Below are 1,084,407 nucleotides of genomic sequence, written 5' to 3'. Positions count from 1 at the left end.
TAGCGATTGGGAATAAAACTGCTGTAAACCTTCATGTGTCGGTTTCTGTGTGGACCTAAATCTTCAGCTCATCTGAGTAAACACCATGGAGCACAGTTGCTGGAATGTATGGTAAGACTATGTTCAGTGTCTGTGAAACCCCCAAACTGTGCCCCAGAGTGGCCACCCCACGCGCGTCCCCACCGGCCACGAGCGAGAGAGTTCCTGCTGCTCCTGTCCTCGCCAGCAATGGTGGTGGCAGGGTTCCAGTTTTGCCGATGTCCTAGCTGTGCAGCTGTTTGCATTCCCAGTTCTCTAGTGACCCGATGTTGGCATCTTTCCTATGCTTATCTATTTTTAATTGGTTTTATTGAAACCTTGCTAAAACGTGTTGCACTTTTGCTCTGACTTTGTAAAATAGAAAATTTGAACTTAACCTTTTCTTGGCGATCCAGAGTTACCCTCATGGCTCGCTACCCCTCAGCAGCTAGTGACGGGGGAGCAGGGCTTTCTGCCTGTCCCTGAATGGTCTTTGAGTTTTGGTGTTGCTTTTATAGCATTTTTACTCTAATGTTATCAGGCTATCAGCTTTTCTTCCTCTTCCAATTTCCTGCCTCCAGCGTTCAGTGAACCTAGTGGGACAGTTGTGAGGCTTGTGAGAATTATGACTAAATTAGGAGTCAGCCGTTTGGGGATGAGAAGGGGGAGGGTGGTTTATTGTTGGAGTTCTAGTGCGTTGTGTCATTTCTCTAGGTTATCTGTGGCCTTTGTAGCTTTGTCTTTGGTTCCCAGAGTGTTCCAGGTAGACCAAGTCCGAAGTAGATATTTATGCATAATATGTTGTCATGTGGTGTATGATGTTTGTAGCTGGAAGGCACCTGGCAACAATGTAGTTCCGTGGCCCCACCCTTTTCGCTGTGACCATTAATGAAGATTTGGTCTCTCAAAGGTACGAAGGAAAAGAATTGAGGACAGAAGTAGGGAACCTCTGTGGCTGGAGCCTTCCTTGTCCCCGCAGCCCTTCTTGCTTCGGCTCGTGCGCGGGGCTATGCTGCCTAGTGCAGGGACATGGTGACCGGCTCACAGGACAGAGCCCAGGGAAGGCAGGCACTGCAAGCCGTGGGGAAGACGCAAGCATTGCCTGGCCAGCGCCAGGCAGGCAGGCAGGTGGACCCCAGTCTCACTTGGCTGGCACCATCAGCTCAGCCTCAGACGTCGGAGGCTGTGCCAGCGTGGTCTCCTCCCTCCCCACTGCCACCGTCAGCTGCACCCGGCCCACAGGGACGCAGGGGTTCCCCGGAGATTCCTGCGCCTTCTTCACGGCATCGCTCCGCCGACACCAGCACAGGCGGGAAAGGGCGTGAGGGGAGAGGAACGTGTGCTCAGCGCCTGCTTCCTGTCGCCTTCCTGATCAGGAGTTTCATAGCCACCTCTTCCCTAATTTTCCGTTTTCCAAGATCCCCTCAGGACCTTTCAAGACACATGTTCAAGGTCACATTTAGACTTGGGAAGCAGGACTTACATCTATTTCTGATCTAGAACGATGCTGCAGATATGGCGTAAAGAAAACAAGCCAGACAGCAAAGTGTTTATTAAGGACTGTTAAGCCTCTAAGACAGGCTATTTACCCAGGTTAATGATGGTTCAGAACAAGAAATATAACATAAATTGACGACATAGGATTGGAACTAACATTCATAAAGTTCACTGTGTGCTAGAGACGACTTCTATTGTTTTATAGAATCCATGTGTTAGCTCTAAAGTGTATTTACTATTGCTCTCTCTGCAGAAGAGGAAACTGAGGCTTGTAGAATGACTTTGGCTCCTAGGAGGTAGAAGAAGGAACGGAACCTAGGTCAGTTCAGTTCCGGAGCCTGTCCCTCTGCCGCATGCCCAGATTACTTTCAATAATGGCAAGTGCAAGCAAGTGCAAGCATGCTCAATTCTTGAAATAAATACTATTCACCGATTTTTCAGAGGTTACTAATCACTTTTTTCCTTTCCCTGTCCTGTAATGCTTTTTACCAGGAGACTATCAGGCAGCATACTGTTATGGAGCCAGTTATAGTATTTGTTTAGATGATAGAGAAAAACTAGTGTCTCTTGTGGATTAAAAGGAAGTTGGGAATATTGCTGCCCTTCGCTGAATCCAAGCATAAGCACACAGCTGCTTGTTTTCAGGGCCGTCTTTATGAAATGAAGGAGTCGTCCTGAGCGTTTCCATGAATTATATTTAGACCACCTACTTAGGTGACATAGAGCTCTGTCAGTTATTTTTATTAAGATTTCCGACAGTGCTCTGCCCACTGGATGACAGGTCCAGAGCCATTAGCTGTATGTGTTGTCACCATCAGTCACCAGGAGAGCAGACCAGTGTACTGGGGCTTGGGTGCCATGTCCACATGTGGAAGCCAACCCCAGAACTGAGTTTATTCTCAGTGTTCGAAATGCTTTCAATTAGCACATTTTAAATAACTTCTTTAAACAAATAACTGATCATGGTATGCCTACCATACTCGTAACATAAATCCTAAACTATAGTGTTAGTAACTATTAAGTAATTAGAGATGGATGGATCAAGCTTCGTTTGGGATTTGCAAAATACCTCAAACTATTTTTCAAACATTTTGAAGTGTATTTTGTAACATTTTTCAAACATACTTTGCCAGGCATATTTTCTCTGATTTTTAAACTCTTGTGTCTATTAAGGAAATTTTAATCCATATGTTTCTGATTCATTTGCACTTATCACAAAGTTATTTTTAAAGAACAGTTTGGTTCCCAAGAAGCCTTAGGAACCCGTCTCATGAATTCTGCCAACCTTTAAAAGCCTGTTCCTCATCAAAACTTTTTTCCCCAGAGATAAGTATGAATGAAATGTTTTAGTTCTGTTTACAGTGCGGAGCCCATACTTTAAAATCTAAGCTAGCTCTGAGTTTCATATAAGTTATTCTGCATTTACTGTAAGAACTAGCTTTATTTGTTTCTCTTCAATACAAAGAACTTACAATAACAGTGTGCTCTATTGAAAACACAGTGCACCAACGTTCTGTCTTCCTAAATTCACAGCACAGGTGACAAATGTGGGTTGATCAAACATACCAAATTAAATTAACTTTATTGGGGATCTGTCACGTATATTGAATATGTTTACATATTTGTACATATTCAAATATACATGTATACACTCATAAAAATCTTTAGATTCTCATAGGTTATCTTTTTTGTTTTTACCTCGCATATGAATTCTAACAAGACACTACTGTATTCTGGATTAAATTAATAATTTATTGCGAAATGACTATAATTGTTCTCATCTCTCTTCAGAAATGTTTTTCACCTGCAATTTAGTTCAGTAAGTTCCTGTTGCCTAGCAGTAGGTCTTTGAGAAGAGCTTTTTGTATAGATTTAATTGAACAGGTTGGTTGTATGAAATCTTCTTTGAAAAAGTAAGGTCATTGCAGTGAAGGTAAAAGGAAATATGCTGATAACTAATTGGATAGAATGTCACACGCTGCAGAGACTGTGGAAAAGATTTGCAGAAACGTAGCAACAAAAGAATGGAGTGTGCTCAAGACAGCTCAAAACTGCACTGAGAAATACATTAAAAGAACGTGAATATTTATCTTGGGTTCTCATTAGGGAATTGTATGAAATACATATTTGCTAATCACAAAAAAATAACCTCTTCAGTTCCTATTCTTAATGGAAACTATCATTTTTTTCTCTGAATTTTTGAGTGTGGGATTATTAAACAATGACATCTTTTCTGTGCTTTTCAAAGTATACTAATTTCTTATATATATTTTGTTAGTGCTATAAATGAACTCAGTATTTTAGAAGGAGCTTTTATGATAGATAAATTCCTTTTAAGAATTAACACCTAAATTTTTCATTATTCAAACCAAAATGAAAAACCTCTAACATAAAGGGAGACTTTTAGCCTTTCACTTTGTATCTTTACTTTACAAAAGAAATTCGCTTACAGAATTACTAAGGTTGTTTATAGAAAGCAGTTTTATAGAACACACCTGCTCTTACGTCTGTCCCCCAAAAGCCCTTGGCCCAAATGTCCGTCGTGGCTCTCGACCTCATGTCACTTCATTCTCAGGGCAGGAGTGGCCAGTCTCGTCACTGCAGGCTGGGACAGATGGCGCATTGCAAACTTCTGTGGTGACGCTTGTCCATCAGTGAGATGTTCATTGTTACTGTATTGATGGTTCACAGAATATTTATAATTTACAGTAGGATTTGTATGTGATTAAAAAATATTCACAAAATTAGAAAACTTAAAGACTGGCAATATGAAAACACTGAAAAATAATTTTATTGGTACTAAATGCCCTCTCGAAAAATTACGAATAATATTTTATTGAGATTAAATGTTTCGTTATTTTTTTTAAACCTTAAGCGAACTAGGTACAGTGATTTAGTTTATTTCAGGGTTTAGTTTTAATGACTGTTGTCGGTGAAAAAGATACTTCATAAAGGTGTGTAGATCCACGTGGAAGAAATAAATCATTGGTCACAATTATAATTAATTTTCTAATCATTCCCACTAATTCTGCAGATGTTTTCCTTTAACTTTGGCTGTTAAGTTTGCATCTTCCCTGATGTCAGTCAGCTCTTGCAAATTAATTGGAAGGTACATTTTATATGAATAGTTTCAAAACCCACTGAACCTCTTCATTTGGAAGATTTTCAACATACAGAAAAATAGTTGCAAGTTTAAGGTACACATATTCACCGTTTTTGGCTACGAAATGAGGGAACAGTGGAAAAGAAACACAGGTCAGGGCTGAGGGGCTGCCCTCCACCGGCCTCCCTCGGCCTCCCCTGCCTGAGCATCCAGTCCCCCCGATGTTTGCCTGGTCCTCAAATGACGTAGGACTAGTTTCATTCTCCTTGTGATTTATCATTTCTCCTCAGTCTGAAAGTGGTTCCTGACTTCTGGACATGGTAAGAATATGTCATGTCAGTTTTTTCCTTGTTACCAGAGATCCCTGTACCAGGGTCCACGACAGTTTCTCCAGCATGGTTCAGAACGTCCCCTGGGAAGGTACCTAGTCGTGTCTTTCTGCTCGTTTAGACAGCTGTGGGCGTCCTGGGTGTCCATGGTCATGGAGGAGGGGTGAGCCCTTCAGTGAGATGTGAGCAGCGTTGCTGCAGAGAGGACCAAGACTGCGACAGAGATGCCCGATTACTAACAGGAACGTGTTCAGGTGTGACAGGCAGACTGGAAGGAAGACTCGAGGAAGGGGAATGTTCGGTGACTGCCTGGAGAGGATGGACATGAGCCACCCATGTGGGCGGGGTGTGCTCTGCCCAAAGCGTCGTCCCTGCTCTTTGGCTTGAGATCTATTAGCTGCTTAAATCAGGAGTCTGTGTGATGGGTCATGAGAGGTGCTATGGTGCTGTAAGAACTCTGGCTGTGCTGTCAGAAACCTGGATTCTAGCCCCAGCTCCACCCCTTCCAAACTGGGGGGCTTTGGGCAAGTTACTTAGCCTCTCTGTGCCTGTTATGTCTCCTTAAAATGGAGATGACAAGAACCATACTTTCCTTATAGAACTGTTGGGAAGAGAAACTGAGCTACTGAATTAAAAGCGCTTAGCACTTTCTGGCTCAGTAATAAACCCTCAGTAAGTGGTGGCTGCAGCGGTGCTCGAGCTGGCACCTAACAGGCTTTCCCGGAGCCAGCGTAGATGCTAAGGACTTGCCAGCCTTTGAACCGTGGAGCTTGGAGTTGGCAGTGGTAAGGGTACCTGTTACACCCTGGAAATGAGCACACGCGACAAGTCAAGGCTGCCTCTTTGGCGCAGGCTCCCGCAGAGCCACTTACCAGCTCATCGCTGGTAATTTGTGTGGGGTTTTTTCTTTCTTTCGGCACATAAAGCAACTCCAATGCTTAGCCTGTCTCCTTTCAGTCCTTCTGAAACGAGCCGATGCAGTGATGGGCCATTCCCCAACCGTTGCCGGGCACCCTGAACTGGGTTGGATCTGCAGTGAGCCATTTGTGACTCGGGTGGGGGCTGTTGGGGGCCTGCCAGTCGGGGGCCACTGCCTTCTGTAGCTAAGACTTCACTCCAATGCTTTCATTGCAGTGGAACAGATCTTAGGACACCGGAAGCAGACGAGCGTCCACTCACTCCCTTTGGTTCCCTGACAGCTGCAGCGTCAGCCCTGTCTAGGGCAGTGCCCACACTGCCTTCAGCCTTTTGCCAGGGGTGAGGTTCTCAATCCCCCGGAAGGTTCTGAACCCCAGAGCTGGCGTGGCTTTCTGAGTGTTGTGCTGAGTGTTTGTGGGAGCTAAGCGGCGCTTTTGCAGCAAAGCTGGGAGAGGCAGGAGGAGGAGGGGCATCTGTTCTCACGTCTTTTAGCCTCTTCCCTGAACCCAAAAGTGAACGTTGGTAGCAGCACCCTGTCAGAACTCTCTTGCCTCATTTAGCACACGGAGGATCATAATTCTCCCTATTACAATAGGAACAAAAAAGCAAGCATAATTTCTCAAAAAGAGGCGCTTCAAGTAGGGATTTAGGAGCTACACGCTGTCTGTCCTCACTGCAGCTCTGTGCACGTCCTCAGGGAGCGCCCCCAGAGCTTTGTGTACCTTCCTTAAGAATCACAGACCAGGGGTCATTGGTTAAAAAACCCGTTTGCTTTTTACAGGAAAGAAGAGGCATTGCATGCTGTTGGAGGGTCTCGGGTTCCACTGAGAGGAGGTCTCCAGGGTTTTGTGTGTGATGTGGGGCTTGTGCAGAGGGTCTGGAGGGGCCTAGCCAGGGCCTGTCCCGGTGGGTCTTACACCAGTGTGTTACTTATCTACGAAGGTCAACTGTTGAGACCTTTATAAAGTCAGTTGAGCTTGTGGAGCACTCAGCAGGTTCTGGGCCTACCCCTGCCACATGGACCTCGTCCTGGTGGGGAGACCCAGAAACGGTGGTAGCAGGGGGTGTGTGACTGAGAAGTGGAGGAGGGAAGGACAAAGAGGCTTCACAGAGGAGGTGGTGTCAGCCCAGCTCTGAAGCACAGACAGGAGGCTAGCAGGTGACAGTGTGTGTGGGGGGGTACTAATCCATGGGGGTGGCATCCCCGCCTCCCTGGCAGCTCGCGTCAGGGGTACGGTTGCCTTTTATTGGAGTGAGTCCTGACACAGCTGTTTCTTCACCGGATGGTGAGCCCTGGGAGGGCAGAGAGCACTGTCGTCACAGGCTCCCTCGTGGGGCTCGGTGAGTGGTAGGTGCTCACATTGCTGGTGGGCAGGGAGACGGTGGTGGTGGTACCGGAGGGTCTCCTTCCTGCCCTTCATTGTGGCCCTGCAGGCAAAACCGTCATGGAGAACACCGGCGTGAGGAAACGTGCTCGCTGCGGTGATGGCCGAGCTCATATTTGAAATCAGCGCCTAAGCAGGAAGCCCAGAGCAAAGCTGGACGTGTAGTCTGCAGACACGGCCGGTGAACACAGCACTGCATTTCCCTCCACTCTTCCGTGCTTCAGGGCCCCTCACTGTGGTGACTGGTCCCTGAGCTGCAGACCAGCTGCTTCGCCTCCTTTCTGGAGGGATGTGGCTCCCGGCCGCAGCAGCCCGCACCCCTCCATGGTGCCGCTCCCACGTGCTGCAGCTGGAGGCACAGCTCTGCCGTCAGTGTCTTCTCAGTGTAGTTTCCCTGCATTTTCCAGGGCCACGTGCAGTCTGTTAGCCCATCTTGGAGTTGTCTGTAGGATAGCATTTCTTCCATGGTACGAACCAAGCGTACTTCATAAATCAAAGGCACGTCTCAGTTTTCAGGATTGTATATTAAATTCACACATTTCCGATTGAAATTCACACGATTTCTTTTACATTACTCACACTTAATAGTAATTTCTTTTGGCTATTGCCCTCAGGCTATATAAGAATGAAAAAAATAGATCTGAGCTCTTTATTTTGACTGTGTTCACAGATTGTAAATCTCATTAGGTCTCTGACTTTTTTTCCACTTAAAGTAACATACACATACATCACTGAACAAAGACTGGTAAGTAGGAGCAGGACTGCTTTATAACCACGTTCATCTTACCTAAATTATCCTGTCAATTCACTTGGAAAAGTCATCTGTTTTTCTACCCTAATTTGCTGCATCAAGTTGATGTGTGCCACCTAACAGATGATATCCACCTGTGAAACGGTGAGGAAAATTGTGTCCAGATTAGTAATGCTTTATAGGGTGGATCCATTTTAGAGCTGAAAGGGACCTTACAGGTCCCTGAACCCAGTGTTTCTCATCCTGAGCTGGAGAATCCGTTTGTTCTGTGAGAAATGCTGTTCTCATTTAGATGAACAGACACACACACACACACTATATATATATGTATATGTATATGTATATGTATATATACATATACATATATAGACACACATAAGCAAAGTCTGGCCCATGAGATGACCCCTCTGAACCAAGAACTATGAGGTCTGACAAATTCACGAACTCCTAGAAAAAGTGCCACATACCTCATTGCTGAATATCACTATGGTCACCTTCGAAGTACTCCCCTTGGGAAAGCTATGCACTGATGCCAGTGTCTAGCACACCCTTCAAAGCTATTTTGGAACTCTTTTTCTGGAGTGGCCATCAGAGCTGTCATTGTATTATTCTTGATGTCCTGAATGTCATCCAAATGTCTTCCTTGCAATATTTCCTTTCTCTTCAAGTAAAGAAAGAAATCATTGGGGGCCAGATCAGGTGAGTAGGGAGGGTGTTCCAATATAGTTGTTTACTGGCTAAAAACTCCCTCACAGACAGTGCTGTGTGAGCTGGTGCATTGTCGTGATGCAAGAGCCATGAATTGTTGGTGAACAGTTCAGGTCATTTTCGTCTAACTTTTTCACTCAGGCTTTTCAGCACTTCCAAATAGTAAACTTGGTTAACTGTTTATCCAGTTGGTACAAATTCATAATGAATAATCCCTCTGATATCAAAAAAGGTTGGCAACATCATTTTGACTCTTGATTTGGACTGACAGAATGTTTTTGGTTGTGGAGTATTGGCTGATTTCCATAGTGCACTTTGACGCTTTGTTTCAGGGTCTTATTGGTACACCCATGTTTCATCACCAGTGAGAACACAGCCCAAAACATCATCTTGCCTCTCCAAAAGGTCTTGGCAAACTTCAGCTCTCCCTTGCTTTTGTTCATCAGTGAGCTCCTTTGGGACCATTTTTGTACATACCTTTCTCATGCCAAGATTTTCAGTTAAGATTTTCCTGTTTCCTCTTCGATGTTTACTTGGTCTGCTATGCTTCTCACGGTCAGCCAACGATTTTGATGCACAGTTCGATGACTTTTTGCAATGTTTTCATCAGTTCTGCTCGTTACTGGCCGCTCTGACCTCTCTTCATCAGTGACGCATTCTCTCCTCTCAGAAAAACGTTGAATCCATTTGTACACTGCCATTTTCTTCATGGCATTATCCCCATAAAGTTGGACTAACATGTTCCTGATTTCACTGATTCCACTCTTTCTAAGTTTAACAAGAAATTTAATGTTTGTTCATTGCTCTCATTCAAGCTCAGACATTCTCGCGATGGCACATGAAAACGTGACAACAGTCATGAACGCCACTCAGCAGAACACTGCCCTGTGTTGACACAAGCACATCTCTGAGACACTGATATACCAAGGTTATGAAACCTTACTGAGCTGTTTGTACAGGGCTGCCAATGTAAGTGCACAGCGGCAAGTTCACGAACAATTGACAGACCTTGTACTGTGATATTTCCGAGGTCACATGACTTGGCTCCAGCCATAGGATCACAGTTTTCCACAGACCTAGAGGACTCAGCCGTCGGAGCGGCCTGGGGCCTCTGGATGTTAAGTCCAGGGTCACCCTTCACCACATTGGACTCCAATTAGATATAAGGTGTATTGAGGGCATGACCATAATGACGATCTCATGCCAGCTCCGAATTCCTCTGGGAGGCAGCTGGTGCCACATATTTGAATAGGTGTATATTTCTGGTGTCCACGGTGCTATCTGAATTACAAGGCTGCTGCCACCAGAATCTTTCACACGTTAGCTAAGCCGTCCTTGTTGTTCTTTGAGTATTTTTCACTTACGCACAGTGGAGGGTGCTGGATTGGTCAGCTTCCTGTAGGTAAGATCGAGGTAATGAAATAACCCCACATTTCAGTGGTTTGCAATAGCAGTGGTACATTTCTTGTTCACGTGTCATCTGTAATCAGCTTTGGTTGTGATTCTGCTCCCTTCATAGGGATCTCATTTTGAGTAACCCATTTTCCTGGCATAAGGAAAAGAGCAAGAGGGCTCAGAAGCATTCAAAGGCTCTTAAAACTTCTCTTCAGATGTCGCACATGTCATTTCTGTTGCGTCCATTGGCCAAAACAAGTCATATGTCATTAGAACCGGGAAATACCGTTCTCTCTGCAGAATGTTCCATGGCAGTGGATGGAGATGTGCAATCCTCTTCTGGGATGGGGGCTGAATAACGGGGAGAGTGACACACTCTACCACAGGTGGCACCCACCCTTGTAACTGCACCTCACAACCGTGCATCACTGCCTGACTGGGTGTTCAGTTGGCTTTCTACTTTTAATTTTCATTTTTGCTACCTTGGAAGTTTTAGAATTGGAAATCCAGTAGGCTTTAGGGCTGGATGGAGATTTAGGGATATAATGCTCTTACTTTTCTAGGAGAGCAACTGAGGCCAAGTGAGGTGACTTTCCCAGGATCACACAGCAGGATTCCACTAGAGTCTATTCATAGTATCCACTTGTGAAATTGTTGGAGCAGAATTGCTGTGTTGCTAATCATAAAAGGAAACACTGTCGTCATTTGTGAAATCAGACCCTTTCAGGGAGACAAGGTAAAGCAGAACCTGCGTGGTCCATCTTGGAAGGGGAACCTGCTCATTCCTGTCTGTGTCTTCTCAGCCATATTTGTATTGCAGGCAATTGTGACCACATTGCATCAGGCACCTGAGCTGGTTAGTACGGAGTAAGTTGCAGTCCCTGCCAAGGCAAACGGCGTCTGTTCTAGGCAGTCTGCACCCTGTGCTGATTTGATGGAAAATAGCCCGTATGTTGTCTGCAGTGTGTTCCCTTTCAAGCCTTTGTGTGGGGGACAGCAGGCGCTGGACTCTTCATACTGGAAACACTCAACTGGGTGAGGCCCCCAGCGGGTATCGTGCGCCTCTGATGTCCTCACAATGCTCAGCTGATAAAAAATAACAAAAGCCAGCACATTGTGGGAAACGTGGGCAACCTTTATTCAGCCGCTGACTTCACCAGCACCCCACTTCTGGTCTTCAGAGATTTCAAAATCTGAGGTCAGTGACCAATGAAAAAGTGATAAAACACATGGAAGTTACTGGAAGAGCTCCCACTTAGAGGACTATGGTGGGAGACAACAGAAAGAGGCAAAATAGGAGCCGCCTCTGCTTTTGGGAGGTGATGGTTATGGGGGAGACACAGTGCTTATTGCATGAGAGAGGCTTGCAAATAGGACTCATAAGGGAAGCGGTGGGATGATGGCTCACCTGCCTGGGGAAGCCCCTGATGGGCAGTGTGGTCCCTTTTCTCTGAGGGGAGCTTGCAGGCAAGCACCTGTGGATGAACAACTGCACAGCAAAGGTTAACAATCATCCTTCACATCCTAAAATCGCTTACATCTGTGACCACAATAATTGAGATATTTGCATTTGTCAGTGTCAGACTAGCGCTGGAGAGAGGAGCGCGACCCCTTTCCCCCGCCCCATACACGCTCCCAGTTCCCCACATTACCCTGTGGCAGTGAGGGCGGGGGAGGAGGAAAGGAAAGGAGTTCATTGAAAACGCTTTGGCATCTGGAACTGGAGGCACGATTAGTCCCACGACACTTTGAAAAGACCTCTTTCTATTGTTTTTCACTTCCTCTCACCTCCTAAAACATCTTCCTGAAAATCGAGTTCCCTTAGGTTTTCTAAAGCATCATGTTTTAACATCCCACTAAGCCTGCTTCATATTGTGTCAAATTGATCTCCTCATCCGCTGTCTCGGGCGGAGCGCCTTTCCCCTAAATGATAGGTGTTAGGAAAGCAATCTGATTAAATTTTATTACACAGACATTGAAGCCCTTCGCAGATTCTACTTCTTCAGCTTGCTTTCCTCTCTCTGTGGCTATAATGTCTCATTACCCCTGGGTACAAAATTTATATACACAAAGATTCTAGGTAATCAACTAGGGTGATTATCAGAACAACTTAGGGAGGTTTAAAGACATGAGCCTGAACCCCTCTCCTGAGAGCCGTTATTTGGTGGGTTTTGTAGTGACCTAGGTAGCTGAATTCTCCATTAACTTCCTAGATAATCCAAATCAAATCATCTAGTTCTTTGCCTCCTGAGAAAGACTGCTTATCAGGAAGTACTTGCCGTGCTACTGTAGTAATACTCCTAGAGTCAGCTTTAGTTAATTTTTGATTTTTAGAATTCTTTAGTTTCTTTTCTCTTAGAGGAGCTGAACAAATATTCTTAGACGCTATTCTCCTGCCCAAATTCCTAGCTCATAAATTCAGCCATGGGCAGGGATAAGAAACCCCGTAATCCTTGGACATTTTTGGCTTAAAGAAGGGCAAATCCCCCTACCCAACCTGATTTTATTAGAGGGCCTGATTCCCGCCCCCATATCCCTTCTTCCTTTTTCTAGGCTGTCTCTTTACCTGGTTCTCAACCCCAAGGATGTTTTACTGTGTAAGAAAGTTATTTCAATTGTTGTGAACATGTTAGCATTCCTATTTAATTACCATGCAGCATAATCATGGCCATGCGTTTCATTAAAATGTGTTAGATTTGCTTTGTTGTAAGTTTTATTTAATGCTAAAACTGACCTCTCTTTATGCGTTACTCTGATACCATGCCCGTCTACTCAAGAATTAATAAAAGAAAATGTGACAGTTGTAACATTTCATTTGTGTTTGACTGACAACTTGACACCATTGCAACAAGATCCAAATGTGAACAGTAGGCTGGAGTTGCTGGCATGGCGCCAGGTAAGCTGGCGTTCCCCTGTTACCTTTTGAATTTCAAGGCTATTGCAATCTGCCCTACTTTCTACCAAGATAGAGGTGTGTGTGTGTGTGTGTGTGTGTGTGTGTGTGTGTGTGTGTGCCTTGGGGATGGAAGAAGCATCTTAGCCAAGGCATTGGGCAACGTCTGCCATAATGCGGTGATGGACAGGATGGAGAAATGGAACCTGAATGATGAGGACTTGGGTCCTTGGCTGGTCGAATGGCTGCATGGGAGGGTATTAATATGGTACTTGTGGATCTGGGCTGGAGTGGGAAGGCTTCAGTACCATGCTGGGGGTCTTGTGCTTACCCTGTTTCCCAAGTGTTTCACTAGAAGGTGAAGATGAAGACAACAGGCTGTATTTAAGATTATTGAAACTACATTTCCGAAGAGCTCAGCGGGTGAAGGAAGAGCTGAAACAAGCAAAATGAAATGTAAAGAAATGAGGGAGGGAGGGACAGTTGTAGAGTCCTGTGCTTATCAACTGCCTGGTGCACAGGTGAGGGAGACCTGACAGGCCTGTGCTAATGTGTCACCTGAAGGATTCCAGCATCTCGGTCATGAGGGTCCCAGAGGACCTCCAGGCAGATCAGTGGATCTGGAATGTCTGGAGGGCTTTAGTCATCTAAAGTGAGCAAGAAAACCCTTGGAACTGCCATGTTCACCGAAGAGCTCACCGTCCTCAGCACTCGGACGTGTCTGGAGTTGAGCACTCATCACGGTGCAGTCCACGTGGTTATCTGTGCCGCTGCCTTGGCGCCTGAATTGTTAACTCCAGGGTAAGGAGCGTGTTTCAGCCCTTTCCGAGTTCACAGGACCAAGTGCCTGATACCCACACCACTCGGGGAGCCCAGGGACACCCCAAAGCAGGGACTTCCGTTGGCTTGGTTTGTTCTGTGTGTCCACAGGACATAGAGCAGTGCTTGGCATGCGGTAGGTCTGAATACACATGTGATGAAAGAATGAATAGCACATACTGATGCTCCACATGCCTTAGCCACCAATTGTCACTGGTTGTGGCACAGCCTGTTAGTAAGTCACCACGTGGCTCTGCTGCAGCCTCGGGAGCTTCACATCCTTTTGCTTCTCAGTTCAATCCATTCCCATCTCTGATTACGTGTGGATTTATTCAGAAAAGCCCAGATGAGACAAAAATCTTTGACGATCCTTTGAAAAGACAAACCGCCGAAGTAATGAACCATCACTCTTTGGCAGGAAGGTAAGTGCACATAGGCTGAAGTCAGACGGATATGGGTTCAGGTTCCAACTTGGACACCTATTCATGCGACGTAGAACTTTGGGAAAATACTCTCTTTTCTTGAAGCCTTGGTCTTCTCACCTGTTCAGTGTAGATAAAACACTCCAGAGGGTGGATACAGTGTGTGTTACACAAAATGCCATCTGAATAAATGTCACTATTGTGATTGTTAGCTCACCAAGGCCTTGGCTCAGATGAGAGCCATGAGTAGAGAGGGAGAAAACCCTCCAGGAAGAACCAAGGAAAAAGAAATTAGAAATTGCTAACGGCTTGCCTTCAAGGCTTCCTTCTTTTGTGTGTTAAAGCAGCTGCTCCTACTAGACAACCCCTCAGAGGGGGAAATAGAGGCCCTCCATTGCTGAGGGAGCCCTGGTCTCCATGGTAACAGCACATTAGATTCTGGGGTGGGCACACCTGGTATTCTCAGGTTGCTCCACCATATGGCATCGTATGCATTTCATCAAGGACGAAACCTACCTTGACCTCCCCTACTGCACAGGCACGCACCCCCCCCACACCCTGTCTGTCTAATCCGTGGCCGCTGAAACGACACAGGCCCCTGCAAACGCGATTGGAAACAGTTCCCAAGCCATTCAATCCAACAAAGGGCCAGAACAGTTATTCTCGCTTCAAAGAGGTGCCCAGAGGAGAGGTACATGACACATGCATTTGCAACTCGTCTTTCCTCTGAGACTGATGCAGAATCGGGGTTCCCCACCCCCGCTTGCTAATAAAGCAGCCCATCCGTAACCCTGCCAGAATCACGTCCTTGCCCATGACTTATCTCAGACACCATTTGTAAAAGTGGCCTCTCAAACTCTCCCTACACATAAATGCCCATTAAATGCTCTGCTTTGAACTAGTTTAAAAGGAAAAAGAAAGATTTCCTGGTAGGATTAAAAAAAAAAGTGCAGACAGCCTATAGTTGCCATGTGACACAACCAAAGAATTATGGCTGCTTAGAGATTTCCTGCTCTGCTTCAGAAACAGATGTTTAAAAACGTCATGTTAAAAGAGATGTCAGAAATTGGGGATAAAAGTCACTGTTCCTTGCAGCATATCAAAGTCTTCCTTTTCAATGGGCATCTTATTGATTTGGTTTCTTCACACCACATTTCCCGAAAAGCCCATTTAAATTAACCACGCACGCTGCTCCAGCCTGCTTGGGTGCAACCATAGTGACTCGTGTACGTTACGCTTCATAAAGGGCCTTTGAAGACAACGTCTTAAAAAGCCACAGTTAAGAAACATTAGAATTTAAGTTCTACAAATGTTGGGCTTACGGTGCTCATAGTGGCTTTTAAAAAAATTTTTTTAAGTACCTTGGCTTGCCTACTGAGTAATGAGTAATAATGAGCAAATGTGTCTGTCCAGCATGAGAGTGAGCGGTGCCCCATGACGTCTGTAGTTTGTGTAGTGAAGCTGGCTCCGTGTGCACGGCTCCTGCGCCATTACTTGGTTTTAATCTGTGGGAAAGGCATTATGTTGAAAGCAATAAATACTTGCCCTTCCATGTCACAACAACCTTTTGGCAAGCTTGCTGCACTTCTCTCAGCAGCTTTTTCACCCCAGTTAGTCATGAGGGAGCTTTGAGACTGCCTATAACCCCAAAAGGAAATATGGGGTCTCTTGAAACGTATCTGACCTCCACTAAACATGCCAGATATGGTCAGACATCCAGCTCTAGCCAAGATGAGGTAGACCCATTCCTCCCAGCTCTTCCCTCTTACAGCTGAAAGACTGTGGAGAGAACACAATGAACAAGGCTGAGAAGATTCTGAAGACAGAGAGAAGGCAGACGTCCCAGGGTCGTCAGGGCTGGAGGAACAAATCAGTGGTGGGTCCCCTGGTCTCTTTATTGCCTCCAACCTGGAATTGCCAGCAGGCACAGACCCAAAAATATCTTCAAGAAAAGCCTGTTCTCTACAGCCAAAACATTGAGAAAGGGGTGATCTAACAACAGAAATCTTTTTGGCAGTACTCACCCTACTCCAGCCAAACACCAGTGGAAAAACCACACCCCCTACCCCCAGAGTTTCAGCAAGGCCAAATGGGGCTGATCCTCTACGCTGGACCTTCTGCTTTGCAGAAGCAGAAGTAGCACTCCAATTCCCCTGCTCAGTAAGGCTCAGCAGAGATCTAATCTCCCATCTCCAACATGGTGGAGGCAGATGGGACTCTACCCCACTGGATGCTGTCTGTGGGCCAAGTCGGTGGTTGACCTTCCATCCTCTGCTCAGTGGATGCAGGCATTGCCAATTTCCCTGCCAGGGTCATGCCAGTGGAGCTCAAGCTAGTTGAGTCTCACACTTACCTGGGGTCAAAGAGGCAGAATGGGGTGGGAAGCAGGGCTAACTAGGACTGACTGCTCTCCTCCCTTCCTGGTGTCAGCAGGGCCCAGCAAGGACCTCAGCTTCTGCCCCAACCCTGCAGCAACAAAGCGATGTGAGTCAGCCCTCCACTGCCCCACCAGCAGGAACTGAGCTCACACTCAGCCTTGGAGGCAATGGGGCAGTGGCAGTTGGTGCCCTACTTTTGCTGGGAAGGTATCAGTGGGGTTGAGCCATAAATCTATAGATTCAAGAGGCTGAAATAAACTCAATTGAAATAAACACAAATGGTGTGAAACCCATGCCAAGACATGCTATAATTAAACTTTTAAAAGCTAAAGACAAAATACATATATAAATATATGTATTTTACACACACACACAAGTTCAGACAATTAAGTTCTCGAACTCATCCTAGAAAAAGTGCTACACACCTCATTGCTGAATATCACTGCTGTCACCATTGAAGTACTCCCCTTGGGAAGCTATGCACTGACACCAGTGCCTAGTCCATCCTTCAAAGCAATTTTGGAACTCTTTTTCTGGAACAGCCATCAGAACTGTTATCGTATTACCCTTGATGTCCTGAATGTCATAAAAATGTCTTCCTTTGAATATTTCCTTTATCTTTGGGTAAATAAAGAAGTCATTGGGGGCCAGATCAGGTGAGTAGGGAGGGTGTTCCAACACAGTTATTTGTTTACTGGCTAAAAACTGTCTCACAGACAGTGCCGTGTGAGCTGGTGCATTGTCGTGGTGCAAGAGCCATGAATTGTTGGCGAAAAGTTCAGGTCGTCTAACTTTTTCACGCACCCTTTACAGCACTTCCAAATAGTAAACTTGGTTAACTGTTTGTCCAGTTGGTACAACTTCATAATGAATAATCCCTCTGATATCAAAAAAAGTTTAGCAACATTGTTGCAATGAGTTTGCAAACTTAATTGTCCCACTGTGCGTGTGTGTGTGTCTGTGTACACACACATACAGAGGGTGCCAAAAAATGTATACACATTTTAAGAAAGAAAAAAACTGTTAAAAGTGTAATACTCATTATATACCGATAACAAAAGATGAATACAAGTCACATTTGACTTCCGTAATTACAAGAGGTGCTCAAAGTGGTTACCATCAGCGTCCAGACACTGCTGATGATTATGGTGAACTACTGCTTGAGCAACATTGACCAAGGTGTCCACTTGCATGGATTTTTTTTGGCATATATATATATATGGCAGTCAGAGAGAAACAATGCATTATAGGGGAACACCAATTCAAGTGTCCCACTTATAGGGGCACACCAATTCAAATGACAGCAGATTTCCCATCTGAACCCATGGAGGCCAGAGGGAAGTGGCACATTTTTCAAGTATTGAAAGACCAGAACTGTCAACCACAAATTCTATATCCAGCAAAAATATCTTTCAAGAATAAAGAGGAAATAAAGACATTCTCAGACAAAGAAAAACTAAGAGATTTTGTTGCTAGTAAACCTATCCTTTTAGAATGACTTAAAGAAAGTTCTCTATACATAAAAGAAATAACAGAAGACTTGGAACTTCAAAAAGGAAAAGAAAAACAGAATGGGTGAAAATAGGGGTAAATAAACTATCCTACTTCTCATGATCTTCTTAAAACATATTTGATGGTTAAAGGAAAAATTATAATACTGTCTGATGTAGTGTTTAATATATGTGGAGAAAATACTGAAAAAAGTTATATTTTTAAAATGGTGAAGGTAAGGGAACAAAATGGAAGTAAAGTTTCTACACTTCACTCAAAGTGGTAAACTCATACCAGTAGATTGTGGTAAGTTATGTATGCACACTGTAATTTCTTAGCAACCACTAAGAAAGCCATGCAAGTGGCTTGGAAACATTATAAATATATCAAGATGGAATCCTAAAAAAACGCTCAAGTAATGCAGAGGAAGTTAAGAAATGAGAAATGGTGGAACTGAGACTGGAGGAAACAAACAGAAAACAAATATAAAATGGCAGACTGAAGCCTTAAGAATCAACAATGACCTTAACTAGAAATTGTCTACATATACAAATTAAAAGACAGAAATTGACTGAGTGGATTAAAAAAATGATCCAACATATGTTGTTTACGAGAAACTCACTTCAAATACAACATAGGTAGGTTGAAAGTAAATGGATGATAAAAGATTCACCATGCAAACATTAATAATAACAATAAAAAACAGAAGTGGCTGTAACATCTGCTAAAGTAGATTTCAGAGCAAAGGAAATTGCTAGAGACAAAGAGGGACATTACAGAATGACACATGGAAGACATACAGCAGCAAGGTCAAGGACAAACCAGTGCCCAGGTTTTGATAGCACACATCTCTCCCTTGACTGTGACAGTCTTCAAGTCAAGAATCACACCTATTGGTCTTGCTCTACAACCTCCCCACCCCCAACCTCACACACACACTACCTACCTGCCTCAGGAAATGCATAAGACATGTCTTTAACTAAACGTGGACATCCATTGGACTTGTAATCTGCTCATAAGAACACTCTCTCTAGGAAGGGCCTCAGAGGAACTGACACAACTGTGGCAATCCTGGGCACAGAGTAAACTGTACCAAGTGACATTTTCTCTGAAGCAGAGCAAGTACTGACTGACTCACTCCAGACTTGGGGTGTGTGGGGACTCACTTTCCCAAAGTGCTCTCGGGGTTTGACTAGAGTCTCCCCTTGGGCAGCTGGGCCCTGAATGTGAGCAACATGCCCGTCAGCTGCTCCAGGTCCTCTTTATGGCCCCTCCCAAGAAATCTGGGGGTTCTTATGCAAATAACTTCGCAGCTCTCCAGAGACATATGCAAATTAGGCCCCAGAGTGACCCACACAAGCAACCATATCCATAAATAAGCCCAACTGTAAGACACACTGGGGGCAACCTGCATACCATTGGATTAAGTAATGCATGGAAATGGCAGCGAGAGGTCCTACCTCATGATTGGAATGTAAATCTGAGAGAGGCCAGTTAGGAATAAATCGAAACCTTTCTTGGTTGTATCATTCTGATACTTGGTGGCTGGAAAGGAAATTACTTACTCGGAAAATCTCCACAGCAACATTACGAGATCACTGATACGTTGCTAATGATTTCTGTGCTCTCGTTTTATAGCTTAGTATTTACTGAGTGTCCAAAATTGATAGGACATGACGTGGCGGCAGGTTTGCTCTAAGCCATCAGCACACAGTGAGTAAGGCCAGAACAAGTGAGACTGTGGCTGCTGATGGGAGACTGTCATGTGCGGCCTCTCAGGGAGAAGCACGGACTCGTGGCCTCCCTCCCACCCGAGGGGAGCTCAGATTCCAGCCCAAGTGTCTCCCTACATCAGGAGGGAACTCCTGAGGAGTCCAGCCTGCTTCATCTTTCTGCGGTGCCATCTTCACTGCTGGTGGCCCGACCTCAAACATCTGTGGTCACTGCACATTGATGCCCCCTAACCCCAGCTCCTCACGGCTGCCGGGCCCTGTGGCCCTCAGCTGGCTGCATCAGCCATGGCCCAGGAGGCTCACTGGGGCCGCCCCACTGCCTGTCCACCTTGACCTCTCGGCCCCTCCTTGACTTCTGCACGGGTCTGTATCCTCAGCTTTGACATTCCTCTGGGCTTTTGTTTGCCTTATGGATCTCTTTAGTTTTGACCCTTGACATTCCCTTGGACCCGTCCATGCTGGGTCCCTGGCTGCTGTCCACCATGGCCACCTAGGCACTAGCCTCTTTGACTAGAGCCCCCACAGGGTGCTCCAGCATCTCTTCCCTCTTCTTACTCATCCTCGCCCATGAATAGTCCCTCCCAAAATCCAGCTTAGCCTTTCTATAAACCCACAATGACAGGGGTGACCTTCCTTTACGTCCTGCGCTTCTCACTGTGTGGCTTTTTTGCTGAGGTGGGATAGCTTAGTGGGTAAGGTGTGTGTTCTGGAGCCCAGCTGCAGCCGGGCAGCAAACCCCAGCTTTCCGTCTCTCTCTCTCTGTGGGACCCACAGCAGATCGGTGACTCTTCTCAGCCTCAGGTTCCTTATCTAGAAAATGGACATCGTGTGAGTCCTTACCCGGCTGTCGGGAAGATTAAATGAATGAATTCGTGTAAAGCATTTAGAACACGGCCTAGACTTTAGTAAGTGCTATGCATTTACGATTTTGCAAAGTTAATCTTTAAAAGCTAAGCCAGCATTTAAAAACTGGCTTCTGTAATTTTAGAAGTGCCGCTATTGTGTCATGCTTAGCGTGCCTGGCCACCCAGCCTGAACAGGAAGGCTAAAATCAAAACCAGGCCGAAGGAGGGGGAGGGAATTCCAGACGCTTTTCTGACTGCAGTTTTTGAAAAGAGTTCTCTTCCCTAAAAACATTGAACTTAATATTAACTCCTGCAGTAAATGATTCTTGAAGAACTTTTCATGGAAGAAATGCCTACTAAAAGTTGGTACTGTTTTCTCTAATTCTTAATCTCCTTTGTCAGCGGACTGAGGACTCACCAGGAAAGCCGCTCTGAACTGGGGACCCCACGCTGAGGACTGGCCCCTTGTCGCAGCTCTGGGCGCCTATCTCTCAGGGTTGAGCCATCCGCACTCTTTCCTAACCACAAGTGGCTTCCACACCCTGCCAAGGATGTTTGCATTCCTTGCAAGGAAGGCCTGAATTTATCTTGCAGTATTCTTGTGCCCCAAGTTAGTTTCCTTTCTTTAGGAGAAGAGGGAAGAAAGGAGGGCTTCCAAGCCGCTTGTTGCCCTGAGAGCAAACAAACGCCTGAGCCCCAGCACTGAAAGCCACAGCCATTGGCCACATGGCAGCAGCCCCAGCTGGCAGGCACGTGGGCCTTTGAGGGGCCACACTCAGCAGGACCAAGCAGCCCACCTTCAGAACGCTGTTCGCTGCATGCACGCCGCCTGTCAGTACCAGCTCTGGGGCTTGCTGCCTGTGGTGATGAGAGGACCTGGCTCTTTGTCCTGGCTCATTGTCCTGGCCCCTCAGCAGGGATCTTTGCAGACTGATCCCTCAAATCACACTATGGAGTGGTAGATGCTATGAGAGGAGGTCATGGAAGATCCAGGACCTGGGAGGGGTGGGGATGGGGATCAAAAGAGGCAGACGACGCCTGGCCTGCGTTGTAAAAGAAGAGTGGGCATTGAGCAGTAGATCGCGGGTTGCGAGGGAGTGGGATGGAGAATTCCAGGTAGAGGAACCACCTCCAGCACAGAAGAAGAAGCACAGGGACCGTGTGCAGTGAGAGGGGAGATGGCACAGGGTACCCAGGGCTCCTGAGCTCACTGTGGATGGAGCCCCGACTGCTTGATTCACGGCTTGGCATTGGCCAGCAGTGCTAGGCCGGCGGCCTCTGCGTCGAGAAGCCTGGAGGACGCTTAGCGGGAAACTGCAGTCTAGAGACAGGTATTGGAGGGAGATATAACAAGGGTCTGTGATTAAATCATGCTGACCTGCCTCTAGAATAAGCAACACCAAACTAATTTTACCCTCCGTCAAGCCAGGAATCCCAAAGAACCATCCTAGATAGATGTAGTACTAATGGGCAATGCTCCATTATGATGAATTAGCTAGTTAGACAGTCATAGTCAGTTAATTAATCAAGCATTTATTGAATGGTATCTATATGACAGGCATTGCATATCCCACGGGGGATGCAAGGAAGAGTGACACGTGGTCCCTGCCCTCCAGGATCTCACGGTTGGCGAGGTGGATTCATGAACAAATCCCACCGGTATCCAGCATTGTGTGTCTGTCATCACAGTTAGAGCCACACAGAAAGGAAGACACTGACTGGACTAGCAAGGGGCTGGAGTCGCGAAGGATACGTTTAATCGGTGGACAGGGTGGGAAAGAACCTTCTAGGCAGTTGCAACAGCATCTCCAAAGTCATGGAGTTGTGAAAACCCCTGGCATGAGTGGGCAGCGTCTGGCAGGGCCTCACTAATTCACAGCACGTCCTCCCATTCCCCACGTCCCGCGCCCACGCACACAAGCCCGTCGGGCACTTCCCTCCTCAGTGGTTGGCCTTTTGGGTAGGTATCTCACATACCTTGTCACCAGAAAGCTCATGTGTCTGGGCTACATTGTATTAGCTCCAAAATGCCAAGGAGCTACAAATCCATTGTTCTCTTGACTTTTAAATATGGTCCATGTAAGAAGCAATCGTCTCAAGTCACTATTCTATAAAGACCTATTGATGATTGGGTCAGGCCTTATATGTCGATGGGCTTCCTTTTATAAATTAATGGAAGCCATGCAGTTTGTGTGCTTCTCTTTTTGCTTTAGTTCTTAGCTAAATATTGTGCTCAGTCATAAAAGCGTGTGTTGGTCTAGGGTTTTGGACCATAATCTCCCCCAGTTTTCATTGCTTTGTAGTTGGTTTTGTTTTTCAACCTTTTAAAAGGGATTTTTATGTATTTGTTGACTATTCATTTTCACTGCCTATGTATTTTATTTTGGTAGTAGGTGGCATATCATATCAACAGTTCTCTAGAAATAATTTCACACAGTGGCTTCCATTATAAACTCTTATCTAAAGTATTCTTTCCTTTTTAAAACTCATTTTCATTTATTTATTTTAAAGTAAAAAAGTTAGAGCAGTTTTAGTTTCACGACACAATTGAGAGGAAGGTACAGAGACGTCTCGTAGACGCCCTGGCCCCACCCACGCAGAGCCTCCCCCATTATCATCATCACTCAATAAAATGGTACATTTTTACCAAAGATGAACCTACATTGACACGTGATTATCACCCAAAATCCGTAGTTTACCTTAGCGTTTACTCTTGGTGTTGTACATTGTATGGGTTCAGAAAAATGTACGATGACATGTATCCATCATTATAATATCACCCAGTATTTTCACTGCCTTAAAAATCCTCTATGTTTTGCATATTTATCTCTCCCCTCCTCCCCCTACCCCTGGCAACCACTGATCTTTTATTTTCTCCATAGTTTTGCCTTTTCTAGAATGTCATATAGTTGGAATCATACAGTTTGTGACCATCTCAGATAGGCTTCTTCCACTTAGTCATACGCGTGTAATGTTCCTCCATATCTTTTCATGGCTTGACAGCTCATTCCTTTCTTAGTGCTGAATAATACTCTACTGTCTGCATGGACCACAGCTTATTTATCCACTCACCTACTGGTTACTTCCAAGTTTTGATAATTATGAATAAAGCTGCTATAAACATCCATGTGCAGGGTTTTTTTGTGTGTGGAAATGAGTTTTGAACTACTTTCAGTAAATATCAAGAAGCATGACTGCTAGATTGTATGGTAAGAATATGTTTAGTTTCATAAGAAATCACCAAACTGTTTTCCTAAGTGGCTGTTCCATTTGAATTCTGGTGGATTTTTTCTCTCAACACTTTAAATATTTCACCCCATTCTCTTCTTGCTTGCATGGTTTTTGGGGAGAACTTGGATATAATTCTTACCTTTGTTTCTCTATAGGTAACGTGTTTTCTTCCTCTGGCTTTTCTCAGGAGTTTTTCTTTATGTTTGATTTTCTGTAACTTGAAAATTATATGCCGACATATAGTTCTTTGGGCATTTATCCTGCTGGGTGTTCTCTGAGCTTCCTGGATCTGTGGTTTGGTGTCTGACAGTAATTTGGGGGAAATTCTCAGTTGTTATTATTTCAAGTATTTCTTCTGTTTCTTTCTCTCTTCTTCTCCTTCTGGTTTCTTCTGGTGTAATAGGAAAATCTGTAGCTGTTGCAAAGTCCTTGTATAATCTGTTCTATTTTTTTTTTTTTTTTTTTTGGCCTTTGCCCTCCTTGATTTTCAGTTTTAGAGGTTTTTATTGATATGTCCTCTAGCTCTGAGATTCTTTCCTCAGCTGTGTCCATCAAAGGCAGTCTTCATTTCTATTGCAGTGTTTTTGGTCTCTGGCATTTCTTTTTTGGTTCTTTCTTGGGATTTCCATCTCTCTGTTCACATTGCCCTTCTGTTTTTGCCTGTTGTCTGTCCATCAGAGCCCTGAGCGTATTAGTCATGGTTGTTTTCAATGCTTGCTCTGATAATTCCGACATCCCTACTATGTCTGGTCGTGATGCTTGCTATGTCTTTTCAAATTGTGTTTTCTGCCTTTCAGTATGCCTGGGAAATTTTTCTTCATAGCTGAACATGGTGAGCCGGGTAAAAGGAACTGCTGCAAAAGGCCCTTAGTAACAGAAACGTGGTGGTGAGGAGTGGGGCAGGGGAAGCTGTCCACGGTCCTGTGACCAGGTCTCAGTCTTTAATGAGCTTGTGCCTCTGGGCTGTGAGTGTCACAAAGTTTCCTCAGGCTTTTTCTCCCCTTGTAGGTGGAACAGGATGGCTAGCGTGGGCTGGAGCTGGGTCTTTCTGTTCCCAGGTAGGCTCTGAAAAACCCTAGCAAGTTAGGCTCTGGTAACTGCCCGCCCCCTTTCCCCCTCCCTCCCGTTTCCCCCTCCCGCCACATTAAGAACTGTGTGCTCTGGGGAATTTCCAAGCGGTCCCTTTCATCTTCCCTGCAGGAAGCCCAAGGGAGTTTTTCTCCATTACTTGTTGTGAGAACCTGGTCACGTTTCTGGAGGTAAATCTCACAACATTGTGGGGACCCCATGGTTTTTTAACTCTCAGACTCGTCTGCACTGAGCCCCCAGCAATTTGTCCATCACAGTTCAGGTTCCTGCAGAAGTTTCCTCTCTGGGCCTCTGCTCAGCCCCCCACGACTGGACTCCCAGTGTTCACCTGTCTGTCTCTCCATCTTGGGGGCAGCAGCTTACGCTGTGTCCTCCCCTCTCTAAGGATCCAAGAAGAATTGTTGATTTTTTGCAGTTTGTTCAGCTTTTTACTTCTTAGGACAGAGTGGCCCCTTCAAGCTCCTTGTATTCAGATCAGGAAAACAGCAGTCCTATCCATTCCTTTCAAAACAGTTTCAATACATTTTAAAAGATATTGAAATAGCTATTAATGTAAGTTTTATTACACATGCACACATGCACACACACGTGTATAAAAAAATCACAGTCTCAAAAAATTTAAAAAGATGGGATACTGTGGGCAGCGTTTTAAAGAAAAACTACTTTAGCTCTGGGGTATTTCTTTTAAAAAGACCATTGACATTCATTTTCCTCAAGTTCCTTGTCTTCATACCCTGATTATAAATAAGAACAAAAGTCATAGCAGGTAGTACTGTGCACCGGGTAATTGCTGTGTTCCAGGTGCTGTGCTAGGTGCTTCACCAATGTGATTGCCATTCCTCATCAACAGCTCCGCACAGAAGGAATTATTTAACCTGCTTCCCAGATTAAGAAACTGAGGCTCAGAAAGGTTGGGCAGTGTGCCTAAGGTCACACAATTCGCCTTTTAATAACCACGTAATAATAATGTTTTAAATCCCTGTGGTTAAACCTATCTGTCAGAGCCCTGCCAGCCCAGGGTGATTAGTGAGACGCCCTTTTGCTCAGTAGGCAGTAACCTAACAGACACCGGTAGGTGTGTGGGCTGTGTGCGCGTGCAATGTAACTCTGCACCACGTTGTTATTATCTCATGGTTCATAGTCCAATTCCAAATTATGTCTTCCTAAGCTGTTTTATCAACACCCCTAATAAGGTTTCTTCGGGCCTCAGTATTGCCATTTCCAACAATAGGGGGCCTGGTTTTTCAGTGGCATTAATGAGTTACTAGCAGATTTATAAATACGTGGGTTTCGTATTAGGCTAAAAGTTGTTTGGTTTTAATTTTTTGGTAACCCTGTGTTTAACCATCTTAAAATTAAATTGTCTTTTTCAACCCAAATAACTTTTTTCCTTCATAGATCCAAGAGCTTTCAAGCTTTGAAGATAAAAGGATGGGCTGTTTCACAGCTCAGAACTTTCCATGACATGTTGCTGAGATAGGAAGTGAGTTTGCAATCCTTGACGTGTCCTGAGGAGTTCATTCTAAAGAGAGGAGTCTGATTCAAAAGCAGCACCCCTCACTTTCCTGAATTGTGACGGAGACTCAGCTGCTCCTGAGTCCTGCATTAGAAGGGAGCGCGTTGGGAACCACTGGACGTGACATCTTAGGGGGAACGCGGGACACACGTATTTGCCAGCAACAACACTAAAAGATGAAAAGCCTCATGTAGAAAAACTTGATTAAAACACAAATTCAATATATGAATGTTTTATCTTCCCAAAGAAAACTGAAAAGTCCTAATCCACACATTTGTCATGCTCCACAGAGCCTTAAGAGAGGTTAACATAGAACATTAAACATCATCTATTAAAGAATTACATTTCACAATAGTGAGTAAAAGGAAAAAACATTAGCAAACAAAGGACGCTATTCTTCCCCCCCAGTTAATTTCCATGCGCAAATGACACTGTTAGTTACAAGAGGAGAAAAAAGACCAAGTTAAAAGCTCTTAAAATTTAGGATATAATAGAATTGTTTTTTTCTTGTGAAATACTGTTTTTTAAGTCTGTTTGTTCCAAAGTCAGGTCAGAATGCCACCTCACGGTTATGAAACCCAATGGATTCTAGTGCTGCACTATTTCTTAGTAAAGCAGGGACATTTCCAACCTATACGACTACAGGGATATGTCTGTACAGCATATTTGGGGTCTTAAAAGTTATTGAATACTAGAAAAATTTGCCAACTCACAGTTGAGCCATTTTGCAAATGGCCACCTGGGCCTCACCTACCAGTGTGGCATTAAACACGTCCATTACAAGCCACCTGTAGCCTGTTGGTGAAAGAGGACGGGGGTGATACACAAGCCACGCTGCCTCCAAATGGAAAACTATGGAAATGACGCTTGAATGTGCCTGGGCTCTGATGACATCCCCCCAGTGACTTGTCAGGGGCCACGGGACTTTGCAGTTCCATAAGCACTTATGAAGCTCCCAGTGTGGCTGGGAGACTGTGTTATACATCTGTAGGCTGTGTGACAAGCATGAGACGTATGTAGCCCATAATACCTGAGAACCATCATTACTATAATTAATAGAATTCTTATCCGTTACTGAAAGAGCGTGTATGTAGCTAATGAATACGTCAAACAGTTCACAAATATTTTAAATGCACACACAGGTGGTCCCCAGGCAGATATGCCTAATGGTGAAGAGAGAGGCTGGAGAATCAGAGTCCCTGGGGCCAGGTCCCTGCCACCTCCGGCCTGTGTGACTCCAGCAAGTTACTTAACCTCACTGACACTTTGTTTTAAAAATCTGTAAAATAGATTCATACCTTAGTCGGTGGGTGTGAGGGCTCCACGAGTTGGCACAATGCTTAGCATGGAACACAGCCGCGGCGTGGAGGTGGGGAGATGGAACAGAGCACGTGAGACCTCACAGAGTTTGCTGTTCTTACCAAGACTTAGCTGTTGACATTGAATACAAACCTCTCAGATCACTGCAAGCCTTGGGTGAATTTCCAGAGTTCTAGAAAAGTTGAATTTTGACCATTGACTGCCAGTTTTCTTGTTACCTTTTTGGAGAAGAGAATTTTTGGAAGTTCTTATTACCCATCAGATTTGTTTTGGAAGATCGCTCTGGCCCGAGTGTGTAGAAGATACTGGGGTTTGGGGAAGACTGGAGTCAGAGAGATGCTTGGGTGTTTTGTGGTCAACACTTACCAGATGGCAGGAGCTGCCCAGAGGCCGTGGCAGGGGGAATAACACAGCTAATTCCTAGGGAATGATTACAGTCTGTCATTTCTGTCTCAGTACTTTACACACTCTTTTGTAAATACTTATTTTAAAGATGCTAAAACCACAGTTAGAGTAGTTTTATCTATCCTACATTTAATGCCTCGCCCAAGGTCACAGAGCTAAAATAACGTTAGAACAGGTTTTTGAATCTCTGTTGTCTGACTTTAAAATCCATGCTCATAGTGACTACCTTATATTCCTAGAAGCAGGCTCAGTGATTACAGTAAAAACAAACAAACAACAAAAAAAACCCTTCAATTAACAAATATTTATTGATGGCCAGTTATGTGCCAGGTACTGTTTTAGAAGCTAGGGATAGAGCAGTGAACAAGATAGGAAAAAAAAAAAAAAAATCCTATTCTCATAGAGCTTATGTTATAGTTGGCAGAGACAGAAAATAAACAAAATATAGAAGCAAACTAAATCTTATGCTGGGTAGTGACAAGTGTTAAAACAAAGCCGACTAAGGAGAGGACCTTGCTAGAAAAATACTATCCGAGTAGGGGTCTGAAGCTGAGGAAAGACTCATGTGCATATCTAGGTGAACAGCATTCTAGACAGAAGAAATAGCAAGTACAAAGGCCCTGAGGCAGGGTTGTGTCTGGCTTGTATGAGGAACAGCAAAGCGGCCAGAGTGGTGAGTGGAGCTGAAAGAGTGAGGAAGAAGAGTACACGGAGATAAGGTCGGAGAGGTAATGGAGACCCAGATTTTGCGGTCTTATAACCACTGTGAGGAGTGACATGATGAAAAGGATTACTCTGGTTTATGTGTTGAGAACAGGGAGATGAGGCCAGACTCTGGACGGCCAGGTAGGAAGCTTTGTAGTCATCTAGGAGAGAGAAGTGTGGCTGGGACCAAGGTGGTAGCAGGGCAGGTGAGAAGCGAGCAGCATCCGTATATCGTATCTAGGTAGGGCTTACAGGATTAGCTGATGGCCTGGAGGTGAGGAGTGAGGAAAGAAAGTCATCAAGGTGACTCCAAGGTTTGGGGTTTCGGCAACTGGAAGGATAGGTTTCCCTTGCTGAGAAGGGAAAGAGTGGGAGGAAGAGGTTTGGGGCCATGTCTGGGAGTGTTTAGTTGAGTTACCTAATCAACACCCTTGAGCCTGGGTGAGCAAAGTAGTGTAGACCAGAGGACCGAGAAATGACCATTAATTGCCTAATGGCAGAAGGTGGAGGGAGATAGAAATCATAGCCACAGATACTCAGAAAGCATAGTATCTCCCCAACTTCATCTCCCACCATGTCTGTTTCTACAGAGGTGTCCCTCCATCAGTAATATTCACATTGATGACCTTGAACTCTAAATAGAAATAAGTGAGTAAAGCAACAGGCATGGAAAGGTTCTAGTGCTCGGTACACATGTGTGTGCCCTCTCATTGAGGTTCAGTATATGCTGAAAGAGAAGGGAGGTCTGACCTTCATTTTGAAAATGTTTCTACAAAACAACGTTAAACTCGATATCCGTGAATGTTTGAAATGTAAAGAGGCAAGCATCGGGTTTTGGTAAACTGAATTCAAGTGGACTAGCTCTTGCCCAGGGTTGTTGCCCTAAAGAGACTTCACTTCAGTCAAGGTGGAAAGAAGCAGGAAGCAGGGGAAGGGACCAGGGCAGAAGTCACTCTAGTCCCCCTCATCCAAGGTCAATGGCCACCCATTACTCAGAGCTCTCCCCAGGCAGAAAATGGACGTAATTTGCAAGAGAGTTCAAATTCCCCATTTGTATTAATCTTCCCTTCCTAGGGCGTTTGCCAGTCTGCCCAGGAAAACACACTCATGTCAACATTCCCGACGTAAATGAGAGCTCTTTGTTCATCTTGCTCTTCCCAGGGACTGCCCTGCTGCTCTTCCATACGGGAACCATCTTCCATTTGGTTACCACATACGGTTGGCTCAACCCAACAAATCTTTTCTCTGTAGCGTCTTGTTGCTGCAATCTGTGGTTACAGTTGTCAAAGACTTAACAAACGGATGCGTTTTTGTGTCCCCCAGGAAGGAAATGAAGATTATCACTTGGCGTTGTGTTCCGCCATCATGTTTTTGTTGCTGGTGTACTAATGGAGCAGAAAATTACGGTTGCTCTTTTCTTGCCCAACTGCCCACGCCACTTCCAGTCCTTGGGAAGAAAATCAATTGTTTCTGCAAATTTTATTCAGACATTTGTTGGGTTATTATTTGCTGGAATCGTCCCCATTCTTTTCTCTAACCCATAGTTCTGTGATGAAAAAAAAGAAACACAACCCACTGTTCCCATGTCGATGAAAGATCTGCTCCTATTGTACTGTTTCATTACATCTCTGCACCTCATTTTGTCACAGGATATTAGTGAAATGGATACTATGTTCACACTTCTATGCCGTGCAACTTAAAATTCCTATTGAAGGTTATTTCTCTACCACTTTAGCTGTGTACCAAGGCAATGTTTACACCATGCAGGTGAGGAAGCTGTTTTAATCCCATTTCATCGACGAGGAAACAGAGGCCAAAACACTTGAATATCTTGCCTAAGGCCACACACAACCCAGCCAGTGAGCGTTCTTCACAGCAGTGTCTGCCAGGCCTCATGCAGTCCATATCACCGGCCAGGCAGGGGGCATTTTCTAAGTTGATGCATTTTGCACAGGAATCCCAGTTTGAATCAAAATAGCTCATGCTTCATTTTTGCTGAACATTTTAATACAGGGTGTGTGTCAACTACTAAAAAATACTGTGCAGATGCATGTGACCAACTGCATGAAGAGAAAGAGGGTTTTGTGCGGTGGCTAGACTTACATCTTCTTTTAAGTGACTTATTTTCAAGCTTGTTACCTTGTTTAGAGCAGACATGTACCACTGGAAAGTTTTTTATTTTGTAACAACTAACCAATTCTAAAATTTGGACTAGAGTAGCCTGGCAAATGAACTCCAGCCAAGAGGACTCAGGTGATAGAAAGACGTTCATGCTGGAAACTAATAATTTCAATTACATCTTAGTTGTTTTGCTTTTGGTTTTTGTCCAGGCTGCTCATGGATACTTTTTCCAGGAGACGGAAAGTTGGTCAAAAATGTTTTGAAGCCATTGGGCAGACATGCAGTATAACACATGCTTATTAAGGTGATAGAATGGGTAATTAGGGACGGATTTTGACACTGTTCTTGACTGAGTCGCCGACTTAGTGAAATGCGACATGTCACTGATCCAGTGGTGGCCTCAGTCCTGGGAGGGGCTAGAACAAAAGGGGGGTGGTGGCAAGCAGAAGACTGGGCAGGGGGCAGCTTGGGACCATGAGGGACAGGCAGTTCCTGAAACAATCTTTGCAGAGGACTCCATCATGGGGCAGGTGAGAGAGTGAGGCTAAGAGTTGGAGACTCCAGAGGACTATACAAGGAGGGAAGGATGAGAGGCAGATGGGAGTTCCATTCTCCTTCCAACAAGGGTCGGTGTGAGGGCTGCTGTGTTAGCTCGGGCTGCCATAACCAAGTTCCACAAACTGAGGCTTCATCAACAACAATTAATTGCCTCATAGTTCTGGAAGCTACAAGTCCAAGATGAAGACGTCAGCAGGGTTGGTTACCTCTGAGGCTTCTCTCCTGGATTTGCATGGTCTTCCGTGGTCTTCCCATTGTCTGTTTGTGTCCAATTTTCTCTTCTCATAAACGCACTGGTCATACTGAATTAGGGCCCACCCTAGTGACCTCATTATACCTTAATCACTACGGTACAGACCCTACCTCTCAATACAGTCTCATTCTGAGGTCCTGGGGGTTAGGACACGTGAATGCTGCAGGACACAATTCAGCCCATAACAATGGCTTTACAGCAATGTCCCGCTTAATTTTATCATGTGCTCTACCAGAAAAAAACATTTTGAGCATGAACACCCAAATAAATATATTGCATTATTTATAAATCATATTCAGAACTAATATATTTTGCACAATATAAAGCATACCCACATATAGAAATTTTAAAAGCTAAACAAGACACATAGAAATTCTGGTTTTTGTCACATTGCTCAGTGAATCATTTTGGTACCTCCTGGGATGTAGGCGCCCTGCTTTCAGGGGACCCTTACCTCTGAAGTTACCATGTCTGTCACTCTGATTCTTATTTTTTCCAGGCTTCCTCTGGGAACCCACCTGTACTCCAGATTGACACATCCCTTCCTTAGATATGAATATCTGCTCTCAGGGTACAGTCAAATCTCCTTGCCTTGGAGCCATTGTCTCTTTAAGGAGACTTTGTCAATTGATGGTTTACCTCCCATTCTAAGTCCTTGAGGGCACGTGTCAGTCTCCCATCAGGCTCACCTCCTGCAACTTTCCATTTGTTACCTAACAATTTTCTCTTTGATACATTTTTCATTCTTCTTATACAAAATTTCTGTTTCCTCACCCAGGCTGTAAATGCCAAGAGGGTGGGTTAGTCTAAGCTCTGTTTTCCCAGTGCCAACCCTGGTGCTTCGGAATAGCAGGGGCTTCATAGATTGTTGATATTATGACTTTCCACATGAACAGCTCACTAATTCTTCAGAGGTTAACATTTTAAGTCTTGCAATTATGCATAAAGGTAGCTCTGATTCTAAAACAATTTAAAAATGAATAGCCTCCCTAGTTGCCCTGGTTCAGTTCCGGGGAGTAAAAGTCATCAGTGTCATCACATGTCATCTGCCGTGGTTTGTGTCCCCAGTGGTGGCACACACAGTGTGTGGCACAGGTGACCCCCAGCCTCCCCTTCAGGTCAGAGCTGCTGCAGGTGGATTGACCCTTAAGTGTTGCCTGAATTGTCATTGAAAGAAGAGCAAAGGCAAGATGGGGAGGCCTGGGAGCAGTCCCCACAGTGGAGAGGTCACAAGACTATGAGAAAGAGGAAACCTCCACAGTGCTGCCGTGGAGGAAAGGAAAAGCCTGGTTACCGAGCAGCTGTTATGTACCGGGCACTGCTCTAAATAGCACTTTGCTGTATGAGCTCATTTAATCCTCACAGCACCACCAAGTAGAAAATATCTGTGTTTTACAGATGTTGTTACTTAGAGAATTTCTCAGTAACTTTCTCAGTATGACAGAGCTGGGAGGTGAGTGGGGAGAAGCTGGATTTGAACCCAGGGCTGTCTGACTGGGGGAGATGAGGGTGTCAGCCAGCATCCCAACAAGATGTGGTCCCACGCAATGGCTCTTTTCCTAGCCTCTTTCCTTGACTCTCCCACCTCTGTCAGTGTCTTTGTCCCATTCCCCTGGGGGAGCTCTTTTCTAATTAGGTGGGCTGGCAGCACGAAGGTGGTAATTAGTGATCTCGGGCCACCATCCCTCTCTGGTGATCTAGGTGCATTCTGACAGGTCTCTTGGGGACAAACCCAAATGTGGAATTGCTATCTGAGGGCAGGCCAGCCTATGGGGCTTTCTCAGATCACATCAGGCAAGGTCTTGTGTCTCACATCTAGGCATGTTGGGTTTTGCCTGGGTTTAGTCCCGACGGCAGTGGGAGACTAATTATGGGATATTAGCCTCTCAGGAGCCCTCACCTTGGGCTATGGTGTAAAGACCACCAAGGCACAGAGAACAGACTCTCTCTGTGGCTTAATTAGAACGCAGGAGGAGTGAGTTCCGTTTGAAGAGCATCCCCCTGTGCTGGGTCTCCCTGGCTGTGTGATTAGGGATGTGGGGTTGGGGCGCTCCTGACTATGACCTCAGTGAACTCTGCTTAGGTTTATTCTAGAGCAAAGTTACCTACGGGACTTTGGTGTTTTAAGAGGCTCTCAACACACCTCATCCTAATTGTACTGTACACCTTGGCATTGAAGGGGCCCTTAGGCATTTGGATATTCTGTGTGAAACCTGCCTTCCGGTCCTTCTGAGTCAAGAGAAAAGAGCCTCTCCACCTTCAAGCTCCATTCAGCCTTAAACCTGGGCCAATTCTGTGCCAGGTGAGTGGCTCTGAGTGTGTGCAGATCCCTTTGTGGGTTCAGTGACGGGACAAGTGGAGGGTGCGATTCTAACCCTGAAAAATAACAGGCGTCCTACACGCTGAGAACGCGATGCTTAAAACCATTATTTCATTTACTCTTCCCATCCTCGAGAAAGGCATTAGTACCCCATTTTGCAGACCAGGATGCTAAAGATCAGAGAGGTTGAGTTACACAGTTGTTGGCAAAAGAGCCAAGCTCTGAACCCAGGCTTGGCTCACAGCCTTCGAACTCGGGAGAATGCGTGCTTTTGTCTGCTGACCATGGAGCTGAGGGCCACTCATTCCAGCTGTTGCATGGCCATTGCTCATGAATCCTAGGTTGACAAACAATTTCTTAGCTATGCAGAGGACTTTGTGGTCTTTTACACGTATCTCTGTATCAGGAGCCATCGGTTTGTTCTTTCCTCAGTTGATGACGCATTCCTCCATCAGCCCTGAGTCAGTAACCCAGTCAGGTGTGTTTTAGGGTCTGACAGATGTGGACAATTCACCTTACTCTACCAGATGGTACTTGGGTTCATTTTACTCCAATGAGACGGAAATTACAAGACCACGAAAAGCAGACCAGGTATGGGTTTCAGGTTTCATTTTTTCCTAATGAATGCAATGCCAAGTGCTACCCAGCTCATACATATTGGCTCTAGCCTTTTGCCAAGAGTGGGATTCTGCAATGATCCACGCAGTCTGGACCCCAGAGCTGGCACAGGCCCCGTAGAAATGAGGGCAGTCACAGAGGATTTGCTGGCACCTCTCAGCCCTGTCCTTGCAAGGACATTCGGTGCCTCTTCCAACAAAAGGGTGTGCGTGAGCTGCCGTGACCTTCCCGCAGGGCAGGAAACGCAGGTCCCTGGTAACGTCTCATCATAACTTGATTATCTTGCTCAAGCAAGGGATGAACTTCTCTCTATTTCACTGACAGAGACCTTGTCAAAAGAGCAAACATAAATGATTCCTAAGATGGGGTAGGGGTGGTTCAGCAGGAAACTTGCAGATTGTGTTAGTTTGCTCGGACTTCCATAACAAAATACCACAGACTGGGAGGCTTAAACAATAGGCATTTATTTTCTCACAGTTCTAGAGGCTGGATGTCCAAGATCAAGGTGTCATCAGGTTTGGTTTCTCCTGAGGCCTCTCTCCTGGGCTTGTAGATGGCTGCCTTCTTCTTGCAAGGACACCAGTCATATTGGATTAGGACCCACCCTAGTGATTTCATTACTTTAATTACCTTTATAAAGACCATACCTCCAAATAAAGTCACACTCTGAGGAACTGAGGTTAGGGCTTCGATATGATTTTATGTTGTGGGGTGGGGGGAGACACATCCAGTCCATAACACTGATGTTATACATTCTCCTGTCCTGGAAAGGACGGATGATCTGGATTTGATGTCACTGGCTTCCCAAGACATGGAAGAATCATTATGTGGTGGTGCCAGGGCGACTCGGACCACACTGGGGACTCCCCGAAGGGTCTCCCACACAAGGTGAGAAGACCTTCAACCTTCTGGTTTTTCTGTTGCATGGAGGAGAAAAACTGGGACCAGTGAGGGGGCATGACTTGCTCATGTCACACAGCACATCACGAGAGTGAGGACAAGGACAGTTCCCAGGTCCTCCGGGCAGAGCACCGTGGGGCCTCCTGCGAGCTCTGCCACCATAGGTCTCCCAGCAGGAATGTGACAACAGCTGTATTCACTTTGTGTTCCTCTGGGGCAATTTGTGAGAAAAACCCATAAAGCTCTTTAAGAAGCACAGAATATTGTTCTCTAAAACAAACATTTCCTAAAGCAAAGAATTTTGGGGGAACCTGGATGTCAGAATGACAGTGTGGGGGGGTGGAGAGGGCTTCAGCTGGAGTCAGGGCAGCTGCGCTGTGTCCTGGCTTTACCAGGCGTCGCTTGTATGGCCCTAGGAAAGTCACTTTATCTCCCGGGGACTCGGTGTATCTATAAGATGAAGCCATTGAATTCGATGAATGGCTTTCAGACTTGTTTGATGGTGGGGTGATTTCTCAGATGCCATGTGGTGGAACCCTTTTTCAGAAACCTGGTGGATAAAATGGGTCAAATGGGAGCTGTACTCTTTGAAGGTGAGGTGAATACAGGGGCAGAAATCCACTCACCGTAAACACCTTCCCAAACCCCAGCTCCCCCAGGGCCCCTGGGTTACAATCTGAGAATCTCCCCAGGCCTCTAACACATCACCACATTTCTCACCAGGAGATGGCTCTCTAACCTTGTTTCTAAACTGTATTATTTGGAGGAAAAGTGATCATTAATCAAACTAGTTTGTGGACTCGCTGAGGAGAAACACCTTCGGAGCTCGGTGGCTGAGGAAAACTCCAGACAGCGTGCTTTCTTTGGCCTTGCCCCTCTGGTTAATGACAACGAGCCCCCTGAACCCATGACCAGACACCCTCCTTCCATTCCACCTTTCTGCCTCTTTAGGAATTTGATCCTAGAACAAAATGGAAAACATAGATTCCCACTTCCCCAGCCATCCCAGTGAGACCGTCTTTCCATTAATGAAGCATAGAGAAACAGAACAAGTAAGGAAAAAATACCTAAATGAGTATTAAAGTCAAATATAGACCTTTACTTTCAATATGGTAGACTGGCTAGAATCAGATCAACCCCCACCTTGAGAACAATTAGAGAAACTGGACACAATATTTTTTAAAGCTCTGTGGAAGGTATCAGAGAGCGAGCAACACAGCCAGGACTTGAGAAGCCAAAATTGAGGGGAGAAGGGGCTTACAGAGAGGACAGCCTTCAGTTCCTCTACCACTGAAACATCTGCTAATTTCTAAGTGCCCGCTGAGAGGCTGAGAACCTGAGCGGAACTTTCAGCGTCCCACAGGGCTGGGAAAGCAAACATTTGAGGTCAGGCCTGCCAAGGAGGAGGGGGCTTAGTAAACATGCCAGGCTTTTTGGGTTGAGGCTATGGAGAGGTTACTCCCAGGTGAAAGGGTGAATCAGAAATGGGCCAGCCTCAACAAGACTGCAGCCAGCTTTGAATCAGCTCATCCCGGCTGGATTAAGGTCCTCTGCCCCTGGCCCTAGTGCTGGTCAAAAGCAAAGATTAGTCCTGCCTGACATCACGTCACTTAGGACCTCAGATTTTCTTTATCATGTTTACATTTTTATTAAAATATAGCTAACATACAATATATTAGTATCATGGGTAAACCATAGTTATCCGACATTTATATTCATAAAGAAGTGATCACCATGATAAGTCCAGCAACCACCTGACACCGTACCACACTAGCACAATATTATTGACTATATTCCCCATGCTGTACATTACATCCCCATGACTTATTTGTTTTATACCTGCAAATTTGAACCTCTTATTCCCCTTCACCTTTTCCCCCTTTTTAATTTTTCCATTACAGTTGACATTCAGTGTTATTTTATATTAACTTCAGGTGTACATCACAGTGATTAGATATTTATATAATTTAAGAATTGATCCCCCTGACTAGTCTAGTACCCACCCGGCACTATACATAGTTATTACCATATTATTGACTACATTCCTTATGTTTTACTTTACAGTTACAGTTTTGTAACTACCAGTTTGTACTTCTTAATCCCTTCACCTTTTTGACCATGCCCCCCGCCCCCTTCTGTCTGTCACCCCAACAAATCTAGTACCCATCTGCACCATACATGGTTATTACAGTATTATTGACCATATTCCTTATGTTATACCCTACATCCTCATGACTACTTTGTAGCAACCAATTTGTACTTAATCTCTTCCTCCTTTTCACCACCTCCTGAACCCCTCTCCATCTGGCAACCATCAAAATGTTTTCTGGATTTGTGAGGTTGTTTCTGTTTTTTGTTGTTGTTGTTGTTCTTTAGATTCCACATATAAGTGAAATCACATTGCATCTGTCTTTCTTTGTCTGACGTACTCCGCTCAGGACAATACCCTCCAGGTCCATCCATGCCACTGCAGATGGTGAGAACCTATTCCCTACCTTGGCCGAGCAATTTTCCAGTGTGTGTGTGTGTGTGTGTGTGTGTGTAGCACCTTCTCTTTATCCATTCTTCCATCAACAGACGCCCACGTAGCCTCCACATCTTGGTCGTTGTGAACAACACGGCAATGAACATATGGAAGCACACGTCCCCTTGAAGTAATATTTTGGATTTCATCAGATAAATACCCTGAAGTGGGATTACTGGGTCCTTGTCTCTTGTTATAGCCTTGGTTTTGAAGTCTATTTGGTCTGGTATAAGTATTGCTACTCCAGCTTTGCGTGTGTGTGTGTGTGTGTGTGTGTGTGTGTGTGTGTGTGTGTGTGATTTCATTTCCATTGTCATTAAATATCTTTTTCCATCCATTTAGTTTCCATCTATGTGTGTCTTTCAGTCCAAAGTGATTCTCTTTTAGGCAGCATGTGTAGTGGTTTTGTTTTCTTATCCATTCAGCCCTCCTATGTCTTTTGATTGGAGCATTTAATCCATTTACATTGAAAGTAATTGTTGATAGATATGTAGCTATTGTCATTTTATTAGTCATAATTTTGATCTTTTTTTTCCATCTTAAAGAAGTCCCTGTAACCTTCCTCGTAATATGGTTTGGTGGTGATGAACTCCTTTAGCTTTTTATCTTGGAAGTCCTTTATCTGTCTTTACTCTACTAGTGGGATTTGCCCCAGTGGGCTCTGGTGCTTCTTGAGACTATCCTTTGTGTGTCCCACTTGTGGGGCTAATTGGGCAGTATTCTGCTATGGTCTGAGGCCAACCTCCAAGTATGTTGGTTCTGGGGTCTCTTGTGAGGGTCTCTGGTGCAGGCCCAGGTCACCCACTGCCTGTGACCGGCCGAGGACTATGTGGTAGGAGCTACAAAGTGATCCGCTCTTGTTTGCTGCCTTTGCTAAACCTGTAGGTATGTGGAAGAAGCCATGCTATGGACAGAGGACATCTGCCACCAGCACTGGGTCTGGGGTAGCTGCGCAAAAAACTGGGACACCCCAAGGCCTGCTGCCACCTGCTGGCTCCCTTAAGTTTCAGACACTGCTAAAACCTCATGTGGTGTGCAAGTTGGGTGAGGCAGTTCTCAGGGAGTCACTAGAGGGGGAAGAGTTGTGGTCACCAGGTTAATATAGGTTCCGGTTTGGTGCCAGTGCTGAGCCTGGAGGTACTCAGCAAAAATCTCAGAGCACACTGAGGCCAATCCCTGTCTGCCTGGGGCCCTCGGACTCTGATATTTTTCTAAGAAAGAGTGCAATGCAGGTGGGGCTGCTTGCAGAGAAAGTGCCTCCAGAGTTAGGCCAGTTGGGTGGGATGGGATCCCAGAGGAGCTCACCAGATCAATCGGATTCAGATTTGGACGTGTGGGGGAGGGCTCAGCACAGGAAAGATGGTGCCCAGCTGCATGGGAGGAGTCCTCCTCACAAGGAAAATGGCGAATGTCCTCCAGCCCTCACTTTGCAGCCACACACCTGTGTCTGCCCTCCCCATATGTCTCTGATACCCCCTGAGTCACTGTCCCTCCACTGGAGCCCAGGGTGAGTACCTGCTACTGAGTCTGCGCACCAGCCCTTTAAGAGGATGGCTGGGTTTCCCACAGCCTATGTCCCATCTGGCTGGTTGGAATCCCCACTATTTTTCACAGCCATATGTTGTGGGGGCTCCTCTTCCTGGCACCTGTACTCCAGGCTGCAGAGCTTGTGGGGGGCTGGGGTCCCTTGCTCCTCTGAGGGGAACCTCCATGGCCCAGATATTCTTCCTGGTTCTCAACCACCACACCGAGGTTTGGGGCCAGCACTTTTCCTGTCTCTGCCACTCCTACCAGTCTCAACATGGCTTCTTCTTTATATCCTTAGTTAGAAAACTTTGTTCAGCTGGACTTCAGATGGTTCTCCAGGCTGATTGTTCTATAATTTAGTTGTAATTTTAAATGTGTTCATGGAAGGAAGCAGACACAGTGTTTATCTACTCTGCTATCTTGGATCTCTCCCCTATCTTTATAATTTTATATTCAGAATATCTAGCACTCATAGGAGACAGACAGATAGGTGTAAAGCCCAGATTATGAAGTGGCCAGGCTGCTATTCCAGTGTTTTCTGTAGCTGTGTGTGCTTTTTGGTTGCCTTTTTCAGACGGCAGCCATTTAGAAATACTAACGGTAGCTGAGCACGGTATGAACTGTCCATATGCTGTCTCATTTACTTCAAACAACAACCCGAGGGTGGCGATACTTTTTTCTCCACTTTACAGATGAGACAATGGGCTGGGGAGTTTGACCTGAGTCTGTCTGACTGCATAGCCTGGTCTGTGAACCACAAAGTGGTCCTGCTCTTCCAACGTGTTCATATTTGTGAATGTTTGCAGGGTGACTGGCTCGAGGCAGACACAATCCATGGTTTAGCATCAGTGCCCAGCTTAAAACTTGCCAACGCAAACACTCATTTGTCAGGCTCTGTACGTAGGCCCATACCTCCTGTTGCAGCAGCGTAGGGCACACCGTGTGTGCAGGGAAACTCATCACACCATCTGGTTGGGACTCTAGAGCGTCAGTTCTCAGACAACCATTAGAGCCTCGTGTCGGCTGCCTGAGTAGGGAATGAATTCCATGGCCTCTTGGGAGGACTGTGTGGAAAGTGAAGGTGGTGCCACCATGACCTTAGGAATGACTCCTGAGAGCCAGTGGAGTCCTGCCCTATCTCCGCCTCTTGCTGTGTGTCTGCTTTTCAGTCCTCTGGGGTGTCTGGGCATAAACCTAGAACCCAAGAGAGCAGCTAGAGCGAGGTCATTTAAAAAAAAGGTTTTTCTTGTTTTTGTTTTTGTTTTTTTTAAGGTTTCTACTTTTTTTTTTTTTTAATTGTCAAAAGACTGTCTTCTAATCTAACCCTCCTATTTGAAAGTCTCATGCCCGGAGAGGGTAACTGACATGTCCAAGATCATGCAGGTAATGGAAGAGCCACAGACATGGTTCCCCCTATGGCTAGGCTGGCACATCTGCCCTATACCACACCAGGTCCCACCCATAAAGGTAGTATTGTAAACTAGACAGTGTGTGTTGACAATGACCCAGGGGACAGAATGGATTGTCCTTCATACAGGCAGAAATGGAGGACAATAAGGCCCCCTGGGAGGTATGGACCAGCTAATTACAACTCCATTTGAGCAGTGGGCTGGGATGAAAGTCTAGAAAGTTCCCTTCCTCAGAATTAGTTGGTCCCCAAGCAAGATGCCTATAAGCTCTGGTCCAGAATGTCCCCGGCCTTTTGTGGGGAGAAGGTGGTGAGGTCCAGGACAAGCCACCATATCTCCAGGCAGGGTGGCCTGCGTTATTCTCAGCCTCCACGTCTGCTCTTCCCACACCTGAGCCCCTCCCCACTGGGCAGGTGGCCACCATCACAATCTCTTCCAGTTCTCCCTTCATCCTGGAGAGCCCTCCTGAACTTGCCAGTGACTCTCAGCAAAATATCCCAAATTTAACTTTGGAATTAATGAAGTCAACCTGGGTAAAAAAAATTAACTGTCTTAGGGAGAAGAGACAGAATTTCCATGTGTCACCTTTTCACTCTGTTTGCCACGTGCTCGTGTATCCAGTTCATAGGGGACACCTGTGGTCATCTCAACAAGAAACAGCCTCAGCCTCTTATGAATTCCAGCAGTACTTTTGTCCCCCTCCTCTTTTTTCCTTTAGTGACATTTACTGTAAATTGCCTGGTACTTTACTTATTTAGGTTTAACTGTTTCCTTTACCAGATGTTGCCCTTCTGGGGCCGGACTGTGTCTTCTCTTCGTTTCCATCATAGGGCACCAGCCTGAGACCTGGGCATTCCCCAGCTCACTCCAGTCTTGCTAGCTCCCCACTTGCAACCAATCACCAGCTCATCAGTGTTGCTTGAGTCGGCTCCCTTTTCTCCATCCCCGGCCACTACTATTTCAGGCGGCCATCCTCACGGCCAGCATGCTTCCCATCTCTAGACCGACCCCCTGCTCTGTGGTAGGGATGGGTCACCATGTTCTCATCGGGGCCAGATACCGAACTCCCGCTAGCTCTGCATCCACGCTCATCCATGTTCTGTCCACCCCACAGACTGCACACTCCAGGCAGCGTCGTACTGCCGGCCTCAGTGTAGTCAAGGAAACAGACCAGGATGTATCCTCAGGATCTTAGAGACTCTCTGGTTGACTGACGACAGCCAGAGAAACAAACACACCCCTGTGCCATCTTCTTGACTACGTGCTCAGGGTGTCCTCCATGAGGGGGTGATGTCTAAGCAGAGAGGGGCCAAGGGCAGGATCCAGCCAGATGGTGATGGGAGGAAGCTCTGGACAGAGGCCCTGAGGTCAGCACGCGCTTGGCCTATTTTAGGAAGGCATGGACGAGTGGGGCACATGGACAATGGGAGCACAGTGGGAGCTGAGATTTTACAGGAGCTGGGTGGATCTGGAACCATCCAGGGTGGGGCTGAGTGTATGGACTCAGGGTCAGATTGCCTAGGTCCAAATCCAGGCTCTGCCCCTCGCTTGTCTGAGTTTTGGAGCAAGAACGGTAGCCTCTGGTGACCTCAGTCTGCTCATCTGTAAAATGGGGCTGGTGGGATAACTAACAGGTGCCTCACCTTGTACGGTTGCCATGGGAACTGTAGGACATACGTGCAGCATTCAGAACAGGGCTTGCTGAGTCGTGAGCACGGTCCTGCCAGCTGAGGGCTCTAAGGTGGACAAGCAGCGTGACCATTTTGTGATTTCAAGGCTCACTCAGTTGTCTTGTGGACAATGCAGGGCCACGAGGCCAAGGGTGAATGCTGGGAGACCAGTGGGCAGCTGGCGTAGACACCAGCTGGGGACGATGGTGACCGGCCCAGGGTAGAAGTGGGTGGGGGGGTGGGGTTCAGGGAAGGGGGCAGACTGAAGAGATGTTTTGGGGGAAGCACTGTGGGGACTTGCTGATGATGTGGTGTGGGTTGGGGGTACGGTGATGGGGTCTGACCCTCAGGCTTGTGGCCTGGGAGTGGAGGAGCAGTTTCTATAACTTGTGCAGGTCACACAAGGTGTTGGTGGCAAGGCTGAGACTTAGCTCCAGGCCGTCTTGACAGCAGAGGCACAAGCCAGTTTCCTGGGCTCACGCGGCTGCTGGTCAGAGGGACCTGGGGAGAGCAACAGATGTGCCATCTGCCTTGTGCAGGAGAACCTCCATGTCCAGTGCCAAGGACTCTGGAGGTCACGGGGCTGCCCACACAGCGGAGACACGAGCCTCATCTCCCTGCTCCTGCTACAGAGAAATCCGCCGCCCAAAATAGCCCAGGAGGCTGTCTGAAAAGCCCTTCACAGTTCTTGTGTATAAGCAACCTGCCTTCTCCAAAGCTCTGGGGAGGAAGGATGGAAGGGGGCCGCTCCCCTACCTCTTTGCACAAAGGTCACCCCAGGGGTCAAGCACAATCCAACCATCAACCCACTGGGAGCAAGGGCAGGAGCTGGCAGGGTAGTGACAGCCCCCGCAGCTCGGCGGGCACAGCCACGCATCTCCCAGCCTCCCTGGGAGCCCAGAAGCTTTGGCCTGGGAAGTCCACACCCCGGGTTCCAGTTGTAAACTGGGCGTGACCTTCCAAGTCCACTGCGATTGTATATTCCTGCGGTCTCTGCAAAGTGAAGACAGACTGGCCAGCGTCCGGCGTCCCAGTTCCCTTTCATCTCACGTGTGGCCCCTCTGTCCCCACACGCAGCTGTGAAGTGTATCCTCTCTCCAGGTTGTCATGACAATTTTCACTGAGAAGCTCTTTCTGGAGAGGGAGCAGGAAAAGAAACGCAGAAAATGCTTCTTGAAGTTGGGCCTAGTGAATCTCAGGATTTCAATGGCATGAATGCATTTACAATGGTCTCTCATGAAAAATGGGGATTTCTGTCTTCTCCCTGCTAGCTGCTGGAACTCTGCTATTATACAGCAGCAAAGCATTAGGCCCTGAATCCAGTAGATATTGCTAATTACAGTAAAAATGATAGTAATAATTAGATGTGAGCCCCAAAGCCGGGGTCCCCTCTGGCAGAACCCATTAAAGAAAATGGTGGAATTATTCAGGGTATACAGGCGACAGCTCAGTTTTGGGGGGTGGTCAGTGTTCTCCTGACCATGAGTTCATTGCCTGCCCCGTTGTCACTGGCCAACTGGCCTTACAGTGTCTTTCTCCTCTTCCCAGATCTCAGCCAACTGTCCAGAATGTCTCACTAATCCTTGCGAACAACTCTGTGTAAAATCAGGAGTAAAATTTACCACCCCATTTCACAGATTACTCATGGAGTCCCCTCAACAGCTGCTAGGGAACTCGGAGGAAGTGACCCTTGGGTGAACCTCAGTGTATCCCACAGAACAACAGGACCTGGGCCCTGTTTGAAGCAGCCACGGTGAAAATTACAAACTGAGTAAGGCTTACAGTTTTTCCTATTTTTCTCTCATTGCTAAACAAATACACATTCATGGTGGTAAAAATGAAAAGCACAGAAAAGCCCAGAGGGAAAGTCAAATTCATCCGCAAACCTAACACCTGGATGTAACCCTGCTACTGAGGAAGAACGGGTTTGATTTATAACCACGTCATCCTTGCCACCCAGGCCAGGCAGTGGCGCTGGATGTGGTCAGGGCAGGGTGGGTCCGGGCGGCCCGAGGGCCAGCCTGGGTACAGCTGTGTCTTGGGGGCCCTGCCTGTCCCCTGCGGCTCCCTGCACGGTCACGTCCACCCAAGCCGGCTCAGCCGTCCGCTCCGTCTTGGGCTGTGTGCACAGGGTTTGGCTCATTCAGACGCTGGACGAAGTCGAGACTGTCCTTTCCTTGACAGACAACATTCAATCTTCCAACCCATTTATCTGACGTTGTTGAGGCATCGTGAGGAGAGAGATATGAAGGAGCGAGCTGTGGTCTCTATTCTTAAGGAACTCACCAACTAGCCTGCAAACAGATGCTTAAATCACCTACTGAGCCGGTGTCTTCACCTTCACAGATGAGCAGGCAGAGGAAGAAACATAACTGGCTGAGAAGGCCCGGATGGGGCAAGTCCCGACTCCGAGACTGAATGTCCTGTGCTATCTGTGGGAGCCAGCCCCCCAGACGCCCCCAGGGGTCCTCGCCACCTGGAATTCACGTCTCGCGTGGTCTCTGCCTACACTGTGTCAGGGCTGGCCTGTGAGACCAGCAAAGCCTGGCAGAGCGTGTGATATGTGACTTCTAAGGCACAGAGGCTTCCACTTTGGTGTCCTGGATGACTCGCTCCAGGGACAGCCACCAGTGTGCCTTCTGGACACTTAGGCCCCCTGTGCAGAGGCCCACGCTGAGAGGACCTGAAGCCTCTCACTAGCAGCCAGCACCACCTCCGCAGCCACGTGAGGGAGCCGCCTTGAACAGGGAGCCCCCAGTGCCAGCGGGCCTGCTGACGGGACTGTGGCCCTGGCCGACATGTGACTGCAGCCTCATGGCACAGCCAGAGCCGGAACCCACCGCCAGCCGCTCCTGCATTCTCACCACGGAAGCTGTGAGGGACGCAAGTAATTCCATTGCTGTTCCTCAGCTACTAAATTTAGGGTGACTTGCTCTGTAGAAGTCGATCATAAATACACCGCCTCTTGCTGCTCTTCGGGAAGACATCCTGCGTACTCCCGTTCGTGCAGCTCTCCCTGTGCCATGCGCTAGGCTGAGAGCCTGAAGCTCACGGTGCTCACAGCAGTGAGGCAGCGGCGCTCACCAGGTGTCACGTGGATCGCCACCTAACAGATGAGGGCCTGGAGCAGGGAAGGAGTCTGCCCATGGTCACACAGATGCTGGGTGGCCATGCCAGGATTTGAACCCTGTGTCATCTGACCCCAAAGCCCAAGCTCTTAACCTCACATGATATTGTATTTCTTTGTAAATGCTCAATCCGGGAAACACTTACTCACATCCTGCTACATGCCAAGCACACTGCCAGGCCCTGGAGGACGCACCCTGCCCGGGGATAATAGGGGGCTCTGGCAGCATGCGTGTGGCCCTTGGCCTGTCCAGGGCCGGCCCCAGGGCACGCCGCGAGCCCAGGGCCCTTCCTCATTGCAGACTGGAGAGCTCACCTGCTGCCTTTCCCCTCAGGCCTTCCCCGCATGCAGCAGAGAGAGCAGAGCTTCATCTGTCCCCAAGGCCATCCCCAGGCCCTGTTCCTGAGGAAGGTTTTCTGGCTAAGTCCCTGCAGCCAAGAGTGAGCGATTACAGAGGTCACAGACGCTCGTGGTTTTAGAGTCCTGATCCCTCGTGCAACAATAGTTACTGAGCATCTGCCATGCACCAGGTGCTGGTGTAGACACTGGGGACACAGCATTGAGAAGATGTGAGATCCCAGCCCTGAAGTCGCTTGACCATAAACGATACAGTAAATGAAATAGTACGTTACGGGGCGATGACTGCTATGAACAAAGAAAACAGAATGAAAGGGGCTGGGAATGCTGGGGGCTGGGGGTGAAGGCCGTGGTATTCGTGGGTTGATCAGTGTGGGCCTCAGGCTGAAGAAGGGGAAGAAGTCGGCAGGGTGACCAACTGTCCTGGTTTGCCTGGGATGGAGGGGCTACAGGAGCTTCAGTGCTAAAACCCGAATGTTCTGGGCAAACTGGGAAGAGGTGGCTTTCCTAAGAGTTGGCCCAGCGGACGGGGCATGATGGCTCCAGGAAGCGGGAGTGATTTTGCCCCATTAGGGGACATCTGGCGATCTCTGGAGACATCTTTGGTTGCCAACCTGGGGTGGGCAATGCTAGTGTCATCTAGCAGGGAGGCTGGGGGTGCTGCCGAGCATTCCACAAGGCACAGAGCAGTCCCCACCACAGAGAACTAATCAGAGCTAAACAGGCTGACATACCTTGAGCCAGCTTCTCGGTCTTTAGCTCCAGATTCACTTCTGCAATTTCATTTGCCTCCCGCTTCCTCTGTATTCCTGGGGGAGGAATGTTCCTCTGATTACACCTACAGGTGAAGGCCTGTCCCCTCTTCCTCCAGAGTTGGCCCCCTCCATCACTGCCTCAGCACAAGGGTGTGAAATGCCAAACAGAGAGGCCAGCGGGACTGCCTTGACTGGGTGCTGTCCCCATCTTTCTGCACCTCTGCCCAGCCATTGTCAGGTCACCTTCCCAAAGAGGCTCTTGTAGGTCATACAACATCAGGCCACCAGCAGTCCCTCCAGCCTAGTGGTGGGGGGTGGTGGGTTTGCCATAGCCACAGGCATGAGCTGGCTTCCCCTTGGCCACAGGCCTGCCTCATCTGCAGTATGGTAGCACTTCAGCAGACTTCTGAGATGGCCTGTGGGCTCCGGCCAAGGTGACCGGGCTGTGAAAGAGAGAGTAGACTGTGTTGGCTCTTGTGCTCCATTGGGAATTTGAGAAACCAAGCAATCTTCGGAGTTCCTTGGGACATAATTGGGGCCGAAGCTTCCCGGCACCAGGCATTTGAACGTGACCCTCCCCCAGCGTCAACTCCCACATTCATGGTTTCTCTACAGCTTTGGACACACATTTATTCTACCTCTGACCAAACCCGTGCTGCTGACAGATATGGGGGGCAGGCACTTCCACGTCCTCGGGGAGGGGGCAGACCAAGTAGTTGGCCTCATGTCCACTTTGTGAAGCGGGAGCTGGGTTTCATAGGATATCAGTTCCACTGGAATATTCTCAGGTCAACAAGGATTAGGAAATATTCAGGTTGCAGATTTCGGACTCCCTGGGGTCTTAATATAAGTTCTGTGAGAACCGAGCTCTTTCTCAACTTGTCAGTGAAACTCAAGCTCCCAGGATGTGCCCGGCCCACCGCAGAGGTTTGATAAACACTTGTTGAACTGAGTGTCATGAACAGGTTCCCTCCCAGGCCTCTGGAGGACACCCCCACAGCGACTCCTTGTACACAGGAGACGCAGGGACGCTGGCCCCTGGCCTGACCTTGGAGGCCGACTGCATTCCGGATCCAGGTCTGGCTGATTCCTGACTGAGCTTCCAGAGGTCCCTCGTTCTTGGTCATTTCTGTGTCACCAGGCCTGAGCACAGGCCTGGCACACGATAGATGCTCAGGAGATACTGGTTGATTGACTGAAGGAATGAATGGTGACTGATGTGGGCTCCGGTCAAGCTCTCCTTTGCTCTGTGCCCATAGTCAAGGGCCAACCAGGATGGGCAGGGCCATAGTCCCTCACTCAGGTCTGGCGGTTAAGGACTGTTGGGTTTTACATATTTATTCTGGGAATAATCCTGAGACCGCTCCTGGCTTCCCACTCCTTTGCTTCTTCCCATTGCCTGGCTGGAAATTGCCACTGGAGACAAATGCTGGATGGCACAGCTGACAGGCTGGGCCTGTGTGAGCATGGCACTGGCACCTCTGAGTGCCAGGTTTTTGCTTCCTGTGCATTTGGGGCCAAGCATTTGGAAAGGATCCACCACTTAGTAGAGCAGGCTGCAGGACTGACAAGCAACCTCCCTGAGCCACGAGGGCCTTCCTGCCCAGAACGTATGGTGCGTGTCCAACAGCTCTCAAGGCCCGAAGCCATGCCAATTTGTAGTAATTAAGCGGTAAGACCCAAGTGAATGGGTCTGCAGTCGCCGCGTGACAGCCAGATGCCTGGGGTGGGAACGAAGGCCCAGCACACAGCCCTTGGCCTTGTGCTGAAAGCCAGCTTGTCGAAATCGTCAATGACAAATCGATGGAAAAATAATGATGGCGACTTGATGCTAACATGGCAGCTCACTCCAAGGGCTTACACACATTGTCTCTTCCTTCCTGACAACGTCCCGGGAAGGCAGGGGCGTGGCCTGGCCTCTGCTTTTTGTTATCCAGACAGACTGCCTGCCTCACGGAGTCTGGGCCTCAGCCAGGTATGTCGCACAGGTGGACAGAGACGCCCCTGATGCCTGTTCAAGGCCTCGTCTATCGCTTGCTCCTGTTCTCCGGGAAGGCCAGGCCCTGGGCGAGCAGCATCTGTTTCAAGACTCATAACAGCATTATGAAGTAGGCTGCTGGCATCTCCACTTGACAGATGAGTAAACTGAGGCTCAGAGCTGTTATTTACCAAAGTCACACAGCTGATGGAACCCAGAGTGTCTGCTCAACCCCCAAGCTCACGCTGTCAACAGTCATGATCTACTGCCTCTTTTAAACAAACAGAAGTGGGTGTTATAACTTGCTTTGTATTCATTTTCCAGAGCTGCTGTAACAAAGTGCCACAAGCTGGGTGGCTTAAAACAACACAAATTTATTCTCTCACAGTGCTGGTGACAAGAAGACCACAATTTAGGTGTCTGCAGGGCCATGCTCCCTGGAAGGGCCTGGGGGAGGAACGGTCTGTGCCTTGGCTCGCAGCTTCTCGGGTTACGGGCAGTTCTCAGCGTTCTGGCCTGGTAACCACAGATGTCCAACCCTCCACCTTCACATGACATTTTCCTGAGTGTGTCTGTCCTCTCAAGGCCATTTTCTTATAAAGACACAAGTCATATCCGATTACTCCCGTGACCGTATCTTAATTTAACTAATTACATTTGTAAGGATCTGATTTCTAAATCCAGTCACATTCAGAAGCACCATGGGTTAGGACTTGAACACACCTAATTTGGGGGGACAGATTCACTCTATAACAGGTGTTATAATTCTCTTTAACCTACATTGAACATAGAACACTGGATTTATGGCTGGGTGGAGGTACATGACCCTAATGAAAAGGCAGGCCACCAGCCACAAATGGCAGTTTCTGAAAAGAGCCGTGTGGGCTTCACAAACACGAGTGGCAGCCCTGCGCCTGTGGCCCTCGAGGGCCATCGTGCCGAGCCAGGACCTCCAGGGGCGCCTTGGACCTCCCAGTTCTATAAAATCTCCTCGAGTTAAATTTGATGTGTTGGCCATGAGCTCTCTCACCAACAGCTCCCCACCCCTCAAAAAACCCCAACGAGGACCAGGATACTTTAAAAAAAAGAGGGGGAGCATTATCAGCCTATCTGTTTGAAGAGAAGAAAGGGATGACGCGTAGAAGTTTGTCAGGAGAAGAAGAAGGCAGACACAGGACGATTTCTTGTTGGTGACACCACTTCATCCTATTAAGGAGTCATGAACGTTCCTGCTTCACAATTAATCACCAGAACCTTCTCCGTGGAGCTGGAAGGAGCGGGAGGTGCCCAGGTGAAGACGTGCTGGGGGCAGCTGCTGAGAAAGGTCCGGTCTGGCAGAGTTCCTGACTGAGCCCACACGATGGACACCTGGGGGGATTAAAATCTCCCAGGCCAGGAAGTCCGAACGCATCCATAATACAGCCGGGGCTGAACTCCGAGCTGGAGTCCCACCCGCTGCCACCGTTATGCAAAGGCAGGAGGAGCTGTCACTTCATCTCTGCAGAGACTTCGGGTACCTTCTGCTCACTGGGGTCAGCCATGACGGCACTCACTGGCTTGCTCCATTTCTCAGTCCTGTTTCCTCTGCTGTTGGGCTGAAACAGAGAATTGCGAGAAAGTCATTTTGACGAGTTCCTTTTGGGTGGCTATTCTAATACAGAAAGACCCCTAACAAAATGTGAAAACAGGTTTTTACCAGCAAGAAAACAGCACAGCCGGCCTTCCTGACCGTCAGCTCCTTCCTGAGCCGTAAGCACCCCAAGTCCCAGAGGTGGGGCCATTTGTGTGGCGTATGACCGGGAAGCCCAAGGCGCGGGTGCACAAGATCTGTTTCACTGGTTTCTTGGTCATAAAAATACTCGCAAACTTGCTGGTTTCTGTCCATAGTCAAATGTCCTTGGGTCAAAATAAGAGTAAAGCAAGTGTGTTGGAATGTCCCTGGTCACCAAATGACTGTGTCGAACGGTCAGGAACCCTCCTGAGAGAGTCTGTGCCCACGAGAGAAACCACACTTTGTGCTGGTCAGGGAATGTTTCGAGACTTGGGTTCGTTCAAGGACCCAGAGTCAGCTGAAAGCAGCCGGCTGGTTGGCACGAGTCTTTGTAGACGAGACGAGACATAGCTGCCCAGGAAGCTTACAAATACTCTGGTCAGTCTTAGCCCGCACTACGGATATGGCCAGGCTGCTGTTGGCCAGAGGTCTCCCTGTCACACCCACCAACTATTATGACAAATAGTTTGTAGCTTTCCTCTACTCTCCTGAAATTAAACTCACAGAATTAAAAAACAACCATGTATTACTGTAAAGAAAAACTAAAGGGCAAGTAACTTATAACAAAATGCTACACTTAGAAAAATGTACGTGCTCAGTCATGTGTGTCCCACACAACCTAACAAGGGACTCAGAAGCTTGCACATATACATAAAATCACTATGAATGTAACAACAAATGGAAGCTGACTTTCCCGATAGCAAATCAGATGCTATTAGTGGAACTGCTGCAGTTGACATGCATCTCGAAATTGTGACCAACCCTTTGTGGAATTCTGAAAAAAACTTGATAGTTTCATTGCTGAAAACTTCAGTATATATTTAAATAGTTCCAAAAATGCTGTCTTTTGGTAAATTAGGTAAAATGCAGTTCGTTTCGAAGCTTAGAAAATTATAAACGTCCACGTCCCCAGGGCCTTGAGAAAACTCTTCTGTGTGGGACTGTCCCTCACATTTCAGTACCAGGATGTCTGACATCACTGGTCTCTGCATGCCAGTAACCCCCCACCCCCATTACTGTCACCACTGAAAATGCCTCCCAAATGGTAGCCCGCTCCCCACTGGAAGTCCACTCACCTGGATATCAAGTCTTTGGTGGCCTCAGCCCCACGAAGTTCCTGGTGCTTAGGCTTCTGTTTCTCCTTTTCTTCTTCCTCTTCTTCCTTTCTCGGAGGGTCCAGAAGCTCTCTGGCTCCCTTAGAGGTGGTCAGTGCTTGCCTGAGGTTGGTCCCCTCACCTCTCTGCCGTGGTTTCACCACTGAGGCTGCCACTTGCCTTCACTGCCATGACTGCTGGTTTCTATTTGGTGACAGACGGTGGCAAGTCTGCCTTGGAAGATGGGGACCAGCTCCTTGAGGCTGGGTTAGTGATTCATTACTGGCACTACCAGATGTCACCACCGCTAATTTTCTGAACACCTTCTCCTTTCAACTCTAATTAGTGTTACTCCTGGTATTTTGTGTTGAGTAGTCTCAGAGTTTTCTTCTTCCTATTTCTCTGAGATGGATTAAAGAGTGAGCATGGGATTTTAAAGTGTATATGAATGATTTAGAAAGTGTGTATAAATTGCAGATTCCTAGGCCTCACCCCCCAGGGATTCAAATCCAATGAGCCTAGTATTAGGGTCAGAAACCTGCATTTTTGACAAGCAGCTCAAGGTCTTCCGAGGCAGGTGGACTGCAGGCTGCACTTGGAGAAACACTGCCTGGTTGGGGCAGGAGGTGGAAGTGGCAAGTGTTTTCATCGAAATAGGTCTGTGAAGGGACCACTGTGATCACTGGGTATCCACTTAGGGTCTTAATCCTTTTCTGGGGCATTGATACACGTGTATATGAGGAGTGGAGGTCTGTGGCCGAGACCTCTATCCATTCTCCTCTCCCTTTACAACTTACCCCAATCTTTTGCTGGGCACAGTCCACTTGGAACAAAGAGTTCATTTCCCAGCCCTCCTTCCAGCCAGGTATGGCCATGTGACCAAATTCCAGCCCATGGAATGTAAGCAGAAGTGGTGGTTGCAACTTCCAGAAAGTGCCCTTAGTAAGAGGGGCTGTGCCCTTTCTGCCTTTTTCTTTCCTGCTTGCTGACATGGGGGTGCAGATACCCAAGAGAGCTTGGGAGCTGATCACACATCGTCGAGCTGCGAGATAGAAGTAGCCTGGGTCCCTCAGGGTCCCTGTCACTGCCTGGGACTCACCCACTCCTGCTTCTATGGGGATGTAAGAGAGACACAAACATCTGTTTGGTATAAGCCACTGTTATTTGGTGGTTTTTCAGTTGCTCGTGGTTGAGCCTCATGCTCACTAATACAAGGTCTCAATTTAAGTTTAAGCACCATTGCAGCTGGGGGTAGCCGTATCGGGACACCTGCCCTGCCTGGAGGGCGGAGGCCCCTGCACGACTTCCCAGTGAGGGACAGTGTACCCTGGCCGTGCTCCTGCTCTGTCCACACGTGTACAAAGCACTGGGGAGTAGGGAGTAGGGTGTAGGCAAAGCACCGGGTGGTAACCTCAGGATAGCAGCCTCAGGATAGCAGCCGCTGCATCAGAAATCACAGAAGCTAACCTCCACGCGCCCAGAGAACTCGTGGTGAACACGGGTCACGGCCTTGGGGACCCCAGAAGTAACAGAGTGCAGTGGTTCCAGCTCCTGCAAAGTATCTGGGGACCAGAGCAAGGGAGCCCCCACACCCCAAGGACCTGCCTGGGGAGAGCGGGCTCTGTGAGAAGGCTTGCAAGGGACCTTCTGCAGGGTCAGCGGTGCACCCTGCACCGATGATATATTTAAAAACAGCAACTAGTTTCCAGGCCACTCTCTGCTCTGAAGAACGCGTCCTTATCAAGGACTCTGCTTACTCTGAACATGCTTTTCCTGTCCCCTCTGCATCTGTCCATACATGGTGGGTGGTAGAGCCACGCTTCTCTGTGGGGGGTGGGGAGGGGGGAGAGGGCTTAATGACTCATGGAGACACGTGCCTCGCAGTTTCCTTTGTTTATTTCCTTGTGAGGAACAAGGCACCCACAAGGAAAAAGACCTGTGTTTTATGAATGGAGGGCCTATAAAATCATAACTTCTGATGTTCTTATCTGGGGACTTCTAGGCTTCATGCAGCTGAATTCAAGGGCAAGGTTTCCACCAAAGCTGCAGAAAAAGGTTGCTGCACAGGGAGGGACTGCAAGCAGGCTGGCTGGGGAGCACTTTTGTGGCTCTGCGCCAAGGGCAGTGGGGCTGGATGCAGCCTCCTGGAAAAAGGGTCGGGGGTCCTCTGAACATTTCAAGAAACCACTGACAGCACCTCGTGGCTCTTTGGCTGAGCATTTTCAAGATGAACCTGCATTTGGGTTGATGGATTTGCCTGCAAACACTCAGCCAGCATTTCAGACCGCAGAAATCTATTTTCATAGCAAGAAAACAAGACTCTGTTCTCACATAGCTGGCACTCCCCTCTTAATCCTCCCCTTCCACCCCAAAGAGGTCACCCAGCCCCTCGCCCTATCCCTTGAAAGGCCATCCACGGGCTTTCCGAGCATGTGGCAGCAGCCTCTAGTGGAGATCGCTCTTTCCTTCCTCAGGAACTGTCTTTTTTGGGTTAAAATGTCCAGGACATTGCTTTCAGGTTGCCTGGGAGACCAAATGGCTTCACAACCCTGATGAGACTGAGAGGGCACAAAACGATGATGAAAAGAAACACCCTCCCTCGAGATGCTCTGAGCCTGGCAGAAGATTTCACATGCCGGCAAACGTGCCATCATCCATGCTAGCCCGCCAGAGGCCAGAAATAAAGGTGGGAAAGAAATCAGGCCAGGCCAGAAGTCAGAATGAGGGCAAATCAGGACGCTAAATAAAAAGAAAAAATGTGATGTACTACTTGCAGCCTTTCTCGCAAAGCCAAGTGTCTCCCAAACTGTGTGATGTTCACGTGTGTGGTGTGCACAGCCTACAGTCCCCTCAGTTCCACATGCAGACATGTGCATTCACGCACACACATGCACACACACCTTTATTTATCTACACACCTGATTTTACATAGAGAAAAGGGAAAAGATTATCTCTGTTCCAGCAACCGTAAATACTCACTCTCCCTTTCCTGACCACGTGAAGCCATCACATATTTACAAAGTCAAGCACAGTGATTAGGCCCTGGGGAGACAGTGAGTCAGGTGTCGTCCCTGCTTCCAGTGAGCCAGCGGGGGGAGTAGACATACAAGTGAATTCTTCGAATATAGTGACGCGTAGAATATACTAGAATTACACCCAAGGTGCTATGGAAGCACTGAAAACGGAGTGCCCAGTTGGTGTTGAGGAAGTCAGGGCTGGCACTGTGTGCTGAGTCTGGAAGGATGGTCAGGCCAACATAGGGACACGTGTGTGCGTTCTGGTTCCCCAAACCAGGAGCTCCCCACACTCCATCCTTTGGGTTTTTTCATGGAGACTTTACTGCATGGGTGTGATTGATTAAATCACTGACCATTGGTGATTGATTCAACCCCCAGCCCCCTCTCCCCTCCCTGGAAATCAAGGGGTGGGACTGGAAGTTCCAACGCTCTAATGCTCTAATCACAGGGTTGGTTCTTCTGGTGACCAGCCCTCATCCTTAGGCGACCCAGGGATTTCCCAAAGTCACCTCATTAACATAACAGAAGACACCTTTACAGCTCTGCTCTCCTCTATCAGGAAATTCCAAGGGCTTAAGAACTCTGCCAGGAACAGGACAAAGACCAAAGGATATTTCCTCTGGTGAATCACAGTATCACATTGGGGTTCTGAGAACAGTCCATTAGGACAGAAGGAGGAAGTTACCAGAAACTGAAGTTAAGTATACAGGGACCCTGGGCTCCACAGAACAGTGCCAGGGCCAGGTTTGTATTCTCAGACCATTGTGTGGGTAGCATGGGAGCTGTTTGGCGGACGCGAGACTGAAGGCGTGGAGGACGCCATGGCAAACGGTTTCAGTGATCCCTGTGGAAGCAGGTGAGGGTCTGTCCTGAGCAGTGGGCCAGGTGAGAAGAGATGCATGTGATAGGCGCTGGGAACCCCAGGCTGTGGGAGGCTGGGGGCTTAGGAAATGGGTGAGGCGGAGCAGGTAGGATACCGAGGATGACTTCTGGGTCTCAGAAGGCCCCTGGAGAGCGTCCCCATTAACCTGGAGAAGATACAGAGGAGAGCAGATCTGGGGGGTTGTTGGGTTTAAGGTGGCTGGAGGGTGTGTAGGTGGAGGTGTCCCTCAGAGACCCGGATATCGGGATACCGATTGGGACCAAAGACACAGATTTGGGGGTAGCTGCACATAGGGGTCTGTGTAAAGATGAAATTGTCCAAGGAGAGGGCGTAGAACGAGGTGCAGGCACCCCCAGGTCTGATCCCCGGGAAATGTCAAAATCTGGGGAGTACCTTGAGTAAGAGCAGTGAACAAAGGAGACCAAGAAGGTGCAGCCACGAAGACGTAGGGAAAGGGAGTGACATGAAACTTATGAGCCAGTTTCAGGAGAGAAAGGATTTGGCCAAAACAGTTGATTTGAGTGATGGGCAGAGACCACCTAACACTGTGGTGGGTGGAGGAGGAGCTCTGAGGAGAGGAACGAGAAGGGGAGGGTGTGGACTCCTATTTGAATCATGTGACCGTCTACAGCTCGAGTGTCATCAGATCAGACGGTTGACGAACGTCAGGTCTGCACCAGCTCTGCCGAGGCCCAGTGCACTCATCTGCCGCCTCATGCTGTCCCTTCACCTGCCCTGCATTCTTTAGCCCTGAGAGCTCTCCTTCCACTTCTACCGTATGGAAATGGCACTCGACCATGAGAACACTGGGAAAGGTTTCCTCCGAAGTAGGGAGATGTGACACTTGACCTTTCCTGTCTGGAAATTATTGCCTCTTCCTCTCTGACTTCCCAGATGGCTCCCTAGAGCTCCAAGCTGCAAGCTGCAAGCTGCAAGCTCCAAGCAACAAGCCAGCCTGAGTTTGAGCCCAGTGCTGGGTACAAAGTCGGGGAGAGTCAAGGCCAACACAGCCCCAAATCTCACCCCACCCCAAGGCTCCCCCCACTTCCATCACATACACTCACTTATTTAGAAAAAATTGTAAACCTACAGAAAAGGTGTAAGAATACAAAGGGTGCCAAAAAAATGCATACACATTTTAAGAAAGGAAAAAAAACTATTAAAATTGTAATACTCAATACATACCGATAACAAAAGATGAATACAGGTCACATTTGACTTCTGCAATTACAAGAGATGCTCAAAGTGGTTACCATCAGCATCCAGACACTTCTGGTTATGGAGAACTACTGCTTGAGCAACACTGACCAAAGTGTCCCCTTGTACACATTTCTTTGGCACCCACGTATATATAATGAATATAGCACTCACCTGGATTCACCAATTAACATTTTTCCATATTCTCTCTCTTCTCAGAAAACCTCCCCATCTCCGTGACCCCACGCCCGCCCCGGGAGGCTCATAGTGAGACCTGACCTGTTACTGGCAATGCTAACTTTGATAACAAGTAGTGGCAGCCGGACATTTCCGTGGAAAAGGCATTGTTTACACGTTGTAGCTCATGAGAAACCTGGGGAGTGCGATTTAAGATCCTGTGAGTATTCTGTTCCCCAACAACCTTCAGCGAAGGTCGTAGCATCCGCTGATGAACCTTGCCTGAGTCAATGATTACATCTGCGCTGCAAAATGCAACCCCTTCCCTTGGCTTTGGGTGTCACTATGGACGTGCAGATGTTTTTATTCAGTGTGTTACAATCCATTACCATCACTGTTGTTTAGGTGGCCTTCTCGTCCCACATTTGGTCAGTGGGAGTTCCTGTGCACCTTTGCCAAGCTGGGGTCAAGCTGGCTCCTGTGCACCTTTGCCACATCCCAATCGGTTGGGCACTTCTGTGTTTCTGGAACAGCAAAATGCTCTAGGCTTACCTGGTACCTTCTTGCCTCTGGCCTGGAACTGGCTCTCTCTCTAAAGAGCTTCTGGTAGGGACTGGCATTTAGAAAACAGAACATGGGTGCGAGTGTGCTCCCGAGGTGCCATTGCTTCTAGACCTTTCAGTAACTTTTTAAAACGACTATGGTGGTAATAGCGAGAGCTGATTGCCAGACTTCATGCTAAGAGACCAGTGTCCATCATTTCATTTACTCCTGACAGCAATCCTGTGAGGTAGGTAGTCTTGCTATTGGCAGTCTACATTTAGTAAGGATACATTTAGTCAACCAAGTTTAATGTATTAAGTCACTTACTGGAATCAGAACCCAGGTCCTTGGCTCCAGAATTTACTCTCTTAACTACAAATGATATTCTGAGGGCCTGAGATCAGCTTGGCACTGTCTTATCATTCATTATCACTGATCTCACAATAACACTGCAAAGGCAAGTGTTCCCATTATATAGATGGGGACACTCAAGGCTCAGAGAGGGTATGTGATCTGATTTGGGCCATCAGTTAGTACAAGACAGAGTAGATTATGGCTTCTGGTGGGAGCCCCTACATCCCCTCCCCACCCATAGTGTTCACCTCAGCTCCCACTTGGTCTCTGTGGGGAACCTATGGGGAAAGGTGTGGCTGGGGTGGAGTCCACGGCCCTTCTCATGCCCTCACTGGCTCCCACTTCCTGCCTTCCCCCCTGGTCCCACCTCCTGGAACCACGGGCTGCTCTGAGATGTGGAAGGAGCAAGGAGCACCTGGCCCGGGGTTTGAAGACAGTGTGGCCATCTTGCCTTGTCCGGATCAGAAACCTGCACGTGTGGAAACGGATTTCTCTGTGTGCTGGTGGCTTCCGCTGAGAAGGACAGACTGGAAACAGGTTCTGAGGCAAAGGCCTTGTTCTACCCAGGCCCCCACGCTCCCCTCTCTGGGGCTGCTCCAGAGGCCCTGGGGTGCCTGATCTGAGCAGGACCCCTGCCTGCTGTGGCTGATGGCAGTGGGAGCACAGTGTACTGGGTCAATGAGCTTGGGTTTGAGTCCCATCTCTGTGCCTTATTACCATGTTTCCCCGAAAATCAGACCTAGCCGGACAATCAGCTCTAATGCATCTTTTGGAGCAAAAATTAATAGAAGACCCAGTCTTATTTTACTATAAGACTAGGTCTTTAATATAATGTAATGTAATATGATGATATGATATGATATGATATGATATGATATGATATAAAATATCGGGTCTTATATTCATTTTTGCTCCAAAAGATGCATTAGAGCTGATTGTCCGGCTAGGTCTTATTTTCAGGGAAACACGATATGTGTGAGATGTTGGGTTAGTTACTCACTAAAATCCCAAGCCTCGGTGACTTCATCTGAAAAATGGGGACAGTAGTATTTGCCCGCCGCCCAGGGTGGTTGGGAAGATAAGATGAGAGAAAACATATGAAGTGCTTGGCGCAGGGCCTGATTCGCTGTAAATGCTCAGATTAATGCCATCTGGCTTTATTACTACTTCACTGAGGGAGAGGCCTGACAGGAGCAAAGGAAAGACCATCAGAGCATGCCGCCTTTGCTGGCTAACGTCTCCCTAATTAGGTCGGTTCTTCTATAACTGAGCCAATGGCTTTTTAAAAAATTAATTGCTTTTTAATTAAGCTTCAAGGGAGAAAGCAGTTTGGAGTTGCCCGGTGCCCTTGTGTAACGCGTTGCTGTCACAGGGAGAGAGAGCTGAGCAGAGAGGGCTGAGGGTGGAAAGGGTGGCAGGGGTGCGTGGAGAGGGGAGGCAGAGGGGTTACTCCTTGGGCTCCAGGGCACTGGGGGGACAGCCAGTCGTCCCTAGCCGTCTCTGCTGAGTAGTTTCTCCAGCTGCCTACCTGACATCACCGTTTGGAGGTCCACAGGCCTCGCAAACTTAAATAAACAGAACTCTTGGATTTTCCTCTCAACGGCTGCCACCCCCCCCCCCCCCCACCCCACCTCGTCTTCCCTGTCTCAGGAAACGGTCATCTCCTTATCTGCTTGTTTAGGCCACAAAACCTGCAGGCATCCTTAAGCCCCTCGGCCCTCAAACCCCACAACCAGAATCAATCAGCACTTCCTGGCTGGCTCTCTCTCCAACATCCTTCCTAAATGTGTCACTTCTGGTGTGTGTTTAGGAGCCCATAAGTGACCATCTGTCTTTCCCTCCAGGGTCAGGCGTCAGGCTGAGGGGCCAGACGGTCAGTAGGGTTGTACGCTGGGCTGGAAGGTGGGCTTGGACCAACTTCTCTCCTGAGTTACCACTTGCCCAGAACCGGGTCTTGGCCTCTCTGCAGCCCATGCTCTAGACAGCAGCCAGAGTAGCCTCCTGAAAACATGAACTGGATCACCTTGCTCCCCAGTTTCAAGGCTGTTCCCGCTGGGGTGTCTTTGCTGGTCCCTTGGCCGGAAAGGACCTGTCCCCAGATAGTAAACATCTGATTTTTCCTGAGTGATATTGTGAATAATAAATTCAGATTTAGCTCCAAATCACTTCTGCCAAAAGGCTATGCTACACCACCCAAACCAAGGTGGGCTCACCCTCCCCTGTGTTGTCTGTCATCTCACCCCATTTTCACAGCATTTCTCACCTACCGGATTTATCCTGTTCATTTATTTACAACTTATTATCTGCCCCTCTCTTCCTAGAACATAAGTTTATTGGAGTCAGGGCTTGGTCTTGTTCAAGGCTGTTCCTGGCATATAGTAGGTGCTCAATTAAATATTTATTTGTGGGGTGTGCACAGCTGAAAGGGCAAATGCCACCTGAGGTCTTTCTTCTTCCAGGGGACTAAACGATGTCTCAGGAGCAGCTTTAAGGCTTGGTAACTTTCCAGATTAGGAAATCCTTTCTGCGTGGCCATGCTCACCGTCGTTTTTACCGCATCATGGTTTTCCAGCTGAAGCACCCAAGCACAGTGATGGAGACTAAGGCAGGGGTTTGGGAGACAGTTAAATCTGGGTTTAAATCCAGTTTCTGCAACAATCTAGCCTTGAAAATCTTGGGAAGTTACTTAATCTCTTGGAGCCTCTGTTTCCTTGGATGTAAAATGGGGAATCTCACAGAGTTGTGATGATTCAATGAAATGACATAAGTAAAGCACTTAGCACAGTAAACAGCACCTAGAAACACTATGGAATTTTTCTTATTATTATAAGATCTGGAGTGGGGGCAGTGACTGGCTTCCCAGGTGATCAACTGGAGTAGCTATGATCACTACTTTAAAATATCCTCCCAGGTAGACCTTTGCCCATGTCCCTCTCCGCTGACACTAAGGAAGGTGAGGCCCCAGAGGAGCCCAGGCTGACAAAGGGACCCTAGTGACCAAAAGTGGCCACTGGGACAAGCATCCGTGGCCAGCAGGACCACTGTCCTTCAGGAGGCTGTGTGATCCCTGCATGTCACCACGCTGCCCACACCTGGTGGCTTGTTACCGGCTTGGATAAAGCGGGTCTGTTTTGGTCATTAGCTGCACTTTTTCAAGATAAAGAGAAGACACAATTGAGTTTGCTGCTCTTTACAGAAGCTATTTTTAGATTTCTAGCTTCATAACAAGCTTGGTATTTCCTATTGTCTCCCACTCTTCCTTAAGGAAAAAAAAAAAAAGGACAAACCAACCTAAAACATTGAAAAGCTAACCCACCAGAGATGGGGCAGTGAGTATGGTGTGACGAGCTCAGGATCTGGGTCCTAGAAAGGCCTGGATCCAATCGCACCATTTATCATGGGGTGATCCAAGGAGGCTAGCTAACCTTTTTGTTGACAATAGTTGTGATTGTCCCTGGACAAGTTCGGGACAGGCTGGGCCAGCCCTCCCCGGTGGACAGTGGGTGTCTGCTTCTGGCCTATGCTTGTTGGTCCTGTGCTACATCACCAGAGTAAAGAAGAAAGCCAGCCACTCAGGGACAGGCTGTCAAAGGACAGAGAGCAGCGGGAGCTCTATAGTCACGTGGGGGCAGACGGTCCCAATTCAATGGCCTGTGAGTTCTGACTTTCCACTCAGAGGGAAGGTGAGGGCCAGTTACTCCCCCTGGACATTAACGCCAGCCTGGAGTCACTGGCCATGCGCCCTCACCAGGATCTCTGCAAAGAGTGACAAAATGAAAAGGAGGGAGACTCAGTTTAGGCCCCCAGCGGAGGCGGGAGCACGGATGACAAGGACATGGGGAGCCGGGGGGCTGTGCAGTGCGCGCGCGCACACACACGTAGGCCTAACGGCCAGGCGGCCCGCACCAGGCTGTGGTCCGGACAGGGACAGCCACGCGCGGCACGCCAACCTGCTTCAGGAGGCCAAGGAAGAAAGGAATCATGGCCAACAGCCTCCCACAGGGGAGGAAGCTGCGGGGCAGGAGAGAACCCTACCCCTGGCTCTGTTAGACACAGGTGCTGGTGGCACCAAGGACACTGGGGACATGGCTGGTCAGGGAAAAGCAGACGTTTGTGTGTGTGGGGAGGGGCTACGAGGAGCGGAGCCCTGGGCTCCCGCCTCAGGCACGGCTCACCCAAGCAGGGGACGGGTGCTGTGCTGTCAGGATGCCCGCACCCCCCACCCCTGACTCCCCCGGTGTTTAACGGCCTCTGGGCTCCCCTTACTCGGAACACAGACCTCTGCCCTCCCCAGGCTGAGCTCCCTCAGAGCTGGGGTGGGCCCCATTCATCTTGCTGTCCTCACCCCCTGTCCCACATCCAAACCTCAGTGAGCTCCCAGCAGGAGCTGAATCAAGAACGCATGCGGGTGTGCTGGGGACCTTGGCAAGGGGTTTGTTTCTTCACCAGCTCTTTCTTGCCCTTTCAACAGAGGCAAAGGCTAAGAGGAGATTTATTTATGGTTGGTTGTGGGAAGATCTCTGCTTAGGCACGCTTCCTTGAAATGTGCATTTTCTGGGAAAATCGCTGCTCCTGGGGCAGAGTTTCGGCCTTAAACAAGGAGGAGCCGCCCTCTGCTGGTCATACTCGGTAATACCACACACGGAATGAGCTAACCAGGGGCCCTCCCAAAGGTAGCAGCTGGCCTGACAGATTGTGTACAATTTAGGTTTTAAAAGCTGCGATTTTCCTTTCCCCTTTTCTTTTCTACTCATTTTATTTCTTAATGCCTTACCTACCCTGATGCTGCGAATTCCAACTATTGACGCTGTGAATGCCAGTTGAAAGCTAACCAGGTGTGTTGGATATAATTTCATCTCTAAAGACAAAGAAAAGGTTAACAGTTACAGGAAATAGAAAATAATCATTAAACTCTCAAAACACAAACTCACCACCAGGTTGTGAATTTTTAGAACTGATCATTTATTTCCATGTAACAGAGAAACAGTTATGTTTTAGAGGGGTGTGGTCCTTCTGTAACTCACAGGCGAGTGTATGAACAACTGATATTTGACAGGAAGGCATGTGCATTCCCGTGCGTGGGTCTGTTTGGTTAGATTGTAGTCTTTGGATGATAAGGCTGCTCTTCCAGTTCGGGTCCACAGGCTGGCAGCCCCAGGGCCTCAAGGCCTTGGAGAACCTTGACTCATTTCTCATGCCCAGTTACAGAATTCAGAACAAGTTCTTATTCTTAAACAAAATGCTTATAAATACAATTTCTAGTTTCATCTTCCTACATCTCAGTAGATTTGCTTGGGCACCCACTTTAGAGACCACATATTTTCAGGGTCTGGGAAGGGTCAAGTTATCCAGACTCTCAGACACCCTTATCTTATCAACCTATCATCGTCACCATCACCACCATCCTACATCCTCGTGGAAGCTGTATTTCCATCAGTTCCGGAGGTGTGCATGTCTTAATGACACGGATGGGCTGCCATCCATTCATTTACTCAGTCATTAATTCTTCACACATTTATAGGGAATGAGCTATTGAAGAAACACCGAGTCAGGCTCTGGAGTAAAGGGAGAGGACAGAGTATTGAGACGGCCTCTCTGAGTGCCTGGTCCCCACGGCTTCCTCAGAGCTTATCTTGAGGCCCAGCTGCTATTGTGTACATAAAGGTCTTAGGTGGAGGCTAGCAGCCCTTGGGGAGGACTTGGTAGTCTCATCGCCCCACCTGCAGGTCATATCCACTCTCTACGAATTCTGAAACCAATTACACTACCTACTGCACCCATGACACTTATGTTGTCTCCCCAAGGACTGGCTGGGTGTGACCACACTAGCCAATAACATTCAAGAATCAGGGATCACATCAGTGAGGATTAAAATTTTGATATCAATATATCACAGCTGGTAGTGATTCTTTGGAAGAACTGTATTTATTTGCAGGTTTTATTTAATCAAAAGTTTAAAAGTTGTAAGCAATTAAAAATGGCAGAATTATGTGTTAGAAGTCTAAGAGATGTAGAAATGGTAAGCGAACAATGGGAGATCAGACAGGCCATGAGAGCAGAATGATAACTTCACGAAGACAGACCAAGAGGATGGAGAAAAAGGGAGAATGACTGCCAGTGAAACCAGTGACAACTGTAGGATTGATCAAACTGCAGAAATGATGGGATCACCTAAGTATGGTCTTAGAGGCGCCAAGACAAGAAATGAGGACCGAGCAAAGTGAGATAGTGGGGTGAACCTGACAGCTGCTGAGTAGATACACTGGTGCTTTGCTAATAATCACAACGTTCTGCCACGCCATACGCCACCCCAGACACAGCCGCTTAGTGTTGTTATCGTCGTTACCATGACAAACGCTACCTTGAGAAGTGTCGGTCTAATAGGGAAGACACACATACTGGTACGTGTGTAATAAGAATCCAGTCCAATCATTAACATAATACATGTTTGAATAACTGACTATGGGATGCGTAAGAGGAAATAGCACTTGGGGATCAGGGAAGGTTCTGGAAAAGACCTGTGTCTTAAAGAATGAGAAGGAGTTCATGGGGCCCAGAGGGGAGAGGTGCGTTCTGGGAAGAGGGAGCAGTGTGAGCTGAGGCTCGGATCATGGAAGAACTTGGCAGGTCCTGGAAAGTGAAGGGTTTATTGTGAAAGGAGAGAAGGGAGAGGGTGTGAGTCAGATCAAAAATTAAGCTAGTAGAGTGGGTTGTAAATGGCCATGTGTGCTAAGGCATTCAGACTCCGACCCGCTGGCAGTAAAGAGTAATGCTGAAGGTTGTAAGCAGAGCAGTAACAGGGCTGTCGGGAGTGCTGGCTGGCTTCCAAATACAGAGTCTTGCCCCCGGGACAAGCGGGGCCGAGCAGCTGCCCTGGGAAGACTGGCCTTACCCAGGGCACCAGTCTCCAGGCACCCATGTTCAGGAAGTGGCTTAAACATATGTCATGCGGGGCGGCCTGTGGGGTCTCAGCTCCCGCTCCCCACAAGAACGCAGGACACAGTGAGGCCAAAAAGGAACACCCATGGAACTGTAGATAGGGGAGTCACACCACTATATTCTCACTGGTGGCCGGGTTGGAGACACAGGAAGCAGGAGCCACACGATCTGCAACCTGTTGTCCACTTTTCTGCCAACCAACCAACCTCACTTGCTAGCTGCAATCTGCTGTGCTAACTGCAATCGCTCTTGCTAGCTTAGCCACCATCTTCTTGCTAGCCCTCATTTGCTGCTAGTGTAGCCACAGCAGTTATATTAGTGGCCAACGGCTCACTGGTTACAGCTGACGGCCAACTAGCCACAGCTGATGGCCATCCAATCACAGTTGATGGCCATTTACTACCTGACCCAGCACCTTTCCATGTGAGGCCGAGAGCTTGGAAACTGCACTCCTGGCTCTGTCCCCACAACATACAATGGGATTTCTGCTTGGGGCAGCCCTGCCATAATTCCTAGCACCTCAGTGGGTAGCTTGGAGGAGGCCTCCAGAAACATTTGTACAGGAGGCCCTTAAAGCACCTAGGGGCTCCAGATGTGACCCCAGTCCTCAATCAGATGTCTTGTTCCTTCTGACCAATGGCTGGCTGGCCGCTTCGTCTCTGGGGAGGGTTAAGTGTTGACAGAGGGAGTGAGTCCGGCCTGGTCTGCCATTTGCCCTGGCGTTCTTTTCCATAACTGAGCGCCAACCTGCTGCTGCTACCACTCAGACTGGGAAAGGGAGTCGGCCAGATGCTAAAGACCGGGGCGCTTCCAGGCCATGTTGTGGGGGGAGGGAGAGGCACCCCGAGGTCTGTTCAGGAAGGAGCCAGACTGGCTGTGGCTCACAGACTCCATTTGGAGAATGTGGGTTTGAATTCTAACAGCCATTGACTCACGATATGCCATTTAGCCATGGTTCCACCTCCCTGTGCCTCAGTTTCCTCTCAGGAAAATCAAATGACAATATCTCCCTTATTAGGTCCTAGTGACGATTAATTGCAATTGAATGAGCTAACACACATAAGATGCTTAGCATGGAGACGGGCACCCAGGAATTCATAAGTGGTAGGTATTGCTGACTTTAAAGTACGGCTGCTTAATGGTGACCTTCCTCCTCCCCACAGTCCCATGTGGCTTGGCTTCCCCACGTGCGTGACCGCTGGCCGTGACCCCAGTGTAAGCTCTGGCTGCCCCGAAACGATGAGCACGGCTTCGGCACCTCATAGGGTCCTGATCTGGCCTTGAAAGCATAAACTGGGAAGACCCTGACGAGGCATCCTTGGGCTTAAGTAGCACAGGTGGTCCTGGGAGTACACTCAGCCTTCTGCGCCTGTGATTTACGGGCTGGCTGACCTCTGAGCTGTGGCCATGAAGGAAGAGCCCTTCAGGGAGGTCTCTCGGGGGTGGGCATGGGGCAGGCAGGCAGGAGCTCTGAGCTTGTGGAAGCAGCAGGTGGGGAGCACAGGGACGATTGTGTCTTACGTTGTACCCTCTGCCCAGGTTTAGGAAGCCATTATCTGCAACAGACACTAGGAATAAGCCCAGGTGAGGGTATCGTTCCCTCACATCATTATCCGTGCGGAAATGTACAGTGTCTGCAGGGCTTGGAGTTAAACTGGTGTGCTTTTCGTCGCCTTTTCTACACGTAGCATTTAGTCCAGAGGTAGGATAGGACTCACCAAAACACCAGATTCTAAATTTCCTAGGTTCCAGTAGTAGGCAAGTAAGAAACACCGATACCAGTGGGAGCCACACAAGATCAAAGTCTGATCAATAGAAAGACTTTTTGTTTTTATACTAAGAGCTCCTTAAAGATGGACAGGCCTTTTGAGGGCTAGTGAGCTCCCGACTGCATAGATTCAAGCACAGAGCGTGGTCCGATTGTACAGCGGCACGGATTTGGGGGTGTGGGATTGGACTAATTTGGTGTTGAAAGTCCTCTGACCTGAGACGGATGATTGAAGACATCTAGAGGTTGGGTTCCTCTAACCCGCTGTGTGCCTTTGGCTGAGTCCTCACATCTCACTGTGGTAGGAAGGCATTGGACTGGATGACCTCCAACTCAGTGAGCAGCTCCTTCCCGCTCACAGGCCTCACCATTACGTGTAAGAGTCTGGGGAGTGGGAGGGGCAGAAGAATCACAGAGAATCCTATTTCTTCCTATGAGATTTTTCAGTACAAAATTGAAACACTTTGGATACATGAACTTTTAGAATAATCAATAAAATATTTCAGCAAACTTGTTTATGTGTTTTCCCTAGTCTTGAGTCTACCAACATTCCTTTTAAAACATCCAATTAGAATTTTTTCACGCACCGTGTCCCCACAGCCCCTGAACGCCGGGCTCACTATGTGCAACCCCCACAGACTGCGGAGCAGCCGCCTCTCTGCGGCTCTCAGAGTTGTTTTGCTCATCCTGCCCATGGCCTCATTTTGCTCTCACCCTTGCCAGACCTATCAGAATGACTCACATCCAGCCAGCACCTCTTATCCATCCATCCCACAGGCCTTTTCCAAGCTGTGTTTGCACAGGGAACCCTACACCCTCCTTATGCAAGACCTGGGGTGAGAGAAGAAATTGGCAACAGAGAACTGTTGGAAGTTCAACTCACACACGCGCGCACACACACATGCACCCAACCCAGAGCTTAGGGCAGAATAAGTTTGCAAGGCAATTGTCCACCAGCATTAATTGATGGAAGGCAGAAAAGCCTTCTTTCTCTTGAGGACCCTGCACATGCACTGCTGAAAAGTGGACAGGAAGTGAGAAATGACTGTTGATGGAGGGTGTTTCACGCCAGGCACTGCTGGCACCACACAGAAGTGACAGGCGGGTTTCCTGCTTAGGGACACAAGGGACAGGGGGCATGTAGACTGACTTCCTAGAGTGGGGCCCTGGGCATGTTGCCTCCGTTTTCTCACCTACCAGCTAGAGGTAACGATACAGTCATTCCAACCTTATAGGGTTATTGTAAGAAGTAAATAAGATAATTGACATAAACAACAGCACAGTGGCTGGCTTCTACGAAGCACTCAATGAGTGTTAGCTATTATTTTTATGTTATTTAGTCTTCACAGAATCCCCATGAAATGGGCAACTCCAGCCCTACTTTATAAATAAAGAAACTGAAGATGGGAGGAGAGTGCTGCCTTGCCCAGGACGCTCAGCGGGCCTGGACGCCAGGTCTGCTGGCTTCAGCGTCCCATCTCTGCCCGCAGCCTCTGGAAGGCCCGCAACGCTCCAGAATAACCCAGTGTTGATAGGCCAACTCGGCCTCCAGTGCTTCTCATGTCTCTTCGGGGCTTTGTAGTGTCCTGAAGAGAAGAGCAAACGCAGCACATAATGGCCTCAGCCACCTCCCTCCCAAACCCTGATTTGGTTGGCCTGGGTGTAAAATGCACTCACATCGCGAAACGAAAGAAGGCTTTAGAGATCCTTTCAAGGAACCCCCCAGAGTTTCAGGAGAAGAAAATCAGGGCCCAGAGAAGGGCTCTGCTGTGGCTTCCTCTCCCTCCCGGTCCAGGCTGAAGGAGGTGACTCTTAGGACACAGGGACGCAGTGTCCTCCCTGCCGGCAGAGACCAGCAGCCGGAGGCCGAGCCCCCTCTGCACTCACACTCACATTCGGGGGGTGCTCACGTCCACACGCCAGAGCTGATGGTGGGAGGTGCCGTGCTGCCTGATAACGGGACCCACCCAGCAGGAGGCTGTGCAGGGGATCGTGAGGAGGTGGATCAGGTGACCGAGGCCAGGGTGACGTGTGTGATGTGGACGGAAAAGGGTGCATTCGGAAAATGTTTGGGCAGGAGCGTCAATATGTTGGGTTTGGAAAGAGGTGTTGGAGGAAGAGAAGAATCAAGAATAACCCTGGGTCTGCAGAATTGCTCCACGTACCGAGACGAGGAGGGCTGTGGAAGGACAGACTGGGGACACCAAAGGTCTGTTTGGCCGAGTCCAGGGAAGGACGCTCATGGAGCGCCCACATGGGGACGGCAAGGAGGCAGCTGGATCGGGGGCTGGGGTCCCAGGCCGGGCCGGGTTGGCTGTTAGGAACGTACCTGCCCATGTAGGTTTGGTGCTGACCCTGACGTGTGCAGGCACAGCTGGGGAGTTTGTCAGCATCTGTCCCACGGAGGTGGGAGGTACCATGGATTTAAAATAGAAAAAGTAGGAGGAAAAGTAAGAATATGTGGAATGTTTTTAGAGCTACTTATAGTTGTGAGGTCTCGTGGCACACAAATCAGTTAAAGCCTTGAGGCAGAGGGGCAGCGGGCTGGCATCGTGAGAGATCACACCCCGGGAGGGCCACGAGGGGTGGCGGTGGGGACAGGAGGTGGGCCACTTACAGGGAGGCGGGTCACATAAGGGTAATGGGAAGGAAGTGTCACTGTTGGGGAAAGAAGGTACAGATAAGGAGAGGGAGAAAGAATATATGCAAATAAATGAAATAATAAATTGGTGAGGAATATGGTATTTATATAGTTTAAAAGTACCTCCCTATGAAATAGTTACTAATAACAAAGGGGAAGTGAGTCATTTTACAAAGAAGACTTGCTGGTTATTCTAATCAAGCGACGAATGTGACCATCATCAATAATGGGACCAATTAAAATGTTCTGCCACCTATCAGGTGTCACATTTGTGACGGTCCTTCTGGAGATGTGTAACTTGCTTGTAGTCATGAGGAAACAGCAGACAAACCCAACTTGTATGACATTCTACAAAATAACTGGCCTGTCATCTTCGCAAGTCTTGAAAGTCAAGGACAGACTGAAGGAGACCAGGAGACAGAAGAGCTAAATGCAATTCATGGCTCAGAACTGGATCCTTTTTCTAGAAAGGAACAATTGGTGACACATGAGTGGAGTCTGAAGTACTAATGCATCCACAGCAACGTCCGGATTTTGATGGTTGGATTGTGGTTGTGCGGGCGAATGTCCTTGTTCATAGGACACACACATTAAAACAGTCAGCGGGCGTGCATCATGTCCACCATGGTTACTTACTCAAACGGTTCAGGGACAAAAAATGTTCTTTGAATTGTGCTTATAGTTCATGACTGTTCTCCAAAGTTTAAGGATATTTTGTTCAGATTTCGTAAATCATTGAGCTGAAAGACCATTCGGTCTCAATCACCTCAGTTGTACAGAAGAGGAACCTCAGGCACAGAGCCCAGTTGCTACTTAGTGACGGAGCCAGGCCTGTGTCCTGTGGCCCCAGAGGATGGGGGTACCCAAGGCAAGAGTCAGGACAATGGGCTATAGGGAGAGGGAGGAGGGAGAAAGCTGGGATCCTGACAGCATGCTTGCTGAAAGGCGGTCTGTCAAATTGACACAGAAGCCCAAGAGCCCTTTCATGAAAGTCTGCTAACTGATTTTACTTTCATTCTGTAAATTAACATTTGATTTTTAAACATCAAGACAAAGTATAAGCATTTAAAAAATTCAAGCAATACAGAAAATGTAAAGAAGAAAGTTTTAAAAAGTCACCCCAGGTCTCCCACCCATAGAGAACAACCACTGTTGACTTTGGGCATATGTCCTTTCAGATACTTCTCTCTGCATGTTCAGTCCACACAGTTTTACATAAATGTCACAATTCCATATGTTGGTGGACACAGACCTTATACAGGGTTGATACTCAGCCGGTTTGTCTGGATGGGTAGTTACAGCTTCTGCCCTCCCAGTCGTTAAACATTTCAGACATCACCCTGGATCTACATGATCATTTTTAATGTTTATCAGTGTCACATTTAATGGCTACAGATAACTGTGTTATATGAACACACCGTAGTTTATTTACCTAACCCCATATTGACAGGTATTTAGGTTGTTCCCCATTGCTTGGCATGAGTAACTCAGAGGTATTTTTATACATTTGTATGCCTATCTTTCTATGCTTGCACCGTTACTGAGTGCTCTTAAAAAAAAAAAAAATTTTTTTTTTTTGGCTCCAACACTAACACAAAGACAATACAGGGGCCCATTTAGTTAATTCTAAGCAACGTAGGGCTCTAAAAACGGTTAACTCATCTTAAATTATTTAAACTAGAAGAGACCTCAAAGGCTAGTCCAACTTCCTTGTATCAGTCTGTATTATTTTATAATGATAAAACTAAGATATAACGTCATAACACTACCATTCATTGAGTTTCTCTTCTGTGCTTGGCTGTGTAACAAGCATTTAGTTCATTGAATCCTGCCCCAGGAATTAATTGCTTTTATCTCAATTTCATAACTAAGGATGGCCAAGCACAGGGAAGTTAAGTGGCCTGCCCAAGCTCACAGAGCTAGTAAGTGATAGATTCCAGGACTCAGGCCCAAGCCGTCTGTCACATGGATCCCTCAAGGAATCTCAGGTACAGTGGCTGCCACCAGCCCTCGCAAGTCTTCTGAGGTCACGGGTATAAACCCTGGGGAACAGCACTTGCAACAACCAGGGTGGGTGGGTAAATCTGCTGGTAAGAATCCTGGCAGGGTACAATGGGGGTGGTTACAGGTAAGGACTACATCTCCCACGCTACTTAAGATTTAGAAATATCCCAAGGAAGGGCTGTGATTGGACTGGCTCAGGACCCACCCCGAATCCACCTAGAGAAAAGTAGAAATACACAGTTGGACAATTAAGTTCGCAAAATCATACTAGAAAAAGCGGTACATACCTCATTGCTGAATATCACTATGGTCACCTTCGAAGTACTCCCCTTGGGAAGCTATGCACTGATGCCAGCACCTAGTCCACCCTTCAAAGCAGTTTTGGAACTCTTTTTCTGGAATGGCCATCAAAGTGGTCATCACATTACCTTTGGTGTCTTGAATTTCATCAAAATGTCTTCCTTTCAATATTTCCTTTATCTTCGGGTAAAGGAAGAAGTCATTGGGGGCCAGATCAGGTGAGTAGAGAGGGTGTTCCAATACAGTTATTTGTTTACTGGCTAAAAACTCCCTCACAGACAGTGTCTTGTGAGCTGGTGCATTGTCGTGATGCAAGAGCCATGAATTATTAGCGAAAAGTTCAGGTTGTTTTCGTCTAACTTTTTCCCACCACCTTTTCAGCACTTCCAAATTGTAAACTTAGTTAACTGTTTGTCCAGTTGGTACAACTTCATAATGAATAATCCCTCTGATATAAAAAAAAAAAAGGTTACCTACATCGTTCTGACTCTTGATTTGGACTGACAGAACTTTTTTGGTCGTGGAGAATTAGCTGACTTCCATTGTGCATTTGATGTTTTGTATCAGGGCTGTATTGCTTCATCACCAGTGAGAACACTGCCAAAAACACCATCTTGCCTCTCCAAAAGGTCTTGGCAAACTTCAACTCTCCTTTGCTTTTGTTCATCAGTGAGCTCCTTTGGGACCATTTTTGCACACATCTTTGTCTGCCAAGATTTTCAGTTAAGATTTTCCTAACCATTTCTCTATCAATCTTTACTTGGTCAGTTATGCTTCTCACAGTAAGCTGATGATTTTGACGCACAATTCAATGAATTTTTGTGATGTTTTGTCTGTTCTGCTCGTTATTGGCCGCCCTGACCTCTCTTCATCGGTGACACATTCTCTCCCCTCAGAAAATCATTTAATCCATTTGAACACTATTGTTTTTCTCATGGCATTATCCCCATGAACTTGGACTAATATGTCCCTGATTTCACTTCCACTCTTGCCAAGTTTAACAAGAAATTTAATGTTTGTTCGTTGTTCTAATTCAAGCTCACACAGTCTCGTGACGTCACACAGAAACATGCAACAACAATAATGAACGCCACTCAGTAGGACACCACCACATGTCGACACAAACACAGCTGTGAGACACTGATATACCAAGGTTATGAAACCTTACCCAGCTGTTTGTACAGGGCTGCCAATGTAAACACACGGGGGCAAGTTCGCGAATTTAATTGTCAGGCCTCGTATAGATTCCGAGGCCCTAATGTAGCAGGACCGCTTGGTGATGAGGCCTGGAAATCTGTCTTTTTGCAAAAGGTCCTCAGGTGGTTCTGACAATCATCAAGTTTTGATCTATTACTTTATTCATGGATACATATCAAGACAACCTGGGAACATTTTAAAAAACAAATATCACATCTAGAGATTCTTATTCAAGTTTCAATGGTGGAGATGTCTGGTTACAGACTTGGTCCTTGAACTTGGTTCTCTGCCTGGGATCCCCAGCTCACACTGCCCCCACCCCCAATATTGACCATGTAATTTTGTAGACGCCCATGGATATTCTTCTGGGAAGAGAGGCCCAAACTTGCAGAAGATTCTCAGAGTACCAGCTTGAAAACGTAAGAATCACAGCTCTATACAGAATTAAATTGATTCACCGAGCGTGACTGGCTTGAGTTGCTTAACTAGCTCCAACGACATATCCAGTACTTCTTATTCTACCTGCCTTTCTTCGCTCTTCCAGAGGGACCAAGCCAATGCTTTGCTGAAAAATACAATGCTATGTTTAATGACATTCCTTGATCTACTAGTTTGGTAGCTTTAGACATTTAAAAAAATTTTGCGTGTCATGACTTCAACTTTATAACCCATAATAGGCTTCTTGTGGCACCACTCTCTTTATTAATGCTCGTAAATCATCTGTTCGATGTTTAGGTCTGGAATTGCATTACTAATTGATGTAATGCTTAAGAGTTCTTTTTAGTTTGCTCTCAGAAGCAGAGGGTTGAGTTAATCACACTCCTTGTATACTTCATTGTTGGTTTCTGCAGAGCCCCACCTCATTCATTCATTCATGCATTCATTCATTCATTCATGGATGTATGCATGCATGCATGCACTTTTTTGGCTTCCATTCCCCACTTCCTTTCCCCTTCCCCCAAGCATCTGTTCTAATGTGATTGATGTGTGTTGTTATTAGCACATGCCCTGTCTAACATGGTGTTTCACAGGCATGTAGTCCCATAGCCTTCATTGTCTCCCACTGTCTTGACACACACTGCATTGTTAAAACTCTATTCAAGTGGCCATGTGTTTATTTAGTCCAGTTGTTCCGACTGTGGCAGAGCATTTCAGAGAATGCTTCCTCCACTTGTACCCGTCCACACCCCCAGAGATGGACGCCTACTGTCACAAACAGAATGGCAGCGAGCATCTTCATGGGTGGCCCCTGAGGACATGTAGGCGAATTTGTCTGGATTCATGCCTTCAGTGGCACTGCTGGGTCACAGAGTATATGACGGATATTGAATTTGACCAAGTACTGCTCTCCAGAATGGCTGCACCAGTCCACAAATCTCCAGGAATTCCAATATTCACACATCCTGGCCACCATTTGGCATTATCCAGCTTCCTAAATGATATCCCATTGTTATTTTATTTTGTAGTGTGCTAATTACCGGTGAGCTTGAACATCTGTTCATATACCTGTTACCCAGGAGGGTCTCCCCTTCCATGAATTGCCTCTTCTTGTCTTCTGTTCATTGAGGAGAGGGGGCATCCAAACTTTTGGTTGATTTGCAGGGTTCTTGCATGTTCTAGACACTGGTCCCTAGTCAGAGTTGACATTGCAAGTATCTTCTCCCAACCACCATCTGCCTGATAACCTCGTCATTCTCTGAATAGAGTCCTGTAATTTTGGCGCATTCCAATCTGTAAGCTTTGGTCTTCCGCCTTGCACTTTTGAGGTTTTGTTTGAAAAGTGCTTTCCCACTGCTGGGCCACCAACATCCTCTCTGGAGACTTTGCAACCACATCCAAATCGAACGTGACAGCAACAAAACGTTGGCATTTTGCACCATGGCAACCTCATCGTCACTGGTGGACCTGCAGCCTTTGCTGCAGGCCTGGCCTTGGCATCTGGACCACTTACCCAACCCGATCCAAACCCTTCTCTGTCAATTGCCACACAAACCTGACTGGTGTTCACTGCAATGCTTCAGCATAGGATACTCACTGTTCTTTCCACCCCTCGGCCATCACACAGCGCCCTTTCCTCCTTTCTTAACTTGACCTGGCCATCTTTCCAAGCCCATGTCCTCAAAAATAAAACCCAAAACTTTGATGAATCTGGCCTTTTCCAATCCCTTCCTGTCTACACCACTCCCCGTATCAAAGGTACTTCATTATGAGACCAGTTCCCTAATTATTTCATGTGGACACTGCTCCCGCCCTGGGGACAGGTGTCCACCTTATATTTATTTGGCCTGTGGCCATGGCGTCCATGTCTCAGTAAGCACCTAATATACTCTCTCCAAATTTGAGCTGCTGCAAAGACTGATTACTTAAGCCTCCAAAACCTTTTTAAAAATGCATTCCTTCCTCTCCATCTCCCAGGCCACATCCGTGCCTCCGTTTAATCATTTCACGCTCAGACTTTTACAACCTTTTTGTATCTTCTTACTTCCTGGTGGCCTGGGCCCCAGTGAGCGCAGAGAGCTGCTGTAAAATCACACAGGCGCAGAATCTCTGGGCTCAAAGGGACCTTACACAGCATCTAACCCACCCTGCCTCTGCAGCATGGACCCCCTTCACAATGTCCCCATTGTTGACAAATGGCTGTCCAGTCTCTGCTTGGATACCTTCAGCCACACTGGGGTCACTACCTCATAAGGATGCCCAATTACTCTTTGCCCAGAAAGTTCTTCCTTAATTAATCACAGACCCTAGTTAATTTGCATTGGTACTATTGGTTGCTTGGTCTTGACAATAAGTGAAACCAAAATTTGTCACTTAGACGCTTACAACTATTGGTCTTAACTTTTCCTCTTGGACCATTCAGAGCAACTCTTAATGTCTCTTTTGGTAAATGTGTCCCCTGAAAGTGTGGTGCCCAGAACCAAACACAGTACTGCCAAGTGAAGAATAGAACTGTCTAGTCTTTTCTCTCCTTCCTGTGTCTTCATTTCCTGGGGCTGCTGTCACAAATTACCATATATGTGGTGCCTTAAAACAATGGAAACATATTCTCTCGCAGTCCTGGAAGCCAGGATTCCAAAATCAGTATCACTGGGCCAAAATCAAGGTGTGGGCAGAGCAGTGCTCCCTCCAGAGGCTCTATAATATGATCTGTTCCTTGTCTCTCCCACCTTGTGGTGGCTGCTGGCATTCGGCTGGTGGCTCCATCGCTCCATCTTCAAGGCCAGTGTCTTCAAATCGCTGTCTTCTCTTTTGTGTAGTTAAATCTCTCTTTGCCTCCCTATTAGAAGAATGCATGCAATTGCACTTAAAGCCCACCTGGATAGCTGAGGATAACCTCCCCATCTCAAGATCCTTAACTTATTCACACCTGCACAGATCCCCCCTCCCCTGTATAAGGTAACATCCCCAGGTTACAGGAGTACGAATGTGGATATTTTGTGTGTGTGTGTGGGGGGGGCATTTTCGCAGTCTACCACAGCCCTCCTTAAGAGACAACACTTTCTTTAAGAGCGCTTCGCATTTCATTAGCTCTTCTGGTGCTCACATCATCAGTGACTTGTACCCTAAATCTATTGTGTTTACAGACCCTCCTTAGTTTGGTCCGTTGGCTCCTTGGTCCTGACTACAACACATTGTCCCAAATAAGTGGTACGCTATTAGCTTTAATCCATTGTTCCAACTCTTTTGCTATCTTCTCAGATTTATCAATGATGCATCTGGGATTTCTGCCAACTCAATTCAGTCTTCAAATTTTAAACTTGGTGAGCACTTGTTTCGAGATGTTTGCGGGTTAGGGGCTGGCTGAAAAGAGAGCCCTGTGCACATCACCAGAAACCTCTCTCCAGGGTCCTCCATTTCCCTCAGGTTTCACCCTGTCCATCTGTTCTCATAGCCTCGCTGCCTGTCTTGCACTGGGGAGAAGCTGGGAATGACGACTTCACAGTTTTCAAGCTTTATTTACCATATCCCAAACTCAATGTTAACACCATGACTTTTGTATATACTCTCACTTTCAAACTGAAGTTAAACTCTTGATACCACAAGGGAGAGATGATGGAGAGCTTAAGAATTACCCGAGGGCTTGTGAAACCTCAGACTGTGGGGCCCCCAGGCCCATAGATCTAAGGAGAGACCTGATAATTTGCATTTCTAGTAAGTTCCCAGGTGATGCTGGTCCGGGAACCTCACTTGGAGAACCACTGATGTAAATTACGTTACATCTGAACAGGTGACGCAAAGTAGAGTTCCATTATGTCACTATAGAAACAAAGATGTCAGGCCTTGCACCGCATGAGCTAAGAATGTTCGGCCATGACAAGAGTTGAATATTTGTTACATAATAATGGAGAGATGCTGGCTCTCTTTGGAGTTACATGGCCTCAATTAGAGAAGAAAAGTTATTCTTTCACCTATGTATCCATGGCAAGTTGCGTTCTTTTCTTAATTCTTTGTCTTCTAATTATTCCATGTCCTTTCAAATTAAAAAGCATTTGTAAAAGCTCAGTGACTTGAGCTAAAGGCTTAGCACAACGGGTAAAGCAGAACGTACACCACTTTTCATCCAGATTGTGTAGATTTACGATCACTCCCCTCCCCCACTTGGGAGAGTTTCTGCTCCCCAGTACCCGGGGCACTTCTGTCTCTTCTAACTGATTGCTGACCTCATGACTGTCATTTGATGGAGGTAGGCACAAGGGCAGGCTGAGTGGGCTGGCTGCCTCCAGGCAGGAAGTGCAGCGCTTGCTCTGACAGTGATGGAAAGAAAGCCTGGCCCATGCACACTGGCGGTCTCGGGAATGGCAGAAGCTGGTCTCAGTGGGATCAAGTGCTGATGGAGAGACCTTCTGGAGGCAGGTGCTCCTGGGGCCGCCCAGGAGACCCTCCATCCCTCTTAGCTTTCTGCCCCTTCTGGTTTCCTGAGGCTTGAGGACTCCAGGCCCTGAGGGACACGTCCTAACCTTGTTGATTTGGTCCAAAAAGGATAAGTCTGTCAATTTAATTTGCAAAGTAAAATTAAATTTATATTTCCCCCTTTACCTGCTCCCTCCTCCTCTTTCTTCTACTGCCAGCAGTGCCATTCAGAACCCACGGCATGTCCACTGCTGCTCTGGAATGCGCCATCTCAGCGTGCACAAGTGACATGGCCAAGTACAGAAGAGGGGTCCTGCACAGGGGCTGTCTGACTTAGAAGGGGAATCCCTAGCCTTCTCCCCCATTTGTCCGTTCTATTTAAAACACAAGGCTGGATTAGGATCGCCATGTAGAGCTGTAAGCTTTTATCGATGTTTGTATAAAGACATTTATTTACCGTTTCTGTTTCTATCAAACGAACTGAAAACTTCTCAAGTTTATGGCGCTTTAACTCTCTTATTCATTGACCCTACATCATACCTTTGTTTTTCAGACAAAAGCCTCTGTGAAAGTCTGTGTGACATAGTCAATGAGTTTATGGAAACCAGGGCATCTGTAACGCATTCGTTCCTTGCCCAAGTCCCCATGATTCCCGCCGAGAAAGCCGCCGCCCCTGTTTGCCAGGCCCAAGCGTGCACGCGGAAAACGGCCGATTCCGTCACTGTTTGGCTCAGAGCATTCAGCTGCGTGGCGTTCTCTGAACTTTCCTGGCCTTCCCGGTTTTTGTTTTTACTGCATTTCCGTTCCTTCACTCCTTAGTCTGTGTGACTCTAGCCACCGATACCTCTGAGGCTTCCCATGGGAAATCCCAACCACCCCCAGACCACTGAAGCTGACAATCGTCACACGGCCTGGGCAGCTTTCGGGAACTGCTGTCCGCCAGGGGGAGCCGTGGTTGCTGTCTAGGGGACGCGCGGGGCAGGGGGCGGGGTTCAGAGGCGCCAGCACCTGGATTTGACAGCCGCGCGGAGCCAGGCCGTGTGCATTGAACGCGCTGCCAGGGGACTCGGGCTTGCAAGGACAAACTGGGCTGTCCCTGGCCTCGGCTTTGCAGCCAGAGACCCGGAGACTGCGGCAGAGCAAGGTGACAGGCGACAGGACTCATGCCTGCGCGGCTCCGGACGGATGGCGCGTTCCCGGGCAGTGCACGCTGGGTGACGCGCCCTGTGGACAGGTCACAGAGTCACCAGTAGCCAGTGCAGAGCCCGGGGCGGAGGGAACAGCCGGGCCTGAGGATTAATTGCGTTTGGAAGTGGCTGACTCCACGCTGCGGTCCCTGGAGGCTGGCCCGCGCCCACGTGCCCTTTGCATGTCCACCTGCTGCAGCCCCGTGCTTCCATGCCCTTCAGAATCATTTCTAAATTTCTAGCCAAAGGCCCCTCTCCTCAACAGGAGACCTACCTCTCATTGGGCTTCTTGAAATCAAGTTCTTGGAAGCAATTTCCTTTTATCCAGGACGTGCACTGAGGACTGTGGCCCAGGGAGGACAGGGATATTTCAATGTCTCCATCTGGGTAGGTAACCAGCTCCTCTCCCCTCTAACCTGGAAGTCTGGAGATTAAAATTCTCACGTCACCGCTCTGGGGCGGCTGGTGGAGCGCTGAGCAGTTCCGGCCCAGAGGCTGCGCTGAGCCTCATGCTAAAGGAGCACATTTAATTTTCCTGGCAACCCGACCACCCCCATTTTACAGTGGACAACATCAGGGCTCACAGGGGCGCAGTAACTTGCCAAGCGTTATGCACCTAGTTGCTTCCAAGGCACATCTGTCAGGTCACCACCCTCACTGAAGGAGGGTTTTGGTTTCCCTACACCTCCACCCAAGAACTCTGTACCAGGAAAGGTTTAACTCTTTTTCTTTTTCAGGTGTACAGCATAGTGGTTAGACATTTATATAATTTAAGATGTGATCCCCCTGACTAGTTTAGTACCAAACTGGCACTATGCATAGTTTTTACTGTATCATTCCCTATGCTTTATATCCTCTATTTTGTAAATACCAATGTGTACTTCTTAATCCCCTCACCTTTTCCACCCTGCCCTCCAATCCTCTCCCATCTATCACCCCAACGAATCTAGTACCCATCTGTACCATATGTAGTTATTATTACATTATTGACTGTATTCCTTATGCTGTACCCTACATCCCCATGACTACTGCGTAACAACCAATTTGTACTTCTTAATTCCAATCCCTTTTTCAACCCAACCCCACCCACTCCAATCAAAATGTTTTCTGTATCTATAAGTTTGTTTCTGTTGTGTTTGCTTATTTTGTTCTTTAGATTCCATATATAAGCGAAATCACATTGCATCTGTCTTTCGCTGTCTGACATACTCCACTCAGCACAACACCCTACAGGTCCACTCATGCTACTGCAGATGGTGAGAACCCATTCCCTTCCCATGGCTGAGCAATATTCCATTGTACAATACGTACCGCCTCCTCTTTATCCATTCATCCATCAACGGACACCCAGGCTGCCTCCACATCGTGGCCATTGTAAACAATGCTGCAATGAACATATGGATGCCCACCTCCCCTTGAAGGAGAGTTTTGGGTTTCTTTAGATAAATACCCAGAACTAGGATTACTGTGTCCTTCTTTGTGTCTTGTGCCTTTTTCTGAAGTCAGTTTTGTATGGTGTACGACAGACAATTAAGTTTGCGAACTCATCCTGGAAAAAGTGCTACATGCCTCATTGCTGAATATCACTACAGTCACCCTTGGGAAGCTATGCACCAATGGGAGGGCCTGGTCCACCCTTCAAAGCAATTTTGGAACTCTTTTTCTGGAATGGCCATCAGAGCTGTCATCCTATTACCCTTGATGTCCTGAATGTCATCAAAATGTCTTTCAATATTTCAATATTTCCTTTATCTTTGGGTAAAGAAAGAAGTCATTGGGGGGGGCAGATCAGGTGAGTATGGATGTTGTTCCAATACAGTTATTTGTTTACTGGCTAACAACTCCCTCACAGACAGTGCCGTGTGAGCTGGTGCATTGTTGTGATGCAAGAGCCATGAATTGTTGGTGAAAAGTTCAGGTCATCTAACTTTTTCACGCAGCCTTTTCAGCACTTCCAAATAGTAAACTGGGTTAACTGTTTGTCCAATTGGTGCCAATTCATAATGAATAATCCCTCTGATATAAAAAAAAGTAACATCACTGCAACAAGTTTGGGAACTTAATTGTCATACCTTGTAAGTATTGCTACCCCAGCTTTTTCTTTTTTTTTTTTCTTTTTTTTTTTTGTTGTTGTTGTTGTTGTTCCCATTTTCATGAAATAATTTTTCCATCCCTTTACTTACAGTCTGTGTGTATCTTTCAATCTGAAGTGAGTCTCCTTTAGGCAGCATATGAACGGTTTTTGTTTTTTTCTTATCATTTCAGTCCTCCTCTATTTTCTGACTGGAGCTTTTAATCTATTTACATTAAAAGTAATTGTTGATAGATATGTAGCTATTACCATTCTATTATTCACAATTTTTATTTCTTATTTTTGTCCATCTTAAAGAAGTCCCTCTAACATTCCTTGTAACACTGGTTTGGTGGTGATGAACTCCTTTAGCTTTTTCTTGTCTGGGAAGTTCTTTATCTGTCCTTTAATTTTAAATGATAACCTTGCTGGGTAGAGTAATCTTGGTTGTAGGTCCTTGCTTTTCATCACATTGAATATTTTGTGCCATTCCCTTCTGGCCTGCACAGTTTCTGTTGAAGAAAAATCAGCTGACAGTCAATGGGAGCTCCATTATAAGTTACTAGCTGCCTTTTTTTTTTTTTTTTTAAGATTTTATTGGGGAAGGGGAACAGGACTTTATTGGGGAACAGTGTGGACTTCCAGGCCTTTTTTCCAAGTCAAGTTGTTGTCCCCTCAATCTCAGTTGTGGAAGGTGCTGTTCAGCTTCAAGTTGTTGTCTTTTCAGGAGTTGAACTGGCAACCTTGCGGTTGAGAGCCCACTGGCCCATGTGGGAATCAAACCGGCAGCCTTCGGAGTTAGGAGCACGGAGCTCTAACCGCCTGAGCCACCGGGCCGGCCCCCTAGCTGACTTTTTAACCACCCTGCTTTTAGTGTCCTTGATTTGTCTTTTACCTTTAGAATTTTAATTATGACGTGTCTTGGTATGGACCTCTTTGGGTCCATCTTGTTTGGGATATTCTGTACTTCCTGGCCTTGTATGTCTATTTCTTTCACCAGATTAGGAAAGTTTTCAGTCATTATTACTTCAAATAGGTTCTCCATCCCTTGCTTTCTCGCTTCTCCTCTGGTACCCCTATGATGCAAATGTTATCACACTTGATGTTGTCCCAGAGGTGTTTTAAAATATCCTCATGTTTTTGGATTCTTTTTTCTTTTTGCTGTTATGATTGGATGTGTTCTGCTACCTTGTCTTCCAAATCACTGAATCAATCCCCTGCTTCATCTTGTCTGCTGGTGATTCCTTCTGGTGCATTCCTTATTTCAGTTCTTGTATCCTTCACTTCTGACTGGTTCTTTTTTTATAGTTTCCATGTCCTTTTTTATGCTTCCTGTCTCTTTGTTGAAGTTCTCACTCAGTTTCTTGAGTATCCTTATAACCAGTGTTTTGAACTCTGTCTCTGGTAGGTTGCTTGCCTCCATTTTGTTTAGTTCTTTTTCTTGAGTTTTCACCTTTTTTTCATCTGGGACGTATTTTTTGTTTCCTCATTTTTGGCTGCCTCTCTGTGTTTTTTCCTATGTGTGAAGTAGATCTGCTATGTCTCCCAGTCTTGGCTGGGTGATCTTAGGTAGTAGGTGTCCTATAGGGCCCTGGCACAGTCTCCCTGGTCACCTGTTCTGGGTGCTCCAAGAGTGTCCCTTGTGTGAGTTGTTTGTGCACTCCTGTTACAGTTGAGTCTTGATTGCTATTGACATGTCACTGGGTGGGACTGACTTTCAGGCTGACTGGCTATGAGGTTTGGCCATGTCCATAGCTTACGGGCTGCTCTGCTGGGGGCTTACCCTATGGAGTGGGATTTGCTCCAGTGGGCTCCGATGCCTGTTAGGACCACCCTTTGTGTGTGCAGCTTGTGGGGCTAATTGGGTACTGCTCTGCTGTCGTCTGAAACCAACCTCTGAATATTTTGGTTCTGGGGCCTCTTGGGAGGGGCTCTGATGTAAGCTCAGGTCACCCACTGCCTGTGACCAGTCGGGGTCTACATGGTAGGAGCTACAAAGCTATCCACAGTTGTTTGCTCCCCGTACTAAACCTGGAGGAGTGTGGGAGAAGCTACGCTGTGAACAGAGGACATCTGCCACCAGCAGTGGGTCTGGGGTAGCCCTGCAAGAAACCAGGACACCCCAAGGCCTGCTGCCACCTGCCAGCTCCCTTAAATTTCAGGCACTGATAAAACCGTGTGTGGTATGCAAGTTGGGTAAGGCAGAGTCTCAGGGAGTCACTAGAATGGGAAAAATTGTGGTCACCAGGTTAATGTAGGCTTTGGTTTGGTGCCAGTGCTGAGCCTGGAGCTACTCAGCAAAAGTCTCAGAGCACACTGAGGCTAATCATCCACCTGCCTGGGGCCCTCGGACTCTGATAGTTTTCCAAGAAAGAGTACAATGTGGATGGGGCTGGCTGCTTGCAGAGAAAGTGTCCAACGTTGGGCCAGTTGGGTGAGATGGAATCCCAGAGGAGCTCACCAGACCAGTCAGATTCAGATTTGGACATGTGAGGGAGGGCTCAGCACAGGAAAGATGGCACCTGGCTGCATGGGAGGAGTCCTCCTCACAGGGAAATGGTGAATGTCCTACAGCCTTCACCTCAGAGACATACACCTCAGTCTGCACCCCGTATGCCTCCGAGGCCCCCCCGAGTCACTGTCCCTCCTTCGGAACCCAAAGTGAGTACCTGTGAGTGAGTCTGGGCACAAGCCCTTTAAGAGGATGCCTGGGTTTCCTGCCGCCTTCCCTCCCACCCAGATGGTTGGAATCCCCACTGTTTTTCACAGCCAGATTTTGTGTGGCTCCTCTTCTGGGCACCAGCACTCCAGGCTGGGGAGGTTGTGTGGGGCTGGGGTCCCTTGTCCCTCTGGGGGAGCCTCTGTGGCCTAGATATTCTTCCTGGTTCTCAACCACCACATGGAGGTTTGGGGCCAGCCCTTTTAGTGTCTCCACCCCTCCTACCAGTCTCAACATATCTTCTTCTTTATATCTTTAGCTATAAAACTTTTGTTCAGCCAGACTTCAGATGGTTGTCCGTGTTGATCATTCTATAATTTAGTTGTAATTTTAATGTGATCATGGAGGGAAGCAGGCACAGTGTTTATAGACTCTGCCATCTTGGATCTCCCTCCAAAAGGTTCAACTCTTAATAGTGCCACTACCAAAGGAGTGAACAGTGGTCAAAGGGGGTTCCTAAAGCTGTTGGGCAGCACTCCAGGAGTCAGGATTCACCGTGTATAAAATGAAGGGATACTGATGTTGCATCATCACCATCAGCGTGACTAAGGTTTTCTCCAGTGTCCTAACATTTGCCCAGTTTGTGGGAAACAATAAAAAAGTTTAGGTGCTTTATTAGTTTGTTAGGGCTGCCATAACAAAATACAATGCACTGGGGAGCTTGCACAAGAGAAATTTATTATCTCACTGTTCTGGAGGCTCAAAGTCCAAGCTCAAGGTGTCGGCAGGGCTTGCTTCTCCTGAGGACCCTGCCCTTGGGTTGCAGATGGCCGCCTTCTCGCTGTGTCCTCACATGGTCTTCCCTCTGTGCTTGTGCACTCTTTGTCTAGATTTCTTCTTCTTATAAAGACACCAGTCAGATTGGGGTAGGGCCCACTTTAAAGATCTCATTTTAACATAATCACCTCATGTCCAAATACAGTTGTATTCTGAGATACTGGGCGTTAAGACTTATTTGAATTTTTTTTTTTGGAGGGGGCACAGTTAAGCCCGTAACAATGGCTCAAATATGGTGCCCACCTGGAAATATGTGCACTGCTCTTCCACACGCAAATCAGGCATTATTTTCGTGTGTGCACATAGACATCTTTCCTAAAAACAGACAGCCATGAGAAAATTGCCCGAACATTGTGTTCTCTGCTTATTCATTGTTTTTAAAAATCATGAGATCTGATTTGGCTCAAGCAAAATCATGTGTGAAATCCAATAAGTGGGAAGTCTTTATTGCTCAACCACTTTTGAAAAAATATCTATCATAGAGGCCAACTTTTATCAAGTCTCATGATTTTCTATGAAACCAGCTCTTTTGCGAGAAAAGGCTTATTTAACTCTTTTGCTGCGTTGATTTCAAATTTTTCTTCAAAATGTGTCAGAAATCCACAAAAAACACAAAGTTGATATTTTGTCTATTTTATGCATTTAATAATAACAATTTGAGCTGCTTTGTATGTAAATTACACTATTTTTATGTATAAAAATTGTAGATGTATTCATTCAGATATATCTGATAATCGCCGCAAAAGGGTTAAAGTGGGGAGGAGAGCGTAGTACCACATGGAGGCCGCTAGATGGCGCATTCAGTCATTCCTGACTTCGGCTTCCTTCAATCAAAATGAAACTGCTCTGACTCTAGGAGAAAAGCCAGTTTTCTGTGTGTGTGTGTGTTTGGAGGGGTGGGGGGTCATGAGCCGTCTGTAATCCAGGGGTCCTGAGTGAAACTGAAATGGTGATTATTATTAGGAGCTCCTTCAGTAGCTATTGTCTTTGGGAGTTTCCAGATCTCTTTTCTGCCCTGGTTCCCACACTGCTCCCACTCCCAGGTGCAGCTTCTCCCTCCCCATCCCTGCTGAAAATACTGGCCTGTCTGTATGCAGAGGGCCTAATCCATTGAGTCTTACAGTACAATGTCACAAACCAAGGTAGCATCCTTAGAGAAGGACATGAAAGGTCTCCAGGCCACGTCCTGCGGAGCTGTAAGTGTGATTCCCACAGACTCGCGTTCATTTGTTCTCCTAAGTTATTGGGGGTGGGTGGGTGGGGGACCTGCCATGACAGCCATGTCTCCTCTGGTCTTGGGGGATGGTAAGAGCAGGACAGTAGGTGGTTTGTGCGTCACTTGGAAATGTCCTCCTGGACAACCCTAAGTCAGCGGGATCTAAAGCCCTGTTGGGGCTCACGGTTCCACACCAAGTGCTCCCAGTTCTTATGTTCACGGGGAAACAGCTGGACGCTGTAGACATCTCCAATCCTGGCTCCACTTGTTACCATCTGCGCTGGATGGGCTCCACCAACCCCCCAACTCCCCATTCACTCCTGGCCCTTCTCCACCCTGCGCAGCACCCCAGATGCTGGCCAGCCCCTGTCCCCGAGCTCTCTTGCCCTCTTGCTCCCAGCTAGGCTTGGCCATGGCTAGAGGAGGGAAAAGTCACAGTTTCTGTTCCTCCGCTCCTTTCCTGCTGGTAGTGGGGGGATCCTCGGGCATTCCCGGTTGTATGAGGGGTAGACTAGGCTCAAACAGTCCACCTCATCAGAAAGCAGGCCGGAAGGTTCTGGACCCAAAGCCCAGAGTCAGCACACAGGCCAGATGGAAGGGTGGACAGATGGCAGGACGAAGGCTGTCACTCCTCTTTGCCATGTGGAAACACTGGAGATAATAGCCTTTTTGTGGGTTTGTGACAGGAGAGTGGGACTGCTCTGCATATGAAACGTGTGTTAATATATTATCTCAATCAGCTGGGATAAGGTCCAAAAAGACCCATGTCAGGCAGAATTCGGCACTGCTGTGTCTAGAATCCGAGAATACCACTAGTGCCGTGAGGATCCAACCCCCTGCCTTTGTGCAGAGACTTCTGAATTCCTCACGTACCCCTTCTTCATTAGCCTAATTTTCCATCCTTCTACTTATTTGTCTCCTCTTCACAGGTCCTGTTTAATGTTCCCATGCTGTTCCTAAATTTAGATTCTTAACATTGGACAAATTATTTCTTGTAAATTCTTTTATTCTTAAATTCTTTTGACATAAATGCATCCTGATTATGTTGGGATTTGTCTTTGTTTTGTTTTAAAATAGCATTTCATTACCAAAGCATGTTCGACCTGAGATCTGATCCGACCCCCAGGCCTTTTTACGTGCGACCAATAATTCGTGAATTGTGTCTCTAGCTTTCTGCAGGTTAACTGAAGGGCCACCTCTCTTTGCCTTTTTCGAATGTTATCTTGTTTTTGATAAGTCATTTCTCTGGTCTCAGAAAATCTTTGCCATCTCAGCCACTGTGCCAAGAGGTTAATGCCTAGCTTGTGCCTTTTCCTTAGCTCCCTTGCAATAGGACAGTCCCCACTTCCATTATTTCAATTGTGGGTTAAAATACAAAGTGGCTCATGCATCAGATCTGATCCCTCTGTAAGGACCCCCTAGATCAGGACTGACCCCTGTGATGCTGACCTCTCCTTTTTGCCTGTGGGACCACTGGGGCTCCCCAATGACTCATTTCCCATCCAGGCTAAACCCTGGGGTCTGGGATTTAACAGAGTTCCATTTCCTGTCCTGTGCCAAAGGGAGTCTGCTTCCGCTGGGGTTTCTTACCTGATGACACCTGAGGGAGGAAGGCCAGGTATTTCCCAATCTCATAGAGTCTGAGGCCCAGGTGACTCAGCGAGGTCAGAGCCTGCAGCGGTGGCAGCAGCCCAGCAGATGCAATTGGCAGGTGGGAGCTGGGAGGGAGGTGTGGTGGTTAATGACTGCCTGCCTCCTCCCCACCCCACCGGCTTCGGCTTCGGCTCTGCCCCTGCCATGCCTGTGATTTCATCATGCGCACCTCTGTAAACAATTCATTTAGCAACCAAATTATACGCTGGGTAATTATAGCTTCCAGCCTAATGCCAGGAGTCCCCAGCACAACAATCTGCTGGAGGCGATAGCACCGCCGGGAGCAGGGCACCACCAGCTTTTGCTAGAGCCCCTGATGAGCTGTCCCACAGGACGCAACGCAATGTGTGTGTGTGGGGGGGTTACTTTGACTTATGTTAATTGTCTGTGTCAGGTCTGCGGGTCTTGTATTGACAGTCCTGCAATGGTGTTTGGACTCTTCATTAGCTCAGTATGGGAAGCTGGGCCAGAGCAGTTTATCTTTGAGGAAAAAACAATCCAGGTAAGATCAGATCCTGTGGCATGAAGGAGGTAGTCCCTCTTCATAGCCCCTTTCACCTCCCTGATCTCTGTGGAGCTTTCCTTCTGTGATTCCAGCTCTTAAAATGGATCCAGGAAATCCTGGCAGAGGCTATGAGCTGTACAGGTAGGTGGGGTAACAATTGGGCACAAGGTCTGCGATTGGCCAGCTCATGCATTTAAAAAACTAGTTCAAGGGTTTATTCTGAGCCCTCTGCCTGGGTTTTCCTAGGGCACGATGGGAAGGGAGGGGCTAGGGAAGGAGGGGTGTATTTCTCAGTTCTATGAAAATGGTATTTGCTGGTGATGCTTATATTGATGACCTTGACATTCACTTAGATCTGATGATTCTTTACACTTCTGGAGACAGAAAGATTTCATCACAGGGAGCCCCACTGTGGTCTAACGTCTTATATTCCAAGACAACACGGGTCTAAGCAAGTGGGTAAGTCTATGGCTGGAGTTCCTCCTGCAGACGGGTTCTTCCCCACTGCATAGGCTCCTGGTCTGACACATTCATGAAAACCAACAGTGAAGGTGGGATAAATACGTGGTAGGTACAAGTGCCCCAGGTGTCCATCCCTGCCCGTCACAGAAGGCTCTTCACTCCAGGTGCCTCTGCTGCCCGGCCCCTGGCATGGCTCTGTCTTGGTCAGAGTGCCTCTTTGCTTGCTCATCCTATGGCTGGGGAGGAGTTCTTCAGGACTGTTTGAGGAGAGAGATGCTGGAGTACGAGGGAACCAGAAGGAAAAGGGAAGGAGATTTTAAGAAGTATTGCCATGGGCCAAGTGTCTCTATTACTCCGTTTCAGAAATGCTTATAAAAACTTCAAGTATTTTGATGTTGCTCGGGTTGTTGGAAGGAGTTGCCTGAGTCCAGCCCTGGTCTGAGACTAGACCACGTGGATCCTGGCTTCAAAAGGATCGTGGACATAACAGTGGAGGAGGCTCATACTAATTCACGATGACAGCCGTAACTTTCCTGGTCTCTCTGGAGAGTCTGGGAATAAGTAAAGGTCTTCTGGCTTCATCCCGCTTGGATCCTGGGCAGGTCCAGGGGTCCGGGCTCTGATCTGAATCCAGAAGGCTCAGAAGGAACTGAGCGGGAACATTCACTTCTTTCTGGAGCTCTCAACACATGTTCATGAAGCTCTCCAAGAGCTGTGTCTCTGAGGCCAAGTTGACTGTGCATTTCGGGGACTTTGCCTGTTGTTTCTAAGTCTGTTTCTGGAACTCTTTGTCAGAACTGTGATCCCAATTTAACATTTGATGGAGAGGTTCCTTAAATGCAATGAATAATTTGCTTAGCTACCTTATTAGTGTACATTTGCATATTTATTTCAAAATTAAAATATGAGTTAGAATAAAATGCCGATTGCGTGAGTCGCCATGATTAAAACAGTACTCAATAATTTTACTAACTGGTTTTAAACTCTCACGTGATGTGTTATTTGTTTTGCATCCTCATTCTTCCTCATGTGGTGGGAACATGCCAGGTGCTGTGTGGAGTTGAAGTTTGAAGGCATTTCAGGACCTCAGGAAGACTAGACTCAAATGGAGGGAAAAGAGTCAGTCAGATGGAGACGTGCTGACATTACACCTAACCTAGCAGGGCACAGTGACAGCCCTGTGGTGGTATTTCTCAGACTCTAGGTCTTCCGTCGGGTGGTGAGTTTTATTATTAAGCTTTATAATCATGTAGTATTATTGGATTTATAATTACATAGACATATTGGATTATTTGGAACGTACTGAATATTGCTCACTTTTATTACAGGAGCCTGAATGCAGGTGGGCATAGCATAAGTCAGGGGAAGACACCCTGTGATCTGAACTCAATCTCTGTTCTTCGCGAGTGAAAACGTGGGAGCACTCTTGGTCTTCCTTCACAACAAGGAGCCCCACTATCTTGAGAATCACTGTCTTCTGAATAGTCGAATTATGGAACAATTTTGTTTTTCCTTTATAGTTTTCTGTAAAAAAAATGTCAAAAGTTACAGATTCTCAAGCCATCCACCAATATACAGAGTTTAAGGGTGAAAGTGATGGGTGTGGTGCTAGGATCAGCTTGTCATATGATTCTGCTGATGAGTCAGGTTTGAGAATCACCAAAGAAGCTTCTGGAAGGGATACGCTCTCTTCTCTAGCTCGGGGAGGGTGTGGATGTGAGGTCTGGACAGCTGCAGCCCTTTTGTTTTCATGGAATGAGATCCCGAGTGACCATGTGCAAAGGACAGAGCTCTGTATGAATGGCAGGTCAGGGACAGTGAGGCAGGGGACCCTGATGACATCAGTAGGCCACTGCATTAGCCTCTCCTGAAGAAACACAGCCTTGTCTCAGCGTCTCATTTATGAAGCCAGTAAATCTTCTGTGTGGTTTAAGACAGTTTGAGATGGGTCCTCTGTCACATACGATGTTGAGAGTCCTAACTGATAGACCTCAATTAACTGAGACAAACCGAGTATGTCTTTATCTTTCACATCCTGAAATTGCCTAATTTATAAAGTATTTAATGATGTTTCTGAGACAATCCTTTATCTGGCACCCTGGGCACCTCTGATTGCCTGCTATATTTCTACCTCTGGAAATAAACTGTCAGACCAAGAAGTATGTCCTTGAAATGCATCCTCGGTGGTAGTGAATGAATTATGTGCTTCGTTATGTAACTTTTGAATAAATTTGGATTCAACAGATTAAGGAAATAACCAGGAAATATGTCTTGTGACTTAACTGATATCTGGGTTGGTTCATTTCATCGTTCATTTGAAAAGTCTGTGTTGAGGCCTCAGTACAAACCAGGGACCTCGGTGGGCGCTGGGTGGTTATCACATGAGGATGAGCAAAGCAGACATGGTCTCTGCCCTGATGGAAGTTAAAGACTAATTGGAGAGGCAGACATGAAGCCAATAACCAGTGATCACACAGATAAACAAGAAATGTTTAGAGAATTCTATGAAAGGTAAATACTGAATACTACTGGAGACCAAGGCAGGGGTTTCTCACCTACATGAAGAGGTTAGAAAAGACCCTTCTAAGCAGATGACTTTAAGCTGAGAACTGATAAATGAATTACCGTTAATCAGGCCAAGAATGGAGAGCAAATTGCAGGCAGCAAGGACAGCATGTGCAAAGGCCCTGAGGCATGAAAGATCTCGACTCATCTGAAAGAAGGCAGTCAGTGAAGTGAGTGCGTGTACTGCCAAGAGAAGGGCTGGAGAGACATGTGGGGAGCTGTGCAGTCCATGGAAAAGATTCTATACTTTATCCTGAGTGAAATGGACATCACTGAAGGTGGCTTGAAGCAGGAGTGACATGATCTGAGCTATGCTTTTAAAGAGACCTCTTTGGCTGTGGTGTACAGAATGCACCAGGGGGGCCAAAGGTAGAGGCAGTGAAGCTAGTTAGGGGTGTTGTAGGAATCCAGGGAGGAGTTTTGGGGGCTGTGGATTCAGATGGTGGCTATAGCAGGAAGAGAGTGGAAGGACTTGAGCCATATTTTTAGGTAGAATCGATAAGGCTTGGGGTTGGACTGGTTATGTATATATTGGGGGGACGGAGGGGGAAGGATCTATCAAGTCAAATCAGTCAAGGGGCTTGCAAGGGGCCCTTGGATATAAGAGCTCATTTTGGGTTTTATTTGCGTGAACATATATTGCCAGGATAGGTAGAAATTTTGTCTTCCTATCTCAGCTGATTTATCATACCAGATTTTTGCTCAAGATAGACTTTTCTAAACTTGTCTAGAAGTCACATAAATGTGGGAAAACAAGTCTTACTCCTCTTCTAGAAAAGCAGAGAGAGAAGGAGGGGAAGAAGCTAGCATACCACTAGGGAAATCAGAGTGAAGAAATTGGGCATAGAAGGTGAGATTCTCTCCAATCAGTTCCTCCTTGCCAACCGTCACTTTCTTAGTTTGGACCTCCATCGCGTCTCACTTGGACCTTTGCAGCAGCCGCTCGCTCGTCCAGTGCCTCCAGCCCTGGGACGCCTGAAGAATATGTGGCCAAGAGAGAAAAATCAAGACCCACAGCCTCCCGGCCCTGAGGACATCCCAGAATCAACGTTCTTTTACTTTTACTTTCCTTAAGATTTTCATTCCCTTGGCATATGGGTTCTAGAGGCATCTAGGACTTACTTTTTTAATTTGTTAATTTATTTTCCAACAAACCGTAGTAACAAGCATGTAAAAGAAATTTTGGGGGAAAAGCAGGAAAACATATTCATGACTCCATTACCCAAGTGTGACAATAGTCTTTCTTGGTTTTTTGGTTTTTTGGCTTTTTGATTTTGCACATAACCTTCAAGTCCTCGGTATGTTCATTCAGTTCAATGAGCTCTCATTGAGCATGTACTATGTGCCAGGCATACACAAGTGAACAAAACAGACAAATCAGCGAGCATGCGTATTTCAAATAGTTAAATATAATGGATGTGCCATTCTAAATTAATCTTTATGAATTTTAAATGGGATTTACGTCTTTCTTAATTACCAGTTAATGCCTGAGTGTTATCCAACACATTAAGAATATAGTTAATTAAAGCATTTACCAGTTGGGTCCTTAGGCTCTTTGCAAATAGAGACTAGAATGATTTTTGCCGCTGTGTCCCCAGACCTTTAGCACAGTGCCCTACAAGTAAAAGGTACTCAGTAAATACTAGCAGAATAAATAATGGCTCTTTTTTTCTAGGTTAGGAATAACAATTACACTTCCACAATCCTCTTTGTACCTAGAGGTTTCACCTTCTCAATCTTTCCCACCAAACTTTTCCTAACAGTAGTAGAAAGGGACTATTTGGGGATCTGAGGGATATATATGGTGACTATAATATATAAATTTTTAAAAATATAATTGAAATGACTTGGCTCCAGAAAAAAATTTGTAACCTGTAGTTGTGAGTATTTTGAGTTTCCTTATGTATACTCTTAGGAAGAATAACGCCCGGGTTTGATCTGCACAGAAGGTTTAAGACACGTTCCTGAGAATGAGCTCTGTGGGTCAAGGAGCTTCCCCCTGCTGGCTGGTGTACGAACCATATTGCTTTCCTAATATTTTTTAGCTTTTTCTTACCGCAAGAAACATCACTGTGTCAGCAGACCTGTTTTACCCCAACCTTGCTAGTTTGAGGTATTGTTAGAAGTTGAATGGTGCCCCTCACCCCGAATATATTGAAATTCTAACCCCCAGGAGCTGTGAATGTGACTTTATTTGGAAAGAGAGTTTTTGTCAATGGTCAAGTTGAGGTCCTGCTGGAGTCCTGTGGCCCTTAATCCAATATGGCAGGTGTCCTTATGAAAGGGTACGTTTGGATACAGAAATGGGTATGCACACAGGGAGGGCATCGTGTGAAGATGAAAGCACAGATCAGGGTGAAGCATCTGTATGGCAGAGCAAAGATTTCAGCAACTCACCAGGAGCTGGGAGAGGGGACTGGAGCAGATTGTCCCTCACAGGCCTCAGAGGGAACCAGCCCTGCCCATGCCTCGATCTTGGACTTCCAGCCTCCAGAACCGTGAGACAATCGTTTTCTCTTGTTCAAGGTACTTTGTTATGGCAGCCCAAACAAACCAACATTAATTGTTTTACATAAACATTTTTTTTCACAACCCAGTGGGTATGAAACACCCCCTCAAGCCTGCTTTCATTTTTTATTTTATGATGTGAGAGAATGAACACTTTCCAGATTTGTTTGCTTGTTGTATGCTACTCTGTGCATTTCCGGGGTGGCGGGGGGTCTGTCTCACATGTGACCTGGGTCAGTATGTGCTCATTAGATGAAGAATTAAAGAATCAATTAATGGCCTGATGAAACACGATTCACTGAAACATCTGTCTGATGAAGTTTGATCAAGGAAAGTATATGTTTTGATTCCTGCATTTCCTGTCAGCCCCTATGATGGCTCTGAATTTGCTGAAACATGAGCTTTGAGACAATCCCTTAGAGTAATGATTTTGCTCACACCGTCTAGACAGATGTGTTCAGGAATGCTCACTGACTGTGCGTCTCCTTTGCTCCAGTAGACGGCCGTCTCTCTAACCCCAGGCCCAGAGGGCTTGCCCGTAGTCGGGGCTCCCTACAAGCTTGAGAAATGAGCTCGAGATAAGGAACCACACCAGCAACCTACTTCTAAGAACAGGCAATGGGCTGAAGGGGAACCATCTACTTCTAATGCATGTGGGATCGGTCTGAAAACTGATCCTGCATTAGCTGGGGTCACTAACCCTGCCAGCCGCCACAGTAGACAAATCCCCGTCTCAGGTTTGTTACCTCACTCACAGTCTGATGTGGTTCAGGTGGCCCTTCTCCATCCTGCAGAAGATGAGCGAGATGGAGGCCCTCAGGTCAGGACAAGAGAGAAGGAGTCATACCAGTTCTTAACTTCTCAGCCTGGAAATGAGAGGCTCTGCTCCCGTCTCACTGACCAGCACGGGTTACGTGGCGTCACTGGCAGGTGGGGGGAGAGAGGCCCACGACATAGAACAGAACAAGTGAGCGCTGCCTCTGCCACAGCTCTCCTGGACAGCAAATGGCCAGATGAGCACATCGGCATGTGTGCAAGGATGTTCACGATGATAATGAAAATTTATTTCCAAGTAGCCTGGAAACCATTCAGAGTTTTCACAGTTGAGATTTGAAAGCCGTCAGTCACTGCCTTTGAAGCAACTCTCTTGTTCCTCCTTTGGAGGGCTGATATGGAGATAAATGAACTGAAACCCACTGGCCAGCTGAAAACCAGAATTGAGCCTAAATGAAGAAAAACAACAAAAATATTCATGAGCATTTCCAGGCATTTGGACAGTACACGGCCGCTTTGGGAGGGTTGGCGCGTACATGAATCGAGTGTTAGGAACTTCGAAAGCTCTGATTTCTGGGCTTCTGGCAACTTTATTCATCCCAATATAGGCTAGGAGGAGAACATGCAAAAACATCTGTCTGGTTGCAAAGTAGCTTTCTAGAAGGAAGGAGTGAAAAGAGAAAGTTCTGTGTCATGTCAGAGGGGCTTGGTTTCCAGAACAGAAGAGCAGAAGGATGGTTTACTATTGAGATGCTAGAAATCTCCTTGAGAAATGTGGTCCAGGACAGCTGACAGGGCAGAGCCTGAGATTTCCCAAGGAGGTGGGTCCCTGGGATGCTGAGCGCTTTCACTGGGGTGACAGCTCCCTGTCATGGGGGAGGGCGTGGGAGGGAGGGGTTTCCTGCTCTGAATGTCGAACTGCTATTCCGCATCCACTCAGCACTCAGGCTGGGGACCCCGGACACATTTTCAATTCCAAACGCCTTTCAAAACCCTTTTTTCCTCTCTTTGAAATAAATAGCAGCTATTGATCAGCCAAAACTTGGTCTTTCATGCAAGGCCCTCTGTGACTTCTAATTACGGCTCTGACCAGGACGTCTTTTTAAAACTCACTTAACCAGGAGGCAGTTGGTCTGGGCAACAGCGCAGCAGTCGGGCTCTGAGCCGGACTTATCTACGATTAGCTTTGCCAGCACTCTGTGACCCTGGAGTTTAAGACGTGATACTGTTGGCCTGTTCACAATCCTCTCACAAGCCCGAGACTCCTACAGATGGAAGTGATACTGATGAGAACATCTGTGTATGTCTGTCCGGGGGCTGGCCCTGGACCACATGCTTTCTGCATGTTATTTCTGAAACTTACAAAGTCAAGATTGCTCTCATGCCCATTTTCTAGGCTAGAAAAATTGGAACTTTGGGAGGTTAAATATATAAGTAGCCCAAAGTTAGATAATTAGCAAGTGGTGAAGTCAGATTTCAAATTTACAGGATGCTAGCAGTTATCTAACTCGGGCTCCACGTCTACTACAAGGAGGGGCTGCAGGGATGCTGGGAGACCCTCCCAAAGTGACCCAGTTTGTTACTGACCGGGGAGCACTGAGGCTGGGGCTCGTGACTCTCAGTCTGGCTGTCTGCCCTGCCTCATTACCTAAAGCACATTTGTCCAAGACTCCCTCAGCTCTTGACAAGAGCCGCTACGTGTCCCCTGTGCAAGGTCATGTGTCCCTGGGGACAAGTGGACATTTTGTCCTTTTGTCCAGCAGCCTGGGGAGCGGCGTGCCCTCATGCAGGGAGGCAGTCTCCATCCACCCGGACTTGGGCTTGGCTGTGTTGTGTGGGGCACGCAACCCTGGGCCCTGATGGCCTCGGCTTCCAGGTGAGTTGGGTTTAACAAAAAGAGAGCAGAAAAATGAAAACATGAGGAGAGACCAATGTTTATGAGATCGCCTTCCAGTCAAGTCAGTAATCCTTGACTTGGGTCAAGTATGGTGACCCTCCCGCACTGGGCCCTTTACAAATCTTCGCATGGTCATAACAGTGACACGCTAGGCTAACCGGCCACAGATGTGGATGAGCAGGCCGCCCACAGCTTGGTGTTTTCTCTCGGCGGTCAGCCATCGGAGCCCATATGGTCAGTGGCAGTGACCTTCACGCGGTCCTCAGACAGTAAGGGAGGGATTCTGAGCGCTGGGCACGGAGACACACGGTAGGGGGTCAAGGCTGACCAGACTGCTTCAGGGACCCACGAGTTGGCATAAATTCATCATTTCATCTTTATAAGAATCCTGTGAGGTGGGCACAGTGTTTAACACAATTCCTGACTTACAGTGGCTTAGACAATATAGATATTTATATTCATTACCTAACTTCATAAGAAGCTTGGAAGTAGATGAGAACTGTTTCAGGGGCTCAACTACTGGGTTCCCCCAAAAATAAGACCTAGCCAGACCGTCAGCTCTAATACATCTTTTGGAGCAAAAATTAATATGAGACCTGGTCTTATATTAGGTTAGATAAGACCTGGTCTTATAGTAAAATAAGTAAATTTTATAATTAAAAATTAATTTTATAATTAAAAATAAAAATAAGTATTTTATAGTAAAATAAGACTGGGTCTTCTATTAATTTTTGCCCCAAAAGATGCATTAGAGCTGATGGTCTGGCTAGATCTTATTTTCGGGGAAACATGGTAGGTATTGGTGTAACTGAGATTATTCTGGTTGCTTGTGGTGACAAGATGACTGCAGAGTCTGGTCCTCACATGACAGCATCCATCTCTCTCTTATCGGTGGGAAGGTTGACTTCCCCTTACCGCTCATTGACCAAATTCGGTCACATGATACTTTGAACCAATAACTGGAAAAGGCAAGGGGATTTCCATGAGGGCTCAGACCACGCGTGATCCATCGTCACCCCCCACCCAATCGAAACCAGGGTTCTATCAGCAAGGGACGGGGCACGTCTGCTCAACAGTCAGCCCATGGGAACTGCCATACAGTCATGCTTTTGAAATGTGCACAGTTCAGTGGAGACAACAAGGGGGGAAGGGTGGGAGAAAGCATCATGTGAAAAATTATAATCCCACAGAGATATGTAAACACAGCAGCTTTGCATGGGGGTATAGTAAGGAGTAACTAATCTGCAGTGCTATTTGAGGTGGTCTTGGAAGATGAAGGGAGGTCAGGTGGACATAGAGGGTGTGTGTGTGTATGTGTGTGTGTGTGTGTGTGTGTGTGTGTAGGGAAACTAAAGGGAGAGGTGGTGTAAGCTAAAGGACCTGCTGTGCAAAGGCTTGGCCGTGAGTCATGTAGCAGCATTCATGGAGTGGACAGGCACAAAATGAAGCTGCACCAGTAGAGGCCCTACAAAGGCTCTTCCGTTTCAGGAAAACGGAGTGAGAAGAGGGAAGAGACAGGAAGTCACATTAACTCGGGTACCCAGTGCCCACTGGGCGTTGCTGAAGACACCCGTATGTCTCACTTAACCCTCCAAATAATGGAGGAGGTGGGAATTAGGATCCCCATTTTGCAGATAAGAAGACTGAGGCTCTGAGAAGCAACTATGTGTCTGAGACCACCTGGTGGAGCTGGTATCAATACCCCGGCTGCCTGATTCCAGGGCCTGTGGCTTTGGGCTCTTCTGGAGTTCCCGCGATTCATGGAGTTGCCTCAGGACTGAAGTGGGTGTTTGGAAGTGGTTGTTGGGGTGGGGCTGACAGGTGGAGGGGGTCTTGTAGGCTCCCACCTTGGGCTGCCAGGGATAGCCGTGCCACCATGCTTCGAGCAGATGAGCTCCACTTTCATAGGTTAGGATTTGGCATAAAATTACCTTTGATATGCAAAGGGTCCCACTGCTCAAAAATAACATTTGAAAATCCGCTTTACTGTTTGCTGCCTCTTCAAATAGGTAAACCATCATATTTCAGAACTGGAAGGGACCATGGAGACCATCAAATTCATCCTCCACACTGCCATCAAAATGTCATTTGAGAGGCTTAGGGTGAAGAGCTGGGGACTGGCCCAGAGCTGAGGCTCATCACGGAACATGGCCGCGACCTTGGTCTCTGACCCCAGTCTGGCACCTTCTCCAGGAAGGGCCCTGAGCTCCAGGAGACATGGTGTGTTCGTTTCCTAGGGCTGCCTTAAAAAATTACCACTACAGCTAACCGTAAAATGAGAGAAATTGATTCTCTCCCAGTTCTGGAGACCAGAAGTCTGAAATCAGGGTGTCATCAGCAGAGGTGGCTCCTTCTGCAGGCAGTGGGGGAGTGTGTCGCTTGCTTCTCTCCTACCTTCATTTCTTGGCTTGCAGATGCATTGTCCCGTCCCTGCCTCTGCCCTCTCATGGGCTTCCCCTCTGGGCCTTCTCCCTTGTGTCTCTCCTTTCTCCAATTCCCCTTTCCATTCTCCTGTAAGGACACCACATGATGTCTTCTCCAGGTTCTTAGCTTAAGTACATCTGCAAAGACCCTGTCTACGAATAAGGTCACATCTGCCGTCCTGGGGAGAAGGACTTGGACATATCTCTTTGGGGGGTCATAATTCCACCACTGCTGTTGGTCATCCAGTCTGCAGAAAGCCAGGCCAGAAGGGAGGAGCCATTTATGGGAGGAGCCCATGTGCTCCCTCCACCCTCTGCGTCGTCAGTGCCTAAAACAATCATTTGTCTCCATGACGAGGAACTCACTTTCGTGAGCCAAGTTCCTTCTGACCTTCTTGTCAGCTGGGGATTAGTAAGAGGGCTGCAGAGGAGGAAAGAGCGTGGAGTGATCTGGGCCTGCGATGCGAGGGGCACTGGGAGCTGGGGTCCCAAGAGGTGCTGGGGTGCACACCTGCCAGAGAACAGGGCACGTTAACTACATGTGGGGCCCTTGCCTCCCATGTCCCCCAGCACCTCCCGATAGCACACCTGAGCAAGTTATCAGAGACTGGTCCTTCCCCGGGACATGTACCTGACGTGAAAGAACCAGGAAGTGTAATAAAGAGAAATGAAACGTTCATTTGAGCCCCAGATTGCTTCTGGACACACAATCAAATAGCTAGGGGGTTGGAAGGGCTGTGCTTCCAGGCAGACTGTGGGGGAAGCCTAAGTACCGATGTGGGCTGCTGATCGGAGCACAGCCGGTGTCCTGGGCCGCTGACACCGTCCCATAGGAAGCCCAGGCGCTCTTTGCTTCACTTGGAACCCACTGGCCAGCGACAGGTAGGATGTCCTCTTACTTACCTGTCCTTACCTACCTGCCATCCTCATCTCTCCAGCAGCTTTGTCACCTCTCAGGAATTCCTGCTGCCTCCTCTCTAATTCAGGAAACCGGGGTGTATGGAGTCCCAGGCGGCGTCCCAGGACATGGGGAGCAGGGGCGAGCAGGCTTCCCAACAGCTTTTAGGTAACAGTTCCTTTTATCAGCGTATTGAAGTATGATCTACATAAAATAAAATAAAAATCAGTGTTATGTGTATAGATGATGGTTTTTGACCAACATAAACAGTTGTACACAATCACAATCTGAAACATTTCTGTCACCACCAGGCCACCAACAGCCTTCCCATAACCCTCGCTCCTGGAGATGACAGATCGGATAGTTTTCCCCTGTAGTTTTGACATTTCCAGGATTCTGTATACACAGAATCATACAGTGTTCAGCCTTTTGTGTCTGGCTTCTTCCATCTCACATACACCTTCTGAGGCTCATCCATGCTGTTGTCTTTTTTTTTTCATCAGTGGCGCCTTCCTTTCTAAAAAAAAAAAGTATGTTAAAATACACAAATTTACCTTTCCAACCATTTTTAAGTATGCAGCTCTGTGGCATTAAGTACATTGACATTGCTGTGCAACACTCACCTATCTCCAGAACTTTTGTATCAGCTGAAGGTAAGTGGCCTTTCTCAGCCCAGGTCCCTGTGAGATACATGGATTCAAAGACCCCCTCCCCCACACCTGGGCCTTCTGTGAGCCAGGATCAATTTCTGTTGCTTGCAACCAAGAATCCAGACTTATACACCGTGAGTAAAAATTATCTGCCTATAAAGAATTGATTTGATGAGTAAGTTGCATTCTTAGTCCAGAGTGTAGTGACCGCTGTAGCTGGTCATGGTTTGCACAGTACTTGTGAAGCAGGAATATTTTCCTGTGAGTCCCCAAATGAAGTAAATGATGTTGGATCTGCCGACAGTTTCTGAGTGCGCGCCAGGATCGTGTCTCGTGAAGCTGAAGAATGGACACACGGACCAGGGAGAGGCAAAAAGTTGTAAAGGAGGGTAGTTTATTAGAGGCAGGAGAAGAGGTTGCAGCTCCCGAGCAGGAGGGGGTCCCGAATGGGGGCGCCCAGTGACTGAGGCAAAAGCTCTTACTTTTATACCTTCCCCTGCCTGCTTAGGGAAGGGGGCTGGAGCCTTCTAATGGAATTCATCTGTCAGGTTTGTCCTGTTTGCTCATCCTGAAGGGATTAAGAAGTAACCCATTCCTATCTATCAGATCTGCTCCTGTGTCCGGCCAGAAGGGATTTGAGGTTATCTATCAACCTTAAGGTTTATTCTCATGTCTCTGTCCGGAGTGAAGGCGACATTCCAGGACCTGGAGTTTCAGGATATGGCTGCTTTTTGTTTATTCCACCAGGGACACCCCTGTCTACCTAACGACATGCTAACTAACCTGTCTCACTTGTGGGTGTTGTCACCACAGCATCATGGGCTGGTGGCTGCTACCTGTCGCCTGGAATGCATGTGACTTTGAAAAGCCTGTTTACAAGGTCAACAGCTCATGTACCAAACACCTTAGACTGGTTTCCTGGAGAGGGGGAGGTAAGCAAAGGTCAGGGGTGAAGGGGAGAAGTAAACTGAACAGTAATAATAACCAAATAGGAAATACCAAGCGTCTACTCTAGGCCCCAGCCAGACCCTGTGTGTCCTGTGCCTTCCTCCTCTCATCCTCCCACAGGCTTCTGGCGATGGGTGTCCTTTTCCTCCCGGTTAACAGAGTGAGCATGCTCCCAAGGCCACATGGCCACTAGGGGGTAGAACCAGGATTTAAACCTGCCCACTCTCACTGTGGCTGCTCACGTCAGTAAGAACTGAGGAGTCTGACCAACTCAATTTTCTCTGTCCTTAAAATATAATCAGGACATCTAAAAACAACTAAGAGACTAAGATAAAAGCTAGTAATACCTGGCAGGGCACTTGGAATAATTTGCCGGAGGCACTTAATTTTCCCTCTGATATCATCAGGAATCTTTTTTTCATAGGTTATTTCAGGGGAAGACTCACTGTAGGAGATACCTCGGAACAGCCTGATGCTTCCGCCCGCAACCTGGCCTGTAGGCAGGGCCCTGCCCGGTAGCCGGCAGCTCCCAGGTTGGCAGAACAGCGGCTCTGCATGCTCCTATAAGTTCTGGTGGCTGAGTTAACCCAATATGTGCACAGGAAGTGAGCCCCAGCATTTGCATGGCTCATCACCTCCCAGGAAAAGGCTGAGGAGGGGTGGGAGTGGGGTGATTCTGGGGGGAGCTTCAGGTACATTGTTGGATAGAAGAATAGAATCATTGTCAAGTTGTACAGACCCCGAGGAGCCCACTGTCTCTGGGGCTGAAGGCGTGGCTCTGGTTGGCGGGCTTGTCACAGAGGTAGCAGAGGGAAAGCACCACAAGAGGGAGAAGCTCATGGGACTCATTCTATAAGCACCCATGGCGTTTCCCGGGACCTAGGCCCTGGCATTGGTCTGTCCCCTGACTCTGCATTGGCCACTAGGGCATTTCCTCCAGGGCGACCTGGCACAGACTTGTCAGCGCTCTCCACCTGTGACGGGGGCACCCACTGTTCTGCAAAGGGGTGGCCTGCTGAAGGGAGGTTCCAAGAGTTTTAGGCTCAAAGATGTGCGGGCCGAAGAGCCGGCTGTTGTCTCTGGCGAGTGCTCAAGCTCCGCGTGACCGTGTTGGAGTGGGGGGCAGCTGGCGAGGGGACCTTCTCCACCGTGTCACCCCCTGTCCATCACCTCCCTGCTTTTCCTTCTACAGCTGCCACGCTATGCAAATGGAGGCTGAGCCTGTTCAACTCTCCCAGGCACAGAGCTCTGGGTTGGAAGAATCCAGACCCCTCTGTCTAGCACTGTGCTGCTGCTAACGCCACCTGGTCTGCCTCTGGGACCTGGCGCGGGGGACGCAGAGCGTCAGGGTGTCATATTTGCTGAGAGCTGTGAGGAAAGGCACCCGGGCTTCACCACTTCCAGTGTCCCCTCTGCTTGAGGCTCTCCGTGCCTCCGTTCCCTTCCAATATAACGATGGTCACCACTTCATAAGGGTCAGGAGCATTCCATGAGTGAAGGAGATGGAAGCCCTTGGTGCGTGGCATATGGTAACCGCTAGGTTAGGGGCGAGATGTCCTGATTACAGCGGCCTTTGTGTGCAGCGCGAGCACGAGAGTAAATTAATGAAATAATAACATAAATATGAGTAGCCTGCGGGGTGTCCTCGGCCTCCTCTGTCCCGCTGTGGCCTGATTGCCATCCCCTCATTCTTCAAGCCCCCATTCAAGTGTTGTCTCCCAGGTCGGCTCGGGGCGCCTTCTCCATCGTCATAATACCCCTTACTTAGTTTTAATGTGCCATGCGCCACTTTGCATTGTGACTGCTTCCTCATCATCCTAAGTAAGCTCCCAGGCGGTGGGGACTGGGCCTTCTCTTGTTATATCCCTACATCTAACACCAGCCACGTGCACAGGGTAGCTGAAGGAATAAGGATTTTTCCAGCTCCATCATTATTTTTGTTCCTAGAAGGAATTCCATGAACCTGAGTTAAGAGTGGCTGGGGGCTAGAGGGGCGTCTGAACCCACAGGCTTCCTGCTCAAGGTCACAGCCCTGTGAGCAGAGAAGGCCTGTTGACTGACTCCTAAACTGCAGCAGGGGCTTGAGGTCATTCCCTCGCCCAGCACCTGTTACTGGATCTGGTTATTTAGAGCAAGAAAGAAAAGCTGGTCCTCAGTGGAGCTTTATGAGATAGGTGTATTTCAGATGTAATTGGGGTTGGCGTGGGGGCAGCTGGCCTCATAAATGAAAATGTCCATTCGGTCTCATTCTGCTCTGTCAGCTCCGGGGCCCCACAGCACAGAAAAGACCCTCCAGCCTGACTCTGAGCGACTCCCGTGTTAAAAACTCACTTAATGCAAATGGTTGCATTAATGCACAAACTAAGTCATCGACACTATAAATAACGTAAGCTGAATCCAGCTGACATGTTAATACTGCACTGTCCCCAGCTGAATTAGGCAGCCACATGTGCATTATCTTCATCCGTCAAAGACAGGGCCCACAGGAGCCATGCACAGCCCCTGGCAAGGTGGCACCCTTCACCACCAGACCCACGAGAGGAACTTTAAAAAGTGGGTGTTGCAGGCAGACAATTGCTTCCCAAAGATGTCCACATCCTAATCCCTAGAACCTATGACTACATTACCTCACAGGGCAAAAGGGACTTGGCAGAGCTGATGAAGTTAAAGACCTTGAGGTGGGGACATTGTCCTAGACTATCTGGGTGGGCCCGATGTCATCACAAGAGTCCTTATAAGAGAAAGAGCGAGGCAACAGAATAAGAGTCAGAGAAGGAGCTGTGATGACAGAAGCAAGTTGGAGAGAGGACAAAGATTTGAAAATGCTACACTGCTGGCTTTGAAGATGGAGGAAGGGGTCACAAATCAAGGAATGCAGGTGGCTTCTAGAAACTGGAAAAAGCAAGAAAATGTACCTTCTCCTAGAGCCTCCAAAAGGAACACAAGCCTGCCTACTTCTCAATTTCAGTCCAGTGAAACTAACTTCTAATTTTGGACTTCCAGAACTGTAAAATAAAAAATTTGTGTTGTCTTAAGCCAGTAAGTTAATGGTAATTTGTTACAGCAACAATAGGAAACTAATACAGTAGGCAATTGCCCTAAAATGCTTCTACTTAGAACACTTCCTTCATCATGCACACCTTTCCTGCTTCCTTTGCTACTAGAGCAAGGTCAGGAGTGAGAGGGAAGGTTTAGGAGGGGGCGAAGGTAACCTCAATATCTGCCAAGCTCCCACCCATCTGTGGTGAAGTTGTGCTGCTTGGCAAAACTTTCAACAGCAATGTGGGTGGGTGGGTGGGTGGGGGATGCAGTAGATAGCTGGTGGGAGGGGGTGAAGTCCTTATTTCTTAAACCTTTTACATTTAAAATTGCTTCTGCATGACCAGTGTCTCCCATCCCCCACACAGCCCCTCTTTGGGCTGTTCTCCCTGGTGAGACCCTAGCTTTTCACCCCTTACACCTGAGTCACCAGTTTTTTCTAATGTGGAAGATAGTAATACCTGTAAGTCACACTGGGGTAGAGCCTTAGGCTGCCAGTGCTGGAGGAGGCTCAGTGATTGGCTGCCCACCACCTCCAGCAACACCAAGAAGTACTTCTCAAAATGTAATGTTCCAAACAAATCTGAGGTCTGATTCAAATGCAGATTTGATTCAGTGGGCCTGGGGTGGTGCTGAGATTCTGCATTTCTTACAGGCTTCAGGGGATGCCCACAGATCCACGGTGAGAACCACTGTATTCAAGTAAGCCCATACCTCAAGTCTGGTGGCCAATATACCCAACCAGAAGTTCTAGAATGGACCTAGGGACATACTTACTCCTGTGTTTAGATTCTGAAGTCTACTCATTTCCTTCAATGATGAATTTTTGGTATGTATTACAATAATAAAATAAATATATGTTTGTTTTTGTGTCAGAGTGTCTTTTGTATGCTAATGAGGTGATGGTGGCTGAGGGTTCCTAGATATATGTTTAACATGGGGACTGGTATCTAGAAAGACCTAGGTGTGAGTAGAGGGTTGGAACTTTCAGCCCCACCCTTTGACCTCCAAGGTGGGGAGAGGGTCTGGAAGCCCAGTCCAATCACCAATGGCCAATGATTTGATCAATTAGGCCTGTGTAATGAAACCTCCATAAAACCTCTAAACTAGGAGGGTGGCTCACCCAAACTCCATGGGGACAGAAGTTCCTGTGCTCAGGACCCTGCTGGACCTCACCTTATGTACCTTTTCACCGGGCCATTCATTTTTATCCTTTGTATTATAACAGTAATAGTCAGTAAAGCACTTCCCTGAGTTTTGTGAGTTGTTCTAGCAAATTATTGAGCCTGAGGAGGAAGTCATGGGAACTCTAGATTTGTGGCCAGTTGGTCAGAAGCACAGGTGGCCCCTGGCATCTGAAGTGGGGACAGTCTTATGGGACTAGTCCTGAACTGGTGGGGTCTGAGCTAACCCCAGGTACTTAGTGTCAAAATTGAATTGAATTGTTAGAAACCCAGCTGGTGTCCGAGAACTGGAGAATTTGTTAATGTTGGAAAAACACCATACATTTGGTATTAGAAGTGCTGGTAGTCAGACATCCCATGGAGGTTTCATATAAATAGCATGTGTATTTTTATTTAATAGAATTTTTATGAAATGAAGCAACAGGTACTAGCTGCAACTCCACAGGCAACTTAGTGACCTTGACAAAGAATTCCATGTGTCTGGGCCTCCATTTCCTCATCAAGAAAACGAGGGCATTGAATGAGGATCATAAAACTTTATACTTTACAGCCCACTTTCAATAGCTCAGGTCACGGCTGAAGTTTAAAACCACCGAATCCAGGCTTTTTCGTCATTTATTGGTGATATCCCTGATTTACTGAAGTCAGGAATGCAACCCTCAACTATAAAATGGTACAACAGGATCATAAAATCTCCTTTCCTCCCAAGTTTATTTATTGTAAAAACAAGATTATAAAATAGTGAGGCAATTTAAGAGATTAACATTTTTATTCCACACTAAGCCAACAGCTGTGTTCATTTTGCCGTGTCCCCTTCACGCACATGGAAGATGTTAGAACACACATACATTTGTATTCATTCTGCTTCCTCATCTGGCATTTGATCATAAAAGCACCGCCAACAACATATAAATAAATTAGTTTCACTTAAAGTCACTACCAGTGCATTTCACTTTGGCTAATGTGATAGGTGTAATTGGTACAGGATTGATGTTTTCAGTTGTCATTTTATATTATCAGAGATGTTGAGCATTTTTTCCCATTTTGGTTTACTCTATGCACTTTCTGACTTTCCGTATGTGTGAATTGTCTGTTTATGTTTAATTGAGAAAATGACTGAGAAGTGCCTCACCTTTTCACGTGGTGAGAGGGTGGGACGATTGAACGAGACACTTTGGGGCCAGGGTCCAGCAGTGTCTGGCACACAGAAGGGGGCTCACTTGGTGTTCTCCGCCCATCTGTCAAGGGCTGGTGGTGTTCTAAATTGAACTAACAATCACTTTAACCGTGAGCGATCTAAGAATACATCGGCAGACTAAGCAAAGTCTTCACTTGAATTTGGTAGCTCAGTTTTCCTCATTTTCAGAATGGGGGTAATAACAGAGCGGATACTCACTGAGTTGTGAGGATGAAATGAGATGATCCAGGCAAAACAACACTTAGTTTTGTGCCCAGCACACAAGAAACATGAATGTTCGCTTTATTGCATTATGCTCTGTCACATTTATATCCAAAGAGATTATTATTTTTAATTTTAATAATCCTTGCCAGATTGCTTTCCAAAAATTTAAAGTGGGTAGCATTTAAATTTAGAAGAATATTCTGAACTTTGAATTGAAAGGCTCATTTGCATTTTAAAAGCAACCACATTCTACTAAGCCTGCTCCCAAAGCTCTCATTTAAGAAACAGGGAGAAAACATTGATGAAGTAAAGGCATTTGCATAGAGCCAAGCTGAAATAACTATGGTCAGGAAGAAAACATCTTTTAAACATTTCTATTTGTTGATGGCAAATACTGCTTTTTCTCTCTCTCTCTCTCTCTCTCTCTCGTACGTTTATATCAACAGAATCTCTTGAGGGAAATTAATTCAACATTGCAAAAGGATTTACCAGGAAACTTGGATCAACCATGAACAATTTCAAATTGAAGGTATCTATCTATCTATAGACAGATAGTTTTCCATTGATCCCTGAAAATAGGGGACGCTGAGAGGAGCCTTCTCATTCCTTATGACACAGGAAACCAATAATGATACCTTGTGTATAGAAAGTGCTTTATGACCTGCCAAGCATTTTCTCATACGTTTATAGTTTGAGTCTCACAGTGATCCAAGAGGAATGTGTAGCAGGTTTCACAGCCCTTAGATTAGAGGCAAGGATGCTGACCACAGAGAAGGTCTATTTTCTTCCTTAGTACTTCCTTAGTACAGAGAAGGTCTGACTTGTCCGAGACCCCACCGCTGGTAGCAGAGCTGGGTCTGTCTGTAGGCCCATCGGTTTTTGGCCCAGGCTTCTACTCCTCACCATGTTACAAATACATGCATGAAAACTCACTGGTCTTGGTCAGATCTACTGACACGTGGAAAGAACATTTCCGAACCTCTAAACGTAAGTCCCAATCCGTTTTCAAAAGACCAGCATTGGCGGTAGAGAATAGAACGTGCTGACCGCCCTGGAGGATGGTAGGACAACTGGTGTGCTCGTGCCAGCTGGCCCGCTTCCCCCTGGGGCTCTCACTAGGACTCATCTGGCCGTGTCACAATGCATGCTCCTCAGTCTCCGGACGTCTTTTAAATAAGCACAGGGCGATTTGGTTAAAGATGCTGATATGGCAACAGTACCCAGATCCATGCCGGCGGAGGGCTTGCTGCAGGCGAGGACTCCCACGGTCTCTGACTTGATGTCCTCCTTGTGGAGCCATCAGAAAGGGCTGAGGAAGCCACGTTGCTGATGCTGCGAAGGACAGCTCATGCCCCACTCCCTCCGTCCCCAGTACGCGAGGACGGCAAACACTCCTTTGGCCACGTGACCTACAGTAACCCAGTGAAACTAGCACCGAAGCTACAGATGACGTGATAAGATCACTGGCAAATGCTGACTCTTTCAAACACAGTGAGACAACACAGCCTTCTTAGCGATCCATGGTAAATGCTGGTAATGGCGTGTTCAGAGCTGCGGTGTGGCATGGGCAGCTTCATTCCTGCCTGCATAGTTGTCCTCACCCAGAAAGACACCACCGGTCCCTTTCGGTGGTGCTGCTGCCTCTATCCTACCTTATCCACCAGGGTATCTGCTCCGACGGCTGGACCGTGGGGTCAAGTGGGTGGGAGACGGGGTTCCTCCATCAACAGTCACGTGGTCTTGGGCAAGGCAGCTTGCAGAACGGAGATTACAGTGCTTATTCTTATACAATCAGGAGGCGAAAGGTGATGATATGTGGGAAAGGGGATTGACAATCGGAAACAACGTTTTTCTTTCTCGACACATTTTATTTGTTTTCTTCAAAATATGCAAGTACAACATGTTAATTGTAATAAGTGAAACAGTTCAAAGATATATGAAGACAAGCTCACCTCTACTAACTTCCAATTCTACTCTCCTGAGACATTCAAAGTCTATGCACACACATGCTTTTATGCTGCTCATGCAAGCATATGCAGGCAAGTACACCCAAATACTGGGCTTTGGGTTTATTCCTTTTTATTGAAATGGAATCGCACCAAACTTACAGTTCTGTGACTTGCTTTTTCATTTGATAATGTACCATTTACGACTCAAAATTTTAAAGTTATAAAAAACTTTTTCCTTAAAAAATCTTTCCTTGGGCTTTGAAATTGTCTTACAATTCTATTAAAAAATGAGTAAATTTAACAATTACTTTCAGAAGCCTTTTTATAACTTAGTTAAATTCCCTTAAACATTTATAAATAATTATATTTTCTTCCTTAGTACTCCAAGTAGACTAACAAAACCTACCCCCAATTAAGTAATTTTTATAAATATAAATGAAACCTATAAATATGGGGACTCTTAAATTCTCTTAGGTGTTCCAATATTGCTTAGCAGCTTTATTCTTCTACACTTTTCCACTTAAAATCTTAAATTTAAATCAATCACATATCAAATTGGAATCACAGGGCTGCTTTGTTAACTGCTCTAATATACCAGCTTCTTGTAAACATGACTAATATTATAAATATCAAGTATACGGAGACTATTCCTAAATTTATAAAAAAGAGAGGTGGGTTTGAGTTCCTTCATTGTCTCAGAGTGAGCGTCACTTACCTGCTAAGGACGTTCTTGTTTCTAGCAAGTTGTAGTTTCCACCTTAGGGGACTGAGGTTAAACACCGGTCAGAAGTTTTTGGCCAGGAGACAGAGTATGATTTGTCCCCAAGACTCTCGTGGGACACTGTGAGCTGTAACAGGGACTCCCAGCCTACAAGGACTGGGCCACTTAATTCTTCCTGTTGGTTTCCCTCCCTGGGTGTGGACACTTCCCTTCCCTGATTTTACATTTCTTTGGTTCTCTGAAGACATTTTAATATGTTCCTGTTTGGCTCTAAAGATACTTTAAGACTATTAGCCTCTCTAAGTCATGCCTGTAGAACTCTTTTGTAACTTCTTAGTTTTACTGCCTGATTTGGCAAAAGAATGCTGCATTCCTTTCGTATTTTTCCCATCTCGCAAGTCCATGACTCCTACAGTTATTTCAGAAGCATCCAGCTAGATTCTCAGTATTTCTCCTACTTTTGACTTTAGGGTCACAGCACTTACATCATACCAATGACAAGGAAAAAGCCTTGTTACTCTAGAATCATTCTTTCTGTTTTTCAAAAATTACTTAATATTTGAATAGATAATATATGTACATGTCGGAACATTCAAAATCACAAAAGAGCAAACAACGAAAGTTTCCTTCCCTCTTGGGTCTCCAGCCTCTCCGGGCTCCTTCCCAGAGACAAATACTTGTCTGTCATTTGTGTATTTTCTCCTAGAGGTAGTCCGGGCATTTAAAGGAATACACACAAACACACACACAACACTATGTCATATGTGTGTACACATCTGGTATACGTGTATATGTAGAATACACATGACAGATATTGTAGTAGACACATGGGCATACTATACATATTGCTCTGTGCTTTGTGTCTGGTATAGCTTAGTGATCCAACCATTGCAATATATACAGAGCTGCCTTCTTAATGACTGTTAGTTGCTGTTCCTTCTTTCAAACCAACCCAACCCCAAGTTCCCTGGGGGCTGCAGTTCATAGCTTTCCTTGTACATTGGAATGGCTACGTGCCTGGTTGCAGCCAGTAAGATGTAAGCAACAGTTTATTGGGTGGAGGTTCTGGGAAACTTGTTGCTTTCCAGATGAAAAAAAGGACAGGTTTCTGTCTTTCCTCCTTCTCTTTCTTCCTTCCAGGAATGAAGCTTTAGTGGCTGAGCACACAGCAGCCATCTTGTGAGCACAAGGAAGAAAGCTTGTGCTCAGATGACCAAGCAGAAGAGGAGAAGGTGGCTGGGTAGAGCCGTCCTATATCTGCTCTGGGCCACCTACCTCTGGGCTTATCAATACCTGGGAAAAAAAACTTTTTGTTGTTGTTATAGAGTAACCAGATTTCTGCTGCATTCAGTAGAGTATATACCGTGTTTCCCAGAAAATAAGACCTAGCTGGACAATCAGCTCTACTGCATCTTTTTGAGCAAAAATTAATATAAGACCCAGTCTTATAGTAAAATAAGATTGGGTCTAATATAATTAATATAATATAATATAATATAATATAATATAATATAATATAATACATAAGACGCATTAGAGCTGATTGTCTGGCTAGGTCTTATTTTCGGGGAAACACAGTTCTACATGATGCACTATTATTTCATTGTCTGGTTGTATTAATATTTATTTAACTAGCCTTGTATAGATGAAAAAAGCTATGATTAAAAAAACAACTTACACTACATTGTTTTTCTTGTGTGACAGTGTATCTATAGGATAAATTCCTAGACTAGAACCACTGGATCAAAGGATACATACCTTTTAAATTTGGGCAAGTATTGCTGAATTTCTCTCTATAGAGTTGTACCAATTATTGGAGAATTCTTAATGTGCTTGGGAAAAGCCATCTACATTAAAGCTTCAGAACATAGATGATCAAAAGCTTAACTCTATTTTAGAATTTCTCTTGGTGAAGTAATTTCCTTTTCTTTTGGAAGGAGAGAGGCGTTCATAGGCCCTATAACCATGCATGTGACACTGTGACACTGTAAGATTCACTTGCTAATTGAGAGGGATTCCTCAAAGAAATGCTGATGATCAGGAGCTAAAAAATCCTTTCCCAGAATTGATCTTTGGGCCTCATGTCAGATACAAATCATAACCCCTTTTAGCAAAGGCCCTCATCTCCCCTTTTCTGACACGAGGAGAACTCTGCTGACGCAATTAAACAAACATATTCTGAGCATCTACTGCGTATCAGACACCAAGCTTAATGCTAGAAAGAGATGGCTAGTGTGGTGAGTTTAATCGTGTCTCCCAAAAGATATGTCCAAGCCCTAATCCCTGATACCTGTGAATGGGATCTTATATGGGAATAGAGTCTTTGCAGATGTCACCAAGTTCAGATAAGGTCACACTGAATTACAGGGGGACTTAAGCCCAGTGACTTATCTTTATAAGAGAAAGGAGGAGATTTGAACACAGAGACACGGGGAAGTAGGCCACATGAAGACGGAGGCCAAGATGGTACCACAGAAGGAGGAAAAAGGCTTCAATAGGCCCTATAACCAGGCCCAAGATACCAAGATCAAGGATTGCCAAGGATTGCCAGAAGACACCAGAACCTAGGAAGAGGCAAGGAAGGATTCTTCCCTATAGCCTTCAGAGAGAGCATGGCCCTGCTGACACCTTGCTTTCAGACTTCTAGCTTCCAGAACTTGAGAAAATACATTTTTGCTGTTTATAGAACAAACTTCTTATTGCCACCAAGTTTGTGGTACTGTGTTACGGCAACATTGGGAAACTAATGCAGATACCAGAGTTGAAGCCCTTCTGGCAAGTGGAAGGGCCACTCCTTCCTTCATGGTCTTAGCGATGCTCTTAGCACATAAGTCTGTTATCGACCAAGTCACATTACATGGATCATTTTCGGTTGTTTTCATGTCCATCTCCCCTCTAGATTGGGTCTCTTTAAGGAGTACTTCTGTCACATTTATTTCTGTATCTCCAGAGAAGGGGAAAGTGGAGAACATGTGGCGGGTGTTCACTAAATATGGACAGATGCAGTCTAATGATCAATCAATCATTTGTCTATCCACCTGCTCTCTATCTTTAGAGGAGGAGGAGCCTGGTAAGAACCTCAGGGTTGCACAGGTATCATCACACAGTGTGCCCTCACTGAGGACCCATGGCTCCTCACTTTCTCCTTTCTGCCGATTTTCCCTGTCACTTAAGACAAACTAGTCACCTTTACCTCCTTCTTTGATCTGTCTTTTGCAGCTAATTGGACATCGGTTTCTGCCAGTCTTCTTTAACTTGTCTCTATAACCTTTTCTTGCTCTAAACACCCTCCCCATCACCTCTTCCTCCCTTCCCATTCTCCTCGGTGACCACAATTTCCAGCTCTATGCGGAAAATTTCTAGATCCTTATCATGGACCCAGGTGACCAGAGTTCCAGACTCAGCTCTCCAACCCCCTACTTACATCTCTACTTGTTTATCTTGGAAGTGCTGGACAAAACCAGTCCAAACTGATCTGGTAATTTTCTCCACCAAACCAACTCTTCCCCTAGTGATTCCTACCTCAGTTATGGACTCCGCGATCTACCCATTTGCTGATACCCGGGAGCCCAGGGATCGTCCATTGTTTCTCTTTCTCCCTTGCCTCCCACATCTTGCTCATTACCAAGCTTCATCCAGTCAACCTCTCCAATATCTCTAGAACCCATGGACTTTGCTCCACTGCCACAGAGTTGAAGCTCCTGTGCACACTCACTTGGGTTCCGTTAGTAGCCTCCTAACTGGTCTTGTCTCTGGTCTTGCCCCTCTGCCATCCCTTCTCCAGGTTATACCAAGAGTGATTTAGGAAAAAACCCTCCATCTGATCACGTAACTACCCTGTTTGACACTGTAGTCACCCTACATATCAAGGCAGAACTTTCTGGGGTTTACAAAGCCTTTCGTAATCTAGCACCTGCTGCCAGCTTCTTCGATGTTCTCTGCTCCACCTAAAATTTCCTTTAAACTTGCTTACTTTCTCTCAGCTCCTGAACTTGGTACACACTGTTCCTTCCTCTCTCCCTTCTTGATCTGATGGACCCAGCTCAGTCTCCCACTCTCAGTTTATAACTCCCACGTCCTTGGAGAGACTTTTCCCAATCATCTACACAGTTCATCTTCTCCTGTTGTCCAACTCCACCGCACCCTCCCCTCCCCTCCTCACGTGCACCACACTGGTAATTATTTGTTTTAATGTCTATATACCTTCCTGGCCTGCAGACTTTCATAGAGGATAGGGACCTCTGTGTGTTCTGAGGCTGGCACAGTCCTCCACGTGAAATAGATGCTCATAAACATTTACCTAACAAATGCAGAATGAATGAGGACGCACATCTCCAGGTACACAGTAGGTGCTCAATAAGAACTGGGTGAATTAATGAATGAAATAAAATTTTGTACATTTCAGGTATAATCACCTTACCTTAAGCCTTTATCAACCCAAAACTGGATTTTTGTAGTGTCCCCCTTACTGGCCTCTCTGGTTCAGCCAACACTGCACAACACGTCCAGATTCACTGACGTAAAGCATCACTTACAGCAGGTAACTCCAAGAAGAACATTCATTCACAGCTCCCTGATAAAACCAGAGCAAAGCCCAACCTCCACGGCTGTGCCAAGCCCCACAGTATGTCTACCATGGGTTCCTTAGGTGTTTGTTGCTAGAGGTAAGGTAGGTGCTAATGGGCTTCTGTGCGCAGGTCTAACCAGCGTTGTTTGTTTGGAGAAGTGCCTCCCGCATCCCAAACACCCTATTTGCAGATGAATGTTTGGAAATGTGGCCTGTTATTAGGGTGAGGTTCGAACTGCATCGGTTACGCCTAAAGATCACCAGTGGGGAAGTTCCAAGCAGTCAGCAGAGACAGGCACATGGGCTTTCCTGAGTGGGTGGTGGTGCTTGGGAGGGCTTAAGAGAGGAAGGCCATGTGTTGGGCCTGTTTTTGGAGGGCTAACTGTCATGAAGCTTTCAAACCTTAAGTGAGAGGATGACTTGTTTTCTGATCCTTTCTTAAAAATTACAGTCTCCATCGTTCTTGGGCTAGGAAATATTAGTACCTCGACCTGGCCCTTCGTGATTTGTAAGATGCTGCCTCAGCTCATGAGGGGGGAGGAGGCCTGGCTTGGGGCTTCCCTTTGGCCCTGGGGGTAACTGTTGGTCTGGAGGTGGTCCCTGGCCTGGTGTGAAAGCATCTGGCAGCCCCCAGCACAAAGCGGGTCTGGGGACTTCTTCTTCCAGCACCCGCCCTGCTGGAAGTGAGCAAACAGTAAAGCTGGAGCTTTTATCTTTGGCGTTCAAGTCTTGCTTTTTCTCTGACTCTAGGCCCCACCACCCATGGCGTCTGTGGCCCTTTCCCACCAAAGGAGGAAGTCCTCTGGCCCAGGCCTCCACGTCACAGAGCCAGGGGAGTGCTGTGAATGAACGACAGCTCAGAGTCAGTCGAGCCTGCGCTGATTTCCACTTCAGCTCTACCACTTCATTCACTGAGAACTTTGGGCAACACATTGAACTCTGTAGCCTCAGGTTCCTCATCTGAACAATGCAGATAACATTCCTTTTCATGGCTGTTCTGAGGGTGAAATGCAAGGATCCAGGAAAGCTTCAGTCTGGGATGTAGTAAGTGCCCATTCAGCATCAGCTGTTGGGACTGAGCTGATCTGGGTTTGAAGTTCTAGCTGGGTTGCTGAGTCTGTCGTGGGAGCATAACACAATTGCTGGACCTGCTGGCAAGACGTGGGTGGCTGGAAGGCAGGTGAGACGGGACAGCTTCTGTCTTAGGTTGGCCAACACTGGCCACTCTTACTGAAGACCTGTTCCCAGGAGTTGCTGGGACCCGAGGGACAGACACATGACTGACCTTTCCAGGGGTGCCCTGGGACCTGGAGCCCTGCCCCACCCCCAACCCCTGTCTTAGGACAGCTTTTCCTGACTCATTATTTGTCGAAGTCCACCTTCTCCATCCCTCAGCCCTGCTCTTCTTTCCCTATATCCTCAAATATCAGATATTTGGAACTCAGAATTCATTTTTCTGTGCCTATGCCCTGTGCTACCTACACCCCTAGCTAGCTGTCCCCAACCTAAGTGCTACTGTGACCATGCTAGTAACCCCACTCCAAGCAACACACACACACAGGCTTTGGGCCAGAGTTTCCATTGGGACCTGGCCTCAGGTGCCTGGAATCAATGGGAGAGGTTCTGGAAGCCTCACCCTAGAGCAAGAGCTGGGCACTCAGAGTCTGGAATGGCAGGCACCAGAACAAAGGAGAGGAATGCTGGACGCTTTTTGGGGATGACCTCACTAATTCTGTTCTGTGGGGAACACCCAAGGTTGCTTGTAAAAGATTGCCACCCACAGCACCTTAAAAGCATCACCTGGCAGCAGATGCCCGACTGGGCTTCCTCCCGTCTCCTAAGTTGGACCCGCGTCGGAAGCCACGCTCAGGTTTATTGTTACCGCTAATGGCACACATTGTTTCCATTTATCAAGCACTGACTATGTGCTAAGCATATGTACTAAATGCAGTCTCTTCTTTAATCCTCACGACAAACAAACAAGGTAGCTAGGTATTACCTCCATTTTACAGGTGAGGAAGGGGAGGCTTACAGAGCTTAAGTAGCTTATGGTTAATTATGGTCACTGAGGCAGTTAGCCAAGCTATGCCTGGTATCTGTCCCCAGCTGCGCCTTGTCCTGGCCCCCTTCTCTAGGCCCCTGGTCAGCCCAAATTGCCCTCTTCCCTCTTCATCATCCTTAGGATTCCTGATTGTGACATCACCATTCCCTCTTTCCCAGCCCAGGCCTGAAGGATGCAATCTTCTCACAAAGTCCGTTCTCCGAGTCCAGCAGGCAGGGCCATGGACAGAGTGGGGGACATGGGACCCAGGTGTATAGTGTTCATTATACCTTCATCTTCTGCTTAATTACGAGGGTGCATATTATAGGAGAGAAGGTGAGGACCACCATGTCTGATGAAAAATACATAAGAAAATTATGAACATCACTAGCAGGTCAATCCAGTGTACCCAGCACATTTGTAAATTGGATGTCTGCACAGTTATCATGGCGTGCAATGAAAAGTTTGTCCTTGAGTAAAACAGCATGTTAGTTTTGTTAGGTTAATTTTTATTTATGCACAACCTTAACCTCTACCTTATCGACATTCATGCTTCCTGGACAGATAGTAATTAACTGTGTTTATTAACCATATTTACAGTTAAAACCAGCTAGATAATGTTGGTGTGCACGGACGTATCTGTTTTGCTTCGGGACTTTCCAGGGAGAGTTCACGGCCCTTTCTGGAAAGTGAGTCAGAGGGAGGCGGCTCCCTCTACCTTCTCTATAACCAGAAGGCCTGTGTGGAAACAAAAGTGGATTAGGAAGGGCTGTCCACCAGGCAAGATGTGGGGGGAGGTACTTTCTGTGCTTCTGGTCCTCGCTTCTTCTATGAGGGGATGAAACCCTTTGGGAGTCTGTACTATGACTGACGTTGACTAATTACATTTGTTAGTGTAGATTTCTCCTTAAGAAACAATAAAAGCAATCCAGTTCAGGATTTGCTCTTGGATGAGGAGCCAGCCTGCAGAGATGGCCACTGTTTGGCACAGATGGAAGCCACGCAGTCACCAATTTATTCCTGAAGAGCCGGGTCACCTCCTGATTAGGGAACGCTGAATGGGGTACCACCTCCTGCAGGGGGAGAGTCCTCCTTAGCAATGTCCTGGGCAATATGCACCCCTGAAAAGAGAGGGAGAGGGAAAGGACCTCATCTGGAGGCACAGCACCAACGGGACCCAAGGTGGCTCACTCCCAATTCTTGTCTGCAGTCAGGCCTCAGGCATGTTTTCTGAGGGGCTTGCACACCTAGCAGTAGGTCTGCTTCACTGAGCCCACACTTTCGATGCTGATAATTAGTGATGCACTGATCCTTTAACCCCCTTGATCCTGGGGAGGGGCCTTTGCAAAAGAAGCGAGTACAGATGTGTGTGAGAGAAATTAGGACAAGTGCACACCATCCTTGACTATCTGTTTATGATTTTCCAGCTCTGGTCAAATTTCTCAACTAAGTGGGAGGCAGATGGCTTCCTGAAAATAAAAATAGATTTTATCCCCTGAAGTTTCGTGGCCTGGTTGAGGGGAAGTAGCTGAATCTAATGTTAGAAAAATCCTCTGTGAAGATGCACATGTGGCTTTTATGCTGCAGGGAGATGGACAGCCAGAAATCTGTGACAGTGAGGGATGGGAAAGCACAAATGCTCCAGAGACGGGACTCCTAGGGAGGGCTCTACCGCCATTTCTGCAGGGCACCCCCAGAGGAAGAACAAGATTTTGAGGAAGAAGAGAACACTGGAGCCAGACCCCGTAGGGGCTGAACCTTGCTCTAGCAGGGGAGTGACTGCCAGACATTTGCTTTATGCCTCTAAGCTCCACTTCCTCATCTGTGAAATGCGCTGCTGTGAAGACTGGATGAAGTAACGTGTACTAGTGATCTATTGCTGCGTAACGAATTACCCCGAAACTGCATAGCTTAAAACAGCAACATGCATCACCTCACTGTTTCTGTGGACCAGGAGTCCTGCAGTTCCGCTGTGTGCTCTAACTCAGGGCCTCAGAAGATGATATCCAGGGGTCCCCTGGGCTGAGAGGGGAAGCTTGCTTCATCAGAGCGACCCTGGGAGAAGAGCTGGAGAGAGAAAGAAGGAAGCCCAGTTTTTTATAAGCTAATCTTGGAAGTGACATCCCATCACTTCTGCTGTATTCTGTTTGTTAGAAGTGAGACACTGGATCCAGCCCACCCACAAAGGGAGGGGATTGTGTGGGGTGTGGGTGCGAGGAGGCAGAGATCTTTGGGAGCCATTTCAGAAGCGGCTACATGATGCATACATGAAGTGCTTATCATTGCTTCATATTGTTGGTGCTCCATTAATGCATCAGCCTCTTCCTGTTATTCACATGGACAGCTAGAGCTTTAGTGCTGCCATCTCCACTCTTGTACTCTGTCGTCCTTGGGAACTTTCCGCAAGCAGTCCAGAGCTACACAGACTTTTCAATATTCCCCCAGATGAACCTCCACCCTGAAAACATGGGCCTCTGTGGGGTGTGAGCCTCGGACTCGGGCCAGGGCTGTGCCCAGAGGCTCGCAGGTTCTTATTCTGTAGCCCTTGCTGGAGCTCAGAGAGGCCCGAGACAGATGTCCTCCAAGCACTTGTTGAGCTCCTGCTACTGTGCTGGGCGGTGACAGGAGACAAAACAGACTGGAGGCCCCACTTTCACTTTAGTGAGGACAGATAGACCATAAGCACAACAATTAAGGGCAATGCAGTATGTTAAATGGAAAAAATGCTGGTGTTATAAGTTCACCAAAACCTCCAGTCAGTTTCCTAAGCTGTAACCCAAGCAGTTAACACCTCTGGAGCACCTACTTCTGAATGCGTACTTTGTCGTCTCCTGACCTCTAATCAAGGACTAGGGCTCACCGTCACCCTGGGTGCACTAACACGTAGTTTTCGTGCCACACCATATGCATTATCTTTAAGGTGAGCAATGGCAAATAAATAAGGCAAATATCAATCAATATTTGGAAAGGCAGATATTTGGAAAGGCAGATAAAATTTACAGTGAATTTTTACCTTTACAGTAAAAAAAAAACCACAAAGGCAATTTCCTGAAACGAACTGCTCTGCACCAGATGCCTTTCAACACATTTACACATGCTTCTGACATTCTCCCAACTGTGGATTGTAACTAAAGATTCTCCTGGATATCATTTTATTGACGATGTCACATGGAGCCAGTGGGATACAAGTATACATCTTTCCTATATAAACATCAGCTGAAGAAAATATTGCTTTGAGAGACGTGCATATTCTTTGAAGTGTGGGTATGAAAAACCAGAGGATCCTATGTTAGAGTATCAACTTGGAGGGGTTGTCCTGAGGGAGAGGTGGGGAGAGATGCTATGGAGAAAAAGAAGCCAGGAAGGGGGTATTAAGTTGCAGCTTGAAATCCTGGGCCAGCTAAGAAGGTGACACATGAATAAAGTCCTGCAGGAGAAGGAGGACATGAGGGAGGAGAGTGCCCAGGCAAACGGAACAGCTAACGCAAAGCTCCTGAGGCAGAACAGGTGTTCTAGAATGTTCTAGGGATAGCAAGGAGGCCATCATGGTTCTCTGAGCACAGCAAGTGGTGTAGGAGCCGAGGTCCCAGAAATAAGGAATGGGGGAAAGGGCCCCACCCAATTTTTACTCTGAAATAGAAGCCACCACAGGCTTTGCATTGTTATCAACCTAAGTGTAATTGGCAATTGTCCAGGGGAGGGACTGGGTTGCTGTCTCTGTATCCCCAACCATTTAACTGTGGCCACCACATCTGCCCACTGAGGCAACATCTGTCTGCGGCAGGAAGGAGAGGGCAAGTCAGGGCCAGAACAGGGCCTCTGAGGCCAGGAAGTCAGCAGGGTTGGAAGTGGCCCTGCCAGGCCTGAGAGACCCGCTGGAGGTGCTGAATGTCAGGGACAGGATGGGAGGGATGCCCTCAGGAAGGGACACGTGTCAGTGTCTGTTGTCCTAGGGAGGAGCCAGTGGCAGTCAATGTGCAGAGGTTTTAGAGGTGCTAAGTGGGCACCGCTTTCTTCATTTTCCCCACTATGGCCCACTTGGGACCCCCCATGTTACTGAAACCATCACCCTTTATCCTTTTGAATGTGGCACCCACATGCCAATGTGAGGTTGGGGAGTAAGTTAAGTGACAATAGGGTACCTGTCATGACCCAGGGGCCATGTGCAGTGTTTCACATACACAGGCTCATTTACCTCAAACCAGCAACCCCCTGGGTCATTATTTTTATCCCTATTTTACAGGCAAGGAAATGGAGGCTCAAGGGGTAAATAACTTACCAGGGTCACAAAACGAATATGTTTTGAGTAGGATTCAACCCTGGACCTTCTGATGCCAGAGTGAACGTTCTTTACATTATCCTGGATATGTGGCCAGCATCCACCATAAACATCATGCCTGTTTTGTGAGCTTAGACAAGGTCAAGATCAGGGCAGTAAGGGGGGGTCAGGTGTTTTCTACCTGACAGGCAGGTCCATGTGGACTCCCTGGGGGCAGAGAATGGGCTTGTTTGTCAGACAGGGTCTTAGGAGTTTACAGTGGGTGGGGGCTGGAGGTGGGGGTGGGAATAGAATGTTTCCTGTCTTCTTGGGAGACCAGGCCCATGCCACCATTTTGACTTCCCCATTGGTTGGTCCACACCCCTTGCAAATATTCGTTGTATTTTGCTTGGCAATCATTTACATTAATGATGCAGAGTCTCTAAATGACTCCAGCCACCAACATTGAGACATTGCAGTGCAAGATCTATTGCTTGAGCATTAGTGCTGAAGAGAAGCCATTTTTACAGGAAATGGCTCCACTAGCCATGTAAGGGAAATTGGGAAAGAAGAGGGGGTTGGACGTTCTTTCTTTTTCCCCTTGGAAGATAAAAACCACAGCTGATTTTTGTCTTAATGCTGAAGTATGGGAAAACCTTTCGTTTTTATTAGCCCATGGGGCTGGAGGTATGAAACTTTATGCTAACTAGGAGGCACCCACTAAGCACATTTTATTAGCTCTACTATCCAGCAGTGCTTTCAATTTCTAAGACAGTTTCTTTAAAAAGCCTCTGGGGACATGCACAGCGATCTCAGTTAATCCCACAATAATAAAAACCAGCAGCTAAAGTGCTGCTATAACAATAATGACCAACACACAGGCTCTAAGATGAATTGTAGGGAGGATTTCCTGACAAGGAGTGTTCAGGAGTCACCTCAAACCCCTTCCTTCCTCAGCAAGTAGTGGGAGCCTCGTCTTTCTTGTCCAGCTTTGCTGAGCTCACCTGCAGGCAGAGAGATAGATGAGCTGGCCTCTCGGCATCCCTTCCCAGCCTGTGACTCTGAGAACACCCCTGCTGACCTAACCCAGTGGAAATTACCTTTTCCCTTCTGGACGGACAAAGTTCATTTAACAACATTCCCTGGGCAGCTACCATGTGCAAAGCCCGGGGATATTTTTGGGGAGGGCAAGGATAAAACATGGCCCATTGACCCCTTCCTCAAAGAACTGACACCCAGTGGGAGACAGAGGGATATGCATGGGAACCTAAGACCAAATACACTAGGTAATATGTCAGAATTGCAGCCAAGTGTGGAAGAGTTTGGAAGAAGAAATAATTTATGACAGCTCAGGGATGGATAAAAACTTCCAGAAGTGGTGGCAGCTGGAATCACTCTTTAAAGCCAAAAGGGGATTTTGGTAACTGGAGGAGAGGAAAGGGCCCAAGGCTAAGGACACAGCATGAATAGAGACACAGCGGTGTGACCTTGTGGGTTTGCTTAGGCTCTTCCTGGAAGCACAGCAGAGCAAGGAGAGATGTGGAAGGAAGACGGGGCTGGAAGAGGGAGGAAGAGCCAGAACACAGACCACTCAAGAGTTTGGTCTTCACGCTACGCGTGCTGATGAGGTTTTGAAAGGCAGGAATGAGCTAGACTTTAGGAAAGTAACTCCAATTAAAAAGAAATCGCCAGTGAAATCTCCAGTCAAAAAGAAAAGCACTGTCTAGGTGCATGCTGCATTTTGTCCACAAGGTCAAAGGAATCTTGCCTTGTCCAGCCAAGTCAGGAAGAGAGTTCCAACATGGGAAACTCCTGGCTTAGATCCCAAATGCCATCACATCCTGTGGGTCCTTTGATAGTCTGGGAAGCAGGGCACTCCATGAAATTTCCCAAGGAGGTGCCATTCATACATGGGCATGTGATAGATAGCACTGAAAACAGAAGGCTGCTTCCAGGCCCGGAGCTTGTGAGTCTCCTTTGTGTGGTCTGGCTTCGCCTCTGGTTTCCAGCTTTGTATCCATCGACTTCACGAGGCCTTGGGCGTTCTGAGGAGGCCAGGGTCAGCTGCAGCTGCCGTGGCAGGTGCTGTAGGGAGGGTATCTGTGCAATGTGTCTCCATCAGTTCCTGGAACTGCAATGGTTTTCGTCTCATTGGTTTTTATACAGATTGAGTCCTATTTGCAAGGCCACTGGAACTCATTTTGTCTTGCTCTCTCTCTTTTTTTTTAATACGCTGTACTCTACTTCCTTGGTCCGTTATGCACAAACCACGCTCTCCCTTCCTTAGTTGAGTGCGTCACCCTTGCACTAGCCTTGGGGTGGTTGGCCTTGAAGAGAGGAAATTCCATCTCCCTTCTAGCAGTCAGGGTGCAAGGGCGTGGATGGGCCTAGGCACAAAGACAACAGGGTCCTCTCTGTCCCTCCCCACCAGTTCACCTCTTCATGGATTCGTTCCGAAAATACTTACCGCTCCTCTGCTGTGCAGGCGCTCCCTCAGATGCTCAGAGAGAGTGAAGGAGAATCAGGCACGTTCCTTGCCCTTGAAGGAGTTCAATTTCAGCACCTTTGAGGTGTGTGGCTAGTGCGTATCAGAGTGAGGGGAGGATGAGAGCTGCTGGTGGGGAGGGGGAGGGCAGCTGAGGGAAGGGGCACGATCCGCCATGTGAAATGAGGGTGGGGAAGGAGGTCAGTTCCAGGCAAACAGAAGAGCAGACAGTGTCTGCAGGTGATAAGAGGTGGGTGTGTCTGAGGGCCTGAAGGAAATTCAGGTGGGCGAGCAGGGCCGGGCAGGGAGTGTCATGGAGAGGAGGCAGGTCTGTGGCCGTGGGGACTTTGCTGTTGATGTTGGCACTTGTACACATTTACTTGGTGAGTTCCTTACCTGGTCAAGCTTTGGTTTCCCTTCTCTGTAGTGAGAAGAGGGTAATAGACCTGGGCAGACAAGTTTGATGGAACAATGACATATATGTAGACTGTGTGGTAAACAACAAATTATTAATAGTAACAGACAATCAATCTAGTGTACGGAGGTTAATAACTCCAAATGACATAAGACACATCTCTTACTATATACCACAGAAAACGTGCAAACCCAGCAAGCACAGATGTAAATGTTGGCTGGACTGAACTGAAGGGGAAATGGTTGATGTCAGTGGCCCCAGACAGCAGGAGACAGTAGCGGGAGGGGAGGCATTCCTGCAGGAGTCATGGAGCTCAGCTACGTGGGGACCACAGGATAGTCTGATCTTACAAGTCGTAATAGAGCAAACCAGCAATGTTCTGACCTCACAAGGAGTCTGTAATTCAAATGCGATAAAGTTTCTATATGAACTCATTCAAACCCAATTTATTTCGCTTTGGTACATTTTTAACTCATTATGTCGACCCAAAGAGAACCCTTGTGAGCAGTATAGAGGTAAACCATTAATAATTTATTTGTATTTCTCTTCATTTGTTTAAATTGTATGGAAATTATATATACTCTAAAGAAAAGTATTGAAAACTGGCTGAAAGTAATTTAACATATTTAAAACAAAACATAATTTTCAATGCTCTAGAGGTAGAAACGTCATTAAGAAAATCAAGCATTAAACATAAATACCTGCTATTTCAACCCTTGTTGTTGAAAAGGCCTCTAAGTTGTTTCTGTATTCTTCAGTGAGTGAAGAACTTTGCGTCTCTTTTTCTTTCTTTGACCACCGAACGTCTTGTCTTGTCTCGGGCAGCATAAACCCAATGAACACGACGACAGAGTTATGGACAATCAGACTGACAGGGGCAAGAGCGATAATCTTATAATCCTCTCTTTTGCCAAAGGGAAACAGAATTCTAGAGACGCCAAGCCACTTGCCTTGGATCCAGCTAGAGCCAGAGCCCAGGTTTCTCTAGTCTCGTCCTGGCTGTTTTCCCTTATCCATGTTCCCTGCCTCTGAGGCTGGACGTATACCTGTCCCAGGACACAGCCCTGGAAGGTGAGTTTTTACATAAATTTGTATCTGTGTGTGCGCTCGTGTGCGTGTGTATGTGCATGTGTGTGCGTGTGTGTGCGTGTGTGTGTTCCTCTTGGATCCTAGAACGGAGCTTTTCAAAATGCAGTGACTTGAACATTCTTCTTAGTTATGTTCCTATTGTTTACAGTTTTAGTATAAATACTTTTTTACTGTAAACTCTTAATGTGAAATGTATGGATAATCTTGCTTCTCAGTTTTAAAAGGGTTGAGATGATGGAAACCAAACAAATGAAGCAAGGCCCCAATCCCATAGACAGCCTCGTGTTGTTTTGAAAGTGTTGGGGAGATGAATGAACTCCCCACTCCCCCTCCCCCAGCCCGGGCACCCCCTACACTTCCCATCTTTATGAATTTAACTACCCTAGGAACCTCACATAAGTGTCATCACACACTGGCATATGATTGGCTTATTTCACTTCCTATGACATCCTCGAGGGTGATCCAGGTGGCACGTGTCAGAATGTCCTTCCTTCTGAAGATTGATTAGTACTCCATTTATCGTGCATGTGTACACATGTTGTCTGTCTATTGATCTGTTGATGGCCACTTGGGTTGCTTCAACCGTTGGGCTGTTATGAATTCAACCCTATGGTTTTAATTGCTTTGTGGAAACTGAAGGCTCGATATGGGGGGGCGGGGGTGAACATGAGTGCTACTTGGGAGCTCTCTGGCCCTCACAGATGGCACTGACAAAGGAGAGCTACATCTAGCTTCAGAAAACAAGGCACTTATTCTGCACCTTTTCAAAGACCTATTTTGCTTCAACATGACACACGATAGTCATAAGCGGGACACTGCCCATTGCCCAAGGGCATTATGTACAGCCTCACATAAGGACAAACATAAACATCACAAAGATTAAGTCTGTGAACTCTCAGAAACTCACCATCTTTGTGATCATAGCATGACTTCAGGGTAGTGTCAGAGCAGGGGTCTTTGCACACTGAGGGACTCTGGACACAAATTTCAGCCTTACTCTTAACTGCACTGCCAGCCCAGGTCCCCCAGTTATCACAAGCCATTGCACACCTGAGAAGAGAGGTTTTCATCCTTTCATTTCCCGGAAGGCAAGACTTCCTAACCACCACCTCCATCACCGATTTGGTGGTGCAGTGTTTTCCTTCCTGCTCCCAGTCATTTACTCGACAGTTGTTCGTCGACTGCCCCTGGATGTTGGAGGTGCGCATTCAGCACTCCTGGAGACTTGTCTTCACCAAAGTGCTGTCGTGTCAGACACAAGCATCCTTGGGTCTTCGCCTACAAAACATGGTGAACCTGCGTCAACTTCAGCCTTTTGTAGGTGTTGGGCTGCAACATGGGAACCCAGGGCAAAGATCCTACAAAATCTAGTCGTAAGGATCCTTGCACGCCCTTCCGGAAGGGTCACGTGGAGAACTGAGCAACAGGCAGCACAGCCAGCTTTTCCTCCACTGTTGGGATGGGTCGCTGTGTCCTTCAGCCATGTTCTAACTACGTGCTCACTTTTGAAGATATTATACTAAACAAAAGCAGTGTAGGAAGACATTGTTCAGTGGGTAGTGCCCAGCTAGTCTCTATTCCCAGTAAAACCATACCAAGTAAGAGATCAGTTTTCAAAAACTGAAGGGGATGTCATGAACAGTTGCTTACTGGCTGTGGAACCAGACTGCCCGAGTGTGAACACAACTTCTGACACTTCCTAGCTGGGTGACCTGAGGCAAGTTACTTAACCTCTCCGAGCCTTGGAGAATCATAGTCTGAAAAGATGGATGACAAAAGTACCCAAATCGTGGTGGCTGAGGATTAAATGCATTGAAACTCGCACAGCATTTAGAGTAGTATCTGGCCAATCGATCGATCGATTGATAAATAGGTTAAGAGCTAGACAGACACCGTAACAAAGGAAGATCTTTAAAATGATGTGTATTATTTAGGAACATAATGAAATTGTCTTCCTTGACTATATCTATAATAGGAGTTCCCAACTGCCCAGCTCAATATAGATGAGATTCTTCTTGAGGAGATAACATTATAAGACCCACAGAGGCCGCAAGGAGAGGATTCCTTAAAGGGTAAGTGAGTGGGTAATAAAGGCGGCCACGTGACACCACTATTGTGAATCCAGGTGCCCCCCAGACTCTGCTGGGACTGATGATGGCCTCTAACCAGGAAAGAGCTTTTAAAACATCAAGACGAAACAGATCATTTGAGAAACTCTAGCCCACTGTGATCAACATTCATTATCTTTGTTATCCATGGAGTTGTCTTAACATATAACACACCACCCCCCAGTGACATAAACACAAGAGTCTGGTGAAGTGGATGGCACAGCCCGGGAGGGTGGGGGAGATGTTGCCCTTGGGGCTGAGGAAATGTGGCACTGGAGGAATTAGACCCAATTTATCCCAGAAGCTCACGTTCCTTAATACAGAGCTGAAGCCTGGCACCGTCCTCCTGGCATGATTACTAGGCAGTGCCCCTTCCACTACCTGCCCTGGAACCCTCTAATGACAGAATAGGTTCAGTAATTGCTTTGACATGTGCAATTCTTTTCTAGGCAGTGACACAAAAAGAATTGCCCAGAGGGAGTCCTTGCTTGAAAAGTATTTCTGCTCCTAGACAGGAAATATGGAGCACATGCACGAAGTTTCACCTCATGAATGCGGTCCGTTTGCTCTTCAAATCTGCTGTCTCTGAGCATGCTCGTCCAAGCAGCTATCACAGAGGCCAGAGAAATGTTAATGGGCCTTTCAGATTCGACAACATCCTCCCTTCTACCCCTCACAGCCAGTGGGTGTCTCTTCCGCCCCGTTCCTTCTTGTTTCAGCCACAAAAGGAAACAACCCCCCACCCTACCCTCACCCCCCTTTGCTAGTCAGTCATCTTTCACTTCATGGTCCGTGTTTTGGAGGGATGGGGCGTGGCCTCTATTTGCCAAGAAGCTTGAGGAAGTGTCTAACAACTGTAATTTCTCAATCTTGAACAAGGAGGAGTTTCGGCTGCAAACGATAGATGTCTCACTGCCCTTGGCTTGGCTGTGTGACACGCCACAGCCATCTGAGTCAAGGAGTCCACTTTCCTTGCTGTTGAAGGCCCTTCTCATCACAGCTGGGGATGGGGGGCTCATGTACCGTGTCACAGGCTTGTTCCCCATCGTGGTTACCAGACCATTCATTCATGCAATTCATTCGTCCTTCATTCACTTGTGTTACTTTAACAAACTGATGATCTACTTATGGGCCAGACACTCTGCTAAGCTTTGGGGTCAATGATGAATCAGACAGAGCCCTGCCCCCGAGGTGCTCATAGCTCATGGCTTTATTACTGAGGTGGAGGGGTGGGTGGGGAGAAGGGTGGCATATTCAAAAGTTTCATCTGAGGGAAGGTTAATGAGTGGACTATTTGCTGAGGGTGTGCAGGGTTAAGAGAACCAGTGAGGGAGGTTCAGCCCCCTTCCCCCCACCACCCAGTAGTAATGGGAGAAGCCATCACTACCCCGGACCGGAGGGGTAAGGGGAGGAAATAGTGTCTCAGAGCCAGTGAGGACTAGAGTTTGAAAGAGGATTGTGTAGAGAGGGCACACCCACAAGAGCTGTACTCGGTCAGAATCGTGTCTAGCGTAAGAGAATGGTGGTGGTGGTGGTGGGGTCAGAGTGAAAATGCCTTGACCTCTCTCTCTTCCCACCTTTATCTCCCATGGCTGAACCCAACTGGTAGCCAGAGGACCAGAGAGCCCCATGATGCAGACCTTAGAGTAGCGTCTGGGGCACAGACGGCCAGGGAAGGTGGGTGTGGGGGTGAGGACTGACTGTGCGCACACTGAAGTCCTAGCCGTGTGTACCGCAGAGCACAGAGGAGAGGCTCGGGGATCCATCACTGCCAGAAGCCATCCTCATACTGAAGCTGGCGCTGCAGTCAGGACCCTTCGTGACTGTCTGCAGATGTGACCTGGCTGAGTCCAGGAACCAAAATGAATCAGCAGTGTTGCGGTCACTCCGGGCTCAGGGAGAGTCTGAACAAAGATGGGAGGAGCTGCCTTGGAACTGCCTCATAATCACACACAGACTATGACATGGTCTTTGTACTTGAGCGATTTATAATCTCACTTGGGAGAGCAAAACTGTGCAGAAAAATATGAAACAATTACACCAAAGGCAGCAGAAACAGAAAGCTGTCTGGGTGGAAGCCCAGCAGCAAGCAACTTCACAGTGGCAAATGCAGCTCCTTCCTCTGCCTGGCAGCTAGGTGAGGCAGCCACCAGCCGGCAGGGACTGCTGTATTCTGTGCTGCTGCTGCTGCTGGTGACCACTGCTTTGGATGTGCATGCACACACTCACGTGCACACAGATGTGTACATGCACAGTGCACATGCACACATATACATGCACACAGAGGTTCCTGCATGCACACATGTACACACACGCGCACAGAGATGCACACAAGCACAGTGCACATGCACACACACACATGTGCACAGAGGTGCATACATGCACACATGTACACACACAGAGAGATGCGTACATGCACAGTACACATGCACACACATACATGTGCACAGAGGTGCATGCATGCACACATGTACACACACATGCACACAGATACGTACACACAGCGCACATGCACACACATACATGCACACAGAGGTTCATGCATGCACACATGTACACACGTGCACACAGATGCATACATGCACAGTACACATGCACACATACATGTGCACAGAGGTTCATGCATGCACACATGTACACACACGTGCACACAAAGATGTGTGCATACACACGTGCACATGCACACACGTGCACACGGAGATGCATACATGCACAATGCACATGCACACACATACATTGCACAGAGGTGCATGCATGCACACATGTACACACACGTGCACACCAAGATGTGTGCATACACAGACGTGCACAAAAAAAAGACAACACATGATCTGTTTCCATGCTGTCTGACTACTTGTGACAGTTTCTTTGCTCTAATGGACCCATGAAAACAAGAGGGAGAGATGGAGAGAGGGAAGACAGACTGTCATTGTTATTGGTGCTGGGCGTCCTCTTTCAGTAGCCATGTTTCTTCTGGGTTCTGGGTTAACTTAAAAAAAAGAAACAAAGGCCTGTCTGCCTTTCTGGATTCTCAGCGGTTTTATTGGTAATACCACGGGAATTCGGGGACTAGGGCATGAGCGATTCCAGCCTAGCTTGATGGGCGTCCTGATGAAGGCTTGTACAAGAGAAAAGCAGCTCTAAGGAATGATTTCCTCCCAGTTTCCACCTCTCCCACACCAGTAGGACTGTTTTCCAGTGATGGAGGGTGCAGAGGCCCACCACTGTTTTTTTTCTGGAACATGTTTGACTCTGGATGTCCCTTCCATCTCCTCCTCCTGACATTCAGTTCAGCGTCTCAGTACCTGGGCCTCTCCCCCATTCCAGAATTCATGCCATGAGGCAGGTGTTAAAATCACATGTATACTACATGTCAGGTATGGTGGCTAAATATGCTAAGACAAAGGGATGATTGCGTGGATCTTTCTGACTGGTAGAGAAATGTGGGAGCCTTGGAGACTAACGGGAAGAAACACTCACTAGAGCAGCGTCAATGTGAAGCCCAGAACACATCTCCGTTCTTATTTCAGCCATCTTCAAAAGACAGCTGGAGAGTTCTACCATCGGCAGAAAAGTCACCGTAGGGTGGCTGCTCTGCGGCAGTCAGTCTATCGAAATGATGATCCCGGTATTTTAAAAGATGATTTTATTTGTGAAAATGCCTAAGGCTCCACCACATTTCCAAAAACAGCGCATTTCCTTGGGTCTATGTAAAAACTAGAAGACCAGTATGCAGGACAAGTTCAGCAGAATTCATAAAAAATGGTGGGTGGCTGTCAGTCATATGCTTTCTTCCCATCTGCAAAAATGGATCTGCAAGGCCTGGCCAGTGAATTTTGTGCACAGGCCTATTATCAGCTGACATCTCAAATCTGGAGACCCGACCACATCATCTGTGATGCCTCTGCTTTCCATCACCCCGCCCACTCTTGCTTACTTCCTAATCTTGTTTATGTATGTCTTTATCTGAATTCCCTCTGAGCCTCACAAAGGGTGTAGACTAGCGAGAAACACCTAGAGAGTCTCATGATGCATGTTTGATAGCAGACGGCGAAGGAGATACGGATGGTAGCGGCCACCTATGGCCCGGCCGCTTTGTCTTCTACTCCAGGGCCGCCCTTCAGAATGACAAATGGTCAGCTCCTGCTGCTGATGGTAGACATACCTTCCTGAGAATCTTCCAGCACTCTGTCTTCTCCCCGTCAGTGCTACGTTATGTCCCCAGGGTCCTTGACTCAATGCTTTCGTATTTAAACTGGCATTTGGTATAACCAGAGGCTCCCTCTGAAGGCCACCCCTCTAGTTGACCCACCTTAGTTACTATACTAATAAAAAAAAAAATTTCATGGTCCAAAGCCCTTGGGAATTATCCGAGTCACACCTGCCTATGCTGTCACCAAACCCTGCAGTGCATTATGTAATATGTGACAGTGAAGGAACCGGGCCCCACTAGCCACCCTCAACATCTCATTTGCACACCAACCAGACTTGTGTGTGAAGATGGCCACATCCCTTCAGGCCTGGACAATTTATATGTCCTTTCTGGGCATCTGACATTCAGCAGAAGACCATGGCCACCTCTCCTTTTGAAAGATCCAGTTCTCAAAAACTGTCCCCACTCACCCAGAGAAAGCAGGACTGATGGAGGAGCAGGGGACCCAACGCCAACACGTAACATGAAAAGAATTGTAAACTACGTATTTCTGTTTTGGATGACATGTCAAGAAAACCTTCTTCAGTTCTAGAAATTCCTTTAAAGTAAATAAAACCCAGTGGGTTGCCTTCTTTTGTGAATTCTTGTTCTTTTTCCCTATTTTACTTTCACCATAAGAATCTATAACCAGGCTAAAGAACAGGCCTTCCTACAGAATATAAAAGCAATAGAACTCCTGGTGATATTAATAGTACTTCACATTAAAGGAGCATTTTTCACCTTTAAAGCCCTTTATAAATATTAACTAATTAATCCCCTTAGCAACCAAGTACTTACTTCGTTTGCTGCTAGGCATAAAGTCAGTAATGGACTGAATTACAGATCTCCCTGGGGAGTGATTTGACATCTTTTTCAAATACACAACGATGGTTGACGTGTGTGTGTGGTTTGTTTTTGTTTTTTATTTTGTCCAATTATGAAGTCAAATTTTAAAAATCACTGTTAAAGAATGGAGGAAAAAAGACTAGCTACAGCCAGTGTACGGCAGTGTCAGCCCCCCTGTGCTGAAGGCGGAGAATGTTTTTAGCGCTGTATCTTATCTATGGCTTTCTGGGTATCAACCATGCCCCAGATGCTATCATCTCTGATGCCTCAAATAGAAAATTCCAGAAACAAACCTCCTTGATTCTCTTTCCATATATTTAAAAAAAAAAAGGACACCACTCCCAATATTGCGATGGGCTCCTACTGCCTCAGGTGTATTCTCTTCTTTCCTTTCTGAGACCAGCAAAGGCAATGGGTGTAACATCACCTCCCTCCTCTTCCCACGGCCCCCCACACTTCCTCTTGGTTTTGTGGTAGTCCCACTGGTCAGCACATATTCCGGTGCATGGTAGTTGCTCAGTAAATACTGATTGAACACGTGAATCTTGGAGACCTTGAGGAGTTCAGTATTGTACAAAGCACAGATATGCCAGCCAGTCACTTGTTCCCAAGGCACCCCAGTGTTCTCTACAACTGGAAAGATGATTAACTAGGCTTCATGCATTCTAGGGGCCCATCCTATTTTAACCCAAACACTGGGATTGGCAGCCTGTGAGCAGAAGCTGGCTCCATCAGACGCTACAAGGCGTGGGGGGGAGGGGTGGGCCACGAACATGCTTACCCAGTTCAAGGGCAGATCAGTGGGCCCGCCCTTCCATGCTTCCAGATTTGTCCCTTATGCTGCACGTTGCTCTTCTCGGAGGCCCCCTTCGTTTTTTCTCCTTCCATGATTCTCTTTGATTTTTATTTCAAGCGGGCTTAGCTTTAGAGCCATTGGCTGGGCAGTGAGTTACCCTGTGTGTTTTGTCGGACCCCAAACTGCCCTGGAAGTCGCTGGGTGCAGAACAGACCTGGAAAAATACCAAGGGTTCCAGTCAGGCCAGGCTCCTGAGCTATACGGCTGTCACTTGAATGGCCACTTTGACCTTCCTCAAACTACTTATTAGGAATAACTCAAATATGAGCCACCCTCCCACCCTGGGGTTCCTTCCACTGAGATAGTTCTTGGGGGATCCTCAGACATACGAGAGTTTCAAGATTCTGTCTAATTCAGCTCTGTCTGAGAACTGACCCAGCTGCCAGCCTCGGGGGCTGCTATGATTCGCTTCCCCACTTAGGGCCAAGTTCTTTTCCATCGTCTCAGAGGCTGCGCTGTGGTACTTCCTCAGTCTTCCCAAATAGCACAGAAGTCACTTGGTGCAACCACTGCAGACACCCCCATTTACTAACCCATTAAGAGATATTCCTTATTTGGAGCTTTTTACAGACAGGGGAAGAGTTGCTAACTTGTACTGAGCACTCAATTCCAGATTCTGTGCGCTCATCGAAGTGCCACCGCTACCCTGCAAGGCAGCAAGCAGCAAAGCCACCTCAAATCCAGCTTGTCCAACCCAGAACCAAAGTCCGCGTCCCTCGGGAGCGTGAGCCAGAAACCCTGGTGTCAGCGTCCACACTTCCTGTTCCCTCACCCCACATCCAAGTGCCATTGCCTTGATCTCTTAAGTGTGTCTTGGTTCCATCTACTTGTCTTCCCTAGCGGTGGTCATACCTTTCCCCACTAGAATATAAGCTTCACAAGAACAGAAACCTCGTCTGACTCGTTTGTTGCACCATCAATAAGCCTAGAACCGTGTCTGGAACACAGTATAGTCCTAACTCAGTGAATGACTGAATGAATGAGCAATTGCCGTGGCTTCGATGCAAGCGACTGTCACCTCCTGCTCACATCCCTGCAGCAGCCTCTTGCCTGGTCTCCAACACCCACTCTTGACCCCTCCAACTACACCTGCATTCTGTAGCCACCTCAATTCTTTCAAAATGTACATAACTCACTCTTCTGCCTAGTGGCCTCCTGGGGTTCACCATGTGACCATATTTCTTACTGGTCTTCGAAGTCAAGTGTGGTCTGTCCCTGCCCACCTCTCAGAGCCTCTGTTTGGGACATTCTCCTCCACCAAGCCCACCCTCCTTCCCTTCACCTGAATGGCTCCCACATATCCTTCCAATCTTATGCTAAACACAGCTTCTTTCTGCACCTTTCCCATAGTAGGTGGGATCTACTATGCAAGCCTTGGTACCCCTTACCTTTTATGTGACCTGTTCAAGTTTGCAATTATATAATGATTTCCTCCTTTTTAAACTAACTGACTGCCCCACAGACCCGGAGTCCCATGTCTGTGAGCACTCAGCTCTGTCTAGCATCGGCCCACAGCTCCACCCTCCACCCTGCCCTGCCTCTGCCTCCTGCCCTGGGGGGCTGATCCCAGAGACCTGTGGCCCTCGGCCCATCAGCCCTCCGGCCCATGGGAGGCACCAACAGGAGCAGGGAGTGTGGGAGGAGGGGACCAGGCGTGTGTTCCCTCCCCCGCGCAGCTGTGGTTGGCAGTGGGTGGCAGCCTCCAACACAGCTTAGGTTGGATTCCCACTGTGGCCAGTCCCGGAACTGGGTGCCCCATGTCCTGTACTTACTGACATTCTGGGAAAGAGTTGGATTAAACTGTCCTCAGTTACCCTGGAACTGTGCCGTCCTCTCCTGCCAAGACCTGGGATCCCCGAGCAGTGACTCTGCTCTTGCCCCTTGCCCGTCCTCTCGCTGGGTTAGACACCCTGGCTCTGCGGCGGACGTGTGCTGCCACAGTGTCTGTCCATCCAGACGGCCCCTTCCAGTCCCTCCTGGCATCACAGTCACTCCGCCTGGAAACGGGCAAAGCTGACTCTTCATCCTGCCATTTCCGGCCTCATTGGTTTTACCCTGAACTTGGATGCCCGGGCACTGGGGTGCACATGCTCCCGTGTGACTCCTGTGGGTCTCCACACATTGCACAGACACAGTGTGTGACACCATGTGCCCCGTGCAGGGCAGGGCAGGGCTGTAATAGCCCCTGGCTCGGGCAGCCGCCGTGTTCTTCCAGGTTCACAGCCTCTACGGCTGGATCCACTTTCTCACCTTCAAACCTCCCGTTGGCCACACCTGGCGTTTGAAGTCCCTGTTTGTAGGAAAACTCTCCTTTTAAAAAGCTGTTGCTTGTAGCTACTACCCACTCCCGCTTCCCTGCTGCATGTAAGTTACCATGTCAGCTGCATGCTGAACCCAGATATCTTCCAACCCCTGAGAACAGCTGGACTGGAAGCCACGTTCCTTCGGAAAGCTCTACGCTCTTTAGAGTAGTGGAGCCCGAGGGAGAGGTAAGGGCAGAAGCTGTCACGCCATGAAAGCGGCTGGCTCCCGACGGACGTGGTGAATGTCATGACTGTTGGGGTAGGATGGACCTGGTTCTAATGGCAGCTGTGCCGTATGTGGGACTCGAGCTGGGAAGTGCAGCGTTAGCACTCGGCCTTGGACTTGCTCCTGGATTCTCCCTCAGCCTTGGGGTTCTCATCTGTGAAAGGTGCCAAGTAAGTATGTACCACACAAATGACTGTGCTGTATGACAACATTTCAACTAACAACGGACTTCATAAACAACGGGGGTCCCATTAGATTTTAATGGAGCTGGAAAATTCCTATTATCTAGTGACGTCATAGCCATCCCAACCTGTCAGTAGTGATGCTGGTGTAAAGAAACCTGCTGCACTGCCAGTCCTATAAAAGTACAGCACATACAGTGACAGTGGTGGCTCCACCACCCAGGTTTGTGTAAGGCACCCTCTGATGTTCCCACAGTGACCAACCTGCCTCATGCAGCATTTCTCAGAACGTATCCCGTCAGTAAGCAGTGTAGGACTGTACACAGGACGCCTGTAAGACCTTAACTTGGCACTTAGCAAATACTCACAATGGCCAGTTCCCTTTCATGATCATAAAAGTTTTCAGGGCATCTATTCCAGGTTCTTCGTCTAGGAATGCAGGCAGGCCATGTTTCCAGGTGGATATCCAGCTCCACTGGGAGAGGGGTCACCCCACCCAGGTGCAACGAGCTCACACTCACACAAGTCAAATGTGCTCATCACCAAACAGCAAAACCCAGTGTGGCTTTGTTGCCAAGGACAGCAGCGACTGCCCTGCTGTTATTCAGAACGCTGCTATGTTATCTCTTTCATCACGGAGACAGGAGAACGTGTTCTGATGAGGAGTGGGTATGAAAGGGCTCATGGCATCAGGACATCCCGAATACCCAATCTGAACGCTCACACTGCAGGAGGAAGTGCATTTAGACCAGCGTGGTAGCCCACTGGCCACATCCCAGCCCCCTGTTAGCTGGTCTGGGAATACCCCAGTGCACGGTGATTACAGAAGTTTGGAGGGGGCTCGTGGAGCCTGACCTCTCAAGGGGCCAGGTGGCTGGGCCTTTACCTCCCTGTCTTAGGCCGCATAGGTGTGTCCTGACGCCTGCCCTGTTCCTCCCCCACCCTTGGGCAGGCACGGAGGGAGTGAGACGGCCACTCCTGAGGCTGAGTCAGGGGACTCCCCCAGCTCAGAGAAACAGCTGGTTCCAGACGCAGAGCTGGGCAGGGAAGAGCACATTGCCTGGGTAGTTCTGACAAACACATAGTCCTAGGAATTCCGGAATAAAGAAAAAGAGTTGCCTCAAAGGGACGAGCACACAGACTGGGAGTTTTCTCTGCGGCCAGATCCGAATGTCAGGCAGACAGGGTCCTCCTGGGACAACCTGAAAGGGAGGCAGCACTCTGCTCTCAGGAAGGGCGGACCGTGGGGGGCAACTAGCCTCTGGGGGAAAGTCAGGCAGAGGGCATGCAGACGGAACCCATGATCCAAACCCCAGAGGCATTTGGAGGCCAAAATAGGGAGTGAGACAGCTAGAACATGGGCAACGTGGCCTCTCTGTAGCACCACAGGTTCTAGAGAGGGCAGAGGTGGCAGGAAGAGGCCACCCTGCCCCGGCCCCAGACTCTGGCTTATGCAGTGTATACTTCCCGGAGAAGGCAAAGGAAGCAGGGATTGAGGACACCACACAGGCTGGAGTGGAGAAGGGGAGCAGCTCCCGTCTCGGGTTCACTTCTGCTGTCTAGACCCATGGCAAAGATGGATGTCAGAGGGCAGAAGGCCCGGCTGATGACTGTTTGGGAGAAGGGACAGAGAAGGCTGAGGCAGGTAAAGACGCCACATACCGGCCTTCCACAGCGTTTGGTGGCCCTCCCAGGGGTTTGCAGAACAGGAGTTGGCATGGAGACCATTCTAGCTGCACTGTGGTAACAAGGAATAATTTCACGTCAACAGCACTCCCAGGAATGGGGAGGCCGTGCTGTGGTAAAGAGGAGGTTCGGCCAATGGGAAGACGGGGAACACGAGCCACCCTGTTTTGGGATGCACCCCGTCTGCTTTGGGGAGGCCTTCCCTGCTAGCCATCACACTTAAAAAACAAGAATCATTTGTAGAAATCAGTAGTGTCTGGTCAGAAATGATCCAAAAGAGGCTCCTACTTAAACAATTAACATCAGGAATAGATTCTCAAAGGGAAACCGCAGTAAGAGCACTGGTGAACTTGAGATCGGACTCTATCAGCTTCATGTTCTGTCTTTGGCTGGAAACACATGACAAATAAGGTGTATGGGCTCGGCATATTCCTAGGAGGTATTGCTTTAAATCATATTATTTTATAGTAATATACAGACTTTCTGGATGTTTATTATGTGTTTGGAAAGTTATTCCAACTTAAAAGAAGAAAAAAACCTGAACCTTATTTCATTTAAAATAAAAACATTGAAGAGTGGATTAACCCTTTAAAACCCAGACATTTGAAGAGGAAGTTGAGATTTTTCTGGAAAAGCGATTTGTGTGGTAGGATTTCAGCCCTAAGAGGCAGAGCCTCTGTGCAGGATCCGACTTGGGCTGGCTCCTGGGAGGAGAGTATTTCCTGCCCGGTGCTTGATCTTGTAACTTTGTTTTCTCTTTCCTAAAGTAAACACCCCCTTTTAAAATGCCAGCCTTTGGGCAGCTCTTCCCTGAGTGGTGTTTTATCTTCTGGGCTATTAGTTGCCGGTTTATTTAGCACACCTACTTGGCCTGAGGCTGACGGATCTATTTAACATCCTTCTTGAAGGTAGACCAGCCTCTGTACAAAGATGCTATCAGATACCTGCTCCAAGGACCATTGCCTGGGTTCCTGCTTCCTTTTAGCAACATCTGATAACAATGGGTTTTCCTTAAGCCATAGCTGTGCTACTTTGTTTTTCATGCATTTTCGGTGCCTTTCTTTTGTCTCTGTTTCTTAAATGCTTTGTGGATTGGGGGGTAGGAAGTCTCAGGAGGTCATCCAGGCCCTTTCCACCTGGCCCACAGCCTCTGAGGGGCAAGGCTATTTCAAGGGCATCAGGGATGGTGCCAGGAGGAAAGCAGGAACGGGGAGGGTGACCTTCAGCAGAGGGCTGTGGCTCTGCTTTCCCCACAGCCTCAGGCTCCTGTGACTTTGGGAGGACCTCCCAGGGTGCAGGAAGCAGGTGTCGGGAGCACCCAGCACAGAGCCACGACTCCCTATTGGTTGTGTAGGAGGTACCAGCCAGGCACCGTTCACCACCACTGTGGTGAGCAGGGGCTCAGAGTGGGGTTGGAGTTGGGCAGTGAGGCCGGAGCGGCCCCCCACGTTGTGCCCCAAATGCAGGTGCCATGGAGGACAGCAAGTCTTCACCCAGAGTTCAAAGGCTCAAGCGAAGTCATTCCAGTACTGGTTTGTTCTTGGTCTCTGGTGCTGGAATGAATCACTGTTCCCTCTTTGCCTTCCACTTTTAAAATGAATGTATGAGTAATACTCTTACTATTTTCCATTTTAAGAGAAATTCAGAAAGTTAAGACATACGGCAGACTGTCGTTTGAATTTTTTCTTAAAAAACCCATATACATATATATGTATTCTCTCTCTCTGTCTTTCTCTCTCCCTCTCTCTCACACACGCGTGCGCACACGTGCACACACTACAGATAAGTACTTCCACAATTAACCTCTAACCTAGTTACCTGAGTGGACAAGGAAAACGCCATATTGATGTTTTTTAATAAGATCCTTAAGTGCTTGCTATTTGGAGGAAAAGAAAGACGAGTAAAAACAGTGAGTGGAAGTTTTAGCCTTTCCTCAACTGCCGAATGACCTACTAATACTTAATTAGCTGCCTCACAAATTGTAAGGGACCTTGAAAATATGAAATATGAAAGAGTAGAACAGAATATTTTTATGGTGAAATAAATCAGGTTAAGGCTGTGTGTGTGTGTGTGAGAGAGAGAGAGAGAGAGAGAGAGAGAGAGAGAGAGAGAGAGAGAGAGAGAGAGAGAGCCCCTTCCAATCTGAGAGCTATGACACTAATAGTTAATGGCCTAAACTACCACTGATAATCACGTTGGCTGTCAAGCCCCATCAGTCATCATTTTGTGCTAGTTTTGCTCATGTTTTTCAGGAGACGTGACAGTACCAAGCCCATGGCATTCCTTTCAGTGTCATTTGGTGGGGATGAGGGGGGTGGGAACGTGGGGGTGCAGCACCCTTGGTATATAACTCTGAGCCCTGCCTTTTCTCAGGGCTGCCAGCTTGAGGAGCATGTGGGATGTGATCCTTTTGTTCCTTTGGAAGAAAAAAAATGTGCTCTGGGTAAAAATAGTATTTTAAAGTCTTTTAAAAATTAGAATGCCACATCAGAGCTGATGACAATGGAGGCTGTTTCCCCTGGGTAGCACCTGGAGAACGGCTGAGTTTGGAAGGCTGGTGGTCCCCTTGCACCTCCCCCTGCCCACCCACCCACCCAGGCATCTCCCCCTGCCTGGGTTTCCCTCAGCAGCAGCGTCTGGGGAGTGAGCCCAAGACACCCACTTTCTTCTCCTGTCACTTCGGGCTCTCAGAGAAGTTCACTGGAGGCTGGGAGACAGGGCCCCGGCTGACTGCTGGGCCATTGCCTCATGTCTGCTCCTGCTCCACAAAATGTCCCTCACTGCCTCCTCTGCTGTTTTTAGAGTCTGCTTCTGGCATCTGCCCACCCCCACCGCTTCTTTTTTCTGTCCTATTTATTCCCTCTGATTTTCACTTAAGAATTCCAAACCTTTTCATTAAGTTGCCTCGTTCCTAGTTCACAGGTTTTGTGGGTTGTATTTTCAGCAGCATCGTTTTCCTCTCTGGAGGATGGCAGTTGTAAAAGAATTTCTGCTCCATCTGGAAAAGCAGGCTTGTCCAGGAAATAACCACATGTCGCCATGATGCCCAGGCGGGGTACTCAGAGTGCAAAGGAGCTGGGTCCCTCCTTCCTTCGACCCCCATAGCACTTCTTTTCTCTTATGACACTGCAGTTTGAGGCAGGAACTGGCTCTTACATGAGCTAAATACACAACCAATCAAATAAAAGATGGTGGTGGGTAGGGACTTCCCCTCTGCACATTCTTGGGTCCTGGTTCATCTCCACAGCACTTGGCCCAGTTCTTGCACAGCCCAGGTGTTCAACCAAAGGTAACCAACCTCAGCGCTCTCCTAATCCAACCTTTCTTAGCTTTGTAGGTGAGGAAAATGAGACTCGGAGATGTGAGTTACGTGCCCAATACCTCAGAGTTAAGAGAGTCTAAGAGATGGTGCTAGAACCCAGGTATCTGGGTTCTTTGCTCACAGATCTTGCACCAGGCCACAATGCCTCCTCCCCAGTGTGCCGCAGCAAAAGCCACTGGGTCGTTTAACACAATGTGGGGGTACTTTTTGTAAGAATTGCCTAAAACACATTAATTGGCCTACTTTACGAAGAAAAAATATATATGTACATCTACGTATATATGCATGTACATATATGTATGCACTTGTTTTTAACAACTTTAAACTTACTGTGACAGCATTTGGGTCTGGATTAGCTTAGAGACCACGTGCTCCAGCCCCCTCGAGATACTAAGAAAGAGACCGAGTGACTGGGCAGGCCCAGTTCTCAACTTCACTGGCTCCTAAAAATTCAAAACAAGCTCACTTTTTTGTTGCATACACCAGGACATCTTAGATGAGACCAATATTCCTCCTCTCCTTTGACAATAGCCCCCCTTTTGATGCATCTGGAGCCTTCAGTCTCATAGCTGCTCATCACATACCCACCAGGTGCCAGGCACGGGTGTGCTGCTGTAAGGTCATGCCCCCAGGGGACACTGGTCTGCAGGCTTGTCTGCTCAAGGCTGGGCATGGCACTCCCCTGCCTCTGACACTGTGTGCGACCCTCAGGCCTGCCGTGGCCCGGTCCTGGTCTTCACTTCTGAGCGACAGTCAACCTGCTAAAGTGTGTAAGTAACCGCTGGCTAGAATCAGGTGACACTCATTTCAGTTCCTGGGTTTAGATGTCATACTGATGGCTTGTTACAGGGGTGGGCACTGGGGGAGCTCACCTTGGATCAATGCAGACCCCTGGCCTTTAATCAGGCCATTGAAGCATATTGGTATGGAGGGTCTTTGGGGAGCTGATTGCACGATGGTGCAGCACCATGGTTTCCGACTTGGAGGGTGTAGGGTAGAGGTGCTTTGAAAGGGAGGCAGAGAAGGGGTGCTGAGTGTGCACAGCAAGTGCTTGGTTTCTACTTAGATGTACATGTCGTGGGTTGGTTCTGGGGTACCTGATGGAAGTTACTGAGAAAGGGGTGGCTGACGCCCTTTGAAGCCACCTTTGGAAGCCCAGAGTGGCAGAAGCTGTCTCCCTCCCTCCACTCTGTCTCTGAATCACGTGGGGGGAAAATGAGTGTTTGAACTCCTCGCACGTAAAACAAATGACAAGGGGTTGCTGGATGGCTCACTTGGTTAGAGTGTGAGCTCTGAACAACAGGGTTGCTGGTTCGATTCCCACATGGACCAGTGAGCTGCACCCTCCACAACTATATGGAAGACAATGAGCTGCCGCTGAACTTCCAGAGGGGCGGATGCATGGCTCATTTGGTTAGAGCGGGAGCTCTCAACAACAAGGTTGCCGGTTCAATTCCCACATGGGATGGTGGGCTGTGCCCCCTGCAACTACAGATTGAAAGAAACAGTGACTGGACTTGGAGCTGAGCTGCGCTCTCCCCTACTATATAGAAGGACAACAACTTGGAGCTGATGGGCCCTGGAGAAACACATTGTCCCCCAATATTCCCTAATGAAATTTAAAAACAAACAAATAAACAAACAAAAAAGAAATGCCAAAATCCTGGGGAGTTTCTGAGTCTCATCTGAAAGAGCCAGAGTCACTTAGGGAACTGACTGAGAGCACCCCTGGGGGGTACAGCGTGTTGGTGGCAGCAGCACTGGCGGGCGGGTGGCCAGGACAGAGCGGCAGAAACAGGAGCACCATGGAGGAGAGGCCATGAGGGACGAGGCGCCGACAAAGCTCAACAGCTAAAAATCTGTGCAGTTTTCCCCTAAGCTCGTTATGGTCCCCAAAAAGGTGGGACCTGGAGAACAGGAGGTCATGCATGTATGATTGTCTTCGATGCCGTACTCCTGCACACAACCAGCCATGGCCATCAGGCCTCTTCGGCCAGTGTCCTCTGACATCGCCCAAGTTTTCTGCCATCCTAGAGCTTTATTGTGTGTGCTCCTGTCATGGATACTGCAGAGTGTGGGATGCTTTTCAAAGGCCACATAGCATGATGGCCTTTGATGGCATCAGGAGATGCTCATGGTAACATCAATTGTCCTGCTCCAAGGAGGAAAGTGACAGTCATTCCTCATGTTTTATGGCGTTCTAGAGGGCACCTGCTGTGTCCACCCCACTCTCATTCCCTCCCTACTGCCCCCTTGGGAAGCAGGTCTGGGATAGCGGAGTGAGCACAGGCTGATGGTGTCAGAGCCCTTTGGCCTTAAATCCCAGCTCTGGTGGTTCCTCTGTGTTACGCTGGGTCAGGAACTAATGAGTCAAATTTCCTCCTTTGGAAATGGGGATTATAACACTTACCTTACCAGGACGAGGGAGGCTTTGGGGGCACATATGAAGCTTTGGGACAAATTAGAACACAGTGCCTTTTCCTCAAGATCCTTTATTTCTGTTTGTCAGAAAATGATGGTAAACTGTGGTGAACATGATGTGAACAATATCCCTGAGTTGTTTGGGTCCCTTGTTGGGTCCCAGGGAGGCCTCTGGCCTAGGATGGCAGTAAGGTACTTTGTGAAGTGCCTGGCACACGTGGGCTCTCAGCTGTCACCAGGCAGAGCAGCATTTGTCCCTAGTCTGTCTGTTTCAGGAGGGAAACTGAGATGATGGCTAGGACTGAATCCCCAGTCTGCTGACTTCTCCTCCAGCTCCCCTTCTTTTGTGCTTAAATCCACCTTCAGAAAATATCCTCATCTTTTAATAGAACACCCAGTGATGCATTTTGCCAGAAACGAAAATGTAGATATACTTTAGCTTTCACTGGAATTGGTCAGCTTTCCCTAAGGTGCAATGCTGCATTTTTGGAGGGCAAATAGTATGATTCCAAAGCACAGAGTTCTCAGGAAGATGGTGAATGAGCCCAAATGGGGCTCCCAAACAGCCAGATTCTTCCCCCTCCGTCAGTGACCTTGATGGAATGATTCAGCCGCTGGTGATTCAGCTCCCGCACATGTAGAATGGAGTGATACTCATCTTCCTTGTAGAATATTATCACATGGAATTTATGAGCTTTTCAAAGAACGTGAAGTGACAGCCAGAGGTACACAGAACAGCAGGTTAGAACAGCTATTGTTATCAAAGAATCATCGTAGTTCATGTAAAAGCATTTTGAAGGTCTCTTTCAAAGAATCCTATCTAGTGGAAATAATTAGATTTGCCCAGGGAGGAACTATAAAGGACACAGAATGCTTCATTCATTCGGCCATTCAGTGATTTTTAATTGAGATTCTTCTATACGCCTGGCAAGACGATTGCAGTGATGAACAAGAAACACGTAGACCTTTCCTCTGGGAGCTTACAGACTAGTGGGCGTGTGGCATGGGCCCCAGAAAAAGCAGAGGGAGACGTCCCAACATTACTGGGGGGTAACAGAGAAGCAAGACTCATATGCTTGAGTACCATTTTCCCTTTTTTTCTTAATATCATTTCTAACCATATTATTGTTAGTAATAGTATTGGTGTTATTATTTTGAAGTTATTATGTGTATATCAAATTATTCTGTATTTTAACCATATGCATAATGAGATTATAGTATGGACACAAAATTAATGAAATTAATTTATTAGAATAAAGTTAATGACTAAGAACTAAGATTTTCAATGTAAAAGAAATAAGTGTTATACATTTATGAGGTATTTTCTCTTAAAAAATTTTTCTAGCCGTGTCCACTGAAAAGGTCTAGAAACAGTAATCAACCTGGTAGCAATGAGTACCCGTAACACCCAGATAGTGGCTTCTAAATATCATTTCCCACTAAAAAGAACCGGAGGCCCTTGGAGAAATGGCAGGGCTGGGGCAAGACGAACTGGGAACATCCCTACTGTACCAACAAACGAGAAGCCAGCAAACTATTGGGGATTCTTCCGAAGAGCTCAGGAGTTATCTAGAAGGCACACTCTCTGGCCAAAGGTGAGACAATCTGAACAGATACATTGAATTTGAATTTGACAGATACTAAGGAACCACTTAATATTCTAAAAACTAGTAAATCCAAGAAAGAGCCAAGCACGTATCCTGCATTCCCTGTATAAACCACACCTCAGAATAACCAAATACTTGACAAGGGGAAGTCTTTACTGACGCCGTACACAGCTATTACAATACCATTGACTGTATTCCCATGCTGTACTTTACATCCTGTGAGACACACACACACACACACACACACACACACGAGGTCTGACAATTAAGTTCACGAATTTGTTACAGTGATGTTGCTAACCTTTTTTGATACCAGAGGGATTATTCATTATTAATTTGTACCAACTGGACAGTTAACCAATTTTGCTATTTGGAAGTGCTGAAAAGGCTGCAAGAAAAAGTTAGACAACCTGAACTTTTCTGCAACAATTCATGGCTCTTGCATCACGACAATGCACCAGCTCACACAGCATTGTCTGTGAGGGAGTTTTTAGCCAGTAAACAAAACTGTATTGGAACCCCCTCCCTACTTATTTGATCTGGCCCCCAATGACTTCTTTCTTTACCCAAAGATAAAGGAAATATTGAAAGGGAGACTTTTTTTTTTTTTTTAAGATTTTACTGGGGAAGGGGAACAGGACTTTATTGGGGAACCAGTGTGTACTTCAAGATTTTTTCCAAGTCAAGTTGTTGTCCTTTCAATCTTAGTTGTGAACGGCACGGCTCCAGGTCCAGTTGCTGCTGTTAGTTGCAGGTGGTGCAGCCCAACATCCCTTGCGGGAGTCGAGGAATTGAACTGGCAACTTTGTGGTTGAGAGGACGCGCTCCAACCAACTGAGCCATCTGGGAGCTCAGCGGCAGCTCATCTGAAGGTGCCGTGTTCAATCTTAGTTGCAGGAGGCGGAGCCCACCATCCCTTGCGGGAGTTGAGGAGTCAAACTGGCAACCTTGTGGTTGAGAGCCCACTGGCCCATGTGGGAATCGTACCGGCAGCCTTCGGCGTTAGGAACACTGAGTTCCAACCGCCTGAGCCACCAGGCCGGCCCCAAAAGGGAGACATTTTGATGACATTCAGGACATCAAGGGTAATAGGACAACAGCTCTGATGGCCATTCCAGAAAGAGTTTCAAAATTGGTTTGAAGGGTGGACTAGGCTCTGGCATCAGTGCATAGCTTCCCAAAGGAGAACTTTGAAGGTGACCATAGTGATATGCAGCAATGAGGAATGCAGAATTTTTTCTAGGATGAGTTTACAAACTTAATTGACCTCATATGTTCATTAGGGATATCAGCCTTTAGTTTTCTTTTTCTGTAATGTTTTTGTCTGGTTTTGGAATCAGAGTAATGGTGGCCTTGTAAAATGACCTTGGGATCCTTTCCACCTTTTCATTTTTTTTTAGAATAGTTTGAGGACAATAGGTGTTAATTCTTTTTTGAATGTTTAGTAAAATTTACCTGTGAAATCATCTGGTTTAGGACATTTGTTTTTTGGGAGCTTGATGATTACTGATTTGATTTCATTGGTAATAATCAGTCTGTTCAGATTTTCTGTTTCTTCTTGATTCAGCCTTGAAAGATGTATGCTTCTAGGAATTTATCCATTTCTTCCAGATTGTCCAGTTTGTTGGCATATAGTTCCTCATAGTATTTTCTTCAATTTTTTTGTGTTTCTCTGGTGTCTGTTGTCACTTCTCTTCTTTCATTTCTGATTTTTATTTATTTGGGTTCTCTCTTTTTTTTTTTCTTAATGAGTCTGTCAATTTTGTTTATCTTTACAAAAAAACCAGCTCTTTGTTTCATTGATCTTTCATATATTCTTTTCAGTCTCTATTTTATTTCTGCTCCGCTCTTTATTATTTCGTTTTTTTGTACTCACTTTTGGCTTTGTTTGCTATTCTTCTTCCAGTTCTTTCAGGTGTAAAGCTAGACTGTTTATTTGAGATATTTCTCGTTTCTATAGGTAGGCCTGCATTGCTATGAATTTCCCTCTTAGGATTGCTTTCATTGTGTCCCACAAATTTTGAGTCATTGTGTTTTCATTTTCATTTGTCACAAAGTATCTTTTGATTTCTTCCTTGATCTCATTGTTGACCCATCCATTATTTGGTAGCGTGTTGTTTAGCCTCCATGTGTTTGTGTGTTTTTCAGTTTTTCTCTTGTAAGTGATTTCTAGTTTCATGGTAGTCAGAGAAGATGCTTGATGTGATTTCAATCTTCTTTAATTTATTGAGACTTGTTTTGTGGCCTAACATGTGGTCAAACTTGGAAAGTGTTCTATGTGTACTTGAAAAGCATGTATTTTCTGATGTTTTGGGGTGAAATGCTCTAAAAATATCAATTACATTCATCTGGTCTAGTGTGTTATTTAAGGCTGCTGTTTCCATGTTGACTTTCTGTTTCGAAGATCTGTCCATTCAAGTCAGTGGGGGCATTAGTGTTCCCTACTATGATTGTGTTACTGTTGATTTCTGCCTTTATGTCAGTCAATATTTATTTTATATACTTAGGTGCTCCTATGTGGGGTGCATAGATGTTTACTAGGGTCATGTCCTCCTGTTGGATTGATCCTTTTATTATTATGTAATGTCCTTTTTTGTCTCTTATTATAGTCTTCTTTTTAAAGTTTACTTTGTCCAATATAAGTATTGCTACCCCAGATTTTTTTCTCATTACCATTTGTGCAAAATATCTTTTTCCATCCTTTTACTTTCAGCCTATGTGTGTCTTTTGATCTAAGATGGTTCTCTTGTAAACAGCATATGCATGGGTCTTATTTTCTTATTGATTCAGCTATCCTATGTCTTTTGATTGAAATATTTAATCCATTTACATTTAAAGTGATTATTGCTATGTAGATAGTTATTGCCATTTTATCATTCATATTTTTTATCTTCATTTGTTTGTTTTTCTCCTTTCTTCTACTTAAAGAAGTCCTTTTAACATTTCTTGTAATACTGGCTTTGTGGTAATGAACTCCTTTACGTTTTTCTTGTCTGGTAAGCTCTTCATCTCTCCTTCAATTTTAAGTGATAGCTTTGCTGGGTAGAGTAGACTTGCTTGTAGGCCCTTGTGTTTCATTACTTTGAATATTTCCTGACACTCCGTTCTGGCCTGCAAAGTTTCTTTTGCAAAATCAACTTACAGTCTTATGGGAGCTCCCTTGTAGGTAATTACTTGTCTTTCTCTTGCTGCTTTTAGGATTCTCTCTTTGTCTTTAACCTTTGCCATTTTAATTATGGTTTCTTGGTGTGGGCCTGTTTTGGTTCATCTTGTTGGGGATGCTCTGTGCTTTCCGGGCTTCTATGTCTATTTCCTTCACCAGCTTAGGGAAATTTTCAGTCATTATTACTTCAAATAGGTTCTCAATCCCTTGCTTTCTCTCTTCTCCTTCTGGTATTCTTATGATGCGAATGTTGTTATGCTTGATGTTGTCCCACAGATCCCTTAAACTATCTTTGTTTTTTGTGTTTTTTTTTTTCTTTTTGCTGTTTTCTATTACCTTGTCTTCCAAATTGTGGATTCAATCCTCTGCTTTATCTAATCTGCTATGGATTCCTTCTAGTGCATTCTTCATTTCAGTTATTGCATTCTTTATTTCTGACTCTTTCCTTTTTTATGGTTTCTTTGTCCTTCCTTCTTTATGCTTACTACCTCTTTATTGAAATTCTTACTAAGTTCCTTAAGCATTCTTATAGCCATTGTTTTGAACTCTGTATCTGTGAGGTGGTTGCCTCCATTTCATTTAGTTCTATTTCTGCAGTTTCTCCTGTTCTTCTATTTGGGACATGCTTCCTGATTTCCTCATTCCAGCTGCCTTTATGTGTGTGCTTCCATGTATTAGGTAGATCTCCTATGTTTCTCAGTCTCTGCCAGGCGGCCTTATGCAGTATGTGTTTTATGTGGTCCAATGGTACATCTCCCTGACCTTTAGTGCATGTGCTCCAGGAGTGTCCTTTGAGTGTATTGCGTATGTTCTCCTATTTGAGTCGAGCTTTCATTGCTTTGGGTACATCAGTCGTCCGTGGGTGGCACTGACTCCCAGGCTCACTGTGAGGACTGGCTATGCCCACAGAGTGTGAGCTTCTGTGTGGGGGCTGACTCTGCAAAAGGGAATCACCAGCCAGCTCTTGTGCCTGTTGAGACCACCCCTTGGGTGTGCCACTTGTTGGGCTAACTAGGTAGTGCTCTGGTGTGGTCTGAAGCTGGCTTCTGGGTGTGTTGTTTCTCATGTCTCTTGGGAGGGGCTCCCATGAAGGTCAATTTCAGTCTTGCCTGTGACCAGCCCATGGCTACCTTGTAGGAGCTACAAAGCTATATGTGGTTGGCTGCTGCCTGCTGGAACTGGAGGCATGGGGGCAATGGCCTCGCTGTGAACCGAGGCTGACTGCCACCAGTATTGGGTCTAGGGCAGCTTAGCAAAAGGCCCAGGGCCCCCTGGGCCTATTGCCACCTACTGGCTGCCTGTAAGGCTCAGCCATTAAAAAAGCCTCCTTAGGTGCACGGGCTGGGCTGGTTGACACAGTGTTGAGAGTCCCTGTGATGATGTACCCGGGGAGGTGGGGGGTTCCAGGGAGTCACGAGGCATAGCTGGTGGCTTTTACAAGGTTAACACAGATTCAGTTCTTGTGCAGTGCCTGCCCTATAACCACTTCACAAAATGCCCTAAGAATACCGCAACCAGCCACCACTTCCCTCAGGCTTGCAGATCCCTGAGAGTTGCCCAAGAGAGGTTGTGGCTTACTGCCCACCACCAAAAGTCCCCAGTTGCCACAGACTGCCCGCTGCTGCAAAAAGCTTCTGCAGCTTGTGGGGCAGTGCCGGCCACCCAGGTGCCTAAAGTGCCCTCAACAATGTAGCTCTAGGTGGCTGGGGAGGGTTCCAGGGAGCTATGGGGCGTGGGTGGTGTTTTTTACAGAGTTAATGCAGTTTTGGTTCTTGCACCGGGGCTGTGCCCATGACCATTTTGCAAAAGCACCCTGAGAATACTGATGCCAGCAGCCACTCTCCTCAGGCTGCAGGTCCCTGAAAGCTGCCCAGGAGAGGCTGCGGAGCAGGTTGCGGCTCACTGCCCACCACCAAAGGGCCGTCTCGGGTCATCTCAGGCCGTCTGCTGCTATAAAAGGCTTCCCCAGCTTGTGGGGTGGGGTCAGCTGCTCAGTAGCCGATGCAATACTAGCTGCGCAGTGTGGGGACCCAGGGTGTCACCAAGGTGGTATGCACACGTGGATTTTACCACACCCGCGCCGTCTCAGATTTGACCCTTTGGGGGAGGGCTGAACAGAGAAAAGATGACGGCCTTCCTGGAGGCTCTACGTGAGGCAGGCTCTGCACTGGGGCAATGGCCCTCGCTCTGAAGTCAAACAACTCAGTCTTTCCCAGTATGTCTCTGGTTCCTTTCAAATTTCTACCCCTCCACTGGAGACCAGGTTAGTGTTTGCAAGCGAGTCTGTGTACAAGCCCTTTAAGAGTGCATCTGGGCTTCCAGCTATCTTCTGTCTTACTGGGCTGGATGGACAGAGTCCTTGCTGATTTTCACTGCCAGATATTGTGGGAACTCCTTTTCTTGGCACAGGACCCCTGGGCTGGGGAGCCCGGTGTGGTGTTGGGATGCTTCCTTCTTCCGGGGGGACCTCTGCCACCGTGTGTCCCTCCTGATGTTCAACCAGTATCTGTGGGTTTGGGGTCAGTCCATTCAGCTTGTTTTGCATCTCTGTCCCTCCTACCAGTCTGAATGTGGCCTCTTCTTTAAATCCTTAGTTATTGGGGTTCTGTTCAGCTGGTCTTCAGATGATTCTTAAGGTTGATTGTTCTATAATTATTTGTAATTTTGGTGTGTTTTTGGAATGCAGTAGGCATAGTGTTTACCTAATCTGCCATTTTGGAAAAGAGGATGAGGGAAAGTTTTTCCCTCTCTCTTTAAGAACTCTCATCACGAACTGCAGAAGAAATGTGTATTAGTTTCCTAGGACTGCTGTAACAAAGTACCAGGATCTGAGTACCTTACACAACAGAAATTTATTGTCTCACAGTCTGGAATCTGGAAGTATAAGACCAAGGTGTCAGTAGGACTGTATTCCCTCTGAAAGCAACAGGGAAGGGTCTGCTCCAGGCATCTCTCCCAGCTTCTGGTAGTTCCTTGGCTTGTAGCAACATAATTCCAATCTTTACATGGTGTTCTCCCTGTGTGTGTGTGTCTGTCTCTGTATCCAAATTTCTCCTTTCTTTTAGGACACCCGTCACATTGGGTAAGGGGTTCACCCTACTCCAGTATGACATCATCTTCACTAATTTCATCTGCAGCAAGCCCATTTCCAAACAAGGTCCCATTCTGAGACACTGGGGGTTAGGGTTTCAGCATGTGATTTTTTTTTATGGGGGAGGATTATTCAACCCATAACAGAATGATAGGATGAGAATAATATTATTTTGTAATTCCTAATGAAATAATGGACCTAGGCAGTGGTCATCAGTAACCGCTAATCTCATTAAGCAAAAAGCTGATGAGGAACCTTATAGAGAATGGAAGAAGCTGACAACACCAAACCAGGGGACTAATCTCAATATCCCACGTCGCAGGACGACCAGGCGTCATGGTACCTCCAAATGTGGGGGCAATAGGAGGACACAGCGCTGTCTGTAAGGTGTTCTTGCCTCTCCCTCCCTCCAAAAAAAATAAAATCAGACCTGAATCTGAACAATCCTTTAGATATAAGATGTGAACTAACAGTTTAGAGGATGTACAAGTGAGAAAACAATGTGTTAAATGGCACCTTGGATGTACAATCAGCAAAATTCAGAATGTGAGAACTTCTATAGAAAAAAAGACCTGATTTCTTAACAAATGTTACGGAAAAAAAGGAGGGGGAACCTATAGATCAAAAGAGACTTTAAAAAGCACATCAACCACATTCTGTGTGTGCACTTCGTTTGGTTTTGGTCTGAACAAGCCAGCTGTGAAAAATAATACATAATAGACAATCAGGAAAATTTGAACACTGACTGGATATTTGATGATGTTAGGAAATTCCTAATTTTTCAGTCTGATAATTGTGTTGAACGAACTTAAAAAGAGTCTGAAGGCTTTGACTAGAAATAAAAAAAGATTTATTTACTGGTCTTAGGGTTTGCAAACCGGAAACACAATGAGGAAATGCCCAGAGTGTTCAAAAGAAGAAAGAAAAGCTGAGAGTTCTTACAGTAAGAAGTATATTCTTGAGAAGAATAGTCTGGTATTCTTAGCCTCTGGCTTGGTGCCAGATGACAATCCTCCTTGATGGCCGGTGATCTGAACACTGTATGTCAGGCATCTGGGTATGTGAACATTCTTTCCTTAGTCCTTCAGGGGGCAATCAGAGGGTTATGTGGAGATTGGATGTATTGATGCAGGACTGAGAAGTTAAAAAGTTTAGGTTTCCAGGCTAGTTAGAACAAGAATAGAACCATTTCCTCATACCTCTACCTCCCTGATTTTAGTAATTTAGCAGCTTGACTACAGCAATTCTATTTTATTTCTTCACTCAATTCCTCAAGAGTTTTGTTGTGATTTTTTAAAAGCCATTACTTTTAGGGACACTATTCAGGACTTTATAGATAAAATGTTAGAGGGTCTATCGTGCAGGAGACCCTGCTCGCTGTGCCATTTGTCGTGCAGGGCGTCATGCGGGGTCTCTGCTCCCGCTCCCCACAAGAGAACACAGGATATGGTGAGGCCAAAAGGAACACCCACAGAGCCATAGGTAGGGGAGTCATACCACTATGGTCTCGCTGGAGGCTGGGTTGGAGACACAGGAAGCAGGAGCCACACAGTTCGCAACCCTCACTGCACCGCTTGCAGGCTCAGCCAGCATCTTCTTGCTAGCCCTCATTTTTTTTCTCTGCTAGCGTAGCCACAGCAGTTATATTAGTGGCCAATAGCTCACTGGTTACAGCTGACGGCCAACTAGCCACAGCTGATGGCCATGCAATCAGTTGATGGCCATTTACTACCTCAGCCAGCACCTGTCTATGTGAGGCCGAGAGCCTGGAAACTGCTTTCTGGGGCTCTATCCTCACACTCCACCCCTACAGGCTCTCGACTCACAATCTACGTGACAAGTGTCTTCCGCGAGGGGCCCTGTGCGAGGAGCCTGGAGGTGAATGCAATATCCTGGACACAGCTAGGCTCTCTGGGCACAGCCAGGGTTTCTCAGGGCACCACCAGTACTTCTGGGCACAGCCAGACTTCCTGGGCTTCTTAGGGTACCACTAGTTTCGCCGGGCACTGCCACTCTTTCTGGGAACATCCCGACTTCCTGGGCACAGCCAGGGCTCTCAGGGCACTGCCACTCTCTCTGGGCACAGCCAAACTTCCTGGACTCAGCCAGGGCTCTCAGGGCACTGCCACTCTCTGTGGGCACAGCCACACTTCCTGGACATAGCCAGGTCTCTCAGGGCACTGCCACTCTCTCTGGGCCTCTCAGGGTACTGTGCTGGAACAACAGCGACTCACAGTCAAGGTGCTTACATATTCTCAACGGTGGCCAGTCAAGACACAAAAGCAAATAAATATGCCCTAGTTCCACTACATGGTGGTATGTTCCCAAACAGTCAAGCCGTCCATTAAATTAGGGATGGAAGGCAATTCCCCATAGTCCATAGTCATTTCGCCATGGCTCTTCTGGGGGTGAGGGATGACCTTGACCTCACCCTCATCTCCCACAGAGGACTCAGCAATCCTTTCCTCCGGGGACAAGTCCCGCATCCGGGCTGCCTCAGCAAGGACTTCCGAGCCCAAAGGGACCTTTGCTTTCTCCGGCCTATGCTGTTTGGGGAACCGTCCACATCTTCCCACCCCTCCACGGGGCTCCATCTCTCCAGCAGCTGCATGGCTTTTCCTGTGCTGGTGGGAGAACCGTCCACGTCTTCCTACCCCTCCACAGGGGTCCAGCTCTCCGGGAGCTGCCACTCCTGGTCTTTCAGAGACTGAGTGTTCATACACACAAACTGCTCCACCATCCTTTGGAGAGCTTTGGCCGGCACCATATCCTGCCGACTACGCCATGTGTCGTGCAGGGGATCCTGTTCGCTGCGCCATTTGTCGTGCAGGCCGGCCTGCGGGGTCTCAGCTCCTGCTCCCCACATAAGAACGCAGGACATGGTGAAGCCAAAAGGAACACCCACGGAGCCATAGGTAGGGGAGTCATACCACTATATTCTCGCTGGCGGCTGGGTTGGAGACACAGGAAGCAGGAGCCACACTATCTGCAACCTGCTATCTACCACTCTCTGCCAACCGACCCCACTTGCTAACTGCAACCCGCGCTTGCTAGCTCAGCCACCATCTTCTTGCTAGGCCCCATTTTCTGCTAGCATAGCCACGGCAGTTATATTAGTGGCCAATGTCTCACTGGTTACAGCTGACGGCCAACTAGCCACAGCTGATGGCCATCCAATCACAGTTGATGGCCATTTACTACCTGAGCCAGCACCTGTCCATGTGAGGCCGAGAGCCTGGAAACTGCTTTCTGGGGCTCTGTCCTCACGGGGTCTTGGATTTGTTTCCCAAAAATCTGGGAGAGGGGTGATAAATTAAGTAGGATTATAGATGAAATGCCATTGGCCATGTTTTGAAGCTGCGGTGATGACAACATGGGGTTTCATGTTCTCTGTACTTTCATATGTTTGAAATTTTTCATAATAAAGTGTTAAAAAATTGATGAGGTGGTGATTCTCCTATAAAAGTCTTTATCTCTGTTCTGGATACCATCTCATCTTATCTTCTCAAGGACTTAGCTCTCCATTTATTGCCTCTCTGAGCGTTGCAACTGTCTCTCTCCCCACTGAGTTGTCCCCACAGCTCATAAACGTGCTCTACTATACCCCATCCAAAAACAAAGCAACACAGAACAAAACAGGAAAGAAAATCAGGAAAAGCAACTTCAACTTCAGTCTCTCCCTTGGCCCTTCTCATCTCACCACCCACCCAGTTTTTCTGTTCCCCTGCACAGCCCAAACTTCCCTTCGTGTCACACACGTTATAATTCCTCACCACCCATTCACTCCTCAGCCCACTGCAATCTGGCCGCTGCTGGGAAGCGCCGCTAAGGTCACCAGCAACCTCCACAGTATCAACTCCAGTTGTTACTTTTGTGAGTCTCGGCTGCATTGAGCCTGGGTCCATGTCTCTCTCCTCCTGCCCACTCTGGCCCTGTCCACCGTCGAGTGTCCCTCTCCGTTAACACACAACACTCTCCATGCCTTTCAGTTCCTCAAGTTCCCCCGACACCCTGGCTTTTATACCTTCACATGCTTCCGTCTTTCTTCTTGGCTCTTTGCATGATTGGCTCCTATCACTCTTCCCATCTTAAAAATGGCCTTCACGGTCTCTGTGTGATTGGGGCCCTCCACCAATCTTTGTCCTGGCACTTGCTTCATTCCCTTTATAGCACATTGAAAATTGTGATCCGATTTTCACTTGTTTATTTCCCGCTGGACTATAAATTCCGCAAAGAAAGACAGCTCACCGCTGTAATCTCAGGAGGAAGTACAGTTCCCGGCACTCAGAGGCACCTAAATAATATTTGTTGAATGAAAACATGAAATGATACATTAATCAAATGATTACCCAATTTAGTATTACAATTTGTTAAAAAGCGCTGTGGGGAAAAGCACGTTAGGAGTGCTGAGCTAGTTTGAGAGGGTGGCAAAAACTTCCACGCGGAAATCACATTTCAGCTGAGATCTGAAGCGTGGAAAGCAGTTATGCAGGACAAGTGGAGCAAACGTGGTGAGAAAACGGGCAGCGGACTCTGATGCAAAGCCTCGAGGACTTCCGAAACCAAAAATTGCCTGAGGATCAGAGGTTCCAGTTTTCTCTATTAGGGTGGGTCTGTGTGTGTCACTTAGGAGTAAGTGACATTAGTGCAGGGAGAACTTCCCCAAGGTTCTCCAGGCTGCATTTCACCACTTGTGTACCAGCCGCCGAGGAAGCTCAGCAAGGTTTCACTTTCCTTGCTCCTTCAAAGCAGGAAGTGTGTCTGATGCATCAGTGAGCAGCCAGGACTGCGCTGGGCCCCTGAGCTGGGGACAGGGAGCTTAACCAGAACCTCACACCTTTCTCTGTGATACAAGCCTTGTTTACACAAACAAAACCCCAGACACTGTATAATTCGGTTTGCCCAACAGACTTCCTTTGCTCAGACGTCTAGATTTGGCCTAAGGGATGATCAGAGTTCAAACATAGCTTCCTTAAAGAAAGTTTTTGGGGGGCAGGAATCTGATGACCACTCAGCCAGCAACAACAAAAAGAGGTTGAGATTACAGGTGCTTCAAACCGTCCCCAAAGGAACAGGAGGTAAAGGGCTTCTGAAACTAGTTTGAAAACACCCCCACACACACAGTAAAAAGCTTTTCAAATATACTGTAACCTGTCCTTTGACCCAGTACTCTGTTCCTAGGAAGCTGCCTTAAGGAAATCATCAGAGGCAGACAAAAGCGAGTTAGGACAAATGCTTTAATGCTATTTACAAAGTAAAAAATTGGAAAAACCTAACTGTCCAAAAACAGAGGGAAGGCTAAATAAATTACAGCATGCCTGAACTAGTATATAGCCATCACAATTATGCTTCCGAATGCATTTTAATCACTTGGAAAATGCTCACAAGTGAAAAAAATAAAATGAACAAGTAACTGCTTATATAGTCTGAACTCAAAGAATTGAGTTTTCATGCATTATATTCATAGATGCAAAGGAAAAAGACTGGATAGAAATCATAATTGTAGTTAAATCTGGCTGGTGAATATTGTGTTATTTTCATTTGATTTTTATACTTCTCTGTATTTAATTTTTTAACAAACACTTATTATATAGTCATAAATAAACCATAAAAATCCTTTTGATTTATACATTTTTCTTTTTTATTGTGGATATATATATATGACATAAAATTTACCATTTTAACCATTTACCATTTTTAAGTGTAGTTCTGTGGCATTAAGTACTTTCAATCGTGTGCAACCACCACCACCATCAATCTCCAGAAGTTTCATCTTTCTAAACTGAAACTCTGTCCCCATTGAACTTGAACTCCCCATTCTCCCTCCCCCACCTTTTGGTAACCATCACTGTCCTCTGGCTCTATGAACTTGTCTTCTGGGTGCCTCATGTAAATGGAATCACACAGTATTCATCCTTTTGTGTCTGGCTTATTATTTAGCGTGTCTTCAAGGGTAATCCATGTTGACTTATGTTTTGAGCATCTGGTGTGGTTCCTACCTTCTGTTAAGCTGCAGAGCTAATCTGCATACAGACAGCTCCACCCAGGTCTTTTGCATGAGACCTGGTGAACTCAAATCTTTTGTTTGAAATGTGAAGATTCCTCTCAAATGGTCTCACGGCTTGATGTTAACAGACAATATTGGGTGTTAAATGTCCAGTCCACTGAGCCTCCAGCCGTCTCAAGTAGCTGAGGACGCCACCTTCTTGTATTAAATCTTAAGGCGCCGTGAGGAGAAGCTAGGACTCATGTTGATTGAAGAAAAGCCTGGAAGGAGCTTTTTAAACATCTACCCAAATCTTTTCATTTCACAGAGCTAAGGGGATTGAAATTAATGGCTGCCCTGCACGAGGGCGGCAACACAGTGTCGTGACCTAGGCCAAAGCTGTCCCTAAAGTCCCTTTTTTCTTCCGTGACCCTTGACCACTTCCTCCCCTTTCTCTCTCCTCTGCAGAAGAAAGGGCAGAAGGAGGGGAATATGAAGATAAAAGGGGAAGGAAAGAGAATAGTGCAGACAGATCTTGCCGATAAGAGTTTGCAACGGCCCAGAAGGAAAGAAGAAACAGGCTACAAAGTTACTGGTTTGCAACTTACGAATGCAGAGCAAAGCCCTTTCCTACTCCCGTAGATGTGCCAAGAAACACCTATGTTTTCTATGTCTCGTTTTGGAGGATAGGTCAACTCTCAATAGGTTGCAGGTAGAACTATCTCGGTTATGACAAATCTTGACTTACTTCAAACTATATTTAATGTGGAAAAAAAGACCTAGAGTTCTAGAATCTTCTGTACATAATAATTTTCCAAATTAGCCATAATTGTCTTCAGATTCCTGGTGTGGAACCTGTTCTCTGCTTCTGAGGGTGGCTGTGTGTGACTCCTTTCACTCTCTACTTGAGCAGCCTTACAACGACGTCTGGCTGTCTGCTTAGCCTGGCTGAGGAGGAGACACCCCCGACTTCCTCCACCCACATGGTCTTGCAGCCAAAGGCCCGAAATGCAGGGAGTGGTCCAATTAAAAAACTGGGCACGCAAGGAAAGGCTGGCATTAAAGGACAACCTTGTTCTCTGTAAAAAGAAAAAAAAAAGAGAAGACAAAATAAGTCAGAGGGTGTAAATATTTTATTTCAAGTTCTCTTGTGCTAATTAAGGAATATGGACAGTTGTTCTTAAGAGGTTTTAGCAACTACTCATTTCGAGTGGAATCTTCTTAATGGACTGGTGTAAACATGAAAGAATGCCTTAAAGAGAAGACTCATTCCCCAGGCGCAGCCCCCAGCCATGCTCCCTTCAGGCGTCTGCTGGCTTCCAAGGCGTGGTGGGTGAGGCGAGATGTGCTCAGAGGAGGTGCCGCTCTCAGAGGGCATCTGTGAGAGAGCAGACACAGGCATCCTCGGTCACCAAGTGTACCCTTCAAGAGTGTCAATTTAATTCTGAAACTTTCAAGTGTCCTATTCATTTCTGAAAACATGTGTGCCAGCTTGGCGTCTAGCTCAGGGGACATAAAATAAAGCAGGAAGGAGGGGGAGGAAAATGTCTAGAGCCCAAATTTTCTTATTATGTCTGTTTTCTCTCCTTCTCGCTCTGCCTAACCCCCACTCTCCCCACCTTCCTCTCATTACCATTAACACCACCGACCTGGACACGGTTTCCACACGATGCTACCTTGGCAGTCTCTTCAGGTTCAGCATTGGCCTGCCACTTAGGCATTCAGGATGCATGGGCCACCCATCGCTGTCCATCCTGGCTTGGCTGGGACCACCTGGCTCGGCCGACGACTTTGAAAGATGCGATCTGGAACAGCAGACAATCTCTCTGTTGAGAACAACTGCCCTTGGCCTGAATTCGTCAGACAGGATTTATTGGGGGAGGACGAGGAAAGGGAGGTGGAGGAAGACAAGTCCATGGAGTATATTAAATAAACACACGCTAAGGTATGGCTCAGACCCCAGGCCTGTTTTAAATACAGCTTGATGGAAACTTTTGCTTCAAGGCTGATTACAGAGGTTCACAGTCAACAGTGTGCTGGGCACTGTCCTGGGGGTTTTCACAGACCCGGCTCGCTTAATCCTCCCAAGAAAGCCTGGCAAAGGCCATCCTACTGAGAAAGCTGAGGCCCAGAGAGGTCACCGCGGCCAAGGCTCCACGACCAGTGGTCATCCATACTCCACAGGGAAAGAAAAGCTACCCGCTTTTTAAAATGACGTTATCATTAGCCTCAGTGATATAGATGTTAACCTTAGGGGAAACTGGGTAAGAACTTTCTGTGCTGTCTTTGTAACTGCTCTGTTAAATCTAAAACTATTCCAAAATACAAAAAAGTGTATTGTAAAGAACTAGCCACAACTGGAAGTAGAAATAGCTCCAAAAGGGATGTGATGCAGAAAACTCGGGTCATGCTGCCCTTTGCCCCTCCCTAAATTGGTCTGCGCAGTGTCTGCACAGAGCAAGCATCTGTTACGTGTTACGCGGGGCTGCAGACCTGCACAGGAAGGAGAAATACCAGGGCTGTGCCGGGATGGAAGGCGAGCCTGATTTCGACTGGAGAAGCTGGGAAAATACCACGTACAAATTTTAACTTATTGATGTGAGTGAGCTAGTAAATTATGAATACTGAGTTGTTATGTGTTGAAACTACTTTGGGTTATTGCTGGTATGTTTGTTTTTTTTGGTTTTATCACGTCTTTATAGTAAAAAAAGTTAATAAAAAATTGCAACTTGGGCAGCCGGTTTGCTCAGTGGTTGGCATGTGGTGCTTATTAACACCAAGGTTGCCGGTTCGATTCCCACATGGGCCAGTGAGCTGCGCCCTCCACAACTAGATTGAAGACAGTGACTTGACATGGAGCTGATGGGTCCTGGAAAAACACACTGTTACCCCAAATTTTTAAGTTCCCAACTTAAAAAAAAAAAAAAAATTAAAATTGCAATTAGTGGCCTTCCTCAGTCTTGTAAAATGAGAGAGATTTGCTTGGGGGCAGTGTGAATTGGGGGTAAGGAAAAGCTGTTTTGGGATTCGAGAGATCTGGGTTCAAACCTCAGTTAAACGGCTTTCTGTGAATGAGTCGCTCGCAACCTCTAAACTTCAGATTTCTTACATGTAAAATGGGGACAATCACACCCCCCAACAGGACTGTGGCGTTGAAACATACAAATGTATGTGCTTGCTGATACAATGTAAGTGCTTAGGAAGTAAATATGTGAATGAATGACTGAATATGGATTAAGACTTAAATATTTGTTCCCAATTTAACAAAAACAAAACTCTAGCATCCATAAAGGGAAAATCTATTGGTTTGGAAAAGATTTAAAAAAAAAAAAACAACATGGATAATTATGGCACTATCTCTGTTCCACTCAGGCAGTGTTTTCAGTTGACATTGGTGTGGGAGGGGGACGAGGGGGGCACCCAGGCACCAGGTCTGGGTGCCAAGAATAAACAGACCGGGAAGTAGTCAGTCAGTCTGTTCCAGTCCTTGGGGACAGAGCTGATGTGACACAGGCGTGTAGAACTGGAACGTCGGGCTGTGGAAAGTCCCAGCGAGGCAGGTAGAGGTATTTCCACTCATAGGCTAGGACCATGGCTGTGACTTGTCATGAGGCTCTGAAAATCTTCACCCTCTGTCTTTGAAGGGGCATGGAGATGCCAGGAGGGTTGTACAAAGACAGAACGCCATGGCCTGGGCAGTGCCCAGTTACACGAGAGGGGCAGGCAGCACAGAGGGGGCGTCAGGCCCCTCTTCCACACATGGGTATGGCAGTCTGGACAAGCACCAACGCTCCTTGACATGTGGTTGGGCCAACCCACTCTTTTTATTAGCTCTCCGTACACCCGGCTGTGGCCTTTACTGTCCCATAGAATGAGCCTGTCACCCAGGAAGGCAAAGGCAGACACCTAGCTTGAACTTATTAGCTAAAATCAGGGTCCCCAATGGCTGTGAGCTGGTTGAGGGTCTGCCTGTCACTCACTTCCGTTTCTTTTGGACAAGCCCATGCCTGAGCCAGCTTCCTCTTATATACAATGTGTCTATGTGAGGGGCAGCAGGTGGGCTGGGGATGGACAAGGTCAGTGGTTCCCAAATTGGCTATTCCAGTGGACCCAGAAATGTGAATTTTTAGACCATTCTCCTGGGTGATTCTGATAATCAGCTAGGGTTAGAAATCGCCAACCCCCCTGATGTCCTAGATCCCTTTGGTTTGGAACATTCTAGATGACGGAAGTCCAGATCCTTCCCTAAACAATGGCCATCAGCCCCATCTATGTTGGAAGCTTAGAAATCATGTCTTAACAACAGGGGCAGTTCTACAACCAAAGGAGCTTTCTTCCTTTCCCATGCCTGTTCCATCTCCCCAAACCCCTTGGCATCGGAGGGAACCAATACACCTTGGCCATGTCTGTTCAAGGTATGGTCCTCAGAACAGCAGCATGGATGCGAGGTAGAACCCCAGACTCCAGAACCCCACCCCAGGCCTCCTGAAACAGCCTCCCTTTACTGGGGCCCCCAGGTGACTCCAAGGCACGTTGAAGTCTGAGACAGCCCCGGTCCAGCTCACTGGTTCTCAATTCGGTTGTACTTTAGAATCATCTGGAGAGTTAAAAGAAAAACATTCCTGGTGTGTGAGTCCCAATGCCCGGGATAATTTTAAGTTCCGCAGGGGATTGTAATGTGCAGGAAAGCAAGAACTGGATGAGTGTTTCAAAACAAAAAGCCGACTGAGCTCTGCTTCAGGGGGCCGGGCTGTGGCGGGGCTTCTGTATGTCATCACTGGCTTGGGTTTTCCCCTTCATTGAACGGGTGGAAGTGCTTGAGGGTGTGGGTGCAAACAGAGATTGCTCTGAACACCCTCCAGTCAAAACAGGCGAGCCGGCCCTGTGGAGGCCTTGGGACCTGTCTCCACGGAATTCAGGTTTCCTCTGCAGCCTGAGAGGGGCGCGCCCAGATCCCGGGGACACACAACAACAAGTCCCCACCACATAGATGCTGCTCTCTTGCTCTAACAGAAAACGGTTTCTTATGCTCTAGTTTAAACACATTCTTTTTCTGTCAGAAGCTAAGTACTCCTATGTTCCATGTGCCTACTGAGAGGTAACAACAGTCCATTTGGAGAAATTAACGAAAGGCTCTACGTAAAACTTCAGTTCTGTGAATTTCTACGGACCTTGCGTCCCAGTGCAGCCCAGCTCTCCCTGAGCCCTTCCCCACACCCAGAGTCAGTCTTACTGGTGCCCCGCGGGGCAATGAGAGGGCACCCACCCTTCCACGTGGGCCTAGCGGGCTGGGGTGGTGGGTGAATGGCTGTGACTTGACTTTGGACAGAACCCTCTGCTCCCCAGTTTTCTCACCTGTGTTCTATCCAACCTCACCCTTCTGAGCTCACAAAGAAGCACGCCTGGGAGGGAAGCTCCGTGAGACAAAGGTGCAAGGCAGCCCCTCACGACCCCACAGGGGCTTCTCCTAAGTCTGTTGGACTGTGTGGCCTGGCTGCACAGCTGTCTCTGAGCTCTGGGCCAGCCGGGGGGCCTCCTCAGTGCCATGGGGACACCTCTCCTGGCTTGGACCCCTCAGGCAGCTCTAGGGTAGCAGGGATGCCCAGCTGCATCCTCTTCCCAGGGACCCCAAGGAAAAGGCGAGGCTCAGAGAAGCTTCAATAATAAAATAGCTCCAGGAAGGAGGCAGCGTCCGTCCTGTGCTTCAGGGTGGGTGAAGCCTCTCTCCACGCCACTCACTGGGGGCCTCACTGGAGGCTCTCAGAACAAATATTTGAAGCACCAAATAAGAAGCACCGACTGACTTAACCCTCCTGGAGCGCCTTAAGGGCCCAATATCTCCTCTGGGTCTAGTTCCCTGACTGTCTCTTTGAAGGAACCATGCTTCACTCTGAGGCCACAAAAGAGTCCACAGAGGATCAGCTGTGTCCCATGGGTCAGAGACGAGGCATGTGAAGGACAAAGGGCCACAGCTGTGACAGGGTAGTAAGGGGGGCGGCCTGACCTGAGGTTGGCTTTCAGTGTGAGTCGTGGGGAAACAAGGCTGGGCTCACTGTCAGGTCACAGTGTCCTGGGGCTACCCTCCCTGACACCTCAGCATGGCCCTGAGGAAGGTTCTCTGCTTCTGACTGCAGTGGAGCCTCAGCAAATGAGGGGCGAGGCCTCGGCACCTCTAAGAATGCTCTCACAGTTTATGACATTGTGACTTTAGGGAATTTACAGCCCAGGAAAAGGAGAAAGGCAAAAAGAAAAAAAAAAAGAAAAAGAAAAGAAAAATGCTGGTGAGAGTGTAAGATGTTATTTCCGAATAAGAAATAGTATTTTTGGGTGACTCTAAGGGAGTAATTTTGTGAAGTTTCAGACAGAAGCACCAAAAATGACTGTATCCAAATAGAGCCCAAGAAGGGTTGGCATGGCCAGATCGAGAGGAGGTTTGTCCTGGAATCTGTCACTGAAAACCTGAATAGCAGCTAAGGGGTGGGCCAGCTGGAGCACAGACTGTGGTTATCAGAGCGTCTGCCGGCTGCTGCCTCCCCTGACCAGAAGCACAAAGGAAACACGTCTGGCTCCAAACCCAAGGACACAAGATGGGGTGGGGGTGGGGGGAAGGTGAGGGAGAAGGAGAAACAGAGAAGGAGAGACAGAGATGGAGAGAGAGAGAGAGAGAGAGAGAGAGAGAGAGAGAGAAAGGATTCTGAAAATAATTCTACATTTTATTCATTTTTGTGGAGTGCCCACCGTGTGCTAGAGACTCTGCTAGATCCTGGGACAATGGCCATTCTCATTCTGACAGCTAAGGATCAACTTTGACTTGAATGGTAATGGCCCCCTCTTACGCACATGTACTGAGGGCCTGCAAGCATACTCTACGGGCATGCGTTACTCCGTGTTATCCCTCCAACAAGGCTGTGAACTAAGCTGCACTGGGCAGTGGATGAGAGGATCTCGGCGCTTAGACTCTGAAGCCCGACCACCACTGTTCAAATCCTGTCTTGGCCACTTATCAGCTGTGTGACCTTGAATGTAACCTCTCTGGTTCAGTTTCTTCATCTATGAAATAGGAATAACACTAGTGTCTACCTTACAAGAGTGCTGTGAAGATTAAATTGGCTAACGTATTAAGCACCTAAGAAAGTGATTGGCATACAGTAAGAGCCACATAAATGTTGGCTATTATTGTCATCATTCCCATTTCACCTAGAGAGGTGAACCCCTGGGGAGGGGCCGTGGGCTGTGAGTCAGGGCTCTCTAAAGCATCACGGCCATACTCGGCAGGCTGATTCCGAAGAGTTTGTTATTTGGGGTTATCGCTGGTGTTACCTCTTCTAGAATTGTGTGCTTTATCTACCACCGTAGGCCACCAGCAGGTGACTTGTCTGCACGGGGTTCCATGCCGTGGGCTGTGGACAGACACACCGCTCACTGAGACAGAAATGAGTGGTGGGAGCTGGCGCTGTGTCCAGGCTTGCTGGACCTCCAGAATCCAGTGGTCGGTGCCAGCTTTCCAGAAATGTCTTTATGCTCTCCTGGGAACAATGTTTCTCTGTTGCCTCCAGGTCTCCAAAATGCTATTTTGGAAATGATTTTAAAACTACTGAGACGTGTGTCCACCCCCCCACCCCCACCCCGAGATTTTGACTTAACTGGCCTGGGGCACGGCCTGGGCGTCAACATTTATTTCAAGTTGTCCAAATGACCCAAATGTGCAGCCACGTTTGAGGACCCCTGACCTGAGCTGTCTCTGATGGCAGACATGACAGTGTCCCCAGTATTCAGTCTCTCTTTCCTGACCTCCAGCAAGGCTGGCTGGCTCGGGGATCCCAGCCAAAGACTGCATTTCCCAGCCTCCCTTGCAGCAAGATGTGACTGTGTGTTTTATTTCTGTGAGTGATAGTGCATTGTGCTTTTTTTGGGTCTTGGACACCCACCTCTCCCCTTGAGTCCCTTCCCACAGGCTGGAGAGTGGACACGGAGTAAAGGCTGCAGCTTCTTCAGCCAAATACACAAGAACCTCTCTTCAGGCGATGGCGCAATATTGTAGATAAGCCTGCATCCCAGGACCACCCAGGGGAGAGGTCACCACCCCTGGCCCTGGGTTGCCCACCTCCCTTCGGACTGTAAAATGAGAGACCAATGAAATGCCATCTCTTGGCTGTCTGTGATTTTAGGTCTCTTTGTTGAAGCAGCTAAGCCGATATCCTGGGAAAGGCCGAGTTCACTGCAAAAAAATACAGACAGATGCCCAGGGCCCACCTCAGATCGAGCAAGATCGACATGACTGAGGACAGGCCAAGGGCATCTCTAGTTTCTGTGGGATTTTTTCGTTTGCTTGCTTTTAAATTCTTTATTCATTGCTAATGACAGAATGAAATTAAGTAATTCTGACCAAATTAATGTGATGGAGACTCAAAGAACCAATTAGCCACGTGTATAAAAAATGAAATATCAACAGGCTAATCAATCACTAAGAGGGATAAAGAGGAAATGCCAGCTTTGTCTGCTCACTGCCTGCCCTTTTCTGGCCTTCCTCTAGTTATTTATTGAGCATATACTATGTGGTCCTCTATTTTTTTTAAGACTATTTTTCAGGGCAGTTTTACGTTCACAGCAATATTGAGAGAAAGGCGCCAAGATTTCCCATATACTCCCCTGCCCCCACACATGCCCAGCTTTGCCCATTATCAACGCCTTTCACCAAAGTGGCACATTTGTGACAATTGATGAACCTACACTGACATGTCATTATCACCCCAAGTCCATAGTTCACATTACAGTTCACTCTTGGTGGTGTATATTCCCTGGGTTTGGTCAAATGCAGTGACATGTACACGTCACTGTGGCATCACACAGAGTATTCTCACTGCCCTAAACACTCTCTGTGCCCCTCCTATTCATCCCTGCCTGCCACTCCTGCCCCCACAAGCCCTGGCAACCACGGGTCTTTTTTACTGTCTCCACATTTTGCCTGTTCCAGGACGTCATACAGTGGGAACCATAGAGTATGGAGCTTTTCAGACTGGCTTCTTTCGCTTAAGCAATCCCCATATAAGTTACCTTCATGTCTTTTTGTGGCTTCATAGCTCATGTCCTTTCATTGCTAAATAATATCCCATTGTCTGGATGTACCAGAGTTTATTGATCCATTCACCTACTGAAGGACATTCTAGCTGCTTCCCAGATTTGGTAGTTATGAATAAATTATAAATAAGCTGCTATAAACATCCACGTGCAGGTTTCTGTGTGGACATGGCTTTTCAACTCATGTGGGCACATACGGAGTGGGATTGCAGGATCAGAGATTTGCGATGCTTAGAACTCCATGGGTGAATGTAATGCCCACCCTGCTGAGTCTCTGGGAGGGAAACAGCCAAGACCGTTTGTTCCACTGGTCAGATACCCCGGGAGCTCCTCCGGGTGGAGACACACCACGTACCAAGACCCAGGCCAAGGCCACCTCATACCCCTCTCTTTGCCCACCAGGGGAGCTCAGCGTGCATTTGCCAATCAATTCCAGTGATCCAAGATGTGAAGGCCACAAACAGTCAGAGAGGGGCCAGTGAGAAGTCACCATGTCCTTCCTTCCAGCAGCAGGACAGAGCTGGCAAAGCAAGTTGCCCTCAAAAGGAGGCTTACAAGATGTATATTTACAAAGATCCTTCTCTTAGTGTAAAAGGTTGCCATGGAGACCTGTGACTGGGACAGCAATTTATGGCTTAAGAGCAGGTCGCTGTCTTTCTATTAAGCCAGGTAGTTTGCTGGGTCTGTGCTGCTGCAGCTGCTGGTTCTGGGTGGCACTTGCAGGTCCCTGGGGTCGAGGGATAACTGGGGACAGTTCCCTCAACTGGAAACTCTTCCAAGACTGAAGAAGCTACCTTCTCTTTCAAAATGGATAATTAGGCAAAGCAAGCAGCATCTGTCTCCCGGAGATCAAATCCTCTTTCAAAGCCTTCACATATGTGAGTCATGCCATCCCCAATCTGGTTCGGGCTGGCAGGGCTTGACCTTCAGAGCGCCCAAACTCTGGTAACTTCCCCTGAGCCCCAGAGTCCAGACAAGCTGGGGAGCTCTTGGGCCTTTACCCAGCACTCATGTCTGTTCATAAACACAGCCCAATTCACGAGACATTGGCACTGCTGCTGCCTTGCTGGAGGCCTCCACGATACTAATAAACACATGTCCTTGGATGGAGCCCTGCTCTAAACCACGAAGGCCTACACCAAGCTCTGCCTGAACTGCATCTTCTGAAACTCAGATGCCTAAGACCAAAACAATAGAAAAAAAACCCAACAGGGCAGAGGTGACATCGAGGAAAAAAATATTGCCTTGTCCCCATGAGAGTGTTTCCTAAACTCTGATGGCCGGAGTATCTGCTTTCAGGGCTGATGGCGGAGTCCTTGAATGCATCCTGACTGGTGACATGGAAGTGACCCTCGCCTTGTGGTGTGTTATTTCACCGGCTGTAATCCAAGTTTCTCGAGGATAAGGACAGGGTCTATGATTTCACTCTCAAGGACTATTTCATATTAGAAACCGATTGGCTGATACTCAGTGACATATGGCTTGGATGCTGGGTCAACTTCCCTTCTGAGATTGCGATCAGTGTCTCTGCCTTTGAGGGCTTGGACTGTCTCTGTCCCTGGAGCGTTCCCTCTGCTCGGAGTGGACTGCTCTCAAGACACAGTGTGAGACAGCAAAACTTACCCAGAGACTGGACCCTCAGCCATATTGATGCCTATTTCTTAGCATGTTGCACAAAAGCTCTTCTCGCAATCCCCCAAAACAGAAATTAAAGTCGATTAAGGGGTTGAGAAATTGCACGAAACACTGAACTTATCCAAAGAGAATTGATGAAGGGACAAGTGGCTGGAAAGACTACTTAACTCTCCCTCCTCCCCATGGCTTCCTTCATTGATATTCTAATCAAGTCTGAGCATTTTGTTATGACAAAGCCCCAAACTGTTGCTGAGGAGGAGGCTAAAGCTCTCTGAGGCTCCTTCAGAGGCGCATCCCCTTGCGGATGGGAACCGTGGACTAACCTTCTCCGCTAATGAAGACAAGAAAGAAGAGGGTGCCCAAGGCGAGTGTGAACAGAGGTCACTTCCTTCCTTCCCTAACTCAGGAGAGAATGAGGCACGTTCTAAGAGAAGAGGACGGGCTAACGGGAGAAAACAGCTGGTGATTCCCAGGACCATGGCCCTTACACAGGGCTCCTTGGAGGCTCCTTTGCGTGGTGGCCCATGGCGTCAGCTCAGGCCCAAGCCTGCTCACTGTGTGCAGAGGCTTGGCCATCACTGCACCTAATTACCTGTTTCCCAACAGGTTACTCTGTCTCAGCAGAAGTTTCTAAGAGTATCCCTGAATTTGCCAATGATTCATTGTCATTTTCATCTCCCAAAATGGTAGCCATTCTTTTTGACGCTAGGTAATACCGCACCAGGAAATTCCTTAGCACTGTATGCCCACAACCCACCCAGACCCCACTGGAGGTATCCCGCTCATGGGTCTGGTGGACTAATCACAACCTGGATCTTGTCTTGTGGAGCATATTGGGGAAGGTGGTGCGTGGTCAGCATAGCGTTGAGAAACCACAGGGACTCTGGGAACTGACAGGCACGCAATCAGACCTAGGCTCCAGCACTTGCTAGTTGTGTGCCTTCTCTAAATCTGTTTTCTATCCGTGAAGTGGGAATACCAATAGTTCCATCTCATAGGGGCCTTATGAAGATTAAATAAGATACTACATAGATAGTGATGAACACAGTTACAGCTTTAGGACAATCCTATTATTGTTAATAATAATAATAATAATAATAATAATAATAAGGTTTCTCAGGGGCACAGAATTTGATTCATCAAAATTTGTGATTCATGATGTACCATGTTTCCCCCAAAATAAGACCTAACCGGAAAATAAGCCCTAGCATGATTTTTCAGGAGACATTCCCTGAACATAAGCCCTAATGCGTCTTTTGGAGCAAAAATTAGTGTAAGACCCGGTCTTATATTCTGGGAAACATGGTATCATCATTGTCCTTCCCTCTCCCCATCCCTTCACTCCCCCACCTTACCCACCATATGTATCCGTTCCCTTGTTTTATTTTCTATGGTCTCTATTTTATCACATGTATATTCCCCTAAAAAATGATTGCTTAGTGTGACTTTGTTTTTGGATTTCATAAAAAGAATATCATACTCTATGCAATTTCTGGAACTTACTTGATTTGCTCAATATTATTAACCAATATCACACCAATATCACCAACATTCACCCATGTTGATATATGGAACTGTGATTCATTCACTTTTCATTTTTGTATAATATTCTGTTATGTAAATATAGCACAATATACCGGGGGTGCCAAAAAAATGTATACAAGTGGACACCTTGGTCAATGTTGCTCAATAATCAGAAGTGTCTGGACGCTAATGGTAACCACTCTGAGCACCTCTTGTAATTGCAGAAGTCAAATGTGACTTGTATTCATCTGTTGTTATTGGTATATATTGAGTATTACAATTTTAATAGTTTTTCCCTTTATTAAAATGTGTGTGCATTTTCCTTTTTGGCACCCTCTGTATATATTCAGTCTCCTACTTGTCAGCATTTGGATTTTTGTGGGTTTTTTTTTGTAAACGGCTTTATTGAGATATAATTTACAAACCAAATAAGTCACCCATTTAGAATGTACAATTGAATGTTTTTTAGTTCATGCAGAGTTGTGTAACCATTAGGACAGTCAATTTTAGAACATTTACATCACAAGAAGAAACCTTATATCCATAAGCAGCTACTCACTAGTGTCTCCAATCCCCCCCAGCCCCTGGCAACCACTAATCTACTTTCTGCCTCAATAGATTTGCCTATTCTGAACATGTCCTATAAATGGCGTCATATATTATCATATGTGGCCTTTTGTGACTGGTTCTTTCATTTAGCACAATGTTTTCAAGTTTCATCCATATTGGAGCGTGTATTGGTACTTCAATTTATTGCCAAACAAACAATATTCTATATTTTATTTATCTATTCCTGAGCTTAAGAGCATTTGGGTTGCTTGCTTAAGGCTTTTGCTCTTACTAACAGCGTTATTATGAATGTTATACCACATTATCTCCTGAGCACACATGCAGGTGTTTCTCTAGGATATATTGTTGGGGTGGCGCTGTTGAAATACAGGGAAGACAAATGGTCAACAGTACAAGTTAAAGCCAAATTGCTTCCTAAATGTTCTAACAGTTTACACTCCCACCAGCAAAATAAAACATGTCATGACCCACCCTTGCGAATATTTGACATGGTCACAATTTCTAGTTTTTTAAAACCTCATTTATTTTATTTCACTTTTTTTTTTTTTTTTTTTTAGCAGTCAAACCACTGCTCTGCGTTTGACTCATTGCCTGATAATGAGATTCTAATGGAGATTCAGGCAGAAACAGATTCTCTTTCCGTCGTTAGCAGTTCTCCTCTGCGATAGTTCTAGCTTTTATTTCCTGAGCCAGAATTCCAATGTGACTCTTGATAAGACTGTTCTTCCTTCCCGAATTGGCTCATGCTTGTCTCCTGGCTGGTCCTGAGTCCCTCTCTGCCTCTCCCCATATGGAAAGCAGAGAGGTTGTCTTGCATCTGTGATCCTGGTAATAAACATCTCACACATACACACACGGACACACAAATACTTTCATACCCTGGGCCTCTGGCCGCATCCAGACAGAAGGATGACGACGCAGGAAGCTGAGTCCATCACTCTAACCCACAGAGGAAAACCCTGCTCTTCATTGGCAAACGCTTATCCTGAGAGTGCTGGGGAAGAGCTCAGGTTTCCTTTCCTGCCATTATCCATTCCTCTCCTCTGTCCGAGCCGTCAAATTCAAGTTACAGTGAATGTAGCTATAATTCCCGTGCACTGAATTCTCTCCAGAATCTCATTTCATTTACTCACTGTCCTTTCCATTAATTAAATTTCAATAGCATTTTTCCTCCAGAGGGACATTATAAATAATGTCCACAATAAACACTTCATAAAGAGCCTAACCTTGGAAATCAATGGAAGCAGAAGAGAGAGAGCCAGGAATAAAATGGCGGGGGAGGGCAGGTTCTCAGGGTGCTTGTAGAGAAGGAGGTACTCACCGCCCAGGGGAGAGGGCATGGAGGCACCTTCTCCATCGGGCTGTTCCTGGGTTATATCCCTTTATAATAATCCAGTCATCTAGTAAGTAAAATGTTTTCCTGAGTTCTGTGAACTGTTCTAGCAAATTTATCAAACTGAGGGGGTGGTCACGGGAACTTCCGGTTTATAGCCAGTCAGTGAGAAGCCCAGGTGACAACCTGGTCTTGAGATTGGTGTCTGTACTGGGGGAAGGGAGCCAGTCTTGTGGGACTGAGCCCTTCACCTGTGGTACCTCCAGGTAGATAGTGTCAGAATTGAGTTAAACTGGTGTGTATGCAGCTGGTGTCACAAAATTGTTTGGAGTGGGAAAACCCCACATTGGGTGACCAGAGTGAAGTATTCAGTGGGTAATGAGTAAAGGAAATCGTTTTCCTTTACAAGGGCATAGGAGAGAGCATATTTCTCTGAGGCCATATTTCATGTTTTTAAAGATTTTCCATATGTGTAGAGATGCTTACATTATTTTTTGTTTTAGTGTTCAATTTCTTTATTATTTAGGAAACTGAACGTTATTTATAGGGGAAAAGCAGCAAAAGATAATGTTGGCATAGGAACGTATTTAACAGTTCTGCTGACCTATAATAAACTGCACATATTTAAAGTGTACAATTGGGTAAGTTTTGATATATGGACACAGGTGTGAAAACACCACCATAATTGAGATAATGCACATATCTGTGACCGGATAAAGTTTCCCGGCCCCTTGGTAATTCTACCTCTCATCCGCCCCCCACCACCCACCACTCCCCGGGCAGCCACTGACCTGCTTTCTGTGACCATAGATTAGTTTTCATCTTCAAGTATTTTATGTAAAAGAAATAATATAGTATGAACTCTACTCTACTTTGCTCTAGCTTCTTTCACTACACATAATTATTTCAGTGTTTCATAGGTCGACAGTTTATTCCTTTTCATTGGTGAGTAGTATTCCATCGTATGGATGCAGCACCATGTTTTTATTCATTCATGTCCTGATGGTGGCTTGGGTTGTTTCCATTTGGGTTATTGCTAATAAAGCTGACATAAATATTCATATTCCAGAATGTGTGTGGGCATATGATTTCACTTTTCCTGGGCAAATAGAGTGTTCCACATGATTTTAGCTGTTTCAGGTGGTGAGGCAAATCTGGTACCCATTACTTCATTTGGGCCAGAAGCTTATTTGAGCATTTTTTGGAGTGCACGTTTTTAAGGCAAGTAAATTGAAATGTGGGTACCTGGGCTCTTATACCGAACACTTAAAAACATTTACACTTGTATTTCATCTTTTTTCTTTACCTCCACAATGAATTGAAACCCCCTCCATCCTATGCAAGGATATTCAGTTATTGCCCTTGCAAAGGAATAGGGTTGTTCCCCCTGGAATAGCAGCTTTCAGCCTCAGGGATTTTATAGTCTAGGCGTGGGAGTTGAGGTATGTCAGGCTAGAAGCTTCAGGAAGAGTCCCCCCACCCAGCAACTCCAAGGTCAGCAGCATGAGAACATTGTTGGACGTGGAGCGTCAGTCCTCACTGAAGCCAGCTGGTAGCCTGACTTCCACCCTCATAAAACTTTTATTTTGTGAGACTATTCTGGATATACAGGTACGTAACTCAAGCTAAAGAAAATGTCTGGCATTTACTAATGGGCTTGGCAACTGACTAGGGCAATTCCAAGATGCCTGGATTCCAGGAAGTTCTGTCAATTCTGGGGTTACTTTGGGCCCTTGTCACTTACCACCATCCCCTTCAGTGAATTCCTAGTCAGTTTGGGAAGGACACGAGTGGCTTCATCCTACCAACCAGGGACTTGGTCTCATAGACCAGATGTGTAATGCAGGGTTCATCACCTGCCCTGCCTGCTCAGGAACAGCCTTCCCTCCTTTTCATGGCGCTCACTAACCACCAGCCCCCACCATCACTCTTCACTGTTGGCCAGACACTGTACAATGCATGACCTTCCTTCAGCCTCACTATGTCCTATGGAACACAGCTAGTATTCCCATTGTATAGGAAACGAAGCTCAAAAAGCTTGCCCATTCTCTAGTAAATGGGAATAAAAGAGGCAAGATTCAAAACCCCATCTGAAGTAATAATGGCTGAGAATTTTCCAAAATAAATGGTAGGCACCAAAGCAAAGATCCAGGAAACTCAAAGAATAGTAGGCAGGACAGATACCAAAACACGACATCTAAGCATATCGTATTCAAACTGCAGAAAACCAAAGACAGAAACATTTTGGGAAAAAAAAACAAAAAACAGAGGGAGCAAAGTTTTCCCTATAGAGGATCAAGGACAGAATTATATTAGATTACTCATCAGAATCCATGCAAGCAAGAAGGGAATGGAATGAAATATATATCTGATATTAATATAATCATTCCTGCTTTCTTTTGATTGTTTGCACAATATATCTTTTTCTATCCTTTCACTTTTAACCTGCGTATATTATATTTGAAGTAAATTTGTTATTGATAGCATATGGTTCAGTCATGTTTTTTAATCTCCTCTGTCAATTTCTGTCTTTTAATTGATATATTTAGATCATTTACATTTAATATCATCATTGATATGTTAGGGCTTAAATCTGCCATTTGTATAATCTCTTCTTGTATTATCTAGGGGAATATTTTTACTAACTCTTTTGTAAATGTAGATATTTTGTGTAGTTCTAAGAAGAAATAAATTCCATATTGTATCATTCAGAGTTCTAGGAGGATTTCTTATGGCTAAGAAATTTATTTAAAGGAACTGTTTCATGTGATTGTGGGGCTGGCAAGTCTAAAATCTGCAGGGCTGGCCAGCAGGCTGGAGACTCAGGCAGGAGTTAATGCCACTGTCTTGACGCAGAACTTCTTCTTCTCCAGGAAACCTCAGTTTTTGCTCTTAAGGCCTTCAACTGATTGGAGAAGACACCGCCCAGAGAGAGTATCAAGGTACTCACCCACCCTAAAGACAACTAACTAGCTAGCAACCATATCTACAAACCACAGGCATGCCTCATTTCATTGTGCTTCATTTTATTGAAGTTCACAGAAACTGCATTTTTTACAAATTGAAGGTAAAAGATTATGACGCACTAAAGGGTCAGCTCAGGGTCAGCATTGTTAGCAATACATTGTATTTGTTTAAGTTTTTTATTAAAAAATACAGCTAACATACAACATCATATCAGTTTCAGGGGTACACAATAGTTATTCAACACCTATATACCTAAAGCAGTAATTACTATAAGTCCAGCAACCATCTGACACCGTACCACGCTATCACACTGTTATTGACTATATTCTCTGTGCGTACATTACATTCCCGTGACTTGTTTGTTTTATACCTGAAAGTTTGAACCTTTTATCACCCTTCACATTCTCTATGCTGCATGTCTACAGCACAGTGGTTAGACATCTATATAATTTAAGAAATGATCCCCTGACTAGTCTAGTGCCCACCTGGCACTATACATAGATTTAACCATATTATTGACTATGTTCCCTATGCTTTACTTTACATGCCTGTGACTATTTTGTAACTACCAGTCTGTACTTCTTAATGCCTTCCCCATTTTCACCCTGGCCCCCAACTCCCCTCCCATTTATCACCCCGATAAATCTAGTACCCATCTGACACCACACATAGTTATTACAATATTATTGACTATATTCCTTATGCTATGCCCTCCATCCCCATGACTACTTTATCACAACCAATTTGTACCTGTTAATCCCTTCCAATTTTTTACCCACCCGCAACCCCCCTTCCATTCACAACCATCAAAATGTTCTCAGTATTTACGAGTGTGCCTCTGTTCTTTAGCAATACACTATTTTTAAATTAAGGTACGTGTATTGTTTTTTAGACAAAATGCTATTGTATGCTTACTAGATTACAGTATAGTAAACATGGCTTTTACATGCACTGGGGAAACAATTTGTGTGACTGGCTTTATTGTGATATTCGCTTTATGGTGGTGGTCTGGACCTAAACCCGCAGTGTCCCAGGTCTGCCCATAACTTCGCAGCAGCACCTAGCCTAGTGTTTGATTAAATAGTTGGGTACTAGAGCTGTGGGGACAGAGCCAGGAGTGCAGTTTCCAGGCTCTTGGCCTCACGTGGAAGGGTGCTCACTCGGGTAGTAAATGTCCATCAACTGTGATTGGATGGCCATCAGCTGTGGCTAGTTGGCCGTCAGCTGTAACCAGTGAGCCATTGGACACTAATATAACTGCCGTGGCTATGCTAGCAGCAAATGCGGGCTAGCAAGAAGATGGTGGCTGAGCTGGCAAGAAGATGATGGCTGAGCTAGCAAGCGCGGATTGCAGTTAGCACGGCGGAGTGCAGCTAACAAGGGGAGTCGGTCGGTTGGCAGGCAGAAAAGCGGACAGCAGGTTGCACGTCGTGTGAATCCAGCCTCCAGTGAGACTATAGTGATATGACTCCCCTACCTATGGCTCCGTGGGTGTTCCTTTTTAGCCTAGCCACATCCTGCATCCTTATGTAGGGAGCAGGAGCAGAGACCACGCAGACTGCCCTGCATGACGCATGGCACAGCGAGCAGGGTATGGTGCCAGCCAATGCTCTCCGTAGGGCGGTGGAGCAGTTTGTGCGTATGAACACTCAGTCTCAGGAAGACCAGGAGGAGCAGCTGCTGGAGAGCTGGACCCCCGTGGAGCGGGAAGATAGGGACGGTTCCCCAACTAGCGCAGGCCAGAGAAAGTGAAGGTCTTTGCGGCCCTGTGGGCTGGGAAGTGCTTGCTGAGGCAGCCCGGATGCAGGACTTGTCCCAGGAGGAAACGCTTGCTGAGTCCTCTGTGGGAGATGAGGGTGAGGTCAAGGTCGTCCCTCACCCCCAGGACAGCCCTGGAGAATGACTATGGACTATGGGAAATTGACTTTTATCCCTAATTTAATGGACTGCTTGACTGTTTGCTTGGGAATGTACCACCATGTAATGTAACTGGCGGATACTAGCTTTTGTGTCTTGACCGGCTGCCATCGAGATTATGTAAGCACCTTGACTGTGAGCCGCTGTTGTTCCAGCACAGTACCCTGAGAGGCCCAGAGAGAGTGGCAGTGCCCTGAGAGGACTGGCTGAGTCCAGGAAGTCTGGCTGTGCCCAGAGAGAGTGGCAGTGCCCTGAGAGACCTGGCTGAGTCCAGGAAGTCTGGCTGTGCCTAGAGAGAGTGGCAGTGCCTGAGAAACCCTGGCTGTGTCTGGGAAGACTGGTGGTACCCTAAGAAGCCCAGGAAGTCTGGCTGTGCCCAGTAGTGCTGGTGGTGCCCTGAGAAACCCTGGCTGTGCCCAGAGAGCCTGGTTGTGTCCAAGATACTGCATTCACCTCCAGGCTCCTCGCATAGGCCCCCTCGCAGAAGACGCTTTTTGCGTAGATTGTGAGGCAAGACCCTGTAGGGGTGGAGTGTGGGGACAGAGCCAGGAGTGAAGTTTCCAGGCTCTCGGCCTCATGTGGAAAGGTGCTGGCTCAGGTAGTAAATGGCCATCAACTGTGATTGGATGGCCATCAACTGTGGCTAGTTGGCCGTCAGCTATAACCAGTGAGCCATTGGCCACTAATATAAGTGCTGTGGCTGCGCTAGCAGAAAATGGGGAGCCAGCAAGAAGATGGTGGCTGAGTTAGCAAGAGTGGATTATAGTTAGCACGGCGGAGTGCAGCTAGCGAGGGGAGTCGGTTAGTTGACAGAAAAGCGGACGGCAGGTCGCACGTTGTGTGAATCCAGCCTCCAGTGAGACCATAGTGGTGTGACTCCCCTACCTATGGCTCCGTGGGTCTTCCGTTTTGGCCTCACCACATCCTGCGTCCTTATGTGGGGAGCGGGACCACGCAGGCTGCCCTGCACGACACCATCACATATTTCATCCCATTTTTGTTCTCTAGCTAAGTGTGAGACGGAGCCTTTGAAGAGGTGAAATCATGTTCTGGGCGGTTGTTTTTATGTTCAGCTGAAGCGTAGCTGGCTATTAGGCGTCAGCAGTCTCAGGAGTCAGCCTAACGTTCCACAAACTGCTGGGGTGGGGCAGGTTTTAAACCTTAAAATGTGAAGCAGAACCGAATGGTAATTGGGAATACCAACCTTGCATTTGGTGTGTCTCACACATTTTAAATTACTATCTTCTATATCCAAGCTATTTTTTCAGTGCAATTGCTTTTTAAAGAAAACCCCTCCTTGATCTTGGCTCTCCCGGTCAGAATCGGGTGCTATCTGTGGTATCTCTTTTAGAGGTCGCATAACTTTTTTTTCCTAATACCTTTATCAGTTTGCTGTGACAAATTGGAGACATGTAAGTATGTGATGTGCATGAGATTAAATTGTGAATTAGTGGGTCTTTAGAGCAAACAATTTGCCAACATTTGAAAATACTGGTGCTTAATAGCTTCTTTTAGAGGAAACATTTCTGCTAAATTTCACCTGGTAAGTAACTGGGATAATTGTTTGGAAAAATATCACAATTATGTGGCCTTTTGGATTTTAGTACCTGCCTTATGAATTATGCGTGTATTGTTCACAGTGTCTTTATACTGACAATCAAATGAACAAAGCAAAAAAAAAACACACACAAAAACTGGTGAAAACTCAATCATGAAAGAAAAAAAAAATACCCCCTCAAAGTTAATCATTTCATTAGGGGTGAGTAAGACCTTCCTGTTTGAAGCAATTAGAGGATTCAAGAGAAAGAAGTGACTAAGTACAAAATACATGCTATGAAAGTGAGAGAAGATACAGGATGCTTTTGAAATGAGAGGCACACACCCTGTGGCCAGAGACCTTGCAATCACAAAGGGACTCTGAGGACAGGGAACTTGAGTAGGGATTTGTAAAAAGAGTGGGAAGGCTGTGTGTGGGCGGGGACTGGAAAGAAGGCATCCCAGCGGGGGTTATGGTCTGGGTGGCAGAGTGCTGATGGCCGGGGCGGGGCTGTGGAAAGAAGGTGTGGTGGACAGAAGACACACAGCCGCTGCTGGAGGCAGGGCTGACCCACTAAGGAGGACAGGGCTCCAGGAGGCCTGTTCCCACCCCAATCAGTTCCTCCACCCACATTTCACCAGGCCTCAGTGCTGCCAGTAAAGATGAGCTACCTGGACCCGTTGGAGATTTTTCATTCTTCCCAAGATGCCAATAAAGCTGCAAATAGGCCTTGTAGGAGGGACACTGTGCTAATGCCTCACCTGGGACACGCTCCGAGAAGAAGCCTCAAGGCGTTCTTAGGTGCAGCTGGAGCGAGGAGGAGAGGAAGTGGAAAATTGCAGTTTCCCCAGAGGGAGCCAGCCCTGCTTCACTGCTCTGAGGAGGGGTTGGTGCTGAGAGCCACGTGAGACTTTCACATGGAGAGACAGCAAGGAGGAGAGTTGGGTGAAAAAGCATAGTCTGACACCCAAGTGGAGGAGCAAAGACTGGAGGTGAGCTCCATTCAGTGCACAGGCCTCTACTTGGGGACACAGGCCTTGAGGTACGGAAGGGCTTCAGTAAACACTTGTTGAATGAATGAGTGAATGAATGAATGAACCAATTCAGGGCAGGTGGACTAGAAAGCAGGCCACTTGCCCCGTTTCACTCTACTACAGTGGCATGTAATTTTTTCAGGTCCAACCCCTTCTGCGGACCTGATCAAGTTTATGGGTTTCCCTCCCCAGAGCAACACCCATTTGCAAATAGAATCAATTTCACAGGATCCAGAGCCCCCTTCCGCCCTAGGGGACAGTCCATGAAACCGTCTCGATCATCTTCAGGTACCTAAAGGAATGCAATGAGGAAGAGACTTTACTATGTGGTTCCCCTTGGGAAACACTGGGACACGGAGGTGCTTCGGGCCCTCTCTGCGTGTGCCAGATGCCAGCTGCGCTGCGGCACTCAGGGAAAGCAAAGCAGCGTCTCTGCAGACGGACATGCTGGGCGTCCTGTCAGTCATCCTCAGGCTTCCTTCTCTTCCCAAGGGCATGTAAGATTCCTGGGGTTTTAAGGGTGTTTGTCCTGCCACATCTCTTGGATGTCACCCAAGCCACCCATGCAGCTCGTCCTACGTCGCCTGCCTGGCACTGTGGCTCCAGCTGGACACAATTACCTGCCCAGCTTCCAGCCAGGCCAGGCAGGTCCTGCAAAGGCTGTCTGCCTGTCTGGCAGCTCTATCCACCCTGAGCCAGGCTCAGCCCTACAGATGCTCCCCTGCACCCATGGGCCCTTTGTGCCCAGATCTTTGCAGCCATCCCCACATGAGATGAGCCACCTCAGAGCACATACCTTTGAGGGGATCAGTCCCCTGAGGAACTTGCAGCCCACCGTCCCCTTTCCCCATCTCTGAGAATCCAACTATTTCTTTCTAGGTTAGAAATTCCTTTTTCAACTTTATCCCATTCCTTTCTTTTCTGGAAAAAATTCAGCTCACTTCTTACAGTAGTCTGGGTTCCCCAGAAAAACAGAACCAAATGTCATTTATTGTAAGGAATAGGCTCACGCGATGATGGAAACGGACAAGTCCAGGATCTGTAGTCAGCAAGCTGAAGACTCGGGAGAGCTGATGTCCAAGTCTGAAGGCAGGAGAAGACCGATGTCCCAGCTGGAGGACACAGAGAATTCTCCCCGACTCAGCCTATGCAGGCCTTCAACTGATTGGATGAGGCCCACCCACACTGGAGAGGCCCATCTGCTTTACTCAGCCCACTGAGTCAAATACTCATCTCATCCAGAAACACCTCACAGACACACATAGAAAAATGTTTAACCAGATATCTGGGTGCCCCACGGCCCAGTCAAGCTGAAACATAAGATCAACCATTGCGCACCTCTTTGAAAGCTGTGGGGGTGAATTACTAGAATTCACCTCACGTATAAAAGTCTAAACCAGTCCTAACAAAGCTCAGGGTAATTTCTCAATAGGTCGTTGTGTCACATTAGACTGTGAATAAATCACCTGCTGTGCATGAAAAGCCTGGGTCACAGGAGGGGACCTTCAGGGGGGCATGGAGAAGTGAGATGGAAGATAAAAAGGGCAGGGCAAGTGTCAAATACAGCTCTCAACAGCGTTGCCCCAGACCCACGTTTTCTCCATGTGCGTGGCCGGTTTGCTCTGTCCTGGTCTGGTCTGAGCGGGAGAACCTGATCTGAGCCATCAACCTCTTCTCTGCTCTTTTCCAGGGAACCAAGATCCTGGGCGGAGTTTTAGTGGCCCCACTGGCTCCCACGCTTGGCTGCACGTTGAGCTTACCTGGAGAGTTAAAACACAGACTGATTCCAAAAGTCTGTGTCAATGTGAAATTTATTGAAGTTGATACCTACACTGTGGTTATAGGAGAATCTCCCTATTCTTAGGAAGTATTGAGGTCTTTAGGGGCAAAAGGCCTTCACGTCACTAATCTTCAAATGTTTCAGAAATTTAAACATATGTCACTGTGCGTGTGTGTGTGTGTGTGTGTGTGTGTGTGTGTGTGTGTGTGTGGAAAAGGAGAGAGACAGAATGACAAAGGAAATACGTTAAAATGGTCACAATTTAGTATAAAGGACAGGTGAGTATTCTTTGCATTAGTCTCATTCTTGCAACTTTTCAAGAAGTTTGACATTATTTCCAAGTAAAATTGACATTGTTTTAAAATCCTAATTCCCCAGTTCCAGCCCACAGAGGTTCTGGTTTCATTGGTCAGAGGTTTTTCAAAGTCCCGAGCTGACACCAAAGTGCCCCGAGGCTTGGGCAGAGAGGTGCCCACGCCTCCTCTCCCGGCTCTTAGGCTCAGCGGTGCTGCGAGCCATTTTGAGCAGATCCCATCAGGGTCTCAGCTCAGGCTGGCTGGGAATGGGACCCATTTAGAGGTAAGCATCCTCTTTAGAGATCTTTGCTGCATTAGGGGTGTGCAGTGTGGCTGCCAAATATTTGTCTCCCTAGTTCCTGCGTACATTGTGTGAGATGGCTGCTGCTTTCTAACTGCTCAGCTGTTTGGGTTGTTTTCATCAGAGGTGGCCTGTTTGCTAGAAAGCCCAACCAGAGGTCACTGGGTTTAGTGATCATTTAACACTGTGAAATGGGCAGGGTCCGAAGGGACCTGCCTTTCTCCTCCTGGACAGCAGTTAGAGAATGAGCTGGGGGAGAGGGGATGAGCTCAGGTGGTGACTTGAGAAGTAGCCCCAGGGGACCCATGTTCCAACTGTGTGCTTTAGCTGAGAGCTGATTTGTCCTTCTTCCCACTTTCAATTATCAGAAATATAGCCTAGTCTAGTCTATTCATCACTTCCTTTCACGTCCCTTGAGACCAGTGACATGCATCTGGGAGGTTAGAAGGGCAGTCTGGGGCTGCATAATAGAGCCTTCCTCTGGGCGCCATCAGAAGCTCTTAGAGACGGCTCACCTAGAGCTCATTAACACCTCTTAAAATCAAGGTGGCTGTGTGGCTTACCCACACTCTGTGTGAGGGCCACTTAGGAGCGCCAGGTCTTGGGCGGCCCTGTGTCTTCCTCAGCCTCTCAGGGCCCTGTTTGCATGATTCACCCAGTGGTGGAAGGTCAGGCTCCTAGTGGGTGGGGGCGGCCCTGTTTCTGTTTCATCTTTGTATATGCCTCCCCTCCACAGAGTAGGCACCCAGTAATTAATTATATTGGGACCAAAGCAAACTTGGGAGCAAGCAATGACAGTGCACCACCAGATACCAGGAGAGAGCAGAGGCTGGGGGGACTCCAGAGTAGAGCACTGAGTCAGACCTGGGCGGCAGAGCAGCAGTAGGAAAGGACCCGTCTGGAGAGTGCAAGGCAGGTGTTATGTCCCCACCAATCCAGAAGCCACCAGTAGTGCTCCCGACCCACCTCCAGTAAAGCAGGGTGTTGGGGACACTGCAGGGAATGCAAAGATGAATTGAACATTAAAGCCCTCACACAGGATGGGGGGAAATAAGAACCAAGAACTATGGAGCAGTTAGCTGGGAAGGACAGGGAAGGGCCTGGGCAAGCTGAGATGAGGTTGAGGGTGGTGCTGGGTCTTAGATGGCATCTCAGAGCAGCTGGCCTTTGGGTTGGGCTGCAGCAGGGGAGTGTGATTTTACCTGTTGTAGGAAAAACGCTCTAGACTTGACAAAGGAGACCAGGACCAGATCTCCTGGACCAGCTGGCAGAACTGGTCCAAGCTTTCGAGGGCATCTGCTTCTTTACCTTCAAATGGCTTTCAAGGGTGAGAGAGTTTTAACAGATTTCAGGCTCTCACGGCCACCAAAGCACCTTCTTAGTCTTCCTCATGGTCCACTCAAATGCAGGTGCTCTGGGCTTGGGGAGGGGGCGGGGGCCGGCCCAGGTACCTAACACATTGCAAGGATACAGGCCAGGGGAAGGCGTGGACTTAGGAGGCAGCTTAGCAGACCAGCTCATTGGAGAGTGTCCCGGACCTGGCTGTCCTGGGCAAGGCAGCTGCTGGGTCCGGTGGGCTCTGGACAACCCGAGGATGAAGAAAACCTCCCCAAAGCCTAGAAGCTGGCGTTATCCCAAAGAAAAACTATGGAGGCATCACTTTCCTTCTCCTCTTTGTTTTGGCCTTCTCTTTGCATTAAAGATATATTTGCAAGCCCTCCTAACTCAAAACACACCAGCCCCTTCCTTCCTATTTTGGGTCCACGGCTCCTACTTTTTGCTATTTGTATTTATCAGCGGGTTGCAATCTGACCTGGTTTCTGGTACCCACTCCATCACTGTAGCGACCTGTCTGTTTTGTGGGGATGAAGCCATGAGCCCTGGGAGCAGGAAGCTGTGAGCTTGGCCCTCTGAGGGAGCAAGGAGTTCAGCACCAGCCCCAACAGAAGGTGGGGGGTGGGGCGGGTCTGGGGGCTGCACTGGGGAGGATGAGGCAGAGGTTTGCAGGCTGGGTACACACTTCCTGTCTCAGGTCCAGGTGTTAAGAACAGAGGTGGGACCATCCCTTCGACTGGCTGGGCACTGGGCACAGTGGGATTCCTGGGACCATGATGATGATGGGGGAGGGCACCGAGGGAGCCGTGCCCATCTTAAGACTGTCTTTCAAGGTGGGAGAAGCGGCCCTTATTCTATGTCCGTGCGTTTTGACCTGGATTACTGCTACTTTGGGCTACAGTCCCCAACAATTTTGTGCCTGTTGGCGGGTCTGTGAGCGCCTTCACAGCACTTCTTGTCTGAACCCCACAGTGCCCAGGAAGGCATCGAGCCTGTAGCCAGCACTCAATAAAATAAGAAGTAAGTACTTGCTGAATTGCATGGCCTTGAATATGGTGCAGCTCCAGCAATTTTTAGAGTTTTCAGGAGTGTCAGAGCAAGAGCACAGGTGCTCAGGCTGTCCGAGGCTCGCTAAGAGGGAGACGGAGGGGAGAAAGCCAGAAAACTTTTCTCTTGCTCTCTGGGATGAGTACTGAATAGCTGCAGCATCATTTTTTTCTTGTTTTACTTAAGGACAACATATAAAAAAGATCCCTGTCTTGTATGATTCCTCCAAGTAACCTGTGACCGTTCTTCCTCCCCTCTGGGGGGTTCCGGTTCCATGGCAGACACTCTTCTAGTTTCTTCTCAATCTTGGAAGCAGTGCAGGGAGGCCTTGACCTGTCTGTGGGGTGGGAGTGGAAGGAGCTACCCTGTCCCACGCTTCCTCAGGAACTCCGTCTCTCCTTACACATCTTCTATCTGACTGGACGTCCATTTAGTGCAAGGTCAATCTACTCTACGGTGGCCTGCAATCTCCAAAATGGACTGGGATATTTAAAGCACAGATGCCCCAAAGGAACGGAAAGGGTTGATGGAACAGTCTTAATAATGTTTCCTTCTCCCAGTTATTTCCCCAGGGTGGTGAACCCTGCACATGATTTGATCTTGTTTCTCCTGCTATTGATTACTTTGCTTAGCAGCGTCTTGCTTAAAGAGAATCCCAACTCAACAGGGACTAGGTTCATTGTCATCTGATTTCCCCCTCCTGGGCTGAACTGTCCCTTTGGGGCAAGTCTCATGGGGCAATAGAGCTGCTCTCATCAAACTTTCACTGCTCCATCGTTCTCCCCTGATGTGTTGGAGTAGTTGGTGATGGAGGAACTTATTTTTCAAATATAGAAACCCCACCAGGGAAGCAGCAGGAAGAAGCAGTGAAATTCCCACCCACAGGCAGTTTGCATCTGACTTCTCCAACATAAGCACACGCCGTGTTACGAATAATAAATCCATAGCCTTGTAGCTCTCTTTCTCCCAGGAGTGCAGAGTGGTTTGCAGCAGCATCACACCACCCTTTACGATGTAGACGCAAGACAGGTCTGGGGCTCTGCAGCCTCCAACCCCCCACATAAAGAGAGGGCTGCAAATTACATCACTCCTCAGCCCTCCTGGGTCAGCAGCACTTGGGCTGGACCTTGCCCGGCTCATTCCTCATGCTGCCTTTATCATATACACATATATAATGTAGGTGGGAACAATTAGGCAATATTAAAATATCTTGCTTTACCAATTAAGAAAGAGGAAACCAAATGTCCCCAGGAATGTATCTCAGATGGACTATGTCACAGACAGTAAGTGCATCTCCGCCATCTGCTCCTGTATTTATTTAGGTCCCCTTTACACTTGGGCTACCCAAGCATCAATGTCTGCTATGTGCTGGGCAGGACCCAGCTGGTGACCTTCCCTTCATCACTGGCCTCGGACATCAGGGGACACTTGCTGCAGAGCACCAAGGAAATTCCAGTTTTCCATCAAGTTCCAGCTAGAGCTTAGTGATTGAAAATTTTCAGTTCCTCTTTTCTTCATTTCTCACTTCCTCCTTTCCTTTCTTTTCCACAGTGCCCTTTCGTCCAACCTTTCCTTATTTTAATTGGTCTTTGAGCTCTGTTGGATCTGCCCTCCTTCACACTTTCTAGTCTCAACTCTTTCCTTTCCATTTCTCTAATTGCCTTTTTTGCCATTCTTGTCCAAGGATATAAGACAGAAGAACTGAATGCTTTTGTAATAAGATGACCCAAATTACAGTCAGATGTTTGGTTGTGTGTTTGCAGTGACCCTTTCAAATCTCTCCTTATTTGCTGACCTGGTCAAAACCGCTGATGAGTGAGTAGGTGGTGGCAGGTACAGCTAGAGCGGTCCCTGAACATGTGGTCCTCAGAACAATTTCCCTTTATAACAGTGGCTTTCACAGTTTAGTGCGAATGGTGTTTGGTTATACTCATTTTATGGGGTTTTAAAATTTTTTATTAAATTTATTGGGGTGACATTGGTTAGTAAAATTATATAGGTTATTCACGGTGATCATTTTACATTTTTGACTTTAAAAAGTGGTTAAATCTTGGATCAGATTCTCAGGATTACTCAGCCTTCCTGGACATGGTGTTTGTTTGCTACCTGGACATATTTTGGGATCAAAGAACTATCAGATCATGGAAGTTCTTAAATCTAGTTCTTTTAAAAGCTGCTTCCATTCACTCTATCAGTAGATCTCAATTGGTCATTTAAGAAAGAAACTTTTCTTCTGTTTAGCTGATACTAGGCGCTCACCCCCAGTGCCGTTACCCCCCCAACCACAGACACAGAAGGAGACCTTCAGGAAGCAGGGATCTCTGTCTGTAGCCCAGCCCTCGTGTGGTGCCTCCCACAATAAACATTTGTTGAGTGAATTAGTAAGCACGTCAACGGATTCTGCAATGGAAGGTGCTAGAGGACCACATGCTGGAAGCAAACGCTTCAGAGCATAACTGTCCACCGAAAGCAGAAGGATTTGCTGGGCCAATAGGAGGAGACCAGAGAAAGTAAAAATCATTGTGGTTTTGCCCAGATACTTCAACCTATCTACCATCCAAAACACACATTTCTGTTTGGTGTACTAAACATTTATTGCAACTTTTACTCTGTGCCAGACACTCCTAGGATAGGAACAAATAGGCCATTGTCTCTACCTTCAAAGAATTCTTGGCATCACAAAGAAACAATGTTTTGAACTACAATGTTATTCCCCCATGTGTTAAATTTTGTACTGAACTGAACCAATGTTTTACTTTTTAAAAAATCTGATGAACCAGTCAATTTGAATTACCATTCTCTGTGTGTCTGTATTTCCTAATCTCTGCACTGGAATAGCTCAAGGGTGGCCGGCCGTTCTCACAGACAGCACTGGAGGAAGCTCTCTGTTTGGATGGAGTCCGTTTTTCCTTCTTGTCTTTGATTGTTTGCTCTTTGCCCTTTGCATATGTCAGCATCCTTTCTCCCTTGTTGCACCTAAATCTTTGATGGGAGCCGTCACCCGTAACCTAGCAACTCTTCTCATTCACATTTGTCACAGAAGAAGCACACATCTCATGAAGACCTTGCCAGTCATATTCCCTGACCCCATTGTTACTTTAGGGAATGGTCTAAAACTATTAGGGAATCGTCTACAACTTCTCTAGAACTCTCCCTGAGAAATACGCTGGACCTTTAATGTGTCTAGACTGGCTCATCTGTTTAAAAGCACTTTGATCAATTAACTCATATTTTTGTTCCATTTTTCATCCTCGCTACCTAATGGTTCTTAGCATTTCACGTCTGGCCCAGCACAGAAACCTGGAATCTTAGAGATGAATGTGAAAAAAAAATTCCGGGGTGTCCTAAATTAATTTACAGCCGACTAGAGAATGGGGGAGAAAGACAGAGAGGTTAGTTAGTTAAGAGCTGTAGCAGAAACAAAAGTCTGCTTACATTCCTGGATGGGTGCTGGAACTTTGAATTAACCTCCACGGGCCGTTTACAGTTATCTAGAGAGAATAGCCAACCACCCAGGTTGCTTACTCATCAACCTTCCGGACTGCTGCCCACAGCCAATCCAAAGGAGCAAACCCTTTTCCCTTAAGGACTCTGCACCTATCCCAGAACTGGCCCCGCCTCACCTCCCACCCCCTTCATCCATAGCCAGTGTCAATTCTTTCAGAACAATGTACATCTTTCTTCCCCACACTGTTTGCATAAAAGAGCCCCATCAATCCCAGGACGGGGGACATGTTGCTCTCTCCATCCAGCCCTGCGGCTGGTGGCCCTAGGACCAGTCCTTTCTGGCTAGCATGTGGCTCCATAAACCCTTTCTTTCAGCAGTGAAGTTTTTGTTTAACAAATATGACCTTAAACAACTACATCCTGCCTGGTGCTGGAACTCTGTCCTCAAAGTCCCAACAGCTGGCCATACAGTCTGTGTCTCGGTGGACCACAAAGTGCTCTCTGTCTCTGGACAGTGCCCTTCCCAACACTGAGCCCTTTGGTTTGTGAGGAAGCTTTTCTTAGCAAGTGGATTTCTCATTTGGAGCTACAAATCACCTCTTTGCCACTTCCTTCCTTCCTTCCTCCCTTCTGCACTTCCCCCCACACTTCCTCACTGTCACTCCTATTCTTTTACTAAAATAAAACTCATCCATGCCTTCTGCCTCAAAACTCAGATATTTGAAGACAGTTATTGTTTCTTAGTTTTGTTCCCTCCAAGGTAAACACTCAGAGCCTCCCACCCTCTTCAGTCTGGCTGTTTCTAGAACCTTAGCCTCTACACTCTTCTACTGAGGATATGTGATTCTCTTACGACATCTTAAATTGCAATGGCTTGGATTGGACAGATCTTTCAATTGTCATCTGACCGACATATATTGTTATGATTACTTATAATCTGGAAACTGTATTTCTATTTCATGGCGCCTACAATTGCATCAGCTTTTTAAAGCAACCACATCACTCTATTGTACCACACGAAGCTTTTGGCCAAAGAAAAACTCCAAGTATTTTGAAAAGAGGAACTACAATTAACCCAGGTCTTCCCTGTAATGGTATTGTGCAGTCAATTTCTGAACCTAAGTGTGTTGACACAACACCAGCTGTATTGACGTAAGAGGGTTATTTTCTTCAAATGCCTCCCAAGCTCCTTGGGAATTGTTCCTCTAACCCCAACCCCTTCCCCTCTCACCTGCCAACTGGAATGTGAGGTCTCCAGCCTCAGTGGTCCCAGCTGGGCTGAGACTACATCTCTGCTTCTGTGTAAATTCTACTGGGTGCCAAGCCAGTTCCTGTTTGTTGGATGGCCAAACCAGTGGGTTACAGGAGATTATACCTTCCCAGAACAATTCAAGATTGCCATTTGATGCAGAAACTCACGTTTTGTGTTGTATTTCTTTAGATGACCGTGAATTACCCCCATACTTTCCAGAGAACTTGGGAGAAATTTTTTCTCTTTGAAAAAAGGGCTGGCTGCCAATGCTTACCATTATACTTTGGTTTCTAGAACTACTCTCTAAGTACCAGGCTAGGAATATTATCATTCCAACATGTTGGCATAAAAAAAGATGGAGAGAAAAGCCCACTAGGCATAATGATAGCCTGTGGCACCAGCAATTTGTATCGTACAGTGAGAGCCATTGTATGAGTGCTTTGTCTTGCTTGAGACCAATCAGGCCTTGGGAAAATACTACCAAGTTATCTAAACCACCAAAGATTTGCTCCAAGAGGGGAGGATGGGCAGATTTTGTTGTCCACGCATACATCCATAATTGTCAAAGCACTTCTTTTTTGGAGGTCATGTGATGTCTAACACCACCACCCCGAGGCAGCACCCCTAAAGTGAGCTGATATGACTGAAATTTTAGTGAGTCCTAGAGTCTGCTCCAGCCACTGGCGACTCTGAACTCAAAACCTTTGCACGGAAAGGCTGGTAATTACTGGGTGGAGTCATGTTTGTGCTCATCTGTTCCCTTGCCCAGGTTAGAACTGGGCTGCCCAAATTATTTCCCTCAGATGCCGAAAACTACCGTGGTGGCCTGCATAGTGAGGCCACTTGTCCAGAAATCGGCAAGGGTTGTTCCTTCTACAGAAAGGAAAAGGCAACAGGGCCTTCTCTAATAAACAGAGAAGAAACTTTCAGAGAGCAAGGACATAGATGCGGTTAGCTCTCAGAAGAAACGCAAATGGCAAACAGGAAGTGAGTTTCCATTTTACTCCTTTGGGCTGCCCTGGCCGTTGCAAACCCTGGGCTGGAAATTCTCAACATCTTGGCCACTTGGGATGGCCAAAGAGAGCTTAAGTTCCTCTCCTATGAAATGGTCTCAAACCTTAGAGTCAAGAAGACAATTGTAACATCGAGAGACATTGAATCACTAACTTGGAGTCAGGTTTATACTGGGGAAGCCACAATACCCTTATTAAAAAGAAAGCACTGAGTTTGACAAAAATGTCATCCTGCCACCTGCCCTTTGGTGTCGCTTAAACACTGTGGACATGACCAGGCTGTGCAGGTTAAGTTGCTCAGAAGTGAAGCTACGTGAGAGGTTTGAACCCCTGTGTGCTTTGAAACAGCGGAACAGCCCTCTGAACACTGCACTTTGACTTCATGTATCCTCTGCTTAGACACTGCTCACAGTGGTGGAAAGTACACACTTGGAGTCAATTAGATGTGGGTTCAAATCCCAGGCATGCAAACACTTACTAGCTATGAAATCATGAGCAACACGCTTAAGCCTCTGGCCTTGGTCTTTCCTACTGTAAAATGGTGAGAATATCTCCCAAGTCTGTTGCTAGGAATAAACCAATTAAAGTGCTTATCACAGAGCCTGGCACACAGAAAACTAATAAAATGCTTTTTAAATGTTATTATTTTCAGAGTAGGAGCCGAGATAAAATACATTTTGATGACCTGAAGCTGTTTCCAAAGACCTTGGTGTATGCAGTGAGACACTCCTCTGTGTGGACCCTGGGCTGCACCACTGCACCCTGGACATCGTGCAATGTACAAAGGACATCACAGCTTTCCTCCGGTTTTTCCGTATCCACAGCATGCCGTTCCTTAGGAAATTGAAGGTGTAAAGACACGCCCCTCTTTGGGCCTCTGATGAAACGCCCAGCATGGTCATTCAAAACTTTAAATGAGCCCGAGACATCGTGTTTGCATTATTGCTTTCGAAATCCTCCAGCCCTGAAACGTGTCTGGAGCCGTGGCAGGGAGGACCTGACTGTGTGTTGGCTTCTCTCCCTGATCTCTCCACTTTCTGGAGAGACACTGAGCTGCCTGGTGCAATGACGAGCTGTGGGGCAGCGGTGAGTGAGAGGACGAGGAAAGACCTACATAGGCCACACGCCACATGTCCATCTCTGGGAGGAAGCAGAGCGTGAGGCTGTGAGAACCAACAAGGCTGGCACTCACACTCTTGGAGGGTCTTGTGTCCGTTTGGGACCTAAAGAAGTCTGGAAGCACAGAGCGCATTGCAGAATTTTTTTTTTTCTATTTGCTGAGTAAATTATTAAGAGGAACCAAAAGGAGAATTATGCATGAGACTGGATTGTTGGGGGAGGGGAGTGAGGGATGGACCCATGCAGGGTGGAAGGGAGAAAGAGAAGCTAGGAGAGAGAGAGAGAGAGAGAGAGAGAGAGAGAGAGAGAGAGAGAGAGAGAGAGAGAGATCCCAGAAACCCAGATCTGGTCCCTTTAGGACATAAGGCCAAAGTGGTCACAGTTGTGATGAGAGAGAAGGGGAAGGAATCTACTATCTTACTTTCTGTAGTAGTTAAAGCCTTTCTTTCTAAACATAGGATACACTGAAACGGGTTCATTCTGAGTTGCAAACACCCCTGTTTTCTGTGGTCATAAACCACTAGTCATGAGGATTTCAGGGCTGGGGTGGGTGCAGACATGCTGCCATTTGTTATCTCGGGGATGTCAGTGTGGTGGAGAACTCAGCTGTCCTCGTTCCAAAGGAACATTTGGGGGTCTCCAAAGTCATGGGTCCTCGGAGAACACCAGGCACCCTTCCTTGGGATCTGGTCAGCCAGGTAGGGACACAGATCTTTGTGCGACTAAGGCGATAACTTCAGTACTCTGGGTAACAACCAACGAGAGCACACTAATAATTTAACCCAGCAACTGAAAGTAACACTCATAATTTACTCCTAGCTCCAGCCCTCACTTAACTCTCTGAACAGTCACAAGAGCCTGCCAGAATGTCTGTACTCTGTGGGCTCAGTGTGTACCCCTTCCTACCTGTGGGGCTGCTCTCTGGACTCCCTCCTGACAGAGAAGGATGAGGAAGAATGGAAAGGCTTTCCCTCAACAGCTGTCCCTGGTCCTCTGTAGCTGCTGGATGGGTCATGGCAGAGAATGTGTGGAAGTGTAAAGGGAGGTGACTCTCCTTTCCCGCCCCCGACTCTAGACTCAAGGATGTCAGCTCTTCCCCCACAGTGGAGGTGGCAGGATGTAGTAGAAGCCGCAGGCTCAGGAGGGAGAAGTGGCTGGCCTGTCCTCTCCACCTGGGAGCTGACCACGATTTTGGCCGGGAGAGAGGCTCACACAGGTGCCCTGAGTGTGTGCGTTTGGCTTCCTGCCCCTACAGTTCAATGTGGAGAAGTTTACTTACAGGTCGGATCAGGAAGTCTCCAGAGAGAAAACCTGACCATAGAGAGAGAAGGAGGAATCCCCCCACCTTCCTGTTCCCCATTTGAAATCAAACGTTGCAAGGACTGGGGCGCAGGTAGGATGACCAAGGTGGTCACCCAGCGCATAAGAAGCAGAGCCAAGCCAAGTGCAGGAACAGAGACCCCTGAGTGCTTCTGAGGAGTCCTCCTGTCCCCTTGGTCCTGTTCTGGGCCCCTGATGCAGGGAGCCCAGGTGTTCTCACTAGTGTCATTGTTCCTCTCGCTGGAGTGACTTGTCCAGAACACATCACTGAGCCTCCACCACTTACAAATGAGATGGATCACTTATTACGTAGACAAACTCGTGACTGGTCTCTGAAGCAGGCTGACCCGCACTGGCCCCCCGGGTGGGGCTACGAGCTCAGCTCCAAGCACATGGTCCGTCACACACGGTGGGTACCACCAACATGCGCTCACCAGACCCTGGGCCATTCCTCATGCCCAGGAGATGCTGGTTACAAAGCTCTCTTTCAAACGAGTTCACTGCCTCTCTGTGTGGAGCATGGCTGTAACCCAGGCAAAAGGTCTCTGCGTTTGTCAGTCACTCACCACGTGCCTCCAGAGAAAGGCCAAGCTCTACTGAGTACAAAGTGAAGATCATGACCCTAGACGTGATGGCCTTCAGGGACTGGCCAAGAGGCAGCCGTGGAAAAACACCGACCCCAACACAACGGGAGAGGCACACAGGGGCCTCCTCCCCTGAGGACTGGCCTACAGGGGACAGCGGGGAGCCACCAGGCTTTGTCCAGGTCAGTTGTCATCCCTGCCCGCGGGCAAACGCCTCATGGAGCGGATGTGCTGGTGTTTAAAGATATGGGCAGTTTTCTTGTGATGAGATATCACCTCACACCTGTCAGAATGGCTATTATCAAAAAGACAGAGATAACAAGTGCTGGCGAGGATGTGGAGAAAAGGGAAGCCTTGTGCACCGTTGGTGGGAATGTCAAATGGTGCGGTCACCATGGAAACAGTGTGGAGCTTCCTCCAAAAAATTAACAATAGAACTACCTTATTACCCAGTAATTCCAATCCTGGGTATTTATCTGAAGGAAACAAAATCACTGTCCCGAGGAGATATCAGTACCCCATGTTCACTGCAGGGTTATTTACGATATGGAAACAACCTAAGTGTTTGTCTGTGGATGAATGGATAAAGAGTATATGGTGTACATATACACAATGGAATATGATTCAGTCATGAGAAAGAAGAAAATCCTGCCATTTGTGGCAACGTGGATGGGAGGGCATCGTGTTAAGTGAAATAAATCAGACAGAGAAAGACAAATACTGCATGATCTCACTTATTTTCGAATGTAAGAAAACTGAACTCAGAAACAGAGCAGATTGGTGGTTGCCAGAGGCTGGGGTTGGGTGAGGGATGAGGGAAATGGGTGAAGGCTGGGTTAGAACCACAGTTCTCTTGACCACCCAGGAGCAGACTCTGCAACGTCACTGCACGGCCTGCCTGCACCCAGTTCTCCCTGTCGTGGGAAGCTGGCCCCACAGCTTCACTCCCTCAAGGGGCTCTGCAAGGCCCAGCTCTGTTTCCCTCTCATCTGCTTCTATTCTGAGTTCCTCATCATTCTTTCTTTCTAGATTTTACTTCATTTTCTCGGCTCATAATAGTAACACATCGTCATCACAGAAAATTTGGAAAATAAAATACAAAGAAACAAACAAAAACACTCACTGTGTCCAAATGGCTTGTGTTCTCCACCACTTCCACTCTCCTCCTCCCCCACCCTCCCAGCTCAGTCCTTAGCAGAAGGTTCTCCACTAGCACATCCAGATCTCCCTGTCTTCAGGGATAAATATTAGCATACTGATTAGCATATTACAACCCAGTTACTTGTTAATCACCAGCCACCCCAACCAGGTTGGGGCTATTCCTAACTTGCATAGTGCTGGTAAAGGGTCTGAGGGGCAGCGGGAAGCTGTGAGTCCTAACATACCTTACAGCGAACACACCAAAGCCTTGACGAGGAGAGGAATGCAGTTTGGACACAAGAAGACACACGTGAACATTTAACAGAGAAGGACAGAAAAGCATCCCTTTGCGTGCTATGGGTGAGCTCTCTTCTGCCCAGAGAGAGAAGCATGAACCATGTGGGTTCTCACACTCCCTTCCAGCCTCGTGTGATGCAATATGGTTCCGCTGAAATAGTGCCCTTTCCTGAAAAGCTTCAGTGGCAGAGGGGCCAGTTGCTGGCACTGTCTTCCCCATTTGTCTCTGTGAAATTCACCCAGACAGCCTGCCTAGGTCAAGTGGAGATATTAACAACTTTCAAAACTCCGTCCCCACCTTCCCAAGGAGCTGTGTAGCTCCCAAGACAGTCCGTTCTAAATAAAACTCCCGGACAGATGGCTGCAGGTGGGCTAACACGTGAGTGGTCAGTGTGACAGGATAATTGAATGGCTGGTACCCCGGAACAGGCATGTTGTTTAATTACCATAAGATCCCAAGACTTCATTATTGTAAACCCACTACATGAAAAGTGCTATACTAGGTGCATCCTACTTACATGAACACTTTTTTGGATCAGCAGGAAAATTAGACCAAGAAAATTCCTACTGAGGAATTAGAATCTAGGTGTAAACAGGAGGATTTCCTCAGAGAAGGCAAAACAGACTTCCCAGTGTTACCCAGGTATTGGATAGCTGCAGGTTTTCACCCCCTGCTCAACTTGAAGCAAGGTTATGCGCGGAATTATACTCTGAAAGAGAAAACTGACTCACAAAGTATTCCTGAGCACTGCGTTATGAGTGAACACTGTGTTATGAAGAGGAATTTGCAGAACACAACACATGCATTTCACTCCAAAAATTCTTTATTAGACGTCTCTCTTCTTTCTTTGTTCTTGTCATTAAGTATTTTCTTCTTAAGTTGTTCATTGATTTAACCACCTTTAACTGGGTTCAAACTCTGGTCCAGCACCGGGCTGAGCCTGATGCTGTGGGGGAGCCAGAAACATGGGTGGGCATGACCCAGAGGCAATTCAAAGTCGCTGGCAAGGCTAGTGAGGAGAGGACGTGCGCCAGGTGCACAGCAGAGGCGGCACCTGGCGTGGGTTTGCAGCGGGATGCCAGGAGTGACAGAGACGGGACTTTGCATGCACTACGAAGGAACTGTGCCTTGGTCTGTAGGAAATGGAAAGCCATCGGAGGATTTATTTATTGTTCTTATTTCATCTACATTTTTTTGGCCTGGCCTCCATATACCCAGAAAACATACACTCAGCATCCTCCTGCCCCAAACCTGTCATCTGATGGAAAACAATGACATTTCAGCACGTGACCTCTTCTCGTTGGGTTAAAGGGTCCTGACTCTTTAACCTTTTCTCTTGGGACCTCTTTTCCATCAGATACTCTGTCTTTTCATCAGTGTCACTCTTCTGGATTGTCTCAAGTGTGTCCCTGTCTTTTGGAAGTGCAACAATCGAGATGGTATATGGCTTTGTAAGAATCTAACAAGGAAGCATAACAAAATGACTTTTGTCCTTTCCTCACATACAAGTTTCTTTTTCTAGAATCATGGTGGGGTCTTTTCCCCATGATCACACGATACAGTTGGCGTGTTTTCCAGCTTGGGATCACAGGTGGACCCAGGCCTCTTACGGCTCCAGTCCTTACTGCTCGTCTCCAGCCACCCTCCCCTCCATCGGCTGTTGGTCACAGTGGGCCTTTGCATTTACCCCTAATCATTTCTAACCATGACCTGTTTTGTTTTAATCACCTTAGTTTTGATCTTACTTTAAATCATAAGCCCTGGATCCCTTACCTCTTACCCCCCAAGCATCTGGTTCTAGAAGATCAGAACCGGGCATCTTCTGATCGTGATTTGAACAACACATTGACTCAGTCTTTGAAATAACCTAAAGACAAGCTCTGGGGATCCTTTATGAACATGAATCGCCAGTGTCACACCTAATTTCTGATTAGGACGTTGTTCCCTCTTTTCAGACTCCTGTCACTTTCCATTTCTTAAGGAGCAGCCTGCCTTTTGGGTCTCTCCTGTAAGGATTGGTGGAGTTATTTTGAATCTTTCAAGGATTGTGACCAGCAGACCTCTTAACTCAGGATTTTCCACAATGCCCATGATGACGAGTGCTAAATTACTTTTTTTTCAAGACTTTCTTCTTTTTATCAACTCAGAAAAATCAATTTCCTTCCTGGTGTAAGTTTAGTTGATCTCATTTATCCTGTGGGGAAGCTGTAATGGTGTTAATTAAATTAAGGGTTTCACACTGATTTGGGGTGGGAAGGTGCTGCCCAGAGATTTCTCAGAGACTGGTGAGGAAGCTCAGGAGAGACGGGGGAGTGAACAGTGAGTGAAAACAGAAATATGGAACTTTTCTGAATGTGTAAGCAGCCATCAGGTTAAGAAAATTGGTTTATATATGAATTTTAACTCTGAATTGAGAATTTCCTGCTGCGTAATGTTTAGTTGCTAAGAAACTCAGAAAATGATGTTGCTTTTTTTAAAAAAAAAATCCTAACTAGAGAAAGGTGGAGAAGGAAATAGCATACAGAATTCTTTCTGTCATTAAAAAAATATATGGCTTAGTAAGGAGGAAGAGAGTTACAGGAAAAGCTAAAAGACTTGTCCCCAGGAAAATTTCATTCACTAGAGAGCACATTTAAATAGCAGATTAAACTTTTCAAAGAGCTTCTCCATCTGTGTCTCTCCTGAGAACGCAGGCAGCCACCCCCGTCCTACACTGGAGGGATGGGGACAGAGAAGGCTGAAGGAGCGTGTCTCAGGGCCCAGAGTGAGGAAGAAGCAGAACTGGAAATGACTCTGCCCACCTTGTTGCCAGCGCCACCTTCACTCCGCACCATGACCCTACCTGCCCCCACCCGCCCCCATCCATCCCTTTAAAGGGCCTGGCACACAGTGAGCACTCAGAAACGCTGGCTATTAGGATGCAGAAAAGCAGAATACTAGGCAGGGTTGACAAATGAGCATGGCAACTCAGCACACAGGCTTCTGTACTCTGAGAGCTCTCTGGTTTAGCACTGCCCGGAGGACCTGGGGCGCAGATGGACCGGGCGGGGAGGGGTGAGGTCTGGGCCTGGCTGGCAGTGTCTCCACCAGGAGCCTGCAGGCAGCAGGTGGAAGGGGAACCTAAAAGGAAGTGGGGGTCACTAACGAAAGGCGGAGGGGAGGCCAGGGTCTGTCGGCCCACCTGGCACCCTTTACTATGAGCCCCCTGCTCACCTGGCCCACTTTACTATGCTTTTGTCCACTGGCCCCAACACCTGGCTCCTGTGCCTATTATTGTTCATATTTAGGGGGATTTGGGAGGGTGGAAAGGTCTGGGCACAGCCAGGAGGAGACTGGGAGGTATTCCCTGGCTGAGTTGGGCTGGGTGATTAAAGAGAACATGCTGGAACCAAACCGGCAGAGAGAAAGTCACAGGGACAGCGGGTGTCGTCTGGCTTGAGAGCCAACTGTTTGGATGATGCAGCTCTCACTTAAGGAGGTGAAGTATCGAACCCCTGGGCCCCACAGATCTGCCATGCATCTGGTCAGCTGCAGGGAAGGCCCCATGGAACCCCCAAACAATGCCACACGCACTTCGGTATGCTGGCAAGGAAGCAATCGATATTTGTTCTCTGCCTAAGGAAAACAGAGCCAAAACAGAGCATCCCAGGGCTGAGCTCGTATATGTCTCCAGATGTGTCACTCCATCTGTCTGTGTCCTTCCAGATGTGAAGGGGAGGGAGCGTGTTGCTGAGGAGCCTAGCAGGTCTGTCTCAGTACAGGAGGCTCTTACAGAGAAGATGCGGTCTGGACCTAGGCTATTTCATTATTGCTGTCAATTTTCAGGATGTCTCTTGGGCTGGTGACATGTGGTTAGGTAATAAAGAGGTGCTCGGGAAAGGCTTCAGGGTATGATTAGAGAAAAAGAAAGACAAGGAAACACACTGTGGGACGGGGCGGTTAGGAGGGGGAGGATTGGGCAACTCTGATTTTCAGCCTAAGAAGGAAAAGGGGAAAGGAGAACAAATATAGACACTATAACTCATCTAAAGTGAACCAGATTGGATTCTAAAAATCAGCACTTGACTCAGTAAAAACTGTATGATTCAAACAGCGCTCAACACAGAGGTAAAACTATGTGACGCATGAGGCAAAACACAGTTCAACTGGGAAGTGCGCCTGTGCTTACGGGGCTGACAGGTGAACAGTGGTAATGAAGGTGGGGAAGGCTCTCAGTGCACTCAGGAAGCTAGAGGGTTAAGATACTCCCCAAAAGCAAAAAGGTGAGGAGAGATGGAATGAGGTCGCTGCATGTTGGTAATTATTGAAACTGGGTGATGAGTTTGTGGTGGGGGGTGGCGTGGGGGTCATTATCCTAGTCTTTCTAGTTTCTCGTATGTTTGGAAATGTCTTTGATAAAAGTGTTAAATGGTGGGAGGCAGAGGAAAATGAAGAAAAGCTGCATATGTATTTTATTGGAGCAATTTTGACCTTAGCTAGCGCAGTTCCCTGAGCATGTTAAGGAATGGCTAACTCTATTGGTTAGACACCAATAGTTAATTAGAAGTGGGACAGAGGGCAGCAAAAATGTTAAGAGAAGAGAATCACAATGAGCAGGGGCGATTCTGGCATAAACAGGTGGGGGCCTTGCACATCCATGAGCAGCAGCGAATGAAACCATAGAAGAATGCCAGACTCATTTGTTCTTTCAGCAAATATTTACTGAGCACTTCTGTGTTTCCACCCAATTCTGGGCCCCCTTAACACAGCATGTGCCAAACAGTGTCTTTGCCCTCATGGCACTGACAGTCTGGGGAGGAAGCCGGTGAGGAGGGAGCAACAGGACTCCATAAACCTTCCATTGAGCCTTTGTGTTGTTTGGGGATCCCACCTCCCGAATTCAGCCCCCACTGCTGTTTTTGGTCACTCCTCGATCCTTCTATCCGAGAGGCTATGAGTGGACCTGGCCCTTAGGACAACAGAAGTGGACGGGGAAGTTGAGTACCAACCACCAACGCCATCTTGCTTCTGCCTAGAACTGAGGTCTTCCTCTCCCTTCCTTTTTAGAGGTTCATTGAAGCCGACCCTCTCAACCCGGCCTAAACATACTGGCCAAAGCAGTCTGTTTCATGGCCCAGAACAACTTCTGACATTACAAGCACAGTACTGGAGGAAGCTGAGCCAGAATGCAAGCTATACGGCAGTCCCCCATTATCCACAGGGGAGACCTTCCAAAACCCCACCGCGGATAGAACCCCAAACCTCGTATATAATATGTTTTCCTACACATACAGGTACACACCTTTTCACTTAAAGGAAGTACTGGATGGCTACTCTTTGGCATATCCGAATTGCCAGCATCACTACTCATGCACTTTGGGGCCATTATGAAGTAAAATAAGAGTCACTTCAACACAAGCCTGTGATACCGTGACAGTTGATCATACCCAGATGGCTACTAAGTGACTAACGGGCGGGGAGCGTGTACAGCGTGGAGCCGCTGAACAAAGGGAGGGATGGTTCACGCCCCGGGCAGGACAGAGCTGACAGCACAAGGTTTCATCATGCTACTTAGCCTGGCAAGAAATTAAAAACTGATGAATTGTTTATTTCTGGAATTTTCCATTTAATATTTTTGGACTGTTGTTGACAGTGGGTAACCGTGGAAAGTGAAACTCAGATGGGGGCGGGGGGAAGAGTGTACTGTGTTTAACACCAATCAGAACTGCATGCTTTGTGGTGGGAACATTTCACCGGGCCAGGAAGCTGCTGTAGGCAGTTTGCAAGCCCTCCGTTCCACTCCTTGACCTTAACTCGCAAGTGCTCTCTGCCTGGGTGGGGAGGCTGCCTCTCACCTGCCAGGGTGCCCCAGCCTCTCTCTGAGCCCCCTGCTCACCTGGCCCACTTTACTATGCTTTTGTCACGCCTCCCTGGGGCTTCTCTCTTCAGGGAGGCTGTGAAAATGGTACCCGCTCCCCGAACAGGCACTTCCGAGAAAGCACGTGCTCTGGGTCTGCTCCTGCTGTGCAAGCTCCAGCAGAGATGCTCAGGTTCGAGCTTGGTAGCCCATTGTCAAAAACCTGCAGCAGGACTCATTTGTACGCACAGAAATGAGAGATCCCGGTATGGAAAGACTGGTTTTATTTTTAACACTTCAGAGCTGACACCTCCAAACACCTATATAATCAGCTGCCGGCCAGAAGAGGGAACAAGCAGAGCTGCAGGCTGTGGGGGACACCCGCTCACAGTAAGTTGGAGAACGGGATGCTTCGGCAAACTGGTTCGGGGACGAACAAAGCACAGAATGGAGAGAACGCTCGCTTCTCATGCTCGCTCCTGGACATAATGAAGAACCAGTACAGCATGATGAGTGTGTTAGAACCCACAACTTGTCCTGGGGTTTTCTGAAAAACCTCGAGGGACCCCTGAGTGGCACCTCTGCAGGCTGGGGCAACCCCAGGGTCCTGTCTGCCACTCACGCTTTGCCATGCCACTGAGCTCAGCAGATGCAGTGCTCTCCACAATGGGTGATCTCCTTGCTCCATTCCTGGCTGGGGTTGTTCTGCTTATGGCCATGTGGGCTTCGTGGCTATGCTCCAGCCTGGCTGGTTCATGCCTCACACCATGACCTAGTCACCTGGGGCTGCCCTATCAGACCCCCCATGAAGGACCACTCTCTCCGTTTCTCTCCCCACATCCTGTTCTCAGGCCAGCAGCTGCATATCAGCTCTTTGCTGCCGCATAGTCTCCAGCCACTGGGCCATTTGTTCCTCCCAGGCAAATGCTAAAGAGACATTCTGCTCTCTAGCAGAATGGTGCAGTCCTATATTTAGCCACATTGTGTGAGATGTGACAATAATACTTTGTACTCAGGGTACACCCTTTATCAGAGGAACTCCATGCATTTTGCAAACATCCCCAGCACACCCCAGGCCTCCAGCTGAAAAGACTGAAGCTCAGGGAGGTGGCCAATGTCTCCTAGTGAGCAAGGAGCCAGCAAAGGACCATGGGCTGCTCCCCGGGTTTGTATCACACCTACTGCTTTTTGAGCTTTCAGAGCCTGCAGCTCTGGAAACTGGTCCTCTCCCCCAGGTGTAGAAACATTCTTCTGCTCACACAGCCATCCCCATGCCTAGACACACTTGTGACTTGGCTCGAAAACCCACACATTCGTCTCAATAGAAACGCAGAAATGGTATCTGCACTGTGGCCAGCATTTGCATTGCCATGGTACCCCAATGCTCAGGAGAGATGTGCCAGCCAAATCCACACCTTGGCTGACTCAGGATGTAGGGGGGTACCCCTGAGCAAGTGCTGCAGAACTTTGCATAAAGGGGTTAGTCCGGTTCCATCTCTTTATAACACTGAGTGGTTCATCAGATGCTCCAGCCCAGGGAAGCGGCTGGACACCGGTGAGAGAGAAAAGGCTGGGTGGGGGCCAGGGGGTCTGCGGCTGAGGTGCTCAGGGATTACTTGGGTGCCAGCAGGACCTATCTCCTCAGAAAGAGCAAACCACATCATGTGTTAGAATCTCAAAACCAATGGTTTGTGTGTTGTTGTTTTTTTGTCATTCTATTGGCAACACTCCATTGCAGAAGACGCAGTGGCGTGGCAACAGTTCTCACAGCTGAGGGAAAACAGAAATGGCAGAAAGCAATGCTGACCAGAGTGGGCTTTGGGTGTGGAGTGTTCCACTTGGGGGTAGGATAGCTCGGTGGCTAAGGACACTTTGTGTTCCCCAAAGAGGACCACACCAAAATACCATTGACTCTTCAACAAGGGTTTGAACTGCCTGGGTCCACTTATATGCAGATATTTTTCCCATAAATGCAGTCATTCTTTCATATCCCAGATTTGGTATCCATGGATTCAACCAACTGTGGATGGAAAACAGTATTTTTGCATTCTCAACCATGGTTTCCCAGCTGGGGATCAAAAATACTATTTTCCATCTACAGTTGGTTAAAGCTGCAGATATGAAGGGCCGACTGTAGAGTCAAAAGTTATACGTGGATTTTCAACTGCACTAGGTTGGGCACCCCAACCCTCGTGTTGTTCACAGGTTAACTGTGTACCCCATTCCAGATAATTGACACTGCTTCATGGAGAGATGGGATCTATCTTCCCTCCCCTCAAACTCAAGCAGACACTTGCAGCTTCATCAACCACTAGAACATGGTGAAAGTGATGGGTGTGACTTCCAAAGCTAAGGGCATACAAGGCAGTACAGCCTCCATCTAGATGTCATGCATTGTTCCCTCTGGGGAAACCAGGCTCCACGCCCAGGGGACACTCAGCAGTCCTGCAGAGAAGCCCATGTGAAGAGGAGCTAAGCGCCCCTCACCGTCCTTCCTGCCTGTAGCCACCACCAGCTTCCCCGATATGTGACTGGACCATCTTAGGAGCAGACAGCTTAGCTCTATCAAGTCTTCAGATGACTGCAGCCCCAGTCAACTTATGACGGCAACCATGTGAGAGACCGCAACGGAGAATGTCCCAAATTCCTGATCAATGGAAGCAGAGATTATTATTGCCTTTTAAGCCACTATGTTTGGGGGTAATTTTTCATGAAGCATTAGATAACTAAAACACCATGGAAAGATTCTAAACACAGGGGTGTTGTGAGATCTGTGTGGGAAGAATCAATCAGGCCACCATTTAGAGAAAGGATTGATATGGAGCAAGATTAGGGGCAGGATGGCCAGTGATGGAAAATGGCCATAATGACAATAATTATACCTACATAGAGACATTGTAAGTATCCTATGACCTAGTAGATGTCAAGTGCCTAAAAGTGCCTGACTCAGAGAAGCAGCTCAATAAGTCATGATTATTACTGTTCTCACAAGGCAAGCTAGTCAAAGGTGCTATGAGAAGGCAGGGGTAAGGGGATATAGGCAGAGGAGAATAATTTTTTAAGGTGGAGTCATATGCTTCTCTTCCATTTATACCCTCCTTGCTTTGGATGCTATATCATTAGAAGTAAGTTTGGCTGAAAGAACAGAAAACCCAAAATAATAGTGGCTTAAATAAGACAAATGGTTATATCTCTCTGTTGTCAAAAGTCTAGTGTTCAGCAGTTCAGAGATGGTTTGGTGACTGTGATGACAGAAAACCAGGCTCCTTATGATTTTGCTTTGCCACATGCAGTTTCCAGTCTCAAGGTCATCTCATGGTCCAGAATGGCTACTGGAGTACCATCCATTACGTCTGAATTCCAGCACTCAGAAAAGGAAAGGACAAAGAAAAACATGCCCTCTCCATTTAAGGACACTTACTAGAAGTTGCGCATACCAGTTCCACTCACATCCTGTTTATCAGAACTAAGTCACATGGGCAGACCTATCCGCAAGGGAGTCTTAAGAAACGCACGTAGTCTTTATGCTGTGCAGCCATGTGCACAGCTAAAAACTCGGGACTCTGTTACTAAAGAGAGGAAAATGGATATTGGGAAAACAATAAGCACTGAATCAGAGATGCCAAATCCTCTGTATCTATCATATTCAAGGACTGAAAATGCCATGTTTCCAGCAGAAATCTAGGTAGAGGTTTGAATCAAACACCACTCATCAGATTCTCTCCTTCTCACATCTCTAAGATCTTTGGCCACATTTTTTATTCCAACCACTACTATAAAACTGTTCCTATTTGCAGATGACATGATACTATATATAGAAAACCCTAAAGACTTCACCAAAATACTATTAGAACTAATACATGAATTCACTAAAGTTGCAGGATACAAAATTAATATACAGAAATTGGTTGTGTTGTATATCACTAATAATGAAGGATCATAAGGAGAAATTAAGAAAAATTCCATTTACAATTGCATCAAAGTGTAAAATACCTAGAAATAAATTTAATCAAGTTGGTGAAAGACTTGTACACTGAAAACTGTAAGATATTGAAGAAAGAAATTGAAGAGGACAGAAGTGAATGGAAGGATATACTGTCCTCATGGATTGGAAGGATTAATATTATTAAAATGTCCATATTGGGGTGGCCGGATGGCTCAGTTGGTTAGAGCGTGAGCTCTGAACAACAGGGTTGCCGGTTCGATTCCCACATGGGCCAGTGAGCTGCGCCCTCCACAACTAGACTGAGGACAATGAGCTGCCACTGAGCTTCCAGAGGGGCAGCCAGATGGCTCAGTTGGTTAGAGCGCAAGCTCTCAACAAGAAGGTTGCCAGTTCAATTCCCACATGGGATGATGAACTGTGACCCCTGCAACTAAGATTGAAAACAGCAACTGGACTTGAAGCTGAGCCGTGCCCTCCGCAACTAGATTGAAGGACAACAAGTTGGAGGTGACAGGCCCTGGAGAAACACACCGTTCCCCAATATTCCCCAATAAAAATTTTTTTTAAAATGTCCATACTACACAACACAATCTACAAATTCAATTCAATTTCTATCAAAATACCAATGGCATTTTTCCCAGAACTAGAACAAATAATTGTAAAATGTATATGGAACCACAAAGACCTGAATAGCAAAGCAATCTTGAGAAATAAGAACAAAGCTGGAGGTATCACGCTCCCTGATTTCAAACTATACTATAAACCCATAGTAATCAAAATAGCATGGTACTGGATAAAAACAGACAATAGATCAATGGAAGAGAATAGAGAGCCCAGAAATAAACCCTCGCTTATACGATCATTTAGTCTATGACAAAGGAGGCAAGAACATGCAGTGGAGAAACGACAGTCTCTTCAGTAAGTGGTGTCAGAAAACTGGACAGATGCATGCAAAAAAAATGAAACCTGGTCACTTTCTTACACTATATGCAAGAATAAATTCAAAATGGATTACAGACTTAAATGTAAGACCTGAAACCACAAAGCTCCTAGAAGAAAACATAGGCAGTAAACTTTTGACATTGGTCTTAGCAATATCGTTTTGGATATATCTCCTTGGGCAACAGCAGCAAAAGCAAAAATAAACAAATGGACTATATCAAGCCAAAAAGTTTCTGCATAGCAAAGGAAACTATCAACAAAACTAAAAGATAACCTACTGAATGGGAAAAGATATTTGCAGATGATATATCCAATACATGGTTAATATTCAAAACACATAAGTAATTCATGCCACTCAACATCAAAAACATCCAATTAAAAATGCACAGAGGGCTGGCCCGGTGGCTCAGGCGGTTAGAGCTCCATGCTCCTAACTCCGAAGGCTGCTGGTTCAATTCCCACATGGGCCAGTGGGCTCTTAACCACAAGGTTGCCAGTTCGATTCCTCGACTCCTGCAAGGGATGGTGGGCAGCACCCCCTGCAACTTGCAACGGCATCTGGACCTGGAGCTGAGCTCCGCTCTCCACAACTAAGACTGAAAGGACAACAACTTGAAGCTGAACAGCACCCTCCAAAACTAGGATTGAAAGGACAACAACTTGACTTGGAAAAAAGTCCTGGAAGTACCCACTGTTCCCCAATAAAGTCCTGTTCCCCTTCCCCAATAAAATCTTTAAAAAAAAAAATGCGCAGAGGAACTGCATACTCATTAGACATTTCTCCAAAGAGGACACACAGGGCCAACACACATATGTAAAGATGCTCAACATCATTCATGACCAGAGAAATGCAAATTAAAACCACAATGAGATATCACCTCACACCTATCAGAATGGCCATCATCAGTAAATCAATAAACAAGTGTTGGTGAGGATGTGAAGAAAAGGGAAGCCTCGTGCACTGTTGGTGAGAATGTAAAATGGTGTGGCCACCATGGAAAACAGTGTGAGCTTCCTCAAAAAGTTAAAAATGAAACTACCTTATGACACAGTAATTTTACTTCTGCATATTTATCCGAAAAAAATCCAAAACACTTATTTGAAAATATATATGCACCTCTATGTTCATTGCAGCATTATTTACAGTATCCAAGATGAGGAAGGAACCTAAGTATCCATGGATAGATGATTGAATAAAAAAGAGGTGGTACATATAGACAATGGAATGTTACTTGGCCATAAAAAAGAATAAAATCTTGTTCGACAACATAGATGGACCTAGAGGGTATTACGCTGAGTGAAATAAGTCAGAAAGAGAAAGACAAATCCATATGATTTCACTTATATGGGGACTCTAAAAAAAAGAAAACAAATGAACAAGCAAAACAAAACAAACCCAGACTCACAGAAATGAGATCACACTGATGGTTGCCAGAGGGGCGGAGATTGGGGGGATGGGTGTAAACGTGATGAGGAATAAGAGGTACAGACTTCCAGTTACAAAATAAATAAGTCACAGCGATGGAATGTATAGCACAGGGAATATTGTCAATAATATTGTAATAACTTTACATGGTGACAGATGGGTACCAGACTTAGTGCGGTGACCACATCTTAAGTCATATAAATGTCAAACCAATATGTTGTACATCTAAAACTAATATAATATTGTACACCAACTGTAATTTAATACAAAAAATAATAAACTTCAATTAACCATCAAAATGAAATAAAACTGAGGGAAAAAATGGCCGTGCAAGATCAAATAACCAGTTCATCTGGACAAGGAGGGGCCGGCTCAGCCGAGCACCCACTCGTTGGCTTTCCATCTTCCCTGCCCTCTGCCCTGTCCCCTCACTTTCCTTGGGTCGGCACTGCTGATGGAGTAGTAGACACATGCTTTTGCCTCAGGCTCTGCTTTCCAGGGGAGCCAGGCTAAGACAGGCCAGCATGCATGCCAGTGGGTATCTCCCCTCCATCCACACTCTCTGTGTTTCTCCTCCATTTCCTCGTGGCCATCAGAGCCAGAGTACATCTGTCTTAGGAATATGTAAGAAACTATTCCAGAAGGGAAATCAGTTTTCTGGCAAGTGAATCCCAGCTTTGTCTCATGCCTCCCAATCTTTTCATCCCAGACAAATTCAGCGTCCCGTACTTAACAAGGTTTCTGGTTCTATCAGATACATTAAAAACTGGTCATCTCTAATCAGCTTTTTTGTGAAGAAAATTCATTTGCAGAGTTCCTTTTTAATAGACTGAATTGACTAGATGAAGAAATAAAGGGATAAAATCCAGCCGGCTCTCCCATAAAGGTCATCTGATTTCTCTGCCTGCTCCATCCATACCTTCGGGGTCTGTCCTTTGCTGAGCTCATTTGGGATGCTGGTTGGGTCTGGGCTTCCTCGCCTGTGAAATGGGGGTTACGGTACGGCTTAGCACTTTCCATTGTGATCTAATTCTCAGTACAACTCCCATCCCCAGGAAGGTAAGCAATATTCTTATTTCTTGAAGGAGAAAAATTCAAGTTTAGAAATATCAGGCACTGGTTCCTTCCCTAAGTTTTCATTTACCCACCTACTTGTGATTTTAAAACATTTGGGGGACATCTGGTAAAAGAAAATGAGTTTAATAACCAAATGGTGTTACTTTACAGGGATTACATTAAATGGGACCTTTTGTTTTCTGAAGGGTAGCCGAACCCTATGGGACGGGAGGGACCACGTTTCTCTAATCTCTATTTGCCCATGAAGGGGACCCCACTGTTTGGAACCACCAGAGTGATACGGCAAGTCCACATCAGTTCTGAGTTGGAAGCTCAAAATCCAATTCAGCAATGACCATGTTTCTGGGACTTGCAAAACCCCGTGAGTGGTCTGATCTTGTAATCACCCCTTTTCTCTTTTCTATTAGGTTGGTACAAAAGTCATTGAGGTGTTTGCATTTCTTTTTAACCTTGTAACCCACAATGACTTTTGCACCAACCTAATACAAAGGCCCCACGACATCTTACCACAAAAAAAAAGGTTTAAAGGATTTAATGTTGTTTTAAGAATTTTTAAAACAAGTTCTTTTTTTTATTATTATTATTAGTTTCAGGTGCACAAGAGAAAGCAAAACTTAGACGTTTATCATTTATATCCCTCACACTGTGTGAATCCCCCTCCCCCCATCCACTATCCCTCTGTACATTCCCTAAATTAATTTTCAAACCCCCATGACCATCTTGTGGTTACCGACTATTTTTCAAAATCTCTCACCTTCCCCTTATCCCCACCCCCCGCCCCTCTAGCAACCCTCTGTTTTTCCTCCATGTTTCCAAAACTGTCTCTGATTAGTTCATTCACTTAGTTCTTTAAACCCATTGACAAAACTCACTGAAACAATCCTAAGGCTTGTAAAATATAGATTGGGGATCTGAGAACTCTTTTTTAAAAGTACCATCTTTCATACTGTACCCCTGAAATGAATATAAAATAATACTGAAAGTGTAAATAAATAAAGTATATAGAAAGTACCATTTTTCTCTAAATCTTTCATTACCTATCTGATTTATACAACTCTAATTTCACAATAAACTAAATTTTTTCTCTCAAAATTTGTTTTAAGTCTGAATAACCGAGTCTAATTCTATGTGTAGTTCTGTAGCTTGTGGATTCATCCTGCTATTCTTTTAAATTAGCCAACAGAGCTTTAATTTAACAAGCTACTCTCTGTGGCAATATTCACGGTTACATCTTTCGACTTAAGCTGCACTAAAACCTCGGGAAACATTGAAACCTTTGGAAAAAAACATTCACTTTAGTGCTTCCTTCTTCCAGATCTATGGGTCCCTGGTTACCTCTTGAATTATCCCCACCCTCCAAAGCTCCTATCTACTGATTATGCATCATTGGAAGCCAGCACAGTTATTCCAAGTAGTTATGAACCACTCCTAAGTCATGATGTTCTGAACGCTCCCAATATTATGATGACTTCCAGGTTCCAATCACGCCTGGTCAGTCCCGGCATATTCAGAACATGCATTACAAACAAAAAGTTCCCTCCCAGCTGCCAGCTGAGGGCGTGCCTGACAGGACTGGTGTCAGGTTCACTTCAGGCACCGGACGTTGAGCAAGAACAGGATAAAGCCACGTCATCAAGGTTAATGGGTGAAGCTCAGCTCCGACTTTTAAATGTATTATTAGAAAAACTGTATTTTCTTTTCTTGTCTCTTGATTCCCCCTTTGCTGGTGTTTTCCTGAACCTGAAAAGTGTATTTGCTCTCTACAGGGCCCACCCTCAAAACATAGTCTTGCAACTCAGCCAAATTTTCTGCTGAACAATCACCAGGGGTCATGGCAACCACAGGTGTGTGTGTGTGTGCGTGTGTGTGTGTGCGTGTGTGTGTGTCCTCTAGTTTCCTCCTCCAGAATATCAGCCAACACAGTGCACACTTCCTAAAACACAACCCACATCCCTGCCCCAGTACAAGGAACTGGAGGATAAACAAACCCTCATATCAAGGTCTCTCACCAGTCAGAGCCCAAAGAAAGGAATCATGTCTAGATTGAAACCTGCCCTCCCAGGCCTTCGTTCTCTGCGAGTGAGGGAAGGTCACCTTCACCTTTACTGATCATCGTGTTTCAGCCTTCAGGGTGTGACTCATCTGTATTGTCCCAGTTCTCCTGCTTTATAGGGAGAAAATGCTCTGTGTTTAATTAATGCCAGAGATTTGGGAATTCCAGAGAAAGGGGGTCCTAACTGTTACCAGAGAGTGAGTCCTTCTCGGCATTATGTCCAGGTTCTTGGCGTCCCGAGCAAAGAATTGAACCAGACACAGAAATAAAATGGTGGAAGAATAGTTTATTAGAAGAGATAGTACACTTCAAAGAAATAGAAGAGGACCCAAGCACTAGAGAATAGCTCAAGGGCCTGTGGGGGCAGAGCCCCAGAAAGTAGTTTCCAGGCTCTCGGCCTCACATAGAAAGGAGTTGGCTCAGGTAGTAAATGGCCATCAACTGTGATTGGATGGCCATCAGCTGTGGCTAGTTGGCCGTCAGCTGTAACCAGTGAGCCATTGGCCACTAATAGAACTGCTATGGCTACGCTAGAAAACAAAATGGGGGCTAGCAAGAAGATGGTGGCTGGCTTAGCAAGAACGGATTGCAGAGAGGCGGATGCCGCCAGCGAGAATATAGTGGTATGACTCCCATATCAATGGCTCCGTGGGTGTTCCTTTTTGGCCTCACCATATCCTGCGTTCTTATGTGGGGAGTGGGACCAGAGACCCTGCAGGCCGCCTCGCACGACAAGCCCAAGGTGACATTATTAGAAAACGTACACTCCAAAGAGTTTGGAGCGGGCCGAGCAAAAGAAGAGGCTCAAAAGGCCCTGGCTGGTGAGGACTTGGAGTTTTTATCCTTTTTTCTCTAGAATGGGCTATTCCTTTGCAGGTGTGGGACCACTTGATTGATACCTGTGATTGACAATTGGCTATTACCTCATCTTTTTAGACTGCACAGGTGTGAGTGGCCGGTTTGATCTAGTAGGGTACCTTGTACCATTTGTTCCTCACAGGGGTAGATAATTACAATGAAAAGGGGAAGTTTTGGACAAAGAGGGGAGGTCTTTTGGGCAGTTGAATACTATGGGTTATGCAGGTGTGGCGACAGAGCCAGAAGAGCAGTTTCCAGGCTCTCGGCCTCACGTGGAAAGGTGCTAGCTCCGTTATCAGATGGCCATCAGCTGTGGCTGGTTGGCAGTCAGCATCAGCTGTTACCAGTTAGCCATTAGCTACTAATATAACTGCAGTGGCTACGCCAGCAAGCTTGGATTGCGGCTAGCAAGTGCAGTTAGCAAGCAGATTGTGGATTGCGGGTCGTGTTGATCTTACTTCCTGTGTCTCGCCCGTCCACAAGCGAGACTGGGGTCCAGGAAGACCCCTCGTTGGGGTAGTGGTAGATGTTGGCTTTTGTGTCTCGACCAGCCGCCATCGAGAATATAGTGGTATGATTCCCCTATCTATGGCTCCGTTGGTGTTCCTTTTTGGACTCACCATGTCCTGTGTTCTTATGTGGGGAGCGGGAGCTGAGACCCTACATTATACATGGTGCAGTGAGCAGAGTATGGTGCCAGCCAGAGCTCTCCGAAGGGTGGTGGAACAGTTTGTGTGTATGAACATTCAGTCTCAGGAAGCCCGTGAGGAGCGGTGCTGGGAGAAGGAAACACGATCTGCCTGGGAGAAACGTGACCCCTTGGTGAACTGGTGGTCCTTTTGAGGCTCCAATTGGCACACTACCCTATTGGCCATAGCAGGCATCTCCTGCTTTTTGGTGGTCTGCTGCTGCCATAGGCTCCTAGAGTTGTGGACATCTGACACCAGAGCCACCACCCACTCAGATGCCTGGCACTGCGACCAGGATTCCGGGTAGGTAAGAATGATGTCTGACTCTGGGCAGGAGGACATGTGGCCCCACACGGCATATGATGCCCAGCGGCCACTGTTCTCAGGAGTTGGACCTCCGTGGAGTGGTGGGAAGACGTGGACGGTTCTTCAACCAGCATAGGCCAGAGAAAGTGAAGGTCGTTGTGGCCGTGTGGGCTGGTGTCGTGCGGGGAGGCCTGCAGGGTCTCTGGTCCCGCTCCCCACATAACGCAGGATATGGTGAGGCCAAAAAGGAACACCCACGGAGCCATAGGTAGGGGAGTCATACCACTACGGTCTCACTGGAGGCTGGGTTCACTGGACGTGCGACCTGCTGTCCGTTTTGTCTGCAACCCACCGACGACTCTCTTTCACTCTCCTCCACTCTCCTCGGCTCTCCTTCGTAGCCGCAGCAGTTATATTAGCAGCTAATTGGCTAACTGGCTACAGCTGACGGCCAATCAGCCACAGCTGACGGCCATCTACTACCCGAGCCAGCACCCCTCCACGTGAGGCCGAGAGCCTGTAAACTACTTTCTGGGGCTCTGCCCCCACACTCCACCCCTACAGGTTCTCGCCTCACAATCTATGCGACAAGCGTCTTCCGCGAGGGTCCCTGTGTCATATTAGCCTACTGACACCTATGGACGAAAAGAAACGGTAGTCTTAGGAACCAACAATGGCAAATCCCTTCCATCTGGGAGGATACATGCCAGCTTCTTGTCCTGGGAAAGGAGGGTCGCTGCCACTGGCACCTTTCCCGGTTTGTGGTACCAAACCTTTATGGCAGTGCTTGGGGTCCCTTGCATAGTTTCAACATGTAACAGAACAGGGGACCCCATAATAGGCCATAGTGAGAGCACATAGTTCCCTCGCAAAATCATCCTGGTATCGGGACCTCTGTATACTACCGTCACTTGTGGTGGCCACTCGGCCACCACCCCTGGCGTCACTTGCAAATCATGAGTCAAACCGGCCCCCCATGGGGCTATCAGACCCAACCACCGACAGTGGGGGCTTTTGACCTGCCAGGGCCAAGTCCATTGCTGCCATTCCCCTGCTTTCAAGCATGTGGGTGCTGGCAGCAAAATGTTCCCATTTCTGCTGTAGCCTGGCTTTAACAGAGTCTCACTGGTGGTAACTTGTAATTGAATGGGAGCGGCCGTTCGATGTAGCAGAGCTTCTACTGGCGCGGGCCCTCCCTTCCGTGGTCTCTCATTCAGGACTCTCAGGACGTCCCATAGACGCGAGGCCCAGTCAAGCATTGTGGGAGGGTGTTTTGACACCCGGAGACCTTGCTTCAAAAGACCATTATAACGTTCAATCATGCCAGCTGCTTGTGGATTGTACGGGGTGTGAAACAACCATTGCACGTCCATCCTGGCAGCCCAGCACTGCACTTCTTGCCCCGTAAAATGGGTACCCCTGTCACTTTCAATGACTTGGGGGCGCCCATAGAGGGCGCACAGCCGTGTAAGGGCGACCACTGTATGCCGCTGATCCGCGGCGGACAGGGCCAAGCAAACATCAACCCCGTAGCAGTGTCCACTGCTGTAAATGCATATATCGCATTGCGGGCCTTAGGCAGGGGTCCAATGTAATCCACTTGCCAGCAGTGAGGGGCACCCTCCCTCGCGTAATCTGCTGTGTCTCCCAGGGGAGCCTCCGCCTTTGGGGGCTGTCCTGGGCACAGACGGCACAGTCATAGCAGGCATCTGCTATCTCCTGCCATTTCAAAGGCAGGCCCCAGCGTCTGCTCACCTGCCACATGGTTCGGCTTCCAGCGTGCTGCAATTTCCTATGCAGCCAGTGGGCCACATCAGTGGCAGGAGCCCACTCTAACCATCGTACCCGTGCTAGGGCGTCTGCTTCATCATTACCTGGGGACACTAAGGGGGAGTGACCTGTGACATGCATTAAGGTCACCTCCTTTTTCTGCCCTAGGTCCCAGAGGTCCTGCCACATGGCTTGACCCCACAGTGGACGGTGTCCCACCAACCAGTTTTAGTGTTTCCATGTAGGGAGCCACAACGTTAGGCCCCGGAACACCACCCAGCTGTCAGTGCAAATAACTAGGGGCCCAGGCTCATGGCTGATCACCATCCACACAGCCCGTAATTCAGCCCACTGGCTACTCTGGCCCGTCCCAGTATCAAACCAAATGGTGTCTGTTTTGGGCTGCACACCAATAGCCGTCCAAACAGCTGCAGCCCCTCGGCTAGAACCATCGGTAAACCAGGCATCCTCAGGTACTGGGGACTGTCCTTCTTTGTAGGGCGAGGGCTCCAAGTCCTCCCCTCTAGGCAGAGCACTTGGCTCAGCCTGGGCTACAAGCTCCACAGGCCCCAGGACCTGTTGTAGCTCTGTGCTCAAAGGGCTTGAACTAAGGGTGCTACGTTGCTCCAAGTAGGCACCCCACTTGGCGAGGGTGGTGGTCTGTGCCACCCCCGTTTTGGGTCCCTGGGTCCATGTACGGACCCACCCCTGGACAGGATAGGTTGTTCGAACCAATACGCGTGCCGTTCCTGTGATGGCTTCTGTGGCCACTAGGGCTGCATACACAGCAGCCAGCTGTTTCTCTATTAGAGAGTAGCGGACCTCCGCTCCTTTCCATAATTGGGACCAAAATCCCACTGGCAACCGGAGACGCTCCTGCCGTTGCCAGAGGCCCCATCCATACCCCTCTTGGGTTACATGAACATCAAGTTCAAATGGGCGGCCTGGGTCCACTACTTGCAGAGCCTGTGCCTGCTGCACTGCCCGTTTCGTGGCAACGAAGGCTGGCTCTATAGCCTCTGTCCAATCCCATGAGGCCCCCTTTTTTATCATATTGTACAAGGGCCTTGCCATTTGTGCTAAATGGGGTACAAACGCCCGCCAATATCCTAGCAGACCCAAATACGTCTGCAGTTGGGAGACCTTGGTCGGCCGGGAAAGGCTTGTATTTTGTCAATGATTGCCTCAGGTATAACCTTTGTCTTACCCGACCACACAACACCCAAAAACTTGACGGATAAGCCAGGGCCTTGGACCTTTTCCTCATTCACCGCCCAGCCGCGTGACTTCAGGTGGCGGAGAAGAGAGGGAGCTGCTTGCTCTAAATCAGAAAGAGAATCTGAGGTTAACAGAATGTCATCAACATAATGAAACAAGGCCACAGAGGATGGGTGATCCCACTGTGCCAAATCCTGGGCCACAAGCCCGTGGCAGATAGTGGGGCTGTGCAAGTATCCTTGCGGAAGGACTTGAAAAGTCCACTGACGCCCATCCCACGTAAAAGCAAACTGCTCTTGACACTCGGGTGCAATGTCAATGGAGAAAAAAGCATTGGCCAAGTCCACTACATAGTGATATGTCCCTAGGCGGACAGTCAGACGATCCATTAAATCATGAATTGAAGGCACTGCAGCGTGCAAGGGTGGCATCACCTTATTTAACTCCCTATAGTCCACAGTCATTCGCCAGGTCCCATCTGGCTTCTTGACAGGCCATACTGGGGAGTTAAAGGGACTGTGCGTTGGCCTCACAATATGTGCCTTCTCCAATTCCAATATTGTACGACCAATCTCCTCCTGTCCTCCTGGCAGGCGATACTGTCGCACTGTAACCACGCGCCAGGGCTGTGGCAACGCTTGAGGAGGGTGGTGAGCATGCCCGCGTGTCACCGCTTTCACCACCCGGATCCGGAGACGGAACTCTCCTACCGACGTCTGTAAGCTGAGGCCATGTAGCACGTCCACCCCTAGAATATATTCCGGAACGGGGGAGACATAAACCTTGTAGGTACGAGGAGGGAGCCTTCCTATACCCAGTGGTAAGGAAACGGCTTTCACAGTCACAGTTTTTCCCCCGTAGCCATCAATGCAGACTGCTGGTCCTGGGAACAGTTCTGGGTTCCCATAAACGAGACTGCAGTCAGCACCAGTGTCAACTAGAGCCAAAACCCTCTGTACATTCGAAGGGGACCAATGTATGGACAGTTCCACGTGGGGCCTCCAGTCCCTGCTCGTCCCCTCTGACCGGGTACCTTGGCCCCACCCCTAATCAAGCTGAAAGGAGTCGGCCTCAAGCGGCTGCATGAAGTCCTGGAGGGACACGGGTCGCGCTTTGCCAGACTCCTCCTTTATGTTTCTCCGGAATTGTTGTTCCGGACGCAACTGTTTCCAAAGTTCCAGCAGGAGTGCATTGGGTTGTTGGTCTATTTTCTTTCTATCGACCCCTGCTGCCACGAGATCACGCCACATCTGTGCTTGTGTTACTCTCTGAGGCCCGCGACCTCGCCTGTTTACCTTTGGTTTGGGCTTCCAGGTCTCAACTGTGCGGACCTCCTGTCTTAACTTCCTTCGCCTCTGGCTTTCAACATCCCCTAGGGTGGCCATGGCAGTTGTAACTTCATGGATCCGTCGCCCTACATACGGTGTAAGAATAGCAACCAAGGATCCAAAAGCACTCGCAGGTGCAGTGTCCAAAACCAGATCTCTCATGCTGGCAGTAAAAAGCTCGTCATCTGGGCCCTGCATGTTGAGGTTAAAAATAGCATGTCTCATACCCATTTCACGGATTATTTGCGTAAGTTCTGTATATGACTGCCATTGACTCACAGTGTCTGGCAGCTCGCCAGCCTGTCCCCATACTGTGCGTACCGCAGCTGTGAGCCACGCCATCAGAGAATGGTTGCCCTGGTTGTTGGCCAACCTATGGCAGTTCTGTAACCTTTGTCGCAGGGATGGATGCACTGTCACGAAGGCTAGCTTTTCCATCTCGCCTGGGGAGCAGAGAATGCTGTCTGCTCCCTCATCCCATAAATGTAATAGCCAAGCCGAGACTGGCTCTCCAGGGCGCTGTCTGTACCGCCTCCCCAGCTCCTGCAACTCAGTGGGAGTGTAAAAGGTGTAGGTTGTGAACTCAGTCACAGCTGGGTTGCTGGCAGCAATGCCCCCAGGGCCCAAAGGTTGCTCACGTTTTACCCTTTGCTTCAAGATTGGCCGGGCTTGGGGGTTGGGAGCTACATTGTCCCCACTTGCTTCCTCCGCCTCTCCCTCAGAGTCTCCACCTTGGGGCCCCTGTTCTAACAGGCGGACCCGGGCTTCCAGCGCTTCCAACCGGGACACCTGGTCAGGCACCCGGGCCACTTCATTAAGCACATTTTCTGTGTTGAGACTCAAGGCCGTGAGGAACATCCAGCCCACACGGCCGGCTGTAGCCTTCTCCTCCTCTGGCAACTGCTCAGCCAGAGCCTGCAGGGCCCTCTCCACACTGGCCGGAGAGCCGTCCATGTCCTCCCACCCCTCCTTGGGGGTCCAACCCTTGAGAACAGTGGCCACCGGACACCACACACTGTGTGGGGGCCATACATCCTCCTGCCCAGAGTCAGACGCCATTCCTACCTGGTCGGAATCTTGCTCACCGTGCCAGGTGTCTGAGTGGGTGGAGGCCTCGATGTAAGATGTCCACAGCCCTCGGAGCCTACAGCAGCAGCCCACCAAAAAGCCGGTAATGCCTGCTATGGCCAACAGGGCGGCATGCCATCCGGAGGCTCGAGAGGACCACCAATTCACCGAGGGGTCACGTCTCTCCCAGGCAGGCTGTGCTCCCCCTCTCTGGCGCGGCTCCTCATGGGCTTCCTGAGACTGCGTTTTCACACGCACAAACTGCTCTACCATCCCTCGGAGAGCCTTGGCCGGCGCCATACCCTGCTCGCTGCGCCATTTGTCGTGCGGGGAGGCCTGCAGGGTCTCTGGTCCCGCTCCCCACATAACGCAGGATATGGTGAGGCCAAAAAGGAACACCCACGGAGCCATAGGTAGGGGAGTCATACCACTACGATCTCACTGGAGGCTGGGTTCACTGGACGTGCGACCTGCTGTCCGTTTTGTCTGCAACCCACCGACGACTCTCTTTCACTCTCCTCCACTCTCCTCCGTAGCCACAGCAGTTATATTAGCGGCTAATTGGCTAACTGGCTACAGCTGACGGCCATCTACTACCCGAGCCAGCACTCCTCCACGTGAGGCTGAGAGCCTGTAAACTACTTTCTGGGGCTCTGTCCCCACAGCTGGGAAGTACTTGCTGGGGTGGCCCAGATGCGGGACTTGTGGTCCCAGGAGGAAACGCTTGCTGAGTCCTTGGTTGTCCCTCACCCCCAGGTTGGGGAGGACTTGGAGCCCTCGCCCTGCAGAGAGGGCACACATGTGAGGCTAACGCACAGCCCTGGTGAATGACTGTGGACTATGGGGAATTGAATAAGGTGATGCCACCTGTGCACGCTGCAGTGCCTTCCATCCCTGCTTTGATGGACTGCTTGATTGTTTGCTTGGGAATGTACCACCATGTAGTGGAATTGGCAGATGTTTACTACTTGTGTCTCACCCAGCCGCCAGTGAGACTGTGGTGCAGGAAGACCCCTTGTTGGGGTACAGGTGGATGTTAATGTGGGGACAGAGCCAGGAGTGCAGTTTCCAGGCTCTCGGCCTCACGTGGAAAGGTGCTGGCTCAGGTAGTAAATGGCCATCAACTGTGATTGGATGGCCATCAGCTGTGGCTAGTTGGCCGTCAGCTGTAACTAGAGAGCCATTGGCGACTAATATAACTGCTGTGGCTACGCTAGCAAAAATGGGGGCTAGCAAGAGGATGGTGGCTGAGCTAGCAAGCGGCGGAGTGAGGGTTGCAAACAGTGTGGCTCCTGTTTCCTGTGTCTCCAACCCAGCCGCCAGCGAGACTATAGTGGTGTGACTCCCCTATCTATGGCTCTGTGGGTGTTCCTTTTTGGCCTCACCATATCCTGCGTTCTTATGTGGGGAGCGGGACCAGAGACTCCGCATGCCGCCCTGCGTGACAGTTAGCTTCCTGTATCTCGGCCGGCCGTCAGCGAGACTGGGGTGCAGGAAGACCCCTCTTTGGGGTACTGGTGGATGTTGGCTTTTGTGTCTCGACTAGCTGCCATCGAGAATATAGTAGTATGATTCCCCTATCTATGGCTCCGTTGGTGTTCCTTTTTGGCCTCACCATATCCTGCGTTTTTGTGTGGGGAACGGAAGCTGAGACCCTGCATGACAGCAGGAATGCAGAGACCCGATGCCTGTCTCTAACTGCCTGCCTTGTTTTCCCCTTGAGACACATGAGCCCCATAAAATCTCTATGGAAAGTTGAGGGACAAAAGGTCTGTTTTTCTGTATCTGCTTCCTGCTGGGCAGGGGCATAGAGCTGTCCCTACTTATTGGGGGATTCACAGAACTCTCACCCTATCTGATCTTAGATGAGAGGAAGGGGTCCCGAGATCCTCCTGGAAGGCTTCTTTCGTTGGGACCGGCAATCTTGCTGGGATATCCTCTGTGTCCCCAAGGCCCCTGAATGAGGAAAAAATAGATTTTAATTAATAAATCTGTTAGCACTATAGAGCCTGTGGCCATTCAACCAGTCATTTAGGTGGCATCAATTGTCCGGGAGCTGGGCCCATAATGGGTTGGAAAGAACATTAGGCTTCAATGATTACAATCAACAAGTATACTGGCCTGGGGGGATGTTAAACCCTATTTGGTTTCTGGGATGGCCAAGAGTAAGGTCCGGAATGGCTTGGGGGATGCTGGGAAGTCACAGGCTTTTAAGTAGTTGTCTGAGGCCAGGGTGAGAGACATCCTGTGATTCAGGCTAGGAGCAATCTTTAGTCTAGGACTCAGAAACTGATTAGAAGAGCAATCAAAGCCTGGGGCTAAGGAGGTAAGAAACTGGGAAAAGCAGACTTAAAATTTCTATCATGATGGAGGCTTAAAACTTTTGTAATGAGGGAGCTCTCCTATACCACTAACTAGTCAAGTAGAATTTCCATGACACAGAAAGTTTGAAAGGAAGCATTTTGGCCATTCCTGTGTCTGAAGCCAGAAGCAGAATAGAGCAGAATACACAGGTGTAGTGTTGTTGTTTACACAGAGACAAGCAGAGAAAGAGTTGTGAAACCTGGGCTAAATCCCTGAGCAAAAACTACCTTGGTGGTCTCTGCTCTGCCTTCCTCTGCTTACACCAGCAGCAGCTTTAACTTCCTTAGCTGTAAATTGAGGGTGTTGAACTTGAGTTCTAGGTCCCTCTGGCTCACCAACTACGTGACTCTATAAAGTTTGTTAGTATTTGGTTGGTATTATTGGAAAGCCAGGTTAATAGACAATTTGGTGGCTTAGTATTGAGAACGCCCCATGGCACACCTGAAGATGATGGAGGATCCATAGAGGAGAGGGGGAAATCTACCCATGTCAGCGGGTAAGTCGATTTGTTTAATGCAAGAAGGATAAACCCTAGGCAAAATTCTGAAGTAGCCAGATTTTATGTCCAGCTCCTGTATAATCCTTTTTTCTTATCAATCTGAGTGAAGGATTTAAAACAGGTGACTTCCAATTTAGATGGGTTTGAAAGTCGTATGTTTTCATTAAAGGTGTATGGGCATTTAAACCTCATTTTCAATTGTGGAAAGAAAAGTTCCCCTGCCCCTGCTATAGTGCCCCTCCCCCCCAGCAGGAACTGCAGGCATGAGTGAGTGGCTGGGGGAAGTGTACGTGTGCAGCGAGCAGCTTCAGGGTTCTCAAATCTGATTTCCTTACTTCTGGTGTTCTGGTGTTAGGGCTTTGCAATTCTTAGAGGCCCCCTTCTCTCTCTCTCTCTCTCTCTCTCTCTCTCTCTCTGTCTCTCTCTCTGTCTCTCTGTCTCTGTCTCTCTGTCTCTGTCTCTCTGTCTGTCTCTCTGTCTCTCTGTCTCTCTGTCTCTCTGTCTGTCTCTCTCTCTCTCGATAGCCTATGAAATTCCTCAAAAGGCACATCCATGCCTTCTGCAGCTACACCTTGCTGAGTAGAACTGGTAACCTGACGTCCTGAAGCCCGCAGTGGTATGCACCCTTCTGAGGAAGGCCCTACTTCTTGAAGACAGGCGCGGGGAGCCCTGATGTGTAGCCCTCCCTCCCCCTGGTGAGCCTGTGGCTGGCACTGGAATAGCAGAGTATTATGAGCAAGCTGTGCTTTCCTCTGTTTGTTTGCATTCCATCTGATGAGACAGCTGGCAAACTCCTCCAGCTGAGACATTGGAGGGGGAGGGGGAGCATACTGGCTACAGACTCTGATGTGCTCAGAGGTGAAGGCGTGCAGCTCACCGGAGCATCAGCGGCCTCCAGCTAGGAATTCATCTGTCCCTGTAGCACCCAGGATAGGAGTGAAAGATTTCATAATCCACCCCCCATCACTCCCAAAGGAATGTCCTTCTCCCTTTGAGATGAAGGTAGAGGAGGAAAGACATGGCATCACCAGGCACTGGGTATTTAAACAGAGAGAGGCTTCTTGTAAAAATAGGGGAAAAAAGTCTTTGAACCACTATTGGATCTGGCAGTCATGGCTCATAACTCCAGCAGGAGAGGAGCAAGATACGGTCACCAGCAGGGGGAGCTGGACCACCCTCGGCTCCAGAGACGGGAAGTAAATAGCACTGTTGCGTTCCTCGCCCAGGAAGGACTTCCCACCAGTTCTGACTCAGGTGCTGTTGTTGTTGAAAGGTGTTGATTAGAGGAGTGGCTAGGACTGGAGAAGTCCTGAATCACGCTGGGCCACTTAGCTGGCCACGTGGTGCCATAATCATGTACTTAGTGAGCTTGTGCCTATGCCCTGAGCCATTTCCTGATACAAAACAAATATTTGAGTTGGAAGAGCTGAGTAAAGCTTCAGACTGTTTTGTAGATTCTTCACATTTTCTCAGCTGCTACTGGAAGCCTTGGAGAGCCTTCCTTATCAACGCAAGAGCTTTGTTTCCATAGGTAGTTTGCACTGAGAGCCCAGACTTCATGCATTAAGAATGTCCTCCCTGGCTGTCTTGCTCTGTCTCCACTTGCTCTTCTGTTTTGTTTGTGTAATTAGTGCCTAGACAGAATTTTTAAAAGTGTCCTCCCCGAGTTCCCCAACTGAAGGGCCAGGTGATTTGGGGCCCAGGAACCATGTCCTTCCCAGTCCCTTAGGTCATTCGGATGATAGCCTAGTGTTTTCCAGCTCAGAGATGGGCGCGAGCCAATGCACGGCTGTTGAGAGGTTCAGGTGCTGTTCCTGTGTCTGCCACAGGCATGATATGTGATCTGGGTAACTTACTTAACCTCCCTAGGCATTAGTTCCTGACCTGTAAAAATTATGTCGACTGTCCCATCCACCTAAACTTCTAAGCTCGAATGTGTCTGGACTAAGCCCAGGGCATTTTGGGGTTGTGGCAATAGCTCAAAGTCTGATCTAGGGCACGAGTCCTCTTGGGGGCCGGTGTGCTATGTCCTCTACCAGAGCCGGAACTCAGGCTCAGGGAGGAGCCAGCCCTCAGCATCACCTCAACATTTTACGGGCCTTTCATGCATGTTTTCAGTCACACTCCTGGGTCTATTAGAAGAAAAACAGCAACCACCAGAGACCATCCAGACCTGGGCCCTAAGGGCACAGGGAAACCTAAATACCTCAGCACAACTGCGTCATAGCCGTCATCTTACTATCGGACTTCCATTTTTCCAAAACCTGTATCTCCGGAACACACAGTCTCTCTCTCCTCAGAGATCATATTTCTTCTGCCTTTTGGCATTATCTGCCATGTCTCGAATTTAATCAGCCTTTTTCCTCTCCATCTTGGCAGTAGAACCACTGGGCTCGACTCTTAGACTAAAGTTACATGAGTCCTATAGTCCAAAGAGGGGATTAAGTCAGCAGGACGGGACTGACTAAGCATTCGCAGGTTGGCCACAGTGGGGTCAATTCTCCAGTCCTTATTTTGGCCTAATTCCCAGTGAAATTCAATGCCCAGTAAGAACTACAAGATTTATACATATAATTATGAACAAAGGTTTTTAAAAGGCTAGAGGGCAAGAAATAGGAATCTGTATCGCTGTATCAGCAATTACGCTATGCTTATTGCTATAATAGCCCAATTGTCCATGCTTCCTGGGCTCAGCTGGCACAGATAGGCAGCTCGTCCCCTCGTGTGCCCTCGCCTAGCCCTGCCCATTCGTTGCTGATGGGACCTCGCTCACCTCTCATAATGGGCTGGTGAGGAGAAATGGGAAATGAAGGGTTACAAAGGTGTGATGTGCTCACCATACCCTACACTTGTGTTTTTATCCCTTAGCATTTTTATGCAGCGAGTTATCTTGAACCAGCACTTTACTATTACAGGAACAAAAAGGGACACCAAGAGCTATGAAAACGCTGAGTCATCCCGAGAGCTTGGCGGGGATGACTGGTGGGTAGCAAGGGGAAGTGGACAACTCTGGGTGCTAACACGGTGGGGTATTCTGGAGACGGGTCCCCCCAAGATTGCAGCTCTTTGCTCTAGAAATAAGGGCTGGAAGGGCAATGTGAGAGACCTGGTAAACTCTCTAATGGTTTTCAACCCTGGCTCTAGGTGAAAAACACTTGGGGAATAAAAATTCGTGATATCTGGGCCCCACTGATTGAAACAGAATTTCTGGAAGTTAGAGTCTCAGCATTAGTATGTGTAAAAGCTCCCACATGATGTTGACACATAGGGAGGGATTAAAACACCAGATTATAGAAAAGACTGTTGTGGTGGCTGTTTTTCACTGAATAAGGAACTTGGGAGATGCCCCAAACACTGAAAAGAGACCATTTTAGTATGAAATGAATAAGGTAGTATCAATACAGTATTGATAGTAACAGTGACTACAAACTATGGGCCAGGCGGTGCCGTAAGCACTTTACTTGTATAAACTCACTTCGTTCTGAGGCCAGTCCCTATGAAGGATGCATTATTACCCTGTTTTGTAGATAAGGGCACCAAGCCTTAGGGGAGATGCACAGCCAACATACCCAGATCTCATATGTAAAAGGCACGTAGGCCTAGGTAGCATGGAGAATGCAGAGGTAAGAGAGACACAGCCCTGACCCTTAAGAGCTTACCTTCAAGTAGAGGAGCAAAGACAGACACAAGTGACTAAGGGTCCAAAGCAGAATGTGCCAACGCGTAGAGCTACAAAGTGTGATAGAACCACCAGGGAGAGGACCAACGGAGGCTTCACAGAGGAGTTAACATGAGCTTTGCAGAAGGCGCCCTGGATGCTATCTATAGGCAGTGCAGGCCGGGGGATTGTAGCAGGAAGAGGCCATCTCAGGGAGACAGCACAGGGCACAGAAATCCAAGAACGCAGCTGAGAACTGGCAACTAGCCCAGTCCGATTACAGTTAAAGAGAGAAGCAGTGTAAGCCGAGGAAGGTGAGTTGCCTTAAATTGTGGGATCTTAAATGGTATCTACAGGGTACCCCTGCAGGTATCTGAATAGGCTACATGATGGCACAGTGTTTCAGGAGGAGCCAGGCCAGCCCGGGAGCCTCAGGGAGCCTTGGAGAGGGCTTTTGCAGGGAAGTGAGGCAGACCCAAGCCACTGGGCTCTCAGAGATCCAAGAAGAAAGAAAGAATGGCAAAGACACCTGGGAAGGTGTTTAGCATGCAGGCCTGTTTGCTCTTGCTGGCAGTGAGCTACTCTGTACTCTTCCACAAAACCTATCTGATTGTCAGGAGCCACACCCTGGGCCGGTGAGACCACAGCAGGGTAGTCCTGTGTCACATATTCTTTGTTAGCTGTGGTTGTTGTTTTAGGTGTTTAATGTGAAAGAGAGGGAGTACAGCTATCTCCTCTACACAGTTTGGATTCCTGTTACTCATGTATTTATTTAGATATCGTGCGTTTTCTCAATGTCTGTGATGACTCATGATATTCAATTTTCCCTTCAAGGAAGAAAATGAGAACATGGGATGCTGGGCTGGTGTGAGTTCCTTATGTTTCCAGAAGACAGAGCTTTTCAAACGTTCTACTGGAGGGCTTCTATTAGCATTCTGGCAGTGTGGCCCATTGCAGCCAACTAAAAGCATACGTTTCTTTGCAGTTTTGTGTTTTAGCTTAAAATTTTATGTGAATTCTGCATTCCTATAACATCTATCTCTTCCTGTTAGGATGTGCCAGGTTTAGCCAGTGGCTTCGTGGACTTAGGGCTTACCACCGTGGACCTCCCCTTAACAAGAGGCCATCACAATTGTTCTGTGGAGTATTGGTTTGGACATGAGTCGCTTGAAAGACAGCTTTAGGCTATCTATTTCACTAGGATCAAAGAAAACAGCTTGTACAGTTTCCTTGCCTTTTTTTTCACTGCATAGGTTAGCCATTGGAAAATGTTAACATATGTCACAATAACCACTTGAAGGGAAAATACTCTTCAATTAAGGATCCTTTTGTTTACAACAAGGTCCATAGAGATAGATCGATGTTAAAGTCTAATCGCCAACTTCTCCGTAGTGTGAAACCTTCCCCGGTGACAAACTGAGGAGGAAGGAGGAGTTTGGGAGAGGACAGGGGGCTTTGGTGAGATGACAGTATCCTTGATTGATTGTCCTTGTAAAAAATGGCTACAGTCTTTGGAGCTACATCTTCACACACAATAACACCTCTTTCTCCAAAGGCTTATGACTTTCCGGGTGTTCTCTAAGTTGCTTCTCTCCTTCCTAAGATCCTGGCTTCCTCTCAGATCTTCAGCTTCTGATCTCTAACGCAATCTTTTCAGCTCCCCTTTTCTATTATTTTCCTCCTCATGGGCCTTCTACAGCTCGTTCACCATTATCCCATCTTGATGAAGAGGTTAAGAGATGCCATCTTCCCATCCCATCTGTCACTTCCTGCTTTTCTCCACAGATGTTGCCTCCTTCATGGAGTATAAATGTCAGGTTTTCCCCTAAGTCCTAAACCTTTTGTTCACATGGATTGAATAAGGGCCTTTCTCCTTCCCAATTCTTGGAAGCTGGCTCACCTGTCCATGACAAGGCTGTGTGTGGCAGATCTGACCTCACCTGAGCTTCTTCAGGCGCTTCCTGCCCCGGAACCTGCTCTGGGGCACCTAGTGAGATCCCAATATGGCCCTCCCAATGACCGAATAGCATCGGGACCACAACGGTTGGTAATGGTTTAGGATTTAGAATGGCTTAGGTAATGGAAATGGAATGGTAATGATTCATTCTAAATACTCTTCTTCATGTCTCCGTTGCCAGCCCATCATCCATTTTCTTTCCTAGTCAAGCTAAGTTACAGCAGATAAAATACATTCGTCACTTGTTAAATATTTCTTGATTTTGATATGCCTCTATCGGAAGAAACACTCAAACATGAGCCAAGAAGAAAACAATTGTATGGCAACTGCCCAACTCGAATATCCTACCATCCACTTCCTGTTTACTGCTCAAGGCTTGATGAACCTGTCTGTGCTATTTATTGCCCAAAGCACATTAGAGTCACTAAAACCCCTGCTAGATGACTATTTTGATATGGAGCGGAGGGAATTGCTGCTCTCAGACCTAGGGGACAAATTTAGGACCACCACCTTCCAGGATTATGTCCTGTCCCAGGGAGTTGGGAAGTAGCTAGAAGGAAGGCAAAAGCGAAAGTGCACCTGGATTGCAAACATAAGCACAGGCAGTCTCTTAACTCTAAAATTTACAGCAAAGAAAATGTCGCTGAAACCAGTTGTCATCTGCTGGAATTCCCTGAAAATAAACAGTCCTGAAGGGGACTCTTTCAGGGGCACACTTTGGGGACGGTTGAAGCCATAGTTGGATCCATTAGCTGACGTCAGGGTTGAATATAAGAGAATGTTTGAGGAGAGGGGCTGAAGCAGGAGGAAAAAATGCTGGTCTCCAATCAGAGGGTGAAGGGATGAAGAAATGAGCTCTTCTACTCGAAGTGCAAAGTCTTGGGTGGTTTGGTGTGCCTCAGTGCCCTCACCGGAGGGCGGAAGCCATTGCAGCGGCAGCAGCAGTGTCCACACCGGCACAAGTGAGCTCAAACGACAGACGGCAGGGGGTTTGCAGAGCATCCCTGATGGCATCAGAGAGCAGCACCAGAGCAGATCCGGCCCAGTAGAGCTTTCTCCAGGCTCCATTCCCCACCGGCTCCCAGAGTTCTTGCTAGTGACACTTGGAAAGAACACCAAAGTTACGATGGAAAGAGGCTGCCTTATTTATACTGTAACTGCCCACCATCCACTTTTCTAGAAAACAACTTCAAAGCTTCCCACCCAACAATGAAAACTTGTGAATGGTCATGTCTTTCCAAAAATAAACATACTTTCATGAGGAGTGTATCCAAACTAACGAAGCTTTGTTTCTGAGTGCCATGCCTGTGCTGGATGGACCAGTTAAATGAATCACAGAGGGAGAGCCATTTAGAGCGGGCCCCGTTGATAAACACTCTTCATGAAAAAGGGCCTGGAGTGACATTGTACCCAGATTGTCTTGGGAAGCCAGGCCTTCGCTGGCACTTGTCTGAATGACTCACCATTCTCTACATGTGAATGGAATTTCTTGTTGTCTTGGTTACAGTAACAGTAATTCATTTCAACATAATGCCATATATATACATCAATGGTGACATCAGATTTGACGGTTTTATGTCTGAAAAGGAGCACTGATGCCTCTCTCTGGAGATCCCGTTAGGGTGTTATGAAGCCCTCGCTGCTCTGGGCTTTCATACAATCACTTAATTCATACGTATTGAAATCAACGATGTGGCAGATACAATGCTGGCACTAGAGATACTAGAATGAATAACTCAGTCTGTCTCCTTAGGGAGCTAAGATTCGGGTGGGAAAAAATAAGACCAACTTGTCTACCATACAGGCGAGGGCATCGTGAATTGGGAGGCCCTTCAAAGGCCAACTCTGCAAGGATACACTGTTCAAATAAACAGGTCTGGCTTGAGTTGTAGCAGAGTGCATTGGTTTCCTATTGCTGTAATAATAAATGACCGCAACATCAGTGGCTTAAAACAACACAAATTTATCTTACAGTTCTATAGGTTAGAATTTCAACATGGATCTTAATGGGCAAAATTCAAGGTGTTGGCAGGGTTGTGCTCCTTTTTCGGAGGCTCTAGGAGAAAATTCATCTTCTGGCCCTTTGCAGCTTTGACAGACTGCCCACATTCCTTGGCTAGTGCTCCCCCCACCCCATCAAAGCCGGCAACATTTCATGTCTCTGACCATTCTTCCATAGTCATATCTCCCTCTGACCATGGCTGGGAAAGTTCTCCCTAAGAACCTCTATGATTAGATTAAGCCCATCTGGATAAAGCAGGCTCTCATCATCTCAAGGCCATGATCTTAATCACATCTGCAATGTGAAGTAATGTATTCACAGGTTCTAAGGGTTAGGACGGAGACCTCGTTGGGGGCCATTGTTCTGCCTCACATACCGACTTGGGACCATACATAGCCTACATATTTACTTTGTTTTGGATTGCTTTTTGATTTTGTGTTTCCAACCATTATCCACTGGAGATGCTGTTTGCTACCAAAAGACCATTTTCTGTGGCAGTGGACGCAGGGATGTGCTGAGTGGAACTCAGGAGAGGGTTGTTTCAAAATCTCCTGGTGGAATGTGGAGTTCGGAAAGGATAACTCAATTTTAGATTTATATTTGAAAGCATTTTTTTTTTTAAACTCATGTTCCCATAATGCAAACCACAGAAGGAAAAGCTCAACCACATTTTCTTGGCCAGTGGAACTAAGTAGAGAAAATGTGCAGCCTGTTTTCTGTGACTGGGAGCAGGGCCAAGAGGGGTGGGGTGAATACTTCCCGGGGGGGGTTATATTAGGCAGGAGAAAAGCTTCTAACGCGTCGTCGTCCCACCTCCACACTCTCCCCAACCTAACCCATTTTCCCTTTTCCCCACCCAGTTGTGTACTCCTAGGGAGAGACCTCTGCTCGAGTGTCTTACTCATGGCTGCGGTGCCCAGGTGATGTTTGCCAGTGCCTGGCCAGGGCAGATCCTCAGTAAATGTTTGCAGAATGAATCGAATCAGGTGATCAATGGCTGTTGATGTCAATCCTGCTCAGAAACCTGCCATGGCTCCCCATCATCCACTGAGTAAAATCAACAAGCCCTCCATCCCCTATTGCTTTCCTTCAGTCCCTATCTCCCCAGGTCTAAGTCTTCTCTTTTCCAAGCAGGCATTAGTTTGCTCGGGCTGCCATAACAAAGTGCCACAGACTGGGGGGCTTAAACAGCATACATTGATTTTCTCACAGTTCTGGAGGCAGGAGCTTGGATGTCAAGGTGTCAGCAAGTGTGGTTTCTTCTGAGGGCTCTCCTTGGCGTCGAGATGGCCATCTTCTGTCTGTGTCCTCACATGGTTATCTCTCTGTGTCTGTCCGTGGCAAGATTCACTCTCCTAATAAGTTTACCAGTCACATTGGATTAGGGCCCATCCCAGCAACCTCATTTTAATCACCTCTTTAAATCCCCAAATGCAGACACATCCTAAGGACTAGACGTTAGGACTTCAACACAAGAATGGAAAAAACAATTCAGTCCACGTCAAAGGCCCATCTCATTACTCCACAAATAATCTTCTCTGATTTCTCTCCTTTCTTCATCTTCCTCCCTCCATCTTCTCTCCACCAACTTTTTCTGTACACACAGACACCCTAGAAGCCATCTCTGGCCTCTGAACAGCATGGCAATAAACATTTTTCTTCTGGTATTTGTCACTTTTACCCTGGATTATACTCTCTTGAGTTATATTTGACCATATCTTAGCTCCTTTGCCTTCTTGTCTTATTATATGTGTTACTTCTTCATTTAAGATGTTAAGCTCCTCCAGACAGACTCTGTTTTTAACTAATCTCCAGCTGTCTCACAGGGCCTGATACGGAGCCTTGAATGTAATAAATGCTCAGTAAATATCCAATGGATGGACGAAGATGGTGGAAGATAACTGGGAAGTAGTCCCTTGAGTATGAGACAAGTTAAATATATTATAGATTTATTACTGGTTGAAACACAGTTCTTAGAGGTCAAGGAAGCAGAAACACGTGCAAGCTTGTGACTGATGAATGCTTTCTGACAAGACTAGTGGTGCATGCCAGAAACGCTGACTGGTCCCAGAGCAGCGTAACTCAGGATGGCTTAGAGACAAGACATGTGAGTGTCATTGTTGGAGACAGACTGCCTGACTTTGATCTTGACCCTGTGACCCTGAACAATTTGCATAACCTCTCTGTGCCTCAGTTTCCTCATCTGTGAGGAATAGTTAAAAGAAATTTTAAACATTGTAAGTGTCACCTCCTAGGCTCTTGTGACACTTGACATAGCGCCTGGCCCATAGGAAGCACTTGGTAAATGTTAGCTATTATTATCACCAGTAATTTCAGATGTTTTTACAGTGCCACCCCATCTGCCATTCACATCTACCCCTTATATGGAGATCATTATATTTCTGTGCATAAATATGAAAAGTTCTTCAAAGACATGACACTTCTACCCCAGGACCTGCAATTAGCACTGGGTATAATTCTCCTCTCTGTGTTTCTGGACATTATGTGGTGAAAGCAGGTAGAACTCGTTTGTGTCGTGGTTGGGTCTATGTGAAATGTGACAGCCAAGTCCTTAATTATTCGTAGAAATGTCAGAACTCACTGGAAGTAGTTGGGCTTGACAGTTCAAGGGCTAATTAACTCCTAAACCCTGCTTCTTGGGTTGCCTCATTTGCAATTCTTGGTCACTTATTTTCCTAAGTCTTTTTTTAAACTATCTTTTGCAGTTTTGTAGAAGGTGAGAATGCTGTGTGCAACACATCTGTGGGGTGGGGGTCTCTGACAGACCTGTGGAGATGCAGGTGAGTTGTAGGTGTGCAGGGGTGTCCCTGTCCAGGGTCTGACCTCAAACTGAAAAAGAGAACTGAATTTTGTGCAGGACACCAGCAGAAAGTCATGCCAGCCCAGTGCTGAGTACTTCTGTTTCAGAGGACACGTCCTTCACCCCACTCCCCTGACGGTCTCAAATGAGAGCATTTTTTCAGGCCCCACTTTTTAATCCAAAGGCCTCATTAAGAACAAAACAAAAAAGGGCTAATTGAAATAAGCCAGACAAATATTATGTGATTCCACTTATATGAAATCTCTAGACTAGGCAAATTCAGAGAGACGGAAAGTGGATTAGAGGTTACCAGAGGCTGGGAGGAGGGGGGCAGTGGGGCATTGTTGCTTTGTGGGTACAGAGTTTCTGTTTGGGGTGCTATGATGAAAGCGTTTTGAAAATAGACAGTGGTGATGGTAGCACAATATTGTGAATGTAATTAATGCCAGTGGGTTGTAGTCTTAGAAATGGTTAAAAGGCAAATTTTATGTTATATATATTTTAGCACACAAAAAAATGTTGAAAGGCAAAAATAAAAGTCATTGTCCCCCTCCCTTAGCATCACATACAGGACTATCCATGCTCAGGCTCCTGCTGACGTGGCAGTAGCACCAAATGACAAGTAGCTCACACGGTACGAGGTGCTTGCCATCCAGCCTCTGTGCCTTTGCACATGCTGTTCCCTCTGCCTGAAAGGCCCTCTCTAGCCTTTCTTTCTGGAAACTTGTGTCATGTTTATAATCCACAAGACAATTGCCCCCTCCTCTGCCCGGCTTCTCGGACCCGTTCCTTCCCTTTCCAGGAAGACCTGGTTATTCCTCCTTTGTGCCTTGTGGGACATTTACCACATTCTATTGTGATTTGTCTTCTTTTTTAAAGTATTAAGTTACAACACATACGGTAAAATTCACCCTGTTTAGTGTGCATTTCTGCAAGTTTTGATAAAGACAGTTGTCCTGTTACCAACACCAATACAGCTACATGCCCCCCCTGCCAAATTCCCCTCCACCCTTCCCCCAGCGTCTGACAACCACTATTCTGTTTTGGGTCTAATTTGGCCTTTTCCAGAATGTCACATAAATGAAACCATACAGCACGTTTCACAGTCTTTTGTGACTTTCTAAATTTCTGTACATATCCCTTGTTCCAGACTTGCGCTCCTGAGATCTGGGAACTTGTCTTAGTCCTCTTTCCAGGAACCAAGCACCGTGTGTGGTCCTTGGTAGTGCCCTGCCCCCGTGGGTGAAATAAATGAGCGAAAGCATGATGTTATACCCTGTTTGTCGTAGTAATGATCCAAGTATGGTGTCCTAGGCTTGCGAATAATAGGAGGTTCCAGGCAGAGCAGAAGCTGCTGGTAGCAAGACAGTCATGACCAGAACCCAAGGAGGGAGGTGCAGTTGGCCCAGCCCTTCCTTCTGGTGACTGACAGGCAGCTGAATGTGGTAATGAAATCAGCTCCTGGCTGCCTGGTCAGCACTTGTCACCCCGGAGCCAGCCCCAGGAGGCCACACCCGTCAGTAGTGGCTCTAGGCTGGGCAGTCTGGTCCAGACCCAGGACACTTCCTGTTGCAGGGCACCTGTGGGATTCCAGGTCAGGCAGCCTCAGAGCAGCCCTCCCGGAGGTTTCCAAACCACACTCATCCAGACAGTGAAGAACTTCAGCCTGGCAAGGAGCAGAGAGCAGCAGGGTTTGGGGACCACTAGTGGGGTCCTCAGAACCAGCTAACCATTACCAGCTCCTATACCCTCCCTGAGTCTCACTCCCTCACACACACACACAGCCACACGTATTCACAGGATCCTTTTCTTGCTCTAAGATTAGCCTGAATTCGAGGAAATAAGGCACGAAAAGTATCCATTTGAGTTACCATTTTTCACTACAGTTTTCTGTTTACCCCCCTAGAAGACGCTGGGGAAGTCCTCACCCCCACATTCTAATCTTGTCCCTGGGGCCTCAATTGGAACTAAAGTCTTGCATTGTTATTATTTCTCGTTCCTTCCATGTGTTAGTAAATCTTTTATTAGCCCCTCAATGGCAGCTCCTTGAAGGCGGGGGCATAACCAGGTCATCGGGTCATTTTGCCAGCATATCCATTATTAAAGAGAGATCGTAACAGAGTAAGGGCCACGTGGGAGGGGCTAAATAAATATCTGTTAAATAAACCAGCTCAATAATTCATGATCAGTGAGTATAGATCATTGAACCTACCTACATCTTTCTCAGCCTCAGTTTGGAAAGGTCTCTGCCTCACATTCTCTGGGGCAGAGACAGGAAGCAACAATTTGCCTTAAGGTACCAGTCACTTTGCTTAAATAATTAATGGGCAAGGGGTCAAAACTTATGGTTAGAATGACATTTGGAGAATATGGTGGAAAAAAAATTGTTTTTTAAATTCCTTTCATGGGCCAGAAGGCTGTTTTCCAGGCTTTTTACATCTGAGTGACATTTCTTTTAAAATTTGTATCCCTTACATCATCAACTTTATAGACGAGTTGTCGCTTTCACTTTAAACTCTCCTCATTGTTTAGTCTGCAGAAATGAGCACGTGAGCTGCCCGAAAGCCGTGCTGGGGTCCTGATCCGCTCTGCTGTCCCAAGCGGTCCCACCCACCCATGGACTGGGGTAGTGGACAGGGACCCACTCTTCTTCTGGCCAGCAGGCCGCGGATCCAGGTCCTCTTGTCAGAGCCGCAACAGCAGTGCCTTACAGCCATTAGATTCCAGGTATGATCCCACAAGCAAGGATATAAACCCTACAGTCCCGATACTGAAAGACTCCCTCGGGGGAGAAGGCATCTCCCAGCTTTACCTTGAACTGAAGGTGAAGACAAGGTCCTGGGGGCTTTACTGCCTCTCCAGAGGCCATCACTCCCTGGCGGCAGGCACCCCATGGCGTGACACAGGGCTGCGAAGAGCCCTGTAGGCCAGCCACGACCCTGCTGGTGGCCTGGCGGCCTCAGGCTCTCACCATCAGAGGCAGCCAGCATGAGGCTCAGAAAGAAAGAAGGTTGTACAGGTTTCTTCCAAACAAACAGCAGGAATCCTGGATCCACTCTGGACTGGCTATGAGATTTTCAGCAATCTTCACCTCTCTGAGCTTTTTCCAGAATATGGGCTAATATTCCCTGCCTCCTGGGGTGCTCAAAGTACCCAGCAAAGTCTTATAGGTAAAGATCTCACAAAGCACATAGAAGGCACAATTCCTTTCCCTGCCCCTGCCCACCTCCATAGAACAAAGACGCCTGCCAAAGCTCGCCTATGTGACAGGGTGGGGACAATGCAGAATGCCACTGTCAGACAGCAGAGGAAGCACATTTTAATAGGAACAGGAAGTCAGGAGAAGTCTGGAATGTGGCATACTGGGATCTATGCTGGAGTCTGGAGATAAGCAGGGAGTAGCCCAAGGGTGATGGTTGTACCTGCGTACCTCCCAGGTTCCCCAAAGCAGAGGAGGGGACCAAAGAGAAAGAGGGCATTAAAACTCCCCTGGTCTCCCACCTTGTCCTCCAGCAGCGCCACCTGAAGCTGAAACCAGGTGAGGCCCCTTGCTAGCTGGGCTCTTGTCTCCCTTATGAGTCCCACAGTGGCCGGATGCAGGGTTGGATTTTCTTCCCTCGCTCCTCTTTGAGACTGTCAGCCCTAAAACATTCCCAGCCAGATATCCCAGGGGTTCTCTGAGAGCAAACCCGGCAAACAGGAAGACTAGACCAATGGAAGTCTATAGGAGTGGTCATTCATCGGGACTCGGAATCTAATTTGGAAGTCGTCTGCCCCAGCCTTCCATCGGGACACTGTTTGGGGCAGAGTGGCCTCACGGGCACATCTCCACCCTGGATGAGAGGCCAGCAGGTGGTGACAAGGCGGGAGGTCCACGTCGAGTGGGTGACACGGGCAAGGGCCTGGCTTCGTGTCCTCATCACTACAGCTCCCGCACTCCTCAGGGCCTCGTTTCTCAAGCTGGGCCAAGGGAGCATTTCCACTCTGCTCCCTCCTGGCCTTGCGCTTAACTTGAATGCCAGCCTGACCGTCGAAACGTCTGCGTGTTCCCAGCATGGTTCTGTGGGGTCGTTTGCTGCACTGAACAGACTGCTTCATGCCTGGACTAGAAAACCCCAGGGGAGTGGGGTGACTGTCATCTCAACCACAGAACCCTGAGGGTCATGATGTCACCTGGAGTTACCCCACACTCAGACCTGATCATGGTAAGCCAATTAGATGTATCATTGATAATCTATCTACAACATTCCGTCACGCACATCCTGGGAGCAGGCAAGCATTTGTAAGGTTGCCAGTTTCTGTGGGTCTTTTGCATTAACAATTCTGACTGGCTCAGAGGTAGTCCCAAGAAGATACTGATTTCCCTGAGGAAATTTCCTTCTGAGGGCGTAGCTTGAGCTTGAAACCTTAAGGCATATGCAGATTCTGAGAATTTATTTTTTTCAACTGCAGCCATATTTTTTTGTTTATTTTATTCTGACAGTTTCCGAGTGTTTATTACATTAGCTTGAGGAAATTTATCCTCACTGTCTACACTTATGCCCTCAGTCATTCTATCATAAGACAGAATATGATACCCCACTGCCTCTGACCCCAGCTCTGGAAGCAAGAGATGGCAGCCCCAGGGCTCTGCCTGCCCACAGCCCAGAGGTACGAGTGGGAGAAGATACTTCTAGGGTTAGGATGAAAGGCAGGCAAGTCAGTCTCACCAGGCACAGCTCACAGAAAGGCTGCTCTCTTCAGGGGCTATTTTAAAGGATAGCGACTAGTATTCTCCAGATAAATTTCAGTTGGAAGCTAATGACTAAGCAGCCACTATCACCTCCCAGGCATCCTTATGTTAGATAACATGTCACTAGTTAGAGAGATGAGAGGCCACAGAGATATGCTCTTCATTCTACATACCAAGAAGAAATCGGTGGTGTAATACTAAATATTCAAAAATTTAAGAAATCCAGATCAAAGTAACTTCAGCCAATATGAGCCTCTTGAGTCCTTTAGCTGTTGGTCTAGAGCAGGGGTGTCCAACCTGCGGCCCGCGGGCCAACTGCGGCCCGCAATCCATTGGTAATTGGCCCGCAGCAAATTCCAAAAATATATTTAGTTTACTTAAATAAACCAGGTGAGGCAATACGTACTTCACCTCGAGTGAGTGGCCCGGCTGTTTGTGTATTTTATCGCATATGGCCCTTGGTGAAAAACGTTGAAAAAAGTTTGGACACCCCTGCTCTAGAACGAAGTCAAACTGTAAGATTCACGTAAATCCGTTCCACGTGGGCAGCTTTGGGACTGTGGGGTGTGCCACTGCCCAGGGAAGCCAGGCTGTGTGTGAAATGTGTATGGGAACAGTAGCCAGTCCAGTGGAGGACTGAGATCTGGGTTTGAGGAAGCAACCAGTTCTAGTTAAAGAAGACAGGTGGGTGAGTCTGCTCACATGCAGTTTGTGTATAGTTTTCAATAGGTGTATTTTTGGTTTTCTTCTTCAGTCTCACAGTGTTAATAGCATTGTTTCAGTGTCAGCTAACAGAAAGGGAAAGGCAGAAGGGCGTAGTGGGAAAGCTCTGGGTGAGAAGTGGGCAGTGCGGTGCTTGTCCACGCCTGCCATGCCCAGCTGGGCTGGCCCCTCTGCAAGGGTCTAAGTGAGCATCAGAGGTTTGAAGATGAGCTTTGCAGATGAGCTCTTTCCCACCCACTTGCTACACCTTTGTTGGCAGAGTTTAGTAAGCGGTCCTTTGGAGTTGACTTGTATCTCCCAAAAAGACATGTTCAAAAATGTTATATATAATATTTTTAAATGAAAAAAAGTAGACTACAAAGTCAGTGTATGATTCTAAGTAATCACATTTTAAATAAATTTTATTCAGGGACTTTGAAGAACAGTTTGTTTCTCCAGGGCCCATCAGCTCCAAGTCATTGTCCTTCAATCTAGTTGTGGAGGGTGCAGCTCAGCTCCAAGTCCAGTTGCTGTTTTCAATCTTTAGTTGCAGGGGGCACAGCCCACCATCCCATATGGGAATTGAACTGGCAAACTTGCTGTTGAGAGCTCACGCTCTAACAACTGAGCCATCCAGCCAACCCTTTAGAAGCTCCGCGGCAGCTCGTTGCCTTCAGTCTAGCTGTGGAGGGCGCAGCTCACTCCATGTGGGAATCAAACTGACAACCCTGTTGTTCAGAGCTTGAGCTCTAACCAACTGAGCCATCTGGCCACCCAGTAATCACATTTTTTAAATCAGCTTTTTTAAATGGGAAAATTTCAAATCTACTTTATATTCAAATCCTAAACCTGGGTACTTGTGAATGTGACCTCATCTGCAACTAGGATCTTAGAAGGTGTCATCAAGTTAAGATGAGGTCGTACTGGATTCAGGTGGGCCCTAATCCAATGACTGGTGTCTATTACAAAAGGGAAATTTGGCCACACACACAGAGAGAAGGCCATGTGACAACAGAGGCAAAGGAGACAGAGAGATTGGAGTGATGTGGCTACAAGCCAAGAAATACCAAGTATTGTCGGTAAGTGCCAGAACCTAGGAGAAAGGCATGGAATGTGTTCTCCCTCAGAGCCTCCAAAAGGAACCAAACCTGCCGTCCTATAGAGTTGACCATGTTTCTGCCCAGAAGGAACAACTCCTTGACCTTGGACTTCCAGCCTCCAGAACTGTGAGAGGATGGATTTCTGTTGTTTGAGCCGCCTAGGCTGTGGTACCAGGTCATGGCAGTGGTCGTCTCATACACAGGCCAACATAACGGGAACAAGCTTTGTTAGATCCTGGACACATCGAGGCAACAGTTTTTGGTCTCAGTGATGGAAACTTTTTTTCATAGAACTAGTGTCCTTGAAATTTTTACTGGGTGTTTTTGGGATGCTCTTAAAAATATTAAGCATGTATATGCATGCACACGTATATTCATCCAGTACATTGTATTTTATTTTTTAAATATATATCTGGGGGGGGGGGTTGTATTAGGAAATGAATTAAATAATTTATGTTTTTCCACAAAAAGGTGATCCATGTTCACATTTTGTAACATCATATTATTTAACAGAGATGGTGTGGTGTTACTGCGTCCTTTAAAAGTGCTGCCAGCCCCTGGCCAGTGTGCTGTGCTATCAGAAATGTCCGCTTACCAGCTCTGGATGGAGGAGGGAAATTGCCTTCTGACAGTGCTGGGGAGGCACCATCCTACTTAAATGCAATTTCAGGAGCAGTGATCATCCCCTGTGTGGGAGAGTTAAGGCTTTGATTGAGATCTGCTGGAAATTACACATCGATACGCAAACCAGAGGATACACCCACCCACATTGGTTTATGCTTCCCAAAAAGAAGTAGATGGGCTGACAACTATTTGGTGATCTGCATAAATGAAGACTCCACAGGCTTGATAACTTACCTGGGCCTCAAAGTTGATTTTATTTTAGACTTATTATCAGGTTGAAGTATTAATTTTTAACTGATTGGTCTGATTTTCACAATCACAATGTCAATTTTTATTGGTTCACTGGAACGGCCTTGGAGTTATGCTGGAAGTGAATTCAATGCTGCTTTTCATACTTTCTGTCCTACATTGTTTTGGTTTTGGTTTTCATTTTGTTTTTTCTGCCTATAACGGATCTAAAGAAGAATCTAAGGGAGATTTTTAAAAGTAATTCTACAGAGTTTATTTAATCACTGGGAAATATGTATAACATTTTTAAATGAAAAAAAGTAGAATATAAAATCAACTTATGACTAAATCTTTAAATGGGAAAATTTCAGATCTACTTTATAAAATCATTTTTTTTAACTAGAAAGAGAGAACTCTTTGTCATCTTCATAGTTGAGTATTTTATGTGCCCTGAAATTAAGAAGAGAGACTAAACTACCCATTGCATGTCAGTTGGCTGAGCAAAATGAAAAAGATAGTCTTTAAAAACAAAGTAGTCTCCCTTTTCTGTAGCAAGTGTGTTTTGCAGAAGATACAGATGCATAGTCATCACATAAATATTAAACACAAATAATCCTGAGCATAGAAACTATATAGAAATATACCAAATGTCAATATCACTGGAGTTATTTTTAGGGTGATAGGAATACGAGTGATTTGTCCCTTTTTTCCACTCTTCTGTAGTGTCTATAGAAGTATGTCGGTCTATTCCAATGCTAAGCTAGAATATAATTAATTGTTAAAATGATCTAAGAGCAAAGCTGATGCTATGAAACATGTCCACAGACAGCTGGGAAATAACCACAGTTGATAGAACCTGCTGTTACACTGTTGTCAAGGATGAGGAGTGGCCCAATTTGGTTGAAAAATGCTCACACCAAGGCCAAAAGATAGGCCAGCAGCAGCAGGCACTCCAGGTGACATCCCAGCTGGCCAATGGCCCAAGACCAGCCTTCTCAAGGCTGAAGTGTCATGGCGTCCAAGCTGGCACCATTTCTGTTGTGTCAAGCTCGTTTTGTCTTTAATCCTGGCCTGCTTTGATGTGTTCAGATGAAATGCTGAGAATTTTTAGAGCAGAGAAAGCAATGAAGAGTCTGGCTCCGCAGTCTGTCCATCTGGATAGACACACTTTGAATCCGGGGACCTCCTGGCACCTTCACAGTTGGGAACTTCATGTGTCCTGGAATTAGCAAGAGAGACGAAAGTACTTACCATGGGATATTTAACCTGGCAAGATGAAAAAGATTGTCTTCAAATAGGTAATTAAAAAAAAGCCTTCCTTTACTGTAGGAAGTGTGTTTTGCAGAGGATTTCTCTACAGGACAAAAACATCAGTCCTAACGATATCAAAGAGAATTTCTGTCCATTCATTCATTCATGCAACCAATCATTAATGCCAGCTGTGTGCAGAAATCCTTAAAGCAGTAGTTCTCAAAATACGGACCCAGGAACCAGCAGCATTGATACCAACTGAGAACTTGTTAGAAGTGCAAATTCTCACTCCACTAAGGCACTGGGCAGTCTCTGAGGGGCAGAGCCCAGCAATCTGTGTTGTGGCAAACCCTGCATGATTCCCTGGGGCACTGGAGTTTGAGGACCACAGTTTTGTGTGCGAATGTGGGGAGGAATACTGCCAAGTATTTCAAGAAAAACGGATAAGAATAAAGTGTAGAAGGAGCTCATTCCAGGTAAGCATAGCTTTCCAGCAGCCTCTGACCCCACGGACAGGGCTTTCCAGAAGTGATTTCCTTGCCCTGAGTGCCCACTCGTGTGTTTATTTGTGTGAGATTCAGTGATCTTACTCTCAGGATGTTGGACAATATGCAGTCTTCTCAGTCCAACATTGTATTGACTTGAAGTATTTTTTTTTCAAGTGGCTTCTAGAATGAAGTCAAAGGACCCAACTTAAAAATATCTCTACTCTTTCTTGCTGACGGGCTCTGATCGGAATGTCTTTTATGAAATGGCTACACTCCAGTGCTCATGGCCCAGCGTAAGTTTGACGAAAGGTATTCTGGGAACCCTAAATGGCTATCAAGCTGTCATCCGATTGATAGCTAACGTCACACGACTCACTTAGAACAAACACTTCCTGCCTCCTTACAACGACATCCGCTAGTTTTCTCCTCTCTTCCCTTCTCTCTCCCTTCCTCACTGCACCATCCATAGTCAAGAAAGTAGTCATTCTGCACACCAGGCCTCCCATCACATTGAGCAGGCCTGAACACAGCTGTGTGGGAAGCCAGGCTGCCTATGATGGGAGCCACCTTCAGGGTCTCCGGGGTCTAAAGGACCTGTTCTGCTGCATATTCAGTCGTGTTTCGCATGTTCTCTGCTTCTCGGGACAGGGATGTCCAAAGGGGCCTGGCTGAGAGGTTAGCACAGCTATGCAGCGACAGCTGGCTGCGTACTTCATTGCTTCCTAAGGGCTTAATTTTGGATCCTGTCCAAAGAGCCATGTTTAGGATAGAAAATGCAAAAACAATTCAATTGAGGCTGCTGTCGTTGGTGCTTCGGAGGACATCCTCCTTGTAGGTTTCAACTGCAGGACTGAGGTTCTCTTTCCACTTACTGATGTATGTCTTTATTTAGATTCCATCACAGGAGAACCTAACACCTACAACTAGTCACAGCAGTTGAAAGGAATGTAACTGCTACCATTTGTTGAGTGCTTGCAATGTGCTAGGCATTATGCTATTTCCTGATTTAACGTTGCAGCAACTGCTGAAATAGGTTTTATTATCCCATTTTGCAGCTATGGAAACTGAAGCTCAGAGAGATTAATTTATTCAGGGGTATATAGCAAGTGAGCTGTGAGCCTGAGATTTGAATTCAGGTCTATCCGCCCTCCTCATGCTATGGCGCCTTTCTGATAGACCTACAGTGAAGGCTTAGCACTGTGACAGCCCATTCTAAACACATGTTTCAGTCTTCTATTAATGTGCTCGGGCCAGGGCTCATGTGACAAAGCAGCCTAAACTAATGACTGTGTCACTGCAATTTCCAATCAGCCTAAGATTAATTGAAGAGGAATTCACCAGAGCTGATAGATTCCAGAGCTGGCAAATAAGTTTCATCTCACTAACTAATTCTGATTGTGATGGGTGCCTGGACAGCTGTGTTGAAAAAGAATCTGAGTCCCTATGTGAGGCCAGGAGCCAGGAGGGCTCTGATGTGTGAGGAATATGGGGCCTGCCTCAAGGGAGGCAACACCAGTGACGTACTTCCTATCTCTGAGGTACCCTGGTGGGTACCAGGAACCAAAATGTAGGCTCAGACCTCCACTCTAGATCATAGGCTAAGTCGGTAATTACCACAGATTAGTATTATGAAGACGGGCTCAGTAAAATGCGGTGTTCACAGTTCTGTGTGACATGGGGACAGTGGAACACCACAGTAGATCAGATTGTAATTAATTATACAGGCATGCTTCATTTTTAGGAAACCCAATTTTGAAGACCCGAACTCATAAAATTATAAGTGATAAGGTTCTCAATTTTACAAAAGGATGCTGGGATGCTTTTAAATAGTTGCATCCTGCCCCCACCCATACACACGCAAGACTTGCCAGGGGTGATTTAGAATCTCCTCTGTGACAGAAGAGGGAGGCGGGCAAGAAGCTTCACTGTTGGGAGACATGCCTTATTGAAAAGCAGTCAGAAATGAACATTTATAAAACTGCTGCTGGAGGATTAGACAGGGGAACTATGATTCAATGTCTCAAAATTTAATGTACATGACTCTTCAAGAACATATCTATCAAAGAAATGCTTAGCTATCAACATCGTTGAAGAGAAGGAAAATGGCAGTGGATGAGGGAAGATCTTTATACCGTAGCTTCACCGTCTGTCCAGCGGGCCTGATCGTCATGGCACGTGCTCAGAGAGGATGATTCTGTATCCGCAGTATATCTGGCATCTCCAGGAAGCAGTGACATACATGGAGTAAACCTGTCTCTGGAATCACATCAGTGGCCAAGGGCCTGTGGGCCAAGAATGACCCAGGGTGGAAGGCTTTCTCAGGACCACTGGGACCTCCTTGGACCACATGGGGCCATTGCCTGAGACAGGCTCTCGGGGACCAGATTAAAATTTGATGCTATCTATACAAGCATGCTGGAATTAACACGTTTTGTATAACTTTGCTTGGGATACGGTGAAAAATGGCTCAATTTTCTGTTTCTGGCTATTGAATACTTTCAACTCTTAAAATTATGCAAGAGTCACTGTTCACTGATTGAAGCCATAATTTCATAATGAGAACATCTTACACATTCAAAATAATTTGGAATACTGTTTATATTTAAAGAGCTTTCAACGTACATCTGCAATGTACTTACTACCAAAAGAGGTGGCCAAATGGCACACAACCAGAGTTTGGATGCATTGAAGGCTAAGTTGACATTTGATGCTGACTTTATAGAGCTGGTTCTCTTCTGAGTAACTGATGTTTCATAACGTCCTGGATGTACCCAGTGGGGCACTGCAGTCATCCCTTGAGGTGGCCCCATGCAGTGACTTTCACTATATCGTCTTTGTTCTTATTTGCCAGGCACTAGAAAGCTCATGATAGCCTGATGAAGAAAGGAGAAAATGCATTTACTTCACTAAGAGTTCAAGCGTAAAGGTAGTTTATAATTGCCACCAAACTGTGATCAATATATTCCCTTCCTACACATGGCCCTCAGTCCAAACAGTATATCTCTGCTATAGTTCAGCTTCATGACAAGGATGCTACTGGTTATAAACATAACGTTCACCCCAGGTTATGTCTCAGTCTTTTAATACTTGGGATACCTCTGAGGTCAGCCCAACAGAATCTATAATATTAAACTGTTATGCTTAGAATAACTTCGTAACTGCCAATTGTCATAAGGCTTCAAGAGATGGCATCTTGAATAGTAGTCTACTCCCTTAAGTTGAAGGAAGTTTTATTTTAATATATTTTTGAATTGGGAGTCAGAAAAAAAAATTATATATATATATATATATATATATATATATATATATATATATATGTATATGTATATGTTTGATCCCTATCTGGGAAAGCTTTGTAAAATATAAAACTCAAATTACTAAAGTATTAAATGAACTTCAGTGTTTTCATCTCAATTTTCTCTGGAGCATCTGGCAACTAGGTGACAAGATTTCCCAGTTTTGTTCAAGTATGTATGAGTTAGATTATTAACCAGGTAGCAACTTAACTCTGCCCCAGCACCATGGTTGTCCAGGACATGTGGTCAAGACTGACCATTCCTGAAATGTGTTGAAAGATGGTGAATGCTTCTTTTGTTAAATGTCGTAGACTCCAACAGACCCTAAGTTATCACGTCTGGCTCATTGATGATCATGAGACATATGATTACCCAAGTTCAGGATAAATGCAAATGTTAACTTCCTCCTGACCAATAAGTAATTGTTCCATAGGGCTCAGTGATAAACATTCACCACACTAGAGAGTAAGCGTTAAGTGATTTTCTATTTAAATATATAATTTATAATTAAATGTATTAATTTAATATAATTTAATTTATAATATTAAATTTATAAGTATTTAAATATATAAATGGGATCTCATATGTGTAATATATATTATTATAATATAAGGGTATAGAATACTGCCCCTTAATGTGAATTATCACGGGAATTTCTAATAGTTTCATGAAGACATAGCCAATGATCTGTTTATAGTAATGGCAGATAACCTGCGCAGAACAAAGAAAACTTGAATTAATTTAAGTAAAACAAACAAAACAAAGGGTTTTATTTTCTCTTTAAAATTCAGTCAATAAACACTTAACACACAAAATTTTGGCAGGAGAATTTTGTGGTGTTTGCCATTAATAGAACAAGACTGATATGGTTAAAATCTTTTAAATATGTGATCCAAAAAACTGTCACGTGATGGTGTGAAAGTTCTTGATTTTCATCATACGCCCTTTGATACACCTGGATTTTCAACTGTGTTGTTGACGCTGACAGTTCACAGTGACATTTATGGCACACATGGGGAGCGAGAACGGGAGAAGAACAAGGATAATGAGTTTAAACAAACTTGGCATTGCTATAACTGTAGATCTTAGAAAAAAATTTTTCTTTGCCAAGAACAGGGAAGCTATTAAACTGTGAATAGCTTTCATACGGAGTGTTGAAAATCAACCTGACGTGAGACAGTGCAGCTACAATTAGTTGGGAAACCAAGGCAGTTGCTACTTCCAAGAATGGTGTGGTTCAGAGTCAAGGTGAGTGATATGTCCTCAGCCAGGGTTAAGGCCATGGTCACAGGCGGCACGAGGCCATTTGAGCAGACAACGAACAATGATGCCTTATCAAGTCTTCATGCAAACTGCATTAAGCAGAGGGTCCAGGATTGGTTTTGAACAATGGCTTCCATACTCACAGTGCTTAGCGAGGCCAGGGGCATCCCGTTCTGATCTAAACGTCATTTTCTTCAACTCCTGACTTCCAACATTATTAAAGCAACACTGGGAAGAGGCTGATCAGCAATGAATATTGCATCCCTTCCTACGGGCATTCTCAAATGTTCGTTGAAGGGTGAAAAACAGCTTCTCAGAAATGTAAGATTTTAAAAAATTCTTGAAGGATGGACTGACACCAGAATGTACTTATCACCTTGGTACGGGACACAGACTATGTCTATACAAGACCAACCACATGGTAGAAAAGAAGAAATGAAGTCTTCCAGATGTTTTATCTGCATAACATGAAAAACTTCTTTGAATTTTTCACTTTCCTTCATGTGTTTGATGTTGTATAGACAAAGTCACAGATAGGAGGATGTGAGAAGAAAATGAAAGGTGTGCAAAAATACAGCATCAAAAATGCTTTTTGATGATAATAAAGTTCCCCTTTAATGTTTTAGAGTTCTTTCCAGCAAGATTTAATGGGTTTTATATAGGACATATTAGCATGTTTTTGGCCTTTAGGAGCTGTTGATCTCAATGCCTAAAAATCAAAGAGGAGAGAGCCACAGACTGAATTTTTAAATGTCCTCATCATAATACAAAGTTTGTTCCTGGTGGCTATTTTAGAAAATAAGCTGATAAACCCAAGTAGAAGCTAATGCAGGAAAACTAAGATTAAGGGTGGGTGGGGGGAAATCATAAAGTCAGAGGAAATGCATAGAGCAAAGCTAAGGGAAGCAGGAAAATAGAGACGCACAACTCTGATGGTCTCAAAAGATCTGTCGGGTTGAGATCTTATTGTAAAGAAATTTGGATGCCAGACTGGGCAGCATGTATTTATTTTCCTAGGCATGGAGGAGTCATTCAACAGTTATTTTTGCATTTTTTGTTTATTAGTTGCCAACAACAGAATCCAGTCTGCCTAGTCTAAGTTGAAGGAGAATTTATTAAACAATATTAGGTAACTTACAGAACCTTCAGGTGAACCAAATAGTCAGGCTCTAAACCTAGATAACAGGAAAACACATACCACCAACACTCCTAAGCCTCCATAAACCTCCCACACTGCATTTAACAGAAGAATGGATCCTCTAGGTAGCTACCTCCAAAGGTCACTCACTTTTGGTTCCACTTCTCTTGCAGGAACCTGAGGTACCTGTGATTCATGGAACTGAAATCATAAACTTGAGCTTTAGCTGCAAGGGAGTCTGGGAGAGAAGGGTTCTACTTTAGGAAGGCATTGACCCAAAATATGGACGTTGAATGGTATTGGATGGTTACTAATGAGAAATATCCACTACAGGAATGAGATGAAGGTAGCTTTGCTTCAGGAAAATTAAGTCAGTGTGATTTATGTAGAAATATTGGAGTGGGAAAAGGCCAGATGTGCAGAAGACAAGTTAGGAGCCTGTTGCAATTGTCAAAGGAAGCAGTAATGAGATGTTTCACTACAATGGTAGTAGTGGGAACACACGCGAGGAGGAAGATTCTGGAATCACTAACAAGATAGAATTGATGATATTTAGCATGATAGTTGATGCCATCAGTAGAAATTGGGAAGTCAAAGGAAGTGCCATTCTGAACGGGTGGGTGGAGTCCAGTCTCAGACACTATGGTTTGGGGGACAGCAAGATATATCCAGGTGGACAAATCTAGCAGGCCACTGGCTAGCTAAATCTGGAGCTCTGGTGAGAAGTATCTAGACACAGGTATTAGAGTCACCTACAGAGACATGATAGTTGAAAGAAGAGGACTGGGAGAGTATAGTTCAAAGTTAGTGTTTTCGTTCCTTTTGAAAATTGGTTTCTTTTTGTGTGCATCAGTATTCCTGGTTGTCTGCTATAGTCACTTAAGGAGACCTTAACCCAGAGCCTTTTTGTTCCCCCAGCAAAAAAGAACCAGCTGAAGTTTGACTCTTGTCCAAATAACACCTTCTTTCCTATTTTCAAATGATCTTTCTATTCTTTATATAATTACGTCTTGGAGGTTTGAAGACTTACTTGTTTATGTCAGGGTGACAGGGTGTATCGTAAATAAGGGAAACCAGGCCTTGTTTTCACTGCTGTCATTTTTTTTACCTGGTCTGAGAAAAAACTAATGACACAGTTGGTAGATCAAAAGAGTTGACATCACAAAAGGGAAAGTTTTGGAATCTCTAACCTGAGTGCTCTGTTTGCGAGGAGAGGGGGACTTGTTTCCAAGCATTTAAGTGCCATAGGAGCTCACAGCATGGGGCCTCACGGCCCCACATTTCCATTTCCCAGCCTCCCAACAATGGGGCCTTCTCTGAGGCCTAAGAGAAAGAGACCCTCTGCAGAGTGAATGGGAGGCTTGTTACCCACAAAGAGTAAAGGAAGAAGTTGGGACCAGCATTTTCTTTTAAATCAAGGGACACTTTTGTTTTGAAGGACAAAACTGTCTCAGAGCAGCCTGAGCTGCTCCATGGGGAAGGGGCCTCGGCCTCCAGCTTCACTCTGGTCAGGACCGCGGGGCCCCTGGCACTGGCCAAAGTCACCGACACCCCTCAAAGGATCCTGAAATGGGGGCCAATCAGCTGCTCTGGGTCATCAACTTGGGCACAAAGTCACAGGTACCCTCCTTCCTTCTGAGAACTCGCCCCCTGACACAGAATCCTCTGAGAAGATGCTGGAGACAGACAGGCCTTCACACACACACGGACGCCCTGCTGCAGAACAACCTTCCTATGTAACATTGCCATTTGTTTGATACAAAGTAAGAGGCTCTGCAGTGCCCGGCAGGGAGGAGACCACCGACCCCCAGTCGCAGAGCCCCGCGGGTGCTGTTTCCCATCCATGGCACGCCGTCCAGTCCTCCCCACGCTGAGGAGTAAATCATTGAATCAGTCCTCAGAACTCTGTCTTCCCGAGAACATCAGGAGAAGCAGGCATTATTATTTAATACCTTGGGGCACCACAAATATGCATTATTCTGAACAGTAACTGACCTTGTCCCTGAGAAAGAAAGAGTCCTTTACGGGAGAGCCAGGCAGGGCAAACATGGGGGTTTCCTTCAGGAGATCAGAAGACTGAAGGGCATCAGGATGGCATCTCTGCTCTGGTTAAACTCCAACGTCACTCTGTCTCTGGGAGGGGCATTCTGCTGTCAAAGTTTTATAGATGGTCCCAGACTGGGCAACAGATCATTAAATAGAAAATCAGACTTGCTTGCCCGAGCTTATGCTTCTCCAGTGTTGACCTGGGTTGTAGCTTTTGCAGCTGTGGCTTCAGGGGACATGAAATGCCTACCGAGGCCGTCTTGAAGGGGCAGGGAGACTAAGGAAAAGATGCTACGGGTAGCCCTCAGCACAGGAGGACAGTGGAAATGCGTGGGGCTGAGCACTGGGAATAAAGCCATTAGAGGAGTGGGAATCAGCATGGTTTCTTTCCTTCCAAATGGGGACATATTCTCTGGCCTTTCTGGAGGCTCTAGGGACCCCATTCATGACCACGACATGTTAGCCCCGACAGCGTCCCAAGGCCCTGGGGGCTGAGACTCACAGTGCTTCTGTCTGTAGAGCCCTAGTGGAGGAAAAAATGTGGGGTTGGCTGCAGAAAGTTTCATTCTCCCAGTGGGGCAGTAAGTCCAAGGTCAGCTTTTCGGCCCCTTGGTCACAAAGCTACAGGAAGTGAGTGCAAAACATTTTATTTGTCTCTTGGTCCTGCAAATAATGCAGTGTATCCCAGATATGCTTGGTTGCACCGTCAGAGGAAAGCCAAGATCACAAAAGGGACTGAAGGTGTCAGAGGAGAGGAATGAGAAGTCTGAGTTGTCAGCTTGCTCAAGGATTGTCTCAGATAAAAAGCTAAAAGGAAGTTGGGGTGGGGGGCTCTAGGACAGAGCCCCAGGGTGGTTACCCCCACCCCCTTCCTTGCTTCATATCAGCCAGAATCAAACAAAGATGTCATTTACCCACCAGCTCTGAGCCAATGTCACTTCATGGGTGGTCTGACCCAGTAGAGGTGGAGGTGGAAAGAATTAGACAAAGGACAGGATGACATGAACCCACTGACCTTTCACCTTATCACACATTTGAGGGTGGTCTGGTTCTCACTGGGCTTCAGAAAAACCTTGGTGGTCCCCTGCCCCTTCTTTCCAGGACTGGCTGGAAGCCCCCCTTCGTACCTGTCCTTCTTCCTCTGACAGGCTGTTGACAACAGCATCCTGACATCTGCAGAGGACAGCTGTTTACAGACCACAGAACAGGTACCTGTTAACCCTCACCACCGCCCAGTGACTTGTTATCATCGTCCTCACACCTCAGTGTAGAACCAGGGGTCCAGAGTAGTTAAGAGACTTGTCAAACATCACACCATCTAAAGAAAAAGTTCCTAGGATCTAGCATTTATTGAGCACATCCTACCTTCCAGATAAGTGCTTTGCTTGGATTTGTGATTTCATCCTCATAATAGCCCAGTGATATTACTGCCCCAGTTCACGCATGGGGAAGCTGAGGCACAGAGAAAACCCATGCATGTCAGTAGTCGTGGGACATCAATGTCTATTGTGTCAACCAGGCAGTCTGGCCGCAGAGCCCTGGCTCTTCACCCCAGGGTGTGCCTCTGCCACAACCAGTGTCTGGTGAGAGCAGAATTTGGGTGCAGGTCCTACACCACCTTTCCCTCTACACTGGGGATTTTGCAGGTTCTGATCCCATAGATCTAGGATATGGCCCGAGGTTCTGCATTTTTTTAAGAAGCTCTCAGATGACATTGATGCTGATTGCCCACCGGCCCCGCTGTGGGTGACAAACTTCTGTACCACAGCTACTTTTTATTGTGCTCTGACCGCCAAAATCCTTTTATTTATCGCTGACTGCAGTGACCCGTGCCCCCGCCCACACACACCCTGGCCATACCTGCTCCTAAATGTACCTTGTTCTCAACTCTGACCTAGTCAATGTCTGCATAGATTAGGACAATGCCTTTTACCGAGCTCTAACAAAGACGCTCCTGCCTCAGTCCCAGACACTGCTGAGTACGTCAGGAAGGCTGGGGGTTAGCAAAGTGATGCTTAGCCCTTTCCAGTATCAACCAATCCGTCCTCTCTCTTATCCTTTCCATTCATCCATTATCCATGTAATCTATAGAACAAGGCCCAGGAAAGGAGCTAGCAAATCAGAGATTTCCTGAAAGCTTGTTCTTCTCTGCCACACCTGGATAGGTTGACTTCTCTGCCAATCACACTGTGTACATACACAGGATTGGCTCTCCAGCCTCCACCCCACCCCCAGAGACACAATTTCCTGACCAAAGACTTCACTCTCCTGACACACATCATCTTGGCCAATAGGCACAAATCTGAGCCTTTCTGGGAAGGATCAAAATCACTTCTGATCTAAAAAGTGTAAGATTGAAGAAGCAGAGATGTTTTCTCTTTCCCTTCAAGTCCTGAGCCCAGTTTTCTAGCTGTTCTGAGCCTTGGCTGAGAACTCAGAACTCTTCAAGTAGAGTCCTTTCACTATTAGGATTTTTGAAGACCATCTCCCTGTGTGATTAAGTTTCTCCTGACTTTTTTTTTCTACAATTTCAAAAGAAAGCCTCACATTGAGGAAAACTAGAAACACATGATTCAATGATGTCAAATGCTCTTGGGATTCCTCCTTCCAAGGTCTTTGTTAATTGTACCCAGTATCTATAGTGATAAATTTAAAGACACATGAGACAGCGGGATCCCCGAAACACTGGGCTATTGTACTGTCCCATTAAGTTGAAACAATGGGGGCAGAGTCTTGAGCCTGTCTCCAGGGCAACAGAAAATGCCAGTCACAGTCAGGTGGATTTTCTGATGAATTTTTAAAAATAGAGTTTCACATACTTTGTTATTTTAAAGACAGGAACATTAATTCATAAGTACTTAGATGAAATGACAAACAAGTACTTTGAACCAAAAATATATCTTTGATTTAATCCCAAGTTTTCTTTTTTGGTGCTTTGTTGATTGGAGGCAAAATAAAATTCCTCATGTCAGGGGAAAAAAGACACCATGGAAAACCCCCAAAAAACATATTAGCCAGAAATCTTTTTTTTTTTTTTAATCTATTTTAGTATTTAAATATCAGCAAAAAAATCTCTATTGCCAAACGACTTCACTTTGCTCTGGACATCCGACCTGGACCTCCTAAAAACTCTGAGGCAGTTAAATACAAGCTGGGAGCTCTTCTAAATGCAGCTGTAGGCAAAGGACCCCCAGCCTGTCTAGGGGAGACTGCCAGCGTGTCCATCGGGGACTCTAGCGCCAGTCTTTCCTTTGGCCTCGTAGCTCCCTGGCCCCAGTTGGTTGTCTGCACTCAGCTTTGGTTTCTTGCCATCACCTCTTGTGCGTGACACCCATTTTGGCATTTTCCCAGCTGATCTCAGCATCCCCCTTTGGATATGATTTTAAGCCTTGTTTCTCCAGACACACTGGTGATAACTAGGAATAAAAAATTCTGGAGCTGTGGAATCCAATGTGACAGCCACTAGCCACGTGGGGCTATACGAAAGATTTAAAAGTAAACAAAATGTAAAAAGCCAGTTCCTCAGTCCCACTAGCCACATGTCAAGTGCTCAATGGCCACATTTCCTTCATTGCAGGAAGTTCTACTGAACAGTGATTTAGAGACTTTCCTCCTCCCCTCCTAGCCCCAAGGGGCTGACCAACTTAACTTTAGTATCTTCCCCCAATTCCCCCAAATCAAGTAACATGAGACTGAAATCACTGAAGTCCAAGACAATTGTGTTACCCTTCTCTTGAGATAGTCCAGGAGTGGCTCAGAGTTCCTTCAGGCGACTCCACGGTGCCACTAGCTTGCCTTCCCATAGGGCACAGATAACAGATAGTGGGGTCATCAGTGAAGAAGATTTAGGTTGAGGAACTCAGAGCAGCTTGGAAGTGCTGATGCTAGAAACAGTAGAATAATACCTTCATTCCAGTGTATTTGGGCACAGCCAGACTACATGAGTTTGCTGCCTGCTTATCTCTTTACTTGGCAAGGTGCCTGCCATTCCGCCATTAGAGATGTATTCCTTTGGGTTTCACAAATATCTTCTTTACTCTCCATACTGGGACAAGGTACATGGACTACATTTGTGAGCAGGAGAGAGAGACAGACCTGTAGGGGAATACGGGCAATTGTCAATAATCTCGCTTGACAAGCCCCCCCGCCCCCCCCCTGAAAACAACCCTATAGGTGAGAGAGAAAAAGAATGAGGAACAAGAGTGCCTCATCCTATATCATAGTTCACAAGGGAGAAACCGTGTTTAAATATTAGCCAGCATAGTGCTGGGCCCACTAAGTGTTCAGCACGTAGATGAGTTAATTATAGATATTCAATTTAAAGAATAGTTTTAAGAACATTTCAGCATTACAATCACTCCAATGCATGTTCATCCATCATGAATTTAAAAAAAAATTAAGCACCCAAAGCAAGTTTTCTCCCACAATTTTTGCTTAATGAGCAAAAATCATCCTTTCCACATCCTTGCCCTGAAGAAAACTTCATTTTACTCACTCATTTGTTTATTTATTCATTACACAGCTATTTTTCTGTGCCTATGCAATCATTGTTGTCCTTGCAGAGGACACAACATTGAGTAATGGCCCTTGATCTAGAAGCTGGAAACGTGACTATGGAATCCCAATTGGGACCCACAACGTCTAGAATAGAAGATTTCTGGCCTTGCTACCTCTGATCTGCATTCTCCTCCCCAAGTTCCTGAATTCCAGTCTGTCAGATTTCATCTTGGGTGCCTAACTGAGAAAACTCTAAATCATAGTGGCTTACACAAGATGGAACTTAATTTCTCTTTCAGGTGAAAAACCAGAGTTGGCCTCCAGGACTAACATGGCGCTCCTCTGGAAGCCAGCCTCCACTCTTCCTCTGGTTTCACCAAACTTACCCCATCGCTTCATGATCTAAAAGCTGCATTCTAGGTGGCAGAAAGAAGGGAAACAAGGGGCGGCCAATGGTTCAGTTGGTTAGAGCGTGAGCTCTTAACAACAAGGTTGCTCAATTCACACATGGCATGGTTGGCTGCACTAGATTGAAGACAACGAGCTGCTGCTGAGCTTCCGGAGGGGCGTCCGGATGGCTCAGTAGGTTAGAGCGTGAGCTCTCAACAATAAGGTTGCAGGTTCAATTCCCACACGGGATGGTGGGCTGTGCCCCCTGCAACTAAGTTTGAAAACGGCGACTGGACTTGGAGCTGAGCTGCGCCCTCCACAACTAGACTGAAGGACAACGACTTGGAGCTGATGGGCCCTGGAGAAACACACGGTTCCCCAATTTAAAAAAAGTTAAAAAAAATTTTTTTTTTTTAAAAGGAGGGAAACAAAAGAAGGGCATCCCTTCACGCTTTTAGGAGCCTTCCTCTTAACCTCACTGGGGAGAATTTAGTCCCGTGGCTGCACCTTTCCTATTTCTCCCATCAGGCTTCTGATTCAAAAGAGCAAGTCTGGGATGGTAGGGTGCCACTGACCACCTCTGTCACCTGCCACACACTGTGCCTAAGACACTGTCCTACTCTACAAACGCTGCCTACAGATTCAAGGTCAGAATCCATGCCCTCTGGTGACGGAAACAAAAGCCATTAAGCTTTAATGATACTCACATCACCAACGGTCTTTCAATTGTGTATATTACAAAGTGCTCACCTTTTGCATGCTTACTTGTTATTGTAATATAGAATTAAAATGGATGTCAGGAGACACGACTATTAAAACGTGCCTTATACATTAAGACAAAACCTTTGCAGAGGCAATAACAACAAAACAATAACATAAAATTAGAACATCGAAATTTTTATAAACAACAAAACATTAAATTGGTCATATTGACAATGGAATTTTAAATTTCCAATTACTGCTAATTGAAAAATCTTAGACATGGAGAATGGGGAAATAATGTTACCATGAGAACCCCAATTTTTTAGACCATACTTTGAAGTAACTCCGTATCTTTACTTTTTATGCATAAGAGGAAGGAATGGAACAGAGCGGAACACACTGGCATGTGTAATACTCACAGTGACACAGTACATGGCCGCTTTGATGTTAATATCTGACAGTTTAAAAAGGACCAGCTCAGACTTCACGTGCTGCTGACATTCGACTGGGATAATTAAACTACCAGGTTTCCCACGCAGAGAAGAGACCCATTTTCTCATGTCAAGTGAAGTGCTCCGCTAAGTTCTGCCCAAATCACACCCTAAATGCAGAGAGAACTTCTCTTTAAATTTGGCATTTAGTGAAGGTTTTAACTGTTTGTAGCCAATGTTTCATTTGCTTTCGCCCCAATGGTTAACGTTGGATCCCTGTCCAAAGCAAGCCCCCTTCTCTGTCTCCAAATGTTTGTGAGAGTTTCCATACGCTCCCTGTGCTCGTGGAAAAGACTAGTTGAATGTTAAGAGGCAGCTGTGGTGTTGTTTCTTCTTTTTCAGGCTCCCCGGTGACCGGGCCCTCTCCTTCCCCACAGAGTGCCACATCGGCAGGCCACTGACTGACTGGTGACCGTGTCCAGCTGTGCTGTGGCTCCCCTGCCAGCTCTGCTGGTCACTCATGGGCTCTCCAGTCTCCCACCTCACTGACCCAAGTCGTAGACTTCTGACCAGCACCACCTACAAAATCAGTAGAAATTCTGAGGTGTGACTGAACCCCAGCAGTGGGACCATCATTGATGGGAGCTGTAATCCAGTGGCAGAGACCCTTGTCTCCCAGTGTCCTTTGTCCCCTTTCCCCCATAGTAATAAAACCCATAATTTTCATAGTAGATATAAAGACAACACTTTCTAACTTCTCCTACAGTTAAATGTAATAGCACATGCCTAAGTTCTAGCCAAAGAGGTGTAAGTGAAAATGGAAGAGAAGGGTCATGCCCTTCTTTTCTCCTTCCTCCTTTTTACTGGTGAAAATGTAGGTGCAATGGCTGGAGCTCCAGCAGCAATCTTGAGCCATGAGATAACCGGGAGAATGGAAACTATAGCTGTAAAAACAACCAAACAAACAAACAAACGAAAAAGGAGTTTGGATTCTTCTGACACTATCTAGGAAGATCTAGTTATGAAGTAACTGTCTCCAGACTTACAGAACATAAGAGAAAAATAATCTTTCTTGCTTAAGTCACTGTTACATGTTACTCATAGCCAAATTTAATCTTAACTATATGCTATAAATATAGAGCTGGCCGTAGTCAAATGGTGAGTAGGTGAATTGGTTTTTCAACTCCTGGGCTCTCGTTTATGTCCTCTGATACCCTCTGTCTGCGCTAATGCTCTCCACTAACGTATGCATGCTCTGCAATTTTTCTAATCACTCTTCTGTCCAGATTTACATCCCATCCCCTTGGGATCTGATAGGTTGACTGACTAGGTAATAGTGAAATGTATGTAAGTTATTAATGGGATATAATGAGTGTTTTTATTCTAACAGGGGCTTGGGTGACTAGACCCAAGGAATGACTAACATAGGTACTCTAGCAGGTAATGATGGCAGGCAGGCAGGCAGGCAGGCTTTTTGACATTTGATATAGAAATATAGTTCTGCAAACTGTCAGGCAGCGCCAAGTTTATATCCATAGCGTGTCAGATTCCATTAGGATTCCCTGATACTTAACTCAACTTTCTCCTTGTATTGCTTACTTGTGTAAAACCCTATCAGTGGTGTTCAAAATAAGATACATGCAGCCCTGGTGAGAAAAAGTATGGAAGTTAACAGTTTAAAAATGTCAAGTCTCTCTCCAGAAATGATATTCTTTGGATTTTCCTATCATGGAAAACAATGTTTGAAAAAGACCCCTATGTCCAACAGAACAGTGTGTTGAAAAGTCTTAGGCTCCCCTCATAGTCTCCACCAATTAGCCCTCAACCACGCAAGTAAGCACACGCTCTAAATTAAAACAATGTGCACCGTACGGAAACACCATTACTGGACAAGTCTCCTGGCTCCAGGCCTTCGAAAAAAATCGCCACCCCAACACCCTTTCATTTGGAAATTATGGTGCTACCACCAACTGATACAATATCATGCTTTTTGCTTCTTCAAATCATCAAAGCCAGAGCTACAAATTATTTATGAAGCAGTAATGATTTGTTGTTACTTCAGTAGCTTATATCAATGGGCTTTTCTCTAACTTCTTATAACTCAGAGCTAGCTAACAGTCAGGGAAGTACATAACGAGGAAATATAGGAGACCACCTGAGTCACTGAACACCCACTTTTTCTTAGCTTCCATGGGTGTCACTTCCAGTAAGAAATACGGTAATCTGAGCCTGTGTCCTGGACCCTGAAGTAACAGCTTATGACCGAAGTGTAATTGTAAACCAACTTCCTTGGAGATAGCAGTGCCTTGAAATGCAAGGCTGGCCTTGGGAAGCAGGGAAGCAAGTAACCTCATGGTAGCCTCTTATCTTTCCTTTCAGTGCCTCTTATCTTACCATCCTCTTCCTCCTCCCCCTCTCTTTCATCCCACTACTGTTCACAACAATGGAGACCTGGCAGGAAATGAGTTAAAAAAAAAAAAAAAAAAAAACAATCAAAATATCCTGTTACCCATAATTTTTAAAAAAAATCTTCAGTTACTTCCCCACCCCCCACCCCTGCCCCCTTATTTTCTGTTATAATTGTTGCTATCCTTTTAGGCCCTTACCCAAGCTCACCAAGCTAGAGATCAAAGGCCCAGACAGAGTTTACAGGTGGAAGCACACTTCTCAACCAGCCATGTGGGGGAGTGTAAGTTGTCAGGTGACATGACTGCAGCAATTAACTGGTAATCTTGTGGGAGGCAAGATGGAATGGATGAAACAATGAGAAAACAATGCCAGTTGAGGATAACTAACAATGATGTCATGCTATAAGTCAGTCCTTGAAATAATAATGCACATGCCTAAAAATAGAGTTCAGGAGACTAAGGAACTAGGTGGGTGTAGAGGCCTAAGAACTGAAAAGGTCCAGTCAGGGCAAGGTGAGCCTCGCCAGCTCCATGGAGAGTGTTCTCAGAACTGCTGAAGGCAGTTGTTTTGACCAGAACTTGATCTCATTAAGGTCTTTGTGAATTTTCAGTTTTGAGGCATCCAGCACTGGTTGAAAAGAAAAGGACGCTTATGTGGGCCCCTTCTCTGCGAGTGGAAAAGCTACTCTGGGAAAGGACCCTTTCTTCTGGACCCACCAGCAAGGGGTTGTGGGTTTTCTTCTTCAGTAAAACCCTTTGAGATGCAAGGAGAGGCAGGAATGAGAAACACTTCCACTAAGAAGCTGTTAGAGAGAAATCAGTGAAAATGAAATGAGGTTTTAATCTTACTACTAAGCCATATTATGCATATATAATGTCTAATCTTTTTGTAAAATGAGCAATAATTTAGATACACTAGAGTCAATATTTAATTGCCCATGACTTCAACATAATTTGTCCCTTTGCAAATGTAAAGTTCTTGCTATTAGGAAGACAAATCCAGTCTAAAGTCAGATTTTGTTTCTAATTCTAGATTTAAATAAAGGTCCCCTTTGAACATGGTTTAAATTGTTGAGTTCGTCGATTTATGACTTTGTGTTAAATGAGATAGAGAAAAAACATCCAGCACACTAGCTGACCATGGTGTTCGGTGCTCAATAAATGTTAATTTATTATTTTTAACAAAACTGTATAATTAAGCTATAATCTGCAGTAATACAGATTTATTGAGCATTCCAAATTTTTCATTAACTCAGCCCATGTTTTTCCACTTAGATGAGCTTAACATGCACAATGGGAACATGTTCAGTTTTAATTATACTGGACCCTCCCTAAAACTCTTATCTCAAGGTTCTGTATTAGAACTAATTCTCCTTTGTGTACTGTAATAACCATATTATCTCAATCAAGATCTCAGGTTTGCAATTTGTAATTATCTCAGCACGTCAAACAGTCAAACAGGTCTTCCTTGACTGACAAAACCTATTCTGCTTCTCCAAAGTGGGGATGTTTTAGTGCGCGTGTAGTGGATGTCTGTGTGTCATTCATTTTTAGGGAAACTGCGGCGGAGTCTGCTGATTCCTGTAATAGTTTTAACAGGTGTTATCTTTCAGACTGCCTTTAGTGAGTGATTAACATCTTTGGCCACATACAGGAGAGCACTGGCTCTTGGAATAAATTAAATACTATAAGTAAACCAAATTATTTTAAATGCAATAGAGCTTTCAAACAAATCCTCTAGTTGCTCCTTTGCAAAGTGAAGGATTCTTTCACAAAGCCAATAATCACTTCCTAATGCATGGGTTTTGCAAATCTGGAATTTAATCCCTCACATTTGCTTAGAACAGGTAACCCTTCTTTATTTGCTACTCTGGGGGTCCGTCTTTTGGCTTACTTTTAATTGAAAGAATAAAAGAATCAAGACCAGATTGTTCCATCACGTTTTGGTTTGGGCAGGGTTGACAACTAATGTATAATGAGTAATTTGGTGTAAATGGAATGGAATGGAAGGTGTGGGGGTGGGCTGGGGAGAGGGCTGGGCTGAAGGGACTGAGCCCCAGAGGAGTAAGTGCAAGATCCTAGCACTGCTGAAGTTTGAATACCTTTGGTTTTCTTTTTAAATTTACCAGGCTCTTTGCAAGATTACATCCTACAAAAACAAATGAACTAAAACCCGATATTCCACAGCTGATTTTGTTCACAGAGTGGTAGACTCCAGCACAAAGAGATATGTATGCAGAGTGAGGAAATATCTAAGCCGATGTTGTGAAACAAAACCAGGAGATGGAAAAGGACAAAATGAGTTGGAGAAGTATGTTTTTCTAACCTGGAGAATAGAAAACTAAAAATAAGACCTCCTTCCTATTAGAAAGGCTGACCCATGTCCTTTGCATTTCTCCTTGGTGCCCCTCACTCACATGCTTCCGTCTGGTGTGGCTGCCATCCAATCCTCCAGGGAGAAAAAGAATCTTGCTTTGTCCCTGCCAGACTTTCCAAGCAAACGTAGTCCTTTGTTTCAGAGCTCTTTCACCTTCACAAAATGCTGATACAGTTTCTACAAATCAGAGGAAATCTGATGGTGGGAGTGGGGCAGGTTTGCAGAAAAAGAATTCTATTTCCTGCAACCAAGAGTGGATACACTTAAAGTCACCTCCCCCGGGATGAAGACTGATGTGTTGGTGGCCTACACCCTGCATGCTTTAAGGGTTCCTTTCTGGGACTGTGCCAAGCAGTGTAGGAATTGGCTGGGGGGGGGGGGGGGGGAAGGACAGAGAATTGATCCCACCTAAATGCTCTGCCCAAATTTTTCTTGAGATTTGTAGCTGAATGTTCTTCGAGGTAATGGCTTTTCAGGAGAAAACTTCTAATTGTGACGGCTCAACTCAGTCAGCCTCTTTGAACTTCCCTTTGGGGTTCTCTAAATCCTAAATGTGCTTTACTTAAAATTGAGCACAAGGGCATTTCAGGGGATCAGTCAAAGATAATAGAAGGTTTCCGAGCTTTTCTAGTTTAAAAGAAGGCTGTTTTCAGAAACTGTGAACAAGAGAGCTATTATCAGCATTTAATTATTTCTATGAATACATTACAAACTCCTCCATCACTAGAATGTAATAACTAAAAACGGCCTTATAATGAAATTTAAATGAATTCCATTCCATGAAAACGAGACTTTAAAATCAGCCAGGCAAACAATGACATTTTTTTTTTCCCTGTTGGCTCCTCAAAACTGTTGCCCATCAAAACACAAGAGAAATGTTGTTCTCTTCACATACGGTGCGTGATATTAACGTAACTTTCATCAGCGTTCCAAGCCCCTAGTTATGCAATATGCCAGGGCAAATCCAACTACTTCAAGGGTATTGGGAAATGTCCCCACCCAGTAAAAAAACCTAACTAAAGTTTAATATACTTCAACTGAAAAGACTGGCAGGTGGCATGAAGGAATTTTGGAAGTGGGTGCTTTAGTCACCACTTATATAAATATATTTGTTCTTTGCCAGCTGTCAACAGCACAAAGGCCTGGGGTGTAAAGCATGCTAGGTTGAGCTTTAAAGGTCAAAATGTAAAAAAGTAAATAAACATTTAAAATATATTCACTTTTATCTAAGAGTTAATTGTGCAATTTATGGACCTGTTATTTTTCTTCCTGATGGACCTTGGGCAATTGTTCTTTAAGATCTTCTCAAGATACTGAGTTTGGCAAGAGAGAGGGTAGGAAAGTCATATTCAGTAACTGTTCTGGCTCAGGTAGAAATGTTCAACGCATATATATATATATAATCCATATATATCCAATGGCACAGCCTTATGATAGAAAAATATGCAGCCACTCACTATGATATTTACAAGGAGTTATGATGTTAGCAAAGTGTCTATGATCGTAAAAATCAAAGGCAAGATTCCAAATTTTATACATAGTATGAGTCCACATATTTAAGATGAATGAAGAAAACAAGACTAATGGGGAGCAGGTAGGGGTAGGGGTTAGGGTTATGGGTGGAATTTGTTTTTGTGGCTTTATATCTCTTCATATTTTTCTAATGAGGATGTATTACTTTTATATTTGTGATTTTAAATGAAGTTTTAAAAGACAGATTCATTTCTATGCCTTTTCTGGACTCAGTCATTTTTAATTAATCCTCTTGTTATTTTTGCAAGGTTAACCTTAAAGCCTCTTGAGTATTGGTATAAATAGAGAGTCCAGAAGACAATGGAGTCCCAGCCCGGTTTCACAGAGAATGTGGACAGAAGGCTAACTTAGGCAGGGTCTGTCCAGACGCAGCACGTGATACAGTGTATACTTGTATATCTCTTAAATGGCTCTCATGATTATTAAGGGTTACCTTTGAAGGGTAAATAAAAGACACTCCTTTTATTCCTCCAGGAAAAACTAGACGGCTTGGAGTCGCGTGAACAACAGCTTCAAAGGGAAATAGGCAGAAAACAGGACAGTTCCCGAGGAGAGACTTGGTGTTCATTTCGGTAGCAACTGAACAGTAGAGACCTCTTCTTGGGTCGCAGAGCTCAGCCAAAACTGGGACCGAGATGTAGGGCCCCGCAGAAGCATTGCTCTGCATTCAGGATGAACAACTCGGCCTCGTGCAGGAGCAGACAAAGAAGAATGGGACTTGCTGGAGTAGGGCAGAAATCAGGATGAAAGCAGAGAAAAACAGACCTGATTTGTGAGGCTGGACAGAGCTGTCCATGTCATGGGAGGTGAGGCGAGTGAACCAAACCAGACTCTGTTTTATTACCTCTAGCCACCTGCCCATGGACAAATTGCACCCTTGTCAATTATCATCTGGAGGAAAATTGTTTCCATCCCCTTGCTCGCAAAGACTGGCCTGCGTGTGTGTTGCCAGCAGGATGAGGATGACCTCCCAGGGAGAAAAGAACAGGGAGGATGGTGGATTTGGGGGCAGAAAGAAGGATTTCAGGTTCTTCGGGAGATCAAAGCAAGGACGCAGAGGTCTGCGCTGTTGCAACATGCTTCTGGACATACCTGCCACAAGCAGCCACGCTAATTGGCATTCCTTTTCACCACTGCCGTAGTTCCTTTGAATATTTCGACATTTAAGCCTGTCCCTGTAATAGTAGCACTGTATTTTCGGTAATTCTTTCCCCTATGTGAACACCTGCCATAGACACTGTAGGGGGCAATTGGGCTTGTCCTATTGATGCTGCCTTAAAACGTATCCAGAATCCAACCACAGGTCCACCTCTGCTTCCTCCCACCCAGATGGTCCAAGTCATTATCTCCTCTTACCGCAAAAATCTCCAGATGGACCTCCCTGCTTCTCCTCAGGCCCCCGAGGCCCCATTCTCCATATAGAAGCCAGAGACATTTACATAAAACCCAGGTCAATCTGCTTCAATCCCCCACGTTCTCCCTGCATGAACATCAAATCACAGCTTTGCTGGGCCCCCAGAAACCCTCACGCACACTTCCATCTGACCTCTCCGATTTCATGTTCTGCCACCTCTTCCACATGAACCAAGCTTCCGTACCTCCACTCTTTTCCCGGTCTCTGGAACTCACCAAGCCCGACCCTGTCTCAGGGTCTTGGCACTTGTTGGTCCCTCTGCTCGGAAAACTCTTATCCCCTACTCTTTATTTTAGTTTGATTTCATCACAGAGATTTTTCAAAACAACAAGTTTTGAAATACAGTCAACATTCATAAATACTACATGAAATTATCATATTTTGCTAGACAAAGTGACCACTTTGCAACCATGCCAAAGTCTGCTGTCGTGTACAGTGAGGTTGGGCCTGGGGAAATATAGCAGACTGCCCTTCACCCCCATCCCAGAGGCCTCTCTGGTGACATCTCCTTGGTAACTTTCCCAAAGTCCAGATTCTGGACTTCACTTTTTCCTCTGCTCTTTATGTGGCTTTTCTTCCTGCCATTAGGACTCAGCACAAATGTCCCTTCCCAGAGAAGCCTTCTCAACCGAGTTAACACTCTTCCCATCACTTTGTCCCATCACCCTGTGGCATTTTATTCACAGCACTTAACACAATGTGAAGTAGCTGTACTTAGTTTTAGTTTTTGTATTAGTTTTGATGGGTTGCCATAGTAAAGTACCACAGACTGGGTAGTTTAAACAACAGAAAAACATTTTGTTAAGTTATGTTGAGGTCTAATGGGCACACAGCACTGTATAAGTTGAAGGTGTACCGCATAATGACTAGACGTACGTATAGCCTCGACAGAAATTATTTTTTTCACAGTTCTGGAAGCTGGAAGTCCAAGATAGAGGTGTGGGCAGGTTTGGTGTCTTCTGAGGCCTCTCTCCTTGGCTTGCAGACGGCTGTATCTTGCTGCCTCCTGACGCATGCATCTTGGTGGCCCCGCTATGCATGCGTCCCTACTGTCTCTCTGTGTGTCCTAATTTCTCTTTTCAGAAGGTCACCACTCAGATGGCAATAGGCCCCACTCTAATAGCTTCGTTTTTAATGTAATTACCTCTGTCAAGGTCCTATCTCCAAATACAGTCACTTTCTGAGGTAATAGAGGTTAGAACTTCAACATACAAATTTTGAGAGGAACACAATTCAACCCTTAACAATTATTTATTTGCTTTTTTTGCTCACCTGTTTATTTTTTGTCTCCCCATACTAGAATTTCATTATCACAAGAGCAGGAATTTGTCTTTTGTTCACAGCTAGCACCATGTCATTTCATGGGAAGTGCTAAGGGTTTGTACTAAAGCAATGAACAGTCAGTGGTTTTGCATAATTTTTATTACCTTTTCCCAATGTAGTCCATTTTTCTGAAAGATTTGTATCTCCTCAACTGCATTTATTAAGTTTTTATTAATAGATTCTCCCATGAGATAATCAATGCCTTCAAATCCAAATCCACAAATTCTGACATTTGAGTCCCCTGAGCAGCTTATCAGTCATAAATATCCAATTTCTATTAACCTTTTTAAAGTGTTGAAAGTATCTCGAGGATTTCTGTTTCCTCTGCCCTATCACCATCTTTTCAGATCCCTGGCATGAAGAAACCCAAGCTGGAAACCTACCAGATGAACACTATGGGTTTGCCACTCCAAGTTTCTCTGATTCTATGGGGCACTGAAATACGTCGGCTGATACAAATCTCAAAATGTCACCCTCCACCCAAGCCCACGTTTCCCTTTACTTGACTGTGCAGGTCAAGTGAATTCCAGACCCACTGCCAGTCAGGTTAGCTGAACTAAAAGCAAAGGCAGAAAGGGGACCGCTTGCTTTAGCTAAAGCATCCGTGCTGTGAAAAACGATCTGTGCCCAAAGTGGTAGGTCCCAACCCTTGATATGAAAGCTTTGTCATATCTTGCAGTCAGCAAAAGTTTTTACAAGAATGAAAATAGACTCGCCATGGCATTATAAATAAAGGACGAATAGGGAGCTAGGTCAAAGACACAGCAACCCACTAAAGCATGGGGGCGGGCACCAGACAGGTACTTTGAGAACCGCAGCACAACTCTGACAATGGAGGAACCGATGGTTGATAATTAAGGATTTAAATTTCACACTTAGCTTCTTGAAAATCATTGCTCATCTAATTTCCTTGTAATCTTGAGACTTCACACATTTGATTTACCACAGGGAATAGGACAAAATAGCAATGAGAAAACACCCATGTGAAAAGAGCATACACAATTGCAAATATAATTGGAGTTTAAATACAGTATTGGAAGAAAAAAAAAAGGACCTCAACGACAACAAAACCTCCCCAAAGTAGTTTTATAACTGTTATTTGGTATATTCCAAAGGAATCATCTTATAGTAAACTGGTCTGTTAATTTAATGACCATACAGTACAAGCCCCAAAGAACCACCAGATTGTGTGTGTGTGTGTGTGTGTGTGTGTGGGTGGTGGTGGTGGTGGTGGGCGGTGTCGGTAAAGTACGTTGAAGCTTCCAACAGCATCACCCTTCAATTTGCTCAAGGTTCCGCCTGGAAGAAAACTTGAATTTGAAATTTGACAAGCACATCTTCAGGGCCCTTTAGAACAATGAGTATTGGGCCACTTGCTTATGTCGTCACAGGATGGATGGAGCTTGCAAGAAAAAGAAGGGTAAAATGTCACGAGAGCTATTGTGGCCTCCAAGCACTTTATAGCATCAGGAGGTATGTTGAAGCTTTCCATCGTTTTATGCTGATAAATGTTAGTGGTGTGATTCACTTTTAAATAAATGGTAAGGTTTGATTTTTATTTATTTTACTATTTCATGAAGTAGAGTTACCTGTAATCATATTTACACAGAAAATAGGAACATCCTGCCAGGAATAAGACAAACCCAAGAGTGGATTTGATGGATAACTTATATCTTTGAAAGAAAGTAAACTCAAAGTCAGCATTTTTATTAAGCCAATAACTTACCTCTGGGTCACTAAAGCTCCTTGTGTGTTTCTGCTATTTATGGAGGAACCGGGATATGCATGAGCAAAGGAGGGTGAGGCTGATGTTCTTCCAAGGTCTTAAGTCTGCATTAGTGAGCTGGTGCAAACTGTCACCTGGTACCTTGTCTAATTGTTCCCTGCCCTTCTAATCCTTCTCAGAATTCAACAGACCCAAGTAGGAGCTGCAGTGACCTTGAGGAAGTTATCTAACTTCTGAACTCTTTTCTTTATCTACAAAAATGGGTACAGCGATGTGACCTCCTGGGGTTGTCAGAACGATAGCAGAAAGTATTTGAAGCCCCATAGGACGCCTGACTTCTGGAGGTCACCTGGGGAGGGCAATGCCATCCAGTTGCCCTTTTGCCACCCCTCCTTTGGCTTTCTATTCTCTTCTTGTCACGTCCTTCTCTTGTCCTCGCTTTCTGTGTCCTTAAAACAAGTAGATATGTGGTGCAGTCCAGAAAGGTGTTTTTATTTTTTTTTTTTTGGGGGGGTATATTCCATGGGTTTTCTTTGCCCCCTTTGCTACCTGATTAAAGCCCCACACAATCTGAAAACTTGCAGGTAAAGGAGCCTCACTAATTCATTCATGACCATGACTTTGTAATTGCTGTAATTCCCCTTGGGCAAGTGAACTAAACAGCCCAGGAATAATTTACCAATGGTTGAGTTGAGAGCCACGAGATGGAGAGGGTCAAGGACACTTGCCCTGAGCTCCTGGGCAGAGAAGCAGAGCTTCCCAAGGGGGTCACCACCATCCTCGGCCTCTTGCCCAGGGCATCTGTGTCGTTGTCCCTGTTTTTGTGCTCACTTAGCCTTTGGCCAACTCTGGGTGTGCTGCTTCGGCTCTCACTCCTCTTCTGTTTAGGTTTGACTTTATTCCTTGCAGCGCATCAAAGTTATTTGGGATGAAGTGTGCTCCGAGCTCCCTAGGGTTTAGGAAAAAGAAGACTTTGCTAAAAGGGTCATGAATAATGGGGATTCTCAATGATAATAGAAAACCCTGAGGTTCACCATTCAAACCTTCAGACTACCAGCGTGTACACCAAGGCCATCTTTGTTCAGATTGCTGCCATCTTGTAAAGGACTTAAAAAAATACAGTATTTTTGGGGCGCAGCTGGATGGTTCAGTTAGCTAGAGAGCAAGGTTGCCGGTTCAACTCCCGCATTGGATGATGGGCTGTGCCCCCTGCAACTAAAGATTGAAAACGGTGATTGGACTTGGAGCTGAGCTGGGCCCTCCACAACTAGATTGAAGGACAACTGCCTGGAGAAACACACTGTCCCCCAATATTCCCCAATAAAATTTATTAAAAAGAAATAAAATAAAGTATTTTAGGGAAATTCCTCATGTTTGATTTTCTATGAGTAGGAAAGAATCTTTTTTTGTTTTTTAACTTTGAAGCTGGTTTAGAACCCATGCGTGTTTTAATTTTCCTGTTCAGTCTGAGTGTTTGTGATTTCAGTTCTGTTTAAAGATGGATGGCAAGACACAAATTCCACTAAGTGGGATTGTGAAATGTGCTCCTGGGGCTTTAACAGATGTAACATATTACTGTGTCACACTGTTACTTTCTCTTCCATGGGGCTTGCTCTCACTGCAGCACTTATGTTCCTGCATTAATGTCACTTGGGCATAAGATGAGGGATGGAAAAGTGACAAAGGAGAAAAGAACAGTAGGAAGCATACAGAGGAATGTTTCATAAAAACCTAGACACAAAGACAAAATAGAAAATTCCTGCCCATATCCCCATAGAACTTGGAAACTGTCAGAACTGGCTGTACCCAGGAGCCAGAGGCAGCTTTGTTTACAAGTCAGAAACACAGGAACTCCCTTTCCTGGCTTACCCAAGACAATTTGAGGAATCTTGTAATCTTTTCCCAGCACAGGGATACTAGGAGAATCCTAAAAGATGCAGAGCCCAGCGATTGAGCCTTCCTAGTTTCTTCAGCTTATCAATCCAACTCACAGCATTTATTGAGCACCTACTATGTGCTGGACTCTGATGGCATATCAGGTAAGGCTAGGATTTTAGATGTTTTTCCATGATACTTCCTTTAAGTGAGAAGTACCTAAGAACCTTCACTTGGCTGGCTCCCTCTTTTCACTCAGTTCTCAGCTCAAATGCCACCTTTTCCAAGACTTTCTCTGACCACTCCCCCGGAGCTGCCTCCAGCCCCTACCCTTGTCACTCTTTATTTCATTGCCCCCTTTTTATTTTTTTCTTTAAAATTGTATGACTATGTAAAATGATCTTGTACATTCATTTCTTTATTTGCTGAGTTTATTAGCTGTGTCCCAACTAAATTACAAGCTGCATGAGACCTGGGTCTTTCCTGCTTTATCTGTGCACTCACCAGGCGACTGCCACACAGTGTGCAAATAAAGGCCAAAGCAGGATACATACCTACCCAGGCATATCATTCAAGGGATGCCACATGGCCACGGCTGTCCCCCGTATCTTCCCCTGGTCAGTCTGATGCTGAGACTCTGATGGAAGTTTGGGCAGGTCGTGGACTACTCCCAGGAGGGCACTGACTTTCCGAGGACGGGAGCACCTGGCCAGCCAGGTGATGACCGGGCAGAAGGAACAGTGCATGCAAAAGCATGGAGGCCAGAAAGAACTTACCACATTCTCAGATTTTCAAGTTTTTTGGTGTAACTTAAAGGAGGCATTTAAGGGTGAAAACAGGTTAAAAACAATTAAATGTGAGAGAGAGAAAGCACTGGCCAAATACTGAGGGAGACACACTAAAGTATTTGCGATGTGATTGAGAGATTTTTAAGCAAAGAGCCCAAAAATATAATGGTAAAGACCAGTCAGTGGCTTCCGAGTGAGTCAGACCTGGGTCCAAGTCCCAGTTCCACTACTTACAAGCTATGTGACCCGCGGCCTGTGCCATCTCTGAAATAGGCATAATAACAGAACCCACCTCACACATTTGTGGTGATGCAAAGTTATCGTGCCCTGTGCTAGACAGATAAAAATGTGCAATTGCTTTTAGCTTTGATGATGATTATTGGGGATGACATGATTAATTTACACATTTTAGAAAGAGCTTTCTAGAATCAGTGCAGAACAGATGTGACAAGCCTTCAGATTTCTTGACCTGAAAAACATGTTTTAAAATTTATTGAATTATCGTTAATGCATAATAAACTGCACATTTTAAAGTACATAGTTTGATGAAAAAAACATTTGTAAGAATATTTGGAGACCAACATAGGAATGCTAATTTGTAAAAAATAATGATGACGATGATGATGACGACCTACCCATGAACCATTTCTTTTTTTTTTTTTTTTTAATTAAATTTATTGGGGTGACAATTGTTAGTAAAATTACATAGATTTCAGGTGTACAATTCTGTATTACATCATCTATAAATCCCATCCATGAACCATTTCAAAAGAAATTATTTTAACACACAAAAGTAGGAAGAAAATTCTCTCCAAACAATGAGAGAATGTTTAAGTCTGGGGGGGGGAATCACTTTATGAAAAACTCAACACATTATTTTCAACATTTTTGCACAAATGAACTCCATCATGCGTTGGTGTGTTGGAACCTCTGCTGTTCAGACTTTATTAGAGGGTATGAGCCGGGGTGGCAGGAGGCTACTGGGGTGGCAGTTGGTTCCAGGAAGAACTTGTGATGAGATGAACTAAAGTTGTAGGAATGGGGACAAAAATGTGGGTGATGGAATTAAGAAACCCTATGAGGGTAGAATCAGTAGGACTTAGACACTGGGGGTGAGTGATGGGAAAAAGTCAAGGAGGGACCATGGGAAGAAGGAGGTACAGCACGGGAGTGGGGGAGGTTTGCTTGAGAAGCAGGTGATGCTTTGTTTGTAACATGTTAACTTTGGAGTCAACATGTACAGACGTCTGATGGGTCAGTTGGGATGCATAGATCTGGGGCCCAGGAGAGCATCAATACTGGAGATACGGATGTTGGATAGCGTCAGGTCAGCGAGGTGTTTGAAGCCGCTGGAGCAGAGGGTGTGCCAAGTGGAGGGGGGAGAGGTCATGGGGGAAGAAGAGCCACCGGTGTTTTCTAAGGCCCCCCAGGGGATTTTAACGAGGGTCTAGGACAGAGGCGCACTGTGGGAGGGAGCAGAGAAGACACCAGGCTTCGATAGGAATGCCTCCCGTTTGTAGAGGGTGTTAGAGATTATAAAGTCCTTCTGTACATATTTTCTGATTGAATGTTTGCTATCACCCTCTGAGGTAAGAAGTCTACCCAGGTAAGGAAACAGGCCTACATCAACGTTTAAGGATCAGGTACAGTATAGAAATTAGTGAAGAAGGTGGAAAGGGAGCAAAGAGGTAGTTAGAAAATCTGGAGGAAGTGGTATTGTGGAAAATCATCATTTTAAAATTTCTAGAGTGCCTTATATCTATCAGGCATTGTGCTGAGAGCTTTACAAACTAGATTTCATTTGGCCCTGATGACAACTCTATGAAGAAGATACTATTATTAACCATATTTTATGGTTGAGAGGCTCCCAATTTACAGATTAAGTAAACTTGCTTACAACGCTATGAGTGGTGCAGTTGGAATCCAATCCCATGAGGTCTGACTCCAGACCCATCCATGAGCAGAGGAGTGGCCAGCAGCGCCAAGGAGTCACAGAACTGATTGTTCAAGGATGACCAGGCCTGAAATGTGTTTATGGAATTTGGAATTTGGCAGTGAAAAATCCTAGCTTGAGAATCTGGGTCAAGAGTGAGGGACAGCAAGAAGGATGACTGCCCCAGGAAAGTGGGCAGGGCTGCCATGTGTGGTCTGGATAGGTGTGTGGCGCACACTCCGGGAGGCACCTTCTGCTCGATTATGGCAGGAGCCACTCCTTCTGGAGTTGTGACGTGTACCTGCACGGCCCCTGACAGAGGCGTACACGGAGTATATGGGACTCGCTCCCACACACCTTAGAGATGCTGCTGTTAAGGGAGGAACAAGAATGGGTAGAGTGAGAGAAAAGCATTGAGAAATGAGAGAGCCTGTTTTTGTTTTGTTTTGTTTTGCTTTGCTTTGGTTTTCAGTACGGGAGAGAGTTGAGCATATTTCCATGGTGGGGAGAAGTGTGCCTGGTGTAGTTCCCACTTCCCTGCAGAATTATTTATAGTGCCCCTTTTCCTTTAACTTTTCCTGGGTGGGATAGCATATTATAGGGTCACCTTAAGTAGAAGAACTTTGGGACAGGGAGAGGCAGGCGGTGGAAGAGAGAGAAGGAGGGTTGGAACCTTGTTGGAACAGGGTTCTGGAAACAGGAGTGGCTCCTGGGCAGACAGAGAGCTGAGTCTTGGAAGGAGGGGTGTAGGGCTTCCGCTGAAGCAGGCAGTGAAGAGGTACCTGTAGAGGCTGACTAGCTAGGGGCTGGATATAAATTTGTGAGATTTCTTCCTTGACTCCTTTTCTCTGTGAAGTAAGAGGCCACGAGGTCACAGTTTAAGGTTCAAATTCCATGGTCAATTTGCTTTACTCTGTTAGCCACAAGGCTAACAACCTTCCCATAAATTCAACAACCTTCTCATAAACGTGGTTCCATTGGTCTCTGTAACAAAAGGCAGACAGTGTGGCTAGATCTGAGCTGAGCATGAACAAATAGTTGAGAACACATAGCTGAGAAAAGTTGGTTGCTATTTTACTACCACATATGAAAATGTTAGCATAGCAGGAAATCAGAGTGAGACAAATCTATATGACTGACACTAGAAGTGTCCCTCGCTGTACCACATCTCATTATGGTAATTATAATAGGAACGTATTATTGACAGCTTATTAGGTACTAGAAAGAGTTGTTTTAAATTTATATATTTTAATGTAATATTCCTAGAGTATGCACTTTTCTTCTTTTATGAGGAGAAAAAAAGTAGTAATTCTCCTTTTTTTGTAGATGAGAAAATTGAATAATTCATCCAAGTTTACACATCTAGTAAATGTCAGAGCCAGGATTTAAATCCAGAGCCCACACTTATAACCAATATGCTATTTTCCCCTCTTTCTCTCTCACTATAATCTGTTGATTTAAGTTCATTTCAGGACCTGTCTTTTATCTGTGGCATTAAGTCAAAAATTGTCATTGCGATAAATTAATCACGTCTGAATCCCCCCCAAAATCTGCTAGGAAGGCTCCTGGCATGGTGGACTAGACGCCCAGGGCAGTCTGTTCTCTTCCTGCTGCTACACCTGAGTCATTAGGCGGGCTCCCCTGTGAAGTGTGTAACGGGCGTGCTGCAGGACTCATGTGCTAACTGGATTGCTCAGTTTAGGAAACAGTCATGAAATTCAGCCATATGGGCAATTGCGGAGTAAGGCCTAAATCAAGAATGGAATCAGCAGTGACAGAGGTCATTCTCCAGCTGTGGCAACCTCCTGTCCATGGGACGCGTTGGTAGCCTTCAAGAGCAAACACAAGCCTTTGAACAAATCTCTCCTTGATTCTTTATTCTGCTTTCTTAAATGTTAATATAATGTGCAACATGTTTATTGATAGACAGTGCCACTCTCTCCCTTGGTGAACAGAAAAATACAACTTGAGCAGTGTGGAAGAATTACAGATCATTCCATCAATCATTCAATCAAAACAGAAGTGTCAAAAATGACTATGGTGGGGTTATTGGGGTAAAAGAAAGAATTTAAAGCTCATGCCACAAGATTAGTGTTAAGGAGAGTTCTCTTGCCGCCACTGATGGGAAGATATTGCTTACACAGGATTTTTTAATTTAATTGGATTGAATTTTATTACTTTTGACATTCAAAATAATGTTTTTCATTGAATAACCCTATGATGGCAGGCTGATTTCTATGACAGTGAAAACCAAGAATACTGATGGTGTTTTAGGATGCCAGTAGTATATTTTATACTACTCTGGGGTATTTGTCATGACTAAACACAAAATTGTATAATAATTCAACAATTACAGATTGCCACTAGGAACCAGTCTGTCTTTTTGTTTCTTGGAACATCTTAGAGGAAACTCATTCTCATGTACATTTGAAAATTACAGAGAAAATGTGACTGTTTCTCAAGAAGTTTCTATCTCCTCATTTGTTCAAAAAGATGGACATGATATCATCCCTAAGTTTCCTTCCAGCTTGAGCATTGGCTGATCCAATAGTGTGGGCAAAAGTGGGATTGGGTCAGGGAGAAAGGCATTGTGGGACTTCAGCAGGAGACAAACATGAGTATTACTTTTCTGGTGGCCTATGGATTTAGACTGCGCAACTCACATGGTCGAATGTTTACAAAACTTTGCTGAAATCATGTTACCATTAAAAAATATAATTCCCATTTTTTCAAAGGAGAACTCTAGCCTTGACACATAAATTGTCTTCCTTCCTATTGGCATATTCTCTTAGTCATGGGAGAGTCACTGAGCCTCGGACATCATTTCTGTGTTAATAAGACACACCTCTAGGTCTAAAGATAACATTAAAAGGTAATCCCTGACTTTACAGAATCACAGACCTGGGAAGAGAATGTAAAAGGCTCATCTCTTCAGTGCACTTTTTGACAAGTTTTTTTTTAGGTGTTATTCATTCACCATGTTAAGTTCTGGGGATACAAAGCCCCTTAAAACTCCAGGGTCGTGACAGTGAGTCTAGAGTCCAAGAACAAACTCCCAAAAGAGTAGTCTTCAGGCCCACGCGAGCGAGGATGCACCCCCCAACCTGGGGGCACACGCCAGCAGGGTGCCAGGCAGACCCCCGGGGCTTAGTCCCATACTGGCCCTGACCTTGCAGTGCTTGCTGCCTCCTTTCTACTCACTCAGGCTCAGCCCCTCAACACTGTATGCACAGAAAAAGACTCAAATCAAAATGCAAAATGAACAACCACAAAATACAGTTGTTTTTTTCTAACCTAAACAATGAGTATACATAGGCAGGGACAGCTCCAAAATTTCTAACCATGAGGGGTTTCCTATCAGGTTGGAGCGAGTGTGTGTGCGCACGCGTGTGTATGTGTGTGTTGGATGTGGGTGTGTCTCTGAAGCTGTGCTTGTATAGCAAACACTTGTTTTTACTTGGATGGTATCTATACTTGGAGGAGAGAAGAGTTGATGAGATTATTGGATGTGCACTGATGCTGTATCAAGAGTGCATGTATGTATTATAAAAATGTAGATACAGCTACTGGATTTCCCCCAAAATAAGACCTAACTGGAAAATAAGCCCTAGCATGATTTTTCAGGATGTTCTTAATATAAGTCCTACGCCAAAAATAAGGCCCAGTTAGGATCGCCAGCCAGACGAACGCATTTAGTATGTCCGTTACAACACACAACAGACGTATTGAATTATAAAATAATAATATTAATATATAATTAAATATAAATAAATAATACTATTGACATTAATACTTAAAATAAATGATAATTAAGTATTTGTAAATACCCAAGCGGGCGCCTTTGGACAAGAGGTAAACACCTATGTAAACAGATGAACCTGAGACTTATTGCCGAATGACCAATCGGAGTACAGACACAACACACGAACAATGGTAATAAATGGATGTGGTTGTGTCTAATGTGAATCTTCATAATTCAACACGCTGTATGTTGTACCGGATGTACTTAATGCAATCATGTGAAAGAAAGAAACATTTTCTGAATTTTGGTGCCTGCAATTTTTCGTCACTTTTGTGTGGACCATCATTCTTAACTGTCATCATTTTTGTTGCCACTCCTGTCTCATAAGTCTTCAATTAACATTGGATTTAATGGTAGATTTAAAGGGAATAATATTTTGACCCCCAGAAAAGATGAGTGGAAAAAGAAAGAGCTATACTGTCGAGTGCGAGAAAGGAATTGTGGAGGTCTCCCGGGGCAAGAATCTTACGGCGTTCAGCAAAGAGAAGTTGGATCTCCAAATGGTCTGGAAATGGTGAGCAGTGTTCGATAACCTCAGTCAACAGGTGGACGAGGGAAATGCTAAGAAGCACAAGTGTGGATCAGATCGGCAACCATTATTTCCTGAGCTGGAAAACATCATCTGTGAATGGATTGCTGACATGAGCAAAGCTTTTGGTTGTGCGCAGGGCTGATATTCAAGCATTTGCCCTCGCAATGGCACCACAGTTAGAAATATCCCCAGGAGAATTCGAAGCATCACAACACTGGCTGCATGGCTTCCTTCAGCCATATGAACTGTCTCTAAGATCAACAATATCGTTCAAGCTGGAAGATACTGAAGTTATTAAACATGCACTTGCATTCAAGTCCTTTGTTGATGGCACCGACTTTTCTAAATATCAACTCTCCAACATGATTGCTATGGATGAAACTGCAGTGTTTATGGGCCAAGGATCTCAAACGACAATTGGTCAGAGGGGAGCCCTGTCAATCTACATTCCCTCCACTGGTTACGGAAGTGCACGTGTTACCTGTATTTTGGCAATTCATCTGGATGGAAAGAAAGCCCCACCTCTAATCATCACTAAGGGCAAGAAAGATAAGGTTGAACGTGTTTCAGGCATTTATTCTTGAAACTGAAAAAGCCTGGTGCACACAAGCAGTTATAAGGAAGTGGGTCGATTTAATGCTGCCATTTGTTTTGCAAGATGGCCAAAGAGGTCTGCTGGTCTGGGATTCAACCAGCATTCACCATGCTAAAGACATGAAGAACTTCCTTGCAGAGAGAAGAATAGATCAAATAATGATTCCCGCAGGAATGACTGCCTATCTCCAGATTCTTGATATTGCAATAAACAAGGCATTCAAGGACCATTTGCGCATGGAAATCAATGACTACATTGAAAATAGAATGGAGAGAAATCAGCGTGGAAACTTTGTGAAGCCTAGCCTGCAAGAGGTGGTGACTTGGGTGAAGAATTCATGGCGTAAAATCACTGACAGCTGTGTTGCCAGTGCACTACGAGCAGGCTACACGGACAAGAAATGCTCATTTAAGGAGAGCTCTATTGCTGGACATGAGCGATTGGGGCCAGTGGTTCTACAGGAAATGGAGTCGCAACAAATTCAAGCTGGAATTCGGGGTTTGGAGAGTTATGACGATGTTCCAGATGACATGACTGTATTTGAATAAATGTAGATTTTTGTACATGAATAGATGAATAAATGTAGATTGTTGTACATGAATAAATGTAGATTGTTGCACAAGAAAAAATAAGACATCCCCTGAAAATAAACCCTAATGCGTCTTTTGGAGCAAAAATTAATATAAGACCCGGTCTTATTTTCGAGGAAATACAGTATAGATACATATGAGGGCTGGGATGTGGTGTTCAAGTTGGTATTCTCATTCATAGACTGCATTCTGAACAGCAAAACCATTTTGGAAAAGAACTTCCTGTGCCGTTCAAGAGCCACAGAAACTTTCACCGACTTTGACTCAGTGACAACAGTTTCTGGACTTTGGCCCAAACAAGTAATTCAAAGTGCAGAAAGATTTATATGCACAAAGATTCAAACAATCTTTATGTGCTCCCCGTGGAAAATGATTGCATGACCTGTAGGACCTGATGGAGAGGGACAGTGTGTAGCCTTTTACAAGGAGGAGAAGCTGATTTAGCCATTTGTAAATGTGCACGTTTTTAATGTTTCAAAAATGAATTTTGATTTAATATTTAAAAGAAAAATGTATGTATACCCTACATATGTTAAATCATGTACACAGAAAACCTGGAAGAATATATGCAAAAAACAAATAGGGGGCAGCCGGATGACTCAGTTGGTTAGAGCACGAGCTCTGAACAACAGGGTTGTTGGTTCGATTCCCACATGGGTCAGTGAGCTGCGCCCTCCACAACTAGACTGAGGACAATGAGCTGCGTCTGAGCTTCCGGAGGGGCGGCCGGTTACCTCAGTTGGTTAGAATGCGAGCTCTCAACAAGGTTGCCGGTTCAATTCCCACATGGGATGGTGGGCTGCGACCCTGCAACTAAGATTGAAACTGGTGACTGGACTTGGAGCTGAGCTGCGGCCTACACATCTAGATTAAAGGACAATGACTTAGAGCTGATGGACCCTGGAGAAACACACTGTTCCCCAACATTCCTCAATTAAAAAAAAATAGTTTTTCTAGTTTCCAGAATTTCTATACTCTTGATTTTACTCTTTACTTTAAAAATAAAAAACACATACTAGGTTGAATATATACAATGCAGTAAAAGTCCTCCTCATGTTTTTGTAGAACTTGGTTGGAAGGAGAGGGAGTCGTGGAACAAGCCTGTATTAGGAGCCAGCCTGGTCTCCTGTTAAACCGCCGGCTTCCTGATCTGTAAAATGAAGAGCTGGGTTTGATCATCTCCAACACCCCTAAAGTATGAGAGTCCAAGATGGGAATCCTGAAAACACAGACACAAGGTACTATTGGAGTTCAGAGAACTTTTCCCATCGTTCTATAAAAACAAATCTTAACACAACACCCCCCAGTTTAAAACCTTTCAGTGGCTCGCACTTGCTGTCAGAGTAAATACAAACAGCTTAGCCTACATGGCAGAGCCCTTGGTGATTGGCCTCTAGTTTTCCTCTCCTGCCCTTTGCATATCTTCCCCTGCTCCACTCCCATGCGGTACTCTGGCTTCCGCCACCTCCCCTCCCTGAATGCCTTGGCCTCTAGTCTAGGTCTTGGCCCATGTGTTCTCTTTCTAACCATGTCATTGAATTGTGCATGTAAAAAAGTTTAAGATAGTACATTTCATATTATGTGTATTTTACCGTAATTTAAAAAATAACAAATAAATTCCCCCATTTAAAGTATACAATTCAGTGGTTTTTAGTATACTTACAGAGTTGTGCAACCACCGTCTTAACCTAATTTTAGGACATTTTCATCACCTCTCCCTTTCAAAAACCCCTCATACCCAGGAGCAGTCGCTTGGGGGGAGATGTTTCTAACAGGTCATGGGTGTCATGTGCCAGTCTTCTGGGACTTGACACTCATAGACCTTAGAGATTTAGTTCAACCTCTTCAGATAAAGGAATGAAAGCTCAGGGAGGCAGTGTCTTGGCAAAGATCACATAGCTGATTCGTGACAGAACCAGATCTTTTGATTTCCCATGAAGTTATTTTTCCTAATACAAAAATGTTGCATCACTTGCTTCCTTCAAATGGATGCTGACAATAGATTATTGGGATCAAGAAGATGCTACTCTTCTCCGCTGTGGACAACTGGGCTCTTTCTCCCGCCTCCCGTCTCACCGGCCATCTCACCTGAGTCTGGAAGCAGAGTATAGACAGGAGAGAGACATATCTGTAACTGTGTACTGCTCTCTGTGATGCCCTAACTTTGTGAGGGAAGAATTACGAGCAGTTTTATTGAGAGTAATGTCTCAGCCTGTCTTAGGAGAGTGACTGGAAACACAGCTAGGTGCGGTGACTTTACTTTTCAAACATGTGGTCTTTTGTAGTGGGGCAGGGGTAACAGGCAGCAAACAGCAATGTCATGTGTCAGAAATGCCAAGGTCATGGTGGTCGTTATCCCCTAGCCCTGTGGCTGTTAGAAGACAGAAGAGGTGTGAGTTGATACTTTCATGAGTCCTGCCATTTTATGTTTCTTGTCTTGCTACTTAGAGTAGCATATGGACCCTGGCACAATCTTGGCCAGGGCAGGTGTTAGATGAAAGTTGGGGTGAGGGGCTAACTTTGGGAGTGAGAGCCTTCAAAATATGTTTCAATATTCTTTTGGAAATCATTGTTCCAAAAGACTTGTTTAACTCATTGTTTAACTCATTGTTAAAGCATTTTCAACTGCTCTTGTCCCCTGGAGGACTGGGGAGGGGGCTGTGTGGGAGCTAAACATGGAGAGTGAGCAACCAGGTACCACGGCCATGGAAAATCCTGTAGCTATAGACGCCAAAGTGTCTAGACAAAGTCCTGAGGCCTATGCATGGTGAGATTTGGGCCTTTTTCGTCTGTCCTTTGGTTTCTCTGGGAATCTGACCTATCCTGCTTGTCCCTAGTTACCACTCTAACTCACTACTGGATGACGTAGCCCCCAGCAGTGTTTGGAACTTGCCAGGCTACTGAGGAGGCAGGCACTCTATCCATTCTGTGAGTTTCCATCCTGATGAGACAAACCTGAGTGGAGAGATTGCTGTGGGGACTGACCGGCTCCCAGACAGCAGGTTCCCTGTGGACAGTGTCCAGATTACTCATTTTGAAACTCCTGGTGCCTAGCAGTGCCTGGCAGTTGTTTGCTGAATGAATGAGTAGTAATGCATTATTATTTACAAAGCAATCTATGAATATTTCCCATGCATGAACTCAGAATTTAGGGGCTGGCCCAGTAAACTGGCGACTCTCCACATAGTTTTTAGTGGCTACTTCCTGACGTAGATTTGGCATGATTGACTATTGTATCTAATGCAGTTTTTGGTAATTTCAATTAATTAGAATGTAGCTTTATGGCCTGGGTCTTCAGGAAACGCATGTTCAAACATTCTCCCTGCTAAATAAGATCCGTGTTCCTCTTGAACTTGTATGACCTTATTGGAAATCAATGATTGCTTCTGGTCATCCAAATGTAATGTAGAGGAGACCTAGATGAAATCACTATCGAAAATGCTTTGAGATTGCAGGATGTGGAGAGCGTGCTGTCTGTCATTAAAACGAATGATTCTGCTTGGAAGTAAACCATATTTTAATCTGTGTGTATATTGTGCATGAGGGAATTTCTCTGTACATAATTATTTCCCCCAAATAATTCGCCTGATCACACCTAACTCCTGGGCTGCAGCTTGGAGAAAGCGACCATTCCTTTCCTAGCAACTGTTGCTACGAGTGGGGGGGTGGGGTGTGTGGCTTCGAAGTCCGGAAGAGCTCGTAGACTACACTTCCCGTGATGCTCCAGGGTGGTCTCCGTAGTGACGACGCACTAGGTGTCCGCGAGGAGGAGGGGGAGGACGGGGGCGGTGGCTGCAAAGGTGGGGGCGAGCTCTCCGCGTCTCCGACTCGCTCAGGCAGCTGCCGCCGCCGCCATGTTGGCTTGAGGGGGATGACAGGAGGCGGCTGCGGCGTTTGGGGCTGAAAAGTGAGGGAGGAGGAGGAGGAGGAGGAGAGACAGAGCTCTGAGAGGAAGCCAGTCCCGGGCTGAGGAGAGGGAGGACCAGCCTCTTCCGGGGACCGGCCGGAGTTGGCGTCGCGGGGAGCTCGCGAGGCCGGGGAGGGGAGGGGAAGGCGGAGGCAGGAGAGGATCGCCGAGGAGCTGGAGACGATGCGCCCCGAGAGTCGCTGCGGCCCGGAGGCGCCCGCGGCCTGAGCCCCAGGGGCGGTGGGGTCCCCGTCCGGCCGGAGCTGCGCGCCGCCCGCGCGCGCCCCAGGCTGCGGCCTCGGCTCCCAACGAGTTAAATGCCCTTGAGCGCGGCTCCGGGCGGCCCGGCTCCCGGCCCTGGCAGCGCGCGCTGAGCCGTTTCCCCGCGCCGGCCACTCAGCGCTCACGCGCCCATGTGTAGCTCCATAGTTATCTGTGTACCTCCGGGCCGGCGCTTTCTCCCGCTGCTTCATGAGGACTTGACGCGGGAGCAGGTGTGAATCACTGCCGGGCCGGCGAAGGAGGAAGGCGCATTTAACCCCCTCCCACCGCTCATGCCCGTGTGTCACTCGGCTCGGTCCACCTGGCGCGGCCGGTCCTGGGGCTGCTGCTGCTGCTGCTGACGACGACGCGACGGGGCTGCCTGCCCTCCCGGAGCGCCCTCCGCCGGCCCTCGGCTCCCGGGCCCGCGCACAGCCGCCGCCCGGCCGGCGCTTGGCTCGGAGATCACTTAGTTCGGGGAAAGCACATCGCGGACTCATCGGCATCGTTAACGTTGATTCCGGTGGCTTGAAGACTTCTGCTCCTTTTTGTTGTCTTTTCTTTTTCTTTTTTTTTTTTGAGTGAACATCTGGTGTCTATCAATCGGCAAGATGTCCAGTAATGTCCCGGCGGATATGGTGAGTGAAGGATAAGTTACGATACCCTTTGATTTAATTGTGGTTTCCAGTCTTATTGAATCAGAAAGGACGCAGACGCGGGCGAAGGTGTGCGGGGGGCTGTTGAAAAGCCACGGGGCCGGGAGGTTTGGAGAAGTTGGTGGTGCTGGTGTCCCCCTTTGAGAAAGGACTGCTTTAGTACAGGTTTTGATTTTTGGTTGCGTTTTTCACGTCGTGAAAGGCAGTGGAGAAGTCGGGGAATGTGGCAAGGTAGCTCGCAGCGGATGAGATCGCTTCCTCTTCGCTCGAAGCCTCTGACCACTTGGAGCTTGAGGCTTCGGGAAACGTCAGTGGCGGTGGGCAGAGCCGAGGACGGCTGTCCCTGCGGGGTCCGGAGGGAGACGGCGGTCGTGCTCGGTGGCACTGACGCGGTCCCTGATGCACTAGGTAGCATACACTCGATCTTTGCAAGAACAGGCACCGAGGTCTCTTCTAGAACAAGCCTACGAGAATTTGCTGTGAGCGTTTTGAAATGTCTGGGTGAACCCGTATGGCAGCAGAAATATTAAGATGTCTGGGAATTTTCACAAATCCGGGCTGAGCGTGTGTTGGTACTTTTTATGTATATTCCAGGACTTTTAGTACCCAGCATTGGTGGTACGTATTACATCGTTGCACTTTTAAAAGCTAATAACATTATTAGGCCTTGATCCTTGAATGTTGAGAACTTGAAACAAAAAGTCCTCTTCTTTATTGACGCTTTTCTTTTTGTTTATAAAGGTGAAGGTTGTGTTGTGAGTTGTTGGCTAACAGCGGTGGCCGTGTAGGCTCACAGTGCTGGGAGGTGGGTGTGAAATGACACTGTGCAGTCCTGGGGACAAACAGTGCAATTAACGAGAAGATGAATAATCTTGTTTGTGGAAGAATTGATGTTAAAATAGTTATGCTCACTTACATTGAGTTAACATTTGAGCTTCCTGTGCTCTGGGGAAAAAACAAAATTGAACTTTGCTGATTATATTTTAAAATGTCAGATGTTTCTGTAGGAGATAATCTTATTTACAGACTTTAAAATAATTTTAAAAATTAAATGACTCCAAATGGAGGATTTTGACCTTGGTTTAAAGGCATTTTGCTTCTGTTGGGTTTCCCATTTGATGTGCTATTTAAATGCAGAGGAACCACAGCGTTCTGTCTCCTCCTGGGTGGCCACACAGCAACCTTACACTTTCCTTCCCGAGTCTTGAAACTCGTGCTTTGTCCTTTTAGTTTTCCCTTCCCTCCTGGTGTGCACACTGGAGAATAGGCCCCTGCCCACGTAAGGATCGCTGGCCTTGGTTTCCTCTACCCCTCTCTGGAAGTTGTCTGGGGAGGTCGCAGGACTGAGCTGGAAAATGCTATATCCCGTTTGATAAGTGCTTGGGCTCCTCACCTCCAGAAAGCCTCCATTTTATATCACCCTGTACACTGCAGGATATGTTCCCTGCTTATTCTGACACATAGTCAGAATGAAATAGATTTGTGCCATTAAAACAGTGCCACTACTTTCTCTAGACCCAGCGATGAAGAAAACCTGGAATGTGGGTAGCATCAATCAATCACAAATTGAAATGCTTTGGGGAATACTGTTTCCAAGTCAGAGAAGGTTTGGAAGTTAATGTTCAGATCAGGGGACTGGGAAGTAGTGGCAAGGTTTTATTAATAGCTGCGAATATGAAATATTACCATTTCTGTTTTAGACCGTATTTTAAGGCCTTAATGATTCTGCGGTGCTTTGAGATCTCTTGATTAAAGGTGATATGCAAGGGCAAAGCAGTATTATGTAATAAACATATAATGCCCTGATGATGCTATTTCAGAATGTCTAAGGTACAGCTCAGATGAGATTGTTCTGAGTATTTTTATGTCTTGTTTTCTGACTGTTCAACTTGTTGGAGGTCTTGAGATTCCCCCGCCCCCATGTTAAAGCCTTTTAAACCTTCCTTTGCTGTTGCTTCCATCACGTTTTTGCTTAAGAAGTGCCTTCATTTATTATGCTCCTAGAAGTCTCAACTTTTTGCAATATAACATGATGAATATTGGTTACAAATTGTGGAATAAGTGCTTCATATATGGTTAAACTCTTCATATCTTTAATGACAGTCAATTTGCGTTATATTCACGACTTTCAAAGTGAGAACAGTTTCACCACCCTTAATCTTGAAAAGCCTCAGCCTCCACGCCCCACCTCTTTCTACAGTCTGGCATTTCCCTTTGCAGTGGAACTCTAAATTATGAGGATAGTGCTCTTGCAAGTATGAATACATACATTTTTGCTAAGTGCAGTAAAATTTTCAGGTTTCTAAGTGGTGACAGCTAGTATGTGCTGTTTAGAAACAAATGTTGCACTTGTTTTCATGCTAATGGTGCTTGTCAGTTGTATAGAAAAATCCTATTTGGGAAATGAGGTGGGGCAATGAAGTTCTAACCCCTGTCATGTTTTCATTAGAGATAATTTATTCTTGAGCTACAGTAATGACTAAATCCATGTTTTTGGTAAAGTCTTCTTATGGTGATGGTTGTGACTCACTTTGAAGTCGATTTTTAAACGTCTTTTTGTTTTGTAAATATAGCACTTTTAAAATTTATTTTAAACATTCAATTTTTGTGTTTACCATAGTCTTATTTTTTTAACCCAAATTTAGCAAGTTGATCTTTTTAGAGGGGGAGTGGCACCCCTGGTGAATGGATTTACTATACTCATTAAAAAAAAATACTTTGCAGTTGGTATTTGCCAATTAACATTCTGTAAATATGTCATATGAATAATATAAATGTATTTACATAAAATATTCACTTGCTAAAAGTGGTTGAGTTTAATTAGGAGATTTACTATTATTCCAGTGTAATAACTTACTTGTGATAAAAATCTGAGAATATCTGAGCAGAATATGATTATAATGCATTGTATTTAGATGATTCATTTCCTTTATTTTTTTTCTCAGCCCGTATCATAGGTCATGATGGGGCAATATTCACTGTTTACAATTGTAGTGTGAATTATATTAACGACTGTGAGTTTTCAGAAAGATGATGGTTAGTCTTTCTGTTAATAAAAAGGCCAAAGCCTGGGTAGATAAGGTGTTAATTTTATTTTCTGGATTGAGAAAGTTATCAAGAAATCAGTTGTATTTATAAAAGTATTATCTAAAACATTTTGGACTAAAATTGTCCTTCATGATATAATTGAAAACCATACCTAAGAGAGAAACTGACAATTAGTGTGAGAATAATGGCAAAGCAATTTTGGTATTTGAAACATTTTAGATGATTAAACAGTTTAAAAGCCCTGTATCTTTTTAAACTATTAATATAGAAATTGTAGCAGGTATAACAATTTTTAGTCTAATGTTAAACAAGATAATGATAATTTGAGTTTTTTCGGTGTTTAATGTATGTTTTTATCATGTTACATCTCTTTGAGATATTGGAGCCCTCTGGTGGACAGGAAATTACTAAAATGAATTTCCTTTCAAAGTGAACTTTTACTATTTTTCCAAGTTAAAGTAAAATGACAGGTGTAGAGTGTACAAGGGGAAAAGTGTCATGCTAGAAAAAGGTCTAGAGAATACAAAATTGTTAACTTTGAGAAAATAATATATTAAGATCCAGTGCCCCCAATTTTCTCTTTATTTACAGCTCATTTTAATTTTTCTTTCTCTTCCTAGAGCTCTTATTTCAAGTACAAGTTGGGAGGTTTTATGAAACGAAAGGGTAGATAAGTACCACTTCCATATATAAGTGTGTGACTTGAACAGCTTAATAAATTATATATCTCTAATGGAAAGTTTCTCTAAACTGTTTTACTTGAATGTCTTACATGTGGTGTTCTGAATTAGACATTTTTATTATTTTCCTCAGCTTTGAATGCCTTTTCCTTTCTGGTCTGAATCCGCCTGCAGCTCCTGTTCCTGTCCTGCGAAAACAGTTTTTAGTTCATTCTAGCTCACATGACCTTTCCTCCTGTGCAGCGTTTTCTGTCATCATATTTGAGATTCTTCTTATGCAATGTCCAGGTTATATGGATATGTATGTGTCTTGTATTTATTGTATCTCTTGTACTTTCTAGAACAGATGTTTAAAAACTGTTGAGTGATTTTCTTGACTCTTGAAGCATTACTCTCTTTGTCACTTAATGGAAAAAGTAAATATTGTTCCACACACGACTACTACTTACGGTGTTAAATATGAAGTCTGTGATGTCGGCTTCTAGTACTACTTTGAATATAAAAAATATGTTTTTAATATTAAGACTTGAAGTTATTCAGATTAGTGGATAAAGTACTGATGGCTCTACTAGTTTTCATAATGTGGAACAATAAATGTATTTTAGGAGACTGAAGTATACACTTCTTAAATATGCTCTTTAAGAATTCCCTCATTCTGGGGGCAAAAATGAAAGGGACTGTAGAATTCATGTTAACTGGAATCTATGGGTAATAAGTCATTCTGAATCTGTAAATTTTCTGCATAAATGAAAGTTGTTTTTGGAAGTATCCCAATGTAACAATTTTGAATTAGTGTCTTATCAATCATAATATGCTATGCTTATTTAACTTACTTTTTGGTGACCTGGAGTCATCCTTTGGATATCATTATTTCAGTTCAGTGAGCATTCATTGAATGCTTCTCTACGTAAGGAAGTGTTACTCTATTAGCTACAGCAGTCATCCCTCAGCACCTCGTAATAGTAGACACCCCCTTCACTACAGCAGTCATTTACTAAGTACCATGAGGAACATCAGCTGAGATGTGAGAATAAAAATATTAGAACGTCTGCCTGTTTAATTTGTGCTCCAAAAAGGAGTAAGAATTGAGCTTTTATATTAACACATGGGTTGGCTCTGAGGCTTTTCTAGGTCAGTATCCAGGTGGTTATGTGTGTGGTTTGCTGAGGGATGTGGGAATTCTGTACCGCACAGGCCAGCAGCAGCAGCAGCACGAGTTTCTCCAAATTTTTGCAGTTTTTCTGTTACAGTAGATTACATAGTGACTTTTTAAAAACGCTTTTTAAAAGAATTTATGATGCTTTGTATTGAAATGGGGAGAAGAGGTTCACTGTCAAGGTATTTAAAAGCTGTAGAACTCAAAGCTGAATTAACACATTTTTATTTTACAAAAGATGAATGAATGTTCCAGATGCTGATTTTTCCCACAGTGACAAGAAGCTATCAGGTATTTTTGAGAAAACAAATACTAAGTTGTCTCTTTTAGGCAAAATTGACATTTTAACCAGTAAATGAGAAAGTACCTGCTTTTCAGAAGGAACTAGCGTTATGGAGAGAATATTTTGAAAACATGCTTAGATATTCCCAGTCTGTTGAAAATCTTCCTTACAGAGAATTTCAGTGGACTTCTGACCCATTTTTTTGAAACATAAAAAGCAACACATTTTACTTAGTTTGCAAAAATATGTATCTGACTGCCGTCAGGACAAATAACATTTTAATAACATGGACGTCAGGTAACTGGCTTTTAACAAAAACTTGTGCACATTAGTAAACCAGTGAGTGACATATTCTCCTGTATGGATCGACATGCATCTTGGTGAGCTAGGTTTGTCTGTTATGACTTATGATAGCTCTTAAATCCAAGTGCCAAAATACACCCAACTTCGCAAATGGGGAAACCATGATTTTAAAAAATAAAGAGGCATATTCAATAACTACTTGCTTAAATATGTTAATATTAGGTTGGTGCAAAAGTAATTCTGGTTTTTGCTATTGTTTTTAACCTCTTAAACTGCAATTACTTTTGCACCAACCTACTAGTAATAGTATTTTTAGCAATTGCAAGATTAAAACCAATTAATGTTTTAAACAGTTAATCATTAAAATTAGAACAATATTTTAATATTGTAATTTCTGTTTTAGTATGTTTTATAATAATACATCAAATGTATGATTTCTAAATATATAAATATACATAAAAATGCATATATTGGAGGTATATGCTCAAGTATTTTATAGTTGGCATGGTCAGTCAAAAAAATTTAGAAGCCATTGCACAAGATAAGGTAAGGTTTCTGAACATTTCAAGTTCTTGTGTTTGATAATTACAGCTTTTTTGTCTCCTGCCATGTTGAGCAATTATATTTTTCTGTGGTCAGTATGCCTACCTATCCACCTGTAACTATTTACAGTTGCTTATTCTAATTTGCTCTGGGTGTGGAAATCAGATTTTCCAAAGATTATTAGAATAAAAATGAGCAAATGGTGTCTGAGTAGCATTTTCAGGAGTCGCCCTGTGCTAAATAAAGCACATGATGTGTGTGTGTGTGTGGTTTTTTTTTTTAATTGGGGAATATTGGGGAACAGTGTATTTCTCCAGGGCCCATCAGCTCCAAGTCCAGTTGCCATTTTCAATCTTAGTTGCAGGGGGCAGAACCCCCCATCCCATGCGGGAATTGAACCGACAACCTTGTTGAGAGCTCACCCTCCAACCCACTGAGCCATTCGGCAGCCCCTCTGGAAGCTCAGTGGCAGCTCATTGTCCTCAGTCTAGTTGTGCAGGGCGCAGCTCACTGGCCCATGTGGGAATCGAACTGGCAACCCTGCTGTTCAGAGCTCGCGCTCTAACCAACTGAGCCATCCTGCCATCCCCTAAAGTGCATGATGTTTGTTTCACAGATTGATCATGTCTGTTTTGGTTGCTTAGGGTTCTGTGTACTTGAGGGGCTTATTTTCTGGCTCCTAGCCATGTTCTGTCTGCAAGAGGTAGATTCTTGATAGTGAAGAACTAGGTAGATTGATTAAACAAATAAAATTACCTGTGTAACTTTATTTTGAGCTCACAGGAAAGAGAAGCTAATATTTGTTGTGTACTTGTATTTACCAGGCAAATGCTTGGCATTTTACCAGGTAACATTTCATCTCATCCTCATGGTGACCCTGGATAAAGGTAGTTGGTCTGTAGAGAAAGCAAGTGCTAATGGCCGCCAGGTGAAGACCACCAGGAACACACCTGTAGTAAACAAGTTAGGTTTCCTGACTTGCTGCAGCACGGAACCCTGCGCGTCTCGGGACGCAGGATGGAGAAGTGTGCGTAGTCGGTGGACTGTGTGGGATGATTCTGCTGAGAGACGAGGGGAAGTGATGCCAGCTCTGGATGGAAGGCTGTCACACATGAAGTGGAGGCGCGCCGAGAATTGGATGTCTCAGCAGTCTTTGTTTAGGAGGCAGGAGAAATGGAGGGGCTGGGGTGGGGGGTCCTTAGTCATGTTGGAGCTGTATCCTGGCCATGGGAGAAATTTTGTTCCTACCTGTTGGTCTGTCTTTGTCTTTTAGAGATACCACAGGTGATTATTAGCAGAGCTGATTTTTACTTTCTCGCAGCCTACGTTCAGAGATGGTAAGGAGCTTGTGTGCGGTCCTGTAGCTGGTACAAAGTAGTGCTAGGAGAGCGCTGGGGCCTGATGGTGGTCCTGACACACACACTAAGCCCCCCGCCCCCCACCTAAGCAAACCTGCCGAATCCCTGAGGCACCCTTTCCTCCCTCTGGAGACCTGCTCCACACAGTCACTTCTGTGGGTCTGAGCTAACGGGCGGAGTGAACAACCCACTTAAATGTCTGCAAAATACTGTGTAACCTCTGGGTTAGAATGCTTTTAATGAAGGTGGCCTATCTTATTCATTGCTGAAGGTAAAGGGAGTTTTCTGTAAGGTCCTTGGAACTGAGTCCTCTTGTATATATCTTAGATTTACAAAGAACTTTTTCCTATAAACTTAACCATTTTGAACGCAGAAACTGTTATTGCTGTACCTATGTAACCAAGATTGATTTGTAGCGGAGTTAGTGCGTTCAGGGTATTGTTTTTGTCCTTGTGCTGTAACTGCTTATGCCTGATTCACATTCTTTATTGATTGATTTAAATGTAGTAGCATTTTTTTATGGTCTAAATAAAATACATACTGGGCAATTTTCTATGGCTAGATTTTGAGAAGAAAATGTTCTTTCTACTAAAGAAAATTGTCTAAGTTAGGCATTATGTTTTCTGTTTGTGAACTTAAATTCAGATGGTAACTCGTGTCTTGACAAAATGTTCTCTCATGATATATGTTTAATTTTCTTTACTTTCATATAAAATTAGTGGTTTTGCCTTAGAAATATTCCTGCTTTTTTCATTTAGTCATATATCATGAGCAGCTACTCATACAACTAAATATAGAACCATATTATGACTTTTAACTGATTCTGATAGATGTACATAAATTGTTTAGCTGATTCCATATTCACGGGCATTTAAAAGCTATTATAAACAATGAGATAATGCATATTTAAAAGCATATCTCTGTGCCTTGTGTGATTATTTTCTTAGGGTAAAATTCTTAGGAATATATAGTTGCTGTGTGTTAGATATGTGCAAAAATTTGGGGGGGTGGAGGAAATACATATTTACTAATTTTAAAGTATCGTTAAATTTGTGGGTAGACCTCACTTTTCATTATGTATTATCCTCTTAATTGCTGGATTATATTTCATTTACAGTGTTTGCATTTTTGTTCATGAATGAGATTTACTAGTAAATTTGATTTCTTGTAAAGTCTTTGTCAGATTTAGGGATCAAGGTTATGCTGACTTCATAAAATAAGCTGGGAAATGCTTTTTGTTCTCTGGAAGAGTTTATGAAGATCGATTTTTATTTCATCCATAAGTGTTTTTGGAAGAATTCACTGGTGAAGCCATCTGGAGTTTTCTTGTCAGGATTATTGATTCTGTTTCTTCAGTACATACAGGACTATTCACATTTTCTATTACCTATTTGTCAGTTTTGACTTAGAGGGATTTGTCCATTTTATGTAAATTTTCCAGTTTCACTTAAAGTTTTTCACAAAATCCTTTTATTATCTTTTTGATCTTATAGTATCTGTAACAATATCTGCTTCTAAAAATCTGATTGTTGGTTATTTGTGCTTCCTCTTTATCTCAATCAGTTTTCAAAGAGCCAACTTTCAGATTTAAATTTTTAAAAAAATTTCTGTCAGGTTCTGCTTTTACTTTTAATTCATTCCTTCTATTTTTAAAGTTTGCTATTCTTTTCAGGTTTCTTGAGATGGATAATCAAATCATTAATGATCAGTCCTCTTTTTTTAGTGTTTGCATTGAAGTCTGAAGTTTCCCTATTAGTTGCAACTTCAGCTGGATCTCACAAGTCTGATAGATCATATTTTTATTTATCACTCAGTGCAAAATATTTTTAAAATTCCATTGTAGTTTCTTTGATCCCTGGGTTATTTGGAAATATATTGTATAATACCTAAGCATTTGTGGATTTTCTAGCTGTATTTTTGTTGTTGATATCCAGTTTAATACTGTGGTCTAGAATCATTCTTTCCATGGGTTCAATTATGGATAATTTGTTGACACTTTATAGTCAATTTTAGGAAATTGAGTGTGGTGTGTTTAATACCATTTAAGCCAAGTTTAGTAATCATGTTCAAAGCCACTATCTTACTACTGACTTGTTTATCTTTTCTAATCACTCAGCTGAGAGACGTGTGCTAAAATCTCCAAATGCATGAGGATTTGTCTATATGTTCTTCTAGTTCTCTCACATTTTGCCTTATATATTTTGAGGCTAAGTTAGTGGCTGCAAATAAATTTATAGTTGTTGTACCGTCTCCATGATACAAGGATTATGTTAATCCTTGTTGTAATGTTCCTGTCTGATGACTTCAGTACCTACATCACCCGAGAGCCTATTTCTGTTGTCTGGGTTTTAATCATTTGATCCTTTTTCCTAGAACACACCTGGTAATGTTTTATTAACATTGTGATGAAAAACGGTAGCAGATCAGAATGATATTATCTTTCTCCGAATAGGATTCTTTGGCAAGCAGTTAGGAAAACATTGATCACTTTGATTCATCAGTGATTGATTTAACAGGCTGCTGAATTCAGGGCACTAAAGACATTCAAATAGCCTCACTTTAGTATATAGCTTCTAAAGTTTCACTTGAAAGCTTGGCGTATTTACCAAGATGTGTATTCCTTGGCAAGCCCTGAACTCCAAGTATTGTGCAACTGGTGAGAGCTCTGCTTAGCTTTTTAGCCTCTTTGCAACAGCTTCTTACTGGGGTTTCCTGCGTTGCCGTCCATGTTGTCTATGATTCAGCACATTCTGGGAGGGCAAAAATTGAGTGGAACTTTGGGCTCGTTCCTTGAGGTTCCTTTTTATCTGGGAGCTTCCATTGCTGGCTACCTTGACAGTACAGAATTCCAGTTTTTGTCTTCCCAGCCTGGGTAACGAGGGCCAGTGCTGCTGTCCGCTTGCCCTCTGCCCTGTGCTGGTAACTGGCAGACACCGCGCGGGAACAGTGAGGTTCTTCTCTGTGGGCTCTTGGGTCTCTCTGTGCCTTCAAATAGCTGGGGTTGTTGGGTTTTTTTTTTCCTTTCTTAGTTTGTTTTGTATTTTATCTCACTTTTATAGTTATTTCAATGGGAATTTGGTCTGATATTGCTATTCCCTCATAGCTTGACCTAATTGCCCTTTCTTTTTGCCTAGCCAAAATTAATTAAACACTTAACTGTTTTACTTAACCTGGCACCATCAGCCAAGCAGTTGCTTAAGTCGGACAGCTAGGAGTCATGTCAAAATTATCTGGAATCCATCAAATTCTCTTCATTTCCGTACTAACACCCTATTGCAAGCACCATTTCTCTCTCCTGGACTACTACATTAGTCTTGGAACTAATTCTTCCACTTCCACTCAAATTCCCCTGTAATACATTTTCTAAAAATAGCTTGAGTGATCTTTATGAGACATAAATTGGGCTGTCTTTCCCTCTGAGACACGGGAAGCTCAGCAGGTTTCCCTGAGTGCACCTGTGGAATGAGATGACAGGTCCTTACGGCGGGCCGGCAGGGCCCTGGTCGTCTGCCTCTGCCTGTTTCTGGATCGCATCTGCCTGGCTCACCTGCTGCCGTTACCGGCTTCCTCTCAGTTCCTCACAGGAGCCGCAGGCTCTTCACACAGCTGGGCTGAGCCTTTGCAGCATGTCAGTCCTTTTGCCTAAAACACTTACCAGGATACTTCTGTCCCTTCTACGTGGGGAATGCCTCCTGAGCGGTGCGTCCTCAGAAACACTGTTCCTGACCACGTCTCATGTCACATTCCCTCACTCATGGTTCCTGTCTCAGGACCCTACAGGCTCCCTCCAGAGCACTTGCCACACTTCGTACCTCGTGTGTGTCTTTCCCAGGGGGCCGTGGATTCTGAGCGCAGGTGTGCATGTTTCTTCCACACTAGAGCCCCTGCCTAGTGTGGGGCCTTTTGTATAGAAGGTTCTGCATAAATATTTGTGGATTAAAGGAGTGGATGACTGTGATAGGCTCTGTGCCAAGCTTACGACTTGAAACACATAAGAAAACACATAGTTTTCCAAAAAAACTCAGAACAAGACTATCAGGTAGGTAGGGCTAGTGCTAGCTGCGTTTCACTAATGAGGAAAGTGAGGCTGAATCATCTTTGGTAATTTTCCTGAAGCCAGCTTTCTTGTGTTGTGTTCTTGGATTTTTTGAGTTTTCTAACTTTTGGCCATTCCTTCCTTTCCCTGTGTCATATCCTTTTCACTGTAGCTTAAAGCTCATGGCTGTGATGAGACTAATGTTCTGGTATTTCAACTTCAGCTTCTTGCCGTTGGTTATTGACATTTAATAATAACCAACATGTCAGAAGAGAAATTAGAAATTTGTGATGGATGTTGAGATGGTGTCAGTGCTTGAATTGGTGGATTTGTGGTGTGGCTACCAAGTATAGTGAATGGTTTTTCAAGCTATAAAATTCTCTCATTACTTCGTGACTATAAATAGACTTATAATTAATTACATGTATTTGAATATATTGTATATATAAAGTAATATTTGGAGAAAACTTTTTCAGCCTCTTATACTTAAAGGACTGTTAATTATACAGATTTTTAAATTTAGCGCTCAAAATAATCAGTAGAACTTCCATGTTAGATACCATTTTATATCCATATTTATTAGTCTACATGTAATAATCCTGCTCCTCATTTCTTTGCATTATTCATTCAGTCAGATCGACAGGTATTTGTTGAATACATGCTGTGTGCCAGGCACAGTTTTAGGTTTGGGGTACAGTGGTCAATGAAACAGAGAAAAACTCCCCCCCAATGGAGCTAAACAAAATCCATAAGTAATATGCACAGCATGTTAGCTGTTGTTACGTGCTGCAGAGGAAAGGGAAGCAGGGAAGGAAGGTTTGGAGGTGCTGAGGGGGAGCACCCCTGCGCTGGTCACGTGTAAGGGGTGTGATCAGGGAGGAGCACACTGAGATGCTGACGTGTGTGCAAAGTGGGGTGTGGGGGCGCAGCAAGCCGCCCAGATAGCTTGGGGAACCCCATTCCAGGCAAAGGGAAGATTGCCATGTTTGGTTTCTTGGTTCCTTTTCAGTTTCTTTCACTGTTTCTTCTGCCAGTCCTTCCATAAATTTTTGTGTTTCTCATGGTTTTTGTTTTCTGCCCTTCTCTGTGCCCTAAGTGATCATTGTCTTTCTCAGTCATTGTGCAACAAACATTTATCGGATCCCAGGGTGCCAGGTAGCTTCTGTCAGCACTCAGAGCCAGCCGGTTTGCTCTGATGCCTCTCTAATCAGTTTCCCCTCCTTTATCTCCACTGCCTTTAACCAGGTCTTCATCCAGCTGTCGTTCCCCTTTATTTATTCTCCACTGTCTGCCTTTCATCCTTTCCCTATGTTTGTCTTTTGAAAACACAGACCTCATCATTTGACTATTCTACTAAGGAAAGGCTGGCTTTCGCCCACAGGCCAGTCCAGGCCGAGCGGTTTAAGGCTCAGCATTGGGCTGCGATCCAGCCTCATCTTCCGCTGTTGCCCCCTTATTTGAGTTGTAATGAACCCTCTGCTTGCATTAACTTTTACGCTTCTCTCTTGCGTCTTCCTCAGCCTCCTGTCCCTGCTAAGCACGAGATTTTCCTCTCCCTTCTTGCTCCAGTGGCACCTGAGACTTGTTTCAATTGTACCGTTAGTGCCTTGGTAATGCCTTGTAACTTTGTTGGGCTCTTAGTCACCCTAAGTATAGCACATGCTGGGAGCTCCAGACCAAACTGACAGTTGAGGCAACACTGTCCCTAGGAGGGACCGAGGGAAAATAGCCAGAGTGGCAAGACAGCTTTTCCTTCAGCGGTTGCTGGCCGCGTAACGCAAGAGGGACGGAACTCCCTAAATCCTGTCCTGGTCTGTGCACCTCTGCTTCTGACAGTCCGGAGAGGCCTCGGTAGTGGGAGGCTCAGCATTACCTCCTGTAGCTTCGTAGCGCCGTGTGCACAGGAACACTGGCGGAGAGAATGGGATCTGTTAGAATTGGTCTGGAATTCAGAGCTGGGTCCCCTAACCGTCTCCTCTGTCATACACGCATGCGTGGCATTGCCTGTACTCTGGCGCTTGTCAGTGTGTTTCTGTGTCTCGTCCACTAGCCGGCCATGCGCTCTCTGAGGGCAGAGGGAGGCCTTACCTCATCGCCATCCTCGCCCCCGTGCCCAGCTGCCCACACGTAGCGCCCGCTCCGGGAAGGCGGCAGCCGCACTGCCGCTTAGCCCAGGCCCCGTCTGCAGTGACCGGCACGCTCTCTGCCTGTGCTGTCCTGTCCGGTGCGGCACCTGTGGCCATGGGGCACTTCCCAGGTGGCTGGTGTGACCCAGGAGCTGACTTACATTTCACTTCAATGAATTTAAATGTAAATAGCTCCATGTGGCCAATGGCTACCGTATTATACAGTGCAGTTCCAAATGGCCCCAGAGTGCTAAGCTTTTGGTTTTACTTTGTAATTTTTTTCTCTCAATCTCAGCATCCATTTTTTGCTACAGTAGTTGTGTATGTTGCCATCAGCCTTTCTTTGAACTTTTTGGATCTTAGTCTGCATGACATTCAAAGACATAATCAAGTTTATGGAATTCTCTTCTAAAAAAGCAAGTAGTCTAAGAACCTGGGACTTACCTTTCACCTCTCTTTAACCCCCGCGAGAAGGTGAAATTAGCCCTCAGGGAAGAAGAGAGGGCGAAAAATATAAATTACTGTGGGCATTCAGTTGAAGAAAAAATAACACCAATTTGAGATTACATGAATTCACTGAGACAGGGAGCACAGCCTAAAAATACAGTGCCTTTGTTTAGAGATTAGAGAATTAAAGTAAGAAAGGGAACAGAGTTATAGGAAAATTAAAAAGGAAAGACGATTATCTTGAAAGTCATTCAAGGAGAGCCCCAAGGAGGAGTAGAGGTGGGCACAGCAGATATCACAGGAGAAGACTAAGGTGATGAAAGTCTGTCTCATGTAATTTGGTGAAGGCTGCATGGATCTTAACTGATGGATCTTAACTCGGCAAATGTGGTCAAAACGGTGTGTTTGTTATAATTCGCAGTTTTCTTCCATATAGAAGTGCTAAGCATAGAAGGATTAAATACGTCCACTTTTTGAAGTCATTACTGTTTTTCAGTTTTTGTGTCCATATATAATTTTTCTCAACTTTTTCTATTTGTCAAAATATTTTGTTTTGCTACTATATATAACCTGGACAAGCATTGATATAACACTTGCTTTTTGCTCTGAAATTGAGCTTTTTAAAATCCTGCACAGGTGAGTTTCTCTGTTACCTAATAGTAGGGTTGTTGGTTCAGTAGCAACCGTTCAGGTCATGCTTTGATGAAGGGTTTGCTTAGAGATGTTGTGTCTTGCTAAATTCTCCATACCCCGAGGAAGACAGTTTTACCAAAAAATTGGGACATCTAGCCTCTCAGGAGATGTTGTCAGACTCCCCGCTGGCACCGGAAGCAGCAAGCAGCTCTTTCATTTCCCAGAGTACTCTCTGCCTTAGTCCTCTGGGACTGAGGACAGGCAGCCAAGAAAAATAAAAAAACTGGGAGAGCTGTTCCCCTAAGTATCTTTATTCTGAAGTAGAGATGGGTTCACTCTTAGGTTGTGTATAGTGCAGATGAAAGCTCATTATTATATTTTTTATTTTCAAATTGTGCCAACACATGAGTCATTTCTGAAATCTCATTTCTTAATTAGAGCCATTAGATAGAGCTGAAGTCTTCCTGGGTGAGTTCCGGTGGCCATCCCACTTTAACAAAAGGGAGGGAGAGCAGTCTACCCTGAAGCTGTCAAACCTTTTTTTTTTTTGATGACTTGGGTAACTATGTAAGTTATAGTTACCTGAGAACTCTGCTAACAATACTCTCAAGGGCAGAAAGATGTCCCACGATTGGTACGTCAGGTAGCACACAGGCAAGAACAGGAGGACCCACTTCCGCTCTGTTTGAAAACACAGTCACTTATGTGGTCATATAAATTTTCGCTAAAAAGTTACTTTCCTAATTGACACCTTTGTTTTGTTCATCTTAGCATCTGATATTTTAAAGAGTAAACTAGGAAAGGTAATCATAATTATGCCTTATCATGCATGTTAATGTGATTGCCACTCAGCAATAAATGAAATGTAACTTGTCTTCCACAGTGAAATGAGTGACACTTATCCTTTCTGTGCTCTCAGTGGACTTGACTAGCGCTTTCTAAAGAGAAGTGTTTATCTGGTGTCTTACTTTGCCCTTTCTTGGCCATGGTCTATTTATTTTTTGTATTTGTACTTAAAAATCTAAACCTTATTGGTTTTGTTGTTGTTGTTGTTGTTCTGATTGTGTAACTGAAGGGCGGCCGGTCAGCTCAGCTGGTTAGAGCGTGGTGCTGATAACACCAAGGTTGCCGGTTCGATCCCCACATGGGCCAGTGTGATTGTGTAACTGATTAGAAAAGCAATAGGATTATTGTAAAACTTGTAAAATAGAAAATATTTTAAAACAAATAATACCATTTATAAAATTCTGTTAGTGTAAATGCTATTAATGTTTTGCTCTCTTACCCTCTAAACTTTATCTGTGGGGTGTGTGTGTGTGTGTGTGTGTGTGTGTGTCTGCGTCTGCAGTTGATGGTTCATTTTGAAATGTTCTGATTTGAGGAGGCCTTAAAGATCAAATTTAACTATGTTTACATGGACTTATAAGAAACTTATAACTCTTCGAGTTTTCCCAAATAATAAAATAGTCTTCTTTTTAACACATCCTACCTGTACCATTTTTCCTTTTTTAAAATGCCGTCTTTTTTCTGGGGATTCTGTAGAGTGTAATATGGGTGTGCCAGTGACTCGACACATTTTTCTAAGCTTAAACCAGAGTACTTTATTTCAGCAGAATCAAAAGGAGGAGGAATTAGAGTCTATGTATATTTGATATTTGCAGGAATGATTATTTAAAAGTCTTTGTGATCTAATAAAATGACTTAGTTTTTTTTTTTCCTAAAGCTTTCCCCCCTCCAATTAGTACATTGCCTTATTCTATTTATAGGTTTGGAAATATATATGTGGTATATAGATAATAGTATCTATATACATCTGTATATTACACAAGATTTTTAAAAAGAATCTTATACTTTAAATTTGATTTATAGTTTAGTTACTCCCTGTCTACCTGTGAAAAGTAAGTAAAGTAAAAGTAAATCTCTAAATATATGATTTACAGTACTTTTCACAAATCACCTTTGTGTAAAGGTCATTGACTTACTGAGTTAGGTGTCTGCCAATTAATAAGCTGTTTTGCTTACTAGATATATTCAAACAAGGCAGCATATTCCAGTGATGGTATTGTTAATTTTATCAAAATTAAAAACATCAGACACTATTTCTCAACAGTCCAGAATGAAAGCAAATTTCTTCATCTGGCAATTTAAGTAATTTAACAAAGAGCTTTAAAAGACCAGTTGCAGTGACCTGCCAACTACTTATAACACACTTCTTAATTTCATATAAATTCCTTGAGACCCACTGTTTGTATTTTGGGAATTTATGTGCAATTAGATAACTCAGATTATGTATTTCTTTACAAAGTCAGTACAACATCATAAACCAAAAGTAAGTTTGACGAAAGGTATTTAGTTTTTATGTGGCTTGCACTAGAGAAATATAAAGCAAGTAGGAGGTTTTTATTGGCATACCAAACCTTGCTATCTGTGGGGTACATATTTAGTGAATAAAGGAAATGCAGTAGAAAATGGTAGAAAATTCAACCAAAGAAGTTTGTTTGTTAACATGTTCTTTTGGAAAGGAAGGGCCTTCAAGTTCCAGGTGAAATTTATCTGCAAAGCAACAGTAGCACAATCTCTTACTTTATTTTCAAGGTTTTAAACAGGATTCAAACCCAGGTATTCTATTTCCAAAGCCTATTATGTGACAAAGTAACATCTCTGGAATTTGGGGAAGGTGTACTGTATAGTAAATACTACATGTTAGAAATGAGGCCGTTCATTTTGTGTGCACACGTGATTAAGATTGTAGAGCAAACAGGCAGCATTCATTTAACAAATACTAGCAAATAAGCTGAAGGGTTGACTTTAATGTCTTTAGTATGTAGTTTATATCAATGGCTGCAACCTAACATGTTGATTTGAGCAATGTCTATACTGTGTTTCCCCGAAAATAAGACCTAGCCGGACCATTAGCTCTAATGCGTCTTTCGGAGCAATAATTAATATAAGGCCTGGTCTTATTTACTGTAAGACCGTGTATAATATAATATAATATAAAATACTAGGTCTTATATTAATTTTTGCTTCAAAAGATGCATTAGAGCTGATTGTCTGGCTAGGTCTTATTTTTAGAGAAATAGCGTAGTTGATTCTTTAGATTGAAAGAAGAAAATTAGAGTGGAAGATAACTCAAGAAAAAGAAACAGTTGAATATAATGTTTTTAAATGCCTAGTACCATTTCAAATATAGGAACCATGAATGCAAAACCGACTGCAGGACCACAGAGCGTCTGCGAGCAGTCTACATCTAGAGTTCATTCTCTTACTATGAAAAGTCTAAGGGCCTCAGTGAATGCCGCTGATCTCCGGCATCTTTTCTGCGGGGTCACTAACGCACCACTGTCACTAGGGTCTTCCAGAGAGGAGCTTCTTTCCAGAAAAGAAACAAAATATCATGTGTTGGAGGTGCTTGTAAGAGACATTGTTAAGCTTATCCAAACACCATAAATCATTCCATTAAGTTTATTTGTAGAGTCGGTTACATTTTAGAAGTGGCTGGTATTTTATCCTTGCAGTTGTCTGTAGAAAAGTTGGGGGGTTAAAGGGTGGGGAAAAGGGATTAGTATCCTTGAGTATCTCTGCGAGGGAGGTCTCTCGGGTCTTTTAATCAGCTTTTGACAATAACGAATATTGCTCATTAATTCTTTGCGAGGGGGGGGTTCTTGGATTCTTACAAAATTGTCTGTCTCCAAATTGCTGATAGGATTCCCATCTAACTTGATGTTGTTGTTAAATGGTGCCCTTTTTAGTGGAAAGAAGAGCACATTTTATTTTAGAAAACTATTTATAAAAAAAGAAATTACATAATTCACAGTGCCGTAGTATTTTAATTCATGGTTATAAGTAAACAGTAATTATCCAGGATTGGTTACAAAAAATGTAATTGCTTTATTATATCAAATCTTCTAATTTCATGAATAGGTTGGTTAATTTTTTCGAGATTTGTGGTAATATCATTATAATAACCGTAGTTTATGGACTTGACTGACTCTTGTATTCACAGGCAGCTGTATTTCTCATGGACTTTGTAACATGTTTCTTTATTCCAGGACTTCTGCTGTGGGTGCCTCCTGCAACAAAACCACCTTACTTGGCCTTTCTCTTCTGTCTTATGCTGACTGTATTTCTCACTTTCTGTCCCAAAGCTAAATGACCAGCTTTACAGTTGGACTTAACTCTTTCTTAAAAATAATTATTTTTTTATTAGTTTCATGTGCACAAAGCAACATAATAGTTAGACATTTACACCCCTCACAAAGTGATAACCCCCTCCCCCTCTGGCGTCTCATATATCTGATACAGTACCATTGACTTTCTTCCTTCTGCTGTACTCTACCTCCCGTGACTACATATATAATAATTGTCATACAGTATTATTCTACTTCAGCTTCAGTTGTAGAGCGCGTTGGTCCTGAAGTGATCCCCCTGATAAGTCCTGGGTATCTATCCAGAGAAATCCAAAACACTAATTTGAAAAACTGTATGCACCCCTATGTTTATTGCAGCACTATTCACAATAGCCAAGACATGGAAACAACTGGAATGTCCATTGATAGATGATTGGATAAAGAAACTGTGGAACATGTATACAATGGACTCAACTCTTTCAGATTATAACATTGAGAGTCACTTGAGTGGGATTTTGTAAGCACTTACTTTAAGTTTTATGAAGACTTGCAGACCCATACAGAAGTGGAGAGAGCAGTATAAAGAAGCCCCACGTCTCCAAGTCCCAGCTTCAACCTTTATCAACTTGTGCTCAGTAAGAACGTTGTATCTGTAACCGGCTGTACTCGCTCCTTCTGGATGATTTGGAATCAAATCCCAAATGTCGTATTATATACGATATTTGATGTATATATATGAGGTATATGACTCTTTCAAAACAACCACAATACTCATCCCAGTTTCAAAATTAATAAGTATCTAATACAGATATAAAGCATAGAAAGACAAATATTTAAAATACCTTTTAGCAATAGGAACTGAAGGCACTGCAAAATTAGTATTTCAGAATGTGTTTAGCTTCAAAGTGGTTTTGTCTTATGAACGTTGAGAAGTGGAAAAGGGTTAGGGAAGTTATTTTTAAATTCTACTTTAGACATTATTAGAGTTCTAGGTTTTTGTATCTTACCTCTAAAAGAAGTAAAAAAAAATATTCTGACTTTGCTGTCAGAATTTACAAACTATTATACATTGGCCATTAATGTTGAGTACAAGCATACTTCTGACATACACATTATATGAAATAAGGACTTTTAAAATAAGCAACAAACTATTTTTGAAAGGCTAAAAAAAATTGCATCAGATTTAGAAATAGTTCTTGAACAGAGAGACATATCCTATAGGTGATTGATTGGCTTTAATTTGGGAAATCACTATGTTGCTGCCTGCCTTTTTTATTGGAAGGAAAAGGAAGAAAATAAATAGTATTTGTACCTCTGGTCGAGTGACCTAGAGTATTCTTTTTCCTTTGCTCTGTAATAGATTAGTAATTCTTTAAATAATTGATGTTAAGTGTCTCTGAATTCCTGTGGTTTGAAAGCTTTATAGATACTATTAACTTACTCTTCCTGACTGAGGAGGATGTGTGATGGTATCTTTGTTTCCTTAGTCTAAATTTAGACTTCTTCATGAATTAGAAAGCTGTGAGTGTGTGTGAACTAGAGTAAAATATGGCTGTTTTCGTAGTTTTTAGCTTTTTTTTTTCTCTTAACTTCCTTTTTCACTCCTTCATGCAGTTAAGGGTGAATAGAGAGCTAAAAATAAATACTTGGCAAACAGTTCAAGCTATAAGTTATTTTTCTATTTCTCTTGAACTGAATAAAAGCAATAGTTAAAAAAAATCTCTGAATCACATTTCATTTGGAATCCTTGGCTTACAGAGAAAACATTCCTTTATTCTGGGTTGACATTTCCCCAGCTGCCTGCTCTCCCATCTCTCAGAACCTTGGTCCAGTTCTGGATTGGAATAGGGATTGGCCACGTGCACAAGTTTGTACGTGCGTTTATACATGTACATATGAATTTGCACTTGAGTATCCCTTTTAACAATCCTGATCTTCTGTGGACTGGAGTTTGGGGTGTTTTTGTTCTGTTTTATAAATCTATAATTACTTTCTGATTTTAGAATTGGATCACACATCAGCATTTAAAAAATCAAAAACCTCTAGAAAACTGTCCCTCCTAATACATTTAAGCTATTTTGTTTATGACCCGTTTTCCGTTCCTTCTGAACCCATTCTTTTATTCCTACCACTGCAACTAGACTTATCATCCCCTGCCAACCCCGGAGAGTAGAGAGGGTCTAAAGCAGTGATTAAAACACAAGTGCAAGAAGCCTGGATGGTTAAATCATATTTTTAAAAATTCAACGTTTCTGCTGTCTCTTCAGATCTGTCAAATGGGAGGCAAAGTAAACAGAGAAACTAAAATTTAGTTACTACAATTTATATTTTCCTTTTGAACGCTATAGCATACTGAGCTATTTTAACTAGTACCCTTTCTCCATGCTGACATTCCATATTTAACTTGAAAATGCTTTTGTTTATTTAAGAATGAGTAAAATGTAGCAGACGAGAAATTGAATTCATGTATTCACCTATACATGGTGTTAAAGATTGAAGTGGTTTAGCATTTAGCGCTGGGCTTGTAATTGAATAGTCCTCGGCACAGAATGTCTGGGGACCAAGAGGAAACAGCACAGCAGCGTGGCCAGTTTTGGTCTTCACCTGGAGGATTGTTGCATGCAGCCCAGATAACGTGCGGTCCGTATCTTGAATCTAGATGTGATACAATTTAGGGTAGAGAACCCGTAATTTACCTAGTGGTTATCTGTACAGCATTGTCTGCTCCCCAGCGCTTAGCCAGGACCGAGAAAACAGCAAGGTCTTCAAAGAGCAAACCTATCTCCCCAATTCTTGTAACCAAACTGATAAACGCTATTCCTAGAAGATTTCCAGAATTCAACATCGACAGCATAGTTGCTCCTAGTTTAGACACAGTTTGAAACTGGTTATCTCAGCCCATGGCAGGAGAGATGCTTTCTGAATAGTCAAAACAGGCAGCTTCTATGATAAAAACTCAGCCTTACTGTTTAGTCGGCTCCAAGAGTAAGTGCTCTCAGTCCTATGATTATATTCCATAATCTCATGAAGTGAAAGTTAATTTGTTCAATACCACCTTGCTTTAACCGAGGGGAAGAAGAGACTCTATACAAAGTAACATAATAACAACATTAAGATTATTAAATACCAATAAAATTGCTGTGTAGTTACAGTGCTTTACAGTTAACACAATGCTTTCATTCATATTTAAAAATAGATGACTTCTTCTAAGCCAGAGTCTGCTGACTGAAAAAAAGAAATCCTAAAAAGTGGCAGAATTCCTAGCAGAGCCTCCTGAAAGTTTAAGGAAAATATCCCTGAGCACCCACCTCATCATGGGTCCTGAAGGCATCGCTGTGTGACTAGCGATACTTGTGATGGCTCTGTGCAGACTGGTTAACTGATAAATGTCCAGGGCTGCTCGGCTTCTCTCCATCAGGCCTGTGTACATGACGCACCTGTTTCCAGGTGGCGTTGGCCCCTGTAGGGCTGTGTGTCCTACCTTAGCTTTACCTTCCTTGCATTAAGGGGGTTCTCCAGACGTCGTCCACTGAGTGCTTTATGGGATTGTACAGCCAGTTGTTTGCCCAGGTGTGGCACTCACCTAGTAACTCAGCGAGATCTCTGCGCAGGTTGGGAAGCACAACTGAGAACTGCCACGAAGTACCGGTAGCATTTCCTTGTTACACAATGATTGTTTTGCGGTTCTGGGTTGAGAAGATAGTACTTACTTGGGGATTAAATGACGTTCAGAGGACTGAGAATGAAACGAGGATATTTCAGTTTGCTGCAGGGCATACACATTCTTTGGCTTCTGGTCCTCCCAGATGTGTTTGTTTAGGAAATTTCTAACTTGGTAATTTTAATGTTAATGTTTATAATTTTATAGCATCCAGACGAGAGGATCTCAGAAGTTTGAAGCAGATTTAAGAGACATTTCCCCCCATCCTCTTCCCTCTTGACTAACCCCTATTTGAGATCGCAGTTTAGGAGTCCCTTTCTCTGCGATGCTGTTCGAAACCCTTTCAGGTCTGTGTTGGCACTTGCTCTGTATGCCGGTGACACAGGGGTTCTGTTGTCGTGTTGAGTCACACTGCTTTGACATACTTGTTTTGCCCACGGTTCGGTCAGTTTGTGTGGGCTGGAAACTAATGGTATTCTTTAAATACTTCCTCAAACATGTATTTCATGGAAGGAAGATAAACTATTTTTGTCTTCATAACATTTCCATGTGAAATAAATACCTTACTAATTCCTTTCTACTGGCCGAATCAGGGTCAGTTTCCTAAGAATAATTAGACAAAATATTTCCCAAGTTTTGGTAGTTTTAATTCATGATTTTTCTGAACCGGACAGCTTCCTAAAGGGCATTTAAATTTTGGTAATAAGATTTATTAATGAAAATTTGTTAATCCTGGTAAAAATTTCTATACTGTTCAGTTTTTAAAACGTGAGCTGACTGCAGTCATACATGGCCAGGTTATTCCCAGGGGGCTTCAGTGGCCCTTGTAGCTGGACTTTCCAGAGCACAGCCCTCCAGCACCAGGCTGTCATCGGGCTGGGCTCCAGGGAGGGCCTGGGGCCTGTGCGTCCTATTCAGCTTTGTATCTTGGGCCTGTTACAGGGCTTGAAAAACAGTGGGTGGGTGTTCAGTAAACATTTGATGAATTGTTGAAAGAGTACTAGTTTTTGTCCCCTTTACCCGTGTGCAAAATTTGGTTTGGAATCTCAGAAATAAAATTCTTACTCATTGTTTCTCATTACATGGTTGGTGTGTATCCGCATATTAAGTGATCTATCCATGTGCAGAATAGAATCTTTAGGAGACTTTCAGGTTGTTACCATGAGTTTCCTTTCTAGATTAAGTTTTCCGCCTAGCAGAGTACATACTTCTTTTGCTTGCTAACATCTGTGAGCTAGCAGGCAGGCTGGGTTTTCGTTAAGGGCTGATGTGTAAAATATGTGACCGCTGAGAGACTTGACTGCTGCTTGTGATATTTGAAGTAATTAAAGCAATCTGTATTTATTCGTGTGGGCTGGACAATAAATGAGAGAAATTCATAAAATCTGTAGCCAAATAATATTACATACTATTTTGTTTTGCTTTTTTTTTTTTTTTTTTTTAAAGGCTTGTAAGTTAAACCTGAAACTGCTGTTTCCTCTTAGGTTAAACCTAATCACTCAGACCAGGAATGAATGCCCATGAGTAAAGTCAGGAAGCCTGACTTGGGCTCCTTCATTTGTGACTCCAAACGTTATTTCATTAGATAAACCAACCAGTATCACTAATAGTCGCTAATGACACCTCGTTCCTCTAAGGCCTTTTATCTTCCAACGTGACTCTGGCTCTCCTTTTCCAAAGTGTATGAGAGGATTATGGTGTGTTTTGTTTATTTTCATTGAAAAGAATGAATTATGCAGAATGAATTAGAAAATGAGAAATAGTATTTTGAGGAACTGGATACAACTTTTGTATTTATTAAACTTAACTAACTTTACCTTTGCCTTAGGTTGTTTTTGGTGTTTATCTGCTTTGATTCTTATTGAAGATGATCTCCTACATCATTGTAAAAAAGATTTATGACTTAGAAAAATAATGGAGAGAAAATAAGGTACAGTACTAAGCAGGGCCAGGTAGAGAAGTGTTGAAGATTCCTGTGCAATTACTAACGTTTGGCTGCTGCTTGGCTGTGAGCTTCCTGGGCAAAGCAAATAGAAATATCTCATTTACAATAAGATGAGCATTGTTTGTAAAATAAAACTATATCAGTTGCTTAAGAAAAGGAAATGTTTTTTCCTGTTGCTGAAGTCAGAGAAATTTCTTACGTAGGCCTCTAGCAAGGAGACATCAAGTAATAATATAGTAAATAGCGCCCTCCAAGTAAATATAATAGGGAGCTTTGAATGGTATAACTCCTAGTCAGAACTGTGTAAAAAATGATTCTTCAAAGAACAACACTGTCCAATAGAAACAAAGTACCGGGGGTGCCAAAAAAATGTATACACATGACTTGTATTCATCTTTTGTTATCAGTATATATTGAGTGTTAACAATTTTAATACATATTTCCTTTCTTAAAATGTGTCTACATTTGTTTGGCACCTTCTGTATGTATGATTTTAAAATTTCTATTAGCCACATTAAAAAGTAAAAGAAATAGATAAAATTAATTTTAATGATATATTTTAACCCAAAACTTCAAAAACATTATCATCTCAACATGTAATTAATATAAAATGAATTTCAAGTGCTCAGTAACCATGTATGGCCGGTAGCTGCCGTACTGAGCTTTGCAGCTATTACATCCCTAGAGGAGAAAAACCTTCCTCGGGGACACATCAGAGCTTCCTGGGACCTTCGACATATGTGTCCTTGGAAACGATTCATTTGGTGCGGGGCTTGGAGGGGGTGCTCCTCGGTATATGTATTTTGGAAAAGTTTCCCAGTTACATTTTGACTTACACTTTTGGCTGAGAGTCACTGATCCCGAAGAGAGAATGACTTGCATGCACTTTATGTAAAGATGAGTCTTGCAGCGAGGCCTTGGGTAAGGGTTCCGCAGCGAGAGCCTGAAGCTGGGTGTTCAGCCTGCACAGCCCGAAAACTCCTGGGGTTGAATTTTGAATTGGTTAATAAATACTATGTCAATTTGAAGGGGCACCTTTCCTCGGGGAACACAGTGCAGGAGGTGGCGACTGGTGAGTGACTGTCGGGAAATGAGTAGAGAGAACTGTGGGTTCAGGACAGAATCCCTGTGGCTCCGTAGGACAGGACCTTGAGAGACACAGGAGTTAAGGTGGCCCTGTAAGAACTAGTAAGATTTAGAAGGGAGACGTTCCAAGGGTGGGGACATTAGTACAAGTTCAACCGATACTGGAGAGGACATTTTGAAATGAGATGCAAATCAGAGTAAGGGAGAAAGTTTTGTTTATTCAGAGGGTGGCATGAAGACATTTGGATATTTGAGAGAAGGTAGGAATGCTTTTTTAGCTGACCAAAAAAAAAAAAAAAAAAAAAATCCTTTAAAAACATAATAGTGACTGTCAATAAAGACATTATTTCATAAAAAGAAATCTGGAGAAAGACACTCTGGGTCAGTGTAGCAGCTTGATGACATCACCCAGCAGCCAGGGTTGTCTGCGTTGTGGGGGGGCTTTTCATCCTTGTGCCGTCGCCCTGTGTGTGGCCCTGGGTGGCCACTCAAGGCAGGAAGGGCAGAGGGCAAGGTGTGGAGTGGAGGGCATGGCAGGGCAGCCCAACTGCCATTTTCCTTCAGCTCTCTTGTTAGCAAAGGACAGAATTTCCTCGAAGCCCCTATCAGTCTTTCTTGTACCTCACTGTTCAGAACTAGATCACGTGTCCACTCCTCGCTGCAGCGGAATTTGCTATAGTTCTGATAGCCTCTTGTATTAATCATCGCTTCATTTAAAAATACTCTTCCTTAGGAATCAGTGACACGAACTGACATGGCACGTATCTGTTAGTACCCTTCCCCACAGGTTGTCTGTCTGATACCCAGTGTGTCCGCAGTAGGTGCTACATTTTATTGGTTGATTGATTGCTGAGTGCATGGTTAGTACCATGCAGACATTCTTATGTTACGAGGAGGAGAAAGAAAGGCAGTTTATATACCATTGAGCGTGATCACACTGTTAAAAATGTTAATAGTCTTTCAATAGTGGGAATCTGTTTTTTCATTAACTTTTCTAATAGCAAGGAAAACTTAACTGAAGTTTCTAGGCAGAACTTTAGAGATCATAGAATACAATGACTACCTCCCTAATAGGGGAACATGGGTAATAATATGCTACTTTACATTTTTACGAAAAGTTTTAGGATTTACAAAATACACTCACATGCATGTGGTCTCATTTTAACTGCAAACCGCTTCTGAGTAGGTAGATCTGAAGGTAAGCCTGGGTCTTGCCAGCAGGCCTGTGACCTTGGGTAAGTCATTTGCAAAATGAGAAAATGAAGGTGGTCTGAGTATCCAGTGGGTTACAATATATGAAAACATTTTGCAAACTCTACAGTATGAAACAGATGTTGGTAGTAGTGGTGTTACAACTGAGAAACTTAGTTCCCAGAACAGTCAGAACAGACAGAGCTATTGAGTGGTAGCCAAACCCAGGCTGCAGAGTAGACTGGAAAACACGAGGGCCTTGAGTAGTGAGTGATGCAGGAGAATGTCCTCGTGAACTTCGTGGGCACACATGAGCTCACGCCTTTTTGGATAGGCATTCCCTGTCTTACCAGGTACTTTTCTAGAAACCATGCAATAAAATTGGAAGTTATTTTCCTGTGATAATGATGTCATATTTGTAGTTGTATCTCCAATTAAGAACTCAGCATAAACAAAAATATGGCCAGCTATGTGTCATAAAAGCAAATGTACAGCAATCGAAATTCTATATAATTGTTCTAAATAGTAATCTGCTTTAAGTTTATTAAATGGGCATGTATGCACTGTATGCATTCAGTATACATAGAGAAATAAGCATAGTGTGGCACCTTTTAATGAGTTGGATAAAAAGTTAATTTGCTAGCTGCGTATTAAATATTTAATATTAAAAGTTGTAAGGGCTTTGGAAGATGATTTTAAGGGTTGAGAATATATCATTAATGAAAGCTGCCTACATAATGACTTCTTTTCCCTCAGTTTTTCCTTTAGCAAACAGAGGCTTTCTGAATTTCATCATCTACACCTCCTAAAAGTACTATGAAAGCTGTTTAATGCATATTTGTTAATGATAAATGTGGTTTTTGCTCACTGCAAAGAATTCATACAGTAGATTATTAATTGTGTAATAATACATTTATCCATTAAAAAGCAACAGACAATCCTTTTAAAATTTTGGAAAATACAGAAAATACATATTTTTTGAAAAACTTCATTTTTTAAAAAATTTTTATTGAGGAATATTGGGGAACAGTGTGTTTCTCCAGGGCCCATCAGCTCCAAGTTGTTGTTCTTCAATCTAGTGGAGGGTGCAGCTCAGCTCCAAGTCCAGTTGCCATTTTCAATCTTTAATTACAGGGGCACAGCCCACCATCCCATGTGGGAATTGAACCGGCAACCTTGTTGTTAAGAGCTCGCGCTCTAACCAACTGAGCCATCCGGCCGCCCCCAGAAAATATTTTTAAAGTGGCAGAAAGCTCACCAAGAGTTTCCACCCAAAAATGACCAGTGTAAATATTTTCATTTATTTGTTGCTAGCCTTGCAAGTAATAATTGTTAAAATGAAGTCTTGTGTCAACTTTGCCATCTCTTCTTCAGAATTTATCAGTTTTTTCTATAAGCAAAGCCGATTATTATTTGATCAAATACACCCCTCAAGGAAGCTATGATGCTATTATGACTCTCCACTTGACATTGTGTTTACAATTATTAAACTAATTCATACTTCAGTGAACAGCAATAAAAACAGTTACTGGATAAAAACAACTACAGGAGAATAAAAGAGCTTCAAAAATTCATAGAGTTAACATGGCAAGCTGGGTGTAGAATTGTGGTTCAAACAGGAGTGAGGTGGGGAGTGAAGGGATCAAGGCAGTGAGAAGTGAAGTGTGGGGCGCAGGCACCCCAGCGCTGGGAGCAGCACAGGAGCAAGGCCAGCAAGCCGGGTCCTGGGCCCGCCTCCGTTTTCTTCTGGGCTGGGAACCAGGCCCGCAGCAGTGATGTGATTCGTCCAGGATGACAGAGCAAGTTAGTGTGAAGGCGGGGGTAGGCAAATCCAGGCTCCTGACTTCCAGGTGGTTCTTCCTTCTCCTGTACACAAAGCAGCAAAAGGAGCCCTGATGATAGAAAGTGAATTCTACAAATGTTAACATTCGTTGTATGAAGCTTGTGGTACCTCTGTTCTCTTTAACGGTACTTGGGTCTCTGGGGAAAAGGAATGAGAACAGCGTGAACTTTCAGAGTCAAACCTAAATTCCAATTCTGACCAGTTAATTCCTTTTTGATAGCACTGGTCTTTCTTTGTGATTTCATCATTTTAAAGTACACGTCATATTAGAATCATTGATCATTGTAACTGAGGTGATGTAATATGGTATATATTAAATGTTAGTTGGGAAATACAGCCCCACAGTGGGACAATAAAAGAGGTCATTATTGTAAGGCCTAAAGCCTGCCCCACTGAAGCACAGCTACTGAATAAAGCGTTACCCATCACAAACAAAAGATGGAATTCTGCGCATGCGGACATGTCACTGGGATAAGGGAGGTGACAAAGCCAAGGCCACTGTATCTTTTCAGGCACTGGCCATGTGATGCACGGAGGCAACTTTTGGAATAAAGAAAATGTTTTTAATGCGTCTGTATTTACGCTAAGAGCTCCTCACTTGGTGTTCACCATGCAGCGAGGCTCCTGGTACAATTTTAAAAGGCGTTAAACGGGGGTCAGTAAATACTCGGCACCCTTGTACCTTGGCTCTCCCCACCCCCTCGGTCCCCCGCCCCACCCTTGGCCCATGACAGACGCGGATAATTAATCACAACTAGAGTCCTCCAAGAACATGGTCTCGGTGTTTCAAGTTAAAGCGCTCAGCCCCGTGATTCTCAACCAAGGTGATTTCGCCCCTAGGAGACATGTGGCATCGTCTGGGGATATTTTCTTATTGCCATGACTTGTCAGAGGGCAGGGTGCCACTGGCATCTATGGGGAGATGGGGAGAGACTAGGGGTGATACCACACATCTGCCACCACACAAAACAGCCCCCACCACAAAGAATTGTCGCATCTAAGGTGTCAGTCATGTGAGTTGAGAGACCCCGTCTTAGCCTAAGGTCTTGGGCTCAGTGATACGCAGAGCTGTGTTCTGCCTTCCAGTTCACTTGGGGGAGATGTTTAACCTCACTTAGCCTCAGTTTCCGCATCTGGAGAGTGAAGACAGTGATATCTGCTTTATATACATGTGGTGAACAGTGTCGGATACATGGTCAGCTGTCAACTCTTATTATCACCACCAGTAACATCAAGCATGTCACAAATATTAGAATGTAAAGTTTGATGAGTACTATTTAAGTGGCCTGCATTTTTTGGCTTCTTTGCTAAATTCCCTCATTCAAGAAGTATTCATGTATCCTTGAGTAGTCCTGCCACAGCCCAGTGAGACCACTTAGAAGCTGTTGTTTCCCACTATTTTCTAATTATGCATGCTTCTGGCTACCTTATTCAGATATACATGAGCAAAATAACAGTGGTTTCAAGACTGAACACTTTGTAGCAAGATTGCAGACCTTCAGAGGCCCTTGCCTTTGGAGTTAGGATTGTTTGTAGGCGCACAGGCTGGAGCTGCTCCTCCCAGGGTCAGCTCTTCAGTACTTGCTGTGGTTTGGTGGAGACAGCCTCCTAGATTCTGGTAACCATGGGAGTTTTCTCTTCCTCGCTAATGGCCCCCTGATGATTTTATTGACGCACATTAGGGAGGGTGATGAGCTGCTTCTGAACCTGTGCAGGGCCTTCATTAAGGACGTGTGATAATGGGACCACAGATACCCACTGTGACAGCAGGTAATGGTGACAGGAAGTAGAGGGGAGAAAGACAGAGGCGCAGAAAGCCTTGTGACTCCTGCCCTTGAAGAGTTTACAGTCTAACCCAGGAGAGATAACTTACATGTTTAATTAGTACTCACTGGATTTATAGGCTGAAATGTATGGCCGACGGCATATGTATAAGGTTGGAGATAATTGAGCAAGCTTAGGAAAAGGACATATCAAGGGCAGCCGTTTCATTTAATTGGAGGTAATTACCACTTATATGAGTATGAGACTAACAGCACTTTCAGGTCTTAGGATTTACGTGAATGTCCGTACTTATTTTATTTGACCTTTGCAGTAGCCAAAACAAAGTAACAGTGACTGAAGTGCCTCCCGAGTGGATGTAGGCGGTGCTATGTGATGTAAACTAAATTACAGGCTTTAAACTGGATTGGGGAATGTCATGTGGAATTACAGGAGTGACAGTCTGTCTCTAGCACTGCCCTGGCCCACGGACGGAGGTAAATGTGTTAGGGGACCTTGAAGAAGATGAGGGGTGTTGGTGGACACATCCTAGAGAGACATCACGCTGCTTTAGTTCTAAGGATCTGCCTCTACGCCTCAAAATCAAACATACTTCACTCATCAACCAAGCCTGTTGTCTTTGCTGTCAGCGTATGCTTCTTTCACAAGTTAGCAAAATGCCTAGCACTTTTATATTTTTAGCTCTCCTTTCCTTTTCCTGACCTGAAGAACTGTGGTTTTGATGGGGACACAAAAACAAACCAACAGAACACAGGCGCTAAAATAACGGACAATATGAAAAATGTGTTAAGAAATTTTTTTCTTTAGAGCCTGTTAGATGGGGTGTTTTCATAAGGTATTTCTACTAATTAATGTATTAATTTGTAAATAATTAATTTACAAATACATGAACTGTTTATTCCATGGCACTATAATTGAAATGTCAGTGGTGAAAGAAAAGAGACTCTTAACAAACCATGTTCCCTTACATGACAGGCAGTTCCTGCCCTCAAGTTTTTTCCTAAAATCTTCCTGTAATTTCCCAAAATCTAGACTGTGAAAACCCTTGGGTAGTAGAAGCTGAATTTAGAACAGTACCTCATGAAAAAGCGAAAGAATCTGTAAATAATACCTTTCAGTAGAATGGCCTTACCAGTTGTGATCAGAATTCGGACCAAGTCATGAGAAGAACCCAAGATTAAATCACTTACTGTTTTATCACCTTAAAGAATTGTGGCCCAAAAAGATAGGAACTATATGAAAAGCTGCATATTCTGCCAAGTTTAAAGTTCTTATATAGTTGTATGGAAGACATTTATATTACACATTTGAGATTCAAATAAATGCCATTGTTGTAACCACCTGAGCAAGGGTTATAGACTTCTTTGCATAGGCAAAAAAATTAGGTAACATACCCATTAATAATAAACTTGAATCTAAGGGCCAGAGCTCTACATATGGTCGTTCACGTTGTCCCACCCACGGTGAAGGCACCATTCCTACCAAATGGATCTTTCGTTATTTTGAAAGCTTTTTCCTGTTTTTATTGTAATCGTTGATTGCAAACATGGGTGATTTGTATATATTTTTTGACAACTTTCTGGCTGGTGACTGTCAAGTGTCTTGTTCGGAGGCCACTGAGACGTTGTGTAGGCCTGAGGCAGACTCCTGGGGGAATCTCCTCCTGTACGTTACGGGGTCACTGATGTAAGGCTAGAAAAGACAGATCCAGCCTGGCGGCTGCAGTTTCAGGCAAGAATTCATCCTTCTCCCACGAAGGACTCTGATACTGAAGGCTTAGCAGCTGAGAAGTGACCTGAACAATGTCACGGGCAAGATTTTCCAAAATTGTTCGTGATGATATCGTTGTTTTATTAGACAACTATCTTTTACATCCTGGAAGATTCAGAATTCAGTTTAAAAAGAATGCACAAGTAAGCAATCTCTCCATGTTTGGCAGTATATGTAGTTTTCATAGTTAAGAGAATTTGACTTCTTAGAGTAGTAAGACTGCCTTATAATTATAATTTTTAAAACACATTTCATTATAGAAAGTTTCAAACATTCATAAAAAGTAGAATGGTCTAAAGTACCCCTATGTACCTGCCTCACCAAACTTCAACAATTAACCACATATACCGCTCTTGTTCACCTATTTATCACCATCCTCCCCACCTATTGTTATTTTTTTTTTTTTAAGATTTATTGGGGAATATTGGGGGACAGTGTGTTTTTCCAGAGCCCATCAGCCCCAAGTCTTTGTCCTTCAATCTAGTTGTGGAGGGCGCAGCTTAGCTCCAAGTCCAGTCGCTGTTTTCAATCTTTAGTTGCAGGGGGCACAGCCCACCATCCCATATGGGAATTGAACTGGCAACCTTGTTGTTGAGAGCTCATGCTCTAACCAACTGAGCCATCTGGTGGCCCCTCCAGAAGCTCAGTCGCAGCTCGTTGTCTTCAGTCTAGTTGTGGAGGGCGCAGCTTAGCTCCAAGTCCAGTCGCTGTTTTCAATCTTTAGTTGCAGGGGGCACAGCCCACCATCCCATATGGGAATTGAACTGGCAACCTTGTTGTTGAGAGCTCATGCTCTAACCAACTGAGCCATCTGGTGGCCCCTCCAGAAGCTCAGTCGCAGCTCGTTGTCTTCAGTCTAGTTGTGGAGGGCGCAGCTCACTGGCCCATGTGGGAATCGAACCGGCAACCCTGTTGTCCAGAGCTCGCGCTCCAACTGAGCCATCCAGCCGCCCCCCAACCCCCACCTATTGTTTTTAATGGAGTACTTTAAAACACATCCCAGATACTTGTCATTTCCCCTTTAAGTCCTTAGGTGTGACTCTCTGACAGATAAGAATATATATATAATCATGAGTTCATTAAACAGTAACTCCTTAGTAACGTTTAATCCCCAGTCCATATTCAGATTTCCTTGATTTTATTTAATAGTTGGTTTGTTCACATTGAGATCTAAAAAGGGTTTGCACATTGCATCTGATTAGTCACTTAAATGTCTTTTATTCTCATAGTTCCCACTTTATCCCCCTTCTCTCTTCCTGTGCCATTGATTTGTTGGAAGAACTGGACACATGTCCTGTAGGATGTACTACATGTTGGATTTGGCTAAGTTTTGCTTTTTCATAGTGTCATTTTATTTCTTCCCCTATTCCTTGGTTTTCCTATAAAGTAGAGATTCAATTACATTCAGGCTCAATGGAATTCCAATTCTTGAAAATTGAGATGCAATTCACATACTATAAAATTTAAACTTTTAAAGTGTACAGTGTAGAGAATTTTTTTGGAATATTCATGGAGTTGTACAAATGTCTGTTTAAGGTTATGTATTGATTGGTTGATGAAAATGTGCGACCACAGGCTCACAACCTAACCCTCTATTTCCCCTAGAAAAGGTAGTGTGGTTCAGTATTCTCTTCTTCAGTCTTCACACGACTCTGTAGAACGCAACTGCTGTGAGTACGGAGCATCAGCCACCCCTAGACCGGAGTCGCGGGATCACGGGGTGAATCTGGGTTTGGCATCGTGAAGCCCCACTGCACTGTTTCCGGGGCAGCTGCACCCTTTCGTTCCCACCAGCAGCGTCTGAGGACGCCAGCCCCCCACACCTGGTGTCTCCTGGTACAGCAATCCTAGTGGGTTTGAAAGGCTGTCTCACTGTGGTTTTTATCTTTTATTTCTCTGATGACTGACTAAAGGGTGCTGAGATTTTTTTGTGTACTTATTGGTCAGTGTACTTCCGATTTAAAATAAGTAATTGAAATAATGTTGCTTGCAGTTTTTAGGTTAAACACAAATTTATTTACTTTCTGTAATATTTACGAGAATTTGAGGTTCACCATTTTTTAAAGTTTAGTTTATTAGTTTTATAAACATGAAGTGATTGGAAAGATTTTCCATCAGGTAGTTGAAATATCTGAAAAGGAAAGAAATCTATTCAATGTGTAATTGAAGTTTAAAAATATAAGGAATTAATCAAAAGCTATTGATAAGTGATACATTTTTGACAGATTTGTAAATTGAATAAAAATTAAAAGCTAGGACTACTTTTTGAATTTGTAACTTTCATAAATCAAATGTTAATTTAGTAAGCCAAAACTGAAGTAAACTTCTAAATAGTATTCTCTGTGCACAAAACTGCCTCTGATGCAAACGCTACTTCCGAAGGCTCCAAAGCAACTCACATCTTTAACTTTTGACACGTGGCTGAATTTGTACCATCCAATTGTTTCTGTTAGGCCAGCTCTAGCATGCCTCTTCTTTTGCAGTGGATCTTTATCTTCTGTTCTATTTGCTGCCTTTTGTCTTTATTATGAGTTGAACAGAAGAACTAAATTATTTTTGATGCCACTGAAAATAAAAACTTTAAAATTATTTCTTTTAGAAAACAAAACACCAACCGCCATTACTACCACTCACACACTTTTAAAAAATAATCCTCAGGATTGATTTTACGTCTCCTTGGAAGCTTTGAGTTGGGGTTTCAGTTTAACTTGGGTTTGGACCAGTAGTTGGCTTGGAGCAATACTGGGCAAGTTGTTTACTTGTAAGAAGTGCAGTTTCAAGAACACCAGAAGAAATTACAGATCATTTGTAGACAGAGCTGATTACTCTCAAGTCAAGTTGCAAGTCAAAGGAGAAGGAGGTATTGTCTCCAATTGGAGGGTTCAAATAGTGTGATCACAGCTGTGTGTCCACTGCTGTCTGCCTGAAGGGGAGTTGCCTGGCGTCTGTTCTCTTACCCTTGGCCAAGGGCAAGGTTTTATTTCCCACTCTTCCCACACACAGTGACCGAAAGATCCAGGATCCTGGCCCTCAGTTGTCTGCAAGTTATGGGGTCAACAAATAGTTCCCATTTCACACCTGGTCTTTTGAGAGATTTGTCTTCTTTTCCCTCTATTTCTTTCCCTCAGTTTAATCATCACTAACTTTCTCTTCAGCCTCCAACCCCTCACTCCTGCTCTAGTCTTCTAGTCTTCACAGAAAAACTAGTCCAAAACTAGTCGCATACACACACCGATGAATCTTTCTGGTTTGAACCTATGTTAGTAGTTTCTTTGACTCTTTGTTTCTTGGGCTGAGGAGATGGTGCTATCAAGATTTATTGCCAAGAGTAGTGGTGGAGAGAAGTTTACAGAAAATGAACAGATGAAAATACTAAGTTATAACCCTGCACCCAGTAAGTATAGCATATAAGACAACACCAAAAACTGGAATCAAAAGTTAATTCAATATATTTCTGGAATGATTAGTAGAAGTTATGGCAATATTTGCCCTTACAGTTCACTTCTTATCCAAGAGATTTGTGTTTTCTGTTTTTGTTTGTTTGTTTGTTTTTAAAGCCAGAACAACTCAGATTTATTTAATATAGGAAGCATATATTCTGGAGGCAAATGGGGCAGTCCAAATGCTTCGGCTTACCCAAGGACTGTGACCGGAAAGACTGATTCTGAAGTAAACTATATATACACGTGTGAGCAATTCATTAAATAACAACAATTTGGTGATGCGTCATTTGAAGTAAAGCCATGATGTCCTTAATAAAAATTTGGATGCTCTGCAGGCTGAATTAACTAACACTTTTAATGGTTACAGCCCATTGGATATAGTGGCTAAAAAGCACAGCCCTGGAGCCAGGGTTGGATGGAAGCCTGGCTTGGGTTCTTCTGAGCTGTGGGACCCAGCCTGGGCCTGTTATTCAGTCTCTGCTGTAGCGTCCTCCTCTGGGAATATGGCCTTAATGATAGTAACTTCCCCTCGCGTTTCTGGGATGATTATACGAGACTGTGAATGCAGAATACCTAAAGGAATCTAGCACATAGTCGGAGCTCTGTGTGCTCGTGATTATTAGTCATTGCTGCTTTGCACTGCGTGTTCGCTGTACTTCAGTCGTATTATTAGATTAAATAGATTTAGGGATTCCCTGGGAAGCTAACTGCCATATATAGCCTTTTTTCTATAGAAATGTAATCCAGGTTACAATGGATTTACAAATGAAGCGTTGGGACATAAAAACTTATACATTAGAATTGGTTAGAGTCCAAATTATTCAGTACGTGCTAAATTAAAGCCATTAATAACAGAATTGTTCCCGGAAGGGAGTAGGTCCTGTGCACATAAACGCTTATGTGTGTGATCAAAGTCACTGACTCCATTTGTGAGTGAATAGTCTGAATACTTGAATGTGAAACAAATGTTTGCAGTTTTATCATTTAGGAAAGACTGTTTGGGCTCCAGTAGGTAATAATCACAACAGTAACTTTGCGTAGAATTCTGCCCTTTTTTTAATAGTCCGGATGCAATTATTTCTATCCCACAACTGCTGCAAGAAAATATAATCAGCCAATCAGATGCATAGCCGATTTCATGACCTCAGAAGCACATGTAGAAGTTTACCTGCTGATTTCTGTTGCTTTTGTAGGTCTTGACTATTTAAGCAGTCACACAGTGGGCCCATGATAAGTGCACAGCGAATGCCTGTAGCCTGGATGAATCAGAGTACACAGGATTAATCAGAGCCAGGCGCCTGGGAGAAGAGCTTACAGAATGCCCAGGAAGACCTAGGAGTAGATTACTTAACTAGCGGTAGGGGTCTAAACTAGGGTGTTGACAGATGGATGGGGGAGGGGGATAGATGCAGCAAACACTGCAGAAGGAAAAAATTAATAAAACCTGGTCACCCAGCAGCTATGGAGAAATAGTTGTGATAAAAATACCATTTAAAGTCATGCGCACTAGCAGCCTCTCTTGTTGCAGAACCCATGTTCTTCATATCTTCTTCTGACTTCTAGAATCATTATTGTAGTCCCTAAAATTAACGTTTACCTGGGTACTTAGTTTTCACCTGACAAACAACTAAACGAGGCCAGACAAGGTCAACGTGGGCATGGATACTTGCGTGTAGGTGTGTGTGCAGTGTCATTACAGATTTACTCAGCATCTTGAATTGCTTTTGAAAAAAACGGGGGAAAATAATTTTATTATATTCCTTAAGAAAGTGTTTATGCCATAGTCATACTTTCTAAAACTTTGAAGATAGAGTAAGGACAGTACCTTAGGGATTGGTAATTGTTCAAACATTAATGTTCAAACATAATAGTCTGAAAATAAAAGAAAACCTAATAATAAATTATAAATGAAAGTGATGGAAACATTGTCATTAGTTCTTATAATGAGAGGTCCAGAAACTCATTAAATATCTTTACCAGACTTTTATATCTGTTTTATGGTATTAGTTTTTCAGAGTTATCGTTGATACAAGTTAGCAATTTCTGAAATTCCTCAGCTGTTCCTGCAGTTGTGTTTAATAGACACGAGCAGAGGCTGTTCACTGAGTAAATCACAGAACACCGCTCCCGTGTAGTCCAAGCCAGAGAGTCGTTAGGCTGAACCTGCCTGCGCCAGTTTATTTGGATTTGTAACTATCTTCTGGTTTCTTTACAACTTGAGATGATTTTTCTTTAACTCAAAACCTAAGCTGAAATTTACAAAAAGGACAATGTGCTATTGTTTTAATTTGGTGCCAGGGTCCTTTAGTTCTTGAATTGTTTCTCTGGCAATGTATTCTGGCCTTTTCACGTCCATGTCTTTAGATAATTGTCTGATCTGCTCATAATAGTGTTTCCTGTTTATAAATATTCCTTCTTTTGCTGTTTTTCGTTTTCTTTTCCCCCAGGAGTTCATCTGTTTTTCTCCTTTTGTACAATTTTTCCTTTTAATTTCAATTTGTACTTGACTGTGTTTCTCTATTTGCCGTCTTTGAAGCCGTCTGCTGCCTTTTGTTGTGCTTTCTGTATTGTACTAAATGTCTTCATGCTGCTGGACTTATATCCTGTAACAACTTTTTATGAACATTCAGGGTTTTTTAATGAATAGTGTGATGCAGTCACCTCCAGTCACTAGGACTCGGTGGTGATGCTAATTAGCGCTCTTAGCTTAGGTGGCGTGTCCTGTGTGGATGCAGAATTTTACACTGCGTTTTACTGGTAATTGTGTTTCATATTGTGTACGGACGTTGATGCATTTATCACATTTGCCTGTCTTCCCTGCGTGTGCAGAGCTCTGCTGCTGAGTAAGCTGTCGTGCTATCCTAAGCAAGCTAATAAATTATTTATTAGGGTTTTAAAATTGAATAAACAATAATTAATAAAACAATTGGATTCAAGTAAGAGTTCATGATGTTCCAGAGACATTGATTTCTGAGTGAGAACCTGCACATGAAGAGCGCGTGAGGTCACGCTATCCGGGACACCCCTCAGGGACAGGATCACCCCTCAGGGACAGGATCACCCCTCAGGGACAGGATCACCCCTCAGGGACAGGATCACCAGGCACAGGTTGATGCGCGTGGGCTGTGCCCGCGGAATGGGGCTCAGACACAGGCGCTCAGACGGCCGCCTTCTTTGGAGCCAGACAGTGTCTTCTTCTTACACAGGACAGCTGGCTCTCACTTGCAGTCATGAGCTGACTGACAAACATATTGTAAAGATGAGGATAATTTTTTTAATGGCTTTTTCTTCTTTCCCTCTTCAGGGCACCTTTTTCATTATCACTGTGGTCTGTTTCAGGGCTTGTATCCCATGATAGTTGTGTGTGGAAAATAGTGTCTGTCATCACCCAGCTGTGTATACCAGTAAAAACTGTTACAGGACATTGTTTTCTTGGTAATTGTTGGTAGATTCGCTTCTTGGTTGTACTTAAAGCATCCTGGTATGTGTACACTATTGTAATATTTTAGGAATGTTGGCTGTAGTCTGGAAAATTCTGGTACATTATTTATTCATCTTCCATATAGTAAATACCTACTATTTTTTCAGGCACAGTTAACTATATGAGGTTAACTACATGAATTAATTTAAAATGCATTTTTTCCTCTTTTAATCTAAAAGCAGGATTTAATTGGGAAACAGAAACACAGCCAAAGGCACCTTATCTCCAAAATTGTTCTGTAACCACACATGTAAGAGATTGTTTATTGATATAAGCAACTTCAGAAAGAAAAAAACTATTAAGGAGTTTTAAGATTGCTTTTCTACCATCAAGAGTTAAGACATAAACTATCTCTTGCTTCAGTAAATGATATGATATATATACATATATACATATATATATATCTAGGATGGCTTTATAATTTATTGTCTGAGATGCTTCTGAGAGGAAAAGGGAGGCAACAAATGTGAATCAGAATTGCCCCAGACAAATAAATGTGGACGCGCCGGGCGCCCACACAGGCCCCCGTTGGATGGAGAGTGAGGGGGAGTGAGCTTTGTGGGCCGGAGTGGCCTGTAGGCTTCGAAGGAGGCCTGAGCACCTCAGTGAGAGGAACGAGGAAGTGGTTCGTGTGACTCTGGGGTAGGATTTACAATGAGTACATCCTGGGGCGGAGCAGAGATTTGGGGAGGGTGGTGCTCGTGGTGGGAGTGGACTGAGAAGTCGGTGTGAACTGCCTGTCTTCAGAGGTTCTTACCTCGGTGCCCCAGTGGGCCGTCATCAGCAGGGAGCTGGCAGGGCCTGTCTTGGCCTCTGGGACCCGAGAAAGACTGTTAGCTCTCTGTACATAGCACAGTGACAGTTCCGGACGTGGGGGTGTCTGGCGGTGCGCAGGATGGACTGGGGGTGAGAGACAGTCTGAAGGAGTTCAGTAACTGAGGAAGGGGAGACGAGGAAAAGCGCAGAGTAAATGATGACTCTGAGCTTTCCGGCCGCAGTGAATGGAAACCAGGAGAACTGAGCAGAAACAGTAAGTCAGGAGGGTTACCTGTTATTTAGGGAGAAATCAGTGCAAATGTAAACATGCCGGCGTGAGGCGCGAGCCGGCTGTCCAGTTAGAAGTGGTCAGCTGGCAGCCGGAGAAATGACAGAGCTGCTCCACGGAGGACGAGGTGGGGACTGTCCCACTAGGTGGAGCTGGAGCCCGGGGCGTGGATAGGGCCTCCCAAGGATAGAGCACTGGGGAAAGAAAGGACTGATGAGCAAACCTTTGAAAGCCCGCATTTGGAGTATGGGGAAAAAACAACCAAAAGAGAGGATCAAAGAAGCAGGAATAGATTCCCCAGATCTTTTACCAAACACTAGACCTGTGGTGCGGCAACAGGGAATATGGCAAAGAAATTGGTTCTGTGGTTAAATGCTGCAGCCAAGTAAAATTAAATGAGCTTGTTCACTGCAAGAATTCTCTGGGTTTTTAATATGTTAACATACATGGCAAGTCTCCAAGAGTGGAATATATGAAGTAATGTTTTGCAGACTTATCTGATCGCTGAACCCTCGTCTCCCCCAGAATGCTTCATGGAGGCCAGTCAGTGTTCCAGAAAACACGTTGGGGAATTACAGAAACCTAACAAGGAAAGATTTTCAAGAAGGAAAGAATTAAACTGTGTCAGATGTTGCAGGGAGACTAAGGAAGATGAGAAATGAGAAGAAGCTGATTTTTTTATTTTAAGTGGTCGTAAGTGCCCTTTAGGAGCACAGTGCAGTAGTGTGGCTTCAAAAGGCACCGGCGTGGGGGGCACTGAAGGCGCTGCATAGCGATGAGGAGATGAAGCAGCTGGGTTACGTCTTCCCACCTCTGTTATTCAATATGAAGTGTGATTAATAGGGACAGATTGGTCATTACTCAGTGTTTATGTATCTACGTGTGTTTTTATTATACACAGTAAAATCATTATATTTCTAAATCACATGCCCTTTTTGCTGAATGCTGACCATGTGATATTGGAGCTGGAGGGACTTTAACAGTCCGCCAGGACCGCCCCGCAGAGAACCACGGGACTCCTTCGCAGAGGGCAATGCACACGTTAATATTACTTTCTAGCCATAGCATCAAGTCTCAACCATTTTCGCATGTTTTTAAAAAAGTATATGGGAAAGATAAGTCTTATCAGTTGTGTATTTTGAAGGTGTCCATCTTGTATGAATGTTAGTCTAATATTAAAGACCATCTGGGGGTATAGCCCGTCCTTTCATACCGACAGTAACACAGATGTTTAATTCACAGTTATGCTGTAAAGAGGAGAGTCACTTTGACATCCTCCAGCAATAGGTGTAACTAGATTATTTTAATTACAGCTGTTTCAACAATTTTTATGATAAAATATTGTGCCATAGGACTGGTGGCTGATTTTCCATTATTTGCCTATTAAGGCACTATGCCCAGCAAATTTGAAAATCAGTAAACAAATGCGAATTTCAGTGACCTGCCTGGGTTAGCCCCACTGCCTCCTGAGGACCCAGTGCTTTAGAGCAAACCCAGAGTGCTGCAGAGTTAGTGACTGTTTTGTTCATCTTTGTATCGTCTAAGCATCTGGCCCAGCACCTTGTTTAGCAAACATTTGTGTGTTCAATCTTTGGAAGTATCAGCTGAAAGTGGACCAATCCTGAACACTCTGGTACAGGCCCTGGTCCCTTTGGAGACTCACAAATTGTTTTTGGAATATAGAAGATTCTGAGAACTTTTGCAGTAAAGAAACTTTGAAATTTTTTTGTAAAAATTGTTTTGGTTTTTAGATTGTAGTAAAATACACATAATTTACCATCTTAACTATGGTTAAGTGTACAGTTCAGTGGCAGTAATGACATTCCTAATGTCTCACCGCCGTCACCACCATCCTCGTCCGGGACTCTATCTGGCAGCCGGAAACTGCTCCTTCAACAGTGACCCCCCCCCACTGTCCCGCCCCTGGCTCTTGGCAGGAGTCTCCTCTGAATTTTTTAACCTGGCATTTTCAAGCTTATTTCACAGTAAAGAACTATTTTTCTCTTAACATTTACTTATATTCCCTATAAGTTCCATCACTCAAAGAAAGGCAGGATTACTTTTTAGTTAGTATATAGCAGATGAAGGAGTGTTTTTCTCAAAAGTTGCATGAATCCTAAGAGAAAAGCAAGCCCTTCTGAAGTGGCTATTTGAATAAGACATGAACTCAATATTTAGAAAGATCTAGGGAGAGCTTGAGAGAGTGTTTTGGGGAGACACTGAGGTGTGCTGACGGAGGAGAGAGCAAGCCTGGGTTCCTGTCTGCTTTGCCGCTAACTAGCTATCCCCTCAGGGCCTTTTCTCTGTTGCCTGACTGCACATGAACTGGATGAATTCGGAGACTACTTCCAATCTTAAAGTTGAGTGACTGAGGACCATTGTAAAGACATGAAATTTAAAGTAGTACTCAGAATTTGATAATAGCATAAAAGCAGGAAGGAGAGAATCTGAGAATTGACACCCACAGCAAAAGGGCAAACACCGAGCTCAAAGGGAATGGGGCAGAGCCTCAAATAACGGCAAAGCTAAGACAACTACAAGTATAGACATCTAAAAGATTTACCCTGTGTCCTACCTGGGTAGGACTTATTGGAGTGGTTAGGTGATTAGAGAGAAGAGCAAGTACTCTAAGGTAGGTGCCAAAATAATGATATGTGCTAGAACTACTCAAACGAGATGATATGTGTAAGGGAAACTTCTGGTACATGGTTGATATGCAATAAATATTAGTTTCCTTCCACAAAGTTTCAGGCTCTTAGCCAAAAGCTCACATTATCATATTTCCACTAATGGGAGAGAGAAGTGTCATCATCTTAAAATACATGAAAATGTATTATGCATATAGAAAAGGCTGCTCTCTCTCTTCCCCAGTGTCGTCCTGTCTTTTGCTTTCCCCTTGCCAGTTAGTTCCCTTTCTCCTATCTATAATTTAATGTCGTCATGCTTGGTTGGCAGAAGCAATTGTACTGAACTGTTGTTCTTAATTAAGTGAGTCATAAGACCTAAAAATGCTCCTCACAACAAAGGTTTCCCTAGATACAAGTCACAGTCCCCTGGAGAGCGCTTTGGTTTCATTCAAATTTGCTATTTCGTTACTAGCATGTATAGGAAATTAGACTGCTACTATACTGTTGCATATTGAATCTGGTTAAAGCTAGTTTGTATCCTATGTGCAAATTTTAAAGGGATATCCTATAGTCAGGTTTCAGTGTGATACAGTGTAATTCAGTGTTTTTAAGTTTACAGGATTTGGAACTTGAAAATATATATATATATAATTTTAAAAATAATTTGCAAGTATTTTCAAGAAAGTAATGTTCAGTCTTCTCATGGAATTTTAATTGTATCAAAGTTTTCCAAACCTATTTTAAAGTCAATATACATTATAAGGTATTTAAAGAAAGAGCATTACATAATTAGTATTATGTGATTTACTAAACTGATGATGGTTATGATAATGATGATAGATAATTTGTAATAATAACTAATTAGGTACTTACTATGTGCCAGGCACTAAATGCTGTTGTATAAGTTTAGAGCTACATTACTTCATTCCGAATTGTACTTGGAAAACCCCAGTATTTTCTTTCTTTATTGATGAGAAAGATAAATCAATCTATATAGAAAGCAAGCAGGCTAATTGACTATTACTGTTCATTCATTTTTATAGACCAGCAGCTTCATGTTCAGTGCTCAAAAAATAATATAATGAATAAATTAGTTGACAGTTCATATAACTTAAAAAGCATTAAATGTTGTTTTAGAATATAGTTCTTCACCTATATTTTAAAATGAGTTAAATGTTCTGGAAATTCACATTTCAAGTAAAATAAGATGTTGTAAAAGTTTTACTTGGGAACTTAAGCCAGAGACTTCTCTGACCTCCTGTTTACCTATCTTTCACGTATTTCTACAATTAAAAATAAGGAATCACACTGAGTGTTTACCTACAAAGATTTAATGTTTCACACACTGGGGGTGCCAAAAAAATGTACACAAGTGGACACTTTGGTCAACGTTGCTCAAGCAGTAGGTCGCCGTAATCAGAAATGTCTGGACGCTGCTGGTAACCACTTTGAGCGCCTCTTGTAACTGCAGACGTCAAACCTGACTTGTAATCATCTTTCGTTTTTGGCACCCTCTGTGTATTAGAATCAACGTCATATGAAGTGCTAAAAAGAATGTAGAAAAAGAGTCTATAGTTTTTATCCATTTAGCAAATCTCAACGTACCCTAGTTTACGACGCCATACCACAAGTAAATTCATAGACAAGAATTCAGGTGTATTTTCTTAGAGGTTAAAACATGTTTTCATGGCCGCCTTATATAACACTTCACAGATAAGACTGCTCCTCTTGCAGTGGGGAATAGGAATGCTTTCTTGGCTTCTCGAACTCTATTTTGAAATTCTTTTCCTACGATTAAAAAAAAATTAGTTTTGTTATTTTATCCAGGATGATTAGGCTCGGGAAGGTTTATTTCTGCCGTCCCTCTCAAGCATATTATAAGCTAGACAGTGTGTGCATTGGGGTGGGGAGGGTGGGGGAGCAAGTGTGCTGCAGGAGGAAGGCCTGTGCGAAAGCCGTGCAGAACCGAAAGCGGGTCCCTGGGCGGGGAGCGCAGTGAGGCCGAGCGCGGTCACGGCGCTGGTGGACAGTGATGGTGAGACCAAGGGAAGGAGTTTTCTGGAGCCCCCGGTTCCCGCTAGCAGAGTGCTGACGCCAGGTGTTGTGTGATTAGCATAGCTGGGTTCCAGTCTCAGCTTAGCCACTTGCTAGTCTCTAAACTCATTCCCACAGCTCTAACATGGGCAGGAATACCACCTGAAGGAGGGTAAGCCGCCCACAGGGGGCTGCTGGCTTCACTGCCACGCAGACTGCCTGGATCTCAGACCCACAGGCTCCCCCCCTTTCTGTTATTTTTAAGATTCATTCAGCAAATGTTTATTGAGCACTTAAACATTTTATATCCTAGCTACCCCTCTGCACCGTAATTATGACCATGTGTCTCTCATAGCTTCAAGGTTATGAAATCCTCAAGGGATTTCTTATTAAATCTTCTGTAATCCAGACACTGAGCACAGTGTCTGCTTTGGACAATGTCTGAATAAATGAACGACTAAAAGAAAGTTTACGAAACATGATCACCATACTTGAGCACTGCAGTTGTTTGAATGATTTGTTTTAAATAAGTCTTATGTGGGAAAAAGAACACATACTCCAGCTCCCTCATTCCATTTTTCTTTAACATTTAACAAAAATTCAAAGTATCCCAGTTATAAATCCATAACTCTAGAAAAGAAGAAAATAGGCTTATCTATTTTCAAATTCACACATTGTCTCAAAGTAAGTCACTGATAGGTTATATCTTTTTTTCTAGATTAAGTAGCTATTTTAATACAATATTATTTTTAAAAAGCACTATTCATCTTCAAATGCAAATAAGGCAACTAAGTAAAGACAGACATACAATGCCATGACATTTTTAGTAGGTTGAGTGTTGCTCCTTTTTAAAAAAAATCTGTTTATTTTGAGATAATTATAGCTTCACATGGTATTATAAGAAATAGTACAGAGAAATCCCATATACCGTTCACCTAGTTTTCCCTAATGGTGACATCTTACATGACTGCAGGACAATAACACAACAGGAAATTGACGCTGAGGAAACCCACAGACTTTATTCGGGTCCCTCTAGTTTATATGCACTTGCCTGTGTTTGTGTGTATTCTGTTCTCTGCAGTTTTATCATGTGTGCAGATTCAGGGGACCACTTACCAGGGTAAGATACACAACCAACACTTCCAGCACAAGGGTCCCCTGGATCCCCTCTTGTACACATCACCCACCCTCCTCTAAAACCTGGCCCTCCACTAATCTGTTCTCCATCTCATAATTTTGTCATTTTAAGAATATGATATAAGTGGAATCATACGGCATGTAGTATAACCCCCTTGAGATAAATTAAGAGCTTTTGAAAAGTGATTAGTGAAGAAAATCTCACCTCTTTCCCACTGGCCACTTGGCCTGCCCTTTAACAAAAAGGGCAGGAATGCTGAGCACCACTGAAGCAAACATGCTCCTCTGGAAGGTGAAGTCGAGACCCCAGTACTCATTTTCTTCTTCAGAGACTCAGAGCAGAAGTTGAGGTCTCCTCTTGTGAGCGACATGTTGTCCCCTTGGTAGAAAACAGCCATATTTCTGTGTCTGTTCTATGGCCAAAGACCACACCAGTGAATTCCATCTTTCTTTCTCCCTCTTGCCTTCTAATTTTTTCTATTCTGACCCAAGTGAAGACAAACTGTTGTTGAATGAAGGTCTGGATGAGGTCTCCAAATTGATGTAATCTGACAAATAGAAATGACTGTTTGAGGACTGTTTTTAAAGTTGAAATAACATGCGTGGAAGAGTTCCTGTTTTCCTGCAGGAAACAATCATGGTAGTTCTCCCTCAGGAATGGTTTTGTTTTGATTTGCTTTGCCTCAAAAGTAAGTATAAAATACGTGATTCATTTGGGTGATCTAAATTCCATCCCTTGGGAATTTTATTGTGCAATAGGCACTCCATCTCAGATCAAGTCATCCAGAGTCCCGATTAATAGTTTTATTTTTAGCCAAGTATGTACATGTAGTGTATCATATTTTAAGCTGTTAATAGGAGTCTTGTTTTTAACTCATTGTTGATGTATCAAGAATCCCACTACACAAGCAGAGGTTCTTTTAAGGTATTTTATGACTTAGCTTGGCTTCAGATAAGTTAGAAGGTCTTTCATTAATAAATACCTAAATAATTGGTACATCATCTTTTAAAGGAAACTAGCTCACATTTGTAGGAATGGCCATACATTTACTGAGAAGAGCTGAAATTGACATTATTTATCAGAATAAACCTGAGAAGATTTTTACTATAACATGGGATCAATTAATTAACTACTGACCAACCTGTGCATCCAGATGTTTATCTGGGTGATTGCTTTCAAGATTTCTTCTGAAGGAAATTAGGTGAATCCAGTGTTTTCCTCCATTTGGTATTATAGTCCTAAAATACAAGAAAGAAATTCTGAGATATTCTAAATTACACCAGGCTGGAGGGTGGAAGGAAGAGGCAAGAGAGTTTAGTGAATTAGCAACTGCCTGCGGAAACCAACAAAGTCAGTTTACATTCCTGGATGGATGTTGGAACTTTGAATTAACCTCCACGGGCCGTTTACAGTTATCTAGAGAGAATAGCCAACCACCAAGGTTGCTTACTCATCAACCTTCCTGACTGCTGCCCACAGCCAATCCAAAGGAGCAAACCCTTTTCCCTTAAGGACTCTGCACCTATCCCAGAACTGGCCCTGCCTCACCTCCCACCCACTTCATCCATAGCCAGTGTCAATCCCAGAACTAGCCCCGCCTCACCTTCTCCCATTCCCTTTATCCATAGCCAGTGTCAGTTCTTTCAGAACAACTACATCTTTCTTCCCCACACTGTTGGCATAAAAGAGCCCCATCCATCCCAGGTACATGTTTGTCTGTCCATCCAGCCCTGCGGCTGCTGGCTTAGACTGCACACCCCAGGACCGGGCCTTTCTGGCTAGCATGTGGCTCAATAAGCCCTTTCTTTGAGAAAAGTTTTCAGCATGAAAGTTTTTTGTTTTAGAGCACACTTAACTGCTTACTGAGGCAGATTCATCCTTCTAGTCTAGGAGCGAGGTGGTCACATAGGTGTAAGTGCAGCAACAAGTCCAGACTCACTGCTAGCCCTCCATGTTAATAACCCATCTGACCTTCATTTAAAAACCAGGCACAGTAGACATGTTAATATGGTAGCTCACTTCATTTTACTTTTCCAAGTGCCCTACTCAGTGGCACGTTGCGGAGAGGAAGACGCAGAGCCTGAGCAACCACACGTCGAGGTGTTTGCACGTTAGAACTGTCCTCATCCCCTCATCACTACCCCACATTTGCTGTTATCCAGCCCTGTTCTATGTGATGCTGGCCACTTGAGAAAATGCCAAGAATGCTGAAGCCCAGGCTTGAATCTCAGTGCTGACCTTTCCGCTTGCATCTTTAACTAAAGAAGCTGAAATGTTAGTCAGCAAATACTGGTTGAACACCTATGAGCCAGGCACTGAAAGTGTTTCCCACAATATGTTACTTTAATTTTGTGGGTTTATTACTGTTATTTTAAATTTGGGACATAAGCTTCCTGAAAAATCTTTATTATTATCAGTTTGGGGTAGTGTTAACTATAAGATTTGATAAATTCTTAGATTTATGTTATTTGTCATATTTCCCCCCTTCTCCACCCAGAGGGGTGGTTAGATTTTAAAATCTTACCCTGCTTTCTGCTCTCATTTTGTAGCCCAAAGCCACTTTCAAACTCTGCCATGAGTTACAAACTCAGATGTTTTCTGGGGCCAGGAAGGTATATAAGTGTACCAAGCAAGCCACTGTGAGTAAATAGGGATTGATTGGGAGGGTCTGTGTCAAACTGAAAAGGTCAGCCCACCTGTAAACATTTTTTTAAAATATTTTTTAACCTGTGTCAAACATATCCAGAGCCCCCAAATGTCCAACATTCTGAGCATCTAGAGGACCATAAATTGGTTAGACCATTTATTTTGAAATACAAAAGTGAAATATCAGTTTATTGGTGGTAGTGATATGTTACCAGTTTTAAAATAGGAAATACTGAGAACTTTACAGAGTGAACCCAGTTAGTGTTACGTATTTATGGGGTGGAATGCATATGTTGTTTTGCTTAATATATTGTGGACACCATGCCAAATCATGTAGATCTGTATGTCATGTCATTTAACGGCTGTGCCTGTTTCCATTGTAAATACATATGATCATTTATTGTTTTCATTTCCATGTTGATGAATGTTAGGGAAAATCTAAAATATGCTTTGATGTCACCATTACAGTTTCTAAGGATTAGAGTGTCTTTTTTTTGTTATTTTTAAATATTGTAATTTGAATAAAATCCTAATAGAAAGTTATTTTAAACTTAAAAAGACAATTCCAAGAAATAGTAGGTTCGTATTATTTACATAACTCTTAAAAAGGTTGAATCAAGTTACATTTGTTTCTCGTTAAACAAACATATATGGCCGAACCATTACGAGGGTCATGCTTTCTTGGGCATTAATGACTAAGGGGCCCTTATACAGTAACTTGAAGCCATTAGAAGATTCCATGTAAGTTTAGAGCATAATATATGTGTATCAATATTCACAGGTAATGGGACAGCCATGAATGGTGATGTGTCTGTGAGAACGAAGCTTCGCATGTAAAGATTCTGGGTTCCTTACTTTAAGAATCGTTCATTACTTGTTTGTTATACGGAATAAATAAGGTGGTGTTTTCTTACTGTTTAGTCATTCTGACAAACCACTCCTTGAATTTGGTTCAAATAGAACTTACAGGGTTTCTGGATCGTATCACTTCTTTACAGCAGTGTGATTTCATCATTTCACTTCCTGTATTAAGCTCTGGTCTGATTTTATTCTAGTTAGGAAAGCAACAAGGCATTCTTATTGGACATATTGAAACAGCTTTTCATCTGGAATATGGATTTCTATTTTTTAACTTTTGAAAAACTTTTTCTTAAGATAGAATGTACAGATTCTAATATGAAATCCATTTCTACTCCATCTAATGTGGAATCCCGTCACATCCCATTGAATGCAGAATTGCTTGTGTGTAGCGTTTTTCTAAAAGAGATATTTTATAACTTTCAGCACATTTTCAAAGTGGTGAGGTACTGGGAGTGGCTTTGGCCATGATGGTGGTCAGTCCGTGACCTGGTGTGTTGGTATGTTGATGGTGCTGCAGCTGGCACCAGTTTATTGGTTGTAGATTTTGCTGTCTTAAAAGATTTTCTGGTTTGTTTTTTTTAAGTGTGTTTTTCCAGGACCCCTCAGCTCTAAGTCAAGTAGTTGTTTCAATGTAGTTGTGGAGGGCGCAGCTCACAGTGGCCCATGTGGGGATCCAACCGGCAACCTTGTTGTTAAGAACACCGCGCTCTGACCAACTGAGCTAACCGGTCGCCCTGGTATTTTTTTTTTTTTTTTTAATGAGGAAAAAAAAATATTGGTAACTGAAGATGAGAGCTTGGGTGACCTGGGACCTGGCACAATTCAAACTGGCACAATGACATTCTCTGTTCTTTATATATAAAGAAGCTAGACTAGTCCCAGGGCTCAGCTCTGAACTGGACCCAACTTTTAGGAAGGTCTTATTTGCTCTTTTAACAGCGGCCCAGAAGTATAGAAAACCATGTTTGTATTTCTATAACTTACAGGGAAGTGAATGGATGTCATGGTGTTAAAAAGATAATATCAAGTTAATTATGGATAAAGATAAAAATTAAACAGTGAACATTTTGGAAAATGTGTTAAGAATGACATATAAGCAAATATATATATTGACTTGGAAATATAATTCCAGTGGATCTCAAAATTTTTAATTCTATTACTCACCTTAGGTTTTTCTCTGACAGTGAATGAATCTATGTTCTTTGTCACACATAACTCCTCTTACCTCTCCCAAGAAAATACGTGATCATGCATTTGGGATTAAAGTAATTACTATTGATTGACTCCTCTGTTAACCATAAAAAAATTCTTTAAAATTGTAATTTCTGGTTAGTTTGTTTAGGTTTGAGTAATTTTTATAGAATAAAAAAGTTGTATATAATTTATTTTCTCTCTATTTTTTCTAAGAAGTAGATTATGAGCTAAATTTTTTTTTCTGTTTCTTAATTTGCAAGGTCACCACTTTTATTAGTTTTTCAATGTAAAATATGTATTCTACAGTAATGTGATAACCTGTAGAAGTCCAATTCTGGACATTGTTGGGATAATTAAATTTAAAAGAATAATGAATTTTGGTTTGCCTTTGTTCATTTATTGAGGCAAATATATCCATATATTAAATATTATAAATAAAATCATATATCAAATTCCCCATTCTTTAAAAAAATCTTTATAGAATTTAAGTAAATAAAAATGAGAAAATGGTATTAGTAATAATTTAGAATGTGAAATGGAAAACTGAGTTGTTTATTACTTTAAAAATTTCAAGATTTATATTAAAAGAATCATTGTCTTCTTTCAGATAAATTTGCGCCTCATCTTGGTAAGTGGGAAAACAAAGGAGTTCCTGTTTTCTCCCAATGATTCTGCTTCTGACATTGCAAAGCACGTGTATGACAACTGGCCAATGGGTGAGTGGTGTTTTTCTCTTGCGAACAAATAATGTTAATTCATTATGCCCTACCTTGTTTCACAAACATTTTGAAAAAGCTATAAATAGATAAGATATATAAAAGAGCAAACAATTAATTGAGGGTACAAGTCTCCAAGTTAACAGGAATTACTGCCTCCTTCCCTAGATTCTGCTCTTCAGCTACGTCACTGCAAGATGGTAAAGGGGCCACAGTGCAGAGTCCCTGTTCTTGATTTAGAGCTGCTTAATGTAAATGAAAAAAACTTTTTTAAAGAAAAACACAACATAGCTAACACACACATACACACACATTCACATTAGTAAACCTATTTATAAAATACAAATTAAAAGGAAAGAAAAACTGTCTTTAACAAATTATAATACATTCTCTTTGGTCTATTCTATACATAGCTTATTTTAAATAGAGTTTGACACAAAGTTAATTTCTAATTCGTGTTACTTCTGTGTTCTCTAAACCTACTACAAGGTCAAGAAGGTATAAAACCCATTAATGCTTTGTATTTTTAAGCCAGTATCCATGACACCAAAATTGTGGTGTGTGTGTGTGTTATTCCTTCTTTTCTCCAGTTCTTTTCTATGTAATAAGACTGTCTTGCCATCCTAAAGTGAGTCTTTAGCTTATGTTCTTCCTTTGAATTTGCCCCACGTTATCTTGTCCCTTTTGTGGCATGTACCATAGTGATAGGACTTTCAGCTGATTTCATTTCATTGTGTTCGCCAAAGCATTTGGACTTGTAAAGGACAAGACTTGTTTCAGCAAAGAACGCAGTGTATACTGTGAAATGAATAAATTAGATCGGTGTCTCTCAACCTTAAATAATACATGGAACACTTTTAGAGGAAGAAAATTCTTGTAGATTCCCTAGTGCTGACTTAAATGTTTTTTATCATAATATTTATTTTTAAAGATAGAAAAATAAAACCCAGTTAAAATTCTTATCCTTATAACTCACGTATAACCCTAAAACTCAAATAGGTCAACAAAGAAAATCCAAACGTAAATCTGAAACCAGTAGTGTTCAAACAACAGCATCAGCGTGCCAGCCAGATGGTGTCCCTTGCTAAAGCTGGCTCGCGGTTTGCCCACGACTCAGTGCTGTTGAGCTGGCACGCTTGTGCCCCTGCTTGCTGCGTGAGGGCCCCGTTATCTGCACATTCCCCACAAAACCTGCTTTCACACAGTGTTCCAAATTGCCGCACAGCCTTCACTCAGCAAGAATGGATTGTGGACGTTAAGTCAACCTCTGTCCTTTCCTGGTGAGCCTCTTGACGATTAAAGAAGTCTGGATTGGCGCCAGTACAGCCTTAAACTTCAGCGTATACATGGGCACTAAAATCCCACGGCTACATGTACTGGGTTGTAAAGTGATTATTAGAATTATCTAGATAATCTCCTCTAAATTCTCGTTAAAATGAAAACACAATTTGGAAGTTCTTGAAGAGGACTTGCAGACCCTAAGAATATGTCTTTGTGAATTCGTAGATCTGAGTTTAAGAAACACTGATTTAGGCCAGTACTTTCAAATAACTAGATCTTTCTTCCCATTCATAACCAAGGGACAGTGAATGCTAGTCCTGAATCAGGGATGGCCTGAAGCTAAAGGTTAGAGGTGAGAAGGAATTTCAAAAAAGCCAAGTGGACTAATCTGGGGGCTAGCTCTAGAATTTCTTCTTAGCCAGGCAGGATAGATAGCTGTCAGTGTGAAAAGTGTTCTTAAATTACCTGCCTAATAGTGGTGTTTTACTAAGTATGATGTAACAGATTGTTTTTATGGTTTTGGAGGGAAGAAAGGGTAAGGCTAGCTTTGGACATCTATGGGTATTATAGAAAAGATTACACAAGACAAAAAATGAATAATCTCTCAAAAGCGTATTTTATTTGGGCAACATTATGTCGAGATAAAAGAAATACTTTACCTTTATAATCATTTTACCGAATATTAAAATTAGTTTTAATTCCTTAGACTCTCCTGACTTATGGTAAAAAAAAAGGTCAGATTCAAGTGCCGATCTTCACTGTCGTTTCCCAAATGAATGAGCCATCTGCAGTGTATGGAATTGATTTTATCCTACGGTACTTATTTTCACACACAAAAATGTTGAACCCAGGCTTTCCCCAGTTTGCCAGTTGTACTCAGCAATTTTAGACAATGCAGGGAATAAAAATGTTTTAAATTAATTTTAATATTTTATATAAAATATTTACATTAAAGCTCTAGTTCTACATTGTATCATATCATGCACCAAAGGTCAGCAAATGTAAATATTTGTTGGTAAAAGTGTAGTAAATATTAAATCAGTAGAAGAAAATACTTTGTACAATATATTTTTGGAAGGAATTGGTTTTCCTTGATATAAGCTTAATCAGTTTAGTGGAATATTGTTAATAGGTGGAATAGTCAGGCACATAGCTGTTACCGGGTCAGAGATCCAAAAAATAATCCACTACATACGTGTTACGATTAGCTGCAATTCCTCCTTGAAGCATTGTCCTTCTACAGGCCTCTCTACATGTCAGGTCCTCGGAGAGGGAAGCGTGTTCAACTAGTGGAGGACGTGGAAATCATGACACTTTGTGTAACATAAAGAAATATGTGGCTTCAAGTTTCTGCATCTCAAAAAATACTTTAAATATTTTTAGAATATTTTTTTCCTGTGCATTAGACAATTGCTGTCATTTGTCTTGATACTTGTACAACACTTCCATCTGGACCAGAAATATTTTATTAAGCAGTCATTTGGGTGCCACGGATTCAAAGTAATGCATGCTAAAGAGTTAGAGGCTTATGTGATCTTTGTTCTAGAAGCAGAGGGATCTGGGAGCACTAGAGTCAGAAGGCAACAAAGGCTTGCCAGGGGGAGGGTAGAGGGACAGGAGAAAGGGGGTTTGGGGAGGAGAAGGGGTGCGGGGGGGAAGAGACTGAGATTCTACCCATTTTTGTTGAGTCACTTGGTTTATCAGATTCATATTCATCATTTTAAACACTCCAAAAAAATGCAGAAGAAAATTGCTCTCCTTTCCCCCTTTCTCTTCCATCATTTCCTCTCTGTGGTATTTTAACTCTGTGTGGACAGCTACCATCTCCTGATAGAAAAGCACCTGTAGGAAACAAACACATCACACTAGAATTGTTGAAAAGATGATGATGAAATTCTCAAATCTCTACCAAAATCAGAGCTGGAATTATTATATCTACAAACTGGGGAAAATTTCTAACCCTGTCACATGATCCGTGTCCTTACATCATTATTTTAACAGCGTGGTTTTCATACTTTCCTATAAGTTATGGGGTGAAATGAACTATTCCGTTACCCATCCTACCCACCAGTTTGTCTTTTGACTTTCTCTGTGCACTTTCCCAGTGTCCATATTTGTTTAGTAATAGTGCCTTCTGATATATATGATTTTTCAAGTTTCTTCTGAGTGTTTTGGGTAAAGTGAATTAAAATTGTGTCTTTCTGTAATGATTACAAACGACTTCAAAAAGACAATAAAGTAATAAATCACCACTGTCCAAAAGTTAACATTTACTTCTTATTATTCTCTTTTTAAAATTTTTGTTCCTTAGTTTTATTGAGGTATAATTTTTTATTTGCTATATCAATGTATTAATTTATTTAAAAATCTTTGTTACACCTATTGCTTCTAGTCTCAAATATATATTTAAACAGGTACAAATGTTGGAACATTATAATATTTTGTTAATTACCTGTAATTGGAATTAATTTTCAAATGACATTCCTCTTTACCCACGGTTAGATTTTTCCTGACTCGTTTGTTTTAATTCTTAAACTTCAGAACTCTCTTTTGGCACATTTTCGTGTTCTCAAGAAGCAAAAGTAGTCTTTCTGCAGCTCTTACTCTGTAATGAGAAGAACTAGCAGGAACGAGGCTGCAGTGGTCGTATCAGCAAGCTCCCAGTGTCATCTTTGGTGTTTCTCTCTGACTTGGATCAGAATTTTTAGAGAATGCACTAATGCCGTAATTCTGTGTTGAAACACTCCTAACAAGTTCACTGGTTCTTTTCAGACTGGGAAGAAGAGCAGGTCAGCAGTCCAAATATTCTACGACTTATTTATCAAGGACGATTTCTACATGGCAATGTCACATTAGGAGGTAATGGTCACCTTCGTAATGGGATTTCGTGTCTGTCTCATGGTTGCAGTATCCATTTGTTTGTTTAAATGCTAGTGTTTGATTTTACTAAAAAATTACACCTTCAAATTCAGTATGAATTCTGCCTACTTTTTGGTGTCTACTTCACATTTTGCATTCAGTTAAATTTAAGTTTAGATCTGTGGTGTTTACCACCTTGTGAAATAAACTCTATCCCATTACAGGTGGGAGCCCATAGATATTGTTCCATAGATATTATTCTATTTACTTCTGGATCATATAACTTAGATGCAATATTTAAAAGTTAAAGCCAGACACAAACTAGGAAAGGTTTCTGATAATTGCTTTTCAAATATGCTGAGGAAATGTTTTCAGTTTGACTTAACTGATACAGTTGCCATTCGTGCAAGAGTACAGGTAAATGAGTACCTTTAGAGAGACAGTGCCGCGGGGTGATGGAAAGAGCAGATTTTAGACCCAGACTGTCCAAATTGCCTCCAAGCTCTACCACTCACTGGCTGTGCAACCTTGGACAAGCTACTTGAGTGCTTTTGCCCTCGTTTCCTCAGAGTAACACGGAACAGCAGTAGTGCCGTTCTCCTGAGTTGGGAGGGTTAAATGAGTTTATGCATTCAATGCATTTAGAACAGTGCTTGGCACACAGTAGACACTTTGTTAGCAGTTGCTGCCCTTTCTACGCGACTGGAGAAATGTAGCTCAACAGCGCCGCCTTGTGGGTACATTTTCTACCATCAGCAAGCTTTGTTTTTACGTAGTACATGTATTTCAAAAATATTCTGATAATTAGAAACGTGCAGACAAATGAAGTGATGTACTTCAATAATCTTTGTTTAAATCGTGTCTGAGTTTTTTCCCTAAAGATAACAATGAAACATTTGCTTTTCCTTAAATGTGGAATACTTTCATTCATTCAGCATATATTTATTCCTTATGTGCCAACCCTGTGTGCTAAACAACTGGCGATCCAGGGTTGCACAGGAACCTCTTCCTTCAAGGTGCTGCAGGATGACAGAGTAGAAACATAAAACCCACGGGTAGAAGGCTGTGTCATCAGGGCTGGAGTAGATGAGTGCCAATGACGATTATGACAGTATCAAGTGGGAAGGACACTTCAGGATAGAATTTCATGCATAACCAAGTTTCAGTGTCAGTGTAATGCCCGCTCTAATAAGTGCTGATATCCACGAAGAGATAGCTGCCATTTCAAATCGAGCTGCTGTGCAGGTCTTTTTACAGCTCCTTGTGTAGTTACACGGACCTACTCTTCATCTAAGAATTGACTGGTAGCTCTCTGGCTGTACTGGACGTTCATTGGACAACCTACTACTGTGTGAACTCCTGGGTGACGTTCACGTGAAGGTTGGAAGCCCGCGTTCTGGATGTTGTGCAGTGTCACAGCAGAGAGCAGGGGACCCCAGCGGAGGACGAGAAAGCACTCAGATTCTTGTTCTTCTTCCTTCAGCTCCTTTGATGTGTTAGTATCAGTGTCTGGTGCTTCTAGTTAAAATCCAGTGGAGAAGGAAAATCACAGTCCTCGTCAATCCAAGTTTTGGCTTCAAATGGCCAGCCACTCAGCAGCTTCCCAGGCCTGGCCAACATTTCCCTAAGTGGACATCTCAGTTCACTGACCTGTTTTGTGAGACTACTTTCCTTGCTGTCTCAAAACGACGGTGGTGGTGGTAGAATTTACCCAATGCCTTCTGTGTGCCAAGCCCTGAACTAAGACTTTTCCCTGGGTTGTTTCATTTAATCGATAGAACTGCTAAGGGGCAGGTGATGGAATTACTGTCTCCAGCTTAGGTGGGGAGCTGCAGCTGCGGGAGGGGGTCAGTAAGGCGCTCATGGCCCGTTTCACTGTTGACGAACAGCAGAGATGCATTTTATGCCAGGTCTGGCTCATAGAGTCATCAGGATGCTGTGGCGGTGATGCACAGCTCAGCACGTGTGCATGTCACACTCAGTCAGGCTTTCCCATGTACGCAGTGACATTTTAATAGTGTAAGTCTCACTGGCACCCTGATGTTAAATCAGGCCTAGGACATTATCCCCAAAAGGCCCTCCTCTTTTTTCCATCACCGTGTGTACTTATGGGCCATCGTGCTTCATTTGAACTTCAGAAGTTAAGAGACAGACCACATAACAGATTACAGAAGGAGAAGCTCACCTGGGTTCCATGAGATATTAATACCATTGAAGACAGTCAGGACCCGTCTTCAATCCACATGGTAGCCGTCATCCAGCAGAGCAGGGTTGCAAAGCTGACGGCAGGAACGTCGTCCTTGCTGAGGCGAGGTAGGGAGCCTGCCCTCAGTTTGTAATTAGTGAAGTGCAAGTAGCTTGGGATGTGAGAACTCAGCACGATGGAAGTAACCCTAGACGTTAGACGTGCCGGCTGCTCTAATTTTATACACAGAATAACAGAGGAATTCACCCCGAAACTTGATGGTTGTGTTTGCTTAAGTGGTTCCTGGGTATCTGGATGTGTATTATATTATTCTGTCTGTGTCTGAAATAGTTCATAGTTATAAATACTTGTCATTTATGAATGAGAAAACCTTTTACAGGCTTGACTAGAAAACAGTAATTATTAATAACGCTAAGGCAGTGATTCTTTTAAAGTAATGTTTAAAGGAAATTGTTTTCTAGTTGGAGAATAAAGTTTGAGATTAAGTGTTTAAAATTAGTTTGTGATTTCTTCTATTTCTACATGATAGTGGCCTGTTTGGTGTAGTAATTTTATTAGGTGACTGACATATAATTAGATTTAAAGACAAATGTCTCTTAATCTAAACTTTTGCCTATATGTAGAAAAAGTATTCTGTGAAACATTTTTTAAATTCCTTTTCTCCTCTAAAGGTATTTCCAGTTTTAACCAATCATGAATCTTATCTTGTCCCTTTCCTTAAATAGCATGGTGTATATGTCAAGATAATGAACATAACAGGAATATCTTAATTATAAAAATTGTTTCTGATAACATTAATTTCAAAATATCAGAATATTAATTAATTAGTCACCTAATTTCATTGTTTAAGAGATGTCCTATCTGGTCAGAAGTTCAGCCTGTTGAGGAAGTCACACAAAAAGCAATCAATTTTGAATGGTTTTAGTTCTGGCTAGTGATTTTGATAGGTTGAAGTACATGTAACAAATTGTCTTCTACTTTTCACACAGCGTTAAAACTTCCTTTTGGCAAAACAACAGTGATGCATTTGGTGGCCAGAGAGACACTGCCAGAGCCAAACTCTCAAGGTGAGCCGTGTGCCAGAGAAGTCCCACGTGCGGCCAGGAATGCCCTGTTCTCCCTGGACATTCTGAGGGAAAGGAACTTCTCATAGTCCTTGATGAGAACTTGTGAAGCAAATGACCAGACATTTTGGAAGCAGGCTTAAATTGAAAGAGCATTTATTATGATTTTTAATTTAAAAATGCAAACATTAAAAACCTATTTGTTGTTAAACTTGAGTGCCCCCTCCTCCCCTGCCTCCAATAGGAGCATTTTTACAGACGAAACTCTCCTTCATTTCCCCAGGTCAGAGGAATCGGGAAAAGACAGGCGAGAGTAACTGTTGTGTAATCCTGTAAAGACTGTCTGCTAAGTGTGACGTGACGTCGTCCTTGTCTTCCATGCCACCGGGACAGAAGAAACCCCACATTGCGTCAGGAGCCCTTAGCACATCTGCCTGCAAAGCCATGGAGTGAGTGGTCACATGAGCGCTGTCATCTTTTTCTCGTGAAAGTAAAAAGAACCAACAACCTGTTTCACTATGACTTTTATTTCTAGTACTTTTGTTTGTGTTGAGCAGTTTTAAAACATTGGTTTTTGAATGCAGTCCATCTCCAGGGGAAAAGTTAACAAGTTACCTTTCATAGCAGAAATGATTTTGCTGCCACAAAAATTGCGATCACCAGAACTAACAAATCAAGTGTTCCAAATACAGTTTGCACTAAACAAGTTTGATTGTTTTCTTCACCAGCAGAGTTTATAGCGTAGTTCATGGTACCCAGAAATTCTCATATATACAATTCCACACTGGAAAACACTCAGCAACTAATGACCTTAATTACTGGGCCAACTGGAGAGGAAAAAATGGACAAGAAACTAAACTGTCTGGTGGATTCTACCACAGTCAGCCATCGTGGCTTCACTGGCACAGAACACTAAGCGGAGGGTGACGGCCTTCAGTGCCGCAAATGAAAAAACCAAATGTGCCTGTTTTAAGCACTCAGTAGAGATCTGATGAGCAAATGGTTTTTCCTTTAACATGTGCCCTCTCCAGTCATAAGTAACCGAGAGCTTGTTCACGCAGCACAAAAGGGGTGAGTGTGTTTCCTAGCCTTAATGTGGGAGGGGGCGGTTCCGATCATTCATAGACTTTCATTGTTGTGCAGAAATATTAGGAAACCTCATTTACTGTTCAATTTTATGTATTTGAATATCAGCAATTTGACTTTTTTCATAATTATTGCTCATCTGTGTCCAGTGTCGCACTCACTCATTAGAATTCAGATGAATTCTTAAAATTAAAAAATTCTCCGCAGTAACTAATTTGTTTCTTCATGTAGTTTGCATTTGGTGTCAGTGCTTGCAGTTGTATTAAAATCAAAAGCTGATTTTTAAAAGGCATACGCAATTCAGGATGCCTTTGTTTTGTTTTGTACCAATAACTTAAAATTGATATGCTCAAAACAATTTGCACAGCACTAAAGCATGAGCAGTTTCATCTAAATCTGTAAAAACATAAAAGATTTTATATTTTTTCACTGGGAAGGAATTCTTCCTGGATGAAATTACAAATATGTGTAGAATATATTTAATAAAAACTTATAAAATACCTAACTATAGAACTTACATATAGATTGGGGTGTAGTGTGTAGAACAATGTTCCATATAAATAATTTAGCCTTTATAACAATGAAGTTACAAGCTGACACGTTCTGTACTTAAATGAGTGTCCACGGTCCTTACAAGCATTGAGAGTAAATGGTTTCAAACGGTCAGCTTCGTTTAGAGTGATCAGGTTACTTTACTCATTGTTAAAGCGTTGATGAAAAGGCTTTCTATGCAGTGGAGCTACGAGAATATTGTTCATACTGATCAGAAATTTGTATAGAGCAGAGTTTTAAAATGAGTGTAAATAGCACTAAACATTTTCTTTCTGCAACCTGTACTTATAGATTCTTTCTGTAAACTAAATAAAAAAATATCGTGCATTTCGGTTATAATATTAAAAGGTCTTAATTAGGTCGATAATTGTTTAAGCTCGGTCTCATCCATGTTATAATTGTTTTCTACTTTTGTTTCTGAATCTTTAAAAAAATTCATTTAATTAATATTCCATTGATAGTTTTGGGAATTATTCATAACGTATCTTTGATATTTAACCTGGATGATCTGTGCACAGCCACAATACATAGAATTATGTGGTCTCTTTATCACTAAATGTTATATCAAGAGATGTTAAATATTTATATGCTTTGTTCATTAGCTCAAACATGAATTCTGTTAGTGTTGACGAAAGAAGAATCTGGTAGTTACTTAATTGGGCAATTAAGCCATTTATGGCTCTATTCCTCTTTTGTAAAACAAATTACTGGTAATTATTTCTAATACCTACTTTAATTCTAATTACTCTCTGTTTTTCCAAAGTTAAAGACTATCAGCTAATTGTGATTGAATTTTTACAATGGTTAAAAATAGTCTCTATTGGTTTTCAATATATTTTTCTGTGTTCCCACATTATAAATTTCCCTTTCATAAGACCTCAATTTAGAGTTTGCAAAATGGATAAACTTGTTTATTAGTAGAGAAAGAATTATGTCACTTAATACTTAATATCATTATTATGCAGAATGAAAAAAAGAATAAAAACTAGCAGTAAAATTATACATGGAACACACCAAAAATTTAGCTGCCTTAACAGTGTAACGTGAAAATACTCAAATATCCCTTTGAAAACAGTTCCCTGGGTGGCCTGATTGTTGAAATATGGTTGGTCAGAGCCAAGGTTCCTACTGAAGGTCCCTCTGCCAAAACTGACAGCTCACGGCTGAGAGGTGGGAGCTACGCAGACCCCGTGATGTGAAGCCTGGGTCGTGGGCCTGTGAGGCTGCCTCGTCTTCGTACCTAACTCACCTTTTACCTAAGTTACGTGTTCTGGACACGGCAAGCTTTTCTTCTCTGTGAAATTCTCAGCATGTCTCCTTGACCTGAACTATTTGTTTTCTCTTCAAGATAAGTTGTACCTCATGCTATCAAGAAAAATATAGTATCTAACATTGTCACTCACGTTAAATGAGGTTTTCTCATAACATTTATCCTTAGTTTTATGTCACCTTGACCTTGGTTACAGTAATTTCTGTTAGATTTCTATTTCTGTTAGCTGATTGCGGTAAACAGTGTTTAATGTGAAAAGAAATTAAACTTTCTTCATCTGTTATAGAATACCCTTCTTTTAAATGACATATTCATAATTTTGATGTATTTTTCCTATTCTTTATCTCTCTACTGTTTTTCTCTTTTTTCCTTCAATTTATTTTATTACATTCTTCAGTAAAATTAGTACTGTGCCAGCCTTTATTCTTCTGTATTTTACCAACATCAAAGAGAAGCAATCAACCAAAATTTAGTGTGCTTTCATACCATCCTAATTGGGAACTGTCGCAGGCATGTCTTCAATTTCTTTCTATTACCATTTCCATAGTATAGTCCTTTGTTAGCCAAACAGTGATTGGGTGGGAGGAGGGCTTGAGAGAAGCGTACATAGCCTCTCATTATGGCCGAAACACAGCTCAAGACTGCTGCCCGCTATGTGGCACCCTTTCGCTGGCCGAGGTGAGTGGGCTTCTTGGATGTGGGTCGCAGATGACAGTCTGTGACTCTCCTCAGCTTATGTCCACTGGCCACATGGTGCCCTTCCTTCAGGAGACTGTACCATATGTGAGTTGTTTAACAAACATGTTGTGGGAGGTTCTAAAAGAGTTCCCAGACAAAAGTAAAGGAGAAACATCTAATTCTCAGATAGTAAAGTTTAAACCACTACTAGAATATGAAAACAAATTTATTTAGTAGTGGGTGGTCTTTGACAATGATGTTAAAATGTTTGTCCTTTTATATTATTTTTACGTCTGCCTTTTTTTCAAAATGACAACTCACAAGAAACACATAGTAGGCAGAGTGAATCGCCACTTGGGAAGAGGAAATGTCAGTCTCCTGTGACTCAGCCAAATACAATAGGAGGTGGGTGAGCAAACACATACCATATACTTCTTCAAATGGCTCTGCAAGTGACTTGTTCTAAGTCTCAGGCAGAGACTTACTGGCTTTAGAGAGTAGTTGTTCCACATTCAGACATTATTCACTATCTGATGTTCTTTTTCTCCAGACGTTCCTTGCCCTTATTTTCATCTGAGAGAAGTCTACAATGTAGTGAGAGGAACTTTGCTCTATTGAAATAACGCAAGGAAGGAACAGACTGCGGAAGGGAGTAGGGACTGACCGTCGGGGAACTGGATCCCTAAGCTGCCAGTTGGTGCTGCATTTATCCAGACATTGCACGTAATCATAAAATGTGGGCATTTCTTCAGTTCTCAGTGGTCGGCCAGATGAGATGGTCTTTCCAGGTCTCTGGAACCTGGCTTTCCTCACATTCCCTTCCTTATCTCACTGTTTTATTTCTCTGGGGGCATTGCTTTCCTGAATTCCACTCACGTGTGTGCTATTTTCCTGCAGTGTTCTCAGAGGCATTTTTAAAAATCTGATAATTGAACAGTGTTTTGACTGACACTGTCATTTGGTCCTCAGATTTCAGAATCCCCCAAGAAGAGCTGGGCATTCGAATAAGTTACTTAATCTTTGGGTTTCCGTTTTTATTGTTTTAATATAAAGAATAAGAATAATACCAATTTTGTATTATTATTGGTTGTAAGGATTATTTTAAAATCAATAGAGCACTGATTTGCCCAAGAACCCACGTGACAAACGACACACCTATCAGAGGCTTCCTGTCGGAAGGTGAGTACTAAGCATCAACGAGTACTACAAACTTCATGAAAATAGCTACAAAACTGTCAGGAGATATGTGGGTGATTCTGTGTTCAAAGGCTTTGAAAAGGAAGGCAACAAGAAGCGGGAAGGTCTTACGAATTGGCCTTAGGTTAGAAGAAAATCAGGAGCCAGGAAATTGCCAATGAGACGTGGCTTCAGATACTGATTATAGACACCCGGTCATACGGCTTGGACCAAAGACCAAGAACAGGACATATTAACACAAGGACATACCTCGGTCAACATTTGCAATGAGATTTGTTGACCAAGATTTCAAAGCACACATTTTTGGAGGGATCTGACTAATCGGGGCGGAAGCAGCACTCGGGTGAGAAGACGTACGGAACCTCCCCGACCCCCCAGCTGGAGTGGGTGAGGCGCCGCCGAATGATGATGGGAAATGTATCCCAGGACTCGACTGCATGTTTCCTCAGGTGCAGGCACCGGTTTCTGAACCTACCCGAGGAACACAGTGCAGGTGTTGACCGATGAAGTAGGCCTGTGGGCATCTTATTTGCCGGGAGAACAATTGACTAGTGTGGGGACAGAGCCAGGAGTGCAATTTCCAGGCTCTCGGCCTCACATAGACAGGTGCTGGCTCAGGTAGTAAATGGCCATCAACTGTGGCTAGTTGGCCGTCAGCTGTAACCAGTGAGCCATTGGCCACTAACATAACTGCCGTGGCTACGCTAGCAGAAAATGGGGGCTGGCAAGAAGATGGTGGCTGAGCTATCAAGAGTGGATTGCAGAGGCGGATGCCGCCAGCGAGAATATAGTGGTATGACTCCCCTACCTATGGCTCCGTGGGTGTTCCTTTTTGGCCTCACCATATCCTGCGTTATTGTGTGGGGAGTGGGAGCAGAGACCCCACAGGCTGCCCCGCATGACAAATGGCGCAGCGAACAGGGTCTTCTGCAGGACACCTGGTTACCAGTTGACCCACATGTAACGGAAGGAACAAAACTGCCATTCATTGGATGAATTTGAACCCCGAGAGAAAGGGATCCTAGGGAGGAGCCTGCAGAGGAAGTGGTTGTGCCCTGCTAGATTTTGCTGATGACACAACTGATTGAGGCCCACCCTGGTAACTGCTCCTACACCCTCCTTCCTCCTTGCTCGGAGGGGAGCAGACTGGAGGCCCCTCCCCCACATGGCTCAGGGACCTTGGCTTTACCCCTGCCCCAGGGGCCAAGCCCATGCCCTTTGGTGTAGTTGGTTTTGGGTTGGGCCTGGGACCCAGTCCTGACCAAGGAGACCCGAGAGAGCTCCTGGGTTTCTGGGGAAAGTTCTCATTCCCAATGAGACATTCTTTTGTCTGGAAAAGATGGTTGAAACTACTACACCCACCTTGGAACCCTGAGGGGAGCTAGCCTGGGGGGAAGCAAACACACTGAGGGTGCACAGTAAAAAGAGAGAAAATCCTATCCCCTGAGGACGTCGCAGAGTTGCTGGTTCTGCGCAGCACAAATTCCACTGCTCGAGGCTTCTTGACAGGCTACCTAATACATTTCTTGGAGTTTTTTCCTACTTCCGCTCCAAGGCTCCCTACATAGTAGAAGCAAGGGCTACACATCAGCACCTACTTCAGACTTTATGAGATTAGCTTACAAAAAGACGAGAAAAATATGAAGACGATCTTCGGTGTTCAGATCTCTCAAAAGTAAATCTCTGACTGTAGCATCACAAACTATCCCGCTGATGAAGGGACAAGAGACATCTAAAGAGACCATTGTGGCTACAAGTCAGCTCCAATCTCACAATTGTAAAAGGCATGAACAGAAAATGAGAGTTTGGGTCTGTAAATCAGGGAGGACTATAGAAAGTCTGAAACACCCCTGAGGATAATGTTAGAAAGGCCTGGAATTAGCTTGAGTTGACAGAAAATAAAAAGTACATGTTTGCTGCATTCAAAACAAAAAGCAGCTCGGGGGTACACTGCTGGCGGGCAAGCCGCTGTTCGCGGGAACCTCCAGGGAAACTTGTTTTCAGTTTTGACCCTTGATGAAATCTGGTCACCAAATTAAATTTGAACCCCTATGGCTTGGAGCAGCTGCCTTTGTTTTTGCAGATGACCAAGACCAGAATCACTCACACACCAAGAATCCCAGGGACCACAGTGGGAGGGTGGGCATAAGTACATTAAACGGATTGGGAACCAAGCGAGATGGTGAAGACAGGAATGTGTTGCCTTTCTACTGTGGGTTCAAGTCTCCAGACCCAGCTAACACTTCGGGATTCAGAGAACGCAAGCACCTGCCCACCCCGCAGCCCCATGGTCGGCAAAGCAGGAGCCCAGACCCTCCCCTGCCTACTTGGCCTTAGCGCGGGCTCACCACCACCGTCCCTCTGTCACCATGAGAAGGCCCAGACAACCAGTCCCCTCTCTGTCCTCACGGTGATCCCCAAGTGCCCTAAGATGTCCACTTTCTGTCCCATTTCCTACCACTCACTTGCCACCCCCTCCAGAATCCCTTACCTGTGCCCACTGAACTCAGGATCCAGCAGAAACTGCCCTATTGCCTCTCGCCTCCTTGGAAGTCCCTCTCTTTGTCTTGTTCTAACCCCTACTTCTCCTCTGAGGGCGCTACCTCCCTGGGGTCCTGGCTATGTTTCCCAAAGCTGTCATTTACTGACTACTTCCTTGGGGAGGACCACTGTCTGCAGTCAGACATGGGCCCATTTTACACTTGAGAAAACAGGCCCTGAGAAGTACTGCTTATTTCTGAACATGGCAAGTTCATTTTTTCTGGGAGAAACTCTTCTTAAAATATTTTTTCCTGCGTTTAAAATTGATATTTGTTCATTGTACAACATCTCAGGGTTATGGAAACGTATGAGGAAAAAGAATCTAATCCCATCATCCAGAATCAATTATTTCCATCGTGGTGAATTCCTTCTAGTCTTCTGTATTAACATATATACATTAAAATAAAAAGTATGCTACATACAGAGTGTATGTCTTATTTGTCACCTCTAACATGCCATGAGCATGTCCCCAGGATTAAATCTTTGAAACGCAGTTGTTTATAGCTATGTGATATTCCATCTCACAGGCATTTAACAAATGTTTAATGTTAAAACTACAGTGGAACAGCTCCACACCCACTGTGGAATGGCTAACTGAGGGATTGACAATATCCAGTGTCAGCAAGGGCGGGAAGCCACAAACACACTCATATTCCCAATGTAATCAAGAATAAACGTTTTACAAAACTAGTTTGTAGTATCTACCAAATATATGCAATCCTAAGAGCCAGAAATGCTATGCAGGACTAAATGGCCAACAGAAAAAGATGTGTCTGTCCTTAAGAGACAGTACAAGAATCTTCAGAGCCACCTTACACCAGCAGCAGCCGATGTCCATCAGTGGTAGAACGGACTTTAAATTGTGTGACAGTCTGAGGGAAGAAGCAGGGCATACAAAATCCATACTGTGTGCACTCATTTAAATATCGTTTGCACACAGGCAAAACTAGGCTATTGTGATAGTCAGGTAACGGTCACCCTTCAGTGGGGAGGGTGCTATCAACTAGGAGAGAGAACAGGGTGGGTGCTGAAAATGTCTGTATCTGGAAGTGCGTGGTGGTTACATGGGCATATACACACGCATGGGAAAATAAGTCAGGCTCTACCTTCAGCTTTGTCTCATTTACTGTATGTAATTTCTGGGTATCAGTGAGGCCTCAGTGAGAACAAAGGAAAAACAAAAAAGTATTTCGTGACCACCCACCACGAGTAGGACATGGACCAAGGCCAGGACCAGGGGTCCAGTGGCAGCAGGTCAGGCCAGCTCTGAGCGGACTCTTCCACCAGTCGCCTATTTTTGGACATTTAGCCTATTTCAAATATTTCTATACATACATTGGTAGAAGAAGTTATGAAGAAAATGTCAAATGCTTGACTGTATAAAGCATGCAAAAATTTCCCCAACTTTGTATTTGAAAAATTCCAAGCCTACAGAAAAGCTGCAAAAAAAAAAAAAAAGTCTAATGAAAACTCATGTATCCTTCATCTATATATTTGCCATTTGTTAATATTCTGTCACATTTGTTCTCTATATGTAGAGAGAAACAGACACATATACTAGAAACAGATAGAGTTTTTTTTGGGGGGTGGGGATGAGAGCTGAATCCTTGGACAGTGCAGAGCTCTTGTCTCTTTACCTCTAAATCCTGTAGCATATATTTCTTAAGAAATATTTGGGAAATTCACTTTATATTCAGGAAATTTAACTGATACAAAATACATCAACAGCCAATATTGAAGTTTCCACAGTTGTCCCAATAACACCTTTGAGCTGTTGGATCAGGAAACTGGACTCATGTATGACCTGGGGAGCTATGTGTGATGGCTAATTTTATGTGTCAATGTGACTGGGCCATGAGGTAACCAGATATTGTAGGTATTTCTGTGAGGGTGGTTTGGGATGAGATTAACATTAAATCCGTAGACCGAGTCAAGCAGATTGCTCTTCTTAATGTGAATGAGTCTTATCCAATCAGTGAAGGCCTGTGTAGAACAAAGAAGTCTGAACCTCCTGGAGAAAGACAGAATTTTCTGACAAGATACAAGGATGAGCTTTGAAGACACTATTGTAAGTGAAATGACAGGAAAGAACAAACTGTTTGATTCCACTTACATGAAGTAGAGACAAGAACAGAGGTTACCGAGGAAAATTCAATTTATCACTGAATGGAGACAGTTTCAGTTTGGGAAGATGAATTCTGGAGATGTATGGTGGTGGTGGTTGTACAACATTGTGAATGTACTTCATGCCCCTGAATTGTACACTGAAAAATGGTTACTGTGCTAAATGTTATGTTGTGCTACATATTTTACCTCAAAAAAATAAAATTTTTTTCAAAAATATGAATAAGCATCATCCAGGAAGCATGGGCAGGGTCACAGGGGACCAAAGGGTGGTCAAGGCAGAGCAAACGGAAATGTGAGGGGTCATAAATGAGAGCGGATGCCTGGCCGGGGTGTTATGAGCAGCTCAACGAGTTGAGAGCGTGCAACACGTGACTGCGATCGCGAGGAATTAAGAAGCTGAAGCTGGAAAAGTAAGTAGGGACTGGAAACCCTGCCAATGACCCTAAAGTCTGGGCCTTTCTGAAGACAGTTGCACAGCTAAGTATCATCCACGTTCACATCGCCCGGAATGAGCGCCACATGTCATCCTGGCATTTCTGGTGTGATAATAGTCTTCCTATTGTAATAACTTGTAAAGCACTTTGTTGCTTTTGTAAAAAAAACAAGAAAAAAAAAAACTTCTTCTAAACAATTCAAACAGTCCTAACCATGAAGAAAGTGTTTTATATCGTCCCAAGCCCATCACTCATGAGAACATGGTCTGAACATGTTCTATTCATATTGATAGCAGAGGCTTTTAATAAACAAAATCGTTTTTACAAATGTGGGATCACATAATAGGAGGTTTTTATTTTTTAGGCACTTCATTTTAGCTGAATTTAACAAAAGAAACTGAAAGAGCCTCAACTGTCACATCAAAGTTTCTTCACCACAAGAGGGTTGTTTCCTAAATATCCCTTTAGGATTAAAAAAAGTAGTGATGAAAAAAGAAAGGAGAGATTGGGGTCATTGTTTATTTTTATAACTTTACATCTCAGTTTCAGACAATACTGATCAATCCCTTTGTCTGAAAGATGACACTGTTAATACTTCTTCCATTTGACCTTTTCTGAATTTTGTAAGTTATATGATTATTTTAATATTTTCTGGATTTCTCACATATACAGTGTGCTCTATAGTTGTGTTCTCATAATTATTTAGTTTTAACTCTATATTTAAGTGGATTCCATATTCACTTGTCAGTCTCTTATCAGACCTCTACTCTGGATGGTTTTGTTTATTTTTCAGTCACGATTCATCTATCAGTTGGTAAGATTTTATTATAAAATATTTCATGATACCATCTGAAGATGTCTGTTGCCTTTACATTTGAATGACATCTTGACAGGGTATAATAATCTTACGTGGCACTTTCATAACTTTGTAGACATTACTCCATTTTTTTTCTTTGATGGTTGTGAAGAATTCTGAGGTCAGTTTAATTCATTTATTTTGTAGGTGATTTGTGTTTTTCTGGGTGCCTGGAGATTTCTTCATAAGTATGCCTGAAGTTCAATAGCTTCCCCAGGGTCTGCCTTAGAACAGAACCTTCAGGATCAAAATCTCCAAGAACATGGAGTGTGCTTTCAATCTGCACATTCAGTTCTGTTTGGGAAATTTTGTGTGTCTGTCTTTGAGTTCCTGCTTCACTTGTCAATCCTCTCCTTCAGAGACACCAATTATTCTTATGTTGGATTACCTTCATCTCTGCACCGTACCTAGTATCTTCTCTGTTTGCTTGCACAGCTGTGTTTTTTCCTTTTGCATTCAGTGAGATTTCCTCAAGTCTGTCTTCTGTCAGCACTTTGATTTTCAGCTATGTCTAGTCCTGCTCTCTGCTGATGAGTCGCTGAGTGTCTGCAGCCAGGGCTCCCGCCATCTGGTTGGGTGGTGTTTCCATTCCAAACATGGAGTTACCCTTGGGGTTCAGAGTGTTCTCCCAATTCAGGGATGGTCCTAGAGCCCTCACTTCTGCTCAAGAATCGGCTCTATTTTTCACTTTTTCCCAGTCCTCTGCCCCTCACTCTTCTCAGTCTCCCCCTTGACTCTTTATAAAGTGTCCTTTCTATTTACTCCTCATGCTCCTGGTCACAAAGTGGGAAAAACAGCAACATTTCTTGACTGTTATTGTTTTAAATAGTTATCTAATCACCTCCCTTTTGACAATTATGCTCCATCTTTGACGTGTCCTTCCTACTCACTTGTTGCTCATGTATTGGGCACCTACTACAAGCCGTGCATTGGGGGAGGTGCTAAGAGTTCAAGGACACATGATATCGTCTCTGCACACAGAGTTTATGGTTCATTTTGTTACCCCTCTCATCCGTCAGCAAGTATTCTCTATTTGCTGCTCATTATTATTCCCTTCCCCTCACTTCCTGTGGCCCCTGCCCCATGCCCTCATTATCTCTGACTTTAGTGTACCACAGCCACAGTCTCCTAAATATTCTTTTTTATCTAAGATTCCTGGTGACAAATCTAGCCTGAATAATGTTTGTAGATAAGTGTTTTCAAAATCACGTTCTTCATGACTCTGCTGTGGCCAAGAACTTATCAATGAGTCGTTGCTTCTGACCACATAGACTCAAGCTCCCACGCCCAGATCTCCATCCTGTGACCCTGGCTCTTCCCCTGGAGTGAATACTGAGGTTCAGCATCTCTTTCAAACCCTCTCTGGCATTCCTTCATGTGCTGCCCAGAGAAAGGTAAAAATCACCTTTCCCGACTCTCATGCAGCTAGAATCCCAGCTTTGATTTAAGAGTCTCCTGTTGGATGAACTCAGGTGCAATTTTGGTTCACAGTGGAGGTATGTGAAAAGGAGATGGAGCATGAAGCATCCGCATAGCGGCCGAGGCCAGCGTTCTGTTTTGGAAGCAGCGACCTCCTCGTCTGCAGGCAGCACCTTCCTGATCACCACAGAGGCACGGCTCTCTTGGCAGCCTGGTTTTGCAGTGTGGTTAAGGGAGTCATTCTTGGAGGCTCAGCTTAGAGACTGCTTGCCCTTTCCATTCTCTGAGTAGTATACGCTGCTGAGTCCTTTCCGCTTTAACTAGCTCGCATGGCCCCCGATTCTGCAGTCTTTAACTCTGACCAATGTACTATCCAGCTTTAATTCTTACTTTCCCCCAAAAGTGCCAGGCTGGTCTCCTCGCTAGCCCCGCGGTGCACCCTCTCCATCCCTGCCCTGTGCCTTTGCCGCCCCCTCCCCTGATGGGTAGCCATGTCCCTGGTGCCTGTAATTCCAGATGGAGGACTAGCTTGTCTGCTGTCCCCTGGAGCTGCTCTGACCCATGTGGCCCCACTGGTCCTCCCCACCAGACAGGGCAGCACAATGCTGAGCCAGAGCGGCTGATTCTCTCCGCTCTTCACTCCCACAGGGATCCTGATAAACCCCGGCCTCGGAGTCCTTCACAAGGAAGCGGGGAGGTTGGATCACATGAGCACAGCCTTCCCTTCCAATTCTAAGGTTAAGACTGTAAGATAAGCTACTTCCCAATACAAGAGAAACCAGCTGTTCTTAAACACATTTTGTTTCAAATTCTGTGGCATCGTGATGTCCTGGCTCCTTCTCCCCAAGGCTGACCGTGCACATGCGGATTGTTTATTTTCATTGCTGGAGAAAAATCGGTGCAGTTGGCAGGGCCCGGTGTGGAGTGGCGAGGGGCAGAATTTCCGTTTTAACAAGGCGACGCCTCCTCAGTGTGGTCACTGTTTCATGGACAAAGTAAACAAGCCGCATATGTTTAATTACCCAGCTTGTCTGCTGAGATCTCCCGGCCTCGGCCAGGGCCTGATTGGGGAGGGTCCAAAGCACGCTCCCAGCACAAGTTTTCAGGCCCACGCCAGTGCCGGACCCCAGAGCACTCGCCGGCTGGACTTCATCGCAGTCTCTGTGCAAGCCTGGGGGTGACTGTGTGGCAGACGCACTGGGCCAGTGTGACAGCCTTTCGGCTCCAGGGAAACAGGCCACTCTGATTCCCACACCACTGCAAGGCTGTGTCAGCAGGCAGGTTCAGGCAGCCATCCCAGGGCACAGGAGCTCTGGGTCACGCTCAGATGCTTCTGTCCCCATCCGTCCTTGATCTGCTTAGCCTGCTCCTCAGCCAACATTTCCAGCCCATTACTTGAACCACCCACAGAAATGCATTCCTAGAACTAGATTTTATCAAGGGTGATGTACAAGGAGGCCAGCTGCCAAATGCTTCTGCCTGTTTATGTGTGTGGCCTCACAGTGCACCCAGAAGCTGTAGGTGCTGCCTGAGAAAACAAACAAAGCACATAAGCAGTTTGCCTTTGGGTCAGGAATGGCTGCAGACACCCTATTTCCATGTGCTTTGACCTCGTCAAGCACCGGTCCCTTCACACACACACACACACACACACACACACACACACACGCATACACACGCACACGCACACACACACACACACACGCACAGGCCTGATCCCAGACCCACAGGGCTTGGAGCCCTGACACCGGCCTGTTCATTCTGACTTTGGCCTGGCATCTCCTTGGCACCCTGCTTCTAGTAATTGTCACTCATGCCCCCACTCTGCCCACTCACCCAGACACCCCCCACAACTGAGCCCACACCATCTTGGCCTCCGCTCCCAAGGGAGGGAAATTAGCGCCTGAATGGTGGGAGAGTTTGGACAAAATCATATCGATCCCATAATTATAAAAGATCTTTGTAGCCAATTTCCCAGAAAGTTTCTTTTTCCTGATTTGACCTATTTATCAGATAAGAGCGCGGCAGTCTGTTCCTTGGTTGCCTGGAAACGCTCAGCTCTGCTGTATACCGTTTGCCGCAGCAATCCTCAGCCAACTTTTGGGTTATTGTCTGCACAGCCCCCAGACTTTATATGACCCCTGTTGGTAATGTGGAAAAGGCACAAGCTCAAAGTCAGACAGACGTGGTTCTGAATCCCAGGCCTGCACGGACTAGTCAAGTGATCACAGCACGAAATTTAACTTCTCTAAACATCAGCGTCTCCAAGTGAAGACAGAGGTCTGATACCTAGTCTGTACGCGGGTTTTATCATTGTTGAGATTCGATGGGCTAACATCTGCACAGAACCCTACCTGGGGTAACACTCAAAATCCCTGAATTCCCTTCCCCTTTTCTGTTTTTAATGGGCCCATCCTAGCTGCTTGTTGCTTGTGGATGCATAGAAAGCAGACCGGGTGCCATACTGAACAAAGAAATAAACATTAAAATTGGGGCTCTGTGGTGCTTGCCCCATAGCTGCTAGGACACCTGGGTTTTAAAAGACAGGACAGTCAAACCTTGCACTTGACAGGGTGGAGTAGGAGCATGGGCTGCAAATGCAAATTTGCCATCTGGTGTCAGTTCCCAAAACTGCGTTGGGGATCCCCAACAGCAGCAACCAAGTAAGACACACAGCTGCAAACAGTTCAGAACGGGCTCCAAGTTCATCACCAGGGTGAGAGCCAGAAATGAACGTGGTTGCACCACTGGTATCAGGCCCAGGGTCACGTGCTGCGCTGCTTAAAACATGGGCCTGCAAATAAGCTTGTGCTGCTAAGTTGGGGGTGCTTAGCCGTCAAGCTCGTTCCTTCTCATCTGAACTCTTATTTTGGGTGTCACTTTAAACAAATGATTAGAGGTAGAATGAGGCCCCATGGGCAGTGTAAACAACAGGCCTCATTCCTGTCACTTGTGAGCCTATGCAACCTCGTCAGGAGGAGAGGCACTGAAAAGGGCACAGGAAACTAGAGAATCAAATTCAATGCATATTTATGGGATGGGGAACCACAGACCCAGGGATGCCTGTTGCCACAGTGTAGTTTTAATAGTGCTCTTTTGGCTCTATTTATTGATACCAATTCTATCGGGTTCCGCAACAAAGTACCACAGACCAGGTACCTTAAACACAGAAATTTATTGTCTCACAGCCTGCAGGCTGGAAGTCCAAAATCAAGGTGTCAGCGGAGCTGGTCCCTTCTGAGGCTGTGAGGGAAAAATCCATTCCAGGTCTCTGCCTTGCTTCTGATGGTTTCTGGCAATCTGTGATTGCCTTGGCAAGTAGCAACATCTCCCCAATCTCTGTCTTCATGTCCACATGGCATGTCCACATGGCATATCCGTGTCCAGATGTCCCCTTTTTATAAGGATGCCGGTCATATTGGGATAGAGGTCACAAGTATGACTCATCTTAACTAATTATATCTGTAATGACCCTATTTCCAAGTAAGCACACATTCTAGGTCCTGGGGGTGATGACTTCAACATATGAATGTATGAGGGACACAATCCAACCTATAGCACCTATTACATGGCACACCTTGGCTAGAAGCTGAGGGATGGGATGTGCCCACAGCCCAAAGTGCACATGCCCAGTGAGGATTCTGCAAGCTGAGGTACAGTTGTGAGCGGGACGTGGAAATAGGAATCAAGTTCAATGGGAGCGTGGAGGGAGGAACTTTAGAGAAATGACATTGGAGTACTGGGTTGAGGGCACGAACTTTAAATTGCATCCCAGTGAAGCTGAGGGAGATTCTAGAAAGATCTGAGGCTCTGTTTACCCGAATGCACATTCAAAGTCATCTTCAGTGTTGCTTCCGCCTGTCTGTAGTGTGAAAGCGTACACTTGTTAAAACCAATATACTGTGCAACAGAAGCAGTCTGGTCTAGAATTTTAAATGAAAACACTGCAAGTTTCAAATAATCAGTCGTGATAAGACTATAATTCTAGCTTCAATTATTTAGGAAATTTACTGAATTAAGTCTGTAATCTGTTCAAATGCTCATGAAAAATTGTTCTCCTGATGTGGTTCATTAAAATTGTGTTGTGTTTAATAAAAACACCATTAATTCCTATTAAATAAATGACATGAAATGAAACAAAAATACCACATCGTGGGCTGAATTGTACCCCACCCCCAAATTCATATGTTGGGTTCCTAACCCCCAGGACCCTGAAATGTGACTGTAATAGGACATAGGGTCTTCAAAAAGGTGGTCAACGCTAAAATAAAGTCTTTGGGGTGGGCCCTCCTCCGATAGCACTGGTGTCCGATGAGAAGAGGGGATTAGAACGTACAGGGGGGACCCCTGGGACGCTCACCCACAGAGGAAAGGCCACGTGAGGACGCAGGGAGAAGGCGCCATCTGCACCAACGGGAGAGGCCTCAGGAGAACCCAACCTGCCGACACCTTGATCTTGGACTTCCAGCTTCCAGGACTGTGAGCTGATAAAACTGTTGTTCAGCCCCAGTGTGTGGTGTTCTGCTGTGCGGCCGAGCCAACTAATGCAGACTGTTACTCGTGTGGAAACCTCGGGGTTCTGTTTGTTTGCTGCTTGCCTGTTTGTATTTAGCTTTGTTTTGCTTCTCAATGTTTAACTTCAAAATAATACATGAATATGTCTTTTTTCTACGCAAACCTCATCTCCTTGCCCCCGTAACCCTCCTTACACTTGGGAGTGTTCGAGTGTAGGCATCTAGAGGGTTCTTTTATAAATGTTATTATTATAACATATTATTACTCTGCAACTTCTTTCTTATGCTTAGTTATATGGCTATGAGCTCTTTCTGTATTTCAACATGTTCCTTGTTGATATACTTTTAAATTGTTTCCAGTGTTTGCTGGTAAAATTTTTATTAAAAAAATAGCTCTTTAGGTCTGGTTTCCAGTTTAAATAGTCTAGTTTTTAAAAAAACTTGTATAAGGAGTAGGAATGGTTATATCAACTTGAATAAATGGCCATGCCCCTGGATATTGCAAAAATAACAAGTCTTCAATTCCTTAAGGAATCCACAAAGCCACGTTTCTTAATTTCATGGTTTCAATGAAAAAAACAAAACAAAAACCTCCAATAAAACAATGTTACTTTTTCCAACACAACTGACACCCAAACCTAAATGGGTTTCTGGATTTATTAGACTTTCTTAATTCTCTAAGAAGTCCATTGAATATGCAGCATGGAATTCTCTGGCTACATCTTAAGACATAATCCCAATTCCAGAGTATTTAAATATTTTCCCCCCAAAAGTTTTACCCAAAAAAATATCTATAGCTCAGTAGTCAAAATGAGACCCCAGACAGAGGTACTTTTATGGTTGATGCTACTTGTCAGCATTTGCCCAGAAACCATTCCTGAACACTTTACGGCAGGTCCTACCTGCCAGGTCCTTCCGAGTAGAATGGAGAGCATGACAGATGTTAGCTCCTCGTCTGTGGGTGCTGACTGTCTAATGTGAGATGCCATAAACTAACAAAGAAATGATGTAAATGGCAACTTATGCTTGGAGGTAAATAACCACGTGCTGACGAGACAACAGGGTGCTCAGCAAAGGTCTTTCTGAGGAGGTGACATTTTGGCTGAGTCACAAGATAAGACAAAAGATAACAAGCAAGCAATAGAGGAAAGCAGTCCAGACAGAGGGAAGAGTGAGTGCAAAGGTCCTGGGGCTGAACAGAGCTTTGCGCATTCTAAGAACTGAGGGGGTGGCTATGTGCCTGGGGCAGAGGGAAAGAGCAGGAACTGGGCATGGAAGAGATCGAACAGTTAAGAGAAGCTGGAACAGGCAAAATGTTGTGCAACCTGAGAAGATGCCAGCCTTTATCTTTACGCCATGGAACTTCACTGAAGGGTTTTTAAGTAGGGAAGTGACTTCATCTGTCTGAAGAAAATGCTCTGTGGAAAACTACTTGGAGGAGACAGGAAGGGAAATAGTGAGACCAGTTTGGAGGCTGCTTGTACAACAATATGTGACATGGTGGTAGCTTTGCCCCAGATGGCCTGGTGGCGATGAAGAGAGGCTCCTACCAGATACAGCTGAAGTACAGCCAATGAACTTGGCCATTGGGTTAGACAGAGGCAATGCAAATAGAAGCAAACAAAGGTGGCACGCAGGAGCCTGTGGGCAATGCAGCCACGCATTTTCTGGTAGAGCTGGGCAGGGGCAGTGTCTGGAGCCATCTGGGAGTGCTTTGGCAAGGACATGGATACAGCTTTCCAGGCAGCTCTTTGGAAAGCTCCTTTGTGCCCAGCAGAGGAGTCAGGACAGGGCCCTGCACCACTGGCAAGGAGATGACCGTTTCCCAGGAAACCACGCTCAGTCCTCAGCTCAGAGCCCTTTCCCCGCCCCAAAGCCTGCTCCTCCAACTCGGTCCCGCACACCCTCATAGTTGTAGGGAGGGTGGGAGTGAGAACGACCCACTTGCTTTGGGCCTCTGTGGTGGATATCTGCTCTCATTTTGTTGGCCAGGACCCAGTCCCTCCTGCTAACCAGCCCTCCCTCCACACCTTCTCCCTCCACACCTCCTCCCCCCATAGTTTCTCCCCCCACGCCTCTCCCCCAACTTCTTCACTTTGGCTAGCTCAAGTTGAATTCCTATCACAACCAAGAGACCCTGACTTATACACCTTTTCTTCTAAAAGGGTTCAAGGCCAGCTCTTTTTGCTTTCTCCCTTAGCCAATAATGAGGCAGGACATGAAAATGGGTAGGAAGTTAAAGAGAACATTTAAGGATGCAATTTTCTTGCAACACTTTGATGTTTCAAATTTTATTTTGTTAAACTAACCTCATTCTGGTAAATTGCCAATGGAAGAATATTGATTTTTCAAAGCAGAGCAGTGCTTCAGGAAGAGATTACATGGCTTTTATTGAAGTCTCAGAACAGCTTGTTTTGTACATGCCCTTGGTAATGACCTCAGGGGAAAGGATGTGTAATAAATGTAAGCAAAGGAATAGAAGGAATTGCATTAAGGGGAGGATGCTAAGACATGAAGACTCCAGCTCCCACATAACTGAGAAGAGTACAAATTGGGTACCAGGAACAAAAGGAAATGCAGCATGGTGCAGCAGATTTCACTGATTCGCACATCGCCAGCCAGTTAAACTCTCCTTTGCGGGTCAGACATCTTTTCTCTGTTTGCGGCAACACTTCAAGCTGCATGCCAGCGTCGGGCCATCAGAGTGATTCACAGCACACTGATGCCATGTTCTGGAGCCCACGTCCCTCTGTCCCCTCACCTTCCCATGTCCTGTCACCGAAAAAGAAAATGTTGGGAAAGGGGAACATTGTCTACGTCCTTCCACACTTTCCATGACTTCCAAGAGTATGATATCTTCCCCAACTTGCCCCAAATCTCCACGCCCCACTACTTCTAGGCAGTTACAAACCATGCGAGTCTGGGCAGACCCAGAAGATGCATGTCTTTTTCTCCAAAAGTCCTCATGGGAAGTCCCCCCAGTCTATGGGGTGGAAAATAGAGTCTGTTTTCTTCACTCCTTGTTGTCTGGTACTTGATTGACGCAGCGTTTCTCCAGTGACCAACGGGTGAGTGTGTGACGCTCTCCCACAGGATCAACGTGAGTGCTCACACTGGGCCTTGGACCTCACAGCTTCCACCGACCTCTGTGGAGGTTTGTCCTGCTGGCTTGGTGTCCTCATTCCTTGGGGACACTGACATGACGTTGCTGGATCTGGAAGCATGAAAGTAAGAGAACCAGAGCTCGGGGAATCTGAAGCTGTTGCTGCCTAGGATGTCTTGACTTCCCTTCCAGGTCTCATCACAGTCTCTGTCTCCCTCCCCCGCCCCCTGCTGCCCCATCCTACCCCCCTTTGGTCTCCAGGGCTCAGCTGTGACCTTAGCTGCCTGAACTCTCCTGGAATTACCTAAATTTTAGTGGAAGATTCTTGAGAACCAGCCCAAAAGAATACGTCTCAGTGGTCAGATTTCCAGAGTGTGGGAGCAGGAGGGTTAGGGGCACGTAATTTCCCCCTCACTCACCCCAGCGTGCAGCTATACTCATATATTCTGGCCATTCCGAAGGCCCAGTCAGCCCACTGGTCACTGATGGGTCAGGTGGGATTTGGACCCAGCGTGGTAAGACTTCTCAGATGAGGAACACCCACCCCTGCCTCCACGCTTTCATTCATTCATTCATTCATGCATTCATTCATTCATTCATTCATTCCCTCACTCACTGAGGACTGACAATGAGAAAAACAACTACTAATCAGTTCTCTAGCAGCTTACAGACTTGGGGAGAGAGAGAGAGCTGTGTACAAAACAGGGGCTACGTAGCCCACCTGGGGGCCTGACTGGCCCAGGGACCCAGAGTGATCACACAGCCTGGTCCGATCATAAACTCCGAACTGGGCTGCCATCATGGGCAGTCAAGTCCCCGGCCTATGGCTTCCTTAGCAAAGGTCACTCCCGCTTACTGAGCCCTGTGCATTGTTCTTCTGCATACAGGACAGCATTCCTTTAAAATGCCAGAGAAATCTTTATCAATAGGAAGCGATTGAATAGTTTTAAGTGGGAGAGAGGCAGCGACAATACCATGCATGGAGATATTTTCAAATATCGTCCTGGGTTGCTGTGCTTTTCTTCCTGGGAACCCCTCAGCCAGCACATTTGTTCCTAGGGGAGAATTAACACTGTACTTTCCTGGATGGTGAAGACCAGGGGCCAAGGATCCACTTCGGGGATTGTAACTGTGAAGGCCAAAGCCGACTTGTATTGTAAGAGCAGAACTCGGAGTGAATCAAAAGGCAAAGTCCTGAAGACAGTAGGGGGATGAAGTTTACCTGGAAGGAGCAGAGGATGAACTGGACCATAGGGGGAGGGAAGGGGGACGAGGGCGTCAGTGCTGAGTCCAGAGAGAGTTCTTGGCATGCAGAAGCCATAGTGAGAAGGACCAGTGCGGAGAGGCCGCCCGCCAGGGCTCTGCCCCAGCAGGTGCCGGAGCCAGGTGGGACCCCGCCAGCACCCGCAGGCTGCCTGAAGCGGGCCTGGCATGAGGAGCTGTCTCTCTCGCTGCCTGCACTTCACCCATCATTTGCCCGGCAGAGGTGGTAGCATCTTTTGTTCAATCCACACAAACTAGCCCCACTCCCACGGTAATGGCTCATGACACAGGTCGATTCTGTGCCCCCGAGAGATAGTAATAAAAAAACAAAAACAAAAACCCAAAACACCTGCATATACTCACATGGGGGCTAGTGAAGCTGCGGATGGGAAAGCCCTCTCATTACCTGTACGCAGGTGAGAATAACAGAATCACCTGGGCCAAGATTGTGGCAGAAGCTTCCCCGTTTTAAGTGCCGCTGGCTTTTTTCACAGGTCAGTCTGGCTGCAGGGTGGAGAGCTGCGTGTCGAGCGGCCACAGCAGAGGTTGTGTGACAGGACAGTGGTTATTGCAGTGGTCCAGGCAAAATGTGACCACAACTTGGGCTAAGATGATGGTGGCACTGGAGATGGAGAGAGGCGACTGGCTTCCACAGGTGTTCCTGAGATCAGTGGGCAGGACTTGATGCAGGACAGATATGGAAGTGGAAGATAACTATATCAGCATGTCACCATTTTGCAGCTGAAGAAACTGAGGACTGAGCAGTTTCTGCATCTTTGCAGCAGTTTCTGCATCTGATGCTGACAGTTTGTTGACAAGGCTCCTCTCTCCCTGTCACCTTTCAGTGGTGATTTACGATATTGATCTTTCTAGCACCCACAAGAAACCCATACCACGCAAGATTGTGTTAGGACTAGATGACATTGCTTCAAACTTACGAATTTGGCTCAAGCCACAGGAAAAGTGTGTGACATCCAGTCCAGAAGTTTCTTTCTTCTTTGGTAGAACAGCTGGGAGGTCAAGAGGATGCCACCTGTGTGGACAGAAGGTTAAGGGCACAGTTGCTGTGCATCCAAAGCCAACATGGAAGCCCCACACCTGCCAGATTGTAGCAAGCACATCTAACAATTGGTCACACTTAATGTGATTGTTATTCAGGGAGATGGAGACAAACTCAATATGCTTCATTCCGGACGAGTGTCAGACCAGAAGTCTGGAAGACTGCAATCCTGTCACGGCTCAGCTGATGGTCCGTCCTGGGCACTGCCCCCAGCAGCCTTGGCACTTGGGGCACAAATCCGGGCCCCTGAGCATCGCGTTCTCACCGGCTGCCCCCACACAAGAGGCCCCACACACCTGTGATGGAAGAATTACGGCATTCTCCCAGGGTAACTCCGACGGGTGCAAGGGGGCTAAGAACGTGGTATGAGAGAGGCGGGTAGGGCACGTGGCAGGAGGCCCTGGGGTCAGTATGGGAACTCCAATCCCTGACAAAGTTCCCTACGGATTCCCCTTGGGCTCCCTGAGCCCTCGTCCCACTTCAGCCAAGTCCAGGCCGTGGAGTCAGAACCATCTTTCCTAACTTTGCCTTCTCAGCTCTAGCCAAAGCCTGAAAATATGGAGCCAATCTCCAGAGGCTCTGTCTGTGGCGCTGAGAGCCTTCTGTGGCAGAGTCTGCCGGACCTGAAATGCATGTAGTCTCACAGGCAGTGGAAGCCAGAGGGAAGCCAAATGTGTGCACCCCAAGACTGCATCAGAGATCTATGACCACGACCCTTCCTCCAGCCCAGGTGTTCATGGTCAGTGAGTAGCTAAGGTCTTAAAGCCATTTTATGAACCCGGACGCAGGCTGGGTGTGAGCGGTGAAAGGGGTGAGAGGGTGAGCAGTATGCTTCCGATCTTCAAGCCTCGCCTTGCGGAGTTGGGTGGCGTGGCTAACAGGACACGTGGCTGTCCCTTCTGCGTCAGCACTTCCCTGCGCTACGCGCCCCTTCCCACGGCAGCACAGCAACACATGCTAATCTGGAATTCATTTATTAGCAGGAATCTCTGCTTGTGCCTTTAAAAGGAAAAAACGCATGGGCTGAGACACATTTATTTGTTAGGACGAAACCTAGAAGAAGTATTAATAAGGTGCCTCCATGAATCCTAGCTGTGGAGGCGACAGGAGCAGGATGTGCTTACAGATGACCTTGAGCTCTGGTTGAAATGCTGGCTCAGGAGGTGGGGGCCCGAGAGTCGCCATGTCTAATGTGCTCCCTGGTGACGCTGACAACCCCGTTTTGCAGACCACACTTTGAGGAGCGAGCTGTGTCCTATGCAGTGTCTTCTCAAGTGCTGTTCTCTTTCCCAGGCAGGACCTCCGCCTGTGGCACACAGCAAATGTTCCTTAAATAATACCAGATGGATGTATAGAAAGAGTCCATAAGTAGTAATCAATACTCAGTCCATGAGAGCTAGTTTTCTTTGAGAAGGCTTGACATTCAGGGTTGACAGATGGTATTGGGACAATTGCAATCGCTGGTGACATTTGATCCCTCTCCTTTTCCTCAGGGTCTTGAACCAATGGCTCCTCTGAGGTGACTTGGCTCAGGGTGGGCCTGAATTTCTCTGCCTGTGGGTTTGAGGGGGCTCCTCAGGCCTCCTGAGGCTCCCAGGTCTGACAAACCCTCCCTAGAGCCTCACAGACTCATCACACCTGGGAGCCAGGAGACCGTTCTGCGTTCCACCTATGGGGAGTCACGCAGAACACTGGTGTTTGCAGCTAAGAATCCAGGGGACAACGGGAGGCCATGTCACCGTGTGGCCAGCGCTTTGCAGTTGGTGACGCCCTGCATCCAATTCACCTGACTGCTTGTTTACAATGCAGATTCCAGGGTCTCCCCTGCGCCCCACCTCCCTGAGATCCTTGCAGTGGACGCCAGACCTTTTGCATGCTGGATTTTGAGCCTTGCTGTCCTCTCTGAGGAGCCAGGGGAGACCTTGGTGGAAGCATGGATGGCAAAGAGGGAGCTGCCTGTGGCAGCTTCCCATTGGCAAGGCTTCCTGGAGCATTCGTGTTGCTTCCCGGTGGCACAAGCACTTGCCCTGTGAGAGCTCATGGAACTCCAGCTAAGGATGTGGTTTTCTTTCCTGGTGGCTTGATGGCAGAAGCTCTTTCCTCCCTGGAACACCATGCCCACTTCCTCAGCAGCCCCTTTCCTGGAGCTTTACTTGAAACTGTGGAGGCATCTATACAAACAGATGCAACAAAGTGGGGAAGCACAGTGCTGACCAGAAACCCCCAGCTTCCCAGGCTTCAGGGATGAGGTGGGAGGGGGACAAGACTGTGAAGCCTCTTCCATGCGCGGACGCTGCCCTGCGGTGGTGGGTGACGAGCTGGTGAAGAATGTTGTCAGCCAAGAATTGTGCCAGGTGGTCTAGGCCACGTGAGAGGCTGGCACTCCCACCAACATTTAAGATGTTTTCCACACTCACGGGAAACTGATGCCTCCTCACCCCCACGAATGAATTTGGGGATTGTGCCAGGATCAGAAATGTTTCGGTGGATTTCCTCTAGAATTTTAAGGGTCTGTAATTCCCGCAGCTGGCTGGGAGCCTACTTTGATTATTTTTAATGCAGAAAAGGATGTATTTGAGCATCTGGCCTAGAAATTGACTTAATCTGTCTATAGCATAATTGGATCTGGAAGAGCTGGAAGACAAATGAGACTGGTGGGCAGAAACAGAAGGGAAGGTGACAGCAGGGGAGCCAGATGGATGAGCTGAGACAGGAAACACACACAAACAAAAGCTGCCCAAGTGAGGAGAGGAGCACATTTGCATGTAGGGCCGGAACTGGACTGGACTGGCGCCAGGGGCCTACGGTGTCTGGCTCCCAGGACAGGGCGTACAGGAGCCCCAGTAGCAGGAACCAAAATCAACGTCCCCATCCTCAGGCAGTCCCTGACCACATGTGACAGGTGGCCCCCAACTGGCCTTGTTACTGAATCAAGAACACAAACACGTCAGAAAAATCTTGCGGTTCCTTAGAGAATTTAGGCTCAAGGCTGAGGCAGGGGTAAGAGCAGAGCAAAGACAGGACTCGATGACTTCTTGGTCACTATGGTACTTGTTCCTTTTGCCTGTAGCTTGCCAGGGCAGCCGAAATGTGCTTGGTTTGCAGCCCCAGCAGCACAGGGCAGAGTATCTTGTGTGTGGTGATGGGCCATCGGGGCGTGTTGATGACAATGACATGTTTGGTGGTAGACAGATCTCCTTATCAGGTAGTGGCTTCCTGCAGGAGGGAGGGAAGGGAACGGGGAGTTAAAAAGCTGTTCGTCAGGAGAGGGTGCTGTCAGACACGCGTGACTCTATCTCTGCCCAACAAATATTCATAATGAAAAAACTCATAACATTTTCATTTTCTGACAAACACTGAAAACATTTTCCAAGAGTATCAAAAAGAGCTTGGGGGAGAGGACACTGAGCTGGGTATACTTAGCAGCCCAGCAATAAATAATTACGCGGCCTTTTTCAGAGCCCAGATGCGTGACCCATCCAATTAAGTCTCATTTGGATGGCCTTTAGTTTGTGACATCCCATTCACATTTGTCACAATAGCTCTGTTTTCTGCATCTGCTTTCTTCTGCAGTTTGCACACCATGCAGTCACATTCCATGCTTCCAAAATGAGAAATCATCTCCTTGGGGAAAATCAGTCTTATTTCTCTCATAACTCATAAGCAAGCTGTGGCTGTAAACAGAGCATTACAGACTCCAAGATTAAATTAACTTCGGTTCCTGGCGAGGCCCGCAGTTGCTGATGGAGATTTGGCAATTTTGATTTTGGGAGGGGGAGGAAGACAGCTTCAGGGTGAGGGTGAGGTGTGGGATATTTAACCATCTTCAGCCCAGGGAAGGATGTCCACACCTTGGCCAGGTGTGCCAGGAGGGCCCCAGTTTATGCCAGTTGTCGCAGGGTAGTTAGGCGGTGCACCCTCTCACTCTAAAGTGTCCCAGTTGGGTGATAAATTATATTATCACTCTAATGAAAGTGAAAACATGAAATAAGGTGCAAAAGCTTGTTTTGTGAAAGAAGCCATACAAAAAACGTCCATGTATTATGTGATTCCATGATATGAATTGTCGAGAATAGGTAAATCCATAGCAACAAGTAGATTTGTGGTTGCCAGGGGCTGGAGGTGCTTGGTGAGAAACAGAAAGTGACTCGTAATGGGTTAGAGATTTCGTTCTGGGGTGAGAAAAATGCTCTAAAGTTGATCATAGTGATGATGGCAAGACTGTGAAGAACTAAAAACCATTTAATTGTATAAGTACAATTATAATTATAAGTACAATTACAATTATAGCTCAGTAAAGCAGCTATTTAAAAAAAATTTAAAAAGGTTAAACCACAGAAATACTAGAAGGGAACAACAAAAAAAGTGATCTATCTTTCTGCCAGTGGGTACTCGGTGCTTTAAGAGCTAGTCTCTGCAGAAAGAGGCTGATTATTCGTTTTGAGGGGTGTGGTGACTCTGGTTGGTCCCTGGAAAGCCCGTTGCATGTACCTGCTGCATTTTCATGAGGCTTATTGGAGCCAGGAAGAGAGTATGAGGTTTCCCATGGTGGAGGGTATTGTGTGTGTGTGTGTGTGTGGGGGGTGACCAGCATCCTCCAGGTGGAGACGGACAGGTGCCTTGAGAGTAGCAATGTTTGGCTGGAGGGACATGGCAGAGGTTCTGAGTGGGACTTGCTCCTCCTCGGGCGTGCCCATTGCCAGGGGGTCCCCATTTGTGGTGAAAGGGAGCAGCTCCAGGGTGAGGGTGGAGGGGTAGAGGTTTGTGCCCCCGAAGGAATTAACCTATTGTCCCACATGTAGCCCAGGGTCAAGTGCATACAGATCTGCCCACTTAGGTTGGGGATGCTAGGAAGCAAAGGACAACCGTGAAGGGTCTCCTTGATGGGACGACCCCTCAGCCCAGGTTCTTTGAAAGAGCCTGTGGCCCAGGAAGGGACCCCGTTCCCAGTCCACCTGTCAGCACTGGGATCCTCATTCAAGGGGAGGGAGTTGGATTTGAAATCTGTGAGAAGACGGAACATTTAGCTCGCCATGTTTATCCCCTAAACCCGAGAATGGGGCCTGACACTCCGCGGTGGCTGTGTGGGGGGCGTGAAAGGACGGGTGGGTGGAAGGGTGGGCCACTCACAGAGTCAGACAGACAGGAAAGGCTACCAGTGCCGGGAGGTGTCCCAGCCCAAGGCCAGGGCACTGGGTCCTGTCACCAGCAGAGGGTGCTGTGCTCTTGAAAGAGCAAGGCTCGGCCAGGCCACTGGAAGGTGATGTGGGAGTGACAGAGGTCTGGCTCCTGGCTGACCAGAGGTAGAGATGGGGTGTTCAGGCGTGGGAGCTGGGGCAGGCACTGAACCCCAGTGTCCACACTCTTGGGACAGGGGGGAGACACCTGTTCTCCTGTGTGGGCCTTTCCTCAGCATCGGGAAAGGATGTCCGTGAGTTTTGTTTATCCGACTGTCCCCAAGTGTCCAGCTCAATGCATGGCTCAGGGGAGGCCACAATACATGCTTCTCAAGTGGAATGAATGAATTCTTGAGTCTAGGAAATGCAGAGCTCAGTGGGACCATATTATTCTCTGACTACATCTGAATATATGCCTCTTAGGCTGGGTCTCTGGCCTTTGCTGGTCTGTCTCAGACACCAGAGTGACACAGAAGTTCCCATAAGCCACCCAGAGGACTTCACACTGGTCAGAGCTGAGTGCTGACAGCGTGAGACCAACCAGCTTCACAAAAAGGAGCGCTTCTGGGGGAGCCACTCCTCCCCAAACCATGTCCCCAAACACAGGGCAGACAAGCCAAGAAGGAATGGCGTGGAAGCTCGGAGCGCAGCCCTGCAGGTGCCGGCAGGTCAGGTCTAGATGGGGCTGTGGGGTGAGAGGTGAGTCCAGGGCTGAGTGACGCAGAGCTGGGGAGCCTGTGATGGAGCAGCCTCATCAGACGGTTTTCTGCTTTTTACATCCGCGTTTCTGTGTCTTCCTCGAACACAGTCTCAGTTTCATTGCCTGTCTTTCTCGGTTGCATTTCTCAGTGCACATAGGTTACCCTTACTCTGGGGGTGGAGATGGGCTGTGTGTAATGAGTCAGACAGGCCCCAAGACAAGGAGCCGTGGCCCCCTCTCTTAGTTTCCTTGGGATGCCCTCCCAAACGACCACAAACTTGGTGGCCTAAAACAACAGACACGTATTCTCTCACAGTCCTGCTGGCCAGAAGTCCACGACCGAGTGCTGGCAGGGCCTCCTCCGCAGGCCCTAGAGGAGGCTTCTTGTCCTCCTCCTCCAGCTTCTGGTAGTGCCAGCATTCCCTGACGTGTGGCCACCTCACTCTAGTCTCTGTCTCCATCTTCAGGGGACTCATCCCCCCTGTGTCTGGGTCTCAGACCTCCCTCTGCTTCTCTCATAGGGACACCTGGTAGTAGATCTACAACTCTCCCTAAATCCAAGATGATTTCATCTCATGATCCTAAACTTAGTTACTTAGTCTGCAAAGACACGTTTTGCAAATACAGTCCCATTCACAGGGTAGGGGGTTAGGACTTGGGCATATCTCTTGGGGCCATGGTTCATCTCACCACACCAACAACGTACATCGGGGGTCCGGGCCTGCCAGGTGGTGTCAGCCTCTGGACGGTGCAAACATTTTCAGGGAGAGCCAGCCCATGGGACCTCCTGGGCAAACTGCCTGCACCAAGGAACCCCGCACTGTCCCATCTCGCTCTTATTTTAAACCCCTTTTGCTGACTGGTTCTGTCACTGCATCTGAAAAAGCACGTGTGAGGGCCTAACTGGCCCAGGACTTCCTCTCAGACTAACTGTTCAGCCTTAGCAACCACATTACCTCACACACTGCTTCAACAGAAAGTGTGGGGAACTTCTCCCTCCAGGGTTGCCATCTCGGCAACTACCTACAGAGAAGATTCTAGAGAAGGTAGGGTGTGCTTGGCTGTGGAGTCAAAAGAGGCCAGGGAGAACTCGTTCATGAAAAACTACAGTGTCCTCACCTTTCTCCCAAGTGGATTGGCGTGGCGCTGCCAATCCTAGATTTACCTTCTGCTTTGGCCGTCAGCCTTGACAGTGGAGACTGGCACCTCAGGGAACAAGAAAGTATATTGTGGCTTATGTGTGGAGGAGTGTTGGAGGGATTGGCTGGAGTGTAATTGCCTGGATCTCCAGGGTGAAAATCGGACTAAAATAGATAGTACTGGAATTAGGAATAAGAGTCCTGGGACATATTGAGTTGTGTCGTATAGGTGAAATGGAATCTTGTCCGTGTCCGATGAGTTCCTGATGGGTTATTAGAGCCTGTCTCATGGAGAAACAGTAGGTGACTAATCCTAGGGCTGAGATGACGAATGGGAGCTAAAGGGAAAAGCCAAGAATCGGGTGGAAGGGCTTTATCAGCTGAGACTCCCCCTCAGCTTCACCCACCTAGGTTAGTGCTAATATTAGGAAGAACGGAGAGGAGACTGGAAATGAGTGTGTCACCCCAGAAGGATGCTTGTCCCCAAGGTTGGACATAGCCTTTGAGTGCTGTGAATACTCGGATGATTCTGCTATTTCATGTTTCTAGAAAGATCCGTGGTATAGGCCTCATCCTACATGAATAAACAAGCAGATACAAAGTATAGACGCTGAGCTGGCATGTAAATACCGAATGATTCACCCATAATTTCCATCTCAGCTTACAGATGGAAAGGCAGTTATCATGTCTGATGCGTAGTGCGTGGTACAAACAGCCCTGTCAGAATTTGTAAAATTAAGCAGGTTCCTAAGAGGGAGCCAAAATGTCATCATGATGAGATTTTTGATGGGGCTGGTAGATCAAGACATGAATTGACGATAATCGTGATTAGTGGGTGGGATTTTCGGATATTGGTCATTAATGTTCTAATAGTTAAAACACAAACATTTTCATTTCATTGGTGATGGTTAAATTCCATGTGAGAATAATGATGACATGTATTCATTTTAAATATTACTTTTGGAATAATTTTGTACGGTTTTCTTCAAAACTTTCACCTTATTTATGGGGGGCTAGGGTTGATGGGCTAGTGATGGAATTGGTTATGGTATTGCAAAGAATTTGTGTGGGTTATTTCTAGGTTTAATAGTTTTTAAGTTTATGAGGGGGGAATGTTGGCAGGCTTTGCTTATACACGGCTATGGCTACTAAGTGATATTCTGAGGTTTGAGTTTCTACTATAACTGTCTTGAGGAGTTTCTACTATAATTGTTTCCTTCCGGACTATTGATGGAGGTGATAGTAGTTTCAAATATTTTGAAAAATGATGAGGTAGAAATTGTATTTAATTTTAATGGACTTTGGGGGACAGAGTAATTTATGGTACTGGAAATTCTGTTTTTGAATGTTTGTTTTGTAGTGAGGAGGCTACAGGCATCGTTGCATTATATAATTATGGGACTTGACTGGTTGACTATCCCTTTTTTGGTTATACTGAAAGTGATTGACTGGAGGTCATGTGTGCTATGTGATACAAGAAGAATAAGACCCTCATCAACAGAGGCAGACATATTGGATTAGTCAAACTCTGTCTACAAAATGTTATTATCAGGCAGCTGCTTCAAATCCGAAATGGTGATCACACATAAGATGGAATTTCGGTTGACGTAGAAAGCAGGCAATAAGAAAAGTAGAGCCAATACTTAGGGGACTCCACGGAAGCCTAAAGAGAAGGTTGAGCCATAGACTCCATCTGACATTGTCAGTGGTGTTTCACAGTGTCTGAGGCTTGCAGTGATGTCAAACAGAGTCCTAGAGGACGTGTGATGACTAGGGCTTGGAGCATTTGCCGTTTCCTTCTATTTAATATTACTCTGGTGAGATCAAGTGAGGGAGACTCTGGAAGCTAAGAGAACTGAAATAGTAAGAAGTGGTCCTTCCAGGGGCGCTGAGGCGGTGAAGGCCTGTGGGTGGAAAAGAGCCACCTAACTCGGGTGTTGGGGCTAGGCTTGAATGGTCAAGCTCAGGGGACAAAAGAACAAAACAACAAAAAGAGAAGACTTCTGAAACAATAAACAGGATTATTCCATATCAGAGTCCTTTTTGGACAATTGGTGTGGGGTGGCCTTGAAATGTCCTTTCTCTAAGGATGTCCCATCATCACTGGTGCATGTTCAGTATATCAGTTAATAATGAGGGTAATAGGACTGTTGAGTTCAAATGGAATCACACGACCAGACTGGATGTTGTGAGTACGGCCAAGAGGGCTAATGCATGGCCAGGCCCAGGGAGCAACCCTGAGGGAACATAGGCTGGCTCTGAGAGGACCTGGGACAGACAGGAGGACAGTGGCTCTGAGAGGGCCTGAGACAGACAGGAGGACAGTGGCTCTGAGAGGGCCTGGGACAGGCAGGAGGACAGTGGCTCTGAGAGGGCCTGGGACAGACAGGAGGACAGTGGCTCTGAGAGGGCCTGGGACAGACAGGAGGACAGTGGCTCTGAGAGGGCCTGGGACAGACAGGAGGACAGTGCCTCTGACAGGGCCTGGGACAGACAGGAGGACAGTGGCTCTGAGAGGTCCTGGGACAGACAGGAGGACAGTGGCTCTGAGAGGACCTGGGACAGACAGGAGGACAGTGGCTCTGAGAGGGCCTGGGACAGACAGGAGGACAGTGGCTCTGAGAGGACCTGGGACAGACAGGAGGACAGTGGCTCTGAGAGGGCCTGGGACAGACAGGAGGACAGTGGCTCTGAGAGGGCCTGGGACAGGCAGGAGGACAGTGGCTCTGAGAGGGCCTGGGACAGGCAGGAGGACAGTGGCTCTGAGAGGGCCTGGGACAGACAGGAGGACAGTGCCTCTGACAGGGCCTGGGACAGACAGGAGGACAGTGGCTCTGAGAGGTCCTGGGACAGACAGGAGGACAGTGGCTCTGAGAGGACCTGGGACAGGCAGGAGGACAGTGGCTCTGAGAGGACCTGGGACAGACAGGAGGACAGTGGCTCTGAGAGGGCCTGGGACAGACAGGAGGACAGTGGCTCTGAGAGGACCTGGGACAGACAGGAGGACAGTGGCTCTGAGAGGGCCTGGGACAGACAGGAGGACAGTGGCTCTGAGAGGGCCTGGGACAGGCAGGAGGACAGTGGCTCTGAGAGGGCCTGGGACAGGCAGGAGGACAGTGGCTCTGAGAGGGCCTGGGACAGACAGGAGGACAGTGCCTCTGACAGGGCCTGGGACAGACAGGAGGACAGTGGCTCTGAGAGGGCCTGGGACAGACAGGAGGACAGTGGCTCTGAGAGGGCCTGGGACAGGCAGGAGGACAGTGGCTCTGAGAGGGCCTGGGACAGGCAGGAGGACAGTGGCTCTGAGAGGGCCTGGGACAGACAGGAGGACAGTGCCTCTGACAGGGCCTGGGACAGACAGGAGGACAGTGGCTCTGAGAGGGCCTGGGACAGGCAGGAGGAGGGCACCGGCTCTGAGAGGCAGGGCACAGTTTGGACCGTAGACTCCCAGTCAGGCTGGGTTCGAATCCTTGCTGATCCATTGGCACGTGTGTGCGGGTGGGTACATTCCTTAGCCCCTCTGAGCTTGTCTGAAAAATGGGGGTTGCTAAGGTTGTAAATTTTCCAGAGAAACCACTTAATAGTTAGTTTACTACCCTACTGGCTCACAGTGTGTCTGTGCTGTAAGTTTTGCTTGTGGTTATTATTAAGAGGAAGGAAATTCACTGATCACGCCCCTTATCTGACCCCTCGAAGCTCAGAGCTAGTGGATTGCAGTCTCTCCTCCCCGTTCTAGCCCATTTGTCATTACAAATATTTTTTTCAGTCACTCAGAGACACAGCCTTTCTCTCGATGATCTAAATTTTGTAAAATAGAAGGTTGATTTTCTAGAAATAAGGAGCCAGGAGGAAAAAAGTTATTACGAATTTCTCTACCTTGTCTCCTAACAATAGTCCTGGATACCTGGGAGCCTTCTCGGTCTGCAGCTCTCTCATTGTGTCCTCTGAACAGGAACTCATTTAATTCCAACAAAATCGCCCAGTGTGGCATGTGGAACATCTAATGAAACCTGCCTTTCCTCACCTCCCACACAGTCCCGTGGGAGCAGACCTGGCCCGCTCCCCTGTCATTCCCCACCCCTAGTCACGCTGCTTTGCTTTCTTTTCCTCAAATGCCCAAGTTACTCCCCCTCGGGGCCTTTGAACTTCCCATGCCTCCTTCCAGACACAGTCTCTCTGGGACCTTTGAAGCCTGGCTCCATCTCCTCACTCAGGCCCCACCTCAGACATCGCCTCCTCGGAGGTTCTGCCATCTAAGTCCCCCCACATGTCCGTCATTCGCAAGCCAAGTAGCCTGTTTTCCTTTCTTCATAATGCCTCGTAAGTTGTCTTATTGACATGTGTACAGTTGTCTGTCATCTCAAGGAGGGTGAAGTTGTGATGAGTCCTGTTAAGCAGTGTACACTGAGAAGTTCCAGGGGCGCCGAGGAGAAGGGGGCTGCACCGGTGTGGTGGGCACTGAGAGCTGAAGGAGAATCAAGCGCCATCCCAAGTGAGGCAACAGCAGAAGCAGAGGCCCTGGGGCCACAGTGACAGTGCAAGTTTTATAAGCACAGCGGGTTCAGGCTAGTGTTCAGCACATGGGGCTTTACTATGATTCTAGCAACAAAGAGCTGCTGGAAGGCAGGATGGGAGCCATGGAGAGGAACGCTCCCGGGAGGGTTTTGGTGGGGCTGAGAGGCTACAAGAGGCCAGAAAGCAGTTATGGCCCAGAACCAGAGGCGGGGAGACCCTGGGGTCCTGGCCGCATGCTGGAGCCAGCCTGGGAGCAGGAAGTGAGTCACCAGGGGCGCCCGGGGCAGTGGGCAGGCTGCACCTCTGGAGGGAGGGCCCTGACTTTCACTGAGACGGAGGCCTTCTTTAGTAACTCTCTGCTGAGTGACAGGGTGGGTGCGTCCATCCGAAAGGGTAGGCAAGCCCAGGTCTGTCTATCTGCCAGGAGCCAAGGTGCCTGCAGCTCAGCCACTGGCTTTTCTGTGGCTTTTGTGAGATTAGACTGAACTGCCTCACCTGTGTCTTAAGGGGACTGAGGATTATCTGGGTCATCTTACCAAAGCTCTTTATAGGCCCTTTACAGAATGGATGAGAGATTGCTGATAATGACACTGTACTTTGAGTTTATGTGGCTATTTTCTCTTGAAAGCCTTGGGCGGCCTTATTGATGATGGAGTGGATTTTCCTCCAATGTGCTTTAACTTGTATTTCTTCTCCTTCAGAGACGTGTAAGGTGAACTGTGCACTCAGGGTCTTAACCAAATCACTTATTCACTTACTGGGTCGTTAGTCTTTTCATTACTGAGCTGCAGGAGTTCTTGTTATCTTCTCAATACAAATTCTGTGCCAGATATATTTATATATATTGCAAAATTTTCCCCAGTCTATAGCTTACCTATTAATTTTTTCAGTAGTGCTTTTTGATGAGCAGAACACTTTAATTTTATAAAGTCCAATTCATCCAGTTCACCCCAATTTTCAAATGCTGGTTAGTATTCTCTGTATCTTATCTAAGTAATTTTTGCCTGTTTTAAGCTTGCAAAGATATTCTCCTAGGCATACTTCTCAAAGCTTTATAGTTTTGGCTTTTCCATTTAGGTGTGTAATCCACAATTAATTTGGGGGTCAAAATTTATTTTGTCTGTGTGGACATCTAGTTGTTCGGTACCATTGGTTGAAAAGACTTTCCTTTCACCACTGAATTGCTTTGGCAGCTATAGTGAATACAAATTGACCATGTAATTTTGGATCTGTTTCTGGACTATATTTCATTCTATTGATATATAAAAATATCTTTTTTTCAATACCATGCTTTCTTAATTAATGTGCCTCTATAGTAATCCTTGAAATCTTGTTCAGAATTGTTGTTACTTTATAGTATATAGCTAATTTGCGGTAACTTGAATCTTGTTCAAAGTTGTTTGTCTATTCTAAGTCCTTTGCACTTCTTTATAAATTTTAAAGTGAACTTGCAAATTTCTACTAAAAGTCTTCTTGGAATTGAATGGGATTGCACTGAATCTGCAGATCAATATGGGCAGAAATGACATCATAAAAATATTGACTTCCAGTCTATGGATATGGCATATATTTTTATTTATTTGGATCATTTTAAATTTCTTTCAGAAATATATGTATTTTTCAATGTAGAGGTTTGAACATATTCATTAAATTTATCTCTAAATATTTTATGTTTTGATGCAATTGTAGTGTGGCTGTATTACCTTTCATTTTCCAACTGTTTTTAGTTATATATAAAATACACCTAATTTTTGTATATTATCTTTGTATCTTGCAGTCTTATTAGATTTGCTTATTATTTCTAACAACTTTTTTTTGGTAGATTCCTTGGGATTTTCTATGTACGCAATTATACCAACTGTGAATAGAGAGATGTTTACTTCTTTCTTTACACTCTATGCTTTCCCTTCTTGTACTGTCTAGGCCCTGCAACACAATGTTGAAAAGACGCGGTTGACCCCTGTTTTAGGGGGAACACTCAATTTTGCATCATTACTATGATGTTAGCTTAAGTTTTTCACAGATGTCTTTTATTAGCTTGTCATGGGCTGAACAGGGCTCCCCCAGCTCAATTACTATGTTGAAGTCCTAACCCCCAATTGTGTGACTGCATTTGGAGACTGAGTCTTTAAAGAGGTGATTGTGCTAAACTGAGGTTGTTGGAGTGGGCCTGAATTCAATACGACTGGTGTTCTTACAAGAGGAAGTAAGGACACAGAGGCATAGAGAGCAAGTCATGTGAAGACACAGAGAGAAGACAGCCATCCAAGAGCTAAAGAGAGAGGTCTTGGAAGAAACCAACCCTGCTGACACCTTGCTCTTGGACTTCTTGCCTCCAGAACTGTGAGAAAATAACCTCTGTTGTCTAGGCCCCCAGTCACAGTCCTTTGCTACAAGCAAACTAACACACAGACTGAGGAAGTGCCTCTTACTCCCAGTTTGCTGAGAGTTTTTAAAATTATGAACAGGTGTTGAGTATTGTCAATGCTTTTGGGTGGGGATTCTACAATGAAATGATATTTTGCTAATAAGGTGAATTATTAATTAGTTATTAAAATGATAACCCAACCTTACACTGCTAGGATAAACCCCAACTTGTCGTGATCTGTTGTTCTGATATATATTGCTGAGTTTGATTTGCTTACTGTTTTGTCAAGGATTCTTGTGTTTCTATTTATGAGGAATATTGGTCTGTAATTTTACTTATTTGTTTGTTTATTTTTGGTAATATTGCTATCTGGTTTTGATATCAGGTTGGACCAGAACCAGGAGATACATCAAGAGATTCGGCATCAGGAATATGCACTTGTGGGGGCAGCTGAGTGTGAGAGTGTGAGACCCAAAAGGCAACCGGGCAGGGGGGCTGGGACTTGACCAGGAGCTGAGGCTATGTCCAGAGAGGGGATTTCTTCCTCCGGAAGCAAAAGCTCCGCTCTTAAGGCCTTTCAACTGATTGAGTCAGGGTCACCCAGATTAGCTCGCATAATCGCCCTTATTTTTAAAGTCAACCGACTATGGAATTAATCACGGCCACAAAATGCCTGCACAGCAAACTTAGAGTTTGAATACCTGCGGATGGAAGCCTAGCCAAGTCAACATATCAAAAGACCATCACAGCATCATGTGGGCCTCATTAAGTGAATTGAAAAGCATTTCTTATTTCTATATCTTTTAAAAAAAATAAAACTCATACACCACAAAATTCACCATTTTAAACTGTACAATTCTGTGGTTTATTAGACATTTACACAAGATTATACAATCATCACCACTACCTAATTCCAGAAATTTTCATTACCCCAAAAGAAAGTGTGTGTCCTCCACACTTCCCACCCCACTGAGGTAGAGTTTGCTGAATTTAGGGGGAGATGAAAAAGTTCTGGGGATGGGTAGTGGTGATGGCTCTGCACCAACGTGAACGGTCTTAATGCCACTGAACTGGACATTTAAAAATAATCAACATGGTCAAAAGTTTTAGGTTATGTGCATTTACCACAATAAAAAAATAATAATAGGCCGGCCCGGTGGCTCAGGCGGTTGGAGCTCCATGCTCCTAACTCCGAAGGCTGCCAGTTCGATTCCCACATGGACCAGTGGGCTCTCAACTGCAAGGTTGCCAGTTCAACAACTTGAGTCCCGCAAGGGATGGTGGGCTCTGCCCCCTGCAACTAAAATTGAACACGGCACCTTGAGCTGAGCTGCTGCTGAGCTCCCAGATGGCTCAGTTGGTTGGAGTGCGTCCTCTCAACCACAAGGTTGCCGGTTCGACTCCCGCAAGGGATTGTGGGCTGTGCCCCCTGCAACTGGCAACGGCAACTGGACCTGGAGCTGAGCTGCACCCTCCATGGCTAAGACTGAAAGGACAACAACTAGAAGCTGAATGGCACCCTCCACAGCTAAGATTGAAAGGACAACAACTTGAGTTGGAAAAAAGGCCTGGAAGTACACATTGTTCCCCAATAAAGTCCTGTAACCTTTCCCCAATTAAAAAAAATAATAATAATAATAACTGCCAACAAAGGCACTTCATTCCTTATTTTATTGATGAAGGAAACAAAGCGTAGACAGTAAGGAACTTGCTCCTAGTTGCTGTAGGGAGGGGCAGAACCACAATTTGCACACACAGAGTGAGTTCCAAGCAGTGGTCTCAGCAATTCGCTGTCTCTTTCCAAGATATTAACTATGGTAATAGTTATAATAGCAGAAATATGGAAACAAATGCCTAAAACAATGGCTCAGTTATGAATCACCCATTTCATATGATGTTATGAAGCCATTCAACTTATGTTTCTCAAGAATTGTCTAAGGATGTGGGTAAATTATCTACAGTTTACTTATATCTTAAGTGGGAAATTGTCAGATACAAAAATGAACTTACATTATGACCCCAGTTTTACGTTGTAAAACTACACATGTTTAGTTTAAGTATGCTTAAGTGTAAAAATTAGGGATTATATCCAAGTTATAATGAAGTTATGTTAGACTTATAAGATTTGAAGTGATTTTTCTCATACTTTTCCCACTGTTTCTGTATTAGTTATCTAATTGCTATGTAACAAATTGTCCCCAAGCTTAGTAACTTAAATGCACAATAAATATTTATTTTCCTCTCACAGTTATGTAACTTAGCATAATGCCTTCAAGGTCCATCCATGTCGTTGCAAACAGCAGGATTTCATTCTTTTTATGGCTGAGTAATATTCCATTTTATATATGTACCACATCTTCTTTATCCATTCATCTATTGATGGATACCTAGGTTGCTTTCATTTCTTAGCTATTACTAGTACTGCTGCAATGAACATAGGGGTGCAAATATCTTTTTGAATTAGGGTTTTGCATTAAAAAATTTTAAGTAGGCTTTAAACTACGTGATCAGATTCCTATTTTCAAGTGTTATCTCTAGAAGCCACTGAGGGAAGGTGGGAGGGAGAAGGCGCTGGGATGAGAGTGGCCAGTTAGAACTTGGTGTGATGGTTCTGGCAAGAGACGTGGACAACGGTGACGGTGAGCGAGAGATAAAGGCACTTAGCTGAGCCAGGCTCTTAAATCATTTCATCTTCACAAGCTTACCAGGTTGGTACTTATCATCTCCATTGTAGAAATAAAGTGAGACCCAGATAAGTTTGCCAGATAAAATACTAGATGCCCAATTACATTTGAATTTCAGATAAACAAGGACTATTTTTCAGTGTAAATATGTCCTATATATATGTATGCATAACTGTGCAGTACTTTGTGGAATCTGGCACCCCTAGGCCAACAAGTTGAAATAAATTGCTCAAGGTGTTGTAGCTGCCAAGTGGCAGAGCCAGGATTGGAATGGGGCAGGCAGGTGAGAGCTGAGCTAGACCCCACCTCCCTCGCTAAGCTGACAGGCAGAGCAGGGCGGGGGTCACGCCCACCCACAGGACCCGCACAGGGAGGGCAGGAACCTTGCCCAGACCCTTGAAGTTAATCACCAGGCAGCCCTTCCTTTGCCCTTTTAATCTTCATGCTCTGTGAGGGCTTATTTCTTAGAACAGATCGCAAACCTCCCGGAAGCCATTTCTTAATTCTTAGAGCAAGATGCATGCCCGGTGACTAAGTAACCACATCTCGCCATCTCCCAAGCACTCTCCGCCCCCGAGGGTTCTGAACGTGTTTCAAGGTTTCCACTCCCCTCTCCAAATGAGCACTGTAATTAGGGGCTTACTCAGGTCTGATCGTCACACAATGTGCATTTACTGCTCTCCCTACCTGTTGCCACTGGCCTGGGATAAAAACACAACTTAAACAGAAGTGTTTGGACAGATTTAATAAGGTTTCACCTGAGGTGCAAAAGACAATCATACTTTCAACATTGGAATGTTTCAAAGATTCAGCAAATGGATCCTGGGTGCGGGCAGTACAGTGAAGTCAGGGTGGTGTTACCACCTTTAAGAATTTTGTAAAAGAGACAGACATGGAAAACAGCCCCAGAACAATGACTACTGTCGAGAGGGATGTGCGAGGCTGTGGGGTGCAAAGCAGGGAGCTCCTAACTTTGTCCAGGAGGAGGGGGGTCGTCATGAGAGCCTGGCTGCTCACAGTGTGGCATCGCCTGGCAGCCTGTTAGCAATGCAGAATGAATGCCCCCAATCAACCTGCATTCTAACATAGTTTCATATGAAGGACTGTGTGATAGGGAGGAACCTAGCAAGGCCCATGCCTTTTCACTTAACGGAAGCACTTTAGGCTTCTCTGTGGCACGTCTGAATTGTCAGCATCACGACTCTTGTGACTTGAGGCCATTATTAAGTAAAATAAGGGTGACCTGAACACAAGCGCTGTGATACTACTCTAGGATGGAGCTGAATGGCACAAGAATTCATCACTCTAACTCAGAATAGAGCACAACTTAAAAATTATGAATTGTTTATTTCTAGAATTTTCCATTTAATATTTTCAGACTATGGTTGACCGCAGGTAACTGAAACCACAGAAAGTGAAACCACGGATAAGGAGAGATTACTGTAATCAGGAAATAGCATAAAATTTTGGTATGTCTAAGAGCCAAACAGTACATGGGGATTGATGGGTGAGGAGAATTCAAAATTTGGCAAACACAGCCTTAGAGTGGGCAAGGAGATGGGTGGTTTGTGGGGGGAGCAGTTTGCCACCTCAAAACATAATTTTTTGGGATATTGGTTATTTTAAGACACAGAAGGCTCAGGAAGAATCTTTGACCTTCCCCCTAACTGCCTAACAGAAGTCAGATAGAGAGAGGACCTGCTCCAGGAAGGAGCCATCATCACAGATACTACAGTTTAGCAGAACTAGTGTGTGACGGACAGGGAGGAACCTAGCAAGGCCCCTTTGATCAAAGTTCTTCTCTGTGTCCCATTGCTAAAGATGGCCCAGCAACACTTGTTTACTTCACAGTCCTATTGACACAGCCTAATGATAAGGGATGACATCTGGGAGGGAGAGACTTCCAAGAGCCCCAATGGTTCTTGATCCTGTGCTCTTGCACACCTGTATTTCAGTTTTCCTGTTAAGTGACACACACGTGTGTGGGGGCACAAAGGCAGGCATGTGAGTGCACACAGCATCACTAATGCAATGATTTTCATTGCACTGAACTGATAGAATAATTTGGGAGAGATCTCACATCTTTAAGCCACACACACTTTTCATTTATTAGGTCCTGTTATGTCTTTCTATAAAATTTTATGATTTTCTATGTGCATTTTTAGATTTTTTTTCTTAGATACCTCATGTTTTCCACTGCTATTGTCAATGATTGATTTTAAATCACGCTTTTTAGTTTTTGTTAGATTTGTTTTTCAGATGGTTTGTGCTTTCAGAACAAGTAATTTATAAATATGAGTTGACATCATCTTATACATATGAGCTGACCATCACTTTGTAAAATGTGAATTGACCATTACCAGGTCTTGTTGCTCATTTGCTGTGCTGTGCTCAACAACTGATCCCACACCCTTGTACTAACTTATTTGCTCGTCTGCCCATTTTACAAATCATGTATCTCCTAGTTCCATTGTGGCTGATGACCCCTTCTATCCTGGAGCAGTTTCTTCTTCATTTATAGAGAAATCAACATTGTATGCTCTGCTTTGTGAGTTCTAGCTACACCCAAGAGTCATGTGTGATAGCTATGCTGGGTCGGTTAACTGGCTCAAGCACCAAGGACTAAGTAAAGAAACTGTCCAGATGGCTCCTTCCATCTTCTGGCTCTCAGGTGGACAGCACATTCCAGTTCACTGCCCAAGTCCATTCTGTCATGTCACCAAAACAAAGAGCTTTAAAACACACCTTTATCTCCCTCTGAGTCTTTGGTATTCATTTTAACTTTCCTGGAAATAGAAAACACTAGAGGAAGGAAAAGTGGGGTTTGTCTTGGGGCTGTGGCCCTCCACCCTTGGACATGACCTGGATGTACAGCTCTCAGAAGGAAAGGTCCTACGAGACTATCAAGTCCCCTCTTGTCTATCCCTCCCCTCACTGACACTGCCTTCATTCTGACTCTCTTCATTTCCCTTCTGTATTAGTTTCTCATTGTTGCTGTAACCACCACACACTCTACAGCTTAAGACAGCACACATTTATTATGTTACAGTTCTGGAGGTCAGAAGTCCTATGGATCTATGGGGTGAAGTTAAGGTGTCAACAGGACTGCATTCTTTTGGAGTGTCCGGAGAAGAATCTGCTTCCTTACTTTTTCCACCTCCTAGAGACTGTGTTCTTTGGCCTGCGGCCCCTTCCTTCATCTGTGAAGCCAGCAATGGCCAGCAGCACCAGCCTGCCTCTGCCTCCTTCATCACTTCTCTGTCTCCTTCCTCTTTCCCTTGTAAGGACCATTGTGATTACCTTGGGCCCACCTGGGTAATCCAGGATAACCTCCCATCTCAAGGTCCTTACCGTCATCAAATCTGCTAAACTCCTTTTGCCATGTGAGGTCACATATTCCCAGGTTCCTGGGATCAGGACATGGACATCTTTTGGGGGGGCATTATTCTGCTCACCACACTCTTAGACCAGTGGTTTTTAAACAGAAAGTTGTGATTTATTCGTGACTCATAGAATCAACTCAGTGGGCTGGAATCAGTGTTTTCCAATGAAATCGTAATACTTGGCTTCTATTAGGTTGGTGCAAAAGTAATTGCAGTTTAAAAGGTTAAAAATAATTGCAAAAACCACAATTATTTTTGCACCAACCTAATAGTAAGGTTAAGCATTGTTTCACTGAGGAAGGTTTTGTATTTGTGTGTGTGTGTGTGTGTTACTGGTAAACAATATAAATATAAAATATATTTCTTACTGTGAGTTTTGATATTTAAAAAATAAAAAAGCAACTATGGAACTATCATAAAAGCCTCCTAATTGGTCTTTCTGCCTCCAGGCTCTCTAATCCATCCTCCACGCTGTTGATAAAAAGTTCTTCCTAGAAATAAATTGGACATGTCACTCTGCTTCAAATGCTCTAGTGGCTCTCCATGGCCGAGCTGGACAGTCTCTGCTTGTTCCCCCAGCCCCACTGTGCGCTTCCCCACCTAGGCTGACCATCAAGGACCCCATAAACCAGGCTCCTTGGCCTTGACTTCCACGTGGCTGTGGACATTGGGAGGTATTGACAAGGGTCAGAGGCTGGAACAGAGAGAAGCTGGGTGTGCTTCTCCTGCAGCCTCCTCTGCAAGGCCAGCGTCATGGGCCTGTGCCCTGGACAGCCAGCCCCACAACCCCGTGGTCAGAAAAGCTCTGCGTTCCTTTTCCTGCTCTGCTGTCACCAGCTGGGAATTCTTACCCATTTGTGCACAGGGCCTTCATTTTCATTTGGCACTGGGCCCCGCAAATTATGTCACTAGTTCTGCTTTCAGGCCATGCGTGGCAGTGGCTGTGTTCTGTCCCAAAGGCACAGCTGTTGTCTGAGACCCATTTCATATACATACAACTTGTCCACTTGCCTCTCCAGTTCTTGATGTGATGGTAGCTTCCTGCTGTCGCTGGCTGGCGGGCACTTCACCGCCCTTGTTAGTTTTCTTTCACCTTCCCCACCTTTTAAATAGTGCCTTTGTTAACCTCACTTCACCTTTTCTTAGAGTTCCATCTGTTTTCTCTCAGGACCCTGACCAATAAAACAGTCTACTGGATAGTATCCAAAGTCTTCACGTTCCTGTCTAAGACTTCACAATTCAGCCCTCCGCATCTTTGTAGCTGACCTGCCATGCTACCCCCTTCATGCTCGGGTCCAGCTCCATCAGTCTTCTTGGTGTCCCCACAGATAGGCTATGTCTTTTCAGCTCTACAACTGCTCAAGATTCCTCAGCGTATGTTTTCCCTTCTTCCATAGTAATAACATTTCAGCTGGGCACATCGCTACCCACGTAAAGACAACATGTCTCGCTTCCCTTGAAGTTCTGGCTAATGTTAGGTAAGTACAAGTGCATGGGTGTGGCAGATCCCAGGAGCCTTCTCTAACGACTCCTGGACCATTATCTCTGTTGGTTCTTCTCTGTCCCTTCTTCCATCTTGTGGCCTGAAATGTTGGCCATCTGGGACGTGAGGACAAGGAAGCTTCCCCAGGGATGGTGACACAATGATTGGAAGGAATCTGTGTCCCTGAAGATTTTACGGAACAAAGCCTTCTTACCAGCCCAGATGAAATGCCTAAGAGCTTAAGTCTTTGACATGAGGGAGAAATAAACTCTTCTGAAGTCACTGGTATTTGGGTTTTCTATTTCTTACTATTGAACCTGGTCCTAACTAATGCTGTGCCCATTATCGTTCACTAAGTAAATACTTATTACAAACCTCCTTACCCAAGTGTGGGGCAAACAAGAGTAGGAAAGTGCAAGAGTATGGGTCTTCTGCATGCTTTGGGCTCTGGGAGGTGACAATGGCCCCACCCGTGACATAGCAGAGGTGCCCCTAACTGCAGCCTTAACATCCACCAAGTCATCCGAGGGAAATATCCATCACATTACCATAAATATAAAACTTTTCCCACCCTTCTGCATTCAGATTATCATGGACAATTCAGATAAATCAAGCAGAGGAAGACATATAATAAATGCTTATATGTTTAGAAGCTTGCTTCAGTATCATGGGGAAAAAAACAGATAGCCAAGGAACGTAATTGGAAAAGAGGTGAAATTCATAGTCTAGGCCACAAAATTTAACTCATTCTGATGTGAAGAAGAGTACAACTCTGTGCCTGAAGATTTCTAGCTTCATCTTGAGTGGCTCACAGTCTGCCTCATTGCGGTGCGTGGCTGGTTCCATCATGATGGATTCTAAGGGGCAAGGTGCTGCCCTGGAAGATCAGAAGGAATAAAATTCACACCACAGATTCCATTAGGAGTTTTGTGTGCAGCCATGAAGGAGACATTTGGGCGGCGGGGAGGGAGAAGCAGCTTAGAATGAAGACTCACAGGTCTGAACCTGAACATATGGACTCTAAAAATAGGTGCTAAGAGACCTCGCTGTCAGAAAATAATACACCACGAAATTAAGCTTTCCCTTATGATATTTGGAAAGACATTTCTTTTGCTCTGCTGTGATTTATCTTAAGGAGAAAAAACACCCTTCAGGATTTGGAAATGCAAGGACTCAGAATCTAGACCCAGGGCTTCTGTTCCTTCTCCATCTAGGTCACTTTTTTTTTTTTTCTAAATGAAATTGAACTAGCAAAAGTAATGAGATCCTTCAGCTCTGCGTAGAGTCTCTGTTATATTTTAGGACCAGGGTTCTGGTTCTGGATTCTCAGGGAGTGTGCCTGCAGCAAAATTCCCACTCCCCATCCTCACCCCCACCTTCAATTAGTACGTTCCTCAAATAAGGACTGTAAAACCGGTCTTTGGAGTTAAAAATTGTCCAAACATACGGTACTGCTGATGCTGATGGGGAAGAGAAGGAGACGAGGTGAAAGGATAGGGTGAGGATGTCAGGGACTGAGTCAAGTCCCCCAAGTTCCTGTTTTGAGGCTCTACCCCAACGTGCGTGTGTTTGAAGATGGGCCTTCAAAGAGCTAATGAAGGCTGAGGTCATCAGGGTGGGGTCCTAACCTGACACGACTGATGCTCTTACAAGGAGAGGAGGAGACACTGAGACACTCGCACGCAGAAGAGGCTGTGTGAAGACACAGCAGGAAGGCGGCCGTCTGCAAGCCAAGGAGAGAGCTCTCAGGACAGCCACACCTGCCGGCACCTTGATCTTGGACTTCCAGCCTCCAGAGCTGTGAGAAAATAAGTATCTGCTGTTTAAGCCCCCCAGTCTGTGGCATTTTGCCATGGCAGCAGGAGCCAACTACTACAGGAAGTACCATTTATTAATCATCCACTAGGCGGCCAGCCCTGAGATAAACACTTAACACACGCAAATTGACGTAATCCTCACAACAGCCCCGGAAAGTGCGGGAAAGTAGAGAAAAACCAAGGTTCAGGCAGCAGCTGGCCAGGGGCACAAAATGGGGGACTCTAAATCTAACTCGTGTCTATTGAATTTCAAAACTCAAACTGTTTTCTCTGTATTAGGGCATCCAAGGACTGGTGTGCTTCACAGTTATCTAGGGAGCTGGCTAAAATGTCCGAGGCCTCCAAGCCATCCACCATCCGCCGAATGAGCTTGCGGCATGGAACAGGGCCCCTGTATTTTTCACAAGCTCCCAGGGGCTGCCGACTCTCCCCACTGCCCCAGCCCGTGAGGCTCGAGGAAAGGCTTGTCTGGTGGTTTTCCAATATTATGTGGTAGAGAAGCAGCTAAGACCAGTAAAGCTAACTGAGAATCTTTCCTAGCCTCTCACCTTTACTGGAACTCCAGGAGCTGTCATTGTCATTAGGCTTTTATAGGGGAACTTTCCAACAGCATCAACTTAAATCCAAACATCAACTCTGATTTGGCACATGGTTCGGGGTAATCACATAACCCTGATAGCCCTTGGTTTCGGGGGGCCGTCTTGCTCTGTATTCTGAGATATTCATATGAGTCTCAGAATTTCTACGATGGAAGTCCCTCATCTGTGACCCATTTCTTGTCAGCCACTTCCAGTACAACAAATCTCAGCAGGAAAAAAATGCCAAATTGTTCTGGAAAGCTAATAACGATTGCTTAATTCTTAATGTTTTGTAAATCTGGCATTCCATTTATTGTATTCTCATAAAATTATGTGCACCCTGAGTTATTTCTGGCCTTGGAGTATCATTTTATTCAGGGAAACCAACGAATACCAGATACCCCGTCCCTGACTAGGTTTCCTGGGCTGTCTAGTTACCTTTAGAAGAAAGGTACTTGTATTTATTTTCTTAACACCGGTGAATATCCTTTCTCAGGAAGTCATATACGAAAGTATGGAACTGCCAGGCTGCTCCACAATCACACAGGAGCAGAATCTGCTTCTGCATGATATGTTTGAGCCCGATTCCTGATTTGTTCTCCACTATTTGAGGAACGCCATCAATTCAGAAGCTTGGTTTGACTTCAAGGATTGTTAGCTATTTGCTAGCTGTTCCCCTAGGGAACAGGAGGGAGTAAGAGGGACAAACATCAGAGGGGTTGGCAGGAGCTCTCCCTCTCCGTGAGACACCAGGAGCCTGAGCAAGTGCACTACCACCGGGGAGGGCCTGCGGGCAGTGTGGACCGCAGGACTGCAGGCAGTGACAGCTGCCAGCTCGGACAGAGGCAGCCACAGGGCACAGCATGCCTCCTGCTCCCAGCAGCCCATCTTTGTCAGAGGGGAGTAAATACGGGAAGAACGCTGCTCTTCAAAAGAGCATCTGCAGAGAAGAGCCCGCAACACTGGCTCTGCTGGAGGGCGGGCAGGCTCTCCCTGACACAAGGAGACAGAGAAAGGAGCAAGGGGAGAGTGAAGAAACACGCATGCTCCAGAGGAACCTGGAAGCACCAAGAGACAGAAGACGGCCGAGGTCTGAAGACTGGGCGCCTGGCTCTACATTCACTGTTTGCATATAGTTTGTGTTTCCAGATCCACTGTCACGAGTCGCAAGTCTCATCAGATGTTGGGAGGTTTCCACTCCCAAAGGTAGAAGGAAGAAGAGCCTTAGTCCCCAGAGCAGCCACAAAATGGCAGGCTCCCCAAGATGTGACACCGACATCTTCCACTACTGCCCATTGGATTAAGGGGACGCCTCTTTCGGTTGGACCACGGAGCAGTTTTAAGAAACCATAGTTCTCTTCCAACACTTCCCATTAAGCTCATAGCTGTCCCTGGAATCGTTCAGGGTTTCCTTTCAGACACTCCTGGCCCTTTGAACCCAGAACTTCAGCTCTTCCTTCTTGTCGACCTTAAAGGGTCAATGCCCAGGGAGATGCATGGGTGAAAACTGACACTGCGTTTAGAAGTGCAGCGTGTGAGTATACGTCCATATCTACGCAGAAAACGGTCTGGGAGGACACAGACTGAACCAGAGAAGCAGAGGGAGGGACTGGAGGAAAGCCTCTGGCTGATGCGTTACCAATCTGTGTTAACCGCGGTGATGCTTTCTTCCTCTGGCAAGAAGGTGTTAGGTGAGAGGGTGTCTAATAACAAAGCAGCAGCATGCTGCAGCCAGCAGGCCTCTCTGCGGCTGTGCAGCGACTGGCCCCGTGTCCTGTGAGTGCGTCCCCGTGACCTTCGCGTCCGCTGGGCCCGTGGCAATGAAGACTTGGCTGTCATCCTCTCATTTGTGTGTGTGTCAGGGCAGGCCATCTAATGAGCATCCCATTGGGAGGCAGCTCTGTGACCTTGTGACACTAGTGCTTTCTGCAAACTGTATGTACATCGAAGGAAATAGAGAGTGCTGGTGAATAAAATCTTTCGTGTTCTTTTTTTACTAACACTTGAAATTGGGTTTCTTCTAATACATTTTTATGTTCTGCAAGCTCAAGTGTGATGGGTGTGCCTTTGGGAATTAGTGACGTAAGGGAAGAATCTGTTCCCTCCGGATCCCTTGCTGGTGGTTACAGGTGTGCTTCATCCCCTTTTTCTCAGCAGAGTTGATGGAGCCCAAGGTGATTTTATGTAAATAAACTAAAGAAAGCTCACAAAGATTGCATATAAATAAGAACCACAAACTGAACTTTTTCCCCACTGGTAATCATTCTGTTTTTGATTAGTCTAACACCATTTTTTATGGGGGTCGGGGGAGTGGGCAATTATTGTTTCAACTTTTTTGTTGTTGTTTGTTTTCCTGAAAGAAATGCAGTTTAAATAATGCTAAGTATATTTATTTACCTGTATGGTAGTGCCTGGGGATAAGGCTTGCAATTCTCCTCAATTTTGTAATTGTATCTAGGATATGACACATAAATTATCTAAAAAAGTACCCAGTGCTCTGCCAATTGGCATCATGAGCTTTACATGTCAATTTAGGTAGATGTTGGCAGAAAGGATGGCAAAGCCACACCAGAATCATCCTTCTTATGTCCTCATAATTAGAGAGAGGTGCTCACTGGGTCTGCCTCATCCAGCTATCTTGGAGCCAGGTGGGTAGGGAATGGAAATGGTTCTGATCAAAGTATCAGAATTAGATCTGTCTGGTTCAGATCTCTCTCCTTATCGTCATCCAGAGAGTTCCTCTAACTTGGAAAATTAAAAAGACAAAAAAAAAAAATCAAGAACTGAAATATCATGACATTTATCTATTTAAAATCATAATATATGGTATGTAACCATATATACCGTATTATTTTTTATGTAATTTACTAAAAATTTACTGCAATATAATCAAAGATGCCATGATTTCCAATAACAGCTATGTTTTCAAAATGGCTCAGCCGCCAACCTCTGCTCCTTGACCCCACACACCAGCGGGGCCCTCAGCCGGGGGGACAGTGTTTCTGTCCTGGTTCCAGCCATCCTCTTCTTTCACCATCCTGATTAAGTGTTGGAGCCACTTCTCAGCCTCAATCTCATCCACATTTTATGCCTATGTGGTCATGCAATTTGTCCTAACAAATCACAAAATATAGATGAGCCATAATTATTTTACCCTCATTTTATAGACAGAAAAAAACGAGGCCAGAGATGCTCTGACTTGCCCAAGATCCTGTTAGTCAGTGGTGAAATCAGAGCTACAATTCTGAATTCCTAGCCCCCAGTGTACCATCCTTCACCCCAGAAAGCTCTTAGAAGGACAACTGAAAGATGCTAATTAAGAAAATGCTAGTTAACCAGCGCACTTTGGGGAGCTCCCAGCATGATATACAGGAACGTCAAGAGAAAACATACATTTGCACAGGGCTCTTCTTTAATATCGTATATCTTCTTAGAGACAGTAAAACTGTATTTGGGGGATGTTTTTACTGAGATTTGAGGATTGGCACTTGCTTAAAATGACTGTTTCAAGGCACCCCAGGAACCCTGAAATCCTGTGGGTTTGTACTGTGTTTGGATTTGCCATCAATTTCTCAGCGATTGTGTTAGCATTTCAAGCCAGCGGGAGATAAGCCAGGAAATGAGAAAATTAGCTAGAAGAATTCAATGCCCTTGATTTAATAGCTGCTTTCATGGAATTAACATCAGGCTCTTTTTTTTGGCCAGCAGTGATTAATTCTTGTAATGATTCAGTTTTCTTTTGCCTCAGCTTGTCTAATATACTTTCCTTGCACAATCTCTTGTCAAAACTTTCTGGTTTAAAAAAAAAAAAAGCTAAGACAACTAAAAAATATAAAGGAAAAATGTTTTCCATGTCCACGGAATAATGTTACACTCAGGGCCTGGTTACACCTTCACCTTGAACTGGACTAGTGCCACAAGGCACAACTGTGCAAAGCAGAGAAGTGTTGTTCTGTCAGGATGAAGCTGATTGTCCTTTGCCAGCTGAGAGAGGGCACTCTGGAGGCAGCTGTGAAATGCTGTCCTCGCCATAGCTGCAAAGGTAAGGGGGCCTCATCACCAATAAGTTCACTGCTCCCACTCTGCTCAATTCCCTTAAAGCTGCACTTTGGAAGGTAAGTCGTGACATGGAGACATGAGTTTTCTGCCTGGTGCTAAGGTGTTTGATGGGAGAAAGTATGTGTACCCTCTGTGGTTTATTCCTCCTGTATCTAAACCTAGTCCCTGAGCTGCCACATCCTGGGCTGCATGGCCTCGCCCCTGATGTATAATGTGGTGTATGGTGTTGGCATTTCCCCTGGCATGGAAGCCGTGATACACATATTCAGAAGAGGACTGAGGGTGTCAAAGTTTGGCCACAGCTCTGAGGCGCTTTGGGACCACGGCCACTGTTGCATCCTCTGCTTGGAACACTGCTGGTCATCACAGCAGGGGGGAGAGATGACAGAAAATCTCGCAGTGGTTCTTAAAACAGGAATTTGCTCTCTGCTATTTGCTCGTGTTTCATTGGCCAAAGCAGGTCAGATGGCCCCGGCCTGTTATCTGTCGGGTGGGGAAGTATAAGCCTCCTCCAGGGAAGGCTAATGGATATTTGTGAACAATAAAACCATCAGTAATGCTAATTAAATGTTAGACACACAGTTTTCAACACTTTCAGTTCACAGGCATTTTGCCAGGCCAGAGGCCACCAAGCCTGCCCCTTCTTAGCTGTCACCAAAAGCACTACTTACTTGGTGCTTGGTGTCCCTTGAACTACATCGATCTCGACTAATTTTTTTCCTGTCCGCTTAATTACATAAATAATACATAAGTATATTCTTGTTGTGAAATATGCAGACAGTAAAAATAAAGCAAGAACAGTGTAGCAGTTCCTAAGAAAATTAACAATTTAACAATCACACGGTTCAGCCATCCCACTCCTGGGTATATGTCCAACAGAAAGGGAAGCAGGGTCTTGAAGTGATATCTGCACACCCAGCTTTAGAGCAGCATTATTCTCAATAGCCAGAAGGTGGAAGCACCCCAAATGCCTATCTATGGATAAATGGGTAAATAAAATGTGGTGTTCCCATACAATGGCCTATTATCCAGCCTTAACAGGGAATGAAATTCTGATACATGTTACAACATAGATGAACGTTGAAGATGTCATGCTAAGTGAAATAAGCCAACACAAAAAGACAAATATTTTATGATTCTTCTTGTATGAAATAATGAAAATAGTTAAATTCATAGAAACAGAAAGCAGAATGGTTTACCAGGGGCTGGGGGAGAGGAAAATGCAAAGTTGTTTAACTTTTGGTGTAGAGCTTCAGTTTTGCAAGATGAAAATATTCTGGAGATTGGTTCCACAACAATGTGAAAACACTGAACACTACTGAACCATACATGAGAATGGTTAAGATGGTTAATTTTATGTTTTGTGTTTTTCACTATGATTAAAATTTAAAAAAATAAAAAAAATTAGAGCAAGAGTCTTTGATGACCACTTTCCAGTCTCGTTCATCTCCCTAGTGTTAATATCTGCTTATTAAATTGACATGTAGTCTTACAGACATTTTTCTGCGTGCTTATACATATACCTATATAGATAGAAATAGAAACAGTTTGTGTGGGCTTTTTATTTTACATATATTACATAGCATTGCATGCATTTTCAACAATATGCATTTTTCATTTGACAATATATGTTAGAGATATTTTAATGCTTACATATATTGATCTAGCTTTTTTTTAATTGCTACAGTGGTCGATAGCACAAAAGTATAATAGAATATTTAACCATTCTGCTTTTAACAGACATTTAAGTTTGTTTACAATTTTTTCACTGTTACAATCAATAGCTCTTAGAACTTATGTGAAAGTATTTCCATATATTAGATAACTAGAAATGCATTTTTGGATCACCAAATATGCGTATTAAATATTTTAATTTATACTGCCATGTTGCTCTCCAAAAGAGCTGAACCACCTATAATGTGGGAAAATTTTCCACACTTTCTCAACACCTGCTATTATCACTCTCTTCGATTTTGCTGAACTGATGGTTGGAAATGATATTTCATCCCCATTTAACTTGCATTTCCTTGATTGCTATTGAAACTGAGGTTCTTTTCATTTTATTGCTGGTCATGTGTATGCTTTCCTCTTGTCTTTTCACATTCTTTGCCCACAGCCTACCTTTCTTTTACGCTTCCTTTTACTGATTTTTAAGAATGACATTCTGTCTATTAATCCCTGGTCTTTTATCACACATGTGGCAAATACCTTTTTGGACCATTTATTTTCCCACAGCTCTTACTGAATATTTTACTTACTGGTCCAAAGTAGCACCTTTGCCATTTATTAAATTTATTAAATTCCTATGTATACACAAGTCTGTTTCTGGTCTCTACGTTGTGTTTCATTGATCTCTTTATTCATTCCTATTATGCCAGCCTTTTAAAATTACTATAACTTATTGTACCCTTTGATAATTTCATTAGTATTCCATTTTCAAGTTGACCTTGCTGGCCTGGCACAGACTCTACCAAATGAATTTCTGGAAACATTTGACATGGGTTGTCAGATTTGGATTGGGGAAGCAAGTTTTGACTTGTATTGCAAAGAATATATAGACTAACTTGAGGACAACTGATATTTTAAAAATACTGAGTCATCCCAACTAGGAACATGGTTTAACTCTCCATTTATTCAGATGCTCTTTTTGTCCTTTAATAAATTTTATTTTTTGTTCTCACAAATGTCACCTTTTGCCTGTTGGATTTATTCCTACGAATTTTAGCGGTTTTATTAGTGTTGCGAATGAATTTTTTTTTTCAATTACGTTTTCTAATTGCTCTTGGTTAGTATATAGGGAAGCTATTACTTTTTGTATGTTGATTTTATACCCATCCACACTGATGCACTCTTACTGGGTAAGTAGTTTTAATTAATTCTTTTGGATTTTATAGGTGGATAAAATCATGTCATCCTAAATCAAAGACATTTTTGTCTTTCCTTCCCAATAGTCATATCTTACTTCTTTTTCTTATCACATTGTCTAAAGATTTCCAGCACAACGAATGGTGTCGCAGCCTTTCCTTGTTCCTTTACTAACAATGCTTCTCATTTTCATCATTCAATTTGAGATTTGCAGTAGATTTCTGGCATACACACCTATAAAATCAGACTCCGAATATGAAATTGATAGCATTGTGAAATAGCATGATAATTTGGCTTAATAATAATTATTTCATAATTTAAGGTAGCATTTGTAAAGGGGCCACAGTCAATTCTCATTGTCCATGATTCTGTATTTGCAAATTCGCCTACTTGCTAAAATTTGTTTGTACTCTTAAACTCAGTACCGTCGTGTTTTCAGTTATTCACAGACTTGTGCAAAAAGTTGTCACTGACGTGCAGCTTCCAGAGTGAACGAGGTGACACTCTGCCCTCTTCTTTGGCCCTCGTACTGTAAACAAGTGTCCTTTTCACAGTCTACTCAGTGACATGTTTTTCATATTTCTGTGCTTTTGTTGGCGATTTTTCTGTTTAAAATGGCCTCCAAGCGTAGTGCTGTAGTACTGTCTCATGCTCCCAAGTGCAAGAAGGCTGCCATGTACCTCAGAGAGAAAATGCGTGTGTGACATGCGCTTCCTTCAGGCGTGAGTTACAGCACCATTGGTGGTGCGTTCAATGTTCAGGAATCTCCGGTATGTATCAACGTAAGGTGCCTCTAAACAGGAACGCATGTAAAACAAAGTTCTTCGTTCATGGCTGACAAAACTGTTGTGCGCAGAGGCTGGCAGGAACTGAACCCCATATTTCCCGTGGGAGCAATGATCCGTTCATAGGCCCTAATTCAGGTTCTGATGACTTTACAAAACTCGACAACTGCAAATAACAGCAATCTGTACTGACAAACACAAGTGTGGGGTAATGCGAAGGGAGGGGCACCCCAACCCAGGGCTTAGGAGCAGCTATCCTTTCACCGTCTCTAAGTCAAAGGGATACCAAAGGGAGCGACGAGCAGAAGACAGAGGCGGAGAGTCGGCAGAGTCAGCTGCAGTAAGAGGTACAGTGACAACTCAGGTCTCCTTGCAGGGAGGGAGACAGAGGAACAAACCCTGACTGCACTCTCCGCTTCCCTCAGACGTCCTGCCCAGGTTAGTCAGCCCCGCAGGAGACGAGAGCCCTACAGGTCCCTGCGATGAGCGGACAGTGGAATTTAGGAGTGCAGGGAACACAGTGGCAGGGCGTATCAATTGAAGGAAGGCTCCTCGCCGTCCCAATTTACTAAAGAGGTTTTTAAAAACAAATCGGGAATTATTGTTGAATTATCTCAAACTACTTTTCAGCATGTGTAGTTTTCTCCTTTAATCTGTGAAGGTTGTGAATTCCATGAATAGAGTCTCTACCATTAAGCTACCTTGTACGTATTACTGGAATAATTCAACTCGATCAACTTGCCTTATCCTTTTAACATACTGATTACTTTGCTAGAGTTCAATTTTGGATGTTTGCATTAACGATTGGCCAAGTATTTTTGTTTGTTTGTTTGTTTCTATTTCTGGTTTCTTGGTAAATCTAGCCTCCAAAGATTAAATTGGAGGGTTTCCATTTTTCCTGTTTTGTGATAGTTTTTATAACATGGGAATTATCTCTTCCTTGAAGATTTTTTAGAATGCATAGCACTTTCTGGGTAATTTCTCCTTAGAGTTTTATCAGTTTGTTCTCCATATTTCTTTTTTCTTCCTTTATTTTTCTTTATTATTTTGGTGTCCTGCTTCTTCGCTATAAGGGAGAGAAGGGTTATCCACCACCACAGATGTTGGCAGACTGCTTCCCAAAACGTTGTAGCAGTTCACACATCCGCCAGACACACGGGAGGAGGCTTCTTTCTCGGACTCTTTTGCCAGGACCACTTGTTCTAATTATTGCAACTCTGCTGAATAAAATTCTGTTGTGTTGATTTGCTACCCTCGGTGCACAGACAAGATCAAGTTCATTCTGGAAGGACTGTGTTTAGAAGCTGGACTGGACGAAATTACTGAAGCTTACAGACCAAGGGCATCTCAAGGCCTCAAAGTGAATCAGTATTACCCTTTTGGGAGAACAGGTCTCAGATCCATACCATTTGTTAGACAGAAATTTCTTCCTGGAAGCTCACTTTTTAAAAGGAAGGGTAATCTGCTGTGCCCCTCAAGTTCCTGACAGTATCATCTCATCGTCACCGAGATCACCCAGTATATTTATGGGTTCTCATAGGATGCATCCAAATATTTGGTGATTTGAAGTGCACTAACACCCCGGTACATTTAATGGACCCTCACAGATTTCTTCTCACTTGCATATTTGTTTTTTAGCTTTCCCTATTTTTTTTAAAACCTCAAACTGTCTGCTTTTCTTTGAAAATCAAGTTAGGCCTGTTTGTGGTTGGACAGATGACAAGTGTGAGAACATCATGACTCCCAAGGTACACAGCTTTGGATAAAAGCCAGCTCCAGAAGGTGCTGCCATAACATATGTAGTTTTTAAAAATGTATCTAGCTTACTGGGTTTTGCAACCTTGTGCTGCATAGTTTCCACCTGTGCCTAGAAGCTGTGGGAGAAGAAGATTTGGCCCCCGACGCCTTCCTCTTTTTGGGGATCAGAATATTCCGGCCAATTGCACCAGAAAAACAACCACCAGACAAGATTTTTGAAGTGCAAAAAGTATAATAATTTTATTCTTATTCAATGGGAATGAGAGGCAACCTGCCATAAGAGCACCATATGCCTCCTTCAGCAAGAGCCTGGCTGTTCTGAAGTCCCTTGTATATTATGTTTCTCTCCCCCAAACACAAGTTCACTCAGTTTAGCTGGTTTGAAGTTAGCACACTCTTTTAGGATTCCTTTGTGCATCAGGCGCGGGAAGCCTGTACAGATTTGGCATGGGTTTTAAAGATGTTTTACACAGACAGCAGGCTTACTGTGCAACTTTCTTGGCTCCGTCTTCTTTAAACTAAAGTCGTGTTAGTATCACACTTGAATTTGTCACAGTCATTTTCTCTTCTCTAATATTATTCACTCCTTCCATAGCAAAAGTTAAACCCCGAGTCCTGCTGCAGAAACATAAAATAATAGAGATAAAGAGATCCAATTGCTCTGATGGGTCATTTGTTATGAACCACTTTAGTTGAGGCATAAGTGGTCTGTGGCCGTGGTTTAAAGAATGTGTTTCTCACTGAAGAAAACTATTTTAGTTTCACAGAAATGCAATCACTGATACACTTTAGGAGAACACATCTAAAGATGAGAACACCTTTTATCCCCTCTGGTGTTCATGCTGTGTCTTCTTCATGCTCTTCCGGCTGGAGCCCAACTTTTTTTTAAATATAATTTTATTAGTTTCAGGTGCACAAGACAAACTAATACTTAGACGTTTATCATTTATATCCCTCACACTGTGTGAACCCCCCTCCCCCCAACCACTATCCCTCTGACATCGCACAGAGCCATTACATTTCCACTGTCTCTATTCCTAATGCTGTACTCCGCTTCCTGTAACCATATACATACAAATATATAAATATTTATATAAAATTATAGTTGGCATTCATTATTGTTCAGCTTCAGGTGTACAGTGCAGAGATCAGGCAGCTACATCATTCCTCAGGTGGTCTCCCAAATGGGACGCATGTCCATCGGATACCCTACAAAATCTTTACATTATTGAATACGTTCCCCAAATTAATTTTCAAAACCCCGTGGCAATCTTGTGGTTACCGACTATTTTCTAAACCCCTCACCTTCCCCCTTATCTCCACCTCCCCGCCCAACTAGCAACCCTCAGTTTTTCCTCTATGTCTCCAAAACTGTTTCTGATTAGTTCATTCACTTATTATTTTCTTTAGATTCCGCATAAAAGTGAGATCATATGGTATTTGTCTTTCTCTGTCTGACTTATTTCACTTAACATAATGTTCTCTAGGTCCATCCATGTTGTTGCAAATGGTAAGATTTATTTCTTCTTTATGGCTGCATAATACTCCATTGTATAAATGCACCACAGTTTCTTAATCCAGTCATCTACCGATGGGCATTTCAGTTGTTTCCATGTCTTGGCTATTGTGTATAGTGCTGCAATAAACATAGGAGTGCATAAAGATTTTTGAATTGGAGTTTTGGATTTCTCCGAATAGATACCTAGAAGTGGGATTGCTGGATCATAAGGTAGTTCCATTTTCAGATTTTTGAGATACCTCCATACTGTTTTCCATAGTGGCTGCACCAATCTGCATTCCCACCAACAGTGCACAAGCGTTCCCTTTTCTCCACATCTGCGCCAGCACTTGTTGTTTGTGGATTTATTGATGATAGCCATTTTGACTGGGGTGAGGTGGTATCTCATTGTGGTTTTTATTTGCATTTCTCTGATGGTTTGTAAGGTTGAGAATTTCTTCATATGTCTGTTTGCCATCTGTATGTCCTTTTTAGAAATGTCTCTTCATGTCCTCTGCCCATTTTTTAATTGGGTTGTTTGTTTTTTTGGAGTTGAGTTGAGTGAGTTTTAGGATTATATGTTCTATTTCTGTGAAAAACGTCATTGGTAGTTTGATAGGAATGCGTTGAATATGTATATTGCCTTAGGCAGTATGGACATTTTAACTATATTAATTCTTCCTATCCATGAACATGGTATGTGTTTCCATCTATTTGTATCTTCTTTAATTTCTTTCTTCAGTGTCTTATAATTTTCTGAGTACAGATCTTTTACTTCTTTGGTTAAGTTTATTCCCAGGTATTTCATAGTCTTTGGAGCAATTGTAAATGGGATTGCTTTTTTAATTTCTCCTTTTGATGTTTTATTATTGGTATATACAAATGCAACTGATTTCTGAATATTAATTTTGTATCCTGCTACTTTACTAAATTCATCTATCAGCTCTAATAGTTTCTTGGTGGAGTCTTTAGGGTTCTCAATTTATATTATCATAGCATCTGCATATAATGACAGTTTTACTTCCTCCTTACCGATTTGGATGCCTTTTATTTCTTTTTCTTGTCTGATTGCTGTGGCTAGAACTTCCAGCACTATGTTGAATAGAAGTGGAGAAAGTGGGTAACCTTGCCTTGTTCCTGATCTTAAGGGGAATGGTTTTAGCTTTTCCCCATTGAGTATGATGTTAGCTGTGGGTTTATCATATATGGCCTTTATTATGTTGAGATATGATCCCTCTATTCCCACTTTCTTAAGGGTTTGTATAATAAATGGCTGCTGGATTTTATCAAATGCTTTTTCTGCGTCTATTGATATGATCATGTGATTTTTATTTTTCATTTTATTAATGTGGTGTATCACATTAATTGATTTGTGGATGTTGAACCACCCTTGCATATCAGGGATGAATCCCACTTGATCATGGTGTATGATATTTTTAATGTATTGCTGAATTCTTATTGCTAATATTTTGTTGAGGAGTTTTGCATCTATGTTCATTAGCGATATCGGCCTGTAGTTTTCTTTTTTTGTGGTGTCTTTGTCTGATTTTGGGATCAGGGTGATAGTGGCTTTGTAAAAAGTGTTTGGGAGTCTTCCCTCCCTCTGGATTTTTTGGAAGAGCTTGAGGAGAATAGGTGACAATTCTTTTTTGAATGTTTTGTAAAATTCACCTGTAAAGCCATCTGGTCCAGGGCTTTTGTTTGTTGGGAGATTGTTGATTACTGATTCAATTTCCCTGGTGGTAATCAGTCTATTCAGGTTTTCTGTTTCTTCTTGAGTTAGCCTTGGAAGGTTGTACGCCTCTAGAAAATTGTCCATTTCTTCCAGGTTGTCAAATTTGTTGGCATAGAGTTGTTCATAGTAATTTCTTAAAATTTTTTGTATCTCTGCAGTGTCTGTTGTCACTTCTCCTCTTTCATTATTGATTTTATTAATTTGGGTCCGCTCTCTCTTTTTTTTAATGAGTCTGGCTAAAGGTTTGTCAATTTTGTTTATCTTCTCTAAGAACCAACTCTTGGATTCATTGATCTTTTGTATTGTTTTTCTGGTTTCTATTTCATTTATTTCCGCTCTGATCTTTATTATCTCCTTCCTTGTACTCCCTGTGGGCTTATTTTGCTGTTCTTTTTCCAGATCCCTTAAGTGTGAAGATAAGCTGTTGATTAGTGATGTTTCTTGTTTCTTTAGGTAGGCCTGCAGTGCTATGAACTTCCCTCTTAGGACTTCTTTCGTGGCATCCCATAGATTTTGGGTCGTCGTGTTTTCATTTTCGTTTGTTTCGAGATATCTTTTGATTTCTTCCTTGATCTCCTGCTTGACCCATTCATTATTTAGTAACCTATTATTCAACCTCAATGAATTTGTGTGTCTTCCAGTTTTTTTTCCTGTAGTTCATTTCTAATTTCATAGCACTGTGGTCAGAGAAGACAATTGGTATGATTTCAATTTTCTTAAATTTATCAAGACTTGTTTTGTGGCCTAACATATGGTCTATCTTGGAGAATGTTCCATGTGCGCTTGAGAAGAATGTGTATTCTGCAGCATTGGGGTGAAATGCTCTGAAAATATCGATTAAATCCAAGTGGTCCAATGTATCATTTAAGGCTGTTGTTTCCATATTGATTTTCTGTCTGGAAGACCTGTCCCTTGTTGTCAGAGGTGTGTTGAAGTCCCCTACTATGATAGTGTTACTGTTGATCTCTGTCTTTATGTCAGTCAATATCTGTTTTATATATTTAGGTGCTCCTATGTTGGGTGCATAGATGTTTACTAGGGTTATGTCCTCTTGTCGGATCGATCCCTTTATTATTATATAGTGCCCATCTTTGTCTTTTAATATGTTCTTCATTTTAAAGTCTATTTTGTCAGAAATAAGTATTGCAACTCCAGCTTTTTTCTCATTTCCATTTGCATGAAATATCTTACTCCAACCCTTCACTTTCAGCCTGTGTGTGTCTTTTGATCTGAGGTGAGTCTCTTGTATACAGCATATACAAGGGTCTTGCTTTCTTATCCACTCAGCCACCCTATGTCTCTTGATTGGAGCATTTAATCCATTTACATTTAAAGTGATTATTGATAGGTACATAGTTATTGCCATTTTTAAATTTGTAGTTAGATTGTTTTCATCTTTCTTCTATTTACAGAAGTCCTTTTAGTATTTCTTGCAATGCTGGCTTGGTGGTAATAAATTCCTTTAGCTTATTCTTTTCTGGGAAGCTCTTTATCTCTCCATCAACTTTAAATGATAGCCTTGCTGGATAAAGCAATCTAGGTTGTAGGCCTTTGTTTTCCATCACTTTGAGTATCTCCTGCCACTCCCTCCTGGCCTTCAATGTTTCTGCAGAAAAGTCATTTGATAGTCTTATGGGAGTTCCCTTGTATGTAACCCTCTGTCTTTCTCTTGCTGCTTTTAGGATTCTCTCTTTGTCTTTAACCTTTGCCATTTTAACTATAATGTGTCTTGGTGTGGACCTGTTTGGGTTTATCCTGGTTGGAACTCTCTGCACTTCCTGGGCTTGTATGTTGGTTTCCTTCATCAGGTTAGGGAAGTTTTCAGACATTATTACTTCAAATATGTTCTCAATCCTTTGCTTCCTCTCTTCACCTTCTGGTATTCCTATGATGCACATGTTGTTGCGCTTGATGTTATCCCAGAGTTCTCTTAAACTATCTTCATTGTTTTTTATTCTTATTCTTTCTGTTGTTCTGTTTGGGTGATCTCTGCTAACTTGTCTTCTAAGTCACTGATTCGATCCTCTGCTTCATCTAACCTGCTGTTAATTCCTTCAAGTGAGTTCTTCATTTCGGTAATTGTGTTCTTTAGTTCTAACTGGTTGTTCGTTATGATTTCTACATCCTTCTTTATGCCGTCTCTAAGCTCCTTAACCATTCTTATCATCAGTGTTCTGAACTCTGTCTCTGATAGGTTGGTTACCTCTGTTTCATTTGGTTCCATTTCTGGAGGTTTCTTCTATTCTTTTATTTGGGACATGTTTCTTTGTTTCCCCATTCTGGCTGACTCTCTGTGTTTGCTTCGATGTGTTAGGTAGATCCCCTAGAGTTCTTAGTTCTTGCTGGGTTACTTATGTAGTATGTGTCCTTTATATTTGACTTGCACTACTTCGTTCTTCTCCTCTGCATGTGCTCCAAAGGTGAATCTTGTGTTGTGTATATTGTCCTGTTAAAGAAGATCTGTAATTGCTTTTCGCTTGTGAGTAGGTGGGGTTAACTCCTAGGCTGACTAGTTGTGAGACTTGACTCTGCCCACCGCAGGGTGTTCTGCTGCATGAGGGTTGACTGCTTAAATGTGGTTTGGCCTCTATGGGCTCTTGTGCCTGTAAAGAATCCCCTCTGGGTGTGTCACTTGTAGGTCAAACCCGGTAGTACTCTGGTTTGGTCTGGAGTTGGCCTCTGGGTGTGTTGAATCTTGTGCCTCTTAAGCTGGGCCCTGGTAGGGCAATTTCAGAACAAAGCACATCACCAAGCACAACAACAACAACAAAGAAAAAATCAAATACATTCACATGTAAAAAACAACCGACAACCCCCACTCACCACAGGTAAAGATATCAAAGATATAAAGACAAAACAAAACAAAACAAAACGAAACAAAAAGCAGCTCCAGTCTTGGCTTAAGCCCACCAAGTAATCTCCAAGGTTGTCCTCTGCTGTACTAAAGAATCCCCTGCGTATTGTGCAGGCAGAGCCGGTCACCTGGTGCCCAGAGTGACGTTGGGACTGCAGATTTAGATGCGTGGGCCTGAGAGGTCTGGACGGTAGTTTTTACAAAGCCAGTGCAGTTTCTGGCCTTGCCTGTACATATGCACACTGAGAGTAGCACCACCAGCCCTGTGTCCAGTTCTCCTGAGTCTTAGGGCACTTCTTCCCTGTGTGTGTGTGTGTGTGGCGGGCGGGCGATTTCTGAGCTGTTGAAAGCTGGGAGCTGCATCTGCCTGCTGCTTACTGCTGATCCCTGGGAGCATCTCTGCAGATCTAATTGCCCCGCCCTAGGCAGGCCAGAAAGGGTGAGGGCTGGGGATGGAAGAAGGGGTCCTCTCTTTCCTAGCCCAGCTGTGTCACACTCTTTTCGCAGGCCAGAAAAGGTGTTGGCTGGAGACGGAGGAGTCACCTCTCTCCTAGCCCAGCAAAAACCACACTCCTCCCAGCCTCCTCCCTGGGCCAGAGCCGCCCGCCCGCCAGTCTTCCCAGAGCCTGAGCACCAAGGCTCCTGGAGTCCAACTTTTGTCTTCCTTCCCACAGATAGCCAACGACACCTTCTCTATTTCTTCCCACTCTCTCTTCCCTGTGCCTCCCCGGAGCACTGTCATGTGAGGAGCACTGTCCATGTGAGCGTGTCCCCTCCCAGCACTTCCGGGCCACAGCAGCACCCATCACCCACACCCTCTGGCACCCTTGCAGTCACTCCTGGATACTCACGCTTCCTCAGTCTTGAAAACACCTTTTCTTCTTTCTGTGCTTGATAGAGACGGCCTTTCCCTCCCCTTCCCTTGATTGGCATACGTTTATTCATTTACTCATGTCTTAAAATTTCAAGCTTGCAGACACATAGAACAGAATTGAAGCATATACATCGAAACCCATCCATTCCATCTTCCAATGCCCCCCATCACTCCCAGGTGGCAGCCACCATTAACAGTTAAGTGTCTGTTTTATTAGACATTTATAACATATAAACAAATGTATATCTAATTTTTTTGAGTTATTTTACTTTAATGGGAACATATTACACAGATATGTAGCTTGCTTTTTTCTTTTTTGTTATTCTTAAAATCATTTGAGACATGTAAACAATACAGAAGTATAGATTATAAAACTTAAAAGTCCCTTTTGGAGCGTATTTTCCCATGAAGTCGAACTGTCCTGTCATCACTCTGAGTCCCCAAAAGGAAAAAAGTAGAAGAAAAGCAGTTCATTATCTAAAATAATTGCAAGCAATTTGAATCTTTATTGCAGTCTCTTTCTCTTCTGTAGCTCCTTTTTTCTTTTTACATGTGTGCATGTACACACACACACACACACACACAATACTGATGGACATTCACTCCTAGCCCCTGACTGTCACAAGCAGTATTGCCATAAACTGCCTCCTGCATATACACTTTGCACACATGTGACTATTCTGCAGCACAGATTTCTAGACGTTCAAATGCTTTATTAGGATGACATACATTTAAACTTTGTTAGCTCCTGCCAAATTGCTTCCCAAAGCAGCTCTCCCAACTTGCACACTCACTAATAGTGAGGGAGAAATATGAGTGTAGTCACATGGTACACTATCAACCTCTTACAAGTTTATTTTCCTTTTGCCAATCTAATGGGTTAATAGGATCCCATTGTTTAATTTAAATTTCCTTTTGCTGTTGCATATTTTATAAGAATTGTCAATCATCCCATTGTCTGCCTTTAATTTTATTTGTGATGACCTTCACCATGAGGAATTGTTTAACTTCTATGTAGACAAACTTGTCAAGATTTACCTTTACGTTTTCTTGTTTTCATGTGGCTGCCCTATTGTCCCAGACCATTTGTGAAAGAGCCCCTGCTTTCCAATTCCACTGCTGTATCATTTGTGTTGTTATCAAGTGTCCAAGTATACCTAGGACTGTAGCTGGACATTCTGTCCTTTTCCATTGTTCTATTTTTGTGTATTCTTGTGCCAATACCACGCTGTCTGGAGTATGATATCTCTTAACTAGTCTTGATATCTGGTAGAGCACGCACCTTTGCATTTCTCTTCTTGGAGAATGTGTTGGTTATTATTGATCTATGACATTCCATATATATTATAAAGTCAGCCTGGCAGGTTACATAAAATCCTGTTGCTATTTTTTTTATAGTGAACAGATTTCATTATTTTTTTAAATTTTATTGGGGAATATTGGGTAACAGTGTGTTTCTCCAGGGCCCATCAGCTCCAAGTCATTGTCCTTCAGTCTACTTGTGGAGGGCGCAGCTCAGCTCCAAGTCCAGTCGCTGTTTTCAATCTGAGTCACAAGGGGCACAGCCCACCATCCCATGTGGGAATTGAACCGGCAACCTTGTTGAGTGCTCGCGCTCTAACCAACTGAGCCATCCGGCCGGCCCTCCTGTTGCTATTTTTGATTGGAACCACGAAACTACAGATTGCTTTGGGGAGAACTGGTGTCTTTACAATATGAAGCACCATGAAAGGCCTGAGAGTATCTTGTTTGAAATCTAACAAGTTAGCCTGTTACAGTTTTATGGATGCTGGCAGGAAACACAAAACCTGTGGATCAGAGACAAAGGAGTTTTCTACTCACTGGACAGTGTAATAGCACGAGCTAGTTGCCACTTTCAAGTCCCGGTTCTCACTGAGCGATGTGAAAGAGGTCAGGAGACTCCTAGACACCGAGTGGGACATGTTACAGGAGAGAAACTCTGAGTTTAGTGAACCGAAGTCTCCTATAATGGTAAGGAAGCAAACCTGCTTAACACGCATGCTGAGAAGAGAAGTCTGTGGCTCTTTCTTTTTTTTTTTCTTTTTTTAAAGATTTTATTGGGGAAGGGGAACAGGACTTTATTGGGGGAACAGTGTATACTTCCAGGACTTTTTTCCAAGTCAAGTTGTTGTCCTTTCAGTCTTAGTTGTGGAGGGCGCAGCTCAGCTCCAGGTCCAGTTGTCATTGCTAGTTGCAGGGGGCACAGCCCACCATCCCTTGCGGGAGTCGAGGAATCGAACTGGCAACCTTGTGGTTGAGAGAACACGCTCCAACCAATTGAGCCATCTGGCAGCTCAAGGGCAGCTCAGCTCAAGGTGCTGTGTTCAATCTTAGTTGCAGGGGGCAGAGCCCACCATCCCCTGCGGGACTCGAGGAATTGAACTGGCAACCTTGTGGTTGAGAGCCCACTGGCCCATGTGGGAATCGAACCGGCAGCCTTTGGAGTTAGGAGCATGGAGCTCTAACCGCCTGAGCCGCCGGGCCAGCCCTGTGGCTCTTTCTGATAGGTGCAAAAATATGAGGGACCCACGTAGAATGGTCTCCCAACATAGGATATTGAATCTTTTATCGTACATCCCTTTACTATTTTTTTTTTTACTATTTACTAGGTCTTCTTTATCTTTTTATTACTCTTCTTCTTTATCTCAATAATGCTTTTTATAGTTTTCTATACACATTTCACTAGAGTTATTCCTAGGTGTTTTATATTTTTTTTAAAAAGTAAGTGACATAATTTTTAAAATTTCATTTAAAAAATCTCATTTCATCAGAAATGCAACTGATTTTTATCGATTGATGCTGTATCTAACAACTCTGCTACATTTGCCAATTCTAGTAGTTACTTATGGATAACTTTAAACTTTCTATGGATATAATTGTGTCATTTGTAAATAATGGCAGTTTTATTTTTTCTTCATATATATACATAAACAAGTTATTTACGTAAAACTTGCTTCTTTTCATCGACTTACTGCATTGGCTAGCATATCCAGCGTATTTAATAGAAGTGGTGACAAGGAGCATCTTGTCTGATTCCTGATCTCAGAAGAAAAACTTTTAACACGTGATCAATATGTATGATGTAGGTTGTAGGTTTTTTATAGATGCACTATATCAATCAGCTCTTTTCTAGTCCCAGTTTTCCAAGGGTTTTTTCCTTCCCTTTATCACGAATAAATGTTGGATTTTATGAAATGTTTTTTCTAAATCTATTGAGTTAATTGCATGATTTTCCTCCTTTGTTCTTTTCCTCCTTTAATTTGGTGAATTACATAGATTTTACAACCTTTAAACTAATCTTCTGGAATGAACTTAACTTGGTCATGCTGTATGATCCTTTCTTATAGTATCCTTATCAGGATTTGGTACCAATTTGATGCTAGACCACTATGAAATTGCTAATAGTCAATTATTTTTTCCCTACATAAACAGCCTTTCACAAGGTTCAACCTAATCATGTAGAGTATTCTTACTTTATTTTTTTTTCTGTGAGAGTTTGTGATAAAATCACATTATTGCTGCCCTAAATATCTAGAAGAATACATTGGCAAAGCTATTTAGGTTTTTAAGTATAAATCAAATTCTTTAATATTCCCATGACATTCAGATTTTCTATTCTTTCTAAATATTAGTAAGTTGTACTTTTATTTAGCAAATTGAACATTTCCTCTAAATTTTAAAAACATTGTCATAAAACTGTTTATTATGTACACTTTTTTATTCCTTCCTTGGTTATTTGCATCTTTCCTTTTGTTTCTTTATCAACATTGCCATGAGTTTATCAATTTATTACTCTTCAAAGAATCAACTTTTGATTTTGTTACTCCTCTTTATTTTATCGTTTTGTTTTTTATATTATTAAATTCCATGTTTATATTTATTATTTCTTCCTTCTACTTACTTGGGTTTAATTTATTGTTATTTTTCTTTTTTCTTGTGATAGTCACTTAGATAATTTAATTCCTATCTTTCTTCTTTCCTAAATATCCATGCAAGCTTACAAATTACCCACTAAGTACATTTTAATTGCATCCTACAAGTATTGACATGTAACATTTTAATTAATTTTTAGTTAAAACCATTTTTAAATTCCCATTATGATGTCTCCTTTGACTAATGGGTAATTTAGAAGTTTATTTCTTAATTTCCAAATATGTAGAGATTTTCTAATCACCATTTTGTTATTTATTTCTTGTTTTAATGAGATTAATAGAGGAAAATTTCCTGTACGGTCTCACTTCTTTAACATCTCTGTAGCCATTTTTATAAATGTTCCTGTGCATTTGGAAGTAGTGGATAGTCTGTTGTTGGACTCAAGAGATTTAGAAAAGACATTGAGCATTACTATTCTATATTTGGAAATTAAATCAGCTTGGTTAATTATGTTTTCAGATTTTCGTATCCTAACTAAATTTTTGTTTGCTTGTTGCACGTTTACACCTAGGAGAGGTGTGCAAAGTATCCTACTATACTTGTGAATTTCCCCTCTTAGGACCTGTAAGTTTTTGCTTTATGTATTTTTCAGTTGTGTTATTAGTATATACAGATTTAGCATTATTATATCTCCGTGGTCTAAATGATTAGACCCTTTTTCATTATGAATTTCTCTTAATACCCGCAGTAGTGCTTCTTGTGTCAAAGTATGTTTTTGTAGTGATGTAGCTTGTAGTCTTTTCATGGGTGTTTACGTGGTGTATTGGTTTTCTTCCTTTTACTTTTAGTCTTATATTTTCTATATCTCTATTATGTAAGCAATAAATGAGCATTGTTTTCATTTTAATGCAGTTTGGCAATCTTGTCTTTTAGTTAGAGAACTTAATCTTTTATATTTATTACAATTGCTAATATATTTATGTATATGTCATCTGATTATTTGATACTTTTTTTACCCACTTCCAGAATTTTAATATATTTTATATTAATATATTTTATATAATTCCAGGATTTTAATATATTTTAACTTCATTTACCCCACTCTGACTTCTATGCCATTGTTTTTATGTATTTTATGTGTATTGTATATATTTGAAAATCAAAAGACATTATTTTTATCCAATCAATAGTCACTTCAATATTTACAAAAGACTCACTTTTTTCATTGCTCTTTATTCCTTCCTGCATCTCTTACTTTCCATCTGGGATAACTTTCCTTTCGCTGGAAAAATACCTTTTAGCATTTTCTTTAGCTCAGATCTCCTTGTGATGAATTATCTCACTTTCTATTTGTATGTTTAGTTTTCATTTCACATTCATTCCTGAAGGATATTTACTCTAGAATTTCACAAAATTCTAAGATAAAGGTTATTTTCTTTCATCAGTTTAATGATATTTCATTGTCATTGGTCATTCCATTCTACTAAAAAAATAAGGTGTCAGTCTAATTATTGCTCCTTTGAAGTAAATTGTTTTCTATGGCTATTTTTAAGATTTTGTTTTTCTTTGATTTGCAAAAGGTTTACCATGCTTTGCTGAAGTGTACTTGCTTTTGTTTTTTGTTTTTTTAAAATATACCTTGTTTTGAGTATGTATAGCTTTTTCAACCTGTGATTGATATCTTTCATTAGTTTTGGAAAATTCTTGGCTATTATCATTTTAAATATTATTTTGACTTTATTATCGATCTCCTTTCTTCTGGGACTTCAATTAAATATTCTCACTGTATTGTCCTTTTCTCTCATTCCTTTTTCTGGATTTTTCCACCATTTCTGCTCTATCTGCATCATTCTAGAGATTTTCTTCTGACTTATCTTCCATCCACAAATTCTCTCTTTAGCTCTCTGTCTAAATTCCTTTTAAATCTTCCTGTTGAGTTCTGAAATATAGTCACTGAATTTTTCAGTTCTAGAACTTCCATTTGATTTTTTATAATAGCTTCTAACCCTTTGTCAAAAATCTCCATCTTGTTCTTGATTCCCTGAATATAGTACATTTGGTTATTTTAAAGTCAGTATTTGATATTACCAATATTTGGTTTTGGTAGGCTGTTTCTACTGGTCTGTTATTTCTGCTGATTTTCTATCATGCTGTCTTGGCTCTTTCTAGTCTAAAAAATTTTAATGAGTTCTGGGAATTGTATTAGTAAACTATTTTGTAGAATAATTTGAGGTTTGCTTCTGCCAGATGCCTGGGAACACTAACTATCAGGAAATATTTCAATGTAGTTTCAGGAGTTGCCTTGATTCAAAGGTGAGCTGTAGTACTTGAAAGAGACTCTTTCCTTGTATCTCACCCTTACTACTAGGATTCAGCCCTCAAGGTTGCCGCTCAAAGCAAGAGAGGGTCACTGAAGCCCCCTTAGGCCTTGGCAGCACCTTCACCCCAATCCTTGTTTCCTCAGCCTCTGATGCTGTGAAAAAACCTTCTCAACCTCTCAGTGATGCTCCTCTTAAATTGGAAAATACCTCCAAGGACAATGCAGTCTCAAATTCAAAAGAAAAACAGGCTCACCAGTCTGAGCTTTCCTTTCCCCCCTAAGTCATGACTTAGTACTTTTCACTATCTCTAGCTTGTATTCAAGAAGATACTTTTTATTTTGTCTACTTTATTGTGGACAGAATAAAAGATCTGAATAATCTAGTCTACCATTATCAGAAACTTCAATTAAGGTTTTTTAAAAGCAATTAATTTATTTTTAAATTGTGGTAAAGTACATGTAACATAAAATTGACAATTTTAACCATTTTTAAGTGTATAGTTCAGTGGCATAAGTATATTCACATTGATATACAATCATCACCACCATCCATCTCTAGAACTCCTTTTGTCTTTTCAAACTGAAACTCCATACCCATGGAACAACAAAATCCCATTGCCACCTCCTCCCAGCCCCTGGCAACCACCATTCTACTTCCTGTCTCTATGAACTTGACTACTCTGAATACTTCATATGAGTGGAATCATATAGTATTTGTCTTTTTGTGACTGGCTTATTTCATTTAACATAATGTCTTCAAGTTTCATCCATGTTGTAGCATATGTCAGACTTTCCTTCTTTTTTAAGGCCGAATAATATCCCATTGTGCATGTATACTGTACCATATTTTATTTATCCATTCATTCTTGGTGGTCACTTGGGTTGCTTCCAACCTTTGGCTATTGTGAATAAAGCTATTACATACATGAACTCATTTGTTTGAGTCTCTGTTTCCCATTCTTTTGGGTATGTATCGGGACTTGGAATTTCTGGATCATATGGTAATTCTGTTTCATATTTTGAGGAATTATCATGTTATTTTCTATAGCAGCTGCACAATTTGACATTTCCATAAATAGTACACAAGGATTTCAATTTCTCTGCATCCTTGCCTACACTTGTTATTTGCTGGGTTGTTTTTTTTTCTTTTCTTTTAATAATAGCCATACTAATGGGTACAATCAATTGAGCTTTTAGTTTCAGTGATTATAGTTTTCATTTTTAGAGTTCTATTTCATTTTTTCAAACTTTTATTTGATTTTATTGAATACTATTAAATATGGTTATTTGTTATGCTTGATGTGGTGTTTATCTGAGGTTTTTGCATATCTGTTTCAGTTGTCTCTTTTACAACTTATTTCGCTAATGCGTTATTCTTCTGCATTTAGTTGTTTATGATGATGATGGTGATGATGATGATGATGATGATGAATTGCTCATTTTCCTCAAACTTTTTTCTATGGGAATTTGACATTTCAGTTGAAGGTAAGTTCCTCCAGGCAGGACTTGTGTGCATTGGCCAGCGCTGGAGGGCACTACTAATGTGGGCCTGCTTTAGATTTAGCTCTGACTGGAGGTCATTCAGACTCACAAGTAGTATAGACTTGTACTAACATTCACCGGGAACCAGGGTGAGATTATGAGTTCTTAGAGAGGCTTTTACCCTCCGGAGAACAGCAGTTCAAGACAGGCAGGTTTCCCATTGTTTCCTTTGCATTTGCATTCTTACTTCTTTTTCACTCTAACACAGATTGTTGCTCTTTGGGTCCTAGCAGAATGCAGGAGGGAGTGTCTCCTATTAGATTTACTAATGCTAGAAGGCTCTCAGCTTTATTTCCTTGCCTGAACCTTAATTAAGATGGGAGATATTTTACATTCTCAGTGGTAAAATGGACTGCAGCAAAGGTATAATTCCCCTCAAATTAATGTGTAGTTTAAAAAAATTCTATTCAGCATTCCAGAGTTACGTGTTTGGCAAGAAAGATATGTGGTAAATGAGTCTAAGAAAATTGGTGTGAAGAGTAAGACTTTGAGACAAATGGGAAGAAGGAAGAATACACCTGCTTTATATTCGAAGTAAAATGGTATAATACATAATTAATAATATATCAACAGGAGAGCCTAAACAGCTCAGAGGCAGACCCTATACACGTAAGCTTAATACATAATAAGTCAACAGAAAAGGGGTGAATTATTCAACTAGTGGTGTTGATGAATTGCCTATGTGGTTGGAAGATCTATAATCTCACTTAATTGCATACATCAGAATTAATTTGGAATAAATTAAACAATTGAATTTAAAAGAAGCTCTAAAATCGTGTTATATTAGTAACTCACTAACCTCTGGTCAGGAAAAGCTTTCTAAGGACAAAAGGAACTAGAGAAATAAAATGAGGAAAGATGACTAGATAAAAATAGAAAGTTTGTATAACAAAAGTCATAAAATTAAAAAACCAACAATCATCTAGGAAAAAATCTTAAACAGTATAAAAAAGAAAAACACAATTTCTCTGTCCTTATGACATATGACATCGCTTCTTTACTTTAAGATATTTTAGTTTCTGCCTTTCCCCCTAAACTGTCTTATTCACCACTCAAAGTGCTGTCTGTTGACCCAAAATTACTTCCTGTAAATCCAAGTTTCAACTGTCACAATTTCCCTTCAACCCGAAGACCAACCATTTGTAGCCTTAAGGAAGGCAGTGTGGAGGTTCCTCAAAAAAATTAAGACTAGAATTACCATGTGACCCAGCAATCCCTCTCCGGGGTACCTACCTAAAAAATCTGAAAACACTTATCCATAAAGATGTATGTACTCTGATGTTCATGGCAGCTTTATTTACAGAGGCCAAGACATGGAAACAACCAAAATGTCCTTCGATAGATGAATGGATAAAGAACACCTGGTATATAGATACAATGGAATACTATTTGGCCATAAGAAAAGATGAAATAGTGCCATTTGCAACAACATGGATGTATCTTGAGATTATTATGCTAAGCAAAATAAGTCAGACAGAAAAAGTCAAGCACCATATGATTTCACTGATATGTGGGATATAAAACTGAAGGCGACAAAGGAACAAGGCAAACAAAGAAACAAAAATTCATAGACACAGACAATAGTTTAGTGCTTACCAGAGGATAATGTGGTAGAGAGGATTGTAGAAGAAGGTAAAGGGAATCCAATATATGGTGATAGAAGGAGAACTGACTTTGGGTGGTGAACACACAATGTGATATATAGATGATGTATTACAGAATTGTACACCTGAAACCTATGTAATTTTACTAACCAATGTCACCCCAATAAATTTAATTAAAAATAAAATAAAATAAAATAAAAAAGCAAGTGTAAGTCTGCAGGCAACAAATTCTCTCATTTATTTGAAAACGTCTTTATTTCACCCAAAGGATATTTTTGCTAAATACAGAGATCTGGCTTGACCATTTGATTTCTTTGGTGCTTGTTTGTTTTCAAAAATGTCATCCATTGTGTTATGGCCTTCATTGTGTCTGATGAGCTTCCATGTTTTCTGGGTTGCGTAGCGTCTTTTTTCCCTCTGGCTGCTTTGAAGAATTTCTCTGGATTTCTCGGTATGGTGTTTGTATTTGTCCTGCTTTTGGTTTGCTGAGCTTCTTGGAGGTGTAAGTAGATATTTCTTTTTTTTTTAATCAAATTTGGAATCTTTTTGCCATGATCTTTCTTTGCTAAGTGTGTGATTTTCAGGCAAAAAGCATTTATCTTCGCGCCACATAACATAGGCCTGAGTTTAGCAATGTGAGGCCCTTACGGCAATTCATTTAAACCTTCAGAATTTTAGTTTCCTCTTCTACAGGAGAGAAAATTATAATCCTCACCTCATGAAATTTCTTTGAGAGTTAAATGGAATGGTTCTTATAAATGACTTAGGAGGTATAAGTAAATTATGAATCTTATTTGATTTAAAGCATTTCTCCAGGAGGCCCCAGTTAAAGTGCAAATATATTCAATGATACTTCATTAACATTCTAAGAAATGTATTTGTTGAATTACCTGGTGAAGAGCAGGGAATACATACAATCTTTGATCATGTTTGGAGGGAGGAAACACAGGGAAAGTTCCCAGAATGGGCACCAGGCTTCCCAGAGAGTTGGCAAAAGTGGAGGGACACCCGTCTTTCCCCAGCTATGGACCCGTGGGCAGAACTGGTTCACTCACCCTGATTGTCGACTGTGTGCCAGACACAAAAGGATACACTGAATTGGTGATCTCCACGTTGGTACACTCTGCTACAGCAAAAGAAAACAGTAGAACAGATGTACTGTTAGGATTAATGTCTTCCATTCCTCTCAGTTTGATCTGACCAGTGTTTACTTTCTACCTTGGTGCTTTGTCTGGGTGTTATTTTCAGCACCAGAAAAACAACAGTGTCATAACTGCGAGAATAAACACGGTTTCTAAGTTACCTGTTTCATTTCTCTATGTTGCTGGGAGTGCGGATGCCAGTCTGGAAACGGCTCGTGAATGTGCATGTGTGTTGGAGGAGAGGGCTCCTGCGTGATTATCTGTGATGGGCAGATGGCAATCACTACTGGGAATGAGTGGGACTGAGCGAGGTAGGCTTGGGGGAAAGTTGCACAGATTAGGGGTAGTGATGACACATGTTAGAAGGCAGCAGAAGAGGGTGCCTGCGAGGGGAGCAATGGGAACCTGGCCACAACATGAGCCTGCATTCTCATTTGCTCATTAAGGTCAAATGAATGTAAGAATGTATTGAAATACTGCCAGTGGTATCTGCCAACATCTATTTGTGCATAATTGTTCCTTTTGATTACAATATGTCCCGTGAATGGGAAGGAATATTGAGCACAGATGGAAGGTCAGGCACCACTGCAATATACTTAGGTCACTATGAACTCAATCAAGGTATTTCTCCTTCACTTAAACAAATTCTACCCATAGTCAATTAGGAAGTCAACAGTTTCATTGACTGTTGCACCAGTGTTTTATGTGTGGGGCTTGAAAAACTTAAGTGTTCTACATGAAAACAGCGATATGGTAATGGAAGCACCTCTGTCCCCCACGCCCCGCCCCAAAGAAAGAAGATTCTGAGAGGAGAAATTTGTATTTGTTTGTCCTTGTGACTATCAGTTAGAATACCACCCCGCTGACCTGACAGATGGTCAATGGTGGGGTAATAGCTCTTCAGGACAGCTAACAAATAAGATGGTCTGATGACACTTAAGTAGGAAATCTAGTTGGAACAAAATATTCCTAAAACAAGCACAGCAGTAATCCCAGCTGTATACTATGCTGTTGTCTAGCTTGATCTAGTGGGAGAATGTGGGGTTGCTTTGTCTAAAGTTCATTGAGAGAGACTGAGGAAGCTTTTGGGAACAAACTCAACCTAAGGGGAGAAAGTCCATGTCCACAAATTTTGTTCAAGGTCAGTATCGGCAGGAGAAGGCATTTCTCATTAAATCTGGGTTGCTCCTAGTGCGTCCTTCAGGCCAGTAGTTCCCAGGATTTCATGGGGGAGGTAACACACGACAAGTCCCTCCAGGCGGCAGAGCACAGGGCAGCACATTGTGTGGTGTGCTGTGGCTGTGTGACAGATCTGAACATCAAGTTTATTGTCCTTACCTGGGATAAGATTGGAGCACAGGACAGATGTAGCTGGAGAGATCGCCAGAGCCAGGAGGAGGACGTGTTCACCAACAGACGAGGCGGAGACGCCTGTGGACACCCTGGGAATGGGCTGGGAGACATTTGAGCAAGTAGGTGAGTGGGAATAGATAGTGGACACTGGTTTCTTTTTTCTCTGGTCGCATTCCTTCCCTTTGGGAACTACCTCTTCATTTATGTCCACGATGCCGGTGGAACTGCCCAGCAGCCTCCTCTCTGCATTGCCCCCATGACCCACGCTAGCCCACAAGAGAATACCATTCTGCCGGAAGCCATGAGAGGTGCATAAGCTTGGGCGTATGGCCCCAGCAGAGCCTATCAGAGTCCTCTTACAGGGCTGAAATGGATGCCACGCTGCACAGACCACGATTCCTACCACTGGAGAGACTCGGCAGGCAACATAGCCATCAGGAAAACCGTGAGATGGAGAGAAGGAGACCCATTTTGAGGAATTGACTCCAGCTATATGTACATCTGGCAAATCCTAAACTCTTCAGTGACGTTAACAATGAAATTTCAAACTTTTCCTACAGTGGTTTAAATCAGGTGTGAATGACTTGCCATTGAGTGATTCTTGACTAACACAGAGAAGTGTTTCTTTGTTTCTGTTTTTGACCATTTACAATCATGGTCACCTGTGACCTGTGGAAACAGGAGGGTCAAAGACGCCAGGAACAGCTTGTCCTTTGCTCAGTCTGTTACCCAATGTCTCCTACTGTTTTAGAGAAACTGCTGATAGGAACACCAATAGTTATCTTTGGGAATTTTAAGAAAGTTGATGGTTTGAGGAGATGATGGTAACTCATAAATATGACGTGCCCAAGAGTACTTCCTCTGGAGTAGTCACATCTCCCCTCTGCTGAACACAGCCTCCTTCTATGGGGTACAGGCCCTGACTTCCAACAGATTGCAATGACCTCATAGCATCTGTTTCCATGAGAAATGAGGGGAACGGGAGATAATGAAATGAGGAGCTGTCTTCCGGGGGTAATAAGATTTCCAATCTGTATTCAGTTGGGGAAAAGTTGAAAGATAGGGAGGGGGCTTTCTACTTCCCACCCCTGCTTCATGTAGAACTTTGATTTTCATCTGGAATCCCCTTAGGTTATTTAGCATCCATCGCTTAACAAATGTTTGGACTCCGTTCGGCAGGCCCTCTGCTCAGCAGCACACGACGGTGGGAGGTAGGACGGCCTTGCTTTCATGGAATGTCAGCCTCGATGGGGGAAGATACACAACTAAACAGTTCACTTGGATGATGTGTGGGAAGTATGGTGTGTTAATCAGGCCCTGTGATAACAAGTGAGAGGAACAAATTCAAGCCAGTTTAAGTAAAACGAGGCTATTGACTGGTAGCATAGCCCGGGTACACCTGTCTTCAGGTATTCCGGCAACGGGATCCAGTCTCGCTGGCCCCATCATCCTCACTCTGACCTCTATTTCTCTCTGACCTTTGCGTTCTCCTGCATCATCTTCGTTCTCAGGCAGGCTTTCTTGCTGCAGAGATGGCCAGCCCCCTGGTAACTCCAGAAAAGCATCACCCTGGTACATGAGATCTCATGAGAAAAGAGCTCCCCTTTTCCCCAGGCTCCATAGCAATCTCCCAGTTATTCAAACAGCTCTTGTTGGCCTCTGCCACATGTATCACTGACTGTGCCCAGAGATTTGGGGTTTTCTTATTGCTGGTCTTGTTTGTGAGTGTGTCTTCAGGCTGTGCTAAGAATCTGCGAGGTATATTCCTGAAGACTTTTGGGGCAGTTCCTGAAGACAACATGTGTGCCCATAATGAGAAAATGCCCTGGTTAAGAGCATCAAGAGAGGTTTATTGGAGGAAACATGTAAAGGATGAGTAAGCATTCCTCTAACAATAGCAAACATTTATTGAACACTTCTAAGTGCAGACACTGCGCTAAGCACTTTACATGTGTTATCTCATTTAATCTCCGTCATAACTTCTGAAGTCGGAATGATGACTTTGTCCATTTCTGAGAAAATGAAATCAAGGCACAGAGAAGTTAAGCAACACCCTCACCGCCATGCAGGTAGTAAATGAGTAGGGCGTTAGGTGAGCGAAGTCGGAGGGGAGAATTTTCCAGGTGGGGAACAGCGTGTGGGCAGACCCTGAGGCGCCTGTGGGGGGGCGGGCCATAAGCTGGACTTGGGAAGGTCAGGGAGCTCCAGGAGCACGGGCTTGGTGGTAAACATCAGCACCCCTGCTTCCCCACCGCCTTTCAAGTGCTCTCAGCGCTTTATCTTGAGAGACTGATAAGCCCATTTGGTTTGACCAAGAATCGGGATGATAAACCACGTTGAATTCCCTGACACTGCCCAGTGCCTGGACCAGAAAACATGCCTCTGTCAACACTGGTCTTTTTGAGAAGGTTCACTGTGGGTGGCCCATATGCCAATGGTTTTAACAGTATTGCAACAATTGTGTTGTTGCCTATGGCGGCTGTGTGACTCCACTTGGCAAATGGACTGATCTTAGGGAGCAACCCGACCTAATTTGTCTCTCGTCTTCCCCTCGGTCCGAGCTCACTGGTGCTCCAGTTACCTGGTTCTGCCCCCTTCCCCTTTCCCCACATTGGAGTCCTCTCCTGGACACAAATCAAATGCCAGTGACAACACTTCTGGATGTCTTTTGTTTTAATAATAGGTCACTGTCCCCATGGCGAGCACTCTGGGACCCTAAGTCTGAAACCATCCTGTAGAGAAATGCAGAGTGCATGCGTCACCTGGAGACTCAGGATGCATTCTCTGAAGTGGTGTGTTTCTATTTACAGAGACGTTTGGAGGAGAAGCATCTGTGAAAACCTGCAAAAGTCCAGAGCCAGGTAAGTGGCTTGCGCTCATCCTTAAGGTCGAGCCCTCAGAAATGCAACTTCGTAGTGTCATTGGGGATGATGGACGAGAAGATATTGGTGGGTGGAATGACCATGTTGGTGTGTTGTTGGAAGTCTTGGAGGTAGAATAACTGCCATCAGACTACTGTTAACCATCGAGATGCTTTCTGAATGAATTTTGTTTCCTCCCATGAACAGCTGAGATCTGCTTTAATCTTCACTTCTTTAAAGATATCTCAACTTGGGGCGGCCCAATGGCTCAGTTGGTTAGAACGTGAGCTCTGAACGACAGGGTTGCCAGTTCGATTCCCACATGGGATGGTGGGCTGTGCCCCCTGCAACTAAAGATTGAAAATGGCAACTGGACTTGGAGCTGAGCTGCACCCTCCACAACTAGATTGAAGGACAATGACTTGGAGCTGATGGGCCCTGGAGAAACACACTGTTCCCCAATATTCCCCAATAAAATGTATTAAAAAAAAGAAAACAACTTAAAGGTCACACATGCAGGAATTATAGTAAGCATATTTAAGAACCAATACAGTGCAGGCACCAACCAGTCAGAACAGGGGCTAGACTGTAAAAACTGGTTTGGTTGAACCATGCTAACCAGCTGGATCTCAGGCGTCCCTCTTGGGATCATGGAGCCTCTTTTCAGCACCCCATGCAAGACAATCAGATGTCCCTCTGGACCAGTGGCTCTCGAAGGGGGGCAATTTTGCCTTCTAGGGGCCATTTGACAATGTCTGGGGACATTTTTGTGGGAGGGCACAACTGGTGGGTGGGGGCCAGGGACCCTGCTAGCCTTGCAATGCCCAAGGCACCCCCACAACAAAGAATTATCTGGCCCCAAATGTCGATTGTGGAGACAGTGAGAAACCCTGCTCTGGGTAATATCTTGTCTGAGCCCATGCTCTGAATTATAACAAACATTTTGCAGATGGTCTTGTTGGCACGTTCCTACTGTTGATATAGGAAACATCCAAACCTGTAGAGAATTTTTGTAAGAGTTTATTTGAGCCAAACTGATGACATACGTCGGGGAGCAAGAGATCAAATGCTCCTGAGTATGACAGTTTTGCAGTTCCTTTTATGCAACTGAGAGTCAGGAAGGGGCGTAAGGAAGATTGCTTGAAGGTGGGAGAAAGCAAGGAGGGTCGTCAGGCCTTTGAGGGGCTTTACTTCTGGCATTTCAAGTATGTGTTCAGGGCTGGCTTAAGTGAAAAACCTCTCACTGAAGAAGTTGCAGGCCTGGGGCGTGACTACCCACCATGACCTGGCCAGTTAGGAATTCATCACTTACCACAGCACCCCTTTCTCATCCACCCTACCAGCTTGTCACCCTCGGGTAGGGAGAGCCATCAACTCACAATGAAACGCCATTTATAAAAACCGCTGCCTCTGTGCCTTTTCTCCACAAGAAGCCTGCGAGTAGTCAAGGAATAAAATATCTAGGCGCTGATGAAAGTATCCTGCAGGTTTTTCCTTTTATCAGCAAAGCATGCGTTAGGTGAAAATTACTGATGATGATGATAATAATGACAGACAGCTGTATGGAGTCATTATTGTTATTACGTGCCAGGCACTAAGAGAGGTCTTTCAGGTCTTATTTCAACTCTTACAGCAGCTCGTCAGATTTCCTGTTTTTCAGATGAGGAAACTGAGGCCTAGAGAGGTCTGTTACCTACTGAAAGTCCCACACATGGTCTGCCTCTAGTCTCTGTGTTCTGAGCTGCCACCCTGGGCTTGTTGTGGTGATGGCCCACTCTCACAGGAGGAGAGCTCAGTCTAAGATGCAAAAGCAAACAGAGACCTCACTCCAGGACTGTGAGGTCAGAGTCGCTCACAGCAAGAATGGGATGGGTAAGGAAGGCAAACTGTTTAGAAGCCCCAAATGTCTTTGCACACGGATTATACTCCTGCACAAGCAGAAACTTCTAGGGTGTTTGGGAGAACTGAGATCTCATACCTTTTTTTTTTTTTTTTTTTTTAATCTTAGTGCAGCAAGAAAGGCTTATCTGTAATGAACATTTCCAGAGTACAGGAACCACTCTCTAGGATTGGCTGAAGCTGGCATATCACCCAAGTGGTACATCTTTTTAGAAATCCAAAGAAAAGGATGACTTCTGCCAAATCAAATTTCCCTGCAGAAATCAGCTAAGTCCCACAAAAGATAATGGTCTGCTGAGCTGTCTCCAGGTACCACACGGAACCCTAAGAGTCAGAAACCTGGGTGCCTGGGCCCGCTCCCCTTTCTCTGATTTCCTTTCTTCCCACCAGAAGGCAAGGGGAAGGAATAGTAGGAGGATAGAGAAAAGAAGGCAGGGTAGGAGGGAGCTATTGCTTGTTGAACCCCTCCTTCCACATAGTATCTCATTTAAACCTCACAACAAGCAGTCAAGGGTAGATATTGTTGCCCTTGTTTCAGGAGACTCTAAGAGGTTAAATAACCTGAGCAAGGTCACACAGTTTATTAGGGACGGAGTTCAGGTTCACACCCACATGGACCTTTCTGATAACACAAGTCCATTTTTTCCACTCCCCCACTCTGCTCACAGTGGGAAGTGGCAACCTTCTGAAACTGACAGCATTGTGCTCATAGCACTTCAGAGCAGGCTTGTGTTGGCAGCAGAGCTACTATATAGGCAAGGATGACCTGGGGCATGTCCAAGGCTTTCCCATCTTCCACCTTGGGCATGTGAGCCAAGAGGGAGGAGAGCCATTGTGGGAGGCACCTTAATAGCAACAAATTGATAAATGGGGCATCAGCCTTACGTGGTGGCGAGTCCTGCCCTGGCAGTCCCAGGAACGGGTCTGCCTCTGACTGGTCCTGTGGCCTTGAGGACAGCATGGCAACTCCCTGCTTCTGTAAAACCAGAGCTTTGCTCTGGTGGTGCTTAGCTCACACCTTTTTCACCTCTGATAGTCCATCTTCTTTTTAAATATGTCTACCATATATTAGTTTGCTCGGGCTGCCATAACAAAATACCACACACTGGGGGGCTTAAACAGCACCGATTTTTCTCACAGTTCTGGGGGCGGGAAGTCCGAGGTCAAGGTGTTGGCAGCACTAGTACTTAAGGCCTCCGCTCTCGACTTGCAGAGACCACCTTCTCACCATGTCCTCACATGGTCTTTCTTCTGTGCTCACACACCCCAGTGTCTTTTTGTGCCCTAATCTCCTTTTCTCATCAAGATACTAGTCATATTGCATTAGGGCCTCATTTAATTTAATGTCCTCTTTAAATACAATCACCTTCCGAGGTCCTGGGGGTTAGGGCTTCAACATAGGGATTTGGGGGGTACATAATTTGGTGGTACATACATATATAACGTACTATGTATTCCAAATTTTTTTCATGTGTTTCCTAAATTTAAATGTCAATGGATATAGTGCTCGTATGTTAAAAAGCATACATAGCAAAGGTATGGAAAATCAGTTTTAAGCTTTTTCATGTAGCATAAAATACTTCCAAACACTATGGAAACCAAGTAAGAAATGTATACCATTGACCTTCCAATTTGAAGCAAGCCAAGTCCATGCCCAGGACTCCAGCTCACCAGGGGCCCCAAAAGATTTTCATTTCAAAGAATGTGATGTTAAAGAAAAAAACATTGAAGGGAGCCAGGTAACATGGAAAAACAAACAGAAATTGTTGGGGGTCCTCAGACTGATTGTAGTATTTTTATTTTGAATACTTATGGGGAAGACAGGGCATCATCATCTTTTCAGACCTCTTGACCTGGTTACCTGGTTACTTGGTTACCTGGTGTTAGTCGCCTGAAACACCGTCAATAGTTGTTGGGTGCCAGGCCTGAGCTTCTTTCTTGATAAACCTCAAGGGAGAGTGGGAATTAAGGGTGAAGGCATGGGTGTTCTTTGGTTATACCCAAAGATTTTGGGGGGAGGATGGGGATGGAGATAAAATTTTATGTCATTTGGGAGGTATAATTCTGATTTTTAAATAATATCTTGTAAGTTTATTGTAAATTTTCAGGGTAGAAAATTGAGGTAAGTATACAAAAAACATATAATTCCTAGGGAGAACATTTTTATGTTTTCATCCTGATTGTATGTAATATATAATGTATACTGTTTGTATATAATGTATGCTTATATATGTAGATGAACAAGTGTGTGTATATATATAAATTGGAAGTATATTGCAGAAAAAATACTATACCCCATTCTCATAATATAACCTGAGTACTTCCTACAATATTACATATTATTTGAAAACATAATTAATAGCTGCTAAACATTCGTTTCCATTTTATGAATGGATATGAGTGTTTTTAACCAATTCTTCATCCCTCTCTATCTGCAGGGGTTTGGTGCCAGGACCCCTGCGGATAACAAAACCCACTGATGCTCGTCTCATGTAAAACAATGTAGTATTTACATATGACCTATACACATTCTCCCTATACTTTGAATCACCTCTAGATTACTTATAATACCTAATACAATGTAAATACTATGGAAATAATTGTTACACTGTATTGTTTAGGGAATAATGACAAGAACAAAGCCTGTACATGATCAGTACAGACACAACCATCATAGGCCTGACTACATAGTACACGTCAGCACCAATGTAGCTTTTGTTTTCAAATATTTTCCATCCGCAGTTGGTTGAGTCCTTGGATGCAGAACCCTCAACTGCAGAGGGCCAACTGCATGTACCACCTCTTCTTTATCCATTTATCGATGGACATCCAGGTTGCTTCCATATCTTGGCTATTGTAAGTAACACTGCAATGAATATAGATGTGCAGGTATCTTTTCACGTCAGAGTTTTTGTTTTCCTCAGATAAATACCCATAAGTGGGATTGCTGGATCACATGATAGTTCTGTTTTCAATTTTTTGAGGAAGCTCCATCCTGTTTTCCATAGTGGCTGCACCAATTTGTATTACCTCCAACAGTGCACAAGGGTTTCCTTTTCTCCACATCCTCGCCCGCACTTGGTATCTCTTGTCTTTTTGATAATAGCCATTCTGACAAGTGTGAGGTGACATCTCGTTGTGGTTTTTGATTTGCGTTTCCCTGATGATTAGTGATGTTGAGCATCTTTTCACGTACCTGTTGGCCACTTGATTGTCTTCTTTGGAAAAATGTCTGTTTAGTTCTGCCCATTTTTTAATCAGATTTTTGGGGTTTGTTTGTTATTGAGAACCTTAACCTTTGATGGAACTCTCTGGGGCCTAAATTCTAGCATCTCCTTTCCTTAACAGTCTTTGGAATCTTGGCTCAGTTGCTCTTTGACTCTAATCCAGGTTGCCTGTTACTCATGGCCCCCTGGACCTGCGATGTCAACCCTTCTGGCTAACCTTTGCTTTACTTAAAACCAGGGATTTTTTTTCCCCCTAACTTTTTGCCAAGTCCTTGAGTATAATTATTCTTCCCCTGGTTCACACTGAATCCTTTTTGCTGAGAAGTTGCTTCCTTACAGGCCTTATCATTAAGAGTCTCCCGTTGTCTTTCTGAAGACAAAGGCTGCTGGATGGAATTGCTAAAGCGAGCACCGGCTGAACAGCTCCTTGGTTAAGTTCTACCCACACTCCCATCAGGGCCTGGAACGCTTGCTCTCAGAATTTACAAGTATTAATTCTATGTTCCCTCTCTGTGTTGTCCAAACAGAGCAACTCTACAATCTACTCAATTCTATTTTATTGCCAAGAGTCTTTTTTTTTTTTAAATCCCACAATCATATTTCAAACACTAAAGAATGGTCTTCTGATAAGAATGCAAGGTTTATAAACTGGAAACAGAGGTAAAATAGCCTGCAGAAGACTACACAGTGAATGAAGTGGCAGAATTCAGATTCAAATCCAGATCTGGTGCAAAGCGGATGGTCCTTGAGTGATAGGGGGCTTCCCTCCTTGGGAAGGGGACTTCCTTTAATGGCAGTGCCAGCAGGTGAAGGAGGCTGTGTGGGATTCAGCAAGAGGCCCAGCACAGGAGACCTCCTCAATGTAACTTGAGAACATCTGTACACTTGAAACTGAAATACATTGTTTTAAAACAAGGCATAGTTGCTTCTTATGAGGCCAAGCACTGTTCAAAGTGCTGTACAAACATTAGCCCCTTTCTATGGGTTCATTAAAACCTTTTCCCAAGCTAGCACCGTACAATTATATGCTTTATAAATTGATAGTATAATTGCAAGAGAATATGGCGTCCAGGTGCTGATAACGAGCCCCCATTACTGACCAAGGACATTGGACAGATAGGAAGTGTGCAAAGGATTCAAAGGCCATGGACACTGACCTGTCGCTTTCCTGTTTTTGTACAAAGTTAGGAGACAGGATTAATCTATGATACGCTCATCTCATCTCCTCTCCATGTCAGAGATTACTGGATCTCTGTAGATTGTGGTTCTTGCTTGCCTGAAGCAAACAGCGACAACCAAGAGGGGATTAAGGAGGTGACGAGTGTGGGATTTGGTGTTCAAGTTTCTGCCACCTCTGGGACGGTGACTCTGGAAGTAAGTCCCTTGACTAGCCCCGCCGGCCAGGCATGCTGGGCCTACTGGCCGGGGCACCTACTAGCAGATGCAGGCTTCGGGACCCTTCCCGACAACAGGAAAGGATAAATTATTTATTAAAAGCAAAGGAATAGCAATACAATAATCCAATGACAAAAAGTGATGTGTTATAATTTTTTTAAAGTCCTTCAAGTGCCCCTCAAATCTTTGACTTTTGGAAAAGGACAACTGGTGTCAGCTCCTTGGGCCCGCCGGTCGGTGTTGGGCATGGTCCATCCTGCAGCCCTCGTCCCAGCCCGCGGTCGGGGCTGAGGGGCCGCAGGATGGGGTCGTGCTACAAGCACCGACTGGCAGAGACATTGCAACAAGCAGATGGGGCGACCGCAGCAGCTCAGGAGGCGCCGCCCGCGAGGGAATCCCAAGACCAACACCAGGGCGCGCGAAGCGCTGTCGTCCCGCCCCGCGCGCGCTCCCATTGGTGGCCAGGTGCGTGACGCCAAGGGGCGGGCGCGGGCTCGCTGCTGACGAAACCCCGCGCTGGCCCTTAACCGCCCGCCAAGCTCCATTCAGTCAGCGCGGGCAGGTGTGAGCGGGTGTTCACTGGCGGGCGGGCGCGCGCGCGAAACCACGGCAGCTCCACCCCGGCCCCCCGCGCCCCCATCCATCCAGCCGTGGTCCTGCCTGCATCCCGCCGCCCGCCGGCTCGGTGAGTGCCCGGCCCCGCCGATCTAGGGCAGCCGCCCGGGTCCGGGTCACCTTGAGGGGACCCCGGGGCTGCGTGGGAGGGCAGCGCTGGCCCCACGGGGTGGCGAGGGCGGGGCGGCCCGGCTGTGCGCGGCCGGTACCCATGCGGCCGTCCCCGTCACCGGAGTCCATTTTGGTTCCCTAAGGCGCGGCGTGGTGAATGATGCAACACCGCGTGAGTGAGCGTGGGCCACCTGGCGCGGCGGGGCCGGCCCGCCATCTAGCCGGGGACCGTGCGCGGGGACGCTCCGGTGGTTTGTGGGCAGGGGGCGGGGTCCACAGGAACGTCCGGCGACCTTACGGTAAACGGCGCGGGGCACAGCACCCCACCCCGCCACGAGTTCCACGATGTGTCATCCGGGGGCCGAGCCGGCCACGCGGCCCCACGGTGGGTGGCTGGCTGCGGACAGCGCTGCTTACCCCTGCCCGCTGCGCCCACCTCTCTTCTCTCCTGGACCCACACCCTTCAGCTAGGGCCCCATGGTTTTTTCGGGAAGTTCCCCCTGGGTGGGCTTCCTTGTGACCCGAAGTGGGCTGAAGAGGCTGAGTTCTTCAAGCCTTCCTGAGGGTTTGAAGCGGGAGGAAGTGTTTCCAGTTTTCTAAAGACCACGTATTCTCAGTGTGTTCCTTTTTGCGTAGTAGAAACTTTCCAGGCCAGCAGGTCGGGCAGCCCTCAAGAACCTGTGTACACAGAGTCGTGGCACTGCCCTAGCAGTGCTTCTAGCGCCTTCCCCTTTTCAATGTGTGTGGGAACCAGCCAGGAATTGTGTTTGACTTGTGTGAGCAAGACTAGGACTGCCAGCATGGGCCTTGTGGAAGAAAACTACACTCGCCCATAGCCAGGGTCAGGCGTGGTCACGTCCTCATGTAGAAGTAACCTGGCGTTGGGTTTATTCCACACGTAGTTGTAAGAGGAGATGGATTTCAGTTCCAGGTGTGTTTCCCTAAAAACGTGCTCTTTAAAATTTTACCAGAACTGTGTATGTTGGCCTCTGGCTGAATTTCCTAATTGTGTTTAATTTGAATTATAATTTATTTAGGATTTACCTTAACATTTCTTGCCTTTTCTGTTTGATTCATGTAATAGGAAACCATGATACAGTTATTCCCCTGATATTTTCAGTTGGTCTGGGTGGAAATTATCCATTTAATCGCCGGAAATTATCATTTTTATATGAACACACCCTTCTGTAATTAAAACAATAGGTCTTAAGTCATAAATTCAGAATAGACATTTAGGAGATAAAGTCAACAATGGATTAAAATAGTTTTTAAAGGTTTAGTATATTAAAATCATGTTTAATCATGATACACAAAATTTAAAAGGTGTCAAATGAGTTGTGACTAAAACAGGACAAGACTAAATAGATCAGAAATGTATTCTGTTTGAATCTGGGTTTGAGCAACATGGGTGCTCTTATGTATTATAATTTGTTGCCTCAGAGGGAAAAAAAGGCTTAAAGGACAAAGATTGCTGACCTTGGGGAGCTTGACTTCTGAGACACGTGTTAATTATATTTAGTAGAAGTTTCCATTCCTTGATGGGATTAAGTACACGTTTTATTGATTGTTCTAGTCTAGTTTCTTTCTACTAAGGCCAATAGAAATATGTAATTACGTTGCAGGGCCCAGCAGTATGTGTAGTTGAATTAATCCCTTTTCGTTATTAATTATGTATGTGGAAGTATTAGTTTATTAATCCCAGGGAGAAATTTGAAACAGACATAAGTGTGTCCTTGTTATGGAGGCAAACATTTTCCTCTAATCCTGGAGTCCTCAGGGCCAGAGGCACCTCCTGAGCTGTCCATCGTTCCACTCGCTCTTGGTCCTGATGCTAGGCAGGGGTGGGGCCCTAGTGTTTTTCTGTGTGATTAGCTTCTTGATGCCTGGGGGCCCTCTTCCCACCGTGGCTTCCAGTCAGGGCAGATCCCATAGGCCACAAGGACTTTGCTTTCACTTTGCATGAGGGAGAGGAACCATCGGAGGCTGTCTCGTAGCTTTAAGGATAACTTTTAAGGCCGCGTACAAAAGAGATGGAAGAGGGGCAGGCATACGAGGTCTGATAAAAAAATATGGTGAATGTTTAAATTTAAAAAAAGGTTAACAGTAAAAGATACATTGCCATTAATCCTCTTCAAAGTACTCCCTACTGCTTTGAACATACTTATCCCATCTTCTTGCCACTTTCTGAAGCAGTTCTGGAAGTCCTCTTTCGTGAGTGTCTCTTGTTGTGCTGTCGTGGCTGCCTTGATATCCTGAATTGATTTAAAACGTTTACCTTTCATGGTCATTTTGACTTTGGGAAAGAGACAGAAGTCATACGGTGCCAGATCTGGGGAATAAGGTGGATGAGGACACACCATGATGTTTTTATTTGACAGAAATTACCATACCAGAAGCGATGTGTGACACAGAACATTGTCATGATGGAGGATGAAACGGTTTGCCCATTTCATGTAAATGCGTTCGTTGTTCATGATCCATGATTTATAACACACTATAAAACACACCTTCCATCAACCACAGCCCACACCTGACTGCACCGAACAAGTCGAAACTTGTCACACACTGTTGCTAAGGTTCGACCTGCTTTTTCCCTTATTGAAGATCCCTGCCTTTCCATTGGATGGCACTCGGCAGCAGCAGTCACCGTATTTTCTGATCACGCCTCGTAGAAACGGAGACCAGTTCAGAGACTAATTCTGAAATAAAACCCAACTCCAGGTTATTTCTACACTGGGGAGTGTGACCATATGTGATTTGGGTGAGAGATGAGGGCAGCGTGCACTGGGGTGGACATGGTAGACATGTGAGATGGTTGAATTCTGCTCCACCTGTAGATTTTAAAGGTAGACTCAACAGGATTGGCCAGTGGAGTCTATGTGAGATGTGAACATGGTCCACTATGATTCCAGGTGGAGTGGACTTATCACATTAGGGAGATGGGGGATGCTGAGGGAAGAACGTGGGGCAGTCACAACTGCCAGTTTCATTGTCAAGGGACAGGGCTGAACGAGTGCTACCCTTGTGGGGGCCTTCCCAGGTGCGTGACTGCCCTGGATTGGTGGCATCCTTCTCACCAAGCCTTCTTGCCTCCTCACACCTGACCTGACCATCTCCTGGTACCCTCTCTGTGCTCTCCTGCCACCTTCAGTGGGCAGCTTGGTCATGGCTTGGTCCCATTGTCAGGATGGAGACATGATGCCACTTGGGGTTCTAAAGCCATGGCGTGTGTCTGCCTTTTCATTCTTGGGCCTTCAGGACACCTGCCTTCCAGGGGTTTCTTGGGCCTCAGGCCACTGGTATTGGATCCCAGGCCATGGTCCCATCTACCCCAAGGGTTTAGGTCTCTTCCAGTCAAGGAATGTAGTTGTACTGTCTTCAGTGGCAGACTGTCAGCCTTGTGGCAACCTTAAGGGATCGCTCTTTCTTCATAGCCTCCCACCCTCAACTCCAGAGCAGCTTTGAAAATAATTACCTGTGCAGTTCAAAGGGAGGCGTAATTTATCATGGGAGGATTAGTGCATCTGCCACGTGGGAATCTGCTAGAAGGACAGGCAGCAGACTGGTCAAACAATTTGGTAGACAACTAAATATGGTCATTTCCCTTTGAGGCAGTGCTTCGGACACCCGGCAGTGGCCGCGGGGTGGGCGTGCTCCCGTTTGGCTTTCCCCTGGGTATTAGCAGCAGGTGTGCACTGGCTGCACGAGCTGCGTGAACTCGCGTTGGAGCTGTGTGGTGAGAGACCTTTGCAGCCCCAGGGCGCCTGCGAGGCTGCACGATGGATGCTGCTTCTAGGAGCCAACGGCAGGTGGTACTGGTGCTGGGGACAGTGCCACCTTTGCCTTCTGGAGTCCTGGCTTTGCTGCCTTCTCTGTGCACAGCCTCCAGAAAGCCGTTGAGACCTTCTGAACCTTGCAGACCCGCTGCTTCTGTAGACTGGGGAAGCCGTCTCTCTCTCAGCCTCATAATCATAAAGCTGATGGACATGAAGTCCGTAGGATTCTTTGAAAGAATAAAATAATAAAGAGTAAAGAATCGATCAATTTAGATTTCTTTCACAAAATAAGTTCTTTCTGTTGTCAGCCTACTGTTGTGATGATGGCAACCAGCAGTCAGGCTCAGGGAAACCTCTACAGGTGAGGTGGTTTTACCTGGAGAAGGTAGGAAGAGCATGCCTTCCCTGAGTAGGGCTGAGTTGGTTCCTGCACCAGCTGTTCCCTTCCTTTTGTGTAGGCACAGACGGCATGGGCCGTTTTGTTTCCTTAACGTTCCCTGTTCCCGCTCTAGTGCTTGCTTCACAAGCTTCGTTCACATGAGGTTCTTGACTGAGAGAACTACATGTCCCGTTTGTTCAGGAGTCGGTCCTCCACTCCCCCTACGTGCCGCAGGCACAGCGAGCTCTGCGTCCTAGAGACCATCCGGCAGTGCTGGGCAGGCTGCCCGGAGTAGCCCTGCTCCATGTGGCCAGTCTGAGCGGCCCCCGGGCCGGGCACGTGGGGCCAGAGGAGATGCCACAGGCCCGTCTTGCAGAAAGCTGAGCTCCCAGAGTGGCCCCACTTACAGGGTGAGTGCCTGTTCTAAGGTATTTCTGAGCCACATTTAAGTTCTTTTCCATATTCCTTGCATAATAATTGGCTTCTAGTGCTTTCTTTATAGGAGAGGATTTAAATGAGGTGTAATCCAAGTTATGCACTTAACACAACTTCTGGCACATTCTAAGTGCCAAATATAAATGTTAGCTATCACACGGGAAAGAAAGCTCTTTGATGTAGGTGTGGAGAAGAATAATTTTTATAACAATTTTGTCTGGCTACCCCATTCTGCCAAGGTGTTAAAATGTAGTCCCCTTTCCTTGAAGTTGTGTTTGCGTTGCAGGATGTGACGTAGTGCTGAGGTGCTGGGGGGACACTGAGCCTCTGAGGCATCTGCTGAGCCCTGTCCAGCATCTGTGGATGTGGCCCCAGTTCCTGTGCCCTTTTACCCTTTCGATCTGAGGGCTCTCTTTACCACGGACCTTTCACAGCTCACCTCATGGAGGGCGCTCTGTGGCTCTTTTGCCGCGATGGGGATGGAGACACGGGGGAGGATCCCCAGTCTGGGGCTGTGCTGGCTCTGACTGTGGGATGACCGTGAAGCCACTCTCTCGGGGGGTCAGGTGTCTCCCTGGGTGTGGGGGTCAGGTTCCCTTAGGTCTCAAACCTACACACCTTGGGGTGGGGCTCCGGAACCCCATCTTAGCTCTTGCCTGTGTGTGACTGCATGTGCACGTGTGTGTATGTGAGTGTGTGTGAGTTTGTGTTCTCTGGTGGGTGTCTGCCCTCATCACAGTTATCCTGATCCCCCCAAATTTTTCCAAATTACCCCGAGGGCTTTGGGTTTAAAAACCAAAGCCCAAAACCTGGAGCCGTCTCTGTTTCCCACCTGTTTTCCTCCCTTCCTGGAGGTGGAAATGTCAATCCCCTTGCCCCTTGGGGTGCAGGTGGGGGTATATTCCCTGGGGGCAGCGGTGAGGAGGGGAGCAAAGCCCCATCTGACAGGTATCTCTGCACACGTTTGTAACTGTCACCTTCCTTCCTACGATGAAGACGCTGGCCTGATCGTGTGAGGCTGGCACGCAGGTGTTCTGGTTCTCGAATCTTCTGATTGCCTACCAGGTACCATGGAGCAGAGTCTAGCGCCCAAATGGGGAAGGAAGGAGCGCCCTGGGGCCGGCTAGGACCAAGAATCCCAAGCGCTTACTTAGGACCCATTTTATGTTTCCATTTAACTCTTACCACCTCCCCACTGCTGTTTTGGTGAGTGGGGAAACAGGCACTTACGTGATGTAAGCTGCCCGCAGGCACACAGGTGGGCAGGACAGGCAGAGCAAGGCTTTGAAGCAGGGGCCTGGCTCCAGAGTCCTCCCCACCAGTGCTGCAGGGCTGTGGGCGTCAGCCTCCTAGGGAACGTGTGCTGCATGCCCTGTGCATGGGCTGGAGCCAGGTGCGCCGGTTTCAGCACGAGGACCTGGAGATGCTGGCCCCATGCCCCCCTTCGTTTCTGAGTGCATCTGGGAGGTGCAGGAGCCAGCTGCTCCCCCGCTGGACAGCACCCTGCTTTTTTCTCGGTTTTCCCTGATTTGTCTCTGCAGCCTTTGAACGCAGGTCTTTCCTGCCTCAGCCCCAGGAGCAGAGCGTTAGGCTCCTGGCACAGCTGGGACACAGTGTCCCTGGGACAGCGGTGCTGCGCAGTGGCTACGCGGTGCTGGGCACTGGCTAGAGCGGGAGTGTGTGATGGGCTGGATCAATAGTTTGACATTCACATCCCCAGGGTGGGCTGGATGGGGGCCTTCCTGCCTAGGCCGCAGGGGTGCCCTGTTCCATTTGTCCCCACCTAGTCAACTGTGCCTGGGGGCAGCCCTGTGTCAGTAGCGGTCATGCCCCCAGACCTTCCCCTTGTGGTTTCTGCAGGGTGGTGAGGGGGGAAGTGTCTCCATAGACACTTGACGTACAGAGTGTCTGGCCCATCTGTCCTGGGGCGACTCCCGGACAGGTGCAGCCATAGGTGCTGACAGGTAAGTGGGAAAAACTTCCCCACCCCTTCCTGCCTTGCTCCTTTTTTCCCTTTCTTTTTCAGCTTTCTTTTGGGTGACATTTCAAACTGAAGGAAAAATTGTAGGAGTAGTACAAGGAATTCATGTGGATCCTTCTTCTCAAATTCACCCGTTTTCACATTATTTTCTTTCATTCCATTGATCGATTGTTTGATCTATCTACACACACATATATGCACTTTTCCTGAACCATTAGAGGGTATGTTGAAGACACCATGTCTTTTCATTTATCCCGACGCACTTCCGTGTGCATCTCCAAAGAATAAGGATTCTCTCTAACTTCCCCACAGTGTGGTAGCAAAATTAGGACAGTTACCTCGAGTCCACATTGTAATCTAGTCCACAATCTGTAGTCAACTTTTAGTTGTCCAGACGTCCTTTATCAGCCATATGTGTACATACCAGGGGTGCCAAAAAATGCATACAAGTGGACACTTTGGTCAGTGTTGCTCAAGCCGTGGTTCGCCATAATCAGAAGTGTCTGGATGCTGATGGTAACCACTTTGAGCACCTCTTGTAATTGCAGAAGTCAAACGTGACTTGTATTCATCGTTTGTTACCGGTATATACTGAGTATTACAATCAATACAGTTTTTTCCTTTCTTAAAATGTGTATACATATATTTTTTTGGCACCATGTATGTGTGTATATAATTATAATATTATATACTGATAACAAAAGATGAATACAAATCACGTTTGACTTCTGCAATTACAAGAGATGCTCAAAGTGGTTACCATCAGCGTCCAGACACTTTTGATTATGACGAGCTACTGCTTGAGCATAGATAACATCTCTTAAAACATGTATACATTTTTTTTGGCACCCCTGGTATATGTGTACAGATAGATAGATAGATAGATAGATAGATAGATAGATAGATATAATTTATTTCTTTTCAGTAGATCTTTCTAAGGAATGTACTATGGTCTAATTTTCTATCTCATAAGGCTTTTTAAGAAAAAAAATTTTCTAAAACTTAGAATGCTTATGAGGTGTGATAAAAAAATTCGGTGACTGGTGCTGCCGAGTGCCATCCAACGGAAAGGCAGGGATCGTCAGTACTGGCAGCGGTGTGTGGAACCTTAGGAACAGTGTGTGGCAAGTTTCACCTTGTTCGGTGCAGTCAGGTGTGAGCTACAGTTGAGAGAAGGTGTGTTTTAAAGTGTGCCCTAAATCATCCTTCATCATGACAACTCTCTGTGTCACACATCGCTTCTGGTACAGCAATTTCTGTCAAGTAAAAACATTACAGTGTGTCCTCATCCACCTTATTCCCCGGATCTGGCACTGTGTGACTTCTGGCTCTTCCCCAAAGTCGAAGTGACCATGAAAGGTAAACATTTTGCATTGATTCAGGACATGGAGGCAGCCATAACAGCAAATTAAAGACACTCAGGAAAGAGGACTTCCAGAACTGCTTCAGAAAGTGGCAGGAATGATGGGATAAGTGTGTTCGCAGCGAGGGAGAGTATTCTGAGGGGGATTAATGGCAATGTGTCTTTTACTGTAATATTTTTTTTAAAATTTAAACATTCACTGTTTTTGATCATACCTCGTATTGTAATAAATTTGAAAAGTAAGAGAAGGAGAAAAGAAAGACCATCCACAATTTCCGGTCAAAGGCTTCACACTTGGCCAGGTGGAGAGCTTGCGAAAGGTGATTGGCAGAGCCGGGCTCACGTGACCTCGGCGCGGGGACTGCAGCCGCACCCCCGGGCGGCCTAGAGCGAGTCCCGGCTGCAGGCCGAGCCCGCCGCGCTCCGCGCCCTGCGCACCGCCGGAGCGTGTGCACCGAACCACCTCGGTGGGGAAGGGTGGGGACCGCGATTGAATAGCCAGGACTTGTTCAAGGCCTGGGAAGCAGGGTGCAGGTCCTCACATGTCTGCTCTGTACCCCTGGCTTCCTAGACTTAGCAGAGGGCAAGGACGGGCCCGGGGCCCTGGGCGGGATCGCAGCTTGGGCTCATGCAGGGACGCGGTGGTTATTTACCACCACCTTTGTTGACCCTCTTGGCCCCCTACCAGTGGGCCAGTGGGGAAAGAAGAGGCGACATTCTAAATGGTGAATTTTGCTCTTTGTTAGTGACTGTCCTGCTCAAAAAAAGTTCCTAGGAGAAGGTTTCAGAACTGGACGAAGTGTGGCTCTCCTTCTGCCTGTCATGTACCAGGCGTCCCCTTCATCGTCACCTGCAGTAACGGGGGGCTCCGCTTTTTCCTGGCCTGGAAGGGGTCTTCGCTGAGTGAGTCTGGTTTCTGGAACAGTTTTGTTCTTAGAAGTTGCTATGGCATTGTCCACAGCTCCCAGTCTGTACCTCAGTTTCCCTGAGCTGTGAATCTCCATTGTGTGTGAAAACTGGCCTGTGAAGGTGGTGATCAAAGCCTCAAGTATTTTTCCCCGTGTTTGTTTTTTCTTCTCCTGCACCGGACCTTCCCCCTGCAGGAGCTGGCCTTGAGAGGGACTAAGGTGGCAGCTGCCCAGACTGTGCACACCCCACTGGGGCCACGGAACCCTAACCTGGATGCACCAGGGGGGCAGGGCTGCTCTTCAAAGAGACCCTTTGAAGTGCAAGCATTTCCTTTCCTGAAAAGAGGGGAAATTGAAATTGTTCTGTGCAGACAATGTTCTCTCGGATCAAAGAGGGATTGGGGCTTATAAAGGGAGAGTCACGAATTAGAACTCACGGTGGCACACGCTGGAGGTGTGACTGCTTAAGCTGCTGGAGTCTGAGTGGGTGAGATTCTAGTTCCCTTTCCTTTCCCCCTCAAGGTCCTCAGTCTAGGTCTAATGTGTTATATTTAACTCTGTCTCTCTTTTGTGTGTTTTTTTTTTCTGTCTTTTTGATAAATTATTACACCATCCATGATGGAATATTAGGTAGCTAATAAAAATGATGTTTTCAAAGAACATTTGATCTTATGGGAAAAGCTTTACTGTTAAAAGTGAAAACAAATCAGGATGTAATTTTCCATACCGAGCGTTATCTCAGTGAGGTATATGTATTGGCACAGAAAGGAAACACTCCTAAGTTGGACTTTGTTTTCTTCACTGCTGTGCATGTAGCTCCTAAAATAGTGTTCAACAAATATTTGTTGAATAAATATTTTCACAAATAGTAAAACAACAATATATTTCAAAAGAGGAAGGTCTTTGAGCTAAAGGGTAGTATTATGGCAGTTGGAAAGTACCAGAAATTATTTTAAATTCCTATTGTAATTCTTCCCTGGTATCTGAATTTGGGGTTTATTTTGTTTCTTGGTACAGATATGTTTCACCTTTTGTGCTTTGGTCCAGATCACACCGTGACTGAGTCACTTTGATGTTGCTATTTTTGGAATAATCCAGTCCCGTTAAAATCAGTGTCGAATGTTAAGTTTTTCCTGGCTTGATTATTAGGTGCTTCCACAGATGGGGAACAATTTGAACTTCTCACGTACTCTGCAGCTCATGTCCCGTTGGACCAGCTTGTCCCGTTCTCTTGTGCAGAGGTTTTGCCTGATTTGCCCAGGTTTCTCATCTTTGGGCATCAGTCCTACGAAGATATTGGCTGGGCCTTGTCCCAGTTCCTCATGTGTATGAAGTTCTTTCCCAACGCAGCGTCTCATTCTTACCTGCGCTGTAGCTTAGCTTTGAAAACGGCCCTGTCTTTGATTTTGTGCTGGGAGGATGACTGTCGCAGCCGCCCATCCTTCTCCCTGGGGAGGTCACTTTGTTGCTCCTTCAGAAGGACACAGGTGCTCAGGGCTCAGAGCAGCCTCTCCATCGTGCCCCCAGCACGGGGCTCTGGAAGCCCAGCCTTGGGGAAGCCCTGTCTCGGGCTGGTTCTCCTGAGGGGGTGGCTTTCAAACTTCTTTGGCTGCAATCTACAATAAAAAATAAATTTACACTGTGAGGAAGCACACACACAGGGACATCATATTCTTATGGAGATTAAAATGAAAATTTTCGTGAAATAGGACTCATTCTTGTCCTCTGATCATTTTGATTCTTTTCTGTTGAGTGACAAAAAGTCCTGGTGGCCACTTGCAGCTCAGGCATGGTGGCTACCCACCTGCCCCCAACTTGTGTCCTGAAGGTCATGTTTGCTGGGGGAGTGGATGGAGGGGACAAAGACAGTTGGGGAGAGGGGAGAGGTTTCTTTTTGTGATGATTTGAGGGTTTCTGACCGAGGTGGCCATTATTCTTCATAATGGTTCCCAAGAAGGCAAGCAGGGGTGCAGGTGACAGCTGTGCGAGCGCCTGGTGTGGTTTGTGCTGAAGCAGCCCGGGCAGCTCTGTCCTCAGCGGCTTCCCGCGCTGGTGTTGTGAAATCGGCCTCGTTAGGCTGCACATGACTTTTCAGAGTGGGCCACACGTTTGTGAGTTTCCGCGCTCTGACTCCTTTTGAGTTTCTTGTATTCAGTGTGATTTGAGAGACGAGCCTTCTCTCTCAGAGTTAAGGATTTGTGGGAAGAAGAGGGAGAAAAGGTACTCTTACAGAAATATTAATTTGGGGACTCTCACTCTAATTTGTGTGACAGTATTGAAAACTTAATATTAGCAACAGCAATCATAGCATTAAATAGTTCTCCTTGGAAGGTTGAATGGATTTTATATACATTTAAATCTTGCTTGAGAAGTGTTTGGATGGCTTTTTTTTTTGTTTTGCTTGGAAAATAAATATTCTTTAACAAGTCCATGTGTATAATTCTTAGAACAATTCTAAATAAAGGGAATCGATTCTACAGAACGAGAGCCCAGGGACATAACAAAACTAGGACAAGATAAACTGCCTCGTTTATTGAAACAATGTACAAACCTCTGTCCTTGTTTCTTGTGAACATCTTTTATTTACTGTACTTCTTGATAAAAATAAATTTATTATAAGAATTAAGAGTAGTTAATTTATACTCTTAAACGTTTGTCCTTACAGTACAAATGTCACCACCACCATTGTTAGTTGTGAAGAGAACCCTCGTGGACTGCACTTGGTGCTGTTACCCACCTTAGCATTCTGGGGAATGGGGGGTAATCTGTCATTGCGATTACATAACACGTCCCCCACAAACCTATAACCTCAAATCTCTAGCAGCTTGTTTGTTTTGTGTTGTTTTTTAAACTTGTTGGAAGACATGCCTTTCTCCCAGAGGGCAGTCTTGGGAGACATGAGGCAAGACCATTCCGTCTTCTGTGAGTAATCTGGACTGCAGTGGGAAGAGTGGCAGCTGGTCTCAGGGTTTGATACTATCAGAATTTGGGGAAATTAGCACATGTAATTTGTGCTCAGATTCAGTCCTAATTAGGGAAGGAGCCTCTCAGGTGTGTGGTCTGGGGAGTCCAGGCGAGGGCTTTGCCAGCCTGGATTCTTTGGGCGGGTTCCCGTGGGGGCTGTGCCTGGAGCTCAGCCCACACTCATCCGGCACTTTCCTGTTGCTCTGGCTGCCGGTTACCTGTCCTGCCTTGAGGGTTCTTGCTGAGCACCTGGGAGGGAGCCTTTGAGTTGGTGGGAGGTGTGGAGCTTCCTAGTTTTGCTGCTTCTGACACCCGTCTCCCCTGCAGGCCCCAGCAGGGGTCTCTTACCAGCTAGATGTGTGGCTATGTAGGGATGGAATACCACTTGCCCTGGAGGTGCACTAGGAGCCAGTAGGGAAGGAACTTTCCCTCTACACTCAAGCAGCCCTGACCCAAATTCAAATGAGTGGCTGACTCAGAAATTGTAGTTCTCGTCCCTGTCTCCGTCCTGGAATCGCCCTGCTGCTAGGCTGCCTGGAGCCAACAGGACCTTGTTACAGGTCCAGGCATGGGAAGGGCTCCTTGAAAATTCCTGCTAGGTCTACACCTCACCAAAGGCCTGCACCTACACATGCAGACTGTGCCCCAGTGAAAGTAAGAGTGTAAGCCCAGCAACACGACTAACCATGTAGTGCTTAGTTTCTGGAAACGTTCCACCCCCAGCGAGACATTTCCATTGTGTTGTGCGTACGGGACAACTTCGTGCTTGGACTCTTGGTTCTCACTGTCTCCGTTATCAGTAACCAGTGAGCATGTAGGTAGGTGTACACGTGTGGTCGGACAGATGGGCGACAGGCACAGGCGTTAAGGATAGAGGAAAGGAGTACATTTCAGTGGTCTGTAAGTTCAATAATTTGCATAATGTAACAGAACCTTTCAAATCCTCAAGTCAAATGTCAGGTGTCTTTAAACTACCTAGGCCATCACACCCTCCCCTGGGGGCCCCCGGAACTGCAGGGCTGGCCAGTGGGTGTGGGGGCATTTCTAACCAGCTCCCTGGATCTCTTGAGATAGCAGCCATCTATAAAACCGCTGAATCGAGGGAGCCCTGGGCCACACGTGGGATGGCATGTTCCCTGCGGACGGCCAGGGTGCATTTGTGTGGCTTCTGTACCCGGAGCAGTGCGTGGTGTAGAGCAGATGCTAAGAGGTGTCTTTTCAGCAGAACTGAAGCCATTGCTGTCCCAGATCCCATTTCCCTTAGCACCTTGGGATGGGAGGGGCGTGGGGCCCACTCGGGTGTTCATTTCTGACCAGCCTGTTATCTGCTTGCAGCTGGCTGCTGATGGGAAGTAAGTTCTGCAGGCGTGGGGTTCCTGACGCTGGGGAGAAGTGATAGCCCCGGCCTGGGAACAACATAAAAGGTGCAAGGACTCACTAAGCTGTCTCAGGAGGTGCGTGGCCCTCTGCTGCCTGCGTCACAGGAGGTGTTCAGTAAATGCCCGCTGTAATTGGGATTGGTGTGGGAAGGGTTACACTTCAGTCTTCAGGGAGGTTTCTGCCAAGGGCACGTGCCATGCCTGAGGTTGGCGTGTATGTGTTTGCATGTGTGTGTGTGCGCATTTCCTTTGCTGGTAGAGGACAGGTGTAAGTAACATGCAGTGATTCTTCTAGAAGGCTGAGGAGAGTGAAGTGGGCTCAGGAGAGGTTCTACTTGCCCTCTCTTAGGAAATTTTAATGGCAGAGGTGGATAGCAGGAGCTTTCTAATTAAGTGGGGACAGGGCATGGCAATGCCCGAGGTGGGGCAGGAGGCGAGGTTCCAGGGTCCCGTGCTCTGAGTACCTTCAACCAGGATGCTACGTAGCAAGGGAGGGCGTGCGTTTGGGTGGGCGCGTAGGAGTCTAAGTGTGCTTGTAGTTTACTTAACGTTTGGTTCTGAAGACATTTTAGGGACAGGCAGCAAAAGGGATGCTCAGGCCACCGGGTTCCCACCCCCTAAAGCACCCAGAGGCACTGGCCTCGGTGGCCTACGGGACAGACATGCCTTTGAATCGTCAGGGAGGAACTTGGCTGCGTTTGACTGTCCTTCTGTTAGAAGCTTTGTGCCTGGTATGCACATTTGCGCTAGGAAATTTAAGGTTAGCAAGAAGGGGCAAAGATCAGTTTCTCAGAAAGCTTTGAAGTGGTCCTGCTTCCCCAAGTGCTTTATTGCCAACGCCCTGAAAACGTCCAGAAGTCCCCTGAAATTCCTTGATCTAAATGGTGTTCTTGTACCTTCTCACAGGGGACGGGGTGGGGGAGGAGCAACGAAGACGGACTGTTATTACATTCACTTGTGTATGATTTTTAGTTTTGCTGGGTTATGGTTCATTCACTCATATGCTCATTAGCAGACTTTCCGTTAAGTGATGCAGAAATGTCATTTATATTGTTCTTCAAAGTTTGGACTTTTCAGGGGGAGCTGTGGATGGTGGGTCAGGACATGGTCGGCGTGGAGCGGACTGGCCCTCCCCTTTACTCTGGCCTGTGTGCCTGTGGCATTTTGCATCCTGCGTGTGGTACTTATGAAACCCCACCATGGCATTGTTTCTTTGGAAAAATTAGATTGAATTTCTGGCACCTCTTGCAGGAATGTAGAGGGTAACTTATAATCACTTTGTTTACCTTTGTCAGTCTCTGGAAACTTGCACAGTATGTATTTGTCTCACCCGGCATTGCGACGAGGAGCGTTTGCGTGTGTGAAACTTTGCAGTTGGGCCTGTGAATCACCGCGCTGCTTGTAACACTCGTCACCCTGGCAGAGAGGTGAAATCTATGAGCTAAGGGAACGTGGCCTGATTGCTCAGCAGAGCAGCCACGTGAGGACATTAAGAGGCATTAAGGTGTGAAAAATGCACAAGGAGCATCCCCCACGCATGCTCGTGGGTGATCTGAGCAGGGTGAGTGGTAGTAGAGTACGGCTGGTTTCTGAATGTGCTGGGAAGTCAGATGTGGTGAACATGGCTTGATGAGGGGTGCTTAGAGCCTGGCGTCCTCTGTCCCCTGCTGCTCGGCCCTGAGGTCCTCCTGGGACCCATCACACCCACCTCTCCAGTTTCCCCAGGTTTACCTCCCACTCAGCTGGACGTGGTCTGGACGTCCGGAGACCTCCATGCCACCGGCCTGGCTGTGGGCTCCTGGTCCTGGGCCAGACCAAGTATTCAGGGTCTCTGTTTCTGCTTTTGGACTTGGAAGACGTTGTGTTAGGATACTTGCTTTGGGTTTCTGTCCCAAAGCTGGAATTGGTGACGTTCCATGATTTTGGATCCACTAAAGAGCTCTGTGTAGTTTGGTGTCCAGACTATGTAAATGGACGTTGAGTGGGAATAGTTGTAATCTGATGTAGTAGAAACAGAAGGCCTGGTGTTAGGACCGTGACAAAGATTTTCACTGAAAAGTCTCACTTTCACTTGCGTGTTAGCCCAGAAACATGGAGCAGGCGACTGGACTGACCGGAAGGAGCAGAGTGGCCCTTGGAAACTGCAAAAGGAAGAGCCCCTGGGCCCAGCATCCGTGTGGTCTGCCAGATTCTCAGCCCTCCTCGGAATGTTCCAGAATAGCTGTGCTGGTCAGAGCTGTGCACGTCCTCAGTGCGTCTCCGCACAGTGAGCAGCCTTGGACCAGGCCTCTCCCCATCTGCGGCAGCCTCACGGTACTTACCCACAGACAGGGATAAGCAGGGCCAGCCTGTGGCTGGTGACAGGCCCTTGGCAGCAGGGTCCTGTGTGGGGCGTCTCCTGCGGAGGTTTGTAAAGTGGGGATAGGCCCTGAGAAGTTTCAGTCCAAACTCTCACCGGGAGGAAGCTTGCGAGAGGTTAGCTTTCAAAAGGGCTGGCCAGCCATACACATCAAAATACACAGGCCCCGCCAAAGGGAAGGGCAAGCCTGTGTTAGCCGCCCAGCTTGAATTTAGGGTGAAGGCCTCGTACGGCAGTGCTTCCGGAAGGAGCTGTCTTCTGCCAGAAACATTTCTTTCGGAAAATCCTTCAGAGCGGTCCTGTCCTGCTTCTCCCTGTCTCCTCTGAGAGACGCACTTCCACGTAGCGGGATACAGACAAAGGTGGTGTCGTAGGTGTCAGCGAGCAGAAGGTCCTCACCTGCTACTAGGTGTGCATGCAGAGAAAAGGGCAAACAAGTCCTGATGTAAAGTTTACTGCCATTGACAGGCTGAGTTGGGAACCTGTCCCAGGGGGTGTTGAAGGCTCAGTGCTTCTGTGCGTTCTGGGGCAGACCAGCCGGGGGACTCGGTGGGCCAAACAGCACCTTTCAGTTTCAGGGGCTGGACCCCCTTGAGGGGTCATCTGCCCAAGCCCATGCTAATTGCCTTCGTGACAGGACCCCACCATGGCAGGACGTTCTTACTTAGATGTGCAGATTGTGTATGTAAAAATAACACGCTCGCATTGAGCAGTGCACAGTCAGCTGTGCCACCGAGTTCACCGAGGGTTCAAAGGAGGACAAAGGATGGCAAATAGTCAAATTTGCAAAAAAGACTTCAATTGTACAGCCGAGGTTCAGATGTCTTAAATATCTGCTCTGTGGACAGAAACCCGACTAGTGTCATGTTACAGAAGAGGGGAACTTTCTATTCTGCCAGTCCCAAAGAAAGCTTCGCTTTTGAGGGTTGGCTGGAAGATTGGGGACTGCCCGGTCTGGCAAGACCAAGAGAAAGAGAGGTGACCCCAGTTTAAAGCTCCCATAGGCCATGGCGGGAGGACCACAGGTTCATAAACCAGCCCTGGAAGTCAGAACTTGTCCCTTGTCAGGACTCTGAAATGTTTTAGAATAAATGAAAAGCTAGTAGTGCTTTCTGCAGCTGGTAACAGACTGATGACCAGAGGGAGCGGAAGCGAGAAAGGGATGTGGGCTCAGGGGGAATGTCACTACCGATAGTTGCTGGCACACGCGTGGGAACCGAGCCGGGTATTTGGGTTCCTTTTCTGGAAATGCTGTGTGAGGCACACCTGCTCACAGAGGTCGCCTGTGACCTTCTCCAGACACAGTCCTCCGGGCTCGAGCTCTACTGAGATGTTACTTCTTACGTTCTCGGCATTTCCGAGAGGAGCAGGACGAACGTGATTCCCAGGGTGCCATCCGAGTTGTCCTGAGGTCATTGGAAAGTGAGCTGCGGCCCCAGGTGGACACAGCTCCCCTGGAGCAGAATTTCTGCAGCCTCCTGTGCTCTGTCCGGGGTGTCCTCCACCTCATCTCCCCCTTACTTGGGACCTCAGAGGGCCACCCCCCAGCTCCTTCCAAGCCTGACGTTCTGCAGTTCCATGAAGTATAGGTTTGATCTGAAATGGGTCTTGTTGGTGCCATCCTTTGGAAAGTGGAGAGAATGGGGAACCCCAAGAAACAATGACAGAATGTGACTGATTGACCCCAGGTTTAAGGCCATGTTAATTGCATTAACTGATTCCTTGCTGCTGGAGAATTAGTCCGTCTTATCTGAAATAGTAGTGTGGTTCTTTCTAACTGCACAGAGCAGTCTGTTTCTTGACTGCCGGTACCATGGATTTGTGCTCTTAACAGGAGCATCAGGCAACATTCAATTAAGCATGAATGACGTTTGGGGAAAATTAGTAGGAGGTAAATCTTCAGCTCGGAGTAGGGAGTTGTAGGCCGATGGGTCCTTCCTTGGAAGTTGCAAGACAGTGGCAGATGACCAGAGCTGGCACCAGTGTCCCCAGTGTGAGGACAGAGATACATTCCTTTGGGCCGAGTTTGAAAAACTTCGTACTAAGAACGTAGCCTCCATGTGGAATGTAAACTTTTCAGGCATTGGCAAGGAAAACCTTTGGTTTAATTTGTACATCAACTCGTTTTTAGCTTTTTACTTTAAACTCGCTTTTTTTCTTTTAACTCCATTATAAAATACCTAAAAGTTTAGCAGCAGAGGCAGATATGTTTGTTTTATGCCGAGTAGTAATACTTGTAGCATATCCAAAAGTTCAATACAGCTTTTACTTTGGCCAGCTTGATCTGTTTGTAAATTCTAAATTTGGGTCCTTTTAGCAGAATGGAATGTTCACAGTGGCAAAACAAATAAAGGTTTCTTTATAAAAATTCAAAATATAGTGGGGATTTATCCTAAGTTAGAGGCAGGATACAGTACTATCCTTTTTAAAATGTAGGTTTTTGTCTTTTTTTGAAGTTCGTTGTTTTGATAAGGTGTCCCTGGGATTTCTTCCAGCACAGATCAAGGAAAAGTGGTGCAGGGCTGAATAATATTTTTATGTATAAGAAAATCTTGGTGTTCTTAGATGTTTGTTTGCGTAAGCGCTCCGGTAACTGAAGAATAGTTACAACTGTTACACAAAAGGGCACAGAAAACAAATGCCTGAGCTGCTGTTGCTTCAGCTGGGGAGGTGGCCGCCTTTCTTCTCTGCTTTCTTTCTGTGACTCAAGCACGTGCTCGGGAGGAATGGCAGGTGTTTTTGTTCACGTGCTTGGTGTAGTCCCAGCCAGGACAGACTCTGGCGATCAGCTGACAAACTGGTTACATTGCAAACAGCCTTCCAGACAGTGAGACTTCCCCGAGACTGTCATTCTCAGAAATTATGTAAGATTTCAAATTTCAGAGCCAAGCTCTCAGAGAAGGGTAACATTCATTCATTCAGTCCGCAGATTTTGGTTGGGTGCCCACAGGTGCCAGCGCCGGTACCCAAGTGCTTGCTTTTGTGGGGTGCTCTGCAGGTACTGTGGAGAGGCCAGCAGTTGGCTGAGAACCCCATTCCTTCTGATGAAGCTAACTTGAGAGAATGCCAGTCTCCCCACCCACTTTCATCCCCCTGAAAACCAAGCTAGTAGTTGGCCATCAGTCCGCATCCTGTCGTTTCTGGAATAGTTCGTCTCGTTGGCCAGACTCTCTCCCTTTTCACCGGCTTCCCAGTGGTCCATCTTTCTGCAATCCTCTGTTTTTGTTTGTTTGTGTCTTTTCTCCCCTGTGTTTGTATCTGCCCTATTTCGGGGTGTATGTCCTTTCTCCCTACTAAGCCACAGGCCCCTGTAGGGCACGGACCACATAGAGTTTTCTGTCACCCACGGTTCCTGACAGCGTGTGTGCAGTGGCCATGCAGCACATGTGGCTGAAGGGTCCTGGCGTTGCCCCTGAGGGCGGGGTGTCCCAGCTGGTCTGTTGGGCTTCTCTGAGCAGGGGTGTGATCAGGTGGCCCCCCGCAGCGCCCTCCCCACCGCCTTCTGGTGCCCGTGCCACACACCCCGCAGGTGCCCTCAGCTCTGCGAGCGGGTACCCGCTGGCCACTGGCACTCTGGCATCTTTCCCCGTGATGGTTCACTTTGACCTTTCCTTTGAAAAAGGGTTTGAAGCAGCATTGTACACGTAAAGGTCAACAAAGAAGAGTGGATGATGCTCCAACAGAACTGTGAGTTAAAAGGCAGGAAGTGAGGCTGCTGAGCGGAGCTGGGTGAGGGCATGAGCGGAAAAAATGCCCTGGAAATTCTTCTTTAATCATTTGTCTTTAGAGACGGAAAGTGGGACATGGAAAACAAACATTTTTATTCAATGTATACACAGATTGGCAAAACAAATAACTGGGCTTTGTGAGTGTCCAGACGACTGGGTAGTCTTTTCCGTTTGGGCTCAGAGTGGAAGTGGGAGGGGCCGCCCTGCGTGGACCAGGTGAAACAAAGCATCTCGCCGGTAACGCTTTGTGTCATTTGTTTCACAGTTCATCTGGTTGGCCAGACTCTCTCCTTTACTACCAGCTTCCCAACGGTCCATCTTTCTGAAATCCTCTGTTTTTGTCTATGTTTTTGTTTATGTCCTTTCTCCCCTGTTTTTGTATGTGTCCTTTTTTGGTAACGAAAAGGTAAAATTCCAAATGTGGGACCAAGAGACGCAAAGGCCCCTGGGTGGAGTGATGGCGTCCGGGAGAGAGGACGACAGCCCCATGTGTGACCTGCTTTTCAAAGGAGGCACCTCTCTGAACAGAAATGACAAGCTCGGTTCCAGGGCCACTGCCGGTCCCCACCCCACAACCCACCTCAGGAGGTGGTGGTTAGCGTTACATAAACCTGCATATTAAAATATTCACAAGTAAAAATCCGGTTAAAAATAGTCACTATTAATTCTATTGTTTATATTCATATGTATTTAATATGTTTTGATAGTTTTAAGTCCATATAAGCATTTCTAGGCAATTACCCTCAAATCTTCTACCATCTGAGTTAGCACCGGTGGAAATAAATCAAACCATAAGCTTATTTTATTTTTAAGCTGTATATTTGTGTCGTCCTTTGTCAATTGCAGAATACCACCTGTAATAAAAACACAGCTATCATTCAGAGCACAACACTTTACGAGGTGGTTAGTAATAAGATTTCACATAGGTTAAGAAACGACTACCGCTAACAGCAAACATGCGAGTATGTATAGCACTCATGGTCGCCAGGCGCCCCCAGTACATTGCACACGTCCATTCATTGAGCCCCTCAAAACTCTGCAGCAGCTATAACTGTTGTCTTCATCTTGCAGGGGGAAAACAGGAAGCTCAGAGAAGTTAAGTAGGTTGTCCTCCATATTTTGAATCCAGTTTTATCTGAGATGTTTTCACCTCCGTCTTGCCTCTGCATTCCTTGATCTTCACAGTGGGGAATAGGCAGGGGTGGGGTGGGAGGTGTAGGTGAGGTGAGTATCCTTATGCCGTTTTCAGATGATTGGACTGAAACAGAGAAGTAGATGACTTGCCCAAGGTTGCACAGCAGGGGCAGGTAGGTCTTGTGAGTCCTCATTACATCAGTGAGCAGATATAAAATGAGACACAGGAACATTTTTTTTCCATCCAGTGTACTTAGCTCAACAAAATCAATAACAGCTTGATCTGAGTGGCCAGAAGCCTGGCCTTTTATTCCGTGCTGAGTCCAGGGCAGGGGAAGGTCAGAAGAGGGAGCTTCCATGTTGTGTCAGAAAACTGCTGCCTCCACCCCCATCCTGACCTTTCTTTTGTTTTAACTGAATTTGTGTAATATGAGTGGGACGGACGGCTGTGGAGACGGGCTGGAGGCCGTGCTGTGTTCAAGGTCGGGCTTGGTCAGCCACAGAGGTGGGTCCTAGTGGGGGACTGGCCCTGTGGAAGGGGTTTGGGACGAGGCCACATCAGCAGGTGGAGCCCTGATAAGCACCGTCGACATCGAGGAGCTCATCTTCTCATTTATAAAATGAGGGTCGATTGCTGATTTTCTGTACACGTGAAAGACTGAGCAGCGTCTGCGACATCCCAGCTGCTGAGCTTGTGCTGTGTTAAATGGAGGACTTGGAAGTATGTGTGTTTATAATGTGGCGTGTCGTCTACTAAGCACTAAAATCTCCTGGGGCATTTTTGTTAGGGGAGGTCTCCAGCTCACTAGAGAGAGGCGGGCGAGGCCCTGGGTGGCTCAGGCCCTGTCCAGCTGGCGGGGCATAATAGAGGCATTGTCCTGGGCCTGGCCGGACTGCCACATTCCTCAGGTGACATCAGCAGCTGCGGACATCCCGGCCAGCAAGCGCACTGCCTGCCGCTTACAGCCATCAGGGCCCCTGCAGGGAACAGATGGCACTTTCAAATTAAGTAGTCTGAGGTGAGTTAAAGCTCCCGTTCCCAAAGGGTTAGTAGCCTGTGGTCCTGAGGGGCCACCCTGACCAGCCCCAGCCCCCAAGAGCGGAGGGCGGAGGGGAGGGTTTGTGGGCACAGCGGGACCCTGTGGTAGTTCTGTTCCCTCGGAGAGGCCTCCCTCGCTGAGGGGGTGGGGTGCTTCCCGACAGCTGGGCATGCTCCCTGCTCAGCGCGGCACGGTGGAGGGAGAAGGCCAGAGTGTGGCCCGGGGCGCACAGGATGTGATTTCAGACACGCGAGGGCAGAGACGAGCTGGAGGAGTTGTGCAGCCCCACATTTTGGTTTTGCTTTAGACTAACCTCAATGCTTAACGTGTAGCTGAAATGATTGGACAGAGTCCCGTTCTGAAAGCATTTAAGCTGATGGCGTCTGTGGTAAAACTACGTCAGTTACTTGGAGCCAAATACGTGTAAGTCATTCAGCACATTTGAACTTCAGTGGCCCCATTGGTAAAATCAGGGTGTCGATGAGATCGGGGCTTAGCAAACTGGTCTGAAAAGGGCCAGAGAGCACATAGTTTAGGCTTTTTGGGTCACATGTAGTCTCTGTCGAATAACCGTTGTCTTGCTCCTGTTTCTCCTTTTTTGTTCTTAAACAAACTGAATAAAAACCATTCTTAACTCGTGGTCAGTACCAAAATGGGCCGAGTGCCCTAGTGTGCCAACGTGTGGACTAGATAGCTGTTTTCCTAAGTGAACTGTGTGCAAAATGATTTTAGGGAGTGCAGAAAGCACATGTTTTTATCTTAATAATATGTTAAGTGCGAATTGTGTTAGAACAACAGAGCCCTGAGGTGTCCCCGCTAACTGCCCACATGGCTGTGGCCATCAGGGGAGGAAGCAGGTGGCACTCTGGTCGGGGCATGGAGCTGTTTCATATCTGATTCCAGATCATTTTGGTGGTGCTCCAGGTATGAGAGTAATACCCTTTTCTCAAAAAAAAAGAAAAATTGAATTATGCAAAGGTGGATTCCTTTGAGGAAGTGCTATAAATACTAGTAACTGCGAGCTGCCCTGGTGCGGCAGCTGCATGGAGGCCGTGTGCGAACAGGCCGTCGGGTGAGTTGGGTCACCTGGTCATGCTTCCCAGCACCGCGTTCCTTGGTTATTTCATGTTTTGTGTGTAGCCCATTGGGGTCATTTCATGCGGATGGAAATGTTCTCAAGAAGAACTCTTACATGAGTTTATAGGAGAAAACTTGAGGACAGAGCAGTTTGTAAATTGAGTCCCGACTGCTAAGTGGCAGGTGTGTGTGGTTCTCCACCTGCCTTTTCTCCCTTCCCTGGGGAAATGGTCCACTGGGTGGGAGCCCTTTGGCATCGTAAGTCACTCGATGCACGTACGTTTCCCTGACCGTGTTCCTGTGTAGCCCTGCAGTGACACTGCCAGCGATTTAGCCCCAGGAGAACAAATGGAGTCTGTCAGAGCACGCACTCGGAGGGGAAGGCTCGCAGATGCTCGCTGAATCCCTGTGGGGTCCCCGGGATGGCACAGGCAGGCTTCTGGGTCTGGAACCTGGGCTGCCCTTGGCAGCTCCCAGCCACATGCGAGGTTCATTTGTCTGCACACGCTTCTTCAGAGCTGCTGCCCCCTGGGGACACGTCTGCCCGTGGGAGTGGGAGTGGCCAGCTGACACTTGCCTGTGGGGAGTTGTGCCAAGCTTGTCAGTGCCCAGGAGAGCAGCTGGACTCCCCTGTCAGGTGCCGCTGGGCATGCGGGGCTGGACCAGGTCTCCTGAGCTTTCGGAACACTCCGTGCCACACTCCGTGCCGGGAGCAGCCCTGCACGGGCCTGTGACCTCCCAAGCTGGGCGTTACTGGGTCTGCCCTGGCACCATGAGGAGAAAAATCACACTGCAGTCCCTCCCAGACTGCATGCACGCTTCTTAACTTTTTTTTTTTTTTCTTTTTAAACAGTTTTATTGATTATAATTTATGTACCATAACGTTCATCTATTTCAAGTATTAATTCAGTGGTTTTTATCAGGGATTGAAACCAAAGTCCTGTTCAGAACCTATTTGCTAAGTGGGAAGATGGCCCCTGTGTCTAACTGAAGTCTCACTGTGGTGACATTGTGGCCCAGCACCCTAGGGGACCTGTTATAGGTCTCCTGTAAACTCTCAGTCATGTCAAAAACCCTGGAGTGTAAGGGTGGGTTTGGAGTAAGATGTGCTGAGCCCACACAGCAAAAGCGTCCCTTACAGCTGGTTTCCCTGTGTGAGCCGGCGGAGTGGCGTGAGCAAGACGCAAGGGCTCAGCCTGAATCCTGAGTGACATCACGCTCAGTGCCTACGAGAGGGCACTGGTACGTCGTAGGCGCTCAGACAAATGCTAGCTGTTATTATTGTTGTTATTGGGGCGTGTTTATCACGGCTGGACCAGAGTCAGAATTCGGAGGGTAGTTGGTGAGAGCATTTAATGGGGTGAGTTGGGGAGGTGGTATGTTCTTCCATGCCCCCACCCCAGCACCCACCCCACTTCCTCTTTCTCCCCACTATTTCCTGCCCTAATTATTTTTGCCTTTTACAGTCTGAGAGGATTTCTGCATTAGATGACTGGTTGGTCCCTTCCAACTCTTACTTAGAACTTACAATTTCATTTTTCAAATTCTCAGGTGTGAAAAATAAAGAGGCTCAGCGCATATTGGCAGGCGGAGGCTTTCTGAGAGGGAGGCCGCCCCCGTGGCCCCTGCACGCTGCCTCACCCTGTGCTTCTTCAGAACCACAGAGTAGAGCCGTCCTTCCACTTGAACACCGAAAGAGGGTGTTTTCCTACCGAAAGGACTTTTTATAAGCTGGCAGTGCAGCTTTAATGTCAAAGTGACTTAGTCTGACCTTTCACACCTCGTCTGTGAAATGCGGACGAGGAGTCCTCCCGGGGCTGCTCTGCACAGGTTGGTCCCCACCCAGCCGTCCTGTCTCTTCAGACTTTTCATCATCCCTGTGTCACACGCAGAGTGAATGAACCTCCAGCAGTGTCCTGGGTGGCAGACTCCGGAGGAGGAAGTGAAGCTGGTCTCACTGCGCACTGTGTGTTTTCCTCGTTTGCTTTCTCATTTTCTGCTGGCCTCTTGTTAGTCTCCGTCCTGGTCTGGGGACATCAGGGCTTCTCCAAGGACGTGTTGATACGGATTTTGTGATGAAGCCATGCTCATTTGCGCACACTGTAGTGTTTTTTGTTTGTTTGTTTGTTTGTTAAACAACATTATTGAATAATAATTTTTAAACTAGTTCACTTCGAAATAAATCTGTAGAGCACTTTGCCCTACCTCGTGGCCACTGTCATGCCCAGGAAGGGGGTTTCCCGGCCTGAGTGCTGCTCCGTATCTTTGCTGTGGGGCAGAGCTGAGCACTGCAGGTGGTCAGCAGCGTCCCTGGCCTCCATACACACAATGCCAACACCACCGGCCCTTCATCGTGACAACCACAAGTGTCCCTTGGGGCCCACATCCCTCCTGTGGAACCACTGCCCTATAGCCTCTGATGTGGCCCTTGCCAGCCTCCGCCGCCTCCCGCAGCTGGCTACGCCCAGACCTGTGATGACGGGGAGAATGGCCTTTGCTGGCCTGTCTCAGGGCACAGCAAAAGATTCCGTGGCCTTTGGAGGAGTAGTTTGCATCTCAGAGGAAGGATGAATCATCAAATTGTGAGTTCAGTGGGCTTTTTCTTGGTGTAGAATGTGCCATAGTAATTTTAGTTTTTGAAGGGTTGCTTTTCGGAGAAATATCTGGCTGTTATTTCCTTCACCACATTTCCTATAGAGTTTGGTATTTTTTTCCCATAATAAGCATGGTACAACCACAAATGTCTTATCTAGATTATGCGGTCTTTCCAACAGCTTTCATGTTTAATGTTGTTTTTGCCTTGGGGGGGGGGGCAGAAATGGGTGCGTCCACAGTACAGGTGGAGTCAGGGTGGACATTGGAAATTGGGAGAAGAGGTGAGATACGCTCTCAGGTGGACACCGGTGTCCATCCTGTGAGTTTTCCTGACGAGCATTAGTAACAGCTGCAAAACCCAGCTATCAGTCCGAAGGTGGCACGGTTATCACTGAGAAACTGGTGAGGGGCAGCATGTCAGGAGGGCACAGAGTTGTCTGTGGGAGCCAGAAGTGTGGGTGGGACGGAGTGTAGGGGACAGTGACACGCAAAAGCATGTGGGTTTCTGTTACCAGGAGTCCCATGATTTGGGGGAAAATCCACAATGCAGTTTCAGGACAGGCGATTGCTCCCAAGTTGCTGTCATCCAGAAAACCATTTCGGAATCGTGAGCTCTTAGCGTTGGTGGGTGCAGCTGTGATGGTCAGCTCGGCGCGGCCCCTACCGTGTCCACACCGCAAGACTGCAGGCTCCGCGGCGGCGGGGAGGAAGGAGTGAGTGTCTGAGCACAGTTCTGCATCCTTCGGTGATGCCTGGAGACCAGCCCTCATGGTTCTGGGGACACTGCGGGCCTCAGGTCTGGACTCCATCATCTGTTTCTGTCCTAGAACAGAAAAGCTCGTTCATTTAACTCCTTTGTAGAGCTTTCGGCTTCTTAGCCTGCGTTGCCTTTTAACAAGCGAAAAGCTCATGCTGAAATTTCAAAACTATTCCAGCCAAAGCAAACACCTAATTATGGCTTGCTGTCTCACACTGCAGATGCCCCTCTTCTAGGATTGGGACTCCCTACTTGTCCCTTAGGCCATTCTGTAGGAACTTGGCCATCCCCAAGGAGCTCTGTCCTTGCCCCGGTTCTTGACTGGAGTCAGTAGACTTAACAGAACCGCCTGATGGCCTTGAATTGTGCTTTCTACTTGCAGCTTCATTCTTGAAAATAACCCTGATACCTGACCTTCTCATGGGATGCAGCACTTGCTAAAGCCGGGGCTCATCGTATTCCAAATCTCTAATTATCTCATGGAATTGCTTTGGGGGCTTACAAGTGTGCTAACTCCACTTAGTATTTCATCCCTTCTTTCTTTTCAGAGAGGGGTTCCCATTAGTAGAACATGAACTCCACAAAGACAGTTGTTTTGGTCGAGTTAGTCTACTGCTGCATCCCTGGCTTCTAGAACTCTGTCTGGTACTCAGGGCTTTTGTGGGACAAAGAACAGCGCAAAAACTCATTCACGGGCAAAGCAGCTATTTCAGTTGTCAAAACGTTTATGTTTAATAAAATAAATCAAAAAACATTTTTGCTTAATGGAGTGTACCAAATGGAAAGATCTGATTCCTTTTGGTTTATAAATTGTTCAGTACAAATATACTTGCGGGTGTTTTCAGGTTATTTTAGGTATATATTTCCCATCAGTGTGACGGTGGGTGTCACATGATGTCATGGTCATCCCTTAGTTCTTCATGCTTCTGGAAACCTGTCACAGGTGGTGTTGGGACGCTGCTTATTGCATTTATGAAATAAATGACATTGACATCGTTAGGTGTGACGTGTATGTTGCATTCTCATGACTCTTTTTAGTAAGTGAATGTTCAGGTCTGAAAAAATGGAATGAATTGGTTGGAGGGTTCATGGATTAAAGATAAGCAGTACTAATGAACTTACATGCCGTGCGTTCCAATCCGACCCATTGATCTTGATGATTCAGCCTGGCTTGCTGTGTGGTGCGCTGTCCTCTCTTCAGGACGGTGAAGTTGAGTGTGAGCTGCTGGTAGGGCAGGACAGTAAGTGAGCAGTGGTCACTGGCAGGAGCCTGCGGGAGCCTGTGTCGGGCAGGGCTGAGCCCCCGTCCCTGGGCGCCCCATAAGGCAGTGGCTCTCAAACTCTTTGGTCTGAGTGCCCTCACGCTCTTAGACTATCGAGGGCTCCCACAGCTCTGGCTTAGGTGGGTCTGTGTATCACTGTTTATCCCATTACAAATATTCGTGTATCAGTCCAATGAAAATTATATCAATAAACCATTCTATATGAACATAACTAACATTTTTTGAAAAATAACTTTTCCAAAACAAGAAAAGTGTAATAGGGGTGTCATCTTACACATTTCCAAATCTGCTTAATGTTTAGTTTCATAGACGGCGGTGGGTTCTGTCTGCTTGTGCGTCAGGCGGGTTGGATGTGCTATTTTAGTTGAAATATATAAAGAAACGACGGCCTCAGGGATGCCCTCTTGTGTACTACAGAGCAGTCTGTCCTGCCTCAGCCTGTTACCTGTGGAGGAGTCTGTCCCACTGCATTACCACCTGGATGAATTTTACACATCTGCGAAATTGACACCGTTCATTTCATCATGTTATGTTTTTGTAAAAATCACATTTATTACTATCACTACCATTGTCAAGAGAAATCTCTTTAAGTTTTAGGAAGCTGTTGAGATCTTGGTGATGAATGCAAGTTTTCCAAAATCCTATTTTTTTGCTAGAAAGCTCAAATTTTATCATTGGCAACAGAGATTTCCAGTTGTTTGCCTTCTAGATTCTGCTCCTTTTATTCCAGAGTTTTCTTCTCAAGGTACTGATCCAGTCACGGCTCTCAGTGTCCCTCCCTCCCTCCCTCCTTCCTCCCCTTCTTCCCTCCCTCCCTCCCTCCCTCCCACAATAATAAAGCATGGTTTTCTTGGCTTGACCTTAAAGACTTTGATGACTTCACCCCCAGACCCAGCACCCTGACTGTTTCCAGCCTTGTTTCTACATTTTTGGGGTGTGTGGGCGGGTGCCTTAAAACAACACAGGTTTGTCACCTGACGGTTTTGGAGGTTGGTTTTGGAGGTTACGTCTGAAATAGGTCTCACTGGTGTTGCCAGGGCTGTGTTTCTTTAAGACTCTTGAGAGAGAATCCGGTTCCTCATTTCCCATCTTCTAGAGGGCCGGCCTTCCTCGGCTCGTTGCTCCCCCCCCCACACACACACACACAGAGCCAGCAAGGCTGGTGGAGCCTGTGTCCCACTGCGTCCCCCTGACACTCTCCCACTCCGTCTTCTGTCTTTTAAGGACCCTGGTGATTACCCTGGGCCCACCCTGGGAAAATCTCCCCATCTCAAAGTCAGCTGATAAATCTCTTTGTTCCTTCTGCAACCTTAATTCCCCCTGGTCAGGGAAACTAGTATAGTTACATGTTCCTGGGATTAGGATTTGACCACAGGTGCTGATGGGGGGCATTTTTCTGGCTGTCACTCTCAAGACAGGCGCTCATATGAATTGGCACCTGGGAGCCCATCTCACAGTAGGATGTCTGTATGTCTGTCTCCTCCCTCGGACTGTGAACCTGAGCCTTACTCATCATTGTTTCTCTCAGTGCTCTGTGGTACCTGGCACATGACATAGAGCATCAAAAAATAGCAAAGTGTTGACAGTTTTGGACATTTGATTATGGGCTGTGTTTGAGTGAATGTCCAGCTTCTTTGCTGTGATAATGGCATCACTGTCAGGTCGGGGAGTGTCATTCTTAGGGGTTACCGAAATGCTTAGAGGTCAAGTGTGTCTTGGTAGCAATCGTATCTCGCTCGCATCGGGTTCATGAGAAAAGTGTCTCTTTCTAGAAAGATAAAGCAAATATGCCAAAATGTTAAATATTGGCAAATGCAGATGAGAAGTATGTAAATGTTCATTTAGTTCTTCTGTAAGTTGGGGTGTTTTCAAAATAGAAAGTGGAAAAGAATGTAATATTGATGTGGAAGGAATGTCCGAACAGTATCAGTTAGGATGGAACAGGATTCCCATTGTTGGAAAGCTCGTTTGCTGCTGTGGAAGTTAGAACACTCTGGCTGTTGATGACATCTCTGTGGCCTTTTGGGCATAATAATCTTCTCTGGGTTCACATTAGGTGCAACTCACATTCAGGAAGCTTAATGAAACCTCCAGCTACTAGGTGAGTGTGTGAGGATGTGCAAAGGAGACAAGATGAGAAAAAGGACTTCCTAAGCCTCAGCTAGAAGGTTCTTCTTAGCATGCCCTCTGGAGATGGGCAGAGTGACTCCGCATTCAGGCATGGGGACTCCAGTCACTCCTTCTGCGACTGCAGGCCACGCCCCCAGGCACGACAATGGTGCACATCCTACTTGTAGAACAGTCTGTGGCCCGTCTGGAAGTGATCAGGGCAGTGCATGCTTGGTGCCGTGTGTCAGCTGGTGGGAGCGCTGCATCGTGAAACGGCGGGCTGTACAGCTTGGAGTCCAGTTTCCTGAAGGAACCAGCTAAAGGTTTCTGTCCCCACTGACCTCAGTTCTCAGTGCCAGTGTCAGGAGAGGGTTCACTCTGCTCGTGGCCTCGGAGCCCTCACATACCCACCTCCACGCCCTAGATTTGTGGAAATCGCCCGTGTGGGAGATGCTTCGGCAGCCTTGTTATTTGAATTCTGATCTGTTTGTTGAGGTGATGTGGTAGAATCTCTGAGTTGGAGGTCATCTCGTCCGGTCTCCTGTCTCCTGAAGTCCCTCCGTGACACCCCTGCCCCATGATGCTCAGGTCTGGTGATGTGCCCCTCACCTCCTCAGCCCTTCGTCCTGCCTTCAGTTGGTGGGACAGCTGGGGTGTCCTTGCGCGTGCTGAGCAGAACTTCCAGAAGCAGTTCTCCTGGAGCAGCCCCAGGCCCGGAGGTTCTGGCGTCTGACGTCTCTTCTTTGCCCCTCAGGAGCCTGAAGCCCTCATCTCATCCCTCCTGAGACGTCTTTGCTCCACGACCCAGGCGTCAGGTGACAAGGTGACAAGGCCTCGCATCGCACCCCAGGTACAGTCAGCTCTTCAGCTCCCCAGAGGGATGAGTGTCACTTGCGTGCTGGAATATGTTGTTCACTTAGACCTTCAGACGGCTGTTAATGTTTTAAGTGAACTGACAATAAAATCCCTCAGTTGTCGCCCTTTTAAAATTTATAACTGCTGTGCTTTTTCAGACTCATCTAGCACTGGCTTCTCATCAGAAAACAGGTTTGCCTTTTCACCATGGTGGGTTTCTTCAATTCCTCCATTTCCTTCCACTGGAACGCTTAGCATCCTGCAGCGGGTGAGCCCGTCTGCACAGGTGCCTGGCTGCGGCCGTGCTGCGGAGAGGATGGGCCACGGCCCTGGGCGCCCTGTGCTCCATGTGGGTGCTGGTGTGCAGTGTACCCGGGATGCCTCCAGCCTTGTTTCTGCCTTTGGCTCTGGGAGGCTTTGCATTTCTCAAGGTCAAAGGCTGGCTCCAGTTTCTCCCTTGCTCCCAAACTGTTCGTCTTGCCCCTGTTCCTTTCCCTCTTCTGTCTTTCACTCCTTTACTTAAGAATTCTCCTGTAGCTTGTTCTTGGGTTTAGGTGCTGTAGAGCAGTGTGTTTCAGGCAGGTCCTCGGGCTCCCAGAGTCCTGAGGGGGCACAGGAGCCAGGCGGGCACGGCGGGGTGAGGTGCAGGGTAGCCAGGGGGCCTTGGCACCCCCACCCCTCTTTAAATAAAGAGCAGCTCCAGTTTCATCTGATTCTCATTTGGGTTTGACATAGGATGTAGTTTGGGAGGAAAGGGTTTTGCTGTTAAAATACTTGAAGGCTTTTGTTCCAGTTATTTTTCAATTAAAAAAAAGTTGACCCTGTAGAGAGAGATTTCATCATTATCACTGTTTATTTATCACACACACACACAAAATGGAGGTTGTTTCTCAGGGTGTGAGTGTGTTTGTCTAAAGAACCCACCTGACAGCCTTCTGGCTCCTCTTCTTACGGTGCCCAGGGGCCGCCCATGCTCCTAGTGCCGAGCCTACAGCCCTATTAGGGGTGCGCATACAGTGGGGACCAGCGGCCCATGCGGAGTGTTTCCTCAGCAGGACTTCGTGGGGGATGTAGCCAGTGGCCTTTGCCAGCGGCTCTGAGTTGCTACTCTGACCTAGACGGAAGGAGGAGGGGCTTCCCGAGCTCCTAGTTCTGGGGGCGGGTGGGGGAGTGGTTACGGCTCTAAGTAATGTTGGAGGCTGCTGCAACCTTGTAACTGTCAGGAGCAAAGGTGGAGAGTTACCAGGTGTACTTTCCCAAAGATAGTCAGGAAGATTAGGTCCTTGCCAGAAGGGAAGTGGGAGGGGGCTCCCCGAGTGCCAGGAGCCACTGTAAGCCTCCGATATTCTTTTCTTTCCTTCTCCTTCCGGCAATTATTTAGTAAAAGGGCTTAGAGTGAGTACTTCTGCATTCTTCCTCGTCCTGCTGCAACAGTCAGATGCCCCTCGGCGGTGGTAGCAGACATTCTCCCTCTGTTACCTAACACCAGACCTGGTGGGGGGTGAGTGTTCCTCTGAGTGAAAAGCCTACATCAGACTGTTCTGTCTTGCGGTGAACAGTGCTAGGACCACATGCATGGGAAGCCCTCGATGGCTCTTAGGTCCTTGGGCACAGGTCCTGAACTGTGTCTAAATCGGGACTCCACAACCTGCTAGACACCACTGGATGTCGCCCCTTCTTGGGTGAAGAGATGCAAACCAGATGACAGAAGTGGTGCGTCTCCTGGCCTTTCGGTCTCTCGCCAAGCCTGTGTGTGCTCTTTGGGTGCTCAGTCTCCTCCAGCCAGGAGGGTGGAGGCTCCGTTCGCTCCCTCATTCCCTGAGCACCTAGGAGGGGGCGGCACGTAGGGGCCGTGAGATACGTATTTGTTGACCGGATGGGTGGTTGCTTGTGTCTTCCTGCCCAGCCTGTGACCACCCTGAGAGCAGAGACTAGAACTGCGGCACAGCGTAGATACACAATTTTTAAAAACTGAAAACATAGCCATTTGGTGTATGCCATTCTTCCAGAAGGAGGAAACTGTTTCCCAGTCAGCCTTAACGAAGGAAAAATAAGTTTCGGGTGAAGTAAAGGTTAAGTCAACCATCGAAGCTGAGAAGGTGAAAGAAATGCTGAGGCCCTGACGTTTTGCTCAGAGAATGAATGCAAACTCATTACCTCCTGGCTGCTGGGACCATGGCTTAGTCAGAATAGATCTCCCACATGTAACAGCTCCAACACACAGCTGTTTCTCCAAGTTTCTCTGGTCAGGAGACGTAGTGCAGCGGAGCTGGTGCTGTGCTGAGTCCCGCAAGGCTGCCCTCAGGTGCTGACCGGGGCCGGGTTCTCATCTGGAGGCTCGGCTGGGGTGGAATCTATTTCCGTGCTCCCCTGGGTCCTTGGCCAAATCCAGTTCCTGTGGTTGTCGCACTTAGGGCCCCCGCCTCTTGCTGGCTGACCTGAAGGCCACCTGCAGTTCGTTGCCACGTGGGTTTTCCCAGCATGGCCACTGAGCTCATCAAGCCAGCAAGGACAGCCGGCCAGCAGGGTGGGGCCTTAGGTGACTTAACATGGTCACGGGAGAGACGTCATCCCCTCTGTCCCAGCAAGTTCCAGCCCCACCCACACTCACACCAGGAGGCCACCTTAGAGTGGCCACCGCAGGCCACCGCTCCTGAACGCTCCTTGACAGGAGGGATGGAGCAGTGGTTCCCATCTGCTGTCCATGTTCTGAAAAATTGTTGTGCTCCTTTCCTTTTCCCAAAGTGACTCATGATTTTCAATCTTTTGAGGGGTCATAACTCTGCAGGGTCCTTCTATCCTTCCCACCAACGTGGATGTGCTTGTGCCCAGCTCCACAACATTGCGGGTTAACCTGCTTTTCGTGAGCTGCCTTAGAGCCCAAATGTGGCTTTGCATTGTTTGTGTCGGAAAATGTGGCCCGAGTCTCAAGTGACTGCCTCGTCGGTGAACTTCTAGGAGGAGAGATGGGCTTCTCTGTGGCAGTGGGGCATCTAGGGGGCATAGGGGTGGGGAGGAAGTTGCAAAGTCTGTTCGCAGCCTTTTGCTCCTTAAAAACAGCAGAAGTCTGTGCTGTCTCCCTTCATTCTCTGAAGGTAGAGCCTTATTGTTGTAAAGCAGTAACCGGAAGGGGAGAAGCATCAGATAACTGCAGTCTGGGTGACTGAATGTTGGCGTATTGAGATCTCTGGGATCAAGTGTAGGGAGCCTGGAGTGACAGGCTGTGGTTAGATTGCCCTGAAGCCTTCCATTAAAGCAGAGCAGGTGGCACTGCCTGTGACGTACGCTGCACATATGGCCCATGTGCCATGCTGCTGTACTGCCACCGCCCAGCTCTCGCCTTGTGGCAGTAACTGCATTTGTCCACCACTGGGCTGCTTCACGCGTCCCTGATTTTAGCCCCGCTGTCCGGTCGGTCCTCTCCTGGGCTTCGACCATCCCGGTGCTCACAGGCCCTCGTTAGCCATTTGTTTCTGATGCCTCCAAGTGACTTCAGACAGATTGAGTCCCATTCTAACAGAGAGCGTTCTGTGACCGCCGAGTAGGACGTTTCCTCCAAGTTTATTACATAAAAAGAAAGTGTCCCGTCCCGGTGGAAAAACACGGCGAGCAGTTGCTGCACTGAAGACAGGCAAGGTGGTGAACCAGGCCAGGAGGCTGTGACGTTGCTTTCAAATTTCAAATGCTTTTCTTTGGGGGTGAGTGTCTGGAATTTTGGCCACCCGTGAAGTACGGTTGCAAATGGGACAGCCAGACCTATCATAGAATGTGGCATTTCCTGCTTAGGGGTTGTCTGTGCATGACATGTGCCGTGGAGATAATCCCCATGGTAACCAAGGGTGTGTTCTCAGGGCTCTTTGAGGAAAAAACAGGGACTGGGAGCAAATGGCAGGTAAGTATGAAAGGGTAGCATTTGCTTGTGCAAAATGGTGCTTTGTAGTTGGATTGAAAGACCGCGTTCAAAGGCCAGCGTATTGATTTGCTGCCCCAAAAAGAAGGCTGAGGCACGAGCACCTGGCAGGCCCAGGCTGTTTCCTCCTCCTGTCTGTCCTTCACAGCGCGACCAGAGCAGTCCTCTCGGCACTGTTTTGTTGATGCCCTTGCTTTGCATAAAGTTTTTACATCTGAGTAAAGTATAAGTCCCTCCGCCAGCCATGTGAGACCCTTCTGCCCGCTCCACACACCTGCAATGGGCCTCACCTGTCACTGTCTGATGGATGTCACCTGCAGCTCAGGGGCCTGTGTTTTATGTACGCCCCCCACCTCCTTAGGGTGCAACGTGCTGAAAGGTGAGAGGTCAGTGCCGCTCATATGATCTTTTCTGATTTCAGGCTCGTTCCCCAAATGATACAGATTTAGGCTCAGAGAAATATCTAGGGACAGCCTGTGAGAGGTGAGACAACTGCCCAGTACAAATTCTCTGCTCTGGGCTGTGTTTCTAGGTAAAAATGACTGGATATCTACAATTTCATATGGTTCCACCTAATCCTACATGAAAGACTTTACTCTGCAGCCAGGGCTGGTCGAGTTTCCTCATTGTTTTCTGGGTCAGCCCTCCATGAATTCCTTTCTTTTCACACTTACATTTGGAAATTTCCCAGCATGTACAAAGGTAGAGAGAAAGCGACATGAAGCCATGTGCCCAGTTACCCATGTCTCTGAGAAGGACGCGTGACATGGGTTAGCTTGTCTGTGGGCTGACCCTCTTCCCCTCTTGTTTTCACTTGTTTGTTTGTTTCATTAAAAGAGATTTCCTTCCCTTTAATTTAGAAGCAGTACACACTCATAGAAAAATTGTCAAAATGCTGAAAATAAAAAATGCCCATAATCTCCCACTCAGAGACAACACCCTCAATTTTCCTTCCAGATCATTCTTCACATACACTTATATTCATATGTTATTATTTTTAAGGGGCACTGTACATGCTGCTTTGACGCTTCCCCCGTTTGTATCAGAGACATTACTGCAGCATCATATTTACTGCATCTGCTCTGTCAAGCTCTCGCCTCCACGTGCCTTTTCTAAGTCTCTCCTCCCTGTGTGGGCCTGGTTGGGCCCTGCTGCCCAAATTATAGCCAACTGTCCATCTCCACAGGTTCATACCTGCAGGCTCAACCAACTGCGGATGGGAAAGATTTGAAAACAAAAGTGACGTTGGCGCTGACGGGCACTGTGTAGTCAGGCCTATGATGGTTGTGTCTGTACTGAGCATGTGCAGGCTTTTTCTTCGTCATCAGTCTCCTGAACAATAGAGTGTAACAAGTATTTATATAGCATTTGTGTTGCATTAGGTGCTATAAGTCATGTAGAGGTGACTCGGAGGACAGGGAGGACGTGGAGTTCACATGCAAATACTACACTATTTCATATGAGAGACGTGAGCATCCGCGGGTTTTGTTATCCCAGGGGGGCCTGGAAGCAGCCTCCGTGGGTACTGAGGGACGACTGGGCCTCGTTCTCCTCAGTCCCAGGTAAAGGTCCCAGGGCGTCGAAGCCAGTGGCGCTTAGCCCGCGCGGGAGGGACGTGCGTGCCTCGTGTTGGTTACGTGCCCCTTGTGAATAGTACTCCACGTAATCTTTTGCAGGGGTGTCGGCCTTCGTGAAAAGGTCGTCAGTAACGCACATCAACCTTTTTATTTGTAGGGTTACAGACAGGGTGACAAACAAACTAAGAATCGTGAGGCTGCAGGGAGTGTAAGCTTGGACGAAGTTGAGCCAGTTGGGCCCCTGGGGTGGAATAGTGCTTCTGGAATCAGATGACGCAGCTTCAAATCCTGGCTCCGCTACTTACAAGTCAGGTGACTGTGGGCAGTGTTGGCTGAACACTTACTGGGTTGTGAAGCTGACTACAAATGGTGGGCGCTGTGCGGTTCCGCCACCGCGTTGGAACGTGTGCCGGGGAAAAGCCGCGGTACCTGTAGGCTGTGGATTTAGAAAAGCCTAAGTGTCTTTATAACTGAGGGTTCTGGCTAGATGCAAAGACGTGCCTGGTGGATTTCCGGGCTTTCTGCCTGTGTCCTCACTTGATGAGATGAACCTTTTCTCCCCGTGAAAGTAGTAGTCTCTGAGATGGACAGTTGCGCCTTCTCCTGGTCTCACACTTGCCCCGTGGAGCCCTGTCACCCTGTCGGCCTCCCCACCCTGACACACTTGCTTCCTGGGGGTCAGACTGTGGGCTGAGGCATTTCCTGAAACCCTGGCTGTGTCGGGTGCAGGTGTGAGAGAGTGAATTTTGGTGGAATTTATTTATATCCTCAGCATGTCCCTTGCTGCTTGGGGTCAGACAAATAAGACTCTGGGGGGCTTTAAAAGAGTCCCGGTTCCCAAGTCACCATTTCAGTGGAGGCAGACGGACTCCTGCTTGCTGCCCAGTGGGGACATGTGGGTGTGAGCCTGCCCCTGACCCTTGTTTTGTATTTTTGACCCCTCCTCCCACTCCTATACTTGTGGCTCAGCTGTCACCTTCTTATCTCCTTTCACAATTCCATGTCTACTTCTTGGGGGGCCCCATGTTGAGTGCCTACCAGGCCTCTCTACACTCTGGTTTTTTGTGTTTTTTTTTTTAAGTTTTTGCACCTGGGCCTCCTAACATCTGGGGGGAAGTGGAGATCCGGCTTTGAGAACACTTCCTTCAGCACAGGTTTTCTTCCTTGCCCTGAGTCTCCTTCTCCCTCAATGGCCGGTGTCCTGGAAGCTCCTTCCTTGGGCCCCTTCTGCCACCTGGTTGCCGCTCACTCAGCCTGAGCTTTCTGCTTCCTTCCTTGTTAAATTCGCATGTGCTCTGGAGCCCTCCAGGTGCCGGGGACAGTCACCCCCACGCCTGCTGTGTGCTTGGCCAGCTGCTCGTGACTACTGGCTACCAGTGGGGTCCCATAAGGCTAGCACCCCAGTGAAGACCTGCTTTCTTTAGCCCGGGGAGATGTACAGCACAGTGTACATCCTGTTGCAATGACAGATTTTACTCTGATGGCTCCCACCAGGGGCCTGGGCCATTCTAAAGACTGTCACTCACGTAAAGGAAAAGCCGAAGTTTTCATTTAGTAAAATGTCAATATTAAGATTTTGTTCCTAGTAAATGTACCAGCCTATGTCAGACCCCTTCCCCTCCCTCCCTGAAGCCATTAAGCTGGACTTTTTCAGGGATAGAGCTAGTGTTAAATTGGAGAGTGAAAAAATTGTATCATTCCCCGCTGCCCCCGACAACCTTCATCAGAAACGTACAAGCACAGCATAGAAAAGCCTTTCTTTATCTCTGAAATCATTTTACTCCTATTGTTCTGTAGGGATCTAGGAAAAAACTTGGCCTTAGAACTGCTGTGGGAAAGGGACAGATTTTCTTAGTTTTCTAGGAGACCATCTGACGTAAGTGCTCTAATAATCAATGTGTAGGGAGTAAGATGGATCATTGTTGCGAGATTTCTGTCAAAACCTCTGAGAAGTAGGTGTTGACCCCTGCACAACTTCCTCCCTGTCAGAAATGGGAACCTGACTCCCAGCTGCCTCTGGCAACTTGGCTGCATCCCCCTTTCCAAGCCGCCTGGGCCCTCGGCTCACCCGCTCTGAGGCCTGGCAAGGAAATCCCATCGAACTGTCTTTGCCTTGTGCTTGGCTTTTATTGTTTTGGGGAGAGAATCACTTATTAACCGAAAACTACACCGCGGAGAGGACGGGAGCAGGCAGGCGGTCGCTGGTTGTTAGTCACGCCTGCCGAGCAAGGTGAAAACAATACAGGTAATGGGGAGCTTTTCACCCTCACCTCCCTGTAAGCTCCCCGCCAAACCCCAGCATGTCCCCAGCCATAGCCTTCTCTGCCAAGGGTTGCACTGAAATGTCACATCTTCCCTTTGAACTTGCTACCCAAGCAATTGTTTGCTGTTAAATTTGTTGTGATTTACAACTTGCCTGGAGAAAATCCAGTTGAGTCCAGAAGGAAGAAAAGGAAAGGCAATTCCAGGACGAGTGACTGGCTGGGCTCATGGGGACAGCCCTGTGGCCTCCCCAGGCCCTGTGGCCCAGGCAGGTCCTCACACCTGCCGCCCTCAAGCCACTCGGAACCCTCGCTTGCCTGGGACACCCACGTCCCCCAGAATGTGCTCCTGACCTGAGAGCTCTCAAGAACAGGCCGGTGTGTGTGGTGCTGATGGCCCCTGGGAAGCCACTGCCCCTGTGCTGGTGCTTCCCTTGTTCTGTCACCTGCCTTCTTCCGCTCGTGTCAGAGCTGGCGTCCAGTTTCCCTGCTAAATTAGGAAATGATCTTTCCTCATTTCCTCCCTCCTTCCACCCCCCGACGACATCATAAGGTCGTTTCCTTCCTACCTGTAAAGCCAGAGCCTCAGGGCTCCGTGACCTTGTCTGACGCGGCTCTTGGAGTTTTTTCCTCCTCTTTGTGCAAAGGGGACCACGTGGGATGATTCTCCTCCTTGGGCCTGTCAGGTAAAGTGCAGAAAGGACCGACGCCTGCCTCCGTGAGCTGGAGCTGGCCAGGGACGTGACCCATGCAGCGGGCCCTGCCCTGGGGCCAGGAGGGGGCCAGCCTGCCCTGTGCCCCGGTGGCCGGGGCTGCCAGGACATGGCAGCAGCCGAGTGTTGTAGGTGCTTAGTATGGACTATGCTAGGTCTGCGAGCTCCGTGCAGACTTGCGTTTTCCAGTGACTTCATTGTAGCCACATGTGTCCCTCCTCTGTGATTCGTCGGCGTTTTTCTCCGGATTAGGCTGGGGCTGTGGGTTTGGGGAGTAGGCCCGTAGGTGGGGTGCCCCTCGTCCCATCATGCAACCAGCATCACCTCACTGTACAGTGACTCTTTTCTCTTTGGGAGGAAGTCACTGTGGGCAGCCTACACTTCAGGGTGGCAGCTTAGTCCCACGTCCTTGAGGGTAGGTGCCGGGACCTGCTGGCCACGGGCTCCCGGCAGTCTCCCCTCGGAACGAGCCTCGCAGGAAGGTTGGCCTGTGTGCCACAGGAGAGCCCCTAAACGCTGGCCTGGGTGCTGTTTGTGACGGGCGGCTTCCTGGGCCCATGCCTCATGTGAAGGATGGATGACGTGAGCCGTACGTGAACATGTACTCAGGAGTGTGTCATATACACATCGGGCCAACATTTTGGTCTGGGAGGAGTAGTAGTTAGAAAAGGCCCCAACTTATAGTAATTCAACATTTTTCTGCCCTGGAACTAATTCTGTGTTAACTTTAAAGTGGAAACAGCTCGGTCCTTGTCCCCAGGGATCCCAGAAGGTTCTAAAAAGCATTGTCGTTGCTGTTCGAGGCCTCTGGGTTTTAATAATTAAACTCCAGTGTGGTTTGGTTTGCTGCCCCCTAACAGTACACTCGGAACAACATCCCTTTTTCCTGATAAATTGCATCATTATTGAGGGCGGGAACAGTGCCATTAATACGTGTTTCCTGTACTACATAGTTTCTGTTGCGTACAAGGTTTCAGGTAAGCACTGACAGAAACGTGGGTGCTGAGACGCGAGGGGAAGGCAGCTGCTGCCCTGGCCCCGGGGCTGTGCGTGGGAGCTTAGCCTCGGGCCGGGCGGGCCTGGGTGGAAGTTCTGGTGGTGGAATTCTGAGATTTCAACCATTTTAGCGGCAAGGGACAATAAGGGACCTCGTCACTGTCTGCGTGGCGATAAGAGGGGTTCGAGGGTGAAAGCAGTGCTGGTGATGTGACACCCTGTTCCTTTTGTCCCGGCAGACTCGATTGGCAGAATGGGCTGCCAGGCGCTGCTCCATGTCGGCCAGCAGATGCTCAGGCGAAAGGTGGTGGACTGCAGCCGGGAGGACAGCCGGCTATCCCGCTGCCTGAACACCTTCGACCTGGTGGCGCTGGGCGTGGGCAGCACGCTGGGTGCTGGCGTGTACGTGCTGGCCGGAGCTGTGGCCCGTGAGAACGCGGGTCCAGCCATCGTCATCTCCTTCCTGATCGCCGCGCTGGCCTCGGTGCTGGCCGGCCTGTGCTATGGGGAGTTCGGTGCTCGCGTCCCCAAGACCGGCTCGGCCTACCTGTACAGCTACGTCACCGTCGGGGAGCTCTGGGCCTTCATCACTGGGTGGAATCTTATCCTGTCCTACATCATCGGTGAGCCCCCCTTCTGTGATCCCCGCCTCCCGAGCATGGTGGGGCCCCACTTGGCTCCCCAAATAGATCGAGTCCAGCTCCTCCCCAGAGGCCCCCTTCTCGCCTCGCTGCTGTCCGTCTCCCCGTGTCCCTTTACGAAAGGCAGAGGCAGCCTTGCGGGCACCACTGCCCCCTCTGGCCTGGGCCCTGGACTAACAGTCAGGGGTGTCAGGGCTTAATGGGGACAAGCCACGCCACACGGTCATTCCTGTTAACGCAAGAGATGTAGAATCTGTGGGACATTTCTAGTTAGTTTCAAAGGAGTGTCTCCTTTAGTTAGTATTCACTTTTGACTACTAGAGTAAATTCATCAGACACAGAGGAATGGGGGAAATACAGAAGAATATAAAGAAGAAAGTAGAAATTACCCAATCTGAGAACCCGGAGAAACTAATTCTCTCATTCATTCATTCATTCATTCATTCTCTCAACACGTATTTATTGTGCCTTTGCCGTGTGCCAGGCGTTTTGCTACATGCTAGGGACACAGTGGCGGAAAAGGCAGCCTGAGTTCGGAGGAGCTGACTGTCGAGGGATTTCACTGCTGTTCACATCCTCGTGCACTGAAGCGCATACTTCTGATACCGTGTGCTCTTTACTTATAAAACAACGTATAGTAAACAGTTGTCACATTTTAACTGGTTTTCCACAGTACTTATGTTCCTAATGGTTGAATCCATTCTATAGAAACACACACCTGAATAAAAGAATAACCAAAGGATTTGAGTGGCCAGTTCACAGAAGTAGAAATACAAATAGCCATTAAACATTCTATTTATATTTTATTGGCTTTTTGTCATGTTATCAAAAGACAGTGGGATGTGGTGAGTTGAGCCGTGGGTCCCGGGAACGTCGTGTGTGGTGCTGCCTGCTGGGACGGCGGCCCTGGGCCCCTGTGTGGGGCGCCCACCAACACATGACCAGGCCGGCACCTTCCCTTTCCTTTCAGCCCTGCGGTGTCTGTTCGAAAATAAAATTCATAACAATGAATTTTTGGGGGTGTTTAGTCAGCACACAGCCACACACGCTCACACGGCCCGGGTCCCTTGGTGGGAAAGCAGCTGTGTTAAATGCACTTTATGCTTCCAGAGGCTTTTCCTGGAGAGTTGCTTACCTGTGGGGTCACTGTGTGTCGCTGCGTGTGCTCCTCAGCCTTAGCCACTGGGGAGGGTAGTGCTTCCAGCCAGGGGTTGTGAAGCCCTGTCTCAGCCAGCCGGGGGGCATTGGGGGCCCATCAGCACTGACCGGCCTCTGGGGGAGATGGGGACACCATGTTTCTTCACTGGGTGGAGGCCTTGATGGACAGAATTCCTAATTGGCGGGCTGCTCAGGGTGAAGAAACGCGGTTAGATTTTTGAGTGGTTGGGCAAGTACTTACTATGAGACCAAATAGCAAGATGGAGTCTCTGCAGCTCACTCTGGCCGGTTCCCGGGGGTGATCCAGACCACAATCATTGGCAAGGCCCCCTGTGAAAGGAAAGGAAAATGCTGTATGTGAATCCTGGAATTTTAGCGGCATTTCCTAAAAAATAGCGCTGTAAAAGCAGTGACTTTATTCAGAGAGAGAGAACAGTCAAATGCTGTTGCCTGCATGTGCACTCCTCATGGTGGAGTGTGGGTAAGGGGAGAATGAAGAGAGCCAGGCTTTGTCTGTGGGCAGGCGCTTGGGGACTTATGGGTGTGCGTCCAGGGTCAGGCACAAGGTGACAGAGGTGGCTCCCCTGCTCGGGGTATGCAGGTGACTGTTGCTGAGGTGACGGTCAGCCACTGCAGGTGTCCCTGGCCCCCTCTTGCAGGAGGCAGGTCCTGTCAGCTGTGATGCTAGGAGGGTCTTGGAAAAGGAGCTTCTGAGCAAGGCTCACTGCAACCCGTAAGGGCATCGAGAAATCCATTTCACGGCTTGCCACCAGGAAATAAAATAGGTAGAATTGAATCAAAACCATGCGAGTGCTTCTCAGTGGTAACATTGTTTTGTAAACCCTTTATTTCTCGTTACATATTTGAAACAGAAGTATACATGTAGGTGTGGGTAGTGGTGGAAAACACAGCTCTGTCCAGGCCCTAGAAGCCTGCTGGTACTTTTCACTGCACCGTGAACACTAACTGACCCTTTCCTGAGTTTGCACTTGCTGGGGTCTGGCTGCCGCTGCAGAATCCACTGTACCCTCTGTGACCCTGCACGGATGCCATCGTCCAGCTTGGTGACACATGCTGTCAGTCATTTCCCTTCACTGTCCTCTGGTGTGTGTGTTTGTGACAGGTACTTCAAGTGTGGCAAGAGCATGGAGTGCAACGTTTGACGAGCTGATTGGCAAACCCATTGGGGAGTTCTCGCGAACACACATGGCTCTGAACGCCCCCGGAGTGCTGGCCGAAAACCCAGACATCTTTTCTGTGGTTATAATTCTCATCCTAACAGGTAATGCCACACAGTGAGAGAGCAGGTTGGAGATGGGGTCTGAGGTACAGGACAGGCTCCCGTTAAGCTGGTTTCTTCCGTTTTGTCCCCCCACCAACTTTCTTTTTCCTTTTTGTAATTAATAGACACCTTTTTTTTGTCTTAATGGCTTCTGATAGATTCACATAGGGTTGGGTTATTTAATAGCTGCTTGAGTTGTGTGTCATTTAATTAAAAGAGACCCTCAGGGTTTCATGTGACTGTGGAGTAAGATCTTAGTACTGCAGGCTTTTTTACAAGTGACCCAGGAACACAAACTCTTTTGACCCCAAATGGTGGATAGATGACCATTTGGAAAGGAAAGTTGGCGTTGGTCAGCCAGGCGATGGAGGAAGGAGCCCTGTCTGGGACTGACGGGCGCCTCGGGCGGCAGCGACCTCAGGGTGCTCTCACCTAATCGCCCTCCTCACACCCTCGAAGGTGCAGAATATAAAAATTCCAGATACGGCTTGCACGCAGCTGATGGCAGCTTCTTCTTACTGACACTTAGCCAAGTCTCAGCCACTAGGGTGGGAGTTTTGTTAACATAAACATTAAGCTGAGCAGACAAATTCTCCTTTGAGGTTAGAAAATCTTGCTTAGGTTTTCAAGACAATGTATCTTGTTTTGCCCACTGAGTAATTGAAATCATTTCGCACAGGCCAGTCTCAGCAGTATTTCTGGTCCAGTTGGCAGGAACATGTATCAGAAATTAAGTTTGCACTCCGCAGATTTTCCAAAACACGAGTGGGAGGGACGTGGAAGGAAACAGCGAGTGTGAGGTAGTGTTGCCTGGGATGAGCTGCCCGGTTCTCTCCTCAGAACTCAGTCTGTTACGTGGAGCAGTCTTTATTGTGAAGTGTATAAAAGACCTCATAGCAAAGCAGTGATCTCAATGCTTAAATGGTGGCCGTGCGTCCCCCAGGCCCTTGCCCTGCCTCGTGGCCCAGCCGAGAGTTAGCCGTCGGCGTCCCCAGGTGCGCGTTCACCCCACGGTGGTCCTGTGCTGTCATTTGGCTCCTGCGTGTTTTTATCACCTGGTGTTTTTTTAAATGTGAGTTTCCGAGCTCGCACGAGTCCAGCGTAGTGTTTCCTGTGCACTGAGTCCAAGGTGGGGACTGTGTGTGATGGGTTCCACAGCCACAGACACTTGTCACGGCTGACAGGGCTACACCCCAAGTCAATCCGGATAATTTCCTCATCCGAAAAACTCGTTCTACCCAGAAACCGAGCAAAGTATCTCCTCCTTGAAGAAAATACATTCCTGCACCACAGGGTGGCTCTCAGTCACCTACTTTAGTGAGGGGGAGGGGAGGGTTCAGGCCCTCACTTCACCCCCTCTCCAGGGGGCGGTGGGCTGTGGGGTTCCCGTCTGCGGCACCTGGTCCCCCCACTGGTGTCCTCAATAGTATTCAACACCCCAGGACGTCGCTAGTTTTGATCCTTGCCTCTAGAAAATCATGAATTCAGCCTATCCCCAGAGGCTCACAGAAGTCTTCAGAGGTTTGATGCCATCTGAAGTCTTCTGAAGTCACCGTCTCGTCCTTGTGTCGTCCCGGGAAGGACTTGCCTGGTCTGAGGTTAACACTCAGTGTCCTGTTTATGCACGTTCTCAGGACTTTTAACTCTCGGTGTGAAAGAGTCAGCCATGGTCAACAAAATATTCACTTGTGTCAACGTCCTGGTCCTGGGTTTCATCATGGTGTCCGGATTTGTGAAAGGGTCCATTAAAAACTGGCAGCTCACCGAGGAGGACATCCGGAACACGTCCGGGAGCCTCTGCTTGAACAAGTGAGTCTCCCGTCGGTCCCACATGTGGCCGTTCGTGTATTTGGGGGGTGCAGTTGGCTGGAACCATAAGAGCTTTTTTATAAAATGTGATTTGAGTATTTTGTTCATATTTTTTTATGGAAGAGAAGTAGCCGAGGGTGTTTTACTAGTTTGAAATTTTTGTTAAATTTTACTTCCCTGCACTTAGAACATTGTGTAACAAAGGAAGCTATGGGAGAAAACGGAATCTTCGTTCTAATTCCGAAATCATGTAACCATAACTCCGAAATGAGGACCATGTCACACTCACTAAGTAATCCCTTTTTTTCTCATAATCTGTTTCATGACCATCCTCTGAGTTTTGTGTTCAGAAAAGATTTTCTCTGCAATACCCTGGTGATAGCACTTTATTTTGAAATGCCTTCCTATTTAATAACTCAGAAGAGAGAAGAAATCTGTGGAACTTTTATCAAACGTTTTCAGAATTACTAAAGTATCAAAATGTGGTTATAATAATCTCTTTCTCCCACACTTGACTTAGATTGCGTCAACTCTGAAAGACAGTGGCCCCAGCCCCCTGATGTGTCTAGCTCAGGTCACCCAGGGTTAGAGGCAGGTGACAGGCCAGCACTCCACACTCTGCCTCAGGCCTCACTGACAAACTCAGTGAACCCTCACTGACAAACTCGTATTATCAAGGACACAAAAGCCAAACAATTATAATGTATCCTTTTGATCTTTTTTGTCAGATTTTCAGGTGGATCTTAGGGTCCTGGGATGGAGAAAGGGGAGCTTAGTTTTGCCTACGATTGTATTTTAATTATAGCTAAAAGCTAAACTGCTTGGATAAAGAGACTCTTTTCAAATGCGGCTTTAAAATGCTGTCTCGGGTCCTGAAATGAGCAGTCTGGTTGGCTGGCCAGCACGCTGTACACGGGGTCATCCACCGGGTGTTCCGTCTTCCACAATGTGTTGTCCTCATCTGCCTGATGAGACCTGGGCTGTGGGCACAGGCAGATCCAGCTGTCCCAGAAAGGGAGTGAGAGTGTGGCACAGTGCCCGGTGCTTTTGAGGACAGATCTGGAAGACACACGTCCCTTCTGCTCCATTTCCCTGGCCAGAGTCCAGTAGGCAGCCCTGTCTAGCTGCAAGGGGACCTGGGGAATGAGGGCTCACACACCAACTTGGCTGCTGGTTAAGGGCCAAGTGCCCAGTGGTCTGGTCAGTGGGAAGACGTTGATGTGTGACTAGTTCACAACCAGAAGGCAAACAGGAGACTGGAATTAAATGCATGAAACTTGACTAACTCTATTATTACATGGTTAATAGTTCAAATAAAGAGAGCCTTCTTTTGGGGACTAAACTCTGTTCCAGAGAAATGAGTACCTTAAATATATCCTTCCCAAGCATTCCTGAGTCCTATTTATGCCAAATTTACTGGTGCCCATTCATTCAGGGTGGAGTAAAACCAACTCAAAATATGCTTTGAAGAAGCAGTAGACTTTGAAAACTTTGGGCGCCTGTTTTATTGGTTGCCATTTACAGGTCAGGAATGAAATATGCAGGACACTTCTTGTTTCCTGGTTGTCAGTCAAGATTTAATTGTATAGTTATTATGAAGAGATTGTCTGTCCCAGCCCATGGTATTAACTGTCATTGGTCATCTTCACACTGCGTGTCCTGGCCTCCCAGACAAAGTGGCGTGTGTTTGCCCGGCCCCTTTGTCCTGGGTGGGGCCCCTTCCGTTATATCTGCCCCCAGCCCTGGGGACACAGCCAGTGAGGGCGGTGGGTCAGCCCTTTTAAGAGGTAGAGTGCACTGGGACAGGGGGTGGCTTGCTCTTTCGTTTTATCAAAACCTGTAAGATTCCTCCTTTTTTCTTTTTTTTTTTTAACCTGCTGTAGCTTTGTGTTCTGACAATGGCCACACACAGTCTTGCATGGAATTATCTCTCTGAGGTGGTAGAGTATTTCCCAATCAAACCACAGCGCGGAGGGCCTTCAGGCTGTGGGCGTTGGGAGGCAGTTGTGATGGTACGGTGCTTGCTTCATGGCTGGCTGGCTGCAAAGGCCTCTGGGAGCCTGTGAGTCGGTCTGTCCCTGTCTGGGGTAGAAGTGTTATCCTGCAGTCTAGCTGGTTCCCACTGTCTTCAACTTGCGATCCCTCTGGCTTCCTTATCCAGTGTCCTGGAGACAGGTGACATAGTGAGAGGGAAGCGTCAGCACCACGGGAATCTATGGGGAGCCTTTTGTTGGATGGTGTCCGTCAGTTAGGATGGGGACCCAAAATGACATTGGCTTCCACAAGATAAAGGTTTAGTTCTTTTAAGCCAACTTGTTCAACATATTGCTTTGGTGGGCCAGGACTCCGGTTCTTCCATCTGTGGCTTTGCCCGTGGGCCACGTCGCCAAGGTCACGCAGGTCCCGATGCTGCTGGCACTCCAGCCCCCGCCAGCAGGAAGGAAACGAGAGAAGTAGCCAGCACCCCCCACCCCCACTCCCACTTCATTCCCCTGACGTGTTTCAGGAGATGATACACTATGTCTGCTTAAATCAAGGGGCTGTACCTCAGGTGGAGAATCTGAGAAGCATAGTCACTTTATTCTAGTGGTCCTGTGCCTAGCTAAAATAATTGAGTCCCATTACTGTGTAGGGGACCGCAAGTGTGGCTTTTGGGGACAATTAGAAGTTTATGTCAGGGTGGTAAGTGGAAGTTACGGGATCCGAGTCCTAGTGAAGGACGGTTACTGCTAATTCAGTGGTAAAAGCCCCGCTGGGAGACGCCGCCCCTGCCACTTCAGTAGCTCCCTGTCAAGTTCCCACCCCGGGCGCAGGGGTGTTCGTGAGCATGGACATCTTTTCCCCACTCCCGTTCCTGGTTGTTCTCTGTGCCGACTTCCCAGTAACCGGTTGAGCGGCTGGCAGTCTGGTCACCCAGATTGCAGGGGAAGGGCACTGAGCTAAGCTCTGGGTTTAAGCTGCTGTGTCTCGAGGTGACGTTTGCCACATGGTGGCCATGCAGCCCCTGTGAGCCTGCACTCCCGTTGTGTAAGTTGCCAGATGACAAGTGGGCACAACCACCACATGCAGATAACAGGTTAATTTTTGATTATATGTGAAGAACCTTTTAAAAAATAGTTCTAAGTGTTTTGGTTTGAAGCTATACAGAGCGGGTTCTGTGGTGGTTTTATATTGATACTCTGCCAATGAGATCAGTAACAGCCAAAGTGTCTTAAAAGTTGACTTTAATTTTTTCAGTAGGCAATATATCCACATGGCTCGTATGTTGTAACATAAACAAGGTTTACATGGAGAAGTCTTGTTCCCACCCTAGTCTTCATGTGCCGCCCTCTCCCACCCCCGTAGGTAATCACGTTTATTATTGTGTGTATATTATTGTGTTTATTATTGTGTGTATAAGCTTCCAGCTTTTATTTATATAAATACAAGCAATGGCAAACATTTATTATGCATATTACATGTTATATACATTTATATTTATCATGCATACTGTTATCTATATTTACATATATTATGCATATTATATATTACATGTACACATATATCCCCCCCCCCCGGGGTTTCCACAAGAACTAGTGTTCTATAGCCACTTGTCTGCACCTGCATTTTTCACTTACCAGCATATTAGGTATTTCACGTCAGGACCTTGTTCTTTTTTCTAATTGATTTGCCAGTACCCGAGCCTCACTAACATCAGTGTGCAGTGACGGGGGAGCAGACCCAGTGGTACCACAGTCAGTGGGGGCGAGCTTCCAGAGTTCACGTACAGACATCCTTTGACGTGTTGCTCACATTCCTTCGGCTCTGAGGGTTCTCTGACGACACCCCCCCTACAATCCTGAGAAGCTCCGGAAGATGCCTTTGTTTTGCTTCCGTATTGCTCGGCTAGTTACCCACAGCTCCCTGCACCTTCTCTCCATGCTCATGTATTTCCGCTTCGCCTGTCTGTGTGACAAGGCAGGTTCCAGCCTTAGCCCTCACCTGCACGTCCCTCCCTGCACTTGCCTCTTCCCTTAAAATGGAAGGCTGGAAGCCTTTTCCGGTGCCGCTGCCTCATGGCTGCTTCAAGAGAACCTGCCGAGCATGGCATTCGTTGTCTTCGTGGCCGTCCCAGGACCCTCAGCACGGAGGGCACGCAGAGGCACGTGGGCATCTGGAGGCCTTCCTGCTCCCATCCGTCTGTCCCGGCAGCGACAGGGGCCCCAGGCCCACCTCAGGGACTTGGCACAGACGTTCTCGTTCTTGCAGTTGTGTCCAGGAGTCACAGGATCTGCCGGGAGGCAGCCCCCCCCAGAAAACATCCTGACCTTGGGTCCCCCTCTCCTTTGGTCATCTCATCCCTCCTCTTCTGAGCTATTTGGCCATCAACTGTTTTGTTTTAAGCTTCGATCACTTCCTCATAGATGTCAGCTCCCCGGGGTGTTCCCTGCTCTTTATGATTCGTGGACCCTGTGGGAGCGGCTGCCAGCTGGGCACCCGGGAGGCAGTGTGGACTGTGGACCTCGCCTTGCTGACTGGGCAGCCCTGGGATGCCATTTTTGTTGCTGGGTTGGCAGTTTATTTTAGTCAGACTTTAAGATGACAGACTTCCAACAGTTTTCCCCACATCTGTCACGTACATGTCTCTTGGGGTTTCCCTCACATTGCTGCCAAACCATAGTATGTCCCGCAGTTAGGAACTTCTTCCCACTTCACTTCCAGTGGTTCCATGGCAGCTCCTGGAACTGAGAAATGGGACTGTCCCCTAGGAATCAGTGAAAGACTTAATCCTCATTACAAAATAATTGAGTCCAAATGGTCTGTCTGTTTTATTAGCTAGTCGATAAATCCCATTGAAAGCAAATTTGCCGAAACGAGTCGCTAGCCCAACCTCTGTGCATCAGTGTTTATAGGGCTGGAATATTCTATCTTATGCCTTTTCTCCCCTCAGGAGGAAGTGGTCTGGGGCCGTGGTCAGCCAGTCAGGTGGGAACGGGGGAAGGGGAAGGGGAAGTGTGACCACCCTGTGGGCTCTGTGTGGAGTGACAGGACACCTGCAGCCCTGTGGTCAGCAACAGGTGTGGCCGGCAGGGGAGGGGCTGAAGCCGTACTTCTTGGCCTGGAAGGGGCTGGGCTGCTGTCTGGTGGCTGCAGGGGCCAGGCTGTGTGAGGCTGCCTTCTGATCACCTCGTGATGGGCCGGCCAGGGGTGGACTGACCCCAGAGACCGCCACCCCACTGGGGCCTGGGAGGGGCTGATGCGCCCCCTGCTGAGGCCTGGACACTGTCTAGTCACAGGTTTCCATCCATTGGGACTCTTTTCTGGATCTTCAAGGACTTTGGGGTTCACAAAATGTGCTTGACTTGGCATTCTTCAGCAAATACTATGAGCCCACGCTGGGTGCTGGTCCCAGCCACGCAAGCACCCCCCTGTGTACCTGTGCACGTGGGTGCTTGGGAAGCGCTTTCGTTGACTAAAACAGTTCATTTTTCCACACCTCCGTGTCTCTAGAAACGCTTGTTTTGAACCTGAATTACTGGTAAACACCATGTTTCCCCAAAAATAAGACCTAGCCAGACAATCAGCTCTAATGCGTCTTTTGGAACAGAAATTTATAGAAGACCTGGTCTTATTTTACTACAATATAAGACCGGGTCTTATCTAACATAATATAAAATAAAACCGGGTGTTGTATTAATTTTTGCTCCAAAAGATGCATTAGAGCTGATTGTCTGGGTAGGTCTTATTTTCAGGGAAGCACGGCGTGGGAGACTTTTGCATTTTATTCCTGAGGCTGGGCCCCTGCACTGGCTGGCACGATTTCCTTCTTGAAGGGTCCAGGGTGAGAGGCCACAGTTGTTGGTTTGTCCCTCTTTCCTGCTGGACACCGTGTCTCACAGTCCCTCCATTCCGTGACACCCCCAAGTCAATATGTAGAAGATGCTTCTGGAAAGGGCTCAGTGTGCACATTGTGGCTCTGGGCCACGCAAAGCGAGAGGCCCATTGTCCGCAGAGTCGGAGCGCAGTGGCTGGTGACAGCTGTTGAGGATCGCATACGGAGGAGGGTCTGGAGCCGACAGTGCTCAGAAGTCAGGTGCTGATTGTTTGGAACCACTTGTCTTCAGCCCCATGAAGCTGGCGCTGTGATTTTACTCTGGCTCTTTTTTTCTAGTGGCACAGACAAAGGGGACCCTGGTCTTGGTGGGTTCATGCCCTTCGGGTTCTCCGGGGTCCTGTCGGGAGCGGCCACCTGCTTCTATGCCTTCGTGGGCTTTGACTGCATCGCCACCACAGGTACGCCGTTGCCGCTCACCGCCCAAAGCCCGGGCCGGCTCTTTCTGCCCTCCCCTGCACACTGGGCTCATTTCACCCAGTCACTGTTTTCCTTCCTGTGGGCTGGTGCCAGGTGCCGCGCTTTCACACCAGTAACCTGTAGATTTGTAGCTTCCTGCTAGTCCGCCCCCGCCCCTCTTTTATCACTTCCCCACGTCGCAGTGCCTGGCAGGAAATTGCACGGTGAACATGACTCACGTGCCTGCTGCCAGAATGGAACAATGACAGCTGTGGCTGCAGCCTGAGTCCTTATCTGTGGATCTGGGAGGAACGAGGCCATTAAAAATACTGTCAGCCTGGCTGTATCGGGACCCCCCAAATTTCCCGGCCAAAGGAAACAAGCCTTTTCCTTGGCTGAACTATGACGCACAGGGCTGTGGGTCTTCAGTCTGTGTTGCTAAGGGCCACCCCCCATTTCCAGAGCCTGGGAGACCCTGGTTCCCACAGGGTGATTCATGGGTGGCATGGACTCCCTGGACACTGCAATGCCTTGGGTGCCTTCTGTGTTTGGGGGTGCCCCTCGCCGTGGCGCCCTTCTGGGCTGACTCCCGGCTGCTTCTAGGTGAGGAAGTCAAGAACCCCCAGAAGGCGATCCCCGTGGGCATCGTCGCCTCCCTCCTGATTTGCTTCATCGCCTACTTTGGGGTGTCCGCCGCCCTCACGCTCATGATGCCGTACTTCTGCCTGGACAAGGACAGTCCCCTGCCGGACGCCTTCAAGCACGTGGGCTGGGAGGGCGCCAAGTACGCGGTGGCCGTGGGCTCCCTCTGCGCGCTTTCTACCAGGTGAGGATCCTGACACTCGCGGGATGAAGTGGGCGCGGTGGGCCGGGGGCAGCCGGACACGCCGGTTTGCTGTTCAATTGCCCTTCTCCCTGGAAAGGGAGCCAGTGCCCCGACCCGCTTCTGTCGTTTCTCCCTTTCTCCCTGCTGTGATCACCGAGCATCGGCAGTGATTGACCTTTCATGTTGAAGAGGCTGAGGCCCACTTTTTAATGTCACCTGCTCAGCAAGGGGCTGGCTCCGTCCCTGACTTCGGCCACTGGACCAGGCCACCTCTTTGAACACCGCGTGTTGGCCTCTGTTTGGCTGTAAAGCCTCAGCGCTCTTGAAAAAGGGAGTGAGTGCCTTTGAGCAAGAGGCGTTTTGCCCCTGGAATTTCCTACCAGCCGGTATAAATAAGAAATATTTGGTAAATACTGATTTCCACAGAGACATCCTCACGAATGCCATGATGCTTTTATTTTCTGGTTGATGAGCTGGAAATAATGGCAGGAATAAAGACTAGACCCCATGCTAGCTTATGTTAGGCCTTGGCCATTCCTGCATGGAATGTGTCCTCAGAGTCGGTGCTTATTCCGGGGTAGGTGCAGGGGACGCCTTAGCCGTGGGCTTCCCACGGTTTGGCGGGTGGCAGTTCTTGGTGAGGAGTCGGGGCTCCTGCTGCTCAGCTAAGTGCCTGGCTGCGCCGTGGCGCCCTCACTCCTGGCGAGCTCGTCGTGTGGGTGACGCATTGTGCCTTCTCTTCCCATCCAGCCTTCTGGGCTCCATGTTCCCCATGCCCCGCGTCATCTATGCCATGGCCGAAGACGGGCTGCTATTTAAGTTTTTGGCCAGAATCAACAACAGGACGAAAACACCCATCCTCGCCACACTGACCTCAGGTGCCATCGCTGGTAAGGACTGTAGCTAACTTCACAAGCCAATATTTTAACAGTCGGGTGATTATTATCCCCTGGGGAAATATCCTGAAGTGTGCTGTGGTCTGGGAAAACTTTTCACTGGTCTTTTGAACATTCGGTTTTTACCCTTGGAACCTGGTTTATGTGGCAGTGTGGCTGCCCTTTTGACAAAAGACAGAGGCCAGTGTTACAGAGGATGTGATGAAATTCTCCAAAAGTGTGTCTTCTTCTATGATTATTATCCTCTCATTGGCCAGAGCTTAAGACACACATAGACCCTTCAAAGACATTAGTCTCCCCCTTTCCTAAATGTCCCTGAGTAGACTTTGGTGAGATGACATCTTGCATTTTCAAGTCAAGTGAGACTTTGTATTAGCACTGGAAATTCAGTGTCCTTGTATCTTAGCTCATGGATTCTCTGGAAAACAAGGGTCCTTAGGATCAGCATGTATACAATGTGCCACCTCTTCCTCAGGGGTTCCTGAGGGTGTTGCTGGCGAAGCCACTGGCCCTCGGTGTAGAAACCATGGCAGGCCCAGAGGAGGCTTATCGTACCACACAGGAGGTTCCTCCCCGAGAGGTCAGTTTTGACAGGTGGAGTCAGTGGGCTGAAGAAAGCGCTGAGCCTCGGGGATGTTCCAGGGACCCCTGATTAAGGAGAGGGAGGGTCCTGATACTTATGTGATGTTGGGTGTGTTTTCCTTCTTTAATGATTGCATTTCGTAGCCCGAGAGGCAGTGGGATCCCATCATACAGATGTGCAAGTGGGGGCACAGAGCTGAAGAAAGGATGTGCTTTGGTTTTATGTTAAAGAGGCCGGCTCCACCTGGAGTATCAGTAGAAACGTAGGGCTTTTGGCAAATTAGGACAAGTGACACCAGTCAGTTTGTACCACAGGGACTTATCAAATGGCCATGGTAAGAGTGGCCTAAAGTTCTCTCTCGTGCTGATTAAGGGAGACGAAACTGTAATCCTTAACGTGGCTCTAAAGTACATGCATTCACCAAACCAACGATTTACTTTCTTTTTGTTTGGTGGAAGTGCCAATAAGTATTAGGTTTTCTAAAGTCACCTCCCATGGAAGAAGTTTGTCTCGAGTTTCTCTGTGACTAGGAAGCAGGTGTTTGTGGCATACAGAGCTGGACACTGTTCTAATTATGCATGAGGCTGTCACTACTCTTTCATCTTATTATTTATTTGCAGTTTAAATTTGTTTGAGTTGCAGCGATCTCTAGGGGCTTGAAAAATATTTGTGGAAAAGTAATGGTTTTGTGTTTATGCTTTAACTTGTCTTGATTGTGTACGATTTGAAAATAGCCGAAAGTAGAGCCAGCCAAGTTATTGTTTAAATGGGAAACTTGACCTACGTACCCACACAAATACACATACACACTCACACAAAGTACAGAGCTTTTCAAATAAGCATGCATGTGTTATTTTTTCTAAAGTGTGGTCATGGTGAAAGGACTGAAATTGTTTGGGAGCGACCCTTCCTTCATCCACCTCCTCATCACTGTTGCTGACCGATGTGTGTAACTTGGATGATATGCTCGGGGAGGCCAGGGGCTGTCTGTTTTACCTCCTCAGTGGTGTGTACCATGCTCAGGGAGTGCCGGGTGTGTGGGTGGATGGATGATGGATGATGGATGGATGGATGGATGATGGATGGATGGATGGCTGGAGGGTGGATGGATGGATGGGATGGAGGAAGGATGGATGGATGGATGGATGGATGGATGGATGGATGGATGATTGATGGATGGATGGATGGATGAATGGATGATGGATGGATGGATGGATGGATGGATGGATGATCGATGGATGGATGGATGGATGGATGGGGGGTAGATGAATGTATGGGTGGATTGATAGATGTACATGACTGTCTGTGAGTCATCTTGGTGTAGAGGAAGAAATACTGGACTCAGAGTTACAAGAACGTAGTTCAGATTCTGACTTTCCACCTACCAGCTGTGTGACCTTAGGTTTCTCTCCCAATATGTCTGAACTTCAGTTTTTCCATCTCTAGTGTAAGGATAGCTTTTAAAGTTGCAATGAAGATCAAAAAAGTCATGTCGATGAAAGTACTTTGTATATAAATGTTCATTAGTACCGTCTGTTGAGGATTATGTGTGCCATTTAATCCCAAGCTTGTGTTCTCTTAAGCAATGTCTTTCCATGGAAAGGGCCGGGGGCGAAGGGGGAGGGAGAAGCGGTACCCCTGTGTGCCCTGGATCCCAGGTGGGCGGTGGTTCTAGGTGTCAGTATGGCAGAGGGCGTCCGTGGATGCTGATGTTTGTCCCCTCCCCAGCTGTGATGGCCTTCCTGTTTGACCTGAAGGACTTGGTGGACCTCATGTCCATCGGCACTCTCCTGGCTTACTCTTTGGTGGCTGCCTGTGTGTTGGTCTTACGGTATGTATGGCTTTTCTGGGTCCCATGACAGACGTGCACATGTACCCTCCCGCTGGCCTTTTCGCAGCTGAAACTTAGGGTTTACACAGTGTAAGTTTCAGGCTGTTGGTAGGTCCTTTGGGTGCTGCCCAGGAGAGGGTGGGACTTGGGGGTTGAGAGCCTAGTTACATCGAACGCCCCTGAAAAGACGCAGGGTAGAGGCCCCACTACCCTCTGTCATATGCCCTCATTTTTCTGGCTAGGTGTTGAAAGACTACCCCGACTGGTGGGCCTGGATTCTGGGGTCAGAAATTTTGGAGGCTTAGGGCAACGATTTCAGTGTGGTCCGGAGGGGATAGGGCACTGGCCCTGGTAGGAATTGGGCAAATCCAGTGAAACTTGGGTCAGTGTGATGACCTGTGACACTCAGGTCACTGGGGTACTTCACTGCACTGCTGCTGGAGGAAGGAGTCCCATCACATGGCGTGGGGTGGCCAAGGCTGACGTTTACGCAGACTCTCCGGGTCCTGGCTGTCCTAGCCTTGTGTGTACGAGGCCAGCCCCCAGGGTGGCCTAAGCATGGTGTCCCGGGGTCCTCAGCTCCCCTAGGATTCCCTCCCCCACAAAGCATATCCCTGGGGGCCAGTTTTCCTTTGCTCTGCAAGGACAGGGCTCTGCGTTTTCACTCCCAGGAATGGCCCGAGGTGGCATTCATGATGAGACTATGTACTCATGGAGACTCAGTGTTGGTCATTTGGCAAGAGCCTCCCTATTTCTTTTCAGGTATTTATACTTGTAAGACCATGGGTTTCATTTCCAGTGTGCCCAGAAGTTAATGTACGTAAAACCTGGGTTGAGCCTTGGCCGCGGCTGTGTAGAATCAACTAAAATTAGTTTGCTACCAAAACTGGTTTCCCCAAAGGCTCAGTGCTAGAATTTTCTCCAGGGTCCCCCCACTTTCTTAATGACCGAATGGTGTTGCATAAGTGAATCAGGGAAAATAGGGTGAATATCTTTCTGCTCCCTCTGAGAACATTTGCAAAATAATTAATCAGGCACTCTGTTTTTCAAAGCTGGTGGAAACGATGTGAGCTTTGTTCATTTTGGGTGGGAAGATAAGAAGCCTCATTTAAAATGACTGCTGCACTTGCAGGTTGCTCGTGTCTTAGAAATCATACCACACAGGCTGGGTCTCTCACTCAGCTCTGTAGATTTATTTATACCAAGGCACTTGGAGTTTTAAAATAAATTGATCCAATTAAGTCTTGCACACAGAATATCTCAAACGCATCAGCCTGCAGACACATTTCTCTGGCTCTCTGCACCAAATAGGATCCTAATGTTATTGCTTTCCATTTCTGGCTGTGCTTTTAGCTCCCTACAGCATAGTTTTGTTAGAAGTGGACTAATACCGTAAGCATCCCAGGGCCAGTGCTACTTCTCAGAACCAGAGAACCGTCTTAGGACTTTGCTCTGGGTTGGTGTCTCAAAACAAAGACGCTGCGGAGGGTGTTGTCAGAAGCAGGAGCAGAAAGTGGGGACCCAGCTCTCCTTCTGTTGCCATTTTCCCAGAAAAGATGTTACTCTGATCATCTTCCCATTTTATGCCCCATGTCCTGGGCAACGTACCTTTGAAGGCTTACTAAAAACTTGAGGTAGTGCGTGTCCTTCTTCTGATGAAAGCAAATCATGCGGTCATGCAGTATGTTTTTCTGCACAGGTATCAGCCCGAGCAACCTAACATGGTGTACCAGATGGCCAGAACTGCCGACGAGCTGGACCAAGTAGACCAGAATGAATTGGTGAGCACCAGTGATTCCCACACAGGCTTTTTACCAGAAGCAGAGAAGTTTTCTTTGAAAACCCTACTCGCACCCAAAAACACGGAACCCTCCAAATTCTCCGGGCTAATTGTGAACATTTCAACCAGCCTCATAGGTAAGAGCCTGCACTTCCTGTGAAGGTGTCTGGGGTGCTTGTTGGTTGCATGCTTGCTTGTCACTGGGGTGGGGGAGGTTCCAGAAGGGTAGCACTTGCTTTGCTGCTGAGCTGTACTGTGCATTGTTTTGTCCACATTGTAGACGATGCCTACAGAAACGGAGCCTCCCTCTCCGTAGGTTCTGAGGGGAACTGGGGGTACTCGTGGAAGGGGAGAAATGACAGAGATGCATCTCTCTCTCTCTCTCAGCACTTTTTATCCTCATCTTCTGCATCGTGGCTGTGCACGGGAAGGAAGTGCTGATAAGACGGGAGCTGTGGGTGGTCTTTGTTCTCATTGGCTCCTCCGTTCTCTGCTCGGTGGTCACGGTCCTCATCTGGAGACAGCCTGAGAGCAAGACCAAGCTGTCATTTAAGGTGAGTGGGTCCCCATCGGGCCTGCTGGGGACCTCGTGGTAGGACAGACCCTGGCACCTCTGCTGGGAGGCAGGCCTGGGTGTCTGCAAGGCAGTGCTTGCTGGCCAGCCTCAACAATATCAGGCAAAGGCACGTGCAGTGCCCGCCGAGGACCTGCCCCGGCTCCCAGGTGGCCTGGCAAACCTCACCCACAGGGGCTTGTCATAAATGTCATCCAGGAGGATCGCGTGTCCTCACCAAGCCTTGAAGGTGACCAAGGCTTCTGTATTTCAGATTATACAAATAATAAAATAGTTTAACCTTAGAGATAAAGGGGAATCCTTCTGGCCCCACCTTTAGCAGGAAAATAGCAAGAAGGGAAAATAAGTCTAGAGCTTCCTTTGGCAATTAGTACCTTAGCACCAAACTCCTGCCTAAGCAGGCTTTGTGTGTGTGTGTGTGTGTGTGTGTGTGTGTGTGTGTGTGTGTGGTAAGGCTGTGGGGGCGCAGGGGAGGTGGGGGTGTGGGTTGGGGTGCAGGGGTGGGATTGATGCTTACTTCCTCCGCATGTAAGTCTCAGGCACACGCTGTTTCCCCCGTGGTTGTGGTAGATGAGTCAGACGCCCGCCGAGCTGACGCCACGTCCTGTCTTTGCAGGTGCCCTTCCTGCCCGTCCTCCCCATCCTCAGCATCTTTGTGAACGTCTATCTCATGATGCAGCTGGACCAAGGCACGTGGATCCGCTTCGCCGTGTGGATGGTCATAGGTACGTCAGCTGGCGGGTCCCCTGCTCGCGTGCCCTGTGCATAGCCCAGCATCTCCCGAGCTCCCGCCCCTGGAGCTGGTGCCCTGCTGCTCACGTGTCTCCCTGCTATTGCGTTTCCCCCAAAATAAGACCTCGCCGGGCCATCAGCTATGATGCGTCTTTTGGGGCAAAACTTAATGTAAGACCTGGTATTATATTATTATGTTATTATTGTATTATATTATAATATGTTATTATTATATTATATAAGACCCAATCTTATACTACAGTAAAAGAAGACCGGGTCTTATATTATTTTTTGCTCCAAAAGATGCATTAGAGCTGATTTTCCTGCTAGGTCTTATTTTTGGGGAGTCACGGTACTTGGCTGGATGACTCTCGAGCTTCCCTCGGTTCAGGTGTTAAAACACAGTGGAAACACATGTTGCCTGCAGTTTTCTCTCAAACAATATGGAGCTCCTGGTAGGTTGTACCTGAAAGTCCCTTTCAGGCGCTTTGTCTTTTGATGGCCTCATGCCTGAACTAGTTATGTGACTGGGCAAGAGCTTGATGGCAGTGAGAACATGGCTGTGAGTCTGCCGTCTGTAAAACACGGGTTCGTGTCACCCGCGGTGGGAACGTGTGCACTGCACTTGTGCGTGTGGGCCGCGGGCTCTGGCCGCACCTGGCGAGCTGTGCGAGGCGCCGTGTGCTGCTGGCTTCTCTGGCACTGGCCATGGCCTGCCCGCCTCTGAGCCTCTGCCACCAGGGCTGCAGGACGTGGCCCCGGGGTCCTTCTTCGGCGTCTGAGGCCCAGTGCTGATGCAGAGGGCTGGTCTTGACCTCATGCCTCAGCGTCTCTGAGAAGAGCAGTGAGCTCAGCACCAGGCTTCTGCCAAACTTCTCAGCCCCGGGCAGGTGGCTGCTCCACTGCTGCCCCTTCCCCTGCAGGCCCCTCACTCACCACGGAGCATAGCCTGTGCCTGGCTGCACAGACGTTTCCCAGACAGCCTCTCTGGAGTGAGCTGGCCCCATCCGTGCTCTCGGCCCCCTGTGGCCGACTCCCCTGTGGCCGACTCCCCTGTGGCCGCCCTCATCACTCCTGCCAGGGGCTAGGATGCCCCCTTCTGAGCTTCCGGGCATTAACTATTAACTGGACTTTTGGTGGCTGAGTCCCTCCTTTAAGGCCTGTCCTCCATATGTCAGCAGCACGAGGGCAGCCCCGTCCCGGGGGGGGGGGGGGTAGTTAAAAGCACGGATCTCTGGGCCCCACAACAGACCTTCCGAGTGCCCAGCTGCACTGGACTGAATTCTTATGGTACCTAATGCCTGCTGCAGTGCGACAGTCACTTGTGCAGAGAAAGCGGGGGCATTCGGGGCTGTGCAGATAGCTGGAATCCCCCCGTGAGAACAGCGGGGCCCCCGCAGGGTCCGTGCCGTCTCCCGCCAGCGCCACAGGGCTCCCGGCTAGACCTGCTGGTCAGTGGCTGCAGCTGCGGGGCCTACGCCCCTCCCTGAGCCCCCAGCCGGGCTGCTCCGCTGCTAAGGAGCCCCCGTGAGGGAGAGGCTCTCCAGAAGGACCCCTGCGAAGGCGGGCAGGCCCCTCTGCTGACCCTGCTTGAAGCCGTGTTGTTTCTCCCCGTGTAGAAGGGCAGCGTGGGAGGCTCCTCGGCTTTCTCGAACTCCTCTCACTCTGTTCACTGCTCTCTGCTCTCGGCCCACAGGCTTCGTCATCTACTTTGGCTACGGTCTGTGGCACAGTGAGGAGGCGTCCCTGGCTGCTGGCCAAGCAAGGACTCCTGATGGCAATTTGGACCACTGCAAGTGACGCACAGGTCTGTCCCCCGGAGGTGACAGCAGCCCTGAGGGACACCCACAACCGACCCAGAAGCACCTGGCTGTCCCCAGCAATGCTACCGGACCCACCTGCACCCACAAGGCCCTGATGTGGCAGAAGGCTCACTGCTCAAGCTGCGTCCTCAGCGGCTGTGTGTGGGGCCTGCCCCATCCTGCTCTGCGGCGGGCTTGCCAGGCCCTGTCACCCCGATGGCTCCCTGGCTGCAGCTGACCACTGTCTCCTGAACTCCCTCTGAATGAAAGAAAGCAGCTCCTCTCCTTGCCTGCCACTGCGGCCCCCAGCCGCATGGAGGTCACCTGCTCTCATTACGTGGGGAGCCAGGCCTCGTCCCCAGGTGCTGTCCTGGTATTGAAAATGCACAAACTATAAATTTAATAGCCATCTCCCTGCTCAGCCCCAAACAGCCAGCCATAGATGCAAGATGAGTACCACAAAATAGTATGTCCCCACAGTTTCCCTGCAGAACCAAAGGACAGCGGTCTACTCCAGAGGAAAGCAAGGCTGGTTTCCTTCTCCTGCCTCTGCCCTCTGAGTTACTTCCAGAAGGGGTCTTAGAACCTTCCCTACTTGCTCCCCAGGCAGGCGCTCTGCTCTGCCACGTGACAGACCCCATGCACTCCGCTGCAGGACTGAGGGCAGACAGGGGAGGGAGCGCCACTGTGGGAGGGAACGAGGGGGGCCCGGGAAGCCTGGCTCCACTCCAGATGTATGTGTACAGGGCACCTCACCTCCTTCAGCCTGATTCCCTCCAAGCCTGGCCAGTTCCTGCTGCTTCTGGCGTGTCTCACCACTGGCTGTGTGTCCTGAGTAACTGGAACATGACACTGTATTTAAGGAGGACCGGCCTCAGATGAGCAGAGCTGAGAACACCGTTTTCATTGGCTGTCTTCCAGTCACCAAGTCCTGCCGGGCAGTTTCTGGGGTCTTGTAAGGTTCCCAGGACGGGTGCACTCATTCTGAGGTGATGGCGACCGGTCCTCCCAGCCTTTTGTGGCCCCTGACACACTCTCTGGCCCCTCTCTTAGGTGTAAGCAAATTGAGTCCTGTGCGTTGTTGTGATTCACTCCACCACATTAAGTTGGCACTTAGTTTTAATTTGGAAAATGGCCAGATAGTTACTGTGTGCCATCGGCCTGTTGTCCAGAGTGTGGGGTCCACATGTGAGACGACTCAGGGTCGTCTTGCTGTCCCTCTGGTGTATCTGTTTGAATGCCGTGGGTTTGTAACCCTGCCCCGACCCCTGCCTCTAGGTCTGTACACACAGCCTGCGGCCTGTGGCGCTCACACGTCCGGGCAGGTGGGAACGAGAGGAAACGGGAACGCTGGCCGAGCCTTCCTCCAGTTACACTGTAATTCAGGAGGCAGAAGGGCCACTGTTGATAGGAGCTGAGGGGGCAGGCATTTTGGATTTCACAGAAAAACGTACATTCTGCTCTCAAAGCTTAGTTTCCCATTCCTTTTCCCCTCCCCCTGGCCTTTGGCACAAATCTGGTAGAAGAAGTCTGTTAAATTGACAGCACTTGTCTTTTCTCCCTCTGCCCCAGAAGGTTTTTGGAGAAAAATACAAGAATTAGTGAAACAGCCAAATGGCTGGGGTGGCCAGTGGGTGGACAGCTGGGGCTGGGCCATCCTTCAGGCCCCAGATGGAGGCTCCTAAGAGCCCAACGCTTGAATTTCCAAAGAAAGGTATTTACATTTATGTAGATTTGGTGCTGTAAAATATTTTGATAAACATTAACTTATTTTGTTTGGTTTTGGGTTTGGGTTGTCTGCTGTCTTCTTGGGGCCTGTTAGTTATTTGCTTGATCTATCTGATATTTTTCCACATAAGCAAAGAGAATTTTGAGGAAGAGTGTGTCTAAGTTGGAGGAGAGAGAGAATTTTTTTTTTCTTTTTTAACTTTAATTTCTCGTTCTGGCTGAAATTTCTGTGCAAGACAGCACCCAACAGACTGGTTACAACTGATATTTCAGCTAGCGACATCCATCCTTCTACAAACGGAGAAGCTATTTCCCCGACACTGTCATGAATGAGAAGGCCCCGACAGTGGCAGCTCCCTCCTCAGCCCAGAACAGGAGGGGGTTCTGCCAAGGAAAAGCGGGCCACCCTCCCATCACAGCAGGAGCCCCCCCATATGGGGAGGGCCCCTGAGGGTGACAGGGACAGTTCCCACAGCCCCTGTGATCTTGTTAAGAGCAGTTGGCTCTTTTCCATACGAGGGCAGTCACATAAGGATGGTGTTGGGCTAAGCCTCAATGTGAGTTGACTTTTCTTATCACCCCCCCCATTCCTGCCCGAGAAACACACACAGGCAAAAAGAAAACACCTGAAGTGTCAGACTGTTTCACATCCCCCCCCCCGCCCCCACCAACAAGAATAGGATCCTGTTTCATGGCTCAGCCAGTATTTTCCTATAAGTCAGAAATTCCAGGCCTCCAGAGACACACCCTTTGGAAATACTGTGCGCTTATCTGCTCACATTGGAAAGACCTATTTGTGATACGGAGCGCCCCTTCCTGCCTCCGTTGTCTCACTCCAGACAAAACAGAGCCCTAGGACCTCTGCTGAAGGGCATCTGCAGGGAAACAGCCAGGCCTCTGGGGCCTGCGAGACAAAAGCCGCTTCCAAGAGGGGAGCCCTCGGCTTCTGCACAGCCCCCACCCCAGCTGCTCACACCCTGTCATCCAACTTTGGGCCACATTGGCTTTAACAAACCTAGTGAGAGTGACAGAGCCATCTTTCCCAGGCTTTGGGAAAGTACTGCTAAATGTCTGCTATTGTCAGGAGCCCACATACTTCCCCTCTGGTGCCATGTGCTGACGTGTGGTTTGGACACCACAGGCCTCCCCCTGCCATGTGCCACCCCGAGCCCCTGATACTGCCTTGTGTACCTGTGGCACGGCTTGTGCTCACCTGGAGGTGGTGCCTGGCCCTGCCAGACCCTTGGCCACTGCGTTTGCTGTGCTTCATGCATGGGGTTGTGAGGGGGTGACGGGCAGGAACGCTGGTTCTACCAGGTCTCCCCCCCACCCCTGCCACTAAGTGGGCATTCTGAATTGACTGGGTTTTGCTGTCCCGAATAGGATGGCCTGTAGTCTAACGTTGGAGGCAGAACTGAGGACAGGGTGGGAGTCTGAGTTCCTTGGGTGAGCGGACACGCCTCATGAAGGCCCCACCCAGGAGGTAAGTGAGCTCACGGGTATTTGGGGGGCCTAGCCTGGCTCCGCCAGGACCAGTCTTTTGATTTGCAAGTCCTGCTGTTATGCATAGAACAAGAGCCGTCTTCATGAAGACAGACCCAATGATCAGTGTGTTCCAGGATGGATGGAGAGGCGTGTTTGTGGACATGTCCTCGCTCTGGTGTGTGATGCATAGGTGTGTGGCACTTGTGTGCAAATTGTTGAGTTCACCTCCGATGGAACTAAATATATGTCATGTATAATTGTTGTGTGTAATTTAAAATAGGTTTGCCATCATAATGAGAGTATTGTATGTAAGGCTCCTTGCGGGGCGTGTGCATTTTGCCAGACTCTCTTGGACTTTTTTGGTAATGAAATGCTTTATTGATTCAGTGGTGCAAGAAGCTACATTCTGTTTCATCATCATAGTTATGATGCCTGAAGGGTTTTTAAGGCAAAAAAAAAATGTTGCGTGACTTTCATCTCCATCACCATAATCCAGAGTCTTTTTGTGTCCATTGCTTCATTGAGTGGCAGCTCTCTCTCATGGGGGGCGTGGACTGGCCAAGGGTCTCAGGGCACAGTCGTCAAGGCGCCGTCCCGGATCGCCCTGGGAAGTGCAGCTGCTGGCAGGGAGACCCCATGCGACGGAAGACCTTGGTGGTGAAGTCCACAGGGTTTTCTCAGGGTGTGAGCGCGGCCAGCAGGGTCGGGAAGGAAGCAGGGCTGGGAAGATGCACTTGGACTTCGTTAATTTATTAACAATATGATTGTGTGTTTCTTGATGACAAACTTTTTTAATTTTGGCATTTATTTTCTCATTTGAGAAGTTATAATATATATTTAAAATAAGTTTCCTGGTTAAGTTGTGCCTTTCAGCATTGATGGGTGTAAGGAGCACACAGGGTGATGACCCAGTAAGGGTTGGTTTATTATCAAACCTGCATAGCTGTGGTTTCTCCAGCAAACTTTGTTTTTCTACTGAACATGGAGCCATTATTAAACGGATTGTGTTTTTATTGTGTAAAGTATAAAATATTTTTTGCTTGTTGGATGCTCTATTTTTCTAATAGTTTTCTTATAGTTGCTTATAATTGTGATACTAGATTTTAGATTTGACGCTAACTGCAAATCACGTTGGTGTCTGCTGGACTCCTCCTGTTTTTATTTTACATTAAGGCAAGCATATGTGTTATCCATCGCCTTTAAAAAATGTGAAACTGCTCTGTATCCCATTTTTGCTGACAACTCTGTCGACAGTGTCCTGCCATACTTTATGTTGTAAAATCAGACTGTTTTGTGGTACACTATCTCATGCTTCTGCAAAGTCTAATAAATTCTGTCTATGGCTTCCGTGGGCACTGTGTGATCTCTGTTCTCGCAGCTTTTGGCCGGGTCCCCAAATGTGGCAGTGCCCCACGGAGAGTTCCAGACCCTGCACTTTGCTTCTTCAGTGCCTCCCTGCCTGCCCACACCCAGATGTTGTATGGCCTCTGTTCTCTTAAGCCGTTTGGTGGAAATCATTATTCCCGCGATGAGCTGGAGCGCTCACAACCAGGGGACCCCTTGTATAGGGTCCTCTGATCTGTCTCGACACCTCCCATTCTGTCCAGACTTGCTTGGGTTTGGGGCCCTAGAGGTCTGCCTGCCATAAAGCTGCTCACTGGCTGAAGGACTTGGCTGTGGGTGCAGCAACACCCCTCACTCAGAACTTCCCTCCACACCCACCATTCCTTAGGGAGGATGGGTGTGTGCAGGGCAGGGAGGTGGGGGCGGATTGTAGCTGGTCTGATCTCGCTCCCTAGCCCCCCTTGAGAAAGGAACATTTTCTTGCCAGAGGCAAATTTCATTCAAGTGGGCCGTAGTTCTCAGTCACTGACATGCAGTGATTCAGTGACCACGTGGGAAGATCTGTGGCCTGGAAGATAAAGCCTAATCTCTGCGTGCTCTTAGCTGATGACAGCGCTGGAGGGGACATCCAGCCCACAGAGAGGGCAAGGAACTGCTGCTGGGCCTGGCGCTGGCCCCTTGTCGGCGTAGAACAGTGACTTCTCCAGGCACATCGCATGGTCGTCCATCACATGGTGAACTAGAGTACAGCCTGGACTGTGTGGAAGTGTCCCCACCCTGCTCCCAGGGTGTGCAGTGTCTGGGGACTTAGTGCCCCCCAGCCGGCTCCCCAGGCTGACAACTGGCAGGCGCCAGCGAGCCCAGCCCTTGGCTCACAAGACAGGCCAGCTTCACAAAGCTTCCCAGAGAGCCCAGAACTGGGACAGGACCACGGGGACACGGGGCAGGCTTGTCCTTGACGTGGTGCGCGAGTCCGCTAAGCCCTCGCCTGGGTTAAGTGGCTGGCGGGGCCGGTTCTCGCAGCGCCATACTGCCACCTGGTGGCCGTCGCGGCACCCGCAGGCAGCCTGCCGAATCCCGCGGATTCCAGCCTTTTCTTAGGAAACCCTGAACCCCAGAAGCAATCCAGCCTGCAGGCCTGAGGGGTAGTCACCTGGAGCACCTTCTCCCTGCACGGTTTGGTCATGAAACCCTCTGGTGAGTCCAGAGCTGTGCCCTGGACAGCTTGTCATTTGCAGTAACGAGAAATCCCATGGGGGCTCCTCAGCAGGTGATATCCCGGGTCTGCAGCCACTTTGCACTCCTGCCATTCCAACCCAGCCTGGCCCAACCGCCTAACAGAGCCAGGCAGGGCTGGAACACCAACTGGGGGTTGCTCTTCAAAGGGATCAGTTTCCTGTGAGCAAAATCAAGCCTGTTCACCAACCCATCAATACAGGCATTTCAAAAATGCACTGTGAGAAAGGCTCAGAAACGGAAACAGGTGGTGGCTTTGCTAACGAGGGGAGCCCTTTGGCCTGCTTTGCAGTGTGGTCAGCACCTCATCCCAGTGGAATCGGCTAAATCGTGGAAGGGAGAAGCTATGCGACTTCCCCATGGATGTTTTACACATTTACTCCCTAAAAGAATGAAGTTCCTTCCTGAGTGTCTACTGAGACGCCAGCTCTGCAGATGCGGCAAAGGGGGATGCAACATGTCCGCTGCTCCATCACTCTGGGAGCAAGGAACACCAGAGACTGCGTCGCACAGAGCAGCAGCGGTGCCTGGCGGCCTGCTAGGTTGTCTGTGCCGTGGGTGCCCCAGCAGGCTGCACCCAGGCAGGACCCTAGGTCATGTGCAGGAGGGTGGCCTCAGCTTCGAACTGCCAGCATCCAGTCCCCTGTGTGCTGGTGCTGGGGAAGCATCGCAGGCCAGTGAGCTAGGCGAACTAGCCCCCATCTCCTGAGCAGGGCTCCCCTTCATGCTGAGGGGGGAAAGCAGAGCTGCGTGGGCAGAAACCCCAGGGGGCCTATTATTTTTGTTCTGCTTTGTTTCATTTAAAAGGTTTGAGAAAGACAGACTGATTAAAGAGAAGATATTTAGCAAACTTAAAGTGAATTAATTCCCCTTGCCTTAACAACCAGGACGACTTACCAGCCTTCGGTGGTGGGTTTTTTTGTTTTGTTTGTTTTTTAGCATTTGACCCCAGCTCTCCAGTGGGCAGGACCCTGATTCTGGACGACAGGGTGCAGGCCCAGAGCCCTTGCTCGATGCCTGTGTGCTGACCAGCACCAGCCGTGCCACAGCCTGGACCAAGCGCAGGGGGCCTACATCCAGGCATAGGTCGTTTTATTGTGCTTCCCTTTTATTGTGCCTCGTGGACGTTGTGTTTTTTACAAATAGAAGGCAAGACCCTCCACCAGCAGAAAGATTACAACTGGTTTTCCTGCAATAGTCACTTGTTTGCGGTGGTCTGGAACCAAACTGCAATACCTCTGAGGGCTGCCTGCACCCACTTCTAGGTTTCTGCCTGAGCGTCGCTCTTCCATCAGTCCTTCCCACTGCAATGACCCAAGTCCCCCAGGCAAGGAGAGCCACGCGTGCAAGGGTCCTTGGCCCGGAGGAGGTGACTGAGTGGTTGACTTCAGAGGTCTCCTCTGCTGGCTGCAAATTGGCCATGGGAGGGGGACACAGACCTCCGCAGATAGGAGGACGCACCTCTAACCTTGTTTCCTACACGTGCCAGTGGGCAAGCCTGCCCCTTTATTCAGTGGAGGTGAGACCTCACTTGTGGGGAGGACAATGGAAGGCGGTTATTATAAAAATGGAGGGCACAGGACATCCCAGAAGACACTAACAGGCTGGGACAGGTTGACAAGTGAATCACTAATAAATAGGTAGTCCCCGTCACTAATCGGGAAGCATGGATGATCCAGAGGGGATCCTGTGGTCCCCACAGACCCGGAGTGACTCCATGTGATTCATCATCGGCGAAAGTTCTATTGTGCAGGAGGGCAGACTTGCTGCAGTCTCCCTAATGTCGCTGCCACTCCCGGAACTGACCACCTAGGGGTCCCCAAGCGGGGGGCTACAGCCCAACCTGAGGCCGGGCAGGGAGGGAAACAAGTGTGCTTGTTTTAAGGTTGAAACAAGTGTGCTGGCTCCATCTGGGTGTTACAGGGAGAGCCATGGAGTTGTCTAGGGTCCCCCTGTTGGAGTGAGAAAGCTCATGATAAGGAACTGCTGCGACTGTGGCCACCCCACCAGGAGGGCTCATCCCCTGCTGCTCATGAGAGAGCGCTGTGGCCATCAGGTATGAACTGACAGGATTTGGGACAGACCAAGCCCTCATTGGGGTAGAAACAGACACCCATCTAGGTCTGAATTTGAAATCGATGGTGAGGTGATTGTCCTCACTCTTTTGTGTCCTTTTTCCCACCGACTCCAGCCCACCCAGCCTGCTGAAGCCAGCCCGGCGGAGCAGAGCCACTGAGCTCCCCACTGAGCTCTCCACATCAGAGCCAGGCTGCTGAAGCTCCAGGGCTGCAACGGTGGGTGCGGGGAGTCAGAGCAAGGGGGTTCTCCAGACTCAGTGACAATCAGCTGACCCCAGCACACACAGAAAAGGAACCCAGCCTGCCAACACCGGCCTGACCTCCCTGCTTCAGATCCCAGCCTGAATTTCCTGAAGCCTGAGAGGGCCAGGCCAAGAGTTACATCAAGTACAAGCCACAGAAGTTCCCTTGAGTTAATTTTAATATGCTTCAAACACAAATATGCAACACAGAAACTGCAGGGGCCACGTAAGGAACGTGTAACCCCCATTCAAACAATCACCCAGTGTGCCAGCCCACACCCTCCTTCCCCACCCTGACACCGGCCTGAACCATCCCAGCGTGGGTGAGGCTGGGGTGGGGAAGGACACTGACATGGCTCCCAAATGCCAGGAAGAGGTTGGTGAGGTTTGGTGGGTCTGTGTGAGGCAGACAGAGTGGCTGCAGCATCTGTCTGTGGAAAGAGCTCCGGCCTGGGAGGTGGATGACAGCACTTCCATATTGGGAGAGGTCCATGCCCCAATGGCGTGGGGGTGACGTGGCGAAGGGGGGAACAGCTGCCGCCACCCCTCATGTCCCAGGATAGGAGCTAGACGTGATGGGTGTCCATGACAAAGAAAGGAAGCCAGGGCAATGTGGGAATGAGCCCAAGTGCCCAAGGTCAGGGCTGGTCGGGCAGAGCTCCAGTCACCTGGAGAGGGATTGCTTGGTGCTAACATCACTACACCTCTGACTGCAATCAGCTGACACACTGTAGCACATCCTAACAGAACACTGGAATCTGTATTGCTGTGTAACTGCATTTAGCACATGCCGTTATGGACGCAGTTCCTAATTCGGATTGCTGAGCTCCCGCCAAACTGGTGTTTGCAGGGGTGCCTGCTAAAAGAAGAGATAACTGTGTACTTCGTCAACGTGGCATGATCTACCATAATGGAATGCCCAACTCAATATCACAGCGTCATGCAGAGCCACAAAAGGAAAAGAGAAATGTTGTGCAGTGGGTATCTACTGTGTGTGTCTCCAGGATGGGCAAAGACCCTTGGAGGTTTGCTAGAAAGGAGATGGACCTGAGGCCAGGAAGCCCGACCTTGACTCATTCAGGGAACACAGACCAGGTCTGTCTTCGTGCCAATCACACATGTACCGAGCAGGCTGGGCCCCGGGCAAGCCGACCCCTTCCTTCCAGGGCCGTCTCTTCCCCACCACAGATGTCCCTGCATGGGTCCGCTTTCCTTGGTCATGCTCAAAAACAGCCCTGTGCTCCAGAGAATTTCAAGGGACCTTAGGGAGGAAAGTGCAGGATTTCTGTCATAAACAGGAAACAAAGGCATTGTTATCATCACCTATCAACTGTGAAAACTACTTCCTTTTTTGGGGGTTGTCATGCTCCTAACCTTCCACAGCGCTAATAGGTATAACGTTCACATTCTACTTCTACCATTTCAGAGACAAGTGCCAGTCCAGCAGCCAGTGACCGCTGGCTGGCTGTTTCAACGGGCTCCTCTGTGTGGAAGAACCTCCTAAGCCTAAAATGGGACCACTGTCAGCTGTGGCATTGCTCGGCGGTCCTGCAGAAAATATACCTGGGTTCCCGGGAGGTCATGTGACGCTTTAGCACAGCGTGGAATTGGTCCCCCAGGATGGAAGAATTGGTTTTCTGGAAGCCTCTGCTAGAACCCCTGAGACATCTCAATGTACAGTGATGGGGCTGAGTTATTGAACCAAACTGAAGGGGAGGTTGCTATGAGATGGGGGCCTGAGGGGCATATGGGTAAGGGGACCATAGCAGCATCAGATCAGAGCAAACCACACGGAACGCCAGAGCTTTCCTACTCTGTGCTTAGTCAGCAGACTCTATCGGCAGTTCTCCTTGAGGATGGAGGGCGAATGGTCTTGGTCAACTCCAAGGTCATCCTCATCCTCACTCCAGAAGGTCATGCTTTTCTGTATTTTCCTCAGGGGGCAACAGCTGAATGATGGGTTCCAAGATGCCATTTAGGAAAAAAGCAAAAATTGTGTTTACAAGACTATAGGTGATTCACTGTCATGAGTAACATCCAAAAAGGTGCTAAACTCTGCAGGGTTTCCCACTGCTCTCCCTTCTCCACTCACGACAGGAATATTAATTAAAACCTGCGAATGGAATAATAGTGACCTCACATCATGTTGACTAAGAAGCTGATCGTTCCAAAGGCAGTTACCGTTCACATTTCGCTGGTGTTTGTGTTAGATAGAGTACCACTTGGTGGCAGGTTGAAAGGCGCTTCTTCTCTGTATCTTTTTTTTTTTTTTTCCTTTTTCTATTTTGGGTAGAAATATTCCTGGGAAGCTAGATAGAAATGCATTTTCATTTCCCAATTATTCTTAGGCACAAGTTAGAAAACTGCTGACCTTCACCAAAATATGTCAGCACTTCGGGTTATAAAAAATGCAATTCGGAACAGCCCCGTGTGCATAGACGTAAACCTAAATACACACACATCGGTGCAGTACAGAATGATTAATCAGCGTAAATTCAAAACTGAGCTCTTTGTCCTAACCTGAAATTCTGCAGTGAAAGTTCTTTGCTCAAGAACAACTGGAGTTTCTTTCTTTTGGCTCTAATTACGGTCAAACATTTGCACATGAGACACTACCGTGAATACTTTCCTAAGTGCCAATACTGGGACAGTCTCACACGGGGGTCTGGAGACGGCTCCGCGAGGAGGCGCTGTGCAGCTACTGAGCATGCACGCAGGGCCCCTGCGCCGGCCGGGGCTGGACTCCCTCAGGGTGTAGCAGGAGCTCAGCTCTGAGAGCTGCGTGGTGGCGTCATCTGGGCGTTGAGCTGACTTTGGCCGGCGAGGAGGGCCCGGAAGAGGAGCCGCGGTAAACGGGGGATGTGGGGGAGAGTTTAATCGGGCTGGTTGGGTCCCCAGTTTGGAGCTTCCAAAGCAGCTCTTCGTTGGTCCTGCTCAGCCTCTTCTTCTCTTGGGCCTCTTTCTCCACGTACTCCTGGAGGTTGGCGTTTTCCTCCGACAGCTGTCTGCAGGGGAGAAGACACCATCAGCGGCAGTCATGCCAGAGGGCCTGAGCTTGAGATTGCTGAGGGCAATCAAGGGCAGAGGGCAAAGGCAGGACCGCAGGGACCAGTCGGGCCCCCATCACACACAGCCTTGGTTGAACCATGACTGCCACTTGTTCCACCAACACATGCGTTCCCAGAGCATTCCTGCCAACACCGAATCTGCTCGTGTCCCTCTGCTCCTCCCACGGAGGTGCCAGCTGTCCAGTGGACACAGCAAAAACCAGAGGCTGAAGAGGGAAGAAGGGGAGTAGGGAGCTGGTACGAGAAGGCCCCAGAGGCTCAGAGGTGGCTGCGGGTGACAGTCGCCGTAGCACACAGTGCCGCTGTCCTCCCTGCCCCTCAATTGGGCCTCCACGACAGCAGTGCCTGCCCCAGCCATAAATGCTGGTCGGTGCATCCACTGCCTGCTGGACTGTGAGCCCTAACGCACACGGGCCACAGATGGCTTCTGTGCCTCTCGGCATTCAGCCTGGTGCCTGCACAGGTTCCCACGGAGGTGGCGTCGCCCTTAAGGACGACATAACCTCCTCCGGCTGGCTGAAGCAGCCGGGAACCCTGTTTTATTCCATGCTGACAGCAGAAGGGAGTGTCTCCACGTCCTTCCATGGGAGTTTGGGGACCTTGGAACAGGGGACCGAGATGGAAATGGCATCACTCAGGAGCAGCTGCCGTTGGCCAGCTTCTCTCTGGCACATTCCACCCCTGCTGTCCTCTGGCCAAGGCCAGCTGATCCCTGCCATGGCCAGGCTGGCCCAGGACAACAGCTGAGGGCCCTACAGGGGAGCATAGCTCCCACTCTGGTTCCCTTTTGCCTGGGAACACCCAGCTGACTCCGCTATCCAAAATCTCCTCCAGAAATAAAGCCCGTCAGCAACCAGCTGTGTCTGGGCCCCCTGCCACGTGCTTTTGGACTGTGTATGGGAAGTCTCACAGCTCAGGAGTGAATACATTGGACTTTGGAACAAAAGCAGAGCCCTCAAGCTCTGTTTGAGCAAAGCCACTTTGTGGGTGGCACATGCTTTGTAAGTTCAGATATCCAGGCCCACCTACCTCGTGACAACCGTGTTCTGGTCGATCCTTGCTTTGAGGTCTTCGTTCCGCTGCTGGAGAACTTGGATCTTCTCCTCCAGGATAATGTTCTTTTCCACCTGTAAAGGGTATGGTGTTAAGAGGTCCTCAGCAAGGTCATTGGGTAGGCAGGAGACCAGTGCTCTTGGAGGGTCATCAAGAACAGTGTTTTGCAAACTGCCGGGTGCATTGGTGGGTTGTAAAATCAGGTTAGAGGGAGGTGACCAGCGTTTCTTTTTTAAACAAAATAAAACAGAAAATACCAGAATGTGCTGTATGTCATCAAAGTAAGTACTGTTATGCATATAATTTTATTTTACCTATATTATGCACGTGTAAGTATGTTTATACTAGATTCCTGTGTAGAACATATTTCTTGTTACTTTTTTTTTAATTACTTTTTTTTCAGTTACAGTTGACATTCAACATGTTTTATATTAATTTCAGGTGCATAGCATAGTGGTTAGACATTTATATAATTTAAGAAGTGATCCCCTGACTAGTCTAGTATCCACCCACCTGGCACTATATATAATTATTGCAACATTATTGACTGTATAGAATATGCCTCTTACAGTGAGTGTTCCCAGGTCTTTGCCATTGTTAGAGATAAGCCGTGAATAGCACCAGGACCCTTGGCTAATGGGTTCCCTGGTCCTTCCCAAAGGGACACCGTGCCACACCCTGTGACATTCTGAATTAATGGAGGGATGGAAATACAAAGAATGTGGCCACATTTTTCCTTCCGAGGCTATGGGCAGCCAGGAGCACAAAGCCCAAGACCAGGTTGGCACATTATCAGAAAGTAACGTCATCCACAGCTGTTATTCCCCAGCAATTTAGGCCATTCTCTCTGTCCGTGTGTCCCCCAGGGCTTGAAACCCAGATGAAGTACAGTCCCATTCCAAGATGAGTTTAGAAATAAATTATTTTTTGGAAAGAATATGACAAATTTACTGTCAGTGTAGTTAACCTTTAAAGAAAACTGTCACCTCTCCGAGAATAAGGGTTAGGAATCAGAGCCAAAGGACTGGCCTCTGTCCCTGCTCTTCTGCAAGGCACTTCACCCCAGCCCTCATCGTAGCTCCCAGGAAGGGCGAAGTGATTACATCAGTCCCTTTCAGTTTTTTGCTGGGAAGGGTTTCTGGAATGAGAAGTCATGCATGTGTGCAGAATGCCTGGAGCATGGCTAAAAACAGTCACATCAGCCCCCAGGCTTGTGGTGACTGGACAACTGGACGTGGATGGCCCAGACTGGTCCCAGAGTTGGCCAGGCCACATGGCAGGGCCAGGAGGGCAGGGCTGTGCCCCTGAGCCTCCCACTGGCCTTAGCTCTGGCCTTGCTGGGAAGCTCTGGGCTGTTGGATGGTGCCTGCTGTCCAACATTACTGAGAATGCTGGTAAGAGTCCGTCACATCCAGGTGTGTCCCCAGCCTGACTGCTGAGCACCAGGGCAGCAGGAGGCATCTGCAGAAAGGGACAGGGTGTGACAATGAATGCAACAGGGGGTCCTCTATCAGCTCCTGGTTTGGATAAACCGGCTTCAAGGACATTTCAGAGACAAAAGGAGAACAGTCAAAATTAGACAAGATCAATTACTGAAATGGTGAGTTAAGATTTGCCAAATGAAGGAAAACAGGATATGAAACGTGGTACATGTGTGGGGGTGTCTGGGGCGTGTACCTGTGTGGAGAGAAAAGGCTCTGGAAAGTGTCAACAGTGGTACAAATAGGATATTTCATTTTCTTGTTTTTGTTTATCTTATCATTTGCTATAATGCACAAGTGTGTTTTCCTCTTATAGTATCAAAAGTTTACTTTTAATTTAACAACAGAAAAAGGAAAAAGCACAAGAATCTATCTGAGACCTTAGGGACAACTTCTACGTCACATTCTAGCCTTTGCATGGTCCTTGTGGGAAGGAGTGTGAACTCTGGGGGGCTCTGTTCCCCCAAAGGGGTACCCTTTGCTGATTCTGTGGGAGCCAGGCTGAAAGGTGAGGCAGAGCGTGTGGGCGGGCGCTGGGCTGGGCCCCCACCTGGTGAGATGAACACCGCCCCCAGGCCGTCATCTGCACCCCTGTGAAAGGAGGCTGCTGGCAACACCTAGGCCATGGCCTTGTGTTAGAGCTTTGTGCGGTGCCCGTGCTGGCTGGCACACGCCCCCAGGGGGGAGGGCGGGCGAGCACTCAGAGCATCGGGAGGGATGGAGGCAGACAATCAGGAGGGCTCCAGAGCTGCACAAAGTGAGGCCACCTCTGGTTCCTCATCAGAACTCCTGACAGTGACGGAGTTCTCTGCTCAGGTGCAAGCAGCGGGCTCATATCCTGCAGGCTGTGACGATGACATCTATGGGGACAGGACAGTGACTGGGCTCTACCCAGGAAACAGACTGACTCACCAGCTTTTCCAGCTCAAGAATCTTCTTTTCCTGCTGGTGTATTTGCTGATTCTTCATCTCCAATACCTGCTTCAGACTCTCCATGTCTTCTTCCAAGTGCTGATAGGGAGCCCGTGCGACCTACAGGGACAGAGAGCACCGAGCTACTCACCGGGCCACCAAGGGCCAAGTGTCACCAAGGTCCTGAATTCTGCTAACTGTAGCTTTCTCTAACAAGCTGCCCAGTAGGAGAGGGAAAGTGGAGGGGGGAGAGAGAGAGACAGAGAGAGAGAGAGACAGAGAGAGAGACAGAGAGAGAGACAGAGAGAGAGAGACAGAGAGAGAGAGACAGAGCTTGCTCATAACCTTTCTGGTATGGTAAAGATACCCACTTGTTTCCCACTGGGAATGCTACTAAAAGTCCAGCACCTTGGGGAATAGAGAGAAAAAGCCGCCATCTCTGAAGAGCCTGGAAGCTGGAATGGCTGAATACTACCAGCCCATCCCCGAAAGGAAACTCATGGGGGTAAAAGGAATAAACCCAACATTGGCTTTTGACATTCACCCAACTACTTAATTCAGCAGACAGGTGGGGATTTCCAGGTCCCCCCTGTGCCCATGGAGCAGCCACAGCTCAGCACAGACAATGAGTGAAGTGGTTTAAAAAGCAGAAAAGGCGTGTCAGAAAAAGAAATGCCAGAGTGAGGTTGCCAGAGTGAGGTTGCCAGGTGTAACAACAGCAATTTTACACACACACACACACACACACACACACACACACACGGTGCCAAAAAAATGTATACACATTTTAAGGAAGGAAAAACTGTATTAAAATTGTAATACTTAATATATACCAATAACAAAATATGAGTACAAGTCACGTTTGACTTCTGCAATTACAAGAGGTGCTCAAAGTGGTTACCGTCAGTATAATTTTAATACAGCTTTTTCCTTTCCTAAAATGTGTATACATTTGTTTGGTACCCACCCTGTATATATATATAAAATCATGTTAAGTTTGAATTTCAGATAAATAATTTTTTTAGTATAAGTATCAAAAGGGACATACTTATACTAACAAATTCATTTCTCTGTAATTCACATTTAACTGGGTGTAATGTGTTTTATCTGGCAATCTTACATCAGAGGGGAGGAATCTTGCCTACTTTTCTGGAAAAAAAACCCCCTTCGACCTACTAATGCAGGTTTCAGGCGTTCCCCCTGCCCCTTGCCAGCTTAACTAATGGAAGCTGGAGAGGAGGGATAGAGGGGCGGAGAGTTCCCAGGCCATGCTTCTTACAGGGGCTCAGGGACAGTGGCGGGGGATGGTGTGCGATGTGGCAAGAATAACATTTAGACTGAAAAACCCACAGCTGTCCTGTCTCAGAAGTGACGTGCTGACAGGAATATATTTAAAAGCCCAGGGAGGTCCTGACCAGCTGTCACTTCAGTAGCAGATCCACACAGGGGCCCTCAGCCACAGGGCTTCCTGGGGTGAGGTTCAACAGAGATGCCTGGTGAGGGCCCCCAGGTGCTGGAAAGCCTGGAAGGCTTGACTACCTCCAGCTGCTCTTCAGTATTTTTCCTCAAAGCCTCCTCAAAGCGTCTGGCTCGGTCCCGCAGAGACTGGCTCTGGAAGGTCAGCGTGTCCACCTGGTCCTGCAAGTAATAATGACAAGAGAAGTCCAGCTCGGTCCACGACGGACACTGCAGCCTGGGGAGCTATGATGAGACAACCCGTGTGTGAAACCCCTGGGGCATCGAGATGATGGCACACTCTGGCACCGTGTGACCATCTCCCCATCAGCGCTTCTTGTCTCCCAGCCTCAGTTCTCACTGCGCCACCCCCATCTCACATTCCAGGTTCCTGTCATTCTCAGCTGGCTTCTGACCTCCACTGGCCTGAGGTGAGCTACCATGTGAGCTGCCTACCCCCCCACCCCGTTTAGAGCCTTCTCCCAAGGGACAGCTGCTCCTGGCCCTGTGTGCAGGCTGAACGAATGAAGCCATGTTTGGGGGGGCATGCACCCCTTCCCAGGCTGCCGGGGCAGATGCAACTGCACTGACCCCTCCCTGGCAACCCCAGCAATGACTGATCCCCGAACTTCTCTGTCCAACGACACCATTTCTGTAACATTAAAACCTAGGGACTAGGGGTTTCCCATGAACTCTTCTGGCAAGAGAAATGGCCTCATCCTACCAACCACTAGGAGCTGGGATTGCAGACGTGTAATTCTACCTGCATAGTAACTGTAAAGTATGGAGTGCTGGCTCTACCGCTTTCTTCATCGTGGCAGTGGACCCTGTTTTGCGAACCATCCTTGGCAGGTTTCTTTTCCTTTTTAATTTTTTTTATTTTTCAGTAACTTCAATTTCATTTTAAAGAAATAAATGCCTCTCCAGTGCCATAAATGCAAAGGCTGGTGCATTCGGGCAACGCAGTTATCAGTGGGAGTTTGTGCACACAGGACCTGTCCCACGTAAGTCCCCCGTGGCACTGGGGCCGTGGGCTTCCGGGACGTGGCTATCACGATGCCTGTGTCACCCACCACGTGGCCCTGCACTGACCTCGTCAGCACTACAGATGAGGCATTTCTTTCAAGCCTCTCCTCCTCCATTAAAAACAAAACCGTGCAAAACGCATCAGGCACGTGCTACCTAGGATGGAACCAAATATCAAACTGAGGTTTTTTTGGCCCTGTTCACCATGACTCAAAACCGCCCCACAGGCACGCACTGTGTACAGAAATCAGACAGGACAGACTGTTTTCCAGCTTGGCTGGCTCCTTAATGCCAAGCTAAGAGGCACAAAAACCTGCCTAGTTGGTGACCTGGCCCAGCACGGGCAACTCAGGAGTTTACCATGGCATGATAATAATAGAAATGATGTTGATGATGATGATAATAATAAATGTAACAATGCTTGAAACTATGAGACTAGCAATAGCTGCTACTTAGTAGCATTTACCAGGAGCCAACCTAGTGCTACACACTTTACACACATTATTTCCTTTAACCTGCTCACACCTCGAGGAAGTTACTGTCATCACCCCCATTTCACAGATGAGTAAACTAAGGATTCCAGAGCTCCTGTATTATCCAAGATTTCAAAGCTACTTAGAGGGGGTGCAGGGGGAACTCTAATGAACTCCAGTTTGTAACCACCAAGCTGTTTCTCTAGCTGCCAGTCTCCCTAGGGAGTCTGCTGAAGCAACTCCACGTTCCTTGCACCAAACAACCTCCAGCCCAGAGGCTTCGCTCCTGGAGCGTTATGACGACCACATGTGTGATTCATGACTGTGAGATGTCAGGGGCAGGAAGAAGACTCACTCACGATGAAACAAAACTCTCACTCCTTTGTGGTTTGGGACCGGACAGGGTTTCTGTTACATCATGGTCTGGCTGTCACTTTTCTGATCTGCGTTCCCTAACATAGCACATATGATGGGATGAAAGGCAGGCCCACGAGGAAGGAGTTTGGGGTTAATTTGCTGAAGACAAGTCCATGAGGACGGCATACTGCAGGTCCATCCATGGATAGGAGGGCTGGTTGCAGGCTGTCTCCCACTAAAAATGTTTGAATAGTCCACTCAGCAGCTGTGACACCGGCTGTTGGCACAATCCAGGATTCTTTTCTAGGCTGGGCCGGCTCTGTGCAATGAACATGGCCAAGGGAAAGCGAACTAAAATGCCTGCCTTTGTATTACAGTCATGGTAATTGATGGACAATTGTTATTGTCATCACACGTCCAGATGGGAGGGTCCCTAATATTTAGAAAATAATCTTGCTATCTTGGGGTGTCCACAGCTGGGAGCAGAAACAGGGCTACCAACCTCAGCCTGCCTCCCAGGCAGCCCCTCCCTAGGGCTGGCACTGGGCATCATCTACCCACAGCAGCAGCTGGTCTGGGTCTCCACAGGCAGGAGGGAGACACTGGCGATATGGGAGAACCCTCACTCTCCACTGAGAGGTCAGAAGGAAGCGAGGCAGCCCCTGGCATCTGACACCCACACTTCCTAGGTCAGCAGTCGGAGGCCGAGGAGGGTCTGTTCATCCCACCCACCTCTAGGTGCTTCAACTCCGTTTAGATTCCCCAGACATGTCCTACGACTTCCCCCCTCCACAGCTCTCCGTCCACCCCTTCCACCATACTCCCTCCCTGGAATGCTCTTCTCCCAAGTCCCCCCTCCCCTCAAACACAGCTCCATTACTCCTCTAACCACAGCAAGTGTGGCGCCATCTCTCGGAACTCCTGTGACATTCGCTGATGGTGTTACTCATTTGGTGCAAGTATGTGTTACCTTTTGTGGCTGGCTGTCACTGTTTGTGTCACAGCTCTCTGACAGGAGGCAGTAGACTCTTTAAAGTTAGGGGGAATGTCTGGTCTCCCTCTACACCCCACTGCTTAGCACAGGATCTGGGACATAGCCGGTGCCGGATGAACGTTTGTGGACAGGACTAATGATTCTGCCATTCTCTTGACATCAGAGCTAAGGAGATATTAACCTGTAATGACAGCCGCAGCTTTTCAAAATTTTCTTCCAATTCTTTCTTTTCAAGCTCGTGGGTAGACATCAATTCTGGAGAGAAGACATCAAATTGTTAAGTTGGTCTTTCTTCTGAGAAGGATCAAAGAAGACTCTTTTGCCAGCCTAAGACGAGGGACTTCAGTGGATAAGGGACACTGGTATACAGCTGACTTACGCCTAAAGAGACATCTCCATTACTTTGAAAGTGTTACTTACACTTGTTACTTACACAGTGTTACAAGAGAAAGAAAGAATGAGGAAGGGGACAGGAGAAAGGGAGAGAAAAAGAGGGAAAGAGGAAAGAAAGGCAGAGAAGCAAGTGGAGCACAAGCGTTCGGTCTGTCTCTTTCTCTCATTTCTATACCTGCTCTACCAACATCTTGGCCAAGTCAGATTCTCCATCCACAGTCCTCAGAGATTCTCCAAGTGTTCCTAGTGGTAAAACACCTGGGTGACCCATGCTAACTCTCCATTCTCTTCCCCTGCTGGGATCACTCTTCCTTTCTACCGCGAAGCAGCCATCGGGGGCTGCAGGAGGGAGGCCCCAGGGAGAGTGGGGCTGCGAGCCCCCCTTGCTGCCTGGGGTCACTGGACAAGACGGTGAACAGGGTGGTGCTGTGTCTGCGAGGCCTCTGGGCCACACGCTGAAAACCACAGGTCTCCAGGGTTTGCTTGAGCAAAGAGTCGAGGTTAAGACACCCAGACAAAAGAAAGGACTAATTGGACTGTTTCCTCTTGGAGAGTTTGAAACCATTCTATTCTACGAAAAGTGTCATTCCAGTAATAATTTTCAAGTGAGGCAGAAAGAGATGTCACGTAAGACTTATTAAGCAAATGGATTCTGTTTTCCTCCAGATGGGAACAGTCTTATTAGCTGGGTAAAGCCCATCTCATTTTGGCTACACGGCAATTTGTTTGCATGTTGTAACTGGAGGGAGGAAAGGTCTCATTAATCAGTGTGGATCACATGCTTACAACAGGAGAGTACTGGAGACCAATAATTATCATTCTAGCTGGCAAGAGCTGCAATTAGGAAAAACTTTGTGGTTTCCATTGACCCAAGTCTTTTAACTAACGATGGGGAGTTCTCTAAGAAACCCAGTTGTTATAGCTGAAATTTACATTAAAAAAAAAAAGTTCTGTGCTGAGCTCACTGCCATAAAACCATGTGGCCTTCTTTCTACCTGCCTTTGTCTAAATGGTTCCTTTTAATAACCACTGACAGCAGCATCCTGATGATACTAATGAATTTTTTGGCTACTATTACATACACTTAAATTGTCTTGACATTGGATATGAGTGGAAGGCCGTGGCTGTGGCGTCCAAGCGAGACTTCGTCAGTCAGAAAAAAACTACCAGGTCTATTTATATGAGAATCCAGAAACCAAAGGCAACAGTGGCTCATTGCCTCATTTCCATTCTTATTCCCTTTCAGAGACCATTTTCCTACAGTGCAGTCATGGGCTTTAGGGCACTTTCAGATGACCCCGATACCCCGAAAAAAAGAAGTCAGTGTCTATCCTGGAGATGGTCTAAAGCATGGCTGATATCTACATACCCACATGTATTTAATTATTTTAAGGTCACGACACTCTGTCCCATAGTCAATACAGTGCTCTAAGACAATGGTTCTCAAGTTGTGCTGCCCCCTAGAATCACCTGGGAGCTTTAGAACATCTTGATGCCTGGGCTGCACCCCAGAGCGATCAGATTGGAGGTTCTGGGATTCACACATCGGTATTTGAAAAACAAACCCCCAAAGCTCCCCAGGTGGTTCTAATGTGCACCCAAGGATGGGAGCTGGCACATGTGCTGTTCTTGCTGTAGACATCTTTACTGTGAACATTTCTGCTGAATAACTAATTAGCTGTAAGGCAATTTTCCTATAAACAAGATAAAATAACTAGTAAAATAACTGGCTGACAGTTTGGGGTTGTTTTGGTTGTTGTTTAGTTTCATTTCTCCATTAATGATTATCGTGGTTACTCTCATTTTTAGATCACACATAACTGTTAGCCAGCCCTCACAAAGGTCTATAGAGCGACAAGTACACGAGGGAGTGGTGGTGGTTTTAAAATATAATTTCTTCCAAATGACGACGATTTGCCAGAGTTGTTTTCCTCATACCTTGGGAGGAGAGTGCGGAGTTGAACCCACATCTCCCATAGAAGGAAGACAAGTGCTTAGGTACAATCCACAAAACAAAATCAATTACTTGAGCAGCATTGCTATGATTCTATACACCTTTTAAATAAAAGTCTTCTTAATTTTGTTATTCATATTTTTCATGTTTCATTATGTCTTTTATTTGTTGTGATTTTATTTTTATTTTTTTACGGCAAAACTGCCTTCCAGTCACTTAGTTATGTGGTAAAAATGTGTGTGGCAAGAATGCTTGTGGCAAAGATGTCTATGGAAAAGATGCTATGTGAAAATACCTAGAGTGGTGCCTGGTGCTCTCCATGTGAGACGGAGTCAGGACATGTGGTACATTTAAGCAGTTCTCAGGGAACGACCCTCCCTGTGCCCAGGGTGGGCTTTCCCATGTACTAACAGTTCCCAGAGTGGCGGGGCTGGTGTTGAGGGAGGCACTGACATGAGTTTGGGTTACTGCACAGCAGGCTTTGTTGTTTTTACAAAGAATTTTAAAAAAATAATGAAAAACTGATGTTACTCTCAAATTTTTTAAATGTATCAATGTCTTTTTAAATGTCATTGTTTGTAACATACTTTAACAGCCATCTGACTGGGGGAACAGGAGGGGAAACTCAAAAATAAGTTGCATGGAGAAGCGTAAATGTATATCAAAAGTGTAAAAAGCTCCTTTCACAAAGTGAAAATCTTAGTAGTACTTAGTAAATGCTATTGCTGTTGTTATGACGTGGGTCATAACAACAGCAACCCTAAGTATCCACAGATAGCTCAAAATTACGAAAAAAAATGTAAACAGAAGGAAGGGTCCAGAGACTCCTCTTAAGCCCCTGGTGAACGTGGTTTCTAAGTACAAGATCTGACCGCATGCAGCCGTGGCCCTGAGAACACACCAAGTGTGGGATACGTGCACCCCTCTGGGACTGCCATTTATTTAACTTTATAAGGCCATGAAACAAGATGCAGCCCAGGATTTCCATGCCTAGTTTAGAATAGTGGTTCTCAGGTGTGGTCACCGTCAGACTCACCACAGGAGCTTTAAAAACTCTGGGTGCCCAAGCTGCACCCCAGACCAGCTCCATGGGCGTGCTGGGCTGGAACGTAGGCTGGCATCAGCCTCCTATGATAATTCGCCAGGGATTCCAACATCCACGCAAGGCTGCGTGTAACTGCCTCAGAGCAAAGAAGTAGTACCTGGGTCCTGGCCTCCCATCTCTTTCTTCCACAGGAAGCAACACAAAGGACACACCAAGAAGGACAGGAAGGAAGAAGGAAAGAGGAGCAAGAGGGGAGGGGGCTCCTTGGGTCTGCCACAGGAAGGTCCGGCCCACCCCCGCCAGCCCCACACGTCAAGCCCAGTAGCTACCTTGGACTTTGTGGTCGTGGTCATCCTGCAGGATCGCGATGGCCACTGTATGGTTATTTTCCATCTCTAGGAGAGCAGCCTCATGGCTGGCGGTGATGTCCTCTACCTGCGAGAGAGTCACGGCTATGGTTACACAAAGGACTGGGGGATGGGAGGCCATGATGTACTCACTGCTTTAACAGAGGTGGAAGTCAATGAGTAAAAAGGTCAGGGGGCCAACATGTCAAGGACAAGTCATTCAGCTGAGATGACAGCCACCCTCACCCTTGTGCCAAGGCAGGAGAGCCAGGATCTGGTGGTGAAATGGCCCCCTGGAGTCAGGTGCAGTTACTGCCACAGCCCAGCTGTCCACAGGAGGTCGGCAGCTCCCAGTGGGGGGTGGCTGCCTAAGCCCCTCTTTATTGTCTTGGGCCTGGCTTTGGACCATCCCCGTCCCACTCTCATTGCTTTACCTCACACCAATCGCCCCACGAGGTAATGATGAATAAGGAGAAGAAGAGGGTCCCCCCATTCTAGATGGTCTGTTCTCTGTTTCCCAGTGGCAGGTGGGAGCTGCAGTGCTCAAGATAAGTGGAGAGAACTAACATTTACTAAGCAACCTGCTATCTGCTGCTCCACTTAACCCTCTCAGCAACACTATAAAGTAAATATGTATGCCCATTTTACAGAGAAGGAAACTGAGGCTCAGAAAGGTGTGAAACGTTTTGCCCAAGGGCTAGGAAGTGGCAGGGCCAGCAGTGGGCCCAGGTCTGTCTCAGTCCAAAGGTGGAGCTCCCTCAAGCTCACCCCCTGCTGCCTCCCCAGCGAGACCCGCAACTGCTGCTGTAGGGGCCTCTCACCAACGCCGAGGCTGCCTGCAGAGCCGTGTGTGCCCCTGCACCCTAGCCATCAGCGGGGCCTTCAGATGACAATCTGGGCCTCCCACCTAGGAACGTGGGGCTACTCCTGGGAGGGGCTGCTGTTTCTCTGGCTGAAGGTACATTTCCAGGAGTTTAACCACAAGCAGGACACAACCAGTTCATAGGCTTTTATTTTCACCTTTCCCGATCTCCCCCCTCACCCCCACCATGTGTACTATTTTTCTTATCTTGTTGTTTTTGTTATTGGGCTGTTGTTTTAACTTCAAACATCTGATCTTCAGAAGGTAAGTGCATCCAACGACCTCTCCCTACACGAGCACACCAGAACAATGTTTTTCCAAATTCTTTGTCAGTGACCCTGGTGAAAAATGCTGTTGTATATTGTAACACAGCAGACACATACACAAGCCCAAGTTTCACAAGGCAATACTTTCCCTCCCTACTTGCATAATCTGGCTTAAAAAATTTTTTTTTTCCATTTTACTATGTTTATTTCAAAATGCTTGTGGACCTACTAATGTGTCAAAACCTGGCATTTGAAAAACACTGCACCCAGGTCTCGAAAGTCTTTTTTTCTTTTTTTCAGTTTCAGGTGTACAAAACAATGAAGGTCTTTGGCGGGCCAGTTAAACATATTGCTTCTAGCTGGTAACATTCAGCCACAGCTCAGGGCCCCTCATTTCTCGGGGGATAATTCATTGGCCAGCCTTCGATCAGAAAGGAGGAAGTGTTCTCTACAAGAAAGGAAGCCCACTCGTGAAGTGGGTGCATGGAAGTATTTTTATTTTAAAATGGAGTAGGTTTTCATTCTGGATACTATAACTGCATGGGAAAATGTGCCTACCTTTTTCTCTCACAAGGTAAACGAAACCTTCATCCATGAAAACAGAAATAACACTGGCAAAACCAACAAGGAACTCCACAGTGTTAAAAAAGCTGCACCACAATTTGAAAACGGACAAGATATGTGATGATTCACTTTTATTTACTGGCCATTCTTGATTAAACAATACATTACTTAAGGTGCAGAGCTATGAACCTACTCGGAAGAAAGGCTGATGTAGCACAGTACTGTCCAATTCCTGTTTATATGAGGTTTTTACAGAATCTGTGTGCGAAGCCTTTCAGTCTCTTGGAAAAATAAATCACTGGTTAAGAAAAAGGGAAATAAATGTCCTTTCTGCTTCATTACCGACACCAGTTGAGCCGACAGCATCCCGTCTGTAGACAGATACCCACACGTTATTTGCAGGTTTGTTACCCAGTTCAGAGAAAAATCTCCATCAGTCCTCGGTGTGATTGTAATTTATTGGGCTCTTGCACAAACCACCATGTTCCAGAAGAGTCCGTGTGTCCCTGCTGGTGAAGAGCCCTGATTGGCCACACTACATTATGCCCGTGGCTGAATGTATGCCCTTCCGGCTTGTTGGAAGGCAGGTCTTTGATTTAGTGGTGACTCATACCATGCCCAATATATTAAGCATGATCTAAACGTACGATCTGTTACAGCTCTCGGAGGTGTTTTTATGAATGAAATATTGATCCCCTAACTCTGAAGGGCCCTATGCAATGAGAGGAAACCAATACAAGCGGATGAGCCAAGATTGGGCACGAGAATCCTTATTCTTCAGTAACTGAGATTTCTGCGCATCTGTATGGTCTGTAAGGAATGTCCCTTCTGTGGGGAAGGTGCTGCCCATGACTGGCCTTCCTCCTTCTTGTCACAGTAGTCATCCCCATGGCTGCCCCTCCCATGGCTCCCTGGCTTCTTGCCAGACCATGGGCTCCCACTCCCAAGCAGCCAGTGACGACTCTCAGCCTAAGGACACCCCAAAAACTTCTGCAGGCATGTGAGGGGATGCAGACAAGTGGAGCCAAAGGAAATACCAGCCCGTTTGATGTACTGCTGATTGCCAAATCAAAGGCAAGAGGCGCTGACCCATTATCAGACCACAGCAAACTTAAGCTGGGTGCAGCATCTTTAAACCACTGCTGGACCACCCTCCTCGCCCGCCAGGAAGACACAGTTCTGAGGAGTCTGTCACGGTGCCGTCCAACATTCCTGGTTGTGTGGAGCGGCAGCTGTTCCAGCAGTGGCGTGCAGTTCAGCTGGGCTGACCTACAGGAGAGCAAAGGGCTGGAAAACCACCCTCTCAGATGAGTAAGATGCCGCTGTGCACTTACTTCATTCAGCCATTTGCAAAACGCAATTTTGGCAATTCACATAGAGAAGACTTACGTTGAGAATGAATACGCACGTGCTTTAATGAGTGCCTCGGCTTTACTCATTAAACCCAAACCAGATGAAAGTCCCATTTACCCCCACCCCAGATACGTATTTCCATCTGATGGGACAGAGGGTGCCGCCTGTGTGTGCTCTCTCCAGGGCACTCTGACTGACTTCCCTTCTGTCACTGCTTACGATGTCCTGGGCATGTACTCAGAAGGGACAGCCAGCCATCCCCCAATGCACAGCCCCACTTCATCCCATTCCAGGGTGTGCCTTCTGTCCCCTTTGGCCCACCATGGGGACAGGTGTTCACAGTGCCCCCCCCCTCCACACACACACACCACCTCCTCCCAGCATACGGAGGCTCTGGGCTGTGCTGGGTGGGGGCTCTGATGCTGGAAGACTGAGGGGCCCCGGGCCCTCTCTCGTCATTCCATTTGATGAGAGAGACTGTGGATTTTGCTAGTAGCAGCTGTGTGCTTCTGGAAGGAAGACGAAAGAGATGTGAAGCAAGATGATGGGCAAAATGGCCTCTGTACGTTATGATGAAGCATGGGGACGCCCAGCCTCCTGGTTAGTCTGAAAGGGTGATTTCCTTTGGAAAGGGCAGAAAGGATGGCCCGGGTACGAGACAAAGCAAACACAAATGCCCAATGAGAAGAAGGGGATGGTACCTCTGCTCCAACTTTATTGAGCAGAACCCATAATGCACCCAAGGACCAGTGGTCCCCGAAGCAAGTGACTTCAGGGCAGGTCAGGGAGGAAGACAATGTACCAAGGGGTCTTGGAGGAATGGGGTCAAAGACACAAGTTGGATCCCTGGATGCAAAGGCAGACCGGAAAGGAGGAACTGTGTTTGGGGCACAAAGGGAATCGCCTGTGCGTTGACAGTGAAACTCCCTTCTGTGTGCTTTGAGATGAGGCATCTGCAGCAATTTGGCTTTTACTATGTTAACGTGTAGCCAGCTAAGGCACCAGCACTGGTTTTCATTAAAGACTTTTCAGTCATACTTTTGAACTAGAAGCCAGACCCTATCTTTAAAGGCACCAAGGGAGCCACGAGGCCAGGCCACACCCCCGCAGGCCCCCCCAGAGCCCCAGGCCTGAAGGGCAGGGCCCTGTGTCTGGTGACCCTGCAGTTCTGGGCTCTGGGGAGTGTGGACAAATGACCCAATGTCTGGTCCCATCAGAGATTCTGATTCAATGAGTGTGGGGTGAGGATAAGCAGGGGTGTTTTTGCACAAGTGTCCCAAGTGATGCCCCTGTGTGGGCAGAGAGACACAGCCTTTGCCTCCCCAGATGCGCGATGGCTGGGTTTGCCATGAGGGGGATCCTGCAGCAAAGTCCGAGGGCAGCATGTGAGTTCCAGTTTGAGTGAAGCCACAGAATACCCTGCGTGTCAGAACTGAAGCAGCCACCTTGCTGTGGCGTGGGGCCTGGCGACGAGGTCAGGTTGGTTACCTTGATTTTTAAGGCTGCAGGAGGACAGACATCACTAGCCATGGAGTCAGCATTGCCAAGTGTCATTGTGCCTGATAAGGAAAGCCGAGTGTGGAGTCAGGCCTGGAAAGCTGACACCACAGACCGTGCAACTACCACCGCACTGCAGCCATGCACTGAGTCTCCTCCTGCACTAAACAAAGGAGCATTTATTCTCCCTGGAAAGTAGAACACGGGGCTGCCGTGTCCTGCCTCTTTTCCCTCACTGCTGACAGTGGGGCAACAGCCAACTTTCAGCAGCAGGGGCAGAACCAGGGGCCTGAGTAATTCCTAGATTTAAGTCATCCACCCCCAAACCAAAGTGTTTCTATAGGCAAGGTTTACTCACAGGTACCTACCATAAAGCGTTACTTTCTCCTCGCAGCTGAAAGCAAACTGTCAATTTCTAAACACAGCATCTGTGCTTCTCACTCAGGATTACAGTTTCTTGGGCACTTCCTCAGAACGTCCCCTGGTTATCACCTGAGACCACAGGGCAAGCAAGCCCAGGTTTTATGAATCCCGGTATCTCTGGCAGTACGCTGACATGATGCCATGTGTGCAGTGGGCATTCTCTAAATATTCTTGGCATGGATGAATGAATAAATAAATGCATCATGTTAGCTGCCATAAAGGATCAAGGAGAGCAGAACTGAGAGGCCTCAAAAGTCACAGCCCTTTTTAAATATGCGTCGATAACTTAGGTAACTCATTCTCAACCTCAGGCTGTGCTTTCCTCCCAGTCCGCCCAGCATGAAATCCCTGAAAGGCCAGGTGGGAGCTCACCTCCCAGCACCCATGAACCTGAAGGGGGCGTTCTGCCCTGGAGCACGCCCCACCTATGGGTGGGCTCCACCCAGCGGGGGCCTCAGCTCCATGGTTTCCAACCCAGCACCCCATGTGGGCCTTTGCTCAGATGGCTGGTCCTGCTGCCTGGCCCCACCTGCTGCCCTCCCTCTCCACCTCTTGGCACCTTCTCAACCAACCCAGAACTTCCGACCAGAAGTCTTTTAGTGACTATGGATATAAACATGTTCTCTGTGTAAAACTGGGAATGAATGACCCAGGGAGACAGAGGCACAGAACGGGTTGATATCTGCACCAGGTTTGAGACGTATCAACGGGCCACCAGGTAGGTAGGTAAGACTGTAGACCGCAGCAGGTGCAAACCTCTACTTACAGGAGTTAGGCTCCACCGGCTTAGGACTCAAGACGCTTGAGGTTCAGTTTCTAATATAAGCACCGCAGGTAACTTCAGCTGTAACCTATTCTGTTTCCTGGTCTCAAAGTCTAAACCACCTACAGCAGGCAGGTATATCTGGTTTCTACTGGCCTCTAGAAAAGGAGAACAACTAACCCAAGATGCTGAATAGAATGAAGTGGAATGAATAGGTGATTTTTTTTTCTTTGAAACTTTCATTTATTTAAGTGTGTTTTTCCAGGACCCATCAGCTCCAAGTCAAGTAGTTGTTTCAATCTAGTTGTGGAGGGCGCAGCTCACAGCGGCCCACGTGGGAATCGAACCGGCAACCTTGTTGTTAAGAGCACTGCGCTCTAGCCAACTGAGCTAACCGGCCTCCCCCTCAAATAGGTGATTTTGAACTACAGCAACAGTACTTACTGTTACTCTGCAGCTTCTCTTGTGCCCATGAGTCGCAAGCCTCTGGTGACTGTCCCTGTCCTGGGTATGTACTTGGAAGCGGTCCGAGGAAGCGGCCCAAACGTTCGTGATAGTGAAGGGCCACCAGCTCTAGCCTGACAGTTAATGCTCTTTGCAAATGCCAGTTTGCCTTAGGAATGCCATAAGCACGCCACAAGACTCAACACACCAACAGCAGGGGGCAGTAAGGCATCAGGCCCTCGGGCACTTGGGAAGAAGAGAAAAGAAAGGAGCAGAACTAGTTCTCGTGGAGGCAGAGCTGGCTCACTGTGTCCTGTCAGCGTCCACGCTAGTGATGGACAAGGCAGCCTGGGCTCCTGCCTGCTGTCACCCTGACAGGCTCCTGGGAACTACTGTCTTGTTATTCCAGATGCATTGTCCTCCCTGGGAGGACCCCTGGGCTGGGGTTAACGAGTGGCATTCACATTTTCATTCCACAAATACCGAGGGCCTACATGCAGGCACGTTTTGGCAGACAATTCTAACTTTGTGCTTGAGAGCATGGCGTCGGCAGCCAGACTGCATTGAACCCTGGCTTTTCTGTGACCAGCTCTGTGAATTCTGGCAAGTTATTTTATGTCTGGGTCTCAGTTGTGTCACCTGTAAAATGGGGACGATAATGATACCTACCCTGTAGGGTTAGCGTGAGGATTAAATGAGTCAGTATGTGTAAAGGGGCAAGTGTTAGATACGTTTGCTTCTTATCACCGCTCCCCTCACGGAATACACAGATGGTAAACAGGCTACCAAAGTTAAATGTATAATATATTAGACAGTGGTTAAGTGCTAAGCAGAAACTAAAGCGAAGCGGGGAGGGGGACAGGAAGAGTGTGCATGTGGTGAGGGGTGGACTGTAATTGGAGCTAAGGAAAGGCCTGGCTGAGAATGGGACTTCTGAGAAAAGTCTGGAAGGGCGGGGGAGAGGGAGGCATGGAGAGTCTAGAGGGACAGCATTCCAGGCAAGAAGTGGGGGTGTGCTGGGGAGGTCAAGGGAGGGAGGTGGAGGGGCGGGAGTGGAGGAAGGGAGGCGGCAGAAGGAAGAAATGAGGTCGGAGAGTGAACTTCTCAAGAAGAGCGCCTAAGGAGCAGGGCTTCCGGCTAAAGCAGCACAGGCTCCCCGCCCCTTCCTCCCACGCGCATCGCCCAAGAGCAGACACCGAGCCCAGCGCGTTGACCGACCTGCTCCTGGTGCTGATGGCGGACGCGCAGCAGCTGGGCGCCGTGCTCTTCCTGCAGCCGCGTCACCTCCGCCTGGAACTGCAGCTGCAGCCGCTCCTGCAGGTCCTGCAGCTCCGCCTGCTGCTGCCAGCCCAGCTTCCTCACCTCGTCCTCAAAGCGCCTCTCCAGCTCCTCTTTCTCCTTCTGTAGTTTCTCACACCTTGCTGTGTTAAAGGCTGGTGGCGAGAACAGCATCTCTGTAAAAACTGGTGGGGAAGCACTGAGAGGACTCAACCTGTGTCATGAACACCCACGCGTAGAGCGTCAAGGTTAACGTCACAACCGGGGCTTTGCCTTCCACCGCACTGGACCCTCACAACAGCCCCTGGATGTCAATGGGAAGCCCAAGGTCACCAGGTGCGCAGGCAAATTTGGGCTTTCTGACCGCCAGTCCCAGGGTGCTGCCTCTAGAGCCGGGGTCCTGAGGGCCCAGGGGCCACAGGCATAAAAAACAGTGGGCGTTTGTTCAAAAGGCGCGCTCCCAGGCACACCCTGGTGGCTCACAGCCCCTGGGCAGCAGCCCAGGACACAAACGCTTCACAAGGTCCACCCTGACCTCTCCACCCATGAAGGCCTGAGTCGCGCGCTTCTGGGACCTGAGACAACACAGGGCAGGCGCCTGACTGAAGGCTGAAAGGCGGGTGGGGACACACTCTGGGCTGCACGACAACCACGCAGTGCGCGTGTGCGGAGGCATGCCACCCTTTCCCAGTCCTGGTTTGCTTCCCAGGCCACCAGCCGGGGATGAACCCATGACAACACCACCTGCTGTTCCACCCCCGTGTTCGTGTCTCTCCGGGGCTGCGGACAAGAATGGACTGCTTTCCATTGAAAGGTCTCTTTCTCAACTGCAAACTGCGCCCAGGGAGGAGGAAAGCATTTTGACAACCTACTATGTTTATGTCAAAAGGCTGATTAGACACACGCACACGGCATAGGCGTCCAGGTGCAGACACATCATTTACCTTCCACAAGGACCGGTGCTGCCACGCTCCCTGCTCGGTGACCACGCTGGGAACGCGTCATGTCCTTCAAAATTGAGCGAGCAGGTATATGGGCTGCTTCGCGATAACCTACACCCTAGGGGTGCTTGATGATACTCAGAAATATATCCAAGGTGGGGAGGTAGAAAAGGGTGATGGGGGTCAAATATTTGTGGACAGAACTGACTCTGGGTGGTGAACATCCAATGCAATATACAGTCGATGTATTATTATAGATGATTGTACACTTGAAACCTATATAATTTTATTAACCAATGTCATCCCAATAAATTTAATGAAAAACAATAAAAATACTGAAAAACCCTATACCAAAATTTAAAAAAACATATACATCCAAGGTGGTTACACAGCATTTGAAACGCCCTAATCTGAAGTCTCGCCCTAAAGAGGCAGCTAATTCAAGGGCTTCTCGGCTCTAAAAGGGTTTGTTAATTAGCATGACGGACATTTCAAAGCATTTTTTTCCCTGGTGAAATGAGTGGTGGGTTGGCTGGGTATTGTACAGGTGCACCTCGTTCTGTGTGAGCAGCGCAGAAAGATCTGGCCAGCCGAGCAGCCGGTTACTGTTCCCAAAAGCCTTCTTGGTCTAGGGCTTCAATTGTCCCAGTGTCCCATGTCCCACCCTTTCACAGGGGACTCTGACGCACAGTCTGCCGAAGTCGTAGCACGATCTGCCAATGTAATCGGGGCGCCGAGGGCGGCGTGGCAGGCGCTGTGCCCCAGGGGTAGGCAATAGGGATGCTGCCTGCAGAGACTTGCAGAGCCATCACCACGCCGACTCCGAGAGCCCTCTGCTTTTTATTGCCACCTTGTGCCAGCAACTCAAGAATGTCTCAGTCTTTTGTTGGTCTAAGTTCTAAACAGTTGTTACAGTTACTGTGGAGTTTTTGAAAACAATTTTTGCATTCAAAAAATCACCAACCAGGAAAGTTGGAAGTACAGTACAAAGCCATTGTTGTACAAATGACTGTTTCCTCCTCGAGCAATTGCAGAATGAGATGCTGACCTGCTCTCCTATCAACCCCAAGTTCCTTAGTATACGAGGTCTGACAATTAAGTTCACGAACTCATCCTAGAAAAAGTGCCACATTCTTCATTGCTGAATATCACTACAGTCACCTTAGAAGTACTCCCCTTGGGAAGCTATGCACTGATGCCAGTGCCTAGTGCACCCTTCAAAGCAATTTTGGAACTCTCCATCAGAGCTGTCATCGTATTACCTTGATGTCCTGAATGTCATCAAAATGTCGTCCTTTCAATATTTCCTTTCTCTTCAGATAAAGAAAGAAGTTGTTGGGTTCCAGATCAGGTAAGGAGAGTGTTCCAATACAGTTATTTGTTTACTGGCTAAAAACTCCCTCACAGACAGTGCCGTGTGAGCTGGTGCATTGTTGTGATGCAAGAGCCATGAATTGTTGGAGAAAAGTTCAGGGCGTCTAATTTTTTTCACGCAGCCTTTTCAGCACTTCCCAATAAGTAAACTTGGTTAACTGTTTGTCCAGTTGTTATAAATTCATAATGAATAATCCCTCTGATATCAAAAAAGGTTAGTGACATCGTTGCAACCAGTCAGTGAACTTAACTGTCAGACCTCATATATTGCCTACCCACAAGGTCCCTCTCCTGCACTACCCAGTATAACCCAGTCATCAAAGCCAGGGAGCCAGCATCAACCCAATAGTGCCCTCCAGTGCTCAGACCCTTTTAAGTCCCACTGGTGGTCCCAAAGTGTCCTTTCGAGAAAAAGGACCCAGTTCTGAATCACGAGCAGTATTTAGCTGTCCTGTCTCTTCACTCTCCTTTTGTCAAAGACATTTCCTCAGCCTTTCCTTGACCTTCGGCTCTTAGACACTTTGAAAGCTGACAGGCCACTTATGTTATAGAACGTCTCTCACTTCAGTGTGTCTGATGTTTCCTCATTATTAGATTCAGGTCGTGCATGTTTGGCAGAAAGATCACAGAAGCAATGCTGTCTTCTTCTCACTAGAGTATTCATAAACTTGAATCATCTTTAACATGGAGTTTTTTTTCTTTTTAACTGTTTATGTAGTGAGTCAAGAAAGTCAGGATTATTACTGATTATTGCAAGATTATGCTGAAAATCGTTTTGCAGTAAAGAGGAGGGAATGTTACAAATAGTCCAGCTTGGGTGTCAACTGTGTTAGGTATGCCCATGAATGTAGGTATTATTGTCACACCTGCTGCAAGCAAACCTTTTAGGCGAGGTACACCTAAGGGGCAGATTACTGGGGCTGCACTGGGCTTCCCACGACAGGGAGCAGGACAGCATTTTACTGGCCTCCTAGTAAATACAAGTGGGCTAGCAGATGCGGTCTGAGGCTTTCTGACACCTGATCGTGAGGTCGTGGGGGATGAGGTAGAGTCTCCTCTCCTACCTCTGGTCACTGGCACTACAATCCCTGCGAAAGAACCCAACAGTAACTAATGGCCAAAGTGGCTCAGGCCAGGTGGCAGTGGTGTGGGACACCTGTTCCCAGGAGTTCTGACCCACGGGCTTTAACAAGCTCCAGCTTTTCCCAAAGACCCTCCACCTAGGGAAAGTCACTAAAGATTTCACCAGGGATGTTAGTGAAAAAGGCTGCCAGGATCCACCGACTAGGGAAGAGGTGTTTGTGTGAAGACAGGTCCTGGGACAACTGGATTTTATAGGATAGAACAAGGACCATGGAATGTCCTTTAAAAACTAGTGGTTGATGGACTGAGACAAAGTCAAACTAAGGCAAATAGACGAGCAGTAATTTCACGTAAGTGGGGAAAGGCAGAGGGTTGCTCTCCAGACGAGAACAGAGCATGGGGGCCATGAGGTAATGACTGGGGAACCCCAGGTAATGCAACCCAGGGCAGGTTTCTGGGCACAGGGCCTCTTGGGAGGGTGCTCTTGTTTCCATAATTTGGGAGAACTAATTTCATAGTGCCCTTCATGCACGCATGGCTGGGATCAAAATAAAGCAATGACAACAATATGTCTGCTTACATTTAAAACAGGTCCGCAAAGCAGTGCCCAGAGAGGAGACACAAATGGCCAAGAAACACAAGAACAGATGGTCAGTGCCATTCATGATAAAATACACGCAAACTGAAGAAAGTCATAATGTTTCATCTATAAGCCTGATAAGAATGAAATATTCTGATAATACAGGAAGGGTAGGAGGAGCTGGCACTCAGTGGGCCATTGGTGGGAGCAAACTGCTACGCTGCTTTGGCGGGCACAAATGTCTTTCAAAATGACAGGGATGGTAGGTTTAGGGGGTGACAGCTAAAGAGTTTGGGGTTCTTTTTGGGGGTGATGAAAATGTTCTAAAATAGTTTGTACTGACATTGCACAACTTTGTGAACACACTAAGTCCACTGAATTGTGCCCTTTAAATGGGTGAATTGTTCAGCATGTGAATAATGTCTCACAGTTTTTACAAAAAAAAAAAAAAAAAAAGGAAATAAAACAAAAAAATGTCCTGAGAGGAAAAATGTCTCGGAGGGTAAATGTAGACATTTTTATAGAAGGAAAGCTCATATTATGATTTTAAAACCCTGTATGACAATCGCAACGATATATGGAGGCGAAATGAAACATAAAAAGCCCCAGCACTGTGGGGTTTTACACACACACACACACACACACACACACACACACACACAGAACCTAATGGAACTTAAGAACTATTCTTCCTGTTTCTTAATTAGAGATATATTGAGCACATAAAACTCAGATGAAAATAATTTTAAAAAACGCTAATCATTTATTTTGTCTCTGAAAAGTACTATTTTGTATGGGGAAGATGTTAATTTATCATATGCTCATATTAGTATCTGTAACTCCAGAAAATCAAGGCACTAAGTTGACTATACAGATTATATCGATGGAATAAAACAGATGAAAAGGTAAGGAGATGAATAAAAACAAATCACTTACATTGAAGAAAAAATTTAAACAACACATAGCTTTTAACCCAACAATTTCACAAGTGCACAAAAAACTGTGGTCAAAGATGATTACTCCAGTGTGATTTGCCCCAGGGAAATATTGGGGGGCTAGTTAAATAAGTGATAATCCAATACACATATAGGACAAATGTTAAATACAATGGGATATAGGCAACCAGTTAAAAAAAAAAAAATAAGGTAAATCTTTCTGTGCTATCATGGAATGATATCTGTAATACATTTTTGAAGAAAAAAGGCAAGATGCAGAAATAGTACACTCGCATAATTCTCTTTGTAATGGAAATGTATCCATATTTCTGTCTCTCTTCTCTCAGGAGCTTGTGTGCTGAAGTTACAGGACTCACTGCCCAACTAACACCGGCAATCATATGCATTTAATAAAATCCTACTGTTTGCATGCTTTATGAGTAAAAACATTTTTAAATTACTACTATGATTAAGGAGAAAACTGGGTTTGAAACGGTTATGGTAGCCGGTGCTCAGAAGGCTACAACTCTTCTATTTTACTTTTGGCTTTATTTATGCTTGTGCAGGATAATTCATGGGCCTGGCACTCGACCTGTGGGCTCAGAGACGGTTGGTTTTTATCCTCAAGCTGTCCCTTGAATGCACTGTTGCCTTAAATAAATCAGGAGTTGTGTAGGCCTCAGTTTTGCTGCCTACAAAGTGGCAAAGTACTCTCTTTTTTCACACACAGCTCCAATCCCCAAATTCCCAATTGCCATTATGTACGAGAGCGTGATGCTTTTATATTCGTCCAGTGACCCTGTGTTGTAAGCCTCAGGCCTGCAGAAGATATTGGATAAGAAGAGCAGCTGGAACGCCAAGGGAAAGAGCTCCAGTAACAGAGTCCCTAAGGAAATAAATATCCTCTTGCCTCTGGTAAGTCTTCAAAAATGTGTCTATTCAGGCATTTTGCAGACACAGATTAATGGAGGCTGATTTAATAACATTAGACAACATCGGGAGTCTTACTTTCATCATTTCTTTATTTTTGTTCATGTGAAAACACTTGGGACTTTAGTGAGAGGCCAACACCACAATAATAAATCCCTAGAACCTAAGATGCTAAGAAGGGAATTTCTAAAGTGACAGGATTGCAATAGGCTCCGAGTATAACACTTTTAATGTATGAATGTGAGTTTGGAAAGCAAAAGCAAGGTTAGAATCTGCTGTACAATTTAAATAATTGAGCATCTATATGTAAGTTTATATGACTATAGTGTGTGCGCATGATTTCAAAATACCTAAGATACTATTACAGCTGCACGTAGGACATCCTCAGGCATATATAATACAGAGGTACCAATCTACCAACCTGTGAGTGGAAAACACGAGAATGCAGTGTGAACCTTGGGACAACAGTGGAGGAAAATCACTGTGGAGCTGTTTGTAAAACAAGCTTAATTTCAACCACGGTTCATGAATCAAGAGAGAGGGAAAAAAAACTCAGTAAGTAAGATCAATTTTCTTTAAATAGTTGCCCCAAATGTCTTGTAAATAATTATAACTTTTTATTGGCTTACCAGTGAGGTAGCAAAGATTGGTGGTTTAGCACTAGACTTAAACTGGAGAGAAGGATCTGGCCCTATAGCTCATGAGAAAAGCATAAGGAATGATACTGTGTTGTCTTTTATGTCCTGGAGTGTGCTTCAGATAGATATAACAATTATAAAATAAGTCATCTAAAAATGATGGAATTGTGCTGTGTGTCACCCAGTGGTACTATTATAATACTCACTGTTATGAGCTAAATGGTGTCCCCCGCCCCCCCGCCTGGAATTCCGAGCTTGAACCCCCAGGACCTCAGAACGTGACAGCTTTTGGAGACTGGATTTTTACAGAGCTAATTAAGTTAAAATGAGGTCACTAGGGTAGATCCTAATCCAATATAAGCAGCGTACTAATAAGAAGAGATTCGGGCACAGACAGCTAGAGGGGGAAGACCATGCGAGGACACAGGGAGAAGGTGGCCATCTATCAGCCAAGCAGGGAGGCCTCAGAAGAACCCAACACTGCCGACACCTTGATATCAGACTTCTGGCCTCGAGGATTGTGAGAAAATATGTTTCTGTTGTTTAAGCCCCCAGCCTGCGGTACTTTGTTATGGCAGCTCTGGTAAACTGTCGCACATATTGGTGGCAGGAGATCCCACAGTTAGATAAAAGATTAAGTTGTTTCTTTGGGAGATGAGAATAAATGAAAGGACAAAGTAACTTTCAAGGAAAAAGTATACTTAAAAATTACCCATAATCTTGCTGAACAAAGAAAATGAGGTTTTCAATTGTATAATAATCCCTTCATAGCTGTTGTGCTGGTGTGAATTCTTAATACTCTGCTAGGAACTTCTCATGTCTTCCTACCTAACATTTTGGTGACTGCCTTGTACTCTGTATAATTTATAGGTTCTTACTGTTGGACATTTAGATTATGAGCATTTTATGCTATGAAGTGTTTTTTTTTTTTTGATGGCCGGTTCTATAACAAATGAGTGCCCACCAGGGGGAGCTATAACGCCTGGAAAACGCCCTCTGGTGGCAAATGCCTTTGTCCAAACTTGTCAGATCACAGTGACACGCAGGAGGAGAGCAATATGTCTCAGGAAACAGGCCACCTGGGATCCTGACCACACTGCCCTCTACAGCCTACTGTCTCTCTCTCTTTAAGACCTTCTTTTGGATGAAAATGTCAAGAAGGAGAGGCTGAAAATGGAGTATGAAAGGATCATAGACATGAGAGTGACAGAGCTAGCGAGAGAGTCCTGGGTTGCCTGTCATCCTTGCAGGTCCATGCAGCACCTGCAGGGCCCGGTGACTAAATGGGAGCTCGCACCATATAAACGACAGCATTTATAGTGCTTCCTGGGTGCCAAGTACCTGGCACACCTTGCCCCACCTGGACAGGTACTGTTACTCACTGTCGCCCTACTAGGTATCCAGTGGGTAGCCTGATCTTCATTGGCAAAGAGCAGGCAGGGGCTGAGAAAGGGTAACGAACTGATCCAAGGCCACCGAGGAGTGTGCCAGGCCCTACTGAGAACCTCTTCCCGGTCCTCCACCTCTGAAGTGAGACCCATCACAATGCACCAGGTTTACCTATCTCAGAGGCAAGCTGTTGGCGCATTCTCCTCCAGGCACTCACTGTTTCGAATTGCATCTCTTTACCTCTTTTTTTCCCTTACCAGTGGGCAGGGACAGCGTCATACTCATGTTTGTACTTGTGGTCAGACAGGCAGGCTGACAGTCAATAGACAGCAACGGAACATATTATTGAGCACCTGCTATATGCCACTCCCGGGCCTGAGCACAGTGGTGAACAGGCCACACTGTCATGCAGGGCAAACAGAAGCACAAGCTTTTTAAATAGCAAAATTGTAGCTAGCAACGTCTTGAGTTAACTGCAGTGAAGAAAGTCACATAAGGGCAAAGCTGGGGAAGGCCCCGGCAAAGGGCCGATTACTTTAGCTGGGACGACGAGGAAGGCAGCTCTGAGACCACCCATTCGCATAGACCTGAATGACAGAAAGTGGCGTGTGTGAAGATGAGGGCGGGACTTCCGGGTGGAAGGCACCCCCAGCGCAAAGCCCTGAGAGAGCAACAATTTGAGCGTACGAAGGAACAGGAAGACAAGCACCGGAGTGCCCTGACGGAGAGAGTGGAGGGAGGTGAAGTTCAAGGGACAGGCAGGGTCAGATGACATAGGGCCTGTGGTCCCTGGAAAGGAGTTAGGGTTATACTCTGGTGGCCGTGGGAAGCCCCTGGGCAGTTTTCAACGGGCTAACAAGAGCTAACTGGGCTTTCGCAGGATCCCTCTGTGGGCTGCATGGGAGGTAAGGAAGGAGGCAAGGCGAGCAGCGCTCAGGGTGTTTCTGGAATCCAGGCAGGTGTAATGGTGGCTGGGACTACTGCTGCAGCCTGGGGAGGGGCGATTGACGTGTGATGTATCTGAGAGGCAAAGCCACCTTGACTCACTCCTGGATTGGATGAGGGAGGTGAGGGAAAAACAGGACTCAAGGATGACTCAGGTTACTGGTCTGAGCAACTGGGGACAGTGATGCCATCTCAGGAGGTGAAACATTGACAAAAGTCCAGCTAGGGAGAAATCCACACATTAGGCAGCAATGAATCTCTACTGAATTAATAGAGGAATTCATGTACATCTAAGGGTCCATAATTCACAAATATGATGGTGGAATTCTCCCCTGGTGTATGGTACCCAGGGAAGGCTTTTCTGGACATTGTCAATTAGTATGAAAAATGGGAAATTCAGGACTGCTGGATTTTGACAAGCCGTGTGACACTTTAATGATGAATGACAATATCCCATTTCCCCTGGTTCATATGCTGTGGTCTATTTAATAAAAGCGTGGAAGTCTTAAAAGCATGAGACCTCAGGACAGACTCTAGTTATTAAATCTCCCTGGTGAAGCAGGGGAAGATTGACAGATGTGTTTTTCTCCCTGCCAGTGTAGAAACTGTTTGTGGAGATTGCATGAGATTTGGCTGCAGTAAGATACACAGCTTTTTCTAGCTGCTAGGAATTTCAAATGCTATGTAACGAAACAGAAAGTTTTCTTACCACGGTAATGTTTAAAAGGCACTAACATTAACTTATCTGTAACATTAACTAACATAACTTATCTATTGCGCAAACTTTGGGAACAAAGCCCCTGAACTGGATGACTACATATAAGAGGTCACGAGGTCCCCCAACTACATGTCGTATGTGGCACTGAAGGCCCAAGCCCTGACACTGAACCTTTCTCATAAGGGTGATATGAAATAACTTTCTGTACCCTGAATCCTGGATATCAGAGTTTCTGGATAACAGAGATTAGAAGGGGTGAAGGGGGAGGAGGAGTGAAAGCCCAGGAAAGGATGTGGCCAGGTGACAGACACCTGGAAAAGAGGGGAGACAAAGCAGAAGCAGTAAGAAGGAGGCAGGAGGAGCAGGGGTCTGCAGGCCCCACCTCTGTTCCAGGCTCATTCACAAGCTGTGGGCGTTTTCTCACCTATGAGAGGAAAGGTTGGGCAGTGCTGTGGGCTGAAATGTGTTCCCTCTAAGCTCATATGTTCTATGCCTAACCCCCAGCACCTCAGAATGTAAATGGGGTCTTTGAAGAAGTGATTAAGTTAAAATGAGGCCATTAGGGTGAGGCCCTAATCCAATCTGACTGGTGTCCTTATAAGACGAAGAAGACACAAGGAACATGCATGCTCCTGAGGACGCAGGAAGAAGGTCTGGAAGCCAAGGAGGCCTCAGCAGAAAGCAGCCCGCCAGCACCCTAACCTGGACGTCTGGCCTTTGCGACTGTGAGGCAGAAGTTTCTGTTGTTTAAGCCTCCAGCCCTGGCGACCAACACAGGCACCCAGTGCGCAAGCCGCCTCTCTGTGCTACAGTCTAGAATTCTACGCCTGTTGTCGTGGTGACCCAGGTCATCCAGGAGAGTTTCTGCTCTGCCCACGGTCTTCTCTTGAAGACCACTTTTTAAATTACGATTTCCTCCCAAAATGAACCCCTAAAGAGATAAGCTTCACCTACAGAGAAAATGCACTTTTACAGTGTCACTCCCCAGTGACATGAGAAAAGAATAACTAATATCAGTGCTGGGCATTTGTATATGTGTGTTCACAAAGTTCTTTAACACACAATAGTACCTTGTGTAATCTTCACAGCAAATTTCAAAGCTGAGTAAAGGGGGCATTTCTGCTCTAATTTTATAGAAGAGGGAATAAGAGCTCAGAGGGGTTAAGTAACTTGTCTGAGGTGACAAAGCTAGAAAGCCAGAGCCAGGACTCAATCCAGGTGTTCTGAATCTCCGTAGAGCTCTTTAAAATAATATGACTGCTTTTCTTTTCTACCTTATGTTTTGGAAGGAGGAAGACAAAGAAATATAAGGAAAAACAAATACAAAAATCCCAATTAGTTTATGGTTCCTTTTCCGTGATAAACACTTTGTGCCGTTCTTAGTGTTCTTTAGGACAAAGCATGGGCATTTCAACAAATGGATAATGACTGATCACATATGTGCAGGTAATTGCAATGCTGCTAAGTAACTCACTTCTTGGTCTGAGAGGAGAAAAATATATGGGTGATTTATGGGGACAAAGGCGGAAAGAGGAAATGGATTTATAAGAGGGTGGTTATAATTATAAGTTTTGAAAAGAAAAGAGATGTTGTCTACATGAGCACTAATAACTGCCCATAAATAGGAAATGGCTGTATGGGGAAATGGTTTTGCATGAGCTTCTTTCTTCCTTTCTTCCAGGTTAATTCGCCTCTCAGAGTTTCAAAAGCATCTCCATGGCACAGGCTCACCTAACACACTACCTGAAGGCCTGGGCTTTTGTCTTTAATTTTTTTTCTCCTGTGAAAAATTGGCATAAAAAAGATGACCCTTTAATTTTGTCTGAAATTAGTATTTGTTACATCACACACAGGTAACATCATCCCCACACTGAACGTCCCTTCTAGAAGGAGCTCTGAATAACTTCCCGAAACATGTTTACACAGAAGCGTAAGCATAAGTGGAGCCCTCTTTCCTGCGTAGAATTGACACTAGAGAGTTCTAGAAACTGAAATCCCAAGGCCCTGCCATTTCACAAGCTTCCCAGCTGGGTGGCCCCATTCCACGCAGCGCTGCTAACCGCTAATCCTCCGTTCCATAGTTTGCTCTTTGCATATGGAGACCAAGGGACTGCTGTCTGGTTAATTTTAAGGCACTTGAGGGTCACAGGCTTAAATGTTGTCATTCCTTTTTTCAAGATGTCAAGGGCACAGCCTGGGTGTTCTATGCTCTCCACCTGTGGGCGATACCTCTCTGAGGTCTTCCCAGGCCTCTGACTGTCTTTAATTTTTTGTCCAAGAGCTTACTGCTTTCAGATTTGCACAGGAATGAAGGAGTAATGTGTTCAGTCTATAAAAACCCTTAAAAAAAAAAAAGGGCATGCAGTTCCCCATGAACTCATTCCAGCCTCTTTCCATAACTTCCAAGGACATCAAATCGATTCCAAGGAGAGAAATGGACCACCCTGAACGGTCTGTATCCACTAATTTTTAGGTACAGACACAGAAGCAGCAAAATTTATATGCAGTAGCCGAAGTGTGTGTGATCAACAGAAATATTTGTCTTGTACCCCGGCTGGCCTCCTGCTGCCTTCACCTGTGGAATCTTATCACTTGGCACAAGGCCAGGTAAGTTTCCATAAAGACACACTGGCTGGGACAAAGCCAGGTTGTCATTGGCTACAGAGCCAGAGTCCTCAGTCTGTGAGGAGACCGACGGGGGACACTGAGACAGCAGCACGGAGACTGCGTCCCCTGCAGGGGACCTGTGGCATCTCACTTACAGACACTTGGCTTGCTCCTCCTGATGGGTTGGTCCCCACTGTGGGGCAAAGCCCATTTAATTGAAAGCTGTCTCCTCCTGGGATGTGTCTAGTATAGAAAAGCCACCTCACCGCTTCCACAGAATCATTGCATCTGCAATGGGAGTTTCTGTGTGGAGCCCCAACTTTCTGCCAGCAAGCTGACTGTTCCAATTTATAGTCACTAAAGCCGAGCGAACAGTTAGAGATGTGACCTTCAACTGAGAAATGAAGACAACTCTACGTCAGAGTGTAGCCAGGACTGAACATGCTCAGGCCTCTGGCTGGCTCCAAGGTGACTCTCACCGGGCGGTGTGCCGACTCCTTCCTACCCCGAGTGTGGCCCACAGAGCAGCAGCACCAGCCATACCTGGGAGCTTGTGAGAAATGCAGAATCTGAGGCCCACCCTGGGCCCCCTGAGTCAGAACCTGCACATTACAAGACCCCGTCAGAGGTCGTAGGAGAAGCACTGTTCTGAGGAACACAGAGCATGCTAATGGCACAGGTAGGTCAGACTCCATCCCATATTGTCACTTCTCTCTCTACGCAGCACCTCTAGGTGGGTGAGGCACTGGCTTCAAGATTATTAATAAAGTAGAAATTCGCAGTCCTGACAACCTGTGAGGATGTCCTTCGTCCCCACTGAGCAGTCAGTGAAGACATGTGCTGTGCACTAACACACCTGCACTGGACTGTGAACTTGTCTTCTTTGGGATTCTGACTGAGGGGTAGAAGGCTGAGGGGGCTCAGGGGCAGCATGGAGGGGTGGGGTGGGCTGGGCCTGGCTTCATGAGAAAGGAGGGGTGGCTGATGAGTTGGAGAATGTGCGGACAGAAAGAACGGCAAGCTAGAGAAAATAAACTCCAGCTAAGGAATCCAGCTGAGGAATCCTGCTGAGTCCTTTTCATTCAGGGCAGGAAATAGGAGCTGGCCATGCAATCCCACACAGGGCCAAAACAATAGTGTAAAAAGATGATAATTTTAAGGGTGGGCTCCCTGATTACCAGGTGTGAAGCATACAGACAGTGACACTTCCACCTGTAGCATTTCTTAGTATCATGCAGAAAATACCAAGACAATCATGCTGCTGGACAGTGTGATGTGAAGGGATAGACTTGTTTTGGCTCCTTGCCCTGCCTCACCCTGCCGCTCAGAGATTGTGAAGAACCCATGTACCCTTTAGGGGCACAGTCCCTTTGCTAAGAGACAGAGACAGGCCTCAGTGGGAGGCATCTGCTAGATGGCAGTGGTTTTTAAAGGCACTCTGAGCAAACTCAAACCCAGAGAATGCTGCTCCGTCTGCAGGGAGAAGGGAGTCCACATGCACATTGGTACAGGGGTGTCAGCGTGGGACTGAGCGTGGGCTCAGCAGGACCCCCACTATGCTGGAGGGGCCAACCAGACTGGCCCATGGGTGTCTGCAGGAGGAGACATCTGGAAAATCATATCAGAGTTCTACTTGTAGCTCTTAAGACAAGTGACAGCATATCATGCAGTTAAGGACACTCCTCAGTTATTTGGGAAAAGAGGTTCAGTTTCTCCTGTTGTCTTTACATGGTGCTAAAATAGACCTCCAAGTGCTGAGGCAAGAGCATGGGCTATAGTGTCCAGAAGACGTGGGCATGAGCGTATTAGCTGACACTCCTGTTCAGGGAGCCACAGTTCCCTCATCTGTAAAATGGGAATTGCACCTGGACTTACCTCCTAGGGCTACTGTGAGGTTTCAATGGGATAATTCAGAGTAAGTGCTTAGCATCATGCCTGGCCTCGATGAACCATTCAGAAAATATTAGCTGTGGATTGTTTGGTGGCAGGGGGACACAGAACCACTGTGACATAAAAACTGGGACTATTTTCTATCTTTCCTGAATGCTAGAGTGGGACACAGCATAAGAACCTCACACTCGTATCTAGATGGAATGGGCCCGATTTGACTACTGAAGTTCAGGCTTGGGTACTGAGTACGTGTTGCCCTTGCTAAACATTGTCATGTAGTTCATTACGCTTCATCTGCTACACATTTGAGCACATGTCGTTTGAGGAAACAGTTATCGGACAAGGACCCTTGGCCATTGTCCTTGGTCTCATCTGAGGCTGGGGGATGGCTGCTTGTGTCAAATCCAAAGCCTGAAGTAACCGTGTCCACCTAACATAATGGACACAAGGGTGGCCGCAGACGCTCCGTGCTGGCAAAGGCCAGCGTGACAATGGTCTTCGTCAGAATCCCTAAGAAGACAAGTTCACAGTCCATTTTGTTTACTGGCTGGTTAAAGCATGCCTGTTTTTAAAAACAAAATCACAGAGAAGCAAGAGGGGCCTTTGCATCACGCTAGGTACCAGAAGATGCAACACTTCTTTCTCTTCCACAGTTTTCTAGAAAAAGGTCTCAGGGATGGAGGAAGAGCAGCGGCTACACCGCTCGGAGGGTCTGAGCCGTCCCCTGCTGATGGCATCGCCCGAGGCTATAGTACTGGGCACCCTGAGCAGACAGGGTTATTGAATGTCACAAAAACTCTGAGAAGTGGGCGTGATGCCTGCTTATCAGTCATGTTCCCATTTTGTCAAAAGGGAGCCTGAGCAGCAGAACCAAGTCAGTCCAGGTCTGCGGCTTCCTCAAGGTCTTGCTCATGACTGTCACATGGTCCTGTCCTAAGTCAGTGGTCCTCAGACAGCAGCGGGCACCAGAATCACGTGTGGGGCTGCTAACGCGCAGCCTGCTGGGTCCACCCCAGACTGTCTGATTCGTGGGTCTGGGGCGGAGCCTGAGAATCTGTATTTCTAACAACTTCCCAGGTGACACTGCTGCTGCTGGTCCAGGGGACATACACTGAGAATCACTCCTGTAGGCAAAGCCGGTGCTTCCTAAACTTTCATACAAACTACCTGACGATCGTGTTAAAATGCAGACAGTGATGCAGAGGTTGGGGTACAGCCTGAGAGCGTGCATTTCAAACAAGCCCCTGCTGGTCCAGGGGCCACCGTTTGCGTAATAAGGTCCCGTGCTCAGTGCTTAGGCCCCAGAGCCCACCTCCCCAGGTGTGCTGAGGACCAGCTCAAAGACAGAGCAGAGAGAGGGCAGACAGTGTCTGTCAGTGAGTACAGGACCCACCCGTGGCTGCCACTGCGAGCCATCTGCTGGCCTAGCTGTTCTCCCTCAGCTGCCTTGAGCTCCCAGTGTTATCCCTGAGCCTGTATGTGCAGACTTAGCTCTGAGGCTGTGCCCTCTTGGCGAGTTGGAGATTCAGGACGCTGAATTCTCTTCAAGGTTCCTGCATTTGCAGGAACTTCCCATCCCCCTCGCCTTTTAGCTGGAGTCATATATATATATATATATATATAGACACCCTGTGGTCCCCCCACCGCCATCACGCACCCCAGGCAGTGAGGAGACTGGCATCTATCTGCTCACAGCCATCCTCTCCTGCCTCATATCGTTGTGACAGACGAAGCTCGTCATGAACTGTGCCCCCACCTGGTGGGAGTAACGGAAGAAATCCCACGGTTTGGGGATAGAGAAGGGAGACAAAGTGGATGGCTGAGCAGAAACAGATGCGTTTGAACTGAGTTTTGATGGAAGAATAAACTGAAGGAAAGTACATGCGGACCTACATGCTGAAGGCTGAGCCTGCTGGGGGCAGGGAGCTGAGTGGCTAGAACCAGCAGCCTTAGGGCTGTCCTGGAAGGGGCGAACAACAGGTCCAGCGATAACCTCGGGAGCCATTACAAGCGGAGGAAGAGGCAGGCATTAAAACAGAACAAAACAAAAACACTGTCTCAGAGCAGGCATGAGAGGCAGAGCGCATATGGGAAAAACAGGCAGGGTCCTGGAGCCTGACTGCTCAGTGCAAACCCCTGCTGGACAGCCTATAACCCTGGGCCAGTCAATATTTGTTTCTCTGAGCCTCCACGTTCCCTCCTGTAAAATGGGCACAACGTAGCTCATAGGGTTACTGTGAGAATTAGAAACCCTGTGTTCACACTCCCGGACATCTCAGAGGCACTCGATAGATGGCAGGTTTGATTATGAATAATATATGCATAGTCCTCAAGTACCTGGTGAAAATCTCAGAGAAGGAGAGCCTGGAGTGCCTCTGGTGAGTAGGGGATAGAAATGAATTTAAATGTGCAAAATGGTGCATCAACATTGTTTTTATTTAGTCTGCTGTATTATTTTATTTTAGTGAGTATAATGTACTTTTAAGAGTTGTTTTTGTAAGCTCTGTCTCCCCAAATAATTTCCCCCCTGTGGACTTAAGTCCCTGGAATGCAATCTCTTGCACGAGGTATTCAGGAAATTAACCCTGATTACTAAGCACAGCCCAGCCTTGAGGGGCCCTTGTCTAGTGGCAGGAAGGCAGAATCAGATAGATAAATGAACAACAGCAATGTGACAAGTGCCATACCTTGTGCCCCAGAGGCAGAGAAGCGGACAAGTGCTCTGGAGCAGGCATTCTTCTAAGGAGGAATGGCCCAGCTAGGAAGACATGGAGGTGATGGCAGACTTTAGTTTTCCAGGAAGCTTGGGGAGGTGGTTGGGGTGAGGAGAGGGAGAGGCCAATTCAAGAAGAGGCAATGTAGTTGGCAGGACTTCTGTGGAGCGTGTGTTGAGGGGAGCAGCAGGGGTGCATCTGGGAAGGCACACAGCAGCCCTGCTATGCTGCGCTCAAGACTTTGAACTCTGCTTAACCCACGAATGATATAAAGCCCCTGAAGAATCTTTTTTTTTTCTTTTTATCACAGTGTTTTGATTTTTACTGTTGTGGATGTGAAAAAAAAAATTCAGGCAACATGGAAAGGAAGGTGGTGAACTCATTCCCTCCCACCCTAGGCCCTCTAGCTTGGGGCAACCACTGTTCTTGTCACAGGCAAACATGCTTCTGGTTACTGATGGATTTTAACCACAGAAGTGGGTAGACCTACAGGCAAGCAGGGTGGTAAGGGGACCAGTGAGGAGGTTTTTGCAAAAGGAGAGACTAAGTCACTACAGGAGGAGGACAGAACAGAATTAGGACAGTCTTCCAAATTCTAATGAACAGGACCTGGTGACTCACAGGACATCAAGCATGAAGGAGAGGGACAGGTGGGGCTGATGATGACCCAAGTTTTCTGGGTCAGTTTACTCTGTGATTTGTGGAGTCAATAACTGAGCTAAAAATTGTGACTGAGCCTGTTAACTGCCTCCCATCCCATTTTCTTTCTTTTATTGATAGGAATCTCCAAGTTTTAACTCACATGGCTGCCCTGCTGGAGACTCCATCTTCCAGCGTCCCTAGAAGCGCTCTGTGGCCACGTGATTCTGGTTGGGCCAAAGCGACGGGAAGAAGTGGTATGGCAACATCTAGATCATATCCTCTGAGGAAGCTGCTTGCCCTCTACTTTCTCTCCTTCCCTTTCCTGGAAGCTGAAATGTGCTCCTGCATCCATTCGCCTCAACCACACCGGCAGGGACAAGGGCTTTAGGACAGTGGGGTAGAGACAGAAACATGGCTGTTCCTGGGCCTCACATGAGAGAAACATCCTCCCTTTTATTTATCCCATTATATGGGGGAGCCTCTTTGTTAGAGCAGCTTAGCTTGTACTTGAACTAATTTAGGATACAGGAGGAGAAGGAGAGATTTTCTTTTGCCTGAAATGGGGAGTGTGGGGTGGTGGAGATAAAACTGTTCAGCCATGAAGAGTTGTACTGCCTCTGGCTCATCAAGAGGGGACCTCAAGAGACACCAGGGCTGAGGACATGGATTTGGGAGCAAGTGGCTCAGGTGAGAGTTAAAGCCAGTCAGTAGATGAGATCACCAGAGAGATCATGGAAAATGAGATGAAAAGAGGGCCTGGAAGAGCATCTAGGACAGACATTTGAAGGAGAGAGCCAGTTACTTCATTTTTATGTTACAATCATTTGCTAACATACCCGTTTTCCCAACTGATTATAAACTCTTTGGGTTATGGATTATAGCTTTCTTATATCTGAATAAAACACCTAGAATACTTTATTTATGAAGAACAGGCATTCAAAATTATCTTACGAACAGCACTCTTGAAATGCTTTATATCTTAGCCATTAGGTGTGCTTTCAATTTTCCTATTCCTGACTGTAGACTTAGGCCACCCCAAGTCAGTCTTTAAGTGCTGGGATTTAGAAGAATGATCACAAACACAGATGAGTAGCGAGTCACATGGGCCTGTGGCAACCTTGAGAGAGCCCATGTGCCCAGGTGAAGGGGACAGCTGCCATTCAGTCAAAAGAAAAACAACTCAATTAAAAATGAGCAAAGGACACTTTGCAAAAGAAGATATCCAAATAGCCAGTTAGCACATAAAAACTGCTCAAGTTCACCAGTCATCAGGGAAATGCAAATTAAAACCATAATGAGATACTTTTCACACCCACAAGAATGGCTAAAACAACACCACCAAAATTACTGACGATACTGAATGTTGGCAAGGCTATGGAGGAACCGGAACTTCTCATAGCTGGGGATGGTGCAAGATGGTACCCCCATTTGGAGAACTGTTTGGCAGCGTCTCAAGTTAAATTCACATCTGTCACACAACCCAGTAATTACCTGTGTAGGCATTTACCTGAGAGAAATGAAATCAACTCTGTCCACAAAAAGACTTGCAAGGATATTCATAACTGCTTCATTTATAACAGCAAAAAAGTGAAACAGCCCAAATGTCCATCAGTGGAAAAATGGATAAATTAATTTTGGTATATTCATGCAAATGGAAGACTACTCAGAAGTTTAAAAAAAAAAAGGCACAGACTACTGATATATTCAGCAACATGGATGACTCTCTCACATGGGGCAAAAGCATCCAAATGCAAGACTATATATTGTCTAATCCCATTTATGTGAGATCCAAGAACAGCCGAAACAAAAGTATGGGTGCTAGAAAGAAGAAAGTGGTTGCTTTAGAAGTAGGGAGGAGGTGGGACTGACTGGAAAGAGGCGTGAGGGAAATTTCGGGAGCGACGTAAATGCCTAGGTCTTGTTTGGGTGGTGATTACATGGATAGAGTCACACTCAAAGATCATCGAACTGAACATTTAAAAATAAACTTTTTAAAAAAACAATAAAAATGAATACTTTTTTTGTATGTATCCACATATTCACCATTTTGATAATCTTAATTCTTTCTTGTAGATCTAAGTTTCTCCATTTTTAAAGGATATTTTCTCTGAAAATAGGACTCTGGGTTAAGAGTCTGCTCATTCCCCTACTTTTAGCCCTTTAAAAATGTCATTCCACTGCCTCTGGTCTCCTTTTCAGTTGGGGTTAACTGTCATTCACATCCCTGCTTCCTTGGATGTAACGTGTGTCTTTATCCAGTTACTTTTACTGTTTCATGTTTATCTTTGCTTTTTAGCAGCTTGACTATGACGTGCTTAGGTGCAATTTGGCTGTTTGTATTTATCCTGTTTGGGGCTCACTGAGTTTCTTGGGTCTTCAGGTTGCTCTTTTAAAACCAGACTTGGGATGTTTTGCCCATCATTTTCTTAAATATATTATTTTCCTCCACAATCTCTCTGTCTTCTCTGACAGTCCAATTAGGCATTTGTTAGAATGCTTGATATAGTCCTACAGGTTACTGATACTTCATTTATTTTTAGAAGTCTTCTCCCCTCCCGCCCTGTTCTTTTGATTAGATATCTGTTGATTGTCTTTAACTCACAACACTTTTTTCTGCAGTCTCCTATTTGCTGTAAAGCGCACCCAATGATTTTTCATTTTAGAGATTCTACTTTTGGGTGCTAACATTTCCATTTGGTTCTTTTTTATAGTTTTAATTTCTCCCTTGCTGTTCCCTACATATTTACTCATTATGTTTCTCCGTTTCTCCAAGTGCTTGAACATGTTTATAATAGTCTTTAAAATTTCTCATCTGCTAGTTCCAACATCCGGTTACTGCAATACCCGTTTCTATCGACTACTTTCCCCCTTAATTATGGGTCCTGCTTCTCTGTATGTCTAATTTTAAAAAGAGTATATGTTCGTCATTGTGGATGAAACATTGTAGGGAGCTTGTATTACATCGTCTTTCTTGAACAGGTGCTGAGTTTGTTGGCAGGCTAAATTACTAGATTCCTTTGATTCTGTCAGGCTTGGTCTTACTCTTTGTTAGGGTGGTACAAACTCAGTTTGTCTTTCTTCCTGGAGAGACCCTTACTCTAGGTCCTGGTCTTTACTCCTAACTCCTGGCCTTTCTCAGGTCTTGACTCAAGATGCTCGGGGAGATCTCCCCATCCCAGCTGGGCTGGAGTGCGGATGTCTCCGAGCGCTGCACACCCTCTGTACCTCAGTCCTGCAGCAGCGCCCTCTGCTGGGAACCCCTGTGCACAGCCCAGCCTTCATCTAAGAACACGTGGGAACACCCCGCCCCTCCACCTCACCCTGGCAAACCCACCCCAGGGCCCTGCTCTGCTCAGCTTACTCCTCTGCACTGCTCGGCCCCACAATTTCTAGCTCCTCCAATCACCTTGAACTGTGTTATCTACTTCTTTAGTTCAGCCAAATGGTGGTCACCATCTGGAGTACATCTCTGTGCTGTGGTCTGGTAAGTGGCCCCAGGCAGAAAGCTGGGGCTAACATGGATCTCAGTGTGTTTCCCTCTTTTCAAGAATGGCTGGCCTGTGGTGTTCATTGCCCAATGCTTGCAAAAGCTGCCTCATGCATTTGGTCTATTTTATAGCTGTGTATAATGGGATGTCAAGTCCAATATTAGTTATTCTATTATGGCTGGAAGCAGAAGTCTGGGCATGGGTAGTTGGTAAAACGCTCGCAGGTGATTCTAATAGGTTTCCATCTCCTGCCCTGGGGAACCTGGTAAGAATTAAGGTCCTAGAAAAGAAAGAGTCATGCAAATAGCTGCCCAAGGCTATCTCAGTGAGATACCATTATTATTTATAGCATAAGATTGATTTTGGGCCACTAAGCAGTCTTCTGATGACAATATTAGCTTCTAGGTAGATCTGCCTATAAGGAGATATATTTCTCATTATAAATTAATAGGTTGGTAATTTCATTTTCTACATCAGGCTCTCGTAAACTTAGTTAAAGGTATTTCCTTGATAGTCAGAGCCATTCTTGGTGTACTAACAAAGAAAACAAAAAAAGATGGATTCTAGTGTAATCCACCAAAGTAAGTGCGCATGTTTCACTACCAGCCTGGTGTCTCCACCTGGACCCATTCTCCTGATTAGCCAAACTCTGAACGTATCCTTCATTACCAACTTTTTTGTTTTGTTTCTTTGTTTGTTTGTTTTTTCTAGAAAACTGTTGTGCTAAGGAGCCCTGAGATCCAGATCAGATTCTTTGTTACTGAAACCTAGTGAGTCTTTACATGGTTATTTGCAATTCGGAATTGGTTCAGTTATCTTCTTCACCAGAATGAACTCCCCAAAGACCTGACATTTGGCTGAAAAACAGCAATTTTGGTCAAAAAGAGTGACCTGAATATTACATAAGCATGTACTGTAATCTATATATTATTTTGTTCAAATAAACTGCCAAATTAAGCAAATAGCTTGGTGGTGCTCGTGAGTACCTGAATATGGCTCTTGTAAGCATCTGTGGTTATTCAAATGAATGAGAATAATTCTAGTGGCATTAGACAAGAAAAATCAAATGTTAAAAAATCTACAAAGAGAGAATCATTTGAGTCTTATATCCCAAACACTGCCCCTGCTTTTTATGCAAGTAATTTAAAGAGTTTTAAAAACTCAAACTCATTTGCCTTCTTCCTCTGTTAAGGGACAGCCACATGGAAAACCCAATTTCCTTCACTATTTTTCCCATTCCCAGTGGAGAGATTAAGTCAATGATGTCATTAGTGTTGTTTCTGTAATTGATCAAGTGGATGGAAGAATCACTTCTTCATTGACTCCAGCTGAGCTGTTTTACCCCTAAAAGACTTTCCTGCACCACTGACTGGGTTACAAACACACCTCTGGGCTCCCAGACCTCTAGCACCTTCGTACACTGGATCTAAATTATCTGCTTAGGTGGCTGTCTCTCCAACACAGGTGCTTCCTGAGGTCAGAGACTGTATCACATCCCTCTTTTACTCCTGGCACACTAACAGGTATTAATATATCTTCATCAATCAAGTTCATAAAATGAAGCAGTGAATGCTCTACGTTCAATGTGGTCAGCCCTGACCTGGGGCTCAAAATACAAAGAAAAATAAGAGGGTGATCCTAGGGCTGGTGCCCCCAGTGGTCAGCTTCAAAACAAGCTGGAGCATCACCCAGCCACCTCCAAGTATGACACACCCAAGAGGCAGATTGGGCAGGCACCAGAGTCCTGCTGAGGCAGATCCTGCTCCATAGGCTCAGCCCCTGCACACCAACTCTTCCACTGTAGTCGAGGCCAGTCCTCACAACCAGTAAGCCCAAGGGTCAGTCCCTCCCACTGATGTGCAATTATCAACCAAGGCTCAACTATAGGAGGACACACACAACCCACACAAGGGACACACCTTGTGGGGACAGAGTCAGGAGTGCAGTTTCCAGGCTCTTGACCTCACATGGAAAGGTGCTAGCTCAGGTAGTAAATGACCATCAATTGTGACTGGATGGCCATCAGCTGTGGCTAGTTGGCTGTCAGCTGTAACCAGTGAGCCACTGGCCACTAATATAACTGCCGTGGCTAAGCTAGCAAGGTGTGGTGTGGCGTGGCATGGTGTGGCAGAGTGTGCATTGCGGACTGCAGAGAGGCAGATTGCAGTTAGCAAGTGAAGTTGGTTGGCAGAGACAAGTGGACAGCAGGTTGTGGATTGTGTGGCTCCTGCTTCCTGTGTCTCCAACCCAGCCTCCAGTGAGAATATAGTGGTATGACTCCCCTATCTATGGCTCCATGAGTGTTCCTTTTTGGCCTCACCATGTGCTGCGTTCCTATGTGGGGAGCGGGACCAGAAACCCCGCATGACACTCTGTATGACACACCTGGAGTGCATGGCTCAGGTAACCAGAAAGACTGCACCACTGAGCCCCACAGGCACCTACTACATAAGGCCACTCTACTAAGACTGGAAGACATAGCAGCCCTACCTAATACATAGAAACAAACACAGGGAGGCAGCCAAAATGGGGAGACAAAGAAACATGTCCCAGATAAAAGAACAGAACAAAGCTCCAGAAAAAGAACTAAGCAAAATGGAGAAAAGCAATTTATCAGATGCAGAGTTCCAAACATTAGTTATAAGAATGCTCAATGATCTCAGGGTGAACTTCAACAGAGAGATAGGAAGCATAAAAATGGAGATGAAAACCATAAAAAAGAACCAGTCAGAAATAAAGGATACAATAATGAAAACAAAGAATATATTACAGGGAATCAATAGTAGACTAGATGAAGCAGAGGATCCAACCAGTGACGTAGAAGATAAGGTAGCAGAAAACACCCAACCAGAACAGCAAAAAGAACAAAAGAATCAAACAAATTGAGGAGAGTTTAAGGGGCCTCAGGGACAATATCAAGCATATTAACATTCACATCATAGGGGTACCAAAATGAGAAGAGAGAGAGCAAGAAATTGAAAACCTATTTGAAGAAATAATGATAGAAAACTTCCCTAACCTGGTGAAGGGAATGGATATACAAGCCCAGGAAGCACAGAGAGTCCCAAACAAGATAAAACCCAAAGAGGCCCACACCAAGACAACATCATAATTAAAACGCCAAAGGTTAAGTATAAAGAGAGAATCTTAAAAGCAGCAAGAGAAAAGCAGTTAGTTACCTACAAGGGAGCTCCCATAAGACTGTCAGCTCATTTCTCAACAGAAACTGTGCAGGACAGAAGGGAGTGGCAGGAAATATTCCAAGTGATGAAAAGCAATGACATACAACCAAGATTGCTCTACCCAGCAATGCTGTCATTTGGAATTGAAGGACAGATAAGGAGCTTCCCAGACAAGAAAAAGCTGAAGGAGTTCATCACCACCAAACCAGTATTACAAGGACTCTTAGAGGGACTTCTTTAAGATGGGAGGGGGGTTAAGGATGGGTGAAAGGGGAAGGGATTAAGAAGTACAAATTGGTAGTTACACAGCAGTCATGGGGATATAGGGTACAGCATAAGGAATATAGTCAATAATATTGTAATAACTAGATGGTGCCAGATAAGTACTTGGTCTATCAAGGTGATAGAGGGGAATAGGGTTGGGGTCAGGGTGAAAAGGGTGAAGGCATTAAGAAATACAAATTGATAGTTAATACAGTACAAGGAATATAATTAACAATGTTGTAAAGATCATGTAAGGTGTCGATGGGCACTGGACTTATCAGAGGGATCACGTCATAAACTCTGTAGATGTCTGACCAAAGCACTATACAACTGAAGCTGAATTAAAATAATATTGAAACGTCAACTATAACTAAATATATAGGTATATGTAGTCACGGGAGGTGGAGTACAACACAGGGAAGATAGTCGATGGTATTGTAACAGCCATATGGGATGTCAGAGGGGTAGTAGCTTGGGGAGTGTGTTATCACTTTATGAGGGGTTTAACTATCTAATTATATATATATATATATATATATATATATATATATATATTAATTATATATATATATATATATATATATATATATATATATATAATTAAAACAAAACTAAACCATTACTATCATCAAAATAAGAAAAAGAAAAAGAAGAGGGAATCTGTGTACCTCAGAAACTTACAAGAGGTGGTGACTATATTTGCATACTTTGGATGTTATTGTTTGTCAATTAAAATACATATTTTGCAAGATGCTTTTCAGCGATTTTCAGGTTAGATATATATAGCATATCATGTCTTCCTCTTGCTTTTTCCTATCTTCCCCAGACACCAATTGAGATCTTACAACATGAAGGCAGCACTCCACGGTCATGGTGGAACAAGATAAGGACCCAGCTGTTATTCCTCACAGTTCTATGACGTGGGGGTTGTGCTTATTCTCTATGGCCACGATTTATTCATCGTTAAAGTGACAGTGGTGGTATTATCTACCTTACCTTTCTCTCAGGGTTGTTGTCAGGATCAGATGAAATAGTGTGTGGAAGGGCTGTGTAAGCTGTACACCACTATAAGTACTGGATTTATGAAGTCACTGTTTTACAGAGACAGCTAACTCCAAGTTTCAAGAAGCTGTTTGTCTGCAGGGTAGGCGAAGGGTGGCCCTTGGTATCCTGAGTTATTCTAGTCAGTCAATTCTGGTTACTGAAGGATTAAACCCACAGATTTAAAAATACTAACATTAACATATATCAGAAAGCAGAATTACCTTGATTCATAAAGGAGTAAATATTTTAGAGGATCACAAAACATAAAATAACTAAAATGTTGCTATATGCATAGATGTCAAAGAATTTTATAAATATCAAAAAAAATGTGCTGCTGTCACTTTGAATAAATCATGGTCTCAAAGAAAGCAGCAGTTTTGTAGGATTGTAGCTGACAATATATTTTCCATGGCAACCAGACCATTTAAGGGGGTTTGCAGTTTTGATATGACTGCATGGGTAAGCACCTGTCTGGGATAGAAACCGACTTCAGAAAATTACATTGACTGGAATAAAATCTAATCATGGCAGTTGACATCACTGGTTTGAATCTTTCCCAGCTCAGAATGAATATTGTTTTCCCTATGGGAGAGCAGGTAATTCCCAGACCTACTCATGCTGAGTGGTCCATCTTGCAAAGAAAGCAGTATGTTTGAATTTATATTGTCATGCTCAAATGTCTGACAGCGGGCTGAACCTACTAGACCAAACCTTCTTTAAAATAACACTCTCCACCTCCCTGCCACAGAGCGCTAGATTGTTAGAATACATGTTGAGTCTCTCTCAATATTGCTGAGCAAATTGAATGAGAAGATTCAACTATACTGATCAGAGAGAATTTTGCATTCCCCATATTTTGAAATGCTGTATTTTTATTTTCACTCAAGTCAACATATTTCCTAATTTGCCTTGGGGTTTCCTCTTTGACCCATGTGTTTTTAAGAAGTATATTGTTTAATTTCCAAATGTTTGGAGTTTTCCAGGTATTTTCATGTTGTTGATTAATAGTCTAATTCTGTTATAGTCCAAAACATTTTGTATGATTTCAACTCTTTTATATTATCTGAGGTTTGTTTAATGGCTCAAAATATAGTCTATGTTGCTCAATGTTCCATGTGCATTTGCAAAGGACGTGTATTCTGCTGTTGTTGGACAGAGTGCTTTTAATGTCAATTAGGTCAAGTTGGTTCAGACCATTGTTCAGGTCTTTTCTATCCCTACAGACTTTCTGCCTGCTTGTTCTATCAATACTGAGAGAGGAGTGCTGACGTCTCCAACCATAATTGTGGGCTTGCCTATGTCTCTTTTTAGGTCTATCAGTTGTTGCTTTGCCCGATTTGAAGCTCTATTGTTAGGTACATAGATATTTAGTATTGTTATGTCTTTTTCGTGAACTGACTGTCCTTTATCATTATGTAATGGCCATCGTCATTCCTGGTATTATCATTGATCTGAAGATTACTTTGTGTCATATTCATTGTGTGATTTGAGTGGTGTTAGCATAGTACATCTTCTTTCTAGCCTTTTACTTTTACATTATCTACCTTGATTTTTGAAGTGGGTTTCTTTCAGATAGCACATAACCACATCTTGCTTTTTATCCAGTCTGATAAACAGTCTTTTAATTGGTGTGCTTAGAAGAGGTATTTTTATAAATCAGAAAATATGCATTATGTTTTCTGATCCAAAGATTCGTTATTTTTTCTGAGGTATCTTCTTAGTCTTTGCATTTTGACTCAGCCTTTTTTAAAGCTGTGAAAAGAAAAGGCAGAATCTAATCTGAAGTTTAAGGGAATTAGCACATCCTGAGCCCCCACTATTCTGCCAAATACTCTGCTAGAACCTTTGCTCTCACTCACCTCGTGTGACAGGACGATTCTCCCCAATTTACTGATGGAGGCAATTCAGGCCCCATAGCACATATTGCTAGTACCCCCGCCCCCCCGTGTGTTCATTCTCCCCTTCCTCCATCGTAATAAAATAATATCTGGGCAAGGCCATAAAGAAAAAGGAGCACATTTCCCAGTCTCCCTTGTGAAGAGGTTTGCCCGTGACTTAGTTCCAGCCAATGAGATATAAGCTGAAGTGTAGTTCCTGGAAACTGCCCCCAAGAGAGCTGACTCACTCCGCCTGCTTCTGTGTCCACTCCTTCCTCCACCCGACTACCTGGAATATAGACATGAGGACTGTGGCACCACTGCCACAGAGGACCGTGGGGAGAAGGGCCACCGTCTTGGTGTGTGTGTGTGGGGGGGTGAAAGTGGGGGTAGAACAGTGAGCTGTAAGAAGACTGGGACCCCCGTGATCTGTGTGAGCAGAACCATACCTGCCCCTGAGTGCTTCCTACTGACTTAGAGGAGAGAACGAAAAATCTACCATGATTAAACTATCACCATTGGGCGGTTTGTTATTTGTCCCTGGACCCAACCCTAATGGATTGATTAATATCAACTGACATCACTCTGTGTTATAGAATCATATCTCCTCCATTTCTGGACAGAGACTCACCAGCATCTTTTATGGTTTTGTGTGGAAGTCATATAGAATTGGGGGAGGAGTTAGTGTATTTTGTTTATCTGATTTTTCAATTTACTAAATTAAAAGTCACACCCAAAATTTGAAGGGCTGGCGGTGTCATGGTAAACTTACATACTGTATGTAGAAGAATCTAGACCTTGGGGTTAGTCCCACACCAGCTATATGCTCTTAGGGAACTCAATGTGTCTGAGGTTCAATTTCCTATAAAATAAAGATACCAACACTGACTTCACTGAGTAGTTTGAATGAATACATAAGATATATTATGTGACAGAGCTTGGCAAGTGCTAAGCACTGTATAAATATAAGTGCTTATATCATAGAATTGGAAGACAAAATTTTATGTATAACCCTGAAAGATAAAATCATCCCACCAATACAGTGGCATGTGTATGTATATGTGGGTTGCTAGTTATATATGAGAATAAATGGAAAAATCCATTTTAGTTAGTAACTTAGAAATGTAATAAATAATAATTCACTGCATACTGCTACAAACTTAGATTTCTATCATACCTTTATGTCAAAGCTTTCGTAATTCTTTAATATCTCTTTATTGTATATTATAGAAAACATCCAGTTCTTTTTTTTGTTTTTTGCTGTTTCAATAGGATGACTTTAATCAAAATGTGGATTTAACCATTTAGCTTTCTGTATAATACCTGAGAAACTTTACCAGGATGATTGCTTTGCTACACACTGCTTTCTGTTTTAAAACGATATTTCAAGCTAAATGTTTTTAAAGTGTGCAGTAGAAGATAAAAAAGCAAACTCCACCTTAAGTCTGAAGCTGGCAGAAAGATAAAAATCCATGGGCCTGTTTTGGGGTGGGAATGGCCAGAGCAGAGGTTGTTGTAAGCTCAGGGGAGGAAGGGGCTAAGAGAAGGTGATGGAAGCCGGCAGGGAAGCAGAAGGCAGCTTCCTCGTGTCAGCACTGGAGCCTGCGGGCAGTGGCAGGTGAGTACGGCCAGAGCAGGACATCGGCCAGAGCAGGACATCGGGGTGATTGAGGACTTCAAAGATGAGAGGCAATTTCACACCAGATGTAGATACTCATAGCTTTGAGCAGCCTGGAAAAAGGGATCTGGCAGGAGGTGTGTAAATGACGTTAGTGTTGGTCCAACTCAAGTCTGCATATGCGTCTCAGCAGGACTTCTGGTCTGGCTGGGAGCACAGCTGCGCAGGCGTGTAAGCCAGAGGGCCCCGTCTGAACCTCGCTAAGCACTGTGTATGGTTTTCTGTCTTGTGGAGTTTATCCAACATGTATGTTTGTAAGGTTTTCTAATAAGGCAGCTTCGCTGGAGAAGGGACCATAAACATTCACCTCACAGCAGTTAACAACTTGCAGCATAAGGTCTCAAAAGGAAACAATCTGCTTCTAGGAGGAGCACCTTATACACCTATCGCCGCGTTGACACACGGAACAGGGCGTCCTCAGTTATTCCACATTTGGAGAATGCCACTCTAACCAAAAATCAAAGCTACATTTTCTGGGAAATTTTTAAATGTGATTTAAAAAAAATCAAACATTAAACCTGTTTCTAGCATTTGTGCTCGTCCTTCCCTGGACATGGTGCTGGATTCTGGTTTCCTGGGGACCCACTTGCCTTTTCATCCCTCAGCCACCATAGTTTGGGGTTGGCGTTTCTGAGGACAGACCCCATGAAGGCCAACTCCACAGACAGGCCAGCATCCCTGGAGGGTCACTTGCGGACGAGAAGCTTTTGAGAGAATGACCAGAGATCCCTGTCTCCACAGGGGACACAATGTAACACAACTGACGGCAGTTGGGACCACTCCACAGGGATGCTACCCGTGGTCCACAAAACTCCATCCCAAACTCTATCCTGGTATGTAATTGGACATTACATGTCTCCTCTCACGTGTGTGTGTGTGTGTGTGTGTGTGTGTGTGTGTGTGTGTGTGTGTTTGAGAGAGAGAGAGAGATAGAAAGAGAGAGAGAGAGATTTAATTTCCTCTTTATAAGACAAACCTAGCTACACTGAGATTAAATCCTATAGTCTTTTATCTAGATGTACAGAGTAAATATCAAGGCCATATCACATACAGGTGAGTTTAAAACAAATATAAAATCCTATAAAAATTATTGGTCCATAACTTTGAGAATATATTCCAACAAAGTAATACAAGAGGAAAAAAATGATTTGCAAATAGTATACTTACTGTTGCATAATAGCAAAAAAAAGAGAAAAAAAAGAGGTAAAACCCAAATATTCAGAGGGGAAGAGTAGCTTTTTCTAATTTATCAGTATGATAGAATGTTAAATGCCAAGTGTGAAACTTTTTTTCTTTTTTTGATACACAGAAAGAAGAGTGGGGAAACAGAGAGCTTTTCCTTCTGTAAGTGGATGGAATGGGTGAGGCCTGACAATGATCACAGCATCCATTGGGCCCCAGCACAGTCAGGGGGACAAGTGGCTTCCATATGTGCTCAGTAATTGTGCTCTTTCCATTCCTACGAGCACCTACCGAAATCCTAGTCATTCTACCGGTTTTCCCTGAAAATAAGACCCAGCCACAAATCAGCTCTAATGCGTCTTTTGGAGCAAAAATTAATATAAGACCCGGATTATTTTACTATAAGACCCGGTCTTATATAACATAATAAGACCAGGTCTTATATTAATTTTTGCTCCAAAAGACACATTAGAGCTGATTGACCGGCTAGGGCTTACTTTTGGGAAAACAGGGTACAAGGCACATCTCAGACAGCTGTTCCTCCACAGAGCCTTTGATTGTGAGCTTGAGGGCATGAGTTGAGTCTTGTTCCTCATTAACCGGAATGTAACACTAGGTGGCCGCTGGCCCATGTGGTGCCTTTGTGCAAATTAGAAAAAAGCACTTCTTCCTCTGGGAGGCAGCCGCCCCATGCAGGCCAGGGCACAGGGCTTGTGAATGGCTGCAACGGGCATGCATTTCAGCCCCCACTCAGAGGGGTGCCCTGGTGCAGGATATAGTCTACTCCACTGTCCATGGACCCTGTCTAGTCTGTGTCTCTTACGTACTGGGTGCTCAATAAATATTTGTTGAGTGAATGAGTGGACTGAGGTTAAGGAGAACTAAGGTCTTCTTGTTGGTGCTTCTTACAGATGTCCCAGCTTTAGCCAAGATCTCTGACCAAGTCTCAGCTTTCCAACCTTTAAAATGAGGTGGATAGGCTACAGTTATTAAAATCTGCAGTGGCTACATCCAAAGTGCTCAGAGCCTTGTTAAATGAAAGGCCCCACATGTGGGCAGTGCCTTCGCGAGTTGTGCTATAATAATGCATTGGTCTTTGTCCCTTGTTCCTGGCATAGAGCGCCTAAAGCCCTTTGAGTTTCCTGGGTGATAGGAGTGTCTTATTATTTGTGATGAGCTCCTTTCAATCACACCAGATTTTATGCTAATGAGGTGACTTATGGTGGGGACCGTAGGACAGCCTCAGGATGGGGCCGGTCACCAGAAAAACCAAGTGATTAGAGGGCGGGAGCTTTCAGCCCCAGTCACCCACCTCCAGAGACAGGGGAAACTGGAGATTGGGTTATAGAAACTCTCAAACAAAGGCTCTCGAGAGCTTCCAGGTTGGTGAGCACTTCTAGGTGCTGGCAGAGTGACGTATCCAGAGAGGGCATGGAAGCTCCGTGCCCCCAGCCCCTCCAATACCTGGCCCCATGCATCTCTTCCACTTGGCTGTTCCTGAGTTGTGTCCTTTATAATAAACTGGTAAAGGTAAGTAAAGTGTTTTCCTGAGTTCTGTGAGTCATTCTAGTGAATTATTAAACCTGAGGGGGCAGTTGTGGGAACCCTGAATTGATAGCCAGTTGGTCAGAAGCATAGGTGGCCCCTGGCACCTGTGATTGGCATCTGAAGTGGGGGCATCTTGTGGGACTGACCCTGAACCTGTGGGGTCTGGGCTGTCTCTGGATCATTCATGTCAGAATTGAATTGTTAGACACTCAGCTGGTATCAGAGGACTGGTGGCTGGTGTGGAAAAATCTGACATCTGATGTCAGAAATGGTGTCAGAACACATCACTCATTAGGGATGTCTCCGAGTTTACTTATAAACCAATTGCCAGCAAATTCCTACTCAAAAACGATTACAACCAGGGATTCTCAATCAGTGTGGGATAACACGTATCAAAATCGCTGGTAAGGGGAACCATTCAAACTATATACTGTCTAGAAGATTCTATAGTAGCTTCACCAGGGAAGTCACAAATGGGAATGTACTGAGTGTGCAGTATGTCAGCAAACACACCAGGAGATTCCTTTCTGTGGTTGGTTCCCAAAAGCACCTTTAACCCAGATGGGACCTGACTCAAGCCTGACAGGTAAAGGTGAAGGAAGGAGGAGGAAAGAAGGAAGAGGATTTTCCTCCCCTTTTCTCTGGAGCCAGGCCAATCCTGTGTGTAATTACAAAGTAGGTGGAATTTATTTTGCATCTTCCCTGTCTACACCCTTTCCCCACGCACCTGGGACTCTCCCCCTAGGACCTCTTGCTGCCCAGAGCCCTCCGTATGGGACGCCCCCTTCCAAGCCTGTCCCAAATTACCTACTGCCCCCTCCCTTGTCCCTGACCCAAATCAAAATCCCTCTTCCTTCAATGTAATTCAATGATTCTCAAATTTCATTGTACTTACTAAGAACCATGGGAATTTAAAAAGATGCCTAGATCTCACCCTCAAATATTGTGACTCTGTTGCTGTAGGTAGGTCCTGGAAATCAGTATTTAAAAAGCAGTCCAGGTGATTCTAACATGCACCAGGGCTGAGAACCACAGGAAAGCTTGTTCGGGCCAAATGCTAAGAGGCTTTGAATTTCTGGGTGTGGGTGTGGACAACTGATGGCTCCTTACAAACAGATAATGGTAGAATTCAGGGTGGTGTGTGAACGGGTATGAAAAGTTTAAGCAGTAATTTTGAGATCCGGGGGAAAGGCCCACCCTGTTCTGGGGTCGCTATACAGTGCCCCTAAACTATTCTGATTTTCTGCAGCTTCTTTGCTTCTTTCAGGTCTGAAGTCACAACATGTAGAAATTCCACGTCCCCCACCTTCCCTCAGGGCCCCTCATTGCCTCCCCAACATCCGACTCAGCTGACAAGAGACCTAAATAAAGGTAGGGCTGTTGGTCAGGAGGTAGGACCCTCCCTTTCTATATGATCCTTTGTAAGGCGGGTTTGTAAGCTTAATTATCTTTCCCTTCAACGGAACACCTTGCAGGTCCAGACACTAGAGTTTATGGCCTTTACAGTTGCCCTGCCTCCCCTATTGCTGTGCTGAGAGGCCCAGGCTGAGGTGCTACCGAGGCCTTCCGGCCTCCCCCACACCCCATGGCTGTTTCATTTGGCAGACGATGTCTGCTTCTATTCTTAGCACTAATGCAGAAACGAAATAAGACTTCAATACAAAAACTCAATGTAATCCTTGTGTGGTGCCTGCTGCATCCAGAAGCTTCTGGAAAGGACTGAGAGGGAAGTGGCTCTGGGTTTGGCACACCTGACCCAGTGGGGTCACAGCGCGTACCTGTACCCCTAGACCTGAAGCTCGGCCACGGGGGGTGCAGAGGTCCCCTGCAGAGGAATACACCCTAGAGTGGAAGATTTCCTCCTCTGTTTCCAGATGCAAGGAGCTACACACCTTATAGTTATGAGTCACCTTTACAGAATGCTTTATCACCAGAGTCTTCTTTAATCGACTTTCCTTTTTATGAAGGGGAACAAGGGACAGAGAGGTTAGCCAAGTCGTTCTACTTGAACCTGGGCCATTTGCCTGCAGAGCCCATGCTTGCGACCATAAGGCTCCGAACCCCCTAAGAACTCATCCACGCTGTGGAGACACATGAAAACACAAGGAGACACAGAGGTCCCTGTTGACTTTGCCTTTCCAGGAGCTTCCCTGACACACTGCCATCGCCGTTCCTGGCAGGCCTCTCAGAAAACCTACATCCGGGTTCATGCCCTCAGCGGGGCGGGCCAGGTGGAGGTGCTTCTGTCGCTGAGGCTGGAAAGGAGAACTGTTATTTACTGCTTTCCTACAGGGGCCCCGCTCTTCTTAGAGGGGGGAGGAGGCCATTGCTGACCTCTCTTGAAGTCACAAAATTCACAGTGAAGAAAAAACAATTGTTTTAAGGTTAAAAAAAAGTGGGGGTGGGGTGGGGGGGTGGAGAAGCTATGTTTGGACACCACTACCCTGTCCACGGCACATCCGTGGGGCCAGGTTCCCCGGAGAAGTAAGGCTCAATGCCTACCTGCATGGCTGGCCTGGAGGAAAAGGCGCTGTGTCACCCACTGGGGACAGCTGGGACGGTTCCAGTCCCTTTGCTGCTGGAGGAAGCCACACCCACGCAGAGTGGGCTGTGCCCAGGCCAGCACTGGCTGGGGGAGGAATAGAGAAGCATAGCAGGCCAAGGGACTGGACGTGCTTGTTTCACCTTTGCTGCCTGCTTCCTGGGGAAACGGAATAACACATCCTCAACAGAGAAATGGGGTCAGGAAAGGGAATGGCATCTTCCTTTGGTCTGATCGTTGGCCTCAAGTGAAAACCCATCCCCCGTGACGTCTGGGGGATCGTCCTGTCATTTGTGAGGTCTCTTAAGATTCAGACTGAATGCTACCGTCCTGTCAGCTGAAGACTAGGAGTTTCAGCATGAGCCCCAGCATTGTAACCCACCCAAATTTGCGTTGTTGACCCTGTTCCGTATCCCAGAGCATTTCAAGACAGGGTATAAGTGGCAGGCAGCCGTGGGACAACTGCATCTTACGGAGAGTGCCTCGTGTAGTCCACCAAAGCCAGGCTGCTTCTCTTGGAGCTCTGCCTGCCCAGGGGATGCCTAAATGGGGGGGAGCTTGTCACAGCGCACAACACAGATGGATGGATGAGCTGCCATCTGCGAAGTGCAGAGTCAAGGCCTGATTAGTTCCACTGTGAACTGTTAGGAAGCTGTCTTTATAACCACAGAAACATAAAAATTACGGCTCCCTGCAAGGCTGCAGCAGCCACTGCTGTGCTGGGTAAGAGACTTCATTTGTCTGGGCAGGATTGCTCCGGTTTACCGCGGGAGACATAATTGCTTTTGTTACACATTCATTTACAGGTATCAGGAACAGACATTCTCTCTGTGTGTTGTTTTCAATGCCCTACTTACCAACTTCATCCCTGATGTTTGCAAGTTCGATTGACAGCTCTTTTTCTTTCACAAGGGCACTTTCATTCTGAAAAAACAAAACGGACACCGAGAGTCCCCTAGTTTTATGCTCGATAAGCACTTTCACATGTTTAATTAATGAATCATATTAAGCAAATATTTATAAGTCTAGCCCTTAAGGAAATAATTTTCTCATTACATAAGCATATAAAAAATGTACAAAGCCAAGTCTGACTCATTCATTTGTATCACAATCAAAGCGCAAAGCTTCCAATATAATATTAATAATATCTATACCACGCTCTTATATAAAACATCCTACAATATTTCTTTGTCCTAAACATTAATCTACTGTTATATATTATTAAACATTGTTAATTGTTATCATTATTATGAGATTTTTGACCCTGAAAAATGTCCATGCCATGATGCTGTGATGGGGTAAGTGCTTATTTTCCTACCAGCCTCTGCAACTGACCCTTTGTCCACACAAGCATGGTCAGCTCCCTAATGAATAATGGGCACAAAACGGAACACGAAATATGTCCCTTTGTAATAAGACCAACACCAAAACGTAAGGTTTCCTAGGTTTTTTTTTTGTCTTCTGCATCAACCGAAGGTATGAAAGGAAAACTCACACTTGAAATATTATTTAGTGCAAAGAGCGCCATTTGTCATTAAATGACAGCTAAGCTGTTTTTAGATCAAATACATTCTATGACATAAATGAGAGAAATAGGTGAAGCGATGCTGAATTTGTAATCTGGGTTGTTGAGTCACCATAAGCATTTATACTTCTTAGGATTTTATTACTACTATAATAACTAGGAAAGATGTGTTATATAAATTCTCCTCAAGTTAGGGATCCCAAAAATACAGAGTCTGTCATTCTGCAGAATGTACTCCCCAAGCAAACCTTTCTAAAAGAAGGAATTTTGGCTAAAATGTGTACCCACTATCTAGCATGAATAGCATCAGGGCCTTGTGAAAGTTCTTTCTTTATTAGCCCCCTTTGATTTTGATTGCAGCACCTTTGAAGAAACTGCCAAATGTGAATAGACAGCTGTCACAATCTCGTTTCTGTGTGTGCTGCGCTGAGACCCGGGTAACACGCATGTCACTGGGTTGAGGGAAGGGTCTCAGGTTATCCAAAGGGCATTTGCTAGGCAATGTCTTCATTTCATAATGCCAAAATAAAACTCTGTCTGCAGAAAGAACAGAGCTATTTTAGTCCCAGGCACCAACAATTATTAGCTTAGGGTCCTCTTAGGACCAATGTAGTGATAACACATCCTTTGAGGAAAAGGGACCCTTTCTTATTCATGAAGCTCTTACCTTCCAACCCAGCCTGTAGCATCCTTGCCTTGCCAGCCTTTGAAGGCAAGAGACGCACCTGAGAGTGTACATTGTCCTAATCACTAAGTGATGCTGCAGGTAGTCATGAGGGCTGAATACATTAATATACGTGAGGTAGTTACAACGGTGCCTGGCACTTGGCGAGCCCTATTCAACTGTTGTTATTAGGATTCTGTTGCTTCCTTCTATTCTATTTGCATCCGGGTAACATCGTACAGCTAATAGGTGGTTTTCATATTATGTATCAAATTGTGTTTAAAATTGTTATAGCAGTGGTATGCCCCTTTTTTCTTTGGCACCTTCTTGGCTCTGCCCTGATTGTACTCCAAGTTCAAATACTGGAGACACCAGAACAGGGAATGTGTTCTAATCAGACAGATGGCGGGGATTATATGCTCGTTCTAACAGCAGCATTATACGGCCAGCCAACATTCAGCCTGTTACTACAAGTTAAGAAAATTTAGTATTCTGGAGAGGGTAAATTTCAGTCTTTGCCCTGCAATCATCTTAAATTAGGGAAAAAAGCTAACTCGTTTCTACCATCGAGAGTAATTGTGGACACTCGTCTCCTCAGTTCCCAAGCACAGCCAGAGGATTGAAATACTGTTCTTATCCATCCACAAACAGCGTCAACAAAGCATTCACTCTGAGTGTAGAGTGGTGCAGAGCTAGACAGCGTTAGGCAGGGACAGCCAGAACTTAACAAAAACAGCAAGCTAACTAGAATTTCTAACCTAAAGCCAACGTTTCCTTCAGCTCCAGGGAGCACCTTTGGAAAAGGAGTCCCAGGGGATGTTAGCATCCTGAGGGGTCTCCCCTGTCATAACAAACCACTCCACGCTTTCCAGCCATAGGAGAATAGGACATTTTGGGGAGGGATGGTCTGCAGGTCCTCAGCAGGGAGGAGGGCGGGTGTCAGGTGTCAGCTGCAGACAGTGCTGAGGATAGCAGGGATAGCTGATGAGAACTTGGGACTGGAATTGTTTTGGTGAAAAGCTAATTCTGCTCTCTGTGGCCAGGCCTGCCCCTCCGTCTTTGCTGTAGGAGAAACAAAGTGAGACAAGAAAAGAAGAAAGGAAAAAAAGGGAGGGGATGGGAAGAGAGAAGAGACGGAAAGGGAAACAAGAACGAAACAGCTGGGATTGGAGACCCTGTGCCCTCTCCCTTTGGGGAAGCAGAGGCCATTGAGAGATGGAGAAGACTGAGTGAACATGACCCCAAACCACCGTTATCCCCACCCTTTTGTAAGCGCAGGCTGTAAAACCAACCAGTTTCAAACTAGTCACATGGCTTACTAGAGAAGGGTCCGCTGTCCAGGGTGAGCAACAAACCCGATGGCTGAAATGTCAGTATTAACACAAACATTTCCCAAACAATTCCTACATGTCAGGCGCAGAGCAAAGTAAGCCTCATTACTCCTCCAAAAACTGTCTAGTGGGTCCTGGTTTTAACCCCCTTTACGGAAGATGACACTGTAGCAATATGTCTAAGTAACCAGCCGGGAAATGGCAAACGCAGGAGTTTTAACACAAAGTCCACACTCTTCATCAAACACTAACACACCGAGATTCTCTCCACAAAGTCACGATCCAAATTGCACCAACCCCTAGATTGAATCTGAGTGCTTATTACTGTGAAGATTTTCATGTCTAACGGGAGGGAGGCAGCATTAGCTCCTGACCTCCATTTCCATGAAAATCCTCCAAGTGCATTCACATCCCCCCACCACCACCTGAACGCCCCGTATTTGCCCTGGGTGTTGATGTGTCTGTTGTGTGTCAGCGTAGCGCACAAGAGGCTGTAACTTCTGATAGGGCAGCTATTTGGCTTTTCCTTTCAGCTTTCCCGACCCCCTCGCCCCTTCTGACGGCTTCTGAATGAATGTATTGCTGCTTAAGGTGCTGGCACAGGGCTCTGCTTGCTGAGGCCAGCCTGTGCAGGTTGGCAACAGCCCTTCTTCCTTAAGTGCTTGCTTTGAAATATCAACTTCTCTAATTGTGCATTCTCTGCATCCATGACGTTACCTTTTGTTTTCTGCCGGACAAACCAGAATGGCTAGTGCTGCCTTGCAACGGAATGAGGCTACATGCAGGACCCTGCGGGACCACTGCCCTTCAGGCAAGAAGTGAACTTAAAGGGACCGTCACTCTGGACTCCTTGCCTCACAAAGTTATACTTCATCCATGGTGGTCAACAGATTCCAACAGCTGTCTTGCAAGGTCCTTCTGTCCTGTTGAACACCCAGGAGTGAGGCTGGCCCAAGGACTCCCCCTGAAAGCATCTCCTGCCACCACTCCCCTTTGTTCCCCCACCTAAGCCAGGTCCAGCGCCATGACACAGTGTGATGACTAAACCCTGAGCGAGGCCTCGTCTGACGGCCCAGTGTTAGATCAGTGCTTCCCTACATGGGGAATGAGTGGAAAATTCCTAACTGGTGCCAAGTACATGAGCTGCTACTTTCACCCCAACGGGCTAAAAATAGACCTCAGTGTTAAGCATCCAAACTATCCTAGTGATACAGTCCAGAAATCGCAAAGTCTAAGAAGACCATCCCTCTAAAATGACTGTTTACTCTGAGACAGGCATAGCTGGAAATGGACATTTGGAGAACATCCATCTAAGCCCCAGGCCAGCAGCTGTGTCTCCGTAACTACCTCTTTTATTTACTCACGTACCTCTGCTTTGCACTCCCAGTTCTCTGTTCTCTGCAGAGGGGTACACTGCATTCACAGATGGAGTCCGAGAGTTGTCCCCCCGAAACCTCCAGCTCTCCCCTCCATCTCCTCCACTAGCCCTCGACAGACCTCTGCAAGTCTGCTACCGATTCCCATGCTAAGGGCGGCTCACAGACTCTTTCAGGGCAGGCTGAAAAGATAGGAAAGATTAGTTGGGAGTCTTTGGGTTTACATATACATATTTTAAAATTTACATAGAATGCGCCACCTTTAAAAAAAATAGTCAGGTGGGGAAGAGGGAGCTGATAAAAACACTCATGCTGCCTTCAGTCTTCTCTAGCTACAGAAACCCGCAAAGCGTATGACCAATCGTCCCATTAACGGCAAGCAACTGATGTGTGGCCGGGCCCCAAGCAAGCCTGCCACACTCTGGTACTGTGCGTGCCTGGTCAGTGGGAGTTATCTGCTCAGTGGTTGAGGCCGCCCATGTGAACTTGGTGGTGGTAGGAAGTGAAAGCGCCTGTCCTGTTAGCGTCCTCCATGTGGTTCTTGGTGGGCACCAACCATCTAAGAAGCCCCTCCTCAAATTAGAAACCAATGGAACATCCTGTTTGTTATTAAAACTGAATGGAGGGTGAAACTGCGGTGCTTTCACCCCAACTAATCCATAAATAGGAAATGTATACCAAACAACACATTTTTACTGACTGCCTACTATGTGCCAGGCAGAATATTTCTGCTTTAAGGAGCATTAGAGTCTCCCAGAGTCAGTAAATGAATAAGCAATTATAGAACAATATGATATATAACTCACTGGAGCAGGGCTGGCTTGGCGATTTCCTGAGACCAAAGGATGAATAAACAGGAGGACATGAAGGGAGCTCCCCAGGCCCAGACCAGGAGAACTGGCGGCACAAAACAGTACCTGGGCTTCTTTCTGGGAGCCTCTCACCCACATCAGATGGGCCCTTTTCTTTTCCTTGCCAAGTCTATGCCTCTGCTCTGATCCTCCCGGCAAAAATTCCTGATTGGCTACAAGGGGTACTGATTGTCATTTCATAAAATTCAGTGCAGTTTTGGGTGTTTTTCTCAGCTCCCTCTTCCTCACCTGGTATTTTTTAAAAAGGTGGGGCATGTATGAAGATCAGACAATTAAGTTCATGACCTTTCCACCACGTAACTACACGGTGGAAAGTTCTTGAACTTACTTGTCTGACTTTGTATATGTAAATTTAAAAAATATATATGTGTAAGCCCAAAGACTCCCAATTAATCTTTCCTATCTTTCCTGTCTTTTTAGCCTGCCCTGAAACCAGTGCAGATCGGGAACGTTCAACCTCATAAGCCGGGCCACTTTTTCCCAGGCTAAGCAAAAGAACCACAGCAGGGAGCGGAATAAGAGAGCTATAGAATTCTGGTATTTGCGGAATCACCCGTGTACTTTTTATTGTGCGTTTTTGAAATTCAAAGTAACATACATACACATGAAATTACAAAGAGGTTAAATTAATTTTTCATTCTTCCCACAAACAATATTACTTTTCACTTCAGGCTCCACGACTTCAGGTTAGGATTTAATTCTACCTGGTAGAACTTGGTCTTATAGGGAAACATTTTTCTTTTGTATTTCAAAATGAACCAGCCATAAGGAGACTTCAACAGAACTTCTAAGCCTTAGCCTTACGCATTGTTTTCACACCACCTTTTGTGAATGCCGCATTCATTTTCAATATCAGTTTTGTGAAGATTGGCCAGATTCATAATGTAACTGTGGAAAATTCCTTTGGGAGGTGGACTGACCTTTTGTTTTTCATTTCAATTATTACGGCTTTAAGGCAGCAACCGATGCCATGCTTTGACTTAATGAGTATTATTTTCTTCACATATAATTAATACAGACCACCGTATTTTTGTATCTGCTTTTCTATGTTGACATGAAATTTAATATAGACTGGTCAAAGGGAAAGTTTCATTCACATTTAATACTCTTAAATGCATGTCAATGTCTACTTGTGTGAAAAATGAGCAAACCTGTATCTTGTTTTAAAAATCAGAATGATTAAACTTAGTGCTTAATTCCAGCCTTTGCCCTTGTGCAGGTTAGGGAGACTCAGTGGTTACAAAAACAACTAGCTTACCCAAAAGGCGGCAGTTAATCAGGGAACGAACGTCATGCCCTACCTGGGTTACTAAAGAATAATTCGAGGGGACAGAGATTATGGGGCCCAAAGAGAAGGAATGGGACTCCAAATGGAATGCTGGGAAAACCTGGATCTCAGAGTGAGCAAAGGGAAGGAAAATTAGCTAGTACCATGATTTTTCATCCATTTATGAATCACTTGTGGAGTTTCTTGATCTTTCTGGATTCTATCTTCCTCTGATCACCTTCCCAAATTTATTACTGTCAGATCAGCCACGCATACCTGAGAAGAACAGTGAGAGGCCCTCTCCCAACTCCCGCCCCTACTAAGAATTTAGAGAAAAGGGAAATAAGATAGTCTCTGAGATTATAATCATCACAGAAAAGGGTAGAGTCGAGATGTGCAAATGAACCGCTAAAGGGACAAGGCAGAAACTAAACCGGCAAGTCAAGGTGAGCAATGCAAAGGGAGCTTAGAAGAAGCCATAACACTCACACAGCCTTCTCAGCTGCATGAAGGTCAGGCTCCAGGGTTGATGGCTCATGGACACCCCAGGCTCTGAGGCCACTGAATGCTTAAATATTGTGCCTCAGATTCCATTCTCATCAAAGCGTCTGATGATGCTAGATGTTGACACTGAAAAGAAATAACAAGTTTCTTGGGCTGGTTATCACTCATTTGCTTGTCAGTTCTATTTCTTACTGTTAAAAAACAAGTTGGCATTCGAGTTTATACATCTAGTTTATTTCTCTTCAGAACTCAACGCCCCTAAGAACCGTCTGCTCTGGCAGGTTAAGGGTAAGAAGCTTCTGCACACGCACAGCTGCTGGCTTGATCCAGGAATAAACTCTTTGGGAATCCATCTGGTGCCCCAAAGTCCTCACTGCGGCATACTTTTCCTTTCAAAATACCTGTAGAATAAGTCTTTCTAAAGATTGCCCTTCTGCTCTGTGAACGAAAAAGCAGCTCTAATAAATGTGAAAGAAAGTAACCTCACAGGGTGATGGGATCATAAATCCCTAACAGGCCAGGTCACAGTGGGTAGTTACACCCTATGCCTGTAATAAGGTTTATCTTTGTCCTAAGCCAGCCTTGTCCACTGTTCTTGTATATCTAGGCTAACACACTTTTGAAATGCCAAACTCATCCTCTTTTTCAGACCCCATGGAGGCGTAACCACCCTTAAGAGAGCACATCCTCCTGTTAACTGTCCTGTATCTTGCTCTCTCCTACCTTCGTGTAATCTTCCTTACACTTTCTCCTTTAAGTCCAAATGTATAAAAAGAAACTGCAAAACTGTCGTTCACAGGAGCATTTGAGATCTTGCTTCCCAGCATGTCATCAGTTTGGCTCAAATAAACTCGTATACATTTTTTTTACAGGTTTGGACATTTCTTACATTGACAGCTCAAAAGGCCAAGATGGACCCCTACTCCTGTTAACACAAGTTGAAAAACCTGGGCCTGGCTTTCCGCCTGGAAGGTATCTCCCCACACTTCCTATATGCTCAGCTTCCGACAGTGTTTATCCTCTTCTTCCGTCAAACTCGGCCAAAACACCTCATGCCTACCTTCTTCTCACCAGTTCATCAAAACACCTCCCCATTCCTCAAAGTCCAATTCATATTCCACTTGTTCCAGAAAACCTTGCGTATGATCCCAGCACTGATTTCTCCTTTCACTAAGTTCCAGAAACAGGTATGGCCAGAACCACATAACTTCACTCAATTATACTCCACTCTTGTACTAATGTTTGAATTGCTCTTTATGTGTTATTGTTGCCTACTTGTCATAATTTCTCCAAAAAAGGTAGCAGTACAACTAAACAAATAACTGGTAAACTCCATTGGGCAAAATGTGCCTTTTAAGAAATCTTTGATAGTCCCCATAATACCTACTCACAGAGCCAAGCAGTAATAAATATTGTCAATGAATGGGTTTTACAAAAGTTGTAAACACATAAGCACAATCAGCTCTTAAAAACCATTTGTTCATTTAACACATTTTTATTCTTTATACTCTAGGCAAGATGCTATAGTTTCTCCCAATAAATTAATTCTTCAGATTTGTATTTCTTATCCCCATCTCTGAAACTGAGTACTTAAAAGTATCTTTAATTGTCCTATCATTTTTTTCAGAACATCTTGAGCTGCACCCTGATCAAACTGTTAAAAAAGTTATTTTTTATTTCTCAAAATTAAGTTTTAATTTTGTGTCCATGTAAAGTTCTCAGGAAATGTTTCTTTATTTTTTTAAGGGTTATTAAGCTGTGCTAAATGATCCACAAACAACTTTACAAACAACTTTATCAGGCCTCTTTCAATGATGCTGCTGCGATTCTTAGAGCTGATTAACAGACTACAGGATTTTATTGTAAGATTTAAAGGGATCCCATAACACCACTCGCAGGCAATGCAGGTAACTACTGAATAAACAAATGATTTTGGCACATTGCCTGTGAAGATCTCCGGAAAAGTGGGCAACTAAATAAAACAATGATTTTCTTTTAATTTCAAAAAAGAAAGCCCTTAGTTCCTAAAATGAGCACCCATGAATACATATGTGCAACTTCTCCATCAGGAATATCATTTAAGAACATAGCAAAGAAAAGTCAAGTGTGGGTGTAAACAGTGAGAAAATTGGTAGAAGCAGTATAAGCTTTTAAACTTTCGTCAGTAAAAAAATAATTTTTATTGAGTTGGAAGTTTCAAAACTAAAAAGTTTGAAAGTTACTTAACCATCCCACTGTTAAAGAAATGAAATAACATTTAATTGTCTTCCAAAATCCCCGAATGAAAAAGAATGACACAGGGATCATTATTTTCAAGAACTTGATTTGAAACAAAAAAGGACAGTTTCACTTTAAAACTTTTTTCTCAAAAAAGGTCTGCGTATTACAGCCTCTATTTCTACAAATTTTGTACAAAGGTTTAGTAATATTATAATATTTTACATGTAGCAAATGCTTCCCTTTTATTATAACTATAATTATAAATTTTCCTTCAACACCTTTCTGTGACTACTTCTCTTGAAAAAAACGGGCTTCATCATTTCAGTGTTAGATTTGCAAATCATGGCATGAAAATGTTTTGTATTTCTACTTGTTAAAAGCACACAAATGTGTACATAAACATAGCAAAAGGCAAACCCATTGAAACAGTTATTTCTATGGGAACAAAAGTACTAGGTGACTTAAGATACCCGTTTAATTTTCCTCAGTGGTACTCCTAGGTCAGAGCTCATAAACAGAACTGAACGCTAGGGTGTTCCCAAGTGACCTCCTTGTAATGAGTTTTATATTAAGCCATATATTTCCCTTCACCTGGTTACATACTATACCTTGAGCTGTCTATACAGCTGATTTTCACATGGGTAGAGGCAATTTCAACCCCTTGTTAAATAAATCTCATTTCATGCATCTCTGAGAAATCCAAATGAACATGAGAATGAAATATATCACAGAGACAAGATTTCTTGCCAACACATTTCCAATAGTAAATTAAAGCATGTCCTAATCCGTCTGCAAGCTCACAGGCAAATGTCAAAAGCAAAGAAAGGCTTGGTGCAGGAATTGTCATACAATTCTTGCTTGCCTTCTATGTCCAGTACCCTGGCTGTGAGTTTCCTTGCACTGAGGACCTGAACACACCCACAGATGCTGGCTGGTGAGTTTTCACCTCTGTGTTATTCACCTCGTGTGATACAAAGAAACACAGAGAGAATCACTGCACTGGTGTTTTCTTCTCTGCCCTTAAGAAGATAAATTACACGGATGGACGCTGTTTGTGAGAAAGAGCGGTAAACTTTCAAAGTTAGCAACACGCCTGGCAGAGAGAAACACGCCTAGCTAAATGAACTCCCCCCTAGAGTATCTCTGGTCTCACAGGTGCATTAAATGCACTAAGAATATTCCAAGGATTTCTTGGCAGTTGGGGTTTCAAGATGTTTGAGCAGAGCTGACTACTGTTTCTGGGAAATGCAACAGTTACATCTGAGGCTGCAGGAGCCCAGAGTTATGTAAGGCACTGCAGAGTGAAGGAGACCAGCACGCTGGAACCAGGAAGGACAGCCTCCTGCTCACCAACAAAGGGGAGAGGGACCCAGGTGGCAGCTCAGGCAGTCTCCGTGCCCTTTCAAAGGGGGAGGGGGAGAAGAGAGAGAGGGAAGGCAAAGTACCGTCTTGTCCAGGCACTGAAGGCAGATATAAGGCTTGCAGCAGCAGTGGCCCATCCCGGCAGGCTGGCTGGCACTGGGACCTCCTTCATTCAACGTGTCAGCGGTAATTCCTAAGGCGAGGTAATGGCTCAAACGAAAGGGGCGCGCCTGGGAGCTGTCACAACTTCCATGTGGTCCCCATCGGCTACCTTATTTCTCCTAATAACTTCAGGAATCCAAGAGCCAGAAGAGCCAGAGGAGGGGCGCCCAGCGGCAGCGTTTAGATCCTGCTGCGGGAGAGGGAGGGCGGGAGCCAGAGAGGGAGGGGACAGGCGGAGGGAGGGTCACTTAGCCACTGGAATCCTCAGGATGAGGCAAATCAATAGTCGCATAACAATCGAGCGTGTACCAATGCCATCTCCCCCGGAGGACAGCCAGCCTGCTCCTGCGGGAGCCGCTCCCAGCGCGCCCCGGGAGCGGAGGCGCCCCTGCGCGCTGCAGACACGCCTGGAGAGGACGCCGGGAGCACAAAAGAGCCGGGGCTTCCACGGATTCCCTGGGCTGAGGACTATGGAGAGAGCTGACGCAGGCTTGGCTCTGCTCAGATGTGGGCTTGCTGTTCTCCTGAAGAGTAAACATATTAATAAACGTGGTGTGCACGGCCTTTCCTCCCTGTACCTCCTCCTCGCCCGGTATCGGTTGCCTCTGGGACCAATTACTCATTTTCAAATTTGTGTGCCGGGAGCAATTTTTGCCTTGTTTAATGAAATCTTTATATTTGAAATATAATTGTGAAATTGCTTGCCTAGGCAGGCATTCACAAACCATTCAAGTGGCCTGAGTAATTAAAATTGGGGTTTGAGGCAGACATTTCTCCCTGTGTGTCAACACAAAAGCCGTAGAGAACTTGATCTTGCTGGGCAATTTGTAATTTTTCAAATAGTTAAAAATCAAAAAGGGAAGGCGGTAGGGAGCAAAAGTTTTTTCCAAAAGAGATGTGGCATTTAAAAATATATTTATGCAATCCTGAATGTAAAGATGGGGATATTTACAAGATTAACTTTGTATTTCCTGACACCTCAAAGGAGAAATCCTGAAATCTACCACCTGAAGAAACATACAATTAGATTTTTGCCCATTAAATTTGCCTAAGGCTATAAGCAGACAATAGTTGTTCAAATTAGATAATTTTACTAACTTGAGATTTTCCAAGCAGATTTTAATTGAGTAGCATAGACTGTTTAGATTTGCTTGTATAGACGGCAAGGATATTTGGTGACCAAATAAGAACAGACTGGAATGTTTGCCCTAAACTTGAAAGAATAAACTCAAATCTTCCTTGTTAGTTAACAAGTAAATTAGCCCAGTCCAGTTGGGTGGGCAATATAGCTGTCCCGCCCAACATTTGAAATGTACATACCCTTTGAGTTGCCATTGCCACTCTATCCCACAAGAGTACCTAAACGTGCAAGGGTGTGTGTATGCCCCAGGGGATTCAGTTTAGCATTGTTCGTAAACGCATAGAAATGGAAACGACCCTAGATGCCCAACACCTTCCCACAGCTTGGAAAGGTGATATACTGTTGAGGGGAAAACAAACTTTTTAAAACACAAAGCAAAACTAGACTCATACATACATCTGTCTAGAATAAAGCTTTTTTGGAAAGAGACACCCTTTTCATATAATAGCAGCCCACCCTTAGGGAAAGAGAAGTAGGGGCAAGGGAGTAAATTTCCACGTTTTACCCTCTTGCCAGCATTTATTATTTTTCTTGTTTTAAAACGAAGCGTAGGAAGAAGGCAGCAACCACTGTCTGGGCTCTGTGATGTCAGGAGTACACAGTGCCTCCCTCTCACACAGGCTTAACCTTCTCAGCAAGGAGCTTTGAGGGAGAGAAGCTCACAGGACCTTGAACTTGAACCTGGGCTGAGGGCTGTTTCCGGGATTTTTGAAACCTTGTGAGAAAAACTTTATATTGCAAGAAGCGGTGCCCTGGGGCACCCATGTTTGCAGCATTAGTCCCTGCAGGCAAAAGGTGGAAGCAACCCAAGTATCCATCAATGGAGAACAGACAGACGAAATGTGTTCTATCCATACCATGGAATGTTATTCAGCCTCTGAAAAGGAAGGAAATCCTGTCACCTGCTACAACATCGATGAACCTTGAGGACATGATGCCAATGAAATGGGCCAGTCATAAAAGACAAATACTGTGTGATTCCACTGATATGAGGGACCTAGAGCAGTCAAATCCAGAGAGACAGAAGTAGAAGGGTGGCTGCCAGGGGCTGGGAGGAGGTGGAGATGGGGACTTAGTGTTTATTGGGGACAGAATTACAGTTTTGCAAGATGAAAAGAATTCTAGAGATTGGGTTGCAGAATAATAATGTGACTACTAAATGCTATTGAACTGTACACGTACATGGTTAAAATGGTAAAAAAAATTTTCATGTGTATTTGATAACAATTAAAAATACAAAACGTGGTGGCTTGCATTCACCTGGAGGCAGAAAGTCCCTGCCCAGTAGATCAAGATAAAGCACAGGTCCTGCTGTGGAAGGAGCCAGTGGGAAGGGAGGCTCCAAGAAGCTCAACTCCCCCCAGTAACGTGAAGATCGCGTCCTTGGAGCAGAGTTGCCTTTCCACACCTTAGGAAGCTGTTTCTTTCTAAATTAGGATTTAGATTGCACCTTACTAGCAAACTACTGCTCATTTTTGGACAATGTAGGAGAGGGCTTGGTCACACAGATTAGGGTGACACGGGGGAGGCTGCCCAGAGAAGGAAGACAGTCAGTTTCTCTTCTTGTCCACAGAGGGCGCCACAGAACGCGGGACTGGGGTTGGCTCAGTTCATCAGAGAAGGCCTTGCTGAAATCGCGCACAGGAGGCTAAGATCTTAGAGCAAATAACCCAGATTTGGAGAAATGTACCAACGTCTTAGAATTCTGCAGTATTTGTCTTCCTTATATGTTGAAAAAACGTTAAACATACTAAAAAATAGAGTGATAAATACAAAAGGCCTTTATATACCCATTTCCACTTTCAACAGTCATTGAGATTTTGGCACATTTCTTTCATCTGAACTTTTAAAACTTTTTTTCATATATCCAATCACCCAGTTCCAACAATTATCAAAATTTCGTCTCTTTATTTTCGCATGTGCCTTTTCTTTTTAAATTTATTAAAGTATTTTAAAGCAAAGCCCTACATACTTTAGTATGCACCATCGAAAATTATGAACATTTTTACATAACCACAATGCCATTAAAACATCGAACAAAATTGACATTTCCTTGGCATCTAATACCTAATCCAAAACAAAATTTCCCTGGTTTCTGAAAGAAAATTAGTTCACAGTTGGTTTTCTTGAATTAGGATTCAAACTACGTCCACACATAATATTAGGTATTGAGTCTCTTAGCCTCTTTAATCAACAGGGATGTCTGCCCCTGCCCTCCCTTTCCCCTGTGTCACTGACTTGTTTGGAAACCGGATTGGCTGGCTTGCAGAATGTCCCATATTCTGGAGATGCCTCTTTGCTTCCTTGTAATGTCCTTTTACTCCCCCTGCGTCCCTGTAAGTGACATTTATTCTTGGGGCTGGATGAGATTCAGGCCCAATTTATTTGGGCCGCAATACCTCAGATGTGACATTGTGGGCACCCAATTGCCTCCCATCAGGAAGCACACCACAACCAGGTGTTGCATTTTTAGTGCAGCTATCCTGGCTCAGATGTGACAGCCTCCTCTCTTCCATCACCAAGTTCCCATCAACCTTTCATTTAGTGATTTCATCTGTGAATGATCATTACCCGAATCAATTATTTCATTGGAAGTTACAGGATCTGATTCTATCACCCTTTGGCATGTATTAGCTGGAATTTTTGTATGAGAAAAGAATTTTTCGTCATCAACTAGGGTGATGTCAATACAGTTTATACAGGAAAGAGGATACATGCTTAGTCCTTTCCTTTTAAGCACCTATTCTCTGAATGAAACTTGCTGTTGCCATGGTACCCGATGAGGTTTGCTTTCTCTCACTTTTTCAAAACACTGTTATGAACTCATGTTTTTATGTTAATACACAATGTATTCTAATGAGTTGCTTTTATTATTCTGATCTCATCTTTCGCCAATGGGAGCACCTTCTTTTTGGTCCCTGTTCTGTTTGACACAACTCATTCGTCTACTTCCTTGCTTTCTGACACAACACGGTACTCTAGGCTCATCTGGAGTATTTCTGCTACAGAGCTGGGAGCAGCCATTCCCTCCAGCAGCCCTGGTTCCTCCTTGCTGGGAATGGAAATTAGATTCCACGATCTGATCCGAGGTGCTGCGCTGTCTTTTGAGAGCCCCCTGGTAGGAGGGACAGGACCCTTGAAGGAAGTGATCCTTTCCACAAACAAAAGTCCTGGAAAGAGCCACTGAAGAATGCAGGATGGGGTCTTAGGCTGGGGTGAGAAAGCAACAGCTCCTTTTCGTGGGTTGTTTAGAAGAGGAAAATGCTCAACGAAACTCACTTTGAGGGAGATAAACTGGCCTCTATAACATGGTGGCAAGCCAAGGCTTCAGGGGGAGGCACCTTCTGACATAAACATTTTCTAAACAGTCCTGAAAGTGCTTGGATATCTGAAAAAAGACTGAACTCACTGAAGGCATATAGCTGGGGGTGTAGACTATTGTGATTTGGGACAAAAGGAACCTGTGACCTCACAGGCTGATGAAATCTGGGAACTTTTTCGTTTTTAATATTTTTTAAAGTTGGAGATGGTTTTTATTCCAGGTTTATTTTCTTGCATTGGAGGAGAATGAACATTTAGAAAAGTTATATGGAGGTCTATTGGTATATCTTCAGAGAAAACCTACAAACACTATGTCTTGGAGCAATCACTAATAATGAATGTTAACTGGGCATTAATACATGCCAGGCATCATGCTTAGAGAGGGCATGCAATATCTCATGTGACTCTCACAAAACAATGTGAAATAAGCCTTATCATCATCCCCATTTTGCAGATGAGAAAACTGAGGCGCAGAGGTTGCACAATCTGTCAGGTATATACAAAGCTAGGAAATGATTGAGTGGGGTCTTGAACTCAGACCTGACTGGGAAGCTTTTGTCCTTGGCCACTATGCTCAGCAATTACATGGCAATTGTTGAGCTTTTTTGTCTGGAAGGCCTGCCTAATGGCAAGTTTGTAAATTGATAATCTGGATGAGGACTCTGAGCATCTAAAAATGTAAAAGGAAATTCAAACACATTTATGACAATGTCCCACATTTTCTGATCTTGGAACAAGAGGCTTACTGCATTTTTCTTTTTAAACGTACATTTACAAACCAATATGCAAATATCTTAAACTGACATAGGAGAAGCCACGTGTACAAGTCAGTGTTAAACTGTTTAATTTTATGATTTCTGTTTCTCTGTCTTCAGCTGGGACTTCCTTACCCATCCCCCACCCGGACCGCCCCTGTCAGACTCAAGTCTCCTCCTGCGCAAACTGGACTCCCCAGTCTGGTGAGCACTGCTCCACCTCCTTTGTCTGGTCTTCCCATTTGGCGTGAATTTTCTCCTTTTCTGTGATTTCCTGCCATTCTGTATACTTTCTCTTGTTAGCGACATTCTGCTCCATGTAATAATAATTGCTTACATCTGTTTCCCCCCAAATGTCACAGCCCCCTTGCTGTGCCTCGTTTACTTTCACACCCACAGCACTAGATCTGCCTTGAGAGCAGGTCTCAGTGACCGTTCCCTGAGCTGATACTGGGTGGGACCTGGAGGAGTCCGCGGAGTAAAGGTGGCTTCTGGCCAGGGGGCATGTTGTATTTTGTGTCACTTGCGAGCCAGGGCACCATTTGCAGGAGGTCCACAAAACAGAAATTGTATCTGTGTCTCACTATTTATTTCCAAAGAAAACCAGGAAGAATGATCATGAGAGAGCCTCTTACAGATTGTCAAGGCAACCATGTGTTTATTTTGGTTCCTCATTTTTCCATGTGTCTAAAATATGAGCTGGAGCTCTTGCACTGGAGTTTTTAGCAAAGGGGACCGCCAGGAAAATATGCGTAGCTTTCACCAAACACCATTCACCTAGAGGTTTTACTGAGGTGAAAGCAGGGTGGAAAGGGAAAATGCAAAGCAGAAATCTTTCTGGAGATGATGGGTGGTCGCCATCATGTGCACACAGACAATAGAGGTTCTAAAACACCTTTGATGGGCTCACCAGGATTTAGAATATTAAGGGACTAAAAAAAAGGACCTATGTACTATTCTGTTCTTACATACTTGTCAAAAGACAACCGTGAAAAATGTCACTTTTCTGCAATACCCAAGGAGGAAGGTTGCTTCTTATGCGGGACAACCTTTTTTCTGTTGATCTTTGACAGTACTTTTATTTTTTTCCTTTTAAGTCAGTGACTAGGATGATTGCAGGAGAGGTATCCTCCTTAAGTTTCTGCATAATGTTCAGAAGAGTTGACTACTCTCAGAAGAGAAGTGACATTCACAATGATCGCTACTACCTGTGGATCAATAACGACACAACTGGATAACTGACCGGAAGCTCAGATACAGAGACAGAGAGCACTTGGCAAAGCTCCAAGGTGCATCTGTCCCTTTGACACATATCAGATGAGAAGGACCACCACAGACTATAAGATGAGTATCAATCAACAGTGTGACTGCCATTACAAAGGAGGGAAGAAAGAACCTGGACACTGAAATGGCATCTGTAACCAATCGAGGTGTCTGTTCCAGGGCTCTGATAATCTTTGCTATCCCGTGACAAAACAGCAGTCTCCCCAGTAACAGATTGGGGCCACTGCTGAAAAGAGAGCAACATATCACTGATCTCAGCATATGACTTCTTACCTTGAGTAAGACCAGTCCCCAACCCCTTAACCAGACTGAGGTTCTCCCATACACATTTCCTCTTTTGTAGCATTTCTCACCATGGCAATTAATAGTTATCTGATCTGTTTGTCCAATGTCTGTCTTCCTACTAGGTTACCAGCTCCACGAGAGCAATGACCATCTGCCTATAGCCTTATCACTTAGCACAGTACTAGGTACACAGTAAGTGCCAGTACATGTTGAATAAATACATTAAAGATTGGGTGGACTGACCCTGGGTAAAGTTGAAGGACTTCAGGACATCGAGACTCTGCTAATATGCAGCAACATAGCGGTGGCTCTAACATCTGGAAGGTGTTCACAACCCCGAGGGACAGAAATCCTTGGGTCTGACTGCACAGACATTGTTAAGCGAAGATGGAGAAACTGCTCCCATACCCACCTGGACTTTTCTTTAGCTTGGGAGCTCTGAAAAAGCACACGATTTGAAGGGGACCACTTTCCACCATTACCTTTCATAAGAACGGAAGAAAGCTGATGCTCACAGCCACCTTACCATTTCCTCTCTCTCGTTCTCTTCTTTCCACTGAGGGTAAGAGCTTGGCCACTTGCCTGTGTGGGCCCATGAGTTGTTAGCGACACTCGCTCTGGATTGCCACACAGCCTTCACCCAAGGCTCCCACACGGTGTTTCTGCTGCTCCACACCCCTGATCCCCACATACGCTCCCACTTCAGGGAAGGAAACAGCAGGTGCCCACAACTAGTGATGACATGTGATGTGTGCAAAAAGTTGACACCTACAGTGACGGTGACCACAGTTCTTTGAAAATAATATAATGAACTATAATCCTACATACAATCCAGCAGCAAGTCCTGTCATCTCTACCTTAAAAACAGATCAAGACTCTAACCACCTCTTACAGCTCTGTTATAAGTGTCCTGGTCTGAGCTGCCATCATATTTCACTTGGATTGCGGCAATAGCCTGCATTAATATTCCTATTCTATGTTGCCCCTCCCTCCAGTCTATTCTCCATAAGCTAGGCTGGGAGAAATTTTATAAATAGAAGTCAGAGTGTGTCTCTCCCCAATCCTCTATCCTCCATTAACTTCTCTTTTTACTCAGAATGAAATCCAAAGTCCTTTCAACACCTTGAATTGGTCTTGTGTGTTCCTCTCTGATCCCGTTATCTAGTACTCGCCCCACCCCTTACCCCGCTCCAGCCATGCTGGCCTCCTTGCTGTGCTGCCAACATGGCAAGTGTTTCCCCACCACAGGCATTTTGTTCTCACTGATCCTTGTGCCTGAACACCCTTTCTTCCAGGTGCCATACCTTGTTCCCTCACGACTGTCACCTAACCAGTAAGCATTCCACAACGACTCTGTAAATTTACAAAAACCCCTCACCTACCCCCATAGTCCCAATACCCCTTGTCCTGATTGTTTTCTTCCCCAGGATATTCACCATAACTTGTTTACTTGTTTCTGTTTATCTCGATCTACTAGAATGTTCTGTCAGGTTGGGATTTTGAATGCTCCCTCCCTGCTGTGTTCTCTACTTTGCACAGTGCCTGGCACAGAGTAGTACTGGATGATAAATAGTTAGTGGGTTAATAAATAAATGAATGAAGGCCCACAAATGTCTTAAAGAAGAAGGAGGGCTAGTCTCCAGATACAGTAGAGATTAGAAAGAGAACGAAGGGAGACAACAGAATCTACCTATCTCCATCTCTCCAAACATTTCTTAATTGAAAAACTTAAAAAATAGTAAACCATGAGCTAACTTGAACAAGAAAAGAGAAAGTACAAATAAAATAAGAAATGACAAGGGAGAAACAGATAAAATAATTAAAAATCATAAGAGGCTAAATTACAGACTGCTATACAAATAAATTTGAAATCCTACAGTAAATGGATAATTTTGTAAAGAAATATTGATTACCCAAATTGAGCCCATAAGAGAAAATTTAAACCCAAAATGGGTTTAAATCAACCTGTTTTGTTTGTTTTAAGCTGCTAAGTTTGTAGTGATTTGTTACAGCAACAAATAGAATACTAGTACAAAATACTAATACAAAAATAAAGAACTTCTTAATCTTTTAATAACTTGAGCATGTATGACCTAAGTTTGATACCTAAACCTGATGAAGACTCCCCCCAAAAAGTAGGGGGAAAAAAAACTTCAGAATGTTGTGACTCATGAATACTGATGTAAAAAGACTACATAAAATATTAGCAAATAGAATCCAATACCACTTAAAAAAATAATACACCATGACCAATTAGGATTTATCTCAGTAATTTAAGGTTGTTTCAATATCAGAAAATCAATACTGACAGGTCAAAGGGAGATACATGATTATATCCACAGAAGCTCCCAAAGCCTTCAGCAAAAATTCAATACCTATTCCTGTAACAGCACACAAGAAAATAGAAAACTGAAGGACACTTCCATAACATGATAAAACACCTTAACACAGTAAAAAAAAAAAAAAAAAAAAAAAAAAAAAATTGTCCTAAAGCCATCATTTTACTTAACGTAGAAACACTAGAAGAATTTCCATTCAAAGCAGGAAGACAAGGATATTATCATATCCACTACTATTCAGTACTGTACTAGTGATATTAGCCAATGCAATTAGAAAAGAGAAATTAATTAGAGGAAAAACTTTTGGTAAAAAAAAAAAGTAAAAATCTATCTTTACATGATATAATAGTACAGCTGGAACTCTCTAGAAAATCAATGATCAATGATGAAACTGACTCAAACAGTACAAGAATTCAGTAAAGTAGCAAGATATAAAGTCAACAGACAAGTCAATAGTCTTCACACACACAAATGATAACTAGAGAAATAATGAAAGAGAAACCCCAATTTATAATAGCAACAAAAAAGGTTAAATACATAGGACTAAACTTATCAAAAATATGCAAAATTTGTATGTATATAAAATTACTCTGGAAAAACAAAAAAGCAGACTTGAACAAATTGAAAGCATCTTATGTTATTGAAAGTGTGAGTTAGCATCATAAAGATGTCAGTTCTCAGTTAATTGATAAATTTAATGTAATCCCATTAAAATACCAACAAGCCTTTGTTTTATGGAGTTAAGTACATTGATATTAAATTTTATTTATCAAAACAGTTGTGAAAGACTATCCAGGAAAATACTAAAAAAGAAAATTAATATAGAGGGACTAGACCTATCAGACATTAAAACATAATACAAAGCCTCTATAATTAAAACAGTGTGGCACTGGCCTACAAACAGACCATAGACCAGTGGAATAGGAAAGAAAACCCTGAAATAGACCTATGGACATACGGAAATTTGGTATATGATAAAGCTGGCATCTCAAATCACCGGGACAAAGATAGTCTTTGAGTACCTGGTGCTGGGTAGCATTTGGGTAAAGATAAAATTTGATCTACACCCCACTCCATACCCAAGAATAAATTCCAAAGGGATCAGGGACCCAAATTTAAAAGTAAAACCATACAAGTACTGGAAAAAAAATAAAAATAAAAGAACAGTGATTTCTCTTTAACATTACTGTGGGAAGTACTTCCTCACACTAAAATTAGAGGCAATAAAAAAAAAAAACCTGATAAGTTTGACTATATAAAAATTTTTATAAGTTTTCATGATAAAAGCTACCATAGACACGGTCAAAAGACAACTCACAGACTAGGAGAAAATATTTGCAGCATGTGTTATCGATAAAGGGCTTACATCCCTAAGATATAAAGAACTCTTCAAAATTGCAGAACGAAGGACCAAAAAACCAACAGAAAAATGGGAAACCAACGATCTACAAAAATATAAAAATAGCCCTTTCACATACAAAAATTGTTCAGAGTTTCTTCTAATTAGAGAAATGCAAACAACATCGACAAACTGTTTCTCACCTGTTGGGTCGGCTAACATGAAAAAGCATGATACCTTATTTGACTGGCAAGGCTTTGGGGACACTCATAGTGCTGGGGACAATGCAAACTGGTGCCAACCCTTTGTAGGGAAATTTGGCAAAATCTAACAAAATTATATGTGTTCTTTCTTTTTGACCTAGAAATTGTACATCTAGGATTTTGCCTTGAAGATACATCTCTAACAATGCACAGGTTGTTCATTATACCATTGTTTGTAGTTCAAAAATATTTAAAAAGCAACCTAAATGTCCATACATAGGAGAGTGGTTCAATGAATACAATGGAGTAATATGCAGTGTCTTTTTTTTTTTTTTTTTAAAGGAATGAAAATGTATATGAACTTATTTGGAATGAATTCCAGAATATACTGTTAAGTGAAAAACAAACAAACAAGGTGCAAAATAATATCTATATTATAGTATCCTATCTTCTAGGTAAGGAAGAACATAAGGAAATAAACATGTATTTATAGACCAGAACGAATCTCACCACAAGACGGTTGGTGGGAATGAAGCAGAAAGAATGAGGAACAGGAATGTGATACAAGGGACGAGGAGAGAGTGACACTTCTCTGAGTTTACCTTTTTGTGTATTCTGTGTTAAAGCCATGCCAATGTATCACATAGTCATTAAAATAAGAAATAATTAAAATCAACCAGGATGTGTGGAGAACCCAAAATGGAATACAATCAACCTGTTTTGTTTGTTTGTTTGCTTTATAAATGAATAACATACACTGATGGGGAAGAAAAAGTAAGTAACTTTGGAAAACAGTATCTTGACTATATACCAGAGGTGCCAAAATAATGTATACAAGTGGACACTTTGGTCAGTGTTGCTCAACCAGTAGTTCTCCGTAATCAGAAGTGTCTGGACACAGATGGTAACCACTTTGAGCGCCTCTTGTCATTGCAGACGTCAAACGTGACTTGCATTCATCTTTTGTTATCGGTATATATTGAGTATTACAATTTCAATAGTTTTTTCCTTTCTTAAAATGTGTATACATTTTTTTGGCACCCTCTGTATTATAAGGCTAAAGACAAAAAGAATTGTACACCATGGGGAGACAATTGATATTACTCTGTGTTTATTGTAGGAAAGAGCAATATAAATACACGAGACTCATGTTTCTCACTGTTGGAAAAAGGAGTGACATAAGCTAACAGGCAGGAGAGAGTAAACACCATGATGCTGGATTGGAGGCCCAGCTCGTCTCAGGTCTTCAATGTCTACACAAGTAGCCAGCTACACACATGTACAAATTTGATGAATGACAAAGATGTCATTTTACACAGTGAGAAAAGGAGGACTATTCAATACGAGGAGCTGGGACACATGATTATCCACATGAAAACAAATAAGAGTGGTGGCCTAGCACAGACAAACTCCAGTTGTATGAACAACTTAAATAGGAAATTAAAACATTAGAAAAGATTATAACAACATGTTATTATGCCTTTACAGGGAGAAAGTATTTTTCTTTTATCAAGACACACACACACAAAAACGTGTAATCAAGAAAAAATAATGATAAATTTGACTCCCATTAAAATTAGAAATTTGGTTCATCAAAAGATACTGAAATAAAGTGAAAACAAGTCACAAACTGGGAGAAACTGATTGTAATACATTTAAGTCATGAATGATTAGTATCTAAAATATGTAAAAATTATTTCTTATTGGTATGAAAAAGACAAATAACACAATAGACAAAAGAACAAGGGATATGAAGAAGTAATTCTTAGAAGAGGAAACTCAAATAATCCATAAACATACAAAAATATACTCAATTCTTAAATAATAGTGAAAAGCCACAATGAGATACTGATTCACACCAACAGATTGGCAAGAATTAGAGTCTGATAATATCTCCATTGGTCAGGATATGGAGTAAAGAACACAATCACATAGCAGCTAGACGTACAAATTAGGACAACCACTTTGGAGAACAACACATCAGTTTAACAAAGTTGAAGATACATACACATTCGGACTCAGTAATTCCACGTCTAAGTATATACCTTAGAGGGAAATGTGTGTACATGTACACAAGTCAACATGTTTAAGAATGTTCAGCTCATTTTCAATAGTGAAATATGGAAACAATCTCTCTTCATTAAACGCTAGATATCTAAATTATGGCATAGTGATACAGAGGGATTCCATACGGCAGAGAACAATGGATGAGTGAGATCTACATGAACCAACACTGAAACAGCTCACAAACAGAAGTCTGTGTGCAGGGTGATATTTACATAGGTCAAAAAACTTGCAAAAAGCAATGCTGTGTAGTTTATGTTATAAGTATTTATTTATGTGGTCAAAATATAAAAGAATTCTTGAAGACTTCAAGTTTCCAGTCTTCAAGATGGCCCCATGAGTACCACCTTCTGGCATTCACACCATTGTGTAGTCCTGGTGTGTATTAGGCTTGGTCTGTGTCATCAACAGTATAGTCTGGCAGAAATGACGCTATATCACTTCCAAATTAGGTTATCAAAGACTGTGGCTTCCCTCTTTAGCATCCCATTCTGAGTCTCTGTCATGTTGCGTGGGGAAGGCCATTTGCCACCTTTTGAGCAACTCCAGGCAAAGGACCCCAACGTGAGGACCGAAGCCTGCAGCCAGCGAGGGGCTGAGCTCTGCCAACATGAGTGAGGTTGGAGGAGGATTCTTAGCCCCAGTCTGACCTTGAGATGACCTTGACCTTGAGATGTCATGACAGAACCAGAAACACCAGCTTCTACCAGCTAAGTCTCTCCTGGCTACCTGACCCTCAGAAACTGTGTGAGGTAATAAAGGTCTGCAGTTTTTAGCTGCTCTGTTTAGTGGTAATCTGTTACACAATAATAGATAACTAACATCGCGTGGGTTTCTTCTTGGGAGGCATGACCTTCGATCATGGGGACATAGGCAAGGGGCTTTATCTTCCTCTGCAACATTTTATTTTTGAAATAAAACATCTAAAGCAAATGTGGCAAGATGGTAAGGTTTATTAAACTTAGATACCTAGTGCATGGTTGTCATGATATAATTTCTTCCAGTTTCCGGTATGTCTAGGGCATGTTGCCTGCAGAAGAACTGGGGCCACTGACAGGGAAACCCTGCAGCCAGTGATGGTTCTGCTCTCGCTACTAACGTCTACACAGTCGTTTTTGAAAGCACTTATAAGGCACTTACACTCCGCGGATTAAAATATACATAGAACTTCAGAAGCTAACTATTTGGGGAGGGCTGTGCTATGTAATTTGGGTTTCTGTTACAAAAAACAAAAAACAGTATTGAACTTGACATTTTTATTTTAAAAATTGTGATGCTTATCAACGTTCTAAGAACAGGTGGTCAATATGATTTAAAGCTGAAAAATTTTGCATAGGTTCTGCTAAAATTATTTCATTAAGAAGCAAATCAAAATGCATAAGCCATAGCTACTTAGCATGATTACAAGTGCTGATTATTTAAATGAAATTAATTACTCACAAATTCCCCAAGAACACTCAATTACTCCCCAGTGGCAGAAAAACAGGTGATTTGACTCTTTCATTGAATGTATGCTGGATTATTTTCTCTCCTGGAAATATGGAAGCCAACTGAAGATTTATTGGCCGGTGTCTAAAGAACGATCAGGAACTCTGTAGTTCCACAATGAACATAGGAATGATGAACAATAAGAAAACCTTCTTCAGGCTTAATAACTGTACCTACATTTGTTTAAAAAAGGAACTCATTACTGAGCATGTCTGTAGTGACCTCTCCTTTGGAGTTAACCAAGGACTCCAAGAGAAGGGGATCTGAGGCGGGCAGAAGGAAACTCAGCTCTCCCATTTATTAGATGTTTAGCTTACAACACTGCTTTGAATGTGTCTTCTTTTTGGCGATTGATCAGCTGTTTTGCCTTGCCTGTTCTATTTTGTCAAGAGCACATGACCTAGGGAAGGGGATAAAGCTATTCTTTTCTCTACCCAACCTTTATCCCTCCCTCATTCTGTTCAAAATCTAGGTCTAAACTCTAGAGGTGGTTCAGAAAGGCTGATGAGGCATGAGACCACTCCCCACCCCTACCAGGGCCAGCCACTGACTAGCGTGGGGTACTAAAGCTCTTCACCTCTAGACTGGACAACCCTGTGAGGTAACCGTCCTGTGTTGCAGAGCAGCATTGGTGCTTTGAAGAGAAAATGACAGATCAGGGCAATCAAACATTCATCAGAGCAAAGTAGGGACATCCGTTCTAAGGGGTATAGGGTACAGGGCAGTAGCAGACACTGGTACCCAGTATGCTGGTACTAAGCACCGTCACACACACACACACACACACACACACACACACACACCTTAGGGCAGGAGCATGGGGGACTCAGGTAACAAATGAACTCCTGGCCCAGGTTCAAAGCAAAGCGGTCCACAGAGTCCATGGACCTCAGTGATTATTCCCTTAATTCATTAAAGTGTGATCAGAATAGATGCACTTGGCAATGGGCAGAACCCTCACACTGGTCCCTCTGCCTGTGGAGTAAGAACTATAGTAGGAAAGTCAAGCAGCAGTCCCTGAAACTGTCCTCTCTACCCGAGTAAGATAGTAAACGATAAACACTATTGTATCCTAGAAGGAATGGCAGAGGTTCGCACCACTCTCAGGCTGGCGGTCCTCATCCCAGCCCCAGAATTCACCAGTCTGGTCCCTGAGGAACAGATGGGTCATGGTGAAACACTCCCCACCCAGCACAAGCCTGACCGAACAGCTGGTCAACGCACCTGACGTATAATAGTTACTACAGAAGCTGGACACGGCTCGGGTGTGTGCTATGTGGCGACTACGTTGGCAGACAGATTCTTCTCCGCACCAGTCAACATGGAGGCTCAAAAACAGTTAGTTAACCCTCCTGGGATGAGCAATACTCACTGCCATTACCAGGGCCACATTCACTCTTCTGCTCTCCATCACAGTCAAGTGTGAAGGGACATTTGCAGAGTATCACACTTGTCCACCGCTCGAGGAAATCACGTTGCACCCATGGGATGAGGAAAAGCTGGTGAGTGCACTGAAGTCCTTGGTAAGACACATGTGCTCCAGAAGGTGAGTGAGAAATTCTTCAAAGATAAGTGGCTGACACATCGATCAAGTTTTCAGGGGTCCAGGAGTCCGTGGCAAGACAGAATGTCTTCTCCGAAGTAAAGGACAAATCGCTGTACCTTACGCTTCCTAACGCTAGAAAGGAGGCACAGGTAGCCCTTGGCAGGCTGCTTTGCACTCTGAGGCAGCATATTCTCACTCGGGAGTACGGCTGTGGCCCCAGCAGCCCGGCCGTCTCTCTATCCGGCTTCCCGGACTCCCTTATGGGTCTTCGCGGAGCACAATTCCCCAGTAATTCATGTACTCGGATCCCTGTGTTGGACTCTGCTTCTAAGGGACTCAACCAAGGACAAGTTCACAGGAGGGACGAGGTCGCCATGGGTGGAGGAGGGCTGGCTTGTGTTTGATGGTGACTGATCTCATCCCAGGGATTCCAGGGATGAGACCAAAGCGTGGGTACATGGGACTGGCCTCACGTATCCTAACGCAATGTAGGTCCTAGACAGAGTCTGCCCCGTGGGCCTGGGTGAAGGCTGCCTCCCAGGGAGCCGACCAAGGACGAACACCCTGTTCCATTGCCTGGTCACTGGCTCACCCCCACCCCCCACCCCCAAAGTGTTTAACTTGGGGAATTGCAGACACGCCGTACACAGATCTGGAGAAAATGTGTGTGACCACAGGTGGTGCAAGCCAAACCACACTGTACACCACGACTGCTCTGACTGCAGTTCCCGCCTCGGACTCCATGCAGGCACTGTGGTGAGCTACATAGCAAATCCTTCCTGAATTTCATTTCATTAAAAAGTAGATCAAGCACTTGATAGTCACCGTCTTAACTCCTAATGCCATTTTAGACGTCTGTTACAACATGTATGACGCGTGTAATAATCCTTTTCATGCCATCCAGTCATTCAACAAAAACTGTTGAATGCCTACTAGATACCAGACACTATTCTAGGCTAACCTAGTGACTGGGATTTTTTTCAGCACAGCATTTACCCACGCAGAGTTAAATGCCAGAGAACAAAATTTATACCCCAGGCGTTAGCCCATGTGGAGTACGTGTCCCCTGTGTGTTTTTGAGTGTCTCAGAAGGTGGCACTCTTCCCCTCTTTGGATTATGAGCTTCTAGATAATGCAAACCATGTGCCTCTTCTTTTGAAAAGTCTTTTTATCAGGTCTGGCCTGTTCTGTCCCCAGTGGGTGACTGACTGACAGCCTAACCACAGCTGAGCACAGGTACACAAACACGTTTCTTAGGCCACACACAACTGTGGTCAGGTTCAGGAAGCTTGTAAAGCAAGACCCCAAAACTGTCTCAGTGTAGAAGTCCTAGCTGGGTGTTATTTTGTTTCAAACTTGAGGGCATGAGACATACACAGGACTTTTTTTCTCCTTTTCTCCGTGTACTGCTGATAAACTTTGCAGGGCACCAATTTTAAAAGATCCGATAGACATCATATTTTGAAAGCATGACAATGTTTCCCCTACATGATAAATGTATTAATGAATCCTGACAACAAGAATTATTTATGCTCTTGCCTTCTTAAAACAGCCATTTAAGCAAAAGAAGCAGCCTCCCAGAAGGGTTTGTTAAGCTGCATGGCAGCATAGCCTAGAGGACCCACGGTAAGTATGGATTTCTATCCTGGTTAGTAATCCTGGCCCTGCCCGCACAAATGCTATGCATTTTCTTTTTTCTCCTTTTCTTTATTTTTTAAAAATTGAGGTATAATTGATATGTTCATTTTATTAGTTTCAAGTGCACAACATAATGATTTGCTATCTGTACATACTGTGAAATGATGACCACGATAAGTCTAGGTAACGTCTGTTATCATTTATAGTTAAAATATTTTTCCTTGTCATGAGGATTTTCAAGATCTACTCTCTTAGCAACTTTTAAATATGCAATACAGTGTTATTAACCTTAGTCACCGTGCCATACATTACATGCCCAGGACTTATTTACTTTATAACTGGGAGTTTGTGCCTTTTGACCTCCCCTTTACCCAGTTCACCCCGCCCCTCTCCATTTCCCACCACTGTCTGGCAACCACCAGTCTGTTCTCTGCCTTTATGAGCTTGTTTTTGTTGTGTTTTGTTTTGTTTTTTTGATTCCACATATAAATGAAATCATACTCTATTTGTCTTTCTCTGTCTGACTTATTTCACTTATCATAATGCACACAAGGTTCATTTACGTTGTTGCAAAGGTCAGGATTTCATTCTTTTTATAGCTGAATAATATTCTATTGTATATACTATATGAGATTTCATTCTTTTTATAGCTGAATAATATTTTATTATATATACTATATACTATATTATATTCTATTATATATACTATACATAAAATCTCACATTTTCTTTATCCATTCATCTATTAATGGACACTTAGGTTGCTTCCATATTTTAGTTATTGTAAATAACACTGCAATGAACATAGGCATGCATATATCTTTTTGAGTTAGTGTTTTTATTTTCCTTGGATAAATACTCAGAATTGTAATTGCTAGATCATACGGTAGTTCTATTATCAATTGATTGTTTTCCATAGAGGTTGCACCAATTAATATTCCCACCAACAGTGCACGAAGGTTCCCTTTTCTCCACATCCTCATCAACACTTGTTATTTCCTGTCTTTTTAATAATAGCCATTCTGACAGGTGTGAAGTAATATTTTATTGTGGCTTTGATTTGCATTTCCCTGATGATTAGTGATGTTGAATATCTTTTCGTGTATCTGTTGGCCATATGCATGTCTTTGTTGGAAAATGTCTGTTCAGAGCTTCTGCCCATTTTCTAACCAGATTTGTTGGGTTTTTTGTTTTTGCTATTGAATTGTATGAATTCTTTATAAATTTTGAATATTAACCCCTTATCAGATATATGATTTGCAAAAACTTTCTCCCACTCAGTAGGTACCTTTTTCTTTGTTGATGGTTTCCTTTGCTGCGCAGTGTCTGTTTGTATGCCAATACCATACTGATTTGATTACTATAGCTTTGTAATATAGTTTGAAATACAGTGATGCCTCCAACTTTGTACTTCTTTCTCAAGATTGCTTTGGCTGGATTTTCTTAATAAAGTAAAACTCAGCTGTGACTCTGTATGTACCCTTAGAGTGAGGAGAGCACACCTTTTCAACTGGCACCTCCCCCAGTTTTCTTCATCTCTGTTAATAGCACGACAATTCACTCACTGTCCAGACCAAGAACCAAGGAAGCATCTCTGATTCTTCTCTCTCCCTTCACTGCCTCCCTCCCAATCTGATCCACCAACATACTTGCTCCACCTTCCAAATACACGAGTATCCCAACTCCAGCTTTCGCGCCCTCCTCCCCCATCACCCTGGTCCAAACCACCAGACCTCTCACCTGGGTTATGTACAAGCCTCAGAACTGAACTCCTACACCCACTCTTGCCTCCCACAATCCACTTTCCACAGAGCAGCCAGGGCAGTCTTTTAAACATGCAAACCAGGCTGTGGACCATCTCCATTAAAACCTTTCGATGGCGCTTGCCATGGCAGATAAGCCACGCTGCAGATGGTCGCAGTCCTGCCCACTCTTGGTCTTTATTTCCTTCTATTTTCCTTCTTATTCTTGGCATTCGAGCCACACCTCCTTGCCACTTCTCAAATGCATCAAACCCACTACTGTCTCAGGACCTGTGCATTTCAAGTTCCCTTTGCCTGGAACCTTCCCTCCGTATTTTTAGAAAGCTGGTTCCTTCCCATCACGCAAGTCACCTCTTCAGACCAGCCTTCCCTGATTAGCCCAGAGAAGCCACCCACCTCCGCCTTCTCTGAGGACAGAACAAAACCAACCTTCCTGATACCATCTTAATATTCCCACTGGTGATATTAGCAACTTCACAGTAGCCTGTCACGGCGCTAAACTGAATGGCAACTCAGGGAAATCCACTGAGGTTGAAAACAGATCTGAAATGTATTACAACTTCACCAGCCTGGCGGTCTCCCCGACCCCTGGGTTAATTCCACACAGGTTGGTGACATCGACGGACAATTCATTTTGGGTTTTGGGGGTAGGGGCTGTGCAGGGTCTTCAGAGCCTCTTGGCTGCAAGTTCACAGGGCAGCATGACCAAGTTCTGTGCTCCAGTAAACACATGTTCAGAGCAAAGCTGTGACACCAGCACATATATGTGCTGTATTTCTAGTTGTGACAGGCTAACAGAGTTACTAGTTTTTATATGACTAGATGCAAATATGATTAATAGGATTTGCCAGTGTTGACTGCCACTGAGAGAACAGTCGCCCCTCAGATTGTGAAGTGCCCCATATCCGTCTGGGTAAATGGCGTCACCATCCGCCCAGCTGAGCAATGTGAAGCCAAGCTCTCCCTAGACCCCTTTCCTAAGCACCCCCATAGCCAAGCTGTCACCCAGTCCTACTATTTCCTTCCACCAAGTACTTTACCTGCTCCGCCCCCAATGCACTGGTGCCCAGGATGCCATCATCTCTCATCTCATTACGCTAACGGCCCCTCCCTGGTCTCCTTGAACTCACTCGGCCCTTCTCCATCCTCTGGTCATTCTGTGCAAGAGTGACCGTCATGGGCACACGAGACTGATTGTGACACCCCTCCCCCCACAGCTTAACCTGCTGTCTGTCACTGTTAGGACAAAAGCAGCACTCACTAACACTCTACTTGATAAGTCCCGATGAGTTCCCGGGTCCAGACCGCCATGGCGTCCTCTCCCTCGTCACGCTGACAGTCCCAGCAGGTGCCTCCCGCCTGCTGTCTCCCACCCACCCGCTGAAGCTGCACTGCTTCGGTTACTCTTCCTTTTCCTCCTGTTGACTGCAGAGATGCTTCAGTTCTCAGTTCAGTTCAGTGGTTACCTCCTTAGAAGGACTTACCCCTCTGCTCCTGTGAGAGCTCAGCTCTGCCTCCATGTGCCCTCATGGGGGGAACAGGTGTCTCTCTCCCGGCCCGCCCAGTACAGCTCTGATCGTACACATACCTGTTGGCTCAGTGGCTTTACATGTCAGCTGTTGCCCCCTCCCTGCCAACTCCACCCTGCCTCGCACACAGCAGGCAGTCAACAAATATCTGTGGAATGAATACACGGAAACTGCGAGACACTAGGGCTTTGAGCCCTACGCCCTCAGAGTGGAAGATATACCAAGACACGATGGCAAGACATATCAGCAAAAGGAGTCGTTTCCCCACCCCCCACTTCATCACCCCCCACCCAGTGTGTGGAGGGAGCAGCCCTATCGGGGACGGGGACGGGAAGTCTGCTCTCCACAGAGCTCGGAGCTTGGCCACCCAAGCAGGATGCAGCTGCCATGCCTTCTTCACTGCCCACATCTCTGCCGTTTAGAACGCAGGCTTGTTGAAGTTACCCCGTTTTAGGGGAGCAATACAACAGCTGGACTCATTGCTCGAGGGGGGTGCACAAATACTGCACATTAGTAAATACAGAAAAAACTCACCCCTCATTAAAATTCGCTGACCAATAAAACGTGACAAAGACTCTCCTGACCAAACCTTATTTGGGCTCCTCTGCACACTCTTTACCTCCAGGCCTTGTCCCTGGGCCCTGTCTTTGGCAGGCCAAGCATCCCCCAGTCAGCAGGATATCCTGCCAAGTCAGTTTAGTGAGAATCCCCCCCAACCCTCGGTATCTGATCAAACTCCTCATCCCCTGGCCATGACACCAGATCCCCTGCCCAGGAACAGGGCTAGGGGCGTTGCCCGCGGGGTCTGAGGCTTGGGCGGCCACGTGTGGATGATTTCCAGGCTGAGCAGACGAGGCTGTGTCTGGTGGAGGCCCTGGCCCCCCGTGGTGTGTGCCCCTGGAGTGATGTCAGCAGCTGGGGCTGGATAGGTCTCCTGTGCCCAAGCTGCCGTCAAGACTGAAGACAAGAGAAACAAACCACACAGAACGCAGTCCTTGGGGATCCCAAGTAGCAAAGACCTTTATTTTACCCAGTAGCGCTCAGGGCACCCAGACTGATAATGGGCAAAGGAATTCAGAATTCAGTTTGGATTTAGCTCGTGTCACGGACTCTCCACCACTCAAACAGCATCCCAAGCTAGCTTCCTCTGGACACAATGGAACAGGTCAGACCCTGGGTTATGAAAAGCTGGTATTTTTATTGAGTGGGGGCACAAGTCTTGATTACACCAGAAAAGTCAGATTATTTCAGGAGTCTGATGAACATGGGATATCCCCCGGGCAAGGGTAAGTAAATGGAACCCTTCGTTAGCTTGTTTTGTTATGCAGAAGTCTCTTCTGGTGGAAAAGAAGATTATTCTTCTGGCTGTAATAGTTCCCCTTGCTGTCTACCTCTCACAAAAGATTTTCACACACAGAGGATATTTTATAAATACACACAGATTTTCTTTTCTCCTTTTCTTCGGGGATTTTGCTGTGGTCTACTGAAAAAGTATTCGTTAGCCTAAAAGCATTTTTCAAAACGCAACCCCACTCCAGGTATAATTATATACAATATAGGTCAACTTATTTCAAAGCAGCCCCAAAATAGCTGTTCTTGAACTACTTTGTAGGTTTTGCAAGAGTAAGTTTGCTTATTACTGAGAAAAAGTGGACGGTTAGAAGTTGAAGATAAATGCTTCCTTTCTGTGCACGTCGCCTGTGGATGGTTTTCCAGGACGTAGGAAGCAGATGGGGCTGGAAGGTGCTGGTTCTCTGGCCGTGTCTCCTTTTCCAATGCAGCCCAGGCCCACGGCCCTCTCCCTACGCCCCCTGTGCACACCTCACAGTGGGTTCTATAAGGAGAGGGGCTGGTCCTCCCCCCGAAACTGGTGGGGGAAGACGGCAGGCCTGCGGTGGCGGGAATGCAGAGCGGAAAGCCCCAGGATGAGACATCTTCCCTACACAGACAGGCTTTTGATTCAAATCTGAAGACATTTTCCCATGTGAACAAAAATTTGAGAAGAGTCATTCACGCGATCTTCCTTTAGAAACACGTCCCTGCCTTGGCTCTGCTGAGCTGTCTACTCCCTCCCATGGCACAGCCTCCAGGTTTTATTACGGGGTCACCCCAGCTGCCCCTAATAGCTGAGGTGATGAGGGAGTAAAAAGAGACATCAATTCCTCTCGGCCCTCGCATCTATTTTAGGATGATTTTACTAAGATGGCTGTTAGGCACTGCACCGCCTGAAGTCTTGCCTGAGGGACAAAAATACTAGGTCGGACAATTAAGTTCAGGAACTCATCCTAGAAAAAGTGCTACATACCTCATTGCTGAATATCACTACGGTCACCTTCAAAGTACTCCCCTTGGGAAGCTATGCACTGACACCAGTGCCTAGTCCACCCTTCAAAGCAATTTTGGAACTCTTTTTCTGGAATGGCCATCAGAGCTGTCATCATATTACCTTTGATGTCCTGAATGTCATCAAAATGTCTTCCTTTCAGTATTTCCTATACTTTCAGGTAAAGAAAGAAGTCATTGGGAAAGAGAAGACCCCTCTTTCCATCCCCAGCCCCCACCCTTTCTGGCCTGCCTAGGGCGTGGCAATTACATCGGCGGAGGCACTCCCAGGGATCAGCAGTAAGTGGCATATACAGCACTCAGCTTTCAGCAGCTGAGGAATTCCCTGCCGGCCACACACACACACAGGGAAGAGGTGCCCTAAGACTCAGGAGAGCTGGACACAGGGCTGGTGGTGCTATTCTCGGTGTGCATATGTGCCGGCAAGGGCAGAAACTGCACTGACTTTGTAAAACCTACTGTCCAGACCCCTCAGCCCCACGCATCTAAAGCTGCAGCCTCAAGAGTCACTCTGGGCATCAGTGCCCAGCTTAAGAGGCACAAGATTCAACATACCCAGCGGCCAACTCCAGACCAAGCCAGAGTACTACCGGGTTTGACCTACAAGTGACACACTCAGAGGGGATTCTTTACAGGCACATAGAGGCCAAAGGGCAAACCACATCTAAGCGGTCAATCCTCACGCAGCAGAATACCCTGCGTGGGCAAAGCCAAGTCTCACAACTAGTCAGCCTAGGAGTTAACTCCACCTACTCACAAGTGAAAAGCAATTAAGGATCTTCTTTAACAGGACAATATACACAACACAAGAGTCACTTTTAGAGCACACGCAGGGGAGAAGAACGAAGTAGTGCAAGTCAAATATAAAGGACATTTATTATATACTAATCCAGCAAGAACTAAGAACTCCAGGGCACCTATCTAATACATCGAAGCAAACACAGAGAGTCAGCCAGAATGAGGAAACAAAGAAACATATCCCAAATAAAAGAACAGAAGAAACCTTCAGAAATGGAACTAAATGAAGCAGAGGTAACCAAACTGTCAGAGACAGAGTTCAGAATACTGATGATAAGAATGTTTAAGGAACTTAGAGAGGACATCAAGAAGGATGTAGAAATCATAACGAACAACCAGTTAGAACTAAAGAACACAGTTACCGAAATAAAGAACTCACTTGAAGGAATTAACAGCAGGTTAGATGAAGCAGAGGATCGAATCAGCGACTTAGAAGACAAGTTAGCAGAGATCACCCAAACAGAACAACAGAAAGAAAAAAGAATAAAAAACAATGAAGATGGTTTAAGAGACCTATGGGATAACATCAAGCGCAACAACATGCGCATCATAGGAATACCAGAAGGTGAAGAGAAGAAACAAGGGATTGAGAACATATTTGAAGTAATAATGTCTGAAAATTTCCCTAACCTGATGAAGGAAACCAACATACAAGTCCAGGAAGTGCAGAGAGTTCCAACCAGGATAAACCCAAACAGGTCCACTCCAAGACACATTATAGCTAAAATGGCAAAGATTAAAGACAAAGAGAGAATCCTAAAAGCAGCAAGAGAAAGACAGAGGGTTACATACAAGGGAACTCCCATAAGACTATCAAATGACTTTTCTGCAGAAACATTGAAGGCCAGGAGGGAGTGGCAGGAGATACTCAAAGTGATGGAAAACAAAGGCCTACAACCTAGGTTGCTTTATCCAGCAAGGCTATCATTTAAAATTGACGGGAGATAAAGAGCTTCCCAGAAAAGAATAAGCTAAAGGAATTCATTACCACCAAGCCAGCATTGCAAGAAATACTAAAAGGACTTCTGTAAATAGAAGAAAGATGAAAACAATTTATCCACAAATTTAAAAATGGCAATAACTATGTACTTATCAATAATCACTTTAAATGTAAATGGTTTAAATGCTCCAATCAAGAGACATAGGGTGGCTGAATGGATAAGAAAGCAAGACCCTTGTATATGCTGTATACAAGAGACTCACCTCAGATCAAAAGACACACACAGGCTAAAAGTGAAGGGTTGGAGTAAGATATTCCATGCAAATGGAAATGAGAAAAAGCTGGAGTTGCAATACTTATCTCTGACAAAATAGACTTTAAAATGAAGAAAATATTAAAAGACAAAGATGGACACTATATAATAATAAAGGGATCAATTCGACAAGAGGATATAACCCTAGTAAACATCTATGCACCCAACATAGGAGCACCTAAATATATAAAACAGATATTGACTGACATAAAGATGGAGATCAACAGTAACACTATCATAGTAGGGGACTTCAACACACCTCTGACAACAAGGGACAGGTCTTCCAGACAGAAAATCAATACGGAAACAACAGCCTTAAATGACACATTGGACCACTTGGATTTAACCGATATTTTCAGAGCATTCCACCCCAATGCTGCAGAATACACGTTCTTCTCAAGCGCACATGGAACATTCTCCAAGATAGACCATATGTTAGGCCACAAAGCAAGTCTGGATAAATTTAAGAAAATTGAAATCATACCAATTGTCTTCTCTGACCACAGTGCTATGAAATTAGAAATGAACTACAGGAAAAAGACTGGAAGACACACAAATTCATGGAGGCTGAATAATATGTTACTAAACAATGAATGGGTCAAACAGGAGATCAAGGAAGAAATCAAAAGATATCTCGAGACAAACGAAAATGAAAATACAACGACCCAAAATCTATGGGATGCAGCGAAAGCAGTCCTAAGAGGGAAGTTCATAGCACTGCAGGCCTACCTAAAGAAACAAGAAACATCACTAATCAACAGTTTATCTTCACACTTAAGGGATCTGGAAAAAGAACAACAAAATAAGCCCAAAGGGAGTACAAGGAAGGAGATAATAAAGATCAGAGCGGAAATAAATGAAATAGAAACCAGAAAAACAATACAAAAGATCAATGAATCCAAGAGTTGGTTCTTAGAGAAGATAAACAAAATTGACAAACCTTTAGCCAGACTCATTAAAAAAAGAGAGAGGACCCAAATTAATAAAATCAGTAATGAAAGAGGAGAAGTGACAACAGACACTGCAGAGATACAAAAATCCTAAGAAATTTCTATGAGCAACTGTATGCCAACAAATTTGACAACCTGGAAGAAATGGACAATTTCCTAGATGCATACAACCTCCCAAGGCTAACTCAAGAGGAGACAGAAAACCTGAATAGACTGATTACCACCAAGGAAATTGAATCAGTAATCAACAATCTCCCAACAAACAAAAGCCCTGGACCAGATGGCTTTACAGGTGAATTTTACAGAGCGTTCAAAAAGAATTGTCACCTATTCTCCTCAAACTCTTCCAAAAATCCAGAGGAGGAAGACTCCCAAACACTTTTTACGAAGCCACTATCACCCTGATCCCAAAATCAGACAAAGACACCACAAAAAAAGAAAACTACAGGCCGATTTCGCTAATGAACATAGATGCAAAAATCCTCAACAAAATACTAGCAAACAGAATTCAGCAATATATTAAAAAGATTATACACCATGATCAAGTGGGATTCATCCCTGGTATGCAAGGGTGGTTCAACATCCGCAAATCAATTAATGTGATACACCACATTAACAAAATGAAAAATAAAAATCATATGATCATATCAATTGACGCAGAAAAAGCATTTGATAAAATTCAGCAGCCATTCATGATAAAAACCCTTAAGAAAGTGGGAATAGAGGATCATATCTCAACATAATAAAGGCCATATATGATAGACCCACAGCTAACATCATACTCAATGGGGAAAAACTAAAACCATTCCCTTAAAATCAGGAACAAGGCAAGGCTGCCCACTTTCTCCACTTCTATTCAACATAGTGCTGGAAGTTCTAGCCACAGCAATCAGACAAGAAAAAGAAATAAAAGGCATCCAAATCGGTAAGGAGGAAGTAAAACTGTCATTATATGCAGATGATATGATACTATATTTAGAGAACCCTAAAGACTCCACCAAGAAACTATTAGAGCTGATAGATGAATTTAGTAAAGTAGCAGGATACAAAATTAATATTCAGAAATCAGTTGCATTTGTATATACCAATAATAAAACATCAGAAGGAGAAATTAAAAAGCAATTCCATTTACAATTGCTCCAAAGACTATAAAATACCTGGGAATAAATTTAACCAAAGAAGTAAAAGATCTGTACTCAGAAAATTATAAGACACTGAAGAAAGAAATGAAAGAAGATACAAATAGATGGAAACACATACCATGTTCATGGATAGGAAGAATTAATATAGTTAAAATGTCCATACTGCCTAAGGCAATATATATATTCAACGCAATTCCTATCAAACTACCAACGACATTTTTCACAGAAATAGAACATATAATCCTAAAATTTATATGGGATAACAAAAGACCCCGGATATCTTCAACAATCTTGAGAAATAAGAACAAAGTGGGAGGTATAACAATACCTGACTTCAAATTATACTACAAGGCTACAGTAATCAAAACAGCATGGTACTGGCATAAAAACAGACCCATAGATCAATGGAACAGAATAGAGAGTCCAGAAATAAATCCATGCCTATATGGCCATTTAATCTATGACAATGGAAGCAAGAATGTACGGTGGGGTAAAGACAGTCTATTCAATAAATGGTGCTGGGAAACTTGGACAGACACATGCAAAAAGATGAAGCTGGATCACCTCCTTACACCACATACAAAAATAAATTCAAAATGGCTTAAAGATTTAAATGTAAGATCTGAAACCATAAAATTCCTAGAAGAAAATATAGGAAGAAACTTCACAGACATTACCCGGAGTAAGATTTTTACTGATATATCCCCTCGCGCGAGGGAAGTAAGAGGAAAAATAAACATGTGGGATTACATCAAACTAAAAAGCTTTTTCACAGCAAAGGAAACCATCAATAAAACAAAAAGGGATCCTACTGATTGGGAAAAGATATTTGCCAATGATATATCTGATAAGGGGTTAATATCACAAATTTATAAAAAACTCACTCAACTCAACTCCAAAAAAACAAACAACCCAATTAAAAAATGGGCAGAGGACATGAAGAGACATTTTTCTAAAAAGGACACACAGATGGCAAACAGACATATGAAGAAATGTTCAACCTCACTAACCATTAGAGAAATGCAAATAAAAACCACAATGAGATACCACCTCACCCCAGTCAGGATGGCTATCATCAATAAATCAACAAACAACAAGTGCTGGCGTGGATGCGGAGAAAAGGGAACGCTGGTGCACTGTTGGTGGGAATGCAGATTGGTGCAGCCACTATGGAAAACAGTTTGGAGATATCTCAAAAATCTGAAAATGGAACTACCTTATGATCCAGCAATCCCACTCCTAGGTATCTATCCGGAGAAATCCAAAACTCCAATTCAAAAATCTTTATGCACTCCTATGTTTATTGCAGCACTATATACAATAGCCAAGACCTGGAAACAACCGAAATGCCCATCAGTAGATGACTGGATTAAGAAACTGTGGTACATTTATACAATGGAGTATTACACAGCCATAAAGAAGAAAGAAATCTTACCATTTGCAACAACATGGATGGACCTAGAGAACATTATGTTAAGTGAAATAAGTCAGAAAGAGAAAGACAAATACCATATGATCTCACTTATATGCGGAATCTAAAGAAAAGAATAAGTGAATGAACTAATCAGAAACAGTTTTGGAAACATGGAGGAAAAAACAGAGGGTTGCTAGAGGGGCGGGGGGGTGGGGATAAGGGGAAGGTGAGAGGTTTTGGGAACGTACAGAGGGATAGTGGATGGGGGGAGGGGGGTTCACACAGTGTGAGGGATATAAATGATAAATGTCTAAGTTTTGCTTTGTCTTGTGCACCTGAAACTAATTAATAAAAAAAAAAAAAAAAAAAGAAGTCATTGGGGGCCAGATCAGGTGAGTAGGGAGGATGTTCAAATACAGTGATTTGTTTACTGGCTAAAAACTCCCTCACAGACAGTGCCGTGTGAGCTGGTGCATTGTCATGATGCAAGAGCCATGAATGGTTGGCGAAAAGTTCAGGTCATTTTTATCTAACTTTTTCTTGCAGCCTTTTCAGCACTTCCAAATAGTAAACTTGGTTAACTGTCCAGTCGGTACAAATTCATAATGAGTCATCCCTCTGATATCAAAAAAGGTTGGCAACATCGTTGCAATGAGTTCGCGAACTTAATTGTCACACCTCGTGTACACACATACACACACTCAATTTTCATGTCATTTGAACTAATGTTTGCCATTTACCATGATTAATCTGTCCTTTTACAAGACCGGAGGGCAATGAAGTAGAAAGCCAACAGTTCCAAGAATACCTGTTTTATCTTCAAATACAGCTGTGCGTGAAGTGGCTGGACTGTGTGACCCAACGCCATGCACTGCCTCCAACACAGCCTGCATCTACTCACCCGCCTCCTGGTCGTGGCTGTACAGCTGTCTCCCTGTTCCTCAGCTCACCATGTGTCCCCTAGGTGAGCCTCCCTTTGTCCGGGAAGCTTTCCCACTCATTTCCGGCATACCCCAATCTGCTAATCAATCACACACTGGTGTTTTGCATGGTGTCATGTGTTCATCTACTCTCCCAAATGAGGCCAGCTCTGTAAGGGAAGGCCATATACGGAAGAAGGATCTCTTTGCACCCAGAGCAAGTGCTCTGTCATTTCCTCTGCAATGTCAGGCAGAAAGGACTAGCTGATGGGTTTAAGAGTGCCAGGTCTGTGTAGCCTACTTAGCCTCTTCACCTGATGTCTCAGAGACACCCTAACTTTAAGGTCTACACGTCTGAGATCCTGATTCTGGAAGCTCCCTGGAGCCCACATCCTGCCATGTCAATCTCAGTGAGTGACAGCCCTGGTGATGGGTTCCTCAGCCAGAGACCTAGACCTCGTCCTTGGCAGCGACCTTTCCTTTACCCCTTACTCCAGCACATCACCACTCCCATTGAAATGACGTCCTGCACATCCCTCTGACCATCCATCGGCTTCTCTCCATCTCCACGTCCCCCGTATGGTCCAAGCCACGGCATCTGCTCCCATCTGGACCACGGCCATAGCCTCCTATTTCGCTCCCTGCCCATGGAAACGTTCCAGTCGGCACAGATCACCCTCCGCACCATCTTCCTTCTGCTCCTGGGTAAGGACCGGCCCCCCATCACTGCTTAGGGGGCTCTGCAAGGTCTGGCCTGTCGAGCCCTCCCCCAGCCTAGGGTTCTGCTGGCCTCCCCGGCCTCCTGTAGCTCCATGCACATACACGTTCCCTCCCCGCCACAGCGATTTCCACATGCAGCCCCCTGCCACCAAGACCGATGGCAGTATTGTTTCCTGACCCCTTCCTTCCATCTCAGAGAGCACACTCATCCCTGGCCTCGCAGACCAGGAAGCGGCCTCCGACACTGCTTCTTCTCTTCATGTTTGTGGGACTTGACTTATCCCTCACCGGAGTCTGAGCCCGCGGGCATGCAGACGACTCTGCTCTGCTCTCTGCTGCTCTCCCGGCTCTGCGCACAGCTTGTGGTCCCGAGCAGGCACTTGACAATTCTTTTTCAAATAAATAGTCATTATCATGAAGTGGAAGAGGATTCAAACCACTTTTACGCGTATTATCTCAGTTTGCCCTCATAACAGTCTCATTTTACAGATGAGGAAAGGTAAACACAGATTCTGTGAATTTTCCAGGTCACCGTGCTGACAAGGATCAGAGTTGAGTCAGGTTTTCTGAACCTCAATTCGATGCATTCTCCACGCTGTTTTCTCATGTTACTGGACTAGGTATCATTCCACATATAAACCACTGGGGGCAGCAGGGCTGTATCAGAGAAGGGACTCAAACCCTGTGGAACCCCCGTCATTTGGGGGATCCCAGAGTGGTGGGGCCCCTTGCTCGGCTCATCCCACTGACCTCTCTCAAGCTGCAGTGAACTGAGCTGGCAGAGCAGAGGTTGCTGTAGTCTGAGGGCACGGCGAGTCTCCTGAAGGCTTCAGAGGACAGAGAGCAACACCCATACCAGATGCAGCAGGGGCCTGCGTGGACCTGATAACCAGAGGCCACAGTCCCCGAGGCACGTAGGCGCTGTGAGGACAGAGCCAGGGACCTTGCGTGGCTCTGAAGGCGTGCTTGTACACAGGAGCAGGACTGATGTGACGATGACATCCCCACGACCCTTCCAGATGACCCGTAGCTCACAGGCTGCCAGGCCTGGAGCAGGATGGAAGGAGAGCCAGAAGCCGACAAATCCCTGCCCCCCCCCCCCCCCCCCCCCCCCCCGTGAGCAGTGACATTCCTGGGACTTGGAATCCACCCAGAGAGGAGTCGGAGAGAATTAAACCCAGGAGGGCGTTTTCAACTGTGAAAGTGGCTGATTTATGTAAAGCTAAACAGAGAAATTCCGTGTTTCCCCGAAAATAAGACCTAGCTGGGCCATCAGCTCTAATGCATCTTTTGGAAAAAATTAATATAAGACCCGGTTTTATTTTACTATAAGACCAGGTAATACAATATAATACAATATAATATAATACCAGGTATAATATAATATAATATAATATAATATAATATAATATAATATAATACCAGGTCTTATATTAATTTTTAATTAATCACACATATATCACCCTGCAAACAGAGGCAACCTATTTCATATAGACGTGAGAACCCACCCCACCAAACCCTACCTATATTTGCCTTTCATATGACCCAAAGGACGATGGGAAAATTACTACATGACCTGTGATCTTGTATCAAAGTTTATCTTAAAAATGAACACACAATAATACTGTGCTGTGTGTGTGTGGCTTTTTTGTGTAGAGTTTCATAAATTTTAAAACATAGATTTATGTAAGCCCCACTAGAATAAAGCACAGTTGCATCTCTCCAAAAAACACCTCTGCACCTCCTCCACCCATCTTTTATCCCAGACAGCAATGAACCTGTCCTCCATCACTATTTTGTCTTTTGGAAAAAAATCTCACATGAACAGAATCAAAGAGTGCATAAGCTTTTGAGCCTAACTTCTTTCACGCAGCACAATGCCTTTGAGAACACCTAAGTTGTTACATGTGTCAACAGCTCATTCCTTTTAAAAAAAAAAAAATTAAATTTATTGGGGTAACATTGATGATATATTAAAATTATATAAGTTTCAAGTGTACAATTCTGTAATACATCATCTGTGTATTGCATTGTGTGTTCACCACCCAGAGTCAGTTCTCCTTCCATCACCATGTATTTGACCCTCTTTACCCTCTTCTACCTTCTCCCTCCCGCCTTACCCTCTGGTAACCACTAAACTGTTTGTGTCTATGAGTTTTTGCTTGTTTGTCTTGCCCATTTGTTGTTTTCAGTTTTATATCCCACATATGAATGAAGTCATAGGGTTCTTTACTTTTTCTGCCATTCCTTTTAAATATCCATGGGGTCAGCATCACTCCTGATGCTGAAAGTTTGTTTTTTCCTTTTGTTGTTATCCTTACCATAGGTTTATCAATTTTATTGACCATTTCAAAGAAACAGCTTTTGGTTTCACTGGTTCTATTATTTTTCTGTTTTCAGTGTCATTGATTTCTTCTTCTATCTTTATTATTTCCTTTCCTTTGCTTGCTATGGCATTATTTGTGTGCTATACCGTAACTGCTATATGCTGGAAGAATATACTGACGTCCGTCCGTATCTGTGGGAATTGGTTCCAGGAACCCCCCCCCCACCCCCCGTGGATACTAAAATCCGTGGATGCTCAATTCTCATATAAAATGGTGTAGTATTTGCATATAACACACGCACATCCTCCCTTATACTTTCAATCATCTCTAGATTACTTATAATACTTAATACAATGTAAATCCTATGTAAATAGTTGTTACACTGTGTTGTTTAGGGAATAATTACAAGAAAAAAGAGTCTGTATGTGTTTGGTACAAACAGCAACCATCGTAGTCCTAACTATACAGTACACACCAGCAACAATGTAACTTTTTAAAAGAATACTGTCAATCTGCAGTTGGTTGAATGCTCAGATGCAGAACCCATGGAGATGGAACACTGACTGTATTCTTTTTCTAGTGTCTTGAGGTGGAAGCTCAGATTATTGATTTGAGATCTTACTTCTTCTTTTCTGAGCATTTAATGCTATAAACATCATTCTAGGCACTATATCAGCCAAATTCCACAGATTTCTAAATGTTGTATTTTAATTTTCATTCAGTTTAAAATATTTTCTAATTTCTCTTGAGACTTCTTTTTGACCCATGCGTCATTTAGAAGTGTGTTATTTAATTTCCAAATGTTTAAAGAGTTTCCTGTTATCTTTCTTTTATTGATTTTCGTCTGATTTCATCAAGGTCAGATGATATACTTTGTTGATTCCAATTATTCTGTTTGTTCGTTTTATGACCCAGGACATGGTTTATCTTGGCAAATGTTCCATGGGCTCTTGAGAGAATGTGGGTTCTGCTGTCATTGGATGGACCATTTTATAAACACCAGTAAGATCCTGCTGGCTGATGGTGTTACTCAGTGCTTCTGTCTCCTTGCTGATTCTCTGTCTGCTGCTTGTTTGTTGCTGAGGAAGGAGGGGGTTCAAATCTCCAAGTATAATTTCGGATTTGTCTTTTTTTCCTTTCAGCTCTCAGTTTTTGTTTGATGTATTTTAGAGGTCTATTGTTAGATGCAAACACACTTAGAATTATGTTTTCTTGGTGAATTCACCTTTTTATCATTATATAATATTCTCTTACCCCTGATAATTTTCTCTGCTTTGAAGTCTACTTTGTCAGATACTAATACAGCGACACCAGCTTCCTTTTGAGTTGTGGTTCCATGTTATATCTTTCACTAACCTTTTACTTTCAACCTACACATATCATTCTATTTTAAGCAAGTTTCTTGTTCACAGTATAGAGTTGGGTCAGGTTTTGTTTTAAATCCATGTTTCCATACATACTCTGACAATCTTGGTCTTTTAATTGGGGTGTTTAGACCAGAGATCGTCGGACTTTTCTTTTTAACAATAAATATTTTGGACTTTGTAGCCTATATAGTCTGTCACACTGAACTCCATCACAGTGAGAAAGCAGCCAAAGGCAGTACATACAGGAGTGAGTATGGCTGTGTTCCAATAAGATCTGACTTACAAAAGTAGATTTGGCCTGTGGGTCATGGTTTGCTAAAATCATTACAGGATGCTTAATGTATTGATACGTTTGAACTTAGACCTACCATTTTATTGTTTTCTTTTTATTCCCTGTGTTGTTCCTCTGTCTCCCCCTTCCTGCCCCTTTGGGGGTTATTTGAAGTGTTTCGGTATTCCATTTTAATTTGTTTATTGCATTTGGACTGTATCTTTTTGTATAATTTTTCAGTTGGTTTGGGAATTACAAGGTACAAATTTAACTTTTCACAGGCTAATTAAAATCAGTATTTTATCACCCCAAGTGAAATGCAGCAACCTTACTGCCATATGGACCTCTTTGCACACTCTCTGTTGTATAATAATCTTGAATACTATCTATGTGCACTGAAAACCCCATCAGACAATGTTATAATGTTGGCTTCGGCTTTTAAATATATTCTAAAGAACTCAATAGGAAAATGACAGTCTATTATCTACCCAGATATTTACTACTTCTATCGCTCTTCATTGCTGTTGTTCCAAGTTTCCTTCTGGTATCATTTCCTCTGGGAAACTGCCTTTAACAGTTCTTTTAGACCAGGTCTGTAGACATTAATTTTACATTCTTTTAATATTCTTTTAGTTTTCCTTTTATCTAAGAATGTCGTTATTTCACCTTCATTTCTAAAGACTATTTTCACAGGACATAGAATTCTAGGTGGGTGGTTCTTTCTTCCAGCATTCTGAAAATGTTCTACTGCATTCTGGCCTCCATGGTTTATAATAATAATAAACAAATAAAATTGCAATCATTTGAATTGTTGTTCCCTTATAAGTAATGTGTCATTTTTCTCTGATTGTTGTCAACATTCTATTTCTTTGTTTTTGGTGTTTAGCAGTTTGATTTTGGTAGTCTGGGCATGGATTTCTTTGGCCTCATCCTGTTTGAGGTTCCCCGAGCTTCTTGAATCTGTGTGTTTATGCCTTTCACCAAATTTGGGAAGTTTGGGGCCATTATTTCTTTGAACACTTTTTCAGCACATACTCTCCTTTCTTCCTTTTTATATCGTCTCGCTGAGCTACCTCTGTCGTCGTTGTTCTTCATCTTTCAAAACCTATTTTCTTCTGGTTGTTCGGGTTGGACGATTTCTAACTTCTGTTGATTGAGCTTCAATTGTACTGACTCTGTCATCTCCATGCAGTTTCTTATGTTAGTTATATTTTTCAGTTCTAAAATTTCCATTTGATTCCTCTTTATATCTTCTAATTCTTTGATAAGACTTTCCATCTTTCCATTCATTTTAAGAGTACTTGGCCTTACTTCTTGGAGCATTTTAAAGACATTTGATGCTGTCAAATGCATTTAATATCTTTGTCAAATCCAACACCTGTGTCTTCCTGACTTTATTGTCTGTAGGCTGGCTTTTCCTGTACAAGTTAAGATTTTCCTGGTTCTTTGCAGAGTCATTTTAGATTGTGTTCTGGGTGTTTTAAATACTCGTATTACCATATACGAGTCTGGGTCGTGTTTAATTCCTATGGAGAGTCGATAGCAGGTAATAGATCAGGTAAAATTCAGGTCACTAGTTCCATCCAGCCTTCTGTGCTTGTGGTGTCAGTTCAGTTTTAAAAGCCTTTGAAGTGCTTTTAAAATTAGGACACCCCCCCCCCACCCGCCTTGTGCACCAAACAATGGCCAGCCCGGCATTGAGAGGGGCCTGTCCTATAGTTCAGTTTTCAGAGTCTGTGCATGCTGTTAGGGTGAGATTCACATACGTGCAGCTCAGGGGTAAGCCCAGGGGCTCATAAACTATTTTAAAGGCTCACTTTCCCAAGTTCCACCCCCTCTCCAATGCCTGCAGTCCTTCCCACTTTCCTGGTGCCCCCTTTTTAGTCTGCCAGTCAGAAGGCTGGAACTCCAGCACACCCCCTGTTGTGCACTTCTCATAAATGTGCACACATCTGTGGCTGACTAGCAGGTGAACAGAGAGCGAATTCAAGCTAGGAGGTTGCCCCACCCTCTTGGGGGACAGGTCCAACAAGCAGAGAGGAAGTCTCCCCTCCCTCAGGGTTTGGTGTTGGCAGCTCCTGCTGCCACCACTGCTGCTGGCACAACCACAAGGCCACTTGTAGTTTGCGGGTGTGAGAAAATGAAGAGAAAACAACGGAGATTTACTTGGCTCTTTCTGAGTGCTAGAATTCTCTGTCTCACTTATGCAGCCGTACATGGAGGGCTCCTGGTGCACCTCCCTCTGCCATGCCCAGGTATCTATTTCCAGGTTTCAAGCTGCACTGAGCTCAGGCCAGAGAACACTGGACGGAAAAATTTGGAAGTTCACCATCAGTTCTGTGATCCTCCAAATTCTGGTCTTCCTGGTAGCTTTCAGAGCCCTCAGGTCGCTGCTCCATGGGGTCTGCCAGGTGCATTGCTGCCTTCAGGGGGCAGACAGGGTGCAGGGTGCTCCCTCATCTCACCCAGCGCCGGGACTCAGCTGGGTCCTTTGGGATCGCCTGCTTGGTTTGTGCGTTGGGTCTTCACATGAGAAAGGGCGTTCTGAGGAGCTACTCATTGGCAATACTACACATTTATAAAATCTGAAGACGAAAAACATTCTGACCTTCTCAGGTCTGAAAGCTTGCTCAAGCCTTGACTTTTGGGGGAAAACACAGCATCTTGTGGCTCTTACTCAGCAGCCACCTGAATCTGTTTAATGGCCCTGAGCATGGTGGATGGTCTTTATGGGTGGGTATTTGTCCCTAGGCGTAGGGCAAAATACTGAGCTTTTGGCCAACCTTATAGTTAATCTCAACAGAGCTACAATTGTTACTAAGATTTGACAGTTTAGGGCAATTAGAAACCAGTAAGTGCTCCTTCGCTCATGGTGCCAAATTGTTGAATGGAGCATGGCTTTTCCCTGCAGCCACCAAATAGTGTTCTCTATTGAATGTCAGAAGAGTGACATCTCAACCTGAGGTCAAGATGCTATTTTGCATTGAGATTTTGGTCTGCCAGTGTTGCCGGACTCATAAGGAAAATCAAAGCAGAAACAGTATCACCACAGCCTGGGAAAAGGTCATGTTTAATACCCCAGTGGTATTGTGGAGAACTGTCACTTTCCAAGCAGCCATGGTCACAGGCAGGGGCTGCAATAAATGTCGCACGTGGCTTCATCCAGCTATAATGTTGATAGACAAAACCCACCTCGGCGTCACTCTGAGCAGATAAATCCATTTCACGTCTTTCTCAATGAAATACCATGGTCAGAAAAGTGGGAGGAGCATGGCATCTTGATTCCACTGCTTGCTAGCCATGACATTTTACGCCAGGAACAACCCCTCCTACTTTGTTTCTTTATCTGGAAAATGGGACTACTAAGAGTTCTCCTGTCTGCCTTTGGCAATACTGAGAGGAACAAATGACGTGCTTTGCAACTATTGGGTGAGGTATTTGACTGGGATTTTCTGGAAGGAGGACCCTGCCTCATATCCACTTTATTATTCTGAGACTTAGCAGGTGCTTGTTAAATATTTGATAATGAAATAATCAATTAAATGTTATTTGATCAAAGAAACCAGAGTCCTCTATAAAATGGGCACTCAAACAACTGCATCAAAAGAGTAGTGTGAGAATTACATGAGATAATGTACCTAAAAAATAGAAAGGGCAGAGCAGTGCCTGGGACACATCAGGGATTTACAATTATTTTTCCCCCCTAAATCCTGGAGGCTTTTCAGCACATTTTTGAGATTAAAGCAACAGGGTTCTCAGAACTGCAACAACTAAATAGTACGTGAACATAAAAGTCACTGGATCCAAACAGAATCAGCCTAAAATATCAACGACCTTCACGTGAGCTTTACATGTCTTTTGGAGAACTGACCCCTCATCATTATGTAGTGCCCCTCTTTATCCCTGATAATCCTCCTTGTTTGGAAGCTTGCTTGTCTAAAATTAATATAGCTATTCCAAATTCCTTTTGATAAGTGTTAGCATGGTGTATCCCTTTACTTTTTTTTTTTTAAACCGCAATTACTTTTTCTTTTCTTTTCTTTTTTTTTTTTAAAGATTTTATTGGGGAAGGGAAACAGGACTTTATTAGGGAACAGTGTGTACTTCCAGGACTTTTTCCAAGTCAAGTTGTTGTCCTTTCAATCTTAGTTGTGGAGTGTGCCATTCAGCTTCAAGTTGTTCTCCTTTCAGTCTTAGTTGTGGAGGGCGCAGCTCAGCTCCAGGGCCAGTTGCCGTTGCTAGTTGCAGGGGGCGCAGCCCATCATCCCTTGTGGTTGAGAGCCCACTGGCCCATGTGGGAATCGAACCAGCAGCCTTTGGAGTTAGGAGTACGGAGCTCCAACCACCTGAGCCACCGAGCCGACCCCCATCCCTTTACTTTTAATATGAGTCTCTATTTTTAAATTGGGTATCTTGTGGGCAACATATAGTTGGGTTTATAAAAATAATCATTTCTGACTATCTCTGTCTTTTAATTGGCGTCTTTAGACCACTAACATTTAATGTGATTATTGATATAATTGGATTAATATCTACTATCTTTGTAACTTTTGTATTCATTGCATTTCTTCTTTGTTTCTTTTTCCCCCCTCTCTTTTTCTGCCTCATATATGCTTATAAAATACACACAGAATTCTGGCCCTGCACTTCTCTCAAACAGGAACAAAAATTGGGGAAACACTACTGAAGACAAGTTTGAGAAATGATACCGCCTCCTATCTATTTTGTCAGCAGAGAACCCAGGATAACTCTTTGTTTTCAAGAGAACACTGTCATGTAAGAGTCTGAGTACTTTTGAATTTTAAATGTTTCTATTTCTGTCTGTTAGAGCAGAAGGGATGGGCTTTCTCTTTTTTCAGGGGCTGAATTACAGACATAGATGGTTTGACTCTTAGGTTTGTGTAACACATAATTGCTTTCGTGAATTGTCTCACAGGCAAACTACTTGCAGTGTATGACATAAATCTTATTCCTGCTGTCTTAGTAATTTGATTGTGAGGAATAAAATGAAAAATGAAAGTAGCTGTGTGTTTTTAATTTCAAACCTAGTTTCAATTAAGTTTGTGGAACAGGCAGGTCTGTAGCTCCCGCTTTAGTGAAGGCGGTAGGGGAGCAGCACTTGCATTTTGTAAAATTCCTTGGAACTGAAGGTACTATTTGTCATGAGCTCTTGTCTGGGCGCGGAGTTTCATTTCCAGACAATGCCCTGTAGATGTCACCATTGCCACTTCTCACAGGATTGAGTGCTGGCTTCCTAGTGGGCTGAAGGGAGGCCAAGTTTGCTAAAGCATTTGATTGCTAAGGAATCAGGAAAATCGGCTTGTATTGACCTGTTCACAGACAGTCCTCTGAAATGGACAGACTCCAGGGTATTTCCTCGTTCTGCCTCATTTTTAACCACTGTCTCGTACCTGGTGTTATAAACCATTCTCGTCTTTTAGAAATTCCTCCCTCAATGGCTTCTTCGAGGCAGGACTCTTTCTGTTTCAAAAACACCCTTTCTCCCCAGCTCCTGTTTCTTTTCCTCTCTTCCTCTCCTGGCCCCTACAGGAGCATGTCCGGTGTCTTCTTTGCTCCTCTCCTGTCAATCTCATCCTCCTTTACATCATTCCTATGTAAATGGCTCCCAAGTGCACTTTTCTAGAGGTTCCTTTTCCTCTCCTCACATCTAACTCCATGTTTAACTCTAGCGGAGACCCCAGCATCATAATGCAGGAAGAATCTTGGAAATCAGTGCCGGGGTGACACTAGGTGGGGGTTGCTGCATGGAACACAGCAGCACAAGGAGGATGGCAGGAGCCCGTAAACTGAATTAAATTAAGAGGCAGAAGTGCAGAGCCCTGGGTAACTGTAAACAAATAAAAGCACCTTCCCCCTGAAATTACTGGGACAGTGGGAGAGACCCAGGATACCCCAGAAATTTGGGAAGGGATTCTAGATAATTTCTTCTGAATTTCAAAGGGACAGGTGATATTTCAGTTAAAAGTATATTTTGGGGGGAAATGCCCATCCCTACAGGTAACTGGACCTGGACCTCGTGAGTTCACTGATGCACAAAGAAGATATTTAACAAGAGAATCCATGACCCATTTAAATATTTCTGAGCTATAAACCCATGTAGTCCTATTCCACAGTTTTGTGATTTTGCTCAGCAGTTGTTGGGGCTGGGGTGGCGAGGGTTTGCCACTTAACATCTGGGGCATCTTGTAGCCGTCAAAGCCCCATGGAGCCCCCATTCATCTCGCAGCCTGTGCCCTCGGGCCTGGTGTCTGCCCTGTCCTTTCTGTCAAGACTCCTGATCCTCCTTCAGGCCCTTCTTGCCTCTTTCCTGGATTATTAGTAATTTAGCAGAACCTCCTAATGGTTTTCTGCGCCTGGGGTTTTCTTCCTGCCACCATCCCATCTCATCCTCTGCTACCATATGCATCTCCCGCACATGCAGCTTCAAATGCTTTCGTGCTTTGTCCCAAACTCTCCTGACTGCCTCAAATAGAGTTCCCTCTCTTTACAATCCAAGCCCCCAAACCCTTCTGCCTCATTTCCACATTCCAATCTTTAGGCAAAGTAGGCTCTCCCCAGAACCCTCTTGCCCTTTCCCAGGGCTTGCTGCCTGCAGTGCCAGGTCCTTCCATCTGTGCGGACTGACACCCTGTTTATTCTTATGCCAGTTCACAAGGACCTGTCCTCCCTGCAGAGCCCCCAGGGACCCTGGGGTCCCGTCTGGAGAAATCACTCCTTGCAGTGGTTTGGACAGGTGTCTCTCCTCCAGAATTAGAAGTCAGGGTCTGAAACCTAGTTTTTAGATCTCCCATTTAACAAATGGGTGTTGAGCTGAACAGGATGTCTGGGGTGGAAGTGACGTGTCTGTGGGTCCGAGATAATTTGGTACATGCGTCCTGAGGGAGAGGCGGGGTGGGGAGACAGGGCGGCTCTCAGTACAACTCACTACAGGCAACCAGGTGCTTTATGCACAGGGAACCCCATTCCCAATTCTAGCCCCGATGGGAGGGCACAGCACAAGCCTCCATATCATGTGCACCTTCCAGAAAGCAGATGGCCAAAGGGAGCAAGCAGAGGTCTCAGCCCCATCGGGCAGCTGCCCCACAGCGCGTTCTCTTGCTCTCGCTCTCGCTCTTGCTCTCTCGTTCTCTCTGTGCTGGCAGTGTCCCTGAGAAGCTGCAGAAGATGACGGTATCCTCAGACATTCACTCATGTTTTAAATGCACCACAGAAGTTGCCGACTTAACAATGATTTTCCCAAAAAGGAAAATGCAACTTGTATTTTCTAAACCGTGGTCATCACATAGCAGGTACACTGCAAGTGGGCTACACCGATTAACAGGCGTCCTCCATCACCTGGGGAGGAGCTGGGCATTTCCTGGTAGTTAAGTGACAGCACTGCTGTACCGAATTAGAGGGACAGAATTCAATCACAGCCTCCAGGGCACAACTCCCTCACTCTGGTCTCGTCCCTGAAGTTGGAACTTCAGTCACCCCATTTTATGGTGAGGAAAGAGTGAAGACAGGGAATATACAAAATGGGGTCACTTTAACCAAGTTGCTAAAATTATTAAGATCATGAAGGTTGAGGCCTGAGGAAAGACTACATTCTTACTTTAACTAGCTTTGGAACTTAAACTTGTTTGAACTTTCCAGTACTTGGCAATGCCTGGATCTACGTCTGGACCAGCAGGTCACCCTCTAATGACCCCCTGAAGGACTCTTGTGACATCCGCCTGACATCCATTATCCAGGCCACCAGGACCTGACCAGACCTCCCGACACCCATCTTCCTGACCACCTGACATCTGATGATAACCGTCCCGGACCAATCCTAGGGCTAAGAATGCAGGACTGATATTTCTCAAGAATTATCTTGAGAATAAAGCTATAAAAACTATTAGAACTCTTCATTTTTCTTTCTTTTTTGGAAAACTTCTGGGTTTTTGCCTGCCTGTGTTTCCAGTTTGCAAACTCTAAGACCTTTCAGTAAATCTCTATCATTTATTTCTAGCAAAGTCTCCAGACTCTTCTTGAGTTTGTTTGACAATAGAAAAACTGAGGTCCAGGAAAGTTAAACTCATCTCTCACAGAGGAGCTGAGGAAATGCATCTCCTATCTCCTCAGGCAGTAATTATTTTTGAAAGTTATTATTCCTTCAGCTTGTTTTTACTTGGAGGGGAGTTTACAGCATGTAATTTAATTTAAAATAAATTTCCCGTGACATTTAAGCAGCGACTTCGGTATTTGTCAGAGGGCATGGGCCTAGACAGGTTGAATGGCGTGGCCTCAGGACGTGCCATTCCCACCACTCGCTGCCTCCCTGGCCTGTAGGACACCTACACTGGATTCTGCATCATAGAATATCTTGAAGGCATGCATTTTACTACAGACGCTTTAAACCAATGCCAACGGGGGTCTGGGGGAAGCCTGCAGGCCTCCCTTAGAAAGCAGCAGATGGAACTCACCTTTCTTCTCCCATGGTGTCCATTTGTATAGGCCTGTATCACTTAACAATGGGACACGTTCTGAGAAATGTGTCATCAGGTGATTTTGTCATTGTGGGAACGTCACAGAGTGCTCTTACACAAACCTGGATGGTAGAGCCCACCACTGTAACTGTATGTGCTGTATTTTTATACTTAAGCTTTGATTTCTGAGGTATCCACTTCAAGGAGGCATTGACTCCAAGGAAAGCTCTGGAATAAACACATCACCAGCCACACGACTAGATAAAGAGCCCAGCCACCTCCCCCCACTGAGGTTCCGTTGTTTTCAATCTTGGTTGATTTCAATAATTGACCATTTGGGCTACTTGTTTTTTTCTCTTTCTGTGCTTTCTATTCTTGCTCTTATGTTTTAAATTCACCAATAAAGAGTGAGTCAGCGAAACACTAGGACCCATGCTCCACGCCAGTATAAGCAGAACCCCACGTCTGTGTGCTCTCGAGACCTCTCTCTCTCTCTCTCCTCTCTCTCCCTCCTTCTCTCCCAGGGACATCTCTATGTGCCCCTTCTCCTACCCCCCACCACATACCATGTGCCTTGTACACCCAGGACCTGTAAATAATAAACTTTTTCTGTTCAAAGTTTCCTAATGGTTATCACTGAAGGACCTCTTGCAATTGTGATGAGAACCACAGGGTGGGTCCTGTTGTCACATTACTTTAGAAAGGGGAGATGCCCTTGAGCAGCTCGCTGGGGCCCAGGTGACACCTCCAGGCACTTGCAGCCCACAGCATTACTAGGGAGAGACTGAGACGGCACAAAGCAGTGCATTGGGCTATGACCTTCCAACAGCTCCGAGGTCACTCGGCGATAGAAATTTTTCAGCTCCATTATAATCTTATGGAATTACCACAGTTTGACTGAAATGTCGTTATGCAGTGCATGAATGTGTTCAAAAGGGGTGTCATTTAATTAAAAAAATTAACAAAGTCTAAGAGATGAACTGAATGGGGCAACTTGTTTCTACCTTAGTCAAGTATCTATGCTTATCTTATAACACCTTATTATGAAATTTATATTATCATCAAGGAAGTTGGGTCTTATCAGGCCCCAGGACTGGAGATCTTCCATAAAAGTTGAGAAGACTGCTATTTTGAGTTTTATTTTCTACCTACTATAATGTTTTCCATTTTTGACACCCAGGCCAAGGGTTCTTATTACTTCCAAGCCTTGCTTGGCATAGCTGGGGGGTTTCTATCCTTTGATATTGGGAATATTGTGGTATTTGGGGTTGTGTTAAGGACTTCCTCAAGCTAGAGTCCTTAGAGTAAAAGCAAACACTCATGGTTCTCCCAGACAGGTAGTGTGGCGACACTCATTTCTGTGACATGTAACATTCTTTCAGAACAACGCTCATTGGAACAATTTACGACTTCACTAACATGTCCCACCAGGTTATACACTAAAGACTTAGAAATGCCAACCTATGCCCTCACATTTTCTCTAAGCCTTCCACCACTCGAGGTAATATTAAGGGAAGAGAACATAATTACAGGGCACTGTCTATACAAACACATTGTATATATTTAAATGGCCATCATTAGGATTTAGGGAGCAACGAAGAGCTGACTGTTTTCCATTTGGATGAGGTGTAATTACTGCTCTGAGAGCTGCACTCAGTGGGAAAGTCCCAGAAGTGCTCAGTCCTTCGCATGGTGGACATAATGGCTTCTCTGCTGCTTTGGGTGCTGCAGGGCCGATATTCACAGTGATGAGATTAAAATCTAAATAGCTGAAGCAAGCAAGTGTTTATTTTACAACAGGATGCTGTCTCTGTCTCTTCTCTCCTCCCCTTTAACACACACCTCACTCTGACCAGATCACAGCTCTGACCTCCCAGAGCTATGGAATAGGGACCATGAAGCTGGGCCGTCTACTCGAGGAGCTGGAGATCTGTTCTAGAGCAATCTTTGCCCTTTTAGAAACAGTTCCTGCATCCTTAGATCTCTATTCATCATGAATTAACTCCTTTGCCAAGTGCTTCAAGATAGGGCTGGGGCACCACGTGGGGGACAACAGGCTCTGAGCCCCCCTCTTCCACACATGCTTTTCTTCCCCCATGACTCTTCCCAAATCCTGCCCCGCTCTCCATCTCAGCTCTTCCACATCTCCTTTCCAGCCCGCGCCCTCCCCACTCACACTCACTGGACTTTCACCTGAGCACTACCACGTTTTATAGGCAGCACGTTAATTTCACCTGAGGTCATTTTCTGCTCATCCTGTACAGGAGGTCTGGCAATTAACTTTGTGAACTCATTCCAAAGATGTTGCTAACCTTTTTTGATATTAGAGGGATTATTCATTATGAATTTGTACCAAATGGACAAACAGTTAACCACACTTACTATTTGGAAGTGCTGAAAATGCTACGTGAAAAGACAACCTGAACTTTTCGCCAACAATTCATGGCTCTTGCATCACGACAATGCACCAGCTCACACGGCACATCTGTGAGGGAGTTTTTAGCCAGTAAACAAATAACTGCATTGGAACACCCTCCCTACTCACCTGATCTGGCCCCCAGTGACTTCTTTCTTTACCCGAAGATAAAGGAAATATTGAAAGGAAGACATTTTGATGACATTCAGGACATCGAGGGTAATACAATGACAGCTCTGATGACCATTCCAGAAAGAGTTCCAAAATTGCTTTAAAGGGTGGACTAGGCACTGGTGTCGGTGCATAGTTTCCCAAGGGGAGTACTTGGAAGGTGACCGTAGTGATATTCAGCAATGAGGTATGTAGCACTTTTCCTAGGATGAGTTCACAAAATCAATTGTCTGACCTCATATGTGCTTAATTTTTGGATTATTGCTTCACCTTTTGTTTTTTCCATTTATGCTTCTTTCCCTTAAAGAACACATCAGAAAGACCCTGAAGGCTGGGGGAGAGGGAGAAGCAGCAGCATGATATCGTGGAACAACATGCGTGTTGGGTATGGACTGAGCTGCGTTTGTATGTGGCTCCATCACTTTCCGATTATGTTCTTTGGAAGCCTGTGCAATCTCCCTGAGCCTCAGTTTCCTCAGCTATCACCTGAGAATAATATCTACACAGGTAGGGTTGTTGGGAGGGTTAAAATAACAGGTGTTAAATGGCTAGGACAAAGAGATATCGTTATTAAGGAGCTCTGCCTGCTACTCTTTTGAATCCTCCACAGAACCTTTCATGTGGTAGAGGCAGGGCTGCTAAAACACGTCTACTAACATAAGTGAAGTATATAAAATATATCTAAAACTACATACCCCTAACTAACAACCAAACATAAAGTGAATAAGGCAAAAGGATTAAATATAGATGATAGGTATTTGAGTGTTACTCTTTCTACTCTTTCTACTCTTTATCACAATTTTAAAAAATTGTGATAAAAAATCAAATAAAAGTGTGTGTGTATATATATATACACACACACACACATTTTGGGGAGAAGGGGGTTGATTCATTATCAATTTTTATTAAGCTTAGAAAGTACACAATGCTTGACATTAATTTGCATGCCTTTTATGCTTAAACTATTTAATAATAAATTTAAAAAACACAATTAAAAACTGTCATCTACCATCCCATTCATAAAGCTACTGATAAAAATGACACAGGTTAACGTGAAAAGTATTTAATAAATATAATAAATCTTATTAAAAATAAAATGAAAATAAATACACCTGCAGATGAACTTACATGAGACCGGATGCCGCAGAGGCAGGCACCCCTTTACTAGACAGGACCTCACGGATTGTTTCCTGGATGAGCCACGAGGGGCTGCTAAAGAGTAGTGTTCTCAGGAACCAGGCAGCAAGGGAGACACAAATCTTTTGCTTGCCCCTCTGAAGTGCTCCTCCCTGAGAGTCACGCTCATTACTATAGCACCCAGAGGCCTGGGACCCGGATTTTGGCAGATCTGTTTGGCCTGTGGTGAGGGCCATGCCTTGCCACAGGGGCAGAGGTACCTGGAACCAGCACGAGGCTGGTATTGGTACCTAAAAGTGGCATCCTGGAATTTCTGGATGTTGGGCTCCAGCTGTGTCACGGCTGACAACTCTCACAGCCTCTCCTGTGAAGCATGGGGTAGAAATGGAAGATTCCTATCTGGGCTTCTAGTCCTTTTTTCTATGACTTCCCATAACCAAGACTGACTTCCAGTATATACTTAGTGGCGTCGGCACATTCTGGAAAAAATATATCACAGCAGCTAAATAGCTGGACTAGAAAATTATTTCCATTCTTAAAGTACATCCTACCAAACCCTGTATGTACATATAGCAGGAAATAAGAGTGGTTGGTGTTGTGTTTTAACTTTATATATCTCTCCTATGTCTTATTCATCCTACTTGACAGTAAAATATTTGTGGGTAGGGCTTTGTCAGATTTCCTTGTACTCAAAAAGACTGTTTTATGGAATATTTGTTCGAAGCACCTTCACACATTCATTCACAGCACCGTCACAACAACCTTGTGAAGAGTTATGAGTCCCATTTGAAATCAAGGAAACAGACAGGGAAGACTCAGAGGTGAGTGAGTCAGCCGGAGTCCCCGCTGTGACACAGCCGGGGCCCAGCAGACAAGGGTCTTATGCCTTGTGGTGATGATGACGAGACTCAGAGAAGGTCAGGAACTTTCTCAGGGCCTCACCGCTAGATGGAGGCAGAGGTGGGACTGGCCCCTCGCGGGCACAGTGCACGCTACACTAAACCGTGCTTTACAGACGAACCTGCTACAGTGTAGAAAAGACACATGGGTAGAGTTCCAGCAGGGTCTTCTAAGCGGAAGGGTAAAAAGACTCTGCCTTTTCAGGTTGGCTATAGAGGCCATGATCTTCACAGCGGGCCCGCTCAGCTATGGCTGTGTGTCACACATAATAACCATACATCAGCTTCCCACAAGAGTGACACTGAGCGTCTCAGGATCAATGGCCCTTGTAACAGAGGCTCCATCATTGGAGGTTTCCAGGTGGTTCTGCCTCTATTTTCCCAGCTGCCCCACCCCACGTCCTACCTCCTGGTCTATTGGTATTACTGGCAAACTCTCAAATCAATCATCTTAAACCACATAGAACATATGACAGCCTGTGTGGAAGCCACTTATGTTCAATTACAGACTTATTTTTTTTTAACATGTCTAGTTTTTCTTCTGGGGTTTATCTGGAGATAAGAATTTAGAAGAACACGCTGTGTGGGAGGTGAAATGCCATGGTCATTTGGGAGGTCTGTCTAGAGTTGCTGGTTGTGATTTACTGAAAAGAAAATGAAATTCATGTCTGCCATCCATCTTGCTGAAATGTCACTCCCAGTGCAGTAGGGGGGTCTGACGCAGGTGTCTGCAAGTCTCCTGCCAGCCCATTGGTCTCTGATTTAAGAGCTATGTGTATGCCACAGAGCAATGAAACTCACGGTCCATGGGCCAACAAGGAATTTTCCTGGGGTACAGAAATGCGTAACGACAAGGAACTGACACTTAACTTGGGCACGGGAACTTTTTTCTCTGCCATGATGCCAAAATGGGGTCCAAAAGTTCCGACTTGAAATCACAGCTCATGTTACCAATGTTATAACAATGTCTACGCATATGAAACCTCGATCAAGGGTCTGTTTTATCTGTGGAGGACGCATGGAAGAGTCACAGTGTAACTGTCACCATTGCTTGTCAATGAACGACCCCGTTTTCATCTCTCTTAAAGAGCTTTCAGTCAGTGGAAAATATACACCGAGCTGCAGAACAAAAAAACATGCCACTCTTCCTCTAGGAAAAGTGCTCAGTATTTACCATGGCAGAACAGGCCTTTTGGCACCACAAAAATGTCTTTGTAATTTTAATTCTTACAGGGGTGGGTATACAGCCCTTTGTTCAATTGTTCAAGGTTGAAACCATCCGAACTAGACTAGAAAGGAAGATACGAAATTCAAATGAGCCATTTACTGCTGCTGGTAACATTTGGGTTGGGGAAGAAGCTGAAAGGATGGGTAAACTGACATCTGCGTGTCCTGTCTTCCATTGCAATACATTGGTAACCGCCTCTTTCAGCTAAAGGCTTGAAGCACAGAAGAACCCAGCAGCAGAGAAGGGCAGTTCAGGCTTCGCACTGGGGGCGCTGGGCGGGCGGAAGGATATCACAAAAGTCGCAAGGGGCCTTCACACGTTCAAGTCCAGATGATACCGTAAATAAAGCCAGCGGACATGGCGCTACTTAACATTCTTCCGAAAAGCTTCTTTAAATTAGCCAGACATTTAGTTCCTTTCCTTATTCAGAGGGAGGGCATTTCTATAGCATTTTAACTTCTTCCCATTTATAGATACCAGGATGTCCATCTGTGAAGCTCAAAATACCCTGTGGGTTTTTTAATATGCTAATTCATAATGTTTAAACCTCTAAGGTAAATGCTCATTTCCCCCCTCAAACACGCCTTGGCTGCCTCAAGGGGAACCAGAAATGTTCTCAGTCAGACCCCAGGCTCCCACCAGCCTCCGTTCCACGTCAGAGTGGGGGGCGGGTTAACTCCAGTATGACGGCCCCAGAAGCCTCTGGACATTTAATTGCTGAGAAGAAACCAGCCCTGTCTGCATTTTCAGAAACAGCCCAGGGCACAGGGATGCCTCCCCCACCCACATTTTGCTCTAGGGACCCTGTGAGCAGGGCTCTGAGATGCCCCAGGCCTGACACATTCCACCAACAGCGGACGTGGGACAGCACTGCCACCCTGTCTCCCTGTGGCCTGAAATGAGCAGAAATATCAAAATCTGGCCATCTCATCCGTGCAGGGCAAACAAACACATGCTCCATTTTCTTCAAAGACCTCACCTTCAAAATTTTCATTTACATCCTTTTCTTTATTTTTGACACAATTTCCCCTTTGGGATCAGGCTGCTAAATCATTCTTCCCAAACGCATTTCTTGCACACCTAAGTGTAAACTTGGCTTCCCAAACATGACATGATGCTGCCTGGGATTTTGTATGACCTTCTGGAGATCAAACCCCAAACCCAAACTAAAACACAAACACACACACACACACACACACACACACACACACACACACACCCATCACCATCACCACCCTCTCCCCAAACCAGAAGCCCTTCGAGTTCTCCGAGCGTGGCCTCACCTTTCTAAAGAAGTGCTGAGTGGCCACGGCCAGCGCCTGGAAGCCGCAGACGGCCCTTCTGAGCTCCCCCTGGACGAGGCCCAGCTGCCTGGCCTGCAGCTCGTTCCTGTCCTTCAGTCTCTGAACCAACTGCCGCTCGGCCTCCCGGGCCTGCAGGTCCGGCTTGGGGGCAAACCCATTTCGGGGAACCGTGCTCCTCTGCTTGGGGTATCCTGTAAAAAAATACAAACCAGTCACTTGAAAAAACATTCGGCCCAAATGTGACAACAGCTCCTGATGACAGAGGATTTCATCAAGAGCGAGGGACTTAAAAGGAATTGCCCATGGTAATTAGAAAGGAAAAACAGACAAGGACTTAAAGTATTTGCTCAGTTTACATGGTTGTAAGTGCAGCATTTCATGCTTGGGAGAAGAATGATAGGCCAAACTGCCAAATTGCTTCTAGTTTCCTACATTTCTCCCAGGCCTGTTTCGAGAGATTGGAGCAGATGTGTTTTTCTGCAAGGGGATTACTCTTTGAAAATATCTAATGGGAAATAAATCAGTCAGTCCAGGTCAAAGTCGGAGGTGTAACCTAGCAACCTTTTAATGGAGCATCAGGGAGTACTGCACACATGCCCTTCCCTCCCTTTCTGTGGTCGCTCTGGTGACCCTTTCTTCGCTGTCCCATTCAGGTCACACCTCTGATAACTTCCACTCCAGGGATTTCTGGCTTTAAGTTTCTACAGCATCAGTGTCCTCCAAAATGTGCCCTTCATGTAACCATGCACACCACCTCCACCATTCAAGGCCCAGTCCAAGCGTCCATGACCTCTTGCCTTCTCCTGGGAAGGCCTGCTTCTTACCATCGTTCACTGCACAGCAGCCAGATCGCTCCTTATAAATATAAAACAGCCATGACCTGTGCGCACTCTTCCTTCATTGCAGTGAGAATACAGTGCGCATTCCTTACCAGGACCCATAAAGCCCCTGAGACCAGGCTCCTGCCAGGCAAATGTTAGGCGTGGTGGGGGCCACAGACAGAGGAAACTGAAACACTGCCTGGGGTTGGGGACAGGGTGGGGGAGGCTTTAAAGAGAGGTGACTATTAGGCTGAAGCTTGAAGGAGTAAAGTTAAGGCCCCAGGAAAGGGTACAGAGACAATGACAGTGGCTCTTCCTCAGAATTGCTGTCCTTCTCGTGGGGGCGCAGGCAGACCTGACACCCAGAGCGCTCTGCGGTATACGAGGAACTTCCATGCCAGAGTGACCTTCCTTCCTTTGTTCAAGGACATCATGTCCTAGAGGACACGCCAGGGGCACTGGCCACACAATCATGAATAAACGTCAACATTTCAAACATTCTTTTGTCCCCCACCTCCAGAATGTCATGTAAAACAAATTGAAAAGTGGGACCCTCTCAGTGCCTGATACGGAGATGCAGTTGAGTCATGGGCTTGTGGACACGCAAGTGGCCTCATCTTTTAAAAGGAAAAGATGGTGACTTGAGCTCAATATTTTCTATTGTTAATTTAATCGTAACCATGCTAGTTTTAATTACATTTTCCTCCTCTTAAGAAATCATCAGAGATTGCAATGTGACCTCACATGTGACATAGCTTCAACTGCTGTGGCTTAATAGAAAAGTACATGTGAACTTACTGCTCCTGTGAAACTGTCTTTATGGCCATAGAGTACATAATATTCCAAAAAATTCACTTGTACATTGTGGACAAATGAATCTTAACACGTACTTAATCCCAACACGTTCACCACTGCAAACCGAAGAAAACTAACTACCAAGAAAATGTGAGAGATTTTACTGCCTGCATTAAACTCTGAGACACAGCCTAAGACCAAAGGTAGTTTTGTTTTGTTTTGTTTTCCATGATTACTGTTTGCCATTTTATTGCTGCGGCTGGTGATTTTATAAAACACTCCAGTGTTTTAATTAGTGTGTTGAGGTATCAGGTGCCCGACAACGTTACGCTAGAAGACACTGCTTTTAGAAATCTAAAGGAAATAATAAAACACACTTCCAGCTCAGTGAACTACAGCTGATTGCAACCTAAAGCACACAGAGTAACCTCGGAGCGTGTGGGCATTGGTGAGCACTCACATTGTTATGTATGGTTGGCTGTCATATTTATCCCATTATTATCACTGTCATTATTATTACCATTATCCTTATTACTAGGTTAGCAATTATATTTCATGGTAAATGGACAACAGAAAAGGATTTGGTGAAATCCTAGTCCTCATTCTTACTTCGATATTGGTGGTATTATCATATTGCTTTTATCCACACACTCAAAATCCCGGTGGCTACTGAACACCAGCTCACTCAGTCCACATTTCTTGTCGTGGGGCCACCAAACTGACGTCTGAGCCGAGACACAGGCGGCCCTGAGAACACCAGCTTCTGGTATCGACACACCAAGCGAGTGTTTAGCTGCTTTGTGCCACCAAACTGCTTTATGAACCCAACCCTTGTTTGAGACTCTGGTTGTCTGCACACATGGCACCCAACCACTGCCACAGCACAGACAAAGGCTCAGGAAGGAAATGCGGAGAAACAAGGCTGGCTGTACAGTTCTCTATTGCTGTTAGATGAAAAGGGTCCTGCCACTGTCTAAATAGATCAAATGTAACTTTGCCTGGGACTAATAATCACTTAACAGTCAGCAGCATTTTTGGTCCTCACTCAAAACGGGATTCTTTCTTGCACTATCAATGTTTTTTACGTACTTCTTTAGTTAAGTCTCTGAAGTACATTGCATCACTTACTTTCCCATCCACGCCTATGTCAGACCATCCCCAGGATGGGCCCTGAGGGCAGCCGCACAGGCTCACCTACCACCTTATGCTGACACACCGCTTCACCTGTTTCGTTAAAATTTAAGAAGGATTTTGTTTGCTTCCTGTTTTTTTCCCCCAGAATGCTGATTTTTCTTTATTAGTTTCAGGTGTACAAAACAATGTAATAGCTAGACATTTATCATTTATATCCCTCACACAGTGATAACCCCCTCCCCCAATCTACTACCCCCTGACATCGCCTACAGCCATTACACTTCCACTGTCTGTGTTCCTAATGCTATACTCCATTTCTTGTGACTATATGTGTGTGTGTGTGTGTGTGTATACACACACACACACACACACACATATATATATATATATATATATATATATATATATATATATATATATAATTGTAGTTGACATTCATTATTGTTCAGCTTCAACTTCAGTGCAGTGATCAGGCATCTACGTCATCCCTGAGGTGGTCTCCCAAATGGGACAAGTGTCCATTGGATGCCCTACAAAATCTTTACCACATTATTGATTATATTCCCCAAACTGTCTTTCATATCCCGTGGCCATCTTGTGGTTACCAATTGTGCTTTCTAATCCCCTCACCTTCTCCCTCATCCCCAACTCCCCCCTCTCATCTCGCAACCCTCAGTTTTTCCTCTATATCTCTGACGCTGTTTCTGATTAGTTCATTCATTTATTCTTTTCTTTAGATTTCACATATAAGTGAGATCATAAGGTATTTGTCTTTCTCTGTTTGATTTATTTCACTTAACATAATGTTCTTTAGGTCCATCCATATTGTTGCAAATGGTAAGATTTATTTCTTCTTTATGGCTACGTAATACTCCATTGTATAAATGTACGACAGTTTCTTAATCCAGTCATCTACCAATGGGCATTTCGGTTGTTTCCATGTCTTGGCTATTGTGTATAGTGCTACAATAAACATAGGGGTGCATAAATTTTTTTGAATTAGAGTTTTGGATTTCTCCAGATCGATACGTAGGAGTGGAATTGCTGGGTCATAAGGTAGTTCCATTTTCAGCTTTTTGAGATACCTCTATACTGTTTTCCATAGTGGCTGCACCAATGCAATCCTACCAACAGTTCACAAGGGTTCCCTTTTCTCCACATCCTTGGAAGCAGTTGTCGTTTGTTGATTTATTGATGATAGCCATTTTGACTAGGGTGAGGTGGTATCTCATTTTGGTTTTTATTTGCATTTATCTAATGGTTACTGACGTTGAGCATTTTTTCATGTGTCTGTTTGTCATCTGTATGTTCTTTTTTAAAAGAATGTCTCTTAATGTCCTCTGACCATTTTTTAATTGGGTTGTTTGTTTTTTTGGAGTTGAGTTGAGTGAGTTTTTTAATAAATTTTGGATGTTAACCCCCTTATCGGCTATATCATTGACAAATATCTTCTCCCATTCAGTAGGATCCCTTTTTGTTTTATTGATGGTTTCCTTTGCTGTGAAAAAATTTTTAGTTTGACATAATCCCCATGTTTATTTTTTTCTTCCCTTGCTCGAGGGGATATATCAGTAAAAATCTTACTCCAGGTAATGTCTGTGAAGTTTCTTCCTATATTTTCTTCTAGGAATTTTATGGATTCAGATCTTACATTTAAGTCTTTATGCCATTTTGGATTTATTTTTGTATATGGTGTAAGGAGGTGGTCCAGCTTCATTTTTTTTGCATATGTCTGTCCAGGTTTCCCAGCACCATTTATTGAATAGACTGTCTTTACCCCACCGTACATTCTTGCTTCCATTGTTGTAGATTAAATGGCCATATAGGCATGGATTTATTTCTGGACTCTCTATTCTGTTCCATTGATCTATGTGTCTGTTTTTATGCCAGTACCATGCTGTTTTGATTACTGTAGCCTTGTAATATAATTTAATGTCAGGTATCATGATACCTCCCATTTTGTTCTTATTTCTCAAGATTGTTGAGGCTATCTGGGGACTTTTATGGTTCCATATAAATTTTAGGATTATATGTTCTATTTCTGTGAAAAATGTCCTTGATAGTTTGATAGGAATTGCGTTGAATCTGTATATTGCCTTAGGCAGTGTGGACATTTTAACGATATTAATTCTTCCTATCATGAGCATGGTATGTGTTTCCATCTATTTGTATCTTCTTTAATTTCTCTCTTCAGTGTCTTATAATTTTCTGAGTACAGATGTTTTACTTCTTTAGTTAAATTTATTCCTAGGTATTTTACAGTGTTTGAAGCAATTGTAAATGGAACTGTTTTCTTAATTTCTCCTTCTTATATTTCATTATTGGTATATACAAATTGTTTGCTTCCTCTTAAAAGCCAGCACATAATGAAGCTAAAATACTAATCTGCTTAGGAAGTAAGGTGCTAATGGGACCACAGGATGGAAAACATTGATGGCAGTGACCACAGGGAGCTCATGGAGCATGTGGTCACCACTGGGTGAGACGTGGTGATCTGACTCACTTCTGACCTCTGATACCCATATTTCTCTGGAAGAGCCACCATGCTCTTCCATATTGGGTGTGCCATATGCCCTGAGGACACTTCCAGGTGCTGGAAGGGTTTGTTAGCACCCCCTTCCATGTCCCTTACGGTATTGATACGCTTGGTGGGGGGTGGAAGGTTCAGAGAGGCAGGTGTGCTACCGACTCTCTCTGCAGTTAGGCAGAGCCCCCTAGCTCTGCTTAACGTATGTTTAGTCTATTTCCCAACAAGTCAAAGCTCTGGCTTCCTACAATATCTTGTTGACTTCCACCCAGTTGAACTAGGAAACAGACATTAATGAATAAAGTTCTTCAAAATAGGCTTGTCATTGGTGTTTGAGTCTTTGTATGAAGAGAAAAAGAGCAGAAGTACCAGTGTTTCACTGACTGCCCTGTCAACTTCCCAGCTGAGGCTTATCCCCCGTGCGACTCTTCCATATGATATACGTGAGCTGAAATGCCTAGACCGGGGTCTTGCCGTGATCCACAGACAGAGCTGAGAAGTGTACGCTTCATGTTATGTGTTATGGGGGGACCAAGATATTTGACAACTTTCACTGAGCAACTACTCTACTCCCGGGGCTCTCCCACTTAAGCCCACCACTGATCCTTTAGGGGTTTGCGGGCACACGCTAGATCTAGAATACTCTCCCATTATCTAATCTGGCCCCAAGCACAATTTATTTTTAGCCACACCACGGGTCCCATAACTCTGGTTAGGGGCAGATAGAATCTATGATGACCCCACTGACAACTGACAACTTGAGGAAAAAGGCCAGTAACCTGATATTCTCACAAGAGTGAACGCAAGCTCTTTGCGTGCAAAGGCTGAGCATGGGGAGAAGAACAGCCCTGGAAATGGAAAGAGGATATTAAATATTCATCTGCAGCCACCTTGCACTATCCAGAGGATTCTAATGGGTGTCAAAGCTCGGTTTAATCTTAAAGCTGGAAACTTAACGGACAGGGTACAAAACAAAATGCAGCCTCAGAACCTGTGTATTTACACCAGACAAGGCCCATGACCTTAACACTTGTAAACAAGAAAGGAAAAAATCCTGGGACACGACTTTGATGGCCTTCCAGCTTAAGGCAAAGTGCGTCATGAGCTTGGTCAACATCATCGCAGAACAAGCCTGTTTCTTGCGGGAAGTACCAGCAGGCCGCCCAGGGAGTTCACATGGTGAGTCCTCTGTGCTCCTCGACAGACTTTATTTTTCTTAAACCAATCTCAATTTGTTTCAGAACATTTTTCCTGGTAGCACACTATTTTCCTACTTAGTACAGGCATTTGTTTGCCTGGGGTTGGCTGGTGGTGGGGAAGGTGAAGAGATGACATAGGGGTGAGGAATATCCCTCCAGTCAGTCCTGAGCCTGGGTGGGGGCAGGAATGGCTAAACAGGACAGCACCCGGCCGTAAAACAAGTTGGTGACCAGCTACAGCCTAGAAAGGAGAGGTTTACATTCCCTGTTCCAAGGAAGAGCAGATTATTTTCTCCTTTGACATATAGAAGACAAGAAAAAACAGGAAGTTACAACGTGAGTTTTTCCAAAGCCAACTATGAAAAATTTGTTAGCATAGTTCACTGTCCAGACAAAATAAACATTGACATAAAACATTTTCATCTTGAGGAAGTTTCTTATTATTTACAAGAACTACAGGTGTAATTTATTAAGGTAGAACTGAACTTCTCCTTTCTCCAAGGGTGAAAATAGTGGTTTAACTGTGTGTTAACAATTGCTAAATTTTTATATGAAAAAAATATATAACTACCTCTGGCCAAGATGGAGCAAGGATCTGACTTACTTTCTCATCTGAAATTACCCCCAAAACTTGGGCAAAATATATAAGATAATGGTTTTCTAGACAGTAACATTAGGCAATGACGCACAGGGATCCCGGAGTTGGCAAACAAATGAAGCGACCCCTAGAATTGCCTCAGCTTGCTGCCTGGAGTGGATTTCCAGGTAGCAGCCCAGCAAGTTACCAGGTGGGGTCTGGTGTTCTCCCCAGTTGAGGAAATGGAGCTGGGGGCTCAGGGAGTCGAGGGGTCAGAGGAAACCATGCAGAAGAGCAGAAAGGACAGAGTTCCAGCGATAGCTCTGCAGACATGCCGAGGGCTCCTTGAGTTTTTAGTCAGGTTGTGATGAGTGCATGCCTGTGAGGAAAGCCTCCAAGGCCAGGGAAAGAATTCCATACACCATCAGCGGGATGATCCCCAGAGTTCTCACAAGGCCAGAAACCATCCCTGGTCCCATCAGCCAGGATGGGGTGCCTCCCAGTCCACGGGGCACTGGGTAGAATACTCGGAAGGGTTTTCCCCAGGAGTTAGTGAGACTAATCGCTACTCGGCACCTGCCAAATGGAGCTGACCAGCAAGATCCGAAAAGATCAAGCTCTTTCCAAGTAACAGTTTTATCCAAGAATAAAACTGAGAATGTTTATAGGGATAAAAAAAAATAAAAATCCAGTATCCAACAAGGAAAAATTCACACTGATTGGCATCTAAAACTACCCTCACGCACAGTGAGGAGCAGGTGCCATCGATTGAAGCCCATGATCTGCCCAAGAAATGACACAGATAATTAAAAGTCATTATAACTACATACTGCATGTTTAAGAAGTTAGAGGAATGATGGAATATGTCAAGTAGAAACAAAGGAGATCGAACAAAGACCTAAATAGAAGTTCTAGAGATGAAAAACTCCCAAGTCTGACATGAAAAATACACTGGATGGGATCAAGTAGATTAGACACCACATAAGAAAATATACGTCATCCCTGAGGTGGTCTCCCAAATGGGACAAGTGTCCATTGGATGCCCTACAAAATCTTTACCACATTATTGATTATATTCCCCAAACTGTCTTTCATATCCCGTGGCCATCTTGTGGTTACCAATTGTGCTTTCTAATCCCCTCACCTTCTCCCTCATCCCCAACTCCCCCCTCTCATCTCGCAACCCTCAGTTTTTCCTCTGTATCTCTGAGGCTGTTTCTGATTAGATCGTTTCGTTTATTCTTTTTAGATTCCGTATATAAATGAGATCATATGGTATTTGTTTTTCTCTGTCTGACATTTCACTTAACATAATGTTCTCTAGGTCCATCCATATTGTTGCAAATTGTAAGATTTCTTTCTTCTTTATGGCTGCGTAATACTCCATTGTATAAATGTACCACAGTTTCTTAATCCAGTCATCTACCAATGGGCATTTCGGTTGTTTCCATGTCTTGGCTATTGTGTATAGTGCTGCAATAAACATAGGCATGCATAAATTTTTTCGAATTAGAGTTTTGGATTTCTCAGGATAGATACCTAGGAGTGAAACTGCTGGGTCATAATGTAGTTCCATTTTTAGCTTTTTGAGATACCTCCATACTGTTTTCCATAGTGGCTGCACCAATCTGCATTCCCACCAACAGTGCACAAGGGTTCCCTTTTCTCCACATCCTTGCCAGAATCCTGTTCGTTGATTTATTGATGATAGCCATTTTGACTGGGGTGAGGTGGTATCTTTTTGTGGTTTTTATTTGCATTTCTCTAATAATTAATGAGGTTGAGCATTTTTTCATGTGTCTGTTTGCCATCTGTATGTCCTCTTTAGAAAAATGTCTCTTCATGTCACCTGTCCATTTTTTAATTGGGCTGTTTTTTTTGTGTGTTTTTTTTTTGGAGTTGAGTTGAGTTTTTTATAAATTTTGGATATTAACCCCTTATCTGCTATATCGTTGACAAATATCTTCTCCCATTCAGTAGAGTCCCTTTTTGTTTTATTGATGGTTTCCTTTGCTGTGAAAAAATTTTTTAGTTTGACATAATCCCCCATGTTTATTTTTTTTCTTCCCTTGCTCGAGGGGATATATCAGTAAAAATCTTACTCCATGTAATGTCTGTGAAGTTTCTTCCTATATTTTCTTCTAGGAATTTTATGATTTCAGATCTTACATTTAAGTCTTTAAGCCATTTTGAATATATTTTTGTATATGGTGTAAGGAGGTGGTCCAGCTTCATTTTTTTTGCATATGTCTGTCCAGGTTTCCCAGCACCATTTATTGAATAGACTGTCTTTACCCCACCGTACATTCTTGCTTCCATTGTTGTAGATTAAATGGCCATATAGGCATGGATTTATTTCTGGACTCTCTATTCTGTTCCATTGATCTATGTGTCTGTTTTTATGCCAGTACCATGCTGTTTTGATTACTACAGCCTTGTAGTATGACTTGATGTCAGGTATCATGATACCTCCCACTTTGTTCTTATTTCTCAAGATTGTTGAGGCTATCTGGGGACTTTTATGGTTCCATATAAATTTTAGGATTATATGTTCTATTTCTGTGAAAAATGTCCTTGATAGTTTGATAGGAATTGCGTTGAATCTGTATATTGCCTTAGGCAGTGTGGACATTTTAACGATATTAATTCTTCCTATCATGAGCATGGTATGTGTTTCCATCTATTTGTATCTTCTTTAATTTCTCTCTTCAGTGTCTTATAATTTTCTGAGTACAGATGTTTTACTTCTTTAGTTAAATTTATTCCTAGGTATTTTACAGTGTTTGAAGCAATTGTAAATGGAACTGTTTTCTTAATTTCTCCTTCTTATATTTCATTATTGGTATATACAAATTGTTTGCTTCCTCTTAAAAGCCAGCACATAATGAAGCTAAAATACTAATCTGCTTAGGAAGTAAGGTGCTAATGGGACCACAGGATGGAAAACATTGATGGCAGTGACCACAGGGAGCTCATGGAGCATGTGGTCACCACTGGGTGAGACGTGGTGATCTGACTCACTTCTGACCTCTGATACCCATATTTCTCTGGAAGAGCCACCATGCTCTTCCATATTGGGTGTGCCATATGCCCTGAGGACACTTCCAGGTGCTGGAAGGGTTTGTTAGCACCCCCTTCCATGTCCCTTACGGTATTGATACGCTTGGTGGGGGGTGGAAGGTTCAGAGAGGCAGGTGTGCTACCGACTCTCTCTGCAGTTAGGCAGAGCCCCCTAGCTCTGCTTAACGTATGTTTAGTCTATTTCCCAACAAGTCAAAGCTCTGGCTTCCTACAATATCTTGTTGACTTCCACCCAGTTGAACTAGGAAACAGACATTAATGAATAAAGTTCTTCAAAATAGGCTTGTCATTGGTGTTTGAGTCTTTGTATGAAGAGAAAAAGAGCAGAAGTACCAGTGTTTCACTGACTGCCCCTGTCAACTTCCCAGCTGAGGCTTATCCCCCGTGCGACTCTTCCATATGATATACGTGAGCTGAAATGCCTAGACCGGGGTCTTGCCGTGATCCACAGACAGAGCTGAGAAGTGTACGCTTCATGTTATGTGTTATGGGGGGACCAAGATATTTGACAACTTTCACTGAGCAACTACTCTACTCCCGGGGCTCTCCCACTTAAGCCCACCACTGATCCTTTAGGGGTTTGCGGGCACACGCTAGATCTAGAATACTCTCCCATTATCTAATCTGGCCCCAAGCACAATTTATTTTTAGCCACACCACGGGTCCCATAACTCTGGTTAGGGGCAGATAGAATCTATGATGACCCCACTGACAACTGACAACTTGAGGAAAAAGGCCAGTAACCTGATATTCTCACAAGAGTGAACGCAAGCTCTTTGCGTGCAAAGGCTGAGCATGGGGAGAAGAACAGCCCTGGAAATGGAAAGAGGATATTAAATATTCATCTGCAGCCACCTTGCACTATCCAGAGGATTCTAATGGGTGTCAAAGCTCGGTTTAATCTTAAAGCTGGAAACTTAACGGACAGGGTACAAAACAAAATGCAGCCTCAGAACCTGTGTATTTACACCAGACAAGGCCCATGACCTTAACACTTGTAAACAAGAAAGGAAAAAATCCTGGGACACGACTTTGATGGCCTTCCAGCTTAAGGCAAAGTGCGTCATGAGCTTGGTCAACATCATCGCAGAACAAGCCTGTTTCTTGCGGGGAAGTACCAGCAGGCCGCCCAGGGAGTTCACATGGTGAGTCCTCTGTGCTCCTCGACAGACTTTATTTTTCTTAAACCAATCTCAATTTGTTTCAGAACATTTTTCCTGGTAGCACACTATTTTCCTACTTAGTACAGGCATTTGTTTGCCTGGGGTTGGCTGGTGGTGGGGAAGGTGAAGAGATGACATAGGGGTGAGGAATATCCCTCCAGTCAGTCCTGAGCCTGGGTGGGGGCAGGAATGGCTAAACAGGACAGCACCCGGCCGTAAAACAAGTTGGTGACCAGCTACAGCCTAGAAAGGAGAGGTTTACATTCCCTGTTCCAAGGAAGAGCAGATTATTTTCTCCTTTGACATATAGAAGACAAGAAAAAACAGGAAGTTACAACGTGAGTTTTTCCAAAGCCAACTATGAAAAATTTGTTAGCATAGTTCACTGTCCAGACAAAATAAACATTGACATAAAACATTTTCATCTTGAGGAAGTTTCTTATTATTTACAAGAACTACAGGTGTAATTTATTAAGGTAGAACTGAACTTCTCCTTTCTCCAAGGGTGAAAATAGTGGTTTAACTGTGTGTTAACAATTGCTAAATTTTTATATGAAAAAAATATATAACTACCTCTGGCCAAGATGGAGCAAGGATCTGACTTACTTTCTCATCTGAAATTACCCCCAAAACTTGGGCAAAATATATAAGATAATGGTTTTCTAGACAGTAACATTAGGCAATGACGCACAGGGATCCCCGGGAGTTGGCAAACAAATGAAGCGACCCCTAGAATTGCCTCAGCTTGCTGCCTGGAGTGGATTTCCAGGTAGCAGCCCAGCAAGTTACCAGGTGGGGTCTGGTGTTCTCCCCAGTTGAGGAAATGGAGCTGGGGGCTCAGGGAGTCGAGGGGTCAGAGGAAACCATGCAGAAGAGCAGAAAGGACAGAGTTCCAGCGATAGCTCTGCAGACATGCCGAGGGCTCCTTGAGTTTTTAGTCAGGTTGTGATGAGTGCATGCCTGTGAGGAAAGCCTCCAAGGCCAGGGAAAGAATTCCATACACCATCAGCGGGATGATCCCCAGAGTTCTCACAAGGCCAGAAACCATCCCTGGTCCCATCAGCCAGGATGGGGTGCCTCCCAGTCCACGGGCACTGGGTAGAATACTCGGAAGGGTTTTCCCCAGGAGTTAGTGAGACTAATCGCTACTCGGCACCTGCCAAATGGAGCTGACCAGCAAGATCCGAAAAGATCAAGCTCTTTCCAAGTAACAGTTTTATCCAAGAATAAAACTCAGAATGTTTATAGGGATAAAAAAAAATAAAAATCCAGTATCCAACAAGGAAAAATTCACACTGATTGGCATCTAAAACTACCCTCACGCACAGTGAGGAGCAGGTGCCATCGATTGAAGCCCATGATCTGCCCAAGAAATGACACAGATTTATTCATTTTATAACTGGAAGTTTGTACCTCTTGATCCCCTTCACCCCTTTCTCTCACCCCCAAACTTCTCCCCTCTGTATCGATGAGTCTGGGTTGTGTTTTGTTCTGTTTCTTTGTTGTATTTTCTAGATTCCACATATAAGTGAAATCATGCCGTATTTGTCTTTCTCTGTAAAAGACGTTTTTCTTCTTATTTAAATCTGTTTAATAGAAAAGTGTTGATAGATAATCAACACAACAATGCAGTGTGGGTTTATAATATATAATATAATATAATACAATAATATATGTGTGTATATATATGTATATATATTATATAATATACACAGAAAATGTTTGCTAACATAGCACAAATGCCAGGAGGAGAGGAATGTAAACATACCATCGTAAGATTCCTGTACTATATGTGAAGTGGAATAATATCACTGGAAGCTAGAATGTGAACAGTTAACAATGTAGACTGTGAACCTTAAAGCAAACACTAAAATAATACCAAGATGTCAATAGCTAAAACATCAACAGAGGAGACGAATGGAATCATAAACAATATTCACTTAAGGCAGTAAAATAGGGAAAAACGAAAAATGAACACGTGGGATGAATGGGAAATAATAGCAAGATGATAGATTTAACCCTAATTGAATCAATAACATTAAATGTCCAATCGAAGGCAGAGATTTTAGATTGCATGAAAATGCGAGAGCCAGTTTTATGCTGCCTGTAAGAAATCTTCTTAAGCATAAAGAGACAAACAGATGAAAAGGAAAAGTATGGAAAGAGGTACATTATGTTGAAATTAGTGGAAAGCTGGAGTGGCACTGTTAATACTGAATAAAGGAGATTTCAGGGAAAGAATATTAGCAGGGATAACGGGGGTCATTTCATAATGATAAAGTGGGCAATTCATCAAAATGATAAACAATCCTGAACATTGATGTACCTACTAGCAGAGCTTCAACATACATGAAACAAATAATGATAAAACTGAAAGGCTAAACAGACAAGCCCACAATTATACTCCGAGATTTCAACAGCTTCGCTCAGCTGCTGATAGAAAACGTGGACAGAAAACCAGGCAGGACACAGGATACTTGAGCAATCTATCAACTCACTTGACCTATGACATTCATAGAATCCTCCACATAGGAACAGAAGAATAGACAGCCTTCTTAAGTACACATGAAGCATTTAGCGAGACAGAACTCGTTGTGGGTCTCAATAAATATAAGAGGACTTAAGTCATTCAAAATATGTTCTCCAATAACAATGGATTTAGAAATAAAAGCAGACAGATCTCTGGAAAGTGTCAAATATTTGCAAACTAAACAACACACTTCTAAATAATCTTCAGTAAAAGAAGAAATCAAAAAGGGAAATTTGAAAATATTTTGAACTCAATGAAGATGAAAATCCACTATATCAAAACTTGTGGATTATAGTTAAAGCAATATACAGAGGGAAATTTACTGCATTAAACACACAGATTAGAAAAGAAGAAAGACTTCAAACTAATGACATCAGCTAATTAAACCCAGTATAAGCAGAAGAAAAGAAATAACACTGATCAGAGCAGAGATCACGTGCATATCCTTCTACAAAGAAAGAAAAAGCAAGCAAGGAAGCAAGAGAAAACCTTACGCCATACCTCACACTATGTATAAAAATTAACTCAAGTGGATCACAGACTTTAATATGTGATCCTATAACTCTAAAACCTATAGCTAAATCTTTTAGAAGAAAACGTAGGAGAAAACCTTTGTGACCTCGGGTTATGCAAAGATTTTTTTAGATAACACAACTTCTCCATAAAAGATAAAAAATTATGAATGGGAATTCATGGAGATTAAGAATATCTAGTCTTCAAAAGACATTACTAGAAAGCAAAACAAGCCACAGATAGTGGGGGGGAGATTGCAAATCACGCAGTTGAAAAAGAATACATACCCAGAACATATAAAAACTCCTAAAATTCAATAATAAGATAAAAAAAACTAAAATGGCAAAAGATTTGAATAGATATTTTATCAAAGAATATATACACAGATGTCAAACATAAAAGATGCTCAACATCATAACATCATTAGTTATTGGGGAAATGCGAGTGGAAACCACAAAGAACTACTACAGTGTCACTGTGAACTTATTACAATGTCTACAATTAAAAAGACGGACCACACCAGGTGCCAGCCAGGAGCTCAGGAGCCCAACCTCTAGGCTGTTGAAAATACAGAATGGTACAGCCACTTTGGAAACAGTTTGGGAAACGTTTTGACATTATTAAGAAGTTAAACACACAGGCATTCCACAACTAGATGTTTACCAAGAGACACGAAAGCAAATGGCCTTATCAAGACATGTACAAATGTGCACAGCAGCTTTATTTATAATAGCCAAATCCTCCAGATAACCCCCCACCCCACCCCCAAAGTGCACCAAAAGGTAATGGACCTCAAAATAATCATGCTGAGTAATAAAAGCAGCCAGAGAAAAGTAGAGTACATAGTGTGGGATTCCTTTTTTATAAAACTTTAGATTATGCAAAGTAACCTACAGTGACAGGTAGGGTTGGGGTGGGGTACAGGGGATCAGGCGGGTAGGGTTACAAAGGGCACGAGAACACTTTGGGGATGAGAGTGTATGTGCTATCTCAATGGTGCTGATGGTTTCACAGGGGTACACCTATGTCAACACTTATCAAACTGCATGCTTTCAATATGCAGAGTTTAATATTTGTTACCACACCACAATAAAGACATTTCAAAACTACAGCACCGCAAACCTTCCTGTGTTATGCTTTTCTTGGTATAAATACTTCAGTCTTTTTCCTTTCAACCTTTTAGTATTCTTATGCTGTAGGGATGTACTTTGTAAGCAGTCTAAAGCTAGATTTTGCAACATATGATATCCACTTAATAAACACTTGTTGGCTGTTCAGTAAATAAATCCAGTCTGGTAATCTAAATCTTTGATTTGGTCTAGAGAATTTCATTCATGTTGGGATTTTGGAGTTCATTTCTAATATCTTATTCTTTCCATTTCTTCCATCCGTCCCCGCCCTCCCTCCCTTCTTCCTCTGTTTACCTCTCTCCTTTTTTCTTTTTTCTCTTTCCCCTTTCTGCCTTCATTTACACTGATTGAATGTTTTTACCCCTCATTCCAACTTTTCCCCCCTCTACTCTTTCAGAACTATATACTCTATTTTATTGGCTATACTAGCAATTTTTAACATATATATTTTAAAGTCTAAAATCACACAAGACCTTTCCTCTCTTCCCCTAGAATATAAGGACCTTACTCATGGTGGCTTATTTCCTTGTGTGTGTGTAATAACTTCACTTTTACTCTCCAAAGTGGACACAGCACGTTAAAAGGAATTTTCAGACCACAGGAGTAGCATGGAATCCAGCTCGCAAACTGCCGCAGGTTCTCAGATGTGGGGTGCAGAATTCCTAAGGGGGGCTTGTTCCCCTCTGCACGTTCTCTGGGAGCCAAAGCTGCAACAGTCCAGGACCCTACTGCTCCGTGAGCTTTCTTTTTCTTCCCAGTTCATCCAGGAGGGTATTTCCCTCCACAAGGTTCAGATTTATGCAGGGTCCTCCGATTTGATTTGCCACCCTGTTTAGGCACCCGCCTTTGTCTCCTGACCCTCTCGTGTGTGGTTTGGCTTATTTCCTATACTTTTAACTAACCAGAAATGTTAATGTTTTCTATCCTCCAAGCTTTCTGGTTAACAGTGGAGTGACTAAGAATGCAGTTTTGGGATTCAGAGTGTTTGGGGTTTAAACAAAGAGTCTACCACTTATTTCCTGTGGTTTTTGGCAAATTAATGACAATCTGTGTATCTGATTTCCTCACATGTGAAGGGAGGGGCAGTGATAGCACCTGGCTCGCAGTTTATTGAGGGCATTCAATAAATTAATACAGTTAAGGAGCTTAAGACAGGGTCTGGTAGGAAATCAAACACACACAGTAGGAAATCAAACAGGAGCTGTTATTATTGTTACGATTTTTTTTTTTTTTTAAGGAGGGTGCAGCTCACAGTGGCCCAGATGGGGATTTAACCAGCAACCTTGGTGTTATCAGCACCACTCTCTGACCAGCTGAGCTAACCAGCCACCCCCCTTATTGCTACTATTTTTATGCTTAAAGGAAATGTTCTGAGGTAATAGTGCATTCTAGTCTACAAAGGGGTTAATGTCTTACGATATGACAATTTTCAACTTTCAAGTGATGCTATATAGTATATTCATATCTGAATGTAAAAAAATGGTTGCTTCATTGACAAAATAACAAGTATTTCATATCTATTGCTCTGTTTTCTTTCCTTTTAGAAAATATTACCTCTTGAGGTTAGATTTTCCAAGTCTATTTTTCAATTACAAAGTATTGCTACATGCTGTTGGAACAGCAGACACTCCTACACAGAGAAGATTCTAGCACTTCAATGTAGCAAGATAATATTTTGTTTTTTAAGATAAAATGATGCCAACAGCTAGTTCATTTCGTCTAGAGTCAGAAACACCAGTACGTCAGGCCCTGTAACAATAATACGTGTCACATGGGCTGGCACTGCTCCATGAATGACATTTGAATAAATGAATTTCAAGTTCAAGTTGTCTCCCCTAATAGCACAGATCACATTTCTTCAATACCTGGTGAATGAAGCTTGGTGGTTGAGGCCGGGGTTCTCTTAGGGGACGACACAGCAGGCTTGTTAGAATCTTGATCTTTTTGTGCTTCTTTCTTTGTTCCTATATATAGTTTCAGAAGAGAAAAAGAAAGAGAGAAAGCTAGTTACAATTGAAACAGTAACACAAGGTGTTTGTAGAAAGGGAGGTTTAACAAAAGGCAAACAGAACAAAATATTTGGATGATTTGTTGCTATGGTCACCACCCCCGTGCTTCAGGAGTGACTCGTGTTTACAGCAGAAGGAATTTAGTTGTCGCAGGTCAGGGGAACAAGCACATTGCTGTCTCTGATTTGAGGAAAAACACCCCTGTCTCTGGAGGTCACTCCCTCCCAATGACCCCAATGAACCATCTGTGGATTAAAATTGTCCTGTCCTTTGCCACCAACTCCTTCCGTCTGCCTGCCTCTCAGTGCACAAACTAATTTTCAGAAGACAGAGATGGAAGCTGCCGTGGAACATAACGACTACTGATGTCAGCATCACGGAGGGCCAAGCCGGGGATGTGGTCGGCCTCTACTTAATCTGCAGGCAGCTGGTCCCGAGGCGACCTATGGAGCCTGAGCCCTTCAGCTCTCTGGGCTGCAGCTGAGCCTTCATGGAACCAGAGCTGGCCCCAGCAGAACGGGATAAACAGTGGAGAACAGCAGGTGGATGCTCCTCACACTCTGTCCAGGGGCCCGTGGGACACAGTGGCATTTCTCCCTTGTGTGCTGGGCACGGACAGTCGTCTTCACATCACCTGTGTCAAAAAGTCATGGAACAATGGGTGGAAGACCGGAGAAATAACGCAGACTTGGATGGACCTAGCCCTGCCTCCACTTCAGCCGTTCATTATGTCATTTCAGAAACAAACTTGGGTGATGGTTCCTTAGATTCAGAATGTGAAGCCCCCAAAACCTTGCAATCTCACCCCTCTTCCGGAGGGAACCGCTGATAGCAATTTGGCATTGATGCTTCCAGACTTTTTCCCTAGGTGATAAATATATCTACATATATACAAATACAGCTATTAATTAACAGAATAGATTACACACTGCAATTTTTTTTAATTACCCATACTTTTTAAAAAGCTCTTTTTTTCATATCAATGTACTTATAGATCTACAGTAAACATTCTTCTACTTATTTCTTTGCACACATGTACGAGTATCTTTATAGGACAAATGCGTGGAAGAGCTTTTGCTGAATTAAGAGTCTGCTCATTTGCAATATTACTAGCTACAGTAGCTCAACTGTCCTTCCAAAAGAGCTACTGACTTGCACTCTGAACAAAAGGTGTGTGAGAGCAACTCTTTCCACACCCCTCACGCCTTACTGACATAGAAGACTCCACCATTTTTATTTTTGCCAGACACTTTTGAGGCTTTTCATATTGGTCATGTGCATTTCTTTGTTTGAAAATTGCCTAATTAAATCCTCTGCCCATTTTTCTTATTGATGTGTAAGAACTTTTCATTTATTCTGGGTATTAATCCTTTGCCTGCTACACAAATTATACTTTCCAATCTTTCACTTTTAAAACTTACTTATAATATCTTTCATTGTACTGTAGTTTTATGCAGTTTTAATGTGTTCCCATACGTTAATTTTCCACTTGCAGCTTTAAAAGCACAATTATAGGACGTCTGTCTGTATGTAAGTGTATGTGTGTGGGTGTCTACACGACTGGAGGAGGGATTTCCTACTTCCAGAGTTTGGGAAAGAGGTGGGTGTTTGAATCCCACCTCCTTCTCTGTTGTTCTCCTCGGCCTGATTGAGCTGCCTCTTCCCTCCGGCCATCACACCTTCCTCATCCCCTCCCATCCCTCCACCTGCCTTCTGCTCTTCCATCACAGACCTGTCTTCATCCCCTCTGTTTTTCTGCCTGTGGATAAGCTGTCTTAGTCTGGTTGATTTAAATCTTTTAAGGCCTGAATTTTCTGTTTCATCCTTTCATCTCTGCCCCCTTCCCTGTTTTCCCTCCTTCTGTCATTATGCTCCATGGGATTCGGTTAAGTACACTGTCTTGCACGTTTCCGTAAGTGGCGCCCGCCACCGTCACTCACTGTGCTCCGGAGTTATCTTGGCTTGTTTCTTTGCCCCGCCCCCATTCCGCCCACCAGCAAAGCTCGTTGGAGCTCCTCTGAGATGATCCCCCAGGGGTGACCATTTTCCGCGCCTCCACTGCCTCTGCAGAGCCCGTCACCAGCACCCCTTCCACCTCCTATGGCTCCCACCTGGTTCGCTGCCCTGCTCCACCCCCTCTACAGCTCACCCTCCCACACCAGCAGCTGAACGACATAAAATCTAAGTCAGAGCAAGTCATCCCCAATTTCAGGACCCTCATCACCTCCCAAGATGCTCAGAGTGAAAGGTCAACTCCTTACCTCACAATAAGGCCCTAGAGACCAGCACTCTCTGACAGAAATATACTATGAGCCACCTAGCCATTTTAAATTACCTAGTAGCAACAGTTAAAAAGTACAAAGTACAGTGAAATTCAATGTAATAGTATATTTTATTTAACCCTCACATTCAATATCACTGGCCACCTTTCAAGAGCTCAGTAGCTGCTCAGGGGCCGGTGGCCACCGCTGTGTGCAGCACAGCTCAGATGACCTGGTCCCCTGGCGATTTCCCGGACACACTGTGATGGTTAAGCTTATGTGTCAACTTGACCGGGCTCTGGACTGCCCAGACATCTGGCCAAACGTTATTCTGGATGTAGCTGTGTTCTGGGTATTTCTGGGTGAGATTAACATTTGAATTACGGACTGAGTAAAGCACAGGGCCCTCCCTAATGCGGGGGGTGGGGGTGGGGGCTCGTACAATCTTTCCAAGGCTCCAGTAAGAAGGACCTTCACAGCCTGCTCAGTGGGGCTGGGACATCAGTCTTCTGCTGCCCTCGGGCTAAAACATACACCATTGGCTGCCCTGGGTCTCCACCTGGCTGGCTGCAGACCTGGGGATATCTCAGCCTCCATAATTATACATGTGTATGACATACATATACTATACTATATACAGAGGGTGCCAAAAAAATGTATACATATTTTAAGAAAGGAAAACTTTTAAAATTGTAATACTCAGTATATATTGATAACAAAAGATGAATACAAGTCACGTTTGATTTCTGTAATGACAAGAGGTTATCAAAGTGGTTACCATCAGTATCCAGACACTTCTGATTACGGTGAACTACTGCTTGAACAATGCTGACCAAAGTGTCCATGTGTATACAATTTTTTGGCCCCCGGTATATCCTGTCCATTCTGTTCCTCTGAAGAATCCTGCCTCACACACACACTGACATCACTCTGCCACCTGCTCACACCCTCCCAGCCACACTGCCAGCCTTACTGGCATTTAGACATGCCATGCTTCTTCCCATGCTGGGCCCTTTAGCTTGAGTTCCTTCTGCACAGAATATGCTTCCCCTGGACCTTGAGTGTGGCTCACTCATCCATTCCTTCAGGTTTCTGCACAAATGATGAATCTTCAGAATAGCCGTGCCTGGGTCTCTGGCTGAAGTAGTCCTCCTGTCACCTGCCACTGCCCTTTCATTCTTCCTCACAGCATTCAGCACCCCCCACCCCAATACATTATATGCTCACCTTTCTGTTTATTATCTACCTTCCCACTAGAACATAAACTTCAACCGGTGGGCCACACCTCCCCCTGCACAAGGTGGTCGTTTAGTTGATGCCCTCCTGTCCGCCCCCCCCACACACACTGGGCTCCTTTCGCGACAGGTCCTATCCAGGCATTTAGGGCTTACCAAAGGCTGGGACTTGGGCTTCTGGAAGCCCAGCCAGCACTCCATCCCACTGAAGCACACCCACCCTTCAGAGTCTGGGCTATGGCTAATCTTGTTCTCTTGTTCCTTCCCTCTGCTTTGATTTGTAGGTATCAACAAACATGGAGAGGCACTGATGCTCCTGGGAGCTGGAGGAAAACGGGAAAGGCCAAAAGTCTGCACTTAACACAATACTTTAAAGGAAAACTAAATATTTATGCAGAGCTTCAAAATTTTCCATCCAGCCTTCATGGAGTGCAATTTGACAAGTTCTAGCAAAACCTGAAATATTGATAGGCTTGAACTGGCAATTCCACCTCTGAAACCTCTCTCTCTGGAACAATTGCACAAGTGTGAATAGATGTATGTCCAAAGATGCTTCACACATTATTCACAATAAGAAAGAAGTGTAAACCAGAATGCACATTGGGGAACGGTGAAATAAGTCAGGGTACAGCCACAGTCCAGAGCACTAGGCACCCCTTAAAAAGAATGAGGTGCCTCTGTATTGTACCAGCGTGGAGAGCTGTCCACGCTAAGTAACAAGTGAGGAGTTGAACAGCATGCATGGTGTTCTCCATTGTTACAACACAAAATGTTATCTGTACTATCGTGTAAATATGCAAAAACATCTGAAGCATAGGTGCCACGTTTTTCATACTGGTTACTTCAGCAGTAGGGTTGAAGGATTTTATTTTTTATTTTAATATGCTTCTGCAATTTTCCCGTGTTTTAGGATGATCGTACATTCTTTTTATAGTAAGAAATAAATAATAAAAGGAGAGAAACCAAAATGAAAATAATTTGTCTAATCCATGAAAAGGCAAGGAGAGAAGCCAGCCTAGTGCAACCAATTCTGCAAAAATTACTTTGATGAAAAGTTCATGATCCCCCATCCCCCAGGAGCATAGCACTGCCTGGAAGGTTCCTGTGTGGTGCTGGGAATTTTTGACAGCACAGACGATTATGGCAATTAACCATGCTTTTCAGTTCTTTTTGCAGCTTTCTTGTGATCTAGACTCAGCCCAAATGGTTTTTAAGGGTACCATCAGCTTCCATTTAACGCTAGGGCCTCTGTGCAGCCAGAAGGGCCAGTGTGGTTTGGGTTTCATGGTTTTCCTCCTGCCCTCTGGCCACTCTCCCTCAGACTCCCTGGCTGCTGCTTCCTCCTTACCCTACATCTGGGTACAGTGGTCCCAGGATGCTGCCTTGGCTTTCTCCCATCCACTCTTTGGGATGCGTTTGTCTACTCAGCACGCTTGTACACTGAGGTGCAGACACTGACTATAAAATCTGTTATCTCCAACCCAGATGGGCCCAGACATCTGTCCTGAGATCCACACCTGTTTGTGGCTGCCAATGAGACATTACCACTTACGTACTAGACGACCAGGTCATCGTGTCCCAAATGGAACTAATTATCTTCCTCTGAAATCCGCTCCTCTTCCTATATGTCCTTTCTTGGTCACTCATTCCCTAGTCCCTGAAACCAGACGCCAGAGGGTCCTTTTCTTTCTCCTCCCACATTGAGTCAGTCATTGAGTCTTCCTGATTCTGCCTCTGGAGTAGCCCCTGAATCGGCCTTTTAACCATCCTCACTTTTTACCTTAGCTCAGTCCCATCATTTCTTGCTGGGACAACTAGAAACATCTCCCAAGTCATTTCTTTGCCTTGTGTCGGACCTTCCTCATATTTACCTAACTCACTTAACTCATCCTCCGTATCACGTAATCCTTAACCAGATCACATGATTTTCCTTTGAAAAGCCTTTCCATAGCTTTCCAGGGTCTTCCGTAGGAAGTCCCCGCTCTGTGGCGTGGGATAAGCCACCTCCAGGATCTCCCTTCCTCGGCCACTTGCCGCCGCTGTGACAGCACAGTGCACAGCGGATCCTGTGTGTCCGCCCGTCCTGCGCCCTTAGGCTGGAGCGCTCAGTCTCTGCCTCGTCTGTTTGGCCCTCTCCTGAGCTTCCTCAACTGCAGCTCATTTCTCTTCTCTGAAGTTTCTGGATTAGCTTCCTGTTGCCACTGGAACAAATTACCACGAACTTAGTGGCTTTAAACAACACAAATGTATTCTCTTACAATTCTGGGGGTCAGAAGCATGATATCAGCCTCACTCGGTGAAGTGAATGTGTGGGCAGGTCTGGTTCCTTCTGGAGGTTCCAGAGGAGAAGCTGTTTCCTAGCTTTTTCAGCTTCCAGGATTCCTTGGCTTGCGGCCCCTTCCTCCATCTTCAAAGCACATCATTCCAGCTTCTGCTTCTGTTCTCCCACGTCCTTCTCCTCAAACTCTTCTCACCTTCTTCTTATAAGGACCCTTGTAATTACACTGGGTCTACCCAGATAATTCAGGATAATCTCCCCATCTTAAGACATATAATTTAATCACATCTGCAAAGTCCCTTTGGCCATGTAAGATAACATTCATAGGTTCCAGGAATTAGGGAATGGATGCATGGGGGTCGGGGGTGGGGGTGGGGTGGAGAGGGAGAGGGCTATTATTCAATCTATCACACCATCTCTAACTGATTGAATGAGGAAAACCTTTTTACTCACCAAAAAGGCACTAATTGCTTGGCCTATATTAATCCCGAGTCCCTGTCACTTATTTATGCAACTTTTCCTAATTTCCCAACTCCTTTCAAACAGCACTCTCTCCTTAGACCCCACTGAGTTGCCCTGATTTCTTCCCACAGTGCAGACTGTATGCCTCTAGTGGGTGTCTCTTGTTTGGCCTGACCAGCTTCTTTTAATAGCACCTGTGCTGGTCTTTGGTGAACCAACCCTTTCCTCCACTTGGTCCAAGTGGTTGGGTGGGGCTGACACATCTGGATCTGCAGGTGGGCTTTATGATCCAGGTGCACCAATCAGAGCTCTGCTAGGGGTGGGCATTGTGACCCAGGCCCACCAATCAGAGCTCTGCTGGGAGTGGGCATTGTGACCCAGGCCCCTTGTCATGCGGGAGACCCTGCTAGATGTGCCATCTTTCAGGCCGGGCGGCCTGCGGGGTCTCTACTCCCACTCCCCGCATAAGAACGCAGGACATGGCGAGGCCAAAAAGGAACACCCACGGAGCCATAAGTAGGGGAGTCATATCACTATAGTCTCTCTGGTGGCTGGGCCCACCGGACGCGCGACCTGCTGTCAGCCTTTCCGCCAACCGACCAATGACTCCCCTCCACTCCCCTCGACTCTGTTCTCTACTGTCTTCCGCTCTCCTCGGCTCTGCTCGGTAGCCGCAGCAGTTATACTAGCGGCCAATCGGCTAACCGGCCACAGCCGACGGCCATCTACTACCCGAGCCAGCACCCCTTCCACGTGAGGCCGAGAGCCTGTAAATTACTTTCTGGGGCTCTGTCCCCACACTCCACCCCTACAGGGTCTCACCTCACAATCTACGCGACAAGCGACTTCCGCGAGGGTCCCTGTGCCGTATTAGCCTACTGACACCTACGGACGAAAAGAAACGGTAGTCTTCGGAACCAACAATGGCAAATCCCTTCCATCTGGGAGGATACATGCTAGCTTTTTGTTCTGGGAAAGGAGGGTCGCTGCCACTGGCACCTTTCCCAGTTTGTGGTACCAGACCTTTATGGCAGTGCTTGGGGTCCCTGGCATAGTTTCAACATGTAACAGAACAGGGAACCCCATAATAGGCCATAGTGAGAGCACATAGTTTCCTCGTAAAATCATCCTGGTATTGGGACCTCTGTATACTACAGTCACTTGCGGTGGCCACTCAGCCACCACTCCTGGTGTCAATTGCAAATCATGAGTCAAACCTGCCCCCCATGGGGCTATCAGGCCCAACCACCGACAGTGGGGGCTTTTGACCTGCCAGGGCCAAGTCCACTACATAGTGATATGTCCCCAGGCAGACAGTCAGACGATCCATTAAATCATGAATTGAAGGCACTGCAGCGTGCAAGGGTGGCATCACCTTATTTAACTCCCTATAGTCCACAGTCATTCGCCAGGTCCCATCTGTCTTCTTGACAGGCCATACTGGGCAGTTAAAGGGACTGTGCGTTGGCCTCACTATATGTGCCTTCTCCAATTCCAATATTGTATGACCAATCTCCTTCTGTCCTCCTGGCAGGCGGTACTGTCGCACTGTAACCACGCTCCAGGGCTGTGGAATACTTGAGGAGGGTGGTGAGCATGCCCGCGTGTCACCGCTTTCACCACCCGGATCCGGAGACGGAACTCTCCTACCGACGTCTGTAAGCTGAGGCCATGTAGCACATCCACCCCTAGAATATACTCCGGAACGGGGGAGACATAAACCTTGTAGGTACGAGGAGGAAGCCTTCCTATACCTAGTGGTAAGGAAACAGCTTTCACAGTCACAGTTTTTCCCCCGTAGCCATCAATGCAGATTGCTGGTCCAGGGAACAGTTCTGGATTCCCATAAACGAGACTGCAGTCGGCGCCAGTGTCAACTAGAGCCAAAACCCTCTGCACATTAGAAGGGGACCAATGTATGGACAGTTCCACGTGGGGCCTCCGGTCCCTGCTCGTCCCCTCTGACCGGGTACCTTGGCCCCACCCCTAATCAAGCTGAAAGGAGTCGGCCTCAAGCGGCTGCATGAAGTCCTGAAGGGACACGGGTGACGCTTTGCCAGACTCCTCCTTTATGCTTCTCCGGAATTGTTGTTCTGGACGCAACTGTTTCCAAAGTTCAAGCAGGAGTGCATTGGGTTGTCGGTCTATTTTCTTCCTATCGACCCCTGCTGCCACGAGATCAAGGCACATCTGTGCTTGTGTTACTCTCTGAGGCCCGCGACCTCACCCCTTTACCTTTGGTTTGGGCTTCCAGGTCTCAACTGTGTGGACCTCCTGTCTTAACTTCCTTCGCCTCTGGCCTTCAACATCCCCTAGGGTGGCCATGGCAGTTGTAACTTCATGGATCCGTCACCCTACATACGGTGTAAGAATAGCAACCAAGGATCCAAAAGCACTCGCAGGTGCAGTATCCAAAACCAGATCTCTCCTGCTGGCAGTAAAAAGCTCGTCATCTGGGCCCTGCATGTTGAGGTTAAAAATAGCATGTCTCATACCCATTTCACGGATTATTTGCGTAAGTTCTGTATATGACTGCCATTGACTCACCGTGTCTGGCAGCTCGCCAGCCTGTCCCCATACAGTGCGTACTGCAGCAGTGAGCCACGCCATTAGAGAATGGTTGCCCTGGTTGTTGGCCAACCTATGGCAGTTCTGTAACCTTTGTCGCAGGGACGGATGCACTGTCACGAAGGCTAGCTTTTCCATCTCGCCTGGGGAGCAGAGAATGCTATCTGCTCCCTCATCCCATAAACGTAATAGCCAAGCCGAGACTGGCTCTCCAGGGCGCTGTCTGTACCGCCTCCCCAGCTCCTGCAACTCAGTGGGAGTGTATGGGGTGTAGGTTGTGAACTCAGTCACAGCTGGGTTGCCGGCAGCAACGCCCCCGGGGCCCAAAGGTTGCTCACGTTTTACCCTTTGCTTCAAGATTGGCCAGGCTTGGGGGTTGGGAGCTACTTTGTCTCCACTTGCTTCCTCCGCCTCTGCCTCAGAGTCTCCACCTTGGGGCCCCTGTTCTAACAGGCGGACCCGGGCTTCCAGCGCTTCCAACCGGGACACCTGGTCCGGCACCCGGGCCACTTCATTAAGCGCATTTTCTGAGTTGAGACTCAAGGCCGTGAGGAACATCCAGCCCACGCGGCCGGCTGTAGCCTTCTCCTCCTCCGGCAACCGCTCAGCCAGAGCCTGCAGGGCCCTCTCCACGCTGGCCGGAGAGCCGTCCATGTCCTCCCACCCCTCCTTGGGGGTCCAACTCCTGAGAACAGTGGCCACGGGGCACCACACACTGTGTGGGGGCCACACGTCCTCCTGCCCAGAGTCAGACGCCATTCCTACCTGGTCGGAATCTTGCTCACCGTGCCAGGTGTCTGAGTGGGTGGAGGCCTCCTTGTAAGATGTCCGCAACCCTCGGATCCTAAGGCCACAGCAGATCAACAAAAGGAGGACAACGCCTTCTATGGCCAAGAAGGTGGTGTGCCAGCTGGAGGCTTGAGTCTCCCGGGCAGACTGTGCCTCCCGTTCCCGGTGTCGCTCCTCATGGGCCTCCCGAAGCTGGGCTCTCACACGCACAAACCGCTCCACCATGCTTCGGTAGGTGTTGGCCGGCGCTGTACTCTGCTTACGAAGCTGAGCTTTTATACGTGTAAACTGCTCCAGTACATTCCGGAGTGTTTCAGCCGACACCATACCCTGCTCGCTGCGCCATTTGTCGTGTGGGAGACACTGCTTGCTGCGCCATTTGTTGCGCCATTTGTCGGGCGGGGTGGCCTGCGGGGTCTCTGCTCCCGCTCCCCACACAAGAACGCAGGATATGGTGAGGCCAAAAAGGAACACCCACGGAGCCATAGGTAGGGGAGTCATACCACTATGGTCTCACTGGAGTCTGGGCCCACGGACGCGCGACCTGCCGTCCGCCTTTCCGCCAACTGACCGACGACTCTCCTCCACTCCCCTCGACTCTGTTCCTCCACTCTCTTCTGCTCTCCTCGGCTCTCCTCGGCAGTCCTCAGCAATCCTCGGCAGTCCTCGGCTCTCCTCCGTAGCCGCAGCAGTTATACCAGCGGCTAATCGGCTAACCGGCCACAGCCGATGGCCAATCAGCCACAGCTGACGGCCATCCACTACCTGAGCCAGCACCCCTCCACGTGAGGCCGAGAGCCTGTAAACTACTTTCTGGGGCTCTGTCCCCACACCCCTCCAGTCAGAGCTCTGCTGGGGGTGGGCATTGTGACCCAGGCCCCTCCAGTCAGAGCTCTGCTGGGGGTGGGCATTGTGACCCAGGCCCCTCCAGTCAGATCTCTGCTGGGGGTGGGCATTGCGACTCAGACCCTCCAGTCAGAGCTCTGTTGGGGGTGGGCATTGCGACTCAGACCCTCCAGTCAGAGCTCTGCTGGGGGTGGGCATTGCGACTCAGACCCTCCAGTCAGAGCTCTGTTGGGGGTGGGCATTGTGACCCAGGCCCCTCCAGTCAGAGCTCTGCTGGGGGTGGGCATTGTGACCCAGGCCCCTCCAGTCAGAGCTCTGCTGGGGGTGGGCATTGCGACCAGGACCTACTCAATCAGAGCTCTGCTGGGGGTGGGCATTGCGACCAGGACCTACTCAATCAGAGCTCTGCTGGGGGTGGGCATTGCGACCAGGACCTACTCAATCAGAGCTCCACCATATTCCTGGTTTGAGAATGAGAACAAGATCCCAGCTGGTATAAGGACAGCCCTACCTTGAGAATTTTGCTGGAATTACTGGAAGATAATTGTTTTTGTGATAGATGACTAACCTGATGGAGTGTAAGTTTGAATCGCTGTTGATCATGTTTGTCTCCACTTAGGGAGAGCCTTTCTGAAGAAGAAGCCCAGAGAAGGAAAAGGAGGGCCAGGAGATGGAAAAACATTCATGATGATGCTGTTTACATACCACTTGGTTTCAACCATACCTCACGCTGGCATCATCCCCTGAACTTTTCAGTATGTGAAAATCCCTCTGATCTCCCTTCCTTCCTTCCTTCCTTCCTTCCTTCCTTCCTTCCTTCCTTCCTTTCTTTGCCTAAGGCAGTTTGAAATCAATTTCTGTAACTTAAAACCAAACAAGACCTGAATTACACAATGCCAGCCAGAGAAAATAGCTCATAGATATAGATATAGATGTAGCTATAGATGTACACACACACACACACACACACACACACACACACACACAGAGACACACACACTTCTCACAGGGTTGTAATTGGTCAACACTACCCTGTGTACCTCAGCATACCTTATGTGCATGGAGATTCAGAGCTATATAAAAGAATGCGTATATACAAAATTGAGAGCCCCATGGCTAGAGCTTTTGGGGTGGGAAGAAGAAGGCAGTGGAGGAGGAAGAAATGCCAGCCTCACTCCAGTCTCAGAGAAGTCCATAGAGTTTAATTGAAACACTGTCACTGATAATATTCACCCAATTCTAGACACCTACTACAAATCCAAACGACCCTAAAATGTTTCATTATAAACAGAGCAGCAAGAAGCATCCCAAAGGCCTGAAGTTGAAAGATGCAGCCTGGCAACCCATACACAGTCCCTCAGAAAAGAAAAGAATAATGTACCAGCTCAGTTTCTCCTGTGAACGGGGACCTTCTGCAGTGATTTCAGTGACTTTGACAACTGCTGAGAGAAGTGCCATCTTGTATTTTACTCCTCAACTAGACATAATAAAAGTGACTCACGAGCCGCTCATCATGGACGCTTAAAGCAAAGACCACTTGCACGGGGGCCATGAGAATGACCAAAGCCACCCAAGCAAGCATGATGGGCTGGCTCTGAGGGTGAGGCTGTCATCTAAGAAAAAAATATAATGATAAATGACAATGGCTAACTCTGGATCCTCACTGAGCACATCAAAATGAGAGAAATGGCAGATTTAAGATAATGGTTAGAAGAATGCTATATACTTATTTCATAAAAAGAGATAAGCACATCAAAAGAGATCAAAGAGAATTTTTACAGGCTCTTAACCCCACACAGAATAGGCCACAAATTCCTGCAAGTAAATCTAGCATAAGCAAGGAAAGATAAGAAACAAAAAAGGATAAAGAAGTATACACAGCAATAGGCTTTATCCCCTACTCATCTCACGTCTCACGTCTCACTTTCTCACTCCACACATCTGTGAAAGCACAGGAAATGGGGCTGAATCTTCCCCCGCCCTACAGACAGGCTGCCAGACTATGGGAACGTGAAAAGCCACAGAAAGAAGCCTGAGGAGCAAGAAGAAAAGTGAAATGTGACCGTGGCAACAATGCAAGTAATTACCATCAGGCCAATGTAACTGAAAGGAGGTGAATAGGAAAAAACAAATGATAGAATCAGAAATAGGGATTCTGACATCACTTATAAGACAAATAGAATGGGGGACATTCCAAGGTAAGATTGATAGGGATTGAAGAGAACAAAGAAAGGGAGTGTTATCTAAAAGGAATATATCAAATAAAAGGGGAACATGGACGACAGAGAGAGAGAGAGAGAGAGAGAGAGAGAGAGAGAGAGAGAGAGAAAGATATCTAACTATATATACTTGAGAAGAGACTGGATTTTAACCTATTTAAGGTTCATCCCATTTTAATAACCATTTATTTCATGCATGAGGGTAGACAGACATAGCTGAGGATACAAAGCAGAATAAAGGAGGTGTCCATCTTAAAACGGAGGCCTACAATAATTGGACTTATACTACAGACCTAATTATTCTCTGGGATAAGCCTAAGGAATAATTTAATTCTGAAGATTGTAATGAAAAGGTAAGGACACAAGAATGAAGAAATGTTGTTATTGAGTTTTTTTGGATAAATATTATATATGTGCAAAAGCTTTACAACTGCCCCAAATGTATTCTTATTCATTTCTAAGCACCAAGTGTGCCTCAGGAAGTGTTCCAGTGAAAGAAAGAGGTGCCAGATGTCATGAAGGTTATATTTTCATGGAGTGTATTTATCATAACCATTTAGAAATGCCGGATACCAGCCTGCAGTTGCTTCTTTGTATACTGTCTCACTTTACCCCACTTCAAACTCTGTTGGTATGATTGCTGGTGTTATTACTTTGCAAATGAAGAAACCAAAGGGGCGCAGGTTGTAACATCGCCACATTTACCAGTATGTGGCTGAGCCAAGATCTGCCCCTGTGACTTCCGGCCCTCATTTCAGCCTGCATCTCATTGGACCCAAATGTCCTCGGTGAGTCCTGAGAAGTAACGACTCGAGTGACTTGCCTGCCCAGTGGCATCGGAAGCTCTGTGAATCCAGGTGAATCTGACTCCATAGGAGGGAAGTGGGGTGGGGCAGGGGTGAGAACACTCAGAACAGAGTTGGGGCCAGGGTAGAAGGACAGAGATGCTACTATTTTGGGGTACGACCAAACGACCAAGGAATGGCACGAAGCATTTGTGTTCTAAAGCTGGAGGCCAGTGAGTCTCTCTCTCTCTCTCTTTCAACCCTGGCCCCGACCTTCCTGTCTCCGACTCTCAGTCCACACTGCACAGAACTCTGTGCTCCTTTGGTAATAACCTCCCTTTCCCACTTGCATCCTCAACCTCTCTCAGAGCAAACTTCTCAAAGGGTCGCCACATGTCCTTATCGTCCTCATCCAACTTATCTCAACCTATCTAATATATCTAACACCCACCAGGACCTGAGGCCCCCATGATTGTGTAAAAGTGCTTTTCCATTGAGTTTCCAAAGTTACAGCTGACGTACTTATGCCCAGGTGCGGTCTTCCCCTTTCCCCCAGGTCCTGCCGTCATCCTGGTAAATGTCAATGACATCATGCATTATTCATCTGGCATCCCAGCCTTTCAGTCCTTTGACATCTGCGACTCCTGACAGGCACCTCTAACCAGGCCCCCGGGGCATCACCCTGGACTATGTCATCACCTGAAACTTCACCTCCAAAATTCACATGCCCACTTTCCACACACAACCTTCTATCCTCCAGCCGTCTCGCTATGTTACTGCCACTCCATCAGTTCATTTTCCTAATCTGGACTACGCATCCCTTTCCCCCAAAACTACAGGGCCCCTTCTGTCCTCACCGCCTTCTTATCTAACCTACAGTCAATCCCAATATCCTTCACTCCTGCTGTCCTCTTGTCCACGTTCCTGCTCTGATATCACAGAGGCAGCGGGAAACGCCACGGTCACAGCTGGCTGCCAAACCCAACCTCGCTTAATCCAGCTGTCACCTTGAGTCTGACTGAGTACATGGCACAGATGGGGCCACCAAATTTACCAGCTGCAACTGCACAGTCCAGCCATTCCACTATTTTCTTGTCATCTTTTGCATTCCTTTTTTTTAATCTTTTCTAAAAAAACAAACAAAAAACCCCAAAACAAACAAAAAACCCCAAACCGAATTCTACATCTGTACCTTCTGAAAGATTATTCTGTAAAAGTCTTTAAACAAAAACAGTACCTTGTCCCCCCGCCTCCATATGCCTAACTCATACTCATCACTTTCAACTTTTTAAGTGGTTTTTCCTAGTATTTATCTCTCTCTATTATATCTGAATAACATGTTTGTACTGCTATTTCTTGATATTTACATTTTACAGCTAACAGCTTCCTGCTATGGAAAATGATACGTTACTTTCTATAGGCTCCCTTCTAGACTACTTCTTTAATTTTTGGCTAATTCAAAATTCATTTTTCATTTTATTACAGCTACATAAATATTATTCACAACTGAGCAATTTCTTTACTTGTACGACTTTTTGTTTTCCCTGAACTTAATGGCTGCCTTAGTTTTGGCGTGCCTAGATTTCTATGTATATGTATTTGCTAATTCTACCCCAAACTATCAGAGCACAGCTCTCTTTTGACTATGATGTAAAAGGTTTCATTTTGTTTTCCTGGAGCCCTCAATTCTCCATTTTATTCTGGACTGGTAACTTCCAGGGCTGTTCAGGGCGGTCGTCCTGCAATTTCCCTTCATTACTCTAGGAAATTCCTTTGCCTCTCTCCTATGTTGGGTCCCTTTTTGCTGGACCCATTTCTTGGTCTGTTTTCTAATTTTTGTAAAACATTTTTTTTTTTTTTTTTTTTTTTTTTGAGTTTACAGAGAGAGGTGGTCAGGCGGTAAATTATCTGATACCTTCCACGCTGAAAATTTCTTCATAAAACTGATTGTTTGGCTTAATCCAGAATTTTAATGTGGCAGCTTCTTCCCCCAGAACTGTGAAGGCATGTAGCTTCTCTTAGCTTCCAGGGTGGCTATTGAGAAGTTTAATGCCATTTTAAACTTCAGCCATTGGTATGTGATCTATTTGCTCTCTTGGGAAATTCTTGTTACCTCTTCTTTTCCCCACTGTTGTAAAATTTTATGCTAATTTGCCTTGGTGTGGGTCTTTTTTCATTCATTACACTGGGCACTTGGTAGGCTCATTTAGTCTACAAACCTCATCCTACAGTTCTGGAAATTTCCTTTGATAATGTCCTCCCCTGTGATTTCTGTTTTCTTTTTATGGAACTCCTGTTATTTGTGATCTCTCTCTCTCTCTCTCTCTCTCTCTCTCTCTCTCTCTCTCTCTCATCTATCTATCATCTATCTATCTGCCTGTCATCTATCATCCATCTCTGCAATCTATATGTAAAAACTATATATCAATGTGTCCTTTTTGATGTCTCCCATGCAAGGACAACCGATATGCCCGAGGCTGAACTGCTTGTCTCCTAACAAAACTTCTTCTCAGTTCCATCTTCCCTGCCTCAGTATGTCTTTTGCCCAAGCCAGTGATGTTGATCCCATCTTCATCTCCTCCCTCTTTCTTGCTTCTTTACCTGCAATAAAATGCCAAGTGCTGTGAAATGCGCATTTTGTATCTCTCTTAAATTCAGTCCACTTCCTTTTTCATAGTCATCGCAACTTCTGAATGCAGACCAGTGTCACTTCTCTTGTAGAACTTTGCAGCAGCCTCCTACTCCTGCTTCTTTTCTCGTTAACTTGGTGCCATCTCATCCTTCAGACCTCAACAGAGACGTCTCTGGATGCTGCTATGATGGTCTGTGGCTACAGCTTTATGACCCTCTAGGCGGATGCCTTTCGCCTGTCCACACTCTGCATTAGACAATATGTTACATGAGAATCGTCCACTCAGTAAATGCTAGTCAATAATGAGTTGGTTATTATCACTAACGAATCATGTTCTTCCTTCTTGGAAAATGAAATCAACCATGAAATTAGGTGAATTCCTGACACTTTGCAACCTTTTTTTATATTTGCATTCTCATTTCTTCTCCAGTCCCTCTCTCCCCCCCACATAATAAACAGGCATGTCCTAAGCAAGTAATGGGAAGTCACGTTACACACTGTTAGAAACAAAATGAGTAAAGCCCTGAACGTTATGGATTTGTGGAAAGAAAATAATCTGGTTCTCTAGGGGAATAAAGACACTGAGTGATCTATTACATACTGAGAAAATGAGAATAAGTGGGAAAAATACTTGGTATATTTGAAACTACACAAATTTTTATTCATTGTGGCAGTGTTAGTTAGGTAAGCCAAAATGAAAGAAATGGTCTGGATTATTTGTCTCATTCTGCCCAATTATTTACTTTCACATTAATTCAAGAACACAATAAAATCATGCTTTTGAGAGCTAACATTGTCCCCATATAAATAAAAAATCCCTAACGTAGTCTATTTAGTATTAAATAAGTGCCCTCGTGTTAATATCCTGTAGTTTTACTCCAAAGGCTGTAGCACCCCTCTCATTTTCTGAACTATTCATTCTTTGAAAGCTCCTAAGCGTGCTTTTATTCATTCATTCATCATGTATTTATTGGGTAGCTCCATTGTTCTTGACTTAGTATCATTAGCTGTTAGAGAGTCCAAGGTGAAAAGACAAAATCCTTGTCTGCAGAAATTCATCAATTAGTGGGACATGTAAATAACTAATGACAAGATAATGTAGCAAGTGTCAGCCCAAATTTTGGATAAAGATTTTCCTCTGGGAACTCAGAGAAGCCAGGTAGGGCTTCAGTGAAGAAGGTTATGTTTGAGCTCAGATGTGAAGTACGCAGAGGAATCATTAGGCAGGAAAGGGCAGGAGAGGGAGGGGATCATGCACAAAGATACAGGTAAAGGGACAGTTCATTTGGGAACAGCATGGGGTATGAGGCTGGAGGGTTTACTACCTGAGTCCTGCCACTTCGCCTCTAGTCCTGTATGATCTCCAATGCCACCAGATCAAGGCATTTTCTTACCCAGTGTCCCTCTAATATATCTGAATTCCCTGGGAAATCCAATTTAAGGCTAAATAAGACTGCTGTTCCATTAAATACTTATTGTACTGTGTGTGTGTGTTTGTACACACAGTTTTTTGCTTTCCTTTTTATAAATGGGAAACTATAATTGAGGTTGCCAATGAATGGAAATGATGATTAATGAAAAAAACAGGAAGTTAAGCTGTTTTGGGCCACTATTGCTTATAGTTCAAACTAAGGTATCTGGCTAAGATGACAGATCAAGATTCAGTCACCAAATGGAAAGAAATATTTAAATAAGTTATTTCCTTTTTTATAAAAGGACATGTATTCATTGTAGAAAAATTAGAAAATACCTTTTTTAAATTTCACTATATCCTCACCCAGCAATAATCACTATGAACCTATCGGAATGCGTTATTTCAGACCATATTATGTGTATTTATGTTTTTTCTTAATAGGATATTATAATACAATTTTAAACACTTTTTATTGTGAAATATAATACTTCCAACTTATTTGTATAGTTTAACAAATAATGATAAAGCAAACACTCCTGAAATTGCTACCCAAGTCAAGAACCAGCACATTAGAATTAATCAAGAATTAGAACATTACGGGCACCACAGAAGCTGGTCAAGTCGCAGCATCTTCATTCCCATTCGAGGAAACCACTGCCTTGACAAGTTTGGTCATTTCTTGCTTTTCTTCCTAGTTTTGCTACTCCACAGGCATCCTTCAACACTATCCGAAAGTCTGTCTGTAAACTTTATGTCAGTGAAATCATACTGTGTGTACTTTTTTGTCTTAACAATTTTTACTAAATAGTGCATTCATAATATTCATGTGTATTACGGCAGCATATATAGCCCTAGCTCACTGGCATTGCCAAACAGCCATTCACTGTGTGCATATAGCACAAGTGTTCATTCTGTCTACCATTGGTGGAAGTTTGGGTTGCTTCCACTTCCGGTTTTTACCAATTATAAGCAATGGTGCTTTGGACACACTTGTGCACGTCACTTAATGTGTGTGTGTACATTTCTCACCTACGAGCAGAATTATCAAGTTAAAGCCCACGTGAACTTTACAAGATAACAGCACACTGTTTTCTGAAGTGGCTGCGCCCATTTCCCTCTTTCCTGCCAGGACTGTGGGACAGTTTCCTCACACAATCCATCTTTGTGGACTCCCAGGAAGGTCAGACTTTCAAATATTGCCATTCTGATGGGCATATGCCTTGCTGTGATTTGAACTGCATTCTTCAGGTTACTCATGAAATTTAGCACCATTTTCAAATGTGTACTGAATGTTTGCTTTTTTTCTTTTGTGTGGTATTGACCAGGATGTTTTGTTCCTTTTTTTTTTTTTGTACTGAGCTGTAAAAATTACAATATAGGTTTGTAAGCTTTTAAAGAATTTAATACATTATGATCATCTTTCATGATAATATACATCGACAACATTTTTTCAAGTATAAACTCATTACTAACTTGGTAGTTTAGATAACTCACAATTGAGACGGTAGCCATGATAAAAATAGAAGCTGTGGTTATAAATATTAATTATTTCTAAGTTGGAGGTGGAAGTAGATGCAAGACAAAACAGAGCAGTTATGTGGCATATATTTGCACATCTGTTAAGGGCCCTGGGAAACCCAGCTCTACTGTGTCCTTACCTGTATGACCTCATGCAGATTAAACTCTCTGAGCCTCTGTTTCCTCCTTGTGTAAAATGGGCGATAACAAAGCCCCTCAGGAGGTGACAGGTAAAATGGTGCCAGGTGTTAAATAAAAGTGCTTAGCCCAAAGCCAGGCATTTCTTAAGCATGCAAAAAACGGTCCTTGTTAACAACATGAACTTAGTTATTATAAATCTTTGTTTAGAACTCGTGGATTATAAGCACTGTGCTATTATATTCAATCATTACTGGATGGGGTGGCTGTTATTCTCCTTTCTCCAATAAAGAATCTGAGGTCAAAGAGGTAAGTAATTGAATCAAGGTCACGCAGTTATTAGTGGAGTGACCATGACTGGAATTTGGATCTAACTTTGATGCCCATTCTCTATTTCCTCTGCCATCCAAATTCTGTGTGATCAAAACTAACAATTCCCTGTAGCTTATTAATAAAGTTGTTCTACTCAGTGGAACAAAAATCACATCTTTAGAAATATGTCCAAGGTGCTTTTTGTTTTTTTTTAAACCTAAGAAGAGGTAGCCAATTTAAAACAAGAGGGTCCTATAACTTGTTGTTTTTTTCCCCAATTGTGGACACAAAAGCACTGCATGCTGGAGCCGGGTAGGCTGGTCCTCTGCTGGGTGACATCGGTCACAGCAGCCTTTTGAAGAGGCTCACCATGGTCAGAATCACCTGGCTTGAGGGCTACAAAAAGGGATAAGTGTGAGCCTGGCAGTCAGATGCCCAGCTTGAATGCCCAACCCTGAAATCTCCTGCTTTTGTGACTTTGGGCAAGTTGCTTGATCTCTCTAACCCACGGTTCCTAATCTATAAAACAGGGTTAAGAACAGTGCTTGTGTGTCATAGGTTTGTAAGTGAGGTTGAAATGAGATGGTGCGGATGGCTAATCATACAGTAAATATTCAATAAATGCTGGTGGCTATTATTATTATTATTATAATTACAGTTGCTCCTCAATGAACCACCACCTCAGTTTGGCCTGTTTAATATTTATCCCATTGTCCCAGCTCAGATACACAGCATGACGTTGTCACATTACTTTAAAGAGCACATACTAAATAATTAGGCATGCTATTCTTATTCATTGCTCATCTCTACTCTGCCAGGTAGACTGTTTAATGTCAGAGCTACTTCTAGGCCAGAGGACTCTGCACTGTAGGGTCCTGTCTCTGGTGGCCACATGCTGGCTTCTGATGTTCAATATGGGGTCCAGGTGACCAAGGTGAAGCCATAAAGAAACAAGATAGCACATGGTTGCAGGCAAACTGTGTGTGTGTGTGTTTATCTGACACAAGAACAGTTCTAGTCACATTCCGGCTTCTCTAGGGTCTCATCTTCTACCCCAAGCACTTTCACAACAAATATGGCTTCCCTTATAAGAGGAATTCTACCTCATTTTCTCATGATATTACATATCCTGGAGTCTTAAGTCAATGCCATATTCAGCAGTCTTACGTCATAATCAATGTCATATTTAATCAGCCAATCTTCCACAAGGTAAATGAAAGTAGGATATTAGAAAAAGAAGAGGCTTTGGAGAAAGACAGACCTCAGCTCAAATCGTGAATTGGCTACATAGTCACTGTGACGCTGGGACAGTCACAGTTTGCTCCTGTTTGTAAAGGGGAGAAGAGCTACTTCACAGTGTTGCTCTGGTGTTTAGAAAGAGGGCGAGTTTAAAGCATGGAGGGCAGAGTCTGGCACATGACGCTAGGCAATGAATTGTAGAGATCACGCTCGTGGTGACGGTGGCCTTCATGATGGTCAAGAGACTAGGCCAGTAAAGGACTTGTCGCAGCCACGCACTCAATCAATAGCCCTCCGGAATGAGAATCAGGTGTTTAATAAGTGGTTGGAGGTGTCAGGGAAGGAGAAAGGCATAACAGACACAGGGAACAGTGAGTGAGGAAAGACACAGGGACTTAAAGTGTCTTGGCTTATTCACTTGCAGCACTGGGGGTGCAAGGTGGTGGCAGGGCAAGAGAGAAGGCTGAGGTGGTACAGAGGCACAGCTCAGGAAGGGCCTTATGTGCCAGGCAGGGAGTCTGGATCTGTGCCCGAGGGCGACGGAGAGCCCCTAAAAGGGGAGTAAAGGACCAGATTTGCATTTAGAAGCTGAAAGGCCCCTGCCAGCGCTGGGTGGGCTGCATGGGTTTAGATTCATGTCAGGTAGGCTGGTTGGGTGATTACTGATCAGCAAAGTGTGGGTCCCAAAGTGGTTCTCAATGCAAATATGCCAATTGATGGATTCAAGATGAAAGAAATGACTTTGCAATGGCCAAGACACATGTTCTTCTTGTCCAGTTACCTTCCAGAAAACGGATGACTGGCATTTGTCTCTTTCTATTATGTTGGCATTTTTTTCTACACCCCCGTGAAGACAGTACTTAGGATTCGCTATTTCATCAATATAAAGTAGCTAGAAGATCTACGTCTGGAAAGAAGTGAGACGTTCTGAACAGGGATGTGGAATTACAAGTCCCAGGCTCATCGTGTTAAGAGACGGAGCTCCACCATGCCGTCAGTCTGCCTAACAATGCACGGAGAGCAGGAGGCAGACTTCTGAAACACGTACACGTCAGACATCCCAGCAGACAACACAGCTCTGCAGGACAGTTCGCATTCATTACCGCTGGACTCGCTCGCACCGCCCTGCAGGCTGACAGGCAGAGTGGGTACAACACCAGGTGTGTAACCTTTCAATATGCGTGTGTATTCTCAAGAGAGTTAGGTGTTCGTGCTTAGTTCTGAGGAGCTGCCACAAAATGAAAGATTTCATGTAGGCCTGCAGGAAGGCTCCATGGTAAGGCGGGTCCCCGTGTTTTATGAATTCTCCTCTGGTACTATGGTGTGTCCTGTACTGCTTCCCAAATTACCTAAAATATGACTCTTGCTGTTGTTTCAGTGAAAGAATTTGAAAGGCAGCAGAGCAGTATCTTCCCCCTTTACTTGGACATTCTGTGGCATTTCAGTTCTAATTGCTAAATAGTACCGTAGGCCACTAAACTGGCAGCAGAAGAGGGGGTATTAGTTTTAAACTCAAGTGCCCTAAAAAACAAAACATCAAACTGTCTCAATGAACTGCTTAAGGGGCAGCCTTTGTGTCATGATTAAACCCAGGGTGGACCCTCAGGTAAAATTAATGACTCTGTGTGGTTTTTTCTGTTTGTTTTTGTTTCCATGCTCTCTGTCTTTTGACCATTTTATGGCTTGCAAGTTCCTCCATAAAGGGTTGGAAGGGGGTGGGGGGCGAACACTTTCAAATCAGCAAGCTATCTAATTGTTAGCAGTCTTAGTCCAAGATTGTAAGGGGAGGGAGCCTTGGGAAGCTCTGCTGTTTCCCAAGACAGACGCCTGCTCTTCACATACACGAAATGCTGTGCCCACCACTGTTATCTGGCAACTGCTCTTGACCCCTTGGTCTCTACTTGTTTGTTTCCTGCACACTACATGACACAACATGCCTTTAACGCACACACGTTTCCCACCCACAGCTCTTAGCTTACCTGTAATGAAATAATTGAATATATAAGTACAACTTTTACGTTCCTCTCTCCTGTGTTACCATCGGCTCCCCAGGGACAAAGACTGTCAGAGTCATCCTGATTCCCCAGGTCTCCAGCACAGTGCTCAGCTCAGAGAAGGGGCTCGGGAAACAAGTACTGATGGAATGGAGGCCCGTCCATACCCCACCGGTCCTCACTCCCTGCAATGACTGAGCTGACTGTGGCATCACGGGTCGTGATTCACACTGCTTCCGTGGGAGGCTGGGAGCGTGTCCTGGCGGGAACAGCAAACAGGCCTGCTAGGACACCCAGGAACGCGACTGAAATGGACAGACAGCTCCTCCGACCAGACACCAAACCCACCATATTTTCCTGTTTCTGTGACTTTAGCAAAGGAATGGGTCTCAAACTGTTTGCCTTAATTGTTCTCCCACAAAGATTCTTTCGAACACTCTACTCTCTCATAACTTCCTCTGTCTCAGCCTACTGCTGTTTCCCCTGTTGGCCTCACCATGACAAATAAGTTGAAGCTCTGACCGCAGATGAGACTCAGGCTCAGGGAGAGAGGACTGTCCACACCGAGCAATGACCCATCTGCACTGAAGAGCCCAGAGCAGCCTGATTGCTTTGAACCTGCCTCCTGCAGGTCCCACTCCTGGGAGGTTCTGACTGCTCCTGAGTCAGTGTGGGCTTCCACACTGTGATGTCTGTGCCTCTTTCATTACCAGGAAGCTATTTGTATTAAAGGAGCAGGCATCGCATGCTACGGTGAGAAACATGCCCAAATCATCTAGACCCACGACTCCAGCGGCAGATAAAGCAAGCCTTTTATGTGCCCCGTCTTTTCCTAAAGCAGAATATTTCAGTTCCACAAGCTCTCCTCACTTCCTTCATTTAAGATGTGCCCAGCAAGGGGAGCTAGATGAGGCCTGGCCAGACCAGAAGGCGGCAGGGAGAACTTCCGGTCCACATACACACCAAAGTGCTTAGTGAACACATGTTGGTGTCATGGACAGCCGCTTGTAAATTACAGTCTGCCTAGGAATATCTAAATCTGTGGAGTTTAACGAAGAAATAAAAATCTGCCTTTAAAGTAGTACAATTAATTTTCATGATACGAGGTGGAGTTTCTGTAGTCTGTAGGGGAGCAGCCTCACTGCTCCTAGTATTATTTTCCCTAGGTAGAGAGGAACCCAAACAATAAGACACCAGCTGTTCATTTGCTCTATAACCATAGGAAATCCTTCTATACCTTAGGCCGAATAAAGGAACTTTATTTTCTATAATGCATCACGTCAACGGGACAGAATCAGAGGGCGTACTGACCAAGAAGTAATCTATCTTCAGATCAATATTTTCAATTGAAAATATTTTTCCTATTTGCCACAACAACGGCAAACCAGTTTGAAGTAAAGCCCGACTATTCATGTAAAATTATATGGATCGATCGACTGGGAGTGCGTGTTTGACGTGTGAACAACAGAAAGACCTTTCAGGAAAATTCTGAGGAAAAGAACCATTGAAAGACCAAGGCTAAGTTTCTAAAATTCTTGGGAACCTTCCCCCAAAGGTTAGAATAGCCATGAATAGGATGATATGTGTGTGTGTGTGTTTTAACATTAGCACTAAACCCAGTACGTTTTCCGTTGTCATTACATTGATGCCAATGAGGCAAGAGTCATTATTAATTTACAGGAAGACGATGTTATAGGAGTGGATCGTATCTTACACCTCCCGCCATGTTTAAACACAGCTCTCATCCTGTGTCTGAAAATCTGGAGAAGGAGGGGCATGAGCAGACGGCGGAATTATTGCCGGGGCTCTGGGGAACTATCTGCGAGGTCACCAGCATTGTCCTAGAAAGAAGAACTCAATCTTTAAGACGTATTATTTTCCAATGATAGTTATTTCAATAAAATGTAGTTCACTGGCCTTCATCTGAGGAAGACTATCTAAGCAGCATAGTGCTAACAGAGGTTAGGTGTCTAGGTTTTCAGTCACACAGACCAAGGCTGAGGCCTGCTCTGCTACATAAAAGCTGCATGGCCCTGGGTGGGTGTGTTTACTTGATTTCTCCAAGCCCAGTTTGCTCTGGAATTAAATGAGGCAGTGTGCACCAACCCCTAAGCACACTGCACGGAACACAGAGTCCTTTGGTGTTTACAGCCACTGACCATTTTGCACTTCTACTGTGTGACTTACTCATTCATATCTTTTAGCCATTTTTCAAATTAAGTTGTATTTTTCCTATTGATTTTCAGGAGTTCTTTCAATGCGTGCACATTAACACTTTGTTGCAGCATTTTCTATCAGTGTACCATTCTTCTTACCTTCACGATGTCTTTTATTTTATGTCTTTCATAAAGTTCTTTCGAATTTTTGTGTAGTTAAATCTACCATTTAAAAAAAATGTTTCCAGGTTTCACATCGTTTTTAGAAAGGCTTTCCCTATCTAATGAACTAATGTCTAATAAGTTTATTATTAGAAAAGGTAAGTTTTAAAAACATGCAATTAAAGTTATTGTCTATTATGCTGCTCAACGTAAGTTTTTAGAAGTCACAGAATTACAGTCTTAAAAATTTGTGCTACAAAAAAAGTTTCTCTCTTCTGAGGAAGTGACATGTTCTTTTCCACCGACTGTGTTTCTGATTTTGCCCTTATAGCCAGGAAGCTTCTAGTCTAGCTTTGTCAAGATTTTCTCTTTTCTGTTACTTGGATTTTTATCCTTGTAACCATGTTATTTTGGGCCCTTTACTGCATGCTACCTGGGATTTTTTCTGAAATTAGAAAGTGACTAAATAATAAATAAATTAGAAAATAATTAAATAAATAAAAATAGAAAGGGATTAAATAAATAAATAATAAACAAATCCTCTTTATATTTAATTTAAACTTTTTCAGGTCATTCATTTTTAATCCATCTTACTATGAATTCTCGGTCTGCTGGATTGAACTGCAATCCAGTAGGTAAGCGGGCAGATAGCTTGCTCTCACTCTAATTATTCGGTTACAGATCTGTCGACCTTATTGTGAGCCCCTCCAGGGTAAGGAGGGTTCTAATTATCCTCGAATCCAAGTCACCTGTGGCTTAAAGTAAGCACTGAGGTGTTTGCTGAATAAATGAACCAGAGAAAAGTCACTCACAAAAAAGCTCACAACAGAAATCTAGTTTCAGGAAGCAGCCCCCGTCCTCCCAGGGGATGTCTTACTGTGGGTACATGTTGCATCTATAATCGTGGATGGCAGTAATGAGCAGGTGACCGAAGACACAAGAGCTCGCCATCATTAGGCTGCGATCACCACGGGAGGAAGCAAAGCATCGCAGTTTAGAGCATGTTTCCAACAGTATGAGTTAAAACAAAGGTTGGCATGACCGAGGTAGTTAAAATAACCCAGCACCCCACAGTCCCTACAAGCCCAATCATTCGGGAGCTAACTGTGAACTGCATGCCCACCTACTTTTTCATTAGCTTGAAGATGAACGAGGCAACGTGAAAGCTGACTTTGCTGTAGAAACTAGATTTAAGTTAGAAATTCTAACCAATGGAGTAAATGCAAAGCTAACATTCAGTGAATAAAATTTATCTTTTAACCACAGTAGTTTTGAAGTACAAGGAAGCCTTGGGTGATGGAATTAGAGGGAACCAGGCAGAGAAAATCCTAAAATCTTTACAAGGAGCTTTCTGCTTCATTTTCTATTGTACACCTTCCCCAATGTCTCAATTCCACTTTCTCTGGGTTTCTGTGCACTGACAGTGGTCCCCTTCCTCTAGGCAGGGGGACAAAACAAATGGTGGCCGCTCTCATTGCTATTGTCCTCCAGGGGATTAGGGCTCACCATCCATTCTCCCTGGCCGTAGTGTGACTTCCTGTAGTGCGTTAGATGGCAAGCCGGAAACCACAGGCTCGCACAGCCCTGAAGACAGATGCCTGAGTGTGAGACACGGGAGGAGCCAGTGGGCAGGGTCCGCACTTGGGTTGCTTCTGCTGACAAGCCCCTTCACTTGTCACCCCTTTGCATCAGGTGTGGAGGGGCAGGGCACGGGCACTGTTTTGCTGGTCTGGACCAGCAGGCACAGCGTGGCTCTGGGGCAGCCCTTCTGCGGTAGCTGTTGATCCCTGGATCCCAGCTTTGGTGGCACGAGCCTGGAGCCAGCCAGGGGATGGCACTCCCCGGGCCCAGTCCAGGCAGCAGGTCCCCCTGGGATTCTGGGACTCGTTTCTGGAAGTGCAGCCTGGAGCTTGCTTCTCCACAACTTGTAACGATTTCGTCAGCACCCGCTTCCCTGAGCCAAATGCCATTCTGCCTAAAATAGCTTGATTCTTGTGTTTTTGTCAGCCAAACTGTGTGATTCAACAGGTTACCAGTCAGGGGAAGAGTGAGAGGCAGTTGTGATCACTTAAACATATGAAAAATGAACATGCCTTAAAACAATGGCATTATTTATTATTATTAACTTTAAATTTGAAACTCATCTGTCATCCCACTTAAATAACTGATATACACAGGAACTTTGAAAAGACATTTTAATGCAGAAAGGGCACTAACTTCAAGGCAGAAAGTCTTACCAGCAGGTGTGGACGTGGATTTTGGTGCCGGAAGCAAACTCCTCCGGGGCACTGTCACACTGGAGGGCACTGGGGGGGCCACCCGGCTGGCTCCCTTGGGTGCGTCTTTGGAGGGCACAGCTGCCTTCAGAGCTGGCTGGTCTTCGTTCCCAAAGGCTGAACCTGTGGGAGGCGGACAGCATGTTAATTACATCTTCATGAAAAATGGATGGACCTCTTGCCATTTGCAGTTGCCAACAAATCCTGCTTTAGAACTTGACCTCAGCAAGTGGCCTCTCAGCACTTGGCCTCTCAGCAAGTGGCCTTGAAAAGCATTTTTCTGGGGCTGAGTGTGGAAAAGAGCTCCATTTAGTCAGCACATAAAAGTCCTTCATTCAGATCTGCGCAAGGGGCTCCACAAAAGCCATGAGCAGCCTCACTCCTCAGATGATTTTACACGTACACACGCACGCACACACACACGTGGGTGTGCAACTGTATATGTATATGATAAGCATATATTTGATAACTCACAGAGGATGGGCAACTCTTTTGAGTAACAGGGTGAGTGACCCAGGAGAGGTGAGAATAGAATAAGAATATACACATGCACTGCTAGTCCAGGGGCTTGATTTCAGAAGCTCCCTGAAACCCAGCTAGTCCTACCTGCAGAATAAGAAGCTTGGGATGAATGCAGATGGGTAGGGAGCATGGAGACAGAGCGTCCCTTTGAAACTCATGAGGTTTCTTGTTCAAAAAGCCAAGGCCTCACCCAACTGAGAGGACCCTGAAGTAGATCCTAGTTTATTTCAAAGGCAGAAGACATTTATTCATAATTTCAGTTCACTATTCAACATAAAAACAGACTCCTTATCTATGAGACAGTTTGTTTATAATCAACTGCTCTGACGCTAGGGAGGCACGGCAAACTGGGATATGTGTGAGATTTAAATGTGCAAAGTGGTTGTAGTCCAAACTTTTCTTCTAGATCTTTCCAAACCTACAGACAATGACCCCACCAGATATCTATTCCCTGTTAAGGGATAAATCTGCTAAATATACCTCTGAGTACAGCTTCGAGGCCTAATGTACTAAAGTAAATAAATAGAGAGCCTGAAAGTAATGAGATTACTGCTTGTTTGGGATAAAACCATCCAGTCATAGGAACGTGACCATCTACCGTGGAAAACAAGCAATGACAGCTGGAAGAAGCATACAAAATTTTAGTGAAAGATTAAATTTTTTGTTTTCATCATTTTAAAAGGACAGTCATAACACTCTATTCAGATGGAGCCTGCATGAAAATGATAACATTATTAAAGTGGTTTTAGTGTTCAAAACATTGACAACCACTTAAGAGTAAGAGATTGTTGCTTTCTTCCCTCTGAAAACCTGCAAATCTGTTTAAAATCAGTGAGATCTGTTTTGTTTCTAAAGAAAAGTGTATTTAAAAATGAAAAATAAAGAACATGCTATTTCCTAACATAGAACCTATGCCCTATACATCTTTTAAGATGCTGCGATTCTAATTTTGATCTGATCAAAATTAGAGCCAGGAGAATGCATTTCATCTATGCAAACAGAACAAACATACTGAAACTACCAAAGCCTCTGCACTGTGTGCTGGATGTCAGGAAAAAAAGCAAGCACGTGTTTGATCCAAACCTCGTCAGGAAAAGGGGCAGCATGTACCTGCAGAACAGTGAGTCTTAGCTTCTGAATCATAGAGCAGGTCACCAGTCTAATCCTGGAACTCAGTGAATCTCTGGAAACCTGTGGGACATTTCAGATGGGCATGTGGGACTCAGCCACTAGAAGTATGTCACATGGCATTATCTCATGTTTAGCCTGCTGTTGACGTATTTCCAGAATAAGTTACTCACCAAAATGAGTAGCAGAAGCTGAATCGAGCACAAAACCTTTCACACTGAGTCTTTTATTTAATAATTTATTACAGTTTCTGGAGAAGGGAAATATCTCATATCATCTGTGGAGTTCAAATGTCCTTTTCTCAAATCTTCTTGTGCCTGGTATCATTCTCTTACATGAAATTTGTTATTCAATGAATATGTCAGTTTAGAGATTTGGCCACTTTCCAAGCTGGGAAGTAATCTGGCTGTTTGAAATATGAGGTGTCAAGGAAGCTATGAACACCCATCTGAGAGAGGTTTTTGCATTACCAAAAAATAAAATAAAGTAATAGAATGAAATAAAGTAAAACTCTATTACTGTCCACTGTTGTGGGACACAGCTGGCGGTAAACAGTACTACACTTTAAAAAACAGCTTAAATGGGCCAATAATGAAAGATACATTACTTGACAAATGAAAAGTACTCTGGAGACTTTCTGTCAAGATGGCAGAGCAGGTAAATGCTGTGCTCACTTCATCCCATGAGCACATCAAAATTACAACTAAATTATGGAACAACTACCCTTGAGAACCTCCTGAAGACCAGCTGAAGAGAACTCCTATAACTAAGGATATAAAGAAGAAGCCACGTTGAGTCTGAATGTTGAATGTTAACGGTAATTGAAAAATAAAAAATTTTAAAGTACTCTAAATTTGGAAGTGTTACTGAATTCTGTAAGTGCTCTTGGCACCTCAAAACAATGCAGATAATATGAAACCACTGCTTAATAAGAGGAAGGACACAACTGGAAACAAATAAATTGTGCTTGTGTGAACCAAAAAAATGTGTTTTTTTTTTCTGAAGGATTCAGCCAGTGGAAGTGGTTCATGTGTGTAATTCAGTCATCTCATCCCCAACCAACCTGAAACTACTCTGGCATGAATGAGCCAGATGGTAAACGGTATAGGCTTGGGACTGAGACGACCAGGGTGAGGAAACCACCTCCTCTGCCTCCCAGCTCTCTGCACCTTTTTCATTTAGTGGGGATGATGATAAAAAGAGTTGTTCTGAGAATTTTCAAAAGCTAATGCAAGTGAATTTTTCAAAAGTTGATGCAAGAGTAAGCATGAGAAAAACACTTAGAGTACTGTCTGGTACATGGAATGCTCTCATGTGTTAGTCATTAACACTTACAGATTCCTTTGAAGTCTACCAGCTAGTCATTATAGTAAGTCAGTTTTTCATAGGAACTTGGAAAGAGTTCATCAATTTATATCAATGGGCTGCTCTCAGCGAGAAGAGAGGAAAGGGCTGACGTAAATCTGGTAGTAACTGCAGGATGAAAGGCTAAGGGAAGGACGACAGTATGACTGTCTTTACAAAATACGATGAACTACTTCAGACAGAGGAAAAGATGAGAATGAGAACATAATGGACCACCAAGCTTCAGAAACACAAAACACAGCCGATTACATGCCAGTGAAATTGCTGGGAAGAGGGCACGAGCGTGTTCAACTTCCCTAGAGATTCACATGGCTTTCCAAATTGCTAGTCACCATTCACACTAACCACAGGTCGTGGCTGTCAGACTTTAATTAATTAGTAATTAATTTAGTTTTGATTTCTATGTTTCTAACAGGTAGTGAGGTTGAACATTTTTTCCGCATAGGTGTGTGCTATTTCTTCCATAAGATGCCCATTCATAATTTTTGTCCATTTTCTCACTGAAATGTTCTGCCTTTCTAGTCGATATACAAGAGTTCTTTGAATATTCTGGCTACTGAGCCTTAATTGGTATATATTCAAATGTTCTCCCAGTCTTTGGTTTGTATTCTTCATACTTATGGTGTCTTTGCTCAGAAGTCTTTCTTTGTTTTTTTCTTTTCTTTCTTTCTTTCTCTCTCTTTTTTAAAAGATTTTATTGGGGAAGGGGAACAGGACTTTATTGGGGAACAGTGTGTACTTCCGGGACTTTTTTTCCCAAGTCAAGTTGTTGTCCTTTCAATCTTAGTTGTGCAGGGCACAGTTCAGCTCCAGGTCCAGTTGCCGTTGCTAGTTGCAGGGGGCGCAGCCCACCATCCCTTGCGGGAATCGAACTGGCAACCTTGTGGTTGAGAGGATGCACTCCAACCGACTGAGCCATCTGGGAGCTCAGCGGCAGCTCAGCTCAAGGTGCCGTGTTCAATCTTAGTTGCAGGGGGCAGAGCCCACCATCCCCTGCGGGACTCGAGGAATTGAACTGGCAACCTGTGGTTGAGAGCCTACTGGCCCATGCGGGAATCGAACCGGCAACCTTTGGAGTTAGAAGCATGGAGCGCTAACCGCCTGAGCCACCGGGCCGGCCCTCTTTTCTTTTTTTTAAAGGAGGGCGCAGCTCATAGTGGGCCACGTGGGGATCGAACTGGCAACCTTGGTGTTATTAGCACCATGCTCTAACCAACTGAGCTGACCGGCCACCCCAGAAGTCTTTCATTTTAATGCAGTTGATTTTTCTCACTCTTTTCTCACCTGATTTGTACTTTATGTATCCTGGTTTTTCATTCCTTATCTGATGTCATAATGATGTTCTCCTACGTATCCTTCCAAGAGTTTTAAAGTTTCGTTTTTCACATTTAGATCATTAATTCACCTGGCATGGGGCATGGGGGCAGGGGTCAGATTTTTCATTGTTTTCTTTATAGACAGCCAACTATTCTGGCCCTGAGTGTTAGACAGTCATCTTCTCTACCATATTGCCAGCTGTCCTATGTCAATTTTCCATACAAGCATGATTATTAGGGTAAGCTAACAACCCCCAAATTTCAATAACTTAACATAACAAAGGTTTATTTATTGACCATGAATCATCTAACACAGGTACTCTGAATGGTCTGCTGTCCTGGGGTTTTCTACTCCAGGCAGGAACTCAGGGATCCAGGCTCCCTGTGTTTTGCCACTCTCTGAGGTTTCCCAAGAGACCTTAACATTCAGCTACATGGGGAAACAATGAATTGTTCATGGGAGGGTTTTATGGGCCAGGCCCAGAAGTGTTGTGTGTCACTTCTGCCTTCATCCCACCAGCTAGATGGGAACTCAGCCACATAATAGACTGGGAGATGTAGTTTAGTTTATGTCCAGGAGAAAGGAAACGGTTTTATGAGCAGCTATCCACATGAGGCTCTATTTCTGAGCAATGTGTTCTGCTTCATTGATCTCTTTGTCTATCACTGGCCAATACCATACTGTATTTAGTTACCCCAGATTACAACCAGCAGTGGTATACTGCACTAGAAAAAGACAAGTACCATCAACCTTGTTCTTTTACCTTACAAATTGTCTTGGGTAGCCTTGGCCCTTTCCCTCATACATAAATCTAGAATATATTTATCAACTTCCTTGAAAAGTGGTCAGAATTTTCAATGGACAAAATTAAGTCTTTTTCTCAACTACACCCTAATTGAATGAAGAGCAATCACAGATTTCACTAAGATCAGCAAACGTATGCTGACCACTGAGATACTGTAGGAGCCATGTTAGATGATAGAAATACAGAGAAGTCTGAATCCCACGAAAAACTAAACTTCAAAACAGGTGGTTCCAAAAAGGAGCGGCACTACTCTGTAGGGGATCAAAATTTGTGTGTATTTGGGCTCAAGAGATACTGGCATTCAGTGGATGGGGTTGTCAGTACATCTGTTCAGAAGCCACTCAGAAATGTCAGAGAACATGAAAATAAAGGGGTTAATAAATGTTAGCTGAGGGGTATGAAGTAGGGAGAAAAGAAGGTTTTTTGATAAACAATCATGTGTGATAAAGGGCATCTCCCTATACTATTGCTAACTCTGTGAGATGCCAGCTCATCTCCTTAATTTGCTTCCCTTTTCCATGCCAGTGGTACTCCCTGGCTTGTCACATTATCACCACCAAAGCTGGAAGGTAGTCCTCTACTCATAGCTGTGACTAAAGCACCACAGCTTCCTGCTCCCCTGTGCGACAGTGGCCCATCTTTCATAGATATCCAAATTGTCACATCCTCAACTTACTATTTGGAAGGTAAGATCTCCTTTATTAGAGTGGGAGGATTTGCAAGGTATATTATTCTGCATGGTCCAGAAGCCAGAAACATAAAATCTAATCGCTCTCCCTTTTCTCTTTAAACCACCAGGACCACCTGGCTTGTTCAGCCCCAAATTCTAGGAGAAAGCAATCTTTTCATTCTTCCTCCTAGAGTTCATTTCCCATATGCTTAAATACCCTAAACTAATCAACGCTGTCTGTCAAAATCTCATGGAGTGGGACCACTACCTTACATCATATGCAAAAACTAATTTAAAATGGATCAAAGACCTAAATGCAAGGGTCAAAATTATAAAACCCTTAGAGGAAAACATAGGTGTAAATCTTGATGGTTTTAGGATTAGGCAATCGTTACTTAGATATGACACCTAAAACACAGTAATTAAAGGAAAATATGCAAATTAGGCTTCATCAAAATAGAAATGTTTGTGCTTCAGAGGACTATTAATAAAGTGAAATGAGAATACATAGAACTGAAGAAAATATTTGCAAATCACATATCTGATAAAGGTCTAGTATACCGAATATATAAAGAGGTTTTATAACTCAACAATAAAAAGACAAATAACCCAATTGAAAATGAGCATAGGATTTGAATAGATATTTCTCCAAAGAAGATATGTAATAGCCAATAAGCCCAAGAAAAGATGCCCAACATTAGTCATGAAGGAAATACAAATCAAAAGTATAAAGCACTACTTTATACTACTTTATACTGCTATAATAAAAATGCAGACAATAACACGTATTGGAGGGGATGTGGAAAACTTGGAGCCTCCATACATTTCTGGTGGTATTGTGATATGGTGCAGCTGCTGTGGAAATAGTTTGGAAATTTCTCACCATGGTAAACATAGTTATCACATGACCCAACAGTTCTACTCTTAGGTGTGTGCGTAAGAGAACTGAAAACGTGTGTCCACACAGAAACTTGTACATGGATGGTTGTAACAGCATCATTGATAATCATCAAAATGTGGGAACAACCCATATTCCATCAGTTGCTAAATGGATAAAGTAAATGTATTCATCTGGAAACCCCCTCACCCTTTTCATCTATTCCCACCAAATTAGGTGTGAGTTGAAGCTGCTCTGATCCTACATTACAGAGAGAGGAAGACAAGCACAGAAAAGGCTGTGCTACAGGCAGGCATGGGGCAGAGGAAGGTTTGATTTATAGGATTTATAGGAGACCTGATCCCCCCTACAAAGTAGGGAGTGGTGCCTACTCAACCTTCTCAAAAGGATAATTCTGACTATGACTGAAGTCGTGATGAGAAGTTCGGGTTTCTGACCCATATTCCAATGCTCTTTTCACTACTTCATTTATTGGGACTGTCAATAGCTGAGCCAGAACTTTAAAAGGAAGACAGAGTGGCAGCGAGGACAAACACCAAGAAAACCAGTGAGGTTCTTATGGGGATGGCTCGAGAAGAACAGCAAGGCAGTTAACTGTATGATGGCATTACAGCCACATTTCAAGAAACAGGTTACATTGATTTTGAATATTTATCCAAATATTTATAACATGATTAAAGTACTCCACTGATTTTTAAAGACAATCTCAGGCAATCAGGTCGTATAACATTCCAGCTGCATGATTGCCTCATTGATGCATATTTCATCGATTTAGCTGCATGTATCGCTTGGTGGCAAAATTTAGTTTAATTATTAAAGTATCATCTGAATTTTTTATTTCTCACTTCCTGCATATTTTAACCCAGGTGTATATTTTATTTCTTATCTCAAAGAGCTGAAGTAAACCTGCTGTCTTACCATTTGGGCAAAGCTATTTCTTTGTCACAATGAAACAGACTATGCCCTCTGTCTGCCTGGCTCTACACTAAGCAGTGGGCACAGGACAGGCATGGTCCTGTTGTCGCACAACTTCCATTCTTTGGGGGTGGGTAACACAGACCACAAACAGACACAGAGCCAAATAAAATGATCACAAACTCTGATTATCTATGAAAAAACACAAGAGGCAGAGCTAGAAGAAACACTCAATGGAGTAGGGGAAGCCTCCTAGGTAGAAAGGCTGGGGAAACCCTCCTGGAGGGGGTAACATGGAAATAAACATTCCTCTCAGCTGCACAATGGCCCAACCTTCTTTAGCCTTTATTATTAATGACATCATCATTGTTCCAGACACTTAGAATTAAAGTGTCAGAATCGTCCTTGCATCTCTCTTTCCCTGGTGTCAACCAGGGCAAGTCCGTGCGCCTCCATTTCCATTATGGACTTCAAAAAGAGGCAACTCAAGAGAACTGGGGTTCTTTATGCATCTTTCCCCGGCAGCCTCGGTCCTAATGAAAGGAGGAGTAACGTGCGGCATGCATTTCACTACTCCCTCTTCACCTAGAGCAAACGGTCACTTCTCACAAGGGCAGGGGACGCCTCACAGTCCTTCTCAACACGGTATTCCAGGAGTCCAGGAAATGATTCCAGCCTCAGACCAGGCGACATGTCCCTCTACACTCAGCATCCTCATCAGGTGACAGCACACATTTCTAGAGGCAGATGATTCCTTTAGGACCATGGGAACTTATGGATTCCTGTGGCTGGGCTCAGCTCCTGAGCCCTTCCCACTGGGCAAGACAGCAAGGTCTTCACAGCAATAACGATGATACGAGCACCATCTGGGACACCGTGGGTTCTGCCCAAATTCAATGCCGGGTTTGGAATATATGAGGAATACTCTCTTTAAAGAAGTTAATTAAACCTCTGATGAAATGGCTTGTTATTTACGTATTTACCCTCTGTCATTAGGTTAATCTGAGAATTAAAGAGAAAATGCACGTAAAGCGCGTTGCAAAGTGCTCTGGGCTCCATAAGCGGTAGCTGTCGTCACCAGTACAGGCACAGCACCCGCAGAGGCAGCTCTTTCATCAGCTGTCCTCTCTGCACCTCTGTCCCACACGAGCCTGAGTAGCACCTACTGCATGAGCTCCTGCTCCCTGCAAGCCCCGTGGAAACAGCTCACGGCCTCCCCGAGGCCACCAGATCCATGACGGAGGCAGATGACGCCTGCAAGTAGGGTGGCACTGAACTGGCAGTCAGCGCTGCTTTCACAGGGTCCTGCTGCCCTCGAGAGGCAGGCTTCCCAGGGCCCCGGGGCCGGCACCCTTCCCCACAGTTCCTTCTTTTGACAACGATCACAACTAAGTCATCAGAGAGGACGAGAAAAAAACCTTTGTCCCCCACGTTCTGTCTTGCCCCCTCCCAGGCACTCGCCTCCCTGAGCCCATTCTGATATACAGCAAAGAGGGTCCGCCTTCTTATTTCTGCTCAGAAAATATGGGGGACATGGGTGTAGGTGAGTCATAGTCCAGGGACACGAATGGAAAAGGGAAATTAGCCCTGTATGAATGGTGCCCTCCTCCATCGGACAGAGCTGTGCCATTCTGTGCCATGCGCAAGTCTCCCCGTCCTTCACAGCCCAGTCAAATGCCACCTTCTCTATAACATCTCTCAGTCCCCGCTCTGGGTAACAGAACTAGTTTAAGAAACAGCTGGTTCACACAGAAAGCGAAGGCCGGGGTGGAATTCCCTCTCCAAGTTACAGAAGCAATCATGAAAGATGAAAGCCAGCATCATCCAGTCCAAGACTTTTGAACCCCACCACATAAGCTGCCTTTGATTTGAGAAATTCTCTTTGATATTTACCAAGTTCACATTCCCAAAGCAGAGAACATAGTCAAATACTGATGTAGGTTAGTTACTTAAAAGACCAAGGGCTAATATGATATATCAAGAGATGTTTGAGTAATTAAAAGCAACTTTTTACCATTCCTCTTTTACATCAATGAGGCCAGTTGCAATAAATCCCTTCTCCCTATCTGAAGTACTTAGAGGCTTGAGCCATCATCCAGAATGCTCTGGTTTATCGACATGTGACTCTTTCAATAGTTAATACCTTGGGGGAAATATTTAAACTGGAGCATTTTAATTAGATGCTTAATATGGGAGTTGTTGAAAGGTAAGAGGATCTGATTTGAACTCGATTTAAAGTCTGCTGAAGTTATTAATATGGTATAAGAAATTAGAGAAATGAATCAAGGGCTTACATATCAGCTTTTATTAATAAAGCAATAAGAAAGTTTAGGTGTTCCAGTTCTATAGCTTGGATTTTGTGCTCTAATATAATCTCCTTTTTGTGTCACAGATCCCTTTAATGAGTTGTTTAGAGGCATCCAAGGGACTCATGGATTATTCTGTGTCAAACACTGCTTTAATGAGCCACTTTTTAGCCACCAACGCAAGTTAAATATTGAAAAGTGGATCATTGCAACTGAGCCCCAAATTTCTTTCCCGTATAATTATAGGGGCTGCTAGAAGGAGTCAGATTGCACCATCCAGCTAAGATTTCTTGCACCCTTAAAAAGAACCCTTTTTACTCAGTAGCTTCTGGGGAATATGAAATCTTTAAGGGAGAAGAAGTCGAACAGCCTTTTAGGAAATGAACAGCATATTGCCTTGAAGGAGGCATGTCAACTTGTAAATCAATATAATATCCATTACTTGAACTTTAGGAATTTTCTCTTCCCCTCTGGGAGCTGGGAAATGCCCTCTCTTTCCTCAGGGTCCAAGAGGATAGTCATCTTCCTCTGTGTCTTTTTCAACATCCTGGTTTTGTTTCTAAAGAGCAACTTCAGGACTCTTTTCCTTCAGCCCAGACTTTTTCAACAGGGCATCATCCACACCGTGGACCAGATAAGCATTGGCTGGAGAGGGCTGCCCTGGGCATTGTAGGGCACGTGGCAGCACCCCGGCCTCTACCCAGCTCACCCCTAAGTTGTGACAATCAAAAAATGTCACCAGACTTTACTAAATGTCCTCTACTGGTAAAAAGCACCTCTAGTTGAGAACCACTGCTCTAGCTGAATGAAAGACAAAGACTCAATCACAATGCAGTACTTTCTTGTCTTGTGAACTAAGTAAGTACTTACTTGTCTTAGTGAAAAACGAGACTGGTAAATATCCAACATCCTCCTGGCTTAGCTTGATAGCTAATTCTTTAACAATTCTTGAGAGCTGATTTTTGGTTAATACTTTCCATAAACTGAGACTGTATGAATACTCTTTCCGCAATATTGAACAATGTTTTAATGACTATTCAGTTAGGGAACCTCCCCTGCTTTGCCTATTTATTACCCTGATCAGTCTTAGAAACTGGGAACCTAGACTAAAATACTCCTGATTTTGACAGCTTTGGTCCAAAACTTTGAACATCCAGAAGTTGCATTAACGTCCAAATAAAAAGATCTTGATATCATAAATAGCAATTGATTTCAATAGAAATTATATGGGGGAAGAAACCCCAATAGAAAACAGATGGTGATACCCGTCAAGCAGTTTAAATTATCATGGTTAGTGGAGAATATGTCATTTGTTGCAAGAATCCTAGGGTTTTGTAGAGAAGTACACAGTTTTGAAAGCACTAAAATTACTGGACTCATAAATCAAAACCACTCCAGTGAGTTCTCCTTTGCTTTGCTTTGGCTATCTGTGCCTTACTGGTTGTTGGCTCCCATGAACGGGGAGGGAGCGTGTGTTGGGGGTGGCCGTGGTCGCTGAGCCCTTCGGTAGGAGCTGCTACAATGCTGAGAACATGGCACTCATTACCTTTTCTTCACCTGTGTGCTCCTTTGTAACATCCGAAGAGCAAGCACCCCTGGGACTAAAAAATCACATACATAGTATCTGATATGTAGTAAGCACTAAGTAAATGGTAGGCTCCCCTCTCCTGGCCTTTGAAAACCATGTGCTTATTCCTTAGTTCATGAATATAATTCATTTTTTCCAAGCGTCTCTTAATACAAAATTTCAAAAATGGAAAGCCCTATTTTCATTTATGTTTACAGGTAAAGCTATGACTGGTACCCGCTGTGACAACCATCATCCATACAAAATAAAACCGCAACTATTTAAAAATCAATCATTAAATCACTCAAGCAAACACCATTCAAACTGTGTTTTGCATATTATCATAAACAGCCTAATAAATGAACTTTACAACCTCTTTAAAGCCTTCAAATGTTGTGAGATAGAAGCAAAGGCTTAAGATGACCACTCCCTTAGAGAAACTCCTCTGGGAAGGTGCCAGCAGCCTCCACAGTAGCCCAAAGCAGTGAAGCTACACCTGTGTCTTGGCTTCTAAATTTTTATGAATCTCTAATAGGGAGCTCGAGGCTTCATGAACTTTTTTTTTTTTTTGCAAGCTCATGTCCCTCTCCAGGTTCTTTCCTCCTGAGGCTCTCCAACTAAGGCAACATCTTATGCTGGATGGTGGGGAGGGCACGAAGCAGGCACAGACAAATGCCCAGGTCTCTGTGAACCGCCCAGCGCAGGGCGCCCCACCAGCCCCACCGGCCCCACCAGCCACACCTGCAGCACACATGCATGCCTTCTCTCCACTCTTGGCCCTCAGCCAGAGCAAGGGCCAGCTTAATGACTTCTTTTTCACTTTGTTGTTGTTTTAAAAAAAATCATAAAGTTAAAGAATGTTTGTAAACAGACGGTAATTATAAATTGCAATTATTTATAGAGATTAAAATTCATAAGTTAAGGGTTATAAGCACAAGGATTTGAATCAAACAACAAAATCTGGAGGCTTCGTTAGTCAGAACCGGTGGTGGAAGGGCACAGAATTCTGAGAAGGCTTCACCATAACTAGGTGGCAGTAGTAACTTTGGGCCAGGTAGGTATAGCCAATGATGACTGAAATCTTCTTTGTTCTACACTCTGAATGGTAAGACACCAAAGGCTGTGTGCACAGAAAGGAAAGAATGGGCCAGGCTGCTGCCTTGGGGCTTAAGCAGAAGTGGAATAAAGTGTTTCCTAAAATATTTATGAAATGCAGTATCTGCTAAGGTCTCCTTCCCAAAGGAGTCTCCTGGTGAAGTGTTTGGCAGCAGATAGGAACAAAATTCCTGGGCTACTCAGGGAGGAAAAATTTTAAGTAATGGCAAATTCTGTACATAAATATAATGAAGGCGTGTGTGGGAAGCAGGATTCTCAGATGTCTCCCAAGAGCCCAGCTCCCTGGTGGGCTCCCAGAAGGGTGAATGTGATGGTCGTGACTTCTGTGATTAATTAGGAAAGGGAGACTATCTGGGTGGCCTGACCCAATCCCATGATCTCTGTAAAAGCACAGTGAAAGTCAGAGATCAAAGCAATGAAGGATTCAACACACCATCGTCAGGTGGAAGGGACCTGCAGCAAGGGAAGCGGGCAGCCTCTGGTTGCTGATGGCAGTTCCCCACTGACAGCTGGCAAGGGGAACCCTAGTCCTACAACTGCAAGGAAGTGAATTCTGCCAGCTGGGAAGTAGAGTCTTCCCCAGGGCCCGCAGATGGAATTCAACCCAGCCGACACCTTAGATTCTGCCTCTGAGACCCTGAGCAGAGACTTCAGCTCTGCTGTGTGTGAGCTAATGAGCAGGTGTTGTTTTAAATCACTAAGTTGGCAGTAACCTGTTAGGTGGCAACAGAACACTCCTACAGACTAACAGCACTTCAGCGGGGGACATGAACAGAGCTGGTCCAGCATAGCACTGAGGGCAGGTAGGTCTCAGGGAAAGGGAGGATGCAGCAGAGGCCAGGACAGACCGAGAGCACCCCAACACAGTGCTCCCAGCCTCACCAAGGCTGCACGGACCCGTGAGCCTGGCTCCCCTAGTGGGAAGCACATGTCCCCCACATACGTTAGACAGTCTCAGAGAAATGTCTCATTCTCCTGGATCTAAGTTCCCTCATGTGTACAATGGGTTCTGGTACAGATTTAAAGAAACAACCCAGATAGAACATCCAGCAGAGCTCACGACACACAGGAGATAATAAATGTTACCTCCTCTCCCTTCCAGTCTCTTTGCCATCCTCCTCTTTCTAAAATACAAAATGATTCTTGGCCCAGTTGACAACCTTTCAATGATTCCTCACCTCCTATGAAGTGAAACCCAAGGTAGATCAAGGAGGGCACGCCCACCTTGCACTTAGTGGTCCAACAACAGCTATGAGTGTGCTGTGAGTTCGCCATGCTGGATTTAGGCTTGGCTGCCTTTAAACACGTGGTTCTATCTGTCTGGAATGCCTTTCCCATTTCCCTCCTGTCAGGTGAACGTTGCTTCATTCTTAAAACCCAGCTCAGGCATTGCAACCGCAGCAAAGTATCCTGGGAAGGCTGCAGACAATGGTCAAACCATGTCACTCTGACGTACTCAAGTCCTCTGCACGTCTACATTTGTACTTGCCATATGACAGTGGTTAGGACTTGGCAATGGGTCCCCAAGTCACCAGAAAGCCACTGGAGGGTTTCAATAAAGGCATGACATGGGCATGTGCACATTTTAGCAAGATCACTGGTGCTGTGGAGTGGGAAGATGGATTAGAATGGGCCACGGCTGGAGGCAGGAAATAATCTGAAGCTGTGTCAGTAGCTCAATGAGACTAAGTAAGGGGTGCAGCTCAGTAACATCCATTGTCAATAGGACCGGGGTACATCCACTGTGCTGCCACATGAAGAGCTGACCAGAAGAAGGTAAGTTCAGAGAGGCAATGTCTAGAAGCGGGTGAGCAGCCTGCAGGCCTGTGGAGGAGCCATCGCTGGTCTGAGAACAGCTGCTGCTAAGTCTTCAATGGGCTGGATGTGCTAGTGAGGCCAGATCTGGACCACGTCCAAGTTGTGGGAGGGTCCTGAATGAGGTGTGAGGAGAGTTCATGTCAATAGATAAAGCTGGATTAATTACAAGTGGAGCAATTCATGGTGATGACAAATGATTTAACTGCCACTCAGTAGTAGAGATGCTGGTTGGGTTTTTTTTGCAAATGTCAAACATTTTGAAACACCACAATTAAATCTTCTACTTCTTTGCAAATAAAAATCACAATGAGATACCACTTCACTCCTGTTAGAATGACAATCATCAATAAATTAACAAATAATAAGTGTTGGCGAGGATATGGACAAAAAGGAACCCTCATGCCCTGTTGGTGGGATTGCAGATTGGTGCAGCAGTCTCTATGGAAAACAGTATGGAAGGGCCTCAAAAAATGGAAAATAGAACTACCTTATGACCCAGCAATTCCACTCCTGGGTATCTATCCAAAGAAATCTAAAACACTAATTTTAAAAAAAAAGCATTCCTATGTTTATTGCAGCACTATTCACAATAGCCAAGATAGGGAACAACTGAAATGCCCATTGATAGATGACTGGATTAAGAATCTGTGGTACATTTATACAATGGAGTATTACGCAGCCATAAAGAAGAATGAAGTTTTACCATTTGTAACAACATGGATGGGTTTTGGGATTATTATGCTAAGTGAAATAAATCAGATTGAGAAAGACAAATACCATATGATCTCATTTATATGTAGAATCTAAAGAACAGAATAAATGAGCAAACAAAACAGTAATAGACTCATACATATAGGAAAAAAAACCTGTTGGTTGCTAGATGGGAGGGGGAGGGGAAGGGGAGAAGGTGAAGGGATTAGAAAGAACAAATTAGTAGTCACAATATAGTCATTAGGATATGAAATACAGTATAGGGAATATAATCACCAATGTTGTAAATATCATGTAAGGTGCCGGATGGGCGCTGGACTTATCAGGGTGATCACATCATAGACAGTGTAGATGCCTGACCAATACGCTATACACCTGAAGCTGAAGCAGAATAATATTGAATGTCAACTATAACTAAATATATAGGTATATATAGTCACAGGATGTGGAGTACAACATAGGGAAGGGAGTCAATGGTATTGTAACAGGTATATAAGATGTCAGAGGGGTAGTAGCTTAGGGGAAGGGACTTATCACTTTGTGAGGAGTGTAAATGTCTAACTATCGTGTTTCCCCAAAAATAAGATCTATCCTGAAAATAAGCCCAGTTAAGATCTCAGCCAGACGGACGCATTTAGTACGTAATGACGATGTTCCACAAGAAGATGACATGACTGTATTTGAATAAATTTAGATTTCTGTACATGAAAAAAATAAGACATCCCCTGAAAATAAGTCCTAATGGAGCAAAAATTAATATAAGACCTGGTCTTATTTTCAGGGAAACACGGTGTTATGTTGCTTTGTACACCTGAAACTAATGAAAAAAAAAATCTATTTCTCTCCTTCTCTATTTTTAGCCAATGAAATATCAGCCTGTTCTGTTCACAATTATTCTCCGAGCCATATACACGGACAGATCCGAACAAGACCTAGGACCTGAATATGTCCTGATGCCAATGAAATGCATCGTCCTCTTCCCTTGCTGGGGCTATGCCCTCCCCGCCCGCCTGTCCAGGCCCGCTGCCTTGAGCAGTCAGCACTGGCCTAGAACAAGAGGTCCCAAAGTTAGCCACCAGATTCCTGCCCCCCAAGTTGCTGACAGACACGGAGACACAGCCCTGCCAGTCACTGGGCTTCCCCTGGGTTCACTGCCCTGACTGACATTTTGATAAATTCGGGACCACAGCTTCACAGCTGGAATACTTAACAAGTATCTTCTGTTTCAGATTTCTTGCTTGATTTGATGCTAATATGTCGGTCCCCTTCCAGGAGCAGGCCCCTGTCACTGCCCTGCTGCCCGGGGCCTGGAAGAAACAGGAACTAACATTAACCGAGGGGCTAATGCCCCTCGTGCACGTACATGGAGAAACTCGTGTAATCTGTGGTATCTTCTCACTTTGCAAAAGCAGAAACTAAGGCTGAGTAACTCGAAGGAGGCCAGATGATAAAGGCAGTGAATGTACAGTCAGCATTCAAATGATTCAACACAGCCTGCCTGGAAACTGAAGGCTGCTCCTGAACGCCAGAGGTCAGGTGGCTGGCCCATTAGCTACGGACTTACCTTCTAGGTATCACTGTCCCCCACCAGACATTCCCACAACCTTGCACCCCTCCCCACCCCTCACCCCCCACCCAGGTCTGGCTGGCAGCAATAGACAGCGCTGCATCCCAGAGAGGGGTTCCAAGTCCACAAACCACAGAATGTGCTCTCCTGTCTTCTTCAACCCCCAAAGGGCAAATCCTGGGGTTTATTTACAAAGTTTGGTCCTTAGAGATACCTTTAATCTGGTATATTTCTTACAGTGTTGCTTCGTCTTTCTAGACAAATGGAAGAACATCACAGAACAATGCTACCAAATGACCCAGAAGACGTTTAGAACCAATACTGAATATGGGGGTGTTCCTTTACCCTTGTGCATGAACAGTCAGAACTTCCATTCTGGGATGGAATAGAAGTTTGACAGCTGGACCAGAGGGGGCTGCCAGCGTCCTAACAGAAACCATCAAACAGAGGAGGAAATCCTCACTTAATCTCATCTGAAATGGAAAAGCCCCAGATTAGTCATAAAAACAAAGGCCAAAGCTGACGCCCCTTCCTCGCCCATCCCCATCTAGACCTTTCCATCGCTGCTCAGAACACTAGACACGTGGCCCCCTTAACCAAGTCTGCTTATATCTGCCTCCAGCGATGTGGGGTGCAATTACTGGGCTGCATTTGGAAACTGTTCACCTGGGAACTACTTAATGCTGATACAAGTGGGCACGGGAGGCAAAAACCATTTTGCTTGTAAGCTAGGGGATACTCAGAACTTGGCATCTTTCAGGGAAAAAAATCAGGGCACATTTTGTTCAAGTAAGCAGTTTTGTGAAAAAAGAATTTATAGTGGTTGCATGGGTATTATAACTTTAAAACCACTAAACAGAGAGAGAGAGAGAGAGAGAGAGAGAGAGAGAGAGAGAGAGAGAAAGGAAGCAAGTGGTGCACGATTGCTTCGTTTGACTAGCTCCATGGCGGTTATATACAGAGGGTGCCAAAAATTATACATTTTAAGAAAGGAAAAAACTGTATTAAAATTGTAATACTCAATATAGCCGGTAACAAAAGATGAATACAAGTCACATTTGACTCTGCCAGTTACAAGAGGTGCTTAAAGTGGTTACCATCAGCATAATTTTACAGTTTTTCCCTTTCTTAAAATGTATATCCTTTTTTTGTCACCTTCTGTATTTCTGGATCAACAGTACACAAAGTTGAAAACATGCAGAATGAGGTGAGGTGAAGGTAATCTGAGCTGGCAGTGTTTTCATATTTCTGTTAAGTGCCACTCTATTTTCTTGTCACAAGGAAGGAGTCGCTGGAGCAAGCAGAGAAAGCTAAATGGATCGGAGGTTTAGCGGCTCGAAGAGGCACTTCCTTTTAAACCAGGGTGGGACTGTAAAATTCCTCCTTGAGTCACCTCATGGTATGTTTCTCAGAATGGAAATTCCACTGCCTGTGCAAATGCAACATGGACAAGGCTGAGCGCTTTCCAACATCCAGCTTCCTCACAGCAGCAGCCAGTGGTCACGTGGCACCAACCTTCCCCATAGGAAACCTCAGTGCCATTAAGATGTGTAGATGTCTAATCACTGTGTTGTACACCTGAAACTAATATAACATCATAGGCCGACTGTAATTGGAAAATAAAGGAATCACAAATAAGTAAATAACGACACACTGCTGCATTGAACCACGGTGCATCAAATCAGCCCGACAGCCAAATGCTGCTGCCTGTGCTGCAGGAAACACCATCTGCACCCATCCTTCCAGTCTGTCCAGAACCTGGGCCCAGGCCCAGGCCATTCTAGCTCTGTCTTCAAGTGGCTTGTTTGTTCATTCACTCATGCACGTACTCACTCATACATTCATCTTGTTCAACAGACCCTCCTCTGTGTCTATGTAAGCCCCAGTGGGACCAGTCCCTTAGCAAGGAAGACATGAGACATATTAACATTTAAAATCATTCACAATTAGGCATACGTGGTCCCCCATTATCTGTGGGGGATACGTTCCAAGACCCCCAGTGGGTGCCTGAAACTGCGGATAGTACCGGACTCAATCAAATTTGTTGAATAAATAAAGGAGCTCAGGAGAGACAGTGGGCTGGACACAGAACACGGAGTGGGCAGAGAATACAGGATGTGTAGCCACGGGGTAGATGGGCTTGGAGGGAGAACAGAAGAGGACCCAGGACGAAACCTCACAAAAAAGGGAAAAACAAAACAAAACAAAACAAAACAAAAGACTCCAAAATGTAAAATGAGGTGGTAATGAAAGGAAAGTTCCAAAGAGGTACAATTCATAAAAATATGCAATTCTCTCTCCAGGTTTCCCTTCTGGCAGAATGCACTCCCTGCTTTTGGTCATCAAGAAATTTTCTTGCAATGCCTAAACTCTTACTTCCATTTCTGGAGGTGTCCTTTCTGGCCACTCACCTTTTCTCCACACGTAATCCCCACAGTGTCCCTCACTCAGGGTGGCTGGGATAGGCACAGCTCTGCTGCTGGGAAAGGCTATTATCAGGACGAGTCCCCAAGGCTTATAATTATTATTATTATTATTATTATTATTATTATTGTTTGGTTACCGTATGTGTTAACTAGATCCAGTTTAAGAGCCCAGTCAGAAAATACATATTCATGGGAACAAGTATTTTACGCTCTAATCAGACCCATGCCTCAGAGGGACCTTTCTGCCAATTTGAAATCCACCAAAGAGGGTTGCTGGAAAATGATTTTGGACAACAGGCGAGACCCTAGGGTCTGGAGGGCAAATCAGTTTTATTTCACTGCCAAGCTTAGAGCGTTAAGTTCAGAAGGATTCCAACAGCTTTATTCTAATTTCTCATTAACGCATCACAACAGTATGGCAGTTCCTCAAAAAATTAAACAAAGAATGACCATGTGAGCCAGTCATTCACTTTGGTGTATGTGTCCCCAAGAATGAAAAGCAGGGACTTAAACAGATGTGTGCACACCCACGTCATAGCAGCATCGTTCACAGTAGCCAAAGGCTGGGAACAACACAAGTGGATACACAAAATGTGGTCTCTCATACAGTGGACTATTATTCAGTCATAGAACAGAATGAAATTCTGACAAATGCTACAACATGGATGAACCTTGAAGACACTATGCTAAGTGAAATAAGCCAGTCACAAAAAGACAAACACTGCATGATTCCACTTACATGAGGTCCCTAGAGCAATCAAATTCAGAGACAGAAGTACAACGGTGGCTGCCAGGGGTTGGGGGGAGAGGAAATGGGGAGTTTGTATTTAATAGGGACAGAGTTTCAGTTTGGGACGATGAAAACATTTTGGAGGTGGATGGATGGTGGTGGCTGTCCATCCATGGGAATGTAATTTATGCTGCTGAACTGTGTACTCAACAATGGCTAACGTGATCAGGTTTATGTTACATGTATTTTACCACAATGAAAAAACAAGCCAGCCAGCAAACCAACCACAAAACCTCCTAACAGCCCAGATGGTAGGCATCATTATTATTGTCCCAATTTCCCAGCGGAGACAGCCAAGGCTGAGTGGTTATCGAAAGTTTTGCCTGAGTAAGTACAGAGCTTGGGTCTTCATTTTAAGCTAAATGACGCTGTTCCCAGAAGCCTGGCCAGAAGAGCTGTATTCCCTTTACAATTTCCATCATAGCCTCACTCACAACTTTAAGTGACAAATCGCCATCTTGTCACTTTCTTCTTTCTGCACTTTGAATTGAAAGGGAAAAGAGGGAGCATTTCATGGACGTCAAGGGCACTGGTGTCTGAATGTGTGCTGCAGACACAGCTGGGGTGACAGGATGGCCCCCTCCAGGGTGCCGTGGTTTCAAGCTCCGTCCAGTATAAACACTTTGCTCAGATCTCTGGGAATCTCACATCTCTGAGCACTGAAAATGATTTCTTTCCCCACAGGTGGGTGTTAAACTGGAATTTACAGGCAATAAAAAAAAATTAGAAATTCTTGGTACTGCACTAAGAAACTTTCCAACGTATATTAAGCTTGTAGTTTCTCTGAAGAAAAGACTAAGGATAACAACACTGATCAATATTTTTTTTTCCAAATTGAGAAGACACATTTCAACTAATAAGTTTGCAAGCCTGAAATCAATAGCACTCCCTCCCGTCTGCAAATGAGGGAGAGAGGAAGGGCACTGCCTTCATGGTGCAGAAACATGAAGGTCTTCATTCTCCCCGTATCCCGTGCTTCCCTGGGGAGTGGAGCTCATGTGAGGTGCTCAGAGACCTAGAGAAATGAAACGATCACGTCATTTCCAAAGGCGGATGAAGAGAATGGGGCGACTCTTCGTTTTTCAAGTAAATGAGAAGCATCCTGCTCTGAGCAGCTGTAACCAGTAGCACTGTTCTGAGGCCATCAGAAAGGTGTGCTGACACTGACGCCCATTAATTTTCCTGTTCAGAGTCATACAACCCAACTTTGGGATTTGGGTGATAGAGCAAAACGTGCCCTGGACAGAGAAGAATGGAACGAGCCAAGGTCACCACGGCATAATCCAAACATTTCGACTGAAACATTTTTTCTTCCTTTCTCGCTGTTTGGACTACTATTTTGCCACCTGTTTTCCCCTATCCTTTTCTATACAAACCTCTCAATATTCCTCTGCTAGGTTTCATTCCTTAGAAACCCAAGGGCCCTTCAGCTACATCATGGACTCCAAAACTTGTTCCTGATGAAATGAGGGTTGGGAGGGAAGGAAGCCATTCAGGTGCCATTTGGATTCAGTTGGGACATGCCTGTGGCTCTCTCTGGCTTCGAGAAGGACCTCCGTTACTGAACAAGCCTGGAGAAGGATGTCCTGGGTTAGCCAGCCTGCTGCTTGTCTCTGAGTTACGTGTCTTGCAGACGTGTGAGATCCACGCTGGAGGAGCTTCGGGGCCTCTCTCTGGTTCTGGAAACTTTCTTTTGGGGAACTCTGGAGGATCTGAGTGATGTAGGGCTCTATCAGTTTCACTCTCACTCCCCTGCCCTGCCACCACCCCTCTCCCTTCCAAATCTTTCCCTGCGTCTTGTCCTCCAGAAACTGTCCTTTCAAAACCTCAATCAATCCCATACCACCTTTGCTATTATTGCCACATCTGCTCTCCTTTCTGCCATTGGTTACTCAATATTTAAAAAATAAATACACTTTTATAATGGATTTTATATCACAACGGAAACACACCAGAATCATCTTCCATAAATACAGGGTAACTATGAAATGATATGCTAACAAGACCATATTAAAATCTAACTCTACCCCTGGGGCCACTCTCTCTTGCTGAAAAGAAAGACTAACAAGTGTCAGAGGGGTCTTTAAAGAATGGCAGCAGAAATAAAAACTCTCTCCTGGATTCATGATCAGGATGGAACAAAAACTAAAGCAGGACTCGAGTTCTCACGCTGAGTGTCCCTGTGACCTAACGCAGTTGCCATTTACTCAGTGCCCAGCTTTAAGAAACACTTCCCTTCCACACCGGCCTCTGTTGGGAACACATTTCGGACTTTCTCGCTCACCCAGAAATGATCTGTTCCCAGGATTCGTTTCCCCTGCAGCATCCTCCTGCCTAAATGCTACTCTTCCGTGGCCTAAGTACCACGGAGTTCAGCTGGAAGAAAGCTTTGCCATCTCTGCTCTCCTCTTTTCAACCCAAATCATTAACTAGCCACAACCTTCCTGTGAAATTCTTCCATCACGTGAAGCTCATGACTGAGGCTCTACCTCTCCTTGTCCCAGGAAGCCTGTCCCACTTCCATGATTGTTCCTTCTTATTCATCAAAAACATTGGCAACTGGCTCATCTTTTCTCAGAAGCCCTCAACAGAATGCTTTCAGTATTCTAATGAATGAACGATACATCCAATACCCTGGCTTAGTGGTTTCTTTACATCTTCAATTCAACTGACCTTTGCTTTTAATTTAGCTCATTCAACCATAACCACAGTTAAGCACCGCGCCTGGGAGCTGAGCTGTAGAAGACACCACATTCTGTCCTCCGCCAAGCGTAAGTCCCCTGTCTCCCAGTTTTCTCATTCTTCTGTGCTCACCAGCACTTCACGTGGATCTCAAGGGCGCACTCAGTCTCCTCATCCTGCATTTTCTCCTGTGCAGCCTCCTCCTGCTTCCACTTGCTTCCCTCCTTGGCCTGCAGCCCATGTTTGGAAACCTGAACTATCCACCGGGAGGGTCTTCCACAGCCAACACCCTGCCCTCACTGAGCCCCTCCTTGGGAAAATCCCATCCCTGGATCATGAAAACCATTCTCTCTCTGCAGTGGATAATTTAAACCATACTTTAACTTGTTCTTCTCTCTTTTGTTAATAATTACAATATAAACACAAATACATAATGTCTTTAAAGAAGCTGGTAAGGACAGAGAGAGGAGGAATGAGGCATCAGTGGTCATTGAAAATATAATTTTTCTTTTCTGTAAGGTTGGAGTTTATGTGTAAACTTTTCATAAAATTGCGATACCAATTGACTCAATGAAAAAGAAAGCAAATCAAAAGTAAAAGGATAGATGTGAGATAAAAACAAAAACAATTCATGAAAAATACTCTTCATTAAGGAAAATCCTAAAACAAGGTAAAAATTGCATTTGTTTCCTAAGAACACTCATCCCACAGTCAGAACCTCACAACTTACAATTTTAATCACATGAGATCACTTAGAACCAAATCACCGACTGATGATAATGCACTGAAATTTTTATATTGCATTGAGAAATCCATTAAAAATTAATATTTTCTTTGTTTTTACCTTACACTGACAAGAGCTTATTTTTTTAGCATTGCAATGATGGTTCACGCAGAGCAAGGGCAACTGAAAAATAGCAAAAGTGGGAGCAAGCATCCTTGACTTTGTAGACAAAGCTCAGACCTTCAGTATCATGCTAAGAGTCTTTTCATCGTCATTCCAACAGCATTAAATTTTCAAAAGGCTTCTGCAGTGCCACATCAGGCATCTGGGGCTTTATACGCTAGACTTCTTACAGTTGAGAAAGATCACTCATTAGGCCAGAGCTGTCAGTGGCCTCTCCCCTGGAGGTGGGGGAACTGAATTTACAAACACCTCCATGGTTTGTTAGTAATTGTGCTGGGGACCATATTCAGACAGTGCTAGGGATAATGACATCTATCCTGATGAAACACTGGCCATGTTAACTGCAATTGTCATGCACCTATGGTGTCTGCTTATTGATTATATGGTTGCAACAAAGTTACTTCCGTTGCCAGGAAGACTGGCAATGAACACCTGAACAGGTTTACCTTATGTGGACTTGGGCAGCTTGTAACCCTGGGAGGTCTACAAGAAGGCTTCAGGAATTCAGAAACCATGTGCAAAATGAGTACTTTTCTGAGAATGAGGTCCATACAGTTCTTTTCTTCCAGATATTCAAAGGCGTCTAGGAACCCCCTTGAATTTGAGAACCTCTTGGACTGCACCCACATCACTATTCTGGTTAGTTCTGCTCCCCCGGAATGCAGCAAGTGGCCTGACCCCTGAGCTACCCCAAGCACCACACAAGAAATCATGCCCCATCCACCCTGCGCTCTGGCTAGTTGTCCCTCCCCCCAGATCATGATGGCCTCCCTCTGGCCATCAGCACCATTTCTCACCCAACACAGTTACTGCCCTGCAGTCGATTCTCAGTAAGCACTTGCTGAATCTGAAGTGAATTAACAGAAGAAGGAGCGATGTTATGTATAGGCCACATAACTACATACACGTTGAGGCCCTGACCTAAATGCTTGACCATAGAATGAGCATAATCGTCAGCCTAGTCTCCCAGGCAATAGCATGGATAGACCGGCATGCAGGGATCCTCTCCTACCCCTTTGTTTCTCACAAATTCTGCATAAAATACAGCAAAATGATTGTCAATTAAATAGTTGTGCAGAAACCAAGAAAAGGCAATCTCCAGCTGTAAAAAGTCAAGAAGGAATCCAAGTCCCAGAAGTGAGTAGGAATGGAAGCCAAACAACTCACAGGACATGACCTTGATGTCGGGGGTCCTGCCAGCCCTGTGGGGGCCGAGTCCAGACCAGGGGCCGCAGGGAGCTGGAGACTGAGCTACTCACCTAAAATCAGGACATGGGAGGGTCAGGGAATTCCATCCCTGGCCTGGAGAAGCAGCACAGAAGCTTGTCATCTACAGGGGTCCCCTTGGGCTGCGATGGGATAGATATTGGGGCACAGGAAACCCAGACTGAGAAATGATCATAAAATGGATTCAGAGCTGGTGAAAGCCCCGGGGGCCCTGCTAGAGACACAAGTTCACGACCAGGATGCTTCTCTGACCCAGTGTGCACTGGACTGTCCCAAAATCCACGGCACAGTCATGAGCTCGGTTAGTCCATGCCAAAATGGGAAAAACATGTGAAATCCCCCCCAGTGCTCACAGTTCTATATCACTAGATATGAATACCTAAAATTGAAGCAAACCAGATCCACTGGAAATTTGAAAAATGGTTTTCTAAACAACCCTTGGCTCAAACTATCAAAACCACAACCAAAGAAAATAACGGAAATTGAAAGGACACAAATGAAAACAGCTGGCCTCTAGGAATAAGCTTAGTTTTTGTGTGTTCATCTTTCTACCTGTCTGCTCCCCACAGACACTGTGAATCAACAATCAGTCACATTCCAGGACTCTAATTGGGACACATCCGTAACCGGCCACATTAGAAACAGACCCACAGGTCTGACAGTGTGTGCTCCCTTTCAGAAAGCTGGGGGATAATTCCAGCACCCGGTCCTGCCTGGGAGAACACAGGAACATGTAATTCTTTCTTTCCTCTCTTCCTTCATTATAGATGCTGGGATGGCCCAGCCCAGCCCAGCACCACACATCTTGCTCAACAATACCTTTATATGTTTCCATGCCTCATCGTGCTGCTGGTCAAATACTACGTCTTTCTAACAGTGTATTGGATTTAGGTTTGCACATTGAAAGTGGTAAAACTGAACAGGCCTCATGAGTGCCGCTTATCAGAAGCTATTTACATCTAGGAAATCCCAGCATTCTCAGTTCTGTACACCGGGGCTTGAGCCCCTGGGTACCCTGTGGGAAAGGTGATTGAGGTCAGGACTGTGTGTCCTTGTAGTCCCAGAAAATAATATGATCAAAAACACCAATCTCACCCTAATTATTTAATAACCTACAGAATACAAAGATAAATTCAGATAAAATATTATGTACCTTCTGTGTCAAGAGATACAATAAATGAAGCAAACAACCAAGAGAAGAGGTTATAAAAAGTGCAAAGAAATATGGGCATGGAAAGCAAAAAGATTGATTGAAAGATATTTAGAAAGTAAAAAAAAATGAGCAAAAAGAAAAAATGGTAGATTAATAGAGACTTTTTTGTGTGTTTTTTTTTGGTTTTTTTTTTTGAGAAAACAACCTCAATATACCATGCAAACCTCTAGGTAATCAAGAAAAAATACAAATGTGTAGTATTAGATATAAGAGGTGAAGACAGAGAAACAGATGAAACTTGAAGAACTGTATGCTAATCGATTAGAAAATTTGGGAGAAGTGGATAATTTTGTAAGGAAAAAATGTTATACAAATTACCTGAACACCTAAATAGACTGAAAACAAAGATATCATTGAGAAAGTTTCCAATGACCGATTTGTAATAAGCTCCAGACTAAGATGTTTTCATGAGTGAATTGGAAAGAATTAGTACACTATTAATTAGTTCTAGAGTACAGAGAAAAATAACTCAATATTAGAAAATATATTTAAATTACTGTATCAGGAAATCAAGGAGAAAAATCAGGAGTCTATCGATTATTGGTTTAAACAAACATTTGACAAAATCCAATCTTTACTTCTGATTGGAAAAAAAGACTGAATAAAAATGGAAGAGGGATAATTCCTTTAAGAAAGTATTTCACAACATCAGCTAAACCACTGAGATGAACAATCACTAGAAGCGTTCCCAGCAAAGCCCAAAATGAGATAAAAGTATTCACTATTATTATTTAATATTTTAAAACAACAGCTAAAACAAGAGAATGAAAGCAAAATTTTAAATATTAATATTAAAAACAAAAAAAATTATCATCGTTTGCATTACTTGTTAGTATATCGTTACTAACATAGCTAGTAAGTCTAAAAAATATCAACTGAAAATATTATAATCAATAATCATTCACCGAAATGACCAGTGAAAAATGAAAATAAGCTTTATTAGTTTAAGAAAGAATATGAAAAATCCCATTCTAATTATTTACAAAGAAATTTTTAAAAATACAAATTTAACTGAAAATGTGTGAATCTAATAATAAAAAGAAGTACAAAGTCCATTTTTGTGGGAAGGTGACCTTGAAAAAATGATTTTGAAAGGCCATCTTGAAAATAACTTTGTAAGACTATCTGAGGGTGTGAGAAACAGAAGGATAGATAGAGTGGGTGTACCACTACCAGAGTTAAATGCTATACAAGTACCAGCAGTAAATGCTATGGTATTAAACAGTGTGAAATAAACAAATCCATAAAGTGGAGAGCCCAGGAGGAGAGCCCAGCAGGTAATAAAAGTAGTATTACATGTCAGTGAAATAAGGAGCTGTTTCCTAAGTGTTTGTACAGTTGGCTAGTTGCCCCGCTGCAAACCAAGCTTGACCCCATTCTCAGGCTTTCCACCATAAAATCCAGGAGAACAAAAGATTTACATTTTAAAACTAGAGGAAAATATGGCTGAGCAAAAACCAAGACCATCAGCAAAATAAACAACTGAAAATGCCAAGAATGGGGAAAATCTTTGTTAACAATATTTTAAAAACAAAACAATTAATGATAAAGGTGTACACATTTTACTACAAAAGGTAAAACACTTCATGAAAATCCGACTGTAAATAAAGTGAAAAAAACAAAACACCAATAACATGCATGTGGGAGGAACAATTACAAAATACAAGATACACGAGTTTACTACCCTAACATAAACTTTTTATGAATGAATTAATAGGAAAAAGATGAACATCCATATAAAGAAATAGGCAGAATATACATAGGTAATTGATAAAAGAAGAAATACAAGGGACCAATACATGTGAAAAGAGTGACTCATGGTTAATCAAAGAAATTCAGGTAAAATGGTAAGATATCACTTCCTGCTTGTCCAACTGGCAAAGATACAAAAGCCTGATAGTAGTCAGTGTTGGTGAGGGTGTGTGGAAAGAGGCAAATATATCACTTAGCATTTTGTGTAACCTTTGATCCACTTTGAGGAATTAATCTGCAGAAGGCAACTGGTCATACATTCAAGGCAACGGTATTGCTAATAATGGTGGACCCCCACCCCCACCCCCACACACACAAAATCAAAAACCAAAAATTAAACAGACTTCAGTTTCCAGTCCAATGTAAGGGACTTGGAAGTCATCGCTCCCACCCACCCACGCAACAAGAAAACGCTGAACAAACAAAGTCAGCAACTCTTCTTCGATCCATCAGAAAACCGAGGCCACAGGGCAAACCACTGTCCCCCAAACGGGAGAGCCAGCCAGGCAGATAACAGAGAATCACGGCGTACTGGAGCAGAAATCCTTGGAGGAACCAGTAGTGGGAGAGGAAACCCTAAGCTGTAATTGAGGAGCTGCTGGACGCTCAGTGGGGACACATTTCAGAGTTAAAAACTGCAAGGGGGACCCAGTCTAGGGAGACCCCACACTTTTGTGAATTTTACCTCCAGGAGCCCTACCAGGTTTTCACAGTGAAGATCAGAGGAAAATCCCCTTGTGCGTCTAGCAGAGGGAGAGGAAAAGTAGGCATTTTGAAATAAGCCCAGAACATTCTGTTCTTCTTAATAAGACACACCCTCAAAACAAAGTATTTCACCAGAAACTAACCAACTGTTGCTATTACACTGGTGCAAGAGTAATTGCGGTTTTTGCAATTATTTTTAACCTTTTAAACCGCAATTACTTTTGCACCAACCTAATTGAAATATAAACATGAAAGGTGACTCTGGGAGGTCTCAGATGGTAACATGGGACATGCTATTGGAAGCTGGAGAAGTGATGCTTGTTATAAACTGGCAGAGAACTTGGCTTAATTGTGTTCTGCTGTCTTCTGGGCGGTAGACCTTGTAAGCGATGAACTCGGATATTTAGCTGAGATCTCTAAGCAAAGTATTGAAGGTGAGGTCTGGTTTCTCTCTGTGGCTTACAGTAAAATGCAACAGGAAAGAGATAAATAGAAGGAAGAAGTGTTAAGCCTAAAGGAACCAGAACTTGAAGATTTGGAAAATTCTCAGCCTGTCCATGTTGCAAAAAACGAGAACGCATGAGCTGGAGAGAACAGCAAGGGGGTGGCAGGAGAGATCAGGCACGCAACTTGTAGATCCAATTAACCATGTCAGCAGAAATACTGCCAGCTTGGACTGAAAGGGACAGAAAAGGGATGAAATGAAGGGGCGCTCCTGGATTTCGGGGGTTCCGCAGGTAGGATTCTGCATGTGCTATCCTTTAAAATCAGGGAAGAATGACTCCAAAGGCAGTGCAGGGGCTGGCTCCTCCTTGATGCCAGAGGGGAGAGCCAACTCTATGGTGTGAGGGAGCGGGGCCGCCACCCAAGTTGGCACAGAAGGTGAGGCTGCTCCCCCAGTGGCCCCAGAGGACAGAGTGTGGAGCCAAAGAGGATTATTTCTCGACACTTAAAATGTATTGGAATTGACCCTGCTGGGTTTTAGACTTACTTGGGACCAGTGACCCTCTTTATTTTTCTGATTTTTTCCCTTTTAGAATGGAAATGTCTATTATATGTCTGTCCTACAATTGTATTTTGGGAGCACACAACTTATTTTCTGGTTTCATACATTCATAGATGGAGGTGAAGTAGCGAAAGATCCAGAACAGTCAACACAATATTAAAGGAGAAAAACAGAGGACTGACATCACCCGACTTTAAGACTTACTACAAAGCTCTGGTAATCAAGGCTGTGGGATATCGGTGAAAGAATACATAAATAGACCAATGAAACAGAATAGAGAGCCCAGAAATAGATCCACGTATATCCAGCCAATGGATCTTTGACAAATGAGCAAGGACAATTCATCAGTGAAAGGATGGTTTTCCAGCAAATGGTGCTGGAACAACTGGACATCCACATGAAAAAAAAAAAAAAAAAAATGCATCCAGATACAGCCCTTCCATCTTTTACAAAAATTAATTCAAATGGATCATAAACCTGAATGCAAAGTGCAAAACTATAAAACTCCTACAAGATAACATAGAATAAAGATGACATCTAGGAGATCTTGAATTTGGCAATGATATTTTAGATCTAACACCAAAATCAAGATATACATACTAAAAATTGGTAATTTGGCTTTCATCAAAATTAAAAATTTCCTCTCTGTGAAAGACAGTATTCATAGAATGAAACAACAAGCCCCAGTCTGGGAGAAAACATTTGAAAACACCTATTTCATGAAGTACTAGTATCTAAAATATACTAAGAAATCTTAAAACTCTACAGTAAGAGAAAAAACAACCCAATTGAAAATGAGCAAAAAATCTGAACAGACACCTCAATAAAGAAGATACATAGAAGGCAAATAAGTGTATGAAAATATGTTCAACACTGTATGTCATTAGGGAACTGCAAGTTACAGCAACGAGATGCCATTACACATCTATTGGAATGGCAAAAAATCAAAACACTGACAACACCAAATGCTGGTGAGGACGTGGAGCCACAGGAACTCCCATTTATTGCTGGTGAGAGTGCAAAATGGTGCGGCCACTTTGGAAGACAGTTTGACAGTGTCTTACAAAATTAAACATGCTCTTAGCATACGATCCAGCACTTGTGCTCCTTCACATTTACCCAAATGAGCTGAAAACTATGTCTCCCTTAAAAACCCACATGGATGTTTACAGGAGCCTTATTCATAGCTGCCAAAAGTTGGAAGCAGCCAACTTCTGTATGAGCTGATCTCGTATAGAATTATCCATCCGTTAGCAAGATGTCCTGCAACGGGTGAACAGAAAAATAAACTGCGGTCCATCCAGACAGTGGAATATTATTGAGCAATAAAAAGAAATGAGCTATGAAGCCACAACATGTGGAGGAACCTTAATTGCATATGACTAAGTGAAAGAAACCAATCCGAAAAGGCAATGTATTGTATGATTCCAAGTAAATGGTATTCTGGGAAAGGCAGAACTATGCAGACAGTAAAAAGTTCAGTGGCTGCCACTGGTTTGGGTGGAGGGGAAAAGAAAGGAATGAACAGGTGGAGCCCTGGGTTTTTTAGGGCAGTGAAACCATTCTGTATGGAACTGTACTGGTGGATATGTGTCATTAAATATCTGTCATATCCATAAAATGTACAACACAAAGAGTGAACCCTGATGTAAACTACTGAATTTAGTTAATAATTATCTGTCAATATTGGCTTATCAATTATAACAAATATACGACACTAATGCCACATTTTACTGTCTCATTAATAGGACAAGGGTAAAGGGGTATATGGGAACTCTCTCTACTTTTGGCTCATTTTTCTATAAACCTAAATCTGTTCAAAGCAATAAAGTCTATTACTTTTTTAAAAAAAACACTAGCAAAACACAATAAATAAAATAGTAATGAAATAACTCTGGAAACAATCTAAATGTTTTCCAATGGGGATGTTTTACCTAAATAACGGTGGCCTCACACAATTGAAGACTATGCAGTCATTCAAGAGTGATGCCTGGTTATATCCAGGGAGGAACGCCTACTGGGGTCATATAGGGCAGAACTGCTCCTGTGATATGAGGTGAGCTCATACAGAAGTATCCATCGGTCTGTGTGCATTTATATAGTGCAATGTCTGGAAGAACCTGTGGTGGAATACGCAGGCAGTGACGAGAGAGGGCAAGAACCATGCCCAAGAGTCCCAGCACCCAATCTGCACTACACAACAGATACTTCTGAAGTGGAAAATTGAAATCAATTATTTTGCATAGTTTTCTATATTGTTTGGCTTTTTTATTTTTTAACATGAAAACATATTATCTTTATAATGAGACTTGGACTGGAAGCTATTTTTCACTCTAGAAAAATCAAACTACATACTTCAGGGCAAAAATCATGACTGGCTCTTTGATACTGCTTGAAATTCACTGAGTAATTGTTCAACCCCCATTTCATCTGATGAATGGGACCCAATCCTACAGAGCTTTGCTTTTGAGATGCACCTACAAAAATAATTGCCTATTACCTCTCTTCACCATGTGAGGAACAGCGGTGGCAATATTCTATTTCAACCTCCCAAATGTCTTTTTTCAGATGAGAATAACCTTCTGAAATGGGAATGGCTAAAATGGCTTCTTTTTTTTTTTCTCCCAGAAGCATTCAAAGCAGTTGTTCCCCTCTTTTCCTGTCACCCTTCAGGTCACATGGTAGATTTAACTCTCCCCTTCTGGATTATGGTGGAAACGTTTCCTTAAAAATAGTAACTTCTTAGACAGAATTAAAAAGCTGAGATTGGAACGCCACTAATACAACATGTCTGTAGGCGAGTGAACATACAGAGTCCATTTCCCCCAACGCACACTCTGAGTTATAGTTCCTTTTGGCCGCTCCAGCAGGTGGCTATTAACCATGAGTGGTAATAAAATCATTCAGCTTTGTGCTTCAGATTATCAAATTTATATAAAAAGAAATATAAAATGGGATCAAAGCTGACTACAAGTTGCCTATTTTATGTCTGGGTAAATTTACGTTAGGTACACTCACGGACTCAGTTCCAAGAAGCCAGTGGGGTCAGCATCACTGTCCCCATTCATGGCCTCGCTTGTCTGTGTTTCTCTCAGGTGCCTGAGCTGAGTCCACACTTAGTCCTCTACCAGCCACCATGCCAGGCTCAGTGTGTTTCCATTAAAAAAAAAAAACACAAAAAAAACTCAAAAACCAAAACCCTCAACAAATGGCCGTAGGCAATAATTGAACTATATCACAATTGGAAGAAACAGTAGAAAGAAAGGTTAACATTTGTTAACCTGATTTCTAAAAAGGTACCAGCAAGGATGGCCTGACTGAGCACATTCACGTGACATTTGTCAGGTCTGCTGTGAAACAAGTTCAGAGTCAGTGTCCATTTTTATGTCCTTTTTCTCCATGTCTCAGGGCAAAGTCTTCATGTCCACTTTGACCAGGAGACTCTGAACTTTTAGGGACATTCACTGTCAAATGCCTTCTAATTCAGTTTTTTTTAAAAAGCAATTCTAAATTCAAATACTTTAACTCTTGTTAGGAATGCTTTCACTCCCGAACACTTAATATGGACATTTTTCCTTGAATAGTGAACGCCCCATGTTGTGAAAAAAGAATTTTCTACCTCATTGTAAGGAAGCAAAAAGCAAACAGTAAATAATTCTGAATCACAGGTAATGTAGGGGAACTCAGACAGTGCTAACACCCTCTCACCCGCCACGACCATATCTATTGAGACAGAAATAAGAAAAATGTGGCTAGAACTGCTCAGTTAATTCAGGCAAAAAACAGGTCAATTATACCCGACCAACCATCATCCCTTGATTTTTTTCCTGCTTTGACTATCTGGTAATAGTTGGGTTTAGCATTAACAGCACAGTTCAAAACCATTTTCTACTAAACAGGTTAGAAACCTGTGGTGCCCTGAAGTGGGAGTCAGGAGTCTGGGTTGTCTCAATTCTTCCCGTCCACAGCTGTTTATTTTTGATAAGTCCTAAGGTCCCTTCCAGCTCGAACATTCTTGGAGTCTATGATCATAGAAAACTGAGGCTCCAAACAGACAGCTGCAAGCCTGCCCGTCAGACATATTCTGTTTAGCCCACATATTGCTCTCAGAAATCATGGAATTAATTAACAATATTCAAAATTGAAGCATTTCACAAAAAATCTGAATTTCTGGCTTTTCTTTCTTTAAATAATCAGAAGATCTGGAAATACGAAATGATACCCTCTTTAGACGGGGAACTGACACTTCATTTTGCCACAGTCTCCACTGTTTTCTAATGTCTACACAACTCTAAGGTCAAATGTCAGCTGTCATTAGTCGTCTAGATTTGTCACTATTTCTCTTATACTTGAATAAAGGAAAAGTGAAATATGTCTTGTATCCATATTAAAAGCAAAAAAGAAAATGAAAGATAGATCCAAAAAGCTAAAGGTGCCATAAAAAAATGTGAGAAAGTAATATTCTTCACTTCCACATGCAAATATGCTAGGTATTTAATATGCACATAAGCATGTCTGCACTGAAAGAATACAACATAAGATGCCATTTTGAAATAAACCACAATAAATGCTGGCATAAGAGAAGAATGGTGATGAAAACCTAATAAAATGAGGAAAAAACTATTTTGTTCCTATTAGAAACTATCAGATTTGTTTTTGAATGTGAATGAAATATCTGCTGTAACTGTGAATAATGAGTGAAGTGAAAAAAATTGCTCAGCATTCAACCTTTTAGGGATGGTGAATTTAGAAAACTGTTTATTGAACATAGCTATAATTATGTACCCTGAACAGACAGAAATAGCCTTTTGTAAATGTAAGTGTAATCTGAAACACTGCTGTTCAGGGTATTGCAGAATTAGTAGAAAACTTACAAGATAAGTTGCATGAAAAAGATAAGTTGTTTGTGCCATATTCTACTATAGCTGATGAGAGCATTGTAAGCTATATTTATTTGTGGGGTGAAGAGAACTTTGATGTGACTGAAAAACTGTTGGATACAATGCCCACTAAATAGACAGCAGCAGGAAATTATTTACTTTGGTTGATTGGGAAACATTTTCAAAGTTTTTGCTGTTGTTGTTTAGAAATTTAGTGTAGCAAGCATATGTAGATGTAGTTCTCCTCTGGTGGTAATTTCACATATATTATAAAAACATAATATGTCATGTTCTGTTATATAACATTCAATAACATTTATAAGGATAATTTAAGTTACTCTTCATTGAACCATTCACCAAGCAAAGCTTTTCACTAAAAAATTTAAAAACAGAACATAAAATTATGAATTAGACAAATACCTATGGCTCAAACCACAGCAATTCAATACTTGGCTGGATGGACCAGAGGTACAATATGGTTTCAGCTATACTATATAATGTTGGGTGGTGGAGCTGGAGATATATTTTTTTTAAGGGCTGAAAGAAATAAATTTGTTCTTATCATGCAAGCAAAATCCTGATGGTGAAAAGTGCATCAACGACTTGGCATTCTTGGATGGTGCTGCAACCCATCCAACACTTTGAATACTCTTCTGTGTAGATACTTACAAGCGGTACCCAAATACAGGAACTGGTTGGTAAAGTCACCTGGCATTAATATTTCAGCTCACTTTCCTATACTAAAGTCAGTCTCCAGGAATGAAAATGAGGGCCTGAACTCTAGTCCCCAAATTATAAAGCCTCAATTCCTCTGAATTCTGAAATCCTACTTCTTCCAAAATGTCATCTGACTTCAAAGTTTATGAAAATAAATTGCCAATGTTTTACTGACATTTCTCATTATCATGTGTGTGCAGTCTGCTTCCGATTCGGAAGAAGTAGCTTGCATCAGACCACCTTTCCCACTGAAAATAGCAACTACACACACAAACATACAGAAGTTAGCTCTATGAAGAATCGGAGAGCAACCAAGGCAGCCAGGATTTGAGGAGATAACATACCAGCACGAAGCAAAAGGTATTGAGATGTGAGCCAGACCTTCCTGGCTCCTTTCTTCGCTGGAAGTTTTTGCTTATTTGGAGCATAGGGCAGGGAGGCAGAATAGAAACCAGCAACCTAAGCTTCCGGCCATCTCCCAAGGGGATAGTATCACGTTTTTTTCTTCCTAGTTTTCAGTTACTTGGTCCTCTCTTCTGGAATGCCTGGTAATTTCTTAATCTAATGCTACATGTTGTGTATTGCACACATTAGAAGGTGTTGATGTGTTATCTCCGTCAAGAAAGAATCTAATTTCTACCTGTCTGCCAGTAAGAGTACAAGCATTTCATTGGTCAAATTTCAACTAATACCAATAAGAAAAAAATGTACACAGATGAAAATGAGTCACCTCTGGAAATAGTGAGTTTCCTATAGCGACAGGAAAATGTTCAGAAACTTGGCCAAGCACTCTGTGGAAGTCCATCCAATATAGGATTTATGCTTTTAAATAAATATGAAGCAGATTACAGATCCATCTGAATCTCTGTTATCAATAATCAATAGCTATTTCAGAATGTTCCATGACAAGTCAATGGGAAAGGAAACTGCATTTAATAGAGTCCATTTTAAAAGTATCCTTGATACTGGAAAAACGAATAAAAAAGACAGACTGTTCTAAGTAAAAGCCAAGAAGAGAATGAAGAAAATAGTTGGGAATAAAGGATTTTACCACCAAAAGGGTTTGGATGTAGAGACTGCATGAAAGCTAGAGGTCAAGACAAGGTTAAAGCCAATGACCAAAGAGGAACCTCAGAGAGAACCACAAATCACTGCCAAAAGCTAGAGGTAAAATCAGGTAATGCACCAAAGATAGGACAGCCAGCAGAAAACAAGCCTCAGAATCATGGTACCAAAGTCTAGGAAGTTTTAGAAATGAGCACATCCTGCCTCAGTCAAAAGCCCCTTTGTGTTCACGTCATGGCAGAACCAACAAAACATGCCAGCATGCAGGCACTCTAGCAACTGGCAGCCGTGTGCTGGCCAATCCACTTCAGATCGTCACAGTAAAGCTGTCATCATGTCCGTGTTTCTAAGCTAATGTGCAGCTGCTCCCAGGGCTATGCTGTCATGGGACGGGAAGAATGCAAGGCCTCTTAGCACAAGCCTGGGCACTTTCCACATTTACAAGAAGGGAGGCAATTTGTTTATTTAATATTTGCATTACATATATCACGTATACGAGGTCTGACAACTAAGTTTGTGAACTTGTTGCACCGATGTTGTTAACCTTTTTTGATATTAGAGGGATTATTCATTATGAATTTGTACCAACTGGACAAACAGGTAACCAAGTTTACTATTTGGAAGTGCTGAAAAGGCTGCGTGAAAAAGTTAGATGACCTGAACTTTTCGCCAACAACGCATGACTCTTGCATCACGACAATGCACCAGCTCACACGGCACTGTCTGTAAGGGAGGTTTTAGCCAGTAAACAAATCACTGTATTGGAACACGCTCCCTACTCACCTGATCCGGCCCCCAGTGACTTCTCTCTTTACCCAAAGATAAAGGAAATACTGAAAGGAAGACATTTTGATGACATTCAGGACATCAAAGGTAATATGATGGCAGCTCTGATGGCCATTCCAGAAAAAGAGTTCCAAAATTGCTTTGAAGGGTGGAGTAAGTATTGGCGTCAGTGCATAGATTCCCAAGGGGAGTATTTCGAAGGTGACCGTAGGGATATTCAGCAATGAGGTATGTAGCACTTTTTCTAGGATGAGTTCTCGAACTTAATTGTCTGACCTCATACGTATCTAATTTGATATGATTATATAAATGCAATATATTTCTCTCTGTCTCTCTTTTTCACTTCCTTCTGCTTCTATTCTTCCTACATCCCTTCTCCCACAGATAACCTGGGACCTCATACTAATACCATTATTTACAAGACATATAGAAATATAGCGTTATTCTATCATTGTTTGTTGGTCTTATAAAAAAAGCACCTATATGCACTTTCTTACACTTTGCTTTACTCATAGAAAAATCCTCCAAGTCATCTGGCAGAGTCTTTAATGGCTGCCCGATTCCATGACGTGGTGGCTCCACAACTTATAATGTATTCAACCATTTCTCTGTTGAATGCCATTCATTGTATTCCAATTTTTGCCGTGACATGTGGTCATAAATATCAATACACAGATATCGTTATGTACTGATGGTTTTCTTTCTATTAGACAAATTCCCCAGAGTAAGCTGGCTGTGCAAAAGGAAACATATATTTTTAAGGTTAACAGATACTGCCAAATCGTTTTCCAAAAATTCTGTAATAATTCACAAACGTAACACTATAATTCTATTAATATAAAACTGGATATATTTTGGAATAAAATGCAAAATGTACATGATCTTTTTGGAAAGCATATAAGCTTTCAGTGAAACATGGGACTTTCCGCCATCCACATCCTAATATCTTGTAGGCAGTGGGTTTTCTCCTCTCTGCCGAGTTAGAGAAGGCATAGATTCCATGAAGACAGGGTAGGTAACCTGTAGGAATAGTACGGAACTTGTTTGCTGGGGAACTTGTTCACAACAGCAAAGCGAGTCCACAGTCCACCCCACGGAAAAGGGAATTTCTCTGCCCAAAGTTCAGTGACATGAGCCTGACTATAATTTTATCCTCCTCTGTTTTTCACAGAAGAAAAGAATCCCTGCCCAAGTAACTGGAGAGTCCTCAGACTCTCCTCAGGAGCAGGATGGAGTGGAAGCGCTGGAGGGCCAACTCCAAGACGCTGACTTGAGGGACTTCTTGGCTCCTCCCTGGCTGCAAGAGAAGCCAAACTCTCCGTTCGCTTCTGCAGCTCCAGAAGCAGGGGCCTCAGGCTACATGCCCTCCGGTTACAGAGACACGATCCAGGCTGGGAGACCTTCCCTGGATGGCTGACACTCCCAGCCAGTGGCAGCTCTCAGTCTTTCATGACGCGTAACAGAGAGTTTTCTGTTTGGGATGGAAGCGCCTCTAAACCTCCAGATGAGGGTTCCAGGCACACTGGAGGAGAAACCGAAAGACAGAAATCCTGCCATCATTCTAAAACCTGTAACTGCTCTTCTGGAAAGGCGTCTACGATGAGACATCATCTTCACAATGGCGGAATTTGGGCATTTAAGTAGAGTTTTAAGAGTCACAAAGCTTATCCACGTGGTTATTCATTATCTCTGTTTATTCAAATTACTTTCCTTGGCTATTCAACCCTTTTCCTCAGCAGAGATTTTAATATGAAAGTAGCTCCAAGTGTACACAAAAGCAATTCAAGTTTTTAAGAATTTATTTCTACCTTCTATGAATTCTGATGATCCCTATTGAATTCTACAGTCTTGAAAGCTTTGGAGGGGAATAAAATTAATGTTTACCACGCGTTTAAAATTTTAAAACATAAAAAAATGAATCCAGGTCCTGTTTTGGTAATTCAAATGGAGTTCTCTTGAAGTATCAAGTGATAGTGGCCTCAGACAGTGTGTCTAGCTCTCTGAATTCTTCATATGAAAAGCTCTGATATTTTAATATTTAAAATCTGATGCTGTCACCTTCTTCTCTTGATAGTGAGACAGATTAGTTAGCATGTCCTTAGGTAGACAGGGAGGTCTCTGGTGGAATAAATAAAAGGCAGCCATATCCTGAAATTCCAGGTTCTGGAATGTTTCCTTCACTCCAGGACAAAGATATGAGAACACGCCTTGAGGTTAATAAATTATCTCATAAATCCCTTCTGGCTGGACAAAGTAGTAGATCTAATAGAAGGAATGGGTTATTTCGTTAATCCCTTCAGGATGGGCAAGCAGGACAAACCTGACAGATGAATTCCATTAGAGGGCTCCAGCCCCCTTCCCCAAGCAGACAAGGGAAGGTATAAAAGTAAGAGCTTTTGCCTCAGTCACTGGGCACCCCCATTCAGGACCCCCTCCCACTCGGGAGCTCTGACCCTTTGCTTTCAATAAACTATCCTCTTTAAAACTCTTTGCCTCTCCTGGGTCTGTGTTTCCATTCTTTGGTCTCATGAGACACGATCCCAGCACTCACTCACTCACTCCAAAGTCCCCTACATCATTTGGGGGACTCACAGAAAAATATTCCTACATCAATAGTATTAATGAGAACATGAAAACCCACTTAAGAGTTTAGCTCTCAAGTGTGGCCATAAAGTCAAATATTATTGGGTGGAATCAAAAATGAACCATCCCCAAGCACTTCATACCATTTTTATCTTTTAAATGCACATCTTTTAATTTAACCTAAGAATGAACACCAATCTGAATAGTCTGTGAAGATTCCGTAATGTTATCTTTCTAATCTGAGAGACACTGTTTTATCAGCATGTTCTAAGATCAGACAGCATGAGGGTGATGAGACACAGGTTAATATTAACTGAGCAGAACACTGGAAAAGTGTAGCCAGCACTAACGTAAATTTAATATGCATTTTGGGAGACACAGCCCTAACTTAAAGGACATACCAATTCCAGGTTGATTGCATTCTTGCACTAGAAGACAAAATAAGAAATACAGAGTTTATTAAAGAGAAGGCACAATTTCTTACTTACTTAGACTGTTGGCAAATTGTTGGGAAAAAATGACACAGAATATGGTACATCCCAGATATTAATTATTCTAAATTCAGACCACATTACGATTCTTGTTCCAGAAGGCAAACTAGGTATTTTAGTAACAGAAAGTATTCCTTCAGTCAGCACACAAACACAGTGATAGTTTATAACCAGAAAAGCAGTTAGACTTTCTGACATCACCTAACCAAACCCGATAAAAACATTTTGATGCTAATTTGGTAAGACAAGAAAACGAAAGAGAATTCATTTCAGTTATTTAAATCCTGTCACTGATGTTCATGCCTTATGGCTCAGATAAACTATTCAGATGTCTCTTTCTAATCATGTTTCCTGAATTAATTTTTCAGCTGTGGGTCATGATATGAGTCACTGAAAGAATACCGCCCCTAATTCTATAATCATACAGACAGATGGGAGCAGGGGTTGAAAAGGAACAGAACTGCACGGCTGTGATAGGCAAATGTTAGGATAACACCACACAACTCTGAAAATCATTATTTTTTAAATCAGGTTTGGGGACTGGTAGAGATGGCAAAATAGGATCACACTTTGATGTATATCCTCTGCTCCAAACATATGCCGGTGACAGATTTAAAATATACAGAGAAGTAACCATGGTCATCTTCCAAACGAAGACAGAGTTGTGAGTCACAATTAGAACAGAACACGAAGCCGTGGAAAGAGCCCACAACGCCCCTAGTCCGGGAGCAGGCTGTGACGGGGACAGGGACACACTGCTCACTGTCCGGGGTGGTCCCTAGAGGAGGATCAGGCTTGTGAGGCCCACTGCAGCTCCCTGCAGACCTCGCGGGGGTGGGGGACGCAGACACGGCCTGGTGACCAGGAGCCAGCCACCTCCCACTACATCCCAGTGCGGTGACAAGGTCAGAGTTAACAGCAGCCTAGCACAGGAGCTCAAATCACCAGGGAAGACCTCGCTCTGGGTTGGAGGGCCCACAGCTCGGCAGACACAACCACTAAACAGGGAAAGTGAACAGGGAGGCAAAACCAGAAACAACTGTAACAACAAAATGAGCCTGCACACAAAAGCTGCAAAATGTCTAATGCTAAGGAAGACAAAATCCACATGAATGTACTGTGAATGAATTCATTTTATGGACTAACACTGACTAACTTTATGGACATGACTAACATTATAGTCTGACTAACACTGTGAAATAAGTATGTTCAGGATACTCAGAGAAATAAAGCATACCCATTTAAAAAACAAACATAACCCAAGACATTATGGAATGAGAACAGGCAGAAATGAAGAAAGCTAATTGGAATAAAAGAACTTGGGAAATAGAAAATTTGGCACCTATATAAAAACAGTCCAGATGGGATTAACTCTAAACTGGACAATGGGAGTGAGACTTAGTGAATTGGAAGAGTTCTGAGAAATTTACCACAATGCAGCACAGAAAGAGGTAAAAAGCAACCTGGAAGATAGACAAAGGGTAGGAGAAATATCTGAAGAGATAACAGCTAGAAAAAGGCACCCAGGACTAAATCATACAAAAGATGTGAAGAACTTTTTGGAAGTAAATTACAAAATGTTACCAAGAAACAGAAAAGAACATTTGAATAAATGCAAAGATGTAGTATATTCATGGAAAAGGAAACTTGACATCATAAATATTAAAACTAAAAAAATAACGGTAATAAAAATCTTAACACTTTTACTGTTTAGCTGAACAAGTTGATCCTAAAATCGTATGTAAGAACAAAGGTCCAGAAAGAGGCAAGATAATAATAAAGAAAAAAATGAGAGAAATTTCTCTGCCAGGTGTCAGTTGGTATCAAGTTATGGTAATTAAGACAGGGCGGTATTGGCTTAGGGAAGACAGATAGAATGTAACAGAGCAGAGAGCTCAGAAACAACCCACACAGGTTGAAAACAATGAGGTGGTGATAAACAATGGCATGTGTGGACAGACTACTTAATAAATAGTTATTTCTACAGAAAACAATGAAATGGGACCTCTACCCCATTCTGGGCATAAAAATCAATCCATCCATTGCAGGAGACTAAAAACTGAATATGAAAAGTGAACTTGAAACCTCATAGAAAAAATATATTGGGGGTAAAACATAGGTACAGAAGAATTTCTAAAGAAACACAAAGAGCACAGCCATGAAGGAGAAGAGTGATAAACACGATTAAAATTAAATTAAAATGAAAAACCTCCATCCAAAAAAAGGCACCATAGGGAAATTTAAAATATATTTGCTCTTCATATAACCAACAAAGGATGAGTAACCAGGATACATAAAGAAGTCTAAAACAAGTAAGAAAAAGACAAAGCCCAAATTTAAAAAATGAGAAGTACGTAAGTTGGGAATTTATAGAAAAATCGTAATCTCAAAATGTATGTATGAAAAAAGGTGCTCACACAGACTAATAATCGGGAAAGTAAAATTAAAATAATAAGATGCTATTGACACCCCTCAGTTGGCAGAACCAGAAAAACCTGACAATAGCTTCCTGCAAGGATGGGAAGAAACTGCTTATTTGTATACAGTGCTACTGAACCTGAATTAGAACATCGCCTTGAATGGCATTTGGCCAGATCCGGTTGAAGGAAGAACTTTGCGTGAACCCTGTAACCCAGGAATTCTACTCAGAGACTTTCTCTACAAGTGGTTCTCATCAGAACCACAAAACAGGAAATGATGTACAGGATTACTTTCTCAAACATCCCAAGGATGGTGCGTAACCAGCACTGTTCTAGATGCACAGGTGAGAAGCTACTTCATACAAACAGCAGGTAACACAGGGCATTAGGGCTTCATTCTCCAGGGGATGCTGGGTGAGGAAGGCCGTGAGGGATGTTCACAGCCCCATTGCTGGAAACAGTGTAAAGTGAGATAAACTGTGTCTGTCAACAGAAAAATGAATACATATTTTGTGATATATACCGGAATGTCGTACAGTAGTCATCAGGAAAAACTCCAGCTATGTGATAGAGCAATATGGAGATGTCACAAAAATAATGGAGAATGAAAAAAGTTGCAGAATATTACACACAGTCTGATACCATTGGCATAAAAGTTTAAGCTATGTAAGAAAACAATACTATATTTTAAGTATAGGTACAAATACGTGTAGCAAAAATATAAAGCACATGTAAGGGAAGGCTGAGCAGCAAGTTTATATTGGGAGAGGAGATTAGCGTTGAGGAGAGGTTCACAAGAAAACACAACTTGACTGTAACGTTTTATCTCCTTAAATGTTAAATTATAGAATACGACATCTGACAATTAAGTTTGCAAACGTGTTGCACCAATGTTGCTAACCATTTTTGATATACTTGTTGGAAGGATATTACTGACCTTTTCTGATATCAGAGGGATTACTCATTATGAATTTGCACCAAATGGACAAATGGTTAACCAAGTTTACTATTTGGAAGTGCTGAAACGGCTGTGTGAAAGTTCGATGACCTGAACTTTTCACCAACAATTCATGGCTCTTGCATCACGACAATGCACCAGCTCACATGGCACTGTCTGTGAGGGAGTTTTTAGCCAGTAAACAAATAACTGTATTGGAACACCCTCCCTACTCTCCTAATGTGGCCCCCAATGACTTCTTTCTTTACCAGAAGGTAAAGGAAATATTGAAAGGAAGACATTTTGATGACATTCAGGACATCCAGGGTGATATGACTACAGCTCTGATGGCCATTCCAGAAAAAGAGTTCCAAAGTTGCTTTAAAGAGTAGACTAGGCACTGGCGTCGGTGCACAGATTCCCCAGGGTCATATGTAGCACTTTTTCTAGGATGAGTTCATGAACTTAATTGTCTGACTTCATATATTAATATCTGTTAAACCCTTGTGGTTGGTACATGGGTGTTTATATTATTTCTTATACCTTTCTATCAGTTTAAAATAACTCTTACTTTAAAAATAGACTTGGAAGTCTTAGCCAGAGCAATAAAGCAAGACAAAGAAATCAAAGGCATCCAAATTGGGAATGAAGAAGTTAAATTGTCACTCTTTGCAGATGACATGATGCTATATATAGAAAACCCTAAAGAATCCACCAAAGAGCTATTAGAAACAATAAATGAATACAGTCAAGTTGCTGGCTACAAAATCCACATACAAAAGTCCATTGCATTCCTATATACTAACAATAAAATCTCAGAAAATGAAATAAAAAAAAATTCCTTTTGCAATTGCAACAAAAAAATAAAATAAAATACCTAGGAATAAACTTAACCAAGGATGTGAAAGACCTATATACTGAAAACTATAAGACATTTTTAAAAGAAATTGAAGAAGTCACAAAGAAATGGAAAGACATTCCATGTTCATAGATTGGAAGAATCAACATAGTTAAAATGGTCATATTACCCAAAGCAATAAACAGATTTAATGCAATCCCCATCAAAATCCCAATGGCATTTTTTAAAGAAATAGAACAAAAAATCATCAGACTTGTATGGAACCACAAAAGACCCCGAAAAGCCAAAACAATCCTAAGAAAAAAGAACAATGCTGGAGGTATCACACTCCCTGACTTCAGCGTGTACTATAGGGCAACAATAATCAAAACAGCATGGTACTAGCAGAAAAACAGACACACAGACCACTGGAATAGAATTGAGAATCCAGAAGTAAACCCACATAAATATGGACAGATAATTGTTGTCAAAGAAGCCAAAAACATACAATGGAGAAAAGACAGCCTCTTCAGGAAATGATGCTGGGAGAATTGGAAAGTCATGTGCAAAAGAATGAAACTGGACTTCTATCTGTCACCTTGTACCAAAATTAACTCAAAATGGATCAAAGACCTAAGCATAAGACCTGAAACACTAAAGTACATAGAAGAAAACATAGTTACCTGTATTAAACTTATGGACCTTGGGTTCAAAGAGCATTTTATGAATTTGACCCCAAAGTCAAGGGAAGTAAAAGCTAAAATAAATCAATGGGACTATATCAAACTTAAAAGCTTCTGCACAGCAAAAGAAACCATCGATAAAGAGGCAACCAATGGAATGGGAGAAGATTTTTGCAAACAACATCTGTGATAAGGGGCTAATATCCAAAATAAATAAGGAACTCATACAACTCAACAACAAAAACCAAACAATCCAATTAAAAAACGGACAGAGGCCCTGAATAGACATTTCTCCAAAGAGGACATACAAATGGCCAATAGACATATAAAAAAATTCTCAACATCACTAATCATCAGAGAAATGCAAATAAAAACCACAATGAGATATCACCTCACCCCAGTCAGAATGGCTATCATCAACAAGACAAATAGTAACAAGTGTTAGAGAGGCTGTGGAGAAAAAGGAACCCTCATACACTGTTGGTGGGAATGCAGACTGGTGCAGCCGTTATGGAATGCAGTGTGGAGGTTCCTCAAAAAATTATGAATAGAATTGCCATATGACCCAGCAATCCCTCTCCTGGGTATCTACCCAAAAAATCTGAAACATTTATCCATAAAGACACGTGTGCTCCAATGTTCATTGCAGCTTTATTTACGGTGGCCCAGACAGGGAAACAACCAAAGTGCCCTTCAATAGATGAATGGATAAAGAAGTTGTGGTATATATACACAATGGGATACTATTTGGCGGTAAGAAAAGATGAAATAGTACCCTTTGTGACAACATGGATGGATCTTGAGATTATAATGCTAGTTGAAATAAGTCAGACAGAAAAAGTAGAGAACCATATGATTTCACTGATATGTGGTATATAAAACTGAAAACACAAAAAGAACAAGACAAACAAATGAAGAAACAAAAACTCATAGACATAGACAATAGTTTAGGAGTTACCAGAGGGTAAAGGAGGGAGGGGGGTTTCTAGAAGAGGGTAAATGGGGTCAAATACATGGTGATGGAAGGAGAACTGACTCTGGGTGGCGAACACACAATGTGATATATAGATGATGTGTTACAGAATTGTACACCTGAAATCTATGTAACTTTGCTGACAATTGTCACCCCAATAAACTTTAATTTAAAAAAAAAGTAGACGAAAGAAATCCACAAATGTAAGTCTTCAGATCTTTCTGGACAAGTAACACCTTTAGTAGTTGAGGCCTGGGTCATCTCACTTGGATTACCTTGACAGCCTCTGTGAGTCAGGGCTTGTTCCTCTCAAACTCATCTTCTCCCTTCCCTGCTGCCAGAGGGGTCTCTTTAAAGCATAAACCTGACCATATCGGTCACCCTTCAGAGGCCCCACCTTCAGGCTGTGCAGCCAGCACACAGGCCGTCTTTCTTACAGCCATTTCCAGTCTTATCTCTCAGCTTCCCTCGCCATCATTTCATGCTTCCAAAATACCATTTTTTTTTAGCTCGTTTGTACACATCACACTGTTTTGCTTCTTTTTGCTGAGGTTCTGTCCCTCATGAAACCGTGCTCAGGCCTTGCCTCCACCTGGATGACCTCCGTGATTGACAGAGGTTGGGTACCCTCCTCCAGCCTGCATATGGCCTGTGGCTTTCCTGTCTTTTGGAACTTATACTCTGTGTATCTTTCAACACCACTGTGAAGGGCTGTCACTTATTGACAATTGTCACTCTTACGACTTAATACAATGCCAGGCCTAGAAACACTTAACTGAATTGAATGGTGTGTTCTATATTTACTACTATTTTCCCCCGTTCTAGTTCTCTCTGACTCGGTATTCCACCTCATCATATAAGAACACAAGAAATAAACTCAGGGAATAGGGTGGTCACTCGCCTATCAGCTCCTGCATTGTTTAGTGACCTTAGAGAGATTGTCAAAGTTTATTTGAATAGAATTTCTGCAGTGAGCAGGCTGAAGCCAATTCCTTCTCAATGTTCTGCTTCTTGGCCCCAAATGTAAACTTACACTATTGACTCAGTCTCCCCCAAGAGTTAATCCTGGATAAACATACAGAAAGTGTTTATTATATTCTCTCTTCCAGTACTTCCCCAGGTTCCCCTCTCCCCACCCGCCCCCTCCTACCCAGAGTGTCCTACTGGCATTCCCTTACATTTTAATTTACCATCTTTGCTTTTCTCCCACTCTGAGCCAAAATATATTTAATCCCCCTAGAGTGCTGTTTCTAGATATACAGTAGGCCGCTGGACTATGGCCTCAGAGGTAACGCACAAGTTTGGGTTTAAAAATAAATGATTGAAATTTCAAGTGGAGCACAGGAAATGTGACATGGTTAGCATTTTCAACAAGTGGCTTCCATGCCCTGGATGGAATCTCACGTCTATTCTTCTGTATCCTTACTAACCTAGACCTTTTCTAAAACATGTCCTCACTACATCTGAAACACCTCAGAAAATTTGGCCAAAATATCTAAGAGCTAGATGAAGCTTATGAGCATACATACAAAGTGCAATTACTTAATCTGACTGATTTACTACTCAGCAAATCTTGCCCAAGTATCATCAATGCTGTAATAAGATATTTCAGTACAAAGTAAATTTTGAGATTTCTGACTCCCTCCTGGATGCCTATGCTGTTAACCTCTCTTCCCAGCTTTACTTATCCCTTGGGAAATAACTCACTGCATTATCCCCACCACATCACTGACAAATATATTTTGCAGACGCCATACAAATTCCTATTCGGCGCGGCACTGCAGACTTCACTATGGTAAAAGGGAAGGTATAGAAACTGCTGATTATGTCATTAACCAGTCATTACCAGCTACCCCGCAACCACACCCACTCAGAAAGACCAGACAGACACTCAGGGAAAATGTACGCTGGGCTAAGAATCTTTCTTCCTATGAAGGCTCTTGTGAGCAGGGAATGGTCGGCCTGACAACTGGCTCCACCCACAGGATTTCCCGGGTTCATCATCTAGTGAGACGTCTGGAGGTTCGGTGGTGGCCTCGTCCAGCTGTGGTCTGATGGGCACAGCAGCCCAGTCACCCCATAGTCCCAGCCCATCACCTGCACCTCAGGTGGCCCTCCTCCACACACACTGCGAAAGGGCTTCCAGAAGCATCGAGAACACAGACATATCTCCAGCTGCCAGGATGTCAAAATCTCAGTTGTGCTGGTACGCAGGGAGACAAGCTTTAACTGTCACCTTTCTGCCTAACGACTGCTTCTCATCACTGTTTTCATGCCTGTAATCCTCCTCCTAAATCAGATTCCCTGTGAGCCAATTATGTAAAGAAGACAAAAACAAACAAACAAAACCATATTTATATATTGGAAATTCTAGTGCCAGCTATGGAATGTTGAAGTCACCAAGAGAATGAGATTCCTTCTGTCACTGCCCCATGTTCTCCTGCTTAGAGTTGTCTAAAGATGCACCTGCAACTCAGCCTGGATTTCTGAAGCCCCAACAACAGCGTGAGCAATAATGAGCACAACGAGGGTGAACATAAGCACTGTGAGATCCTGCCGGAATGTTCCGGAAGGTAAAGCCGAGAATGCCTGCGACCAAACCTCCTGGCTTCCCCATGTCAGGCGCGTGACAGCTGTCAGATGGCACTGCCCACTTCTCTGCACAGTCTCCAGAGAGCTCTTCCTCAGTGAGTGTGCCCAAGCCGAGAATATGCTATCTTCTCAGGCATGTCCCTTGAATTTGGCTGTTTGGATTCAAAGAGAAAAATGTGTAGTGACCAAAGTCCACTATAGTGATGACGGAGGTCAGAGTAACTGCCCCCAGGCCAAGTGGTGGTCCAGGTCCACAGTCCAGAAATGCCTGACAAGCAGCCCTTTGCTGGCAGAGCGCCATCACACTGCCACCCTGATAACCTCCGAAGTGCTAGAATGACAACAAACTAAGTTAAAGACATGCAATGCTCCAGCTTGAGGATGGCAGCGTGGCCATTAGGAAGAAATGCCAAGCGAGTACATGTCATCTTCTCCACCCAGCAGCACGGCACTGCTGCGTCCAGTCACGCACACAAGCTAACGCGCATAGCAATCTGCTCACCCATGCCTACCACTCACAGGGCCCTCAGCTCCTCTCGGAGTCCTGGCCAAACCAATTCCAAGACAGGCCAGTTGGCCAACCCCTCCACAGCATGGAGCCTGGCAGAGGTGGCAGAGTCTGTGGACAGCGGAATGTAGAGCTAGGTGACCTGGGTTTGCATCTCAGCTCCATCACTTGCTAGCCCCATAAACCTGGGCAGCTTGCTTCAGCTTTCTTTGCCTCAGTTTTCCCATCTGAATAATGGGGTTAAAATAGTATTAACCCCTTAGGTAGTATAAGGGTTGAATTGGTGTTATAAGTGCCATGTAAGTGTCAGGTGTCACTATGTGATTTTTCTTCTTCCTAGAGCACACAGGAGAAGAAAAATAGGTGGATCCTGCAGAAGAGTGGTGGTTTAGGGCCCACCTCGGCTGTGACATGGAGCTTCCCAGCTTAATTCAATGGGCAATAAATTATATTTCAAGTGAAATAAAGTAAAGCAAACAAAAGGCATGTGGTTGAGCTACATAGAAGAGCAAAAGATTCATCAAGTTAATTGGCAAGTGAAATAGTTAAAGGTGAAAAATCTCCTCTTTTTTCCTCCAGTAAAAATTTTTTTTAACTGTCCCCTTGCTGGGCCAGACAAAATGATTTTCATAGTTTTAATGGCATAACTAAAACAAAGGTAGCTTTATAGCCTTAATATTGTGAGGATAATATGAAGAACTGTTATGAGAGTTTAACACACGGGAGTATGTCTCTCCACAGTGTGAGATAAATATTAAAAATTATAATTGTCTCTTCCTTAGGAACAAAAAAGATCTCCACCACAAAACAAATTACTTTTGGTTTTCTATCCTCTGAAGAAATTTCTAAGACGTTCCCAACAATGAATTCTTGAGCCTAATGTTTGTGAAAATCCTGAACACTCTTTCCCATCATCCTGTGGGGCACAACCTTCTAGAGATGAGGGAAACATATAATTGACAAATGCAGGGGATCAGCCCGGCTTGTGAGAGGACCCCTGCAGGTCCCACGTCCTCAGCACTCCCCTAATTCTAAGCAGGACCCTGAGGTGACTGCATCTTGTCTGCCTGGTGGTGCTTCTTATTCTCATGTTTCCTGAGTTCCAGAGTCTACATGGTGTCCATTTACCCCTATGGTGGCTGTGTAGGGGTTCGAGAAATGTTAGGGATGAACGAGGAAAAATCAGGACCACAAGGTAGCAGTCGCACACACAAAGGTTTTTGGATGGTACTTTGACACATTTGCCCGTAGGATAAGTCCCTCACGGCAAAAGGTGGTCCAGAGGCTACCGCACAGTTTTACGGGGTATGCAAAGCAGTCCGTCTCTAAATGGCTAAAGTCTGCTGATTTGGGCTAGGTTATTTGGACGCGTGAGCATTTGAATTGAGTGCTCCTGGGCTTTTAATTTCCTAAGTCTCAGACTGCTGTGAAGAAATAAACAACCTGGGGCCAATATACACAGGCCACTTGGGGCTCATTCACAAAACATGCCTGTCAAGCCAAATGAAATCCAAGACATACGTCTTCCTGAGGAGTATAATTTATGCTAAATGGCTAAATCATTTAACCTGGGGACCTACTGAAACCTGGTAACTTCTGATTCTTTTGCTACTTAATCACTTCGTCTCCCTGAACCTAGTTCCCACGTCTGAAAAGTCGACCACCTACTAGTATATTACTCCACTTCTCCTTGGTGTCTTGACATTGAACTGAGTCCTAGAGAAGATGCATGACAAGCACGTGAGATGCTTGATAAAAACACAGATTCCTGGACCCCACCTGGCCTACCAGATCTGTATTCCTGGGGGTGAAAATCAGTAATCTGTACATTTTTTAAAGCTATCCAGGGGATGGGCAGCCAGGCTGTGAACCAAGATTCTAGAAACTTCCACAGGGAAATGCAAGATATCATCTCTGCCCTCAAGAAATTTCCTAGTTGTTTCATGGAGCAAGACAAATGCACTTTGGGAACAGAAGAGAGAGGCACAAAATCATGAATGAGGAGAGGTCAGCACAGCGTCCGTGGGGCAATGAGGAGAGTGCCGCGGGCGCTATCAAAGGTGTGTGTTGAGTGGCATGTGGAATTCAGGTTAGATGAGGAAGCTGGGCTGGAGTCAGACCACGGAGAGTCTCTGACAATCAGAAAAGAGAATACTGAACAAGCGTGGCAGGAAAAGGAAACGTTAGAAGATTGGACAGTAACATCTACCAAGTGTCATTCTGATGCAAAGCCTCTTGCTGTGTGACCCATCGGTGTACAGAAATGAAAAAAAAGACATGCTGCAACCTCGCTATTACGAGAGTAAATTTTTTTACTGTGAAATATATAGAGCATTTTAAGATATTGTGGATTCGAAAGAAAAACAGAGAAAGCACCTATGTAACCAATGTATTATGTGCATAATTGGAATACAGATGATATCCGAAATATTAGAAGTACACTCTGTAATAAGGGGCCAGTGCGCCTACTGTTCAGTTCTTGAAATGTGTCAAGTCCAAATTGAGATGTGCTATAAGGGGAAAGAGCATAGTATAAAAAAAAGAACGTGAAATCTTGTATTAATAATTGTTATGTTGATTGCATGTTGAAATGATAATATGGTATACCTATTGAGTGAAATCAAATGTATTATTATATTAATTCCACCTGTTCCTTTTTCCTTTTTTAATGTGACTATTGTAAAATTAAAAATCATATGTATGACACATATATTTCTACTAGAAAATGCTGTCCCAGGATTTCTTCCTCTTGATTCTGTGCCATTCGTGAATATATAAAAAATTTCTACTGAACCATCTTATACATGGTACGAATGGAAAGCGGTAATAAGAATTTGCAGTAGCAATTTGGGCTCTGGAATATTTAAGAAATGTTAGGCACTGGTGCTTCACTCGTCCCATTCACATCATTACTGATTGAGCAATGCATTTGGAATAACTCAGGGAATGGATAAGGAACCCTTAGTGCATAAGCCTCCCATCTTCCCAGTAGATATTATAATTACAGTCTTCCTATATGAACAGCATTCAAAACATATTTTACATAACTTAAAAAAGTCCATTACTACTACTTGCTAAATGCAAGTGAGGATGTTTATCTTTTAACAGCTGTCAGCAGCCAACTAACTGGAAGGTGTTTTTCCTTTAACATAACTTCCTCTCAAAAGCTCTGTAAAACTCATCACTTTACATCGTAACAATTACTGTGTGTTTGATTCTTTCATTATTTCGGGTTTTGTTCCTCGCTGCAAAATTTTTCTAAAAAAATCACACTGAGAGAACGAAACGTTCTCTCACTTCCTTGGGGTAGCACAATGAGCTTTCTCACCTTTCATTGCTTTGTTTAGCTGAAGAGATCACTATGAAAGACACAGCACTTCACTTAGTACACTGTACTAAGGCTTCTAGTCAAACGCTAAATTGTAGGTTTAAACAGAAGCATTATAACACCTGTAGGATCAATGTTCTGAAGTTATTTTCTTTAGATGGTTTTCTACGGGCTGCCCTTCATCCAGGGGGATAGAAACTGAATTATTAAAGATACCTAAGTATAACGCTTATCTAAATCTCTCCGAATAAACTATAATATGTGTCAGGGTATCGACAAATAAGACATTTAAACAGTAATTAAGGGAATATAATAATATCTTACATTGGCAGATCACATCAGTTATTTTTAATTATTTTTAATATTTCACCTTTTCAAATCCTGTGAGAGTTATAATCTAATTTTATTGATGAAGCATTCATCAACTTGCCCAAGGAAAAAAAGGAAATGAACACTTGTGCAAACTCTTTATGAGGATATGGCTTAAGCACGTTCATAAAATTATTTGATTTAATCATATTCAATTTCAACAGCTTTGAGACGGGCGAAATTGTTAATTTCTAGTTGATGACACAGAGTCTCAGATGGCTAAGTAACTTGTCAGCAGCCACATAATAGTGAGGAAGTAAGAAATTACAGATATTAATTCATTTCATCTTCCTCCAAATTCAGTGCTATTTTCACTGGAATGAAACAGCACATTCAAGAATTATATTAACTCTTTTAGGTACAATGACTCTACATACTGTGAAAAGAAAAGTAATCCAAACTAGGAGATAGAAATGAACCAATTTGGAAATGAATCTATGTATGCATATCAGGGTTTTATTTTTTTTGTAGTTTTTATGACATTTATTGGGGTGATATGGGTCAGTAAATTTATATAGGTTTTAAGTGTACAATTCTATAATACATCATCTATATTTTGCATTGTGTATTCACCACCCAGAGTCTGTTCTCCTTCCATCACCATATATTTGACCTCCTTTATCCTCTTCTACCTCCTCCCTCCCTTCTTACCCTCTGATAACCACTAAGTTGTTGTCTGTGTCTATTAATTTTTATTTGTTTGTCTTGTTTGTTTGTTGCTTTCAGTTTTGTATCCCACATATGAGTGAAATCATATGATTCTCAACTTTTTCTGTCTGACTTATTTCACTTAGCTGATCAAAATCAACTTCAGATGGATCAAAGACCTAAACATAAGATGTGAAACAATAAATTACATAGAAGAAAGCATAGGCACTAAACTCATAGGCCTTCGGTTCAGAGAAGATTTTATGAATTTGATCTCAAAGACAAGGGAAGTAAAAGCAAAGCTAAATGAATGGGACTATATCAAACTAAAAGGCTTCTGCACAGCAAAAGAAACCACCAACAAAACAGAGAGGCAACCAACCGAATGGCAGAAGACATTTACAAACACCTCTGATAAGGGGCTAATACCCAAAAAATATGAAGAACTCATATAACTCAACAAGAAAACAAATAATCCAATTAAAAAATGGGCAGAGGACATGAACAGACACTTCTCCCAAGAAGACATACAAATGGCCAACAGATATACAAAAAATACTGAACTTCACTAGCTATTAGGGGAATGCAAATCAAAACCACAATGAGATACCACCTCATACCCATTAGACTTTATTATCAACAAGACAAGTGGTAAGTGTTGGAGAGGTCCTGGGGAAAAAGGAACCCTCATACACTGCTGGTGGAAATATAAATGAGTGTAGCCATTATGGAAAACAGCATGGAGGTTCCTCAAAAAATTAAGAATAAAATTACCATATGACCCAGCAATCCCTCTTTTGGGTATCTACCCAAAAAATCTGAAACCATTTATCCATAAAGATTTATGCACTGCTATGCTCACTGCAGCATTATTCAGAGTGGCCAAGATATAGAAACAAAGTGTCCTTCAATAAATGATTGGATAAAAAAGATGTGGTACATATATACAATGGAATATTACTTTACTGTAAGAAAAGATGAAATACTGCCATTTACAACAACATGGATGGATCTTGAGATTATCATGCCAAGTGAAATAAGTCAGGGTTTTAAAAGCCTTTATTTGAGGGGTAGTAGTGAGATTATTCCTTCTACGATTCAATAATGGTTATTAAAGGAAAGAAATAATAGGAAAAACAGATAAAGAAACATGTCAGAAATGCATAAAAAAGAAAAAAACACAATAAAACCTTGGAGGGGTGTCAATGCATTCAGAAGTGGGAACCACGTCAAATGCAGCATTGGAATGGAGTAGAAAGAGACAGAGGTTAGTTTCTTCTGGTTATTAGTCAGGCTATCATTGAAGATTTTAGGGCAAAAGAGCTTCAACATATTAGTTTTTTAACCTTTATATAACCAGGTCCAGATATTAAACTAATTTTGGTGACAGGTAAAGTAATCTACAATGGAAACTGAAGTATCTTTATGGAAACATATTCCTGAATTTGTGACATAAGGAAAGCCAAGAATGAATACATCTAAGGTAGTTATAACTATGTGCCAGTACCTATAATAATAGCTTTATAAATATGTCCTTTAATGCTCAAAGCCTTATTCTTTTTAGGAATCTGTCCATTTCATCTACATTATCTAATTTCTTGGTATGTAGTTGGTCAAAGTATTACCTTCTTTTATATCTGATTTTAATAATTTGTCTTCTTTCCCTTTTTCTCCTTTGTCAATTTTGTTGGTCTTCGCTAAGAACCAACTTCTGGTTTTACTGATTTTCTCTACTGTTTTTTGTTCTCTATTTCATTTCCTCTCTCATCTTAATTGTTTCCCTCCTTACGTTAGTGTTGGGTTTTCTCTGCTCTTCTTTTTCCAACCTCTAAGCATGGAAGGTTATCGACTTGAGATCTCTCTTAGGTTTTTTATATAGGCATCCACAGCTATAACTTTCCCTCTAAACAGTGCATTAGCTATATCACAAAAGTTTTGGCATGTGTGCTTTCATTTTCATTTATCTCAAAGTATTTTCTATTTTTTCGCTTGTGATTCTTCATTGACTCATTGATAATTTAGGAGTGGTTTTTTTTTCCCCAAATTTCTTTCACTTATTTATTCTTAATTTTATTTCACTGTAATTGAATAACATACTTTATATAATTTCAATCCTTTTAAATTCATTGAGGCTTGTTTTATGGCCTAATGTATGATCTGTCCTGGAGAATGGTCCATGTGCACTTGAGAAAAATGTGTGTTCTGCTACTTAGTAAGGTGTCTTATAGAAATCCATTAGGTCTAGTTGATTTAATTGTTAAAGTTTCCATTTCCTTGGTATTCTTCTTTCTAGGTGTTCTATTATCGAAACTGGAGTACTGGGGCAGCCGGGTGGCTCAGGTGGTTGGAGCACTGTGCTTATAACACCAAGGTGCCACATGGGCCAGTGAGCTGCGCCCTCTACAACTAGACTGAGAACAAGGGCTTGACTCAGACTTGGGTGGTGGGAGGGGGAAGGGCGAAGGGGAAAAGGAAAAAGAAAGAAAGTGGAGTACTGAAGTTTTCAACTATTATTGTTGAATTTTCTATTTCTCTGTTCAATTCTGTCAGTTGTTGCTTCATGTACTTTGGGGCTCAGTTGTTTGTGTATATATGCTTATAATTGTTATATATTCTCAATACATTGACCTTTTTAAAAATCATTTTGTTCTTCTTTGTCTCTAGTAACAATTTTTATCTCAAAGTTGATTTTGTCTGATATTAATATAGATGCTCCAATTCTCTTTCGGTACCATTTGGTATAGTACACCTTTTTTCATCCTTTCATTTTCACCTATTTGGGTCTAAATTAAATCAAAAGTGTGTCTCTTATACCATGTTTTCCCAAAAATAATACTTAGCTGGACAATCAGCTCTAATGCGTCTTTTGGAGCAAAAATTAATATAAGACCCGGTCTTATTTTACTTAGAGTAAGATAAGTAAAATATCTTACTATATGATAGTAAGATATTACATAATATATAATATCTTATATAATATAATATAATAATATATTATATTATATAAGATACATATATTATATAATATATAATAATATATATTATTACATATGTAATGTATATAATATTATATTATGTAATATAAGATATTACCTAGTCTTATTTTACTATTAGATCAGATATAACGTAATATAATGTAATGTAATACCTGGTCTTATATTAATTTTTGCTCCAAAAGACACATTAGGGCTGATTGTCTAGCTAGGTCTTATTTTCGGGGAAACAAGGTATATAGCATATAATTGGATCACGATTTTTATTTTGTTTTATTTCAATCTGGTGTTTCATTCTCTGTCTTTTAACTGGAGTTTTACTTCATTTACATTTAATATATTATCAACAGGGCAGGATTTATGTGCTATTTTTCTATGTTTTCTGTATTTCTTATGTCCTTTTTATTCCTCTCTTCCTCTATTTTTGACTGCTTTATTTTGTGTTAAATAAATATTTTCTATTTAACATGTTAATTCCCTTGCTATTTCTTTTACTAAAAGACTCTTTTTAGTATTTCTTATAGGGGCAGTTTGATAGTGATAAGTGATAGTGACAAATTCTCTCAGTTTTTATTAACGTGGGAATGTTTAATTTCTCCTTTATTATTGAAGAATAGTTTTGCTGGATATAAAACTTTTGGTTTATAGTTTTTTTTTGGGGGGGTGGGGGACTTTGAATATGTCATCCACTGCCTGCTGGCCTCCATAGTTTTTGATAAAAAATAAGCTGTTAATATTTCTGAGGTTCCCTTGAACTCATGAACTGCTTCTCTCTTCAAGATACTCCCTCTTTGGATTTTTATAGTTTAATTACGATTGTCTAGGATATTTCCTTTGGAGTTTATCCTACTTGGAGTTTATTGGGTTTCTTTGGTGTGTAGCTTACTGATTTTACTCAAACCTTGGAAGTTTTCAGCCATTATTTCATCAGGTATTCTTTCTGCCCCCTTTTCTCCTCTTTCTGGGACTCCCATTTTGCATATGTTGTTATGACTCATAATGTCCCACAGGTCTTTGAGACTATTCATTTTTCTTCATTCTTTTTCTCTTTGTGTTCCTCCACCTGGACAGTCTCTTTTGATCAATTTTCAAGTTAGATAATACTTCTGCTTGCTCAGTTATGCTGTTGAGCCCCTTTAGTGAATTTTTCATTGCAATTATTATACTTTTGAACTACAGAATTTCTACTTGATCTTTTAGTTGCTATCTCTTTTTTGATATTTTATATTTGATTGAGGCATTTTCTCCTACTTTATTTAATAGACATGGTTTCTTTTCATTCTTTGAACATATTTAAACATCTGCTTTAAAGTCTTTGTCTAGTATATTCAATGTATAGGATTCCTTAGGGATAGTTTCTATTAAACTATAGAAACTAGTTTATAGTTTAAACTAGTGTATAGTTTTAAGCTATTTCTGCCTCATCCTCTGTGCACTGGGCAAGTTCTGAGTCAAGTCTAATAACGACAGCTTTGTAAGTGGGGTCTTCCAGAGAACAACCAGATGGGTTAAATAATGACAAGTCTCTGACAATGTGGCTTTCAAGGAGTTTTTTGCTCCCTGTTTTGCTTCCTCCAGTGGTTTCCAGGCTGCTGGGTTTTACTAAGACTGCATACTGTTGGTTTCAAGTCTACCAAACAGCTGGAAAGGAGATGAATATAGGGCCAGTAAAAATGTCACAAGACTCACTGTTCTGAGATTCAGCTCTTTTTCTTGAATAAACACTCCCCAGATTTTTGTAAACCTTTGGTAAATTTACAGAATTCTGAAAATGTTGATTCTGATCATTTTTGCCAATGTTCTCATTAATTTTTATGGAGGGGTGTATTTTCAGTGATCTTTCCTCCACCATTTTTGCTGCAATTGTCCAGTCAATTGTACACAAAAGTACCAAAGCTATCCAGTGGGAAAAAGAGAGTGTTTCTAAAAATAATGCTACATCAACTGGATATTCCTATGCAAAGAATGAACTTTAATCCCTAATATTTACCATAAACAAAAATTAATTAATGAATAGCTTAAAATGGAGAATGTAAAAAAGAAAACATCAGACAATATCTTTGCAACAGGAGATAACAAAGGTTTCTTAGGTTAGATAAAGAAAACAATATAATAAAAATATTATATTTCATTAAAATTTTAAACTTTTGCCATCAAACGACACTGGTGAGAAAGTGAAGAGGTACGCCACAGAATAGGAGAAAATATCTATAAAACATTTATCTGACAATAATTTGTATCCAGAACTCTTACAACTCAATAATAAAGACAAACAACCAAATAACAATGGAAAAATGTTTTGAACAGATATTTCACCAATGACGATGCATGAAAGGTTAATGTGCATAGGAAAAAGTGCTGAGCAACATTAACCATCATGGAAATGCAAATTAAAGCCACCAGATAATACTATAAATCACCAAATGATCAACACTAAAAACACTGACAACTAATGTTGATAAGGGTCTGGAGATACTAGAGCTCTCATACTTTGTCATTACGAGTATAAAATGATGCAACCACTTTGCAAAAAGTCTGGAAGTGTCTTCTAAAACTAAATATGCACCTATTCTGTGAACCAGCAATTCTACTCCTATGGATTTATTCAAAAGAAATAAAAGCAAATGTCTACCAAAAGGCCTGTACAGGAATGTTCACACCAGCTTTATTCTTAGTAGCCCCAAACTGGAAGCAATACTGATGTCCATCAATGGGAGAATGGAAAAGTAAACCATCATTTATTGATGCAATGAAATAGTACTCAATAATTAAAAGAACAAATTACTGTTTCATGCAACAACATAGGTGAATCTTAAAAACATGCTGAATAAAACAAGTCAGACACAAAAGGTATATATGGTATGATCCCATTTATATGAAGTCCAAGAACAAGCTACACTAACAGCCAGTGAAAATTTTTGGAACAATGACAGTCTCTGCAGAGTGGGACTGTTGGAGATTTACTGGGAGGGGCCCAAGGGAGCTCTCTAGGGTGATGGTATTGTTTATTATTATATCTTAACGGGATTTTCGTTACATGATGCGTGCATATGTCAAAACTAACTGAATGGCCCACTTGAGATCCGTTCATTTCGCCACAAGGAAATTTTACCTAAAGAAAAAAACCTGTAAACAAATGTTGAATTCTACATAATGATACGCATGCTGAAAGGTTTAGAGGTCAAGTGTACCGATGATTGCAACTCACTTTGAAGTGTGCAAAAAAAACAAAAAAACAAAACCACAGCTTAGTGGATAGATGGAGTGATACGTGATGAAACAAATGTAGCAAAATGTTAATTGTTGAATCTAGATGGTAGATAAATAGGTAAAAACTGTACAAGTGTTTTAACTTTTTAATGTTTGAACATTTTTATAATAAAATATAAGGGGAAAAGGAGAGCAGTGAATGATACTATCTTCCAGTACAAACATAGTTGTGTAAATTGGCATATTTCCCGTTCTCCTCCTTGAAATTATATAAAATAAACAGATCTTGGAAATTGCATTTGTAGTAAAATTAGAAGCAAAATAATGTAGAAGAAAATAAGGATGCAGAAGACCTAAATAACAGTATCTGTAAGGTCAATCTATCAACCTCATTTGACCCAAACGATCACTTTCTGAACAGCTTCTTTCATTAGCTTCTAAGATATCATATTCTCCTTTTTTTCCTCCAATTTCATTGATTGACTCTTCTTGGTGTCCTTCACTGGTTCTCCCTCTTCTCCCCAACCTCTTAACATTACAGCTCCCTAAGGTTCAGCTCTTGAAAATCCTCTTTTCCTATACTCATTCTCTTGCTGATGTCTTCCAGTGTTAAATACCATCTATTTGTTCATAACCCCTAACTTAATATCTTGAGCCCCAACTTTCTCCTCTGAACTCAGATTCCTTACTTGATTACCCCTGTTTGGAAGTTTGTAATTCCAAATTCACAAGTCCAAGATGGAGCTCCTGGACCCGTCTCCCCTAAACATATCTCCTAACGTACTTTGCCTTCAGTTTTCCTCATCTCAGTTGATGGCAACTCCTCCTTCCAGGTGTTCAGGCGAAACCCCTGGCAATCATCCCTGACTCTCTCTCTGTTTTACTCTTCAACCCATTCAGATATCCCGTTGGCACTGACCAAAATATAGCCATAATTTGGCTATTTGTTACCACCTCCACTGCACCCACCCTGGTCCAATTCATGAACATGTCTTGCCTGGATTATTGCAATGTCCTGCTGAGTCTATTTTCAGCAAAAGTGACCGGACAGATCCCATTAACACATAATTCTGTTGATGTCATTTCTCTGCTCAAAATATTGCACTGGCTTCCCGTCTTACTTAGAGGAAGGGCCAGGTTCCTTCTGAGGCACCTGGGTCCTAGGCTGACCCTCCCCCTCATCTTCCAGTCCCTCTCCTTACTGACTCTCCTGCAGCCAGACTGGCTGTGTTGTTGCTCCTGGAATCACAGACTTGCGCCTGCCTTAGGACCTTTGCAATGGTTGTTCCCAGAGATCGGCTTGACTAACTCCTCCTTGTCCAAATCTCTGCTTAATGCAACCTCCTCACCTGATCTAAAATTCTAACTCATTCTGGAATTCCTGATCCTTTATGCTCCATGTTTTTCCTTCATACTTATCACCAACTAACATGTACTTACTATGTTTATTACTACCTGCCTGCCTCCACATTACAATAAAAACGGGTACAACGTGACAGCACTTTCTTAGGAGTATTGAACCATAAACCAAGAATGCCCATTATAATTATTTTCTATTAGCAGCAAAAAAAAGTTCATGAAAAAGTCCTTGATCAAAAACTTCAATACACACACATACTAGTGCACAAGTTACAATGATTTCAGAAAAAGTTCCATATATTACAGAAATTTCAGAATAACCTTTTAAAGTCTTTTATTAGAAAATCTATTAAAATTATTCATATGGATTTTAAACGTCCCTGGCAACAGAATAATACTATTTTGATCCGTTAATCATGCATATTAAACAAAGCTCCTCAAATCCACTAAGTTCTAACCCCCGAGGCAAGAGAACCTCTGACCCAAGAGTCATTGTCTGGGGATGAAAACCAGCAACTTTGCTTAGAAGGGCATGAGAGTGATAGTGTTAAGAACCCAGCTTTCTGCAATTATAGTCCCCCCACACTCAGGCTGGGGTCCTGCGTGGTAGTGGGCAGGCTCAGGGGTCCCCAGGAACCCAGGTGTGATGTGGCACATAGAGCAGCTGGTCTCTCTTCCCCTCACACCGTTCTGGCCAGGTTGCCTGTTTAGTGGGTACCTGAGGAAGAGCTCTGACTCTTGTCACCTGTGAGATAATGGACACATCAGTAGGACACCCTGTGCTCCCCATGGCTGACAGGGGTGCGCAGTTAGAGCTGAGGAAACGTGATACTGTTACCTCTGACCCCTGGGCTGGTCAGGAGAGTACGGCTGTGGGCGTGTCACACATGGCTCGTTCTCTCTCTCTCTGATACTCAGTCTCCAAGGGTTTTGAAATGGTGAAAAGGGGCAGAATTGCCTTAGTATTTTTTCTGGAAGATTTTAACACCTTCCAGGTCTGGCCGATAAAAGAGAGGCATTAGTTCAGTCAGGACAGGTGAGACTTTCTCGAGGAGCTACAAAAGTGGGTAGACTTACAATCAGGTGCATATAAATAAAGTTGCTTTTCACTTAGACTCTTAAGTCCTGTTGGGAATATGTATATATTGAGGAGAACATGATTCCTGGGAAACTGTGCCTTCATCGGAAGACAGGCATGAGTGCACTGACGAGCTCAGAGGCCTACCTGGGACATCCTCTCTCACAGGGTAGTGTCCCACCAACAGTGGTCAGATCTGATACCATGTGACCACGCCTCCTCCCTGTCTGTAACAAGCTGGACCAGGGTGGCCATTGGACTCAAGGGAAGCCCTTCCATAGGCTGCCCAGTGACTTGTGACCTCGAGCAAAACGATGAGTGGGGATAATTGAAAGCTGAAGTAAACAGATAACAGGCTGCAGGTTTATCTGAAGATAGACATTTGTCCGTAGATGCCCATGAAAGTCCAGTCTCTCAAGGAAAAAGTTTAGGGACTTATCTTCCAAAATGAGCAAGCTTAACACCTTGAGGCTTGATCATGTAGGGTTGCAGCTGAATTCGCTTTTAGTGAAACACAACTTCTGTCTTTGCCTCAGAAGACAGACTTTTCTTTCTTCTCCTCAGGGCTGTTTGTTTCTTTCTAATACTTGTATCTGGCAATTAAAATCATGACTGTCAGTATGTCTGTTCTCATGTGACCCACGTCTTATGGGCTTAGAGGCACGGGGTTAAGTGACCCACTGGGGCAAGTGTTTCATGGACGCGTATCGTTGTGAGTGGAGAGATCAGCCAGCCATGGCCAAGTGCCTAGGAAAAGCTGGCCTTCGAGGAATAACTTCCCTCTCCAATATTAAAGATGCATAAATTATTCAACTGTCTCAGACGAGGGCTTTCCAGAGAAGTTTTTAAAGTCATTACAAATCACTTTTCTCTTTTGAAGAACATCTTCATTTGGAAACCAACCAAAAACAAAACAGATAATCCACCAAATTTAGGACTGAAAAAGCTGTCTCATCACTTAACACATTTCACGTTCTCATTTTTCAGATAAAGTTTGTTCATCTCAAATGGCTGCATGGTATTGATGCCTAAGAACACAGCAACCGTTGCTGGTTTTTAAAGCGTTTATTTATAACCCGTCCACAAAATTCTCCTCACTATAAGGAAACATTTCCTGTAGATATTTTAAAATGTAAGGCCTAGCTGTTTTTATATATCATGTGAGATAAACAGAAAATCTGGAAACTTAAATGAGCTGGTCAAAAAGCATAAGTACAATTTTAAGCAAAAGCTTATCTACTGGAATCATAGTGCAAATCAAATGTATTTGCCGATTTTCCAAATAAGAATTTTTAAAAATCACCAACTTTTCAAAGTTTATTTTTAATTGTTTAAGAAAGATATTTACTTCCTATGCTGAGGACACATAGCATCCTCATAAGATATTTACTGTGCTGAGAGAAGTATAACAATTTCAGAAGACTCAATTGGAAAACTCCTCAGTCATCCAGATGGACACTTCCCTTTCTTTCCTCTAAGGAAGAACCTCTCTGTGGTTATTACGGCAGCTGCTGCTAAATGGCATTGCCCCAAACAACATCTTTAGACAAAATGTAGGCCTGTAATTGATCTAATAAAATCTTAACACCCTTTACATTTAACTTTGTTCATTTCTTTCCAGTTCCATACAATTACTTTGTGCCTTACTCCACTAACCCATGTTAAGTAATTCCTTGCATGTGGTTAATGTGGAGATGACTTTTGGACTGTAATCAAAGGCATAGGTTCTTCTTAACTTCTTGGGTCTTACCTTTTCCTTTGGGTGCGGTGAAACTGACTTGACGACCTCTTCCGGAATGAGTCATCAATACCCATCTGCTTTTATATATTTTCAGCTTTGATCTATGTTAAATTAAACTACTGAACAGAAATAAAGTGCACTACAGACATTTCAGAATGTTTGGTTAAAGATTCTCAATCAACAGTGTGGTTTCCTATAATCAAACAGTGATGTGGGGAGGCCCAGGTAGACTTCCACTTGGAAAGTTCACATATTTGCTGGATGTATTACATCCATCTCAGAATCCACTTTTGTGGCTGAGACCCAGTTTCTTTAAATTCTGATGTTCCTCTCTGAATTACCTAACCTGATTAAATCTTACTCCTAAAGGATCACCCACCGTCACATAGTCCTCAGAGGCCACCAGGTTTTCCTATATCATCACATCAAATGTGATGTGGTCCATTAAACCCTCCAGTCTGTGGTGCTTCCCACACAGCAGGGAAGAGAGCAGAAGATTGGGAGTCTACATGTATACATTAGAATGTCTTAAATGTATCTCCTGTAGCGATAAGAAGCCCTTTCATTGCATTAGACCAGTGGTTCTCAACCAGGAATGATTCTGCCCCACAGAGCAATGTCTGGAGTTTTTTTTTTCTTGTTACATGTAGGGTAGGGGTGCTCCTGGCATCTAGAGGGTACAGGCCAGGGATGCCCCACAACAAATGTCAATAGTACCAAGGTTCAGAAACCTTGCTTTACACATTAATCCTTAATTCTAGTTTTGCAATTCTTAGAGTATGTCTTGGGAGTTCAAAAAAATTGTTAATTTTTAAAAAAAATTAATTGCAATTTATTTCAATTCTGGGAAAAATGTAAGCAATATGGTCATTTGTCAGGGATGGTAACCAAATAAAAGTTGTCAAGGCAACAAAATTTAACAGATTAAGTTTCATGTTTTAGCCAAATTCAACAATTTAAAAATTTAAAGGATTTTTGTTGCTCAGCATTCAATGTGATTTGACGTATAAGCTAAATGGCCAATAGTTCACTGTAAGTTCTATAAATGCAAAACAAACCAAGTGGTTGAATGAGCTCTCACGAAGGACCACAGCCCAGCACCTGGGCTCTCCAGATGAGAAAACAGCTCTAGGATTATGACCTTTTATGTGCTGCTAAGACTCTTGGATCCTAGAGGAGCCACTGTCGTCATCATATTCAAGGAGTTGGGTCATTTTTATTCCCAGAAGGAAAGAAAGCAGTATATAAGGGGATTCAAGAGATTCTGGGAGAAAATAGTTGAAGGTTTCCTTACCTCTAGATTCTTCCATAGAAGATATCTCAAAGGGTCCTCTTCAGAGCATATGCTGGGGATTCTTATGACAGCAGTTATATTGATCTAGTCTGAGAATCAGAAACCCATCCCAGCCTGTGGGTCCCAGTTGGCTATTTCAAACTGTTTTACAACCAGAAATTTCCAGGAAGGAAATTTATTTAGTTTCATTTAAACCAATTGCTGCTCCTCCTACTCTAAAGGCTATTTCAGAGTGGGCAAATAAGTTCCATTATATATGCCAGCTTCGATCTACTAAGAAAGCATTGTGTAGAGTAGTGAGCCATTCCAGGCCCTGCGGGAAAGAGATGAATTACTGAAGGATTGGGGTAAGAAAAGTGGTGGATAATCTATTCCCTACAACTTCCACAAATAAAAAAATTAATATACCATCCAACCTTAGAGTCTATAATGATTTTGCTTAAATTATGATTACTATTTACAGTAGCTCCTTTTCTGTCTTTTCCCTCCTTTAAATAAATCTGTTTTCTCTCTTCACTCTTCTATCTACATTTAGTCTCTTTGTGATCACATCCTGCCTCATCCATGGCTTGAAGTATGACCTAAAGGTTAATGACGTCCAAAGTCTTATCTCCAACCCAGACCTCTCCCCTAAACTCTAGACTTCTCTATTGAAGCACCCACTCTACTTTAAGTCTGTTAGGCATCCCAAATGTGATTTTAAAAAATTGAACTTCTGATTTCCCCCTCGAACCCGTTCCCAGCTTCAATGTGGTGGCCACAAGGAGAGTAAGGCTGATATTTGGGCAAGCCATGGGGTGAGATGACCCATGGCTCCCTGCCCAGGAACTTGGGCATGGAGGAGATCTAAAAACCTTTCCACAGTCCCTCTAAGGTGAACAGAAGCCAGCCAAGAGGGAAGAGCCACCATGCCTGCTGACAGCCATGAAGCTCAGAAAGAAGACGGGGCACCTCAGGAGAACAGCAGTGCCAAAGGAAAGCCAAGATTTGGAGATGGTCCAGCCAAGCTCTGGGAGCAGTACCGTGTACCTCCTGCACCAAGGGAGCAGACGATGGATGCCCCTGCAGGGATGCCATGACAATACACGCTGGTACCAAACACGGCAGGACAAGATGGCCCAGTGTGGTACGGTCTCGAGGACAGAAGGTTAACCAGACACTCCTGCCCTCCACCAGGATACCCACTCTCTGTAACCAGATGCCAAGTGCAGCTGGAGGAAAATCATTTAGAGGAAAGAACAGTACAGTTAAAGAGTTTTAAATCTGAACTGCAACACAATCAAGAGAAAAAAATGAACTAATTGAGGATTATCCAAAGACAACATTTTCAATCCAGTAGAAACTGAGCTATCAGTTTCTGTTTGTCATCAGCAGGAATGGTGGCTCATGACTAAATTAAGGAAAATGAAGAAAAATATGACTCTCTTTATGGTCAAGTTGGAACTGGAAATTTCAAACCTTTTATATATTTATATAAATGTATATTTAATATACATTATTTATATAAATGTATATTTAATATGCATTTATATAAGTATATAAATGCATATTTAATATATATTTATATATACAAATATATATTTATATAAATATAAATATGTATTTACATATACATTTATATAAATATATCAATATACTTATATATATTCATATAAATATATAAAGAGAACATATAAATGCACGTGGCTGATGGGCGGAAAAGCCAAACTGTCTCTGATACAGTTATACTTTAATGTTTACATTAAAAGGTGTGATACTTAAATAAATGCTCAGCAGCCACAACAGGATGCGAGCAAGTCTGTTATAAGTTTCAAGAAAAGGAAAACAAAGCACATTGTTGAGAGCTGCATACTGAGCTCTGTACAGCCCGTGCTTGCTGGCCTCCTGCATAGAAAGCCAGAGGTCTATTTCTGTTAGTAATACCCTATTGTCTTGCTCAAAGGTAATCGTTAGTGAGTCCAATATATCAAACAATCTAAGAAACCACGAGAAATACCGTAGCCCTCTAATGCTACCACGCTTCCCAAAGTCACAGACAGCCTGCACAGAACGGTCAGCACAGCTCTCCACACAGGCTTTCTTTGTTGCCATCCCCAAAACAATTCTTTTTCCAGCACACATATCAAGTGGAGAACACATTGTCTAATGGCTATTGCAATGGAGTGTTGTCATTTTCTCCTCCGTTAGCACCTATGGACGTTTCAAATGGAAATGACCTTAATTAAAGGGAGGGGCAGCAAATCCACCTCCCTGAGGGTAAGTGGAATCAAAGCACTTTCCTTTACAATCATCCATAAATATTTATGCTTTACTGTCCATTAGTCTTTGCAGTCCAAAAATAAGAGGCATATTCTTATAATACATTTTTCATTATCCAAAGAAGGAATTCAGACTTTGTGTTTACAATGTAGAAATAATATTGGATACCAGCATCAATTTTTCTGTTTTAAATTATTTTCAGCGTTTGATAAAAGAATGTAAATTTTCTAAAAGCAGAATAAAACGATGATATGTTAAGAGCCTCAAAAACAAGATTCTCAGGTCCTGGATGTATGTAAGACGTAAACATTCCACTCAGATTCAAATTATCCATTTGATTTATGAACATGTTATTGGCTGAAAATATAATTGAGGGAGAAAGAAGGTGAATGATTGTTAGCAAAAGAAATAGTGGGCTGCTTCAATTTAGGGGCTGGAAAGAAGCTGGCAAGAAGCGGCAGCATTTTACATTTACTATGCAAATAGTTAATCCTTACAAACATAAATCTCCCGGAATTTAATTTTCATGAGATACTGACCATAAATAATCACAATTTGCCCCACTGGGACAAAGGAACAAGCCCTTCAATTATTCCCTCCAAGTTTTGCAATACTAGAAGAAAGGAAATAACTCCACATGACCACGTGGGTGTTAGCAGAAGACTAATTTGTTATAAACCAAATTAAACGCAAGTATCTAATCAATGGAGGGCAATATATTAGGCAAATTGAGGGTAATTTTAGAATGCAACACAGAATGAAGTTTGGCTAATCTTTTATTTGTGTCTCACTATTTTTACAGTCCAAACCCAACCCTGCTCCCATGAAATAAAACACTTTCAAATTCCATAATTCTGGATGGACAACCATGACAAACGCTGCTGAATAGGGCATGGAAACTACTGTTCCGGTTCTGATGGCTGTTTTTTTTTTTAAACATCCAGGCTTAAACAGTGTGAAGGATTTCTCAAGGGTAAAGCAGTAAATAGAAATGTGCAAACTACCATGGGATCCTCCTTCTTTTGTTGTCAGGAAATTGGTTTCTTGATTATCTCAGAGGTAAGCAGGATACATTAGGAGTGTACCCAAACATGCAATAAGCCACATTATGCAAAATAAATGGTGTGGGCATATCACTGTATGTCCAGGTAGCATGAAACATCTGGAATCAATGATACACATTTTCCAATAAAGTAAAGAAAAGCTGAGTTAAGGGGGAAGAGAGAGTGAAACAATTGTTAGCTTGTAGGCATGTTATTCTAAATGAATATAAAATCAAATGAAACCAGACCGCCTTTGCAAGTACAATGTCACAGGTTCAGTATGCCTTAGAGGGAAAGGGGTGTAAAAGTCTGTATTCCCTGAATAGAACTGGAACATAACATCTAAGTATTCACATAGGGAAGAGAGATAAAACACCTCTATTAAAATCTGAGTTTAGGCCGAACAGGCTATCCTAAGGTAATACATACAAAAGACATGTTGTTGCAATTTTAATTTCAAGAAATAGACAAAGGGGAGTGTTTTTAAAACATAAGTTTATTTCGCCCACAAAATAAAAATGAGAAGCGCAATATAATTTCTTTGAATGTAATACCAACCCAGTCATAATATTCTCTAAAGCGTTCAAATAATTTATCATCTTGACCTTTTCTGTAAGAGAATCAATATGCTATTTCTATCCTAATCATTCACTCTGAACCATCATTTTTTTTTCCTACGGAAATGAAAGATGTTTACCACAGCACCCAAGGTCCTGACATCTCAGAATACTAAACACTTCTACTCACGTATGAAAATTATAGAGACCAAAATACAAGAGACCAAAACCCTGAGATTCATAATCAAATACATAAATGACAATGTGAGTGTAAGCCAATATTTAAATATGTAGTGTCACACAGACTTCTGAATTTTAGTTTATTTCCTTAAGACCATTAACATTTAGGCCTAAAGAAAACAAAATAAACTTTACAGTTAAGCAAATGACTGGAGAATGCAAGCCAACAAGAACTTTGGTTTAGTTACTCACACATCCTGGGGCTTGAAATTGCCACATAACGACGGCACCCTTCCCCAGTTTCTATTTGTAAACAGACAAATCCTTAAGAGTTGAATGGCTGACTCTAAGAAGTAAAGATTGAAGATACAGAGGTATTCATTTTAACACATTAAACCAAGTATCAATAAAGAAAAATAAGTTATTGTAAAAAAAATTACAATAAAAATAAAAAGGTGCAATTATTTTGCCATCAATACAAACAAGTCCCAGATGAGGGTGCCTGGCACATGCTAGGAGCACATTAGATACAGGATGGATGGAAAAATGAATGAAAGAATGAGGGTGAAAACCTACCAAAAAAAAAAGTAATTCAGCGATTTATCTGTGACATAATTTGCAGGCCTGGTGCAAAATGAAAATGCAAGGCCCCTTGTTTAAAAATTAGGAAACATTCCTGAATGGTGACAACAGAACAATAAACCAAGCGTGAGGGCTCTGTGTGCTGCGTGGGTCCTTCGCCCTCTACGCCCGCCTTGCTTGTACCCAGAGCGTTCTGAGCTGACTCGTGGGGTTCCCGGATGCTTTCAGATCACCATGGTGCTGAGGTCACACACAGCTCTTTCCTCTTCCTTTTCCCCTGGGCTCTAAACACACACGAGTGCCTCATTTCCTAATGTGCTCTTCTCGGTTCGGTCCTTAAATCTCTTGCCTTCCTTTCTCGTCCCACAATACTACCACGTCTCTATGCCCACACCCGTCATGTCTCACATACCCCAATCTGGGGTCTACCCCCACCTCCACAGCTTCATACCCTTCCACTTCTAAATCCAATGGACACTTTCCATCTCCTGTTTATATTTATACACATTCGTAGCACTTTGGCTTCCCAAAAACTTAGCTACAGTTGTCCTTTGGCACCTGTGGGGGATTGGTTCCAGGACCCCCCCAACACCCGAATCCATGGGTGCTCAAGTCCCCTATATAAAATGCTGTGGACCAATGCATACGGTCGGTCCTCTACATCCCTGGACAACCAACCACAGATCAAAACAGTACAGGTATTTACTGAAAAAATCTGCATGTACGTAGACCTGTGCAGTTCAAGTCTATGTTGTTTAAGGGTCAAGTGGATTTTGCTCTCTCTTCCATTTTCCTTCTCTACCTTGGACACACTTCGGTCACTGCATGGATCACATCTTACCGTGATTCTGTGTACCTGTCTGCGACCCACACGAGCCTGGAAATGTCTCTTTGGCCCTAATACAGTGCCTGGCAATTGGCAGATACTCAAATCTTTGTTGAGATAAAGAATCCTCCTACATAGTTTCTTTTTGTAATTTTATCTCCTTGAATGATTTCAAGCTTGACTATGCAATTGAATCTTATTATAATAAATTATCATGCTAATTTCAGTCAGAGCCAAGAATGCTAAATTGAGGAAGACACTGAACTGGACATTGCCAACGTTTAATTCCCCGTGAAATATCAGGTCTGACTAATCCTTTAATTCATTACGCCATTTTATTCAGTTTATTAAATGCTTCAATTTGCTGGGTGACTTTTCCCTCCACAGGCCAAAGGGCATTTACACAGATGACAGTAAATCCTTGAGGTATTAAATGCTAATAACTAAAATCATGAATCACTGTGGTCTTGCTTTGAGCAAACACTTTGAGGATAGAAGACATAGCACATTTGAGGGGGAAGTGACCTTAGAGATGACCAGGTTCTGTGCCTAGACCTTAAAAATGACAGGACTGAGGTTCAGTAAAGTGAAGTGACCTGACAATGTCACACAGGGAGTCAACAGCAAAGCAGTCATGAGATTCCAGACATAGGTATTATTTCTAGGACACAATAATTGTCCTTGGTCTCCAAATCTCATGGCAGAGACTGCTGGCTGTTTCCCCATGTGCGTTCTTTCCTTCCATCTTAGTACTGTCATCCCATGATTTTAGCGGAGCATGTGATGACCTGGAAGGAAGAAGACATGTCCCAACCTCCTTCGCAGCTGGGTAGGACAGAGTGGCTCAGTTCTGATCCCTGAGAGGTAAGCAGAACTGCAATGTGCATCTTTTGGAAATTGCTTTGAAAAGAAATGGACTAGCCCGTGTTTGATTCCTCTTCCTTCCTGCTGACGGGAAGGCTGGCATAAGGCCTGGACTTCAGGAAGCTGTCTTGGACCAGGAGGTGGAAGAACTGAATGTAAGTTGGCAGAGAAATGTAATAGAAGGAGCTTGGGTACCTAATAGCAAGTCATACAAGCCCTCCATGTTTCTTCAGCGTCCTTTTACATGACAGAAAATACTACCTTGTTCCAGCCATAATTACCTTGGATTTCCTGTCACACACAAACCTGATCCTGATGGACAGAACCCATACCACTCCCCATCTTTTTCTCCATCTGACTACTTCTACTTGTAGATCGCACCTCCACTATCTTCCTCAGGACTCAGAACAACTCTGTATCTGCCCCACCCCACCCCACAAGTCTTCTCACTGCTCACATAGGAGAGGAAGCCGTCATACAGACTGCACTTCAGCCCCTCCACGTGTGCTTTCTATGCCAACAGAATCCACAGCCCACGATTTTCAGGATGAGCCCCCTCAGTTCCTGTGAGGTTCTTATTCACTAAATCAGGATTTAATTGTCCTCAATGTCCTATGTTTACAAAGCAAAGGAAACTTTCTCCAGTGAAACATTGGAGAAAGGCTTTTGACTAGAACTGGAACAAAAAAGCGTTCTTGTTAGCTCTACAGTAACCAGAAAATTTAATTGCGAGGACCCTCCCTCCCCGTTACCAAGCCTTCCAGCTAAATGAAGACCCTGTGTTTCCAAATTTCCTTGTGAGAATGAGCACAACCCACAATTTACAGATGGAGAGGAGACCATTGGAAAAGGTGCAGCGGACTTCTAAAAGTGAAAGCAGCAGTCAGTGAACATCTCATTTCCTGATGCAAAGTCTGGTGAAACAGTGGGCCTTGCTTCCACTCAGTGCAAGCCCGGGACAGCTGCCACATTTTAGAAAGGTTTTTTGTTTTTTTTAAAATCAATGGTCTCTAAAGATAGAAAGCTGTTTCAAAGAACTACATCACAGAATAACAACTACAAGAGACACACACTTAAAGGGAGGGAGAACATACATCACCATTTGGGGCTAGAAGAAAACCTGGGGTCCCTAGCGTTTCTCCAAGCTGCCCGTCAGCCCTAGCACAAAGTGTGACTGCAGTCAGGCACAGCGGGACCTGGGTGCAAATGCCCTGCCCCAGTTGGGACACCTCGGGGTGGAGGGGCAGTAAGGAAACCAGAGAGGCAGGCTCCATCAGAAATGGACTTACAATTACTAACATTTATGTTCCATTGTACAGTGAACAAGGCATTTTTATATACACATGCGATTTGATTTAAAAAAAATTGGCCCCCGAGTTTTCTTCGCTCCATAGGTCTCTCAGAAGCAGATGCTGATAAAAGGTGGCACGATTACCAGGAGCATGGAGTTGGTGAGCCTGGAGTGGAAATTCAGCTCTAATTCATCAGTGCTCAATTTTGTTTCAGGTTGTCAGCAGAGTTAATAGTAATACAGCGATAGCCTTAATAGTAGCAGGGAAATCGGCAAGCTTCCTTGCATTTTAGGAGTTCTCATTAAGAAAACTCTTCCTGCGCGTAGCCTGTGCTTTTCCTCTTCTCAGATTCATGGCACTCTTGCACATTTTCCTTTCCCTTTCCTAAATCAGTTGGTCCCCCCACGCTTGAGCGTCTTCCTTCCCCAGGTCACCTGTGTGCCTGTTTCACAGTTCTTGTTTCCACAGCAAGTCTCATGAAGCCTTTACGTGCTTCTCCATGCTCTTACCGGTCAGTTCTGTGGCTTTTCTTTGAACCTTTTCTGATACATCAACACGCCACTCGCAGATGGGTCTAGGGGTCTCTGGACAGGAGGACACTCCACATTGAGAGGGTTGGAAGACTTAGCGACAGGTGAGGCAATATGAAAGGCAGATGCCAAATGTCAAACCTTTGTTCTAGGCATGTCTGCAACTTTCGTGGCATCACCTTGACTTTCTGTACATTTGGCTGCCCACAGTCCTCATAAGCAAACATGAGAACGGGCTGGAAATGCCCTCAAGTGCTTGCCCAAATCCAGTAGGATGAGAGGAAATGAAACACTTGTAGAGCAGAGGTAGATAAAATGAGGATGTTTCAAAATTGAGAAAAGAATATGTAATTCTATTTATAGGTATAAAATCGATACATATATATGAGGTGTGATCAACATATATGGAGAATGTTTACATTTTTTAAAAAAATTATTACACGTTGCCACTAATCACCTCAGAATACTCCCCTGTGCTTGGAACACACTTATCCCATCATTCTTGCCACTTTCTGAAGCAGTTCTGGAAGTCCTTTGAGAGTGCCTTTAGTGCATTGTCGGAACTGCCTTGATGTCCTGAATCATTTTGACTTTGGGGAAGAGCCAGATCCAGTGAATAAGGTGGATGAAGACACACCGTAATGTTTTCGTTTGACAGAAAATGCCATACCAGAAGCGGTGTGAGACACAAAGCGTTGTCATGATGGAGGATGAAGTAAAGACACTCATGAAGGAGGACTTCCAGAAGTGATTCAGAAAGTGGCAAGGACAATGGGATAAGTGTGTTCGAAGTGAGGGGGAGTATTTTGAGAGGGATTAATGGCAATATGTCTTTTACTGCAATAAATTTTTTTTATTAATAATTTAAACATTAACCATATTTTTCAATCACACCTTGTATAATTATCTATGTATCTGCCCACTAATCCAGCTGACATTTGCCCCCATCCCAGCACGGTCCCCTGTATACAATGCAGATATCGGGTTAATGCTTCCGACACACACAGAAGTTAAAAGCCGGCCTCATTGTACTAAAAGCTTGGTGATTCAAGTGCCACCTATTATATTCTAGTACAAAAGGATGAATTCCGCACTCAAAACCATTTTTTTCCAAACAAGTATTTTTTTTACTTTTAAATTCTACGCAACTGTGTTACCTGACATACACATCTATGTGCCTTACTGTAAAAGAGAAGGTCATTTCACCAAAGGACCCACAGTGCACCCCGCCCGTGGGCTAGCTAACATTCCGCTTCACGTAAAATCCCACTTCTGGCAAAGCTAAGCATTATCGTTTATCCTCAGTAGCTATGCAGTTTCATGAGAATTAGTGAGCTCCGATTTGGATTTCATTTGCGTTTTGACCCCGACAAGCCTGGGGCTCAGAGATCAGAACTGCGACAGTTGTCCTGTGGAAAGCTTGGGCAGGTGACACCTACAGAGAAAGTCACCTCACTGGCCAGTACTCCACTTACGTGATCCAGCTGCATCAGGGCAAGAGTGACATGTGCATGACCTAGAAATGATCCTGACGACACAACACATTCTTTTCACGTGCGCACACAGGTTACTAGAGTGAAAGGAGTCAAGTGTGTGACGGTGTACGCAAAACCGTAGCGTTCTCCCCCCGAGGGAAGGCTTAAATTGCAGAATCAGGATTTCCCAGTTTGAATTTTCCCTCCTGCTTTGAACTCTAATATAGTGATCCTGGAGTAATCGTAATGAAGATTTAGGGAGGAATAAAAGACGGGGCAATTTGTTCGCAAGGCTGGAAATAAAATATTTGGCTGTCAGCAGTGTCACATTTGAATGTCCAGCCCATCTTCCGGCCTGAACACGAGGTTTCTTTGTTTGTTCTGGAAATTAGTGGGTAAATGTCGGTAAATTAAGTAAGCAAAAGCACGGCATAGTTTTTTGAATCGTGAATTCTGACCCTGCTCTGGCACTGTCTGTGTATTGGTAAGGTATTTAATCTGTTCAACTATAAGATGAAATGAAGAGCAATTACCTGCCTTGCGAGAGTGCTGAGAGAGACAACTCACAAAAGAACACCGACTGCTACACTGTCAAATCCAAAGCTTTTTACGGGCACAGAGCTTCATCTAATATTATTTACTGAGGAACAAGGTACTTTTCCAGGTACCCACACACGTGGAGCTCAGCTGAAATCTGAAACACCATCGGCGACCATAATAAGCAGAAATCATCCTCAAGAGCTAAGGTGGCTTTGCACAGGCAACTGTTTCATGTTTAATGACCTAAAGTCAAGGGCAGTCATTTGGATAACATAAAAACCACTCAGCTAACGTTCAGAATATCCCCTCCTCTACATTTTCTGGGATTTTTTCAGTGCTTTTGGCTTGTTTCAATGTTTGCTCATTAATGTAAACATTAAATAAATTTGTCATAAGAGATATGTAAATGTCAGCTGATGTAATTTCAAATGACATTAGTTCAACAAAATTATGCATATCACTGTGTCCCCTTTGTACTTTCGTAAGAGGAACACAAAAGCACTGGTTTTGTTCCCACTTTTACCTCTCTGTTCATGTACCCCTTCTATATCTTTCAGTATTACACATACATGAACTTGAGAGGATAACTATAATATTACTTGATTAGGTCTTTTATTGTGGTGTATTCCTAAATATATATCTTGATTTTAACTTCTCTGGTTAAATAATTTTTAAAAATCGAGCTATTTTTGAATGGTCAAATTTGGAAGCCATGCAGATGTTCTTATTATCAATATTGGGAGAGGATACATTACAATGTATTCTAACATTAAGCTAGTTTGATTTAGAAAGAAGTTTCTTTTAAAAAAGTGATTATGTTACTAGAAGTACTTTATTTGTTTTCAACTTTTATTTATTTAAGTGTGTTTTTCCAGGACCCATCAGCTCCAAGTCAAGTAGTTGTTTCAGTCTAGTTGTGGAGGGCGCAGCTCACAGTGGCCCATGTGAGGATCGAACCGGCAACCTTATTGCTAAGAGCACCATGCTCTAACCAACTGAGTTAATCGGCCTCCCCAGAATTACTTTATTTTTAAAAAGCTTAATAATTGGTTCTGGAGAGTACTTGAGAATTAAATCTTAAGCACATACAGACCCATCTGTGATATTAAATGTTAAATACATGGTTTGATAGATGTTCCTGTTCTTTCAGAAAACCACACAAGTTACATTCTCAGAAGAACTGAATTAACTACATAGAAGCATAATGAGAGGCAACTGAAATTTATTGACTTTTTTTTAATCATCAATTGAGCTAGATTATTTTAAAACTAAATTAAATGCTATGGTTAGTAATGGTAGGCTACTGCCCTGGTAAGTGTTCAAATGTCAAATCCTCAAACACGTTTTACAGAAGCTAACATCTAAGAAGATGTCTGTATAAAACCTATTTGTTTTGGAAATCTGTATGTAAAAACATACAAAAACCACCACTGCAAACAGCTGGTAGTCTGACTTCCTAAATACAAACCTATCTATTTAGGTACGTTATACACACAGAAGCTATCAATTGTAACATTGAAACCCTGCCATATATTGCGGAGAATTACTGGAGGATAAAGCAAGCTTCACGAAGATAGAGGTGACTAATGGGCTTGGAGGACACCCACCAACGGTAGCAACAAGACTTGGGGGTCGTTCCGTGTCTAGAACTGTATGATCAAGGCAGCCCACGTTATATTCAGTAATCAATGACATCTTGGAAGGTGTGTTGAAGCGTTCATTTATTGGAAGATTCTCATATGGAATTCTTCTCCAACCTTCTGTTGGTCATCCATGTTGGCCTATTTTTCCTCCTCAATTCTATGGATCAATAAAACTGTGTTTCAAGACTCCTATAATCTGTGCTTGCAATCCAGGAGGATTGAAATACACACATAAAATCCTAGTCCTAGAAAAATAAGTATTGCACGAAACTTAAAAATTCTGTGCCCTCATTCTAATCAGGAGTGGCCAGGCCATTCTTTTAACAGTAAGAGTTCTGTTTTCTCCAGTAGCCGTATCCTGACAAGAGTACTTGGATAAAAGACATGCTTGCTCACTGCATCAATTTTGTGGAAATTCAATTTCTCATGGTGTTTAACTATTCCCCACTGTCCTTGGGGGGAGAGGGGAGAAGCTTCAGTAGGAATTGCATCTCAAACAATCTGCTTGTACCCAGAACACGGTGGAAATGTTAGTGTTGTGTTGATAGCAGAAATGTAGTGACAGCCAAATATAGAAGAAAAGAATTGGCAATTAGAAGGTGAATATGTTCAGGAGTTCTAATGCATAACATAGCAACTATAGTCAACAATACTGGATTATCTACTTCAAATTGCTAAGGGACTAGATCTTAAATCTTCTCACCGCAGACAAGGGAATTCTAATTATGTGATGTGATACAGTTGTTAGTTGTATCAAAGCAACACGTTATGTTATGAAACATATACAATGTTATGTCAATTGTATCTCAAAAGTTTTTTCTGCAACATTGTCTATTCATCAAGACACAAAACCTCTATCTGAAATACAGCAAGGGTTTTAAAAGAAATTTCTTTATATCAAATAAGTTAGCCATTAAAAAAGGACTGGTCTCACACTGATTGTCTTTACTTCCTTCCAAAATTTTTATTGAGGCATCTGGATAGACAAAAGGGATATCATGATAAGAAAAACCAGGCTTACATTCCAATTCATAAGCAACTCAGGGGCTATATAGAGGTTGAAATGAATTATTAAACCATCTTAAATGTAACTATAAAAGTACAGCACTGCTAAGAACTATGAAGAAGAGGAATGTGAAGGGGGTATTGTGTGCGTGGTTGGTGAGGTTGGGGGTGAGAAGCGTGAGGGTTAATCTAGTCGAGAAGGTCAGGACAGGCTTCCCTGAAGATGACATGCTTTAGTTGAGACTGGTTAACTGATGTGGAGAATGAGGGAACAATAGGCCTGGGGTGGGAGCAGAACGTGCAAAGGTCCTGGGGCAGGAGGAAGCATGCGACCACCTGAAGGATGGAGAGGGTTAGGGCAGCCTGGTGTGTAATGACACCAGAGAGCAGAGAGGAAGTAGAGTTCATGGCACCTCATCGCTCCTGCCAACCAGTGTAGTTTTTATTCTAAGAACCATAGTGAGTGACCTAGGTTCAAGCTTTCTAATATTTTCCTGATGACAGAAAAATATTCATCCCTGTTCTTAAAGTTAAATCTTTAAGAAAGTTTTTCAATATTTTACAATGATACATTTCTACCTTAAATGAAATTCCTTTTCCATAATTTCAAGGCTTACGTAGAAAAAAATCTACATAATTTTTTTTTCACTTATAAACAGTAGAGTACCTGATTTTAAATTATTTTTACTTAAAGTGAACAAAAATTGTTTCTTACTTGGAATCATTTCAAAAAAACCAATACACAATTATTTGTAGTATCAGGATTTCCCCCAATTTTTTTTTCATGAAAGTATTCTTTATTTTAAACATTTTGTGAACGGATCTCATCTTTAGTCATTTTGTCTTCATGGGTTCCCAGTCCAGTGCAAAAATGTTGTGAATTAAATTCACATGTATGTTACCCCTAGACAAAGAATGGGAATACCTCAAACATGACCGACTGACAATAGGAAGGCTTTTCTCAAGAACGCGGTCAATAACCAATTTTAAAGAGATCACGCTTGAGTGCCATCGTAGTTGATAATCATTGGAATCACTAAGCTCTATGTAAGGCACTTGTCTTCCTACCACAGTGCACATTAGCCAACATCGCTGTCAAAAATGTAAGCTCAGTGCAGTGCTGCTAAATTTAGGACAGAAATAATGATGCAGACAAAATGAGCAGACAGAAAAATGCCACCAGGTAAGACAGTGCGGAATGGAGCCCGGAGGCAACAACAGAGGGACCCTGCATTTCATCGCAGGCAGGCACAGGGTCTGGTGGGGCTTTACAGAGCAGCGTGTCTGAGTGCTGTCAGAGCCTGCTCTCCATGAGTTGTCTAGTCATGTAGCCGAAGCAGCCGTAAGCAGACAGGGTAGATTTAATGGGGTCGGTCAGGAAAGGAACGTGCTGCACAACAGTTCTTTCCTCTGGGTCCTCTGTTGCCTCAGGGACGCTGGGGACTGGCCCTGCGGATTTGCTCAGGCTTCTCTGAGCCACTTCAGGGAAGTAAAGAAAGGGTAGGAACTGGGTTTTCAGCATCATCCGGTTAAAGGGAGCTTGAGCTGTGGGCACACAGGCCAAGGCAAACGTGTCTCATCCCTTTAAGGATTCAGGACTCGTGATGCCTGGTGTGGAAGAAACGATCCTGGTGGTAATTTTGAGGCACTTTCCCTACGAGGCACGGCTGCATTCGTTGTGAAGTCCCAAAGTGTCCCACATATGGACGGTGACGTCTGTTATGACAGGCCGGAGAGACTGTGCTGCACGCCCCGCAGCGGCCCGCTCAGGCACACCCAGGGCACCCTCGGGTCAGCCAGGAGGGAACCGCCCTTTGGCCCTGCTGACATGAAGTCAAGCCCTGGGGGAGCCTCTTCACTGAATCTGACCAACCACCACATAACCATCTGTACAGGTTCCAGGGCCAAATCCTCGCGTGGGAAGCGACATACGAACACACACACACGCATGTACACACATGCACATTGGTGTGCTGACCCGCACCGGAGTGTGAGGTGAAAGGAAACAAGTGTGCTCCGACAGACTCTCATCAAGACACCTCCCATTATTTTGAACCAAGTGGGAAAGTTAATAAAAACTCTACAATGAAAAATGACTACATACGAATCCCCACTTTGCTCAATCTGTTCCCACGCAGTTGTCAGCGCACATGAACCCACCCAAAAGGGGCCAGTACTACAGGCCACATGGACCAGGGGCAGCTGATTCTCCCCATGTACAACACAGGGTCATAAAACAACTAACAACAGCCTGTTTTAATTTTAAAACCAGGTATTTTGTTTGTTATGGATTTTTTTTACATTATTTTTTATTTTTAAAAACACTGCATTAAAATATTATTTACTTGATGACTGAGGTTTTTGGTGCCCAAGGTGAAGGCTTCACCCAGCCCTGTGACATACACGTCATACACACACCACACATGTGAACATACCTACAACACACACACACACACCATACACACAAGGGTGGGACTGGACAAGACCTAGCTCTTAGGGACTGAGAGGGACAAGACACGAAGTGCTTTTTTCATGAGCCCCAGAATCCACGGTTCTCTCTATGCTCATTCGGGGCCACCCCACACCCCCCGCAGACAAGAGTCAAGCCCCAGTGGCATCAGGGAACAGCAGCAAGCCTCAGGCACACTGAGTGTTAGGCCCTCAGGGGTTTGATGGGCTCCAGTAACTCCACAGTCCATCAGAAAGCAAGAAACAAAGCAGCTGTCCCGTAAAACACATAGTTAAGATGACATCAAGTGTGCTCTGATTGAGTTCGAGACAGTCCCTTATCTCCAGGAATCTTACCAAGTAACAGGGAAATTTCCACTTACAAAGAGCCAGAATAATTTGACTTAGAAAATATAAGATTTATTTTAAACGGCCAAATCAGGTCTCTGTTTTGACTCGATCACTTGGTAGTCTGTATTTGTCTACTTGTTCAATAAACATTGTCCAAGACGGTTGTCCACCTATAGTATACCCCTGAAGGGTGTCAATAAAACCTACAAATATTCATTGTACGATATGGAAGTGTACTGTTTAATTTATTGAGATTCTACTCTTTGGGGGGCAGTGTACTAGGAACTTGGGATAGATTCAGGGCCAAACAGACAAAAATTACTGCCTCTAAAAAAATTATATTCTAGAACTGGGGGTCACACAATAACAAAATAAATCAGTTACATAATTATATGGTATTTGTACTGGTCAAATAGTGTCTTCCAAAAACTTATGTCTAGGGGGATCCTGTGACTGTGACCTTATTTGGATATAGGACATATTGGGCAGATGTCATCAGGTTAAGCAGAGGTCACAGTGGCTTAGGGTGAGCCCTAACCCAATAGGACTGCTGTCCTTAGAAGAAGAGGGGAGTCTGTACAGAGAGAGACACACACAAGGAGGACGTCCAGGCAAAGACAGAGGCAGGGAATGCCAGGGACTGCTGGCCACCCCCGAAGCAGGAGGTTCAGGAAGGATTCTTCCCTAGAGCCTTCAGAGGGAGCGTGACTCTGCTGATACCTTGACCTTGGACTTCTAGTCTCTAGAACCGTGAGAGAACACCGTTCTGTGTGTAAGCCACCTCAGTGGGTGGTACGTGTCACAGCAGTCCGGGGAGACATGCGATTCACTAAAAGGTGGTAAGTACCAGGGTAAGGGGTTGGGAGTGCTAAAAGGGAGAGGCTTTTTGCTGTTCAATAGGCCAGCAAGGTAGGCTTCACTGGGAAGGTGAGAGTTGGGCAAAGATGTGCTGGACTTGGGAGAGATACTAAGGTGCGTAGCAGGGCGACAGGCCTTCCAGGCAGAAGTGGGAGTCAGCCCAGCCTGCCTGTGGGACAGCACGGAGGCTGGTGTGGCCGCAGCGTGTGAGCATGAGGACAGAGCCAGTGGTCTAGAGCTGGCCGGACACCAGGCCAGGGCAGGAGGCCAGCTGACTGAGTCCTGCCGTGGACAACTGGAAGGTTTCGAGCAGAGGACTGATTATCATCTGACGTGGGCTGCACAGGATCACTCTGGCAGCCACACTGACTTGGGGGCAGAGGCGGAGGCTGCTGCAGAAACCCATCCAGACACAACAATGGCCGGGACCACCAGGCTGTGATGTGAGTGGGAAGAAGTAGTTTAATCCTGAGCATATTTCATAGCAGACACACCAGGATTTGACGACAGACTGGATGTTGGGGTGTGGGAGGAAGAGAGGCATCAGAGACGAGACATTGCACGACGTCAAGGATTTTGACCTGAGCAACTGTAACTATGAAGATGCCACCAACTGAGAGGGGGCGGCTGTGGGTGGAGAAGGATTTTCTGGGGAGGGGGTGTTGGAAGTCAGGGGTTTGGTTTTGGGCCTGCTAAACTTTAAGACGTCTGGTAGACACCCAAGTGGAGATGTCAGGTGAGCAGCTGGATATATGAGTCCGCTGTCCAAGAGAAAGGAGTGAGCTAGAAACAGGAAATTGAGTCATGGGGACGTGGACGGAATTTAAAGCTAAAAACTGGGTGACATCATCAAGAGCATGGAGACAGAAGAGGAGCAGAGCAGACATGAACTGGCGCATTCCGCTCGGAGAGGTGAGGGAGAAGCAGGAACGGGGAAGCTGCCAAGGAGGACGACGTCATCCGGCATGAAAATGCTGCTGCTGGGTCAAGAGGGGGGGACCGGGAAGTGGCCTGCCGTTCACACTGGGTAGCCTGCCGGTGGGTTCGGTATCTTTTGGTAAAATTGTGTAGGTGAAACCCTAATAAAAGTAGATTTGAGAGAAAATGGGAGAAGAATTGGGTACAATGAGTATAGACAACACTTGCATAGTCTTGATGAAAAAAAAATTTATCTGGCAACAAAATACTTGAATATTTTAAACTGGTCAAGTTCTTCAGTGATTGTATTAGCAATCAATCTATTCCTTATAAATACCAAGCTATAATATTATATATATATATATATATATATATATATATATATATATATATATATATATACAGTAGTCCCCTTTATCTGTGGGGGATACGTTCTGAGACCCCTGGTGGATGCCTGAAACCACAGATAGTACTGAACTCTATATATACTGCTTTTTCCTATACAGTAAGTCCTCACTTAACGTCATCCATAGGTTCTTGGGAACCATGAAACTATGTATATGGAAACCAGTTCTACCCTAGGCTGATTGATAGAAACAAGAGTTAAGTCCCCATGGCATATTTCTGCTCACAAAAACATCACCAGACTTCCAAATAAAGGTCCAAAGCCCTTCTCATATTAAACACTGAAACCAACATGAGTACTACACCCATTTAAGAAAAACTAATAAACACAAGTGAGATCATGATTTTCCAGCCCACTATTCCAGTTCAAGGTCGCCGTGGCAGAGCCCATTCTGGCAGCTCAGGGCGCCCACCCGGACAGGGGGCCCTCCCATCACAGGGCCACCCACACCCACTCAGACAGAGACAGTGGGGACACGCCAGTTCCCCTCACACGCACATCTTTGGGATGTGGGGGGCAGGGAACCACAGTCTCTGGAGAAAACCCACACAAACATGGGGACAAGGGCAAACTCCACACACAGCCCTTGGCCCCAAATTTATTTCTTTTCCTCAAATGATAAAATGAAACAATGTTGAAAGAAATGACATTATTCGAGGACCTGCTGTACAACCTTACCTTTTCACTTGAAGGAAGCACTTTATGGCTTCTCTTTGGCACATTCGAATTGCCTGCATCACTACTCAAGTGCTTTGGGGCCATTATTAAGTAAAACAAGGGTGGCTTGAAACCAAGCACTGTGATACCACAACAGTGGATCTGACCACCGAGACGGCTGCTAAGAGAGTGGAGAGCGTCTGCAGCGTGGAGATTCTGGGCAAGGATGATTCACGCCCTGGGCGGGACGGGGCAGACGGCACAAGATTTCATCATGCTACTCAGAATGGTACACAATTTAAAATTTATTAATTATTTCTAGAATTTTCCATTTAATATTTTTAGACTGTGGTTGAGTGCAGGTAACTGAAACCACAGAACGTGAAATGTGGATAAGGGAGTACTGCTGTAATATAACGTTCTGTGTAAGTAATACATGTTACGTAGTTACATAAATACATGCTACGTAACAGCTAAATATAAAATTACATAACTCTTAAAACCAGACTTTTCTGAGGTATTAGTAGACTACGTGCAGTCGTAAGATATCCTGTGTATCCTATACTCAGTTTCCCTCAATTGTATTGTTTTGGAAACTATAGCACAATATCACAGCCAGGAGGTGGACATTGATACAAGCCACTGATCTTGTTCAGATTTCCTAAGTTTTATATACTCATTTGTGCGTGTGCGTGTGTGTGTGTGCTGTGTGTGTGTCCAAGCAATTTTATCACCTGCACAATCAACACACAGAACTCCATCACCACAAGGGTCCCTCTTGTTGGCCTTTTATAAACACACCCACCTCCCTCCCACCACCCCATCTCCCGTCTATGACCCCTTGAACTGCTTACTAATCTACGCTCCATTTCTATAATTTTGTCATTTCAGGAAGGTTATATAAATGGAATCGTACAGTGTGGAACCTTGTGGAACTGGCTTTTCTCAACATAATCTCTGAAGCCCCTTCCAGGTTCACGTGTGTATCAGTCACACATTCTTTTTCAACTGCTGAGTAGTACTCCATGGAATGAACAGACCAGTTGTTTAATCCATTACTTATCAAAGGACTTCTGGGTTGTTTCCCGTTTTGGGTTATTACAAATCAAGCTGCCGTGAACATTTGTATACAGGGCTTTTGTGGGAATATAAATCTTCTCTGCTGTGGGACCAATGCCCAGGAGTCCAACTGCTGGGTTGCGTGTTAACTGACTATTTCGTTTTATATGACGCTGCCACGCTGTTTTCCAGAATGGCTGCATCATTTCCCATTCCCTCCAGCAATATAAGAGTTACCAGTTCCTCTGTATGTGTTATTTGGTGGAGCTATCATTTTTTGTTTCAGTCATTCAGAGAGGTGTATAAAGTGACAGCACAGTATTGTTTTAATTTGCACTTTCCTAACGGCTAATGATGTTGAACGTCTTTTCGTGTTACATGTCATGTGCGTCTTCAGGGAGTTGGCCGTTCATGCCTTTTGCCTATGTTCTAATTGTTTGGGATTTCTTACTGATGAGTTTTAAGAGTTCTTCTTATACACTGGCTCTTTGCTGGCTATGTGGTTTGCACGTATCTTCTACTCGTCTTTAGCCTGTCTTTTCATCCTCTTAACAAGATCTTTTGCAAAGCAAATGGTTTTCATTTTGATTCCAATTTATCAACTTTTCCTTTTACGGACCATCTTTTGATGTCCCATCTAAGAATTCTTTGCTTAGTCCTAGGTCCTAAAGACTTTTTCCTACTTTCTAAAAGTTTTATATTTTACATTTCAGTCTGGAGTATGTATGCTTATATATGTATACACACTTATATATACTTATGTGTACTTATGTATATATAGAACAGTAAAATGGCTCCAAAATTATTTTAAAGCTACCCATTAATTTTTGGTATATGTCCTCCCCGTCTTGTAGTTGAATTCTAAAGTTCACATTTATAGATGTGGATTTTAAAAGTTTACACACACACACACACGCATATAACACATGCATCTGAAAACTTGTAAAACAATTAGGATTGTGTCCTCTGAATTTTCAGTAACCATCATGGACACTGTCCACGGTCGCTCGCTGTAGCATCACCTTTAAGTCTCCACGTGTTCTATCCATCACACAACCACTCCAGGCTCTGTCACGGACCTTCTACCATCAGTCATTCAGGTGGTTTCCGCGTTGCTGCTCTATCACACCGAGCCCTCCACACTTTCTGGGCTCTGCTGACTTCTGCCAATGTCCTCTGGCTGGTGTGTCATCCCTGGAGGTGGCAGCTTGGGGGACAGGCTGGATACATTGAAGAACACACCCTGGTCTCCATCCTTCCTTGTCATGACTGCCACCCTTGCACACTGGACGCCCTGAGCTTCTTGAAATTTCAAGAATGCAAAACTCCTTTGGTAAAGAACAGGGGGGAGGGAGGATGAGGAGGGTTGTGGGTGAGAATGTTGGGGCAGATTTTGAGGGGCAGCCAGTCGCAATCACCTGTTTTCCTCTTCTCCCACACATCGTCTCTTCTTGAGAGGTGAGCACAGCATATGGTGAACCAGTGGACAGAGGGAGAAGAGACAGAAGTGTGTGTGCCCCTTTTTTCTTTCAGACTCCCTGAGTCTGACAGAAGCCAAGGAGATGTTTTCCCTTCTGTGCCTTTTTTGCTTGACAGAGAACAGCTCTCCTGAGTTGCTAGACTTTTCTTTCCTAGCCCAGCCCACTCTGTGGTCCAGGTGCTGCCGGGGTCAGGAGAGCCAGCAGGGAACTCAAGCTTCCCAGACTGACTTGGGCAGCCCCGGGCTGTGTCTTCCTGCTTGTCAATGGGCAAAAACGGCATGACCACCTACCTGGCGGGACCACCTTGACGTGTAAGTAAGAAAACATGTGGAAAGCACCCCGTGCTGGGCCATCAGTAGTTCTTCCAGAACCGATCTTTTGCTCCATTCTGAAGGGGATTCTTCCCAGGGATCAAGTGTTCAACGTCCCAGGAGCAGAGACCTGTGAGGGAGTCCGGGAGGGCTAGGCCCCTTGAAGGAAGCACTGGATCCTGCCTGTGTGACCGTATTGGCCACAGTTGGTAAGGCTGTGATACTAAAATCTACCACGAGGAGGCACTCACGCCAAAGGTCAGTGTTTACTTTTTTAAATCCCTAGTACTTATTTATCCTATAACTGCAAGTTTGTACCCTTTTTCTTATTTCTATTTTTAATAAAATATTTCAAGCATACAGCAAGTATACAGATAATATCAAAATGTTCATGAACCCACCACCAAGCTTTTCTTTCTTTCTTCTTTTCTTCCTTCCTTCCTTCCTTTCCTGTTATTTTATTTTTTTATTCCTTTTAATCCCAGTCCTCCCACACCCTCCCCTTTGGCAACCATTAGCTTGTTTTCCACATCTATGAGCCTGTTACTGTTTTGGTTTGTTTATTTATTTATTTTGTTTTATTAGAGTCCACATATAAGTGAGTTCATACAGTAGTTTTCTTTCTCTGTCTGATTTATGTCACTTAGCAAATTACCCTCTAGGTCCATCCATGTTGTTGCAAATGGCAAGATTTCATTCTTTTTTATTGCTGAGTAATATTCCATTGTATACATGTACCACCTCTTCTTTATCCACTCACCTATCCATGCACACCGAAGCTGCTTCCATACTTGGCTCATTTGTTTATTTCCTAAAATTTATTTTTCAATTACAGCTGACATATAACATATTAGTTTCAGGGGCACAACATAGGGATTAGACTTCTTTCTCTGTTTTTGATTTGTCTCTTCCACCCCTTTAACAAACTTTTCGAATTAACGTTGATTGACATTACCTCCAACATCGGTCTTTTCAGCATCTTTTGAGGAGTCAGGATTTACCTGTGCTCACCTGAGTGTGAGGATTCTCCCTGGGAGTGTGTCAGAAACGCAGATTGCCGGCTCTAGCTTTGTGCTTCTGACCAGAGGCCACACACAGTAGTTCATGTACTCCCCTGGTTTGGGAAGTCCGTCTCTCCCACACAGAAAGAGAGGTGCGACGCCTACAGCCGTCATGGCCAAGACTGGCCAAGCTGAGGCTTCAATCAGCCTTAGCGCTCAAGGTCATGGGTACTTCCTATTTCTTCATGGCAGGTGTTTAGTTTGGCTAACATAGTTCAATGTTGAAACAAAAATATTATGACCATGTTCTGTAACAAATCAAATTCTACTGCTTATTTGTGGGCCCATATTTCACTTAAAAGATATTCTTAAAATGAAAAAGTCAAAAACACCAAGTGCTGGTGAATATGGGGAGAAACAGGAACTCACACAAACTGATGGAGGGTCTAGTGCAAGTTGTTCAAACTACTTTGAGGGCTTTTGCTGCATCTGGGAGGGGTGGAGAAGTGCAGATATGGGCATGATCCAACAACCCCGCTTCCGGACCTAGAGAAATGTTCACAGCCACGCACAAGGAGCTGGGCGCATCACAGGACAGACTGTCATCGCTCCACGCGGGGAACCAACCCAAATGCTGTGGGCAGCGGGATGGAGTACACGCAGAGCAGTTCAGGGAGCAATGAAAATGAATGAATCAGAGCCGTGTGTATGAACACGAACGATCCTCACAAATGGCGAACGAGTTACAGAACACGGAGAGCTTTGTTATCGTTCTCTGGTATTTAAAGACTCTGAGAGCAATTCTCTGTGTTATTTGTGGCCACACATTAGTGCCGCGTTGAAAGGTTCACAGCGTGCACAGGAAACACGTGAGGACTCGAGGACACCTCTGGGAGGTGGGTAGGCTCATACCAGGGGCTCCCTCTTGTCTGGGCGGCTTTATTTATTTCAAAAGAGCTGAAACAAATTTGGCAAAAATTTATTTTTACCCATTTTGAGTGCTGATTACAGAGATTTTTGTTTTGTTATTCTCCAATTTTCTATGTTTGGAATAATTTTTAAAAGATATCACTACAGACGATTTGCATTAAGTAAGTAAGAGTCCTTTCCACTCCAAAGTGCTTTGGCGTTTGAGACACTCCGCCTGGGTCCTCAGAGTAACCACAGGCAGGAGAAATGCTGCCTCCATTTAAAGCAACAGAAGGTCAGAGAGGCATTAGCTCTGACCTCGAGATCGCACAGCCAGTAAGGAGAAAAGCCAGGATTCACACCCTGGTTCCAACCTGCTGCTCTTTCTCCCCATCATCCAACATTTTTCTCAGTATTTTTCTTGACTTCCATGCCTTTTATTGCATCAGCCTGAGAACGCTTTATCAATGATGGGTATAATTGTCACTTGGCAGATTGAAAAACCAATATAGATAGCTACTTTATGGTCTACTGATATATTCAAGCGATACATTCAAGATCACATAGCAAAGCAGTGTTGGAACCTATATGCCACCCAGGAACTCTTGATTCATTTATTCTTTTTAGCCACTGTCAACTTTCCAGTTTTTAGAACTGAAAATCAAGTTGATAACCATTTATAATCCAAGTCTTACAAATACAGTAACATAATGTTTTCAGTGCATGATAATTTATTACGCTAAAAAATGGTAGCACCCTAAATTATTAACAGTAGGGTGAGGGCCAGGTAAGAGTGGTTAATTCAGTCATTAAGGTTTTAGTCGTGAAGCCCCTGTAGCAAAGACTGTAGCAATAGTACTCTGTAGTATTTGGCTAGTGTGCATGGGTCTGGGTGAATAGCTACTGATGGCAAGTGTCCATTCTGATTAGCTAATGCCCGCACCTCTCATGTCAATCAATGTCTGTGCTGTATCAGTTGTTAGTATCTTTACCATCATCCTGCTTCTGATGCAATATTAAGTGGGGAAAAAGCAGAAGGCAAATTGTATTGCACTATGATTACAATCATATTACAATAGAGACATGCACACATATAAAAAACATGCACACACACATGTATAGTTAGGGTGCTAGAATTACTGGTGGTTTTCCGTCTAAATCACAAATTTCCATAATTGTATTGTGATTTTGTAATTTGAGGATTCGATATTGGAATCTTAGAGTGCATCCATCCCGAGTCTGCCACTGTATGAGCCTACCCTATACTTTCACTCCGTTCTGCTCTTCCCACGAGGGCACAATTCATGTGGGGAGGCAGTGAAGTAGAATGCTTTGCTGAAAGAGGACAGACTTTGTTGACAGAGATAAGATCAAATGCACTGGACTGTTTTATGTGTTTCTATTTGGCTAAGGGTACTACAAATTATAGAGAGATATGAAAAGACCACATGCTGTCAGCCCCTTTTAATGAAATTCTGATCCTCTTAAACCCCCTTAGTTCACTCAAGTCTTATTCTCCTTCTTGGGATATTACAGGAACCCATACGTCTTCAAGGCTGGAAACACACGCTTAGTGATATCAGAAAAAGTACAGTTTCATCAAATATAGGGAAACCTTTCAAATCTTATAAGCCCTTGTGATACTATTATACTTTATCTTTATCAACCTTTCTAACCATGGGAATTCATCCTTACAACTCAGAGGAATGAAATTGGAACTTTAAAGAATGAAATCTTTCCATCTGCAACAACATGGATGGACCTAGAGGATATTATGCTAAGTGAAATAAGTCAGACTGAGAAAGACAAATACCATATGATCTCACTTATATGTGGAATCTAAAGAACAGAATAAACAGGCAAACAAAACAGAAATAGACTCAGAGATATAGGGGGAAAAAAACTGATCGTTGCTAGATGAGAGGGGGTGGGGATGGGGGAGAAGGTGAAGGAATTAGAAGTACAAATTAGTAACCACAAAACAGTCATGGGGATATGAAATACAGTATGGGGAATGTAATCAATAATGTTATAAAGATTATGTAGGATGTCATATGGGTACTGGACTTATCAGAGGAATCAATTCATAGACTGTGTAGATGTCTGACCACTGTGCTATACACCTGAAACTGAAGTAGAATAATATTGAATGTCAACTGTAATTAAACACACACACACACATACACACACACACACACACACACAGGTCTGACAATTAAGTTTGTGAATTCATCCTAGAAAAAGTGCGACACACCTCATTGCTGAATATCACTACGGTCACCTTCGAAGTGCTCCCCTTGGGAAGCTATGCACTGATGCCAGTGCCTAGTCCACCCTTCAAAGCAGTTTTGGAACTCTTTTTCTGGGATGGCCATCAGAGCTGTCATCATATTACCTTTGATGTCCTGAATGTCATCAAAATGTCTTCCTTTCAGTATATCCTTTATCTCTGGGTAAAGAAAGAAGTCATTGGGGGCCAGATCAGGTGAGTAGGGAGGGTGTTCCAATACAGTGATTTGTTTACTGGCTAAAAACTCCCTCACAGATAGTGCCCTGTGAGCTGGTGCATTGTCGTGACGCAAGAGCCATGAATGGTTGACGAAAAGTTCAGGTCATTTTTATCTAACTTTTTCTTGCAGCCTTTTCAGCACTTCCAAATAGTAAACTTGGTTAACTGTCCAGTCAGTACAAATTCATAATGAATAATCCCTCTGATATCAAAAAAGGTTAGCAATATTGTTGCAACAAGTTCTCGAACTTAATTGTCAGGCCTCACGTACATGTGTTGTTTTGTGTGTGTGTGTGTGTGTGTGTGTGTGTGTGTGTGTGTGTGTGTGTGGTCATAGGATGTGGAGTACAGCATGGGGAATATATTTTGTGTATTAGCCCCTTATCAGAGGCACTGTTTGCAAAAATCTTCTCCCATTCAGTTGGTGGCCTCTTTATTTTGTCAATGGTTTCTTCTGCTGTGCAGAAGATTTTAAGTTTCATATAGTCCCATTCGTTTATTTTAGCTTTTACTTCCATTGCCTTTGGAGTCAAATTCATAAAATGCTCTTTGAAAAAAGGGGCTATTTTAATGTGACTTACATCTTTGTATGTCTTCTCTTTTTGAAATGATCAGTTTCTTCAAAAATTATAGACTCAAAATATAAGGGAAAGCTCTTCAAAAATTATAGACTCAAAATATAAGGGAAAGCAATGAGGTTATAAATTGAGAAGCAGAAACACCAAAACAACTGAATATTTCACTATAGGTAATAGTTAACACGTAAAATCCATCTCAGCTCTGCCATATTACATAATTTCAAGTGGGAATAAACGTGTCAGATAATTAACTATATTCTGTTAGCAAGAGTTGTGGCATACAGCATCATAGGTAATTTGCATTCTTTTCATGCATTGCTTTTCCTGCAGAAGTATCTAGTAATATGCTAACACTCGGCTTTTGATCTGGTATTCTGGTGTGAGCTGTGCGGAATTCCCATTTTGCACTATCATTGCAAAAGTATATTATTTATGAAATTGATTCTTGACACATTGTGTTGTGAGAAGGTTAATGATGAACTGATTTAACCAGTGGTAGGATTTGCTATGTTGAATAATGCATGAGGTGACGGCCTTTTAATTCATTTCTATTTCAGGTAAGACTATAAACGTAAGCAATATTATAGGAAAGATGTGTAAAATGATTGTATGAATTAGGTCGTGTTGCTTTTAAACAGTGGAAGAGCCTTTGCAACCTGACGAGTCGCCAGACAGACGAGCTCCGGCATTTAACACTGGTGTAGCTCATGATGGAAAGCCACAGTTTCAAACTTAGTTTTCCCATAAATCTTAAATGTTCTGAACTAAGAATTTATTTGCTATTAAGTGGTCTATGGATCGCAGAACTGTATTTCCCCCTTGAGTTCTCATTGTCAGCACCCGTGAGCAGTGTGGTAGCAAAGCCAGCTTTGGAACAACCTGCCTCATTCAATCATGCTCCATTTGCTACCCTGCAACTCCTGGCGAGCAGAGCACATGCTCTGAGGCGTCCGTGCTGGTTTCACCTCCAGCCACCTCCATGCCCTTTTGACTCTCAAAACCTCTTCACTGAGCAACAGAGAGTACAGGTGGGTATTACAGCTGTATCCTTTTCACCACGTAAAACTCAGAGACTTTAAAATGCTGAAAAATGCAGTATCACCTGATCCTTTTTCAACCCAAGTGAAACACTGTTAAATAAAACCAGAAGGGAAGAAGAGGAGGAGCCGGAGGAAGAAGTGGTGAGGACGAGGAAGAGAACTGGGAGAAAGGGCGAGGGGGCGCCATGCTCGCTCAGCAAGAGCTGGGGGAAAGCCAGAGAGTGGGCGGAGTGGGGTCCGGCCCACGGCTCGGGGCCAGCAGCAAAGGGGGCTTGTCATAGAGCTGGAGGCAGCGCTGTGAAGGAGCGAAGCAAGTGCCTGCCAGCAGCCACCGTCCCCTGCAGGAGGTGGGAGCACAGAGCGAGAGAGGGCTCTGGACTGGGGGCCTGCTGGGTCCCTTTTAAAGCATTTGCTGTTGTAACGTTGTTCATGTGAGAAGGGGCTCAGGTAGGAAGGGTAAGATACGGTGGCAGAGGAGGAGTTGTGCCCGCGGTGAGAGTAGAACTAGCTAATTTGTTTCCAAAGGAAATAAATCATGGTGCATCTGAGGGCTGGTAGTTAAATTTTATCAGTTAAATTCCATCACGCAGAACTGAAAATGTGAGTTGTGTATCCACTGAGATGTCTTAGGCTGTTCATAGGTCGTCAATGATGACAGGGCAATTGCCTGTGCTGTCTCAGCAGACCGCTTAGCTCTAGTTTGGACAGCACCACTTCAGAGCAGGAAAGGGTCCGGAGCCACCAGACCCATCTGTCCAAATCGGCCAACTGACGAAGACTTTTGGACGATTTAAGTGGAAGCCATTACGGACTTCATCTGGTACAACTCACATTTTGTGCGTGTAAACTTGAAATCCACAGGCCTGGGGCATTCTCCCAAGGTCTCACAAATGATCCGTACCTTTTAAGGCCATTGAGTGCTTTCCCTTCACACATGAAGCCTCCCAGATAAGAAAAATGAAAGCATGTTGACCACACTTTTTGGAAACTAATCTCTGTCCTACTGCATCAGAAGATATTTATTATGGTGATCATTTATACTATTCTTTAAGGAAAATTCACTGGAAACAGTTAATTGGGGCCTAGTGGATAATAGCACTGCACATATAAAAGTCTCCTTTCACATACTCTACTCTCAGGAATACAGGAAGTGTTTGATTCCAGATTGTGGCTCTGATACACCATCAGCTAGCTGGTGGTCTCCATCTTATCACCTACAGGAGTTTTCCAAGGACAGGAGTTGATGTGTGGATATTATAAGGTGCCAACCAGGAATTCAACCTAAATTATATCACAGACTTGTTGGATGAACATTACTTCCTTCCAAATGTACTTCATTGATAATCAGTGTGGCTTGGAACCAACTGAGTAATACATTCAGCCTTGACTCCATGACATTTAGGCCTGATCTGAATCTCTTTTACATACAATGGGTGTGAGACCCACCTTGCTGAAGTTCACAAGAGAATTTGCAACCACGGTTGTTACCTGCTAGTCCTTGGTTTGAGATCTCACTGGTTTTTACATCCTGACTGAAAACTGGCACACCATAATTATATTCTATACTATGCTAGGCACACTGCATAAATTATCTTTCATCCTTCGAACAATCCTGCAACGTGGATATTTTTGTGCTTCTCAGGTTACAGACAGGAGACCTGTGAACTCAGGTCTGTGGAGTATCAGTGTTCTCAGTCTGCTTCACCAAGAAATGGGAACATTGCAAGCCAAACATCCTACTGGCCTTTAGCCATATTTGCATAGGTAGTTAAGTAGCCTTTCTTAATTTATAATTAATTTATCCCACCTGCCAAGTAAATAGTTTTCTCTTGGCATGTTTACCAAACATTAGTAAGGAGGTCTGATTTGAGGTTCAGAAATGGCAAACACTTTGTGACTCTAAAACAGTGGTGACAGCTGCTAATGTTGGATGCATGATGATCTATAATATGAATTGTTTGGTCAGTTTTGCTTTCAAACATCTGTGGAAAGAGATGAAATCTTTAAATTAAGAAATGGGAGTATAAATTTGTTTTACATTATAGTAACTGCTCCTCAAACATTTAATTGCCAAATTTTGTTCTTAAAATTATCTTGTTTTAAATTGAACAGGCAGGCCATGCATAGATAGCAGTATTAAAAATAAAGTACCTGATCCCCCAATTTCTAAAGTTCTGACATGTCCAGAATATTTGCATCTCGTGTTGTGGCTGCACACTTCAGTCAAGGCAGAGGAGAGATTCTCAGAAGTTAGGGCGCTTCTTTTATTATCAAGGGGTTCGTATTTCTGGGGGAGGGTTTATTTGACCCTTTATTTGACATAAACTCTTATAGAAAGCTTTATATAATACATTGAGGGATATAAAGAACCAATGACAATGACAAAGTTTTACGACAAATGCAGAAGCCACATGTCACATAACAGGGGGAGGCACAGTGGGTAAGAGCACCACCCCATCTGGTCAAGAGGATCCAAGCTGCCACTTAGGGACATAGTAACTCGGGCCAGGTGTCGGAGCCATTTCAACGCACATTCTTTGTTCGGCCATGAATTGGTTATTCTTGCTTCTAAAACTATTTAAGCTAATCATACTTGCTATTGTATGATGTAACTTAACTGAAATCTACCATAAGCTGAAATATAAGTGCGCAAAGAGATATTTCTATGAAGAAGAGGTTGGAGACTTCAACAAAAATGATAGAAGCACGTTGCATAAAAGATGTTCTGGCAGGGGTGGGGACAGTGGGAGTAGAACACTCTAGAACTATTCTTCACTCCGTCTACTTCTTTAATTGGTGTCTACTTCTTCTCCATCATGTCTTAAGTGACTGCTCAGCTGAAAAGAAAGCTAAACTGGGACTTGTAAATGGCCTTGGTCTTAGAAGGTGAATGTGCTCACATTTATGAATTTCAGATGAAAATAAAATATTGAAGATATGTGTAGATGTTGTCCCTTTCTGCCCAATAGTTTTTTGACCAACAACTACAAAAATACATAAATTGTGCCCTTTCTTGGCCAATAATCACAACAGTATTACTCGTATAGCTATTATATGTGAACTTTGATAAAAATTAATAGCATAACAAAAAGTGCAACGTAATGAAGACACTCCCACCAGGTCCAATAATAAAGTCATCCAGTAACTTTAAATGCTCCAAGGATGGAACCAAAAGGGCCAACAGACGTGGAAGATAACATGTCTGATAACTTTCCTAATTAGTCTTGGATGTGATCTTTGCCAAGAAGCCTCTAGCATATTACAGGCAGACCTCGCCCCCATAATTTCCCCCTGTGATTGTTCATGCCTTGGGTAACTTTGTCACTGTGAGTGTAGCTGGGACTTGCGACTGGCCTGTAACCAACAGAATAAAACAAAGGTGATGGTATCTCACTCAGAGTTAGGTCATGTTACACAAACCTCCACCTTAGGATTCAAGCAAGAGACTCTCCTTGCTAGTTTGAGGAAGTGGCCATGTTGAGAAAGCACACATGGCAAGGAACTACAGGTGACCTCCAGGAACTGCAGGTGACTGCTAGGAACTACAGATGGCCTTTAGAACTGCAGGATCTCTAGGAGCTAAAGGTAACCTCCAGACAACAGCAAGCAAGAAACCGGGACCCTCAGTCACACTGCCACAAGGGAGTAAATGCTGCCGACAACCGACGTGAGGCTGGCAGTGGGTTCTTCCCTAATCGAGCCTCCGATGAGGATGCAGCCCACCAATACCTTAGTTACAACCTGAGATTCTGAGCAGAGGACCAGCTAAACTGTGCCCGACTCCTGACCCATGGAAACTGAGACATAAAGTGTGTTGTCGTAAGCACTAAGTTTGTGTAATTTGTTACACAGCAAAAAACAAAAAACAAACAAAAAAACAAAACAAAACAAAAAAAAACTGATACATTTTACTTCTTTGGTGGTTTTGTCACCACATCTGTTTTACCTTTCTGTCCCTCTGACTAGACAGTGATCAAATTTAAAGATGGGAACTGTGCCTTGACTGACTTTTGTTCCTTACTCCCCCTGGTGTTTAGCAGCCTTGTCTGACACACAGAAGGTCAGTAAAGTACGTGCTGAACAAATAATCAAGTGAATGAACAAACGAATGAATGAATGAATGAATGAATGAATGAATGAATGAATGAATGACAAATTGGCATGTTAGCATTCCAGGGTATGTATTAACCACCATGACACATTGCTTTCCCTGTAAGATCTCCATTAATCAACATGCGAGGAAACTGAAACTATTTTCTTTCTAAGCAAGTCGTTTATCTTCGTGAAACTGGAGCTGCTGTCCTATTTTTCTGGTCATACTGTTTGATTAGATCCTTCTGGAATATTTTGTAGAATTCTCTGTGGTTCTTACTAGCCTACATAATTTTGTGTCATCAGCTACTTCAATGAGCGAGCTCCTTTTCTCCAACTAATTATTTCAAAAGCTAGGCACCAATTCCTGAGGCATTCCATTAACTTCTTTCTATGAAAGGAATTAGCACAAATTTCCTTTCTCTGAACCAATTTAAATCCACATGAGAACTTGATTTCTCATTCTGTGATTAGCAATAATAGTCATGTCCAGACATTTGGATGATGAAAGTACTTTATATGAATTATTTTGTTTATACATGCATTACCAGGGGTAACCTTGCTATGTAAAACCCCCATTTTTGGATAAGAAAACAGAGGCAGAAAAATGTTTTCTGGAGTAAACCTGTAAGTGATTTGTTTGTTCAGTGAGCAATTTATTAAGCATTGAGAATATATGGAGCACTGCATTTCAAAAAATGTGAAAGGTATGAAGGCAGCCATCTGTCTTGTCTAACTTTTAAATTATAAGTTCTCCACAGTTTTATCTGTGATTTTCCAATTTTATTTTTTCTACTAATATTTCCACACACAAACGCTGGGCATAAGCCTTGATCACCTTAAACCTACACAGCCTTTGTTGTCGTGGTCCCACTCAGGACGCAGAGACTGGCTCGCTAAGCTCTCTGGGATTGCTTTTGAGGACCCTACAGTGACTTGCTTTTGCCTATTACTGAAGACACAAACAATTTGGCTTCATTAAAGACCCTTTCAGACACACTCACCCTTCCTTCCCAATCTAATACTCTCTGTTAATGTTTTCATTATTTAATAACCGGGAATTCTCTATACCAGACAAGCTATCGGGCTTATTGCCCCTTTAAGCGAAAATATTTTTCTACTTGCTTTTTTTATATGCCAGCCCTTCAAGCCAATATGCCTTCCTGACTCATGTGTGACAACCTGACTTTTCTTTCCTCCTTAAAAGCAGGTACAATCATCACCTTGTGATTCACCTTTCCCTCCTCTGATGAGGCCTTCACTCTTTGCCTCTCAAACATCTGGACTCCTTTAATTTGCTCACACTTATATCAGCAAAGACCAGCATGTGTATCAGTGGCTCCTGGACAAGCAGCATCAGTGTCACCTAGGGACTCATTAGAAACACAAATTCTTGGGCTTCGCCTCAAATATACTGAATCAGACACACTCAGGGTGGGTCCCAGTAAATTGTTTTAACAAGTCCTCTACTTGATTCTGATGTACTCTAAAGTTTGAGAACCACTGATGATATGTGCATGTATATATGTAAAAGTACATATATACACACACACATACAGTTTCCTAAATAGTATGTCATTGAAAAAATTAGTCAGATCCCCACTTCGATTGTAAGCGATTTCAGATGGCAGGACGCAAATGACAAAATTTAACACCCGTAGCACCCAGAACAGGTTTTTGCACCAAGTGTATACTCACTGTGTGTTTGGCTAGATACCACTTGTCTCTTTATCCCATCTTGGTTCATTTATGTTTAAGCACCTTTGACCAAAAGGGTACAAAGGAAAGAAAATAAATGAAATGGTATTCTTATTAAGTATGTATTTGTAGCTCTCATAAATGCTGGGAAGACCAAAATTAGTTCTTCACACAAAGCTCTTCACCATGACACTGCTATGTGCTTCTATGACTGTATCTCCTTCCCAAGTTGCCCATCTTACGCAGCGATTCGCACCTGCCCGACCGTGTCTTAGGTGGTAACTTCTACCTGGAATGTCCTTCTCTGTTTCTTGCCTGCCTGGACAGCTCCTCTGTATTCTCCAAGCCCAACTTCAGGAAGCTTCCCCGATCCTCATTGTATATGGTGAGACACCCTGCCTTGTGCTCCTGGGGTTCCCTCTATGTACCCCAATCCTGGCACTCATCACACTCTGTAATGAAAGCATCCTCACCTGTGAGTCTGCCCCACTGCACTGCCTGGTAAGCACCCTGCTGACAGGTCTCACAGTTTGCCCCAGTTCTCAGCATATAACTGGTGCTCAACATTTGTTCACTGGGAAAAAAATAATTGGGTAAGACTTGCTATTAGGTGTAATTAAGTTTTAGGCCTTAATTTCCTCAACAACCAAACACAAATATATTTTATGCTAACAACAAGTTTACTTCAGAATTAGAATGAAATTCATCTCTGCTGGTCCTTGCAGGGTTTGGGGACACCTGAGGCTGTTCCTGGCCCCCTCCTGATACCTAGTGCACACTGACGCTAATTTACCCCATTTCTTCAGCAGGTATACCAGCACTCCAGAAGCACAAAAGTGACTTTGCTGTGTTCTCAGGTACAGCCTGCAGCTCCCACGGGAAGTCTGCATACGGCTGCTTCTCCTGAGGGAAGCCTCCTTAATTGTGCAGCACGTGGGCTCCAGCAAAGTGGGCAGATGATGGCTCATCACCCCCAGCAGGGGAAGGGTCGTTCTCTAGTGATGGTGCCGCCCAGTCACCTAACAGGCTTTCGGGGCAGGCACAAGTGAAAAAACAAACAAACACATACCATTGGCTGATCATCTTCCAGGCCAGCCAGACCTCATTCCATTACTTAGAACACAGAAAGATTTGTTCCGAACAGCACCAAGTGCGAGCAACGTGGTTTCGTACAAAAGGAAGCCATTCCCGAACGGACTACAGCCTTTCCTTCAGTACCTCGGGCATGCTGCCTGACGGGACATAGCCCTGCAGAGGCCAATGTCACGGCAAGGTCATGTGTGCATTGGCCACAAGTTTTCAGGCAGTGCCAGAACAAACAGGGGAGCCTAGAACAGCCCAGACATTCGTTAGGAGCTGTCATCCCTGTGAGAAGCTTGCCTTCCCGTTCTGTGGGGGCATCAATCTCTTCCTGGCTTGTTCCTGAAAGCCTCAGATTCTAAATTTAATGCTTTCCCTTATTTATCCTTGAGTGAGGATATGCTCCTCCTTTAAGAAACTGCTTCTTTTGATGAAATCAGGAAAGATTTCATGCGTATATTCATAAATAAATTAAATTTCTGTTTTGATGGGGAAAAGTGAAAAAGGAGTCTTAAAATGGCATCTGGTTAGCAGCCCCCAGTGCAGTTTCTCATCCGTGAAAACTCACTGGAAGAAAACCCTGTACACCCACAATCATGAGTGCAGACAACCTTACGTTTCCACCGACTGTTTGGGGAAACAGTTGCTAATTAGAGGGCAGGTGATGCTTGACAGAGGAAATCCAACCCAGGAAATGCTGCTGGAAGACTGAAGGCCAAGGAAGGGGATGTGAGTCTTCCTCTCCCCCCTCCCCACCCACTCACTGTCCCTTCGACCCCCAACCAGCACTAGCCCGAAATTTAAGAGCACAAGAAATGCCATGACACAAAGGGACTAGAGTTAAGTGTTCAAACCAACAGACATAGATACAAGTCTAAATAATTGTTGTACATATTTGCAAAATGGGGCAGCTTCTCCTATTATTGTATAAGAAAATGTAATGATTACCTAAAGCTGAAACCACAAAGTCCAAGAAGTGGAGTGAAAATAAAGAGAAAATAAAGCGGTACAAAACTCCTTGCCTCAAATAGGACTAAATAAAAAGAATAGAGTCGATAAATATACATATGAATTTACATAAGAATTTAGTATGATAGGAAAAAAATCTCAAATCAGTAGGGGGGAATGGATTGTTTTCCATACTGTTTTGATTGCCACTTGCCAATCATTTACTATAAAATAAAATTAGAGTCTTGCCTAATTGTGCCCCCAAATTAATACCAGATAGCTTAAAGATATGAAGAATGTGACACGCTAGAAGAAAACAGAAAGCATGATGTAGAGAAGAGCTTTCTGAGCGCTGCTATAACACAAAATCCAACACATTACTGTGTGGTCAGGGGCTGAGTTAACCTCTTTGAGCTTGAGCGTCTCACCTGTAAGATAGGGTAGAACAGAAGCACCTCTCCTAGTACGGCTACCTGTGTGTGAGCACATGCGCGTAAGCAGCTTACGTGAGACAATACATGCAAGGCACCTAGCATGAGACTGGGTACATAGGGAGAGTTCAAATATTAGCAAAAAAGGAAGAGACAAAGAAATCAGACATGGCCTAAATGTCTGCAAGTGTAATTTGTCTCCATCTACTTGATAAATCATACGCATCCATTAAAAATTGTCTGGTAGATATATATTCATTAATATGGAAAGGTATTTACTCCTTATCACAGTTTCCAGCAGTTACGTGATCTGTTCTCATTTTCTTTTAAAAAATGAAAATGACTCTGAGCCTTATTATAATACCACCTTTATTTTTCTTTTTGAAGAACTGATTTTTCTTTTTAAAGAACTGTGATCATTTTTAATTCCACTTATTCCAAAATGTTGCTCATGTACTTTTAACTCATTTCCAGCAAAATAGCTTATGCGTTTGCTTTTTAAAGAGATTTGTGTTGACTTTGGCTGAGTTTTTAAAACAGCTTTATTGAGCTATAATTTATATACCATAAACTTTACCCATGTAAAGATACAATTCAATGGTTTTCAGTATACTTACAGAGTTGTGCTACCGTAACTTAATTTTAGACATTTTCATCTTCCCTAAAAGAAACGTCAGACTCATGAGTCATCGTCTGCAGTCCCACAGCAATTAATTTTGGGTACTGCCCTTCTAGTCTTGGGCTTGAGCTACAAGGTTTGTATTTATAGATGTATATTTCAAAGCACATACACGTTCATATAAAATGCATGTTCTGGAGTCTTTTTAATACCTGGGTTGAAACCTGGGTGCACGCAGTCGTGGGAAGTCACCTAAGTGCTCTGGGCCTCATTGCCTCATCAGGACAATGGAGAAAATGATGCCTACCTCACAGGCCTGTGGCGAAGATTTAACTGAGAAAACTGACATTAAGTCCTTGGTGCAGCACCCAGAACACAGTGAGTGCTCACTAAATATTAGCTGTAAGCACTTGGTCATTGTCATCATCACTGGATGGCAGAATTACGGTGACTTCTATTTTGTACTGCGTATGCCCTGGTATGTCCTAAATTCGCTACAGTGAAAAATTGCTTTTGTGACGAAATAAGGAAAAGAAACACTGTTTCAAGGCACCTCGAGGGATGGTCAAACAAGTGGGAAGAGAGCAGGGAGGCCGGGCTTCTTTAGCTGAAGAGCAGAGCCCAGCGACTCCCGAGCGGTTACCCCAGGAGTCCCCAGCGACTTTGGTCCTGGCCCTGGATGCTGTGCTACAGAGGACTGAGGCTGGCCTGTGTCCCTTAGAAAGATGAAGATGCCTCTCTCCTGTCACTGCCACAGCCACGGAGGCAGCTGGCCCGACCACCTGAGGTCATCCTGACTAAAGCATCTGTGCCCACGCCTGCTGCTTGAGCTCTGCCAGCAGCATTGCCCAGTGTCTCAGGTGTGCCATCACCCCAGTCCACGAGGCGTATGTCCCACTGAGCAAGGAGATGATGGGCTTTTGAGTCAGTAGGACTTGGGTTCAAAACCGTGCTCTGTTGCTTTGCAAACCCTGCAGGCCTCAAATTCCCTTAACTATAAATACGGATAACAACAGCTATCTCCACTACTGGGAAGTGATTAGCTCAATGCCTGGCGTGTAGTAAGAAGCCAATGTTACTATTACTTGTGCTGGTATTGTTACCATTACTTAATCTACAGAATCGTAGAGGACTCTGGAACAGCCCCATGCTTTTCTGGTCATGGCATCCCCACGACACACACAGGAACACGATTTTAGGCAGATGGGATAACAGATGGACTGAGTCTAATCAATTCCATGGACACCTGTTTGAGGGCCTACTATGTGCCCTGCGCTGCTTTAGGCACTTAGGATACATCGGTGAATAAAAATGACAAGGATACTACCCTTCTTTAAACAGAAGGAGATGGATAATAATAAACACATGTAAAAATAAGTAAATCGTACGTATAAATGAAATACATATAATGATCAGTGTGTCAGATGCAAATGCTGGAGCCAAGCAAAGGAAAGAAGTGGGAATACTGGCTGTCATTAACGTGGGGTGATCAGAGCAGGCCTCCCTGGGAAGAGAACATTTGAGCAACGGCTGTGAAAAGGAATTGAAGGTCTGGGGAATGAACAGTCAAGGCTTCAAGTAGGAGCAAGCCTGGTGGGTGGACAGAATGAACAGCCAGGAGGCGGCCGGAGCTAGAGCCGAGTGATGAGGGTGAGACAGCAGGAGGGAGTCAGAGAAGAATGAGGACCAGGTAACATGGCGCCATGGTGGCCATTTTAATAAAGACTGGCTTTGCTCGCGTGGAGGTTTTGGAGTGGAGGAGAACTCGATCTGACTTCAATGTGGTAAAACAATCACTCTGGCTGCTGTGCTCCTCATCCAAGAGCTGCCCATCTGCCTTTCTATGGAAAAACAAAACTGCAACGCCTTGCCCAGCAGTGGTCTATAATCTGTCTGCCAATCACAGCTATTTTGCGATGACAGGTCCTGGAGGAAATAACTACATACTCAAAATCTAATGATGTGCTTGTCCCCGTCACAGAGGCTCCCAGGAAACGACCAAGTCTTCCTCTCTTCTTGAACTCCGTCTTGCCCTCCTTGAGATGGGGACGAGACCCTACCCTGATCCTCCAACCGATGGCTAAGCAAAGCTCACGGTCACAAATACTCTGAAAGCACAAAGGGCAATGACTCCATGACAGCAATGATTAATCAGCCCGCTGACAGGGCCATCCATGCAGAGAAGGGTCCTGGGGCTTCGTCTAAGTGTAAAAATAAAGCCAACCCTCCTTGTTCCTACCATAATGGACCATGACTCCCCTGACCCCCAGCCCCCATTTTCTTTTATTTCTTTTTTTAAGTTACATTTTCCAGAACTTATTTATCTTAAACTGGAAATTTGTACATTTTGATTGCCTTCATTCATTTCCCTTATCCCCCACCCCCCTCTGACAACCACCCATATGTTCTCTATTTTGGAGTGCATATTTTTTTAGATTCAACATATAAGATCATCCAGTGTTTGTTTTTCTGTGTCTGACTTAATTCACTTAGCAGAAGGCCTTCCAGGTTTACTGATGTTGTCACAAATGGCAGAATTTCCTTCTTTTTCATGGCTGAATAATATTCTATTTTATGTATATCACCATCCCACATTTTCTTTATCCATTCACCCATCAATTGACACTTCAATGTCCTGGCTATTGAAAATAATACCGAAATGAAAAATCACTATCTCTTTGAGGTAGTGATTTTCTTTCCTTTTCAGATATATACCAAGAAGTAGAATTGCTGGGTCATAAGGTAGTTCTATTTTAACTCTTTGAGGAACCTCCACACTGTTTTCCATAGTGGCTGCAGCATTTTAAATTCCCTCAACAGGTTCGCTTTTCTCCACACCCTCACCAACACTTGTAATCTTGTCTTGTCTTTTTGATCTCTTCGTATCTCTTCTTGTCTTCTTATCTCTTCTTGTCTGTCCATTCTGACAGATGTGAAGTGACATTTTATTGTGGTTTTGATTTGCATTTCTCTGATAATTAGTGATGTTGAACATCTTTTCATGTGCCTGTTGGCCACCTCTATGTCTACTTTGGAAAATGTCTATTCAGTTCCTCTGCCCATTTTTCAATCAGATTGTTTGTTGTTTTCTACTCAATTGTACGAGTTCTTTATATATTTTGGAAATTAACCCTTGTCAGGTATATGATTTGCAAATATTTCCTCCAATTTCATAAGCCTTTTCATTTTGTTGATGGTTTCCTTTGCTGTGCAGATTTTCAGTTTGACATAAGCCCACTTGCTTATTTTTGCTCATTTCCTTTGCTTTTGGTGTAAAATCCAAAAAATCCTTGTCAACACCAAGGCTGAGGAGCTTACCCCTTATGTTCTCTTCTAGGAGTTTTATGGATTTCAAGTCTTTACATTTAAACCTTTAATCCATTTTGAGTTGATTTTTTTGTATGGTGTTAGATAGGGGCCCAGTTTCATTCTTTTGTCTGTGGCTGTCCATTTATTGAAGAGACTGACCTTTCCCCACCATACAGTCTTGGCTCCTTTGTTGCAAATTAATTGACCATTTATGACCCCATGTATTCTGAAGACAGTATATTCTGCTCCACAAAATCAGCACTTCACCCCACACAAAAGCAAAAGGGCTTCCAGAACCAGCATTCTAAGCACAATGTACCTTCCTTGACCAGCCTATGGCTCATTTCATCGTCTTTACCTCACAATCACATTCTACCAGCTATTGAAAGAGCAACATTTCCCAAACAGGCAGAACCTCTTTGTTTAAACAACGGGGGAAGACAAAGGAAATGTCTAAACAGAAAGATCACCTTCAGTCTGTTGCAGAGTGGACAGAATTGGCCTTCAGAAAAGATTGGTATCACAGACAAAAATTTTCTGTTTTATAACTCCAATTTGAAAAGTATATCAGAATATTGTTCCACAAAATCTGGGCCCTGGCCTATGACAGAAAAATGGAAATACAGTTCTCCCCAATAACAGAGCAAAATGACAGTCAGTCTTTTCTGAATCTTAATGTCATTCCAGATGAAATAACAGATTGCCACAGCAATCCCTGGCTTTATGAGAAATCCTGGTACTAAATATTTATAAACCAGAGGCAGTGTGCAGAGTACCCATCATTCCATAAAACGGTGCCTGCCAGAACACTTAGACTAGTCTAAAGAAATGCTCTACCAGGCCTCATGGTAGGGCAGTGGTTTGAACAAAACTTTATTGTTTACAATTTACCTTTCAAACTGGAGTCATCTTTTGATTTCAAATAGAAAGGCATCAAAGATGAAGGATTTCCTCTTGCTCTTATTTCCCATTTAACCACTGAATACATTTAATACTTGTTCATTTTTATATACAAGTAAAACATCAAGGCACAGAAAGACTCAAAGCTGTAAGGGGTTCTTTCTGATGAACACAGATGAAAGTAGCCTGGCATTCTTTTGCATACGTACTAACTGCACACATATTACATGGCTGTCATCAAAAATTTTTAATAATGAATAAGAAGAAAAAACTAAAATTGCCCCAAATGTCACCCTTAATTGACCATATATTCACGGGTGTCTATTTTTATGCCAGTACCATACTGCTTTGCTTTGTAATATAGCTTGAAATCAGGAAGTGTGGTGCTTATGGCTTTGTTCTTCTCAAAATTGCTTTTGCTGTTTGGGGTCTTTTGTCATGTCATACAAATTTTATGATAGGTTCTTCTATTTCTGAGAAAAATGTCATTGGATTTTGATAGGGATTGCAATGAATCTGTATATCACTTTGAGTTTTAAGGACAATTTTACAATATTAATTTTTCCAATCCATTAATATGAAATATCTTTACATTTATTTGTCTTCTTCAATTTCTTTTATCAATGTCTTATAGTTTTTAGTATACAGGTCTTTCACCTTCTTAAATTTATTCCTAAGTATTTCATTAGTTTTGATGGTACTATAAATGGAACTGCTTTCTTACTTTCTCTTTCAGATAGTTTCTGTTAGTATATAGAAAGGCAACTGATTTTTGTATGTTGATTTTGTATCCTGCAACTTAACTGAATTCATTTATTAATTTTTTGGTGGTGTCTTTATGGTTTCCTATATATGAGATCATGTCACCTGCAAACAGATTATTTTACTTCTTCCTTTTCGATTTAGATGGCTTTTATTTCTTTTTCTTGCCTAATTACTATTGCTAGGTCTTCCAGTATTACGTTACACAGAAATGACAAAAGTGGAAATTCTTGTCTTGTTCTTGATCTTAAAGGAAAGGTTTTTAAGTTTTTGCCAATGAGCATGATGTTAGCTGTGGGCTTGTCATATATGGCCTTTACTATGTTGAGTTACATTCCTTCTCTATCTAATTTGTTGAGAGTTTTTAATTATGAGAGGATGTTAAGTTTCGTCAAATGCCTTTTCTGCATCGATTGAAATGATCGTATGATTTTTACCCTTCATTCTGCTAATGTGATATCTCAGAATGATTTGAATATGTTGAACCATCCTTGCATTCCAGAGATGAATCCCACTTGATCATAGTGTATGATCCTCTTAATGTGCTCTTGAATTCAGCTTGCTAGTATTTTGTTGAGGATTTTTGCACCTATGTTCATCGGGAATATTGGCCTGTATTTTGTTTTTTTGCAGTACCCATCTTTAAAACTACACTGCATAGCAGGAAGGATGGAATCATTATTCTCATTGCACACACAGGGAAAATAAAGCAGAAGGTGATTCCACAACTCTTGCATGACACAATTGGTATTCCAATCTACATTATCTAGCTCTAAGTCCACATTCTTTCTATGAGACCAAAGCCAGCCTAAGCTGCCAACAGGATGGAGAAACTCAGCTTAATATCCTGGCTTTCTTGCAGACTCTGTGTGGCTTTTGAGTACATTATTCTAACGATTGATAACTGAAACAATGGCTCACATTATCTATCCTTTGTCAAATTACATAGGGTGATTAGTGCACAAAGTTCACACTCTAGTGGGCATAACATTGCTTAATGTTCTAGTCAATGACTTAAATTCAAAACCCAAACCACCTCCCCATCCTGAGCCTTTTTGCCCTCATCCTTGTCGCTACAACCCCACCACCTCCTGCTTGCTCAGTCCTGGATTGATATTCCTCTAAAGCTCTACAGATCCCCTGTGGTTCAGCCCCCTACACTCATTTTTAGCACTGAGACCTTATCTCTTAGGGCCAGGGAGGCACAAAGACCGGACATGATCTTCAGAGGACACAGGACACTGACCTTCACCGTCTGATCACATTGTGGCTCCTCTGGGACTAGAACCAGACACTGTTTCCAAGAGTCATGAGACAGAATGAATAGAGCTCCTTCCAAAAGGAGAAATGCCCAATACGTTTCTCTCCCTAAGGAGCTATTTTTGGTTCCTTCAAGTGTCTCTGAATCTAAACAATTCAAGGAACTGCCCGAGTTCATAGTTTCAACATGTTCCAACTTTGACAAAATACATTATGTCATATGGGAAGAGTTCCAACCAGTCCTAATTGTCTTGCAAACCCACACTGCCAGCTCAGAAATAGGATCTTTATCAGAGCTGGCAGTGTCTAGAGATGACTTCTGAGTGCTGGGGGCCCCTTCAGCAGTAAGTACCAGGAAGAAAAGTGGGGTTTGGGTTTGTGCTAGATCTGATGACTCAATTAAGAAAGAGTAGAAACAATTATCAGTGCAACTTCCAAACTGGAAATATAAATGTCATACAATAACATAAACAGAAAACTGGATTTTAGAGTACATGCACATCACAAATCTCTACCGGCATCTTCATGAGCAGATCTGGCCTCAGCCTGGGTTTCAGAACAAACATCTTGCCAGAACTTTCAAAGAATCTTATTATAGAAAGAAAAAAATTCTAATGAAGGATGAAATAGGAAGAAAAAGTCACTCAGCTCTGAACAGCTGTTTATAAATTGTTCTCATCCAAATGATGCATGTGTAGAAAATTAAAGAGCTAAGACCCAAAATGGGCTGTACGGAAGTGAAAAGAATTAATCATAACCTCATATCAATGATTGATGCTATCTCTGAGGCCAGTGGGAGAACTGGAAGGTGACAGTAAGAGCAGCAACACTTAAAGGCCTAATCAAGGACGCAGGAGTAAAAGAGACACCACCTATGTGGACTCAATCTATTGGGGTGATGAGGAATCGCCCCCCAATTAGGAGAATTCTTCTTTAGAGAATCATTTTTATTATGCTCAAGGGTGTAGTGTCACACATTCTGACTGACTTTCCCCTGTATTCATTCATTCCCTATAAACTGAGTTGTGGGACAGGCACATGGAAAAATGTGGCTCCTGCCTACATGTAACTGTCAAGACAGAGGAGACTGAGAGCAAAGGGGGTGCAAGGCAGCATGTGCTGTATCAGTGGGCTTCTCCAGGTAAACAGACCCAGTAGGATATAAACACTCATACGTATGTGTGTAGTCATGTACATGTATTCATACACAGACACACAGGTTTATTTCAAGGAACTGACTGATGCAATTATGGGGGTGGGCAAATCCAAAACCCACAGTGCGAGCCTGCAGGGTGGAAACTCTCAGACAGGAGCTGATTGTAGTTTTTGGGTAGAATTTCTTCTTCCTCTGGGAAGCCTTGGTTTTGTTCTTACCTTTGAAATCATGTAATGAGGCCCACCCAGATTATAGGGGTAATCACCTTTACTTAAAGCAACTGATTACAGACATTAACCACATCTACAAAGCCTCCACCAGGACCCCTGGATTCGTGTCCGAGTGAATGACTGGGTGCTAGAGCCTAGCCACGCTGACACTTAAAACTGCCTGACACAGAGGGGAGGGCCAGGGAGCTGAGGGAGAAAGGAGGAGACCTGGGGTCGTGGGCAAGGGGGGCAGGAAGCAAATGGTACATGAGTGGGATCGCAGGAAACCAGCAGAGGGGTCCATGGCCAGCATCAGAGGCAGAAGGGAAGATGGTGATGCTGGGATCAAGACATTGAATGCTAACAAAGGACGGACTACATGCCAGGTGCTTTACCTACATTATCTCCTTTAATCCTCACGTTTACTGTGATGTAGCTATCACTAACCACAATTTGCTCATGAGAAGCTGGCATACAGAGAGGCCAGCTAACTTCCCCAGGTCTCAGCGCTAAGTGTACAGGTGGAACGCTAACCCGGGCCTTCTAAGTAGAGGAGTGGGAGGAGCTACAGTCAAGGGCACAGATAGAGAAGTTGCTGTAGCTTTGGACAGAAACAGGAAAGAAAGAGTACAAGAGAGGGGTGGATGGCAGTTAAACAGCAATTCCAGAGAATGGTGGGGTTTGGAGTCACTACTGTGAAAACGGGGGTGAGAGAGGAAAGGATGGGAAGTATGGCCACACATTAGCATAGACTGACTCCTTCTTGGTGTGACCATAGATGGGAGCTGTTGGCGTGGAAGTGAAGTTTACTGGAATCACAGAGGCAAGGAAATAAGAAGGCCGATTACTGCATGGGTCAGTCACATGGGCTCCCAGGAAAAGGGCAGAGTTCAGGTGAAAAAGAAGTCCAGGTCCTAGGACTTCCCACCAACCTTATTTTGGGCTTTTGGAGAAAGAAAGTATCAAAATAATTCACGTGCTTAACTATAGTCCTCACTGGTCTACTCCAGATACAGTCAAATACAATGATGGCTGTAGTCAGAGTAGAACAGACAGCTCTCGTTTGAGAAGGAAGAGGAGTCCCCTTTCTTCTGCAGGTATCCTTTGGCTAATCCCGTTGAACCACCGCGATTTTGTCCATTCCCCACTGGCTCCAGTTCTGTGGATCACCGGCATGAGAAAGGGAATACCCCAAACACAAAGTCTGTCCTGTTACTCCATGCAGAACTGCAATGAGTAATCCAACTCTTGTCTTGTTTTTCTAAGCTGAACCAAAATGACATCTTCTGGATTTTAAAAAAAATCATCATTAAAGAAAAAATGTTTGCCCTTTAGTGGCTTTATTTTGCTGACTGACCTTAGAAGGTCTCCTACAAAGCTATTAGCCCTCGCAGTGGAAATCCGGTAGCACACATCGGCAAGCTGCCTCTGGTCTCCTGGAGGACCGAGTGTGCTTCGGCAAAGAAAACAAACCATGGGAGTGAGCTGCCGCGTGCAACACTGCTCTGGTAGGAACAGCACAGCGTTTGACAATCCACATGTTTATAGTTTTCAATAGAGTAGGGAGAAATGCAAACACTTAGATTCAACAGTTCTGTCACTTTAGGAGATATAAAATTAATGTTAGACTTGCTCCTGCTGACAGCAGTCATACATTGCTTGGCAACGCCAAGTGTTTCTCTTGACTACGGGAGCTACTCATTTTTTTAAAAAGATTTTTTATTAAAATACAGCTAACATACAATATTATATTAGTTTCAGGTGTACATCATAGTTATTCAACAGTACCCACCTAGTGCAATACAGAGTTATTACCACATTATTGATGATATTCCCTATGCTAAAGAAGTGATCACCATGATAAGTCCAGCAACCATCTGACACTGTACCACGCTGTATCGCTTTTAAACCAATGAAGCTGCTCGTGAAGCTGAATGCGGTGCCTATCACACACCCAGAGCTCACATATATAGATATACATTACAGGATATTTACATGTAAGATGCTCCCAATACTGGCTGTAGCACTGGATGCCCCCTTGGCCCTGGAAACTGTCCTGAAGTCATCAAAATGACATCCTGGCCCACTTGATCTAGTTTTTTATATCCTTAGTAGCTATGATATCACTGTATCTCACCAGAATCTTTTTTTTTTTATTGTGGTAAAATACACACAACATAAAATTTACCATCTTAACCATTTTTTAAGTGTATAGTTCAGTGGCATTAAGTATATTTACCATCCATCGACAGAACTCTTCTCATCTTATAAAACTGAAACTCTGTATCCACTAAACAACTCCCCATCTGCCCTCCACCCCAGGATCTGGAAACCTATTCTCTGTCTCTATGAATTTGATTACTCTATGTATCTCAAATATATGGAATCTCACATCATTCGTCCTTTTTTGTCTGTTTCATTTCATTTGGTATAATGTTCTCAAGGTTCATCCACATTAGAGAATATTGCAGAATTTCCTTCCTTCTAAAGGCTGAATAACATTCCACTATACATAGGCAAATACCACATTCATTTACCCATTCCTCTATCAACGGACACTTAGGTTGCTTCCACCTTTTGGCTATTGTGAATAATGGTGCTATAAATATCAGTGTAAAAATATCTCTTCAAGACCATTCTTTCAATTCTTTGGGATATATACCCAGAAGCAGAATTACTGGATCATACGCTCATTCTATTTTTAATTTTTTGTGCAACGGCCATAATGTTTTCCACAGTGGTTGCACCGTCTTCCATTCCCTCCAGCAATGTAGAGGGTTCCAATTTCTCCACAGCCTCATCTACACTTATTTCTGTGTTTTGTAATAGTAGCCATCCTAATGGGTGTAAAATGACCACTGGTTTTATATGTGCTTATTTTGTCACACCTCTACTACTACAGGTATTACACTGTATCATAATAATTTATATTAATCAGCATATCTGTCTCCTCCTCCACTAACCTATGACCTCCTCCAGGGCAGGAGCCAAGTCTTCTACACCCTAAATACCCCTCATTCAAATCCGAAAGCTGATAACATGGCCAGTCCTGAGTATAAGTTTCCTGAGTATCTGCCCCCTTCCTCACACCAATGTGTAACACGGCTTTGAGTAGTAAGTTCACAGTAGATGGAGGGAGATCTTGAATGCCAGGCTAAAATGTTGACCTTATCAACAAGGGAGAACAACTATTTTTGTTTCTGCAAGAGGATGCTATAATCATACCATTTGGTGACCGGGGCACCTGGCATCAAGCAGTCCAATCACCTGGCTATGCAGCCATACCTGGGGTGGGGGCAGTGCTTGTCTGGATGAGGGTGGCAGCCTCGGGAAGGAAGCAGAAGGATCCAGGGGAGGACTGCAGCTGTGCTCGGAGAACCCTATCGTTTCGTTCTCTGGGGAAACTCCCAGCTTAACACACAAGGTTTTAATTCATAGTTCAGGAAAATGTACTTTTCACATTTTTATGTTTTGAAGATTAAAAGTAGAAATATCACAGTGTTAAGTTAATGAATGACAATAAAACCTCAAAGTGATAAAAAAGTGGAAATAGAAATTAAAAATAACAATATATCACCAACTATCCATGAAGAGTGAAAACATGAAATCAGCAAATGATATAAACAAGAAATAATAATCATTAAATATAAATACAGTGAAAGGAACCTAAAGAAATACTTGTTAGAGAGACTAACGCAATGAATACTGATTGTAAAATTCAATAAAATATTTCAAGTATTAATAAGAGAATATCAACATAAAAAAGAGGTTTTTAAAAAGCTGAACCATGCAAAGGTAAAAGATAAAGAAAAGGAAATCAGTTAAAAATTATAATTTTTATTTTTACCATCGTTTTTAAAATTACTTCCAATTTTTAAACATTTACTGGCAGACCCAGAGATTGAAAAGCTGACAGCCTAGCTGGAAGACAATCAGATACTGGCCACAAAAACTTCATTTTTCATTCCTTCTCCATATGATAAATCTGTCTGACAGAGTTTAAAGGGATTAAAGTTAAAAGGACAGAAACAGTGATATGAGTGGGGATGTGAATTTGTTTAGATGAACTCATATCCTTTAGTTTCTTTTCTCTGATTCTGAGGTTTAGGCAGGTGGAAATTTCAACTCCTGTAAGAAGTGATCCAATTGCTCTCTTTTTTGGCCTGATTCTTTACTAACCTACCCATCGCCCTTCCTTAGCTAGACAAAGAGGTTAAGGGATGGAGATATGTAAAGCAGATTCTGGACAACACTGCAAAAACATGTTGTCTCTATTACCAGACACCACTGAGGAGGAAAGTAAAAGCAACCTACATCTTCCCAAAGCAGCTGTGAACACGCCTGGGAAAAGTGGGTCTTGCATTCAATAGCAGGAAAACAGAGTCTCAGTTACTCATCAGTAAAGTCAAGGTGGCTGGTGAAAAGGAAACATAGCCTTAGGGAGCGACAGAACCCACAAGGGCAAGGACTGATCTAGACAGCCCTCCTTGGCAATGACTCATTCCCAGTGGGAATGTTTCCAGTCACTGCCATCAACCCGAAGCCCAGGGCACCGCTGCCCCTTCTCCTCCTTCCAGAAAGCTTCCTGACCTGGGGTATCTGTCCCACACTGGGGGAGGGGCTCAATCCCCCTGCTGTTCTTGGCAGCAAGAGAGTGCAATATTCTGTTCAGGATGCAGTTATATAATCAGTATTCCTATTTACACATTTTATGTCCTTTAGCCTCAATTACACAATGTCATTCTCACAGTGCCATGGGGAACAAGGTGTGGAGAAGTGAAACAGTGAGTGAGAAAGTTGCAGACTGGGGCCTTGAACTGCGGTCTTCCCAGGGGAAGTTCTGCGCTCTGCCACGCCCCTGCATGAGCCTGAAATACACCTTGGATGGAACTCAACTTTCTTATACTAGTTCTTTATCAAATTCCCCATATTTACCTATACGGCATTGCCTGTACAAATGGATATATGTAATTCCTTTTATAAAACTAATTTTATAGTCTTTAAAAAACCCAACATAAATGAAAGCTCCTTAACGTCCAGACCCTCATCATCCACATATATTTCTGCCTGGTTACTCAAGCACCCAGCAAAGGGTGAAAGCGATGCGCCCTTCGTCAATGTTTCGGGAGTTTCCTTGAATCTGAGAGCGATCAAAGACATTTTCAGGGATCTATGCCTGACAACATCTGTTGAACTTGTACTGAGACAGCTTTCTTCAGGGTAAGTGAGAGCTATTTCTTACAGCTGTCTCATAAAACATCTATATTGTTACCTCTTGAAAAGTAATAAGGAATGATGGGGCATTTTATGATCACTGAGCTAATACGCCCTTGAGAAATAGAGAGATGGGAACATTTCAAATGCTCTTACACTTCGTTAGGAAAGTGATCTGCCATTTTGTTTCATGTATTGTTTGTTTCGTAACACGACGTCCCTTTTAACAGAGGCTGTTATCAAAGTCTTTTCAGAACACAAGCTGAATCTACCTTTTCTTGCTATCCTAATTATTTTTTACAGCCTTCTTTCATCTTTTAATTTTTGTGAGAATGTTATAGAAATGATTTCTGCCCCACTTTGAACTCTGCTGCCAGAAGTAACTGAATTCAGCAGTAGAGGGAATTGTAATCACACCAGACCCCAGAAAAATCAGGCCATCATCCTTAGGTGGCAAACTACCCTCTCACTTCATACTGAAATTTAAACTCCTCCTCAGTTGCCTGGTAATGATGGGGCAATTAACCATTTTTTTCTGCTTCTTTTTATTCTTCTCTACTTTTAAAGATGTGATATATTTCCATCTTCTTTTTCCTTCTCCTGTCTTTTTTCTTCTTACTTCGCCCCTCCCATGTTTAGAAAATGTAAGTAAACATATGTTTTTAAAAATTTCCAATAATCCTAACTAGTAACATTAAAGTAGAAAGAAATATAGGCATTAATCTTTGTTTTTTATTTATATATTAGTATAATTGACACATAAAATTGTATTACTTTTAGGTGTACAACATAATGATGTGACATATATATATTACAAAGTGATTACAATAAGTCTATGTGTTATCATTCTTTTCAATCTTTGTCAGTCTAGTAACAGGGGAAAACGATATTGTGTTTAATTCAAAAAATTACCATAAGTTTGTTGGATGCTGGCTTCACTTTTCTTATGAATGTCCATTTATGTCTTCTGCCCATTTTTTGCTACTGAGCATGATTTATTTTATTTTTTACTAATTTATAAGGGTTCTTTACATATTAGTGATAATAATCATTGTTTATGATGGTTACAAGCGTTTTCCACTTTATTGTTTGCCTTAAAGTTTTTTATCACCTATAGAAGATTTAAATTTTATTTGAACTGAAAAAATTGCAAAGAACTCCGTCTTTCGCTACAGATCGGAGTGACTGAAATGCTCTTTCAGTCTTTTCCTTTATGGCGTCTGCTTTTGGTGTTATGATTAGAAAGAACTTTCTCCAACCCATAGTGACATAAACATTCATCTATATTTTCTTCCAATGTTTTATGGTTTTATTTATACTTATAATTCATCTTGAAGTTATGAATTATATGCAGGGTATAGAAATCTAACTTCTTTTCCCCCCAATTCTACTTATTTTAAAACCTACTTTTCCATATTAAATATGTGTATTACATATGTTATATATTATGTGTTTATATATGTAGATAAAATATGTGTTATACATGAAGAATATGTATTATATATAAATAACCAGATTTACTAACTGATTAACTTGGGCTTATTTCTGCATCTTCCTTCCATTCCACTGAGGTGACTTGATATTTCAATGATTTCAAATCTTTCAAAACATTTTAAACTGGAATGGCAAGTACCTCTTTATGACTTTTCAAATATTTTCTGGTAGTAATTTTTGTCCATTTATTCTTACCGGTGAATATTAGCATCTTTTGTTAAGTCCCACTGGGGCTCTGACTGGCATTCTTTAGATTGTGGGGGAACCCTTTATTATATTACTATATTGAGTCTTCCCATCCATGAACAAGACAAGAATCTTCATTTATTCAAATCTTCTTTTCTATCCCTTGGCAAAGTTCTGCAGTTTCCCTCATGTATTCTACACATTGCGTAGTTTAATTTTTGGATTTTGTCTCTGTTGCTGTAATTTGCGGCTCTTTTTTTCCACCTTATACTTCTGGCAGTTAGAGAGGGACACTACCACTTTTTCACCCTGTGTATTACACTGGCCTTCTTACTAATTGGTTCTGAAAAATTTTCATTTTTCTTAATTTTCCACAAACAGCATCCTATCATCAAAATGATTATTTTGTGTCCTTGTTTCAGCATTTACAGCACATGCCTTTTCCTTGATGATCTGGATTTGGCGAGCATTTTAATGACAACAGAAATGAACATGGCAATGATGGCTTTCCTTGCCTCCTTCCCAACCTTCACAGCAATGAGCTGGCCATCTTCTGACATTCGCTAATTGCATGTTTTTATACATGTGTTTCCTCTGCTGTGGCTCTAACTATAGACAAATTTTTGAATAAAATTTAACACAGCCATATGCTTAAGAACTAGACAAGACACCACAGAGGCCAGCTTAGGGCACCTGGTGGTGTCAGACACTGCTCTGTCGTCAGTCAGAGGCAAGTAAGTGTTTTAGGGGACAGAACACTGAATAAGATATAAGGAAACTTCTATCTGTTTTTTATTTTCCTACAGATTTTAGTTAATTTTTATTTTAATAACATCATTATATGATTTCTACATATCGAACCTGTAAGTTACAAAGATTATAAAAGTTTTAAAGTTACTACACTTATCCATAAAGATATATGTACTCCAATGTTCATTGCAGCTTTATTTACAGTGGCCAAAACATGAAAACAACCAAGTGTCTTAGATAGATGATTGGATGAAGATGTGATATATATATATATATATATATATACACACACACACACACACACACATACATACATACATACACACACAATGGAACACTACTCTGCCATAAGAAAAGATGAAATCGTGCCATTTGCAACAACATGGATGGATCTTGAGATTGCTAAGCCAAGTGAAATAAGTTTGACAGAAAAAGTCAAGAACCATATGACTTCACTCATATGTGGGATATAAAATTGAAGGCAATGAAGGAACCAGACAACAAATGAAACAAAAACTCACAGACACAGACAACAGTGTAGTGGTTACCAGAGGGTTGTGGGGAAGGAGGTGGTAAAAGAGGGTAAACGAGGTCAAATATATGGTGATGAAAGAACTGACTCTGGGTGGTGAACACACAATGTGATATATAGATGATGTATTACAGAATTGTACACTTGAAACCTATGTAAGTTTACTAACCATTGCCAACCCCAAAAATTTAATTTTAAAAAGTTACTACGGGGGGTGGGAGATGAGGGTAAGGGGGATCGAATATATGGTGATGGAAGGAGAACTGACTCTGGGTGATGAACACACAATGGGATTTATAGATGATGTAATACAGAATTGTACACCTGAAATCTATGTAATTTTACTAACAATTGTCACCCCAATAAATTTAATAAAATTAAAAAATAAAAAGAAAAAAAAGAAAAGAAAGTGGCAAGAACGATGGGATAAGTGTGTTCAAAGCGAGGAGGAGTATTTTGAGGGGGATTAATGGCTTGTGTCTTTTACTGCAATAAATCTTTTTATTTAAACAACAACAACAAAAAAGTTACTACATATCATAAAAGAGGTATTTTTCAAAATATCATGTAAAAAATATATGAATACTTTTTGTCATACATGCTTCTGAAATTCAAAATGTATAACACTAGCTCTCCAATTACTTTCAGTATATACTAGGCCATTAATCACTCTTTTTTAATGAAGTACATGCAAGGTGCAGCACCAAAGAAAACCTTATCATTATTCAGATTTTTTAAAATTAGTTTTTCATGTACCATTGGCAAATATCTTCTCCCAATAGACAGGATGCTTTTTTGTTTCATTGATGGTTTCCTTTGTTGTGAAAAACTTTTTAGTGGGAGAAGATATTTGCCAATGATACATCTGATAAGGGGTTAATATCCAAAATTTATTTAAAAATCTCATACAACTCAATACCAAAATAACAAAGAGCCCTATTAAAAAATGGGCAGAGTACATGAAGAGACATTTCTCTAAAGAGGACATACAGATGGCCAATAGACATATGAAAAAATGCTAAACGTCACTAATCATTAGAGAAATGCAAATAAAAACCACAATGAGATACCTACCACTTCACTCCTGTCAGAATGGCTATCATCAATAAATCAACAAACAACAAGTGTTGGCGAGGATGTGGAGAAAAGGGAACCCTCATGTACTGTTGATGGGAATGTAAATTGGTGCAGCCACTATGGAAAACAGTATGGAAGTACCTCAAAAAATTGAAAATGGAACTACCTTACGACCCAACAATTCCACTCCTAGGTATCTATCCAAAGAAATCCAAAACACTAATTCGAAAAAATATATGCACCCCTATGTTTATTCCAGCATTATTCACAATAGCCAAGATATAGAAGCAACCGAAATAAATGTCCATCAATAGATTATTGGATAAAGAAACTGTGGTACATTTATACAATGGCGTATTACTCGGCTATAAAAAAGAATGAAAATTTACCATTTGCAACAACATGGATGGATCTTGAGATTATTATGCTAAGTGAAGTAAGTCAGATGGAGAAAGACAAATACCATATCATCTCACTTATATGTGGAATCTAAAGAACAGAACAAATGAGCAAACAAAACAGAAATAGACTCAGATATATATATAAAAAAAAAAAAAAACCTCTTGGTTGCTAGATGGGAAGGGAAGGGGATGGGCAAGAAGGTGAAGGGATTAGAAAGAGCAAATTAGTAGACACAACATAGACACGGGGATATGAAATACAGTATGAGGAACACAATCAACAATGTTGTAAAGATTATGTGAGGTGCTGGATGGGCACTGGACTTATCAGGGGGATCACTTCACAGACTGTGTAGATGGCTGACCACAGCGCTGTACACCTGAAGCTGAGGGAGAATAATGTTGTATGTCAACCATAATTAAATATGCATATATACATACATATATATATATGCTTCCTTATGCTATACTCTACCTCCTGTATATATATAGTTACAGGAGGTGGAGTATAGCATAAAGAAGACAGTCAGTGGAATTCTAACAGCTATACAAGATGTCAGAGGGGTAGTAGCTCGGGGGAGAGAGGTCATCCCTTTGTGAGGGCTGCAAATGTCTAACTATTATGTTGCTTTGTACATCTGAAACTAATAAAAAATAAAAATAAAAAGTACAAATATCATACAAAAAAACAGTTTTTGAGCAATTTTTTCCTCAATTAAACTGGCCTGATATATATTCACTTACTGAGATCCTGGATTTTATCCTCTTAGCAATCTTACTAAAAGAGCTTAGATTTTCTTAAATGGGAAAATGTAACATTCATTATGTTCTAGATATACAGCTCTGTAATTTTTACGTTTTATCAACACTACTATATCTAGACAGCATAACTTGTATGCCCTCCAATTATGATAAAGGAAAAATACATGGTAAATATAAGGGGTCTTTCCTTACAGTTTCTGAGTGAAAAGTCGTGTTCAAGGGGCCCCAGAGCCTTCTGAGAACCTTCTGCTCCGGAGCCTTGGGACCAGAGACACAATATCCATAGATGGCATTTCAGAAACCACTTTGCAGGGAGGACACTGGGCGCTCTCGGGGATTATGTGATTTGGCCACAGGGATGGCCCAGGTCAGTATGTAGATCTGTGTTCTCCCAGACTCCCAGTCGCCCTTCACCCCACCTCACTGCCTTTCACTGTGGTGTACATCACGGGACAAGGACGTCAGACCGATATTCCAGCTCCCGCTCATCACTAACTTTTATTACCTTGGGACAGTAATAAAAGTCATGTCCCCTCTCCTGACAGCCCTCTCCTCTGTGGGGTGACCACAATCACCTGGATAGCATCCAAGGTGCCAGCATGGATGTCCTAGGCTTCTGTGATGGTAAACAGGGCTCCTGGAAGGAACAGGCAGCTCAGGACATGTGAAGAAAGGAGCTGGTGTGGTGCACGAAGGTGCCCAAGGAATATAAAGAGCCACCCAAAGGGAACCTACATGTCCTAGGCAAGCAACCTGACCCCGGGCAGTGTGCACATCTTTTCCTCAATTGTAAAAAAGTCGAGGAAGACATGGGCTGTTTCTCACATACTTTCAGAGCTACTGCTAAACACAAGCTAACAGCACCTGCTTGAAACAACACCTGCTTCTTGACCTCTGGCTTCACCAGCATATTTATTCAGTGAAACCATTTTGACAGGGTCGGTCCAGGCTCATTTGCTTTCATTAACAAATCTTACTGGTGGCACCAACTTCAAGGCACATCTCTGGGCTGACAGCGTCCGAGATGTGCCAGCATTTGTCATTTTCTAATCAAAGGGGTCAGAGTCAATGGGTGTTGACAGTTGACAGCCGTGACTGTCTGTTGTGTCAACTCCCTGCCACCCAGAGTTTCTAATGAAGAGTGTGAGGAAAAAGATTTGAGCCTCAGATTTCTGTCACAGTGGCCGTGGTGCGTGAGTCTCGGGTGACTGCTTTCCTGTCACACGTTTTGTGGCAAGGGCAAGAGGTGGGGGTGTGGACACTTCAATATGGCTTCTGGCAAACCTGTAGTAAGGGTGTATATATACACACCTATGTCTATACAGAAACACAAACACACGCACACACACACTCTCTCCGACAGAAATGTGAGGAGGATTCCTGCACAATGCTGTCACATTTTTAATAGCCAACCATAAAACCAGAGAGAATGAATGGGGGTGGGGCACCAGCATCTTCCAATAATTACCTACCTGTCTCCTCAGCTTACTCCCAGGGCTGTTACCTACAGATGTGGAGGAGAGCAGGGCAACCCCTTCCCACGGGCTGTTGGAGTGGCTGGTGGCCCTCCATTGCCACATGCTAAAGGTGACACAGTCTCATGTCTGCTCGAGGGCAGAGTGTGCTTAATTCAAAGTCCCCCTGAGTGGCAGAAGGCAAGGAGAGGAAAACTGCTGCGGCCATGGTATCCATGTTTCTGCCAAAGAAATCCATCCATGTTTATTTCTGACCCTTAAAAGAAGTTACATGAGAAAGAGATTGTAAAGTATCTCATTCTTTGCCCACAGAAATCCCAGCACACAGAAAGAGAAGGAAGCACTCAAATTAGAGGAAGCATCATGGACAGTAAATAAATGCTCTCATGTGCAAAAGAAATGGAAGTGAGGAAATTTTTCAGAATTTACTGGAAGAAGTAATGCTCCTTAGCAATAACACTGACAAAACAGTTAGAGTCAATTCTGAATTAACATAAATAGAACCATAGACTAAGGGCCCTGATATAAGGAATCGAAATAACAATGTCGTAGCCACATTGGGAGAAGTTTCTTCAGTTCCTTAGAGAAGAACTAGACATTTATGTCAAAACCTACCACATCTACTATAAATTGATTATATATATTTAGAGTAAAAATAATACACACTCAGTGCATCTAATTCTGTCTTATGGGTTTACTAATTCTCAACACATATCACTGTTGTCTTCCCAAAGTTCTGAACTGTTTGACAAGAAAATATCTGAACTGAACCCCACACGGCCCCAATACAGCAGAGAAGCTGGGGTCAGCCAGTCAGGTGTGAAGGCAGACATATGGTTTTGTTTATGTCTGGGTGTGCTCCAAGTTAGAAGAGGACATTATTCACAGATATCTATACATTAAGACAATATAGACTCAATAACAACCCTATAATGCCTAGTTGATCCAGTTGATATCATCTTTGTTATGGTCCCACAACCATTAAATAGAACATATTCTGTCGTTCAGCTTGAAATTATGAGCCTTTGTTTTTTTTTAGAATCATTTGCAGGCAGTGTCAATATCACCGAATCCAAATGCCTCATTTTATGGATGAAGAACCTGAGGCTCTAACAAGTAAAAAGGGTTGCCTAAGGCCCCACAGCTAGTCAGGAAGAGAGCTGAGGTCAGAGACCCATACTCCTGACTACCAGTCCAGCTCTCCTTACATTTCACCTTGCTAATTTAAAGGGAACCAATAAAATGAATTTTCATATACAATTATGAAAGCTGTATCTGATACAAAGATACAAAAGACACACTATCATCAATATATACAAACAATTTTTCCAACATTTAAATTTGTAATTTTTGACAAGACCAACTAAATTAAAAGGAAAACAAAGAATGCCTAGTTTTTAGTGACTCTGGTTATTGGTGACCCTGAAGTATGTGGCTGGTTGACAGGTAGCCTGGTCAAAATCATCCTTACATAACACAGCGGGAAAGGAACTTCCAGATGCCAATGCCAAGTTCACAAGCACCCAGGTAAGAATTCTATTGGACTAGCTTAACAGTATGTCATCAATAGTCTAGAATTTCCCTTACTTGAACATACAAATTTTTGCAACTTGAAAGAGCCAAAGAATGGCCCTGACATTGGGCTTTCACTTTAGCTCTCACTGTGACCCCACCTGGGGGGAGGGGAGGAGGGGGCCAGGTCAGGAATGCTGCTGAACCAGAAAGAGGCCAATGGGGCACTGATGTCTCATTATCCCCTTCCTGGTTATTTCCTACCATGGACATATTACCACCTGTACCTCACTCCCCTCACTGTCCTTCCTGACCCTCCCCCTCCATCTTTCCTTGGATTTACTATGTCCCCCTTTTTCCTTCTAGTTTCAATACTGTCCAACTGTCTAGATAGACACACTCCACGAAGGTATCTTAAAAAAAATGTTAAATGACACACTCTGCTGTTCTTATATATGAGGATAACTATCTCTATGAAGGATTTATTCCACCTTCTATGACCTCGTCTTGTAATCAATGGTATGAACTTACTAAACAACCAGTCAGGGATAGAGGCATCATCTATGGTTTTAGAAAGTTCCCCAGCCCTAACCCCTATACAAAACTTTAAAGGGATCAAATAAGAGATGTTCGTTAGTTCTGTGTCTCTAACCCAAGAGCCCAAAGCTCCAGTCTTCAGGAAGTCATACTGAGTGCCTCCCCATGAATGAAGAAATGCCTGCCATTAAGAATCTTAAAGATGTGATGATCAGAAGCATTATTATATATTTTAGAAAATCGAAACTGATGATACAATCAATCTAGAATTGTGTTATCTGATGGTGTAGCCACTAGCTATATGTGGCTATTTAGATTTAAAGTCACTAAAATGAACCAAAGTTAGAATTCAGTTCCTCAGTTACACTACCCACATTTAAGTGGCTTAATAGCCCCACATGGCACAAATATGGAGCATTTCATCACCACAGGAAGTTCTATTGGACAGTGATGCAAGAGACACACAAGGGCCCTATTACAAACCAGCAAGTAGGAAAATGCTCCTTTTTGGCAACAATCATTAGGAATTTAAATTTTAGAAGAGAACTTTACTCTTTTGACCATAGTAGTGAATTCCAGCTCCAATTCTTGAGTCAACTAGACATACTTTCTATCAAACCAGTAATTTCTAATCGTGCCCCACGGATTCCTTAGAGACTGAACAGCAGGGTGGGACAGGGAAGGGAAAAGGCAGCAAGGGCTCAGGGCTCCCACATCCCTGTTCCCATGGAGTTGTATTTAACTATCAGTTGACTCGAAGTTCGTGAGAAACATAATATATTCACTCTGGAATTTGAATTGCCCCAATTTACAGTACAATAGGGACAATAAGTAGAGAGAAGGAGATCCACCACAATCTTTGGGGACAGTCGTAAAGTCTGGTAGATTGTGTCTGTCCTGGATAAAGTCATTTTCTCCAATCTCCAGTTGGACTTTATGCCACTCTCCAATCCCCCTTTACCTCCTACTGACTCATATTGTATCGCTCCAGGTAAGCAGTACACGCCTTTTACTTTACAAAATTCCAACTCCATCATGTTGGCGCTTCGCAAAAACCCTACTTTATAATTATCTGGGACTAATGAAGTTAACTAATGCGATCTCTGTCAAGCTCTTTTCCTTTTGTCCAACATTTCTCGATACTCATCCTTTATTCCTTTCTTACTATCTTCACAGCTACTCTCCACACTTGTGTATTTCATATTATTCCCACCTATTTAATAAATAGAGCTCCAGAAATGGCTCTATTTATTATCCTCACTTTCATCTTATTTTCAATCTCATCTTTACCACTGAATTCTTTCTCTCTGATCAGAAGCATTCTTACATGTGCTAAAAAAAAAATTTGTTTTAAAGGAGCAAAACCAAACACAAGGGCCGGCCCGGTGGCTCAGGCGGTTAGAGCTCCATGCTCCTAACTCCGAAGGCTGCCGGTTCAATTCCCACATGGGCCAGTGTGCTCTCAACCACAAGGTTGCCAGTTCAATTCCTTGAGTCCCGCAAGGGATGGTGGGCTCTGCCCCCTGCAACTAAGATTGAACACGGCACCTTGGGCTGAGCTGCCACTGAGCTCCCGAATGGCTCAGTTGGTTGGAGCGCATCTTCTCAACCACAAGGTTGCCTGTTCGATTCCTCGACTTCTGCAAGGGATGGTGGGCAGTGCCCCCTGCAACTAAGATTGAACACAGCACCTTGAGCTAAGCTGCCGCTGAGCTCCCGAATGGCTCAGTTGGTTGGAGCGTGTCCTCTCAACCACAAGGTTGCCGGTTTGACTCCCGCAAGGGATGGTGGGCTGTGCCCCCTGCAACTAGCAACAGCAACTGGACCTGGAGCTGAACTGCGCCCTCCCCAGCTAAGACGGAAAGGACAACAACTTGAAGCTGAATGGCACCCTCCACAACTAAGATTGAAAGGACAACAACTTGATTTGGAAAATAGTCCTGGAAGTACACACTGTTCCCGAATAAAGTCCTGTTCCCCTTCCCCAATAAAAAAAGGGGGTGATATCCATAACTTCGTTCTAGAAGCTTCTTTAACAAAAAACAAACAAACAAACAAACAAAAAAACCTTTCCTGCTCCTCTACTGAGCTGTGGTCCTTTTCTCTTCCCTCCACCAAAATTCTGAACATTAATCTATACTGTCCACCAATACCTTCCTTATCCCTTTGTGCCCTGATTTCTGCCCTGAGACACTTTGTTCAGGCTATCTTCAAAGCTACTAGTGACCTCCTTGTTATTAAGTGTGCAGATCCATTTTTCTCAGGATTGAACCATCTCAGCCTCCACAGCATAGAGAACACTGAATGACCACCTCCCTTCCAGGAATCTCTCTCCTCCCTGGGCTTTCCTGATGCTGCTCCCTTCTCGCTGACCACAACTCTTCCGGTTGTGTTCTCCCCACTCCCGACCTAGACAGATACACCCTGCAGGATCTGTGGACATCCCTCTTCCTATCTTATCCTATTTGCACTTCCCAAGTTGTCACATGTGGTTCTGAATATCATTTATTTTCCAATGGCTGCTCTCCTTAATTTCAGTCCAGTATTTCTGTCAATCTGCTGGATATATTTATATGAAGGGTGCTCTTGCAAACTCAACATGACCAGAGCCCCCTCAAACCCACTCCTGCTCCTAAACCCACAGTTTTGTGAGTGGGTCCTTCATCCTTCCAGATGCCCCACCCTCTCAGGTACTCTTGAACTGTCAATTCTAACTCTTTCATGTTTGGCCCTCTCCTGCCATTCCCACTGCTGAGCCCTATTTCAGGTTCCCACTAACCTTCTCCCCCAAGTGCTGCCTGTTATGGCAGCCAAAGAACCCTTGGACATCACCATGAAATTTATTCTCTTTCTCAAAAGAGATTATCAGTATGTGACCCCTGTTTACTGCCGTAAGGGGGATACTGCAAGGATCTTTATGAACCTTCCCAGAAGACAGCCTGTGCATGTTACAGATACAAGAAAGCATGTACTGTTGTCACAGTCCCTGTAAGAAGTCAATATGAGTCTACAAGTTATGCTTGCTTGGTTTTTACTATTTCCTCCCTGCCATTGTCCCAACTGACATGAGAGTTGTGACAGAATGTTACCCATCATTTCTGCTAAGCCAGAAGCAATGAAAGGTATGAAAACATTCTCCCCTCCTCCTTTCGCCTGCTCACACCTCCCGTGTCTGTGGTGGTCTTGGACCAATAACCCAGATGCCCAGCACCAGGCAGAGTGCAAGGGCAAGAGGGTGACTTCCAAGAATCCCACAGCTCTGCATTTTATAGAAAAAAGCAGGGCAGTAAAACCTGTGAGCTGCTCTCTGTCTGTCAGTAGTCTGACACTTCCATCTCCGATGACAGGAAAAAATAACAAAAGTAATGTCTGGCCAGTAGGGAAGTAGCCCTAATTTGGGCAGAATTAAGATCTGTCACACACAGTCTCTGTTCTCCACATGACTTTGCTCACCATTATCACACTAATTTTTCTCACATACACTTCTGATTATTCATCACTTAAGAACCATAAATGGTTCCATATTATTTATAGAATAAAGTTACATAATCCCAGTTCTTGAGAACCAAAAGTGGTCAATTCACTTACTTCAAACCCTCCCAATTTTATAATAACAATCTGAATCCAGTGAGGTTAACTGACTTTCTCAAAAATTATTCTGTTACCTAAATGTTGATATTATGCATGCAAGTGTGGCATGTTTTTTATCTTAACCATTTTCCCATAGTTCAAAGTAGCCTTTCTTCATTAAATATCTTGAATGAGCTAGAACGTGCTAGAAAGTGGCACTTAACCTTTTGAGGGACAATGTGAGTTTTAACAGTTTTGCCCACATATCTGAGTAAAAGCAGACAAACTAGGTGTTACTGAAGCAATAAAGAAAATATTTTCACTTATAGGCAATGAATAGCACTCAGAAGGACCATGTTCTCCCTTATAAATGTGGGCAGGAAGCAAAGAGAGGAGAAAAAGAAAGAATGTGTGGAAATAATTGAGAAAATTCATAACATTCAGTGAAAATGATTCTATTTTTTCCTTATAAAGAATAATTTAAATGACATAATTACAGAGTCCAGGGAACTATATTTAAATTCCTCAGGGGCATGTGTTTGACTTCCTCATTTCCAGAGAAAATGAGAAGCTTATTTTGGTTTTTGTACTCACTCTTTTTTTTTTCCCCACCCGTCCAAATAGGATTGAGATGTTTGACAAAGTAAAACCCTTGTACAATGGAAATTAGATTCTAGCAAAACAAGAAGCTGTGTGAAGTCCTTCATACACTGCAAAATCAAATGTTCCCATTTTTTTTCCTCCCGACATTAGAAAGGCACAAAAATAAAATCAGATCCAACTCTCAGTTTCTATTTTGAGCAGAGGTTTGAAATGCCATCAGCTTAGATTAATGTGGTATGTATTAGTCACCTTGCATAAATATGTTTCACTTAAAGGGAACCCAACTGAATGTATTTTCTTAAATGATCACATGCTAAGGACGTGGCACATCCCTTTTAGATAAAGAACTCAATTTTCCTTGCCTATATTTTATAAATATCCAAACAACCGCAAACTTATAGCTCTAAGGTAAGAGACTCCCATGAAAATCATCTGATCAACTTCCAGAGCTGCCTGCCTTAATGTTTCACAAATTATATATGTTTAAGTGTAATGCTCGGAAAGGTACTTACCACACAGGAGAGCGCTGACTATAAAACTTTAGGAATGAATGGATGTCATCTCCCTGGCTTAGATGTTATCACTGCCCCTTCCTGACCCCATGCCAGACACAGTTAATCCATCATGGCCATTTCCCGACTGAGCTTTTAAATCCTTCTCCATACAGAGCTTCATGAACAGGGCCAGTGGATGGGAATGGCCAAAAGAACTTTATTATTATTGTGTAAGGCCGTGTTCTAAGCACTTCCCACCTACTAACTCCATTTAATGTTCCCATCAATCCTATGGTGGTTTTTGTACTTACTTTATTTATTATTATTGACATTATTATTATTTTACAATGAGGAAACCAAGGCACAGAGAGATTAATAAGTAACTTGTCCTGAGTCACAGGCTAGTAAATGGCAGAGGCAGGGTGCAAACCCAGAAAGTCTACCTCCAGAGACCAGGGTCTTCACCACCATGCTATGACGTCTGCTAAGAAGTGAAAGTCCACATAGAGAGAAGATGGGATTTTAACCTTCTTTTATAGAAATTTTTGAACATACAAAAAAGGTGAAGTAAATAACATAATGAACTCTCTCAGTTCCACCATCCAGCTTCAAGGATTATCAAAAACTTGCCTATCAAAAGCTGCCCAAATCACTCTCTAAGGACTTCCTTGTTCTACACTCTTGTCACATTCTTTTACTGTTGTTTTGCCATTGGTTTTGTGTTTTGCTTTGTTTTGTTCCTTTGCTGGATTGTTCAGCAAATCCACAACATTGTCATTACCTAAAACCAGTGTGGAGCAATTGGATCCAAAGATACAATGCAGAAGGGCTGAGACAGCCAGGAGAGGGCCCGAGGGTGGTGTGGTCTTTTTCCACCCCCACTCCGGAGAAGAAGATGCTTCCTCCTTCATGTATGTCCTCCCCGACCTGCCCACCAAATGCTGTGCCCTCTCCAACCACAGCCCCACTAACCGCCACAGCCCCACTAACCGCTCCCTGCATGGCTGCGTCTGCACACTCCTATCTCCCCACTGGTTCTAACTTCACAAGCGCAAGGATAACGGTGTCCGCGTCACAGCAGCTGTGGCACCGAACTCCATTCTCACCCAATAACAGATGCTGAAAGAGTACAGATAGGGGAAGGCCAAATGGCCAATCTGATCTTAACAAAGCGAGACAGCCAAGAAAAAATGGGCAGTTCAACTAGAAGTGATTTTTACTATAAATAGAAATATTATCCCCAAATTTCAGTTTACCTTACAACCATAAATGGCCAACTTTCTTAAACACAAAACAAAATACATTTACATTCTAATCTCATCTCTGGGTGGACCTGGTCCATGTCTGAGTGTTGTGAAAGAGAATATACAATGTCAATAAGGCTTAATCTCAAATAGGCAATAGCGTCTCTGAAATCTGACCTCACAGGTCCCTTCCAGCTCCTTTTTCCATGAATAAAAAATGACTCCCTCTCTGCCAAGGGAACATGAGACAGGCTAATGGCTATTTCACCAGGAGTTATTAATAACACTTCTTGTCAACTCTGGCCTTATTTAGAATGCATGCCAGATATAAAAAAATAAAACATGTTATGTGTATAAATGTATTTTATAGTATTCATGAGCATAAACACTGAAGTTAGCATTGCAAAAGGCTTTCATATCAACCTTCATTTTCATTGATTAATCCTCCAAAAAGGCTAGTGATTTTCCAGTTCTGATTATCCCCAGAACCCAAATCCTGTTCAATAAAGAACGTGCACTTATTTAAGTAGTAAAACAAGAAATAAAACTCTAGAATTTAATGAGAATATCTAATGTCTTCAAGTAGAGATATTTAATTTTGGAAACTTTGAAATTCTCTCATGAAAAACCTCAACAATAGGGTTTTAGCCCAATTCTTTTTAAATGGCTAATTATATTCAAAGAGATATATAGATTAGCAGACATTTGTGAGATTATTAGGTCTGTCTACATGATAATTTATCTCTGAATAGAATTACACTTTAAAGGACCTATTATCTTTTCTATTCTTTGAGTTGTAAAAATTATCTGTGGGTACAGCAGAGTCAATGGAAGCAACATTTTAGAGATTCTAGAAAATTGTGAAAACCACAATGATGAACTTCACCAACTCTCAAGACCTGCAAAAGTTTTGATAAAGTGAAAATGTTTTCCCAATGCAAAATACTTCAGAAAGCTGTCCAAGTTACTCTCCAAGGTCTCTCATGTTCCATACTCTTACCTAAGAGAAAATGTTTCTATTGGGAGAGAATGTCTCTTGAAATTCTACTATTTACTGTAAAGGCCATGCTAGGTAGCATGAGGGATACTAAAATTATGGGAACATAGCTGTTATCCTCAAAACCTTACAATCCATAGAGGAGACAAGACATAGAAACAAATAATTGCAATAAGACGGTATGTGATAATCCACAAAAAAATGATGCAAGCGAGGGGCTGGAGAAGTTCCCAGGAGAAAAGCTCATTTTGGGTTCACAGTTGAAGGAAGGCTTTTTTTTTTAAGAGGAAATGATATTTGAATTGCACCTGAAAATGACATAATCTACAGAGAGATTTGGGGCAGGGGAGAGCATTGCAGAGATGAATGGTTCACACCAAGACCCAAAGGCAGGAATGTACAAAGCGCTCAGAGAAAAATGTGCATAATTCTGGTTGGCTAGTTGAGGGTGTGTGTCAGGGAGATGGTGTGTGGGGAAGGTGAGAAGGAGCTGGGCAGGTCAGGGAGGACCTGGAACATCCAGGACCTGGAACAGGGACACAAATCAAAACAGGGTTGAAGGGAAAATGATCTAGTGCCTGATGGATTAGACAGTGAAGACATACGGAGAAGAGTTTAGGTGAGAACTATTATTAAAACTAAGATGATTAAAACTAAGATGATGAGGTGAGAAGACTGCGAGTGGGGTAAATGTGAGAGAGTAAGAATTGGTCAGATTTGATCACTGAAGACAAAGGAAAGCAGAAAGAAGGGGAGAGATAATGCTGGTTCTAAAATGTCCAACCTCGGTAGCCAGGAGATGCTAGATATCATTAGAAGATAGAGCAACTTTGAGAGGAGGTATGGGTTGGTAAAAAATAATGGAAGATTCATTTTTGGGGAAATGTTCAGTTTGAGGTGGCTTGAGCTACCCAGTTGAAGATATTTGGAAGGTCCTTTGAAATGTAGGTGAGTCATTCTAGAGAGAGGACGGGGCTGGAAATACAGATTCAGTATCATGTCCCAACTGCTAACAGCTGACGCTGTGATGGCCAAAGGGAAGACGAAAGAATTGAAGTGGATGCGTTGTAAGAACAAACCTGGGAAGCTCAAACACACAGCCCTCAGTATTCAGGAGACAGACAACGTAATGAATGGGCAGGCTACACCAGGAATGGCAATCCCTTAGGTTCAGGAGGTTTCCTGGACCCACCCACAGCTCCGCTAGAAGTAGCTCCCAGAGCACACCTCCACCTCCCCAAACACTGCCCAGCTTGCAAGCCCTGTGAGAAACTCCCTGCCCCCGCAATCAGAAATCATCCCTCCACCCCAACTCACGACCTCTAGCCAACTTGCTATCATTTTTAAGGCTGAGGGCACATCCATCCTAGTTTCATGGTCATTTATACAAATGTCAGTCTCTGTCCACTTCCTCACATACGTTCCTACTTCCCCAAACATTCTACTACTTCCTGCACCGAGAAAATGCAGGGAGAGAAAACCTTCATTTTTCTTTTGGACTTCTCTTTTCAAATTCTCTGTCTATGATTTCTGGTCTTAGCTCACCCCATAGAGAAAACATGACGGTATTTAAAAAGAGAGGAGGTGGAGGAGAAATTGGGCAGGATAGCTGCAAAAGTCACTTTCTTTATATTCTTTTCTGATGTTTTCTGTTTCTTGAGCACCCAATGGGTTAGGTGCTCTTCAGAATACACGACATAGGATCCTCCACATAAATTATTCTACCCTTGGGTGATATGATCTATATTCATTCATGACTAATTCATGAAACCCTAAGTCTTCCTATTTCCCCGCCACACACACACACCCAAAGTTTTAACTTTAAATTACACTTACTTACCCACTGAGAAAATCAAGTCTACAGCTAACTGCCGATAAACCTGACAACTAGGTATACTTTAGTCTACAGTACGTTAACCAACACTAAATTCTAGAGTAATTATTTTTCCCTAACTTTCTATTGGCTAAGGTACATATTGGAGATTTCTGCTCCTTCTCTGAAAACTATAAAAAAAAATGATGAGCAACATACTGGGTCAGACCTGCTATGATTTTAAGTTTAAATTTGTTTCAAGTTAGAGAATTAGTTTTCTCCTGTTCAATTCAATCTTAAAGCTATGGGTCACTAAGTAGTGTGATTTCAAGTTCTATTTGAGCTTCTAGATGGGCCAACCTCATAATCTTCACGCGGTGGGCAAACCTGCAAAGGAAGGGAGGTGCCAAGAACTGTCTTCTGCAGAGCAGTGATCACACAGGGTCTGTATTAATCCAGAGAAACTGGGCTGCTAGTCGGGAAGGGCAGGGGGCAGCCTGAGCCCACCTAAAGCACATTCTGACAAGGAGAGCCGTCTTCTGCACAAAATGGAATGCTCCCGCCACTGACAGTGTTCACGCCCTTAAAGCTCCCTGCTGACCACACTGGAAGGGCTGAGGACAGGTGGATTCGGCCTGGGGCGACTCTCTAGGCAACTCGGACTCTAAAATTTGCTTCATTGGAAGAAAAGGCTTCAAATCATGGGTGGGTCTTTCCCCTCCATGGCAGCTTTAAGAACTAACTAGAGGAAAGAGAACACAGGCCCAGGACCCCAAGCGAGCCATCCTGATCTCAGTTTGCTCAGCTATACAATGAGGGGGTGGACTGGATGCTCAGAGGCCATCAGGTTCGAAGGACCTACAGACATAATCCACTTACCCAGATCTGCTCTATTTGTCAAACCTTGTCACATAGGAAGCCACTGCCCACTGGGGTGGCACTGACGGCACAGAGCCCGAGCCCTGTGTGGAGGGCTGACGAGCAGAAAACAGCTGAGACCACATCCAGGGGACTCACGGCGCCCCCTCTCCACACTCATCCTCACTTGTCCCTCAGAACCCAGGAAATTAGGTAGGCCAAAATAAGTAGACAGACCAAAAAAAAAAAAAAAAAGAGTTGCAGCTAAGCCAAGGTGGCCCAGGAAACATTGAGGACTTAGAATCACTTAGAAGTGTCCCAAATTTATCATGCCACAGTCACTGTGGGACCTGTTCAGACTGTTTATAGGCACGCGAGTATCTAAATATATGAGCTGCATGTTTGCAAAGAGTTCCTCAGTATAGTCCCATTTTAGATTTTGAGACATCTACTGTGCCACGATGTAATCGCTAATGACAGAGGTTTTCCTAAAATGAATCCGGTGGGAAAGTGATGTCTGGAGAAAGACCAACATTCCAAGGAACAAAACAGGAAGCAACTCTGATATCGTGTGAGCCGTTTCTAGGAGCTAAAGCAGCAAGGCTCTGCTCCGAAGAGGTCATCGAAGGACTGGCTGCTCTTTCAGGAGCCTCATGTTTTACTTCACCCTGTCATCAAAGCAGCACCGCTCCAGTAAGGGACATACACACATTGTTCTTGACATTCCCTCTCATAACAAGTATACGCATAATGGTTAATGGTACGGAGACAGCAATTCAAATGGGTGTGAAGTTTATCTGGGGTTCACTGATGAAGTACAAACTTTATGCATCGTGACATGACAAATAAAAATCAATTCTAACATACTGTTTTTAAAAACAGAAAATTCTGAATAGAGTAGATATTGCTTTCAATATGAGGTCTTTAAACTAAGAGTTATTTTCTCTGGCACATAAGCCCTGGGGGCTCAGGGATTCCCTGTCTAGTATCCTTTGAAGCAGGGGTGATTAAAAATGCCCTAAACACACCTGGAATTATTCTGTCCACAACTGTCAGCCTTCCTTTAGCAAAAGCTGCTGCCAAAGGCACGAGATTTTAGTCAGCTTGAGGTTAATTTTTTTTTAAGGACTCAAAACCTTAACTTTTTCCTTGGAAAGATATATACCATATGAGATATTTTTCCTTTGTACTCCCTCTAAAAGAGAAATATGCTACTGGGAATTTTACTACTAAAAAGGGTGACAAGTGATTGCTTCTATATTTAAAGATCTTCAGACTGGGAATACACACATGCATATCTAAAAATACGAGTTACACATTTGCAAATAGTTCTTTATTATAGTCACATTTCAGATTTTTAGACACCTACTGTGCCATGATGTCAGCCCTAAGTACACCGGTATTCCTAAAATGGATCTGGGGGAGGTAGACCTGACCACAACACCTTCAGGAAACCAAGCCAGCAAAGAACCTCTTAGAAACTGCTTACAAACACATCAAGATAAAGGAAAATGTAATGCATTACTTCTAGGAATAACCAGGAAAACCAAAATTTAAAACTGTAAATATACAAACGTTCCACACACCATCTCTGTAAACCCAAGAAAGGATTAGAAAGAACAAGCTTGGAGAAAGGAAACTGAAAAAAACAATATAACCAATCTCATTCTCAACCTCTCTCTCTCTCCCCCCCCCCCCCCACATCCTCCAAGTTTCCAAATTGATTCAACTTCTATAATCCCTTCACAACAGCGCTCCACAGGGCAACCTGTCAGAGCTTCCCGGCCCTCAGGCAGACTCTTGCTAACCAGCATCTGAGACGCCCTGGCTTCAGAATCAGTAACAACAACCCTGAAGTTGACAGGGCTGAGACAGGGTTGGTTGTCAAAGTTCAGCCGAGTGGGGCAGCCTTTGGGTCATCGTTAGGGACACCGGTTGCTATGAGGCTATCCATTCATACTTTAAAATACAGCTTCCAACACCCATCTCAGGAACCAGGCCTGGACGGCACCCATCTCGGTTAACACGGCCCTTCCGGGGCACAGACTTGCAGACCCTCAGCTGTGCTTTCCCATGTAGAACGTCATCCCGGTCGCGTGATCCGCCGGTATGCAGGCACTGCAGGTACTCACAGGTGCCTGTGATGATTTTCCCATTAATACTTCACGTCTAACATGTTTCGTCACAGCACAACGTGGTAACCCCTTTTTTTGGATCTTTGACTTCTTACTTATTATCCACGAAACAAAGGGCTCCTGCGATCAGTCCCTGGATGATTCATGTTTTAGATTCATGAGGAGTTTAAAAGTCTTTTTTCCAGCACATTAATTCCCCATAACTGAGAAAATGCTAGTGCCAAACGGGCTACTTTTCTTCCGTAGATTATTCTTAAAACCCCAATAATGGCAGCTACAGGTAGTCGACCCAAATTGTTAGCCTACCACATGAAGAAAAGGAAGCCTGTCCCCCCTCTCCCCGCCCCCTCCCCCCCGCCCCCCACGTGCGGAGAGGCGCCTGCCCGCAGGAGAACGCCCACTTACGCGGGGCCAGGCGGCTGGACTCGGGCGGCGCGCTGTCCACGGCCTGCGAGCTGGAGACCGAGGGAGACACGCCGGAGCTCCGCACGAAGCCGAACGCCGCCAGCTTGGCGGCCGGGAGACGCGCGTATCCAGGAGGGCGAAGGCCCGATTTCGGCAGGCTGGATTTTGCAGCATTCGAACTGGAGACTTTCTTTAAATCTGCAAAAATAAACCCAAACAAACCAACAAAAAGTCTCAGTTGACAGCAAGATAGAGAATACACCCAGTGTGAGTATGAACCCACTCTGTCAAAAACAGACCACAAGGCATCTTGCAGGGTCCGATTCAGCACGTCCACAAATACTGCTCTATGAGAAAGCCCCTCAATGGGGGCTAGGGGCTTTAGAGAACCCCAAGAGGACAGGCAGCAGGTGGATAAGAGGAAAACAGACAAGTGACCCTCTCCAGGCTCGGAAAGAACTGTACGAAGTGGGTAGGAAGCTGAAAGGCACGAGAACACTTATGGTTGCAAGTTACCCTAGAATTGTGAAATTGAGATGCACCTTAAAATCTGACATACAAGGGGCAAGAAACCTTTGTGGCAGCTATTCATTAGCAATCATAAGCAGTAGGTAGTCAGTGATGGAAACAGGTACAAAGAATCCTTTACTAACCTTTTGTGGGTTGCAGGAATGAGACAGAAAGAGCACAGACTGTTGGTGCTGGCCAGCTAGAAACCTAGGCTCTCCAACCACTAGCTGTGTGAGCTCGGGTACTTGACTGACACTTAGAACCTCAGTATTCTCCTCCAGGAGGAACTGCAGATGGTAAAACTGACCTTGCAGGATTAGTACAAGTAACACTGCTTGTAACACAGAAACCGACAGGTACTCAAATTAATGTTAGGTTTCTTTTCCTTTTCTTTTTCTTTCTATGACCTGTTTTTATATTAGTGCAAACTTTAAAATTAGTTCCCAGATATGTACAAATCCAGCTCTTGAAATAATACATCACAGTACAGATCCATCATCTCGGCACCACTGTTTCTGAGCGGGGCTCCACTCTTTGCCACTGCCATAATCACCACAGCAGTACAAGAAGCCTCTCAGTGCCAGGTAGAACCAGAATGTTATCAACACACACACATGCTCTTTGATACGAAATTTCAAAGGAAAAAGGGCCAAGCTTCCCAGTATTCTGTAGAATTGCCCTTGTCAACCCATCTAACAACTTTCACCTGACACCAAGTGCTTATATACAAATCCTCAGCCGTGTTTTTAGTGAAAGAGTAATCTGGTTGCAGATAAAACATACTTTTTTAAAACCGTCCATTTGTAAAAATTCAGTATCTAAAAATCAATGAAGAATCTCCATATTAGAAAGTGCCTAAGGGGTGGAAATAGCTAGAGAACCAATAGGTGTCAGGCTGCATCAATGGCGCCTCTTCCTCTGCCAGCAGCGCCCCCTAACGGTGAGGTCACAGATGGCTGCATGTGCACATGAAAGTGGAACCTTCACATACGTGGCTTCCTGACTCCTGGGTCAGGACTAGGAGGGGAAGAATCAGGTGTCTGCAGAGGGAACAGGGAACAGGGAACGGGGCCTGCAGGTATTGCAACTCAGGTCTGTCCTGATGCTTAGAAAAATGCTCCAATATGACAAAGAAGAAATAATCAGTGTTTAATAAGTAGCAATGGCCCTTTTGCATTATCAATTAAATGTCATTTCCAATGCCTTTAAATTGTTCTCATATCATTCTGTATAATGTCACATGATATCCCCAGAACAATGAAAGTGTCCCCATGATATATCAGATATCATTTTCACAATAAGTGTACACCCAATCAATTTGGGATGATGCCATTAAACAGTAAACGAGTTGCTAAAAAATCAAATGTAATTTCAACAATAAATATATACTAAACCTATTACATTTTGATACTATTTTTCAGTTATACAGAACCTCCTTCCTAACCAAGTTAGTCAATAACTGACTTTAGATTACACAAAATCAAATGAGTAGAATATGAAAAAGTTTAAAAAAACAAACAAGCCCATATTTTGGAATGAAGGCAGAGTCAGAAATCCTAATAGAGGCACCATGGCATGTGGTAAACATTCATTTATTATTTATTTAAGAATGAAAATTAAGTTTATTAAATCAATACATAAGTCAATTAAGCCATTGAACATGTTCATGGAAAAATCCTATTCAATCCTTATCTATATTCAAGTATTGTTCATTCCATTAGTAGAAAAGTAGCAGTGCCACACAGGGAGAGAACAGGAGGATTTGACAACACAGGACTCCAAGTACACAAGAAGTGGGTCTCTAAATTACTTTCTAGCTTTCACATTCCCTTCGTCCAGCTCTTCCTTTTTTTCTTAATTTTATTTGTTTATATTAGTTTCAGGTGTACAAAACAACATAATGATTGACATTTACAAAGTGATAACTCCCTTCCCCCAGTCTACTGCCCCTCTGACATCGTACATAGCTGTTACAATACCACTGACTATGTTCCCTATGTTGTACTTTACATCCGTGACTACATACTATATATTTAATTATAGTTCACATTCAATATTATTCTACATCAAGTGCATACCACGGTGGTCAGGCATCTACACAATCTATGAATTGATCCCCTGATAAGTCCAGTACCCATCCGGCACCCTACATAATCTTTACAACATTATTAATTATATTTACCATACTGCATTTTATATCCTGTTGACTAATTCCTACTTTCTAATCCCTTTACCTCCCCCATCCCCAGCTCCCCTCCCATCTAGCAATCATCAGTTTTTTCTCTGTATCTCTAAGTCTATTTCTGTTTTGTTTGCTCATTTATTCTCTTCTTTAGATTCCACATATAAGTGAGATCATATGGTATTTGTCTTTCTCAGTCTGACTTATTTCACTTAGCACAATATCTTCTAGGTCCATCCATGTTGTTGCAAATGGTATGATTATGTTCTGTTTTTCCCAGCTCTTCCTTTTAATGAAGGCAAATATTGTGTGTGTGTGTGTGTGTGTGTGTGTGTGTGTGTGTGTGGAGGGGTTGGAGCTACTTGTGGAAGCATGCCTTGTCCCAACTCTTTGTGTATATAATTTTCCTAAATTTAATGTAACCTCCACTATATATCAAATTTCTATACAATGGTCTTTTCTGTTAGCAGATAAATCTCACAAATAGTATGCATACCTTCAGGGTTTGGAGAAGAAGGTCTTAATATTTTTATACCACCAGTGCCTAATTGAATATGCCTTAATTTAACCTTAGTTTCTCATAAAAGGGGCTTAATTATAAAAATATGTAGGCCTTCCTATTTTTCAAACAAGTCCAGCATATCAGAAGAATATATTTTTCCAAGTACTTTGTGTCCTTGGACTATTCAAGAATATAGACTTTCATAGAAATAATGTATCAGGTGCATAGTAATCCCTCAATAAACAAATGATACAGTTTATATCATAATAAAACCAAGGAGCGCATAAGAGAGACAACTTCCATATGAATGGCATGAGGAGCTCTATGGACATTTTCTCTAGTGAAACAACATAATTGGTGAAAATTGTTTTTTAAAAAATTGCAATCATGTAAAGTCTCTGCAAAGTATTCTATGGGCATATTGCAAATGAAGAAACATTTGTGTAAAAAATCTATTAAATCTCACTAAGAACGATGAGAGCAGAAGATACCTGAGCCATAACCCACTCCCTTCCTTTTCTGCACCCTCCATCTCAGCATGATGAAAGCTCCACTCTAGGTGGGTGTGGCCAAGATGACAGCTTCCTCTCTCAGTTAGTCAACAGCTATGATATCTCATGGGGAGAGGCAGGCTACCACCATTTCCCATCCTCATCTAAGACGAACAGTCACTATCCCTACCCCTTAGCAGAATTATGACTAAGAGATTTTGCCCAAGGGTAGAGACAGGCCATAAGAACAAAAATGGCTGAAGCACTGTTATTTTTATGGCAAAGAAATTGGCTTTATTTGGAATAGAGTGGTGAAGAAATTCAAGTCTAAAGATACTCTTGAAAACAATGTAGACTTTTATGGTAAGCAATGAGGAGCAAGTTGATAGGTTCAATAGAGCAACAAGATAAACTGTAGGTAAGCTACTTTATCAAAAGAACCAGGAAAATAGCTAAGAAAAGCCTTCCAGGTCTCAGAACTAATCTCAAAGAGTGGCTTCAACAACTACCCCTGAAAAGGAGCCTGAATTTAATTGGATCAGAGAGTGGAGCAATTTATGCCCCAGGGCATTGTAAAAAACAATAGAGCAATCAGGCAGTAATCAGTGGAGCCTGATAGCTGGACGTGTTATCAAAGGGGGGAAGACAGCCTAACAGAGAGATCAGGGAAAGAGACAAAGAAAGCTCTGCCACAATACTATCAGAGTGATTATGTACGTTCCCAAGGCTGTGCCTCTGTGCAGTGACATCAGTGGCTTCACATTGTGGGGGAAATAGGCTTCACTGAAATAGACCAACCATGTTACTAAACAAATAAATAAGCAAACAACAAGCCCCAGACAGGAAGTTAGGTAATCAGTATCCAGAGATGTGACAATATATTATCTAAAATGTCCTGTGTACAACAAAACATTTTAAGATACACCAAAAAAACAGAAAAGTATGACTCATACATAGTGGGGGGGGAAAGCCGGAAGCAGAAACTGTCTGCAAGAGGGCTCAAAGGTATGTCTTAGCAAACAAATAGTTCAAAATAGCTGTCATGAATATATTCAAAGAACTAAAGGAACTGATGATTAAAGCAATGTGATGACAATGTCTCATTAAATGGAAAATAACAATAAAGAAATAGAAAGTGTTTAAAAAGAAAAAAACTCAATAGAAATTCTGGTGTTGAACAGTAAAATAACTAAAATGAAAAATTAACTGGTGGGGTCCTCAAACATTTAAACTGGCAGAAGAAAGAATCTGTGAACTTAAAGATAGATCAATAAATATTATGCAATCCAATGAGCAACAACACAGAAAGAATAAAGAAAAATTAACAATTAATAGAGCCTCAGAGAAATGAGAAATGCACCATGAAGTGCAATGACATACACATAATGAGTATATCAAATGGAGAGAAGAGAATGAAAGGAGCAGAAAAAATATTTGAAGAAATAATAGCTGAAAATTTCCAAAATTTGTTAAAAACATTAATCTACATGTCCAAGATGCTCAATGAAATCGAAATAAGATATATGCAAAGAGACTCACATCTGAACACATCATGGTAAAAATCTTGATAGCCAACGACAGAGAAAATCTTGAAAGCAGGAAGAGAAAAATGACTATGAAAAAGTGAATACCAATAGATGAACAGATAACTTCTTATCAGAGGCCAAAGGGCTAAAAGTAAAACCCAGAATCTTATATGGAGTGAAACTAGCTTTTAAAAATCTAGCCAAAATAAAGACATTCCCCAAATAAATAAAAAAAGAGAGAGAGAGAAATTTATTGCTCACAGACTCAACTTATGACAAATATTAAAGAAAGTCCTTCAGACTGAAAGCAAGTAATCTCATATGATAATTTGAATCCACACACATACACACACAAAAAAAAAAACACAAAAAAAAAACAAGGAACACTGGTAAACATCATTATGTAATTATAAAAGATGGTGTAAATATATATTTTTTCTCTCCTCATAACTGATTAAAAATGAAAATGTATAAAACAACAGGTATGTAATTGTATTATTGGGCCTATAAAATATAGAAATATAATATATTTAGCACAAAGGAGGTGAGTGGAAGCAAAGCTGTATGGGAGTAAGGAAATTACACCATATGATAACTTGATCACATAGGAAGAAATGAACAAAACCAAAAATGGTAAATAAGAAGGTTAATATAACAAACCGTAAAAATACATACTTGTTCTCCTTTATTCTCTGCTTCTTTAAAATACATAGTAATAACTAAAATTATGTATTACTGGATTTGTACCTGACATATGTTATTCTTACATATGAATATAAGAAAGAAAAAAGAGGGAATAGAGCTACATAGGAGTAACATTTCTATAGCGTACTGAAAGTGGTATAAATATTAAGTAGATTGTGATAAGTTAAGATGCATTGGTAAGTCCTAGAGCAATCAAAAAGAAAAAAAAAACCTGAAAAATATATAGCTTAAAAAAATCACTGAAGTAATTTCTGGTACAGACTGTGGAGTAGGTAAATGCTGTGCTTGCCTCCTCTCATGACCACATCAAAATTACTAAGCTACAGAACAACTCATCATTGAAAATTACCTAAAATCTAGCTGAACAGGAGCCCTACAACTAAGGACATACAGAATAATCTACCTCTACACTGGTACAAGGGGCAGAGATACAAAACAGGCTGGTCCCATGCCCACCTGTGGAGGTTAAAAATTGGGAGGGATACCTCAGCTGCACAGGTCGATCCTAAGGAGCGAGGGGCCCCAGCCCCACACCAGTCTCACCAGCCCAGGGCTCCAGTGCCAAGAAAAGTCACCACAACTTCTGGCTGTGAAAACCAGTGGAGACTGTGGCTGAGTGAGCCAGAGAGTGGCTGCAGTCCTAGGTGCCCCTCTTAAAGGTACCATGCATGGACTTACTTGCTGATGGATACAACTGCTCTGAGCTCTAGTGCTGGGGCAGCAGCTTGAAAGGTGCCAGGGATGTACGGAGAGAACTGAGTTGTCTGTCTTCAGGAGGGCGCCTGAATGGGGCAGCTTTCTCCCAGAGAGAAGTGCTGGCAGAGGCCATTGTTTCTTTGTTGAACCCTCCCCTCACCCAGTGTGCACACAAGTGGCCTCCATATTTGAGTCTTCACCAACATGGCTATATTGTTCACCCGCCCTGGTGATTCCCTGAGACACCACCCCACCCAACTTGTGGGTCCACCCAAACTGCTTCCACTGGCTTTTGCAGACAAATAGCTAGTCTTGGCTCATGCTATGGACTTTCCTAAAATCTCTCAAAGGTACACAAATCCCAAACAAGCAGCATCTGGCCTCGGCATGCCCCATTCCTCTGGCTAAGCAGCCCCAAGCAGACACTAGAAACAGCCAGCCTCAGTTCACAGCTGAGCCTCTTGAGGCACCTCCCAGCCAGGCACAGGTGGTTACTATCTGTGGATTACTTTGTGTCTCCCAGGTGGCCCCAGGCAGGGTATAGGCTGCAGCTAAACTTGGCCTGTGGTGGGGCCTTTCCCAAGAGGCCTGGAACAGCATGCCTGGTGGCCAGCTTTGGTTTGAACAAGGCAGAGCACCACTAGCGCCTCCATAGATGACACATCGAAAGGGCACACTGAGCAGGAATCAGAGCCCTGCTAATGTGAATCTTGCTCTATAGTGTCAGACTTTGCACAATAGCTCCTCCACTGTAGTCACAGCCAGTCCTCACAACCAGTCAGCACAAGGGTCAGTCCCTCCCATTGATGTGCAAACAGCAACCAAGGTTCAACTACAACAGGAAGTCACACAAAACCCACACAAGGGACACACCTGGAGCACCCCTGACTCTGGTGACCAGGGAGATTGTGCCACTGGGCCCCACAGGACACCTACTATATAAGGCCACTCTAATAAAACCAGGCGGCAAAGCAGCCCTACTTAATACTTAGAAACAAACATGGGGAGGCAGCTAAAATGGAAAGACAAAGAAACATGTCCCAAATAAAAGAACAGAACAAAGCTCCAGAAAAAGAACTAAACAAAATGGAGACAAAATGGAGAGAAACAATCTACCAGAAGCAGAGTTAAAAATACTGGTTATAAGGATGCTCAGTGATCTCAGGGAGAACTTCAACAAAGAGATAAGAAACCTAAAAATGGAGATAGAAAACTTATAAAAGAACCAGTCAGAAATGAAGAATACATTGGAAGAAATCAACAGATTAAATGAAGCAGAAGATCAAATCAGCAACTTAGGAATTAAGGTAGCAGAATACACCCAATAAGGACAGCAAAAAGAAAAAGAATCCCCCAAAAGCGAGGCTAGTTTAAGGGTCCTGTGGGACAACATCAAATGTACCAACATTCGCATTATGGGGGTACCAGAAGAAGAAGAGAGAGAGCAAGGAATTGAAAACCTATTTGAAGAAACAATGATGGAAACCTCTCCTAACCTGGTGAAGGAAATAGACATACAAGCCTAGGAAGTGCAGAGAGTCCCAAACAAGATGAACCCAAAGAGGCCCACACCAAGACACATCATAACTAAAATGCCAAAGGTTAAAGACAAAAAGAGAATCCTAAAAGCAGCAAGAGAAAAGCAGTAACTTCCTTACAAGGGAGCTCCCATAAGACTGTCAGATGATTTCACAACAGAAACTATGCAGGCCGGAAAGGACTGGCAGGAAAGGGTCAAAGTGATGAAGAGTGAGTATCTACAACCAAGATTACTCTACCCAGCAAAGTTGTCATTTAGAATAGAACGACAGATAAAGAGCTTCCCGGACAAGAAAAAACTAAAGGAGTTCATCACCACTAAGCCAGTATTACAAGGAATGCTAGAGGGACTTCTTTAAGATGGAGAAGGAGGAGCAGAAGGAGGAGGGGAAGGAGGATCAAAAAAATGAATAATAAAATGGCAATAACTACATATCTATCAACAATCACTTTAAGTGTAAATGGATTAAATGCTCTAGTCAAATGATAGGGTCACTGAATAGATAAGGAAACAAGACCCTTACATATTCTGCCTACAGGAGGCTCACTATAGATTGAAAGACACACACAGACTGTAAGTAAAGGGATGGGAAAAAGATACTTTATGAAAATGGAAACAAACAAACAAAAAGCTGAGTAGCAATACTTACACAAGACAAAATGAAGTTTAAAACAAAGGCTATAACAAGAGACAAAGACCCAGTAATCCCACTTCTGGGTATTTATCTGAAGAAACCAAATGCTACTTTGAGGGGTGATGTGAATCCATGTGTTCATTGCAGCATTATTTACAATGGCCAAGATGTGGAGGCTGCCTGGGTGTCCACCAGTGGATGAACAGAGAAAGAAGAGGCGGTACATATATACAATGGAATATTATTCAGCAATAAAAAAAATGAAATATTTCTATCTGCAACAACATGGATGGACCTAGAGGGTATTATGCTGACTGGAGTAAGTCAGACAGAGAAGGGCAAATGCCATATGATTTCACTTATATGTGGAATCTAAACAACAAAATAAACAAAGAAATAAAACAGAAACAAACTCAATACAGAGAACATTTTGACTGTTGCCAGCTGGGAGTGGGGTTGAGGATGGGTGGGTCAAAACAGAGAAGGGATTAAAAAGTACAAATTGGTAGTTACAAAACAGTCATGGGGATGTAAAGTATAGCATAAGGAACACAGTCAATATTATGCAAGGGCTATGTACAGTGTCAGATGGGTACTGGATCTATTGGGGTAATCACTTCATAAGTTATATAAATGTCTAATCATTGTGTTGTACACCTGGAACTAATAAATATTGCATGTTAACTGTAATTGAAAACTAATAAAATTATTTCTAAATATCACTAAAGGAATTAAAATTCTACACTAGAAAATATTGACTCAGTGCAAAATGAGGAGTAGAGAAACAGAAAAGACATGAGGCCAAAAAGAAAAAGTAAAATGGTGCATGTAAATCCAACTCTATCGATAATAACATTAAATGTAAATGTATTAAGCAACCCAATCACATGACAGAGATTATCAGAATGAAACACAAGATCAAAATATATATTGTCTGCAGAAAATTTTAGATTCAAATATACAATTCATTTAAAAGTAAAAGGGTGGGATAAGGCATCATGGAAAGAACAACCACCAGACAGCTGGAGTGGCTATACTTACATCAGACAACATACATTTTAGAACAAGAAAGAGATAAAGAGGGTGTTTTTATCATGATAAAAAAAGTCAATCCATCAGGCCAATATAGCAATTATAAATGTATATACACCTAACAATAGAGCCCCAAAATACATAAAGCAAAAACTTACAGCATTGACATGAGGAATAAACAATTCAAAATAATAGTTGGAAACTTCAATAATCCCACTTTAAATAATGGAACAACTAGGAAGAAAATCAACAAGGAAATAGAAGACTTGAATACTATAAACCACCTAGACCTAACAGACATCTGTAACAAACTCCATCCAACAGTAGCAGAATATATATGCTCCTAGGGTGCACATAGTACATTCTCCAGGATAAGCTATCTATTAGGTTATAAAATAAGCATTAGTAAATTTAAAAGGATTGAAATGATACAAGTACATTCTGCCATCATAAAGAAGTAAAATTAAAAAACAATAACAGGAAGAAATTCGGTGAGTTCACAAATAAATGTAAAGTAAGAAACACTACTAAACAACCAATGGGCCAAAGAAGAAATCACAGAGCAATTAAAAAATACTTTAAGATGAATAAAATAAGTACACGTCATACAAAACTATGGGAAGCAACTAAAGCTATACTTAGAAGGAAAGTTATATCTGTAAATTCTTACATTAAAAAAGAAGAAAGACGTCAAGTCAATAAAGTAACCTTCCATATAAAGACACAGAAGAGCAAACTAAACTTAAACCAAGCAGAAAAAAGGAAATTAATAAAGATCAGAGCAGAAATAAATGGAACAGAATGGAAAAAACATAAAGAAAATCAACGAAATCAAAAGTTGGTTCTTAGAAGGGTCAACAAAGTTGATAAATTTTAGCTAAAGTAAACCAAGAGAAAATTCAAATTGTTAAGCAAGGAATGAAAGAGGGGTTATCACTACTGATCTTGCAGAAGTAAAAAGAATTATAATGGAATATTATGAACAGCTATATCTCAACATATCAGATAACCTAGTGAAATGCACAAATTCTAGAAAGACACAAGCTATGAAAATTGACCCAAGAAAAAATAGAAAATCTGAATATACTTATAACAGAGATTGAATTAGTAATCCAATAACTTCCCGCAAAGAAAAGCCCAGTCCCAAATGTCACTAATGAATTTTATCAAGCATTTAAAGAACGTATACCAATTCTTCACAAGTCATTCCCGAAAAAGAGAGAATGCTTCCAAAATCATCCCACGCGGCCAGTGTTACCTTGATACCAAAACCAGACAAAACTATGAGAAAAGAAAATTACAGACCAATATCTCTTGTGCAAAATTCTCACCAAAATACACCACACTGAAACCAGTCACATATAAAAAAGGGGTTATACACCATGACCAAGTGAGATTTATCCCAGGAATAAAAGACTGTTTACCATGGAATCAGTCCATGTAACACACCATATTCATAGGATAAAGAAAAAGCACATGATCATCTCAACAGATGCAGAAAAATCACTCGACAAATTCCAACAGCACTTCATGATAAACACTTAACAAATTAGGAATGATAGAAAATGCCATCAGCCTGATCAGAACATCTAGGAAAAACCCCTAGCTAGCATCATACTCAATGGAAAAACACTGAATGCTTCCCCAAAGATTGGGAACAAGACAAGGGTGTCTGCTCTTACCACTTCTAGTCAACGTTTTATGGAAGGTTCTAGCGTGGACAATTAGGCAAGAAAATAAAATAAAAGGCACGCATGTTGGAAACAAAAGCAAAATTTCTCTATTTGTAGATAACATTACTTGTATATAGAAAATCCTACGAAATATAAAAAACTATGAGAACAAATGAATTCAGCAAAGTTACACAATAAAGTTCAACATACAAAAATCAATTGTATCTGGACTCACTTTCAACGAACAATGCATTGAATTGATGTAATAGCATCAAAAAGAGTAAGATACCCGGAAACTGCAGTGAAGGGTCAGACTCCTTTTTTTAAAAAATGTTTGACTGCTTAACAGCTAACCAGTCCCAACCCCCATACTACACTACCTACCCACCCGCACCCCCTAACCCCCACCCCCTGACCTCCAACTGCCCCGCAATACTCCACGTCTGGGAAAGCTGATAAGAAAGTCCAGTGCTCCCTCCTTCGGCACCTTCAGGAGATTCAAACTACATGAGCCCCTGCCCACTTCCCTGGGAGCCCATGCCCGCCCACCCCTACTGACAATAAAAAAAAGCTGAGCTAGTGTCCTCTCCTTGCTCTCTCTCAAGCCACTTCAGACATGTTGGAGAGACCTCAATTGTGTCACAAACAAATGTCCTCATACCCTCTGGCTTTGTGTATGGCACCGTCAGTCTTCACAATCAAACTGAATTTGCGGTGGGGGTCCAGCCTACGTCTGCAGCGTGGCCACAACAGGAGGTGCGGTGATCAGGAGACTGCGACAGGGACCACCCTCCCGGGAGGGCTGCTCCTGCTTTGCTTGTTACCTGCTGCCTCGCAGCGAGCACGGCCCCTGCGCTGCTGCCTGCTGGGCGCTCACGCTCCGTGCTGCACCAGTGAGTCCTACAGAGCTTCTGGTAGGGCTTTACCCGACCTGAGGTGGAAGTGTCAGTAGTTAATTCGTTTTTAAGAACAGGAATATGGGACTGGGGTGCGGCCCTTCTTTGAGCGGCTTGGGTCACGTATCCTATAGCTTGGACCCATGTCGATGTCTTAAAATGCTGAGCTCAGAGGAAAGACGATCTGCGCTATGTACAGGCCCACAGGGTGGTCACTCATGAAAAAGCAGTCATTGGGGGAAATGAGAGAAAAAGGATAAAAAAAGTCATTATGTGAAGTGCTGAGGCCTGCGTTGTAAAGAGCAGGTGGCTCCGCAGGATTTAAATCCTCTGTTGCTGCTGGAACAAAAATGCTGGTCCTCAGGGTTAGGGAGAAAAACACCCATGGCATCTGTGCGGCACAGTGAAGGGGATAATGCAAACCCTACTAAAGCCCAGGAGCCTGAAATCCTATAAAGCAACCACTGCCATGGGGAAGGCCTCCCACCCTGATGGATACTGACGTGGAGCTCTCTGCAGAAATTTATACATATACACAGACAGAGTACAGAGGAACCCCAGTAAGAACAACAAAGAGAAAAAAGAAAGGGGGGATGGGGAGGAGGGGGAAAGAGAGAGAAAGAAACCTGAATACAGCAGAGTAAGCAAAACTCTGAAGCAGATGTCCACAGTTGGCCCCAATGTTGGAACTGGAAATCCAGAATTCACTAAAACAATTTACACAACAAAGACAGACTTTTGTACCTCTACAACACGGCTTCTGAATTAACTTTAACATCTGCTTCAATGTCCCAACTGGCAAACCTTCATGGCCTTCATCAGTACTGGGGCTCCAACTGCAGTTATACCTGGGGATCTCATTAGGTTTAAACAAGTATCCCCTATAGCAGTCTATAATCTTGAGGGAGTTCCTGAACAAAACCTAGAGGACACACGCTTCACCTTACCACAGGAATTACTGTCTTTCCTAAATGCTCCAGCCACAGAAACAACGGCCCTAAAATATCCCACCATGGGCATGGACACCCAATGATTAATAAATTTAAGTAACATTAACTTTGTGACACATACCAATTGGCTTGACAAAATGGGACCCTGTGGACCATACCTCCAGTTAAAGTAGTTAATATGACTCAATGTAAATTAAAGCAGGGCCTGCAAGGATGGAAACCCATTATACAAGACCACTACATCTCCACTGAACAACCCAGCTTGACCTGTTCTTAAACTTGAAATGAGTAACACCTCACAGTGGATTCTGCTACCTCCATGCTAAGGTCTACTCATTAAGGCCTCCGGGCACAGTATTATTGAAATTACTGACTCCATCAATGAAAAACTGGAAAACAGTTTGCTGGTATAGATTGGGAGAATATGTTCTGTTCAGTTCCTATTTCAACAGCCTTATCAGTCACAGTTCACTTTACTCCCAAAGGGTCACAATACAGCTTTACATGGTGGCTACCATGGGGTACCTCACAGCCCTGCCATCACTCACAACCTTTGCAGGCTAGATCTTAACTGGCTCCAACTTTCCCCAGGAGCACAGGGCAACCATTGCATCGATGACAACAGCCTCTGGGGACATGCATTTGACACAGGCATTCAGGACATACAAATACACACACAGAGAAGCCCACACAAAAAGGGATGGGCCATTGCCCTGCGCAGAGTGCAAGGCCCTGCCAGCTCAGTTAAATTCCTAAAAATTACTTGTTCAAGTGTGGGATACTCCAACCCTGAAAATGTCAAGACACAGCTCATCATCTTATCAACATCCATAATACAAAAGGAGTGCCCAGGATCTTTCAGGCTCTTTTGAGCTCAGGAGGCAAAATAGTCTCCATTTGCAAATTTCTCTGAAGTCCACTTATGCTGGGACTTTTAAATCAGCCCACCTTCACTGGTGGCCCCTCCAAGAAAAGGCTCTAGTATCTGCGCACGTTGCAATCAACACGCACTTCTTTGGGAGCCCACAGAGACTCCCTCACTGGAGAGGCCTGAGCAACATCCGCTCAGGCCTCCTGGAGTTTCTAGACCACCCATAATGGCTACCAGTTGCCCATGGGCTTCGGATGCAAGAACTGCCCTCCTTGGCCTGCCCTCTCCAACATCACAGTGGCAATCGTGGGCCACATTCTGGTATCCCCTAAAGAGAGAAGCTCTCATCCGCCCTGAACCTGTGACCTTCCAGCACAGTCAGCGAGGCCTCCTTGCTCAGGGTGGGGCCAAACCTGGGCCCTCTGGCATATCCCACCCACAGGACGGGGTGGCCTCCCTGCCCTCAGTCCCCTGCCTGATGTCCTAATGTCCTAGTGCTAAAGATCACTCCTCTCCCAGACCCCATGGCTACCTGGGGAGCCCCATGGGGTCAACTGATGAACAGCAGTGGGAGTCTGCTCACTTTCCAGATAGAACCATCACATCATACATGGCAGAGCATGTAGGAGAGCTGCTGCTTTTCATCCCCATACCAACATGTCCCTGACAAAAGAAGGCACCCAAAGGTCAGCACCATTACGCACACTTCAGAAAGTCATCTAACACTCTGGTCAAAAGTTGGTCCCATCTGCACATTTTTACTCTCTTGGGCCATTGCCATTGGCTAGAATGTCTGGTCCTTTCCCTGTTCAAGGTTGAGGTAAAACAAACAAACAAGCAAACAAACCAAAACTCTAAGAATCTTTTGTGTCACAGATATTCAATCGAGGTCACGCATGTTTGCACACGTACTACAGCCACAACAGAAGGCCTCACAGACAGTTCTTCTCCACTTTCGGACTTCCTAACACCGCCGACAGTGAACAAGGCAATCATGTTGCTTCTCAGGTACACACACGATGCTGGGCTCCCGAACAAGGCGTCAGGTGGAACTTTCACCTTCCTTGAGGCCTCAGGCTGTAGACCTCATGGAGCACCATAATGGCTTACTAAACAAGTTCAAATTCAGTTAAATGAAATATAGTACATTGTAGTCATCAAACATCAGGGCTCTCCCTCTCGCCATAACGGGGGAAGCTCACAAGAAGGCCGGGTGCTCCTCTTTGGCGGCTACAGGAAAGTCAAAGCAGGCAAACCTACCTGAGCCCGGCCAGTAGCCCTGCCCCACACCCTGACTGCAGTAACACTCCAAGTCCATTCCTGTCCATGTGCACCTGCTTAGGAGGCCTGCGCTGCTCTCCCAGAGACCATTACGTAGGTGATAAAACTTGTCCTACTCTCTGGAGGTGCCTGTGTGGCATCGTCATCCCCAGTTGCTTATTACCTACATAATTGAGGTTTGGCAAATGAGGGTTTCCCATTTTGTTGTCTAAGGGAGCTGTGTGATCACCTCATTGGTACAGTTCTAATTATGTGAGAACAAAAGTAGAGGTATTTGGGTTTTTTTATTGTATTAATTTTACTTATAGCAAAGTGCCTGAAATGTAGGGTTTCTGGGTGGGTATTCTCACCCGTTCTCATGAATTTTTTTTGCTTTCCCATTCCCAAATCCTGAGAAAAGTTGGTCAAAATCGGGAAAATTGACTCCTTGAACCCAGGTGGTTGGTAGTATCGGCCATCACTTTGTGGAAACGATTCATTGTGGAGAACAGAAAACAGTTTATATCTCGGGATTCAGGAATGGGAAAGTGAAAAAAATTCCTGAGAACGGGCGGGAATTCCCGCCTGGAAACCCTACAAGGTATGAAATGCACTGCTTCTAGACATCAAAGCTACTTCAGAAAAACGCGGCTCTGTCATATTTCATTTTGATTTACTATACATCCAAATTACAGAATGTTTTCCTAATACTAAATGGGAATCCAAATAAATTCGGGGATGGGTCCATCTGCATCTTCCATGTGGCTACATCAGGGATAAATTTAACCAAAATAAGTGTAAAACTTATTTCTGAAAACTACAAAACATTATCCATAAAAATTAGAGAATACAGAAATAAAGGAAAGACATTCCATGTTCATGAACTAGAATACTTACTATTGTTAAGATGTTAATACTCCCCAAATTGAGCTATAGATGCGTGCTGTTGCTATCAAAATCTAGCTGGCTTTGTTGCAGAAACTGAGAAACTGATCTTAAATTCATATGAAAATTCAAAGGATACAGAAGAGCAAAATAATCTTGAAAAGCAAGAACAAAGTTAGTGGGCTCACACTTCCCAATTTCCAAACTTAGTACAAAGCTACAGTAATCAAGATGATGTGGTAGTATTATAGCACAATGCTAGACGTGTAGCTAAATATAATAAAATTGAGATTCCAGAAAGAAAGCCAACATTTACGGTCAATTGAGTTTCAGCAAAGCTGCCAAGACCATTCAACGAGGGAAAGAATAATCTTTTCATCAAATGGAGCTGGGACAACTAGATACACATATGTGTACAAGAAGGATGTTAGACTACTGTCTCATACCATATTAAAAACAGCTCTACGTGGATTAAGTGCAGGTGCTAAAACCATAAAATACTTAGAAGAAAACATAGGTGTAAATAAATCTTCATGACCTCAGATTAGGCAACGATTTCTTATATATAACACTAAAAGCATGACCACAAAAGAAAAAACAAACTGAATTTCATCAAAATTGAAAGCTTTTATGCTTCAAAGAACACTAACGAAAAAGTGGAAAAAAACACCTAAAAATGGGAGAAAATATTTGCAAATTATATATCTGATGACTTTTTAGTATTCCAAATGTATAAATAACTGTGTAACTCAGCAATGGAAAGAAAAATAACTGAATTTTCAAATGGGCAAAGGATTTGAACAGACATTTCTCTAAAGAAATATACAGATTGCAATAAGCATATGACAAGATGCATAACATCTTCAGCCATCAGGAAAATGCAAATCAAAATCACACCCACGAGAGTAGCTATAATCAAAAGGACAGACATTACCAAGTGTGGGTGAGGGTGTGGACACTGGAACCCTCAGACACTGCTGGTGGGGGTGTAGAATGGTGTGGCCACTGTGGGAGACAGTCTACCAGTTCCTCAGAAGGTTAAATATAGAGATACGATATGGCAGAACAAGTCTCCATTTAGGTATGAAATGAAAACACATCTCTACTTCTAGTGGCATTATTCGTAACAGACAAAATGTGGAAACAATGTAAATACACATCAACTGATGAATGAATAAACACAATGTGGAATGCCAACACCCTGCACTGTTGTTCAGCCAGAAAAAGGAATGAAGTATAGATACACGCTACAATATGGATGAACCTTGAGAACATTAAGGCAAGTGAAAGAAGCCAGACACAAAAGGCCGCACAGGGTATGATTCCATTACACGCAAAGTCCAGAACTGGCAAATCTATACAGACAAAAGGTAGATCTGTGGTAGCCAGGGGCCGAGGCCTGGGGGGATATAAAGAGTGCTTGATAATGGGTACAGGATTCCCATCTTTATAGGGTCATGAAAATGTTCTGAAACTGATTGTGGTGACAATTGCACAATTCTGTGACTATACTAAAAACCACTGAACTGTGTCCTATAAAAGGGTAAATTGTATACTGTATATAAGTTATATCTCAATAAAGCTGTTACATTAAAACAAAAGTTTAAAAGAAAAATAGATAATTCTTGTCTTTAGTTTAATACACGCTTACATTAAGCTTAGAACAACATCTATTTTCCCAGTCTCTATCAGTATCCTCACTTTCAAGGGGTCTGTGTCAGATAGAGAATTGGTCTGTCATTGTGAGTCCTCCACAAAAATCCCTTCTAACAAGCAGGTGAAAGACACGTTTTATACAGCAGATTAAAGAACCTGACAAACATATATAACCACCATGGAGAAATTAATTAAAAGTAACTTTAAAAATTACTATAATAAACAAAAAACTCTCTGATCAAATATTCAAATCCCACACAAAGAAGCTGAAGTGAACTGACTTCTTTTATTTTATCAAGGGCTTTATATTCCGAGAGATTTTGCCAAAAAAAAAAAAAAAAAAGATAAAAATTCCTGTTTGAACAACAAAAGAGATTTTACTGCTATTGAATGTTTAAAAGATGTGTTGCTGTTTCAAAGTAACACTACTTTTCTTTTGAAAAATAAATCCTTTGAAGAATGCAGATCTTCACATGCCGATGAAACTTGAAGAATTGTATTTGTTCTTATTTTTCCTTTTTGTATCGATTGTCCTTTAAATATAACTCTGTTGCTAGAACAACTAAAATTAGATTCTAGCGCTTTTAAGGTTCAATATTATATTGATAGAAGATCCATCCATCATTGTCTAACATTCTTGACATCCCAAGCTGTATAATAAAGGCTTTAAGAAAGTAAGTGTATATTAATCCAATTCAGTATGCATCCACACACACCTGCCATTGGCAAGGCCCTCCCAACGTGCTGTGGGAAATGCAGAAGCAGGAAGGCGGGGTCCCCAACATGGGCTTCCAACCTGCTGGAGTGGAGGCACACACAGCTGAAGAGAACCGGGAGAGGCAGGGCCAGAATACGGAGCAGACCTAGTGCTATGGGAAGAAAAGAACTGAAATGATCCCAAATTAAGTCAACTCATTCAGCATTTTTATTCAAGCCCATTTTTTTTCCCCTAACAATTTTATATTTGAATTTTTTTTCTGGTATATTTATGCATACAAGGCAATACATTATTTGGACAAAATTTTTTTTTTTACTGTAGTTCTTCCTAGTTGCTTTTAAACAGTTTCTTCTTTCACAAGAATTTTGTAGAGAGGTAATATGGTTTGTTCAAATGGCTGAGAGAACAATTTCTCCCTCTTGCTCAGGAATGTGAATGAACAGTAGCTGTTTTTACCATTTCCTTCACGTTGGGAAACTGAACAAAATCCTTTAGTATTAAGGCTACAAATCTCCCACAGGAGGAAATAAGGAGACAATCAGACAAAGCAAGGGAAGTGGCACCTTTCAGGATTGTACTAAAGATCTGGGTTTGATACAATTACCACCAAGTGTGTAATCTCAGGCAAGACTCAAACTCTCTAAATCTCAGTTTCCTCACATGAAACATGAGGATAAAATCATATACCCGTTATAGTGACAGAAGAGAAATTGCATCTAAAGTGCATGTCACACGAGGTTGGACAATTAGTGAAGTCATCCTAAAAAAAGTGCTAATACCTCATTGCTGAATATCATTATGGTCACCTTTGAAGTACTGCCCTTAGGAAGCTCTGCACCAATGCCAGCACCTGGTCTGCCCTTCAAAGCTATTTTGGAACTCTTTTTCTGGGATGGTCATCAGTGTCATCAAACTGTCTTCCTTTCAATATTTCCTTTATCTTCGGGTAAGGAAAGAAGTCAGTGGGGGCCAGATCAGGTGAGTAGGGAGGGTGTTCCAATACAGTTATTTGTTTCCTGGCTAAAAACTCACTCACAGACAGTACTGTGTGAGCTGGTGCATTGTTGTGATGCAAGAGCCATGAATTGTTGGTGAAAAGTTCAGGTCGTCTAACTTTTTCACACAGTCGTTTCAGCACTTCCAAATAGTAAACTTGGTTAACTATTTGTCCAGTTGGTACAAATTCATAATGAATAATCCCTCTGATACCAAAAAAAGGTTTACAACATCGTTGCAACAAGTTCGCCAACTTAATTGTCTGACCTCATATGACTGGCACCTAGTAAACACCCGATAAATGGCAGGCACTGCGATTGCTGCTAACATTAATGCCACTGTTGCTGCAATTGCAACAAGCCTGTCCCCACCAAAGGGGGAAAAAGGAATCGAGGTCAAGGTTCACACCAGCCAACTTCCAGATGGCTCGCCCATGATCCTCACCAGTGAATCAGAGCTGACCTGTGTGACCAATAAAGTATGGTGGAAATGACAGACTGACTTCCAAGTCAGTCTATCAAAAAAAGATATATTACAGACTCTTCCTTGGGCCCCTGGATTGCTCACTCAGAAAAAAGCCAGCCATGCCATCAGGATATTTCAGCAGCCCTGTGCACGGGAGAGAAACTGAGGCCTCATGCCGACAGCCAGCACCAATGTATCAGCCATGTGAGTAATGACTTTATCTTGGAAGTGGGTCCTCCATCCTCAGCCAAGCCTTCCCTTCAGATGACTGTAGATGTAACCAAATCTTACTGCAATCTCACAAGAGGCTCCAAGCCAGGAGCACCCAGCCAGGCTGTTCCCAAATTCTTGACCCACAGAAATCATTCTTTGATAAACGATGATCGTAGTGTTAAGCCACTAAGCTTTGGGGTGATTTATTATTTAACAACATACAACTAATATAGATATTGGTACCTGGAAGAGGGGTGCCACCATAATAAGAATATAATTCTGTGGGAGTGGCTTTGGAACAAGGCAGATGGTAGAAGCTGCAAAGAGCTTGAAGAGATCCTTAGTGAAAGCATAAAGAGTTTCAAAGAAACTTTTAGCATAAACCTAGGCCCTTGAAGAACCTGTCAGTAAGAACTTAAAGAAAAGTGAGGAGACTGATGGGAAGTGAATCCTTGTTAATCTGTTGCAGAAAGTTTAGCAATTTACCCACTGGAATATGGGTTGTATCCAATGAATTTAGTAATCCAGCTACTGAGATTTCCAGGTAGAGTACTGAAGGTGCTACCCAGCTTCTTCTTCCTCTTCTGGTAAGATGCAAGAGTAGAGGGATAAGCTGACGATGTTAACATAAAGAAGCTGTTAAACATAAAGGAGCTAGGACTTGTTGAAAATTCCAGCCTCTCCGGGTGGTAAACAATACCGAAATTAAGAAATGACTTCTGAGCAAATCTCACATCTGGGCCGCTGTCAGGAAAACATGGTCTACTGATGAAACCAAAGATGTGCTTGTAAAATACTTAGACAAGAAGACTTCAGAAAGCTCTCAGGCAGTGCCTTAAATAATTGTTAAATCATAAGGCTTCAAAGAAGGTTAAGGTTACTATCCCTTAATAGCGGGAGAAGAAGCCCAAGGTAGAGAAAGTCTGATTTTCAAGTGAGTCTTGGGTGTGGCTTTTGTCAAATGGAGTGAATCCAATAATATTCATAAGAGACTCACAAAAATTTTAAGAGAATTATACCATCAGAAATACTGCCAGCTTAGACTGAAACAGTCAAGAGACAATACTAAATGAAAAGAGGTCTTTTAGACATCCAAACTTCTACATGAAACAGGTTGAGAAAAACCCTAAAATGCAAACCTTTTATTGAAAAGGAAGAATAAGAGAGCAGAACCAAGAGCCACAAAAAGTCATTTCCAGAGAGTAGTACAACTTAGTCCTAATCAAGGAACCACCAACATGTGTCCTGCTGTACTTCAGAATTGCTATAGGCCAGTGACTCCTGTCACTACTGTGTTTCCCCGGAAATAAGACCTAGCCGGATGATCAGCTCTAATGTGTCCTTTGGAGCAAAAATTAATATAAGACCTGGTTGTATTTTACTATATATAACACTGGGTCTTATATAATATGATATGATATGATATGATTATAATATGATATGATTATAATATAATATAATAAATATTGGGTCTTATATTAATTTTTGCTCCAAAAGACGCATTAGAGCTGATTGTCTGGCTAGGTTTTATTTTCAGGGAAACACAGTACGTGCCTCACATTATGCCCCCTTTTAAATAGGCAGAGTCTATTGAAATTATCCTATGCCTATCCCACCACTGTCTATTGGTGGAGGGGAAATTTTATCTCTTTATATCACAGGATTTTAGTTCAAGAACTGTATTCAAGGAGCTGTACTTAACTGTACTTAAGCATTTTCATTCACTCCTGGACCTGATTCAGATGATGCCATTTTGGATGTTGAGCTGATGTTGTAAAGGATGTGACTTTTGGATCCATCAACAGGGGTTAGCGTTTTCTGCATGTAGGAAGGGCATAAATCATTGCAAGCCAGAGAGCAGACTGTGGTAGCCAGCCTCCCAGATGCCAGGCCCCTGCAATGATCTTCCCCTCCTAGCATTCAGACCCATGCGTAATTCCCTCCCACTGTGAGCCAAGGTGACTTGTGTGACTAGTAGAATCCTGAGGGTGTGAAATGTCTTACATTACATTGTAAAAAACATTGCAGCTTCCTCCTTGGTTTCTTGGATTGCTCACTTTGGGGAAGCCAATCACCGTGTTATAACACTCCAGCCGCTTTGTGTAGAGAGAAGACCCACGTGGAGGGAAATGAGGCCTTCTGCCAACAGCCAGTACCATTTGTTAGCTATGTGAGTGAGCCACCTTGGGAATGGGTCCTCTAGCCTCTAGCTTTCATATGATTGCATGAGATTGCAGCTCAGCTAATATCTGACTCTCTGGATCTGAGCACAAGGCCCAGTTCAATGGAGCAATCTCTCCACCAGAACCATGATGTCTCAGATTCACATAGGGACTGCCCTAGTTTAAGCTCTAAAAGTCCCAGATCTTGGGAAACCCCTCAGTCTCTAACCAGACTAACCAGGATGGCTGATTAGTATATAGCTCCCAGGCTTAACTAGAAACTTCAACACTTACAAAATAGCTATGAATCTGCGTATCTGTGGAAAAGTCCCTCGGTGTGAAGAGTGATGACAATGAGAGAGGCGTGCCTAAAGTAGCAATATGGAATGAGCTGCCAGTCAGAGGGTAGGGTAAATTCTCTAACAACTGGTGATGATTTCAACACCTCAGCAAAACCAAATCATTAAAAAGAGAAGCTCCAACACTGGGACAATGAAATAGCCACATACAAAGAAATGTAGATGGACCCCCTACGCCACACCATATGTAATACCTAACTCAAAGTGGATGATAGATCCAAATTTAAGAGATAAAACTATAACACTCTTAAGGAAACACAGACATAAACCTTCACGAACTTGAGTTAGGGTAAGCCTGTCTTAAATATGGTAGCGAAGGCATAAGCAACAAAATAAAAAAACATTGATAAATTGGACATTATCAAAATTAAAAACTTTTTTGTTTCAAAGGACTCAATTAAGAAACTGAAAAGACACCCACGGAATGGTTTTATATATATATATATATATATATATATATATATATATATATATATATATATATATATCATATATGTGATAAGGGACTTGTATTGAAAATATACAAGAAACTTTTGAAACTCAACAATAGAAAGACAACTCAGTTAAAACATGGGCAAAGGATCTGAATAGACATTTCTCCAAAGAAGACAGAAAAATGTCCAAGAAGTACATGAATTTTCCAATAAGTACGTGAGCACATGCTCAACATCTTTAGTCATTAGGGAATTACAAATCAAAAACCACAATGAGATACCACTTCACATTAAGACACAGAATAAAAAGGCAGATAATAACAGAGTTGGAGCGCTTCTGGAAAAATTAGAATCCTCAACCACAGATGGTGGGAATATTTTTGGTATGACTACTTTGGAAAAGAGTCCGACAATTCTTTAAAAGGTTAAACACAGAATTATCTACCATGTGATCCAGCAATCCCACTCTTAGGGATATACCCAAAAGAGAAAAAATATCTACACAACTGCTCATGTACATAAATGTTCATGCTCACATTTATAATAGGCAAAAAGTGGCTAAACAACCCAAATGTCCACTAACTGGTAAATTTATAAATAAATTGTGACATATCCATACAACGGAATATTGTTCAGCAATAAAAAGGAATTGTTATGGATTGAATTGTGTTCCCCAAAATGTGTATGTTGAAGCCCTAACACCCCAATATGACTGTATTTGGAGACAGACCTTTAAGGAAATAAAGATTCAATGAGGTCATAATAGGACCTTAATCTGATAGGACTGGTGTCCCTATAAGAAGACGAAGAGACACCAGAGATCTCTCTCTCTCTCCACATGCACAAAGAAAAGACCATGTGAGGGTATAGTGAGAAGGTGGCCATCTGCAAACCAAGGAGAGAGATCTCACCAGATACCCATCCTACTGGTACCTTGATCATGAACTTCCAGCCTGAAGAACTGGGAGAAAATAAATTGCTGTCGTTTTAGCCCCTCAGTCTGTGGAATTCTGTTACCACAGCCGGAGCAGACTAACACAGGACTGAAGTACTGCTACGTGCTATGAATTGGATGAACTTTAAAAACATTATGGCAAGTGAAAAGAGCTGGACACAAAAAGCCACGTTATATGACTCTGTTATGTGAAATGTCCAGAATAGGCAAATCTATAGAGACAGAAAGTAGAGTAACGGCTGCCAGGCGCAGGGGTTTGGGGAGAAATGAGGAGTACCTGATAATGGGTACAGGGTTTCTTCCTTTTTAAAGTCATGAAAATGTTCTAACATTGATTGTAGTGATGGTTGTTCAACTCTTTGAACACACTTAAAACCACGGAATTTACACTTTAATTTAGTAAATTGTACAGTATATGAATTACATCCCAGCAAAGCTATTATTTAACAGCGAGACAGAGAGTACTAGAGCTAGCTAGCTCGTTAACTAGTTCCCAGGAAGAAAAGCAAACAGACAAAATAGAAGATAAAGAAAATTAGGTGGGAGATCAGCCCCTCTCAACCCAAAAGACAGATGACTAAAACAGAGGCACTTATAGTGTCAGCAAGTAGCAGAGCCATTTGATACTAGCTTGGGGGTCAGAGAATGAAAACTGCCCCATAAGAGTAAAAATGCAGAAGTAGGAGAAAGAAGAGAAGGAGAATAGAACTGCACATCCACTGGCTTCAGTCAGTTCAGCTGAGTTAAAGAAACACCAATAGAACATACACCGGACTCATGCTAGATCTTGCAAAATAAAAAGAAATGAGACCTAGTCCCTGCTGATACAAGCAACAGACACACACGTAGAAAATCACAATAACGTGTGCTCAGTGTTGTGACACGGGCAAGAACCAGAGCTGGGGGAGCACAAAGTCGGGAGCCCTAAACCCAGACTAGGCTGGTCAAGGAATGGGCTCTTGAAGGGGTAAACTTGAGCTGGGTCGTAAAGGAGTGAAATTAGGAACAGAGAAGGGAAGAGGTCTGGGAGTGGACAGGTAGGCTGGAAGAACTCGACTGACACAAGGGTCCTTGGTTCTCTCTCCTGACAGCCATGTAGAGCCACTAAAGAATACTGCAGGCAGGAGAACAGGGACTGATGTGCTGGATGGACGATGGGTCTGAGAGGGGTAAGACTGGTAGCAGGGAAAGCTGCTGGGAGCCAGCAGGTAAGGAGAGAAGTCTGATGTCTGAGAGCGAGATGCAGTAGAGCCAACGTATTCAAGTTACAAAAGCAGCAGGTCTCGGTGATTGATTAGTGGAAGGGGAGGGGAGAAAGGTTTAATCTGCTGTTATAGAGACAAGAAAAGACCTACATACCTGAAAAATCTCCAAGGGAACCACTGTAGGCAAGCCATGGCCCACTGGCATCATGCACACCTGAAAATACAATTTGTAGGAACTTTAGGAAAATCCTTGTCACTTCAAAAAGAACATAGCAAGCTTTGGTCAGAAGAGCCCATGGAAGGCTCTCCCACAGAGTGACTGGGCAGCCTGTGGGTCACTCCCACCATCAGCAAAGCAGACCCCAGAAGGGCACTCAGTGAAGAAGAGAAGGGTGGATGCGATGCCTGAGAGGCCAGGGCGCAAGTGGATGGAGGGGAGGCTTAAATCCTACGCTTTTGATAAAAACTCAGTCTAGTCAAAGGTAAAGGGCAAAAGCACTCAAGAAAAGCTCTTGCTAACCTCCTTACAGATGTGTCCATAATCTAGGACTGATGAGCAGAAGAAAAACTGCACATGGTGGCTCACTGGCATTATTTACTATCCAGGCCAGAAAGGGGAGCTACTGTGTTTCCACGAAAAAGACCTAACTGGAAAATAAGCCCTAGCATGATTTTTCAGGATGACATCCCCTGAACGTAAGCACTAAAGTGTCTTTTGGAGCAAAAATTAATTTAAGATCCGGTTTTATTTCTGGGGAAACACGGTAGTAAAACCTCTTTGGTGTGTTAACGTTTTTGGAGTTGTGAAGAGAGTGGTCTAAGGTTAAAAACAGAACCCTGTGCTAAATGAGCAATAAATAATCTGCAAAACCAAATAAATCTATAAAGTCTCTTTAATTGAGGCCCAAACTTCAAGTTTTACTTTCTTATAAGAATCTAAAAAGCTGAGATTAAAACTAGATTAGTAGAATAACCAGCATCTGAGGATCTGCTTTTGCATGTCGGTTTAGATCTTGTTATATCACCTACAGCGATTGCATTTCACCCATCACAGATATCCAGTGACTTACTTTCCACTATATTAGACTACAACAACCACGAGAGAGAGTTGACCTATCTACACATATTCGGTCAGTGTATAAATGACGCAAAGCCTGTGTGTACGGGAAGGGAATGAGAGGGGTAGGGTTAGGAAGGGTGTGAAAAGAATGCTACCAGCAGAAGGAAATGAGCAGAAGGTACAATGATGTAAATACTGCTAATGTCATACTTCTGCTGTTGGACAGATCTACTTATAAACAGGAGCTGGTTAAAGGATATGTCAAGTACAGGTGACCTTGTACTAGCACATCTGACAGAATTTCATGAGTTGGTCAATTATTTTTAACTGATTATATATCTATTGATGCTGCTCAACTGCTGTGTTATTAATGTGGGCTGATAAATCCCCGGGGTCCTATTTACACTTGGGATCTTCAGGGAAATCATCAGAGGCTCAAAGCTAATCAAAAGGAACAATCTTTTCATGAGCAAATGCAGATGAATCATCTGTTTTCTGATGAATGACTTTAGCATTTCAAAATCAAAGAGAAAGTAAAGCAGTTGCTTTATTTGCTAAGGAAAAAACTCAGAAAATTATCATGTGGTGACATAACATGACTTTTCCGTGCTTTTACAATACAGATTTCCATGCTTTTAAAACACAGTACTTTTTACAATGAAACAGATTCATTTTACAATACTGGGCAGCACCCTAAGAGGTGCTGGTGATCAACACTGAGTAGATTTAAGTAGAAGACAAGACTGCAGTTCAAGGTGGGAGACAGAACACAGGTATTTTTAGCCTTTCTGATCAAAGATGTCATAAAATGACAGTAACTCAATTTTTAAGAGATACAGTTAATAATAATAACAGCTAATATTTTTTGAGTTATTTGTATTAAGTGCTTTATATATTTGAACCTAGAACAACAGAGAGAAAAGAGACACACTTACTGAGCCAGCTGTTGCAGCAGTTTCTGGAACACCGAGCACAGATGGTGGCCCCTGACTGATGGCCAGAGGAGAAGCGCAGCCCACAGCGCACATGAGAGCAGTGGAGAAGAAGCAGCCCACTGACCTCCCAACCTGGACAGCCAGAGGCTCAGGGGCACTGATCCCAGGGAAAGAGTAGTGTGACTGGGCTGAAAAATGGGGGAGAGGTGTTCACCCCACCCCACCAGCCCCCTCATCCAGGCATGGAGTGGTCAGTACCCAGGTACTTGCCTCCACCTCCCCACCTCCTGCCAAGTCCTAGGGAGAGAGGAAATAGACTTCTAATAAATTTGAGCAAATGAACTCCAAGTTCATCCAACTCAATAATAATTTGAGAACATCTTCCAGCATAAAACAAACAACAAAAAGATTTTAAGAAACAAAGAAGATTTGCAGACATTACCCTTAGTAATATTTTTACTGATATTTCCCCTCAGGCAAGGGAAGTAAGAGAAAAAAATAAACATATGGGATTACATAAAACCAAAAAGTTTTTTCACAGCAAAGGAAACCATCAATAAAACAAAAAGGCATCCTACTGAATGGGAGAAGATATTTGTCAATATACATCTGATAAAGGGTGTCATGCAGGGTTTTACGCGGGGTCTCAGCTCCTGCTCCCCACATAAGAACGCAGGATATGGTGAAGCCAAAAAGGAACACCCACGGAGCCATAGATAGGGGAGTCATACCACTATGTTCTCACTGGTGGCCGGGCAAGATACATGAAGTAGGGTCCACACAATCTGCAATCTGCCGTCCACTTTTCCGCCTGCCAACCAGCCAACCACCCAACGCAGTCACGGCAGTTACATCAGCAGCCAGTTGGCCAACCGGCTACAGCCAACGGCCAACCACCACCTGAGCCAACACCCCACACACACACACATGAGGCCGAGAGCCTGGAAACTGCTCTCTGGGACTCTGACCCCACAGAGGTTAACATCCAAAATTTATAAAAACTCATTCAACTCAACACCAAAAAAACAAACCAATAAAAAAATGGTCAGAGGACATGAAGAGACAGTCTTCTAAAAAGGACATACAGATGGCAAACAAACATGAAAAAATGCTCAACCTCACTAACCATCAGAGAAATGCAAATAAAATAATGCAATAAGATACCACCTGTCATGCGGGGAGACCCTGCTTGCTGCGCCATTTGTCGTGGAGGGCGTCCTGCGGGGTCTCTCGTCCCGCTCCCCACACAAGAACGCAGGACATGGTGAGGCCAAAAAGGAACACCCACGGAGCCATAGGTAGGGGAGTCATACCATTACAGTCTCACTGGAGGCTGGGTTCACTGGACGTGCAACCTGCTGTCCATTTTCTCTGCAACCGACCGACGACTCTCCTCCACTCTCCTCCTGTCTCCTCGGCTCTCCTTCGTAGCCGCAGCAGTTATATTAGTGGCCAATGGCTCAATGGCCACAGCGGACGGCCAATCAGCCACAGCTGATGGCCATCTACTACCCGAGCCAGCACCCCTCCACGTGAGGCTGAGAGCCTGTAAACTACTTTCTGGGGCTCTGCCCCCACACCACCTCACCCTAATCAAAATGGCTATCATCAATAAATCAACAAACAACAAGTGCTGGCGAGGATGTGGAGAAAAGGGAACCCTCGTGCACTGCTGGTGTGATTGCAGATTGGTGCAGCCACTATGGAAATCAGTGGAGGTATCTCAAAAAACTGGAAATGGAACTACCATATAACCCAGCAATTCCACTCTTAGGTATCTATCAAGAGAAATCCAAAACACTGATTCGAAAAAATTTATGCACCCTGTGGGGGCAGAGCCCCAGAAAGTAGTTTCCAGGCTCTCGGCCTCACATAGACAGGTGCTGGCTCAGGTAGTAAATGGCCATCAACTGTGATTGCATGGCCATCAACTGTGGCTAGTTGGCCGTCAGCTGTAACCAGTGAGCCATTGGCCACTAATATAACTGCTGTGGCTGTGCTAGCAAGAAGAGGAAGAATGGGGGCTAGCAAGAAGATGGTGGCTGGGCTGGCAAGCGTGGATGGCGGTTTGCGGACAGTGTGGATCCAGCCTCCAGTGAGAGTATAGTGCCGCCAGAGAGAATATAGTGGTATGACTCTGTCGTGCAGGAGACCCTGCTCGCTGCGCCATCCGTCATGCGGGGCAGCCTGCGGGGTCTCTGCTCCCACTCCCCACACAAGAACGCAGGATATGGTGAGGCCAAAAAGGAACACCCACGGAGCCATAGGTAGGGGAGTCATACCACTATATTCTCGCTGGTGGCTGGGTTGGAGAAACAGGAAACAGGAGCCATATAATTCTCAACCCTCATTGCTCCGCTTGCAGGCTCAGCCACCATCTTCTTGCTAGCCCCCATTTTTCTCCTCTTCTCTTTCTGCTAGCGTAGCCACAGCAGTTATATTAGTGGCCAATGGCTCACTGGTTACAGCTGACGGCCAACTAGCCACAGCTGATGGCCATGCAATCACAGTTGGCCATTTACTACCTGAGCCAGCACCTTTCTATGTGAGGCCGAGAGCCTGGAAACTACTTTCTGGGGCTCTGCCCCCACTACTCCCCCATCTATGGCTCCGTGGGTGTTCGTTTTTGGCCTCACCATATCCTACGTTATGTGGGGAGCGGGAGCAGAGACCCCACAGGGTCCCCTGCATGACAAATGGCGCAGCGAGCAGGGTCTCCCGCACGACACACCCTTATGTTTATTGCAGCACTATTCACAATAGTCAGGACATGGAAATAACCGAAATGTCCATCAATAAACAATTGAATAAAGAAACTGTGGTACATTTATACAATGGAATATTACTCGGCTATAAAGAAGAATGAAATCTTACCATTTGCAACAATATGGATGGACCTAGAGAACATTATGCTAAGTGAAATAAGTCAGACAGAGAAAGACAAATACCATATTATCTCACTTATGTGTGGAATCTAAAGAAAAGAATAAATGAACAAACTAATCAGAAACACTCAGAGATATAGAGGAAAAACCGAGGATTGCTAGATGGGACGGGGTGGATGAGGGAGAAGGTGATGGGATTAGAAAGCACAGTCGGTAACCACAAGATTGCCACGGGGATACAAAAGACAGTTTGGGGAATATAATTAATAATGTTGTAAAGATTTGTATAGGGTATCCGATGGACACTTGTCTTATTAGGGAGACCACTTCATGTGCGGTGTAGGTGCCTGATCACTGCAGTGCACACCTGAAGCTGAAGCTGAATAATAATGAATGTCAACTATAATTATGTGTGTGCGTGTGTGTATATATATATATGTATATGTGTAAATATATATATATATGTATATATATATATGTATATGTGTAAATATATATATATATATATATATATATATATATATATATATATATATATATATAGTCACAGGAAGTGGAGTACAGCATAAGGAATAGAGTCAGTGGAACTGTAACAGCGATATACGATGTCAGAGGGGTAGTAGATTGAGGGAGGGGTGTTATCACTTCGTGAGGGGTGTAAATGTCTAACTATTACATTGTTTTGTATACCTGAAACTAATAATAATAAAAAAGAAACAAACAAAGAAGAAAACTGCCCCTCAGGATATACAGAGAATTCGAGCAACAAAATATATCTTTACAAACATCTAATTAGTATCGTCAGAGAAATTTGGGGTGATAATGCTACAATAAAATAAAGAACAATACATTGTGAAAGAAGCAATCAGAAGCCTTGAAAGCATTCTTGAAATTAAAAATAGCAAAACAACAATTCAACAGAAGAGTTAGAAAATAAGTCCTGTAAGATTGTCTGAAATGAAGGAAACCATGAGGTAAGAAAAAATACACACAACTAATCACTTTGGGAGGTTCATACACCAAACCGCACAAATTCCAGGAAGAGAAAACAGAAAAGTAGAAATTAACAAGAACACAAGATGATTGCCCAGAGCTGAAGGTGGACGCGAGTCTTCAAGCTGAGGATTTAACAACTGCCTAGCAAGATCAATCAATCCCTCCCCCTCTCTCTGAGTCTGTCTGTTTCCCACCCTCTTTCTCTGTCTCTCTTCCTCTCCTCTCTCCCTGGTGCACATATGCATGCATACACATTCTCTCTCTCTCTCTCTCTCTCTCCCTGTCTCTCTCTCTCTCTCTGTCTCTCTCTCTCTCTCTGTCTCTCTCTCTCTGTCTCTCTCTCTCTCTCTCTCTCTCTCTCTCTCTCTCTCTCTCTCTCTGTCTGTCTTTCTCTGTCTCTCTCTCTCTCTCTCTCTCTCTCTCTCTCTCTCTCTGTCTCTCTCTCTCTCTCTCTCTCTCTCTCTCTCTCTCTCTCTCTCTCTCTGTCTCTCTCTCTCTCTCTCTCTCTCTCTCTCTCTCTCTCTCACACACACACACACACACACACACACACACACACAATTTTTAAAACACCAAGAGAAGCTTCTAAAGCTTTCAAAGAGAAAAAAATTTCAGGTATCCTACAAAAGAATATTTGTCAAACTAGCATCAGGTTTCTTTTGAGCAACACTGGAAGTCTTTACGTTTTGAAAGAAAATCATTTTCAATCTAGAAAGTGATATTTAATCTAGTGAATGCAAACAAAAGACAGTTTCGGAAATGCACAAACTCCGCTAGTTTGCTTTCCTCGAACTCTTTCTTAGGAAATGGCTGAGGATGTGGTCCAGCGAAACAAACAAGGAAACCAAGAGGTAGAACACACGGACCCAGAAGTTCCAGAAGAACAACATGAAGTCGAGAAGGCCAACAGGAGCTGCAGGATCAAACATCTGAGAGGGAGAGACGAAAGGGCATCCCCAAATAGAAAGCTGAGGACACGGGAGCGAACGGGAAACACTGCACGATTCCTTCCCTCACTCCAGTTGAGACTCCACCTACCCAAACCTCTCAATAGTCTTCAACTTCTGAACCTATGCTTTGAAGTCATGTTGTTATATGGTTTTGGATTAAGGGAGGAGAAGAACGTATAAAGATAAGGTTACAGCCCTTTCCGTACTATGTCAATCCAGGGAGATGAGCTTCACCTGTACCAGTGCTGGGTACTCACACACAATGATAATTCAGACAGATGTCTTCAGATTCCACAACCACCAAGGTCAACGATAACAGGACAAAGAAGTCTAGATTATTCATCCTCATCTTTACTCTCATTTTAAAAAGCAAACAGATGGATCCGCTAATCACAAGGGCTACACCCTTCAGCTGAGTCCCATTAGAATTAGTAGTGAATTTTGGCATGGAGAGTTGAGCGAGGGCTGACATTACTCTTCCTTGCTTTTCATTCTTTATTTTCCCTTCTAATCTCCTTTGATATGAATGTGACTCACAGGTTTAGGGAGATAGTCAAATCCACCTTCTAAAACCCATCTATTTCTCTCCACCCCGCTCCCCACTACTACCCCGGCTGGGCAGTCGTTTCTGGTGTCCTGCAAACAGCCTCCTCAAGGGTGTCTGTCTCCAATCCTTCTACCCCACCCCACCCCATGCCTGTCCCTCACTTCGTTCTCCAAACTTTAGTCCAGCTGTATTTTTAAAAAGGAAATATGATCATATCAGCCCCTTGCTTGATACCTCTTCACGCTGCCATTTTTATGATGTCGGCCTGCTTAATGCCTCTTAACAGCCCCGTCTTGCTCTGCAGGTAAAAGGCAAATTCTTTAACACAGCTTGAGATGTCATTACAATCTTCCGGCTTTTTCCTCATCCTTTCCCGACACTACATTCACGTCACACCAACCTTCACCTGTACCATTGCCTCTGCCTGGAGTACCCTTTCTTCCACTCCCACCATTTCCTCATCCCTCATCCCACGCCTCAAATCCTTTGCCCTGCATGCTATGTTATATCTGAGAAACTTTCCTGGACCCCAGCTTGAGTTAGTTCCCTTCCTACATTCTCCTGAGCTCAGAAGACTTTGCCGTCACAGCATTCAATCACACTGTTTCGTAATTGCCTGTGGGATCTCTTCTATCACGTTCGTGGTTATATCCTCAGGCCTAAAACAACTTGACACATAGTAGGTGCTCAATGAATATTTATTAATATACAAACAATCTTTGTCCAAATAAATAGAACAATAGTTATTACACCTGTGCTCACCCCAGAGCCACTGAAGGTGATTTGCTGGGTCTGGGCTGTGGAAACTTGCATTTTTAAAATAAATTTCTCCAGGGCATTTTTATGCATGCTCAGTTGCAATGACAGTAAGCCAAAGATAAAACAGCTTTGTTTGCTGAATGCACAGTAAAAAGACAGGCATTGTCAATGTCAATTTCAACAGTATTAGAATAAAGTGAACTCCAAAATAGGTCCCATGGTCATCCAGGGTCATTAAGACAACAAAGGAACTGTAATTAGGCTGTGTTCTCTTTTACCATCTCAGTAATTCACCTGTTTGTCTTCTGGGGATGTTTTCCCATATGATTTAAATCTTCCTTGGTAGATGCTATAGTTCTCATGAAACTAAGTAAGACAATGATAAAAATAGTGAAGTGGACGTTAGGTGATGTCACTAAACTGTTCTCATTCTTAACATAGGAATCAACACTTCACCCACTCTGCTTTCCATCTATTCCTCTTCTCCTTGGTCTTGGAAGAATCAATGTTCACTTTCTATTCCAAGGTTCAGGCTTCTGCATGTCATCTCCATCTCGTGATTTACCATCCTCCGGGGGGCTTTGTTCTAACAGCTAACCCTCAACTTCTCTCCACAGGCCAATCTCTCTCCCTCTAATTTCAAACAAGTTCCAATCTCTCCCACCACACTCTCAAAAACAAAACAAAACTCAACCCTGCTTCCCCTCCAGCTGGCACCCATGGCTCTTTTCTCCATCGGTACATTTTTAGAAACTGCAGTCTATTCTCATTGCTTCCACTTCCACACTTTTCATTCACTTCTCAACCTTCTAATATGTGAGTTCCACCCCCACGTTTTACTAAAATTGCTTGTTCAAAACTAGGTCACCAACTGTTTCCTAATTTCCAATCCCAACAGCCTCTTTGCATTTTCACTTGTCCTTTCTTCTGCGAGACAGTTTTGACCATTTTCTACTTTGGAAACTCCCTCTCCCTTACACTCAAAATACTACGTTTTCCTGGGCCCCCTGCCCACCCACCCTACAGTGTTCTGTCTCTCGCAGGCTTCTTTCCTCAATTATTGCTTAAATGTGGGTATAAAGCTCCCTTCTTGACATTTTCCTTCCTCCACCCCCTCTCTCTCCCTGAATCTGCTCATCCATTCTCACAACTTCATCTCTCATCCAGGGTGTAATGTCCTTTTATCTTTGGCTCAGACTTCTTTGCAGCGCCAATGTCTGCCCTTTGGAAAATCTACCAAATGTCCCCTAGGAAACTCACTTTGCATGTGTCACATAAGTAACTGTCCACCACCAGCATCCATCCTAAAAAACATCCTCTTGCTCCCCACTACTGAGTCTACTATAAGGGATCCAAATCACCCAAACTGATGGCCTCTCTCTAACAGGCATGTAACTTCATCCATTCTCCACCTGGCAACTCCTATTTATCCTTCAAAATTCGGCTTAACTCACCTCATTCATAAAATCTTTCTAGGGCCCTGATGTGCCTGACTGAGTTGGGTACCCCTCCTCATAAGTTTATAACGTACTTCTCTCTTCCTGTCGTAATTACTAATTTATCTCTCCATATCCCCACAAAGTCATGGACTATACATTTCATCTGTGTATCCTGAACACATTGACAGGCATCTGGCCCACAATGGGTCCTCAGAAAATCTTTGTTGAATAGCTGAATAAATAAAGAAATAAATGAATGGGGCCCCCAAGATTTTTGGTCAAGATGGCAGAGAAGGTAAATGCTGGACTCACCTCCTCTCAGGACCACATCAAAATTACACCTACATTTCAGAACGAACTTCACTGAAAACTGCCTGAAGTCTAGCTGAATAGAAGTCCTATAACTAAAGACATGCAGAAGAAGCCACCTCCATGCTGGTAACAGGGGCAGAGATGCAGAACAAGCTGGTTCCATACTTGCATGTGACCTTTAAAAAGCAGGATGGATAGTTTGGCTGTGGAGGACCCCCCACCCCAAGGAGCAAAGGGTCCCAACCCCACACCAGGCCCCCCAGGCCAGGCTTCCAGTGCTGGGAAGAGGAGTCCCCACAACTTCTGGCTGTGAAAACTATCAAAGATGGTGGCTAAGTGAGAAGATGGTGGCTACAGTCCCAGGTGTTCCTTTTAAAGGGCTCATGCACAGACTTACTCACTGATGGACTCACTTATTCTGAGCTCCAGGGCTGCAATAGCAGCTCAAAAGGTGCCATGACCATACAGGGAGGAACTAAACTGTCTGGCCTCATTATGAGGGCTGGAGAGGCAGCTTTATCCTAGACAGAAGTGCTGGCCGAAGCCACTGCTCATTTGCTGAGCTGTCTCCATTCCCCACATGCAGACATAGGTGGCTGCCATATCTGAGTCTCCATCAACCTGGCTAACACCGTTAGCCCTGTTCTGCTGATTCCCTGAAATGCCACCCAACCCAAATTCTGGGTTCCCCCAAGCCACTTCCAGTGGCTTTTCCATACCAACAGCTTGTCTTGGCTCATGCTCCAGACTTTCCTAAAATCTCTCAATGGTTCACAAACTCCAAACAAGAAGCACCTGGTCTCTTGTGCCCTGTACCTCTTGCTGAGCATCCTCAAGTGTGGTGTTGGCAGCTGCTGCTCTCGGTTCACAGCTTTGCCTCTCCCAGGCACCTCTAAGCCCAGCACTAGTGGCTGCCATCTGAAGATCACTTTGAGGCTCATATCAAGTGGCCCAAGGGAGAGCACAGGCAGTGGCTGGCCTTGGCCTGCACCAGACGCCCTTCAAAGAGGCCCCAGAACCAACCCACCTGATGCCCAGCTTCAGACCACACACCAGAGCACCACCCAACTGCCTCTACAAATGAGACACCTAAAGGGAGGACTAGGCAGGCACCAGAGCTCTGCTAACATGAATTTTGCTCCATAGGGTCAGCTCCTGCACAATAGTTCCTCTACTATAGTCATAGCCAGTCCTCACAACCAATCAGCCTGAGGGTCAGTACCTCCCACAGACATGCAAACAGTGACCGAGGCTCAACTACAATAAGAGGTCACACACAACCCACACAATGGACACACCTGCAGAACCCAGTTCTGGTGACCATGGAGACTGCGCCACTTGGCCCCACAGGACACCTACTACATAAGACCACTCTACTAACTGGGAGACATAGCAGCACTACCTAATACATAGAAACAAACACAGGGAGGCAGCCAAAATAGGGAGATAAAGAAACATGTTCCAAATAAAAGAACAAAACAAAGCTCCAGAAAAAGAACTAAACAAAATGGAGACAAACAATCCACCAAATGCAGAGTTCCAAACACTGGTTATAAGGATGCTCAATGATCTCAGGGAGAACTTCAACAAAGAAATAGGAAATATAAAATGGAGATAGAAAACATAAAAAAGAACCAGTCAGAAAGAAATAAAGAATACAATAATTGAAATGAAGAATACATTGGAGGGAATCAGCAGTACATTAGATGAAGCAGGAGACTGAATCAGCAATTTAGAAGATAAGGTAGCAGAAAATATCCAACCAGAACAGAAAAAAAAAAAAAAAAAAAGATTTTTAAAACAATGAGAACAGTTTAAGGGGCCTCTGGGACAACATCAAATGTACCAACATTCGCATTATGGGGGTACCAGAAGAAGAGAGAGAGCAAGGAATAAAAACCTATTTGAAGAAATAATGATGGAAAACTCTCCTAACCTGGTAAAGGAAATAGACATACAAGCCCAGGAAGTGCAGAGAGTCCCAAACAAGATGAATCCAAAGAAGCCCACACCAAGACACATCATAACTAAAATGCCAAAGGTTAAAGACAAAGAGAGAATCCTAAAAGCAACAAGAGAAAAGCAGTAACTTCCCTACAAGGGAGCTCCCATAAGACTGTCATCTTATTGTTCAACAGAAACTTTGCAGGCCAGAAGGGATTGGCAGGAAATAGTCAAAGTGATGAAAAGCAATGATATGCAACCAAGATTACCCTACCCAGCAAAGCTATCGTTTAGAATCGAAGGACAGATAAGGAGCTTCCCAGACAAGAAAAACCTAAAGGAGTTCATCACCATTAAACCAGTATTACAAGGAAAGCTAGAGGGATTTCTTTAAGATGGAAGAGGAGGAGGAGGGGGAGGAAGAAAGGAGGAGGAGGAAAAGGAGAAAGATAAAAATATGAATAATAAAATGGCAATAACTACATGTCTGTCAACAATTACTTTCAATGTAAATGGATTAAATGCTCCAATCAAAAGACATAGGGCTGAATGGATAAGGAAATAAGACCCTTACACATGCTGCCTACAAGAGACTCACTTCAGATTGAAAGACACACATAGACTAAAGGAAAGGGATGGAAAAGATATCTCATGAAAATGGAAATGAAAAAGAAAACTGTGTAGAAATACTTATTCCAGACAAAACAAACTTTAAAAGGACCCAGTAATCCCACTTCTGGGTATTTATGTGCAAAAACCCAAAACACTATTTTGAGGGGATGTATCCATCCATCCATTCATTACAGCATTATTTACAATGGCCAAGATGTGGAGGCAGCCTGGGTGTCCACTGATGGTCAAATGGATAAAGAGGAGGTGCTACACACATACAATGGAATATTGTTCGGCCATGAAAGGGAATGGGTTCTTGCCATCTTTGGTGGCATTGATAGACCTAGAGGGTACTGTGCTGAGTAGAGCACATCAGACAAAGACAGATGCAATGTGATTTTGCTTATATGTGGAATCTAAAGAACAAAACAAACAAAGAAAGATGAAACAAACTCATAAATACAGAGAACTTGATAATTGCCAGATGGGACGGGGGTTGGAGGTGGGTGAAAAAGGTGAAGGGTTTAAGAAGTACAAATTGATTGTTACAAAGTAGTCATGGGTAGGTAGGTATAATGTAAGGGATATAGTCAATAATGTAATAACTATGTATCATGTCAGATGGTTACCAGATTTACCGAGATGATAGATGTGAGGTTGTTAGTGGGGTAGAGTGAAAAATGTGAAGGGATTAAGAAGCACAAAATAGTTACAAAATGCCATGGGGGTGTAAAGTAAAGCACAGCAAATATAGTCAGTAATATGGTAATAGCTATGTATAGTGCCAGACGGATACTAGACTAGTCAGGAGGTTACTTCTTAAATTATACAAATGTCTAACCATTATTCTGTACACTTGTAATTCATATAAAATAATATTGAATGTCAATTGTAATTGAAAATTTAAAAAAGGGGGGAAAGGTGAAGGGGAATAAGAAGCCTAAACTTCCAGGTATAAAACAAAGAAGTCTTGGGGATGTAATGTACAGCATAGGGAATATAGTCAATAATATTATCATAGTGTTGTACGGTGTCAGTTGCTGGATTTATCATGGTGATCACTTCTCTAGGTATATAAATGATGAACAGCTATGGTATTTACCTGACACTGATATAATGTTGTATGTTAGCTATATTTTAATAAAAATCTTTTTAAAAAGAAATGAAGGAATGGATCTGATCATCTCAGAGATTGGTGATTCTCTAAAACAGCCCTTGGTAGGTTGGCAGACTCTAGCCCAAAGGCTAGCCATTTGTTTTCCTAAAAAGTTTGACTGGAATACAGCCATTCCATTCACTTACATATAGTCTGTGGCTTCTTCTGCATTACAGCTGCAGAGCTGAGTAGTTGTGACAGACTGTTTGGCCCACAAAGCTTAAAATGTTTACTATATGGCCATTAATTTGCCCACCCCTGCTCCAAAACATCTCAGGACTTTATCAGCTTTCCATAATGATGAAAAAAACAACTATTATGACTTCCTCTGGTATTATTTTTAACATTTATTCAATAGATATTGATGTTATAAAACCTTCTGTTCTCATAGACTATATACATTGCAGTGGGGTGAGGGATAATAAATATATGAAAGCAAAATAAGATAATTACAGGCCCTGATAAAGACAGTGAAGGAAACCAATAGGATAATGAGTTAGAAAGTATCTAGGTAGGAAGGGGTGACTGCAGGGGGTGGAGTCAGGATAGCCTTTCTTTCTGGGGCACTGCCATTTATGTTGACACCTAGAGGAGGAGACATAGCCAGTCTTGGAGAGTGCTGGAGAAAGTGTGTTCTAGAAGGCATGATGAGTACAGAAGCCCATAGGTCAGAAAGGGGTTGGCACACCTGAGGAACTGAATGGAAGCCACTGTGGGTGATGGGTGGTGAGAAGAAAGGAAAGGACACAAACAGGTCCAAGGGAGGAGGCAGGAGGAGACCTGGCCTTGGAGCCCTTGGAGGCCAGGGGAGGTGATCTGACTGGCCGATTGCATTCTGAATGCCAGGTGCTATTCTAAGAGCTTCTATTCACCCTGTCAACAACCTAGTGCTTTAGGTGCTGTTATTACTCTCATCTTAGAGAAGAAGAAACTGAGGCTCAGAGAGGTGTGGATTGAGTAACTAATAAATCAAGAATCGGGGAGCCTAGTCTGTCTGACTCAGAGCACAAGGGCTGCCCAGAAGACTACACAGCCTCCCACCTGCTCCAGCTGAATTCTACAACATAGACACTTGACTTGAAAATTATCGTGATCACAAAATCAATATGTGCCATCGTGATCACAAAATCAATATGTGCCATTCTAAAAATCTGGAAAAGATGACAAAGGACAAAAACCACAATCATCTCTTGCTTACACTACAGTAGTGGTTTCCTCACTAGCCTCTCAGGCCTTTTCACATTCCTTATCCATACTGCTGCTCGTAACTGTCTCTTCAAAGTACATAATTAGGTCAATTCTCTATTTACAAATCTAAAGATTTCCAATCTCTACCAAATAAAATGAAACCCCTCCAAGCAACCTGGCACAGAAAGCCCTTCACAGTCTGGCCCAAACCTACTCATCTGGCTTTGTGTCCAATGGTGCCCGTAGAATGGATCCCTCTTTCCTAAAGAAGCCACACACTTCCATGTCTCTGCCATGTTCTTCCTGTGTGGACCTCACTGTGTCACTCTGTCCATCCCATGAATTCTTCCAGGCCCAGCTCCCATATCACCCCTCCACTTGTCAGTCAATACAGGATGAGCTGCCCCCACATTCTTTCCCTTCTAATGACACCTTCCATCAACACATCACCATGCTTTGCATGGAGCCAGTGCTGGAACGTGTGAGTTAATCCTTCACCAGGCCTCATTCTTTCTACCACTGAGCTCCACTAAAATGGGAAAAGGTAAAAGACTTACTGCCATCTGAAGGTATCCAAAAATTTCATACTAATATCCTTCATTGACACTAAATTCATGAAAAACTAAAACTAGTCTTCTAATACAAATCAGGAGGTTCAGAATCATTATATGCTTTGGCACTGAAAAGGCAAAAACTATAAGGGAAAAGTAATGCTGCCACCTTAGAAGTCTTGCTTTAGAAATATTGAGCATAGGCTGATATTTTGCTAAATTTCTGACATTATCATGACCAGTCAGACTTTTCAACAAATATTAACTGTGCCTGTGTTTCAAATGGTTCCAATCGAGTTTACTTGCTCTTCAAGATATACTTCATTAACTTCATTGACTACATTTTCAAATTTGGTAGGATTCACCTTCTCTTAAAAAAAAACAACTCATCAAAAAGACAGTATGCTGAATTCTAAAATGAAATTTACCTTAATAAGCAGAATTCATAACAAAACTGAATGTAAGTTAAGAAAAATTGTGCCAACTTCTCTTAATCTGATTGAACGTCTCTGGTTATTTATGTAATGGAGTGTTCTTATCTAGTTGTTTAAAAATTTCTATTCTGACACTAGCTACTCCTATCAAAAAATATTATAGTTCTTTCAGATTGCATTGGTTGACACAAAAACGTCACGCCTTCAGCAGCACTGGGTATATTTACTTCCCTGAGTATAAATTACATTCTGACATGTACACTGTATAGGTTAGCATTTTTTACATAATGTTTTGGGCCGTGAGAGACATTTTTCAGAAGCAATAACATAAAAAATATAGAGATCTACTAAAAAGGCATTACAGGAAGTTGCCTTTTTACTTCTCAGAAGTGAGGGAATCTAACAACAAATTGTTTTTATACAAGATCTTAGATTTCACTAATACCGATTTTATGTCCACGTAAAGGGGGGTAACAGTCCTGCTGTGCTTTGAGCACTTATACAGCTCCCGGATGTCATACCCAGGCCCGATGACAGTAAAACTCCACAGTTTTATGCATGTGGTGGAGTCAGAAAATACCGTATAGAAAAACACAGAAATAATGTAAGAGGTAAGGAAGTGCTTAGGTTCGTTTATCCTCTAGCAGACATGGTCACATCAAAATTTGTAACTCTTAAGGGTCTTAGGAAATAGCATTAATTTACGACATAGAAACTCTGGGAGCAGCTTATTTGTGGGGGAGCATACATTTATTGCAATCCAGTTCTTTTAGGTCACTTTAAAGCCATGATACACTTAATGGTACCCACAGAGCCAAGCCAGGACTGGAAACATCAGGCATACTTACTTCCCAAAGTCTAAGCCATGGGCTTACTTGCCTGTTAGAGACGTTAAGAGTTTTCCTACTAGAGAGCTCAAAAAAAATGCAGTATATGCGATTCACATGTCAAACCAGGTCTCAGAATTCAGAATAAGGGAAACTACGTGAAGTTGGAAATGTGCAAATGCTGAAGAACAGGGAGCAGCACTCAGGGCTGTTCCTAGCGCCAATCCCCACGTGCCAGTGTGACGGTGCTCAGAGCCTCGAGGGACCACATAAAATAAAGACATGAGAATAACCACAGTAAGAGCAACAGAAAATCCTCATCTTAAGTATGTGATACGAATTAAACGCAAAATGCTACCATAGACACACATTTTTAAAGTATTCTGAAAATAATAACAACAACAACAAAGACAATCACCACATAAATAGGCTGGAACTAAAAGAGTAAACACAAAAAAGAAAGAAAGGTTTTATTAGATGCAACAAACACCATCTGATGTTAACAGTCTTTGGTGAATATGTAAAAGAAATTCCACCCGTGAAGATTTAATTGTCTACGGAAACTGCCATAAACAATTAGAAAACAAAACAAAACATAGGAAACTAATGTTTTCAGAAACTGTACAAGCAACACAGGAATGGGATCGCCTAGAGCAGGAAAAGAAATGAGGTGAGTGATCTCACTGCCCAATCTCACCGCCTACAGGCACTTCCCATGCCACGGAGCAGCAAGGAGGAACTCTAAAAATGTATTTTAATAAGCAGAATTCATAACAAAACTGAATGTAAGTTGAGAAAAATATTAGCAGATTGGGTTTTTAAAAGCCCACTATAAATATTAAATTATAAATATATTAAAAGTAAAATAATGGGAAAAGATTTACCAGGTAAATATTAATTGAAAGAAAGTTAGAGTAGCTACACTAATATTGAACAAAACAGACTTCAGAACAAGGAATGTTATCAGGAATAAAGATGTCTATTTCATAAAGAGAAGGAGTGAATTCAATAAAAAGACATCAAAATCCTAAATGAGTTTATGCACATAAGACCTTTAAAATAGGAAGCAAAAATTGGAATAACTGAAAGAGAATTTTTATAACCCATGATTACATTTATTGACTTCATCATTCCTTTCTAAGTAATTGATAGAACAAATCAAAATACAGTAAAAATATAGAGAACTTGACAACGTCAACCAATTAGGCCTAATTAACATTTGTAGAACAATACACTAAACATACGCATATTTCGGTTATCAAATAAGCCTCAATGAGTTTATAAGGACTCAAAGGATATCAAACAAAGGATGATCCCTGACCACAACGGAATTACACCAAAAACCAATGCACGGGCATCTGAAAAATTCCCAAATTGGAGGGAATTAGAACACAAACTAAATAACCTATAGGACAAAGAAGTCATGAGACAAATTAGAAAACTGTTTTAACTGAATGATAACAAAAATAAATACCTCAAACCATCAAAGAATAATTTGATTTTTTATAGAAGTGCTTGTCAGAAAAAAATGAACCATTAAGAAGACGATCAATAATTACCTCAGTAAATGACAATTTGCAAAGTAATATAACAGCTAACAGATGCAAAAAGTTCCCTTCCACTAATAATAAAAGACATGCAATAATAATAATAATAATAATAATAATAATAATAATAATAGTGACAGTGCTGGCAAGAGTATGGCAAGAAAAAGCACTTTAAAGAAACACTAGTATGAAAATAATTGTTGTACAAGTATTCTAGAAAATTAGTCGGCCTTAAAAGAGTTTAGATATGCTTTTGTCCAATAATTCCACTTGAAATAATCTATCCTAAGATAACAATATGAAAGAAGACAAGTATACACAAGGATTCAAATTGTGACACTATGAAAATAGTGTCAAGTAAGCAGAACCCAGTGGCCGGTAACTGGACAATGGTCACATCGATTCTGCTTTCATTGCCCACAGCTGTCCATTCTCCCACCTCCTCAGAAATGCTGCCCCCAAAGCACCTGTGTCCCATGCAAACGCCTAACCCTTCCGGTTGCAGTTTCTCAAAATACTGTATTCCTTGCTTTGGTGACAGTTATCACAGTTTCTAATTATGTATTTATTTTTGTGCTTGTCTTTTATCCTCAATTTCATCCATTAGACTGTAAGCCACGTGAAGGCAGGACCTCTGTTTTGTTCATGGCTGCACTCCTCAACTTACAACTTCTGACACAAAATAAGCACCCAAAATTTGTTGAATAAATGAAGAAATGAATATTATGCTGCCATTAAATATTTCTGAAACATCGATGGCATAGGAATGCCTACAATATGAGATTAGGAGGGGAACAAAAAGTTCACATTCAAAGTTATGTCAGCTATTGAAAACTGCATAGAAAAAACATTGAAAGAAAAAAATCCATAATACTAACTCTTGCAGAGTGCTAAAATATAAGTATTATTACTTTATTTTTCCTATTTTTCTATATTCAAACATTTTACAATGGGTATGTATTATTTCTATAACAGAATAATATATCAAACCTAGAGGAAACCACACAAGCAAAATAATGGAGAGAGACAAACCAAAACGTACAGAGGGGACACAAACCAGCCACTGCAGAGCAAGACAACAGGGCAGGGAGAGGTGGCCAGGACATCCTGTGTTTAAGATTTGTGATCAGATGGAAAAAGGGCGACATGGTCAGTGCTGTCCTGTAGGAAGACGTCTCTGACAAATCACAGCCTGCAGGCCACACCCAGCCCACTGTCTGGTGTAAATTAAGTCGTGTGCGCGCACAGCCATACCCATCCATTCATGGGTTGTCTGTGGCTGCTTCCATGTTAGGTGGATACAACACAAAGCATTATGGCCCAGATAGCTTAAAATATTTACTCTCTGTCACTTACTGATAAAGGTTTTTGAAACATGCTCTACAGGCTGTATTAGAAAATGAAGAAACTGTAAGTAAGGAGGTGGTTACAAGGGCCATTATTTCAAAAGTGACAGAGGGTGACAGTTGCAGAGAGATGAGCCTTGACAAATGTCTGTATCTACAGTCAGATAGAAGAACAGAAAAAGGCTCCTCTTACAGGATGAGAGGCACTGATATCTTAGACAGTTACCACATTTTATATAATGACTATTTAAAGTGCAGCAAAAGGTAGTGATTATTGGGCTGGTTACCTGTGGGGTCGGAACTGTAGAGACTGGCCGCTGACGCTATGGGTCCTGGCGGGTGGATGGCGCTCGCTGAAGACCTCTGACTCGCGATCAGGATCCTGCTTTTTGCAGACGGTAAACGGGACATCGCACCCAGGCCCAGCTGGGGTCTCAGGAGCATGGCCGATCGGTAGAAGGTGGGAGGAACATCATAGTGCGCGTACGGAGGAGAGCAAAACTCTTCTTTCCCGGGGCGTTCTGCAACCTAGGATAAACGACCAGACGCTCAGTCAGAGAGCCTCACCTTACAGGAGCGCCGAACGTGGGCAGGAGACCAAGGCCGCCAGGGACCTTGCGGGCAGCCATGGGCTGCTCCATTCCTGGTACTCACCTTCGAGGCGCGCCCGTGTCTTCGTCCCTAAGTTGACAACACACCTGGATGACCTCTCAGGTCGCTTGCAGTTCTAACATTTTCCAGATCTACATTTCACTGGGAGGAAAAAAGAACTCACTCTGGAAGATTTTTAAATTTGATTGCTACGAAATCATTGGAATTTGTGCAAATAGCCAATCTATAAATAAATGTCAACGAAGCCAGAAAAGAATTGGGCAAATGTTGATCGGATCGTGAAGCTTCATTATGCCTAAGGAGACACAGCACAATTCTTACGTAGTCTTACAGTAAAGAGACGAACTTCATCAATTTATGTTGTCTTTTCTAGGCTACTCAGAAAATACGTACTGTTACTGAGGGAGAAAAGGCTATTTGGGAGAACAGGGAAGAGAAAGGGAAAATGTGTTTTCAGGTGTCTTACAATCTATTCATGTAATTAAAACTGAGAGACTGAGTTACCTCACCTGACTTCCCTTCTAAGGAGGTGCTGCTGGGAACGCCCACGTCAGTCTCACCAGAGGGAAGTTCTGGGCGAGTCTGGCTGAATTCACAGCACCAGCAGTGTCCTCACAGAGCTGAAGTCAACACATACTTAGTAACTAAAGGGGTCACGTTTCCATTCTTTCCTCAATTTCATAACATCATATTCCTGTTGCTTTTTCCTGTAGTTAACAGTTTGGACTGGAATACAACTGATGACTACCTTTTATATCAGGGAGGCCAAAAAAATGTCTACACGTGTTAAGAGATGTTATCTATGTATTACTTCTCAAAGTGACAGGCAGCAACGTGTAGTATGACGTTCACTCAAAAGATGGTGTTAATCAAATGAATGCCAGCGTCACCATGCGACAGGCAGGACAAAGAAAATCACGGAATCATGGTCCTCGTTTGAGGATCCCAAGACCATTTTGAAGTGGTATTTGAAATTCGAGAACATTGTGGAAGTACAACGACAATGGAGGCGTGAATGTGCAACAGAACCTCCAACACGCCTAACAACTGCACGCATTCGTGATAAGTTTGAGACGCAAGATGCTGTGTGTGACGTGCACAAGGGAAGATCCGGGAGGCCGCGCACAGCAACAAGTCCTGCTGCTTCTGCTGTGGTGTTGGAGCAGTTTACACGCTCGCCACAAAAATCTACCAAACAGTGTTCGCCGTAATCAGAAGTGTCTGGACGCTGCCGGCAACCACTTTGAGCACCTCTTGTAATTGCAGAAGTCAAATGTGGCTTGTATTCATCTTTTGTTATTGGTATATGTTGAGTATTACAATTTTAATACAGGTTTTCCCTTTTTAAAAATGTGTATACATTTTTTGGCACCCTCTGTGTATGCAATTCTGGACTCACCAAGTCTGTTCATACTATCAGTGTTTTTTCATATTAAAAATGAAAAACTAAGGCAACTAAATAATCTATTTCCTCTCAATTAAGAAAAATTGCGCCAGAGGCTATGCTTGGAAAGATACATCTGTTAATTAATTCTGCTCTAAATCACAATACATTTTATGTGTCAAACATATTCAGAAATCACAAGCATTTAACAACATTCTTTAATAGGGGCGACAAAGCTTTGATCCAAGCTCTTGAAGAGATAAACCCTTAATTTGATACTCTTTTAATGTTGAAATAGATAAAAAGTTCTCCTTAAATTGACATTATTGAAACAAAAGATTAGCCTTTAAAGTTTTATTATAATCACATTATAAAATATGCATGATTCCGACAGTAGGAACTAAAGCCAGGCGGCAGCAAATTATATTCCTGTGAAAGAACATTCTACATCTGCTGTCTGATAAAATTTTTACCATTCTCTACTTAATCTCTATCAATCTTTCGCTTTTATATTACACTCACATTTCCTCTATTTTTTTATTTTCATTTCTAAAGTTGGGGCCATTGCTCACAGCTTTTAGCTGGTGCTCACATGAAAAATTATTATCATTTCTAACCTACATCTGTCAGAGTTTTAGGATTGCAATACGCTGATCACAGTATTTACTCAGTTCTTTGAAAATGGGTAGTTTTCAGGGGTCAGCTGTCACTGAAAAATAATCTTCACAATTTCAGTAACTTCGATGCCTTTCATTTTGTTCGGTAATTTGTCTGGTATGATAAATTCTTTAAAAGTTGAAAAGTATGCCTCTGATGCCTAATCTGTGCATTTTTAATAAAACAAGGGCATCTGCAAACAGCTTCGCAATCTTTTCTTTCATCTTTATTGACAGAACACAGAAGGTGTCACTGCACAGCCATAAACACATAGAAATCAACCCCAAATGTTGTTTTTTTTTTTCCTCCTTCTCTAAGAGCATTTTTTGAGAAATAATTTTGAAAACAAACTAAAGGATGCTTGTGATTTCAAACAAACTTCTAACATCAATCGTGGCACACAAACAAATCAGTTCTTACTGAACTGACTCTTCGTATTTGCCCTTTCCTGTTTTCTGTGGGATCGTGAGCTGGGGAGACATGGGGTAAATGTGGAGTCTTCACTGAGAAGCCATTGGGAAGGTTGTAGGGAGAGGGCTTGTGATGGCTAACTTTGTCAACTTGGCTAGGCCACAGTACCCAGCTATTTGGTCAAGGATCATTCAAAATGTTTCTGTGGAGGTAGTTTTCAGATGAGATTAACATTTAAATCAATAGATCGTGAAGGAAGCAAATCACCCGTCACAATGTGGGTGGGCCTCATCTAATCAGTTGAAGGCCTTAAGGAGAAAAGGCTGAGCTCCCTGAAAGAAGAGGGGACTCTGCCAGTACACTGCCTTTGGACTTGAACTGCAGCATCAACTAACTCTTCCCTAGGTTTCCAGCCTGCAGATTTTGGGCTTGCCCGTCTCTGCAATGCATGAGCCAATCCCTTACAGTCTTGGTAGACAGACAGACAGACAGGTACATACCTACACACATGCACGCCTATATGTATGTTGGGCTTCTCTGGAGAACCCTGACAAACACGGTGTCCTCCAGCAATAAGGTGTGCCAAGGAGCAGGAAGGGAGACCAGCCCGAGTCACACATCTGTCTATCACAAGCACACGACCTAACCTCTGTCCTCTCACCCCTCTCCCTTCTTCCCACTGCCCTACGACAAACAGTAAAAGGGTTCCCACAAGGGTCAGTAGGAGGAAGTATCCCTGAGACCTCAGGATAGCTGAAAGCAGAAAATAGTTTAAACGATAAGCAGATTTTACCATCCTGGCATGACTGGATCTGAGGTTATCTTCAAAGCTGCTTCTGGAAGCTCTCGTGTCTGTGCTGTCCCTGCCAGCCAAGTGGAGACACCCTCTCTCACACGAGCACTCACTCGTGACCCCTCCGTCTCTACTCATGCTGTCTAATCAGCAGGGGTCTGGCCATAATGAAGGCAGAGTCTGAGGCTGGTTTGGGTTTTTATTGTTAAGACTTTCCCATTTTATTAAAAAGATATATGACTTCTACAATTGAAAAATACTTCTGTTGCAACTGGTCAGACATATGTTCTTTTCCTGGAGACTGGGTGAAGGCATCCTGTGGGAGCTGGGGCCCAGTGGCAGGGGAGGCGGTTCTCGGAACCCCCACCCCCACACCAAGCCTGCACATGGCAAGTTGCAGACATAGGAGCAAAGCCAGGGGCCAGCCTGTTCCTCACTTTTGAGTAAAGAAGGTTATCACAGAAATTAGTCCAGCACAACACCCGGGCATCTCTGCTCCATCCTGCAGCCTGAGAAAAAGGCCTGGGCCTCAGGTGCTCTGCTCATGGCCGAAAACGGTCCCCAGATAGAGTGGCTGGGCACAGCAGCACTGCTGTCCCCACACCAGCGGGGTCTCTGAACCCCTTAGAACTACTAAGCCACACAGACACCCATCCTCCATTTCCTTGACATTCAGGTGGCTTCTAGAGGACTAAGAATAGAAAATATTTGGGGAGAGGGGATGTGCATATAATACATAAATTATTCTATACTTTATGAAGGGAGTAGAAGCAATACAGAAAAGCAATACACAAAAGAAAACTTAGGAAGTATCACAGAGAAAGAACTGCAGACAATAAAAGGATTTTTGTCTGCATCTCCAAATATTCTCTCACGAATGTGTTTTTGTAGAAAAAACTGTAGGGGGTCTTTTTTTGGTGGGGTGGGGGCAAGAGGTATCAAAGTATTTTATTTGGAGAAATGGTACAAATGAAAGCACTTAAGTGGATGTTTTGGTACAACTTATAGAAAAGGGAAGAGTAACCCCAATATGTATGTACTGCCTTGGGGACCAGGCAAGTCACCAGGCGGCCACAGGAAGCCAGCCTAAGGCTTAGCACTCATCACTGTCTCCAGTGTGTGCCTGTCAAACAGATACTCTGCCATGCCAGGTTTGGGGGGCCTATCTTGCACGAGTTGGTTGCTTCCTCGGTGATACTTTGAGAAGAAAAGGTGCATTCACTTATTTACCAGCTCTGGTTCCCGAAGCCCTGGGGAGGGTCAGACGGCTGCCTGCAGGGGCTTCACGAGGGGCAGCCCTGCCTTAGCACAGAGCCCAGACCCTGAGCCTCGGAGGCCCAGGGAGATGCATTTTTGGAAATTTGAGAAAGAATCACATTAATCAAGCTCAGAGACTAACGCCTAAAACCAGACTGGAGATTTGTTCATTGTGAATGAGAGGCCACTGCCTACGGCCCCTTCAGCCCCTCTGTCTGGAACGTACTCTCAGTGCACCTAAAGCGGGACAACCTGCAGCCTGGCAGTGTGAGATGAGCCCCTGCCAACGACACTAGACCCCTGAACTCTCCCGCCAGCATCCTCTCTCTAGAGATGCGAGTAGGGAAGCCTCTCCAGCAAGCCCACAGTCAGAAGACAGGGCACCAGCCACGTGACTCAGTGCTAATGGGCTGCCCCCGGGCAGGCCAGAGGGTCAGCTCGCTGGGGACCTGGTCAGCGCTAGCCTTGGCCAAGCCCTGGGGCTGAGAGTGGATTCACCGCTCGCTCAGTGCCAGGCTGACACCGGCCGCTGTGATCAGTGCAGTCTGTAAAAATGTCGACACAGTCAATCAACTACGGTCCAACTTTGACCTCAGGCCTCCCATCTCTAGGGAGCTGTGGTTCGCTTTCAATGGGACCCAGCATATGCGAGTTCATAATCAGCTCTCATTCAACATTTTTTGAGCATGTATTTATGCCAGCATGGTTTTAAACCCTGGGTCACAGCGGGGAACAAAAAATAGAAAAAGGCCCTGCTCTCATGGACTTCACATTCTAGTTAATGCAGCAAACACAAAATGTATGTACATCACGGGGAGATAGTGCTAAAAAGAAAGAAACTAGAGAAAGGTCTTTCAAAGGGAAGGCAGCCTCTCCAACGAAGTGAGATTTGAAAAGAGACCTAAAGAAAGTGAAGGGTTTCGCTTATATGTGGAATCTAAACAACAAAATAAATGAACAAACAAAAGAGAAACAAACTCATAGATCCAGAGAACATTTTGATGGCTACCAAATGGGAGGGGGGTTGAAGGGATGGGTGACAAAGGGGAAGGGATTAAGAAGTACAAATTGGTAGTTACAAAATAGTCACGGCGATGTAAAGTACAGCATAGGGAATATAGTCAACAACATTGTAATAGCTATGTATGGTGCCAGGTGGGTACTAGACTTACCAGGGGGATCATTTTGTAGGGTATATAAATGTCTAACCACTATACTGAACACCCGAAACCAATATAGTATTAAATGTCAACTGTAATTGAAAAATAAATTTTAAAAAATAACGTAAAATTTAGAAATATAAATAAATGAATGAATGAGGCGTGTCACATGTGGGTGGGGCATACGGAAAGAAGGAAGGGAGGGAGGGAGGGAGGGAGGGAGGGAGGGAGGGAGGGAGGGAGGGAGGGAGGGAGGAAGGAAGGGAAGGCAATTTCTTCAAAGGCAAAAGAAAGCGAAGGAGAACGTCGTTCAGATATCTGGGAGAACATTCCAAGCAGAGGGAAGTGCAAAGGGCCTGCAGCAGCAGAGGGAGAGTGGAGGAAGGAAAAGTGGCCAGGAGGGCATGGAGCCACACTGAGTACACCCTAAAGGCTAAGCCACCTCCAGGCTCCAGCCTGTGTTCTGAGTGTCCTGGGCAGTCCCGAGGATGTCAGGGACAGGAGGGAGCTGAGCCAGCTTCCCTTTCAACTGGTCCCTCTGCCTGCCACGAGGAGATTGCTTGAGGAGACCAAGCCTCTCTCTGAGCTCTGAAAGGATGACTCACCACAGCACCCTGTACTGAAAGGGCAGCACCGTGAGGAAACGGGGAGGGCGTAGGGGAGCGCCTCTGCCCCCCCCCCCTTGTTCTGTGGCTTCAGGTGAGTTACTCAGACTTCCCCAAGTCTGTTTCCTCATCTATACAATGATAAAAACAGCAATCCCAACCTCCAGAGAATTACAGTAAGGACTGTTGAAAACTGACAAAGATCAAATATGTTACATGGGCCCAAGGCATAGTAGGCACTCAACTAAATTGTTAGTTGTAATTACTATTTTGACTTAAAATAACAAGTCCATGCCTAACATGTTATTTTCTACTCACTGTGTTCCTCACATGTGTGAATATGAGATTGTCCCACGAGGGAAATATCCTCCCCCAGAGGATGAAGTCTGACCAATTTGAACAACATATTTATTTTGGATTTCTTTTTCCATTGATCTGGCTTTTAGAAGACAATCTTCACGTATTTAAACACGGAAGCCAATTTAAACGCATACTTATCTAACTTCATGTGCATTTTATCAAGTGGAATTTGTATGAGTCGCCTTTGATGTTAGATTCATGTCATGGTCATCAAACTTTTCCAGTTAAAAATGGCCCTTTGTCTACAATCCTCTCTATTAAAAACATCTATTTCTGTACAAGGGTATCCACCAAAATCTGCAACTTCCTCAGACAGAATATACTGTTTTCACAATGCATTGAAAATACAGAACGAACTTTAGGGTGTTCACCTAACAGATCTTATCACAATGACATCCTCTTACCTCCTGCAAAAACTTGTCACTCATCTGGCTGAAATGGTGCCCTGGGGGCCGGATCCCAGACACCATCAGTCCAGGGCTGAAGACCTTTGGCTTCTGCAAGTCTGGCTTGAACTTTTCGTACAGGTTGACAGCCGGCTTCACGTCACTGCCTGCCACCTTCTCCTCTCTGGGAAGAGGCGTGTCACATGTGGGTGGGGCATACGGAAGCCCCACCGGGACTAGCGAGGTGTCCACCTGGCTGAGGGCCTGGGGACTCCTCCGGATGTAGGTGATGATTTTGGGCCTCACGTGCTTGGGCTTGGGCAAAACGCCGGGCTTGGGTTCTGGCCTTTCTTCTGCTCTGTCAGCCTGGTGGTTTCTCAGGCCCTCCTGTGAGGAAGGGATGTCTTCGCAATGTGTGGAGACAGGCTTGGGGATCCCACTGGGACAGGGGTTCTTGTCAGGCACTTTCGGGGACACGTTCAACAGCCACACGCTGTTGGTGGGAGGTGGGGCTGCCAAGGGTGACCCCGCATTAGCACTCAACATACTCAAGTCCTGAAAACTGGTACTGGGTGGTGCAGGCTGCTGGGTCGCACTCACAATTCTCTCTGGGATGAGAGGGGCTGGGACACCAAGAAGGGAATCTGTTCTTGCTGGAGGATTTTCAGGCTTAACCGCACTCTCTAGATGGTTCCTATTTTCAGCAGCAGATGTAGTGACCTCTTTGCTTTCCCCTGCTTCTGAGCTGCTGCTTTGAAGATCAAGGGGTTCAGGGACCCCAGTTTTGCTCTCTCCAACAGAAGGACCTGAAGTAAAAATGGTAGCATGATCCTTGTTCCCTTTCTCCTGACCAACATCTGAGGGCGTGCTGTCCCTCGGGTGGTCAGGAATAACAGCCATGTGACCATCCCCTGGTGACATGCTGCTGGGTGACGAGTCACCCAGTTTTGTAGCTGCGCTTGGTGAAATTTTGCCAGGGGCCTGGTTATCAGCAGCTCCCAGGGAAGCAGGGCCCTGTTTGGGGGTGGTCTGAAGAGGACCCTGCTCGCCGAGGTGGACGGCGCCCTTGTCCTGCTCACTCCCGCCTCTTCCCACGCCAAGCGGGTGGGGGTTGCCGCGGGGCGGACTGCTGAGTGCCTGCGTGGCGGCTTCTTGCTGTGCTTCCCGACCCGGCCCCTTTCTGTCTAGGGGTAACACACTGTGGTCCTTGGGACACCCCTGACACTCAGCCTGGGGTGACATTAACTCCTGCACGGCCCTTGGTTGGACAAATGTCAGCTCTGACTTGGGCTCTCCCTTTCCCTGACTTAATTGTGCTTCCGGCTCACTCGGGACTTCCTTCCAAGCTGACATTAAAGTCAGAGCACGCCCTGAAGGGACAGAACGTGGTGCGCTCTCGTCGGTAACTTCCCGCACATGTCCCCCCTCCATCTGGGTCTCTAAGCAGGCGGTCTCCTTGGTTTCTGAGGTAGATGGTTTAGGATGACGCACACTCTTTCCCCCCGAAGTACTGTCAGCTGGAGGAAAAGCTGTCCCTGGGGAGTGGGCCGTCACTGTCTTCTGTGGCTCCGCCCCAACCCCGGTCACGTGACCCGGGGCTCCTGGGGCGTCCAGCGGGGCAGGTGGCGGAAGCTGCCTAGTCAGGCTCCCAGCACGTTCCTTCGCGAACGTGTCCACTGCAGCAGCAGAGCCGCTGGCCGTTTCCAAAGCATGCCTTCTCAGTTCCTCATTGTCAAGGGTCTTTGCTAATTTATTCTTGGGAGCATGCCGAGGAATTTCAGCACCCCTTTTAGTCAAAGCGTCTGGACTGGCTTCACCCACAACATTCCTCCAACTGGCTAGACTTGACCCCTGGACACTCCGCGGGGTCTGCAGGAGAGCGGTGCCTCTCTGCGTCGTGTGCTCTTCGTTTAGTTCCCCCCCAACAGTCGAAGAAAATTTAAAATCTTTCAGGCTGGTGGGGCCAGCCTGCGATCCTTTCCCAAAGCCCTGAAGTTGGTGAAATTCCTTATGGAAATGGGTACTATTTCCTGGCTCACGTGAATTTGCGTTGCCAATTTCATCCGTCGGGTCACCTGGCTCAGACTCATCGCGAGGGGGATTGACCTCCACCATGATCTGATTGGCGTTTGCATCGCCCAGACTTAGGAGACTCTCATTATTATTTTGTGTTCCCTGTCTGTTGTCCTGCAACTGAGCGTAACATGATTTCTTGGGAGCCAATGGGACACTCATTTTCCACCCTTCAGTGAGGGCTGCTTGCCATGCAGTCCTACTTGAGGGAAAGGGGTTTCCTTCAAGCTGCTATTTGATTCATAGGAAATTCTGAAGGTGCTTGTTGCACCGGACAATGTCACATTGAGATACTGCTTTTAATTATTTTCAGAGTGGTTTTAAAACCAAGCATTGTCTTGATATACAGATGACTTATCTGTTAAGTGCCTGCTGAGTGACAGCCAATTAGTCCATGAGACCTAGAGACAAACAGAAATAAAATCATGTTACATTGACCAATAGACATTTTCAGGAGAAGAAGGCATGGTAAACACATTTATTCATCACTTTCATATTATTGTTTCGTTCACCCAATGCATATTATTTCTCAAAAATCTTTCAGATAAGGGCTCCAGCTGGCTAAATATGGGAAAATTGAAATATTAAAATAATTAATGTTAGAAATGGATGATAAACATATATTAGATCTTAAATTCCTATTTTGAAAATTCACACGTCCATACTAATACTGTTTTAAAAGGGTGGAGGAGAAGGAAGGCTCCTCTTCACAGAAGGCTACCAACTACTATACGAAAAATTATACAATTAGAAAAAATCACCATTTTGCAATCACCAGAGCAATAATTATCTTGGGCAAGGGACACCACTGCTTGCTAAAAACAGTGGGTGAAAGATTATTGGGGAACAGAATATTTACAGAATCTCAAGGTACCATCCTCCAGATTACTTTCTTTCTTACAAAAGAAAATTTTTGTCTTTATGGAAAACACTGGTGGACAGCTCCTTCACTGATTGATCAAATTTAACATCATTAGTAACAGAAACTGGTATCAGTACTCTTGAGGTTAGGTAGTTGTCAGTGCCTCATATCACCATGTGGTATCCTTGCTAAAAATGTTCAACCTGAATTTCATCCTGAAGAAATAATCAGGCAAATTTAAACTGATGGACGTTTTACAAAATACAGGGGTACATCAGTTTTCGAACGTAATCTGTTCCAGAAGACGGTTCGAGTTCTGAAACGTTCGAAAACCAAAGTGCGGTTTCCCCATTGACAGTAATGCAAAATGGATTGATCCATTCCAGACCTTTACAATCAACCCCTAAAACAGCAATTTAGCATGAATTTTACTATCTAATGATACCATAGATCCATAAAATTTATGGCGTTCGTAAACCGAAATGTTCATCAATGGAGACGTTCGAAAACCGAGGTACTACTGTAACTAGCCTACACTTGCCTCCAAAATGCCACTAGATAGCTAAACAAAATGTATGGTCCTTGACTGGTCCTTGGATTTCTTTTTAAAAAGTTAGCAAAGTACATCATTGAGACAATTCAAGATTTAAATATGGACAGTATGTTAGGTAAAAGTATTTAATCAGTGTTAAGTTTCTTGGGTGTACAATAGTATTGTGATTATATCAGAGATAATCTTTGATTTGGGAAGATACATGGTTTTAAATGTGATATGCTTTTTAACATGACGTGTTGTCTGTAACTTACTCTCAAGTGGTTCAGCGAATGGAAAAACATGTGTTTGTGCATGCACACGTGTGTGTTTGAGAGTGTGCAACTATAGCAAAATGTTAACAATTTGAAAATGTAGTTGATCCACTCTACTACACTTGCAACTTTTATATAGGCTTGAAATTTTTTGAAATAAAAAGTTGGAGGAAATTCTATTACAGCCTGCAAAGCCTGCATGATCCAGCCCCTACACACCTTCCTGGCCTCCTCGCCCTCTTACTCTCCAGGCTGAGGCCACACTGTCCTCGTCCATTACACTAACATGTTCTGCTTCCGGGCCTTTGCACATGCTCTTTCTTCGAAATGGAATGTGAACTCTTCCCCTAACCTCATTCAAGCAACTCCTTTGTATTCTTCAGCTTGCAGCATAAAACCACTTCCTCTAGGTAGCCCACTGATCCACTAGAAAAGATTAGGTCCTTCTGTGATGAACTTTCATAATATCCTGCATTTTCACCTTATTTTATTTTTAATTTTTTTTCTTTTTCAATTACAGTTGACATTATATTAGTTTCAGGTGTACAACACAGTGATTAGACATTTATATAATTTATGAAGTGACCACCCCCATAGATCTAGTACCCATCTGACAGCATACATAGTTTTTATAATGTCATTGACTATATTCCCTATAGTATGCTTTATATCCCCATGACTATTTTATAACTGCTGATTTGTACTTCTTAATTCCCCTCACCATTTTCACCCATCCCCTCTACTCCCTCCCATCTGGTAACCATCAAAATGTTATCTGTATCTATGAGTTTGTTTCTGTTTCGTATTGTTTGTTTGTTTGTTTGTTTTGTTCTTTAGATTCCACATATAAGTGAAATCACATTGCATCTGTCTTTCTCTGTCTGACGTACTCCACTCAGCACAATACCCTCCAGGTCCATCAACGTCGCAGATGGCAAGAACCCATTCCCTTCCATGGCCGAGCAATATTCCATTGCATATACTCGTATGTACCACCTCCTCTTTATAATTTATTCATCGATGGACACCCAGGCTACCTCCACATTATGGCCCATTGTAAACAATACTGCAAGGAACATATGGATGCACATGGCCCCTCAAAGTAGTGTTTTTGGTTTCTTCAGATAAATACCCAGAAGTGAGATTACTGGGTCCTTCTTTGTCTCTTGTTATAGCCTTTGTTTCAAAGTGTATTTTGTCTGGTATAAGTATTGCTACTTCAGATTTTTTTTCATTTTCATTTTCATAAAATATATTTCTCCCATCCCTTTACTTTCAGTCTGTGTGTCTTTTGATCTGAAGTGGGTCTCTTGTAGGCAGTGTTTGTAAGGTTCTTACTTCCTTATCCATTCAGCCACCCTATCTTTTGACTGGAGCATTTAATCCACTTGCATTTAGAGTAATTGTTGATACAGATGTAGTTATTGCCATTTTATTAATCACATCTTTATCTTTTTTTCTTCTTCTTAAGTAAGTCCCCTTAACATTTCCTGTAGTACAGGTTTGGTGGTGATGGACTCCTTTAGCTTTCTGTGGTCTGGGAGGCTCTTTATCTGTCCTTTGATTCTAAATGATAGCTTTGCTGGGTAATCTTGGTTGTAGGTCCTTGCTTTGAATCACTTTGAATATTTCCTGCCAATCCCTTCTGACCTGCAAAGTTTCTGTTGAGAAATGAGATGACAGTCTTATGGGGGCTCCCTTGTAGGTAAGTAACTGCTCTTTTCTTGCTGCTTTTAAGATTCTCTCTTTGTCTTTAATCTTTGGCATTTTAATTATGATGTATCTTGGTGTGGGCCTCTTTGGGTTCATCTTGTTTGGGACTCTGAGTCCTTCCTGGGCTTGTATGTCTATCTCCTTCAATAGATTAGGGAAGTTTTCCATCATTATTTCTTCAAATAGGTTTTTATTCCTTGCTCTCTCTCTTCTTCTTCTGGTACCCCTATGATACGAATGTTGGTATGCTTGATGTTATCCCAGAGGCCCCTTTTTTGGGGAATTTTTTTTCCTTTTTGCAGTTCTGATTGGGTGTTTTCTGCTACCTTATCTTCTAAATTGCTGATTTGATCTTCTGCTTCATCTAATCCACTGTTAATTCCCTCTAATGCATTCTTCATTTCACTTATTGTATTCTTCATTTATGACTGGTTCTTTTTTATGTTTCCTAGCTCTTTGTTGAAGTTTTCTCTGAAACCATTGAGCATCCTTATAACCAGTGTTTTGAACTCTGCATCTGGTAGACTGCTTGTGTCCATTTTGCTTAATTCTTTTTCTGCAGCTTTGTTCTGTTGTTTTATTTGGGACATGTTTCTTTGTCTCCCCATTTTGGCTGCCTCCCTGTGTTTGTTTCTATGTATTGGTAGAGTTGTTGTGTCTCCTGGGCTTAGTAAAATTGACTTATGTAGTAGGTCCTTGTAGTAGGTGTCCTGTGGGGCCCAGTGGCACAGTCTCCCTAGTCAACAGAACTTGGTGCATTTCTTTGTGGGTTGTGTGTGCCCTCCTATTGTAGTTGAGCCTTGGTAGCTGTTTGCACATTAAAGGGAGGGATTGACCCTCAGGCTTATTGCCATGACTACAGTGGAGGAGCTTTTGTGCAGGGGCTGGATTCACTACGGAGCAGGATTCATCCCTATGGAGCAGGATTCACTTTAGCAGGGCTCTGGTGCCTGCCCAGTCTGCCCTTTGGGTATGTCACCTGCAGAGGCAGCTGGGTGGTACTTTGGTGTGATTCAAAGCAGGCCACCAGGCATGCTGGCCTCAGGGCCTCCTAGGAGAGGCCTCACCACAGGCCAAGGTCAGCCACAGTCTGTGCCCTGCCTGGGGTCCCCTGGTATGAGCCACAAATAAATCTGCAGATGGCAGTCACCTGCACTGGGCTTGGAGGTACCTTGAGAGGCCAAGACACCAATGCTGGGCTTAGAGCTGCTCAGCAAGAGGCATGGGACATGGCAAAGCCAGATCGTGCTTGTTTGGGTTTTGTGAACCTTTGAGAGATTTTAGGGAAGTCCGCAACATGAGCCAAGACAAGCTGTTTGTATGGAACAGCCACTGGAGTGGCTTGGGTGGGTCCACAAGTTCAGTGGGGTGGAGTCTCAGGGAATCACCAGGGCAGACAAATGGTGTTAGCCAGGTTGATGGCGACTCAGATATGGCAGCCAGCTGTGTCTGGATAGTGGGACAGGTAGGGATCAATTAAGAAATAATGGACTCTGCCAGCACTTCTGTCCATGAGAAAGCTGTCCTTTTAGCCCTTGTCCTGAAGCCAGACAATTCAGTTCCTTTCTGTATGTTCCTGGCACCTTTCACGCTACTGCCCCAATGCTGGAGCTCAGAGCGAGTGAGTCCGTCAGTGAGTACATCCATGTGTGGGACATTTCAGAGGAACACCTGGGACTCCAGCCACCCTCCACCTCACCCAGCCACAATCTCCACTGGTTTTCAGCTAGAAGTTGTGGGGACTTCTTTCCTGGGCACTGAAACCCTGGGCTGGGGAGCCTGGTGTGGGGAGATGTCCCCTTAGGGGGGACATCTCTGCAGACAAGATACCCCTTCCAATTTTTAACTGCCTCAGGCAGGTGTGGGACCAGCCCTTTCCACATCTCTGCCCCTCCTACCAGTCTCGAGGTGGCTTCTTTTGTATGTCCTTAGTTGTAGGACTTCTGTTCAGCTAGACTTCAGGCAGTTCTTAATGATGGCTGTTCTTAATTTAGCTGTAATTTTTATATGGCCATAAAAGGAGGCAAGCACAGTGGTTACCTACTCTGCCATCCTGACCAGGAAGCCTGTCTTTTCACTTAAAAAAAAAAAAAACTTCAGGTGTACTAGAAAAAAAATACTTTGAATACTTGACATATGTATTAGGCACTTAATATGTACTTGTCACATGGATAAGCAAATTATTGAATGAGTGATGAAGATCAATGTTATTTCTGCCCTCATGGAACTTAAAATCTAACACAGTATTTAAAATTCTATCAAAGGGAACTCACAAATGATCAGTAAACCACTCAATTCAAGGCTAACATTGTTGTACCTGTTACGATCAATACATTTTATTAGGCACTAGGTGGGAGAGTTAAAAGTACAATGTCCTGCCTCGTCCCCAATTCCCCCAAAGGGGATTCAAAGCGAACAGCCTTTCACATCTTTCCCTTCATTCATACAAAAATATATGGCCACACACATGCAAACACACACACACATACATGCACACGCACACACACACACACATTACATGGGAAGCTACCATGGTATTTCTACTAAAATAGGTTACATGGCAACCCACTTAGCTTCCCTTCAGCATTGTTTATATGTTATTTCATATATTCAAAAGACTATGTGTGGATATGTATCTATACATATATATCCTTGTATATATATACTATATACGTGTATACATATGTACACATACATGCAAGTATATGTTTATTTTATAATGTATATGTTATAAAACAATATAATAAACTGAAAGAACAAAAGACTAAAAAATCACCAATAACTTGCAGCTACCTCCACGTTCTTCTCCAACCCAACCCCTACCTCCCCAACCTAATTTTTCACTTGAAAACCTACCCTGGGCATCCTGAAAAATGCAGATGATAGAGCTCCTTTTCCTTTCATTTCTTTTGCATCTATACATAAGTATGTGCTTTTTATATTATGGAGGTCATTTTCTATAAGCTGGTTTCTTGTCACACTTTTTTCCTCTCTATTTGACCCTTCTCTCCCTTACCCCAAGACACATTAACATCTGGTTTAGGTCATTCCCACATTCATATAATCCTATCCAAATACACACACCTGTACACATGAGTGCACTTTCATTTCCCTGCCAGACTGTTCTTCTGCTCTTCCCATGTTTCACTTATGGTCCTCATCTTCCCCACTCCCTTCATTGCTGTCTCCCATATTCTTTTTCTCCTGTGCTATCTCCTTCCACGCCTGTCTTCAGCAAATCAGTGGTACCCCAGGCCTAGCCAGACCCCAATACCAAGCCTAACCAAGGTGCTGATAGTCTGATCCCAGCCTTGGTTCCTTGGCACAGAGAGGATTCTCAAGAACCCCCTTTGTGTATTCACTTCTCTCTTTAAAAGTGTTCTCCTTGAAGATACACATGTCTTCTGGGCACAAATACAACAAGAATGCAGGTAAATCAATAAGACAGCAGTTAAAAACAAAAACAAAACAAAAAAACACTGTGCTCTCTGGGTGGGGAAATAGGTGTCCCAGAAAATCAGAGAGAATTAGAAATTCCACAGACGTAGGTCATCCACAGAAAGGGAGTGTCTCTAATTCTCTGTGGGCAAAATTATAAGCATGAAACCAAAAGCCCTCTTTGGTTTGAATTGTCGAGGCTGGGAGAAAGAAAGAAATGAATTCTTCTCAGTAGTGATGAGCAAAACAGGGCACCATACACCACAATCCACAACATGATGGCTAGACAGTGACAAACAGGTGTAAGATCGGCGTCTTGCTAGAAAGAGTTGTATTTTGATGGTTAAAGAATTACATAATAGATTTTCTTTGTCTTTGTCAGTAAACAATAAATGTTACTCATTGGTGAGGGCATGGAAAGCTAGAACCTCCTAGGGGCCAAGAATTATTCTCAGCACTAATACATATTTACAAAATTTAATTTTAAAATTATAATTAATTTTGTTTAATCTTTAATCTTAATTTAAGCTATTTAATATTTGCAATGGAGTCCAGAGATAGATCTTAACATCCCTTGCCTTTATTTATTTATTTATTTATTTATTTATTTATTTATTTATTTATTTAGGTATCTCCAGGTAAGGAAATGAAACACAGAAGGTAACGTTCCCAAGGTCATACGGCTAAGAGCAGAGACAGAGACAGGAAAGTAAAACCCATACAAAAAGCGGAAGCTGTGAAAAGAAAAGGTGCCTGTTGGTGAAATTGTACAGAGCACACAGGAAAAATAAAAGGACAAGTCACTATCACAAGAACAAGAATAGAAAAGCATTTATTCTGTTCTTAAGATTCCACACACAAGTGAGATCATATGGTATTTGTCTTGCCCCATCTGACTTATTTCACTTAGCATAATGTTCTCTAGGTCCATCCATCTCATTGCAAATGGTAAGATTTCATTCTTCTTTATGGCCATGTAATACACCATTAGAAAGTACAAATTGGTAACCACAAGATTGCCACAGGTATATGAAAGACAGTCTGGGGAACATAATCAATAATGTTGTAAAGATTTTGTAGGGCATAGATGAGCACTTGTCTTATTAGGGAGACCACTTCATGGACGGTGTAGATGTCTGACCACTGTGCTGTACACCTGAAGCTGAAGTAGAATAATACTAAATTTCAACTATAATTTAATATATATTAATAGATATAGTCATGGGATGTGGGTTACAGCACAGGGAATAGAGTCAATGGAATTGTAACAGCTATATATGATGTCAGAGGGGTAGTAGATTGGGGATTGGGGGAGGGGGGTTATCACTTTGTGAGGGGTGTAAATGTCTAATGATTACATTGTTTTGTACACCTGAAACTAATAATAAAAAGAAAAAAAAGACAGAATAAAAAAACCAAAAAAAAAAAAAAAAAGAAGAAGAATAGAAAAGCAAAATCAAAAGGGGAGAGAAAGTTCACACGAGACAGGAAAAGCAAATTTAAAACCTTCTTCAATGACAGAAGGCAGACTTATGTACAGGAAGTAATGTTTCCCTCCCTTCCCTCTCACCCGGCTACACACATCACCCTACAGCTCCATCATCCCGTCAGGAGATACTCACAGAGCCAATATGAGCAAGAGTTCTATTCTGAACCCAGATTTCAATCCAGGTATTCTACTAAGATAAACATTTTTCCCCAATATAAACATGATCATAAAAATTCAGACTCATAATACAGGACTGTGTGATTGAACAAAAAATGCAAATATGTCAACCAACTGTGCTAACCTTGCACTTGAGGAGCATGTGACTTTCATGTGCGTAACATCCGTGACTATAAGAAGTCACAATCAATCACCTTAGAGGTAAATGGTAATGTATCTTGAGGAAAAAATATCCATTAACTAAGCCCTAGGTCCAAAAACATTTTTAAAGATTTTCTACGCTCATGGCCTATATGGTAATTAATAGTCTTCCAAGGAGCTCCCCCTACTGATAGGGTGAAAACCCTGTCGGGAAATCCACCAGCTCTCTAGGCAGCCCATCACACCTCTGAGCAGGACCACCACCTAGCCTGCCAGGAGCTGAGATCCATCTCCCTAGAGCCGAACGATGCCATCCTTTGTCCCCTAGACAACACTTCAGGTATCTGTAAAGAGCTGCTATGCTCTCTTCCTCCCCAAACGTGTTCTCCTTATTGAAGAACTCAGATTCTCCCAACTATTGGAGCAGCTTTTGAAACCTCCCACCATCCGAGCACACCACCAGGGAGCCTGAAGTCCCTTCTGACCAGGGTGCTCAGAGCTGCACACAGTACCCCAGTCCTCAGTGCATCAAGGGCATGTGGAAGCAAGACTGCCAATCTCTTGGTTATACCTCTAACCACATCGTCTAAGAGAGTGGCCTCTTCATGGGCATATAAATCATCCTGTTAATTCCACATCATCCATTAAAATGTCAAGTGCTATGTGAGTTACTCCTAAACTACACTGATTGAATCCTAGAAATCTGTAACTGGCTTTTAGCACCCATGGGTAGAACCATAAAAAATATCCTTCTTGAACTTCATCTTGCTTGTCTAGGTCCATTGTTCTATACTATTCACAACTTTTCTGGGCTGACCCTTCATTTTTCATCCAAAATACCTACAGTCCATTCTGTTTTCATGCCATCTTTGAAGAGGTAAGCGCGCTTTCCATTTTATCACTCATTTCACCGATCCCAATGTCAGCAGGACAGGAAAGCAGCAGCTGCGTCTGGTGCCGGGGAGAAGTAACTCCATGACACTCGTCCTGTGCTCATGAGCATCCTCTGAGCAAGTTCACACAGGCATGCTTCCACCCACCAGGCCCTGCAGCCACTACACATGCCCCATCTTGTCTGTAAGAACATCATAAGAAAGGGAACTTGGAGAAATAGCCAGGATATGGAAGCAACCTAGATGTCCATCAGTCAATGAGTGGAAAAAGACGGAGTACGTGTACACAATGGAATATTATTCAGCATAAAAAAGAACGAAATCTTGCCATTTGTGACAACATGGATGGACCTAGAGGGTACTGTGCTCAGTGAAATAAGACAGAGAACGACAAATACCATATGATCTCAGCCATATGTGGAATCTAAAACAAAACCCAAAGAACAAGATAAATGAATAAACAAAACAAAGCAAAAACAGGCCCATAGATACAGAGAACAAGCCGATAGTTGCAAAGGGGAGGGTGTTGGGGATGGGAATAAAAATTTTAAAAATTAAAATTAAAAATTGAAAAAAATAAAAGAAATTTTGTCAAACATGTTGCTGAAATAATTATATCACTTCTCATCCAAAAGAAAAAGAAAATGAAAGTAAAGAAAGAAAACAAAGCTAGTCTACCATGATCTGTTCTACATACCACCCACCATTCTCCAAGGACCACATTTTATTTTTCTCAGTACTCATAAAGCACCAATTCAATTATCAATGCTTCTTAAACCCCAACATGGGCTCCACATCAGAGGGTGCATGAGCACTGCACCCTCTCCTTGCTAACAAACAAAATTGTCTTTTCCCATCTTTAACAATCAGGCACATCTGTTGTTCCCAGCTCACAATCTCCGATAATGGTTTGACCATCTCATCTAGAACTTTTTCAGTTGAACACATAACATTTATGAATCATTAAGTGGACTGATACAAAGTGGACTGATGCTCAGATCCAATCTCTTCATCCATGTTGCACTTAAGTTTCCTCTTCCCATGTTTGTTTTGTCGAGTACAACATGAAAGGCATTCTCAGCTAAAGAGAGACTCAGCAGATCTACCATCTCCATGCCATCTGCTCACATGACCACGAGTTAACCTGGCTGAATGACAGACGAAAGCCAAACTTCTCAGCTTGACATTCAAAGTCTGATGAACACTGACCCATATATATTTCCAGACTCAATCTCCTTTACTCTTCTATTTAAAATATGTCTGCTCAGTAAAATCATCCTCCCTACCAAATAGCTCCACCTTCTGAACTGAAATAGCACCTCCTCCATGAAGACCTTCCTAAATTTCCTCCTCCCCTAGTGCCCCCAAAACGGTAGAGCAGAGCTGGATATTGTCTCTCCATGTCCTGAATCCCCAGTTCTTTCCTTTCAGCACTGTCATACTATGTTTTATTAATCATAGTTATATGCATCTTATTTTATTATAGTTAAGTATTTCTGTTTATTACAGTCACATGTGTCTTATTTTTATTATAGTTACATGTGTCTTGTTTCGTTTATTAAACTATACACTCACTAGGCTGGAGGGAAACTGATCAGATACTTCTGTTTCCCACATGGAGTCTGGGACGCAGTCTGCACATAGTGGGTGCTCGGGATGAAGCAATCCCCTCCCATTTGGAGCTCAAAATGGCAAACATATACACCACTTTCAATACAGCACAAGTCCTAGATATTTTCCAGTCTTTTAAGATGGAGATTATAAAGTCACCTTTTTCTAACTGCGTAACTGGTGAGGCAGCTTCTCCCAGTCACTGCAGGAGGGCTGTACCAGAATATCCAGAGGAGATTATATAGAAAAGTCCATTCTGATCATCAATGTTTGATTTACATTTCCCATAATAATTTAGAAAATAAACTAAAGGAAGTTTGGGGGGGTCTTTATGTTATTAAAAGGGAGTATGGGTTTTAAAAAAAATTTTTAAATACTGTTGTACAGCCTTCCTCAACTGCCAGGTCTGCTATGTAAAGCTTTATCAGTTGTGAATTTTCATGTAACTATTCTAGTGCTGTGCCTTTGAATGTAAATACAATTCCATGTGACTTAATAAAAACGTATTTGCCAAAGAAGCTCCAACTGAAACTCCTACCATGCAATAAATTATCCTTCAAAAGAACTTTAGATACAGAAAAATGTATAGGATATGAACCCCAAATTTAATGGCAAGTATAATAATGCAAAAAAGTCAAAATCTCAACTTTCAAATTTTAGTTGACATTTTTGCTGACATTATATTTGGGATCTATAATGTGCCACCACATTTAATAGGATAATTTTATATTAAGTTACTTGCAAAGATTTACACACAAGTCAATGTATTCATCTGTTTTAGAAAGTGTCATGGTAACCATTTCTCTATTTTCTGCCAATTGTAATTAGTTGTGAATAGCCAGATTATTGGCCTTATTTCATAACGTTTTGTAGGTTGATTCTCAATAGGCAGGATTATAGGTAATCTGAAATGTGGTGCACAGCAGACTAAATGAGTTTCACAAGTTCAGTTTCACCACAATATAGTAAAACATTGAATTGCTAGTTGGGGGAATTGCTAGTTGTAGCTGTCTGTGGTGCTGAATCCTGTGATCGCATGCCAAGTAATGAAACAGCTTTCCGGAACCTGGTTTACTCACCTGATTTATGCACAAAACATGAATAGTATGCTACACTTTATTCTAATATAAAAACAGGGCTGTGTTCAGAAAGAATACCTTTCTTTTTTTGGTAGCAGAGGCTATTTCATTTTACCTTGAGTAAAGAGTGAAGAGGAATACAGACATATGAAATGCTGCTATTTCCCCTTTACAGAGGGCCAGGAAAAGAGGTAACTTGATTTTTCACAGCTTAGACCAATCTGACATTTAAGGCAAATATTATGTTAATATATAGTCCCCTCCAATAAAAAAAAATGTTGCATGTTTCTCCAAAAGAAGTCTCATTCACATTTGCCAACAAAAACCAACCCTTCCTTCCAGGATGGAATTTCATGCAGAAAATAGGGGGTATTCATTCCTTGCTTATTGTGCTTAATATTTATTTGGTTTTGTTTCTGTCTTGAATGATATTTTTTTCCAAAGTGGAAAAACTTACATTGCCAATATAAAAGAAATGGATCCTTGTTATATGAAAAAAGTAAAAATACCAAAGTCCTCTACTCCCACCCCAAGAACTGATGTGTAGTATCCCAGATTTCTTTTACACTCAGAGAATGGGTTCTATATGTCTGATTTTTCAATTTGCATGTCAGGGACACCTACCCACATAAGCATATGTAATAAACACTTTATCACTTTTAATTACGATCACGTTTACCATAATTCACCCCCAACCCTCCTGCTGTCACAGAATACTTCTGAATGCCTATTTTATTGCCCTCCTTATTTCCTTAAGATATGTTCCGAAAGGTGGAAGCAGCTGTGCACATTTTCATTTTTATACAGAATACTAAGCTCCATGAGGGGCCTTGTTCTGTTTACAGGTGCACCTCCCGGGCCCAGAGCCTGGCACATCATGGGGGCCCCACACCGTTTGTGGAATAAACACATACCACCTTCAGGAAAAAAACTGTCACTCTTCATTCTATCCCTCTGTTTCCCTATTTCCTGCGCCATCTCCTCCCTCTCAAAACCCTTCCTAACTTGAATGACCAAGTCACTTATATTCAAATAGGGACAATCATTTTCTTGCATAGGAATTTTTTCCCATTTTTATTAAGGTATGATAATTTGTGTACAGTAACATCCACACTCTGTACGGTACTGTGTAATTCTGCAAGTTTGGGCAAACGTACACAGTCCTGTCATCACCGCCACCACAATGAAGATACACAACAGTTCCATGAGCTCTAGGAATTCGCCAAGTCCATCTACAGACGACCCTTCCCCAACCTCCAGTCCCTGGCAACCAATAACCTGATTTCTGTGCCTACAAGCTTGCCTTTTCCAGGTGTCATTTAACTGTAAGTGTACAGGGTACAGCCTGGGGTCGAGCTCCTTGCACCTAGCACAGTGTATCTGAGATCCAGCTGCCAGCACCGTGCTTCCCCGAAAGTAAGACCTGGCCGGACCATCAACTCTAATGCATCTTTTGGAGAAAAAATTAATAGAAGATCCGGTCTTATTTTACAATAAGACCCAGTCTTATATAAAATAATATATGATGTGATAGGATAGGATAGGATAGGATAGGATAGGATAGGATAGGATAGGATATAATACTGGGTCTTATATTAATATTTTGCTCCAAAAGACGCATTAGAGCTGATGGTCTGGCCAGGTCTTATTTTCTGGGAAGCACGGTAGTAGGTCTTGTCTGCAGCTACACAGGACTCCATACTATGTGCCACAGTTCCTCGATCCAGTCCCCAGGGCAGGGGCATCCGGGTTCTTTCCAGATTTGGGCAGTTATAAATAAAGCTACTATAATCATTCATGTACAAGTTTTTGTATGAAACTGGAACACTTTCGAGAGTTCAAAAATGCTGAACCAGACAGAACGCCAGCACACCAGGGAGACATGTGGTCTCCCTGTTTAGGACACACTTCTCACCACCCACGGTTATCTTGTGCTTATTGACCTGTTTATTATCTGCCTCCTCTCATCCTAGACAAGTTCCAGGAGAGCAGGCACCTCCTCCTCTGATCACCACTCTATTGTCAAGCCTAGCACAGTAGCTGGCACACAGTAGGGATGCAAAACAATTTTTAATTGGGAAAAGTTCAACCAACATTAGGAATTTATTTTCATCAACAATTGAATAGCACTTACCATTCCCAGGCTCTGTTTCCATTTCCAGTGCTTCATTGAACTTAATCCATCTAACAATCCTATGGCTAGATGATATTATTATCCCATTTTACAGATGAGGAAACTAAGACAGAGAGAAGTTGAATAACTTGTGAAAGAACTGCAGTTTGAACCCACAGTCCATGCTCATAAGCCACCTGCCAAGCATCCACTGAATCATCAATTTCTAAGTTGATAGGTTAAAAAATCTTGCAGTATTTTGTTTTTACTTTGCCTCCAGTGAGGTTACATATCATTCCATGTGATGTCTGGCTATTAGTATTTCTTCTTTCACACTGTGTATCTCTGAAGTGAAATTATTTTTAACTCTTATTTCTAATGGCGAACATTGGAGACAAGCTATTTCCAGAACTCAGGCTTTATCAAGTGAAAATGAGATGTGGGAATTTTAAGGACTTGTTCCAGGGAGTTAGGGCTGGATAACAGACCACTAGCCTAGCGCCCACCCCACACCACCACACCTCAGCCTTCCCAAGTCTCTCCTACCTGGTCTGGTGCCATTGTCGACCTCATCACCAAAGCCTGAAATCTGGAAAGCTTCCTTGACCCTTTCCTTTAACTCACACCCAATCCATCAGGGGTGATCAGATGGACTTCTAGAGTTCATTCCCAACCGGTCCACATTTCTCCATCTCTATTGTTACCCCATCTCCCATGTAAGCCAATTACAAATCTCCTACCAGATCTCCTGGCTTCCCCTCTCGCTTCTCCAAAGAGCCCTTCTGCCCTCACAGGACAGCCGGAGTATCCCCTCAATACAGTCATCAGATCAGGTCACTTCCCCGCCATGAACCATCGCCAGGGCTCCCTGCTCTGACCTGCGTGGCCCAAAGTCTCGCTCCCCTCCCACTGCTCCCCTCCTTCCCTCTCTGCTCTCACCACAGGGCACCCTCTGGCCTGCCATAGACTCTGCACTGCTATTGTCCCTGCTCTGCAAGTTCCACGCCCGGCTCTCCACATGGCCGGACCCTGCTTACATTTCAGGCTTCAGCTTCTCAGTGCGCTCTCGGGCAGGTCATCCTCTCTCCCCAGGCACAGCCCGTTTCTTTCCCAGCCTTTCCCAGCCATTCCCCACGTTTGCTTCTGTAGCTGTGGTCTTCCTCTCCCACTAGAACATAAGGTCTGGGAGGACAAGCATCACAGAAACCCTGCTCACCATGGATCCCCAGGAACCAGAAGTGTCCAGTACATGGGAGGCGCCCAATAAGCATTAGTTAAATTAATTAATATGGTGGCATAATCGAATCTTTCCTGATACATCTAGCTCTCTGGGAACTGTCTGGCTGGGCATTTATTAATCACAGAACCACCAAGTGTTAGAGGTGGAAAGGAAGTAAGACATCAATTAGTTGCAGCCTCTTGTTTTCGATGAGAAAACTGAAGCCTAGAGAGGCTGTGTGACGTCCTCAAATTCCCACAGCTAAGACCTGTCACACAAGGGCCAAGGCCTTCACAGCAGGGCAGGGCCAGGTTCTTCATGCCCCCCCACCGTGTCTAGGGCTCATCCCCCTCCGTAGGCTGCAGCCTTCGTGGGACAAGCCTCATGAGTCAGGAAGGTAAGAGAAACAAGGTGACGTGATGCCAGAACTCAAAAGAGTTCTGAGATGGATCCAATATACTGAGCATCAACTGATTAAAAAAGCAAAACACAGTAAGGGAACATAAGGAAATAAAGGATAAAGAAAGGAAAGGTCCTAATCCTCAGAGAAATTAGCATCTCCTGAGGGAAAAGCGATCTAATGTACATAAAGCTAATAACTGGTGATAAAAGCAAAGTGGGGAATAATAAAATATGCTGGTAAGCAGAAATACTAAGCACACACAATGACAAGAAGGAGGCAGAAACTCCAGTTGAGGGGCTGGGGAAAATGAGATCTTTGCCCCTTCCTGCAATTTATGAGTGTGTGTGTGTGTGTGTGTGTGTGTGTGTGTGTGGTTTTACACAGCCTCCAGCTGGCTCCCTGACTGTCATGTACACCCAGTGTACTGCGACATTCCAGGCCCGGGTATTGGATGTGTAGGTGATGCTGGAGTTACGTGTCCTCCTGTCGTCCCCCACTACCCACTTCCTCACAATCTTTTTACCTGTTATCCCCCCAGTGGGGAAGTGCTAAGGAAAAGCCGCTATGAAACTCAAATCTCAAACACTGCTTGCTCTAAAAAAGATTTCCTGAGGAAGGAGGGCAAAATAATGGCAAAATGAGGCATAGGATTATCTGTCGACTTCGTTTCTCTTCGCAAACCCTATCTGCTTACAGAAAGACTGAGAGTTACCTGCCTTGGCAAAGGAAGAAAATGTCGGCATGCAGTTTAAAAGATTAGCAGTTTCAAAGGCAGTATGAACAGCTGGATTTGACCCTCAAGGGTTGGTGGTACGTTCTCTGCCATTACTTCATAAGACGGGTGAGAAAAGCTGATACAGTGAAGACTAATATTCTACCTATGGAACACTAGATAAGATCCACTCTCCAGTTAGAAATGCTCTAGTTAGAAATTCACTGCTAAATAACACACTTTTTCACTCACATTAGTATGAGCTGGGGTTTATTAACAGGAGACTGAAGAGAGAGGAACTTCAGACCTAGACACAGGAAAACACTTTGTACAGTATCCCAAGGGCTGAACAGACAAGGTTTTGCTATAGTCCCGTTGGAAGAGCAGACAGCACTCTTTAAAATCTGAACGCACATGTATGTTTGTATGCCATGTACTTTCTCCTTTCAGTGGCTTCCTGGCCTCTTAACTCATGCCTGCTTGCCTCACAGGCCATGCCACCTGCCTGGCACCTGAAGGCAACTGAGGACTCACTCTTAGAGTTAGAGCCTCTGCTCTTACTTACTCACCTGCCAAATGTTAACAGAATACTGTAAGATTGCATTAATCTATTTATTCCCTTCCTCATTTCTAACCCCAAGTGCCTTATGTGAATATTCCCAACAAACCCACTGGTCCTATTGCCCAGTCAGCTTCTGTAATGCGGACAGTGGAGAGAATCTGCAAATCTACCTGAGCAGGTGAGGAGGGAGGCTGATTTTTGGAAGAGAGGGGTACGGGGGCTGGTTTAGCGCAAGCTGAGAGGGCAAAACAGACACTTTTGCAAACTCCTCTGTTAAGGCCCCGCTCAACCTTGCTTTTCCAAGTGGGTTTGCTTCACAGCAGTGGGCACCCCTGACCTACAGTACATCCCTGACCCTCATGTGTGTGTTCATTAGACCCTTGGTGTGGACTTCAGCGTGCATGAAGGGGGGTGCCACATGACCCCCGTTTATCTGCAGGACTGCAGGCTATAAACACCAGGGACTGTCTAATACCTGAAAGGAAGAAAGAAATCTTTCTAATATCACCAGGGATCAAGTGAAAATCACCTCCCGCTCAAAAGCCAGCACAGGTCACTCTAAACGGGGCTCTTTCAAATTGGTTTTCTTCTGGAAGGTGAATTTGTTTTATCTTCCATCAGAAGCACAGAACCTATCTTCTGTCAGATGAACTAGATACTTAGAGGGATGACGCTAAACATTTAATACCATGCTGCAGCCCAAGCAAACACGTCTGTAAAGACCAGGAAGCAAGTAAATGAAGTGCATGGTTGACTGCAAAAACTTCCAACTAAGTGAAAAGTCATATACTTTCATGATCCAGGGCCTTTTGTTAAGAGTCTCTGCATTTTCATTAGTTGGAATACTATTCAATGAACAAGCATTTTGGATCACCATGCTTGGAATGACTTTATCTAAGAGATAAAGAAATCGAGATAAATAGGAAAGGAAAAAATATATTATTTATTTAGGAACCTATTTGGCTTAGAAACATGCAATAAAAATAAATGACATACGCTGGGGAAAAAGATTAGTTTTTCAATACCCCCGAGATAAATGAATAATATTGCTTTAGTTAAGTTGTAGGAATCCTCCGACATTTCACCAAAACTTGAAAAAAAAACAGTAAAATATACTTAAACTCCTAACAAAATTCAGGAATGCTTTCTTAAAGAGCAACATGTTGCCGTGTGTTTGAGTGATACCCCATCTCTAATCCCAGAGAGGAAAACTGACTTGCTAGCATTTCTGGGACAGGCCATAGGATTCCTACATCCTGATCAGCAAAATACACAAGCTCTGTAAGCAAAAAATCAAACATTCCCAGAAAGCATAAACCTGAATATGCATGAATTTTAATGAGCATTATTTAAATATTTAAAATCACAGTTAGAAATTCACTGTTAAATGACATGAGATACTCAAACATCCATTTTAATCAAAGACTCTCAACGAAATGGCATCTCATGCTTCTTATTTTTTAAAATAAAATAGTCAAAAAGCTAATTAGTCGATCTCATTTATTGATTCAGAATCACATCTTCTCATATGTGATATGTGTGTATATGATTTAGGCACGGAAATGGGGCAATGACGTGAATCTCACCTCCCGAATGTATGGTCCTGACAACCTCCAGGAAGGGTCCTCACCCCATGTCCCCAGGGCTGCTCCCAAGTCTACAGCCCAGACAGTCCTCCACCCAATTTCTGGAGCCAGCGTGTTTACGCCCGGACTACTCTCCTCCTGACCAGAGAAACGTCTTCCAGGTTTACTGTTGGGATGCTTCCTAACTACAGTGTGAGGACAGCTCCGAGGGGAGGAGCAAACAAGGCATCTGTGTGACAGTTCTCCAGGGAGCGCTCTCTGCTGTCAAGAGGAGTAAGTCAGAGGCACACCTCTCCCCAGCAGTGGGCAGAGCTTCCCCACGCAGACAGGCGGGGTGCAGCGTCCTGAGAGGGGGGCAGTGGGACCGACCTGAAGAGACCCAGGCCCCACAGCCTGAGCCCTGCCAGGCAAGGCGAGAGGGGAAGTGGTACCCACGGCCCCTATGACAGGCCCTCTCATTAATGTGAAAAGAATAAAGGAATACTGGGAAATTGCTGCAAATCCTCACTCCCTACCAAAAACTAGGAGGCTGGAGGAGAAAAGAGAACAGAAACAGAAAGGAAAACCCAGGGGACCTTAAAATAGAAAAAGACAATGGATTTAGGAAATAGGAAAATGACCAGCGATGATTTACCACTTCTGTGCTTGGAATTCCACATGTGAGTATGTGCGTATGCATAAGTGTGCATGCGTGTGTGAGTGCATGAATGTGTGTGAGTGTGTGTGTGTAAACATTTCATAGCTTTTCATCCCCACACTGTGAACCCCTCAGCTAGAACGAGGCATACAACACACACCACATGGTCCAGATTTCAATCTCACTCTTAAATGCAAATCAACAGCTAAGAATTACCAAATACAGAAGAAAGACTTCAAATTTAAAAAAACAAAAAAGACAAGGCATTAAAAAAGTACAGAAAATGGAAGAAAACTTCTTTTAATTTATGTTTTCCTTTATACAGATACAGAACAGTTGCATAACCCCCAAAAATTTATCTCATGTCACCCCTTTGTAATCGGCCCCTCCCCCCTACTGACCACTAGCAAATGCTGATCTGTTGTCTACCCCTATAATTTGGTCTTTTCTAAAACGTTATATAAAAACAACCATACACATATATACTTTTATTATTATTATTAGTTTCAGGTGTACAAAACAATGTACTAGTAAAGATTTTGTAGGGCATTTGATGGACACATATAGCCTTTTAAATCTGGCTTCTTTCACTTACAATATGGATGAAACTAGGTAATAACATTGCTATATTATTTTAGTAATATAATTGATTTTTAATTATTGTTCATATTAATATAAAATGCACATTGCATCCTAGATTCCTCCATATTATTACACGTATCCATTGTCATTCCTTTCTATTGCTGAGTCATTTTCCATTGTGTGGCTGTTTATCCATTCATTAGTTGAAGGACAGAAAAAAACATTTAAAAAGTTGAATTAATTCCCTCAAAGATAGAAGAGTGTTCATAAAACAAGAGCGTGGTGCTATAGAAAGGGACCGAGAATAAATAAGAGCTCACAGAAATTAAAAATATGACAAAATACAAAAATCAATAAGAGTTTTTGAGGATAAAATCTAGGAAATGTCTCATCGATACTCAAAACTAGAACACCAAAAAAGGAGAAAGTAACAAAGACAGGATAATTAGTGTATAAATGCAACAACTCTAAATTCTAATAAAAATGCAGGGGAGGAAAAAGCAGAGAAAACAAGAGGAGAAAGCTGCCAAAGAAACAAAATAAGAAAATTCTCAGCATGATGCACACAGTTCCTTCCCTGTTTGTCTCTCTAAGAACAAAGAACCCTCCCCTGGAAGCAGCCCCTGCGGGTTACCCCTCGCAGGGCAGGGGAACGGGCTTGGCTGGGTGGCCTGGCATAGACAGGACTTACTGAGTCAAGTGGCAAAGGGACGGACATGACTAGTGTCTCTAGTACCGACAGAGAAGAGCAGAACTAGATTCACCAGTGGCCTGAGCAGGTGACTCCGGACGGCACACCTGTCCCTGAGCTCAACAGAAGGAGGATTTTGAAGGAATGCTGAGCTTGTTTAACGAACATGAAATCACAATTTCCAAAGAGAAGCATCGATTTTGACACATCTGAAGCAAATTTTAAGGTTTCCCAGCTGCCTCAGAATGGTTCTGAATTATCCGTGTGTTCCATCAGAAGCATGCGGCCTAGAAAACAGTCCCCGTGTCACCACGTGGAGCAATAATAAGTACCCAGTGACTGTCAGGGCTCTCAGAGTGTCCCGTGACCTCCATAAGCAGAGAGCAGGTCCCCTGGAATAAGGGACGGGCATGTAGTGCCCTCTGCTCTGCATCCCGGTGTTGTCACCCTCTGGCTGTACTGGCACTCATTTGCTCACCTGCATTTTAATGCAGCTGGAAACAGCAGCTTGCAGGGCTAGAAGTAATGTGTGTACCACACGATCACGTGTGGGTGTGCAATAAGTGGTAGCAGTACACTGCATTGAAAAAGGCTCATCGCTACCCGGGGCTACAAAGCACAGGAGGGGCAACGCCCACAAATGTCAGGCGGGCTCTGTTGGTGGCGGCGGCTCGTTCCCCTCAGCACCCGGGACAGAGGCCTCTGTTAGCACCTAACTTCTGCAGAAGCCTTCAGTGGCCGGACCCCTTTTACCTGGTTCCTCACCCTGCCCACTGTCAACCCCAGCCCTGGAGCAGCCTACCCTCCGCTTCTGGAGTTTGCACAGCCCATCAACACAGTGTAAATATTTAGCCTCTGTCCCAGAGACTGAGTCCCTATAGAGTAAGGGACCGGTGAAAGTGTCCTTTAGGCAGAATTTCATCTGTAAAAAAATTGGCTATGATCAGATAAGAATAGTTACTATGGGCCATCTGCCAGGACACAGAAATAGTTTCACTTTGGAAGAACAGATGCCATATTCCTATTCCTTTTCAACATTATTTCCACGGTGCTTATGCATATTCCTAGAGAGCAGATTCTGTGCTTTGCAGTCTCCACAGTACACAGAAGTACTTTGATCAGTACTAGGCACTGAGTTAACAGTACTAGGTAAATTTTGGTTAGGAAGAAGCAGGGTTACAAAACATTGGTATCATTGCTAGAGAAATGTAAAACGTAGACCAAACCGTAACATGCCTCGCTCACACCTGCCAAAGTCAAGTTCACTACTTCGCTATGGTCAGAGGCCACTGGCCTACACTTTCTCTGCCTGTGCCTCACTTATGCACTTATCCCCTTCTGTCCTACTGGCCAGAGTTACTTCTGTATATGTCACCCCACCCCTCCCCCCCTGCTTTGTTCACAGAGCCTGGCTGCTCTTTAGGGCAGCTCCTTGCCCTACGGCATCTGTAGATGCCTTTACCAGACCTTTGGCATAACAGGCACTCAGTGACACCTTGCTGAATCACAAATAAAATTTACAATTGCTATTGGGGGCTGGGCAAGCACTGCCACAAAGCCATGTCTGTGAATTCTAGCCCCACTCTGGATACTGGGCTTGGCACCACCCCCTCCCCCAAGCTCCCACAGCCCTGTCAGCCCCACGGAGGGCTGTGAGGGTCCCTCTTGGCTGAGCTCTCACCACTGCCCACAGGAGCCGTTGCCAAAGCCGGGTTAATTCATTCAGCACAGAAGCACTGAGCATCTGCTTTGTGCCAAAAGTGCCTCGGTGCTGGGAACAGGGGCACTAAGACGGGGATCCTCACTGCAGCAATGACCATCTGACCCACCCTCGCCGGCTGCACCAGGGTGGCGCCAGGTGACAGGGAAGTCCCTCTCGCACCCTCTGAAGTCCTCCTTTGTTCCAAAGTACCTGCTCAGCAGGAACTGGGCACCGCATCCCTGTGAATTCCTGCGCCTGTTCTGTCTCCTGTCTCGGGATCCCTGTCATCTTGTACCTGGTACGACTAGTTTCCACACCCTTGTCTTCTCTTCTCTACTAGACTTTCATCTCCTCAGACCAGGACCCAGCCCAGCTCTCCTCTGTATCCATCACAACACCTAGCAAAGGCCTCGCCCCGGGCAGGTTCTCGGCTCAGATCTGTTGAAAGAAACGTGCCTGAATAATACTCGTAGGCACCAAAAGGCAAAGCCACATCACGTTCTAGTAACATCGCTGACACAAATTTTCCTAGAAAGCTAGATAAACAACCAGGCTGAACTATTATATGAGGTACTTTCTGATGATACAGCCAGGTGGTCTGTTTGGAAATTACAAAGCTGCTTCTCATTATACAACCGATTTCTGTTTTCTTTTCTGCCTACTTTGTTGTCAGGAAAATAAGTGCCATTCTTCAAGGATTTACTTTGCAAACATTCATTTAAAGACTGGAATTGGAAAAAGGTTTGCCTAGTACATAAATAAGTATAAAAACCTACTCATTGGGAGTATGCTGAATACAGTACCCAGAGATTGCTGCAGAGCAAGACTTTCAAACCAGAATCGATACAGTAAGTCATGACCCACATTTTCTTAAATGAAAATATAATAGAACAGATCGGTTTATCACATTTCCATGGGTATTATTACTTCAAGTCTTTTCTAGTTAAGAGACAGGGGAGGAGAGGCTGGGAGGAAGGAAGGGAGGGAAGGACCATGTATATTCTCTGTGGGTTGCAAACAAAAATGTTCGGTTGGGCACCACTATTGTAGGGATATCTGTGATTGTTTTTGGCTGCTGGGAACCAAACCAACTTCCCATTTTGGGGGTAATTCTCACTGCTGTCTTGAGAATGCAGGCAATCTCCATCCCAGTTAAGAAGCAAAAGGGAGTGAGCCGAGCTTGGTCACATGGATAGTCTCACTTGGGACTCTGAATCTCCAGCACTGACACAAGGGCCGAGATGGTGGGGGAATTAGATGTGTGGCGGCCCCGTGGGCAGCACTGCAGCAGATGTGGGCAGCAGCAGAGGCCATGCCTACAGCAGCAGGAGGGGCCCGTGAGAACATCCTGCCTCCGGGCCCCGGCTGCCCACCCTCCCAGCTCTGGCCATGGCCCAGGCATCACCCACAGTCTTCCTCTTCTGGTCAAAGTTGCCAGAGTGGGTTTCTCTTACTCAAAACCAAGGATCCTGGATGATACAAATGTCATGCTAAGGAGTTTGGCCCCTGCTCCGCCGGAAATAGGAAATCCTTGTGTAATTTTAAAAAAGAAGAATGACGTCAGGTTAACGTGTTTCCCCGAAAATAAGACCTAGCCAGACAATCAACTCTCATGCGTCTTTTGGAGCAAAAATGAATAGAAGACCCAGTATTATATTATATTATATTATATTATATTATATTATATTATACTATACTATACTATATTATACCCAGTTTTATATTGTAGTAAAATAAGACTGGGTCTTATATTAAGTTTTGCTCCAAAAGATGCATTAGAGCTGATTGTCTGGCCAGGTCTTATTTTTGGGGACTCACGGTACCTCAAATACGACTATCCTCGAGTCCTGGCATCTCCTTTTAATTTAATTTCCCAGCATCTTTCCCAGCTATTACGTGTTACATCTTGCAGCTATCACTATTTCTGCTTCAAAATCTAACTTTTCCAGTTTTGTTATAAGCTGAAACCACATTGTGACATGTATTAAAAATAAAGCAAAAAGTACGCAGGAAATGGGCACACAGCCTATGGGTCTGGGGCTGAGACTTCAACAAAGGGCAGGAAATTTCCGCTGTGCACTTTGTGGAAGCTACGTAGCCCACTCTCTGAAAACTGTTCCCAGATTTCTACTGTTAAGGACCGCTGCGGATGCCAAAGGAGGGCTGTCAGTTTGTCTACTGACTTGTGACATGAAAGGAGGTGTGTGTCCCCTGAGCCCCAGACTGGTAAGTCAGGCTGCCAAACTCACACCTCCACTGAATTAGTTTCATTTTGCTTCTGTAACAAAGTTCCACAACTTAATGGCTTAAAACAAGGCACATTTATTATCACGCAGTTATGGAGCTCAGAAGTCCAAAATGGGCGTAATGGGCTCAAACCATGGTGTCGGCAGGGCGGTGTTCCCTCTGGAGTCTCTAAAGAAGAATCTATTAACTTGCCTTTTCCAGCCAGAAGCTGGAAGAAATGAATGTCAGAAAATGCACAGAGGCCACCAGCACTGCTTGGCTGGTGGTCCGGTCCTTCGTCTCCAAAGTGCATCACGCTGACCTCCGCTTCAGCTGTCACATCGTCCTCTGACTGTGACATGCCTGCCTCCCTCTTACCGGGACCCTTGTGGTGACATTGCGCCCTGAGCCAGGATAATCCAGGATAAGCTCCCGTCTCCAAGTGCTTAACTTCATCACATGTGCAAAGTCCTTTTGCCATATGAAGTAACGTAGTCACAGGTTCTGGGGGTTAGGACGTTGACATCTTTGGGGGCCATTATCTGCCCGCCACACACACAGGTGGAACAGACCTCAAATTAACACACACAGAATTGAGCCACTGACCATCCCACCCAATCCCACCACCTCTGTCCTCACCTGTCCCTCCCACAGTCCACCTGCATTTCAGCTGACAGCAAGTCCATCCTTCCATTGCTCAGGGAATATAACTTGTAGTCACCTGTGAACAAATTCTGTCACGTATCCCTTCACAACCAGGTCCAGCATCTGACTACCTGTCCCCACCTCCACAGTCACCCCTAGTCCCATCCACCATCTCTCTCAATGGAAACCTGGAAGCCTCCTACATGGTCCCTCAGATCCCACCCACAGTCTATTCTCAAGCCTGCAGCCAGAGGGAGCCTTCAAACGCACATTAGCGCATGCCGTCCGTTTCTTCAAACCCCTCCACTGGCTTTCCATTTCACTCAGAGAAAAAGCAAAAGTCCTTATGACAAGTATCCCAGGAAGAAAGATAAGCATGGAAAAAGGCTCAGGGCTGAGACAGTCCAGTCTTCCGGGCTTGAAAGCCGTTCCGTGTGCCCTGAGCAAAGACTGTGAGAGGGAATGAAGGAAGGGTCGGGTGCCCATGGAAAGTGGCCTGAGCCTGTCCTGAGGGCCACGGGAAGCTGCTGGTGAGCGTTCAGCAGAGCCGTGCACACAGGTCTGCACCGTGGGAAGGCGGCTCTGGCTGCAGCCTAAGATGGGACAGAATAGAGCAGGGTAGAAAGAAGGGAGGCTGTTGGAGGGGCACAGCTGAGAGAGGACAGTGGCAGCAGAGAAAGGGGGGGCATTTGTGGCCATTTAGGTCAAATGGCACAACTTGGTGATGGGTCAGATTCAAGGTCAAGGATGACCCCCGGGTCCTGACTTGAGCGAATGCACATCCAAGATGGCGGTGCTCATCAGCCAGACGGGAAGCTCAGCGGGAACAATGACTGGGTGGGACACGCCGGGACCATACATAGGAGAGGTTCAACTAAAAATGCTGGATGGTGATTGGCCACATGGCATCTGGCGATAAGAGACACTGACTGGAAAGCGTATTTGGAAATCTACAGTTTGCAAATAGTTATTTAAACCATGGAAATAGAAGGGGAAAAAAAACCGGGATGAGCATATAGAAGAAAAAGAGAAGAAGTTTCAGGCCAGAACCTTGCAGGGGAAGAGAACTCCACACAGGAGAATGAGGAAGAATAGCTGCTGGTTAGAAAAACATAGTAGAGACTGGTGTTGTGGACAGAATGTGAAAGAATCCAGCGTTTGCAAGAGGAATGTTGTCACCTCAGGTGCTGCTGACGAGAAATGTGAAAAAGGCCTGAAAATGTTCCACCAGGTTCAGTGTCCAGTAAGTTGTTACAGACCCTGACGAACGGGTTCAGCAGAGAACAAGTCAGACAGCAGTGGGCTGTGGAATGAGCAAGGGACAAAGCAATAGAAGAAAACCTGTCGAAGGAGGTTTGTGCCTCGAAGGGGAGCAAACATTTCCTTCCTGCGTTTGTTTCCAAATCCTTAAGCCCATGGAGGAAAAGAGGAGAAAGCCCTGGGAAAAGTACAGAGAGGGGGAGGAGATTGAAAGCTTTCCCCAAAGGAAACTTCCCAGGCCTGGAAAGGAGAGAGGGCTGTGCTTCCTAGCGGCAGGCAGTCAGGCTCTGACGTGGCCAGGCCTTAGCCTGCAGAGCCTGGGGCCCGGGCCTGGGCGGGCTCCTGATGCAAAACACAGAGCAGAAGACTAACCTGAAGAGACTCGGAGGCCCTGGAGGTAAGTGCTGTGGACCTGAGATGTGAGGGTGCTGGACCTTTGCATAAAGGGGATGGAGGGAAGAGCTGTGAAAGCAGCTAAGACTGAATTTCCTGCTGACTCAGAGCAGCCAAAAGGCTCTGAGTCACAGCTAAATTATGCTAGACAAAAAGAAGAGGCACCTGAGTTCCGTAACTGGTACATCACCGGGACAGAAATAAAACAGAGGCGCCACGTGCCAGCTGTGCTGGACAGCAGAGGCCAGTCTAACTCCCACGCACGGCTCCCCAGCACTTACATACATCCTCTCCTATGGGACTGACAGCAGTGCACAACCTAGCTGCACAGCTTCACTTACTTGCAGTCTGAAATGAGCCAAAAGCTAATTTTTCAAAGTCTAGCCCTTAAATTAAACACACACCAGCACACCTGCTGACAGGTAGCCACGCACTCTCATTTTATCTTGTTCCTCTGCCCAGCAGCAGCCAGACCATCTTTTAAATATGCAAATATGATCATGTCACTTCCCTTTTGCCCTCCCAGCACAACCCAAACTCCAGAGAAACCACAGCCCTTCACTCTCCAACCACAGCTTCGCTTGCCCATATCACGCCGCCCTCCCGGTCCCGCCACATTCTCCCACATGGACTTTCTCTATCACATTCCATGAACATACAGCTCCTTTTAAAGTCCCAGGCCTTGAACATCTTCCTGCCTGGAGTTCCCCAGGCCCCCAGCCCACCTTGTGCCTGGCACAGAGCAATGAGAAAGGAATGAACCACTGGGGGACGCCCCACACCACCAGACACCTCCCAGTGAGTTCACGATGCCCCACAGGCAGAAGGCCTCCAGCAAGCCCCTCGTTAAGAGAGAAGGGCGGGGGCAGAGGGCACAGAGGGAGCTGCATTGGCCAATCCTGTCCTACTGAAGCATTTTATTTGACCCTCGCAATGTAATGATTTAAACTCATTATCAACCAGCATATATCAGGAAATTCTGCCTCAATCCTCCAGGCTCCTGACTTCAGTTGGAAAATGAGGCAGCCTGGCGTCAATGGCCCAGCGTTCCACACAGCAGCCCTTCAGAGAAGTAGTACGTGCTCCCCAGTTCACCCCACCCTCTCCCCCACACTGTCACTCCAACAGAAGGTTCATCTCCGTCCTCCCAGACAGCCCCCCCCATTTGGACCCCCTGCCTGGCCACCCAAGTAGAGGCCTCTGGAGCAGAAGAACCAACCCCCACCACATGGTGACCCCATTCACTGATTCCCCCAGGTCCATTACCAACAAGCCGAATCTAAGCCTCTTCTACACTGGTAACCTCCCATCCCTGCCACACTTAGAATTTGCTGGGGGATGTCCAACCGGGTGCCGGAAGCTGGTGATGGACTCTGTTCACGAAGCCAATGTTTAAAAAATATCTTAGCTGTGTGTCTGAACTCTGTGTGCTTCCCTCAAATTTCCTCATACGCTTATCCCTGTTCTAAAAAAGTGTCACTATTTTGGTCTCACTGTCATAAGCTTCGTTCTCTGGCTAGGTCCTAGGAAAGATGACAATTTATCCCCAGAGGTCCCGATTACCAAGTGATACTTTTCCTCTGGCTGCCTACTCTCCCAGGCTGCTGCTCAGAACAACAGCTGACCCGGCATGCAAATCACAACTCCCGTCATTCTCCCAGCCTCCAGAACTTGATAACGTGTGTCCAACACAGCATCTTAAACCACAGAGAATCAGTACACATCTCCCTCAGCAGACGCAGCTCAGCCCAGGAGACTGTTGACAAGAAAACATTTGCATCTCTTGATTAGAATCTGGTCCCAAACCATCTGAGTCAAAGTACGCAGAGGTGTTCCCCAAACAATTACGAGGAAATCTGAGTGAGCTACGTCTTCATGCTGTGAAAGGGCTTGTTCTCATATTAAACTAATATTTTAGGCCGGAACTCACATCACCTCAAACTACACTCAATTCAGCGGGGAAATGCAACTTCATATGTCCCCTGAATTATTCAAAGCCTCCTCTAATTTTTAGTCCACATACATACACTCCCCTTTAATAAAAAGTCTCCCTCTGCCTAACACTCAGGTCTTTGTCCTCCTAATGCTCCTCTTGGATATTGGATAATTAGTGGACTTTGAACATTTTTGTACTAAAAGAGATAATTATACGTACATTGTTAAATAATTGTTTGTATTCAGTAAATACTTTGGACTTGTTCATTAAAAGCGTTGCTATATATATTTAGACTATAATCTTTTTCCCGATTGATTTACTCACAAATCCGTATCTAATTTTCTGTTTTCTCCAAAATGAATTTATAACTGCTTGGGGGAGGGAGGGAGGACTGGAGATCGAAACTGAAATGTAAAGTGATTCCTAAAAGGTGGTCACTAACAACGACCACACCTTTGCTTGACAAACACGAAAGCACATGTGGCTGGGTCACCCCCCTTCACCCTGGAGGAGTGAACAAAGAGCTGGGCTCAGGGGCTGGATGTCAGGAAAGCCCCTCCCCCACCCCTGTGGCCGCTGTCACCTTGTGGCCCTGATCTTAAACATAATCTGCACACATCCTCACTTTTGCCCCCGCAGAAGCGAGGGCACCTATACCTGGGTTCTTGTGCTATTTTTTCCTGTCTCGGCAGGGTCTTCACCCTCCAGTTACTTCATCTTCTACACCAGAAGCTCTGCACGTTGGTTGTACACTGAACTCACCTGATGCGTGGATCCCGCCCTGGACGATTTGATGTCACGTTCTGGGGCATGGCCTGGTCCTCAGGACTCTTCTGTTCAGCCAAGACAGAGAGCCACCTCTGTCTCTCGTTAACCTCTTCAACAGTACAGGATCTATCCCCTCTGCCCATGAGTCACAAACTCAGACTGTGTACCAAAAGGGGTGTGTGTGTGTGTGTGTGTGTGTGTGTGTGTGTATGCGTTGGGGGTGGGAAAGGGGTAAAATACACAGCACATAAAATCTACCATTTTAACCATTTTTAAATGTACAACTATGTCGCATCATTTTTCTGCAATGGGTTATATGCTTTTTATGGAAGGAGTATTTGCATTATTTTAAAAGTGTTCATAATTAGTGACATTCCACATAAAAATCCAGAGGTCTGGAATCTGGCAACAGAAAGCTCACAAGGCCTCCCAGCAAAGGTCTTTGGGGCACCATTATGGCTGCCCTTCAGGCACATGGCTTACAGCTGCCAGCATCCCCACTGCTCCCCCCAAGTCACCCCCAGCCTGATTCTCACAGACCGGCTTTACCTCAGTCTGCCAACAGACTCAAGCCTCCATAACCCTAAAAATGCGAAGTGTCTTCTGATCTCATCACTTTCCACCTACCCACTCTCCTTCCCTTCTCTCTCTCATCTCCCATTTACTCCTCAAAGCCCTGACTTCCAGCTGTTTTCCCTTCTACTACACTGAGCCCACTACACCAAAGATCGATGACCTCAAGCCACCAAATCCCAGGAACACTGTGCAATCGGCCCCACCCCCCCAGGGCTGCACTGGACAGTTTCAGTCCTTCTGGAACTCCCTGTGTTTCCCCCTCACTCTCCACCCTCTGTTCTTCCTTGTCACCTAGGGTTCCATCCTTGGCCCACAGCCAGGGGAGACTCCCTGGGTGTCTTGTCACTACCACCCAGAGGCTGACAAGTCCAAAAACACAGGGTTACTCAGGGGCTCCAGGAGGGTCTGAGACACTGGTTTTGAGTTCCCAGCTCTGTCACTTTATGAGCTGGGATTTGGGGCCAGTTATTCAGCCTAAGCCACCTTCATCTAAAAAATCGGGATAAGAATTCCCACTCCGAAACACTATCATACATGAGAGAATGTGTACAAAGCTCCAGAGCATCACTGTCTAGGAGAACACTCTGTGCTGATGGAATATTCCATGTCTGTGCTGTCCAATATGGAAGCCACCAGCTTCATGTGGCTGCTGAGCACTTGAAACATGGCTGAAGAATTAAATTTTTACTTTTACTTAATGTTAATTCAATAAATGGGGGGAGGAATCTTTTGTTCTATCCGGGCCTTCAACTGATTGGACAAGGCCCACCCACACAAGGGAGGGCAATCTGCTTCTCTCAAAGTCCACCAATTTAAATGTTCATCTCATCCAAAAACACCCTCACAGAAATACCCACAATAATATTTGACCAAGTGTTTGGGAACCATGGCCCACTCAAGTGGACACAAAAAAAGTTAACCATCACAGAGGGTATAAGTGACTTTAGCAAGGTCACTGAGGTAAACTGAGGAGAATATCTAAGATAAGCTTTAAAAATACAAGAATATAATTTCCTCCATTGCCAAAAGTATTTTAACACATGAGGAGCAAATTTTGATAAAAGCCTTTTATCCAGCATAAGAACAGGCAATGCTACCTATTATTAGTATCTGTGACTAAAACACTATAATAGGTAGTTAACATCCACTCAGTTATAAGGCTCACGCTCTATACTTTACATACAGTATCACATTCACTTATCACAGCACACCTATGACACTGTTGTATATTTTTTCAACTACTTTGGGTTATTATTACAAAGAAATAAAACCTTGTAGCATGCACATATAGCCAGACTCAAGGATGCATTTGAATCAGGATTTTTTTTTCCTGTCTGAAAATCAAAACAACAACATTAGGCACTGATACCTAGGTCGCCCTGGACCCCGAAGCACAGTCCTCTGAGACTGGCGGCGATGCAGACATCAGCTCATTGGAATCCTCTTCCATCCAGACCATTCCTCAGCCATTCCAAAATAAACCAAAGCTGCACATTTGCTAGTCTGAGTTTCTTCCATGATTTCAGACAACACAATCACCACCAAAGTCCACAAGCCCTTATCCACAGGCCTGAATACCGAAAGGTCTGAAAGCTGAAAGGTTGTTTTCATAATTCATTTGGCAGCAAAATGTTACCTCAGCTGATAGGAAGCTATATATAGTCTTTCTTTAAAACCCAATTTAGCGAGGATGTGCACGTGTTATGATGTTTCCAAAATATTAATGTATTTGATCATAGCTTGCTGCCCCACAGCCTGCTAAGGATATACGGCACAGGCACAACCCACAAATCTGAAAAGTGCAAATTCCTGCACATATTTGGCTCCACGGGTTTCACAGAAAGTATCAAGACTTCTATCGTCCCCATTTTACAAATGAAGTTGCCAAGGTCAAAAAGAACCATCATAAAGCTTCATTAGAGGTCAAAGCCAGGACAGGAGCTTCTAACCACTGTACCCTCTCTGTGAAGCACTTTCACGTGCAACTACAGGAAGTGAGCTGCCAACCTTCACGCAGCACCGGAAGCCACTGCATCTGTTTTGTGGAACAGGAATTAGAAGCCCTGAGAAGGCAAATGATTTGCTCAAATACATGTGGTCTCATCAAAACCAGATGAGAACTCTCATAAAGGCCTCTTTTATTGGTGGTAGGAAGAAATCAAAATTTCCCCCAAAAGAAACAAAGAGAGGGAGGGAGGGATGCCTTTGGAGACTCATTTTATCCCCAAGAACTTCTCAACACATGAGATTTCAAAAAGCAGTGCCAATGCAGCATGCTTCCCTGACTTATTCTTCTGAAGGTCTTTCCGTCCTGTCCATCTAGCCAGAAGGTGCCGTCCAGAATGCAGCGATCATTACGCAGCCGTCATCACTAAGGCAAGTGCATCCCGGAGCAGGAAGTGCCTGGGAGGGTGCAAGCCTTTGTCCCAGGGAGCAGCAAAAGGGAGAGCCCCATCCTGTCATCAAGTCCACTGAACATGGGGCGGGAGGTGGGAGAAGCCACAAAGTGGGTCAGAGGCCTGGCAGGCAATGAGCTGAGATTCAGGGACAATGTGTGTAGTGGCACCAATAAAGCAGTCTTTCAGTCGCAGCCACTGTGACACTACCACCCCAGCATCATTCACTGGTTCCAGGGGATTCTTCCCTTCTTACTCAGTTCCTCGCATTGTAAATGCTGCCAATAAAATAACCAGTGACAGGAACTGCGGCAGTAGAGCCCTGCTTCTCACACTTGGGCAGGCACCAGACTCACCGCAGGCTTGCTGCAACAGAGGACACCCCACGCCCCAGTTTCTGATTCCTTGGGTGGGGCTGGAGCCTGTAGTGCTCACCAGCTTCCAGGTGCTGCTGCTCTAGGAAAATGCTGACCCACACAATTACAGTGCCAGTTGCACATGCAATGTTAGATTTGCTGGTAGCCACCTTTTCAAAGGTAAAATCCAACAAGCGAAATTAATTTTAATAGTGATTTTTATGTCTTTATTTCACACCACGTATCCAATATGTTAGTTCAGCATACCAATGTAAAAATACCTAATGAGGTATTTTACATGCTTTTTTTGGTTCTAAGTCTCCAAAACCTGTTATGCTTTTTACATTTACAGCAAATCTCAATTTTGTCGAGCGACCTTTAAAGTACCAAATGGCCACAGGTGACTTCTGGCTACTGTACTGGACAGCATAGAAATGGCCACTTTGTGAAAATCACAATGTATGTAGCAAGGGGATTCGCTTGAGCCTAAGTGACAGCTGAGAACTTGGGCCTCTGTGGAGGGCTGGAGAGGTGGACCTGCCAGGGACCTGCCAGGGACCTGCCAGGGACCTCTGTGTGAGACGTCACAGGGTAGCCTGGGCAAACACATCCTAACACGCGAGAGTGGGGGCCCTCACATTCCAGTCAGTTTGAGACAGGAGGGGAGCCCCTGGGCCTCGTGAAGTCTGCAACTCAGAGCATCGTCTGGTCCAGCCCACGGCCTCTAGGAACAGGATTATTATGCCTCAGAACAAGTGAACTCTAAAATAGGGGTTTTCTTAAACACAGCATCACCAGCTTAAAGAGGCCCCACTAGGTCACCTGTGTAGCCAAGGGTGGCCAACCTGCTCACCACCTCCTCCCCCAGGTACCAGTGCAGGGAAAATCAAGGGGACACCCTGCATTGGATGTCTGCGGGGTGGACACGGGCTTCTCACCTGCACATCTAGCCTCAGCCCAGATCCTTGGCAGCAAGACCAGGATCTGAGCAGGAGCAGGAAAGCCCCAGAATCATCTGCAATTCATGAGACTCCCTGGGAGGGAGGCAGGGATTGAGAGGGTTTGCATAGGACCAAGTGACTACTTGGGGCTCTGTAGAGAAATGGAAAAGAACCGGTCCACCAGCAGATACCAACTGCTGGGTCCATTCTCAGATTCCGGGTCACTCCACACTCAGCCTTGTCACCAATGAGCAGGACTTTCACACCCAGGAAAGCGCACCGAGCTACAGCCACCTGCCTTTGGTGACTATGGCTGTCTGAACAAGCAGGGAAAGCCCGTGTGCACAGCCTGGGTCCTGGCCTCCCGCGGCCGTGGTGCCCTCCTCACAGCCTGAAGGGGACCGCCCCAGCTTTGCTGCTGACGCCCGCTTGCTTTAGCTCACTGCCCTGGGGTCTTTTTTTAAGATTGCGTTTTTATGAAAAATGGACATAACATACTGTGTTCCCCCGAAAATAAGACCGGGTCTTATATTAATTTTTGCTGCATTAGGGCTTATGTTCAGGGGATGTCATCCTGAAAAATCATGCTAGGGCTTATTTTCCGGTTAGGTCTTATTTTTGGGGAAGCATGGTAAAACTTACCATTTTAACCATGTTTAAGTGAACCGTTCAGTGGCATCAAGTATACACACACTGTGGTGCAACCATCACCACCATCCAGCTCCAGAACTTCACCTTCCCAAACTGGAACTCGTCCCCATTAAACCCGAACTCTTCTTTCCCCTCCCCCAGCCCATCAATCACCCTTCTACTTCCTGTCCCTGTGGATATGCTGCTCTGGGTACCTTGTGTACATGCACTCATCCAGGATCTGTCCTTTTGTGACTGGCTTACTTCACTTAGCACAGTGCCTTCAGGGCTCACCCACACTGTAGCGTGCATCAGAACTTCCTTCCCTTTCAAGGCTGAACAATCTTCCATCATACGGATTGACCCCGTTTTGCTTATCCATTCATCTGTCCATGGACACTTGGGTTGCTTACACCTTTGGCTATTATGAATAATGCTGCTAGGAACATGGGTGTACAAACATCTATCTGAGTCCCTGCTTTCAATTCTTTGGGGTATATACCCAGAAATGGAACTGCGGGACCATATGGTAACTCTGTGCTTAATGTTTTAAGGAATGACCATAATGTTTTCCACAGACGTTGCTCCATTTTACATCCCCACCAACAGTGCACAAGGGTTCCAACTTCTCCACATCCTTGCCAACGCCTGTTATTTTCTATTTGTTTGCTTGCTTGCTTTACAACAACCATCCTAGTGGGTGTGAAGTGGTATCTCATTGTGGTTTGATCTGCATTTCCCTAATGGTTAATGATGTTGAGCATTCCTGATTTTTACTCCTGACTGCTTCTGACTTCAGCATCTGCTGCCTACCCTGGGCCCATGGGACCTGCCTCTCCCCATCTGTCTTCACTCTCTTCCTGACCCTGCACTCTACTTCCCAGTGGGACCTTTTGTTCTTACTCACCTAAATGTTCTAATTACTGGGTCCAGATGCAGCAGATCTTTACCTTGGCCATCAACGGGCAGCCTCTGTCACAGCTGAGATTCATTCAGTGCATAAGAATCCTTTCCCTACCCCAAGAAGAAACAAGATAGAATCCTCAGGGCATGCAAAGAAGGGCCACGCATTGGGAAGGATTCCTCTGGCTTCTCATCCCTCCAGGCAGGACAGAGAACTGGAGCTATTAGTACCAACTGAGCCTTATGGTGACACACCAGTGAGCCAGACTAGCCTTGGACCCCTAATATTGACATCTGCAAGATCCTAAGGCAGGCCAGACAAATCCTCACCATGCTAGAATTTCTTGAGGCAGCCTAAAAAAATGCTAGTAACACATTGGCAAGTACAACTTACCCAGGAAGGAGTGCCAGATTGGGCATGCCATCTTTCCCAACACAAAGGGAAATGATACTGAGTGGATTTACTTTTTTAAAGTATCTTTTTAAAATGAAGGTTAATTTGCATATAGGAAAATGCACTTCTATGTGTACAGTTCCGCAAGTTTTGACAAACTCATACATCATACAAGATTGCCCCTGCTCCTTTCTAGTCAACTTTCCTACACCCCCAGCTCCCGGAAATCACTCATCTGGATTCTGCTTCTAAAGTTTTACCCTTTTCAGAATATCTTATGAATAAAATCATAAAGTATGTGGACTCTCTTCTTTCATTTTGCATAATTTGAGATTCATCCATGTGGTTCCATGTATCAATAGTTTCTTCCTTATTTTTTCTTTTTGAGATTGTGGTACAATACACATAACATTAATTTACCATTTTAACCATGTTTGTGTGAATAGGTCAGTGGCATTAAGAACATTCACATTGGGGAGGACAAGTGGCTCAGTTGGTTAGAGCGCGATCTCTGGGCAAGAGGGCTGCAGGTTTGATTCCCACATGGGCCAGCGAGCTGTGTCCTCCGCAACTAGAATGAAGTCAATGAGCTGCCAGTGAGCTCCCAGGTGGCCAGATGGCTCAGTTGGTTGGAGCGCGTCCTCTCAACCACAAGGTTGCGGGTTCTACCCCCGCAAGGAATGGTGGGCTGCACCCCCTGCAACTAACAATGGCGCCTGGACCTGGAGCTGAGCTGCGCCCTCCACAACTAAGACTGAAAGGATAACAACTTGACTTGGATGGAGCTGATGAGTCCTGGGAAAAGCACACTACTGTTCCCCAATAAAGAGTCCTGGAAATACACACTGTTCCCCAATAAAAGTCCTGTTCATGTTCCCCAATAAAATCTTATTTTTTTTTTCCAAATTTATTTATTTATTTTTTTAATTAGTTTCAGGTGCACAAGACAAAGCAAAACTTAGACGTTTATCATTTATATCCCTCACACTGTGTTAACCCCCCTCCCCCCATCTACTATCTTAAAAAAAAAGAACATTCACATTGTTGTGTAACTATCATTGGTGACTTCACTTTTAAACACTGGCCTCAATAAATGATTAGTTTTGAATTTTAGTTCCATTCAAGGTCCCTTGAGGAAAATGTGAAAGTTTGACAGCACATTCTGTTGGCAAGACTACAACTAAGTCAAAATATGTCCCAGATTGCCAGCAAAGTCCTGGCTCATGCCTGTTGCCCAGTATGATTAGTAATAGAGTCATTTTTCACTCTCCAAAGTATCCTGCTTTGGACTATAAACTACTTGGCTGTACTTCCCATGGGGAAGTAGTTTCTCTCAGACATTCCTGGTGGGAGACAAAAATAAATGACAATCTTATAGCCTATCAAATTACAAGTGTCTGTCACAATTACAAATACATTAACCTTCAACCCAATAACCTCATTTCTGAGATTTTTATCATACCTGCACATACATGTACATTATTACAGCAATGCTTGTAAAAGAAAAACATCAGCAATAATCTAAGTAGCCATTCATAGAAAGCTGCTTACATAAACTATGGTGTATCTACTCCCTTTAAAAGGATCACTGTGCAGCTGTAAAAAGACTGCAGAGGCTCTCTGTGTTCTAATGTGGAAAGTGCTCTAAGATATACCACTTAAATGAGGAAACCAAGGAAGAACTGCACGTATGGTGTGCTGCCTTTTGTGTAAGAAAAGGGAGGTGGGGAGACAGTACAAATTTGCATTTATTTGCATATGCATAAAGATGCTATGGAGATACATGGAAGCTCACATGTCTGTTTAGGGAGTGGAGGGGTAGGATAAGAATGGGAGGGGCGCAGTAAGGCTTCTAATGTCTTTTTAAAATTTTTGAACAGTGTAAATGTACTGCCTGTTAAAAAAATAATTAAATTTAGAGCTGAGCCAAAGCCTTATGACTAAGGACATACAGAAGAAGTCACCTCAAGACTGATAGGAGAGGCAGAGACGAAGAACCGGCTGGCCTCACACCCTCATGTGGCAGTTAAAAATCAAGGGGGACATATCAGCTGTGGAGGCCCCCTGGAGGAGGGAGGGGTCCCAACCCCACACCAGCTCCCCAGGTCAGGGTTCCAGTGCTGGGGAAGAGAAGTCCCTACAACTTCTGGCTGTGAAAACCAGCAGAGATTGTGGTTGAGTGAGATGGAGGGCAGATGGAGTACCAGGTGCTCCTCTGAAAGGGCCCTTGCAAGGACTTACTGACAGACTCACTTATCTGAGCTCCAGTGCTGGGGCAGCAGCATGAAAGGTGCCAGGGACATATGGGGTGGAACTGAATTATCTGGATTCAGAGTGAGGACTGAAGGGGAAGCTTCCTCCCTGATGGAGGAGATGGCAGAAGCCATCATCCTTTTATTGATACTCCCCACCACACTCCCATCCCAGCATCCAGACACAGGTAGCCACCATATCTGAGTCTCCTTCAACCTGGCTAACACCTTTGGCTCCACCGTGGTGATTTCCTGCGACCCTGACACACGCAAGCTGCAGGCCCACCCAAGTCACTTCCAGTGGTTTTCCCATTAAATGGCCTGTCTTGACTCATGCTATAACTTTCCTAAAACCATTCAAAGGCTCACAAACTCCAAACAACCAGCATCTGCTTTGGTGTGCCCCGTACCTCTGGTAGAGAAGCTCCAAACCCAGCACTAGCAGCAGCCAGCCTCGGTTCACATCTTAGCCACTGAAGGCACATCCAAGCCTAGAACTGATGGCTGCCATCTTTGGATGACTTTGTGGCTCATGCCAGGTGGCCCTGGGCAGGGCACAGACTGCAGCAGGACTTGGCCTACACCAGAGCTCCTCCCAGGAGGCCTTGGGGTTGGCATGCCCAGTGGCCAACAACAGACTGATATGAAGCATCACCTGGCCGCCTCCAAGGATGACAGACTCAAAGGGCAGATTAACAGACCCCAGAGCCCTGCTAATGTGAATCCTGCTCTGTAGGGTCAACACCTCCTCCACTGTAGTCACATCCAGTCCTCACAACCAATCAGCCTGAGAGTCAAGCCCTCCCACTGATGTGTAAACAGCAACCAAAGCTCAACTACAACAGAAGAGCACACACAACCCACACACGGGACACACCTGGAGCACCCAGCTCAGGTGACCAGGGAGACTGCACCACTGGGTCCCACAGGACACCTACTACATAAGTCCACTCCAATAAGAGTGGGAGACATAGCAGCCCTACCTAATACATAGAAACAAACATAGGGAGGTAGCCAAAATGGGAAGACAAAGAAACATGCCCCAAATAAAGGATCAGAACAAAGTTCCAGGGAAAAAGAAAACAAAAAAAAAAACTGGAGACAAGCAATGCACCAAATGCAGAGTTCAAAGCACTGGTTATAAGGATGCTCAATTATTTAGAGGAGAACTTCAACAAAGAGATAGGAAATGGAAAAATAGAGATTGAAAACAAAAAAGAACCAGTCAGAAGGAAATATAAGAATACAAAAACTGAAAGGAAGACTACATTACAGGGAATCAACCATAGATTAGATGAAGGATCGAATCAGCTATTTGGAAAATCAGGCAGCAGAAAACACCCAATCAGAACAGAAAAAGGAAAAAGTATCCAAAAAGATGAGGCCAGTTTAAGGGGCCTCTGGACAACATCAAACATAACAACATTTGCATCACAGAGGTACCAGTAAGAGGAGAGAGAGCAAGGGATTGAGAATCTATTTGAAGATATAATGACAGAAAATTTCCCTAACCTGGCAAAGGAAATAGATGTACAAGGCCAGGAGGAAGTGCAGAGAGTCTCAAACAAGGTGAACCCAAAGAGGCCAACACCAAGACACATCATAATTAAAATGTGAAAGGTTAAATACAAAGAGAGAATCTTAAAAGCAGCAAGAGAAAAGCAGTTACCTACAAGGGAGCTCCCATAAGATGGTCAACTCATTTCTCAACAGAAACTTTGCAGGCCAGAAGGAAGTGGCAGGAAATATTCAAAGTGATGAAAAGCAAAAACCTACAACCAAGATTACTCTACCCAGCAAAGCTATCATTTAAAATTGAAGGAAACATAAAGAGCTTCCCACAAGAAAAAGCTAAAGGAGCTCAGCACCACCAAACCAGTATTATAAGAAATGTTAAGGGGCCTTATTTAAGAAGAAAAGATAAAAAATATAAATAATAAGATGTCAAAAACTACATATCTATCAATAATAGCTTTCAATGTACATGGACTGAATGCTCCAATCAAAAGAGAGGGCAGCTGAATGGATAAGAAAACAAGAACCTTACCTTTGCTGTCTACAAGAGACTCACTTTAGATTGAAAGACACACACAGACTGAAAGTAAAGTGATGGGAAAAAGATACTTCATGAAAATGGGTATGAAAAAAATTTAAAAGCTGTTGTACAACATATGTATACCAGACAAAATAGACTTTAAAACAAAGTAATAACAAGAAACAAAGAAGGACCCAGTAATCCCACTTCTGAGTATTTATCTGAAGAATCCAAAATGCTACTTCGAGGGGACATGTGCAACCATATGTTTACTGCAGCATTGTTTACAATGGCCAAGATATGGAGGCAGTCTGGGTGTCCATTGATGGAAGAATGGATAAAGAGGAGGTGGTACATATATACAATGGAATATTGCTTGGCCGCGGAAGGAAATGGTTTCTTGCCATCTGTGGCAGCATGGATAGACCAGGGTATTGTACTGAGTAGAGTATGTCAGACAGAGGAAAAAGGATGCAGGGCCGGCCTGGTGGCTCAGGTGGTTGGAGCACTGTGCTCCTAACACCGAGATCGCTGGTTCGATTCCCACATGGGCCAGTGAGCTGTGCCCTCCGCAAATGGAATGAAGTCAATGAGCTGCTGCTCAGCTCCCGGGTGGCCAGATGGCTCGGTTGGAGCATGGGCTCTCAACCACAAGGTTGCCGATTTGACTCCCGCAAGGGATGGTGGGCTGTGCCCCCTGCAACTAACAACAGCAACTGGACCTGGAGCTGAGCTGCGCCTTTCACAACTAACATTGAAAGGAAAACAACTTGACTTGGAAAAGTCCCAGAAGTACACACTGTTCCCCAATAAAGTCCTGTTCCCCTTCCCCAATAATCTTTAAAAAAAAAAAAAAAAAAAAAAAAAGATGCCATGTGCTCTTATATGTGGGATTTAAAAAACAAAATAAACAAAATCAAAACAGAAACAAACTCATAGATACAGAAAACATTTTGATGGTTGCCAGATGGGAGAGGGGTTGGGGGGTTAGATGAAAAAGGAAAAAGGTTAAGAAGGGATTGGTTGTTACACAGTAGTCATGGGGATGCAAGGTATAGCATAAGAAATATAGTCAATAATATTGTAATAACTATGTATGGTGTCAGATGGGTACTAGATTTATCGGGGTGATAGATGGGATGGGGCTGGGAGGCATAGTAAGAAAGATGATGGGATTAAGAAGCACAAATTGGTAGTTACAAAATAGTCATGGGGATGTAAAGTAAAGTGTAGGAAATATAGTCAATAACATAGTAATAACTATGTAAGGTGCCAGGTGGGCACTAGACTAGTCAGGGGGATCACTTCTTAAATTATATAAATGTCTGACCGCTGTGCTGTACACCTGAAACAAATATAAAATAATACTGAATATTAACTGTAACTGAAAAATTAAAAGGAGGAGGGAGGTAAAGGGGAATAAGAGGTTCAAGTTTCCAGGTATAAAACAAATAAGCCATGGAGATGTAACGTACACCGTAGGGAATATACTCGATAATATTGTGTGTGCTAGCGTGGTACAGTGTCAGGTGGTTGCTGGACTTATCATAGTGATCACTTCTTTAGGTACGTAAATGTTGATTAACTGTGGTGTACACCCGAAACTAATATAACATTGTATGTTAGCTATATTTTAATAAAAATCTTAAAAATAATTAAATTTTAAAAAGAAAGAAATAGGGAGAGATGCTTCTTGGGAAAAGAACTGCTAAGTTTAATGGCGTAGATTCTTTATTATAATCAACTTATTTCCAAAATTCAGAAAATCAATAAATTTACCTTTTAAACACTGAATATATCCAAAAGCCCTCAAATATCTAGAAAGTATCTTTCTTTTGAAAATTCATCATATACTTTAGCTAAGCGTGAGAAGGTTCCTTCTAATAATGTTCTTTAAATTTAAATATGTCATCACAAAAGAAGAAGTGTGCCTCCCTCCCTATTTCTTTTCTAGATGCCATGTTCAATTTTGTGAGGAAAAAATGTTTCTTGGTAAGTGGACTCATTTTAAAGCAAAAACAAAAACAAAAACAGAAACAAACAAACAAACAAAAAAAAGAAAAAAAACAGAGTTGCTCCAAAATTAAAAACATTTCCTTAATTCGTTTCCATTTGTGCAATAACTATTAACATGAAACCAATTTCTAGTATTACCGTGTTTCCCCAAAAATAAGACCTAGCTGGACAATCAGCTCTAATGTGCCTTTTGGAGCAAAAATTAATATAAGACCGGGTCTTATTTTACTATAATACAAGACCATGTCTTATATAACATAATGTAATATAATACAATATAATATAATACTGGGTCTTATGTTAATTTTTGCTCCAAAAGATGCATTAGAGCTGATTGTCTGGCTAGGTCTTATTTTCTCGGAAACACTGTATGAATGTTCTATGAAGTGATGAACACAACAGATTTCTTGATATTGATAAGACTTAAACAAATTTTTAAGTATGTCTGGATGCAAAAGATGAGTGTACTAATTTTCTATGACTACTGTTACAAAACATCCACAAACTCAGCAACTTAAGAACACACACACACACACACACACACACACACACACACAAAATGTATTACCTCACAGTTCTATAGGACTGTGTGTGTACTGGCTGAAGTTAGATGCAGCATAGCCCACCTGGGTCCTCTGCCTAGACTCACCCGTGGACTGAATTAAGGGCTGAGTTCCTTGCTGGAAACCCTGGAGAACAATCAGCTTCCAAGGTCACTGGCTTGACTTTTGGCCAAATTCAACTCCTTGCAGTTGTAGGACTGAGGTCCCATTGCCTTGCCGGCTGTCAGCAGAGGGCTGGTCTCTGCTCCTAGAGGCTGCCATATTCCTTCTCATTCTTTCCATGTGGCAGGGCAGTCCCTCTCATGCTTTAAATCTCTGCCTTCTCCATCTGCTGAATCTCTGACTCCACCCAAAGAAAGTACTCTGCATTTAAGGATTTATATGCTTAGATTGGCCCACCCGGATAATCTCCCTAATTTAAGGTCCATACTCTTAATTATAGGATAGCTTGGGGAATTTTAGATTTCTTTTCCATTTTGAATCCTGGGACTACTTTGGACTAAATAGGATGGACCCCAAGATAGCTACACACACAAAAAAAAATAAATAAATAAAAATAAAATAAAAAAATAATAAAAACCTAAATTGATGGTGACTACACATTTTACCATTAAACTCTTCTATTACTTTCCAACTTTTTGTTTCTAAACCTTGTTCTCAAGATAAGAGAACTAAATCTCTTTAATAGAAAGGATTGTTTCCAGCTTAGAAACAACAGTATACCTTAAAGAAATCCAGTGTATTCTTTCAGTTTCAAATTTTATTGTTTAAAATAGAAAAAGCCAGATAATGTCAAATTTTCAGAATGAAAAGACACTGTTAATTTTTTATGATAATTCTTGTTTACAACAATGGTATTTGAAAAAGGATAGAGCAGCTCTAATTTGGCAGAAGTCTGGTTGAATTTATAAATATAAATATATATAATAAATAAGTAAATGTATCATATATATGATACATACCTATCATATGTTGTGTGTTTGTGTGTGGGGGTGTGTGTATGCAAGTGCCAACTGCACCATGGAAGTCACATCTCTCAATTCATAGTAATTATTTAACAAATGGTTTTAAGTCCTCAGCTATGGTTGGTCATACTAGCTACCTCAGAAACGTCTCTCTCGAGCTTCCCTCTAACCTTCAGTTCCTGGGATCTGGAGGCTTCCTGAGTGTCCACTGGCACTCCTGGCAGTGTCTGAGTGCAGAGTCTACAGAAGCTTTGGGGCATAGGGGAAGGAGGGATTTGCCATCTTCTGAGTGACTCATGGACTGTTGAGGAGGTTGCTTTCCACAGCCCAAAGGACAGGTGGTCATTTTTGGAAAGGTCATATTAAGTAGAGTACAATGAAGTGGTAGACCCCAGAAATGGTGCCACACTGGCTGTCTGTCCTCCAGTGATCTCAGTTGCCAGAGCCTAACAGCCTTTGCTAGTGTCCCTGGCAAAGATCTGGGCAGATGGTGTGGAGTCCATGTGGCCAGTCAGGAGAGGGGGAGTAGCAGGCTGGAGAGCCAGAAATGGAGCCCATTTGGTCACTGGGGTCAAAAGATGCACTGCTGTCTTACAACAGAAGTATATTATCATTTAGTAATTACACTCCACGGGACATATGTTCCTGTCATACAACCTGAGTTTCTATTTTAAAATAGACTATAATCACAGTGCAATGTATAGATGACTATAACACAGAATACAATATATAGATGATGTATTATAAAAAGGTATACTTTAAATCTATATAATTTACTAACCAATGTCACCACAATAAATTTAATAAAGATAAAAAAGAATCACATTTTTATAAATATACTCTTTAACCTGAAAAAACAAAACAAAAATAACAGCCTATAATCACGACCTTCATATCACTGTCAGTCCAATAGACGAGAGGATAACTCTCAGTTGAGTTCCAACATCAGAAAGACATGCCCACTAAGTGGACAAGAATGTGGTAAGAATTCACACAAGCTCACGTATATGATTTCTATATTTGAAGAAGAAAACAAAGGTATAAATTTATGTCCCCTTTCCCATTCTTCTTCCTGCAAATGATGTTATTTAAACTCTTTGTTTTATGTTACTTAGTCCAATAGCTGAAATTTGTATTCCTGATTTACTTTCTCAGATATTCTATTCTGTTATTAATCAAAATTGTGTCTACAAAGTGAAGGGTCAGGGCTCAGTTGAGTTCATCCTTGTCTGAACTGTCTCATGGAACCAGGAAAAGTCCTGCTGTACGATCTTTAAACTATGGGGAAAGTTTCCACCAGTAGGTAGCTAAGACATTTGAGTATTTCACTAAACTTTCTATGTTCTTAACATACTCTAATGAATGTCAAGTACAATAAGAATGCTGAAGGAAAGAATGACCACACGTGAGAAGAGAAGTGAAGGAGAGAAAATAGAGCTCTTGAATTTGGCAGAGAAATTCTATCTCATGGAGTAATGTCACCACACTTTAAGCAACGTTGTGAAGGAGAAGTCATTTTTCTATTTTCATGACCATTTCTTGGCTATGAATCTCTTTCAGGGGGATGTGGTGGTCTGGAAAGGAAGAGCAAATGTGTTATAACTGGCATTTAAAGTTTCTGATCTGAGAGAGGTGAAGTTTGAAAATTAGTATTTTAGTACACAGGCAAAGATGATAATTTTCTGCCTCTGTAATGTTTGAATTTCCCATTAATAAAGTAATTAAACCCTGAACTCCACCAGCTCAAAAATTGAATTAGCGCAGTACTGTTTTCTTTGATTATCTTTTTCTCTGCCTGCATCCCACTGAAGGGAAATAAACATTTATTTATCATTTTGTTATAATAAAGGCTTTCATCTCCACCTGATATTATAGCAAAATACCATTATGGTGACGAATGTGTAGCTACTAACAGTCTATAAGTGTCCATTACTCAAAAAATTCTGTTCTGTCACGTAACTGCTTATAGAGAACAAGTGAAAATAATTCCCCTCTTAAAATAGGTTATATTCTAAAAGTTTAGGCACAAGTTACTAGGAACTAAGAAAACATCCTCCCATAAAAATATAAGTGTTTAACATAAATTTGAAAGTAAAAGTGTTTAATTATAATAGTGTTTAATTTAAAATTTTAATTTAAAAATATAACGGTGTTTAAGTTTCCAGGCCCAATTTAACTCCTTAATGGCTAATTATGATAACCACTTGAGTTCTGGTCATCAAGATTTTCTTTTCCTTCTCCTTAAGAAGAAACAAAAGAGAAGCTGAGGTTCAAAATGAAGAAGGTGATCGAGATGTTACTGTACCTTAGTTTTCTCATCACAAAAATCAGGGAGAATAGTATTTTCCTCATACGATTGTTGTCAAGATTAAATGAGATAATATGCATCAAATACTTGGAACAGTACCCAGCATGTGGAAAGCACCTAAGAGATGTTATCTGTTACCGTGTCCAGAAGAAAAATAAGGATTGGGGTAAGGTCTTTGGGTTGGTTGGCCAAGTTGTCACCATGGTCTTCTGAAGAGTTTTCCTACAGTGTAAAGGCAAGGCTGGAGGGGACAGATGGCCCTGGTGCTAGGCATGGGACCAGAAGCCCCACTGGGAAAACTGCATGGACAGTCCACTGTGGAGTGTCAGACAAGGAACCAGGAGAAAACGCAAAGGACTGTTGGGCAACAGCAAGGGTCCCACTGGCTATGCATGAGCCTCTGTAGCCAAGCCAGGAGGGAAGCGATTCAACAGAAAGTATGGTCAGAGAATGCGTAGGAGGTGGGTACCTGGGGGTTGGGGAGAAAGGAGAACTAAGACAGCTTTAAATTACTTTTTAGAATCAAGACACTGCAAATAAGTGTTCCTTCCTTGATGGCTCTGACCAGTAGGGTTCGAAAGTGCTGTGGCTGAAATTCCAACCCACTCAAGAGATACCAAGATGGAACAAGTAGGTAAACGCTGTGCTTACCTTCTCTCATGACCACATCAAAATTACAACTAAACTACAACCATCATTGAGAATCACCTAAAATCTTGCTGAACCGAAGCCCTACAACTAAGGACGTGCAGAAGAGGCCACCTCCAGACTGGTAGGAGGGGCAGAGATGAAGAACAGGCAGGTCCCATACCTGACTATTAAAGATCAGGAGGGATATTTCAGCTGTGGAGGTCCCTCCCATACCCCATCCACCCCAGCCCAGGGTTCCAGTGCCAGGGAGCGAAGTCCCCATAATTTCTGGCTGTGAAAACCAGCGGAGATTGTGACCGAGTGAGACTGAGTGCGGCTGCACTCATAGGTGTTCCTCTTAAAGGGACCGGGCACAGACTTACCCACCAACGAAATCACTCACGCTGAGCTCCAGCTCTGGGGCAGCAGCTGAAAAGGCAGCAGGGACAAATGGTGGGGAACTGAGTTTTGTGGCTTGGGACGGGGGCTGGAGAGGTGGCTTTCTCCCAGGTGGAGGAACTGGCAGAGGCCATTGTTTCATTGTCAAGCCCTCGCCCTTCCCAGCGTGCAGACACATGTGGCCACCATATCTGAGTCTCTACCATTCATTCGCCATGCCCTGGCAATTCGAGACCCAGCCCAGCCCAATTTTGGGGCACACCGAAGCCACTTCCAGTGGCTTTTTCATTCAAACTGCCTGCCTTAGCTCATGCTACAGACTTTCCTAGGGTCTCTCAAAGGTTCACAGAACCCAGACAAGCAGCATCTGGCTTGAGCATGTCCTGTACCTCTGGCTGAACAGCTCTAAGTGTGGCACTAGTGGCAGCCAGCCGTGGTTCACAGATTAGCCTCTCAAGGTGCATCTAAGCACAGTACTGTCAGCAGACACCTGCGGATTTCTTTCAGGCTCCTGCTAGGTGGCCCCGGGTGGGGCATGGGCTGTGGCTGAACTTGATCTACAGCGGATCCCCTCCAAAGTGGTCCTGGGCCCCAAGAGGCAGCTTCAAAATGAGCTGGAGCATCACCCAGCTGCCTCCAAGAACAACATACCTAAGGGGCGGATTGGGCAGACACCAGAGCCCTGCTGAGACAGATCCTGCTCCATAGTATCAACCCCTGCACAACAACTCACCCACTGTAGTCAAGGCCAGTCCTCACAACCAATGAGCCCAAGGGTCAGTCCCTCCCATTGATGTGCAATTATCAACCAAGGCTTAACTACAGGAGGAGGGTACACACACAAGGGACACATCTGGAGTGCGTGGCTCAAGTGACCAGAAAGAATGTGCCACTAAACCCCAGAGCACACCTACTACATAAGACCACTCTACTAAGACCGGAAGACATAGCAGTCCTATCTAATACATAGAAACAAACACAGGGAGGCAGCCAAAATGGGTAGACAAAGAAACATATCCCAAATAAAACAACAGAACAAAGCTCCAGAGAAAGAACTAAACAAAATGGAGACAAGCAATCTATCAGACACGGAGTTCCAAACACTAGTTATAAGGATGCTCACTGATCTCAGGGAGAACTTCAACAAAGAGATAGGAAACATAAAAATGGAGATAGAAAACATGAAAAAGAACCAGTCAGAAATAAAGAATACAATAATGGAAATGAAGAATACATTACAAGGAATCGACAGCAGATTAGATGAAGCAGAGGATCGAACCAGCGATGTAGAAGATAAGGTAACAGAGGACGCCCAACCAGAACAGCAAAAAGAAAACAGCATCAAAAAAAAAGAAAAAAAAAAAGAAAAAGAAAAACGAGGATAGTTTAAGGGGCTGTTGGGACACCAACATTCCTATTATAGGGGTGCCAGAAGGAGAAGAGAGAGAGCAAGAAATTAAAAACCTATTTAAAGAAATAATGATGGAAAACTTCCCTAATGTGGCAATGGAAATAGATATACAGGCCCAGGAAGCACGGAGTCCCAAACAAGATGAACCCAAAGAAGCCCACACCAAGACACATCATAATTAAAATGCCAAAGGTTAAAGACAAAGAGAGAATCTTAAAAGCAGCAAGAGAAAAGTAGTTAGTTCCCTACAAGAGAGCTCCCATAAGACTGTCAGTTGATTTCTCAACAGAAACTTTGTAGATGAGAAGGGAGTGGCAGGAAATATTCAAAGTGATGAAAAGTAAGGACCTACAACCAAGATTACCCAGCAAGCTATCACTTAGAAAGAGCTTCCAAGACAAGAAAAAGGTAAAGGAATTCATCGCCACCAAACCAGTATTACTAGGAATCTTAGAGGGACTTCTTTAAGATGGGGGGGGGGAGTAGGAATGGGTGAAAAAGGGAAGGGATTAAAAAGTACAAATTGGTTGTTATACAGTAGTCATGGGGATATACGGTATAGCCTAAGGAATACAGTCAATAATATTGTAATAACTATGTGTGGTACCAGATAAGTATTAGATCTGTCAGGGTAATAGATGAGAATGGGGTTGGGGGCAGGATGAAAAAGGTGAAGGGATTCAGAAATACAAATTGGTAGTAACAAAATAGTCACAGGACGTAAAGTATAGGGAATATAATCAATAATATGGTAGCAACTTTGTATGTTGTCACGTAGGTACTAGTCAGGGGGATCACTTCCTAAATTATATAAATATCTATTCTCTATGCTACACTTGAAACTAACATAAAACAATATTGAATGTCAACTCTAATTTAAAAATTTAAAAAGGAGAGGAAAGATAGATAATATTGTGCTAGCGTGGTACAGTGTCAGATGGTTGCTGGGCTTAGTATGGTGATCACTTCTTTAGCACAGGGAATAAAATCAATAATGTGGTAATAACTCTGTATAGTGCCAGGTGGGTGCTGTTGAACAACTATGATGTACACCTGAAACTAATATAATATTGTATGTTATCTGTATTTTAATAAAAAAAAATATTAAAATAAAAAAATAAATAAAATAAAATTCCAACCCACTCATCACCACAAATTTTAAAAGCATCCAGGGCTGCCAATACAATTGGGCTGCCTACTGAGTTAAGTGCAGAAGAGTGTTCATTGCTCTAGAATTTCCTCAGCACTGCAATGTCCTGGGCTTGTGCATATGGAACTTCATTTTCTTCTTTTATGACTGAAGTATTATCACTCAGTCCTCTCATATCCCCGGAGAAGCAAAGGTTCCAGATGGGCCGACTCTGTTATATGATTTTCCAAGAGCTATGCATATTTTCCTTGTATACATAGCTTTGCCATTTATTATTCATACTACTGACTAATCTATTAATGTGCTGAGCTGTCTTTATAAATCATGAATTAGCTATGTGGCATTTTAGTGAATAGTAAAACTGTCAAGATATGACATGTGGAGAATCTTGTGAAGTGGAATTTTCCTTCTAGTATTAGTCCTAAGAAATAACACAAAACTGAATAAACAGTAACTACAGTTTTTAACTTTCAGACTGTCAATTCCAAAGGTATATAGGAGCTGTATGTTCTCATTAGTCACGTATTCGTTCACTCGACAAACATTTGTTATGAGCCTACTATGTAATAAGCACTGTGTTAGCTGCTAAGGAACAAAGACGAATGGAATTCAGTATTTCACAGTTCTTTCAACGCACATTTATACACCTAGGAGGGATGAAATAAAACGACAAATTTGGTCACAAGGAATCAACTAAGGTTTCATTATTTTTTTAAATTTAAGCCATTTCACAATTTTGTTTCCTCCTGCAGAAATTACAAGTAAGTGTCCCACAGACTAAATTACGATGTAGTTTGTTTGGCCAAAAGTATGGATTTAAAAACAAAACAAAACAAAAATGGGTCTGCATTTTAAAAACAAAATTGAAAGATTTCACAAAATTGAAAGTAATTTTTCAAAACATTTCCCCTTTCTCTTAGAAAACACATGAAAATACCTGTCAACTTTGGATTCATATTCCCACAACATACAGCCGTGTCACAGCTGTCCCTTCCGATCAACGACAGCTTCTCCAGGAGTCACCACTGCCCATCACCTCGCAACCTGGAAGCCCACTGTCAGCCACACATCACTATTCCCATCAGTTCTCTGCATCCACACAGGTGTCCAAGGAGGAAAATAAAAGGCAGACTGAGGGCAGTCTGACTCAAGAACACTGGGAGGGAGAAAAATTGTTTGAATCAGCGAAGAACTATCCTACATGTTAAAGGTGCAAATAAACACATTATGCCCAGCACACTGTACTCAGTGATATAAAACTTCAGGCTGCTGACAGCGTCTATTTTCACCCTCTGCCTGAGTGTAACCACTGGTTACACTTACCAATACCATTCCCATCACACGCTAGACAGCGGAGAGCACTGTCATTCTACTCCTTTCTCAGGCTAACGTCCTTAACATCAGATATCAAGATATTAGATATTCCTCACCTTCCTTCTTCCCTATCAAACCAGGGAAGACCCCAGTCTCTACTTGTCACTCGCCCTGGTTATTTTTCTCATGACTATCCAACACTGTGCTAAAATAAAAAAAGATAAACCTTCTCCCCATTCAGTTGCACCACTTAGGAATGACTTGTTCTTAGTCTCACTAGTAGTCATCAGGAAAAGCAAACTAAGATCACAATTAGAAAGCCTTGTCACAAAAACCCAGGGCTAGAATGTGGTGAAACAGGAAGGAACATTGCAAAAAAGATAGTCACTTTCAAGAGTAATTGGGTAACAATCAGTAAAGTTGAAGATACGCATAGTCCGTGACCCAGCAGTGGGACAAACAGTACATACCCTCGAGTGGTGGCATTCGACCTTTCGTTATTATGACCCTCAGTAAGAAGTACATTTGACATTATAATCCAATGTGCCTGCATACTACTCGTCTAACTCAAAAAAGAGTTTAACAAAGCTTACCCTTATAATGCACAATTAAATTGATATTATTCATATCATACATAACTTATGATTAATCTTTATTATTATTTTCAATGTGGGTTACAATCCGTTAAATTGATATCATGACCCATTAATGTGTGGCAGCTTGAAAAACACTGGCCTAGAGGATACCTCTCCATCTGGCCATGGAGTTAATCCATCGACAGCAATCTTGGTGCATTACTTTTGCTAAGAGTGAAAAATTAAAAATAATCTCAATGTCCCTTAAAGCAGACAGGAAAAATAAAATCTCACATGCGTATCATGTTCATATCGTACAACAGAAAAATGAATAAACTAAACCCATGGATTTGAAAAAGCTTAAAATTAATGTTAGGTTTTCTTTTAAAAAGCCAAGTTACATTTGCAGAATGTAGGTAAACTTTAAACACAAAAAACAAAACTATACATTGCTGTGGATACATATACATAAAGTAAAAGGATAAAACCACGCAAGGAAAGGATTCACACCTACTCCTGAATAGCAGTTTTCTTGGAGAGAAGAGCACAGGGAAGGGATTAAGATGGGGGTTTGAGGCTATAGCTACATCTGAAGCACTGTCTTTAAAAAAAAAAAAACCTTCAGCAAATGCAAAAATAATCAGCATCTCTTAAATGTGGATATGCATACAAGATGGATTATTTTTCTGTATTTTTATAAAATTAAATTTTGAAAAATCCACAAAATAAAATTTTTAATGTTTTTTAAAGAATTACCTTTCCAAGTACATGCTTTTCCCGTAAGACAGGAAGCAAACCTCAAAGCACGCAAAGGCCATTGCTGTCTAACGCCCGCAGCTCTCAGGGCGAGGGGCCTCAATAGGAGGCTTGGACTTGAAGATTTAGGTCTTACTCCTCCGTGGACCGGAGGCAAAACCAATTTAAGTGGTTATGCTTTGCGAAGTATTTACAACGGACCCTTTGAAAAAACTAAGCTCATTTGGGATTTTTGAACATTAAAATGCTCCACTCCCAAATGCATACTGCTTATTCTGAAGCTTTGGCGGTTGAAACGCTGTCTGCTGCTGAATAGGCATGATTTTAGCTGACTCCTCGCAAGGCCACCTGCTAAAAGAATGTAGAAGGATTTGGCGGGACCAATTAGTTTGTAGACAATAATGCTGACTGTTTTCTGTGGTGGAAGGTCCTGGAAGAATAGGAGGCTCACGGGATCAGAGAAGCCATTCGTTACTGTACCTGGGATTGCTATGATCCCAAGGGCTGGCATCGTCCCCGCACACACTCACCTGCAGACGACACTGTCACACCCTCCAGAGACGGCTCTGTCTGTACAGATCTAGGACGCTGGGGATCATTCAAAGAGAGTTTGATTTCAACAAATATTTTTTTCTCCTCAATAGTCAGTCATTAGGTCTAGTTTGAACACCCCAGCCTCAATGCTGTCTATATATCTTGTGAAATTTGGAAGTTCTCATTAGTTTTAACATCAGAATTCCTAAGTTGGACTTCACCCTTGGCGATTAACACTTGGCATCCAGTGTTATCATGAATTGTCTAGCACAGCTATTTGTGTGCACCACAGAAATTTCATCCATTACTATTTGCAAAGGAAGCTTTGGGACAAGAAAGAACATTACAAATGGGACAAGAACACCTAAATGTGCATCCTGTTTGGGCCACACAGAAGCTCTCTGACCTTGGCCACGTCCCTACACTGTCTAGGACCTCAGTGTTTTTTGTCCACTTTTCTCACATGTTTAAATGAGAACTAAATAAGTCCAAGTAAGTGGGAAGTTCTGTGTAAAACAGCTAGCATTACGAAAACATAAGGGAATGCTGTTCTTAGCGGTGACAGTAATAAATGTAATGTACCCCGTTATACAGAGGGTGCCAAAAAATGTATACATGTTTGAAGAAAGGAAAAAGCTATTAAAATTGTGATACTCAATATATACCGATAACAAAAGAGGAATACACGTCACGTTTGACTTCTGCAATGACAAGAGGTGCTCAAAGTGGTTACCATCAGCGTCCAGACACTTCTGATCATGGTGAACTACTGCTTGAGCAACGCTGACCAAAGTGTCCATTTGTATACATTTTTTGGCACCCCCGGTATATGCAATAAACACCTGAGATCACTATTTCCACATTTGTACATGGTGGCCCAGTCAGTTTTCCTATAGCTCTTTTGGCTAAAGTCCTAAGGGTTTAACACTTCTCTCAACTATTAATTTGAACTTTTTATTACAATTTCTTTTTCAGCTTGAGAGGACATTCAGTTTATTTCTCTTTTTCTAATATTTTTTTATTTTTCAATTACAGTTGACATATAATATTAGCTTCAGGTATATGACATAGTGATTAGACATTTATATTTCTTAAAATGAAAACCTGGGGACTCCTTTGGATGTTCCCTACGTCCTTGGAGCCCCAGGCCAAAATCCTCAAGAATCAGCTCATTTTGGCGTGTTTCAGTGGCTCTGAACCACGTTTTCCTTCAATTCACCAAAGAAAGAGCACTGCCAATAATGAGTCAATAATGCAGTGTTCTCATTTTTTAAAATATATCTAAATCCAAATACCTTTCATTTATTTTCAAATGGTTGAATGATGAAGTTTTCCCATAGCGTTTTAAAAGTTCCAAATCAAACACCAATCTCTGCTTTCTGGCATTATTTTTCTGTGTGAGTGTGTATGTGTGTGTGCGTGTGTGTGCATGCGTGCGTGCGTGTGTGTGTGTGTGTCAGGAGGAAGTGTCTGATACTGATTTATGAGCAAAGTCTGGATTAGAACACAGGTGATCTCACAAAGTAAATATTGAGACCTGCTCTTACACCCACTTGCATTACCTGCCCTTGCTGGTCACACATCCACACAAATCCACGTGGCTGCTTCTGTCACTCTGGATCCTTCCCTCAGCTCAGGCAGAGTGGCACCCAGAACCCTAAGCATCTCCTCTGGTCACTGACACCGTTCAAGCCCCAGGGAGATGCGTTTGCACCGCTCTCACCCGGGGTCCCTGAAATAAAAGCACCAGAACACCAGGCAGGTTTGTGGGTCATGTGGCTGCCAGCCTGGGTGCTGTACCAGGGGGCTGAAGTGCTTCAGAGGCAGGGGCACTGAGTGAGAGGAAAGCCTAAGTTTGTAGTCCTTCCTCTCAGATGACACAGATGTAATCATTCCTCGAATTATAGTTCCCCAGTAGGGTCGAGCCTCCAGGTTCTTGCTTCCCTTCGTGTTCTAGGTCATGGTTCTAAAGCAGAGGCAGGCAAGCTTTCCCTATGAAGGGCCTGACAGCCTTTGCGGGTCACAGAATCTCTCTCAGGGCTACTCTGACGTTCAATTAAAAAATAATTCTATCTAAAAATTTGATGTTGTGAAATTTGTATTTTGCCTTTTTGCTTTGTTTTGTTTGGCATTCCCCAGTGCTTTTCTCTTTCCCCCCAAGATGTACTGAGATATAATTGGCACATAATGTTATATAAGTTTAAGATTATTACCTGATGATTTGATATATATATGTATTGAGAAATGATGACCACAATAAGGTTAGTTAGCACCTCACTGTTAGGCAAAATGATTCCTGGTACCTAACGTGACCAACGTCGTCGAACAAAGCAAGCTGACCACCAGTTCAACCTGGGAGGGGAAGGCCTCTATCACCTGAAAAGAACATTCTTGCATAGATAACTGGGCCCTTTAAGTTGTTCACTGCTTTGGATTATACAGCTCTTAACAAGCACATGCCACGTGGCTACCAGACACCTGGGTTAGCCCAAGCCACTTGGCTATATATGAAAAGACCCATCCCTTTTAGTGCAGACATGTACCATCTTACTGCCGCCCTAGACCAGAAGTTCTCTTAATAAACTCTTGATATAATTCTGGAGTTGTGTGCCTCTTTCTTCAGTCTCTTGGCCTCAGGAAAGTTTCCCAGCACTCACACTGATACGTGTGTGTGAGATGAAGACATTTAAGATATACTCTCTTAGCAACTTCCAAGTATATAATTCAGTATTAACTATAATCACCGGCTGAACATTAGATGCCCAGAACTTATTTATAACTGAAAGTTTGTGCCCTTTGACCGACATCTCATTTCCCCAATCCCGGTAACAACCACTCTACTCTCTGTGTCTATGAGTTTGGCTTTGTCACATTCCACATATAAGTGAGCTCACACAGTATTTGCCTTTCTCGGTCTGACTCATCTCACTTAGCCCAATGCCATCGAGATCTATCCATGCTGTCGTGAATGGCAGGATTTCCTTCTTTCTCGTGGCTGAATAATATTGTTACTAGAGACAGAGCTATAGACACGCCACACTTCCTTTATCCATTCATCCACTGATAATGTCTTAGTCTGCTTCCATGTCTTGGCTGTAGTGAACAATGCTGCATCGAACATGGGGGTGCAGACATCTCTTCGAGATAGTGATTTCATGTCCTTCAGATATACACCAATGTGAAACTGGATCATACAGTAGTTCTTGTTTTAATTTTTGAGGCACCTGCATACTGTTTTCCTTAGTGGCTGCACCAATTTGCAGTCCCACAAATGGTACACAAGGGTTCCCTTTTCTCCACATCCTTGCCAACACTTGCTGTTTGTTGGTTTATTAATGATGGTCATTCTGACAGGTGTGAGGTAGTATCTCATTGTGCTTTTATTTGCATTTCCCTGATGGTTAGTGATGTTGAGCATTTTTTCATGTACCTGTTGGCCGCTTGTATGTCTTTGGAAAAATATCTGTTCAGGTCCTCTGCCCACTTTTAACTGGAATATAGATAGGGTTACTGAATTGTATGAGTTCCTTATATATTTTAGATATTAACCTCTTATCAGATGTATGGTTTGCAAATATTTTCTCCCATTCAGTAGGTTGCCTTCTCATTTTGTTGGAGGTTTCCTTCACAGTGCAGAAGCCTTTTAGTTTGATGTAGTCCCACTTGTTTATTTTTGCTTCTGTTGCTTAGGCTTTTTTATTTTAGTGCATATTTTGAATATTTTAGGAGAAAAAAACTTTTTAAATTAATTCATAATTTTTTTACGTTTACTTTTATTTGCATTTGATAAAAATGTATTTGCCTTCTTCATTCTTTGGATACAAGTACATTTTATTTTTTAATTCTTTAAATTATTGGGAATAGTACAATTGGAGATTGTTTTAGAAATAGAAATTACTAAAGTAGAACTCAGAAAATAGTTTAAAACTTACGAATCTTCAAAGAAGCAACCTGCTTTAATTATTTAAATGTTAAAACTGAAATTGAGCAGGCTTCTGGAGAACACAACCCACATAAAATTCATGAACAGAACATTACAAATTCTTTATTTAATGAAGATTCAATTACTGATCAAAGCACTAAAAATGAGCCAGAAAAGTATCCACATCAAGTCCAAGTTCAAAATTAGTAAGATGAAATTCCAGGAACTTTATATTGTTTAGTAAATCAAGATTTAATTTTATCATTGGCCCATTACTCTGCATATAATAATAATGATACAAATCATACACAAATTCAATCAAACTTGATATTTTTCTGACACATACAAAAATCATAACATTAAACATTTTTATTGTTCCATTGCAACAATATATTTGTCAAGGTAGGAAAATAGAACATATTTTATTTAACAGGTTGTTACTTCAATTTATAGCGTTTAAATACATAAGCATACGATATGAGGCCTCCATTTGTACTTTGCCCCAGCCTCAAGGTATAAAATATACTTTGTTTCATTCAAATAATGAAAATTACACAAACATTAAAAATTAATTTTGAATACCATTTGTGGTGAAACATATCTAAGACGCAAAGTTAGCTAAAAGGAAAAAAAATCACTACTGTAGATACTTTATATTAATATATAACAATGCAGCAAAAAGAGACTTAAAGGTATTACAATGTAGCAAGAGAGTGTTGAATGGCATTATGGATCATTTTTATTTACTACGTTTTCCATGTAAACAACAAGCCATTATTTAGATAATAAAAAGCAACAAACATTATTAAAATAACAGAATGAAGTATAATTCTTTCCATGTGTCCAACACTTTCACGTTCATACATGTTTTTTATGTGATGTTTATAACATACGGGAACCATGGCCACATGCTCCCTTTGGAACAAACTGCTCTCTCCATGTGTACAGACTCATGATTCCTAGAACATAGGCTGGGCTACTTTTTCCAGTGGTGATGAAAGTTTTGCACAGATCACGTCATCTGGTAGCAAGGGCAAATGTGAGGGAAGTGGGAGGCTTGGAAAAGGGACATGACGCTGGCCATGGGGCTCCAACTCAAGATCCTGCCTCTATTCGCACCAATTTCTAATGCCGTGAGCCAAGGAGACATGGCAGTGCTTTTGGTGAAGAACATCCAGAATGTCACCCAAAATACAACAGAGGCTTTTTCCCAATGATGACGGTGGTGATGACACAGACAGTCATACTCTCACCCCCCAGCAGGTCTTCACTGGGTAAGTCAAAAGCTTCTTAATAGACCAGAGCTTTCCTTTTTCTTCATACAGACAAGACTCCACGTATAAAAATGAAGTAGGCTACACACTGTGGTTTATTCAATAAACCATAATTACACTTTGTAACTTTAAACCTCCCTGGAAGTTTCCTGATTGATAAATATACCATTTCAGCAAATGCCTCCCTCACCATTACAAACAGGAGCATGTTGACACGTGATACTCATACAGTAGTCAGGTTAGGGTGTGCTACACATTGGCAGTAAAAGAAGATAAATTTAGTTTGTATAGCACTCATCTTCGTGACCAATGGTGCTAGTCTCCTGCCCATGATGGGATTAAGGATTTGAACTCCATTAGCCACACACTGTGAGTAGAGGGCCTGCCTGGTATGTCTTGCAGGGAGTTTCATGACATAACTTATGACGTGCAGCATGTGGACTTGCTATTAAAATACTGTTATTGGCAGACCATGGCAGCAGTGGTCACGATTCACCCACGTTTCATATCCAATCAAGGGATTTTGCTGTGCTTCTCAATACATCCAGCCTATGTACATTTCCTCTAAGATTAGCCCCCAAATCAAGAAACACTGTACAATTTGTGAACTTCCTAAATATTTCAGAATGAATATTATTTCCATAGGGAATAGGCCCAAGTTTGTGATGCAAAGCATTAAACAACGTCCGGGTTTGAGAAATGTTTAAAAGAGGATAATCAACTCTTGAATTAAGAGTTAATTACAATATTATTGATTATATTCCCTAAGCTGTACATTACATCCCATGACTTATTGATTTTATAACTGGAAGTTCATACCTCTTAATCGCCTTCACCTGTTTTGCCTGCCCCCCAACCCCTCCCCATTCTGGTAATCATGAGATTGTTTCTTCTATCTTTGAGTTTGTTTCTGTTTTGTTCATTTTGGTTTTGAGATTCCACATATAAGTGAAATCATATGGTATTTGTCTTTCTCTGTCTGACTTATTTCACTTAACGTGATACTCTCTAGGTCCATCCGTGTTTGTCACAAATGGCAAGATTTAATTCCTTTTTATGGTTTAGTAATATTTGTGTGTGTGTGTGTATTTGTGGGTGTGTGTATGCATTCATATATACACACACACACAGAGGGGAGCCAAAAACATGTATAAACATTTTAAGAAAGGAAAACTGTATTAAAATTGTAATACTCAATATATACCTATAACAAAAGATGAATACAAGTCACGTTTGACTCCTGCAATTACAAGAGGTGCTCAAAGTGGTTACCATCAGCGTCCAGACACTTCTGATTACAGCGAACTACTGCTTGAGCAACGTTGACCAAAGTGACCACTTGTATACATTTTTTTGGCACCCGCAGTATATATATATACACATGAGGTGTGATCAAACAATACGGTGAATGTTTAAATTAAAAAAAATTATTACAGTAAAAGACACATTGACATTAATCCCCCTCAAAATATTCCCTTTCACTTTGAACACACTTATCCCATCGTTCTTGCCACTTTTTGAAGCAGTTCTGGAAGTCCTCTGTCCTGAGTGTCTTTAGTTGTGCTGCTGTGGCTGCCTCAATGTCCTGAATTGATTCAAAACGTTTTCCTTTCATGCTCATTTTGACTTTGGTGAAGAGTCAGAAGTCACACGGTGCCAGATCCAGTGAATAAGGTGGATGAGGACACACCGTAATGTTTTTATTTGACAGAAATTGCTGTACCAGAAGTGATGTGTGACACGGACCGTTGTCATGATGGAGGATGAAGGAAAGACCCTCACTAAAGAGGGCTTCCAGGACTGCTTCAGAAAGTGGCAGGACGATAAGTGTGTTTGAAGCAAGGGGGAGTATTTTGAGGGGGATTAATGGCAATGTGTCTTTCAGTGTAATAAATTTTTTTATTTAAACATTCACTGTATCTTTTGATCACACCTCATACACACATACATATATATACACATATACATATACATACACATGCATGCCATATCTTCTTTATCTATTCATCTATCAATGGATACTTACAGTGCTTCCGTATCTTGGCTATTGTAAATAATGCTGCAGTGAACATAGAGGGTGTATATACCTCATTGATTTAGCTTTTCGTTTTCTTCAGATAAATACTCAGAAGTCAAATTTCTGGACCGTATGATAGTTCTATTTTTAATTTTTTGAGGGATAATGTCTATGGAAAATATGTCCATGCCAATTTGTATTCCCACTAACAATGCACAAGGGTCCCTTTATTCTCCACATCTTCACAAACACTTGTTATTTTTAGTTCAATTTTAAAAGCTTATAACTGCAATTACAGTAAAATAATTTAAACAAATTTGCAAGTAATTAATGTTTAAATGTGCAAAAAAAAATCTTCCGAAGTTTTGAAATTAAATATTAGGTATTAAAAAATAGTTAATTAAAACACCAAAATGAAATTATCTAAAAAGTTTTTAAAATATATATATATATATATATAATAATTTCCAAATCAAAGAGGTGCACATAAACTGAATATGTTTAAGCAAGTCTCTAAAATAAAAGGTTGTGACCAATAGAATCCACTCTTCTAAGCCGCTATAGAGTTTTCTAGGAATTAACATTATTTTTTGCTATTTTGGTGCTGACAGAAAAAGGGTAAAGTCATTTCTTCAATTTACTAAGTACTATTTGTAGGACATCATTCAAATAATTATATCATTAAATGCTCTTGCTTTTAATTTTTATTATTAAAGTTTATTGGGGTGACAATGGTAAGTAAATTTACATAGATTTCAAGTGTCCAATTCTGTAACACATCATCTATGTCTCACATTGTGTGTTCACCACCCAGAGTCAGTTCTCCTTCCATCACCATATATTTGACCCCGTTTACCCTTATCTACCACCCTCTCCCCCCAATACTGGTACCCAGCTAGCTCAGTCGGTAAACATGAGACTCTTGCTTTTAATTTTTAATTTAGTTCTTTATTAGTATTACTTGGTTAACAATGCAAGGGTAAATATAAACACTTTGTTTTTACCAAATGTATTAGAATTCTCTTTGTAAAGATGCCAATTTCAAGCACTGTTTAGTTAGCCAACATAATGGTTAATTTTATGTGTCAACTTGGCTTGGCTGTGGTGCTCAGTTTTGGGTCAAACACTAGTCTAGATGCTGCTATGAGGGTATTGTTTTCAGATGAGATTAACATTTAAATCAGCAACTCTGAGTAAAGCAGATGACACTTTACCACGTAGGTGGACCTCGTCCAATCAGTTGAAGGACTTACGAGACGAGACGAAGGCCCACCCCCCCACCCCACCCCCCGGAAGGATGAATTCTGCCTCCAGGCAGCCCTCAGCCTCACGCCGCAACATCAGCTCTTTCCTGGCTCTCCAGCCTGTCAGTCTGCCTTGCAGATTTCAGATTTGTCTGCCCCCACAGTCCCGTGAGCCATTTCCTTGAAATCTCTCTCCCATTTGCTCTCTCTCTCTCTCTCTCTCTCTCTCTCTCTCTCTCTCTCTCTCTCTCCACACACACACACACACACACACACACACACACACACACACACACTATTGGTTCTATTTCTCTGGAGACCCTGACTAATACAGCCAATAGTGCAGTTCTGACTCATAAACATTCAACGCAAAGAGGCTTCCAAAAGTCCTCTCTCATAACCAATGCTATGGCCCCTTACGTACCTCAGCCAGGAATTGCTGCACACCTAAGACAGGGGGGCATAAGTGGAAAATGTGCCAGAAAGCCCTCCGAGTACAAACGATGGGCCCTGAGCCAATGGTTGCCACGCCACACTGCCTTTGCCCTGTGGACTGACTGGAGCGCCTGCTACCTCTGGAGGTTCTAAAGCAGGTCAGGTTTACTGAGAGACACTGTAAACTATAAGGAAGGGTGGCACTGACAGGAAGGGCTGCAGGGGGGCAGATAATAAATCACAACCACCTGGGACACCTCATTACGACCACATGGTTCCAACAAGAGACTCTTCCCACTGTGTTACGAAAATGTAAAGTGACACACATATGCCATAGGGTGACGGCAATTACTGGGCTGCACATCAGCTGAAAGGAGCAACTGCACACAAGCTGCATGTTTCTAAAATGGGACTCAAAGCCAAACTAAGAGAACATATGGGACTATCAGATATGCATGCATAGCATGGGACCCGGCAACATGAAGTGGGTCTGAGCTCGAGGAAGTAGGGATTCTGTTCAAAGATGCACATGCAGGAAAGACCAGCCATTATTATGAGCTCTGGGGACCTTGGGGGTTTGGGTTCTTAACCCAAAACCAGGTGTTAAAAACAGAAAAGCTTCCTGTACGTGACTAAGGCTCAGACAGACTAGAACACTGACTGTTCACCCGAGGCCTGCAGAGAGCAGTGCACAGAAAGTGGCAACAGATCTGTTTCTCTCCAACAGCAACTGCAATTCTGTAGATACACCTGTAGTTAGTGGACAGCTTTAGAATTTACTCAAAAATCTATTTGGGTATTTCCTAGATGCCACATACTACTTAGGTGTTGTGGCCACAGCAGTGTGACCAATATAAGACTGGCAGGTTCAAGAAACAGTTCTCCAAAGGAGACATATGAAAGGGCAACAGGTACATGCAAAGATGCTCAATATTACTCATCATCATAGAAATGGACAATCTAGTGCAATCTACTAATTTGCCTGTTTTCTCTCTGTTGGTTAAATTGATTTTTATTATTCTATTTTAATAATTCCATTCACTGATTCAGTTCACTGATTCTTTTTTCCCTCTGTCTCTTCCTTTCTTCTGTTGAGCCCATCATTGAGTTTTTTGCTTCAGTTCTATTTTTCAGTTTTAAATCTCTACTTGGTTCTTCTTCATATCTTCTACTTCTTTGTTGAGACTTTCTACTTTTTTCATTTGTTTTAAGTGTGTTTGTAATTGTTCTTTGAAACACTGTGTGTGTTTATTGAGATGTAATTCACATACCATGAAATCCATCCAACCTTTTGAACCATGCAAATCAGCAGTTTTAGTACATTCACCAAGGTTTGCAAACATCACTGCCCCCTAATTTATATCACAGAACATTTATATCACTCCGAAATGAAACTCCATATCCACTACCAATCATGCCTCATTTTCATTTCTCCCTAGTCTCTGGAAACTATTAATTTACCCACTGTCTCTATAGGTTTGCCTATGCTATACATTTCATATAAATGGAATCAAATAACACATGACCTTTTGTGACTGGTTTCTTTCATTTAATATATTTTCAAGGTTCATGTTGCAGTTTGAATCAGTACTTCGTTCCTTTTTTCGGCTGAATAATGTTCTACCATATGGACAGATGACATTTTGTTTATCGCTTATATTGTTGCCACCTTTTGGCTATTAGGAAAAATACTGCTATGAACATCCATGTTCAATTTTCTGTGTGAACATACATTCTCAGTTCTCTTGGGTACACACCTAGGCATGGAATCACTCGGTCATACGGGAACTCTATACTGAACTTTTTGAGGAACTGCCAAACCGTTTTGCAAAGTGACTGCATCATTTTACAACCTACCAGCAGTGTCAACATATCCTTGCCAACAGCTCCTATGGCCTGTCTTTTTTATTCCACTCATCCTAGTGGGTGTGAAGCAGGATCTCATGTGGGTTTGACTTGTCTTTCCCGAATGATGCTGAACCGTTTTTCACGTGTTGCTGAAGAAGATTTACGATGGCTGCTTTGAAATCTGTGTCAGATCATTCACACATCCCTGTCATCCCAGTACCAGCCTCTACTGATTGTCTTTTTTTCTTTCAGTCACGCTTTGACAACAAACCAAACTTTAATTTTCATATCCTCAGTGGCCTGCATGCACAGGGGTTGGATTTGGGAGCTGCCCTTGTTCCTGGGCGTACAGGACTGCTGGATACACAGGAAGGGAGTGGGGGGTCAGTCAGTGGTTAAGAATGTACAAAAGTTGCTCTTCTTTTAAAGGAGTAAGGTAGCTTACAAAACAACATAAAGATTAGCCATTTACACCCCCACCAAGTGATAACCCCCCACCCCCACTCTGCTACCCCTCTGACATCGCACACAGCCATTACATTTCCACTGTCTCTATTCCTAATGCTGTACTCCGCTTCCTGTAACTATATATGTATATAAAATTGTAGCTGACATTCATTATTGTTCAGCTTCAGCTTCAGGTGTACAACGCATGGTCAGGCATCTACACCGTCTATGAAACTAATATTAAAAAATAAATAAATAAATAAGATTAAAGAAAATAAGAACAAAGGAGTAAGGTGGCTAAGGCCCCAGGCCCACCCTGACATGGTATCTTCTTCTCCAAGTCCCTGCCTTCAGTCCTAGGGGTCAGCTGACTCAAGGACTGGCACCACAGGCCACGGGGCCACAGGCCACAGGTGCCATGGGCCACTGCCCCTGTCAGAAACCACAGGCCTGCAGCCACGGAGAAGGCAACTGCCTCCCAGGCTCACTGCAGGCTGTGCTCCCAGAACACAGAGCAGTCCCCCTGCACTGCCCCCCAAATGACTGGGAAGTCTGGCTCGGTGCCACCATGGCATCAACAGGGAGAGCAGCGAGCCCACCCAGTGGCTTCAACTGCCCTCCTCCTAGGCACCGACTTTGCTTTCTTCTTCTAAAGCCACAGGAATCCATTCCCCTCGATTCTCCTTCAACTCTAACTTCACCCTTATTCCCTCCATTACCGGAAGAGCTTCCCTTAGGGGAAAAACGTATCACATATAGAGAAAGCCACATTCTATTTGTACAGCACAAAGGAACAAACCAGAACTACCAAGAAGGTGAAGTCACATAACATTTGGAAATATTAACGGACGGGCTGCCTGCTGCCCCCTCCACACGTCCCTCCGGCACAGGGTCCCCACTCAGGGCCAGGCGTTCTACACCATCTCCTCAGCATCACTACCTCAGAAGAGGGCACACACAGCCAAGGCGGTTCTTGGCCTTTGGGTTTCCAGAGCCTCGGGAGACACAGGAGAACATCTGGTGGGGAAAGGCTAGCGTGCCCCCCACACACACAGCCTCCCACCAGCACAGCCGGACAGGGGAGGCCAGGCTGAGCGGCACTGCGCACGCTCCCCACAGGCCACGCTGGCCCCAAGGCCTCACCAAAGCCTGTACGGTGCGTGAGGAAGGGGAGGCCACACCAGCAGGTTCTGGGCCGTGGACCACAGGCGTTCCTAAAGGACCCTGGAGAGAACAAGTACACCTGGAGGCAGAAACTAGGTCAGGACAAAAGTCAGACCAATCATTTTTATCTTTAAGAAAAACACGTAGCCAAGGGAAACCCATGTTACAATTGTGAAGGGAAGAGTCGCAAACCAAGGTGAGTTCCAGGCTTGTTATACAGGCTGGAGGCCACACAGGTGCCCGAGTGCCAGGGCACCCCACCCGCTTTCCTGCTAACATCACGGACTCGTGCAGCTGTCACAGCACCCAACTGAGTCTCCCTTGGGGGCTGCAAATAGCACAGTGAGAAGTCTTACCAAACAGAGCAGTTCTCTTTCTTTCCCTAATACAAACTCTGGCCTCAGAAATCGTGTCTGGTCTTGAGGCTCTGCCCAGAGGGCAGCAAATGCAATTATAAGCTCATCAACTCAGCCTCAGCATCCAAACATCTGGGACATTCCAAGGGAAGTTCATCAGAGAATAATCCATGGAAATTTAAGGAAAGGGCATGCCAGGAACAACAGAGAGTCCAAGGACATAATCATAAGGGGACAGTATGTGACAGTTATGGCTGTCAGTAGGGTCACTTATACAGCTCCAGAAATGTCTTCTAGAGAACCTGTCTAAAAGAGTTTATAGCCAAATGAAAACAAGTGTTAGTCAGGACGTAGAGAGGGCAGCCGCAACTGCTGACAGGACCATCACTGGGTACAACCACTCCCCAAACCTGTGCGGCAGTAGCTCCTAAAACTAAACATACGCACACCTTAGGACTAGCAATTCCACTCCTGAGGATATATGAAGAGAATTCATCCTTGTGTTCACCAAAAAAATATGATACAAAAGGCTTATAACAGTATTGCGTGATAGCCAAAACGCTGGAAACAAGCTAAATGTCTCTCCACAATAGAACAGATACATAAAGTGTGGACTATTCATCCAACAGAACACATCACAGCAACAAAGACAAAACTACAAACACCACATAGTGTAGACATATGTGCAGCAAAAGAAGCCAAACACACACAAGGACCTACTCTGCGATTCCATCCTTAGTTCAGGTGAGATAATGGTGACAGAACAGTGGTCACTTGGAGTGCGAAAGGAAGGGCGGGGCACCGGCTAGAGTGCTGGAAATACTCTGTATCTTGACGTGGATGGTGGCTACACAGATTCATATGTATGCAAAAATTCATCGTGCCATACATTTAAGGTCTGTGCCTTTACTGTGTGTCACGTATCACTCAGTACAAAGGTAAACCTGAAAAGGAGCAACACACAAAACATGTTCCCCGTGACGGTGGCCTGCTCTCTTCAGCACTGAACACTGTCTGTCTCCTTCTCCATCGCATAATGGTGCGTGACTCAAAAACGCTCCTGTGCTCTAGAAGCACGAAGTGGAAGCAGCACAAAAGCACTAACGTATAAAACCTGACGAGTACACAGAGGGGGAGAACACATGAAATACACTTCAGCAATCGATATCTCCATTACGCCAACATTAGGCTGACATTGGTGCCACAGTGCACAATGAATCTATTATTGTTTACAGGCACGTGTGATAGATTTATTTCATTTTCTGGCAAGAACCTTAACTTAATTATGGTATTTGGTAGAAGATTAAGGTCTAATTCTCTTAACTCCACTCCTGGGACACGTCATTGAATAAAATGTGTACACATAAAAGCTTTCAGCATTTGCTGCGTTTAAAATTTATATCAGTAAATTCCCATTTCATGAGTCCAATTCTCTAACAGCCATCCAGGCATAGAAGTCAAGGAATCCTGAATCAGTTTCTGCCAGAGAATCTGATAGCAGCTGCATCTCACAGAGTGGTGGTCACCCTCACCTGGGAAATGTCCCCCTGGAGGGGCAGCCCAGGGAACGGAATGAGTAAGGTCCCCGGATCGGACAAATGTGTGGCCGTCATTAAAGAGCTTATGTCCCTAAAACTCCATTTCCTCATTTGCTAAATGGTGAGAAGTAAGGCATATGTGCTCAGGTTTCTCTCTCCATCCTCACACCTCTGCTCCTACCTCCTCCATCCAAACTCCCCCTCCACAGCTCACCAGACTTCTCTTCACAAAACCCGATCGACTCAGAAACACACGACAGTTTCCTAACCCTGACACGCTCCACAGCCTGTCACCTCCCACAGGAGCCGGGCCCAGCCACCTGACCGCCTCAGTGGCCCAAGCAGCCGGCACACACCTCTCTCCCAGTAGGTGCTGAGAAGTGCTGTAATGGAGTGACTAGCCCTGAGTGTGACGCGTTTCTTCCTACACATGGCTCTCCCTCCCTCACCCTCTCCTGTACCACGCTGCTCTGGCCGCTCCCTGAACGCAGCACGGACTCTCCCCCACACCTCTGCTCACCTGGACTCTCAGTCAGGAAGGACATGCCACCCATTTTCCACACATCGAAATCCTTATTTCAGGCCAAGCTCAAGTGTCAAGTTTCAGGACTTCTCAGATTTTTCCACTGAAATCATTTCATCTCTGTCTAGAGCTAATTTCCTAATGCTTTGTATTATCTATTGTTTATCGGTCTGTCTCTTCCATTATAGAGAAGGGCCTAAATTTATAGAGAAGGGCCTTTTTAAAAATAAAATACATCTTTGTATCTATCTTACTCATGCATAGCGTGCACAGTATTTTGCAGACAGTAATAGATAAGAAATGTTTATTAAATCAAACATGCTGCAAAAGTCATAAATTATACTTCTATTTACATCAACCAATGGATAATTTTATGTTATACATGGCTATATGTTTAAGTAGAAGAAAATTTCATGACTACAAACACAATAACACCTATATCCCACAAGCATGATAAAATTTTGATTATCTGCTACCTTTCTGCCCCCAATATCCTAGTAAAACAAGAATCTAATAAACTAACAAAGATCAAAATCCCATTTAAACCCACATTGCAAAAACAAACCAACAAACAGCACACACAAAACTGAAAACGCTGTAATGGTCTTTAGAAATCACATTCTAGAACATACTATTTTTATTTCAGCAACTAAACCACATCACTGATATAAGTCCCTTACAGCAGATTCCCTTTTGCATTGCAAATTGTACTATATGAGGTTTCAGGAAATTTTGTAAAGAGGATATGCGGATCTATTAGACAAAATTTCAAATGCTAAAAAGATGGCTGACAAACTATTTTCATTAAAGAGGTTAAGTCAGAATGCATTATCGAGTATAAAAGCAAGTCTACAACTAAGTTTACTTTTTAAAAAATAATAGAAAAAGAAACCAGAGTGAGACAATAAGATGGCTTGCCATTTGCTTCTACACCATCCATGACTAAGTTTATGTGATTAAAACGTGAAGGGGAATTTACCTAATTAAAATTAAGTACATGTTACCTTATTTGATTAGCTCTCTCCTTCACACTCATGGGCCCTGTAACTAAATGCCCTGGTGACGGCTCTTAGACACACACAGCTGCCATTTTAACGGAAATATACTTCAGTAAATTCGGGAAATTTCTGTCCACCACCAATTGTTAATCCATGTCAATCTCCTTTAACAACCAGAAAAGCCATTATGAACTCATCAGCACTTTAATTTCCCTAAATGAATTTAATTGATTTTTATTACTCATTTGGTATTAACATCATCTTCTCTTAATAACAAAGCACAACAAAATTAGCTGTCATAAATGCCCACTCTTTGTAATGCTACACCTTTTAGAAACAGATTAGATGGGGATTTGTGTATTCGAGAGCTCGTCTCCAATTTGATGGTTATGAAGAACATAATAATGAGAAGGTGAGGAGAGTTCCCACCCTCGGAGGGAAGGGGACATAGACGTGGTGGAAAGCAGCCGCCAAAGCAGGGTGCTGTCAACTCAGACAGTCTTGTGGCCTCAAGCTAAATATTAGCACGAAGCATTTTCATACTTGTCCAGAGTATCTTGATGAATGACTTGTGATGAAAAACAAGGCCAACGTGGTTTTATCTGTAAGTGTTTAATTCCCACAGTCATACCTACTCTCTTTTGGTTTCATCAGAACAATAACCTCTCACCATCAGAAAAGCTAACACCTATTATATGTTTGCTACAACGAAGATAGTATTCTAAGTGCTTGGCATAGATTTTCCATTTAGTACTTGCAAACCTCTAGACAGGGTTAATGTATTTCCCTGGTGTATACATGAGGAAACTGAGGTGAGGTCACGTGCTCAGAGCCCAAAGTGTGTAAAGCGTGTAACCAGGATCCAAAGCCCTGAGTCCTCCCCACGGTGAGAGGGCCTCAGTGTGGAGAACAAGACCCACCCAACAGAGAATGTGCGTCCCAGGGAGTCACTCAGAGGGCGGTTAGGATTTTCAAAGCACAGTATTAGATATTTAGTAAATATTTAAGTAGCTAAAAGTATTTCTGGATGAAAGACAAGCAGGTGTTACTTTTAGAATATTTAAATTGATTATATGCATGAGTTAGTATCAAACTCATTTTCATTTATTCAATAAAATATTCGTCTTACATAAAATAGAAACTGTAAGAACTTAACCAGAATTCATTCATTGTTTAATCATTGTGGGGGCAGAGCCCCAGAAAGCAGTTTCCAGGCTCTCGGCCTCACATAGAAAGGTGCCTGGCTCAGGTAGTAAATGGCCAACTGTGATTGCATGGCCATCAGCTGTGGCTAGTTGGCCGTCAGCTGTAACCAGTGAGCCATTGGCCACTAATATAACTGCTGCGGCTGTGCTAGCAAAGAGGGAGAGAGAGGAAGAGAGAAAGAATGGGGGCTAGCAAGAAGATGGCGGCTGGGCTTGCAAGTGTGGATGGCGGTTTGCGGACAGTGTGGATCCAGCCTCCAGTGAGAGTATAGTGCCGCCAGAGAGAATATAGTGGTATGACTCCCCTACCTATGGCTCCGTGGATGTTCCTTTTTGGCCTCACCATATCCTGCGTTATGAGGGGAGCAGGACCAGAGACCCCATAGGCCGCCCAGCACGACAATCATTAAATGAGGAGAACCAGAATCAATATATTTCAAATTTTCCTTAAGGAACCTTCAATCCCATTGACTTCCAGAAACCTTGAGAAGGCCCACAGCCTCTTGTGTCAGAAAAATGAAGCTCAACATTTCAGTTCTGGATAAAACGCAAAACTGATCCCAAATCACCTTGCTCGTCTCAAACCACCTACAACCCAAAGGCAAGCACAGCACCTCTCATCTCACTATCTTCTTCTCATTAGGGACAAAGATCGAAGATAAGGAGCAGGAATAGTATCTCCTTTGCAAATCGGTATATAAAGGAATCAGCCTTACTAACGGGACACATATTGCCTGGCAACATAAATGTGACGGTGTTTTATCTCTCCAAGCTGGAGTCAATGTATGTGCCCCTTTTTTATAGGAAAAACACAGCAGTCAGGTAGGGGTCTCATCTGCTTCTACTAATTCCTACTAATTTTAAAGGCATTTCTACGTTTTTTCCATTCCTTCTCACTGCCTGAAGCACAAGAATTACCTCAAGATAATGCAAAGACTTCCTGCTGATGATAGGGGGCCAGAGGAGGCATTCTTCTCCCCATCAGGTGAGGATACTCACCTGCACTAAGAAACATGGGGAAAGCACTAGTAGCTCCAACAAGGGGAATTCAACCACAGAAAGTGGCTGGCAAGCCTCTTTGTCCCCAAGGGCTGAAGATTCCCCTCTTTCCCTAGAGGCAACAGGGGGCCAGCAAGAAGGACTGCCACCCTACACACACACACACACACACCAGGAAAAGTAAAAGCTCCACTGACAATTCTAGCTCTGCTGGTTAATTTATAGTATCCTAGGGCTGCTAGTTATTTTTAGCTTTCTGAGTCTTCCAATCAATAAAATATCAATCACAGAACATTTTCCTATACCTGATACTTGTGCATTAACATGGCAAAATTAAACTATATAAACATGAATTGTAAAGGAGGATAAAAGCAGTGCACAGGATCCTTTCTGCTATCTCCCAGCATACTACTGAATGAATCCATGACATACAGCTGGTTTTCAAAGTACTAAAAGACCAGCGCATACATTTTTAAAGATATACACAGCATAAGTGAATGGTGTTTATAGTAAATACCATGCTAGTCTGGACTTCAGTGGCAAGCTGATTGATTTCGCCTGCTCAGACCACTTGCCAGGCCTATGTAATCACAAGTTTCAATTTTCAAACAAACTTAGAAAGAGAAACTAAGTAATCGTGAGTTTTAATTTAGAAACACAGAGAGATACTTAATAAACTTTGTAACATAAATAAACAATGTTACACTGACATAAGAAAAGAAAGAGAAATAGAACAGAAGTAATGACTCAGAAATAAACCTCATCATATATAAAAATGTAACACATGACAAAGACTCCATCACCAGGAAAGGAAACATTATTTAATAAACAGTTTGGGTAGTATTAGCTAGCAATTTGTATATATAAATATACATTTTAATAAATTTAGGCACCCCATTCCAAACATACAAAAATTAATTTGACACCAACCATTTCACAATTTAAAAATATAAAACCATAGGAAACCAAAAATAAAACACAATTGAAAATATCTCAGCTTCTACAGGTGACACTTTCTGTGCTTAGAAACTACAAAGGAAAAGGACAGACTTGTCTACATAAAAATTTACCACCACCATGTTCTTTTTTTAAAGCAAACAAAAGACTAGGAAAAATGTTTTACTAAATGTGACATATAGTTTTATTGTGGTTAGGTAAATTGATAAAAGAAGCATTAACCCTCAGGAGGTAAGCAAGTAACAGATAAAAAGCACTCTTGGGTGTCCTATAAAAAGCTCCTTAATTGGACATCCTCGCCCTTCAGAAGGGAGGCCCCGCCTTCCCTTCCACTCATACCGCCAGCCTGTGTTCCTGCCGCACACACTGAACTGCTAGGATCTCCAGGTGAGTCAAAGCTCTCTCACAGCCCTTGCCTTTGTGCTTTCACTGTGTGGAATGGCCATCTCCCCATTCTTCCACCTGGAAACTCATCTTTCAAAACTGCTCAATATTCCGGGACACCTGCCAATGCCCACCTCCATCACCAAGGCTGCCCTGCCCTGTCTAACATGGTCTGAAGACCTTTCTGTGACTATGGAAATGTTCCTTATCTGTGCTGTCTAGTTTGCCAGCTACCAGCCACATGTGGCTACGGAGCACCTGGAATGTAGCTAGTGCAACTGAGAAATTGAACTTCTAACTTTACTTAATTGTAGTTTAAATTGCCACATGTGGGTAGCGGCCCCCATATGAGACAGCACAGTAACCTAGATTAAGGCCTTCAGGGGTTCATGAACTTTGTCTTATTTATCCCCATATCTCCATCACCAGCCTACTGCCAGCTACATGAGCAGAAACTTTGCAGATGTTTGTCAAAAGATCAACTTAAGGTACTAATTATGAACTAAACACTCTGAGTACATTAAATGTATTATCTACCTGACCCTAAAGTCAACAACAAAAATACAAATAATCCAACTGAAAAAGGACAAAGGACTTGAACAGACATTTCTCCAAAGAAGATATACAAATGGCCAAGAAGCACATGAAAAGATGCTCCATGTCACTAATCACTAGGGAAACGGGAGTCAAACCACACTGAGGTATTACCACACACTTGTTAGACTACAAAAACAGAAAATAAGTGTTGGCAAGGATGTGGAGAAGTTGGAACCCTTGTGCACTTCTGGTGGGGATGTAAAACGGTGCAGCTGTTTAGAAAATAGTACAGTAGTTACTCAAGAAATTAAAACTAGAATTACCACACGATCCAGTAATTCCACTTCTGTGTGTGCGTCTAGAAGAACTGGAAGCAAGATCTCAAAAAGATGTCTGCACACACATGTTTGGCACTGTTACTCTCAATACACAACAGGTGGAAACAACCCAAGTGTCAATCGAGGGATGCACGGATAAACAAAATGCAGTCTATACATGTAATGGAATATCATTCAACCTCAAAAAAGGAAGAACATTTGGCACACGCTGCAACATGGACGAACCTGAGGACATTATACTAGGTGAAATAAGCCAGTCGCCGAAAGATAAACACTGTATGATTCCACTCACATGAGCTGTCCAGAGTAGTCAAATTCATAGAGTCAGGAAGGAAAATGGTGGCTGCCAACGTTTAGGGGGAGGTGTGAATGGAGACTTTGTGTTTCATGGGGACAGTTTCAGTTTTGCAAGATGGAAAGAGTACCAGAGATTGGTTGCACAACAACGTGAATGTGTTCCTACTTAACACTGAACTATACATTTAAAAATGTTTAAGATGGTAAATTTTATGTTATGTGTATTTTACCACAATCAAAATTTAAAAAAAACACCAAGAGAACAAAATATTGTAATTAAAAGATAACAAGGGGTGTGAGGTAGTGGTAAGTTGGAAACTGGAAACTGAGAAAGGCTGAGAAAAGTAAGAAAACCCAAAATCATATTAAAATCCAGGGCCCCAAGGCAGGAGAGTAGCTCCCATCTAGAATAACCCCATTGCCCCATTGCCCATTAGACCGGTGCCCAAATCATAAACAGCAAACCTGCTTCCAGCCGCTCAAAGTCAAAGCCTGGCCACACTCAACGGATGGGAGAAGAGATATTAATATTCCATCCTGGGAGGTCAGCCTTCCCATAAGACGGGCAAAATAGTCTTTTCCTATGCAGCGAAGATCGAAAAACATGGAGTTTTCATGTTCACTGCAGCTTTATGTGCGGTGGTCAACACACGGAAACAACCAAAGTGTCCTTCAATAGATGAATGGAAAAAGAAGATGTGGTATATATACACAATGGAATACTATTCTGCCATAAGAAAAGATGAAATAGTGCCATTTGCGACAACATGGATGGATCTTGAGATTATTATGCTAAGCAAAATAAGACAGAAAAAGTCGAGATCCATATGATTTAACTGATATGTGGGATATAAAACTGAAAGCAACAAAGGAACAAGACAAACAAATAAAGAAACAAAAACTCATAAACACAGACAATAGTTTAGTGGTTACCAGAGGGTAAGAAGGGAGAGGGTTTAAGTAGATGAGGGTAAAGGGGGATCAAATATGTGGTGATGGAAGGAGAACTGACTCTGGGTGGTGAACACACAATGTGATATGTATTCCAGAATTGTACACTTGAAACCTATCTAAGTTTACTAACCATTGTCATCCCAATAAATTTTAATAAAGAAAAAACAGAGTTTTCTTAATTAAAAAAAGTTTGAACATATACATCCTACTACCTATACCTGTTCTCTTTTAGAGCCTGTACAATATACACATGCTCTACAAGGTAAAAGAAAAATAAAGCTCAGAGATATGAAGCAACGTCCAAGATTTACAAGGCAGCAGCCCAACGGGGCAGTGGGGACGAGGCCCCAGGCTGTACTTGGGATTCAGCACTGAGCCTGCAATAGAAAAGGTCCAGCTAGGGCAGCGGACACACGTTGTAAGACAGAGCCATGTGGGCTCAGGAAAATAGGGCCCCTTCCTTCCCCCACACCAGTGAACCGAGGAATGGCTGACATTATCATATGAAAGCTATGTTGCTACATGTCCACCATGGTGCTCTGAAAGATGTCACCAACGAAATTAGAAAGCCTCCTCTGACATTTACACAGATTGGAAGCAGCACTTTTAGGAGATGATAGAAATAAGCAATACTGAAATGAGGGGAAAATCTCAGAAGCCAACAGACTAATTTCCTACCTAACAGAGGAATCCCACCCACACAATCTCTGGCAGGTAGGTGCCTGCCATCTGCGTGAACACTTCTAATTGTGAACACATCTAACTAACTGTAAGGAATGTCACCACCTAACACGACAGCCCTTTCTATTTTGAACAGCTCTAAAGAGTTATAAAGTTCCTTCTTATACAGAACCAAAAGTTGCCTGCCTGTAACTTCTACTTCTTGGCCTGAGCTTTATCTTCTTAAAATAGAGAGATTATTAGAAATTATTTAGGTACTGTAGGATCATTTGAAAGCACTCCTATCTACCATGAGGTAACACATTATTAATAGCTTGGAGGTATATACGGAGGGTGCCAAAAAAAAAAAAATGTATACATATTTTAAGAAGGGAAAAAACTGTATTAAAATCATAATACTCAATATATACCGGTAACAATAGATGAATACAAGTCACATGGGTATATTTTTTGGGCATACCAGGTGTATGCACATCACACAAGTCAGTAAACAGTCTTTTAGTGAGCACTTGGGCACAAAGTCCATGAGCTCTAGGAGCTTAGATTCTGGAGGTCAGAGTAACAAACAGTAAAATTATTTTGCTAGTGAAAAGTAGTTAACATTGTGCTCAACAATTTTGACTGCAGAAATACTCATATGCTAACTGTGAAAATGAACTGTCATCTTGGAGCAAGAACTAGATGGCCTATGAATTCTGTTTCAATTTCTAAAGAAAATGTCCCTCAAGGCATAAACAATATACTTAAAAAACTAATTATAGTCTCAACCCACTGAAATTTCCAATTGCCAAGAATGATAAGTTGTTCCTTTCTCCCATTATCCTCAACAAATTAATATTATGAAGTTATCTTTAAATTCTGGGTAAAAATTTACCACGTGGCCAGTACATGCCATTTAACAAAACAAAAAAAAGAAAGTTAATGGATTCTACTTCTAAAAGTGCCCTCAATTCCTTTCTGGAAGAATTCTTGTGCCTATTGGACAGAGTGGCACTGGGAGTCTGAGAGCTTAAGTATGTTGTCCAGTTCAGAGGTCGTCAAGGTGCCGTCCCCAGCTAAGCTCCGTCAGCATCAGCTGGAAACTTGAGGCGAATGTCAAGTTGCAGGGCCCACACCCCATTCACGGGTTTCTCTTGATTCAGGAAAGGATACTGAACTTGGGTAAGATCTTGCCACAGCCTTGAAGTGAAAATGCAAATAGATAATTCTTTGAGGCAGTATCTTAGACATTATCTTGTTCCACAGAGACTTCCGGAACATTCGAGCTAACCGAATGCTTATCTATCATCCCAACTCAACCCAACACTGGGGCGCAGTGCATGAGGGGCACACACACCCAGCTACTTCCATCAGGGAGATGGTCCGAATGAGCATGGGCTTTAGGAAGACTTTCCATTGTCTCAGAATGCAGTGAAAGAACGAAATGGCAGTAAGGCACAAAAAGGACAGACACAGAGATCACAGCAGCTGGATGATTTATTCCAGCTGTTGCTAACTGAGGAGCCATTCATTATTTGATAGGGCAGAAGTATTTCCTTGTCCTACTTGGAAAAAAAGAAGTTTAAGGCTAAGGGTAAAATAATAGGCTTGAATATCAGTAAGATTTTCACCAAAGGAATGTCATAACTGGGTACAGCTGACTCTCACAGTCACATACACACCCATTATGTCTGTTTTATCATTTGTCACATTGAGACTACACCACCTCATAGAGACCAGAAGATGCTCGTAAATGAGGATTTCCTTCTAACAGAGATTTTTACCATGTTTTTTATTCTCTTCTCACTTGTCATGCGTTTTCCTTCAACATTGTTGGTGTGTGAGTGTGTGTTTTCAGTTGTGTTAATTTGAAGCATTATCTAAGCCATGAAGGTCAATATTTACAAAAGATGTGAAAGAAGCAGGTCCATATTCATGGGCTTTGGGATATGTTAATATACCTCGAGACTCACTTCACAATGTCCATAAACAAATTCCATAATTACTCAGCACAAGACTAGCAAAGTGATTCCATATAAATTTTAGGATTATTTGTTCTAGTTCTGTGAAAAATGTCATTGGTCATTTGATTGGGATTGCATTGAATCTATATATTGCCTTAGACCAGGGGTGTCCAAACTTTTTTCAACGTTTTTCACCAAGGGCCATATGCGGTAAAATACACAAACAGCCAGGCCACTCACTCGAGGTGAAGTACGTATTGCCTCACCTGGTTTATTTAAGTAAACTAAATATATTTTTGGAATTTCCTATGGGCCAATAAAAAATGGATTGCGGGCCACAGTTTGGACACCCCTGCCTTAGAAAGTATGTACATTTTAACTATATTAGTTCTTCTTATCCATGAGCATGGTATATGTTTCCATTTATTTGTATTTCTTTAATTTCTCTCTTTTGCTTCCTTGGTTAAATTGATTCCTAGGTATTTTATTGTTTTTGAAGCAATTGTAAATGAGATTGTTTGCTCAATATCTTCTTCTGAGGGGGGTGTAAATGTCTATTATGTTGCTTTGTACACCAGAAACAAATTTTAAAAATAATAACAATAATAATAATAATAAAAAGACTATCAAAGTGAATATTCAGGCACAATGAAGAGCAAGATGTCACATGAGGCATGTGACAATGCAGCCCAACTGCGAAGGAGAAATTCCGTAAGAGGTGGTACTATATATACAGCAGAGTAAAATTTTCTAAACAAGAGAGGGAACGTGAACAGCCTGCTCTGTGAAAATCACAAGTTCCCTTTAATGGAGCTGGTTCAAATGGGCATGGAATTCATTGTCTGTTGCCTCCTGTAATAAACCACCTAACTCATGGGTAGACAGCAGTAGAAAAAATAAATAGAAATGCATAGACTGGCCTCAGGATAGGATCTAAGGGAAAAAGTTTATGTATATGAATAAAATGGCCCAAGCAGTCTTCATTACAGCTGTACATTCGTAACGCATTTAAAAACTAATAATTAATTTAAATAAATAAATATGTTCCTCAGTGGGGTAATTTTAAGCATAGTTCTATTACCAATCTTTATAAACATGAATAATCATGGACAGATGGATTGCCATTATAATTACAGTGATTCTGCTTATTTTCATTAAAAAAAAAACAAAAAACAGAAAAACCCTGAGAACTAGGTCTGGGAGAACTCTGAGAAATCTGAGGCACATGGCAGATCAGAAAGGGACATCTCCTTCCTTGGGGATGCTTCTTACTCTCTATACACCTGAGTTTCCGCATTTGTAAAATGTAGTTAATATTAATACCTACCTCACAGGTACATTGTAGCAAATGCGGTGGAAGATGAGAAAGGTACACTGGGCCATGCTGCAGCTTGCTACACATGAGTCACGTCCACACGGCAACAGTAGACACCAAATGAATGAAGGGCAACAATTGTAAACACTAGACTAATTTCTGTAAATGCTATTCCACTTAAACCAAGTGATAATACAGGAATTTCAAGGAGGTTGAGAAAAGTACTAATTATTCTTTGTGGCAACTTGTCAAACACTGAAACATTTCCTGGTTGTATAAATGATCTACCTAAAGGCAAACCATAGGAATAGGACACACAACAGGTGCTGCTGTTGGTCATACTTGAGGGACACTTAAAATGCTGATCAAGCTTGTCCCCAAACACCCATGCTGTGATTGCCTTATGATCTACTGAGGAATTACATTTATGAATTAACCACTTATAAAAGTCCTACTTCCTTTCACCCCTCAACTCTACTCCTTAGTGCATGTTTGTGCTCATACGTGTACACACACACACACACACACACACACACACACACACGTTAGAATGAACAAATTCAGCAAAGTTGCAGGATACAAAATCAACACAGAAAAATGAGCCTCAATCTAAATTTCATATCTTATACCAAAAATTAACTCAAATGGATCATGTATTTAAATGTAAAATATAAAACTATAATAGTTTTATTTTTAAAAAAATACAGGAGAAAATCTTTGGGATCTAAGGCTGGGCAAAGAGTTCTTAGACTTGGCACCAAATGTGCAATCACACAGAAGAAAAAAATAATAAATTAGACTTCATGAAAATTAACACCATTTGTTTTGTGAAAGACTGTTAAGAAGATGAAAAGACAAGCTATACCTCTGTGACTTGCAAACCACATATTTGAAAATGAATTAGTATTTAGAATATGCAAAAAACTCTCAGAAGTCAACAGTAGGAAAACAAACTCCAATTTTAAAATGGGCAGAAGATAAGAACAGACTTTTCTCCAGAGAGGGTACACAAATAGCAAATAAGCACATGAAAAGATGCTCCATGTCACTAATCACTAGGGAAACGGGAGTCAAACCACACTGAGGTATTACCACACACTTGTTAGACTACAAAAACAGAAAATAAGTGTTGGCAAGGATGTGGAGAAGTTGGAACCCTTGTGCACTTCTGGTGGGGATGTAAAACGGTGCAGCTGTTTAGAAAATAGTACAGTAGTTACTCAAGAAATTAAAACTAGAATTACCACACGATCCAGTAATTCCACTTCTGTGTGTGCGTCTAGAAGAACTGGAAGCAAGATCTCAAAAAGATGTCTGCACACACATGTTTGGCACTGTTACTCTCAATACACAACAGGTGGAAACAACCCAAGTGTCAATCGAGGGATGCACGGATAAACAAAATGCAGTCTATACATGTAATGGAATATCATTCAACCTCAAAAAAGGAAGAACATTTGGCACACGCTGCAACATGGACGAACCTGAGGACATTATACTAGGTGAAATAAGCCAGTCGCCGAAAGATAAACACTGTATGATTCCACTCACATGAGCTGTCCAGAGTAGTCAAATTCATAGAGTCAGGAAGGAAAATGGTGGCTGCCAACGTTTAGGGGGAGGTGTGAATGGAGACTTTGTGTTTCATGGGGACAGTTTCAGTTTTGCAAGATGGAAAGAGTACCAGAGATTGGTTGCACAACAACGTGAATGTGTTCCTACTTAACACTGAACTATACATTTAAAAATGTTTAAGATGGTAAATTTTATGTTATGTGTATTTTACCACAATCAAAATTTAAAAAAAACACCAAGAGAACAAAATATTGTAATTAAAAGATAACAAGGGGTGTGAGGTAGTGGTAAGTTGGAAACTGGAAACTGAGAAAGGCTGAGAAAAGTAAGAAAACCCAAAATCATATTAAAATCCAGGGCCCCAAGGCAGGAGAGTAGCTCCCATCTAGAATAACCCCATTGCCCCATTGCCCATTAGACCGGTGCCCAAATCATAAACAGCAAACCTGCTTCCAGCCGCTCAAAGTCAAAGCCTGGCCACACTCAACGGATGGGAGAAGAGATATTAATATTCCATCCTGGGGAGGTCAGCCTTCCCATAAGACGGGCAAAATAGTCTTTTCCTATGCAGCGAAGATCGAAAAACATGGAGTTTTCATGTTCACTGCAGCTTTATTTACAGTGGCCAAGACATGGCAACAACCAAGTGTCCTTTGATAGAAGATTGGATAAAGAAGATGTGGCATATATACACAATGGAATACTATTCTGCCATAAGAAAAGATAAAATAGTGCTATTTGCGATAACATGGATGGATCTTGAGATTACGCTAAGCGAAATAAGTCAGACAGAAAAAGTCAAGAACCATATGATTTCACTGATATGTGGTATATAAACCTGAAATCAAGAAAGGAACAAGACAAACAAGCAAAGAAACAAAAACTGAGACACAGACAATAGTTTAGTGTTTACCGGAGGGTAAGGGGGGAGGGAGTGATAGATGAGGGTAAACGGGATCAACTATATGGTGATGGAAGAACTGATTCTGGGTGGTGAACACACAATGTGATATACACAATGTGATATACACAATGTGATATACACAATGTGATATACACAATGTGGTGAACACACAATGTGATAGTGATATATAGAGGATGTACTACAGAATTGTACACCTGAAACCTCTGTAATTTTACTAACCATTGTCATCCCAATAAATTTTAATTAAAAAAAAGAAAATTAAAAAGAAAAATTACTCAGAGAGCAGCGTTAAAATCTTCAACGATGATTATGGATTTGTTGATTTCTTCTTTGAGTTCTATCTATTTATCTTTATAGCTATCTATTACTTACCTATATGTTTAGCATAGCTATTATTCACCCTTTACCTCTAGTAATCATCTTGTCTCAAAGTCTACTTAGATGATAGTAATACAGTTACAGACGCTTCCTTTTGGTTAATGATTTCATGGTTTCATGGTCTCAACGGTTTCAACCATTATTCAAATACTGCACACCCTCTCCCTCTCTTTCTCTCTCCTCTCATTTTCTGGGACTCTAAATACATGCACACTAGGTTTTTTACCATGTCCCATATGTCTCCTATGCTCCTCTCTGTTTGGCATTTTCCCCTTAATTCCTTTTCATCCCTATGCTTCAGTAAACATTATTTTAATCTATTTTCTAATTCTTATTTCTCTCTTCAGCTGTATCTAATCTGTACTTAAGTCTATTATTGCATTCTTACTTTCAGTTACTTACTTTTTCAGATCCAGATAAACATTTAGAAAATGCATTGGTGATGCTTTTGTTAAGACTAAACTCTCCTTGTGCCTAAATATGAAAACAATTAGTAGTTTAAAAACCAACTCAGCTCCAGAAGCATATGATACACAAATTAGAATATGAAAATTCACTTTTTCCACAAAAAATAAAAACAGATATTCTTGAATAATTCTCCTTTTATTTGTCTAGTTTAAAATGCCTGATTTCCAGCTATCTGTTGCACCTACACTAGAAAAGTACTGCAGGGCTACCAGGACGCTGACTTTTAAAAATTAACATCTGACAGAAAAGAAATAACATTTTAGTACAAAGAACAGCCACTGGGCACCAGCAGCCCAGACTCGGCCCAAGTGAGATGACTGAGCTTAAGACTGATCGAACCTAAGTGTAAAGTGTGAGACGTTATAGAGTTTTACAGGAAAATGAAATGGAAACACAGTACAAATACCTGCCCAACACGGAAGAGAGAGACAGGTACTGGGCTGTACCAGATTATATGGCTTAGTTCCTCAAAACTTTAGAAATGTGAAATAGAATGAAAAAACTTACAAGGGCAGAAACTGATTTCGCAGTTTCTCTCTTATTGCTATATACCTGCACTGTTGAAATAAGGGCAGAGTTGATTTAAAAAACAGAGTATTAAACTATGCTCACTTTTATGGATTCCCATTTTAAAGTAAATAAAATTATCTCAGACGCCTTTCAATGTCTCATATTGAAAGCCCAAAGCACTTAACACACTAGTTTATTTCATATCTAGTGAGAAAGGAGACTGGTATAGTTAAGCAAAACGCTTGGCCTTTTGGGGCTCTCTGTGCGTCGATTTCTCCAATAATAAATTTATTTTTCTTTCTGGAAGTGAAGACCACATATAGGATATTTGGGAGAACCTCACAGTTGTTTAGTACATATGCAAGTAAGAAAGGGAGATGACGTAAAATTATTTTTAATGTACAATTTAATTTGGGGGGTTTCCTCCAGACTATATGCCGTACAGATTCTAACCTACTTTGTGATATGCCAACCGCTGATTTTAAAGGACAAGAAAACACTCTTACCATTCTGACTAATATCACAATAATCAGAAGGGTAGAGATACCCCTGTTTTACTAAATCCTGTAAGAAAAAGTAACTATATTTTTAATGAAGTCAGTCACGTTTGACAACAAACCAAACTTTAATTTTCATATCCTCAGTGGCCTGCATGCACAGGGGTTGGATTTGGGAGCTGCCCTTCTTCCTGGGCGTACAGGACTGCTGGATACACAGGAAGGGGAGTGGGGGGGTCAGTCAGTGGTTAAGAATCTACAAAAGTTGCCCTTCTTTTAAAGGAGTAAGGTAGCTTACAAAACAACATAAAGATTAGGCATTTACACCCCCCACCAAGTGATAACCCCCCCAAGTCTGCTACCCCTCTGACATCATATGTAACTGTTACAATACCATTGACTCTATTCCCTATGCTGTACTTTATATCCTCTATCTACGGTATCTATCTATCTATCTATCTATCTATCTATCTATCTATCTATCTATCTATGTATCGTATCTATCGTATCTATCGATCTACCTACCTACCTGTCTGTCTGTCTGTCTGTCTGTCTGTCTATCTATCTATCTACTTACCTACCTACCTACCTACCTACCTACTTACTTACCTACCTACCTATCTATCTATATCTATACATACATATACATACACACATATACTTAATTATGGTTGACATACAATGTTATTCTACTTCAGCTTCAGGTGTACAACGCATGGTCAGGCATCTACACCGTCTATGAAACTAATATTAAAAAATAAATAAATAAATAAGATTAAAGAAAATAAGAACAAAGGAGTAAGGTGGCTAAGGCCCCAGGCCCACCCTGACATGGTATCTTCTTCTCCAAGTCCCTGCCTTCAGTCCTAGGGGTCAGCTGACTCAAGGCCTGGCGCCACAGGCCACGGGGCCACAGGCCACAGGCGCCATGGGCCACTGCTCCTGTCAGAAACCACAGGCCTGCAGCCACGGAGAAGGCAACTGCCTCCCAGGCTCATTGCAGGCTGTGCTCCCAGAACACAGAGCAGTCCCCCTGCACTGCCCCCAAATGACTGGGCAGTCTGGCTCGGTGCCACCATGGCATCAACAGGAGAGCAGCGAGCCCACCCAGTGGCTTCAACTGCCCTCCTCCTAGGCACCGACTTTGCTTTCTTCTTCTAAAGCCACAGGAATCCATTCCCCTCGATTCTCCTTCAACTCTAACTTCACCCTTATTCCCTCCATTACCGGAAGAGCTTCCCTTAGGGGAAAAACGTATCACATATAGAGAAAGCCACATTCTATTTGTACAGCACAAAGGAACAAACCAGAACTACCAAGAAGGTGAAGTCACATAACATTTGGAAATATTAACGGACGGGCTGCCTGCTGCCCCCTCCACACGTCCCTCCGGCACAGGGTCCCCACTCAGGGCCAGGCGTTCTACACCATCTCCTCAGCATCACTACCTCAGAAGAGGGCACATACAGCCAAGGCGGTTCTTGGCCTTTGGGTTTCCAGAGCCTCGGGAGACACAGGAGAACATCTGGTGGGGAAAGGCTAGCGTGCCCCACACACACACAGCCTCCCACCAGCACGGCCGGACAGGGGAGGCCAGGCTGAGCGGCACTGCGCACGCTCCCCACAGGCCACGCTGGCCCCAAGGCCTCACCAAAGCCTGTACGGTGCGTGAGGAAGGGGAGGCCACACCAGCAGGTTCTGGGCCGTGGACCACAGGTGTCCCTAAAGGACCCTGGAGAGAACAAGTACACCTGGAGGCAGAAACTAGGTCAGGACAAAAGTCAGACCAATCATTTTTATCTTTAAGAAAAACACGTAGCCAAGGGAAACCCATGTTACAATTGTGAAGGGAAGAGTCGCAAACCAAGGTGAGTTCCAGGCTTGTTATACAGGCTGGAGGCCACACAGGTGCCCGAGTGCCAGGGCACCCCACCCACTTTCCTGCTAACATCACGGACTCGTGCAGCTGTCACAGCACCCAACTGAGTCTCCCTTGGGGGCTGCAAATAGCACAGTGAGAAGTCTTACCAAACAGAGCAGTTCTCTTTCTTTCCCTAATACAAACTCTGGCCTCAGAAATCGTGTCTGGTCTTGAGGCTCTGCCCAGAGGGCAGCAAATGCAATTATAAGCTCATCAACTCAGCCTCAGCATCCAAACATCTGGAACATTCCAAGGGAAGTTCATCAGAGAATAATCCATGGAAATTTAAGGAAAGGGCATGCCAGGAACAACAGAGAGTCCAAGGACATAATCATAAGGGGACAGTATGTGACAGTTATGGCTGTCAGTAGGGTCACTTATACAGCTCCAGAAATGTCTTCTAGAGAACCTGTCTAAAAGAGTTTAAAGCCAAATGAAAACAAGTGTTAGTCAGGACATAGAGAGGGCAGCCGCAACTGCTGACAGGACCATCACTGGGTACAACCACTCCCCAAACCTGTGCGGCAGTAGCTCCTAAAACTAAACATACGCACACCTTAGGACTAGCAATTCCACTCCTGAGGATATATGAAGAGAATTCATCCTTATGTTCACCAAAAAAATATGATACAAAAGGCTTATAACAGTATTGCGTGATAGCCAAAACGCTGGAAACAAGCTAAATGTCTCTCCACAATAGAACAGATACATAAAGTGTGGACTATTCATCCAACAGAACACATCACAGCAACAAAGACAAAACTACAAACACCACATAGTGTAGACATATGTGCAGCAAAAGAAGCCAAACACACACAAGGACCTACTCTGCGATTCCATCCTTAGTTCAGGCGAGATAATGGTGACAGAACAGTGGTCACTTGGAGTGCGAAAGGAAGGGCGGGGCACCGGCTAGAGTGCTGGAAATACTCTGTATCTTGACGTGGATGGTGGCTACACAGATTCATATGTATGCAAAAATTCATCGTGCCATACATTTAAGGTCTGTGCCTTTACTGTGTGTCACGTATCACTCAGTACAAAGGTAAACCTGAAAAGGAGCAACACACAAAACATGTTCCCCGTGACGGTGGCCTGCTCTCTTCAGCACTGAACACTGTCTGTCTCCTTCTCCATCGCATAATGGTGCGTGACTCAAAAACGCTCCTGTGCTCTAGAAGCACGAAGTGGAAGCAGCACAAAAGCACTAACGTATAAAACCTGACGAGTACACAGAGGGGGAGAACACATGAAATACACTTCAGCAATCGATATCTCCATTACGTACAACATTAGGCTGACATTGGTGCCACAGTGCACAATGAATCTATTATTGTTTACAGGCACGTGTGATAGATTTATTTCATTTTCTGGCAAGAACCTTAACTTAATTATGGTATTTGGTAGAAGATTAAGGTCTAATTCTCTTAACTCCACTCCTGGGACACGTCATTGAATAAAATGTGTACACATAAAAGCTTTCAGCATTTGCTGCGTTTAAAATTTATATCAGTAAATTCCCATTTCATGAGTCCAATTCTCTAACAGCCATCCAGGCATAGAAGTCAAGGAATCCTGAATCAGTTTCTGCCAGAGAATCTGATAGAAGCTGCATCTCACAGAGTGGTGGTCACCCTCACCTGGGAAATGTCCCCCTGGAGGGGCAGCCCAGGGAACGGAATGAGTAAGGTCCCCGGATCGGACAAATGTGTGGCCGTCATTAAAGAGCTTATGTCCCTAAAACTCCATTTCCTCATTTGCTAAATGGTGAGAAGTAAGGCATATGTGCTCAGGTTTCTCTCTCCATCCTCACACCTCTGCTCCTACCTCCTCCATCCAAACTCCCCCTCCACAGCTCACCAGACTTCTCTTCACAAAACCCGATCGACTCAGAAACACACGACAGTTTCCTAACCCTGACACGCTCCACAGCCTGTCACCTCCCACAGGAGCCGGGCCCAGCCACCTGACCGCCTCAGTGGCCCAAGCAGCCGGCACACACCTCTCTCCCAGTAGGTGCTGAGAAGTGCTGTAATGGAGTGACTAGCCCTGAGTGTGACGCGTTTCTTCCTACACATGGCTCTCCCTCCCTCACCCTCTCCTGTACCACGCTGCTCTGGCCGCTCCCTGAACGCAGCACGGACTCTCCCCCACACCTCTGCTCACCTGGACTCTCAGTCAGGAAGGACATGCCACCCATTTTCCACACATCGAAATCCTTATTTCAGGCCAAGCTCAAGTGTCAAGTTTCAGGACTTCTCAGATTTTTCCACTGAAATCATTTCATCTCTGTCTAGAGCTAATTTCCTAATGCTTTGTATTATCTATTGTTTATCGGTCTGTCTCTTCCATCATAGAGAAGGGCCTAAATTTATAGAGAAGGGCCTTTTTAAAAATAAAATACATCTTTGTATCTATCTTCCTCATGCATAGCGTGCACAGTATTTTGCAGACAGTAATAGATAAGAAATGTTTATTAAATCAAACATGCTGCAAAAGTCATAAATTATACTTCTATTTACATCAACCAATGGATAATTTTATGTTATACATGGCTATATGTTTAAGTAGAAGAAAATTTCATGACTACAAACACAATAACACCTATATCCCACAAGCATGATAAAATTTTGATTATCTGCTACCTTTCTGCCCCCAATATCCTAGTAAAACAAGAATCTAATAAACTAACAAAGATCAAAATCCCATTTAAACCCACATTGCAAAAACAAACCAACAAACAGCACACACAAAACTGAAAACGCTGTAATGGTCTTTAGAAATCACATTCTAGAACATACTATTTTTATTTCAGCAACTAAACCACATCACTGATATAAGTCCCTTACAGCAGATTCCCTTTTGCATTGCAAATTGTACTATATGAGTTTTCAGAATATTTTTGTAAAGAGGATATGTGCGGATCTATTAGACAAAATTTCAAATGCTAAAAAGATGGCTGACAAACTATTTTCATTAAAGAGGTTAAGTCAGAATGCATTATCGAGTATAAAAGCAAGTCTACAACTAAGTTTACTTTTTAAAAAATAATAGAAAAAGAAACCAGAGTGAGACAATAAGATGGCTTGCCATTTGCTTCTACACCATCCATGACTAAGTTTATGTGATTAAAACGTGAAGGGGAATTTACCTAATTAAAATTAAGTACATGTTACCTTATTTGATTAGCTCTCTCCTTCACACTCATGGGCCCTGTAACTAAATGCCCTGGTGACGGCTCTTAGACACACACAGCTGCCATTTTAACGGAAATATACTTCAGTAAATTCGGGAAATTTCTGTCCACCACCAATTGTTAATCCATGTCAATCTCCTTTAACAACCAGAAAAGCCATTATGAACTCATCAGCACTTTAATTTCCCTAAATGAATTTAATTGATTTTTATTACTCATTTGGTATTAACATCATCTTCTCTTAATAACAAAGCACAACAAAATTAGCTGTCATAAATGCCCACTCTTTGTAATGCTACACCTTTTAGAAACAGATTAGATGGGGATTTGTGTGTTCGAGAGCTCGTCTCCAATTTGATGGTTATGAAGAACATAATAATGAGAAGGTGAGGAGAGTTCCCACCCTCGGGAGGGAAGGGGACATAGACGTGGTGGAAAGCAGCCGCCAAAGCAGGGTGCTGTCAACTCAGACAGTCTTGTGGCCTCAAGCTAAATATTAGCACGAAGCATTTTCATACTTGTCCAGAGTATCTTGATGAATGACTTGTGATGAAAAACAAGGCCAACGTGGTTTTATCTGTAAGTGTTTAATTCCCACAGTCATACCTACTCTCTTTTGGTTTCATCAGAACAATAACCTCTCACCATCAGAAAAGCTAACACCTATTATATGTTTGCTACAACGAAGATAGTATTCTAAGTGCTTGGCATAGATTTTCCATTTAGTACTTGCAAACCTCTAGACAGGGTTAATGTATTTCCCTGGTGTATACATGAGGAAACTGAGGTGAGGTCACGTGCTCAGAGCCCAAAGTGTGTAAAGCGTGTAACCAGGATCCAAAGCCCTGAGTCCTCCCCACGGTGAGAGGGCCTCAGTGTGTGGAGAACAAGACCCACCCAACAGAGAATGTGCGTCCCAGGGAGTCACTCAGAGGGCGGTTAGGATTTTCAAAGCACAGTATTAGATATTTAGTAAATATTTAAGTAGCTAAAAGTATTTCTGGATGAAAGACAAGCAGGTGTTACTTTTTAGAATATTTAAATTGATTATATGCATGAGTTAGTATCAAACTCATTTTCATTTATTCAATAAAAATATTCGTCTTACATAAAATAGAAACTGTAAGAACTTAACCAGGAATTCATTCATTGTTTAATCATTGTGGGGGCAGAGCCCCAGAAAGTAGTTTCCAGGCTCTCGGCCTCACATAGACAGGTGCCTGGCTCAGGTAGTAAATGGCCATCAATGTGATTGGATGGCCATCAGCTGTGGCTAGTTGGCCGTCAGCTGTAACCAGTGAGCCATTGGCCACTAATATAACTGCTGCAGCTGTGCTAGCAAAGAGGGAGAGAGAGGAAGAGAGAAAGAATGGGGGCTAGCAAGAAGATGGCGGCTGGGCTTGCAAGTGTGGATGGCGGTTTGTGGACAGTGTGGATCCAGCCTCCAGTGAGAGTATAGTGCCGCCAGAGAGAATATAGTGGTATGACTCCCCTACCTATGGCTCCGTGGATGTTCCTTTTTGGCCTCACCATATCCTGCGTTATGAGGGGAGCAGGACCAGAGACCCCATAGGCCGCCCAGCACGACAATCATTAAATGAGGAGACCCAGAATCAATATATTTCAAATTTTCCTTAAGGAACCTTCAATCCCATTGACTTCCAGAAACCTTGAGAAGGCCCACAGCCTCTTGTGTCAGAAAAATGAAGCTCAACATTTCAGTTCTGGATAAAACGCAAAACTGATCCCAAATCACCTTGCTCGTCTCAAACCACCTACAACCCAAAGGCAAGCACAGCACCTCTCATCTGACTATCTTCTTCTCATTAGGGACAAAGATCGAAGATAAGGAGCAGGAATAGTATCTCCTTTGCAAATCGGTATATAATGGAATCAGCCTTACTAACGGAACACATTTTGCCTGACAAGATAAATCTGACGGTGTTTTATCTCTCCAAGCTGAAGTCAATGTATGTGCCCCTTTTTTATAGGAAAAACACAGCCGTCAGGTAGAGCTCTCATCTGCTTCTCTACTAATTCCCACTAATTTTAAAGGGATTTCTACGTTTTTTCCATTCCTTCTCAGTGCCTGAAGCACAAGAATTACCTCAAGATAATGCAAAGACTTCCCCTGACAGCGGGCCACTGGGCACTCCTTCAAGTGATTGAAACTGGAGACCAGATGGCCACAACCTCCCCTTCGGTCAGGACAAGCCTAGTGCCAGACAAAACAGGGCAGTGCCAGCTCAGCCCATAACCCCCACAGGAGGAAGCCATGTGTCGTGCAGGGAGACCTGCAGGGTCTCTGGTCCCGCTCCCCATACAAGAACGCAGGACATGGTGAGGCCAAAAAGGAACACCCACGGAGCCATAGGTAGGGGAGTCATACCACTATATTCTCTCTGGCGGCACTATACTCTCACTGGAGGCTGGATCCACACTGTCTTCAAACCGCCATCCACGCTTGCCAGCCCAGCCGCCATCTTCTTGCTAGCCCCATTCTTTCTCCTTCTCTCTCCTTCTTCTCTCTTCTCTTCTAGCATAGCCACAGCAGTTATATTGTGGCCAATGGCTCACTGGTTACAGCTGACGGCCAACTAGCCACAGCTGATGGCCATGCAATCACAGTTGGCCATTTACTACCTGAGCCAGCACCTGTCTATGTGAGGCCGAGAGCCTGGAAACTTCTCTCTGGGGCTCCGCCCCCACACCATGGCTTCCTGACCTTTCTCCCTGCGCACGGACTGACACTTTTGTCTCTAGATTAACAGAATGACATGACCCCCCCCCCATCAAGAGACACTGAGCATGTGGGCAGCACCAGGAAGGGGGAATCTCAACACAGTCAGCCGGTCACAGGCAGCCTCCCTGTCCCTGTGGGCCAGAGATGCTCTGCCCCCATCCAGAGGCGCAAGGTGGCTCGGCCAGGGTAAGTCACTTCCACTCCCCCAGGCACAAGTGGGAGCCCCCGGGGCACCAAAAACACCAAGCAGGCTTGAAAATTAAACAGTGTATAAAAATAATTACAGACCATAACCAAATAGGATTTAGTCCAAGTATATACAGCTGGTTCAACATTTAAATAATCGATCCACGTAATCCAATAAGTATACAGGCTAAAGAAGAAAAACCACATCAGCTGATGCAAAGAAAGCATTTGACAAAACCCAGTACCCACGCATGACAAACTGTCAGCAAGTTAGGAGTAAAGAGGAACTTCCTCAACTTGATAAGCTATACCTACAAATATATCTATAGCAAACATCGTACTTAATGGTTAAAGTCTGGACGCTTTCCCCCTAAGATCAGGAACAAGCCAAGGAGGCTTGCTCTCACTACTTTTATTCAACATGGCACTGAAAGTTCTAGCCAGCAAGAAAAGGAAATAAATTTACATTAGAAAAGGAAAAAATAAAACAATCCTGATTTGCATACAACATGATTTACTATGTAGAAATTCACAAGGAAACTGCAAAAAGAAACGTCTTAGAAATAATGAATGAATTCAACAAAACTGCAAACACAAGATCAACACACAAGTATCAACTGCATTTTTATATGCTAACAAAGAACACACAGTAACCACATTTAAAAACATAATACCATTTATAATCTCTCCATAGCAAATGAAGTACTTAGGTATACACTTAACAAAATATATGTGGGATCTTTATGCTAAAAATTACAAAATGCTGATGGAAAAATCAAAGAAGATCAAAGTAAACAAAGAGACATATCATTTTCAAGGATTGGAAGACTCAACATATGCGTAGGAAAAATGTCAATCTCCCCAAATTTATCTAAAGCAATTACCATCAAAACCCCAGTGAAGATTTTTCTGGTAGACATTAAAAAAAAAAAAAAATCTTATTCTAAAATGCAAATGAAAAGGCACAGGCTCTACCATAGCTAAAACAATCTTGGGGAAAAAAAACAATATAATAGGAGGAATCAGTCTAGACCTTATTAAAACTTACTATTAAGTTGGTGCAAAAGTATTTGTGGTTCTTGCAATTATTTTTAACTTTTTAAACTGCAATTACTTGTGCACCAACCTAATATATTGTTATTGTAATCAAGAAAGTATGACATTGGCAGAGGAATAGACATACTGATCAATGAAACAGGACCAAGAAAAAGACAAAAATATGCCCAACAGGTGTTTGACAAAAGTGTAAAAACAGTTCGATGGAGGAAAGACAGCCCTTTCAACAAATGGTGCTAGAACAATGGGACATCCACACACAGAAAAATGAGCCTCAATCTAAATTTCATATCTTATACCAAAAATTAACTCAAATGGATCATGTATTTAAATGTAAAATATAAAACTATAATAGTTTTATTTTTAAAAAAATACAGGAGAAAATCTTTGGGATCTAAGGCTGGGCAAAGAGTTCTTAGACTTGGCACCAAATGTGCAATTACACAGAAGAAAAAAATAATAAATTAGACTTCATGAAAATTAACACCATTTGTTTTGTGAAAGACTGTTAAGAAGATGAAAAGACAAGCTATACCTCTGTGACTTGCAAACCACATATTTGAAAATGAATTAGTATTTAGAATATGCAAAAAACTCTCAGAAGTCAACAGTAGGAAAACAAACTCCAATTTTAAAATGGGCAGAAGATAAGAACAGACTTTTCTCCAGAGAGGGTACACAAATAGCAAATAAGCACATGAAAAGATGTCCAACATCAGTCACCATCAGGAAAATGCAAATTAAAACCACAATGAGATAATACTACACACTTATCAGGGTGGCTAAAATGAAAAATAGGAACAACATCAAACTCAGCTAAGAATTCAGAGATTACTGGATCTCTCAGACACTGTGGTAGAACGTACGCTGGTATAGCCACTCTGTAACAAAGCGTGGCAGTTTAAAACAACAACCCTAAACTATACAACCCAGCAATTATAATTTTGGGCATATTCACCAACCAAAACCAAAAACAACAAAAAAACCTGTACAAAAATGTTATGGGCTAAACTGAGTTCCCCCTCCCTCCAAATTCATATGTTGAAGTCCTAAACCCCAATATTTCAGTATTTGACTGTATTTGGAGAGAACGTCTTTAAAGAAGTAATTAAGGTCACTTGGGTGAGCCCTAATCCAACATGACTGATACCGTCGTAAGAGAACTTCGGACACAGATAACATACACAGGAAAGGCCTTTTGATGATACAGGGAGAGGCCATTGACAAGCCATGTGAGAGGCCTCAGGAGAAATCAGCTCTGGCAACACCTGATCTCAGACTTCTGGCCTCCAGAATTGTGAGAAAAAATAAATTTCTGTTGTTTAAGCCACCCAGTCTGTGGTGCTTTCTTTTGGCAGCTTAGCCAATAAATACAATGAATATTCATAGCAGCTTTATTCATAATAGTCCAAAAACGGGACCTTCCCAGATAGCTTTTAAACAAACTGTGGTACCTCAATCATGGAATACCATTCATCAGAAAAAAATATAGATAGATAGATAGATAGATAGATAGATAGATAGATAGATAGATGCACTCAACAATTTGAATTCATAATCAAGGACTTATGCTAAATGAAAAAGGCCAATCTAAAGGGTTGTATGATTACATTTATTTTGTCTTAAAGTAACAAAATTACAGTTGCCAAAAGTTGATGGGGTGGGCAGTGGGTGTGGTAATAAAAGGGAACTTTGGAAGCTTGACTATGGTGGTAATACATGAATTTAGACATCTGATAAAACTGCACAGAAGTAAACAAAGACATACAGGTGAAAGTGGGGGGCTAAATGAGATTGGCGGGTTGTGCCAATGCCAGTAACCTGGCTGTGACATTGTACATAGTTTTGCAAGATGTTATTATTGAGGAAAAGCGCACACCAGAAGTCTATGGCTGCTTACCACTGAAAGTGAATGATCTCAAAATAAAAAGCTAAATAATGCCAACGGGAAACGTATTGTCTGGAGAAGTAAAGCCGAGACATCGCCCTTGCTTCGCCAGGGTGATTGTGGTGGGGACTGAAGAAAAGGTAGGAATAAAAGGAATTGCAACGCTTTGCTAAATAAAGGTGTGTGTCTTCATCAAGTCTGCATTATGCCATCATGATTCTCCCGAACCACCCACATAGTAAGCAAATATTCTAACCATCATCACTCCCCAGAACGAAACGCTATGCACTGAATAAGGAACATTTCACCAAAGACGACCCCACACCGGACCTCTTGTGAAGTCAGAACTCAAGTGGCCAGAATTTGTAGTCAGTCATATAGGACTTTTTCAGTATGTCTAAAATAAAAATACAATGTTTCCCATGGTGATTTCTCTTTTGCTTTTTTATTTGGTATAATACACTCCTTTGCAACATTTAAACTGAAAGGGGGAGTTTGAGTACAACTGTCAACTAACATGCCAATGACAGCCAAACCCCAGCTCACATGGCACTCAGCTGGTACTTTCTAAATGGCATCATTCCTTTTCCTCGAAGAGATAACGTTTGCAATGAGTAGGTGTGAAGAGGTTGGCCACGTATGGTGATTTTCATCGTGTCCAGAAAACTAACTCTAGCTTCAGTGTCATGGTCTTCATGGGAAGGGAAGTGGGTGAAGAGTAGGACTCTGGCCCCAAACAAGCCAGATAACTATACCAGGCCTTGGGATGACAACGCTGGGACAAAGAAAAGCTTTTAAGTTTTGACAGTGGTTCTGGTCATGTCTCGCACTTCTCATCTTTAGACTCACTGGAACTCCATCAATGTGACTTACCCTCCAGCCCTCAAAGCAGGGGCAGCTTCCTGAGCAAGCAGCCCATGCAAGGGCTCTATGCTTGGTTTCATCCTCTGCTGGCAGGGTCTGAAAATTCATAACGTTTTAACAAGAGACCCCACATTTTCCGTTTGCCCTGGGGCCTGCAAGTCATACAGCCGTGCCTGCCTCAAACATGCCTTCCACTGTCCCCTCACTCCCGCCCCAACAAAACTTTCAGTCTGTTCTTACTGAATGGATCCCACTTCATCACTGCCTGTCCGACTCCTGGCAGCTACTTTAACATCCAATAAAAATCACAACTCTTCCTGACCACCTCAGTCTAACAGCTTGTACCATTTATTACCTATAAAATTACTCCAATAATCAATCACATGCTATACTGAGACTGCTGATAAAATATTAATTACATTTTTCTTTTGTCATCTCCTTTCCCACATCTTTTTGTGCTGGATCTGAAATGGATTAAAATTCAGTGAGGCCAGAGGCAATGGCCTCACACAGGATTGTCTGATAGAACTTTCTGCGATGGGTGGAAACATCCTATATGTGTGCTGTCTCAGAGAGCAGCCACAGCCAGCGTGCCTAATGAGCACTGGAGAAGTGTCTGGTGCAACTAAGGAACTGAACGTTTTATTGCATTTCACTTTAATTAATTTAAATTTACATTTCCACACGTGCTAGTGGCTGTGTCACGGACAGCACAGGTCTGATGCTCCCATGGCCTGCTGACAGATGTGTACATAGCTGTATCGATCTGATTTCTCAAGAACTTAACACTCACCTTCATGGACATACAGGTCAACCAAATTTTTTTTCAACCTTCTTTTATTAGTTTCAGGTGCACAAAACAATGTAATAGTTAAACGTTTATCATTTATATCCCTCACACAGTGACAACCCCCCTCCCATCCACTACCCCTCTGACATCGCACACAGCCATTACATTTCCACTGTCTCTATTCCTAATGCTGTACTCCGCTTCCTGTAACTATATATGTATATAAAATTGTAGCTGACATTCATTATTGTTCAGCTTCAGCTTCAGGTGTACAGTGCAGTGATCAGGCATGTACATCATCCCTGAGGTGGTCTCCCTAATGAGACAGGTGTCCATCGGATACCCTACAAAATCTTTACAACATTATTGATCACATTCCCCAAATTGACTTTCATATCCCTGTGGCAATCTTGTCAAGCACAGTTTTTAAGGGCACAAGTGTTTAATTAAGTTACAGGTAACCCCCCGCATAACACGGTCCTTAGGTTCCTAAAAAATGCCGTGTTATGCAAACCCATGTTATACAAAACAAAGAACTAGTACAAAACAGGGGGTTAGGTTCCAAAAATGTTAAAGACATACTATTATAGTTTTATAATTAAGAGAAATGTCTTTGTTAAAGCAATTTTCACCAAAAGTATAACATATTAATATGTATTAAACAATGTTTCCTTCATTATCACTACTAAGCACCATTAACCGAGGGCATTTTCTTTTTGACAAGATATTTTCATTCTCTGAACTTAATACTCCATGAACAAAATGGACTTAAAATTCTCATAAATTTTAAAATTCTGCAGTCAAATCTGATACAACATCCACGCTTGAATGAAAAATTTCAAATGAGATATCTTTTGCTCTTAAAAGCTCTTGTTACACTCCATGTTGTTCAGGGATTTCTCTAATTCTCAAACCGTGTTAGAGCAAAACCGTGTTATAAAAGTGCCGTGTTATATGTGGTTACCTGCATATACTAAATCTCCCTACTGCTTACAGTTATTCCTGGTAGATAAACACTATTCATATTAGTTAACCTCAAAGAATGAATATAACTCTCCAACTCCCTGAGTTAATATTGGGAGTTATGTGGTTCTAAATGTGAGATACCTAGCTATGATTTTTCTTTTAATTACAGAATTCCTCGAAATATCCTCCTATGTCCTAAAACTCCAACAAAAGACCAGTTCATTTCACAAATTAGAAAAAAAAAAAAGTCAAATAAAACCCCTAAAATATTGCCTAGTGCTGTATCAGCCTAGTGTATTGAAAGGCTGATGTGACACGTTTTCTGACAAGGCTGCAGACCCACGAAGCCACGTAGGGGGGAGTCCCACTGTACTTCAGCTCTGGGACTCTGGGAGGTACATGACACAGCCGGGACGGCACACATATGGACTTGAGCTTCTCCTTTCCCCTGTTTTTCTAAACATAACAACGCACACAGGCTGGCCTTAAGCCATGGTGAATGAATGATTCTTAGGAGCTGAAACTGACAGGCAGATTTTGAGCTCTTTGAAATGCTTTCATACTTCTCTTGACTTTCTCTTTTAAAACCATTTTGTCTTAGGTATTTCTTTTATTGCTATAGGACTGTGGCAACCAAAGTTGATATTAATCATAAATTAACCAATTTATTCACCTTACTGTACACCCAAGAACTTTTGTATTTAAACGTTAAGCTGCTTAAATACCCAAATGGCTCCAACGTTCCCCCCTTAGAGCATACAATGTCCTAGGTTCCAAGGATTTTATTGATTCTTAAACAAAGTATGCTCTCCCCTTTATTAGAATTCGTCACAAATGGATGCCAGTTCTTATTTCAACTTGTTCCTACCAAACATTTACATGTCAAAAATGTATTACATAACACAGCCTGCAAAAGCAATGGTGTGGCACTTCTCTATAGTAAACACATGGTCTTGAACCCTTAGTTGTACTTTTACAAGTTTTGCTTCTGGTGGGACTGTATTAGTCGGCTCAGCTGCCATAACAATATACCACAGCCTGGGGGGTCTTAAACCCCAGAAACGTATTCTTGTACAGGTCTGGAGGCTGGGAAGTCCACGATCAAGGTGCCACCCACCTGGGTTTCTGGTGAGGACTCTCATCCTGGCTTGCAGGCAGCCGCCCTCTCACTGTGTCCTCATATGGCAGAGAGAGAGCAAGACCAAGCTCTCGGTGCCCCTGCTTATAAGGGCAGCAATCCCACCATGACAGCCCCACCCACACAGCCTTGTCTGCACCTCATCACCTCCCAAAGGTCCCACCTCCAAATACTATCACACTGGGGGTTGGGACTTCAACATATGAATTTTCAGGGAACACAAGTCAGCCCAGAGGAGGGACAGGGATGAAGAGACAAGTTAAACAGGGAGTGGTGGTCTGGCTGGTCCTACAGAGCCACACAATCCAACCCTAAAAGCTCTCAACAGCATCATATTCTACGTGCCTTTGCCTGTCGCTGAAAACCAAAGTGAGAATTACTTGCTGCATGTGCAAAATCCCAAACCTTCAGCAAAGGCTAATGACGTCTCTCTGGGTCCCTACTTTACAATAGATTCCTTTGAGTCATAAAAATTTGCAAATTTGCACATGGCAGAAACTAAGCCTCATAACTCAAGGACTTAAATAATTATCATCAGGTTCTATTCATATGGAAAGTCTGTCTTCTCATTTAGCCAGCTGGAGCTTTAAAAACCCTTTACAGGGCACCTCAATACTCAGTCTCTCTGATGGTTCTGAAATCTGAGCCCTCCATGGAACCAGCAAAGCACATCTTGGGAAGCCCCAGTCCTATGTTTCAGAAAGAGTTTCAGAATTACTCATGATCAAAACCTTAAAAAACGTACCAGCCTACCAAAGCTACCAGAAATGTACGTGATGCTCTCATAATACAGCCCACCCCTAGCAGCAACAAGATCCTTCTAACCACAAATCAGATTAGCTGACCAACGGCTTTCCTTTGGCTCTCGGGAAGCGATCACTATTCTTACTGTCTCCTGGGCCATTTCTGCCTATATCTGCCCTGTGCCACTTTCTGTATTAAATTGGGCACAGAAAGAATCCTGAAAGATCTCTTCAAAACACCAAGTGGCCAGGAGTGATTTACTTCCTGCTCCTTTTGGTTCTCTCTCCCTACACAAATACCTCTTGCCCGGCTGACTTAATAAGTAACTTTCCAAACTATAGCCAGTCCCTGACTTACAATGGTTCAACTTATGATATCTTTACTTTACAATGATGCAAAAATGATACACATTCAGTAGATACTCTAATTTAAATTTTGAATTTTTATCTTTTCCTGGGCCAGCCATATTTGGTACAATACTCTCTTGCGACGCTGGGCAGTGGTGTCAAACCTCAGCTACCAGTCAGCCCTACAACCACGAGGGTCAACAACCAATATCCTACAGTGTACTGTGTTACCAGCCTTTTTTGGATATTGTGTTTTCTGTTTTCACATCCCATCATGTCTACAAAACACCCAACCATGTTTCCTGCTTCCGGTGGGAAGAAGAATAGGAAGGTAATTACAGATGCTCCTCGACTTACGACAGGTTATTTCCTAATAATGTAAGTGTTCTGAGCACACTTGAGGCAGATTTGGTAGGTTGGGTGTATTACATTCATTTCTGACTTACAATAATTTCAACGTACAATGGGTTTATCAAGACGTAACCCTATTGTAAGTCAAGGACCATTTGTAGCTTTTTGTCTAGTTAGGACACTTGACTCTAATTACAGCTCTGACACATCAACTGCATTTTTAAAATTTTCAGTGGCCCCCATTGCCTAAGGAAGACAGTCTAAAGTCTTCACCTGGCATCTAAGAACCTCCATAATCGCCTACTAATTAAGCCCCCAAGGTTATTTCCTGCTACTCGTTCTCCTCTCCAGCCGTATGGGAATGTCATTGTTTCCTAAGCACATGCCAAGCTCTCCTACCTTCAGACATTTGCTTTTGCTGTTTTCTCGCCTGAAAATAACCCCCATCCTCACCCACCCACTTCACATCTACCAACCAAGTCTCCACACACCTAAATTCCACGTGGTAAATAAACTTGATCCCTGCCATGAAGCCTTCTGTAATATTCTCTAGATAGAAGTTCTTCCTATGAACTCTTCTAGAACCCAGCAAGTGTTCACCTGTGGCTTTTATCATTTTCTACCTTGTATTACAGTCTTGCATGTAAGGTTCACTCAAGCAAGCTTCTCGCTAAGGTCCCTCAAATGTCTGGACAACATCTTTTACGTAGTAGATTCTTCCAGAAATAAGTAGACAAGGAAAAGAAGAAGACAAGAGGGAAGGAAAGAGGTAAGTCAGGAAGGAGAAAATACCCAACCCCATGAATCTCTCATCTAAACATATCAGATGATTTGAAACATAATCTCAAGTAAATTAACTAATGAATGAACTCAGAGTAATCTTCATTCTGAAATAAAGATTAAAAAGCACAAAGCTTTTTACTAATTTGAATAAATATTAGACATGATTTGTTATAAAATGTTAGATGTGTTTTGAATTAAAATGTTTTTTTTTTGTTTGTTTGTTTTTTAGGGTGGGTAGTTGTTCTAAGTATAACCTCAAGCATGTCTCTGCGAACTTGAACTTTCTGTTCCCTTTGCCTGGAGAGTTCTCCTCTTCCTCTCTGCTTGGCAAATGCTTAATGAGACATCACAATGGCTCAAGCACAAGCTGCTCCATGAAGCCGTCACAATATCTCACAGGGTGGAGTCCCAAACACCACCCTAAGGAGTTTGCTTATGTAGTAAATGTCCCATGCATTCCCTACATCAGACATTGTCAAGTCAAGATACTGGAAATATAATTATTAATGAAACAGTTCCTCCATCAAGGAGTTTGGGAGTATGGAGCTTGAGAGGTAAATACCTATAATAGGCTACGACATACAAATGAAAACCAAAGAAAGCTTGGATCACTATACTTACATAAGACAAAATAGACTTTCAGATGAATACTGTAATAAGAGACAAAGGACAGTACATAATATTAGAAAGGTCAATCCAACAAGAGGATATAACGTTTATAAATATTTATGCACCCAGCATAGGAACACATACAACCTACCAAGACTTAATTATGAAGAAATAAAATATCTGAGCGATCGATTACTAGAAAGGAGATTGAATCAGTAATCAAAAACCTCCCAACAAAGAAAATCCAGGACCAGCTGGCTTTACAGGTGATTTTACCAAACTTTTAAAGAAAATTAATGCCAATTCTCATACTCTTCCAAAAAAAAAAAAAGCGGAGTGAACACTTTCAAATTCATTTTATGCAGTCGGCATTACCCTGATACTAAAAGCAGACAAAGATGTCAGAAGAAAAGAAAATCACAGGCCAATATCCCTGATGAACATACAAGGTATGATCAAACAATATGGTGAATGTTTACATAAAACAAAAATTATTACGGTAAAAGACACATTCCCATTAATCCCCCTCAAACTACTCCCCCTCACTTCGAACACACTTATCCCATCTATCCTGCCACTTTCTGAAGCAGTTCTGGAAGTCCTCTTTCATGCCTTTAGTTGCACTGTCATGGCTGCCTCGATGTCCTGAATCGATTCAAAACGTTTACCTTTCATGGTCATTTTGACTTTGGGGAAGAGCCAGAAGTCACACAGTCAGATCGGTGAATAAGGTGAATGAGGACACACTGTAATGTTTTTATTTGACAGAAATTGCTGTACCAAAAGCAATGTGTGACATGGAGCCTTTCCGTTGTGATTACAAAATACAGTGACTGCTGCTGCCGAGTGCCATCCAATGGAAAAGGAGGGATCTTCAGTATGGGGTGTGGCAAGTCAAACTTTAGTAACAGTGTGTGACAAGTTTCAACTTGTTCGGTGCAGTCAGTTGGGTGTGAGCTATGGTTGAGAGAAGGTGTGTTTTAAAGTGTGCCCTAAATTATCCTTCATCATGACAATGCTCTGTGTCACACACTGCTTCTGATATAAGGCAATTTCTGTCAGATAAAAACATTATGGTGTATACACACAATGGAATTATACAATGCATTATTATTCAGCCATAAAAATGAAGTAAATCTTGCCCTTTGTGACAACATGGATGTACCCTGAGGGCATTATGCTAAATGAATAAGTCAGAGAAAGGCAAATACCACATGATCTCACCTATATGTGGAATCTAAATCAACAATAGCAGAAAGGAGTTCACAGATTCAGAGAACAAATTGTCAGTTGCCATAAGTGGGGGTTGGCGTGGGTGAAATGGGTAAAGGGGTCAAAATGCACAAACTTCCAATTATGAAACAAATAAGTCCTGGAATGTAATGTATAGCATGGTGACTACAGTTAATACTGTACTGTATGTTTGAAAGTTGTTAATAGAATAGATTTTAAAATTCCTCATCACACACACACAAATTCGTAACTATGTATGGGGAACAGTCTTATTGTGGTAATCATTTCATGACATATACAAATATCAAATCATTATGTTGTATACCAAAAACGAATATAATATTATATGTCAACTGTATCTCAATTGAAAAAATAGGTTACAGTAAGGAGAATCATTCAAGTCTGGAATTCCACACAGGATACTCCGGAAACAGGAAGGGAGGCCCTGGCCAAGCCTGGTGGGAGGGCTATGGTGTTAAGGAAGGTCTCCCAGGCGGAAATAACACCTGAATTGATCTCAAAAGGAGAAGTAGGAATTAGCCAAACCAAATGGGATGCAGATAGGGAAAGGGAGGATACAGGCTAAAGACCAGGTTTTGTTGTTATTTTTATTTATTTTATATTCTCCTTTCAGAGCACTGCACCTATTATCTTTTTGTTCCCTTAGTCAGGAACTGACCACTGACAAAACTCCTTCATATTATTTTTTAAAGATATGTCCCAGTTACAATAGTCTGATTCCGTTTTTCTTGTAAGTGCATGTGAAGTCTTTTTAACAGGTAACACATTGCGCTATAAAATTTGAAAGAGAAAAGAGTATACAGTGAAAAGCAAGTCCACCTGCCACCCAGTTACCTGTCACAGAGGCGACCACAGTTACCAGTTTTCCAAGACTTCTTTAAATTAACATTTCTGGCTCTTAATGAAAACATTGGCTGTATCTACTTTCCACCTGCAACTTTTGCATCTGAAAAGGCACTGGATGCTTCCAGGCTCCAGGTGTTCACAGTTTAGGAACACTAATTAGGACTAGTAAAGTGCATCCCGGTGCCCTAGGACAAATCTCTTCTCCCGCAGCTTCTTTCCACGTCAAGGGCTGACATTAGACAAGTCTGGCAAGCTGGGAATGGCTCAGAGGCAAAGCTGACACTTTGTAGAAAGGAAAGAAAGAAGCCACCAGGAGGCACGGCAGCTTTCTTCAATTATGTAAAGGACTGTAGTGGAGACGAGAGCTCAGAGTTGGTGCCTGAGATGTCAAAGGGGAAACCGGAACCACCCGATGGGAGAAAGCGCAGGGGGGGGGGGGGGGCGCCAGGAAGGTGGGCTGTCTAACAGTCACAGCTGCCGAAGACGGAGTGGATCCCTGGTGGCCTCAGCCCATAGTGACAGGGAAGAACCAAGCACAAAAAATGGACAAAACTTGGTGAGAAGATCAATGCTTCTCAAAGACGATACACATGCCACAAGTTGAATGTCATCTAGTTTTAGCTGGCATAGAAGGGAGTTTTTAAATGGTTAAGTATGTTCATATTTATTAGAAAAATATATAATTAACAATAGCTAGCATTCTGTGAGCATTTACCATGTGCAAGTAGTATTATAACTGCTTTACATTCTTTTTTTTTTTCATTTAATCCTGACAAAAACCCTACGCGATGGATACTATGATTATCCGCATTTTGCACTTGGGGAAACGGACACAGAGAGACAGAGCGATTTGCTCCTGGTTACTACACCTGTAAGAGGTGGAGCCAGGATTTGAACCTAGGATCTGACTCCAGAGTCCAAGCTGCAATATTATTTAATCCATTATTTAATTATGTTTAGTTTGAAGCTAAGCCGAACACAGGATACAATCTAGAGCAAAAGTATTATGTCACGAATAGTGTAGGTAGTTCCCAGATACGGCAAAAATCATGAATATAGCCCTCAAATCACTTATGTTCGAAATACACTGGTGTAGATGTTTTTATAAGGTCTCTTCTAACCCATATTCTAGGATTATGATATAACCGAGAACTGTAACTTAGGCCATTCTGTGGTTCCAGAGTATAAATCATTAGAAATGAACCTGCCTGGACAAAATAAAGCATGTACCAGAGACAATGGTATGCTTTATAGTCTAATAAAAAGTTGCTATGTTGCACTTTCCTACCAAGTCCTCGAGAACAAGCCCTGGAATGCAGGTGTGGACAAACAGCCAAGACACTAATTAGTATCACTGGAGCATTTCCAGCACCCCGCCTCGTCCCCAGCCCCCCTGCCCCCAAACCTTGCCCACCCCCACCTCAGTGTGATATATACACTTTCTCACACTCAAACTCCACTCAAGAGCAGAAAACATAGACATATACTAAACGGTGGGGTGGTAAGGTCATGTCAGGTTTCTATTTGCTACTCTTTGGGGCTGTTATCCTTATTGCTACAGGTTATTTGGAAACATTTAGAATCACAAATTAGAGCATCTTAGAGTACAATGGTTTTCTCATGTCTCCCCAGCAACAGCTACCCTCTCTCCAAGAGAAAAAAAATCTATCACCTTTTCTTTTGAAATGCAAATCCCAGCATGCGGCATAAAGCACTATTCTATGTTTCACGATTGTTTGTAATAAATACTGTACACAGACTGAGGGAAAACATGGACGCCTCAAACACAAGAGACACCCACGCTCAGTGCGCATGTCAGCTTCATCACAACTTCAGATGCCCTACAACAGAGAAATTACCTAATAACTAGGCAGCTCACCCAAATCTGTGACGACTTTGCTTAATTAGAAAGTCAGAAATAATGAGTGTGTAACTGCAAGCCTGATGCCAGCACAGAGGAGAAAATGCCACTGTGCCAGTGAGCGGAAGAACTCTGGGCGAGGCAATGCACGTCTTAATTCAAGTGAACCCCCAAAGCCTGACTTTGCCCCTTTGAATGGAATACCACCAACACGAGATCCTTTCTTTTTTCCTGAAGCCTGCCACACAGAACGGGGAGCGTGTGAAGAGATACCCCTCCTGGGGCGAGTGCAGAACAAGGCAACGATGAGCTTGTCACCACCATCATCACAAAGAATTAAAAAGGAATTAAAATAAATGGATTATGTGAAGCAACCCTTGGCAAACGCTAATTACTTCCAAGTAGATTCTTGGTTATCAGACTTCACTATCAATTACATTTTTCTTGGGGAGGGCAGGGAGGGAGTCAGCAAACAATTTTATTTTTCTTTAATTAATCTTTCCAAATAATGTGGTTTGTCCCTTACCCTTTGCACTAGACTTTGACAGTGCAATTTTAAATGTAAAGGATGAGACCCTATGGTTGATTGTAATATCTCAAGGGACCAATTCTCTCTCGAAATATCTCTTGCTTTTCAGATTTCACAAGATCTATGCGTGGCCTCCAACCAGAACAGTAAGTGACAACATCCTCAATTATGATGCCAAGAGGAAAATCAGATTAGATGGGTTTTCTTCATTTGATATATTCTCATTCTGTATTAGACATGACTCTCTCCTTTCTCTCCACTTTTGTTGTCCTACTTAAAGCATTTCATCAATGTTTGAATAGGAATTTTTAATCTGCTCATAAAACAGATTTTTTTATTTAGGAAAACTCTAAGTCCCAAATGTCATGCAAGGTGCCAGGGGGGAAAAGTCCGGAAGGACTCAATCCATTAAGAACACAAATACACAGTGGTCAATAATACAAATCAATAATGCTAATAGAGGAAGGGACAATGCTTTATGGGGTCACAGGATTCGTTCTGCCATGGAGGATGGGGTGGGGCATAAATGAGTAGAAAAGGTTGTGCAAAACAGTAACATTTGAGCTGTTTTGATAGGAAAGAGAGGGTAGAAACGGTGTTGGGGACAGGGAGAGAGGCATGAAGAAAGGCAGAGGCCAAGTAAATACGCGGTATTATTCACTTGAGAAATGGCAAAGTGGAAGGATACTTCATAGCGTTTAGGCCGTGCTAAGTTTATCATGCCTTTAGGACAGGCAGGTGGAGAAGCCTGGTGACAGAAGAGGTCCAAGGACAGACCTCAGAAGCCCCTCCCTGTGCCATCACACCCACCTCTGTTTTCTCTTCTGAGTACAGGAAGCTCGTCCCCATCACAGGGCCTGTCACATGTAGCTTGGTCTCAGATGCTCTTCCCCCCTTTTTCTCATCCAACATTACTCAGGCCTCAGGCCTTGGCTTAAATGCCTCTTCCTCAGGATCCCCCTGCTGCACCCCCTTCCTCAGTGCCTATACGTGTCCTTCAGAGCGCCTAAGACAACTGAAATGATGCAGTGGGCAGTCATTTATTCAACACCTGTCCCCACTAGACCACCTGCTCTGTACACCACATCCAGCCTGTCTGCCACAGAGCAAACTCAATAAATATTTCCTGAGTAAATGAGGAAGGAGCTGCTGGGAGAGAGACAGGAGGTGAATTGGAAAAGTAGCACCTACGGGGTCAAAAGGGCAAGTGTATCAGGAAGCAAGTAAGGCAGTAATGAGGAAGCCACCGAGAGAAGACGCACAGTTAAAACACCGAAGAATCCTGATGGGACGATTAAAGCTCCTAAGGCGGTAATTCAATCAGGTCAGCTACATAAAGCAAACCCCGTTGATCACGGCTTACCATCTGCAGAATGAAGGCCTCACTGCCCAGCTGGCACCCAGGGCTGTCCTCAGCCTTGACCTTAGCGCCGCTGATCTCCAGCTCATCTCCTCATGTTCGCCAATCTGACTGACTCCCTGACGCTGGGCATTCTGCCTTCTGCACCTTGCCAGCCCTCTAACCTGCCAAACCCCCTCAACACTTCAAAGCCAAGGGACAATGCCAGTTCTTCACCACCGTCAACCTAACCCCCGACCGCTCCGGCCGTGCTGACCAGGCGTCTGAAGTTCTCACGCAGCTTTGGTCCGCAGCACTCAGAAACTTCATGTGCTTCTTAAGTTTCTGTGCACTTTATCTCCCGTAATTTATCGACAAGTTCCTGGAGAGCAAGAGCCACGTCTTATGCTTACTTCCATCTGCTCCAAGGTGCCACAGGATGATTTGCACTCAGGCAACACTCATCTCCCTGTGGAGTGCTCATGCTTCATCCAAACAGAGCTCCTCATCTGCCCCCTCCACTCTGCCCGTCTCAGCCAGGGGCACCACAACTCCACCCTTTCCTGCTTAGGCCAAAGAACCTGGAGTCTTTCCTGCAGCCTGTCGTCCTCTCGTGCTTCGTATCTAGTCTACCAGCAAGTCCTGTGGGCTCAACCTGAAAACTATAACCAGAATCTCACCACCTCCCCCAGGACCACGCTGACCTGAGCCTCTGTAATCTCCTGCCTGCATGATTGCAACAGCCTTCCAATGGGCCTCCCGGCTTTCTCCCTGGGTTTCCCCCAGCCTCTTCTCACAAAGTTCTGGAAGTGATCCTTTCAACATTAAGTCAGATGATAACAGTCTCTAGCTCAAAACCCTCCAACCTCCTCCCATCTCACATGGTAAAGCAAACATCCTAACAGCCTACAAGGCCCTTTCAGTGTGGCCCCGATATTCCTCTGACCTCATTCTGACCACCCCACACTCCACTCAGCCACTGTGCTCCAGACACACGGGCCTCTGGGTTCCATTCCCATCTCAGGGCTGCTGGCTTGCCCTCCCTCTGCCTCATACCTCACCACCTTCAGGTGAAGCTCTTGCTAATGCCCTTATTCAAAATACCAACCCGTCCCAACGTGTCCTATCACTCTTCCCTCCTAATCCTTGCCACTATCTAACATACATATATTGTACTTATTTTCTTGGATTTTGGTCTCTTTGTCCATTGCTCTATCCCCAGTGCCCAAAATATTGCCTGGGACCACGTAAGGAATGTATACTGAATCAACAGATATTTACTGTCTGACATACAGTATTTAACATTCATCTTTAAGACTGAGCCGTGTGTGTGTGCTATAAACACTTCCTGCTTAGAAACCAAGGCCATCCAGAGCCAATGATGAATAAAGGTGATTTCGACCTCAAATCATGGCATACTCCTAAATTTGACCCAAAGCCTGCCCCTCGTCGCACGCTTTGCAGCCTCTCCCGAACACATCTGGATTCTGGTTCAGGCACTCATCGGCCCTCTAACCTTGGAAAAGATGCTGGGTGTTTCCTCTTCTGCAGAACATGTAACCCCCCTGCACAGGGCATACAACAGGGCAATAAAAATCAGTGTCAAAGTACCCAGCACAGTAGCTGGAGCACGGGCTCCAATTCGTGCTGACGACGGATATCAGCTTCCTTTCTCCCCTTTTACCCAGAGTCAACATGCTCGCCTCCTTGTCTGCCTCCTGGCAGGACTCAGTTGCCAAGAACATTTTCCAATCTAGTTGAACATAAAAGTCTGTATTCTTGCCAAATTTCCTCACTAATGTTTACCAGATGATGTATTAAAAAAAAAAAAAAAAAAAAAAAAAACACAAATCACTGCAAAGCAAGATAAAAAATCAAACTATGAATGACACTTTTCTTAAAACACCCAAACCAAATCTGTTAAGAAAAAGCCTACTCTACAGAAATTCATTCACTCATTTGTTTTTCATTCATTCATTCCTTTGGAAAATATAATGTCCTGAGTCAAATGCAATCATTGATGACACATTTCAGTATAGTCATTTGGAATAGGTATTTACCCAGAAGGTACAAATTGAAAATGCTACTAGACCTTAGAATTTTAATTCCTATAGATGGGTGAAAATCTAACAAAATGGTAAACTCTTTCAATAATTACAGTTAATTTTGTCTACTTCTTGTACACCAGGAAAATTTGTGGCTTGTCTTTAACATATTAAAAAAAAACTTTTTATTTTGACACAATTATGGATTCACAGGAAGTAGAAAAACATACAGGGGTGGTCCCATGTATTCTTCACCCAGTTTCCCCCAATGGAATATCTTGTTTAAACTACAGTAAAATATCAAACCAGAAAACTGACATTGGTAAAATCTATAGATTTTATTCAGATTTAACCAGTTTTAAATGTATTCATTTATGTATGCATGTATGTGTCTGTATGGGTGCGTGCTCTATGCAGTTTTATTGTGGTAAAATACATATAACATAAATCTGACTATCTTACCCATTTTCAAGTGTACGTTCCATGGCATTAAGTTCATCATTCACACTGCTGCGCAGCCATCACCAACCAGCATCTAGCCACAGAACTCTTCTCACCTTGCAAAACTGAAACTCTGTACCCATGAAACAATAACTCCCCACCCCCACCCACCCACGGCCTACCAACCACGTTCTCTATGAATTTGACTACTCTACGTACCTCATATAAGTAGAATCATACAATATTTGTCCTTTGGTGTCTGGCATATTTCACTTAGCATAACATCCTCAAGGTTCCTTCATGTTGTTGCTGGCACATGTCAGAATGTCCTGCCTGTACAGCTGAATAGTATTTTTAAGGACAGCACATTTTGTTTATTCATCCACCCATCCACCCATCAGTGGAAATCTGGTTTGTTTCCACCTTTTGCTTACTGTGAATAATGCTGCTATGAACATGGGTGTACAAATATCTGCATCTCTGCTGTCAATTCTTTTAGATACACACCCAGAAGTGAGATTGCTGAACCCTATGGTAGTTGCAGCTTTAATTTTTTTGAGAAATCTCTATGCTGTTTCCTATCACGGCTGCACCAATCTGCATTCCCATCAGCAATGTAGAAGGGTTCCAATTCCTCCATATGCTTGCCAACACTTGTTATTTCGTAGGGGTTTTTGTTTTGTCTTGTTTTGAATAATAGCCATCGTAATGGGTGGTTTTGATTTGCTTTCCCCAATGATTAGTAATGGTGAGTATCAATGCAATGCAGTTTTATAACACGTTAGAGTCATGTAACCATTGCCACACTCAAGGTACAGAACTGCTCGACCACCCAGGGGCTTCTCTGTAGCCACATCCACCCCCTTCCGCCCCAGTCAGAAGCCCCAGCAACCACTAAGCTATTTCCCGTCTATTGAGAATGTTCTATTAATAGAATGTTCAACATTTTGATATTGGCTCTTTTCACTCAACACAACTCCCTGGAGATCCATCTAAGCTGTTGCATTCATTGCTTGTTCCTTTTTGTTGGTGCATAATATTCCACAAGATAGCTATACCACAGCTCTGTAATCATTCCCCAAAACGGTTATCACATTTTTGCTATTCTGAATAAAGCTGCTATGAATATTTGTGTACAGGTATATGTGTGAACATGTTTTCATTTCCCTGAGATAAATATTCTTAGTTCAACTACTGGATCATGTGGTAAATATGTTTAGTTTCATAGGGAAACTGCCAAAGCGAATTCTAGAGGGGCTGTACCATTTTACATTCCCACCAGTAATATGTCAGTGATCCCGTTTTTCTGCATTTTCAGCAGTATTTGGTATTGTCACTATTTTTATTTTAGTCATTCTGATAAGTGTGTAGTGATATCTCATTATGATTTTAATGTGCATCTATCAAAAATGTTGAATTATAAAAATAAGTATGGAACTATAGTATATTCTAGAAATCCCCCTTTTGTAAGATTTCTCTCAACAAAAGACCATAATGTACTGTTAACCATGGCTGAAACTGTCACGTCATCCTTCTCTCCTTTAACTATCTGCCTAACCTTTTCAAGTAACATAAATGGCTGAAACTTACTAAAATAACCTCAACCATAATTAAAACTCTATACACAGAAAAACAAAATATGGAATAAAATACTCAAACTGTTATCTGTGTTTATTGTTGAGTAGTATGACTAATGGTAACTAGTTTTTCTTTTCCTTTTATTTTCCAAAATATGCATATGCTACATTAAAATTTATCTTCCTATCATAAAATACATAGATCTTCAATATTTAATTTTCCTTTTCTTCTAACCTTTGCTTCTTTGGTGGATAAGTACAGTGTTATCATCTAAGCTGTCAGTATGGATACGTCAGAGTATTTACCATGACTGCTGGACTTTGCTTTTCCAGTTCACAAAATCCAAGCTAGAACAACAAATACTTTACTTTATTCATTTACTGCTATGTTTCATAAATATTCAGGAGTCAACCTTGCTAGATTTATTCTGATCTTAATAAAATACATTTTATTCTTTCTCATTAGCCCAGGGTAATGTGCACATAGGAAACAATAACGAGCAGACAGGAAGAAAATGAGATTTTAATTTCACCAATGGTAACATGCTTCTTTCATATTTTTCAGAACTGGTGTGAGTTGAGCACAAAGAATACAGATTTCTTCCTGCAATCTTGTTATTAACAAAAAGATGTTGAACAGAAAAGTAAGTCCAAACATTGGTAAAATAAAGCTTCAGCAAAAGTTACCTAAATGTTTAATGAAATGGTGAATGGAGTCTTTCAGTAGCTGAATCTCTGTCTTCTTTCAATACACTGAATCCTTCGTTTCTTTGCCTCAACCCCGTGACTTATCACTTCAGATATGATTATTAAAAGTACAAATGCCTTCAACTTCCAGCTCGCTTGTCTCCTGACCTGAATCAATTCCTCTACCTCTACCTGCTCTGTTCTGCACCCTGGGTTGCTGAGCACTGACCCTGAAACCACAGAACCAATGTCATCTGGAATGTCAACTGGACATTCAACACTAAAGGGAAATTCTTTCACCTCACCCACTGACGGGAGTTCTCTCTCCCATCAACTTTCAACCTCTGCTAGATCATCAAGGGACTTTATTGTTCGATGGAGATCACTTCACACTCTCTCTTAAGCACACAGAGCAATATACCCTGTCCAGGAAATAGTCACTCTCTCCAATTTGCAGCAATGGTGTTTCAATAATGCATTCAAACAAGGGGAGGCCCGGGTCAAGTTCTCAGCATCAGCATTTCGTATCACCAGTACATAAAATAAGAATTCTCATGGCAACCAATGAAACATATATTCTAAGGGGTAAAATGGTATCTCACAGACCATGCTCTACCCTCAACACTATGACCCGACGTTCAGGCTCTCAAATTTGAACTTCTTAGTTGAGAGTAACAACATAGAGGAACATCGAAGTGGGGGGAGAAAAGGAGGTCTTAAATAATCATTGAACTTGATTTCCCACTGGTTCTAGAAACTTTTTTTTTTTTTTTAAGCCACAAAGCTCAATGTTTGCAAGTATTCTGGGCCATTTAGCATTAAGGCCGCCAGAAAGTAGGTTTGGTCCTCACATATATCAATTAAAATCTATCAGAGCCACAATGCATGCATCCTAACCCACCCACAAGCCTTTACTCAAATGAGCAAGTGCAAACTTTGCACCATAACTAGAGAAAACACATAAGCCATGATATCCATTCAGGAGCTAAGTAGCTTTATGTCCAAATGCAGAGGGACACACGTGGAGATGCACTGAAACCAAGAAGCCAGCACCTCTGAGACCTGTGCAGCCTGTAGGACGACAAGCACCAGGGCAGACAGTCAGCGCAGGAAGCCATTACCTGAGCGCTGAATTTATTTTAAGCAAACCAACAATGGCCCCTGCAATACAAGAATTTAATTATAGTTTATAACATCAAGAGAGAAAATATACATAAACCCATTAAACTACTGAGTATCTTCTTACAGATTCATTTACCAAAGCACTGCCATCACTATGTTAGTTACAGGATTTATAGTAATCTCACGCTAAATTCACTTCTTTTAACTGAGCAAGTATCAACAAGTTATGTGAGATTTTTATGGTTCCTACCATATGCCATTATTATAATATGACATTCTACATTACACTTCCATTGGCTTACAAGTTATAAATAATGGATCAGATTTGCTTTCTTAGTTTTACTAAAAATGAGCCCTCAGATTGGGAAGTGCTAGCAAAGTTATTTAAGCATATATCTACTAAGTAGTTTTAACAATAAATTATTTTTAATAATTCTATTAATCGCGAAATAGCAACAGGAGATTTAAATAAGTGTTTCCTAAATAGCACTTAAAAGTAAGACAATAATAAGCAATGTATAAACATTTACCTCCCAGGAAACAAAAACAATCATAGAATTTGAGAAATGAAACCAGAAATACAAGAGCAAATTAATTTAATATATATTTATTGACAACCTATTATATGCCAGGCATTGTTCTAGGTACTGGGAACACAACAGGGAGTGTTATCCACCCAGCGTGTATTCCCTCCTTCATACTAAAACCCGGATTTTTATGTAGGTGTCCACCTCTCCTCCAATGCATTCCCCTCGGAGAAGTTGGCCCTACCCCCAGCTCCATGGTGGCCTGACTGATCCAAGGGGAATCTCATTCGTATCACCAGAGGCAGGTTCAAGAGTGGGCCAAAGATACACAAAGAGTGCTTTCCTGAGGACTTTTGGGAAGGGTCTTCCTCGATCTATGGAACCTAAGGGAAGTAGCTCTCTTCTCTAGACAGTGTGTTGAGATTAGAGGCTGGGAACTGCTGCCGCCATCTTTAAAATGGCTTGAGGACAAGAGGGAGAACAGAGCCAAGCTGCTCACATGGAATGGAGTGGGAATCTCTCAATGATGTCACATGAATCCTACCTCACCTCCCAGCTTCCATATTTATGTGTGCTAGTAAATCTCAGTATTTAACCCATTTTAACTGGGTGTTCTGTGCAAGTATCAAAGGCAGCTCTTCCAGGACAAGCATAGTCTCTCAACTTCAGAATTTATAATCTGGGCGGCAAGGACACAGACAATGACCCATTATTGAAAATTAGTCTCCTTACTTTTAAAGGATGACAGAGATGGGACAGAAGATTAGAAGCACTAAAACCCTCCTCAGAAAGTTATGTTTCAGCCGTTAGCTAAACCATTATAAATAACAGCATCTCAGAACAAAAGCATGCAGGCAGCTATAGGAATTTGGTCCTTTCTGGCCTTCTGCCACCCATCTAAGTCTTATCAATTTTTTAATTAAAAAAAAAACCATTTTAAACAGGTTTTAGTAGGCCAAACAAGCAATGAACAAAACAAATTCTAGAACATTACAACTAGCAAACCAAAATGATCACTGAAATAATTGCTGTAGATCCTTTAATAAGAAAAATTCTTACTTACTGATACATTCTTAACATCAGTGAAGAGAAACTAATTTTTTTTTCATTGAAAAACAGTTTTATCTTTCTTTCTAACCCCAAGTTGTTCAAATGGTCATCGATATTCTTGAGTGACCCCAAGTGATCAATTATAGAATTTAGCTGAGTAATTTTCTCCCTGGGAAGAAGCTAAGTCCATATCAATCCAACAGCATATACAGTTAGGCCTCCATATCAGCAGGTTCCACATTCATGGATTCAACCAACCACAGATCAAAAATATTCAAAGAAGGTTACATTGTCACTGACGTGTACTATGTAGTTGTCTCATGATGGTCATGTCTGTACAGGTTTTATTCTTGTCATTATTCACTAAACAAGTATTCATATAGCATTTATGTTGTATTAGGTATTATAAGTAATGTAGAGGTGACTCAGAGTATAGAGGGAGAATGTACGTGAGTTATACACAAATACTACACCATTTTATATGAGAGATTTGAGCATCTGCGGGTTTTGCTATCCATGGGAGGTGTTGGAACCAATTCCCAGAGGATAATGAGAGATGGCTATTTTTACTTATGGGTTATTTCTTTTCTTCCACGATAGCGGAGACTAAGTTAATCCTAAAAATTTAACATTGACATGAATACAGAACACGCAACACATAGAATTACTATAGCAACAATGTAAGGGTATATCCAGGAAAATAAAAGGGAAACAAAAAAGTGAATCTATTTATTCTATGTTGGAGTTTCACTAACCAAGAGCAAATAACCTATACTGGATTCATTTAGTTAATACATTTTTTACTGAACACCTATTATGTGCCAGGGACTGTGCTAGTTGGTGGGAGTACATTGGACACTTTCTTCATAAAACATTGTCTTGAGGCAGAGACAACAAATAACGTCATGGTAAGAACTTCTACAAAACAATGGTTTGTGAGGTTCTACTTATCTCAGGATAATTGATACCAAAGCAAGGCCCCTTAGAATGAATCCACTTACAACCAAACAAAATTTCCACAACAAATTGTGACAGAGAAATGATAATTTATGTGGCACCCAACCCCCAAAATTGCCTACAATGATCCATGACTCATGGTATTCTTGCCCTTGTATAGTTCCACTCCCCCAGTGAACCAGAGTTGGCCCTGTGTGACTAAGAGTGACAGTATGTGACTTCTGATGCTAAGTCATCACAGGCATTGAAGCTACTACTTCAGCCACCGGGATCACTTGCTCTTGAGGAAGCTAGCCACCACGCCATGAGGACACTCAAGCACCCTCATGGGAAGATGCGTATGAAGAGCAAATGAGACCCCAGGCCAACAGCCAGCCATATGAATGAGCCATTCCAGCCCAGTCACACCTCTACATGACTGCTGCCCCAGTTGATATGTAACTCCAACTGGCTGAGAAATCCCGAGAAAGAACTAGCTGGCCAAGCCCTTCCTGAATTCCTAACAGACATCATGAGAGAGAATAAATGATTCCCTTGTTTTAAGCCATTAAATTTTGTGTGATTTCTTACACAAAATAAATTGAATGCCTTATCTTGAAAAAAGAATTATTTTGAAAAATTTATTTCACCTAATATTTAAGGACATTTGAAAAAAATCATTCTTAAAACAAAAGTGTGAATCAAATGTTGATTACAGAGATGGATACCAATACCCCCAAAATAACATAAACAAAACCCTTATTTTCACTGTGAATTTTTACAGAAAAATAATAAAGAAGGTAATTTCTGTAAAAATAATCAATTTTCTTATTTCCAAATGATTGCCTATTCATTGTCCTTTATGTTTTGTGCAACTATAAACTCATACATCTCTGCTGGATCTTTACTAGTCATTACCATTGTAGGTGGTTCTAGTAGTTCATTACCATCAAATTTATGAAATACTGCATAGCTGGCTATGTGTGTAACTTTACTTTATAACTAATTTGCACTACATTGTTGTAAACACTATCAACTAGAGATTAATACAAGGCACTGAAAGGATGAATGGAGGTAGATGTTAGTGTTAAGGCAAGATGTTTTTTGGGTGAGAACTAATTTTACATGTCATCATTTAGCAAATATTTTTATGTTACAATGATAATAAATTTGTTACTCAGCATTGTAGGACACGCTAATAATTAATATTTGGGTACTTATGACAGCCTTTACAGGAGGACTTGACCTAGTTCCAAACTAGATAAGCTTCAGAGAAGGCTTCCAAAGAAGTGACATTTGTGCTTTGATCTGGATGACCAGAGTGGGTTAACTTAACAAAGAGAGATGAGAATAACATTGGGCAGAGGAAACAGGATGTGCCTTAAAGATTCTTTGGAGCAAGCAAATGTTCCCTTATGGCATGTTCAAGAATCTCAAAGATGTGCCATTGAAATACATTATTCCGTCCTATATCTCCATACTTCCATTTTGGCTTACAGGTGATACATTTTTTCAGTTTTCATTTGTCCAAAAACTTCTTTATTTTGCCTTTGTCTTTGAAGGATATTTTCACTAGGTATAGAATTTTAGGTTGGCAGTTGTTTTCCTTTAGCTTTTGTAACATATCATTTCATCTTCTAGCTTTTGTTGATTCTATTAAAAAATGAGCTGTCAGTTTTATTATTACTCTGTTAAAGTCATAGTATATTTTGGGTTTGTGAAGATTTTGAATCTATAATGCCTTTCATTAGATATGGAAAATTTGCAGCTGTTCTCCTTCTGCCCCTCAGGTCTCCCCTTGGATGCCTAATATGGATCTCAAACTTACCATATCTAAAACAAAACTTTTGGTTGTCTCCCCAAAACCTAGTATTCTCCAAGTCTCCCCAACTAAGTAGAAAGCATCACATCTACCCAATTGCTCAGTACAAAAACGTAAGAGTGTTCCTCAGTTTATCTCTTCCCTTCACACCCCCCTCAAATCCATCAACACATCTTTCGAAATGTATTCTAAACTCACCCATACCCACTCTCCTAATCCGCCCACCATCACCAGAGTCTGCACCACTCATCTCTTACGTAGACTTCTTGTGCAGGAGTCTCCTGACTGGACTCTCTGCAGTCTAATCTCCACATTACAGTCATCTTTTTAAAGCATGAATCAGGTCACATGCTTCCTTCCCTTCCTGAAAATCTCCAATGTCGTATCACCCTACCATCTTTCTCATGAGCTGCTCCTACAAACTCCTGTCTTTCTAGCTACCATCTTTGACCAATTGCAAATATAACCAAATTTGATAAATCCCAACTAATCAACAAGTCTAATCATTACCAGAGGCATGGACACCGATAACCATGGCAACCAATGTGAGGAGATGGTGAATGGCCCAGAAGAGAACTTCACTGAAGAAGAGATGAGGGAGGCTGTGATGTGGGGTTCCACTCCAATGGGCCCTCCTTCCTCCTCCCACATTCTGTCATCTGTCTGCCTCTCCAGGTGAGGCCATTTATCCAACCATTTGGATAATGGAAATATTATCAAGACTATTTTTATTTTACTACTCAAGCAATGAGAGATATTTCATTTGGATTCCTCCTTAAAATCTAAGTTTTTTTTAAAGTGAAAATTTCAATCTAATTATATTCCACATACCTCTTTACTAATGAGTATAAATAAATCAGAGTCTGCATCAGCCCAAGAGTGAACGTTTTAAAGTAATTCAAATATTTGATGATAACCAGAACACTTTCTGTATTGCACAGGAAGCAGACAAAGGGACCTGCTCCCTTAGCTTTTGTTTGTTTGTTTTACTACTTCTTTTTAACAAAATCCTATGAATATTACCAAAAGGAGAAAGACTCTTCACAATGAAAACTGATTTGTAAATGAACCAATGAAAGTCCAGCCATTGTAGAATTGCTTTAAGGACCAGTCAATATGAACTGGAATTTAGTAGCATTGAAAGGGCCCTATGACCAAAGCCAATGTGAAGTCATCTGAACAATGAGCTATCCAGTTAAACCCACTGGAAGCTGGGAGAGTTGGCTTTAATTATCTGGCTTTGAGGACTTAGAAACTCAGAGCAAGTTAAGAGCATTAGGTCCAATCAGAGTCAAAATTCTAAAGAGCTCTTCAATAGCTCTATATGTCCCTTCCCTTTGAGACAGATTTGCAGCTGATTTGCAGACAATAAAATCAACCCTGTGTAAACATTACAGCTGGGTGGCTTTCTGGCACCTGTCCTGGATACTACTTTTGTCCACCAACCTTCTCCTTTCCACTAGCAGCCAAGAGCTAATGGGGAGCCAACAGCATCCTGCACACCTGCAAGTCCAGGGATGGGGACACTGGGACGAGTCCTCGAGATCACCCAGCCCACGCTCCCCAAACTCTGGCCTGAAATAAAGTTTTTATCAACCAGCCTATGGTGACTTTTTTAATGACAATAGTGAAGTTTTATAAAGCTGATCTTATTCCATCTCTAAAGGACTGACAGTCTGACATTACAGTTTTCCTGCTTTTCTGGAGTTAAAACGTCCTTCTTTGATGAACGCTCTATAGGCAATAAAAGCAAGAAGAGACTGTCAGTGATGGTGACAGGCAATGAGAGGATTTCTTTTTAATTTCCTTATTGACAAAATTAAAACTTGGAATATTTTTTCCAGGACTATCCAGTCCCTGAGATCAAAAAAGCTAAGAATGCACCAACCTATTACAATTGTTCCCTTTATTAGACCTGAGTCCTGCTAATGGATGGAAGTCACAAATGAGCCACAGCCAAAGGAACACCCGGGCAGACCCAGGACCAGCAGTCTAACCCCATGGAAGAGTCACCCTTTACTCCCCCTAAGGTCCAACCCGAAAGACGACAGAAGAGCTCACTAGAACTCGGGCATAAACAGAAAACCACCAGTGCTGGACCTTCCGATGACTCTGGGTGAGAGTTACACCACCACAGACATATAGGTTCTAAGACGAGAAACACAGATGAATTAGTCAGACAGGACGACACTATTGTAAGGTAATAAACCACACATTAGTATACCGCAGAGTGAACCTGAGTAGGCTAGAGTGCACATCCAAAACTCACCAGGTTGCTAATGTGGGAGAAAAATGCTGTTTCTGTGACATCCATTTCCTGCTATTTTTTCCTTAAAGCAACCCTGTGATCCCGTTATCCCTGTTTAGATAAAGGTGAATAAAATGAACAGAAAGTGCTTCGAATTCCTTAGAAGTTGGTACAAAAATAACGCAGTTGTCTTATTATTTGTGTTGGTTCTTTGTGGATTTCCTTCAAAGGATCACAACTGTCCGAGGGTTTGAAACCACAGACAATACGCATCCAGGCAGTGACAGCTGTGCAGAAAAAGCCCCTGATTCGAGTCACAGGATCATGGTCGGCTCACAAGAAAACCCCACACTCTGGCTGATACACGAACTTCCAATATTCTTCATCTTGTTATTGCAGGAAACCCATATACACTGATTAAGAGTTGCAACAGAATTTAAGTACAATGCAAGTCTTCTGATATGAAGAGCTGCAACTTTTCCTCCCACTGGATACTTTGTAAGCCATATAAAGTGATGTTTGGCAGAAAAGATAAGAAAATCAGGGGTGAAGCTTTGGATCACATTTCTCCTTTTCCAGAAGCACCTAGCATGTGCTTCTAGACCCAGAAAGGTCTAGATCTTTCACTTTGCATTGTTGGTCCATACAGTACCCCAATTTTTTCTCACACTTTTTCCTTAAATTTTAAAATCTATATTAAATCGAATATGAGGGAAAAGTAGTTACCTACCCTAAGGGATTAGAGCCATAGCCAGCTTTAGTTGGCAGTAACAAAGATAAGGGTATTCGCTTAATGTAAAGATTAGAGGTCTCCTGGAAGCTGAAAATTTTGCCCTTCTTGGCAACTGGCTTGCACAAGAATATACCGACTCACCATCTTTCACCATCATTTTGCCCTCCTCCCTCTACTATCAAAAACACAAAAGCTAAAGCTACTGAAGCACAGTAGGTGTGATTAAAGACTTGCACCTATGTTTTCATGGGTTTGCAGAGATTTAGGGATTATGTATGCAACGTAAATATTTGTTCAGGTAGCAGGTATAAGACGTTGCAGTTTGATTCATTCATGACCTTACTATTGTCCTTAAAAACTTTACCTGCTTTAAAATTCATTTCACAATTTCAACAAATCCTTAATTATTAAATATATTTTTAAAGGAGGATGTAACAACATTAAAACGCAGGCATGGAAGTCATATACAGCAGGATATCCAATAATCCTTCTCTCCAACCTTGTATCAAATAACGCAAGGCAGAGAAATCTGTCTACTTCTCAACCAAACACAAAAGCTAAATTAGAACTACTACAAGTTAAAATGAAAACTATATATGCTTTCACTAAAAACCATTCTTTGCAACCACTCTTTGAATCTTATCTAAAACCATCTTTAAAATAAGATGATTATGCGAAACAGTTTATAACAAATCTAAGGATTTACTTAGAACCATTTAAAAATGAATGTTGGAACCCAACTGCAAAGCAGTCATTTTAATATTTTAATAGAGGCGATTTCTAACCCATAACTGTCAGCAGTCAAGAAGCACAGATGCCACAGGATCAAGAATAAAGCCCATAAAACGCCACGTGCCAAAAAGCAGGAGACAACACACGGCTCTTTGTTCCCATCACGCGCGTACCTGCACACGTCTACAATCATCTGTGCTCACCCACTACGAGGGTCGGGAGAATGACGCCCCAGTCATCAGAATTTCATCAGAAGAAAAAGAAGTCACACCGCTTAAGTTGAGCTCTGGTTAAATGAACGCTTAAGCTCAAACCGGGTCAAAACAAGGAGAGAGTGCAGTTAACAGCACCAGTAGCAGCCACGTCTGGGATCCAGGCGTACAGTGCAGTGCACACATGTGCTCCGCGCAGATAGCAAACATCTTCCTGCTAATTAGCATCAGAACCACCTCCTAGCTGGGGAAGCACTAAAAGGCACTCCTCATGAAAAATTAAGTACCCCATCCGTGGGCGCCCCTCCTCCCATGTTTACACTTGGCCTTTGAAAGACAAGTAAGACACCCCAAAAACATTACATTAGCTTTTGAAATTAAGACAAGCAGGCATGCATACTCTAAGCAGAGTTCTCTGACAGCCTCGGTAGGCTGGTTTCCAGTTTTGTTTTCAAGAAAACAGTTTGATTCATTCATCGAGGAAATCACGAGGGAAAGCCATTGCAAAATGGGGCAGCAGCTGAGCATCCAGGAGACTCACTTCACTGCACCCTGACCTCCCCTGAATGTTACCATGGGGAAAACTGAGACCCAGTTCCCAATGACACAACTTTTTCTGCGCCAGCCCAATCAATGGGCTAATTTTAAGTGGAATACCCTAGAAATACCGTAATCATCCCACGGTACAGCAGTTTCTGCCAGCAGCCAAAGCCCTGCATGCTACATAGCACGAGTTCTATTCGTCCCCATGAAATGTGCAGTTCGCGATGGATACTTGGTGCTAAAACAATTTGCATAACTCAGCGTAGCCTCTCATTATCAAGCACTTACAGAGGAATCCTGAAATCACCTGGAAGCACAAACGGCTGAGAACAGCATGGCAGTTTGCCAACGGAATATGAAGATTTCATATTTTGTGTGTGCGTTGTCGCTTTCATTTGGTTCTGACACGTGAGTGAGGCTCTGACCTAGACGACTAGGGAAAGTGCTAGAACCGGAGTGAAAACGAAAGGGATTCCATTAGCTCCATTCACACTTCTAAAGCAATGTTGTTGTTTTAACTTGTAGCCCTTTGTGTCACCGGCAGCCCAATCTTTAACAGCACTTATTAGAAATACAGATTCCTGAACCCCAACACAGAGCTACCCAACCAGACCCTCCGGGGACGGACCCTGGACTCTGTACCTATAATTTTCATGCGCTTGAAAATGTATCCGTTGAGCTACCAACAGCTTCACAGACAGGTAGAGATGCTGAACAGCCACAGCCCCCCCCACACACACATGTGCAAACACCCACACACATGTACCTTTGCAGTTGTATTCATTTGAAAGAATTTTATATTTTATTCCAAACTTTAAGCCAAGAGCACATACATGGTTTTATAGTTCTTCAAAAGTTGCTATGTCTATATCAACCAAAAAAAAAAATTCAATTACTAGCAGCTATCAACTAGGTACATGGGGGCACAAACAAATTTTTAAAAATCAAAGCATGATACAATTAAAATAAACTTGATCACAGATTTATAACCATGGTTCATATTTGCCTGCCACCAACTCACACTTCTCCCTCTCTGGGAATCACCCAATTTTTCCCCAGGAGAGGACTGAAGTGAAAATACCCCATAGCACTAAAGTAAGAGGTTGGCACCTTAGGTATAAAGAATCTGAGTAGGGTATTCTGTTTAGTGAGTTTAAAATCCTACAACTGCTTGACCAAGCACAACTTCACGTCCACACTTTTTAAATCTTCTTTTGATTTAGTTTGATCATGGCCAAGGTACCACTGTAGGGTTTTTAAATTCATGGTCTTTAGCTATTAATTTAATGAATATTAACTCATGGTTTACCAAATATGATTTGTTTGGAACTTATTAAATTATGGGGGGAAAAACACCAGAAAAATCTTTTTAAATTTGTTGTTGTTGTTGTTGTTGTTTGGGGGTGTTCTGTTTTTTGTTTTTTTGCTTTTGGTTCACAGCTTGTTATTATGCTTTTCACATAAGAGTCCCTAACTCTTTGTAGGTAACCCAAAAGTGGGATTGTACATTACAGAACAGTCTAAGCTTTACTCTAAGAAACTGGACTCAGGGGTCCATGCTGTAGATCCTAAAACATCAGCTGAGCCCCCCACAAAACTTTCTCTCCCCCTCGCATCACCCCAAACTCCTCCAAGGAATCTACAAGAACCTGGTGTGCTCATTTTGCCATGTTTACATCCTGGAAGTGTTCCTTTAGAGGTTTATTCATTGTTATCTATCTCATTCCAAGAGGGGGACTGAGGCAGCTCACACAGGTCAATAGGCAAAAATAATGCCCAGAGCTCTCAGGTTCATTTTGGCACAAAATACTTCACTGAACCCCTGGAATACTCTGTGCCCTCCAATTCCTGTCCTCCTACACACAGCACTGCAGGAAACTGGGTTTTATTTTTAGAAGCTATTTTAAAAAGAAATGAACACCTTCCCCCGTGTCCCTTCCTGTACTGAAGACCTCTGCTGGGTTGATGGTTGGCCCTCTTGGATCATTCTGCTTAGTTCTGAGGACACAACAGAGGTTTGCTTCTTCCTTTCAATGTTTTCATGGAACACTCCATCCAGCAGTTTGGCTTTTAATCACTCAGAGGACAAATTCTCACAGAAGTGAACCCAACAGAACATTTAGCCCTTATTCCATCATATTATTCTGAAGTGGAACACTAAATCGCATGGCTACCCTTTCCAGACAAAAATGAAAAGGCAACAGAAACTTCAAATGTATTTTCCGGAGACAGTGATTAACTGAACCAGCCTGGGCCTCTGGGCGTCCGGGTGAGCAGCAGTGTCCCTGGCAAGACAACCACCTGGGGGCAAGGGGACCGCCTTTCCCATGGACCACATGCGGACTGACTACAGTTCCAACAGCTCATTAACCATCTCCTTCTCTGACTAGGTTGGCCTGCTGATAGCTAGGTCTGAGACGCTGGAAAAGAAACACAAAGTCAGCAATGACAAATAACAGGAACTCAAACATACTGAGTAAATAAAGGAAGGCAGAGTCTCAGACACCTGAATACCTCCAAGGCCTCTCAGGTCCACCGAACCACCAGGAGCTGAGCAGGACCCAGTCGGCAATGACAAGGGCAGCAGAGGGGACCTGGTAAGTTAAAGCAGATGCACCTCGCCTCACGGACCTGAATGAGCCAGGAATGCTGGGAAGCCCCACTTGTGGTGACACATTCCTAAGGCACAGCACTCTCCTGTCTAGACGACCATGGCTCCATTTTTGATCTATGTGGGTTGATCTGGCAACCTGAAGTCAGGTTAACCTTGCCCTCCCTGAAAGCAGTGCCGAGAACAATCCCAGTTCCCTTTGCCTCTGCATGGGCCCTTCTCATATCCTCGTATGGTGACTACATAGGTGAGAGCTGTGAACCGGCACTTGGAATCTGTTTACAAGAGAGCTTCCTGCATTTGTGAATATGAAGTGGGGGCAGGTGAAGAGGTTAGAAATTCACCTAAACAGATGCACATTCATAGGTTCTCAGAAGTGGGCCAAGTGGCAGAAGACGACAACCAGAGTCGTGGGGATGCAATTAGTGATTCCTAACCCGTGCCTTCTGAACTCCAGAGAAGGAACTGGGTGGCGGGCCAGATGCTGGAAATCAACTTTCTGTTAAAACACAGCTGTTTTAGCAGAACCTAAACCTGCTTGTGGCACCTGTGGAACGTTTTCTCCTACTGAAATGAGTTCTCTTCTCCTCACTGAAGGTCAACTCTAAGCAAGCACGGAGACAGGTGCAGAAAGCTTAGGTTGCACCTACAGCCAGGAGTGGAAGTAGCCACCTGTTAATAGTAACCTCTCCTGCCCAAGGTCAAGGTGCCTGAGCCTCAGGCCACGATAGCTGCTTGCCAGGCTTGGCATGCCACCACCTCAATGACACGGCGTGCTTCTGCACAATGGCTCAGGGAGGAACCGCTGGGCGGGACCACGATGTGGGTCTATCTGCCCAGTTTTCCAGTGGGTGAGGTGTGTCCCTCAGATCAGCAGGCTGTAAGCGAGTGGGAGGGTTATAGCTCACCTGGAACTTGTGAGTCAGAAAAGGGAGTGAACTTTAAGGAATCTATGTGTTTGTGGGACAACACAGCCCGAAGACCGGCTCCTGAGAGCTAAGGGAGCCTGGGGCTTAGGGGGTAACAGGAGAGCTGGAAGGAGGAGGGAGAGCAGAAAAGGTGAGGGATTCCACGAGCCTGGGGCTCTGCCTTAATTATCATGGAAGAAGATGAGGCTTTATTATCAAAGCTCTTGCCTACATGGTTCTGGAAAGTTTGGGAACAGAAGATGAGATCACACATGAATGACTTGTATGTGTTCGCATTTTCTCTACTTTCTTCCTTTGGATCACCCTAAGTAATGATAATTACTTAAATATATATAGCTTGAAATTATGAAACAAATAAAATATTAGCACCATCACTCTAATGGGAAATATCTGTTATTACACATTTCTTCGTTACTCATACATGTTTAGCTGAAGTCACTTTGTGTATTAAAATTCTTATTCCTCTTTTTCCGTTATTATCATATTAAGTTGAGCAATCCACCTGCGTGCAGGTTTTGTCTGCTGCCTCTGACACTGCATTATGACCTTGTTTCCCGGGACACCAGAGTTATCATAGGTAAGGAAGGATTTTCTGACATGCTAATTTTTGTAAGGGTGCACATTCTAAACTTCTCCACTCTGTTTTCTCCAGCCTTGTCTGTCAGTGGGCGTCACCCTCAGGCTGGCACAAGCACCTCCTGGTAAGGAAAGACCAAGGAGAGAAGGTGTCACCTGCCTGCCAACTGTCCTGCGTTCGAATGTTACTTCTGTCTGTTCCCAGCTCTGTGACCACTCTATTTCTGATGAAGTTCTTTTGTAAAATGTTAGCCTCTCTCCCCTAGGTCAAGGATGAAAATCCAAGGGGTTTTCTTTGCCACGTACTTTTGTGTGCTGTGTGTGCATGGGGACGAGGGGTGCGGCAAAATCTAAACGGGAGAACCTGTAGGGAGTTCTCTGGAAATCTCCGGGAATAGGACCAGGAAAAACCAGACACAGGCTGCCTTTTCCCATTCAAGTGTTCCCACTGGTCACACCTCCATTCAAACTTCTAAAGACCGTCCCTTTCACACATACATTGCTCGGGTCACTGAACATGGAGAATACTGGCCTCCTAACTGTCCCCTAACGGACAGAGTGCCCATGACATGCCAGGCACTGCTCCAGGCCCAGGAAGAACAATGAGCAGGAAGAGCCTAGACTCCCGATTTGTGAAGAGTATGGCCAAAGATCATATTTCGGCCTTAACAGAATAGCCGCTATTACCTACTGATTGCCTACTAAGTGCCCGGCATTTTTAAATTAATACACACACACACACACACTCATCTCATTTAATCTCAAAGCAACCCTTCGGCTGGCTGTTCTCACCATTTGACACTAAAAGAAACCGAGGTTCAGAAAAGCTAGATGCCTGTGCAAAGCTAATTACCAACAGACCATATTCATGTCAGGGCTCTGGCTTCACAGCCTCCCAGCGACACATAGAACAATGATTTTGTGGAGGTTTATGTGGAGGTCCAGGCTACCCACAATTAATTCTTAACACAGTTCTGTCAATCACTTATTAAATGGGCAACTCGTTTATGTAATCTTACATTCACATTTTAAAAACACAAATGCACTCCGCCCCACCATATATTACTTCCCATTGTATACCCCATCCTAACACCAAACAACAACTTTCTCTATTTCTGCCACGGTGCTGGGAAAACCCACCCAGAAGGGCCCACAGAGACATTCAGCAAGGAGCACCACCTGACTGGCCCTGACCCTGAGTGACAAAGGCTCAACCATCCCTGTCTGCTGGCTCTGAGACTGATAAGATTCCCTAATGGACTCATTCCCTGATAAGAACATTTGTTACTGATGGAACTAGCAAGGGACCATCTGCCTGCCACTGGTGAGGAAGATTCCTATTACCGGGCCAGGCGACAGCTGTCCAGGCTAGCTACACGTGGCCCAACACAAAACGGGAGATGCACGCAGTGAAGCACTTTCACCCCCTCCCCTGGGTGACGACAATCCTTGCAAAGGTGGAGCGAGCACAGGCTGAGATCTCACACGTATGTTTAATAATTCTCTTAAGGCAGTACGAGAATGGCTTCTCCTTATTCCTCCAGCATCCAGTACACAGAGAAACACTAAGGAGAGCAAGCCAGGAGGACGCAGTCAGACGCCAAACATCAACGCAGAGCTGAAGGGACAAGCCTAGCACACATTTCAAGCCGAATGGGCAGGCAGCACGTGGTAATGTTTTGCCACGCTTGCTTCCTCCTTAGGACCCAGGCAAGACAGCCCATCCCCACCAGATTTCCCACACTCTCATAACTACACTGCGTTCCTCCACTGGTTTCACGTGGGGTGTCTGAAAATGTCAAGACATAGGTCTGTATTCCAACTCTCTCTCTCTCTGGCCTCTCAGCACACGTGATGGTACATGAATCCCCAGGGGTTCTCTGCTCGAGTCTTTTCAGACACAATCCTTACAGGAGGAAGAAAATCAAATTCCCTGATTCCTACAAAAAGCCAGCAAACAAGTGAGTACGAGGAATGCTGACTCATTTCTCCTCTAACAAACCAGTTGTTGGCTTGTTTTCACAGAAAATGAAAAGTTATCTGGAAAGAAAAACCACAGTATTTAAGGGAGGAGGACTGCCATGCAGGGTGTCATGCGGGGTCTCTGGTCCCGCTACCCACATAAGAACACAGGACATGGTAAGGCCAAAGAGGATCACCCACGGAGCCATAGGTAGGGGAGTCACACCACTCTAGTCTCGCTGGCGGCTGGATTGGAGACACAGGAAACAAGAGCCACATGATCTGCAACCTGCCGTCAGCTTCTCTGCCAACCAACCCCACTCGCTAGCTGCAATCCGCCCTGCTAACTACAATCCGCTCTTGCTGGCTCAGCCACCATCCGCTGCTAGCATAGCCACGGCAGTTATATTAGTGGCCCATGGCTCACTGGTTACAGCTGATGGCCAAATAGCCACAGCTGATGGCCATCCAATCACAGTTGATGGCCATTTGCTAACCTGAGCTAGCACCTTTCCACGTGACGCCGAGAGCCTGGAAACTGCACTCCTGTCTCTGTCCCCACACTCCACCTCTACAGGGTCTCACCTCACAATCTACGCGACAAGCATCTTCTGCGAGGGGCCCTGTGCGAGGAGCCCAGAGGTGAATGAAATAACCTGGTGTGGGGACAGAGCCCCAGAAAGTAGTATACAGGCTCTCGGCCTCACGTGGAAAGGTGCTGGCTCGGGTGGTGGATGGCCGTGGGCTGTGGCTGATTGGCTGTCGGCTGTGGCCGGTTAGCCGATTGGCCCCTGGTATAACTGCTGTGGCTACGAAGGATTGCCGAGGAGCCGAGCAGAGCCTAAGAGAGCGGAAGAGGAGAGCCGAGGGAGAGGAACAGAGTCGAGAGAGTGGAGGAGAGTCGTCCGTCGGTCGGTTGGCGGAAAGGCGGACGGCAGGTCGCGCGTCCGGTGGGCCCAGCCTCCAGTGAGACCGTGGTGGTATGGCTCCCCTACCTATGGCTCCGTGGGTGTTCCTTTTCGGCCTCACCATATCCTGCGTTCTTGTGTGGGGAGCGGGAGCAGAGACCCCGCAGGCCACCCCGCCTGACAAATGGCGCAGCGAGCAGGGTCTCCCGCACGACAAATGGCACAGCGAGCAGGGTCTCCCGCACGACAAATGGCACAGCGAGCAGGGTATGGTACCAGCCGAAACTCACCGAAGGATGGTCGAGCAGTTTATGCGTACAAAAGTTCAGCTTCGGGAGGCCCGCGAGGAGCTGCGCCGGGAGCAGGAGGCACGATCTGCCTGGGAGACTCGAGCCTCCAGATGGCACACCTCCCTCTTGGTCATGGACGGCATTGCCTTCATTTTGGTGATATGCTGCAGCCTTAAGCTCCGAGGGTGGTGGACATCTTACACCGAGGCCTCCACCCACTCAGACACCTGGCACGGTGAGCAAGATTCCGACCAGGTAGGAATGGCGTCTGACTCTGGGCAGGAGGATGTGTGGCCCCCACACAGTATATGGTGTTCGGTGGCCACTGTTCTCAGGAGTTGGACCCCCAAGGAGGGGTGGGAGGACATGGACGGCTCTCCGGCCAGTGTGGAGAGGGCCCTGCAGGCTCTGGCTGAGCGGTTGCCAGAGGAGGAGAAGGCTACAGCCGGCCGCGTGGGCTGGATGTTCCTCACGGCCTTGAGTCTCAACACGGAAAATGCACTTAATGAAATGGCCCAGGTGCCGGACCAGGTGTCCCGGTTGGAAGCGCTGGAAGCCCGGGTCCGCCTGTTAGAACAGGGGCCCCAAGGTGGAGACTCTGAGGCAGAGGCGGAGGAAGCAAGTGGAGACAATGTAGCTCCCAACCCCCAAGCCCGGCCAATCTTGAAGCAAAGGATAAAACGTGAGCAACCTTTGGGCCCTGGGGGCGTTGCTGCCGGCAACCCAGCTGTGACTGAGTTCACAACCTACACCCCATACACTCCCACTGAGTTGCAGGAGCTGGGGAGGCGGTACAGACAGCGCCCTGGAGAGCCAGTCTCGGCTTGGCTATTACGTTTATGGGATGAGGGAGCAGACAGCATTCTCTGCTCCCCAGGCGAGATGGAAAAGCTAGCCTTCGTGACAGTGCATCCGTCCCTGCGACAAAGGTTACAAAACTGCCATAGGTTGGCCAACAACCAGGGCAACCATTCTCTAATGGCGTGGCTCACTGCTGCGGTACGCACCGTATGGGAACAGGCTGGCGAGCTGCCAGACACTGTGAGTCAATGGCAGTCATATACAGAACTTACGCAAATAATCCGTGAAATGGGTATGAGACATGCTATTTTTAACCTCAACATGCAGGACCCAGATGATGAGCTTTTTACTGCCAGCATGAGAGATCTGGTTTTGGATACTGCACCTGCGAGTGCTTTTGGATCCTTGGTTGCTATTCTTACACCGTATGTAGGGCGACAGATCCATGAAGTTACAACTGCCATGGCCACCCTAGGGGATGTTGAAAGCCAGAGGCGAAGGAAGTTAAAACAGGAGGTCCACACAGTTGAGACCTGGAAGCCCAAACCAAAGGTAAAGGGGCGAGGTCACGGGCCTCAGAGAGTAACACGCGCCCAGATGTGGCGTGATCTCGTGGCAGCAGGGGTCGATAGAAAGAAAATAGACCAACAACCCAATGCACTCCTGCTGGAACTTTGGAAACAGTTGCGTCCGGAACAACAATTCCGGAGAAGCATAAAGGAGAAGTCTGGGAAAGTGTGACCCGTGTCCCTCCAGGACTTCATGCAGCCGCTTGAGGCCGACTCCTTTCAGCTTGATTAGGGGTGGGGCCAAGGTACCTGGTCAGAGGGGACAAGCAGGGACTGGAGGCCCCAAGTGGAACTGTCCATACATTGGTCCCCTTCGAATGTACAGAGGGTTTTGGCTCTAGTTGACACTGGTGCTGACTGCAGTCTCGTTTATGGGAACCCAGAACTGTTCCCTGGACCAGCAATCTGCATTGATGGCTACGGGGGAAAAACTGTGACTATGAAAGCTGTTTCCTTACCACTGGGTATAGGAAGGCTTCCTCCTCGTACCTACAAGGTTTATGTCTCCCCCTTTCCGGAATATATTCTAGGGGTGGACGTGCTACATGGCCTCAGCTTACAGACGTCGGTAGGAGAGTTCCGTCTCCGGATCCAGGTGGTGAAAGCGGTGACACGCGGGCATGCTCACCACCCTCTTCAAGTGTTGCCACAGCCCTGGCGCGTGGTTACAGTGCGACAGTATCGCCTGCCAGGAGGACAGGAGGAGATCGGTCGTACAATATTGGAATTGGAAAAGGCACATATTGTGAGGCCAACACATAGTCCCTTTAACTCCCCAGTATGGCCTGTCAAGAAGCCAGATGGGACCTGGCGAATGACTGTGGACTATAGGGAGTTAAATAAGGTGACGCCACCCTTGCACGCTGCAGTGCCTTCAATTCATGATTTAATGGATCATCTGACTGTCCACCTGGGGACATATCACTGTGTAGTGGACTTGGCCCTGGCGGGTCAAAAGCCCCCACTGTCGGTGGTTGGGTCTGATAGCCCCATGGGGGGCAGGTTTGACTCATGATTTGCAAGTGACGCCAGGGGTGGTGGCTGAGTGGCCACCGCAAGTGACTGTAGTATACAGAGGTCCCGATACTGGGATGATTTTGCGAGGAAACTATGTGCTCTCACTATGGCCTATTATGGGGTCCCCTGTTCTGTTACATGTTGAAACTATGCAAGGGACCCCAAGTACTGCCATAAAGGTCTGGTACCACAAACCGGGAAAGGTGCCAGTGGCAGCGACCCTCCTTTCCCAGGACAAAAAGCTAGCATGTATCCTCCCAGATGGAAGGGATTTGCCATTGTTGGTTCCTACGACTACCATTTCTTTGCGTCCGTCCGTAGGTATCAGTAGGCTAATACGGCACAGGGACCCTCGCAGAAGACACTTGTCGCGTAGATTGTGAGGCGAGACCCTGTAGGGGTGGAGTGTGGGGACAGAGCCCCAGAAAGTAGTTTACAGGCTCTTGGCCTCACGTGGAAAGGTGCTGGCTCGGGTGATGGATGGCCGTCGGCTGTGGCCGGTTAGCCGATTGGCCCCTGGTATAACTGCTGTGGCTACGAAGGATTGCCGAGGAGCCGAGCAGAGCCAAAGAGAGCGGAAGAGGAGAGCCGAGGGAGAGGAACAGAGTCGAGAGAGTGGAGGAGAGTCATCCGTCAGTCGGTTGGCGGAAAGGCGGACGGCAGGTCGCGCGTCCGGTGGGCCCAGCCTCCAGTGAGACCGTGGTGGTATGGCTCCCCTACCTATGGCTCCATGGGTGTTCCTTTTCTGCCTCACCATGTCCTGCGTTCTTGTGTGGGGAGCGGGAGCAGAGACCCCGCAGGCCACCCCGCCTGAAAGATGGCGCAGCGAGCAGGCCTCCCCGCCCGACAAATGGTGGAGTGAGCAAGGTCTCCCGCATGACAAATGGCGCAGCGAGCAGGGTTTCCCGCACGACACCTGGACACTGCCAGTCTCCCCGGGCACAGCCAAGGCCTTTCAGGGCACTGCCACTCTCTCTGGGCACAGCCAGACTTTCTCAGGGCACCACCAGTCCTTCTGGACACAGCCAGACTTCCTGGGCTTCTTAGGGTACCACCAGTCTCCCCAGGCACAGCCAGGGCTCACAGGGCACCGCCACTCTTTCTGGGCACAGCCAGGGTTCTCAGGGCACCGTGCTGGAACAATAGTGGCTCACAGCCAAGGTGCTTACATATTCTCAATGGCGGCCGGTGGAGACACAGGAAACAAACATCCGCCAATTCCACTACATGGTGGTACGTTCCCAAGCAAATAGTCAAGCGGTCCATCAAATCAGGGATGGAAGGCAATCCCATAGTCCACAGTCATTCACCAGGGCTGTGAACTGGTCTCACAACGTGTACCCTCTCTGCAAGGCGAGGGCTCCAAGTCCTCCCCAACCTGGGGGTGAGGACCTCAGCAAGCACTTCCCAGCCCACAGGGCTGCAACGACCTTCGCTTTCTCCGGCCTATGCTGGTTGGGGAACCGTCCACGTCTTCCCACCCCTCCACGGGGGTCCAGCTCTCTGGCAGCTGCTCCTCCTGGTCTTCCTGAGACTGAGTGTTCATACACACAAACTGCTCCACCACCCTTCGGGAGCTTTGGCCGGCACCTTACCCTGCTCGCTGCACCATTTGTCATCTGAGGCAGCCTGTGGGGTCTCTGGTCCCGCTCCCCACATAAGAACACAGGAAATGGTGAGGCGAAAAAGGAACACCCACAGAGCCATAGATCAGGGAGTCATACCACTCTAGTCTCGCTGGCGGCTGAGTTGGAGACACAGGAAACAGGAGCCACATGATCTGCAACCTGTCGTCAGCCTCTCTGCCAACTAACCAACCCCACTTGCTAGCTGCAATCCGCCCTGCTAACTGCAATTCGCACTTGCTAGCTCAGCCACCATCCGCTGTTAGCGTAGCCATGGCAGTTATATTAGTGGCCCATGGCTCACTGGTTACAGCTGATGGCCAACTAGCCACAGATGATGGCCATCCGATCACAAGGCCCCTTAATAAAAGTTAGAAATTTGATTTTGATTGTGCAGTTGACCCTGAATAATGCAGGGGTTAGGGCCACCGACCCCCCACACACACAGTTGAAAATCCACTTACAACTTCTGACTCCCCCAAAACTTAACTACTAACAGCCTACTGTTGACCAGAAGCCTTACCGATAACACGAACAGTCAACACATATTTATTTGTATGTTATATGTGTTATACACTGTATTCTTACAATAAAGTAAGCTAGAGAAAAGAAAATGTTATTAAGAAAAGTATAAGGAAGAGAAAATATATTTGCAGTATTTACAGAAAAAAATCTGCGTGTAAGTGAACCCGTGCAGTTCAAACCCATGTTGTTCAAGGGTCAGGTGTATGTCCCAGCAGAAGCTTTCCTTACAGATGGCGGAACATCACAGCTAAGAGCATTTAAGCAAACTCTAAGTCATCTTGCCAAACATTTCTACAACTTAAGTCTGACTGATCACAACTAAATGCAGTTTCAGTCCCTGCCCCCAACTCCGCCCCCTCCAGACTCACGGTTTGGCAACAAAAGTAGACAGGATGAAGTTTACTGCTGAGCAAGCCTAATTCTGAAATAAAACCCAACCAACAGTGTGTCTCTGCTCGAGCTGCAGGGGGAACAAGGTACCAGAGAGGCTTGCACCCCGCCCCCATCGGACCAGCCGGCGTTTTCCATGGATGCTGACCATCCCACAGAAAGCCTTTTTTTTTTTTTTTTTTAATTGGGGAAGGGGAACAGGACTTTATTGGGGAACAGTGTGTACTTCCAGGCCTTTTTTTTTTCCAAGTCAAGTTGCTGTCCTTTCAGTCTTAGTTTTAGAGGGCGCAGCTCAGCTCCAGGTCTAGTTGCCGTTTCTAGTTACAGGGGGCACAGCCTACCAAATCTGCAACCTTGTGGTTGAGAAGACGCGCTCCAACCAACTGTGCCATCTGGGAGCTCAGCGGCAGCTCAGCTCAAGGTGCCATGTTCAATCTTAGTTTCAGGGGGCGGAGCCCACCATCCCTTGCGGGAGTCGAGGAATTGAACTGGCAACCTTGTGGTTGAGAGCCCACTGGCCCATGTGGGAATCGAACCAGCAGCCTTCGGAGTTAGGAGCATGGAGCTCTAACCGCCTGAGCCACTGGACCAGCCCAGAAACCCTTTTCTTGAACCATATATACATTTCCCGTCTTTTCTCTGCGTAGGGTGTTTTGCTGCAAAGCTCCTTTAACAGTCTTTCTCACATCAGGTATGATTTACCCCATGCTTTTATAAATTCATTATCTTTTATGAAAATGAAGCTTTACCTCAGTAGTTACGTTTAATAGTAGCTACTTGTACTCCACATTACATTGAGTGCCGCTACCTCATAAAAGCCTTCATTCCTGTCATTTGTCCTGGCAATTGTCCCCATACACAGGGCCTCAGGAAGCCAGCCTATGCCTGATGAATCCCGAATCCCAGACGGCAAAGCCATCTGGGCCCAGCTTACAACTGAGCCTGTAAACATAGAAATGACTACATTGGAGGGCTGAGGTCCCCAGGAAATTCCCTCAAGTCCTTTGTTGATAGGACTCTGGAGAATCCATCCACGCCAGACCACCATGGGGACTGTCTGCAGACATCTAACCCTGGACGACAGTGCCAGCAGCTCGCAGTCCTCACAGGCCACACCCACCCCTTGCAGCACTGACAATCGAATCAGGACAATGCAGGGTTAAGTCCAAGCTCAGTGCCAACCCCACTGGGCCTCAGCTTCTCCTTCTGCAAACTGGAGGCAGTGATACCTACGCCAGAGCATTGGTGTAAAGGGCAAATGTGATACCTGCACAGGGTTTCGCTCCACACCTGGGCCTGACAAGGCTCCAGAAATGACACCTTTAAAAATCACACACAATTGTCTGCTTTCCCTCTTCCCTAAAAGGCAGCCTGGTCCCTTGTACTTGCTGTCTCTTGATAGCAATTTAGATTTGCTTCCTGATTACTCCCCTCCACGTGTAGCTATCTTGACCTTCTCCCATCTTATCTCACCTCCTCCCACCTTCTCCCATCTTATCCCACTTTCTTCTACCTCCCCCACCTTCCTCCACCTTCTCCCACCTTCCTGCACCACCTCCCACCACCTCCCACCACCTCCCTCCATTCCCATTTTCTCCCCCATTCCCCCCTTTCCCACGACTGCCTCCTACCTTCTCCCACCACCTCCCATCTTCTCTCACCACTCCCCCCACCTGAACAAAGCTCAGTTCAGGAATGAGCCCTAGAGATGGAACCAGAAGATCTGGCTTCAACTCTAGCATTCCCACCTCCTCGTCCAGCAAAGCACACCCTGGTCTGAGGCTGCCCCCACCCACCTGTCGTCCGAGGTATTTGTGGAAAGGATGGATGGATAGAGGATGACTGCTACACTGGAAATACCAACGTGAAAGTGTAAGGTCAGACTGTGCATAACTCCCAAGCAAACTTGAACCAAAGTAGGCATGTCCCCTGACCTTGAGTTGTTCGTGTTCTCTAATTCCCTAAATACTTTCTCACACGCTGGTCATCAAAGCTCCATTAACAAGTCCTTCGCTCGTTGCTTCCAGATGCCTACATCTAATGTATTTTCTTTTTCTAAATTATTGTGGGGACAGAGCCCCAGAGAGCAGTTTCCAGGCTCTCGGCCTCATGTGGAGGGGTGCTGGCTCGGGTACTAGATGGCCATCAGCTGTGGCTAGTTGGCAGTTAGCTGTAACTATTGAGCCATTCGCCACTAACATAACTGCTGCGGCTACGTTGGGGAGTCGAGGAGAGTCGAGGAGAGTCGGTCGGTTGGCAGAAAAGCGGACAGCAGGTCGCACGTCGTGTGAACCCAGCCTCCAGTGAGAGCATAGTGGTATGACTCCCCTACCTATGGCTCCGTGGGTGTTCCCTTTTGGCCTCATCATGTCCTGCGTTCTTATGTGGGGAGCGGGAGCAGAGATCCCACAGGCCGCCCTGCACGACAATTATTTTTTATTTTTTAATCACAGTTGACATTCAATACTATTTTATATTAGTTTCAGGTGTACAGCATAATGGTTACACATTTAGATAACTTACGAAGTGATCCCCCAATAAGTCTAGTACACCCGACACCATACACAGTTATGACCATATTATTGATTATATTCCCTGTGCTTTACTTTACATCCCCATGACTATTTTGTAACTACCAATTTGTACTTCTTAATCCCTGCCCCTTTCTCACCCTGCCCCCCACCCCCTCCTATGTGGCAACCATCAAATTGTTCTCTGTACCAATGAGTTTGTTTGTGTTTTGTTTGTTTGTCTATTTTGATTTTTAGATCCCATATGTTAGTGAAATATGGCATTTGTCTTTCTCTGTCTGCCTTATTTCACTTAGCATAATACCATATATACAATAGCCAAGATATGGAAGCAACCTAAATGTCCACCATAGACAATTGGATAAAAAGATGTGGCACATCTAACGTATTTTTATTCCTTCTTTATTTATCAAAAAATGTGAAAGGGTCAGCTCTGTAGTTTGACTTTCCAAACAACTGCCTATTTCCCCCTTTCCCCAAAAGGCAGCCTTCCCCTGGTCCCTGCTGTCCCTGGGATCAAAGCCCATTTGCTCCTGGTTCCCTCACTCCACATTTGATATCTTTACCAGTCTTTCAGGAGCCAACTCTGTTCTTGTCTGAGTGGCTACCCCATTTCCTATGTGACATCTTCTTAAAAGCTGACCTCTGATCTTGAATCCCTCCAGAAACCTCCCGGACTATATGACTTTAAACTTTTGGATTTTAAAAAATGAATCATGGTTGGAAGTTCAAATTTCTAAGTTTAAGAAGGCCTGCTTTTATCTTTCAGAGCTGTTATCTTCCCAAGTATTCCCAGTTTTGGTACAACACTCCCTGTAGAAACCACCATTTCTATGCCCAAGGTGGCTCTCTGAAACAGTATTAATTGCTATCAATTCAATTTAACCTTGTCTCAAAACACTCACCACAAGGCCCTCCCCTCCCAGGTAAGCCAGGCCCCTCGGGAAACATCAACACCTCCTTGGAGAGTCAGTGGCTAATGCACTCGGCCAGCTGCTCAGATGTTTTGATTTAGTGGCTCAGACGTTGTGTTCTGGAGCCAGAATGCCTGGGTCAATTCCAGCCAGGCTTCTTCTTAGTTGTGTGGCTCCAGGCAAGCAACTGTACGTGAGTCTCAGTTTCCCCACCAATAAGATGGACTCAATAGCAATAGCCACCTAGTAAGTTCGTGGTGAAAATTAAGTATGTTGGCGAATATGAGCACTGGGCACAATACCCAACCCTGCCCAGCTGGCACTCTATAAATGACAGGAGTCTTTCTCTGTATAAGCACCTGTTTTGGCTTTGGGGCTTTTTGCTTTTTTTTTTTTGTATTTTAAGCTCCACTCACATTCCACTTTAATATGAATTGAAGTTCAAGACGTATTTGCAAGTTCACAAAATCGCAGCAAGAAGCAAACGAAGATGCTAGACAATACTCTTTTGGGGGAAGGGCTCTGTCTAGGACCGATGACAGTCATCCTTTTATACATCCTCCTTGGGCTAGTTTCAAATTAGGTGGCTCGCCAATAAATAAATGCAGAAGTTGATATTCTGTAAACAAATCTGCCAGTGAGATTTCCCCAGGTGAGTGGCAGAGTCCCACAGTCAGGCAGCAGATGCACACAAGGGCAGACGTCAGCACCGCTGCTGTGGCACCGGCAGAGCGAGAACACAGCCGCGGTTCCCCCAAAGGCGATGCTGCCGGCCCTTCCAGGGGCTCTATCTGCTCAGCCCAGTGCCAGCCCCTGCAGATGCCCCGTCAGGCAAGCAACGAGCTACAGCCTCAGCATGTGTCAGACTCAGCACGCACTCCCTTAGCTGGCCTGAGTCTGAGCCCCTTCTGGCTGCTACAGGTTTCCTGGACACCAGGCACTTGGGCACACAGACAGGCATCCCTTTACTCCAGCAACATTCTGCGTGCCAGCTGCACGCAACGTGCCTGACAATGCAAGGCAGCAATCTTCAAACTGGAGCACACCAAAACTTCTGTGTAAGGGATTCATTTTAAGAGAATCAGCTTATATATCCTTATTTCTGATTTGTACTTTTTCCCCAAATTGTTCTGCCTGGGAACGTCTTTCTGCCTCACATCTGCCCTTCTTCCTTCTTTTATTTTTTTGGAAGAAAAGCACGCCCCTCACACATCCTGAATCTTTCTCTGGTGCACGGATGCAGGCTTTAAAATCTTCCAGTGATAATGGGACAATTCCAAATATTGGCATATCAGGAAAGACTGGAATCGTAGTCAAAATCTCACCAGGAAAAGAGAATCCACTTTAAGTATTTGTCACAGAGGGAATTAATGTGGGGAACTCATCACACACATGAAAGAAGGGCTGAGAGACCCACTGGGAACCATGAAGCAGGACAGAGCAGAGCAACTACTGGAAGCCACCACGTGCCCTGCTCTGAAGGGACAAACGGATGGATGGTGTGATCACAGCCCCAGGACCAGCATCCCCAGAAGGAAGCCAGAACCACCATAAGCTTATCCAGTGAGAGCTGGAGCCATCAGGGGACCCAGCTGCTGCTGCAGAAGGCACCAAAGTCCGAGAGGAGTGGGGTGAACTGTGACCCCTCCCTCTCCCTGAACCCCCAAAGGCTATTAAATCACCTGGGATTTTTATTCCATTGGCTAGAGTAAGGTAGCCATTGTACTTTAAAATATCAATATTTACAATGACTTAGGGATTACTTGCCAACTTTTTAAACTAAATATGATGAAATTTTTTAACATTAACTTTTAAAAAATATGAGGGTATATATTTTTCAAAATTCTTTTAGGAGTTCCACGAGCAAAACATTTAAAGACCTCTGTGCTGAGAAATATAGATAAGCTGTCCCTCCGTCCACAGGTCAGACCAACAAGGAAGCGGGGAGGGATGAGGGGCTGAAGCAGCCATGACTGGGTTCCCCTCTTCCTGCTCTGGGTACATCATGGACCCCTACAAACACCGAGGAGGCAGGTGTTGCCATCTGTATTTCATAGACCTGGAAACAGGATCACAGAGGTTCAGTGAGCTGCCCAAGGTCAAGTTGGTAAGGGACAGAACACGATTCAAAACCAGACTTCTGGGGCTCACATCAATTATCAAGGAAATGCAAATCAAAACCACAATGAGATTCCACCTCACACCAGTCAGAAAGGCTATCATCAATAAGTCAACAAACAGTAAGTGTTGGCGAGGATGTGGAGAAAAGGGAACCCTCGTGCACTGCTGGTGGGAATGTAAACTGGTGCGGCTACCACAAAAAACAATCAAGGTTCCTAAAAATATTAAAAGTAGAACTACCATATGATCCAGCAATTCCACTTGCGGGCATTTATCCGACGTTAACAAAATCCTTCTCTTGAAAAGATATAGTAGTCCCCCTTATCCGCACGGAATATGTTCCAAGACCCCTAGTGGATGCCTAAAATTGCTGATAGTACCAGGCCCTCTATGTATGGTTTTTTCCTACACATTCTTACCTTTTCACTTTACAGCTTCTTGTTGGAGTATCCGAATTGCCAGCATCACTACTCCTGTGCTCGGGCCCTTTACTAAGTAAAATAAGGGTCCCTTGAACACAAGCACTGTGATCCGTGACAGTCGAGCCGATAACCGAGACGGCTACTGAGTGACTGAGGGACAGGGAGTGTATGCAGTGGAAACGCTGGACAAAGGGAGGCTTCACGTCCTGAGCAGGACAGAGCAAGATTTCATCACACTACTCAGAATGGTGCACAATTTTAAAGTTATGAATTGTTTATTTTTGGAATTTTCCATTTAATATTTTTGGATCATGGTTGACAGTGGGTAACTGAAACTATGCAAAGTGAAACCACAAATGAGGGGGGACTACTGTATCTGCACCATGTTCATCGAAGCATTATTTATAATACCCAAGATATGGAAACAAATTGTCTGAATTTGTATTTCAATTACAAAGCTAAAGGAAGAAACTGTTTGGCCAAGAGCATTTCTGGAAAATCAGAAAGGCCCAGGACTGTTTACAGGTTTTTAACAGCATCAAACACACATTAAATTAGAATATTTCCATGTTATAGTTGTATTCAATGGTTGACTTTTTAAATCTTATTGCATCTAGATCCATGCACATACATTGTGTATGTGTGTTTCATCTAAAAGTTTCTATTTAAAGTCTCAGAGACACAGAGAAAAAAACTGAGGATTGCTAGATGAGAGCGGGGGTGGGGATAAGGGGGAAGGTGAGGGAATTAGAAAGCAGAAGATTGCCACGGGGATACGAAAGTCAATTTGGGGAATATAATCAATAATGTTGTAAAGATTTTGTAGGGTATCCGATGGGCACTTGTCCCATTAGGGAGACCACCTCAGGGATGATGTAGATGCCTGATCACTGCACTGTACACCTGAAGCTGAAGCTGAACAATAATGAATGTCAACTACAATTTTATATACATATATAGTTACAGGAAGTGGAGTACAGCATTAGGAATAGAGGCAGTGGAAATGTAATGGCTGTGTGCGATGTCAGAGGGGTAGTGGATGGGAGGGGGGTTGTCACTGTGTGAGGGATATAAATAATAAATGTCTAACTATTACATTGTTTTGTGCACCTGAAACTAATTTAAAAAATGTTTAAAAAATAAATAAAGTTTCTGTTTAAAAGCTTTGTGATTTCTTTTGCTATGTTAAAATCTTTCGAACTGTGCTCATAAACTACAAAAAAAAAAGATATGGAAACAATCTAATGGATGAACGGATAAAGAAGTAGTACATATACACACAATGGAATATTATTGAGCCATAAAAAAGAAGGAAATCTTGCCATCTGCGACAACATGGATGAACCCTGAAAGCATTATGCTACGTGAGCTAAGTCAGACAGAGACAAATACTGTACCGTTTCACTTATATGTGGAGCAACAACAACAAAATACCAAGCTCACTGATACAAAGAACAGATTGGTGGTAGCCCGAGGTGGGGGTGGGGGTGGACAAAATGGGTAAAGAGTCAAAGGGTCAAACTTCCAGGCATAACATAAATAAGTCCTGGGGATGTCATGTAGAACACGGTGACTGTAGCTAATAATGCTCTATTACATAGTTGACCGTTGCTAAGAGAGTACTCGTCGATCTTAACAGTTCTCATCACAAGAAAAATAGATCTGTAACTGTACAATGACAGGTGTTAACTAGACTTCCCGTGGTGATCATTTCATAACATACACAGATACCAAATCATTATGTTTCAAAAGCACAGAAGGAGCATTTCCCAAACTGCAATGTGCCTTCAAATCACCTGGGAATCTTGTTGAGATGCAGATTCTGACTTTGGAGGTCTGATGTGGGGGCCTGAGATTCTGCATTTCTAAGAAGTTCCCACGTTCAGGGACCACACTTTGAACAGCAAGACCCTCGAGCCTGAAGCACTAAACTTTCTTGAGTGGACACCCCTTAGCAGTAAGACACTTTGAGCATGCATCCCCCAACATGTGTACACTTATTTATGTATAAATTGTATATAAATTGTAAACTGAATATACATACAACGAATATAAGACATGCTATCCAGTTAGGACAAGATATATTGTTGCAGTAACAGCTATAAATCATCATTTCAAATAATCTTGGTGATTTTGAATTTTTGGCCAACCTCTTGTCCCACAGGATTCAGTTAACATTGCTTTTTACTTGACTAAGGAAATTCTCACACAAGGAGTAGTAGAAACTATATCAATTCTGCCATTTTCTTGATATTCATTTGCACTTTCGCTTGTTAGTACGATGGTCGATTTCTATGGTTTTTAAAACCATTTATCTATTTTGTGGAATTTAACTTAGTGAAAACTAGATCACATAATTTGTAAATCTACTGAACCCTGAATACAAATACTGCAAAAGGGAAAGAGGTGTGCAGACGTCACCTCCCACTGCTCCCACGACACCCCAGCTCCAAAGGTTACAGGTGACCCGATGAAGTTGTCTGTGTCCTCACAGTAAAATATAACAAAGCTTAGTTTCTGCCTCATCCTCCAACCACAAGGGAATTTATGAGCCTCCCATGCACCCACTTTGGCAGATGAATCCGAGAGGAGGGGTTATGTGCCCTGTAAGAGGTCGCTTCCGCTGTCCACATGCTGCCGCTTTCAGGGTCAAATGCATTTTCATATAGTTTAATACATGCATAACAAATGGAAGAAAACTTTTATGAGATTTTTAACCCTTTTAAAACTACACTCCCCTCACCACACACTTTGAACTTTTTCCTCCTTTTTCCCCTTCTCAAACTTCAAATCTCTTCTAAACAAATCCAAATGAAATGTTTGAAATAACAAAACACTCAATGTGAGTGTTAATGACAAAACGATATCAGACCTACAATGTGAGAAGACTATGACAATACAGTATCAGGTTATCTGATGCTGTCTGCACACAGGCCTGTGGCAGGGAAACTTTTTACAGAGAATGTAGAAATTCTGTAAATCTATGTTGCTCAGAAACAGATATATTTTTAGCCTTTCAGAGTATTTAGAGCCCTGGACCATTCACTTTCCTTTTTGTAAGCCACTGAGGACAAACCTCGCAACTACTGTCCCCAAACCACGTTTCTGCATTACCCCCCATTCACTTTTTCATCTAACAGATATTAAATGAGGGTCTCCTGGGTGTCGAGAACAAAACATCCTCCCAGAACTGACATGTCAGTTGGGGAGACAAACAAATGAGTATGTGACATAGTGGTGACACTCTGAACAAAAGATGTCAAAAGAAAGAGGGCAGAGAAGGCAGGGTGCTACGGATGGCACGGTCGGGCATGGTCCTCTTGAGGCCATTCCAAACACACAGGAAGGCAGCAAGGAGCAGCCATGTGCCGTCTTATATGTGGGGAAGGAGTCCTGAAAGCAGAGGGGCAGCACGTACACCCGAGACTGGAAGACAACTGACGCTCTCAAAGAACATTGAGACCCATGGTTGGTCCATCAGGAGGAAGAGGGTGAGGGCAAAAGGGTGTGAGGTTTCCTCCTGAGGGTGATGGAAGGCAGCAGAGAACTGTGAGAGGGGCATGATGTTATCTGAAGCCAGTTTCAAAGGCTCACGCTGGCTACTGCATGGGGAATGCACTCAGGGGAGCGAGAGTGGAAGTGACAAACACCCAGAGTGCTGCCTCCTCCAGGAAGGGGTTCCCAAGGCCCGAAATGGGCAGCTGTTCCTTCTCAGGTGCTCCCACCCCCTCCGGATACTTTGCACGGGCGAGGCCTGGGAGCCAACGCTTCAGGGCTCCTCACCTACACAAGCTCCTTCCAGACATTCACTCTCTACCTAATTCTTTTTGTAATTGTGCACATTTTTTAAGAAGGGCCTGGAGAACGGTACACGCTTCGGGACCCTGGTCAGAGCCCTTTCCACCTGCACCATGACTGCTCGCTCGCTTGTCTCCATCTCCTTCTAGGCTCTCAGTACCCAGAGGGCAAGGATATGTCATAGCCTCCTTTGTATCCACGACACATGCATAGTCCCAACACGTAATAGTCACCCAGTAAACATTTCCTGAATTATTATATATATATAAACCATCTGTTTCTGAAACCAGTACTCTGATTTCCTGTCTCTGTGGCCCTGCAGCCCCAAGGCCTCTGGTACTACACGTGTTCATTTAGGATGAATTCCATCCCTGTCAGGTCCAAACGCAAGTGCTTACATGGTAGTGTTCAAAAATGCAGTTTAGAATCTTTCGGAATCACTAGCCCTCCATTTACATTGTGCAAATGTAAATGCACGGGTTCCTTATTTCTCGTAGGTCCACGCCAAATACATTTCCTCATCCTTCTCTACTTCCTATACCAACATCAGTTTGGCTGGAACCAGAATATACCTTTACCCTGTTAAGACCCAGGAAAAAACACAGCATAGAAACAACGCTTGGAGACCCCACACAGCTCTCACAGAACCAACAAGCTTCAGGCAAAAATATGCTTTCATCCTTTTCAGAATATATTTTAACTTGCAAATAAGTGATCATTCCCACTTAATAGCGATATCCCTCCACTCTGTGGCAATGGAGTGAGATACTCTCAGAGGGACACAAGAAGGGGAAATTTTCATCCAGAAAAAAATGAAAGCACGGCAAACAGGCAACTGCATAATCCAAATACAAAAATCAAGGTAAATTTTCTCTGCCCAATGGTCTCACCTGAATAGAAAACAAGTTCTTGTAATAAAGATAGTTATGATAGTAAAATCTTAATACCCAGCATGAGGTTTTAATTTTAATGCATCTGTCTGAGTGTTTGCTGTCAAATGAATCAACTGTGTAAATCAACTGTGACCTTCACAGTTGTGTAAATCAACCTGTGATGGTTTAGAGATGTGCTTAAGAAAAGTCACACAAAGAATGAAAGTTCTCTACAGCAAAATTAAACTTCATTTCCACAAGTCTCTTCTCCCTCCGACTGCTGAGCACTTTAATGGTAAGGATACCCTCTGGGTAGTTTATATTTTTAATATTGCTCTTCTAAATAGAGCTGATCAAAACCCTCTGTTGTTGATAATACCAGACAATATTACACAGTTCCAAGGTGAATCTGGGAGAGGGTCCCTGCTTAAACTGACAGGAATGCTTAGCCAGGTAAGGTTGGCTCTGGCCAATTAGCAAAGTCTGTCCTCTCTCCTCCTGCCAAGAGCACAGCAAGAGACCTACACACCTTCCATGTTGTACCTGGACCCTGAGAAAACATGGACTGGCTGGATCCATAAACTGGACTGGGGTCCTGTAGGGAGGTAAACTTACCTCGGGTGGAAAAGCTTTAATGGTAGGAGAGCCTTTACATTTTGGCCTCCCTCTAGGTCTGGAGCTTGCAGACAAGTTATAAGCACTCCTTTACACCCGTCCCTTCTTTGTACAGGTAGGGACTATTACTCAGATCTTAGGCCAGCAGATCTCAAGCCAGTAGGCAGGATGCTATGTGCAGACTCGCCAAAAACCCCTTGCCTGGCGGGCATTCATCCAACGGGCGCCTGCTGGACAGAAGAGGGACGCTCTCCTAGCCTTAGTGCCTGCTTCAACGACCACAGACTATAGCAAGAGGACTCCTGCCCCAGTGAATTTTTTTTAAACTCCTGAGGTTTCTACAGAGCGGAGTCCCCCTGGTGATCTCCTCGCCTCTCCCAACCCCTCAGTGTGGGACTCACATTCCAGATGCATTGTGCTGACAGCTCCCCTCTTGAAGCCCGGGAAGGTGATAAACCATGACTGCAAGTTGTTTCCTGAATTTGGAGGAAGGCAGGGAACAGGGATTCAGAGGGTTAAAGATTTCTGATGCAGAAAAATGGAGGAACGGTTTCACAAAGGGTGTAGAACTTGAACAGAACCTTGTAAAGGTAGAGAGGAGAATGAAAAGGTCCTTCCAAGCAGAAGAACAGGGGAACAAACAGGCAGAGGCAGCATGAGGCACGTTGGGAGAATCAGCAGGAAATCTGGCTGGAGCAAAGGGTTCACAGTGGAAAACAGTGAGAGGAAAACTGGGAAGAGCTGGTCCCCACAGAAGCAGCACAGATGGGGTCCAGGAGGCAAGGCAGGGCTGTCTGAGCTGGCTCTCATTCCATCAGTCTGCACCCTGCCCCCGTTAGGCCGCACCTCTCTCTCCTCGAAGGACTCTGTTAACACCAGCTTGTTTTCCTATTCTAGGTTTGTGTTGAGTTTGCTTTTTGGTACAGCTGTTTGCTGGTACCATATTCCTCTGTGGCTCTAGACCGAGTGGGCTTTTGTGAACTTCCACCATATTTTTGCCTGTTCAGCTTTCCAAACAAGCTGACGTTATGAGTCCACGACTTTCTAGCTTCTCCCTTTTGGAGAGCCAGGTGTCGTATTTTTACTGACCAAACACTCTCTTTGCTCTTTGAAATGACTTTCATAAACTCTAGCAGCACATTTTCCATTTAGCTAACCATGATAGTACAAAAAGAATATTTGGAAAACAAATAAAATACTACCATCTCCAGGAATATATGCATTTATACATTCATGCATTCATCAGCAAATGGACATTAACTGTGTACTATGTTGCAGGGTCTATGTGATACACTAGACATGCATTAGTAATGTTCTCCAAAACATGCTAAGTAATAATCAAATAAAAGAACCCATCTTAGGGGATTTGGTCTCTTTGACTAGTCCCCAAAAGGCAACCAGCACAGCCAGCTTTATTTGTGAAACAAGGGAATAAAGACTTACTTCTCTTTCAAAAAAAAAAAGGAAAGAAAAAGAACATATAGATTAATTGGTTAATTAAATTAAAATTAATTCATTAAAACAAGCTTATTTTTTAAAGGGATGCAGCAATAGCCAAAATAAAATAAAAGAGGTCACCAGTGAAAAATCACTACTAATCATCCCACCTCCCCCCTAGCCTTCCAAACACCTTTTGTTCAAAATCATCTTTTTTAATATCTTTATGGTCACACTTGATTTTGGCTCTTGTAAAACTTTCTAGTAAATATGAGCCATATAGGCTTTTCATCCAGACCAGGGTTTCCCAACCTTGGCAGGCCTGACATTTGGGGTCAGACCGTTCTTTGTGGGGGCTGCCTGTGCATTACGGAATGATGAGCAGTATTCCTGGCCTCACCCGTCAGGTGCCAGGAGCACCTCCCCAGTGTGACAACCAGAAACGTCTCCAGACTTTCCCAGATACCCACTGGGAGAGACAGAAAAACGGCCCCCACTGAGATCTAGACCATTCAGGCCAAAAATATTCTTTCATCAATATCAGAGAGATTGATGGGAAAGGAATGGCTAGAATATTATAAAATGGTAATTAATAGGAAAGCTTACTGAAAGACTCTTCTAATCCAATTTTGTTTTAAACTCAACAATCACACCCCCTTTTTATGGAAAACATTTCCAAAATACGAGTCTCGTGTCCTGCCAGACTAGATTCCATTAACCAAGTATAATTTAATTCTTTTGACTATTACAGTTCTTACAGTAGCTAACATTATTTTCCAGCACAGCAATTGTTGTCATACAGCACTACAGATATAAAACACCACCATCAAACCAATACCCACTGACCCCCAAACATATTGACTGTGAGGGCCTTGGGAAGGATGGAGGGGGGCTGTGAGCCCCACTTCCATGCTTCCCCTGCAACATTCCTTTAAACCACCATTTACACACTGGGCTATCCCATCAGATTGTAAATTCTTCCAGAAGAAAAACCAACTTTTACTACTTTAATGTTCTCAACACAGTAAATATCACAAAGCAGGCATTTGTATAAATACTTACACACCTGAACTAAAAAAGAAGTATGTGGCATGTGTGAAGGGCCCTGTATGTCTGCTAAGGAATCAGGGCGTTACCCCAAATACAGAGTGGCCAGATCACAGGAGGACCAAGCCTGGCAGAGACAGACGGCCCAGGCAAATGCCAGGCGCTGACACCTGCACAGGCCTGCCAGGCTTCGTCCTCCGACTCCCCTTCTGAGGCCGAGCTCTAAGGATGATGGATGCCCAGATGCTGAAGCTATACGATGCCCAGCTGGCATCAGAAAGCATAACCCCTTCAGGGCTGCAGCCTGGTCTCCTCGGACAGTGCGAAGGGGGAATCAGACCACGGAGGGAAGGAAACGAGGCCCGCCCTGCAAAACCACCCTGCAGACTCCTTAGCAACTCCTTATCATTCGCCAGAGCAAAGACACAAGACACAGCACACACAATCAACATGGAAGAGAGAGACAATAGTCTTAAAAGTCTCAAAAGTTATCTTTAATGTCCAGTAGAATCTAATCTAGGCCTGATATCCCACAAACCACCTCTCTTGACTCCTTCGTGGCCGTGGGTCCTCGCACCTTCTCTTTAGGGCCACTCACTGCCCTTCCTCCCTCTCAGAGTCCCTGTACCCCCTTGACCTTCCCTCTGAGAGGCAAAACCCTCATCCCTACCTTCTCCTTTGCCCTAGATCTGACAAGGAGAATGAACCAAAGTGCCACCGAAAAATTCAAGTGACACTGACTTTATTCTCAGAAACTCCGAATTGACCATATATCTGTTTCAACATAGTCCCACTTTGCAAAGTTACCGTAGGTGATCTCCTGGCAGGCTTCCCATCATCCTAGACACAGGACAGTGCAATGGCTCAACTGGGACCTAAGGAGGACATGAACCCCTCACCATTCCCATCTTAAACGGTGAGACCCTCAAACAAGGAACCCAGCCCTCCGTGCTTTCTCAGTGTTCTCATTCACCAAATAGTTATTGAGCTCCATTCCATGTAAGGCACTTTGTCAAATAACACTGGGAGTGAATAAGACACAGATCACAGGACCTAGGACCGTGTCTAGCAGGTAGGAAGATGACGTATGTTCGGAAAAGCCACAGTATGAGGTAAAGAAGGTATCAAACACCAGGTGCTGCTAAAGCAGTGGGAGCTAGGAGCTCACCGACCGTCACTCTTGTTATGTCTGACTTTAAGGAAGACAGTGAGTCCTCAGACTCTTCTCCTATTAAAATTCATTGGTTCCGTTAAATGTGCATTTTCTTGGTAAACGAACGACGCTTTGTTTTCTGAATGCATAACAAGAACTGAGTCTGCATGAAGTGGAAGAAAACCTGAGTTCTTCTGACAAGTGGTCTATTAAAAATCCACCCTAAGTGGCATATTATTTGCATATTTATAATAGTCTGTGGAGATTAACCTGCCCAGATAATTTAATTTCTTCTAAAGAGAAAAAAGACAAAGAAAACAGAGCTGAAATATTTAAAGGACACACGTAGCTTTCTCTTTGCTGGTCTCAAAAGCGTATCTCGACAGAGGCATGGACTGGCTGCAGGCACCCCTTGGTTAGCCCTTAAGCCTCACTGTCTACCACCAGGCGTGGCCCAGAGAAGAGTCCTGTGCAATTGCTGGAAGCAGGAATACCCTAATCATTTAGTGGCCATGGTTACCGCAAACTTTACCCTCTGGTTTCTCAAGAAAGATTACATCAATGACAAGCCCCTCTCCGAAGTCGTCTCTCCAGTGTCCCTGTTTACACACAGGGACCCTCACATTTGCACTGTCCAGGTTCATGCTGCAGGCAAGTGACGAGCAATAATATAGAGAAGATCGGCCCCCAGCCGCTGAGTCGATGTCCGGTGTCTGAGTGACAGACGCTGTGCAAGTCATACAAGCTTTAAGTCCCACAAAACCTGGATTTTCCCCTGCGTGCACCTGATCACAAGTGTTAGAGCAGTCTTGCCTTTGTTATAACATCTACCGCACAGGATGGACTTTAATCTGTCTACAGAGCCCTGCAAGATAGGAAATTCCACATAGAAATAAGAAACCCATTGAGAAGAAGTTTCATACAGTATATACAGTTTGGAACTGTTCAAGTATAGTTTTGCTGTAAAAAGTGCTACAAGAACAAACCACATTCAAAAAGAATTCTGAGGGCCGGCCCGATGGCTCAGGCAGTTGGAACTCCATGCTTTTAATGCCAAAGGCTGCCAGTTCGATTCCCACATGGGCCAGCGGGCTCTCAACCACAAGGTTGTTGGATCTACTCCTCGACTCCAACAAGGGATGGTGGGCTCCGCCCCCTGCAACTAAGATTGAACACAGCTCTTTGACCTGAGCTGCCGCTGAGCTCCCAAATGGCTCAGTTGGTTGGAGCGCGTCCTCTCAACCACTAGGTTGCCGGTTCGACTCCTGCAAGGGGTGGTGGGCAGCACCCCCTGCAAGTAGCAACAGCAACTGAACCAGGGGCTGAGCGGCACCCTCCACAACTACGATTGAAAGGACAACAACTTGACTTGGAAAAAGTCTTGGAAGTACACACTGTTCCTCAATAAAGTCCTGTTCCCCTTCCCCAATAAAATCTTAAAAAAAAAAAAAAAAAAAAAGAAGAAGAAGAGAAGCAGTAAGACAGTATATACCAAACATGGTATACAACAAGCAACTTAAAGCCTCAGCGGTCCCAGGAGTGCCATTCTGAACTTGGAACATAGAGCTGTCAGAGGTGGTATGTGGCACATTTTGATCTCCCTCTACAGAGAACTACTTTTCAATCAAGTTGAATGAAACTTTGTGTATAGACTCATTTTCATGGTTTTGTAGAGCTTCAGTTTTGTCCAAACCTCCACATTCTTCAACCATTATACTAAATTTCTCAGTTTCACCTAGTTTCTCAGCAGCCTGAAAGATACTTGAAATGGCATCCAGAATAACCAGAATAATTTTGATATCCTTCACAGTTAAGAGGCCCGTAAATGGTTCTGTTACGCCACAATGAACAAGGTACATGATCTGTTCAACTGTTGCAGCACTTGTGTAGTTGGTCACAACCCATACAGCTTCCTTTTGTGCCTTGAAGACTGCTTGGAGAGAACGCCAATGAGGAATGAGACTAATCCATGATTCACAACTTGCTGTATCTGGTCCTGGTGGCCAGCTGTGATGTTTGACATTGTCCATGGAGTACTACGATAGTGCTGCCTTTGATCTCTGACTTTATGTCAGTCATAAACTGTTCTGTATATTTATGAGCTCCTATGTTGGGTGTATAGATTTTTACTAGGGTTGTGTCCTCTTGTTGAATCGATCCCTTTATAATTAAAAAAAAAAAAAAAAAAGCGTATCTCTACATTTTGGCTGATGTTAAAATGCTCAAGTGAATTGAAACGCATCTTAGAATTTACAATTAGCCAAGTGTTTCCCATCTAATTCTTTCATGCATTTCAGCTATTACAGAGAACTACTACTCCTTTAAACTCTGAAGACAAAGCTGCCCTGGCTTGGTGGCTTCAAGAACAGGAGAACCTCTCACATGGCTTCCGTAGAACTAATTCAGACTGGTGCAGTGAGGCAAACATGCAGACATCCTCCTCAGCGTGAGGCCGTAACTCCAGCCGCCCTAATCCACACAGGCCTCTCCTGAGTACGCCCTATTCTGAGGGAGGAGTTTTTACAAAAATAATAATGATGTATATATGTTACAAAAAATAATAAGTTAACAAGTCTAGAAATGTCAGCCTCTTAAAGGAGACTTTCCAGGTAGCCCTATTTGGAAGGGAGAGGTGACGCTTCCTCAGTGCTGGGTGCTATAATGTTATTGAGCGTTCTCCCTGTCATCTCATGGATGCTTACAGACGACAGGGCAGGTGCTACCCCATTTTAAGGTAAGGAAACCGTAATGCAAGTCAGGTCACACAGCGCAAAAAGCCAGAGCCGAGATGTGACCCAGAGCGTCACCAAATTCCACACTGTCCTTCTTCATGGCTTGCCGATGACCTGTCTCGTCCTGAGTGGTGAGGATAACAAGCTATCCACGTAAGAAAGCACAAGGGACACCCAATTTACCCAGGACGCTACTGTAAACCAGTGCTTCCGCGGAGCAAGTTGTCTGCCATGAATAAAGGGATTTTTTCTTTCCATTTTCTTCACTGAAGTCAGTCTTGCCTTGATCTCTCAGTGCGTCTGCTGTGGAAAGAGGTGATGTGCAACTTGCCTTGTTTGTTCTAGAAACATTCACTGAGTGCCCAACATGTGTGGGGCATGCAGGGGTTGAGGTGCCAGGAAAACAGCAGTGAGTAAACAGACAGATTGCAGCCCTCAGGGAGCCTACATTGGGGCCATGAGCTAGACCTACAGGAGCAAGACTAGAAATGCTGCAGACCCACGCTTCCCTCCCCCACACGCCAGGCTGCTCCCCAACCCCCAGGGTCCACAGGATTGCTGCAGAGGCCAACTCTGCCTGTCCCAGCATCTCAGGGCAGAATCCCCATCATAGCAGCTGAACAGTAAACACGCACACAGCATTTTAAAAAATCAGGATGCTAAGTACGATAACTATAAAAATACGATGAAAAATTAAGCACAAAACCCTTTTCAGGCCAAAGCAAATATTGAAAAGCCATTTTTTAGAAAGCCATTTAATACATTCTCCTATTGTGGGATGGAGCGAAACGAAACGAAACCTTCCAAAGAAGCACTAGAAATGAATCTCCTGCTGACCTCTCTACACAAAGTCCCAAGCCTCTGCCATGGGAAACCATTGCCAAACGGCTGATGTCAGCTCAGGTCCTCAGTGTTTCTAAAAGGAGAGAGGGGGAAATCCACATTGTACTAAAAATGTGCAAGTTGAAGCAATAACTCATAAAGCATTTGAATATCCCATTCATTTTTAATTCTTCTGTAATTTCTGTGACGATTTTAAATAAGATGAACTCATCTGACATAATAAGAGGATCACAGGAACTTTTCCAGGCGTCCTGCCGTAATTCATCACTCGCGGGGAAACAGGTTCAAATATTTCACAGCTCCCCACTACCTGCCTGGAATAGCAGGCGTGACGCCGTTTCGTTTGCCTCCTGGTGCGCGTACCCATTTAATCACCAAAGATGACAGTCCCTGTGTGTATGCCCCGATGACCTAGTTTAATAAAATCTGGCCTCGCATCAAACAGAACTCAGGTCTAATTCCCAGCTACAGAGGGAAGGTAACAGTATGCAGCCAACAGGATGAGACAGAGCAACGCGTGGAAAACTGTCATCTTAGGCTCCATTTAAAAGCAGACAACAAAGAAGCGTGTGTGGTTTCTATTGTCTTGCCAGGACCATCCATGTGACGTTTATTGTCTCTGCCTCACCAACCCCACCTCTGCCCCCAGCAACCGATTTCCTAAAATTCTGGGCTCTGGATCTGTGGATTTAAACACTACAATGTGTTTGGCCTCTTTTTCTCTTTTGTTTTCTGCCCAAGGAAAAGAAGGTTTGGGGGAAATAGTAACCTCACCCTCCCTCAGACAATGGACTCTGAGACTCTGGTGCTTCTCATCTACTCCCAAGGATGATTTTAAAGCAGAAAGGAAGACGCACGCACTGCTGAATTTCTTCGCATACTCAGAATCTGAGGATATTTTGGTCCTATTTGACATTTCAATATTTCAGAATCACGGGACTTTCATTGGTGGGAAAAATATATATATATAGTCTCTTTAAAATCTCTAAGGTCTCTGGGAAACAAATTGTAAGCGACACTGCCTGCGCATCTTATCCTGTGGTGCAAATTTATTTCTCGGGTTCCTCCGGCCTTGTTCAGCTGGTGCCCTCTAATGACAGAATTATCTGCTCAATTTTAAAGCAGTTCTGTCTGTGAAGCCACCAGGCTTCACATTACGGGGGATGCGACCAGCTAGTCTGACACACATAGAATTCGAGACATGACAAAGACTTTTAAGGGGGAGGATCCAGTCGTGTCCAAGGGGGCAGTAAAGCCTAGTGGTTAAGGGCATGGCTGGCTGCAAGCCCCAGCTCCACCCTTCAATGACAAGCTGGAAAAGGAGGGTGATGGCAGCCCCCAGCTCGCAGGGTGCTTCGGGAGCAAGCAGGTGATGAATATGGTCGGCCGCGCACAGCCCTGACGGGCATGAAAGCTACCTGTATGGCAGATGCTATCAGCATGGACACACTGGCAGGCCCAGGCCACTCCAACAGGCACGCACTCGCTACACACCTCTGTCTAACGACCCCCACCAGCTGATAATCCACTCACTTCTCTTTGTGAAAAGCTACTTTTTATGTCTAAATCTCTCTTGCTGCAGAATACGTATATCTTTACATAATCAGCACAAAGGATCTCTCTTATTAAAAATTATCAAAACAATTATTTGGACGATACAGTGAGAAAATATTTAAATCCAAAAATTATGACAATTACTAACAGTGAGAATGCTAGGTTGTTGCTAAATGTCATTCTGTTTCGTTTTAACATTATTAAGGTAGTGTTTTCACAAATATTTCCTAGTAGCAAATGTCATTCTCCCTCCTGAGAAGTAAGACAAAATGGAACACAGAGTCATTAGTTCAACATCACAGGTGCCACACATTACACCCAAGACATCTTTATATTCTCACTCTTTCCCTAGTATTCCAAAGGTAAAGAAAAGAAAAATCAGACATAATATACAAAGTGAAACAGACAGCTAGGCCATTATCCAGAGGGGACACTGACTCATACAAGCCTCCTTAATCCCTTTCCCCTTTTCCTCTGCCCCTTTAACCCATTTAAAAAAAATCATTTCTTTCTTTAACACATACATTATGTATAATGGGGCGGTGGGTTTACATGTAAATAATAGCTGGGCCTTTTCCCCTAAATCACATAAACAGTTCTATCAATTATCATGTTCCTCTACTTCCGTGTTCAGAGTATCCACGCCCCCCACACACACACACACGCACACGAAATGTGGGCTGCGAGCGGGGATATGGGAAATAAACATCAGCGTTCACTGGAATTATAACTCTTCTCTGAGGTCTCATTACTGCTACCCCTAAGGTTAGGGGATGGGATGAAAGGATGGATAAATGGTACAACAAGAAAACCAGCTGAGTGTTCTACAAGGGCCCCCCCTAAATTTCCCTCTAATCAAGTCTGTCGTCAGCACTCAAGGAAGCAAATGTTTTTTCCCAGGCCATGTATTTTGTGTCCGTGGCCAGGCAGCTTTTCCATCTCCCATTTTCTCCCTTCAAATGAGTCATCAGTCTCACAGCAGCTGCTGCCACCCTCCACCGTGGTGAGCGACCCCAGCTGCCAGCACCATCCTGACCACCCCTACAACCACCGCCCCCATCCTCCCTGCATTGTTTTTTCCCCATCTCTGGTCCTCAATAACGTGTCAGGCATGTCATATTCTCCACCCGCAGCCCAATCTCTGGCCCCAAATTGTGCTACATATGTCTTCCTCTGTATTTGTCAATCAGCATCTACCCGTTAGCAATAACATAACACTGTCTCATCAGAAGATTCATTACAAAAATTCACCTTCGGATGGTAGGGAAGAGCCATCCATTATGAACACACTAACATTTTGAAAGCAACTCCCTTTTGCTGGAGAAAAAAACCTCAAGGTTAACTAGTCTTCGAGAACATAGACGTCACAGAGGTGTGCTACAGAATAAAGCCACTTTAGTGGCGTTGGGAATCTGGAAGTACACACTCTGGAGCACTACCTTGCAGGAACTCGGTCACAGATTGGGCTTAAAACACAGCTTAGGTATGTTTCCTTTCCTACTTTTACCCTAGAAAGCTCAGGCTATCCTTTCTGGCCTCTGAACCTGCAGACACAACTGTCTCTCTGTTACATTTCTTTCATGCACCCCAAAGGTCCAATGAAAGCCAGACCCCAAACTATTGTTTTTATCCTCTGCCCCCATGACCAGGACATAACAGAAAGCCTCCCTTCCTTCGAGTCTACCATGTGCTGATTCCAGAGAAGCAAAGCCAGCCTGGCAGGTGTTCATGACCTGGGCAGGGCCCCCACGTCCAAGGGATACCAATCACATCAGAGGATCTCCACTGCTCTAAAAATTGTATTTTAAATCTTGATGATTTAAAGTGGGTAATTTATTTAAATTGCAATTTCCCAGCATATGGCAATAAAGGGTCTTGCTCTAAAACTCAGTCCAGTCCGACAATTTTCTATCATATGGGCATCGAATATCTGCAGAAGGGGTGACTGTCGAATTTGCACAAAATGCCATGTGGGCTAGCAACAGCCCTCAGAAAAGCTTCTCGCACATGTTTTCTCGGCTATTCATGAAAGCTTCTACTCTTAGTTTACTAAACTCTCATTACACGGCACTAACTCCCCTGCTAAAAAATCTAGTCTCCTTCTCTCGGTAACTTCAGTTATCAAGCCCCTAATGCTACTGCATCCTCTTGTCCTATTTCTGTCAATGGATTTTACTGAACGTATGTTAACAGGAACACAATAACCTTTTGTCGCAGTAGAAGATTAATTACCACTCAGAAAGAGATGTCCATTATAGACACACTCCACCAATTTAAAATCCTTAACAGAACTTATAGTTTGAACTTGAGTTTCCAACAATGTCTGAACATATTCCTTACATTAAAAAAAAAAAAGGCAAAATCAAATGAGGCTTTCCTGTGAGAATTCATTTGAATTCTCTTGTTCCATGACTAATCTTTACAAGAACTTAACCATCAGCTGTTTCCCTAGAAGACCAGGAAGTGTTGTATAACATTTAAGAGTCAATTACGGACCCAAGTCAAACGGAACAGTAAATCAAACAGAAGCCCACAGACACTCACCTGGATCCCAAAAAAACAAGTTTAACTGCCATTGGTGACAATTTGCTCTAGTTGACAATCCAGGTGTGGAAACCTTAAAAAGAAAAAAGACATAGAAAAATTTAGATGAAAGGAGGAAGATTCAGGAAAGAATAAACAATAATTTATGATACTGCTTTTCACTGAAAATTGAAGTTAGTTCAGAAATTCTTCAACCTAAGTGGTAATTGTACCACAAATAAACTCTTCATAATTGGAGCTGTTTCATAAACTCACCATTTTTCCATTGTCTGTGTCTAGGGTTTTAGAGATACTTAATCTTATTTTCAGATTAAACCTCAATGGATTACATGACTTCAATTTTCTATCTTAATCCCTCAAGTCATTAATGATCTGAAAACTGATTCTTAAATACACCATATAAATGAAGAACCTTAAGGACTTAAGACTTGGCTTTTGTCGCGGGAAGAATACCTCTGATACATGAATAACCATGTCCATTTCGTAGATCTTAATTTTCCTAAATTGCATGAAATTTATACGCTATGCTTCTTATTTTCTTCTAATTCAGAAGAAATTAAAAGCCAGAGGAATCATGAATCCTACAATATTAACAATATTAATACTAAATAAATCCTTAATAAAATTGTATTTCAAAATAAAACCAGCAAAAATTACTTTCTTCTCTAAATTGTCCAGCAAGAAGAGTAGTTGTTAGGTGGTAGAATTCCTCCCAAATGGTGCTGCAAGAGATACCATGGAAAGCCTGCTATTATTAGATTGAGTCATATAAAATTGCTGATATCCAACCATTTTTTCCTACAAAAATGACAATTTCATCATTTTTCCAAACAAGAGAATAGACAGGATTTGGAAGCTCCATGATTGTGAAACAAACCTTCAAAACTACCTATTGCTCAGCACACGTCCTTTTTCAGAGCAGCATGAATCTGGGTATTAACTGTTTCCATCCCCACCCAACATACCTTCACGGATCCTGAAAGGTAATAAACGAATTGCCTCCAGCATTTGCAAGGCCTCAAGAGTCTCCTTTCAATTCTTTCTTCCCACCCAGTCTCCATTTATTGCCAACTCCCTCTCAGCTTCCTCCTTGAAACATTAAAAGCCTTTTCTAAGAGCTTACATGTGGCAGAGAGAAAAGCTGAGGGCTGGGAGGCAAAAAGGTGAGAGCGAGAATGCAGATCTCTTAGAAGGGAGGCTAGAGGGAAAGCGCGCTACAGTGAGTGAGGAGCACGATGGGAGGTGGGGGGGTGGGTAGACAGATGAAGGAAAACGACGCAAGGGAAAGACACCAGAAGGGCTGCCAGCACTACATGGTGGGGAGCAACACACCACAGTGAGAAAATTAAACAGGTCCCAGCCCAGATGGAATGAAGTGAACGTTTACTTCTAATAATATATTTAGTAACCCATCAACTGTCAGACCTACCACTCCCACCCATCGCACCCATCCCACCACCACCGACGGGACTACACCATCGAAACTAAAACCCAACCGGACAGAGGCCATGTGAGTGCCCGAGGGATAAACATGCACGTGTTTACGAAATGTGTTTGCTTCTCAGATGCAGCAGGAAGGGCTTCATTTTCCCTGCCCCCAGCCCATTTAAATGAGCAGCCTACCATAAATTGTTTGGCTGTGTTTTTTGCATGAACAAGCAGCCAGCTGCAAAGTAAACTTTTTGATCTCTTTTCAGTACCATGCATCTATTTCTCATTCCCTGTTTTTTTTAAAGTGAACTATCTGAAGATAAGACATAGGATCAAATTCAGCACTCTGACCACACAGCTTGGTGCCCAAGTCAAGTTGATATGCTAGGGAAAACCTATTGTTTTGTTCGTATCCAACCAGAATCTTAAAACATGAGACCATGAGAGGAAATGCAAGAAGAGAAAATCCAACCTTCAGAGGCATTTGCTCCAGTAGTGACTTTCCCCTTAAAACAGAGGTAATATGGTCTACTGTGGACCACTATAATGCTGAAGGTACATGCATCAACGACGGCAATAGCTGAATGACGGCACTAATAGTAACAGGAAGCAGAAATCATTGTTATTATAGTAAGTACCACCACAGATAAAGAGCAACTGCAAAAATAACCCAGAGACCAGTCGGAATTGCTCTGCTCATTGTGAAGCTCATTGCGAAAGAGAGTTAGAAGGTGGCTTTATGTTGGTAAAGCAATTGAATAAGAGTATAAATAAAGCTAAGCAGTGCTGGCAAAGGTGTCTGAAGACAATATAGAAATGTATGTAATCAATAATGTAAAGATTTTGTAGGGTATCCGATGGACACGTATCCCATTAGGGAGACCACCTCAGGGGTGATGTAGATGCCTGATCACTGCACTGTACACCTGAAGCTGAACAATAATGAATGCCAACTATAATTTTATATAAATATTTATATATTTGTATGTATATGGTTACAGGAAGCGGAGTACAGCATTAGGAATAGAGACAGTGGAAATGTAATGGCTGTGTGCGATGTCAGAGGGATAGTGGATGGGGGGAGGGGGGTTCACACAGTGTGAGGGATATAAATGATAAACGTCTAAGTTTTGCTTTGTCTTGTGCACCTGAAACTAATAAAATTATATTTAAAAAAAAAGAAAAGAAATGTATGGAAGCTGCCAGGCACCAGCTAAATGAGGCCACTCTGTGAAGAGCCAGAGGCTGCCCGAGAACCAACTGGTCAACCTCATATGGAGAAGCTGTAGGCCACTGGTAACTATCACTGCCACCAGAGCAGGGTCTACAGAACATAAACCAGGCAAAGGCAATGGACGCTGACACAAGAGGCAGGAGGGGTGCTTGTCACCTAGTGCCCCAGAGTCCTGTGATAAAAGGGCTGAGGAAGTGAACTCTGCACATTAGTGTGCAAACCTGAAACAGGTGGCTGCACAACAGTCACCGAGGGGACTTGTCAAACATAGAGATTTCAGGGTACCACCCTGAAACTTATTGTTGAATCTCAAGAATTTATATTTTCGAAAGCTTTCCCTGGGCACTTCCGGAGCACAGTAGCGTCAAAGAACCAGGGCCAGGGCAATATACATAGACGCTACCAGAGAAGCCATCTCCCAATTCACCAGGCATCTGGGCTGGGTCATCAGGCATGTTACATATACTAGCTCACGTCATCGTCACGGCAACTCTCTTAGCAGATTCCAATATCCCAGTTTTGCAGACGAGAACACTGAGAGGCATGTCTGAAAAGTCAAGTGACTTGCCCAAGATCTTAAAGTAAAAACAAACAAATCTTATCGCATGTGACTTCCTTCTTAAAGCTCTTGGGTGGGTGTCCACTGCCTAATATCAAATAAAGTCTAAACTCCTCTGCAGGTACCCTCCAAACCACAGTCCCCAGCTCTAACTCTGCAATACTACTCCTTCAGCCACCCACAGCCATGCCCGGCTGGACCAAACCACTGAGCAATTTCCTGGGCGGTATTATTTCAAGTCTCCATGACTTTCTCTTCACCTCCCGCCCACCTCATGTGCCAGGATGGAGCGCAACCCTCACCTCTTCATGCAGCCACTGACCACCACTGACCCCAGTTCAGGTAGAGCTGCCCGCCTCCTTCAATGGGTCCCACGGTTATTAGAACAATAAAACAACACTTTCCTTCTGCCCAGTATTACATGTTTGATCATAGAAATAGACAACATAATTTTTGAGACTTGCTGCCCATAAACATTTTAAGAATATAGTGCCAGGGGCAAAGCCAGAATCTGAAACTGGATTCCAGTCAAAGCCAGTACACCACGCTGTGTCTCTAGAAGCCTTGAATCTGATTTTATAAAAATAACTGCAGGACTGTCAGTGCGGTAGCCACTTAGCCACAATACGTGGTGTGACTGCTCCGAACCGAAATGCACGAAGTGTACAATACATGCCTGATTCAGTTTGGAAAAACAATGGAAGATATTTCAACGTGTTGAATGATACATTTTGGATATAGTATTAGGTTAAATAAGATACATTAAAATTAATCCCGTCTATTTCTTGTTGCCTTTTTAATGTGGCTACTAGAAAATTTAAAATTACCTTGTGGCTCACATTACATTTCGATTGGATGGTGCTACTCTCTTGCTTATTAACGAATCTGCTAAGATGATGTTAACTTTTCCTAACGATTATAGAGCTATGGACACCACACACTGCACACTGTGTTATACAGCAGGGCCCTGCCGCACACACAGAGTTTGCTCCTACATGAAGCGCTCACAGAACAGTGCTTTCCGAGTTCTGCCAACTCACTGGAGTTCTTCTCTACCATCAGCTGCTGGTACTTCACATGTAAGTGCCAACCTTCCGAAGGTTTCCAGTCTCCCCATCTAGATATCTCACTGAATTCTGAGGCAACAGGCCTGTTGGGAAAGGCAGGGCCAGGACTAGGGAGAGGGAAAGCACTTACTCCAGGCACAAAATTTAAAAGGAACCAAAAAACTCAGAAATCAAGATGAATACCTTAATATTCACCATTTTGAAGGGGACAATCAGTAGTTTTAATATATTCACAAGGTTATACAACCATCACCACTATCAAACTCCAGAACGTGTTCTTACCCCCAAAGAAACCCCACCCCCATTAGCAGATACTCCATCGTCCTCCTAATACCCAGCCCCTGGCAACCACTAATCTATTCTGCCTCTATGAATGTGCCCGTCCTGGATATTTGATAGAAATGGAATCACACAGTATGTGGCCTTTTGTGCCTGGCTTCTTTCACAAAATGTTTTCAAAGTTCACCCATGTTGTAGTATGTATCAGTACTTCATTTCTTCTTATAAATGAATAACATTCTATTGCATGAATCTGCCACATTGGTGGATATTTGAATTGTTTCCAATTTGGGGTTATTAGGTGTACAAGTTTTTCTTGTACATATGTTTTCTGTGGATATGTTTTTAACTCTCTTGGATATCTACTTAAGGAGGGAATTGCTGGGTCACATTGTAACTCTATAATTTGAATAAATAGCAACTGTTTTTGCAAAGTGGCTGCAGCATTTCTCAGTCCCACCAGCAAAGTGTCAGGGTTCCAACATCTCCACATCTTCACCAACACTTGTTATTGTCTGCATTTATCTTTCTATTTAAATTTCTCCTTATGCTTTTGATTTGTATCTCCCTAACAATTAATGATGTTGACCATCTTTTCTTATGCTTATTGGTCATTAGTATATCTTCTTTGGAGAAATGTGAACTTGAATCCTTTGCTCAATTTTTAACTATGTTATTTGTCTTTATATTATTGAGTTGCAACCATTCTTAATATATTTTGCATATAATTCCCTTATTAAACATATGATTTGCAAAAATTTCCTCCCCTTCTAGGGTTGTCTTTTTCTTGATATTTTCTAAAGCACAGAAGTTTTAAATTTTTATCCAGTTTATGTTTTCTTTTGTCACTGTGTTTTGATATCATATCTAAGAAACCATTACTTAACTCAACATGACATTTACTTCTGTTTTCTTCTAAGAGTCTTTTTGTTTTAGCTCTTACATTTAAGTCAATGATCTATTTTGAATTAATTTTTGTATATACTATAAGGTAGGGTCCACCTTCATTCTTTTGCATGTGGATATCCATCTATTCCAGCACCATTTCCTTAAAATATTATTCCTTCTCCATTGAATTGTCTCGTCATTCTTGCTGAAAATCAATGATCATAAATGTAAGGGTTAATTTCTAGACTGTCAATTTCATATGACTGATCTATAAGGCTATACTTATGCCAGCACCACGTTTTATCACTATAGCTTTGTAGTTTAGAGTCAGGAAGTGCAAAACTTCAATTCTGCTCTGCTTTTTCAGGATGGCTTTGGCTATTCTGGGTCCCTTACATTTCCATATGAATTTTAGAATCATTTTATCAATTTCTGCAAAAAAGAAAGAAAGAAAAGGCAGCTGGAAGTTTGATCGGGATTGTATTCAGTCTGCAGACACTTTGGGGAGCAGTGCCATCTTAATAACAGTAAGTCTTCCAATCCATGAATAGGGAATGTCTTTCCATTTATTTAGGTTATCTTTAATTTATTTCAATGATGTTTTGTAGTTTCTAGTATACAAACCTTGCATGTCTTTTTTTTTTTTTTTTTTAATTGGGGAACAGTGTGTTTCTCCGGGGCCCATCAGGTCCAAGTCGTTGTCCTTCAATCTAATTGTGGAAGGCTCAGCTCCAAATCCAGTCACCGTTTTCGATCTTAGTTGCAGGGGGCGCAGCCCACCATCCCACATGGGAATTGAACTGGCAACCTTGCTCACACTCTAACCAACAGAGCCATCCGGCCACCCCTCTGGCAGCTCAACAGCAGCTCATTGTCTTCAATCTAGTTGTGGGGGGCGCAGCTCACTGGCCCATGTGGGAATCAAACCGGCAGCCCCGTTGCTCAGAGCTCGCGCTCTAACCGATCTATCCTGTTGCCCCATCTTGTATGTCTTTTGTTAAATTTATTCCTAAGTACTTTTTCTTTTTTATGCTATGGTGAATGGAATTTTATTTCATTTCATTTTTCAAATTGTTCACTGGAGGTGTATAAAATTGATTTTTGTTTATTGAGCTCGTATACTGCAACCTTGTGTGTGTGTGTGTGTGTGTGTGTGTGTGTGTGTGTGTGTTTGTAAATGTAGGTAGGTAGGTAGTCATTAGGATTTTCTATATGAGATCATGTCATCTGCAAATAGAGATAGTTTTCCCTTTTCTGCCTTTTATTTCTTTTTATTGTCTAATTGCCTTGGTTAACATCTCAAATACAATTGTTGAAAAAATGTGACAAAATTAGATATCTATGTCTTGTTTCTTATCTTAGAGGGAAAGCATTCAGTCTTTCACCATTAAGTATGATGATAGTTGTGGAGTTTTAGTAGATATCATCCATCGGGTTGAGGAAGTTTCCTTCTATTTCTAGTTTTTTGAGGGTTTTATCATAAAGTTCTGTTGAAATTTCTCAAGTGCATTTTGCATGTGGTCTCCATACTTTGTTCTATTAATCTGGTATATTACATTGATTTTCATATACTAAACCAGCCTTGCATTCCTCCAATAAATCCTACTTGGTCATGTTGTATAAACCTTTCTGTCTGTTGCTGGTTTTGCTTTGCTAGTACTTTGTTGAAGATTTTTGCATCTATATTCATAAGGAATATTGGTCTGTATATTTTTCTATTTCTTCAGTCATTTGGGTAGTCTGTGCCTTCCTAGAAATCTGTCCATTTCATCTAGGTTATCTAATTTGTTGAAATAAAATTATTATCATCTAATTTGTTGAAATAAAATTATTCATAATATTTCTCTAAGAGTAGTGATGTTCTCTTTCATTCATGATTTTAGTAATTGAGCCTTCTCTCTTTTTCTATTGGTTAGTTAAAGGTTTGTCAATTTTGTTGATCTTTTCAAAGGATCAATTTTTGGTTTCATTTATTTTCTCTATCGTTTTTCTATTCCCTATGTCATTTAATTCTGCTCTGGACTTTATTATTTCCTTCCTCCTAATTGCTTTGGGTCTAGTTTGCTCTTCTTTTTCTACTTTCTTAAGGTGAAAGTTTAGATTACTGATTTGTGATCTTCTGTTCTTAATACAGGCATTCAGACTTACAGATTTCTCTCTAAGCATTAATTTACTGGCATCCCATACATTTTAGTGGTTTTTGTTTTCATTCACCTCAAAGTATTTTCTAATTTCCCTTGGGATTTCTTCTTTGACCATCTGGTTACTAAGAGTGTGTTGTTTAATTTCCACATTTTGTGTATTTCTTAAATTTCCTTCTGCTATTGATTTCCAATATCACACCATTGTTGTTTTATTTCAATGCTTTTACATTCACTGAAATTTGTTCTATGGCCTAAGATGTATGTTCAGTGGTCTGATATCTTCTATTCTGAATAATTTTCTGTGTTCATTTGAAAACAATGTCTATTCTGCTGCTGTCTCTGGGTGGAATATTTAGATATCCATTAGTCCTAGTTGGTTTATAGTGTTGTTCATGTATTCTATTTCCTTGTTGACTTAGTTGAAATTCTGCCTTGTTTCAACCCATTATTAAAAGCAGGATATTGAAATCTCTGATTATTATTGTTGAATTTTCTATTTCTCCCTTTAAATCTGTCAGTTTTTCCTTCATGTATTTTAGGCATCTGTTGTTAGATGCACATATATTTGTAATTTTTATGTCTTCCTGATAGATTGATCCTTTTAACAATATATAATGATGTTATTTATCTTTTGTAATAATTGTTTACATAAAATCTCTCTTGTAATAATTGTTCACATAAAATCTATCTTGTCCAATATTAGTATAGCTATTCCCAGCTCTCTTTTGGTTATTGTTTGCATGATATTCTATCCTATTTGGATTTGAATATAAAGTGAGACTATAGTAGAGAGCATATAGTTCAATCATGTTTATTTAATTTATTCTGCAACTCTCTGCTCTTTTAGTGGAGTATTTTGTTCATGTACATTTAATGTAATTACTGGTAGGATTTACATCTGCCATTTTATTATTATGTTTTATATGTCTTGTGTCTTTTTGTTTCTCTATTCTTCCACTACTGCCTTCTTCTGTGGTAAATAGATTTTTGTATACTATTCTCTTGTTGTTTATTATATTTTTTTAGTTATTTTCTTCATAGTTTATACTGTCTTTTATATTTACCTATGTAGTTGCCTTTACTAGTACTCTTTCTTCTGTGGATTTGAGTTATTGTTTAGTGTTCTTTCATTACAACCTAAAAGATTCCCTTTAATATTTCTTGTAGAGCAGGTCGGCTGGTGACAAATTCCGTTTTTGTTTTTCAAGAATTATTAATAAATTATTTTTTGTTGTTGTTACTTATGACATCTGAGATGTCTTAATTTTTTCTCCTATTTCAAAGGACAGTCTGACTGGATATAGAACTCTTGATTGGATGATCATCCTATTACCTTCTGGCTTCCATGATCTCTGATGAGAAGTCAGATGTTAATCTTATTGAAGATCTCTTGTACACAATGATTCACTTCTCCCTTATTACTTTCTTTGTTTTGGCTTTCAACAACTTGACTCTTGTATGTCTATCTAGGTGTAGGTCTCTGTGTTTATCCTACTTGGAACTCACTGAGCTTCTTGGATGTGTAGATTAATGTTTTAAATAAAATTTGGCAAATTTTTGACCATTGTTTAGAGAATTCTTTCTGTCCCTTTCTTTCTCTTCTCGTCTCCTTTTGGTAATTCCATTATGTATATTTTCATGCTCATAATGAATAGTCTGAGGTTCTGTTTATTTTTCTTTATTCTTTTGGCTTTCTGTTCCTCAAATTGTATGATTTCAATTGATCTAACTTAAAGTTCACTGATTCTTTCTTTTACCAATTCAAATCTGCTGTTGAGCCCCACTAGTGATTTGTTTCATATAAGTTATTGTACTTTTCAACTCCTGAATTTCTATTTTGTTCTTTTTTAATATTTCTGTCTCTTTATTGATATTCTCTATTTGGTGAGATATCATTCTCATACTTTCCATTAATCCTTTAGACACAATTTTCTTTCAGTCTGAATACATTCTTAATTACTGACTTAAAACATTTGTCTAGTAAGTCCAAAATCTGCACTTTCTCAGGAACACTTTATAGTGTTTTTTCTCCCTGTTAAGGGGTGATACTTTCCTGTTTCTTTTTGTGTGTTGTAATTGTATGTTGAGAACAGGATTTTAAATAGTATTGCAACTCCAGTAATCAGATTCCACCACCCTTCACCAAAGGTTTATTATTATTCCTGTTTCTTCTTGTTTATAATGCTGTTTGTCCACTTCCTGAACTAATTCTGTAAAGTCTATTTATTTATTTATTATGCGCAACCAATTAAATCTCTTTTGTTTTCCTTTAGTAGTCAGCTAATGATGGGTTGGAGATTTCCTTAAATGTTTTGAACCAGTATGTCTCATAGCCTTTGCTGAGGGGCTCTGTGTGTGTATTGACACAGGCTTTCTATGCTCTGATAGGCAGTTTATAACTCTACCTTTGCCTTTTCTTCTTGCTCATGTAGTCTCAATGTCAGCCACAGACAACAGGTTAGGGCCTTCTCAAGTCTTTCCTGGGCATATGCACAGACTTGCTCGTGCACATGGGCCTTCTGGATTCTATGGGATATGTCAAAGCTTTTCAAAGCCCCCTATGGATATATCCTTTCTCACCTATTCCTTTTAAGTTTTTTGGTCAACCACTTGTTTGCCCCAACTAGTGTAGCTACCTCAGGCAACTGTGATGTGAAACAATTGCTGCTGATTGTTTTTAACAAATGCCCTAAGGTTATTTACACAGAATGAGTTGAGTTAGGCGAAATAAAACAAGCTCTGAGAATGGAGTTTTTCAGAGAGCTTTCAGACAGGTCATACAGTAGCAATTTTCTGAGACTAGGGTATTTGAAGAGCTCCAAACATGTTCTGTCCCCTCCAGTAGCTTTTAGTTTTCAAAGCTATTGTGGTGCTGAGACAGGGTAATGGAAACAAGTTTAAATGCCACAAAGTTTGCTGTTCTTACCAAGATTTAGTCTTTTCTCTTAAATAAACCCTCCTTGGGTTGTTCTAAGTAGTTATTTTCTAAAGTTTTAAAATAGTTTATTTTGATGCTTTTTACCTCATTCAGTGAAATTTTGTTCTTACTGATGATTTGAAGAGGATTTACAGAATGTCCTCATCCCAGTGTTCCAGATGTGGTTCCAAGATAAATAGTATTTTTAAAAAATAAAAATTAATGCAAAAAGTCCATGATGAACAAAATTTTAAATTAAGACATGATCAGTACGGATCATACCATGCCATATTGGGGCCTGATACACAGACACACACACACACACACACACATACACACACACAATCAAATACTAGTTCTGTCTTTTTAAAGTTTTTTGATATTTTGTTCACCACAGATTTTTGTACTAATTTAAACTGCATTAAAATATTATTTATTTTTATTGCTCAATTTTTTAGTACCTTCCCCCCTTAAATGTTGACACCTGAGGCAAGTGTCTGACAAGCCTCTCTCTTGTCCCAACCCTGGAGAAGGGTGACTTCAGCCCACATCTCTGCTTTTTTTTTTAACTCTCCAAACTGACATATTAGTTCTAACTCACATTCATATTCCACTGCAATATTTTGGGCTGTTGTCAAAATGATAATCCTAAAATCTAGCAGAAAAATTTCAGTGTGAAGGTTGGGAGTAGAGGACTAAGTTATTATATTAAACCAACTTCTCAAAACTGCTAGTGGAGGCAAATTAGCTCATTCAATATAAAACTCAATACTGGCTGCCTGTTAAACTAATATAATATGTGGTAGGATTATGAAATATAAGCAACAGTCTTTAGGAAATTAAATGTAATGTTTGGCATGTATGCCATATGAACTTCCTAAGATATTATGCAACACTAATAGAAAATGCATCAAGCTTAGAAATAACAGTTTCAACCAAAATTGTGCTGTTGCATGATTTCAGTTCTCAAATTGGCTTCCCCTGAAAATAAACTGATAGAAATCAAAGAATTAGGGACAAAAATATGTTTGGCGTAATATGTAGCAAATTTTCCAACCTGAGAGGACAATTATCTGTGTGTATAGAAAGAATGCCTATCTTGAAAAGCTTTTTTGAGTAATTTCAAATAGCCTAGTACAAAGACAATTAATACTGGATGATTTGAGATTACTTCCCCTATACTGTCATTTAACAGAGATAGTGTTCACATTACATTTTTAGATTAGTACTTTGCAATAACAGTCTGGTGAAGTGTGGAAATTTAACTTCCCTATTAAGTGTTCATTAGTTGCTTCTGCTGCTTTATTGCCTTTTTTTGTCATCCATGGCTCTATATTCCATGCTTCTTTCCACTATACTTTTGAAAAGCATTTAAAATCACTATATCAACGTTAGCCAGTTTCTGGACGACAAATTATTTGCCCTATCACAGTCTCTACAGAAACTAAAGCACTACATTGGCTTTTCATTTCTGCAGGTGAGTCAAAGTTCCAAAGTCAATATAAACATGTCGTTATACTGGCTTAGCCCTAATCACATACACTGCAGACTTAAATGTAATGACGGCGTACACACTGTTTTGTTTTTCTAAGGGAGCTGAGTGTACTAGTTCAATGGGTCTGCAGGAGCACAAAGGCTAGCGAGACTAACAAGGAGAAGTCCTGAGGGGTCACACGGTTTATCCTCTCTGGGACCAGAAAAGTACACCTTCCTGAAAGAGAATAACCAATCGTATACAAAAAAAATTCCTTCAACAGACTGAGTTAGCAATCTCTTCTTCTATCGAGTCTCAACTCTGGTAATAAACATGAATTAGAAGAAACTAAAATAATTATCTGCAGATGATACAGTTGTCTACCTAGAAAATTGAAGGGAAATAACCAAAAGTTAGGATTGATAAGAGCTTAACAAGTGCCTGGTTAAACAATTGTAGCTTAAAAATCAATAGCTTTCTATATATCAATTCTGTGTTATATATATATATATATGCTGCAGTCTGTTCATGTCCCCCAAATTTCATATGTTGAAAACCTAATGCCCATATGAAACCTAATTTCATGTGTTGAAAACCTGATGGTATTAGGGGGTGAGGCCTCTGGCAGGTGACGAGGTCATGCGGGCAGAACCCTAATGACATTAGCACCTTGGTAAAAGAGGCCCCAGAAAGCTTTCGTGCCCCTTCTACCAGAGGAGGACACAGCAAGTAAGAGGCCATCTATGAACCAGAAAGAAGTCCCTCCCCAAACATCGAATCTGCTGCCACCAAGATCCTGGACTCCCTGGACCCCAAAACTGTGAGAATAAATTCCTGTTGTTTATAAGCCACCCAGTCTATCATATTTTGTTATAGCAGCCTGACAGACTAAGACATAACATAATACATATAATATATATAACCAATTGATTATATAACAATAACCAAGGACTAAAACATTGTATTGCATGACCAATATGTATAATTTAGATAGATAGATAGATATAGATATAGATATAGATATAGATATAGATATAGATGTAGATATAGATGTAGATATAGATGTAGATATAGATGTAGATATAGATGTAGATATAGATAAAACAGTAACCAAGTAGAAGAAGGCCCATTCACAAAAGCTACAGAGTATAAAATACCCAGGAATAACCTTAAATCCCCCATTTTCCACACATGGTGGGACATGTGAGAGAAGCCTACAAAGTGAGAGACCACATAGAGCAATGACAGGCCCAGAGGAGGCAAGAACACCAATCTGCACATATGCCACCTTCCTAATGCCACCTGTCCATGTACTCATGCAGCTGCTAGTCTGCTCCTACCTGCCAAGCAAACACTCCAAAGAACCTCCATCTATACGGAAGATTCCCTCTTAGACTGTGTGAGGAATAAACACGGTTATAAGCTAATGGAAGCAGCTATGCAGCCTGTCCCGCACTCCTGCTCCCATGCACCCCAGAAGGCTGGGCCTTTCTACCAGCAGGCAGTACTGGTGCTGCCCTCCACTGCATCTCACCTTTTCCACTGAGGGATCCATGACAGCCTGCTGCCAGGTCCACACATGCGTTTCCTGGTTGTTGGATGCCGGGCAGCCATCTGGGCACACAGGAGCCAATGAGCCATTTCTCCTCCTCAAACCCTAACCAACCCCAGACACCTGTTAGGCCATAGGGTTCTCTGGCTCAGTTTCACCTCAGAAGTTGCTCTAGTTCTTGACACTCTGACATTCCCCAAGAAAGAATAATGTGGGTCCTATGGTACACCCTTTATTCGTCACAGTCTAGTTGTCCCTAGGGGACTGCAGGGAACCCAGACTGACGTGGTACTCTCCTGGTGGCCCCTTTCCTACAAGCCATGGGGAACCTTCAGTGAAGACACAAAACCTGCCTCCCTACTCCCAGTTTTGTACTGGTCTACACTGGATCCCAGGTGCCCTGAGGGCCTCCATTGAACCTGGTCCCAACCACCTAAGGCCCCAAAAGCAACACCACCGCTCACTGGCACAGCTTCGGGTCACAGGAGAGCGGAGTCTGAGGGCAGGCCCAGGAAAGCACCTCAACAGACTCGTGGAGTGGGCTGCTGTGGGGAGGCGCTGGCCGTTAGCGTGCGAAATCCCACGAGGGCCAGCTGCCCCAGGCACCCCTGCTCGCCTCCTAAGAGCCGGCCGGCAAGCTCTGGTCTAAGGGCTCTGCACTGGCCGCTCCCCAGTGAGTGAAGGGTCTCCCCCGGATCTCCATATGCCTCACTCTGCCATCTCCTTTGGGGCTCTGCTCAGTTCCCCCTCTCGGGAGGCCTTCCCTGACCATCCTCCTTGACACAGCAATTTCTTGCCCTACACTCCTTCACCCCCTTTTCTGATTTATTTTCCCCCATAGCACTATCCCTATCTGATATATTAAATATTTTACTTCAGTTTATCCATTACCCTGTAAGCTCCTCCGAGGGACAGTTCTGTCTGTGTTGTTCACTGCTCTGCAATACCTAATGCCAAGAACAGCACCTGGCACACACACACTCAGAAGTATTTGCTGGATGTTGTTAAAAACAAAGCTGGACATTAGGTGAAGGTGGTAAAGACACACTGTATTCGATATTTACTGCCACAGGGGAATGAGACTTCAGCATAAAATTGAGCTCAACGTCAATCCATGTAGAGGTGACTAGGCATCTTAAAGGAAGAATGAGGGAATAAGGAGGGAGCAAGTGGGCTCAAGCAGAGTCAAAGAAGTGGAAATTATAAAAGCAGGGAGGGTGGCTGGACAATGGCATTGCCATCAGGCCATTTGTGTGTCTGCTAACTGGCATTGTCACAGTTGGGCTCCTACGCTCCCACAGAGACTGGGACACAGGAGCCCTCCCCTTCCTGATGACTGTATTTCAAAGACATGACTCTCAGGCCCTGGAGAAAGATACTCCTGGGCTACAGGAGACACAGGTGCATCTCAAACGGGGCAGAGAAAGGATTATAATTGTAAGTTTTTCTAATAAATGCCTAATAAAAGGGGAGTTGCGGTCTTATCATCAGGTGTTGGCTAGAACAAAGGGGAAATTCTTTTGGCAGACTTCAGCTTTTCCAAACAGGAACTCAAGGAGGGGATGGGTCGTGTTAGAAACCATGTTAGAGTTTTTTCAGGTCTCTTAGTGGGGGGTAGGGGTGGACAACCCTGTGCTGAAAGTTGCAGTTCTTATAGGCCAAAGTTGAGGTCTAGTCAAGAAGAGAGCTCAGAGGAACCTGATTGAAATTTGGTCAAGGAGAGAGTCTCTGTGAGTAGATAGAGGGAGGAAGGGAGTCAGGAAAGGGAGAAGGGAGGGAGGGAAGGAGGGAGGTGAGAGAGAGGGAGGGAACAATGGGTGGATGGATGGATGAGATGAACAATGGATGGATGGACAGATGGATGGATGGATGGATGGACAAGATGAACAATGGATAGATGGACAGATGGGTGGATGAATGGATGGATGGATGGAGGGATGGATGGATGGATGGATGGACAAGATGAACAATGGATGGATCGATGGATGGATGGATGAAATGAACAATGGATGGATGGATGGATGGATGAATGGAGGGATGGATGGATGGATGGACAAGATGAACAATGGATGGATGGACAGATGGGCAGATGAATGGATGACAAATGGATGGATGGATGGATGGATGGATGGATGGATGGATGGATGGATGGATCAGATGAACAATGGATGGATGGATGGATGGATGGACAAGATGAACAATGGATAGATGGACAGATGGGTGGATGAATGGATGGATGGATGGAGGGATGGATGGATGGATGGACAAGATGAACAATGGATGGATGGATGAAATGAACAATGGATGGATGGATGGATGGACGAATGGAGGGATGGATGGATGGATGGACAAGATGAACAATGGATGGATGGACAGATGGGCAGATGAATGGGTGACAAATGGATGGATGGATGGATGGATGGATGGATGGATGGATGGATGGATGGGATGAACAATGGGTAGGTGGGTGGGTGGGTGGGTGGATGGATGGATGGATGGATGGATGGATGGATGGATGGATGGGATGAACAATGGATGGATGGATGGATGGATGGATGGGATGAACAATGGATGGATGGATGGATGGATGGATGGATGGATGGATGGATGGATGGATGGGATGAACAATGGATGGATGGATGGATGGATGGATGGATGGATGGATGGATGGACGAGGTGAACAACAGGTGGATGGACAGATGGATGGATGGATGAGATAAACAATGGATGGATGGACAGATGGATGGATGGATGGATGGATGGATGGATGGATGGATGGATGGATGATGGATGGATGGATGGATGGATGGATGGATGATGGATGGATGGATGGATGGAGTATAAGGGTTAGTAGGAAAGGGGTCAAGATGATAAGATCTGAAGACATCCAAATTTAGATGTGAAGTAGAAATCTTTTCAGAGAAAAAGGGAAAATCCTCTTCTCCTTTCAACAACTCCCTCTGATGCATTCCTGTGGTGGATATAATACGGATCCCATTTACTCATACAAACTGCTAATAAGAACAAGTTGATTGTTCATCCTAGTCCTTCCCAACCCACATTTGTTTCTTGCAAGATATTTTCCAGGCCTGAGTGTTTAAAATTCCTATTAGAAACAGATGCTAAGGAGGTTACAAAAAGATCTCCCATGGAGCTGATGCTATCTGTTCCTGTTAACTTTGTATTAATGAAGCATGTTTGGGTAATTTTCTCCCCTTTCCCCTGACAGCCCACCTCTGAGATGTGGAAGGGGTTTAACCGACTTTCCTCCCTTCCCTGTTCTGCCTCCAGCTCACACTCAGATCAAGAGAGTCCCTATTTGTGTGAGATCCCAGGCAGAGCTGGTTCTCCAGGTAACTCTCCACAGCCTTAGGTTATAGCAATTTGCATTTTCTCAGCAGGTCAACTACGGTACTGGCCAGATTTCTTATTTTGTCTTTTCCTAAAACTACAGGTATTCAAATAAGGGAAAGCATTTTTATAAGTTAACATTTGAACATAATTTGGAGACAGGGCATATTTAGGGTGCATGGGGCCTTACATTTAGATAAGGGAGGTGGGGGTGGAGTGGGGAAGAGTATCCTCATTTTAAAAGAATCCAAAATTATCAATATACACTTGGTATGACCATGTGAACATATTGCTAGTGGCCCTCCCAGGGGCTTGGAAGAAGCCTAAGGGGGGGCCCTGAGGCTTACGATTCATTAGCTTCCCAGTCAATCCACCTCTGCTGGGAGATATAAAAGACTAGAGAGGTTTATACCGCAGCACTCAAATCTGTAGAAACCTGCTAAGCATAACAGTCTTATGTTACATCAGTCCTCTAGATACTATTCTTATCTCTCTTTCACAAACCTCTACCGCTGCTCCCTCTAATTTGACGGCAGCAATTCATTATAAAAGTGCGTGGGCTGGGCTGGGCTTTAACAATCTAGTACTGTGCCAATTATGCAATAGCCAAAACAGCCAGTTTAATGGAGTACGGAAAGCATAGTCGGAGTTCTTATATAAGCCTTCATACACCATCCATAAGATCTGCTCCCAGACTGGAGTCTCTGGAATTACATAAGGTAGATGGAAAACACTGATTCAGCAGCCAGGTTTATTTCTGACCTTAAAAACAATCAAAGCTTTTTGCATTTAATTTACTAGTCTCTATTAACATACGTTTTTAATTTGATGGAGAAAATAATCTTTAATAAGACTTGCCATCTTTTCATGTAAACATAAAGGGACAGCCTGACACTGCTACTCAACTTCCCTGTCACCTGTGCACAAAGAAATGTCCCACTTAGGATGCCCCTACGTATTCAACACGAAATCACGGGTCTCTGATAAACATCAATTGCTCTTTGCCAGTTTAAAAAAAAAAACACCAAGAAAGATACTTAGACAAAAATACGAAAGTGTACATGCTATAATTCTTCAACACATGTCCTTTCCAATACCATTTATCTCTTCCCCATATTTTTAACCACTTATTTTTATTTTTTTTTACTTACTTTATACCACTGTAGCCACACCTGGAGCTACAAAGTGACAAATTTTAAAACACAGTGCTAGCCAATGGATCTCACCCCTGGCTGTACATGACAATCACCAACAGAGCTTTTAACATTACAAATGCCACAGCATCACCCAAAACCAATTAGAATGAAATACTGGGGTAGAGGCGCAAAAGGGATGCCTGACATCCGTATATCTGATGCTTTCTACTTTTGTCTTCTTCTTACCTGAAAATAGCCATAAATATGACAGGAGGTTTGGGGGTAGGAGATCTTTAATAACTGGCAGCTCATAATTACTAAGTTTCCATCAGCTATAAAAGTAAACTCATGCTATAGATTAAAAGCCATAAAGGGTATCTGTAGGATCTTTTTTATTACTATTGATAAATAGTCAAAAATTTTTCACCAAGTTTCTTAATGGCCTTTACAAAACCTACCTTATTTTTTAATGTTTTACAATTCTACCTAACGAGTTCAAAGACAAGGCCCTATACTATCTTAAAGGGTGTCTCAAGCTAAGATCATGCTTATCTTCAAGTAAAGTTTTGGTTTAAAGTAGAAATGATGGTTCTCACCTATCTTCACCCTCCCTTCTTAGATGCTCTGATAATCCCATTTATAACTTTACCAATTAGCAAATATGTTTTTCAAGCCCTTACATAACAGAGAGTACAGGCGCCTTTGGCATCCTGCCAAGAGTACTTCTTGCCGTGTTTGTATTTAAAATAGAACGGTAGTAACATCGCTTGTGTGCCTGAAATTCCTTCTGTGCACAGGCTCCGAATGAGAAAATGGATGTAGCAAACCCCTTCGCTGCTTTACCATTATAAAGCTCAAAGGAAAGAACACAGACTAAACTAAGACGAAGACACAGAATTATCCAAAGCTGGGGGCGGGGAAGGGGGCTCGGTTTAACTAACCTACCATCCCCTCCAAGACCGAGGATGCTTAACCTGGCAGCACGCGAAGGTGCCAAACGAGCTGCAACACCTCCGCCCCAGCAGGGAATGTGGCAGGCCAGAATAAGTGCCACGATGGCAGAAAAGCCAAATCAATGCTGCGCTGCCCGCCCCGGCTGCGATCACTCCCCAATGCCGGCACCTGTCTTCCCGCGGGTTCCAGAAGGCAGGACCAGAGCCCAGCCCTGGGATGCGCTCACCTGGGTGGGAAAGAGCCAAGAAAGGTGTCCAAGAAGCCACCACTGCTTTAATGGACTCTCATCCCGGACCGGTTCCGACACGCTCCCTCCTCTTCTTCCTCCTCCAGCTCGAGTTTTCTATTTAACGACAGGTCCGGACTCCACTGACCCACAGAGGATGTCCTCAAAGGGGGGCGACAAACTTGCCAAGAGAAGCCGGCAGACGTGGCGCAGGTGGAGAGCAAGGGACGCCCCCGCACCTGGGGACGGCTCGTCAACGCTGTCCCCACGGTCGCGCAGGCCCCGCCCAGGCCGCCGCCCGCTCCGAGCGCCGGGGCAGCGGGGGACGCGCACGGGGGCGGCCGACGGGACGCCGGGGCGCTGCCCTCCCGGCCGCTGCAGCGCTGTCCCTGCGGCCGCCTCCGACGGACAAAGGGAAGCCGCGGAGCGGCGGGCGCGAAGCCCGAGCTTCGGAGCGCACCGCGCAGCCCGCGCAGCTCGTGAGGTGCGGGCCGCGGTGACAGCCGCCGGGCGGCGAGCGGGCCCCCACGGGAGGGCGGCGGGGACGGCAGCGGCGCGCACCCTCGCGGCCGCCGGGAGACGCACACGGCGGGGCCCCGGGCGCCTCCTCCCGGCCCCGCGGTCCGCAGCCCCGCCGCCGGGGGCCGTAGCGCCCTCTGCCGGCCACGGGGCCGCCGTTCGCGCGCCATCTGCTCCATCTCCCCGCGTGCTGGTGGGCGCCCCGCGACATCGCGGTCCCCGAGCGAACCCCGCGACTTCAGGGGAAGCAAGGAGTAAGACAGGAGGCGGGGGCTACAGGGCAGGGGGCTGCGCACAGTGGGATCTGCTGTTACCCTCTTGGGAAGGAAGAGGGAGCATCTTCGAATTAGGAGCAGCAGGACGAGTTAGGGTTCAGCAGCGGGAAGAACTTGGAGGGCGGGAGGATTCCGGTGCTCAAGGGGCCCAGAGTTGATCTCTGGAAATGTCTGCGGAAAAGGCAGGCGTTTCTTTCTAGAACCAGGTTTATGTCTGTGTTTAACAAGCACCAACTGTGCCTAACTCTGTTCGAGAGGTTCTAGAGAACCTTGACAGCTCTGATGAATAAATATATTAATGATTCCCGAGGACCCTTCCAGTCCTGCGTGAAATGCTCCCCGCTGCCCTAAGCAGTGCTCCTAGAAGGTTTGGAAAGGCAGGCGAGGTCAGAGAGCTTCAGCTCCCTCTGGTTCCCACAGCAGGGGAATAAACATCTACCATTATGAAAAGGAAATGCTGGGGCTGGTCTTTGCACTATTTAGGTGTTTTTTTAAGGTGGGGTCATTTTACCAAACTACCATGTTAAGCAATATTTTATACCAGTTAATTTTATTAACAAGCTGGACTATGGTGAAATCATAAAACAGCACCTTTTTTTTCCCCACACCATTGTCTTTTTAAATTATTCTATCAGATCTCCCTTCTCCTCTAGCAGAATCTAGGGCAGATTTCATAGCTTTTCCTGTCACTTTCAGGTGTTAATCAGCAGTCTGACTCTCCGGTATTAAACAGTCCAGTCCAATTCAAATCAAAGCGTCAGTCCCACTCCACTTAAGCCTTCCCCGCGCAGCTCCCACACCCACCAGCTCCCATCCTGACCCAAGCTCAGAGCCTGCCTGGAGAAGAGAAACGTCAGGTTTTCCTTTCTTGTTCTGCATCCTCCCAGCTAGCCCTGTGAAGACTGATGCTTCCAGGGTGGCAGGGCGAGACTTGTCCCCTGCACCGGGCCCTCGTCCTCGCTTCCAAGTCCGCTTTCTCCTCCAGTAGTCCCTTCAACACAGACGCTCTTCAAAGTCACCATTGTGGCAGACCCCACTATGTTCCACCATGTCTGTACAGGTTACTGTGACAGCAGTATACCGTCCTCATTCCCTGGTCACAGGCAGCTCTGACCAGCCTCTCTCCTTGAAGCTTCTCGTGTGGGAGTCAGACAGCCGTCTCTGGACTCATGCATGTCCCCAAACCCAGGTGATACATGCCAAGCAGCACACGTTCTTTTGCATGAAGTGGCTGTTACTCTCTCCTGTCCCTCACAGCACCCGATAATTCTCACTGCCAGCCTTCTCCCTCACCCCTCTCCCCTTTCCTTCAATTTGGGCTGAAGGCAGCAGAACCCTTACTCAGCAAATCATACAAAGGTGGTCCAATGCCGCTATTTGAAATTTGGAGACACCTCTTTCTGTGGCAGCCATGGAGGCATGCCACTCAAATCTCGAGAGTATAAGTGACAGCCTCCAGCTGGCACACCTTTGGATCCAGCATGGTGCTCACACCAAGGTCACACATCCCGCCAGCTGTTCCCAGCCCATGGCTAAGTCTGATGGGAGTGCTAGAGCTGGGCTGTTTCTGCCTGATGCAGGACCCCTCTACTGGGCAGTGTTCGTTCCAGAACTCCCCATCCCCCGAGCCCTGCAGTCTGGAGCTCTGCCTATCCAGCCTCCCTCCCATCCTTTCACAGATGTCAGCTCTGTATCATAGTTGGAAGGCAATCCTCACCCACACGCCAACCTCCTTCTCCCTCCTCCACTACCCTATACAGGTGTTCTGCACATCTAACCCTTCTTGGCACCTGTCTCTCAAAGGTCTCCAACTGGCACAGTCATCTAATGTTCCCAGCAGTTATTCTCAGACAAGTCCCATTTTAACATTTGGTTATGCTTGTATTTAGAAACTGTGAAAATAAGAGTAGAATGTCCTTTTGTGGGGAAAATAAAAAAACAATCAGTATAGCCCCACCTACCCAAGCGGAAGCTGACTAGGACTTGGACGCAGAGAGATTCTTCTCGTAGGTGAGCCCAGGATGCAGTAGTGATGAAATTGAAAGATTGAGACAGGGAAGCACGAAAAGTCACTATAAAGGGTGTTATCAAAGTCACTGCTATTCACAGCAGGTGCTCAGTACAGCAGGATCTCTGAGAAGCTTAGAAAGTCTTCCCAGAATTGTCGTTTCAAAGACAGGGGATGAGCAGTGCCCATCTGGGTCCCATCCTCTGTGGATTGGAGTTGCCTTTGGGGCTTTAACTCCCACATAATTCCAGTCACCCAGAGTTTTAGAAAAGACCCTGCAGCAGAAAAACAGTGACTCATGCCAGCACCCTTTTTTTTGCGGGGGGGAGATTCAGGGGCACCATCAGCTTGAGTTGCAGCTCGCAGGAGGTCCAAGAGCAGCCAAGGAGATGTGGTACAGGACATCAAAAGTGTCTGCTACAGCAGGTCTCACAAGTACATTCCCATTGACTTCCCAGACTGAGGGGCACACAGGTAGTCAAAGGCATCTGCCTTGTATAATTCCAAGTTGCTGAAATGTCCGTGGAAAAAGACAGAGGAAGAAAGGGTAGGGCGGTGTTTGCAAGTCATGATGACACTTGGCAGGGGACTGGTGTCTTAGTCCATTCGGGCTGCTGTAACGAAAATACCACAGACTGGGTGGCTTATAAACAACAGACATTTATTTCTCACAGTTCTGGAGGCTGGAAGTCTAAGGTCAAGATTCTGACAGATTTGGTGTGTGGTAAGAGCCAGCTTCCTAGACAGCCGTCCTTTCACTGTAACCTCAGGATGGAAAGAATAAGGGAGTTCTCTGGGGTCTCCTTCATAAGGGCACTAATCCCATACATAGGGGCCCCACCCTCATGGCCTAATCACCTCCCAAAGGCCCCACCTCCAATACCGTCACACTGGGGGGTAGGTTTCAACACATTTTGGGGGGACACAAACATTCAGATGATAGCAACGGGTTTACCACACCTCGGGATGTTACTAGGGGTCAGTAACCGTGGGAAGAAGGAGGCCAGGATCAGACAGAGGGAGTAACTAGACTGTAATTCAAGTCCGACAAGGCCTCAGCCAGACCAGGGGAGCTCTGGAGCACATACAGACTGGTGTGCCCGAGCCTGTTCACACCAGCTTGCAGGCACCGATTAGTCAATGCCTAGGAATTTTGTCAGCCAGTAGTAAACACAACCATCATTGGAGATTAAATTATATAAACTTATAATTTTATATCTATTATATTAAAAACAAAGCTAACCATCACTCATTACTCTGCTATGTGTATAAGGTCTGACAATTAAATTTGCGGACTTGTTGCAATGATGTTGCTAACTTTTTTTATATCAGAGGGATTATTCATTATGAATTTGTACCAACTAGACAGTTAACCAAGTTTACTATTAGTGAAAAGTGTTGAATAAGGCTGCATGAAAATATTAGATGAAAACTACCTGAATTGTTCACCAACAATTCATGGCTCTTGCATCACGACAATGCACCAGCTCACACGGCACTGTCTGTGAGGGAGGTTTTAGCCAGTGAACAAATAACTGTATTGGAACACCCTCCCTACTCACCTGATCTGGCCCCCAATAACTTCTTTCTTTACCCAACGATAAAGGAAATATTGAAAGGAAGACATTTTGATGACATTCAGGACATTAAGTGTAATGTGATAACAGTTTTGATGGTCATTCCAGAAAAAGAGTTCCAAAATAGCTTTGAAGGGTGGACTAGGCGCTGGCGTAGGTGCATAACTTCCCAAGAGGAATGCTTTGAAGGTGACCATAGTGATATTCAGCAATGAGGTGTGTAGGCCTTTTCTAGGATGAGTTTGCGAACTTAATTGTCTGACCTCATACAGATGTGCTTGAGATTATTTACAAGTGGCATTCTGAGTGGTGGCAATACTACATGACCACGGATTATTGTGCATCTCCTTCCAACTCCGGGTTCAGTGATGTCACTTTGGTGTCTTGAAGTCATCCATGGGGCTGTGATTACACCACAGAAATCGTCAAACACTACAAACCAGGCTTTTCCCCACGAGGAGCCAGGTGTTAAATATATGAGCACACTACTGCATATAAGACACAGTTAGAGTTGTCCTGGGTGGGCTAAGTGGCCAGATCTTTGTGTCCCCACCGACATCAGTTACTGGATGTGGATTCTTTGGGGAAAGTTTGCTCTTGGGTGAGTGACTCTTGGCAGGTGAGGCAGGTGCTAAAAGAGCCAGGCCCAGGCCACCTGCTCAAAGCACTCCCACCAGGTGAGACCACAAGCCCCTCCTGAAGGAGAGGCCAGGACACACATCTGTATCCTCCACAGCTGGAATGGAGTCAGCTATGGAATTTTCTTATTAATCCTAAATACTTGCTACTTCTGTACTTGTGTCCATATTTGTTTCTAATATTGTTTAGATGTGCCTTTTTTTCTTAATTAATCTTTTTCTTTTTAATTCATTCTGCCTGGGGTTTGTCTCTATTTTGTTTTTTATAAAGAACATTTTTTTACTTTGTTGAGCTTATCTACTTACAGTTTTACTAATTTCTGCTTTATTATCATTTCTTCTCTTCTGTGTTCTTTGGAGTTACTCTGTTCTTTCTCAAACTTCTCAAGTTGAAAGCTGAGCTCATTAATTTTCAGCCTTTCTTTTTTCAAATAAATTTCCCACGCATTTTTTTCAAGTGGTGCTTTCAATATCATTTCATTGTAAATTTCCATTACAATTACTTTTTGACCCATGGGTTATTTGGAAGTATCTTTTTAATTTCTAAATGCATGAGGCTTTTTGAGATACCCTTTCGCTATTCATTTCTAATTTACTTGCCATGTGATACAGACATTTTAAAATTGATAGAGACTTGCTTTGTGGCCTAGTCATAAATACTCCACGTTCTTGAGAAGAATGTGTATCTTCTAAATTTTTGGTGTGTGGTTCTATGTGTGCTCATTAGGTCAAGCTTTTTAATTTTATGGTCCAAATATTCTATATATTTTCGAATAATTGTCTCCATGAGCTATCAATTACTGAGAGAGGGGTATTTAAATCCCCCACTGTAGTGCTGAATTTGTCCTTTTCTCTTTGCAATCCTGTCAGCTGCTGCTTTATATATGTTAAAGCTATGTTATTACGGGTAAACAAGTTTTGAAAAGTTACATATTTTTGGTAACATATATTTCTTCATTACATACTGACTTTCTTTCTCACTAATACTTTTTACCTTAAAATATAGTTTCTTCTGATATAAATATTGCTACATAAACTTCCTTCTGGTTAATAAGAGCCATATATAATTTTCTATCTTTTAACCTTTCTGTGTTGTCTTGGATGTGTTCTCTATAACATTGCAATATCTGATTATTTTTATTCAATCTGACAACATCTATCTTTTCATGTATAAATATACCTCATTTGATTACTTATACAATCATTATGTAATTATATTGATTACATAATTGAACCTACTTCTACTACATAACCATGTTTTTTTCCATTGGTCCTGTTTGTTGTTGTTTTTGTATCTTCTTTTCTGTCTCCCTTTGACTGAGGGAAATTTTCCATTGTTTTATATTTCCTGTTATAGAAGTTATACACTCTATTTTGTTCTTCCAGTTCTTCCTTAAACTTGTAACATGCACAGTAAACTGAGAATCCTCATTTTTTTTATGTTGCTGTGCTTCTCTTTAACAATGAAGGACTTTAAAGCACCTGAAATCTAATTATTCCCAGCCCATCTCCCATGGCATCATACAATATTTCAGTGGGTTTTTTCACTCTGCAAATTAATGTTATTATTTTATAGTCCATGTTTGCTCACCATTCCTTCTGGAACCCCAGATCTTCTTTCTGGGATCATTTTCCTTCTTCCTGGAGTACATCACCAAAACTTCCTTTGTGGAAAATGATCCAAGATAGTGGAGTAGATAAACACTGTGTCTGCCTCATCCCATGAACACTTCAAAATTACAACTAAATTATAGAACAATCAACCTGGAGAACCATCTGAAGTCTAGCTGAACAGAAGTTTTATAACTAAGGACATAAAGAAGAATCTGCGTTGAGATTGGTAGGAGAGGTGGAGACGAAACAGGCTGGCTCCAAACCTCCATGTGGTGGATGAAAATTGGGACAGGATATCTCAGCCACGGAGGTTCCCCACAGAGGAGTAAGAAACCCCAGCCTCACTCCAGGCTCCCCAACCAGGAGTTCTACAGCTGGGAAGAGAAGCCCCCATAACATCTGGCTGTGAAAAAACAGTGGGATTCCAACTACCTGGGTAGGATAGAAAGCAGTATCCAGTTGTCCTCTTAAAGGGCATGTGCACAGCTTCACTTGCTCACAAGTACTCACCTTGTGCTCCGGTGGAGGGACAGTGACTCGGGGGCATTGGAGACATATGGGGGGCAGACTGAGGTGTGTGGCCTCAGGGGGGTGGCCTGGAGCATAGTCACCACTTTCCCTGTGTGGGATCCTTCTCCCCTGTGGCCGGCAGGCAGGCACCATCTTTCCTGTGTTGAGCCCGACCCCTACGCTTACGGCCAAATCTGAATCTGATTGGCCTGGTGGGCTCTGCAGTTCTGCCCTGCTGACTCACTGAGACCCCACCACACCCAACTCTGTACCACAGGAGGCTTTATTGGCAGCTGAACCTTATCAGAGCCAGCAACCAGCAGCAGGCAGCAGCAGGCTTGGTGTGTCCTGGATTTTTTTGGTGCTACTCTAGGCCTAGTACTGGTGGCAGCTCTCCTCAGTTTGCAGCATGGCCTCGCCCACACACCTCTGGGTCCAGTACAGGTAGCAACTGTGGGGACAGAATCAGGAGAGCAGTTTCCAGGCTCTCGGCCTCACGTGGAAAGGTGCTGGCTCAGGTAGTAGATAGCCATCAACTGTGACTGGTTGGCCATCAGCTTTTACCGGTTAGCCATTAGCCACTGATATAACTGCCATGGCTATGTTGGTTGGTTGGTTGGTTGGTTAGTTGGTTGACAGAGAAGTGGACGGCGGATTGCACATCACGTGGCTCCTGCTTCCTGTGTCTCCAACCCAGCCGCCAGTGAGACTATAGTGGTATGACTCCCCTATCTACGGCTCCATGGGTGTTCCTTTTTGGCCTCACCATGTCCTGTGTTCTTGTGTAGGGAGTGGGAACTGACACCCCACATGACAGCAACCAACTGTGGATTGCTCTGTAGCTCCTACCAGGTAGCCCCGACTGGTCACAGGTAGTGGCTGACCTGGCTCAGCACTGGAGCTCCTCCCAAGAGGCCAAAGAATGAACATACTTAGAGGTTGGCTTCAGACCACAGTAGGACACCACACAATTAGTGCTACAAGTGGCACAACCAAAGGGTGCTCTCAACAGTCAGCAGAGCCCACTGGGGCAAATCCCACTCTGTGTGGTAAGCCCCCTAGCACAGTAGCCCATAAGCTGTGGACATGGTCAAATCCCACAGCCAATCAACCTGAGGGTCACTCCCACCCACTGATGTGTCAGTAGCAATCAAGGCTCAAACAGGAGGGCACACACAAGGGACACTCCTGGAGCACCTGGAGCAGGTGACCAGGGAGACGGTGCCAGGGATACACAGAACACCTACTACATAAGGCCATCCAGAAAGGGACTTAGCAGATCTACCTAATACATATAAACAAACAGAGAGGCAACCAAAATGAGGAAATAAACAAATACATCTCAAATGATAGAATAGGAGAAAACTCCAGAAAAAGAACTAAATGAAATGGAGGCAAGCAACCTACCAGAGGGAGAGTTCAAAATAATGGTTATAAGGGGGCTCAAGGAACTTAGTGAGAACTTCAAAAAGAGATAGCAAGTATATATAAAAAAAAAAGACATAAAAAAGAACCAGTCAGAAGTGAAGAATACAATAACTGAAATGAAGAATGCACTAGCAGGAATCACAAGCAGACTAGATGAAGCAGAGGCTTGAACAACAATTTGGAAGATAAGGTAGCAAAAAACACCCAATTGGAACAGCAAAAGGAAAAAAGAACTTAAAACAATAAGAGACCTCTGGAATAATATCAAGCATAACAACATTTGCATCATAGGGGTACCAGAAGGAGAAGAGAGAAAGCAAGGGATTAAGAACCTATTTGAAGAAGTAGTGACGGAAAACTTTCCTAACTGGGAAAGGAAATAGACATACAAGCCCAGGAAACACAGAGAGTCCCAAACAAGATGAATCCAAACAGGCGCACACTAAGACATTATAATTAAAATGGCAAAGGTTAAAAACAAAGAGAGAATCCTAAAAGCAGCAAGAGAAAGGCAATTAGTAATGTATAAGGGAGCTCCCATAAGATTGTCAGCTGATTTCTCAACAGAAACTTTGCAGACCAGAAGGGATTAACACAAAATATTCAATATGATGAAAAGCAAGGCCCTACAACCAAGATTACTCTACACAGCAAGGCTATCATTTAGAATCCAAAGACAGATAAAGAGCGACCCAGACAAGAAAAAGCTAAAGGAGTTCATCACCACCAAATCAATATTATAAGGAATGTTAGAGGGGCTTCTTTAAGAAGGTAAAAAATTAAAAATATGAATAAAATGGCAATAGTTACATACCTATCAACAATTACTTTAAATGTAAATGGATTAAATGCTCAATCAAAAACATAGCATGGCTGAATGGATAAGAAAACAAGACCCTTACATATGCTGCCTACAGGAGACTCACTTCAGATTGAAAGACACACACAGACTGAAAGTAAAGGGGTGGAGAAAGATATTTCATGAAAACGGAAATAGGAAAATAAAAAACTGGAGTAGCAATACTTATACCAGACCAAATAGACTTTAAAACAAAGGCTATAAGAGACGACGAAGGACCCAGTAATACCACTTCTGGGTATTTATCTGAAGAAACCCAAAATGCTACTTTGAGGGGACATGTGCATCCATATGTTTATTGCAGCATTATTTACAATGGCCAGTGTGGAGACAGCCTGGATGTACATCGATGGATGAATGGATAAAGAGGAGGTGGTACATATATATACGAGCACAATGGAATATTGATTGGCCAAGGAAGGGAATGGGTTCTTGCTATCTGCAGCAGCATGGATGGACCTGGATGGTATTGTGCTGAGTGAGGTATGCCAGACAAAGAAAGACAGATGCATTGTGATTTCACTTATTTGTGGGATTTAAAGAACAAAATGAACAAACAAACAAAACAGAAACACAGAAAAAAAATTCCTTTGTGAATGCCTGTTGGTGGTAAACACGCTCTCTGGTTTGCTTTCCTAACCATGTCTTTATTTCATTTCCATCTTTACTCGATAGTTAACCATGTCTGCAATTCTACATTAACAATCACTTTCTCTTCAGGTTTCTCCTGCTGCCACAGAAGTCAGCAAAGATCAAGGGTTCCCAGGAAACACAAATGATGAGTGGGTCCACATTCTACCACATGGTTCCAGGACCAGTATACTCTGGCTATTGACCACACAGCACGACCTATACACCAATAGTTCAGTACACATAGCATTGTGCAAAACCACCAAATGTGTGTGTGTGTGTGTGTGTGTGTGTGTGTATGCACACACACGCACGTGCCCATGCCAACCATTTCTCTGCTCAGGCTGAGCTAAGAGCTGACCTTGGACACCAGACAGCTTGCTGGCAATGGAGGGGTACTGTGGGCAGAGCTTGAGAAGTACAGCATAATTTTATGTGGCACTTGCATGAGGTGAGGTTTTGACAGGCAATCAAGCAAGCAGAGTATCTGACTTTTAGCAAAAGGGAGAGGACTGTGTCTAAACGGTTCAAGGAAGTCTTGGGGTTCAAAATACTTAACTGCATCAACCCAGCCACCTCTATCCCAGGTCTCAGGATGCCCTTTGTTTCATATCAGGACCCTGACTTTGAATGGGAGACCAGTTGAGGTTCTGCCTTCAGTCTCCTCTGCAGCTCTTCCACAATCCTTAGAATTATGTTTAAGTGCTAAACCTACTCCCTGTTCCAAATGCTTATCCACTGTATGTGAGAATCCCAGGGATTCTGATACTACTGCATGCCAGGATGATCCCTCTCAATTCCCACAGCAATGGAGTCTGTATGGCTGTCTGACTGAAAAGTGGTCTGGTCAACATCTCCTCCCCGGGATCTGCTCACTTCTAGAACTAACTGTCTTAGTGTGGAGTCCCCTGAAAGCAGAGCCAGGGAGGTGGGAAAAAAGCTTATGTTCAGGTAGTTTATTAGGCGAGAGATCCCAAGAAGCAGTTTTATGGAGGGGAGTTACAGGATATAAGAGGGAAAACTGATAATGGCTGCATCACTAAATTGGCGATGTTAGGGGTGCATGCTGTTAGACCATCTGTGGAAATCTGCTCAGAAATGTCCTCCTGGGACATGAAAGGGAGAATCTGGCTTCCCCTTCCTGTTGGTCACAGGTGGTCCGTGAGTGTTACCTCACCCAGTCCTCCAGCGTGTGCATATGTGAGAGAGGAGAGGTTCTTACAGGAACTGTGTGCCGTGGTGTCAGATGTTTCCGCGGGGAGGAAAACGAGGAACCCAGGGCAGAATGCAGGTGAGGTGTTGTCTGCTTATCCTGAAAGGAAGCTGGTCTGCGCCTCTTGAAATTGGTTACCGCAGTAGCAGCTGGAGCAAAAGGAGAGCCTGGGAGGAATGACTAGTCCACCAGCAGTATCTGGCACAGATATTAGTTGTGTATTTTACAGAATTTTAAGCATTTTAACCAGGAGTTATTTTTTTCCTAGTATACCCAGGGCCCCCATATATGTGGAAGAAAAACTGCAGTGGTCTCTGTGTATGTGCCTATGAAGTGGACCGAAGAAGTCTCCCAATGTGAAAGGAAAGGTTCTACGTGTGTCAGGAGTCAGGCGTGTTTCCAGTGTCACACTTGCTGTATCACCTAAGCAGGTAACTTAGCTTCTGTGAGCCCATTTCTTCATCTAGGGGAGGAGAATAATAGCAAGTGCATTACCTGCTGTACAGGACAGTGGTCAACGAGATAATGAATACAAAATGAGTTTATAAGCTACAATATGTCATAATAGTGTAATTTATGATGACTGTAAACATTAAGGCTTATGTTTGGTGTCCCAGCTGCTCTCTGCACCTGATCCCCAAAACCAAAACTATGCCATGTCCTGAGATTTTGATAAGAAAAAAACCGATATGAGATAAATGCTTAAGAAAAGGAGGGAGAAAAGAATAAATTAGCTGTGATGGTATTCTTTAAAATGAAGCAAGTGTTTCAGGGGTATACTTACCATAGTCACATAAAATGTAACCAGGGCAAGGACGGGGGAAATGGGAGCCCTACGCACTGTTGGTGGAAATGAAAATGGGGCAGCTGCTACAGGAACATATGGCAGCTCCTCAGAATATAAAAGAGAATTACCATGATATAGCAATTCTAGTTCTAGGTATTTACCCAAAGAACTGAACGCTGAGACTCAGAGAGATATTTGTTCACAGCAACGGTATTCACAGGAGCAAAAAGGTGGAAACAGCCCACGTGTCCATTAACAAGTGAATGGATAGACAGAATTAGTGTATGTATACAAAGGAATATTATTCAGGGCGTAAGAAGGAAGGAAATTCTGACACATGCTAAACATGGATGAACCCTGAAGACATTATAAGTAAAATAAGCCAGTCACCAAAAGACAAATACTGCATGATTCTGCTTTTATGAGTACCCAAAGTAGTCAAATTCATAGAGACAGAAAGTAGAATGGTGGTTGCCAGGGGCTGGGGGCAGGAATGCAGACTTAGTGTTTAATGGGGACAGTTTCAGTTTTGCAAGATAAAACGAGTTTTGGAGATGGATGGTGGTGATGGTTGTACAACAATGTAAATACAGCTGACCCTTGAACAACATGGGTTTGAACTATGCGGGTCCACTTATATGCAGATTTTTTTCAATAAATACTGTAAATGTATTTTTCTCTTCCTCATAATTTTCTCAAAACCATTTTCTTTTCTCTAGCTTACTTTATTGTAAGAATAAAGTATATAATACATACAAAATACAAAATATGTGTTAATCAACTATTTACGTTTTCAGTAAGGCTATTAGCAGTTAAGTTTTTGGGGAGTCAGAAGTCACACGTGCATTTCCAGCTGTGCTTGAGTCGGTGCCCCTAACTCCCGCATTGTTCAAAGATCAACTGTACACGTAATGCCACAGAACTATGCAATTTAACATGGTGAAGATGGTAAAGTGTATGCAACATATATCTTACAACTTTTAAAAAATGTAACCAATGATCAAAATAATACAGGAAGCAAAGGAATTGTTTTCATAACAAGAACCCCGATTGCCTCGAGGCTCAGCGAGGTCCTCCCTGCATCCTTCCCAGGCTGGGTGACCTACACTTGCTAAGTTTTTGGTCTGGTCCCGCGTAAGGCTTGGGTCACCACCCAATGCAGACACTGACCATCCAGTGACAGAAGCCACGCCTCCCCATTCTGACCACACTGCTCCTAGGCCAGTGGGCCACACAAAACCTAAGGACATGTTTCCCAGACGTCTGGTCCCCACACTAGAGCCTCTGGGCCTCCCTCTGCTGCTGCCCTGTGGCCACCAGCCTGCCTCCAGGGACGATGGAAAACCTTTCACCAGAGCAGAGAGCACAGAGCTGAAAGAGGAGGCCCGACAGCAGCCTTCTCGGTCTTGAGACAGTGTCACCTGGAGCTGGCCTTAAGTGTCCGTCTTTCGCTCGGGTCGCATGGGTCACTGAACGTTGCCAGCAGTTATTAGGTACTGTCAACACCCCCTCCCTCCCATGTGGAATACACTGTTGGTCACTGTTTTTGAAACCTGCCTCTGAGTTACACTTGGCTCTAATGCCCAAGAATTTAAAGACCTTCTATTCTTAGGAAATTTGATCACTGTGTAGACTATGTAGCTAATATCCTAAAAGACTCTGGCACAAACTGGATCGACTGGGTTTTGCCTCAGCGATACACACTCTCTTTTTGTATTTGCCCTGACGGTCAGTTTTTTCTCCAATTTGAGACTGCTCAATTGATACAAATGGTACAAATATCATAACTGCTGTCCCTAGACCTACAATAACTTCCCCCAGGCAATTTTATCTGGCATGGTTGATACATCGGTAGACTGAAAATGGATGCCATCCATGCTATTGGAATTTCTCGTGCTTTGTGAGTCTCTTGAGAATGCGATGTTAATTTGGAGCTAGAACTAAAATATTGTACGAGTCTATCAAAAGACATGTCCTTTGCTTCCCTTTGCTTGTTTTGTGTACTTGTGGTGAAATAAACTTCAGTTATTATGGCAAAGCCTATCGAAAAATGTATGCATTGATTTTAACACAATCTATGGCATACAAAGAATCCTCAGGAAATCTGATATATTCAAACCAGCTTTCCTAACATTCTAGATTCCCTGCTAGTTTATGTGATAGTGTCTAAAAACCTCATCACAGAAGATCTTGCAAGAGGCTTTTTTAGGAGAACGAGAATCCCCTAGGATCTCAGAAAGGCATTTCTCTGGAGAGCTGTGAATGTGACTATTGACAAAAATTCAAGCATGATGACAAAATGTGCACAACGTTGATACCCAAATTACTTGTATTCATTCACGTCTCCCATATCTTGACCAGTTTGGTCCAAGAAAGGCTTTTACTTCTTTCACTGAGCACTCATTTCTCCACAGGGGTCCCTGGGCACTTACCTATGTGCTCAGTGTGAGACCACCTGACATGCTTCCTCCTCTCAAGGACTTTGCCCTCCAGGTGCTGACAGACTTACAAGGACAGGGAAGAAATAGATAGGACGACAGGATGGAAACTCGGAGCCGGTATGTGTCTCCTTTAGAGGTGAGTGCCCCCACCCCTGGCTCTCTGTATGCCTGGCCGTGCCTCAAGGAGCAGCTCCCAGAGGGAAGGGAAGACCCCAGATGGAAAAGAGCTTGCTAACTGTATCTGTGTATTCATACCTTTGTTTCCTAATTTCAGGGGTTAACTTCAAGGGGTTAATTAACGTTTTTTAATTTCAGGGGTTTTTTTAAGCCTTTATTTTCCACCAAACTGAATTATTGGGTTAGAGAATATTAACAAGTTTATGACTACATACACATATAATAGATTATATATGTGTGTACATATGCACATGTGTGTATGTATGTATTATCTGCGTATATATTATATACATAGGCTTATATATCATATATGTAACATATATATGTGTGAGATATGTATGTATATCTATATATAGATATAGATATATCATAGAAAGAGAGAGATCCAACTAAGAAGGCTGCACCAACTTATACTCTTATCATCAATATAAGAAAAGCTATTTCACCTTTCATGTAATCTTATTTAAAATGTTCGCAAATTTGATAAATATAAATAGTACCCAATTTCTTTCCTTTTTTATCATATTTTTAATATAACAGTGAAAAATACAAAAGAGTATATGTAACATGTATGTATGTTATTAAACAAACTAACACACATGAACCCGTAACTCAGCCAATAACTTGCATCCAACAAGAAGCTCGTCTGTCACGTCACGTTCCCCGTCCCTCATCCTCACTCCACTCCCAAAGTAACCTGTGTCTTTATTTTACGTCCATTATTATCTTGTCTTTCTTTTAAAACAATGTTATCACATATGTAATAATCATGTATTAGTGACTGGCTCTTACCTTTATAAAAATGGTATCAATACGCAATGCAGTTCTTGAACTTGCTATTTACTCAACGTTATGTTTCTAAGATTCATCTATATTATGGCACATAATTGAAGTTCATTCATTTTCACTGCTGTATAATATTCCATTGTTTTCCTGTTGGGTTGTTTTCAGCTTTTGTTATTAGGAATCCATGGAACATCTCATAAAAATCACCTCATGTATCAAAAAGCATTCAAGATAAAGCCAAATATTTTTCCAACGTACCAATGGAAACATTATACCAATGTCTATTTCCACCAGCAATGTTGTAAGATATCCCATTTATCCTCATTCTCTCCAACACTTGATATGGTCAGATTTTTTATTGTTGGCAAGCTAGTGGGTATAAAATGATACCTAACTTGGTATTTCCCTGATTGTTGATGAAATGGAGCATCTTTTCTTATGGTTATGTGCCATACATGTTTTCTCTTCTGTGAAATACCAGTTCACATCTTTTGCCCATTTTTCAACTGTATTTAGTCATCTATTTTATACATTTGTGGAAGTACATTGTATACGCTGGATACTATCCTTTGTTGATTATACATGTTACCAATAGGCTTTCCCAGACTTGATTTTCATTTGCTTTATGGTATTTTTTGAAGACGTCTTAATTCTACAGTAGTAAAATTTATCAACTCTTCCTTTTGTAAGTTTCTGTGTCTTGTTTAAGAAATTCCAAGGTTAGAAAGATATTATCTTATATTTTGTTCTAAAAGTATTAAGTTCTTTTCACATTGCAAGTATTTAATCAACTGGAATTGATTTTTGTGTTTTGTGAAAGATGGGAATCCAATTTCAATTTTATCCATGTGGATACTCAGATGTTGCAGAACCACATATTGGGTAGTACTTTCTTGCCCCAATTATCTTCAAGGCCAACTTGGGTCACATATCAAACTTCCACAAGTATGTGGGGTTCTTTCTGAATCTTCATGTTGTTCTACTGGTCCACTTGTCTATCCCTATACCTATATGCAATACATAAACACTACATATTTATAATAAGTCTTTATATTAGCTACAAGTCCATCGGCCTTGTGTTTCTTGACTATTTTTGACCCTTTTTCTCTTCCATGTAAATTTTAAAACCAACCTGTCAATGTCAATGAAAAGCCCCCTCGGTTTTTATGTGGAATTTGGAGAGAATAAACAACTTTATGACACTGAGTATTCCTCTCCAAAAAAACATGAACAGCATTTCATTTTCTTGAGTGTTCTTTAATGTCCTCCAATAGGTCTTATAATATTCTGTATGTATGATAGGTCTTGCACATCTTTTGTTAGAGTTACTCCTAGTGTGGAAGGTTGCAGATTACCTCCCAGACAGACACCCAGAGAGGCTCTATGCACCCCAGGGGTGATGGTGCAGCTTCCTGATATCTCCTCCTTAAACACTGCCTTCCTTGGACTCAGCATTTCCTCACGTTATGTTCACCACAACATGGATGCAGGAGTGGCCCAGCTTTGATCATTCAGAGGAATACAGTGGTCTAGGGAATGACCTAGCGACAAAGTGGAAGGAACCTAGGTCTCTAGATGACCTGTTGAAGCAGAGCTATCCTAGACAAGCCAAGCTTTTATTTAAGCCATGCTATTGGGAGTTATTTGTTATGCCATCCAATCTTTCGTATACATAGTTAGACTCTGTTTAGAAATATTTTACTTAGGATTTTTACAGCTGTGCTTAAGAGTGGGATTGAATGGTACTTTTCCTTTTTTCTTGTGTTCTTTGTTGTTTTGATGCCATAAAATGCATTAAGAATGTTTCTATATTTTCAATCCTCTGGAACAATTTACATAAGATGGCACAATCTGTTTCTAGAAAATGTAGTTGAACTCATCGGTTAAACTATCTGAATATCATGTTGCTCTTATTGGGAGAAATTTTTACTATTGAGTAAGTTGCTTTCTTTGACATTTTCTTCGTTAATAATAAGTGCTCTCAACGCAGTTTTAACTTCCATGTTTTATATTAACTTTCCATGTCTCTTAATTGTGGGTTTCCTATTTTGTGGGTTTCCTATTTTTTGAGTCGCCAGTTAATTTCCTTTTCCTGTTGTCATCATTTAGATTACTTCCACTCCCCCCTACCCCACCCCACCGCTGGGAACGGTAGGTAGAATACCATTCCCTACGCTGATGATGTTGGCTTGGCCATATGACTTGCTTGGCCCAACTGAATGTCAGCAGACATGACATAAGCAAAAGGCCCTGGGTTTGTTCAGGTTGTCTTATCTCTTACACGTTTGCCATCACCGTGAGAACCAACCCTGCGTGATCACTGATCTTAGAGCCACGAGAGACACTTGGAATAGACTTGTATCCAAACCATATCCTGGAGTCACACCCAGTGAACTTGCAGCCTAAAGCAGAATCACCCGCCCAGTCCAACCTATCAGTCAAATCAGAGTTGACCAGCACCATGTGTGAAAATAAATGCTGTTGTAAGCCACTGAGTTTTAAAGGCATTTGTTATGCAGTATTATTATAGTAGTAGTTGACTAACACATCCATTTACCTATCAGGGCATTAGGGAATTTCTTACCAATTTTTCTAATTATTAACTTATATAATTTTTATATGTAATTATAATTAATATTATAATTAATTTTATATAATTATTAGCTTATTGCTGTAATTACTTCTCCCCACTCCATGCTAGATTGTCTTTTTTTTCCCTTTCTTCTGCCTCCCCCGCCGCACTCCAGTTCAAGCCATTGTTTCTCAGTCTAGTTGTGTAGGACACAGCTCCCTGGCCCATGCTGGTATTATGAGCCTTGCACTCCCCTCAGCTGAGGCGGCCACCAGTTGTTGGGCAGCTGCTCATAGCAGCTCACGGCAGCTCATGCCGGCCATTCACGGCAGCACACGGTAGCCCACGCCAACCTCCGGCTGCTCACAGCAGCTCAGCTCCAGGGAGAGCTGTTGTTCACAATCTTAGCTATACGGGACGTAGCTCACTGGCCCATGTGGGAATCAAACCGGTGACCTAGGCATTAGGAGAACGGCACTCCAACCACCTGAACCACTAGGGTGGCCCTAGAGTGTGTCTTGTATTTTGATGTTGTTTCTTAATTTTATGTAAGGAAATTCATTTTTAGATAAATTTGTATATTTTTTCTCAGTTAATCTTATACTACTCTTGAACCTAAACAGCCTTTCCCAATTCTGAGATGTAGTAAATAATAAATTCCATTTTCTGTTTTTCTAAAACTTTAAAAATATGTAATGCTGTAATCTATCTGGAATAACAGAGGAATATTAATCATTCCTAGACCTTCTTAATTTTTTTCCCTGAGTTCAATATAATATATCTGGGAACCCTAAAATTAATCCTATTTCTTTTTTTTTTTTTTTTTTAAATTAAATTTATTGGGGTGACAATTGTTAGTAAAATTACATAGATTTCAGGTGTACAATTCTGTATTACATCATCTATAAATCCCATTGTGTGTTCACCACCCAGAGTCAGTTCTCCTTCCATCACCATATATTCGATCCCCCTTACCCTCATCTCCCACCCCCCATCCCCTGCCCCCGTTACCCTCTGGCAACCACTAAACTATTGTCTGTGTCTATGAGTTTCTGTTTCTCATTTGTTTGTCTTGTTCTTTTGTTGTTTTTGGTTTATATACCACATATCAGTGAAATCACATGGTTCTCTGCTTTTTCTGTCTGACTTGTTTCGCTCAGCATTACTCTCTCAAGATCCATCCATGTTGTCACAAATGTTCCTATATCATCTTTTCTTACTGCCGAATAGTATTCCATTGTGTATATATACCACAACTTCTTTATCCATTCATCTATCGAAGGACATTTTGGTTGTTTCCATGTCTTGGCCACCGTAAACAAAGCTGCAATGAACATTGGAGCACACGTGTCTTTATCTCTAAATGTTTTCAGATTTTTGGGTAGATACCCAGAAGAGGGATTGCTGGGTCATATGGCAATTCTATTCGTAATTCTTTGAGAAACCTCCACACTGCCTTCCATAACGGCTGCACCAGTCTGCATTCCCACCAACAGTGTATGAGGGTTCCTTGTTCTCCACAGCCTCTCCAACATTTGTTATTATTTGTCTTGTTGATGATAGCCATTCTGACTGGGGTGAGGTGATATCTCATTGTGGTTTTGATTTGCATTTCTCTGATGATTAGTGATGTTGAGCATTTTTCATATGTCTATTTGCCATTTGTATGTCCTCTTTGGAGAAATGTCTCTTCAAGTCCTCTGCCCATTTTTCAATTGGGTTGTTTGTTTTTTGTTGTTGAGTTGCATGAGTTTTTTGTATTTCTTTTTCTGAGATTTCATTGTTAGTATATAGGAAGGCAATGGACTTTTGTGCGTTGATTTTGTAGCCGCAACTTTACTGTATTCGTTGATTGTTTCTAATAGCTTTTTGGTGGAGTCTTTAGGGTTTTCTATATATAGCATCATGTCATCTGCAAAGAGTGATAATTTAACTTCTTCATTCCCAATTTGGATGCCTTTTATTTCTTTCTCTTGCCTGATTGCTCTGGCAAGGACTTCCAACACTATGTTGAAAAGCAGAGGTGATAGGGGACATCCCTGTCGTGTTCCTGAACGTAGAGCAAAGGGCTTCAGTTTTTCTCCATTAATTATGAGATTAGCAGAGGGCTTGTCATATATGGCCTTTATTATGTTAAGGTATTTTCCTTCTATACCCATTTTATTAAGTGTTTTAATCATAAATGGATGTTGTATCTTGTCAAATGCTTTTCTGCATCAATTGATATAATCATATGATTTTTGTCCTTTATTTTGTTTATGTGATGTATCACATTGATGGATTTGCGTATGTTGAACCATCCTTGTGCCCCGGGGATGAACCCCACTTGGTCGTGATGAATAATCTTTTTAATGCATTGTTGTATTCGATTTGCTAGAATTTTATTTAGGATTTTTGCATCGGTATTCATTAGAGATATTGGTCTGTAGTTTTTTTTTTTGTGCTGTCCTTACCAGGTTTTGGTATCAGGGTAATGTTGGCCTCATAAAATGAGTTAGGGAGTACTGTCTCTTCTTCAATTTTTTGGAAGAGTTTGTGCAGAATTGGTATTAGATCCTCTTTGAAGGTTTGGTAGAATTCACTAGTGAAGCCATCTGGTCCCGGACTTTTGCTTCTGGGAAGGTTTTGGATGACTGATTCAATTTCGTTACTGGTGATCGGTCTGTTTAGATTTTCCAGTTCTTCATGGTTCAGCCTTGGAAGGCTATATGTTTCTAAGAACTTGTCCATTTCTTCTAGGTTGTTGAATTTGGTGGCATATAGTCCTTCATAGTATTCTTGGATGATCCTTTGTATTTCTGTGGTGAATCCTATTTCTAATTGGTAAAATGTTTAAGTTGAAAACTCTTTGAGATCATGTAATAGTCACTATTTAAGTTAACATGTTTGTTTTCACTTTAAATTTTTAATTAAATTAGCATACCAATTTCACTATTGCAATTACTTTGTGTTTAACCAAGCTAACATTACGCTTTCATTTACTGCCCAGTTCCTCTAGAGACTTTAAATTCACCACAATCTTCTAGTAGTAATTCGCATCCCTGTTCCTTATTATCCAAAATGATTTAATTGCTTCCAAAACATTTTACTATTTCTGGTTTCTGGATTATGTTATGATCCTCTTGTCTGGACAAGTTGGCTGCATATGTCACCATTACAAGGGCTGGAACAATGTGTGAGTAGCATTGCCGTATGGAAGGCAGCCTGGTGGGGGCGGACATGTGTCCCTCAGTGGGGCCCACCCTGCTTCTCCCAGGTGGGATTTGTGGCTCTTCTTTCACCAGACCCACACAGTGGGTTTCCTAGGACTTGCGTTGCAATGTGCTTTTGCTTCCATGTTTGTTCACTGCACTTGACTGTGAGTCCACATTGGCAGTTACTTATTTCTGGTTGTCTAGCACCTGCCTTGGTACTTGGCTCATAGAAGGTGCTAAGTAAATGTTGGTTGGTCCATTGATCAACTGACTGGAAGTTTGCACCAGGTGATAGTAAAGTGGTGGTGGCCAGCCTGTTGGTCACCTTCCTTTCTCAGTTAGACCATGGTCAATACACAGTGCATTTAAACTCTTATACCAGGTCATCCTTTTCTGTCTCTCACTCTCGGTAGTTACTGGAGGGCCCGAACACTACACAGGAGATAGGAAAGTGGGAATCAAAAAGATCATCCCCAGTGTCTAAAACTAAGTTATTCTAGCAAGGTGACATATTGGAAACAGCCCTGAACTAGGTGTAAGGAGGGGGTCTAAATCCAGCTCTTCCTCTTAATACCCAGCTTAGAGCAGGGCACTTCTTTGCTCGGGGCTACAAGTTGGCCATCTGTAAACTGTGGCGTGTCACTGCATTGCACACTCTGTTAAGTCCTTACAACCTGAGTTCTCTACAAAACTCACCAGGGGGAGAGTCATTAGGCAGCTATGCTGAACCGTGGAAGGACCTGTGGCCTCGGGGGTCAGGCAAATCTGGCACTGGGTCCACAAGTTACTAGGTTAACAGCCTGGGGCAAGTTATTTAACTTCGGAAGTGCTCAGTTCTGTGGGAAGCATAATTCCCCTCTTCAAAGTTGCTGTGAAATGTTAATGTGAAGAGTCTGGACAGGGACTTCCGTGGTGTCAGTCACACCCCAGTCCTTACACACAGAGGAAACTCATCTTACATACATCACACACACACACACACACACACACACACACACACACACACAGTGGGATAGGTAAAAACAACAGAAATCCACCAATTTTAATGGTGTTTTTTCTTATGGGATTGGTACCATCATTGCCAAAAAGAGAGAATATCTTAGAGGCAGTGATTTAATGATTAAATAGTTAAATACTTGATGTCTTACAATCATTAAAGAAACGCTCCCTACATAATTCTCCCTATGTCCAATGAAAGGGAAAAAATCACCAGATATATAGAACCTCAAAAATTGCAATGATTAGGTTCTTTAAATCTTGGACAAAGGTAACATGAATTCCAACAATTTTTTAATTATAAAAATATTTCATACACAGTAAGCAACATTACATGATGGCACAATCATTGTTGAAATGGTGTGTTTCTGCTGTACTTTACACCTTAGATCTGAATACGAAGGTTTTGTGATTGCTTCTTTTGAAACAAAACTCACCTGCCTACAAGGCAATTCACTTTGGAAATGGCTACTCAACCTGCAACAGCCTTCAGAAACCCAGAGAGAGAATATCAAAGAATAAACTATTGTCTCACGTTGGGTTTTGAAATTCTTGATTGGAAGTATTTTCTGCACATTTTGAGGTACAGCTACAGCCTAGTTTGCCCAGCAGAGGTCAGCAGTGTCCACGGGAAAGCACCGAGGGCATTCACCGGGTTTAAAATAAGGCTCCACAGGAGGGGCCCATGGGGGTTGACACTCCATTCCCTGCCACGAAGAGCAGCAGGAGCCAGTGCAAAATGAAAATGCGGGTCCCCTGTTCAAACAGCAAGAAAAAAGCTTTCCTTTCTTCTGCAGTCTCCCTTGACCTGTCATCTGCGTTTTATTTGATGTTTGTCAGCTCCCTGGGGCACAAGGATACTGGCAGGGTGGGTGCAGGCTTCAGGGACCCACCCTGTGACTGGGCCCATAGAAAGCACCGCCCAGCCCCCACTGGCCCTCCTGCCACCGTGCCCAGCCCCACACCCCCACCCCGGGGGTGAGTGCCGCAGCCGTCCTGGGCAGGAGCAGGAGCTGGTGACCCGTAACCCAGGCTCCAAGCCCCTGGCACAGGTTCCACCGGCCCATCAGACTTCACTTACACTTACATCCCAGAGATGCAAAGATAAAACTATCCAGAATTTCAAGGTAGCTACCACAGTGGTTTAAAGTCCTGAGACTGGGGCCCCGGGGTTCTGCACTGGTCACACACCTGTCCAGAGCACTGTTTACTCTCCAAGTCCAGCCAACACTAACCACCTAGTACCCCTAAATTCAGCCTGTGTGTCCCTGCCTGCTTTCCAGGCCCTGGAAGAACAGGGTAACAACTCCCCATGATCCTCCCACCATCAGAACAGAAAACACCAGCACCACCCTGTCTCGTCTTTCTCTCCTCCTCCAGCAGTCTCCTTTCTTAAACACCCCAAGCTTATTGTTCCCTGGGAAACTTTGCCCTTAACTGACCGCTCCCTAACTCTGCTTTTGCTCAGAGACTGTGGGGATCCCAGCCTCCCTTCATTCAGAAGTCTGTTCCGGTGTCACCTTATCACTGAGGCCTTCCACGGCTAACATGGCAACTCCCTCCAGATGGGGCCTGACCCTTTAACCAGCTTTGTTTTTCCTCAAAGCACTCATCACCTCTTGTATAATATATTGATTTGTCTGCTTTGGGAGGGTTTGCACTGACTAGAAAGTCCATGGGAGCAGGATTTCTGTGGGGTTTCTGGCCCATGACTGTATCTCCAGCGCCTAGAACAGCGCCTAGCAGGGGTGAACACTGGAACGTTGCCATGAGCGTAGATGTCTTGACAACCCACTGTCTGAGGGTGGCAGTGCCCACTGGTGAGACAACAGTGAAGACCAAGAGACAACCAAGCCAGGGGCTGCAGGGCACACCTGTCACATCAGCAGATGGGGTGGGAAAGAAGATTTCTTTATCTTTATCTGGATGCAGATTTGCTTGAAGAGAAGATGCCGGCTTTGCACAGCACCTACATATTTTTCCATCGCCTAATACTTCCCACAACACTCATGGAGAGTGACCGCCTCATTCCTTTTACAGGAGAAATAAGTAAGGCCCAGAGAAGTAAAAAATCTTACTTAAAGTCACACACCTTGTAGTGGTAGAGCCCGAGCTACGAGGCCAGCACCCAGGACTCTTGACTTTTGCCCTTTCCGTGATCATGCTGTTGTGGGCAAGCAGTCTGCAGCCCGAGCTTTTCATTTGATCCCAGGGTCGGGGCTTCGACCTACTGCCCCTAACAACTCTACTCAGTGGCTCGGCTCCTTGGGAGTTTACTCAGCTTGTTCACAGAGACCAGCCAGCTTTGCCCTGGACTCGGCTCAGGGTCCACATATCAATAATTCTTTATTAATAAGCCCAACTGTATGATGTTCCTAAGCAATTGCATATTGAATGTCAAGAGAAAATACAGGGGAGTGCATTAGGTGTTGTGAAATACCTAACACAGTAGACAGTCACGTTCTAGGTTACGTGATCGTGATCCTAAGCGTTTGCTTCCTGAATGCTCATTGGTCCCTGGTCCCAAGGAGGTCCTGGTCCAGCCCACAGACTGTAGCTAATTAGCCACAACTACATTTCCCATGAGAGTTTCCTCTGTGGTGAACTTTAATATTCAGCAAGAGAATAGACAGCCTTGATTTCTTTCATTGTGTTTTCCTAATTAAATTGCAAAGTGTAATTGCTTCTTATTTTGGAAAGGAAGATCTTAGATTTCATCGTTGAGTTCCTATGCTTACATTTTTTCTTAACTATTTTTAAAAACTTGGCACAACTAAGTAACCAAATAGACCTTACACCATAAATAACATTTTGATAAATATAAAATTTCCTGTTTGACAGTAATCCTCACATTGTTATCTAATAGTGTTTGATGCATGCTTAATACAAAAGGGGCAAGAACAATATACTTCAGGCAATAGATGAAATGAAATGTATTGTCCCCTTCTCTATGAAACACTATGTTTCACATTTTCTAATCTTCAAGGTGGAAGAAATTTCATCTTCTCTACTTAAAGGAAGATTAAGAAGATTAATTTAACATTCTTGTGGGAGAAAATTATAGAATAGATTTTGGCAAAGGTACCGTGTTAACAATATTATTTACAAATGTTAAGCAACAAAAATTCAACAAAATAAATTTAAAGATCTAATTGAACAATTCATGAATCCGGCAGCATCCTACCTAATAAATAGAAAGGAGCTCTGAGGAGCTGTACAAAATGGAAGGCTTTTATGCGCAGAAACACGGCGGTATAAGAAAGGTAAAATTGTGAATTCACGCAAGTCACCTTCCCTTAGGGAAAGACAAGGGGTTTTATCAGGCAGATGACCTCACTAGTGCTGACAGGAAATTCTGGACTGATTGGTTTAACACTCCACTCCTGTGAGATGTTTGAACTGCGCTTAGGTTAGGTATTAAGTCTTGGTGGGGCTCAGCACAGGTGACTCCATTTTGTTTCTTTTAAATACAACATAGCTATCTCGTAACAGATTGGTAAAGATGAAGATATTTGCAGAACATGATTTTAAAACTGAAAGAAACCCCAAAGGTGACCTGGCTCAGATTCATTTTACAGAGGTATAAACAAAAATGCAGAAAGAGCATGCTATCAGAGTTCGAGATACCTCTTCTAAAGTCATCCTGTGATAGACTAAGATTATATAATAAATTATGCTTAAAGAGGGAATGAAATTTACTACTTATCTCACTGAGAACACGTCACAATGGTAAAACAAGTCATATCTCTTTCACATCATCTTCTTTAACTATTCTTCATAGATCAGGCTTTCCAGATCCTTCACCATCCTGGCTACCCTCGATAAATTTTAAATTATCCATGTCCTTCTCAAAATGACTAAACTTAAACCCTCCATCCTACTCTCACCACTACAGGGAACTGTGGGGTTGTCACCTCCTTGAAACCCAGATGGATCTAACTAATGCAAATCAAGAACACATCCATTTTTGGAACACCTGCATGAGCTAAAACCCCTAGGCGTCTCCTGTGTAATGTAAACTGCTTAAAAACCAGGGACATCTGTTCTTTTGGTCTGCTCAGTATCATTTCTCCTATTTCTGCCACAGCACCCTGCTTTCAGGCTTTCAGGCTTTCCCCATTGGAGAGAATCTTGGAGGGATTGTCAGTCCAGATGGCCTGCCCTCCCTGGCCAAGAAGTGGGCACGTGACTCAAGCTAGACCAAACAGCTGCCCCGTCTCTGGCATCTTAACCCAACAGGCGATACCAGCAGGAGCTGATTGATTCAAGTGAGGACCCTGAGAAGACACTGTCTCAGTCACTTCTAGTTCCTTAGATGTTCAGTTATTCTGGTTTTGGAGCCTCCACATTTCCTTCGATTCAATGAGTACCCTATATCTTCCCAGCTAATCCTTTTGCCGTTGGTTAAAACACAGTAAGTTTCTGTTGCTCTTAACCAGAATCTCTTCTTGGCATACCTGGCCTCTGGATTAGTTTCTGGGTTTTTGTTTCCTGGTGTGTCTCCTGGCCCTCCTCCACTTCTCTCAGAGAAGGGACCTTGTCTACCTTGTTCACTGCTGGATCTCCAGAACTGTGTCTGTGACATGGGAGGCTCTGAAGAAATACGGAGGTGCCAAAAAAATGTGCACACATTTTAAGAAGGGAAAAATCTAGTAAAATAGTGATACTCAGTACATACCAATAACAAAAGATGAATACAAGTCACATTTGACTTCTGCAATTACAGGAAGTGCTCAAAGTGGTTACCATCAGCGTCCAGACACTTCTGATTACGGTGAACTACTGCTTGAGCAACGTTGACCAAAGTGTCCACTTGTATACATTCTTTTGTCATCCCCAGTATATGTTGCATGAATGAATGATACACAATTCCCGCCAAAATCCGGTTGTCAAATCTGAGTACCTCTGGATGATAAACTGAGCAAATGGTACTTTTTAATTAGTCTATTCCTTTGTAAGCATGAACTCATAAAAGAAAGGGGGAAAAGTCTATATGAGTGTATTTAAGACCGGATCCTCACTAACTAATTCCAAGTGCTGTTTTCTGCCAAGTTAGCCTCAGAATTGAGCAACTGGGTAGAGGAGAGAGGACCCTGTGACAGAGTGGATGGTTCAAGTCATTCTGCCTCAGAGGAACTGAGCCCTGGGGAGGGACTGCAGCTGCTGTGGCCACAGGCACGCCTGTCCTGTCGCAGCCCAACAAGCAGGGAGAGAACCAGCTGAGTGGAGATGGTCCACGGGACATGACTTTGCGTTTCTGAGCTTGCTGTGCAGCCCATGGTGAATTTAATGTGGGCCTCAAACTCGTCTTGTTTTAAAAAGAATGAGGAGAGACAGTAAGAAAGGAGAGAGTTATGCTGATGGGATTATTGTGGCCAGTGTTTGCTGACAAAGATAATTAGATGAACACTGAAGACAAAGGCACAATAAGATGCCCACAGACTTCCCATCCCCAGATATGATACAAACAAAACTTGAATGACTCGTGCTTTGGAGGCCTTTTAAAAACCATAGAGAGGATATTAGAGGGAAAACCCTATCTTACAGAAATCCATCGGCTCTCACACCTCATGGAGGCCTCACCAGAGATGCTCGTGGCTAAGGTCATATGAATGTCACAGACACTAACTGTGCTAAGTGATTTGCATGCATTTTCTTATGTGATGTCACAGTCAGTCTTCTGTGGTAGATACTACCGTAATTTCCCATTTGACAGATTAGGACAGTGAGGTTGAGAGAGGTTAAGTCTCTTGCTTAAGGCTATGCCGCTAGCAAGATTTCAACTAGATAACGAACCGCCCTGCTGTGGACTGCCTGTGAACTGCCTGTGACGGCTACGTGGAGGCACCGCCAGTACCTCTGGGACTGAAGGGGGCCTCTGGCCCAAAGCAAGAAAGAAGCCAGGACCCTCAGTTTATACAGCAAGGAAGTTAATTCTACCAACCACCATGAATGCTTGGAAGAGAACTTTGAGCTCCAGGCAAGAACACAACTGATTTCCTTGGTTATAGCCTTGTGGAGCAGAAGGCCCTGCTAAGTCATGCCGGAACACCCGACCCACACAAATGGTGAAGTAATAAACCATTGAGTGTTGTTTTAAGCTGCTAAATTTGTGCTAATTGGTTATGCATCATAGAAAACAAATACATACCTGGTGATGAGGTGTCTACCTCCTGGTAGGAGAGAAGGGGGTAGATGACATCCATAGGACTCCAAGATAGGAATGCTCCCTGGAAATTCAGGAATTATACTGAGGCTGAGAAGAAAAAGGAGAGTGAGAAATATTACGCAACCCTCTACTACCCCAATCACATTTTTTTCTCAAGGTTTGACGGAGTAAACAACAACTAGTATAGTATGATTTGAGGCACACTAAAAAGCTGGCAGTCCAAAAATATTTGCCTTCCCTGCCTGTCTTGACATATAAGGTATCCATCTGCAGAGGGTGGGAGGAGCTCTCCAGGCAATAAGAAGCATTTGGAGTCCTTTTGTGAGATGCACTTGCCTGAGTCCCACCCACCCCCACCAAATCCAAATCAACATTTTTAAAGGCCATCCAGGGCTTCTGATATTCATACCTGGGAACAGCCCTTTGAGGAACTGCTGTCACACCTTCAGAACACGTGGAGTGATGCATGCGGTCAATCACTCAGAAACCTGCTTTATTTGAATGACCTTGAGTAGAAAGCCACCCTCTCCCTTCTCCACTGTCCCAGGGCCAGTCCAAAAGCTGCCCAGCCCAGGCAGGGTGGTCATGCTGTGCCCGCTCTCGAGCTGTCCCAGCCAATCCTGGTCTCCTCACCGGAGCCCTTGTGCCTGGGAGCAAGCACCACACTTGACACACACAGACCCCTCCAACTCTGTAAGCAGAAGCTTTGGGCCCCAGGCTGCAACTCTTCAGGTTCCAGCACCTAAGATATTGCCCCATAGAGGGCGTGGCATCTGGGGCCAGCATAGAGAGTCTGTGAGTGCCGCCCCGGGCTCAGCTCTCTGACTTCTCAGTTTGCCCTTGACAGCCCTGGCCCTGCACAGACCAGACCAGACCAGACGACTGTTATCACAGCTCCTCCTAGACTTGTGTTATTTACAATATCACCTGCTAAGAGGCCCAAGCAGCTGGTGCTGCCCTGTAGGGACAGCCCAGGACACTAAGGATATCCAAAGAGTGCTAGTGACTCATTCCGTCCAATGTCCACCTCATCCAGCCCTAACCTTCCCTGTAGTTCCTGGACTCCAGGTATCTGACCAGTGTTGCCTGGAGGGGAATGACTACTGTCTTCAGTGCATCGAACTAACACACCAGAAATACCATCGATGCCCTCAGAGGAATTGCACCAAACTGGGCTGGGGATTGTGTCTGGCACCTGCTTGTGCGTTTGTCCTACTTTTCACCCAGAAAAGTTGAAACTGTACCCTCCAAATGTCATGACTTGGGATTAATCCGCGCCTTAGGTAGAGTCCAAAATTCTAACTGAAAGATTTTTTTTCTTGAATAACAAATACAAATCACATTGGTCAATATTATTGATCTCATCAGAAAACTTTTAACTACTGGGGTGCTGTTAAGCTCATGGTGGCAAACAAAATTCTACATTCCTCTTGGAAGCTCTTATTTTATCATAGTAATAAACACTGTCAGTTGTTTGCTTTGAAATGACTGGCTCACTGCATTCCTTTCCAAGAATATGAAATATGCTGGTACTTAAATACCAGGTCTGAATTACAATAATTTGATTGTTAATTATTCTTTAAGTAAAACTGGTGTTTCATTAAAAAAATAAATAAACTAGTTGAATTCATGTCTCAAACAATTGAGCAGGTGCTTTTCCTTAGTGCTTTAAATGTATTTCCATTTCATCACAGAGAATATTAAAAATACAAGGTACTCAAGGGCTGACATTTAATAAACTTAACTTTTGCTGCTTCATCAAGGACGTCCTTAAGTGACACAGGCATTTTTTGTACTGGGCATACACAGCAGTAAGGAATACAGTGGCCACCAGTACAGTCAGAGAGTGAGCTGGTTAATCGATGCTAATATTGCTGCTCTACGTAGTGTGACCATAGCCCGTTATAGTTTACAAAGTCAATTCTATTACTCCCTTTAATGCTGACAATAACATTTGCCATCATCTGCCATTTACAGGGCAGAAACGGAAGGATAGCGAGTTTAAGAAACTTCCCGCAAAGTCTTCAGGATTTTCAACTGGCAGGCCAGCTCTTCTGACATTAAAATTCCATGCTATTTTCACCAGGAAGCACCACCTTTCACCACCTCTGATCAACTGGAGCCCTCACAATCCCGCAGCACAAGTTGTGAAGCAAGAGAGCCTGTCTGGGACTCCTCACTTATTTGTCCACCTTCCACCACGGCTGCTCAACCCTCCACGTGCTCAGTGCGTCCCTCTGCCCATCATTCTCTCCTGCAGCCTCCTTTTCCTCTGCTCCATCAAAACCTTAATAATACTCAACCTTTGTTCCACACATGTGAGCTTCATGAAGCACTTACTCATTTATCATCTCCTTTGGATTTTGATCTTCAAACTACTTTGGGAAATAGTTCTTCATTCCCACTTTGCACAAGAAAAATGAGGCTCTGAGAGGTGGTGAGTTGCTCAAATTCATGTCGTTTACCTTTCTTGTGTCTCTTTTCCTTAAACTCTTTTCAATCTCTAACAGACTAATTTATAAGAGGCTTTAGAAGATGGCTAGCTTCTTTACATGCTCCTTCCAAGAACTATTAGCTTTATAAAAGGGACTTTTTAGAAAAGCAACACTCGTATCTAAGAAAGGATTCCCTAACCTTGAGACTCTTCCATCATTATTGTTTGTGCCTCTCCAGGAGAAAAACTACATGTAGAATGGAAGCTGGGCCATGGAGAAATATAAATTATCATAATTTTGCAACTGAAGATGTAATGTGTATACATTTTTGCAAGCTTTAATAAATGAGGCTAAATATTTACACTGAGAAATGACTGTCATCCACTTGTGTGCCTTTCACCTCACAATGACATCTGAACAAGGTACACGTCCTTTTCTGATGCCTCAAACCACAGGAATTATATAATATATATGTTCCAATTGGATACACACAAGAGTAGTAGCAGAAATCGGTTGAATAGAATTTAATAGTCATGTTCCTTAAATAGCCACGGAACATTCCGTAGATAACTAAATGCCCAATTAGAGTAAACTCATAAAGATTTAAAAGAAGAAAGCCTATGAGCCTGAACTTGGGATCCCTGGGGCCTTTGAAGTCGTTTTACAAGGCAGTGGCCAGGGGAGGGGGTTACTTTAAACTGAGGAAACAGGAAGTACCTAGATAAAAAGTTTGTTTCATTTCCTAGGGGGGGTTGTCTTTCTAGAAGCGTTCTTCCAGGAAACCAGTCCTTTCCCACATAGATGTTGACGTGCCCTAAGAAAAAATAAATAACCTTTCCCTGTCACCATGTGGAGGGTCAGTTTGTCAGTAGAATTTGCAAAAACTGAGCTTGCCCCCTCCATGGGGAGCGACTTTGCACAAAGGAAATGGAGGAGCGACTTTAAAGACCCGGCTCAGGGGGAGGAGAGGGCCGTGAGGAGGCGGCTGGTGCGCGGGGAGCCATTTGGAGATGCCAGCTGGCCACAAGCGGCGGGCAGAGATAAGGGAAACGGGGCTGGTGGCCAAGGGTATTGACTCCTGAGTGTGTGCCTACGAGGCCAGCTCTGTTGTCCTGGGAAGCACCCAAATGGGCACTGTGCACCTTGCGAAGATGTGGACCTGGGAGAGGACAGCCCGTTAGGACACTGAGCACATGGAACTGAGACCTTGACGTTGAGCCCCTCTCCCATAATTCCATTTTGGTCACAGCTCCACTGGAAGCAGCTTGGCCAGAATGGTCCAATTTTGCGAGGACCACAGTGTCCCCTGGTGGAGGTGCCCTTGAACTGTGACCCACCTGATGGCTGTGGGGCTGGGCACAGCGGGAGGACACCTGGAATGTGGTGGCAAGGGGTTGTGGCTTTCTTTACACATACAATTTCTCCACCTCCCCAAATAGCAGATTGTTTAGTTACCATGCCAGCTGCAGATGTATAAGCACTATGCTTCCTTTTTAAGATTACTCCCCCCGCCATACTCCGCTAAAGCGGACTTCCTGTCACATGGAGCCTGCGTCCCACTCCCCTGGAAGCAGGTCATGCAGATGTCCTTCTTTTTTCGTATTTTCCCCGAACGCTCCTTAGTCAGATATCCCTTCCCCAGCTTCATCTTCCCCTGGAAGCCCAGCACGCCTCTTCTGTTCTGCTCCAAAGGGACCCAGCATCCCCGTACTTCTTCCTCTGATGGGGCGGGCCAGGCCGACCCCAGAGGCCATGCCGTGTGGGGAACCCGCGAGCTCTCAGGGAGTCTTATATTTGTCAAAAGCTTCAAAAGCCTCTTGGAGCCAAAGAGACGTTGCGCGGCCACAGTGAGGTTGTGTCTGGAGGGGGCCGCCAGGTGGGTCCTCCTCCAATACGTGGCTGTAGCGCAGGTGTGTGTGTGCAGAGTGACGACGGTTCCTGCCGAGAAGAACCCGGCAAAGCAGTTCCCTCGCAGGACGGTTTTCTCTTGAATGTGCTCAGGTCAGCATTCTTCCTGACAAGGCTTAGTGCCAGTATTTTGACAGAAGCACAATTAGTACTTGCCTTGAACCAGGACATTTGATTATATATTTGTAACAGTTAAGAGATCAAAAGAGCTGCTGTTTTCCTAAAGGATTTATTTCCATACCTACACATATTTTGAGACCTCTTCCATAGGGCAGCTGAGACAAATGGGGAGTTTCTCAGAACTGTGAAGCAACAGGTAATAATGCCTGCCTACTTCCGAAATATTTGGAGATTTCACAAAAGAAACTTTGTACTGCTCTTTGGATAACTGTAAAATCAAGCAGGAAACAGACCTGAATGAATATATAGGATAGAAAAACAAGTCACTGTGGTCTAAATATAAGACACAAGGCAGTTCTTTTAAATTTCCAGTATAAAATATACCCCAGACCAAACAGAATGTATTGAATTAACCAAACAATTCTCATCTCTCCGATGTCAGAGCCATGCATCTTCTAGCCCAGGATCAGGGTGTGCAGGAAAATGCTAGCGTCTCAGAGATGGGTTATAAGGTGTCACACGACTAGTGAAGCCTCGGTTTTATTTTGCCCCTAAAAAAACACTTGTTTTTTTGTTTTGTTTCATTTTGCTTTTAGAGAATTTCTGGGAAACTACATTAGATCATTTTAAAAAATAATTCTGGGTGTTGCCCCGTTGACAGCCAACACAAACACCACAGCCCCCTGGATCAAAGATACTACCCCATCAAAGGAAAACAAGACAACACTAGGAATTCCCTCTCAAACCCCTAGGGACATGTCGCCAAAAGAAGAGGAAAGCATTGGATGTTTGGAAAGGGGGTGGCAGATTATTTAAATGCTGGGAATTAAAAAGAATTTTTAAAATAAGAATAATAGTAGAAGTAAAATAAAAGGTTTTTATTGAGCATTTTGAATATCTCATATTATTTCATTTTAGTCACACAGAACGCCTATGTGGTAGGTACTATTTTCTCCATTTGACAGTCACGGACACTGAAGCATAGATAGGTCATTAACTTACCTCAGGCCACAGAGGCAGCCAGCGACCATGGCCTGCTCTCTCAGCTGGACTACCTGCCTCCTTTCTGGGCTAGTGAGGGTGCTAATGCCTTCTAAGTACTTGCTGTTTCCTAAGCATCTTCCAACTACTTTACAGGTGTTAACTCATTATATGCTCACAATAACAGCCAATGGAAGATACACTATTATAACCCCATTTTACAGATAAAGAAACTAGGACCCAGAGAGGCTGAGTAAGCTCTCCAAGACCACTTAGCTGGGAAGTGCCACAGTGGAATTCAGACCCAGGCAGTCTGAGCTAAGAAGTCAAAACCTTAATGATAATTATTGACTTATTTGTCTAGGGGGGAATTCAGATTGATTTTTTTTCCCCCCACATAAGATGTATATTGTGCAATGGGGAGAATGAGTATTATCTCTAGTCCCATTAATTTCAAACCCAGGCAGAACTGAAGAAAGACGTGGTGGGGAATGCCCACAAGATGACTCGATTTTTCATTATCAAGTATTGGCAATGTCAGCAAAAGTGAGATATGGTGAGTGAAAGACTTTGGGAGGGTCTTTGGTCCTGAAGTCAAAGAAGTGTCAGGCCATCACAAGAAAGAAGCAAAGCAGGACCTGAGCTTTGGTGCAGGCCAAGCCTCCAAACTTAATTCATTACTGAGTGGAACAGAAACAAGAAAATAACCAAGTGTTGTAGTAGCTACTAGTTCCTCCCACCAAAAAATGTGCTTGCGTTCATCCTCCTTCCAGAGAAGAGTGTGGTCTGACTCTGTGGTTTATTACGTGTGTGCGTCTTTTACCAGCTTTCATTGAAGATCGGCTATACCTATATCCAATATACATGTGCCCTTGAGATGGGACGTTAGATGAATGAACAGGAATACACTGTAGACATTGCACGTTTCATTGATCAACAAACAAATACATATATGGAGTTCTTACAATGTACAAGAACGAATTTCAGCTCTTGGCTGAACTTTCAGCAAGCTGTTTGAGAAGATGAGGAAGTGATTCCTCGTGGTGGTGGTGGTGGTGATAACTGTTTCCCTAAACTTGAAAGAGCTTGCTCCTTCCCACTCCCCATCCTACAACACAAAATAAAGACTAGGGCTAAAGTTCCTAGCAGTTCTGCACTAATAAATGAAGAATTACATCACCGGCTGATTGCCGGTGGATCAGTCAGGATAGAATAGGTTAGGCTGCTGTAACAAGCACCCCCTTCAACACACACACACACACACACACACACACACACACACACACCTTAACAGCTTAGCACAATAAAGGTTTATTTGTAGCTCATACTCCATGTGCACTGTGGACTACCGGATGAGGTGATAGGGTGCTCTTCTCATTATAAGCATCCAGGGGCCCAGGCTGCCGGGCTGCTGGAGATCCCTCTAGGGAATTGTTTCCATGACACTTGGAAGAATGGGAACAGATTGTGCACGGCTCTTAATGGTGCCTTCTGGAAGTAACATGTAGTTTCCACTCACATGTCATTGGCCAATGCAAGTCACATGATATGCCTAACTTTAAAAGAGGTAATAAAATACAAATTTAGCATGTACCCAGAAAGGAGGGGAATTTGAATGTTTATTTACGTACAGCCCTAATGACTACAGCATTGAGGAAAGGAAATTTGATGTCAGAATCAGGAACTTGTGGTAAACAAAAAATTCCCCTTTAACTGTGGCTCTCAAACTAACGACCTGCATGAATTGTTATTCAAGAGTGATGATAGGTAAAGTTTCAGAAGGTGCTCTGTGCACAGGGGACGGGCTGGATGGAGCTGCTGGCGGCCTGTGAATACAGAGCCAAGCACCACGAAAACCTAGTGCTCAGGTATCATTTGGAGAACTTGTAACTGAATCCTGAGGTTGCCATGTGCACGGACCCTGAGGTCTGAGGGAGTCACCGTGCAGGTGTTAGGAAGAGGAGAAACTTGAAACTATTTTGCCCACAATTCTGTGACTCTTAATGCAACATGATTCTTAGTCTAAGCAGTTGTGTAAAAGGCAACAACAGCCCTGGCCGACTTCAAGATTTGGCCGCAACCTCTCCACACGGGAATTTGTGACTTTGGCCTTGATCTTTGACGCACTGAATTTTCAAAATCCCTGGTGGTCAATCTGCCAGAACAATGGGGCAAAATGGCCTTTCATTTCTAATTAAATTTAACGAACACCTTGTGTGAAATAAATCTACAGGCAGAACCTGGAATATAGGAAGAAAAATGAGAGCTCATCATGAAGGGGAAATATTCATGGTACCATCCACCCCGCCCCACCCCAGGACTTCGCCCAAAAGGGCCTGGATGTCTGTAGAATGGGGATGCTCTTCTCTCTGGTGAAGCTGTTGAATCATTCACCATCTGCAGCAGTCTCCTTTGAGCTCTATAACCCCGCTAGGAAGTCTAAAGCACACTTTTAAATCTCAAAACAAGGACTCACTTTGACTGATAATAGAGCCAAGGAGGGGGTTCGTGTTGGGGGCCTCTGCTCTGCTGCTGTGAGACTGCAAAGCACCTGCTTGCTTCTCCTGGCTGCCCTGTTAACAGGGTGCTAATGCAACCTGCTCCACAATCGCTGAGAGAACACAGCAAAGGGCCCGGTCTCAGACTCTCAGGCCCCGTCCCGGAGCCACTGAATCACAACCTACACCTCAACCAGGTCCGCAGGTGACATGTGTGCACATTAAATTCTGAGAAGCTCTGCTCTTAGCCCACCGGTGAAAGACGCCTTCGCCACTGTTCTCTGTTGAGCAGGAGAGAAGGGGGGCCACCTTCTCCCGCCTTGCCTTCTTTCTCATCTTGTTGTCAAACCATCAAATTAACAGCAAATGCCCATTCATCCCAATTCACCTGCCTCGGAGCCGTTAAAAATAGCCAGTGTTTGCATGAATGGAACTGCACTTTACTATGGACAATTCCACTTCAGTACGCCCCTGCAGAAACTAAAAGAATAATTTGTTTTTTCTTTTAAAAAATCCGTTTTAAATACTTGCTTCGATAAACAGCATACTTGCTTCTCCCAGACTAGTGTTTAGGCACACACATCTGAGCGTTTTAATTCTTTCTTCTCACCCCCTGGCAACATTTGCCAAGTATAGACAGGGTAAGTGACAGTTTACATAGCATGCATTTCTAGTTACAGGAATCAATGGAATGTTCTCCTTTTTATTTCGCTTTGTTTGTTTTGCTTGAGACTAGCTGGGCAGTCTGGACTGTGTCCTGCTTTCTATACATTCATCTCGACTAGTCTAATATCTGTGTCTGAGGGCTTAAGCAGAATGCTAAGAGATGCCACTGGGGAGAAAGCTCAAGGGGCCTTTATGTTTTTAAAAAGTTATGAACTGTCACACTTTATCTTGAAATATCAATGTTCCATATCAGAACAGTTTCATTTGAAAATGAGGTTTTATTGGGCTAAGGAAAATGCCATCAAGATGTACGTATTAATTACATCTCCTGCTTTGGGAATTTAAATGAAGCAAGTAAACAGATGTTGAGCTCAGATTCAAGAAGCCTGCAATGAAAATGATATTTTGACGGATAGATACAGACAATAGATTAGTGGTTACCAGAGAGAGTAAGGGGGGAGGGGGGTGATACATGAGAGTAAATGGGATCAAATATACAGTGATGGAAGGAGAACTGACTCTGGGTGGTGAACACACAATGTGATATATAGAGGATGTATTACAGAATTGTACACCTGAAACCTATGTAACTTTACTAACCATTGTCACCCCAATAAACTTTAATTTAAAAAAAAAGAAAATTATATTTTACTTTTCATTAGCATTTACTTCTTAACACAAGACTCCTCTTTCTGCCTTCAAAAGATGAAGCTGGTACAGTTGAGGCAAATGTGTATTTTAACACTGTTGGTGGCAACCCAGAAACTGTCATGTGGATGGTTTCTATGACACATTGCTCTCAAAGACCTTTAAATAATCTCTAGTAAGATGGTAGAGGGAATATTTCCAGGTGACAATGGGGCTGGAAATGATATGACGTTTGTACGTGATGAGATACTCATTTTTTCTGAAATCAAGAGCCTTGTGGAAAGAGGAATTATGACTAGTATTTACAACAACTTTTTGTAAACATCCCCAAATTCCAGGCACAAAACAAAAGGCATGACTCATCTCACAGTCGGCCTTACAGCCAGGGAAGTGGGCCTTGTGCAGATTGCTTCCCTCGCCTGAGCAGGGCTCCGAGGAGACCTGCAGGGAGCTGATAATAGGACGTTTCATTCTCGAGAGTCACCAGAAAATAGCTGGGTTTTGATCAAGCGCATTTCCTCAGCTAAAAATATCGTGTTTCCAGACCGTGAGTTGATTTTTTATTAGGTTGCGAATGAAAGACTGAAAACTTGAAAAACCAATAGGAATGAGTGTAGTTCTTTACGTGCATCCACACGATGAGATTACCCTGATGGGTATGGTTTGATTTCTACATAGTGTGGCTTTTAGGGGGGGCCTGGAAGGTGTTGTCTCCTCAAATCTCGCTCCCGATGGCTTGTAGCAGGCCTATAATCCCATCAGTTGGAGGCATTTCTGAGAGTGAAGGTGGCAGTGCAGACAGAGGCTTACCTAAAGTTCACACTCAGAGGTCCCCCTTGGTCTGAGGTGGAGTTAGGAGCCTACAATTTTACAAGCACCCCCAGATAATTCTGAGAAGGTGATCTTCACAATAAGCTTAGAGAAACACTGATTAAAACTAGTTAATCCCTCGTCTTTTAAAAAACTCATATCAAAAAGCTGAAAATAACAAGTGTTGGTGAGGATGTGGAAAATTGAAACCTTTGTACACTGTTGGTGGCAATGTAAAATGGTGTAGCTGCTTTGGAGTACAGTTTGGTGGTTTCTCAAAAAATTAAACATAAAGTTACCACATGATCCACCAATCCGCTTCTAGGTACAGCCTCAAAGAATTGAAAGCAGGGGCTCAAGGAGACATTTATATACCATATTCATAGCAGCACTGTTCACAATCACCAGAGATGGAAGCAACTCAACAGTCCATCTACAAATGAGTGGATAAACAAATGTGTTCTATACGTACAATGGAGTATCATTCAACTTCCAAAAGGAAGGAAATTCTGACATATGCTACAACATGGATGAAACTTGAGGACGTTATGCCCAGTGAAATAAGCCAGTCACAAAAGGACAAATATTATAAGATTCCACTTACATGAATTTGACTTAGAGTCGTCAAATTCACAGAGGCAGAAAGTAGAATGATGTTAGCCAAGGACTGGGGGGGCAGGGGGGGTAATAGGGACTGTTACTGTTTAATGGGTACAGAGTTTCAGTTTTGCAAGATGAAAAAGTTCTGGAGCTGGATGGTGGTGACGGTTGCATAATAATGTGAATATGCTTATGATCGCTGAATTGTACACTTAAAAATGGTTAAGATGGTAAACTTTACGTAATGTATGTTACCACAATTAAAAACTATAATTTAAAATATTCAGTACTCCTGAAAGGGAAAAGACATTATGCAAATAATAAATTATTGGTTCTGTGAGTTTGTGTATCAGGTAGGAGATGGAAGAACATGAGTCAGAAGGAATCCAGGAGTCACAGATGGTCAAGAAACTTGCTCAAGGTCAGGAAACTAGTGTGCTAGGGCCAAGATCAAATCCCGAGTCAGCTGTCCCTGACACCCATGCCTATCTTCTTGGCCCCCTCTGGCTCATTTCTGTTGGGTGTGAGGGACGATAAGAAGAGAATCAAGACGCCTCTGAGCCTTCATGTTCAGGTTACTGAAAGATGGAGCAGAGGTTGCAAAAGTGGGAACTTGAGCGGTGGGTATTATTGGGAAGGAGAAGGGGAAATACAAAGGGTTCAGTTTAGAATTAGTTACTTCAGAGCAAACAGAAGACAGCAGTCTGTTGGAAGGGTTGACCTGACACCGAGAGTGGGTGGATTTAGATACTGTTGTTGGGCTCATTAGTAAAAGTGGAATCGGAAAGTAAATGGACTCAGCAGAGGTAGAGGAGGGAAGAGACAAAAAGGCAGAAATGGGAAGACAGGGAAGCCAAGAGTCAAAGCCAGAACCTGGAAAAATGCCTGCACTGTGCTTAGGAAGCAGAGGAGGGGGCGGGGCCAGTGACGGGACGGGCGAGAGAAGGGTGTGTGTCATGGCCCCCCCAAGGCAGAGCCTCACGGCAGGCTTTTCCATGACAAACCACAACTTCAGGGTCTAGTTATACAAATTAATATTTGTGTAGACATCACGGGCTCCATGTTTATGGAATATTTACAACAACGATTAGAAGTCGGTAGAGAAGTGCAGTTATTTTCCTTTTATAGATAAGCAAAGTGAGCATCAACAATATCGGTCCATTTCTCAAGGTCATGTACCCGCACTTAAGTCCAAACTTTCTAAATTCAGATTCCTTTTTCTTTCCATTATGAAGGGGCGGGGAGCGACAACCAGGTTCAGGCAAGAAGGGCTGCGTCACTGGTAGGACAAAAAAGTTAATAAATAAAACCAACTGAAAGTCAATCTGCTTTTTATATCAGCGTGTACTGTCAATTCTAAACAAAACGCACCTCCCTGAAACACCTCATGAGTCTAGGCTCACAGCACTTGCTGGGCCCATTTCTTGCACGGCATGTTACTGTGTTTCAATAGGCGATTTGAAATAAATCACAATAGCACAGTGATGATCAAGATGAAGAAACAAAACTTGTGTTATTTCAATTTTGTTATTTTATATGACCACTTGGAATTTTTCTTCATGTTTAAAATGTAAGAGAGTGAAACAGTGCCAACAGAGAAGTGCAGTATTTTTGTCTGCTAAATGCAAAAATACTAGTTCACACTGAAATAGCTTACTAAACCTGAATAATATCTTTAAAATTGAAATGCATTCTTTTTTAAAGAGAGACTAATGGTTACTACTGATTAGCGATCAGTAGTGGAAATAATTTTGTCTCGTAAAGGACACTCCTCTGGTGTCAAATACTCTAAGTCCAGGACTGCACTGCCCAAGATAGATGGGAAAGCCCTCCAACCCACACACCTACCTACAACCCACCCCATGTGATGCAGAAGTGAAAGGCAGGGGCTGCCATCACTGCCCCACCCCTTCCCCTCTGCGCCTCAACTCACTTTGCTGAGATCCCAGCAAGGAGGCAGGCGGTGTAGCTGTCTGGGCTCCCAGGCACCTCCCCCAGCATGTCAGGATTTTCTCTATCACCTCTCCCCTTTTATCTCAAGAGAAGAGCACATAGACTCAGGGAAGTGCAGACTAGTTTCTCTCCTCTCAAACACGCTGGAGACCTGGGATGAATAAAAATAAGGTTTAGGGGGAGAAGTGGATCTCAGAGAAGCATTGATCCCAGGGAACTCACACAATAGTGGTCCTTTTCTTCAAATGTAGCTTAAAATAGCAATTCAGGAACAGGAAGTTGATTGTTTTAAATCAATTACACATAACACACACACACACACACACACCTTTATCCTTAACCACCAATGCACACATATATGCAATACACACTATTAATATTTCATATATAAACGCACATATTTAATTTACATCTTTATATATGCATATTAATCTGATTCCATATGTGTACCTATATACATGTCTATCTGTGTCTATGAAATCAAACAGATGATGGTTGAGAGTGATCTTTGGAAGAAAATTGTGACATGACTGCAGTGTGTTTTCATCATGGGTCATTGGGTGAATGGATTGCACCCAGCCCTCCTCATAGAACTTGGGGAAAAACGCACAAAAGAGTCCACTTTCCCTTAGAGGTTAAAAGGGGCCCAATTCCATCCTCCCCGCCACTCTCTGCACCCCCCACACACACACACACACATACAAATAATTAAAAGAAAATAACTCCTAATAACAGAGGACATACATGTAAGAAAAATTAAGTCATGAGAAAGAACTGAATGGATTTTGACATTATCTTCAACTGAGCATTAAACAGTCCAAGGTCTGGGGTAAGTACGTTCTAAGCAATGATTCACACACTACCTAGTGACCACCTAGAGAATGTTCTAGAGTAGATCAGTTCCACACGCCCAGGGACAGTCTGAACCTGCTCAGACTTGACCAATCAGCCAGTCTTGGGTTCTCAGGACAAATCTAAGTCAGAATCCCAGGCCAGGATTGGAGTTTTAGGAAATCCTGGAGAGAGGGTAATTTATAATCTCTGTGAAACCTCTCTAAGTTTTAAATTGTCTTCAGAGCATAGAGGCCAACTCAGCCCAAATCTCCCTGGCACCCATATGAAGCCCCAGTGAACTTCTAGAACCTCCCCAGGCCCCAAAACCAGAAGAAATGATAGTAGGTCCACGCAGCCTGGTCCTGCCCAGTGAGAGCTCCGCAGTGTGGGCTTCAGAGCTGTCTCCAAATTCAGGCCAAGGCTCCCTGTAAGTCTTATAAGTCTTTCATTAGACTTACTGTACCAAAGTCTGCAGGATGCTGAATTCTCCCGGGACATTTTACTGCAGATGGCACTCTGGAGAAGAGTGGGGACAGACGTGCACAGCCCTGCTGTGGCTCCACTGAGAGGCGACAGAGGCCTGGGATGGATTCAATAGGTAAATCCTACTGCTCTCCCCCTGTCTGATTCTGAGAAGGTTTTCCTCTACATTCTTGGGAGTTTCCTGTGCTCATTACGTAGGTTATGTATTTGGCTCGATGTGATTTCTTTTTCCTTAGGGAACTATATAGGACTCCTAGAGGAAACAGTACAGACATAAATATACTAACTTCTTGTTGAGGCTACAGGTTCTGTGAATAATAGCAGTTGCGAGGATGAACAGAACAAGAAATGCGTTACCAGTTTTGCATTAATCTTACCAAAAAAATCTTTAAGAAGTTCACTCCATATCTATTTCTAAAGAGCTCAAAGGCTTTTCAGATAACTTGTAAGAGATCCCAACCCTCTGGCTGCACCAAGATTTGTGTGGGGAACTTTGGTCCAAGAGAGCTGGAGATCCAGTCTTCTCCTACATCTTCCTCCAAGGTCATATCTTGCAAAATCAGGACAAATTATCATAGATCCTTACCCATATAAAGAGATCCATATGGCTGGGTCACAGGCCCTAAATTTCACTTTGATTCCCAGAAGCAAGGCCTCCATCATCAGGACCTCCATCAAGTGGCCAGTGGCCTCGGGTCTGGGCTCCTCTCCCATTGCACGTTTCAGTCTGTAACTCGCCTCTCCATCTGCTTTGTAATGACTTTAGAGCAAGGGTTTTTCCTCTACTTTTTTGCTCTTCCCTGTGGTAGAGAGTCCTGCATAGGATAGATGCTCAATAAAGAGTAAATCTCAACTAAATCTACTCCCTTGTAATTTTCATTTCTGCAATTTTGATGACCTGCAATTCTTTCTTAGTTTGTACAAGCAAAAGTGAAACTGTTTTGAGCTGCTGGGCACTTGGGTTGGGAGCTAAGTTTGGCCTAAGAACAGAAGAATCAGGCACAGGATATGTACTTTCACTTGTATTTGGGCCTTCATGCCCTTTACCTATTTAAGGAACAGCCATCAGGGGACAATGAGCTAGAACCGGCAAGTCCTATAAAAGGTGCCTTGGAGACCACCTGTCCGACCATTTACCTCCACAACCCCTTCCAGTTGTGGTCACTCTTTGTCGTTGGAGGTTGTACATCTTGAGGAAACTGTACTTACAAGGATTGCCTTCTTGATACGCTGCCAAAGTGGTCTTTCCAGAAGAGAAATAAAGGAAAGATGGAGGGTATTTGTCTTAGTTTGGCTCCCCAGGCAGTAGATTCTGTGGTGGAGCTTTGGACACAGGAAGTTTCTTGAGGAGAACTCTGGGCTGGACACCTGAGGGGGAGAGGATGGGGCCACAGGACTGGGCAGGGGACCAGCTGTAGCAACCAAGGCCTTGGCTGGTCTCCAGGGAGCTCAGGAGCCCAGATGGCCCTTTAGAGTTGTTCTGACTTGAGGCAGGAGTTCTTGGCCATTACATCTTATTATGGACTGAATTGAGTTCCCCCAAATTCCTGTGTTGAAGCCCTAACCACCAGAGCCTTAGAATATATGACTGTATTTGGAGATAGGACCTCTAAAGAAGTAATAAGGTTAAATAAGGTCATATGGGTGAGCTCTAATCCAATATGATTGGTGTCCTTATAAGAAAGGAAGAGACACCAGGGATGGGCCATTAGAGACAAGGCCTTCTGAGGACACAGACAGAGGACATCCATCGCAAGCCAAGGAGATAAGTCTCAGAAGAAACCAACCCTTCTGGCACTTTGCTCTTAGACTTACAGCCTCCAAACTGTGATAAAGTAAATGACTGTTGTTTAAGCCACCCAGCCTATAGTACTTTGTTATGGCGGCCCGAGCAGAATAATACACCCCCTTGGCCACTGCTTGGATGTGAGTTGTCACCGGGGAAGGGGTATCCTGTTGGGTGAGGCAGCTCCCTTCACCTGAAGCATTGGTTTTCCTGGCAGAGTCTGAGCCGGCAGCTCAGCAGCCAGGGTGGGTCCTGTGGGCTCTGGGCTGTACATCATGGCGTCCCCTACAGCAGGGCCCCTGACAGTGCGATGAGCCGGGGCAGGGGGGAAGACTGGGAAAATTATGTGGAAAATGTTGCAGGGACAAGGACACATTACAGGAAACATCTCAATAATTTGCCATCAAATGAGTCTTCAAAATCTTGAATAAATGAGCGATCATATTGCAGCACTTCAGAATCCGAAGGAATCTTAAAGATCATCTCTTCAAACCCTTGATTTCAAAGCTGGAGGTAAAAAGGCTCAGAGAAGTTAAGCTTCTCCCAAGATCTAGAGGCATCTCGAAACCCAAGCTAGAGCAGGTGCCTGGCTTGCCACTGCTCTCTCCAAGACACCTGTCTAGCTAAAACTGATTCTGTAGTCACCACAACTACAGTGGCTCTAAATACAGTTTTTAACTAAAGGTCTGTCCCAGCTTGAAAACAAGCCAGATGTAAATTGCACTGTCAGTAAACTTGGCAGTTGTTCTCAACCTGTGACTCTGCCCCCGTGAGGAAAACCCATGAGACCTCAGTGTTGGTTGTGCAATGTGCTCCAGCTGAACCAAAACAGCAGAAAACATGGAGTGAACTTCTCTGTGCGAATTCATGCGGGGTGGGAACAGACTAGAGCAGACCTGCCTCTCCCTCTCTCCCTTTCCTGATTTCCTCCTTTCCTTTTCCTCTCGCTCTCTATTCCAGCACATTATCTGGACATCTTATGTAACAGAGCTCGTTGTTTAGTCGAAGGGATCAGAGTTTTAGTCCAGAGATAATAAAACTAAAGTGCCAAATAGCTACTGGCCCTCAGTAAAAGTTAATATTTTTTTACTGTAATATTTGCACAACATCTCCTGCATAAACACATGTTGTTTTCTTTCCTTTCGTAAATATTTGCCCAGAATAACCAAAAATCCTGAGTAAATCAGTGCATCCCAAATCCTAATCTTAGAGACGTTGGCCAGATTTCAGGCCTGACAGACATTCCTGGGGCTTCGGACACCAGGCTCCCAGAAGAAGAGGGAGAAGTCAGAGGCCAGGTGGGGCTTCCTGGAGTCCCTCCTTCAGGGTGATTCTCCAGAGGGCCCCCATGTCAGGTAAGGGTGAACCAGAAACAAACCTTCCCTGTCCCCATGATCCTAGGGGAACTTGCGGAAGGTTGCTGGCTGCTGACTACAGCTGGAAGAAAAAAGGAGGAAGAGACAAACTGTCCTGGGGTGGGGGTTGGGGGGTCTTGACTACAGCCCACTCTTGTTGCTTTGAACAGATTCTCAGGCCAGATTCCCTTTTGGGATCTCAAGCCAGGTGTGAGGTTTAAGGTGGCCCTGACAGGGGACGGGGGAAGAGCCCCCAGGCACCTGGCAGAAGCAAACGCAAACCCTCTATGGAGGAAGCACCTCTATTCCAGGCCTCTGGGAAGTCTCACATGTCATTTTTCTAGGGCAATGGCCTCTACACAAAGATAGATGGCAAATCAGAAAACAATGCTCCATGAGAAAAAGCCAGTGGAAACAAGAGACAGCAGAAATAGGTCTACACAAACTTTAAAAAAATTATCAGATCCAAATTGTATACCAACTATGCTGCTGTATTTCAAGAAATAAGCAAAACCTCGAGAGGAAAGCTCTCTCTGCCCTCACACAGTCCAGCATCTCAACAATCCATTCAGGGACTTGAATCTCTTCGGTAGAAGTTAGAAAATGTAGAAGGAAGAGGTGTGGGAGGGATTGCATGGGGCCTACAGAAAAAGCTCATAACTAGCTGTGATTAACTGCTGACAACCACGTGTCTGTTTTCACAACAACAGGTGATGAGAGGGGGTCTGGAGCAAGAAGAGGATCTGAGTCAACAGCCCTCCACCCCTCCTAGGAGGTCACGCCCTCCTGTGGAAGAGCTCACACCACTTTCCCGCCAAATCAATATGTAACTCACCCCACCCAGCAAACTATAAGTCCTCGGGACAAGGGCTCTCTCTCTCTCTGGCCCTGGAGCTCTCTGGCCATTGCTCAGTCCCCTTTCCCTCTCCCCCTCCCCCTCACCCCTTTTCCCTCTCCCCCTGTCTCTCTCTCTCTCCGTCCCTCTTACCTGCTCACTTGCTCTACCACCTCGGCTAGGCCCACTCTCTTCGCTGAGAAGCTATCACTTATAAGACCTTCGACTCTTTACTGCATCGCCTAACAACTCCTTCTTTCCCCCTCCCCCATCCTCAGCTGCTAGTCTGTCCCCCACTAGCTCCCCTCACGGTCATAGGCTCCTGATTAATATGCACTGGAAATTGGTTTGTGACACGAATGCTGGCTGTACTTTGGCTTCTTGTATATACCCGTTTTTTCCCTCCTGTAAGCCTTCTGCATTCTGTCATCTGTTTATTCATCCAACATTTATTGGTTGCCTCTATATGCCAGACAAAGTATTAGGAATACTTGGTGTATGACGACGTGGCCCCTACCTTTAGAGAAGCCACAGCCTGGGGCAGAATAGTCCAGAAAAGAGATGACTGTGATACAGAGCGGTAATTGCTGTGACAGACAGAGAAGGTGTAAGGGATTTGTTGGAAGTGGAGGGAAGGCTGCCTGTGGCCACTGATCCCTGAATTGTGTCTGGAAGGATGAAGTAGATGGCTAGGCCAGGCAGCAAAGGGAACAGGAGGGACATTCCATCCAGAGGAGGAAACTTAGACCAGGATGTGATGTTACGGAGCCAGGGTTCAGGGTCTGCACGTCACAGTCCAGGTCAGGAGTGGTTAAAGCCACAGCTATAGAAGTAGGTGGAGGTCAGTGCTGTGTGTCTTCCTTAGGAATTTGGAATGTATCCCAACGGCAATGTGGACCCACTAAAGCAGAGCGAAAGCAGCCAGATTTATATTTGAGGTTGATGTTTCTGGCAACCGTGCAAAGAATTCCTTGGAATGGGGCAGGATTGAGAGGTAGGGAGACGCGATGTGAAAATGTTAGAGTAATCCAGGAGATTTCGCGAAGGCCAAGGCCAGGGCTGGGCTCGTGGTGGACAGCACAGGACAGAGACAGACGGATGAACGATGGATTCTGACTCCTGCGCTTGGCGTTAAGTGAGGAGGCCCTGGGAGGACAGACACCAGCCTGTCTCATCCCTCGTGTCCAGCAGGCATCTGGCACTCAGAGGCACTCGCTGCATTTTGGTCTGTCTTCAAGTGCAGTGCTTCCAATCACCCGTGGAGCCTATTGCAGGCATTCTTCATTTGTGACAGTGTTTTTGATTTCTAGCCTTTTCTTTTGGTGCTTTCTTAGCATTTCCATCCCGTTGCTTATACTACCATCTGTTCTTGCAAGTTGTCTACTTTTTCCAAAAGAGCTCTTAAAATATTAATCATTGCTATTTTAAATTGCATGCCCAATAATTCCAAAATCTCTGCCACATCTGCGTCGTGTTCTGATGCTCTTAAAATTATATTTTTGCTTGCCTTTTAATATGTTTGGCAATTTTTTGTTGAAAACTGAACATGACCCATCAGGTAATCAGAGCTAAGGTAAATAGGCTTATAGGGTGAGCCTTTCTGTGAATGTGTGGAGACTTTAGGCTGTATTTAATCTTCATTGTAGCTGCAGGTACCAGAGGCTTCAAAGTATATGGAGCCTGTGCCTCAGCTCTTCCCGGTGTGACAGGTGTGATCCACAGTTATAGCTCAGCTGTGGGGGAGGGGCAGCATTCTTATACAATCTGATAATTAAATATCACTCTTTTAGTAGACCTGTGTCTCTGGGCTGTGACTTCACAAGTATCTACTACATTCCCCCCCCCCCCTCCATCAGGTGAGACAGGAAGGCTAGACCTTGAGAGGCAGGTCAGACCAGTCTCTTCCCTTAGAAAGTAGGCCTTTGTTTGGAGAAGGCTCTAGGCAAATTTCAAAATTATAAACATTCCCCTACTTCTGCCTGAGGCCATAAGAGGAGCATTCTTGGCTCTTTCTCGTGAGAAGGTATCTTGAACCCATCAGAGACTAAGGTCAAAGGGCATAGCTGCAACCTAGTGAGGTTCCTGAAGATAAACTCTCCCCCTTCCCTCCCCCGCAGGTGGCAGAAGGCAGACGGGGGAGTCTCACTCTCAGGTCAGTCCACACGCTATGTGCCATCTCAATGCTCCTGCCAGCATGTGGCTCTAGTACCTTCTGTGCAGGTGACAGTCTGGATCTGCCTGTCTCCAGATAGCGGGGTGTAGCTGTGCCCTGCGACCTCCGTCTCTGATGGGTTCCGAGAAGTCACTAATTTTCAGCTCGGTCAGACTTTTTATGGCTCTAAGGATGGGAGTTATGACTTCCAAGCTCTTTACTTCTTGGAAATGAAACCGGAGGTCCCTCAGTACATTTCTGTCGAATTAATGAAGCACAAGGCACTGGTCTGAATGTACACTTGTGGAAAGAATGCACCAGAGGGAGGAGTCACAGATGAGTCCGGTCTGGCTGGGTGAGAAGTGGAACACCAGGTAGGGAATACAGTGGGAGAGCAGATATTTAGGGAAGGAAAATTCTTTTTAATCCCATTAATAGAGAGTTCTGCTTAATAATGTTCTGAATACTTGCAGACTATGTTCAGATTGCCTGCAGGTTTTCTGCATGTTACAAATCTATTATCAGAGTGACAGGGGATAGAAATAAAGTAAATCATAATGCAATTGGTCAGGATTGGTGTGAACACTGACAAGTTATATGTCCTTTCATTTCAAGATACCCAAGGGCACAGCTCCCCATGTGTCAGAGCTGAGGTGGTGTGACTGCTCTGTTCTCATCACCTTGGGGAGTACAGTGGCCTAGAGGACACGGCACTAAAAATAGTAATGGTGGGAACAGCTGTAGGAGTGGAAAGACAAGAGGGTACATTGTACCTTCCTGAGTCACGTACACAGATCGGAGCTTCTCCTATTAAAAATACCTTAAGCTTCTTAACTGCCTTCTTCAATCCTCCTTAAAAGCTCTGTTCATTTTCTGTTAGGAAAATGAAGGAGCAAAGCTGGGCGGCAGCAGGGCCTGCTTTCTCGGTAACCACAGGACTACAGCTTGGCAAACGTCCTACGAAGACGAGCACAGTTTCAGTGGGTAAAGTCCTGGGGTTGGACGAGAAGATCTCTATGGCCTGTGAGTCTCCACTGTGTTGTGAGCCTGGTTTAAACAGGTTGGTTCAGGCAGCCCAGAGTTCACCCTGGTTTCTCCCTTCGTTTCAGAACAGCATTTCTCCATTCTGAAGTAACTCTTCTAGATAAAGGACGCTTGAGAGCCTATAGGCAGTGGCTTCCATCTGTCTTATCTGGGGCCACCTGGGACAGCTCAAAAACATCAGTTTACCATGTGGTTGCTGATTCGACTTTAAGGGTTATAAAACCACTAGGGAAATATTAACCCTTGAGAGTTCTGAGTGTCTTTCCCCTAATGCTTTGTAACACATATGAATGATTTTGCATGTAATTGTTCTATCATTTCCCTCTCATTTCTTTCTATATCAGTTGTTCTCCTGATTGTAAATGAATACATGTTCATTGTTGAAAATGTGGAGAAAACAGAAAATTATACTATGGTATTTAATACACAAATAAAAATTATTAGTAATCCCACCACTCAGATAATTATTATCATTTCTGTGCATTCATATGTATACTTATTTTTTAACAAAATTGGGACATACTACATACTTTCTATTTCCATAGAAATGAAAAGTTTTCCATGTAATTATATATTTTGTGAAAACATAGTATGATGGCCTTTCTAAACACACCACCATGTAATATGCACTATTCCTCTATTATTTTATACCTATAATTCTATAGTTACATACTATTATATATTTAGGTCCTTTCGAATTATAAACAACTTTATAAAAATCCAAATAGCTAAATTTCTGTGTCAATTCATTATCATTTCATCAGTAGGACTTTCTGGATAGACAATATGTATCCAAAATGTTTATGACTTTTGTACATGTTGTTAAATTATTACTCTGAGAAAAAAAGTTTTGCTGATTGACTTTTTACTAGCAGTAACACTTTGTTCATTTCACCTCAGGCTGGCCAAATGGATTTCATCTTAAAAACAAAATCTTTGCCCATTCTGAATGTGGAAGACATACCAATCATTGTCCTCATGTGAGTTTATTTGATTACTAGTGATATTGAACATTTTTTCTTTGTAGAGAACAAAATTTCTTGTATAGAATAAAAATTTCAGATAGAATTACAATTAGTTTGTGTGTTACATATTTTAGACGGACTTTATGAAGGATATCTTTTCATTTATGTCATTATTACATATTGTATTTGAATACTGTTTGCAACCATAGTTTGCTGGATATTCTGGTACATCTTTCTTTTAAGTGATTCAGCAAGACAAAGCGTGTAGTCATAAACTCAGTCTCTTAGAAAAATAAATATGTCAGATAATTATGTGGTTCCTGAGGACAGATTTAGTGTACAGTTCCACAACTTAGGAGCACTGAACAAAACCACCTCACGTCATTCCTTTGACAAAGATTGAGTGTGTTGCAGCCACTGCTATAGATGTGGACAAAGTCTCAGATGAGTCAGCTGTGGTCCTGTGTGGACGGAACTTACAATTCTAGTGCAGAGGATAGATGAGCAAAACAGGTAAACATACAAATAAGTAAAATCGCATAGAATGTGAAGTGCTAACCAAAATCAAACAAGAAGCTATAGAGCTGGAGAGTTGCAGAAGAGACCCCACTCTGCTAGTCTGGGTAGGAAGCTCAGAGAAGACGTCTCTAAGGTGACATTCAAGTTAACACCTAAAGGAAGCCAACAGCTAAAGGAGAAGTGTGACTGATGGTGGGAGGGAGGTCAGGGGTGCAGAAATGGACAGTGGCCAGATCATGGGGGCCTTTCAGGCCATGGCCAGGAGGTTGCGTTTTACTCAGCATTCAATGGGGAAGCCATCAAAGGGTTTCAGGCAAGAGAATGATGTGATCCTATACGTATGCAAAGATGATCATGCTTTGTTGCCCAGGTAAGAAACTGTTGGAGTAATGCAGATGAGAGGTGATGGTGGCCTGGTTACTGTAGATGGTCCACGATGGTCCATGTTGTGGGGTCACGTGCACATGACTAACTCACTCTGCTGACTTTGACCCCTTTCTACTCCCACACCTGATCTCATTAAAAATGAGACTGACTCCTTTTAAGAGAGGAAAGCGTGAATTGCTCAGTAGGGTCACAAAAGGAAATGCCAATCTGAAGCAGTGACCAGGTTCTTCTCTATAATTTCTCCAACACAGTAGTATGTGTGTCTGATCAAGCGAGACTTAGATCTGAATCCCAACATTACTGAATACCCATCAAGTGTCAGACCCTGTTCTAGGAGCTTTCACATATATCCTGTTTCGCCTGATGTGGTACAAAATAAAGCCATATTTAAGTTATTACACAAATAAATCAAATTTGAGCTTTCATCCTGACTGTGACCAGTGCATTCATCACACTCTGAGCTCTCCCATCCTTGAAAAGAAGACCCCCTCAAGGTGCTTACTTCACCAAAATGTCAGTCCTGTTTTCTTCTGCTGTGCAGAGAAAAGATGGAGAAGTCTTAATCTGACTGCCTACGTTTCCAGTCTGCTCTGGAGAGGATGGTGCAGAACAGAGGAAGCCCAGCTCTCAGGTCGAAGGGTTGAAGGTCTACCCACTGTAGATAGAGCTGCACAGATGGGAGGGAGGCTGGTGACTGCTCAGCACTGGTCACACCACACTACAGGAGACTCGCTTCCCAGTTACAATCTACCAAGGTCCAAGGTCAGAGTACAACATCACGGCTCTGTTCCTAGCTGACCTTCCCCTAAGATAAGATCGGCCCTGGTCTTGGCCTGACTCACCAGCGCTTTTACTCCATCACCATCCTGGTGAGTTTCTTGAGGGCCATTATTGTACACTTCCGACCACTCAGATTACTTAACGACCATCCCAGCACATCAGAAGAGTTATATATATAACTTGAAACCCCAAATGGAAAGAGTGGGATTCCCAATTTGCCAGGGAAATCCAAGGTCCCTTTGCACAGTTGCCCACCTCCTCTCCAGCAGCCTTCAAATTCCACTCACCTGTGGGCTGATGGTGAGACATCTCCCTACCTTAGCCAAATAGGAAAGGCACCGTTCAGCCCAGCTGCTCTGGATTTAGGGCCCCACCGGCCTTAAAGCCACACACCTGAAAGAGGTATAGGTAATAGAGTTATATTTATGACGTAAAAGCTATAGCATTTGGTGGCCAGAAAGTTAGGTATGACTCCCAGGTCTCTGGCTTTGCCACCTGGACAGGTGGTATCATTGACTGGACCAGGGATTTCTGGAGGGAATCGGATTTAGAAGGAAGATGACATCTGTTTTGGACATTTGAAAGCATACAGTTTTTTTCTTTTTTTTGTGTGTGTGTGTTTTTAATACTCAGGTGGAAGCTCTGGATGTCAAGTTTGAGAGAAGCGGGTGAGCTTGAGATTTGGGAATAATAGGTCTATTTGTCGTAGTGAGTCGCAAGTGTGATGTGATTGACTGGGGAGAAGGGAGATGAGATGCAACCTGAGCAGCACGACCACTTGAGAAGCAAGCCCACCGAGGAAACTTAAAAGGAGTTCTCGGGGGCAACAGGAAGACAGTCGTGTCAGGGAACCCAAAGGGAGAGAACATTTCAGAAGGAGGAATTTGTTCAACAGCCTCCAAGGTAACAGAGGTCAAAAAACACAAGGGTTGAAGTCAGGTTATGAATTTCTCAGATAGATAAGACTTAATTCAGATCTGTTTTGGCATAGTTTTGACCAAGGTCGTCTGAGCGGATTACATTTCCTTTCAACAATTTGTGCTTGGAGTTATATCATTAGATTCCTATCAGCACAGTTGCAACTGTTACCTACTAAAGCAATAATTGGTATAACTGAGGTCTTTTCATCACATCTCACTTTGCTGACTTCATCAGAAGCAAAAAAGCCACTTTTTTTTTGACACAAGCAAAATTTTGTAGTTACTATATTCTGTTCTGACTTTGCCACTGGACTATGGTATTGCCCGTACAGCATGGGTTCTTCTTAGTTAAGTATGTCTATTCATGAGTCAGCCGATGACTCAGTTCTCCCACTCTTCTTACTGGAATACTAGGAAAACTTATTTTGAACACTATAATATGACATCGTTTGGTCTTCATTTAGCTTGGGCATATCATTTATATATGTAGTCCACTTCTTGTCTCTTTTCTGACACTATTAAAGTATTAGGTTGGTGCAAAAGTAATTGTGGTTTTGCAATTATTTTTAACCTTTTAAACCGCAATTACTTTTGCACCAACCTAATAGTACCAGTTGGAGCCAATGTGACCATAAGCAAAAATACAAATACAGGCACTGAAATCGTGTCAGTACTTGCTTATAAGATAATTCTGAATATGCTTACTAAAACTTCTAGGTCATTGAACTGAAAACATAAAATGTCACAATACTTCCGGAGACCTTGCCCTGGAGAACACTTTGCTGACCCATGTTTCAGAAACACTGTAAGGGAGATTGTGCCCAGTGAACGGCCACACCTCCTTGCACCCCTCGATTTTATATTCGATTCCAGTCTTCCAGAGAGAAGAAGCCTTGAGCAATAATTAGCCTGTGAGAAGCAGCAACAGCAGTAGGTGAGTGGCAGTTACTGGTCTGTGATGATTTCCATAAACTTGGTTTCAGAATCACTTTTATTCCTTTCACATATCCCATCTTTTCTTACCAAATAAATGGAAACTTCTTTGTGACAATTCATGGTGCTGTGTTAACTTTTGCTTCATCCACAGTGCCCAGTACAGTGGCAGATTCCAGTTGACAGTTGGTTAAGGCTTTTTTCATTTAATACATACTCAAGCAGTTAATATTATTTGGGGAAAAAGAAAAACTCTTGCATAACGATTGTTATAACCATGGAGAGATGCATCAGAATAAATTACGGAGACCTGGCTCTCTTTTTCTTGTGGAAGAGTAGAGATAGCAAAGCCTGTCAGTATAGCGGATACTAATTCTTAGTGGCCATAAGAAAGAACACCTTCTACATGCCTTTTCCTTTCTATGGATTGTCACAGAAGTCATGGCCTGGGGACAAGGAGGTCATTAAAGTTATTTACTAACATATCCTTCTCTTTCTGAGCAATAGGATTGCGCTTCTCCACATGGTCCTGTGACTTGCTTTGGCCAATCAAACTGTAAGCAGAAGTGGCGTATATAATTTCTAGGGGAAAACCTTTAAAAGCTGGTGTCAGATTCACCCTGTTCTCCTCTCTCTGCCCCAAAGCCAGCAATAATATTCAGATGGTGACTCCATTAATCTGTGTCCAGGAGTGAAGCCCCAGTGAACCCAGATGAACAGGTAGCTCAAGGGATAAATAAACCTTTACAGTTTTAAGATACTGAGATTTGGGGCATGACCTTGGCCTTCTTGATTTTACAGGGGTTAAGCTCCTGAAGTGGTGAGTGGACTTCTGACAGTTAAGAGAATTAACAAGAGGGTCTAAGCCAGCCAAAACACTCAGAAAGTGGATTCAGCTAGCACAAAACCTGATGTTATTTAGTGACAATAATTAAAGATTATACAATGTTTTGTAATTTTCAAAAGCATTTTTGCACAGACCATTCATTTATTCTTCTTTGTGTTCTTGTGGGGTAGTCAGACCCTTCCATACCAACTCTTCCTGGTCAGAGTCAGCTGCTCTCATTGACCCATCCCACTTTGAATATGTACGGAAATTTTAAAATATCTGTCTTCCTAGGAAACTGTGCCTTGTTCACATTTGCATACCTTCTTTCCAACATCCATGCTCCACTGTTTCAGACTCATAATAAGTGCTTTATAAATGCTCCTTTGAAGAAGCTGAGAAGTTAAGTGGCAATTCCAAGGTTACAAGCTACTAAGCAGTAATTAGTAATCAGATCTAAGACTTCTGACTCATTCTGTGACCTAACTGTCATTTACTGAGCGCTGAGGAAGAGAAAGCAGCTGTGGCATCCAGGTGCTGGCCTGGGCGCTGCTATGAGCTGTTTGAGACCTCGGTCTTCTGTGGACTATAAATAATTTCACAGAACACTAACATCAGACAAGGCCGTTCTGTAACCATGATCAAAACGAAAACAAGACCACTCCATAATCTTGTCAGAACACATGATCTAAACCACAAAAATGACCAAAAATGACTCATAGGAGTGACTGCTGCTTCTTATCAAGTACGGCTTCAGCCTCCGTCTAGAAGTCTTCATTCAGAAGTCTTCACTCCTTCTGAATAAGATTCACCATATAGTCACAGAGTTACCACCCGCCCCCTTTCTAATAGCATCCGATCCAGCGCGGGCTTTGCTTTGTTGAAACCTTCCCCAAATGACAGAACAGAAGCCCAAGTCCCATAATAAATTCTAACACCTTCTACAGAGATACACTAGAGTTGCCCGTGTATGATTCTTCTTCCCTACAAGATGGTAATAAACCCAGCTCAGTCAAAGGCAGGTGTGCTCTTGGCATTCGCAGTCCCAGGATTGTGCTGTATGTACACGTGGAGGGTTTCTTACAATCATCCTGGAAGACTGTTAGCCCCACTCGACAGATAGAAAAATGGAGGTCCACAGAGATGAAACAATTTGCCCAAGGTCACAACTGTAGTAAGAGCCAGCGAGCGCATTCCAGAAGAAGCCTAACTCTGCCAGTAGCACAGTCTCTCTTGCACCCTCCCCGGGTGCCCCCTACCCAGTACCCCTCCTCTGCGTTTCTTCTTAGGGCCCTTGCCCGGCTAGCCGTGATGCTACGGGGTGGTGCAGGCCCAACACGTTACTTTTGCAACAGATCCCTGTGTGCTTCTATGAAAAACAGTATTGGACCCAGGCACGCTCGGCAACCGCAGATAGGAGGAGTGACAGCGGCGCGGGCTCGGGCCGAGTCTCCGAGGGCGGGCGCGCGAGAGCGACGTCGGAGCGGACCAATCCAGGAACAATGACAGCCCCGCGGTCGGACCCGCACTCCGGCCGCCCCGCCTCTCCAGCGGGCGGGGGCTGAGTCACCGCGCAGCACAGCCCGGCCAGGGACCCGCCGGCCGCCAGCCTCCTGGGCAGGAGCCGCTGTCCGCGCCCCCGCGCCCCCGAGCTCGCCGGGCCAAGTCCGCGGGGTGGCGGAGGAGCCGAGCCAGGGACCGTGGTCACTCTGGACGCGGAAGTACGCTTTCCTAGGTTTGCTTTCAGATACGGGCTGCAGTCTCCCTGGCAGGTGCATTTGTGGTCGAATCCACGGATATTGACCTTCGCATCCTGGTGCGGCCCCACCTCCGGGGACACCCGCTGCTCGGGAGGCGCAGCGGAGCGGAGGGCATTCCCCGAGAGGTGACAGCCCCCGGAGAGCGGGCCCCGGGCCTGGCTCGAAGACTGTAACCGTAGGGTGAGTTTAAAAAAAGAAAAGGAAAAGGAAAAAAGAAAGTTTCTTCACGGTTGAGAGCTGCTTTTTAAAAGACTCCTTCCTGTCCACGGTTAACAAGCAGCCAGATGACAGTAACAAACAGTGGCGCACTGTCGCGTCTGGGAGGAACCCCGTTCCCCTTATGAAAACCCGCTGGCAGTGTGCCCTGTGGGAACAGCCGTAGCAGTGTGATCACTGAATCACCAAAGGAGGCGACAACTTATGATTTTAAAGAATCGTCTTCAAGGCGGTTTGAGCCCTACCAGGTCCTCCTCTTAGAAAACGGAAAGTATGACAGTCTCAGGTTTATCCAGCACCCTGTTCCAGGTAAAAGGTATTCTCTTTGGAAGTGCTTACTGCTTTCTGTTCCCTAGTTTACTTGTTTGTTCCACGGAATTCCTCTTTCCCATCAGTGAAAATCTAGCCTCTCCGATAAGAACGCAACTGATTAACTCTCTCCTTTTTCGTTTTTATAGAATTCAGCTACCTACCCCAAGCAGTATGAAGCTCTTCTTTGTAGAGCCTGCCATCTGCCTCAGTGCATTTGCAATGACTTTGACCTCTCCCCTGACAACACAATACGTGTACAGGAGAATATGGGACGAAACGGGCAACTACAGCATGGAGGCCGAGAGCAATATTTCTGAGTGTGAAAAAAACAAGAGCAGCCCGATTTTTGCATTCCAGGAGGTAAGAAATTAAAATATCCTTAAGACGTGATAAAAAGGACTGTCTAACGAGGTTTTAAATGAGAGAGGACATGGCACTTACCATCTCAGAAGGGAACCAGTAAAACTCCGAACTCCTAAACCAAGAGCCTTTCTTCAGTTCTCTTTCTTGTTTGAAGTTTCCTGACACCTTTAATCTGCCTTGGCCACTGAAAACCCCCTTCCTCTGTGACATTGGCTCTTCTTTCTCTCAGAACATTTCAGAGCACTCCCATCTCCTCTGTGGCAGTCTCCTTTCTCTCTGAAGGTTCAATAGCCTCACCAGACCCCTGGCAGCAGTGGGAGGGATGGAGAAGGAGAGGACTTAAACAATGGAAAAGTCAGCTGCCCTTGCCCCCTTAGGGTGAGGGAAGCCCTTACCTTGGTGGCCTCTGTGACTATGCAGGTAATTAGTATTGGGCCCACCTCTGGCCTAATCCAGCTGCTGAAAGCCCCTCCCCCCCTCAACCCCCCTCCCACTGCTCACAGCAGTGGTCTCATTTTTAAATTAATTATTGTTTCGTTTATTGTTTTTTAATTGAATTAATATTCAAGAGAACATATTGCCCCGGATCCCTTCCCTTAAAGTTGGTGCTCTAGGGCAAAGGGTTTTTTTCTCAGGTTAGGGAACTAGAAAACACCCCTACTCCCACCCACAACTGGGACAGGGCATGGCGGCCTTCTCACTGTTTGCTCCTTAGGCAGAGGAACATATTTGGTTTCCAGGAGGCACCACCATCATCTTCAGTCCCTTTTCTGGATACTGTCCCTGCTCTGCTTCTCAGAGCATACTCTCTTCCCTTTAAATCCAAGAACAAATGTTCCCTGAGCTTCTGTCTCAATATCCAGCTCTGCTGGGTGGGTTCTGGCCACTTGTTCACTAAAAGAAGTGTAGGGGTTTGTGGACTGTTCTTGTAACCCTAAAAATAAGAGATGTCAACAAGAATATAAAAGGGGAGGGAATAAAGGTCTGAATTTGCACAGGGGAATGGATAAGATGCAATTAGAAGAAAAAGGATTACCATATATATGAAACTTTCTTTTCCATAAACCTAATGATAACAACAAAAATAAAAAAAATCAAGAACTGAGACACATAACATAAAAAAGAGGAAACAAGAAAAAAATCAGATGATACCACAAAACTAAAATAACAGACAGAAGCACAAGGGAAAAGAAACAATGGAGACACAGAGCTACCAGAAAACAAAAGATAAAGTGCCTATAGGAAATCTTCATACATCAATAATCACCCTAAATGTAAGTGGACTGAACTCACCAATAAAAAAGGCACAGAATAGCAGGTTCGATGAAAAAAAAAGAAAAAAGAAAACCCAACCATATGCTGCCTTCAGGAGACAAATCTCAGCTATAAGGACAGATATAAACTCAAAGTGAAAGGATAGAAAATAATACTCCAAGCAAGTGGTATCCAAAGAAAATCAGGTGCATTCGTACTTATATCTGACAAAATAGATTTCAGGAAAAAAAGGTAAAAAGAGACAAAGATGAACATTTTATAATGATAAAGGGTACAATATGTAAAGAAGACATAACACTTATCAATTTTATACACCAAATCTGAGAGCACCAAAATATATAAAGCAACTACTAACAGAACTAAAAGGAGAAACTGACAAAAACACAGTTGTAGTAGGGGACCTAAATACACCATTGACCACTATGGATAGATCACTCAAACAGAAAATCAATAAGGAAGTATCAGCCTTAAATTACACATTAGACCAAATGGACATAATCAATATTTACAGAGCCTTAAATCCCAGAACACAAGATTATGCACATGGAACATTCTGCACATGGAACATTCTCAAGGATAGATCATATGTTGTGATACAAAACTAGCCTTAACAAATTTAAGAAGACTAAAATCATATTAAGCCTATTCTGTGACCAAAATGTTTTGAAATTGGAGGTTAACTGCAAAAAGAAAGTAAGAAAAACCACGAATATGTCAAGATTAAACAACGTGCTACTAAACAATGACTGGGTCCAAGAAGAAATAAAAAAAGAGATCAAAAGATACATAGAGAAAAATGAGAATGACAATACAACACATCAAAACTTTTGGGATACAGCAAAAGTGATAATAGGACAGAAGTTTATATCATTACAAGCCTATCTCAAGAAACAAGAAAAACCCCAAATAAATGATGTAACATTTCACCTTAAGGAATTAGAAAAAGAACAAACAAAGCCTAAAGTCAGTAGAAGGAAGGAAATAATAAAAATTAGAGCAGAATTAAACAAAATAGAAAACAAAAGACAATAGACAATATAAAAAATTAATGCAACAAAGACCTGCTTCTTTGAAAAGATTAATAAAATTGACAAACCTCTGGCTAGATTCACTAAGGAAAAAAGAGAAAAAACTCAAATAGATAAAATCAGAAATGAAAGAGAAGTTATGATGGACATCACAGAAATACAAAGGACCACACAAGAATACTACGAAAGACTATAAGCCACCAAATTCAATAATAACCTAGAAGAAATGGACAGGTTCTTAGGAATATATAATCTTCCTAGACTAAATTACAAAGACCTAGAAAATCTAAATAGACCGATAAATAATAAGGAAATTGAAACAGTCATCAAAAGTAGAAGTCCAGGACCCGATGGCTTCACTAGTGAATTCTACCAAACATTCAAAGATGATTTAATACCTGTCCTTCTCAAACTCTTTCAAAAATTTGAAGAAGAAGCAATACTTCCTAACTTATTTCATGAGGCCAACATTACCCTGATACAAAAACCTGGCATGGATAACACAATAGAAAATTACAGACCAATATCTCTGATGAATATAGATGCAAAACTCCTAAACAAAATACTAGCAAATAGAATACAACAATACATTAAAAAGATTATATTATACATCACAATCAAGTGGGGTGCATTCCAGGAGCACAAGGATGGTTCAACCTATGTAAATCAATCAATGTGATATACCACATTAACAAGATAAAGGATGAAAATCATATGATCATATCAATAGATGCAGAAAAAGCATTTGACAAGATACAACATCCACTTATGATGAAAACCCTCAATAAGATGGGTAGAAAAGGAAAGTATCTCAACATAATAAAGGCCATATGTGACAAACTCTCAGCTAATATACTTAATGTTGAAAAACCTGAAAGCTTTTCCTCTAAGATCAGGAACAAGACAAGGATGCCCCCTGTCACCACTGTTATTCAACATAGTGTTGGAAGTCCTGGCCAGAGCAATCAGGCAAGAGAAAGAAATACAAGGCACCCAAACTGGGAATGAAGAAGTAAAATTGTGACTTTTTGCAGACGACATGATTCTTTGTATAGAAAACCCTAAAGATTTCACCAAAAAAACTATTAGAAACAATAAGCAAATACAGTAAAGTTACAGGATACAAAATCAATGTAGAAAAATCCACTGCATTCCTATATACAAACAATGAAATTTCAGATAAAAAAATGAAAAAAACAATTCCTTTTGCAAAAAAAAAGAACAAAATACCTAAGAATAAACTTACCACCAGAGGGTAAGGGGGTGGGGGGTGGGAGATGAGGGTAAGGGGGATCAAATCTATGATGATGGAAGGAGAACTGACTCCGGGTGGTGAACACACAATGGGATTTATAGATGACATAATACAGAATTGTACACCTGAAATCTATGTAATTTTACTAACAATTGTCACCCCAATAAATTTAAAAAATAAATAAAATAAAATAAACTTACCAAAGAATGTTAAAGACCTATGTATTGAAGACACAAAGAAATGGAGAGATAGTTTGTGTTCATGGATTGGAAGAATCAACATAGTTAAAATGGCTATATTACCCAAAGCAATGTACAGATTTAATATAATCCCCATAAAAAATGGCATTTTGCAAAGAAATACAACAAAACATCAGGTTTATATGGCACTACAAAAGACCACGAATAGCCAACACAATCCAGAGAAAAAAGAACAAAGCCGGAGGTATCATACTCCCTGACTTCAAATTATATTACAAAGTGACAATAGTCAAAACAGGAAAACAGACACACAGACCAATGGAACAGAATTGAGAGCTCAGAAATAAACCCACGTATATGTGGGTAAATAATTTTCGACAAAGGAGCCAAAAACATACAATGGAGAAAAGACAGCCTGTTCAATAAATGGTGCTGGGAAAATTGGAAAGCCACATGCAAAAGAATAAAACTACATTGCTGTCCATCACCATACACAAAAATTAACTCAAAAGGTATCAAAGACCTAAATATAAGACCTGAAACAAAATGCATAGAAGAAAACATAGGTATCAAACTTATGGACCTTGGTCTTAGAGAGGCTTTTATTAATTTAACCTCAAAGGAAAGGGAAGTAAAAGCAAAATTAAGTGAATGGGACTATATCAAACTAAAAAGCTTCTGCACAGCAAAAGAAACCATCAGCAAAACAAAAAGGCAACCAACCGATTGGGAGAAGATAATTGCAAACAACACCTCCAATAAGGGATTAATATCCAAAATATATAAGGAACTCATACAACTCAACAACAAAGAAACAAACAATCCAATTAAAAAATTGGCAGAGGAGCTGAACAAACACTTCTCCCAAGAAGACATACAAAAGGCCAACAGATATATGAGAAGATGTTCAACTTCACTAGCTATTAGGGAAATGCAAATCCAAACCACAATGAGATATCACCTCACACCTGTTAGAACGACTATCATCAAGACAAGTAATAGCAAGCATTGGAGAGATTGTGGAGAAAAAGGAACCCTCATACACTGATGGTGGGAATGTAAATTGGTACAGCCATTATGGAAAACAGTATGGAGGTTCTGCAAAAAATTAAAAATAGAATTACCATCAGACCCAGCAATCCCTCTTCTGGGTATCTACCCCCCAAAAAAAGAAAACATAAAATATATGTACCCCTATGTTCATTGCAGCATTGTTCACGGTGGCCAAAACCTGGAAATAGCTGAATTGTCCTTCGATAGGTGATTGGATAAAGAAGATATGGTACATATATACAATGGAATATTATTCGGCCATAAGAAAAGATGAAATATTGCCATTTGCAACAACATGGGTGGATCTTGAGAATATCATGCTAAGCGAAGTAAGTCAGACAGAAAAATTAAAAAGTCATATAATTTCACACATTTGTGGGATGTAAAATAGAAAGCAACAAATGAACAAACAAGACAACAAACAAACCAAAACTCATAGACACAGGCAACAGTATAGTGGTTACGAGGGAAAGGGAGCAGCGGGGGGAGGGAGGTGAAAGAGGGTCAAGGGGCAGCTTAGGGTTACCCAACAGATCGTGAAGTTGTCCTTGCTGAAGAATTCGTATATAAACTTTTCTATAGCTGACACAATCCCTTGTTACCAGCGCATAAAGAAGGTGATATTTGGTGAGTGAAGAATCACGTGAAAGCTGCCTCTGGAACTTGCCTCTGCAGTTTGCCTCTTTGTCCCATTCACTCACCTTGTATCACCAAATATATGGTGATAGAAGGAGACTTGACCTCAGGTGGTGAGCACACAATGCGATATGCAGATGATGTGCTATAGAACAGTACACTTGAAACCTATGTAATTTTATTAACCAATGTCACCCCCAATAAATTTCATAAAATTTTTAAAAACAGATGTCATAGCACAGGGTCAGTCCCTGAATGAATGATTTTTCTCCAGCTCAGATTTTTTTGCTACTCCCCTAAAAGATCAATTGTGTGTTAAGAAGTGTGCATAATATGACAATGTGTTGAACTTGTTATGGTTATACTATATTTCTTAATCCTTCCTACCTAACAAATACACATACGTGCACATATATTGGAATGAAAGATAATATGAATTTCTAGATACAGACTAAGAAGAGTAACAGCTATTTCACTTATATGTAACACTTTAAAAGTCTATGTGGATGAAAGTCTTATTTTTCAACCCACCTGGGGTTGAGAGATATATAATATGTATATACTCATATAAATAATTACTGATCTAATCTATTTTTTAAATCGTCAAGTTTTCTGAACCCTGTCACAATGAGGTAACCTACATAATTCTCTCCAGCGTAAAATTAATCTCTAAAGGACCGCTTAACAAAATGGGGAGGCCGTGGGAATGAAACTGTTGGCTAAGGGTGAAGAGGTAGGAAATTCTAGGGATGTTTGTTGACTTTTGTGGAGGAAGGAATATTTAATCCCCTTACCACTCCCTCCTTCCGTTGTTTTGAAGTGTTCAATTGGCCACTGGGGTCTATTCTCTTCAGACAACTTTCAAGACAGGGATTTCGCTAGTGGAGGGGACAGCTTAGGGTTACCCAACAAATCGTGAAGTTAGCCTTGCTGAAGAATTTGTATATAAACCTTTCTATAGCTGACACAATCCCTTGTTACCAGCGCATAAGGAATATTTTATATTCAGTTGGAATTAATATCTACATTTTGGCTTATGAAATTGTGACTGCTTTAAAGTAGATATGATTTCCTTAATTTACTTGTCTCAGTACATTGTCATTCTGTTGAAGCTCAAGTAGCAAACAGCACTTCCTTTATTCTGTGGCCTCCCATTTACCCTGATATATTACATAATTCTCCAGAGTTTAAAAGGTACACACACAACAATGTCTCAACTTTGACTTATGTTTGAAATATGCTTGGAGTTTGTCTTTGTTAAAACCAGTATTTTGAAGCATAGGCCAGAGACCAGGAGAGCAGCCTGTGGGAAAGACTGGGTTGGGAATGAGAGCAGACAGAAAGGAGAAGACAGGACTGGGGGCGGCAGGGAGAAGTGGGAAGAGGAACCCCAAAACAAGACATCTTGCTGAGCAGTTGATTAAAAGGTAACTGTTTCATTTATTTACTTATTCAATAAGTATTTACTTGATGGCTTTGTATCTGTAGGAGATAAAAAGATGTGCTCAGGAAGTCTGATTTAATAAAAAAGAAACATCTAAAACTGAGTAAGCCCTGAGCATGTATCCAGGCCTTGTGCCCAACATGTTATAGTTACTTTACATTTAATTCTCACAACGGGCTGCAAGGTTGGGCGCTTGTTATCCCCTCTTGTCAGATGCAGAAGCTGTATAGAGAAATAATTTGGTCAGGATCACACACAGCTAGCAAGCTCCAGAGGCAGGTTTTACCTGATTATTCACTCACTCAGTACGGAGTACCTGCCCTGTGCCGAGCACTGTTCTAGAAGCTGGCTGCTGTGGGGAGGAAGACCAGGCTGCAGCCGTCCAGGAACGCAGGGCACAGTGGAGAAGGCACACAATCACTGGAGCAATTACTGTATTATGTCCTGTCAAGGAGTGGTACGTCTCTCAAGAAAAAGATGGCAGGATAAGGGGAGAGAGCGTTAGGTGGGGTTAGTGGAATTGCTTTGGATCGAGTGACCAGTCACAGGACGCCCTCTGAGGAGGTGACATTTGAATTGAGGAAGTGAGCTGGGTGACAATCAGGAGGAGGGAAGAGCAAGTACAAAAGTGAATGAGCATGGGGTGTCTGGGGAGTGGCATGTTAGCTGAGAGGAGGGAGGAAGTGGAGCTAAATCAGAGAAGTCATGATTTGGGGCCACCCACGCCACTGCTAGGACTTGGATTTATTCTGGCGTAAGGACAGCCATCGGGGGATTTTGAGCAGAGGAGTGACAGCAGCTGATATGTATTTTTAAAGGTCATTCCAATTACTGTGTAAAGAACTGGCTGGATTTGAATCCAGATGCATCTGACACCAGAGCTCAAGCTTTTAATTATGCAAAAAAGTATAACTGGGGAATGATAATTGTCCTGTGAGAAGGTTCAGAGGAAGGAGAGATTACATGTGTTTTGGGACAGATGTAATGTAAGACTGTGTCTGGAATACAGAGAGTCTTTGGGGAGTGAGTGGGGGTAATGCTGAAAGTGAGGTTGGACCACCTCTGGGCGGCCTTAGGACCAGCCTGAGGATGGTGAACTTGCTCCGTCCTAGGAACAAGGACAGATACTGAAGCTCCTAGGCAGGTGAAAGACATTGGTCGTGTCTGTGCTCTGCAGTCAGAAGACTGGCACTTAGTCAATTGAATAAAGAGCCCCGTCAGATGCCAGAGTGGTCCTGGTGAAAACTAATGAGAGTTATTCCAGTGGCAGCTGTGGGACTGCAAAGGACAGGAGGCTGAGAAGCACGGGTGGGCTGCTAGATGGTGCTGGTGGGGCGTGGGTGAAAGAAAGGCCAGAACTAAGATGGCTAAGTTTTGAGTCCGAGTGACAGGAACATTTCCGGGCAACATGGAATTGCTTGAATTACAAGAATATGTAAAAATAAAAAATAGGTTCACTATTTTAAAAAAGAGAATGATTCAGTATGTGATATTTTGATTGTTTGGGGTGCTTTCTAAATATTACATGAATAGATGTTTTTTAAACGAGCTTAGTAATTCCCATTATAAAAATGGCACATACTCTATGTAAAATTTGGAAAACACAGAGATGTGGCAAGCAGAAAATGCTTCTAAATCACCCCAAATTCTTCCCATCAAACAACTAGTGTAACAGTTGTTGCAGCTGCTAATCTGTGGGTTCATGGTTGTTTTTGTCCTCGAGGGAGCTGACTTTATCTCAGTCTTTGGCTCACAGCCTGCTACCATCTCTAGTCAATGCAAAGCTCCTCTTGGGGTTTTTATCTTAATTTTTAGTAAATAAAGGGATAAGTTTCTCACGAACCTATTTGTGAAGACACATGTGAAAAGGACAGCCTAGCTCTTGCTAAATAAGTGTCTATCAAATATGACATTTACACATGATATCTGTTCCCCGTTAGAGAACACAGATGTATCATGGGAAAGAGTAATTCTTTGGTGTTAGGACAGCCATCTGATTTCTTACTGCTGGCTGTTCATATAAGAAAGAAAAGTCATTATCTGGCCAGTCCCCAAGGCTTTGGGGGTCTATGGATTCTCTATGTGAGACAGACACACACCAACACACATTTTTATTTCTAAGGGTTAAAGTCCTCACTGTGGTCCCTGACTATTATGACTGAGCATTGATGATGATGTCACTTCCTGATGCCTGATGTCTGCTTTGGGAACTGGGTGAAGATTTGAGCTGTACCAAACCCACCACCAGAGTCCCCATCCCAGACTTACTGGCGATGAGAAGAAAAGCACGCACCCTGCTGTTTGCTCTCTGTGCATTGTATAAACCTCTGTAAACACATTGTCTTCTTTTTATTTCTCTGCAGGAAGTTCAGAAAAAGGTGTCTCTTTTCAATCTGCAGATGGACATAAGTGGTTTAATTCCCGGTCTCGTGTCCACGTTCGTACTTCTGTCCCAGAGCGATCATCGTGGACGAAAATTCCCTTTGATTTTGTCTTCTGCCGGTGCGCTCGCGACCAGCGTCTGGCTCTGTTTACTTTCCTATTTTGCCTTCCCATTCCAGCTTTTGATTGCATCTACCTTCATTGGGGCACTTTGTGGCAATTCTACCACATTTTTGGGAGCCAGTTTTGCCTACATAGTTGATCAGTGTAAAGAAGAGAAACAAAGAACAATTCGAATAGCTATCATTGACTTTATCCTTGGAGTTATTACTGGATTAACAGGACTGTCTTCTGGCTATTTTATTAGAGAACTGGGCTTTGTGTGGTCCTTTTCAATTGTTAGTATGGCTCTTACTGTGAACTTGATTTATATTTTATTTTTTCTTGGTGATTCAATGAAAGAGACTTCATCTCAGAATGTTTCCATATCATGTAGTGAAAGCTTTAAAAACCTGTTTTACCGAACTTACATGCTTTTTAAAAATGCTTCTCGTGAGCGACGGTCTTTGCTCTGTTTGTTACTTTTCACAATGATCGCTTATTTTTTCGTGATAATTGGCATTTCCCCCATTTTTATCCTCTATGAATTGGATTCACCGCTCTGCTGGAATGAAGTTCTTATAGGTTATGGATCAGCTTTGGGTAGTGTCTCTTTTCTGAGTAGTTTCCTGGGAATATGGCTTTTTTCTTACTGTATGGAAGATATTTACATGGCCTTAATTGGAATTGTTACCACCATGGCAGGAATGGCTATGACTGCTTTTGCGAGAACAACACTGGTGATGCTTTTAGGTAAGTTACAAATGTCGCTTTAGAACTAACTAAAATGAATGTGTCTGTTGGGTGAGAAACTTTAATATAAAATTCTCTATTTAATGCAGTCTAGTTCAATTAAAGGTACTTTGTTAAAAGCTGGCTTACCAGAAGCCGAGCACCAATTTGCTTTTAAAAAATTCACTGAATAAACCACAACTTTCCAAATTTGCCAAAAAAAGAAAAAAAATGTTTTGAGAAACATTGTTCTTATGACTCAGTTCTTCAATATAGCAGGTTCACCAAATTGAGTCTTTCTTAAAATGCTGCTAAGAAGGCTACTTTCCATAGAATTTTAATGACAATTATATAAAGTATACTCAACAAATTTATTAGAAAAATTCATATTCATTGAATGTATTCAAGAAGAATATTTGTTAAAATAAGGTTTTGCCAATTGATCTTTCAGCAAATTGTTCATTTCAGAAATTACTGTTTGGCAAGTTGGACTGCTTCCTTAACTACCTACCTCATACGTGGTTTTTGTAGGGCTTGAGTGAGATACTGCATTTGAAAGTGCTACAAGATCTGTAAATTGGGACTTTGGGAAAGGCCCAATTTAGTCTTTCCTACAAAGGTAGTGTTAACCTCTTGCTACCTTACAGGGAAGCAGAGTGACCAAACAGCATCGGGCTCAATTTCCATCTCTAGCACTAGGTGATCTGGGAAGGTTAAGTACTCTGAGTCTTCATTTTTTCATCTGTAAAATGGGCCTAGTACTACCTACTTCAGAAGGTTATAATGACTATTAGGAGAGATGACTGTAAAGCAGTGAGCATAATGCCTGGTATTCAACAAGTGCTAGTTCTTCCTTAGAGTTGCCACGGCCAAGTAAGTTAATCTATGTGGAAGCACATTGAAAACTTTAAAGTGATCTGCAAATGTGATATATTGCTATGCTATCACATACCTAAAAATACTACGGATTAAAAGGGTCGTGATGTAAGGCCAGAGGCAATTTGTGTCCATGAAGTTCTTCAGCCACAAAGATGAATTAGCAAGAAGATAAAGAAAGAACCAATTTATCAATAAATGAATCGATAGAATAAAAGAATGCTAACATCCAATATGCCAAGTCTGAAAAATCAAAAACAAACAGAAAAAACGAATTAAGTCACAACTTGCTACACAAGAGGTTACTACAATAATGAGGGAAATGGCAGACCAGTCTAAGCTGGCAGATTACATAAATTGGACCTAGGACTTCCATGAACTCTTGTTCTTGGGGCTGGAATAAGGATTTGCGAGCAAACTAACCTTAAACTGACTTGTCTATAGTCCATCTTAATTCATTAAATAGACTTCTACAATTACCTCGCTCTTTAGCTGCAATGAGTTAGGACGCTTATAGAAAATGAGCTACTTGGAGAGAAGGTGTTTCACACTTAAAACTGACCGTTAGCTTTCTGATTTCCCACCATTTCTCTCACAGCCAGGCTGCCCTTCCTTTTCACTATTGTGCCGCTCTCTGTTCTCCGATCCATGATGTCAAAAGTGGTTCTTTCTACTGAACAAGGTGAGTTTAATATGCTTAAGGAATATAATGAATCTATAATCTATACCAACTCAAATCTATGTACAATCAGTGTTTGATTCTTCCGAATATTCTACAGCCCCTTTTCTGCACACATTCCTTTTGAACTGAGTGGTACCATGTTTTCTGAAAAATAAGACCTAGCCAGACAATCAGCTCTAATACTTCTTTTAGAGCAAAAATTAATACAAGACCTAGTCTTATATTATGTTATATTATATAAGACCCAGTATTATATCAATCATATTATATTACATTATATTATATTATATCTATTATATTATACCTGGTATTATATTATATTATACCTGGTCTTATATTATAGTAAAATAAGACCAGGTCTTATATTAATTTTTGCTCCAAAAGACGCATTAGAGCTGATGGTCCAGCTAGGTCTTATTTGCGGGGAAACACGGTAAGTTGTACGTTAGGAAGAGGCCGCATGTTTTAAAAGGCTTGCTCTGGCCAGACCCTGCCCCAAGAGAAGAGGAGACCTCAGAGCCAGGCGGATGCACCCTCTGGGCGCCCACAACACCTCCCCCCTCTAGACTACACTCTGGGTTCCTGGATCCCCATAATTCCCAGATAAGCAGCTCTGGGCTTGTGTCCACTGATGCCTGCATGATCCTCTTCCCCAGACCCTTTCTCCTAAGGGAGGACTGGGACCCCAGGGGGCGCACCTCTAGACTAAAGGGGTAGCCGAGCAGGGACGCTGTAGGGGGTCTGGCCTGACCTTGGAACTGCAGAGCGGCGTGTGTACAGCCATGTGTAAAGGACCTTTCTGAGCAGGACGGAGAAGAGGTAGAACACAATACCGGCAGCCTGCAGCCTGCAGATGGGACTGAGGCCCGGGCCAGCTCTCCCAGTGCTGCCAGATTCCAACATGGAACTTGGAAAGGTCTGAGAAGTCTAAGTTTGTATCTGGCCTTCCAAACCACAGAAAAGGTATATTTCTCAGAGTAGGGAGACAGAATATATCTCAGCTACCGGTTAGTCAGAATTATAACTCTTAAATACTTAGAATATAATATGTAGCCTCTAATTGTATTCTTTTCCTGGGTCTGAGTCAGTCCTAGCAAAAACAGGCCCCACTCAGCTGGTTCAATAAAGAGCCATTAATGCAGCACAGTAGAGAGGCGTGCACTCGGGAGTGTGGAGGCACCCAGAGAGGACTGCACAAAT

At 44.1% G+C, this 1,084,407-nt stretch overlaps 4 protein-coding genes and 5 long non-coding RNA genes across 25 annotated transcripts in view; 4 read left to right on the top strand and 5 right to left on the bottom strand.

The window, feature by feature from the left end:
* Positions 1 to 86,813: 86,813 nt before the first annotated feature.
* LOC141571078 (uncharacterized) lies at positions 86,814 to 89,860 on the top strand. The gene is made up of 3 exons (XR_012495602.1): positions 86,814 to 88,073; positions 88,286 to 89,613; positions 89,723 to 89,860. It is a non-coding gene; the product is annotated as an uncharacterized LOC141571078 (long non-coding RNA).
* Positions 89,785 to 94,358, bottom strand: LOC141571077 (uncharacterized). 2 transcript variants are annotated; one of them, XR_012495601.1, is made up of 3 exons: positions 94,223 to 94,358; positions 91,772 to 91,934; positions 89,785 to 89,918 (listed from the first exon to the last, which is right to left on the bottom strand). It is a non-coding gene; the product is annotated as an uncharacterized LOC141571077 (long non-coding RNA). The 2 variants fall into 2 exon arrangements; XR_012495600.1 differs by having other exon boundaries at positions 94,214 to 94,346.
* A 62,953-nt stretch (positions 94,359 to 157,311) lies between these two features.
* On the bottom strand, positions 157,312 to 158,146 carry LOC141571315 (uncharacterized). The gene is made up of 2 exons (XR_012496081.1): positions 157,846 to 158,146; positions 157,312 to 157,574 (listed from the first exon to the last, which is right to left on the bottom strand). It is a non-coding gene; the product is annotated as an uncharacterized LOC141571315 (long non-coding RNA).
* An 82,178-nt stretch (positions 158,147 to 240,324) lies between these two features.
* On the bottom strand, positions 240,325 to 256,453 carry LOC141571314 (uncharacterized). 2 transcript variants are annotated; one of them, XR_012496080.1, is made up of 4 exons: positions 256,255 to 256,453; positions 251,418 to 251,599; positions 249,315 to 249,504; positions 240,325 to 240,539 (listed from the first exon to the last, which is right to left on the bottom strand). It is a non-coding gene; the product is annotated as an uncharacterized LOC141571314 (long non-coding RNA). The 2 variants fall into 2 exon arrangements; XR_012496079.1 differs by lacking the exon at positions 240,325 to 240,539 and having other exon boundaries at positions 247,091 to 249,504.
* Positions 256,454 to 264,222: 7,769 nt separating this feature from the next.
* Positions 264,223 to 337,730, top strand: UBL3 (ubiquitin like 3). 2 transcript variants are annotated; one of them, XM_074330070.1, is made up of 5 exons: positions 264,223 to 264,249; positions 328,247 to 328,355; positions 332,409 to 332,495; positions 335,691 to 335,768; positions 336,049 to 337,730. In XM_074330070.1, exons 1-5 carry the CDS (start codon positions 264,223 to 264,225, stop codon positions 336,099 to 336,101), a joined length of 354 nt encoding a protein of 117 aa, XP_074186171.1. In that variant the 3' UTR covers positions 336,102 to 337,730. The 2 variants fall into 2 exon arrangements, with proteins under 2 accessions (XP_074186171.1, XP_019592135.1); XM_019736576.2 differs by lacking the exon at positions 264,223 to 264,249 and adding an exon at positions 276,987 to 277,131.
* Positions 321,402 to 324,181, bottom strand: LOC109449873 (uncharacterized). Of its 2 annotated transcripts, XR_012495599.1 has the most exons (3): positions 324,080 to 324,181; positions 323,143 to 323,485; positions 321,402 to 321,554 (listed from the first exon to the last, which is right to left on the bottom strand). It is a non-coding gene; the product is annotated as an uncharacterized LOC109449873 (long non-coding RNA). The 2 variants fall into 2 exon arrangements; XR_002137767.2 differs by lacking the exon at positions 324,080 to 324,181 and having other exon boundaries at positions 323,143 to 323,572.
* An 82,155-nt stretch (positions 337,731 to 419,885) lies between the features above and the next one.
* On the top strand, positions 419,886 to 484,424 carry SLC7A1 (solute carrier family 7 member 1). 5 transcript variants are annotated; one of them, XM_019736542.2, is made up of 14 exons: positions 419,886 to 420,059; positions 435,368 to 435,598; positions 450,122 to 450,217; positions 459,919 to 460,302; positions 462,602 to 462,760; positions 464,395 to 464,569; positions 470,721 to 470,842; positions 471,444 to 471,666; positions 472,417 to 472,556; positions 474,874 to 474,976; positions 476,676 to 476,893; positions 477,144 to 477,310; positions 477,947 to 478,055; positions 479,759 to 484,424. In XM_019736542.2, the coding sequence occupies exons 4-14, from the start codon at positions 459,933 to 459,935 to the stop codon at positions 479,860 to 479,862; spliced, it is 1,890 nt and encodes a 629-aa protein (XP_019592101.1). In that variant the 5' UTR covers positions 419,886 to 420,059; positions 435,368 to 435,598; positions 450,122 to 450,217; positions 459,919 to 459,932; the 3' UTR covers positions 479,863 to 484,424. The 5 variants fall into 5 exon arrangements, with proteins under 5 accessions (XP_019592101.1, XP_019592100.1, XP_019592104.1 ...); XM_019736541.2 differs by lacking the exon at positions 435,368 to 435,598; XM_019736543.2 differs by lacking the exons at positions 419,886 to 420,059; positions 435,368 to 435,598 and adding an exon at positions 429,386 to 429,429.
* Positions 484,425 to 488,138: 3,714 nt separating this feature from the next.
* Positions 488,139 to 1,014,672, bottom strand: MTUS2 (microtubule associated scaffold protein 2). 4 transcript variants are annotated; one of them, XM_074330067.1, is made up of 17 exons: positions 1,014,064 to 1,014,672; positions 994,852 to 994,924; positions 837,447 to 839,902; positions 830,091 to 830,331; positions 810,470 to 810,529; positions 784,800 to 784,997; positions 650,010 to 650,171; positions 622,621 to 622,719; positions 605,265 to 605,476; positions 545,034 to 545,100; positions 509,926 to 510,140; positions 502,518 to 502,623; positions 498,978 to 499,051; positions 496,031 to 496,129; positions 494,492 to 494,611; positions 492,075 to 492,172; positions 488,139 to 490,982 (listed from the first exon to the last, which is right to left on the bottom strand). In XM_074330067.1, exons 3-17 carry the CDS (start codon positions 839,661 to 839,663, stop codon positions 490,769 to 490,771), a joined length of 4,182 nt encoding a protein of 1,393 aa, XP_074186168.1. In that variant the 5' UTR covers positions 839,664 to 839,902; positions 994,852 to 994,924; positions 1,014,064 to 1,014,672; the 3' UTR covers positions 488,139 to 490,768. The 4 variants fall into 4 exon arrangements, with proteins under 4 accessions (XP_074186168.1, XP_074186170.1, XP_074186169.1 ...); XM_074330069.1 differs by lacking the exon at positions 810,470 to 810,529 and having other exon boundaries at positions 1,014,064 to 1,014,668; XM_074330068.1 differs by lacking the exons at positions 994,852 to 994,924; positions 1,014,064 to 1,014,672 and adding an exon at positions 871,092 to 871,215.
* Positions 1,014,673 to 1,070,418: 55,746 nt separating this feature from the next.
* SLC46A3 (solute carrier family 46 member 3) overlaps positions 1,070,419 to 1,084,407 on the top strand; it is a 22,261-nt gene continuing 8,272 nt past the window's right edge. Inside the window, exons 1-4 of one of the 6 annotated variants that reach the window (XM_074330064.1) lie at positions 1,070,419 to 1,070,834; positions 1,071,329 to 1,071,542; positions 1,080,800 to 1,081,670; positions 1,083,124 to 1,083,207. In XM_074330064.1, the coding sequence (XP_074186165.1) occupies positions 1,071,354 to 1,071,542; positions 1,080,800 to 1,081,670; positions 1,083,124 to 1,083,207 (1,144 nt within the window). In that variant the 5' untranslated portion in view covers positions 1,070,419 to 1,070,834; positions 1,071,329 to 1,071,353. Of the gene's footprint in view, positions 1,070,835 to 1,071,025; positions 1,071,187 to 1,071,328; positions 1,071,543 to 1,076,512; positions 1,076,686 to 1,080,799; positions 1,081,671 to 1,083,123; positions 1,083,208 to 1,084,407 lie in introns of those variants that run through there. The other 5 variants (XM_019736564.2, XM_019736565.2, XM_019736567.2 and 2 more) reach the window with 5 other exon arrangements.

The sequence above is a fragment of the Rhinolophus sinicus genome, linkage group LG04 (genome assembly GCF_036562045.2).
Source record: "Rhinolophus sinicus isolate RSC01 linkage group LG04, ASM3656204v1, whole genome shotgun sequence".
NCBI lineage: Eukaryota > Metazoa > Chordata > Mammalia > Chiroptera > Rhinolophidae > Rhinolophus > Rhinolophus sinicus.
This window is presented reverse-complemented; position numbering and strand designations above follow the sequence as displayed.

Coding starts and splice junctions, on each gene's coding strand:
- UBL3 (XM_074330070.1), top strand. CDS start 264,223: ATGTGCTGGACTCTGATGGCATATCAG. Junction 264,250..328,246: donor GGACTCTGATGGCATATCAG/GTAAGGCTAGGA, acceptor GTCTTCTTTCAG/ATAAATTTGCGCCTCATCTT. Junction 328,356..332,408: donor GTATGACAACTGGCCAATGG/GTGAGTGGTGTT, acceptor GGTTCTTTTCAG/ACTGGGAAGAAGAGCAGGTC.
- SLC7A1 (XM_019736545.2), top strand. CDS start 459,933: ATGGGCTGCCAGGCGCTGCTCCATGTCGGCCAGCAGATGCTCAGGCGA. Junction 460,303..462,601: donor TATCCTGTCCTACATCATCG/GTGAGCCCCCCT, acceptor TGTTTGTGACAG/GTACTTCAAGTGTGGCAAGA. Junction 477,311..477,946: donor AGACCAAGCTGTCATTTAAG/GTGAGTGGGTCC, acceptor CTGTCTTTGCAG/GTGCCCTTCCTGCCCGTCCT.
- MTUS2 (XM_074330067.1), bottom strand. CDS start 839,663: ATGAGTGTCCCATTGGCTCCCAAGAAATCATGTTACGCTCAGTTGCAG. Junction 810,530..830,090: donor CTACAGTTCCGACCCCACAG/GTAACCAGCCCA, acceptor TTGTATTTTCAG/GTGTGCATGATGCCAGTGGG. Junction 622,720..650,009: donor ATCCACGTCCACACCTGCTG/GTAAGACTTTCT, acceptor AACTATATATAG/GAACAAAGAAAGAAGCACAA.